General features: G+C 32.9%; 2 protein-coding genes and 1 pseudogene across 2 annotated transcripts; all 3 read right to left on the reverse strand.

The window, feature by feature from the left end:
* Window positions 1-2,923: 2,923 nt before the first annotated feature.
* Window positions 2,924-879,173, reverse strand: CNTNAP5 (contactin associated protein family member 5). Its single transcript, XM_031959885.1, has 24 exons — window positions 878,968-879,173; window positions 693,224-693,328; window positions 659,603-659,796; window positions 504,580-504,727; window positions 487,512-487,715; window positions 483,904-484,088; window positions 472,424-472,567; window positions 438,796-439,060; window positions 419,684-419,833; window positions 416,721-416,892; window positions 381,479-381,585; window positions 357,830-357,949; window positions 307,362-307,562; window positions 189,690-189,846; window positions 173,819-173,946; window positions 173,406-173,576; window positions 163,774-163,992; window positions 139,560-139,799; window positions 114,363-114,590; window positions 75,976-76,106; window positions 70,946-71,033; window positions 27,623-27,841; window positions 17,928-17,999; window positions 2,924-9,981 (listed from the first exon to the last, which is right to left on the reverse strand). The coding sequence occupies exons 1-24, from the start codon at window positions 879,047-879,049 to the stop codon at window positions 9,785-9,787; spliced, it is 3,927 nt and encodes a 1,308-aa protein (XP_031815745.1). The 5' UTR covers window positions 879,050-879,173; the 3' UTR covers window positions 2,924-9,784.
* Window positions 87,649-90,058, reverse strand: LOC100923167 (annotated as a pseudogene).
* LOC116422399 lies at window positions 854,089-855,599 on the reverse strand. The gene is given in 1 exon segment (XM_031959886.1): window positions 854,089-855,599. A coding segment is annotated over 1 exon segment (1,077 nt). The 5' UTR covers window positions 855,187-855,599; the 3' UTR covers window positions 854,089-854,109.
* Window positions 879,174-1,153,433: the final 274,260 nt, after the last annotated feature.

The following is a 1,153,433-nucleotide window of genomic DNA, read 5'->3' on the forward strand; positions in this document are numbered from 1 at the left end:
GTTTCTAATACGGAGTCACTTTCACTAATGCCCATAAAGTATATAGGCAAGAACACACAGTGTTGTATTTTTCCACTGTTCTGAACAATGTTCATTTCAAGCATTTAATGCTCACAACTTCTGATTGGATAAACTGCTTGGTCATTTGCAATCCTATCTAAATCACTCCCTTTTTGGTGTCTCAGATAACCATCTCAAGTTGTTGTTCAATCAATATGTGTGTGTGTATGTGTGTGTGTATGCATGTATTTTTGCTATTGTTCAATCATTTGGTTGTGTCTGACTCTGTGACCCCATGGACCATAGCACAACAATGCTTATATTGTTTGATTGGCATACACCGGAGGGGTTGGCAACTTTCTTCTCCGTGTATATATGTTTAGCTATGTGTACATATGTGAATACATATACATAGATGTACAGATGTGCATGTATAGTAAGTACATCATGGCTCTTGGTCATCATGCTACTCACATATTGGCTGATTTAAATCATATGTATATAGTACCTTAAAGACAACATCTCCCTTAATCTTTATCACAACTGTTGGAATTATCATCCCCATATTAGATGAGGAAAGTGAGCAGCACAAAATTCATAGTACTTCCCCAGAGCCCCTCAGCTAGTAAATATCTGAGATGGGATCTGAATTTAGATCTTCTTTAACTTTAGGTCAAGTATAGTTCACTTTAAATAATCTCTTTCCCTCCTCTTCCCTTCCCCTCCTTTTGTCTCCATTCCTGTTTTCATTCTCTCTCCATCTCCCTCTTCCTCTCCTCTCATTTCTCTCCTTGCTCCTCTCCTTCTCTTTCTCCATCTCCTCTTCCTCTCCTTCCCCCTTTCCCTCTCCCTCTCTGTCTCCTACTTCCTTTCCCTCTTCTTTTTCCTCTCCATCTCCCTCTCCTTCATTGGGGAAGAAAAGCCCTGAAAGTTTTGTTATTCTTATTTATCTTCTTTTCCCTCCAATTTAAGAAAAAGGCCATATTTCTATCTGGTTTATGAAGTATAAAGCAGAATTGTAATAGCACCAGAAACCAAGGTGCAGGAGGTCTCACAGGACTCTGAAAGTGAATATCCTGAATTCTAGAATTATGAGGTTTTCTCTATGTCTATTACCTCTGGGATGCTAACCTACTGTCATTCCTTTTGCAAAATTCCAGTTACCCTAGTCGACAAGAGAAAGTCACTTTATGTCCCCAAGGGTAGAGAATCGGAAATTAGAGAGAGAGGATAAGGAAGAGCTGTTTGGCTGCATCTTTTCATGACAAGTATCCTTGTGATCATGTAGCTGGATGGCAATTCTGTCATACCCCAGGAAAAGCTATTTTCAAAGACAAGGCCTAATTCTCTCAGTCCTTTTCAAAACAAACTTCCAGTTATTCCAAATGTGATGGCTAAGTCTGAGCCACTGTTTCTTCCAGTCAGAGTTGTCATTAACTTTCCCATTCCCTTCTCCACAGCCCCTCCCTTTCTGTCTGCTACAGATGGATTTTATATCCATAGACCTCCAGCTTGGCAGTTAGTAGCCACAGTAGGATGGTGTCAGAACTATATTTATCCATGACTTTGATTCATTTATTCAACATTTTTTTCAACCCAGTCTGAGCCATTTTTATGGAAGCCGAATAATCCCTTATTGGATTAAATGCAAGCATGTCAGTTGGCATTCTTTCTCTCTGGGCTAACATACACACACACACACACACACACACACACACAATCCATTCTCATGTATTTAGAAAATCTTGCATTGTCACTGGTTTCTATTTTTATGCCACATATCTGCGCAGATTAAAGGTAATATATATTTTTTTACATCCCCTTGCCCAATGATACCAAGTTCTGATGTTAAAAGAAAAATACTAGCTTGAGTGTAAAAGAGGTTATATTCACCTTAGCTCTTAATTATACTCTGTCATGGATTCTCTTCTATTTTTTAGATTTCTCCAAAGGGTTTAAGCATTTCACAAGATAGTGATCTTTATTTAGGACAATGGAATGAACTGTGTTGAAAGGGATACTAGAGAGCTTATAATTCAACCCCATTTTATAAATGAGGAAACTAAAGATGGGAGAGACAAAATCTCTGGGCTCACTCAAGTTTACAGGTCAAGTAATCAAACTAGAACTAGTATCAATGTAATGATATTCTAAATCTTGTGTTATTTCTCCAATATCAGAGGATCAAATAGTCATGGATTTATCCTAGAAAGAAATCTCAGAAGCCCCCTATTATAGATCAACTCATTTAAAAATAAAACTGAGGTTCAGAGAGAATAAAGGCAAAATAACACAATCAGTGACAGAGTTGGAATTTGGACCCAAGCTGTTTAACTACAAAATCAGTATTACTCCTATAATATCATTCTGGCTGCATTCTCTACAGTGCTTGAGATTCTGATAGGTACCCAGTAAGGATCCAATACAAGGAATTAAATTGAACAATATTTACATCATTTAAATTTATTTTCTCTCTAAATCCATGCCTTCATGTTGAAAACAAGGTCATGTGTTAAAGAAGACCAGGACAGATAGAGTCTGAAAGCTGACTACTATGACTGTGAGCTTAGGAGGTCATTGAAAAAAGGCAATAAATAAGATTATGAGAGGAGTTTTTGTAATTAGAACAACATAAGAGAACAAAGAGACTTTTTTTTTTCTTCTTCAAACTGACACATTGGGAAACTGGTACTTCAGACTAAGATTAATCAACTAAGTGATGAGAGATCTTCTGACAGCACTTTTATCCATATTCAAAACCAATACACTCAAGGTAAACTCATGTTTTATCAGCAGTCCCATAGGTCATGTTTTCTGGGAGTTAATAATCTAAAAGAATGAAAATGAGAATTGTGGGATTAATATTTTGGCTGTTCATTAACCTAAGAAAACACAGCAGGACACAGTTGTCTTCCACACAAAATCATACAAAAGTCTCTCTTTATTAAATATACATTATTTACAGTTTAAGTCTTTCTCCTGTACAACAATAACCATAGAAAACAAAAGAAGCTAAGGCTAACTTTTTCCCCCCATACAGTATATTAAGACATGTTACATGGTCTACAAAACTGACTTGGATTGAGGCAACATCCCTTAGGACTGTTAAAAAAAAATTCAGACAGTGGAAATAAAATCTAGACCTTCACAAAGGACTTGGGCAAAGGTACAAGGAGAGGTGAAGCTTATTTATTTATTCATCAATTAATCTATATTTATTTTTACTGTAACTGAGACTTTATCTTCACTTGTATTTTTATTTTCTTCCTCACTAATTGAAAGTGACTTTTCTTCTCTGGTTCCTAAAAGTCAGGGGATTCTACATGATGGTGGAGATAAATTCCCTGACTGAACATGTCATTTACATAGTGAGGAATTATTGTTCACACCTCATCTGATAAGGCAATGCTTCTTTGGAGGCTTTCAACAACTGTACCTGCTAATAAAATGGCTACTAATCGAGGGATTAAGAACAAGAGAATTCAGGCCAGTATAACAGGCAAAAAAAGCAGGCCCTCAGATTCACAATGAAAATGTTCCTCATTCTGATACCTCGGCAAATAAGGAAGCCATTCCTGCACCCTTGTTAAGTCACTGCGAGTGAGGTTTACTGTTTCCCTGAAGGCAGATTTGAGGCAGAATGAGGTTATAAAAGTTGAGACTCTGCTGTCATTCATAGGGAAGAGATTATTTTAATATTTCATTTAAAACTTTCAAAGGAGTTTTTATTGTAAGCACGGATGGCAAAGCAAACTCACTTAGCCTTATTATCCCTTAAAGACGTACTGAAAAGGACCACATTCATGTAAGGTGCCAGCAAATATAATGTGATGCTTATGTTGCATACTGCATGTCTTTCTTTTTCTTTCCACCTTTCCCTCTCTGATTATATTGTTAGAGTCTGCTCTTATTAGAGCACTGCAATGAGAAGGACAATGTCATAAGCTCAATTCTTATATAGACCAATTTACTTTACTTTATTCTGTATACATAGGCTGCACCCCAACCCTATCTGGCTATTGAACCAATGAGAGCCTTGGATCCCTAAAAGAACTGGGTGATAGAATATGAATAGAAGAATGCAAATCCATTACCACAATTAGAAAAACCAATGCAGAGAACATCCTCTTATCCCTATCCCATAGTTAATTATAATAGGGAAGACCATCCTTAAAGAGGAAAACCAATATATCATACTTTTATGCTACTTGAGATAAAAGCATCATAAAGGGGAGAAACTATCACACTGAACTGGTCCTGAAAAAAAAACAACATTGGATATAGTAAGATTATTCTGATTCAGGTCATTAAGCCCAGGGGATAAACTGTGAAGGTTTTGCAAACACAAAGCAATAAAATTTCATTTACAGTTAACTTTGGTCAAGATGTATTTCAATTTAGATACTTTACATGACAAGGATCTTAAGTAACAGCAGCTAACTTGACTAAATAATGTATTTAGCTGACATATAGCAGGAGGATGGTTGGGATTAGATTCTAAGAATGTCATGCAAAGGTGAATAAATAACTCCCCATGCAAAGCCCTTTACAAAAATATAACATGGTATTGTAAAGGCCTACAGATACTCCCCAATAGTGGGGCATTTTGTAATGGGGATAGCTACCACTAGCATGATAGAAGGATAGCTCTATCCATATCTATCTGATCCTTCCAACACTAGTCCAAGTACTCAAGAAATATGCCTGATATGTCTAAATAGTTGCCTTAATCCTTACTTAGGTCTGCTCAGCCATTTGTAGACTCTAGACATTACAAAAGACAAACAACTAGATTACAAAGTACAATATTTTCACTGAAAAGTGTGCTTTTATTCCTCCTCAGAGTACCTTAATGGGGGGAAAGGAGAGGAAGGAAGAAAAAAATAAGAAAGAGAAAGAAAGAAAGAAAGGATGAAAGAAAGAAAGAAAAAGGAAGGAAATGAAAGAAAGAAAAAATGATAAAAATAAAAAAGTTGGATTTCCAAACTTTATTTTCATTCAGAACTTGCCCAAAGTCCTGGCAAATTGGTCATAGTTCAAGTCATCAGAAGTTGGTTCAAATCTTTTTACATATCTAAGGCTGGTCCTATATATTTGAAAAATAAATTAATGTTTAAAGTAGTACTAAATTTTCTGGGCTACATAGGAAAAACAAAGTACAGTATTTCTTGGAGAAAACTCAAATAGCTAGCCTAAAAGAAAAAAAGTAACCAACCAACAAAACAAAAGAAAAAAAAAACCTTGTAACTTTTTTCTTTCCAGTATATTCAACATTTTGAATTATTGAAATCAAAACATAGGGCCAGAGAAAAATGAAAATGAAAAAGAGAAAAAAAAGTTTATTTCTGATAATTGTGAAAGTGTTTTTTTTAAATAAAGGAATAAGGACTAAAAATAGAACTTGGAAATGATTCAATTACATTATGTGTCATTTCGAAGGAAAATATTGCCAAACTTTGAAAAACCTGAACCAGAACTCAGTTGCTTTTCAGATATTCAAATCTATTATTAGGTTTATTCATGATCCCTTCTATTAGTCATTATTTAATCACCTTTTTAAAGGTTTTATTTGGGGGGCAGGCAGGGAGAAGATCTAAAAGTTATCTGTGAATGACAAGCAATACAGAGGAATAAAATCCTATACTTTTAGGCAATGAAAAGAATTGACAGAAAAATACATTGTTCAAATGTCTCTTAGTTAGCCAGGGCTATTATTTGGATTTATCTTAATAAGAAGGCATGCAAAGAAAAGCAGGACTGACAGAAATCAAATTGTGAAGCTTTTTTTGAGGAAAGACAAAGCATAAATCCATGTACCCTCATGTCTTTCATCCTGTGTGATAGCCCTTTCTTGCATGTTCTTTCATTGAACAGTATCCAGCTACCAAGCAAGGTAGGATACCAGTTGACCACTGGATGATAAGAGTCTTTGAGTGTTACCTTGCTTTGTGAAACTTCACTTGGTAAAAACAATTACTTCTGAGAGCAATTATTATATTAGTCCTCTGTTACTAAATAATATTGTATAGTGCTCAGTGGTTCTCTCAAATTAATCTTCTATTGAGGAGTGGAAGGCATGATGTAAGAATGATACATTAGGAAATTAATGAAACTCATTTCCATCTATGTCTCTGGCCTTCATTATCATTGTAGGAACATCAGTAAAAGGCCAGGAGAATAACAAAAATAGAAATTGTACTGCATGAGCAGAAAAGAGAACTCCACACTAAAAAGAAAACAAAGAGCTTATAAGTTCTGAAAAGTATTATGCATTGATGGAAATTTATGCAAGTGGGAAGAAAGGAGGTCAGAGAAGAGAATACAGGACCCGAAACAGTGTTCTCAAGACTTCAATTTTATGTTCAGTTATATAAGTTCAGACTTATAAGTAGGAGCATTGTGGATCATCATGTAAAACAAAGCAGAGAAAAACTCAAAATAATTCAGACCCTAAAAGCATGCTAAGAATTCATGGAGCATCTAGATTTGGTCTGCAATAAAATTTATCAATGGCTCTCCGCAAGAACCTGTATTAATAGATTAAAGCATCCATTGCCTACAATAGATAAATATAAGATGATGAGAAGTGGCTTAGCTGGCATAAAAAACAACCAATTAATTACTAATGTATTAATAAAAAAAGTAATGCTCTAAATTTTCATTATCAGTCATAAAATAGTAATGAACTTCAGATAAGAAGTTTAATTATTTTTATTTTATTTTTTACCCCTAATGCTAATGGGGAATGTGGGGTATGGGGTAGTAGATCTGCTCCTGGAAAAGGGAAGGAGTTTTGGGGTTACCTTCTTTTTGTGTCTAAAACACAGATAGAGATATAATTCATGAAGCAGTTTCCCTCAAAGTAAATACCCCAAATACATGTGATAAAGAATCCAGAAATCTAAAATATTTGTAAAATAGGCTTTTGCAAAAGGTTCATTTTCTTTTATCTAGATGGAACTCTCATAGTAAAAAGTAGAAGTATAACCTGAGTAAACTATGTATGTTACACTGAGTATTAAAAATATCCCTAGGGCAAGCAATTATACTACAACTTGGTGTGGACTAAGAAAATAGGAGAAATATTTGGTGGGAATAATATCAATGATAGAGCTCCTTTTAAATGTAAAATTACACAGTTTTTTTTCATTTGTCCTTTTTTTTGGTTTTGCTGTAAAGTGACAGAATTTGATGTTTTAAAAAGTGATTACTATGTATTAGGGGTCTAAATGGAAGGATGAGGTGACACACAGAATCTCAATTTGCATTTAGGAAATCCATTCATTGAACAAGAGGGAAGAATATAGGATTATATGGGATTATACATGTGCATTGTACATGTATTTCCAAAGAATGTATTTAATTACCCAAGGGATGCAACATTCTTGATCTTAATAGCTACATGAAACATCAGGGGTACATCCTTCCAAGGAGGAAAAAAAATCCCCCCAAAAAACCCAAAGTGAATCAATGCTTAGCTCTTACCACTAAAGTCCCATTCGATTTTAAAGGGCATGGCTTACTTATTTGAGATTCAGTTAAACACACTGATAGACAATTCTCCAGAATTACTTCAATGAGTTTTCAAATACTCTAACAACAAACTTGATTTTAGTGCTATGTGCATTAACCTCTCTTTAAAACAGGGTATATATGATTGTGTATGGTTCTGCAGATATACTGACATAGTTGTACATGTACAACTATATATGTGTTAGTGATATAGCCATGTTAGTGTTAAATTTGTTAGCTTCCAAAATACGTACAGAAGGAAATTAGAAAATCAAATTATTTAGCTTTGACCTTTATGGGACTTTCCCTCCCCCTCTCCCTTTCTCTCTTTCTCTCTCTCTCTCTCTCTCTCTCTCTCTTTTTCTCTCTCTTTCTCTCTCTCTTTACATAAAGAAATTTAAAGCTGACAATCTGTGGGGTTTGGTAGATGGAAAAGAAAGATATAAAATTAAAATTATTTTCTATTTATTAAATTCAATTGTTTATAAGGGGATAGAAATAGTGCATCCTTTTTAGAATCACTTAAAATATTTACTAGGACAAAGACAATGATGTAAATGATGAGGTGATAGAGGAGTTCATAGACATTGAAAATGAGGAACAATCTTAGTCTTTAATGGAAGGCCCCAAAAAAGACAAAACTAAATGTAAGAATGATTAATTTTCCTATGATTTTGGGCACCAAAAGAAAAAAACATTTTTTGAAAAAAATGGAGTTAATGAGCTCAACATTGGGAGTCCTGTCATGCAAAGGGAGCATTAAATAATCGAATGTAATATAAACACTGAGAACAAGATGGAGTGTCTCCTAACTGTCAGGGCCTAGAAGCCACAAAACAGTACTTGTTTTCAAAATTGAGTTTGTCTTGTAAACAGAATTAGCAAATGCCATCCACATCTGTGACTTATTCCACGGGTATTTGGTGATGAGGCTTCCCCTTTCTCTCTTTTTCTTTTCTCCATGTTGGTCATGGGGCAAAAGATTAAATATATTTTTCCAATGTGATTAATATAAGACAAAACAAATGTGAAGAACTACCAAAGAGAATTTTCAAACAATCACATCACCTGGAGGCTCCAGCCCCTGGCTTACATAGAGGTCTATCTTTGGGACTTTGGGACAAAGAAGGTATGTCATATTTTAAGGGGTATATAGTTCTATATTTATATGAAAACCACCAACTTAGTAAGATTTCCAGTCTGCACTTCACCAGGGATGTTAGCATAACAAGACTCATATAGTCATAGACAGTATTTTGAAAATGGTCAGAATAAGAAGAAAATTTTTTAAAAGTACAATTGATTCTTTTCAAAAAGGTTAATGCAATTTGGTGCTTGTTTTACTCCAATCTTTAGTATTTATTTTCTTTCATGCAGTTCTTCAAGTTATGTGATAAGGATATATACTACTTCATGATGCTGAGTATTTTAGAAATTTTACCTGGATTTTCTTATGCTATCTTTTCTTTGACCCCTGACATTAGTAGATTGTAGCCTAACTAACATTTCATATAAAATTCAAAAGAGGCATCTGTGAAGTTACAGAAAATGTAATTTTAGCAGCTTTTCTTTTTTTCTTTTTAAATTTCAAGCTACTATTCGTTTCCCATGCTTCAGCTAGATTTATTCTATTGTATGCTCTTGTAAATGATCAACCCCACAAGAGGGTGTTAAGTGAGGTGCACATTAATTTCTTTGTACCTGTTGCTACTATTAGTAATTCTACATTTGCAAATTCTCAGAGCCTAAACGTTTCAGTAAAAAAGGGAAGAGAGTTAGGGAAGGAAGTGTTTATATTAAGTTAACAATAACAGCAGCAACAAAAATCTCTCTTGGACCTTTAAGGGTATCATCTAAACAAATCAAAAATCCAGGATGTTCTCATCTCTATTCCACAAATGGAAGCATGGGGTCAGGAGGAGATTTATAAATGAATTCCTGCATCACTAACCACATAGTGTAGATTAAGATCTGTGAGATTGAGTAGATGTGGAATGTAATAAAGTACTTCAGAAACTGTGAAAATAAAAAAAAAAACTCACTAGGCAACCATGCACATATGTGGCTCTTATTCAGTCTAAAGTAGTATAGCAGGTCTCTTGAGTGGTCGTTATCACTAGGACAGTCTTGTGCAGAGGAGGTGGTTTAATAGTTGTTGGGACTTTCTTGGGAGTAGGGTGAGAAGAGCAGGGTCTTCTCAAAAGAAAAAGGAAAATAAATAAGGAGCAAGTAGAAAACAGAAAGAGAAAAAAAAAGGAATCTGTGGGGTCCATCAAATGAAATACTCCCGTTTACACTCGCTCACTGTGTTCTGCAAATCAATGTCATTTCTAAAGGAATTGTCCAAATTTTCTGGGTATTCTTTTTCCTTCATCTGATTTGTTCGATGTGAGTGTTTATGTTGGTAAAGGAATCGAGTCATGATACCAATGATGCAGAAGATGATGAATATCACCACTGCTATTACACCTAGAAAGAATCAGAAAAGAAAAACATTAAAAAAATAAATCATATCTTATCCATTAAACAGAAATTTTAGAAGATCACAGGACAGTAGTGTAAAGAATTTATATTCAAAGGATCTAAATTCTTTTTTTTTCTTCTTTTATTTATTTATTTATTTTTATTTTAATAGCCTTTTATTTATAGGTTATATGTATGGGTAACTTTACTGCATTGACAATTGCCAAACCTCTTGTTCCAATTTTTCCCCTCCTTCCCCCCACCCCCTCCCCCAGATGGCAGGATGACCAGTAGATGTTAAATATATTAAAATATAAATTAGTATCTAAATTCAAAGTACAAAGTTTTGCTACTTTGTATTATGCAAACTTGGGCAAATCATTTACCCTCTTTGGCCATTATTTTACTTATCTAAAAGTAAATATTACATTAGAGGCTTTTTTCAGATACTGCTATCTGAATTTAAGATTTGATTATATCTAAGCTTCTTCCTGCCTCCTTGTCCCATCATAATCCAGCTAAGGAATCAAAATAAGTTTGATAAGGAAGAGAACATATGATGTAGCTTCTAAAGTATACACAGGATATTAGCTAGTGGATATGGGACTAGGAGAAGAAGAAATCAAATTAAGACAGGAAGGTGGGAAATTCAAGAGTATTTAGAGAATCAATACCAGTTTACTTTTATATTCAGAAATGTTGTGGGAGAATGTCTAGAAGGACTATATTGAGGCTAGAGCATATAAGGTCTTTTATGTTCTAACATGAGTTAGATAGTTACTGTCAGATAGTAAGATGGCAAATTAGAGATAGCTACTCAGTTGAACACTCCCAATATTACCATTTAAACAATTTCAAAATATCACTTCTAATCAAATTTTGGATCAGCAGAGTCAATAAGAGGTCATAGTGAAACTTTTTTCCTGGCCTAAGAAACATTGACAGAAGTCTGTGGCATAGTGATAAAAGCTTGTCTAAAATTCATTTGTAGCAGCAACACCTATAGGAAATTTCAGCCCCAAAATAATGAGAGAGCCAAATAGCTGGTCAGAAAGAGATTACAGGGGATCCATTGCAAGAACTGGGTACAGCCAACTCTTATTTGCAAATGTATTCTCTATACTTATATCTGAGTCATAGTTCCAAGGCTGAATGCCATGCCAGGGGTCGGTTAGAAGAAAGCAGGTCCATGGTCATGGTACTAAGCAAGGAGAAACACTAGCAATTGTCATTTCAGGAAACTGAAATTCCTTTCATAGGAAATACCAGAAGGCAGATTAGGAGAGCAGTGATTATACCTCTCCTAAGATCACACCACCTTGAAAGTACCGAAAAACTTGCAAATTCCCAACAGTAAGTCTGAAGAGCAGTATGAAAAAACCTGAAGATTGGGACAAGGCTCCTCCAATCTCAAGTGAGCAGAGCTCACCTTTAACACAAAGTTAAAAGTTTAAAAAAATTTGTAAAAATAGCAGACAACAAATGATAAATTTGACCATAAAAAAGCTAATATAGTGGGAGGGAAGACTAAGACAAATTCAGAAGATAATGATGTCAAAGGAAACACAAAAAAGCCTTAGATAACAATGTAATTGGGCTCAAATCCAACAAGAATTCCTAAAAGAGTTAAAGAAAAAGAAGTCATAGAGGAAAAATTGTGACATGAGAGTGATAGATGGAGAAAGACACACATACACACAGATAAAGAGAGAGAGAGAAAGAGAGAGAGAAAAGAGAGAGAGAGAGAGAGAGAGAGAGAGAGAGAGAGAGAGAGAGTGTGTGTGTGTGTGTGCGTGTCAGAGACAGAGAGAGACAGGGAGGGACACAGAGAAAAGAAGGGAAGGAAAGAGAAGAAACAAAGAAGATGGTAAATAAAGGTAGGGATTTGCTTTAGCTCTCCTCATAATCCCTACAAATATCCTTATATAATGGCTCTAAACAAGTCATAATGCAACACAGCCCATAACAAGATGGAGTAAAACAATTTTCTGGTACAAGAACTTGAAAGATCAGCAGGAGAAATCTGTCCCACCTACGAGAGAGTGGAGCACAGTTCAGTGCAGGCTGTGCCATGACAACTCTGGTCCCAGGAAACCAGAAGCAGGCCTTGGAACCAATGAATCAGTAGCAGCAACAGAGGCTTCCAGAGTTTTCAGTTCACAGAGGATAAGGGGGTCAAACAAATGGTTGAAAGGAGATTACAGGATTATTGTTGTTGGCACTGAGGAAGGACTCTGTTGCTTTGCCCATACTCAAAACCAGGTGTCAGTGCTAGGTGGCCGGCATATTAGAGCTTGTGGCCACAGTGGAACAAGGACCCTTTTTACAGTTTCAGGAAAGAAAAAACACTTGTTATGCAAATAATGTCAGATCTAAACAATTGGAAAAATATCAATTGCTCATAGGTAGGCTGAGCTAATATAATAAAAATGACAATTTTACTTAAATCAGTCTACTTGTTCAGTGTCATATCAACCAAACTGACAAAAATATAGAATTAGAAAAAAATAACAAAATTCATCTGGAAAAAGAAAAAGACAAGAATATCAAGGGAATCAATGAAAAAAAATACAGAGCTATCAGTATCAGACCTAAGATTGTATTATAAAGTAGTAGATATTAAAACCATTTGGCTAAGAAATAGAATGGTGGATTGGTGGAATAAGTTAGATACATGACATAATAATCAATGACTCTAGTAATCTAGTATTTGATAAATCTGCAAACTTTAGTTTCTGGGTTAAGAACTCAATATTTCACAAAAATTGCTGAGAAAACTAGAAAATAATACATCAGACAATTTGCATAAACCTACATCTCATACCCCATACCAAAATAAGATAAAAATGGATACATGAAATTGGGTGCAAAGGGTGATACCATAAATAAATTTGGAGAGCAAAGGATGTTATCTTTTGAATCTCCAAAGTTATAAAAAATATAAAAAGTTAAGGAGTGAGAGAGGAAAATAATGGAGAAAAGAGAAAGGAAGAAGTAGAATGTGGCAAATTATCTCACATAAAAGAATCAAGAAAGAAGCTTTAACAGTGAAGGGGGCATACATATTCAATTGGATAGAGAAATCTATCATACTTTACAGGATAATTGGAAGGGAAATGATTAACACTAGAAGGAAGGGAAGACTGGGGAAAGGAGGAGGGATAGTGAAAGGAGAAAGAAACTACAATAAATGGGGAAACAAATTAGCAAGAATAATTGTGAAGAAAAATAAAAGCAAGTTTTTTTTTTTTTAATAAAGGGCTCATTGTTCAAATAGAAAATTTAGTTAAATTTATTTTTAAAAAAAGCTATTCCCCAATTGATAATTAAACTATATGAAGTTTTCAGAAGAAATAGTCATAACTATCTATAATCATATGAAAAAAATAAAACAATTATGATGTACTCCCCTATACCTAATAGACTGGCTAATAGAACAGAAAAGGAAAATGATAAATGTTGCAGAGGTTATACAGTACATGAGATATTAATGAACTAACTGATGGAGTTGCAAACTGATTCAAACATTTTATAGAATAATTTGGAACTATGTTCCAAGAAGTATAAAATCATGTATACTGCTTTTAATGCAGCAATATCACTACTAAGTCTGTATGCCAAAAGAAGTTAAAAAAAGGAAAGGACATATATGGACAAAAATATTTATAGCAGGTCTTTTCTTGGAGCAAATAATTAGAGATAGAAGGAATGCCAATCAACTGGGGAATGGCTGAGGAATTTGTGGCATGTATTTATGATGAGATACTTTTGTTCTCTAAGAAATGATGAGAAGGATGCTCTCAGAAAAGTCTGGAAAGACTTTCATGAGCTGATGTAAAGTGCAATATACTATATACAAAATAACAACAATATTGCAAGATTATCATCTATGAATGACATAATTATTCTCAGCAATACAGTGACCCAAAACAACTAAAGGATTTATAATTACAATGCAATACATACACAGAGAAATAATTGATAGTTTTTGAATGCAGATTAAAGCATACCTTATTTTTATTGTCTCTTTATTCTAAATGAGGATTGTTTGTTTTTTTTTAGTCTGTTTTCTTTCAAAACATACTATTATGAAAATATTTTGCATGACTACACATGTACAACCTATTTTAAATTTCTTGCATTTTTCAGTGGGGGGAGAAGTAAGAGAGAAAATCTGGAACTCAATTAAAAAAAAAAAAAACTAATGTTAAAAATTGTTTTGTCTGGGGCAGCTGGATAGAGCACAAGCCCTTAAGTCAGGAGGACCTGAGTTCAACTCTGGTCTCAGACATTTGACACTTCCTAGCTGTGTGACCCTGGGCAAGTCACTTAACCCCAGTTGCCGCAGGGAAAAATTGTTTTTCCTTCTAACTAAGCAAAAATAAAATATTGAAGAAAAACAAGAGAAAAAAAGGCACAGAAAACAACTTAAAGAAAATAAAAATTTTAAATATACCATATTTATATTTAATGGAATAGGTTAATGGAACAGGTAGGTGCTGACACTGGAGTTAAGGGGATCTGGAGTCAAATCTAGTCTTAGCTACTTACTGTGTAAAATGGAACAAGTCATTTAATTATAACTGACAAAAAAATCCAAAACTGAAACCAAATATACAAAGCCAGAGTTTGGCGAATGATAAAAAAAGCAGAAAAATCCATTGAGGAGAAATCCTTAAAAAGCAGAATTGTCTGCATGAAAAAAAAAAAAAACAGAAAAAAAAAACAAGACCTCATTGAAGAAATGATTCCTTAAAAATTAAATTTGAGCAAGTGAAAGTTAATGCGTCCATAATACATCAAGAAACAATAAAACAAACTCAAAGCAATGAAAAAAAGAAGAAAACATAAAATATCTCATTGGAAAAAATAATTGACCTAAAACTAGATATATAAAGAAATAATTTAAGAATTATTGCCATAGTGGCTAGAAACTGGAAAATGAATGAATGGATGCCCATCAATTGGAGAATGGTTAGGTAAATTGTGGTATATAAATGTTATGGAATATTATTGTTCTGTAAGAAATGACCAGCAGGATGAATACAGAGAGGGTTGGTGAGACTTACAAGAACTGATGCTAAGTGAAATGAGCAGAACCAGGAGATCATTATATACCTCAACAACGATACTATATGAGGATGTATTCTGATGGAAGTGGATTTTTTCGACAAAGAGAAGATCTAACTCAGTTTCAACTGATCAAGAATGGACAGAAGCAGCTATACCCAAAGAAAGAACACTGGGAAATGACTGTAAACTGTTTGCATTTTTCTTTTTCTTCCCAGGTTATTTTTACCTTCTGAATCCAATTCTTCCTGTGCAACAAGAGAACTGTTCGATTCTGCACACATATATTGCATCTAGGATATACTGTGACATATTTAACATGTATAGGACTGCTTGCCATCTGAGGGAGGGGGTGAAGGAAGGGAGGGGAAAAGTCGGAACAGAAGTGAGTGCAAGGGATAATGTTGTAAAAAAATTATCATTTTCCTTTTCTGTTCTATTAGCCAGTCTATTAGGTATAGGGGAGTACATCATAATTGTTTTATTTTTTTCATATGATTATAGATAGTTATGACTATTTCTTCTGAAAACATCATATAGTTTAATTATCAATTGGGGAATAGCTTTTTTTAAAAATAATGGCATGGGTTCTGTCAATAAAACGTTATAATAAAAAAAAAAAAAGAAAAAAAAATGAGCTGAAGAAGGAAATGGCAAACACTCCAGTGTCTCTGCCAAGAAAATACCACAAATAATATCAGATTATATAAATGATTTTATGCAAATTTTATAACATTAAAGAGTCATGTGAACAGCAAAAAAAAATAATTATTGCCATAACTGAAAGTCATAATTAAAAAGAACTTTGAGATCATATGTCAAGAAATTATCAAGGGAAACAGCCCTGATATTTTAGATTCAGAGGGTGAAATACAAATTGGAAGAATACACTGACTACTTCCTGAAACAGTCCAAAATGAAAACACCCAAGAGTATTACTACCATATTCCAAACTCTCAGGTCAAAAAGAAAAGATTTCAAATAGATAGAAAGAAATGATTTAAATATTTTGGACACACAGTAAAGGATCACACAAGATTTACCAGTTTCCATGTTAAAGAAACAGAGAACTTGGAGTATGATATTCTAGATGACAATACAGTTGGAATAGGCATCAAGAATATCAAGAATAACCTATCAGGCAAAAGTAAGTGTAATACTTCAATGGGAAATGGATATTTAATGAAACATTATATAAGCATTCCTTATGAAAAGACTAAAGCTAAATGGAAAATTTGACTTTCAAATATAAAACTCTCACCAAACAAAAAAGAGAAATATGAAAGAGAAATATTAAGTTCAAACTATTTACATTTCTGTATAGGAAAATAAAGCATGCAACTCCTAAGAACTTTCTTATTATTAGGGCAGTTAAAAGGATCTTATAAAAAGCATGGGTATAAGTCAATTATGTTTGAATGAGAAAGAGTACTGCACTAAAAGAAGGGGGAAGGGAGAGGTAGAATTGGGAAATTTTTCTCTTGTTAAAGTAGATTGTAATATCCTAATCCCACCTAGATTTTACATGTTTAAACTGCATGATGCCTGTTTCATTTCTATTTATTCACTTTTTTAACTTAAGCAGATATAGATATCAGCATCAGAATTTCTAAGATATCACTTAAATGCACGTGATTAGGGGTGAGTTACATCAAACACAAATTGCTTACTAGTGACTTTACTATTTATCTTTAGTCAAGCAAAGAATCTTACTCCAAATTTAAAGATGAATTAATCTTTCCCACTCCACTATTGGGATATGAACTTTAACCAATAGACAAGAAAAATAATCAAATAAGACCATTTATACTACAGTTAAAGGGAAGAATTCCTCCTGAAAGAGATATGGATCACTCTCTAATAGAGTTTTAAGAACAGGAGAAACTCATATGGCATCGACCAGTAATTCTATTCTAGTTAAAGACAGGGGTCCATTTTCAGGATTATTATTCTATAATGTAAAAGAACTTCATTTCCAAAAGTCATCTTATATGAAAGAAAATAATGAAGTCATTTTATTTTATAAGTCTTACATGAAAAAAATCAAGGCATGCCAAGTAATAGATGAAATAAAATAGAAGAAAGAGAAGAAGAGAAGTTAAGATTCATCCATAATTATAAAAGCAAGGACAGAAAAAAAGAGAGGAGAAATGGAGAGGAAGTGAGAATGAAATAAAAAGGAAAAAATAAAGAAAAAAAGAAAACAAATAAATATAAATATTTGGATAGCAGGTGTACATTTTTAGTTTTATCCATATGTTCTGCTAGGTTTGAAATTGAAATCTTATGGGCTTTGTACTGCCTGTTAGATTTAACCAACAGCCCTTGGGTTGAAGAAAACCCAAGAGAAATGGAGTTTCACCCATCTGTCTGTTCTAACATGGTTCCTTTTTTGTGTGCACCTTTATGCATTCACTTCATTTTTTTTTTTTTTTTTTTTGCTTAGGAATATTGACAACTGGATGAAAAGAAAAGAGATTTTATGATGCCTATGCCTATTTTATGATACCAGCTATTGTCTCTGTGACCATCTGAATGATGAAGCATAGGGAAAATTTGCTAATTTGCTAAAAAATAGATTTGCTAATACTATGGGAAAAGGGTTTCTTTGATCATTCTTTCTGTGCACATGGTATTCTTCCATATGTGGAAAGACCGGTATATTCAAAAGAAGAACATTAAGTTCTTTCAAAATTGAAAGTAATTATTAAAAAATTAGCCTCTATGCTCTACTTCCTACTAATTCTTGTCCTTATGCCTCTTGTGGGTTTATTCAAAAATTATATACTAAAACCTAAGTGAAGGTTTCTTTCAAAATCTATATCCCTTGATATCTGCTTGATTTAGTTGTACATTATTTTCAGTGATGAGAAATGGATTACCTCCAATGACAGCTGAATCACTCCTAACTGCATTCGTGAGGGGTTCCCGTTCATCTGTCTTCCCAAAAGGATCTGCAATACATCAAATATATTTAAAAATTCATATTCCTCATTTTGAATACTTGCAGCATCTCCAAACTCCTTTAAATGATTTGCATGTACCTTTGATCCTGTTATTCTCAGGCTTAGCAAAAGGACAGACAAACAAGTAATCTTGAAACTACTTTCTGTTATATACACATCACATTAATTTGTATAGTTTTTTCTTCATGCTAATATTACTCAAATTTTATCAGGAAAAAGGTGAAAATGGGGATTTAAATAACTGCCAAATGTCTGACAAACCCAAACAGAAAATTGAGACAATGAAGGCTAATTCTAAAACCCCTAAATTGTTGCAATTTTTCATCTCATGAGGACTGAAATACCAAAAGCAGAACTTGTGTTATGTGAACTAGTATTACAGAATGGCAAAATTTCAGAGCAGAGTCAATATAGACAAAATATTTGAAAGTCAATTTTCTCTACAATTTATCTGACAAATGTTCATTCCCACTTTTGTGTAGATAACACTAGAAAAAGGAAACCTACTAAACTGCTAAATTATCCCATTCTACTTTCCAATAGTTCTGTTTTAGGAACTCTTTTCTTAAGATCCAAACATTATTTACATTAATTCTTTCTCTTTACATTTACTTCTCTATAAGTTCATTCCATTGAATGTTTTCCATATAATGCCTTAAATTTTCTCTTCTCCAATTTCTCAACCATTTTCCATATACCATGGAGATGAGACTTTACATTGTTCTAGTTACTCTTCTCTTGAAAAAGAGTTCTAATTTTCAGCTTATTAAAGGATTCCTAAAATACAGCCCATAGGTTTGAAAACAGTATACTAGACCAAGACTAACTAGTGTAGAGCCAGGTAATTACTTACCTAGTCCCTAGACATATTTTCTTAATGTTGCCCCCAAATTCACAGTAATTTTTAAAAATGTCATTTCTCAACTGAAGTGCTATCTAATTATATCTTTCCTATCATAGCTATGAAAATAAATTTTAAAATATTTGAGATATGAGGTAACTTTATCTCACATTAAATTTTAAAAGATAATATTTAGCTCAAAGTTTTATCCCATCAAAGTATTTTGGGATCCTGATCATGTCATGATCATAACATAGCATCCGCACGTTAAGCATCTTTCTTAGTTTTATGTGATATGCAAATTTACTTATCTCGCTCATTTATACTTTTATTGGTGTCATTAATAAAATGTGCCAGGCAGAACAGTACCAAACAGAAATCACTGAGGTGCTACGAAAGACTATTCTTTTTGAATGGATCTAGCCATTCAATCAATTTTCTATTTACCTGATCATTCTTTTGTTAAGTCTATATTTTAATCTTTTTGACAGGAAGCAGAAGAGAGCTTTTGTTAAATGTTTTGCTAAAATTTAGGTAAAATATAAAAATCTTGAAGTTCATTTCAAATTTCTGTCAAACAATAAACTAAAGTTACCTTAACATGATGTTCTTTAAAATATATTTTATGGTAATTTTTGTCTTTATAACATAGCTATTTACTATCTCTCTCTCATCTACCCCCATTGAAACTTCCTTTCTATAGAATGAAAAATGATTAGAAAAAGTATCTGATACAATAATATTATATAGTCTATTTTGTGCTAAAGTTCCCCACCTCTCTGCCAGGATGGAGAAAATATGATTAGTTGTTCCTTCTCCAGAACCTTCACAATTTGTTTTTGTTTGTTTCCCACTAAAAGATGTTTAACTTTATTCAATTTCATCATTATCATTATTAAGTACATTGCCCTCTTGTTAGGGCAATTTTTAAATTTTTTTTTTGTTTTGGCTCATATTCTTTTTTTTTTTTTTTTTTGTAGTGAAATTTTTTGTAGTGAAATTCCCATTATTTTGAGTCAACAAAAAGTCAGTTGGCATGTGCTTTAAGAGGGTTACAATGTAGATTATAGTACATATCAGGACTTTATTTATTTCTTTGACTTCATCCCAGCATGTGGTTTGGTTGAAAAGTATGGATAATTTGGTAATTTTTCTTATTTAATTTCAAATGAAAATCCAGAGTTATTAGTCACTTGAAGTTCAACAAAATATATGATAATATATCTGTTTTCTCATGTCCCCCCAATACTTATTTTCCCTATATTTAAATCATAAGAGTTAGACCACATCTTTATTATTTTATTGCTTTTTCAAATGATATCCACTTCCTTCACAGAGACTTTCCTGAAGATTTAGATGTTTAGTCATTTTTTCTGTCTCATGATTCCAATTCAGCTTTACAAACTCATTTTAAAAAATTGGTCAAGATAGCTTTTGATCATTATTTCTCTCTCCTCCCTGTTCATTGAGAAGGAATCAAATGGAATACATATAAAATTAAAGAATATGAGATCTTAGAAATAGACGAGAACTCAAAAAATCATCTGGAATTAATCAGCTTTTACTACCCCTTTTTAGGAAAATAAAACTTAACTGTCCTCATTTAAAAATGAGTTCTATGAAGGTCATAGAGATTAAGTAATACACCTAAGGGCATATGTGACTTATTGGATGAAAAAGAGAAAAGGAATCAACTTTGTCTCCTGTCATCTTTTTTGTTTCTTCTTCTATATCACTGCATTATTCTTACCACCACTGTCACCTCCATCTCCCAAATAATACATAAATAAATGAATAAATGGATAAAGAGATGCATGAATGAATTTTATATACAATAAATGAACAAATGTATAAATGAAGTAATAAATCTATCAATCAATTGTTTTAGCTTAAAAGGAATGTCTGGGAAGAAAATTAATAACAATTGAAAGCTATATCATAGTAGAATGAGCACTTCACATTTTTTTATTTGTTTTCAGCTCTACAATAAATTCATTGTATGACTTTGTTACCCAGTGACATAACTATACCCTTAATGGATCTCAGAAAAATAAAGAGAATTAGACTCGATTTACTTTAATGGATTCCTCCAACTCTAAAATTCTATAATTCTAACCAACAAAACCTGACTTGTCCAGATGTATATGCCCAAGTTGGTTCTGCTTAGCTTTTACTTACAAAAAAAGGAACTCAAGTAATTTCATTTCTTTTAATAATTCTCTCAGTTCTCCATCATTCTCTGCTCAGAAGTAGTAGGTAGACCACTCTACCAATATATTAATTATGCCCTGTTACAAGCTGCTCATTTTAAGAGAAATTAGGTGAAATATGGAGAAGGATAGAAACATTGTCATATTATTTTAGTGTTAAAGAAATTCCTGCTTTAAGGAAAGACATAACTTCCTGCTGACTAATAATGGATACTGATTAACTTTTACTTAGCCAAGAGGAACATAGTGGATAGTCCCTTATTGCTGATCTCAAAAAGCTTCCAGTACCTGCTATGGAAAAACTAGCAGAAACCAGTCAGAGAAAGTAGGACAAGTGCAGTCCTTAGGCAAAAGTTCTATGTCAAAGAAGTTACAAATTTATTGAAAACTAAACATTTTCATTCAAAAATTGGAAAACTCTTCATCAGAAGACAAGATCTAATTATCTAATGTCATCAATATAGGCCAGGTATAGTGTACATAATTTGAATATTTTCCCCAGTCCTTAGGAATGTAGGGGATTCAAAGGAAACTATATTTTCATTGCTTCAAGAAGAAAAGGCTTAGGGGTAAATAGTTAATTTTAGTACCATTTGTTCATATCACAGTTCCTTTCTTTTCCCTCTTATTAATTTTATTTTTTATATAAACTATTTGAGATAAAAAGGAAGAATTATTACATTTAATCTGGCAGGAAATTGAAGTATTAGATATATTGATGATTTTACCAAGGTCTACAGATATGCATGTAACCAAATAACTTGTTCGTGGTGAAAATGAAGTTAGAAATCTGCCCAGCTGACTCTTGAGTGTACCTTCTTTCTACGAGACTCCTATGACACTCAGTACCCTGCCAACCACTGAAGCTAGCTGTTAGATTTCATTCTTAATTCATGTCAAAGTAGTAATAGAATGGGTTGGGGTGACATTAATCCAAATAATAAATTCAAGGCCAATGGCTTCTTTGATACTTAGAGAGTCAAGGCAGAACTGCTATTACATGGTTACTGAAGCTTAACGAAAAGTTATGACACTGAAGTCAATGACCACATCCTATGACTATTTGGAGTAAACAATTGCATTTATGAAACCCCTCCATTCTCATCAGAACTAGGAACTAAAGACAAACTATCTTCTAAATCCCCCTTCTTTTAAGCTCTTTAAGAATGCAACTCTCAGTAGTTCTCAATCCAACTGGATGAATATAAATTATCATAGACTTTATACCTTGCATATAAATTCATTGGGTAAGACCCAGAAATTTTACCTAAACAGTAATGGATAATTTTAAGTGATTATATATTATATATATGTATATGTTTGCCTATACATATACATATATATATATATATATATATATATGTATATATACATAAATGTGTGTGTATACACACACATATATTATGTTGACTCTAGCTTGAAATATGTAGGTATTCTCTCTCATTTGCAAGTAAGTCATTGTATTACTTAAACTATGTAACAAGAGTGTTGGCAAATGGCTTAACTATCAGTATTCTAGACAACTTGCTTAGATTTTAAGTTCCAGAGGAGGCAAGATCTTTTTTTAGCATATGATATGCCTATATTAATGAAATCAAAAGTACTATCCTCATTCCAATATAGATTACATATGTCACTTAAAGATTACACTTTTATACCCCAATTGATCAACAACATTTATTATGTGACAGGTACTGTGCTCTGCACTAATACACCAATGGCACTATGACTTCCAATAAACCAATAGATTTATTTGTGATTTTATGTAGTTATAGTCTTCAAAGATATAGCTATATAGATGATAACCCATCTATTCCTCTGCATCTTCTACAACTCTTCTCTGTAGTCTACCATAAGTTCGTATCAAGGTTATTGACACCTTAACCTAGTTCTCTTTATATTATACGGATGGAACATACATTTTACCAACAACAAAGTGATATTAATATTAATCAACCTCAGTTTTCTCATAGTTGAAATGGTGATAATGACACATAGTATTTGTAGGCACACACACAAACACACAATATAATGTAATGCCTCCTTCTTAGGATTAATATCTCTCTACCATTATAATTTAAATTCCTAATGGTTAGAAACTCTCAGAATATGTATTGTTCTTTCTTAACACAGTGATTAGAAAATAGTTAGCTTTTAGTAAATGTGTTTCATAAAGATGGAAATCATTTATATGCTAAGGAGAGACTCCATTACAAATTCACATTATCAAATCTCAACCAGACCTTCATGTCAGCAAGGAAGTCCTTTTATTTTTCCTTAATTGATTCTTAATTTCACTCTCTACAAAAACTATTTCATTTATTCTCTCAAGCTTCTTCTACTACTCTCAATTAAGGATCTTTCCTTTTACTCTATCAATAAATTTAAGGCTTTCAACAGGAACTCCCTTTTTCCAAATCTCTTAAGTTCAAAATGTTTGGTATCATCTTCCATTTTATCCTCCACACAATAACTAATTTTGATAAATACTATTTTGATATTTTCAGTAAAAATTGTATGCTCATTTAAAGTCTATATTTATATGTGGGGGAGTTATCTGCATAGATTAATGTTATATACATCCAAATATGTATCATGTGACAGAAATTACTTTTACACTAATGGGAACTGATTGGATTTTGAAGAGCGTATAGAAAAATAGAGGTCTAGGACAGAATTTAGGCATATAATTTAAGTTATGGGATTCTATATGGATTATGCCATAGCAATGAATATGGATAGTATGAAAAATTTCAGTTCACTGATAAGAGTTGAATGTCTATTGAGAAGGGGTAAGAGAGAAGAGAATAATAAGTGGAGATAGTGAATGAGGGAATATGTTTATGTATAGACATATAGACTCAAATGTGTGAATGTGTTTCCAATCCAACTTTCTCCCCTGAGCGTCAGCTTCGCACTACCAATGGTTGCATTCCTAACTAGACAATAATAGCTTACATTTATGTTGCCTTTATTACATTCCAGGTATTCCACCTGAAACTTTTCAAACATTATCTCATTTAATCCTCACAACATCCCTGAGATGCAAGTATTATTACTATCCCCATTTAATAAATAAGGAAGCTGAATAGAAATTAAGTGATTTGCCTGCAGTCTAATGGTAAAAACTAATAGTTTCAGAACACATTTGAACTCATCTTCCTGACTTGAGGCCAAGTGATCTATCCACTGAAACACCTAGAGGCTTTTCAGTAACCTGGAGACATCTCAAATTTAATATACAAACTTTAACTCTATATCATTATCACCAGAACCTTCTCTCTTCAAATCTCCCTTAAATGTGTTGAAGTCACTCCCATTTTTCCCATATCCCAGATTCAGAACTGTAATATTATGTTGAATTCCTTATTGACCCTCACTAATTCAAAGAATCTATCATTTCATTTTACGACACAGCTCCTAGACTGCTTTCTGTATAAGACCTTTCTTTATTTTCCCAATTACAAGTCACTTTCTAGAAAGTCCACTGATTTTGTCTCGTATTTATTTACTTTATAATCATGTTATGTCTTCATATGTATGTCTTCACTATCTCCCAAAACAGACTTTAGACCTCTTGTGAGAAGGGTTCGTGCACCTATACTGTTAGGACTTACTGTGGTCACTGACACATAAAAGGCATTCAATAAATTGATATTGCTTGATTGACAAAGAATAAACTATATGCTTATTTCTATGTGTTACACATTAACATAATATGTTTGGCATGACATCATGGGTATATATTATTAAGAGGCAACTATTTTCTGTAGTCCCTCTACAGTAAGACATTTTTTCCAGCTTGTATCGTAGGAATGTATATCATATTTAAATTTTAACTAGTAATGATAGTGACTAAAGGACAGTATGACACAGTTGTCTTTGTGGTTAAGAAGACATAAAGTTAAATCCTACCTAGACACAGTATTTTTAGCATGACTTGTAGAAATACATATAGAATGGAAATTTATCATTGAGCTTGGGGAATGGTAAGAACATAGGAATGTAGAGATATTAAAATAGATCAGTATAAAATGAATTCAAAAAGGTAAATGAGAGGTACTCTATGTAGGTTCTTAAATACTAGATTAAGCAGTATGGCTTTATTGGCAATAGGGTTAGGGGTTGCAAAATTAAGACTTTTGAACAAGTGAGGAAAATAGAGCTTTGGATTGTAAAGATGAATGAAAAAATGGTGATATCAGATGCAAGAACACTAAATGAGGACTATTATAGTGGTCAAAGCTAGAGTCATTTATTATTATTTTTATTTTATTATAATATATATTATTATAAAACAATAATATTTTATATGTATTTATTTATATAAATTTATATAAATATATATTTTATTATTGTTATTAAAAATAATATCCCTATAGATTATATAGAAATGTTCTCATCAGTCTATATCTTCTGTGTTTTGGCATGTTATAGCTAACCCTGATGAGTCTGCAAGTCAAACTTAACAATGCCACAATATTAGTTATAGAAGTTTACTCAGAGAAAAAAGAATGAAAGTTTTAAAATTTATGTGAGGAAATATTTGTTAGTTTGAACCATTCCATTTGTGAAGAAATGAGTTGCTTTATTAGGTAAAAAGGATGCTACTATGTGAATAAAATAGATCTATAAGTTGTAAATATCAGATGCAGATGAAAATTGACAAGATTTGGCATCTGACTGAATGTAAGGAGATCAAGAAAGAGGGAAGAGATCAGGGTGATCTCACAATATCTTTATAACATGAGTAGGGCATGTGTGATTATCATGACTTAACAAATCAGGGACCTGAGGCCTAGAAAGATGAAATTATTTGTCCAAAGTCACAAAGTAGTTTAATGAGAGAGCCAGACTCATAATTCAGGGCTTCTTTGTGTTTGTATCTCAAATATCTAGTACAGTATTTGGTATATAATATTTAATAAACAATGAATTTTTAATTTTAATCATATAGATGTTCTATTGTATCACAGTTCTATTAATTTCATATTGTAAATGGATTTTCCACTCATGCCCCTTTCCCTAGTTAGGGAATTTAATTATTGAAGAGAACTTTGGTGAGGATACTCCTATATACAATTGCAGGTCAGTAATGTTCAGGCAACTCCAGATTCTTGGAGAAATATCTGGTGAAACTGAGAAATTAAATGACTACTCTCATAAGGCTAGCATGTGTCAGAGTGCCATTTCTAGTTGTCCTGATCTATATCTTCCTGCTAGACCCAGACGGCTCTGGAGGGAAAACTGAGGCAGATGACTTTGCACAGCCTTCCCTCACTTAATTCCAATTCAGTTACATGTCATGACATCATCTCCCTGATGTTATGTTCTCTTTGAGAATGAAGGACAAATGACAACTTAATCCCCAAACATCTTGACTTTAAAATTGAATTGCTATCTGACAAATATGATATCTCAATTTAAGTTGAAGAGTGAGAACAAAATAAGTATTTTCTCAAATAAATTTTAAAAGTATTCTAGTTATCTCTGAAAAAACAAATATAAATTAAAATGAGGAACTGATTAGTCTGAAAGTTTACAAAATAGATCAGATTCTCCAGGGTTAGTTGTGACATCCCTGAGGGTAGATGGCTAGAGGAAAATAATTCTATTTATCCATTTCTGTTATTTTCACTCTATGAAAAGTTGGAATCTGATAATTACAATGTGCTATATAATATTTGATATTTATATTTATATTTGGATTTCACTCCATCAACTCCATCAGTTTAATGAGAGAGCCAGACTCATAATTCAGGGCTTCTTTATCTTTGTATCTCAAATGTATTAAGGACTTGTGTATATGCCTTAAATGGTTTGTAATCAAAGATACCTAGACACTTAGGATACAAAATATTGTTTGTTGCCATTTGAAAAATAGGAAATGAAGTGTCCAGACAACAGGTTTATTTCTTAATCACTTCAAAGTATTTTTAATGGTCTTGGAGTTATATCAATTGCATCTTTTTGAAACAGGTGCACTTTTTAAAACCAGGCTTATGATTACATCAGTATTAAGAGATCCTGCTGAGAAATCTCTATTGATTCAACGTGGCCTCTTCTCTCAAAATCTTAGAGAGCTGCCTGGGAAATGTGATGCTAAATGACTACTTAGGATGATACAACTACTATGTACCAGAAGTGCAACCTGAACATCATGTCTTTCTGATTCTGATCTCTCCACCTACCCTCCTACTAGTACTCTTGAAACAATATTTTGAATACAATTTAATCTTTTCTTAGTTTTATTTCATCATCAGAGCATCAGTCATTATATAGAAATGTGTTGAGATAGTGAATTAAAGGAGAAAGAACTCAAGATTTAGAATCAAAGGACCTAAGTTGATATTTTGCTGTAGATGAATCTTAAGTCACTTCAGTCAAGTTACTCTGTATGTAATACTCTGTATCAAGCTAGGTGATTTCTAATCTTATTTTTTCCCCTTTAAATCAGTGATTTTATGATCTAAGTTGTATAAAAAATTATAAATACCATGCAAGAAAAAAATAAAGACTGTGAATCTTAGATCTGTTTTTTTTCCTCTACTGAGACATACCTGATGAAGAGTATATTGTTGTCACTGTGTTTACATCTTCTTCCATTACAGATCTGCAATTAGCCTCTGCCAAAACGCCTTTTACGATGACAGGTGCAATGCTGGGATGGCGCAGGGCTGCCTTCAATGGTGCTATGTGGTTATATTGGACTGATGACAGGCATCCAACAAATCCAATAGTGTTTGCTTTGGAGACCTCTGCATCTAGTCCTAGGCTACCTGCAACATGAAGCACAGTTAGAAAATTTTTTTGTTTACCCCTTTTCTGTGTTTGTGCAAAATGGTGAGTTAAAAATCACTTTAGCATATCCAGTGAAGAAATCTGGGCATTTAATTTTATTGATGAAAATGCACTTCCATATTTCTCCCCATCATCAATACTTATTATCTAAATTGTCCAGTGTTTCTGTGCTTTAAGAGTTAAATGATTTAAATACTGGCCCTTCATTCAAGGAATATTTTTCTAGTCTGAAATTTCACCATTAGTAAAACTATATTCAAACTCTAGACCGCTTTATATTTTTTTTCCTTAGCTATGATATGTAGTCATATGTCATATGTAAAGTCATATGTAAAATTCTGTCACACATCATAGTACTTCAACAAGTCACTATCTATTTGAAAAATTAAACATGAATTAGACTTTCAGACAGGGTAGTGAATCTAATATATAGTAACTTCCTCCCTTCCCCAAAGCTCTATAATGACTTCCCCTACTCTTAACCTTTTTATATACTATATTCATTTATTTTTATTTTTTTAATCTCTTTCCCTCTATCTGAGGAACTGAATAGTGATGGCTCTTCATTTCTTGTTGACCAAATCTTAGAATATCTTAAGATGTTTGGTCATAATAGAACAAGGTTGAATCCAGTGAGGATTTTCTTCAGGCTCATTATTTTATTGTTCATAGTATTGTAGAATATGAGTTTCCTTCAGGAACTCACTCATTTTAATTAAGAACAACCAATTAACTAGGTTGTTTAAAACAAATGCATAAAATAAAATGAAAACTATATACTAGAGAGTGAAAATTGTTATAATAACATTAACAATAATAATTATCACTTTTATTAATTAGTATTTTTTTTATAGGATGGATAGGCCAGGCACACAAGGTTAGGAAGATCTCAGTTCAAGTCCTGTCCCTGAAACATTTTGATTATTGTTCTGTAGGCAAGTCATATAATCTCTCAATATTCCAATCATCTCCCTATAATTACAAGTTGCTTAGAAAGTACAAGTCAGCTGTAGTAAAGGGAATTTTTTCCCTGAAGAATATCCTGTATTGAGACAACTGGTAGAGAATTAGATAAAGCTTCATATGTGGATTTTAGGAAGATCTGACTTCAAACATATTCTCAGATACTTAACAACTATGTGACCTTGGATAAGTCATATATCCTTGGTATCCTCAACTATAAAATGTAGTTAAAATAGTATTTACCTCCAAGAATTGTTGTGAAGATCAAAGGAGATAAATTTTTTAAAATTATTTAGCATAGTGCCTGACGCACAGTAGGCAATATAAAAATGATTATTTCCTTCTCCTTTCATTCCTTTTTTTTTGCCTTACAAATTATCTCATTTAATAATATCTCATTTATCTCATTTAATAAATGAGATAAAATCTAGATAGCACATTTATGAGAGACACTGTCAACTTTTGCTAGTGAATCAAGAATAATTGAAAAGTTTGAAAAGGAAGAAGGAATAAAAAAGATAAGAACACTCTCTACTGATTATCTTCCTTTTGATATTATTTCCTGATGCAAACTTAGCTAGCATCTATAGTTTAATCTGCAGTTTGGGTAGGAAAGAAGGCAAATTTGATATCTCATAGAATCTTAGTTGGAGTAAATTCTTAAAATCAAATGCTACACTGAGGTATCATCTAATTGTTAAATCAAATAGGGGAAATGGGAAATAACAGTATATAAAACATTAAATTTTAAATAAATACGTCTCTTTCAAACCAAGAGCTTTGCCATTGGTGCCCCTTATCTCAGTATTAAGTTTCTCTCTAAACTTCCATTTTGATAAAGGGACCAGACACCCTATTCTTTTACTCTACAAAATCTTCCACTGGGACATAGCTTTCTTCTCCCTTTAACCTGTGCCTTCCTTTTGTCATTAGTGAGTTCCTACTTGATCTGTATTTTATGGAACAGCTGCAACTGGAACATAAACTTCTCAAAATGGCAAATAGTAAGCAATAATTGTTTGTTAACTTATTTTGGAGCAGGTACACTACTATCATTTATGTTCAGGTTATATACTTCTCTTTTTTTAAGCACAAAGAACTATATTTCAAGAAAATTAGAAAAGAATTTTTCATAATAGTTCAGGATAGCACAACAGCTCTAACATTTCAATTTATTTATTCAAAAAGGATTTATTAAGTACATACTAATTGCTAGGCACTATACTAGGCATTGAGGATCAAAAAACAGGAACCATATCATGACATTACAAAAGTAGTTTACATTCTGTTGGAGTTTATAATATGAATTTAAAACTTAAATATGGAGGAAATACAAAGTAATATGTGAAGGAAGGTTGTTATTAACTGATAGGTATAAAGAAAAGGTATTTGAGTTAAGCTGGGAAGAAAAGTATGAACTCTGTGAGCTAGAGATGTAGTGCAAAGATGATTCAAGTTTAGGGGGAACTAGCTTCTTGAAAGGCACAGAGATAGGAGACAAGATATGACTGATAGAATTCCCTGTATGTCAAAAACTAAACAACTTTTCCAAGAAAAAAAAGTGTATATATGACAGAAAATTCAAAAATCCTAGAAAGGTTTGCTGAGCTTAACAAGTTAGTATTTTGTTCTAGTCTGCAGGAAAGATGGGGCTATTTATTGCTTTTTAAATGGATCCAAACAGCCTGCCATATTTTAGAGTTTTATTGTGGTGGTTGTTATTATTGTTTTTAGATATTAAAGAAAGGAACCACCAAGGGATGGGATGTTTGATTTTTTTTTTTTTTGACGAATCAATGGATTGAAGTTTTAAATTTTGTGATTTCAAAGTATTAACATATAATATTTAGGTGTATTTAGGCCTTAAATATATCATTCCAAAACACAGTAACTTTTCCCCAGAGCCTTGTGGAAAAGAAATTTATTGTGATTCTGGGATCTTTAGGCTCATTTTTTTTATCATAATTTCCATGTAGTTCTTAAATGATCTCTTTTGAATCTATTTTCCAGGTCAGTTGTTTTCCAATGAGAACTTTTACCTTTTGTTCTATCTTTTCATTCTTTTGATTTTGTTTGATTGTTTCTTGATTTCTCAGAAAGTTATTAGCTTCCACTTCTAACTTTTAAGAAATTCTTTTCAGTAAATTTTAGTATATCTTTTTTCCATTTAGACAATTCCTCTTTTCAAGTCATTCTTCTCTTCATTTTATTTGTGTGCCTCTTTCACCATTTAACCCATTCTATTTTGAAACATTTTCTTCAGTATTTTTATGCCTCCTTTACCTATCTATTGCTCTTATTTCATGATTTTCTTTTTCTTTAATTTTTCTTTTTTTATATTTTAATAGCCTTTTATTTACAGGTTATATGTATGGGTAACTTTACAGCACTGACAATTGCCAAACCTCTTGTTCCAATTTTTCCCCTCCTTCCTCCCACCACTCCCCCAGATGGCAGGATGACCAGTAGAGTTAAATATATTAAAGTATAAATTAGATACACAATAAGTATACAATTCCATGATTTTCTTGCATCACTCTGTTTTATCTTTCAATTTTTTTCCTTTACAACTCACACTAAATTTTCTATTTTTTTTTTTTTTTTAGTTCTTCTATGACTTGAGAACAATTCATACTTTTCTCTTACAGGTTTCAGATGCAGGAATTTTGACTTTGTTGTCTTCTGAGTGTGTATTCTGAATTTCCTTGTCACAATAGTAATTTTTTGTGGTCAGATTTTTTTTTTTCAGTTTTTTTGCTCATTTTAAAAAATGTATCTTTTAAACATATTTTGTTCTTCTGGGTACATGACAATTTTTCTGTTTTTCTTTTTTTCCTATTCTGTGTTTTTAATAAAATAAATTTTAAAATATTTATTTAAAATTAAAAAAAAGAAAAACATATGTGCACAGCAAAACATAAGTGATTATTCAAAATATGACACAAATTTCCATTTCAAAAAAGTCTGTATAATAAATACTATATATTATTTTCAAAGCTGTCAATCTTTTCTTTGCTTCCTTGTAGGATTTCTTTGTTCTCTGCTCTTGTACTTTTTATTTTATTCTTTTTTCCCCTTTTCCTCCCTGCTTTTCCCCCATGAAAACTGCAATTAATTATGAATATATGTGTGCATGGATGTGTACATAAATATATACAAACATATATATACATGCTTATACACATATATAATCTCTCTATATATTTTATATAAATATACTTTATATTTTACTTTATATAAACTTTATATAAATATTATATGTACAAATTATTGTATTGTATATATATGTAAGATAAATTATTACTCTATGCATATGCACAGATTTTATTAAGATATATATGTATATATACATATATCTTAATAAACTATATATTAGTATATACTTAGTATATTTTATATTATATATATATATAATTATATATATTATATATATAAATATATATTAGTATATACTTATTAGTATATAAAATATATATTAGTATAAAAGTATATATATATATATATATATATATATACACACATATATATACTTACATACATCTATGTAAGACCATATGCAACATTTGTTTATCTTCTGTTTCTCTGAAGGTGGATAACATCATCCTTTATAATTATTTTTTTTTCAAAATCAACAAAATCATCACTTCCTGTACAACAGCAATATTCTAACCTTATGCTTTTAGTTATTTTAAATAGTCTAAATTTAAATAATCTAAAACAATATTGATTAATATGGCTGACATATATTTCTCATATTTTAGCTTTATCTTCGCCATCAGTGATTATTATTACTACCCCTGCTTTTTTCAAAGAAATTCTACTCCTGATCATTATTATTATGTATATTTTTTGTCTATTACATAATCTATCCTGATTCCATATATGTAATTGCTCCCTTTACCCCATTTGCAAACAAGAGTAGGGTTCCAGAATTACCAACCCTCCTACCTCATTTAATTTCTCAGTTCTTCCTCTCATACTTTATTGATATAGCATAATTATTCTTTTTACTTTTTCCTATAACTTTGATCTTTAGAGACATATCATACTAAGCTCTTCCAAAATATATCTTTCAAATTATCTAATTAATAATGACAATCTTAGAAATATGGTTTATATTTCCACATATAAAAGATAATCAGTTTGTCCTTATTGAGGCACTTGATGTTTAACTTTATTTAGTTTTTGATGTTTACCTTATTATTTCTGTTGGATCTTATACGTCAAATGTTCTATTAAAAAACCAGGTCTAAATTTTAATAATTCATTGAATGCCCATTATTTCATGATTATGCTTAATTTTGCTGTGTATTATATTTTTGGTTGCAATCCTAGTTTTTAACTTTTCTATGTATAGTATTGTGAATCCTTCTAGGTCTTCTGTGATTCTCTTCTATATTTGATTTTTTTCCCCCCTTCTTCTTGTTGCTTCTAATATTTTCTCCTTAATTTGGGGATTTTGGAATTTGGCTATCATATTTCTGTAGATTTTCCTTATCAGACCTCTTTCAGGTATACATTAGTGGTTCTTGTTCTATTTCTACTTTACCCACTGGTTTTAATATTTCAAGAAATTTTTCTTTATTTTCCTTTTTCTTATATTTTTGTATCAAGATTTATTTTTGATAATAACTTTTAGGTAGTTCAATTATTCTTACTTTTACTTCTTTTTTTCTTGGTAATTGTATTTATTTTTAATGCACATTACTTTCTGAATCATGTTGGGAGAGAAAAATCAGAGCAAACGGGAAAAAAACCATGGGAGATATAAAAATAAAACAGAAAAAAGAAGTAAACATAGCATGTTTTGATTTACATTCGATCTCTTTAGTTCTTTTTCTGGATGCCGATGGCATTTTCTGTCCAAAATCTATTGGGATTGCTTTGGATATCTGAACTACTGAGAAGAACAAAGTCTTTCATATTTGATCATCCTGTATTCATGCTGTTATTATGTACAATGTATTTCTGGTTGTACTTGTTTTGCTCAGCATCAATTCATGTAAATCCCTCCAGGACTTTCTATAATCAGCTTGTTCATCATTTTTATAGAACAATACTGTTCCATTACCTTCATGTACTATAACATGTTCAGCCATTCCCCAGTTGAGTGGCATCTACTCTTTTTCCAGTTCTTTGCTACCACAAAAAGGGCTGCTACACACAAATTTTCCACATGTGGGTCCTTTCCATTCCTTTATGATTCCCTTGTGATAGACTCAGTAAAGGCATTGCTTGGTAATAAAGGGGTTTGCACAGTTTTATAGCCCTTTGGGCATAGTTCCAGATTGTTGGATCATTTCACAACTCCACCAATAAAGTATTAGTGTCCCAGTTTTCCCATATCCCATTCAATATTTATCATTATCCTTTCCTATCATCTTAGCCTGATGGTAATATCTCAGAATGGTTTTAATTTGCATTTTTCTAATCAATAGTGATTAACTTGATTTTTAATCAATAGTGACTAACTAACATTGTTGATGGGAGTAGTGAACTGATCTGGTCATTCTGGATAGCAATTTGGAACTATGTGCAAAGGACTATAAAACTATGCATAGCATTTGATCCAGCAATACCACTACTGGATCTATATCTGAAAATTGATCATGAAAACTAGCTCTGTCTCCTAAAAATTGATAATAATGGCAGCTAGTGATTTGGGAGACAGAGGCCTGAGCTTGATGTCAGAAAAATCTGAGTTCATATGCCTAAGGGACTATCAACTGGCATACCTTTTGGTTCAGCAGTGTCTCTTCTGGGTCTATATATGTGTAAACATGTTTGTAGCAATTCTTTTTTTTATTTATTTTATTTTATTTTTTTCTTTTAATAGCTTTTTATTTACAAGTTATATGCATGGGTAATTTTACAGCAATGACAATTGCCAAACCTTTTGTTCCAATTTTTCCTCTCCTCCCCCACCCCTCCCTAGATGGCGGATATCAATACATGTAAATATTTAGGTAAAATTACATACAAAATAAGTATACACATCAAACATTTTTGCTGTAAAAAATTGGACTCAAATATTGTACAGTTAGCCTATAAGGAAATCAAAATGCAGGTGGGCAAAATATAGGGACTGGATTCAAATGTCTGGTTCTTAGTCATCTCCCAGTTCTTTCCTGGGTGTAGCTGTTGAGTTCATTTACTGATCATTAGAACTGATTTGGTCATCTTTATTCAAGATGGCCAGGTCCATCAGAATTGATCATTATATAGTATTGTTGTTGAAGTTTATATATATATCTTAACATCTACTGGTCACCCTGCCATCTGGGGGAGGGGGTGGGAGGCAAGAGGTGAAAAATTGGAACAAGAGGCCCGGGAACAGTTTTTTTATTATAGCCTTTTATTACAGGATATATACATGGTAACTTTCATTACGTTGCCAAACCTCTTGTTCCAATTCTACCTCTACCCCACCCTCCCCAGATGGCAGGACGACCAGCAGATGTTAAATATATTAAATATAAATTAGATACACAATAAATTCCTGACCAAAACGTTATTTTGGAGAAAAGTAGACTCGAAATGTTGTACAATTGCTTGTGGAGAAATCAAAATGCGGTGGCATAAATATGGGATTGGGAATTCAATGTAATGGTTTTAGTCATCCCAGAAAGTTCTTTTCGGATAGCTGTTCTTCATTACTGCTCCATTAGAAATGAGGTTGATTCCGTTGCTGAGAAGGGCCTTGATCCATCAGAACTGGTCATCCATATAGTATTGTTGTTGAAGTATATAATGACTCCTGGTCCTGCTCATTTCACTCAGCATCAGTTCGTGTAAGTCTCCAGGCCTTTCTGAAATTACCTTGGTCATTTCACAGAACAGTAATATTCCATAATTTTCATATACCACATTATTCAACCTCTCAACAATTGGGCATCCATTCAGTTTCCAGTTTTACCACTACAAAAGGCTACAAACATTGGCAAATACAGGTCCTTCCCTTCTTTATAATCTCTTTGGATATAATCCCAGTAGTAACATTGCTGATCAAAGGGTATGCACGTTTGATAACTTTTTGAGCATAGTTAAACCTTCCAAAATGGTTGGATTTTCACAACTCCACCAACAATGCATCAATGTCCCAGTTTTCCCATCCCCTCCAACAATCATATTTTTTCTTGTCATCTTAGCCAATAATTACAGGTGTGTAGTGATCTAGAGTTTCTTAATTTGCATTTTCGATTAATAATGACTTGGAATCTTTTCATATGACTAGAAATGGTTTCAATTTCTTCAACTAAAATTTCTGTTCATATCCTTGACCATTTTCAATTGAGAATGGTTGATTTTTAATAAATTAGGTTAATTCTCTATATATTTTGGAAATGAGGCCTTTATCAGAACTTGACTGTAAAATATTTTCCCAGTTTATTGCTTCCCTTCTAATCTTGTCTGCTTGTTTGTTTGTACAAAATTTTCAGTTGGTATAATCAAATTTTCTATTTTGTGATAGTAATGATCTCTAGTTCTCTTTCATAAAGACCTTCCTTCCACAGTCTGAGAGTAACTATCCCATGTTTCTCTATTTATTAATATTTCATTTTTTGCATAGTTCATGAACCCATTTTGACCTTTATCTTGGTGTCGGTTAAAGTTGGATCAATGCCTAGTTTCTGCCATATAGTTTCCAATTTTTCCAGCAATTTCAAACGTAAGTTCTTATCCCAAAGCTGGGATCTTTTGGGTTTGTCAAAGACTAGGTTGCTATATTTGTTGACTGTTTTATCCTTGAACAATCTATTCCATGATCAACTATCTATTCCTTAACCAATACCAAATGTTTGGTAACTCTGCTCTATAATTAATTTTTTAGATCTGTACAGCTAACCATCATTTGATTTTTTTTTTCATTAATTCCCTTGAAATTCTTTTTTTTTTCCATATGAACTTTGTTGTTATTTTTTCTAGGTCATTAAAATAGTTTTGGGGCTTATTGGTATACGCTTAAATAAATAGATTAGTTTAGGTAATATTGTCATCTTTAATATTTGCTCGCCTATCCAAGAGCATTTAATATTTTCCAATTGGTTAGATCAGACTTAATTTGTGTGAAAAGTGGTCTGTAATTTTGCTCATAAAGTTTCTGATTTTCCCTTGGCAGATAGATTCCTAAATATTTTATATTATCAGTAGTTACTTTAAATGGAATTTCTCTTTGTAACTCTGACTGTTGGATTTTATGTGATATATAAGAATGCTGATGACTTATGTGGGTTTATTTTATAACCAGCAACTTTGCTAAAGTTGTGGATTATTTCAATAACTTTTAGCGAATCTCTGGGTTCTCAGAATACCATCATTCATCCAAGGTGATAATTTGCTTCCTCATTGCTATTCTTATTCCTTTAATCTCTTTCTCAGCTCTTATTGCTTAGCTAGCGTTTCTAATACAATATTAAATAGTAACGGTGATAGTGGGCAACCTTGTTTCCTCAGATCTTATTGGGAATGGTTTGCGTTTGTCTCCATTACATATGATGCTTACTGATGGTTTTAAATAGATGCTGCTGATTATTTTAGGAAAAGTCCATTTATTCCTATACTCTCAAGTTTTTTAATAGGAATGGATGTTGGATTTTATCAAATGCTTTTCTGCATCTATTGAGATGATCATATGGTTTTTGTTAATTTGGTTTATTACATGGCCAATTATATTGATAGTTTTCTAATATTGAACCAGCCCTGCATTCCTGGTATAAATCCTACTTGATCATAGTGTTTATCTTGGAATGATTTTCTGTAGTCTTTTTGCTAATATCTTTTTAAGATTTTAGCATCAATATTCATTAGGGAGTTGGTCTATAATTTTCTTTCTCTGTTTTCAGCCTACCTGGTTTAGGTATCAGCACCATGTCTGTGTCATAAAGGAATTTGGTAGGACTCTTCATTCCCTATTTTATCAAATAATTTATATAGCATTGGGGCCAATTTTTTTAAATGTTTGGTAAAATTCACATTAAATCCATCTGGTCCTGGGGATTTTCTTAGGGAGTTGTTTAATTGCCTGTTCTATTTCTTTTTTCTGAAATGGGACTATTCAAACAATTTACTTCTTCCTCTTTTAGTCTAGGGAAGTCTGTATTTTTGGAGGTAGTCATCCATTTCACTTAGGTTATCAAATTTATTGGCATAAGTTGAGCAAAATAACTCCTTATTATTTCTCTAATTTCCTCTTCATTGGTGGAAAGTTCTCCCTTTTCATTTTTAAGACTACTAATTTCATTTTCCTCCCTCCTTTTTCTAATCAGATTTACCAAAGGCTTATCTATTTATTGGCTTTTCTAGAACCAACTCTTAGTTTTATTAATTATTTCAATGTTTTTTACTTTCAATATTTTTAATTTCTCCTTTTAATTTTAGAATTTCCAATTTAGTATTTGATTGGGGTTTTAATTTGGTCTTTTAGTTTTTAATTTAGAATTTTTTAAATTAGGAATTAAATTTTTCCAATTTTGAATAAATTAAAAACTAAATTTATGGAATGTCCAAGTTGGGAATATTAAATAAGAAATGATTTATGATGTCAAAAAATTTATTTTATAGAAATGAAGTAAGGCGAACCAAAAATTTAAGTAATTAACAGATTAGTGAAGTAAAACCAAACTTGTAACAATTTTTTTAAAATGAGGTGATTCAAGGCAATTTCAATAGACTTGTGAGGGAAAGAGCCATTTTCGTCTATAGAGAGAACTATTGAGATTGACTGCAAACATCTTTTTGTTGTTATTTGTTTGCTTGTTTTGTTTTCTCATTTTCCCCCACTTTTGATCTGATTTTTCTTGCATAGCATGATAAAAATGAAAATATAAGTAGAAAAATTACACATATTTAACTTATATGAATTGTTTGGGGAGCAAGAAAAAATTTGGAATCAAGGTTTTACAAAGATGAATATTGAAAACCATCTTTGCATGTATTTGGAAAAATAAAATATTATAAAAAGATTCTTGTTTTCTTTTCATAATCTACTTATTTTCCTTGGAATATTCTCTTTTTTAGTTTAGTTTTTCCTCAATGATTCTCATTGATTTTTAGTCTTTTTTGAGTTCTTTTATGAAATTTTATTTAGCAGAAGTCCAGTTAACATTATTGTTTGGAGCAGGAGATTAAAAAAAGAAACACCTTTAGTATTCTCCTCTGAAGATGAATTCTAGTGTTTCTTGTTCACAACCTTTTTTATTGGACTATTTCTCCTTTGCTTTATCTTATTTTAAATTTGTATTTGCTTGTTAGTGTAAACTCCTCCAGTCCCATAGTATGTGGAATGATGCCTCTGGCATCAAGTACTTCTTCAATTCTCCTCTCTAGCCTGGAAACCAAAATCAAAACATGTTGCTCTCCATCAGAGATTCCCCTCAATTTTCCTTGAATCAAATGCCTAATCCCACACATTGTATAGGAGGTTAATATTCTTTTACCTCTGTCTGAGCCTAACTCTCAACCCAGTGAGCTCCAGGGTTCACTGTCAACTGTTTTATGAAATTAGCCTGAAGGTTTTTATACTTTACACAGGGCAAAGTCTGGTATTAGAAACTTTCTTTGGATCTCGGATTGTACCAAGACAGCTGCTCTGCTCCAAATAATCTTTATTTTTATCAAGCTATGTTTGCCCTAAGGCACAAATTTGTCTTGTTTGTGGGGAAAATTAGGAGATCTTGGAATTTTCTTGCCTACACTACTGTGTCAGAATCTTTTCCTCTGATCATTTTCTAGACAGTTTCTTGATTTTTAACTATACTAAAGTGGAATTCTACTTTTCAGATACAGGGGTCACTGTCCCAAGCTTTTTGTTTCCAGCTGTTTACCAAAGTAGTTCTAAGGATATATAAGTTTTTGGTTTTTCTAAGGTGTTATGATCTTGAGAGATGTGTGTTTATTATTCTCCTATATTGTACATTGATTTGTGAGTTACCACAAATACTTTTCTTTTCTTTTTTAAAAATTAATGGTATATATTTGTTCATGACAGGTAAAGATAGATTTCAACATTTATTTTTGTAAGATTTGAAGTTACAAGTTTTTTCACATATACAATCATTTTAAACATAATTTCATATTAGTCATTTTGTGAAAGAAATCAGAATTAAATGGAAAAACCCAGAGGTAAAAATAATATGCTTTGATGTGCATTGGAATGCAAAATTTCTTTTTCTGAATATAGATAGCATAGATAGCATTTTCCATTGTGAGTCTTTCAGAATTATCTTACATCATACTGTTCATCATGTACTACTGAGAAGAACCAAGTCTCGTAATTAATCACCACACAATGTTGCCATTACTGTGTAGAATGATCTCCTGGTTCTGCTCACTTTACTCAGCAGCAGTTCACAAGAATCTTTCTAGGTTTTTCTTATATCACCTTGCTCATAACTTTATACAGAAGAATAATATTTCATCTTATTAATATACCATAACTTACTCAACCATTCTCCAATTGAATCACTCAATTTCCAATTCTTTACCATCACAAAAAGAGTTGCTAGGAATATTTTAATATGTCCTTTTCCCTTTATTATGATCAATTTGTGGTTATACATCCAGTAATGATCTTGCTGGATCAGAGGACATGCAGTTTTATAGCCCTTTGCGCATAGTTGCAAATTGCTTTCCAGAATGGTTGGATCAGTTCACAACTCTACCAACAATGTATTTGTGTCCCAGTTTTCCCACATCCCCTCCAAAATTTATTATTTTATTTTTCTGTTATCTTAGTTAATCTGATAGATATGACATGGTACCTCAGAGTTGTTTCAATTTGCATTTCTCTAATCAATAATCATTTTAGACCATTTTTAATATGAATAAAATGGCTTTAATTCCTTCATTTAAAAACTGTATGTTTCTATTATTTTATCCTTTATCAACTGGGGAACAACTTGTATTTTTACAAATTTGACTTATTTCTCTTTATATTTTAGAAATAAGGCCTTTATCAGAAGCATTGGCTATAAAAAGTGTTTCCCATTTTTCTGCTTCCCTTCTAATCTTGGCTCCATTGGTTTTGTTTGTGCAAAATTTTTATAATTTAATATAATCAAATAATATATTTTGCATTTTTAAAATACTCTATTTCTTCTTTGGTAGCAAATTCCTCTTTTCACCAAACATCTGACAAGTAAATTATCCCTTGCTCTCCTCATTTGCTTATAATATCACCTTTTATGTCTAAATTATGAACCCATTCTAACCATATCTTGGTAAAGGGTATAAAATATTATTCTCTGTCTAGTTTCTGCCATACTATCTTCCAGTTTACCCAATAGTTTTTGTCATATAAGAAGTTTTTATACCAGAAGCTTAAGTCTTATTGTTTATAGAACAGTAGATTTACTAGAGTCATTGACTGCTGTATCCACAAGTACTCTCTTTAACAATGGAACTGTGTCCAGATTCTGTGCTCTTCTTTGTCTACAAGATAGTGCTTCTCCTTGTTCTGGGACTAAGACCTAGAACCATGACCCATACATAAATATAGGCAATATAACAAAGTCCTGCCCCTGATGCTCACAAAGCGACATATGTAAATATCCTTCTGACTTGCTGTCTGATTTCCTTATCATTTATAATCTGAGACTTCTGGAAACTGTGCCTGCTGATATGATGAAATTCGCGCTGGACCAAGATGGATGCTGCACTGTACCTTTCTCTCATCCAAATAACAACAGATCTTTCCTGTCAAACATTTAATTGTCTTGGGTTGGAAAATTATTTAACTCCATATTTTTGTGGGCTTTGCTGCTCTAAAATTTGTTTGGAGTCGTATTTAAAGGTATTTGGAAATTTTTTACTAGAAAGCTCAGGTGAGTACCTGTGACTTTTACTTTGCCATCTTTGCTTGGTTCTTCTTGGATCTTCAGAGGGATTCATCATTGTCCTTGTCACAAAGAAGAACAGGCACATAAATTGGTGACGTGCAAAAAATGACATATTATTTTTCAACAGACTGATGTTTTGAATAGTCATCTCCAGGGAAGTATGTTTATATTAGATGTATAATGATGATTGAAACCTCCAGGAGTAATTGAAAAGAAACTAAGAAAACAGGAGCCCCGAGTTGAGAAAATGTTCCCAGTGTGAGGCTATGGTGTAATGAAATCTTAGATGAGCACATTCTTTTATGGTACAAGGACAAAATCATTTGAGATTTCTGTGGTTTTGATTTTTGTAACATGAAAAGGAGAGCCAAGGCAATGGGAAAACTGATGGCCAAAAGAAAATCCCACTGGAGAATAGCATCGTTTTATCTCTGATTGTCAAAAAAGAGGGTTAGTGGAGCTTAAGGGAATGAAAGAATACACAAAATAGATACTTCCTAATATTCCACTTTCACTGTAGCAGAAATGGTTTCCTAATTTCTTCATTCAAATTTTAAAGTTACTAATGCATTAAATCCATAAGAAGTTGGAAGAAGAGCATTGCTCTGTTCTATACTCTGAGCTTACAAATGAACATTACTTATGAGATTGACAATGAAGCAGGGTTTTCAAATTGTACTTTTTATTGTAAGAAAACAAACCCAATAAAGCTATTCCAAGAACTGTCTGTCTTTATTTTTCTTCTCCAGAGGAATGGCTGACAGCATGTCCTATTCATTTCATATATGTCACGATGAGAAATACCATATATCTTTCAAAATAATGCTAACTTTTCTGATATCCACTTGTTCACAGCTCCCAGGTGGTCTGAATTAAAAGCTGATTCTAGGACCATCTAATCTAATGTGTTCTTCTTCTATTATTATTATTATAATAGCTTTTTATTTACAAAACATATGTACGGGTAATTTTTCAACACTGACCTTTGCAAAACCTTCTGTTCTAACTTTTCCCCTCCTTCCCCCACCCCCTCTCTTAGATGGCAGGAAAAGGAGGAGAATAGATATTTGTTGAATCTCAAAGGTGACTCAAAATACTAACTATAACTAAATGAAGTCTGTGAGGGAGTTCTCCTTAATGGTTGTTTAAAAGCTGGATGATTTCTTGGATATATTGTAAAGGGGATTATTCTCATTCAAGAACACATTAGGTGTATATGTATATTGTAATTAACATATACTTTAACATATTTAACATATTCAATCAGGAAAAATAGAACCTTAATTGAGTTGTTTCTGTACCAAAATCCATAAGTGTCAACCATCTTAAAAAATCTTCTCTATTAATCGCTTTATCTAGGTCTATGAAAACTAGCTTGCACTTAAGGTCAAGTAGGTACAAAAGAATAAAGATGAAATTAGCAACATATTTAGAACCATTGTACAGTGAATAGATATTTGAAGTTAGAGCATATAGTAAGATTTTGAGTACTGCTTCTTATGATTCATATAATTTTGGCCCAATTATTTAATCTTCAGGGCCACAATTTCCAGTTTGAGAAAAATCAGGGGATAGAGCTAGATGGTCTCTAGTTTCCATTTACTTTCTTCCTTACTTAGGTCTTCCTTACTTACATAGGTCTTCCATTTACTTCAATTTTATTATCCAATGATCTTATGAAAATGTCTGGCAGTAAAGACGTTGAAAAATACAACCACTTGTTAGAACTCAGTGATACAATTTTTAAAGGATTTTTTGAGATATTTATAGTCTTACAAGTTTTTCTTAGAAAAATCAATTTTATGGTTTTAATTTTTTAAAACATAGTTTACATTTTTCCTGGATTTTAGAATTTCACGTTAGCTATCTCTTTATCTGATGTCACACTTTTTTGGAATACTGCTTAATGAATTAATATCTTTTCAATGAATATTATTTAATCAAGGCAATCTTCACATATTCTCTCTCTATGCACACATACTCACACAAAGTTATATATGAATGTGTGTTTGTGAGTGAAAGAAGCAACACACAGACACATTTATACATACATATATATATATATATATATATTTCACCATAATCCCATGCTGGAATTTATTTAGCCATTCTCCAATTAATGGTCATTCCCTCTATTTTCAATTATTTGCCTTGAGAAAAGAGCTGTTATAAATATTTTGTCTATATAGGTCCTTTTTGTTTTAAAAAAAATCTCTTTTGAGATTCATGCCTATTAGTGGTATTGTTATGTCAACTGATACACATGATTTTCTAGCTTTTTGGGCATAGTTTATATCTTTTTGAGCATTTATCAACTGAGGGATGGGTCTTTTTTTTTTTTTTTAATAAATTTGACACAGTTTTCTATATATTTGAGAAAAGAGGCCTTCAGATAAATTTGCTCAATCTGATGTGCCAAGTAGCTGTAAAGGACTGAAACTCTAAATAGGTACACTAGAATCAGACAATGGAGCACTTAAGGCTAATTACCTATTGGCTAATACTCTATTAACATATGCTTGGAAAAATAGCCCTTCTCACTATTCTGTGTTGGCGCAATCTTTTGGTGTATACAGATAATTGTAGGAGGGTTTAGGGGGCGGAGTGAGACAAGCCAGAGTCACTTTGGAGGAGGACCAGGAGAAGGGAGGTAAGTGGAGAACTTGTGGCAGTTTTTTCCATCCCCTTCACTTTTCCCCCTAAAGACCAAGGACTTTTGCTTATCCTTACTCCGGCTGATTCTGAGGCCTCCAGGGAGCTAGTCTGGAACTTACAAGTAGCTGCTCCAAACTTATTTGGTAAAAATATATTTTCTTTTTATGTCAAAACTGACCTTGGGAAATCAAACCAGGTCCCCATTCATAGTGATATTAAAGAGATAGTTTTCTATTTATAAGTTCTCTCAATATGTCAGTCTCAAAAGTATCCTGTAGCCAAATTAGTTTGAGAAACAGTGGATCAAGAATTCTCTAAGGTGATTTTAGACTGAAATTTTGTTCTATATTATAAACAGAATTATGTCTATATTCCCCAAATTTTCTTTTTTTTTTTTTTTTTCAAATTTCATGGTAATTGTTCATATTGAAATTGGAATGGGAAAAGTCATGATACAACCCAGCTCCCAAACAGACATTCTCACTATCTTTTATCCAACTTTACCTCTGAAAATGAACCAATATAGTAGGAATGGAAACATATTAGAATTACTTCTATCTGTGTTATCTTGCTGTCCATGTGGTAAGAGTTTTTATTAGTAGGAATCTGAGATTTTAGAAAGGGAAAGAATTTGGGCAGGGTGAAGAAAGGTCCAGAGAGTGAAGTTTGGAACTAGGATATTTGTTTCTCATATACCTCTCCAATAATGCTTCCAAATCAAATTTGTTCCTTTAAATAGGACAACTGAAATCCTTAGGAAATAATTAATAAATAAATGTTTCTTTCCTATTATTGTAATGTGAGAAGCAGGTGTCATATTAGATAATGTAATGCATATGACTTTTTAAACTCTTTCTTAGCTCTCAATCTCCATATCACTCATTTCTGTTCCCTTCACATTAGCCTTCTACGTCTATTTGCAAGCAGTTTTTCTTCAAAATAGAGCTGTGATATTACATGAAGAAGCAACTGCTCTGAACTTCTCTGATGCCAAGAGAAGGATCAAGGCTCATTTTAGCCACCAAATATGAAACACTTCAACCGTGACAAACTGACATGAAGAGCATGACTCCTCCAGTGTGGGCTAATTTTATTCATGAGGATTTTTACTTTGTTTAAAATAATAATTACAATAAAAGATCAACTGACTATTAAAAATAGATATCTAATTAGACTGTAATGTGACATTTGTTATATGTCATGACATTTGATCCCCAAGATGTCACAACACTAGCAGTACAGCCTATTTATACTGGTATGATAAATAAGTAAAATCTATGAAAACACAAAAGATAATACACCTTCAGGAAATATGGGCACCAAGCTGAAACAACATATGTCTCCCTTCAGGGTAGAGATGGACATTCAGGAAAGGAAGGAGTAACCTAAAAATATAATCTTCCTAACACTCGCCCAAATGCTACTAGTATGCTTAATAAAAAAAAAAAAGGGTTTCTACTACACTTGTTAAAGACACTGAAGAAGACAAAACACTTAGTGTGTGTATGTCTGTGTATGTGCAAGAAGAGGTTCCTTCATAATTAACAGGAGTACCTTGAATATTTCAGTATGTACCTACTGTTTAAAGTGATTTTGCCCCTATATTTTTGTTTCAAATTAAAACTGTGATCTCATTTTGGGAACTTTCCCAATCAGGAATCTCCTCTAACATTTTAGACTGCTACATTTGTGACACATAGATTTAGAGACCTGCTTGAGGCCTTGAAAAGTTATTATACTGTGAGAATCACACAGCCAGTATGTCTCAGAGACAGGACTTGCCCCCGTGTCTTCCTGAATTCTAAGACAGCCTATCATCAGTAACTTACTAGTAAAATAATTAATCTCTCTCAGTCTCAGTTTACTCTTTTATAAAATTAGATAATAAGAGTATCCACATTATAGGATAGCTACAGAACTCAAATGACATGTGAAACATTTTACAAACCTTCTAGGTGTGTGTATATGTATGTGTATATATATATATATATATATATATATATATATATACACACACATAAATACATATGTGTGTATTTGCATGTGTGTGTGCATGTGTATGTATTTGTATTGGTCACTCTATCTATGCATCATATGAATATATATGTGTGTGTTCCCTATTATTATTGTGCTATATTAGTATTATTATCCTCATTTGATAGATATATCCATTTGCATAAGAAGAGCCACAGACAAGTGAAAAAGATTTATCAAAGATTGCACATTTAGCCTTTTCCAGAGCTAGAAATAGATCTGAACACACTTCATTAGCAGTCCTGGCCCTTTCCCAATATCCTATGCTAACCACTAAGATTAGCATTATTAAATCCCATTAGAGGAGAATATTTCAGCAATCAAGTCTTCTCTGAGAGGCCAATCTTGGAAAGAAATGATGCTATTTCTTCTTTGAATGAGTACCCTGATTTCTATTCTATTTCATATTATTTCAGTGACATTAAAAATATACCAAATTCCCAAGTAAGTAATTCCTAGATTTTTAGAGCTGGAATTACCTTAGAGACCATCAGGTCTAACCTTTTCATTTTACGGTGAGGAAACTTTTCCTCTCAATCCTCTATGCTTAATTTTAATAATTATTTTATAATTTTCATTAAGAATTTAAATAATACTCATATGCTCACTTTTCAATAAGATTATCACTTATCTCATCTATATTGATGTATACAAAATTTTAAGCATGCCTAAATACTTGAATTATGTTTTATTGATTCTCCAAATCAAAAATAATCTCATTAGTGATCAGGTAAAAGATAGCTGAATGAATAATCTCTGACATGCCTTTCAGCCCTTCAAATATGTGATTCCCCTCAAATACTGTGGTAAATCACTGATTTTAGCCATGATATTATTGCTGCCACTGAAGCAAATTTCAACCCCTACATACTTTTTCATTCTGTATAACTATATTCAATTGTACTTTCCCCTCCCCCAAATTCTTTGGGGATTTTCTTCATTTTTTTAAAAAAAGAATTTCAAAAATAATAATGTAATACTCATCTTACATATGTAATTCTTTTTTCCCCTGATGTAATTGGGGTTAAGTGACTTGTCCAGCATCACACAGTTAGGAAGTGTTAAGTGTCTGAGACCAGATTTGAACTTAAGTCCTCCTGACTTCAGGGCTACTGCTCTATTCATTGTGCCATCTAGCTGCCCCTTCTCTATGTAATTCTTGCTACACAAAAACTGTCCAAATTCCTTTTCTTGACACACAAAGAGTTATAGAATATAGTTTTTCTATGTTAAAAAAGACTACAAAATTAATCTAATCCTACTTATAACTGGAGGGGAAAAAATCTACTTTTCAATATACCTGATAATTGGCCATCTATCACTTTAAGAACTCTTTTGGGAGTGACCAGCATGTTTTGAAATAACTCATTCCACTTTGATTAGAGGTTTTACACACACACACACACACACACACACACACACACACACACACTAGAACATACTTTAAGAGAATGTGGCAATTTTGCTGAAATTAATCTCAATTAGTAAAGCAAGAAACTTTTTAAAACTTCCATTAAAGTTCCATTAAAGATCAAATACTCTGAACCTCAAAGATCTAAATGTATTCTAATCCTACAAAGGAACATAAGGAGGGGTCAAATGGTAGTTACTATCCCACTCAAAAGCATGTGGTAGAGAGTATAGCTTGATCCTAATTCAAAGATTCATTTCAGAAATGAAATCTAGAAAGGTGAATAAATCAAAGAAAAATCCCTTAGTGTCCCAAGTTATACACAATAGAGGGGGAAAAAAAAAGAGAAGGGAGCCCAGGTGGAAAAATAGAAAATAACTCAGCCTATTTTTGTCGAATTCCCCTCAATACTCTAAAATAACATTTTTAAATTGAATTTTGGAGTTTCAGAGCAATTATAACAAAACAAAAGATTAGGTTAAGTAGTTTTCCAGTTCAAGACAACTTTGAATGTCAGCAGGAAAAGAAATCTGCATTACTATGGGATATCCAGACTTTAGGAGGGATTGGAGGAGGTTACATTGTCAGTATTACTATGTTTGACAGTTCTAAGTTCATTGATGGTGGGGAAGAGGGAATAGGTCAGAAGAAGTGCAAGGTTTACAGGTTGGGATTTTGTTTCATTATCCAAAGGCAGTTCCTGCTAGTAGTCTCAAGGTCCAAAGGAACTCTTTTGGCTTCAAAAAACAGGGACACTGATCATGTTTGTAGAGTGGAGAGAAGGGCCTGTAGATGGTTACAGAGGAGTAAGGATCTGGATTCAATTATGGGACAGAGAGAAGAATTAGCTATTGTAGCTGCAGAAGAGTGGGGGTCCTGATCACATTCCCAGAGGTAGGGGAAGTGTTAGAGTTGTGAGGTATAGAGTGATAAGATAAGAACACAGACTAGAAAAGCAGTATTTAGATTGATATTTAGATCATACCATCCTGAAAGTACCAAAAACCTAAAAAAAGTCAGAACTAGCTCTAAAGACAATACTATGAAAGGCATGAAGCATGGAAAAGTGCCCCTCCACCTGGGGAGCAGATACCAATTTTAATATAAAGTTAAAAAATCATTTAGTCAGCTGGAAAAATAAGCAAACAGCAAAAAAATAAACAAACAAACAAAAAAGATCCTATGGCAACAGACAAATCAAGACCCGAACTCAGAAAACAATTATATTAAAAATAACTAAAAGCAAAGCTTCAAAGAAAAATGTAAAATGAGTATAAGACCAAGAATTCATAGAAGAAATCAAAGAAGACTTTAAATCTGCCCTCAGACACTTAACACTTCCTAACTGTGTGACCCTGGGCAAGTCACTTAACTCCAATTGCCTCAGCCAAAAAGAAAAAGAAAAAGAAGTAAGGGGCAGCTAAGTGGGGCAATGGATAGAGCACCAGCCCTGAAGTCAGGAGGACCTGAATTCAAATCTGGCCTGACACTTAACACTTCCTAGCTGTGTGACCCTGGGCAAATCACTTAACCCCAATTGTCTCAGCAAAAAAGAAAAAGAAAAAAAAGAAAGAAAGAAAGAAAATAAATGAGAATGATGCAAGGAAATTATCTTTTTTAAAAGAGCCAGCAATTTTATGAGAGGCACAAAAATACTGAAGAAAACATCTTAAAATAGAGAACTGGACAAATGTTAAAATAAACACAAAAATCCACTGAAGAAAAGAATGCCTTAAAAAGTGGAACTGACCAAATGGAAAAGGAGGTACATAGATTCACTGCAGAAAAGAATTCCTTATGTAAAATTGGCCGAATTGAAAAAGAGGTGGACAAATTCTCTGAAGAAAATAATTCCTTAAAAGATATACTGGATGATTAGAAGCTTGAGACAGCAGGAAACTTCAAATGCTAACATGAAACAAAAAGACATTCAAAAGAATGGTAAAAATAGAAATAAATGAGAGATAGCTCATTTAAAAAAACTTACTTGAATAAGAGAGCAAAAAGAGAAAATTTAAGGATTATTGTTGTTAGAAAGAAAGAAAAAAAAAACAAAAAAGGGGGAAAAAGGAAAAAAAATAAACCTAGACACCAGATTTCAACAAATTATCAAAGAAAACTACTGTGAAATTTTAGAAGCAAAAGAATCTAAGATGCAGCACCTACTTTATGCTGCATCAGCCAGCTTCTGTTCCCTCCAGCTCATCACTCCTTTGGGTTGAACCCCTAAGGCAGGGACATTTCCTTATCCCATCTTAAGAGGAAGCAGTTTCAGAAGAAAGATATCTCTGTCCCATACCCCAAAAGATTTTGGGTCGTACTTGCTTGAGGGGACAATGATGAAGTGCTGAGTAGCTAGCTGGGCCTTAACAGAGTCTGAACTATAGTATACAATCTGGGATTCTAGCTATTCCCTGAGGCAAACAGTGGAGCATTGATGGAATCATCTTGTTTTAGGGGAATCTTTCATTTTTAAGTGAACTTTTTCAAGATCATTTTGACCCTATAGTTACTGTATCCAATGAAAAAGCCAAGTTATACTACCAATCCCTTAAGGTTATATTTTCCCCTCTAAAAGAACCTACCTGGACCTCAATAACTCTTTCTTTTGGGATTAATCCCCTTGCTAAACATCTTTAAGAAGTAATGCCAACTGGGAGCCTTACTACTTTTAGGGTTATTCCACCAGTCAATGACATAATCCCTCACTTGCCATGCATTAATGATGTTAGGGAACTTGTCTTTCCCTTTATTAATTGCTAAAACCCCCTTTCTTTGCTAAAAATTGTTATGCATTTAGTCTGCTAGCATAATATAATCTTTGCCCCTTCATTTGGAGGAGTGGAAAGTCATCCAGTTTTGGCAATTACTAGATGTGTAACCTAGTGAGTGTGACATTGTCTCAATGTATCAAAATTTATGGGATGTACTAAAAGAAGTACTTAGGGAAATACAATACATACATATATGCATACAGAGAAACAGATATATGGCTAACTTTTCTGTATGTAAGAGTGTGTGTGTATAGTGTGTGTGTGTGTGTTTGTGTGTGATATACACTTATATCCATAAAAAAGATTAGGTCAACTAATGGGACATGCAATATCAATAACAATCTAGGGGGAAAAACAAGGTAAAACTTCCAAGTAAAATAAGGTACACAATACACAATAATAAATGATCATAGTAACCTAGTGTTTGAGTAAGTCAAATTGGAAATCCTAAAAATCAAAGGAGAGTAAAATTGAAAATAAGAAAATAATTAAACTAATAAATAAAATCAGAGGCTGGTTTTATAAACAAAAAGCCCTAATAAAATAAGAAATTGATTAATTTTATTTAAATAAAGATAAAAAACAAATTACCAGTATCAAAAGCCAAAAAAAAAAGAAGTTTACTGACAATGGAGAGGAAATAAAAATAATTATTATATGTTATTTTGCTTAATTATGTGGCAATATATTTAATTATAAAAATAAAATGGAGAATATTTGCTCCCCCCATAAAAATTCCAAGATTCACAGAAAAGGAAATAGAATATGTATACAATTTTATCTTAAAAAAATAAACTAAATATGTCAATAAAGAGATTCTTGAAAAATTAACAGGAGCAGATAAATTCACAAGTAAATTTTACCACATATTTAAAGGACAAATAATTTCAATACTAAATAAACTGTTAAGAACAATAGGCAAAAAAGAAATCCTACCAAACTGTTTTATGACACAAATATGGCTTTGATACCTAAATTAGCAAGAGTCAAAAAAGCAAAAGAAAACTATAAACCTATTTCCTCAGTAAATATTGAAATATATCAGAAGGATTATATACATGACTAGGTATAATTTGTATTAGGCATGTAGGTCTGGTTCTATAGTAAGAACACTGCTATAAAGATAATAACATCAATCTTACAATTATTTCAATAACTCCAAAAATAAAAGTTTTTTAAAAAATCTAACTCTTATTCCTATAATCAATAACTCTTAATACACAAAAGAAAACCTAAGAATAAATGGAGTTTTTCTTTCAGTTATAAGCAGTAGCTTTTTGAAATCATTAGTAAGTGTTATCTGTAAAGGAAGTAAGCAAGAAACCTTTCCACTAAGATCAGAAGTGAGGTAAATATGTCCATTATCATACAAATATTCAATGATGTTTTAAAAATTCTAGCTATGTAGTGAAAAAAAGGAGGGGGAAATGAGGATTTGTAATAAATAATGAGTAAAGAAAATCATTACTCTTTGCAGGTAATATAACGGTATACTTACAGAATAAAAAAAAAACTGTTGAAATAATTAAGAAATTCAACAATGTTGCAGGATATAAAATAAACCCATATAATTCTTCAGCACATGTATATATTACCACAAATTCTGACAAGAGATGGAAAGATAAGTTCCTTTAGAAATAACTGGAAAAGTCTTCTTTGTAGTAGCAGGAAATTGGAAACTGAGTGGATGCCCATCAATTGGAGAATGGCTTAATAAATTATGGCATACGAATGTTATGGAATATTATTGTTCTGTAAGAAATGACCAGCAGGATGATTTCAGAGAGGCTTGGAGAGACTTACATGAACTGATGCTAAGTGAAATGATTAGAACTAGGAGATCATTATACATGGCAACAACAAGATTATACTATGATCAATTCTGATGGATGTGTCTCTCTTTAACAATGAGAGCATTCAAACTAGTTAGTTCCACTTGCTCAGTGATGAAGAGAGTCATCTACACCTAGAGAGAGAACTGTGGGAACAGAGTGTGAACCACAACATAGCATTCTCACTCTCTTTTGTTTTTTGCTTGCATTTTTTTTTCAGTTTTTCTTTTCCTTCTTCCTTGATCTGATTTTTCTTGTGCAGCAAGATAACTATATAAATATGTATACATGTATTGGATTTAACTGGTATTTCAACATATTAAACATGTATTGAACTACCTGCAAGTTAGAGGAGGGGATGGGGAAAAGAAGGGTAAAATTTGGAACAAAAGATTTTAGAAGGGTCAATGTTGGAAAAATTACCCATGCATATGCTTTGTAAATAAATAAACAAAGAAACAAACAAACAAATAAATAAAAAAGGAAAAAAAAATCACTGCACACAACAGAAAATAACAGGATGTCTGCCTGCCGAGGCAAACCCAAAAATATATGAATATATTAAAAGTACTTTAAACACAAAATCAAATTTTCACTTCTTTGGGGGAGAATTTGGAAGAACTCAACTGAGTTCTTCCCCCCACTTTTTTTTTCTTTCTTTACTTTTTCTTCACCCCACTGAATTGGTTTTAGGGCAAGTCAACATAACAATATGTCTACCTAAATTAATTTACTTATCTAGCATAATACCAGTCAAATTACCAAAAGAAATATTTATACAGGTAGAAAAATAATAATAGATTCCATTTAGAAAAACAAAAGTTCAATAATATCAAAGGAATCTATATATAACAACATCCAAAGGTATCTTAGTACTACAAGATCTCAAAATGTACTTTTTACTGGCTAAGAAATATAATATTAAATCATTTGAATAGATAAGGTACACAATACACAGTAATAAATGATCATAGTAATCTGGTGTTTGAGTAAGTCAAATATCTAAGATTCTGGGATAAGGAATCAGTATTTGAAAAAAAAAGGAAAGCATTATGATATAAACTAAGTATAGATCAACATCTCATACCAAATGCCAAAATGTGTACATTATTTATGCATAAAAGGTAATATCATAAACAAATTATTGAAGCCTGGCATATTTTACCTGTCAGATTTATGAACAAGGGAAGAATTTAGGAACAACCAAGGGATAAAAAGTATTATGGGAAATAAATGGGATGGTTTTAATCATATTAAAAGTGTTTTGTACATACAAAACCAATGGAACCAAAATGAGAAGGAAAGCAGAAATCTGGGGGGGAAACAATTTACTATCCAGTACTTCTGATAAAGGTCTTATTTTTCACATATATAGACAACTGAATCAAATTTACAATTTAAGTCATTGGGGATGCTAGGAATTCAGCTGAATTCTTCCAGATTCTCCTCCAGACAAATTAAATAATGCTCCAAAAACAAGTTCTGGATGGGGAAAACTCACAAAAATATGGAAACTGATTTCTAGTCCAAAACAATTTAGAAGTTCAGTAGGAAATGTCTATCACTCTGAGATAAGAATGGAGTTCACTGCTGCTACAGCACTGACTGCATTTGCACATGCCTCACTCCATCAAACCAGCCACAAGCCTTAAAGCCAACTGAATCAGTGGTAAGAGCAGCTAGTTACAGGGTTCTTATGTTATAAAAGAAAGTCAGATAACTGGACAGAAAAAAAAAGATTATAAGAATCCCTTTTCTATTACTATGTGCAAGACTCTGATGCATTACCCATACTCAGATGCAGGTCTTTGGTCCCAGTCTTAGGGCAAGGAGAGCATTTACAAATCAGAGTTTATTACCGGGGGGTAGTAGGGACCCTAGTCACAGTTGTAGGGCTTAAAATAATATTTGCAGTCAGTCATATACTAGAGCACAGGAAAGAAAAGGAATAATCATACTTCTCCTTGTATTCTATTTTCTTGGAACAACTGAAAGCTTACATACTCCCAGAAATAGATCTGAAAACTGTTACACAAAAAACTTAAAAGCTTAAGAAAATGCCCCCTTCATGTGGGGAGTAGAGCTTAATTTTAATATAAAGCTAACATTCAAGAAATAATCTGAAAAAACAAGCAAACAACAACAACAAAAACAACAAAAGATTCTGACAATATGAGTTACTATTGTGACAGGAAAATTAAAACAAAACTCAAAAAAAAGACAGCAAAGTCAAAACTGCTACAGACAAAACCCCAGTTAAAAAAAATGTGAGTTTGTTTCAGGTCCTAAAGAAGTTCTGTAAAAGCTCAAAAATGATTTTTAAAATTAAATATAAAAGCTAAAGGGGGAAAATAGGAAAGAAATGACAGAGATACTAGAAAATTATGGGAAAAGTCAACAATTTGAAAAAGGATATGCATAAATAATAATAAAAGTAATCCAATAAAAGAGAATTGATCTAATGTTTTTTTAAAAAGTACAAAAATCCAATGAAGAGAAGACTGTCTTAAAAACTGAATTGTACAACAAAAAAGATGTACCAAAAAAAGTTGTTGAAGAACTCATTAAAATTAAAATTGGCCAAATGGAATAAAAGAAACAAAAAGTATTAATAAAGGCAATAATTTCTTTTAAAAAATTAGAATTGGAGAAGTAGAGCTAACAACTCCTTAAGACATCAAGACATTCAAAGAAAATCAAAGCAATGAAAGAAATTATTAAAAAGAGAAATATCTATTTTTTTTTATTTAATAGCCTTTTATTTACAGGTTATATGCATGGGTAACTTTACAGCATTAACAATTGCCAAACCTCTTGTTCCAATTTTTCACCTCTTACCCCCCCCTCCCCTAGATGGCAGGATGACCAGTAGATGTTAAATACATTAAAATATAAATTAGATACACAATAAGTATACATGACCAAAACGTTATTTTGCTGTACAAAAAGAATCAGACTTTGAAATATTGTACAATTAGCTTGTGAAGGAAATCAAAAATGCAGGTGGGCATAGATATAGGGATTGGGAATTCAATGTAATGGTTTTTAGTCATCTCTCAGAGTTCTTTCTCTGGGCGTAGCTGGTTCAGTTCATTACTGCTCCATTGGAAATGATTTGGTTGATCTCATTGCTGAGGATGGCCAGGTCCATCAGAACTGGTCATCATATAGTATTGTTGTTGAAGTATATAATGATCTCCTGGTCCTGCTCATTTCACTCAGCATCAGTTCGTGTAAGTCTCTCCAGGCCTTTCTGAAATCATCCTGTTGGTCATTTCTTACAGAACAGTAATATTCCATAATTTTCATATACCACAATTTATTCAGCCATTCTCCAACTGATGGACATCCATTCAGTTTCCAGTTTCTAGCCACTACAAAAAGGGCTGCCACAAACATTCGTGCACATACAGGTCCCTTTCCCTTCTTTATAATCTCTTTGGGATATAATCCCAGTAGTAACACTGCTGGATCAAAGGGTATGCACAGTTTGATAACTTTTTGAGCATAGTTCCAAACTACACTCCAAAATGGTTGGATTCGTTCACAACTCCACCAACAATGCATCAATGTCCCACTTTTCCCACATCCCCTCCAACAATCATCATTATTTTTTCCTGTCATCTTAGCCAATCTGACAGGTGTGTAGTGGTATCTTAGAGTTGTCTTAATTTGCATGAGAAATATCTAATTTGAAAAACAACTGACCTAGAAAACAGATAAAAAGGAAAGGCAATTTAAAACTTATTAAAATACCTGAAAATCAAGAACAACAAAAAATAACTAGTGGGCATCTTTCAAGATATTATCCAGGAAAACTATCCTGATATTTTAAAATCAGATGGTAAAATAGAAATCAAAAGAATCTATTGATGATCTCCTGAAAAAGATCCTAAAATGAAAACTTGTGAGGAATATTTTAGCCAAATTGTGGAGCCTCCAGTTAAGTTCAAGGAGAAGCTAAATCATCACACAGCTAAAAACATCAAAAAAAAATTTTTTTAATATTGTGAAGCCACCTCAGAAAAATACAAAATTTAAGCAGCTTCTACATTATAGCCTCAAAGGACCTGAAACAGGATTTACCAGAAAGAAAAAAGGTAGGTTTGCAACAAAGAATCATCAACATAGCAAAAGTGAGTATAATCATTTGGGGGGAAATGGAAATTTTATGAAATTGAGGACTTTCACACATTATTGTTGAAAAAAAAATTACAAGGATTATATAGAGAGACTTTGGAACTGAGTTGAATATGATAGAATGATCTTTTAAAAAATAAATTAAGGGATGAAAAAGAGGGATGCACAGGGTTAAGTGGGAAGGAAAAGTTTAAAAAAAAGCATGAAAATGCTTGTACAAATAAACAGCTTATTTTGCTCAGTTTCTCAATATATACATTACATCTCTTGACTGCAGAATCCATTGAGGATAGTCTCAGAGGAAAAATGCTAAGATAAAAGAGGACTAGAAAAGGCGTCTTGCTGAGTTGTCATTTTAAAAATATCAATATTTTTATTTTTCCCAGTGACATATAAAACTTTTTTCCCCCTGAGGCAAATGGGATTAAGTGACTTGCCCAGGGTCACACAGCTAGGAATTGTTAAGTGTCTGAGACCAGATTTGAACTCAGGGTCTCCTGACTTCAGGGTTGGTGCTCTATTCACTGCACCACCTAGCTGCCCCACATAAAACATTTTTACATTTGTTTTTAAAACTTTTGGGTTTCAGATGTTCTTCCTTCTTCCCCACTCCCACCCTACCATTAAGAAGGCACATTGGAATTATGTAAAACATTTCCAGAAAAGTCAGATATAAAAGAAAACATAGACCTCTCCCTCAAAAGCAAAACAAAACAAAAAACAAACACATGCTCAAGAAAAAATAAATTTAAAAAGAGACCCTGATTATTGTTAAGACCTGAAGGAATCCAAAGAAGGCATGCAGTGAATGAAGTTGAGAAGTGGAATCATTCCAGAAAGTAGATACATGCAGGAAAAATACCTCAAGTTAAAAGATGGAATGTATAGTTGTTTATAGGTTGTTTTTTCTCATTAGATTATGTACTCCTTAATAACAGATATCTTTCTTTGCCTTTCTTTGTACCTTCAGTGCTTAACACAATATTCACATATATGTTTGTTAATTAAATGATGGGTGCCTAAAATTAATTCAATACTAGAGAGTTTTTTTAAATGAAAAGTAGAGTGACCTAGCACTGCTTTATTCTCCAAATTTATGCCTCTCAGAATTAACTTATGTAATGACTAATACTGAACTTACTCTCCACTAAAAACTTTAGATTTTATCAGACAAAATATTTTCTAGCTTCAACGTCTACATATTATACCTGTGAAGTTGATGTTAAATTTAAACCCATGTATAAGGATTTACATAATTAAATTTAATTTCATAAAATAAATCTTAATTTACCACTGATCTGAGTTTTTTATATTGACACTAACTCTATGATTTAGCATTTTTCAGTTTTGTGTAAACTGAAAACAATAAGCATATCATATATGCCTTAATCTAAATCATTGATTAAAAACAAAACAAAATCAAGTATTGATCTGAGACATTCTAGTGAAAATCTTTTATTCCAGTTGATATTGAAAGTTTAACTCTGTTTTTGTTCACCTAGTTAGCTAGTTTCAGGTGCACTTAACTATTATCTTTTAACTCATTTCTATGAACCTTTTTTTCACAAGAATTGAATGTGAAAGTTTATTGAATGATTTATCAAAATCTAATGAAACCATATAACATTACATTATTCTGCAAGTTTATTAACACTGTTAAAAAAAGAAATATAATTTGTCTGCCATGATATGTTCTTGATAAAACAATGTCAGCGATTTGTGATCTTCATTTTTTCTTAAATAACTTGGTATACTGAATAGAGTTAGTCTTGGATTTAGGAAGATCTGAATTCACATCCTTAATATCTAGAACACTTAATTAGTTTATAGGCTGATTGTAAAGAATTATAGAATGTTAGGACTGAAAGACAGATAGGTCTCTCTGCAAATGAGGTAACTGCCTCTTCTTACTTCATATGAAACTTTCTAAGATGTTAAGCAAGTCAAGTTGCTAGTCTGCATTGGTGGACAGTTTTTCTTTACTGAAAACATTACAACTCGACAATAAAATAGGAGGAGAAATCTTAAATAGTCTAGAAGTATTTAAAGATGTTACACTGGGGTAGATAATTCTAATAGCTTTGGCTCTACTCCTACTTTTCTCTTATGAACAGGAAAGATGGTGTTGTATGATAGAATGGATGGAAGGCTGGTTCTGTAGTTAGGAAGATCTAGATTTAAATTGGACATCAGATCCTTATTGCCTGTGTAACAATGGACAAATCATTTGGTCACTATTTTCCTCAGTTTCTTCAATGGAGATAATTATTGCTTCTACTTTCCAGAGTTGTTGTAAGGATCAAAAGAGATATTTGTAGAGGGTTCCATATAGTTTTTGACATGTAATATGTTTTTAATAACTACTTGTTCATTTTGCTTTCTTATAATGTGAGAGACAATAAGTTGGAATTGATGATTTTCAAGATCTCTTTTTAACTCTTATCTGTGTTGTTGCTGCTGCTTGCACTACTTGGTTATCTCACAAACTGAATTTTATATGCCTACATTTGTTATAGTAGATAGAATATTGGAGTCGTGACACTCACTTGGCAACATGTTTCACATATCTATTAGTTATATTAACATTGACAACTGACCCTCTCAGTCTCAGTTTTCTCACTTGGAAATGAGGATAAAAATACTTGCATGACTGTTGTAAAAAATAAAAGTACTCTGTGGAGGCAAACTTTAAATCATGTCATAAATGTTATGATGAAAAGAACTGAGCAAAAGAAAAAAATAATTTCAATAAGTACATAGTCCCTCAAGACAACATTTTTAAATCAATTTATCAGCAAATATTATTAAGCATAATTTGGTTTCAGATACTCTGCTATAAATTTAGAATTCAAAGACAGAGAAGAAATCCCTGAGGAGTTTACGATTTACTGAAGTGGAGGCAGAAAGACAGAGATAGAGATAAAGACAGAGAGACAAGAGAGACAGAGAATCAGAGAAACAGAAAAATAAAAAAACACATGTATATACACACATTCACATACATAGACATATAATACACATATCTGTATATGTAAGTGTGTAAGTATATATACAAAATATTTTGTTGGGACAGGAAAGAGTTTGTGGGGAAACCACAAAATGACTCATGTAGGAAATGGGTCTAGATATAAATTTTGAAAGGAAAAGTTACTCTAAGAGGCAAAAGTGAGGAAAGTAAATTCAGGCATGGGGAAATCTACAAAACGGAAAGTTTTCCGTGAGATCTAGCATGCTGCACAAAGCATTTCATTTGAGTCTCTAATTTCAGGTAACAGTTGCCAAAAATCAATTCAGTGATTTTTATCTCAAATTTCTATTAATACTTAATGTCATTTTTCATATCTAAGGAAGCTTTTGATCTAAAGACCAAATATATAATGACAAAAGTCCATATGGGATTTAGTAAGGCTTTTAAATGCATCCAAGGATAGATATCTAGTTTAGAAACTTTTCGAGGTTTTCTAATCAATAGGAGAATTTTTAAAAGCTAAAAAATAAAATGTGTAGCTTTCCCTTTGCCTAATTTATTTTGGTTCAAAATATCACAGGATAACTTCATTCCATTTTAGGACTTGGCCATTCCTTCCTTGGCTAAACCTTTGTCTTCAGGTCTGGGATAGAACAAAGCCTATCGCTTCTTGTCAGATATATCCCTATAGATGATCTGGGAAGGAATAATAGATTCTCTTGAGAAAAGTGGTCAGATTAATTGTTGAGTAATGAATAGAAGCTAAATGTGTATTTGCTGTGATAGGCAGGCAAGAAAATCATGTCATATAGTGGATGTATGTAAGAAAATAGATATAAACAATTCTTAATTGCCTACAATCCCCTAAAGAGATTTTCTTAAGAGAAGAAATAAAGCAGTAAGATTAAAACATTATAATTGAATTGCAACAGTTATTCCAAAATGAAAACTGTTTATAGCATTACTGATCTTCTAGATACCCATTGCATCCATAAAATATCAGTACCAATAGGACCTTAGAGTTCAACTAATCCAAACCCTTTATTTTTCAAATGGGAAACTCTAAAACACTTGAGTGATTTGTCCAAGGTCATATTGTAAGTTTGTAACTAAGTCTAGAATGGATTCTGAAACATGTTGCTCCCAGGTCAGTGATCTTTCTAATATGCAACATTATTTCTCTTACTTGAAAATAAGCAATTTGCTTTCTATAAATAAGAACTAATGTCTGTCCAATATTTCTTATAGACTAATACCAGAAAGGATGAACTATTAAGCCTTTCATATTTTAAGGAGAAGATGTATATTTGATCTCTTTTTCCTAACTTCAGAAAATAGTGGAATTACAGGATATAACAGGCTTAGGGGAGAAGTATTAGAAGGAATAAAAGATGATGGGAAAGAAAGATATACATCCACACATTCACACATACACAGACTGAAACAGAAAGAGACAAAAACTGAGAGATAGAAAGAAAAAGACATAAACACACACTCACAGAGACACAGGATTTTCTACGCTCTATATGGCTTTATATTTGCAGTGATGAACATATGAATATAACAGAGAGAAGGGACATATTGGGGGGAAATATAGAGAGGGTAGACTGAAAAGAGTAAAAGGGAATCAGAACTCTGGTTTCACATATGTGTGGGAAAAGGTGAAGAACCTACAGATTCTAAAGTAGATCAAGCCTTATAGGCCTCAGTTTCGGCTTCTCAGGAGTCACGTGATTTTAGATAAGTCCTGGACTGCATTCTATTGTCCAAGGAAGGGAGTGGCCGAAGAAGCTCTATTATCACCTTGTCTACTACATTCCACTGACAAACTAGGGGAACAGTAGATTTATGTGACCAATTACAATATATAATTGGTGGGATTTTGGAGGTTCTTTGTCTGAAATGTATAAAAGCTGTAAGCATTTTCAAGGCTCTGGCCCTATGCTGCTGTGGAATTTTGCTTACAGACCATGGTGGGGCCCATTTCTTGAGATTCTAATAAATAATTCTGCTTTCTATGAGTGATCTCTGTAGTAGTCAATTTGGGTAGGTCTTTTTGTCCCAAACACATATGTCAAAGAAGAAGAGTCACATAGGATTTAAGAAGGACCGAGAAGTCAAATATCTTTAAATAAGCAACCCATCATAATCTAAATTACAAAATACATGAACATATTTAAACTGGAGTTATTTTCAAAGTCAATTTCCTTCTCATTAGGTGAGAAGTAGGGTATGTTTGCAACTCAGCATTTTATCAATTTGGGTCACTGAAAACTGACTTTCCCTTGGTTTTAAAATAGTTTTATATCTAAGTTTGTGACCAATGATATATACTTAGTTGTTTTTTTTTTTAAGATCAGAGTTATGATGTTTCGATAAAATATACTTTCATGTAGTCATACTTATAGAATAAAGAAAATCAAAAGGGATCTCAAAAGTCACTTAGTTCAATGCCTTCCTTTCACAAATTAAGCAACTGAGTCAAAAAGGAATAAGATTATTGGTCCAATATCAAAAAGAATGTTAGGAGTCAAATAAGATCTTCAGATTCCAAATCTTTTTATTTTTTCTATTCATTCTGACAATTACAAAATGTTTCTTTGAATAAAGAATTAATGTAGCCTTTGAATTGCAATAGCAATTAACTATTTGATTGAATGTTACTATTGTCTAATTATGTTGAAATTGACCAATAAATTAGGACAACATTATATAGAATGGGTATATATAAATTTACAGTGATCTTAACAGAACACTGGGTTTAAAGAAATATAATATATTGGCATTCAGAAGAATGTGGCATGAGCTAAATCAAACTATTTAAAACTGATTATGATCAGATGATCTCAAATGTGGCTATCTTCCAGAAAGTCAGTGCAAACGGCAATTAAAAAGTATGATCCATGGAATGAGGGGAAAAATTTTTGAAAGGAAGTGAACCTTTTGAATAATAATAGAAATAGTGATTTAGAAATAGAGTATCCTCTACTAATTCTAAATTTGTTTGCAAAACAAAATTAGTCAGGAAAATTGGCTGGGTCTTCCTTTTGGATTTTTTTTTTTCACCAGTAAAACAAAGAAATAAGGAAAGCACGTGAAATCATTTGGGTTACAATATTTTCTGAATGAAAAGCATTAATAATCAACATTACAGGTAAATAATCGAAAGATTGAAAACTTTGACCAGAGCTCTCTAAATCTATTGATAATTCATTGAATTGATTAAGCATTTAAAAAAATATTCACAATAAGCAAAGAATTGTGTTAGATGTTAGGAAAAATGGAAAAAAATTGGATAAGTATATATCCCAAACCTCATGGGGTTTGACAGATGAGAATTGTAATGGAGTGAGAAGACACATACACACACACACACACACATACATACATACACATATATGCATATATAATTATGATACAAAATCCAATATCTTTTTTTTTCCCCCGAGGCAATTGGGATTAAGTGACTTGCCCAGGGTCACACAGATAGGAAGTGTTAAGTGCCTGAGGCCAGATTTGAACTGAGGTCCTTTTGACTTTAGGATTGGGTGCTCTATCCACTACACCAATTAGTTGCCTCAATCCAATTAATATCTCTCTCTCTCTCTCTCTCTCTCTCTCTCTCTATATATATATATATATATATATATATATATATATATATTTTGCTGCAGTAATTGGGGTTAAGTCACTTGCTCAGGGTCACACAGCTAGGAAATGTGTCTGAAGTCAGATTTGAACTTTGGTCCTCTTGATTTGAGGGCTGGTGCTCTATCCATTGCACCACCTAGCTGCCCCTAATCCAACATCTCAATAACAATTCCTATACTCAGAAATTATATCTAGTTTATCCTATATAGATTTTGCTTGTACACATATGTTTGTATGTTGTCTCCCTCATTAGACTGTGAGCTCCTTGAGGTCAGGGACACTTTTATGAACTTTTCTTTGCATCCCAAGTGATCACCACATTACATGACACATAGTAGATTCTTAATACATGTTTGTTGACCTGATTAAATAGTCCAAATTGAGAAACAATGTGGGAGGAAAAAAAGACAATGCCAAAAGATAGTAAAAAAATAAAAAGACTACAGGGTGTAGAATAATATAATATTGGCCAAGAACATAATAGACTTTCTACATATGAACTTAAAACCCATTATGGTCAATTACTGATGTCTTCTGGAGGAGATATATTGAAAATAGGATTTGAAAGAGGAAAAGGACATTTGTTCACTATATGGGAAAGAAGAAAACAAAATTAAAAAGTGCAAGGAAAAACAAGCTGATAGAGGGAAGGTCAGTAATTAAAATTAAAGACTGTTTTTGTATAAAATTTGAGATATGGTTATGAGCTTTCTTAAGTGTTTGGTATTTGGCTAACCATGCAATATTGGCGGAGATGAGAATCTCAGAGCCTTTCATCATCTGCTATATTACTGCTAATTATCTCAATCACAACAACTGGGTTTAGCTTTGAATGTAGAAATTTTTTTTCATCTTCTCCATAGCCCCAAATACATGGGGATCTATTAGTCAAGACAAACAAAGGTACTATATGAACACAATTACAAAACACTTCTCACACAAATAAAGTCAAATCTAAATAATTGGAAAATTATTAATTACTCATGGCTAGGCTGAGCTAATATAATAAAAATGAAAATTCTGCCTAACTTGATCTACTTGTTCAGTGTTATACCAATCAAGCTGCCAAAAAATTATTCTATAGAAGTTGAAAAATTAATAACAAAATTCATCTGGAAGAACAAAAGATCAAGAATATCAAGTGAATTAATGAAAAAAAAAATACAAAGGATGGTGACCTAGCAGTATCAAACCTAAAACTAAATCATCAAAACTATTTGGTACTGGCTAAGAAATAGAATGATGGATCAGTAGAATAGATTAAATACACATGGCACAATAATTAAGGCCTAAAGTAATCTAGTATTAGATAAATCCCCAAACTCCAAATTCTGGAATAAGAACTCTCTATTTGACAAAAATTGCTGGGAAATCTGAAGAATATTATGTCACAAACTTGGCATAGACTTACATCTCACACCCCATACCAAAATTAGGTCAAAATGGGTACATGATTTAAGTATAAAGGATGATACCATGAACAAATTAGGAGAGCAAGGGACAATTTTCCTATCAGTTCTTTGGAGAGGTAAGAATTTTTAATCAAAGAACTAGAGAACATTATGAAAAGCAAAGTGGACAAATTGGATTACATTAAAATAAAAATCTTTTGCAGAAACAAATGCAACAAAAACAAAATTAAAAGAAAGTACAAAGTTGGGAAAAATCTTAACAGTATTTCTGATAAAGACCTCAATTCTTAAATATATAAAGAACTGTCAATTTTTATAAGAATACAAGTCATTTTCCAATTGATAAATGATCAAAGGTTATGAATAGACAATTTTCAGATGAAGAAATTATGCTTTAAATAACTATTGATTAGAGAAATACAAATTAAAACAACTCTGAGGTAACATCTCATACCTCTCAGATTGACTAAGATGACAGGAAAATATAATGATAAATGTTGGAGAGAATATGTGAAAGCTGGAACACTAATGAATGGTTGGTGGAGTTGTGAAATGATTCAAACATTCTGGAAAGCAATTTGGAACTATGCCCAAAGGACTATAATGCTGTGTATACCCTTTGACCTAGCAGTGGATTATTGGATCTGCATCCCAAAGAAATCTTAAAGGAGGGAAAAAGACCGACATATGCAAAAATGTTTGTAGTAGCTCTTTTTGTGGTAGCCAAGAATTGGTAAATGAGTAGATATCCACCAATTAGGAAATGGCTGAATAAGTTGTGATCTATGAAGGTAACGAAATATTATTGTTCTATAAAAATGATGAACAATCTGATTTTAGAAAGGCCTGGAAAGATTTATAAGAAGTGCTGCTGAGTGAAACAAGCAGAATCAGGAAAATACTGTATACAATAACAGCAAGAATATGCAGTGATAAACTAAGACTTGCTTCTTTTCAGTGATTCAGTGATACAAAGTAATCTCAATAGATTTTGGACAGAAAATGCCATCTAAACTTGGAAAAAGAACTAAGGAGACTGAATGTAAATCAACACATGCTATATTCAGTTCTTTCCCCTGCTTTTTAAAATCTCTCTCATGGTTTTTCCCTTTTGTTGTGATTTTTCTCTCCCAAAATGATTCATAAATTAATGTGTATTGAAATAAATTTTCAATACATTTACAATAATGTTTAAAAAAAATAGACCAGACTATAGATTAGGACAGTGGTTCTTGAACTTTTATTCTCAGTATCTTTAGTCTATTAAAAACGACTGAGGATCTGTCCAAAGGGGTTTTGTAAATGTGGGTTATATTTACAAATCTTTGCCATATTAGAGAGAACATTTCATTTTGAATTTGTAGACCCTCTGAAAGGATTTCAGATCTGCACAGGATGCTCTGGCCAAACTTTGAGAACCACTGGATTAGGAGATCAGTGACCACAGTTGTCCTAACTTGAAAACATCTTGGAAGCATCAAAAATGTGGTGATCCCCCTTACCCCAAAAACACATACCCAAAGTAGCTCTGAAAACAGTGGCACTAAAGTTTAAAACTTGGGAGCATGCATCCCCAGTCTCAGGTGAACAGATCCCAACATTGACATTAAGCTCAAAGTCAAGAAACAGACTTGAAAAATAAGCAAATATTTGAACTCAGGATTTGAACTCAAGAATATTAGTCTTTCTGACTCCAGGCCTAGTACTCTTCTTATTGTGCCACCTGAATAATTCATAAGGATATACTGTTGACTGTGTTTCATTTAATGACAAAAATGACTTGGGCTTTACCAAATCTCAAATGATGAATAGAAGCCATCAGACTCTATCATAAAAGTAATTTATTTAAAGTTTCACCTATAAAATTGCTTTATCAATCAGGATATAGTAAACGTTACATTGCATGAGAAGAAACTATTAAATTTTCCAATGGGGAGAAAAGATAGCTCATTGTTATCAATTAGAAATAATAACAAGAACATAGTATAAAATGTAGTTGGTATACATTTCTGGTTAGTTCCAAAGTGCCAAATATGATATGTGTGTCTTTGGGAAATGGGAAATATTACTGAAATCATCTAGTTGGAGGTATTTCAAAATATATCATCCATTTCATGATGATGGAGGTCAGATGTGTTAATGAATTTGAAATAGAATGCATTTCTCATACAGACAAATGATTGCTAAGAGTTTCAGATTCAAAATGAGACAATTAAGTACTATAAGTAGAAATCATTTGGGAAAGAAGAGGCCAGTGGAATTGTGATCTTATCTATTAGAATGTAATATAACATTTTAAAAATATATTTTTAACAAGCATGATTGCTGTAATTTAAAGTTGATACCTTAGTATAACATAATTCAGACAGATTCCATTGCTCAAAATTTTTTGAGAACTTTGCTTCCAGAGAGAGAAGCAAATTTATTTCCTTATTTGAAAAAGTGGCAGGTGCATGAAGGAGTAAACTCATTCTATTTGGTAGCAGAAGGCAGAACTAGGAGCCAAGGATCAAAGTTTCAGAGAAGAAATTTAGGTAGTATTTAAGAGGAAAACCAACAAGTTATTTGCTAACCCAAAAGCAGCATGAGTTGCTTTGCAAGGTAAGAGACATTCAGTTTGGTGCAAATTACATATGGTATTCAGACAAGGGGTAGATTGCATGGTCCCTGAAGTAAAATACAATTTTATGACTTTAATTTATTCACACTTTATTTTTTTATTGTACACAATGCTACATATATTTAATTATATGTAATAGCTCTGTGTTTCTGTCTGTCTGTCTGTTTCTGGTGCAAGTCACAGAAAAGTATACAGAGAATCTATGATATTCCTCATTCACTTTTCACTTATAAAAAAATTAAAAACCTGCCCTTAAAGATGATGATTTTCACCATTGAAGATATTAAAAGAATGTAATATAGCTTCTGAAAGCCATTATGAAAACTGAGGTCTAAGAATGTTTTAAGCAAAATCCAAACAAAAAAAATACTTATACTCAGTAAAAATGACTTTTAAAGACATAAAACACTCTTTTGTTAGGTAAACTTCAGTGTTTGATTTTAAATAATCAAATCACAGTAGAGCTAAGCCAGCAGGAAATTATTTTAATACAAATTCAGTCAATATAGTTAGCTTCATGGGGGTCATGATGTTGTTTAAAAAAAACAAGATTTCATCAGAAAACAAAAAAAAATATATTAAACTATGGAATGCTCTATTCACTGTGAGATATTTTTATTGAGAAATTTTGTTTTGTGAAATGGATTATTATTTTAGAAGTTATGAAAAAGATATCTATTGTGAGATTATGATGAACTAACAGTGGTTAGAAAAGAAAAAGAAAAAGCACTGATGCTTCACTAAAAAATAAGAAAAGAAAAACTAAGGAATCCCTGTTTCATACAAGTAGATCTATTTTATTTTAAGTATATATTAGATTGCAACTACTAGACTGATTAGATTTGGTGCAAGCCTGAGAGCTAAACCTTCTATTTACATTTTTGAGTTTTCTCTAAATACAACTCTCTGAGTCAATGACCAACTAGATATGAAAATGATACTTATTATGGGTGTGATCTTTGGACCATTAAACTGGACAATAGGTAGAGGACTAATAAAATTTTACTAGATAAATGAATAAATTTGTCAGTATTACCCTATTCAAATGTAATTTCATTCTTTATTCAGAAATTGGATGGTTACTAAAAATAATTATCTACTAACTGTAAGATATTTTAACTATGTAATTATTTTATAAAGCAATAGGCTTTTAAGAGTTCTTCTCTTTGATAGTAACATTTTTAGATTCTTTTCTTTGTGTGTGTGTCTTACTCTCACCTTACTCTAAGAATATTTTCTTTGTTTTGAAATTCTGACAACTTCGCTCTAGCAAAAACACAAGATATTTATTTCATATGTTTTAATCTTTCTACCTTTAGTTCCCTTCTTAATATATTTATTATCCACATTTTCTTCTCTTTTTAATCCAAAGTTCCTCACGCTTGGACTCTGTCTGGGTATGTCCTGTATTCCAAATGATTTATCACCCCTTTCCTCTTTTTTTCACCTGTTTTAATCCTTACTCAACTCAATTAAAATTTATCTTTCTCAATTTCTATCTCCTTAGAGTCCTGATCTTTGTCATTTTAACAAATTATGCTAACTAAAAGTGTTATAGGCTAATAACACCTTAATTCAGGGTTCCCTACAAGAAAACTAGAATTAATCTAAACCCCTCTCACTCTCTCTTTTTTTTCTTTCTCTCCCTCACTTTCTGTGTCTCTATCTCTATCTCTGTTTCTTCTCTCTCTCTCTCTCTCTCTCTCTCTCTCTCTCTCTCTCTCTCTCTCTCTCTCTCTTTCTTGTACACACACACACACACACACACACACACACACACATAAAATACAGATCTAGGTGACCAACATCTTATACTCTATATTAAGATGTCAAAATCAGTCATGATCTAGAAATAAAGAGTGATGGTATAAGAAAATTAGGAGACTAAGGTATACTTTAACTGTCAGATCTTTGGAGAAAGGAGGAATTTATTACCACGCAAGAAATAGGGAACATTGTGAAATACAAAATGGATAATTTTGATAATATTAATTAAAAAGGTTTTGTACAAATAAAAGCAGTGTAGCCAAGATTAGAAGGGAAGGAGAAAGCTAAGAAATAATTTGTAGTCAATGTTTCTGATAAATGCCTCATTTCTAAAATATATAGAGACCTAAATCAAATTTATAAGAATACAAGTCATTCCCCATTTGATAAATGGCCAAACAATATGCACAATTTTCACATGAAAAATTAAACTATTTCTACTCGTAAGAAAAAATAAATACTCTAAATCATTATTGATTAGAGAAAAGCAAATTTAAACAACTCTGAGGTATTACCTCACACCTATCAGAACGATGAAGATGACAGAAAAATAAAATGATAAGTGTTGAAGGGAACATAGGAAAACTGGGACATTAATGCATTGTGAATGGAACTGTGAACTGATTCAGCCATTCTGGAAACCAATTTGGAACTATGCCTAAAGGGCAATCAAAGTGTATTTACCCTTTGATCCAGCAGTGTCACTACTAAGCCTGTATCTTAAAGAGATTAAAAAAATAGGAAAAAGCATCCACAGATACAAAAAATATTTATAGTAATTCTTTTTGTGATGGCAAGGAATTGAAAATTGAGTGGATGCCCATTAGTTGGGGAAAGTCTCAACAAGTTTTGGTATATGAATATGATAGAGTATGATTTATTTCTAAGAAATGATTGTACAGGCTAATTTCAGAAAAGCTGGGAAGATTTACATGGACTGATACTGAATGAAATGAGTGGAACCAGGATAACATTGTACATAGTAACAACAACATCAAGTAATGATCAAGTATGATAGACTTAGCTGTTGTCAGCATTACAGTGATCTAAGACAATAATTTCAAAAGATTTGTGGCAAAATGATAAATACTTTCAGGAAAAGAACTAGGGAAACTACAGATTGAATGATACTGTTTTCACTTTTAATTTTTTTGTTTTTTTTTCTTTTTCATAGTTTTTCCTTTTTGTTCTAATTCTTCTTTCCCAACATGACTAATATGAAAATACACTTAACATGTATAATCCATATCAGATTGCTTGTTGTTTTGGAGGATGAGAGTGAAGGAAGAAAAGAAGGAATATAGGGGATAAAAAAGTGGAACTCGAAATCTTATGAAAATGAATGGTGAAAACTCTCTTTACATGAAATGGGAAAAAAATAAAATATTATTAAATAAAACAAAACAAAATAAAGAACCAAGGGAAAACACTTAGGCCTAAAAAGTTAATTTTTCCAAGGTTAAAAATCTAATAAATATCTCAGAAAGTATTCAAAATCAGGTCAAGTCTACCTTGTAACCTAGTTGTGTTTTGGCAAGATTATCAGTAGAAAATAAAGCTACAACTGTGCCATTATGGAACTAGTTGCTAATGCTTTCTATTTTTTCTGTAATTGACTCAGAATTTCATTGTAGAAGAAAATAGTCTGGCACCTTCATAGTTAATAACTCCATTTCCTATTTGATTATGTCAAAATCTCAAGGAAATGAAAAAAGAAATATTTCAAGATACACTCTTCCCAAAGTGCATCTCCAGTTCTATTAAATAATTTAACCCAAAGTAGGGAATGATATGATAATTTCAGGAGTACTAGAAGAGACCTTATTTTGAAGAAAGGGAAGCTCCTTAAGATCTTAAATTGTAAAGAACAGACAATTACATATTCTACTTATGTGTGATAAACATTCTCTGTGCTTTAATTATCTAACTTTTGTAGAAACAAAAAGGCTTAGAAATCATACCAACTAATTGAAAAAATAATATAAAGACTATAATTGGACCAGTAAGATAGTGACTTACCTGTGATCTTGCCCAATGTGAGGGACCTTACAGCCTGGAAGTCAGCCTCTGAAGAGAAGTTATATCTGTATTTAGGGTGTTGGTCCACCTATAAGAATACAGCAAGCAAAACTTAATTTGGGAAGGAGTAGTTAAAGGGTACAGAAGACCCCAGGCTAAAAAGTTTTAGAAAATGCAGGGAGTTTCTGGCTCCCTTTGAGATTCCCTCTCTGTGAAAATTTAATAGAAGATCTGGCTAATCTTCCTCAATACAGATGAAATGCCTCTTTCCTTTCTTTAAGAACAAGGGTATTTTTAGGCAGACCTTTTCCCTAGGAAAACCACCACATTTAGTGCTACGAATCCCCAAATAAACAAAGTCATCCCAGGAAGGTGCTGAGAAGGATTAGCATTATAGCTTGCCTCTCATTTCTCACTTCCTAATTCTCTGTCCTAATATCCCAGATCTCTCTGTAATTAATACACAGCACAGCAGAGTGACCTCCAGTTATGGGATTACAGGAGGCTTCCTTTATGTCTTTTCAAAAAGACCGTGATTTACTCCAATGGCATTCAGACCCATGAGCCCTTTTTGCCATATATAGTCTTGCTAACATGCTGTTAGACAGTTTCAAAGATAAAAGCATTTTGTTTTTGCTTTATAGACTAGAAAAACAAATCTAAATTGTTGTTGTTGTTGCTGCTGCTGTTGTTTGAACTGCCACAAGGAGATCAAAGAGTATAGGTTCAAAAAGTGTCTTTTATATTTATTACCTGAGTGACTTTGACCTCATTATTTAACCCCTTTGAGATTTAGTTTCCTGAAATATAAAATGTGGGGAATAATATTGGATGATCTCCATTTTCCAGGAGCAATCAGTAACTGTTCTGCATCTTGAATTTAGAGAACTGACTGATGCACTGGCACATAAGTCCAGTCAGTATGTAGCAGTGAAAGGGCCAGGGATGTGCAGGTATGCTTAACAGCAGACTTTTATATTTATATACACATACACCTATAACAACACACACATACAGAAGGTGTATTTTTTAACTTTAGTCTTCATTATTAAAGTTTTCTTGATCCCTTACTCATGTCTGGACAATCAAAAGCACTTTATATTAAGTCCTGATTTATAAGCTTTGCTGATTTCCAAGGTATAAATTCTTGCATTGAAAATCTAATAAATGAATTTTACACAGTAGTTTAATCTGGCTGCAGTATACCTCTCTATAGGATTCAAAGACTGACCATTGATAAAATAACTTATTTTATATTCTGCTTGACAAGCATTTCAAATACTTTAGCTCATAGTCTTATAATAGTCATAGAAGAAAGCTGTATAGGTGTCATATCACCTATTTTATAGATGAAAAAAAGTAAAACATTAAAAGTTAAGTGGCTTACTCAAGATCATACAACTAGTAAAGGACAAACTGTTTCCAAGTATAGTGCTCTTTGTAATAGTCTTTATTGGTATCTTAGGTACATATAAAAGCTATGGAAATACTGTATTTTTAGAGCAGACCTTTCAAAATGCTTTAGTTAGGCCAATTTTATTTCCCTTTATAAAATCAGTCTCATATCCATACATATATGCCTGTTGCTCCTTTTGAGCCAATTTCCCTCCTTGTCTTGTCTTAGTCAAATGTTCCTTTTTAAAATCTTAGCTCTGTTAATTCTATGTTAATAGAGAATATTAGTCCCAATTTCTCATTATACAAATGAAGTAGAAAAGACTGACATACATGTGACTAGGTTACATAGCTAGTTCAGTGGATGAATATAACCTACATTCCACATCTGATTTCTAAAGAAAAGCTTGTCCCACCACAAATAACGGCTTATTTTTAATTGTTTCTCCAAGAAATTCTCACTGAGAGCTCAGCATCACTTTGATCTCATTAGTCTTAGAGCTTTTAATGATCATATTAATAATTATTATCCTTCAATTTTTCTCTTTCTTGTTTTCCCAGCAATACTTCGAATACAATCTTTTCAAAGGTAGAATCCACAAATGACTTGTAGTTGTGTTGAAATAATAAAATTTGTAGCTAAAAGCTGTTGGCCAACTCAGTCACTTAATATTTGAGTGCCTAGGGCAAGTCAGTTAACTTACAATTCTACATTCTTACTAGCTTCACCTGAAAATGGAGAGACTTATAGTTACACTACCTATCCTCAGGGTTGTGATGAAACTGCTTTGTAAAACAAAGTTTGCCATAAATACGTATACATGAGAACTATTATTTTTTTTAACCAGGACATCAAGCATAGGTCTGGACTCACAGCAGTATTTAATAAATACTTGTCTGTGAATTGATTGATTGAAGATGTCACATCTAACACGGAAATGAATATAGATGGCTTAGAGATTTTTTCTGTAAAATTATACTAGGCTTCCATGTAAAAGTCTTCAATGGCTTCCTTGACTATATGATAAAAATGCAAACCCCTCTTAGCCTTGTATGCAAAGTTCTCCATAATCAGTTTTCAATTACTTTTCTTGCTTTAATGTATGTTATTTCCTTATAGAAACCTTCCAGCACAGCTAGAATGCTTTGGTCAATTTATCTTAACCCTCTACTCCATTAATAGTTTCCAACCACACATAGTTACTTAAATGTCTGTTGAACTGAACTTCAAATATGGACATACAAATAAAGTCAAAGGTGAGTGAAAAACACTTGTATTAATAAATGTAAACTATAGACCTAAGGAAAAGTTAAGAAAGATGTATTTGAATTCTAGTTTTGCTATTCATGACCTATTCAGCCTCCTATAAGTTGCTTTAGAGCTGTGGGCCTCAGTTTCCTCATTTATAAATAGGATAGTTGGACTTGATCCATTGAATTTCTTCTAATTCTAAATCCAATGATTCTAGAGATCATCTAATCATAGATTCACAAAATTATAGCTTGCATATTAGAGGGAATCTTAAAGACCAATTTACTGTGGTCTAGCCAGTTTACTTTTCAGATGAGTAAAGTGGGGAACAGAAACTCAAGGTAACAAACTGAAGTTTAACTCCAAATCCAGGATCCTTTCTGTTATATGAGAGTGATGACAATTTTAGCCTAACTGCTTCATTTCATGGATTAAAAAAATAAGTCCTTATAAATTAGTTTCTTCCCCTGATCCATTAAATCCCATATATCTAAAAATTGGCAAAAAAAATGATTAGGATTCAGAAGATCTCCTGATTGTAAGCCTGTTTTTGTTTGTTGGTTGGCTTTTTTTTTTTTTTTTTTCATTCTGACAAACTGTGAATAATGACTTCATGGAGAGACATTCTTATTTGTATTACTGACTGATATATGTTAATCATATAGCTATTAACTATAGAAAAGTCATTTTAAATCTCTGACACTCTGTCCTATCGCTCAAGTGAGGAATACCAGAACAAATAAGCTCACAGAATTGTTATGAAAAGTTACTGATAAATTCTAAAGCACCATATAAATATTGATAATCTTTAGACTATATAACCATTACCTAACTTGTAAAATAATTTATGTTGCCTTAAATTGTTTCCTCAATGAAATTTTCAATTCTTTTATTATTAAGAATTGTCAGTAACTTGGAGATCATCAAACTTTACTTTCTGATGAAACTGTAGAAGCAGAGAGAGGTTAAGGATTTCACTGAGATCAAACAACTCATTAGTGGCAGAGTCTGAACAAAACCAAAATATCTGAAGTCCTAGTTCAATGACCTTTTACTTCACCAAATATAGCAGGTTTTTTTTTTAAATTTCACTTTATGTTTACAAGATACTTTATCTGAATTAATTTATTTGATCCTCATCATAGTACTGTGCGAAAGGTCAGATTCCATTATTATAGATTTGGAATCTAAGACCTAGAATAATTAGGTGACTTACCCAAATTATATTCTTCTGCCTTTCTAGGAGCCATAGTCTTTGACTCTTTCCTACTACTTGAACCTTTTCCTACTTCGTAGTAGTTTAGAGATTTTCTTTTTCATTGCATCTCATTCATCTGTTCTCTTCCCTAAATGATTTAATATTTTTATATTCTATAACTCAGATATGCAACACACATATGTACACCCTTTTCCCCTATATACATATATATGTGTGTGTGTGTATGTGTGTGTGTGTGTGTGTGTGTGTGTTGTTAGTAATTTTGGGGGACTGCTGATGCATTTGATGCTACCTGAAGTAGTAAAAAGCATACTGGATTAGATTTTGAAAGAACTGAGTCTTAAAATAACACTTTTATTTCCTTATTGTATATCCAAAGTCAAAGGATGTTTGGAATTAGTTTTGCATCATGAAAATGAGAAAGCTAGACCAAATACTATGTTTTTTTTTAGGTTTTTTTAGCTCAAAAATTCTTTGATTCTGCTTTTTAAATGTCCCCACTTTATCTGTTTATTTGGTAAGTAGGTACCCAATAAATATATTGAGAATGTAGAATCTAATTCTCAAAATAAAATTACTTAGTGTTTTGTATGTTGCTTTATATATTGAAAAGAATACTAAACTAGTTATCATTATTGTAAGATTAATTAAGTTTTCTCCATCTTAATGCATGACCTCCAATAAGCCACCTAACTCAGTGCGCTTCATTTACTTATCTATACAATGATATAAATATGATATTATCCTTTTAAAGTTTCTATAAGGATCAAATAAGGTGATGTCTAGGAACTTGTTTGAGTATTGAAATGCATTTTTATTATCAGGAACTGAGCTTCATAGAAGTAGCAAAAAGAACAAAATCCTATTCTCTCTGATTCTATTTTTCTTATTCTTTTCTTTTTTTCCTTTCTGCTGATTTTGTCATGCTTTTTCATTCATTCATTCACTCTTTTCATATTTTCATTCAATGAAAGTGTGATTTATTCCTTGACCCCTCATTAAAACAAGAACAGGAAATATGCAAATTCAGAAGTTAGAAAGGAATTAGTATCATATTGAATGACTTCTTCACTTCACCCTCCCAGTCACCTCACTACCATTAATTGGTAAATAACTTTGAGATATGAAATGCATTTGCAACTATGTGAAAGATAGATATAATACCTGAATAGTGAGTTGTTTTCCATCTCTGTTAATCTTTACATGGTGTATTTGTCTGTTGGCAAAATTTTCCACATCAATGGTATACACATGGACTCTCTCCTTACTCAGCTGATATCGAACCTGTAAGTTTCCTTAAAAGCAGAATACATTTCCATTTAGAATTGTGGCCTATAGAAAACATAAATAGAATTCACACTTTATATTGTCTTTTAAGCTACAGCTACTAGCCTCCAGGGGCATATTTCTCAAATCCATTTATCACTTTATTTTTTTAAAAAGGACTAAATATAATTATATTTAGTGCCAAAGTCATGGGTAAATGTAAGGGATAACATTAGTATGAGTTCAAAATAAATGTCATGTACTAATAGATCATCACAAATACTATTTAATGTATTTGAAAACAAAAAAAAACATCAATTATCTCTTGTGGTATCAGAGAAATTTTAATTAACTATATTTGAGAGTTTTTCACTTAAAATCTCTTTCCCTTAAGTTCAGAGATATATGTAGGAAAGTTCACTAATTGCCCAGAAAATTCATCCATGACATAGCCTATCTAAGGAAGATGCAGAAAGATATAAACAGTTATCATTTATCTGCTTATAGCTTATCTGATTGTAAGATTAGCACATAGGGTATTAAGTCTCTAAATATTTTTCCTCATCCAAATTTCCATTACCATAGATTGCTAAAAATAAGGAGGATGGTTAAAGATTAATGACTCTTATGAAATATAAGAATGGCCTTAACAATTTTACAATGAATTAAAAAACAATGAGCTAAAAATGACATCAGACCATAACATCACCTCCTTCAGACTTTAGGAAATGTAGAGATCTTTCTATTACCCTGTGCACATTCCAAAATAACAATGTGCAAGTATATTCTTGTTGCATTCAATGTGTTCCATAATTGTTGGGCATCTGATTGTGGAAGATTATATTTATGAATTTAATTGTAATTTGTTTGGAATCTGCTACAATTTACCTTTTATTATAGGGTGTATGTGTGAGGGGTAAAGGTCCCAGGTTAACTTTAAAAAGATTGATTCTAGCAAAGCTATTATGACAACCCTAATTCTAAATCCCATATATAACTCAAGGAAGAGGAAAAACAAAACAAAACAAAAAAAACATTTTTTTCCCTCTCTCTGTCTTGAGTGAGTGAAGGGTAATTCATAGATAGAATATTGAAATCCAAGAAGTTTTTATTTTTTTATTTGGAATACTCCTACCTTTTTTTTTTTTTTTACTTTCTCTTATCTCTTAGAGTTTCTTTTTCCAGATTCAATACAGTTAAAATAAAAACTCCTTTCACAACTTATCTCAAGCTTCAACTAAAAGCATTTCATATAACATTCTTCCATAGTACTTCCAAAATCTTCCTATTTGTATATTTTAAAGATTCAGCTTTTTATAACTTTAATCAAATTCTAATGAATACACTGCTAGTATTGCCGCATAAGTTTAAAAAATTGCAAGACAAATTTGGGAAGATTTGTTTTGGGTCCTAGAGAACACCTTGTGAATCATGATCATACTCTGCAGGATCTTCTTCTCTAAGTGGCTTAATAGTTTGACATCTCTTTCTCTTCCTCTGTAGAGCTTGTAGATTTTCTAAAAGTTTCATTTCCCCATTAACATGGTTCCCAAGAGAGTTTCAATATGGCCTGTTCTTGAGTGTCAAAAAAGATAAGGCAAGCAAGGTTTATCTAGGGGAGGAAGAGAGTGAGAGAGAAAGAGAGAGAAAATATCTATAGATATCTCTAGATATTTTGTCTCTGTCTCTGTCTCTCTCTTTTTCTCCCCATCCATCTCTTTATTATTTCTTATATTTTAATCATTTTATAGCCAGGCGTACACATCTATAATTCCTACCTACTACAGAGGAGGCTGAGGCTGCTGATTCCTTAAATTCAGGGTTTCTAAACTGCAGTAGGGTTACAACTGATCAGGTACCCACACTTATTCATGTATCAATATGCTGACCCTGTAAGCCACAATCATCAGACTTGCAAAGGAATGAAAATTCAAGGAAATGGAGAGTAGCAAAGTTTGTAAGTTCATCCCAGTTGGTCTGGACTGTGAATAGTAAAATGGGTGCTGTCCTTCTAGTGAAATAGAAGGCAAAAATCAAAAAATCAAAACAAATGAAAATCTAAACAACATCAACAAAAATTAATTATTTTAAAATTTAATGTTAAATTCATAATGTTGGTGTTTACTCATTTCGATCATGTTCAACTCTGCCCATTTAAGGCAAAGGTGCTAAAGTGAACTGTCTGTCATTTCCTTTGCCAGGTCATTTACAGTTGAAGAACTAAGGCAAACAGAATTAAGTAAATTGCCCAGCATCACAGTTATCACCTGTCTAAGGTGAAATTTGAATTCATCATCATCAAATGATGTTTGTCTTTTTGCCATCAGGCCTGATACTATACTGTGCCAACTAGCTGACTACATACAAATTTTCTCATTTAATAATGCATTCATTGAAAATTAAAGAATTACTTAAAAATTCAAAAGCATTTTACAGTAGCTGCTTTATATCTGCTGACATTTGCCATACATTCCATTTTCTTCTGAAAACCTTTGCTCCTCATTTACCCTACAAAATACTCCCAGAGGAAGCTATTCTGTATCTAGTCCATCATTTCTCCCAATGTCCCAGAGACCTTTTTGCTCTTTTTGCCCCACTGCAATCCAGTCAAGTTGTCCTGTGCCCTAAAGGCATTTCATAGGAAAATGAATTCCTTTGCATTTTGTCATACATGTAGGAACATCTGTGAAGGATTATTTCTGACAGAGTTTTCAGGATGGTGAGTTTGAAGAGGAAGAACCTCACAAAGGTCAAGGTCTTGGGGCTCATTAATTTTTACTTTCTTCTGAATGGTCTTCAGCTGCTTGGTTGGAGAGCCACTGAGTGACTTTTACCTTATTTGTTTTTCACTTCATTGATTCAACTGATTACTGTCAGTTTCCTGCTGGGAGATGCGGCCTTTTCTATACCAGAAAGCACCTTGAATTCATGTAGTCCATCAGCCTCCATATATATTCTTTCTACTGCTTCCATTTGTCCTCCTTTCCCCTCCCTAACTTGCCCTGTTTTCAACTCCATAATGGTAAATGTTGCAATTTTATCATTTCATGTACAGTGAATTGACTCTGAGGAAAGTTATTGGCCATAAATCTAATAAACCCAAAAAAAGGATTGCCATAGCTAGGAATACTTTGCAATTCCTCTGTGGTTTAGTGATAAATTATTATTCCATTTGGAATAAAGTATTCCTGTTAGTGTACATTAACATTGCTACATGGAGGTCATGCGTAAATATACACAAAGATAACATTTATACTCCTCAGAAATTAGAATAACCAATGTGCTGAACTCAAATTTGATCATCTCTTCATCTCTTTTGAATAAAAAAAAGCTTTTTTAAAAAAAGTAGTTCAAAATTTAATGACAATTATTAGTGGGTTTTCTACAAAAATATTTAAAGAAAGCTAGTAATGTTATAATAGTTAACTTGCATTAGACACTTTATATTTTTAAGCCCACTGACACAAAACACATTTAATCATTTTCATAATTAAACACTTGGTATTTTCATATGACTAATATTTCCCTCTCCCTTCCTCCTTTTCTCCCTCCCTCCGTTCCTCCTTTTCTCCCTCCCTCCCTTCCTTCCTTTTCTCCTACCTCTCTCTTTTTCTTTTTTTCTTTCTTTCTCATTCTCTGTCTGTCTGTCTCTTTCAAATTAGCAGCTAGGAAGCTATGCTAAGAAAGCTAGTGGAGTCTCAGAATTCTTCGTTTCAATAATCAAAGCACATACATTCTTGGAAATTTCATTTCCTGGTAGTGTTCAAAAGAACATTTATATTGTAAATCATCTGACTCTACGTGCTCTGTGCTTAGGGTAAATTCAAAGCAATCCTCAGAAGCTCCAGGGCTAAAATGCTAGGGGAAAAATTAGAAATTTTCTATTTCCTAAGGGGAAGAATACCTAGAACTCAGCTCTTCCTTGGTTTGAAAGAGGCTGAATTATAATTAAAGAAACAGGGTACTAAATTTCTGTTTAATGAGCTTTCATTTTGGATGGCAGCCTTCCTTCACTATTTCAAATAAGGGAAGACAGTATTAGTGAGTAGATTTCAATTTGAAAGAAATTGTTTTCACATTGGGAAGTTTTTGGTACCTATTTTCAAAGGTGTTGTGAAGCCCAGCAAAGTATATTCAAGTGGCCCTTAGCAAGCATTGTACTATGTATTACTGTTAAGGAATTGATCATCTACATTCAAGAATGAGGAAAGTCTTGGTTTATTAAACAAGGACTTGTACTAGAAATTTTGACTTTAAGATATGACAATTTGTATTTATGGTATATAACACAAGCATATTTATAATCTATATCCCTCTCTTTCTAGGTAAATCTATAATGGATTCTCAAGAACAAGCTGGCACTGTGCAGTGTGAGAACTCTAAATTTCTGAGTTGGTTATTATTATCACCATCATCATTATCATCTGTTTAAAACATTTACTAGAAACCTACTACATAGTGGACAATGTGCTATGATTTGGATGAATGAATAGGTATTAGGCAGAATACCCAAGGCTCACTTATGCATACCTAATTCTCCTAAAAAGACAATACTATAATAGGCCTTTGGGACCTATTCAGAATGCCTAACATACGAGTTTCTAAGTCCCCTACCACATGAAGGTAAGGGTATAGCCTTCTTTTAGTCTTTAAATTGGCAAAATTGAGAAAGTCATTCTCTTCTCTGTTTTCCTTCTTGGTCTGTACAGGTGATGAAGATTCCTGTTAACCCACAATACAGGTGCCATGAACTTAACTGGTGAGAGGGGAAGAGAAGAACTTCCTTTTTCTACTCTTCCTCTTATCCACCAACTAGGAGAAATTATTCTGAAGGTGTTAGTTTCTTTTATTTTTCATTTTTCATTTTTTTTAGGTGTTTGAGCTAGGTGACCTTGGAACCAGGCTTATAAATTTGACAGTTCACCCAAGAATCCTAGCATGGAAGCCCTGTAAAGACAAATTACTTTGGACTAGTTCTATAAGTGGGTTTTACACTTATAACTAAGAATATTCTCTATAGGAATTAAAGGAAGCTATGAATCTAATCACTTTCCCCTACCCAGAGACTGAGTGAGGGGAAGAAATGAGGATTATACCTCCCAGATATTAGGGAAATTAAGTTTATATATTTGTAATTGAACATGTTGAGATAAATTTTTTTTTCAAGCTAATGTGACAATCTATGGAACTGGTTTGCAGGAGAAACCTCTGTTATTGCAACAACAATATTAGTGAGGTTTGGAGTCATTTGAAGAGAACTCAGACAATTCTTTACTCCACAATGCCCTTAAAAATACTGGAGATACCCGTCTAAACCATGCTAGCCTTCCAGGGAATAGAATTCAAGGCAGAATATGTTACAAAAGAATTATTGACCTGGAGAGATTTGTAATCTATTTGGAATGACAGATTATATATATATATATAAAACTGATTTTAAAAATCACATGTAAGTTCACATAGATTAATTATTTAGAATGGTAGATCAAATATGTTTTTAACAAACATATTACTAAGTAAAATAGGAGTGATATGATATTTCAGAGGAAAGAGTGATACTAAAGGTAAATTGATTTGAAAGGATTTGTTTTACAAGTACATTTGAGATGGTTCTTAAAGGAGGGGTGAGGATTTAATAATGTAAAGGGAAGAAGGGAAGTCATTCCAGACATAGTCATAATAGCACAAATATATGGAAGTAGAGATTATACATGGTGTATTCAGATCCAGAAAAACAATAAAAACAAAGATAATACAGGTAGAAAATTTATATAGGGAATCAAGTTATGAAATTTTAGAGTTGGAAATGATTTTTGATATCATCACATTACAGTGTTTAACAGATAAGAAAACTTAGCCTGAGAAAGAGAAATAGAAATTATGATTGGTGAGGTATGAAGAAATATATTATGAAGAACTTGAGTGGCAGGCTAAGGAATTCATACTTTATCTTATAGGCAATATGGGAACAGAAGATCTGTGAGATGGGCATTTAGGGGTTAGTGTATATGGGTGGCATTTTTGGAAAATTAATTGGGCAGTGGTATAATGGAAGAAGAGAAATTAGAGCTTCAACTATAATAATCCCATAACAATATACTAGTCAAGACAGATGCTAGCAAGATATAAGTATGGTTATTATAATACTCTTTTTGTGCTTGATTTAATAACAACTACTACAAAAAAGTAATAATAATTGCACTATTTTAAAAAAATTCTATCCCTTCACCAATGCAAAAGAAATTAAAGCAATAATTAGGAACCATTTTGCTCAATTGCATGCCAGCAAATCTGTCAATCTAATTGAAGTGGATGAACATTTACAAAAAAATCTAAATTGCTCAGATTAACAGAAAAGAAAATAAATTTCTTCAATAATTCCATTTTATAAAAAGAAATTGAATAAGCCATCAATGAACACTTTAAGAAAAAATCTCCAGGGCCAGATGGATTTACATGTGAATTCTATCAAATATTTAAAGAAAAAATAATTCCAGTAATTTGTAAACTATTTGGAAAAATAAGTAAAGAAGGAGTCCTGCCAAATTTCTTTTATGATACAAAGATGGTATGATACTCAAAGCAGGAAGAATAAAAACAGAGAAAGAAAATTCTAGATTAATCTCCTCAAGGAACACTAATGCAAAAATTTCAAAAATTAGTAAAGATATCACAACAACTAATCACTAGTATAATACATTATGACCAATTGGGATTTATACCAGGAATGCAGGGCTGGCTTGATATCTGGAAAACTATTGCCATAATTGACCATATTAATAACAGAAATCATACAATAACTTCAATAGATGGAGAAAACGCTTTTGACAAAGTACAGCACCTATTCCTGTTAAAAACACAAAAGAGCATAGGAATAAAAAGAGATTTATTCAAAATGATAAGTAGCATCTATTTAAAACCATCAGTAAGCATTACTGTAATGAAGAGAAGTTGGACATATTCACAGTAAGATCAGGGGTGAAACAAGTATGTGCATTATCATCACTATTATTTAATATTGTACTATAAATGTTGGTTTTAGCAATAAGAAAATAAAAATAAATTAAAGGAATTAGAATAGTCAAAGGCCTTTTGGTCAAAGGTTATGAACAGACAATTTTCAGATGATTAAATTAAAATCATCATATGAAAAAAATGCTCCAAATCAATATTGATTTGAGGAATGGAAATTAAAACAACTCTGAGGTATCACTTCACACTTTTCAGATTGGCCAAAATGAAAAGAAAAGACATTGATAAATGTTGGAGGAGATGTGGGAAAAATGGGACACTGATGCATTGTTTGTGGAGTTGTAAAATGATCCAACCATTGTTGAGAGCAATTTGGAACTATGCCCAAAGATCTATAAAATGTGCTTACCCTTTAATACAACAGTGCCAGTTCTGGGTCTATATCCCAAGGAAATCTTAAAGGAGGAAAAAGGATCCATGTGTGCAAAAATGTTTATGGAGGCATTTTTTGTGGTAGCAAAGAATTGGAAAATAAGAAGATGCTCATCAATTGGGGAATGGTTGAATAATTAATGGGATATGAAAATAATGCAATATTATTATTCTATTAAAATGAAGAACAAGCTGATTTTAGAAAAGCCTGGAAAAATTTAGATAAACTGATGCTAAGCAAAACAAACAGAACCAGGAATACATTGTACAGTCACAGCATGATTGTGCGATGATTAACTATGAAAGACTTGTTTCATTTCAGTGGTTCAGTAATCCTAGGTAATCCCAATCAACTTTGGAAAGAAAATACCATCTGTATCCAAAGAGAGAACTATGGAGATTGAATGTAAATGAACAAATATTATGTTCACTTCTTCTTAGTTTTTCCCCCTCTCTTCTGTTCTGATTTTTTTCTCCTTAGATGATTCATAAATGTGTATTAAAATGTACATGTATAACCAGATAAAAATAAAACAAAAAAATTCTATTCATTCCTCCTCATTCCTAAAGCCTAGTTAATAAGCCATCAAGTGCTTTCTCTACCAGGTACCATGCTAGCACTGTGGATACAAAAAAAAAAAAAAAAAAAAAAAAAGGAAAGATAGTTCTTGTCTTCAAAAAGTTCTCATCCTTATGCAAGAGAGAGCATGCACAAAAATAGAGCAAAGATATCTATAGAGTAAATAGAAGACATTCTAAGAGGGGACTGTATCAACTTTTAAGGATTGAGAAACCACCTTGGAGTAGGTGGGACTTGAGTAAGTCTTTTAAAAAAATCTTGGATATTAAACTAAAAGGTGAGGGTAAGCTCCAAGGGTTAACCCATGTTATTTCCTAACCTGACGTGGCTTTCCTCCTCTTTTTCCTCTTCATTATACCCATATTTTAAAGATAAACTGAAATACTGAAATTCTACCTTATCCATTATGCCTTCCCCAAGAACACTAAGACCCATTATTTTCCCTTTCCCAAACTACTAAATCATTCAGATCATAACAATTTATTAAATTCTTAATATGTGTCAAACTTCATGCTAAATATTGCTGATATAAAGGGAAAACATCCATATTATAAAAAACAAATAAAATAAAACATTTTCCAATGAGAGAAAAGCACACAACTAGTTAGATACATTTAAGATATGTATAGAGAATGGAAATATACTCAAAAAAAAAGATATGAAGAGCTGGGGTTGATGGGAACAAAGATAATGAGAAAGTATACTTAAATGGTGCCTTCTTCAAAGTGAGACACAGTTTTATGGAAATACATACCTGTACAATTGAATATTGGTGAATGAAACTATCTATTCTTAGGTCTCAGGTGTTTTTCTACATAAGATGCATAGTATTTTTCACATCACCATTAGGAAAAAATATTTTAAATAATTCTGAGGTTTTTATCTCAGACTCAGTTAATTGATAGAGATGATCAATAGAAATAGACCATGTTGGTAAAATTGTGAAAAGTTAGATACTCTGTTATATTATTATTTGAACTGTGTATTACATGAACAATTCCAGAAAATACTTTGAAATTATATGCGAAAAATCATTAGTGTTCCTCTGAAGTGACACAAAGATCTCTCTATGGCACATACTTCAACGATGTCAAAAACAAACAACGAAAAAAAATCCCTTGTATCAAGATAATCATAACAATGATATACATGGTAGCAAAACAAAAAAGTAAAACATTGGAATCAAGGAAGTGTCCACTAAATAGTGAACACATAAATAAGTTGTGGTATATGAATGTAATAAAAGTACTGTAAGAAATAACACATAACAAACAATTCAGAAAAAAAAAATATGGGGAGAGTTGTAGAAAATGGTGCAGAGAAATAAGTTAAACCAGAAGAACAATATACATGATAATGAAGATTTAACAAAAAAAAGCTCTAAAAGGAAGGTTACATTTGACAAGTTTTAATATGTCATAATGCCCCTTAGAACAGTTAATTAATTGAACTTTTGTTGTTTAAGTAGAAAGGGTTAAGGCATTGCAGGTATACGATATCGTGTATATTGTCCTACTTCATAATCATCTTAAATGTATTTCTTTAACTCATTTCATTTTAAACTCTGAGTGCTCATTGAGAAGTATATGAAAATGATGGTGGAAGAAAATGGGATTAATAACACGATTAAAATAAATCAGTGGCTAAACAAAATGAAAATTACCCACCATTCCCTTTAACAATAAGCAATATATTGGGGATGGATATGGGGAACCTGAATAATAGCGTCTAAAAATTGGGCCCAGCTTCTCAAAGTCAATCTTTATGGCATAGCCATTTATTCTAGCATATTCTGTGATTATCTCTAAAGTTCATACAGAAGGTTATAAATTTAATTGAGCTATTTATGGAAAGATTAACTCTTTTCTTAAGGAGGAGTGTACATAGGTATTTGGGGAAGATGAGTAGTCAGATTTATTCCCAAATGTGAATATTAAAGTTTTTCTCCATACTGTCTATCTTTGGCAAGGTAAGTTCAGATTGGAACTGAAAAGAATCAGCTATCCAAAAGAAAATATTCTCAGCTATTTCAAACTTTCTCATGAGTCAGTAAATGAAATGTGCTGAGTGTTTTCAGATCCACTGAGCTACGATGGTTTTCTAGGCTTTGATTAATTTTATATTCAAAAAATAACCTTGAAACTCTCAGAGGAAGCAATAAACAGGTAGCAAATCCTCCAGTCTATTCAGAAGCAGGTTGTGGTTTACTTTGTTCAACTCTATTCTAAGCACCTTAATAAGCAACAATTATCTTCTTTCTCAGTGCTTCTGTTTATGTTTGCACAAAATATTCCAGTACCTGTCTTATTCTTGTCTTTATCTCAAAAAGATACATATAGGAAAGGTTCTTTAGTGAAGAAAAACATCATTTGCCACCAACTTTTTGATTCTAGGGATTTTTAGTTAGCTTTTTTTCTTTTTCTGTTTAACAAAATATTTGCAGATTTAAAATAAGATTTTGAGACAAAAATTGACTGAACTTTAACTTTCTTTATTTTTAGTTAAAATACATAGATGAAAACTAGTCAGCAAGGCATTTCTTCATTTAATCAACAAAAATTTATTACAAAAATACTATGATGATTCATTCTTGTTAAACTATATAACTGACCCTATTCCCCTTATAAGGAAGAAGCCATAGTCATCATTATGTTTATATATGTGTTAAAGTCAATTTAATTGGTGGAAGTTTGTGGCACCAACAATTTTGGGAAAGAATTTAATTTGGAACAACCATATCAGATCAAGGAGGAGGCCCATCCAATACATATCACCCCTGATATCTACTAGCCTATGTATCTAAGTCTTGTGATTTAATGGAGTTTGCCTTACCTCCTAAGTGACATAGAAGTAGAGGAAATCAGAATACTGTAAAGCACATGAACAATAGTCTCTAAGTCACTACCCAAGAAAACCTTACAAAAAACCAAAATTCTCACCTTGATTATAGTTCTAGTTGAGGGTAATGAAGAGTTAGAATGATACCAAAATAATTTAACTTAACTTGTGTTGCCCTTATCTCACCTACTCATTTTTTAGAAGTGATGGTATTCACCAGTGACCAGGGTTTCATTGATCTAGATTAATGCATTGTTAAATGTATGTCAGTATAATATTTCACAGTCCTGAAGTGTCTAGCCCCATCAAAATTAGTTTAAAATGTCTGGGGTAAGGCTGGTTTCCTGAGAAGTATTTTGATTTATCTTTCAAAACCAGTAAAAATTTTGAGACTTGGATTAAAGATTGATTAGGTACACATGCACACCAACTATCTTTTGTCAACTAGATTGATTTGTATAATGACATTGATAAAGTTCATTTTACATCTACTGAGTATGATACCATCTCTAGGAGTTCTAATCCCATATTTAGACTAATGACTATGTGCATTGCCTTGAAAAGTGTGTAAGGGGGATTCAAAGAATATTAAGATATAGTTCATGCCCTAGGGAATAAAAAATCTGGTAATATTATTCTTACACTGTATCTCAAATACATATTCCATAAGAGGAACTAATGATACTTTCAGTGTTTTAAGATTTCATTCACTTAATAATAATAATAATAATAAGTATCATGTACATTTTCTTTACTTCAAACACTGAATTCGAGTAAACTTTTAAAACAATTTCTACCCCAATTTGGATGTAATTTAAGATATTTGAAGGAACTTGTCATTGTGATTCAACATAGTAATTAGTTTGTAAAATATTCAGGATGATCTAGATCTGAAAATTTTATGTATACATTTTTATGATCCAATTTTTTTTAAATGCTGATGCTTTTGATAGGGATACTATAAAATTGAACAGTGTTTTGAAAGTAAAGTCAGTTTTTTTTTTTTGTGTGTGTGTGTGTGTGTGTATTTGTTTTTCTATTGAAATTTTAAGCTCCAATGCCTAACTGGTAATAATAATAAAAAGATAAATAAGTTCAAAGATATATTTTTCAGGAAATGTGATTTGCTGGTTGATTAGAATGTGCTTAGCAGTTGTAAGTGAAAAATAATCATAGGAACATTGAACCCTTTGTTCTAATTAATTCTTCACTAACCAGGTTTAAAATTTTCACAAATAATTTCATATGGCTATTTCCTCATAAGCAAAATTGTTACAAATATTCTTATCCACTCAACCTTATAGAATATGGGTGAGGATTAGAGTAATTTATGTAAAAATTCAAAAGTGATCAGCACATAATAGAAAACAAACAAAAAAATTCAGAAGATACAAATAAGGCAATTTTGTCATTATCTTATTAATTTAATGCACACTTAAAACTTGTATTTAACCAAATTTCATGGTTTTATGTAGGTTACTTTTTATTTTGGGGGTGTGAAAAGTTGGTTGATGGTTGTTGATGTCCATATTAATAAATATTTTTTTAAAGAGAAAAATGAAATTTCTATTTATTCTGTGATAGTGTGCATCTCCAAGAGAATAAAAATGTCCATGTTTTCAGCCAAATTGAATGTTATTTTCTTCAAGAATATTCTTTTTTTCATGGAAATAATTCTGAAACCATTCTATATGCTCAACTTTTTCTTTAACAGTTAGAAATGGGTTTTTTGAGAGTCCACAAGTAACTAGTTCCATGAAATGACGAATTGGTCCTTGTTTTGGAAAACCTTCCAGGTATTTGTCCAAAAATATATGTTCGTGAAAATCAGCACCACCATCATCATCAATACCAGCTTCATTGTTAATTGGGAATGTCCAAAGTTTTCCTTCTTTTGTCCACTGGATTATCTCTTGAAAAGCATTCTGGGGAAGTTGTTGACTTACTGTGGCTAATTGTTTAGCAAATTCCACATCCCAAAGTGTCGGTGATGTTTCTGTTTCAGGTATCTCTTCAGGTGTTGTTTCATGCACAGGGAAAACATTAAGTCTCTTCCCTGTGAATAATCCTTTCCTCTTCCTAGGATTAAGATCCCCCAATTCTTTCGCAGACAAAAATCCATGTTCTTCATCAAACTGAATTTGATGGTCTGGTCTAGAATAAGTTCGAGGGGCAGATGATTTGGCAATCTTCATATCTGAAATTATGTCACTGATATTTATTTTAATTGCTTCTTTTCCTTGGTGTGCTTTGAAGTCTGTCTCATGTTTCCTCAATTGACTCAGCAACTCTGATTTGACTGATTGTTTGTTAAAAGGAAGAGAATCAGCAACAGCAGTTGCAGCAGCCACTAATTCAGGACTCAGTGACTGGTGACTCTCAGGTGAAGAATCTTCCACAGCTTTCTGACTTACACTACTTGTCCTCCCCAAGTTTTTAACCTCCTTCTTCCTTTGTTTATTGGTTGTATGAGTTTTTCTGTCCTCTAACATGTCTGATGTAACTAATTCAACTTTCATACTCTTTATAATATTCAACAAGTTATTTGCATTTTTATTTTTTTTCATTCTGGCTCTTTGGAATATTGTCAGAAAACTTTGCAACAGGAACAGAAGACTTATTTTTCTTTCTGTAGACCACACTGCTTGTACCAAAATATCTTTGGATTTTGTATTCTGTCCTGGCGTGGCTGGGGAGAGACCACTGTCCCCGAGTCTCCGAAGCCGCTTCAGAGACACCAGGGATGCAGGGAAGACGAAGGAAGAAGGGGCGGTTGGGCCTGAGACTCGAAACACAAGAGAACATCGTGGCGGTGAATGAAGAAAGCAACCGCAATAAATATTTTTAAATGAAATCTTTACACACCCACAATAAGTGTATCACATTCAACAAAGGACAGCAATTGATACTCATTTGCTCAGAACATGGAGAGGCATTGTATATCTTTCTACTAGGGCTGAGCTACATTCATTAATTGCAATTAAAAAACTCAAGAAATATTTCATTTTCAGAATATCTGCTTCACTGACTTACTATTAGATTTAGATACCCCATTCAGATTGTATTAGCCTTCCACCTACTCTTAATACTTATATATTGTCCATTTTAATAGCAATGCACATATTTATCTGCTTATCAATATTTAAAAGATAAACATATTTATGCAATGTTCATATTTAAATGGATTTTAGGTTTTTACATCACTTGCAATTTTTAGCAATTACATCACTTGTAATAGGATCAATATCTAATATGGTGCCATTCCCCAAATGCTTACTTATATAGGTTAGGATTACTTCCTTATATGACTTCTTGATCACATAAGTACATAAAAAGTATAGCCTTTATGTATTTGGGGCCTATCAGATTTGATGGATGTCCCAAGGCCATACAAGTAAGTTCATACTGCTCTACTGATTGCAACTATTTCTCTATGGAAATAAGGGTCACCATAGACAAGATGAGTATCCTTTCTTTTATGATTAAACAAAATGTCTTTTGTTAATGATTGAATGACTTGTTTTATTTCATTACAGTATGGAATGATTTATCCTGGCCTATTATACCCATCACTTTCTATATAAGAAAAATGAGGCCTCAACAGCTTACAAGTTTTTCAAGTTGAAACAGCTAAAAAATTGCAAAACATTCCTTAGATTTATAGAATTATGGAATCTTGGGTTGGTATGAACTTCTGTAATCCATATCAGCCCTTAGATGAAAAGAAATCTGACAAATGACATCCTTGATTGGTCCTTTTTTAGTCAATAAATAAGCAAACAATTTTGCCCAAAAGATTTTTGAATGATGGGTTGTTCACAAAATTCTGAGCTCTCCCAAATCACTTTTCAATGAGTCTCATCCTTAGAATACATTTTCACCTCATAGAATCAAAATATTTTTGAATAATATAAATATTATTCTAAAATTACCCAAACCCATACAAAAGAAAATGAACCAAAGTAAAACATTTTTTGTTGGAAAAAAAAACCTAATAAATTTGGAGATAAAAATCTGCACCTGATATTTAAGCAGGTAAGTCAACATCCCTGAAGTTCACTTTCCTCCTCTTTAAAATTGGAAGAATGATAAAGTAGAGTCCAGTTTAAAAGTTTGGAGGAAGAAAATACTTTATAAATACTGTAGAAATGTGAGATTATTTATTTTATGTGAGAAGTCTTTAAAAATAAACTTGAAGATAGAATATCTTCATTAGACTATGGTCCAGTAGAAAAATACAGAAAGACTTAAATCAATTAATGCAGAAATAAACTAGCAGAACCAATAATATAAGATACACAATAAATTCAATAGTGTAAGTGCAAAGAACAACCACAATATATTAATTAAATTAAAATTGAATTAAATTAATTATTAGATTAAATTAATTTAATTTAATGAATTAAAAGTGAATATCGAAAAATGACAAAGGACAGACATGGCTCTGAAGATATTAGAAAAGACACATTTTCCCTAATTCATTTACATAAGTAACAAATCCTCATTGTCCATTGTTTATACTTTGACTTATGGAATTTTATGAAGCTGGAACTAATTATATATCTATATGTATATATACATATCTTCAAACATGCATATATATACATTATAGACAAATCCAGTGCCAAAATCTTCTTTTACCTACTGACCTTCCCTAATAATTATAAAAGCTATTTCCAGATATTATTAACCAAAAATAAGTTTAAAAAGTCTCATAAATAACTGTGGGTATTTTCTATCATTGAAAATCATTAGGGGAAATCAGTAGGTAAAAGAAGATTTTAGCACTGGATTTGGAGTTAATAGATCTGAATTCAATGTCTAGCTCTATCATTTATTAGCTGTGAAACCTTTGAAGAGTCATGTAATCTTAGAAGAACATTGTTTCCTCAACTTCAAATGTTGAGGTTAATATACCTTCGTAATCTACAACTATGATATATATGCAATATATGTAACTAATTTGATATACATTTATCTTGATAGATTGAAACTATGGTAATTTTTATAGTACTGTGAACAATTAAGAACATTAAAAGGATACATAGTGAAATTTCACTTTGGTTCTATATCACCTCGTGTTTTGGGCTCCTTGAATATTCTACCCCCCTTCCAGAGTAGAGAACAAATCAACTGAAATATAATTTCTTTGGCAGACAAGAAGTTTATTTAGAAAATTGAACAGCATCAGAAAAATGATTATGGGAAAATGTATATTAAAATCCACTTCTCCTTAAACTCTTTCTTGTCTTTATAGGAAATAGAATATTGGTTTGAGAGAAAAGTCAAAGAAGTCCTTCTTTGTTAGAGATGTTCATATGAGCAAAACAAATAAATTGGACATTTGATCTCTAGAAAGTATAGAGTAAGGAAACTATAGTCTATTTTTAAGATACAATGATGCAAGATAATTGTCTCTAAAATCCTATGCATTTATGGTATATATGACACTATCTTACCACTATTTTTTTGTAATGGAATATAATTGTTTCTTACATGAAATTATTTAATTATTTATTATTATTAATAATTACATAATTAATTAACTTCAGTCCTCTGAGAATCTCTGATATATAGCAGTAAAACTATGTATTTTATTATTCCTTTTTACAGTTGCTGTGTCTGTAAGTGAGGACTTGTTTGGAGAGACCATGGACATGGTATGGAGAGGTACTACTCAAGTCATAATGATAGCTGTGATGGTATTTACAAGAATGGGCCTTCACAATCTATCTCTAGTCAGATCTAAAGATTTGGTATATATGACTCATTCTCTACACCTTGTTCTAATAGACTTTCTTATTGTTATTTGCATGTAATACTTCATTTAATCATCTTTACACATATACTTCCCCATGCCTAGAATGTATTTCCTTCTCAGTTATGAGTCTCACAATGTTTATTTTCCTGCAAACTCTGCCACCTTTATATAAAACTTTTTCTATTTCTCCAGAAACTCAGTTTCATTATTAAATATTTTCTTTAAATTATTGTATATATGTGTATATGCACACATATGTATAATATATACACATATATGGATATATTCACATATGTCTGTGCATTTACTGGATAGAACTTAAGGAACCCTTAATTGTAGCTTTTATTTTATATCACCATTATCCAGAAATGCAGTATTGCATTATAGGTAGAGAGAATGGACCTTGCTTTCAAGAAGACTGCATTCAAATTATATTTCTGATACAGTTACTTTTTCTCATTATTAGTAAAAATAAAAATTACAAATTTTTGAAGGTGGTTACTTTGTTAATTTGTCTTTATGTTTCTTAGTTTATAATCAGAAATTTAGACATAAAGGCCCTAAAAATGTGTTTGTGATTTAATCTAATGTATATGAGGCAAAAAGGCAGAGTACTTAAGGTTGAAGTTCACTCTGTTATTTATTTGGTTAAGATATTTAATAAAGCTCTTTATTTCCCTGAATTTCAGTTACCTAATATTTAAACATGCAGGTAATCATACATTAAATAAATAACTCACTGGGTTCTTGTGAGAGAAATATTACCAAAAAAGTCCTCAAAGAAACATTAACTTAGGATAGAGTCAAGATGACAGATGAGAAGCAGCAACCCAGATGAATCCTTTCAACACTCACCTCAAAACAACTTTAAAATAACAACACATATCATATTTTGGAATGGCCATGCCACTAAAAGTTCAGGATGAGATTTTTTCCAGTCTAAAAATATTTAGAAAGTAACGACTTCTATGACACAGAGGTGGAAAAGAAAGCCTTTTTAGAGACCCTATACATAGCTGTGACATCAGTGATCATAGCAGAAACAGAAGTTTTGAGAGTTCTCAGCGCATTAGACTATGTTGATCAATACAATGATCCATGATGATTCCAAAATACTAATTAATACCAACGATAAAAAATGCTATCCATCTCTAGAGATGAAACTAATGATCTCTGAGAGTCACTTGGAGTAGATTTTTTTTTTTACTTTTTGTTTTTTTAAGCAATTTGGCTTATACAGAAATAAGTTTTGCATGACTTCACCTATATAATCCACAAAATATTGCTTAATTTGATGGGCAAGAGAGACATGCAAGGTATGGATAATATTTGGAACTTAAAATTTAAAAAGAAAAGAATGTCAAATAAAAAACTTAAAAACACAAAAAGATACATTAACTTATTATTACTATTTTATTTCTTAGTAACAGCAATTTTGTGCATTGCATAGCTAAAATGATTTCCTCATTGTTCTCTTCACAGAATTTTAATTTTATCTTTCTGTAGTTTTTAAAACATAGCTACATGGTTATGATCTCACATTTTCAACTTCCTTATCTGGCAAATGGAAATGATGATAATCTTCATTGAAGTTTATATGATGTGAATTTTATTTTGATTTAAAATTGTACATCTTTTTCCACTTAGAATAATAATAATGGTGAAACATACTTACATCCTTTGAGATGTGGGACTTAGAAATCAAAGATATTATTCAATGTTTATAATTCATATTTGTTAAGTGTTTGGGAATACCAGGAATATAAATACAAGATACTGACATAATTAATACTCTTCAGCAGGGATTATGGCCTCTCTGGGTAAGTGCATATTTACACATTGACACTCACATGAGATAGCTGAACAATTTCAAAACACCCTAGTTTATTCCCCTTGGACAGTCAGCAGGATTCATTGTTAAGTATCTCATGAATGTGGATGGGAACTATTATAATCTTGGCATATTTTCATTCCACTATTCTCCCAGAGGATCCCAACATTGAGCAGGGAGAAGAATCGCTTTATCTACCCTTCATTTGGATGTAGACACACAAGAGAAATAGTGTTTATCAGATCCAGAGAAATGAGCAAGGTTCTTCCTATGAATTCCAGACACAAATGAGCAATCAATACTACTCTCTTTCTGTGGAAAAAAATCTTGGCCACTAATTTGTCATGTGCATTTTACTAATGACATAGGTACAGATACATATAACTATAATATCATATTAAAATGAATATGTAAAACTTTATATATGAGAGAGAGATAAGAGGAGAGGGGGAGGGAAGAGCAAGAAAGAAGGGAGAAAGTGAATGAGTGAGAAAGAGAGACAGACAGAGACAGAGAAAGACTGAGAAAAACAGAGAGAGACAAAGAGAAATAGAGACACAGAGAGAATAATTTGTTTTCAAAACACTTCGCTTCGAAGATAATTTCATTTCCTCTCACAACTCATTATTTTTCTCATCATTTTCTAAGATGGAAAACAGAAGCATTCAAAGATTGAATGACTTGCCTAGGTAGGTCATACAAACAATAAATGTCTGAGAAAGAATCTGACCTCAGATCTTCCTGATTCCAGGTCCCAAGCTTTAACTTGAATAAATAAAATGATATACTCAAAGTAAAGAACTACTAAAAGGAGATTTTTTTTAGTTCTTTTACCATCCTTCTAAGTTATTCTTATAAAGAAAATGATAATTTCAGTATTTATCTACATATGTTATGCTCTCTCTAAGCAGTAACAAGCATTAATAATAAAAGCAATTAAATTTATGATGTCACACAGTTCTGTTGTAAAGTAGTCCTAATACTTTTCAAAGTGCTTATGAACCCATTCTTATTTTACACCAAAGAAAGGTGGATAATTTTCTTATATATCAGATGCTGTACCAGATACTACCAAAGACCATTGTTTAGTAGATAGTCTTTCTTTAGAGAGAGATGGATGAGGAGATGATGTATAGAAATTGGAGCAGAGAGGAAGAAAACTTTCAAATAAAAATTGTGTAAAAAGAATCAGGAAGGAGCTAGAGGAGGGAAGAGGAGGAAGAAAGGAGGAGGAGGAGAAGGAAGAAGGAGGAGGAGGAGGAGGAGGAGGGAGAAGAAAGGAGGAGGAGGAGGAGGAGGAAGAAAGGAGGAGGAGAAGGAAGAAAGGAGGAGGAGGAGGAGGAGGAAGAAAGGAGGAGGAGGAGGAAGAAAGGAGGAGGAGGAAGAAAGGAGGAGGAGGAGGAAGAAAGGAGGAGGAGAAGAGAGAGGAGGAGGAGGAGGAAGAAAGGAGGAGGAGGAAGAAAGGAGGAGGAGGAAGAGGAAGGAAGGGAGGAGGAGGAGGAGGAGGAAGAAGGGAGGAGGAGGAAGAGGAAGATGAGGAGGAGGAAGAGGAAGAAGAGGAGGAGAAGGAGAAAGAGGAACAGGAGGAGAAGGAGAAGAGGAAAAGGAGGAGGAGGAGGAGGAGGAAGAGAAGGAGGAGGAAGAGAAGGAGGAGGAAGAAGAAGAGGAACAGGAGGAGAAAGAGGAAGAAAAGGAGGAGGAGGAGGAGAAAGAGGAACAGGAGGAGGAGAAAGAGGAACAGGAGGAGGAGGAGGAGAGGAAAAGGAGGAGGAGGAGGAGAAAGGAACAGGAGGAGGAGGAAGAGAAGGAGGAGGAAGAGAAGGAGGAGGAGGAAGAAGAGGAAGAGGAGGAGAAAGAGGAAGAAAAGGAGGAGGAGGAGGAGGAGAAAGAGGAACAGGAGGAGGAGGAGGAAGAGAAAAAGGAGGAGGAGGAGGAGAAAGGAACAGGAAAAGGAGGAAGAGAAGGAGGAGGAAGAGGAGGAGGAGAAGGAAGAGGAGGAGGAGGAGGAGAAAGAGGAGGAGGAGAAGGAAAATCAATTGGCTTAAATCTACAAGAGATCAGTCAGTTGAAATTAATGATCCTTTCCAAGTAGGTTAGTTTATATGAGAAACATATTGATGCCTAATGTCCCTGAATAAAAATGGCCCTTCATTCCCCAGAGTATGCATAGTACTTAGAACCATACTTTAATTGATTTTAAAGCTAGAGAGGACTTCAGGATTATACCATTTCTTCTCATTTTACAGCTTAAGAACCTTGTGGTTCAAAAACTTCAAATTGACTGTCCATGATCATAGAAGTACTGAGAGACTTTGAATTTGAGCCAATGTCCTGTGATTCCAAATTCATTCTTCCTTCCCCTGCATTACTTTATAGATTTTGTCAGACTTTCATGTTCTACCTTGTAGCAAATAATATTAAATTGATTTGCTCACAATTTTATCTCCCTTAGAAGACTGTAAGCTATTTCAAAGTAGAGGCTATGCACTATTACTTGTATTTTCATAGTGAGCAAAACAGAGTCTTATCTTTCTAAGCACTTAATAAATATTTATTGAGTATTCAAGACTTAATTTAGAAAGCCATAGGAAACTGGATGGGGATGAAAAGAATGTACCATTTGTCAGTATTTTAACACTGTGAAAGAATACTGTAGGCAGTGGATTCGGGTTCTTGTTTGTCATTAAAATAGTTGTCTTAGACCCTGGGAAATCTCTTATTTTCCTTAGATCTCTCTCTCTCTTTTTTTTTTAATTTGCAGAATGACATTATAATACCTGCCTTATAAAACTGATAGGAGCATAGTAAGGATTTTTTTTTTCTAATTTAAAGACAATAATTATAAGACTGGCTAAAAGAGTCAAAATGTGAAGAATATCTTTAAAAATAGAAAAATGGACCGAATTCTATCAAGATAAGTATAATATATATATATATATATATATATATAGAGAGAGAGAGAGAGAGAGAGAGTCTCATTATTAACTTAAAAAAGTCTACATATCTAGAGTACAATGTGGGGAAAGTGTGAGTAGATTATAATTCATATAAAAAAAGACTGGGGCACTTTGTGAACTGAAAATTTAATATGGAGCAACAGTATATCACAGTTGTGCTGCAACTGTATATTTTTATGGTTCCCATTATCACCCTACCACCTAATATAGTAAGTATGTAAGTACTTTGTATAAGGTAACAATAAATAGGACACTAGAACTGAATGTAAAGGTATAAGAAATAAAACAAAAGCCATTTATTAAAACTGCCCACCTAAATCAATTGAAGCTATATCAACAGAACATGTACTAAATTAAGGAAAGCTAGGTAATCCCCATTAAATAACTTCTGTCTGATAGTAGATAAGTTTCAGAAATACACAGTAAAGTTAGGAAAAACATGATATACTAATAAGGCAACCAAAAAAAGGCACTGGTATGCTAATGAGGTAACTCTAAGGTAATGATGTGCTAAGGGGCAATCTTTTGGCTATGCTGGTAAGATTTAGTCCATCCAACTTTCTACACCCCTATGAAGTATAAGATCCTCAAATCCTATTTCTTGAACACTCTTCCACCTGTTATGGGCCAATGCTGACCTAGTATTCTCTACTCCAATCTGTCATTATGGAATTCCATTCCTCATGTCCTATACCTCTGTATTATCTATAATTTATTAATGTAATTGATATCGTCCCTTTTCACTTGTTGCAAGTACATTGCCCAGTGATTATCTACAGAACTGATCTTGATCATCTTGACCAAACCCTTCTTTAGGAATCCCTACACAAGGGATAGGTCCAGGTCATTTATAACTGTACATACTGTGAGAGATCATGTGACCAGGAAATCATGACAAGAGGTCTGAAAATTGAACCCTGTGTCCCTCTATTTGGGGACCTTCCCCACCCCCAACCCACAAATTGTTAGGTTTAACAGGGTATCAGTCAAGAAAGTTAGGCTTAGACTGTATTAATGAAGGTATAATGTCTGGGATTGGCAAATTTATACAATGATGGATAGAATCAGCTACATTCATAGAAGGAACACTGGGAAATGAGTGTGAACTGTTTGCATTTTTGTTTTTCTTCCCAGGTCATTTTTACCTTCTGAATCCAATTCTTCCTGTGTAACAAGAGAACTGTTCAGTTCTGCACATATATATTATATCTAGGATATACCATAAAATATTTAACATATATAAGATTGCCTGACACCTAGGGGAGGGGGTGGAGGGAGGGAAGAGAAAAATCGGAACATAAGTGAGTGCAAGGGATAATGTAAAAAAAATTACCCATGCATATGTACTGTCAATAAAAATTATAATTAAAAAATATATGTATTCTCACTGTACTATCACTGGGTCAGACTACCTCTGGGCTATTAGATTTGGTTTGGGGAACCACATAATATGAAGGATTTGATTATCTGAAAATTGTCCAGAGAGAAATAATGAAAGAGTGAAAGTCTTCTTTCAAAAGAGATATTATGCCATATGAGAGACAGTTAAAGAAAGTCAGGATGTTTAGCTTAGGAACAATCGAAAGTACCAAAAAGTAGAATAGGCTACTTTTGAGGATAAATGAGTTTCTTTTTATTGGACATTTTTAGTCAAAAGGTAGATGACTCACTTGTCAGGCATATTGCTGACCATATCCCCCTTTTTAAAATATACGTGAGATGGACTTAATATTCTCCAATATTGACATTATATGATTCTAACACTCTTAAAAAAGACAATGAGTATGTCCTCTCAGTTCAACAAGTAAACAGTTTATTTCTAGAGATATTTATTAAACATGCAGTGAATTGTGCTGGATCTTAGGATACCACTCAGACCCTTCCATCTCCTCCCACCCCAAACAGGCCATATCTTCAAGAGAATTGTATACTACTGGAGAAATATAATACACTTTCAAAAATTAATTTGAAGAGGGTGAAAGCATTGACATCTAATGGGATAAGGAAAAACCATTCTCTTTGCCTTCCTCTTTTTTATGGTTAGAAAGTTAGATTCCTCTTTTTGACCCTCTTCTCTCTTTTTTACATTCTTGCTCAGGTGATCTCATTCACTCCTATGGATTTAATTAACTATTGCCATGATTTATATGATACTCAAATTATATATCCACATTTAATCTTGCTTCCTTGGTGCTAGTCCCATATTTGTAATTCTCTTCTTGGCATCTCTACTGCTTGCTGGACATCTTTAACTAGCCATCCTCCTGACACTTCAAACTAATAATGTACAAACACAACTCATCCTTTTCCCTAAATTTATTTCTGTTCCCAACATTTCTATTTTTATTAGAGGCACAGTCTTAATCACTGAGAGTCAAATACTTTAGAATCATCTTTAAAGCTTCCCTCCTTAAAGTCATATCCATTCATTTGCTCAGTCCTATCAATCCTGTTGGTTTTGTTCTTCAGTCATTTCAATTGGTACCTGATTCCTCATGACTTGAGGTTTTCTTTGCAAAGATACTGGAACAGCTTGTCATTTTTCTTCAGCTCATTTTATAGACAAGGAAATTGAAGTAAACAGGTAAGTTGCTTGCTTAGAGATACACAGCTACTAAGTATGTGAGACCAAATTTGAACTAAGATCTACCTGAGTGCAGGCCCAGAGCTCTATCCACTGCATTTCCTATTTGCCCTCCAATCTGTTCTACTTCCACAAAATTTGCTTCATGTCCTTTCATACTATAATAACATACAGATCTCCATTATCTCTTGCCTAGACAATATGAAAAGACTCTTTTATATAATGCTTTAACATTCTTTTAATTAGTTTCCTTGTTTGTTTCCTCTCTAATCTATTCTTCAAAGAGCTTCTAGAGTAATCATCTATACACGGGTTTTTCCATGTCACTCCTCAGCTAAAAATATTAAGTGACTATCTCTTGCTTTTAGTATAATATAAAAGTTCTTTGGCCTGTATTTATTACTCTCTTTGCTTTGGCTCCCAATTTATCTTTAAATTTTCATATCATTTTTCTCATTTTTATGCAGCTTATGTTCCAAATAACATGGATTTTAAACATGATCTCTCTCAGCTCTGTACATTTCTGCATGCCATTTTTCATTCAAGGAATGCATTCCCTTCTCCATCTAAGTTTTTTGTAATCTTTCTCTTTAAAGAATCAATAAAAATGCAACCTACTTTATGAAGCATCAACATATTTCTACAACTGAAAGGGATCCAATCTTCTTCAAAGCTCCCTATAAAGCTTTTGTAGATATTAAATTCTATTTTGTATCATAGTTATTTGCATTAGGTCAAATGCAAATGTATCCCAACTCCCTGTAATAAATTGTATGATTTTGAGAAGAAGTATTTCTATTTTTAAATGTTTGCATGCCATTGCTCTGTATTTAATAAATAATTAATTTAAATTGAACTTCTTTAAATTAAGATAAACTGCAAAGTATAAAAACGTTAAAATCAAGACATTTTGTTATTGTAATATCACGTATTATTACTACTTCTATGACTATTACTATAGCAAGGACTACTACATTTTAGTATTATGGATGGAACCATGCAAAGACAAAGAAGATTTGTCAAAATATGATTTGATCTAGATAAGCCTAGTGTTTACTATAGGTATCTGATTTATCTACATATATAAAGATGATATTGTTAACCAATTTAAATGTCACCATTTTGTGAGGAATAATCCTTGACCTCTTAACCTGTGTTTAATCTGTGCAATATTCTAGCATTTGTAAACTGATTCCCTCACATTATAGTCTTACAAATAAGCAAATGAATGCATGATTTTTCCCACTTTATAACAAAGAAAGTTAAAACACAGAGATATTGTAACTTGCCCTAAATCACAGAATACTCACATCATTTGGAACTAGAAGGTAAATTCACATCCCCAAACTCTATGATATTATTCTTTTATTCCATTGCATTTGTGCATTGATGAACGCTGAGGACCTTGTCAGGAGCTATGGAAAATAGCACTGCTAATAGAACCATATGAGACAGAAACTGTAACCTTAATATGATCATTCCCAAGCATTAGCTAACTCATTCAACCCAGCAGATCAGTTTAGCTAAGTGGAACTGAAGATGGACTCTCTAACAGGGCTCTCAGTATGGAGATAACTTTGCCAAAATGGTGTTATGTTAGGAACTTAGACAAATACTGTGACTTATCCTGTTTTGAAATAGTCATGCCAGACACACATTGAGTAAGTGCATAAAAATCAAGTACAATAAGAGAAGCTGTTGATTAAACAATGGCAGCAGAATATAAGGGAGGCCATTAATGCCATGCTGCACTTGAAATCTGTTATTACAATTTTGCACAGAGAGCACTCTGCAGTGATTTAGGTGAACACGTTATTCCGTTACTTACTGATCACACAGTGCCAGACACCCGTTTCCAGTGCCATTCAATAAGAAATATCGTCTGGCAGCTTGCAGAGTCCTTGTGTTGCCATACTTTTCCCTTTATAGCCTGGATATTTAAACATGAACTACCTCTTTCTGCTTGTAACAGCTGGCTAGGAAGCCTGTTCCTTAATTAGCAGTTTCTCCCTTGAGATTTTTACTCAGTAAATTCACTCTTCAGAGAAAGTGCAGCTGGTGATGTGAAACAACTGGACCTATCATCTAAAGAACTCTTTTTTTTTAAAGACCTTTTTTTGCACACATAAAGCTGTATATATATATATATATATATATATATATATGGGGACATATTACTTTGTAGTAGATCATTTATTTTCCAATCTTATATATTTGGAATGCATGTGAGAAATAGGATGGGTACTGAAGTAGAATGATAAAGGAAACTTCTGTAAGATTAGATTGATTGATGTTCTGAAAGCCAGGTCACATGGTTTACTTTAGAGAAAGTGTTTCATATCATTGTTCAAAACCTAGTTTTTTTTTTCTTTAAACATAATACTAATGCTATTAATTATTTGAATTTGAAGCATTGAATTAGATCAGGTGAATGAATACTAGGGGAAGCATCAAAGAGATATGACACCTCATACACTACCTAAGATTGTTAAAAGCAAAAGTAATATTTCAGAAATCATAATATGTCTGAGGTCACTGCTTATAAGAGCAAATAACTCTGTACATTTTTAATGGTACTCTGAACTCAAGACTCTATTAGAACATCATAGTAGATGGTTATAATGATATTCTAAATCATTAAGAAAATATGAAATCATGTTCTATGTGTTCAAGTTATCTAAAAAGTAAATTTTATAACACATTTTAAAGAATTTTCATGAATAATGGTTGAAATTAAAAATGATCTATCAGAGCTAGCTTCAGTTAACTGGAAATTTCATTTATATAGAGTATTTCATTTCCTGATGATATGAAATAACCACAGACATTGCCATTTTTCATCTCATTCTGAATGAGAATTATTCATTTATGTGAGACAGGATTTAAAATTCTCTCTGATAAGGACAGGGGTAAGGCTGATTGGTAACTCTAGCATGTGAAGGGCACAGATGTAGGATGCATATATAAATGGTCAGTTCCAAGCAATCTGGATACATTTATCTGCCAAGGGATTCTTGTATGTAATAATTAATTCTCTGCCTTTTAGTTGGTCAAGCAAATATTCTTTCATTTTATGAGAATATTTGCATATGGTTCCCTTCCAAAAATGATGCTTAAAAGGAGACCTTGCTCTATATACAAAGTAAAACATGCATAATTTGAACCAATAGTGGAGAAGACTATTAGTAATAGGAAGTCTGAAACAATGTGTTCAAATTACGTCTTTCAAGTACATTAAATAAAAAGAAAGCTACGAAAATATTGCCAAGTAAAGTTTATTTAGTTTTTATCTTAGATTTAGATTTCTTACAGGAACTACAACAATCATGATTTGATTTTTAAACATCTCTGTGGATTAGACTGATGCAAGAATTTCAGAGTTCTTCAAATTTGCATTTACCTAATGAGTGATTTTGAGGATTGTGTCATATAGCTATAGATAGATTCCTACCAAAAATGCCTATTTATATTCTTTGAACATTTACCTATTGAAGAATTACTCTTGTTGATATAAATGCAAATCAGGTCCTGATACACCATTGGCACCAGAAGATTCTTAAAGAGTATTGCTACACATATGTTGTCTTACTAAATCATTCCCTTCTGATTTTAGTCACTTTTCATTTGTGCAAATATTTTAAAAAATTTATGTAATCAAAATTGAAAATTTTATGTCAGATATTTCTTTATCTGTTGTGGTTCATGATTAATTCCCTTATCTATAATTATAAAAGGTAGTTCCTAAAAAACAGTACACATTCCAATTGAAGAAAAAACTGTGAAGGATAGGAATAAATGGAATCTATTAGAATAAAAAGTAGTATCTAAAAGCAAGAGTAAGCATTAACTGTAATAAGGCTAAAGTAGAAATCTTTCAAATAAGATCAGGGGTAAAGCAAGGATGATTATCATCACCACTATTGTTAAATTTTGTATTAGAAATGCTAGCTATTGTACCAGATCTAAAATTATATTATAGAGCAGGAGTTACCAAAACCATTTGGTATTGGCTAAGGAATAGATTAGTTGATCAGTGGAATAAGTTAGGTTCAAGGGACAAAACAGTCAACAACTATAGCAACCTAGTGTTTGACAAACCCAAAGACCCCAGCTTTTGGGATAAGAACTTACTGTTTGAAAAAAATTGCAGGGAAAATTGGAAACTAATATGGCAGAAACTAGGCATTGATTCACACTTAACACTGTACACTAAGATAAGGTCAAAATCAGTTCATGACCTAGGCATAAAGAATAGATTATAAATAAATTAGAGGAACACAGGATAGTTTACCTCTCAGACCTGTGGAAGAGGAAGGAATTTATATCCAAAGAAGAACTAGAGATCATTACTGATCACAAAATAGAAAATTTCGACTATACCAAACTGAAAAATTTTTGTACAAACAAAACTAATGCAGACAAGATTAGAAGGGAAGCAATAAACTGGGAAAATATTTTTACAGTCAAAGGTTCTGATAAAGGCCTCATTTCCAAAATATATAGAGAATTGATTCTAATTTATAAAAAGTCAAGCCATTATCAAAAGGATATCAACAGAAAATTCTCAGATGAAGAAATTGAAACTTTTTCTAGCCATATGAAAAGATGCTCCAAGTCATTATTAATCAGAGTATTGCAAATTAAGACAACTCTAAAATACCACTACACACCTGTCAGAGTGGCTAGAATGACAGGGAAAGATAATGCAGAATGTTGAAAGAGATGTGGGAAAACAGGGACACTAATACATTGTTGGTGGAACTGTGAATACATCCAGCCATTCTGCAGAGCAATTTGGAACTATGCTCAAAAAGTTATCAAACTGTGTATACCCTTTGATCCAGTAGTGTTACTACTGGGCTTATATCCCAAAGAGATCATAAAGAAGGGAAAGGGACCTGTATGTGCACAAATGTTTGTGGCAGCCCTCTTTGTAGTGGCTAGAAACTGGAAACTGAGTGGATGTCCATCAGTTGGAGAATGGCTGAATAAATTGTGGTATATGAATATTATGGAATATTATTGTTCTGTAAGAAATAACCAACAGGATGATTTCAGAAAAGCCTGGAGAGACTTACACGAACTGATGCTGAGTGAAGTGAGCAGGGCTAAGAGATCATTATATAATTCAACAACAATACTATAGGAAGGCCAATTCTGATGGACCTGGCCATCCTCAGCAATGAGATCAACCAAATCATTTCAAATGGAGCAGTAATGAACTGAACCAGCTACGCCTAGCGAAAGAACTCTGGGAGATGACAAAAAAAACATTACATTGAATTCCCAATCCCTATATTTTTGCCCACCTGCATTTTGGCTTTCCTTCACAGGCTAATTGTACAATATTTCAGAGTCTGATTCTTTTTGTACAGCAAAATAATGGTTTGGTCATGCATACTTATTGTGTATATAATTTATATTTTAATATATTTAACATCTACTGGTCATCCTGCCATTTGGGGAGGGGGTGGAGGGAAGGAGGGGAGAAATTGGAACAAGAGGTTTGGCAATTGTCAATGCTGTAAAGTTACCCATATGTATAACCTGTAAATAAAAGGCTATTTAAAAAAAAAAAAACAGAAATGCTAGCTATAGCAGAAGACAAGAAAATCTATATTGAAGGAAAAAAATAGAAAATTAGAAAATAAAACTATCACCCTTTGTAAATGGTATTTAAGAACCCTATAGAATCAATTAAAATTTTAGTTGAAACTAACTTTAGCAAAGTTGTGCAATATAAAATAAACTCACCAACTCATCAAATCATCAACTCATCAACATTTGTAAATGCTATTAGTAAAATTCAGCACAGAAAGATGGACAATTTTCATTAGCGTAAGTGTAAACAATATACAATTATTAGGAGTCTGCCTGCCAAGAGAGAACTGGGGACTATATGGATACAATTATAGAACACTTTTCATAAAAATAAAGAGAAATTTAAACAAATGAAAAATAACAATTGCTAATGACTAGGCCAATAAATATCATAATAGTGACAATTCTATATAAGCCAATTTACTTAACCAGTGCCATATCAATCAAGTTTAAAACAATATTTCATAGAAATTGAAAAAATAACAAAATTCATCTAGAAGAATAGAAGGTCATGACTATCAAGGGGACCAGTGGGAAAAACAATCAAACCAAATCAACAGAATGAAAAAAATGGAATAAATATGAAATATCTCGTTAGAAAAATCACTGATCTGGAAAATAGTTTAAGGAAAGGTAATTTAAGAATTATTGGACTGCTTTAAAATCATTATCAGAGAAAAAAAACACAGATGATGATATTTCAAGAAATCATAAAGGAAAACAGCTCTAATATCCTAGGAGCTGAAGATAAAATATAAATCAAAATAATCCATTGATCCTGTTCTGAAAGAAATCCCCAAATGAAAACTCTCAAAAATATTATAGACAAGTCCCAGGTAAGTTCCAGGTAAAGAGAAAATGCTGAACACACCCATAATTAAACAATGAAAATTTTGCACATCTACATTAAGAAGCACAGAAGATAAAAGCTGTCACTATAAAAATGTGGAAGACTTAGAATATGATTTTCAAAAGATAAAGGATAGAGAATTCCAAACAAGAATAGCTTGTCCAGAAAAACAGAATATAATGCTGTAGTGGAATATATACAGTTAATGAAATTAAGGACTCCAACAAATTCTGATAAAAAGACCGAACTAATTTATACTTCATTGTTTGGTTTTTTTATAAAAAACTTTTCCAGTCATTTTGAGATATTTAGCTACAAATGACAAATAGATTAGCCCTGGCAATCTCTTAAGGATAGAAGGAGAACTTATAGCAATGAAAATTTGGATTTTTGAGAGTATCATTGTATTCATAAAATAATATAGTGTAGTGGCAAAAAAACAAATATACAAGTGCATAAATATCACAGATTGTGGGTAAAAGAAATGAAAGGACATACAAACAATTTGAAAGGTTATATTTGTCCCATTTTATATGAAAACATATTTTGAATTGTATTTAACAAAAATAATGAGGAAAAAACTTTTAGAAATCAATATATATTTAAAGTTATGAAAAATGACAAAAGTAACAAAATAAAGGTGGAAGTTAAGAGAGATAAGCTCACAATGTTTAACACTGAACAGATCATAATAAAACAATCCCAGTGACCCATGTTTTAGTAGGTGAAATTGATTCTAGACATTTAAAAATATTGCAATATTTCATAACTATATTTAATGTAATTTTTTTCATTATCTTTAAGTACTGAGGAGGTAAATGAAGACTGTGATGTAAGAATAGGTATTTGAATAATGAGCACAGTGAATCTCATTGGATTCAGGGAGACCAAGAAAATGTAATGTGAAAATTCTCCTTAAGGTTTAAATGGATATTAAATTCACCAGGCATGATAAATCATAATATTTAGATTTGATAAAGGCATAAAATTTTTCAGGGAAAGAACTTCATTTGGAATTAGAATACCTGGATTCTAGCATGGCTCTGAATTTTATTACATGTTGACCGTGGACATTTTACTGCAATTATCTAACATCAGTTACTTCATCTGTAAAACTAAGGGAGCAAAACTTTCAAAATACAAACAGGAAGATTATTTTCAATTAAAGTGCTAAATAAAAGAGAACTATAAGTAATATGATTTACTTTTGTCCTTCACTTTTTTAACCCTGCATCTCTGCTTTTTTTGTTGCCTTCTTCCCTCTACCCCCTTTCTGAGCTTCTTTCTCATTTTTTACTTTTTAGTCTCTTTATTAGACATTTGATTGTCTTTTCTCATTTAGTTACTGAATTGTAATAGAGAAAGTTGTGTACCCGTTACAGGTACATAACCTGCTGCACAGAGACTTACTTTGCATTTTGTATATAACTATTAAGGGAACTCATTCCTCAGGGATGACATATTTTGTAGCTATCTAGGTCAAAAAATGAAAATTGAATTACCTCAGGAACTTCAGTCCTTCTCCGCAATAATTAACTGGACAATTATATATTAATCTTTCAACCAACTTTTATTTTATTTTTTTTTTTGTTGTTGTCACAACTGCCATGAACCTTTAGATCTAGTCACAAATAGGGCAAATATTAGAAGTTCAGGGTGAGGCTCTCAGAACAGTTCCCTGGGAATAATGATCTTTGAGGGAAAAGCACTGAGGTTGTATATTTTCATGATGGTATTCTCAGTACATATTTCTCATAGATGCTTCTTAAGCATGTTGGAACAGTGCCAACAAAAGGTACTCTTTAGCCATAAATCAATATCATTACGACATGGGCACTTAACAGGAAGACATGACTGATGCAATATACTTGCTTGCATGAGAAGAATGCTTTCTAGCTCAGGGGAAATAAGTTTCCCAATTGGCCATTTCTATTCGTTTTCACTTTGCCCTTGATTTATTGCCAGTCTTAGCCTTTAGCATGACAAAGGCTTCAGCTTTCAGTGCAAAATGATATTCCAGACTCCACTAAATATATTTGTAAGACAAGGGCAGGCGACGAAATTAAACTGCTGGCACAAAGACCAGCTGTTATTTAAAGCTGGAGGGAGATTACAGTGGATTATTACTTTATCAAAAAATATTTCAGCTACAAAAGGAATGCTTATTTCCCCACTACATTTAGCTGTGTGCTTAATTTATCTCATACCTTCCTTGGATTTGTTCTTTCATTGCCAATTTATTGAAAAGCTTTACAAATGCCACTACCCTATGTTAAAGGGAGACTGGGGCTTACTTAGTTATTACTAACCTGAGTTTGAAATCAAGGACTGCAAAGGAAAATTATTTGCAGTTTCTTTTATTTTTATACTTTTCATTTTCATTGTCATGTGTTTTTGATTTTAGACTTATTAGTCTAGTTTGAGATCCCATAATAGGATAAGGAAAAAAGGGTTTGTAAAATAAACAAATAAAACCACAATTACAACAGCAAAACCCAAGAATCTCTATATATAAAACCAACAAACAATTGCTGAAAATATTGGTATTTACTTAATATGGAATCATATATCTAAATTCTTCTTTTTGGGGAGGGGAGATTATGTCAAAATATAGCATATTATGAGGGAAATGTATGGAGACAATCTGAAAATTGCTTCTTATAAGGAACTCTGAGATGAGGAAACCCTCAACTAATAAAATTTGGCACCTTTACTGCAAATTAAACATGGAGAACATTATAAAATGTTGGGACTTGTCTTGGATCATATATTCATTATATGTCAAGGGTAAGATTTTAACCTAGATTTTTTTCACTTCAGGCCAACTCTCTATCTATTATATCATGCTGCTTGTTTGACTATATATATATATATATATATATATATATATATATGTATATACATATGTATATCTCAGCAGTGTTGTATGATTAATAGTCATGAAACATATATACACACACTAGTGTAATCTTATTGAGAGCAGGGTCATGATTGCTGTATTTTTTTATGACTCCAACATAGTGCTTGGCACACAGTAAGTATTCAATAAATACTGAATTTTTAGTTTTAAATAATAAAATCTTGGATTTTAGAAAATGTTTCTTTCAGAAAATTTACACCATCCATGCAGAGGTGATTGGAACTGTTATTCTGGAGAACTTTTTCCTAAATAGTTTATCTCTACTGTTTATAAAGAATATTTTTTTTTGTTTCATTTTGTTTTGTTTTGCATAGCTAGGGCACCTATTAGTTTCAGGAGAGGAGAAATAATACATTTTAAAGAGTTGCAGTTTGAGGTATTTTTAGGTTATGCCTAGCATTGGTAAACAGCTGTTGAGAAATAGATTTTAAGATACTCCAATGCTGGGTTTCTCTTTATCTGTATCTACTTGGTGCCAGCTGTGTGAAAAAATGGAAAGTACTTCCATTTATCATTATTTTCAGCAATGTAATCATGATTGCAAAGGTAGACAGGCTATCTTATAAGTGAATGTGTTTATAGTACTGATATAAATAAAAGACTGAAGTAAAGGGGGAGGTATACTCTAGTAAAGCAAACTAAAATTCTGGTATTGCTTCTATGCTAAGATGGCATATTATAAAGTACTGTGCTTGGAACATATGGACTAATTTGGACTCTTATCCTAACATCAAGAAAACAAGAGGGGCAGATGATGAAAGAGAAGAAAATGGAACTGATTTCAGCAAGTCTTTTCATAGATTAAAGCACATAGAAACAAAAATAATATACAGTCAATTAAACAATTTACTTGTATTCAGAAGTACCTAAGGGCTTTGAGGACAACAGGGAAAGCTGAGGTCAAAATTATGATGTGAAGTTTGTCTTTAATGTGCTTTTTACACTTTCCTTCCTCTCTTATCTCTTATCATCTTCCGTATCCCACACACTGCACTCTCACACCACAAAAGTTTCTTAGTGTATAACTTCAACAGCACTATTAGTTTGAGAAGTAGAAGGCTAGAGTTAAGAGCCCAGATTAGATTTTTAACAACTTTAAGACAATGGACAAATAATTTTACCCACTGGAGCCTCAGTTTCCTTTTGTGCAAAATGAAAATAACAATCCTTATGGTAACTCAGAGATTTGTGGTGGAGAAAATTTTGTAAGCCACAAGGTGTTATATAAATGTATTATTATTATGACCACTCCTATTGTAATTATTTATGCTCCAAGACAAATTTCCTCTTTTCATCCTACTTCATTAAAATATCTCTTCACTTATCTTAATCTACTTTAAGAAAGTGGAAAGAAAGTAGTAAGAACCAACCATTTATATATTAAAAGAGATAATTTCTACTAACTAGAATTTTTTTCTATCAATGTGGTTATTTTTAAAAGCATAGGAAAGGAAAAAAAGAAAGCATAGGTTCAAGGTATAGTGTAAAACACTTTATTTATATTTTCTTATTTGATTCACACAATATTGCTGTGAAATGGTTGTTATTTTATAGTTTAAAAACCTAAGGCATAGATTAAGTGACTTGCTTAGGGCCATACATTCAAAAAGTTTTGGAAGTGAGATTTGAACTCAAATATTCCTAGCTCCCTTATCTACTGTGCCACTTAGCTGCTTAAAGGCAGTAGAAATATTTTGGAGCTGGAAACTTTACTCTCAAAATTTGAATACAATTCTTGTGTAGCCAAGTAAATCTATTCTTCTAATTACTTCCTTGTATTGATCATTTCCAATTTTTATTTTATACAATTTATTCAAATATGGTTATTATCACATTTTTTTTCCTTCATTAGACTCTGAGATCACTGGGAGAAGGAACTGTATTCTGCCTTTTTTGGTAACAATTGTACCTAGCACAGTGTATAGCACAATGTTAGTAAATGTTTATCAACATATTTCTCTATTCAAAGACTATATTATGTAGGTTGAAGAACAATTACTCCACTCAATAGGAATGAACATTTGACAAGCCATACTCCAGTTGATAAATTATCAAAGCATATGAATAGGCAATTTTCAGATGAAGAAATTAAAACCATTTCTAGTCATATGAAAAAAAATACTCTAAATCACTATTGATCAAGGAAATGCAAATCAAGGCAACCCTCAGGTACCATTACACACTTCTCAGATTGCTAAGATAACAAGAAAAGATGAATTTTGGAGGGATGTATGAAAACTGGGATGCTAATACATTGTTGGTGGAGTTGTAAACTGAATCAATCATTCTGGAGAGCAATATGGAACTATGGCCAAATGGCTATCAAGGTGTGTATACCTTTTGATCCAGCAGTATCTCCACCAGATATACATACCAAAAAGATCATAAAAAGAGCAAAGAGTCCATATATGCAAAAGTGTTTGTAGCAGTCCTTTTTGCAGTGGCAAGAAACTGGAAACTGAGTGGATGCCCATCAATTGAAGAATGACTAAATAATTGATGGTATATGAATGTTATGAAATTGATATTGTTCTATAAGAAATAATCAGCAGGATGATTTCAGAGAGGCTGGGAACGACTTACATGAACTGATGCTAAGTTAAATGAGTAGTGTCAAAGGAACATTGTACACAGCAGCAACAAGATTATGCATTGGTCAATTCTGATAGATGTGGCTCTTTTCAACAGTGGGGTGATTCAAGCCAATTCCAAAGGATTTGTGATAGAAAGAGCCAGAGAGAAGACTGTGGGGACTGAGTTTGGGTCAAAACATGGTATTTTCACCTTTGTTGTTGTTTGCTTTTTTGACTCATTTTTTTTTCCTTTTTGATCTTTTTTTTTTCTTGTGCAGCATTATAATTGTGGAAATATATATATGTATATATAATTTGTACATGTTTAACATATAATGGGTTACTTGCCACCTAAGGGAGGGAGAAAAAATTTGGAGCACAAGCTTTTGCAAGGGTGAATGTTGAAGAATATCTATGTATGTATTTTGAAAATAAAAAGCATAAAACTTGTAGAAAATAATGTGTCAATCCTCCAAAAGTGTGTCAGTTATCCTCAATAATGTGTCAGTTCCTCTAATAAAGGGACCAAAAAGTCATAGCACAAAGTCCTCATATTAAAATAATAGTAACAATTAATAATATAGTGATCATAAAAATCATTTATGCTCAAAAACAGGAATGAACATTTATTTCTGTCATTAAAAATCTCAAGAGAAAGAACTTGTCTTCCAACCTATAACATTTTAGTCACCCAAACTACTCCTGATCTCCTAGCCATTACTTAACACTGAAAATAGAGTATTAAAATAGTTTTTATTAAAATATATGAAAATACTTTGACAAACATCCTTAATAAACAAAACAAGATCATTTCCAGAAACTTTTTGATGCAACTTTAAAGAGCATTAGCTTTTAAATGAAAATCTAATAATGTAAAATAAATTCAAATGAGAAGCATATTTAAATCCTTAATTCCTCTTACAATTATTTTCAGGTATTTATATGAGGTTCTGATAGTTAGATAGTCAATCAACCATCATTTATTAAGTACCTTTTATGTGTCTGGTAGTAATCTAAGTGACAAGAATATGAAGAAAAAGATGAATATCAGAATATTCTAAATAGATGCAATGACAAAATAATTAATTTGTAGAACTAAAAATATTTTAAAGTTAATCTAGTTAAATATCTACAGTTTTTTTTAAAAAAATACAGTTTTTAAAACATGCCTACCATATGGTCAGGTAGTCTTTGTTTAAAGGCTTCTTCCTAAGACCTCAATTTGAGATAAACAATTCCATTTTTATACTTCCCTAATTACTATAACATTCTTTTCTTGTTTTGAGGAAAAAAAAAACTCTTTATAATGCTTAACCATTTTGTCCTCTAGAACAATTCATAAGAAGTCTTTGAAGCAGCTAGATGGTTCAACAGATAAATCTTCAGGGTTAGAGTCAAGAATACTGACATTGAAATCAGGCTTCAGACATTTACTGCATATGGAATTCTGACCAAGTCACTTAATCTATATTAAGTTTAGTTTCTTTCTCTGTATTGTAAACTCTCTGGACACAATGGACATTAAAGTTCCTTCTAAGTATAAATCTAAGATCATATGATCCAATGATTATCTTAAACATAAAAGCCCTTCAAACATTTGAAGACAGATTTTTTTTTTAAACAAACCAATTGTCTCATCTTCTCTGAGGGATGTTCTATATCATATTACTGTTTATCTTCTACAGTGCTTGAGATATATGTCTTATCAATAGTAACCACTTGCTATAAATTTTTTGAAGAAAAGGGTAAATGAGTATTAGTTATCCATATGATATAGTTTACTTGTTTCTCATATCTTTCATTATGTTTTCCTGAATATGTTACTTTGTCAAAGGATTTTGGTTTGTTTGTTCCCTCCCCCTCAAAACATGCTTTCCAGAAATGAACATACTATTTCAGATATTTTCTGTAAAATTGACAACATATAAGTATTTACTAGTTTCTGTGATAGGGACTATATATCCAAAAATGTAGCTTAAGTGTGCATTAACATTTTCTCTCCCAAAATAAGCCCTCTGAGAAGAGATTTTAATAAAGAAAAAAAGATAAAAAATTCCAAAAATCTTTCCAAAATTGTAGTTATTCTTACAATTTTTTCCCTTTATACACAATGGGCTCCAGCTTGGAATAAACAATAAAAAATTACTATTCTACTGTTGAATCAAATTAAGGTTGAAGCACTTGAGACTTCAGCACTGAAGTACTTGTCAGTCTGAATACTAATTGTGAGCAGTAAAGTTTAATGCCTCCTAGTTGCTTTTGTCTAAAAGTAGGCAACATGAAGTGAACTAAATCCAAATCAGGATTAATGCAAATTCCAAAGGGCAGCCACTGTCATTCTAACACTGTATTGGTATCCATACAACCCCAGAGAATTAACACATACCATTCTTGCAGAGAAGAACAGCCATGTAGTCTTCAGAGTAAGAGTCGATGTATAGCAGAAGACTGGGTGTTTGGCCCGTCAAAAAATTAAATGCAATATTTTCCTTAGATGATGGCATAATATCCATATAAATGGCTGAGGAGGAAATACTTGTATTCTTGGTCACTGGATAAGGTTCTTGAAAACCATAAGTAATAGAAGTACCAGCTTCAAAAACAGCAGACACTTCTGTAAGATACAAGAGGAGAATTATATATAGTTAGTGTAGTGTTGTACACAAAATAAATCCTCTCTGAATGTTTTTCCATTACATTAATTGTAATGAGAATTACAAATTCTTTTAAAATGGCCATTAAGGTATCCAAAAGTGTTCTTGTGCCATGAAAGAGATTTGGATGTCTCAACAAGTAAGTTGTGACACTTAAAATCTCAGTGATTGTGGAGAAGTGCTTGAATTGCTTATGGACTTTACTTTCCTTAGCCATAAAATGAAAAGAATATTCACATTGTCAAACTCCAACACTTAGTATAAAGAAAGATGTTAGTAATCCTTAAGATGCTTAATAAATGTGAATTATTATTATTTCTCTGTTATGTGGGAGAATTGGCTTGCAAAATGTAGAATCTTGTGAATTAGATGCAATAAATGAGAGATGTCTCTTTTTATTGACAGGGTCATTATAATTGAGGACCTGAGGGCTAGAGCAGATGACAAAAGTCAATCTCCTCTATTCTAAGTATATTATACAAGGATCCTATGATTCATCAAAATTGGAGGTGGGTAGGATGGATCATAATACAGTAAGGGTACTGACAATTGACTTGCACAGTATTTTAACAATACATGGCATAGTTATGCATGCAATACAATATGCATAGATTACCAACCATCTGCACTAAATGTTGAAGAAATAGCTTATAAAAAGTTTGTAGATACCAATCAAGTAGCTCTCCATATTATAAATTTATTTATATACAACCACTTTTATACATGTTCAGAGCTATGCTTAATGTAAATTAAATGAATAAGATTAGAATTTTTGCTTCTTTACTTTGGTAAGATCCACACCTGAAATTCTGGAAGAAGAAAGTGACAGCTATAGATGGAGTGAGAAAAAGTATTTAACCTTATAATATGACCCTTTGCAACTTTGCACACCTCCTCAAAAAAAAAAAAAAAAAAAACAGAAAAAACCTTCTTGTAACTGAATCTATCCTACCTTCAGAAAGTTTACTGTATTTTGTATATGATAGGTATTCCTTAGATTCATTTTTAGCTGAATTTCACCTATAGAAAGAGGTCATGGATAAAAGGGAAGCCGTGATTCAGCATAAAGAGCACTGGCACTAGAATCAGAGGACTTGTGTTCAAATCCTACCTATGACACTATCAAATGATATTGGGCAAGTCACAATCTACACAAGCTTTACCCTTACCCTATTCAAAATGAAGGGGATGAACTAAATAATCATTGAGTTCCTTTAAAGCTCCTTTGGAGAAGCTAGGTGGTAATAGGAAATAACTCTAAGAAAGAAACAAATAAAAAAGCCTATATCTTTGCCAAAAATGCTCCAAACTCTATCTTGGAGACTTTGAGATAAAAAGTGACCTCAGATAATTACTAATCATGTGACTCAAAGCAAATGCTAAACCTTTTTTTCCCTCAGTTATTCATGTGTAAATTAAACAAGAGAAATATTTTTTCTAAAACTTATATCTTGGCCAAAATCATTCCAAACTGGGGTCTTAAGGAGTTGGACTGAACAACAACAAAAAAGCTCCAGAACTATAATCAGGGAACATTTGTCCAAAGTCACACATACCAGGGGATTACTTTTTAAATAAATCTCATTAAAATCTTTAGTAATTTCCCATTTTATGCACAAAATTCACATTTTCATACTTCTCTCTTTGACTTCTCTATTTAGCCCTAACAATGTGCCTGAATGTGACTTTTGCCTCATATTGTGGTGGTACATTTTTTCCATCTTGAAAAAAAATTAACAGTATCTATAGGAAAAAAAATTAAATAAAGTTGAATATTTGTGCATATTTTTGACAAATTAGAGATGTTATATCTTTTTTACTAAGTTTCAGCATGATTAATATTTGTTATTTACATCACATTATTAATATTTCTGCTTATAAAGACATGCAGTAAGAATCTGTGATGAGTGAAGTTTTTGGTTAATAATCAACTGTATTACATCAGTTTTCTGAGTGCATTTTCTAAGGGAATCTCTGCCCACAATGTAGGCTACTAGGTCCTACTTAGCAGAATAACAACTTTGTATTTCATGCTTCTTTTTCATTTTTCTTTTGTAAATCCTTAGTTTACTTCAGGACAATCCATTAAGAATAGAATACTAAGTGTAAGCAGAGCTGCTACATGATCACATATGTTCTCTTTATTATTTATACTTAGAATAATCAATATAACCCCAAATGATTTTTTAACCAGCAGGAAAAGACAAGATATTTTGTTGTATTTTCTAGTTTTATATTTACTGGGAATATTTTTTTGGTTGTTTCTTTTTGTTTAGTTTTGATTTTTAGCAATCTGAAAGTGCTTAGTCAGTCCCATGCCTAATTCTTCTTAGGTTTTTATGAGTGAATGCTATTTATTTCTTGAATTGCATAAATGAAGGATTTTAGACTTCTTGATAAAAAACATCAAGTTTTATGACCACTTAAATCCCCAGTAGTTACCTAAGAGAGAAAGAAGATGGGGGAAAAAATAAAACATATGGACTGGTAAATGTCTAATACTAACTACAAGATTGTTATAATTTAAATGTTATGTTACTGAAGGACTACATCATTTTTATTGAAAAAAATCCATTGGATATCCACTAAACTTAAAAATAGAAAAAGGCATAAAATAGGCCATGCCTCCAAGAGGCTTATTATATAATTTTCAAAAAAAGAATGTACACATAAAAAGAAAAAATAATTTTAAAATATTGTATGTCATATGTCTAGTCTGTAGCACTGATAATAAATTTCATAAGACTATAGAGAAAAGAAAGGAGATAAAGCTAAAGAAGGCTAAAAACTGAAGAAGCTGGGAGAAGTAACAGGAAAGAGATATAATTTGGGCTGGAGCATGATGTGGTACTTTAACTGGAAATTAAACAATGGAGATCACCCTGGCCTATAGGTAATGACTTAAACAGATGTTAAACCTTCTTTTTGGTTTAACAGTGGCCAAACAATATTTGGAAATCAGTCAAATTATATGATTTTTATAATGACAACAATCTGACAATCAGATGGAAATATTCCATGTAATAGAACAAAGCAAAAAGAAACAAAAATAAATGTTGTTCTTGAAAATATAAGGATTAATTAACCTATCCCCTTTACCCCACAAGAGCCCTTATCATGACTTTCAGAGGCCAAAGAAAGGGCTGGATAAATTCTCCCTATATAATCTGGTTTGGGAGAAAATATTTGATATCTGTATGTCAAAAGTTTTAGGGAGATGAATTAATGATTCCACCGTAATATCTTGAAAAAATGTTAGACACATTATCTAAAGACAACCTTATATCTGAATGGATCTCTGTACAATTCAGCAAAATTGGATTTGACCTCAACAATTTCTCTGAATCATATTCAATCCCAATGTTTCCTAGTTCACAGAATCCCACTGCAAAACAATATTTCAGATCACCCTGGGTTAGAGTAATATTCATGTATAACAGCTAAAGGATTTCATGATTTCTTTTATCAAAAGAGGTATCAGAAACTCAAGAAAATGATTGCTTTATCTGGGAATTTTAAACATTTTTTCAACATAGACCTCAAAAATATTACAATATTAGTTTTATTTATAATCAAATAAGTTTTATTTTATGCATTTAAAAATAAAAATATTCTTGGGAGGATTCTGGGAAGAAGATGGAATAGGTTGATAAATTTTAAGTTCTCCAGATTCCCCTCACAAATAGAACAAATTTACACATCAAGACAAATATAAACTGGTGAAAAATCAAGATTTGGGGCACAACAGGAGTCCTCCTGGTACAACCCAACAAGATTTTAAGAAAGATCCCAAGCAGGGATTAACCTCTATAAAGTGCAAACACCTCCCAGTTAGCTCTGTTGAAACATCAATTGGGGCCCCTTTAGACTAGCTAGGTATGGCTGGGGCCTCCACAGAACTACAGAGATATTCATCTCCTGGACTGTTTTTTGAGTTAGGGTTTGAGTCTGGGAAGATGGAGTGAACCTCAGCTGATTGGGAACACTAAGTCCAACTGTGCTGCTGAGATTCAACCCTAGATGAGAAGGAACCAGGACTGGATAGTGCAAAAGGGATGCTGTTGGCTGTGGGCACTTGCACCATCTTCCCACTTCATGATTAGAGGTGCTTATACTGACAACTATTATTTAAAAAAATGAGACAATGAAGAATAAAGAACCCCAATATTGAAATATACTATGGGAACAAGGAAGACTGGGATTCAGCTTCAGAGGAGGACGCTGAAGTAGAAAAAGCTTCTACCACAAAGAGTAACATAAAATGTGTGTCTGCCTAGAGAGAATTTATAGAAAAACTGAAAAAAGAATTTAAAAATAAAATAAGAGATTAATAATAATAATAATAATGATAGACAACCAGGAAAAACAAGATAATGAAAAAATTAACCAACTAGAAAAGATTTACAGTCCCAAAGATGAAAATAATTCTTTGAAAATGAAAATTGGGAAAGAGATGCCAGTGAAGTTATGAGAGACCAAAAAATAGCAAGACATTATAAAAAATGAGAAAATAGAATGTGGAACATCCTATAAGAAAAATGACAGATTTGAAGAACAGATCACAAAGATAAAATATAAGAAAAATTGGACTGACAGAAAATTGTAACCAAAAAGAGAACCTTAACACAATAATATAGGAAATAATCCCAGAAAATTGTTCTGGAGTAATAGAACATGAGGGGAAAGTAGAAATAGAAAAATCCACCAATCACCACCTCAATGAGATCCTTTGTGGAAGATGCAAAGGAATATTATCACCTAATTTTTAAACTCGCAGATCAAAAATAAAATTTTGCAAGGAATAAGAAAAACATACTAAAAGATTGCAGATACTGGAAACTTATCTACCGATAATAAAAAGAACTAGAACTGAAGCCAAAAATATTACATCTAGTAAAATTATCTATAAGTTTGAATAAGAAACCTGGACATTCAAAGAATCTGAAGATTTTCAGGACTTTCTATCAACTAAACTTGACCTTAAAAGAAAATTAAGCAGATAAGACCCAATATCAAAGATCAATATTAAGGAACTTAACATGGACAATTTTTTTTTACATGGAAAATGTATAATATGTGCTTAAGAGTCAAAAACACATAAGATTCACATCAAAGGGTAGTTCAAAAGAAAGATTGGCAGAGTTGAGGTAAAAATAGTAATTGTATTATATAAATGAGGTGCAAAGGAAGAAATGACAAAGAGGCATTAGAGGGGGTAGGAGGGCTCATGGGTCTGAAACCTATTCACATAGGGAATGAGTTTGAAAGATAACACTACATATATATACCATGAAGGATATAGAACCCTCCAAAATCTATAAAGAAATAAGGGGGAGGAATAAGCATGTAGGAAGCAAAGAGTGAGGGAAGCAAACAAAGAAGTCATCCATGGATGGGGGGAGGTCAAGTAATAGCAAGGGAAGTTATGGAGCAGAATTTAAGCAAAGAGTCAGCAGGACTGGGAAAGACATGTGTGTGCGTGTGCGTGTGTGTGTGTGTCTGTGTGTGTATATACATATATATATATATATATATATATATATATATATATATATCTTTTCTTAATTATAGCTTGCTTGGATGGTAAAGAGGGATGAAAGGGGGAAAATAAAGTAAATAAAGTACACAGCAGAGAACCAAAGAACAATTTATAAGAAAGTAAAGAAAAAATGGACATCTGTGAATATAATTTCTTCTCCTAATATGTATCTGGTAATTTGGTGTTATATATTTTGAATCCTTCCTGATCTTCTACTGGTTACATGGCAAGGCTCTCTTTTGTTTTGCTTTATTTTGTTTTATATTCCTTTTCTGTTTGTTTTTTTTTTTTCTTATTTTTTTTCAAATTAAAAAAAATTCTGAGAAAAGAACAAGAAACTTCACTGGACAAATTGGTATATAAAAAATAAAGTACCCCTGTCATGTGTATTATAACATCCTGAAAAGGAAATAAAAGCTGCATAAGTTATAAGTCATATTTACATTCTTTCTTCCATTCAAGATTAAGGTTTTGCAAAACAAAAGAAACATGGGAAGTGAATAGCTATCTATTGAAGTCTGAAAGAACACAATGTGTATTGCTGAGCTGTCAAGTCAAATCAAGATTATGGTTTAAGATAGTAGAATGATAGATTCTAGAGTCAGGAATGTAAGATCTTTTCAGAATTATGAATAATATGTTCCCTAGCGATTTGCCTTTCTTTAAGTTGAGAATGGAAATTTCAGTAGAGAGGCAAAGAAAACTGACCAAATAAAACATTATAATTGAATAGCAATAGATTCAGTATTAGTCATTCATAGAAAATAATAATAAAAAAGAAAAGAATAATATATAGGGTTTCAGGCATTTATAATCCAATCTACTGATTTTTATTAAAAATGAAAAATTGTTATTTTAATAACATTATTTCTTAGATATTACCAATACCAATTTGAATAGGAATCATGACAAAAAATATAAAAGTAAAACATACTCCAAATTTAAAAGAAATGGAAATGATAGAGAAAAAGTTATGATATAAGTCAGAAATATTTATAACTATGTGAATAAGAAATGCCTTCTTATTAGTAAGTTCATTTCAAACCATTTCAAGAACATAACTCTCTCCATGGGAACTTAGCCTTTCTTTAACCCTATGAAACCAGGAACATGCCACATGTGTTTGGCTTTACTTCTACAATCCCAAGAACTAGTCACTCCTTGGGTCACAATGGATGCCAGTGAGGGTTGGCCCCCTCCCTGATATCTACATTAATCAAGTCATATCTTAGAAGCCCATCTGGCTTTTCTTTCTACACATAGCTTTCTACATGTAAGCAAGTTGGCTCTGTGCTTTTTTTGTTTTCAGGCACTACAAATTCAGTCCAGTTTTAATCGTAGTTAGAACCTTACCCATGGAGATAATCTTTCTGCCTGGGACCTCTCCCCATTCGGGACTCAAAGGATGTTCATTCAGGGTGCTCCAGCCTGTGCAACTTAAGAGTTGCAACTTAGAGCCGGTGCTCCTCCAGAATGGTGATGTTTTCTTTGTCTTTGTCTTCTATTTTAATCATAGTTCTTATTCTTTGTCTTTTATGTATTATTTATTGTATTGGTTGTTATCGTAGGTAATCTATTCCATGTACTGTATAATTAAATTTTACTTTCACTTTAATTGAATCAGAGAATGTCATTTATAGGAGCGAATCCTAACCTTTCCTTAATTAACATAACACTATGTGATTTTGTGTGTGTGTGTGTGTGTGTTTTGGGAAAAGAAGAAAGTAGAGAACACTATCATTTAAAAACTTTCACCACCAAGGACCTTCCCAACAGTCAAGTTTTCTTATAGTTTACACTTATCAATATAATCTATGATCCAATAACCCTGACCTCCTTGCTTTTCTTCATACAAAACATTCTACCTTCCTTTGTTTTTTGCTTTTCCATTAGCTGTCCATAGGCTATCATTTTTTCTTAAACTTCTGACACATTTTTTAATGTTTTTTTTTGTCTTTATTTCAAATTCAAAATTCTGAAAATGGATTTTCATAGGATCCCTCTTCCCTCTCCAACATCTACCTCCTGCAGTTTCCTTTCATCTATACTGAATATATCTTTTATATGCATGTTTTTATAACATTTCCCTGATAGAATCAAAAATAAAATATGTTTTTGCTTTTCTTTGAATCCTCCTTGTTCTTCACAGTGTCTGGTACATAAAAAGTGTTTAATAAATACACAAAGAACTGATTGGGTAAAAATAAAAGGTTAGAAAATAGCAATATCAGTGCAATGTAGATGTAGTTTGAAAACATTCAGATTGGATGAAAGAAATGCATGAGATACACTACTTCTATGTGGCCATGATGGCAGAATTAAAAGGGAATCACTGTAGCTCTTCAATGTTCAACTCAGGGCAGCTATAAAATAGTGCCACAAAACAGATCATGCAGCAGAACCAGTGAGGTGAAACAATATTTTAGAGCAGAAAAGTTGGAAGACCATGAGAGGTCTGTCTCTTCAGGGAAAGGATGAAGAGTAGTTCAGGACTGGAAGTTTCCCAGTGAGCCAGGCAGAAAGTCCAACTTCAGTAAAGCAGCCAAAGCTCAGGAGTGCCAGTGTAATGGAGTGGGTTAATGCCAACTACCAAGTCCCACACACAAACGCACACACTCATTACCACCTCTTAGTTTAACCTGGGGAGCCAATATGCTAAAATTCCCAGAATTACAATGTGATGTGATATAGCCCCAGGCAAACGGGCATCTCCCTTTGGCCCAACAATAACAACAACAACAGATGGATCTGGTCATATAAAGTTATACTGACAGGAAAGACCAAGACATAAACTCAAAAAAAGGATAACAATGTTAAAACACCTATGGTAACCTCCCCTCCACTCCCACCCCCCACAAAAAAAGGAAAGATATGTTAAGTCCAGAAAGCGCTCATGGAAGAGCTCAAAAAGAAGTTTAAAAATCATATAAGAGAAGTAAAATTTGGGGGAAAATGAGAATATGCAAGAGAATTATGAAAAAAAATAGTCAACATCTTGTAAATCTGTTTAAAAAGTAAAATTGGCCAAGTATAAAAGGAGATGCAAAAAAAAAAAAGAGATACATTGAGGAAAACAACTTCTTAAAGAATAAAATTGTCTTCCCGTAGTGGTATCAAGATGGTAAAATGAAGCGAAGAAGCTGCTTGAGCTCTCCCAGTTTCCCTCAAAAACCACAGGAAACCAAGCCTCTGAACGGAGTCTGACAGAATGAAACCTCTCTTCAGTTCAAGGTAAAATGGAAAAACTTCAAAAAAGGTCAGTTTCACTGGAATGAAAAGGGTGTTTAGCCCAGCTCAGAAAGACTCTGGGAAAGCCAGTGAGAGGGTCTTAATCACAGCAAATGAACAACTGAGATCCTCAGTCCTGGCTCAATAGAAGAGCTAATCAGTGTGACAGCCTTCAGTCTCAGCGCAGAAGGCAAACTCTGAGAAATCAGGCTTTTTCCTGAAAAGAGCAAGCAAAGCTACACTCTGAAAACACCAGGGGTCTCTGGGCTCAAAGCCAAGGATAAAAAGCTAGAAAAAGAACAAATTAAAAAAAAAATTAAATGCCATATTAGAAATTCTGAAATGCAAAGGAGATATTAATAAAATTTAAAATAAGAAAATTATTGAACTAACAAATAAAAGTAAGAGTTGGTTTTATGGGAAAAATCCCCAAAAGATATAAACCTTGGGTTAGTTTGATAAGAAAAAGGAAAGAAAAACAAATCAGCATAGTCAAAAATGAAAAGGATAAACTTACCACCAATGCAAAAAATTAAAGCAATAATTAGGAGTCATTTTACCCAACTGTATGACAGCAAGTCTGACAATTTAACATAAATCAATGAATATTTACAAAAATATAAATAGCTCAGATTAACAGAAAAGGAAATATATTAATGATTGTTTCTTTGATTTGTTCCTTGATACATAAAATAAATTATTAACTGTCCCATTTTAGAAAAAAAAATTGAAAAAACTTTGGATGAACTCCCTAAGAAAAAAATCTAGGACCAAATGAATCTACAAGTTAATTCTACCAAACATTTGAAGAACAATTAATTCCAATACCAGGTAAACTATTTGGAAAAAATTGTGAAAGGAGTCCTGCCAAATTCCTTCTATGACACAAAGAAGGTATTGATACTTAAACCATGAAGAGCCAAAACAGAGAAAGAATATTTCAAACCAATTTCCCAAAAGAATATTGATCCAAAAATTTTAAATAAAATATTAGCAAAGAGATTATAGAAACTTATCAGCAGGATAATACACTATGACCAAGTGAGATTTATACCATGAATCCACAATGCTACAATATCAGGAAACCTATTACTATGGTCGACCATATTAATAACAAAACCAACAAAAATCATATTATAATCTCAATAGATACAGAAAAAGCTTTTGACAAAATACAGCACAAATTCCTATTTAAAATACAAGAGAATAGAGATAAAGGGAGCTTTTAAAAAATAATAAGCAGTATCTACCCAAAACCAACAGTGAGCATTATTTATAATGGAGAGAAGCTGGACACATTTTCCATAAGATCAGAGGTGAACCAAGGATGCCCACTATAATCACAATTATTCAACATTGTCCTAGAAATGTTGGCTTTAGCAATAATAAAAGAAAAAGAAATTGAAGAATTTAAAATAGACAACAAGGAAATAAAACTATTACTCTTTGCAGATGATATGATGATATACTTAGAGAATCCAAGAAAATCATCCAAAAAACTACTTAAAACAATTATCAGCTTTAGCAAAGTTGCAGGACATCAAATAAACCCACTCAAATCATCAGCATTTTTAGATATTACTGACAAATCCCATCAGCAAGAAATAGAGAAATTCCATTTAAAATTACAATATAAAATACTTGAGGTATATCTGCCAAGAAAAATTCAAGAACTATGTGAATGTGATTCCAAAACACTTCTCACACAAATAAATTCAGATCTAAACACTTGGGAAAGTGTTAATTGCACAGGGATAGGCTGAGCTAATAAAATAAAAATGATAATTCTGCCTAAATTGGTCTACTTGTTCAATGCCATACCAATCAAACTGCCAAAACATTATCTGATAGAACTAGAAAAAATAATAATGAAATCCATCTGGAAGAACAAAAGGTCAAGAACATCAAGGAAATTAATAAAAAAAAAGAAATACAAAAGATTCTGGCTTAGCAGTACCATTCCTAAAACTATTTTATGAGGCAGTGTTAATCAAAACTATTTGGTACTGGCTAAGAAATAGAGTGGTGAATCAGTGGAATAGTTTAGATATGCACAACACAACAATCAAGGCCTATAGTAATAATAATGTAGTAGTTGATAAATTCCCAAACTCCACTACTGGATTAAGAACTCACTATTTGACAAGAATTGTTGGGAAACTGGAAAATGTCAGAAACTCAGCATAGACCTACATTTCACATTTCATACCAAAATAAGGTAAGAATGGCTATATGATTGGGGCATCAAGGATGATAGCATAAACAAATTAGGAGAGCAAGGTATAATTTACCTATCAGATCTTTGGAGAAGGGAGGAATTTATGGCCAAAAAAGAATTAGAGAACTTTATGAAAGGCAAAATGGACAATTTTGATCACACTAAATTAAAAATATTTTGAACAAACAAAATCATCAGAAACAAGATGAAAAAGAAAGTATAAAGCTAGGAAAAAAATCTTTACATCCAGTGTTTCTGATAAATAATCTATATTTAATATATATAAAGAACTGTGTTAAATTTATAAGAATACAATTTATTCCCCAATTGATATATGGTCAAAGGATATGAACAGACAATTTTCAGAGGACTAATCTAAAGCTATCTGTAAGTATATGAAAAAATGCTCTAAATCATTCTTGATTAGGGAAATGCACATTAAAACAACTTTGAGGTACCACCTCACACCTCTTAGATGGGCTAAAATGACAGGAAATGATAATGATAAATGTTAAAGGGAATGTGGGAAAACTGGAACACTAATCCATTGTTGTTGGAGTTGTAAAGTGATCCAATCATTCTGGAGAGATTTGAAACTATGCCCAAAGAGCTATAAAACTGTGTATACCCTTTAACCAAACAATGCTTTTACTGGGTCTATATCTCAAGGAAATCATAAAGGAGGGGAAAGAACCTACATATGCAAAAATGTTTGTTACAGCTCTTTTTGTTGTAGCAAAAAACTGAAAAATTAGAACATGCCCATCAATTGGGGAATAGCTGAATAAATTGTGGTATATGAATGTAATGGAATATTATTGTTCTATAAAAATGATGACCAATCTGATTTTAGAAAGATCTGTGAAGATTTACATGAACTGATGCTAAATGAAAGATACAGAACCAGAAATACATTGGGCAAAACAGCAAGAATGTGTGATGGTCAACTATGAAATTCTTTTCAGTGGTTTAGTGATCCAAAGTAACATCAATAGATCTTATACAAAAAATACTCTCTGTATTGAGAAAAAAAAAAACTATGGATATTAAATATAAATCAATGAATGATATTTTCATTTCTTGTTTTTTCTATTTTTCTCTCCCATGATTTTTCCTTTTGTTCTGATTTTCCCTCCCAATATTATTCATAAAACAATGTATATTAAAATAATTTGTTTATTTTTTTAAAAATGTAATTTTCCAAATGGAAAAGAAACACTAAAGCGAATTTGATGAAAACAACAGTTTAATGTTACAATTAGGTAAATGGAAGCTAATTATCTCTACGAGATATCAAAAATAAACCAAACAACTTCACAAAAATGACCAAAAAAATGGAAGAAAATGTAAGATATATCATGGGAAAAACAACTAAGTTTGAAAATAGATCCAGGAGAACAATATCAGAATAACTAGACTACCTAAAAACTATAATCAAAGATTGGATTACAATAATCATTAATGATTCTGTCTTGTGAACTAACCTATTGCACTGATCAGGATTCTTAGTCAGTACCAAATGATTTTTGATGACTGCTGCTTTAGTTTTAGGTCTGGTATACATAGGTCATCTTCATTTGCATGCTTTTTCATTTATTCCCTTGAAATTCTTGACCTTTTGTTCTTCCAGATGAACTTTGTTATTATTTTTTCTTGCTTTGTAAAATAATTTCTTAGGACTTTGGTATCGCACTGAATAAGTAGACCAATTTAGGCAGAATTGTCATCTTTATTATGTTAGTTTGGCCTACCCATGAGCACTTGATAGTCTTCTGATTGTTTAGATCTGACTTTATTTGTGTAGAAAATGTTTTGTAATTGTGTTCATATAGTTTCTGTCTTTGCTTTATCAGATAGACTCACAAATATATATATATATATATATATATATATATATATATATATAATCTATAGTAATTTTAAATGGAATTTCTATTTGTATCATTTGCTGCTAGATTTTGTTGGTAACATGTAGAAATGCTGAGGATTAATTTATGTGGATTTATTTTGTATTTTATAACTTTGCTAAAGTTGTGAATTGTTTCTAGTAGTTTTTTAATTGATTCTCTAGGATTCTCTGAGTATGCCATCATATCATGTGCAAAGAGTGATAATTTGGTTTCCTCATTACTTACTCTTATCCCTTTAATTTCTTTTCCCCCTCTTATTGCTAAAGCTAATATTTCTAGTACAATATTGAACAGTAATGGACAATCTTGTTTCACCCCTGATCTTGTTGGGATTGGTTTTGGTTTAGCCCCCTTACATATGATGCTTACTGATGGTTTTAAATAGATGCTACTGATCATCTTAAGGAAAATTCCATTAATTTCTATACTCTCTATTGTTTTAAATGGGAATTAGTGTTGGATTGTCTCAAATGTTTTTTTCTGAATCTATTGAGACAATCACATAGTTTCTGTTACTTTGGTTATTGATATAGTGAATTATGCCAATAGTTTTCCTAATATTTAACCCAACCCTGCATTCCTGGTATAAATCCTATTTTAAAATGTTGTTTTATCCTGGTGATAACTTTCTGTAATTTCTTTGCTAATATATTTCAACATTTTTGTATCACTATACATTAGGGAAATCAATCTATAATTTTCTTTCTCTGTTTTGACCCTACCTGGTTTAGATATTAAAACCATACTGCTAAAAGCACCATAAGCACTTTTATGACACATTAATATCTGTGTCATAAAAGGAATTTGGTAGGACTCTTTCTTTCCCTATTTTTACAAATAGTTTGCATGTTATTGGAATTAATTGTTCTTTAAATGTTTGATAGAATTCACGTTTCTTGTTTTGAACACATGACACCTGTACATAAATACACCATGCAATAAATAGATCATCAAACCCTCAAATTCAAATGTTAAAAGGCAGAAATATTAAATGTATTTTTTAAGATCATATTGCATTAAAATTATATTCAACAAAGGCCAGTGGAAAGATAGCTTAAAATTAATTGGAAACTAAATGAATGAATTTTAAAGAATAAATGGGCCAAAGACCAAATCAAAGTAACAATCATTAAGTTCATTGAAGAGAATGAAAATAATGAGGCAACATACCAAAATAATTGGGATGCAGCTAAAACAGTATTTAGAGGAAAATTCATTTCTCTAAATTCTTATATCAGTTAAATTAAAAAATCATTGAAAAATCAACAGATCATTGAATTGGGTATGTAACTACAAAAATGCTGGGGAAAAAAACAAATTAAAAATTCAAATTAAGCAAAAATTGAAAAAGAGGATTGAAAATCCTGAAAATAAAAAAAGGTAAGATTAATCAGATTCAAAGAAAAAACAACTATTGATAAATATTTATGAAAATTTACCCTGATTAACAAATCAAGAAATAGAAAGCCTAAGTCATACTTTCTTAGAAAAAGAAATTAAGTAAACCATTAATGAACTCCCTCGGAAAAATCAACATGGCCAGATGGGTTCACAAGTAAATTCTATGAAACATTTGAAAAACAATTAATTCCAATACTATGTAAATTATTTGGGATAAAAGATGAAAAAGGGAGCCTATTAAACTCCTTTTAGGATGCAAATATGGTCTCAATATATATGAAGAAGTGTTCCAAATGACTTTATTTTTCTTTCAAAATTGTTTTTCTCCCATCTCTCACCTCCAAGCAGGTTATAGTTAAGAATATATTTATGTACATATATATAGATACACACACACACACACACACACACACACACCTACACACACACACACACACATATATATATATATATATATATATATATATATATATATATATATATCTTTCCTTTCCCTACTGACTCTTTGCTCTAATTCTTCTCTTAAACTTGTCTTGATATTACTCAACCACCCTCCATCCTTGGACTCCTCCTTTGTCTTCTTCTCTCACCCTTTGCTTCCCTGTCCACTCATCCTCCTATGTATGTGTGTGTGTATGTGTGTGTGTTTGTGTATATATATGTATGTATGTATATAATGTTGCCTACTTAACCCATTTCCTATGTGAGTAGGTTTTCAAACTATGATCCTTCCTCTCTCCTCTAATACTTCTGTGTCTATTCTTCCTCTATGTCTCATTTTATAACATGATTACTATTTTTACCTTAACTCTACCCGAATCTTTCCTCTGAATTAAACTATTGTTGATGTCCATCTTAAACATATGGTATATATTTCCCATGTAAAAAAATAAACAATTGGTCCATGTTTAGTTCATTGAAATTGATCATTGATATTGGCTCTTAAATTTCCTATTAAGTTAGAGTTTGGTTGATAGAAAGTCCTAAAAATCTGCAAGATTGTTGAATGCACATTTTATTTCACTCTATATTTTGATAATTTTTCTGGATATGATATCATATGTTCTGTACAATTTTAATTGTATTTCCAGCATATTTGAATTTCTTTTTTCTTGCTTATTGCAAAATTTTCTCTTTGATCTGGGGTTTTCAAAATTTGGTAATAATATTCCTATGTGTTTTCACAAAGGATCTTATTGAGGTAGTGATCAGTGGATTTTTTCTATTTCTACTTTTCCTTCACTTTCTATCACTCCAGGACATTCTTTTTGGATTATTTCATGCATTATTATGTCAAAGTATCTTTATTTATCACAACTTTCAGGCAGTCCGATTATTCTTATATTTTCTCTTCTTGATCTCTTTTCCAGATCTGTCATTTTTCTTATGTTTCACATTTTGTTCTTTTTTTCCATTCTTTATAATGTTTATTTCTTGTTCTTCATAGTTTCACTGGCTTTCCCTTGCCCAGTTCTAATTTTCAGAGTTATCTTCATTTTTCAGACTCTTTATCTCTTTTTCTATCAGGTTTCTTGTTTTTCTTGGATGGATTTTTCATATTTTTTTTAGTTTTTCCTCAATGTCTCTGATTTGATTTTAAAATTCTTTTTTGAGTTCCTTGTTAAATTCTGACTGGAGAGAGAACCATTTTGCATTACTTTTTGGGGAAGAAGTTTTTGTTTTTGTTTTACATCACTGTCCTCCTCTGAAGATGGATCCTTGCCTTTCCTATATCCATAGTAAGTTTCTGTAGTGGGGTTGTTTCTTCTTTACTGATTCATTTTTAAAAAAATAAAATATATTAATGTAAATACCTGTAATCATAGGGTACAGGATGTTTCCTCAAGTTTTCGTTCAACTCTCCCTCTGACCTGGAACCCCAAACCAAGAGCTCTGCCCTCAAGTAAGTGCCCCACAGTTAGCACTGTCCCTGATTCAGAGCTTCTGCATTTATAGGTGTGCTGATTTCTTCTTGTCCAGGATTGCATCTCTGCAGCACAGCTGGGCCTGGCATTCCTAATCAGCTGAAATTCATTCAGTTTTCCTGGACTCAGACCACAACTTCACAAACAGTTCAGGAGGTGAAAGGAGGCTCCAGCCAAACCCAACTCACCCAAGGGGTCTCCATTTGGTGTTTCTGTAGCTAGTCTGGAGGTGTTTTCACTTCACATGATTAATCCCCAGTCTGGGGTCTTTTTTTAGATCTTCTTGGGTTATTACCTGGAGGACCCATGTTGTGCCTCAAGTCTTCTTAATTTTTCACCAGTCTGTGTTCATCCTGAGATCCAAATGTGTTCTATTTGTGAGGGAAATCTACATAGCTTGAAATTTCTCAACCTATTCCACCATCTTCCCAGAATCATCCCCTTCTGAATCACTTTTGATTAGAGAACCACTTCATACCTTGCAAAGTGGCTAATATGACAAAAAAGAGAAAGAGATAAATGTTGAAAAGTGTGGGAATATTTGGACAGTAATACACTATTAGTGGAGTTATAAAGAACTATTTGGGACTATGCCCAAAATATAACCAAACTTTGAATCATTTTTGATCTAGCAATACCACTATTAGCTGTGTAACCCAAAAAGATCTCAAAAAGGGGGAACTTAAATGTACAAAAGTATTCATAATAGCCCTTCCTTAGTTTGGTGGCAAAATATTGGAAACTGGGGGAATGCTCATTAATATCTGAACAAGTTATTATATATGAACAACATTGTGCAATAAGAAATTATGATCAGGCATAATTCAGAGAAACCTGAAAAGATTTGTACAAAATGAATCAAATTGAAAAGAACAGAACCAGGAAAACATTGTAATGTTTTGTGATGATCTACTATGAATGACTCAGCTCTTCTTAGACACACAATGAGACAAGAAAAGTACAAAGGGCTTATGAAGAAAAATACTAAATACATGTGGATAAAGAAATAAGGGACTCTGAATGAAAAGCAAAGCATATTTTTCTTCTACTTAATTATTTCTTTTTTTCTTACTCTTTTAAAAAATGTTTCTTCTTTCACAATTGTGATTAAAAGGAAATGTTTTACAAAATGGCACAAATATAAATTATATCAAAATGTCTATCATCTTTGAAAGACAGGAGAGAAGGGAAGGAATTTTTAAAAAATTGGAATTCAAAATCTTATAAAAATAGAATGGTAAAAAGTTTCTTGACATGCAATTTGGGAAAATATTATTAAAATGGATGAAACATTCTTGATTAAAATAATTATTTTTTAATTTATATTTTATTGTATTCATAATAGCTTATTTTTCCAAACACATGTAAAGACAGTTTTCAACATTCATCTTTGAAAATATTTTGTGTTCCAAAAGTTCTCCTTCCATCCTCACCTCCCCTCTTCTCTAGAGAAAGAAAGCAATTTAATATAGGTTAAACCTGTGCAATTCTTCTAAACATATTTCCATAATTTTCATGATACACAAGAAAAATTAGATTAAAAGGAGAAAAGAAAACATGAAAAAGAAAAAAAAAACAAGCAAACAAGCAAAAAAAAGTGAAAATACTATGCTTTGATCCATATTTAGTCTCCATAGTTCTCTCTCTGGATGTGAATGGCTCTTTCCATCACAAGCCTATTGTAATTGTCTTCAATCACCTCATTATTGAAAAGAACCAAGTTCATCACAGTTGATGATCACATATTCTTTTTGCTACTGTGTACAGTGTTCTCTTGATTTTGCTCACTTATCTTAGCATCTATTCACGTAGGTCCTGCTTGCCATTTTATATACAACAATGATACAATGATATTCCTGTACATTCAGACATTCAAATGCCCAACTGATGAGCAACTGCTCAATTTACATTTCCTTGCCACTACAAAAAGGGCTGCTACAAACATTTTTGCATATTTCCTCTAAAAAACAAAAACAAAAAAAAACCTGATAATAATAAGAAAACTATTTCAGATAGTGACAGAGATTCCAACTATGATGACATTAATTAATAGACTTAATCCACTGAAAGGAGTTTTTGATAAAATCCCAAAGTGAGCAAGAGCACAAGCACATAAGAGCTAGTGGTTGGTTGCAAAGGAGTTGGGATCCTACTTACAGTTCCAGGGATTCTGGTCACTTAAATTACACAGGCTAGGAGAATATTATGCATACCTTTTCTTGGCTCATATCCTTTAGGAAGAATAGAAATCTTACATACATCCAGAACTAGCTCTAAAATAAAGTGAACAAGGAAACCTGAAGTTTTGAATAGAAACCTCTGACATTTAAGAGCAGAATCCAAATATAAATTTAAAAGTCAAGAAATTCGTTGGAAAATGAGCAAACAAAAATACTAAGAATCCAATTATATAAAGCTACTATGTCAGGGACAGTCAAAACACAAAATCATAAAAAGGCAACAAACTCGAAAGTGCTATAAGAGAAGCTTCAAATAACCATGAATAGGGCTCAGGTCCCCAAAAGAATATCTGCCTGCAAGATCTCAGAAAATCAAAATAAGAAAAGTAAAAGTTAAATAAGAAAAGTAAAGAAAAATCGGGGGAAAATGACAGCAAGACAAAAAAAATCTTGAAAACATCAAGAGCTTGGTAAAGGGGGCACAAACAATATTGAAGAAAGTAATACCTTAAAAAACAAAATAAGCAAAATAGTAAAAAAAAAAAAAAGGCACAAAAATTCACTAAAATGAAGAATGACTAAAAAGCAGAATTGGCCAAAAATAAAAAAAAATATATACAAAATACAAAACAGACAATTAAAAAAGCAGAACTGATATTGGTATTGATATTGATAAATGGTCAAAGGATATGAACAGACAATTTTCAGATGAAGACATTGAAACTAGCTGTAGCCACATGAAAATGTGCTCCAAATTACTATTTCCACTACACACCTGTCAGATTGGCTAAGATGACAGGAAAAGATAATGACGAATGTTGGAGGGGATGTGAGAAAACTGGGATACTGATATATTGCTGGTGGAATTGTGAATGGATCCAATTATTCTAGAGAGCAATTTGGAATTATGCTCAAAAAATAATCAAACTGTGCATACCCTTTGACCCAGCAGTGTTACTATTGGGCTTATATCCCAAAGAGATATTAAAAAAGGGAAAGGGACCCATATATGCAAGAATGTTTGTGGCAGCTCTTTTTGTAGTGGCAAGAAACTGGAAACTGAGTGGATGTCCATAAATTGGAGAATGGCTGAATAAATTGTGGTATATGAATGTCATGGAATATTATTGTTCTGTAAGAAATGAGCAGCAGGATAATTTCATGCTGAGTGAAATGAGCAGAACCAGGAGGTCATTATACAATGCTATAAGAAGACTATACAAAGATTAATTCTGATGGACATGGATCTCTTCAACATTGAGATGATTCACACCAGTTCTACTTGTTCAATGATGAAGAGAGCTGTCTATATCCAGAGAGAGAATCGTGAGATCAGTGTGGAATACAACAGAGCATTCTCACTTTCTCTGTTGTTATTTGCTTGTATTTTGTTTTCTTTCTCAGTTTTTTTTCTTCCTTCTTGATCTGACTTTTCTTGTGCAACAAGATAACTGTATAAATATGTATACATATATTGGATCTAACATGGATTTCAACATATTTAACATGTATTGGACTACTTGCCAGCTAGGGGAGGGGGGAAGGGGGAGGAGGAGAAAATTTGGAACAAAAGGGTTTGTAAGGGTCAATGTTGGAAAAATTATCCATCCATATGCTTTGTAAATAAAAAGCTTTAACAATAATAAAAAAAAGAAAAAGAAAATGAATGGGGTAAAAAGATAGTGATAATAGTATAAAGAGAGGAAAATATAGGATGAAGGAAAATAAATAGTAATTTTAAGCGGGAAAAATTAAAATAGTTTTCTCTGATAAAGGCTTCATTTATCAAAGATATGATGTATTGCATCAAATTTGATAAATCATTCAGAAAGCAACCAATCAACCAATCAAATAAATAAATAAATGAGCAAATAAGAATAAGCCCCATCTCTAAATTGATAATTGGACAAAGGATATGAACAGGAAGTTTTCAAGTGAAGTAACCAAAGCTTTTTGAAGTAATATGAATATATATATATATATATATGTATGCATAGAATAAATCCCTATTGATTAGAGAAATTCAAGTTAAAACAACTCTGTGGTACTACTCCACAGCCATCAGATTGGGAAAGACAAAGAAAATGATACATGTTGGATAGCATTTGGGAAAACTTGGACACTAAAATACTGTTGATGGAGTTGTAAACTGATCCAGACATTCTGGAAACTAATTTGGAACTATATATAAAAGCCTATGAATTAATGCATATCCTTTCACACAGCAATACCACCACTAGGTACATGTAAGGGTATTTAAAAAAAGCAAAATGACTTCTATGTATTTAAAATATTTATAGCAACTTTATTTTTTTGATAGTAAAGAATAGAAATTTGAGGAATTGCCATCAATTGGGAAATGGCTAAACTTGTGGTATATGATTGTGATGGAATACTATTGTGCTATAAGTGACGAGCAGAATGCTTACACAAACTGATATAAAATGAAGTGAACAGAACCAGAACATTTCACACAGTAATAGCAATATAATAATAATAACTGATAATGATAATTGAATTTGAATTACAGTTATTCCCATCTATAAAATAATCCCAGAAAAAGTAGAGAGATGTGTGATGAAAAATATTATTCACCTCCAGAGAAAGAACTGTTGTCATCTAAATGTCAATAGAAACATACTTTAAAAAAATTTTAAACTTTTTTCTTTCTCTTCTCTCTTTTCTAACTTTCTTTTTTGTGGAGTTATGTTTTCTTTTATAACTTGACTATTATGGAAATATATTTTGCATGACTACACATGTATAACCTTCATTAACTTCCTTGCTTTCTCAATGGGGGAATAGGAGAGGGAGGATGAGAAGAAAAGCATTTAGAACTCAAATTGTTTTTAAAAGTATGTCAAAAGTGTATATGTAATTATAATTGTTTTCTAAAAAAGACAAGAATATTTTGTTTGAAGTTATAAAACATGCATTAAAATAAATTTTATTTATTTTGTGAATACTATAAATTTTATATATATATATACATACGTGTGCATGAAACATATATTAAACAAATAATGTATAAATTTCAATTGTTGATAATAATATATCAACAACTTTTTTGGCACATTTATGGAAACACAGGGAATAACCTTTAAGAATTACTGTTTAGATATATTATGTGATTACTGGAAACTGGCCAATTAATAGCCAGTTTTTATAGCATATATAGATATTTAATTGCTTCTAATCCAAATTATTGCCTAAAATATAGCCTCAAGAATGTACACTACTAAAAATGACTATCCTCTAATGAAGGACTGATTAGTTAAAAAGGGAAGTAATTATTTCTTGAAATCATAAAATCTTGGGAATTTTTAGTCCAATTTGCTATTTTTATTGATGAAATTAAGGCCCTACATAAAAACAAAGAAAAAAAAAACAAGATTAAAGGACCAGATTGCATTATTTTAATTTGTCTTGCTAATTTCAAAACAAGAACTTGATCTACTATATTATGTGTCTGTTATACCAAACTTGGTTCCTTCTCATTTAACTTATTTTTACTTATTTAATTTACTTCTTATTAGAGGAGAGGAAGAATTACATCAGAGGAATGATGATGACATAATATATCTATATTTAAGCAACATATTTGGGCATCTTGAGAAATATCTTTGTGGTCAAAATTTTAAAAATAGTGGAATTAGGTGGTTTACAACTTACTGAAGAACTATTTTCAAAAAATATTGGTTAATCAGTTAATTTCAACAGAGAAAATCTTTGATGGTGTGTTGCAAAGCTTTGCTTTTAACTTCACTCCATTTAATATTCTTATGAATGATTGATATACGTGTGTATATAAGATGGTCTCACACAAACACACACACACACATATATATATATATATATATATATATATATATATACACACACATACACACACACATGGATGGAGTTATGATTTCCACTATATTCCTATAAGAAAACATCTATAGTATTATGTTCAGTTCTTGGAGCCACATTTTAATGAAGCCATTGAAAAGCACATGGAAGTAGATTTTGCCTTAATATAAGGAAGAATGTTGTAATAATTAAATTTGCCTGAAAATAGACAGTCCTGTCATATTAGGTAGGAGATTTTTTGATGAGGCTTATAAGGAGCTGAAGGCCACTTATCTTGAAGTAGTAATGGGGCTTTGTGAATCAGATGGTAGATTAGGACTGATTGGGCTCTAAAATTATATATTTCTAAGTAAACTCTTCTGCTGACCAATTGGTTAAAGTACAATTTCTGAAGACATCAATTACTGAATGGCAGGATATTATTTATGTATGAATAACCATAAGAAAGAATAAAGGATGAGGAAGATGAAAATTATTAAGCAAACATATGTATTTAATTTATTAAAAAGACAAAAGTAAATATAGAGTAGAAATCATATGCCAACATGTGCTTTTGAAAGATATGATTTCATGGAGAATAATCAATAGCAGTTGTCTTCAAGAAAGGAACCTGGATGAATTAAACTAAATTTAGAACAATAAGATCTATGAGATGGTTGAACAGCATAGCTAGAGAAATGAAAAAAGGTCTCCAATACTATTTATTTGGACAGAAGACCTGAGCATATATCATTTGAAATGATGCTAGTATATATCTTAGGGAGTGAATTTTATTCTTCAGTATGTGAAACTTCTAGAAAAACCAAAAATTCTATGAGCAGAAACTGTATTTTTCAGGGAGAGTAATTCACAAGCAAGATCCAGGAGAAAGACATTAATGTTTTTACTGTCATGGTTCAGATTACAAATCTGTTAGGACAATATTTGTCTTTTTTCAAATTTCCATGCAATGGCCAACAGATTGTTATTTTACATATCTGCAATATTCCTATACTTTGCAAAAATCATTACATTAGACAAAGTCAAATCATTTGGGGAGAAGTAACAAATTAGAAGTCAATCTGAAATAATGCAAATCCTAAAACATTGTATATAGACTGAACCAGTTACTTCACTGATTATTGAAAACTCCCTGATGAGAAAATTCCCCCTGTCAATGACAGACCTGCATTTTTTTTATAACCAAGAATCTTAGGAGAGTAACCTAAAACAGAGCTATCAAATTCTCAGCCTTGAGTCTACAGCAATCACTGGAGATACAGAATCAAATTATATTGTAATTGGGAATTTTTTTAAACAAAATAAATAAAAATAACAGTATAAAAGAAATGTTAATATGTGATTGTAGAAGTTAATATGGGGTCTCTACTGGGATTTTTATATGAATTTCAATTGTTATTGTTTCTATTTGAGTTTGATATCACTGGGCTAGATTATTAAAAGATTAAGAGATTTTTCCAGAATTACAAAACTGATATATATCAGAACCTAGACTTTGATCCAGATTTCCTGGCTTCTAAGTCTACTCTCTCTTTAGACTGCCTCTTAGCAAAAGAGTAAACTATAATAGGTTGTTAAATAAAATTGGCTTTATTACTTCCAAAATCTTAAGAATTACAAAAGGTAATCCAATTAAATATTGTTTAGTAAAAAATCTGGAAGGTCTGCTTTTATGAATTGGCTTTTAATCAGCATATGTAATATTTGGATTTAATTGTTATTTGAAATTATTAAAATAATTGCTCTTTATATCACTTAATCAATATCCTTGAATTTTAGCTTATCCTTTATGCATTAAGCTCATTTTTCATCAATTCAATTATGTTAAAGATAATATAAAAATTAACTGTAAGCCCACATTTATACAAGTTATGAGAAATCCTGAATTCATGGGACCTAATTTTAGATTCCTATCATAATGTTCAACCCTTCCCTTTACATCATTATCATCATTATTTAAGGTAACAGAAAGAACATCAGACCTCAGGGTAGATTTCTGATCTTGGTTCAACTGTGTGGTTTTGATAAATCTCAACTTCTCTGGATTCCTTTAACTGTAAAATACTAAATTTAGGCTAAATGTTCTCCAATATTCCATCTAGTTCTAATAAATACAAAACCAAAAACAAAATACTATCAACTCAATATTTAGGGCCATAGACATTAGTTGATGCTTTTAAAAAATCACACAACTTAGTAAGGAATGGAAATGAAATGAAGTGGCTGACACATCACCTAGTTTTCTCTAGAATAGATTTTATTATCTTGCAAGTCTCTTTCCATATGTTTAATAAATGAGTGTTAATAGTAGGATGCAAAATGGATGATTCAGAAATTAAAAAATGGAGAAACAAGCATAACAATAGTATTTTTAATTACTTACATGACTATCTCAATTTTTAACATTTTAACCTTACAAACATTATGTGAAATAGGGCAGTAATAACATCCTGTATTTCATTAACCAGTTCTTCATAAAATGCCTTCTACTAATTTAAGCCAATTAAATTAATTTAGCCTGATGTATCAACTAATTGAGGCACAGAGAGATTAAATGATTTACCTAAAGTCACACAGCTAGTTTGGTGGAAGTATCGCTTTTGTATCCTGATTTGAGCCAATGGTGGTTCTATTGCCACATGCTAGCTTCCCATTAACAGTAAGAATGAAGCCTACCTTTTTTACAAAAGGGTCCTTCATATGGAGAGTTGGTGCAGTCACACAGGTAGCCATTATACTTCTCAACACACTTTCCTCCGTTGTGACAAAAGTTGCCATAACTGCTGCAGTGTCCGGGGCATCCAGGTTTGACTCCAGCTGTGACTTTGGCTTTTTCTTCAAGATCAAGTTTCTGTCCATTTAAACGTAAGGAACGAATACATCCTAGGAATCCTTTCTGTCTTGATGCTGTGCCACCTGAGACAGACACATAAAAAGAAGGGAAAGAGAGAAAAAGAAAGAGACAGATAGAGAGAAAGAAAGGCGGGGGAAGGGGGAGAAGGGAGGGAGACAAAGGTGGGGAGGAAAGGGAAAGAAGGAAAGTAGGGAGGGAGAGAAGGAGGGAGGAAGAGAAGGAAGGAAGAGGGAAAGAGAGAGGGGAGAAGAGAGGAGAGAGGGAGGAGAGGAGAGATAGAGACACAGAGAGAAACATAGAAAGAGAGAAAGGGAGTTATCCCCCTTGAGAAATCAAATTGTATTTGTTGAATGTTGATTTAAAAAATATAAGCTTATTGGTAGCAATAGTCAGATACCTATCTAAAAACTATATTGGTAACTAGGTTTATCATGGTAGAATATTTCAATCATTTCAAGAAATTATTTTTATGCTTTGAACATAAATCTTATCTGAAAGGCCAATTTCAGGTTGCTGGTTTGTTTCCAGAAAACTTGAAATTGGAAACATTACTTCCACTAACTTTCAGTGTGAAGGAATGTAGTGTGCTTCTCATTCTCCTTTCTAGAAAGTGAGATCAGATAAAAAGATTGCCCCCTATAATTTTGCCTCATCATAGACAGACATCTGGATCACTTAATTCATAGACTCCAACTTTCTGACTCAGAAACAGTGACTCCCCAGTTTAAACATAAAGATTCTTATGCTCCTGTAATATTTTATTTTCATTTCCACTTCTAGAATTTACTCATCATCTATTTCTTTTTAGAATGTCTTCTAGGTTTATTTATATATTAAACCTCATTCAAAACTTTCATGGAGATTGTCTGACTTGTCTAGTTCATTGGGGACTTCCTTTCCCTCACTTATTACTAAATCCGAAATCAGAGCAATACATTTTTAGGGGTTATTTGACAAAACCTATGCTTGGACAGTCAGAGAAATTGTAAATAACTAGAATTCCTTATCACCCCTGAGGATATTAGACTTTAGATCTGACATTTACCTGGAAAATAAGTTAACATACATAAGAAAATTTGCATATAGGAGATGATAGTTTAATGGGCATGCTTAAGATTAAGGATAGTAATTAGGTTTGTGATTTCATTTATAAGGGGCCGTTCTTGTCAAAGTATGGTCCTTAAAACTCTGGTGAAGTCAAGATGTAAAGGACAGGCAAGAAGCTGCTCAAGCTCTCCCAGTTTCCCTCAAAAACCACAGGAAACCAAGCCTCTGAACAGTCTGACAGAATGAAATCACTCTCCAGCTCAAGATAGACTGGAAGGACTTCAAGAAAGGTCAGTCTCACTGGGGTGGAAAGAATGTTGTTGAGCCCAGCTCAGAAAGCTTCTGGGAAAGCTGGTGAGAGGTTCTTAATCACAGCAAATCAGCAACCAAGACTCCCAGTCCTGGCTCAATAGAGTCCCTCAGTAGGGCAGCCTTCAGTCCCAGCTCAGAAGGCAAATTCTGGCTGTTTCCTGAAAAGAGCAAAGTTACCCCTGCAAACACAAGGCTCAGACTTGCAGAGGAAGCTTGGGAAAGTGCCCTCTTTACCCTAGGAGCAGAGAATAGATCTTAGTAACACAGCTAAAGAAGGAGATTTCATATGATATAATAAAGGGTACCGTAAACAATGAAGTAGTAACAATAATAAATGTATATGCACCAAGTGGTAGAGCAGCCAGATTCCAAGAGGAGCTTTTAAGCCAGTTACAGGAAGAAATAGACAGCAAAACCATACTAGAGAGTGACCTTAACCTTCTCCTCTCAAAAGCAAACAAATTTAACCACAAAATAAATAAGAAAAAAAAGCCGGGAAAGTAAAAGAATCCTAGGAAACCTAGATATGATAGACCACTGAAGAAAATTGAATAGGGACAGAAAGTAATACACTTTTTCTCAGCAGTACATGGAACCTACACAAAAACTGACCAAGTATTAGGGCACAAAAACATCACAATCAAAAGCAGAAAGCCAAAATATTTTAATTTTTGATATAGTAAATATAGACTAATGGAACACATATAGACAAGTACACTTTGGGCATGGTTTTCAAAAATTGTTAAAGTGAAAAAGTTTTTTTTGTATTATAAAGGAACTGGACAAAAATATTTACAGAAGCTCCTTTTGTAGTTGCAATGGACTGGAAATTTGAGAGAATATTCATCAATCAGGGAATGACTAATCAAGTTTAATATATGATGGAAACAGAATACTTTTATGTCAGAAGAAATGATGAGAAGGATGGTTTCAGAAAAACCTTGGGATGGCTTATATGAACTGATGCAAAATGAAGTGAGCAGAATGAGGAGAATATTATATATGGTAACATTAATATTACGATTATACTCATTTGTAATAAATTTAACTACTTTGATTAATATATATATATATATATATATATAAAATATATATATATATAATTATCTTCAAAGTAATTCTAATAACCTTGGAATGGAAAATGCCATCCATATCCAGAGAGAGAACTATGGAGACTGAATATGGATCCAAGCATAATATTTTTGCCCTTTTTCTTCTTGTTGTTGCTTGCTTGCTTGTTTTTTTTTTCTTTCTTGTGATTTTCCCCCATTTGATTGGATTTTTCTTGCACAAGATAACAAATATAGAAATATGTTTAAAAGAATTGCACATATCTAACCTATGTGGGATTGCTTCATATCTTGGTAAGAATGGAGGTAAAGGAGGGAGGAAGAAAATTTGGAACACAATTTTACAAAAATGAATGTTGAAGACTATTTGTACAAGTATTTAGAAAAATAAAATACTGTTAGGGAGAAAAAGGAATATTTCTCTATTTGCAGAATGAATTAGTTTGGATAGTTTGGAAAAATCAAGAAAGGATTTAATACATAGCATTAGGATTACTTACTCTGAATATTTGAATTAAATAATTTATAAATAAAAAGTAAAATTGTGTATGACAATTTTAAAGGATTCACAATAAAATATCTTACCTATCCTCCACTGAGAAAACTGGTAAACTCTGAGAGCAAAGTGTACACACATACACACACACACATACACACACAGAATTTTTTTTTCTTTCTTTTGGGGTTGAATATGGTTAATATAAAAATATATGTTTAATATGTGCAAAGTACTCTTCTCAATAAGTGAGGGAGGAACTAAAGGGAAGGATAGAGAAAATTAGGAATTTAAATAAATGAATGTAAAATAATTAAACAACTATTGGCATCAAGAATTCCCCGGTGAGGAAACTCCTCTACCAACGTAAATAAGTGCTGTCTCTCAAACTTATGGTCTTATAGTATTACTTAAGGAACTCATAAGTTATGATGTCTTCAGGTTTAACATCACATATTTATCAGAAGTAGTGTTTGAATTCAGATCTCCCTGGCTTGGAGACCAGATCTCAATCCACTCAATCTATGTTGAATCTTAATACAAGAAAATTATAAGGAAAGAAGGTTGATATGTATGGGAGAAAATGATAGACAGGACTAGCCTAAGAAGTTTTCTAAGTTTATTGTTAGTATCACTGGAAATATCCTTTCTGCATACAGTTCAGTTTTGGGAGGTATCCTTTCTGGTAATTTATCCCATAAATATTATCCTTCTCAGGAATTCATTATTTCATAAACCATATATTCTTTGGGAACCTAATTTGGTTGTGGTGGATTACCTGTGACCCTTCATCAGAGTAGATTAAAATTTAAATTCATGTATTGAGTCAAAATAATGAATTTCTAAGTAAAGATGTCAAGCATCATACAGGGAGCTGGTAGAGAGGAGGTGTTTAGGGAATACAGATCTTTCCTTGTATTCCTGAAAATATCTTCAATACATATAATCATTGTAGCAGTGGTGATCAATTGAAGTTGGAAAGAGAGAGACAATGTGACAAAAAATAAAAGTGCAAAAGAAAAGACCAGAGATGGCTATCTGAATAGAGAGAAGGGCATGCCTGTGGAAAATGTTGTGGAAATAGAAAATTTTTAAAAATTGGCAACTGATTGTGTGTGTGTATATGTATTATACATATATGAAATTAAGGAAGTAAAGATGACACAGAGGTTTCAAATCTGAGTTTCTAAAATTATGATGCTGTACTTCCCACTGATAGAGGACTTTTTATAGAAAGTTGGGTTTGAAGAGAAGAACTTCATTATATGCTAGTCAAAATTAAAAAGTGGAATGTGAATCTCTTATTCATTTCTTCTTTCTCAGAGCAATGAGCACACATGCTGATGGATCCCTCTTGAAGGCAGGAAATCATCTGCACACAGGGCATGGATATCCCATCTAGAGAGAATTTTCCTAAGCTTTCTTCCAAGTAATAATTTCTATCAAAGTAATAATTATACTATACCTTCCTTGAAATGATGACAATATAAGAAAGTGGAGACTGGAAACTTAGACATATCCCTTGAGGTAAAGTCCCTACAGTGGTGAACACTGTTAGGACATAATGCTGTGAGGTTCCTTAATGAAACATTCTGCAATGATCATCTGAAGACCCCTGCAAATATTATCACAATTACTCATCAATATAGCTAAAACATTCTAGATTATTGAATTTTTCCTGACAAAGTCACATCATCTGTGTAATTTAGCAGCATACAATATAATTGTACTCATTTAGCAGATGAGAAAATCAAGGTTGAGAGATAATATGTCTAATTCACATTCACACAATAAAGATTAGCCTCCAAATGCAGTATTCTTTCCACTATACTTTTCTGCCTTTTTATCACATTAACATACAAGCCATATCCAAGGAATGCAAATAGGGAGAGTTTAGCAGAACTAAACCTCATTCAATATTTGGCAGTGCTTTAAAAGTTTCTATTGTACCTTTTCACTAAATGGAGCTTCCACAGGGCACAGTGTCAAACCTAAGCTGCATTCTACTGTCTATCTTAATATTTGGAGAGAGAAAATTTTAGCCACAACAAATCAATGCTAAGCATCAGCTGAGCATACCGTGAAGCTCATTGTTTCATTCCTGGTGTGTTTGGGCAGGGGGTAGAGAATTGGCAGCAATGACATATTTCCTCCTCACCCCTAAACAAGCACATACCCTTGTCTGGGTGGCACCTGATTTAGAGAGTTTCAATACTCTCCATATTTTGAATGAGGATAACCTTTTGTGCCTATCATTAGTGGATGGATCACTCACCAAAGTGGAAAAGACAAGATATATTGCAAATCAACTTGCATGTGACTTGGTTGAAGCATTTATAAATGGGGAAGAAGGTCAGTGAAGTGGTCTCTCTGACAGAAATACATTTTCTGTGGTCTGAGGCAGACTAAGCAGTGGTGGAAAGAATCCAAAATAAGCACATTGTTTCAGTGACCTAGATGCTGATAAAACACTTTTTAAACTTGAACTGAACGATAGCTTCCCAGTGATTGTTTTTTATTCTTTTCAACAATGAAAAAAAATTATGTTTTATCTTATTTATCCAGTAATGTGAAAATTATGTTGGGAATATCACATTGTAAATGTGTCCTAGAGTCAAAACAGTGGCCTAAAATTATAATCTGGGCTTTTGTACAATGAGATGGTATGTAGAATAGCACAATTTTTCTTTTTGCTGTGTGTGTGTGTGTGTGTGTGTGTGTGTCTTTGTAAAACCCCTGTCATATACAAAGGTAGATGAGACACATAATAGGTTATTAAGTAATTAACAACGTAATCTGAAAAACAGGAATGGGGTAGAATTATGAGACTGACAGCTGTACAGAAAATGGACAAAATTTAAAACTTCAAATCAGAAAATTCTGGGTTGAAGTCTTTCTTCAAAAATAGGAAGTCCAGTTGTGGCTTGGGAGATGATCTTTCTGAATGCACAAATGAAGCGGAAAAAATAGTGGAATAGTTATTTGGTTTAGCTGGAAAACAAAGAATGTTCATAAAGAGTAATAAAACCCTCCTGAATATTTTTTTTTTGCCTCAAGATGCAGGAAATCAACTTTGATTAACTAGATGTTCAACTAAAATGTCTGTTGATGAAGATAGTAAGTAGCAATGGTGTTGACTGTCAATTATATCCTTAATGTCAAGTTAGATCCTAAGAATATAGAAAATAGGCATTATAGAGAAGTCTTAAACATAATAATCAACTTCACCTGTTTCATGAAACTTATACCCTAGGCAAGGGCAAAATATACAAATAAACAAGGGTCAAAGATTTAAAAATAAATGAGTTAAATTATTTGCCAAGGAAACAAATGTAATATACAGAGGATGCCAAAAGAGGCAGGTAAAATTATAGAAACCTTTAAAAAGGAAGACAGGAAATAAGACCTGAAAGGGATACAGAGGTGAGCTGGATATATGAAAAGTTAATTGGGTTCTCAGGTTTGCTAATTATCTGTATAAATGTGAGCAAGTTGCTGCAACTCTCAGCTGTAAGAAGTTATATTTGGTATATATAAATGTTGAAATTTGAATCAATTCTGTAATCTTATAATTCTAGATGAGGTAAATAATATGGATGAAAAGGAAAGTGCTTCCTTTTATTTGTTATTTTTTCTAAAATTAATTTTTATCCACTTGGGAGAGGTTTCATTATTAGAAACTCTCTCCTCTTTCATTATATATGTCTTTTTAAAATGTATCTTATATTGTAGCCAGAAGAAATACACCATCCTCCAATCATGAAACTCTTAAAACTTAATTTAGTTTTTAAGATCCTTAAGGGCAAGAGCTGTAGATTTATTCTATAAAATATCTTTTATTTAATAAATATATTCCTAGCAATTTGTACATAAATTGATATTTCCCATAAATTAAATATTTTATATGTACTAGGGAAATGATATTTTAAAAGAATCATTCATGCATTTATTTGATAAATATTTACTGAATGTCTATTCTTTATAAAACACAGCAGTTTGCAGTAATATATGTATGTGTCTGTGCATATCTGTATCTGTGTATAAATACATACATAGATGTGTGTGTATATACATATATACATATATATACATGTATATACATATATATACACACACACACAAACATAAAATACTTGTGTAAAGACAAACAGAATGGGCTTAGCATTTTGCAAAGTAGGCAATCAACTATAATTTTTCTTATAAAATATCAGACTACTTTCTTATGTTTATAATAAAACATGTCTACAACTTATTTCCTTTTCTTTATCTAAAGGACTTTGTATTTGCTTTATGGAATTCCATAAATATTGCCAGTGATTGGACCTTAGAGACACACATAAGATTGTGTAAAAGAAATTTTATAGGCAATATAGACTACTGAAGTTAGATAGGGATCCACCCGTTATGGTGATAGGATTGACACAGATCTTCTCTAAGCTTGTTTTTCTAATCAGTTAAACATGGATAATCCTTACTTTATTTATTTTAGCAGATTGTCTTTAAGAAAGTGCTTTGCTAAATAGAAAGTACTATATAAATCTGAAACTAAATAAAGGAAGTTCTATGGATAACTATCTATGTTTATGACTTGATGTCTTTCATAATAGAACTATGGTCATGCTGAGCTCTTACAAGGAATTTACCCCAGGGACAAGCCTTGCAAATTTTGCTATATAAAAGCAGCATGAGAGAAATACTCTTTAGGGGGCTGGGAAGTGGTATCATCATCTAGTAACACAAAAATTTCCCAAACTGCTAAGGTTCCTAATGGATGATAGACATATCACTCTTTTAGAGTAATAAGGTTTTTACTTCCTATGTACTTTTTTTCTTCTTCTGTTATTAGGTGCTATAAAGATATTATAATATATCCAGAGCTAGCCTTGAAGTCAAGAAGACCTGGGTTCAAGACCTTTCTTTGATGCTATATAGTCCACGTTTATGGTCTTGGACCAAATCATTGCTAAATCTTGGGGTTATAGATAAATTTTGTGTGTCCCTTATCCTCATTGAAGGGCTTTGGGGTAGAAATAATGTGAGCACTGATGAAATGGACTCTGTGTAAAGAAATCAGATTATTGAGGCCTTCCTTTCCATCCCTAGCTTTATTTCAGATCTTAGGTATCATCTCCCAGGGTTAGTGACTCAGTAATATTATAAGACAATCAAACTGCTCCCCTAATGAGAGTTTGTTTGATCCTTAATTTTCACCAAACTTTCTCAGACTTCAGTCACTCCCTTTTTCCTTATATGAATATAATTTCTTTTCAACCAATCCTTTCAAGCTGCTACTTTTGGATAAGTTTCCAACTTTTAATCAATTTTCTAATCTTAGGCAAAGGTTGAACCTGCATTAGATTTTCTTGCCAAATAAATTTAAAGAAAGGAATGAAACACAAGGAATTTTTTGAGCTCTAAAAAAAATGAAATAGGAAAAGATACTTCCTTATATTACTTTGTAGAGAAAAGTATCTATCACATGAAGCACTACATGTATTCTCAGATTCTATGTATTGATTAATTTTGTTGATTGGACTTTAAAAAAATTATTTGTATTTTTTCAAATTGTTTTGTTATAAGATAGCTTTCAGTAAGTGGTAAATAGGGAGAGGAGGAATGGGATAGGATTTAAATGATATAAAAATTTTTTTAAAGATGTGCCAATTGTTTGAATGAATAAAACATCTATTAATTATCTATTATATGAAAAGTTCTGTGATAAATATTGAGAATACAAATATGAAGTAAGACAATCCCAGTTCTCAAGAAGTTCACATTCTATTGGAGAAGGCCAAACATATGGAAGTATTGATTGCAAGTCAGGTAGAAAAGTCCCATGGTCTTTAGGATAAAATGACAAAGCAGATATTAGTGGATTTATATAATTTTATCTTTTAAAAAATCTCAAATCAAAAGATATGTTTATTCTCTAGATCTGCAGGATCTTTGGCTGTAGTTCTTACAGAAGAATTTGTTAAGTTGCTTCTGCACAAAATTTGCTTTGTCCCTGTTCCAGTGCCAAAATGTGTTCTTCTTCTTTAAAATATAATGGTTCTCTCTGGGAGCAGGTTTCTTGGGGAGGTTTTCTGGAGGTGGCCTTAGTTTCAGTTAAAAGTAATAATCATCCAAATGCAGCCAGCTGATAAAATGCAAATGTTTATTTTCTCCTTGCTTGGGCCCAGGTAGCTTTAACAGAGGCCTCAGCTTTCCTTGGTTCTGAGAGCTCTTGCAGCTTGTCCCTTGCTTCTGCCTCTGCTTTCTTCAGCGTCCAGCCAGCACCAAGGTGAAAGTTGAAAATGAATCTGACTCCACTTCCGAGAGTGGCCTTATGGGCTTCCTCCCAGAGTGCTCCTGGCTCTCAATCTCCCAGAGTGCTCCTCTCTGACTCTTGGCAATGTCTGAAGTAACTAACCTGAAGCTAAGAGACGCTTTATATATGATCTCCCAAAGGTTGACTCCTGCTTCTGGAGGCAGGGATTAAGGGAGGTGTGAATTCACAAAGTTGCAAAGTTAACTTTGTGAATCTCCCATACTTGTGAACTCCAGTGAGTAAAGGTGTGAACACAAGCATTATTTCTCAGTTCCACTTAGTACCTTGTTTCTTCTGGCCCATAACATCTCCTTGTAGCATCAGATCAATCATACTGAACCATGCTAAATTAGATAATTATTGCCTCTATCAACTCTAATGACTTAACAATTTGTAAAGATTCCAACAACCATGATGGACAAGGGTACTGAATTGTAAGCATTTCTTTTTCTAAGATTCTTGGATCCAGGGTTTTGGGATGTATCCATTAGGATTTGAGGCAAGCCCATAGTCAAAGTGGTGATTGCAGTTAACTGCCACAAACTGCCTCCTGTCCCTCAGAACTTCTTGCTAATTTAACTAGGCTGGTTTACCTAACAGAAATGTCTCACTGTTTGGCAGCTGATGGAGGTGACTGGCCTCTTTTCCAAAGGAGTTATTCCTCAGATGATAGCTTGTCAAGGCTGAGTTGAAAGGCCTGAGTACTTCCCAAAACTACTAGAGGGTACTACCACTCCAAATATTTCTATACTTATTAGACTTTGCTGAGAGTAAATAGTTCAGTATAAACCCAAGTGAACTAATGTAAAAATCACTTAAATTATGAAATACTCAAGACCTTTGTTCTATTAATAAAAGGATGGTAGGGTCATCTTTAGTTCCAAGTATTAGAGATATATATTTATTCTAATTATAAGTATAAATACTTATAGATATGTGTATACATTGTCATTTGGTACTTTTCTTTATTCAGTGAAAAGATTTACAATAACCTATTTGTCATTATATATAATTTTTCAAGAAGGCTTAGCTAACAATAAGTTATTCCTATTAATTTCCCTAACTTTTGATTTTCCTTTTGGGAATTACATTATAGTATGGTCTGGACCAGATTTAATTTCTCCTATTACCTAAATGTTCTCTCTTCTGTGTCATCATTTCTCTCCCTCATAAATTATAGACCATATCCTTTGAGTCACACTTTATTCATATGTCCATAAGTCAAACACAATTCTGTAAGATACTGAACACAAATCTGATTTATTAAAGAGATATGTGGCCCCATCACATTTTTGCCATTTGGGAATTTTCTTTTCTTTTTAAATAGGAAGTCTCTTAGATTATACCTTTATAATGCTTCATAAATAAATCTCTTCCTTTCTCTTTCCACTGCCACCATTCTTTTCATATCATTAGTGTATTCTACTAGAATTATTATTATAGTCTCCTGATTGAATTTCCTAGTATCTAGCATCATCTTCTTCAATCCATGCTATTGAAACTTTCCATATTAGTCTTTAAAATCCATCCAATAATGTCAATATCTCTCATAAAGAGATATCTATTACTTTCTATATTAAATGCTTACCTAGGAATTTACCCTCTCTATCTGACAGGGCCAACATGTTTCTTCAAGTTTCATATGACCTAATAGTCCTGAAAATAACCCATCATTCAAGATAATATTTTTACTCTTTTTTTCCCACCAAACGCAGTCTCACTTGCATTTTTAGTGTCATGAATTTTTCCAGATTTGAACACTCTCTTTCTTTCCATTAATTCTAAAATTCAGCATTTTTTTTAAACCCTCAACAAAATTTCAGTTCCCTTACGAAATTTTCTCTGACTATTTTAGGCTACAATGCGTTCTCTTTTCATTGAACTCCAATGGCAAATTAACCACAGGTTCAGGGAACCATGGGTCATTACATTTAAAGCTAGGATTATATAACACAATCCCCACGTTTTATGGATGGGAAAAATAGACATTAAGTAACTTGTCCATGATTACACAGATTGTAAGGAAAGTATAGTTAAGCTTAGTTGTTCAATAGCACTATTTTCTAATTATTTCATGGATGTAAGAATTCTCTCTTCCAGTATTTTACAAGCTTGATAAGGGAGTTTCTACTTCATTGTTTTGATTGGATATGCACTCAATAATTCCCAAATGATGGATTGACAATAATTGTCTGGATTATTATATTGAGCTAGACTAGGCAATCATTTTTGAGGAAATTTCTCTTTTAGAACATATTTTGGTGCTAGGGAAAATTGCTGTATCCTACTGTGAGTGAGAGATAGGATAAAGAGAGAAAGAAAGGAAGAAGAAAAAGATAAAAAGGAAGAGAGGAGGAAAAGAGGAAGAGAGAGAAAGAGAGATGCACATATAACTGGGCCAATTAGAAGGAATGGGAGCTTCCATGTGATTTTGTATTTGTGAACTGAGAGGTCCAAAGAAGTTCTTTTTTAGTCCAATATGCTAACAATAGCTCTGTTATTTTTGCCTAGAATCATAGTATCTCATAAATCATCTCAGTGTATTGATCTAATTAATACAAACATGAACAAATATCTTCTATAAAACATATGCCACAAATTAGCCTCTGCTTAAAGACCTCCAGTGAATAGAAAACAACTCTATTTGGGATAGGGCATATTAAAGTATTTGAAAGTCAAAAATGCTATAAGTTTTTAACTTAAGCCTTTATTTACCTCTCCATGCTCTATGGATAATAGAGTACAACAAAACTGATATAATTTCTTTCAGAAAATGACAATTTCTCTTTTCTTTGAAATATTAAAATATTAAATATTTTTAAAGCTACAACATCATTTCTAGCAAAGATTTATTTTGATTTGATAAATACTGAACTAGATTATCATTTAAGTCCATTTGAACTCTCAAATTCTCCATTTATAGGATTCTATAAATTTGCTTATAGGACCTCAGAATCATCATTCTGAATATAACTCATGTCTAGAGGATTATATAAATGGAGAAGATGTTGAGATTGACCAGTGCACTGTCGTAGACAAGAAGATTTTGAGACTGACCAGTGCAGTGTTTTAGACATATATCCACTTAGAGTGGTCTTTATTTTCTAAATACTAAATTGAGCTTGTGATTTGATTGTGATTTATCTCCTTTTCCTAAAGGATTAGGAGGTGGGATAGGAAAAAGATTTGGTAAATAGCCAAATTCTGATCATTATATAGACTTGTTTGCTTGATTGATATAGAGCAAATAACTTTGGTTATATAGTATGATTCATTTACCAATTTTAAAAACTACATTCACATAATTGACAGGGATGGTCATTTTGGAAAGAAAGATATAATTATAAACTTTTTAACTGAAGAAAATAAGATGATTCTTTGTCACATTGAGATATTCTATAATCCTACAATGGGGAGATGTTGATGAATGTGGCTGATTTTATTTAATCCTAGGGATGAGATGGTTTTGAATGGAGTGCCTGCAATTGTTGAATAGGCGATTCAGAAAGCGCACTGTGCTTCTTTCTTTGGGAACATTAAATTTTGTCTCAATGATAATAATAGACCAGAAATATAGATTTTTGATAGTAAAGAAAGTCTAGTTATGAAATGTTATGGGGAAAGAGCTATTGGCTTAGAATGTTGCAATTTAGTATGAAAATAAAGGATGTATAAAATTTTTCTTTATTAAAATGTATTTTCTAGTCCTGAGGAAATGTTTGTTTTAGATATCCTCTATGATTTAATAATAACAATAATAATAATAATAATAATAATTTATTTGTGGATTAAGTGGTACATGACCTCAGTAATCAAGTCAAACTAACATATCTGACTTTATTGTGTTAATAAGTTGGCTGAATAGGAAAGATTTCAGTTAAAAGTGGTTTTCTGTATTCTGTTTTTAAAGAAGCAATTTGCTGTGATGATTCCTTCATTCAATCATTCATTTGCATCATGCTGAGAACATTATGATACAATAAGAGCTACCTCCAGCTGTTTTCCCATTTTGTTCTTGCCCCAGCTTGCTGACAGATTATTGACATTTGCCCTTCTCAGTCTACATGTTCTTTCTGGCAGAGATCAAACAATAACCTTCAATTTAAATTTAAAGTTCTGGAAATCTCCAATATTTTGCCCAAGTTGAACATTACATGCATTCCAGGCAAAATTCAATTATATTTTTATTTTGAACTCAAGAATAGCCTTGTGTGCATATACATAGACTTGTGTTTAATTTTTTTTCTTTACACAAAAACACACAATCAGAAAACTCTCCTGGATCCTTCTCTTTTTTTTTTATTAAAATATTCTTTGGGACAAAAAATTGAGCTTAGCCTTTCAGATTTATCTGGCCAACTCTATACCCTTGGGCTTCAAAATAGAGACCCGTAAAAGACCACTTCCATTTTGAAGTAAAAATGAAATTGGTTTAAAATAAAGCTAAAGGGAATCTTTAGGTAGAAGAAGTGAGAAAAGCATGTAGATAATGGAAGAATATCTAGTACCTTAATAACAGGGGTAAGATGAAACAGTGGCATTTACAATTTGTGGAGTGACTAAATTAATATGACTTTCAGGTGTTTTCTGGAACCAGCTGGCTGAGTCATCTTGTTCTCTCCTACCAGCTGCCTCCCTGAGCTGCTGTCCAGCTGTTAGCAATGTGAGAGCTTCCCAAACCTCAAGGCCCAGGGCAATAGACCAGATTAGCTGGACTCCAGGGATGACTCTGCACATAACAGATGTTTACTTGGCAAGAGAATTACCTATCACCACAAACACAGAGAGATAAGGATTAAGGGGATGATGAGAGAATGATAGTCAGAAAATACTAGTTCTCAATAATTCCTCCTTTTCCACTACATTATCTAGTGGGTCCTGATCAAGAATTTATTTTTTTAAACAGTGCTACTACTATTGGAATGGTGACACGTAATAACATCATTCTTTTCAGCTCTCATGACTTCTTTGTTCCTTTGTGTAGTTTACTGAACCTTGGATTGAGAGTTATAATAGAATTTAACATTAATCTAGTCCAAATATTTTACATTTTCCAAATAAATAATATGAGAACTAGAGATATTTAATGATTCTGGGAGTCACAAGGATAGTAAGTGGTAGACACAGGATTCAAAATCACATCTAAGTGGTTCATGTGGATGGAGTCAGAAAGAATCAAGTTCAAATCAAGCCCCAGACATAATACTTGCAATGTGACTCTTGTCAAATCATTGAATCCTGTTTGTCTTTATTTTCTCATCTGTAAAATCAGCTGAAGAAGGAAATGGCAAATACTTTAGCATCTTTGCCAAGAAAATCCAAAAAGGCATCGATGAAGAGTTGGACACAACAACAGTTCATCTTTTTAAAACCAAAACATTTCCCATAACACCATACTGTTTCCTTTATCTCAAACACCTTGGCAATTATTACAAGTATGGGACAAGTGCTGGGCATACAATATTCCTCTAACTAGGTATTCCTTGACCAAAATTAAATTCAGTCTACTTCAGAATAACTCAGGACCTAGAACTCATAACAAATTCCCTGATGATAAGGAAAATGTCTAAAAAACTAAAAATAAGGACAACATTTATATAAGACTTTAATGTTTATGAAATGCTTTACTCATTTGATCCTAATCAAAACTATGTGAGAAATAATTCCTAATACCTCAATTTCACACATGATAAAACTCAGACTGACAGCTTAAGTGGTATGTATATGGACACACAGCTATTAAATATCAGAATTAGGATTTGAACTCATGTCTTCCCAACTACTATATCCAATATTCTATCCTCATAGAGGCCTAGACTATTAAGAATCAGAACAATAGGTATTTGTAGATAATACATATTTTCTTTCTCTGATTTGTGGAAAACTACTTTAAATGTAAATAATAAAAAGTGGATATTATAATTTTGGGGCAAAATATATATTTTCATCCTACTATCTCTATTTTCTTGGTCTATTGGATTATAATAAAAGGTGTTGATTTATACAATTTTGCTGTCTAAGACATTCCTTGTGTGGCAATTGGGGTTAAGTGATTTGCCCAGAGTCACACAACCAGGAAGTATTAAATGTCTGAGATGGGATTTGAACTCAACTACTCCTGACTTCAAAGTCAACGATGTACCACCATGCCATCCAGTTGCACTGAGACATTCTTAAACTCCAGTTTTATTAATATGTCCCCTATAAGGAAACAACAAAACAAAACAAACAAACAAAAAAGGAAACTCGGATTCCATGGACTTGGAAAGAATCTTAGAGATTATCTATCCCATTCCCAGACACATCAGTCTTTACTATCATTGAATTTTAATTATCTTTTTAAAAATTATAATACATTCTCATAATTATCACATTTATATTCTATGCTAATCAATTGTGATCATACTGAAAGATAAGATTAGTGGTAATAAGTAAGCTTTTAATGAAAAATAATGGTGGTATAAGACTTGGATAGGAAAATATATTGCTTTTATTTATTTGTTTGTTTATTTTTGTTTCTAAGTCTAAAAATGTTAAGCTCTTTCAAAGCAGAGATTTTTCACTTGCATAGCATTGTTGGATCTATGGAAAAAAATGAATCATGCCACATTTTATTTCTTAGAGATTTTTATCATTTTAAACTAATTTCTCATATTATTTCATTTATGATATTAGAAATATAAGACATGTTAGAAATAATCTATTTCAAGCCCTTCATTTTGCAAGTCAGATTTTTATATCATAATTCATGATTAACAGTAAGGAAAAAGAGATAATTACATGACACAGAAACAGGTGAAACACATATAGGGAACACTAAACATAAAATGATAAAGGAAAGTGGAAAATTTGAAATCAAAAGAAATAAAAGATAGAATACATGTGGAAAAGTCGCACCAATACCCCATTTACCAATCTGAAATGCTACAAATTGAAGAGTTAGCTCAAGATAGAGTCATCATTGGGGAATTTTTTTACCCTAATTAAGCAGTAAGTATATTAGTAGGAAGGAATTAGGGATAAGTTGTGTCTCCTGGGTTGTGATTCAGGGGAAGAAAGTACAATGAGGTTTCCATATTGCTAAATAAATTTCCACTGATGGTGGTTTTGATTGATGGTACAGAGACACAAAGACTAGAAAAAGGAAACATACTTTAAGGCATCAGATCTTTAAATTACTAAAAGAGAAAAAGTACCCTACTATGCTATTGCTGTGTCTGGTACCAAGTAGGCAAAGAAGAAAATATGTCCCAGCTCAATGTTGATCAACTCCTCAGTGTTTTTAAATCTAGTACAAAATCCAAACAGCTCTTCCCTAGTTAAAAGTTCTAGCCAAAAAGTAAAGTGATTTTGCCAGTTGGAATATTTAAAATCCCAGAGACTCTGATAAGTATTAGTCAGTAAACTTCTGACCATAACCAAGGGGGAAAAATAAATACCATCTCTGTTCTTTGACATCTAATGTCATCCACATTTTACTTCTTCTTCTGTGACTTTTACTATCCTTAAAGAATTTCTATGATGCTAATTTAAAATTGTTTTAATTCCATCTTTCCAAAACATTAAGGAGGTGGTTATACATTACAGTTTACTTTCATATTGACACATAGATAGATAGATAGACAGAAAGATCTTGAGGCTTTATTAAAGTATTACTATGTGACAGGAACTATAGCAAGCACTGGAAATACAAATGAGAAGCAAAATCGTTTCTTCCCTTCAATTTCTAATAAGAGAAAGCACATATAAAAGAGTGCTAAAAATGAATGTAGCTACTGCATGACAATGTTCTAAACAAAGTCAGAAAAACTCATCTTCAGGAGTTCAAATCTGGCCTCAGATATTTATCAGTTGTGTGATGCTGAGTAAATCATCATTTTGTTGCCTCAGTTTCCTTATCTATAAAATGGGTCAGAGATGGAAAAGGCAAACCACACCAGTATCTTTGGCAAGAAAACTCCAAATTGAATCACAAAGAATGAGATATTACTGAAATAACAAAATTGAATTGATATACAAATATGAAAATATTGTGGAGGTGATTAGGAATTAACATGGAAGCCCAGTTACAGGAAAGATAGGTCATAATCCAATTATCAGACTGGTACCTTAGAAGCAGAGTTCAAGTTCTAGTGGAGGCAGGATGATTATTATGGTCAGAAGACAGGTAGCACTATATGGAACAACATCCGTATAAGATCTTAGTAGCCATGTATTGAGTCAATCAATTAATCAATGAATGTTTCCATTATTCATCAATATAATATTGTTATTGTTTTTTGTTGATAAGTTGAGTGTTGTGACCTTCAGCATTTGTTTTTTTAATTGATCTTAAATTCCATAACAAAGAAAACAGATTATGATAACTCCTATGCGGTGTGCTATATGCCAGGTGAATTCTCTTTTTTTATTGAAGCTTTTTATTTTCAAAACATATGCACAGATAATTTTTCAACATCATCAATGTAATATTATAGGACAGACATTGGAAGATTCAAAATATTATAGAAAGACTTCTTCAATTAGAATTGGAGCCATAGGGAAGAAACACTACTTTGAATAGAATTTCTGGGAAAAGCTGAAGGTTAAATCTAACTATTGAACTGGTAATGCTTTGGGCTTTTTGTTTGTTTCTTTCTTGATTGCTTATTTTTGTCATGTTGTGGCATTTTAGCTCCACACATTGGTAGAATTCCAGAAACAGCCATCATTGCAGAAAAGGTCAAAACTAGTATATATGTATGTGTTTATAGATGAATATATAGTTATATAGGTGTATACATGAATAGATGTATTCATGTATATAGACATGAATAGATATGTCTCATGTGTCTCACTTCCCCACATACACATACAGAATTTATTCTATTATGAATATAGGCATTATGAGGAGAAAAAATAAAACAAAAAATCCCATCATAATGTAAATGTAAATAGTCCTGATTAGTTTTGGATCCAGAGAACAGATAATAAAGTATTTCCACCATCAATAGCAAGGTTCACTGTATTGCTTTGCTATTTTGTTTTGTTTTGATGTGTTGGAAAAGGAGGGTTTAACTGTGTATGGTATGAAGTTTATATTGTGAAAGGGACACTATGTATAAAAGAAATATCCACAAAACAATAAAAGTTACCCTATTCTCACCATTTTGTCTCATTATTTCTAATGCTACAACTTCAGGTAGAGTTTGGTTATCGGAGGTAGTACAATACAATTAAGTGACATGACTGCAATTTCAAAGACTCAAGTAATTAATTAGGAAATGTAATATCAGAATTTCACTTATGTCTAAGGTCATGTCTGCAGGAGTAAAACTATACCCAGCCTTATGGTAAAGGCTACTCTATCCTTTTTCCTTCCTTTGGCATCGCTATTACTTCAGTGGAGCTTTTCCTTAACTTTGTAAAGTAGAAGTATTAGCTATGAATGTTTCAGGTTCCTGACCTCATGGGATTGTTTCATAGATCAATAGCATCTTTTAAAAGTCACATTTGATCCTAGCCAGGCAAAAAAGCATGCTGTAATCCCACAGGACAGGTTAAGTACAGATAATTTTCCATTGTAAATGGCTTTCAGTGTATAGTTTGTGTTTAATCACTATTAACTGTTGGGAGCTCACTACACTATCACATGAGACTAGCAGATTCTTTGTGTCAGGTCATGGCATGCATTGAGTTTTAAAGTAATCTGACTAATCTGACGTCTCTTCATGTTAAATCCCATCAGCTAATAATGTATCTTTAAAATGAACCTCTTTTACTCCTGTGTCAATGGGAAATGTGATTAAAAAAAAATTAGGACATTGTGAAAAACTGCCAATAATTCTTGGCTAAAAGGTCAGATTTCATTTTCCCAATCCATTTGTGTTTTCAAGTATTTTCATCCACCTTACATTTAAAAATTAGCTTCTTATACAAGCCAAACAGAAGCCAAGGTAAAATTACAACAATTCTATTATGCTTGAAGCAAAATTTCTAAATCAATGGGTCTCTCCCAATTTCCCTTCTTTCCAACTTGGGGTTTCTCTTGTGACTGAGTATCTGCAATGGATTTCAAGATCAAATTAGCTTAATGGTATCCTGGCTTTGGGAAAGGAAAATAATATCTTGGTACTTTTCTCTATATAACTTCTGGTACAGAAAACTAAGAGATTATGATTTTCTTAGTTTGGGATTATTGATTTGTAGGAGACATGTATTTGTATAGATAAGGATGAATGCTAATATTACTCCCACAATAGTGGGTCATATTTATTTGGGAATATGAATAAAATCATGCCATTTTTCATACTTTCAAATGTTATTAATAGAACAGTGTTAATTCAGAGGTCTGGTATCTCCTCATCTTAAAGTTCTATAACTCAATAATAATATCTTTTAATATCTGGAAATCACCATTAGGATTCATAATTCTAATATTCTGAAGTATTATACATAAAAATTTATGAAAGAATCAGGTTTAACTGTTGTTCCACTTCTCCCACTGAGGACAGTTTAAGATTTTAAAAGTTACAGGAAAGGATGGAGAGTATGTCAGGCATGAAAAAATTTCTTCACAAAGTCATGAAAACAGAAGAGAAAATATTAGAAATGAAGAACTTCAAGTAGATTAGTTTGGTGGAATCAGTATAGACATATGGTTTAGATTAGCATGCTGAATCATTATCATGACCATCATCATCACCATACTCCTCATCAAAATCCTCCTACTCCTCCACTTTCTGCTCCTCTTTTTCATCAACATCACCACCATCTCCATTATGATAATCATTGCTAATATTATCATCACTGCCATAATCATCACTATTATCTATAATGATAATACCTATGCCATATTTTTCAAATCCTACAATCCATGTAAATATTATAATATATTTATCTTTCTTCCATTTTCTAGCACAGCACTGAATAGATAGTAGGTTAATACTAAATGACTAATCTTTCATGAATGGAGGACATACATTTCTAATGCCTTCAAATCTCTAATCTAATGCCTCCAAAGGGAATGTACCACACTCCCCCTCATTTTGTACTTCTTTCTAAAAAGGAACATGGAGAATTGTAAATAAAACTCAGTCCACTAATGTTTAGGAATTTGACCTATTGTCAATTACCTAGATTTTACACAGTGACAACTTTTCATTTATTAAATTAAAAAAAAATCACTCAATTATTTTATTTAGTAGATTGATTTTTATGTTTTATACATTTCACTCAATTTAAGAAGCATATTCTTTTTGAATACAAGACAAACAGTAAGACTTCTCTCCCAAGGCCATCAACTCATTAAAACTTCCTTGAATTTGAGGTTCCATTTCAAATGAAATTTCTAAAGATAAATACCTAGCATTGAACTTAGCTTTCCCTTTTCCCCTTTCTAACTAGAAAAAAAAGTTTACCAGAGATCCAGGACATATGCTAATTTCACAGCTCTGCAAAATTTGCATGAAATAATATTTTTAAAAAGTTATAAGGCATTTATGTACAGCATTCAGCTAGAATGATCCATAAATACTGCTTGAAGATAAATTAAGCTTGGGCATGAAATATAATTTATGAAAATTGCAAAATACTTGAATTGATTCTACCAAAAAGATATTAAATCTTGATGACTAGTAAGGTGCTTGAGAGAAATGAAGTGCTGTGTTTAAATAGAATAAAACAGCCACATAAAATTTTTAAAATGTATTTTAAACAGCAAGTCCTATTACTTATATGGGTTATTAATTAAGCAAATACCTTGTAATCATAGAGACCTTTTTAATCATTTGCATCTTAGCTTATGTCAGATATGCAAAATGTGACATGAAAAGATAAATAAAGTTCAAATTAAGAAGAGAAAATATGACATTTTCACATTTTATTACTCCTTTTCTTTCAGCTCCTTTGTTCTTAATAAACTATTTAACTTAGATATAAAATGTGGCACCGAACCAATCTTGAGGAGGGAAAGATCTAGAAGGCATGGAAGAACATTCATTCCCAAACTGTAGCATTTAACTATTACTATTTGTGAGGGAAGGAGTCTGTGGATTTTTTTTTTTTAAGTCTGAGTGGGTAGTAAACATTTGTCTTCATTTTCAAGTTTCTACTAGACATTAGAAATTCAGGTTTTATCTAAGGTCAATCTCTTGACTTTGATAATGTTACATTATCTCCAAGGCTTAATTTTCCACTTTATATTTAAAAGTTTAATTAAAATTTATTGAAAAGAAGCTACTTAAACAACTTTCAAATGATTTTCTTCATGGTTTGCCTTGTCTGGATTTACTTTTAGTTTGTTTTTCTAACTCCTAGGCTGAAAAAAATATTTTCTGACTCTAAGAAAAATTAAAGTGAGAACAAATATATCAACTTGTCAATCAAAACTTGGTTAATAAAGAACCTGAACCTTTTAAAAACTGACTATTTTTCCTACTACCACTCCCACCACCACAAAAAGTGGCAAACTAAAATTTAACATTCACAGTAAGGTAGAGATCCCAGATAAGTTAGGAAAGAGCTCTATAGATTAATACAGAGCTGGTAGAAGGGCATCACTCCTAATGAAAAGAAGGAAGTGGGTTGCCTTCTAACCTCATTACCATAGAACCATTGGTTACCTTTTGCCTATTTATTCCAAACAAAAACTCCCCCATCTTCTCACAATAATCTGAAATTCCTGTGATTATCAGGCAAGAAACACTTATTGAAGACTAAATTTGTGTTAGATACTCTGTAAAGTAACAGAGATTTAAAAAAAGGTACAAAAGGCAGTGGCCACTCTTAAGGAGTTCACAAGACAGTGAAGAAGATAAAAACAAACAAATATATACAAAAAAATCATATATATGGAACATCATTATATTGAAGAATATGTATTAGGAGTAAGTTAAAAAAAAAAAAGACTGCATAGTTAGGAGAAAATTAGGTTATAAAGGGCTTTGAATGATGAAAAGAGGATTTCTATTTGATCCTAGAGGTAATTGAGAGTCACTGGAGTTTATTGAATGGGAACATACAAGACGTTGTCATATATATGCTTTAGGAAAATCATTTGCCATAGGTAAATGGAGGATGGATTGGAGTGGAAAGAGACTTGAGACCGGCAGACATACAAGCAGGGTAGTGCAAAAATCCAGGCCTAAAGTAATAAGGTCCTTAACTAGAATAATGACAGTATCAAAGAAAAGAAAGAGAAATTGCAAAGATAAAATTTCCAGACCTTGGCAAAAGATTAGTTATGGAAGAAGAGGGAAGAAGAGGGAAGAAGAGATAATAAGAAATTGAGGATGATTTATAGGATGTCAACATGTCTGGAAAAAATGGGAGGGTGATGTTACCATCATAGGGAATTTAAGATAAAGAAGGAAAGATTTAGGTGAAAAGATAGTTTAATGTTAGATATGTTGAGTTTAAGATGTCTCCAAAGTATCCTGGTGTCTGAAATGCACTTGGAAATGAGAGATAGAAGGTCAGCAGAGAGGCTTAGGTGATAGGTTTGAGAATCATCAGCATATAAATTTTAATTAAATTCATAGAAGCTGATGAAATTATCCAGTGAAATAATAAGAAGGAGAAGGGGAGAGAAAATGTCCCAGGACAGAACTCTGTAGGACACAGAGGGTATAATCTGGATGAAGATATAGCAAAGAAATCTGAGAAAGAGGCCTGAGATATATAGACCAAGCAGGGTGGAATAATGTCCTGAAAGCCTAGAAAGATGAGAGTGTGATGAATTTTGTCAAAGGCTTCATGGAAGTAAAAGGGAATGAGGATTGCAAAAAAGGACTTTGAATTTAAGCATCTAAGGGATCATTAGTAACTTTGGAGATATGAGTTTTGATGGAATTATGAGGTTGAAATAAAGGGTTAAAAAGAATGTAAAGAGAGAAAGTGGAGGATCCTCTTGAAGAAGGATTTTTCAAGAACTTTATCTACACAGGGTAGAAGAGACATAGGACCATAGATAGCATTAAACTCCTTATTCCAGGCCAGGCTTTGATCAATTTAGCCTTGGCATCCAGGTTCAAGGTTAAATTGAAGCTACATAATTGTGAAACATAATATTTAATATAACATTTTAAAAGACACATTTCCTAAATTAAAAAAGGAACATAACAATTTTTAAAAATTCTTTTCTATCACTTCAATTGATATAACAACCAGTTACTTTAGTTCAGAAATGAATTACCATAAGGCAATGGAATTTTGGAAAAAAAATTCTCAGTTACCAACTCCTCAGAGAGTGACTTTCAGACCTCAGGCAGCAAGGAAGCCAAAATGTTTTTTCCTTCATGGACAATTCCACCCACATAAAACAAGCTTCAGCTAGCACATCACATATTTTTTTTTAAAAAGGGACCAAATGTAGAAGTAATATATTCATCTAAACTTATTTACATAGAGAGGAGAATGAATATATAGGTATATATATATATATATATATATATATATATATATATACATACATACACACACACAAGTTATTTCCTTAGGCCATGTTTCCTTAGGTAGGAAAGAATATTGAAAAAAACTGAGATTAAGAGAATAAGAAGATCCTTAGAGTTCTGAACATATACTTTATTGACTTCACCTTAAATAATTTCTGTGTTTGAGTCACTAACACTTAAATGAAAAAATTGAACTGGATCTTCATAATTTAAAAGTAATGTTTTCAAAGTGGGTTAGATATGGCAGGAGTCTCATAATGAGTCCATTGTTTTATTGATTTGGACTTTGATAGTATTCATAACTATGGTCTTAGGAACTTTAATATATAATATATTGATATTTTAAGATTTCTCAAAATAAGTCCCTACCTACAAATAATTGACTGGTTAGCTGCAATCGAAAATGTCCCTCCTCTTGTGTCTCCAATATCTTTGCTGGAAGATCATCCACCTGGAGAAAAGTCTGTTTGAGATTTCTTTCAGCCCGAACATAATGCCATTGGTTGTCATTCAAGGGTGATGGAGAAAGAATTGTGAGCTCCATGGGGCCATTCCCAACATCAATTGAAAATGTTACTTCTGAAGGAGCTGGAACAGAAAATGGGGAACATTAGAAAAGGCTATTGTAGTACATGAATAATCAGTACATGAAATGGTACATGAATAATTAGTTTATCAAATATAAGTAGTAGAATCACAGGATCTTATAATATGAAGTGATTTCAATTTCAACTTTTTCAGCTTTTCCAACTTCTGAACAGAAATTTCATCAACTGTATCATCAATAAATGATTATCCTGATTCAAATACTAATAACAAACTTTTACAGGCATGGTTAAGGTTTTATAAAGTGCTAAATAGATGCTATCTCATTTGATACTCAAAACAAATCTGTGAAGGGAGGTGCTATTATTATCTCCATTTAAAATTATAGGTGAAGAAACTAAGACTGAAGAAATTCATTCGGTAGCATAAAATTATACTGAGAGCAACACCTTGAAGATCCCATGGAGAAGGAGAATCCATTACTTCTGGAAGCATCCCATTACACTTTAAGAGTTTTGATCATTAAAAGTTCTTTTTTTCCCATTACATTGTTCTTAACTATGCTTCTGTAGTTTCTATACACTGCTTTCAGATCTGTTCTCTGAGGTTAAGCGGAATGTGTCTAATTTGTCTACATGGTAGTCCTTTAAATAATTGAAGAAAACTGATGTCTCTTTTAAGACTTTCTGTGCAATTGAATAACAAAATCTCAGGACTAGAAGGGAATTTACAGGCCATCTAGTTATATTCATACTGTATTAAAATTTACATTCTAATGTCCCTGACATATGATTAATCACCGTTTTCTTGAAGATCTCTAGTGACATGTAAACCATAACTTCCATTATATTTTACATAGTTCTAATTGTTAGCATATGTTCCCTTACTTTCCTTTTTTCTCTTTTGATAAAATTCACCCCTTGTGCCTTACTGTGTACTCTGGGACTGCACATGGCAAATCATATCCCTCTTCCATGTGCCCTAAAAATAAACTCCCCCAGTTATTGCAACCAAACTTTAAATGATTTAAAATGGAAATTTGTTCAAATATTGTTCAAACTCCTCTGGATACTGTCCAGAATACTGATGTTCTTTATAAAATTTGGAAATGATACAATGCTTCAGATGTGATCTTATTAGGGAATGATAAAGTAGTGTTCTTTCTATGTCTCTCTATGTTAATAAAGAACTTATCTTTCTCTTTGTCACATAACAATTATGAATCACAGTAAGCTTCTTAACTGCTAAGAACCACAGATCTTTTCTGCTGAACTGTTTGTTATTCATTCTTCCCCATCTTGTATTTGTGACAGTGTTTGTTTTTGCTTTATTATTATTGTTAAACCAAGTTTAACATTTTATAATCATTCCCATTAAATTTCATCTTCATAAACTTCAACCAGTGCTATGATCCTTCAATAAACATTTAAAAATATTCTGACTCTTGTCAAATTTGTTACACATCCCTCCTGGATTTATTGAATCTTAAAATCTAATAAGAATAAGATCCATGTTTTATCCAAAAAACAGAAAAAATGTTAAACAAGAAAAGCATAAGTACAGAAACTTGGAGAAATCTATTGGACATATTTTTGAAACTCATCATTGAATGATTAATGACAATTCTTGGGTCTAGTAATTCAATCTATTTTAAAAGTATGTACAGTACATTGTAGGTCACATTTATATATAATTTACATAAGAAATGTATGGAAGCTTTTATCAATGCTTTGTTAAAACAGAGGTAAAGTAATTTTTACTTTATTTACTAATTTACTAATTTAATGATTCTCCCATAAGGAAAGAAAAATTGTTTTGAAATAGGATCATGTTGAAGATCATTTTTTTCTAGTTTTTAATGAGAAAACCTGTGTTAAAGTTTACTTCTGTTATTGTTACTTGTGTAACCATAGGCAATGTACTTAACTTCTTGAAGTTTCTTCTTCCCTCATCTATAAAATGAGGGCTTTCTTGGGTCACTTATAAGTCTAAATCTTTAATCTTATACATATCCCTATAAATTTACTCTTCACTTTATAATACCTGTTTTATTATCCCCCAATGTTAAAAAATTACTGATAGTAGATGAGCAATCTCATCTTTCAATTCTTTATGTTCATCTGGATGCTAGAATATCACTTGTGTCAGGTAGTCATCTTTCTTGAATTTCAACTCATTTAAAATATATATTTTCTTTGCTTTTAAGCAAATATATAATATTAATAGTAGTAATAGAAAAAAAAACAATGTAAGATCACTTATATTGAGGGCAACATTTTATTGAACAGGTTTCTAAGCACAAATCAGAAGAAAAAAGCAAAAATGAAATTATCTACTCTAGTTTTCTCCATCATATTCCCCTGCCCCCCAAAGACTGGCAGAGGATCTTGGAAGTTCCAAAGCTTGGCAGAGACACTCAGAGGAACTGAAAGAGACCTTGGAGATTAAATTGGTCTATTTGTTTAGTGTCATTCCAATCAAACTATCAAAATTTTATTTTGTGAAACTAGAAAAAATAATAACAAAATTCATCTGGAAGTACACAAATTCAAGAATATCAAGGGAAGTAATGAAAAAAGAAATACAAAGGATTCTGGTTTAGTAGTATCAGACCTAAAACTATATTATACAGTAGCAGTCATCAAAACAATTTGGTACTGCTTAAGGAATAAAGTGTTGGATCAAGGGAATAGATTATATTCACATGACACAATATTCAAGGCTTATGGTAATCTAATATTTGATAACTTCCCAAAAGTACAGCTTATGGAATAAGAATTCACTATTTGAAAAAAATTGCTGGAAAAACTGGAAAATAATAAGTGAGAAACTCGGCATAGACCTACATCTCACACCCCACATGAAAATAAGGTAAAGATGGGGTATATGTTTTGGATATAAAGACCATAAACAAATTAGGAGAGCAAGGGATAAATTATCAGATCTTTGGAGAATGGAAGAATTTATGACCAAAGAAGAACTAGAGAACATTATCAAAGGCAAAATGGACAATTTTGATTACATTAAATTAAAAGGTTATTTAACAAACAAAGCCAACAGAAACAAGATAAAACAGAACTACAAAGCTGGGGAAAATGTTTACCGTGTTTCTGATATGTTTCATTCTAAAATATATAAATAAATTTGTCAAATTTTTAAGAATACAAGTCATTCCCCAATTGATATATGGTCAAAGGATATGAACAGACAATCTTCAGATGATAAAATTAAAGCCATCTATAGTTATGTGAAAAAATGCACTAAATCACTATTGATTAGAGAGCTGCAAACTAAAACAACTCTGATATCAGAGATATCACCTCACATCTCTCAGAGTAGTTAAAATGACAGAAAAAGATAATGATAAATATTGGAGGGACTATGCAAAAACTGGGACACTAATGCATTGTTGGTGGAATTGTGAAATGATATAACCATTCTGGAGAGCAATTTGGAACTATATCCAAAAGGCTATAAAGCTGTTCATACCAATTGACCCAGCAGTGCCATTACTGGGTCTATAACCCAAGGAAAGTATAACAGAGGTAAAAGGACCCAAATGTGCAAAAATGTTTGTAGTAGTTTTTGTGTTAGCAAAAAACTAGGGAATGATTAGATCTACATCGATTGAAAAATGGCTGAATAAGTTAAGGGATATGAAAGTAACACAATATTATTGCTCTATAAAAATGGTGAACAAGCTGATTTTAGACAGGCCTGGGAAGATTTACACAAACTAATGCTGAGCAAAACATGTAGAACCAGGAATACATTGTACACAATAACAGCAAGAATGTGAGAGGATCATCTATGAAAGCCTTGATACTTGTCAGTGGTTCAGTGATCCAAATCAGTCCCAATAGAGATTGGACAGGTAAAGCTATCTGCATCCAGAAAAAGAACTAAAGAGACTGAATATAAATTAATACATGCTATGTTCACTTATTTTTTTTTTCTCTCTCTCCCATGGTTTTGTCCCTTTTGTTCTGATTTTTCTCTCCCAAAATGATTAATAAAACAATATGTATTAAAAATAAATAAATTTAGTAGAAAAAATAAGTAAATATATTAAATTTTTAAAAAGAAAGTGACTCTGGTGATGAACAAGTTTAATATTGCCATTAAAGAAATGATAGTACTGAGATTTGGAAGGAGGTAAGGGGACTTGTTCAAGAACAAAATGTAAAAGGGTGAGAAAGAATTCAGTGTAAGCCTTTGGACTCCAACTTGTTTGCTCGTTCTACAATACCTGAAATACTAATAATTTCAACAGAAAGAGAGATAAAATGGAATTCAGTGGAAGAGAAGTATATGTAGGGCTTGCCTGAATTCTCTTCTATTTGTAACAGATAGATTATTCCCTCTTCCCTTTCTAATTAGACTAGGTGGAGGCAGGTGGTTCATGCTTGTTTTTTCTCCTGAGGAGAATAAGAATTGTGGACCACTGGAGCTCAGGAGTTCAGAACTCCATAAGTCTAAAGCAAATTGTATTTCTATTAAGTCCAACATCCTTATGGTAGGCCCAAAAGCAGGGTGGGATATGGCACCTGGTTGTCAAAAAAGAAGTTACATATCTGGGATCAGAAACTAAATAAGCAAAAGATTCCATTCTTATCTATAGTTAAGTCACAGAGTAAGTGGCTCCTGTAATTTGAGGTAGAGAGAGGAAACTTAAAAAGGAGAAAGCCAGAGAAAGATGCACAAAGAGAAAAACAGAGAGGCAGAGAGACAGAAAGAATAAAGAGGGAGAGACATACAGAAGATATAGAGACAAAGATACAGAGATAAGTAAAGTAATTTCATTTTAGAGAAAAGTGAAAAAGGGAAGAGATAATATTTCTTTGGTCATATATTAGAGTTTCCACAATCCACTTATTCACCTTCCTTCCGCATAAATATTCTTTCCCACTTTCCTTGGGTCTCTTTCCTTGTCTCTAGTTAGACATCATTATACAGCACTATATTCAAAGATAAATTTATGTTATGGTTGAAAGCATTAATTCCTGTGTCTAAATCAGGAGGAAAGCTAAAACTTTTATTTCAACATCTTCCTTCCTTCCCCTAAAACTTGGAGGAAGTACTGACTGTACTTGTTTTCAAAAGTACTAAATCTTGATTTGAAAAACAAACAAATATGGGTAACATACATTTCTGCCAAATGTGAACTACATTGCTAATTTTATTTTATGATCTTATTGACCCAGATAAATCATCATGTACTCACAGACCCAAGAATGAAAAAAATATTAATCCTAGATAAATGAAAATGGATGATTTGCAAGTGTGGATCTTCATGAAAACTGAAAATCATCTATAATACTTCACTTGTATTTATTCTTCTAGTATTTATGCTAAACTTCAAGGATGCAATTAGGCAATTAATGAATGGTTATAAAATTAACACTTCTATGTGAGATCAAATTGTAAAAAAAAAAATGTGGGATGAATAGTCAAGAATTTGCAAAACCCATCTCTTCAAAGGTAGCCTTATTATTTTATTTGCTTTTTCCCTCCCCCATTTATAGCAACCCTTTTACATTTACTTTATTCTTTATTATGATGAAGATATTTATGAAAAATTAGTTATTTCTGAAAACAGCACCAGAGAAACTCGAGCATAAAAACTTCATTTTACAGTAAATCAATTTAACGATTATTTATTGGTCAGTGTTTGGCATTTAAACACAATAATGTTCAAATCATCCTCATGTACTTGAGAAATTAATAGGCTCTGGGAGGAGTTAAGGTTAATAGGTATGAAATAGCTATCATGTAAATAGTTTTTCTAATTTTCTCAATAACCCTTCCCCAATCCATTTGTACCACCTAGAATAAAGCACTCTCTAGACAGATACAATTTAATAGATATATGGTAGTTTATAAATATTATTCACTGAATGATGTATCGCTTTTCAAACTATATCCAGCTTTATGTCTTAGATGAGTCCTATTTACCGCCGTGTCTTCAGATTTTTTGACTGTGGTTTATTCATCTATAACATATGTAGGAATATATATATATATATATATATATATATATATATATATATATATATATACACATATATAACATAACTTGCTACCCTCTAAGAGCTCTTTAAGGTCTAATATTCTCTGAAACTATGAATAGGAGGACTTTGTTTCGTATTTATTTTGGAGATGATCAAAAAATTTTACCTACCAGATCTTAATGAGGTACTGTGGCAAAAATGGAGGGTTATTTACTTGTAGGCTGAAAATTTGCATTATAATATAAGCTGAACCACAAACTTACTTATTGTTATTAGAAAAGGCAAATAACTCAATAGTCCATGAGTATCATAAACTAGAAAAATGAAAATATTAGGTAATTTCTAAGATATCTTCTCATTGTAAAATTTTATTCTATTACTATATTAAGAAAATGTACATCTAGTCTGAATTCAAACTTATCAGTGTTGTCGAGAATCACTGTCTCTAATATTTCAAAACATATGTATATGAAATGTTTCTTCTTTAACTTTCTGTCTCAAGTGCTTATTACAGTACCTGTCATTCAAGAAATCTCACTATCTACTTATTTATAAATACATAGACTGATAGATAGTAAGTTAGATATGCTCCTTTTTTACCTTTCATCTTATAATCTCTATAAATAGATCCTTGTTGTCATGAGATATTTAAGTAGAGGGGCTATACATGCAACTTAGAAAGAAGGGAAACATTCATAGTTAAGTCTATTCTCTGATGGTTCAAGGACATTTAATAGTAGAATTACATCTCAATTAAAAAATATCAAGCTATTTGTACCTATCAAATAGATGATATTTTGCTAAATTCACAATTATAGAAATAAGGTTGCCAAAATAAATGATATTTTTGAGAAACAACTAAATTTTTTTGCTATTCCAAAAATATCAATTATGGCTTGAGGGCACACTAAAGTGCTTCTCATTTTTCATAAAATAATAATACCAAATGCTAAAAAATCCAAATGTGCTAGTTGGAAGTGACCCAGAAGTCAATGGATTGAAAAATTCATAGAAACCTGTTGTTTCCTGTCCAACAAATTGGATGTATCAGGTTTTGTTGCTCAATAATCTGTTGCTCAGATTATTAATGGAGCAACCCTCCTTAGGGACAAGGGGAAATCTATTCTGTGTCTCTGCATCTGTTAAAAGGCCATCTCCTTCCCAAACAGCTGGTCTGCTGATGTTCCTTGCTATGAACCCTTTAGGCAGAAAATTCCATCTGGTTTCAAGATGCAATATGACTATACACTAAAGAGAAACTCAAGATTTGGGAATAAGGGAATAGAAAGCAAAGAGATCTTGAGACTTCCCAATATTTATGTAAATACTTGTTTTAAAAATATTGGTTCTATAGAATGCCTATATTTTTTCCACTAAACAATTATCTCAGTGGATTTCAAGGTTCTGACACATTTAATGCTAACCTGAATTTTTAAAACCATACTAAGAGTGAAGTACTGGATCACAAAGTACAAACAAATTGAACTTAGACGTGCAATTAACACTAAATCATACCTCATTACCTTGTGGTAATGCACCATGACATTTACCATTGTGTTAATGAATCAAAAGGCTGTGGGGCATGATTTTATTAAATTTTATGTTAAGATTATTATAACCATATTATGAAATAGTTGGTACTCAATGCCACATTTTCAGTGCCCAGCAGAGTTGAGAATGAAGGATCCTATTTCACATCCAAAGTCTCACTTGCTTCCTTTCATTAATACCTGAAATCATTGGAGTAAAAGGAGGTTAAAGGTTCCAATTAAGGAGATAATTTTTTTCCTTATGTGCACTGGGTTAGATTGTATTAGAATCACTTAGCATCTCTCTATTTAGCAAGAGCCCTTTGGAATAATCAGGAGTAGTCTCCTTAGGCAAGATCTTCCATCTGCTCTTTGGTGGGAATGGAGGAGGAGATGCTCTCAAATTTCAAAGTGTATTTTATTTTAGCACTATTTAAACTGTTAAAGATATTTTATGCAATTGGGTCATTGATGCAATCCAGTCAATTAATTCAATCTGACTATGCAAGGGCATTGAACTGTGTGCTAGAAATAAAAGGAATATCTATTTACAAGCAAGAGGGTACAGAGGTGAAGCAGCAAAAGCTCCCTGCAAATAAGACTGCAACTAACCAGGCAAGAGCTAATTGGGTGATGACCATGAACTGCAATCCTTACCCTGCAATTACACATCCACAGTACTGGAAAATAGATCAGACAATCTCTTTTAGTGATAAATATCAGACCAGCAGGCCAAAAATTAATCTGAATAAGAAACAAAACTCAATCTTTATATCTAATTCAAAAGATCTGTGATTTTTCTTATGGTGAATAGTATCACCATATACACAGATTTTTCATGGTAGCCTCCAAGTAACTATGGCTTTAAAATACTTTGAGCAGTCATTTAGATAAGAGTCAGAAAGTCAGTTGTCAAACATATATTATTTTTTTTTCTCCTTCATCAGGACCTACCATTGCTGAAGGCTGTCATTCTTATGACAAGTCTCCAAGAATACAATCACCTGCATTTTACAGCAAGGCAAATAACTTGGGAGAGAACCCATCATGGAACAGAGCTTTATAACATCGCTTTGAAAAGTTGAGCAAGACCTGTAAAAATGAATGTTAAACTTTGGGATGCTCTTTCAAAGGATCTCATGGTATAAAATAATCTTCTAGGATGTTGTTAAATTGGAGGTAATTCATTAATAATGTTTATTGTAGAATCCTAGAATTTTAAAGCTAGAAGAGATCTTATAGAAAATATTGTTCAATTTTGATGAATTCTTTGTCTTTGATTAATTCATGTGTAAATTGGGTTTCAATGAGGCAGAATTCGATGGAGTTATCAACCTCACTCTCTCTTCCAGAGCTGCCCCTGTCCACTGGCAGGATAGAGTCAAAATGCCTGGTGATGACTCTAGATACATTGAATGTCTTTGGTGCCTTCAATGTCTAACCAAGCTCTAAGAGCTCCACAACACATGGTTCACCTGCCTTCATGGCCATTGGAAAAAAATGTTCTTGTCCACCAATACTACCAGTGAAAGTCTTTACATGCTTGGAGTAGACACTCCCCTAACTTATTATAGGGTCTGAGACAACTTGGTTACTGGTTTAGCTGGTTTAGTCAGTTTGCTGAAACATTTTACCAGGTTGTGGCCATTGTGCATGCTGTAGCTTCTTGGAGGTACAGGTGAGAGTTAGGTATATCAGGTGGAAACCAAAGATAAAAAGCAGCCTTGGAAAAGGACTCAGCAGTCCTCATTCAGAGGCACTAGTCTTCCCTGAACAAACTGTATGCTTGGATGAATAAATTGAAAGGTGAGCAAGTTAAGTTGAATGACTAAAGTTCACAGAGGTAATCAAGTCTGGATGTCATCCCCCATTCGGATGTGTCATATGTGTCAAATTCCTTAACATAGTCACTTACAGCTTATTTCCAGTCGAATGAAGTCTTTAATGCCCAGATTTTCCAAGAAGATGCCAGATAAAGCCGTGGTTTTGAAAAATAATGAAATATCAGCACTGAATTCTGCATGAAAGGTAGGGAAGTGAAGGTAAGAGGCTTCTGTATTAAATGAGGCTGCATTCCAAAAATGCCCTGGGGGAAAAACAAACATCCTTCATTGGTATGGAAGGCAGTGGCTGCATGGAATGAATTAGAATATCCCTTACCATAATTCCTTTTCATGGAAGGGGGTTTGAGGGATAGTGGACAAAGCAAGTGATGGTTCAGAACTGTGGAGGGTTTAGGAGGAAAAGGGAAAGTGAGCATATGAAGGTGGTGAAGCATCTCATACTTAAATAACATGAATCAAAAGAGTCTTTGGGTTTATTACTCACGGTCTCCATAGCAACGTAATGGGCCAATTCTCCAGGCAGCTTCTGAGTTTGATCTGTTGGTATCAGTGATAACTATCTGGGTGACAGGCAAGTGGTCTTTGAATGAAAGAAGGCCAGTGTCATTTGTCCTACAAAAATAAATACAGAACACATCTTTTATTTTTACCCTTTTTAAAGGCTAATACTAGAGATTTTTCAGTATCCTGCTTTTCCAGAATGATCTCTGAATCTGAAGGCAGATGAGCCAGAAGAGGAAAAAGCAAAACAGGAATGAAAAACCTTTTCCATTTCATTAGCAACCTTAGAATTTGGGAAAAGCTGAGAACTTAAATCTTAAAATTTATGGTCAGTTTCTAAGTACAAAAATATTTATTTTTTCTCTTTTCTGAAAAAATTCAGGAATTAAAACTAACTACCCCAAAGATTTAAGAACACCTGCACCCAGGCAAATAGCAATTTAAATTGTCTGCTCCCGGGCTGGATTAAAAACCACTTCCCTGACCTGTAAAGAGATCTGCTTTCTTAGGAACTACCTCATTGCCAACAGTACAAATCCTCCTACCATAAGCTTCAAAGGTTCATTTCGGAGAACTGCTAACAGGTTTTAATCAGTGTTGGAATCTGATCACTGCTTTTGTCTCTTTCCAGAAACAGATCTTGGTATAGCTTTCCTTTCTATCTTTAATTGTTTTCTTAAAAAATTCCTGGAAAGTATAGTTATATTCTTTTATTTTTTTTTAAAAAAATGCTTATTACAAAGTAATCATTATCATTGATTGATAAAGTTCCTTTATCTATTAGCTTTTGTAAATGGAACTCACAATTTTAGAGACTTGTTCAATACCTTAGGCAAATAATTTAAAATTCTGAGGCCTTTGTTTCCTTACCTGTAAAATGTGTGATTTCAACCAGATGGACTCAGATATCCCTCTACTTCTAACCTATGACTCTATCATCTGTTTTCCCTATTTCCATTTTAAATTTTGATTAGGATTTCCTCCAAGAATGTAAAATATTTCTAATAAAAGGAAATCAGAAGAGATTAAGTATATGGTTATTTAGATTGTGACTGGGTTTAGAAAGGTATAGATATAGGCAATCCTGTCTTGATCAATATGTATGACAATAGCACAATTTTACTTAAAAAAATGAGGAAAAAAGTGTTTGGCTTACTTTATCTACACAAGTAGAAATCAAGCAACATATCTGAAATCACTGAGCAAAACCAAGTCTAAAATGTAGTTCCTATATACTCATCTATCCTATTTTCATAATAGAATTCAATAATCAAAGTAAGGGCAATAGATGCTAAAGTAATTCCAAGATCTCACAAATCACATGATTTATTATTAGCCAGAATATCAAAGGAAATCTACTCCAATTTTCTCATTGTATTCATAAGAGAATTGAATAAGAAAAAGTTAAATAAATCATGTGATTTAATAGAAGTCCCAATGGACTAGGAATGTCAAGAGTTTTGAAATTGTTCAGCCTCTGGTAGCAAGTACCTTGGTGAATATGCCTTTCTTCATAAATGTAATGACAGAGCTGGACTAGATTAGATCTAAGGTTCTTTCCAATTCCAATTTGATGAGTCTGATTTGCCCAAGCTTACACAATTTCCTGATTGCCAATCAAAAGTCCTTGGAAATATTCTATAATGTTGCATGTTCCTTTCCCAAAAGGGAAAGCCAAGTTCCTGCTGACTGCAGTAAATGATTTCCATTTGATCATTGGTTAACAGTAGCATTTATCAAAAATATTGAAATTCTTTAAGAAGTTTAGTTGTTCATAATGTCAATTTGCAATGAAATCCATTGGAGTAAGCATGTTTGAGTTAACAACTAAGAGGAAAAATTAGGCTGAGTTGGAGCTGCAAAAGTTCCAGTGGAGATACTGAGGGTCTTTAGATTTCTCCTAAGAACTACAGATTCAGTCTGCCTTGCAACAGTATCCTTGAAGAATCACTACACTATCCTCTGCCTTGCTTCTCCTTTGATATAAAATCTCCATTTTTATTTGTTAGCTATTATTCTGAATTCTATTTCTATTAAGGTTATCTTTCTTCTTTCTATTTTGACATTATTATTTTTAAGGTGTCAACTAAGTAAGGTGAATGGCTTGACCAGCATTGTCAGCCATTAGTTTCTATTAATTAAGTTAGAGCCATTCAGAAGGAATGGTCAAAGTTCTTTTTACATCTCCTAAATAATAAACTAGCTTATTAAAATATTTCTAATGTTTGACAATTTGAAAATTTCTCTGTAGAAAAATGCCTTTGCTTCATAAGGCATATGGTGAGAATCAGGTACAGAAAGGTTACAGCACTAGCTAATGGTTACTTAACTTCAATGAAATTATGTGTTCTTGATTATCTTGATTTCCCCATGGACATCTATGTTTTGAGTTCATTCTTGGGTTGTTCTTATTGTTGTTTTTATATTAATTACATGAGTAATTTCCTTCCATTACTTTTATTTCTCCAATAAATATATGTCTCTTATAAGAAATTTTAATTGCCACTGATAATAGCAATAGTCACCCTCTCTGGCTCAATAAATACTAACATTAAAAAAATACAAAAGAAAAACAAAAAAAACTTAATGAAATTATATTAAATAAACAAAAAATCTTAACCACATTAATTTTACTTCTAAACTGAGAGGAATCAATCCCAGATCCTCAGTCTAATGAAATGGATTCCCAATCTCATAAATACATTTGATAGACCTTAATGACAATATTATCTAATGCCTTTAATTAATTATATTGAAATTCTTTAAGAAGTTGATTGTACATAATTAATCAGGGTCCAGGGGAACCAATGAGACCTGAAGATATGGAGGAACTTGCCCACCACCACACAGATGGTACACTGTGCTACATTGGCAGAGTTGGAGCTTAAACCTAGCTACTCTGACTCCAAATGAAGCACTCCTTCTGCCTTACCATATTGACTCATCTAACTTCCACTTAAATTCCTTCCTGAATGGGCATAATTAGAGTCATAGCTTTCCCCTCATCATGGGAGTTATGGCCAAGTCAAGTGAGTTTGGCAGAGGCTGGAACACATTCTGAGGGTAGATTGCTCTGTTTTAGTAGGGAGCTGGAAAGTACCTTGAAACCTGATGGTAGAAAATGAGCTTTTAAGACTGCTTTTTTGAAAATGACTGGGACATTTTTTTTTGTTTCTGCAGTAAATTTCCCTTCCCTTTTCCCCAAAAACACATTTTAAAAATTTGTCTTTGGGGAAAAGAAGAGAAAATGTGCTTGTTTTGTGTCCTGAATAGGTTTTAACAACATGAAATCCCTTAGATTTTCACACAAACTTCACACTGCATCTCATAATGTGACAGACTACTTTTTAAAGACTCTTGTCCCAGGAAAGGATTCTATGAAGAGGGCAGAGTAGGTCAGAAAATTCCAAGCTCTACAAATAAAAAAAAATTACCTTAGATCAAACTTCAGTTAAAAATAAGTAAGAGTTAAGGCAGAATAGTGGACCTCCTGGGACAACCAGAGAAAAAATTAGAAAGTACTCTCAATCCTAGTCACAGGAACTTTTACTTTAAAGACAGTGTGGGGAATCAGACAATTAAGTCAAGGAAAATTGAATCTTTGATGATAAAGAATGCCAGGACCAATTGTGTTGCTGAGATACAGCCTTGAGTGAAAAGGGCCCAGCAAAAACCTAGTGAGTGCAGAAGCAGTGGGGCCAAGATGTTTCTCAATGCAAACATTAATAGGTTACAGTGGAGAACTGAAGAAACACCTGAGGTCAGAGGCAACATCTCTTATACCATAGGATTTAGAGATGACTACACCAACAATCTGCTACAGAATGAGCAGGCAAAGTAAAAAGAGTCTAATCACAGAAACTTACTATGGAAATAAGGAAGACTAGGATTCATCTTCAGATAATAAAAAACCCTTTCCTATCCCTAAGAGTGACATAAAATAGTCATCACCTCCCTAAAAAGAATTCATTGAGAAACTTTAAAACATTTAAAATTAACTAATAAAGATTGAGGAAAATTAAAAACAAAAAACAACAATAAGAACAATCCAAGAAAAATAAGATTATAAAAACAAAATCATTAAACTAGAAAAGAAGATTCAAAATCTTAAGGAAGAAAAAGACTCTTTGAAAAATAAAATTGGATAAAGGGAAGCCAGTGAAGTTATGAGGCCAAGAAATAATAAAACAAAATAATACAGCTGAAAAAATAGAAGAGAATGTGACATCTCATTAAAAATAGAACTGAAGAACAAATGAAAAAGATAAAACATAAGAATATTATAAACTGATTAAAAGCTACAAAAATCCCCAACTCATAATACAAGAAATATTAAGGAAAAATTGAAGAAGAGGGAAAAATAGAAATAGAAAAAAAATTTAGCAATCACCATCTGAAAGAGATCATATGAGGAAATCCTATAGGAACATCATAGCCAATTTCTGAAACCCCACAGATCAAGGAGAAAATATTGCAAGCAACAATAAATAATTAAATATGATAAAATCATAATTACAATCACATAATACCTAGCAGTGACATTATGAAACTACAGGTCTTGGAACACTACATGTTGAAGAATAAAGGCACTAGAGTTGTGGCAGAAAATATATCCAACAAAAATTTAACAAAATTCTGGATGAAAATAATAAACATTCAACTAATTATCAGATGTTCAGGATTTTGTTTAAAAAATTCCTGAATTTAATGAAAAAAATTTAAATATAAGATACAAGAGAAATATCAGTGAAACTTTAAAAATTAACTTCAAGGGCCTCAATAAGGACAAACTTTTTTAGGCTTAGACATGAAAATATTAATCATAGGTTTAAGATTATTATTAGTAAGTAGTTCAAAAGTAAGATTGGTGGAGTTTAATATGATGTGATTCTAAAAAAAAAACAAAATTGTAAAGGGAAAGAGAAAAAAACAGGGTTAATAAGGGAATAATGCATATATCTAGAAGGATGGAAAAGTCTTCTATATTTATTAAGAAATAATAAGAAGAGGGAGTAGGATAAAGTGGAATATAGAAGGGATTGTAGATTAATAGGAATGGGATAAAATGCCTAAATTAAGGGGAATAGGATCAAGAAGGAATATCAATACTAAACATAAATGCACCATGTGGTGAAGCATCCAACTTCATACAGGAGAAGTTAATCCAGTTAGAGGAAAAAATAGATAGCAAAACTATATTAGTGGGGGATCTCAACCTTCCTCTATTAGAATTACATAAAGCTAACCATAAAATAAATAAGAAAGAAGTTAAGGAGATCAATGCAATTTTAGAAAACATTAGGTACAATAGACCTTGGAGAAAATTGAATGGGGATAGAAAAGAATATATGCTTTTCTCACTGGTATACAATATCTACATAAAAAAATAACCATGTATTTGGGCATAAAATTTCATGATTAAATGCAAAAATATAGAAATAGAAAATGCGTTTTTTTCAGATCATAATGCACTAAAAATTACATTCTATAAAGGCCCACGGAAAGATAGGCTAAAAACCAATTGGAAATTAAATAATCTATTCCCAAAGAAGGTATGGGTGAAACAATTAACCATAGAAACAATTGATAACTTTATTCAAGAGTAGAACAATAATGAGACAACATACCAAAACTTATGAAATGCAGCCAAAGCAGTTCTTAGGGGAAATTTTATTTATTAAATTATGTTCTTGTTTTCTTGTTTTGTCTTGATTTTCAGAATCAATTTAAAATATCTCTATTCATCCAAATTTCCGGGTAATATATTTTCAATATTAGATAAATTGTTCTGTGCTAATTTTTGAGACTTTTCACTTTATTTTAGTAGTTCTTATTTTACTTTTAAATTTTATGTAGTCTTTGTTACTTTACATTTTTTTTAAAATATGTTCACTATTTAGGAAAGCATTCTACTTCTTTTCTGGGCTATTTATTTTCCTTCCAAGTGCTATTATACTTTTGTTTTTCAGCTTTATTTCTTCCATATGTTTTTTTTTCCTTGGGGGGGGGGGGGGCTGAGGTTTTCTACTTTTACTTATTAGGCAATTGACTTGTATTTTTAGAGTTTCTTTTATTCTATAAGCATTTTTCTTATGTTTATGCTTTCAGTCTTTTTCTTTAGAAATATTTACTAAAGATTCCATTATTAGTTTTGTAACTAAGAAAGCTATTATCACTTGAAGGAAGATGGACAAGAAGCCACAATGAATTTTTAGTACTGATGTAGCAGTAGAATAGCCAATAAATCTGATTAAGAATAGTTTCTCTGTGTTCTTCCTTCCAGAAGAGTTAATGTAGGACATCAAGGTTATATTGTGATCATGAAATGGTAATTAATAAGAAAAATTTGTGATCTATAGAAAGGATAAGAAAGGAGGGTTGCATCACCATACAAAATGTGATTAGCTTTCTACTACTTTACACATTCTTCATTAGGCTCTTTTCATAGAAATATATACAAATTGGGAATTCAGAGCTTAAGCAAAATACAGGGAACTTGGGAAAGTGTTTGGAGAAAGAGCAACACCAGATGGCTAACAGGCCTAAAAATGGCATTTGTGAGGAAACACTAAAACCCAAACCACTCAGGATTTATATAGAACTTTCCTGCCAAGGACTTAAAGTGTTTCTACCTATTGTTTCAAATACAGTGTGAGTACTAAATGAGGGGCAAAATGTTGCTAAGTTCTCACAACTAGTAATGGGATATTTTTAAGTCTTTCCGGTTTTATAAACATGAGCTAATTTAAGTATCCCAAAAATCCTCTGAGATAAGTACTGTAAGTTTTATGAGTAAAACTGAAGCTTTGAGAGATTACATTACTTGCTGTTGGCCCCATTGCCAATATTTTTTTTTGAGGCAATTGGAGTTATTACTTATCCATTATTGCATATCTAGAAAATATTAAGTTATTGAGGTTGTCTTTTAACTCAGTTCCTCCTGAATTCAGGGTTGGTACTCTATCCACTGTGCCATCTAATTACTCCTGTTAGTAAGTTTAAGAAATGGGATTTGAATTTCAGTCTTCCAAATTTCATATCTAGCACACTAAGCTAAGCTGCTAAGAAGAAATCTTTTTTTTTTTTTTTTTTTTTTTTTTTTTGTAACAGCTCATCTCTATAACTATGTTAATAAGGGAATTTAGGGTAAAGGATAAAACCCTGTTTATCACTTCAGGGTCCTCAAACTATAGCCCACGGGCCAGATGCAGCAGTTGAGGACATTTATCCCCCTCACCCAGGGCTATTAAATGTCTCTATTTAAAGGCCCACAAAACAAAGTTTTTCTTTAACTATAGTCCAGCCCTCCAGCAGTCTGAGGGACAATGAACTGGCCCCCTATTTAAAAAGTTTGAGGACCCCTTATAGTGATATGAAAGGTCCTGTAGGATAATGGAGAAAGAATGCCTGGGATTCAGGAAGACCTGTGTTAAAATTCCATTTCTGGCACAAAATATTTATATAAATCCCTAGGCAAATTGCTTAAACTTAAGACATAGTGTGTATAAATGTGAGTATGTGTATTTGTGGTACAAATTGTATGATGGATGGATTTATATGTGTGTACGTGTGTATGCATAGGCCCAGTGTATATACATGCCATATACACATGTGTATGTGAATATAAAAGATCTCAGGGCGCATATATATATACATACACATATGTCATATACGATATATAATACACAAACACAGATGTGTGTACAAGTTCCTTATATCTAGCATAAAAATAATGTCTATTATTGATATATCATATGTATAGAATATATATCTGCATTTATGTACATATATGCATGCTATGGTTTGTATGTCTACACAAATGGTATCTTCAGTCCAGTTTCCTAATTGTTGTTCACAGCCCCAAAGGGGGTATCATAAATGAATATGGGTGGGAGTCATAAAATTATGATTTATGCTCATTAATTTTTTATTTTGAATATATATTTACCATGGTCATATAAAAATTTTTAGATGAAAAGGGATAATAAATGGAAAAAGTTTAAGATGTCTTTATATACAGTATGTAAGTATATAAGATAAAATGTGTGTATATGTAAATGTATATGTATATACATATATGAACACACACAGTTCATATGTGCATGTGTGTCTAGATAGCTAAAAAGATAGGGGAAAAAATACAAACACATATACACACCATATAAGAAAACAGCATATACACAGATGAGAAATGTAAGATGATAGCATTGTTGAAAGGAAAAAAAACATGTATTTCTGTAGCAAAAAAAAAAAAATAGTACTGAGGAAACAGGGTTTTGAGGGAAGGAACACTAGACAGAGATTCAAGAGAACAAACTCCTATTCCGAGTTTAGCTACTATGACCTTGAATTAGACAACTCTCCTTTCTGAACTTCAGTTTCCTCATCTGTAAAAAGAGAAGGATGAACTATTATTGATCTGTAATATCCCTTCCACCCCATAAAAATCTTTGTAATGTTCTTTATCTGGGGTAAAGAGCTTCTAATTTGATTACACTAGGAATATCTTATTTAAACTGTGGAACATCAAAAGGATGCATACTTTGCTATTAACACTTAATTTCCTTTTCTTCTTTTACTCCCCTACCCCCCCCCCCACCTGCGAGATGGCAGTTTAGCCTATCTCCACACAAACAATTCATTTATTTGCACTTTTCAGTGAATATGGAACAGAATTGTCACCACTTTTGCTTTCTTTTTTCATGCTCAACTGCCTATCTGTCTAAGAGTAGTGTCAGAAAATACCCAATTCCAATGCTGCTGACAGTCTGAGTCATTAAAAGGAAAAGGAAAAGTTCTTAACACAGCCTTTACTGAGTTGCTATTTGCCTTTCCTCTCTTCTGGAATGGCAGCCACTCAGAAGACTGCTAAACAGGAGATCAGTGTTAGCAGCTGGCTCAGGTGCTGAGACAGGCATTGCTTAAAATCATTTGAGCTCAAGAAGTGAATTGGTTTCTGATGTGATTGGGGCTTTTATTTCTTCCTTCCCTCCAATTCCCCTCCTCCTCAGTTTCCTCCAACTCACTTGTCTAGAACGTCACTCCAGTAAAAATATCTGGATTCTAGTCAGAACATTGTCACTCACCATGTAGTGACCCTGGGAAAATCATTTAAACTCTCCAAAACTCAGTTTCCTCACCAATAAATAAATCATTCAACCAATAGGTGTTTGTGAAGCACCAACATGAGGTTACAAAGAAACAAATGGAATAATCCCTGAACATTTATTGAGGACTTGTATTCTATCAAAGAAGAAATTTATACACATTTAAATACACACACATACAAACGCACCACAAATATAACATACCAAAGATATACAGCAATTTCCAATGAGAAGAGATCATATTGCAGATGGAGAGATCAGATGAGGTTTTGTGTGGGTGCTGGCTTTTATGCTGAACTATTAAGGACATTGATGATTCCAAAGTGCCTTCCAGATATGGAAACAGGCCACATAAAGGCACTGAGATGGGCCATATAGTGTGTGTGAGGAAGAGTAAGGGCAGTTGGCTGTTATAAAGAGTATATAAAAGGAATTATTGTATGATAAATCTGAAAAGGCAGGCTGAAGTTAGATTGTAAAAAGCTTTAAATGTCAAAAGGATTTATGGTATAGTAGATAGTGTTAGATTTGGAGTTGAGAAAGGCTATTTTCCAATCCTGCACTGATATTTACTATCTATTTGATTTGGAACAAGCGTAGGGGGGTAAGCCTCAAGCTGAATATCAAGCCTTCACAATTTACCGTACCTTGCCCTGTAAACCAAATACAGTTTTCCATGGACATTTAGACAGTCGGTATACCCAATCTAAGAGTTGTGGTTCCTTATTTAGTATCTTTTCTATGTTAAAGTTATAAAAAATTTTTGAAGGCTTAGTAGGTGGTCCATTTAATTCTAATACAGAGTGAACAGATATATATGACTTGAAAACAGCAGGGAACTACCTTTTAAAATGATCCTAATTGTCAGGAAGTAGAGACAGCTTCTATGAGAGGTGGAGATATTCAGGGAAAAAGAGGCATCTGTGGCATCTCCCACAATCTAATATGGGACTGGATCTCCAGACCTTCATCTCCTCCCCGACGATTGCACCTGGTCTCTATGTGGGTGTTGGGGTTGGTGTTGCCTGCCTTGGGCCCCACAGCCTGGCTCTGACATAGCCAGACTCAAGGCCAGTTACATATGCAGTAGAGTGGTTGTTTTGGATCATATTGATCTCTACACTCCCTTTCACCATATGACTTGAATCTGTTTCAATTCTCTTGGTAAGTGTTTATATATATATATATATATATATATATATATATATATATATTTATATATATTAGTGCATCCTGTAGAGAGTCAGAGCTTTGGCTGTCAGCCCTCCTTGAGGTCATCGCTAAGATCATGATTCTGTGCACTTTTCTTATCGCATGATCTAATAATGGCATTCTCTGCTAGGTTAATTTTCTTTGTAAAATGTGCATATGTGCTTTACAAAATAAAAACATATGCATTTAAAAATAAAAAATAAAATAGCCCCAACCATCACTATTCCATTTGGTAACTGGGATGAGGTTGTATTCTGGATCACATGCCAGCTAAAATAGGGCAATGGTGATGAAAATACAGAGAATGAGATGATCAAATGACCTCATAAGCTGCTGTGGTATCCTTTGATATGAATCCATATAGTGGTATGTTAAGAGTCTTCTCATTTGAACACAGAAAAAAATTCTTCACTAATGCAAAAAAAAAAAAAAATAGCTTAAGGGAGGAATGGCTGGATTAACCTGCTAGGAAGGTAAAGAAAATTCTCTGTTCAGCATTCATTGGTTATTGTTTGACTATTGTGCAGAAGTTGTTCTACCAATCAACATAAAGTGTGTGAAGAAAAGTTAGAAAGCCACTGTGATTGGAATATATTGTGTGTGAAGAGGAGTAATGTGTAATGAGCTTGGGAAGTTAGCCTACAGAGAACTTGTAAAGAGTTTTAAATGCTAAAAGACAGTATGTTATAATGAATAGAGATAAGTTTCCAAAAAACTAGCCTCGATAAGGCCTGCTCATTAAAAATATAAATACTCAGTAAGTATTGACTGGGAATTTATGTATATGTTGAGTGGGTTATGAAAATCTTGAAGGGCTAATGAAGGGATGATTTTGACTGCAGTTGTCAAAAGTCAACATGAAGGCATTGTACACATAGATTAAGGGTATGGCTTTTAGAAGATAGAGGTTGTAACAGGAACTAAAGGGTGGAGAATCTGGTTACCTTTTAATTTTGCCTACATCTAAGAATTCCTTAAAATATCTAATTATTAATACAGTTGTAGTGAAGTCTTATTTTATTCAAGCAACTGCCTCAAAAACTAATAAACATTTCAAACTCAATTCATTTCCCATAGGTTCCTAGTCTGACAACTTCCTTGCTGTCAGGGATTTAAATCATAGAATGGACAAAACCATTTTTGTCTATGTCAATCTATGTAGTTTAAGCTGCCTATGTCAGAAATTCTCCCCTCCCACCCCTACCGCCCCTCCCCTCCACCCTCCCAGGAAATCAAAGATCAGAAGATGATTTCTTGTTCCTAGACAAGTAAACACAGAACAGCAAAAGCAGTAGTTTAGCCTCAATTTCCTAATGAGAATGACAAACAGAACATCCTGGCCTCCTTTCTCACTTAGAACAAGTTATTCTGCTAGATTTAACTCTATTTCAGAAGACATATATGTAAGTTGAGAAGTCATGTAGAATGCAATAAAAGAACAGGGAAAAGTTCATTCTTCTTTATCTGTTTGGGTGATTGGGCTAATACCCAGAAGAGTTACAAGTACAGAAAGGATAAAAAATGATGGAAGAACACCAAGTCAGATCATCTGGCTCCAGTCCTATCTCTTTCAGTGGCTAATGCAATCTTGGATAAATGTCTATACTTTTTTAAACCAATCATCTTCTCTTAGGATTCATTACAATATTCCTGGAATATTTCAAATACCTGCCAACTGTTCTTCTTGCCTTTTCCACTATTTGAAAAACTATTAAAGGGGAAGCTAGATGGTGAAGTAGATAGAGGTCTGGCCCTGGAATCAGGAGGACCTGAGTTCAAATGTAACCAAAAATGTATACTTACTAGATGTGTACCTCTGGGCAAGTCACAACCCCAATTGCCTTGCCAAAAACAAACCCACAAACAAAAAAACTACTGGAACAAACTTTCTTACAAATGGCGTGTGTGTGTGTGTGTGTGTGTGTGTATACATATATGTATGTATGTGTGTATGCAAAAATACTATATATAATCCCTTAAATATACATACATATGTGTACTTATATATACATATATATATGTATATATGTATACATGTTTATGTATCTGTGGGTCTACTAAATAATAGCAGTACTAAAGAATTAAATCTTTAACAGTTAAAGAACTTACCTTCCTAAGTCAATTAAGTCATCTTGACTCCCACATAGAAAGTGAAATAAAATTGCCCAGTTATCTTCTGTACAAGATCAATCATATACTATGATTCTCTGTAGTATATATATACTTATTGTATAAAGAGCTGAACCTGGAATCAGGAAGACTTGGGTTCAAAATTTAATTTAATAGGTGTATTGGCCTTTGGAAGCCAATCTCTGTCTGTCTCAGTTATATTATCATTCTGGTTATTAATAGCTATAACAATAATTGCCATTGTATTTTATTAAATTGCATCTTAATTAATTAATAACCTGCCAATCCAGGGCCTCATAACTTTGATTTCTCTGCCATGAGAAAAGCTGCTATCAGAGAATACCCATCTGCTTTCTCTCTCTCTCTCTTTCTCTCTCTCTCTCTCTCTCTCTCTCTCTCCCCCAAGCATGTACACACACACACACACACCTTTTTCAGATTAAGAGGCAGCACAGCATTTCCTGTTTTCAGATTTATTTTAGAAGTAAATATCAGAGAAATCTTTCTGGTAATTGTGTTACTATATGAGAATTACAACACCTCCTTTAAGGAAAAATAATATTTGCATATCACTTTCCTTCTAACTCTTCAGAGTTGATACACTATATACTATACTATATACTATATATACTATAGAATATACTATACTATAGAAATAAAAAAGAGAGAAATGAGAGAGGGAGAGACAAAGAGTGATAGAAAGAGGGAGACAGAAAAAGAGAGCAATCTCATTGGAATTTGATGGAAAATGTTAATAGAACATGTTTTCAGGGAACATCGTTAATATAATCGCTCAGTGACCTGTTTTCTATAACTCATCAAGGATTCCAAGAAGGGATTTTTCTAACATATATAAATAAAACAACTTTCCAGAATACCAGATCAGTGTTTTATACTACTTTAGAAACCATGACACTGACTACTCAGGTAGTTAGAAAAGGGAATGTAAAATTTCAGGAGGGGGCAATATCTGCAAGCCATAAAGAAGGAACTGTTCTCCTAGCACTGTTCAATTTGACATTTTTGTCATTGACTTGAATGAAGGCTAAGATGGCATGCTCAGCGACTTTACAGATAATACAATGCTGGACTAAATATCTAAGACTTTGAATGATCGAATTAAGATCCAAATAGATTTTGATAGGTCAGAACTATGAGCTGAACCTAATGCAATGACATTTAATGGGGATAATTATAAATTTAATGGGACTAAATATAAAGTTCTGCACTTAAGTTCTCTCAAAAAGTCAATTACACAAATACAGGCTGTTTGAAATGGCTAGACAACTGTTCACTTCACAAAGGTTTATACTAAAATTGACACTTGATATAAGAGACAGAGTAGTGTCATGGATAGAGAACTGTCCATAAAGATAAGAAGACCAAAGTTTGAATATGAACTAATATATATAAGTTAAGTGACTCTAGGCAAGCCATTCAAATTCTGAGTATCTCAGTCAAAAAAAAAAAAAAGACTATAAATTACAGAGTAGGTATCAATATGCATTAGTCTATAGAGTGCCCCCTTTTTTCATATCTTTATATTAGTGAATTTATTGGTTCAGACCATCATTGAAAACAAGTAGCCAAAAAATTAAAACCTTAATATGAGTCAATACTATCACATCATGGCAGCCAAAAAACCCAAACAAACCTTAATTTGATATTTGGCTTATTGAGGGAAGGATATAATTTAAATCAGAATTATAGGAAACATAGCATGTTGAATGTGCACTTTATCTGGAATCATAGGACCTATGGGATCTTGAGAAAGTCAATGAACTCCTAAATGACTCAACTTTCTTATCTCCAAAATTAAACAGAGAGCACTAATGGCCTCTAAGACCTTTTCCAGTACTAAATCAATGATGTAATGAATGATGTAAGTCATCCTCATTACAGCATATGTGGAACACCACATTGAGTTCTAAACAATATTGGAGAGTAACCACCATGGTGAAAAGGCCTGAAACCATTTTATGAGTATTGGTTAAAGAAATGGTATTCATTTCTTTACAGGAGAGAAAGTGTTTTAAAAACCCCTGGAGGGTTTTAGAATTATTCTGTTTGAGCCCCAAAGAATGGAATTAGGAAAAATGGATAAAAGTTAAAAGGATTATTTAAATAATGTTCCATAATCATAAAATCAGTACCTACAAGGAAGTAATGGGTCTCCAAAAGATTTTTTATGGAAAAAAATATTCTGAAACATGACTGTTATTTTACAACAAGGTTCTTTGATATAGAAAGTAGACCATTTCACTAATGTACCCTTCCCTATCTAGATATTTCTTTTTTTGAGGGCTGTGGTCATGCATCAGTGAAGGGTGTTCACTATTCAAAGTTATTCAAGTCCTTATGGTAATCAAAATTCAAGATTCTCTGTAGTTAATTTTCATAGAAGGTTTCCCAGGACACTGACTTTAATTAATTTGCCAAAGGCCACCCAACTATTATTGTAGAGAGGCAGAATTTGAATACATGTTTTAATTTCCCTCTAACATGAAGAACAACTCTATTTCTACTGTGCTGTCACCTTTTATATAGATACAACATCTAACATTTTCCATTATGAATGGGTATTCATTATTAATATTAAAATACTATGCCTGAAATATGAGCTATAAAATTTTCATAGTTTTGAGCATGTATTTATGGACACATCCATATTGATTAGTTTGCTTTTGAACTTTGAAGAGTTATTTCTATTGTATATGTAATATTAACCATCTATAATTTTATAATGCATTAAGATTCACAACGTCCTTTCCCCATAATAAATCTTAGAGATAAGTATTATATCTACTATATTTATTTTATAAAAGAGGACACTGTGATTTGAAGCAATGAAGAAACTGACTTACAAGTTTACAATTCTTATGAGAGCTCAAATCCAAAACCAGATCTCCTGAATTAAAATATTCCTACCATTATACAAAACTGGCTAAAATCTCTTTTCATTAACATCAATAGTTAGCTTTAGGAGGATTGACTGATGATTATGTCATTGGTCAAGGAAGAATAGAGAGAAAAATATACCAATTACTTTAAAAATTAAAAACAAACAAAAACTTGCTATCTATGCTTCACATATTATGGAAGGCTAATCTATTGCACAAAAAGGTAGAAATTCCCAAATACTTATAACACAATTGCAGCCAGATATTATACTGCACAACAGTAAACCTTCAGAATATCAACAAAATATATTTAATTCTTCAAATATATTTTCTTTTTGTTGTAAATTTCATAAATTATTGTGAACAATTACAGGAGATTGCAATTCCTTAAGTTTTCAAACAAAGGAAATATGAAGTATAATCTAAACTCTAGTAGTAAATCATGTTAAGTTTCCCAGTCATGGCTCCTTTCAAAATAAGAATAAAAAACATATAACCCTCTTACCATTCTTCTTTGTCTGCATCACAATTGCAGAAGTGCCTCATGTCTACACAACTCTCCTCCAGTCCACATGCACATTGCTGAACTCCAGGAAGGGAGCCTCCCCAGTAGGGATGTCTTTCATTGCCTCTTCCAATCCACCATGTAAAAGGTATACCATCTGAAGATAAAAAAGATCACATATATCAGAGAGTGCATTGTTAAGGACTGACACAAAAAACTGAAATGAGCAATCTCATTTCCTAAAGGAGTTAGCATAGATGAGTATACTTTTAGAATTTCAAATTTGGATTTGGGAGTATATAATTTGCATTTTAAGATAAGCAAATATTAGTCTGAAAACAATTTGGCCTTAACTCTTTTGCTTTTTGTTTTCATATTTTTTTCAAAATTATGTGAATACATTTTCTTGCCTTACTAAAGGCAATTTAATGAATACAATTGAATTTTCTTTAATGGATAAGGATTTTTTAAAACTTTAGTATTAACATTCTGAGCATTCCTAGGCACTGTGTAGGATTTTACATGAAGAAGGTAATGAGTCCAGCAGAAGGAGATTATACATTAGGCATAACAAGCATAGGCTTTCATCTAGAAAATGCTTTTAATACATCTTAGATATCATTATATTTTCTTATAATTTACTTCATTTGACTTCAATTGTGATTCTTTGTTTTTTAACTTTCATTTCTGAATATACTCCTTTCCTCTTCCTCATGCGGTAAGCTTGATTAATATAAGAATGATTTAAAAAGAATAAAAAAGCAATGTTGCAAAACCAACTCATCAACAATAATATAAACAACATGTCAAAAATCCATAGTTGTCTCTTTTGTTTTTCCCTGAAGTGAGAGAGAGGAAAAAGAAAAAGAAATTTGATTAAGGAATATAGTCAATTGGTTTCTGATGAATCAACGTTTTATAGTGAAGATAGTTATTGACTTACAAACAAGCAACTTTTATAAAACCTATACATTAAAAAAAAATAAAAATCAGTGTGTCCTTTCCCTATTCTACCACCATTATCAAGGTCAATCCATTTTCTGTGATGGTATCAGAAATGTTTTAGAAAAAACAAATCAAACAAACATATGGAGGCCAATATTTTGGAAGATTAAAGGGTTTAAAAATGTAGTAACAGAAGTTATAAAAAGCTGGTATATTTTATGTCATGAGTGTAAGAGAAGACACACCCACAGGATTGACTTGTCTAAAGAGTAGCTTCCTTATGCCAAAAATATCTTCCAGCATACTAATTGATTTTCTTATTTACTTTTATTTTTGTTATATTGTATAAACTTCTACCAATTAATTCCTTTGTTTTATTTAGAAAGTACTTTCAAAGATGTAAATACTTTTTTTAGGAGAGTTGAGGGTGACAACAAAGAAGTCATTTGGTAGTAAAAATCCATTTAGTCACATAGTTTTTCACTTAACACTAACATTTGATTATCTTTGTTAAGCAAATAGGAGCCTCGATTTGGAAAGATAGAGGTTGGTAAGTTTGATATATTTTAGGTATACATAAATATAGACATAAAGATTAAATGCTTAGAAATAGAGCAACATAAGTTACAGAAAGGTGGCATATTTTATGTCATATATATGCATACATATACACACACACACTCTTTCTCTCTATATATATATACATACATACAGGTGCATACATGCATATACACACACACATATATATATGTGAGTATATACCTAAACCTCTAGATATGTACATATACATATGTAGATATGTATATGTGTTTGTGTATTTATAAAATCAGGTAAAGAACTTAAGGTAAAATGAAGGTACAAAACCCTGGGAAAAAATGCAATAAGACTTGGAAAGGATTCAAAAATTAAAGAAAGATTATAACAAATGTAACCTTATCCCTCTTCTAATTTTGATTAGAATCAGCTGTAAACTTAGCTAAAGGAATAAAAAATTTTCTTGCTCTCTTCTCCTTTATTGCATATCCACATCTCTTTTTTTTTTTTTTTTATTTAATAGCCTTTAATTTACAGGATATATACATGGGTAACTTTACAGCATTAACAATTGCCAAACCTCTTGTTCCAATTTTTCACCTCTTACCCCCCCCACCCCCTCCCCTAAATGGCAGGATGACCAGTAGATGTTAAATATATTAAAATATAACTTAGATACACAATAAGTATACATGACCACAACATTATTTTGCTGTACAAAAAAGAATCAGACTCTGAATTATTGTACAATTAGCTTGTGAAGGAAATCAAAGATGCAGGTGTGCATAAATATAGGGACTGGGAATTCAATGTAATGGTTTTTAGTCATCTCCCAGAGTTTGCATATCCACATCTCATCCCACAAGAAGTATTCTGTTTCAACCACATATGAATGAATTAAATAATTAATCAATGGATTTTCTAAAAAAGTATTTATAAAGCACTTACTTTGTGCTAAACACTGGAAAAACAAATACAAAAGTGAGACAACACCTCCCTTCAGAGAACATACATTCTGTTTTTGAAGTAGATAATACTTTATGTTCGTCAGTTGTTTTAGTCCTATTTGATACTTTGTGAAGTCATATGACGTTATTACAAACAGATGAATGGTTTACCATGTCCTTCTTTAGCTTATTTTACAGATGAGGAACATAAAGCAAAAAAAGGGTTAAATGACTTGGCTGGAGTCACATAGCTACCAAGTGTATGAGGCCAGACCTGAAATTTGAAAATGATTATTCCTGCTGTCAGGACCATCACTCTACCCACTGGTCATCTAGTTGCTCCAGATGGCATTTATAGGATTTAGTTTCTGGAAGGATGGAAAGACCTAGTGGTTCTTAGACGGCAGTTGAAGGGAAAATGGAAAGGGTTTCTTTGCATACAACAAAATGGCTGTTAAGTTCCAGTGGTCCTTAGGATATATTGGTAGTGAGAAAGCATTGATATAAGTGGCCAAGTGGGCAGAAGTTGAAAAGGCACAGGTCCATGATCATCAGGGAAGACAAATTAGGACAGAAGTCAAAAGTTGGGATACTTTTCATGAATAAAGAAAGAGGGGCGGGGAGAGTAGTGTCTAATTCAGCCACCAAAGCAAAAAAGTGAAGAGACCTTTGTAGGAATGAGAAATATTATGAAGTGTAAACAGACTGTCCATGCTATTCTCTCGGCCTAGTACTCTCTAGGAAGGGCTGTGAAGGACTTGATTAGCCTCATCTGAGAAATTTAATCCATGGAAATCACTAGAAATTGGATCAAATTTCCAATGGAAAACAAACAGCTTATTTGCAAATGAATTTCTGGCACACAAATTGCTTTCTTTTATTCTTTCTCCAACCTTTATTTTTTATTTTAACCTGGTAGAAATCAAATGAACTGCCTGGGGCTTAATTTTGTTTCTAAATCATCATTCTTTGTGACACCCTTGCGAGTCCAATGTTTTTCTTCTAATCACCTAATAATGGTTTTAAATGATTGTCAATAGATTGATTGTCAACAGAACATTTAGTCCTCTAAAGTGACTGAGAAAAAAGGAAAGGAAGAAGGCAAAAAGGAATGTATTTGAAGTTCCATTTCTGTCTTTCTCTTTCTGTGAGATCACAATAACAACTTTTAATGTGCTTTATAATATAAATATATTATACCAATCCCTGACATGTGTATACTATTTTATTCTTTGTACCCAGAAGGCATTTGACAAAGTTTTGTTGAATATATTTGGATTATTTTCAAAATCTGTCATAGCAGAAAACTGCGGTTCAGAGACTTATTCCTAATCTAGTGTTTCAGTCTAAACTAGGACTCAGTTCTCCTGAGTCTTGGCCTATAGTTTGTATATGATTTTTTTTTCTTTCCCCTAATTAAAACACAACACACCATTCTTCTTTCTGAAGAAATGTGAAATAGCAAAAATAATATTTCTTGATTAATGAAAAAAAAAAACTTCATTTAAAATATGAAAAAAAATTACAAAAAAACCTGACAGCTTATTATAAACTATAGAAAGTTTAGGTCAGAATAGAAAAATAATAATTCACATTTATACAGAACCATAAGAATGATTTGCAATGCAATTTACATTTGTTATATTACTTGATCCTTGCAACTCTATGAGGTGAATGCTAATGTTATTTGTATTTTGCCCTTGAGGTACCTGAGACTGATTTGTTAAGTGACTTGCCCAGAGTCACACAACTGGAATTATTTGAAGCCCAGTCTAAGTTCAGCTCTTCAAGATGAAGACCCAGTCACTCAACTGTGCAATCACTATAGTTTGAATGCTTTTCTGAATATTACAGTCAGTGTTTTAAAATGAAGGATTTGGAAATTTGGCACTTCTTTAATAGGAAGATTAACAGAAAGGTAGATTCCTTACTGGCAAAGAATACCTCTGCTTTTTTTATAAGTATCCCTAGTTCTTAGCAGAGCCCATAGCAAATAGCAAGAACTTATTTTTTCATATTATTCAGTCATCCCTTTATACATTTGCTCATATAAAATTGCTGGACATTTCACTAAATGTCTGTGACTCTCTGGTAAGTGGCTGAGGCAGGACCTGATTCACTGTAGAACCAAGATTTCATTAGCTTTTTGCTGTATGCTTACTCTTCTTCTCTTCCTAAAACCCACTTTGGATCACGTGCTCAGCTTTAAAACCTCCAGAAGTTCCTCATTACTTTTAAGAAAATATACACTTTTCCATTTAAACTGTAATTCTGTTCACAAGTTCGTTTGAACTTTCCTTTCCAGACTAGCATTTTAAATCCATTTATACACTCTACCATACAGACATACTGACTTCATACACTACTGTTGCTCAAAAACAATATTATTCTATGTCCCGTATTGCTTCCTTTGCACAGGTTCCCATTCATATTTGTAACACACTTCATAGAATCTCTTCGTTTATTCAAGTCTAGCACAAGTGCTACCTTCTATAGAAGGCCTTTTCTGATTCCTTCAAGTGCCAGGGATAATTTGAAATAATCCCCAAAATAACCCTGTCCTTAGAAATAACCTTGTAATATGCACATGTATGCACACAGGCATTACTGCTACATGTATAAATATATGTGTGTATGCATGTATTTATTATAGTCTGTGTTGAATGGTTGAGTGGCAGCTACCTTTGTATTCAGAAGCAATAATCCCTGATTTCCAGTTACCCTTCTGGAACAGTCACTGTGTGACTCTGTGCAATTCACTTATTTCTAAGTTTCAGAGTTAACAACTAATCTTCATTTATGGTAATTTCCTTATTGTGGAAGTCCCCACAGAAAGGTTAGATGCTATTTGTATCTGTATCTCTCTCTCTCTCTCTCTCTCTCTCTCTCTCTCTCTCTCTCTCTCTGTCGCTCGCTCTCTCCTTTTTTCTCCCTCTCTCTCCCCTTCTTTTTCCCTTTCCCCTCCCTTTCCTCTCCTTCTCCCCTTCCCACCTCTCTCACCCTCTCCCTCTCCTTTTCCCTTTCTTTTTCTCTTTAATTTACTTGTTTCAAAAAAAATACATTGGAAATAATTGATATCAATAATGTCTTCATTCCATTAATCCTCATTAATGCTCAGCCTCCTATAAAGGTTTCCAAGCCACTACTAGTTAGGATCAAAATGAGCACCAAGTTTCATGGCTCAGATATGAATACACTTTATCCTCTAAAACAATATTCATATGTAAACTGCATGGATGTGATGGGTAGAAATTTGATCTATAGCTTTAGTTTGGTTCTTTTTACAAGCAGATCCAGGTAGACATTGATTTACCAGAAGATTTAGGGGACTAGGGAAGACTTTGAAACTGAAAACAAATAATTATTACTTGGTTTCTAGTGATTTTTGTAGGCAAACTATGAATGAATAAAAACAAATATAAGTGTTTACTTTGTGCCAAACTGGAACATGACAGAAAGATAATGTGGTGGGGTGGCTGGGAACTTGTTAGTTATAATGAGTTCTCACTTCCATGCACATGGGAATTTTCTTTGATCCTAGGATATTTGGTTTAGCTACTCTGTCCTAGATGCAAGCAGGAAGTTTGGCAGATTTGCTACAAAAAACAAATTGCAAATCTCTGAGCACTGGAAGAAGGTTAAATCTACCCCCAATTACTCAGCACCAGAACTTAATCAGTAGAACTTTCCCAGGGCAAACTAAAGCAGTTGTTGCTCCTTTTCATTAAGAGCAGACCAAAAGCTTTTTAAAAATGAGCGAAACAAACCCCAAAAAGAACTCTCACCATAGACATTTATGGAAAGAGAGAGGAACAGACCTCAAATCCTTAAAGGCAAATCAATTCAAGATGAAGCCCCAAAGAGAAATATGAGCTGGTCCTCATTTCACAAGGCTTTCTAGGAAGATTACATAAAGGATCATAAAAGAGAGTTAGAAGAAAAATGGGGAAAGGCAACGAGATCTTTGCAAGAAGGGATGGGAAAAGCATATAACTCCTACAAAATAGATTTGATGAAATGAAAAAGGCATGTAACATCTTACAAAACAGATATGAAAAAAGATACCGATTTGCTGAAAAACAAAATTTGTGAAATGAAAAAAAAAATGCAGTGAACAGAATAATTCAACTAGTCAAATACAAAAGGAGCAAAAAGATAACAAGAAAAAAATACACTAAAAATTAGAATTGAACAAATGGAAGTGAATGACTCAATAAGACTTCAAAAGTCAGTTAAACAAAAGCAAAAAAAGGAAAAAAAATAGAAGAGAATATGAAATACCTCCTAGGAAAAACAACTGACCTGGAATATAGATCTAGGAGAGACAGTCTAAGGATTATTGGTCTTCCTGAAAGCCATGATGGAAAAAAAAAGGATCTAGATATTATCTTATAGGAAATGATAAAGGAAAACTGTCCTGATGTCTTAGAATCAGAAAGTAAAATAGACATTAAAAGAATCCACCGATCACCTCCCAAAAAAGACCATCATCACTATTATATGAAGATCAATTCTGATGAATGTGACTCTTTCCAACAATGAGAAGAATGAGGTCAGTTCCAATGATTTTGTGAAGAAAAAAGCCATCTACACCACCTACACAGAGATGGCTGTGGGAACTGAGTATGGACCACAACATAGCACTTTCACTCTTTTTGTGGTTTGCATGCATTTTTTTCTTTCTTATTTTTTCTTTTTTAATCTGATTTTTCTTGTGCAGCAAGAGAATTATATAAATATGTTTACACATAATGCGGTTAACATATATTTTAACATGTATAATATAAATTGGATTGTTTGCCATCTAGAGGAGGAGGTGGAGGGAAGGAGGGGGAAATCTGAAACACAAGGATATGCAAGGGTCAATATTGAAAAATTATTCATGCATATGTTTTTGAAAATAAAAAGCTTTGAAAAAGAAAATTATATATTATCATCTTTTATGCTTTATTGCAATTCTATTTGGTTCAATATTATCCAATTACAATCTTATTAGGTTTAGAACTCAATTGGCAATGTTGGAAATATGTTTGATACCTTTGCCCTTTAGGGAAGCATACAGACATTATACTGAACCCCAATGTTCTCTCTAGAGAAAGAGGAATTTTGGTTTCCTAATATGTGTCTATAGTGAGACCAGTACTTCTGATTTGTGAGTCCCTAAACTTGGATCCTTAGGGGATCTGAGTCTTGAATACTTTATTCCCACTCCCAAATACTTTCCAGAATTATGTACCAGATCACGAATAACTTCCTTTTATTATCCTGATGCCCCTCTTATATACCAGTTTCCCTTTTTTTGTTGTCTTAGACCATAACAATGCAAGATCCTTGAAAGTAGGTACCGTCTCTTTTGTTTTTGAATCTTTAGGACTTATTACAATTCCATATTAACGCTCAATGGTCAATATCATCTATTGATCTCTTTTTCTCTGTTTCTATCTCTCTCTTCTTCTCTGCCTCCCTACCTCTCTCTGTGTCTCTGTCTCTGTTTCTGTCTTTCAGTGTCTATGTCTGTGTCTGTCTGTCTGTCTGTCTCTCACTCCAAACGTAGGATTCCAGGATCCAAGCTGTGGCCAGAAAAAGGTTTTATCAGCATTGCCAAATTTGTTGTTTGCCTCTGGGAAATCCCCAAGTTTGAGAGTTCATGGAACCTGACTTCTAGAGAGAAGATAAGTTGATTCAGTAAAATTGTTTTAAAAGCAATTTTTAGTGAATATGTCATTTTGATTATTATAAATATTCAAACTAACTATGAAGGATATATGAAGGAAGATACAATTTGTATCCAGAGAAGGAAGTCATAAATGAATAAATAAAACTGATAAATATATACAATGATTTTAAATTTACATATAAATATATATGAATATATAAACATATATATATATATATATATATGCACACACACACACACATACAAAAAGATACATATTTGTGTCTGAGGTTTTTGCAGTTTACAGTAAAATCACAACTAAAGTCACAAGCAACCCAAAGAAAAATAGAGAAGTTTATAGTGAGCATAAATCAAATACAACCTGTTGCCATCAGTGATTAACATATGAACACATTACATATTATTTTGATTACTTATTGTTAGAAAAGATTATCAATCTTTTAATATGGAAGATAGATGATAAATTTACAACTTGATAATTATATTAGTTACAATAGTTAATTATAATTAGTTACAATAAAATATCAAAAGAAAAAAAAAAGGAAGAAGCTTTCAATGTGTTGGGGAGATTTTCCCCTGAAGATCTGTAGGGAAAGCATGAAGAAAAAAATTTTCTCTAATGAGAAGGAATAAAGGAATTGTTGTCTGCAATGCTGAGAAAATCAAATAAATCATTTATTAAATAAGTTATGGTTTGTTCAAAGTATCAGTTTTCTCATTTTCTCATTTCTCATCCAAGATTCAGTCTTAGCCATGCCAATTTCCTTCCTGGAATAAAGATAAATTTATGGACCCATTAATAATAGTAACTAAGTATATAGACTATCAAGCAAACAAAGTTTAATAAAAGAAATACATTCAACTCAATTCACACAATATTTTAAAGGGTATATTATGGAAAAAAATCACCATATTATATTCTGGATATATGTCTTCAAGAATCTAGTTTTCAACTAGAAATCATCCAATTCCATACATTAAATATATTATTACATATTGTTATCATTATTATGTTATATAATATTACTTATTTTTTATATTACATATATTATTTATTTTTATTAAAAAGTTACAACTTCCCACTCATTTGCTTATACTAACCATATGTTTGGCTGTGAACATTTGAGAATGTAATCTACATTTATCTCCTCATTTTTTTTGTTTTCCAGTTTCTCATAATTTGGGGGTTTAGAGCATTATCCTACATCTTTTCCCTAATGTTTAAACCAAATTTTTCCCAACTGCTTATTGTGTGGGACAAGGAAAATAATGTTCATTTTATTAACTTGTAAAATAAGAACAAAAATAATTTTATCAACTATCTCAAGAGATAGTTCTGGTAAGATAATTTTCTAAAATTATAAAACACTATGTAAATGTGACTATATTTATTGGCTGATATTCAATGCATGAAATAAAATGTAAGGAATAACAATAATAACTTTTACATTGTGCCAGGCAATGTACTAAGCACTTTACAATTATTATCTCATTTGCTCTCACAACAACACTATGAGGTAATTATTATATTTACTATCTTCCTATTATAATCCTTATTTCACCAATGAAAAAATAGAGGCATGCAGAGTTTAATTGACTTGCCCAAGGTCACACAAATTTAGTGTTTGAAGTCAGATTTGAACTTGGGTTTTCCTACCTTCAGGCCAGGTGCTTCAAACATAGATATTCTTTCATAGTTTCTGAAAGTGCTGAGGAAGTTCATGACATAGAAGGGTAGAAGGACAACAAGAAGTAAAGTCTGCAGATAGAAACAAGAAACAAGAGTGGGGCAGCTGGGTGGCACAGTAGCTACTGTGCCAGGCCTGGAGTCAGGGAGGTTCATGTTCCTGAGTTCAAAAATGACGTCAGACACTTACTAGCTATATGACCTTAGAAAACACTTAATCCTATTTGCCTCAACTTCCTCATTTGTAAAACAAGCTGGAGAAGGAAATGACAAACCATTCCAATTATATAACCAAGAAAACCCCAAATGAAGTCATGAAAAATATGGCATAACTGAAACAACTAAACAACAATAAAAATGTGCAAAGTACTGTGATAAATGCTGGGGATAAAAACAGAATAAGACAATTCCTATAACTAAGGAGATCACATTATAATGGAGCAGAAATAAGCACATGGAAGGTTTTATCTGCAAGTCAGATGAAAATATCTAATACTCTTTAGGATGTAGGTATGAAGCATGTGTTTTAATGACTTTTCTTTTATTATATTTCCACTGTTAAAATCATATTTACTTCTGATGGAGAACCCATTTCATGTTACCAAGGACTTTGGTGACCTTTCAGTAGCTTCGAGTGCCAGACTGCATCTCCATAATTGTTGCTTTCTAGAATCATAACTAAAGCCACTAATTGGAAATGTTTCCAAATTTCTTGAATTTGATGCCAGGGGTGTAACTGATTGGGACCTGAAAGGAGATAGTCTTCAAAGTTTTGGTGTTGGTTTGACTAGTCTGTCACCTGGCACCTACTTCCAGAAAAGATTCAATCCCATATATGTCAACATAAAGACAAATATGTCAAAGAAAGGGCATCATGTCAAAGAAACATTAGTTTCAAAATGGTAATCAATGTGAAAAGAGGACTCGATTTAAATAATTTCAAACATATTGTCTATTTTGGTATTTTCTGTCTTTGAATCATCCATTTCTCATATTCAGGGATTTCTATATATAGGATAGATCACAAAATTAAAATAAGAAGGTGACTTAAAGTAATCTAACCAAACCAATTCATTTTTTAAATGATGAAACTGGATTTTATATAAATTGATTAATTTGACACTGTTTAGAGGGTAATAAATAGATAAGCTAAAATATGAAACCATGTCTATTGACTCCAAGAACAGCACATTTTCTAACACTTGATATTGGCTCTAAAAATATTTTTACTTTGCATCTGTTATTTCACTGATAAAGAAATATACTAGTAAGAAAATTGCATCAAACCATGCCAATTATGCCTCTAAGTTGCAAAAAGCAATGAAGCAATGACATTTCCAGTGTCACTAAGTTTATATATATATATATATATATATATATATATATGTGTGTGTGTGTGTGTGTGTGTATGTATGTGTATATATATATATATATATACACTATATATACATATACATGAATATGTGTATATATATACACACACACACACGCACACATATGTATTATGTCAGAGACAAAATTTGAATCTAAAACCTATCTTCTATGCTGACCCAATGCTACCTTTCACTCTCTCCCTTCCTCACCTCTTTCTCTCTGTCTCTTTCCCTCCCTCCCTCTCTCCCTTAGTCCTCCCTTTATGTATATGTGTGTGCAAAACAAACCAATATACTTATATGTATATGATTTATATTTATATTTCTATATATAGTTATGTAGCCACACATAAATTAATCTGTACATGTGTAAATATTAATATAGAATATATTATTTCATTGTGTGTTTAAACATTAAACATTAACAATATAAGATTTTTAGAAAGATTTTAAATTAACTGTGATTTCACATTGTCTAAATTATTTCTGATTTTTATTTCTGAAGAATATTATTTATAGAAATTTGTTCAGTCAGAAAGAAAAAACCAAGCTCTTTATTATTAGAAAATAAAGGCAGACATCAAACTTACTTCTTGATGGTTAGGATCATTAAGTATGAGAATATGTCTAATAATGTTATTAAAAGCTTTTCAGTGGCATTAGGAAATAACATTTTTTATAATGTTGTTAATGTTCTTTTCCCTATTTTCTAAAGCCATGCCTAAACAAGATAAAAGATAGAAAATTAATGTATTCACCACTAAAAACAAACAATGAAAGTTGTTTTGATGAGGTCACTTAAAACTAACCTAGACAAAGCTTTCTGAATGCACTAAAGAGACCACTTGTGTTTAGGTAAAGGAATGGACAAAATGATTAATTTTCATGATTCTATTTGCATTGTTTAAGTTTTGTAAGAGAAGATAATAACACTTTGAATTCTGATAGCATTTTTTATCTAAAGAGGAGTAATTAAGGCTTATAGCAAGGTTAAATGACTTTTTCAAGGTTATACAGAAACTAGTAACACAGCTGAGTATTAGACATAAGACTCTCCAGAGCCACAGCAGTACATTTCATTTCCATTCAATTTCAAAACACTTATCTTCCCAAGGAGTCAAATACCCTTTTTGAAAAGGTATGAGTCTTAGAAACATATTAAAGCAATAAAAATTTCAGTGCCTAAATCTGACTAGTTTGATACAACCATTCTATTTTGGCAGTTAAAAAAAGGTAAGCATTTTTCTTGGAGTTTCAGTAGCTGTCTTTAAAGTTTTTATCACCAATCCTTAAAAATATCCATGAAAACAAAGGTTTCTTAAATCTAGACTGTGGAGAATTGATGAGCACTTATATTCCTTAATAAAATATTGTATAATGTTATAACATACCGGATCATCTATGTGTGTATATATGTGTGTATACATATGTATGTATGAACATACATACATATGTATACACACATATATATTACATGATATGTGATACACACATGCTATTTCATATATGAGGGTATATGTTTACATAATAGTTTAATTTATTTAAAACAAATACAAAATAGGGAAAAATAACACATGAACAGCATAGCAAGAGAGGATTAAAATATAAAAAATTTCTATTTCAAGAAATCTTTTATAATAGATACTACATATTGTGTTCAGTTGTCCATTTTTTCTTTGCTTCCTTGTAGTTTTTCTTTTCTTCTTTAAACTTTTTATTTTATTCCCTTTTTGTACTCCTTTCATCCACCTACATACATCACCCAAAAATGCTATAATTAAATGCAGGTATCTATTCATCTATCAAAATATAGATATATGTGTATGTATACAATACATACAAACACAAAACCTACATATACATTCATATTAGGATTCCACACAATGTAAAAGTATGTATATATTATGCATGCACATGTACAAATACATATACACAGCTATCTATAATCATATTCAGGTCTTCCTGACTCCAGGCCCAGAACTCACCGAGAAACTGAAATGACTTGAGCAAATAATTTTATTTTTTGAAGCAGTGTCTGCTTTATATTTGCACCCATACCTGTCTTCTAATTCTATATTTACTATTATAAATTCCAATTGTACATAGTCAATGTCTCCTATTACAAATTTGTGTTACAGAAGCACCACATATCCAACATTTACACAAATGATGTTTTCAGCTTTCCAAAGAATAATTTTCTTTATTATTCTTCCTATGAAAAATATGGGAAACTCACTAACCTTTTCCCCACCAGCTAATAACAAATCAGTTGTCAAGTTCTATCATATCCTCCTTTTCTTAAAAGATGATTCATATCTATTCCTTTTTTCAATTGACATTCTAATTCAGAGCCATATTAGTTAATACCAAGGTCTCAACACATCATAAAATTCTCATAAAATGTAATGGTCAATATTACTACTATACTACTGAAATTAAGAATATTTCCTAGCATTATATTTATTATTAGTCTTTTTTTTTAGAGAATGCACATTTTAAAGGGGTTTGTTTGGGAAGTGGTTGGAAATATGTGCTACATAAAAACAAATATATCAACAGTTTAAAAGCTATACATTCTTTGTCAAAAATCTGAATGATATCATCATCATCTTCACCAACAATAAAAACACTGAAGCAACAAAAAGAAAGAATAAATACAAAGCTCTCATAGGATACAAACTCATTAATTGGTCTTTTTACAAGTATCTAGCATGGGCCCCTGCAATTAATGGGCTTTCAATATTATTAGCTGAATAAATGAATAAATATTTTGTTGAGTTTAAGTAATTTTATAAAACATATTAGATAATTCCAGGATTTATCAAAGCTGTAGTGCGTGCAATGCTGAAACTAGTCAGCTAAGCTCCCAACTAAATTTTAGTTATTTCACCTATATATTTTTCATTTGTGTTCCAAATATTTATCATATCTCTAGGCATATAGTAGATGTAGAAACATATGTTTGGTGATAAAAGCAAAAGCTTTGGGAGCTGTCATGTGTCAATATTATGACAAAAACTAAAAAGGGAAAACTGATACACAAATTAGTAGAATGAGTAAATGACACACAATGATTAATTTGGATTCAGTGGCATTTGCCCCAATCTGAGTTAAATAATTTCAATCTCAGCTCCCTGATAGAGTATCCTTGGTAATTCTCCCAACTAATTGCTATTATTCTTGCTTACTAATGTTCCGAGTTCATTATAGATATAATTTATAACATCCACTGCTACTCACTGCTTCCTCTATTTTTTTAAGATGCCTCTGTGAGAGGAACTTCCCAAAGATTACCAAATTTTGGGGACATAAACTCTGAGGTCCCCCTAAGGAGACAAATTTTAATTGGCGGCTGTCATCTCACTGTTCAGCTCAATTCTGGCTTTATACTACCTTTGTAAATTAACAAATCATTAATTTTTCTGGATTTCAGTTTCTTCATGTTCAAAATGGGGCTAATGCTACTTACAATTCTTACCTCCAGAGCTATAATAGCAGGAGTAAACTGGGATTTTTCGCAAGATAAAACAGAAATGGAAGAACATTTTTCCTTGGGATGGAGCACTTCTTCCTAAGGGTAAACTACTTTTTTACTCCTTGATTTACAACTGTGTTTTGGGTTCAAGAACCATCCTTTGGGTCATATTATTATAACATCCCTCTCCCAAATAAATCTGGGTATTAGGAATCAGGCTGGGTATTTGTGGAACAGACCACTCTTTCTGCCTGTGAGATGTCATCTACTGTTGGACTCTCCCCTTCACTCTTCCTATGGAACCACTCTGCACCCTCCATTCTGAGTGCCTTTCTATCATGGCCATTCTCCCAACTGCTTTTGCTTTTCATAAAAATTTCTACCACATCGGGGTGTTTGAGCAAAACAATTTGCAAATCTCTGTATTCTATAATAAATTATGAAATGTTGTTGAAGATTTTTATTATTACTATCTACCATTCAGTGTTGTAAGAACCAAATGAGATAATCTGTATAAAGTACAGTGTGTCTATCAATTACTACATGTTATCTGTTCACTGAAAATTGTAACAGGTAGCAAGACATTCTCTTGAAACAAAGATACTTAATTCAGTACATTTTTTTTCCTTCAGTGAGAACAGACTGAAAATAGGTTTATAATGGACATTTGGGAGGTGTTTTTTTTTTTTTTTTTAAACTTGTGCTGTACTCTAAAAGGAGAAGAGAATTGATTAGGAGAGCCAGCAAGAAGGAAAAAATAAGAAAGATGAACAACAGAGATTCAATTTTCTCCTTACATTTTGCCATGATATGAATAAACCTTTTCTGTTTAAATTCATTCGATAGAAGGCAAAAAAAAAAAAAAAAAAAAAAAAAAAAAATTACCTTTCCAGCGAAGCACTCAAGAATAACCATTGTGCTGAGCCCTGACAGGCTGCTGTTTGATTCATAATAGGGATGTGTGTGTGTGCTCACGTGTGTGTGTGTTTGTGTGTGTGTTAAAAGCAACAAGTGAGTAAAACTGAATTTGTTTATAGCAAAATGAATTATCATCAGTACGTGTGGTAAAGAATTTTAACTCAGAAACAGCATTTATGTAATTGATCTTAAAATAATTCAGATTCAATTCACATTGTCTTCTTTCTACACACACATATTCATATCTACCAATTCTCTACTTCCCTTTCCTCTTCTCCTCTATCATTTTCCCTTCCCTCTCATCTCTGAGAGATCTGAGAGACCAGATAAAAAGGAAATAATTAACTAAAGTGCAAAAATTAAAAGAGTTGGGGAAAGGATTTTTGTAGAAGGTAGGATTGTAGCTAGGAAGGTCACTAGGCAAAGTTGAGAAAAGGAAGTCTTCTATAAGAGATAGTCAGAAAAAATGCCTGGGCTCAAGAATAGAATGTCTTATTTCTGAAGTGGCCAGGAGACAAATGCCACTGAAGGCAGAGCAGAGTAGGCAGAGTTGTGGAGGGAGAGCATTTCAGGTATGGGGGAGAATAAAAGGGCTGAAAAATAGAATGACTTGATGAAATAAGAGGCCAATGTGGATGGAAGGCATGTGAAGTGAGATGAGAAATAAAAGATAGGAGGGACATAACTAATGAAAGGATTTGTGTCAAACAGGATTTTTGTAGTTGATCCTGGAGGCAAAATGGAGCCACTGATATTTATTGAGTAGAGATTAGTGTATGTGTGTGTAACATGGTCAGACCTCTACTATTGGAAAATCACTTTGGTGGCTGAATGGAAGATAGATTAGAGAAAAGAGAAAATTAAGGTAGGCAGTAATCCAGGCATGAGTGGATTGATGCATATACTAGAGTACTGGCAGTGTCAAAAGAGAGAAGTAAGAGACAATGAGTTACAGGGTATGATTCTAGGTTGTAAACCTTTGTGACTGGGAGTATTGTATTGCCCGCTACAGTAATAGGAAAGATAGGATAAGATAATTAATTCTGCTTTGGGCATTTTTAGTTTAAGACAGTGCCAATTAAACTTTTTCCACTTATGACCCTTTTTTGCTAGACAAATTATTTATGTGACCTCAAGTATACAGGTATGTAAAATAGATATACAAATAAAGTATTTACTGATAATAATTCTTAATTTCATTATCTCCATATTGCATTACAGAACTCCACATGGATTCACAAACCACATTTTTAGAAGCTGGGGTTTATAATGTCTATTGAAATCTAGTGCAAGTTATCTGAAAAGTTATTAGAGTTGAGAAACAGAAAGTCTGAAAACAGGTTAGAGCATCTGAGATTCTTCAGAATAACTATGATAATGATATCCAAGAGAACTGATGAAATCAGCAAATGAAGTAGTATAGAGAAGAAAAGGGATCCAGTAAAGAAATCTGGAGAATATCTATGATTAAAATGTCTCTCTGTTTCTCTGCTTTTCTGTCTAGCTTTTGTTCTGTTTTTCTGTCTGTGTCTTTTTCTGTCTCTTCCCTCTTTTTTCCTCCTCTTCTTCCTCCTCCTTCTCCTCCTCCTCCTCCCCTTTCCTTTTCCCCAACTATCACACAAAGCCTTTCCCTATTCTCCTCTCCTCTTCTTTTTTTCTCATTCCTTCTCTTTCATACCAACAACTTTTTTTCTTCATATGCATACAGAAAAAAAACACAAATCAAAACAACATTTTGGGTTAAAACACAGTTTTTCATCACTGCTGGGTAAGGGAAATCTGCTTTTAATCATAAAAATCCATCAACAATTGTCTATGTTTGTATCACAAATAATAAAACATTTCTTAAAGCTATTTAATATGTCAGGATCCTATCAACCTAGATTTAAAGGAGACAAAGCCAGTTTACTTTTTTGCAATGGTAATGGAAAAATGCATTCCTATTAATTTCTTGAACTAGAAAAGCATACATACAAATACCCACATACCCATTCAGAGTTGTGTGTTTGTGTGTGTGTGTATACATATATATATAATTATAATTATATATATAATTAGTATTAACTTAAGGTCTTGAATATAAAATAAAAAGAAAGTTTAGTATTATTAATATATAACACCCATTAGAAGATAACAAAAATGATGATACATACAATTGCCAAAAAAAAAAAAAAAAAGAAAAGAAAAAATGGTTGATACTGATCTACTAGCTTGATCTTTGTAATTATGAAGTATTATGGAAATTCAACTATAGGATCGTATGGTCAATTATAATAATAAAACTGAATTCCTATCCTGTCTTTCCTAGTGTGCAAATAGAAATAAAAACACACACTATGTATGTAACAATGGTCCTTTTTTGTTTGTTTGTTTGTTTGATTTTTTTTTGTTTTTTTTTTTTTCTTTCCTGAAGAGAACATAAACAAAACAAACACATTTTTTTAAAGTGATGTTTGGAACTTCCAACCATGCTCTCATTTGGACAGTGGCAGACAATCACTTTAGGAGAAATATTGCACAGGACAGAATTAATGAGTTTCATTGGACATTTTTTTCTCACCCTTTTAAATTTCCTATCTTGAAGTAAGAGAACCAACTTTTGTTACTGACTTTTGCTGAAGGATCTTTATTCAAGTATCAAGCTGTAACTTGAGAGAGACTAAAGCTTTGTCAATCAGTCAGGATCAATAACAGTATATTCAGCCAAGCTCTACCAAGTGCAGTTTAAGCCACTGAATCCAAAGAACTTTTCCTCTGGTGGCCATGTAGAACACCCTAAAAACTAAACGAGCTGAATGAAACTCTTGCCTACCAGATAAGTGGAAGTGTTCGTGCCATATCCCAACTCTCAGTGATTTTCCTTTATGTATGACCATTTACTCAGACTGGAATTTCCAGAAATGGGATTTTACCCCTTCATACTTCCTTTTCTGCTCTGTTTCTCCTCACTTCTTTTTTTTGATGTCCAAACAACAAGGTCAGAGGGAAAAAAGACTCTGCCTCACAGGGGAAAAAAAACTTCGCCTCACAAACCTGGAATACCTATAGTTTGGGAAATTAAATTGCCCAACTAGTCACCCCTGTTATAACCTCAAATATCTCCAATTATTCTACTAAGTACTTTTTTTTATAATTCTTAGCCTTTACCCACTGGTATAGTTAGGTTAGATAATTAGAAGCATCCCACTTAGAGCAAAAACAAAGAAAGGTCAGGCAAATATTTCCCCCTAGATCAAAGAAATATATTGTTTTACTGACTACCAGATAGATAGCTTTTAGATATTACCAAGATCACAATGTCTTCATATAATCTCCTTATACCCATGCACATTCCTTCTTACTATTTTTCATGTAGTCATTACATTTCAGGGTCAGATAAACCAACTAAAAAAATCCCAATTTTTGAAGGTTGAGAACTTTATTTTTCAGCAAAGTTATAAAAATATAACATTATATATAATATGATAATAATAATGAGAATTATTTTATTATTGTCATTGTTGTTACTGTTTTCCTTTTAGGCTTACCATTTAACCAAACTACATATTTACTCCCTTCTCACCTTTACACTTTGGAAAAGAAAAGAAAAATAATGCCCTTATAACAAACATGCATAGTCAAATAATAAAAAAAATATATTGGCCTTGGCCAAAAAATACATTTTTTTTTAAATTTTGTGACTTGCATTCTATCACTTCTCTGTCAAAAACTGGTTATTTCTAGGGGTGGAGACAAGATCATAGAGTAGTCTGGAATGTAAGAGTTCTCCCAATTTCTGTTGAAAACCACATGAAATCAAGCCTCTGAACAGAGTCTGACAGGATGAAACCATTCTCCAGCTCAAGATAGACTGGAAAAACTTCAAGAAAGATCAGTCTCACTGGTGTGAAATGAACAGACTCTGGGAAAGCCAGTAAGAAAGTCTTAATCACAGCAAATCAGCAACTAAGACCCTCAGTCCTGGTTCAATAGAGGAGCAAATCAGTGGGGCAGCTTCCAATCCCAGCTCATAAGGAAAACTCTGAGAAACCAGGCAATTTCCTGAAAAGAACAGGCAAAGCTAGCCTCTGCAAATACAAGGGGGAACCTGTGCTCAAAGCCAAGGCTCAGAGTGGCACAGGTAGCTTAGAAGAGCACCTCCTTTACGCTAAGAGCAGAGCTTAACCATAAAAGTTAAAAAACAAAATACCAAAAGAAATACCAAAATAAAAGGAAAGAAAATTAGCAAGAAAGAGAAAAGAAACTTGACCACAGAAAGCTACTATGGTTATAGCATAGACAAAATCTCAAACTCAAAGAAGGACAGAATATCCACAGAGGAAATCACAAAGAGTGATATGAATTGGTCTCAAGCCCAAATAGGTCTCTTGGAAGTGCTCACAAAATTCTTTAAAAGGTAAATAAGACAGCAGTGTTACTACTGGGCTTATATCCCAAAGAGATTATAAAGAAGGGAAAGGGACCTGTATGTGCACAAATGATTGTGGCAGCTCTTTTTGTAGTGGCTAGAAACTGGAAACTGAATGGACGCCCATCAGTTGGAGAATGGCTGAATAAATTGTGGTATATGAATATTATGGAATATTATTGTTCTGTAAGAAATGACCAACAGGATGATTTCAGAAATACCTGGAGAGACTTACACGAACTGATGCTGAGTGAAATGAGCAGGACCAGGAGATCATTATATACTTCAACAACAATACTATATGATGACCAGTTCTGATGGACCTGGCCATCCTCAGCAACGAGATCAACCAAATCATTTCCAATGGAGCAGTAATGAACTGAACTAGCTATACCCAGAAAAAGAACTCTGGGAGATGACTAAAAACCATTACATTGAATTCCCAATCCCTATATTTATGCACACCTGCATTTTTGATTTCCTTCACAAGCTAATTGTACAATATTTCAGAGTCTGATTCTTTTTGTACAGCAAAATAACGTTTTGGTCATGTATACTTATTGTGTATCTAATTTATATTTTAATATATTTAACATCTACTGGTCATCCTGCCATTTGGGGGAGGGAGTGGGGGGTAAGAGGTGAAAAATTGGACTAAGAGGTTTGGCAATTGTTAATGCTGTAAAGTTACCCATGCATATAACCTGTAAATAAAAAGCTATTAAATAAAATTTTTTTTAAAAAAAGGTAAATAAGAGAGAAGAAAAAATGAGAAAGGAAATGAGAAGTATGCATGAGTCAACAGTTTGGAAAAGAAAAGAAAAAAAAAAGTCTGATGTAAACAACTCCCTAAACAATAGAATTAATCAAATGGAAAAAAAGATAAAAAAGCTAATTGAAGGAAATTACAATTTAAAATTAGAACAGAGCAAATGAAAGCTAATGACAGTGAGAGAACAAGAATTAATCAAAGAAACAACAACAAAAATGAAAAAATGGAAGAAAATATTAAATATCTCATTGGAAAAACAGCTGACCTGGTAAATAGATTCAAAAGGAACAATGTAAAAATTATTGGTCTATAGGTCTTGAGCAAAAATAAAGTCTGGATAGCATTGTACAAGAGATCATTAAGGAAAACTGCCCCAATATTCTAGAAACAAAGGGGGAAAACTCATTGAAAGAATTCATCGATCATCTTTGAAAAGAGATCCCACAAAAAAAATCTAAGGAAAACTCTTGCCAAACTCCAAAACTCCAAAATAAAAAAAAAAAATTGCAAGTCTCCAGATAAAAGGAATTCAAATATTAAGTACCAACAGTCAGGAATCCTCAGGATATGGCAGCTTCTATAATAAAGGATCTGAGGGCCTGGAATACCATATTCCTGAAGGAAAGGACCTAGAGTTACAGCCAAGAATTAATTACCCAAGAAGACTCAACATCATCTTTCAGGGAAAGAGATGGGGCGTCAATGAAATAAGAAACTTTCAATCATTTCTATTGAAAAAAAAAAGAATTAAAAAGAAAATTTAATCTACAAACACAGGGCTCAAAAGCAGTATAAAAAGGTAAACAGAGTAAAATATATATTTAAATGTAAAACTTATTACATCCCTCAATGGGAAAATAATACTTGTAACTCTTGAAAACTGTATCTGTCACTGGGGCAGACAGAAGGGCCATCACATGGACTGAGGATGTGGTTGTGAATGATCCCTGATGTGATGACATCCAACAAAAAGAAATCAAGGGATTAGAAACTGTATACAGGGAAAAGACAAAAGGGAGATATATTGGGACAATTAGTTCACACAAAGAGGTGCAAAAGACCTATTACTACTGGAAGAAATAAGTGATGGCAATGGGTATTGTCTGAAGCTTGATCTCATCAGTATTGGCTCTAAGGAGGGAAAATTTAATCACTCAGTTGGTACAGAAATGTATCTAATCCTATAAAAATGTAGGAAGAGAAAGTGGAAAAAATAAAGGGACTGGGTAGAAAGGAGAAGAGAAACACTAGGGGAAAAGCTAAGGAAAGAGGGGAAAAGGTGATAGAGAATAAGGTAGTAGATGGGTGTGTAAAAAGGCTATTAAGAGAAGGGAGAAGGGTGATAAAAGATAAGGTAGTGGGCTTGGTGCGTAAAAAACAAACAAACAAAAAACAGGGTGAAAAGAGAGAACAAAAGTATATACAAGGGAGACATAGGATGGAAGGAAATACAGCCCTGGTAATCATAATTGTTAATGTGAGTACAATGAACTTCCCCATACAACTAAAATGAATAGCAGAGTGAATTTAAAAAATAGAATCTTACAATATGTTGTTTACAACATTTGACACAGACAGACACCTGCAGAGTAAAGATAAAAGGCTAGAATAGAATTTATTATGCTTCAGATGAATTAATAACAGCAGAGATAGCAATTCTGATTTCAGATAAAACAAAAGTAAAAATAGATCTCACTAAAAGAGGTAGGAAGGAAACTACATCTTAATATAGGGAACTATAAATAATGAAGTAGTAATGGTACTAATTGAGTATGCATCAAATGGTAGAACAGGCAAAGACCTAGAGAAGGTTTTAAGCTAATTATGGGAAGAAATGAACAACAAAACTATTTTAGTAATAGACCTTAACCTTCCCCTTTCAGAATCAGACAAATCTAACCACAAAATAAACAAGAAAGAAACTAGGGAGATTAATAGCATCCTAGAAAATGTAGCTATGATAGATCTGTGGAGAAAATTAAATAGGGAAAGAAAGGAATATTCCTTTTTTTTTTGGCAATAGATGCCACCTACACACACAAAAAAAAAAAAAAAAACCAAAAAACTGGCTATATTTAGGGCATAAAAACCTTACAATCAAAAGCAAAAATGCAGAAATAATAAATACTTCTTCTTCAGACCAGAATGCAATAAAATAATATTCAATAAAGAGCCATGAAAAGATAGACTAAAAATCAATGAGAAACTTAATAATCTAATTTTATGGAATGAGTGGATCAAACAACAAATCACAGAAAGAATCTTTAATTTTATCCAAGTGAATGACAATAATGAGTCAATATATAAAAACCTATGGGACAAAGACAAAGAAGTTCTTAGAGGAAATTGTATACCTCTAAATAGCTATATGAATAAAACAGAGAAAGAGTAAATCAATTAATTAGGCATACAACTAGAAAACCTTGGGAGAAAAAAACAAATTAACACCCCCCAATTATACACCAAATTAGGAACTCTGAAACTCAAAGGAGAAGTTAATAAAAGATAAACCAAGAAAACTATTTAACTAATAAATAAAACTAAGTGTTGTTTTAAGAAAAAAAAACCAACAAAATTGATAAATATTTGGTTATTTTGATCAGCAAAAGTAAAGAAAAAGAATCACCAGCATCAATATTGAAAAGGGGAAACATTATCAATGAAAGGGAAATTAAATCAATTATTAAATATTTTGCCCAACTGTTTGGCAGCAAGTCTGACAATTCAACTGAAATAGATGAATATTTATAAAAATATAAATTGCTCAGATAAACAGCAGAGGAAATAAATTACTTAAATAGTCCCATTTTAGAAAAAGAAATTGAACAAGTCAATAATTAACACCCTAAGAAATATCTCCAAAGCCAGGAGGATTCATAAGTGAATTTGACCAAACATTTAATGAACAATTAATTCCAATACTATGTAAAATATTTGCAAATATAGGTAAAGCAAGAGTACTGTCAATTTCCTCCTATGACATAAATATGGAACTGATACCTAAACCAATAAGGGCCAAAACAAAGAAAAAAAAATTACAGACCAATCTCCCTAATGAATACTGATGCAAAAATTTTAAATGAAATATTGGCAAAGAGATTATAGCAACTTATCAGAATAATACACTATGACCAAGTGGGATTTATACCAGGAATGCATGACTAGTCAAATATCAGGAAAACTATTACCAAAATGGATCATATCAATAACAAAACCAAAAGAAATCATGAACAAAATTATGAAACATTTTCCCCACAAATAAACTGGGAAAATATCAATTGTTCATGGCTAGGTTGAGATAATTTAATAAAAATGATAATTCTGCCTAAATTGGTGTATTTATTTAGTGCCATACCAATCAAACTGCCAAAATATTATTTTGTAGTACTAGAAAAAGTAATGGGGGCAAGATGTGGAAAGGACCCACGTTTCTTTCTGACCTTTCCTACTACCCTTACATAATTATGAAATTCAGCCTCTTAAATAGTGCTGGACTGGCAGAATCCACAAATATAGGGAGCGCAGCAAATTACCAGCAGAAAATAATTTAGAAGATTACCAGAAAAGGTCTGTTATCATTGGGCATGGGAGGAGGCCAGGTGCAGGCAGGGAGGCAGGGAGGCAGAGCACAGAAACCAGCATATGCTGAGCAGACCCTGGATGGGGTGTGATCTCTGCAAGGAGAAGAATCTACAGAGAGGGCTCTACCACAGTATTGGCTACTCTGCTCTGGTTGCAAGGCAGTAGATCAGCAGAGAAGTTGTAAAACATCCAACATATACTACTGGGATTATATCCCAAAGAGATTATAAAGAAGGGAAAGGGACCTGTATGTGCACAAATGTTTGTGGCAGCCCTTTTTGTAGTGGCTAGAAACTGGAAACTGAATGGATCGCCATGAGTTGGAGAATGGCTGAATAAATTGTGGTATATGAATATTATGAAATATTACTGTTCTGTAAGAAATGACCAACAGGATGATTTCAGAAAGGCCTGGAGAGACTGATGCTGAGTGAAATGAGCAGGACCAGGAGATCATTATATACTTCAACAACAATACTATATGATGACTAGTTCTGATGGACCTGGCCATCCTCAGCAACGAGATCAACCAAATCATTTCCAATGGAGCAGTAATGAACTGAACCAGCTATGCCCAGAGAAAGAACTCTGGGAGATGACTAAAAACCATTACATTGAATTCCCAATCCCTATATTTATGCACACCTGCATTTTTGATTTCCTTCACAAGCTAATTGTACAATATTTCAGAGTCTGATTCTTTTTGTACAGCAAAATAACGTTTTGGTCATGTATACTTATTGTGTATCTAATTTATATTTCAATGTACTTAACATCTACTGGTCATCCTGCCATCTGGGGGAGGGGGTGGGGGGTAAGAGGTGAAAAATTGGAACAAGAGGTTTGGCAATTGTTAATGCTGTAAAGTTACCCATGCATATATCCTGTAAATAAAAGACTATTAAAAAAAAAAAAACATCCAACATAAATGCAAAAGGTAAAGAACGTATCCCAAAGCACTGGAGTCTCACTGGACCTGGCCACACCCACCAAACACTGGCAGTAATTCAGCCCGAACCCAGCGCAGCCTCTGTCACTTCCTGGTGTCTGTAGAGGAGCTTGGAAAGCTTTCCTTTTCCTAAAAGCACATCCCAATCTTTTGTTAAAAAATGAGTAAAAAGGCAAAGCGAGCTCTAACTATAGATAGCTTCTATAGTGAAAGAAAAGAACAGATTTTAAACCCTGAGTAGACTAAAAGCAGATTCTTTCCAGATAAAGCCCCAAAGGGTGATGTAACCTGATCACCATCACACAAGGCTATCCTAGAAAAAATTAAAAAGGATATTAAATGAGACCTAGAAGAAAAATGGGGAAAGGAAAGGAAAACTTTGCAAGAGGTTTTGCAAAAGGCATATAACTCATTAAAAGATAGATTGGAAAAAGAAAATAACTCTGTGAAAAACAGAATATGTAAAATGGAAAGGGTAAAAAACTGCCAGGAAAACAGAATTTGTGAATTAGAAACAGAAAATAACTCCTTAAAAATGTGTAATGGAAAAAAAAAATCTATTGAACAAAACAACTCATTTAAAAACACAATTAGACAAATACAAAAATGAAGTAAAAAAGTAAATTAAGAAAATAATTCATTAAAAAAACAGAACTGAACAAATGAAAATGTATTTGAGGGAAAGAAGAGAGGGGGATGAACACTGTGTGAATCTTACTCTCATCAGATTTGGCTCAAAGAGAAAATATTAGATATATTTGATTTACACAGAAATTTCTTTCACCTTACTGAAAAATAGAAGGGGAAAAGAGGAAAGGAAAGGGGGTAGGTCAAATAGAAGAAAATACAAAAATAGTAGAGAAAAGGTATAAGAAAGGGTGTGGGACTCTAAAAGAAAAAAGGGGGTTGGACTCTAAAAGAAAAAAGGGGGAGGGCTGCTTGAGGCAAATGTTGTCCATAAGTTAAAAACTGGGGAGGGGGGTAAGGGGAAAGGAAAAGAGAAAAGTATAATCTGGGGATAATAAGACGGCAGGAAATACAGAATTAGTAGTTTTAACCATAAATGTGAATGGACTGAACTCTCCCATAAAGCTGAGGCAGACAGCAGACTGGAATAAAAGCCAGAATCCTACAATATATTGTTTATAAGAAATACACTTAAATCAGAGTGATACATACAGAGTGAAGGTAAAAAGCCAGAACAGAATCTATTATACTTCAGATGAAGTAACAAAAAAAAAAAAAAAAAAAAAAAAAAAAAAAAAAAAACAGGGGTAGCCATCCTGATCTCAGATAAAGCAAAAGCAAAAATTGATTTCTTTAAAAGAGATAAGGAAGGAAACTATATCTTGCTAAGGGGTACCATAGATAATGAAGCAATATTAGTACTAAACATATATGCACCAAGTGGTATAGCATCTAAATTACTAAAGGAGTAGTTAAGAGAGCTACAAGAAGAAATATACAACAAAACTCTAATAGTGAGAGATCTCAACCTTGCTCTCTCAGAATTAGATAAATCAAACAACAAAATAATTAAGAAAGAAGCTAAAGAGGTAAACAGAATACTAGAAAAGTTAGGTATGATAGATCTTTGAAGAAAACTGAATGGAGAAAGAAAGAAATATACTTTCTTCTCAGCTGTCCATTGAACCTATACAAAAATTGACCATGTATTAGGACATAAAGACCTCAAAATCAAATGCAGAGAGGCATAAATAGTAAATTCATTCTTTTCAAATAATGATGCAATAAAAACTACATTCAAAAAAAAAAAAAACTAGGGGAAAATAGACCCAAAAGTAATTGGAAACTAAATAATCTCATCCTTAAGAATGAAGAATGAATGGATTATACAGCAGCAATCATAGAAACAAAAAACAATTTCATGCAGAGAATGACAATGAGACAACATACCAAAATTTGTGGGGAGCAGCCAAAGCAATAATAAGGGGAAATTTTATATCTCTAGAGGATTACTTGCATAAAATAGAGAAAGTGAAGATCAATGAATTGGTCTTGCAACTAAAAAAGCCAGAAAAAGAGAAAATTAAAAACCGCAATCAAATACCAAACTTGAAATTCTAAAAATAAAAGGAGAAATTAATAAAACAAAAGTAAAAAGACTATTGAATTAATAAATAAAACTAAGTTTGTTTTATGAAAAAAATAAACAAAATAGGTAAACCTTTTGTAATTTAATTAGAAAAAGGAAACAGGAAAATCAAATTTTGGTCTTAAAAATGAAATGGGAGAAATTTCCACCAATGAAGAGGAAATTAGAGCAATAATTAAGAGTTACTTTGCCCAACTTTATGCCAATAAATTTGATAACCTAAGTGAAATGGAAGAATACCTTCCAAAATATAGATTGCCCAGATTAACAGAGGAGGAAGTAAATTTCTTAAATAGTTCCATTTTAGAAAAAGATATAAAACAAGCTGTTAATCAGCTCCCTAAGAAATAATCCCCAGGACCAGATGGATTTACATGTGAATTCTATGAAACATTTAAAGAACAATTAATTCCAATACTATATAAACCATTTGAAAAACTAGGGAATGAAGGACTCCTAGCAAATTCATTTTATGACACACTGATATCTAAACCAGTTAGGATGAAAACAGAGAAAGAAAATTATAGAGCAATCTTTCCAATGAATATTGATGCAAAAATCTTAAATAAGATATTAGCAAAAAGACTACAGAAAATCAGGATAATGATTAAGTAGGATTTATCCCAAGAATGCAGGGCTGGTTCAATATTAGGAAAACTATTAGTATAATTGGCCATATTAATAATTAAATTAACAAAAACCATATGACTATCTCAATAGAGTCAGAAAAAGCATTTGACAAAATCCAACATCCATTCCTATTAAAAAACACATGAGAGTATAGGAATAAATGGACTTTTCCTTAAAATAATCAGTAGCATCTATTTAAAATGATCAGTAAGCATCATATGTAGTGGGGACAAACTGGAACCATTCCCAGTAAGATCAGGAGTGAAACAAGGTTGGCCACTATCACCATTACTATTCAATATTGTATTAGAAATGCTAGCTTTGTCCATAAGAGTTGAGAAAGAGATTAAAGGAATTAGAGTAGGCAATGAGGAAACCAAATTATCACTCTTTGCTGATGATATGATGGTATACTTAGAGAACCTCAGAGATTCTACTAAAAAGTTATTAGAAATAATCCACAACTTTAGCAAAGTTTCACGAAACAAAATTAACCCACATAAGTCATCAGCATCAAATCCAACAGTCAGAGTTACAAAGAGAAATTCCATTTAAAGTAACTACCAAAAGTATAAAATATTTAGGAATCTATCTGTCAAAGGAAAATCAGGAATTATATGACAAAATGACAAAACACTTTTCACACAAATAAAGTCAGATCTAACCAAATGGAAAAATATTAAATGCTCTTGGATAGGGCAATCAAATATAATAAAGATGACAATACTACCTAAACTAATCTATTTATTTAGCGCTATACCAATTAAGACTCCCCCAAAAACCCAACTTTTGGGATAAGAATTAACTATTAGCAAAAAGTGCTGGAAAAATTAGAAACTAGTATGGCAAAAAATAGGTATTGACCCACACTTTACACTATATACCAAGATAAAGTAAAAAATAGGTTCATGATCTAGACATGAGATTATAAATAAATTAGAAGAACATAGGCTTATCTCTCAGACCTATGGAAAAGGAAGGAATTTGCCAGCAAAGAAGAATTAGAGATCATTATTGATCACAAAATACATAATTTTGATTATATTAAGTTTATAAAGATCATAAAAAGTTTATAAAAAGTTTTTGTACAAACAAAACTAATTCATACAAGATTAGAAGGGAAGCAATAAACTGGGAAAACATTTTTACATTCAAAGGTTCTGATAAAGGCATCATTTTCAAAATATTTAGAAAATTGACTCAAATTTATAAGAAATCAAGCCATTCTCCAACTGACAAATGGTCAAAGGATATTAACAGACAATTTTCACATGAAAAGATTGAAACTATTTTTAGACATATGAAAAGGTGTTCCAAATCAATATTGATCAGAGAAATGCAAATTAAGACACTACACTATACTACACTACACAAAGTAAGACCCTATACACCTCTCAGATTGTCTGACATGACAGGAAAAGATAATGACTAATATTGGAGGGGATGTGGTAAAACTGGGACACTGATACATTGTTGGTGGAATTGTGAATGAATCCAACCCATTCTGGAAAACGATTTGGACCTGTGCTCAAAAAGTTATCAAACTGTGCATACCCTTTGATCCAGCAGTGTTACTATTGGGCTTATATCCCAAAGAGATCTTAAAGGAGGGAAAGGGACCTGTATGTGCAAAAATGTTTGTGGCAGTCCTTCTTATAGTGGCTAGAGACTGGAAACTGAATGGATGCCCCTCAATGGGAGAATGGCTGAATAAATTGTGGTATAGGAATGTTGTGGAATATTATTGTTCTGTAAGAAATGACCAGCAGGATGATTTCAGAGAGGCCTGGAGAGACACGAATTGATGCTAAGTGATATGAATAGAACCAGGAGATTATTATACATGGCAACAAGAAAATTATACAATGATCAGTTCTGATGTATGTGGTTCTCTTCAACAATGAGATGATTAAAACCTAGTCTTCTCAAGCATATCTTAAAATGATAGAAGACTTATATAATCTATTCTTGGAACTGCAGCCTTGGCTAACTCAGAATGGTTTTATTAGTCTCATCCCTGTAAGGAAAACTGCATGCCAACTCCCAGTCCCCAACCACCTTCATAGGAAGGTTGTTATCAAGATACATCTTGACAAAAAACTGCTCTCTGGTTTTCTCTCCATGGACCAACATAGGAGAGAAAAGATGCAGACTCACTCATTGTGTTAAAACTGTTATCCACCACATTTTCTCCCTCCTTGTGCAATGGGGATAATTTTTCCTCAAAGGAGACAAAACTGTACCTATGAATTGATTGGCTATGCATCTCTTAACATAGTTTATTTACCTAAGGACATAAAAACTTTTCCCATATGGGATAGGGTCCCTCTGACTAGATGAGTAGTAGAAAACATTGATCCTGCCCTGATAATGACATTTCCATATGGATGAAAGATTTGTATAAAAACCAAGTGCGAATGTAGCACTGTTGCAAATCCTTACCATGTTATGAAAAAAATAGTTTTCCTTTCATTAACTGTTTAATGAAATTGATTATTTCATTTCATTCATACTATTAAGATGTTGACATCAGGCTCACCTCAAATATTTAAATTAGTGAATTTTTTTTTAGGGAAACTTTGGTAATAATATATTCATGTTTTTCATATTACAAAGCATTATCCTGATTTGCTTTTCACTTTTTGTTAATTCAAATATATTAAATTTGGCTAGTCTTAATTAAATTTAATGTACAAATTCCTTTGCTTATAAAAAAACATTCCTTCTTAAATATCCAAGCCTATAGATATAAATTATAGCCACAAAACATGGCCCAGCTTCAGACATTTCAAGTTCTCCTGAATCATAATGCCAACAGAAATAATAATAGAGAACTCCTGACTTTGAGAGTCATTCATTTCTGAGTCTCATTCCTCAGACTCATTCAGTCCCGACATTGAGACAACGATTCATTGGCTATCAAGTGATTAAAATAGAAATTCAACAAGGAGAAAAGAAATAAAAGAACATAGTTCCTTGCACAGGAATGTGTAATGCAAGTGTCATCTCTGCAATTAAAATAAGCAAATGAATGAATGAAAAAAATTTAAAAATACATAAATTATTTTTAAATTGCAATATCTAGACAATTTTAAATCTAGTAATCACCTGAAATAGCCAAAGTGGTTATGCATGTAGATGTAGCCTAACTTTTCAATTGAGAGAGTGATGATTCATGAAAATGTTATAAGAAATTGAATAAATCCAGCCTGTATACAAGAAAACCAGAGTTTGCTTTTAAAATGAATTCTTTGATTATATTTTCAGTTGTAGAAGAAATAATATCTCATAATATGTTGGATGAAGGATGTTAGTTCAGCCAACCACCAAACCTGAATCATTTTATATTTTTCTAAGGGCTTTCCAAAAAGGAAAAAAAATATAAATGAAAGAATTTTGAGTTTTAAAGAAAGAAGAACTCTTGATTGGAATTATCTTAAATATAGGAAATCTTCTAGATACTTAGATTTACTCTATAATGTTTCATATATCTTCAATTGTGTCCTGAAAATGTTTCTTTCAAAAGTTCATGTGTTAGAGGGCTAGCAAATAGGTGGGCTAAGGGTCAGGTGCTATATTTCTACTGTTTTATTCCTTTACAACATAGTTAAGAGATCAGGTTTAGTCTGGACCCCACCTCAGACGTTTATTAACTGTGTGATGAGTAAATCACTTAAATTCCTTAAGCCTCAGTTTATTTATGTCAGGATATATGGGAAAAGAAAAGAACCTCTCTTTTTTTATCAGTATGGTTAGGAGAATTAACTAGAGTGATGTCTTTGAAATGACTTGTTATTTTAGCTATCATCATTATAAATAATAATAAAATGATGTCCTATAGTTAGTTTGATAATCTATTCCTAAATGCTTATAAAATCATATACCCTTTATTGTCCATTTATTCTCTGTATACAGAAACTAGTTTTACTTGAGGAATGTAGCATGTATTTGTTATATTAAAGTCTAATTATAGTAATTCTATAATCATTGATGAATGAGAATTTCTTTTGAAAATCTTTACAGAGCTTTTCTACTTCTAGTCTCTTTGTTGCCCTCATAACTTCCTTCTTAAATGCTCTTGAAATGATTTGGCTATTAGCAAATTTTCTGAAACAGTTTTTAATTGTGCCTTGTTTATCAGGTTATTTTTGATATGCTAATCCTCTAATGTTCCACCATTCTATTGGATATAAAATTTTTAAAATGAATGTTCCTTTCAAAATGATATTGCTCTTGACTTTCATATGTCTCCACTTATCAAGGAGATGATATGCATATTAGTTAAAAGAGATTCTGTGTTTGTTAAACTATATTGTAATGATTGCTTTCCTTTCTTAAAGGGAATTTCATTATTGCGAGCCAAATTGTGTTTGTAAATATCTTATTTTTAAAAGTACAGGTTAGTTAGATCATAAATTTATAGAGGGGACCATAGAATCCAGTTTAAATATTTAATTTCACAAATGAGGCCTGAAGTCCAGAGAAATTAAATGGCTTGATCATGTAGGGAATAAGTAACAGATACTTTCCTAACCTGAGAGAGGTATCTGTTTAATCTGACTAATAATGCAAGATTTCTTGCTATAAAAGAACCTATAAATAGGTATTATTCTGTTCTATTAATGTTAGGAAGCCACTGCCCACTGAAAATGCTCAAGAAGAATTTAGATAATCTAAGAAATATCTTATGTAAAGAAAGAATTTATTTAAACTGCTTTCAGAAATGCAACATTTTGCTACTACTGCATCTTGACCTAACCTATTTTGATCTAGCTAAGTCTAGATAAATCAAATTCTGCAATAATTTCCATGAACTATATAATAATCAGGGACATAATAATAATTGAAAGAAATTAAAAAAAAGCTGAAATGGAAGACAAAATTAGTTTCCTAAGGCAAAAACAGATTAGTTCAAAAGACAGACAATATAAGCTTAATGACTTCTGGCTTTTGCTGGATAGCTGTGTGCAACTATGGGCATAATTCACAAGATTACCCCCAAAACATTCCCTGAGTCATTTCCTCAAAGCAAGTCTGCAAATGAGCAGGAGAGGGAAACAGATTACCTGAATAGAGCAGCCCAGTGAGGAAATAAGTAGTTTATAGAGAGACAGCAAGTGTCAGCATACCAGAGAAAATGACCCACTGAAGGGATTTCAGCAGAATATCACACAGCACTAATTAAACTGTCAGGAGACCAGCAGAATCCATCAAAGTCACTTACCACTGATAGAAGTAAGGAAATATTCTAATGGTGATATTTTTTAATATGATTTGCCAGGAAAATGAGTGCTCCCTTCACATATACTCTTATCACACATATGTTTCTGTAGCCTCCGCTGATGTACTGAATACAAAAGTATGCTCAGTTTGTAATGCAAGGTTATATTCCTTGCTAATACAATTCAAAATCACTTTAAATATTTAAAGATTGTTTCTTCCTGAGGGTGGAGACAGAGAGAGGGAGAGGGAGAGAAGCACTGCCTTAATTGCCCTTATATCTATAAAGAGATACTGGAATGAATGATTAAGAAATTTATCAGTCAAGGACCCAGTTAAACTTCTGTTGTGAAGGACAGCTATGAATGTTAGTTGTGAAGGTTAGGTTCATGTATTAATTACGTTGTTTTATAAAATGCCTTCTGCTTTGACTTACTATATCTTGTGGTTGGAATGATTTTAAAAGAACAACAACCTTAATGGGGGCTCATGAATTGTAGTTTTTTGATGGATATTAACTCATAGAATATCTTGAATTTTTAATACATTTTAGGAATTTAGGAGTATATTATGGCAAGATTGGGGTGGGGTAGAAAGCAAAGAAATATATATTATACATTGCTTGGAATAAGAGGTTATACTAAATGGTCTGAAAAGTTACTTCTCATTAAAAGATTCTACTGTTCTAAATAGGAAAATTATTACAAAAATCTTCATATCCTATATAAGTAGGAGTTTCATAGAAAGAAAGTTAAAATCAATATAGTCAATGTTAAATAAATACTTATGAATAAGACTTTGTGCTAAACACTTTTCAAGATTCAAACTCTATTAGATATAATTGATGATCTCACATTAGTAAGGTCCATAAATCCTCAGAATCTCAGCTTTCTTATTTGAAAATCAGGGCCTTATACATATGTACATACATATACATACATACATATATGTATGTATGTATATATATATATATATATATATATATATATATATAAAGAGATAAATAAAGATCTCATTGGAAAATTGAAAGTTATACAAATGTAAATGTAGTTGGTATTGATATGAGTTCCTGATCTCAGGGGGCTCATAATCTAATTAGACATTGAAGGCATTGAAATAAAAAAAAAAATAGTGCACAATAAGGTAAAATGTGTAGCAATGCAGAATATCATCAATTATCTATGGATTGGGTTAAGTTTTACTACGTTCTTAAGGCACTAATAGGTATGTTTCAGTGACAAGAATTTCCCACAGTAATAGAATGTTATATCCAAAGAAATAATACCATTGTAAGTTTATTCCCAAAGATAAATTTCATGAGATAAATTTTGGGGACTATATGATTGCCAAGAGTTTATGGCCATATTAGTCATAACCATTATGTATTTTCTACAGAAAATGTGGTTTATGACATCATTCTTTGAATAGATTCTTTGTTGTTCTCCTGAAATAAAAGCTAGATGCTGGGGATATAACATGATATATTGTATTCAACACTGACTCCTATGCTGGCAAGCACATTGCTTGTCTCCCACAATTAGACACCATTAACAGCAGCAGCCTTCTAAGATCTCAGTCAATAGGAACAAGTCAATTAAAGGTCTTTTCAGTTGACACAGGCAGCTAATGTATTGTTGAATGTCTCTCAGAATTCTAGAATCAAATTAGATAAATGAGCACTTAGAAAATATCTGGGTGTTAACAGCTTTCTCTTGCAATACAATTCAAACTCACTTTAAAGCTTTGGGGTGATGATTAAATGGTAAGTCACTTAAAATAGAGCTCATTATGTTACCCAAAGTTTGACTGTAGTCATCACTTGTTAGGAATAATAGCTTCTTGAATGAAGAAGCAAAATGTCCAGTTACCCACTTTAATTGCTTCTTTCCTGAAGGGGAAAAAAAACAAAACAAACAAAAAAAAAAAACAAAAAAAAAAAACACCATCTTAATTGTCTCTGTGTTGATGGAAGAGATGTGTGCAATAAGAATGAATGATTAGGAAATTCACCATTCAAGGTCTAATTTAAACTTTTGTGATGGAGAATAGATATTGGTAAGATTCAGGTAGAATTTACTTGATTTTACCTATCATTGTGTTCTAATATTGGAGCATATGTCTCTATGAGGGAGAAATTTGCACATAGGTGCATTGTATAATGTCAACGTTCTTTTTTCTAAGTAGTAATAACTTTGGAGGCAGAAGATATGTGTTCAAATTTGATTTTGCTTCTTTTTATCTAGACCTTAAGCAAGTTGTGATCTGTCAAATGAGAATAATAACCCAAACACAACCTATTTCACAAGAATCTTTTAAGGAAAAGATGTAGAGTACAAAAATTTGGATTTGGAGTAAGAAGATCTTTTCTTAAATCCTAACTTCAATATGGTAAAGTGGAACTTTGTGCAACTTTAGGGAAATATTTTTACGTCTCTGGGACTTACTTTTTTTAAGTGTGAAATTAATGTGTTTGATGAAATGATATTTAAGATTTTTTCTACCTCTAAATTCTATGAACCTATGGTCATGTCAAAGCTGAAAGCCCCTAGCACTCTGTTTTATATGTACTCAATGCTAAAGCCATGTTTATTAAACTGATTTGAATTTTTACTTTTTTCAAATATTAAATTCTTTCTTAATCAGAAGAATTCTTAATCAGAATGCAAATACCAAGCACTCCACCTAGCAATTCATAACAGGCCATATTTTATTTATTCTTTTTTCTTATAGTAGCCATGAGTACACAGATTTCCTCATTCATAGGAGTTCTTCTCTCCAGGTAAGAATAAAGATGCTGAATAATGTACAAACTCAGTTGCAATGTTCATTGCCTTTGTTTAAATATTTTTTCTTTTTATAATAGAGTGTTCTGCACAACCAGTTTAGAGTAGGGATGTAAGAGGAACTGATTAAGGTTTTTTTTAAGTCTTTATAATTTTTCGAAGGAAAATGAAAAGTTATTAAGACACTTATTATCTTTGGCTCATGGATCCCACTACTGGTAGAACCCAAATAACTAAAAGACAGAAAAATGTTATGTAGGCGAAGATATTCATAGGTACATAAAGACCCATTCTTGTTCTTTCCTCTAATTTCAGGATTCTTAATGTGTGTGGAGGGGGAAAGAAGGGGTGAGAGTGCCCGAAGAAGTGCTGTACTCAAAAGATCTGTCAAAGACTATGAAGCCCATTTCAGCACGATGTTTTCAGGTGCATAAAACAAATCAATTACATTTAAATAATTATTAATTTTCTTAAAATTGACTTCATACCTCCTGATGTAACTTCTCAGAGTTAACAATAATTCCTCCTCCTATGCTACATATCTCCTTTGTAATAAGGAAAAAGTATTTAGCAAAATAAATTGATACAACAACTTTGACTCATCATGTAAACCACATTTCACATTCACAATTTATAAACATTCTTCTGAGAGGGAGGAGGCATGTTTAATCGTGTATTTAAAATAAGTCGAGTATTGAACATTGCATTCAATCTGAGTTCAAAAGCCCTTTTATGTTGTTTTGATTTATATTATTATAGTCATTGTGAATGCTTTTTCTCATGTTTCACTGAATTTTTTTTATTCTTTCATATTACAATATTTTATTATATGCATTCTTCATAACAACTTATTAATAGATACATAAATTTTAGTATATAATTTTGTGTTATATTATGATATTACATTTCTTTATACTATGCTATGCTCTGTTATACTATATTACATATGTATTCCACAGAGGTCAAAGACAGAAAGGCCTTTTTTTCTGCTTTGACTTTTGTAGGAGGTTGGCTTAGTAATAAATTTTTTTGCATAATTACAAATTTCAAAAAGTTTTCCAGAGCACTTTGACCAAATTATTCCTGTTCAACAAACATCTTCTTTTAGAGTGTCTTCTAATACCGATCATTTATCTTTTATCTCTCCTAATTTGCTGTGTGAATTGAAATTTCAGATATTTTTTCATTGTTAATTATCTTATTATTCATGATTTAAAGCATTGTTATATGATTGTTGATTTTTTAAATTAATTGTGCTTTTGAAAACTGCTCATGTGCCTTGACCATTTATCCATTAGATAATGCTTTTAAACATATATCTGTGTTGATTATTGGCATTGCTAAGATTTGTTTCTATACTATAGTTTCTCTTCTATTTTTTAAAAATTTGTGATAAAGCTTTTTAATTTTAAAGTTAGGTTATTTCGAAAATTGTAACATCTTCTGTCGTTGTTTCATTTTAAATTCTCCCCCAATCATAATTTTAAATCATCTTCCTTAAATCTCAGGCTACATGTAGATTATTTACCAAAAATAATTGGTTTTTATTATACGCTCACATGTATGTATGCATATATTTATATATATCTATATATCTATGTATATATGTGTATATATATATATCTTTATATATATACATATATATATATATATATATATATATATATTTCTGTTTTCCCATCAACTTAACATTCTGTTTTTATGAATAAACTGAATAGGAGGCTGTCCAGAAATTTTCTTGGTAAAATAATTTGCATTTTGTAAAATATGGAAAGTTAAGTGGGTGAAAAAAAGAGTTTTGAGTTGGAAAATAGTATCTTCCTTTGGCTGTATTCATGTGTACATCACAATTTCAAATATTTTTGAAAAAAAAAAGACATGAAAACACAAGGAAGATCTTAGAAAGCATGTTAACACTAAAATTAGATATTTTCAGAAGAATTCAATCTTAAGGTATTTATACATAAGTTAGTGGCTAAAAAAATAAGTAAAAAAATCTGATTCCTTGATTCTTGATTGATCACAGAATTATAAGAAATATAAATAAATGACAATGATGAGACATCATACCAAAATTTGTGGGATGCAGCCAAAGCGGTAATAAGAGGGAATTTTATATCCTTAGAGGCTTACTTGAATAAAACAGAGAAAGAAAAGATTAATGAATTGGGCTTGCAACTAAAAAAACTAAAAAAAGACCAAATGAAAAACCCCCAATCAAATACTAAATTGGAAATTCTAAAATTAAAAGGAGAAATTAAAAATATTGAAAGTAAAAAAAACTATTGAACTAATTAATAAAACTAAGAGTTGGTTCTATGAAAAAGCCAATAAAATAGATAAGCCTTTGGTAAATCTGATTAGAAAAAGGAGGGAGGAAAATGAAATTAGTAGTCTTAAAAATGAAAAGGGAGAACTTTCCACCAATGAAGAGGAAATTAGAGAAATAATAAGGAGTTATTTTGCTCAACTTTATGCCAATAAATTTGATAACCTAAGTGAAATGGATGACTACCTCCAAAAATATAGACTTCCCAGACTAACAGAGGAGGAAGTAAATTGCTTGAATAGTCCCATTTCAGAAAAAGAAATAGAACAGGCAATTAAACAACTCCCTAAGAAAAAATCCCCAGGACCAGATGGATTTACATGTGAATTTTACCAAACATTTAAAGAACAATTGGCCCCAATGCTATATAAATTATTTGATAAAATAGGGAATGAAGGAGTCCTACCAAATTCCTTCTATGACACAGACATGGTACTGATACCTAAACCAGGTAGGCTGAAAACAGAGAAAGAAAATTATAGACCAATCTCCCTAATGAATATTGATGCTAAAATCTTAAATAAGATATTAGCAAAAAGACTACAGAAAATCATCTCCAAGATAATACACTATGATCAAGTAGGATTTATACCAGGAATGCAGGGCTGGTTCAATATTAGGAAAACTATCAATATAATTGGCCATGTTAATAACCAAATTAACAAAAACCATATGATCATCTCAATAGATGCAGAAAAAGCATTTGATAAAATCCAACATCCATTCCTATTAAAAACACTTGAGAGTATAGGAATAAATGGACTTTTCCTTAAAATAATCAGCAGCATCTATTTAAAACCATCAGTAAGCATCATATGTAATGGAGACAAACTGCAACCATTCCCAATAAGATCTGGAGTGAAACAAGGTTGCCCACTATCACCGTTACTATTTAATATTGTATTAGAAACGCTAGCTATAGCAATAAGAGCTGAGAAAGAGATTAAAGGAATAAGAATAGGCAATGAGGAAGCCAAATTATCACTCTTTGCCGATGACATGATGGTATACTTAGAGAACCCCAGAGATTCTGCTAAAAAGTTATTAGAAATAATCCACAACTTTAGCAAAGTTGCTGGTTATAAAATAAACCCACATAAGTCATCAGCATTCTTATATATCACTAACAAAATCCAACAGTCAGAGTTACAAAGAGAAATTCCATTTAAAGTAACTACTGATAATATAAAATATTTAGGAATCTATCTGCCAAGGGAAAATCAGAAACTTTATGAGCAAAATTACAGACCACTTTTCACACAAATTAAGTCTGATCTAACCAATTGGAAAAATATTAAATGCTCTTGGATAGGGCGAGCAAATATAATAAAGATGACAATATTACCTAAACTAATCTATTTATTTAGCGCTATACCAATCAGACTCCCAAAAAACTATTTTAATGACCTAGAAAAAATAACAACAAAGTTCATATGGAAAAACAAAAGGTCAAGAATTTCAAGGGAATTAATGAAAAAAAAATCAAATGATGGTGGCTTAGCTGTACCAGATCTAAAATTATATTATAGAGCAGCAGTTACCAAAACTATTTGGTATTGGCTAAGGAATAGATTAGTTGATCAGTGGAATAGATTAGGTTCAAGGGATAAAACAGTCAACAAATATAGCAACCTAGTCTTTGACAAACCCAAAGATCCCAGCTTTTGGGATAAGAACTTACTGTTTGATAAAAATTGCTGGGAAAATTGGAAACTAATATGGCAGAAACTAGGCATTGATCCATACTTAACGCCGTACACCAAGATAAGGTCAAAATGGGTTCATGACCTAGGCATAAAGAATGAAATTATTAATAAATTAGAGGAACATAGGATAGTTTACCTCTCAGACCTGTGGAAGGGGAAGGTCTTTATGACCAAAGCAGAACTAGAGATCATTACTGATCACAAAATAGAAAATTTCGATTATACCAAACTGAAAAGTTTTTGTACAAACAAAACTAATGCAGACAAGATTAGAAGGGAAGCAATAAACTGGGAAAATATTTTTACAGTCAAAGGTTCTGATAAAGGCCTCATTTCCAAAATATATAGAGAATTAACTCTAATTTATAAAAAATCAAGCCATTCTCCAATTGAAAAATGGTCAAAGGATATGAACAGACAATTCTCAGATGAAGAAATTGAAACTATTTCTAGTCATATGAAAAGATGCTCCAAGTCATTATTAATCAGAGAAATGCAAATTAAGACAACTCTAAGATACCACTACACACCTGTCAGATTGGCTAAGATGACAGGAAAAAATAATGATGATTGTTGGAGGGGATGTGGGAAAACTGGGACATTGATTCATTGTTGGTGGAGTTGTGAACGAATCCAACCATTTTGGAGAGTAGTTTGGAACTATGCTCAAAAAGTTATCAAACTGTGCATACCCTTTGATCCAGCAGTGTTACTACTGGGATTATATCCCAAAGAGATTATAAAGAAGGGAAAGGGACCTGTATGTGCACGAATGTTTGTGGCAGCCCTTTTTGTAGTGGCTAGAAACTGGAAACTGAATGGATGTCCATCAGTTGGAGAATGGCTGAATAAATTGTGGTATATGAATATTATGGAATATTACTGTTCTGTAAGAAATGACCAACAGGATGATTTCAGAAAGGCCTGGAGAGACTTACACGAACTGATGCTGAGTGAAATGAGCAGGACCAGGAGATCATTATATACTTCAACAACAATACTATATGATGACCAGTTCTGATGGACCAGGCCATCCTCAGCAACGAGATCAACCAAATCATTTCTAATGGAGCAGTAATGAACTGAACTAGCTATGCCCAGAAAAAGAACTCTGGGAGATGACTAAAAACCATTACATTGAATTCCCAATCCCTATATTTATGCACACCTGCATTTTTGATTTCCTTCACAAGCTAATTGTACAATATTTCAGAGTCTGATTCTTTTTGTACAGCAAAATAACGTTTTGGGTCATGTATACTTATTGTGTATCTAATTTATATTTTAATATATTTAACATCTACTGGTTATCCTGCCATCTAGGGGAGGGGGTGGGGGGGGTAAGAGGTGAAAAATTGGAACAAGAGGTTTGGCAATTGTTAATGCTGTAAAGTTACCCAAGTACATATCCTGTAAATAAAAGGCTATTAAATAAAAAAAAATGTAAAAAAAAAAAAAAAAAAAAAAGAAATATAAATAAAAGGAGTTGAATGCCAAGATCCCTATTCTCTATTTGTATGATCTAATAAACTGCTAACCCTCCCTTGTATTCTAATTAGTCAATATTCTAATATTATCGATTGAAAGGAAAATAGAATGCTATATAAACATTTTAACAAATTGAGAAATAGCGTAGAGGGCTGAAACTCTGAAAAGGTATGCTTGAATCAGACAACAGAGCACTTAAGGCTAATTCCACATTCAAGGTGAGATAATGGCTCTATATACATATATTTAAATAAGATGGTGATGTGATGGCTCTTCTCACCATTGGTGCTTGCTGAATGTTTGGTGGTGAGATAATTATAGAAAAGGATTGGAGGGCTGAGGGAGGGAGGTCAGGGTGACTTGGCTGCAGGATGAGGAGGAGAGGGACTGGAGACTCCAGACTCCAGAATCCAAGAGAGATTTTTGGCAAGCTGCATAGCAGCTTGCCTGCCTCCTTCACTTCTCCCTCTAAAGACCAAGAACTTTGAATGACCCTGACTCTGACTGATCCTGAAACCTTCCAGGGAGCTAGCTCGGACATTATAAAATAGGACAGTAAAAGCAAATGGTCATTTCCACAGAAAAACACTTAATAATGTTTTGGTTAAATTCTGGATGGAGTTTTTAGATCTTCTACCAAGAACCTTAAGGGATCCAAAGCAATTTTTCTACCCCAGTACACATTTTAAAAGAAGTGGAATAGTATGAAACTGAAAAGTGGTTTTTCATGAGTCATTTTTCAGTATGGTAGGTTTTTTTTTTCCTGTATACATTTTAAGATTCATCCCCAAATACCATCAGCTGAGGAGTTATTTCTGGATTTACTAATTGTATAAACTATGATAATCAGAACAGAATGTGCTATGTGAAGAGAAATGGCCAGATGTGGGTCCAGGCTCAGCTTGGGAAACGGAAACACATGTTTTCTGAAAATATTGGAAGGAGGAAACAACTGGGTTTCTTAACAGTTTCAGTAACAATATTTAACAGTTAAAAAACTTTAAAAATATTCACTACAAACAACTAATAAATTAATCATCACAACATCCACCAGGTGGCATATAGCCCCATCTCACATTGGAAGCAACTGGAATCTAAGATTACTGAGCTATGCAAGGTAAGAGAGAGTCAGTGTTAAGAATATAGTCCATTTTCAATTCATTATAGTAATGGTATATGGAGATAATATGAATCATTTGAACAAGAAAGATAATCTAACTACCTCATTTTAGCTAATCTTTTACTGCCAAATCTTACTTTAATGTCTGCTAAAAACTACTCTATACTATGAGCTAACTCTTTTAGATAACTATCTTGCAATTGAAATTATATAGCAGATCAGCCAGATATTTAGATACTTCACTGAAAATGAGTCTGTCACTCTAAACACTCAGTTCTTGGTTTAGCACTGACCAGGAAGTCAGTAGGACCAGAGAGAAGTAAGGAATCGTGGGATAGGGGAAAGAGATTTATTAAAAACAAAAGAAGAGGAAAAACATGTTGTTATTGCTTTTGCTTGGTTATTTTTAGGTAAATATGCTTTAAAAGTTAGGACCTAAAGTGAGAAAAAAAGCTTTTCATAGTGGAAAAAAAACCTTTTTTTTCACCCAAACTGCTTTTTTCAATTATTCTCTTCTTGTTTAGAACATTACCATCTAGAAAGCTACATGATGTTGGTCTCTTCCTACTTTTACATATTCTAAACTCTATTTTCCTCCATATACTTTGGGATCCAATGACAGTATCTGCCTTCCTATTCCTCATATAATGATACTACATCTCCCAGTTCTAACTATTTTGACTGGTTATCTTCCATGCCTGGAATATTCTTTCTCTATCTTTCTACCTTCTAGCTTCCCTAGCTTCCTTCAAGTATTAACAAAAGTCCAATCTTCTCAAAGAAGCTATCCTAATCATACAGTTAGTGATTTCCTTAGAGACTGGCTCCCTTTTACCCTGTATAGGTAGATTTTTAATAAAGTTTTTTCATATTTTTCCACCATTAGACTATGAAGTCTTTGATTATGGCTTTTTGTTTTGTTTTAACCATTATTTGTGTCCCCGAAATTTAACATAGCAGCTGCCAAATGATGCTATTGTTCAGTTGTTTTTCAGTCATGGTTACTTTTTCATGATGTCATTTGGAATTTTCTTGGCAAAGATACTAGAGTCGTTTACAATTCTCTTCTTCAACTTATTTTACAGGTGAAGAAACTGAGACAAAAATGGTTAAGCAACTTGTCCAGAGTTACACAGCCACTGTCTGAGGTCATAGTTGAACTCAGGAGAATGAGCCTTCCTGACTCCAGAGCTAGCACTTTATTCATTCTGCCACTTAGCTACCAAATAGTAGATACTTAATTAGTAGACAGTAGTTAGTAGGCAACTAACACGAGTTGACTGAATTAATACTTCTATATTTCAATTTCTTCATTTATAAAATAGGAGTTGGAATAGATGTTCTCCACCAAACCTTTCAACTTTACATGATAATCTTACATGACTTTATTTCTATCACAATGCTAAATAATAAGTCCTGAATAAGTTTCTGAAGGAATAGTTATGGTATTAATGTCAACCTTGTAATTGATCAGTTAGCATTCCTTTATTTTGTGGATGCATAAAGCGATCTTGCAAACACCTATTAAATTACAGAATGGAGATGTGTGAAGACCATGGTAACACTCTGGATACCTTAGAATTAGCCAGAGTCAGGATAATCAAAAGTCCTTGGTCTTTATTCTTGATCTTTAGGGGTAGAAGTGAATTAGATGGACACAGGATCTCCACGACCTTCCTTCTCTTGGTCTACTGCCAAAGTGACTCTGGCTTGTCTTACTTCACCCCCTAATCCTTCCCACAATTCTCTGTATACATCAAAAGACTGAACCAGCACAGAATAGTGGGAAGGGCCATTTTCTAAGCATATGCTAATAGAGTATTAGGCAATAGATAACTAGTCTTAAGTGCTCTGCTGTCCGACCTCAGTGCATCAACTCAGAGTTTCAGCCTTTTACAGAGATAGGGGGAAAGAGTGTTTATGGGATAATGGACATAACTAGAACAAGCTATTCATTTCAATAAAACAAATATTTTTGAGCACCACTTTATGCAATAAATAAGATACTAGGGGGGAAAAGGTGAAAAATGATGATTTATATGCTAAAGAGATTTTTTTAAAATTAATAATATACTTTAGTTACCATATGAGATGCTACAAGTAAAAAAATGAAATGAAATGAAAAATGCAATAATTCTTATCCTGACACTATACTAGAATACATATTATGTGTACAAATAAATATAACAAATACTGAAAATTGGGAGAGGAGGAGTCAGGGAATGATTCCTTGAGGAAGTAGCACCTGAGTCAAAACTTCAAAGAAAATTAGGTTTTGGAGAGATAGAAATGAAGAAGGAATAGAATAGGAAGGTGTTTTTTAAAATGTTTACTGTTGGTAAGTATCCTATTAAACAAAAGATATATATATATAGAGAGAGAGAGAGAAAAGCTCAAATTTTAATTGGGGAGAAAATTCATGAATAGGGAATTACTTTTCTCCCCATACATGGCAGAAAGAAGGCTAGGCAGTTCTTGAATTAGGCAGGCAACACATCAAAAAATATACCTTTGATGTGCTTTAAAGGCAAGTGATTCCAGACCCAAAGTATAGTGGGTCCAAGAACCAGATGGGATTGAGGCTCTGGAATACATCTAGCAGATACATGCATATAGGTATCAACATCCAGAGGACATCATGATCTAGGCCTTATAGAAAATAGGCAATAAAGAAATGAGTTAAGTTGGGTTAGAGGGAGTAATTACTAGTCAAGCAAAATCTAGTTGATTTGCTTTATTTATTTATTTATTTAAACTCACAGCTCTTCACATATTTAAACTTTACTTTCTTTAATGGTAAAATGGATTTACAGCTAATATATATTATACAGGATTATTTTGAGTAGTATTCTTGGAAAACCTTCCATGTAACATTATAATTTAATGAATAGTAGAGGAGCAGATGCACTAATATAGTTAAAATGTACCATAAGCCATTAATGGTTGATCATTATTATAGGTAATTTAAGTCACTTTGATAGACCAGTGATGGATAAAATAATCTGTTTCCCATTTTCAAAATGTCAGAGGGTACTTTTGGACTTTGAATCATAAGGCCTTAAAATTTTTGAATAAGAAAACTTAGAAATTATCCACAGTAACAAAATTAATGTAAAACCCAATGTTATTTTTCTATATTTAATAGGACATCCTCAGACTCTTAGAAATATGAGAACTTGGAAATTTGGAATAATGAAGAATTTTAGAAACTGACACCTTTAATTTATAGACGGAGAAATTGAAGCTCATAAAAGCAAAGTGATTTGATCAGGGCTATATGGTTTGAAAGTGGCAGAACCAGAATATAAAGCAAAAGAGCTCTTGATATAATATCCCAGATCCAATACTTTTTTGATTATATGGAATATGAAAGATGAAAATGAGATCAATGAGTTTTGGGGGCAATACCTTTTCTTCAGATTGGGAAATCCAAAGCCAAAAGGCAAGGGAGGGAGTAGGAAGGAAGGCGTTGTAAGGGAAAACAATGTGGGTGAGTCAGCAGAGATCTTCCCTCTATATTTTATTTACTCAGAGTGGTAAGATTATTGTTCATCACAAGAAAAATACACTCTCACCCTCTCACTACAGAAATAAACCTGACATTTTCTCTTCTTTTAATTTTTCCTATAGGATGTCAGCTAATAGGCTGTATACTCCAAGCAAGCTTAAAAAGCTATAACCTGGTCTTTACCCCAGGAAACTCAAGCTTCTGCCAGGCTGAACAGGATTCCTTAGCAGACTAGTAAATGTTTTTGTTTATTTGTTCGTTTTGTTTTGTTGTCCTTTCAGACGTGTAGACCTGAAGGAAAGTTTATTTCCCCTGGGCTCTGAAGGGATATTACCTGAAAAATTGAGAACAACTATATGTTTACTTCTGAAAAGTCACAAAATAGGTGAATTTGCTTATGTTACTTTCCAAGGAATTAAAATGAGTGATTTCTTCAGTGTTTCAATTGGGTTGAATATAAAGGCAGGGATATTCAAATAGTCATTTACCTCTACCGGTTTAATAATCCTCTTACAATTGCTTGTCATGATTCACAATTTGGTACCAATCTACTTTTCTCGGTTTACTTTCCTTCATAAATTATATCTTACAACCAAACTGGCTTATTTCTTCATATAGTGAATTTTTCCTCATCTCTGTTTCTAAGAACGCCTATCATTTTCTTTTTTTTTTTCTGAGTAAATTTAATCATTAAAAATGAAGTGAACATAGCATGTGTCAATTTATATCCAGTCTCCTTAGTTCTTTTTCTGGATGCAGATGACATTTTCTGTCCAAAAGCTACTGGGAATGCGTTGGATCACTGAAACACTGAAAAGAACAAAATCTTTAATAGTTGATCTTTGCACATTCTTTCTGTTATTATGTACAATGTATTATTCCTGGGTCTACTTGTTTCATTCAGCATCAATTCATGTAAATTTTTCCAGACCTTTCTAAAACCATCTTGTTCATCATTTTTAAAGAACAATAATATTCCATTAACTTCATATGCCATTCCCCAATTGATGGGCATCTACTCATCAAAAGAGCTGGTCCAACCATTTTTGTATACATGAGTCTTTTTCTTTCCTTTATGATTTTCTTGGGATACATACCCAGTAATGGCACTGCTGGGTCAAAAGGTATGTACAGTTTGATAGCCCTTTGAGCATAGCTCCAGATTGCTTTCCAGAATGGTTGAATCTGTTTACAATTCCATCAACAATGCATTAGCGTCCCAGTTTTCCCACATCCCCTCCAACATTTATTTATCTTTCCCTGTCATCTTAGCCAATCTGAGAGGTATGAAGTGGTACCTCAGAGTTGTTTTAATTTGCATTTCTCTGATTTATAGTGACTTAGAGGAATGTTTACCTTTTTTCAGAGCTAATATGAAGCTAATTCTCCACTCTCTATCAATAGAACCTTGTATGGATTTCATAGAACATCATGCTTATGTCACCTAATTTTACCCTTCCCACTTTCTAGCTTCCTTTTATCTTTTGTCTTCTCCCATTAAATTGAAAGCCCTTTAAGAGCAGGAGCTCTTTTCCTTTGTCTTATCTGTATCTTAATGTTGATTATAATGCATGACACATGCTCAGTGCTTAACAAATGTTTACTGATTTGAATTAAATTTAATTGAAGTGTCATTTCCCCTCCTGAATTCCTCTCCCAAAAGTGGGAGTTCTTTCTATTATAATTTTGTTTCTATGTACTTTTACAAAAAGTATTACTCGTATGTATCATGCTCCATCCCACTAGAATTAAAGCTCCTTGATTACAGGAATTCTTTTGTTTTTTCATATCTAATACCTAGCACAATGCCTGATATAATAGTACTTTATAAATGTTTATTGAATTGAGTACTAGGAGGATCCATGATTTGAGATGTGTATGTGCTTCCACCAAGCCAATATGCAGATTATGAGCTCTCACCCTGGTACATGATTATCATAAGCTGTAGAGGTCAGAAAATAATCATCATGGTAATTGATCTTCTCATTATGTCTTTAAACATTTAAATACAGGTTCACTAAAAACCTGTAACAATAACATAACTGTAGAATAAATTAAAAATTTTAAAATATAATATTAATGTAATAACATAAACAAAATGCAATGAAATAAACCAAATAATCATTTGGTCTATAATTAAAATCTTTACTTCTTAAGATGTTATGGGCCAGAACTTGAAACAAGGTGCTAAGTCAGTGGAATTGATAGAGACAATAGTTATCTAATTTATCATGGTGCTAAACAGTTCTCTAGTTCAGTACATGTACTTAGTACTTACTATAGTTCTACAAGATTCACACCTTTGATAAGAGAGCACATATAAGCTAGGAGCCTCACCTAGGATTCAGTAGGGGAGATTCAGAAACCAGAGAAGGTAGGTGGGAGCTCAAGCTCTTGCAACCAAGGCCAGACTGAAAGACTCTCCAGAAAGCTGCCCAGCCCCAGGAAGGAGATAATAAAGGATCTGGACTATATGAAAGCTAACCGGGCCGCAGGAAAGGAGACAAGACTTGGAAAGAGACAATAAAGGATTTGGACTTTAATTCCTGGCTGCACTTGTGGTGATTACTGAACTGAAACAAAGGCTGCTCCCCCCAAGAGAACCCCAACAAGAGAACATTACATTTAAAGAGAATATTACATTAAGAGGATTTTTTCCTACTCAATAATAATTTATTTTTCTATTACCTGAAAAGATTAGTTTTCAACAATCTTTTTTGTAATATTTTGAATTCCATTTTTTTCTATGAGTATTATTAGGGGATAAATACATGTACCATATGTGTATTTATATGCATGTATATTATAGACGTGCATGTATGTATGCATACTATTTAAAGGATAAGAATTAAACTTGTAATTTCATTGTTAGAAGCTTCCAGATAAACAAATCCTCTCCATAAATATAGATCAATTCATTTCCTTCAACTTATAGATCAGAGGCAGAATCAAAATGGCAGAGAGAAGTTAGGAAATTGCCTGATCTCTCTTAATTTTCCCTTGGAAGAGACAATAAATCAAACTTGTAAATGAATTTTAAAATGACAAAACACAAAAAGACAGAATTAAATAATTTAACAGCTTAAGGTAACTTAGAAGAACTTTAGGAATGATCTATTTTACTTCAATAAAGGGGAGTACAGCCCAGCATAATGTCCAGGTAAGCCAGCAGGAACCTGTGAGCCACAACACATATCAGCAACCAAAGTCCCTCTTTCCTGGCTCATCAGATTAGTGGCAGAGCAGATCACTAATCAAAGAAAGATACTATGGCAATGGGGAAGATCAAAATACAATTTCAAAAGAAAACAATAATGTCAAAATGACAATATGTAAAGCTTTAAAGAAGACAATTAATTAACCTCAAACCCAAAAAAGTTCTCTTGGAAGAATTGAAAAAAGATTTCTTTTTTTAAATCAAGTAGGAGAGAGAGAAAAAATGGAAGAGAATAAATGAGTTACACAGGAGATTTATGAAATAAGTATGTCAACAGCTTGGAAACAAAACACAAAAAATTAAACAAAGAAAGCAGTTCTTTAAAAACAGAATTTAAAAAGTAGAATTGTCCAAATGGATAAAAAAGTTCACTGAAGAAAATAATCCCTTAAAAATTAGAATTGAAGAAGTAGAAATTAATGGCACTATGAGATATCAAGAATCAGTCAAACAAAATCAAAAAAGAAGGAAATATAAAATACTCTATTGAAAACACATCTGATCTGGAAAAATAGAACCAGCAGACAAAATTTAAGAATCATAAGACCACTTACAAGTCATGATACAAAAGAAGAGCCTGGCCAGCATCTATCAAGAAATTGCCAAGGAAAACTGCCCTAATGTCCTAAAACCAGATGGCAAAGTCATTTAAAGAATCCACCAATCATCTCCTGAGAGATAGTTCCAAATTAAAATTCTGGGGAATATTGTTACCAAATTCTAGAATTATCAAATAAAGAAAAAATACTATTCAAATATCAAAATATCAAAAATAACTCAAATATCAAGGAGTCAGACTTGCACAGTCTTTACATATTTTTACATTAAATTGTCAGAGACTTGGAAAATTCAGGAAAGCAAAGAAACTTGGGCTACAAGCAAGAATTAACTACCCAGCCAAATTGAGATTAAAAATATTTCATTGAAAAAAAAATTCAATGAAGAGACTTTCAAAATTTCCTGTTGAAAAGACCACAACTGAACAGAAAAAGTGATCTTCAAAATATAAAACTCAAGCATAAAAAGAAAACAGAAAAGAAAGCAAAAGCGTACTATTTTATAAGATTAAACTCTACAATCTTACATAGGGAAATGATACTAACTCTTAAGAGCTGTATCTCTATTAGGGCAGTTAGAAAAAGTGTATAGAGAGTATAAGTATATGATAAAAGGGAGAACAAGGATAAAAGGAAAAAGAGGGGAAAAAAAGGAATAGAGGCTGACAGAAGTATAGGCAGAATGGGGAAAATATAAGAGTGGGAAGACTGATAAGGAAGAACAGATTAAGCTAGGTCTTAATCAGAAAAAAAATTTTTGGTAAGGAGGAACAGTGTGAAAACAGAGAGAAAAATCTCAACAAGGAAGGAAATAGAATAAATATCCGCAGTAATAATAAATGAATGTCATTGGGATGAACTCTCCCATAATGTGGAAAATAGCAGAGTGAATTTAAAAAAAGAATGGTACAATATGTTGTTCACAAGAAACACATCTGAAGCAGAGAAACACAAAAATAAGTAGAATAGATTTTTTTATTGAAATACAAAAAAACAGTAGAGATCCTCATTTCACAGATGCTAAAGCAAAAATAGATCTAATTAAAAGAGGGAAGGAAAGAAACTACACTTTGCTAAAAGGAGTTATAGACAATGAGGTATTATCAATTTCTAAATACATATGCACTGAATGACACAGTATACATATTCTTAGAGGAGAAGTTAGTTACAAAAAGAAATAGCAAAACTATCATAATAGTGATCTCAATCTTTCCCTCTTCACAACTAGATATAGCTGACTGCAAAATAAATAAGAAAGAAGTTAAGTGAATAGAATTTTATAAAAGATATGATGGACATCAGGAAAATGAATGGGAATGGAAAAGAATAAACATAAAAATTATCTATTAGGCCTAAAATCTGACATTCAAATGAAGAAAGGCAGAAGTATTAAATCTGTCTTTTTCAGATCATGATGAAATAAAATTACATGTAATGAGGGGCCATCAAAGCTAGACTACAAAGTGACTAGAAACTCAGGCAATGAGGAAACAAAACTATCTCAAATTGTAGATGATACGGTATATTTATAGAATCCTAGAGAATCAACTAAAAAATTATTTGAAACAATTAACAATTTTAGCAAAGTTGCAAGATATAAAATAAATCTCTATAAATCAACATTTTTATATCAACCAATAGAACAGGGCCACAAGAAGTAAAAACGAAATTCCATTTAAATTTACTGTAGGCAACACAAAATTTTTGAAAGTCTGCCTGCCAAAACATTAGAACATGAGGGGAAAGTAGAAATAGGAAAAAAAAATCCATCAACCACTACCTCAAAGAGATCCTTTGTGGAAAACACACATGAATATTATTGACAAATTTTGAAACCCCCATATCAAAGAGAAATTTGTGTAAGAAACCAGAAAAAAAAAATCGAATATGCTGGAAGTACAATTAGAATTGTACAAAGCTTATCAGCAGTTACAATACAAGACTGCTGGTCTTGAAATCATATCTACAGATAAGAAAAAGAACTAGAACTACATCCTAAAATCTCATATTCAGTAAAATTATCTATAATTTTGAATGAGGAAAAAACAGAAATTCAATTAACTTGCAGATTTCAGGATTTTTGAACAACCAAACCTGAATTTAACAGAAAATTTAACATATAAGAGCCAATATCAAAGAGCAATTTTAAGGAACTTAATGTGGACAAACTGTTTAAATATGGACAAATGGTTTATGTTTTTTAATATGGGAAATATGTACTTTATGCTTAAGAATTACATCAACAACAGAGTAAACTCAAAAGAAAGATTGGCATAGAAGGTAAAAATAGTAATCATGTTATATAAAAAAAGGGGCAGAGGAAGAATAGACACAGCCATCAGTGTGGGGAGGAGGGTTCACAGTTCTGAAAATCTACTCACCTCAAGAATGGGTTCAATAGGCAACACTACATAGATACCATGAAAGGTATAGCACCCTCCAAAATCTATAAAGAAATAAGGGGGGAGGGATGGATGGATGGATGGTGAAGCAACGGGTGAGGGAAGAAGACAAAGAAGGGATTCCTGGGTGGGAGGAGGTTAAGTAATAGTAAGCCAAGTTATGGAGAAGAATTTAAAGAAAGAGTCAGCAGGGATAGGAAAGATGTGTGTGGGTGTATATATGTATGTATATATCTACATATGTATACATAAATATATCTTTTCTTAACTGTGGCTTGCTTGGAGGTAAGGGGGGATGAAAGGGAGATATATGTGTGTCTATTGTAGTATATGTATGCCTTTGTATATATCTATATATGTATATATATAAATATATCCTTTCTTAACTCTAACCTGCTCAGGGGTAGGAAAGATGAAAGGGGGAAAAATAAAGTAAAAAAAAAAAAAAAAAAAAGATGTGTAGAAGAAAACAAAAGAACAATTTACAAGGAAATAAAGAAAAGCTGGATTCATGAATATAATTTCTTCTAATAATATTTATACTTTCTTAAATTGGTATATGTTTTTTATATATTTTGAGTCCCCCTTGATATCCTGCTGGGTACATGATAATGTTCTCTTTTTTGTTTCATTTTGTTTTATATTGCTTTTCTGTTTTTCCTTTTTTCTTTTGTTTCTTCAAATAAAATAAATTTGGTGAAAAAGTGGTGGGTCAGCATAGTAGGTTAAGTACAAAAGACATAGTATATGACTTATGGTAATCTATTGTTAAATAAACTCAAATTCTCCAGCTTCAGGGATAAAAACTCAATAATTAACAAAAGCTGCTGGCAAAAAGATGGAAAAGAATATGGCAGAAACTAGACATAAACACTGTATACAAAGATAAAATTGAAATTAGTATATGTATTAGGCTTGAAGAGTGATACTGGTAGGATTCTAGTTGTTGCCCCCAACCCAAATCCTTCCTATAACCAACAAAAAGCAAATGAGCATATTCTGTAACCATACCACCTGGTTGTCACCTGAATGCTAGGTATGTATCCAAAAAGATCATAAAAAAGGAGAAAGGAAGTACATATGCAAAAATATTTATGGCAGCTCTTTTTGTGGTAGCAAAAAATTCCAAGTTGTGAGCATGCCCATCAATTTGGAAATAACTGAACAAGTTGTGGTATATGAATGCAATGGAATACTATTTTTCTTTAAGAAATGATGAGCAGGCAGATTTCAGAAAAACCTGGAAAGACTTACATGAATTATGCAACACTGTGAGATGATCAATTATAATAGACTTAGCTCTTCTCAGTTATACAGTGATTCAAGAAGATTGGTAAAGACTTATGATGAAAAATGCTATCCACATCCAGAGAAAGAAGTATAGAGTCTAAATGCAGGTTGAAGCATACTATTTTCACTTTTTCTTTCTTATGTTTTTTTTCTTTTGTTATGATTCTTCTTTCAAAACATTTCATATATATTTATATTTATATATTATATTTATATTATGCTTATATTTAATGGCACTAAACCTCTTCTTTAATTGGGACTTCAGTCAGAGTGTGACTGATTTCAACATGAGATAAATGACTTCATCATTGAGTGATGATGGTCTGTTGAGAACACAATGGAAATGTTCAGCCCATCTCTCTAAGATCATGTCCTGGTCACTAATCATGGGAGATCCATCAATCCTGAATACTTGAGATGAAGATAATACTTGAGATGAAGATAACTTCAGTAATTCATAAAAGTGTTTTGGCTTATTATTATCAGTATAAAACTGAATTTCATCTGCTTTCTTGCTGATCCAAGATTCCTACATCTCTCCAAGTTTTGATTGTATTTTACTTTTGATGGGATTGAATGCTACTTTCTTAGAGATGGATGGATTATCCTGTTGGTATACCCTGTGAAGTTCTTGTTTTTCTTTTGAACTTCCCCAATATTTTGGTCAAACCAGTCTTGATGTTTGCAAGTGTTCTGACTCAATGCAGTTCTGTTCACCAAATCACTGATTGTATATGTATAACTATGTCAGATTGTTTTCTGTCTTAGGAAAGGGGGATGAAAAAGAATGAGGGACAAAAATTTGAATCTCAAAAACTTACTAAAATTAATGTTAAAAACTGTTCTTACATGTAATTGGAAAAAAAGTAAAATACTATTAATTGAAAAAAATATTTTTTTATTAAAAACTAATTAAACTCTATATTTTAGGGACAGCTAGTTGGTATAGTGGATAGAGCATCTGAAGACAAAAAGACCTGAGATCAAATCCGACTCCAGATACTTAACACTTTCTAGCTGTGTGACCCTAGGCCAGTCACTTAACCCCAATTACCTCAGCAAAAAAAAAAAAAATATATATATATATATATATATATATATATAATTAGACAGGCCTTAGAACAACAAGCATTTGTATAACTTGTCTATCATTACAGAACTAGTACCCTTAAGAAGTGGAACTAGAAGAATAAACTTCTTGATTCCCACACAATTCTCTATAACACACATACACACACACAAGCAGTCATATATTTTGTATTCTACTATGCTGTTCCCCCTTTCCATATGTATCTGTTTACATGCAAAAACATTTGTGTATGTATATGCATAGGATATGTGTATTTATTTATGCATATGTACCATTAATGTGTGTATATGTGTGGGTATTTGTCAAAAATCTTAACATAGTTTTTAGATTTATGATTAAAGTGTCAGTTGGTTAATAAAGATAATCATGTCTTTACTTATAAGTTCACTCTCTATAACCAAAATGCTTGCAAGGAGATCTGCAGTGAATGCTTTTCTTCACATTCCTAAATACCCCTCTCAACACTTAATTGATATAAACATAATGATCCAATCCTAAAATGAAACCACTACACAGAGTAGAAATTATACCAATTTGGCAGAATGAAGTACTTGATACCGATTACTTTACAAAGATACAATATGGACCTCCCAAACACCTCACTCTCCTTGTGGAATAACCATTTTCTTCCAACAAATCAAATTGGACTCTTACCATATTAATTTTCCAACCTACTCTGGAAATGGCCTCATTTACTATCATGGTTAAAGGAGATAGAACTTCTGATTAAAATAATTATGTAGTAGGAGCTTGGCCAAATGCAAATGAAGTGTAGAAGATAATCATCTAGAGATTTAGAATTGTTTTGAACAGTATAAACACTCAGGATTTTTTAGGCAGGGGGCAATTATGAGTAATGGGACAAAATTAGGCAGAGGAACATTTACACCAACTACCAGGAAAATACTGCCAATATAGTATGGTTTCAAAGTAGAATGATTTCCCAAGTGAGAGGAAAACTCATACACAAATTCCATAAAGTGATGTAAGAGAGATGAACAGTATTGTTCACTTGTAGAGAGGGCTTAAAGTTTACAAAGACTTAAAAGAGCTAACATTTGCAAAGCCTTGGCATAATGCCTTGCATATAGTAGGGGCCAGATAACTCTTAGTTCCTTCTTCCTTCCCATCAAAGTACTTTCCACATAATAACCTTGGCAAGTATGTTGGATTTATAGGTGAGGAAATTAAAGTTCATGGTGATGAAATGACACCCATAAAGAGAAAGCATGAAAGTAGGATAGTCAAAATGTAAATCCAGGCCTAATCACTCTAACTCTAAAGAAGATAATAAGGAAAATACAAACAAAACCGAACCATGAGTGAGAAATATTGTATAAAGCATTAATTTTTGATATATTGCTTACTTTTATGAAACTCCCTTTCTCTTATTCTTCTTTATAACATATCATACAGAGTAAATTTACAAATGTGACAAAAAAATGGGAACACTCAGTTTTGGAGGGAGTCTGAAAAGTTGGCCCGTTAATACAATGCTAATATGACTGTGGTAGTTTTGGGAAATGATTTGAAATCATGCAAAGAAAGTGCTCAAAATATCTACATCTTTTGAACCAGAGATTGCATTTCTCAGAATAAATCCCTAATGAGATCAATGACAAAAATAAATAACCTATATGCACAAAAATATTTACAGAAGTGCATTTTTTGTTAGCAATTGAAATTAAAGTAGATTTCATTGAATGAGGAATGATTAAACAAATTTTGGGGAAACATGACAACAAAACATTACTGTGATGTAAGAGAGGATCTTATGATGAAGACACAGAAGAAAGGAAAGAATAATATTACTTGATACAAAGTAAAATACCTAGAAAGAAAAAAAAATATAAATGACAAATACTGTAATGTATATAGAAAGAAGACTAGCAAGCTAATTGACATTAATTATGTGAATTCAAAATAATCAAGTTTAGCCTCAACAAAAAGACATAAGAAAATAACTCCCAAATTCTTTGCAGAGGTGGAAGACCATGGATGTGAAATATTGCAGAAAACATTAATTTTTTTGAAATGTTGTTTACTTTTAGGAAAATTTCTTTCTCTTATTCTTCTTTGTTATAAGGAATGACTCACACATAGGTTGGTGTAGTATATAGTAGGAAATGTCATTAAAATATTTCAACATAATTATTTTTTAAACAGGCATTATAAAAAACCAAGCCACAAATAATAAGCCTTATTCAAATTAAACAGTATTTAACTTCTATTTCATAAGCAAGAAATGGACTATAGTTTGAAAAATAGTAATAGTTAATGCTAGAGGAACTATAAAAAGAAAAATACTGTTGTTAAAGTTGTGAATTTTTCTAATAATTTATGAAAGAATTTTGTTATTATGTCTAAGAATGAAATTAAAGGAGTTTCAATCTTTCACCTAGAACATCTGCAAGTGGATATAAACTTTAAGAAGTTTCAGCATAAAAAGATAGGAACTACAAGTATTTACACAGATACATATATAAATATATATGTATGTATATAAAAATAGATATAGATATATACACACATATATACATATTTATATGTATATTTATCTCTACATATACACACATATATACATACATGTACATATATGAAAATTTTTATAATGGTATTTTTTGTAGTAGCAAATAATTGGAAATAAATCCAAATTTATTGATTATGAATAAATAAATTATGGCACATTAAATGATACAATGTTTTATAAGAAAAAATAAAAATAAAAAACAGAGATGTACGTGAATACAATATGAAGTAAGTAGAACCAGAAAACCAATGTACATAATTAACAAAACAATATAAATGCAAACCCCCAAACACATGAAACTGAAACATTGAAATTGTAATAAGTAAACTTGGATCCAAAGGAAGAATATTAAAGGATACTAGAAAGGATAGCTCCCTGTAAGGTAACAGGATAGAAGGAAGAAACAGAAAGTAAATAATGAAAGAAGAAAGAAAAAAGAAAGAAGGAAAAAAAAGAAACAAAAAAACAAAGAAAGGAAGGAAGGAAGAAAGGAAGGAAGGAAGGAAGGAAGGAAGGAACGAAGGAAGGAAGGAAGGAAGGAACGAAGGAACAAAGGAACGAAGGAAGGAGGTAAGGGAAAAGAAAAAAAAGAGTTTCTTAGGGAGGGCCTGAAAATCTTTCTAGCTAGCAAAGCATAGTTCATAGCCTTTGGAGCATTTTTTTCCCCCTTTGCTTTGGCAGGTAACCATTTCTTCCTTCCTTTTGGGTTTTAAAATTTCTTTGAATACTTGAGGTTACCAAGCAAATGACCTCGGAATAAATGAATTATCACTGTACCAGTGGTAGTCAGGAATTATATTCCTGAAAATTCTGAAATAATGAGATACACTTAGCGCCCTGGAAACAATGGTCACTATGGGTTTATTGTGAAGAAATTGAATCTTTGCAGAAATATTAAATGTCACAGAGCCAGAGATAAAAAACCTGAAATGTGAGGCACCTACCCTTAAAATAATAACATTGTGGCTAAAATCTGAACTTAATAGAATGTTCAGCAAGAAACTCTGAACCTTAGTAAAGGCTTTTATTTATATTCTACAAGGCTTAACCTAGAGTTACTAAAAAGTTTAATGCTTGTAACTCAAAATCTGGTGGAACTGGAAAGCAATGTTTCCAGATGACTTGAAACCCAGAATGCTAAGAACAGAAAGGAATACACACACAGAGACACACATATACATATGTATGTATACTGAATACAATGAAGTATTTGAGATATTTATGTGACTATCTCATATATTTGCATATGTTATGTGAATATCACATGTATCTATTTGTTTGTAAAAAAAATTCATTACTTTGGAAAAAGAATTATTTACTTTGGATCCATAAATATTTTATGACTAACTGGCAATGCCCAATACATTATACCAGGATAAAATAAATTGACTCCTTCCACCCACTCACCCAAACATACAAAAGCATCTCATTTTTTCCAGGAAATTATCTTCATGCAAGAACTAGCCTTATATCAATCAGTCTATCATTCAATCATAATCATCATCATCATCACCATCCTCATTCACATATATAGAAAGTTTAAAGTTTTAGAAAATGTTTTACATATGTTTAATCATTCGATCCCTAGAAAATGAAGTAACATGCAAGGGTGAATGTAGTGCTAGTTATTGTCTCCAGAAGATCAGAGTTCAAAGCCTGTCTCAGATATTCTCATTATTATCCTGGAGAAGAATAATCCTCCTTTAGACAATAGTTTTCTCATTCATAAACTGAAGATTTTGGATTTGATGGCTTCACTTATAAGTGTAAATCTATGAGCCTAAGATTTTATAAAGAATTCTCAAAATATTCCACTTACATGTTGTCAAAGAAGGTCAACTGTCTACCTATAGAATACCTACAACCTCTGCTAGATATAATGGGTAAACTTATTGATATCTGTTTTCCTCAAGCCTGTTATAGCAATACCCTTAAATATGTTTCACTATAATTAATGTTCTAGGAAATTATTCAAAAAGGCCTCCAGTGAATAGTCCAAAGAAGGAAAAGGAGAGCAAATATTAATCATCACATCGTATCTGGGCAAAGAAAAAAAAATGATTTTTTTTTTTTAAAACAAATTACTGAAAATAAACTGGGCTATCCAAAGATACATCAAATTCTCAAGCACAGATTGTTTATAAGCAATTAAAAGCAGACATCTTTAAGGAAGGAAAGGTGAAATCACTGTTATGTCCTTCAATTGAAGGGACCTAAGAGGATATGCATAAAAGAGGAAGGAGATATTCAAATGTTTATTTTGCTCTATAAGTGGTTATTGAGATATCTCTATACCTCGTGGGAACTCAGCAAGTAGAAAAAGATTCTATTAGTATTCTAATAAATAAAATTTGTTGAACTTATTTATAAGTACTAGAGTCATATATCTATTTAGGTGGCCCTCTTGTGGGAAAATGAGTTAGAGAAGCAGTATCTTCCTATTATAGTATTTTCAGCTCTGAATATTTCAAGGAAACTTTAATATGGAAAAACCTCTGAATTTGTAGAAAATTCACTTCAGAAACTTATTAGATGTGTGATGCTCTCTGTGCTTCAATTTCTTGGTTTAGAAAATAATAATTCATCTCAACGGACTAATCTATCATGTCTTCCTGTTTTCTATGACCATATTAATTCATATCATGGATCTGATAATTATTAGCTTTATGAATTGTGATTAAGTTTAACTCAAGTTTACTTTAGATTTCTTAGCTCAGGTTTTGTGAATTTAGCTTTAAAATGTAATGATTATGATGAGGACAATACAGCCTCGCCCAGGAGGGCATCTGCATTAAAATGTTCCTTTCAGATGCGCACCTTTTTGGATGCAAACCCATCCCAAGTATGTTCCTTTCGAATGCAAAAACCCAAATTGTTTTGTTTCTGTATATAAGTAAGCCCTGAGAAAATGTCTCCTTGCAATTCTCTGATATTGCCCACTAAGAGAACATCTTAGTGTCTTTCTCTCTTTAATAAAGTGCCTTTTCTTATCACAGCCTTTTGTGTAGCATTTCTCGCTGCGAACCCGCCCTAACTTGGTGTTTTGGAGAACTAGGAGACCAACCCATATTCCTGCCACAATCCATACCTCATCATTTGGTGGCCCGTACGGGGATTTCTTTTAACTGAGGTAAGAAGTCCATTATAATTTCTTCTATAGCGGGGGGCAGCTCTGGTTACCTCGGGTTAGAACCTAAGCTGCTGACAGACTCAGGGAGTCGATTAAGAGGAAATTAGTCGCCTACAAGACGTTGTAGGGACGAAATCCTGGTTTTTTGTTTTTGTTTTTGTTTTTGTTTTTTGTTGTTGTTGGTTTTTTTTTGGGACGAATTGTCTTCTTACAAGAGGGCCTTTCCTTGACACCTTTCTTGAGACGTCTAGAAAGGTTACGCTATAGAATCATAAAGTTGTTTGGGCTTGTGGCAAAAATGGGTCAGTTTTTCTCCTCCATCCCTAAAGATTCTCCATTGGGCTATCTCTTGAGAAATAAGAACAAATTTGGTTTAAAAGACTTAAAATCGAAAAGGCTTGTCTATTTCTGTAATTCTGTTTGGCCTCACTAGAAGTTAGACAAACATGAGGCATGGCCAATTAATGGCTCTATCAATTTCACCACTATTAGAGAATTGGACTTGTTTTGCAAGAAACAAGAAAAATGGATGGAAATTCCTTATGTTCAGGCCTTCATGGCCCTTTCCCAGAATCCTAAAGCATGGTTAACTTGCAGGATGTTGCTGGCTAAGTCTGTTGTGGAAGAAATAGAGAAAGAAGCTGATCCTCTGAATGACTCTCTCCTTCCTACTTCTTTAGAGGTGCAGGGAGCATCTGCCCCATCTTGCGGCCCTCCGCAGATTGCTCCTAAATCACCTCCAAAGCCACCTCCTTACCAGACGGAGGACCCAGGATCCCACACTACTCGACCTTTCCCTCCTTCCCCTCCCGAGGCTTCTGTGTTGTTTAGCCCTTCTTGGACAAGAAGAGGCACTTCCTTCTCTTCCCGCTCCCTCCCACCTCCTCCTCCTTCACCTTCTCCTCCTCTACCACCTCCTCCGGCCACTCTGGCCCCAATCCTTCACCCTCCTACCCCTCCCCCCAGACCCTGACCACATCACAGCTGTGACTCAGGACTCTGGTTTGGGGACCTCTTCCAATCTTTGCCCCCTAAGGGAAGTGGCCAGTCCTGGGGGGGAAACGCTTAGAGTGCAGGTGCCCTTTTCTATGTTGGATCTTTCCCAGATTAAGGAGAAACTGGGCAGATATTCTGAAGATCCCACTAAGTTTACTGAGGGGTTTAGAGCTGTTACTCTCCAGTACGATCTGTCCTGGGGAGATGTTAACATCCTTCTCTCTACTTGTTGTACCATAGAGGAGAAAAGGAGGATCTGGGACCTGGCCCAGAAGTTTGGAGACGAGTTGGCCGTCACCTCCCCCGGTAGATATCAAGCAGGGGCTGCAGCAGTGCCTGTTGCAGACCCCAGGTGGAACTATCAGCATGGGAGCGAGGATAGAGAAAAGAGGGATCATTTCCTAACCTGCCTCATTGAGGGTATGAAAAAGAGGATTAAAAAGCAGGTGAATTACAATAAGCTTAGAGAAATCACCCAAGCAGCTGATGAGAATCCCGCTTTATTTCAGGGGAGCCTCGTAGAAGCCATTAGGAAATATACTAACCTAGATCCGACTTCTTTAGAGGGGACTGCTGTCCTCGGCATTCATTTTATTAGCCAGTCTTCCCCAGATATCAGACAGAAGCTGCAGAAATTGGAACTAGGACCCCAGATCAATTAGTGGAAATCGCCTTTGGGGTATTTAATAACAGGGATTGGGAGGAGGACCGAAAAGTCAGAGCAAGGAACAGAGAACACGCCCAGTCTCTGGCTGTCGCCATTTCCAAGGGCCCCCAAAGCTTGTGCTTTAAGTGCAATCAGCCCGGCCATTGGGCGAAAAACTGCCCTCAGAGTAACCAGCCACCAGGCCCTTACCCCAGGTACAAATGGGAAGGACACCGGAAGAGCGACTGCCCAGAGAAGGGGAGAACCACGGCCTCCAGCCTCGCCCTCCAGGCCTCTCCAGGCCAGGACTGATGGGGCCCTGGGCTTGGCCATGGACCCCCTACCTCCATCATCGAAGCCGAGCCTAGGGTAACCTTGGACATAGGAGGTACACCAGTCTCTTTTCTCTTTGACACCGGGGCTTCTTTCTCCGTTCTGCTCGAGCATTCGGGTCCTACTTGTCCCTCCCCCCATAAGGTGATGGGAATTGAAGGGAAAATTAGACATTGCTTAGAAACCCTTCCCTTGCCTTGTCAGTTTAAGGATCTGTTGTTTCCACATTCATTTTTAATTATCCCTTCCTGTCCCAGCCCTTTGATGAGTAGGGACTTGATGATGAAACTGGGAGCCCAATTCTCTCTGGTGAGGCCTCCAGATAATCTCTGTGCACTCCTCTCCAGACCTCCCCACATTCCCTGTGAAATCTGGGGGGAAATAGACTCTTCCGTGTGGGACCAGGGCATCCCTGGGAGAGCCACGCATGCCACTCCAGCCCTTATCAGACTAAGGGATCCTAATGTATTTCCTCATAGGCACCAATACCCAATTAAGAGGGAAGATAGGATAGGGCTGCAGCCTTTAATCGACAAGTTTCTTAAATTCAAACTCCTGATTCCCTGCCACTCCCCTTATAATACTCCAATTCTTTCTGTCAGAAAGCCCAATGGAGATTACCGGCTAGTGCAGGATCTTAGGGCAATTAATGAAGCGGTTGTCCCAATCCATCCCATAGTAGCCAACCCATATACAATTCTCGCACAAATTCCAGGGAATACACAATGGTTTTCCACCCTGGACCTTAAAGATGCCTTTTTCTGTATCCCTCTACATAAGGACTCGAGATTCCTTTTTGCCTTAGAATGGGCTAAGCCAGGGGAACTTCCCCATCAACTAACTTGGACTGTGTTGCCCCAGGGCTTTCGGGACAGCCCCCATTTATTCGCCAAGACCTAGCTAAAGATCTGCGGACCTTAATCTGTCCAACAGCAGCCTTGTACAATATGTGGATGATATATTACTTTGCAGCCCGACCAGAGAGGAGTCTCTGATAGTGGCCATAAAGACCTTAAACTTTCTAGCCTCGAGGGGGTACAGGGTCTCCCTACCAAAGGCCCACATTGCCTGCCAGTCAGTTAAATATTTGGGTCACAACCTCACCCTCACCTCTTGATCTCTAACTGAGGAGAGGAAACAGGTTATTTTAAGCCTCTCATATCCTGCCTCAAAAAGGCAACTAAGAACCTTCCTTGGAATGGCTGGTTTCTGCAGGATCTGGATTCCTAATTTTGGGATTATTGCCAGACCCCTCTATGATTCTATTCAAGGTCCTGATAACCTTCCTCTTGAATGGGGACCGGAACAAGTCAAAGCTTTTAAAACCCTGAAAGCCAACCTGACCTCTGCTCCCACTCTTGCCCTGCCTAACTTACAGAAACCTTTCACTCTGTATGTAGATGAGAGGCGTGGACAGGCATTGGGTGTCCTTACTCAGCTTCTAGGGCCTGACCCCAGACCCGTGGCTTATTTTTCAAAGAAACTGGACTCTGTCTCCCTAGGGTGGCCTTCCTGTCTCAGAGCAGTGGCTGCCACAGCCCTGTTAATTGAGGAAGCCTCCAAACTGACCCTGGGTCAGACATTAGAGGTTTTAACCCCACACAGAGTCCAAAGCATTTTAGAAGCCAAAGGGCATCAGTGGCTCTCAAGTGGGAGGCTTACTAAATACCAGGCTCTCCTGCTGGATACCCCTGACCTGTCCCTCCAAGTCTGTCGTACTTTAAATCCTGCCACTCTTCTCCCTGACAACTATCAATTGGAAGAGATTGTTCATAATTGTGAGGAAGTTATAGATTCTGTCTACTCTAGTAGACCTGACTTAAAGGACACCCCCCTTGAGAACCCAGACGGGGTGTGGTTCACAGATGGGTCTAGCTTTCTTGAGAATGGGAAGAGAAAGGCGGGCTATGCTGTGGTATCTCTTCACGGCACTGTGGAGGCCAAACCATTGCCTCCTGGCACCTCTGCACAGAAATCAGAGCTCATAGCATTAACCAGAGCATTAGAACTTGGGAAGGGGATGAGAGTCAACATATACATGGACTCCAAATATGCTTTCCATATCTTACTTGCTCATGGAGCTATTTGGAAAGAAAGGGGTTTGTGGACAGCAAAAAACTCTCCCATTAAACATGCGGGAGAAATTATGCACCTATTGCAAGTTGTCCATGAACCGAGAGAGGTCTCGGTCATATTCTGCAAAGGGCACCGGAAGGGAGATTCATTTCAAGCCAAGGGAAACAGGCTGGCAGACTTAGCCGCTAAGTCTGCTGCCCTTTCACCACTGACTATGGCATCTTTAATTCCCCAACTGCCTGAATCTTTTGTTCCTTCCTATAGCTCACAAGAAAAAGTCCTTGCAGAGGAAAAGGGGTACAGCCTTTCTCCCTCCGGCTGGCTTCAAACGCCCTCAGACCACCTCTTAATCCCATAGGCAAGTCAGTGGAAACTGATCTCTGGTCTCCACCAGGCCACACACCTGGGGAGAAATGCTCTCTATTCCCTGGTGAAACGCGTTTTCACGGGCCACAAGCTGGGGGAAACAATCAAACAGGTGTGCCAGGCCTACCCAATCTGTGCCCAAGTAAATCCTGAGGGAGCCGTTAAACCCCCACCTCTCCTGAAGCCAGTCCAGAGGAGAGGCATGTACCCGGGTGAGGATTGGCAGCTAGACTTCACACATATGCCTCCTTGTAGAGGTTTTAAGTTGCTTTTACTATTTGTTGATACTAACCTACCAACTGATAGAATGCTTTGCAACCATACTCATCCATGGGGCCAAGCAACCAGGAGACTGCTTCAGAATCTAACCTCAGGTACCGTCTGTATGCCTTCCTCTGCAAAGTAAGTTCCTCATCCCCCTCCAGCACCTTTCAGAGGCCTATTAAGAGAAATGCCTCTGATTGGAACCCACTCCCACCTGTGATTCTCTCCACCCGGTGCTTGACACCCTTCAAACACTATGGGTCTTGCACCTTAGGCCACTTGATTACCCCTTTCACTATATACAATGCCAGTGCCCCAGAGGCAGCCCCCATTCCCCTGAGGAAATATAAGCGGGGATTTTGGGAAAACACTCTGTGGTACTTGAAGAAAGGGGCCGGGATGCTATTTCCTTGGGTTGGCTATTTAGATCATGAAAGCATTCTCTCCAACCTGACAGCCACAATCCACCAGTTTGCCAACGAAATGGCTCATTCCTTGAGAGAGATTCAGGAATCTCTTGACTCGTTGGCTAATGTGGTTTTGGATAATCGCATGGCTTTCGATTATCTTCTTGCCTCCAGCGGAGGTGTCTGTGCTCTAGTCAACAGCTCTTGCTGTATGTATATTAACAACTCAAGGAAAGTTGAGCTGCTCACAGAGAGAATCTTATAGAAGGCTGCCTGGATGCAAGACATCCATGAGCAGTTTTTTACACCCCCCCAAGTCCACTGGGTGGGATTCCTGGATATGGTCTCTACTGGCACCTATACTAACCCCTCTTCTGATTATTATCCTTCTGCTCATATTTGGTCCTTGCGTTTTCAAATTGCTCGTGAGATTTGTTTCTTCTAGGCTACAAGCTGCAAACTTTCAACTTCTCCTGCAACCAGGGAACCCTGAAATAACTGATACACCACTTCGCATCCACTGGACACTATGGCTGCCGCCTTCAGATCTCGCTTCTCTCCTCCAAGCACCACTTCCCCTTCTTCCCTCCTTTAGGTTTGAGCTCTACGACCATCCCCAGCAGGAAGTAGATACAGAAGACTAGAGACCACCGACCCTTTTCCAAAAGAATTTGTGTTTAGTGCTTGAGGGGGGAGATGATGAGGACAATACAGCCTCGCCCAGGAGGGCATCTGCATTAAAATGTTCCTTTCAGATGCGCACCTTTTTGGATGCAAACCCATCCCAAGTATGTCCCTTTCAGATGTAAAACCTATGCACCTTTTGGATGCAAACCCATCCCAAGTATGTTCCTTTCGAATGCAAAAACCCAAATTGTTTTGTTTCTGTATATAAGTAAGCCCTGAGAAAATGTCTCCTTGCAATTCTCTGATATTGCCCACTAAGAGAACATCTTAGTGTTTTTCTCTCTTTAATAAAGTGCCTTTTCTTATCACAGCCTTTTGTGTAGCATTTCTCGCTGCGAACCCGCCCTAACTTGGTGTTTTGGAGAACTAGGAGACCAACCCATATTCCTGCCAAGATCCATACCTCATCAATTATATTTTAATATAATTATATTGGTTTCCTTTGTTCTCCTTTGTATATTTTATTTAACATATTTAAAAACAGTACTCAGGCTTCACTCATTGCCAAAAGGTGACAAAAATTAAGCCCCTCATTGAAATATTTCTAATCCCCCCCAGTTGTAAATCTATGATCTTATGCTCTTATGATGTCTAGTCCATGTCAAGATTCCATCTATTTACTAGCATCTGAAATTCCTCCATTAAAGATTAATCTTATTCATTCAATATTCTGAATTCTATTAAAATGACTATTTTGTTTTAAGAGATAGTCTTCAATTATTCTCAGTCCCTGAACATTCTTGTGAATCATGGATCCAAGAGAAATTGTTAGTGGAAAAAAGGGAGAGAAGATGCAGGTATTGGGAAACTGAAGGCCAGGGTAAGGATGACATAGAATGGTTGTGAATTGTGAAGACAGACCTTACACAGTTTAAATTCCTGTGAAAGATTAGCTCTCATTCTCAGTAGCATTTCACCTAATAAATAAAATGTGACTTAACACTATAAGTTGGTTGATAGAGATGGAATGTTTATGAAAGTGCATTAAAAATCAGGTCTTATTCTATCATAGAAAAATACATTAGAAGCTAATAGCCCTTATTAAACTTTTATATAGTCAATTTTATTATGAGTCTTAAAAATTCACACAGAACTACAATTCCTGACAACATTGCTGTTGATTGTTCAACAATTCTGGCACAGAAAACTTGAAAATGACACTTGATAATTTCTAAATTATAGTGTAAGAAATCTCTTACTGTAACAAATAGGAATCCTGAGCCAAAAATACCATGGATTAACACTACTTTTAAATTGTGGGTTATTTCCTATATTATTTTAGAGGATGAGTCATTTTATATTAAAAAAAAACTTAATAAGTAAGCATAATTACCACAACTATATATTAAAGAAAAAAATATTTTAAAGAATAGTATTTATAATCACAATTAAGAATTTACAGAATCAAGATAGCAGATAGAGACTAGGAATTTGCCTGAGCTTTCCCTAATTTCCCTCACTAAATCAAGGTTCTATATGGATTCTCAAGCAAAAGAGCCCACAAAAATTCAGAGTGAAGCAATTTTCTGCTTAAGATAGCATATTAGTATTTCAGAAAGGTCTGTTTTACCACAAGGGTGGGGGGAATCTCGTGAAAGGCTCTTAGCATGGGGGCAAAGATTAGCAGCAGAATCCCATCAGTCTTAGATCAGCTGGCCAATTGTTCAGAAGGTTACCTGTGAGATTTCTAGCCCTAGTACAGAATGCAAATTATGAGCCCCAAACATCTACAACAAAATGCCTTCTGAACCTAGTAAAATGGGAAAACTACCAAAAATTTTGCCCCCAGTGAGATAAGCCAGTGTAAGGTCTCTGTCCCTTTGCAAAAGAAGCTTGAGACAGTATCCCCTGTGCCCCAGGAGCAGAGCTCAACTTTTTAAAAAATGATCAAAAAGGCAGAATCCTGATCATGGAAAGCAGCAGGAAGATCAGAACACAAACTCATAGAGGATATCAGGGCAAAAGGCCTACATATGAAGCCTCAAAGGAAATATGAATTGGTCTCAAGCTGAAAAGGTTCTCTTGGAAAAACTCACAAATGATTTTAAAAATCAAGTGTAGAGGTAGAAGAAAAATTGGGGAAAGAAATGAGAGAGCAATGCAGAAGTATCATGGGGAAAAAAAAGTTGATAGTGTGAAAAGGAAACACAAAAATATATAGAAGAAAAAAATCTCCTTAAAAAATAGATTTAGTAGAGGCAGCTAGGTGTCACAGTGAAAAGAGCACTGGCCATGGAGTTAGGAGAACCTGAATTTAAATTTGGCCTGACACATTTTAGCACTATAACCCTAGGCAAATCAATTATCTCCAATTGTCTCACAAAACAAATAAACAAATAAATAATGAAATAAAAACTTAGATTTAGTGAAATGGAAAAGAAATATACTGAGAAAAACAACATTGTAAAAAGCAGACTTGGCAAAATGAGGGAAGAAAATCCACTGAACAAAATTTCTTTAAAACTAGTATTGACAGACGCAAGACGGTAGAGAAAGGCAGGAACTTGCCCAACCTCTCCCCCAAATTGCTTCAATTTTGTTTAAATAATAACTCTAAACAAATTTTAGAGCATCAGAACACCCCAAAACAGAGTAGAACATTTTCCAGCTGAAGGCAACTTAGAATGAAGCAAAAAACGTGCGACTCTAACATACAACCCCAGACCCAGATGCAGCTCTGGCCCTGCCCAACCTCTGAATCAGAGTCAGTCCTGGTGGTTTCCAGATCTCTCAGTCCAGAGGCATAAAAGGTTGGGAGATCTATGTTTTCTTTCACAACTTGATTTTTATGGAAATGTTTTATATTACTTCACATGCAGTTTCTTAATTATGGGTGAGAGAGAACAGGGAGAGAACCTAAAACTCAAAATATCTTAAAAAAAACAAATTTAAAAAATGTTTTGAGTGCAACTGAGGAAAAATATTGAATTAAAAAACTAAAATAAATGAAAATTGGTAAAAAAAAAAAAAAAGTAAAATTGACAAAATGGAAAAATAGGTAAAAAAGCTAACTAAAGAAAATAATTTATAAAAAATTAGAATTAGAGAAGTGGAAGCTAATGATTCAATGAGATATCAAGAATCAGTCAAACAAAATTTTAAAAAATGAAAAAAATAGGAGAAAATGTAAACTCTGTCACTGGGAAAAAACAATTGCTCTGGAAAAATGGAAATGGAAGAGTTAATTAAAAATTATTAGATTACTTGAAAGCCATGATCAAAAATGTGCCTAAATAACATCTTTCAAGAAATCATCAAGGAAAACTGCCCTGATATCCTAGAACTAAAGGGTAAAATAGTCATTGAAAAATCTACTAATCACCTCCTGTAGCAGATCCCCAAAATGAGAGCTCCAAGGAATATTATAGCTGAATTCCAGAATTATCAGATCAAAGAGAAAATACTGCAAGTAGCCAGAAAGAAATAATTCAAATATTGTGGAGCCATAATTGAGATTACCTAGGATTTAGCAGCTTCCACATCAAAGGATCAGAGGGCCTGGAATATGATATTCTGCAAGGCAATGGAGTTTAAACTATAACCAAGAATCAACTACCCAGCAAAATTGAGCATAATCTTTCAAGGGAAAAGATGGACATTCAACAATGTAAGAGATTTTCATTCATTTCTGATGAAAAGACCAGAGCTAAAGAGAAAAGCTGATGTTCATACAAGACTCAAGAGAAGCATAAAAAAGTAAACAAAAAGAAAAAAAGTTATTTACAGAATAAAAAACTTACACTTCTATGAGATCTTATATTTCCAATGAATTCTCATACATATGATTTGATTTTATCTTTATAATTTTTTCATGAACTTCTCATTTTTTTAAATAGCCTTTTATTTACAGGTTATATGTATGGGTAACTTTACAGCATTGACAACTGCCAAACCTCTTATTCCAATTTTTCCCCTCCTTCCCCCCACCCTCTCCCCCAGATGGCAGGATGGCCAGTAGATGTTAAATATATTAAAATATAAATTAGATACACAATAAATATATATGACCAAACCGTTATTTTGCTGTACAAAAAGAATGGACTCTGAAATATTGTACAATTAGCCTATGAAGGAAATCCAAAATTCAGGTGGGGAAAAATATAGGGATTGGGAATTCAATGTAATGGTTTTTAGTCATCTCCCAGAATTCTTTTGCTGGGCATAGCTGGTTCAGTTCATTACTGATCCATTGGAACTGATTTGATTGATCTCATTGCTGAGGATGGCAAAGTCCATGAGAATTGGTCATCATATAGTATTGTTGTTGAAGTATATAATGATCTCGTGGCCCTGCTCATTTCACTCAGCATCAGTTCATGTAAGTCTCTCCAGACCTTTCTGAAATCATCCTGTTGGTCATTTCTTACAGAACAATAATATTCCATAATATTCATATACCACAATTTATTCAGCCATTCTCCAATTGATGGGCATCCACTCAGTTTCCAGTTTCTAGCCACTACAAAGAGGGCTGCCACAAACATTTGTGCACATACAGGTCCCTTTCCCTGCTTTATGATCTCTTTGGGATATAAGCCCAGTAGTAACACTGCTGGATCAAAGGGTATGCACAGTTTGATAACTTTTTGAGCATAGTTCCAAATTGCTCTCCAGAATGGTTGGATGTATTCACAGTTCCACCAACAATGTATTAGTGTCCCTGTTTTCCCACATCCCCTCCAACATTCTGCATTATCTTTCCCTGTTATTCTAGCCAGTCTGACAGGTGTGTAGTGGTATCTCAGAGTTGTCTTAATTTGCATTTTTCTGATTAATAATGACTTAGAGCATCTTTTCATATGGCTAGAAATAGTTTCAATTTCTTCATCTGAGAATTGTCTTGAACTTCTCATTTTACATTTACAGGGATTTAAATTACAAAGAAGTAAAGTAAATTTTACAATGTCCACACTAAGTCAGAAAAAAAAAAGTTTTTTTGATGTCTTGCCTAATGTTCTTTTTCAAAAGGAAATTTTCCCTTTTATTTTGTGCTTAGGGGAATGGGAACTGTCAGTGAGATTATTCTTTCTGAGAATGATAGCATATCTGGCCTGCTTCTATAGATGTCTTTGTCTCTACCATATAGAGCAGTCTAGATACTCTTAAGATTATGTAACTTTCTTAAATGTGAAATATTTTTAAACTTAATTTCCAATTTAATCAGCAGATGAGATTTTTGCTTTATGTCATCTATAAGATAATTTTGTGTGTTATCATTCAACTCAATATATTTTGAGAATTATGTAGAAATAGCAAACATGAAATTATTTGGAAAAATGTGTTACAAACATATGTCCACACACAAATTGAGAGAATAATAATTTATATCATAAAATAATAGACAAAAAGATGGACTCAATTAATGACATCTTGTACAGCTTTAAAATCTTCCTTATTTCTTACCATTCTCAACTCTTTTTCTTCCTATGATCTTCCTTATTTCCTTTCCTTTTTAAACCTTTTCCTTTCCCTCTCCCACCCTTCCAGTCCCTCTTTTTCCTCCTCCTTTTCTCTAATCCTCTACTCTCCTCCTTTTCTTTCCTTCCTCTCTTCTGGCTTCTTCTCCAGTTTCTTACTTGAATAAGCTCTATGACAAAATCAGTTAATCCCTTTTTCACTCTTAATTTCCTAATATATCATTTGAGAATAAAATGGAATTATCACATAGAGCTATGAGGAAAGTTCTTTGTAAATTAAATATATATATATATATATATATGTATATATATATATATGCAAATTCCTTCCTTTCTTACATCCTCTCAATGTTTAATGTCTTACATATTTGTCCCACCCACCCAAAAAATAACAAAGATAGGTATTAGAGTAAAAAAACCACCTGTTTTCATAGAATAAATTAAATAGCTGTTTCAAGAATTTTTTTTATCAAGAAAATACTCATTAATATATTGTGAGTTTCTTCAAATTCTATTCTTCACAAATGAAAAAAAGTAGCATTTTTAGTATATATGAAACAGGATACAGAATTTAAGATGCATTTTAAAGAAGTACAAATCTCTAGCTGTTGACTAGTACCTTTGTCTGAATTTCATCTTTTATCAATCACCGCTTAAATTAATTTTAGCTTCATTTTCTACTTTGAGTAACATTTTAAGGTGACTACTTTAAGATTTTATCCTAAGGGAAAAAATAAGTAACTATTTATCTATGACTTGTTAAAACATTGAATCTAAGAAATGGGAAAAAATCAGCTTCTATGAAGTTTGTCTTGAAAACTCAAGTATATTTCTTGGTATAAAATGTTATAGCTGCTTAAATGGGTCTGTAGTATCAAATTACTTACTACACTTTGAAAGCTAGTGACAAAGAATGATCAAAGAGAGCATTCTGTGGTTACTGCTTCCCCCAAAAAAGATTTCACATCATCAAACCCAATAAATATTTCACTAACCATCTTGCAAACCTAAGCTTATTAATAAAAAAAAAAAATCATGACATACCACAAACAAGTGGTGCCTTCATCTTCTCACTATGCAGTGGAAGAAAGACACTTTTGCACATTATTGAGGCTACTGAGCTAAGAGACTATAAGAACACAACTTTCTTTTTAAATAAAATACATAGATGCTTATCATAAGAACAGCTGCCCCATTTAATGTTATATAAACAACTGTTCACATAGATGTGTTGAAATAAACGCATCATATAGTAATTCTGACAAATTCATATTATTCTTAAAAAGTCTTCTTTCATAACTTCTGAGGTGAAGGTCAATAACAAGAATGGAGGTGGAAAGAAGATCTAATTGTTCTAAAGAGATGCTGGGAAAATTATTCAAGAAAGTAGATCATCTAAATAAAGTCACTTTACTGATACATTTCCATCCTCTCTCAATCATTGGAATTTCAGTCATATCTGTTAATGTAACTACTTTTACATAATGAAAAAATTAATTTAATTTCTCTTCCCCCACTGCTGCAATTGATAAAGGACAGATAGCTCTTACAAGTCTCCTAATCTTGAAATTCTGCTGAAATTTCTCCTTACAGAAAAGAAAGCAGGTAAACTCAGAGAGCATGGAATTGGCACTAGTAATTGCAGAGACATAAAATAAGGTAGCAGATAATATTTCACTTCCAGAGCCCCCCTCCAAAAAATAGAAAGAAAAAGAATTATTGTTGTTATTATTATTATTACTACTATTAATGATACCTATTCTACTTTGTATTAGCTGCCCTGATTGGTTTCAACTACACAGAAAAAGATGCCTCTCCCAAAATAAATTCATCATTTCTAAACTCACTACTATTTTGCTTAATGAAAGCTAGACAGACCCTGTATCCTTCAGCCTCCTGTTCTCTCTCATAGGAGGGCCTGGAGGGTAGAGTACCAAACTCTTCCCAGTGCCTTCCTTTTTAGAATTCAGAAACTGTGCTTTACCTGGTTTCAACTTCATGGAACGAGACATTCCCTTATAATGCCTCCACTTTCATGCCTCATTTTTTTTTTGTTTGCTTTATTTGGTTTCATTCCCCTCCTTTAGATTGCAAGCTCTTTGAGAACGGGGACTGTCTTTCTTGTGATTATTATTTCCACTGTACTTAGCACAATGTTTGGCACATAGTTGGTGCTTAATAAATAGACCATGTAAATGGCTCATTTGTTCCAGATTCTAGGTTATCTGTAGGTCAGAAGCACCCATAATATATCATTGACATAAAAAATTCATCCTTTGAAGTTAGAGCTACAGGGCAGAAGTCTGCAGTTACCAATTTTAATAGCATCCATTTGTTCTTTTTTTTTTTTTTTAATAAAATTTAGACAAGATTATGATTTGTGCCTACCAACTGAGAACTTCTATTTACATCTGCAGATTGATAGCATTACTGAAATCAGGGAAATGAGTTGAAATTATTTCTTTTAAAAGATAAGAGTAAATTAAACAGCAAATAATCTTTTAGGAGCAGAGGAAGATCTAATGAGGTTAAGAGATAAAGTTGAGAATACTCTGAAAAGGTAATATCTCATAGACAAAAGGAAAAAAATAAATTCTTACTTGGCAACTCTGACTAAAAGAGTGGTGGAGGAAAGTTCCTTTTTATCAATAGAGAGGAATAGGAATAACATGAAATATGATCAGGGAACTAAAGGACCTATTATAATAAAATTTTCACATAAAACTTATCATCAGGTTTATCCTTAAATGCATCACACACATAAGCAGGTAGACTAAAGCTTTCTTTTACTTATAAAATTTCACAAAAGATAATAGGGAGGAGAACATAAGAAAGTATATGAAATTCTTGAGTATACAGAAAGAGATTTGAATTTCTTTCATAAAAAAAACATTCATTAGTTTTCAAAATTATAGAAGAATTTCTCCTTTAGGAATCCCTTGCATAATGTTTAAAAGAGCAAAAAAAGCTAAAGACAGATGAGTCCTATTCATCATTCTTTCTGGTCCAGAGAGAGCAAAAGAATTTTCACTGTTATACTGTCTGAACAGTTCATTACAGAATTTTACTTCATAATGAATGAAAATAATATCTTCAACTAAAATCCTACCACTGGTAATATGTTAGAGATGGCTTTATTATTATTCTTTGATTTTTATCTACTTCATCTTCTTATGATCAGAGTACTTTGCGTCAAAAATAGTGGGACAAAATCAAAATACAGTCAGGATTTCTGAAAGTTCATTTTTTTCAGAGAGTATATACCTCTCAACTCAGCATGAAACCCACACAAAGTCTTCCTTCCCAAGTAGATAGAGGAAAAATGAACACATTGGAGACTATTAGTTTAACTTTGTATCTAATCCTTTAAAAGTGCTTTTATGTTATTTTTGATCTTTATATCAATCAGATTTGATTAACTTGCCTCCCTCCTTACCAAACTTTCTATTTTAACAAAGAAAAACAGTTTAACAAAACTAATAAACCAACCAACTAATACTTTATGGAATATGCAACTTTGCAACCCATGTCCTTCAATTCTCTATTGAGTTGAGTTTCTATTTATTTCTTAACACTTAGATTGGAATGGCATTGATCAAATAGTTGTTTTGTTTACTTGACACTCCACAAACTATTTTATTATGTTTTTTTTTTAGAGATTTGAATGATTCTCCTCCCTTTCCCTATATTCACCTTTCAGTTAACAAAGATTTGATCTTATACTCTGAAGAAAGTCAGAGAATATTTTTTTATTTCAAAAGACAAATTTTGAAGTCAGAAGTAAAGGCATTGTTCAACATTGTTTTCTAGTTATATCTATTGATTAATAATTTTTAAATGAAAAAATAGAAAACTGATGTAGGTAGAAACACTTGAGAGAAATACACTTAGTGAAATCACAAAGAGAAATAGTTGAATCAAAATTGTTGTCCTTAAGTTTGAGCTAGTTTAAATAGATTATTTTGAATAAAAATAGAGAAAACTGACTTCCAAAAAACAAAAAGCTTTTATTTCCAGTAGTGAGCTTTTTAAGAAATATAGCATTTTCTTAGCAATAAAACTTTGGATCTTAAGTCTTTTTCTTTTCATTTCCACTTAAGAATTATTTCATGTTAGTACTGAATGTGAGGTTTTATGGTCCCATGAGCTGGAGACAGAAGAGTTTGATGAAAATATGAAAATGACAAAGGAAAGGGATTTAAAACTTCAAAAGCATATCAAATCTACCTGCAATGAGTAACAATACATTTTCCGACATGGAAGAAAGCCAGATTAAATAGAAAAAAATGCTTAGATGTTAATTACATCTATGGTAGAGTAAATTTCTATCATTACAAATATCCAGGAAGTGTATTAAGACAATTCCATTGGATAAAGCATGAAAAATACACTGAATTTGGATATGAGACAAGTGGAACACATCTAAATGCTAAAATTAAAAGTAGAAATTGAAGGAAAAATATTCCTCTCATGGCATCATGGTTTTGGAAGTGGTCAAATGCTGAGCATGTCACTTTTAAAAAGACTTTGTAATGTGAATTCTATCCCACAACTTGTAACTTCTCATAATCTAGGTGTGAATATTATCCAGCTATAATTGTTCTCTTGTTATTATCTTAAATACATTAACATTGAATTCAATGTTTTCAACACCTTTTATTTTAACATGCTTTATAGCTAATTTTTATGTGTGAATTATTCATAATATATTCTAAAAAGGGGTACTTGGCATAAGATAATTGACCTTGTCTGCATGAACCACCAATAGTCTTGCCCTAAGATAATTAACTTTCTGATGTGGTCTATTATTTAAGTGTAATGACTTTTCATTAGGTTGCCAATATATTATTGTTTAACAAGTCTACCTATTGCTACATTTAGAGTATTGGTCCATGATTTTGTTTTTCCTGGAAATTAAGTACTTGTTGACCTAATATGTATCTGATGACATACATAAAACTGAAAATGCCATTGTGGTTGCTTATCAAGGTTAATATGTGTCATCTGAAGTAATGAGCCAACCCAACATCAAAAGACAAGATCTCATTGCTTACATTAGTTTCTGTTTCATGTGACTGGAGTTTAAATGAGGATTTTTTAAAATTCAATTAAACAAATAATTTTTGAGTACCTGTTGTGCCTATGATATGAGGATATAGTTCTACATATTAGAAATACCTACATTCCTATGATTATAACAAACTTAAATTTACCTCTTTCTGACTCCTACCCATGGATTTTAGAATTGTTCTTAGAATAACAATAAAACAATATCCTTATCTTTGATAATGATATTTTACAAGTAGTTAAGGCAAAAGTAGGTAGATATCACTGAACCTGGAATCAGGAAGACTTCAGTGCAAATCTAGCAAATCTATTCACAGTGTGACCCTGAGCAATTTATTTAATCTCTGGCTAACTCAATTTCTTCATCAGTAAAATAAGAATAATCATAGCAGCTACATCCCAGGGATATGAGGACAAAATGAGACAATATTTGTTAATACTTCAAAAATAGTACCTGGCATACAGTAAGCAGATAATAAATCCTTGTTTCCAATCATTCTAGTAATTAAATAAGAAGTAATTAAATAACTCAGGTAAGAATCCTAAAGTTTTACAGCTTGTACTTTAGTACTTATATGTAATTATAGTTTCATCAGACTATGTATTCTTTCAACAAATACAGATCAAAACCCCTCTATATCATAGAAGACAGTCTTGATGAATGTAGTTAAACAAAAAAAAAAAAATGCATTATCTTGTGATCAACTTAGCTATCAATCTTCCCAAGTTAACAGCAATATTATATCAAAACAATACTTTACCCAATCTAGCCTGGTGGGTTCTTGACTTAACTAAAAGTCCACCATTGTTGCCTATACTTCCCAGAAGATGTCTACTCTAATAATTTCATTTTTCTCACCTGTAAATTGAGGGACAATGATTTCACAAGGTCATTTGCAATATGAAGTCTTTTAAAAATCTGAAATTCAGCCTGACATTCATGTGACCAAAAAAGATCCCCCCCCCAAAAAAAAATCAAAGATGTAAATAATAATGAAGGACTGACTTCATGGTCAACAATAGAAGAGAGAGGCCTTTCTGTAAATACCTATGAAGATTTTGTTGTTAATGATGCTGGATTTTATATATTTTAATTATATTTGACTGAATACTTTCATTTTATTTTTTACTTGTGTCATAATGTGAAGGTTTCGGTTCTTTGTTTAAAGATTCAGAGTTCAATATTTTAATTTTCAAGTCATTTCACCTTCTCATTGGATAAAAATTAATGCTTTACTCCTTAGCCTTCTGCTGCTATTCTTATTTCTTAAAATTTGTTTAGTATTTTATTTTTCCCATATTATATGTAAAAATCAATTTTTAACATTTGTTTGTAAAATTTTTAATTCAAAATTCTCTGCCTTTCTCCTTTCTCATTCCAATCCTCCTCTCCTTTGAACAGGGAAGCAATTAAATATAAATTATACATGTATGGTAATGCAAAACATTTCCATAATGATCATGTTATAAAACAAAATATAGATTAAAAACCCTAAAGGAAAAAAAGAAAATTAAACAACAACAACAACAAATGTATGCTTTCAATATATTCTTAAACAGCATGAGTTGTTTCTCTGGAGGCGGAATAGCATTTTTCATCATAAGACCTTCCGAGTTGTCTTGAATCATTGTATTGCTGGGAATCGTTAAGTCATTTAAAGGTGATCATTTTATAATATTAGTATTACTTTGTAGGCAGTACATTTAGTCTTGCATCCACTCATGGAAATCTTTCCAGGTTTTTCTGAGAGCATCCTGCCCCATCATTTTTATAGCACAATAGTATTCTATCACAATAACATAACACAATTTGTTCAGCCATTCCCCAATTGATGGACATTCCTTCAATTTCCAATTATTTGTCCTGAGAAAAGAGCTGTTAAAATATTTTTATGCATATGGTCCTTTTCTTTTTCTTTTTTTTAACTCTTTTGGGACACAGACTAGTAAGGATTTGGTATGTCAAAGGTTATATACAGTTTAATAGTCCTTTGGTAATAGTGCCAAATTGCTCTGCAGAATTGTTGAATCAGTTTACAATTCTGCCAACAATGCATTAATGTTGCCTTTTCCCCACATCTTCTCCACCAGTTGTCATTTTGATTTTCTGTTCTATTAGTTGATCAATTAGGTATGAGGTAATATCTCAAAATTCTTTTAATTTGAATTACTCAATGGTGAATATTTGTCATATGACTATAGAAAACTGTGAGTACTATATCTAAAAACTGTTCCTATATCAATTTAGGAATGGCTATTATTTTCATAACTTTGATGCTGTTGCCTCTATGTTTGAAAAATGAGGTCTTCATCAGAGAAAATAGCTTCAACTTTCCCTCCACTTACTTCTACTATTTCCTTCCATCTATTTTCCACCACTATTTATTTTATTCTTTCTCTCCTTTAACCCTGACTTTCCTCAAAAGTATTTTTCTCAGACTACCCTCTCCTCCAATCGGCCCTTGCATCTATCAACCAACCAAAGATAGATTTCTATATGCAATTGAGTGTATTTGTTATCTTTTTGATCCAATGCTAATGAAATTAAAGTTTATTCATTTCCCCTTACCTCTCCCATCTCCCTCCACTGTGAAAGTTTGTTCTTGTCTCCTTTATGTGAAATAATTTACCATATTCTATCTCTCTCTATAATGTTCTCTTAGTACATTCCTCTCTTTTCCTCTTTTTATATATTATCCCTTCATATTCAACTCATAGCTATACCCTCTGCCTACATATACACTGTTTCTGACCTCCATAATATTGAGAAAGTTCTTATTAAAAAGCCAAATTTTCTATTCAGCTTTGTTTTTTTTTTTCCATCAAGAATGCTTTAAAGTCCTCTATTTTATTGAATATCCATATTTTCTCCTGAAGGACTGTATCCACTTTTGTTGGATAGGTGATTCTTGGTTGTGATCCGAGCCTCTTTGCCCTCTGGAATATTATATCTGTAATCCTCTAATTCTTCAATGTAGCATCACACTACTTATTGTTACTTTATGGCTGCTTGCAATATTTTCCCCTTGACCTGGGAGCTTGGGAATTTGACGATCATAGTCCTGGAAGTTTTTATATTCAGACCTCTTTCAATAAGTGATTAGTAGATTCTTTCCATGACCATTTTATGCCTGTATTCTAGAATATCAGGGTAATAGCCTTGAAAAATGATGACAACTTCTGAGAGTGAGTGGAACCAAATTGGAGGAATAAAGCCAGGAAGCTGCTCAAGCTCTCCAAGTTTCCCTCAAAACCCTATAAAACTAAGTCTCTGAATAGAGTTTGAAGAAATGATACCACTCTCTAGCACAAAATAGATTGGAAAAACTTCAAGAAAGGTCAGTGTCACAGGAGTGAAAGGGGTGTTCAGCCCAGTTCAGACAGAAGCTATGAAAGCTAGTGAGAGGGTCTTAATCACAGTAGATCAGCAATTGAGACCCTCGGTCCTGACTCAGTAGCATAGCAGACCAGCAAGGCAGTCCCTAGTCACAGGTCAGAAGACAAATTCTGGGAAACCAGGCTATTTCCTGAAATGAGCACATAAGCTTACCCCCTATAAAAACAAGGGACCACTGTGTTCAAATCCAAGGCTCAGAGCTGCACAGAAAAGTTGGGACAGCATCCCCTTTGCCCCAAGAGCAGAACTTGACCTTAAAAATTAAAAAAGGATAAATACCAAAAGAAAAAGTAAGAAAATAAGCAAGAAACAGAAAAGAACCTTGACCATAGAAAGCTATTATGGTGACTGGGAAGACCAAAATATCAACTCAAATGAGGAAAATGTCTACAGAGGAAATCTCAGAGTGATATGAATTGACTCAAGGCCAAAGAGACTTCTTGGAATTGTTCATAAAAGACTTTTAAAAGTAAATGAAGAATGTAGAAGAAGAAGTGAGAAAAAGTAAGAGGTATGAGAGAGTCAACAACTTGGGAAAAGGCAATTGCATAAAAAATTCAATAGGCCAAGTGCCAAAAAAAAAAAAAAGAAAAAGAAAAGAAAAGAAAAGAAAATTCTACTGAAGTAAATAATACCTTCAAAAGCAGAATTAACCAAATGGAAAAAAAGAGATACACAAGCAAACAAAAAAATCACACATTAGATACTCAAACAGGGCAAATGGAAGCTAATGACTATGAGACATCAATAATCAGTCAAACATATTAAAGAGACCAAAAAAAAAAAAAAAAGATGAAAATGTAAATGCTTCATTGGAAAAACAGCTAATCTAGAAAAATAAATCCAAAAGATATAATTTAAGAAATTATTGGTCTACTTGAAGGCCATAACAGAGAATAAAAATTAGATAACATTCTTCAAGAGATCATCAAGGAAAACTATCTCCAAATTCTAGAAACAGAGGGGGAAATAATCATTGAAAAAATACATCATTCACCTTTGGAAAGAGATGCCACAAGGAAAATTCCAAAGAACCTTATTGCAAAATTCCACAAGTACAGTCTCAAGGAAAAAATACTGCAATTGGCCAGACAAAAACAATTCAAATTTCAAGGTGCAACAATCAGGATTACCCAGAATCTGGCAGCTTCTACGACAAAGAATCAGAGGGCCTGGAATATAATATTCTGCAAGGAAAAGGACCTGGGATTACAAACAAAAATTAACTATCCAGCAAGACTGAGAATCATCTTTCAGGGGAGGTGATGGATTTTCTTGGATGGATAGATTAATATTTCTTACTTCACTGAAGATCCATCACCTCCCCTGGATCTTCAGTGAAGTAAGAAATAGTCAATCATTTCTATTGGAAAAAACTGAATTAAACCAAAAATTTAATCTTCAAACACAGGACTCAATAGAAGCATACAAAAGTATACAGGAGAAAAAAATATGTGTTATTTAAAGGTTAAATTGTTGACATCCCAAGATGGAAAATGATTATCTGTAACTCTTGAGAACTGTTTCTGTTCCTGGAGCAGTTAGAGGGGAGCATAACATGGAAGGAGGATGTGGTTGTGAATGGACTCTGATGTGATGATATCAAAGAAAAAAACATGAAGGGGTGGAAAAAATGACTGTACTGGGAGAAGAGGAAAGTTGAGACATAATGGCACATATTAGATCACATGAAGAGGCAGAAAAGACCTATTACAGTCTAGGAAAAGAAGAGAGAGGGATGAGTGTTGTTTGAAGATTGATCTCATCAGTTTTGATTCAAAGAAGAAATAACAATCATTCAGTTGGATACAGAAATTTATGTAACCCTATAAAAAAGCAGGAGGAGAAAGGAAAGAAAAGGAAAGGAAAGGATAGAAGAGGGGACAGAAATGAGAGGGGAAAAAATGTAAAAAGAGGGAGGCATGATAGAAGATAAGGTAGTAGGTGGTGTGGGTCAAAAGAATAGTACTAAGAACAGGGTGGAAAGAGAGAACACAAGTATATATAGGAGAGAAAATAGGATGGAGGAAAATGCAGAGCTGGTAATCATAACTGTGAATGTGAATGGGATGAACTTTCCCAAAAAACTGAAGCAAATAGCAGCATATATTAAAAAACAGAATCCTACAATAGGCTGTTTACAATAAGCACATTTGAAACATGGAAACACATATAGAGTAAAAGTAAAATTTAACATGCTTCAGCTGAAGCAAAAAAAAAATAAAGCAGGGGTAGCAATGCTGATCTCAGATAAAGCAATAGTAAAAACAGATGTAATTAAAAGAGATAAGGAAGGAAAATATATATTCATAAAGGGTGCTGTAAACAATTAAGTAGTAAGGGTATTAAATGTATATGCACTAAATGGTGTAGCATACAACTTCCTAGAGAAGACATTAAGCCAGGAACAGGAAGAAGTAAATAGCAAAATTATATTAGTGCAGGACCTCAAACTTTCTCTCTCAGAATCAGACAAATCTAATGAAAGAATAAACAACAACAACAACAAAAAAAAAAAAATCTAGAGAGGTTAATAGAATCCTAGAAAACCTAAATATAATAGACCTCTGGAGAAAATAGAATAGAGACAGAAAGGAACACACCTTTTTCTGGGCAGTACATGATATCTACACAAAAACTAACCATGTATTGGGGCATAAAAACCTTACAGGCAAATGCAGAAAGGCAGAAATAAATAGTAAATCCTTCCTTTTCAGACCATAATAGAAATAGAATTATATTCAATAAAGTTGTAGGAAAAGATAGACTAAAAACAAATCAAAAATGAAATGATCTACCTTTAAAGGATAAATGAATTATTCTTAAAAATAATAACTAAATCACAGAAACAATCTATAATTTCATCCAAAAAAATGACAATATTGAGATCCAAACATTTAGGACACAGTCAAAGCAGTTCTTAGAGGAAATTTTACATCTTTAAATAGCTACAGGAATAAAATAGAGAAAGACAGAGAAAGATGAGTTGAGAATGCAACTAAAAAAGCTAGAAAAAACTATAATCCCCCAATTAAATACCAAATGAGAAATTCTGGAAGCTAAGGGAGAGATTGATAAGCTGAAACTAAAAAAAAATTGTTTAACTAAATAATAGAACAAAGAGTTGGTTTTATGAAAAATCGATACATTTCTGGTTAATTAGCAAAAGGACAGAAAAAAATAGCCAGAATCAAAAATGAAAAAGGTAAATTTATACCAATGAAAAAGAAATTAAAGCAATAATAGTCAGGAGCTATTTTGCCCATTTGTATGGCAGCAAATCCAACAATCTAACAGAATTGAATGAATATTTACAAAAATATTAATTGCCCAGATTAATAGAAAAAGAAATAAATTACTTAAATAGGCCCATTTTAGAAAACAAAATTGAGAAATCATTAATGAACTCCCTAAGAAAACATCTCCAGGACCAGATGGATTCACAAGGAAATTTACCCATACATTTAAAAATAACTAATTCCAATACTAGGTAAATTATTTGGAAAAACAAGTAAAGAAGGAGTCCTGCCAAATTCCTTCTATGATACACTAATGGCACAAACCAGGAAGAACCAAAAAAGAGAAAGAAAATTGCAGACCAATCTCCCTAATGAATATTGATGCAAACATTTTAAATAAAATACTAGCAACAAGATTACAAAAATTTATCAACATGATAACACAGTAAGAGCAACTGGGATTTATACCAGGAATGCAGGACTAGTTCAATATCAAGGAAACAATTATCTTAATTGACCATATCAAACAGAAAACTAACAGAAATAATATGATAATCTTAAGAAATGCAGAAAAAGCTTTTGACAAAATGCTGCATTCATTCCTATTTTTAAAAAATTGGAGATCATAGGGATAAATGGAGCTTTTCTTAAAGCAATAAAGTACAAAAAGTAAAAAATAAAGTGCTAAAGTAATAAACACTATTTAAACTAATAGTTATTACTTTAATAGCAAATATTATATCAAATGGAGAGATGAATACATCCAAAATATGATCACAGTTGAAGCAAAGATGTTCAATTATTATTTAATATTGTATTAGAAATGTTAGCTTTATCAATAAGAAAAAAATAAATGAATTAGAATAACAATGAGGAAATAAAACTTATCTTTGCAGATAATATGATGATATACTTAGAGAATCATCAAAAAACTTTCAAAAACTAATTCAAAACAATTGACAGTTTAGCAAAGTCTCAGGATGTAAAACAAATTCACATAAAGCATCAGCACTTCTATATATTATTAGCAAAATTCAGCAATGAAAGACAGAGAAATTCCCTTTAAAATAACTAGAAAAAAATATTTTGGCATCTACCTGCCAAGATAAGCCCAAGAATTATAGGAACACAATTAGAAAACACTTCTCAAACAAATTAAGTCACATCTAAACAATTGGGAAAAATATGACTTGTTCATGAGTAGGCTGAGTTAATATGATAACAATGACAAATCTGCCTAAAATGATCAACTTGTTCTGTGTCATACCAATCAAACTACTAAAAATTATTTTGTGGAACTAGGAAAAAAGAATAACAAAATTCATCTGGGAAAACAAAAGGTCAAGAATATCCTGGGAATTAATGAAAATAATACAAAGATGGAGTACTTTATATGCAGTACCAAAGTTAAAATTATGTTATAAAGCAGCAGTTATCAAAACTATTTGGTACTGGCTAAGAAAGAGAGTGATAGATCAGTGGACTTGATTAGATACAATATGACACAATAAACAAGGCACATACTCATCTAGTATTAGATAAATCCCCAAACACCAACTTCTGGGATAAGAACTCACTGTTGACAAAAATTTCTGGGCAAACTAGAAAATATATCAGAAACTCATTATAGCCCTACATCTCACACCCTATAGCAAAATAAAATCAAAATGGGGACATGATTTGAGCATAAATGATACTATAAGCAAATTAGGAAAGGAAGGAATAATTTACCTATCAAATCCCTCCCCAAGGAAGGGAGGAAATTATTACCAAAGAAGAACTAGAGAACAATGTGCAAAGCAAAATGGGCAACTTTGATTATATTAAATAAAAAAGTTTCTGCACAAACAAAACCACCAGAAACAAGGTTAAGTAGGAAATACAAAACTCGGAAAATATTTTTATAGCTAGTGTTTCTGTTACATTTCTAAAATATAAAAAGAACTATGTTAAATTTTATAAAAATATAAGTCATTTCCCAACTTAAAAATGGTCAAAGTATATGATGAGACAATTTTCACACGAAGAAATTAAAACCATTTCTATGCTCTAAATCACTATTGATTAGAAAAATTCAAATTAAAGTAACTCTAAGGTATTCCCTCACATCTCTCAGATTAGCTAAAATGACAGGGAAAGATAATGATAAATGTTGGAGAGGATATGGGAAAACTGACACACTAATGCATTGTTGGTGGATTTGTGATATGATCTAACCATTCTGGAGAGCAATTTTGAACTATCCCTAAAGGGCTATAAATTGTGCATACTATTTGACCCAGCAGTGCCATTACTATCTCTGTATCCCAAGGAAATTATAAAGGGTGGAAAATAACCCACATGTGCAAAAATGTTTGTAGCAGCTTTTTTTTTTTTTTTTTTTTTTTTTTTGTGGTGGCAAAGAATTGGAAAAATGACTAGATGCCCATCAATTGGGGAATGGCTGAACAAGTTCTGGCATATGAAGATAATGGAATATTATCGTTCTATAAAAATGATGAACAAGCTAATTTTAGGAAGGACTGGAAAGATTTACATGAACTGATGCTGAGTAAAACAAGTGGAACCAGGAATATATTCTACAGCAAAAATGTGCAATGACCAACCATGAAAGACTTAGTTCTTCTCAGTGATTATCCAAGCCAATCCCAATAGACTTTGGATAGAAAATTCCATCTGCATTCATAAAACGATCTATGGAGAGCAAATGTAAATCAGCACATGCTATGTTATCTTTATTTTGTTTTTTTTTTTTCCCTATCCTATGATTTTCCCCTTTTGTTCTGATTTTTTTCTTCTTCTTACACAATTCATAAAGCAATGTGTGTTAAATATTTTTTAAAAAGATATCTATGCTCTTTTTTGATTATGTCTCAGCTATTTTTAAAGTCAGTTTTTTTCCAATTTTTCCCCAATGAGTCATTTCACAATGTCCTCTTTTCAAAAAAATGTTAGCTATCTTGTTTCTTGATTCTTCATAATCATTAATTCTATCTGTTCAATTCTAATTTTTAAGGAATTATTTTCTTCATTGAGTTTTTGAACCTATTTTTCCATTTGGCCAGTTCTCCCTTTTAAGTAGGTTATTTTTTTCTTCAGTGAATTTTGTGTTTTTCTTTCCATTTGACCAATTCTGCTTTTTAAGGCATTCTTCTCCTTAGCTTTTTGGATTTCCTTTTTCTTTTGGCCTAATCTGTTTTAAGTTGTTATATTCCTCAGTATTTTGGGGTGTGGGGTGTCTCTTTTGCCAAGATTTGATTCTTATTTTCATGATTTTCCATGAAACTCCATGAAATTTCCATTTCATTTCTCTTCCCAATTTTTTTCTCTACCATTTATTTGATTTTCAAAATCAGTTTTAAGTTTTAAGATTATTTCATTGATTTTCTTGAAGGATTTGGATGAAGGATCTTTGACTTTGATTTTGTTATCTCTTCTTAGAATGTGTTTTGATCTTCCTTGTTACCATAGTAACTTTCTATGTTAAAATCTTTTTCTGTTGTTTGATCATTTTTTCTACTTATTACTTGACTTTTAACTCTTTATTAAAGTAGGGTATTGCTGTGGGGCAAGAAAGCATTATGGAAGAGAAACAGACATTTAATTACTATAGTAATAATTGGCCAATAGAATTTTTAGATTTGTTAAAGATTTTACAAATAATATGTCATTTTATCCTCATTAAAAACCTGAGAGATTGGTTCAAGTATTCTATTTTTTTAGATTAGGGAATTGAGGCATGCAAAAGATAAATTACTTGACTAGGATCATATAGCTAGTCTTTAAAAGCATATTTGAACTTATGTCTTTTAAAATACAGGTTTTTCCCTTCATTCATTAATCCATCTAGGTTCTTTGTGGAACATTTAGTAATCACCAACTACGTAACAGAAACTGTTAGTCACTAGTCATGAATTAATGGATAAAAGTGAAATAAATACTTGCCCTTGAATTTGTTATTATCTTGCCATAGGAGACAGCAAAGCCATTTGCTGTTGTTTAGTGGATATACAGATGGATTGTGCATTGTCCAAAGCTTCAGAAGCTTTTAAAATTTATTTTCTGAGATAGGTCTAAGGACCTGTAAGTTTTCAGTTCTTCCAAATTAGTATCATTTAAGGAGAGGTGAGTTTTTGACTCTTCAGTTCTGCAAATGATCACATGTACTCTTTTATATCATGGATCTGTGAGGAAGGTCCCCACTGTGGCTACAAGCTCTAGTATGCTGTTGCCCTTCCTTGACCTGGGATTGCCATCCAAGACCATGATCAGAATCTGAATAGAGGCATAGAAACAGAGTTCTGCCTAAATGCTTGCAAAAAGACTCCTGTAATGCTTTAGGATAATTGTTTGATGTCCTTACTATATGCGATCTGAGAACTCCAGAAGTAACCATTGCTGCTGCTAATTCAATAGTTCCTAAGACCTACTCAATAGCATCCTGGAGTCCAGGATGTTTGTTCAAGTCAAGGCTGATCTGAGCTCTCTCACACTAGTGTGCAGATATTTGCTATGACCTTCTAAGTTATCATGGGCTGGAAAATTGTTTTGCTCAAGCTTTTTGTTGGTTCTGGCTCTCTCAAATTTGTTTAGCATCCTTATTTTTATTTGAAAGAGGTTTGGGGGAAAGTACAGGCAAGTCTTTATTCTGCCATCATTACTCAGTCTTCCCTCCCTCTGCTATTTTAAATAATTAAATATATAGACAAACTTACCACTGAAGACTGCCTACATAATAAATTGCACCCATTTTGAAAAATCTTGGTGATAAGCATAGTAATTTGCTGTACTAAAAATCCAGCTTTTAGAGATTCAGGACTGAACACCATAAAACTGCTTTTGTTGGCAGTAAAAATATTTTCACTACTTCAAGATATCACAAACACCAAATGTAACTATTTTTCTTTCAATGCAGAGATGCTGGGGTACTCACATTCATAACTTACAAGGAAAAATTTTATCAGCTTTCTTAGCCTTTGACACAAACATTTCTATAGGTGATTGAGATGATATATGTAGGTAGTAAGAGACAGAGTATAAGCAGAAATGAGCCATTTTACAGTATTTATTCTACACTGCCTCCAAATGAGTGGCAAAAGTGAGATCTAGGATAAGAAAATAAAAATAATGCATCTTCTTTAATTTATGGGTGACTTGTAGTAGGGGAACAGTGGGGAAAGATCAATCCATTTTTTCAGTAGGAATTTAAAAAGGTCTCTAGGGAATTTTTATCCAAAGATATCAAATTCCTAACTTATTCTATATTTTGAGTGTGAATGCTAGTATATTGAGTTTTTATGGTTTATACAATCTTTAGAAAGTTTCTATTTTATTGGTTATCTAAGAAGATACACAAATAGAACATCAATTGGAAGAGGGAAAAAAGGCAATGGGCATATGGAAGGAATATATTAAATCTTTTCCACCAAATAAGAGGGCAAATATTTCATTTCTGTCAAATAAGCCAACTCCAGAAACAGGGAGAGGGAGAATAATGATTATTAGAGAAAAATAATGTTCCAAAATTATATGATCCTCATCTATTTTGCCATATAATCAATCTAGAATACATTCAATAAGACGCACATCCTAAATTTTTGTCCTGTATGACTTTTTCATGAATGATAACTTTCTACATGAGGTAGAAAAGCTTTTATTGAATATCAATTAAGTAATGAAGATTTTGATCCACCAATAAATATGACTTTGATAAGGTATGAATGTCTTGTTTCTTTATGATTTCCACAATTGTTTCTGTATTTGTAATGACAGATTGATTCAAGGACAGTTGCTGAGTAGAAACTTGGATTTGGCTTAAATAAGAAGGATCAGAGCATGAGGAGACAGTGACAGGTGTCACATTGGATATACAGAAACCTGTGGAACAAACATGGAGTAAGTTCTATTGGATATTCAAGATAACCATGCATCCCACAGATATATGTGAATCAGATGAAGAGCAAGAAGAGTGTTCTAGTCACTTTGAGAAAGATCTTGGATTCTGCAAAGAAGGCTTCAGCTAAAAAGAAGTGATCCTACACCTAGTGGAACACAGTACTTATGAAAAATAAAGCATAGAGTCATTGAAAGACGAAAACACATATTTTGCCCTTAATCATCACTATCTTATGTGTAGATTTTATATCTAGAAGGAAGCAGATCAACTCTCTGATGTCTTAATGAACCTTCTTTTTGTAGAGAACTTCATCATGATATGTTTGGTTGACTATATAAGACATCAAGGATTGTGGGATTTATATTATTTGGGAGGTAATTTACTTTATAGTAAACCCAAGTTTTTAAGTCTTTTAAGTGAACAACACTATAAAACCAAAATAAATTATATATATATATATATATATATATATGTGTGTGTGTGTGTGTGTGTACATATATCAATTAACATAGAAGAAAAAATTCCCTTGACTGTTTATGTTTCATCTATATATTTGTTTAATTATTTTTGGTCAGGTTAAATGAAACCTGTTCATTATTATATATTGGGTTTGCCTGAGTATTTACTTTGGAGTTGAGGTTTCACTACCTTTTTTAAGAAATTGATTCGAGCTAGATTTAGAGGTTTTCAGGAAAAATCTTAGTAGGGGTATAGTCCAAACAGATATTAGAGGGAATAACCTCACTTCCCAGTCTGTCTAAATCTTTTTTCTTGTTAGAGATTATGTTTGCTATTTCTAATAAAAACTCTCTTCTCTTTCTTTTTCTCTCATCTTTTTTTCTCATCCCCTCTCCTTCCCTACTCTCCCCCTCTCTTCTTTTCTGTTATCTCCCCTCTCTTTTCTCGTTTCTTTTCCTCTTTCTTTATCTCCCTTCTCCTTCCTTTACCTCTCCTCCCCTACTTTTACCTTCCCTTCCTCCCTCTCTTGGTCTTTCTGACTCTCTCTGTCTCTCTGTCTCTATCTGTCTCTTTCTCTATCTCTGTCTCTGTCTCTGTCTCTCCTTTTGTCCTTCCTTCATTCCCTCCCTTTCTCATATATTTGCCAATGGTTTAATGTGTGCTGAAACACTAGGAGAACCATAAGCTAACAGCAGTTTGCTGGCTTCATTTGAGTGACCACAACTGCCCACTATAGACTGATAGTTCCTGTCATTTCAATGTGGTTATGTTTACACATTAACCTCTGCTTCCCTTCTATAACCTGGCTTTTAAAATATGACAGTGGATCTAATGGGCTGTTTTATTTAGCTAATTTATCTATTAATTTTGTAAATGGTCTGTTTTATGGAAGATAAATTTTATTCTTTGAAAACATAATATTCTTTAGTGTAATACAGGTAAAGAATTTCCAGGATATTCTGCAGAAATGGAAAATGAATTTTCCAAGATGTCATTTCATACTTTACTTCCCTTTCTAAAGGGATGAGTTCTTACTTACTTAGTCAATTAATAATGTAAGGCTATTGTTGGTGCAGTAAAATTCTACGCATTATTAAAACTCAGAACTCTTACCATAACAACAGATTATACTATATTACCCAGTACTATAATTATATATGTTGTACCTCTTACTCTTCTGTTATAGATAAAGAATAGGTTCCAGGGTTCCTCAAATTATGACCTGCAGGCCAGATGCAGCAGCTGAGGACATTGATCCCCCTCACCCAGGGCTATGAAGTTTCTTTATTTAAAGGCCTACAAAACAAAGTTTTTGTTTTAACTATAGTCTGGCCCTCCAACAGTCTGAGGGTCAGTGAACTGGCTCCCTATTTAAAAAGTTTGAGGACCCTGTTATACTCTTCTATATTATAGACATATATATATATATATATATATATATATATATACATACACATACACTTTATAGTCCAATGGAATAAATAACATTGTGATACCATCTTACAAGAGTAGAAACATCAGTATTCTCTTGTTAATAATGGTTTAGGAAACAAAAAAAATCACTAAAAATGTGTATGGTGTCATGGATGAAGAGGCTAGAATTGAAGCAAATATATATCATTGTTATCTAAAATAATCACATGGAAGTAATGTTGGTAACTCTCAAATAGTTTAGTGTTGATTTAAGCTATTAAACTTCTAAACTATACTAAGACATTTCCACTATACTAAGAAATCTAAATATGGTAAATCAATGAGACTCATATAATGGCCAGCCTTTATTTGAAGGCTGTCATATCAATGAAGATTATTTGAGAAAAGTCAATTCTGAATTAATGAAATAAAAACATGAATGATAACATTTTAAGGTGTCATAGTAACATAGTAAAGTGGAAGAATTACTGTACTCAGAGTCAGTAAGTCAATAAATTTTTATTACAGGCTTACTATGTGGCAGGATTATGCTAAATTTTAGAGAGCCAAAGAGAATGAAAACAAAACAAATAAAAATAGTTCCTGCATTTGAGAAGTTCATAGTCTAGTTGAATAGACAATACATAAAAAATTATGGATAAACAAACTATATATAAAATGTATAGAAAATAATAGAGGGAAGTCATTTAAAAATAAGAACAATGGGAAATGGCTTCATGCAGAAAGTAAGAATTTAACTGAGACTTGAAGGAAGTCACTGACTTGAGAGCAAATTTTGGCTCTTTTACTTACTGCCTGTGTAATCTGGAGAAAGTCATTTAACTTCTCTTGATGACAAGATAGCTTATTTGTAAAATCAGAGGGTTGGATCATATGGTCTACAAAGTCCCTTTAAGTTCAAAATCTATTATTCAATAAAGAAGTGAATATTATCTAATTATGTTAGCAAACTATTGCCTAGTAAATTCTGTCTATGACTTGGTTTACAACTCTGAACTAATTTTATGATAATTAAATTTTAAAAAAATAGTTTAAAGGTATTGTTTGTCTCTGTCGACCTAATGATATTTTACTTTGTTAATATACATGTTGTATTATACTGAAATAAGGGGCTGGTGACCTCCAAGGGAGGCAGAATGACCCCTCAAAATTAAATATAATATGAGCAGGAAGACAATTTAGAATTGGCTGATTAATGGAGTTGCTGTACTGTCCCTGTAGGAAATACCACATAGTCAGGGTTATAAAAACCAAGGTAAAGGGGAAAGGTGTCCTCATTATTTCAACAGTGATCCACTTTTAGCATTCTTTGGATATTTCTCAGAAAAGAATATGTGTATTGTGATTCCTCTCTGTTGAACTTGACTATTCTTAGGCAATTTCCTTGGGGAAACACTTGGTAGGAAGGTGCTGTCCATCGAATGATACATGTCTCCTCTGTATGTGGAATGTTTGCCTTATTGAATTTCTAAAGTCAAAACTTAAAATAGTCCAGATAACAGTAACAATGAATAACTGAGTGAATAAATGAAAAACATCATTTATTAAATGATTTCTTTATGCCAAGGACTGTACTAAGTGCTTGGTGATATGAACAGGACAACAAGTCATCTTTTTGTTGATAGAACTCACGGTCTATGGAATGAGGGTAAAGTTGAAGTATATCTGGAAAGATTAGAGATCTCAGGGGATTGGCTTTGGGCAGGGAGAGGAGACAGGGAGAGGAGCTTGAAAGTACAAGGATTCCTTGGGATTCACTGCAGCATCGACTTGGAAGCATAAACTATAGTTCACTGAAGTAAACAACATTTTGAAAAGGTAAGTATGCCAAAAGGCAGCTAGATAGGGCACTGGACCTGGAGTCAGGAAGATCTGTTTTCAAATCCAACCCTACACATTCACTAGCTATACAACTCTGATTAGTCATTTAACCCATTTTCTACAATTTCTTCATTTGTAAAATGAGGCAGAGAAGGAAATAAATGACAAATCACTCAGTTTTCTTAGCCAAGAAAACCCCAAGTGGAGTCACAAAGAATCTGATGTGAATAACAACAAATGAACAACTACTGTTAAAACAAAGGATAAGAATAGAGTGGAAATGATATTCTCATCTTTTCAGGAATAGGGATGGGTTAAAGAGACCTTGTTGTCTCCATGGCTCAGTTCTACTCTACATAAAATCTTTTTCTTATCACGCTCCCTAAATGGTATTGTTTTGTCTCCAAAGTTATCCTGTATTTATTTGAAGTCATTGTATATATACTTAACTATGAGCACACTGTCTCCCATGGCAAGATAATAACAAATTCAAGGACAAGTATTTATTTCACTTTTATCCATTAATTCATGACTAGTGACTAACAGTTTCTGTTACATAGTTGGTGATTACTAAATGTTCCACAAAGAACCTAGATGGATTAATGAATGAAGGGAAAGATCTGTATTTTAAAAGACATAAGTACAAATATAGTACTAGCTATATGATCCTAGTCAAGTAATTTATCTTTTACGTGCCTCAATTCCCTAATCTAAAAAAATAGTAATATTTGAACCAATCTCTCAGGTTTTTAATGAGGATAAAATGACATATTATTTGTAAAATCTTTAACAAATCTAAAAATTCTATTGGCCAATTATTACTATAGTAATTAAATGTCTGTTCCTCTTCCATAATGTTTTCTTGCCTTACACCTATTCCTTGATACTTTTAATTTCCCATGAGAGCCTTCTCTGTGAAATTTTATAAAGGATATGTTCTGTTCAATGTCATGTAACTCTTTAAATTTGGGCTTTAAGTTGGGGAGGGCAAGGATATTGTTTAGAGGAACTTGCATACCTAAAAAGTGATAGTTACTAATGGAACCTTTGAGGATCACCAAAAAACATATAAACTGAAGGAAGCATTGAGTGGCTGATACAAAGTGGGCCATATTTTCATCATTATCATATCTTCTCTTTTCTATGCCTTTTCAGATTGAGTATAAAAGAAAGATTCATATATTATGACTTTATGTACAATATTTATTATTGTGTTTTCAGTGGAGTTTTCCTGATGGTTACCCATCTTTAGGAACACTCTTTCAAGGAATTAAACCCATCAGTCAAGCAAATATATTGCAGCTGTTGGAATAGGTAAAAGAAAACTAAGAAAGAAAATAGAATGGTCAGGAGCAATTATCACCTTCTCTATTTCATCAACCTAAGTACCTTTGCTAACATTATAGTTTCTTTAAATGGCACAGGATAAGAAAAGGGGGAGGAGAAAAAGTGGACATAGAAATGGCTGCTGCTTAAAAAAATGAAGCCACTGGGAGTGATTTTCATGCAGTATTAATGCTAATGTACTGGAAATGTTACATCCTGCTAATTAGGCAGATAATTTTTAACCTTTGGATAAACCATAGGTTTAGGAAAAGGAGGATGAGAAATAAAGTTAATTTTACCATGAAGTTAGAAAGATTATATAAGCATCCAGGATTTTAAGCAAAGCTTGATGGATGGACAAAACATTTGATTTATCCAGGGCAGAATGCCACCCAAAATAAATAAATAAATAAACAGACTGAGATATGGCTGATAGGATCAAGTCCTGAAAATAAATTAAATATGATATTTTTTCATTAAAATTTTGCATCTCTCTACACAATAGACACCCGTTATACAATTTATCACATAAAGTTCTTTAGAACCCAATACAGGTCTGTGTCCATCAAAAAATCCCATTGAAGATAGTGATAGATACATTGGATGCTTGTCATTAGTTAATTTACAAACACACTAAATAAGATTTTACTCATATGTGTCTAGTTCTAAAAGTATGCTTTTTAGGAAAAGGCTCTTCCACAAGACAGATGACAACCTACTTATAACTGAGTACATAAGTTGTACAAAGAGGATACACAAAGGTTTGATAAGTTACATAGGTTCACATAGCTCATAAATCTTAAAAACTAGGTTTTCTAGACTCTAAGCCCAATATTCATTCTATCTATGTCACAATGTTGTCTATTTATTCTTTATACTATTTATCTGGATATTGAAATTTGAATTAGAAAGGCCCATGATAGAGATGAGAATGCTGATTTATCTATGACTCTTCATTGTACAAAAGGAGGTCCTAAAACACATAATGATAATATAAAGAAATAATTACTAGACCTAATTCCAAGTTATCCCTCTCCCTCTCTCTTCTTCTACATCTCTGTGTTTCCCTGTTCCTGTCTCTGTCTCTTTCTCTCTTTCTTTTTGCTTCCAGGTAGTTAGCTATAATTTAGTTATCTTTCCTTCCATCTAATCCATATAGCTATTAATGAGTACTTGACTATACATGTATTGGGAAACAATGCATAATGTTAAAATTTTCAAAAATAATGTATCTGCAAGATTCCATGTATCTTGAGGCTAAACTTGAATGTGGACTAAGGAATTGTGTATTTAAAGTTCATTCCCTCCCCCCCACCCCTTTCCCTCTAGAATCATTCCCAATCATTGGTGAATTTGAGCAATGATTAAGACAAAATTAATTATATGTTTACATTTAGTCACATGAAATTTGCATTGCATTGTGATAGTTTGCATTGCATATTTAATTTAATATTTAGTTTAATTGTGTGCCTTACTAATTCATGTGGATAATTAGTATGAATTATTTGTTGTTCAGTCAATTTTAGTTGTGTACAACTCTTTATGACTCCCTCTTTTTTGGCTTGCCATTTCTGTCTCCACATCATTTTCTAGATGAAGATATTGAGGTAACCCATTTGCTTCCATTTTTATTCCTAAGGTAAATTAAAAGAAAATTATTTCAAGAAATTAAAAAATGTCTCCTGATATCTCTATGTTTTCATTTAATTCTTTAAATTATTTTTAGACACAGATGTTTAGGCATATGTGAACATCATATAAAGATATTTAGAAGTATGTGTGTATGTATATATAAGACATTTATGCTATTTGGTCAATCTCAATATTAAGCTAAATAATGTATAATCTAAACAAGCCAAAAAAGATCTTTCAATTGCATGTTTCAACTAGTTTATCATTTTTTTCTGGTGGAAATTCTTTTTTTTTAATTTTAATAGCTTTTTATTTACAAGTTATATGCATAGGTAATTTTACAGCACTGACAACTGCCAAACCTTTTGTTCTGTTTTTCCCCTTCTTCCCCCCACCCCCTCCCCTAGATGGCAGGATGACCAATGCATGTTAAATATGTTAAAGTATATATTAAATACAAATAAGTATACATTTCCAAACAGTTATTTTGCTGTACAAAAAGAATCAGACTCTGAAATATTGTACAATTAGCCTGTGAAGGAAATCAAAAATGCAGGCGGGCAAAAATATAGGGATTGGGAATTTGATGTAATGGTTCTTAGTCATCTCCCAGAGTTCTTTCGCTGGGTGTAGCTGGTTCAGTTCATTATTGCTCCATTGGAACTGATTTGGTTCATCTCATTGCTAAAGATGGCCATGTCCATCAGAATTGATCATTATGTAGTATTTCAACCAGTTTATTCTATCATAACTACATGAAGGATATTGACATCATTCAATTGAACTCAAAAGTATCTCAAAAATAATAAAGAAAAAGAAAGAAAAGAAAACTTGACTAATTATAAAATCAATTATTCCATGAATTTTATCAGTAAACTGTATACACACATATTCAGGTGGTATATGCTCATAAATACATATAGAGATCTATATCTGTAATTCAAGTTTCAAGTAATCCATGTAATTTTACTAGGCTAAAATGTTTTCTTAGCCTACTTTAACTTATTTGACTTCATAATAATGACAAAAGGCAGAAGAGATGAGAATATAGAAGTGTGTGTGTGTGTGTGTGTGAGAGAGAGAGAGAGAGAGAGAGAGAGAGAGAGAGACAGAGAGAGAGAGAGAGAGAGAAAGTGGTGATGGGGGGTGGGAGGCATGCTTTGCATCAGGTTCTATTTTTATTTCAATTTTTATTTGAATATTCCATAGGCTCCTACAATATGACTCCAGTCTGCTTTTCTAGTCTCATCTTACCTTGCTCCCCCTTATATATTCTATGTTTTAGCCAAATTGCACTATCTGCCTTTCCATAAATGTATCCTAATCGTTCCACTGTCAGTGTCTTTCCTCATATTTATATCTTGAATTTATAATATTCACCTGCATAAGCAAGTGAATGTTCAAATTGCATGTTGAAATCCTTTCCAGACCCAGTTCATAGATGGCCTACCCCATGATGTTTTCCTTGAAAGTATAAGAAGAAACGAATTCTTCTTCCTAGGAAGTCTCTTAGTATTTTATGTATGTCACAGATCACAATCAATGAGCTAATAAGATTTAAGGGACTTTAGAAATCATCTCCTATAACCCTTTAACTTCACAAATGCTAAAACTGCCTCAGAAAAGCGAAATTACCTTCTAAAGGTTGTTGAATTTAACATAATCAGATTTTTAACCCACGTTCTACAATTCCGAATTCAGTGTTCTTTCTACTACAACCAATTAGTCTGTTATATCACTTTAGAAAAATATTTCATTAATGTCATTTGTAAATCAACATTTCCAAAGTTAGCCTTCTCATCTTGCCATTTCAGAAAGCAAAGTTTACTTCACAATCATTTTGTACATGTTATTTCCAAACTGATGTAAGCTTCTCAAAGGTAATGAGTATATATCATTTTTCTTATCCCATTCAGCTCCTAACACAGTTGTCTTACAGATAATAGGGACATATTAATGGAATATTCACAAAATTAATGATATTACCTTCACATATCTATACTATATTTACATATATATAAGCATGCATATATGTGTTATGAGTATACACATTTATTAGAAAATATCATAAATTTATAGAGTATTTTACTTTTTAAAAATCCTTTTTCAATTATTAATCATTGACTCTTAAAAGAGGAAACTGAAATTGTGACTACCCAAGATCATATAATAAATTAATGAAAATTCTAAGATTAGAAACCAGGTCTTCATACTATTATGTTTTTGATATGATATTAAGAATTCTTAACTGTTGAATGAGGACCTGCTAGCATCAGACACTAAAAAGTCATATCTAAATTGATTCCCTGAAGAGAATCAGAATGAGAACCCAGTTTCCTATTGTCAGGGCCAAGGCTTTTTTCCCCTTATCTTATTCTTTCTTCCTTAAAAATGTTCAGCCTCTTTCCCAGTGCATATTTACAAAACTGTAGTCTTTAATACTCATCCTTGTCTGTCCATATCTCAAAGCAATTCCCTCTGAGAGTTTATACATAGCCACATGCCTAAATTTATAAATCAAGGTATAGAATCCCTCAGAGTTCACTTACCATAAATGCAGGGCTGAACACAGAGGCCTAATGCAGGGACAGTATCCCTAAGGATTTTTACTCTTTTTTGCTGAGGTAGCTACTGCTGTTACTTCAACTTGGTTTTATATTCTATTCTTACTGATTTCTAATCCAGAAATTCTGCTGAGCATACAGAGAAATCCCAGGAGTGTCAGCGACTTTATTTCTGGTCCTCTCCTTATCTATACTCTCTTCCCTCTTAGTGACGTGTCCACGGGACAAATTGATTTTCATTTCGATGTGGCATTTATCTATCTTACTAAGACAGATCTGGAATGAGTATCTGATACTGTCTACACTGAATCAAGTTAGGTGAGGGTTAGGCAAATTTGTTCATTACAGAACTGTGAATCAAGTGATAGTAAAGCATCTTGGGCACTCCATTTACCCCCAACTCACACAGATTAGAAGTAACCTCCTCAGATTTTATAACATTTGTATGTGCGTTTTGGATGACATTCTCTTAAACAGAGATAAATGAGGCAATGACCATACACCAGAATCCATGAGCATCCTGCAGATATAATTTAACATCAAACCAAGAGTAGTATGTTACAATCTTTGGCACTATCTGCATCTATATCATCAGTGACTCAACCTATTTGAATCTTAATAAATCATGTTTTTAAAGTTATAAAGTAATAGTGCCTCTATCTAAAATAAAAATAATCTCACCTTGATTTTTACTCCCACCCTCAAAAAAGTAAAACACCAATAATAATGCAGCTTCATCTTCTGACTTCCCAGTACTGGTTAAAAAATTAATCTGATTCTCTCTCCCTCCCCCCATCATCAAGGTTCTAAATAATAGAATTATATGATAATCAAGTACAATAGTTGTAAGGATTATAAACATGCAAAGTCAAGGTCCCTTACTAGAAAGTTGAGGTAGTAATGTCTTCTCTAATTCAACAGTAGACATTCATTAATTACCTGTTAATGCAGACTTAATAGGTATGTATCATGTATATAGGTCACTGTGCCCTGAATCAGTTCAAATTCAGTTCAAATCTAATCTCTGCTATTTATTTAACTTCTATTTGTCTCAGTTTCATTAAATAAAAAAATGTGAACACTACCTCTAAAGATTTTGTGCAGATTAAATAAAATAATATTTGTCTGGTACATAGATGGTACTGTATAAATGCTCATTTCTTTCCCCTATCTTCCTTTGTTGCTAAGCATTCAAAGATCTACAAAGTTGCCTTTCCTGATAAATAAATGTATAATAAATAATATATGATGTAATATAAGGATATAGAAAAGATATATATATAGAAGTGAGGCAGGAAATGTCACATATAGATATCACATATAGTGATCTTATGTCACACATAGGATCAGAGCAAACTTCGGAGAGAAAGTATTATATAAATTGGGCTTAAAGGCAGATATATGGTAAGAAAACCAATCCAGATATAAGAGAAAACTTCATTTGGCTAAATAAGAATCATTTCTCTGTATTCCAGTGACAAAATCTCCGTTTTCCTCTAGTTAACTGAATTCAAATTCAGGAAGTAAGTCTTTCCTTATCACCATAAATAACAAATAAACCTCCTTTTAACTTTCATAGAACATTCCCTTTTCATTGGCCTTATTATATACTTTCTCAGTATCTTATGATTCTTATATATTTTATCTTCTCAATTAGACTATAATATTGTTTGAAGATGGGTACCTTTATTTATATATATTTATTGATTAAGTTTGCCAGATTATTATAGGTTCAAGTTGGGGAGCCTTCCCTAAATAACTATAGATTTATCAAAAATCAATGATCACAGATCACTATAACAGATAAAATAATAATGAAAAAGTTGGAAATATTCGGATAACTATGAAAATGTGACACAGACATGATGTGAGAACATGCTATTAGAAAAATGGCACCAATAGACTTATTTTTCAGAATTGTCACAAATCTTCAATTAGTAAAAACAAAAAAACCAAAACTCTTCAAAGAGTAACAAAAAATGAATTACTATAAAATGAAATATGATTGCATGTACATTTCTCCCCAATGTATCTGTGTAAACATACACACACACACACACACACACACATATATATATATGTATACAGAGATTCATTATAAATATACATGATAGAGAGACAGATGTGTGTGTGTCTATATATTATATATATATAAATTTATAAGAAAAAAGGATTGGTTGTATATATAATGTACATATGTATATATACATACACTCCTTTTTTCTTATAAATTTATTCCCTTCATCTCTATTTCAACCATTTTGCCACTATCACTATTACTATAATTCTCTTTACTTCAAAACTACTACAAATATAGAGGCAGAATGGTATTGCGGGATACAGAGAACAGTGCAAGGAAGGATGTCAAGAGTTGATTTGACCTTGATTTAAATTTTGGTTTAGGTAATTAATTATCCCTCCTGGATCTTCTTTTTATCATCTATAAAATTAGGGATTTGAAGAAGATGGCCTTTAAGGTTTCTTCTCTCTTTAAACTATTATGCTACTAAAATCAATCAATCAATATGCATTTATTAAGTATTTGCTATATACTAGGCACTAGTCTAAAAAGACAAAGCTAAAATAAATCCTACTTACAGGTAACTTACATTCTAGAGCAGCAGAGTACAGCCCATTTGAGACCAACAGAGCTGGATCTAAAAAAATGTTTTTTAATCTTTTTTTTCCCCCCACAGCACACTGCTTCTACTTCAAGGGTGCATAAAATTACTCTGTTCTGTTCATTTCTATTGATGCTAATCTAACTCGAGTATTCTTGGACACTATTAGCAGGTGAAAGTAATGGTGTTAATTTGAACATGGAGGGCCTTTGCTATCATCTACTTTCCCTCACCCAGCTTTGAGAAAAAAGAAGGTTGCAACAATGGCACCATCTGAATATGCAAACTCAAATTCTTAATCTCAGGACATAATATTTGAGTAGAAATTACCGTTCATAATGGAATTGAAAAGAAAGGCTCACAAAGTAAGGAGGAACTGAGAGTTGTTACCTGTACAATCAGCCCTTCATCATAATTTTCATAATCATTGAGTAAACAGGTATTCATTTGGTGTTAAACACATTTCAACACTCTTGTCTACTCCTGTACCTTACCCCCAAATACACATATTGTTAATTTAATTAAGATATGCCTTCATGGTTTAAATCTATCACTTTTTATTTGGATGTTATGTCTATTGTAAAACACTGAGGATGAGTTATTGGGACATTTAATAAAGTGGCTTTCATATACTAATTTTAGTTTAAAATTCACTAATTTTATTTCTTTTGAAGTTTTTTGTTTTAAGTCTTATTTAGCATCCTGGGTATTTCATGGACGCTATGGAAATCATGATTTGAAGCATTTTTAAAATTTAAGTCCAGTTTCCAAAAACAGACACCATTGTAAAATATCTTAACAATTCAAAAAGATTCCCAGTACTATTTACATTTCCCACATTTGGGGTCATATGGAGATGTAGACTTTGTCCATTTTGGCCTCTCCTTCTTTCATCAGGATGTTAAAAACAGCATAACTTTCTGAGAGTTAAATAATTGACAATATCCCTAATGTTATTCACTCTCAGATCTAATTAAAGATACAAAACACAGTGTTTTTGATGTTCCATCCATTACCCTCTTCTCAACATAATTCACAGATTAGATATTTTGCTTTCTGGAAATGAATACATTCCTTGTTGAAGTTGCTGTTGCTTTCTTTATGCAAAACTCACAGAAACATACAGTCATTCATACTTATCTGTGCTCATATATACCCGCACACATACACACACACACACACACACACACATACACACACACTGTAGTAATCAAAAAATAAACACTTGATGGAGATATAGCATAGTATAATAGGAAAAAGAAACAGGATTAGAAATCAAGATGTATGGATTTTAATCCCATATCTACCATTTCTAATTGGGTCACTTTTAGCAAATGATCAACTTAAATTTGCCTAACTATAAAATACTCACCTATAGAGATATAACCTGCATGTTTTATGAGATATATGCATTTGCATTAATTGTATTTATACATGAACATATGTATAGTTATATGAATAATTAGAGAAGAGGGGAGAGGGTAAGCGCAAGACAGGGGAGGGAGAGGAAAAATATATTTTGCCAGTTTAGATTTATTGAGGAAAATAAGATCTCAAATTTTATATGAGAAAATAATTTTATTACTTTCAGGTTTTTTTAGAATAATTGGAAGCAATAAAGAATTACTGAGCAGAAGTCCTTTGAAAACTGGCTTCCAGGAAAAAAGTTTGAATAAATTATTTTATTACCATATCAGTTGTTTGCAAGTTAATGGGCCCATTGTAAATAGAAGGGAACACAGAAATAATAGGGGAAAGGTATAAGAAAAAGGAAGGACTCCTTGAGGCAAGTAATGTTCATAAGTAAAATACTAGGGAGGAGAGAAAGGGGAAAAGGAAAGAGAAAAGTATAATTTAGTGTTAATAAGATGGCAGGAAATATAGAATTAGTAGTTTTAAACATAAATGTGAATGGGGTGAACTCTCCCATGAAGCGTAAGCAGATAGCAGACTGGATTATTTAAGTCTGCTTAATACTTGATCTTAAGTATTTTACTTAAGTAAACTTAAGTTTACTTAAGTAAACTGCAGTTGATCAGTGGAATAGGTTAGGCTCACAGAATAAAATAGCCAATGACTATAGCAATCTAGTATTTGACAAACCCAAAGATCCCTAAGGAGAGAAAGGGACCCACATGTACAAAAATATTTGTGGCAGCCCTTTTTGTAGTGGCAAGAAACTGGAAACTGAATAGAAGCCCATCAATTGGAGAATTTCTGAATAAGTTATGGTATAGGAATGTTATAGAATATTATTATTGTTCTGGAAGAAATGACCAGCAGGATGATTTCAGAGAGGTCTGGAGAAACTTACATGAACTGATGCTAAGTGAAAAGCAGAACCAGGAGATCATTATATACGGCAACAACAAGATTATATGATGATCAATTCTGATGGACGTGGCTCTCTTTTCAATAATGAGATGATTCAAACCAATTCCACTTGATCAGTGATAAAGAAAGCCATCAATATCCAAAGAGAGGACCATGGAAGTTGAGTGTGGACTACAATATAGCATTCTTACTCTTTCTGTTGTTTTTTGTTTGCATTTTGTTTTCTTTCCCAGTTTTTTTTTTCCTTCTTGATCCATTTTTTCTTGTGCAGCAAGATAATTGTATAAATATATAAAATATATTGGATTTAATATATATTTTAACATATTTAACATGTATTAGACTATTTGCTATCTAGGGGAAGGAGTGGGAGAAAGGAGGGGATAATTTGGAACAGATGGCTTTGCAAGGTTCAATGTTGAAAAATTACCCATGCATGTTTTGTAAATAAAAAATAAAAATACTAAATGGGTCTATTGAAAGTGCTTATACCTACTTGAAATTGTTTTCTAATAAGCTTTTTTAAAAATTATTGCTTATATTAGCAGTTTGTTCATCAAGTAGAGGGATAAGGGGAATAAGAACTGGATCTCTGATTTCCCTGGCATGGAGAATTCCCATTTAAGTAAACTCTTTACAAATGCTTATACCTTCTCTCACTCTTAGAGAGTTGTCTGTGGCACAGATAGGTTAAGTGGCATTCCCAGGATCACATAGTCAGTCTGTTTAAGAAGTAGAACTTAAACCTGAGTTTTCTTGGCTTTGAGGCCATTTGTTTATTGATTGCAATTCATGCTTGATCATTCTGGATAATGCTTGGTTTAGAAATTGAATTAAAACCCACTCTCTTTCAAAACCATCAGAAAATCTAAAACAATGTAGCCTCAATTACCAATAGCTTGGTCTAATAATATACAAGTTTTATATATATATATATATATATATATATATTTACATATATCTACCTATATCAATAGGGAAATTAAGCTGTGTAGATGTAAAAGGAAAAAAAAAGAGTAGAGACAGACATGTGTATAGTCTATCTCTTACTTTTACATAGCTCTCTACATGGTATCATCTTCCCGACTTTAGTCTGTGAGCTACTTGAGAACAAGGATTGTTTTTTGTTCGTTATTTTTGCTTCTGTATCTTAAGGACTGGAAAATATTAATTAATGCTTTTTGAAAGACTAACATATGAATATGCATGGGAAAACATGCAAAGGACTAGTCCTGAGCAAAATATGTGAACACACACAAATATCCCTACATCGCTGGACATAAAATGTTCCAATTCAGTATCTAATGCTTATCTCTGGCCAGTTTTAATCCCTCTCTATGTGTACCCTACTTGGATATAGTTTCCTAGGGCCAATATTTACATCACTTTCTCTTTCCCCATCAAAAAGTTCCTAATTTTGTGTTTCCCCATTTCCTTCCATTCTGGATACTTAATTGAAACTATTCTGATAAAAGCATATTAGTATTTTCACTTCAAGGAGTGATAATGGGTCTTTTTTTTTTAACCTCTCCAGAATAAAAAAAAATCGTATATGATTACTTTCCATTTTTGTTGTAATTGCTGTTATTGTTGTTGCCATTCTTGTTGTTTTCAGTTATTTCAACTTTATCTGTCTTTGCACTACCCTATTTTGGGTTTTTTTTTTAACAAAGGTTCTAAAAATGGTTTGCCATTTCCTTCTCTAACTCATTTTACACATGAAGAAACTGAAGCAACAGGATTAAGCAACAGGAGAGAATGACATACATGGACAATAAATGTCTCATATAAGGTATGGTCAGATCTTCCTGATTCCAGGTTCAGTGCTCAATCCACTGTGTTTATCCCAAAAGTTCAACATGGGATGGCAGAAATTCCAGGCATTTAGCAAAGTGACTAAGACATAGTAATTGTTTGATAAATGTTTATTGATGATTATGACAAGTAGAAGTAAGAAATGTTTTGGAGTGAGTCTTTCAGTGCTTCTGGAAATATCAATAGGCAGCAGCTTAATCTGCTTATACATAGGACTAACTTAACATTTCTCTGCTTCCTAAGATCAAATATATGAAATTAAATTTAAGTATCATACAATGAAAAGAATTCTAGATTTGGACTAAGAAGACATGAGTTTGCATCCTGATCCTGCTTCTTAATGCCAAGGCAACTTTGAGCAAGTTCCTTCAAAATCTAGGGCTTGGTTTCTTCCTCTATAAAATGAGAAAGCTAGAATAGATCATCTCTGAGTTCCCCTTCAGATAAAAATTCTATCAGGCTATAAATGCTTAGGGCTTCTTCAGGATGATCTGTCTTCGAGTTTCTATTTAGAATTTTTGTTTTGTTTTGTTTTCTAAATATGTACCAACTGTGTGTGGACACAAACTGCATTTCATTTCAATTCATGGTTTCACCAAATGCCATCAGCAGGACCATATCCTCAGGAACAATTCTCATTATCATGCTGGCATATGAGGGAATTATCCTGGGATACAATAGGGAATGCCTTCTCACTGGAAGCCTCTCTTCAAACTATTCAGGTGATAATGCTTTGTAGAATTTTGTTATTTTGATTATTCATTTGGCATGTCTTTTGTATAAGTTGGATATTTCTGGGAAGACTGTGGTTTTAGGCTATGAGTAGAGCTCTGAATAAGAGGTGGCAAATATAATTAAGAAGAATAGGAAATGGAAGATGGGTAAGGAAAACACAAGTTCTAGCCTTTTCCATGGATTCAAATGTCCAGAGCTTTATTCATTCTTTGAGGTTTAGTGAGAAAACTTCAAAGGGAGAGAAGACAGATTTTGTCCAACTGGCACTTAGTGGCGCTAGGTTAGAATATCAAAGGAAACTATCAGAAAATAACAGTGTCATGGTTCAGTTCCTAAGTGAATAAAATTGTACACACACACACACACACACACACACAGAGCATGAAACTACCCTAAGATTTCATACTATCTTTCCTTTCTTTTCTTTTCCAGTCCTGCTAAATGAATTTAATCAAAACCAGAGGAGAGAGTCCTGCAGAGTGATCACCTGGGGTTTAGACATGGTATCTCTACAGGGAATCACCATGGGAATGCTTTACAAGTGATGAACCAAATTAGATACAGAGACCAAGATAATACTTTGTTTAATACTTTAATTCAAATTATTAGTCCACTGAAGTAAAGGCTTCTTACTGATTTATTAACAGACGAGGGCTATAACTTCAGTTATACTATTTAATCTTTAGTAAAATTAAGGGCATTATTTACACTCCTGTTCTATCTATCAATCAACTGATAAATAAGCATTTATTAACCACCTACTATGGTTACTAAGCACAGGGAATAAAAAAACAAAAGTGGCATTTGTATAGCTATAGATGTGGAATATGTATATATGTATATATATGTATATACATGTATATACATGTATATGTGTATATATGTATATATATATATACACAAATGTATGTGATTGTATACATGTATGTAATATGTGTGTGCAAATTAATTTCACAAGGAGGTACTAGCAGCTTATATAATTGAGAACATTTTCATGTAGATGATCCTAGTTAATTTGAGCTTTTGGGGAAATTCTTAGTTGAGAATATGAAGGCATGGAAGTCAGTCTTTGCAAAGGCAAAGAGAGAGAAATATTAAGTATGTGAATAACAGTAACAAGGTGGATTATGTTGGACTACCAAGTGTACAAAGGAGAATGAGGTATACTAAGGCTGGAATAGTTTGAATCAAATTGTGAGGTTCTTTAGATGGCAAACAAGAATTTGTGTTTAATGTTATGTCATACCATAGGGAGTCACTGAAACAGAAAATGGGGGAATTACATGGTTAAATATGTTTATGAAAATCACTTTTGGCAAGAGTGTGGAGGACATAATGGAAAAAGGAAATAAATATTTGAGTCAAGAACACTAATTGGGATATTATTGTAATAATTCAAGTAAGAAATGATTATGAGGACATGATTTAAGATGTTGATCTTGTGAGTAGATGGAATGAGATAGATATGATAAATGCTTGCGAGGTAGAATCAATAAAACAAGGCAACTGATTGGAAATGGAGAGTGAGGGAGAGTGGTAATTGAAGGTGATTTTAAGGTTATGAACATTAATGACTTTAAGTATGGCAGTACTCACAAATAAGTAAAGAGTTCAGAAGAATTTTTATATTTTTTTTAAAAATGATATTGAATTCTTCTGTGAATATATTGATTTTAATATACTTATGGATAGGTATGCAGAAATGTTTGATAGTTTTTAATGCAACACTGATTATATTTATATATATATGTATATATGATATAGATATCCATCTACAGATAGATCGATAAAGAGATCTAGAATTCAAAGACATGATTTAATTATAAAAAAAATTAAAATCAACAATTAAGTCATTTCCAAATTTCATTTGTTGTCTGTTCCAATCTTTTCTATGCTTTTTTTCCCTCTCCATTCTTCAATTTTGATAGGGCCATTGGTACAGGAGAGACAATCAATGGCTATCCCTTTCCAATTCATGAAATTATACCTGCTTTGACCCTTCAAGTCATTGGGCACAGCATGCCAAACTACAATTTCCCAAGATAAGCATGAGTATATAAGACCCACATTTATATTCTCATATGAAAAGTATATATTTTAAATTCCTCTGACAGACTGAATCCTTAAGATAACAATAAAATCTGAGCAAAAATACAAGATTAAAGAAGAAACCCTGTGAACAATATATAAGAACTGTACTAAGGAGGGATCTCAGAGATGCTTAGCTAACTCTATACCATTCAAAGATTATTCATAAATCAGTTGCATCCCCAGAGCATATAAAGGAATTCCTAACAAATCCAAACATTGCTTTACACAGGAATTTCAATTGTCTGACACAGTGTTAGGAGATAAAATGTAGATCAAAAAGTTTCTGAAGTCCATGAACTGAACTTCATCTACAGGGAAGCAAAGAAATCCCCAAATAGATCCAGAGTCTACTGAGTCATGACCCACACATAATTCCATGAAGGATGGGAAGAAGGGAGAAAATTTGGAATTTAAAAATTTACAAATAATGAATATTAAAATACTGTCTTTACATGTAAATGGAAAAATATTATTAAAACAGCATTTCTCACACACACACCCTTTATTTTGATGCTCAAAGGAAAAAAAAAACTTTATTGCCTAGGAATTTCATGTATTGGATTTTTTTCTCATGATATTAAATAAATGACACAATCTAGATAGATATAGATATAGATAGATAGATCCATATCCATATCTACAGATAGACACATGTATGATTTGGAATGTATGATTCAAATGATATTGATACTATTTTCTTCCAGAGGTTTTTAAAAAACATTTTGATGATTTTTGTTTTATAGACTAAGCCACAATATAAAATTCTGAAATATAAACATCATGGCCTCATGATTTAAATTTGCTATGTTTAATTTATCTAGAAATGAGTGCAATAAATACTTTTTGACTGACATTGATAAGCTTTCAAATAATAACAATTTGAATTTACAAAATACTTTAAGGATTCCAAAATACTTTTACATATTAACTGCTTTTATTATCATAACAGTTAACATCATTATACCTATTTGACAGATGAGGTAATTGAGCATAGGCACAAAAAGGTGACTTAATCAGCATTAAGCAGCTAATAGGATTTGAACTAAGGGCTTCCTGATTCCAGTTTCTATCTTCTAGCTACTGAACCATCTAAGATAATAGAAAGCATATAACAAAATCTTCAAAAAAATACTTTTCAGAGCCACAGATGCAAAATTAAAAGAGAAGGGTTGTTTAAAATTTTATCCCCAATTGAAAAGAAAAGTTGTGATAAGATCTTGTCCCAAAATATCACATGAGGCTCGGAATGCACTAAGTATATTGCACTCTGAATTATATTAGAGGCTAGACCAAACTGCCTACCATAGATAGGATAAGCAAATTAAGGATCTTCTTTGCAAAACAAATGCCTAAAGATGCCCAAGTAAAATGATGACTAAAAAAGGATGTGCTAGAAGTCAACAAAATTACCCAGGGATGAGCAGATGGTGAACAAGGAGTCAAGAATACCAGAATGTTACAAATTATATTAAACTTAAAGTATTTTTAGGATAAATTAAATTATAAGTACAATGTCAGAGGGTGGTATATTTGTAGAATTGATTATCCTCAATAGATAGGAGAAACTGAAAATTTAAATAGATTCTATATCCAAATAATCAAAAAATCTGAATTCTACACCTGGAGACTTCCCAGTGAGGGAGATTCATAAAATAATGATTTAATAGATTAACCAATAAACATTTCCTTGGGACACATAAAGATTAAGTCACTTGCTAAGGCTTCTTTAATTAAGGCAGCTAGGTAGTCAAGAGAGATAGATAGCAAATACTTGAATCCTAGTTCTTGAGTCAGAAAGAACTGAGTTTGTCTTATCCTATAAAAGCACCAACTATATGAGCCTGGCAAATAATTTCATCTCTCTTGCCCTCGATTTCCTCATCAAAATGATATATTGATATTACCTATATCTAGGTTGTTATGAGGATTAAATGAGGTAACATTTCTAAAATGCTTTGCAAAACAATAAATGCACCAAGCAGTAGTAGTAGTACTAGTAGTACTAGTAGTACTAGTAATAGTAGGAAGAGGAGGAGGAAGAGGAGTAATAATATTAATGCTACCCATGTAACCAAGATTTGAACTCAGACATTCTTGACTTGAACCCCTGTGTTTTATGCACTATAGCCAAAGAAACAGTACAGATGAATTAAATAGAGGCAATGTATCAAAGTAAATTTGATAATAAATTGAAAAAAAGTTTGGGTGGGGGACAGAAAACCTAATTTAAAAGAAAAGTAAAAAAAAAAAAAAACTATAATCTTGATTATAGCCGCTTTCTTTCCACCTACAATTTCTCACCTTCTCTTTCTCTATCTCTCTCTGCATCTCTGTCGCTGTCAGTTTATCTCACTCTTTCTCTCCTTCCTACATAACATGGTCTAGAAATTAATTCTCATATTCTGTCTCATGAATTTTCAACTTCTCTTTTAATGATTCCTCATTTGTTTGCAAAATAAATTGTCCCATTTCCTTTTTATCATCAAACTTCTCAAAAAAGAAATTTATATCTGATAAATCTCTGTGTACTACTGCTAGTACGTCCTCATCCCCGGTAGTCTCATTTTTAACCCCATCACTTTTATAAAAATATTATCTCAAATATCATGTTACTACCTAAAAGACTAATCCCAGTTTTTATCATCACCAACTTCTCTTCTTTATTTAACATTGTTGATCAAAACTTTTTTTAAAGGGGGAGGAGGGTGGCAGAAAGGAGAGGTGAGGATACTCCTTCTTAATTTTAGCTTCACATTCCAATATCAAATAAGTTTAGAATTGGAAAAGACTTTATTGGCCATTTAATACAACCCATACCTGCAAAAATAATCCCTACACAGTAATCTAATAAGATATCATTTGGAATCTGCTTAAATTCATTCAATAACAGGAAACTAATTTTTCCTTCCTCTAAGTCAGTTCCTTCAACTTTTGGATAACCATTTGATTCTCACAACTAACTCCTACTGAATAGAACTTCAAAATGTCTCATTATGATCCCTCTCTGATATAGTTACCACTTTAGTATAGACCCCTTTTTTTACCAATTTCAAAACAAATTTTTAAACTTTTCTTTTTTTTGATTGTTTGTTTTATGTTTTATCCTGATTATACATGTATATTAACATTTTAAATACACATTTCTTTATGAAACCTGTTCAGCTTCCTAAACTATTAAACTTTCTGATAGATCCATCTCTATAGTATGCTCCTGCCGATCTGTTCTTCCTTCCCCCAGTAACTTGGCATTTCTTGATCCATCATTATTTTATCAGGACTTTGGATATACTCCTTTCAAATTTCACTTATTAGTGGAACAGTTCAATTCCATTCTTTTTTTTTTTTTATTCTCTTGATCCTCTTGACTCTTTACCCTTTCACTTATGATATCTTGCTAAATGTAAACTATATCCAGAATTGTCTCTGCCTGTCAGGAACTACTGAACTAAAATAGTGATAGTTGTATCCTGACTATCCTGACTAAATACATCACAAATTTGCCTTATCTAATCTCATCTAAGCTCTTATAATCCTTTTACTGTTATGTCAATTTAATCATGTCTGTCTCTTTGTGAACCCATTTGGGGTTTTCTTAGCAGAAATATTGGTCAACAGAATTAAGTGACTTTAGCAGAGCATACAGTTAGTTAACCTCTTAGGCCATACTTGAACTCAGGTCTTGTTGACTCCAGGATTGGGGGTACATCCACTGTGTCACTTTTACTCCTCCCTAATTATCTCTTTATCTCATTTTCTGTTGTCAATCTTCAAAGAACACATTATCCCCCAAAATCTCATGTGACATTTAAGCCTCATATTTTATTTAATGAGGTCACTTTTTCCCTGTTCCTCATCTCACAATTCCTTGGTATTTCCTTCTATCACAGAAATTATTAACTGAAATTTCTGTCATGAAATGCTATGGCAACATGGAGAAACTTATTGACCCCTTCTCAGAAAAGTGTTTTTAAATAATTGAAGGAAATGATAAATTTCAATTAGAAGTTACTAAGAATAAAATTTCTTTTTCTCACCCAAATTCATGAACACTCTGAACTCCCAAGTTAAGAATACATGTACTATCATTTCCTGACATAGTCTAATTTCTGATGAAGAGGAGTATCTTCTTCTTACTCCTCCACATTCACTTACTTGCATTCTCTCCCACATTCTCTAAGAGATTACCCTTCCCCCACTATCATCTCTTTTCTCTATAATCATCCATTTATCCCCATTATTTCCTTGCTTCCTACAAAGATGTCCATGTACTCCCTCATTCTAAAAAACAAACAAACAAAAAAACACCTTCACCACAGTTTACTATTCTTGCTATTGTCCTTTATTTCTCTTCCTCTTTTCAGCCACACTCTTTGAAAAATCCATCTACTATCTGGAATTTCACATTTCCTTTCATTCCTTACCTAAGCTATGAAGGCAGACTACTGATCTCATAACTCAACTGAAATAACTATCACCAAGTAACCAACATTCTCCTAATCACCAACACAAATAGCCTCATATTCTGTGATTTTTCTATTACATTCAACAATATTGATATTCTCTCCTTCTGAATGCTTTGTCCTACCTGAGTTTTCATGGTGCCATTTTCTCTTGGTTCACTTTCCTCTTATCTACCTCCTTTACTGCATGCACCCATGTCATTTCTAATAACTATAGTTGTACTCTAGGATTCTAGGATTATTCTTTTCCCTCTTTTTTTTTTCTCTATATAATTGGTGACTTCATCAGCTCACATGGTTTCAATTGTAAACTCTTTTAAGGTCACTCCCAGATCTACATATCTTAATCTCTTTAAATTTTAGTCTCACATTATTATATATGTTCCTATTCATTACAAGATGTATTGTAGACATCACAAATATCACACATTCCAAATAGAACTATTTCTTGTGGTATAGCTGATAAAGCACTAGTCCTGAATTCAGGAAGACTCATCTTCCCTAATTCAAATATGGTCTCAGACACTACTTGTGTGACCTTGTACAAGTCACTTAACCCCATTTGCCTCAGTTTCCTTATCTGTAAAATGACTTGGAGAGGGAAATGGCAAACCACTTGAGTTTCTATGCCAAGAGAACTCCAAATAGGATCACAAAGAGTGAGACATGACTGAAAATGACTGACATTTTCCATTTGCAATTTTCAATTTTTCCTATTATTCTCAAGGACACAAGTTTTAAAGATTTAAAATCTTACTATTATCAGTTAATGTTTACTTTTCATTATTTCATATATGCATTCATTTGCCAAATTTTATTATTTCTTTCTCCATGGCATCTTTTCCTATTTATCCCATTTTCTCTATTCCTACAACCACCATTTAAGTTCCATGTGCAAAGATTATCATAACCTTGATATTGCCATCACCCATACCGGTAACACCTCCATATTCAAGTATATATATGTGAGAATGTCTGTGTTTGTGTAAAATTATTCTTCATATCCTTTTATTTTTCAGTTCTTTCTTTGTATTCAGAGAACATTTTTCACTTGTCCTTTATTGTTATCTTGAGTATTTCTATCAATCAAAATAAGATATTTGTTCAAAGTTGTTCTTAAAACAATATCACTGTTACTGTATATTTTGTTCTCTTTGTCTAAAAACAATATAGCTGTTATTGTATATAATACTCTCTTGTTTCTGCTCATTTCATTCTTCGCTACTTTGTTCCATCCCGTTTCCTTCAATGTTGTCCCTTCTGTCACCTTTACTCTTTCACTTATTTTCAGACTTACTTGATTGGCTCGGTTCCTCTTTTCTACAAACCTGCCCATGACTCTCTAATGTAGAAAAAAAAAATCACCTCATGCTTACTTCCTTGATAACTACTATCCTATATGTAGTTAAATATCCACTGTAACAATGCCCTTTTTAATTAAACTACTTAAAAGATCACTAACATTAGATGTGTCCATTTTTCTCTTCCTCTCTCTCTTTCTAACTTGTTACAATATAGCTTTTAACCTTTTTATTGCTCCTAAAATTTTCATTCTAAAATTACCACTGATTAATTAATTGCCAAATCCAATAACCTATTCTCAATCATCATTGTCCTTGGCCTTTCTATAGACTTTAACACTGTTGATTACTCTCACTCTTCCTTAAGATCCTCTTCTCTCTAGGCTTTTGGGACAGTATTATATCCTGACCCAGCCATCTTTCCGCCACCTATCTGATCGTTCTTCTGTTTCCTTTGCTGGATGATCCATCCTCCACATCGTGTTTTCTAACTATAGGCATCCCTCAGAGTTCTGTCTTAGGCCCTCTTCTCCACTCGCTCCATTTCATTTCTTTCCCTACATTTTGTTTGGTAATATTATCAGTTCACGTGGATATCATTACCAACTCTAGGTTGATAATTTTCAAATCTACTTTTCCTGTTCCAGTTTCTTTGCTGACCTCCAATCTCACACTTTCAACTGTCTTTCAGACATTTTGAACTGGATATTCAGTAAATATCTTAAACTCAATTTATGCAAAAGAGAATTTATTATCTTTCTTCTTCATCCCTTTCCTTTCATTTTTATTTTTATATTTAGAAAGATTATACCACCATTCTCCCAGTCCTTTATGTTTGAAATTTAGGAGTCTGCCTAGAATGCATACTATCTCTTTCTTCTTCCCTATTCAGGCTCTTGCCAAGAACGGTCTATTTCACTTTTGCAACATCTTTTGTATATGACCCCTTCTTTCCTCAGACACTGTCAGCACTATAAAGTTTTGATTATTAGCAATAGCCATCTATTATTTCTGTCTGCTTCAAGTCTCTTCTGTACTCCAGTCCATCCATCATTCAGTCACTAAAGTGATATTTTTTTTGCAATGCAGGTCCAATATTGCTTCTCTCTCTCCCCCCCGCCACACACATACACACACAAATATACACACTCATACATACATGCACTCAATAAATTCCATTCATTGGCTCCCTATTGCCTCCAGGAGCAAATGCTAAATCATTGTTGGTATTTAAACCATCTCCTTTATTTCCTGTCTTCTTATACCTTACTTCTTACCACTTAGTCTTCAATTCAATGACATTGGCATCCTGACAGATTCATGAATAAAAATACTTCTCTCTGGACATTCCCTCTAGCTACCCTCTATATCTACAATGTTCATCCAACTGTAACTACTGAATCCTTTAGTTCTTTAATAAAATCTCACCTTATGCCTCTTTTTTGTATCTCTAGAGTTTAGTATAGTGCTTGAAACATAGTAAATGCTTAATAAATGTTTATTAATTGATTGTTTGACCATTCAAATCCTTCTAAACTCTCACCTGGACTACTAAAACAGTCTCTTATTTGGCTTTCCTGTTTTAAGTTTTTCTCTACTTCAATCTATTCTCCACTCATGCCACTAAATTGATTTTCCTTTACTACAGGTCTGATTATGGAACTGCCTTATTCAATAAACTCTAGTGACTTCATGTTGCCTCCAGAAACAAATATAAATTTGTCTGTTTGAAAATTTAAATCTCTTCACATCTTGGCCCCTCTCTACCTTTTCAACTGTCTATACTTAATTCCTCCACTTTAAATTTTATGATATAGCAAAACTATCCTTACTGTTGTACACATAGCATTCTATCTACTCTCTCTGTGCCTTTGTACTTATGCCCTATTCTTGGAAATGCTGGTTTTCTTCAAATTTCAACTTAAGTACTACATTCTATGTGGGTGCTTTTTAAATCTTTTTAATCTTCCTCAACTGTCATGACTCTACTTCCCAAAAAAACCCAATATTCATTTTCTGTTTTTTATAAATATACTTACATGTGTGCATATTATCTCTCATTAGAATATAATCTGTTAGAGGGCTCTTTGTTCTTTGCAATTCCTGGCACACAAAACACCTAATAAATACTTGTGACATATTGATTAGTCTCTCTATTTCTTTCCTCTTGCTGTTGTAACTTACTTTCTGATTCACAGATATTTGTACATGTGAACCTGTTTCTCTTTTGCCCTAAGAAATAGTGTTTCTTTGTTATTCCCAAGATAAAGTTAAGATTCCTGAAGATAAGTGGCACTGTAAAAGGAGCACTGAACCTGAAGTCAGGAAGATCTCAGACAAATGCAGCCTCAGATATTTACTAGTTGTGTGACCTTGGACAAGTCATTTAACTTTTATTTGTTCAGTTTTCTCAATTGTAAAGTGGGAATAATAATAGTACCTATGTTTCAGGATTATTGTGAGGATCTATTGCACTAATATTTATAAAGTGGTTACGATAGTGGCCAGTCTTTAAAAAGAACTTAATACTTGTTTCTTTTATTTCTTACTTTCAATTATGGTCCTCCACAAAAAATTTCCACTTTTATGTTCTATTGCTTATCTCCATGCAGAATCATAACAAACCAGTTCACTGCCCTCCATGCAACATCTGTACTTTCACAATTCTATCATTTTTCTCATTGATATCTATTTCTACCTCTCCCTTCATTGGTCATAAGTATATGTGAAATTCCTGCCTATTCTTTAAAGTCTGACTCAAAGGTTACCTCCTCCAGAAATCTCTCCTGCCTCAACAATCTATTCTAGAAAGTTACTGAAATGTCCTCCTTTTCTGAACTCAAAAGTCATTCATTAACATTGCTCTTAGGCACTTTTTTCTGTATTATTCTCGTATTGAAGATACTGAAATAATAGTTATTTACCTGCCTTTCTGTCATTTTATTTTCTGTCATTTTATAATGCCTTTTGCATTATAAACTCTATAAAGGTAGAGACTATGTCATGTAAACATTTTTATCTCTCCCAGGAGGCAAATCAAGAATGCTCTACAAGTAACAATACCTTAAAAATTACTTATAAACATTAAGATAGATAATATTGGATTCTAAAATATTTTTGATACACCCAGAAGCAAGAGAGTTATGGGCTGGACAGATTATACTGATGAATGCTGACATTCACTGTTGGATTTTCATTTGGCTAACATGATGCATTCCTTGGTTGGGATAATGAGATAGAGAATCATTTTAATAGGAACATCAAAGCATTAGAAGTCAGCATTCCACTGCATATTCTATAATATAGTAAATGTGCTACATTCTTTGTTAATGAATCCCAGTTTCTAGTTCCTGAAATCTGCTAAATTAAAAAAAAAAATGAAATAAGCCTAAATTGACTTGAAAGGGAAGATAGTAAATGGTTTGAGTGGAAGCTTGTTACCTATTTGTAGTAGCCATAGAAATAATATTACCCTGAATTTATGGAAGCCTTTAAAACTTCAAAGCAATTTGATAGAAGTTATCACATAAGATCTAGGGAGACTTTTGAATGTTTGAAGCCAAAAGGGACATTATATACTTATAATTATTCCCATGTGGTAAATGAGGAATATGAAGGCCTGTTAAATGATGTGTTCAAAGTCAGAAGGTGACACATTGAGAGAGAAACAACTTAAAAGGCTTTCTAGAATAACCTCCTCATTTTATAGATGAAGAAAGGACCCAAAGGCAATAAATGGCTTAACCAAGATCACAAAGATGGTAAATATTAGAATCAGGACTGTGACTTGGGTACATTGGAAAATAATTCCTGGATTTAACAATTTTCCTTCCTGGTCCTGAAAGGTATAAATGGGCAACCAACAATGGCAAAGAAAAGAAAGAACTAAGATTCAGAGAACTTACTGGGGGTGTTCAGTAGACGAGATTTCTTGCAATGGTAAATGGCCTCCTGCTCACAATACTCGGCACTGTTGATCATAGCCTCCAGCTGCTCCATGCTGCTGCTGTAGTTAAAGTACATGACATAGGGCCTCTTGGGATGTGCCCCTCGCACTCGAGTGAGCTCTGTGTTGTTATGCTGCACGGCAGTCCAGATCTTATCCTCTGTTCAATGCAATATAACAGAAGGAGATGTTACAAAATAAAGCAGCAAGACAGCACAGAGCCCCAAGCAATAACAATCAATCATTCATTCAATAACTGTTTATTCATGAATTGCCTCTGCTGTCACTCTTCCTCCATTCTCTGCTAGTTGATGTGCGGGATACATAAAAAGGAAGATATGTCTCCCCTGGTCCCCCCAAACTCCCCATGTCCTTCTACACAGACTGTCCCCCCACACTCACATTTAGAGGCTTGCTATATGCTGAGACTGCCAAGATTTATTTATAACACGGAAATTAGACAATTTAGCATTTAGCAATGAGTTCAACATTTTGGGCTAGAAATTACATTCCATAAGAATTCAGAGAATGAATAGCACATAAAACAATATATTTTTGACTGCAATTCATTTTCTATTTAAAGTTGGGAGTATTATAATGGTTAAAATTCTAACATGTGTATCATGAAGTTTTAGCTTCTCAAAACTAGTGATTTCTATGCTGCCCTCTAACTCCACTCAAAACATGTTTTGCCAAACCCAAATGGAAAAAAAAAAGTTCTAAAAGTGATTTTTAAAATAATTTCTTTTAAATTACCTTAGGTCAAGGAGAATAAGGGAGCAATATGTGTTACTTAATAGCTCATCATGTTTATAGTTCATTCATGTTACAAGAATATGGGCAAAATATTCCACAAAGTAAATTTCTAGTGCATATTAGCAAATGAATCTCCATATTACTGAACTGGGAATGATAACTTATTTTGGCTGGCTCATTGCTGAATGAAATTAGTGAACAAAAAGGTGTGAAACATTTTGTGACAAGGTCAAAGAGATTATGGCAACCTCTGAATTCCTCATGTTTCATATTCAGTATTGTCCTAAAAGTCAAAATATATGTTTAGCTGGCAGATGTGAGTTTTTAAGTTTGCTCTTTGCATTTAGTGTTTATTAATATGCCTTCTGGCATGTAGAAGCTTGGGAGAAAGATTACTTTTATATGAATGAGGAACAGAGGCCTCCATTTTCCCTTCAAGACTAGCAATATTTAACAATTTAACACATATTTATGGAACATCTACTATGGAATAATGGGTATGGCTTCTTAGGTTACAAAAAAAGATAAGATAAAATACCAATGAGAATTTTCCTTCTGAACATGTGCTATTGAAACTAGGTGGTATTGTGAAACATTTATCTATGATATTCCTTAGTATAGATATGCCTTTTCTTTTATGAAAATTTATTTCAAGGTTTTAATTTTTAATAGAAAAAATCTGCTTGTTTCACATGTTTTCCTCTTCAAAATACTGGGGTATTGCAGATTTATTTTAACTTTTATTTGTTTGTTTGTTTAATATTTCCCCCAATTACATTAAAATAATTTATTTGCATTTGTTTTTAAATTTTTTGTATTCTGGGTTCTCGTAAAGCTATGCAAAACATTTCCATAAAAGTCAGGTTGTGGGGGGAAAAAAAAACATAGGTCTCCCACCATAATGAACATAAAAATCCTCAAGAAAAATTAAGTTTAAAAAAAAAGGAGAGAGAGAAAAAGGGAATGCTTTAATCTGTATCTTGATATAATTCCTTCTCTGGGTATGGATAGAATTTTTCATCACAAGTTCATCAGAGTAGTTGTGGGTGATTGTATCATTGAGAATAAATCATTCACAGTTGATCTTTTCATGACATTGCTATAACTTTGCATACAATGCATTTCACTTTGCTTGAGTTCATGGAAGACTTTCCAGGTTTTTTTGTTTGTTTGTTTTATTTCTCCTGAGAGCATTCTACTCATAATTTTCCAAAGAACAATAATATTCCATCATAAACAAACACCACAATTTATCCAACCATTTCCCAATTGATGGGTATCCCCACATTTTCCATTTTTTTGCCCATAGAAGAGAGTTATTATAAATATTTTTGCATATATATGTTATTTTCCTCTTTTTTTCCCCAAATCTATTTTGGTATTCATGCCAAGTAGTGGTACTGTTAGGTCAAAGGATATGCATTAATTTATCACCCTTTGGGCACAGATCATATCTTTGGATCATTTATCAATTGGGGCATGACTTATATTTTTATAAATTTGATTCAATTCTCTCTATGTTTGAGAAATGAGGCCTTATCAGAGAAACCTGCTTTGAAATTCTTTTTGTAATTATTATTGCAAACTCTATTTCCTCTCCATTTATTCTCTCTCCTTTTACCCTGTCTCTCCTCAAAAGTGTTATAATATTGAACACTCCCTTCTCCAGTATACCCTTTCTTTTATCATCTTCCTCCCCTTTTCACATCCCATTCCCCTCCTATTTTCCTGCAGAGTAAGATAAATTTCTACACCTTACTATGTATGGTATTTCTTCTTTGAGCCAATTCTGATGAGAATAAGATTCACTCTCTCCCTCTCTTCCCCCACTGTAAAACCTTTTTTATGGCAGCTATTTTGAAGCATTTCACTTCTTCCTTTTCCTTTCTCCCAGTATATTCCCCTCTACCACTTATTTTTATCATTAAAAAAAAAAAGATATTATTCCTTTATAGTCAACTCACACCTGTGGCCTTTATCTATATCTCTAACAGCCATAATAATGAAAAAGTTCTAATGAGTTATAAGTATTACCTTCTCATGCAAAAATGTAAACAGATAAACCTTATTTAATTCATTAGGATAACATGTTTCTAATTAGCTCCTTATGCTTCTCCAGAGTCCTATATTTGAAAATCAAATTTTCCATTAAGCTCTGTTTTTTTCTTTACAAACACTTGAAAATCCTCTATTTCATGGAATGACCACCTTTTCCACTGAATGGGTTATGTTCCATTTTGCTGGGGATTCTCGGTTTTCATCCTAGGTTTTAATCCTAGCTCTTTGTTCTTCAGAATATCATATTCTAAAATCTCTGATCCTTTAAGGTAGAAACTTTAAAATCTTGTATTATCCTGACTAGCTTCACTATACTTGAATTGTTTCTTTCAGGATGCTTGTGGTATTTTCTCCCTGACCTGGGAGTTCCAGAATTTGACTATAATATTCCTGAGAGTTTTCTTTTTGGGATCTCTTTAAGGAAATGCTTGGTGTATTCTTTCAATTTCTATTTTATCTTCTGGTTCTAAAACATCAAGACAGTTTTCCTTTATAATTTATTTGAAAGGTGATTTCCAGACTCTTTTTTTGATCATGACTTTTAGGTAAACCAATAAGTTTTAAATTATCTCTCCTAGATCTATTTTCCAGGTCAGTTGTTTTTCCAATGAGCTAGTTCACATTTTTAAATTTTTAAAATTTTTTTTGTTTTACTTTATTGTGTCTTGATTTCTCATAAAGTTATTAGATTCCACTTGCTCAATTTTAATTTTTTAGGAATCGTTTTCCTCAGTGAGCTTTCGTTCCTCCTTTCCCAATTGGTTAATTTTGCTTTTTAAGATATTCATCTTCTCATTAGTTTTTTTGCATTTCTTTTTGCACAATTCTCAATTCTTTTCCTAATTTTTCCTCTCTCTCTCTCTCTCACTTGATTTTCAAAATCCCTTTTGAGCTCTTCTATGGTCTGAGCACAATGCTTATTTTTCTTGGAGGTTTTGGATGTAGTAGTTTTGACTTTGTTATCATCTTCTGTTTTGAGCTTCTTTGTCATCATAATAACTTTCAATTTTAAGAAAAATTTTTTTTGTTTTCTGCTTGTTTTCCTAGCCTATTACTCTGCTCTTGACTTTTTGTTAAAGTAGAGTTTTGTTTCCAGAGTAGAGAATACACTGTCCCAAACTTCAGGCTTATTGTGCAGCTGTTTTCAAAGATCCTTCTAGGAACCTGATCACAAGCTCTCCTTTCTGCCCTGGAGCTGTTAGAAATGTCCCTGACTCATTGTAACTGTAAGATCTAGTATGCTACAGCAACACTGCTTTATTTGGGATCAGGACTGGGGCTGGAGCTATTGCTGATGCGGGGTGCACTGGTGAAGCCTGCGCTGTGATTATGCACTGTGCTCCCATCCTGGTTCCACAGACTTTTTCTGTTTACATTCCTAGTCCTCTTTGTTGTCTGTGAGCTGAGAGGTCTGGGAGCTACCACTACTGCTACTGATTCAGAGGTCACCTGCAGCAGGGACCTGAATTGGGACTGGGGCTGGGCCTGCACTGGCTCACCCTTAGCTGGGCCTGCACAATGGACTCCCACTCCGGTGTCATGAACATTTTCTGATAACCTTCCAACTTGCTCTTGACTGGAATATTTTCTACTCTTTCCTTTTTGGGTGTTCTGATACTCTAAAATTTGCTTAAAGTCATTATTTAAAGGAATTTGGAGTGGTTTGGGGGAGAGGTTGAATGAGTTCCTGCCTTTACTCCACCATTGTGGCTCCACCTCAGGTATTTCAGATTTGAGGAAATATGTATACCAAGTTTTAATATAGCCACAGGGCGACAAATTGAGGAGGGGGTGGTTCAAAACTGACCTTTCATATGTATTCATACAGGTGAAATAATATAATGATGAACACCAAAGGCAGCTTGAAAAAAGGAATTAAACCATAACAGGGCTACTTGTTACCCTGCTCTCTTCTGTATATTATTCCTATGTAACTGACCTGTATTCAATCTTCTTTATTAGATTTTCATCTAAGGCATACCCACTAATCATGAGGATGTCTCAGAGTCCTGCATCCTCTTCTCTTCTGCCTCTGTACAGTTTCATTTGACGATCCTATTAATTCATGGATCTAATCAGCTTCACTATGCTAATGATTCTCAAGTTTACTTATTGTGCCCTAATGTTTATTGACCCTGAGTTTCACATCTCCAACTACTTATTGAACATTTGAAACTGGATGTCTTGCAGACATCTTTAATTCAAGATGTCTAAAACTTAAACCTTGTTTCACTCCTGATCTTATTGGGAATGGTTCTTGTTTGTCCCCATTACATATGATGTTTGCTGATGGTTTTAAATAGATGCTACTGACCATTTTAAGGAAAACTCCCTTTATTCCTATACAATCAAGTGTTTTTAATAGATATGGGTAATGGACTTTGTCAAATGATTTCTGTGCATCTACTGAGATGATTATATGATTTCTGTTAGTTTGATTATTAATATAGTCAGTCATGCTAATAGTTTTCCTAATATTGAATTAGCCCTGCATTCCTAGTATAAATTTTCCTTGGTCATAGTGTGTTATCCTGATAACTTGCTATAATCTTTTTTACTAATATTTTATTTAATATTTTTGAATCAATATTCATTAGGGCAATTAGTCTATGATTTTTTTTTCTCTACCTGATTCAGGTATCAGCATCATATGTGTGTCATAAAAGGAATTTGGTAAGACTCCTTGTTTCCTTATTTTTCCAAATAATTTCCACAATACTGAATCCTAGTTTTGAAGGAGTTTTTTTTCTTCTTTAAGATTCTGGATCTCCTTTACTAGTTGATTGATTTTTTTTTCATAATCTTCTTGTTTTTCTTGAATTGTTCTTAATTTTTTTGGTTTTTCTCAAGAGCTCTCATTTGATTTTTAAAAATATTTTGAGTTCTTTTTTTTTTCGAACCTTAAAATGATAATCTGTATCTTTCCAAAACCAGCAAAAAACATTATATGTAGTGAACATAAGCTAGAAAGATTTCTAGTAAGAACAAGGATAAAACAAGATTGCCCATTATCACCACTATTATATTACAAATCTTAGTTTCAGCAATAAAAAAATAAATTGAAATAATTAGAACAGGCAACGAAGAAACAAAGCTATAATTCTTTCCAGATGATATAATGGCAGAGTTAGAAAATTCTAGAAAATCAACTTTAAAAAGCTACTTGAAACAATTAGCAACTTTAGCAAAGTTACAGAATATGAAATAAACCACAATAAATCAGCATTTCTTTATATTACCAATAAACTCAGCAGTAAGACATGGAAAGAAAAATGCCATTTAACTGTAGATAATATAAAATATTTTAGCATATATCTTTCAAGACAAACCCAGGAACTATACTTTTTGCACAAAAAAAGTGAGACATGGAAATTTTTTCTCATGAGTAGACTGTGCTAACATAATAAAAATGACAATTTTACCTCAAATATTTTACTTATTTAGTACCATATTAATCAAACTACCAAAATATTTTATACTGATTTGAAAAAAATCAAAAAATTCATTTGAAAGTACAAAAGTTCAAAAATATCAAGGAAATTAATGAAAAAAGTACAAAGATAGGTGGCTTAGCTGTTCCAAATCTAAAATTCTATATAAAATTAACACTCATCAAAATTACATGAGAAATTATGTAGAGACCAAAAATCTCATACTCCATATCAATATAAAGTAAAAATGGGTGCAAGAGTTAGAGTGATACCATAAGCATCCCATATTAGGGAAGGAAGGAACAGTTTGCCTGTCACATCTATGGGGAAGAGAAAAATTTATGACTGAACAAGAGACAGAAAACATTATAAAAATATGAAATGACTACTTCTGATCATATTAAATTAAAAGGCTTTATACAATAAAATCAATGAAACCAAGATTAAAAGGAAAGCATAAAAAGCTGGGAAACTGTTTTTTTTTTTTTTTTTTTTTTTTTTACAACCAGTGTTTCTGATACAAATTTCTCAGATATATAGAGAACTGAGTCGAATGTGTAAGAACACAATTCATTCCCCAATTGATTAATGGGTAATGTATATGAACAGGCAGTTTTCAGATGAAGAAATTAAACTTATTGTCAGTCATATAAAAATTCTCTAAATAAATATTAATTGCATAATGCAAATTAAAACAATCCTAAATTATCACTTCACACCTGTCAGATTTGTCTACATGCCAGAAAAAGAAAATTAAGAATATTGAAACATATATGGTAAAATATGGATACTAAGGCACTTAGTGGTATTGTGAACTAATCCAACCATTAAGAAGACCAATTTAGTCTATCAAACTGTATACTTCCTTTAATTCAGCAACATTACTACTAGGCATGTATGCCAAAGAGATTATAAAAACAGGAAAGGATTGATGTGCACAAAAATATTTGTAGCAGCTCTTTTTTGTATTGGCAAGGAATTAGAAATTGTGGGAATGCCCATCAATGGAGCAATGGATGAAGATTTGTGTTATATGAATGCAGTTGGATACTGTTATTCTATAACAAATGATGAGATGATGGATTTAAAAAAAAAAGTTGGAAAGATTTAAATGAACTGATGTTTAGTGAAAGAGTAGAACGAGAAGAACATTGTACACAATAACAGCCACATCATGTGATAATAAACTATGGTCAACTTGGCTCTTCTCAGGAATACCATGATCAAAGACAATTCCAAAGACACACAATGGAAAATTATCTACATCCAAAGAAAGAACTATCGAACAAAGAGAAGATCCAATTCAGTTCCAATTGATCAATGATGGACAGAATCAGCTACACCCAGAGAAGGAACACTGGGAAATGAATATGGACTACTTGCATTTTTGTTTTTCTTTCAGGTTATTTTTACCTTCAGAATTCAATTTTTCTTGTGCAAAAAGAAAACTGCATGGATCTGCACACATATATTGTAGCTAAGATATACGTTAACATATTTAGCATATATAAGACTACCTGCGATCTAGGGGAGGGGGTGGAGGGAGGAAAGGGAAAAGTTGGAACAGAAATGAGTGCAAAGGACAATGTTGTAAAAATTACCCATGCATATATTCTATCAATAAAAAGCTATAATGTAAAAAAGGAAAGAACTATGGAGTCTCAATTCAGATAGAACCATATTGTTTTCCTGTTTTATTTCTGTTGTTTATTTTTCTCTCTATTTTTTCTTTTTTTCTGATTCTCCTCTGACAACGTGATTAATATGGAAATATGCTTAACATGATTGTCATGTATAAATTATATCAGATTGTTTGCTTTATTGGGGAGGGGAGAGGAAAGGGAAGGAAGGAGAAAAATAAAGAACTCAAAGTCAGAGTTAGAAGTGATACCAGAAACCTTTAATCTAAAGCATTCTTTTTAAAGATGAGAAGGATAAATCCTACAGAAATTCTCTGAGTCTAAATGCAGTGCCTTTTCTCACTTAACAGTATAATATTAATAACACATACACACGCACACACACACACACATATATACATAATAAGATCTTAGATCCATATTCAATAAGGTTTTTAAATTTCACATTTCACATTTCATTAGAACCTTATAGTTATTCTGTGGGTTAGTATTACAAGCATTAGTATCCCCATTTTGCCAGTGAAGAAGCATTCTCAGAGTAGTTGTTACTTGCCTTTTGACCTAAAGTTGGTAGATGAATATTAGAGGCAAATTTTGAAAGTAGGTCCTTTACACTCTATCTAGGACTTTATCCACAATGGTAGGCTACATCCCCCAACTCCATCTTTTAACTACTTCATATGCTAGAAAAATTGTGGAAATTTTAGAAAATAGAATACATTACAAAATCAAATCCAAATGTCAAAAATGTGTGAATCACCACTGTAGGTGTAATCAGACTGCAAAAAACAAAATTTACATTATGTAATATATCATACTGGGGACAAGTGTTTTTCAACATAAATATCCTTAAAATTAGATTCATTCCTATATTCATGTAATCGAGCATTCAATCAGCATTTCTTTAACATCTATAGTGTGTTATGCATTATAGGATATAAAGGCAATTCATGCATTAGCACCTGCCCTCAAGGAGGTTATATACCATTCGAAGAAGATGACAAGTCTGTAACTAGACAGAATCCTAGTAATTTTGTTGGAAATGGAGAGATGGAGGGCAAAAACACCTGAAGGGTAGCATATGAGCAATAACCTTGAGCTGAGAATTGAAGGAAGTTAGGAATATTAAGAAACTCAATTGGGAGTTGAAAAGTGATATTTTTTGTGCAAGGAATTAGAGAAGTAGCTAGAATATAGTATGTCATTGAATAGAAATCACACATATGGAGCTAGAAAGAACTTCAGAGATGTTCTGGTCCAACCTTCTCTTTCACACTGAATAAAAATCTCAGATCTGGGTAGATTGGATATTTTGCCCAAGGTTACATATCAGAGATTGTATATGAATTGAAGTCCTATAACAACAAAATCATTACTATTTTTACTGCATCAAACTATGAAGGAAAGAGATGTCCAGTATTCCTGGACAGGTACCCTGAGCATAAATTGGAAAGTGGTTTACATGGTAAAAGTTCTTGAATTTTATTTAAAAAGCAAGAGGGAACTGAGCAATGACATGACCATATCTTTTCTTTACATTTATCAGCTTGGCAGATGTGTGGAATCTATATTGGATAGCATAAAAATTAAGGTAGGGAAATAAATTTAGATGGAATTTGCAATATTACGAGAGAAGTGGTGATACCTTGTGTTGCTGTGGAGATGTATGGGTGGAGAGACGGGGACAGAAGGCAAAGATTCTTTAGAAGTATTTTTGACAAGAACTGACAATGTTTGAATATGAAGGAAGAGGGAAAGGATGAGCCAAGGATGACTTTTTAGCTTCATGTTCAATTGATAGAAATATTTAAAAACTCTAGATTTTGCTATTAGTGTATTCATTCATTGATTCATTTGTTCATTAATTAATGTCTCTATGCATGTAAACATGCTTCTGTTCATTCTGCCAAAATTATATTCAGTGTCTAGAATGACAGAGAGAGAAAGTTTGTCTGAGAAATCATCATTCATTTTAGAGCTAATGACAGTTTGCCAGTGCTCTCTTCTAAACCCTAGGGATAAACAGGAGCTTTCACAATTCAAATATTGACAGTTTTTAATATATACAACATAAAGAAGATATAAAAGAACAATTAAATGTTCTAAAGTCCTCTCTACAATTCACTTAACAGGCATCACTAACCCTCGTTACAAACACAGCAGGCAATAGATAGGAGAGGGGAAGCCTGACTGAATCTCAAAATGTTCCTAACAGGCTTCTCTTTTAAAGTTGCCCCTTGTTCTCTGTTATTTTTCTCCTGGGAACTTCCAGGGCAGATGGAAAAAATAAACAGTTAATTGGATAGTATTTCCTTCCTCTCACATGTTTTCTATCCAGTACCAGCTGGCTCTAGGATAAGAAAGTTATGACTTCTCTAAATAGGTGCTCCATGGATGTGAATGAAGCCCAAATCAATGGCACATTATTTGGCATCCCCTAGTGCTTAATCTTCAATAGACAACTTGACCTTTCAGGAATCAGACTTAAATGGGAGCATATATTTCAACTGGAAGGATCCTTGCTAAATTCAGATTAGCATTGAATAATCTATTAATAGACACAGGGTATCTTTGTTGGGATGAAAGGTGGAAGAGCTGGCAAGCACTGCAGTACTGGTGGGAGGTTGGGAATCCCTCCACAGTAAATTAAGGATCATCTTTAGTCAGAGACAAAGTGAGTATACCATTCTCAAGGGCTAAGTTACCAAAATGATTCATCTATTTTTTTTTGTCCCAAACTGAAGATATGTAGATGTCTTTGTGGCAAATATGAACTGAACTATATTCATTCATTTGATCCAATCCTAGTTAGAATCTTAGAAGAGGCATAGACAATTATTAATCAAACAAGTTAGGTGAATTTTTCAAATTCTTGTTTGGATTCTGGCCTGATAGATTTTGCTTTTCTGTGAAATTTTGGATCAATTTGGGCCATGGGAGTCCATTTAGGGAAAACTGTGGTGACATTTGCAAAGGGAAATGTCAAATTCATAGTGTAATTAGAAAAATATATTCCTTTTTATCAATGGAGTGTTGAGTCTCAAAACCCAACTCCCTGTGTCCCATATTGATGCCTTTAATTTATTTCCCTGGATCAGATATGATCTTTTGTTCTCCAAGTCCCTTCTATTATAAAAGCAGATTCTGATATATCATCATTTTCTAGGTCACAAACAGCATGATATAGAGACAAAGCTTGATACAGAAGCAAAGAAACAAGAATTTGATGACCTCAATCTGTCTGATATTACCTGATGGTTCTAATCCTGCCCTACGCATGAATTCTGGAACCTTGCTTCATATAGCTTTTATGTTAAATTTCATGCCTCAGGAAAGTTGAATCAAGACTGCTGATGAATTGTATTATCTACTTCAACCTCTGTTTTGTTTATAACTTCATGATGGGTTGAGGAGGTCCCACAATACCCAGAACTCATATGGTAATGGTCCATCTCTTAAAACAAATGTACAAGATGAAGAGAATTCATTGCTAAAATACTATCTCCAAATGATAGAAACCATTCTTCTAAGATAGAAAACTTGCTGGATACATAAAGATTGTAACTTTGTTTTGTATCAAGCTGCTTTGCCTTGTACCAATAGAATTATCTTACATTTCTAGATCGCTTAAAACATAATAGTTTATTTTATCCTTCTAATAAGTCTTTGAAGTAATACAATAATATAATAACTTTCCCGTTTTGAAACTAAGGAAATTGAATTAAAAAAGATTAAGATCCCAAGGTCACATAGCTAGTAACTGGCAGAGATGTTGGGAACACTAAAATGTTTGGTTTGCTTAGAGATAACTTCTATTTTTCAGACACCACCTAAGTAAGTTAACGCACCAGATATCTCAGTATTCCCACTGGAGCAATGATTCTTATTGCCTTTTCCAATTTTCTCATTTTATTTTGGTAGTAACTTTCCCTAAAGGGGAATTTTTTATATATCCCCTCTGTAGCTCTAATAATAACTGTGAAAGTCAGAATAATGCTTCAGGTATGATTCTCTAGCCAACTAGTGGAATCTATTTATCAATTTGGGTGCAGGGTGGAGTCACATTGGGACCAATCCACAGTTTGGCAGGACCTAGAAAAGGATAAGGGGTAAAAGCAGTCATTACCACTAGTCTGATAAGAAGTGGTTAAAAAACTTTATAATAATTGATATCTAGATAGTATTCTGAAGTTTGAGAAGCCTGAAAAACCATGCTATCTGGTTCTTATTGTTGTTGCTCAGTAGTTTCGGTTATGTCCAATTTTTTGTGACTCCATTTGGGGTTTTATTGGCAAAGATACTGGAGGGGTTGGCCATTTCCTTCTTCAGCTGGTTTTGTAAATGAAGAAACTGAGGCAAAATAGGGTAAGTGACTTTCCCAGGATCACAAACCTAATGCATCTCTCAAGTCAGATTTTAATTCAGATCTTCTTGTCACCAGGCCCAGCGCACTATTCACTGTGCTATCTATCTGCCCCAACTGTAGTTGGACTTTACAACAATTCTGAGAGAATACTTCTACAGATATAATTAGCCTTAATTGACACGAGATACTTACCCATAATCATATTATTAGTGTCAGAAATGTGATGTAAAACTGAAATTTTTTTTTAACTTCAAAGTCCAGCATTGGCATTAATGCCTAATATAATAACCAATATCTGTTATCTGATCTTTCAGGTTGTCTACTAATATTTAAGCTATCTCTTCTGGGACTCTTCTACATCAGTTTTTGTTAAATATTAAATTTCTTTAATTGTCTCCTGTTTATCAATATTTCGATTTTATTTTAATATTTCTTCTTATCTCATTGAAAAATTGTTTTATTTGTCACTATTGATCAGAGAAATGCAAATTAAGACAACTCTGAGATGCCACTACACACCTGTCTCATTGGCTAAGATGACAGGAAAAAATAATGATGAATGTTGGAAAGCATGCGGGAAAACTGGGACACTGATGCCTTGTTGGTGGAGTTGTGAATGAATCCAACCATTCTGGAGGGCAATCTAGACTTATACCCAAAAAGTTATCAAATTGTGCATACTCTTTGATCCAGCCATGCTACTACTGGGCTTATACCCCAAAGAGATACTAAAGAAGGGAAAGGGACCTGTATGTGCCAAAATGTTTGTGGCAGCCCTGTTTGTAGTGGCTAGAAATTGGAAAATTAATGGATGCCCATCAATTGGAGAATGGTTGGGTAAATTGTGGTATATGAATGTTATGGAATATTATTGTTCTGTAAGAAATGACCAGCAGGGGTGGAGGGAAGGAGGGGAAAATTGGAACAAGAGGTTTAACAATTGTCAATGCTGTAAAGTTACCCATACATATAATCTGTAAATAAAAGGCTATTAAAATAAAAAAAAAGATACTGAAAAAAATAATGTTCATTGATTAAGGACTATAATTGGGACAAAAGTTCTTAAATAATTGTCCTGGGAATAAAGGTATAAATAAAAGTAAAAAAGAAAAAAAGAAAATAAAATAAATGACTAGCAGGATGAAATCAGAGAGGCTTGGAGAGACTTACATGAACTGATGCTAAGTGAAATGAGCAGAACCAGGAGATCATTATATACTTCAACAATGATACTGTATGAGGATGTATTCTGATGGAAGTGGATTTCTTTGACAAAGAGATCTAATTCAGTTTCAATTGATCAAAGATGGACAGAAGCAGCTACACCCAAAGAAAGAACACTGGGAAATGAATGTAAACTGTTTGCATTTTTGTTTTTCTTCCTGGGTTATTTCTATCTTCTGAATCCAATTCTCCCTGTGCAACAAGAGAACTGTTCAGTTCTGCACAAATATATTGTATCTAGGATATACTGCAACATATTTAACATATATAGGACTGCTTGCCATCTAGGGGAGGGAGTGGAGGGAGAGAGGGGAAAAGTCGGAACAGAAGTGAGTGCAAGGGATAATGCTGTAAAAAATTACCCAGGCATGAGTCAATAAAAAGTTATAATTATTTTTTTTAAAAAGACATATACTAGATATGTATTTTTAAGAGAGCTAGTACTAAATAAAATTAAAGGCATGGAATGATGTCTCCTATTAAATAAGAAGATAGTGACATATTAGAAGTATTCTGCGTAGACAAGTGGTTTTCTGTGGAAAATGGAAACAAAAAGAAAAAAAGGTAGGAATAAAGTAAAATTTTATGAAAAAAAAAATCCCTGCTATGTTGTTGTATGAATCATATTCACCATATTAGCACAACTCTTAGTATATAGTAGGTTCAAAATAAATTATTTATTTAAGTGAATTAAATCATGTGGCAGAAGGAGGTCTAGTCTGGGATTTAGGAGACCTTTTGAAATTTCAACTCTGTCCTGTCATCAATTTCTTTTATGACATTCAGCTATTAATTTTACTTCCCTGGTCATCAGTTTTCCTGTAAATACAACTGAAAGGACTTCTGTATTTTGTATTTTATCTGCATTTAGAAAATAAAGAAAAAAAATTACCAAACACAACACTGGGTTTAGTTACTGTAGCTTTAAGAAAAAGGAATAATTACATTAAAAATAATTATAAGGAAGGAGATAGGGGAAGGGAATCATCAATTAAATAGTAACTACTGTATTCTAGCTCCTTTGCTAAACTCTTTACAAATATCTCATATGATTATCACAACAAATTTGCAAGGTAGGAACTTGTAAGGTGTTCCCAGACCTTGGATCTCAAGGACACTAATTGTAAAGACCAATTTATTATTCTAAAGACAGGTCAATAAACTCTGAATACTTGGGTTCTATCAGATTCTGTGCCAGCACTTTCAAAGCCATTGATCTATATCCACATTATCAAACTACACAGATTTAATAGCCTTGGATTCAAATAACAAAATGAAGAGTTTAAGCTAAAAGGCAGCAACACCTTTTAATGGGAGAGCATCCTTTCAAGTGGATTATGTGATCAAAATCCATACTATACATAATTTGAGACACATTTTTTTAAAGGAACAGTTGCCTGGAGTGTCCAGATGAGCTCCCTAGTTTTTCTCTCTGCAATTTCACTAACTGCGTAATTGTTTATATATAAAGAGTTCTGATTTAATTTTCCCTCCTGCTTTTTTTCCCATCATTATCTCTGATTGGTATTATTACTATGGTGATTATTATTATTAATAACAGTAATTACAACTGTTGTAAGCTATTCCATTTGTTTCCATGGGGATTGGGAGAAAGACTAGAAGAAAGTAAAAAAAAACAAAAAAGGATAGGGGAAAGTAAGTAAGAAAGCTTGATGAATAAGCCTTCCACTCTATGCACGTATCTGTCTCTTTGCTTGGTCTGAAAATGGCAATTTTTCTATCACAATGCTAAGATGGAAGGGAAGTCTACAGATTGTCAATATCCAGTTTAATTGAACTTAAATCACTGTAGGGAGCCACTTACAGTCCTTTCAAAAGTGTGCCAAACCACTTATATTCCTATTGTAATAAAACAAGTCTACATCAAGGTCCCAGAGGTAATTTTCAGATCCAGTTGCCTAAGCAGACAACTGTGAATTTTCCTCGTCAGGGGTGATCACAGGAGCTCTGTACTCATACCACTGGCTGTTTATACTACTTATTTGGTCATTAATACGAAACTGCCTTATAACATCTGCTCTATTCTATTTTATCTCTTGTAGTATTTAACTTTTCTCTTCCTTGTGTGCAGGCACTCCAAGAAGACTGTAATCTCCTTGAGGGTCTAGGCATGTCTACAAATCTATCTGACAAACATTTATTTAATACCTACCATGTACAAGGTGTTATGTGTTGCAGAAAAGGCCTGGTGTATGAGGGTTTACAGACTATTAACTGACTTACAGGAAAAGAAACAAATTATGTTCATAAGAGATTAGAATACAAGCAATGAATCATGCCAATTTTAAAGAAGGAAATTTTGCTTCTTTTTGTAGAAACTGCAAGAATCATACAATGCTTCGTGAAAAAAGCAATACATAAATAATTTCAACTACCATTACATTTTAGGTAAAATAAAATATCAAAATATCAAGAATTTGGGAAGGAAAAGATACTCAGGGGACACAGAATAGGTCAGTTTGGAGAGAAATAGAAAGTAAAAATGCGATAGAACCAGATTATGAAAGACCTGAAATACAAGAAAGGCTTAGAGTTTAGGCCATGATTAGTCAGAAATGAAAAGTAACAAAAGGTTTTGGAGCCAAAGAATGATAAAAATAAATTTATGAATAAAATAAAGCTATTCCTTAAGAAGATTACTCTGGCTAGGATATTTAGGAAGGATTGGAAGTAAAGAGATAGTTAGGAAGCCTTTGCAGAGTAAATAAATGAGGCATCCAAGTAATGTAATAGCCATAGCACTGGACCTGGAATCAGGAAAATATAAGTTCAAATGCAGCTTCAAACATTTAATATCTGTGCAACCCTGGACAAGTCATTTAACTTGTTTGCTTTAGTTTCTTCAACTATAAAATGAATATAATAATAGCATCTACCTTAAAGAGTTCTTATGAAGATAAAATGATATACTATTTGGAAAGCATAGTACATGGCACAAATTAAATATTATATTTGTGATAGCTATTTAAATAGCTATCACATCAGACCTGATGAGGGCTTTAAATGGAGAAAGGATCTTGAGAATGAAAAAGATGGAAGAAATATCACAGCAGTGAAACTGTCAAGTTCACTGAAATAAGGAAATAATTAAAGTTTTGTTATAGTATTTTGCAGATAAGTAAACTGGAATGCAGAAAGGCTAAGTGATTTGCTTATGGAACTCTCCCTTTCCTAATTCCAAGTCCAGCATTTAATTAGTGTCCCTGAGATGGAACCGGCTGAGAATGAGAAATTGAAGATTTATGAGAGAAGAGATGATAACTGGAGGAAAGTCTCATAGGAGATAGTAAGAGAATCAAAGGCACAGAACATGGATTATTAAGAAAAGCCACTTTTGTCTGTAATATAAGGGGAAAAGGAAAGGTAAAAAGTAAATTAAGTCTTGAAAATTAGTTAAACAATTCAGGAAAAAAATCACATTAAATAACTACATTTTGGTAAAATAATATATTATCACTGAATGATGGGAAAGCAGGAAATTATGTGCCTAAAAAAATGGAGAAGGAACTAAACTAAATAACCTTAAGACATGAAAGAGAATTGATTAAAGAGAAATAAAAAGAGAACCCATGACCACAAAGGAATTTATAGTGGATATACCTTGTTAGGTATATCCTATATTATAGACATACTAAATAGAATTATATAATTCTATTTATAGAATACTACTATTATACAATTATAATAGTAGTTATAGAATTATACTATTATAGAATAGTTATCCTATTATAGAATACTAAAAGGGAGATTCCAAAGAATTACTGAGAATGACACTGAAATACTTGGTCATGGTCAAAGAGAGAAATGGAACAGAACAGAGATAGAGAGATAATAGGCAGAATAAGAAAGAAATGTATATACTACAGTTACCAATAACTTTATAGGAGCGTTATTGTAAAAAAAAAAAAAAAAAAGATAAATGGAAAAGATCATTGTGGCGTGGTAGACAGTGACTGAATTGGAAGTCCTTGGATTGTTGTACTCTAGTTTTGCAATTATTTGAAAAACTTTTTCAAGTTAGTCACTCTGTATGGGCCTCACTTCCATAATATATGAAATAAGGAGGTTGGGATATATCATGTAGAAGAGTACTTGATTTTGAGATTGTAGTGAGAAAAATGCATTTCTGAGCATAAGACCTTAGAGGTAGCATTCCAAGAAAAGGCCAGAGGTAAGATGTATGAAAACTGTAAAAGTTCCAAAATAATTGAGACAATAGAGGGTTAAAAATGCTTCTTCTCCCTTTGATCTAGCAGACTCTACTCGGCCTGTATTCCAAAGAGATCATAAAAAAGGTAAAAAACTCACATGTGCAAAATGTTTGTAGCAATCTTTTTGGGTAATGGCAAGGAATTGGAAACTGAGTGGATGTCCATTAATTGGAGAATGGTAGAATAACTCATGGTTTATGAATGTTATGGAATATTATTGTTCTATAAGAAATGATCAGCAGGATGATTTCAGAAAGGCCTGGAGAGACTTACATGAACTGATGCTGAGGAAAATGAGCAGAACCAAGAGATCATTGTACACAGCAGCAATAAGACTATACCATGATCAATTGTGATGGGCATGGCTCTTTTAAGTAGCGAGGTGATTCAGTAGAGTTCCAATGATCTAGTGATGTCTCTCCCCAGAAAGAGTACTGTGTGGACTGAGCGTGGATCACAACATAGTATTTTCACTTTTTGCTTGCTTTTTTTTCTTTCTTTCTTTTTCTTTTTGATCTGATTTTTCTTGTGTACCATGATCATTGAAGAAATATGTATAGAAGAATTACACATGTTTAACGTATATTGGATTACTTGCCATGTAAGGGAGGGAGTGGGGTGGAGGGAGAAAACAAAAATTTTGGACACAAGGTTTTGTAATTTTGTGATTTTTGAAAACTATCTATTCAAATATTTTGAAAATAAAAAAAAAACTTTAAAAAAAGAACTGTTCCCTCCTCATATCAACAGTATAATGAATGATGATTAAGAAAATTACATCTAACAATGCAGACCTGTAGTAGTTCTTCAACTCATAGAATTAGAGGGTTTCCTGAAGGGCTCTGAAAGGTTACTTAATGGGTTCAAGATCACAGAAGCTGAATTAGGGGTCAGAAGTTATTGAATTCTAGTCATCTAGTCATCTGTGTGAACTGAAGTAAATTATTAAACTTCTTTGCTACTCAGGTTTTTTCAGGTAAAATGTAAATAATTGAATTAAATGACCTTTGGCATTCCTTCTATTTAAAAACTAGGATCCTTTGGATACATGAAAGAAAGTATTTAGTATACATAGCTCACTATTTTTCAAATTGTCAATTACAAGGGATATATATGCACACACAAATATGGACCTCAAAGATCTTGTATTCTAAAAATCTATCTACTACACATAGATACAGATTTAGCTATAGATATGAAATATATGTATATGCCCATATTTTATAAGGAAGGAGAAGGTGATCTATAGGACATTCACACAATATTTTTTCAGGAACAATGATAGTATTGATTTAATTACTGTTCTGAGTAAGAATTAAGGAATGAAAATTGAATAGGGCAGATGGCAAATTATCTGAATTGGATAGCTAGATGTGAAACATGATGTGATGGTATGACTTGGAACCTGAGACTAATAAGATACAGAGGGCTACTTGTGTCCAAGATGTAATTTGATCAATATTGTCCTAACATTGGTATTTTTTTTCTCTTTCTAGAAATACCCAGAAGTCAAACTCCCTCGTTAGAAAAACTAGAAACAGGAATATTAAAGTCTTGCAGGAACATGGTTATGGGACAGTATTGAAAGAAAGACAATAGACACTTACTAAAAATCATTGAAGAAAGTTCAAGAATGTACTGGATGTTGTGGAATAATCCACAGTCAAGAATGGGTAGAAAATAGCATAAAAGAAGGGCAGGAATTTAATAAGAAGTTAAAAAAATATACAAGTGAAAGGAATGTTTAGCAAGTAATATCCACATAGAGAAAGTATTAAAGTAATCATGGAGAGTAAGAAATACTGACTGCTTTTTTTGGCTCTCAGAGAATTAGGTGTAGATGAAAGTGACCAGTCTCTACTAAAGAGGTTTGATTTGTTGCAATATCTTGAATGAAAAGCTAGGTTTCAGTTCCAGCCAAAAGTAGGGAATATTCAAATAGAAATGGCCGCCAGGTGATACAGTGGATATAGTGCTAAGCCTGGTGCAGGAAGACTCATCTTCCTACATTCAAATCTGATCTCACTTACTAACTGTGTAACCCTGGCAAGTCACTTAACCCTGTGTACCTCAATTTCTGTAAAATCATCTGGAAAAGAAAAGCAAATCACTCTAGTATCTTTGCCAAAAAAAAAACAAAAAACAAAAAAAAAACAAATAGGATCACAAAGAGTTGAACTTGAGTGAAACAACTGAACAACAATAAAGCAAGAAAAATGATTAACAGTGAAAATGTTTGTTGATAATTGAATAGGACTTCCAGACTAGATAAATGAAGGGACAAGTAACTTGCCTTACTAAGTTAGGTAAGTTCATTCATTAATGAAGATAAGGCAGAAGAAGATAAGAATTTTGAAGCCAATCATCTGTCTGATTTTTATTAGTGTGTCTTGAATTCTCTCTACTTTATTGTGCCAATTCAATTTAATTTCCCAAAAAATATATCAAGCATCAACACATGTAAGTCATTTTCTTAGGAGGACTTTCCTAATTCTTTGAGTTGCCAGTATTTTCCTCTTTCCAATTACTTTCATATTCTGTATATATTCTGTATGTATCTAGATATTTACATTTCTTTCCCATAAGAATACATGGTCCTTAAGAGCAGGAGATATTTTTTATATCCTTAATGCTTAGTATAGTTTTCTGGCACAAAGGAAATACTTGATAAATTCTTGTTGATTGATGGATTGACTGACTAGGCAAAAATGACAAAAGCCAGAGACAAATGAAAAACATCTTCTGCCATCAAAGAATTTTCATTTTGCTTGGGGTTACAGAGAAGTAAATAGATAAATTCAAGATAATATGAAGAAGGAAGATAGCACCTACTGTGAAGAAAATGTTTCTTACTAGCCTTTAAATATATTATACATTTCATTTTGTGGATTCAAATTTACTTCTGTCATTTCTGCAGCCGTGCTTCTCTATGAGTGGTCAGTGGCCATAGAAAGTCATGTTTTTGCTTTTTTTTAAAATTCACTTTGAAAAAAAGCCATATCTAGAGCAGATAATCCAGACTTTGTATAAAGGCAGAATTTAATAGAGCATTTTCTTTTTTTTTTTCTTTTTTTTTTTTTTAATAGCCTTTTATTTACAGGATATATACATGGGTAACTTTACAGCATTAACAATTGCCAAACCTCTTGTTCCAATTTTTCACCTCTTACCCCCCCACCCCCTCCGCTAAATGGCAGGATGACCAGTAGATGTTAAATATATTAAAATATAACTTAGATACATAATAAGTATACATGACCAAAACATTATTTTGCTGTACAAAAAGAATCAGGCTCTGAATTATTGTACAATTAGCTTGTGAAGGAAATCAAAAATGCAGGTGTGCATAAATATAGGGATTGGGAATTCAATGTAATGGTTTTTAGTCATCTCCCAGAGTTCTTTTTCTGGGTATAGCTAGTTCAGTTCATTACTGCTCCATTAGAAATGATTTGGTTGATCTCGTTGCTGAGGATGGCCTGATCCATCAGAACTGGTCATCATCTAGTATTGTTGTTGAAGTATATAATGATCTCCTGGTCCTGCTCATTTCACTCAGCATCAGTTCGTGTAAGTCTCTCCAGGCCTTTCTGAAATCATCCTGTTGGTCATTTCTTACAGAACAGTAATATTCCATAATTTTCATATACCACAATTTATTCAGCCATTCTCCAACTGATGGACATCCATTCAGTTTCCAGTTTCTAGCCACTACAAAAAGGGCTGCCACAAACATTCGTGCACATACAGGTCCCTTTCCCTTCTTTATAATCTCTTTGGGATATAATCCCAGTAGTAACACTGCTGGATCAAAGGGTATGCACAGTTTGATAACTTTTTGAGCATAGTTCCAAACTACTCTCCAAAATGGTTGGATTCGTTCACAACTCCACCAACAATGAATCAATGTCCCAGTTTTCCCACATCCCCTCCAACAATCATCATTATTTTTTCCTGTCATCTTAGCCAATCTGACAGGTGTGTAGTGGTATCTTAGAGTTGTCTTAATTTGCATTTCTCTGATTAATAATGACTTGGAGCATCTTTTCATATGACTAGAAATAGTTTCAATTTCTTCATCTGAGAATTGTCTGTTCATATCCTTTGACCATTTTTCAATTGGAGAATGGCTTGATTTTTTATAAATTAGAGTTAATTCTCTATATATTTTGGAAATGAGGCCTTTATCAGAACCTTTGACTGTAAAAATATTTTCCCAGTTTATTGCTTCCCTTCTAATCTTGTCTGCATTAGTTTTGTTTGTACAAAACCTTTCAGTTTGGTATAATCGAAATTTTCTATTTTGTGATCAGTAATGATCTCTAGTTCTGCTTTGGTCATAAAGATCTTCCCCTTCCACAGGTCTGAGAGGTAAACTATCCTATGTTCCTCTAATTTATTAATAATTTCATTCTTTATGCCTAGGTCATGAACCCATTTTGACCTTATCTTGGTGTACGGCGTTAAGTATGGATAAATGCCTAGTTTCTGCCATATTAGTTTCCAATTTTCCCAGCAATTTTTATCAAACAGTAAGTTCTCATCCCAAAAGCTGGGATCTTTGTGTTTGTCAAAGACTAGGTTGCTATATTTGTTGACTGTTTTATCCCTTGAACCTAATCTATTCCACTGATCAACTAATCTATTCCTTAGCCAATACCAAATAGTTTTGGTAACTGCTGCAATAGAGCATTTTCTTACCTATCTGCCACACTTATAGTAAGTGGCATCTTTCTGGGTTCATATTTTTTCCTTTAATTGAAATCCTTAGCACCCCAATATCCCTTCCTACAACCTTTCTCATCTATGTTTATTCAAAGTACAGATATTGCTCTTTAGAACTCTGGTTTGAAGCAACAAGATTCTTTAAGAGACTGTTTTCCCTTTAGTCCATGGATTCACTCACAATGACTCATTTAACCTTCCAGTGAAGAGTCCAAACAAGGCTAAACATTGTGCTTGCTCTCTCTCTCTCTCTCTCTCTCTCTCTCTCTCTCTCTCTCTCTATTATATATATATATATATATATATATATATATATATATATATATATGTAATTTTTCTATTTCTGCACCCCAAAACAAAGAATTTAGAGTTTAAAACTCATTCTATGATCGTCTACCTGTGTTAACTACAACACACATACACACACATTCAGAGGAACACACACTCACACTTCATAAGATAAATGTGTATATTGGAAAAACTATCACAAAACATCTTATCCATCAATTCCAGCTTTTCCACCTGCCTGCTTAGTCTACATTTTATGACTTCCTGACAGCATATTTGACTATGATTTATTGCTATGCTTCAGTTGAGCCTTTATTTTTTTTATATCCTTCAGTGTGAATGTAGATGGTCTGTTTTTCTTGTTTTTTTTTTTGTTGTTGTTGTTGTTGTTGTTGTTTTTCCTGAGGCATTTGTGACTTGCCCAGGGTCACACAGCTAGGTAGTATTAAATGTTGAGACCAGATTTGACCTCAGATCCTCCTGACTTCAGGCCTGGTGCTCTATCCCTTGAGCCACCTAGCTACCCTTTGTTTATTATTTCAAAGTAGAAAGCCTTCTTATTTGTCTGGAAAAAAGCTGGATTGCTACATAGTAGTTTGGAGGCTAATTTCACCTGGACAAACTATTACAAGAGAACACTTATTATAATCATTTTCCCTTTATGTCCTTCTAATCTTCACATATGCTGCTATATGCTGATAGCATCTATAAGTATATTGAGTAGCTAGGTGGCACAAAGTGTAAAGTGCTGGACATGGAATGTGGATGATTCACTTTCTGAGTTCAAATCTAGCCTAAGTCATTTACAAGGTGTATGATCTTGGATAAGTCACTTAATCCTCTTTGTCTCTGTTTCCTTATCTGTAAGATCAGCTGGAGAAGGAAAAGGCAAATTACTTCAAGAAAACCCCACATGGGGCTATGAAGAATCAGACACAACTTAAAATGACTAAATAACTAAAACACTGAGTTGCTATAAGATCTTAGATACTTCAAAGATATTGTTACAAATATACTGATTAGTTGCATGGATAATAGGATACAAAGATTTATACAGTGGGGATAATAGCCAATAGGGTCTTAAAATTGTTGAGGAAACAACTGTGAATATATCTCTCTATATACAACAAAGCATTTTTTTGAAGTCTATATGGTGTGACTTTGGTCCAGAGTACTTAAAAATTATGTCAGTTTGGGCAGGTATTAGGAAGCTGGATATTTATTATTCACCTTTGTTTTTGAAGAAGACCATCACAGGTGATGTCTTGACTTGGCAAATGACTTGGATTTAAGTGAGGCAGAGTGGGCACAAAGTCCTCAGCCTTACTCTACTTTCTAGAGTCATCAGAGTCCAAGTGGTGAGACAATCGTCACGATGATTGGCAATGGCATAAGATGTAGTGGATGACCACCACTTCTCTTAAGTCTTATAGCCCCATATGAATTGATATTATTGATCTGTTTTATATTTTCTTCTCTATTTCTCTGTTTCTATCTGTTTCTGTCTTTTTCTTTCTGATGTATTTGCATCAGTCACCATCTTGGCTAGTATAATAAATTATCCTCATCCATCCCTGTTATCACTTGTTGGGGATGGACATCCTTCTAACTCACCAACAGGTTTGAGGATCAGTGGTTTCCTGCAACTTAGTTTAGCCTATATGCTGAGACAGTTTTACTGGACTGTGACCACTGACTAAGTTAGGAAGCGATCTGTAACAGAGGGTTTAGCAGGTAATGCTTGCATTTTGTCTGTTTTCCCCAAATAGAAAACTGCACAGATTCTCTTTTAAATTAAGGATAAAAAAGTTGGGATTTGTGTCACGGAGATTTTACTGATAATAATAAAATTATAGATCTTTGTAATACTGAGATGCATAGAATCAATCAATGAACATTTATTAAACCCCTATGATGCATCAGGCACTGTGCTAAGCAGTACAAACAAATATGAAAAAGCAAGGCACAGTCCAAGTTATGTTAAAAACTTACAATCTAATGAGAAAAGGAAATACAGAAAAAGGACACTTAAAGGGTGGAGGGTGGGAAGAAGAGAGGTTAACTCAGAAAGAGGCATGATGGAGATAACCAAGGGAAAGCAAATGGGTGGCAAATGAAGAGATGGATCACTTGAAATCTCTCTTTGAAAATGAGTTTTCACTTGAAAATGAGCTCCTTGGGGAGGACCTTCTGTTCTTCTCTCCAACTAGAGGAGTAGAGTACTAAAGATACTGATGAATCTGTAGTACAAAGACTGAGGTAATTTTGTAGGATGAGGCAGTTCCTAAAAAGTCAGCTGGGTGGGCCATGGAGAGGGAAAGAAAAGGGAGAGGACAAGAAAGAGCATAAGACATAATAAATATCTATAGATATAGAAATCTCTCATTAGAAATCTAAAAATGTATGAATCTCTCTAGATAGCTATAGAGAGGCTAAAGAGAAGCTGATGTATCCATAGATATTATCTTAATATGTATAAATATATTTGGATACAGTCATTTATAACACTATAGATATATTAATCTGTCTGTGGATAATTTTCTTTATTTAATAATATCTTATTTTTTTCTATTTTAAAAATGTGATTTAATCAGAATGAAGAACTTCTTCTGTGAAAATTTCCTCCATAAATGCAGATTGAATACATGTACAATTTACAATGTAAGAAAGTTGTCTCCATCACATAGAGGTTTAAGAAACTTTTCCATTGTCATTTATATTAGAATTAGTCAGGAATGAAAAAAAAAAAATTTCTGGACAGAGAAGCTGCCCCTCTATCCACTACTAATTCCGTATTAGTTAATCCACTCATATTGCCAGAACTCAAGGACACACCAATGTAAGAAAACTTATATGTAACAATGTTGCTGGTCACTCATTATTTGTAGAGTATGACATTGATTTTCTCTTCCTGCAGAAGGGATGAGCTTGTGCAGATTCATTCTATACATTGTTATTCCATGCTCCCTATGACAAAAAGTACTCCTTTGCAAGATGTGGTCAGGATACAAGCTATGATCATGACACTGAGAAAAGTTAATTGGGTCCTGAGGGAATTGAATGAAGCTCCTAGACTAGGGAATAGCTCAGAGCTCTAACCAACAGATCAAAGAATGTTGAAACCTATATGAACCTTGACTGAAATGTAACGTGCCTGTAATCAGTTATTCCCTATGACTACCTGCCTTCATTTTGAAAACATAAATATAACAGATTTAAAGACCTGAGAAAAGAGAACAAGTTGATTGGTACTTTTGTAACATGAGTACAAATAAGCAGAATAATAATGGAGAAAAAAAGATCACTGGATAAATGGTTTCTCTGTTTTGTTTTGCTGTCCTTCAGAGATAATGAGAATTACAAATTGCTTGTGTATTTTGGAAGTTTCTATGTGGATATCTATATATCAACTCTCCAGAAAATTATAGGCCTCTGTGCTCTGTGGTACAACTGCTCTGTGGTACAAGATTTAAGTTTAGTTCTCTTCTTTTGCTCTTACTACAAGCATATTCCAAGTGTAAGCTTTGGCTACTATTTTCTAGACTCAGTTTTCTTATAGTCCCACAAACAGTACCAAACTAATCCATCCTTATTCCTACCCCAATATCTTTCCTTTTGTTTATCCTTTCATGTGTCCTCCTTTCTTGCTACTTAATTCTTACATATCCTGTAATGCCTAGTTAAATACCACTTCCTCCAGGAAACCTTTTATTACCACACTCTTATTTTATAACCACTTCTCTTAAGTCTTATAGCCCCATATAAATTGATTTTATTGATCTGTTTTACTTTTTCTTCTCTATCTCTCTGTTTCTGTCTCTTTCTTTCTCTCTGTTTCTGTCTCTGTCTCCACTGTTACAAGCTATGAATCATTGTACAGATGAAGTCCTTGAGAGTGGAGAGACACATGGTGAAAAAAGTGGGTGATATGATACAAAAATTCATCTATAAAAATAAGTTTAACAATTTTAAAATAATTTTAAAATATGACCTACATCTATAGTTTAGAACACCTAGAGCTTAAACTAAAAAATACAACAATCAATTTTATGTGATCTTTTACTATTAGATGCTCTGGATGTGGTATACTTCCCCCATCCCCTAACCAGGAAAAATAAATGTCTTTTTTTCCCCAGTGATCTCAATATATGTGTGTGTGTGTGTGTGTGTGTATGTGTGTTTATGTGTATGTGTATGTATATATGTGTTTATGTATGTAAATATACACAAATATATATATAATTTCTGTATAATTCACATAAGAAAGTCTATATTGACACATTTCACACAGACACACTTAATTTTCCATTAAATTATAGTTAGCAGTATTTTGAAAAGAAATTAGGTAATTTGTAATTATTTATTATATTTTAAAATTAAGAATATGTAATATAATTCTTTGAGATCATAATGGTCACAGCATACATTATTAATATTATTTTGCATTATAATTTCAAAATGTACAACATATAAGACATAATTGAATGTGAAAAGAAGATCAAATCTGACAATAATTATAAGTGAAAAGAAATATGTCCCTATTTGCTGAACAGAATGGGTGATGGGGGACGAAGAGGTACATGTTTTATAGAGGTCAAGAAAAGGAGATAGCATGCCTGAGCTTGTTGAGACAGGCATTGCTTCTCATTTCACACTCTGTGCTAGCTTCAAGGTTAAATAACTAATAGACCAAGGTATGTGTTACTTTGGGCAGGTTTGGTGGTACTCATCAATTGTTTCTTGATGTTTTATCATCTGTTTAGGGGTGGGAAAGAAGAACTAATTGTAATATCTAGCGTTATTTGCTTTGTAACAGGATTTTTCTTTTTTAATATGTATTTGTTTTATCTCCTTGATGACAACTAAGATCATATTTTTTTATATCTTTTGTCATCTTATTGCCACTTATCTTCCACTGCTTACTATATGAACTACTACTGATACTTCTATACCAGAGATCATGTACTCACTGCCTTACATGTCTTGGCTCTAAAACTACTGAACCTGTGGTCATTTACTGTCTTGATTTGTAAGCTCATCATATAGCCCAAATAGGAGGCACATTTGAGGAATATGGGCCTTTTATTGATTATCAAAAAAACCCATATAAAATAATCCTGAATAGGCAGGTGACTACTTCATCTCCAGAGAAGTACAACACAAGCTTACATACCACCATAGTTACAGTCAGCTGGCAGTGAGGAGCTGGTATACGAAAAGAACATCCCTAAGTACCTCTTAAATTGCTTGGCCATGCAGAGGTGACAATGCTTTAATTTCAGGCTAATGCTACAGCTTTATGACTTAGTAGTTTTATTTAATGGCCCAATTTAGCAGAAGATTATGCTGTCTGCAGTTAGTCCAGAGAGACCTAAAGTATGTAGAACTTCCCAATTGCAGCTCAATTCAAATTCCCCTCCCTAGCTTAACCTATATCTCCCTCTTTTCTCTCGAAGCCCTTTGTCAAGGCCATACCATCCTTGACAATTCAACAAATTAAGCCCAGGGAGGGAAACATTGAAAACTTTCCCCTGGTTCTGTACTATCTAATTTTTTTCCTTATTCTTTAGCCTGAAATACACCTCAGGAAAACACTTCACCTGTGGAAAGCAAATTGGCCCTCTGAAATATAAGGAGTTGGTCCTAGGACAAGAGTATTATTCCATCTGATTAAACTGCCAGTGAGCCAAAACATATATGCTACACATCAATGGATACAAGTCAGGACATAATGCATTTATTCCAAGAGGAAATAGATTATGCTTCCACCCAAGGTCTGCCTAAGCTCTTTCTACTGAAGATAATGGACATTCTTTAAGTGTCAAAGTGGGTTCAAGTCCCAGATCTTCTACTAACCAGCTGTGTAATATTTAAAAAGTAAGTTAAATTCTCTACATTCCAGTTTTCTCATCTGTGAAATCAGAATAAAAATTCCTGTCTGCTGATTGGCGACATAGTGGGTAGACTGCTGGGCCTAAAGTCAGTAAGACCTTAATTCAAATATCACCTTAGATAATTATTAGCTGTTTGACTCTTTTTGCCTCAGTTTCTTCAATTGTAATATAAAAATAATTAAAAAAACTATCTTGCAAGATTTTTTTGTGAGGATCAAATGTGACAATAGTTGTAAAAAGCACTTTGGTACTCTGTCTAGAACATACTAGTTACAATATAAATACTTATCACCATAGATCTTTCCTCTTCATTTACTTGTATCCCATTAGTTTATTTCAAGAATTAAATGAAATAAGGGCAGTTAGATGGCACAGGGAATAAAGCACCTGTTCTGAGGTTCTTAGTTCAAATCCAGCTTCAGACACGGAACATTTATTAACTATGTGATACTGGGCAAGCCATTTAACTTCAATTGCCTTGCAAATTAAAAAGAATAAGAAGAATGGAATGAAATATTTAGTACTAGGATTAATCTTTGAGCTCATCAATTGTCATTTTCTCCAAAATGAATTGTAATTTGTGCTCCTGCATCTCCATGGGTTCACTACAAATACTTCACACAATGTGTTGGCGAACTTAATTTCTCTTAATATTATGAAGCAATGGTTGTTCATTGGTCATCCTTTCTCTCATCATATGATTGATCCATTTTTTTTTTTACAGTAAATCTCTTTCCTGACAGTATATAAAATAGCATAACACTATATAAACATGTTATACTGGGCTTTTAATTTTTTTTAATTTTTGCTACTATTACTTAGAATAACCCAGGGCACATCCTAAATATTAGTTTAGTATTTAAAATAGTATTTAAAGTTAATTATTTTAATTATTATATTATTATATAATATATATATTATATAAAATATATATAATTTATATATAATAAATATAAATAATATATATAGATAATTAATAGTAAAAAAGTATTTAAAGATGGATGAGAAGCAAAATATTTTTTAGATGAAATATTTCATACAAAAGGAATATAAAATTTAGAGACAGGGAAGTGACATAAAAATGCCTAAGGGTTAAAAAAAAACACTTTAAATTTCACAAAGTGCTTAAGTAGGCAAGTAGGGGGTACAAGTGGATAGAGTGCCTGGCCTGAAGTCAGTAAGACTCATCTTTCTGATTCAAATCTTCTCTCAGACACTCTGGGCAAGTCACTTAACTCTGTTTGCCTCAGTTCTCCATCTGGAAAAAAAAAGGCTGGAGAAGGAAATGGCAATGCATTTTTGCCAAGAAAATCTCAAATGAGATCATGAAGGGTTGGACATGACTAAAATAAATAAACAACAGTAGCAAAAGAATTTAAATGATGGTTTTAAAGTTAGAAAAATGGTGGGTTGAAATATTTCTTTGCCATGTGCTAAATGATTCACTGAATTTCCATTAAACTTAGTTTCTTCCTATACAAAAATATATATAATACCTGCCTTGAAAAATTGTTGTGAGTCATGAAATAATTATAAAAGTTATATAGGTATCAGTTGTCTTAATTATCATTATAACAAACAACATCTAATTCAAATGTTCATTTCTCACCTTCCTACATTCTGGGACTTTTCTGAATTGCTCAAGGAACCTCATCATTGGAAACTCCAATATCTTGAATAATTGAATAAACTTGGTATCATTCCTTATCATTACATTCTGCCCCTCTGATTATATGGAAGGGCCATGAAGTACAAAAATCTCTATTTAAGGAGAGGGCTCAAGTCATTCATTTCTTCATTTCCACATTCTCCTCTGATTTCAATACCTGGGCCTAATCCAGGTATCTTCCCTTTCTTCATTTTACTTCTCAGCTTCCAAAAGTCTTTGAGGGGAGGTTCTTTCTTCCTTTTTTCCTATAGCACATATACTTTTTTTGTTGTTCCTATGGTTATTGTTGTTGGTCAGTCATTCTTGACTCTTAATGGCCTTATTTGGGGTTTTCTTGGCAAAATGACTGGAGTGTTTGGCATTTCCTTCTCAAGCTTATTTTACATATGAGGAACTGAAGCAAACAGGGTTAAATGACTTATCTAGGGTCACACAACAAAGCATTTGAGGACATAATTTGAACTCAAGAAGATGAGACTTTATAGTTCCAAGTCCAGTGCTTTATCATTCCACCTAGCTGCCTAATGGTATATATCGCTTGAGGTAAAGAAACTTGTCTACAATAACATAGTAATTAAGTTTTAGTACTAGAATTCAAGCCCAAGTCTTTTCTAACCATATATTCAAATTTCTTTCTACCATATCTCTGCAACATACTGTACAAGATGTCACTGATATCAATTAGCAGATTTAGGATTCAAATTCACATCATCTGACTTTAAAACAGAAAAATATCAGTACTTTAATGCAATAGACTTATATGTAAAGGTCCCACGCAGATTGACTGGAAGCATACCAAAAGAACAAACAAGCCTCTTTTCTACCCAGGAAGTTCTCAATCCTGATTTAATTTTTTTTTACTTTGACATACTCTATTGTATTAGACAACAAAGACTGTTCTCTCTACCTCATAGCAGTTTATATGCACATGTATAACACAAAGTACTCTAAGACTCTTCTGACTCCATTAAAATTGATAAATGTAATAAGATTTGTTCTTTGACTTATTAGGAAAGTAAAGTGTCCTAAGCCTTTGGAAAGATGATTGAAGACTATTAAATACAAAAGAAGAGTAAGAAAGAAGTACATAGATTGTCTGGAAGTGAGACTATGAGAGAACAAGGTCAGGAATCAAAGATATAGAGCAATGGGGAAGGTTGAAATAAGAACACCACAGAAAAACTTTCTATAATTCCCAATTTGTTGCAGATCCAGTTCTGAATTAAGAACTTGAGGGATTATGTATAAGAACTAGAATCGGTTATTCCCCTCCCCCCTTCTTAAATTTGAAGAAAGGCCTTTAAAGGTGAAATTATTTGTCCAAGATCACATAGTTAATTAGTGTCTAAGCTGGAAAAGATCCTCACTTCTCCTGAATTCCCAGCTAGTGGTCATTCCAATCTTGTCATGAAGAGATGGCACTTCTGTATCTTGGTTTCCCCATGTTCCTTAATAATCAGTTCAATTTCTGCCCTCTTCAAGAGGTCTTTCCCAAGTACCATTTTCCCACTGACGATCTATTAATTCCTTTTCTTTGAGATTACCTTTCCTTCCTTACAGAGAGCCACAGGGAGCCAGAGATAAGGAGGCGGGAGGGAAGGAAGGAAGAAATGAAATAGAGACATAGTTAGAGAGAGACAGAGAGATGGGGTGGAATGAGTGAGGGAAACAGAGACAGAGAGAAACAAAGAAATGGAAGGAGACAGAGACAGAAAGGGAGGGGAATACGGACAGATACATGGGAGAAGGACAGAGAAAGAGACGGATAGAGGCAGTCACAGAGACAGAAGAAAAGAGGTAGAGATACATAGAAAGAGAAAAGGAGGTGGAGATGCAGATACAGAGACAGGGAGAGATGGGGAGAGGGAGAGAGGGAAAAAAGGAGGGGAAAGAGAGAGAAGATACAGTCTTCTCCAATAAAATAAAATATAAGACCTTGTGGGACCTTCTTTTCTTTGAATCCTTAGCAATTAGAGTATTGCCAAGAAAGTATCAGTAAGCTTTTAAAATAAATTCTTGTTGAGCAAATTATTGACATCGAAATGCAACTTTTACCACATATCTTTATAATTAAAGTTTCCCCTGCCAATCTTTAAACACCAGAGGGATCTTGCTCTAATTCTTGTCAATCATGTAAAATAAGGTGATTCTTTTCTAGATCCCACCAAAGCAACAAGCCTGAAAAAAAGGAAATAAAGGAACTAAACTTGATAATATTTGCTCAAAGAAACTCAGAGAAGCTACCTGAAGCTATAAAAAAAAAAAAAAAAGAAAAGCATAGTCATCAGAGATTTTAGGGATGTCAATTAGGTTGTCCTAGGAATGAAAAAGTGACAATTTTGGTGAAGGAAAACAAAATATACAAGGATGAAAAGCAAAAATTAATATAATCTATGATTTTAGTTTCTGAAGCAAGAACTCAGATAAGGAGGCAAGAATTATTTATATTCAAATGAATTTCATAATTTATCATGTGGAATCAATCAACACAATCTATAAACAACTATGTGAAAATTGTTCATAATCACTAAATTATGAGAAAACTATAAATAAAAAAATAATACAAAGGATTCAACATATACTAAGCAAATGGGAAAAGGTAAGATGAAAACAATTAACCTTTGGAAGGATTACTTATAGATGGATACATAAATGTACTATTAGCAAAGATTGAACAGGTCCAATAATTCTGGAAAGTAATTTGGAATTCTTTGAAGAAAATCACAAATAGTTTCATATATTTTGACTCAGAAATCCAACTCAGCCATATGGCCATTGTATATTATGCATTGAAAGGTATCATGCATACCAAAATACTGACACCATTGTGTATGTGTGTGCGTGTGTGTGTGTGTGTGTGTGTTTGTGTGTGTGTGTGAGTAAAGTATTTCCTCTAACAAGTTCTGTCTTTTAGAACTCATCTACAAGTCTCCTTGGTTACCTTACATCCTTTCAGTAAGCTCATCTATATTCTATTGGAAGGAGACCCACAAAGGACTTTAAAAAAACTCAATATACTATAAAATCATCAAATTTATTGTGGAACTCATCATTTGATCAGATTCCACCAACAAACAAAAATAAATGTACACACAGATATGAGTACAGGGATGAGTATGTGTGTATACACACATTATGCATACATGTTTGTATATGTATGTCTACATACAAATACACACATATGTGTAAGCATGCATAATACTGTATACCTGTATATATATGTATATTTATATATGTGTGTGTATCTTTATACATATAGATAGGTTGTCTCAAAAATTCTTAGAATAGAACCTACATGTATGTAAAATATATGACATATAAATATGGATATTATCATGAATTTATATAAATGATACCATAACTATTTATATCAATAAAAATAACATTACTTATAAGATAAATCAATTATATTTATGTTTTAAATATATAGCCTGCCTTAGGAATTTGAACATGTATACATAGCAATATATATGAATACTTGTATATATTTACACATGCCTATATATACTTATATCTATATCCCTATTTGTCTGTGTATATGTATGTTTGTGTTTATTGGTAGAATGTGCTAAGATGATAATTTCCTCAATAAGTTTAATAAGGTTATATTTTATTAACCTTTTGAAGGGCTGAGGAACTCACTTGAGGTTTCCCCACAGATTAGAGGTGAGCTTATTGGCACCTGGATGATGATAAAACATAAATAAGGAAATTAGTAGAAGAGTTCAAGACTATTAGAGCTTGTTAGAGGAAGAACTCTACAAAAAAATTTGTTGTCAATATTTTGCTATGTACAGCTCCTTTTTATGATTAATTTAGAGATACATATACATTATAGATTTAGATATATATTCTTGAGTGTTTTTTCCATACACTCACAACATATGAGTATGCATGTACGTGTGTGTGTGTGTATATGTCTATACATGTATATGTATAGATACACTTATATGTGTAAGATGTACATATACATATTTTAGGATGAAATAGCAGTAGATATAAAAGGCATAAAGTATAATATATTATTGTATGGTAGCCCAATAATCTACCTTTAAGATAATTTTTGGGGAGAGGGGAAGATACTTTAGAGCAGCATTGTTAAACTCAAAAAGAAATGGATACATTTGGGCACATACTGACTTAGAAATATATAAATTTATATTATCTATGTTTTATTGTATTGTATTTATTTTGTCAAACATATGCCAATTACATTTTAATATAGTTTAGTTCTTTCTTGGAAATTCTGTAGGTTATCATGTGTTTGACACCTCTGCTTTAGAGAAATAACATTGCTAATAGCAAAAATGTTTTTTCAGAAGTAATAATGTCATTTTCTAAGTGTTTCATGCTTCATCATGTTCTCAAAAGCTACATATTTAAAATTCTAAAATGAAATATGCCAGTTCTTATTTAATCATTTTGTTGATGGTCACTTCTAATACTGAAATCCTGTTTAGACCTTTAGGTGGCTCAATAACTTAGAGTGGTGAGACTAGTTTCAGGAATTCCTGATTTTAAATCTAGTCCCAGATAGTCACTAACTGTGTGACTCTGGATAAGTCACTTAACTTCTGTTTGCCTCAGTTTCCTCATTTATAAAAATGGAGATGATAACATCTACTTCACAAGCTTGTTGTGAGAATCAAATGAAATAATAATTGTAAAGACTTAGCATAGTACCTAGCACATAGTAAGTACAATATAAATATTAGGTAATAATGGGAGAGAGAGAAGAAGGAAGAGGAAGAGGAATTGTTGGTGGTGGTGGTGGAAGAAAATCAGTGACACCATGAGGATGATGTCTAGACTTCTGATAGAATTGGATTTAAGTGAGGCAGTTTGAAAAGCTGTCATCCACAGGAGTTACCTCTTCCACAGTAAATAAACTGCAGTGGCAAGACAACAGTCAAAATGACTGAAGATAGCCCAGGATGCAGTACATGAACTGAGCATCTTTGATATCTGACCAACCTTTAACCACAGTTCCAACTTCAGCCTCCTCCATGATGGTTGGAAAAGAAATATCCATTCTGCTTGGAGTAGTGTTCACATGTGTAAGGTAGACATGTGTAAGGTTGAAGCCTATCAGTTACTCTAATATTTGATTTAGTCCCTTTGCCCAGACACTTTTATTGAGGAAGAGCCATGTGAATCCTACTGCTTCTTAGAGTGGGACAGTTGGGTGTACACCAAATTGGATGGACAATCCCGAAAAGGGTTTAGCAAGCCCTAGCACCAGAGGTTCTAGTCCTCCCTGAATACCCTTGTTTGAAAAAAAAATTATAGGAGTTTGGTTTAGAATTAAAAGAGATCTATTCTCTATCTATATATCTATCTATATAAAAGAAATCTAATTCAATTCTTTCATTCATCACAGATGTGCAAATTGCCCTAGAGAAGTTAAATGACTTATACAAGGTCAAATCCATCATGAATAGCAAGTTATTTTAACTCAATATGATTTTGTTCATAAATTTGATTCAAATGGAGCCTAGCAAAGCATCTCTCTAGAAGGAAGATTTAAGATTCCTTTTGTCCCAATCAGCTCATTTAACTGGAAAAAAAAAAAAAAAAAAAAAAAAAAAAAAAAAAAAACTTCTCTGTGGTTTTTTTTTTTTTTTTAATTCTGTGACCAGCTCTGGACATACTATTCTAATAAATATTTGACCAATACAGAATATAGAAAAATTTTGTGTGTGTGTGTGTATGTGTGTGTTTCCTTTAACTTTGTTCTTCACATTCTTTTTAATATACTCCAATAACCTCTGAAAGTAAAGCTTACCTTTTGGGAATTGGTCAGTTGGAAGACTCCCTGAGTCGCTTCCTTCCTTCCTTCCTCCCTCCCTCCCTCCCTTCCTTCCTCCCTCCTTCCCTCCCTGCCTTCTTTCTTTCCCTCCCTTCCCTTGGGGGAAGTAGTGGTCAGAAGCAAAACACTTTTGAGGAGGGACAGTGTGTGGAATGGAGAGATAAGTTGAAGAACTTACAGGAATGTGTAAATTATTTTTCTATATTTTATTTTCATTATTTCTTTGTTTCCCTTATGACCCGTATAATATCTGTAGGCCCACATTTACTTGAGCCTTGGCCAGCTATAAACATATTTACTTAACCCGAGCTGATAACATTTATTAGTATTTAACATGTATAGATAGTTAGTCTATTAAGCTTGACCACTGACTGCTTGATTATCTGAAGCCTGAAGGCCTGATTTTTTCTGTTTCCTAGAAATCAGGTGATTATCAACAGGGTGAAAATAATGCGGGTTGTGGTCCCTTTAAGAATTGATTTATTCCTTTCTTTCTAATTCCCAACCCCTCCTAGCTGATGTATTATCAATCCAGGAAGCCAGGACCTTTGATTCACAAATCATGGTCAAAAGCACCCCTTTGAATCCCAATAGAAGATCAGGGCCTGTCCCAGTCCCCACCCGGATCTGAGCCAAATTGGGCTGTCCCAGCCCCCATTCTAATGATCTGCTCAGGTTTTCCAACCCCCACCAAGCAAGCTCAAGCCCCCACTGAAATCCAGTGAGGAGGCAACTTGGGACTCCACCCACAGGCCCCTTTAGCTAAATCTCCCCTTATAAAAGAATCAAACTGGAGCCCTCTTTTTGTAGAGAGTTGAAACACGCTGGCACCATGCCTGGCACCCCAAGGACCCTTTGTCTGCTGGAATTCTGTTTCCAGTGTCCTCTTATCTCTACTTTTACTATTTCCTTTACCAGACTTTAACCTTGGTTCCAAACCCCATAATAAACCTCTTTTATCAATCTAGGTTTTTGGGTCTGTAAATTGCTTTATAGGGGACTCGTGCCATTACTAAACCTCATTTAACTCTGTATCCTTGCACAGAATCCAAAGGGGTGCTTTTGACCACGATTTGTGAATCAAAGGTTCTAGCTTCCTGGATTGATAATGCATAATCTAGGAGGGGTTGGGAATCAGAAAGAAAGGAATAAATCAATTCTTAAAGCGACCACAACCCGCATCATTAGGAGAGATTGAAAATAAATGGCAAGGGGGAGGAGGAAATACAACTAGCAATAGTAATTGTAAAAAAAAAAAAAATTAAAAGCAAGTTTCTCTGATAGAATATTATTGTTCTCTGGAAAATGATAAGCAGGATGCTCTCAGGAAATCAAACAAACAAAAAAATCTGGAAAGTCCACCATGAACAAAATGAAATATACTGTATACAAAGCAACAACTATGTTCTGGGATGACTAGCTGCAAATTATTTTTTTATTCTCAATAGTAGAATCATCCACATGTACTATGAAGGATTTGTGATGAAAAGTCCTATCCCTACCCAGAGAAGGAACTGATTGAATCTGAATATAGATTGCAGAATTCTCTATTATTCTCTCTCTCTCTCTAGTTTTAACTTTTTTTTTTGAGGGTTTTTATTTTTATTAGGGTGGGAAATCTATGCTTTCTTTCACAAATTGACAGTTATGGAAATGTTTTGCATAATTTCACATATGGTTTCTTAATTGTGGGTGGGGACCAGGGAGAAAATCTAGAACTCAAAAATCTTAAAAAACAAATGTAAAAAATTGTTTTGAATATAACTAGGGGAAAATATTAAATAAATTAATTTAGAAGTTAAAAAATAATTAAAAGGCCCAAATCTCCCATTTTAACCCAATTTCAGTCATCTTTATCTACATCTGCCACTGGGCCTCAGAAGGCTTTGGAGGAGAAAGTGAGGCAGGTGACCTTTCACAACCCTCCCTCACTTAAATCCAATTCACTTGCTTTACATGGCATCACCTCCCTGATATGGTCATCTTTAAGGAAGAAGGACAAACAACAATGCAATTCAAATGCCTTGAAGGCTTCCCCCTTCCCCCACCCACAACAGTATTTTCAGTAATAATTGATTCAACTTAGAGTCAAAAAGAACACAAACTATTTTCTTTGAACCTTATACCCACATAGTTCCCTTTCTGCTTGTATCAATTTATTTAGCAATATGGGGAAAGGGAGCCAATCCCACAACTGAATCCAAGGCCTTTTCCACTGGTTGGTAACCAGTTTCAATATAATCTCAGGAATCAATAAGGGTAGAACAATGAGGGGAAAATACCTACTTTGCATTTATCTCAAATGAATTTTTTTGTTTTAGAGGAACATTTTTTTTTCCCTATTTGTCAAAATTATTTGGACCCTTTTTTCTCATCTCCCACAGTATTATTTGACCGAATTTGGATAAATTGAGGTACTTGATGAACATATCTTCAAATTCTAGAGGCACATTTAAAAAATCATCAATTTGATTTCCTGAGTCATCTATTAAATTTTTATATGTCAATTTAGCAGGTCACAAGTATAGTTTTGAAATTCTTTCTAGGGCATGAAGCAAAGAGTTGCTTTTCTTGGTGATTACCTAGCAAGTCAAAAAGAGCTCTTAGGGCTCCACAAACAGTTGATACCATCAATTTTGTACTTCCACTTCTTAGATAGGCATTTTGCAGGGTCAACAACATTATTTCAGCATTTGGAAACCAGATGTTCAGGAGTTAAAACTAACTATAAAGATATATTTCTTTTCCAACTTATAATATTTTATGTGTCAAATCAGTTTCATAGTTAGAGGATAATCTATTACCTTCAATCATACCCGACAATTATCCATTAGGAATCTTCTAACTGTAATATTGTAGAGACCTCAATTTCAGCCTCCCTACCTACTCCATTATGTATGCTTTGATGAGTTTTAATGAAAACAGAGCCTACTGCCAAAAGAAAGAAAAAAAAATAGTGAGGGATAAGAGATGGAAAATTGTAAGAGGTTTTAGAAATGGATTATGGGCCATTTTCACATGGATAACAAGCTTCAGTTTAGATGTATGACAAACCACTGACTGCAGCTTCTCTCAGAATAGATAACTGAATGCATGCATATACACAAATGTGTGTTGTGTTTGAAAACATGAAATAACTTTGTTTTTGTTTTTGTTTTTTTGTTTTTTTTTTATTTTTTGTCAGTGGCTCTAGATAAACAATATTTGCATTTCAATATCCAATTGTAACATGTAAGAAGAGAAACATTGCCTGGCAGTGCAAGATTTCTACTGTAAATTGACAAATTATTTTCTTAGCATTACAAAGGTCAAGCAAAATCAAAGAAGTAAAGGCTTAAATACCAATATCTAAAACAAAACAAGGCAAAATACCTCCACCATCCTTTTTTTCCCTTCTTCTTTATTCCCTGACACCTAATTAATGAGTAGAAAATCTGGTATTGGAAAGGGGGAAATTTGACATAGGGTAAAGAAAAGGAGTGGAACAAGTCACTGAGGCAGTAACAATTCTCATGTCCTATTTTAAATATATATATATATATATATATACAAATGATGGATAAATCCAAAAGCCAGTGAAAATTAAACATTGATCTTGTAACATAAACTACTAGGTGTTATTGATTTGATGGAAGAGGACTTCTGTGCAAGGAAAATAGATTATTGTTAAAGTGGAAGGAAAAAGAGAGCTATGACAATGTTTCTGTGTTATAAAAGGATCTTTCAGACATTAATTTGTAGTTGCCATCTTGTAAGATGGGTATTTTTTTTTCTTTTCCCATACTCTATTAACAACAGAAAGAACAGGTCTATAGCATAAAAGGTGGCCAGGTACTCTTAGAAACAGCTGGCATCACTTTCTCAGCAATGGAAATTCCACTGAAAATACTTTGTTTTAAGATTTACAAAGCACATTAAGTCTTATTTAATCCTATTACAATCCCCTGTAGAAGGTAATATAATTAGTGCTATTTCCTTTTAAAGAGAAGGAAACTAAAGTTCCCATAGTTAGGCATCTTATTTATATCTATCTCTTTAGATTCAAAGTAATTTTTATTTGTTTCCTATATGATTATGCTGTATTGGATCTAACTAATGTATTTTCAGTGGGTAGGGTTGATGGGGGTGAACCCTGAAACTGTGTCCCCTTTAATCTGTAAAAGAAGTGTGATTCAAGGTCTCAAGCTCTCCCCAGAGAAAAGCATACCTTTCCCAGATAATGCTCTCCCCAAGTTAAGTGGTCTCATTCAGTTGGACATCTTGGCCCAATTAGTCCTATTGAGTGGCTCCAAACTCCAACATAAGTAATCTCTTTTCAACTGGAAATCTAAGTCTGGGACATTGAAGCACAAGTCTCAGACTGATAATAAAAGACAACTCTGAACCCCAAATCTTTGCAGAAGTCTGAAACAGAATTATGCTTGCTAAGGAAGCTCTCTTCTTGGCAAAGCTGCCTACCAGGACTTTTGCCCACTGTGAAGATATTCTCTTCTTAGTGTTACACTTTGCCATTTTCCTAACAGGACATTGCCACTAAGAAGTCTGTCTTCCTAGCAAACCTGACTTCTCATTGCCAGACTCCTAATGAGGAGTTTTGCCTGCTAAGAAAGCTTCCTTCTTAGTGAATAATAAATTCACTTTTTGCCACAGATTTTTGGGTTTGCGAATTCTTTTGCATTGGACCTGCATCTCTCCCCCTATTCCCAGGATACTAACAACAACTGGGGAAATAAGTAAAAGACTATAGGAGATTCCTCTTGATCTTGATGTGGTATAGCACCTAGGGAGGGCACAGCAATAACCCTAATGCCACTAGCCTTGGGAGTGCCACAAACAATGCTGACTATCAGATAACAATCTATTTATTAACAAAGTCATAATAAAGTTTCTGAGAGTTCAGTAGTGGGATGTGGCTCCATCTCTAAACTTTAGGATTCAATACTCTTCAAGATCACTCCTCAATTTTACCTCTAAGCCATAGAAGTCAATAATGATTGCAACCCCACTCCTAACACTCCTCAATTTTATGTTTAAGCCATAAAATTAGCATATCAGTGACTTAAAAAAACCTGATCTTTGTTTCTCTTTCCTATATTATTTTCTTGCTCCTGACTCTTTGCTAAATTTCCTTGGAATTTAGCCTACTGTCAAGTAATATAATAAATCTCTGCCCAAAAGGAGGTGATGCCATGACATGCAAATGAAATGAATTTAACTGAGGGAGGGCTGTGCAAGTCACCTGCCTCAATTTTCCTTCCATACCCATCTGGGTTAAGTGACCAGATATAGATCAGGAGTACTGGAGATGGTCTTGGAAGCAGTGGGAGACCTTGGTCTTTTTGAACTAAGATCTTCAACAAGTCTCAGTCTGATTGAGGCAACACCCAATCTTTAATTAAGGTACAATGAGCTAGAAAAGGAAATGCCAAACCACTTTAGTGGTTAGTATGTTTGCCAAAAAAAAAAAAAAAAACACCCCGAATGAGATTATCAAGAGTTGGACAGGACTGAAATGACTGAACAACAACAATGATAAATTGTAAACTGAAAAAAAAAATCTCTCCCTGTGGCCAAACTAGTGATAAGCCTCTCTAAACCTACCTTAGAAGCAACTTGTATGAGAAATATGCAGTTACACATAAAAGCTACTTAGTAGGGTCTGACAAAGCTTAAAAGACACAGAACTTCATTATAACTTTCTTGGGATGCAGTGTTGTGAGTGACACATTAAAATCCTTAGACTTATTAATTATGTAACACTCAACAAGTCATTTGGCCCATTAGAATGGGAGGTCCTTGAGAGCATATGCTGTCTTTTCCATTTCTTTATATTTCCAGGACATCTATGCCTAACATAATAATTCTTAATAAATAATTATTGATTGACTGACTTCCCAATACATCAACTCCCTAAGATTATAAATTGTGGAGAAAGAACTGATTCTCATTAGTAGAGATGAGGGATAGGGATGGACATGGGGCTTTTTCTTCATCTAAGAGTTCTAGATATCAATGAAATCACATCTCATCCCTATCTCTGTTCCTTTTGCTTTTCCTATCTCCATCTCTATCCCTATCTAGAGGATATCCTTATCTATGTTTGTATCATAGTAGAGAAACATTTAAATAAGAATATATTCTTAAGACATGATTCTTATAAAAATGAGAAAATGTGTTTTCCTTCTTCATAAGAAATATTTTCTCATTTGTTGTTGTTGCTGCTCTTTTTTCTTTTTTCTTTTTTTTTCTTTTTTTGGTTTGGTTTGTTATTTTTGGTGAAGCAGCACTTCCAGTTGCATTATAAAAAAAAAAAGAAGCTATAGTAATGTTAAAAATGGCACACTGGGTTGGGTATCAAAATGCATGGGCTCATATTCTACCTTTGCTACTTACTATCTATGTGATAATGAATAAGTCATTTAACATATCTAGGCCTTCCTTCTTCAGCTATAAAATAAAGGCATAAGACTAAATGGCTTTTAAACCCATTTCTAACTGTCAATCTAAGTTTCCTATAATTGATGTATTTTTTCCCATAATATTTCAAAATCCTTCATTTTATACTTAATTTGGATTAGTTACTTCAAATCGTGCTGCCCATCATTTTCCCATATTTTTGCCAATCAATCATATTTTGGCCACTCATAAACATGCATTATGTTTTTCTTCCTCCAATTATAAAATAAGAATTGTCCTAGTATTAGTGATTCTCAGAAAATCTGTTTTTTTTCCTATTTTGCAATTCTACAACTATTTATCCTTTTATCTCAACTCTTTTATTTCTTGTCTGTAATCCAGACCAGAATTAAACTCTCTCTCAAACTTTTACCTCTCCAACATCCTCTAGAATTATTATAACCTTATAGAATACTGAAAAGAATGTTTTAGAAAAAAAACTACATTTCACCTATATCCTTATTCATTTGCTTGTCATTTACTATTCTCAAGGAATTTCAGCACATCATGTAAGTGTGACTTTCCCTTGAAAATATATTTTGCCTTGTACACAATAGTTTTCTCTGCCCTCCCCCCATGTTAGGTATTCAGTGATTTTTTGATATTGAACTTCTTGATATTTTTCAGAATATACAATCAAAACTCACAGATCTAACAACTTAGATCCCTTCAGGTTCCCCTTTTAATGAAAGTGATTCATATTTGTAACTGTTTCTTAAACAAGATTTTAAAAATTTCAACACTTCTAGCTCACTTTTTTGTACTTAAAATTATCCTTGATTAAATCATAAATTTAGAAAGGACCTTAGAGATGAACTAAATTGTTTTATAAAGAAAAAAAAATAAAGTGCATAGAATTCCATTGTTTTGTCCAAGGTCGAACTCTATTTAATAACATAATTGGGATTAGAATCAGAGCTTTTGACAATTAGCTTGCCAAAATAACATGTTGGCTTTCATATGTTGCCACATGCTTAAATAATTTTCATTTCTAGTCTTCAGGGATTTTTGTTTTCATAAACATGTAGGAAGAAACTATGCATAACAATTGTTGATTGAGTGGCTATTATTAAATAGCATGACTACCAAAAAAACCAAGATTATCAGAAATATATATTAAGATAGGTATAATGGTATGGACAACTACTATAATATAATAGAAATATCACTGATACTAGAATCAGAATATTTGGGATTAATTTCTTCTTTTGAAGATTAAAAGACAGATAGGTCATACAATGGCAGAGAGTCAGAAAGGTTTAGTTCAAATCCAATCTCCTACATTTCTTAGCTATGTCATCCCTGGGCAAGTCACTTAACATTATTTGCCTTAGTTTCCTCAACTGTAAAATGAGATGCAGAAGAAAATGACAAACCATCTTAATATTTTCACCAAAAAACCCCAAATGGGGTCACAAGGAATTGGACATAATTGAAAAACAACTGAACAACAAATCTGAATATTAAAACTTCCATGACATTAGGCAAATTACTCTCCCTAGGTCTATAGCAAAAAAGAACTAATCTAGATAGTGTCAGACTCTTTTATGATATTAGATCTACATAGAAAAGCAACCATGAGATTGGGAAATAGCTCTGGACTGAGACCCTGGAGCCTGGTATCTAGTTTCAGTCATTCTTTTTACTAGATAGTTGCAAGATAAGTAACATTTAAACACTTATATACCACTTTAATGTTTATAAATCACTTTTTAATAATACCTGATTGTATCCTTATAACCTTGGGAGATAGGAACTATTAATATCCCCCTTTTAGAAAAGTGGAAAGCAAGAAAGACAGAATCTGTTGACTTCCCTAGGGTTACAAAGATGAGTATGAAGTAATACTCAAATTCAGGTCTTTCTAAGTTCAGTACTTTATATGCGACACATTCTTGTGTAAACTTGAATAAATGTTTCTTTTGGCCAACAAATGCAGAGAATAACTAATTAAAGTTCATTTCAGCTCAAAAACATCATGGTATTCTATGAATTCTCTGTTTTTCAGGTTATAAACTGAATTGTTTAACAAAGGAAAAGGACAAAGCAGTATCCCCAATGATATATGCTATCATACCCCTTCCTCTAAACACATGGTGTAAGTATAGGATACAAACCATAGATCATAGATTGACCCAGGTCAAAGTTAGTTTGTACTATTTCTTTATATAAGAACGTTATCATTTCTTTGTCTCTCTGCATATACCTTTCCCACCCAACACTGACATTTTTAATTTCTTTGGTTCATAGTTCTAATTAAAGCATGAGCTGCCTTTATGCTAGCAAGTGTGATACATATTTTTAGATTTACACATAATGAAAATAATTACGGGGGAAAAATTCCTCAGGCAAAGACAGCAGCAAAATGTTCCATCTTTAAATGCACATATTGTTAATAGTTTCACTGACTCATTAACATTTTAAATATCTTCAATATTTTTAAACTGCATATGTAGGCATAGGAGTCTATATTAAAGTTGATGATCATTAAGCATAAAAATAATAACAACAATGATATTAATAATACCTATCATACATATCTTTATAAAATAAGCATTATATTTAATAATAAATCATGTATGAGTTCAAGATGTTCATTGGACTTGGGTTTTATATACATTTTTTCTCATTCTGAATAATTTATAGTAGCCAATATTATATAATAATAATTATTATTAGTTATGGACACACACACAAATTAAAAGCAAGAAACAAATGTCCAAATTAACCATAATCAAGCTTATTAAAGTTTGATGATGAAATCTGCAATGTAGAGTCCACTTAGAATTGCTACCTTGGTAAAGAAAACAATTATCATTTTAAAGCTTTAAAATAATTTAAAAATCACTAAGAGCAAAATAAAATGACTTACTACATTATTCAATGTATTTTAATGAAACTCATCTTCTTCTTCACCAAATTTACCTTTTCTACTAATTATTTTATTCCATTAGAAATATTATCCTTCAATTCACTCAAATCCTTGACCTCTGAGTCATCCTTGACTCTTGCTTTCCCTCATTCTTTAAATTAAATTAGTTGTTAAATCATGCATATTCTCCTTCCACAGACTCTCATCTCTCATTTGGACCATTAAAATATTTTCCATGACATTCTTTTTTGTTTGCATCCTCTTCCCTTTAGAATCCATTTACGAACTGCTAGTGCTGATATTACTCTCCTGCTGAAAAACTTTCAGTGTTGCCCTGATTCTGCTATGATAACATTTTTAGTCTGACTTCAAATCCCTCCACATTTGAACTCCTACCTACCTCTTCAAACTCCTCTTCATAAGTAGCCCCTTTCTTTCAGCTTTATAGAAGTATCTACTTTCTACTTCATAAGTATTCTCTTTCTTTCTACTCACACAACCACCACCCTAGGTCAAGTCTCATTACCTCTTGGCTGGACAGTACTGAAATAGCTTCCTAATTGGTCTCTCAGCTCCAAGTTTCTATTCCAATTTATTCTCCACGGAGTGATTTTTTTTTTTCTGAAGCACAAATCTGATCATATCACTCCTCATCTTCAATAAATTCCAGTGGCTTCCTATATAAACTTCTTTACTATTTAAAGACTTTTATAACCTGACCATAATCTACCTTTCAAAAATTATATGCCACTGGCTATCATACACATTACAATTCATGAAAACTGCCCTTTTTATTGTTCTTCATATATATATATATATATATATATATATATGATATATACATTTTATATACATACATACATATGTGTATACATATATACATATGTATGTATGTATATAAAATTTTTCTGCTTTTGTACTGATTCTCCCCAATACCTGTAAACATTTTTTTCCTATGAAAATGACCAATTTCCTTCAAAGATTGATTTTTCAATATCAGTTTCTACCTGAAGCTTTACCAGAACCTCATAGCTGTTAGTATTCCCTCCCATCCCCAATTCACTATCTACCCTACACAAACATCTACCTATTCTTGCATCTGTTTTCTATAGACTGACATATTTTTATCTTTCCAGGCTAGATTGTAAGTTCCATGAAGTCATAGGATTTTCACTTTTGTCTTTAGCACAGTGCCTAATACATATTTTTTTCTTAATATTTTACATATGGGGAAACTAAAGCAAACTAACACAACTTTGATACAAAAAGTCACATAGTCAGTAGTAAATAGAAGAGATAACACTTAAATCATACAATAGCACCTAGGATTCAAAGTTAGTATCAATCATAATGATTATTTATTACAACCCTTTTATCTATTTTTGCTGTTGTTGCTATTCAGTTATTTGTAATAATCTCCACTATTGGTGACCTTATTTTTTTCTTGGCAGAGATATTTTGAAATGGCTTGCCATTTCCTTTTCCAGATGAGGAACTGAGGCAAACAGGGTAAAATAACTTGCCCAGTATCTCACAGTTAATAAGCATCTGAATTTAGCACAATTTAAACTCAGGAAGATGAATCTTCTTGACTCCAGATCTAACATTCTATACAAAGCATCACCTAATAATGCCTTCTAACATATACAGGAGGAAATTGAACTTCAGAAAAGATAATTTATTTGACAAAGGTCATATAGATGGGTAAGTGGCAGAAGTTTTATTTAAACTCGGGTAATCTTATTCCAACCTTGTACTCTAAGCACTATATCAGGTTGCCTTTTACTAATCTGGGTTTCATTTTCTTATTTATAAAATGATAGAATGAAGAGCTCAGAAATCTCTTCAACTATAATAATTTATTATATTTGATCCTAATGTATAGTTTCAATAATATTTTGTAGAATTTAGAAAATATAAAAATGTTTAATATTAAATCATTAATGAATATTTTATTAGTTGTTATTAATCAAATTTATTAAATCATATATAATATAGTTATCTATTATGTTTTCGTTCATAGAAAATCCTGATAGGAATCAGACTACTTTCCAACCATATTCCTTTCTATGTCTTGTCTTTGTGTGTTAAAACACACTAAAAGACTACTAAGGCCTCCCAGTGATTTCTTTGCCCCTATTTCAACCAGGGAAGAGGTTTACTTATAAGTGGCTAGTCTTCCCTTTTTTGGCTTATGATCTCAGAGCTTTACAAAAGTCAATATAGAATATTGCAGAATGCACACAGTCTCTTAGGATAAGAATTAAACTTTGATGTTGCTTGTTCATTAACTTTAGTGTTCATGGTTTTCCAGATCAAGGAGTTTGTCATGATTTCTGGCAAATGGCCATTTCATTCTGGATAGATAGGTGACTGATCTTGACTAATTTCCCCTATCTTAGTACAAGTCTTAACTGAGGAAGGTTAAGACTTCCTGGTTAAATGTAGGGAACGACATTTTTTTTTCCTTTTTCCATTACTACTTCACTGTCTGAAATATAAAATATCCCTCATTATGTTACATGAAATTTCTTTATAACATTTATTGCCATTGTAGCTGAATATAATGAACTGTAGTTCTACAGGTTCATCAAGGCAGACCTGATCAATTATCCCTAGTCATTAATTTCTCTGCCCTTTATTCACTATTAATCCAATTATCATTCATTAGTAGCTATTTCCCTGAAAAGGGACCAACTTTCTACTTTATTTCCAATACCAATATTGATGTTCTCACTACCTTAGGCAAGTTATTGATATAAACCTAATATTCCCCATCAGTCAGAATAAGATAATAATATATCTTCCATGGTGGGGATGACATAAGGTTTAATTTATATGGACATATTTTAAATAATTAAATGCCATGGAAATGCAAAGGGACAGTATCACACTGCAGTTCAACCAACATTTGCTGCTGACAATTTTTTTTCCTAAGTGTTAAATGTTTTATTTAATACATTTATGTTTTGGATGAACTTAATAAATTCCATGATTTTAAAGTGATAATAGATAATAATTGCCACAATGATGATTCAAAGAGAAGGATTATCTTGGACTTGGGCATCATGGAAAATATTTTTTTTATGAATGTGAATAATGACTTAAAAATAAAGAATTCTATACTTATAAAAACACCAAATTGTTTATATGACAGTTTTGAGGTTAGGGATTCTCCATCCATTTTTATAAATTTGACTTACTTGATTTCATCAAGAAAAAGGTATCCCAGACAATATAACTATAGCTGTATTAAAAAGTAATTCCTTTTATCACCTCATTTACCTGTGGAGAATATTCAAATGCATGTTCTCAAGGTTTAAGGTTTATAGTGACTTTGAAGAATTAAGACATTCAACTAATAGGCATTTTACATAGAAAATATAATAAGGATCATTCTACAAAATTCCCATCCAAAGAGAAGTACAATAAAAACATCTTATTAATATTTTCCAAAAGTAGCATCAGAGTCACTTTTCCTTCGCCCCCTTCTTTTAATAGTCTTCTCTTTATTTCTCCCTGTTTAGTTCTTTATTTTTTTTATCTTTTAATCTCTACTTTTTGCCCTCCCTCTTTCTCTTTATTTCCCCTTCTTCAACTGTTTCCCTTGTCCTCCCACATTTTTACTATTGTTTAAGTGCTGCTGCTGCTGCTACTGTTACAAATTTACTGCTTAATACTACTACAAATAATGATGGTGATGATATCATTTTCACTTCATTTACTTACAAAACAGTTGTCTCAAAACAAAAAACAAACATTGAGAAGCTTTATCCTCCTTTTATATATGAACTAACTAGTACCCCAGAAGATGAAAAGATTTGCTCACAGTCATTGATCCACTAAGTTTTATTGGAGTTGGATCTCAAACTCAGATTCAGATTTTTTTTTTTTATTTTCACAGGCAATTATCTTTTCATTTTACCAAGTAATTTCACAAATATCTATAACAAGAAACCAGTCTCTTTTTACTAGTTCTTAAGTTTTTAAAACATTAAGTTCCCACATCTTAATTTAAATCTTACTTTTAACTCAATAGATGTTTCCTTAAAGAGAAGCTAAATTAGACTGATTTAAAAAAAAAAAAAAGATGAATTAGTTTGTGGTACAATTAGGAGAAGTCCACTTTCTGGAGCTCTTTATGATTTTGTTATAGCAGCAGTCATCTCTCCCAATCTATTAATTAATACATAGAAGATAGCTATTACTTTTGTAGTTGTAGTAGTGTTGATGGTAGTACTAGTGCTGGTGATGGTGCTAATAGTAATAATAGTAAAGTAGTAGTAGCAATAGTAATAATAGTAATAGTAGCAGTAGGTGAGGTGGAATGGCTGTGTGTGTGTGGTTGTGTGTGTGTATGTATGTCTTACGCAAGAATAGGATAAGATGAGTATGGGAAGGATTGTCAAATATGGAGTGAGTAAAGGTGAAAACCTCCATGACCTCATGATCATACAGATAGATCTATGGCACAATTAGGTTTTCTGACTGAGTCAAGTATTCTTTTTGCCTCACTGTTATAGGGGATACTACAGAGGATAAGTGATATGATACCAGTCAGAGAGGATACTAGAAAAATGACAATGTTAAATATTGTTAATGACAACATGACTGCATAATCCCACTTGACAATGGGGTGAGTTATAATGTTGTTCTACATTCTAACTATACAGGAAATATTATTTTAATCATTAACTTGAAAGACTTTTTAAAATTCTAGGGTAAAACTTAAGTAAAAAGGACAAAAAGTTTTAGGAATAGTACTAGATAATTAACAACTATGCGTTTTTTAAAAAAAATCAATGTTCTCATTCTTTTTATAGCAATATAGCTATTATTTGTATGTTAATCCTAGAAATACTTTTTTTCTGAAGTTATAGACTCTCATCCTATTTTTTCAATCTTTTAATTTCTTTTCTAAAATTCTATGCTTCAAAATGAAATGCTTTCTGGGTTTACATTATTTAAAGAATTTGTTAAATATGAATGAAAATGATGAAACCTTACCTGTTATATTGCAGTAAACATAAAGTGGCTCAAGGGGCCCACTGCCATCTGAATCAATGTGGAAAAAGCCAGATGTGTTTCCCTTGTGTCGATAGGCTTCACATGATTGCTCATAGATGGCTAAAAAGGAAATACAGAAAGTGAGAGAGAAAAGTTTATGTTGTTTTTTGTTTTGTTTTGTTTTTTTGGTAGCGAGTCATGTTCTATGACATTAATAACCTTATATGCATTTAATCTTCATCTATTTAACACAATAATCTTATTCTATCTTAAACTCAGACTAGCTGCTGGTCTATAACTACTAATAAAATATCATTCCCTAAGCATACTATTTTAGGAAGATAGAAAAATGACAGCTGACATGAAAAGTGTCTGTTCTTATGCAAAAAATTGCTCTCTAACTCAGGTATAATGGTAGCTAAATTTCCTGTATCAATAAGATGACAAGAATAATTTAAGGGTTACATGGCAAGTAGACAACTACTCACAATCACCAGGAGATCACAGTGATTAACAAAAAGTAACCTTAATGATACTTATAACAATAACTACTCCACAAGAAAATGAACTCACACCCTTAGCCTCTTTAAATCAATCAATATTTTCTGAGCAGAAATTCCATGACTAGAACTATGCTAGTCAATGAGAAATATAAGAAAGAAGTATAAATATATTCCAACAAGGAATGTCATTTGTAGCTATAGTCCTAAAGATAAAACTTATACATATGAAGCTTAGCTACTAATGTTTTTAAGAAATATAGGTAGAGTAGTTAGGGGAAGTTTCACAGGTGAGATGAAATTGGAAGTGACCCACAATGCTCCAGCCAAATTAAGTATGTGATGCATTTGAGGTGCACTTCAAACAAATAGTGTCTTAATATAAAGAAATATTTATGACATATTTGTCTTTCATCCGCATGAATTTCTTCATGCTGTTTCGTATGACTGGAATATCTTTTCTTTCTCCTTTTATCTACTAGATTTCTATATACACTTTAATGCCCAAATGGAATGCCATTTTCTCTATAAATTCTTTCCTAGGCATGATTTTCCCACTCAAGCCTACTTTTTTTTTTATCTCTCTAGTGTATTTATTATATAAAATTTTCTATTATATCTATCCAGGTATCTCACTTTCTATACACAATCTATACTAGATTATGAACAACATTCATGATAAACCCCTATTGTATCTGAAGAATTTTGTCCCTACTAATAATGATAATAACGAAAATAATAACAGCTAACATATATGGTTTTGTAAAGTTTTGCAAAGAACTTTTACATATAGCATCCTATTAGAACCTAACAAAAAACCACGAAGTAGTTATTATTATTAATCTTTGCCTTTGTACAAATGATGAAACTGAACATGGGAAAGGTTAAATGACTTGCCTAGAGTCACACTGATAGTAGTATCTTAACCAGGATTTGAACTCAGGTTTTTCTGGAACTCTATCTATAATACAACTTAGCTATCTCAGACTTATAACGGTAATTAATACAATATTCTAAATGTAGTGATCACTCATTAATTGTTTACTGAATTGAGCTAGCAAACATCAATGATAGACATTGCATATTTATCATTTTCTATTTCCCTATAGTGCTTTCAAAAGTAATATATTGAATGGAGATTTATTAATTCAAGCATACAACATTGGTTAGTAGGGAAGAACACTGAATTGGAATCTTGGGACATGAGTTTTAATTCCAGCTCTTCTACTTTCTACCCATGTGACATTAGTCACCAGTTCTTTCAGCCTAAGTTTCTTCATCTTTAGGGAACTGGACTAGATGTCTCTTAATGTATCTTCCAGCTCTGGAGCTATTATGCTATTAAAAAGCTTAATGGCATTTATACACAAAATAAAAATCAAGACTTTTCTTGGATTTCTGGGATAACCAACACACCTTTGGCTCAATTGAGGGGAAGACCAGAAGAATAAAGAGAATAAAAAGGATTATGGAAATCATTCAATTTATTAATAGACATTACAGCAATTATTTAATTCTAGGCAAGTCACAGAACTTTTTCAATCTGTTTCCTTATCTACAAAAATGAGAATAATATTACCAGCTATGCCATAATATTATGTTGAGGTTCAGATGAGATAACATGTTTAAACTGTTTTGTAAAACTTGATGAATTATATACATGCTATGTTCTTATTATTCATTTTTCAAATGAGAACAAGAGAAATGAGATTATTTTCCAAGACTATTATTTTTCCATTGCTATTCATTATAGGTTTATCTCTGTTGACATCAGTATTTATTAATTTTACTGTTAGCCTCTGTGACAGGAATTTATTAATTTTTAGAATTAATCTCTAAGTGACAGGAATTGACTTGACTGTAATGGTCAAGTCAATTCAAAATAATAAAATTTATCATTGGTGCTATAAGTAGTTAGTCTTTCGTACTAGATGATATAGCAGTAAAAAATTAACAGCAACAACAACAATACTTTTGCAAAACTTTCTGGTTTGGAAATTAGGCTTTTTTAAAGTCATAAATGTATCTCTACATATACTGAAATACATGTAACATTCAAGATTTCCTATGAAAAGAATAATGGCAGTTACATAAAGAATTCTCTACTGTTCAATTGTTTAAGTCTTATTCAACCCTTTATGACTCCATTTTGGGCTTTCTTAGCAAAGATACTAGAGTGCTTTGCCATTTCCTCCTCCAATTCATTTTACAATGAGAAAATTGAGGCAAACAGGGTTACTTGACTTTCCCATAGTCAAATAGCTAGTAAAAGTCTGAGGCCAGATTTGATCTCATATCTTCTTGATTCTAGGCCCAACACCCTATCTATTTTGTCATCCATCTGCCCATCAAAGAATTCTTTAAGGGGAATTTTATCTTAATAGAAAAGAAATGAACCAGTGCTTTTGTAATTGAATAAAACATTCTAGTTCTGGACCTACTAACTAATCAGTTGCCTAAAATACAATTGGGAATGTCCTTATTTATAGTATCTACTCGGATTAGGGATAATGCTAGCATACAGACAGAAATATAGTTCTATTTAACTTCATCTTTTCAAGTGTCAACATTATATTTGTAGTTTGTTTTTGTTTTTAGTTTGTTTATTGTCCTCCCTCCCATGCATTTGTACTCTTACTGGGAAGGTAAACAAACATATACAAACATTACTGAGTAAAACTGTTCTTTCCTATTATTGGCCCATTAGTTCCACAAATTTTAGGTCAAAAGAAAGTAATACTTAACTAGATGACTATACGGTCATAGTTCTCTTTCTTTTTGTGTTATACACACACACATATATATATGTAATTATAGACATAAATAAGACTAAATTAATTCCATTAATTAAATAAATGCTTGTGAAACATTTTGGAAGCATTTTGCTTTTATAGGTAGTTATTTAATTAAGCTTAACAACCCTCTTGTGAGATATATGTATAGCAAGTTGCATTCATTTGGCATGATGGATGTAAAAAGGAGCTAGGTTAAAGAAAAGGGGCTTCTGCTGAAATTAATTTGGAAACTGCCAGGGTGGGACATCTCTTGGTATCCCATGCAGTATTCAAAATAGAAGTAGCTTCTGTGACATTTGTGTCATGAAAAAAAAGCTACTGAAAGTATAGGTAAGTCCTACAATCTTGCTGGCTCAGCAATTAGAACTAATTCATATATAGATAATGGAAAGGAGAAGATAAAAATATACCACTCAATATTCAAAATAATAATATAACAAATTTCTATAATAATTCAAGCATTTTTAAATTATATATGATGTACATTCATATTCAAATGTATATAAGTCCCTAGAGGATATCCCTGAAACATATGTGTTAAATAGGTATCCACATTATCTATTGGATTTCACTGATGTGGGTAGTCCTTCTATGGATGTGAGATGTGGAGGGGAAAAGCAGTTATTTCTGTATGTCAGTCAGTAGGAAAATGCATGTCACAGCAAATCAGTCTCTTTCATTTTCTAATATTCTAAGAACTTTTGATTTTCTTAGTGTAAGTACATCATAACCAAAACAGAGTGTAACTCTTCTTATCCTTAGTGGAGATTATTTTTAGGTGATCTGATTTAAAAAAAAAAAAAAGTTTCTTTGTATCCATCCTACATATGACCCTCCCAAGGAAAATTATCACATACTTTTCAAATTTTTATAGTATGAGCTTTATACCTTTCAGGTTTTTGAAAATATAATACAACAAACAACCTGGCACATTGTATTTAATAAATATTTGTTGAAATTGAGTTTTTTTAATGTAATAATTATTTTAAGATTTTGGTTTTATGCCTGAATGTACAATTTAATAGTTACATAGCTTCAGACACTCTACTTTTCCTTTCTCAGCCTTACTTCTCTCATCTGTAGAATCAGAAAAATAACATTTACTTCCTCACAGGTAAACGAAATAATAAATTCAGCGGACTTGGTGACAATAATTTTATATGCAGTTGTGAGCTATAGTTATCAACATATAAAACTCTTTGACATGTGCTTTTTGCCTTTACCCAATGATAACATGAGTTATCAGTCACATGGCACTTTAAATTTTGCAAAAAAAAAAAAATAATCAGACACATTATTTCATTTGGCCTTCAAAACAAACAAACCCTATGAGATAAGACACTATTATTTGCATTATTGTCCCTATTTTACTGATAAGGCAACCAGGTTTAAGAGAAAGCAAATAACTTCTTCATGGTAATCCAGCTAGTGTCAAAGCTGTGATGTGAAACCAGGTTAACAATATGACTCTAAATTCTTGAAATGGTTAAACAGTTTTATCAGTCTTATTATTTTTTTTTCTCCCCAGAGAAGATAGAGTAGGTCATTATAGCTTTCCATGATACTAACAGTGTCATGTCATTTTTGGAATAAGAATTGATGTGACCATAGGAAATGTCCCACAATATTGCCAACTTGTCATGGATATGTCTATGGGTGAGATGAGTGATTCTCTTATACTAAGATAATTGACAAAAGGAACAAACACAAGCTGAGAATAGATTGCAGGATGTGAAGGAAGGGTTCTCTGTCATGGAATTGTAAAATATTCCTTTCCAACCAGAGGACAGTCATGCTGAATAATTTCATCATCGAAAATAATTTCACTAATTATAACCTTTGAAAATTTTGAGCAAATCAAAAACTACAAATACTAAAATTTCCTGCATTTGAAAAGTATTAATCACAAAACAATTATAGAATAGCCAAAGGAAGTCTTTAGTTCACACAGGAGAAAACATTTAAAATTTCATTCACTGCAGCAATAAGATTAAGGCTATGAATGTATCTGTTGCTGTAATTCTAATATCTCCTTAGATTTACAAAAGTCCAGAAAGCTCAAGGGGCCTTCCTAGATAATGTCACAGAGTGTTAATGAGAAAATTTACCCAGTAAAAGAAAGCTTCAATCAAAGGTTTTAGGGTACTGATTTAAAGAGGGAAAAAGACATGTACCATTAGTTGACTGAATTTACTAATGCATCTCATTTCAGATTATTCAATTTATTAAAATATTTATCAAGTTTTTACTCTGTACAGAGCATCAAGTTAGAGAAAGGAAATGATACAATTTTATATGACTCTCCACTTTCCATCACCAATTCCGCTTGGCTTGAACTCTATCATGGATCACCAAAATAAGTTTATCACCTGAAATCTCGTCATCCAGATTGACTAAGTTTTTGATCCTGAATTTCTTAGTGGACTTTCCTCTCTGACTGGAGATGTGAAGGGTAAAGCATTAAATTTTTCCCCAAACCCTCTTTTATAGAGGACTCAGAACTTTCAGAATTTTCCTGATAATTCTCTACCTTCCATTAGCTGTTTTACTTGGTTTAGACGCTACAGAACATCATGAATTGCACGTCAGATACTACTCTTCTCACCTTCCTTTTGTGTATTAGCTTTCCTCATTAAATTGTAAGGGCAGTCAGATGATATAATAGTTAGAATATCGTGGTATCGTGAAGACCACAAACACTTACTAGCTGTATGATCCTGGCTAAGTCGCTTAGTTTTGTTCACCTCAATTTCTGTATCTATAAAATGAGCTGGAGGATAAAATCACAAACCATTCCAATATCTTTGCCAATCAAACAACCAAAAACAGGGTCAGACATTACTAAAAAATGAATTAGATTGTTAACTCCTTGAGGGCAGGGACTGTTTTTGGTTTGTTCCTGTGTTTGTTGTTTGTTTTTCTTATTTGTATTCCCAGTTCTTACCACAGTATCTGGCACATAGAAGGTATTTGATAAATGTGCATTCAACTGAATATGAGAAGTGTTCCTTCCTCTATGTAAAGCAGAAGGAGGGTAATCTAAAAGGACTGTAGGTTTCATATAGGTTTCATATATTATAATACATAATATTTTTTTATGAAATGTAAAGCCCAGTGGTGTCTGATATCTAGAGCAGGAATTCTTTCCTGATTGATAGAAGAAAATGGATGGCAAAAGCCTTCATAAGGGAGATGGCATTTGTACTGTGCTTTAAGGTATAATGGGATATTTATATATGGAATAATAACTTTAATGTTAGAAATACTCTTGGAGTCTATTCAAATTGACCATTGTGTTGATGAGCAAGACAAAGAATGGTTGAAATTTACCCATGTGCAGGGATAACTCAGATTGATAGAATATTTGGAAGTAGATGTAGCCATAATAGTAAATCAAATATGAATAACAATTGATATTTTACGTTTAATTTTAAATTCTACAAATTTCGTCAAACAAGTTAACTCTTCTGAAACTCACATCAACTCTTCAAAATAGGCACAATTGGAATTATTATTTCAGTTTTACAGATGAGAAAATCTCATTTCATTAGGGTTAAATAATTTCCTCAATTAGTAAGTATCATATACTAAATTTGAATGCATGTGTTCCTGATTCAATAGCTTTTCACCTTTTAACAAATACTTTTCTATTCAAACATGGCACCTTTCTAAACTAAAGAGAAAACAGAAATGCATAAACATATTATTAGGCTATGATGGTAAAGAGAATAGGCAAATTAATTATTAGGCCCAAATGAAACCAAATTCCAAGATATTTTTCCAATTGTACATTGAGTATGAGTACATACATAGTAGAAATTTTTTTTGTTGTTCTGTGACGACTAGAAAGCTACCATACACCTACATTGTATAACAGGCACATAAAGAGCTCAGAACTTTCAGAATTGCCCATAAATGAAAGCAATAAAAAAAGATGCTTAAGGTTTTAGAGTCCCCAGAAACACAACACAAAATTGCAACATTGAACAGGACTGGATGAAGGAAGAGGTTTTAGCATCTATTTCTTCCACATCCTGTTGAAGCCATAAAAACAAAACAAAACAAACAAACAAACAAACAAAAAAAAACCTAATCTAGTTTTCATGGAGTAATTTTCTTCCTTAAGATTTTGTGTCTCTTTTTCCAATTGGTTATAACTTTCTTTTTATTATTTTCTTGAATTGTTTTTATTTTTTCCTTGAACTCTTACTTCATTATTTATTTATTTATTTATTTTTTTACTGGATAGCCATTGTCGAAGATGGCAGAAATTTCCAGGTTCTCCTGATTTCCTCCATAGGCATAAAATCATCACAAATGATTGCAAATGAAAGCAATAATTGAAAATCAAAGCAAATCAACAAAAATAAAGGGGTAAATCACTTGTCAAAACAAGAGAACTTCAGAACAGAGAGAATCTCCAGGGTCTGAAATTTGGCTTGAATTAAGTGCAGACACTTCCAGGCCTTCCACTAGACCAGCAAATAGCAGGCCTTGAAGCAGCTCTATCAGAAAGTAGAGGAGGCCTCATAAAATTTCATCTCAGCAACTTTCATCTCATGAACTTTTTTCCTGACAAATTTTCATCCAAGGAACAGTAGATTGCTGAGGGGAGAAAACTGGAGGACTCCCTGCTGTTTCTGGAAGTCAGACCTAGCAGTGCAGACCAGACATAATTCCTTCCTGGGAGAAGGGGGGTGTGTACATGCCTAAGTCAGTGTGGTACCATAGGGAGCAATAACATTTTTGGGATAGCATGACTAGGGGCTCTAACTATAGGTATAAGGTAGCTCTCTAATCATCATGTAAAAATAAAAAGTTTCTACTATATATGCACAAGATGGGTTTGGGAAAGAGAAAAAAGCCCTTTTATATCAAGTTAGATGCGCAAAAAAGTCCTTGAGATTGAGCCCCTGAACAAAATTGAGAAAATAAAAGTAAGGAGGATATGTGGCTTAGAGCAAAATTACCAACAATTGAAAATAAAAATAATATTAAAAATAAAACAAATTAAAAATAAAAATAAGTAAGCAAAGGAAAAAGAATCTGATCATAAAAAGCTACTTTGGTATAAAAGAAGATTTGGGTTCCTATTCAGAGGAAGATAGCGAGGTTAAAAAATGTCACTCATTCCCCAAAGAGTAATGTCAAATGGTCACAAGACCAAAAAGAATTCTTAGAGCCTCAATAATTCTAAATTCCTATTAAAGCTATCTAAAAATGTCTTCTTTTGAGGCAGAGTTCACTTTCTGCTTCAATAAGTTCTTTAAAATTCTCCTCAAACCCCAAACCTCACCGACTGAGTCACTGATTAAAACCAACATTCTTTTTTTCCAGGATAACATATTTAACTGGTATCTATAGGGGAAAAGAGTGTAGATAATTTGCGATTACTGCATTCTCTTTTGTAAAACCCATTATATACATATGTAGTAGAAACTTTTTTTGTTGTTCTGTGATGACTAGAAAGCTACTATATATCTACATTGTATGTTGTTGGTTAAACTTAGACTTTTGGGCATCGGTCCAAATCTTTGCAGCTAGTTCACCCTTTGATTTGGGCAAAATTCTACTGGCTGATCATTACCTTCCAACTTTTGCTCAGTTTTAGATTTCTGAGTGATAAAGCTAAAATTTTCCAATTTTTCAACAAGCTGTTATTCTTTCTCATATGTTTGCTGCTATTTCATCTATTTCTTACCTTTTACCAATATTCAGAGTTCTTAATGAGATTGTTTTATGTCTCTATTATAATGAAACTGAAACTGAAGAAGATTTGATTTCTGAGTAGAACAATCATATGGGGGAATCTTAAAATGCATTTCATTTTCTTTAACTTCTCTCTGTCTTCTCCTACCCCCACCCCACGCCCCCCACTCAAAAGAAGGAAGAAATGAGACTACAGAAGTATGTCACAGAGACCTTATCTCAACTTTCATTTTGTTTTTGTGGCCACATTCCTTCCTACCTTACAGGATTAGAATTTGCAATTAAGATCATATAGAATGGTTACTATGAATGGAAGGAAAAAAATTGGTTGAGTTTGTTTTGTCTGCATGAAAGAATTGAAAAATTATAAAATATAGGATGAGAATAACATCCAAACTCTTGACATTCAATAAATGCACATCATAATACTGTTTAAATCTAATTACTTTTATCCTATCTACTGAAGACTTCAAAATATTCTGTTCTAGTCATCTGGTCTAACATTCTCACTACCACAGATCCTGTATTTCCTCCAGAAACGGTACCTTATAATAAAGAGAACTTTGAGCTAGAAGTCCAGAAAACTATGTTCAAGTCTCAGTTTGACTCTTATTTACATGTTAAATGTAAATAAATAATCAGAATCCTTATATTCTACCCAACACAGAGCAAGAACAAAAGGGATGCCATTAGATCATGATCTTAAGATTAGATTGTTTTGTTGTGACTTTAATAGTCTTTTCTTCTAAGAAAGAAAAAGAGGAGGTGAGATTATACTCAATCAAAAAGAAGGAAATTTTAGAAAATAGCTTTTTTAACTATCGTTTTGGGCAAGTGAACTAGGTTTTTAGGAGAAATTTAGGATAGTTCTGATAATCTCTTAGCTTAAATGGAAGGCTGTATACATAGTGAATGAAGAAGCTTGAATGAAGTTATGAAAAATCTAGGTTGAAATCCTCTTTTATGTTTATTAGCTGTGGATCTTTTCTAAATCATTTAATTTCTCTTGATCTCAGTTTCTTCATTTTATAACGGGGATAATAACTATAATAATGAAACCTGCCTTACAGGCATATTTCAAGGATCAAATTATATAATATAAGTAAAGTGCTTTGAAAACTCAATTACATATATATACACATATGTAATTACATGTATATATTTAATATTTACATATTACATAATATACTATATACTCTATTGTTTATATTATAACAGAAATAACTTATAATAGGATATACTATGTATAATTGAAAATCATATTGTGACAAAGATATATTTTAGATCCAGAATTCTGTATTTCTTTTGCTTATTGATATATAATTGCAAATTTTATATGTATGCTTGTATGCATTCCTGTGTGTTTGTAGAAGGCATTGAAGTGTTGTATATTGGAAACTGATCTCACAGCAAAGAAGGCCTTAATCAAGGCATACTCTTGCTTGCTAAAAATTGTTTTATTTGATTCCAGGAAAGTCACCTATCCTTTCAATGCTCTCAATAACATCTAAAATGAAGAAAAGGTGGAGACATGCATTGTGAGGGAAATGTTTCAATCTAGTGTTTCCCATAACAATGAAAATGCAGTCTAGTCCTTATCTGATAGATAGATAGATAGATAGATAGGTAGGTAGATAGATAGATAGATGGATGGATAGATGGATAGATAGATGGATGGATGGATGGATGCCCTAATTAACTCCATGTTTGAAGGAGTAAAGAAGACTTTAATTCTACTTTATAGACTTTTCTAGTCTTATGAAAATGATTCAAATATTCACATTCAAACATTAACTGAAAAAGACCTGACTTTTAGCAACAATAAACATAAGTTAAAAAATCTTAGACAAATTTAAGATGTTGAAGTTATGTTGTACTTGGGTTTGAACACTGGTTTTGCAAATGAATTACCATACCACCCAAGGCATGTCTTCCTGTAAGCCTCAGCCTTTTCATTTAGGAAAAACAAAGAATGATATTACTTATACTATTTTGCAATTTATTATGAAGATCAATGAGATTATATTTTAAACTACTCAGTAAAATGTTATGTAATTATTATCAAAGAAATAATGCTTATATTCAGGAGCAGCTGGGTGGTACAGTAGATAGAGCACTGAATGAGGAAGACTCATATTCTTCAGTTTAAATATTACCTGATAGACTTGCTAACTGTGTGAATTTGACCAAATCACTCAGTTTCCTCATCTGTAAAATGAACTGGAGAAGAAAATGGCAAACCACTCTTACTTTTGACAAGAAAACTCCAGATGGGATAATAAAGAGTCAGATATCACTGAAAATTACTCAATAGCAATTCTTACAATCAAGTATTCTCAGAATCTTTGAATCCTGAGACTTGGAAACCATATGGGTGGAATTTAATCTATTATTCCTCTGCAAATACTCTTTGGTCTAATAATGTTCTAATTATCCTACATACAAATAATGTTCTTCCTTTTTCTAGTCTTTTGTTTTGTTCCCATTTGTGAAAATGCACTGCTTTCCACTTCCAGTCTCCAATCAAATACATACAATACATAGGAAAAGAATACACAATCATAATTTTATTATATGTTTCATTTCCTTTATAGATTTTTTGATTGACTACTATAGCTCACAATGTTCTCCCTTTCTTTACTTCCTGAAGTACATTTGTTATCTGTATTTTTATTTACCTTATTACAAACTATTATATATTCTTCTCTACTTACTTCATTCTTAACATATATATTAGAACTGTCCCAAAATTATACTCCAAGTTACTTATGGAAAGGAGTAATGTCTTCTCTTTCTCTTTCATTTCCCCACTATACTGGGGACAGATATTAAAATAAAGAAAATGCTCCATAAATACTTGAGTGATCTTTAACAAGTAGGAAAAAAAAAAAAGTCTGGGTGTAGTTTAAAAGAATTTAAAATGAACAAAAGGGAAAATCTTTAAAAAACCAACAAAGATATGTGAGCTAATATATATTCATTGCTATTAGTCATACTTATGACTTTAATGAAAATAAATGTTGCACTATAATGGACTAAAATTTCTTCATCAGGCTTCTAGTACAATTTTACAAAAACTTCCTGTACTATCCATTAATCCCTTACCAAGTTCCACTACAGAAAATGAAGTGGGGAGCAATGAGATTTGTCTTTTGAGAAGATTCTCATTATCTGAGATGGCTAAATTAGTTTGGAATTATTTTATGGTACTCAGATATGTCATGGATCGGCATTAGTACTGGGGGGGGGGGGGGCGGGGATATTACCAAGAGACAGAACATTTAAAGAACAAAAATCCTACAACTGAGGCTAGCCAGCAATGGAATTTCATTACTTATAGAAATGTTTAAGCAAAGGTTCAGAAGGCTAAATTCCTCAAGATTGGAATCTTCCATTTTATTGGAAATTGTCTTAAATGACTTCTAATATAATTTCAGAATATAGTTTTCTTGATTACTCATTTTTGTTTATTTATATATTTCTATCCAGGTTACCTGTCCTTGAGTCATCATTATCTTCAGCTTTGGAGTAATTTCTAATGACAAAAAAAAGTCATTTTAGAAATAGAAATTCTAAAACTATAATAATCTAAGGGTTCAATTTACTCTAGTGAATAAAAGTCATAGACAACTCTTTTCTACATATATGATTGCTGGTTGTTTCATCAAGCATATTTAAACAACAGCAAAAATAAAAAGTAAGCGTTAGAAGATAGAAATGATCACTTCTTCTTTAGGCTGGCAAGACATCAAGATTATAAGAGACAATGAACTGCAGGAATGATTGCCAGGGTCTACTATCATCACATTAACTGTCAGCATGAAATTTTTGCTACTTAAAATGGACTTTGACAACTCTTCAACTGACAGACTAATAAGCTCATTTCATGGGTTTCTCTGATGACAGGGTTATTTCTTTTCTATGTTATATAGTTTGATGTCATATAGTTTATTTATGTATATATATACATGCATAAATACCCTTATATGAAGTATTATTTATGTTACATTAAAACTAGTGCCACAAAAATAACAGTACTGAATGTAGTAGCAGTAAAAAGAACTCTTCACAGAAAAGATAGCATTTCATCTGGACCTTAGAGAATAAGAAAGGATCTGGATGGTTAAAGATGGGGAATTCTAGACAGATGGAATATGAATAAGGCAACATTGCATGCTCATTGAGGATGAGTAATGAAGCTTGGTTAGAACATATGTCTCTAGCCAAGGAAAGTAGGAGGAAAATCTGAAGGGAGCTAGGAGCAAGAAAATCTGAAGGGAGGTAGGAGGAGGATAATCTGAAAGGTTGGTTGGGGTCAGATCAGGGAGTGTCTTGAATTTTATATTGTACATTATTCAAAGAGAGTGGGAAATAAGGGAGGGTATTTGAGAAGTGGGATGTAATGATCAGAATATTAAGATCTGTTATTCCCAGTGAACTGAGAATTTGAAGTTAGTTTTTTGTGGTGGACAACTGAAAAGTAAAACAGATGCTAAGAAGTAATAAAATTCTTGTTATCCATCAAGATTTATTATCGAAAGCCTTAGGCTTATGGGATTTACCAGTTTGCATATTATTCAAATAGAACACATCAAGAATAAAGTCTGATAAAATATAATATGATAATTAATGATATTAATTTAATATTATACCTTATATTGATAAGCCTGGTATAATAATACTAGTACTGCTTTATTCTTGTTTACTTCTTTACAATTCCTAGTACTTTTGTATGTATTGTTTCATGTTGTACTGTCAAAAACACTGCAAGGTAGATGGAGCAGATAATATTATTCTCAATGTATATGTGAGGAAAATAAGGTCCAAAGAAATAATTTGTTCAATGACATTGAGCAAAATTAAACAAGATAATAGTTAGAACTTAGACTTCTTGACAATTTTAAGTTAAGTGACTTGCCCAGGATCACACAGCTAGTAAGTGTTAAATGTCTGAGGCTGGATTTCAACTCACGTCATCCCAACTCCAGGGCTGGTACTCTTATCTACTAGAATATTTAGCTGCCCCAATGTGAGCTGTTTTTAATGATATTGATAGAATTGCAACCAGCGTAAGAAGAAGCTGATGGAAAAGTCAACACAGTCTTTGGGATGGAGCAGAAATGATGTTATGCAAGAAATAATTCCCAGAACTGTTTCACAGAATAAACCACAGAATCAAAATGCCTAACCTTGAAAGAATGCAGACAGAGCGAATCAAGAATGGTGATGAATTTTTACCTTATGACCAGCTAAGATATCATATACCCTTGTGTCCTCATTCAAAACTGTGCTTGAAGTAAAGAGAGCAGGCAGGGTAGCACTAAGGCAACTATTCCTTGCTTTAATGATGAACTAGAAGAGCCCTGACCCATTTTATGCTCTGAATGAAAACATTGTTGTGTCTTAAGGAGCCTCACCTTGCATGATTCTGAATAAAATACTAAAAAAAAAAAAAAAAAAAAAAAAAAGATTTCAAGGAGGGTTCTCTTGGGTTTTAATTACCTGCAACCACAATACCCTGGTCATATTTTAACATTTTACCTGACTTTTAAGGTTACCTGAATAAATGACACTTGGCACATGAAAATACTGATTTCTAAATAATCTTGCTTTGAGTGGTGGTCTCTGAGACATAATTGAAGGCTGAATAGTGTCAAACTTTTATAGCAGTTCCATATGAATCATCCATTCAAATATCTCTGCATTAAAATAGAGCTGGAAAGAAACTTAAGAGATCATCTAGCACAACTACTAATTTCTAAAGGTGAAGAAACTGAGGCAGAAGAAAGTTAAATGCTTTGTCTATGGTCAAACAAGTTTCTAGTAGCAAGGCCAGAAGTATAAACAAGTCTAATGATTCCTTGATCTTGTATTCTTTCAAATATATGACTTGTTTAATCAATTAATTGTGTCTGAGTCCTCATGACTCCATTTGGTGTATTCTTGTCAAGGATATTGGAGTAGTTTGTTATCTACTTCTTTCTGCTCATTTTTCAGATAAGAACTGAGACAAAGATTAAATGTTTCTTGCTTAGGAAGTTGGCAAGCATCTGAGGTGAGTTTTGAACTCAAGTCCTTTTGACTCCAAGGCCAGAATTCTATACCTTCTAGCACACTCCTATAATTCCTGCTTCTGGGAAGGCAAGAGGATCATTTTAACATAGATATTCTGAGATGCATTTGAACTAAAAATTATTCAAGTATAGTTGTTAAATATTGCATCAACATGGTATAGCACTTGGAGAAAAGGAGGGAAGCTTAGGAAAGGCAGACTAGTACAGGTCTAAAACAAAACAGTTCAAAACTTCTGTGCCAATCAGAAATGAGATGAAGTCTTTCAGTGGCCATTTGTCTTTAAGCCTATTTGATATAAGGATACCCATTCTCAAAATAATAATATTACCATTAACTTTAAGAATAACTTCCTTTTTATTACCACTGTGAAGGTATTTAGGATCTCAAAGTCTAACAAACTTTGTCTGATTTTTCTATTTTTTTAAGTTTGGAGAGGCTCATGGTTAGTACAGTAGACACATTCATTGTTATTATTGTTTTTTGACCAAAAAAAGCTGATAAAGATGAATTCTAATATGTACCAATTCAGAGAAAAACCACAGACTCAATAAGATAAAAAACACAGAAACTGCAAAGTTTTAAAAAGGAGGGGACTTCCAAAAATTTCTTTACAGGTTGTAATTCATCTTTTGCTTGAATATCTCTAAAAACAGACAATTTACTATATAGCCCACGGCAGGTTAGTCCACCTAAATACAATTAGCACATTCATCTTCCCCTGTTCTTTTGGATCATGCAGAATAAGTCTAATAGTTAATAATCATATTCCTCCTGCAGAAGCAGCTAGGTGCCATAGTGTATAGAGTCAGCAAGAACCGAGTTCAAATCCAGCCTCAGACAATTACTGATTGTGTGACTTTGGAAAAAAATCATTTAACTTTTGTCTGGCTTGATTTTCCCAACTATAAAATGAGGATAATAATGCCATATACCTCACAGAGTTATTATAAGGATCAATTTAGATAATATTCTATGGCACTTAGCACAGTGCCTAGAGCTTAATAAACACATTTGTCTTCCTAATCTTTCTTTTCTCCAACACATTGCTTCCCCAAGACACTTGGTTTTCAATCTCCTGAATATTCTGATAACATTCTTTTAGATCAGATATGTCTAATTGCTCCCATAACAATTTTTAGTGCAGAGAGAATCAGATAAAATGTACTTTGAAAATATTTAACACAATAAATAGAAATACAATAGAATATAAATAATGTTAACATGTTTTGTTTGAAGTCAGTATGTATTAGTTTAACAGCCTCATTTCTATTTGAGTTTGACACCAGTATTTTAGATAAGTTTCAGTTTGTTGATGTCCTTCCTAAAAAAGATGACCCTGAGAACCTGGCACTCAGTTTTCAGGTATAATCTCACTAGGTTCTAGGCAATTATAAATACTCCTTATTTGCTTCACAAACTCTACTGCTACTAATGCAGTTTAAGAAGAAATTTATTCTTAGTCATCATATCACATTCAACTAGATGGGATTGACTAGATGATCATTCACTAAAAGTTCTAGATCTTTTTTTCACATAAATTACAAGCAAGATTATATCTCTTTCACCTTATACTTACATAGTTGATATTTTTAAAAAGAATACAACAAACAACAAAGTGCAAAACAATTCATTCGTATTCCACTTTACTTTATTTGATTCCTTGCCTAGATCCAGCCTATCAAGATCTCTTTTTAGATCCTAGTAATGTCAATAATGACAATTTAGCTATACTTCCTATGTTTGTATCAGCTGAAAATTTATAAACGTACCATTTATGTTATTCTCCAAGTCATTGCTAAAGATATTCAAGAGAATGTGAAGACAGAGCTCTGAAATAAATTACTAGAGGATGTTCTCAAACTGAAACCAATTTTGTCTACTGTGATATAAATGGTTCATTTTGACAAAGGCTTCACTGAAATACAACTATTTTGTGTCTGTGACATAGTTCTTTCCTTATTTACACATTTAGTAACCCAATGAAAGAAGGAAATGAAGTCATTTTGGCATAACTGGCTCCTTAAAAAATAAAGCTGACTCACAGTGATCTCTACTTTCCTTTCCAATTAAGGTTCTAATAATACTCCTTCCCTGCATCTATTTAATAATCTTCTATGTAATTTTGCAGATATCCAAATCCAAAGCATGACCTTATAGCCTGTGGAATTTCTTTTTGAAAAGTGAAATTCCCTTTTTCTTTTTCCACTCATATAATATGGCCCCATTTGCCATCATTACTCCAAAATAATCCAGAACTGAATTGAACCATCACAACTGTAAGAATTTACTTATTTATATCCTGGCATTTAATTCCTATGGAAAGATGGTTTGAGCTTTTTTCCTAAGGGCAACTCTCTGTTTTCTTATTGACTACCAAGATGTTTTAGATTTTAAATGTTTCCTAAGGCTTTTATTTCTTAAGTTTCATTAAAAAAAAACTTGATATCAGAGAAAAAAAAAAGTAATATGACTAGCATAGATATGCCTCATTCTTAATTATTTTTTCAAGCTATGCAATTTTGGATTAAGAATTTAATTTGATTATATCTCAGTTTGTTCATTGTAATATAAAAGGTTTGTCTAGAATGACAGTGCTCATAGATCCCGTTTTGGTATAATGTTTTTAAATGTATAAAATCAAATACATAAGATTGCAAAAGGAATCAATTTGTGAAACACTTATGAACACATACACACACGCGCACATGCACACACACACACACACACACACACACACACATTTTACAGTCCTCAGATGAAGAATCTTTGGAGTTGACACTCTCTAAGATACCTTTTAGATTTATGACTCAATAATCTATGAAGAACAGATCCAATTGTTCAGGAATTTCCTTTATCATGAAAGATCATTTTGTTTAAATTGCTTCCTGTAGATGAACTTTGCCTGGATCATGGCCCAGGGGGAAAAAAAAAGTTAGTCAAGTTTCTTAATATGGTTCTAAGGACCAATGTTAGTGGTTTTAATTTTGTAAGGAATTGCTTTGTAGAATCAGATCATTATCTTTCTTATAAAAAAATGTGATGTTTAACCTCTATCAAATTACTTACTGTCTTGGGGAAGAAGAAGATAAGGAAGGAAGGGAGAAAAAAATTCAGAACACCAAATCTTATAGAAATGAATGATTAAAACTATCTTTACATGTATTTGGAAAAATAAAATACTATTGAGAAACAAGACTTTAAAAAGCACTCACTCAATTTTATTACCATATAAATAAATAAATTTATATCACTTATCTTTTTTTATTTTAACAGTAGTTTTTAATTTTCAAAATACATGCAAAGGTAGTTTTTAATGTTTACTCTTACAAAACCTTATGTTCCAAGTTTTTCTCCCTCCCATCCCTCATCCTCCTCCTCATGAGTGTAATTGATCCAATATGGGTTAAATATGTGGAATCCTTCTAAATATATTTCCACATTTATCATGCTGTATCAGAAAAAAAAAATACATCAAAGGGGAGGAAATGAGAAAGACAAAAAAAGCAAGCAAACAACAATGTAAAAAGGTGAAAATACTATGTTGTGATCCACATTTGGTCCCCAGAGGTCTCTTTCTGGGTGCAGATGGCTCACTCCATCACAAGTCTATTGGAATTAGCCTGAATTATCTTATTGTTGAAAAGAGTCAAGTTCATCACAGTTGATCATTACATAATCTTGTTGTTGTGTACAATGTTTTCCTGGTTCTACTTACTTCACTTAACATCAGTTCATGCAAGTCTCTCCAGGCCTTTCTGAAATCATCCTGCTGATTGTTTCTTACAGAATAATACTATTTCATTACATTCATATATCATAACTTTTTCAGCCATTCCCCAACTAATGTATATCCACTCAGTTTCTAATTCCTTGCCATTACAAAAGAGCTAATACAAACAGTTCCCTTTTTATGATTTCTTTGAAATATGGCACCAGTAGAGACACTGCTGGATCAAAGGGGATGCACAGTTTGATAACTTTTTGAGCATAGTTCCAAATTGCTCTCCAGAATAGTTGGATCCATTCACAATTCCACCAACAATGCACTGGTGTCCCAGTTTCTCCACATCCTCTCCAAAATTTATCGTTATCTTTGGATTTAAATCCAAATCATTTATCTGGATTCAATATCAGTAATTCAATATCAGAGCTCTGATCACTTGTAACTTGATCCTTAGTTTATATTAGTCTAGTCTTTGCATGTAAAAATTAGGAATAATGCCCTGATTTTCTGTACATAGAACAATGCCTTTGCCTGAACATAGCTCATGTCTAAAAATGAGATCTCTTAGAATTACTAAAAAATATTATTGATTATAAGCTGCATTGAGTTTTTGGTATAAGTCTGATTGAAATGTACTTTTATGTTTTGTTTAATTTTAAATGGATCTTGTATTCAAACTAATACAGTAATCATACTTCCCACTTTACAAAGGTGTTATGAAAAAAAACTTACTGTAAATTCTAAAGTCCTATATAAAAATGATTTATTACTATTCATGAAAGTTATGCCTTAGCTTTCAATAATGAGAAATATGTCTTCATATATTCAATATTTTTCTTCTATGATTTACAGAACACTTTTTATCAATATGACATTCAGAGATCCTGGGGTATTGCATATGATGGCAATTAGCCTTCTGTTGATTGAGGTGCGCAAGAAATATTTGTTGTTTATGCTCAGGATTGAAGACAAATATAGTAGGTTCCAAAACTAGTCAATATCAAGAATCAAATTCAATTAATTATTATCTCATGATTTGAGACCCACTGTTATTTCTAGGATATATGAAACAAAGCCATTTATTATTTCATTTCATACAAGTTGTCTATCCTATATAAATATTTTAAATTTGACTTGCTGAAATCTTAGTCATTTAAAAAAAAAAGTAAAGTAGATTACAATGGTTAATCCAAAATTTCTTAAATTTCTTCAATGGAAACAAATTGATCTAAAGTGAGTAACATGGCCCTTATTTCTCCTAGTCCCTGATACATTTTCTCCATTCTTGCCTTGCTTGTCTCCAATGTCTCCATCATACAACAGTTCCTTTATTGCATCTATGTTTTTGTTTTGCCTTACATGTTAAAAGTCCTGCTTCTGGCACTTATGTTTCAGTAAAATCTTAACCATCCTTCAAGGCAAAGTTCCTAGCTCATCTTTTTCAGGAGGACTTTCTTGACTTGTCTAAGCCACACAATTTGCTTCCTTTCCTTAATGACAAAATCATTTAAACTCTACATCACAAAGGTCAGTATCTGAGTTCACATTGGCTTGTACTATTTCTCTTGTGAGTTTCTTAAGGGCAAAGACCTTTTTTCAACTATCATAGCACTTTGTATAGTCTTACGCAACAAATATTTTTTGACTAAATCACTAAAAATGTAGTACATTTAGTAGTTAATCATTCAAGTTAATTCAATTCAATATAAAAAATTTAAGAACTTTTCATGACTGAAACACTTCTGAAATAGGTCCTAGGAAAACAAAGACAGGAGCAAAATGGTCTTGAACCTTAAGGAACTTGTATTCTACTCTGGTAATACTACATGCCAACAGTGATATGGACTAAATGTTTGTAAAATAAATACAAAGTAATTCTGTGATGGTAGGGCAAAATAGAATCAGTCACTTTAAGAAATTGAGACAAGGCAGGCAACTACTGCAGACAAAGGGGATAGCCTAAACAAGTGTGTGGGCTAGAAATAGAATATCAAATGTATGAGAGAGAACCAGTTCATATAGAATGCAGATTGCTTTGATATGTCTGAAAAGGTAAGCTGGAATCAGATTGCACAGGACTTAAAATAATAGAGGAATTTGCACATTGTCCTAAATGCTAAAGGAGCCATTCCATCTTCTGAAGCAGATACACATGATTAAACCTTGTTTAAAGAAGATTATTTAGACAATTGTATGGAGGATGAATTAGAGAGAAAGGAATTAGAAGAAAAAAAAAACATAGGTATAAGTATAATTGACTAATATAATTGTCATTCAATATTATTTTCCACTACTTAAGAATCTTTTATTCCCCCTTTCTTTTATCATTTTCCCTTTTTCTTCTCATCAAGTTATTCACTTATATTCTTGTTTCCTTTTCTTTCTCTTTCCTTTCTCTTACTTTATGTGGGTCAGTAAACGCTGAACAAATTGAGAAGCTCTATTGATAGAAATTGAGACCAAAAAGATTGCTAAGCCCTCTTCAGCTGAAAAGAAAAACTAGCCATGATATCCACAAGGATAAAAACCTTATAACACCAAGGTATTAACTAGCCTGAGCTAAGCAGCAGGAGAAATACTTTCAGAAAATCTCCTGGCTGCTAGATAGTCTGCCCCAATATCTGATTAACTACTAACTCTCTTTCCAGGTAAAGGATTCCCACCTATAGCAAAAGCAGCATTGTTAGCACATTACACATGCTTTGTGCTATATTATGATTTCTAATGTGACAGTTACTATAGTGTTTCATAGCCACACAACTGATAGGACTTCCAATCAATAGCCAACTACTGACTGCCTGACAGGAGGAGCTCTATATCTGGTGTGTATGATGGAAAGAAAGAATGAAAGCTGACATCCCCTTTCCTGACTGAAAAGTGAGCTAAGAGGTTGTTAACATGTCAGAAGAGCTAGCCTATGACAGGAGATTAGCAAGGGCAGACAACAAGGTAAAGATATCTGAAAAAGGGGCAGCCTGATTATCCTAAAAGGGAATGAAATTGAGGTCAAGATACTTCACACATTTTTAGGGAAATACAAAATGATAAATCATTCATTAGCACATATTTACTCCGACAAATCAGGTCAGTTTGGTGCCTAAGCATTCAATCAATTCTAGGTGTCCCATATAGTGCTAAACAAAGGGCAGGTAAACCATAAATAGCTATTGAATGATAGAAAATATTCAGAAGGAACTCTGGAAAACCAACGGAATTATTTACAGGAAAGCAAATCCATATATCTGAAGGGAAGAAAAACTACATTTAATAAACCATAACCTTTTGCATTTATTTGGCCATGCCCTATATACAAAGTTCCCCTTCTCCATTCTAAAAAGAGTAGTAATGTTGGTTAAAAGCGAAGTATTTTTGGTATGTGTATGTATGTATGTATGTATGTGTATACATACACACACACATACACACACACACACATATATATATATATTTTTTTTGCTTGATTTTTTTGAGAAGGTTCTCTGGGTCTAAGGAAAAAAATTGTGGAATATTAGAGTAGAAAAAGTTTTAGAGAACATGTAATTCAATGTCTGAATTTTATAGAGGAGGCAATTATGACGTAGAGGAGAAAATTATATTGTCCAACATCACAAAACAAGTTATTCACGGAACTTAAACAAGGATAGATACAAATTTCTAGTATGCTAATTTCCAGTAAAACGTTTTTATTCATTAACATAACAAAAGACTATCTTGAAAAGATTCTAGTTTTTTAAGCTAACATCACTTTTTCCTCTGTTGTCTTCAAACATGACACAAGTTCTAATAAGAAAATCCATCTTTTGTCTCTGATGCTACAAACTATAGATATAACAAAGTTCAAAATAAGAAAACAGTGTGTTTATATGCCCTATGGAGGTGGTTCTGAGGATGTGAGAAAGAAAGTAAATATAATCAAAGCAATAAGTAAGTGCCAAGGGGTTTCTATGAAATGAAGGGGTTGGACTCAAAAGTCCCTTCCACAGCTGATATTTTATGATTCCATAAGATTTAGTTGACAATGTGATATTAATGAGATATTGCCAAATATGAATTTTCCAAAGCATCTCACATTGACTATTAGATCATTTTTCATCACCTGTGCTTTGCAGTTCTTCACAGGCAACACAGTATTGAAAGCAATATACTAGGATAGTTTTGAGCCTTTTAAGTGGTAGCAGGATGTTTTATATTATTCCTCAAAAGAAAAGAAATGATTGTTCTACTTTATTACTAAAGCAGAGAAATTTCCTATTTTCTTTCCATTTCTCCTGGGCACCTGGTATAACACCTGAAAGCTATTCAAAGAATGTAGGTGTTTTAGAACACAGTGAAACCTATGTCCCCATACAACATTTACTTCTGTATATTTTCTCTCCTACAACTGTACAAATCTACATAGCCTTTAGCACACAATATAAGTCTTAACTCTTGGCATTTGTAGCTATAAACTTAATCTAATACAGTGCCTGACAGATAGCAGGTGCTTAATTAATGAACGCTGATTCATTCTGTTCTTTGAACTTCCATTACACTGAAAGCTAATATAGTACCATATAATTTAGCATTTAATTAAACTCTTAGTTATTTGTATACAATAATTTTGTTTTCCCAATTATAGTGTAGGTTCTTAGAGGGCAAAGACTATATTTGAGAATGAAAAAAATATTACTCTGTCAAGTTGCTAGGATAGTAGTGCTAGGCACATAACAGGCACATAATATACACTCTGATTGAAACCATGATTGACTGAATAATACTAATAAATGTGTCAATACAGGTTTCTTCCACCACATTCTCTACTAAAATTCATAACAGTATGTTCTGAATATTTTTCAAGCCTACTTACAGTTATGACAAGTGGCTCCAGTGTAACCTGTGTCACTGCAGTTACAATAAAAGGTAGCCCAGGACTGAGTACACATTCCTCCATGTTCACAGTAGTTTGGCAAACATCTAATTAAAGATAAAATAAAAACACCAAAAAAGTCCAATTAATTTTATAGGATACAAGTTGATATTTAATACCTGTCAAGGGAAAAATAAATCTTCAGTGAATAGCTTACCCACCCAAGCCATTTACTGGCATTCAATAAACCAAAGACAAAGTCCACCTCACTCTAGTATCATAGCACCCCACACAAACAATGGGCCGACTTTATGTGGGACCACTCGATTCTCATCTCCAATTTTGTTAAAAGATGAATTGAGTAAGTAATCAAATACAATATGAAGTGATCAAGAGAGTGCATAACTGAAGATATTCTGTAGAATTTGGATCAAATGTTGGTACTTCTAAGAACCATAGGGAAATGATATATGTGCAAATTAATTTCCATCTCCCCCACTTTTAAGGTGTATTTCAAATCTTATTTTAAATGACCTCAAAAGAGAAAAAAAAGACATAAGAAATTTAAAAAAAACTCAAGAGATTTAAATTCCTGCCCATCATGAAAATTTTGGAAAAGTCACAAAATTTTCTAAGTCTGATAGATGTCGAAGGGTAACACTAGAAGACAGCTAAATAGTGCATTGTGATCGTAGTTGTATGTACAGCAAGTAGAATTAACAACAGGATTTATCCACTAAGAGTCCTGTGTATTGATGTATGAAACTTTTCAGCAATGATTGTTTTAGAAACAGAAACTAATATCCCCGCATGTGTTCAGATGTATTATTAGAAAGTTTCTGCTCAGCACAGCAAATAAGTAGTGCTGAGTGAGCTATTGCTCTGGAATGAATATATCCCCAGCTAAGTGGTGCCAAATAAATGTCCATAAAACAAAAAAAAAGTCAACTAAGATTATAGGATAGGATGTAATTTAAAGTGGGAAATGGCCCTAATAGGTATATAATGCAATCCCCTCATATTACAGAAGAAAAAACTGAATGTTAGAAAGGTTAAGCAACTAGCCCAGGATTACATAGGTGGTAAGTAGGTGGGCAAAGATGTTAACCCAGATCTTCGGACTCCAAATGACTTGTTATTTGCATTGTACCAGCTGACTCTTTGTTGTGCAAACACAGCTATACCAATACTCTTTATATCCCTAACTCTCTTTCTCTCTCTCCAATTGTGTTAAATCGAACAAAGTTCAGTAATTTGCTTCCATTGAGATCATTTATTCCAGCCTACTTAGACAGTTTGATCAATTCAGCCAGTCTCTCCTTTAGCCTTTTCTCTCCAATTTTCTTTTTCTTTTTTTTTTTTTCCTATTTCATGTTGTTTAAGGCATCTGGGGGTTTCTGCCTGGATAAAGTTATATGCCCCAGTTCCCTGAGATTGCTATCATAGCAATGCCTCAACTTTAAGACATATTCAACATTTTGTGAATATATGAATTAAATTATATTTTGACATAAAGTAATCCAATTAAAATATTGATCCAGTTTGTTTCTCCTCTTTTTTTCCAAAGGAAAAGAAAAAGAAAAAAAAATAGACTTCCTGGTATGTAAAAAATAATTAGGCTGATTGCAATCCTAAAGAATATAGATTAGTGTAATATGGGTCTTTAAAATATCTTCCCCTAAAATGTTGAGAATTTTTAAAATTTTTATTTTTTAACATTCTTTTCTTAGTAAATTCTTCCCACCTCCATCCCACTCCATTGAAGAAATAAACAATGCAATATCAAACACATGAAATAATGAAAGATATATTCCAAATCGTTCATATAACCAAAAAAAAAAAGCAAAACAAAACAAAATAAAAAATATGAAAAAACTATGTTTCAGTTTGCACTCGGAGTTCATAAGTTCTCTCTCTGGAAAGGAAAAACATTTTCTTTATTATAAGATCATTGATATTGTTTTGGATCATTGTAAAGATCATAGTAATTAAGTATTTCCAAGTTGATCATCATTTATTGTTGCTGTACAGAATGATCTCCAGTTTTTTCTATTTCATTTTACATAAATTCATGGAAGTCTCCTCCCCTCTATTTTTTAGCTAACTATTCCTCTTATCATTTCTTATAGCAAAATCCTATTCCATCACAATCATACATTGCAATTTTCTCAGTTATTTTTAATTTGATAAGAAATTCTTCAATGTCTATTTTTAATACCATAAAAAGAGTGCTATAAATATGTTTATACATTTAGGTCCATTTCCTTTACATTTGATGTCTTTGGGATACAGATCTCAAAATGGCATTGCTAAATCAAAGAATATGCACAGAATAATAACCTCAGGCATAGTTCAGAATTATTCTCCAGAATGATTGGCCTAGTTCATAACTCCAGCAACAATTTATTAATATATCTATTTTCCCTCAACTCCTTTAGCATTTGCCATTTCTGATAGTTATAAGGTGGCACCCCAGAATTGTCTATTGGACCTGCCATGCCTAAATTTGATTTGAGCTGTTCTTTTTATTTATTTATTTATTGGTTAGGTAATTGAGGTTAAGTAATTTGCCTAGCAAATGTTAAGAGTCTGAGGTCAAATTTGAACTCAGGTAGTGGTACTTCAGGGCTGGTGCTATATCCACTGTACCATCTACTTGCCCGTTGAGCTGCTATTTCAAAGCTGATTATAAAGGAATGTTAGAAGAATTTAGCTGGGTTGCTACCTGTATTCTGCCATCTTGGCTTTGCTTCCTGTAACTGGAAGTATTGAGAAATTTAATTGGCAATTGTGTATTTTATGTACAGAGGACTTACATTTCACAAACAACTTAATTAAAAAAAAATACCATTACATACTCTATGTAAGACACTGTTAACTCTAATAATAAGGCCTTTCCTAATGGATATAACAATTCTATTTGAGGTGGGAAATGAAAACAGTGTATAGATAAGTAAGCACAAAGGATATGCAAATGAAAATAATATAATTTCAAGAGGCAGGTTTTATTAACATCTTTTTGCCAGCAATGCAACCCAATTTTCATATATATTTATTTATGTGGTTGTTTTATTTATTTATTTTCTTATTTATTTACTTCTTTGATGGATGGAAAATTAAAGACAAGTGTATGAAGACAGTGAATCCATGGCTTTCAACTCTTGGAGAAGTTTCCTGTCACTCCTTTCTTCCTTGTTTCCTATCTTAGCTTCATAGATTTTCAGGTAGAGGTGTCCTCAAAGATCATTTGTTTCAATATTCATGTTTCTTATAAGGAAATGAGAAAAGTGAAGCCCAGAGGTAAAAAAAAAAAAAAAAAAAAAAAAAGTTGCTTATGACAAGATGAGAAAAGGTCTATATGTTTCAGAAAGAAAGTCATATTTGGAGGAGATAGCTGCTAGTCTTAATTCAAAACACTTTCAAATAGTCATTTATTAGTAATAGTCTTACTATGTGCAAGAAAAGAGGTAACTTGCATAATGCCTAAAGAGTCAGGTTTTGACATATTAGAATAGTTATTTGGACAATATTTAGTTGGTTTGTAAACAGGGTTCAGTTTTTAAGAACTTGAGAGTTGTATTTCTTCCTAACAAGAAGGGATGAAGCAATTATAGGATTGGTAGTAGAGGATAGAGTTTTTGGTGATACAAAATTTCTTTGGAAAGATTTAAAGAGTTGGGGAAATCAAGATGGGAGAGAAGTAAGTCGGTTGTTATAGCCAAAATTCTAAAACCAGTTCTCTTAGTTCAGATTCAATGTTGTAATAAAATGAGACATTCAGGATCACTGAACATTTAAGAAAGGAGCAAGCTTTCTTTCTCACATATAGCAAGAATATAAAATTGGTGGCCCTTAACTTCTCTAATTGTCTATCCTCTCATCTGAAAATATATTTAGTCAGTCAGTCATCAGGATACAGTGATTTACATGGTATTGGGCCCCAACCAAGTCCAAAAACCTTGAAGCTTATGTGATTTGTTTTGTTGTTTTTGTTTGTTTCTTTGATTCACCATAGGCCAGGAAACCAGGTGTAAGAAACTGGAGCCAATCAGATCTTGTGAGGGAAGAGGAGATTACAGGATTTCTTGTTTGGTAAGAGTAATAACATGGCTCTGTGCCCAGCACAACAGGGGATCACAATTTAAATTTCAGATTGATAACTAGACACACTTTCCAACCTCTGCTACTATTTTTAAACAGCTTCCTTCTGGGTTTTTAGGATATGCTTCTGGTGGGTGCTGATACATGCAGTGTGTGCAATGGAAAGCATTAGCAAAATTCCTCCATTGGACTTAACTCTAAAGGGGCAAGCTTTTGCTTAGCCAATTCTGTGCTTTCCAGGTTTCCCACCATTTGGCTAGATCCACAAACACTTCTTTGGAACTAGTGTAAATGAAGATCCTCTTTGAAACTCAAGCCTCTTTCACATATCAGTTGTGCTACCTGTAGAATATCAACTAGAAGAAATTGTCAATATTCCTTTTCCCGAAAATATATTCTGTTACCAAATTAGTAGCTATCAAAGTCTATTTTTGTATGCTTCCCTATAACAGATGGACCTATTAAATAACCAGGAAGAATGGCATTCCTCAAGAGCCAAGCACCTGTAAACTGGGATTCTCTAGACCAGTGGAAAAGGTAGAGTTTTAGAGTCTGTACTATAGGCCTTAATCCCTGGCATGGTCTTTACCCATTTATGAAGCATTAATTAATACCAGAGTGAGGTTTCAGACATACAATTTCTACGTAGCAATCAAAGCCTCCTCTAATCTTCACATTTTCCTAGAGGGACTATATTGAATTGTTCAACCAGTAATAGGAGATTCCTATAAAAGGTTATTGTATGATTCAGAGATATCTATTCAATATCAATTTGGGCTCAGTAAGTGGTGAACAATTACTTTATTAAAATTATAATAAATGAAAGCTTTGAGAAGTCTGGAGATCTACACATTTAACAATGGCTTCTTCTGACCACTTCTTGGGTCCTGCCAAAGACTGTCCATTCTGATCTTCATGGACAGAGACTTCCAAAAATATAGACTTTATTTGGTTCTCAGGACCCAAAGAGAGGAACTGCAGGACAACTCCCTTTATTTCTTCTAAAATTGTAATCTATTCTGGGCTCCATTTAAAAGATAATGACTCATCAGTATCTCAGTAAATAAAGGCCATCAGAATATCGAGGTGGAATTGTAGGTTTTCCAAAATCTAAAGAATACAGTAAGTTTTTGGGTTTCTGTTTTAGATTGTGGAAAATCAAGTGTCAATGTCTTATTCTGGCCTGCACCTGGAATCTTCTGGGCTTTTCCATCCCACTGAATTTCCCAAAACTTAATTGAATATTCCTGACTAGCAAGTTTCATAGGATTGATTTCCTACTTTTTAACTTTCATATATATCACTATCTAGTCTAGGATCTTTGCTACTATATCTCATATGATCCAGTCAATATTATTACATCCCCTCTGTTAAATATTAGCATATAGTGGTATATAACAACACACTCAAGAAGGAAGACCTTTTTAAATCAATTAGACTTTTTAAGGTCTCTACCTACCAAAATGTGAGAGTATAAAAGACAGTTCAAGTAGCCCTGGAGAAAGATGTTGAAAATATAATGGACTCTTTTCTAGGTGAAAGCAAACTGTTCCTGATGATTTCCAGACATAGAAAAAGAGAAAAAAAAAAGTATGGGCAAAGCTGATAACTCCATAGCACTCACTCTGGACCTTGGCTAACAATTCTATGACATTGGCAAGATCAGGAATAGTTGTAGAGAGAGAGCTAAATATTTTTTAAATCTTATAGGAACTGTAAACTTCCAGGTACCATCTACCTTCCTCTTAGATAGCACAATGCTGTTGTAACAGGATCTGGCATAAGACAGTATTTTGAATTGTCAACCCCATCAATTATATATATTAAAATATAATAATGCATAATATATATATATATATATATATAAATATATATACCTCCCTAGGAATCTGATACTGTAGAATATTAAGTACATGAGATTTGTCAAGTAGCTGTAATGGTTTCCATTTAATCCTACCCACAGTAGTAACATGTCTAGAAGATGCTAAAAGGATACACAAAAATACTGAGCACATAGCACTCCTTTCTTCTGAATGATCCAAATGAAGCAACAGCTTTAAAGGGTATTCCTTGTCACTATCTCAGTAAATAGAGGCCATAAGAATATTGAGGTTGGATTGTAGGTTTTCTATTATCTAAAGAATCCAGTAAGTTTTTAGGTTTCTTTCTTAGATTGTAGAAAAATAAGTGTCAGTGGCTTATTCTGGTCTGTACCCAGAATCCTCTGGGCTCTTCCATCCCACTATATTTTCCAAACTTAACTGAATAGGGTGGAACTGAAAGATCTTTATGCATTTGTACTCTGTTTTTATATATAGTTTAACAAGCATTCCTGCTGGTAAATTATCCACTACTTTCTTATCAACCCCAACTTTCAGGAGCTAAACCCAAAGCTCTCTCTTCTCCATTATCAGAGTGACTACTTGCACTAACAGCAATATTTTCCCAAACTAATATTATCTCAACATCATGTTCAAATTTAAGGATCAGTCAACATTTTTATTATTGTATGGTTGGAGAGACTCATAGCTAAATTTTGGAGCCATTGTGGGGAATCCACCAAAAAGTGGGATTTAATTGCTTTAAGAGCATTCTGAACATGGACTATAGCAAGTTTTCCCATAGTGGAGAAAAGATGTGTATGAATACATCCAATCTATCAAACCCCATTTCTTTGACAAACTTCACCATTACTATATGAGAGCTGTCTGCAAGGGAAATTAAGCATATAAGGCCAAGTACAAATAATGATCCATCTCAGCCACCCAAATTGGGACAAAGAACATTTACCTTTTGTAGACTTTAACGTTTTTAATTTGGATTTATAAAAGGAGGGCCACAGAAAAATTTCCCCCAAATTATGTAAGTCTAAAACCTTTCCACACTGGCTGCATAGACCATGGTCTCAGGAGCCATTGCTCCAGCAACTCCTGAAGTCTGTTCAAGTTTCTGAGATCACAATTCTATGGAACCTGTAGAGGGCAGCAAGGTGGTACAGTAGATAGAGCATAGACTTGGAATCAGGAAAACTCAATTTTCTGAGTTAAAATTTGACCTCAGACATTTAATAGACATGTGACTCTAGCAAATTACTTAATCCCATTTGTCTAAATTTCCTCATCTGTAAAATGAAGAAGGAAATGGAAAACCATTTCAGTATTTCTGCCAAGAAAACCTTAAACGGGTTCAAAAAAAGACAGGATTAAAAATAAAACAAACAAACAAAAGAAGAAAGAACAAAAAGAGAAGGAACAACAACTGAACAAGAACAACCACTCCCACTTTTCTTGGTGGAGAAGGTCCTTCCACAGCTTGTTCTCTGAGGCAAGAAGTCAGTATTTTGGAGAGCAGTAAATAGTTTAAGTGTGAGACTTTCTAACCAAGAGTATGAATTCCCTAGTTTTTGCCTGGTTTATTCCCCTTTTCTAGTCTCTGTGTCAACAGGAACTAGAGCATCTGGATTAGCTACCATAGATTCTTATCTAGGGCCACTCAGTTCCTATCTTATTTAGGAGGCATCCCTTCAATGAACAATCAACAGACTTCTTCAGAATGAAGATGATTTTATGAATATTATGAATAATTTATATTATTCTAGACTACAGCATAGCATTTCCACTCCTTCTGTTATTGCCCACTTGCATTTTTGTTTTCCTTCTCAGATTATTTTTACCTTATTTCTAAATCTGATTTTTCTTGAGCAGCAAGCTAACTGTATGGATATATATATATATATATATATATATATATAGTATTTAACATATACTTTAACTTATTTAACATATATTGAGCTACCTGCCATCTAGGGGAGGGGATGGGGAGAAGAGAGGAAAAGTTGGAACAGAAGGTTTTGCAAGGGTCAGTGCTGAAAAAGTATCCATGAATATGTCTTGTAAATAAAAAGCTAAAATAAAAAAAAGGGAAAAAAGATTTCTTATTCTATAGAGAAAGGAAATCACTTGGAACTAGTTAATCTCATTACCTCCAAGCAAGAAGGTTGCTTTTATACCAGCAGTTTTAGGGGAAGAGGAGAGTTGCCATTCCTGGAGGAGTGGGGAAGAGACAAATGGAAGGGAGGAAGAATCTGGAACTCAAGAGGTCATGCTGTAAAGAAGTCCCAGATGACAGAATCTGATGTCCATAGGAAGAATAAGTTTTACCTGCTCATTGAAGTAGAGCAGAGGACAATGTGTATCATAGGGCTATTCAGGAAATCTGACTTTTGAAGGGATATTAGGAAGATAAAAGTTCAAATCATACTTGATACATACTAGACATAAGATCTTGGTAAATTCCTTAAGGAATCCCAAGGAGCTTAACAATTGAAGGAGACATGCATTAACAAAGATGAAAAAAGAGGTTATATCACCAATGGAGTCCCTCACCAATGGAGTCCCTACCTACTGGCACACAGAGAGTTTAAACCCATAAAGAAAGCTAAACAGAAACCAAAGTTATGCTTCCTTTTTGTAACCAATAATGTAAAAAAATATTTTACTAGATCTGAGAAGTCATATGTGCAGGGAGTAAAATGTAAGAAAAGTTCCTTTAATGAAGATCAACAAGTATTCTACAATTCATTATCTTGCAAAGTTCCTTAGGAGTCTTCACCAGGTAAGTTCACGACCAGGACATGTCCAAAACAAGACGTGAACACAGGCCTGGCTGACTCTCTACCCGCAATGATATGCTTTATTACACCAAAATATACGTCCATATCCAAATCACTTTGAGCAACAGTAAGGCTAAAGGAGTAATGAAACATGTTAAATCACACCGAAAAAAGAATCTAAATATAAGCCTTTTGATGCAGGTCTTGAAATACTAATATCTACATCAGAAAAAGAAACAGGATAATTCCTATTTTTGCTTTGTTTACTTTATTTTGCCTATGTTTGTTTTAAAAAATCAATATTTTAATCATTAATGTTGTTTTAAAATAGTATTTTGGAAAGAAAAACTTCTAATATATCCAACTTGTAGTCCCCTGCTCCAAATGCTTAATTCATTTTGGTTCAGAGTATATTATAATCACTAAAATTCATCTTACTGCAGTCACCCAGAATAAAAAAAGCATTACCCTAATTTGTTTGTTCAAAGAAGATAATTTTACAATTATAATTTCATATTCTTTACTCAGTTCATTTTAACTGGAGTTCTTCCCTACCTCCATCACATAGCTGAAGACTATGAACTAGCATGATGACAGAAAAGGAGACAGAGGGAGGGAGAGAGGGAGAAAGGGGGAGAGAGAGAGGGAGAAAGGGGGAGAGAGAGAGAGAGAGAGAGAGAGAGAGAGAGAGAGAGAGAGAGAGAGAGAGAGAGAGAGAAAGAGAAAGAAGAACAAGGAGGAGGAAAGAAGAAAGAGATGGATTACATTACAAATTTAGATGGGACCTTATAGCATTAGGGGCCCATTTGACACTGTTTTGTGTATAGATTTTAGGACTTGAGTCAACATTGAAACCCAGAAGGTGTTACCTAAAACCTTTAAGGTTACACCTTTTAAGGTGACAAATAAAATAATGGTGGTGATATTTAGATGATGCTTCACATTTTATATTGTGCTACATTTCCCCCTTAATAGTTCTCCTACTATATGATAGATAATACAAGTATTGTTATCTCTTATATTTAATATATATATATATATATATACTAATTAAAAAACAATTAGCTACATACTTATTGTTTCTCTGTTCCCACTCCCTTTTCCAAAGTAGGATGAATGCTTTTTAAGGTAAGGGACTTCCCATATTTCTACTGGGTATCCAGTACATAGTAAAGTGCTTAAGCACTTACTAAGTGCTTCTTGAATTAAATGGAATCTTCCCCCTTCTTTAAAGATGAAGAAACAGAGAACCTCAAAGACATGCCCATATTCAGATTGCTAGGAGAAATCAAAGTCAGAACTGAAAAAAAAAAAAAAAAAAAAAAAAAAAAAAAAAAAAAAAAAAAAAGAAAAAGAAAAGAAAAGGAAAATAAAAGGCCTTCTGACTCAAATGGCAATGTTATATCTCCAAATCATAGAACTTAACTTCTTATTAATTAAAAATTAATAAGAATATATTAAAATATATTAAAGATTAGTTTGGAAAATGATTTGGAAAATTAACAAAAGAACAAATTAATGAAAAAATTTATTAAACTTAAAATGGAGTTTTCTTATAATAAAATCAATTAAGCCAGTGATTGAGATCAGTAAAACAAATAAATAAATAAATAAAGGATTAGTTTGGAAAATGATTGGAAAATTAACAAAAGAACAAATGAATGAAAAAAAATATTAAACTTAAAATGGAGTTTTCTTATAATAAAATCAATTAAGCTAGTGATTGAGATCAGTAGAACAAACAAATAAATAAATAAAAGATTAGTTTGGAAAATGAGAAGATAAGGACAATGAATTAGTGATGAAGCCCTAAGATCTACTTAGGGTGAAGCTATTTAGGGAAGACTACATCAAAAAGCTGAGATTTTATTTAGGTTTCAAAAGATACTATGTTAAAAAGAAGAAAAACAAAACAAAACAAAATTCATCAAGAGAAAGTGGAGATAGCAAGAATTGGAACAATAAACCCCAAAATATCAAGAAAGTATTAAGGAATAATGTAGGGACAGAATGAGACTATTTTGATTTTTGAAAGGTTATTATATACAAACAATGAAATATTACCTTGAAAAGATGCTGTAACTTGGAGCAAATAGATCTACCTGAAATGTTCTACTGAAGACCAATGCCCCCTCCCCTAAAAAACAGAAATCTAAATCTATGATTCTAGTTTGATTTTATATTGTGATTTTATAAATGAGGAATACAACTTTTTTTTAAAGGCAGCTAGAAAAGTAATTTTCAAAACTCTACAAAATAGAAATTTTAAAAATCAAAGAAGAGGCAAATAATTTTTAAAAGATTGTTATTAAAACTGGTAGCTAGTTTTTATAAAAAATAGCAAAACCAATCCCAAAACATTAGCAAATTTGAGCCAAAAAATAGAGAATATACAATTTAACTATCAAAAAGGGAAATTCACTGTATTATGAAGAAATTAAGGAAATTCTCAGAACTAATTTTGCTAAATATATGCACTTGAAATTGCAAAATACAAATGAAAATTGTATTCATTTACCAAAACTAAATTGCCAAGATAAACAGAATAAGAAAGAATTTCAATGATCCTATCTTTGAAAGATAAATTTAACAATTCATTAAAAATCACAAAAATAGAAAGATAGGACTAAACAGGCATATTTAGAATTATATCTAAAAACTCAATAAATTGTAGGCACCCTTTGAAATACGACACCACTACTACATATGTATACTAAAGGAGTCAAGATAGAGAGAAAGAGTCCATGGAGGGATGGATGGTGAGAGACAGGAATTAACAAAAGAACAAATGAATAAAAAAAATTATTAAATATTATAAAGAAAAAAAGATGTTTGACAAGTAAAAGTGGGTATTATATTACTATCTAGTCAAATTTGAAGTAAACTTAAAGAAAAAGAAACTACAAAAAAGTTCACAGTTCAATTATACAATCTTCTTTTTCTTCTATAGTGAGGTGTCTATTATTGATTATTCAATTCAAACTTAAAAAATAAGAAAAAGTACTTATTTTTTAACCACATATATTTAAATCTTTAATAAAGTTGAATAATTTTGGCTACTCCTTGATATCAAATATAAGTTGATAATACACAATAATGTCAGATCTGATACATTTAGAACACTTGTAAAAATTAAATATATTAAACAAACATATACTTCATCTAAAGGGTCTATGCTTATTTACCTCTATTTATATTTTAATGCAATAATCACATAAATTAAAAAAATAAAATTTTAAAAATTCTGTGTTAATGTGTAAAGTCAAATGTAGAAAAAAGTGCTGACAACAATCATAGACATTTCTTCTATGCAATATTAAACTTTGAAAAAATTCTTATTCATTGTTAAACTTCCTCTTCATCTATTTTTTCCAATGACCTAAAATTGACAATACCTATAATCTGATTTAAAAAAAGGAAAAATATCTTACTTTTTGGGTAGTGTTTTAGAATGGATTTGAGTTAATTCACATGGAATAATATCACCTTCCCCCCAACCCACAACATCCTCATTTCTATGCATTTTCCTTATAGGTAAAAGAGCAAAACATTTCAATCATATCCAAAATACAAAATGAACAATCTATAATTTAATGATACTAAAACTTTCAAAATCATCTAGGTTTTGAACCTTTTGTCCACAACCTATCATTTTTGCTTTAATTAGCAGTCTACTACATTTATCTTGTTTTAGTGAGATAACTATTCCAAAAGCTTTTGAAACGAATTTCTTTGCATCTTCAGTTTAACAACTATAATAATCTCATTTTAACCTCATAGTTGTCTGTTCATTATATTTTCAATTTGTGGTAATTATGTTAGTGGCGGACATTAAGGAATTAAAATGTTCAAGAGAAGAGTACTAAAAGTCAGTTCTCCGAATTTTCCTAGAACAAGTTCACATAGGGTAAAAAAAAAAAAAATAATAATAATTTACCACAAGATACTCATGGATTTCAGATGGATAGAGAAAAGTGACTGATGCTTATTGCATGATGTAAATCATAACCTCTTCATCACTGGTTAATATAGACTTCCTCCTAAAATGTAATCAGGCAAATGAAAGGATTTTTTTCTTTTCTCTTCTCTCTCTCTCTCTCTCTCTCTCTCTCTTTCTCTCTCTCTCTCTCTCTCTCTCTCTTTTGCAATTCCATAGGTCATGTGATGAAGGCTCAATAGCAGAACTGATTCAATTTTATGCTTATTTCATTATTTTACAAGCTTAAGACTAAAGAAATATATTCATACTGCATCAAAGTCCAACTTAAAAGATTTCAAAGAAAGGAAGTAAAGCCAATGTTAAAGGGAAAGGGGATTTTAGATATATGAAAAATAAATCAAGACCCTGAAACTAAGATCATCATGTATTCCTAAAGGATACTTCACTGAAAGATTCAAAATTTTCAGAACAATAAGAAGATTCAAATGAAAAATAATCCATCCTTGTTACTGAAATTATATAGCATGTTGTGTCCATTTAAGGGAAAGACAGAAGGAAACACCTCTAATCAATATAATTGTTTTCATGGCACAGCACTCAAAGATGATCCAAGTTAAAGGAAGCCACACATTTTGCTGATGGACATTGATTTAGATGAGGGCAGGAATCAAGTGGTGGCCCTGGCTTAGCAACTAGACCTCCTGTGGCAACTAAACAGCTCTGTTTTGCTTTTGTTTTTCTTTTTTCCCCAGCATTGCTTTGTTAACTTTCAGAGTCTTTTCTATTAGATTTAATCAGGATCATCAAAGATTTGTGAAGTAGTAAATAGTTTCAACCAGTATCAGGAAAATTCAGATGTATGACACTAAGACACTCACTTAGCTTCTCTGAATTTTATTGTTGTTGGTATGGTTTTTGTTTGTTTTTGTGGCTGTTTTGGTTTTTTGTATTGTTTTGTTTTAATTATTTTATCTCTATAGTTGAGATCATAAGATCCCTTGTACTTTTGGCGGGGTTGCAAAGATCAAATGAGATAATATTTCTACAAAAATTCATAAAATGTAAAGTTATCATTATACACAGGAAGGAAAAACACAAGAATCTGGTACTATTCTGATCTTGTGTTGTAGGACTAAAGATCCAAGTCTTTCTAGATTAATAGAATGATTTAGCAAAATATGTATTCCATTAGAGCATGAACTGATTTATTTTCCCTTTCTCTTTTTGACTCCAGAAGCTAATACAATGCTTCACAAATAGTAGGGGCTCAATGTTACATGAATATAAATGAAATTGGAGATTCTGTCATGTAATAACTATCAAGATAACAATATAAAGGTAGAAATGATGTCATTTTAGGATCCAAAATGGACTATTAAACAAAAATATGGACTTTTTTCAGAATAGAAATTCTAAATCTTTAAGGTTGGTATTACAAATATTATTCAATATATATAATTGTTTTTGTCACACTTAGTATATCAGAAGATAGATGAGTTACAGGAGTCTCTAATATTTCCTGAAATCCTTTTGTTTTTATCTCAATGGACACGTATTGCTAGATAGAGTTCAAAATTTCTGTATCTTAGAAATGACTTAAGGATCAAGAAATCAGGTTTATAGTAACAATCATAATAATTAGTAGTATAATAAAATAAATAGTAACAAAATGGTAGTAATAATAAAGTTTGATCTACTGGTCATCCTGACATCTGGGGGAGGGGGAGGGGGTAAGAGGTGAAAAATTGGAACAAGAGGTTTGGCAATTGTTAATGCTGTAAAGTTACCCATACATATAACCTGTAAATAAAAGGCTATTAAATAAAATAATAATAATAATAATAAAGTTTGGCATTTAGCATAATAAGGTAAATTATCTATCTGGTGTTAGCTAACTTATTCAGAACTTATAACTTTTTCTGGTAGGAATGAAGATTTGACCAGAACACACACAATTTCTTATAATGGAAGAATATAGGGGGTAGTTTTGGGGGTGAAATTGGAGGCTGAGTATATATAATTATGTAAGACAGTATGGAATAATGAAAAGAAATCCAAATTGACAGTCAAAAAACCTAGGTTCAAATCACTGTTGGATTATTTATTAGTGCTTTTACTTGCCATTGAATATCTATTTTTCTTTATCAAATTCATAATAATAATATATAATTAGGGGTGTAAAAAGTTTCATGTGTTTGCTTCTGTAATATAATAGGACTAAATTTAATTCACATAAAACTTCAACAAATGAAAAGTGTTATATATAAATGTCAGTTTTGTACATATGCATATAAATCTATCTATCTGTAACTATCTATCTATCGATCTACCTATATGAGAAGCTATGCAGTGCAGTGGATAGAGTACTAGCTTTTGCCTTTGAGTAAGTCAGTTAATCTTGTTTGCTTCAGTTTCTTATTTGTAAAATGAATGTAAAATGAAATGAAGAAGGACATTACAAAACTACTCCAGTATATTTGCCAAGAAAACTCCAAATGTGGTCATGAAGATTGGGAGACAATGGAAAACAATGGAAATACATACTCATATTCATGTATACATACATATACATATATATACATGCACACAATATTGCATATATTTGCAATATTGTATATCCAATACATATACATAACATATATACAATAATATATACAAACATACACAAATATACAAAAGTAGTTGAACTTTATATAATGCTTCTCACTTGAAAAAAGGTACTTGCCTTAGCTCATTAGTACCGATACCTCAAATATCAAATATATAAATATACATCCTGTATATAAAAATATATACAGGATGTTGTGAATACACAAATCAATCCTTATTTGTAGAACATTTTTTTCAAAATAGACCCAGAATGCACTGCTTTTAGCATTCTAACTTCCCCATAGTTATAGAAAGCTATTCTATGGGAACTTATGTAGCTCAATTCAATGCTGAATTCTTTTCTGATTGGATAATAGTGCCCATTTGTGATGCTATTTGTGTTGTTCAGTTTGGGTGTTAGTTCCTCTACTGAGGTATAAGTTTTCTTATCTTTCAAGTTGTTGTCCAAATCAACTAATTCTGCCTTCACCAGGGAAGTATTTAGAAAGTTTGATTATCATTTTCTCTTGGTCACTTTTGTTAATGTCATATACATATGAAAAGCATGATTGCTTTAGTATATATAACTGAAGGAATCCTTGTATATAATAACAGCTTCTGTGTTTTCCTAAAAACCACTGCATGAAGAGGCTTTAAAAGCATAAAAGCAGAGGCTAAAAAGCATGTAGCTCTTGTTTTAAATGTCAGAACCATTGATAGCTGAATATTATCATGGATAATTCCAACCACAGTTTAATTGTTTTACTTGTTCTTTTTCAGATTGGATACTAGCCATAATGGAAAACTTAAGTGTAAATGTCATGGTTTCTGCCTGCAGAAAAAGTAAAATACAAATTTGGAGACTAATCAGATAAATTTAATACACATGGAACAAAAACTTCCTATATTGACTCAACCCATATTGAATTTCATAATTTTCATATATTTTAGATTATTAGATTTTAAGCTTCTTGAAAGTAGAGCTGTTTTTTTTTATTTATTTTACCCTTAGCACTTCACACATTTCTGGAATACAGCAGGTGCTAAACAGATATGTATATTGGCTTATTGAATTGGATAAGGTTAGATATATGAGAGAGATGTATCATGAAGTCCATCAGATAGACAAGATAGGGAACACATGTTACAATGCATCTTCTGTGATCAGATTGTTTAGGATCTCAAGTTCAAATTCTATTGCTTGGTTCTCAAGTGTCCACATCATCTTTTTCACCATATTTGTCCCATTTCTCCAACATTTGTCACTGTCTTCCATCAAGCAGATATTTTTTTCATCATCCCCTTTCCTTCATATATATATATATATATATATATATATTTTCTATTCTGCTGACCTGGAGTGCCTTATGATACTTGTTTCTTATCTAGTTCTAACCTATCTACAAAATCCTACGTAGGAACACAAGATCATAAAGACTATAGGATCATAAATCTATAAGATAGGATATTAAAAGTCATATGTGAATATATGTATGTGTTTTATGTATGTTTATACATATATGAATGTATGCATGTATATATGTATATGTGAACATGATCTTTATATATAAACTTACGTATATGTGTATATATGTTTATAATTATAGGTATGTGTGTTGTATATATATAAAATCAGATCAAAAAGAAATTAAGGGTAAATTAGAAGGGGGAAAGAAGACAAAATGGATATTTATTAGCTGTCTATAGAAATCTAAAGGAGAATTTCATCTTCTTTGTTTTGTATTAAGGACTAGTGATAGAATAGGATTAATGTAGTAAACCAATTGTGTGTTTATGAGTGTCTGGTCTTTATTAAGACCTTCTGGAAAAACATGACTCTTTTTTTCTTGGTATTTCACACATTTAGACATTTAAGTCACATATGTAAAACTAAAAGAAATCTGAGAAGTTTTCTATCCTCTTGCCATATTCCCATTCATATCTAGGAAACTGAGGGCCAGAGAAATTCATTAACTTGTCCAGTGTCATATAGATAGCAAGTAAGGGAGTTTGGAACTTAAGCAAGTTTGTCTGACCCTGAAACCAGTAGTCTTTCTTTAACACCACAGCTGCCTCCAGAATTATTAAAAAGCAACTAGCAGTATGAAGTGCCAAGCAACAACTGAAAAACAAGGGCTAGTTGCTGGATGCCTAGCTTAGAAGATTCTTTGTAAAAATGTGTTAGACTTAATTGAATCCTAAAATCAAGCAAGTTTCATTGTGATCAGATCATAGATTAAACACTAGAAGAAAAGTCAGACTTCTAATTAAACTTTGTCATTGTACGTGAGGAAACTGAGATTCATAGAGATTATATGATCTGCCAAAGGTCACACAGGAAATAACCATCAGAGGAGAGAGATTTTAACTCAGGATCTTAGACTTCAGAGTAAGTGCCCCTTTCTACACAATTTTCTTCTACACTCAATCTAGTAGGAAATTATTTGAAATTAAAAAGAAATAAAAAACTGACTCTATTTTTTCCTTCACCAGGAAGCTAATAATGACATATGGTAAAAGCTGGAAAGTATTGCATTAAAACAGGCTTCAGAAAACTCCACAGAATCAATTCAATAAGAACAATGCCATGTAAATCCCTGCAAGCTGAAGTATAACTAAAATAAGAGAAAGGGGAAAATAAAATAAGACAGTTACAGAGTTTGTGTTATATATGATCCTAATGCTTGTCTCTCAAGTTCATGAAATACACTTTTCTTCAGTATCTTTTCCTTAAGATAAACAGCTGAAATGATTAGAGACACACAGGCAGCCTTAAGCAGTCTGTGTTGTATTGTCCTGCTGCAAACAAGTAAACAATATCAGCTTTCTAAGTTTTTTTTTTTTTCCCCAGCTGAATCCTCCTGGAGCTGCATAGGCAATATCTGAGACCAAAGTGGAACATTTCTTACCCAGATCTTATTACCATGACACTGCTGACATCCTGCAACCAACACTATCATCAATTTAAAGGTTTCTCTCTATCAAGATGATTTTTAGAATTCCCTTCTACTAGGGTAAAAGTATACTTTTCGCTTTTTAAAGCAATAAATTATGAGAATAGTATACACATCATTAAATCTTCCCCAGTATTATTGACAGACTTCATTTCAAATATCCTTGTTATGATTTGTTTGACCAATTTTATAATTGGGAGCAAGAAATAGGCTTCTGGTTTCATTGGTGTTCGGAACTCTCAGCAGGGAAAATTTCCTCTAATAATGCATGCTTATTACCTTCTCTACAACTTAGAGACATTATTGCCTAAAGCACCAAGAGTTTAAGTGACTTGCTTAGTATCACAATCAGTATTTGTCAGATTTCAGATTCGAACCAAGGTATTTCTGACTTCACGATCAGCTATGTAACATTTTAGTGCCTCTCAATTTTGCAGTGGGCTTGCTAAACAAATAAATATGCTTTTGTTTTTTATTTATATTCTCTGAAGAAAAAAAATTCACCCAGAACACTCTGACCAATGGTACAGGACTTCTATTATTAAGTGAAATTTCTATTCAAAATGTATGTTATTTGGCACAATCCATTTTGAAGAAATTTTCCATAAACAGATAAGAAATATGAATACCAAAATACCTTCTTCCAATTTGATACCTTAATCTTAAATCAGTATCAGAAGTCTTAATGATCCAAAGTCTAAAAGGAACATGTAGGTATCATTTAGTATAGCTTTCTGTATGAAGACATTCTTATATGGATGATAGCAAGAATTTAGTCAGTAATAATAGCTGCAATTTATCTAAGACTTGTCTGCAAAATGTTTTATATCCATTATTTCATTTCTTATTCACAAAATGGCTAGTCAAAATTGTTAGACCTCTAAAACATTGTTATATCATTCATTCACTTACCCATTACTTCATTTCTCATCAATTATTACACACTGAAGACAGTCCTAAAGGGAAAATATGGGATACTATATCTATCTATATTTTTACATTTTATTATACATAAATTATACATGCACATACACATGTATATGCCAGATCACAGAGAAAATGTGCACTTTAGGCAAGATTTTAAAAGTTTATTTTCTCATGTGTTACTGTATACCAAAATTTTTGAGCTTTCCATGTGTTACCATTAAAAAAATAAATACCTATGTGTCATAGATAATAAAATTTTCTGGTACTACAAGTATCCTCACTTTAAAAACAAATTTTATTGAATGTCCCTAGAATCTCCCAATCTCTCATGCTGTTAAATGGTTCTTTACCTTGTTTAGCCTTTGTCTCATTTTTATAGTCTCTTGGGGAAAATAATACATACATACATACAAACACACACACACACACACACACACACACACACACTAGTTAAGCGAAACTATAAGGTAGTAAATACTAAAATAAATGATACTGTCCTGTGCTGCCAGAGAAAATCAGCCCAAAGGAAGAATTGTGTTGGCTTCAAGGCAGATAGAATTTGAGCTGACTCTTAAAATGATAAGGATTTAGATATGGTGAAAAGAGAAAAATATTCTGGGCAGAGAGTAGCACTAAGAATGGCATGCTCTGCTTACTTTAAAATGTGTTTAAAATAGTCATACTAAGATGTAGTAGGATATGTTCAGAAAGAAAATGTGGATCAAGAGTCCATAAAGGGGAAAGCTTTAAAGAGAAAATTTGAATTTAGATCAGCACGATAACAATGCAGATAAATAAACTGATGAAATTTAAGAGAAATACAGGTAGAAGTTTAATGCTTTGAATGAATGAAGGATAAATTAGTATTAAGGGTTAGGTTCAGCATCACTATCAATATCTAAAAGAAGTTTTTTTCCATTAGAGCTACAATATGTGAAAGCACTACTTAGAATCTGCTGCAATATCCAGAGATCTGAAGAAGACAAGTAAACTTCTTTAAGCAAGATGTTAGCACTTCCAAAAAGTCAGTTGCATGCAGATCCTCATGTTATGCTACTTACAGCATGAAATGGCCAAGGAAATGTGAAAACATGCACACAGGGTGATATAAGTGCTAATCTGAATCAGCTCTTCAATTTCTGCTGCTGTCAAAATTTACTTGTACAGTAATTGAAAATGACTAAGCTTATATTATTCTCTTTACCATGTGCTCATGTTCCTGTCAATCACATGTTCTTTCATTTTTCACCATGGTGTAGATTTTCCCAAATAAGCAGCAGAAAAACAGCATAATGTCCTATTTCCCTTAGTAATAGAACTGACCTTTAAAATGCATATTTTCCTTGCCACCTCTAGACTTTCTTGCTTTACTGCACTGTCATCCCCAGTGTAATTCTTAACCTTTGGTGGTATGTTTATTTAATAAGGGGAGGAAGTATATATATAATTATTCATTCCTTATGAGAAGATAACATGAAACATAGCTTGTTAAAACTGGCAAAATAAAACAAACAGTTTCTATAATTCAGTGGACTGAATCAACCCATACTTTCCACATACTGTTTGTATTCTTTTATTGACAGTTCAAAAAATATGTGGCATCGGGCTAGCACTGAAAATAACCTTAGAAGCCAGTTTTTTTTTTGTTTGTTTGTTTTATCAATTTTTTTTTATTTTATCAATTTATCAATTTTTTATCATTTTATAAATAAGAAAGTTTAGCATAGTATATGACACACAACAAGTATTAAATAAATGCCAATGGATTGACTGATTGACAAAGTGAAACCTAACAAATTAAAATAACCTTCTGAAAATTATTATACATATTTTGGCATATACTTTTATTGCCAAATTAAGATCTATGGAATCAGGATGGAAAGGAACATCTTCATTCAAACTATTATCTCAAACCAGATTAACAATCTGAATATCATATATGATTGTGATTCAGGGAAATTATGAGTAACTGCCAACAAACATGACTTTTTTTAATGAAATTGTTTTAATATGACTTAACAGTTATATTTTCTGTCTCTAAGTTTTTTTATTGATTACATTAATATGAATAACAATATATTTAATAGCATTCTCCTTTTCCAAAGGGTTTTAAATGTCTTTCCCTGAAGTCTTATACCTCTATGAGTATTTATCCTCATATAATAGTTAAGAAAATTCAAGCTCAGAGACATTAAATTATTTTTTATGTTACCTAGTTAGTAGAAATCATAATTAGACCTTATTTTCCTTAAAACCTCTTCTGAATTCTTTTCTCTAGACCATTAAGACTTTCAATATTTTTAATATAGTTCAAATTAAATTTATCTATTTTTTAAATAAACCTATTATTGCATCAATGAGCTTCCATATAGGAATTTCTTCCTCTTATATATGACAATCATTTTTGACTTACAGAATATTAGAAAGTTTCCTATACACAATAATTATTAGCTTAGGAAAAAAATGACTAGGGTAAGTCGGTGGTATAACCCTAAATTTAGGTCTTCATGTCTGTAAGGCTATCTAACACTGTATCACATTAAACATGAAAATTTTGTTTAAAATGCTTTGGTTAACAAACAACTTTACCATTCTTTCTCCTTGAGATTTATCTGAATCCACATTTAGGACTTTTCTTACTTTTCACATGATCACAACATTTTCTCTCTGAAAGACACATTAAAGATTAACTATTTCCACTCTCTTATTTTATTGATGGAGAGATTGAGGACAGGAGAAGTGAAATAATAAATATATAGATCACATTGTCTCCTAATCACAAATTCAGGAATAGGCTTTACATCTCCCAACTGATTAATCAATGCTACAGAATCAGATTTGGAAATGAAAGAAGACTCAAAGGTCATTTATCTCAACAACATTATTTCACAGATATGAAAACAGACAGAAAGGTGAAGGGACTTGGACTTGTATAAGGTCTAAAAAGCATGAAAATGGTAGAAACAAGATTCAAATAGATTTTCTAATTTCATATTCATGTTCTTTCTCTTAAACTTCATGTCTGGTAAAATAAATATTCCTAACTTTGTAGACCTGGAATCAGATTGGGTTTTCTACCAGTACTACTGTGATTTTGTAGTCCAGGAGCCAAATTGGTATTTCATGTCAAATTTCCTGCAATCAGTCTTTATCATGATCCTATATAAGTTAGTTACCTCTAAAAGTTCTTTAATATATGGTACCCATAGCCTTATATCATAATGTGAAAACTTTTTATTTTGATCTTACAACTATAGCCTCTTAAATGCGAGGAATTACAATATAGGAAGGTCTTACGCTGTTTTCCTTTTGCTTATAGAGTAAGAAGTTTTACTAAGGAAAGGATCATCTTTACTTCTAAGTATTAGTTGTGTAACATTTTCTATGGAATTATGATAAAGGCAGAATAAACAAAAGAAATAAGGAATGGAAGAAAACCATCTTTGGAAGCAGAAAAATTAAAAATAAAACAGAAAGGAGAGAGAAAAATGGCAGGGGTACATTCATTTAAATGAATTAAGAGTGATGACAATACTTAGATTAGCATAGATTTTTGAAAGGGAAAAAGAACTTCAAATTGCTATCGTCTTTTTTCCCTTAGGAATAACTAAAAATACATAGAGGGAAAGAAGAAAAACTAAGGTACTATAAGGATCAAGTCCATAAGCAAGTACTAAGTAATGAGATTATCAGGGGAAAAACAACAACAAGAACAGAAAAAAGAAAACAGCACTAGTTTATGGCTAATTTGGGTTGTGAAGGATATTGAACATTCAGTAGTTTTTATTATTTATTTGCAGACAGAAAAATAGAAGGTGTTTTTTCCCCTCACTACAAAGAAATAATCTGGAATTCAAAAATATCTCTAATATGTTGGTGTAGGAATTATTTTGTTTTTAATCTTATTTAATATTTTATTTCACAATTTACATATGAAAATAATGTATCCTTCATTTTATTCTCAAAATTTTAAATAAAAATTCATTTTAACCTCCCATTTTAGAAGGCAAACAATTTGACAGAGGTTATATATGTGTAATCACACAAAAACACTTTTGCATGTAAGTTATTGTTTGAGAGAAAAAAAAAGCAAAAAAAATAAAAAAATAAACCACCAAAAAGAATAAAGTAAAGAAAAAAGTATCTTTGATCTGCATTCAGATTCTATTTGTTCTCTCTTTAGAGTAGAAAAGCCCTTTCATCACAAGTTCAATAGAATTGTCTTGTATCATTATACTCCTGAGAATAGCTACGGTATTCATAGTGGATCATCATACAACATTACTGTATACATACAATGCTACTGTATATAATGTTTCCTGGTACTATATCAGTTCATGTAAATTTTTCATGTATTTCTGAGCATTATGCTCATTATTTCCTAAAATATAATCATATTCCATCACAATAATATACACCAACTTATTCAGCCATTCCTCAATTGATAGAAATTCCCTCAATAACCAATTATTTGCCACTATTAAAAGAGTTACTATGAATATCTTTGTAAACATAGGATATTTTCCTCTTTTTTTCATTTTGTAATACAGAAGTGGTATTTCTTGGCCAAAGGTACATGGTTTTATAGCTCTTTGGTCATAATTCCAAATTGCTCTCCAGAATGGTTAAATCAGTATACAACTACACCAACAGTACATTAGTGTTTTGATTTTCTCATATCTCCTCCAATATTCTGCCGTATTAGTCAATCAGACAGGTATGAGGTTGTAGCTCAAAGTTGTTTTAATTTACTTTTCTCTCATCAGTAGAAATTTAGAGCATTTTTATACGACTATACATAACTTTGATTAATTAGTCTGAAAATTGCCTATTCATATCTTTGATCGTTTATCAATTAAAGACTCATTCTATAAAATGTTTTATTTATATAAATTTGGTTTAGCTTTCTATGTTTGAGAAATTAAATCTTTATCAGAGAAACTTATTGTATTTTTTTCCACAGTAATAATTACCAAGTATTTCCCTCCATTCTATCCCCCCATTTATACTAATCTCTCTTGTCCTTTTACCATGCCCATTCTCAGAAGTATTTTTGCTTCTGACTTTTACCTCCATTGCTCTCTCTTCTGTTAGTCTTTCACATCCTATTTCTCTTATTACCTTCCATTTCTGTTTTCTTGCATGGTAAGATAGATTTCCATACCTAATAAAGTATTTATATTATTCTCCCTTTGAGTCAGTAACAGTAAGGTCCATGTACTATTCTCTCTGCTTCTCTTCTTTTCCCCTACACTATAAAATCTCTTTCAGGTCTCTTTTATGGCAGATAATTTATCTTATTCTAATTCTCTCTTTCCCCTTCACCAAGTGGATTTTTAACATCACAAAATTATATTTTATAAAATCAAACTATCATATTCAACTCATACCTCTGCTTTCTATGTGTACTTCTAACTGTTCCTAATAATGAGAAAGTTTTAGTAGCTATAAATATCATTTTCCCATATGGGAATATAAACAGTTTAACTTATCAATCCCTTATGATTCCTCTTTACTTTTTTAGGCTTCTTTTTTATAATCAGCAAAAACCTAGGATCAAATCTTACCTTTTATATTTATTAGCTGTTTGATCATGGACAACTTCCATAGCATCTCTGAGATTCAGTTTCCTCAATTATAAAATGAGAAAAATAATGCTCATAGCACTTACTTCATAAATTTCTTGTGAATATCAAGTAAGCTAAAGTATACAAAGCATTTTGCAACATTAAAAATTTATACAAGTAAGCATTTATTATTGCTGTTGTTATTGTTATGTTACTTCCCAAAAATCTTTAATGGCTACCTATTTTCTGATAGTTCAAATTTTGGATTTATTACCTTTTATTCAAGGCCTACCAACTAGTTCTATTCTAATTTAGCAAAACATTTATATTTCCATTATTTGTTATTTTTCAATTCTACATTTTCTTGTAGATAGCATCTGAATGCCTTCCCACATGCTGATTCTTCCACTGGATGGAAATGAGTCCTCTATTTCATATATCTTCAAGGACCAAGTAAAAGCTCACATGCTCTATGAAATCCTCCCAGAAAACTACTCCCAGTTGTTTATTTGTCATATGATCACATAAAATTACAATTTATAAGGCCCATAGAGGATTGGATTATGAATGGCATTATGTAATGTTAGTAAATCAGCTGAAATACAGGATATCTAAGGTATCTCTAAGACATCTTCTGATTATAAAATATCATTATCTAGAAATGCTATTTAGCTTTTCTCTTGCTATTTAATACTCTATGATTATATTCCACCTATTATTTTCTTTTTTTCCCCCTACTTATTCTCTCTCTCCTTTTACACTATCCCTCCTCAAAAGTGGTCAAAAGTAATTACTCCTTCCTCCAGTATGCCCTCTCTTTTATCACTTCCCCACTTTCCATATCCCATTCCCTTCCAATTTTCCTGTAAGGTATGACAGATTTCTATACTTTTATTAATATGTATGTAGTTTCCTATTTGAGTCAATGCTGATGAGAGTAAAGGTCACTCACTCCCCTTCTTCTCCTCCTCTTCCTTTCCATTGTAAAAGCTTTTTCTTGTCTCTTTTTTAAATGGTAGATAATTTTCACCATTCCACTTCTTCCTTTCCCTTTCTCCCAGGATATTTCTCTCTCACCCTTTTATTTTACCATGTTAAAAAAGATATTATCCCTTCATATTCAACTGCCATCATACTCTGTCTATGTATACTTCTGTCACAATAATGAGAATGTTCTAATGGGTTACAAACATCATCTTTCCATGTGAATTTAAACAGATTAACCTTATAGTCCCTTATAATACCACTTCACTGAATACCACCTTATGCTTCTCCAGAGTTTCTGTATTTGAAAATCAAATTTTCCATTCAGCTCTAGTATTTTCATCACAAATGCTTGAAAATCCTCTGTTTCATTGAATGACCATGTTGTCCTCTGAAGGATTATATTCAGTTCTGTTTAGTCACTCTTGGTTGCAATCCTAGATTACTCTCTAGAATACCATATTCTAAATCCTCTATTTGCTAAATCTTGTGTTATCCTCACTGTAGCTCCATTATACTCAAATTGCTTCTTTCTGAATGCTTGCAATATATTCTCCTTGATGTGGGAGTTCTAGAATTTGGCTACATTATTACTGGGAATTTTTATTTGGGGATCTCTTTCAGGAGGCAATCAATGGATTTTTTCAATTTCTATTTTACCCTCTGGTTCTAGAATATCAGGACAGTTTTTCTTGATAATCTTGAAAGATGAAACCTAGGCTCTTTTTTTGATAATTATTTTCAGTTAGACCAACAATTTTTAAATTACCTCTCCTAGATCTATTTTCCAGATTAGTTGTTTTTCCAACGAGTTATTTCACATTTTTTCTATTTTTCATTTTTTTGGTTTTGCTTTTTTGTATCTTGATTTCTTATAATATCATTAGCTTCCATTTGCTCAATTCTATTTTTTAAAGAATTGTTTTCTTCAGTGACCTTTTGTATCATTTCCCCTAATTGGCTAATTTTGCTTTTTAGGGAATTTTCCTTTTTGTATTTTCTTTTGAGCCTTGCTGAATTCTTTCCCTAGTTTTTCCTTTATCTCTCTTACTTGATTTTCAAAGTCCTTTTGAGCTGTTCCATTGGCTGAGCCTAATTCTTATTTTTTTTGGAGGCTTTGAACATAGGAGCTCTGACTTTGGTATCATCTTCTGAGAATACATTTTGATCTTCCTTCTCACCATAATAACTTTCGATGATCAGAAACAATTTTTGTTTTCTGCTCATTTTCCTAGCTTTTTACTTGGCTTTGAACTCTGTTAACTTAGGACTCTGCAGGATGATTTGAGAAACCTGCAAAGACTTATATGAATTGAGTAGAACCAGGAGAACATTATACACAACAACAATAAAATTATAGGATATCAATTCTGACAAAAGTGTTTTTTTTCAACATGAGGTGATTCAGGCCAGTTCCAATGGTCTTATGATAAAGAGAGCCACCTGCACCTAAAAAGAAAGCTGTGGAGACTGCACAAGGATCACCACACAGTATTTTTACTTTTTTATTTGTTTGCTTGCATTTTGTTTCCTTTATCATTTTTTTTTCCTTTTTGATCTGATTTTTCTTGTGCAGCATGTTAATTGTAGAAATATGTACAGAAGAATTGCACATGTTTAATATATATTGGATAACTTGCCATCAAGGAGAGAAGGTGGGAGCAAGGGAAGGGAAAAATTGGAATACATGGTTGCAAGGGTTTGATGAAAATTATTTATGCATATGTTTTGAAAATAAAAGGCTTTAATTATTAAAAAAAAAAAAGTAGGATTCTGTTTCCAGGGTGGATGGTTCATTGTCCCAAGTTCCAAGGGTTTGTGCATCTGTTTTCAGAAATCCTCATAGGAATCTGACCACTTTTCTGCCCTGGAGCTGTTGCCCTACTGTAGATCTAAAATCTAGTATGCTAGCCAGGGCTGGAACTTTACTGAAATGAGCTGCATTGGGAGTTGCCATAGACCCACTCCACTGACCTTCTGAATCCTCACTGATATCCCTAGACTGAGAGGTCCAGGAGCCTCCAGCACTGCTGCTGATTCAGAAGTCCAATTTTACTGACACTGGGGTCTGGGCTGAAGGAGAGGCTGAACCTGGGCCTGCTCTGGCATTGCACTCTACATTCTAGTTTCACAGACCTTTTCCACTGACTTTCCAAGTCCTCCTTTATGTCTCTGGAAGCCACCAGTACTGCTACTGATTCAGAGGTGGAACCTGGGCCAAACTGAGGCAGGCTGAGGGCTGCGCCAGGAAGTACTGCCCAATGATTCTCACCTTGTTCTTCTACTGAGCTTCTAAATTGCCTTCTGCTGGAAAATGTTCTACTCTGTCTTTTTAGGTGTTCTCATGCTAAAATTTGTATAGAATCATTATTTAAAGGAATTTGGAGCAGTTTGGGGGAGAGGTTGGGCGAGTTTCTGCCTTTACTCCACTATCTTGGCTCCGAATTTTTCTCTCTATTCTTTTCTCTTTCTTCTCTTCTGCTCAGTATTTGTGAATTATTTGGGGAAAAAAAGAGATGTATTTCATGATTCCTTAAATCTTATATAGAATTACAATTGGATTTTAGATAAAATCTAGCTTATAGAAGAGGAAACATTCATTGTGGTTACATAAAATGTTAAAAATCACAAAGTACAAATTGACAAAATCTAGGATTGAAATTCTGACTTTGAATTCAATGTTCTTTCATTATAACAGGCTCCCTCTAAAGCATTTTTGTTGTATCTATTACTCCTAAATCTATATATCAAGCCCTAAACTCTACCCATATTCCCCTCCTACATAGCCAACTGCCTACTGGATATCTCCTATACCTAGCACAATTTTCTTTCTTTCACAGAGCAAGAACTCAATAATTATTTCTTTAGAGATGGAATCATTGTTCTTGTGATTTCAAGTGCATAACAATGTATAATTAGAGTTAGGCAGGGAAAAAAAAAACCCTGCCAACTTTGACAACAAATAAATGCATCATAAAAGCCTACAAATCCTAAGACCAGAGGCTGTCTAATTTATCTGGAAATCTTAAAGGCCATTTTCAACAAATGAAACAAGGAAAAGACAATGCAAATCTCTTTTGATATTAACAACTTTTCCTCCTATATAATGTACCCCATCTGTACTTCTAAGCCCAATGTCATAAGAATCTCTCTTAAAGGACATTTCAAGATTGCAGATATTTTTCACTGGCTTATCCTGCACCATTGTCTTGGCTTCCTATCCAGTATCAATATATGACTCTCAATTGGGGTGGATGAGCAACTGTACAAGCGAAAAATGTCCTCATTTTCCAAAATCACAGAAGCACAGCATGTTAAGTTGTATAGACTTCATATTTTTACTTATAGTTTCTGAATCAAAGGTAGCTTCTATTTGTATTTTTATATGTACAGGTTAATAAAACCATTCTGCCAAAATATTGATCAACTTTTCTTGTGAAAGCAAGCCATTGAACAGAGTAAGTTGTTTTTTTCTTTATCACAGATATACTTCTCTTTAGGTCAGACATTCAAATAATATTCAGATTTATATTCAACAAAAGACATTCATCTAATTAATACTAACTAAAGTTTAAAATAGATTGTTAATACAAATATAAACTACTCTTAGTCTAATTTTAGCTACAACTCTTTCTGTGGGACTATCTAATTTCTCTCATGAAATATTTCTTGATCTTCACTATTTCAGTCTAATTCCTCTTTCTTCTGAAACTCTATATTACTTAATGTTTATGATAATCGTTTTGCATTTATAGCATAGATCAACATGTTATAATGAATTTTTCAACCATTTTTAGATTATAAGCTTCCAGACGATAAGTATGATAATATCTCTTTTTTATTTCACAAAATAACATCTAGTAGAGGCTAAGCACAATTTGAATATAACATAAATATTATATTTTATAAAATACTGAATAAATGTGATGTACATGGGAGATGTTTAATAAATATTATTTGATTCATTGAAAGGACTTTGTGATGGGTGATAAAATTTTAATCTGAGCGAAGTTCTCCTTGTTTGATGTAAGGGTCAATCATAGGAAACTACAGCTATATTATATATTTTTTATCATTGTTCTGTTTTTCAAACATATTTTAGAGATACTTCAAGCTAGACAGTTGCTAGTATTTCTTAAAAAAACATATAAATATATATGTGTGTGTACATATATATATACATATGTACACACACACACACACATATATATGTATCAGTATAGTATCATGGAAATAGTACTGAATCTGAAATAAGAAAACCTGATCAGATCTCATCTTCCCTGCTTGTTACCAAGATAAATTTGAATAAAACACAAACTCTCTAGGACTCAGTTTCTTCATTTGTAAAATAAGTGGTTTGAATTCAATGATCTTTGAATTCTCTTCTAGTTCTCAATTTATTACTATCCAAAGTGGCTGACTACTATAACAGATGCTTCTGAAATGTCTTTTTTAACTTTCAGGAAAAGTTCTCTAATTAGGAAAAATTTTTCCATGAAGAAACATGAAAAATATGCCCATGAAGAAATTTTTCTTGTTCCACACAATAGATGCTTCCAATTTTGGACAAACATGAAGGAGCAGACATACGGATCACTACAGTAACCTTTTAGATAATATTCTTTATTGAGAATATACTCCTACACCCAATGTGGATTTTAGCCAAAGTGTCTTAAGAGAAGGGTATCCAACATGATATTCACCTCCCCCATTCCCACAACTACCACACACAAACAGTACTCAAAACATTTGGTACTCTGAACAAAGTCTAGAAGAAGCTTGACCAGAGTGTTTGTCAGATGCTGTCTTATGAAAATAATGTGGAGGAAAGGGGATGAGGGTAGTTAAGGAAAAATTCCATTTCCTGACTTCTTGGGTCTCCACAAATAAAATTGCTCAGTATTAGATGTAGATAATTTTATATTTGATTTCATTAACTTTTAATGGAATTAATTTTACAGAAAGTATAATGGAAATAGCACTATTCTATGAAGATTCTTAGATCTTAGTTGGCTCTGTTTCTAAGTTCTTTACCCTCATTAGGGTACATCTGTAAAATGGGAAAGTAAGATTAAATGAACTGTTACCACAGAAAAGTCCATTCCCATTTTTAATGTCCTAATCGTGTTCAACATCATGAGTGTTGAATTCAATAATTTCCTAGGCCATTTTAATTTAAAATATTTTATTATTATAAAAGGTCATAGAAAGTATATGAAAAAATGATGATCTAATAGACCTTTTCTAAGCTACTTTATAAATGCATATTTAGATGTTACCATATACTTAATAAATGCTTTCTGATATTAATGATGGGTTTTTCATAATAAACAAAACTACACACAAAATGCATTAGTGTATAGAATCATTAAAAAAGATCAATTGTTTCCATATAAATTAGGTATTTGACAATTAATTATAAAGCACTGGGGTAATTTTTGTGTGAGATATTAAAAAATATAAGGAGAACTCCCTGATTTCATAGATTGTAGTCTGTTTGTATAGATGAGACTTACCTACATGAAGAAGCAAACAATAGTCATAAGGGACATGTTATATATTTGTAAATGTCACTTAGTATACACATAATATAACATACTACTAATAATAAGGGGTAAGAAATTAAAGAATAGATGGAACACTATATGAGAGATATTTTCATGAAGAATTTGGGATATACATTAGACTTAATGCTTAGCATTGTGCTACTAAGAGAATAGGGAGGTTCTCTTTGATGAGGATAAAACTTAAGATAAAACTATCTACATCCTACAACAATTACGAGGCACACCTACAGTAGAGTACTAGCCTTGAAGTCAGGAAGACATGAGTTCAAATCCAGCCTCAGCTTCTTGACACTATCAAGTATGAATCTGGGCAAGTCACTTAACCCTAAATGCCTCATCAAAAAAAAAATAAATAAATAAATAAATGCAACTGAACAGTACTCTGCCCTCATGTTCCTTCCCAGGGAATAAAAAAGAAGTATAAAATTGGAAGAATAGAATGTTATGTATTAGGAGTTAAAAGAAAGGTCAACGTGAGGAAAATAATGGAGGAGTTTGCCAACTATTAATGACTACAAACTTGAGGCTATTAATAATCAATGTCTTTAATAATAAGATGTGTACCTACCTTGGAGAATGGCATTTCCATAGGATCTATGGGAATAAATTTTATGGATTCAAACTTGGTTCAAGTATAGAATTAGGGAGAGAAAGCAAAGGGGTACTAAAAAGTTGGAGCACAGTAAGAAAACTAGCTTGATTTCTTAAGAGAAACAGTAAAAAAAAAAAAAAAACAACTAGTCTAGGTTAATAAATATGCTATATTTATCATATGATACCTAGGGAAGGAAAGGCAATATAATAAAGCAAATTATATGCAAATCCATTTCTAAGAGAATACATGCTTGAAAAAAAGATCAACTTTTGTAAGGGTCACACTTTACATTATTTTTATTCAGGTGAACTACTGTTAAAATTAACATTAATGGCAGAGATGATAAGGAAATTTGCTGTGGAATAATTTAAAAGTGGAGACCATAGAGAAATATTAATGTCCACACTATTTCATTTTAATAAGTAAAGGCTATCTTATTTCCCTCCTATGTCCTCAAATAAAGTCAATGATCAATTCTGATTATCTGTTTCCAACCAAAACATGTGTTTTTTAAAGTACAATAACTTTCTTTCTCAAAGCTCAGGACCTAAGGCAAAACTCTCTGTCATATCCTAAAGTAAATCCTGAAAATAAAGGTATAATTACATGCACATAATATCTGAATGAAACAAATTCATGTAGGAATTCAGTGTAAAATTAACCTACTTGACCAAATTCTTGAATCTTTTCCTGTCATAAATTTGTGACTAGAAAATGATGGCTAGATTTTCATTTCATCTGTTCTCCACAACATCCTTTCCAAAACCAAGCACTTATCAGGCACTCAAAAGTTATTTGTGGAATTAATGAAATAGAAAAAAAAAATACTGATAATGTTATAGAGTAGCAATCACTATCAAATTCATTATGCTAAAAAAAAAAAAAAAAAAAAAAAAAAAACTTCCTATGTGATTAACCTGCTTAATAAACCCTAGAGTTTTTTTTCACTGTGGCCACTAGAATATAATAATTGCATTTCTTTTTGGTTTTTGAAGTCCATCACAATATAACTACCAACAATTTTAAAATCTTATGCCAATTTTTCCCTCATACACTATACATTCCATTAAAGGTAGCCGATTTACTGTTCCCTGTTAATATTCCATATGCTAACCCTGTGCACTATATTTCCCTAAGTTCATCTCTATGCTTGGAATGAACTTTATGGTTCAAATCAAATACCCTTTCTATATAGGGAATTCTTTCCCAATTTCCTCAGTTTTCTATGTTCTCTCAAAACAATTCTGTATTTTCCTTATAAAAATTTTTCATGGATTAATTTGTATATATCATGTCCTGTCCCTTTCCTTCCATTGGAATATAAGCTCCTTGAGGGCAAAGATTCTTATTTTTGTCTTTATCTTCTTATTCTTTAAATATAAAATCTGTGTATATAGTTGGCAATAAATGTTTCTTTGATGGGATTTATTTGGCAATTCTGAATTCACATTGTACATATGTCTTTATATCTATAGCTTATATAAATATGCATATATTTATATAAAAGCAGGTTCAACTTTGTACTCAGAAGAAGATTTTTCTCTCTAATGAGATTGGAAGTTTTTTTGTTTAAAATTGTTGAAGGAAGACAGCAAAGACAGCAAAAGCTTTTTCTATTTTCTCCTGGCTTCTAAAACAATCAAAGATTCATAGCATTATAGATTTAGACTAAAAAGGGATTTCTAAGGTCATATCCTTCCTCGTTAACTAAGAAGGAAATTGTAGTCCATGAAAGTTAGGTGAATTACTCAGGATCAAAAACTGACTAGGTATCAGAGGCAGAATTGAAACCCATACTCCTTAACTTTAGAGACAACACTCTTTACACTGAATCCAAGTCTTGTTTTTTGTTTGTTTGTTTGTTTGTTGCTATAGTTTGTATTCCATAAGTGTTTGCTACATTAATTTGGTAAAACAAATCACAGGCATCATTTATAATGCCTTAAACAAATCAAAATGATAATGTTGGCTTATTATAGTAGATACTACTTCATGAACTCTTGTCACTCAAACCCAAATTGAATCAAAATGACAGACACACGCAACAACAAAAAAAACCCTCACTCATATTATATTTATATCAAAACAGAATTAACTAAATAAAGTCCTTCCATAGTCATTTTTTCTACTAAATTAAGAAAGTCGTTTCTTTTCTCACGTAGTAAAATGAAATTCAATTATGTACAACAAAATCATATAAAAGTATAGTATGCTTAGCACTGATTTGTATATAATAAAAAGTAATGTGCATCTCCCCAAAGTGTTATGAAGAGAACTCCCATTGGTAAATGTCACTTAGCCATTTACTAGAGAAATGGGTATGAAAGTTCATGAAATATGTCTCTATATTCTGAGTATTACCAGGGATTATCATGGTAGTAATAATTCATTTCAATACTTTTTTTCTTATCCCATTATTCAATACTTTTTTTCTTATTATTAATTATAAATTAATGAGGCTAATAAAACACATATACATACACACACACACACACAAGTGAAAGGAAACACGCAAATCAAGTCCTGCCAAATCATATCACTGAGACTTTAAATTCCCCTGGATAAACAATATGCATTTCTGATTTCTGGTAGCACATTTGTTATTTCCTGGACTTAGAGTACATATAGAAAAGAAGCTGGGAATTCCTGCTTGAGAAACAGAGTAATCTGAGGAGTTTCTTTGAGAATAAATAATTTATTTTTCTCTATATTTCCCCTTATTTAAATTTAGAGATTTTTTTGTCTTGATTGAAAAAGGAGAAATAAATCATACTTATTTTTGTCTCTTGATTCTTCCTAAATTCTGTGTGACAAAATTAAATGCCAGAACTCTTTAGCATGGACCATCTTAGTTAGCTTAAAATAATTGTGTGATTTAACAGGTGCCAACTAAAAGTGATGATAAATATGGAGGCAACCTTTTTATATAGTTTGTTTGTTTGTTTGTTTGTTTTTTACTAAGTTTTTCCAAGGCAAAATTACTATCAGAAAGGCATGTTACCTAGTACACAAAATTGACCATACTCTTAATAAAAAAAAAACAAAAAACAAAAAAACCTTCAAGAAGGAATGAAAAGTTTTGATAGGAAAATTAATTTTCTTCCATCTTTCCCTCTACTTTTAATTTTAAAATAATCAAAAATTGTTTATACATTAAATTTTTATCCTTTCACAAGTTCATATTTTGATATAATTTGCATATCATATTTATTTCAAGTCAACATGAAGAGAGACAGTTAATTTAAACCATTTTTCTTCAAGCCTGAAATCTTTTCAGAAATATTTTCCATTTTGTGACTTTATTATGTCCAATGTGAATAATGCTGGTAGAGTAGAATTGTGTATAAAGAAACCCAGACTTTCAACAGTGAGAATGGGAAGGGGGAGGAGAAGAAACAATAATTACCTGTCTTTGATGCTACACAGATCAATGTGTAAATCACTAAAATTCCCCAGGGAACCTTGCTGTACTGAAATGAGGTCCTTGGGCTGGTTATCAATAAAGATGAGCCTCATGCAGCCTTGGAAAGCCTTAATAGGATTTAAACATTGAGAATCGGTGAAATTGTCTGGGCAACCTATGGGAGAGAGAAAAAAAATTGAAGAATACTGAAATGATCAGTCATTCCTTTGGTGACCTATTGATATAAAGCCTTGAGGTCCAATTATCTGTAGTCCTTTCCATTCACAGCAATACCAATGCTTTTGTTGTAAATACTAGCATTTTCAAGAAAGGGGACAGAAATGGTACAAAATGGGGCACATTTAATCATGGTAAAGAAAAAAAAATATTAAAGAATCTCACAGCACTGCAGCTAATTCCTCTCTTTCATTTTACATTTATTTGGTAAACTTTATAATTCAAATGCATGATGTATTTGATCCAAAGAGAGTTATACATTAAAATACATCAAAATATACATTCCATCTTGAAAAGAGTCTAAATGTTTGTTGGCTTTAATTTTGAATTATACTTTCCATGAATATTGTACTTTAGGTAAGGAATAATTACAAACAATAACAGTCTTAAGAACGATATGCATTGAAATTTAACTGAAATTACAAAGTGACATTAAAATGCAAGACAACTTTCAAACGAATTAGGGATATAAATGAATACTATTATGGTATCATTATAGTCCATGAGGAAAGTTGAATCTACCATTTAAAGTTGTTTTACCTGCTCTCATCTCCTTTCCTGCTAACTCTCCTCCCCTTCCCAATCAGCTATGCTTGTATTTGGTTCACATGGCAAGGCTGTTCCTGACATTTAACTATTTTCTTGCTTAATGCAGGTAAACAATAACATAGGTATTTGTGTGCATGTGTTAACCACAGACCGTAGTCTCCATTATTTTAATAGGTTTAGAGCATATGGCAGAGTAATATTGAAAATGGCAGCAATGAGCCATAAATAATGGGGAATTATTTCAACCACTCCTAATAAATAGGCTCTGCTTTCCCGAAATCCAACAGCTGGTTAATAGCTCATAGCAATACTATAAAATGGAGGAGGATGCTACAGTTTCTAATTGCAGCTGCAGAGAGAGAATTTGTGTAAGTTGACTATTAGTACCTTAGCTCATTTTTCATCTTTCTTAAAGTTGCATACTACATGAGTAATAATTGTTCAAACTCTGCAGTTCTAAAATGAATCTGAGCCAGTGTAGGTCCATTCACCATTAAGACCTACCAAAACTAGCACCTATTCAACCTGGGGGGGAAGGTAAGTGTTTTGCCTGCATGGTTTTGCAGGTGCCAATTAATTATATTAAAATTTAAGTTAATAATAAATAAAAAAATCAATCCAGGACATCTATAAAATATGTTCAAGATACTTTGTTCCCCCTATGTATATATGTAGGATAAAATTGTGGAACTGTTTTGTAGATTTCAGATTCTCTCTTCATTTCCTTTATACCTTCTTTGGGTATCTAGGAGCCTTTTTTTTTTTTAAACATCCATTCCCTGCCTTCAGACTCGATAGAATCCATGTTCAATTAATCTCACCATGGACTATAAACTATTCTAGGAAAAAGAATTCTAAGGTTTATTCCTAAGAATGGAATAAACTATTTTGCTTCTATGTGAAGAATTTTTAGCCCCAGTGAATGGTTAATGGAATATTGGTTAGGGTAAGGGATGGAGAGTAGCAGAATCTTCTTTAGCCCCCCTTGAATTGCTCTAGGAGATGAATTCAGCTGTTTTATTTATGTGTGACATTGAATTTTCATTAAGATATGGTGAATTTTCAAACTTAAAAAAGATAATAACATAAGTTTCAGGCAGAAGCCGAGCAATGTATAAACACTATTTAAAATGTTGTGATTGTACCCTCTACCAATCTCTTAATTTTTAGCTCAAGAATGTACATTGTCATGTTTCATATTGGATGGTATAACAAAAAATTGGATATAGGAGATCAATAGGTAAACTGTTCAATTGCAAATGAAATTGGATCCTACATTAGCCATGAAATTAAAATGAATCTTACCCTTAAATATTATTTACATGTAGACTATAGATTTTGTTTTCTTTTGTTAATCCAGACCTGTCACTTAATTGATATATGAAACTGACTTCCAGGTTAAATTTGTGACAGGAAAAAAAAACCTTAACTTAAGCAATCTAAATTTTAAAATTCCATAATATCTTGGAAAAGTCCTACATAGATGTGTATGAAAAGGAGAAATTATTAGAAATGCTGCCTAAATGAAGGTGTGATAGTAGGATTTGGGAGAATTGTACTTTCTCAATGAACTTTTGGAGTTTTATGTCATCTGAAGGATAACTCAAAAATGTAAATTATCAGTTATCACCTCATACCACAGTGGAGTGATAGAAATGTTAATGACTTTAAGGGGATTGTGTTGCATGTGACAAAATCAATGCTTTGACTTCCTGAGACAGTTAAGTTTTAGTTGAGTTTTTTCTGAATATGTGCTAAGTTTGTCCCAAACGCATAGTAGATAAAGTGTTAGACTAGAAATAAAAAAGATATGAATTCAAATCCCATCTCAGATATTTGCTAACTTTAGGACTCTGATTAGTCACTTAACCTCTCAATATCAGTTTCCTCATCTGTAAAATAAGAAAATAATAGCAACTTACTTCCCATTTGTAAGATCAAGTGAGATAACAGGTAAAGCACTTTTCAAAACACAACATAAATGTTATTCATTATTAGCATTAGTCAACAAGAGCAGCTATTGCTAAATTTACTTTCCACCATGCTCTCAACACAGATTATCTAAATTTTATCTAGTGAAAAATTGTTTGGGGAGAAGCAGGGCAAATAAAAAATTTGGAAAGAAATCCCAAATGTTTGCCTCCCTCTGTGGATTCTTTCTGTAAGTTTGGGTAACATACCTCCAAAATAGTAGCTATTTCCAGAGTAAATTTGTAGCCTAGTGGTTTCATGAGCAGCGGATGCTGCATCATTATCTAGTGTCAAAGTAATGCGGTTCCTTCTGGCATTGATGCTAACTGAATGCCACAGGCCATCATTCAGGTTGCTTCCTGGAAAAGATATAAAACAGGAGAAAAATAATTATTAAAATATTTTAAAATAATAAGCTATATCTTTTCCCTTTCACTAATCTCAAGCTTAAATGCAGTAAAAAGCCTATTTTTACTTTGCTAACCTAATCTGTTATTGAATTTTTACTTGAGGGCAAAATTAGAAAAGAAAAGTGATATTGTGTAGAGGTACATTATGTGAAAAATTACTTGGAAAGCTTTAGGTTTGCTTTCCAGTGGCTGAAACATTATACAAAGTGATATAAAAGCATCATTTTCTAAGTATTGAAACCATCTCATAGACATAAACGAAATTGTCAAATTTGGTAGTCAAATTGTAACTTAGGAAATCATTAAGGATATGCATAGCTGACAGATTCTGATTCCCCACTCATAGCAAGAATGTTGTAACAATTTTTAAATATTTTTAATGGTCTTCTATGTCATCTCAGACTAATGTTAACTTTGGTTACATTGAACATAAGATGGGGGTGGGAGAGATACTTCTCATCTAATCAGAACACTTTTGTAAGATAGTGTTTCATATTGGACATCACATTCTTAAAAGGCCATTGATAACTTAAAGGAGGGCTAAAAGTAGGTGACCAAAATAGTGAAGAAACTCAAACCATATCATATTAACATTCACAAAAGTGACTGGGGATATTTAGCTTTATCCTGGAGAAGAAATGATTTAGGTAAATAGAATCATTTTCTTCAACTATGTGAAGAGTTGTTCAATAAAACAGGAATAATATTTTTCTCATTTGGTCTTCAAGGAGAAAGGGAAAAGTTCTATCCTTAGACCAAGATATATAAATTGAAGGGTTGTCGATTCTGGCCCACTAGTAGATGAAGAAAAAAAGAAAAACTTTTGAACAATTAAAAATGTTTATATTGGGAGTAGCTAAATGGTACAGTAGATAGAGCACTGTCCTTGAAATTAGGAGGACCTGAGTTCAACTCTGACCTCAAACACTCAATACTTATTAGCTGTGTGATCCTGGGCAAGTTTCTTAACCCCTACTCCTCCCCACACACACAGACATTTGCTATATTGTCTTGATAAGAAATGAGTATCTCAGCTAGAGTTTGATGAAGATTAGATGCTCTATTTAGGATGCTTCCAAAACAATTTATGCTTCAGGTAGAGAACTAGTGGATTTCAAAATTTTTCTATTTCTATAACATGTATATGTTACATTTTGAATGACTGATCTTCACCTTTTATGCTAAATATCTCCTGTTTTTGGTAATTAACTTAAAACTTGCATTGATCAATGAAGAAAATATTTGCTTTGAAGTAACCAATTCTGTTTTCCATTTATGTATCTGGAGCATGGGATGATTTCTTTTACAAGTTGCCTGATGGCCATTATTTTAACTTTATAATAGCATTTGTACTTCTAAAGTAGAGAGAGTGTTACTAGGGCTACAATGCCCAAGTTGTGAACTCTCACTTTTTATTTATTTCCAAGCTGCACAGGAAAATCCCAACAAATTTTATATCAGGCTTTTATTCTTTAAGTGATTCTACTACATAGTTGTTGTTTTAGGGAACTTAAGGGAATGAGTTTAATTGGCAATTTGAAGACAAAAGGTGAAGACCCATAGACTATGGTAGGAAACTGAACTACTATTCTGTTTGCTAGACTTGAAGGATCATATTGGTCTCCTTATTTTTAATCATGATAAATTTCAGAGAAAATGTCTAATCTTACAAAATGGAAAAAATGGTTATAGGAATTAGAATTAAAAATTGTTTAAGCTAAAGGAGAAAAAAATCATCAATTTTTTCTATCCATAATTCATAGTTTGCTATATTCTGCCTTAATGTTTTTGTTGATGTGAAATCTCTATTCCAGAATGAATTCCTTTCTCCTCGTTACTCAATAAGTATTTATAGAAAGTTCTAAAACCCAGTTCAATATCCACCTCCTAAAGGATCTTTGTAAATCTGTGCTAGCCTATTAAAAAAATTTTGGTCTTCAGTTATTTCTCAGAAAATTGTCCACTATGTCTTTATTTTCTTCCCAAGTAAAGAGATTTTTAATTTCATATTTATCATTGGATATCTTGTTATTTTCTATGTAAATGTAAGAAGCAATGATCTCTCTCATTCCTTTCCAACTTCAACCAGAACCGTGTCTTTGTTCTATTAGACTCCAAGAGACAGAAACATAGAATCTCAAGTAGGGAATGGTGCCAAGAGGCCATTTCACTCTAACCTTAAAATGTTTACTGTCATTTATACAAAACTGTTGACAAGTATTCAATCTGGCAATATTTACAATTTCAAAGAAAAGGAATACCTCTCCCTTCAAAGACAAATTTTACAGATCAGGACACTTCTAATTTCTACCCCCCATTCTTTGTGTTTAGCAGATATGTTTCTCTTTGGAACTTCCAGTTATTGTCCAGAGTCTTTAAAGGTCATGCAAAGACAAAGCATCTAAGGAATGTCATTCACAAGAGATCATAATACTGGAAGAAAGTAGGATCAGTGAAGAAGTACCCTCTAAGTCTTCATATGTTTAGGTGAAATATTTACAAGCTCTTAATTTGGGTGTGGTATGGAATTAATCTTGGTCTCCCATAGACGAAATTGGTTAGTTTCCTGACTAAAATGTAGAGTCCAGAACTAAAAAAATACTCAAAATCAGGCAAAAACTGAAAGTCATTATCATTACCATTCTTCTGCTTAGTCTTTCTCCCTTAATGAAGTGTGATATAATATTGTTTGTACAAGTTCTGTGACATAGTGCTAATGGCTTTAGGCATTTTCTATGATTGTCCCCCAAGCCTGCTATGCTTTCCTCACATCTGCCCTTCAGCTTCTCTTACTTCCTTCAAGGGTTTAAATCTTGCTTTTCCAGAGTCATCAGAGTTCAGTGGCAAGACATAACACAAGAAGACTAGAGATGGTTCAGTCTGTCATATAATGGGTGCCTAATAAATGTTTATTAAATTTATTAAATTAAAAAGATATGTAGAAGTTGCCCCCAAAGTGTTAAAGCTTTTTAACTTTTTGAGTTAAAACTAAAAATGTATAAATTGTAAAAGTTATTATAAAAATTATTTACATTTCTTAACATTTGTTGTATCAAATTTGAATGATAAATGTTTAATTTTAACAAAATGGATCATCCTATCATTATGCATTGCACTTACAATAGATTCTAGATGACATTCTCAGAAAGATGGAAAGGGGTGGTACACTATTCAAGCATCTGCTATGTTTCAGTCACTCTGCTAAGTACTTTATAAATAGTATCTTATTTAACCTGCACAACACTTCCATGACATAGGTGCTATTGTTACCCCCCATTTAAAAGTTGGGGAAATTGATCTATAGAGAAAGTCCTCTTATTTAGCTAATTACCTTCACCTATTTATCTATCTCCGAGTTTTTCTTTGGGATGATCACATCAAGATTTTCAATAATGTATCAAAATCTCATTACATTTTTAGTTTTAATTTAGATATTTAAGTGTCATTATTACTTTGTGGGTTCCTTCTATATATATATATATATATAAAATCATAAGATTGGGATTACAAACATAACCTTTTCAGTAACTTAAAAGCTGTTTAAGACATTTAAGAAATATCTATACATTTCAAAAATCAACTAAAATTTTAGATCACATAAGACATTTATGTTGAATTTTAATAACATCTATATATAGATAACTATGTGTAGTCATATGTTTATATACACACATGTAAATAGGTGTTATAAATGCACATATATCTTTTTATCTTTATATGGATATATATGTGTAATATTTATTATGTGTATTCATGTTATTATACAGCAAAACCTTTTGTCTTGAACACCTATTCTCATTTTTCACTGACCAGATGTATTTCTAAGGAGTTTCTCACAAATTACACTCTTTGACTTCTTAGATTCACCAATATAGTTCTGCTAAGTTATACGAGAAAGAAACATAAGAAATAGTTTTAAAAAAAAGCCAAACAAAACAAAAACAAGAAAGAAAGAAAAATAGAAAGAAAGACAAATCAAAACAAAATAACAAAATAACTAAGAATTATTCTAATCATTTAAGAAAGATACAGTTCTCCACAGATTCCCATACTATCAATGAGAATACTATATTCTGAATGTACTCATAAAACCACCCCTACACACATACAAATTGCTATCCTACTCACACAAGTTCTTAAATGTTAGAACCTTTATGCCCCTATAACTAACTTAGAGCTTTTGTTTATTATTTAAATTCATTAAATGCTTGTTATTTCATTTAAATATGCAGGGTGTCCCCAAATCCTTTCTATATAATAGTCTAAAAGTGTACAATGACTTTTGGGGTGTCATCTATAAACATCCTGAATCTTCTGGCCAAAGGTGATACAGAATCAGTACATTAAGTGGTAACCTTTCTTCCTAATAATGAACCTAAGCTTATAACAAGTAGTCATATAGAATAGTTATTGTACTTGTAGTCCATACATTTCACCAATCAGAAGATGGATTATTTGAGAGAACAGTCCACTTACACTGATAGAAAGATTGCTACCAAACAGGCTCAAATATCAAATGACTGTTTTTGGTTAAAATGGGAGATTACTACCATTTTCTTTCCCTAATATGGATCTGAAACACCAGCACAGCAAAATTAAAGGTTATACTAAAGACAGAATCTGACATAAAATGTGAAAATCAGTTCCAGAGTAGAAAATTTGGAGGAATAGCAATAGTTTTACATAAAGACTGAGTGAACTCATTTGTAATTGTATTATTAGCTGAGTCCTTACTGATAAATATATATATATATATATATATATATATATATATATATATATATATCAGTCATGCAATCTAATAGTCAAACAATCACTTTTCTGAATAAATAATAAACTTCCTCACATTCAAAACACATTCATTTTTCCAGCTTATGTTCCATTTAACAGTACTCTCTCCCTAGATACAAACTGTCCTTTCTTGTATACCTTTCTTTACTGATGCAATTGTTGGAATGTCCTCCAATTTTGGAATGTCCTCCAGTTCTTTCTTTCCTTTCATCCCTTAGGTATCGACTCAAATATTCTCTCAGGAAGCCTTCTTTACTTTGTAGATCATAAGTTTCCCCTCAGACATCATATATCACTTCCTTACATTGCATCTTTCCCCATAAACTCATTAATTATAAATTTTAAAAGCAACATGCTATTGTGGATAGAGAGCCAGCTAAGGAACCAGAAAAAATGTTTCTTATGACATAGTCTATGACTTTGGGGTAGTCACTTAACTTCTCAGTACTCAAGGCAGCTCTATCAAATTATATGTTACATAGATAATGCCAGTTTGAATTATTAGATTGAATTTCTTTATTTGAGTATTCTCTAAATTCATGAAATCACCAGTCCTATCACAATCCTTATTGTGTATTTTTCTTTGTTATAGTTATTAGAGTTGTTTTATCTCTCTGCTAGACCTTAAAGTTTATGAAGACAGAAATCATTCAAATCTAAACTTTTTATCTTTCATAGCAGCTACCATAATAGTCTGTACTCAGAAAGCAAATAACAAATGCTGGATGAATGAAATAATAACCACAATGGCTTTGTTTTTTACACAGATTTTTTTTTTTTTTGGTAATTGTTCACTTTGAAGAGGTAACTGAATTTACCTGTGGGTGAGGATTGGAAGAAGAATTATCTGAAATTTACTTAATAGGAAAATCCCAAATTGGGTCTTTCAACTCTGAAAACAGTCAAACAGCTTGTTGTGATAGTAACAGTGCTGAACTTCTCTATTTACCCTCACTAATGGAATTGTCTCATCAATGTTGTCTTTGCTAGAACAAGAAAGCATTTAGTTAGTGACAACTTAATTGTAGGAGAGGAGAGAGTTCATAGACTAGTCATGTTTACTTGATGTACAGATGGTAGCTATATACAAATGACTTATATGAAAAAGGATAACATTTTGGGAGCAGCTATGTTAATTACAGAGTTGTAGCCTGTAACCATCTGGATGCCAGTATTAATCAGAATGAGAACTTCTATCATAGGGAGATGTGCTTTGCTCAACCATATAAGCCACTGCTGGGATCTCTATTGGCCTTTCTCTAATTAGAGCTTGCCCTCATCTCCTGTTTAATAAGTATTTGGGATGAATCAGTACCAACTTTTCATTAAAAGATTTCTATCTTTTAGAACTTTTCTGGAATTGCTTTATATGTCTTCTTGGCTGTCTTTGATTGTAAGGGTGTGGGGAGGAAGGGATGTTGGACTTAAAATGTTGTGCTTATTGCTACTAAATGTTTGATATGGTTGTTGAAACAGATAACAAATTAATATAATTACAAAGTTTGAGATTGTAACAGACAAAGTTCAGTCTTAGTTTAGCTTTAATATCTGAGCTTTTCTGAGTTTCAGTCTGAGCTTCAAGTAATTAATTAATTAATTGTATTTTCAGTTAAATATATTTAGTCAATTAAAATGTATTTAGGGAATATAAGATACTTATTTTCTATTGTTCAAAACAAGATAGATTTAAAAAAAAAGCATAAGTTCCTACCAGTGACTTACGTACTAGTTAAATAGACAAGAATGTTGACATAATATAAAGTGGAAAATGATTTAGGGGTGGGAAGGATTCTTAATGTGGGAATTCATATTCAATTAAGAATTCTTTAAACAAACAAAAAAAATCTTTAAACAAATTTCTGAAATTCCATAAACTTGGATTAAAAAAATTACTTCTGGGGCAGCTAGGTGGTACAGTACATGGAGCACCAGTCCTGAAGTCAAGAGGATCTGAGTTCCAATCAGATCTCAGGCACTTAATACTTCCTAGCTGTTTGACCTTGGGCAAGTCACTGAACCCCAATTGCCTCAGCCAAAAAAAAAATTCTTTATTTCAATATAATTAGTTTACTTTCTCATAAACTATATTATATTTTATACATTAAAAACATTATTTTTAGAAGGAATTAATTACCTCCCCAAAAAGTTACTATGGTGACAAGGAAGATCAAAGAACAACTTTAGAAGATAACAATGTTAAAATAGCTACAAACAAATCCTTAAAGGGAGTAGGGGGTGGGAATGGAGAAATGTAATTCAGACAGAAGTCTAACAAGAATTCCTGGAAGAGTTTAAAAAAGGATTTTGAAAATAAAATTGAGAATGATACAAAAATTTATTAAAAGCAACAGTCTGGCAAAAGAATCACCAAAAATACTGTAGAAAATAAGACCTCAAAATCAGGATTGTCCACCTGGTAAAAGAGGCACAAAAAAGTCTGCTGAAGAGAACTACTTAAAAAGTAAAATTGGTCAAATGGGAAAATAGGTTAAAAAAGTACACTGAAAAAAATTCTTAGGTTCTTTTGTGGCTGCAGCTTTTTTTTTTTTTTTTTTTTTTTTTTTTTTTTTTTTTTTTTTTCCCTACCAAAGTGGAAGGGGCACTGTCCCAAACTAGTTTTTTCCCTGCTGTTTTCTCCAGAGCTACTTCTGGGGAATTGTACATTTTTAATGTTTCCAAAGCAGTATGACTATCTTGTTCTCTTCCTTGTATGCCTTAAAGAACTTCCAGTTAATTTTATTGCTGCCATTACTAAGATAATGATGGTGATATCTAGTATATTTTATAGAACTTTTTTTAGGTAGTTAAAAGGAATACAAATAGATAAAACATGTTGTGATTTGATTATGATGGGATAATTTCCAAAAAATTAAATTAAAGGGTGAGAAAGAGGAAAGCACTGGAGTAGAAGGAAAGGGAGAGGTAGACTGGTATAAATTATCTCATATAAAGGAGCAACAAAAGATTATATTACATTTAAAAGTTTTTCCAGAAATAAAATCAATGTAGCTAATATTAGAAATAAAGTAAGAAAAAATTATAGCAAGTGTCTCTGCTAATGTCTCATCTTTGAACTCTATAAAGAATTGACTAATTTATGAGGCTATAAATCATTTCTCAAATGATTCCCAAATGGGAATTTTCAGATAAAGAAATCAAAATTATCTTAGTAACATATAAAAATGTTTTAAATCACTTTTGATTAGAGAAATTCAAATTAAAACAATTCTGAAGTATGATTTCACATCTATCAGATTGGTCAAAATGGCAGAATGTGAAAATGATAAATGTTGATAAAGATGTAGAAAATACCCTATTGGTGTTGTAAACTGTTCCAAATCATTCTGGAAAGTCATTTAGAACTATTTTCAAAATTCTAGAAAACTGTGCAAATTCATTAGTTCAATGGATAGAGCACCAGTCTCATAATCGGGAGAACTTGAGTTCAAATCTGGTCTCAGATACTAGCTAGGTAACCCTGGGCATGTCATTTAGCCCTTATTGCCTCAAAAAAAAAAAAAAAAAAAAAAAAAAAAAAAAAAAGGTACTATGTGTATATGTTCTTATACCCATGACCCATTTAACCCAGAAATACTACTAATCAGTTTGTATCCCAAAGACATCTGGGGAAAAAGAGAAAAGAACCTAGTTGCACAAAAACGTTTATAGACATTCTTTCTGTGGTAGTAGAGGACATGCTAATCAATTGAAAAATGACTAAACAAATTATAGTATATAATTTTGATGGGATATTATTGTTATAAGAAAAGATGATCAGAATAGTTTCAGAAATCCCCTGAGAAGACTTATATGAACTGATACAAAGTGAAGTGATAAGAATTAGAACATTTTGCATAGTAATAGCAATGTTGTTCAATGAACAGTGGTAAATTACTTAGCAATTTGAATCAATAAGATAATCAAGAAAAACCCAATAGATTTATGATGAAAAATGCCATCTACCTCAAAAGTAGGAAGTGATTCAGTATGAATGCATATTGAAACACATTTTGTTTTATTTTATTTTTGATCTTTTGTTGATTTGCTTCTCTTTTTTTCCAAAATGGCTAATATGGAAATATATTTTGCATGACTTCATATATGTAATCTATATCAAACTGCTTGCCTAATCACAGAGGAGGAGTGGAAGCAGGAAGAGAAAGAATTTGGAACTCATTTTTAAAAATCTAATTTAAATTTTTATATGTAATTGAAAATATTTAATGAAATAAATAAAATACATTGAAGAAATACAGTAAATATGAAATTTGCCTTTTTCTGTTTTTTAAAGTGGATGTTTATTTGCCATTGCAATGGGTATGAGAATTAACAAACTTAAGAGTAAAGGAAACTTGTCAGATTTCGGATTTACAGGAACTGGGTTATATTATTTCTGAGTCATATTCCTTTAAGCAAATTACTTAGTTTTTTGATCCTTGATTTACTCATCAGCTTAAGGAGAGGAGAACTGGAATAGATGATCTATTAATTACATTTTTGCTCTAAATGCTATGATCTTATGACCAATCATATAAGTGGTTTGCCCAATTTTGTCAAGTGACAAATCAGAATATGATTCCCCTTTAATTATAGCTCAGTGGTTCTTTATTATCTATCATATAAAACCCAAATCTTTTAATTTTGTTGTAGCTATTCTTTTTTTATATTTTTGTTTGACTTTGTTAAGGTATTTGTTTTTGCCTTCACAGTATGACAGATTTTTTTTTCATTTTCTTTTCTACTTCAAGAATTCTTCAGTTATGAAAAAAAAATTAACATTATATTTTATTTCGATAACTCATCCATCTGTTTCTTACTATTCTTGTTAAGACCCTATTTCAGTCTCTGTATATATAATTGAGCAAGGTCATCTTTTCCCAGAACCAAATCATATATATGTCGAGACATTCTTACTTTTATTATTTTATTATTTGTTTATTATTTAAACAAAAGTAAGGACAAGGACTCTTTTCTTAACTCAGTAAAAAAAAAAAAAAAAATCAACTTCAGCCTTGGGGCATGCATGTCTTCTTATTATTGATCCTCTTGATCCTAATTCAATTTTAGGGTTACCCTAAAGAAGAAGAAAACTAGTCAAAGAAGTCTGGATAGAAATGACTTTCCCTGCTTTAAATGCCTTGAGGCTCTGATTAAACCACATTTTCAGGAGGCTGAGCTAAAGACAGCCCACTTCCTTATTAAATGTCTACCAATCAGAATTGAGTTTTATTTGTCAGGTGAATTCCCTGTCAAAAGGCATACACTTTATTTAAAATGTTTCCAACTGTCCCTTGGTAACTTTAATTACCAAGAGAAACCAATGACCATAAATTTATTTCTTATTAGCTACCTTAATTAACAAATTGATTATTAATTACTTGGAAACACTACCTCTTAGGAGTTTTATTCATGACAGTTATTAAAGTAAGTTTTAAACACTACTTAATAGGCGAAGCAAGTGTGGGCCCAGGATATCAAAAGGAAGTACATTCTGTCAGTAAGAATTGTACCAACATATGGACTGAGGGTGATATGTTTTCATTCTAGATGCCTTGTTTTACCAAAAAAAAAAAAATTAAAATTAAAAACAAGACACAAGTATGTGTTATAAGATCAAATGGGTAACAAGGGACTCCAGTAGATTAAAGAAAACTATAATATTTGAAATAAATGTTTTTAATCTTTGAAGATGACATCAAGCTACATGTTACCCTCAATCCATATCTGTCCCAAGTCTCAACCCCCATAGAAATCATTAATCATGGATCTCAATAAAAAATGATCAGGCATGCATGTTCTGTAATCATATTACTAGGCTACCACATTATATTATAACAAAATATAACAAAGAAATCAATTAGTAAGAAAGTAGCACCAAGAGCATGTAGAATAGAACATTAGACTATAAACCTCAATAAATCTTATATCTTGACAAGCTGACTTTCTTGGCTGCCACTGGAGAACCTTTGCTAGTTATAAGAACATTACTTTACATCAATACCCTGCTGAGTAATTCTGATTATATTTTGAGGAATGGGCTTTTGTTTATATATTCTGGTTAACGATATACAGAGTTCCACTAAAATTTTAGGACCTCTCCATGTTAGCAAAGTCCTCCTTCTACTTTAAAATTTACATATATATTATGATATAAAAAGCACCATTTATTCTAGAAAATTTCTTGTCTTGGGTTGCTGGGTTGCCCACTGTTTCAGGGAGCTTGATCAGTCTATTGAATGAGTTAATCTCATTAACATGACTTTAATTTGCAGATTGTCTGAGGCTGAATTCTTTCAGAAGTGACACCATTATACATATATGATACCTCAACAAGACAACTAAAATTACATAAAACTTTGGTTAAACTTTGAAACAAAGAGGATGATTCTCTAGTATTTTGTAAATAATCTAGTTAGCTTCTATTTTCAATTTTCCTAAGTGGTATAATTGTTTCCCTGCATATTTCCTGAATAGTGGAAAAAGGAAGGAAAGAAATATGTATCTGATAAGAAACTCCTATATGCCAAGCACTATGCTAAATGCTTTACAAAATTTTATCTCTCCCTTTATGCCTCATAACAAGCTTGAGAAATAGATGCTATTATTATTCTTATTTTCCAGTTGAGAAAATGGAGTCTACTAAACTGTTTCTATTCAGTTAATTTCTACATAGTGAGGATACCCGGAGTTAAAATCTGGACAGAAGACTTGGTTCCTCTTGACAAGTCACTATGGCAGCAATCTAGGCTTTGGGAAGCAAAGAAAAATCTTTAGCTATTTAAAAGAAATGACCAGGAAGTTCAATATCTCCCAAATGGAAGAAAATATAGAGTGCAAGAGATATACAACTCAGTTCCTTGCCAGATGTTAGCATAACTATTGCTAAGTAAGAAAAAAAAAAATCTTTCTTCTTTTACTTGAATAATTTTCATAAGGCAGATAAGGGTGGGCAGATGAATTTTTTTTTCTCTTTTTGTCAGGCACTAGGGAAATGTGACAGATTTTACAAGTTTTTCTTCCATTCATAAAACTGTTTTAATGGACTGAGGTGCATTTAATAATACAACCAGCACCTGGATGTTTTGGAGCAAAGTACCACAAGGGCTCATATAATATTAAAATTGCATTTTTAACCTGGGGCCTACAAGATTCCATGTTCAAGCATCTCACCAATAATAAGAGACAATCTGGAGCATTTTTCCCCCTAATCAAGGAAGTTTGAATTTAGACAAACAACTCTGAAATTGGTGTGCTTTTTCATTTGCTGTGATGCTGTGTTTAAAGAACTTCTTAAGTACCACCTTTTACCTGGGGTCTTTTGCATCCCCTTCTACTCCAGAGCCTTAAATCTACCTTATTTGCATTTTATATACAGTTATATGTTGATGTTTTTCCCCTGCTATATTGAGATCTCCTTACTGGTAAGTATAGTTTTTGTTTGTTTGTTTGTTATTGTATCTCCAGTGCTTGGATTTATTTCTCATGTGCATATAAGAAACTTAAAGTTGGATTATTTTATTAGGGGATACTTTTATAATTCTCAGTGATTATCTGAACCCAATTAAAAATATGAAAAAAATTATCAAAAAAACCCACCTTCTGGGTAGAAGAAATTATTCTTATATCTTATAATTTTCACAGGAAGAACCACTCAAATTCATGATCTTAAAAAAAAGTTCACAGTATCATTATATTTCAACCCGTCTACCTGTCTATGGTGTTCTCTTAATTTATGTAAATGAGAAGTGGAGTCAAGATGGTAAAGTATAGGCAGGAACTTGTGGCCTCTTTCCCAAATGGCTCCAAATTCCTTTAAATAAATTTTAAAAATAAATGATAAATAATAAATTTGCTCTAAACAAATTTTAGAGCATCAGAACATCCAAAAAACATGGAGTAGAACATTTTCCAGCCAAAGCCAACTTAGAAGATCATCAGAAAAGGTCTGTAACACCAGGGCGGGAGTCCTGGGGCTGTCCTGAACCCAGCCTCAGTTTGGCCTGAACCTGACATCTGTTAGCAGCAATACTGGTGGTTTCCAGATCTCTCAGCCCAGAGACACCAAGAAGGACCCAGAAGGTTATCAGAAAAAGTCAGTAGAACTAGAATGAGAGCCTAGTCCACAATCCCAGCATAGGCTCAGTCCTAGCCCCAGCATCAGAGATATAGGACCTCTGAATCATCAGCAATGTTGGAATCTTTTGTACCATTCAATCCGGGGATACCAGAGAGGACTTTGAAAGTCAGTGGAGAGGGTCTGTGGCAACAGGGTGGAAATCTGGTGTGAAGTCCCAGGGCAGTACCAGTCTGCGGGGGTCCTGGCAAATACACTTAGACCTTTTTTTTAATTAATTAATTTTTTATTAAAGCTTTTTATGTACAAAACATATGCATGCATAGTTTTTCAATAATGACCCTTGTAAAACTTTCTGTTCCAATTTTTTCCTCCTTCCCCCTACCTCCTCACCTAGATGGCAAGTAGTCCAATACATGTTAAATATGTTTAAATATATGTTAAATCCAATATATGTATATATTTTTAATACAGTTATCTTGCTGCACAAGACAAATCAGATTTAAAAAGAAAAAAATAAAACCTGAGAAGGAAAACAAAATGCAACAAACATCAAGAGAAAGTGTGAAAATGCTATTGTGGTCCACACTCAGTTCCCACAGGCCTCTCTCCATCACTGAACAACTGGAACTGATTTGAATCATCTCATTGTTGAAGAGAGCCACATCCATCAGAATTGATCATCATAAAGTCTTGTTGCTATGTACAATGATCTCATTCACTTCGCATCAGTTAATGTAAGTTTCTCCAGACCTCTCTGAAATCATCCTATTGGTCCTTTCTTACAGAATAATAATAGTCCATAACATTCATATACCATAATTTATTCAGCCATTCTCCAATTGATGGGCATCCACTCAGTTTCCAGTTTCTAGTCACTACCAAAAGGGGTATCACAAATATTTTTGCACATGTGGGTCCTTTTTCTTTCTTTAAGATCTCCCTGGGATATAAGCCCAGTAGAAACACCGTTGGATCAAAAGATATGCCCAGTTTGATAGCTTTTTGATCATAGTTCCAGATTGCTCTCCATAATTGTTGGATCCGTTCACAGTTCCACCAATAACATATCAGTGTCCCAGTTTTTCCACATCCCCTTCAACATTCATCACTATCTTTTCCTGTTATCTTAGCCAATCTAACAGATGTGTAGCGGTATCTCAGAGTTGTCTTCATTTGCATTTCTCTGATCAATAATGATTTGGATATCTTTTCATATGACTACAAATAGTTTCAATTTCTTCATCTGAAAATTGTCTGTTCATATCCTTTGACCATTTATCAATTGGAGAATGGCTTGAATTCTTATAAATTTGAGTTACTTCTCTATTTATTTTAGAAATGAGGCCTTTATCAGAACCTTTGAATGTAAAAATGTTTTCCCAGTTTATCGCTTTCCTTTTAATCTTGTCTGATAAGTTTTGTTTGTACAAAAACTTTTTAACTTAATATAATCAAAATTATCTATTTTGTGATCAATAATGATCTCCAGTTCTTCTTTGGTCACAAATTCCTTTCTCTTACACAGATCTGAGGGGTAAACTATCCTATGTTCTTCTAATTTGTTTATAATATCATTCTTTATATCTAGATCATTGCCTATTTCGGCCTTATCTTGGTATATGGTGTTAGGTGTGGGTCAATGCCTAGTTTCTGTCATACTAGTTTCCAATTTTCCCAGCAGTTTTGTTAAGTGAGTTCTTATTCCAAAAGCTGGGGTCTTTGAGTTTGTCAAACACTAGAGTACAATAGTCATTGACTGTTTTATCCTGAAGCACACTAGATCTTAGAGTTACAGTGGGTCAAGGGCACAACTAACAGTTCCAGTTCAGAAAAGAGTGCTTGTTGTTAGATTCTTGGAAGGATTTATGAAAACAACTGCACAAAATCCCTGAAGTTTGGGACAGGGCACCATTCACCTTGTAAACAGAGCTCTATTTTAACAGAGTTAAAAGCAGAGTAATAGGCTAAGAAAATTAGCAGAAAATTAAAAAAAAAAGTTTCTGACCATTGAAAGTTATTATGGTGACAAAAAGGATCAAAACACATTCTCAGAAGATAACAAAGTCCAAGCTCTTACATCCAAAACCTCCAAGAAAAATAAGAATTGGGCCATGGAAGATCCCAAAAGGGACTTTGGAAATTAAGTTAAAGAGATAGAGGAAAAATTAGGGAAAGAATTGAGAGAGGTTCAAACCAAATACAAAAAACTAATAAGGAGAAGAATGCCCTAAAAAGCAAAATTAGCCAACTGGGAAAAGAAGTACAAAAATTCACTGAGCAAAACAATTCCTTAAAAAGTAAAATTGAGCAAATAGAAACTAATGACTTTATGAAAACTCAAGATGCAATAAAGTAAAATCAAACATAAAAATGAAAAAATAGAAAAAAATGTGAAATAGCTCAGTGGAAAAACAACTGACCTGGAAAATGGATACAATAGAGATAATTTTAAAACTTATTGGTCTACCTGAAAGGCACAATCAAAAAAAGATCCTGATCATCATTTTTCAAGAAATTATCAAGGAAAATTGCCAAGATATTCTAGAGCCAGAAGATAAAGTAAAAATTGAAAGAATCCACCAATCACCTACTGAAAGACATCCCAAAATAAAAACTCCCAGGAATATTATAGCCAAATTCGAAAACTCCCAGATCAAGGAGAAAATACTGAAGCATCCAGAAAGAAACAATTCAAGTTTAATGGACCAGGATAACACAAGATTTAGCAGCTTCTACATTAAAAGACTGTAAGGTTTGGAACATGCCATTCTTGAGAACAATGGAGCAAGGATTGTAATCAAGGACTACCTACCCAAGAAAACTAAGTATAATGCTTCAGGGGGGAAAGGTAGTCATTCAATAAAATGGAAGATTTTGAAGTATTTGTGATGAAAAGTCTAGAACTGAATGGAAAATTTGATATTCACAGGACTCTGGAGAAGCATAAGGAGGTAATCAGGAAAATTATATCATAAGGAACTTAATAAGGTTTATCTATTTACATTCCTACAAGGAGGATGATACTTGTAATGCATTAGAAATTTCTCATTATTATGGCAGTCAGAAGGAGTATATATAGACAGAGGGCATGGGTGTGACTTGAATATGAAGGTATAATATCTTTTTTTAAAAGTGATGAAATTAAGAGATGAGAGAGCAATGTATTGGGAGAAAGGGAAAGGGAGAAATAGAAAGCTGCAAATTATCTGCCATTAAAAAAAAAGAGGCAAGAAAAAGTTTCTATAAAGAAGGGCAAAAGGGAAGGAGAGGGTAAGTAAGTGAACCTTACTCTCATCAGAATTGGCTCAAATAGTAAATAATATGCGTCTCAATAGGGGTATGGAAATCTATCTTTCCCTTCAAGAAAATAGTATGAGAATGGGGGGGGGGGGGGGGGGGGGGGGGGGGCGATAATAAAATAGAAGGCATATTGGGGGAGGGAGTGGTCAGTAGCAAAACATTCTGAGGAAAGAGGGTGAAAGAAGAGAGAAGAAATGGGCGGAAATGCAATTAGCAAAATCAATTGCAAAAAAACATTTTTTGAAACAAGTTTCTCTGATGGAATATTAATGTTCTCTGGAAAATGATGAGCAGGATGCTCTCAGGGAAAAAAAAGAAAAGAAAAAAAAACAAAAGAAAAACCTGGAAAGTGCTTTATAAACAAAGTGAAATATCAATGTTCTGGGAGGACCAGCTCTAAATAACTTTTTTATTCTCAGTAGTATAGCCATCTACAACTACTCTGAAGGAGTTATGATGAAACATACTATCCATACCCAGAGACAGAAGTGATTGAATCTGAATATAGATGGAAGCAATTTCTATTTCTCTATCTCACTTTTTATTTTTTATTTATTTTTTTCTTGAGGGTTTTTATTTTCATTAGGGTGGAAGATCTATGTTTTCTTTTATAAATTGATTTTATTGAAAAGTTTTGCATAACTTCACATGTAATTTCTTAATTGTGAATGGGGAAAACTAGAGAAACTAGAACTCAAAGAGCTTAAAAAGAAATGTAAAAAAAAATTTTTAATGTAATTGGGGAAAAATATTAAATAAATAAAATTTTCAAAATTTATATAAATGTATAAGACATTTAGTATAAGTATATAATACAACTGATCTTTTAATCTCCTACTTCAACCTTTTATTCCAAAGGATTTTTCCAGAATCCACCATGGTCTTTCTTTCCCTCAAGTTGCAGCCATGCTTTTTCCCTGACAGAAGATTATGCTTCCTTATCCACAATTTAAATTGTATTTTCATTGCAGTTTCATTCACCTCTATGTGGCCATCTTATGCCACTACCCCACTGATTCGTCATTCCTCTGCACTTTTATCCATTTTCCATATGACTTATTTTAAGACAATTTAGCAGTAGAAGTTTCTGTAAGGAATGAGCCAAATATTACATTTATTTTTCTTTTGAATTTTTTCTCAGAACCTATCATGGTGCTATGCACATAACACTTATGTCAATACTGTAATACTTTCATGGATTTGTGTTTTCATCCTTGTTGGTATTCATTCCATCAATGCACTGTATAACTTTTAAGTTTTAATAGATAATCTTCAAGAATTTTGTAGCCAAAAAATTCACTACTCTATTGACAAGGGGATGAAATGGCTCCTTTCAATAAGGTGGTCACCAGAAAATAGATATATAATCCATCAGTAGACAAATATTCAAAATCTTTTCAGCTTTATAGGATCTGCCAGATCACTCTGCTAGGATAGATTTTAAGAGTTCTATATCAATTTTGCATCATAGGGAAGGATCAAAGTAGGACTTTAATGGACAGAAATAATCATTCAATAAAAAATAATAATTTTAAAAAGGAAATTTCACTTAATTGAGGTTTGTTTGATTAGTTGGATCATAGAAGTATTTGACATTGTTTCTCAATTCATTTCTTGATGAATAAATAAAGCCAGTTATTATTTACATTCTTCTACTAGAAAGATTAAGGCATAAAAAGTTAAAATAACTTAACCAAGGTCACATGGTCAGAAATGAAGTTTAAATTAAAAAAAAAGTAGGTCTCTTCACTCTTGGGTCAGTGTGCAGAGAAATGATACTATTTTCAGGGTCTTTAACTCCCTCTTCCATAATTTAAAAGAACACCATAAACATCATTTGAAGGAAGTACAATTCAAGGAGACATCCACATATCAGAAAAGAATAAGCCCTTCCTCCACCCTAAATCCTCACTAACTATGGAAGTAAACCCTGTGCCAATATTAATTTATATAGAGAAAAGATTTAACTAATAGAAGACTCAAATGAAGTTAACAAGAAATGAGGTAGGAAAGGTAGGGATAAGGTTAAAATTACATTTTTATGCTATTATGTTGTCATTTTTAGCAGAGTATTGAATATTCCTATGTCTAATAAATAATCCATAAAATGGGTATGGATATACAAAGTTAAAAAATGCTTATAAGAGAAGTCTGTCTCTCTGTCTGCCTGTCTCCATAATGGTAAATGACTGGGAGAAAAAATAATTCTAAATGGAAAAACAATTAGTTATTAAAAAAAAAACCCAAAGAGGAAAATATAAAATAGGAAAAAAAATTGGGGGGGGGGGTTGATCATGAATAATACTCTAGCAGCAAGTCATAATGAAATCTCATACTATGATTTGTTGATATTTAAGGCTAGCTTACTGTTTATCATCTTCATCATCACCATTTGCTTTACCTTTAATTCTAAAATTTTTTTACCTCTTCTCATGTGTTCTGTACCATCATATGCTACCATATCATGCAGTAAGATCCAGAGCATATTAGGCACACAATGATTAACTTTAAAGAAATAAAGGATCTGAACAATGCATGACTGATTGATTGGCTGCCATTGCCAAAAGCTAAAATTCTGATGAAAAAAAGCCCTGAAAGAAATAAAAGTAGCATAATGATTTGTCTCTGCAATGGGCAGCTCTCCCCTTAAAATAGTATCGGAACGCTTTGCCAAACATCCTAAGGTAAGTTCACTGACTAATAAACAAATTTGAATGGGGCATGAGAAGGATGAGATAGATACCTGTGGAGATTTCCATGGAGCGTTCTGTCATTTTCTGGATAACAAGCTTCAGCATCCCATCCTCTAGATAGAGCAGCAGGATTCCAGAATCCTCTGACAGTGTAGTTGACAGGAGCAGACCATCTCTGTTCCAAGTTCGAAACTGGAAACTCACCGAGAGCCCATCAATTTGGGGAGTGCCAGGCAGTAACAAATAACTGCTTTGGGAATTGACAAACGTGATGGGAACAATTTGTGGTTCTGAGCAGGAAAAAGTGACATTGCCCTGAAAAACAATAAAAAAGCAAACCCATAAAAGCCATTTTTTATTCTACAATCTGACAGCTGATATAAACAACCACCAGAAGCTGACCTTAATTTCAGGATCACTCCACATTCAGCTATGAGTTATTAAAAGAAAATATGTCAAGTAGACTCATAGGCACAAGCTAGGTGGTTGTAGGTTTCTGTTTTGTGGGTCACAATGCTATTTGACATCCTGGGACAGCTAAACTGGGGAGCCTGCGAGCTTTAAAATATTTTCTAAGGAACCAAAGAAAGACCATACTTTGTTGATAAAAATGGCCCAAAAAGAAATCAGCAGATGATATGCTAAATGAATATAGAGTGCTTAGATAATGATTAAATAACAGATCAGCATTATATTCATATTATTCATACATATGTATAAATATATAGTATACATATCCATGTGCATTTGATGCCAAATTTTAATCAGTTAATAGTCAATCAATAAATATTTATTAAACTTCTATTATTAGGCACTGTGCTGGGAATACAAATAAGAAATAAAATAGATCCTGGTCTCAAGGATTTTATAATCAAATTAGGAAAGACAACACACAAAATGAAGTCAAAAACAAAGGAGAAGAAAGGTATCTAGTGAGGGTACATGATAGAGAAATCAAGACAAATACAACTGGATAGAAAATTAAGAGATAGCACCCTCTTTGCATGGAAGGTCTTTACTTCACTCTCCAATCAGAGAGGTTCAAGGATCAAAGAGTACTAAAGAGGAGTGAATACTAAGGCTGATGTGACATGGAAGGTGATGAGATTCCTAGAAGTATGATGAGGAAGGTCAAAAGAAGTCAGTCAGTTGAAATTTATTCATAATTCACAGGTTTAGGACTAAAGAAATTTAGAAACAATCAAATTGTTTTTGTTTGTATGGCTTGCTTTGTTTTGTTTTAGGAATCTGAGTGCCAAACTTGTGTGAACAATATCAAACAAGTGGCAAGGACATAATTTGGAATTAATTTCTGTAATTCTAATAGATCATATCACATGATATGATCATATAGACAGAACAGTTTGTTGAATAAATAGTTTACTTTTCAAGAGTATAGTTGTATTAGGCAGAAAGTTACCATATCACAAGTCACCTATCACAGAAAGAATCAATAAATCTAGAATCAAAGGAAGAGTAGTAGAGCCAAGATCAAAATTTTCTCTGTCACATCATCAATATAACCATTATTATCCAACTCAATTACAGAAACACCAAACAAAATCAAATTTAAAAGCATTGTTAGGTACCATGATTTAGTAAAGTACAAAATAAAAATTCAATAATATCTGTCTTACTATCCTACTTCTGACACATTGTATATGAAAATATGGGCAAGTCACAACTTCTATGAGCCTCAGGTTCCTTATCTATAAAATAGTCATAATAATAATTTAGATGTTACTTACTTTAGGATTTTTATGAATCTCAAATTAAACTCCTATAAACTACTTTGCAAACAAAAATAACATAAATATCAATTATTATTGTGAATATTGTGTACTATGTACTTGAAGGTAATGCAAATCACATCTTCAAGTAGTTGACTTTTTTAAATATCTATGAAGTGTCTGGGAATTTTACTTCAATAAAATCTATACATAATCAATTAACAGTCTCAGTTTGGATCCTCTAAGAATGAACAATATAAATCAAATAGTATGGACAGGAGCACACATAATGGACACATGGGCAACTATGTGACCAATTGAATAAAGATCAAGATCTCTAGTCAGGAAATCTGAGTTCAAATCTGTGTTCAGATACCAACTTCCTGTGTGACATTGTTTTAAGTTTTTCCTGCTTCAGTTTCTTCACAGGTAAAATTAAAAGGTTGCAATCAATAGCTTCTAATGTTGCTTCCACTTTTAAATCTTATCCTATAAACCACACTAGAATCAAATGCAATTGTATGAAAAATACTCAGCAAATGAAAGATATCATAATTAGTTTATTTTTATAGGATTATCTATAGGACAACCTTATATAACTTGGTAAACAGGAGAATTATACAAAGATTTCATTGTTCTATGAAAGCAATGAATTCAGATAAACAAATATGCCAGTTTCAAATAAATGCCACTTTTTCCCACATTTTCATTAGGTACTAAATGCTAATCACCATAACAATACTTTGTGTTTACTCAAGTAAATTTAACACATTATTCACCCTAAAAGATAAAGGCATCCCTCAAGCAATAGAGTATACCTTTTAGCCAATACAAAAAAAAATAATAATAATAATAACTCTTGGGAGAAAACAATAGGACAAATATCCCCAAGCACTCCCAGAAACAAATAGTGTTTATGCAAAGGAAAACAAAGTGATCCACCATGTAAAAGCTCCTAAGCCTGAAATGGCAGATAAGGAAAATGAATTTCACTAAAATTAAATTTTCCCCAAAGGACACACTGAATTGTAGAGTAAGAAGGTAGTAGAACTCTCATAACTCAAAAAGGTTAGAATTTTTTTTTTCCTATTCATCCTTCCAATTCAGCTTTGAAGCTACAGTCAATAAAACTTTTATCTTAGGGAAAATGTGCATTTCTTCTGCTATATATTAACAAATTCCAACCCAGCTTTTTGGGTTACTGAACACAAATATTCTATCTCCCTTCTGGTGTTCTCATCAACCATGTCTAGTAACTTTTTTAAGTATCTGAAGTAAGTAAAATTCTCAAGAAAACTTATCACATAGAAAATTTAACCTAAAAATGAAAACAATGGACAGGGAAAAAAATATTCAATTCTTTTTTTGAGTTTAAGATACTTTTAAGTTTATAAGCTCCCCAAGAGAAGAAAGGCTATCTTGATCTTTGAATCTTTCTCAATACCCATTTAGCCTACTTAAAATCTTTCCTAGTACCCTACTAAGCCTATGAATACTTAAATAGGCCATAAATAAAATAAGTTGTTCTGAATAAAGTGAACTGAACTTCTTTAAGATCTGGATCTTTGCTAAATTTTCTAGCTAAGTGAATGAGAGAAAAGGGAGTAAATAGGAATGAATAAGAAGGTTGAAAAGGGAAAAGGTAAAGAGTAGACATTTTGAGAGAATCATGGAAGAAGAAAAATAAAATTAACAATCTAGAAAGCTATCCATCAAGATTGAAAACATTTTTCTTAAGAGACACATGCTTTCATTAGTGTAGGAAACATTCTGGGGCATCTACAAAAAGAGATGACTAAGCTCTTTTCTTGATAGTATGTGATGGAAGTCTTCCCAAAACTAAGGATGGCTGACTTTCTACTTTGCTCATCTGCCCTTTATAAATGACACAAATGCAGATCTGAAAGTATTTTCTCATTCTTTCACAATTCACTTTCTGGCAGTTTGGTATGGATTTGAACGAGTAGATCAATTTAGGTATAATTGTCATTTTTATTATTATTTTAGTTCAACCTAGCCAGGAACAATTGATAATTTTCTGTTAGTTTAGATTTGACTTAATTTGTTTAAAAAGTATTTTGTAATTGTGTTCATATAGTTCCTAGGTTTGTCTTGGCAGGTAGATACCGAAATATTTTATTTTTTCTACAATTATTTTGTAATGCTGGAGAAACTGAGGCAAGATAGAGATTAGAGAGTTTTTATTATTTTATTTGAGTTTCTAACAGGGAAAGATTGTCTGGGGGGGGTAGATCAGAATCCATTTGTCCCTCCAGGATTGGACTTTCGTCTCAAAGAATTCAGCATCGAATGTGACATTCCAATGATTTTTATGTGGTTCCAGAGATCAGAGGAGACAAAGGCAAAGGGTGGAGTCCAAACACTGGTGAGCACCAGAATTTCCAGGAAAGGACCATCAATTCTGATAAATTGGGAGTAAAGGTGGTATTCAGTTAGAGACAGGAAGTCTGGAGAGATAAAAGTGAGTGATGCCAATTAGGTATCTGAGATAGGACATCTGGAGTTTTATGACTCTTTTGGAGTGGCCAGATTTCCACAGCCCTAATTATCTCAGTCCTAATGAAAAGGAAAGGGGATTGCAACCAGGGGTATTGAGGCAGAACAATTCAAGGAACGGAGGCAGGATAATTTAGGGAAACTGAGGCAGAAAGGAAACTGTGACACAACAATTTTAAATATAATTTCTTTTTCTATCTCTTGCTGCTACACTTTTTTAGTAACATATAGAAATGCTGATGATTTATATCTTATTTCCTCTTTTTTTTAATCTGGGCAATTTATTTTTCTATAAATATTCATCAATTTCAGTTAGATTGTCAAATTTGGTGGCATACAGTTGGGCAAAATACTCCTATTTATTGCTTTAATTTCTTCTTCATTCATTTTTCAAAGTTCATGTTTTTCATTTTTGATCTTGGTAATTTTTTTTTCTCTTTCCTTTTTCTAATCACATTAACCAAAGGTTTATCTACTGTGTTGCACTCCCCCTCCCCCCATAAAATCAACTGTTAATTTTATTAATTAGTTCAATAGTTTTCTTCGATTTAATTGTATTAATCTGTCTTTTGATTTTCAAAATTTCTAATTAAGTATTTAATTTGGAGTTTTAAATTGTTCTTTTTCTAATTGTTTAGTTGCATGTCCAATCCAGTGATATCCTTTTTCTCAATTTTATTTATGTGATTATTTTGAGATATAAAATTTTCCCTAAGAACTGCTTTGGCTGCATCAGATAGGTTTTCATAAGTTGTCTCATTATTGTCATTCTCTTAGATGAAAATATCAAGTTTTTCCATGATTTCCACTCTTTCTTTAGGATTAGATTATTTAATTTCTAATTTTTTTAGACTATCTTTCCCTGGCTCTTTATTGAATATAACTTATTGCATCATGATTGGAAAAGGAAACATTTACTATTTCTATCTTTTTGCAATTGATTGTGAAGTTTTTGTGCCTTAATACTTGGTCAATTTTTCTGTAAGTGCCATGTGCTGCTGAGAAAAATAGTATATTCCTAACCCTCTTCAATTTTCTCTGGAGATCTATCATATCTATGTTTTCTAAGATTTATACTAACTTCTTTTGTTTTTCGTTTATTTTGTGCTTAGATTTATCTAATTCTAAGAGGGGGAGATTGAGGTCTTCTATTACTAGTTTTGCCATCTATTTGTATAACTGACAACTTCTCTAAGAATTTGAGAATTCTTACTTGGGGCATAAACATTTAATAGGGATATCACTTCATTGTCTATGGTATCTTTTAACAAGTTCTAGGGTTTTTTTCATCTCTTTTAATTAAATATATTTTCATTTTTGCTTTATCTGAGATCAAAATTACTATTCCTGCTTTTGTTGTTATTGTAGATCAGTTGCAACATAACAAATTCTGTTCCAGTCTTTTCCTCTTATTCTGTATGTATCTTTCTGTTCCAAATATGTTCCTTGTAAACAACATATTGCAGGATTCTGGTATTCTGCTATTTGTATCTATTTTATGAGAAATAACAGTTCTGTATTTCCTTCTGTATTTTCTCCTCTGTATATACTTCTCCTCTGCATATACTTCTTTCCTTTCTGTCCCTCCTTAGGAATGTTTTGTTTTCCAGACCACCTTGCCCTCAACCTTCAGTTTCCTTCTATCACCCTTTCTCTTTTTTCTTATCTCTTTCTCCTAATGTATCTGCCCTCCCTTCTGTCCAAACTGAGTATGTTATTCCTTTCTTGAACCAAAATTGATAAGATTAACCTTCAGACAATGCTCATCTCCCTCCTTTCTTTCCCTCTATTGTAATAGATCTTTGTGCCTCTTCATATGATCTAATTTGTCCCATTTTATGCCCCCTTTCCACTCCTCCAAGTACAATCCCTTTTCTAGCCCTTAATGTCTTTTTCTTTGATAACACATCAGTCATTTCAAACCCACACCTTCTGTCCTTCTATGTCCCTTCTCACTCACCCAATAAAAGAATACAACTCTCAAAAGTTATAAGCATTATTTTCCATCCAAAATAGTTTAATATTTAAATAAAGTTATTTTTTCCTTATTACCCTTCTATTCTTCTTTTGAGTCATGTATTTGAAGACCAAATTTTCTGTTTAATTCTGGTTGTTCCCCCCCCCCAATATAAATGATTGAAATTCCCTTACTTCATAGGAGATACATCTCCTCCCTTGAAAGATGATGCTCAGTCTTGCTAGGTAGTTGATTCTTGGTTCTAATCCCCCAGGTCCTTTATCTTCTGGAATATGGTATTCTCTATTCCAGGCCCTCTGATGCTGCCACACCTAAATTAATCCTAACTATAGCTTCTTAATATTTGCATTTTTCCCCCAGGCAATTTATAGTATTTCTTTCTTGAGATTATACTTCTGGAGTTTTACAATGTTTCTTGAGGTTTTTATTGTGGAATCTCTTTCTGGAAGTGAATGATAGATTTTTTTCAATGACTGGTTCCAGTGTATCAGGGCAGTTGCCCCTGATGATCTCTTAAAGAATGCTATTCAATTTCTATTTTTTTGGTCATGTTTTTTACGTAGAACAATAATATTAAAATTGTCTCTCCTGGATCTATTTCCCAGTCAGTATTTTTTCCATTGAGGTATTGTATATTTTTTTCCATTTTTAAAAAGTTCTTTTTAGTTGGTTTAATTGAGTTTTGATGTTTCATAGAATTATGTTTCCATTTGCCTGGTTCTAGTTTTTAATCTATGATTTTCTTTAGGTTTTGAATCTCTTTTTCATTTGATTAATTCTACTTTTCAAGATATTTTTTCTTCATTGCATTTGAACAGTTGAATTTTTTTAAGGAATTGTTATCCATTTCCAAGCTTTTGACTGTCTCTTGCATTCCTCTCATTCTCCTCCTCCCTCCCACCAGTTTTTCTTCTACCTCTCTTATTTGCCTTTTAAAATCTTTTGTGAGCACTTCCAAGAAGTATTTTTGGGCTTGAGACCAATTCATATCACCTTTTGAAATTTCCCTTGTGCCCTTTTTGTCCTTGGCATTTTCGGCATTTTGATCTTCCTTATCACTATAGTACCATTCTATGGTTAAATTCCTTTTTTTTGTTTCTTGCTCATTTTCTTTCTTTCCCCCCCCCCCCTTTTTTATGACTTTTATGATTGAGTTCTGTTCCTGGAGTACAAGGGGCACTGTCCCAAGGTTCTTGTGACACTCTAAACCTTGGCTTTGAACACAAGAGTCCCTTGTGTTTAGTTTCTTGTTCACAGCAGATCTGCTCTCTATCAACAGTCTGGTTTTCCAGGCTGGCAGTTTGCCTTCTGCCCTGGGACTGAAAGCTTCCTTACTGGTCTGCTCTGCTGCTAAACCATGACTAAAGGTCTCAGTCACTGATCTGTTGTGATTAAGAGCCTTTCATAGGCTTTCCCAATCTTCATTTTAGCCAGGCCTTTCACCTTAGTTAAACTGACTTTCTTTAAGTCCTTCCAATCTATCTTGAGCTAGAGAGTGGTTTCATTCAATCAGATTCTGTTCAGTTTTTGTGGGTTTTGTGGTTCACTGTCAATGGTTTTCAAGGGAAACTAGAAAAACTTCAGCAGTTTAATGGCTTCACTCTTCCATCTTGGCTGCACTCTCAGAACTCCCCACATTAATATGTTTTAAAGAAAACTAAGAATTATTAAAGACAAAAGTCCAATTACTCTTATAGACTGCCTTTCAATGAAACATAGTTGCATAGCATGGTGTTATTATTCTTTATTTCTTAGAAAGAAAAACACTATCTACCTGTACATTAGGAAACTCAGAGAACTGACCAAACTTTGGGGTTGTAGAGAAAATTGTGATGTGTAATTTGAGGATTGTAAGAAATGATGGAAATTAAAAGAAAAAAAGTGGAAAGGAGAAGAAAATTTCCATTTTCATCATTTTTAAACTTAGAAGTTCAAATGAATTGAAGGTTACTTCTTATCTAAAACAAATTTGTTTCTTAAATTGTGGGCCACAGACCCTCACGGGTCACATAATTGAATGTGGGGATTGCAAAATTATGATTTATTATCCATAAATATTTGATTAGTGTAGTATTCTCTTATTTTACATATGATGGTTCTCTCTGGGAGCAGGTTTCTTGGGGAGGTTTTCTGGAGGCAACCTTAGTTTCAGTTCAAAGTAATAATCACCTCAAATGCAGCCAGCTGATAAACTCCAAACGTTTATTTCTTATCTCTTTCCAAGCCTGGTTAGCTTTCTTAGAGGCCTCTCTCTCTCTTTGGTTCTAAGATCTCTTGCAACTTTGTCCTTTGCTTCTGCCTCTGCTTTCTTCAGCCTCCAGCCAGCACAAAGGTGGAAGATGGAATGATTCTGACTTCACCTCTGAGAGTGGGTTTGTGGGCTTCCTCCCAGAGTGCATCTTGGCCTTGGGAGCTTCTTGCTTATATGAGCTCTCTAAATGTGTGAACACAAGCATTGTTTCTCTCAGTTCCACTTAGTACCTTGTTTCAAGTTCTGGCCCATAACATCTCCTTGTAAGATCAGATCAATCATACTGAATCATGCTAAATTAGATAACTGACTTATCACTTTGTAAGGATTCTAACAGATTAGTATACCAGAGTTGCATAAAAAGTTCTTGTTTGAAAAAGGAGTCATAATTGGAAAAAATTTAAGAAGCTCTGATCTAAAATATTTCTATTAGACATATAGAACTGGACTATTTGGTTCTTAGTGGGAATAGGGAACCTGGATGAAATTATTTCATTTCTTGGTTCACAAACATTTGGCAAGAATTCTGGAGTACTTTGCTCAAAAATGCTGTGCTCATTTAACATTGTGGAAGTAGAAGGAATGAGGCAAGAATATAAGCACAGTAAAGGAAATTACAAAGAAGAGTAAAAATTCCAAAGGCTTCTTGTATAGAATCCAGGGTCAAAAACTCTTCTTCAGGTATACAAGAAGTTTCAAAATTAGAAGAGTGATGAGGCATAAAAATGCTCTTGATCTTCTTTCATTCTGCTATTATGATACCAGTTTCTTTGAAGTCTCCCAAGGGAATAATAGTCACTAGCAAATAAGTACTGTGCAATAGTGGACCTTCATCAATGTATTATTTCTATTTTACCATCAAATCCTGGAAAGTTCAAAGATTGTACAAGGAAATCAATATTGAATTATGCCTATATTTTTGAAGTTGGAAATTCTTTACCCACATTTTAAATAAATTTTAAGGCAGCATCTCACAAAATTTCTACTCCTCCCCCAAACCCCAATGTATGTAACCCCCAAACAGAAAAAAATAGTATTACATAAAAATGGGTGAGGATATGTAAATCAAGGATAGATTCAATTTTTAATCTGAAATGACAGTATATGAACATAATGTCCAGAAATACTATTAATATGACAAAAAGGAACTTTTCTATCTGAAGAAAATAGATAGCTATACTTCTCTCTCAGAATCAATACAACCTGTGATGATTTATTATTCATCTCTGTCTCAACTCTTTTTCTTTCTTTTTTTTTTTAATAGCCTTTTATTTACAGGTTATATGTATGGGTAACTTTACAGCATTAACAATTGCCAAACCTCTTGTTCCAATTTTTCACCTCTTACCCCCCACCCCCACCCCCAAATGGCAAGATGACCAGTAGATGTTAAATATATTAAAATATAAATTAGATACACAATAAGTATACATGACCAAACTGTTATTTTGCTGTACAAAAAGAATCAGACTCTGAAATATTGTACAATTAGCTTGTGAAGGAAATCAAAAATGCAGGTGGGCATGAATATAGGGATTGGGAATTCAATGTAATGGTTTTTAGTCATCACCCAGAGTTCTTTCTCTGGGCGTAGCTGGTTCAGTTCATTACTGCTCCATTGGAAATGATTTGGTTGATCTCCTTGCTGAGGATGGCCAGGTCCATCAGAACTGGTCATCATATAGTATTGTTGAAGTATATAATGATCTCCTGGTCCTGCTCATTTCACTCAGCATCAGTTCGTGTAAGTCTCTCCAGTCCTTTCTGAAATCATCCTGTTGGTCATTTCTTACAGAACAATAATATTCCATAATATTCATATACCACAATTTATTCAGCCATTCTCCAACTGATGGGCATCCACTCAGTTTCCAGTTTCTAGCCACTACAAAAAGGGCTGCCACAAACATTCGTGCACATACAGGTCCCTTTCCCTCCTTTAAGATCTCTTTGGGATATAAGCCCAGTAGAAACACTGCTGGATCAAAGGGTATGCATAGTTTGATAACTTTTTGAGCATAGTTCCAAACTGCTCTCCAGAATGGTTGGATTAGTTCACAACTCCACCAACAATGCATCAATGTCCCATCAACTCTTTTTCTTTTTGTTAAAGAAAAGGGACATTTTAACTGAAATCTTTCAAAAACTAGAAAATGCAGAAATAGGTTCAATGACAGGTTTTCTTAACTTTGGGCTTGAAAATATGACTATTTATATGTATATACATATGCACACACACCACACACACACATACACACACACACACATATACACACACAGGGTATACATTTCTATGTTCTTATATATGTGCGTAAATGTGCATATATACATGATTGAATACATATAATATATGTGTATATGTACCTATCCACATATCTATATCCATCTAGGATCCTTTTGCAACATTCCCTGAAAATCTAGTCTCTATTTCCATACCTGCAACATTTCTTGAGACAATATTTTAGTAATGGAAAACACCAATTGATGCATAATTTTGCTATAACCACTAGAGTGGCTATCTAAAAAACAGAACTGCCAGAAAATTGCATTATTTTTAACATTGAAAAAATGTGCTTGGTCTCTTTTGTCTTTTTCTTTTTATTCTGTTTTCATAGAAATATTGTTAAACAATATCTTGTATTGTTCTGATTCCAAATCTTTGCTGAATGATTCTTACTTTCTATTCTATTCCAAAATATGCTTCCTATGCCTTCACTCTTCCTGTTTAACTCTTGCTGATCCTTTAGCACCTTTTTCATTCAGCCTCCCTTGTAAAACTTTCCCTGACTAACTCTGCCTATACAGATAATTCCCTCTTCTGAATGACTGAGGTCTATACTATTTATAGCACATTATTTTCTACCCCCTATTACTAACTAAAATGTCATGTGTCTATTCTTCACCTACTGAAATAGTTTGTCTTCTCCATTAGGAAAAATGCCATATTTACTCGATTCTCCAACAACATAATTATTTATACATAGTATGAAGGTTCTCAGGGAAAAAAATACCTAGTAGTTAAGTGGAATGCATTTTCAACCAAACAATATTTAAGATGAGGAAAAATAGAATGTTGTAAAAAAAAATGAGCTACTTGGTAGAGATGAGGTGAGTTCTTGAATATAAAAAAGAATTTTATGCATCTGCTTCTATAGGAAAATAATTTTCAAGACTAATAGTTATTTAAAACCAAGGGCTAATATGGGACTTTTGATAAAGTCAGGAAGACTTGGCTTCAACTGCTGCCTCTCACTTATATGAGGAAAGTGACTTATGTGACTATACTTCTCAATGTCCTCATGCTGTTCTTTAAGACTTGTATTTGCAGATCTATGTAGGGAGAAGGAATTTCTTTACACAATTCCATTTGAAAAAAAATATTTAAGGTTACTTATATTTCAATTTGTTGGAGAACAGTATTAAAGGGGCCAAGATCTTCAGCTTATACTTCGTGAGTGCCAACCAGCTGTGAATATATCATTGAATAGAAACTACATCCTAAATGAAGACTGACTCAAAAGATATCTCCCTAATTACGTAACCACTGGGCAAAAGACTATATATAACAGTGCAGATTACCAACACTACTGAAAAAACACCTTATAAGAGTTAATACTTAAGACAGGTCAGTCAGTCAACAAGCATTTTTTAAAAAGAAAAGCAAAGCAACAACAACCAAAAAAAAAAAAAAACCCTTAAAACAAATAAAAAACCCATCACTCCACATGCATACATATGATGATGGCAGCTTTTAAGGAGCTCACAATATAATGGGGAGACAAAAAGAAAACAGCTACATATAAAAATATGTAAATAGGATGAAATGAAATTAACAGAAGAAAGGCACTAGAAGCTTTCTTAGAGAATATAGGATTTTTGTTTTTCAGTTAATGCTTTTCTTTTCATGACCCATATGGGGTTTTGTTGGCAAAGATACTACAGTGCTTTGCCATTTCCTTTTCCAACTCATTTTACATATGAGGAAACTGAGACAGTCATTGTTAGGTGACTTGTCCAAAGTCACAAAACTAGTAAGTATCTGAGGCTGGACTTGAACTCAGATCTTTCCATCTCCAGGTCAAATGGTCTATCTACTATACTATCTAACTGCTTTTTCTTACATGGTAGAGTTCACATATTAAAAGATAACTTGCAGCAATCACATAATTCCAAAGAAGTACTGTGGACTGATTCATAGATAGGATTCATAATTGTTTTTATGGTATACTCCCTAATAAGATGATTCCTAATTAAGATAATTTTATTATTATATTTAACTAAATCAAGTTAGTCATATCATTACATTAACTGGGCCAGAAATATTTACATTAGTTAGGTTAAAATATTTTTAAACAAAAAATTTTGTTCAGCTTTTGCTCTATGACCTCACTGGGTCATAATGAACTGGATGTGAGAATGCATTTAAGGCAAGTGAAAGCAGGAAAGAGAATAAACATTTATGTAGTACCCACTATGTGCCAGACACTGTACTAACTGTTTTATAAATATTAATTCATTTGTGTGACAACTGCGCTAGCACCCAGGATATCCCAGAATCAGCCAGAGTCAGGATAAAAGCAAAAGTCCCTAGTCTTTATTCTTGGTCTTTAGATGCAGGATTGAACAGGATGAAAGCAGAATCTCCACTACAGCCTTCTTCCCGGTCTACCGCCAAGAGTGACTCTGGCCAGTCTTACTCCACCCCCTAGTCCCTCCTATAATCCTCTGTATACACCAATCATTGAGCCAGCACAGGACAGTGGGAAGAACCATTGTCCAAGCATATGCCCATAGAGTATTGTCCAATCAGTAGTTAGCCTCAAGTGCTCAGCCGTCCTGACCTCAGTGCATCGACTCAATAGTTTCAACCCTCTACACATTTGAAAGAATAATATCATTTATAGAAATTGTTCAACCTCATTATGACCTGTTCCAAAATTTGGTAAGAATACAGTTTTCATTATTTCAAATTTGGAAATCAAAAATTCCCCAATTTCTATTTGGGGAAACAGAATATCTAAAATAGCATATGATTTATTTTGTATTTTCCATGTTCAAGTATTGTGCTAACACTAGAAAGGGGTACTAAGATAGAATTAAATTTTTCTTTTTCTTTAAGGATGTTACAGTTTACTCTGTTGATGTGATTTACCTCATTATCCAATTGGATCTATTTCCTTTTGACACAAAGCTTCAAAATAAAAAAGAGAGAACAAAGAAATGCATTCCTACTTAATCTATTATTATAACAGGCTATAGTCTCTTATTTTTCTTTTTTGTGAATTCTTATTCTCCAGTCAACCTCACAAGCAAGTAGATTGATTGTCTGGAATTTTGGAAGGAAACTCAATTCAGATTCAAGAGAATTGGATTTGCATTCTTCTTCTCACCTTTACTTGTTAAGTGACAAAGGGCAAGCCAAATCCTAATAGAGTGCTAGTTTAATAAAATCTATAACAAGCCCCAGCGATTTTTGGGAAGACCATTGTAAATCTTAAAGCCCTACATAAATATGAGTTATTACTGTAGAATAGAAAACATCATGATCTTAAGGGACATTAGGCAAGTTCTATTTTTTCTGAACTATCAGACATTTGAAATTCCAAAATTGAGACTTTATTCCTTTGGGTCTTACACTTTCTTCAGCCTGCAACCAATAAAAAAAAAAAAAAAAAATGAATTATCCTGTGTAGAGATCCAGAACTCTGGAGAAGTATACTTGAAACAAGGTGTTAACTCAGTGGAACTGATGAGATGTTGGTTCTCTAGTTCACATATATACTTAGTACTTAGTATGGTGATGTAATGGTTCTCTAGTTCACATATATTCAGTATATTGTAATGATGTAATTATAATAGGATATTTAAACTGGGGGCAAAGTTAGAGTCAGAGGGAGACTGTTGAGACTGGCAAACTGGCAGACTTGGAGGAGATTGGGTCAGACTGAGACTGGGTCAGACTATGACAGACACAGAGTGTGTAAGAGATAATAAAGACTTTGGACTCTATTCTTGTCCATTCTCTTGGTGTCTATCCTGCTGAGACCAAAGCCCTTCCGGAGGACCTCCAGAAAGCTAGCCCAAACATTACAATCCTGGAATGTGTTAAAATGATAAAGTAATATGTTAATTATCAATTAACAACTTAATTAAATTAAATTAATTAATTAAATGGTAGAGAGTCTCTACAAAAGATTTTGGTGCATGTGATTTCCTACAATCACTGTACATGTTAAATTGCTTTAAAGAACCTCAGCAAATTCCTCATATAGCATCCCTATTTATTTTCTATAATAAGTACATAAGTACATTCATGGTATTTTTTTTTGTTGTTGTTGTTGTTGTTTGTTTGTTTATGACAATCAAAAGCTCTGCCAAGGAGATATGACCAATTGCCCATGAAATGAATTATTTGCATGACCTTTGGGCATACTATCAAATCAGCTATTACAACACCCCTATGTGAAATTCTTATCTAAGGACTAAAATATTGATGTCCTACTGGAGAAATTTAATAATGATGATTTTGGCATTAATGCTTTAAATGAAATGAAAAGCTACAAGAAAGATGAAGTTAAATGGAAGAATGGCTCAAAGGTATTCCTTAGACAAATAAAATGACTGGTAAAGTTAGTTTTTTTATGTCATATTTATTGAATATCTAGTATATATAAGGTGGGTCGGTCCTGGTGATAGAAAGATAAGACATGAGACATTTCTTGCCTTCAAATAGCTTATAATCTAGTAGGATACTGTAGTTATCTATATACATTCAAGCTTTGATAGGAGAGGGAAAGAAGTATTCATGAAATCATTATTGCATTGTACTGGATTCTATCAGCTATCACAATTAATAGTCTGTTAAAATTCATTTAGCTTCTAAACTGTCAAGAATACTTGGAAGAAGAAATTATTTCTAATGTAGATTTTAAATTTATGATAATATAAATATAACAACTAGAGAACAATCACCAAAATTCATTTTAAAAATGAAGGAAATATCTTTGAAGCTATTCTATTTCCACTTTACCTTGAGAAAATGATTTGCTGAGTAAATTTTCCCCTTACGTATTCAAATATTTTTACTTTAAATGTTAAGCCAAGAACTTGGAACCAGAATATGATATGAAAAGTGCCATCAGCTATTAAATCTCATTAAAACTAGATAAATATTATGATAAAGCTTAACTACCCACCTGTTTTCTCTTTAAGAAATGCCTTTTTGTTGTTTTTGTTGTGGTGGGAGTTATTTGTTATAAGGAACAATGACACTTGGGGAAAAAAATAAATATGTCCTTTCAAGACTCTGTCCTACTCTTCTTTTGAAGGATGCTTTTCTTATTACTAATTTTATTTGTAGTTAAAGAATCACTAATGTTCTAGGAAGGCAGAAAAAGTAAAGCAATTATCAAGCTTCTGCTTGAAAGATGAGATAGCTTAGTAGATTGACCTTAGAGATGAGAGGCCTGCTGCTCAGCTATGTCATTAGGGAGGCAAGAACTTTCACTAAGAGTTGTCCTAGAATGCTTTTAGGAAGTGTTTCAGTTACAGAACTGGTTCGGGGACATGGGTCTTTTCACAAGATAAACAATTAATGCTCAACAAATTCTTACTAACTTATTGACCCAGATCATAGAGACTATGTTTTGCTATAGCTGTAAACCTAAAACCTGATTCAAAATCGTCAACATGAAACTGAAGTAGAAAATCATAAGTGAAAATTCAAGAGTTAAGTTCTATGCAGATACAACACAGCATCATGGAAAATTAAGTCACAGGACACAAAAGATCTGAATTGTAGTGCTAAATCATTTTTCCTAATTTGATTAATAGAAAATAATAACAGGTATTTTATGTAATGACTATTTTTACTTGAAACAGAAAAGCTCAAACTCAGTCAAGGTAGGATCCTGGATATGTTCATTTCAAGACATCATCTTTACATAGTAGAAGTCATGTGCCTTTCACAGGTAACTAGATTAAGTTAAACTGCTTATTTTGTTTACCCTATCAGATAATCTCTTTGTCTTCTCTAAACTAAGAAGTTAATGAAAATTTTCATTTAGTCTATATTATTCCTCCCCCCTCCCCCATTTATCCTGTACATAGCTTACTTTGTATGTATTTGTTGGTATGTTGTCTCCCTCACTGGATTGTAAACTCGTTGGGGCTAGGGATTGCCTCTTGCCTCTTTGTGTATGTCTTAGGCATTTAACAGCCCTGTGAACTTGACCAAGTAACAATCTTTTAGCTTCAGTTTCTTCTAAAGATAACAATACCTATCTATCAAGATTGTTGAAGATTACATGGCATAAAATAGTTAAATGTTTTATTAATAGATAATAAAAATTATTTATTATTTTGTTACTGTCATTGAATATGGTGAAGCTGAATTGTGACAGTTTTAAAAAATAGAGCAGAGGAGTTCATATTGATATAGTTCTTTAAAAATTATAAAAGACTTCCCTCACAAAAACTCTGTGAATACATATGAGGCAACCAAGGATCACTGAACTTAATTGATCCACCTAGTGTGGAGGACCTTGAGCATGGCAGAGTAGGACTCAAATGAACATCTTTAGATATGTCTTAAAATGGGATTATAGGAAACTAAAGGTTACTTGGTTGTAGCTGGAGAGGAGAAAGTCAAATTTAAGAAAAAATATTCTGGCAGTAGTAAGGATGAATTTGGAAAGAAACAACTCTGAAGGCAGGAGGGATAAGATTAAAGTTGTCATATGATCCTAATTCAGGCATTACTCAACAAGAACTAAACTTAATTAGAAACTTAATCTCTATTAACTGTCTATTTTATATCCCCATCAACATAGACATTGACCAAATAGAGAAAATATGTTGAGAAATGTAGAGATCCTTTGCTTTTGTAATTAACATATAACAAGAAGACTCTTTCTGAATTACTAACTTGGGATTGTTTATTTTGAGATGTACTTTTGTTTCTCAAGAAGGTGACTAAGCCTTATATCTTACCATATTCACAAGAAAGTCATTCAGAATCATAGAAAAATCTCATTGGGGTCCTTAATTTGGTAAGAGTTGAGGGTATGGAGGCATTACTATCAATGCAATAGTTGTCTATACATCATTTCATTTTCCTGGCCCTCAGTGTCCTTCAGAATAAAGTGAGGGTTATAATGTCTGCCTCCTGCCTACCAGACACAGATGTTTCAGGAATGGATCAGCTAATAAGACCACTACTCCATATGTTATCTTACTGCCCTTCATAAAATTAGCACAATGATTTGTGGAATAATGTATCTGATTATTTCTTGGGGAAAAAATGTGTACTGAAGCAGGGGATTTATCAAAGCTAATATTGTGTGTGTGCGTGTGAGAGAGAGAGAGAGAGAGAGAGAGAGAGAGAAGAGAAGAGAAGAGAAGAGAAGAGAAGAGAAGAGAAGAGAAGAGAAGAGAAGAGAAGAGAAGAGAAGAGAAGAGAAGAGAAGAGAAGAGAAGAGAGGAGAGGAGAGAAGGGAAAAAGAAGAGAAGGAGACAGAGACAGAAAGAGAAACAGAGTGTGGCAGAGAGACAGAAAGAGAAAGAGGGAGTATCCAGCTCATTACTTAGCCTTTTTGCATAGGAGAAAAACCATAAAATTGATTTGTATTTTTTTTTTCCTGGATTTCTTTCTCTTTTTAAAAATCTGATTTTAAAAAGTTCAATTTTTTTCCCTAATGACTTCAAATAACTACTCAATAGCTGGTTGTTTTAGAATTCATAATGATAGTTGAAATTTGATGCATTTCCATATTGGACAAGAAAGTGAATATTTTCTATAATGTTTATGAAACATTTCCCCTCAGTTATAAAATTTCTTATATAGCACTAATTTGGTGTAATTTGAGTAGGGAAGCTACTGGAATAAAGTAAGTAATTTAGAAACAGATTTTTCTGGAATATGTAGGTGGTTCAGACTGCATTTGAACAAAATGGACAAGATGGGTCAGATGGAAATTTCAGAGAATAAGCATTGAGGAGGGGGAGTGGGGAATATCTGTTATTTTGTTCTTTAAAGCATTTCTACAAAGGCAAAAATAATTTATCAGAAAGAATGCTCACAAGGATAAAACATATCCCTGACATAAATTTAAGAGATTTAGAGCCTCACTATACAATGAAAGGTTTTCTGTAATAAATCTAGATGAATCTCTAAGTCATTGACCAAGACATAAGACAAAGGTGATATTTATACATGTGGGTATATAATTTCCAGGGTTCAGACTATGGTAAACAGAAGATGGCAGTTTAAATTTTATTTTTATATATACACATACACACACACATATATATGTATATATGTGTATATACACATATATGTGTATGTGTGTTTTAAAAAACTATGAACATCAGACAAGATCTGTCATTATTCTCTATCATTATCATCATCATCATATTAGTTCGATTAAATTTACTCAGAGATATAATAAAGATCTTATGTTCTTTGCATTTAGGAACACACATCTTTAAATAATTTCAAATCAATTCAATAAGTTTTATACAATTTTATACAATATACAATGTCTGATAACGCATATTATGAAGGGGGAAATGATGCTTTCTTTACTTTCAGAGTTTGCATTCCAAGATGCTCCACTTTAAAGTCAATCATCCCCTTATAGAAACTAAGTGTGAGACAGTTGCCATAATTTCTCCTGCCAGAAATGAAGATGGGTGGCAGCACTGAAATTTCTATATTGCTTAAGAACACATTTTCTTTTAATCAACTTGAATCATTCACTTTAGCAATTCAGACTTAGGTCTCAATGCATGAGCTAAGTTATTATTGAAAGTGTTTTTTGTTTGTTTGTTTTTTGTTTTGTTTTGTTTTTGTGTGTGCATATGTGTGTGTGTTTTTGGTGAGGCAATTGGGATTAAGTGACTTGCCCATGGTCACACAGATAGGAAATGTTGTGTCTGAGGTCATATTTGAACTCAGGTCTTCCTGACTTCAGGGCTGGGGTTATATCCACTGCACCACCTAGCTGCCCTGAAAGGGTTTTTTCCTTAGAATGATGGTGTTTTTTTCAATATTGATAGCCAAGGCATTATTTTATAAGGAAGCCAAGTAAAACCTAGAGAATAAAAAATACACAATTAATAATTAAAACATTGTGTTAGTAAGAGGTGGAGAACTCAAATCTTATTAGTCCAATTAATATTGTTGTTATTGTTATTGTTTTTAAATAAAATCATAAGAAAAAAGGATGCCATATAACCCATGGTTTCATCTTTTTAATGGAAATATACATTATGGTATACAGACACATACACACATGTTTATGCTTATTTAATTGTGTGTAACAGGTCATTGATGCAGAGGCATCTAGTCAGATACTTATATCTTTATACACTCATAAAGTAATATAAATATTTGTCTATATGCTTTATATACTTAGAAAGATCTAAATATGTGTTTTTATCAAGCTCTATTTATCTATCAATTTTTATCTAAAACTCTTTGTCCAAAAATCTTATAATATATTGAAACATTACCAATATCCAGATATTCATGTTGTTCTGTACCTTATCTTGAAAACAAATTTACAAAATGGGGTAAGTGGAGGGAGTGCATCAAGAACTTAATGGAACCCATCAATTAGTGTAGGAGTCCTTTAGAAAGCTTGAAATCAATCATTTTGGGAAGCAAAAGTGGGCAATAAACATTTTAAATTAACAACATAATAATGCATGCTTGAAGTATTATACCCATTCTCATATAGGTCATTTGTTTTCCAGTTGTTTATTATACAAAGATATATTGGCATAGAGTACTTGAAAAGAAATAGTGAGATTTTTTTTTTTGATGTCTGTTTTAAACTGTTAGCTTTCCTACATTTCAGGGTTTAGAAGATCATCTTATAGTTAAATTAAGCCATAAGGACTAAATTGAATTATCCCAATAGAATAGTAGCTAAGTCTTAAAGGAGATGAGCAGATCTCACAAGAAAAGAAAAACAAATAACAATGGGGATACCTACTGATCTCAGAATGCAAAATAAATAAATAAATAAATAAAACAGCTATGTTTGATGATAAAATCTCGTTTGAGGTTTACATAGCTTTCATAAATTGTGAACACTTGATGCACATTCGGGGACTGAAGAAATAATTTCTGAAATCCACTCAAACCACCTGGACTTGCTGAGCACATGTTCATTTGGTACACATAGAAAACACTTGAAAATTACAGAACTGCCATTTCCTTTCAGGTGGCTTAGTTTTCATCATAGATATTTTCATACAAAGCTGCATTTGAAGCTGACATAGCACCTTTGGAAAAAACTAAGATTACCTGGGAAAGAGGGGGAGGAATGTGGTTTCTACTTTAAGCAATTAATAATGAAAGCAATTTCTGTAGACATAAGAGTTCCAGAAGAAAATGACAATATTTTTAATGATTTGAGTCTTTACTTAAATAATGTGATGATAGCAATTTGGGGGGTAAATGATGTTGTGAGTTATGAAAGTTAAGATCTAAGTTTTTGTTTGTTTTGTTTTTTACTATCATATCAAAGCAAAATATATAGATTTATATTTTCAGGTGCATTAGGGCTAAATGGATTCAATATGCCTCATATTATGAATATTATCAATTAAGGCCTGAGGGATAAAATATTTCAAAAGAACTTTAAACAAAATGATTTGTACTTCAGGGCTTGGAAGAGTTCAAAATGTGGTTTGAAGTATTGGTCTGGCTATCATTGTGAAAAGATGGCAAAAAAAGTTCTCCAATATTCACTCTCCCATTTTTTATTTCTGCTTTTGCTTCTTTTTTTTCTTCTACTTCATTGTACATATTTAATATACTTTGCTGTTAAATATATTTCATAATATCCAAATGTGGTGGCTTGCAGTATGAATGTTGCCATAGGAATCTTAGATATTTATAGTTCATTCACATACACACAGATTTCAAGAATGTACACAGCAGAAGTGAAATACATTTTCTCAACCTTTATATATCCTACTGTCTTTGCCAACTATTAGGAAAACATTAGGGAAAGGATCATGTTTTAAAATGTTATGTGCTGATCACATTAAAGAATGATAAACTAGGGATAACATAGGTAATATTCCAACTGTAAGATTCACCATCACTAGTTTAAGCTAAATGACACTGAAAGTTTTTGTGTTATTTCTTGGGAATAGTTTTAATGATCATCTTAATTTATGAGATGCCTATCTGCAATATTACATGATAAAGCCCAAATCTGGACACAAAGTTGAGCAAAATTCGAAATTGGACATTAATGAGCAAATTATATGAGGTAGGTTAAAGATGGAATATCTTCCTTCAGTGACTTTAAGAGACCAAATACAATTATCACATTCTACTTAACTTACTTTGAAAATATTCCCCTTATAGCTATGTTTTTGATAGTACAAACTTGACAAGCATTACTCAGTTATCTTTTCACTCTGTAATTTTGCCTGGAGTCTTCTCACTTTGTAATAAACCTTCACCATGATGGTTCTCTGTTCCCCATGGCTACTTGCTTTGTGGACCTCAATTTTGGGGATAAATCAGACCTTTCATGGTTCATTCCTTTCCTACTTGCATTCATGACTCTCCATTTTTTTGCTCCATGCTTCCACATGACTATTCTTTGTTTCTTTCTCTTTTTAGTGACTTTTTGTATTGCCTTCCCTCCATTAGAATTCAATCTCCTTAAGGGCAGGAACTGTTTTTCTTTCTGTCTACATTTGTATCCCTAGTGCTTAGAACCTTGCCAGGAACATAGTAAGCATGTAATAAATATATCTTCCTAATGTTTGAGTCCTATTCTACCTATTGGTGAAATGTAGATAACATTTCATCTACAACCTCATAAAATTGTGAGAACCAAGTAAAATTGTGGATTTGTTAATTATGGAATAATCTTTAATAATTAGCTAATAATAGCTAGATAATACTAATATTGATAATATATTTATATTTTGCTAAGACATTTGCATCTTCTGCTATATTCTCACCTTAATAGGCACTTGATTAATATGAGTAATAACTCTAACACATTTTAATGTACTTATGATACATATAATTATTCATTCACCTGTAAGCATCCAGTATTAGCTTCTCCATGACATTTTATAAGTGGTTGGTGGTAAGCATGTTCTTGATAACCTATATAATTGCTGTATTTTATATCAAAACTCATAAGTATACATTATCATCACTAATAATCGTAGCAACTCATGATCATAAAAGAGAAGCTAGGTGGCTCAATGAAGAGAACACTGGGTCTGAAATCAGGAAGACCTGCATTAAAATCCAGTTATAGACAGTTACTAACTATGTGACTGGGTAAAATATTTAATTCTGTTTGCTTGCCTCTCTATAAAATGAGTTAGAGAAGAAAATGAAAAACCACTCCATATCTTTGCTAAGAAAACTCCAAATAAATTTATGGCAATTTTGACGCAACTAAAATGTCTGAACAACAAAATGACTTTTAATAACCAAGAAAAAATTATCACAATTTTTTTTAATGTCATAGACTCTTTGCAAGTCTTTATTAGAATACACTGAATTATAATAGCAAATAAGGTTAGTGAAAAATTTTTTTTCCAACAAAGTTCACGTAGTCCATGGAAAACCTTAGAGGCCCTGTGGCTCCCAAGAACCCCCTCATTTACGCCACCATGAAATTTACTCAACATACCATCAATAGTTATAATACAGTGATATGTAAAAATTAAGTGGCTGAAAAAAGTAATGGAAGTGAAATAAAAATAGTATTATTCATAGCAAATTAGTTGCTCTATTTCAGGCACTGTGGATACAATTTTAAAACATCAGTCCCTATCTTTTGGAAAATTATATTTGATTGAGGTCTGTGGAGATGAGAGATAAAAAATATATACTGACATACTTGTCATTCCTTGTATATAATACTGCATCTCCCAACCCTGAACCTTTTCATTGGCTTTGTCTCATGCACGAAATGATATATTTCCCCACCTCTATTTCCTAGCTTCCCTGGCTTTGTCAAGACTCAGCTCAAGACCCATTTTTTGCATAAGTCCCTTCCCAATCTCCCTCCTCCATTCCTGCCCCCACAAAATCCAGTGATTCTCTTCTGAGATTTTCTCCTTTTTTTCCTGTATGGGATGGGAGGTAGAGGTAGGTAGATGAGTACATACATTCATATGGAGATAGATAGATGGATACACACTCAGATCTCTCTCTCTCTCTCTCTCACACACACACACACACACATATGCTTGCATATTTTCTCTCTCATTAGAATGTTAGATTTTGAGATGGAGCCACGAAGGCAGAGAGAGGCCAAGAAGTTGCCTGAGCTCTCCTGAGTTTTTCTTAGAAACAATGTTAAATCAAAGCTCTAAATAGATTCTGGAGCAATAGAACTCATAAAAAGGCCGAATGGAACAATTTCTCAGCTTAAGATAACTTAGAAGAATTTCAAGAAACATATTTCTAACTGGGTAAAAAGGAAACTGAAATTGGCACAGAGAGTATCCAGACAAGGCAGAGGGAGGCTCTGATCAGTACAGCAGCAACTAGAGCTCCTCAATCTAGGTTCTACTGTCTGGTGGCAAAGCAGGCCAGATGTAGGCCTCTAATTCTAGCAAGAAAGCAAATGGCAAGGCCAGAAACATGCAGAGTGAGCAAGCAGCAAACTTCTGAGACCTCAGCATGGAAAGCCAAAGATCAGGCCCCTGGCACCCAGCACACAAAGCTTGGGAAAGTACCAGTTGTTGACCAGGAGCAGAGGTCAACTTTTAAAAAGAGCAAGAAACCAAAAAAACCCTGACCATAGAAAGTTACGATAACAGGAAATATCAAAACGCAAATTCTGAAGAAGACAACAATGACAAGAGTCTACATGTGAAGCCTCAAAAGGGAATATGAACTGGTCTCAAACCTAAAAACTCCTATTGGAAAAGTTCAACATGGATTTTGAAAATCAAGTAAAAGAGATAGAAGGAAAAATATACATATAAAAAAGAAATGAGAATTATGCAGGCAAATTATGGTAATAGAATTAACAGTTTGGAAAAGCAAACAAAAATTGATTAAAGAAAATAATTCCTTATAAAATAGAATTGAACAAATAGGGGTTGGAATGGACTGGAGAGGAGTGAGAAAAAGCATTCCTTTGCAAGTAAAATTGGCCAAATGGAAAAGGAAGTACAAAAGCTAATAGAAAAAAAAATAATTCCTTAAAAATCAGAACTAATAATTTTATGAGACATCAAGAATCAGTCAAACAAATCAAAAGAATGAAAAAAAAATAGAAAGAAATGTAAAATACTCCATTGGAAAAACAACTGACCTAGGAAATAGATCCAGAAGAGAGAATTTAAGAATTATTGGACTATTTGAAAGCCATGATTTAAAAGAAAAATTAAAAGATCCTGGACAGCATCTTTCTAGGAACAAGGGAACAAGTTTCAAGGGAAACTTAAATAAGGGATCAGACAGTAAAATAGTTAGTAAAAGATTCCACCAATAACCTTCTAAAAGAAATCCTAAAATGAAAATTCCAAGGAATATTGTAGCCAAATTCCAGTTGCATCAAGTCAAAAAGAAAATACTGCAAGCAGCCAGGGGAAAAAAAAAAAAAAAAAACATTTTAAATATCAAGAAGTTACAGTTAAGATTACATAAGACTTAGCATAAGACTTCTATATTAAGGGACTGGAGGGTTTGGAATGTGATATTCTGGAAGGCAAAGGACAATCAATTACAACCAAGAAACAACTAACCCGAAAAACTGAGCATGATCCTTCAGTGGGATAGAAGGTTATACAATGAAATAGAAGACTTTCAAATTTTTTCTGATGAAAGGACCAGAGATGAATAGAAATCTGCTTTTTAAACACAAGACTCAAGAGAAGTATAAAAAGGCAAAAAAAAAAAAAAAGAAGAAGAAGAAAAAACATGTTATTTAGCAAAATCATACTGTTCTGTTCATATCCCTCCCTACATGAGAAGATATTTTTAACTCTTGAGAACTATATATCTATTAGAACCCTTAGAGAGCATACATAGACAAAGAATATAGATATAAGTAGACTTTCATGTGACAATATATTAAAAAGGGGGGGGTGATATAAAAGTATTGAGAGAAGATGAAAGGGGGAGGCAGAATAGAGTAAATAATAACAAATAAACTAGAGCAAATGACCTATTACAGTAAAGGGAATGAAGTGAGAGGTTGAGCATTTTTTGAATTTGATGCTCATCAGATTTGGTTCAAAGAGACAATAATATACATATGCAGTTGGGTTTTGAAATTTATTTTATGGGGCAGCTAGATGAAGCAGTGGATAGAGCACCAGCCCTGAAGTCAGGAGGACCTGAATTCAAATTTGACTCAGACACTTAACACTTCCTAGCTGTGTGATCCTGGGCAAGTCATTTAATCCCAATTGCCTCAGCAGAAAGCAAAAAAAAAAAAAAAAAAAAAAAAAAAAAAAAAAAAAAAAAAAAAACAAAACAAAACAAAACAAAACAAAACAAAACAAAAAAAACCTAGAAGAAGAAGAAAGCAAAAAAAATAAAAAAAGAAAGAAAGAAAAGAAATTCATCTTACCTTATAGGAAAAGAGAAAGGGAAAGGGGAAAAAAGAAAGAGAAGTAATAGAATAGAAGGCAGATTGAGGGATATAGTAGAAACAAAACACTGCTAAGAAAACACAGGGTGAAAGGAGAGAGAAAAAGTGTAAATGGGGGAAACAGAATAGAGGGAAATATACATTTCATAATCATAACTGAATTTAAATGGGATTGACTCTTATAAAATATCAATGAATAACAGAGTGGATTGATGTGGTTTTCTCTTTCTTTTTTTATAAGAAACACATTTGAAACATAGAGATACATATGGAGTAACAGTAAAAGGTTGGAGTAGAAGCTATTATGCTTGAGCTGAAGGGGAAAAAAGTAAGATTAGCATATTTGATCTCACACAAAGCAAAAGCAAAAATAATAGTTCTAACTAAAAGAGATTAGGAAGGAAACTACATACTATTAAAAGGTATTATAGGCAATTAAGTAATACTACTAATAAAAATGTGCACCAAGCGATATCAAATTAAGTGAGTTACTGGAAGAAATAGATAGCAAAATTATATAGTGAGAGACCTTAGCATCACCCTCTCAGAACAAGATAAACCTAACCATAAAATAAAGAAAAAAGAAGTTAAGAAAATGAATAGAACATTTTGTAAAAAGTTAGATATGATAGGGCTTTGGTGAAAATTGGCTGGGGATAGAAAGTAATACAACTTTTTCTTACTTGTACACAGCATGTATACAAAAATTGGCCTTTTATTAGAGCATAAAAATCTCACAAAAAATGCAGAAAGGCAGGAGTATTAAGTAGAGCTTTTTAAGATTTTGATGCAATAAAAATTTCATGTAATAAAAGGAAAGATAATTTTAAAAATCAATTGGAAACTAAATAATCTATTACTAAACAATGAGTGGTTCAAACAACAAATCACAGAAACAGTCAATAATTTCACCAAAGAGAAAAATAATGAGACAGTATACCAAACTTTTGGGATATAGTCAAATTAGTATTGGGAAAATTTTATGTCTCTAAATACATACATGAACAAAATAAGGAAGATGAGATTAATGAATTGGGCAGGCAATTAAAAAAGCTAGAAAAAAAGAAATTAACATTAACATTAAATAACAAATTAGAAATTCTAAAAATCAAAGGAGAGATAAATAAAAATAAAAAAAAAACTATTGAAGTAATAAAACTAAAAGTTGATTTTAGGAAAATAAAATAAAAATTAGGAAAATCTTTGGTTAATTTAATTAAAAAAGAAGAAAATCGAATTACTAGTATCAAAAATGAAAAGGGTGAATTAGAAGGAAATTTTAAAAAAACACTTAGAAAAACAATTAGGCACTCCTTTCCTCCCTATGCCAATAATTTCTGACAATCTAAATGAAATGGTTGAATATTTACAAAAAATATAATTTGAACAGACTAACAGAAAAGGAAACAAAATACTTAAACAACCCAATTTTAGAAAAAGAACAACAATGAACTCCCTAAAAAAAAATCTTTTGGGACAAATGTATTTACATGTGAATTCTACCAAACATTAAAAGAACAATTCATCCTAATACTATATATACTATTTGGGGAAAAAATAGGTGAAGAAAGAGTCTGTAGTAAAATCCTTTTATGACACAAATATGTTACTGATACCTAAACCAGTTAAGAGCAAAAACAGAGAAAGAAAATTATACACTAATTTCACCAGTGCATATGGATGCAAAAATCTGCAGTAATTTATCATGAGGATAATACACTATGAATAGGTGGAATTTATACTAGGAATACAGGGCTGGTTCAAAATTAGGAGAACTATCAATATAACTGATCATATTAACAACAAAACTAATAGAAATCAAAATAGCCTCTAATAGATGGAGAAAAAACTTTTTGACAAAAATCTACATCCATTTCTACTAAAAACAAAAGCCTAGTAATAATGGGAATTTTCCTTGAAATGATAAGTAGTATCTTTCTAAAATCATCAACAAGCATCATATGAAAAGAGGATAAGCTAGAAGCTTTCTCAATATAAGGGATGAAACAAGGATGCCCATTGTCACAAATATTATTCAAAATTATACTAGGAATGTTACCATTAGCAATAAAAGAAGAAAAATAAATTCAAGGAATTAGAATAGGCAATTAGGAAACAAAACTCACACTTTATAGATGACACAATGTGTACTAGAAAATCAGATAATCAATTAAAAAAACTACTTGAAAAAAATTTAAAAATTTAGCAAATTTGCATGATATAGAATAAACACTCATAAATCATCAACATTTCTATATATTATCACCAATATTAGCAACATGAAAGCAAGAGAAAATCTATTTAAAATAACTGTAGATAATATAAAGTATTTGGAAGTATACCTGCAAAGACAAATCCAGCAACTATATTAGGAACTACCTACATTTATTTACTTATTCAGTTCCATACCAGTCAAACTACAAAAAAAAGTATTTTATAGAGATAGAAAAAAAAATATTAACAAAATTCATCTGGAAGAAAAAAATGGTCCAGAATATCAAAGGACTTAATGAGGGAAAATTGCAAAGAAAAGTTTACTTAGCTGCACCAGATCAAAAACTAAATTATGAAGTAGCAGTTATCAAAACTATTTGGTACTGGTTAAGAAATAGAGCAGAAGATCAAGAAATATACTAGGCATACAAGACACAGAGATTATATAATGACTATATAATCTACTGTTTGTTAAGCCCAAATACTCCAGCTTCTGTACAAGAACAAATAATTCTGAAAACTGGAAAATAATATGGTAGAAACTAAGAATATACCAGCATTTCATATCCTAATCTAAGATAAGATCAAAATGGCTACATGATATAGAAATAATGGATGACATTGTAAGCAAATTAGGAGAACTAGAAATAGTTCACCTGTCAGATATGTGAAGTGAAGATTTTATGACCAAAACAGAAGAGGAGGACATTATGAAATGCAAAATGGATAATTTTAATTACATTAAATTTAAAAGGTTTTGCACAAACAAAAACAATGCAACCAAGATTAGAAGGAAAACAGAAAAACTGGGAAACAATTTTTACAACCAGAGTTTCTGATAAAGGCCTCATTTCTCAAATATATAACTGAGTCAAATTTATAAGAATACAATTCAGTCCCAAATAGATAAGTGATCAAAGCATATGAAGACAGTTTTCAGATGAAGAAATTAAAGCTATGTCTACTCATATAAAAAAGTTTTAAGTCAAAATTAATCAGAGAAATGAAAATTAAAACAACTGTGTGGTACTATCCCACATCTATTAGATTGGTTTATATAAGAATAAAGAAAATTATAAATATTGGAAAAGATATGGGGAAATTGGAACATCATTTCATTTTTGCTGGAGTTATAAACTGATCCAAACATTCTGTAGAGCAATTTGTAACAATGATCAAATGGCAATCAAACTATGCATAGCCTTTGATCCAGCAATGCCACTACTAGGTCTGCTTCCCAAAGGAATCATACAAAAAGAGAAGAACTCACATGTTTAAAAAATATTTATAGCAGCTCTTTTTGTGATGACAAAAAACTAGAAATTGAGGGAATGCCCATCAATTAGAGAATGATTGAATACGTTATAGCATATGAATATAATATAATATGATTTTGCTATAAAGAATAATAAGCAGGCAGATTTCAAAGAAACTGGAAAAGACTTACATTAATTGATTCTGAGTGTTTGGATAGAACCAGAAGATTGTACATAGTAACAGCAACATTGTGTGATGATATAATAGACTTAGCTCTTCTGAGCAATATAAAAATCTGAGACAATTCCAAGACTCATGAAAGAAAATGTTATTGACATTCAGAGGAAGAACTATAGAATCTGAACGCAGATCAAAGCATACATTTTCACTTTTTTTGTTTGTTTTGTTTTGTTTTCTTTCTTGTGGTTTTTCCCCTTTGTTCTGATTCTTCTTTTACATTTCTAATATGAAAATGTGTAACATGATTTTACCTATATCAGATTGCTTGCTTTCCTGGTTAGGAGGTAGGAAAAAGAGGAAAGGAGAAATTCTGTAATTCAAAATCTTACCAAAATTAATGATGAAAACTATTTTTACATAAGATTAAAAATATACATTTAAAAGAAAAAAAGAATAGTAGATTTTGAGGACTTGGCCCATATTTGTGGTTTGCATTATTTTTGTGTGTTTTGTTTTGTTTGTTTTTTATAATCTCAGCGTTTAATACATTAAGTTCTTTGTAAAACTTTTTTGACTGACAAAGTAATTTAAGGGGAAATAGCATTAGTAACTGGAAATAACAAGATTGACTTCTAATGGGAACTTATAAAGGACATAAACTTTATAGAATTTTAGGTTTTCCAATTGACAAAGGTGAATAGAAGTACATTTTATACATGGGGGAAATCTTGTGTGAAAGCAAAAAGACAGAAGATTGAATGTGACACATACCCTGGCCAGTATGATTTGAACATAAATTTCCTGAAAGAAAATTGTGTGCCATTTTATTGGAAAAGAAGACCTGGGCCAGATTGTGAAAGTCCTTAAAAGTCAAACAGATAGACTTCTATTTTATCTTAAAAATAAAAATATATTGAATCTTTTTTAATAGATGGTATATTTTTTTAAGCTGTACTTTAAGAATATCAATTTGACAGCTGTGTGGAGGAGGAACTAGAAAGAGAAGAGTCTAAAGGTGGGGGAGGCTGTTATAATATTCCAGGTAAAAAGTGGCAAAAGTCTTAAGAAATGTGATGTGTGTGAGTGGTAATAATTTGAGGAATTTCTGAATTATTATAGACAGAGAAGTGATAAACTAAGCAACTGAGAATAATTGGGAATCATAATATACATGCAAGTGTTATGCAAAATCCACTTATTAAAATGAAAATATTAACCTTTCTTTTCTAATAACAAAGAAAGAGCAATTTAAACACATATGGAGTGAATAGATCACTAGCCCTGAAGTCAGGAGGATCTGAGTTCAAATCTGACTTCAGATACTTAACACTTCCTATCTGTGTGACCCTAGGCAAGTCACATAACCTCAATTGCCTCAGCAGAAAGAAAAAAAAAATATTACAGATGGAAACCCCTCAAGGTTCAATATCTGTATTCAAATGATTGAAAGAGGAGTCAGCCATATTTGTGTTGGTATGTATATACATACATATATGCATACATAGATATGTACACATGTATCTACTATCTGTATATAAATACAGCATGTGATTTATGTACACTTTTATACCTATACATGTGTATACACAAATATATGAATCAGGACCTAATATAAACTTTTATCATGATCTTCTCTTCTATTCCCCCCATTTTTTTTCCAAAGCAGTGATATAGCCTCTTTCTTCATAGGAACAACAACAGTAACAACAACAACACAACTTAAATTTCCACTCATTTTAAGGGATATTGGTTAATCAACAAGACTTCATTAATTGAGCAATCATAATGTATAAGGAACAAAAAAGTTTTAAAAATGCTCTTTAAGGAATCACATTCATGAGTGATATTTCAATATAGAAATAAGAAAGATAATATCTTTTTTCAGGCAGTACAAATGTAGTAATACCTGAAAATGAAACTGGATATATTGCAGTTTGACAAGCATGTCATACTCAATAGGCTGAGTATATTAACATGTCAGAAAAGTTTTAGCATGAAAAAAATGAAAGTGCCTATAAAAATAAAACAATTATTTTGGTACGGGAATTAAATATAATAAATTCAATGTCTACTAAAATGTTAACTATTATTATTTTTTTTTGCTGAGGCAATTGGGGTAAAGTGACTTGCCCATGATCACAAAGCAAAGAAGTGTTAAGTATCTGAGGCTAGATTTGAATTCAGGCCCTACTGACTTAGGGGCTCTGCTCTATTCACCACACCAACTAGCTGCCCCAATGTCAATTATTTTTGATAAGGGAATCAGAAAAGTGATCACTAATTTTTTTTAATGTAGAATTTTTCAACCTCTTCAGTTTGTTAGAATTTATTCTAGGATGAACAGATAGAAAAATTATTTATGATACTTAAAATATAGAACTTTTGTAAACATTGCATCTACTGAAATTTTACATGAACTCAGGAAGACATATATATGGAACTTGATTCATTAATAAAAAATTAAAAGTATGTGTTGAATACTTAAAAGGTAGATAGTTTATTTCTAGATACCACTGGTAATGATGGCAAGATAGACAGACAAGCATATAGGTAAATAGATAGCAATGCTATTAATATACTATAATTTACATATAATATAACAATATATTTGAGGAGCCTGAGAATAAATACATAAAAAGTAAAATAAAATGAGATAAACAAAAATATAAAATTATGTTACAAAGTAAAATCATCAACCAGAGTAAGATTAAGCATATTTAAATAGTATAGACAGTTGTTACTATGAATTCAGAAGAGGAGGAGATTACTATGACTAGGATTGGTCTAGTATATTTCTTGGCAGATTGTCTTTGTTCAGATGAGTACTGTTAAGATCATTAGAAAGGAAAGGTCACTACAGACAGTAGGAATGGCATGGGCAAAAGTATAATTTGTCAACTGTTAGCAGATTAATACTGCTAATATAGCCTGCTGTACACAGTGGCAATATGTACAATAACATCTGATAGTTAAGTTGGAGTTAAACTAAAGAGAGTAGCAGTGAGGATAAAGAGGTTTAAGAGATATTGATATTGAAGATACATCCCTAACATTATGAAGTTGATGTTATAACATATGTTATTTCTTGATGCCCCTGCTAGAAACTGTGATTGATGTCATTGTGACATTTCTTATTCAAACAATAAATCAACCAAAATAATCCTTCTGAATACATTCAATGAAATTATCACTGACTTAACCAACACAAGGTGAATATACAGTCTTCTATGATAGAGACATTAAAAAAAAAACAACATTCATTTACTGTTCTAACATTTCAAACATTATCACAAACTATAGTCATAGAACTAAAGTTAAACCACTCTTACTAACATTGTTTTTAATATCTTTTCAAATAAGGAAAAAAATAGAGAAAATGATGTGACTAAATAGTCTTTTCATATGCCTTGGAATGGTAAGAATATCTTCCTCAAAAGAGAAATTTTCCTCATTCAACAAGTTAACAACTCTCTTGCAAAGAAAATATTTATTATTTCCTATATTTGTCTTTAAAAAGCAATGATCACATATTTTCTTAAAAGCACTAGATACGAAGTTTGACCTTTTTAAGTAAATTCAATTTCATTATGGTTATAAAGACATTTGTGATTCCATTGATTGCCTTGCTGGCACTAGCAAAAAAACAAAAACAAAAACAGGTTAACAAAATGCAGTTCTGATTGAACTTCTAACTAAAGCTGACTCATTTCCATGAAGGAAATGGAAATCTTTGAATTCCTGCTAATGTACTTGTTTCCTTCAATAACTCTATTGATATTAAAAGTCTCCTACATTCTTCAAATGATCTAATTACACTTGTGAATGGCTATTGACTAAGAGTAGTATCACCTTAGTTGTCAGACTGTGTCTAGTAAGGAAAATCAGGTATGCTTACCAAAAAGTAGCTAGAAAGAAGCAGGTACAAAAAGATCATTTTTGACTTACCACAGTATAGATCTGATGCTTGCGTCTTTTGGCCAAATCAATTATGTTGACTCCATTATAATAAAGGTTTTCAATGCATCCATGAAAGTTTTTCTTCAGGAATGTTCCTGGTTTGCCTGGGACTGGAATCCCTCCAAAACTGAGCTTTGGGGAAAAATAAACCTCAGTTATAAATTGCAAGGGAGCAGGAAACAAAATGGAGAGAGAGAGAGAGAGAGAGAGAGAGAGAGAGAGAGAGAACGAGAACTTTGCTTTATTCAAATATGCATGAGACAAGTGGCTCAAATAATTATAGATTGCCACTTGATTACACATTGAAAAAGATACTGATTAGTCCACTTAAAAATAACTATAATTGCTGGCTTTTGGGGGGCCTATTTTACAAAACCTTTTTTGTAATCCTTTCCGAACTCGTTAAACTAAATAAAACAATAATTTGCAAGAAAGAAGGGGGAGAAAAGAAAATCAAAGTCCTTACATTTATTTCACACAAAAGAATCTGCAGCAACAAGGTATTTTATTGTAAAGCTAAAAAATAATCAAAACACTAGTTCTAACTGCTACCAATCAAAGTAGCAGGTCATTTGGCAATATACCTAGAAAACAACTAACCTTTATGAAAAATGAGGGGGAATAGAATGTTACTAATCATTATATCCCCCTTTCACCCATAAAGTTTTTCTATTCTTCTTTTCTACACTTAAACCTGCTCATTTTTCAAAGCCCAGCACAATCTACAAAAAGCCATTCTTAACCATTCTAACCCACATTGACTCTTCCCTTTTCTGACTCTTTTTAATCTGCTGTGCATATCATTTCAATGTCATCTCATCTATAGCCTCATCCACTAGATATCTAGGATATGATAGTCTTCTCTTAAAATAAATACAGATGCATTGATACTATTGCATCATCAAATAATTAATGTTTGGAATATCCCAAAGGCATACCATGGGTATTTGTATCCTGCAACACATTACCAATGATACATTGTGCCTAAGAAGCAACAAAAAGAATATCATTAAAGAAATATATTTCCAAATAGAGAGGCATTCTGTTATGGAGTGAGATTAACACATAACCAATGTATAATCCAGGAGATATTTTGTTGTTCTGATATAGAACAAGGCCTATAGTTCCTTGGTAGAACTGGTGTGAAATATTTACAGGAGGTTATCAGTAACAATCATAAAGAATGAGAAAAGAAAGGTAATGAATAACACCCTTACATTGGAGTACTCTCATCAATGAGACCATAAATCCACTGAAACACTGGGATAGTCTTATCATATCCTTAGCTACATTGTAGAGTCCTAATGAGTTAGGTTGTAGTTCTACCCTTCTTTTGAATTCTTTCCCTGAAATTCAAGCAGCCATAGTATCGAATATGATACTAAACATTAATTTTTGAGTTAGATAGTGAATAGGTTGAGGGCCAGATTGTGAGTTAAAAAGGACCTGAATACAATTTCAGCCTCAGACACTCACTAGCTATTGTGACATCAAGCAAATCACTTGATCCTCACTTGCCTTAGTATTTTCATCTATAAAATGGTTTAAAAAATAATAGTACCTATTTTGCAGTGTTCTTCTGAGGATAAAATGAGATAGTATTTAGAAAGTACTGTGAAAACGTTAAAATACTATGTAAATACTACTTTTTAAAACATTTGTTAATTCAAGGAGAACTTTAAATAATTTATCAGTGTTTTTAAAAAGTGGCCAATTTCCTTTTTCTAATCCCTTTGCCACCCCCACACACTCATTTAAAAAAAAATTAATTGTATATCATAAATTCCTCAATTCTTTAAATTTTTTTTTCTCTGAGTTTGATCTCTAGACTTTTTTTCCTTTCTTTAGCAATAATATAAATGTGTATGTATGCACAAATATATATATATACAAATGAAAAATATGTATAAATAGATTTTCTTTAGGTTTATACATTAATATATATGGATGTGATATATACATATATAATATCATCAAATAATGTCATTCTCCAAGATCTTACAATTTGATAGACATCCTCTTTTAAATATTAAGAAGGAACAAAATTTTCTCCTAATTAACTGTTAGCCTGATAACTACAATGCAATACTACAGTGTTGTCCCTCACTAAGAGGTAGAGAAATTTTTTTTTTTTTTAAATGAGCCTACTAACAGATTGCAAGTCAGTCATGTAAGGGCTATCTTTTTTAAATATAGAAAGGCTATTTAAACTGTAAATAGGTTCATTGCTGGAGCAGGTGAACACTGGATCCAATCTCTTGAGGTAATTAAACATCCATTTTATTCTTTTTAATTCTCTCTATTCCTTGTATGGTCATGGACTTCTCTGTAACCCACAATTCTGATAGGCATTTTTTCATGTTTTTTTTTATTGTTTTTGATGTGACTTTTTATATGTACATACATGTCCATTTGGGGCTTTTGTTTGTATATGAAGTGAGCTATTAATCTTAAATCTAATATCTCAATATCGTTATCCAATTTTCCCACTAGTTTCTGCCAAATTATGAATCTTTATACTAGTACTAGGGATGATTAGGTTTATTAAATACTATAGTATTTGATGCACTTTCTTTTTTTGTTGTTGTATATATCATCTGTTCCACTGATTGATCTCTCTATTTCTTTACTAATATAAAATTATTTTAATAATAACCACTTTGTAATAAATTTTGAGCATGGGAACTACTAACGCCTTTTCCCCATTTTAAAAATTTCTCTTAGGATTCTTAACCTTGTTGTTTTTCTCCTCTGTAAAATGTGTATTATTATTTCTATTTCTAAAAAGTAATCTTCCAGTAGTTTGATTGGCTGTGATACTGAATAAGTACACTGATTTAGAGAGGATTTCCATTTCCTAACAATTGTGTACTTGCTTACATTATAAGGCAACACAATAATCAATAGACTATTGGGCTTAGAGTCAAACGACCTATTTTCAAATCCTGCTTCAAATGCTTGCTAGCTTTGCTATGATAGGCAAGTCACTTAATTTTTACATGAAAATAATTATTTCAAGAAAACACAGACCTATATTTGTATAGGAAAGGTCTGTGTTTTCTTGCTACATAAGCAACAGAAGGATTTCTGGCCCTCATTTCATGCTAATTATATTAAACTATTAATTAACTTTGTGATTTTGATTACTTTGGAAAACTCAGATCATCTCAATTTCTTTATATCTGAAATCTGAAATTTAGACTATGTAGCATTTTAGTTTCCTATTGTAGCTGTGTATGAAATTTTGAGTCAAAATGGGGATAAGACCATTTTTGTTTTGTGCCATTTTGTTACCTTTGACAAACTAGTTGTATTCTCTGGGCTAATTCTTTTCTTTTTTAAAAAAGAAGACTGTACTAGATCATAGTAGAGATTTAAAAGTAAATGGTGCTTTAAATAAAATTTTATCCAATCCTCTCAGATAAATGATGTGATAACACTGAGAATGTATAGGAAAATCAAGATTTGAACTGAGATTCTGACAAAATCTTTAACAAAAAATTAGTGCTTTCTCAGTGCTCTTTGCAATATTATTTTGCATGAATTATGCTTTATGATCTTTGGGGATTCTTTCTTTGAAGTCATATAAATTTAAACCAAAATCAGTATCAGACACAGAAATAGGTCACAGGACTCTGATTAGGACTCATTAGACTTTTTTTTAGAATAGAAGCTCCTAATATCACCCCTTTCCTCATCTTTTGTGTGTGTGTGTGTGTGTGTGTGTGTATGTGTGTATTTGTGTGGATGTGTGTGTGTTATACTCATGTAGTTCTACTTAGCTTTAAAATTGAATGTCTAAAGGATAGAGAATCAATATCAATTACTCCACTGCCTTATCTAGAAAACAGTTTCCTTAGTAATCTGTAGTTATTTAAATTACAAAATAAATGGTTTTTTAATACCTAACTATTTTTTAATCCCTGGAGCATGCTTTGAGAAGGGATCCTTAAAGCACATCAGGTAAAAGTCTTAACAGATTAGGGACTGTTCATAGGAGTCTCATTAAGATTCATAAAACCCAGAGTAAGGAAGTAATTCTCATTCTTTTCAGTTATTTCACAGTAGTTTGTTTATAGCAATTTTACTCAAATTATAGCCTTGCTAAACAGGGTTTCTAAGCATGTAAAATATGAATTAACTATATTCATTTTAACATTTACTTAGCATCTACTATATGGAAGGTTGTGTGATAGACTCAAAAGATAGGTGGTTATGTTGACAATTAAATGATTCTATGATCTCATCAACGTGGATATTCCTTCCAAGGATTCAGATGATAACCCATTCATATCTGCCCACCTTGTGCTTCTCTTATCAATATTTATATCTGTGAATCTATCATAAGTGATCCCATCAACAATGTTGGGGACTTCCTCTTAGAGAAGAGTTTCTCAATCTTTGTTTTTTTTACTTCTTTTTGTTTTTTTTTTAGTTATAGAATGCTTTGGCAGTGTGATGTATTACAGACTTCTCTAAGAATAAATAGAAATAAATGTATATAGATAGATAGATAGATAGATAGATATAGATATGTGTGTGCATCTGTGTGAGTATGTATCTGTGTGTGTGTGTGTGTATGTAAAATTGAAGGAATGAAAATTTTCAGTTAAAAGCTAATGAAATTAGAGATCAATTTTTTATCATTCCAAATTCATAGACTCCTTGAAAGCTATCCATGGATACCTTCAATGTCAATAAACTTTAGATTAAGAATCTCCATCAAAACTTCCTGGTTTTATAGAGCTATCAATAAGGATACAAAGATGAAAAAAAAAAAATGCTGTTCTGATTCTTTAAGGGGATTGCAAGCTATGAGAAGAGTTATGACAATTACACAAAAATGTAAGACACAATACATGTGATAAAGGAAAAGGAAATGTCTAGACACAGTTCTATTAAAGTAATTAAACCAGATGTCCCAATAGCTTCAAGATCTAAATGCTATTAAAGATTCACAGGAACATATTAGTGGAAGATGCTGGGAAGATAGAGAAATAAGTAAGAAAACTTCTCCTCTATAGATTTTTTCCACAAACAGAACAAATTTGTATTTGAGTGAACATAGACTAGTGGAAAAAAATGACGGGACAGAACAGGGGTTCTCCTGGAACAACCCAAGAAGATCCAAAGAAAGACCACAGGAAAGAATTCAACTTTTTACAAACACCTCCAGGCTAGCTCTACAGAAATAGCAAATGGGAAGTCCTGAAACTAGATGACTTCTTCTGGAGCCTCTGCCTGAACCATAAGCACTTTCACTTCTTGGATAGTGTGGGGAATCAGAGGTCCGAGTACAGGAATATTGAGGGAACTTCTGCCGTTTAAGAATGGCAGACCCAGTTGTGCTGCAGGGAAAAGGCCCTTAGTGAGAAGAAACCAGCAAAGGGCAGGTAATATAAGTAGAAACGTTGTTGACGGTAGGCATTTGAGAATTGTGGATTTTTTCATTTGAAATTCCAAATTTTGAAACCCCCAGATCAAAGAGAATTTTTTTCAAAAAACAAGAAAACTAATTCAAATATGCTGGAGCTATAATTGGAATTGTACAGAATTTAGGAATAGCTGGAATAAAAGATTGAGGCTCCTAGAATAATATATATCAACAATCAAAACAAGTAGGCCTGTGGCCAAAATATTATATCTAGCAAAATTAATCATAATATTGAATAAAAAATGAATATTTGATGAACTTGCATATTTTCAAGACTTTATCTCAACCAACCCCAAGTTGGGGGTGAAAATTGAAGATTAATTTCAAGGGAATCAACAAGGACAAATTGTTTATATTTTTTACATGGAAATATATACCAAACGTTTAAGACTGACATCAGTAATTGGGTAGCTTGAAAAAAAAGAATGGGGTAAAACTTAGTATTATTTGACTCTGAAAAGCAAAACTGATTAGGAAAATGTAAAAATAGTAATTATGCTTTATGATTGAGGTATAGAGGAAGAACCAACACAAAGGCATTGGGTGTAGGAGGACTGGTAGTTTTGAAAACTTCGATCAGGATTTAGTTAAATAGGGAACAATACACATACACACATGTGTATGTGTATATATATTCAAGTAGGTCTATGCATATGTATATATAGATATATGTATGTGGGTATGGGTGTATGAAAAAATGTGTATGTTTAAATATAATCATACTTAGTTATAATCTACTAGGGGGAGGTTGGGTGGATGAAAGGAAAAAAAAATAAAATAAGGAAAAAAAGGAACATACTACTAGAGATAGGACATTTTTCTAAACCTATTTAGTCTAACTTCTTCATGTCTCATATGAGATAGTTTTAGCTCAGAGAAATTGAGGTATTTATTTGAGATTTTACAAATAGTAAATATCAGAAGCAGGATTTGAAGCTAGGTTTCCTGACTCAAAAACTGTTGTTGTTGTTGTTGTTTTATTGTATGTAAGTGCTTTCTTTGGAAAAGAATTTGAAAAAACTCAAAGTTTACTTTTGTCTAGGGGAAAAGTGTCAGATAAACTTCAAAGAAGAGATGGTATTTGAACTAAGACTGGAAGAAAGAGAGGTCTTTAAATAGATGGAATTGTAAAGGAAATACATTTTAAATATGTCCAAGTATACAAAGAGAAGAGATGGCAATATATGACTAGTGAGAGTTAATAAACTAATTTAGCTGTTAATATAGAGTACATAGAATAGAATGAAATTAGAGAAATAAGTAGAATGCAGCTTGCAGAAAAACTTAAGTATCAAGATACAGAGTTTGGTTTTTATGCTATGGTAATAGAAAGTCACTGAATATTTTTTGAGTAGAATGGTGCCATAATGGTATCTGTGTTTTAGAAAGATAATTTGGGTTCTTTTGGTAGAATGCATCAGAAATGAAAGAGATAGGAAAGAGAGAATCAATCATATTTTGGTGAATAAAAAATCTGAAACTAAAATGGTACAGAAGAGAAAATGGGTTACCGAGATACTGCTTCTGTAGCAATACTTGTCAAGTGATTAAAAATGAGAGTAAAGGATAGGAAAAAGTGAAAAAAGAAGATTGGGGTTTTCTGCCTTTGTGACCATGGATGATGATGACACCATCAACAGAAATAATAAAGATGGGAAGATGGGAGGGGTGTGTGTGTGTGTGTGTGTGTGTGTGTGTGTGTTTGTATGTGTGTGTGTATGTGTGTTTTAAGAAATGATAAATTTAGCAACTGGCCTGTCTGCTGTCAACTTCACAATATATCTAACTTATTTCTAAGTAAAATACTAAAAAAAAAATTCTATTACAAGGGACACCAGAGATCCATTAGTAAGTATTTTTGTTTTGTTTTATAGATGTGGACATTGTAGCCCACTGAAGTTAAGTAACATATCGGTAGTAAGTAGTTTAGTCAGAATTTGAAACTAAGTCTTTTTGCTATTTGCCCATATAATGCATACCATACAATGTACAGCACTTTGAGATGGGGGAAATAAAGCTTTCACTTTTCTTTACAAAATATTTTATGGGCAGATGAAGTTTTAATAAGGAATATAGGTCATCAGAATTCAATTAATCTACTTACAATATATGTTTAGGATCCATTCAGAAAGTTTGCTACTAGAACATCTGTGACCTGAATTCATCTGCACACATTGGAATCATCTCTTATTTATGATGAGTATTTATACCAGTATCAAAAAAGGGATTACTCACATGATCCCTAGTTAGAATAGAAATGATTCTTTTAAAAGTGGTATTTCTTAATTCATAGAAGGGATTTTAGTATTATAGATGTAAATTCCAAAAAGGACCTTACGTGCTAATCTAATCCAAATTCCTGACTTCACTAGGACAATACATTTTTTATGCCTTTTCAATAGATAGTCTTTGCTAAAAAAAAGATCCTCCATTATATCATTATGATGTGTAGGTGATTAAGGATTGTCAAAATCTGTGTAAATCTATCAATAAATTCTGGCAGGTTTTAGAGCTAAAACAAAACAAAACAAAACTTTTTTTTTTTTTTTTTTTTTTTTTTTTTTTTTTTTTTTTTTTTTTTTTTTTTAAGGATTCTGTGATGTCTGTCTGTCTTATGATGATCAATATAAATACCTTAAGCATATCTACAGATTTTTTTTGTGGTGGGGAGGAAGACTCTGTAACTTATAAAAACTGTGCATTGAGACTTGAAAAGGTTAAGCTATTTTGGGGTGGGGGGAGGGTGAAGACAGTTAATCTCAGAGATGAAATCACAAGATATTTTGAAATATTGAAATAATTGTAGCCAATCTAATGAGTTTCAGAGAAATTGGAGCCCTCCAAAGGTCACAAAGCTACTTAATAGTGGAATAAGCACTAGGAATATAGGAGCTTAGATCTAAAGCAAAAAGGTATCTCAGAAGCCATTTATTCCAAGACCTTCATTTTACAGATAGGAAAACTGAAGCTCAAGAGGCTTGGAGATTTTCCAAAGATCATACATATAGTGCTCAAAGATTTAAACATAGCTCTTTAGAATGCCAACATCAATGTTCTTTCACTTGTATTTTACTGTCTTCCTCGAACTGTTTACTTAGAGGAAAAGGGAGTTTTTACCCTAGAGAAGTCTCAGTGAGTGACATGATAGTTATCTATAAATATTTGAAGGCCTGCCAAATATAAGAAGAACTATATCCTTTATGTTTGGCCTCAGGTGGAAGAAAGGAATAATATGTTAATGTTGCAAAGAGGTCAATTTAGGATCATCTTTAAAAAATATCTAAACGATAAGAGCTATCCATTGTGGAATGTGCTACCTCTTTAGTTTTAGGTAAATTTCTTCTCTCAATAGGTCTCTTAGGATAATTTGTAAAAAAAAAAAAAAAAAAGAAAGAAAAAAAAATTGTAAGATATGTTATAGTGAGGATTTAATTACTATTATTTTTAAATTTTGAATTTTGTATGTAAGTTTAACTGGATGACAAAGGTCCCATTTAATTCTCAAAGATTGTGATTCTGTTACTAACATTAATTGATTAAATAATGTATTGCCTTTTTATTTCATAACAGGATTCTTTAAGAATTGTCCCCCTAAAAGTTATAGAGATTTAATGCTATGTTGAAATGCATATTAATGTTCTTTTCAGTGAATATAATTCTGCTCTTCCAATGCAACTATTATAATCTCTCTAATTCATTTTCCTCCTCTGATGATTAAAGCTACCTGATAAATCCTAGATGAGACTTTTACTCTTTAAATCAGAAAGAGATCCTAATATTGAGGTCCATTAAGCTGCTTTTAAAATAATATTTTGGGGGAAGCTAGGTGGTGCAGTAGTTAAAGCACAAGCCCTGAAGTCGGGAGGATCTGAGTTCAAATTTGACCTCAGACACAATACTTCCTAGGATATGATCCTGGGCAAGTTGCTTAACCCCAATTGCCTCAGCAAAATAATAATAATAATAATATTTTGATGATTGCACTTAAATACAATTGATCTATCATGTAAATCATTTTTTAGATTATTTTATGCAGTTTATATCATTCTGAAAGGAGTTGAGAGGCTTTTTTATAATGTGAAAGGGCTTTATGACACAAAAAAGACACTGATGTATGGTATTTGCCAGATATATTTTTCTTTGCCTAGGGAAGCTATTTTTTGAAGCCAGTCAATTCAAGCATTCTGGGTGAGGCTTGTGGTAGTCATCTTAAAGAGTGTGTTCAAATTTATCAAATTGGATGACATCATGATTCTTCATTTTCCTGAGCATTAAAATTCACTAGATGATGTCAGCAGAACTCCAAAAAATGGGAATAAATTTGCATATTTTAAAGTGAGGCAACCCAATGAATTTGAAGAACAGAACTTGAATTGATAGAAATACTTCACAGAGAATTTCTTATATTTTATTGTCCTGTTTCCCAGTAAAATCTTCACAGTTTTACCATAATCACAATACTATATGTACCTTTTTCTATTTCATCATTCAAGTACATCCACTAGAGAGTAATCAATTTCTTTAAACTTCCAATTACCAACAACCCAAGCAATTCCATCTGTGTTCTGAATTCTTTCAGTCAAAGATTAGCAAAGTCCTTCATGAAAGAGGCAAATAGCATGTCTTGTCAATCAATAGTCTATTAAACTAGACTAAAGATGAAAAGTCCAAATCTTGCTTTTGTTCACAGTGATGGAAAAAGAATATTGTGAACTAAAATCAACATTCAATTATTCAGAAGTAGATTGGCAAGCCTGTCAAATTTACAGGCCCATATATTTTCTTTCTTTTTTTTTTTTTTAATTTAATAGCCTTTTATTTACAGGTTATATGCATGGGTAACTTTACAGCATTAACAATTCCCAAACCTCTTGTTCCAATTTTTCACCTCTTACCCCCCACCTCCTCCCCCAGATGGCAGGATGACCAGTAGATGTTAAATATATTAAAATATAAATTAGATACACAATAAATATACATGACCAAACCTTTATTTTGCTGTACAAAAAGAATCAGACTCTGAAAATATTGTACAATTAGCTTGTGAAGGAAATCAAAAATGCAGGTGGGCATAAATATAGGGATTGGGAATTCAATGTAATGGTTTTTAGTCATCACCCAGAGTTCTTTCTCTGAGGCCCATATATTTTCATCTTTACTTTTTATTATCACCCTGCTCTAAAAAAGAGTTAAGATAAAATTCAATTTATTTATTTTATTTGCAGCTTTGAAATTTTATTTATTCTTCAATCCCTATGTATTTACATAGGCATTTGTGTGTGAATAGGCATTTACACACAAGTGTGAAGATATATTTACTGATAAATTAACCAATTATTCTTCGTACTTTGTTCCCTTAAATTTCCTAGTGGCTTCCTTACAATTTTGTAACATTCACATACATACAGACACAATAATACCTTTCCACATACACATACACATTCATATACTTATCCTGATGCATGATATACAGATTTAATACGTATGTGTGTATATGTAAAGAGAATACATAAAGAATAACTTTGTTACCTCATATGAACTCTTTTAATTGTGATGAATTTTGTTTCAATTCTCCCAGCTTCTTCTCATCCAGTACACACACGCACACACATATATACACATGTATATATGTGTGTGCGTGTGTGTATATGCATATTGTGTGTGTGTATATATATGTGTGTGTGTGTGTGTACACACATGCACACACACACACAAACACACACATATTCCATAATCGCAGAGTATCTGAATGGAAAGGCATCTTGGAATACATTTCTGTCTCTGTCCTTGTCTCTCTGTCTGTTTATTTCTTTAATTTCTCTCTTTTTCACTTTCTCTTTTCCTTTCATTCCCCATTTTATGAATGTAAGGGAATACATACAAAAATTATGGGGTTTTTTTACACTTTTTAAGTTCTACACTTTTGGGGTTTATCCCTGTTGGCTAGTAGTGTCTTTATATTTATCATGTGGCTGAGACCCCATTCATCTAACTTTATGAAAACAAAATAAATTATACCTGAAATCCATCTCACCTCATAATCAATATCCAAATAATCACCATCTCCTTTTGCCCGAAAATGTTGAGTATGCTTATCCACTGTGAAGTTCACTTGTTTATTGAACCTCTCAATGAGGACTGAATGCCAGTGCTGGTCATCCAGGAGACTGCCTAGAGTGACTGAAGGCTGGCTGTTAGTGAAACGACGTTTGCTGTCACCTGCCAAGAATAAAAACAAAGGAGATATAATTATAAGTGAAACTAACACTAAAATACCAGGAATTTCAGACAAACAAATATATACTTAGTGAATAAATATTTATCAGGTACCTACTATGAGAATAGTATTATGCCAGGTACTAAGATAAATAAAAAGAGATATTAGACACTCCACATCCTTTCCAGGCCCCTACTATTTAATTGATGAAATTATATATTATATATATATATGCAAATGTTCAATAATATGAGGTAGTATTTCACAAATCTCAAATGATGGTGTTAATACTTTCATATGCAAATTTTCAATAATATGAGGTACTATTTCACAAGTGTCAAATGAATAGTGTAAATACTTTCCCTGGGGATAGAATGCTTAACTCATAATGGCTACTTTAAAAATATTTGTTGATTTATCAGGAGTAGTTTGTGGCATAATATTTGCAATATTCTTTGAGAATTTTGTAGTATTTTGATTAGTAAAAAGAGGGTAAAGAGCTTTCTAGATTATGACCAAATCAAGAAGGTCAGATTAGGACTCTACATTTATGGATTATGACTCTCAGGTTATCTCCCATTTCAATCCTTGGCTTCACATATCTGTATCTCAGCTGTATCTCAATCTTTTCTTTCCTAAGGAAAGAAGAGGTTTTAGCTTTAGAAAAAAAAATTTATTAAGATTTAAGAACTCTAATCAAATCAGAGAATCCATGATGAAATAAGCTACTACTTTATGATAGAAAAAACACTTGGTAAGGACTGTGACATAAGTTGCTCAGACATGACTAATGTATGCATTTATTATCTGTGACTAAATACATTTTATTATTTTTATTTTTTTATTTTTACCAGGAAGAACCTTGAAAGGAGAGTTTTGGCTAATTTGAAAAATTAAAGAAAAAATTTCTTAAAAATTTACAAGTTCTTGGGAACATATGAATATTTTATGCCAGTCAATGAAGCAAACAATCAATTAAAGGGCATTTACTAAGTGACAACTATGTGACAATAAGTGTACTAAGTGATGAGGATACAATATTTAAAAAAAAAAAACTCCCTACTCTCGAGGAGCTCCAATTCTAAAGGAAAAGAAAAATTAAATAATTTTAAAATATAGTTGGATTGTATTTGAGAGTTTGTAAAATGTTTTTGGTAATGAAAAGTTGGTTTCTGATGCTAAAACCTAACATTTCTAAGTAGATGTGATACTTGCTATATGGCTTTGAATTTTGTACAACTATAATTCCTAGAGGATCAATCTATCAAATGGCCAGAAGTTATTAAGCATCTTCTAAATTATTATTGCAAAAACTGAAAGAAAAATGTGAGACACAGAGTGAGCATAAGTAGTTTGTGGTTTATTCCCACTTATCCCTTCCACATGAGAAAAGAACACTAGATTTGGTGTTCTTACCTGCAAAGTGAAGTAGGATTTCCTAAGTTAACACTGAAGCTCTTTCCTACCCTCATTTTATGATCCCATGGATATTTTTATGTCATGAAAAGAAAGTAAACTTTATAATTTTTTCTTTTAATAGCTTTTTTTATTTTTAAAATACATGCAATAATAGTTTGCAACATTCACCCTCGCAAAACCTTGTGTTCCAATTTTTTTTCTCCTTTCCTCCCACTCCCCTCCCCTAGACAGCAAGTAATCCAATATAGACAGCAATTCTTCTAAACATATTTCCATATTTATCATGCTGTACAAAACAAATAAGATCAAAAAGGGAAAAAAATGAGAAAGAAAAAAAGTAACAAGCAACAATATAAAAGGAGACCTCCGACAAATGATTAAATTACAGAAAAGTAAAATGGACAAATATAATTTCATTCATCAGAGATGGAAAATCTACAAATATGCTATACCTTGTAATATGCTTAGTTTGTTAGTGGGAACAATATTCATTATTCAATCAGCAAGTCTCCAGTGATGAAATGCTATATACTGCCCCAATATGTGGTAGGCATATAGTAAACAGAAGAAAAAAAAAGGACTCCTTTGATCTCTCCAAATGTTTTCAGACAGATGAGATTAATGAATTAATTTATTAGTTAAGATTAACTAATCAGAATGAAAGATTCTCAGAAATGCAAAGTTTTAACTAGAAATTGTGGCCAATTAGTGAATAAGCCATGAAGTTTTTAATTTTTGAAATATTTCATCTAACAAACTTGATGATATAATCCATTGTTTCAACCTACTGAGAGAATTTCACAGTGCCCTTAAAATTTTTGTTCTGCCTTAGTTGTGGTTCACAAGGAAGCTTCAAGTTAGATGGATTTTGTCTAACTTTAGAGCCCAATTGATATTAAGTAACACCCTAATATCTTCCTTGTTGGGCACAGATTTTTTTGCCTATGTGTCATGTAATGTTTTCCAGAAAATGAAATTTTTCTCTGTCATTTTTTATTTCACCATCTTCACAATATCTATTTTTAAAGCAAAATTTCCCTCCTATCATTTTAATGAAGCACTAAATACGAGGAGGGTGGATCATGTTCATGACAAACTGTGACTTATTTTTCCTCTGTAATTTGGCTACTTTTCAGGTTTCTTCCTCCAAGAATGAGCTACATTTTCCATTCCTATGAACTCTTAAAAGTTCTACAAAGATATGTGCTACAAAGATATACGGTCCATTTTCCTTTCCTTCAAAAGAATCTTTGATCCCATGGAAAGGCTGAGTCATGAGCCACCCAACTTGGGGGTTCAATTAGAGGCATACAATAAAGACATACAGTGAATGCAGAAAGACTGAGGGAAAAAAAAAAGCCCTAATATCTGTGAGTAGAATGCTAAGCAAGCACACTTAATTTTGGTAATGACAGTCTTGCTTTTAGTCTAGCTAAGATATTTTTAACAATCATAAACACATGTAAACACATATATACATATAAACAAATATGTTTTCTCTTACTTATTGAAAAAAATTGAAAAACAAAGGGTAAGTAAAAGGAAATCCCAACTCACACACATTTTACACAAACACTAGACTCTACCTCCCTAGCCTCAAACCAAATATATTCAAAATTTTTAAAATTAAAGAAATTGTCTTTATCTCAATCTAGTCTGATTTTTAAGATATTCATTTAAAATATATACAGCATGATATTTTACAAGAGTCAAGATATAGTGCATATAGTTTTATATCCTTAATATGACTATTGATAAGAAACTGGGGGACAGGGAACATTGTATAAATTTGATTATTCTGCAATTTTTATGTTTCTATTTGTTCAACTTTAACTTCCTTCACAAAATCAATTAAACATTTCTCAAAGTGGTATATTCTCAAAAAAGTGGATAAATTATGCTATACTCTAATCCCTTTCATGAAAGAAGCATTATAAGATCAAAGTTGAATGTTCTAGCTTTCATTATCATTCCATTTGAAGAACAACAGAAATGACAAATCCTACCCAAATTGACATGTAAGGAGAGTTTCTCCTTCTGGAGCTCAAGTGTAATGTAATCTCCATGCTGGCCCTCTCCATGGAACAAGACCCCATCTCCTTGCATGCTCTTGAACTTCAAAGAAATCACATCTTTAAAAGTACTCATCAACTTCTGATTGAATCTGTATAGGAGGGAGCTTCTGCCATCAAAGTCAGCAATATCGGATTCTGAAGGAAGAGTGAGAGAGAAAAAAAAGAAGAGAAATCAAACATGGCCATATTTTAAAAGAATTGACAATAAATTCAAAGGCACTAACTAGAAATCTCAAAACACTTCACCCTGTCCATCACTGCACTATAGAAACCTCATTTTTTAATAAAATGTCAATTTCTTGAACATGCAGACTATCCTACTTTTAATACTTAGTATTAAAATACTAAGTATTTTTAGAATAGTGCCGGACAAATAACAAAAATATGATAAATGATTCTTTGTTTATTCAAGTATCAGTTGACACTATTTGTATAGATACTCAAACATATTATGTAGGCTTTTCTTTGTGGCATTGGTAACTACTAAAGGATGGATGTGATTCATCAACTAGTAAAAACTGGACATAGATCTTCTATAGTCCTTTAAAATTATAAGTCTGAGCAGAATGTGAACCTAGAAGGAACTTCATTTCCTCAAATTTAGCTTTAAATAATTATATTTTGTGTATCATCATTTTAAGGAAAGCTAGCATCAGCAGAAAATACCAGAAAATTCAGTCCTTTACAGGACAAATTAAAATTATTGATCTGTGTACATACTATTATAAGTTAAATATAAGCAGATTGTTAAATAGTCTTTGTGAATCTTATTATTCTTTTTAAAAATATTCCTCAATGACATGTAAAAACAATTTTAATGTTTTTTTTTTTTTATAAATTTTGAGTTCCAAATTCTTTTCCTCTGCCTTTCCTACTCCCGTTAATTTTATACAAGTGGAGTCATGCAAAAACATATGTTCATGATGATTGTATTTTGAAGGAAACACAATCAACAATAAGAAAAATAAAGTAAGAAAAAAAGTCTACTTTGCTATGAATCTCTATTAGTTATTTCCCTAGAACCAGAAAGCATTTTTCATTATAAATCCTTAGGGATTGTCTTGGATCCATTGATTGCTGAAATCATTATTAAAAGAAAAGTCATCTGGATTTCAGAGAGCTTAGAAAAACTCCTAGTATGTGAACTCTCTCCACTAATTATTATCCAATCTATCTATGACTCAGTTGTTTAGTTCTTAGAAATTTCTGGCGGCACATAGAAGTTTAATCGATTTACCCAACTTCTCATAATTAGTGAACAGCAGAGGAAAAATTGAAATCCAGTTGCTCTGACTCTAGTTTCAAGGTTTTTGATCTCTTTAAGAAAAAAGTACAAACAACAATAAGCTACCCCACATAACTTGTATTCTACTGGGGGAGGTGATATTTAAGTATTTTGAAAATGTATGTGCAAAATAAATGCAAGGTATTTTGACAGGGGAGGGACTAGAAGCTTGAGAAGTCAGCAAAAGAGTCCTGTAGAAAGCATTATTTGAATTGAGCTTTGAAGAAAAGTTGGAGCTAGAGTTGGAGAAGAGGAAGTGAATTGCATCCAACAAGGATACAGAGATAGGAACCTAATATAATATCTGAGGAAAAATAAGAAAATCTGTTTGGATGAAATATATGAATAAAAAGCTTCCATGTACTGTGAAAAGTGGCAGATTTAGAGATTAAAGGACAAGTGTTCAAAGCCTTTCTCATTCATTTACTCAATGTATGATATTGGGCACATTTTTAATTCTCGTTCACTATAGAAAAGGAGAAGACTTGTTCTGATGACTTCCATGGCCTTTTCCAAATCTAAATCTATGATTTTATGAGTAATATATTAAAAGATTGGAAATATAGATTGGAGCCAGACTGGGTAGGGTTTTAAATGTAACAAAAGAGAAATTTATATGTGATATTAGAGAAATAGAGAACCACTGAAGTTAATGTTACTTCTTGTAATTTATGTATTCATAACATTATAATTTATATTATGGTTATCCTTATATATAACTCATCTTACATTCAAAATTGTGCTTTTAAAACATGGAATTCATCTTATCTAATTACATATGATAGAAAGTAAGTCTTCTACAAGATATTGCACTTATTGAGTGGCTGGTAAATACTTATTAAATTGAGTTGCTTTTTATAGTAGACTCACAGGTAACTAGCTAAGTTAACTTGGAAAAGAATCTTAACTTCTTTGATCTTTAATTTCCTCATTGGCAAAATAGAATAGCATCTAAATTTTGTTTTGCTCATAGGGTTTCTATAAGAATTAAATGAGATAAAATATATTTTAAAATTTCTGAAATTAAAATATACTCTATCAATATAACTTTGCTCTCTCTGCTCCTACTTGTCATTATCTCTGTCCCATGAATTTAAATCCTTTTGATTGGTGCTGTCCTTTCTTAGTACCCTATAAGTTAAAAAGTTGGCCAATTTAATTAACAATATATAATGATAAGTAGGTATTTCCCTACCCAGGCTACATATCAGTACCTTAACAGGGACTTTCAGGTGCCCACTTCTCATTACTTGAAGCTCTATCACAAGGTAGTAGAGGAGTTATTTAAGCTACAAATCTTTCAGTGTTCCTTACTATGGCTCTTCTATTTACATGGGAGATAGTATGGCATTGTAGATTGAAAGCATGTCAGGAAAACCTGGGTTTAAAGCCCTACCTAATATGGTTCTGTGATGATAGACAAGTCACTTAACTTATTAGCATTCTACGTAACTCACTAAGACTAAGTTGTAAAAAAAGTGCACATATTAGAAATAGTAGAAAAACCTTTTTTCATGCAGGAGTTCTTTATTCTCATGACAGTATGACTTCAGATTATATTCTTTATTTAATTGTGTTCATTGTAGAAACTGGAACTGGACTATATTTTGATAGTAATCATGAACATTTGTTTTGAAATTCCACAATTCAAAAAGTTGCATCATTCAACAGATTGAAGATCCCAGTTCCTGCCTGACAACATAAGACCTCTTAACTTGTTTTTCTAAAATATTTTATTGCTTTATTTCAAATGGTTCTCTCTCTGCAATCCTATATATTTTATATTAGAATTAAGAACATAATTCTGAGATAGGTTTTACTGGACTGGCAAAGAGGATTGATGACAAATGTAATATAGATTAAAAATCCCCGCCATAATGGTTCCATGACCTATATTGGCTTTAAAAAAATTATCATTTGCTAGCCAACCTTTTAAGGATAAAATTTAGTGTATAACTCAGCATGTCTGCAGAAAATAATCAGTCAGTCAATAGCATTTGTTAAGTAGTTGACTATGTTCTTAGTATTAGACTAATACTAGGGATACAAATCAAAGAGAAAAAAAAAAGTCTATGCCTTCAAAGAGCAGGAGAATTAAAATGCACATATATGATGTTTATACAATAGATAGAAGGCAATCTCTGTTGGGAAGGCACATGAAAATTTTCATGCACATGCTCAAAGACCTCCCAGCTTAGTAAGTAAGGTCTGCTAGAACTATCACCAACTGTCAAAGGTTTTGAAAATCAGGTCCACCTCCATGTCATCATAAAACTTTAGTAATATGACTTTAATGGAGGTTTGAAATTCCATTGTAGAGTGGAAATAAGCTGAGTTGGTCATCTAAAGTTTAGAGAGCATTAAAAAAAAAAGCACCAAACATTTTCAAGAAGATATTGGATTGCTTTGTAAAGCCTTATACCCCACTTTGAAATTAAATTCTATATTATCCATGTGTTCATTAATGTAGAGATTTAACACATTACCTTTGGTGAGTACTAAATTAGCCTGCAGAAGAAATTAATTTATTCCTTTAAATACTACCATGATCCAATGATAGTAACACTTTGCTGATGAGGAAAGTTCAGTCAAGCATCATGGGGCCTTTATAACATTAATTAAGCCACATAAGGAATTCATGAGCCATTTCACAGATGAAGAAACAAAGGAAAAGAGGGTTGAAAGAAGTAAAGAATAAGAAAGAATCTGAAAGGGAATGGGCTGGAGGAAGAGTAGAAAGACAGAAACAGAGAAAGAGAAAAGGAGAAAAATGCAAACTGAGACAAAAAAATGTAGTTTCCATTTTAACTGGAAACAGACTTGATAATAAGGGAGATATTTAAAGACAGTGTCTATTGAAAAAATATCAAATATATACCATCTGATAAAAATAATGGGCAATACGATGACATGATGGTATACTTAGAGAACCCCAGAGATTCTGCTAAAAAGTTATTAGAAATAATCCACAACTTTGGCAAAGTTGCTGGTTATAAAATAAACCCACATAAGTCATCAGCATTCTTATATATCACTAACAAAATCCAACAGTCAGAGTTACAAAGAGAAATTCCATTTAAAGTAACTACTGATAATATAAAATATTTAGGAATCTATCTGCCAAGGGAAAATCAGAAACTTTATGAGCAAAATTACAGACCACTTTTCACACAAATTAAGTCTGATCTAACCAATTGGAAAAATATTAAATGCTCTTGGATAGGGCGAGCAAATATAATAAAAATGACAATATTACCTAAACTAATCTATTTATTTAGCGCTATACCAATCAGACTCCCAAAAACTATTTTAATGACCTAGAAAAACAACAACAAAGTTCATATGGAAAACAAAAGGTCAAGAATTTCAAGGAATTAATGAAAAAAATCAAATGATGGTGGCTTAGCTGTACCAGATCTAAAATTATATTATAGAGCAGCAGTTACCAAAACTATTTGGTATTGGCTAAGGAATAGATTAGTTGATCAGTGGAATAGATTAGGTTCAAGGGATAAAACAGTCAACAAATATAGCAACCTAGTCTTTGACAAACCCAAAGATCCCAGCTTTTGGGATAAGAACTTACTGTTTGATAAAAATTGCTGGGAAAATTGGAACTAATATGGCAGAAACTAGGCATTGATCCACACTTAACACCGTACACCAAGATAAGGTCAAAATGGGTTCATGACCTAGGCATAAAGAATGAAATTATTAATAAATTAGAGGAACATATGATAGTTTACCTCTCAGACCTGTGGAAGGGGAAGGTCTTTATGACCAAAGGAGAACTAGAGATCATTACTGATCACAAAATAGAAAATTTTGATTATACCAAACTGAAAAGTTTTTGTACAAACAAAACTAATGCAGACAAGATTAGAAGGGAAGCAATAAACTGGGAAAATATTTTTACAGTCAAAGGTTCTGATAAAGGCCTCATTTCCAAAATATATAGAGAATTAACTCTAATTTATAAAAAATCAAGCCATTCTCCAATTGAGAAATGGTCAAAGGATATGAACAGACAATTCTCAGATGAAGAAATTGAAACTATTTCTAGTCATATGAAAAGATGCTCCAAGTCATTATTAATCAGAGAAATGCAAATTAAGACAACTCTAAGATACCACTACACACCTGTCAGATTGGCTAAGATGACAGAAAAAAATAATGATGATTGTTGGAGGGGATGCGGGAAAACTGGGACATTGATGCATTGTTGGTGGAGTTGTGAATGAATCCAACCATTTTGGAGAGTAGTTTGGAACTATGCTCAAAAAGTTATCAAACTGTGCATACCCTTTGATCCAGCAGTGTTACTACTGGATTATATCCCAAAGAGATTATAAAGAAGGAAAGGGACCTGTATGTGCACGAATGTTTGTGGCAGCCCTTTTGTAGGGCTAAAACTGGAAACTGAATGGATGTCCATCAGTTGGAGAATGGTTGAATAAATTGTGGTATATGAAAATTATGGAATATTACTGTTCTGTAAGAAATGACCAACAAGATAATTTCAGAAAGGCCTGGAGAGACTTACATTAACTGATGCTGAGTGAAATGAGCAGGACCAGGAGATCATTATATACTTCAACAACAATACTATATGATGACCAGTTCTGATGGATCAGGCCATCCTCAGCAACGAGATCAACCAAATCATTTCTAATGGAGCAGTAATGAACTGAACTAGCTATGCCCAGAAAAAGAACTCTGGGAGATGACTAAAAACCATTACATTGAATTCCCAATCCCTATATTTATGCACACCTACATTTTTGATTTCCTTCACAAGCTAATTGTACAATATTTCAGAGTCTGATTCTTTTTCTACAGCAAAATAACGTTTTGGTCAGCTATACTTATTGTGTATCTAATTTATATTTTAATATATTTAACATCTACTGGTCATCCTGCCATCTAGGGGAGGGGGTAGGGGGGGGTAAGAGGTGAAAAATTGGAACAAGAGGTTTGGCAATTGTTAATGCTGTAAAGTTACCCATGTATATATCCTGTAAATAAAAGGCTATTAAAAAAAATAATAATGGGCAATATTTTTAAATGCCCCTGCTCTGGGGGGGAGAGACTTCTTTTTTTTTATTATTTGCTATGAGGGTAATTGCTTTGTTTTACTTGACACTGAATTTCGAATTTAGATCATGAAGGAAATTTATTTCAAAGAAACCAGTTATAGAAATAAAAATCAAGACTTCTTTTTCAAGTTTTGTAGTGATTATGGTGATACTTAAGGAGGGAGCATCTCAGCAAAAATGTGCATATGAAAGCAAAGGACAGAGGAAAAAAGAGTGGTCAAATGATAAGAAAGTTGTCACTAGGATTCATACTTATGTGTGTATGTGTATGTAAAATATGTCTATACATGAATATACAAACACATATATACATGTGTGATGAGATCTATATATCTATATTGAGAAAAGAAGAGAAAGAAAGAGACAGAGAAACAGAGAGTCATAAGTGTCTTGTCTGAGGTAGTACTATTTAGTAATAAATTAATGCAATTAAATTAGAACTGAAATTTCCTCTATCAGCACAGATTACAAATGGTTTTCCAAAGCAGAGACCTAAAATATTGCCTAGAGTATCATCATCAGTATTAGCATCATCTATAAACATTAATTTAAATGACTATCATGTGTCTGACATTGTTTTAAATGCTAGAGTTACAAATAAAAGCAAAAGTAGACTCCCTGCTCTCAAGAAGTTTATATTAATTATGTGGGAAGCAACATCCAAACTATGTCATGTAAGCATATATAGTAGAAATAGAAGTTAACCTCAGAGGGAAGGCACTACTAAAGTGTGGTGGGTAAAGTAGATTGTCAAGTTCTCTTGCAGGGCATTAGGATATTTTGCTTAAGGTCAATTAGACAAGATGTGAGGGAGAGGACTTGAATCCAAATACTCCTGAAAATGATGCTATCTATCCACCATGCCATAGAAGCCCACATACATAATTCACTTTTCTTTCCTATTTTACTTCTAATTGGATACTTAATTGCTTTGTCTTTGTTGTTGTTTGTTTTTAGATTGGAGGGGGAAAGCAATCAAGGTTAAGTGATTTGCTTAGGTGCAGTGGTTCTCAAACTATGGTCTAGAGAATCCTGGGGATCTCTGAAACCCTTTTAGAGGGTCTACAAATTCAAAAATAGTTTTTATTTCCAATATGGTAAATGTCTATAAATATAATCCAGATAAACAAAAATGCTTTGGAGAGATCCTCAATAATTTTTAATAGGATAAAGATACTGAAAACAAAAGTTTGAGAACCACTGGTAGAGTCACACAGAGAGGCCAGTCTTAACTCAGGTACTCTTAACTCCAGGGTTGGTTCTCTATCCACTGTGCCATTTTGTTGCTCAGCTGTTTTATCTTAATAGAAAATTTATTAGATTATGATAACTGAGAGTCTTAAAATATGGGTTTTAGTGCTATAACTCCACTAATTATATTAATTTGGGCTGCTAACATTCTCTCTTGGTCAATGTTGTCTGCAATTCATTCCATCTATAAAATCTTCATTTCCTAAGAATTCTAAATCTTTGATTTCCACTGTTTTAATCGAACATTGTCTTTTTTAAGAAGAATTACAATGCCAGTGGATTTTCCAATTAAGGATTTTGGATTTTTCCATCACTGTCTCAGGGATGAGCTAAAATAAACCATTAAATAGTCTTCAGCAATGTAATCAAAAGATGATATTCCTATTCTGTTGAATTTTTCTTAGCATAAAAAATAATAAAAATAATAAGTACCTCTATGTGGAAAGAAAAGGTTTATAGAAAAAAATATTTAGAAGCACATATCATGAAAGCATAATGGGATGTGTATAGACAATATAATCATTTCATTAAAATATATAAGGATTTCCCAATAATTTCAGGACCCGTGTCCCTTCTAATTAGAGACAAATTTTATTTGCAGGTTTCTTTCCTTATATTCTGTGAACCATATGATATATAAACTAAGTATGCAATATTTAAAAGGGGTAGTGCATAAACAGAGGCCAACAATATTCATCAATGGTCAATTTTTGTGTCAGCTATTTGTAAATGCCATTTTCTTATATTCATCGACCTCTTGGATCCCCAATCCTTCCTGAATATAATTAAATGTTGTGCCAAAGTTCCCTTTTGATGTCCTGACCTAGTTTCCCAATTATCCTATTTAGTTATTCTGCCTCAGGTTATAACCTTTCCCTCTTAATGTTTGATGAGATAAAGGTCTATCTCAGTTGCTCTGCCCCAAAATCCCAGGCTATAATCATTCTGTCTTAAATGGTTGATGAGATAAAGGTTTTATATCTTTAGGTTATAGACATTCCTTCTTAATGTTTGACAGGATAAAGATTTATCCATTTTAGATGTCATTAGAATATCAGTAACCTCCCTCCATTGTGTCATCCTAGGGGTCTGTCCCCCCCATTAGGTTATCCCCACCCAGGTACCTCCCCCATTATGTCATTGTTCTTGTTATCTTATAAAAAAGCTTGCCCTCTGATATTTGAGGGCTGGAAGAGAGCTCTGGGACTAAACATGGATCCATTGGTCCCAGTATATCTCTAATATCTGTCTTGCTCAGTTTCTTTGGCATTACATAAATAAGTACTCAAAAATCCTGATGCTAAAATTCCCTAAATTCATCCTCTTGTCTACCTGACTTATCTGCCTTAATCTTGATCCTACTTTGCAAGTCACCTATACCAATTTATACAGACTATTCATTCCATATATCATAGTAATGATCCAGAGCACAGCTAATTATTATTTGCTTCCTAGAAAAATGGACAACTTATAAGACCATAAGAGCATAGATTTAAAGCAAGAAGCATTCTTAGGATTTAAATCATTTTACAAAAGAAAAAGAGTATACTAATGACAATTCATTAGTATACTAAAGTTTACAAAGTACTTTCATCTTTCTCAACTGATCCTCACAACAATTGTGTTGTGTCATTATTATCCTCATTTACAGAAGACAAAATCAAGGTTTAAGACTGAAGTGACTTGCTTCAGATAATATAGTCAGTATTTAAGTTTCTTTTTGAAACATAGTTTTCCTGATTAAATGTACATCCATATCAGTGGATAGTCTCTAACTCTAAAGAAATGAAATGACTTGCTGATGATCATGTATTAAATAGGACAATTCCAATCTCTCATCTCTCTGTCTCTCTCCTCTCTTTCCTCTCCTCTTTCCTACCTTCCCACATATTTCTCCTCTCCTTGCTTTGCTTTCTTTCCTTTCTTTCCTCCAAATTGATTGTGGGAATTTTATTAGTAGGTCATTTTGTAAATATATGACATTTATAGGTTATTTGTCCTAGAAAATAGATGAGACAATGAGACTGATTTCTTGTCTAGATGCCTACAGACTAGTTCCATAAAATGTGGTCCAACAGTTTCTCCTACTGAAATAACAGTAGCAAAGAAATGGTTTTCCTTCCATTTGAGAAGGACTAAAAATTGCTAGAAATGGTCTTTTTCCCATTGGGCCCTATAATTGCTGACCTGGCTGTCACTGCTTGTTTTTTGAGCAAGACAGAGTTATGCAGGCACAGCCAGGAAAGTTTGATGGATGTTGGTAGCTTGTCAACAAGCCAGCTAAAAAGGGGCCTTACTGAATAAAAGATGCAAAGCTGAAATCCCCAAGTGAACCGAGAAAATCTCATGTTTGGGCACCAGATGACACCAAATCATTTTTCTCACATCCAAGTCATCCAATACTTAAAACTGACAAGAGAAGGGATTGATTTGCCCTGAGACAATTAGTCCCAGTTGGACACACTGCCCATTCACAGGAAACATGATATTTCAATAAGATTGTTGAGGGGTGAGATACCCTAACAGCGATGGGGGTCACCAAATCCTTGTTGCAGGTTTAGTGAGAGAATTTACCGTCCCATTCTCCAAGCAAGGTTTGGCAAAAATGGTTTTATTTTCAGAGAAGCTCTTTCTCTCAGTGGACCCCTTCCTAATTAGGAAGATAGCAAAGATTGGGGTACAGAGTTTTGATTTTATTTAGCCTTCTATGGTTTGGGGCTAGGGAGTGATTGAGGGGCAAATTTCCAAATTGATAAGGGTGATGATTGTTTCCCATGCCAAAGTGATTTCCAGATCAATTGGAGGTGGGAGTTTCCTTTAGGAACCATGTAGAAGGGTGGGGATGTTCCCAGAGGCTGGGAAGGGTTGTTGATATTCAGGCTTTTTCCAAACCAGGTCCACTTCCCCAAAGATCAGGGGGACACAGAGCCCTATTACATCAAGATTACATTTTGAAACTATCTTATTGTAAAAGAAAAACAATTATTATTCACACCATAAATTTTCAGAGAAGAATCCGGGTTTTTAATTAACAATCTGCAAACCTCAAAGATTTCCAAGTGCAGCTTAGTTGGGGATAGTCTCCAACAAGTTCAGCCACACACCCTTACCTGATTGTAAACTCACTGTGACTATATATGAACTATCCAAACCACAGATATTTTTAAATATATTCTAGAAATCTCCTAAGAATAGTAATTTTTCTTAAAAAAATGTAACTTCTATTTCTGACATTAGAAAAAAAGAGACTGGACGTGGGAGTGAGAAGAGAGAGAGAATAACATAAGGGGAAAAGAAGGGAAAATAAGTTCTAATTCGAGTTCCTTATAATGCAATGCCTGAGAAACTGAGGCAAGACAGAGATTAAAGGGTTTTTAATATTTTATTTGAAAGAGAGGGATTTACTGGGACCAAATGGATCCTTGGTTTGGTCCCAGGGCCGAATGAGACTACTGTCTCCAAGAATCCAGCAACCAATGTCAGATACAAAGATTCTTTTATAGGGTAACTAGAACGATGACGTAATGGGGGGAGGCACCTGGGATGGGGATGACATAATGGGGAGAGGCACCTGATATTCTTAATTGGGATGGAGAAAGGCACCTGATATTCTAATGATGTCTAAGATATAAGATCTTTATCCTATCAAACTTTCTGATGATTAAGAGGGAAGGATGGTGTTATAGGATTGAACAGAGGCAGGAACTGAGGCAGAACAATTTAGGGAAACTGAGTCAGGACAATTAGGGAAACTGAATCAGGACAATAAAAAGAAACGATGGCACAACAATAAGATACTTTCTTGTTGTTTTTTATGGTTTTAAATGTTGATAAGTCACAACTTTCCCCTTCCTTGATTAATAGATTTTTAAAATTTGTACAAATAAATTTGAAATTTTACATTGCATAGAAGGGAAGCAGGTAGTCAGCACTTTCAATTACACATGTAATAATCATGAAAGTAAAAAACTTTTCTTAAAAATAGATCTACAAACTCAAACATAATAGCTGAAGCTGTCAATTATTGTTCCCCTTTTCAGACATTAGCTTGCTGATTTAGCTCAGCCATCCATTTTTACCTTTAAGAGGGCATTGATATAGAATTGTTTCTACCACATTCTTACTTGACATCACTGAGACCTTCAATCACATCCCTTGAGATAATGGCTTTGGAGGGAAGTCTGAATATTCACTGATCCTGAATATCATGTGCAGAATCTTCCTTTACTTCTATCATTCTGCAACCTCTTTCTAAGTCCACTCAGTTCAAATCTTCCATCCAAAACAAATCGTGTTGCTTACTGTGTACCGGCATCTAGTTTATTCTCCCTCATTCCTCAAGAGAATTCCACATCTGACTCAACATTTTAGATTTCTGTCCAAATCCTAATATTAAACTAAGGAAATACTTTTATTGATGTTTGCTCATTCTGTATTTTCCTATTTCCTTAGTTGGATTATACTTTATGACCCACTCCTTATCTCCACCTCAGATCCATCCTGTTTTCACTATTACTGTCATGTGTTCCATTTCATTAAACAATAGTTATATTTCTCTCTCTAATCACAGATCATTCAATTTTTATATTTTTACCTCATTGACTGGTTGACATCATTACATATGTTTTGATTAATAAATTAGAACTGGTAGTTGCTGAATTAGTATTCAATTTTCATATAAAGACTACTAAATAATATACCTATGTATAAAACCATTAATTTGTAGTAAATCATCCATTCTTTGTTGCAAATTTTACTGTGTAACTTTATTCTAGATGATGCATGAGGAAAAACAATAAGTAACTTTAATGAAGTTTTGAAAACTAATGAAATAAAAACAAAATGCAGGCATAAAGACAAAGGAAAGGTAGTGGAAAGAACACTGAACTTGAAAACACGCAACATTCTTTGTATCCTTCTTCAGCCATTTACTTCTGGTGTCAAGTGGGTAAACCCACTGAAATCTCTATATTTGGAAGGCTTTGAGCTAGATAACTTTTGAGATCCTCCCCCTTCTAGCTCTATGATAGTATGACATTTTTGTAGACTGTCATTGCTACACAAGATGTTTGGCTTCAATATTCATTTTGCCAGTTATAAAATCAATATTTGTTATTTTTAAAATTACTCAATATAGAATAATATTTAAACTATATCATCTCCCAATTTCTTTTAGACCCTACAGCAGGGGTCCTCAAATTACGGCTGCGGGCCAGATGCAGCAGCTGAGAATGTTTACCCCCCTCACCCAGGGTTTTGAAGTTTCTTTATTTAAACGCTCACAAAACAAAGTATTTGTTTTTACTATAGTCCAGCCCTCCAACAGTATGAGGGACAGTGAACTTGCCCCTTATTTAAAATGTTTGAGGACCCTTGCCCTACAATATGATTTTCTAAGGTCAAATCCTTTGCAGAGGTCTTCACATCTTTTTATAATGCCCAACATGGTTACTCAGGTCTCCAAGTTTTTGCATATCTATAAACTACTTTCTTTGGTTTTCTTTGACAGGACCAGATGGCCCTCAGCACACCAGGGATGGAATTTATGATACTGTGGCCTCAACAATGTTTGACAAATGACCCTCGATGAGGAGAACAACAAAGAGGGACACTAGAAACATAGAATGACAGGAGATTTATGTGGAAGACCAGAACGAGATTTTAACAACACTGCTGATGAATTTCAAGTGACAGGACTTGTTAATAATTAACCATATAGGAGTACCAGGTCTGTGTGGGAAGAGGTAACCTGAGGTACAAAATGAAGCCTATAATTCTTAATGAGATTGGGAAGCATGACAGATCATTATAGCATATCAGAATTTATAATGCTTTTTAAAATTAATTAGCTCTTCAAGTATAAGGAAATTCAAATGAAGGAATTCTACATGGGATTCCTGGGATCAGAAGACTTAGAAATAAAAAAAGACCTTAGAGATCATCTGGTACAACCTCTTCATTTTACAGATTAAGAAACTGAGGTACAGACAATTGTAGTGATTTCTTCAAGGCCACATAGGGAGCAAAATGAAGACTGGGATTTAAGGCCCTATTTAAGCAAAAATAAATAAATAAAAAAAATTTAAAGGAACTGGAATTAGAATCATTATACCTAACTTCAGATTTCAGAGCTGACATTTGTTTCTTTGTATTACCTTAGGCAAGTCACCTAACTTTTCTAGATTTCTGTGACTCAAATATGAAGGCTGGGATAGGGGAGGAGATGATGATGATAAGAAGTACATTTGAAAATATAAAGCCTGAAACCAAGATTAGGAGAACAGAAATCTGGGAAAGAATTTTTATTACCAGTGTTTCTGATAAAGGCTCATTTTAAAAATATAGAGAGAACGGAGTCAAATTTATGATAATACAAGTCATTTCCCAACAGGTAAACAGTCAAAGGATATGAACAAGCCATCTACAGTCATATGAAAAATGTTCTTAAGTCACAATTGATTAGGGAAATGAAATATCACTTCAAAGAATGATTAATTAAGATGTCAGAAAAAGAAAATGATAACTATTGAAGAAAATATGGGAAAAGTGGAACACTAATGAACTGTTGGTTGAGTTGTGAACTTATTCGCTCATTCTAGAGATCAAGTTGGAACTGTGCCCAAAGAAGTATAAAACTATGCATATCCTTTGAGCTGCTAATACCATAACTAACTCTATATCCCAAAGAGATCATTAAAAAGGGGAAAAGACCATGCGTACAAAAATATAGCATCTCTTTTTGTGGTGACAAAGAATTGGAAAATGAATGTATGGAATACAATTGTGTTATAGACATGATGAGCAGATGGATTTCAGAGAAAACTGGAATAATTTAAATGAACATGATGAGTGAAAAAGAGCAGAACACTGCACACAGTAACAGTAATATTGTGTGATGATTAACTTTGACAGATTTAACTCTTCTTAGCAGTACAATGATCTAAAACAATTACAAAATACCTATGATGCTGTGGCCAAATCTAGAGAAATAATTATGGAGTTTCAATGCAGATTAAAACATACAATTTTCACTTGTTTTCCATAGTTTTTCCTTTTACAACACTTCTAAAGCAGAAATATGTTTACTATGATTGTATATGTGTGTATATATATATATATATATATATACATACATATATATATGTATATATATGATTGCTTGCCATCTTAGGGAATGGAGAAGGAAGAGAGGAAGTGAGAAAGAAAAAAATGGAAATCAAAATCTTATAAAAGTTGATATTAAAAACTTCACATTTATTGGAAAAAATTAAATACTATTAAAAAAGAAAATATGATTCCAATTTAATAATCTAAAAGCCAAAGACTTTCTGAATACAAACACCTATATTATGTGAAGAATTTCTTCAAGAAGAAAGACAGTGAATGCTAGTTAAGGTGAGGATTGCACAATACCAAAATAAAGTTATATATATATAATAATTTAAAGGTCATGAAATAAATGATTTCTGACAAAAGAGTAATTTCAGAATAAAATCACTATTCAGACCACTGAATTATTAGAGGTCAAAATTAATAATAAAATTTAGGGGCAAAAGGATTGTAGATATAGTGCTGGTCCTAAGTCAGAAAGTCCTGAGTTGAAATCCAGCCTCATATGCTTAGCTATGTCATCCTGGGCAAGTCACTTAACCTATTTTGCATCAGTTTTCTCATCTGTCTTAATTACATCTCTTTCCCAGGTGTGAAAATCAAATGAGATCACAAGTACTTAGTATAGTACCTGGTACAAAGTGATATATAAATGTTAGATATGGTCATTATTATTTATGAAAAATCAATATGAAAAGCACACAGAACATACATCATTTTCCTACTGAATTTTAACCATGAAAAACAAAGGTCATAGCCCAAAAGGATCAAGACACTCTGTTTTACAATAAATAGTTGAGATCCTTACCAATGGAATAAGATGATGCCAAGTATAAAACTTCTTTGGATTAGAAAACATTAGAAGATGATAGTGAAAAAAGTGAGAAACAATATATGCAATATTAACCCACAATAGAAAACAATTAGTAAAAGGGAAAACGATACTGCAGAATGTTTGCTATAAGATTAAACTAATCCAGCCATTGTAAGAAAATTTATGATGAAAATGGAAAGAAGATAAATAGACTAATAAAATGGAGCAGATATTCAAGCATTCTAACAATCTGTTCTTACCATCAATGTCAGTAGAAACAAACAAAAATAATGATTTTAATAGCTTAGTAGATGATGTGCTATATTAAAAAAGTAGAAATTGAACGTAGTAATATGAACTTAGGAATCATGTAAAGACCAGAACAACTCAACATGGAGTTGTACTAGAGGCAAAGCAATTCAGAAATATTATAGTTGGATGAGGTCACTGATCAAGATGTTAAATAGCAAAAGACTCTGATATCCTAGAGGGATTCTATTTAAGATTTTTTTTCTTTTCTAAATTAATTCTAATTCATTATCATATCATTCAACTAATTTTGAATCCACCTACCTAAATTGTTGTCTAACTCTACTTCCTGTCTCTTATCTTTATGGATAGAGGGACTTTTTCAAATGATATCTTGAAATTTAGACAAATTATAGTTATCATCCTCATGATATATGAGGCCAGTAATTATGTCACAAAAATAAATGAGGTTAACCTTTTATGACATGATTTTGATGAGAGTATAGTGTCTGTGATCACTGACTTAGTTTTCAGATATTCACAAATGTTCTACCTTTTTGTTAAGAAGCAAACTCAAACTCTTTAACACATAATTTTGTGTTATTTTGTTATTAAAACAAAAATCAAGGGGAAGGCAGTATTTTCTTTCATGTGGCATGTTTTCTTAAATCTCATTTATATTCAGCAATTTGTACTTTCAGTACCAGTGCTATTAAATTGGTCTCTAATCTCTGTCTTGCTCAGTTTTTCCAGCATTATAGAGGAAACAAGGAGAAGCAGAGGAAAAGATATAGAGACAAACGGAGAGATAGAGACAGAGAGACAGACTGCAGAATCAAATCATTTCAATAAGCAGTTTCTATAACTATATAGTGTTTTGATGTTAAGCATATATTAGATATAGGAAGGAGATTTTAAAAGTTACTGTAATACAGGAACTAGAGTTGATAAAAAACCTTAATTAGGTAGTGATTTGATAGAGTAAAAAGAAGAATTGGGATAGAATCAACAGAACCTGACAGCTGATTATATGTAAAAAAGAAAGAATAAGAATCCAATGCTAAGTGACTAAAATGATGGTGATAATCTCATTGATAATAGGGAATTTCAGGGATTAGTCATGACTAACTTGGAGACAGATTGCTTAGTCAGCTTTCATTTGTATGTGTGTCACAGTATGTTATCAATACTTACTATAAGAGCATCCATAGGCTTCCACCCTCATGCCTATCTTTCCATTTGGATTCCATTCCATTGGTACAAATCGGATGAATCGGGCTTTCACTGAGTGTAGGAATTTGTGATGGACAATACTGTCAGCATTGGTGTTTCCTGAAAAAGTCTACAAGGAAAAAAAATCCCAGTTAACTTAATATTACCTTGCCCCTAGTTTCATGTTGAGAGGTGCCCAAAAGAGAAATAATTCTCTTTAATCATTCCACATAAATTTGATTTTCCTTTTGTTTCTTATTTTAAATAGTTAATAGCTCACATATGGATTAAGCAAACACATTTATTGAACACAAATGATTTAATTCAATTCAACATATTTATTGAACATCTGGATATACAAAGATAGAAAGGAAACCACTCTAACTCTAACAGAGTTTTCACTGTTCTAGAATAAAGATTGAGTAATTTGGATTCTTACTAGTTTATTTAGAGAAAAGTGGTATAGAAACAATTTTCAGTTTAATTTAATTCATTAAGTACTTAATATCTCTATTAAAAACTAAGCCCCTGGCTAGGCCCTAGGCCCAATGAAGAATGATGTAATCACATGAGAAATGATCCATGTTCTTGAACAGCTAACAGAATATTTGGAGGAGAATATGTTTCCACTTCTCTCTATTGTCCAAGTAGGCATGAGGTATGTCTGTATCACCTTTTTGTATGTGTAATTAAACTATAATCATGCTTTAATATTATTTACCCAAGACTTCTCTTTGTGTACATAAACTCTGGAAAGATTCTAGTATAGTGCCTTGTATATACAGTAAGCATTAAATGTTATTTGTAGAATTTATTAAATTGAATTAATTTAGAATTTATAACTATTTAATAGTAGCCAAAATTTATTTTAACTCATTATATATAAAGTTTCTTAAATGACTAAGCAACTTGGTAAGAGGGTTTTGTGACTTAGTAAGAAAAGAATAGGTGACATTTATATCATGTTTTATAGTTTACAAAGTTCTTTTCTCACTGAAAACAATCTTTTGAGATGTTTGTTTTATTTATTAACATTTACAAAATAGGGATTAAAGCACTTGCCCAATAGTGGGAAAGTTGCAGAATTGAGACCTGAGTTCATATTTTGCAAATCCAGTGATTTTTTTTTTTTTATGCTTTCCAAGTAAACAGAAGAGACTAAGAAGTAGAAGAGATCTTATAAAGTTAACCAATATGCTCAAGATTTGAACCCAAGTCTATTCCAAATTGTCACTATTTCCCTTCTAACAAACTTTCTTTTGATATTTACATCATATACATTATATCATACAGATAGATAAATTTATTTATTTTTATGCTGTGATCTCATGGGTATAATATAATCTCAGTATGAAAACATGGTACATCACTGCAGAGCAGTACTTCTAGAAGCTTAATTTTTTAAGAAAAAAAGTTTTATGGATTTTTGTTTGTTTGTTTGTTTTTGTTTATTTTTTCCCTCTGGAGGCACCTAGAGTTAAGGGCAGCTTAGTGATACAGTGATTAAATTACCACCACAGCCTGGAAGACTGCTGTTGTTTTTATTGTCATTATTGTATCTTACTCTTCCTGACCCAATTAGTATTTTCTTTACAAAGATATTAGACTATTTTGCCATTTCCTCCTCTAGGTCATTTTACATATGAGGAACTGAGACAAATAGGTTAAGTGATTTGCCTAGGATTACATAGCTAATAAGTGCCCAAGGCCAAATTTGAATTCATAAACATGAGTCTTCCTAATTCCAAGCTCAGTATTCTATCCATTGAATCATGTAAATGAATTTTCCTGAGTTCAAATATTACTATAGACACTCAGTAGCTGTATGAACTTGGGCAAGTCACTTAATCCTAATTGCCTCAGTTTCCTCATCTGTAAAATGAGTTGGAGAAGGAAATAGCAAATCACTCCAGCATCCTTAAGGGGAAAAAAATGGAGACAAAAAAATTGGGGCAGAACTGAAAAATGCCTGAACAATAATAATAATATTCAGATTTAAGGATTTGCACAGAGTTACATAGCCAGTTTGTATCAAAAGTGGGATTTGAACTCAGGTCTTTTTAAATTCAAGATCAGCATGCTACCCAGTATACAACACTTCATCTATGCTTATTATATAAGTGTGTATGTAAAACAAAGTACTCTAAAGAAGTATGACTGAGCAGCAGTTAGATGGCATATATGATAGAGTACAGAGTCTGATGTCAGGAGGATATGAGTTCAAATTTGACCTCAGACACTAAAGCTTCTTATCTGTGTGACCCTAGACAAGTCACTGAATCCCAATTGCCTCAGCAAAAAAAAAAAAAAAAAAAAAAAAAAATATATATATATATATATATATATATATATAATATGAATTATAATTGACAGTATTATATTTGAAAAGTAGAAACATTGAATTTTATAATTATATAGAACTATGTGTTTTTTTTTTTAAATCACTCACTCAAATATTTATATGAACTGGATATTAGGCATTCTGTCTGCTACAAGAATGGCAAAGAAAAGGTATAATCTCTATGACAGTCCTGAAAAAGTTAGTCTCACAATAGAGAAAGGACTAATGTTATATGACATGACTATAAAATTCATATTGTGTTTAGAGGAAAGGGGCATGAAAGACAAAACATATGGAAAGTTTGGGGGAAGGAAGTGGATCTATATTTGAATCTTAAAGGCTAGATGAGATTTAGACAAACATAAGGGAAATGAGGAGACTCTTCAAATTGAAAAACAGATAAAATTTATCTATAATTTGTTCCCCTTATTCTTAACTATGTTCCAATCAACCCTAGTAAGATTTTATTGGAACTTTGAGTTTGATTTCGATGTCATAAAAAGCTAGGTCTTACCAATTTTATAATAAAAAATACAGAAAAATTGTACTCAAAATGCACTCATGAAGAAAATTTGCACAAGTTGACAGAAAAAGAACATATTCTACAAATAAAAACACAGAGAACTTCACTCTAGTCATGCAACTCAATTAAGACCCACATAGAATACACAGAATTCCTCAGACATTTCAGATTCAGTTATGGCACTCTGATTACTGTTTACAGAGTCAGGGGAAATAAGAGTAGACTATGATGTGGGTTGAGCTTTCTGGATTAATGCTTTTTGTATTATCTGATGAATAATAGTAGAAAAAGCATTCAGTAAATAAAGCAATCTTAACTGTGAACAGGGAAACATATGTCACACAAAGAATTAGGTTTACAAATGAAAGTCAACTAAGTTACAAAATCTATCATATTCTCATAATGCTATCATAATGCTTCTAAAAATATGTCACAGAAACCATTATGCCATGAAACATAGGTGTGGCCTCTCATATGAAGGGAGGGGAAGAAGCATTTATTAATTGCCTATAATATGCCTAAGCTACTGTGCTAAACATTTGACAAACAAGATAGGGACTAATATGATCCACTTTTTGCTGTTAAGAAAACTGAGGCAAATGGAGAGTAAGTGGAATGCCATGCAAGGTTAATACTGTGCGTCTATTGTTACACAACTTGTAAGTGTTTGAGGCTGCATTTCAACTCAGGTCTTCCTGATTCATTGCCTAGTTCTTTATTCACTTTGCCACAAAGCTTCCTGGAAGTAAGAGCTAGCAAATGAAAACCACTATCCAGATACACACAGGAACAAGTTTAGGGATGGTGAAAAGTTCTTCCCAATTCACCAGATGATAAATTTATACCACTTTTATTTTCAATATCACTCATGAAGAGCAAGCAAAAAAAAAATCAGGTTGTGTTTCTGAAGATGAAATGAGTTGTGTACATTTGTATAAAGGAAAACATCAAGTAGCAGATATAGTCTGTTATTTGGTCCATTGAGAATATTAGGCCTAGACATAATCTAACTTAAATGATTTCTGGGGAAGAAATCATCATTTACAAATGAACTCAAAAGGCACAAATCTCATCTTCAAAGACAGTCATCAACTTTTAGACTAATTCTTTTACTTCATATTTTATTCACAACTTTTCTTCCTTCCAGGCTATATTTTTCCTTCATATGCAACATTTGTTCACTAATTAGCAATAAAGACCTTTCCACTGAAGGCATAATAGTTTGTTCCCAGAATGGACAAAAGAATGCCATCTTAGAGAACCTCATGCAGTTTATGAAAACTACATGAAGCCATTCAAACTCTAAAAGATTTTGAGATTACAAAGAACTTTCTGCTTATGAAGTGTTTTTACATGTATTATGTTTTGATTCACTGATGAGCAACCAAGAATTTGGCTGTATGAATTTTAATATTCTCAATTTACAAATAAGGAGACTAAGTTTCAAAGTCATTGACTTGATCAAGAAAACAAAGTAATAATTTTTAGAGCCAGGATTCAGATTAAAGCTCTCTGACACCAAGGCGGATACACTTCCTCTTATAAAATGCTGCTTCTCTCTGAAGTCAGTAATATCCACTTGATATCTTTATACTCTAGATAACAAAATTTCCAAAATCTGTGCTACTGAAAAGCTGCTAGGTAATAACCCTGAAATTACACAAGCATTGCTACTGGCAAAAAGACAATTACCTATGGGACCAGACTGAGATAAAATGCAGGAAGCAGGCTCTAGGGGGGGATAAAGGATCACTAGATCTGGAAACAGGATAGAACCCAACTCTACTTCAGAGGGAAATGTAGAAAACCATTGTTTTGTATGTAACATATATATATATATTTGTTTTGGTTTAGGGATAGGACCAGGATTAGACATACTAAACAATAAACATATTTTCCAAGAAAATCCATTTATTTTAGCTTCAATCTGTATATTTCTGTGTCTATGATAGTTTGTTTTTGTTTTTGCATTTTGTTTCCTTATGAAAGGTTTTTGGTTTTTTGTTTATTCTTTAAAACCCAGAATCCAAAGCATTGTGCTAGGAAAAGGAGGAAATTCAAATTTTAGATGAAATGTTGGTTGTGGGCATAATTGAACTTTTGAACACAATGACTGATATATCACATAAACAAATTAGAGAAAAGTATCAACTGTATCTCTATCTCTTGCATAGCCTATTGGAGAGGGTATGAGACCTGAAGGCAAGAACTAAATTTTGCTTCTAACACTTAATAGCTATTTGACCCTAGTAAAGTTACTTATCACCATGTGCCTCAGTTTTATTATTGTAAAATGAGGAAGTTGGAATCAATGGTCCTTGTACAAACACATTATTCATATACATATTCACACAGTGTGTGTTTTTACAAAAATAAATATAAAATAAATTAATACCAGGATAGTTTATGGAAGGAGGATGCTAATAGGTCTTTTCATACTTTTTCATACTTTAAGAGACTTTAGAAACATTATCATTAACAGAGCTAAAAAGGATCTCAGAGATTATCTAACCATCTCATTTTACACATGAGAGTACAAACTAATAAAATAAAGTATCATGCCCAAAATTGGGTAGACTAAAATTTAAGTCTTTTGTCTACTCCTCCAATGAATTACTTACTTTGGTATAAAAATAACTTTAAGCCAGATGTAAATCTAATATAGAAAATTCATTTTGAAAAAAAAAATATCTATTTTTAAAGTGTTGCCACATCTAAAAACAAGTTTTATCCTCATGTTGTCATTTGAGAGGGAGGCAGGGTAGGCTGTTGTTTCTCTTCTTTTCTATAGCAAAGGGACCAAAAGGCCTAGAAAGATTCACTGCTTTCCCCAGGTCTCACAGCAACTCACACTAGTTTTGAGATTAGAATTTAGATGTCTTTTAACTTTCAACAGAATTCTTGTCCTCATTCTAGGCTGACTGAATAATATAGAAATAACAATTGCACCTGGACGAAGAGAAACAAGTAGAGCTTGTATAGGAAATTTATATGTAGAAGGGAGTTTGGATAATAAATAGAAAGGGGTCATTAGGCAGCACTAAGCTTCTTTGCCCCTTGACAATTTTCTATGACAATAAACAGCATTTTGTTTTCTGAGTGAAACATAATGGAGACCATAATGGAGCTAATGTTTATCTTCCTTACTATTTTAATAAGCAGGTAATAGGATAGGTATGAACCTTGACCATAAAGGGTGCTGGTACCACTACTTATAAATGGAGAGAAAAATAAGCAGTATTAACTACACTAAACCAGGTAGTGAAATGATCTGAACTGGAAATAACAGTACTGATAAGTAATGCATAAAATGGTTAACTTGGAGTCAAGAAAGATGAAGTTCAAATTTTGCCTCTTATACTAAATATGAAGGTCCCTTAAATTCTCTGATTTGTTTCTTCACCTATAAAACTGGGCACACTCTAGTAGTTGGATCATTGTAAAGTAGGGATGAGCAAATCTGTGTAAAGAAAATCCTTTATTCATTGGCCTCCATTCCCTGAGCCCAATGCAGGAAGCCTCAGACAGAAATTCAATATATCCTATACTCAAAATCATGCTAATGAGATATTCTACTCTTGTGGAGTCCACACAATGTATAGTTGATCTCTACATTGGAAAACTTTTTTTTTTTTTAATTTTTTTTTAAAGCAGTCTTGCCCAGCGGTGCTTTTACCAGCATCTATGAAGCCCTAGAGCTGATAAGATCTGCTATTTAGAGAAAGGTATTTAAAAAGTGATTGAGGACATAAATAAATGTATTGTCCTGACCCTGATTAGTAAGAAACTAAGTGTTGTGAAGCAATACTTAGATCGACATATTGATGATAGAGATGGAAGTATCTGACAATAAATCTAAATTTGGTGCAAATGACATTTTAGGAGTGTCTCTAACTGCTTATAAGGCCAGAGATGCTGAGAAGGTGTCTCCCTATATTGCCATATTGCTGACCTTGTAGGCAATGATGAAGTCATCTTGTTAGTTCCAGCCTTTGACATAAAGATTGGTAGCTTCCATAACCAGCTGGCAATGAAGGAGTTCATGATCCTCCTAGTTAGAGAAGAAAACTTATCTTGCTTGATGTTAAGCCTATACGGTACTCCCTAGATATATCTAGCCTTTTTACCTAACATGAATCCCTCCAAATATTGTTGTCCATATTATATACTAAATAACTTTATGATAGTGGATATACTACCACACATTTAAAGAGATCTATTTAGTAAATATACCTAAATTCTGGTTCCATGATGTACCTAGGGTTTTCCTGAAGTTAGACGGAAGTCAAAAAGAATATATCACCATTTTGGGATCACAACCCTAGGATAAAAGTCACCCTTTGTGAGTCTTTGATTTGGGGAACACTGTTGAATGGATAACTCTAGGAAGCTTGCAACAAGGATCTATTCCTTGAGATCAAGAAGTTGGTCAGTAAATACTTCTTAAGCACTTAATATGTTAGAATTTTAACAAATTGGTTAAGGAAACTCATAAAATTGTTCCAGGGTTTTTTTGATCAACTTCTGTAAAATAGTTATTAGGGTCTGCCTCAGAATGACACAGTAGATAAAAGGTAGGACTTGTGATAAAGAAATTTGGTTTCACATTTTGCTTATCTAACTGTGACTATGGATAAATTACTTAGTTTTTATTTACCTTCAACAGATAAGGTTGTTTTTGAAATATTCTAAATTCTTTCTAGTCTCAAAACCCTATGATCATGTACAGGAATCCCTAAATACCAACAGAATGGATGGACCAACAAACACATACAGAGTTTTTCGATTTATTCTCCTAGAGCATAGGATAAAAAAGCTATGAGAGACAAATTAAAAAGCAGGTACTTGCCTGATCTCTCCTCTAACGACATATAAATAATATCCTAAAACAAATCCTGGAGTGGCAGAATCCCCCAAAAAGAATGGGGAGGAACAAATTTCCAACTTATGACAACTTAAAAGTTTGGCAAGAAAGACCTGTTGCATCAGTGTGAAAGTGGAGTACAGTCCAATGTGGGCTGTACCAGTGGAGATCAAGCCCTAGCAAACTAGGGGAAAGGCCCTCTGCTCACACATAGTAAGATGGTCAGACAAATGGTCATAGAAAAATTAAAGGAGCCTCTTTGCTAACACTGGGGTCAGATGTCTGTTGATTTGATTATACTCAGTTTTTGATTGCAGTCCTGGGTTGAGGAGGAGCACTAATGCAAGTGCAATAAGAACATTGCACACAGTAACAGTAATATTACATGATGATCAACTGCGAATGACTTAGCTGTTCTAAAGCAATATAGTGATCCACGATAACTCTGAAGGAATTATCATGAAAAATGCTATCCAATCCCAGAGAAAGAACTGATGGATTCTGAATACAAGTAGAAATATACTTTTTTTTTTTTTTACTTGCTTTGTTTTTCTTGGGTTTTTATTTTGGTCTATGCTTTCTTTTACAAAAAGATTCTGAACTAGACTGGAAAACAGAAATAAAAAGAACATAAATAGTAAAGCCAAAAGAAAAAAACACATTTTGAGAGAAATATAATATAATGTTTGGTCATGTTTAGGTTGAGATGTGAGTAAAATATCCATGTTAAAGGGTCCTTTAGAATTCTGACTAACTAGGTCTTTAGTTTGGGAGAAGATTCGGGTTTGGAAATATATCTCTGAATGTTTCTCCATAGATATCTGCATAGAAATGACAGTTGAAATCCCATTAAAAATATTCACTTTGAAGAGGAAAGAAATGGCATTCAAAATATTTCTTACTATTTTAATTTTATCTATCTAAACACACACACACGCGTGTGTGTGGGTGTGTGTGTGTGTGTGTATGGTGGATAAAGGATACAGAGCATTGTGCTAGCTCTAAAAAGAGCTAAGATGTATTTCATTTCCCAAAGGAACTCACAGTTTGGGTAAGAAGCAGAATGGATACAAAACAGTAACATTACCACTAAGGTTTCTTGAAACTTACAACATGTATTCTATGCATGTCTCATTCGCTTTCTCTTCTGCATGAAGATTTTTAAATACATTTTTTAAATCTTAGCATATTTTTAAGTTTTAATAGCTTAAAATTGTGCTAACAATTTTGGAACATGCTGTATATGACGTATATGAAGATTTCACCTCCAAGTCTTCGTTTCTCCAAATAAACATCCCCACTTTCTGCTACTCCTTTTGGGTGGATTACTCCAATTCCCACTGGCACAATCTCAAGACTCTTCCCTTTCTTGTTTGAGCTCCTTTGAACACTTGGGCTTATCAGTATTATATATAACATATAATCCTCTGAATGGAATCCAAATTCCAGAAGTGATATAACAATAGCAGAGAATAGTAGGATTGTCATCTCCATTATTCTTTTAATTCACTCTAAGAGCAAGTAAGGTTTTTTAACTAGTCATTTTATGTTATTCATTCACATTGACTTTGCCTTATACTAAAACACTCAGGATTTTAATATCCAAATTACCAGTTATGTTTCATCCATCTTTAATAGAGTAAGACTGACTTCATTAATCCAAATGTAATGCTGCATACTTATTCCTATTAAACGTCACTCTATAAGATTCAACCTATCTGTCCAGACCATTCAAATATTCCAGTTTTAGTCAGCCCTCCCAATTTTGTGTCATTACTATTTCGAAAATCCACATCATATTTTATTATTATTATTAAATCCATTAAGAAAATTTTCAGTGCCACATTTGTTGACAAATCTCTGGATCATTCCCCCATAGATCTTTATCCCAAATATCTAAGAGTATCATATTGATAAAGAAGAGGTGTGAAAATTTAATTAAGATGAATTCCACACATGTCTGAAAAGAGGAATACTTGCCCAGCACAACTATCAATATTATCAATAGCTAAATTATCTAACATTCAGAAATGTTTAGCTGTAGATGAGAAGGTATACCATACTCTGAAGTATATCTCAGGAAAACTAATAATATGTTTCCTCCATTACATAGGGAGGGCTTTTTTACCTAATTACTCCAATTGATAGGAAGTTTTCCGATAGTTACTCTCACTTTAACTTGATTTGTATAGACTTTAACTTGATTCAGCTTCACAATGGCTAATCATATTACCCCAGTTCTCTTAAATCAATCCTTTTTTCATGCTACCATCATTCTAAAGATTTCATTCATATAGTGAATCTTTGAAATTCCTTCATGAAATTTCCCTTCCTTAACCCTCATTCCAATGACTTCCTTCTTTGCTAAACTTCAGTCAGTTAGATGGTGCAGTGGAGAAAGTGCTGAGCTGAGATTCAGGGATAACTCCTCTTTCTGAATTCAAATCTGACCTCAGACACTTATTAGCTGTGTGACACTGGATAAGTCATTTAACCCTGTTTGTCTCATTTTTTTCTGTAAAATGAGATGAGGAAGGGAATGGGTAAAGAATTATTTTATCTTTTTTCCCCCTTAGGAAAACCCTAAATGGTGTCACAAATGGTTGAACATGACTGTTCCATTGAAAAAGACTGAACAAGAACAACAAAAGCAATCAATCAACATGGCATATCATGTTCTTTAGGCTCTCTTTTCCTTTAATCATGTGATTTGCCTATCTTAATTTGACTGTAAACTCCCCAAAGGAAGAAGTATCTCCAGTGTATCTGATGTTTCCTTTATCCCCACCCTAATTTTCAGCTCTCCTTATGTCCATTTTCTCACTAATAGAATAGCACATTGTAATTTGTGCCTCTTTTCCCAGTGATGAAAGAATGATAGAGCTGAAAAGTGTCAAAGACTTTATTTCAAACTCTCATTTTGCAGATGAAGAATTTGATTCTCAGGGACTTTTAAAGACTTTCTTAAGGTCACAAAGATTTAGTAACTGAAGTAAAATGGGATTATTCCAGCATTATATTCCTTTGAGAATCTGGTTCTAATCTTCCAGTCCAGATTTATTTTATATTGCTCTCCTCATATTTTATAGTTCAGACACCTTGGTTTGTTCTCTTGCTTTTTCTTGTCCTGTCCTCCACTCTTCTCTATGGCATTGTTCAAATTGCCTCATGCTTTAAATAGATGCCCTTTTCTCCAAAACATAGAGAGGTTTATAATCAATTATCTCTTTCTATTGAAGTACTTTTCTCCATTTAAGATCATTCTTGTCTACTACTTTTTGTATGAAGCCTTCCCAAATTCGTATTTTCCTACCTTTTAACCCTTTGGTAATATCAATTCCCTATCCAAAAATTGCACATATACTGCATATCTAATTAATAAAGATATCATATGTTTTTTGTACTTGTCCTTTCTCTATTAAATAATTTTAGGTCAAAATGAAGCATCTGAGTAAGATTCCAAGGAACATAAAATTGGTCCATCTGTGCACTTACATTTGACAGAAATTAAATGTAGAAATTGAACTAGGCAAATGTTAAACAGGCAGCAGAAGATCCATAAACCCAGTCTGCCATTTCATCTATCTATCTATCTGCCTATCTACTTAGTTATCTAATATTTGATTAAAAAAAATCAGCAATCCACTCTGCATAAGAGAAGCAGTATGGACAATCTCAAAAGAGATGGGTCTGACAACAAAACAATTAAATCAATATGTGGCAAAAGTCATAGAGTGGAATCAGTAGAGTAAGTCATAGAGGACTAGCAAATCCCATTGGATGCTATATAATAAGAAGGAAGCTAGAAGAAAACCTGCCAGCATATTCAATACATTTCTTTCATAAACACATATGGAAGAACATGGGTAAGAATTACACATGTTGATATCATGAATAAGTTGAAATCTTAATCATCAGAGACAATGTCAACATCAATGTTTTATACAGTTTGATCAAAGAACCCAAGTGATAGAATTGCATTTTCATTTTTTATAATTGCTTTTTCCTTTTTTACAATGAATAACCATCTGCTCTATCTCCTGTTCATTCTCCCTCTGCCATCCAACTGGAAAAAACAAAAACAAAAAAGAAAACCCTTCAATGAACAAATATATTCAAGCAAAACATATTCCCACATTGGCTAACTCCAAAAATGTGCCTCTAATTCTGCATAATTAGTATCTTGTGCATCATTTCTGTCAGGAGGTGCACAACATTATAAATCATTGTTCCTTTATTTGGAACTATGCTCAAAAAGTTATCAAACTGCATACTTTTTGATCCAGCAGTATTTCTATTGGGCTTATATATCAAAGAGATCTTAAAGGAGGGAAAGGAACCCACATGTGCAGAAATGTTTGTGGCAGCCCTCTTTGTAGAGACAAGAAACTGGAAACTAAGTGGATTCCCATCTATTGGATAATGGCTGAATAAATTGATATATGGATGTGATGGAATATTATTGTTTTATAATAAATATAAGCAGGATGATTTCAGAGAGGCCTGGAGAGACTTACAATGCTATGTGAAATGATCAGAACAAGGAGATCATTATACACAGCAACAACAAAATTATACTATGATCAATTCTGATAGACATTCATCTTTCTAACAATGAAATGACTGAGGACAGTTCCAATCATTTTGTGATGAAGAGAGCCATCCCCACATAGAGAGAGGACTGTGGAAACTGAGTGTGAATCACAACATAACAGTCTCACTCTTTTTGTTATTGTTTGCTTGCATTTTGTTTTCTTTCTTATTTTTTTCTTTTTGATTTGATTTTTCTTGTGCAGCAAGGTTATTGTAAAAATATGTATACATATATTGGATTTAACATATATTTTAACATGTTTAACATAAATTTGATTACTTACCATCTAGGGGAAGGAGTGGATGAAGGAGGGAAAATTTGGAACACAAGGTTTTGCAAAGGCTAATGTTGAAGAATTGTTCGTGCATGTTTTGAAAATAAAAAGCTTTAATTAAAAATAAATAAATAAAATCACTACATTATCACTATATCACTACATTAGTGAGAGTTCTTAACTCTTTCAAAATTACTTTTTTTATCTCATGTTGTTATGTAACAAATTATTCTCCAGATTTTACTTCTGTTCAAATGACATTCAACTGATACCTCCAACCCTGCCCCATGCTCTTATTTATAAAGATTTCTATTTGTATCCCCAATTATAAGAGATAATAAATCTTCTTGTGCACCACTTCTTTTCATCTTCATCTTTAGTATGCCTTTTTAGTTCTCTTGTTTTCTTCTCTTAAGATAATTAAAACATAAGCCTTCCATTTTAATGACTTCATCTATGACCCCCTCATGGCATCACAAGATTTTTGGGTAATAGTTATAATAGCTCCATCCCTTTCTCATTGGAATTAAGACCCATTACTCTTATAAAGTCTTTTCTTATTGTTCACTTGTATTGCTATATTTATGCTTCTTATCTTTCTCTTTATTCCCTGCTTGTATTTCAAAGGGTTTTACTAACCCCTTTTAATCAGGACAGTTTAGTAGTTCTCTAATTCATTAAAATATATAATTTTTTTAAATGTAGAATTATATTCACTTCTGCTAGTTAATCTGTTTTGGATTCTAGCTTAGATCTTTTGCCTTTTGGAATATCACATTCCATGATTTTCTCTCCTTTATTGTAGTCAGTGTTAAATCTAATCCTGATTGTGATTTATATGTATGTACTTAAACCATTTCTTTCTGGCTGCTTATACATGTTTTTTTTTTTCTTTTACCAGGAAATGCTAAATTTGGACTTTGAGATTCATGACTTTACAATTTGAGCTTTTTTATAGTTGGTGACTGGTAGATTCTTTGTATTTTTACTTTGCCACCTTGATATAATATATCTGGAGAGCTTTCTTTTATGATTTTGTGAAATATGACCTTTAAGCTCATTTTTCATCATGTCTTCCAGGTAATCCACTGATTTGTTTTTAGGTTCTCTAAATCTGTTTTACAGGTCATTTTTTCTATTAACATATTTTCTTCTTTTTTCCAATCTTTGACTTTTTTTTAATATTTCTTGTTTTATGAGATATTTAATGATTGTGTTATATAATTTTCATAGATTTTTTTACTCGGGTAAGATTTTGGAGTTTATAACTAGCTGTCAATTATCTTTCCAAGACTCTTCTCCAAAGCTTCAATTTCCTTTCCAATTCTTTCTTCTATTGCTTCAGTGAATTTATAATACCAATTTTAGCTTATAAAAAATCTCTACCATGTTTCATTTTAGAAATTCTAATTGATTTTCTGTGCAGCCTGTTTTTTTTCTTTGAAACTTTGCTTATAGGTATTTTAGCGTTATTACCCTCTTCTTTATATGTGTTTAAGACATACTTAGTCTCAAAGCTTTTTATGTTTGTTTTTAAAGGCATTCTTTTAAGAAATCTGGATAGGTCAATTCAGCATTACTTGTTTAGCTGGTAGTTTTTTTTTGAGACCCTCTATGCTACTGGTTGCTCTTTGAAATCTCACTGAATTTGTTTTCTGAATGATAAACAAAGTCCAAGATCTGTGCTGAGCAATCCTAAGGTAGGGCTTTGAGCACTGAGTGTCTTCTAAGACCCTGTTCCTGGCTTCAGATACTGGCCTGATTTATGAGATATCTGAATTATCTTTAGGAGTCTCTGCATTACTGACCTATCTTATGAACTCTGGATACTAAGTTCATAATCTCAAATTCTTTCTCTTCTACAATTCCTACCTGGTCACTTGAATATAGTTTAATTTTTTTTTCTCTTCAGCGGGAATGATGATCTACTGTGATTTTTCTTCTGATTGCTCCTTCATTATTCCCGCTAGCATTCTTAAATGATGATGGAGAAATTTTACAGGGAGACTGTCTATACTGTTTCTATCTACTCTGCTTCCACAGTAATTCTCTAAAATAAGTGTATTTTAAAAGGGTTGTTACAGACCATTTCTTAAACATCCACCCAGACCCTACCCCACCCCACCAATGAATTAAAAAGAAGACAGGAAATATATATTTTGGATCAGGATAGAGGGGACCTCAAGTCACTGTATAGATGTCTTACTATTCATTATATCAGAAATATTTAATTTAGAAATAATAAATTTGGAAATCAAAGCAAATTCTATTCATTAAAATGAGCAAATTAGATATATCTGGGGAAAATATCAGATTATAATGTTTTAGACAGCTTAATATTAAAGTTCCAATGGCTCTTCCTGGACAATTGAAGACATAAGTGGTTTCTGAACGTGGATCATGCAAAATCCCTTTTACTGGACAATTTAATCTTCTAGATTGTGGAAATTTTATATCCTGAAGCCAAGAAGATATGCCTTTTTATTATTTAATCTTTTGTATTATCCATGGGACCATTATTCTCCATTTACAAAGATAGCTCAAGTTTTAAATGGACACATATGCCACTGAAGTTAATTTACTGAGGCTGCCTTATTCATTTTTAACTTCTCATTTTCTTGTGATTTCTGCTGCTATTGATGTTTTGAACATGAGGAATAAAAGGAATTCTTTAGCACCAGTGTCATATTTGTATGTTTCTTTCTTTAAGCTGAGAACTACAACATGGACATTGGATGGCAGTTAGACCATATGGTGTATGACTGACAAACACTAAAATGCATATTTTGCAAACTAAAACTTTCACACTTTAAGCATAAAGAGACATTCTCCTTTTAAAATGTCCTTTTAAAAGAACAGATATTTCTGCAGAATGCTGGTTGAATTGCTTTAAAAGTAAGAAGGCAGAAGAAAGAAGCTAGAAAAAACTTTAAACTTGTACTTAAAAATTCCAAACTTTTAAATAAATACTAGAATTCTAGATATTAGATTATACAGCGTCAGTTTTGCTTCCTAGTCTGGTGTTGTTTCTATCATACTGTTTCTTACTTGCTTCATCAGGGTGAAGGGTAAATTATAATTGTAACAACAACAATAATAATGGTAATGACAATTGCGATCATACTATTGTTTATATAGTTCTTTCAGGTCCATAGAAAGCTTTACAAATAGTGTCTAATTTTAACCCCACAACAACTTTGAGAGGTAGCTGCTTTATTATCTTTGCTCTAAGGATAATGAAAGTGATACAAACAGAGGTTAAGTGACTTGACCAGAGTGTTATACCTAGGAAGTATCTAAGATTGAATTTGAATTTGTGTTCCTTTCTCCAAATCTACTGTGCTCCCTACCTGCCTTGTGATGTTATAAACCAATTAACATCTGAGGTAATAGATTTGGCTCTAGCTAAAAACAAAGATAGCATAATATAATTAAAAGAATATTTTAATTTAATGACAGGTGATCTGGGCTAGAATTTTAAGTAACCGTGGTGCAAATTACCTTATTTATATTTGATTCAGTTCCCTCAACTATGTGATGAAGGTAAAATATTTGCAAATATTTACATCACAGATTTGTAGTAATGAAAATTTTGTAAAATTTGAAGGTCTCTAAATCTGAATTAATATTATTGTTGTGAAAATTGAAAGCATTTTAAATGTTTATTATACTGAAATGTTTAAATCTGCTCATCACAATGAAATTAACAACATCAAAATAAAATATTAAAAGCAAGACATTTTGTTTGTTTTTTAATTAGGAAGTGAGACGTGCTGTCTCTCTGAAACAATGGCTTTCTTCATGATTTTGATGCTATTTGAGTGGTCTACCTCCCTGGTTAGTCCCTGTAAGAGAGTTATCAAGAATTCCCTTTAAATCGGCCGCAGGTTCTAGGAGTGAAAGAATTCACTCATTCCCAAATATTAATTGCAAAATGAAAGTTTATTGTTAGATAAAAATCAGTTTACCCAGAGACTGACTTCTGTAATGGCAGATCTATGGAAAATAGAGTTTTGCACTGAGAATGCAGTTCTCAGTGGACATAAAGTCCTGGCAGCTGAGTAAGCCACTGAAGTCCATCTCCAAAGACTTTAGTTGATGGAAGCTCATTAGATTGGTTGTCATGGTGGGGGTTGGGAAGCTGGGCGGCCCAAGCAAATTAGAATGGGGATTGGGACAACCTGAGCAGATCAGAACCAGTGGGGGCTGAGAGAGACTAAATTGGTTCAGATCCAGTGGGGGCTGGGACAAGCTTAGATCTCCTATTAGAATTCAAAGGGATGTTTTGACCAGAATTTGTAATTGAATCAAAGCCTCTGGCATCCTGGACTAGGGAGGATATGCCTCAACCAGGAAGGGCTGGGAATCTGAAAGGAATCCCAGATCAATCTGAAAGGAATTACAGATCAATAGGAAATACAGTTTTTTAAAGGGGCCCCAACCTGCTTCAGTTTCACCAAATTTAAGTGAATTGTGAGGATTGTAAACAATTTTGCGTGCTAGGTTTATTTATATATTGTTATTTAATTGTCTAAAAACATTTTTTTTTAAAGAGGCAGGCCTACCCATTCAGCCAGGTCTTCTTATTAGCCAATCAAATCATGGCATATAGATTAATTTGATCCCCTTTTATTGTGACCTAATTATCTCCTCAGAGTAGTCTTTAAATTCGTTATTACATCTATGAATAGAAAGCAAGAAAAAAGGAAACATACTTGTTTCACTGGAAAGCTCAGGATTATTTGTCACATAAATAACAAGGACTTAGATCATCAATCCTCCAGAATGATATTCTACAATTGCCATATAAGATCTGTTTGGAAACTTTTCCCTTGAAAAGTAACAAGATTCCTAGCTTTAGTCAGATATAAGATTCTTGCTTAAACATGGGGAGTAGGAAAGAAAAACAGAAATCTGGATGCCCCTGTCTCATTTATCCAAAATGTCTCTTCCTTTCAAAAATATTCTCATATTTAGATATCAAAAAAAAGTAATCATACTGCTTTACTATCTTACACTCCTGTTTATTACTAATTTGAAAATACATCTCAAATTATTCCTTGTCTATTCAATTCTATGGAAAGTTAATTAAAGATGACCATATTCTATGGAATATGAAAAAAATGTCTATATTCTAAGAAAGAAGGAAATTGTATATTCCCAGCAGATCTTATCTAGTAGGGAAGTTCCTTGACTTGTAATTCATTTTCATGGCATTCTACAATTGCTTGCATACATTTTCTATAGTTATTCATTAAAGTGAAGATTAAATTGAAAACAATAATGAGATTCTTATTCTTTAAAACAGTGAATTGCTTCTGGAAAAGCTAATTGTTGAGGTAAGGGGGGAGGGAGTTAAAAGGGAGAGAGTGAGACTGAAGGAAGGAAAGAGAGAGAGAAAAAAATCCTTGTTGCTAGTCTGCATTCTAGTCCAGCCCTTTACAAATGTATTCATAGAGCTTTTTCTTATCCCCCCCCAAAAAAAAAATTCCCCTAAAACTATAAATTGATTAATCCTTGTCCAATAGTTTGCAGCAATGGCTTCACTGCTAACATTAATCATACTTCCAGCTGCTCATGTGCATAAATATCATGGAAGCCTGCATGCATTCTATTGAATACAGAGGATTAATGATATAATGAATGTGTTTATACTTAGCTATGTAGAGAAGCACTCAGGTCTTGTTCAGACTTAGCTTCATTTCAAAGAGTTTAAATGGTGATTTGATATAGTAGAACACTACAAAGGTAGTAGATGACCTGGGTTCACAATCAAGTATTAAGTGGATCTGTGATGTTAGATAAGATGATGAGGGCAATAATGATGATGATAATGAAGATAATGATGATAAAAATGATAAATAGAGAAAAAAATTACTCTCCACATGATGGAGATTAGTACCTTGCCTGCTACTAAGAGTCTTTGAGATTTGCCTGGATGACTAAAGAACTAGCCTATGGTAAAACAGCTGATATGTGACTGAGATGGATCTTTAACTCAGGTATTATTTACTATGAGACTGACTTCCTACGTCTCAATGTTACCTTCCTTACATTTACCTACCAACACAAATATACAAGGGAGATGGAGGGACAGACAGAATCAGAGGCAAAGACAAAAATAGAGACACATTGAGAGGCCAAAAAAATGGAGAGAGGTATTGTTCAGGAGTCCTAAAACTAAGAATCATCAGCCAGACTTAGGAAATTAGATGGTACAGTGAATAGCGCACCAAACCTGGAGTCAGGAAGACCTGAATTTAAATCTGGCCCAAGAAACTTACTAGTATGACACTGGGCAAGTCACTTAACCTGGTTTGCCTCAGTTTCTTCTTCTATAAAATGAGTTAGAGAAGGAAATGTCAAACCACTCCAGTATCTTTGCCAAGAAAATCTCAAATGGAGTTTTAAAGAGTTGGACGGGAGTGAAATGAATCAATGTCAAGATTAGTCCAATCAGTTATCAAGGATTCAGACCTAGTGCTTTTTCTGCTCTACCTCACTTTCTCTAATTCTTGGTTTTCTTGTCCATAAAAAAAGGGAGGTTGTAGGCAGAGTATCTCTAACCTCATTTCTAGGCCTGAAATTCTGTGATTGTCTTTGACTAAATTTCTCTAACCTTGACATGACTCTCTTTTGACAATTTACTAGACTAACTAGTAAGTCATCAGAGATATCTCAGTGATTTTACTCATGGCCGATTTCATGTGAGGATATGACACCAATAATATAGCACCTTTGGTCAGGATTTTGAACTTGACAACACTGCTACCTGCAGCTAAGTCTGAAGAAGCCTTAAGGCATATAAGAGGACATGACAGAACTACTTGGCCAACCTCAGAGGGTTCTACACAGACTTTTGTCAGAGACACTTGATTCTGGACCACTTACAATAACTCTATGTACCTCTGTTTTCCTATAATATTTTTTTTCTCCTTTATACTCAGAAACAAAAACACATGAAAGATGTGACAATACTCTATAAATATCTGAATGAAATAAATGAAAGGAATGGGCCAAAAAGAATTTTTGACAATTCCAAGCCTGTTACAGATTTGCTAATCAGAGTACTTACAATTGTTTATCTTAAAAACACTACAATGAAACCTAATTAATCAGAATTCCACTAAAGAGAATACTGGTTTATTCAGACATCTCATTTTCCACCCCAAATTTTAGGAGAAAGTAGAAACAAGCACACAAATCAGCAGGCATAAAAGAATTAAAAAACATCAACAAACAACAATAGTAAAAACAATTACAAATTTTGCTACACTTGTCCTATGAGTAAGGATGAATTCAAAGGAAGGTAAAGTGAGGGCATGAAGAGAAGGGAGTATTTATTAGACACTATGTTGTGTCTTATACATATCCTCTCAGCCCAATCTTCTCTCAAAAAATATTCAGTTCAAGTTTCTTTATGTATAGAGTCAACTAGACAAGATTTAAAAAAGCCTGAATTTAAAATATGACTCCTTCACATGATTTAAAGCTTGGGGAGCATTTGGAAATTATCTAGTCCAATCCCTTTCATCACTGAGCTTTACATTCAACTGAATGAACATTCAATTGTACAAATTCAACTTTAATATTAGGCCCTAGGGGGGAAATATATGTATGTGTGTGTGTTTGTGTGTGTGCGTACACACACACAAATATGAATGGTGTATATCTTCAAAAAAGCTCATATTACTTAATCTTCCCTTCTGTAATATAAAATTTCTCATGGAATCACTCTAGGTAATATGGAAATACCACAAAAACTAGGTAGCTAACTACCTAGACTGCAAGACTTAGAGTTCTTAGATCTGAGTTCAAATCCTGACTTACCTACTCTTAACTATGTGATGAACCTGAACAAGTCACTTGTTCTAGTTTCTTCATTGTAAAATGGGGATATTAATAACATCCACTTCCCAGGGTTGTGATGAGGATAAAAAGAAGTGATATTTGTAAAGCTCTTGGCAAAACAAAAGTTCCATTAAAAATGCTACTATTATTAAAGAACATTTGAGCTACTTTTAGGAGAGAGCTCAGAAATGAAGTCCAAATAGAAAATAGCCCTAAAAGTATTTTGTTTTGTTTTGTTTCTGTTATTGTTGTTGTTGGTCTGTTAGTTTGTGTTTTTTTTTTTTTGTTGTTGTTGTTTTAAAAAAGAAGAAATAAACTAAGTGTGATAAATAATCTGATTAGTCTTCAGGGGGAGACATCAACTTAAATGTAGCATCACTCAAAAGTACCATCCCACAGATGAGAAAAGGAGTTTGGAATAATCAGGACAAATTTGCAATAACATGAAACTCAAAATCCACCATAAAAGATGGAACAAAAAGCAGAACTTCTATCTTAACTTGTGTGTGGCTCTAGAATTTATTAATTTCCTCAATCACTTATTTTTAAATGATACAATTCAAAATAGTTTTTTTAAAATGACACTCAGATAGACAAGGATATGTTCACTAACCTATTTGGTATTATTTCAAGGGGAAAAAGAACTAGAATTCTATTAATTTCCACCTATATCCATCACCCTCCAGTCTTTTATAAGTCTTCCTTCCTTCCACTCCACATTCCTTGGGGATCATTAAATTTTTCTGATATTAAGTTTCCTCAATTGTAAAGTGGTGCTAATCATAGTCATTGACTATCTCACAGCATTGCAGATAAACATTCAAATATTTAATTAGATTTGGAATTCTTTGGATCTGCATTAACAATGAATACCCCAATCCAGACATTGCTGCCTATAATGTGCAACTATGGTTCATGTCTGTCCATAATTTTGAGACAACAAATATGCCTTTCTCATTCTCTCCTATCATGGGAAGAATATCAATAAAACACTTGACATATTTATTTGTAATTCTTCATGGTCTGACCAGCCTAACTTTTTTTCTGGAGAATTATGAAAGCAAGTATTTCTATTTTATTGTTTTCTTTTTAAAAGGAACCAAAGCATCTTTTCCAGGCATCATAGTAATTATTGAATACATGTTATTTTATTGTATTTAAATTATTTGACCTTTGCCTTGTCAGCTTTATTGTTTTTTATATCTCCTAATACTTCTTCATAGTAAGTAATTTTGATGTATACCAAGTGCTAATTGACCCTTTAAAAGGATCCTATCATAAATATTTCTATTTCTCAATTTAAATTTGCTGAGTGCATAGTGGGAAAGGGAGAAGCTATTTTGCCCTCATATTCTTCATCCTATCATTTGAGTATATGTTCCTAATTCTCTATTTCTTTACCTAATATCCCTGTTCCAGCACAATCCCCTGTTCCAGCACAATCTTACCTTAATATTTTTGGTAAGCATGCTTTATAGATTTACTACAATAGTAAGACTGTCATATGTCTCATTTGGGTCTTAGATCTGCAATACCACAAAGACTGGAAAAAAAAAGACACAAGAGAATTTCATTATCCATTTTCCAATGACAAAAAAATAATCTGCTCAGAAGCAGGACTGGATGGGTCAGTTCCCTTTATCTGAATGACAGATACTCATCTAATTAAAAGTGATATGTGCAATTTAATGTTCAACTTTGAAAAACTGATTTTTAACAATAGCTATTATCTTTATTTCATTTTTACTCCTCCTTTTAAAAAATTTTGATCTTTATTTTATTTTAGAACTACAAAACATGATCACATAATAAAGCAAAAATAATTTATTATAATCATTCTCTGTCAAGTGTTAGGTTAATAGCTAAGAATAAAGAGAAAAAAAAATTTCAAGTACTTTCTCCTTACAAAGTACTTTAATTCTGACAGTAAAAGCAGCACACACACATCTAGATAGAGTATATATATACCTATACTTACAGAGAGAGACAGAAAGAGAGAAAAGGGCTTCCCCTTGTAAGAGGGGAAGAGAACAGAGAGGGAGGGTGGGAAGACATTACAATTGAAGAAGAAAGGCATCTAGTAGCTTGGGGGGGGTGGCTCTTGAGATATATTTTGGAGATAACCAAGGAAATAAGAGGTGAAGGTAAGGGTGGAAAGTGTTCTGAGTTTGTGGGGCAACTTATTAAAATAAACAGACAGATAATAGAGTTTCTTTTTTTAAGGAAAAAAAATCATTAGATTGAAGAGTATGTAGAAATGAGTAAGGTATGAATAAGCTGGAAAGTTAAGAAAGCAATAGGTTTTGGTGAGCTTTAAATGCCAGAACATAGTTTATGATTGATTCCAGAGGAAGAATCAAAAAATTCTAGAGATACTGAAATTTAATGGGTAGAGGAAATAATATTGTCAAACCTGTATTTTACAAAAAAATTCTTTGGTAGCTATGTAGAGGATTGAATGGTTTAAAGAAAGATGAGCTAGGGAAACCAAAAAAGAACTTATTATAATAGTATAAGTTAGATGTGATAAAAATTCTTAATTAGGATCATGGCTGTATAAAAGGGGAGAAGGAGATATATATGAGATATTGTGGAGATAAAAATGGAAATTATGTGACTGAAATTGTGAACCTGAGTAATTAAAGGATAGCAGTGACCTTGGTAATAATAGCAAAATTGAGAAGAGTAAGTGAGTTTGGACAGAAAATGAGTTCTGTTTAAATATGCTATTTGGGATATATATAGGATATTGAATTCTAAATATACAAAAAGCATTTGGTTATACAAAACTGAAATTCAGGAATATGAGAGACTAGGCCTAGGTATATAAATATGAGAATAATTAGCATAGAGATGATAATTTAACCAATGCAATCTGATGATTCCAGATTCTCACAAAGAATGATGATTCCAGATCTCTTCACAAAGAGATAGCACATAGAAGATAAGTGCCTTGAGGCATGCCTTAGTGAGTATAGCATGGATGATGAACCAGAGAAAGCAACTGAAGAGTATTCAGATGACTTGGAGTAGGAACGAAAGGTAATAAAGCCTCTAGAAAGAGAAATCAAGGATGAGAACAAAGTAAAAGAATTTTTTAAAAAAAGTTGTGAATTCAATGAGATGATTCAAACCAGTGCTACTTTTAAAGTGATGAAGAGAGCCATCTATAGTGAGAGAGAGAGAACCATGGGAACTGAATGTGGACCACAAGATAACATTCTCACTCTTTCTATTGTTGTTTGCTTGCATTTTGTTTTTTTCTCAGTTTTTCTTTTTCTTCCTTCTTGATCTGATTTTCCTCATGCAGCAAGATAACTGTATAAATATGTATACACATATTGGATTTAATATATATTTTAACATATCTAACATGTATTGGACTACCTGCCAGCTAGGGGAGGGGATGAGAGGAAGGTGGGGAAAATTTGGAACAAAAGATTTTGCAAGAGTCAATGTTGCAAAATTACCCATGCATATATCTTGTAAATAAAAAGCTATAATAATAATAATAATAAAATTGTATTATGGGGCAACTAGATGGCACAGTGGATAGAACACCAGCCCTGAAGTCAGGAAGATCTGAGTTCAAATCTGGCCTCAAACACTTAATATTTCCTTGCTATGTGATCCCAGGGCAAGTCACTTAACCCCAGATTGCCTCAGCTAAAAAAAGAAAAAAAAAAGGTATGAATTTTGAGATCATAGCTAAAGGAAAAATTGAGGAACAATGTCAGGAACTAGAATGTAAAAAATCTATGTGACAGTGACCAGAGAGGAAGTGAAGGCATCAAGTTTAAACTCTTTTTTTCAAAAAGTTTGTCTGCAAAAGGGAGAGGAGGTATAAAATGTTAACCAGAGGGAATAGAAAATAAAGGAGCTTATTTAAGGATGACAAAGATGTGGTTATATTATAAGTATCCAGGTTAGAACTAGTGAGACGTTAAAGGTTAGTAAGAGCATATAATGGAAGAAAAATTGAAACAAGGTCAGCCACTATCCTGTGTTTTCATTTATTTGATCCTTACCACAACCTTGTGAAGTGAATGCTATTATTCCCATTTGATAATTGAGTAAATTACGCTAAATAAGGTTAAGTGACTTTCCCAGGGTCATAAGGCTAATAAGTATCTGATATGAACTTAGCTCTTGACTTCATGCTGTGTTCTCTTGCCATTTAATTTGGGACAATCTACTGTGAAAGATGGAAGAGATAACACTAAGGATACATTAGAGAATTTGGCCTTATTGCCAGGATTGGCACAATGAAGGAAATGAGGTATTAAGAGGTGAAAAAGAGGGATTGTGGTAAAAAAAGGGTAGAGAAATATCAAAGAATGTCTTTGATTTCTTTTTGGCATATCATGCTATTGACTAATATGTGTTTGATGGTTTGTTTATTTTTCAGCATGATTATTAGAAGGACCAATAAGATATTGCTGGGAAAAATATATTCTGAAAGCAATGATCATCTCCATTAATCATGGACCAATCAGAATTGTCTGTAAAACTCACTATAATAATTAAGAAATATCATAAAATATTCTTAATATTTATAATTTAATATTAAAACTTCTTATTTTATGGCACTTCAAGTTGAGAACCCATCCAGAGCCATTACAATATTTTTTTATAACTAAACCTCTCCTTCAAGGGGTGCAAATTTTAGAAAGAGATGACTATATACATGTCATTCAAAAACTGGAAACAATTGGGCTCAGCAACCAGTTAGCAGCAATAACTACTTGACAAGTAGCTATATTCTTCCCTTTTGCACACTGGTTATATCTTCCCTAATAGCAAACTAGTTATTCCAGGGGTCTCTAATTCTAATCCTTAGCAATATTGTGGAATAATATGCTGGGTTTTCTACCATTGAAAGTTTGTTTGGATATCTATTTTCAGATCTTTGTCTGAGTTGTAAAAATTGCTCGTTATAGCTTCAAACTTAGTTCAACATCATAACTGAATGTTTTGTAAAGTCATGAGAGGATGTTGTTCAGTCATTTTTCTATTGTATATGACTCTCTATTTAACCATTTGGAGCTTTCTTGTAAAAAATACTGGAATGATTTTCCATTCCCTTCTTCAGCTCATTTTGGAAATGAGGCATATGTATTAATTGACTTGTCCAGGGTCAAACAACTAGCAAGTGTTCTAGGCTAGTTTTGAACTTGGGAACATGAGTCTTCCTGACTATAGGAACAGGAAGCTTTCCATTGCACCCAGAGGGGAGATATTATTTCTTATGCCATTTTATGCTCTTTATACATGAATTCAGGAAATTGTCTTTCTTGAATACAGGAATTTATTATAAGAATTTTATTTTGTTTCTACAGAAAAAAAAAATGCTTTCTATGGGCAGAAACTAAAAAAACAAAAACAAAAAACTGCATGGCCCAACATGTTCTCTCTCTCTTTCTTTTTTTTTTTTTTTTTTTTTTTTTTTTGCTTTAGCTGCCAGAAAGCTCAACTAATTTATTGCCCAAATGTTGTAATCTACTTAACTCAAGTACCTCAAAGCAACTACTGCTGATCTTTCCTGCAGATGGAATCTGCTCAGTTTTATCCTTTAAATGTTTTATCTTTGCAGTGTTTTAATCTATAAGCTGTTCCAAGTTCTTGGGGAATAGGTGAGATGAAAAAAAAAATCCCCTTAAAATATATGTATAACATTTTTAGAGAATGAAATTTCATGCTTTGTTTTATTACATTGTTGAATCAGTAAGCATTTCTCATTCCATTTTTCAAATAAGGAACTGATGGCCAAAGAGATGAAGGGATTTTGACAGTCACATGAGAAATTCTTCCATTAATCAAGCCTAAATTTCTCCCATTGTGATTTTGATGTAATTTTCTCATCCTCTATTTCCATCATAATGATAAAGAAGTAGTTCTGCTATTTGCCTTGTTATTTCATGCACATAATAAATGCTTCTATAATTGAATGGAAAACAAACTTTTTCCTGGAATAAAGAAAAAATTATGAATCATAATAGAAGTCAGCAATGGTGATAAGATGCAAATAATACTCATTTAGTTATATCTAAGTAATGAAGGAGGAAAAAAGCTTGCAAATAAAAATAGAAGTAAGAAAGATACAATAGCTAATTTGAATAGGAGACTCTGAAATATATTTTGGATAGCAATTTAACAGTTTTTAAATTTGCGATGCCAATATTTATAGAAGATTATATGTAGGGAAGCTAACCTTACTGAATGGTAGATGGTATAAAATAGGAAAGTTTTGAAACAAAAATTCTAGGTGTAAGTAGTAGTAAATTCCTAGAGAAAAGTAAGTATTATTTTGGTGGAAATTTAGCAGGAGAAAGTAATGTGTAGAAAGCACAAATGTAGTACTGTAGTTAATCCAGTATAAATCACTGGATTGCATTCTTTTAATGAAGATAGGAAATGTTTTTGTACTATTTAGCTCTAGCCAGGTGCATAGCAGAAAGAGTAAATTATATTCCTCTATCTTTCTTACTATTTGACTGACTGATTTTCTGAATTTTTGTTTGTTTATTTTTGTATTGTTTTTAGTTGAGACTGGAAGAAAAGAAGTAAAACTATAAACCAGAAATACTTTTGGACCGAATGAAATTTTAAGGGAAATGGTAATATATGAGAAATATAGGGGTCAGAGCCAAAATGGCAAAGAATAGACAGGACTTTGCCTAAACCCTAGTTTTCCTCAAAATCATCACTAGGATCAAGCCTCTGAAAGGATTTTGCAATGACAGGACCTATGAATATTTAGATTGGAATAAATTTCCAACACAAGAAATCTTGGTGAAGAGGGGGATGCAAATCAGCTCAGCTACACTATAGGGATATCCAGAGTAGAGAGGCCCCATAGAGAACCTAGTCGGAGGCCCTTAGCCAAATTACAGCAATGATGGCTACTTTGTCCTGGTTCAAAAGCCAGGGGATCAGCAAATTAGCTGTGAGACCTCCAATACAATTATAGAAGGCAAATATAATCCCCCAAACCCCAGAATAATAGGAGGGACTTGGCCAGGCCACCCAGCAAAGGGGGAAAGCCTGCAACACCAGCCCTAGGGCAGTGAGAAGCCTCTTTTGCCCTGTAAAGTAAGCTCAGAATAATCTTTCCTGTACTCTAAGAGCAGACCTCAACTTTTAAAATTGAGCAAAGAAGCAAAACAAGCTCTAACAACAGATGGCTATTATGGACCCATGGAAAACTAGTACCCAAACACTGTGGACACTAAAGGCAAAATGCCTCCAGATAAAGCCTCAAAGGGGAATATGAACTGACTTCCAACTCAAAAGGCTTTTTTGGAAGAATTCAAAAAGGATCTTAAAAGAGAGTTAGAAAAAAGATGGGGAAAGGAAATGAAAGCTTTTCAAGAGTTTGGAAAAGGAAGCACATAAATTGATTCAAGAAAAAAACTCCTTAAAATAGAATTGGTGAAATGGAAAAATAGAACAATTCCTTAAAAAAGAATTGATGAAATGGGGAAAAATTACAATAAACAAAACAACTCTTTTGAAAACATAATTGGTCAAATGCCAATGGAGATAAAAAATCCAAGTGAAGAAAATGATTCACTAAAATTTAGAATTGGACAAATGGAAGTGAATGACTCAATGAAACTTCAAGAATTAGTCAAACAAGAATACCCACCTTGCTCAAATGAAAAAAAAAAAAGATTAGAAAAAAATATAAAATACTTCAATGGAAAAATATCTGACCTGGAAAATAGATCCAGGAGAGACAATCTTAGAATTATTGTCCTACCCAAAAACCATGATGACAAAAGTCTGCAGAACATGTTTCAAGAAATCATCAAGGAAACTGCCCTGATATCCTAGAACCAGAGGATAAAATAGCCATTGAAAAAATCCACAAATCTCTTCCTGAAAGAGACCCCCAAAATGGAAACTCCAAGGAATGTTGTAGCTAAATTCCAGAATTATCAGATCAAGGAGAAAATAGTCAAGCAAACAGGAAAAAAAAAATAATTCAAATATCAAGGAGCAACAATCAGGATTACCCAGAATTTAGGAATTTCCACATTAAGAAGGGCCTAGAATACGATATTCTGGAGGGCAAAATTTTTTTTTACTATAGCTAAGAATCGACTACTCGGCAACACTAAGCATCATCTTTTATGGTAAAAGATGTATATTCAATGAAATAGGGGTTTTTCAATTAATTTTTATGAAAAGACCAGAGCTGAACAGAAAATTTGGTCTTCAAATACAGAATTCAAAAGAAACCTAAGAAAGTAAAAAAGAAGAAGATGGAAAAAACCATGCTTTTTAAAGATTAAAATGTTTACATCCCTACATGGGAAGATGATATGTATAACTTCTGAGGACTGTAGCTTTGTTAAGGGTATAAATAGAGGATGTAGCTATCAGTTGACTTTAATGTAATGATTTTAAAAAGAAACTAGAGATTGTACTGGGAAAAGAGGAAAGGAGAGACAAATGGGATAAATCAATTATATGAAGAGGCAAAAAAGATCTATTGCAATTGTGCAAAAGAAGAAACAGGGATGAGCATTGTTTCAACTTTACATATTTGGTTAGATATTGGAATTTGTCTCACCCTATAGGGGATTAAGAGGAGAAAGGGGAAAGGAAAAGATCAGACTAATAGAAGGGAGAAATATAAACATCTTAATGAATAAGAATTATCACCAAAAAAAGATAGTTACTTTACAGAAATCATGTCTATTTTTTTTCAATAAGAAATTACTAAACATTTATTGTATGCCAGACATCAGGGAAACAAATGAACAACTTCAAATGATTGCTAGTCTGTATCCTTGACCTTTCTATCAAATTCCAGAATTCTATCTCCACTATATAGTTCTACCAATATTTTCCCTTCACATTTCCAATTCAAACTGTCACAAACCACCCTTAGTATATTTTCAGCAAAACCTGCTTTTCCTCTAGACTTTTCTGAGAAACCATGTCTATTTATCCTTTTACACCCCAGATAAAGTTAGTGATTTGATAAAGGAAACAAACTCTTTATGGATAAACTAGATATCACATGAAAATTGTCCTATGGTACCATTCTGTTGAAGGCCAATTAGTTTAGCCCTTTTATCTTAATGAAGAGCATAGAATTGCATATGGGTATAGGTAGAGTACAGATCCTTATTTTAAGTGAATCTATTAAACATCTCTTTTGAGCTTACCTGACCCAACTAATGATTGCAGCATTCCAAAGCAACTTAAGTATAGTTACCCTACATTCAAGTATTCAAGAATTTGAAAAATAATATATAATAGAAAGGCTATTTGTTCAAGATTTTGGAGAAACCAGGGTTTAAATCCTATTTCTGACAGTTCTTGACTATGTAACTATGACCTAATTATTCAGTTTCTCTGAGCCAGTTTCCTTATCTATAAAATAGGAATGATAATGCATTTGCCCTGTTACAGAGCTGTTATCAATGAAAATCAAGTAGGAAAAGTTGTTATTAAATATCAATAATTATTCAGGATAGAGATAGAATAGCAAGGACAGAAGAATTTAGAGACCTGGGTAAAGAGAAATTACCTTACTAATAAGAGATATGAAATTTGAAAGTAATCTTGGCCAAGGATAATGAGTATTTCAACAAGAAAAATCTCTCTTTTTCAGGACCAAGCTATATTGCAAAGCTAGCCAGCCATCAACAACATATGTCATTGATCTACTGGAAGCACAAATGAGAGTGTGGATGAGTTAGTACAATCACTCTATTCTTTAGAAATAAACTAAAAGCACACATTCTACTGGCAATATTGTATCTAAAAAGTTATCTTTGTATAAGAAATTTGTGCATTCCTCATAAATACTGTTTCAGTACGTGCAGTCTTATTCTTGAAGGCCACTGGAATGCAAAAGTCAAATCTTTACAATAACAAACACAAAATTTGGGGAAAGGGAAAAGGTGAACAAGTGGAGTGAGGGAACCAATATTTGCAAAATTAAGAGGAAGTTTTATTACAAACATATCAAGGACCTGGTTTTCAAGTAATTTTTTATGCACTTACATATTAGTAGAACTGTGAATTGTTCCAACATTCTAGAAAACAACTGAATTATGTGAGAGAAAAATATGATTAAATTATTTGTATCTTTAGTTTACCTTTGGAATATTTTCCAGAGATAACACATAGAAAGAAATGTCCAATATATGACAAAATATTTCTAGCATAATTTTGAGGTGGGACAACAAAGAACAGAAAATAAAATGGATGTCCATTGAAAAAATGATGAATAATGGTATATTTTCATGCAAGAAAAATGAAAAATATGAAAATTCAGAAAAAAGTGAAAAATCACAAAGTGATGCCAAGTAAACATAAGCAGAAAAGCAGTTTATACAATAACTTTGAGAATATAAATGAAAATACTAAAAGGAAGTGGAGTTCTGAGAAATTTTTCCTGACAAATTTTGGTCTAAGACTAAATTATTTAAATAGACTCACTTCTCTCACCTAAGGGAAGGGAGGCAGAGAAAAATATTACAAATACCTGTTGTATAGATGGCTAAGATATGTTTATTTTATTAACTAATTTTATTTAATTTTTTTTCTTTATTACAAATACAGTTTCAAGTCTATAGCACAGACAGATGTCTGAGATGTAAAATAAAAAGGCATTAATAAGATGTGTTTTAAATAAGAAACACATGAGGTGGAAGCATTCAAGTGCATAATCCAAATTAAATTACAAAATAATATCTGGTATTTATACAATGTGTTTTAATATTTATAAAGTACTTTACATACATAATTTCATTTTAGCTTACCCCAAACCTTATAAAGTTGGCACTACCACTCTACTCTCTCAATTTTTCAAAGAAACTGTTTGTAAAGCTTAAATGATTTTCATGGCCATAGAAACAATAGATAATACAGTCATAGAAGGGAAAGAAGAAAATGAAAAGGAGCACATTATATTCCTAATAATCAGAGTAAGAAACTATTATATATCCAAATGAGAGCTTCCCTGGTAAACAATGTATAGATGGTGTGTGTGTGTGTGTGTGTGTGTGTGTGTGTACAATTTCTTGTCTATTCATTAAGAAATTCCAATTTGCTTCCATGCTGTTTTCATTTGCTACTATTTAATGACCTCTGGAAAGAGATATAGCTATTTCCTTTTCTCTGTTCACAGGCTACAATCCTAGAACATGCCCTCGTCATGCCTGGTTTGGACTATAGTTATAGCCCTCTAATTGTTCCTATTGCCTTAATTCTTGTCCCATTCCAAGTCATTCTCCACAGAGCTGCCAAATTAAATATCTTTACATGCATAATTTCATCATTCCCCAATCAATAAATTCCGTTGGTTCCTTATTACCTATAGAAGCAAACATAAATTCCATTATTTTGTATTTCAATTCCTTCTAAACCTGGTACCAACCTACCTTTCTAAATTTATTATATACTATATGTCTTTGTATGATTTAATCCATTTAGCCTTCTCATTGTTCTTTTATATTTCATGTCAAGTCTCTGGATTTTTGGATTGTCTCCCTTACCAAGAATATATTCTTCCTCTTAGTATCCAAATTGAGTTCAAAAGCTCAGCTCATATGCCATCCTTCTGGAGGAATGTCCTGAACCATACCAAATTGCATTGTTGTGTGCATAAGTATGTGTATAAGTGTATAGATGCAATATATACATGTGAGAATATATCTATATACTATGTAAATTATAGATATATTATATATGCATTAGTTATTATTTACATAATTTATTATTATGTATCATTATATTAAATATTACTCATGAATATGAAAGCAAGGATAGTTTGAGTAAGAAGGAACCTAATCCTTCCTCATTTTACATATGAGGAAACTGAGACCTAGATTTGCCCAAACTCAATGGGCTGCTAAGAGATGGAGGCAGATTTTTGAAAATCGGTCCTCTATGTCTGGAGTCAAAGCACTTTCTCCTTTATCTCTCCTCCATTTACTATATATATATATATATATATATATATATATTCACACACACACACACACACACATATATATATATATATACATATATATATATAACTGGAGGAATATTTTTAAAAAATGATGAGCTCTTCGTAGTTTTTTTTTTTTTTTCCCTGTTATATATGGCATATATGGCTTGACAACCAACAATTTTAATCCTCCATTGATTTGTCTCCTTCTTCCTCTCCCCCTCAGGGGAAGGAAGGGGAAGAGATAGGGAAAATTCTATAGGGGGAAAAAACAACTCCTTTTGAGAGCATTTCCTACTCATCTTCTTTGGCTCCTCATTCTCATTTGTTTCGCTTGTTTTATTCATTGTCAAATCTGATCATGCTTACCTATATAATACGTATCTGCTTTATGCCACTCACACAGCACAACAGTAGGTAAGACTCAACTACAGTTATTCCAGTAACATTCAAATTGATCTGATATCTTGACTTTTTATACTCAAATGCACTTTTTACACAATTATCAGAATCAGTCATTTTCCTAAAACATATCTCTGTTCATTTCCCCTCTCCCTCTCCCTTCCTCCTTTCTTTCTCCTTTTTCCTCTCTCTCTCTCTCTCTCTCTCTCTCCCTCTCTGTGTCTGTCTCTCCTCCTCTCTCTTACCATCCCCCAAATTTCTCTATAAACTCCACAATCAAATATAAACTTTTGTTTAGCATTTAACATTCCTTATATACTGACTCCTTTTTTTAAGGCTTTTCATACTTTTTCTGGATATTCTATTTCCCAGCAACACTGAATTAACTTCCTTAAACATAGTACTTCAACTTTCTTTATTCCTTTATACTGTTTGCCCACCTATGCTTTGCCAGCTCAATTTTACCTTTTGATTTTCCTGATTTTCTTCAAAAGTCAGCCCACATCCTCCCTTCTGCAGGAGGCAACTTCAAGTAACCCCAACTGCTAATGTCTTTATATCTCATATTGCCTTCCATCTATTATCTATATTTTATATGCCTCCCCGGTTGTTTATAATTAGAAGGTGAGGTCCTTGACAGTAAAAAGAGAAAACAAACAAAACAAAACCAAAAAACCTATATATTTGCTCTTTTTTATATCCTCAATCTTAACATATTGCCTGCTATACAGTATTTACTAAATGTTTATTGAAGTGGTCTATATTCATTGTTTCCTTAGTTTAAGAAACTCCATATTCCAATCCACATTTGTTTAAATTGCTTTGAAAATTATAGTGTTAAAGAAGTCACTAGAACTCTAATAGTTAAATAATAGCCAGTATTTGCCATAAGGTAGGATTTTAACAGAGTTCTTAATGGTTCCATCTCCATTGTAATGCACTGTATTTCCTGCCTCACACATTTTAGTTTCTTAATAAATTCTGGTTGAATTGATAAAATGAAAGAATTTAAATGGGCAGTAGGAAAGAGGACAATTTTGTTTAAGGAAACAGTTACTCAAATAGATGTCTGTGCTTCAGACATTCAAGGTCTTGGTTCACCTGTCTGGTAAAATTTAAAAATAATGATTGCCTAAGTTGCTAGGAACATTTTTAAAAAGTGAATTCAGAGCTTTGAGCTCCTGAGTAGAAGAATTTATTTATTTATAATGTAAGGCATTATTATTATTATTACACAGGAGATAATATTTGTAAAATATTTTAAACTAAAAGAATGGTGCTATGGAACATATAGCTTCACTATGATGATTAGAGTAATTGGGGAGATTTTACGGAAATTATTGTGTGAGACTAGAGATGGGGTACCTGTAGCTTAAATAAAAATAGCTGCTTCTATTTAAGCATGTGAGAAGTTTCAAAACAATTTGGATGTCTCTGCAGCTGGTCTGCATGCATATGATATATTTTAAGACTTGTCATTTAAGCATGCTTAATATAATACCATTTCAAGAAACTGACAGAATCCAATTGAAATAAAGAAAACATAAAAAAGAAAAGAAAGAGAGAGGGAGGAGGGAGGGGAGAAGGGAAGCAGAAAGAAGAAGAAACAAGGAAAGTGGGAACCAAGGTATGGGGAGAAAATTAATTCTTTGCTATACATATTTATTGCTATAGAAAGAAACTTATTTTAGTTTCTGAAACTGGACAACGGGAATTAAATCAGATGGGATTTCACAAGTTTACTCAAACATTAAACTTTTTTAAATGATTATTATGGATCCAACACTTACTGTTACTATCATTATCAGCATAAAGTTAATAATAACAATATCAAAAATCCCATATGATACACATTAATATTGGCAAAGTTTGATTCAGCAATTCTGGAGAGCAATTTGGAACTATGTCCAAAAGTCTATAAATTGTGTATATCAGCTTTCTCACTACTGGGTCTGTATCCCAACGAAATCACAAAAAAGGGAAAAGTACTCACATGTACAAACACGTTTGTAGCAGCTCTTTTTGTAGTGGCAAGGAACTGGAAAGTGACTGGATGCCCATCAACTGGGGAATGGCTGAATAAGTTATGGTATATGAATATAATGGAATATTATTCTTCTATAAGAAATGCTGAACAGACTGATTTCAGAAAATTCTGGAAAGATTTACATGAGCTGATGCAAAGCGAAGTAAGCAAAACCAAAAGAAAAATTGTATACAGGAACCTCAAGACTGTGATGATCAAGTATGAAGGAGTTTGTTCTCAGCAATTCAGTGATCTAAGGCAATTCCAATAAACTGGATGGAAAACGTTATACACAAGTAGAGTTCAGTGAAATGGAATCACATGTCAGATGTTCCCATTTCAGAAATATTCTCAAACGATAACATTATCACAGATTTGCCTGATTCTACAACACCACTACCTTTCTTAAATGCTTTCCCTGAGTTCAGTATCATGGAGGCACTTACAGAGAGTCATATCTATGTTAGAGAAGTCTCCATGGAATTCTGACACAATACAACTATGAACTTCCTAGGTCTTTTTTAAAATCTGGATCTGTCACCTTCCAAGAGGCAATTAAAACTTCTAGAATGCTCTGACATGGTTGCTGGTCTAATTACAGGCAATTTTTTGTGCTCTTTTTCTCCTTAAAACAACTAATTCCCATGATCTTTAATAAAGCTCACAATAAAAGGACAAGGAGCTCAGTGGTTTAGCAAATCCCTATTGAATTTGAATTTTCAGTTTAATAGTGTTTGAGGTAAAATACCATTAATTCCCATGTCTGAATAAAGAAAACAAAGGGTAAGGGGAGCAGTATGGAGGGGAATGAAGAGATATTTTGTATTGATTTATTAATTGATGCTTAATCAGTTCACTTATCACTGGTAGCCTTTGCCACCTCTACTACATTTTAAAGGTCCTTTCCAGTATGAATATTCTGATGCATGGATTTTCTAATTCTAGTTTAGATAACCTAAGTACTGATTTCATTGTTTTTATCTCCAAAGGAAAAATTCTAGTTGAAGGCCTTGTCACATTCATACATTCATAAAATTTCTCTCCAGCATATGCTCTGATGTTTAGTAAATATAAGATCTGGGTGGAATTATAGAATTTCAAAGTTAGAAGGGAACTGGGCATGTTTTAAAGAGGATCTTGTAAAGCACAGTTTCAAATGGACAGTGTGGAAGGAGTTTTCCAATCCTGGTTCTTTGAGAACCCTAGGAGAATCTCACCTTTCAGCTGATCTACAAGACTGGGAGTTGAAAAATGAGTAGCCAAACTGAAAGAAAAATACATTGTATCGGTACACTAAGACCGGTTAATCCTTCTTAACTAGATGCTTTAGTGTATTAGAGTAAAGATTTGAGATTTGAGAGCTTTTTAAAGTACAAATACTAAAAATCACCAAACAGCTGTATTCTGGGTTGTAAAGGAAATGGGGGAGCAGGAAATGTGAAAGTCTTAGAGTCAAAGGTTTGTTTTGATGAAAAACACACACACACACACACACACACACACACACACACACACACACACTTTGTGCACTTAGATTAGGAATTTGTAAGTAGAGGCTTCCTTAAAGATAGAATTTGTCTGCTTAATCCTACTGTTGTCAAGTAAGGAGGGGAATGAAATGCAACCTGAGGGTTTCTAGTGACAGAAAAACTGTTGCTTTGGCCTGAGTTTTCTTTGTAAAGAAAATATTTCCACAAAAGGCATAGTATTCAGATTCATTCTTCTCTACAATTAGCACTAAGATCTCTTCCAACTCTAAAATTTCATACTATTCAATCAGCTCAGTAGTCATTAAGTTCACACTATAATTTCCACTAAAACATAATTACATCACTTGGCCAGGTAGACTTTCCTTGAAGATCTCAAATCAAAGATTTAGAATTTTAAGGGAATTTAGAGATTATTTAATCTAAGTAATTTATTTTACAGAAGAAACCGAATGCTAGAGAGTGTTCAAGGTGAGATTTGAACTTAGTTGTTTCTGGCAGGAAGTCCATATCCAGGATAAAATTTCAAGGGGTCAATTGATAATGCTAAGGATTTGTACAGAAATTGTTTATGTGATTAAATATGCTCCCTCACTTCACTTACTCTGCTCAGAAAGTTCCAGGATTCCTAAAAATTGTGTTGATTCAGTCAATGAATATTTATTAATAGTGCTAATTCTTTACAAAGCAAGAGAAAGATAGGGAGGAGAGAGGAATTCAAAAATAAATAAAAGTCTCTGACTTTAAGGAGTTTACAATTTTTTTAAATTAAAGATTGCCAAAATTATTCCAACAAAATTTTTTAGGTATTACAATCTCCACTAATAGTAAAATACTCCAAATTCAATCCTAGCATCTAAATTGCTTATATTATTATCCAAGACATGAATTAACTTCATCACCAATTGAACTGAAATTTGTAGTGGCCCCTGTGACATTTGTACTGATCTATTAACAAAACCTTAAATACATTAGAAAAAAATATTTGAAGGAACCCTAGGAGAAGCCTCCTTAAAAAAAAAAAATGCAAAGAACTCTTTTAAGGGAATGCTTTTGTAATGTAAATAACCTCCATTAAAATGCTTTAAATATTTTATTTTCCCGAATCACATTATATTTTAAAGTAGCCACTGCTTTGAGAGTACTTTGAAGTGATTAGACAAAACTCTCAAACTGCTTCTAACCTAGAAAATTGTATTTTTAATCTCTCATAGTTTCTTGCTTCTGTCTCCAAAAGTCAAAGTCGGAGACAAAAAAAAAAAAAAAAAAAAAAACTTAGGTCTACACATTCACATCCGTGTGAGCCTCAAGAGAAACTTGTTCACCATTTATCAATACTTTTCCATTTAAATAGAGGAAATGAACTAAAGAAAATAAATCAATAATTCTTTTTCTAACACTTCTCTGGAGGCAAGAAGTTTCCTTCATTGAACTCTAATTCATTTCTCATTACATTTTGAGCTTAGGTGAGAAAAATGTCAGGCCATCCAGAGCCTTCAAGAAAGCCAATAACAGAACCATTATCTTGTTCAAAGTGGGAGGAATGAGTGATTTCAAAGTGGTAGTTTTTTATTTTAGTCTTTTTTTTTTTAGTTTTTGCTTTAGTTTTTATGTTGTTAGGTAAATGAATTAGGAATCACTGAATACTATTTTATATTTGTATAACATTTAAGTTTTCCCAAGTAATTCATATTCATTATGTACTTTTTTCTTCATAAAAACTGTATAAAGTAGAGAAGGAGGATGTCATATTTATAAGATCTATATACTAATACAACTCCAAAATTGCTATTCTTAGAATCCAGGTCTGACAATGTCATTCCTCTGCTAAAGCTCCCTATTACATCTAGGATAAAGTATAAACTCCTTTGACCATTTCACCATCAGACTTTAGCCTAGGTATGCAACATGATTTTCAAACATTTTATGTACCAGTCAAATTGCCTTATTGAAATTCAAAGGAGGCCCCAAAAGTTTGGAGTTACAGACTGATGTTGTGAGGTGTCTTAAAAGAATTTGCAGGCTTGAACCCATCTCCAAGTCAGTGGGAAAAGTTTATTATAATTATAATGCCAATGGAAGTGTATTAAGTTCCAAAAGAATTTAGCAAAAAAACAGGATCAAGAAGATAAACTTAGAGGAAAAGACAGAGTTTTTCATGTCGCTGATATGCTAATTTTATGGCATAGAAGTGGAACTGAGGAGCGGTCTGGTATGAACCTCAATATTGAATTTTATGATATAAAGGATAGATTGAGGAGTCTGGTATGTATCTCACCATTTGTTCCAGAAATCCTGTTATCACTGATCAACAGATTGTAATCTGACATTCAGCAATGATTCTAAGACTATATTATAGTATTCCTAAATCAGGAGACTTTACTCCTAAGGTCAAGAGGTCTCAGATTAGTGCTATATTTCTTCCAGAAAGCTTACTTATTATTCCTCATAGATGACATTCTATCTCAGCTTTGTCATTTACTACCTGGTTAAACCTAGGCAAGTCACTTATCTTTTTTCTGATTCTCAATTTCTTGGACTTGTAAAATGAGAGGGCTGAACCATATGATGAACTTTGAAGTCCTTTCCAACTATAAATGATTATATTCCTATGATAGTTTAGCCTTAGACCTGTGCTGTAGTTTACCATAAAAATGTAACTTACTTGAGGGCAGAAATTGTTTCTTTTATGCTCAACATTTAGTTCAAACCTATGCTTGCATATGGTGAGAACTTAATAACTAATTATTGACAATGGTTAACAAATCATTATTATATTGAATTACATAGTGATGTTAAAAGAGATTGATTTTTCTCAGATGTATCAATTAAAAACAGATTTGAAATCTTCTGATAATCATACACTGCTCTTTTCATAACCATCCTGGTTCTATGAACATGTTTTTTTTTTTTTTTTTTTTTAAACCAAGAGATAGGCAGAATATGTGATTTTGAAAACTTAAGGAAGTCCTGGTATAGGAACTCTTTCCATTGAAACAATTCATAACCAATCTCTAAGATAGTCAATGAGTCTCAGACATGTTAAATGACTTAGCAATTGTCACAGAGTCAATAAGTGTCAGAAGTTAGACTAGAACCCAAGACTTCCTTATAGAACATCCAGAAAGGTACATATTATCCCATCACACATCTTCACTTTTATGTGCACGTATGAAGGGAGTCCAAGAGAGGAACAATATGTGAATGATGGCTTTTCAATACAAAAAAGATGATTGTAGTCTGCTTCTCCATGCCTGATTTTTCCTCTCTTTCTCAAGACACTTCCAGGCTGACATTTTGTTATACTAGGAAATGTCTGATTCTATCACAAACTAATAGGCTTACTTGTCATAAGTTAGATAATACTACATTCCTACATTCATTGTGTAGATGAGGAAATTAAGACGCAGAAAGGCTAAGTGATTTCCGTAAATTCATCATCTATTGGCAGAATTAACACTTGAATTGTAAATTTAGTAAAATTTTTATTAAAAATAAGTCCTTCAGGAAAAATAGTTCATTTTTTTAATTTTTATCAAGTTCCTAGTAAGAAAATCTTAAGAAAAGATGGCACACATGTTCTCTATAAATTTGCCATCCACCAGGAATTCAGTATTTGATCATAGGTAGTTTTTAAAATAACATATTAAATACATGATCTTTAGCCCCATTAGTCCTCTTTTTTCCCTAAAGTTCTTGCTTCTGTACATTAGGATATCTGTTCTTCTTTCTCACCATTGAAGTTCAATTGTTTTTCAGTCCCATCTGACTCTTTGTGAGTTCATTCAGGAGTTTGTTGACAAAGATACTAGAGTGGTTTGCCATTTCCTTCTCCAGCTCACTTTACAGATGAGGAAACTGAAGCAAAAAGGGTTAAGTAACTTACCTAGGGTCACACAATTACTAAGTATCTGGAGAGCAATTTGATACTATGCTCAAAGGGCTATAAAACTGTCCATATCTTTTTGACCCAGCAGTGCCATTACTGGGTCTATATCCCAAGGAAATCATAAAGGAGGGGAAAAGACCCATATGTACAAAATGTTTGTAGCAGTTCTTTTTGTAGTAGCAAAGAATTGGAAAAGGAGTGGATGCCCATCAAATGGGATATGGCTCAACAGGTTGTGGTATGTAAAGGTAATGAAATGTTATTGTTCTAAAACAATGATGAACTAGTTGATTATAGAAAGACCTGAAAAGATTTACATGAACTAATGCTGAGAGAAACAAGCAGAACCAGGAATACATTGTACACAATAATAGCAAGAATATGCAATGATCAGCTATAAAAGCCATGGTTCTAAGTGGTTCAGTGACCCAAAGCAATCCCAATAGACTTTGGACAGAAAATGCCTTCTGCTTCCAGATAAAGAACTAAAGAAACTGAATGTAAATCAACACATGCTATGTTCACTTTTTGTTTCTGCTTTTTTTTAATCACTCCCATGTTTTTTTTCCCTTTTAATTTGATTTTTCTCTGCCAACACACTTCATAAAGTAATATATTAAAAATAAATAAACTTACTACATTTTTTAAAAAAGTATTTTCTTTCCAACCCAGGAGCTCTGGAATTTAGTTATATTATTTCTAGGAATTTTCATTATGTGATCTCCTTCAGGTGATGATTCGTGGATTCTTTCAAGAATATCAAGGGAGTTTAATTTGACAATTTCTTGAAATGTGTTTAGTTTTTTTTTTTCCTTTCCCAATAGTTTTCAGGTGACAAAATAATTCTCAAATTATCTCTTCCAAATCCCAGCTCAGTTTTTGTTTCCTTTTTTTTTTCACATTTTCACAATATTCCACGTTTTCTTCTTATTTTTCATTCTTTTTACTTTTTTGCTTCAGTTTCCATTTGTGTAACTCTAATTTAAAAGGAATTATTTTCTTTAATGAACTTCCCCCCCCCCCCCATTTAACCAATATTATTTTAAGGAGTTATTTTCATCATTGAATTTTTGTACCTCTTTTTCTTCTGACTAATTCTATTTTTTTAATTGTTAATTTCTGCAGTATTTTTAAAGCCTCTTTTACTAAGCTGTTAGTTTTATGCCTCTTTTACAATTTTCTTCCTTTGCTTTTACTTCTTTACCTATTTTTCCTCTACAACTCTTATTTGAGTTAGAACTTGAAAATCATTTTTAACTCTTCCCCAAATTCTTGTTCAGCTTGTATCCAATTCATATTTTTTCCCCTTGAGGCTTTGCTTGTAGTTATTTTGACTTCATTTTTTTTTTTTTCTTCTAAGTTAGTTTCTTCTTAGTCATCATGGGTAGTTTGATCATTTCTCCACCATTTCTTTCTTGGAATTTTATGTTAATGTTGATACCTGTTTCCTGCATGGTATAAGAGCTTCAGACTTTTTTCCTAACTGCTGTTTTCAGAACTAGTTCTGGGGGCTTGGAAGTTGATGATTCTCTCTCTATGTGTATATATATATATATATATATATATATATATATATATATATATATGTATATGTATATATATATATGTATGTATATATATATACATACATATATATATTCACTAAAAAAGAAATGGTTGGATCTTCTGTTCTTTGACTCTTTCAGTCATTTTTGTGTATTTAAAATGTGATCTACTATACTCTGAAGTGAACTATAATTTGCATTAAATAGGTATTTATGAGGAACTCTAGGAATCTATTAAAAAGAAACAACTTTATTCAATTGTGGGAATGGGAGGGATGATATGAGGAAAATGAAACCTTATTGTATTATTTGAACATAGGTCTATGTAGCTCAAAAACTGGATCACTTCTTCCTCTGCTTAGCTACCTGCCTTATCCAGGGACTTAGGTTATGCTGACCAGAAAACCAGTGAGACCCAAAGATTGATGCAAGGAGCTTTCTCACAAATGTGCATCTCAAGCAACACATCTGTTTAATCTGAAAATTGACCTCATACTGATCAATCAGTATTATCCCTATTTTCCTTTCATTTTGTTTTTTAACAAAAACTTGGGAAGAATGGAACACCTTTTTTTTTTTTTTTTTTTCTGAATTCGGGAATTAAACTTGCTTGGTCTGCTCCTCCAAAGCTGGAAATTCCCTAATCTTTTATTTAACTAGAAATTGGATTAGCTAATGTGGGATTGTTTCCTTTTTAATTAATTGTCCTTATTTGATTAATTGCTCTTACAACAAATTTGTTTCTCCTTGCATTTTGTGTCTACACTTAAACTAAGGAGATCTGATTCCAGTTTGTTAGGCAATTGTCACACATATTACTTACTAAATCAACATATTCAGAAAATTGAATCTTTGTTTCCTTTGTCATTTCACCTTTCACCTTTTCCATTTTGTTTTGTGTATAAGTTCCTAGATTTTGAGCTGGAATCAACCTTAGACATATCTAAGCGAACACTTCACTTTGTAAATATACTCTGAGGATCAGAGAAATTAGACAATTAGTCCATGACCCCAAAAGTAATTTATTTGATTCCTAAACTTGCATATTTCCAACTATCCCATATAGCTTCTTCTTCTAAATGTTACCATGTATACCTATGCATGTAGTCTTATAATCCAGTATCCTCTAAAATTAAAACCTAAAAAAATTTATTATCCTATTTAATTATTTGATTTCATTTCCACATTTAATTATATCATGATTACTGCAATAACTTTGGCAAACATTTATTAAACACTTACTATATGGAATATTCTGTTCTAGACAACAGAATAGTTAATTAAATTAAGATGCTGTCCATACTCATAGCCATTGAATTTTAGAGTTGGAAAGAATTTCGATAGCCAATAGCACTCTGTGTCCCTAGCTATAGCACAGTCACAAATGATCATACATTTTCTGCTTGAATCCTTTGAAGGAGGAGGGAAATTATCACCATCTGAGGTGATATATTCCATTTTTAATATTATTTGTCCCAGACTTCTGATTTTAAGATATAGTGATCTCTTTGGAAATCCTCCCACCAGTAGAGAATATGTCTTCAAGTTAACTTACTGTTTTATAGAACTGTCTGATGCTTGCAGATACCAAGTAACATATTTTAGTCTCCCCAAAAAAGTATTTCAGGGTTAAGGTTCTAATTTGACATTGACAGCAGCTTTCAATGTTTGCTTCTCCCCAGTCCATTTCACTTTAATATAGTAATTGTTCAAATGTTTGTTTTATTCTTCCATAATCTCTATCTTAAATTTCTCTTTCAGAAATCTGTACCCATCTCCCAGGATTTCTTGTTTTTTGGAGACACATATAACAATAATGCTTTTTCTATGTGACATTTATTTATATAGGTGAATTCTAAAATCATCTCCCTCATTCTCTACTTCCCCACTCAATTATCCATCTTTTCTTACACTTTGATACACAATTATATATATATATATATATATATGTGTGTGTGTGTGTGTGTGTGTGTGTGTGTGTATATATATTCATTATGAGGCACGATTAAAATTCGAAAATTTGTTAGGTAGCATAGTCCTGTTTGACAATTTTTCACTAGCCCCAAATAACCAAAATACTATAAGTATTGAAACCTATGAAGTATTCCATTCATATTCCCATCCACAAAAAAAAAAAAAAATTGAAGAGAAATGTAGATAAATTTAACTGAGGAAAAGCCCTATCACAGCTGGACTGTAATAATTTATTACTTGCATATATTCAATTCATGCATAATATATATAAGTAAATTCCCTTATTTTTCTTAGATTTCATATAAGCAATCATAGACTTTGTCTCCATGCATGTTCTTGTCCTGTACTAGGAATCAATAACCTTTCAGAAGATTTTCATAATTTACACATAGAAATCTATGAATGAATTATGGGGTGTTCAAAGAGGACTAGTATCTCTGATGGGAGTGTTTGATGAACAATTTTCAGTACTGCTCATCCACCTTTGGTATCTTCTTGTCACTTAGTCCTTCCCTGCTGCCCCAAGAACTTTAGCAAGATCAGTGACCACATCCTGATAAACTCTCTTGGGAGATGTTACACCAATTTGAGGGTGACTGATGGGCCTCAAACCCAACAATGAATTAGGAGTCTGTCTACCCCAAGCATGCATGGATTTCTCTGGTGGAATGACAGATGAGAACAATTTGTTCCAATGGCCATGAAGGTGGTTGAAGCAGGTGCTGTGGAGCACTTAGGATTTGGTCATATATTAAAGATGCCAATGTGATTCATTGCCCAACCCATTGCCAGTCATCTCACATTTGTCTTGCCTCTGGACTCTGATGACTGAAAAAAAAAAGTGTGGCTGTCAACTTTTTATAACTCTGTCTCACTTAAATCCAATTCATACACAAGTCAAAACATTACCCCGTGATATCATTGGTCCTCTTTGAAAATGAAAAGGAAAAAACAAGAAAATGTCAGAAGTTGTAGACTCTATACTTCAAATTAATGCAAATTCTTTCAACTTTCTTCTAAGGGACAATATTTGATTTAATTGATTATTAATGTTGGTATTTGGGAATCCCAGGGATCAACTGCAAGCATGAGATAAAGTCAGGAAATGGGATGCAGGCTTGAGTCAAAAAGCAAAATACTATCACAATGACCTGTGACTTCTTTGTCTTCTACTAAACTTATGATGACCAATTCTTCAAACCTCAGGAATATGTTTATCAAAAGACACCTGTACAGATGTGGACAAGTGCCTGCTTTTATACCAAGAAAAAAAAATGATTAATGGCTACAAGGGTAAGATTTGTTCTTTCTCTAGTTCTGAAAATAAACTTAAGTAAAGAGCCAATATTTCCTAAGAAACAAGATCTATACAATTATTGATTAGGTATACACTTACAGATATCTTCAAGTCAGATATTATTTACTAAATATTTCATATGTGCTCTGTTCTGTGCCAATTGTCATAGAAGATGTAATAGATGTTTCATATGTTCCCTGGACTCAAGGAACTTAAAATAACTGTGAATACAATACTAACATGCCAGACAATATAAGGGAGAATAACAATTGAATGAGATCATACATCTACAACTGAAATGGAATATAGAGTCCATCTAGCTGAATCCTCTCATTTTACAAATGAGAAAACTAAAGCCCAAGGAGGTTCTATGATTTGCCCAAGATCATATGAGTAGTAAATATCAGAGGCAAGATTTGAAACTAGTTCATCTGACTATAGTGCCTCTTTCTATTCTGTTAAAAATCCTAAGTTCTATGGCATTTATTATAAGCACTACCCTCTCAAAAAAGATTTGGGTAGCATCACTAGAAATCTAAAGGCCTTGGAAAGCATAGAAATTAGGTGAGTCTTGAGGGAATGGATAAAATAAACATTCCAGTCAGGGCAATTCATTTGTTACTATTACAGTTTAGTGGAAAGTTGAAAGGTTCCCCATCCTATGTCACAGATGGACAATATATGGAAAACAAAGAAAAAAAAAAAAACCTAAGAACCAGCATTCATGTAGTTGCCCACAAGCAGGGTTATTTCCAAGAGGCTAGAAAAGTTCTCACTCTTTCATACCTCTTCACAAGCAGCTGTTACAGAAACAATCTCTGGCTTGATATTTTCTACCTTCTCATTGAACTATACAAAGCCACAGAGATAGTCTGTGGTTGAAGAATCACAATATGGAACTACCTATCTATGGGAATGGTAGTCATAAGTGATAGAAAAAATGAGCAAAGCTGTTTAAAAAATTTATTCCAAGACATTAAACACAAGTTAAATATCTTAAAGACTAAGCATGCTTTATTTTTTTCTTTTCTTTTTTTTATTTAATAGCCTTTTATTTACAGGATATATGCATGGGTAACTTTACAGCAATAACAATTGCCAAACCTCTTGTTCCAATTTTTCACCTCTTACCCCCCCCCACCCCCTCCCCTAGATGGCAGCATGACCAGTAGATGTTAAATATATTAAAATATAAATTAGATACACAATAAGTATACATGACCAAAACGTTATTTTGCTGTACAAAAAGAATCAGACTCTGAAATATTGTACAATTAGCTTGTGAAGGAAATCAAAAATGCATGTGGGCATAAATATAGGGATTGGGAATTCAATGTAATGGTTTTTAGTCATCTCCCAGAGTTCTTTTTCTGGGCATAGCTGGTTCAGTTCATTACTGCTCCATTGGAAATGATTTGGTTGATCTCGTTGCTGAGGATGGCCTGGTCCATCAGAACTGGTCATCATATAGTATTGTTGTTGAAGTATATAATGATCTCCTGGTCCTGCTCATTTCACTCAGCATCAGTTCGTGTAAGTCTCTCCAGGCCTTTCTGAAATCATCCTGTTGGTCATTTCTTACAGAACAGTAATATTCCATAATATTCATATACCACAATTTATTCAGCCATTCTCCAACTGATGGACATCCATTCAGTTTCCAGTTTCTAGCCACTACAAAAAGGGCTGCCACAAACATTCGTGCACATACAGGTCCCTTTCCCTTCTTTATAATCTCTTTGGGATATAATCCCAGTAGTAACACTGCTGGATCAAAGGGTATGCACAGTTTGATAACTTTTTGATCATAGTTCCAAACTACTCTCCAAAATGGTTGGATTCGTTCACAACTCCACCAACAATGCATCAATGTCCCAGTTTTCCCACATCCCCTCAAACAATCATCATTATTTTTTCCTGTCATCTTAGCCAATCTGACAGGTGTGTAGTGGTATCTTAGAGTTGTCTTAATTTGCATTTCTCTGATTAATAATGACTTGGAGCATCTTTTCATATTACTAGAAATAGTTTCAATTTCTTCATCTGAGAATTGTCTGTTCATATCCTTTGACCATTTTTCAATTGGAGAATGGCTAAGCATGCTTTAGAGACACATCGGGCTTTTCTTTTGCAGTACAACCCAATCCTTTCTTCTTAATATTCATAGATAAATTCTCTGAAATAGCCAAGAAGTATGTAACCAGATAAATTTCTTTTTATTAGAGAATGGCTGAAAACAAATTATATAATGAAATATTGCTGTTCAATAAGAAACAACAAATATTGAGAATTTGGAGAAAACATGGAAAGTTTCCTATATAGTTTGCATAATTACTACAAAGTGAAAAGACCACTAAAAAGAAGTTTAGAAAAACTTTTGAAAATTCTGAAAAAGAAAGATGTAAGAAATTTCTGGGAAATAATATTTTAATCACTAGCAAATTAATTTTAGCTTTTCTTTGTCATTAGGGAGAATCCAATCTGGATCAGGTAGGTATTATAAAAATATTATGACATAAATATAAAAATCATCTATACAATAAATATTTTGAATTTTTTTCAGTCATTGTTGCAGAAATTTATTTTACCTACTTCATTCCACTGCCCAGATTTGTTAAGACAAATGAATGTTTACATATGTAGTCCAGCTAAGTGATTAATTTCAAACAGTGGAATCATATAGGTATTATTGGACTTGAATCCAAGCCTACTGACTGGAAGCCTATTTTCTGTTAAGGTTAACTTCTCAGAGTTTCAGCTTTCCTTATCTATGAAATAAAGGTACTATAATATTAGAACTACTTGGATCATAGAAAGTAAAGTATAACTAATAAGAGGAAAAAGTACTCTGTGAATTGTAAAAGCATGGTGTATTTTTGGATCATTATTAATGGCTAGTATTATGTACCATGATATAGGCAGCATCATCTAGATTTACAAAATGTTATAAAATTATAAAGAACAAGTCTGGCTTCAAATAAGATACATGAGAATAGTTCTCTCCTTTTCCTTTGCAAAGATTTTAGGGTAGGGGGAAATAAAAGTCTACAAATATCAAATATTACATATAAAGTCATATTTTCTCATGTATTCATTGGCTATAGTTGTCTCCTTTTTTTTCTTTTTTTAAAAATATATTATTATGGATGGCTTTCTGGCAGGAAGGGAAATCTGAGTGACAAAAACAAAAGATATAAATAAAATATTTTTAAAGAAATGAGTGATAAATGTCTCTGTGTGTGCATGTGTGTTTGTATATATATATATATGTGTGTGTGTGTGTGTGTGTGTGTGTATTAAGTTACTTGTTTTAGTTCATTTTTCTATAGAACCAAAAAGAATAACATATTAGAACATGTAGAAAATTTCCTTTTATTGTTAAAATAAAATTTCCGTAGATTTGGAAGAAAACTTTAAATAGAAAATACATATTTTTGCACACCAATGGACATTTCTATTGGCAATTAGTGTTAATATAGGTCCATGATATCTCTTTTAAGACCTGAGTTATTGCTTTGCCTTAGGATTGACAGGGGTGGAAAAGGGGGCGGAGCCAAGATGGCGGAGAAGTCACACACGACTTTCTAAGCTCTTCTCTTACCCTCTTTATCAATATTATATCGAGGCTCAAAAATAGTCTTGACTGCTACAATTCGTAAAGATAAGAAGTAGAACAACTCACCGGCCGAAGAAAATCTGCAGTCTCACCAAAAAGGTTGGTTCCGGCCATGGGGAGATCAGCAGACGGGAGAGAAATTAGGTTCCGAGGAGAGTCTCAAACCGAGGGTGAAAGCACAGATCTCCACAAGCGTGCAGCCCCAACCCGCAGTACGGGCTTCTCCTTGGGCAGTTGTGATCCTGCACGGCAGGAGGACGAGCCTGGGTTAGCTCTCAATCTGCTTGCAGTGCGAGCTCGGCTTGGGGCCATAGAGCTTTTCCAGGGCCGATTTGCATCAGGCAGAGACGCTAGGCAGAGTTTGTGGCGGTCTGCCTTCTGCAGTCAGCTGCTAATACTCACAGTCCCACAAGAGGCCCCCGGCCTGGGGCGGTGACACTTTCACCACTTAGTCTCTAGCCAAGGGCAATCGATAATCCACTCAGCCCTACTAAGCAGTTTAATAGCTCGGCCAGTGCTGAATCCACTTCCTGTTGGGGAAGGAAAACTCTCACCCAGAGCACTCCCATACCTCGGAGCCAGAAATCGGTTTACATCTTTCCCTGCTCTGCAGAGGAAGCTGGTAACCCCCTTGCCTAGGAGACCTACCCTAAAGGCTTTCAAACATGAATAAAAAGATGAAAAGAACAATCGACAGCTTCTATGCAGAAAAAGAGCAGGTCAGCAAACCTGAAGAGACCTCAAACAGCAAAATGCATCAGACTGTCCTCCTTACATAATGCTCTCATAGAGAGACCATTAAAAGTCTCCAAAAGAGAGTTAGAAGATAAATGGGAAAGGAAAGAGAAGCCTTACAAGAGAGCAATAACTTCCTGAAATACGAATTTGAAAAAGTAAAAAAATCTCAGGAAAGTAAGAATTGAATTAGAAAAAATAAAGAATTCACTAGAAAGTAGGATTTGTGAATTGGAAAAGACAAAGAACTCAAGAAAGTAGGATCTGTGAATTGAAAAGAAAATAATCACTAAAAAAAATTAGTGAAATGGAAAAAAAATTCCACAGACCAAAACAATACATTCAAAAACTCAATTGGACATATACAGAAAGAAGTAAAAAGCTATTGAAGAAAATAATTCTTTAAAATTAGAACTGAACAAATTGAAACTAATGATTCATTGAGACAGCAAGAATCAGTCACAAAAACAAAAATGACAAACTGGAAAAAACCACTGAATTATCTACTTGCAAAAACGACAGACTTGGAAAATAGATCTAGAGAGATAATCTGAGGATTATTGGACTTCTGAAAACTATGATGAAAAAAGAGCCTAGATACTATTTTACAAGAAATCATCAAAGAGAACTGCCCAGATGTAATAGAATCAGAAGGTAAAATAGGCATTGAAAGAATTCATCGAACACCTTCTGAAACAGACCCTAAAATAAAAACCCCCAAGGAATATTGTGGCAAAATTTCAGAACTATAAGATTAAGGAAAAAAATTTTACAAGCAGCCAAAAAAAAAAACCATTTAAATACCAAGGTGCCACAATAAGGATCACCCAAGATCTGGCTGCCTCTACATTAAAGGAAAGAAGGCCTGAATATGATATTCCGAAAGGCACAAGAACTTGAGATGCAGCCAAGAATAAACTACCCAGCTAAGCTGAGCATTTTCTTCCAGGAAGAAGATGGACATTTAATGAAACAAATGAATTCCATTTGTTTCTGAAGAAAAACCAGAACTAAACAAAAAATTTGATCTCCAACCATAGAACTCAAGAGATGCAGAAAAGGTAAAATAACTCTTTGAGAATTGTATTTCTGTTGTGGATATACAAAAAGAATACATGTATAATTTGATTGTACTGATATAACATAAAAAGGGAAGTAGATATGGAAAAGGGATGATGGAAGAATAAGGTGGGAAGGAGGGATAAAAAGAGAAACCACATCCCACAAAGAGGCTAAGGAAACTTATCATATCTGAGGGAATTTAGAGAGGGGAGGAACATTGTGTGAATCTTACTCTCATCAGAGTTGCTCAAAGAAAAAATAATTGACATTAGTTTTAGAGAAAATTCTCTCTCGCCTCATTAAAAACAGGGGAGAGGAAAGGAAAAGAAAAGAGTAATAAGGGAAGGAAGGGGGAAAGACTCAAAGGGGAGGGAGGGATTATAAAGAGGATAAGTATCATGATACAAGAGGGGTACATAAGTTTAAAAGGGGGAAAGAGGGTTGGGGAGGGAAGAATAAGTAAAGCACAATCTGGGGTTATTAGGATGGCAGGAAATACAGATTTAGTAATTCTAACCGTAAATGTAAATGGGATGAACTCCCCATAAAGAGGAGGCAGATAGCAGACTGGATCAAAGTCAGAACCCTACAATATGTTGTTTACAAGAAACACATCTAAAGCAGGGGGATGCATATAGAGTAAAAGTAAAAGGCTGGAGCAAAATCTATTATGCTTCAGGTGAAGTCAAAAAGCAGGGTAGCCATCCTTATCTCAGATCAAGCAAAAGTAAAATTGATCTAATTAAAAGAGATAAGGAAGGTAACTTCACATCCTGCTAAAGGGTAGCATAAACAACGAAGCAATATCAATATTAAACATATATGCACCAAGTGGTATGGCACTCAACTTCCTAAAGGAGAAGTTAAGAGAGTTGCAAGAAGAAATAGACAACAAAACTGTAATAGTAGGAGATCTCAACCTTGCACTCTCAGAATTAGACAAATCAAACCAGAAAACAAATAAGAAAGAAATTAAAGAAAATAGAATATTAGAAAATTTAGGTATATTTGATCTTTGGAGAAAATTGAATGGAGATAGAAGGAATATACTTTCTTCTCAGCAGTTCATGGAACCTATTCAAAAATTGACCATATATTAGGACATAAAGACCTCAAAATTAAATGCAAGAAAGCAGAAATAGTAAATGCTTTCTTTTCAGATCATGATGCAATAAAAACTACATTCAACAAAAAGTTAGGGGAAATAGACCAAAAATAATTGAAACTAAACAATCTCATCTTAAAAATGATTGGGTGAAGCAGCAAATTATAGATACAATTAATAATTTCACTCAAGATAATGACAATGATGAGACATCATACCAAAATTTGTGGGATGCAGCCAAAGCGGTAATAAGAGGGAATTTTATATCCTTAGAGGCTTACTTGAATAAAACAGAGAAAGAAAAGATTAATGAATTGGGCTTGCAACTAAAAAAACTAAAAAGACCAAATTAAAAACCCCAATCAAATACTAAATTGGAAATTCTAAAATTAAAAGGAGAAATTAAAAATATTGAAAGTAAAAAAACTATTGAACTAATTAATAAAACTAAGAGTTGGTTCTATGAAAAAGCCAATAAAATAGATAAGCCTTTGGTAAATCTGATTAGAAAAAGGAGGGAGGAAAATGAAATTAGTAGTCTTAAAAATGAAAAGGAGAACTTTCCACCAATGAAGAGGAAATTAGAGAAATAATAAGGAATTATTTTGCTCAACTTTATGCCAATAAATTTGATAACCTAAGTGAAATGGATGACTACCTCCAAAAATACAGACTTCCCAGACTAACAGAGGAAGAAGTAAATTTCTTGAATAGTCCCATTTCAGAAAAAGAAATAGAACAGGCAATTAAACAACTCCCTAAGAAAAAATCCCCAGGACCAGATGGATTTACATGTGAATTTTACCAAACATTTAAAGAACAATTGGCCCCAATGCTATATAAATTATTTGATAAAATAGGGAATGAAGGAGTCCTACCAAATTCCTTCTATGACACAGACATGGTACTGATACCTAAACCAGGTAGGCTGAAACAGAAAGAAAATTATAGACCAATCTCCCTAATGAATATTGATGCTAAAATCTTAAATAAGATATTAGCAAAAAGCCTACAGAAAATCATCTCCAAGATAATACACTATGATCAAGTAGGATTTATACCAGGAATGCAGGGCTGGTTCAATATTAGGAAAACTATCAATATAATTGGCCATGTTAATAACCAAATTAACAAAAACCATATGATCATCTCAATAGATGCAGAAAAAGCATTTGATAAAATCCAACATCCATTCAATATAATTGGCCATGTTAATAACCAAATTAACAAAAACCATATGATCATCTCAATAGATGCAGAAAAAGCATTTGATAAAATCCAACATCCATTCCTATTAAAAACACTTGAGAGTATAGGAATAAATGGACTTTTCCTTAAAATAATCAGCAGCATCTATTTAAAACCATCAGTAAGCATCATATGTAATGGAGACAAACTGCAACCATTCCCAATAAGATCTGGAGTGAAACAAGGTTGCCCACTATCACCGTTACTATTTAATATTGATTAGAAACGCTAGCTATAGCAATAAGAGCTGAGAAAGAGATTAAAGGAATAAGAATAGGCAATGAGGAAGCCAAATTATCACTCTTTGCCGATGACATGATGGTATACTTAGAGAACCCCAGAGATTCTGCTAAAAAGTTATTAGAAATAATCCACAACTTTAGCAAAGTTGCTGGTTATAAAATAAACCCACATAAGTCATCAGCATTCTTATATATCACTAACAAAATCCAACAGTCAGAGTTACAAAGAGAAATTCCATTTAAAGTAACTACTGATAATATAAAATATTTAGGAATCCATCTGCCAAGGGAAATTCAGAAACTTTATGAGCAAAATTACAGACCACTTTTCACACAAATTAAGTCTGATCTAACCAATTGGAAAAATATTAAATGCTCTTGGATAGGGCGAGCAAATATAATAAAGATGACAATATTACCTAAACTAATCTATTTATTTAGCGCTATACCAATCAGACTCCCAAAAACTATTTTAATGACCTAGAAAAATAACAACAAAGTTCATATGGAAAACAAAAGGTCAAGAATTTCAAGGAATTAATGGAAAAAATCAAATGATGGTGAGCTTAGCTGTACCAGATCTAAAATTATATTATAGAGCAGCAGTTACCAAAACTATTTGGTATTGGCTAAGGAATAGATTAGTTGATCAGTGGAATAGATTAGGTTCAAGGATAAAACAGTCAACAAATATAGCAACCTAGTCTTTGACAAACCCAAAGATCCCAGCTTTTGGGATAAGAACTTACTGTTTGATAAAAATTGCTGGGAAAATTGGAAACTAATATGGCAGAAACTAGGCATTGATCCATGCTTAACACCGTACACCAAGATAAGGTCAAAATGGGTTCATGACCTAGGCATAAAGAATGAAATTATTAATAAATTAGAGGAACATAGGATAGTTTACCTCTCAGACCTGTGGAAGGGGAAGGTCTTTATGACCAAAGCAGAACTAGAGATCATTACTGATCACAAAATAGAAAATTTCTGATTATACTCGAACTGAAAAGTTTTTGTACAAACAAAACTAATGCAGACAAGATTAGAAGGGAAGCAATAAACTGGGAAAATATTTTTACAGTCAAAGGTTCTGATAAAGGCCTCATTTCCAAAATATATAGAGAATTAACTCTAATTTATAAAAAATCAAGCCATTCTCCAATTGAAAAATGGTCAAAGGATATGAACAGACAATTCTCAGATGAAGAAATTGAAACTATTTCTAGTCATATGAAAAGATGCTCCAAGTCATTATTAATCAGAGATATGCAAATTAAGACAACTCTAAGATACCACTACACACCTGTCAGATTGGCTAAGATGACAGGAAAAAATAATGATGATTGTTGGAGGGATGTGGGAAAACTGGGACATTGATTCATTGTTGGTGGAGTTGTGAATGAATCCAACCATTTTGGAGAGTAGTTTGATCTATGCTCAAAAAGTTATCAAACTGTGCATACCCTTTGATCCAGCAGTGTTACTACTGGGATTATATCCCAAAGAAATTATAAAGAAGAGAAAGGGACCTGTATGTGCACAAATGTTTGTGGCAGCCCTTTTTGTAGTGGCTAGAAACTGGAAACTGAATGGATGTCCATCAGTTGGAGAATGGCTGAATAAATTGTGGTATATGAAAATTATGGAATATTACTGTTCTGTAAGAAATGACCAACAGGATGATTTCAGAAAGGCCTGAGAGACTTACACGAACTGATGCTGAGTGAAATGAGCAGGACCAGGAGATCATTATATACTTCTAAACAATACTAGATGATGACCAGTTCTGATGGATCAGGCCATCCTCAGCAACGAGATCAACCAAATCATTTCTAATGGATCAGTAATGAACTGAACTAGCTATACCCAGAAAAAGAACTCTGGGAGATGACTAAAACCATTACATTGAATTCCTCAATCCCTATAGTTATGCACACCTGCATTTTTGATTTCCTTCACAAGCTAATTGTACAATAATTCAGAGTCTGATTCTTTTTGTACAGCAAAATAATGTTTTGGTCATGTATACTTATTGTGTATCTAAGTTATATTTTAATATATTTTAACATCTACTGGTCATCCTGACATTTAGGGGAGGGGGTGGGGGGGTAAGAGGTGAAAAATTGGAACAAGAGGTTTGGCAATTGTTAATGCTGTAAAGTTACCTATGTATATATCCTGTAAATAAAAGGCTATTAAATAAAAAAAAATAAAATAAAATAAAAAAAAAAAAAAAAAAAAAAGGTTTGACAGGGGTATAGAACTGAGGTTGACTGTTTTGTCATTTTCTTACACAGCTCATCTGTGAGCATTTTCCCAAGAACTGAAAGGTAAGATAAAGGGAAACCACTATATTGAATGTTTTCATTAGCTCCTTATTTTTACTCTTGGGACAAAAATTCCTATCCAAAAAAAAAAAAAAAAAAAAAAAAGAATCCTTAGTTTGTCATATTTTGAGTGCCTCTCTCTAACCTCCAAACCAGAATCTCAATATCAAAGAGACCAGTCATTGTACAGAGGATTAAACAAGTTACCCAGTTATGAAAGCCTAAAAGGCAACTTAGATGAACTGCAAGTGCTTAGGGAAAATAGTGCAGCTGTAACAAACATTCCTAATGATATGCTGGGGCACTGGTTTCTTCTGGGAATCAGAGAAAAGTTCCACACTCCAGATCGTGAAATTATTAGGCAATTAAAAGAGGTATAGTAAATCAGCATAAACTTAGCTAGTTCAGGTAGCTAAACTGATTTATCCAGCTTTCCCTGGGTCTGTGATTAAAAATTTAATTTTTTCACTTTAATTCTTTGAGTATAGAATCTCAATATCTTCCACATAGTAAGTATACAATAAATATTTAATTTGATTAGGAGTGAATATGGTGAGATGCTACCGGGCCCAAAAAGATTATAAAAAAGGGAAAAGGACCCACATGTACAAAAATATTTGTAACAGTTCTTTTTGTAGTGGCAAGAAACTGGAAACTGAGGGATGTTCATCAGTTGGACAATGACTGAAGTTATGATATATGAAAGTAATGGAATATTATTTTTCTCTAAACAACTACCAGTAGGACGATTTCAGAAAGGCCTGGAGAGACTTTCATGGACTTGGCATTTTTCAACAATGAGGTGATTCAGGCCAATTTCTAAAGATTATGATGTAGAAAGCCATCTGCACCCAGAGAGATGACTATGGGGATTGACAGGTCATAATATAGTATTTTCACCTTTTTTGTTGTCATTTGTTTGCTTTTTATTCGTTCTCATTTTTTTTCTTTTTGATTTGATTTTTCTTGTGCAGCATGATAAATGTGGAAATATGTATAGAAGAGCTGCACATATTTAACATATATGGGATTATTTACTGTCTAGGGGTGAGGTGGGAATAAAGGAGGGAGAAAAAATTGGAATACAAAGTTTTGCAAGGTGAATGTTAAAAACTATCTTTGCATGTATTTTGAAAATAAAAATTTATTATTTAAAATTTGTTATGTACAAAAATATAGTGAGGTAACAGAAAAGTCATTTTCTATTTATTTTATTTTATTTTTAATTTTTGGAATAAGACAAGCATTTCCATAACACAGTACAACACAAAAGATGATTGCCGATTAAATGGCAAATCTGTTATGCACAATTTGTTATTTCTTTCAAAAAAAACCCCAGCAACATTATCATGTAAATATCTTTTTCCCTTCCTCTCCCTACCCTAGAGATAGCTACCTTTAGACTAAAATAGCTACGTATGTATGTGTATGTATGTATATGAAAAAGTATTCTATGTTGTTTATTAGTACTTTCTCTTTCTTCATATGTCCTTTATAATTATTTAGATATTTATAATAGTCAAAATAACTTATTTGCTCAATGTCATTCTTAAAACGATATTGATATTACTATACAACATTTTCTCTTGGTTCTGTTCATTTCAATCCATTATTTTTTCAATCCATTATATCCTTTTCCAAAAGCATAGACCTCATCATTTCCTAAAGTACAGTAATATTCCATAACAATCATATACATCAACTTGTTTATCCATTCCCTATAAGTTCCAAATGACAATTTACTTTTAAAACTGTAAAAGGAAATGTAGATTCCTTAGAGAAAATGTGCTATTAAAATATTAAAAATAATAATTCTGTGTCTATATAAACACACAGATGTTCTATAGAGAAACGTGAATAATTTTAAAAACATATAGATACTTTATTTAGAAATGATTAGATGAAACTGGAAAGATTCCAAGTTCAATTCTAGTTTCTGATACTTAATACAGTTATGTGACCCTGAGCAAAAATTGCTTTATTTCTGTGGATATCCTCTTCAGCAAAATGAGGAACACACAGGTACCTACCTTACAGGATTGCTGTAAGGATAAAAATAAGATAATATTTATACAGTGCTTTGGAAATTTTAAAACACTATACAAATATTGGCTGTTACTATGCAAGCTATTTCTATGATTTGATGTGCATACAATATAAAACATAACAAGACATGTATTTTCAAATATGTGTTGTCCCATCCAAAGCAAATAAGATCATATAGTTATCAATTTGAGGACATATTAAAAACTATGTAGGCTTAGAGCACTAGACCTACAGAAGTTTCAAGTTCACATCTAGCATCAAACACTACTATGTAAGTCACTTGGGCAAGTCACTTAAACTTGTTTGCCTTACTTTTCTCATCTGCAAAATAATTTGCAGAAGGAAATGGCAAATGACTTCAGTATCTTTCCCAAGAAAACCCCAAATGGGGTCACAGAGAGTAAGACATTACTGAAACAATTAAACAACAACTGCATGAAATATTTTATTGTAATCAAATCCAAAGAAACACAATTCAGTATATTTATCTGCAACACTCATTTGCAACACATACTTAGGGACAGAAAAATGAACACCATGCCTGAAAAATGAGGAAATCAGTCTCTTGTGTGATCTTAGATTTCAGGTCTAATTTCTGCTTTTCAGTTTCTGATTTTCATTCCTCTTAACTCTGAGATTGATCATAAGTCATAAACAAGCTAAAAGAAGTATTAAGTGACTTAAAAGTAATTACTATAATAATGAAAAGCAATATTATAATAATGAAACAATAATACAATGTATTAGAAATGTTTCATTATTATAATATTGCTTTTCATTATTATTGCAATAATTGCAATATATTGCAATATATAATTGCAATTTATTATTAGTAATAATCTTTATTAGTATTATTATTAGTAATGTTAGTATTAAATATTAGTAATAAAATGAATTTAATTTCTTGTTTTTCAATTCCTACAATCATAGAATATGATAAAAGACTATAAAAAATTGAAGGTTAATTAGTTATATTCTTTAATTTTATACACAAAGAAACTAAAACCTTAAGAAATGAATGAATCTGCCCAAGTTCACACTGTAATAACAGTAGTATGATTAGCATTCTGACTTCCAATGCATCATATCTTTCCAGTACTTCATATGCTCTTGTTAATTTTTTTGTTTGTCTGTTTACTTTTTCTATTCAACTCGAAATTCATGTCTTGTTCAATACTGTCATATTGTTAAAGAGAAGAAGGAAATTCACCATCTGTCTTTTCCTATACTAATAACAGAAAGTGTCCCTACTTCAGTAGAGACTTACAACTGCGGATAAGCATGCAAATATATTGCTCTAACTTTTACTCAGTTTTTATCTAGGTCACAATAAAAGAGGAAAATGAGATAAGGGAAGAGAGGAAGAGAATGTTGTTTCTCAGGAGTTCTGCCTGACTCTGCCAATCTCACTGTGCATGTGACAACAATAATGTTTTTCTGACAGTGAAAATCTTTTTGCAGGAGATAAGCATTTTAAAAAACACACCTAATAACCAAAAGTTACTCAATGGCCTAGACTCAAATGAACATTTAGCTTTGGATACAGTTATTCCAGTGGATGGTAAGTTTTAAAAATAGAAAAAAGTTCTGAAATCTATAAATCTATAATTTGATTGAGAAATGAATTATAATCACATTACAAAGTAGAAAGAGCTTTCCTTTCTTGCCCTGAAGTTTAGATCAGAATAAAAGAATTGAGCAAAAAATTGCTGTAGGAAACCTATTTTTAGGATTGAAGAAATTTTCAGGATATACATTTAAGATCATTACAAATTCCTTAGACTTTAAGAGGGTATGTGGTTTAATTTAGGTATTCTATTTCAATATCATGGAATTTCAGAGACAAAAGGGATAGTAGAGGCTATCTACAAGAAACCACGTTTTTCCTATTACTCAATAATGTCTGAATCTTTGTGATTCCATTTGGGGTTTTCTTCATAAGGTCAAGTAGTTCACCATTTCCTTCTTTTACTCATTTTTCTCATTTTACAGATGATGAGCTGGAGACAAACAGAGTTAAATGACTTGCCCAGAATCACACAGCTCATAAGCGTCTGAAGCTGAATTGAATTTGAATTCAGATCTTCCTGACTCCAGGAACAGCATTCTGTCCATTGTACCAACTAGCTACTCAAAGAAAACCATACTGGAAACAACATATATCACAAGACATCATCCAGGCTTTTTCTTGAACTAATCGTCCCTAGGAAGGAAATCCAGTCTACTTTGAAATAGCTGTTATTGTTAAGGAAGTTTTACTTTATTTCCAAGTTAAATTTGCCTGTTTGTAAATTTTCTCCTTTGCTTTCAATTCTAGGTGATAAAATATAAGTATAGTTGCCTCCAGCCTGCTTTAGGCTAAACTTCCCTAGAGTACTTTGTTCCTTCAACCAATGCTCCTATGACAAGAATGTACATGTCATACATGTAATTGTATGTATGTAATTATACATACATGTAATTATTGTAATTACATGTAATTATAAAAAAAGATCTCTATTGCTCACTATCTCATGCAGGTGGATTGGAGAATTGCGGGGACAAAATTATTGGATATTTTTCTAATCTTAAAATTCTAAGACCATGAAACTTCCTTGTAGTTTTTGTTTATTAAGTATCTTCAGCCCTGAGCAATATTCAAGGAAGCAATTCTTGCTCCAAGGACTGATCTGGAAGTAAAACTTCTAAACTTTCCTCTGGCTTTCAGCAGTACAAATAAAACAAGATGCATATGTGAGTTTGCAATTATAAGAACAATTATATTTAACTTTTCTTCAATCTGAAAATTTGAATAAATTAAATTCTGTCAAATTGAAAAAACATATACACATTTCTTAATTCCTTCATAGTTTAGGGGAAAAGTTAGTATTTTATTTGTTAGAAACATTGCTATAAATTCACAATTATTTGCTCTGATAGAGTTTTGGTGTTTTAATATATCTAGGAGCCTCTAAGATCAATTTGACTTTATACTTGTAAAATCCTTTTAAACCACAGCTACCCATTGGCAATTCTTAACTAAGTCAATATAATGCCTTAAAATACATTTTTGAGAACTTTAGAACTGCAACTTTACTTTGAAAAAGTACATTAGGAGTAGGGCATTTTTAGTTTGCTATTTTAAATATATATATACACACACACACAACAAATCTAAGAGAGTTCTAAATGTCATGAAAAGATACCTTAGGGAAAAAGGCTTCATCACAAACTGTCAACAAAGAGGCATAATATTCTCCATTCCATTATACTTATAACTCTCTTCTTTCTTTCTCTTGACTACATTTCAACCTTGAACACTTAGGAAATATTTAATACTCACAAACTCAGTACTATTAGAAAAGTAGCCAAATCAACAAATTATTTATTCTTTAATGTGTTTGTATATGTCTACATGAATGCTTGTATTTGTGTGTGCACACAAGTATATAGTCACCAACATTTTAATAAATTAAAACTAATCTAAGACTGAGAATATCTGTATCTATGAATGTTTTATATATATAATCTGTATATACACACATATACACATACCTCTAGATATATGTATGTATATGCAAATATATAGAAAGCATGATATCCCAAAATCTCAGCGTCATTTAAACAACATATTTGGAATCCTCAAATATTTTTGTATAAACATATACTGAAAAGCAGGATCTTTAATTTTTTTAGGTCACATAAAATCATATACACATCAGATTTAGGGAACTATGGCATGCATTCAGATATGTACAGTATTCTTGGTTTTCTTTATCATTTTAATATTTGTATATTTTATTTATATCTCTATTATTGTGGATCTTACCTCCCCACCTGATGTGTTCATTCTTTACTTCTACAATCCATCCAAAAACCACAATGGCCAATTCTGAGAAGACTTTAGATTTATAAGTTGCTGTGTGTGTGTGTGTGTGTGTGGTCATACACAATTAAACTTCATAAAGTATCACAACATCTTAATAAGAAATGTCATTATGGATAATAAATCAATAAGCTGAGTTCATAAAATTTTCATGATTAGGATAAATGGCAAAACATAAGATAAAATAAGGTGTATAAATGATTTAATAAAAAATAAACTTTCAGTGTGTAGACTAAGCCTAGGGAGCATTTACATCTCTCTTGTACATCTTTTCCATCATCATCTGTCTAAATCTTTATCTTCAATTACTCATATTTAAAATGGTATTTAAAGGGTATACTAGATTTTCACTGAGCAATAGGTATCTTTTAACAAGTTATAGCTACTCTCAACCCAATGAGACTGGCACCTGCTTGGAGCAGAGATTATAAGAAAATGAAGACCGGTTTTAGCTATCAATGATTATTATTTTTAGACCTTAATTCTCTTAGGTTACCCTAGGGAGTGGCACTAAACACAGGTCTTCAGTTGTAGTTTAGTAGTCCAGTTGGATCTTGGCACCTATAGGCATTGCCTTAATAGTTGTTTGTTATCTTCCCTTTTTACTCTTTCTACTATATTCTACCAATTTTTTTTAAAATGGTATTCTTTATTTAAGGCAATATTCTTTCTTCCTTTTTTTGTGTTCATGAGTCATAAGCAATTTTTAAAATTTGAAACTAGAATTAATACAAGTGCTTAAGTCCTAAATTATATTAATTCTAGTTTCACATTTTTAAAATGTGCCTAATTCAATAAGATTCTCCTAATTGGCCTTAGCTCTAGCTCCATCCCTGGTCTATTTAATCCTTCATTGACTTTAGCAAACTTTTCATTGATTCTGGTGTCAGAAAATCTTGTTTAAATATTAGCCTTTATGGTTAGTATCTGTGTGATGCTGGTGAATGACTTAACCTTCTAAGACTTCAATTTCTTCATTTGTTAATTGTGGAATTTTGACCTCTGAAGCCACTTAGTCTATCTTTGAATCTACTTAATTACAGTATTACTATGATCCTACAGACCAAGAATTCTCAAAATTTTATGTCATGGACCTTTTTGATACTCTGAGATAAAATTACTAGATATCTTTTCAAAAAGATAGTTTTATAGGCATAAAATAAGATGCATAAGATTACCAAGAAAATGTATTATATTGAAATACTTATATCAATATATTTTTAAAATAATATTTACAGATCACTTGGATCTCCAAGTTAAGGACTTCTGTTTCAGTTCCTTATATTTTACTGTTATTACTTTCCTCATCACTCCCTGTAGATGCACACTGAAAAGGGAAATATTTATTCATTTAATATCCCCTTTTTCTTCCAAAATTCAATTGAATATTGAAATATAGGGGAAGCATGAGCCAGCAGGAAGCATAAGGCAATGGTTTCCTTCCAAAGATATCAAAGCCCCATGGCAAGCATTGTCTCATTAATTTTCAAAGTTTCCCCAGAAGAAATATGGCAGAAAAAATTTAGCAGGACTTGATGGTGGATAAGGATGTCCTTTACTGGAGGACTTAGTTTCTATCTGAGAGCTCTCTGGAGACTCAGTTCCTAACTGGTGAGATACATCTCCCCCACCTAAATTCAGAGCAGAAATAGCAAGCAGATTATAGTCCTGTATGCTTATCTTGATCTCTTTGTTTGACTCAGCTAATGCAAAAGATCCTCTGCAAACAATATGATCTGTATAGCAAACATTATGCAATCTACCAATTTACAAATCAGGCCAGAACTTTAACAGATCTCTGCATCCAGGTTTTTCCAGAGGCCCTGAACATGAATTTAGAATTATGTGGTTGAATGTAGCAGAGAACCTGAGATATGCAAGGGAGGAACCATCACTTTTTAAGGTCTTCAAATTCTAAATGGAAATACAAGCAACTAAGGAGAAAAACTAAGTTTGGAAATCTACCAGGAAAATCTTTAACATCTTCTCTTAGATCTCTAAACATAGTAGTTATAGATAAGAGATCAAAAAGAGATGGGCAAGACATCTCTATCATTAGTCTATAATCTAAAAGTGTTCCTCATTTGCTATTATATCCATATAACTTTCTATCAAGGAGAGAATGGTTCTGCCTTTCAAATATGGCCAGTGCTAAAATCATAAAAGCAAATTAGCAACTGGCATTTAATTGATATTTTTAAAGTCTGAAAAACACTTTGCATATACATATAGTATACCACTTGTTTCACAAACAGCCCTATGATGTAGGTGCTCTTATTATGTAAATTTTACAGACAAGGAAATTGAGGTTCAGAGAAGTTAAGTGACTTCCCTAGACCCACACAAAGATCTCTAGCAGGATTCAAAGCCAAATTTTATTTACTCCAAATGCTATGCATTTTTGGTTATACCTTCCACTGTTTATCAAAGGACAAAGAGCCTAAATTAGATCAAATTATTCAATACATCTAAAGTACTTTGCAAACTTTAAAGCATTACATAAATGCTACCTGTTACTAAACAACTTGATCAAAACTAAATCACTAAATCCTCTCTTGCTTTGTTTATTCACCAATATCACTTTTTAGGTTGCCAGGATATTTAGCTTCCTACTTAGGAGTCAGGAAATCTATTCTCCTATTAAATATCTATATAACCTTGGGCAAGTTATTTCACTAAACTTTACCTGAGTGCCTCTTCTGTGAAATGATGATCCTATATCCCTACCATCTTTTCTTTACATGATTTTAATGAGAATCAAAATTTAGAGAAACTATGAAAGGGTTTTGATAGCATTTCTAAGTCCAGAAGAGTAGTGACTATACTTATATGTGGGACCAGTAACAATATTTGAGTGTGATTCCATATTATTTCTTTCAGGGTTAAATTCCCACCTTGATTTCTTTTGTTGCAATGGAAGTCCATTTACTCTCACTCTATCCCATACGAAATGTACTATGGTAGTTATTAAAGCTTTTACAAGTGTCTCCAAATGTACCTTCTTTTTCGGCACTCGATATAACATTTATAACAACGACTTGGCATTTTTGTCTTGACCTAAACTTACAAAGCATTATTTATATTAACTCTAATTTAAAATTATGACATCTCTAAAAGTTGCTCATTCTTTTTTTATTAATTATAACTTTTTATTGACAGTGCATATGCATGGGTAACTTTTTACAACATTATCCCTTGCATTCACTTCTGTTCCGACTTTTCCCCTCCCTCCTTCTACCCCCTCCCACAGATGGCAAGCTGTCCTATACATGTTAAATATGTCACAGTATATCCTAGATACAATATATGTGTGCAGAACCAAACAGTTCTCTTGTTGCACAGGAAGAATTGGATTCAGAAGGTAAAAATAACCAGGAAGAAAAACAAAAATGCAAACAGTTTACACTCATTCCCCAGTGTTCCTTCTCTGGGTGTAGCTAATTCTGTTCATCGCTGATCAATTGGAACTGAATTGGATCTTCTCTTTGTCAAAGATATCCACTTCCATCAGAATACATCCTCATACAGTATTGTTGTTGAAGTATTTAATAATCTCCTGGTTCTGCTCATTTCACTCAGCATCAGTTCATGTACGTCTCTCCAAGCCTCTCTGTATTCATTCTGGTGGTCATTTCTTACAGAACAATAATATTCCATAAGAGTCATATACCACAATTTACCCAACCACTCTCCAATTGATGGGCACCCATTCATTTTCTAGGTTCTAGCTACTACAAAAAGGGCTGCCACAAACATTTTGGCACATACAGGTCCCTTTCCCTTTTTTAATATCTCTTAGGGATATAAGCCCAGTAGTAGCACTTCTGAATCAAAAGGTGTGCACAGTTTGATAACTTTTTGGGCATAATTCCAGATTGCTCTCCAGAATGATTGGATTCGTTCATAACTCCACCAACAATGCATCAGTGTCCCAGTTTTCCCACATCCACTCCAACATTCATCAGTATTTTTCCTGTCATCTTAGTCAATCTGACAGGTGTACAATGGTATCTCAGAGTTGTCTTAATTTGCATTTCTCTGATCAATAGTGATTTGGAACATTTTCATATGAGTGGAAATAGTTTCAATTTCATCATCTGAAAATTGTCTGTTCATATCCTTTGACAATTTATCAATTGGAGAATGGCTTGATTTCTTATAAATTAGAGTTAATTTTCTATATATTTTGGAAATGAGGCCTTTATCAGAACCTTTAACTGTAAAAATGTTTTCCCAGCTTGTTGTTTCTCTTTTAATTTTGTTTGCATTAGTTTTCTTTGTACAAAGGCTTTTTAATTTGATGTAATCAAAAATTTCTATTTTGTGATCAATAATGATCTCTAGTTCTTCTTTGGTCACAAATTCCTTCCTTCTCTACAAGTCTGAGAGGTAAACTGTCTTATGTTCCTCTAATTTATTTATGATCTCATTCTTTATGACTAAATCATGGACCCATTTTGATCTTATCTTAGTATACTGTGTTAAGTGTGGGTCCATGCCTAATTTCTGCCATACTGATTTCCAGTTTTCCCAGCAGTTTTTGTCAAATAATGAATTCTTATCACAAAAGTTGGGATCTTTGGTTTTGTCAAACACTAGATTGCTATAGTTATTGACTTTTTTGTCTTGTGAACCTAACCTATTCCACTGATCAACTAATCTATTTTTTAGTCAATACCAAATGGTTTTGGTAACTGCTGCTTTATAATATAATTTTAGGTCTGGTACAGCTAGGCCACCTTCATTTGATTTATTTTTTCATTAATTCCCTTGAAATGCTCAACCTTGTATTCTTCCAGATGAATTTTGTTGTTATTTTTTTTAGGTCATTAAAATATTTTCTTGTGAATCTGATTGGTCTAGCACTAAATAAATAAATTAGTTTAGGGAGTATTGTCATCTTTATATATTCACTTGGCCTATGCAAGAGCACTTAACATTTTTTCCAATTATTTAAATCTGACTTTATTTGTGTGGAAAGTGTTTTCTAATTTTGCTCATAAAATTCCTGAGTTTCCTTTAGTAGATAGATTCCCAAATATTTTTTGCTGTCAACAGTTATTTTGAATGGAATTTCTCTTTGTATCTCTTGCTGTTGGATTTTGTTGGTGATGTATAAAAGTGCTGAGGTTTATGTGGATTTATTTTGTATCCTGGAATTTTGCTAAAGTTATGAATTATTTCTAATAGCTTTTTAGTAGAATCTCTGGGTTTCTCTAAGTATACCATTATATCATCTGCTAAGAGTGATAATTTGGTTACTTCATTACCTACTTTAATTCCTTTAATCTTTTTCTCGACTCATTGCTGAGGCTAGCATTTCTAATACAATATTGAATAATAATGGTGATAGTGGGCAACCTTGTTTCATTCCTGATCTTACTGGGAAAGGTTCCAGATTTTCTCCATTATATATGATGCTTACTGACAATTTTAAATATATGCTCCTAACTATTTTAAGGAAAAGTCTATTTATACCTATCCTCTCAAGTGTTTTTATTAGGAATGGAAGTTGGATTTTATCAAGTGCTTTTTCTGCATCTATTGAGATGATCATATGGTTTTTGTTAGTTTGGTTATTGATATAGTCAATTATGCTAATACTTTTCCTAATATTGAACCAGCCCTGTATTCTTGGTATAAATCCTACTTGGTCACAGTGTATTATCCTGGGGATGATTTTCTGTAATCTTTTTGCTAATATTTTATTTAAGATTTTAGCATCAATATTCATTAGGGAGATTGGTCTCTAATTTTCTTTCTCTGTTTTCAGCCTACCTGGTTTAGGTATCAGTACCATGTCTGTGTCATAAAAGGAGTTTGGTAGGACTCCTTCAATCCCTATTTTTTCAAATAGTTTATATAGCATTGGAGTTAATTGTTCTTTAAATGTTTGGTAGAATTCACATGTAAATCCATCTGGTCCTGGGGATTTTTTCTTAGGGAGTTGGTTAATAGCTTGTTCTATTTCTTTTTCTAAGATAGGACTGTTTAGGATATTTACTTCTTCCTCTGTTAATTGCTTGGGCAAGCTCTATTTTTGAAGGTATTCTTCCATTTCATTTAAGTTGTCAAATTTATTGGCATAAAATTGGGCAAAGTAATTCCTTTTTTTTTATTTTCAATAATAGCTTTTTATTTTCAAAATGCATGCAAAAACAGTTTTCAACATTCATCCTTATAAAACCTTGTGTTGTAATTTTTTCCCTTCCTTTTCCTTTATCCCTTTCTCTAGAAAGCAATAATCCAAGGTTAAACATATACAGTTCTTCTATATATATATATTCATATTTATCATGCTGCACAAGAAAAGTCAGTTCAAAAAGGGAAAAAATGAAAAAAAGCAAACAACAACAGCAAAAAAGGCAAAAATACTATATTGTGATCTGTATTCAGTACCCACAGTCCTCTTTTTGGATGCAAATGGCTCTCTCCATCACAAATCTTTTTTTGGCCTGAATCACCTCATTGAGCCACATCCATCAGAGTTGACAATCACATAATCTTCTTTTTTCAGCAATATTTTTTTTATTTTTTTATTTTTTATTTTTTATTTTTTTTTATTTAATAGCCTTTTATTTATAGGATATATGCATGGGTAACTTTATAGCATTAACAATGGGCAAAGTAATTCCTAATTATTGCTCTAATTTCCTCTTCGTTAGAGGCGAGTTCTCCCTTTTCATTTTTAAGACTAACAATTCAATTTTCCTCTTTCCTTTTTTTTAATCAGATTTACTAAGGGTTTGTCTATTTTGTTGGTTTTTTCATAGAACCAACTCTTAGTTTTATTAATTAATTCAATAGCTTTTTTACTTTCAATTTTATTGATTTCTCCTTTTATTTTTGAGAATTTCAAGTTTAGTGTTTGACTGGGGGGGTTTTAATTTGTTCCTTTTCCAGCATTTTTAGTTGCAAGTCCAATTCATTGACCTTCTCTTTCTCTGTTGTATGCAAGTAGGCTCTAGAGATATGAAATTTCCCCTCATTACCACTTTGGCTGCATCCCACACATTTTGGTATGATGCCTCATTATTGTCATCTTCTTGAGTAATGTCTATGATTTGTTGTTTCACCCAATCATTCTTTAGTATGAGATTACTTAGTTTCCAATTATTTTTTGCCCTATTTTCCCCTGGCTTTTTATTGAATGTAATTTTCATTGCATCGTGGTCTGAAAAAGATGCATTTACTATTTCAGCCTTACTGCATTTGAGTTTGAGGGTTTTATGCCCTAAGATATGATCAATTTTTGTATAAGTTCCATGAACTGCTGAGAAGAAAGTATACTCCTTTCTGTCTCCATTTAGTTTTCCCCAAAGATCTATCATATCTAACTTTTCTAGTATTCTATTTACCTCTTTGACTTCTTTCTTATTTATTTTGTGGTTTGATTTATCTAATTCTGAGAGTGCAAGGTTGAGATCTCCCACTATTATACTTTTGCTGTCTATTTCTTCTTTCAGCTCTCTTAATTTCTCTTTTAAGAATTGAGATGCTACACCATTTGGTGTATATGTTTAATATGGATATTGCTTCATTATCTATGCTACGCTTTAGCAAGATATAGTGCCCTTCCTTATCTCTTTTAATTAAATCAATTTTTGCTTTTGCTTGATGTGAGATGAGGATGGCTACCCCTGCTTTTTTGACTTCACCTGAAACATAGTAAATTCTGCTCCAACCTTTTACTTTCACTCTGTATGTATTGCCCTGCTTCAGGTATGTTACTGTAAACAACATATTGTAGGATTCTGGCTTTTAATTCAGGCTGCTAACCACTTACTCTTTATGAGAGAGTTTACTCCATTCACATTCATGGTTAAAATTGCCAATTCTGTATTACTTTAGCCATCTTGTTAACCCCTTTTTATGCTTTTCTCCTTTCCTTCCCCCTTCCCCTTCCCTAGTATTAAACTTGTAAGCACCACTTGCTTCTCACAGCCCTCCCTTTTTAGTATGCCTCTCCCTGCCTTAAAATTCCTCCCCCTATCTTACTTGTTTTCTTCACAATTTCTGTATTCCCTTTTGCTTAGCTTACTCCTTCCCTTTTTACTTTTCCCCTCCCACTTTTCAATGAGGTGGGAGAAGTTTCACCATAAATCGAATATGTGTAATATTTTTTTTCTTTTTAAGACAGTTCTGATGGCAGTAAGACACACACTATGTTCATCTCGCTCCATTCTTTCTCTTAGATATAATAGGTTTCCTTTGCCTCTTTGTGAGATGTAGTACCCCTACATTACCCTTTTCTGGGTACAATTTCCTTTCCACCTCTAGTTTCTACAACAAAATATACATGTGTTCTTTATATATCTTTATAGCAGAAATATAGTTCCCAAGATTTCTTTTTTCCTTTTTAGGTTTCTCTTGAGTTCTATATTTGGAGATCAAACTTTTTTAGTTCAGGTTTTTTCATCAGAAATAGATGAAATTCACTTATTTTGTTGAATGTTCATATTCTTCCCTGGAAAAAGATGCTCATTTTGGCTGGGTAAGTTATTTTTGGCTGCATACCAAGTTCTTTGGCTTTTCAGAATATCATATTCCAGGCCCTTCAATCCTTTAATGTGGATGCTGCTAGATCCTGGGTAATCCTTATTGTGGCTTCTCTATATTTGAATAGATTTTTTCTAGCAGCTTGTAATATTTTTTTTTTTGGTTTAATAGTTCTGGAATTTAGTCACTATATTTCTTGGAGTTGTGATTTTAGGGTCCCTTTCAGTAGGTGATTAATAAATTCTTTCAATTTCTATTTTACCCTCTGTTTCTATAACTTCTGGGAAGTTTTTTTTTTTTTGATAATTTCCTGAAAAGTAGTGTCCAGGCCCTTTTTTTTCCATCATATTTTTTGAGGAGTCCAATAATTCTCAGATTGTCTCTCCTAGATCTATTTTCCAGGTCTGTTATTTTCCCAAAAAGGTATTGGACATTTTTTTCCCCATTGTTTCATTTCTTTGATTTTGCTTGACTGATTCTTGGTGTCTCCTTGAATCATTCAATTCCATTTGTTCAATTCTGATTTTTAATGTGTTATTTCTTTACTCACTTTTTTATATCCTTTTCTAATTGTCCAATTGAGTTTTTAAGTGAGTTGTTTTGTTATTTGGATTTTTTTTTCATTTTGCAAATTTTATTTTTTAGAGAGCTATTTTCTTTTTCCAAATCACTAATTCTGTTTTTCAAAGATATGATTTCTTTATCCACTCTCTCTTTAAATAAGTGGGATGACTTATCCAGACTCTCTTGCCAAGCTTCCCTTTCCTTTTCCCATTTTTCTTCTAGTTCTCTTGTGAGAGCCTTTTTAATTTCTTCTCTGAGAGTCTTGTGTGTTGAGGACCAGATCATATCCCCTTTTGGGGATTTATCTGGAGACAGTCTGTTTTTAGTCTCCTCAGGATTTAAAAGTCTGCTCTCTATCCATATAGAAGCTATCAATAGTTAAGAGTCCATTTAAATTTTTTGCTCATTTTTTCAGAGAAGAATCAAAGAAGACAAACTAGCAAAAAAAATAAATGAAGTCTGTTTATTTTGAGGGGGGTGAGGGGCTGGATGGTATTATTGAGTTTCCTCTACAGACTGTGGTTGGGAGGTGGGGAGGGCAACAGCAGCACTGGCAGGACAGCAATGGCTGCACTGTGTCTGCACTCTGAGATTCTAAGACTCTGAGAGTGTGCTGAGACACTCCAGGTGAGTGTGGACAGGTTCCAAGAGACCCTAATTTTGGGGGGTTATAGCCTTTACCTCCTTTGTTTATAGCTTCTTTGCTGGTCTACTGGCTGCCAGGGCAAAATATCCACACTGTGATAAAGTTCTTTCCGCAGAAACAGCTGAGATCACACCCTACCCCCTTCCAGTATGCTCAGTGTGAGCTGCCTGTCGTTCTGGCTAGTGCAGTTTGTGCCTGGTCTATCTGTCCCCACCCTTGAGCAAAAACAGACCTTTTCTGGAAAATTGCAAGGATGTCTTCTCTTGGTAATTATTTGCGAGTTGTTTTTCCAATCAAGCACTAATTCCAAGGCTTGTCATGAAATAAATTCTGAGAGCAAAGATGGAAATTAAGTAGATGTGTGTGTCTTCTCTGCCGTCTTGGCTAGAAGTCAAAGTCTCTCATTCTTAACATGATATAAGAAAGGCATGTCCCAGGAATTAGAACAGATTATTAGGAAACCAAATTACCATTCTTTGCAGATGATATATTGGTGTACTTAGAGAATCCTAAGGGAAAGAAAATGATAAATGTTGGAGGGGATGTGGGAAAACTGAGACATTAATACATTATTGGTGGAGTTGTGAACTGTTCCAACCATTCTGAAGCACAATTTGGAACTATGCCCAAAGGGCTATCAAACTGTGCATACTCTTTGATCCAGTAGTGTCTTTACTAGGCCTGTATCCCAAAGAGATCATAAAAAAGGAAAAATGACCCACGTGTACAAAAATGTTTGTGGCACCCCTTTTTGTAGTGGAAAGAAACTGGAAACTGAGTGGATGCCCATCAGTTAGTGAATGGCTGAATGAGTTATGGGATATGAATATTATGGAATATTACTGTTCTATACGAAATGATCAGCAGGATTATTTCAGAAAAGCCTGGGGAGACTTACATGAACTGAATGCTAAGGGAAGTGAGTAGAACCAGGAGAACATTGTACACAGTAACAAGATTATATGATGATCAATTCTAATGGACATGGCTCTTTACAATAACACGGTGAGTTAAAGCCAGTTCCAATAGACTTGTAATAGAGAGAGCTATTTGCACCCAGAGAAAGGACTGTGGGGACTGAGTGTGAATCAGAATATAGTATTTTCACTTTTTTGTTGTTGTTTGCTTATATTTGTTTTCTTTCTCATTTTTTCCTTTTTAAACTGATTTTTCATGTGCAACATTATAATTGTAGAAATTTATATACAAGAATTGCATATGTTTAACATATATTGCATTATTTGATCTAGGTGAAGGGGTGAGGGAAGGAAAAGAAAAAAATTGAAACACAAAGCCTTGCAAGGGTGAATATTTAAAATTAGCTATGCATATGTTTTGAAAAAAAAAAACTTTAAAAGAAAAAGGGCCTGTATGTGCAAGAATGTTTGTGGCAGCCCTCTTTGTAGTGGCCAGAAACTGGAAACTGAGTGATGCCCATCAATTGGAGAATGGCTGAATAAACTGCGATATATGAATGTTATAGAATATTACTGTTCTGTAAAAAGTGACCAATAGAATGTTTTCAGAAATGCCTGGAGAGACTTACATGAACTGATGCTGAGTGAAATGAGCAGGACCAGGAGATCATTATATACTTCAACAACAATATTGTATGATGATCAATTCTGATGGACGTGGCTCTCTTCAACAATGAGATGAACCAAATCAATTCCACAATATTGAATAGAACCAGCTACACCCAGCAAAAAAACTTTGGGAAATGAATGTGAACCACTACATAGCATTTCTAATCCCTCTATTTTTGTCCGCTTGCATTTTTGATTCCCTTCACAGGTTAAATTTACATTATTTAAAAGTCCAATTCTTTTTGTGCAGCAAAATAACTGTATGGACATGTATACATATATTGTATTTAACATATACTTAAACATATTTAACATGTATTGGTCTACCTGCCATCTGGGGCAGGGGGTGGGAAGAAAGAGGGGAAAAATTGTAACAAAAGGTTTTGCAATTGTCAATGCTGAAAAATTACCCATGCATATAACTTGTAAATAAGAAGCTGTAACTAAAAAAAAGAAAAGAAAAAACTTTAATAAAAAATGCATGTTCCATCACTGCACAATATTATCAAATTTCTGTTTGAAAAACATACACGCATATGCAAAGTAACATAAAATGTGAGAGAAACACTGTGGGAAAACAAGAAAATAATACACAAGAGATGATATGTGTGCATATATATTTTTCCCCTCCCCTATTGTAAAGGATGTCTAGTAAAACACTGAAATTCTTCTAACCACTGTCAGAGAATGAAGCAGGAGCTTTTTAGTCAAAAGAAGTTCAAACCTTCTAAACTGAAATATCCAGGTCATAGAAACATTCACTTCTGTAACATAGTTCTCATAACCTGCACACAGGAAAAGTACAAGACTATTCCAGGTCAAGAAGGCTGATTTAATTTTTTTCTTCATGTTTATTCCTTAGGGTGGGGGTAAAAACTTGCCATTTTTAAAGGCTTACATTGGAAAGTTCTTGTTTTTAAGGTTGTATTAAATATTACAAATTCTTCTCTGCACGTTTGTCAATTAATTCTTGAACTTCAAATAAGATGATTGCAATTATCAGTGAACCACATAGGACAATTAAGTTTTTTCTGCCTCTCACTTGAACTAAATTCATATTTTTATTTAGTCTTCTGTTTTTAGTGTGTCTTGTTAAAAGGCTTTATACATTAGAATTTAATTTTCAGAGATACCATGGAACGATGGATAGTGGGCTGATTACCTTTCAGGTAATCCTCCATTGAAGGCCTACCTAAGGGACATATAGAGAGATTATATGACTATAGACATGACTATTAACCTCCCAGAGATCCAGGCGAGTCTGAAACTATCAGTGGCAAGGAAGGTGCCAATCTGTACTGACTGAGGCAGTTCCTCAGTAGGCATTCCTTACAACATTTAAATCACAGATACAGTCACTATTCCACATAGATTTATCAAGAGAAGGAAAGTTGGTAACATTCTAGTCAATCTCTCTCATGTTACAGATGATGAAACAGAGGGTGTAGAGTGATTTATCCAAAATCAATCAATTAACCAATAATCATTGCTTAAGTACTATGTGCCAAGCAATGTTCTAAGTGCTGAGAATACAAAACAAAACAAAACAAAAAAACAAATGAAGCACAAAACAAGAAAAAAAAAAGTCCTTGTCTTCAAACTCTTACATTCTACTAGGGCAGAAAATACATGCATAAATGGATTGCTTGGTTGGTTGGTTGTTGTCTGTTCTCAAAGAGAATCAAAATGGCATCACCATGTTGTGGGCAAGGTACAATATGTCCAACCATGGCTGATCAGATCAATAAGAACATATAAAAGAAACATAGAAGGAACATAGCTACTTAGTGCACAGTTAAGACTCAAGGATAGGTCTCAATTCTTAGAGAACAGCTTTCTCCACTAATAACTCTTGTCAAGGCATGCTTGGGTACTTGTTACTATTTGTCCTATTCCTGAAATTGATGTCTTGATTGAAGAGTTAAGTACACATGGTCTGCTAGAAATAGAACAAAAAATCCCAAGATACAGATTTTTCCTTTTGTATAGTTGACCTCTTCTAAAAGATAACACTTTAGAGACTCAAGAGGTAGCTTCTTTTATTGTACCTATTCCTGTAACTAGAGGGAATGAAAAAAGAAAGGAATCTGATAGAATGAAAAAGAAGGGTAATTCTGTGTGTGTGTGTGTGTGTGTGTGTATAAAACACACAAATGTATATGTAGAGATAGATTTGATCATGCTAAGCCTCAGAATAAGGAGAAAAATTAAAATAAATGGTCAATTACCTCTTAATTATATATTTATACAAATATACAGAGAAGGATGGTCATTCTAAGAATCCTCTCTAAATGGGGATTTGGGAGGCATGGCAAGTGTAATGTAATGTTGAAAATGTTGTGATGTGTGTCTATCTGTTGAGAATATTATGAGCACACCTTATCTTTGGGATAAGTGGAGAGTATTCAATCAAAGGCAAGAAAGTCTCAATGGGAACACTGTTTTATGACTTTAGCTAATAAAAAGAGGGGAAAGGTATCTATTTTTTCTATTAATCAATACTTAAATATTTTATTGAACTCTTGTTATATGTCAGGCCCTGTGTTAAATACTGAGGTTATAAACAAAGCTTAAAAGCACATACATAAACACATAATCCTTGCACTTAAGGAGAGCATATTTTAATGGTGGAGACACATATATCATATAAATGTTGCATCATCTTAGGGAAAAAAAACACTAGGAGTAGGGAGACAAGAACAAAAAAAAAGCTCTCTTACTGAATGTGGAATATGAGCCAAATATTAAATGAAACCAAAGTAACCCGAATGTGGATATGAGGAGGAAGAACATTCTAGGCATGGTGGACAGTCAGGGAAAAGGCAGAAGATAAAAATTATAGGAAAAAGGTCAGTGACATTGGATCACAGGAAAAATGAAAAAGAATCAAGTATAAGAAGACTGAAAATATAAAAACAAAAGAATACATTAAAGATTGTATGTATCACTTGCCATGGGTCTATTCATTTAGGAATCTAGGTTCAGAATTACTAATCAAATAGTACTACAGAAGTAGCAAATGAGTAAGAATATAGTGATCTAAACTCAGAGATCTAAGATGAAAAAGGTAGAAGAAACACCAAATATAAATGAAAGAATTGATCCCCTGCCATTCTAAAGCAATTGAAAAAGCAGAGAATTTCTATGGACTCAGTAGCATTTCTCAAAATTGTTGATCTCAGGAGGATCCATTTACATTTAAAAAATAAATTGAGGATTCTGAATAAAGTTCTTGTTTGCGTGGATTATAATAATAAAAACTAACTATATTTGAAATTAAAATGTTTTAGGATTATAGCTATTATTAGACAAATAGTTTTGACCTCACAGACTTACTGAATGGGTATAAAGGATTTCCTTGATTTCTGGATTATACTTTGAGACCCTCTGGGTTAGACATGGAGACCTTGGAATATATATGAAGAAGTAACCAAAAATCAACAGTTACAATTCTCAAATCTACCTATCATGCTCCAACCTCCAAATTGATAGACAATCTTGCATCTCCAACTAAATTTCAGACATCTCATACAATATGTCCAGTAGACAACTTTCACTCTACATGTCATAGACTGACATTATTTTTCTCCCTGAATCCTATGCCTATCTTTCCCTAACTTCCTTATTTCTATAGAGGGCAATATCATCATCCTCCCAATCCTCCCAGTCACACTTACCACTTAGGAGTAATCTTCCTCGATGACTCTCACAGCCCCCTATCCCTACATATCCAATCTGTTGCCAAGACTTATTGACTTTATCTTTCTTACATTTCTCAAAATCATCCCCTTCCCTTTTCTGGCACTGCTTCTACTCTCCTGGCCCTCATCATCTCATTCCCGGACTTTTGCTATAGCCTATTGGTGTGCTTGCCTGCCTCAGGTTTCTCACTACTCCTATATATTCACCACTCAGCTAGAAAGTAATTTTCCTAAAGCATAGGTTTGACCATGTCATCCCTTGTCCCCACCCAATTAATAAATTTCCAATGGTTTTGATTTGTGTCTAAGGAACAAACAAGATCCTTTGTTTTGACATTCAAAGCCCTTTATAACTTAACTCTCTCTCTTTCCATTTTTCCTACATACTTCTTTACACATGCTCTTTGATCCAATGACACTTGCTTTCTTGTTGCTCCTCAAAGGAAATACTGTATTTCACAGGTCCAGCTATTCTCTCTGGTTATTCCCTATTCATGAAATGCTCTCTCTCCTCAACTTTGGCCTTCTCTAAATTCCAAATGAAATCCCATCCTCTGCAAGATGCCTTTCCCAACACTTCTTAATTCTAGTATATAGAATGATTAATTTCTTAATTATTTTTTATTTATCCCATAAATTGTTTACTTTGTGTATATTCTATATATTTGTTTGCATATTGTCTCTCATTCGATTGTAAGTGCCTTGGGTTCAGGGCTTTTTGTATCCCTAGCACTTAGCACAGTGCCTGATGCATAATAGGAGTAAAATAAATATTTATACTGAATGACTTCGATAGGAGAGTACTCTATCATGTTTAATATGTTATCTGAGGGGTAAATTAACAACAGCATTAAGTTTTTAGAGAAGTATGAGAGCAATAGGGACAAAGGACTATGCCTTTGTTCTTGGTAGGAGGGGGGAAGATCTGAAGCTAGAAACATCCAAAGGGTAAGCTAAATGGAAGAAATGTAATATTTAAAGAAGATAAAGATATGTCAATAATCCCTACCTACTGCTTACTGCTATGAAAACAAATACAAAGTTAACTAGGAAAAAACCACCAATGACCAAATATAAAGAAAAGACCTCTGGCCTTTTGAAATTTGAGTTTATAAAACTCAAAGTTACATAGAACCACAGTTCATTGTTTCAATTTTTCAGATAAGGAAACTGAGAACAATTGATGAGGTGATTTGTCTAAGTCCCCATCAATCAGTAGCAGAGGTGCAGGTTTAACCCAGGTCTTAAATTTCCAAACCTATAATTATCCATTGTACTTTGCCATTCTTTCAAGCTAGTCATTTCTGAATTCTGCATTATAGTCCCCTAGAAATCCTACATGTGGCACCTAGGCATATGTGGTTAACCAGTCAGGAGGCCGGAAAGGTAGATCATATCCTAACTATCCTGGAATTGCAGATTGTAGGATTTGTCCCCAACTCAGTAACAACTATAACTGATTCTATAACACTCCCTTACTTTCGCTTCTCACTCTGCAATGTGAGCTCTCACCTCCCCAGTATGATTCCTCAAGTCAATTATACCTTAATCAGGTACCTACAATAACAAATGTGCAAGTGAAAACTTCCTCTCTGCTCTCAAACATATCCACTCACTGTCTCAGAGATTAGCTTCTGGCTATGGCAAAACCAAGGGCTATCTTTGGGCAATCATAGGCAAGAAATAGGTTCCCTACAATAAACAATGTCCTTTTCTTGGTTTTGTTTTTCTTTATTTTATTTTGGATAGGAGAAAGAAACTCATAGGTTGAGCAAGTATACATAACTTGTGATTGCCCTATAGACCTTTTTTGTGTTATGTTATTCTAAAATCCACCTTTTTTCTGAACTTTACCATTATTGTCTAGGGAAGTGTAGGAAAATTTGCATAGTAATAGGGGTCACTAAATTATACATAAGGATCTCTATGAACTGCATATTGACATAGCAAGCTACTCATTAATATTACCTATATTCTATTGGGTTTTAATTATTTTTAATATTTCTCAAACATTTTATTCTAGTTTCTTTGTTGTCGAGAGTATGGCATTGGCTTGGGACTATATATTTGATGTCTGTGCTCTAGTGCAACACTATCCTGTCAGTAACCTAGATTGACTTCTTTGGAACCTTATGATTCTTCTTTATATTATGTATCCAATAAGTTGTCAGATCTTGTTAGCTTTCTCTCTGTAAAGTCTTCTGAATTCTTCTCCTTCTCTCTCTGTCTCTGTTTCTCTGAATTTCTGTCTCTCCCCACCCACGTGCACACACATGTGAACATATATATGCATGCTCTATCCCTCTATTTCAGAACTTCATCACCATTCTCCAGGATTATTAGAAAAGCCTCCTAATAAATATTTTAACCTCAAGTATCTGTTCATTCCAGTCCATCTTTCACATAGTTTATAAACCATGGGTCTAAGCATGTTACTTCTGAACTCAAAATCCAGTGCCTCCTATTGATTCTAATATCAAATATTATTTCATCTTCATCTCATTATCTTAACATTTCTATTTTTCTTATAATATGCATAATTATTATAAACTGCTTATGTTTATACATAAGTAAACATACACATTTTCATACTTAATCTTATTTTAACAACTATTGGGTGAACACAGTCAAACAAGTTTAGAGACTATTGTTTTAATCAATCAAAGCAAGCACTAAATTAATGAAGGTCAAGTTCGGTTCAGGAACAAAGAAATTAATAAGCTGAAAAGAGTCAGAAGCAGAAATAGAAGTATTAGTTATCTTAATAATATTTTACATTTGCAAAGTACTGTAAAGCTTGCAAATCACTTTACATAATTATTAAATCCAAACCTCAGAACAACCCTGTGAAGGTGATAGAATATAACATGTACTATATAAATGTTTTATAGTAATTATAGTAATTCAAATTTTCCAAATCCTGATTTATTAATAATAATAACCATCTCTGTTATTAACAAAGTCAAACTTTGAATTATTTGAACTAATTAAAATTTGACTTCTCATGTTTTTACTACTTTTATTCAACTATTTATTACTATTATTCAGAATTTGAACCCTTTTCTTCTTATTATGACTAGCATGCCATCCACTGTTTCCAAGCAATAATTTGATCTAATATCTTTCCTAATTCTATCAAAAGATAGAGTCATAATTCTGCTTGTTTAGACAGTTAACTCTTGAGATTAGTTATGACATAAAATGGAGCATTTTTATAATATAAGTAATTAGAAATAGAAGGGGATTTACAGAGCTGAAAGGCAGAAAGAGCCTTTAAAATAGGAAAGGAAAAGAATATAGATCATTAAAATAAAGTGATATTGCTGAAAGGTATTTGAAGAGACTAAGAAATCAAATATCCCTCAATTTTAAAGATTCAAAGATGAGAAGCAGCTTTTGACTGTACAAGCTAGTTAGAGGTAGATCCTAGGTTAAAATCAAGTCTGCAATACAAATTCACAAAATTTCTCACTAGACAATATTAAGAAATCCTTTACAACAATAATAGCAATATGTCCTTGCTTCACCAACTCACAAGAACAATAATTTTATATCATCAGAGCTTCTATTTCTCCTTGATGACTTAAATATGACTCAAGAATGGCAAAATAACTAAGTAACCAGAGATCATCATCAAACAAGATACTTATTCCCTTGCAGTTAATTTAAATATCTCTTTTTTATCTTATTTATTCTTTTTTGCTTATTTTATGAATAAAGCATTAAGTAAAAAGGAGAAACAAATCATAAGTATTGACAAATATGAATTAGCGCTTACATATCTACATGTAAATGTATATAAAACTCAAAAAGTAAGTTATGCTTTGTTATAATCCATATACAAAAGAAGAAAATGAAGTTTTTGGTTTAATTATTAGGGTAAGATAAGGCAAAAATGCATTGCTTTTTTTTTCTGTGAATTGCTCTTTAGGCCCATATGTATGTGTATTTAGCTGGATAAATAGATATATACACATAAAAATACATATGTGTGCATAACTAATATCAATATCCAAGGGTAGAAGAAAAAAGGATGAAATTTATCAGTACTGAGATATATAATATGCATCTAGAACATTTTTTAAAAGACTGAATTAGAATTATCCATTACAAAATTAAGAATTAAAGACCTTCTTTCTAATATCTGCCAGGCCCTAAACCATTAAAAAAAAAAAGGAAATGAGATTTTAAAGTTATTTCCCTTGGTTTATTAATAGCTTCAATAATTAAAACTAATAAAATCTTTTATATTCTTAAAGTGTGAAAACTTGACTGTGGAGAATAAAATAATATAATTAATTAGTTAATTATTTCCTAATCACAAGACTATGTGCTATATCTATTCTATATGACATGTTCATTCCATATTTATAATGAGTTGACAATACAATGCCTCCATCTATCTCTCACATCCCACTGGATCTTAACATAGTCTTTTGTAAATAATAAATATACATTGAATATTTTTTGAGTTAAAACATTGCTTACTTAATATAATCATCAAATACATACATTTTTGCTAAGCACAAAGAACATTTACTTTAAATAAAGGTGATTATACTATTGAGGGCAGATAACCTTTCAATAGTTTATAAGTCAGTAATCTTGTATTTACTATTTTAAATCTACTATAGCTAGTTCATAAAGTATTTAAACTTTTTATGTTGAAAAATTATTCTAATTATATAAACTTAATAAATATGAATTTATGTGAAGGGAACTGTATTCAGTGTTGGTATGCAGAGATGAAAATTGGCAAAACCCCTGTCTTTGTGGAGATCACTCTAACAGAGATGTTGAAAGATGGCTTTATTTAGTAGATAGCAAGCCAAGTTCAAAGTTAGAAAACAGAGAAATAAGTCCTGCCAGATTGCTTTAAAATTAAGACAATTACATAGATATTTCTAATATAGAATAGGCACTAAGTACAAAGGAAAATCTGCTTTAAAAAGTATTATAAGCAAATGGAAGGGCAACTAGATGTTGAAGCAAAAAGAGCAATGATACTGAAGTCAGGAGGATCTGGGTTCAGATCCAGTCTCAGACTCAGACACTTAATAGTCATGTGCTGTGGATAAGTCATTAACCCCAAGTGCTTCAACAACAACAACAACAACAAAATCAAATGAAGGAATGAGAGATTATTACTAATAAAGAAAATCAAAGATGGTTCATAGATGAATTGGACCTTGAAGAAAAAAAAAGGAAACTTTCAGGCATAGATGATCATTATACTGTCAGATAATACTGTATAACTCTGTGAGGAAGTAATATAAGTATTTTTAGCCACATTTAAAAGCTTCGGAAGACTATGTGAGAATTAAAATTGTAAGATTTTGTTTCCACATTTGAAAAGTTTCAGAGTCTCACAGCCTCCCTATTCACTGATATGGTAGAGAGGAATGTGATACAAGTTTTTATTTGTTATCCTAGCTGAGGAGAATTAAAGAATGTCATAAATCAACAGAAGTAACCATAGGTTATGGTTGAAAATGAATGATGTAGATATATGCCCCAGACAAGCTAATTTTTTTTAAAACTGAGCATACTTAATAAGCCTCATGTATATTAACTTTTCCTCTCTTAAGGAGGAGACATCCATCATTTTTGAGCATACGATGGAATGACAGGGGGAGGAGAAAACGTGGAAAAATATTAAGGTGTGCATATAGTGGGAATGTCATGAAATATTAGATTTTTGAAGCGTCTCCTCCACTGGCCGTCCATGCCTCTGAGGAGGCATGAGGAAGCAGGGCAAGATTATAAAATATAACTGCTGGTTTTGTCTTCTGTAAATTGCATTGAACCCTCTCAAAAGCATATGGTGCCTACTTCTTACAAGAAATATATAAAGATTTCATCCATTCACTCCAAGAATTTGGGTCTGAAGTTTTCATTTCTCAAATTTATATAACTTGTTCAAAGACTTCATTTTTTATTCTATATCACACAATTTCCCATACTATCTAGATCAGAGAAGAAAAACAATAGGTATGAAAAAGTGAAGAGTCTGATTTAGATGAAAAGGAATTGGATGAAATAATACTGTGAATGCAGGGAGGAATTAGTCAAAGATAAAGATCCAGTATTTTTTATTAATGGTTACTCAGAGATTAGCATAACTAATCAATAAAGTGATCTATCCATTAATTAAACAATTATTTAAAGAAGTGGGGGCAGAAGAAGGAAACGTTCATCAAGTGTCTAGTATATGCCAAGCATTGTATTTGAAATTGAGGAAAGAAGCACAAGTAATGAAACAAAATTCTTTTTTGTAAGAAACTTCTAATGTGTTAATAAGACAATAAGTAAACGTATGTATGTGTGTAGAGGGGTGGAGATTGGAATAGAACCTTCTTTTGACTAGTTAATAAGTTGACCATTAGCTTGAAAGCAGAAACATTAAAATGGGCACCCTGTGTTAATTTTGGCATTTTTAATGGGCTTTGAAGTTCTAAGAGACTAAATAAATGAGATATAAGGAATACGTTTCTGTCTTCAAATATGTGAAGATTTATGAAAGGGAAAAATAATACTTTTATCATTGTTCTTTAAATTTTATTTGCAGATAATATCATCTATTTTCTCACCTATGTTTTCTTGACAGATAGCTTCACATGGATGTTTTATTGATATTTCCAAATCTACATATCCAAATTTTAAAATAGCATTGTCTTTGTCAAAATTAACAATGAAAATAGTTTCCCCAATTCTTTGAAGAAATGATTTTCTTGACTCTTCCAAAGTCAATTAATCACTGAATTCATCAAAAGTCTAATAATTTTCAGTTTTATTTTTGTACATTTCTGTAGTTACATTTTAAAATGTTGAGTTTTAGTTCACTTTGATTCCACATTGTCACATGCGTCTTTCAGATTTCTTTAAAATCTTCATATTCTGTAGTCTCTTACAATGTCATATTCCTATACCATGATTAGTTTAGCCATTCAATAATATATGTGTACCTACTTTTCTTTTCAAAGTCCATTTCAAACTGTAGAGTTCTATGATCATAAAATCAATATACTATATTGGGAAGAATAATACATTCAAATACCTAAACATTGGCTCTTCTTTTGGAGGAAAACCAAACAAGAATATTTATGCATCATTATTGAAAAGAAATTCAATAAAGAAATGAATGGCTTTCAGTAGAAAACAGCATATGTGAGTTGGTGTCCAACCTCAAACCTGAGTTCACACATACACACCCCATAACCATGGAGAGCTTTTCTATTTATGTAATGATGGGAAAGGAGAGAATTCTGTAATAGATGCCATGGTTCATTGTCCTTAAAATTATAGCTAATTTTTCTTTCTTTAATATCTCAAAGATCCCATATATGGAGCTTTTGACATTCCAATAATAGGAAAGTTGCTCAAAAGATCTAAAAATAAAAACTTAAAATAAGAAATCTTTGAAAGGAATTATTAGAGAAATTTATGAGAACTGTTTTCTCTTCTCAGTATCTCAGAGGACTCATTATGAGAGGTTGGGGAGAGTAGAGAGGGAGAATTAATTCTAAAATGTAAAGTTATGATTCTTGCCAATCTTGACCTTTCTTTCTGGAGGTAAAGATAAAGGTTATTATTAATAGAGTTGTAAAAGCTTGCAAAATCACTGGGCAAGAAGTTCTCAGTTCTGTTTCTCTCCTCTTCTCCTAGAAATAGGATGCATTTAGTGCTTATTGAATTCAAATCATTGACTGAATTTAAGTGGCTCTAAGATACTTACCTTCTACTTTTTAATTAATGTCATCTGTTTATTATTTGGCTTTTGGTCTTCCCATAACAGAAACTTTTGCTTAAAGATAATAACTATTGAGTCCTAGACATGATAATCTATCAATCAATATTTCTTAAATGCCTACTATTTTTCAGGCACTGTGCTAAAGGCTGAGAATGCAAAAAGAGGTAAAGATGTCCCTGTGATCAAGAAACTTAAAGGGGGAAACAAAATATAAATATACAAAGCAAGCTATATCCAGAATAAATAAGAAACAACTAATAGAGGGAAAGTACTACAATTAAGAGGGGTTGGGAGAGGTGTCCAGTAAAAGGAAGGATTTTAACTGGTTTTAAAGGAAGTCAGGGAAGTCAATGTTCAAAGCAGAGGAGGGGGATCATTATAGATATGGGGGACAGCCAGAGAAAATGCCTGGAATTATGATGTGGAGGGTCTTTCTTCTGGATGAGAAAGAGTAAAAGAAGAGAGAATAAGTTAATAATAAGTTAATTTTAGTGAATTACTAGGGGAAACAAGAAACAATGTGACTTTCTCAGTGTCATGGAGCTAGTTATATGCTCAATGTGTTTTTATCTCAGAGATCCCAGAGATTATAGTTCACTTCTGTATTAACATTTTACAGTTTACAAAACATTTTCTTCTCTAGAAATCTGTGAGGTACATAAGTTGTTCAAGTTTTATTATTGTCCTTTGGGGCTGAGGAAAACAAGATTTGTAAATGTTAAGTAGCCAGGTCACATAACTAGTGGATGAAAGAGAGGGGATTAGACCACAGATATTTTTGCTCTATGACCAGGACTTTTTTCATTATAACCCCTTACTTTTCTATTCATAGAAATACAAAATATCTAGACTTGAGAGTTAAATAAAACCAGATTGTACCCTTAGTTCTTTTATTGGTATAACAGTTGTATGATCATAAGCAATTCTCTCCATCTTCATTTTCTCATCTGTCAACTCGGGCTAATTTTTTGATGTTCAGGTTTTTTTCAGTCCTGCCTTACTCTTTGAAATATTTTGAGTTTTGAGTTTTATTGGCAAAAAGTAGTGTAAGACTGCTACTTCCTTCTCCAGCTCATTTTACAGATGAGGAAACAGAAGCAAACAGAGTTAAGTGATTTGCTCAGGTTCATAAAGATAGTAAATATCTGAGGTCAGATTGAACTGAGGAAGCTGAGTCTTCCTGATTCCAGGTCTAATACTCTATCCATTGCATCACCTAACTTTCCCAAAAGAATTCTATAAAGCTCAAATGAAATGATGAAACAGATGTTTAAATACCCTGAAAAAATTAAATTGCCCCAGCAAATATTTCAACATAACAGACATACTGGATCCTTGGGAAATCAACCTCATTTTCTGCACAGTATATGATGAATTCAGTAATAGACATTATTTGACATTCCTTAGGTTTCTAGAACACTAAAGCCGCTGATAATTCCATGGAGAGACCTCACCTTTTTCCTGTCCCCTCCAATTCAATTTTATTTTTCTGCCATTCAAAGACACAATGAAAACTCCATCAATCTCCTCTTGTCTTTCCTGTAAACCAGTATAAATTGTCTCTGGTTTAAATCTTATTTTTTGATACCATTGTCCACTAACCTGGATATAATATATAACTGATTTGGCTTATTTTATAAAAATGACATTCTAGGGGCTCTAATACAGACCCAATATCATGAATCATTTCTACCTGTTCTAAAGAAAAGGGAAGCTGAAGAAATAATGTCAACTTCAATAAAAGTGGAACGTGGCAATTTTTCAGAAGCCAGGAGAGAATTGTGGGAGGCAGGGTTATAGATGTGGCATCTCTCTAGTGAAATCAATTGATTTCCAAAGTGGGCTGCCCCTTTTGTATGCAATTCCACTAAAATGAGTAAGACCAAACAATTAGAAGATGAGGCACAGATATGGGAATTTCAAAATTCCTGGCTCCTTCACTTTCCTTAAATATTAGGTTTTTATTTGTTTGTTTTGAAGAGTAGAAAGATGTATAATAGTGTGTACAGTTTGAAGATGGAATATACAATTACCATCAGATTCTGTTGATAAAATCCTACAAAGGCACAGAATGGAAAAGGTTAACTTGATTGGAGGATATACTTTCGCTAATTAATAGTAAAGAAAGGATTGGATTGATAAAGTCATCCATAGTTATAGTTATAAACATCCTAAGTCATTGACCTTAATGTGGTAGTATGAAAGGATAAAAAATCCCACGTACCCTTTGCCTGAATATTTACTTTTTCCCCCGTTTGAATGTCATTAGATTTTTGCCTTTTTTCTCCTAAACTCCAAATTGATTAATTGTAATATAACAGCAAACCACAAAAATACATAAATTTTCTAGTATAACTATTTTAGGGTTTGAGAAGGCTTTGTTTGTTCTCAACTAATCAAAAATACATAAACCCTGGGTCATCTTCAAAGATACAATATTTCAATTGAATTATATTCTAACTATTTGTACCGATTAAATAAAAGGCTTCTGTTTCTTGCTTAGGATAAGAATCAATCAACCAATCAATCTTTATTTATTAAGACCAACAGGGGCAATAATGTGAAAGGTGTTAAATTTAAGGATACAAAAAGAGACAAAATCTAGTCCCTGCCCTCAAGGAAATCACTTTCAATTCAGCTGAGTGAATATCACAGATAAATATATAACCAAATAAAATGAATATAAAAATTAAATGCAAGCTGATTAGGAGGAAAAGTAGAAAGATGACAAATCACTTAGAAACTGGCCCACAACAGAATTTTTGATCTGAAATTTGAAGAGTATGACAAATTTCAATAGGTAAGAACAGAAAAGGAAATGTTTCTTTACTGTGGTGGACAGACAACGTGTGCAAAAGCAGAGATGCTAGAGAAATGGAATATTATGTTTTGGGAACAGCCAATAAGTAAAGTTACTTGCATTCATAACACTTGGTTATTGTTTGTTGAACTGAACTGAATTTTTGAACATTCCAAAAAGTTTATTTTGAGTTTTTAGTTTTAAAACACAATCTGTTAAGCAGGTAGTGATTCACAATGAGCCTGGAGTCAAGATCTTAGATAAAATCCAACCCAAGAGATTTACTATTTGTGTGACACTGGGCAAGTTACTTAAGCTAATATGTCTCAGTTTCTTCAACTGTAAAATGAAAATAACAATAGCACCCATTTTATAAGGTTGTTGTGAAGAACAAAGATATATTTGTAAAAGCATTCAAGTACCTAGCACATAGTGAGGGCTATAAATACTTATTCCTCTCCCTCATCACCCTTCTGGAATCCAAATGTCTTGATAGAGATACATACCCATGGTAAGCATCCTTGTTTTCAACTATAGTATATGTTAATGTCACATTTTAGGGAGTTCAGAGTAAAGATGTCTCAATAAATAAAGCAGAATTAATCAGTATGCAGAACTGCATTAGAATCCTTTTATTAACCTTCATGTAATTCATTCATTTAAAAAGTATGATTTAGCTATATTTGTTTCCATTTCTTAGAAATATTTGAATATAGAAATGCTACCACTCCAAAGTGTAAATAGAGATTTCTGAAGTGGATATTTATCAAAATACAGATTTCTTACTTTATTGTTGTTATATGTGAACCTTCTTGGTGGTCCATAGATATCTATATATTCTTTCTTTGAATAAATAGTTTTAAATTAAAATTTGAAATGTTAGTAGAGGCAGCTAAGTAGTTCAACAGCTAAAGAGCTGAATTTAGAGCCAAGAATATATGAGTTCAGATCCTGCTTCAGACTCTTACTTGCAAAGTAAACAGGTGCAAGTCACTTAATCTCTCTTAGAATTAGGTTGTTTTTTGTTTGTTTATTTTATTTCCTTTTTTGTCATTGTAAAATGGGTCTAATAATAGCACTTTACTTTCCACCATTGTTGGAAATAATAATTAAGATATGCAAAAATGCAAATCATTTAAGTTTTATAGAAATGCTAGGTCTAAAAAAATTGCAAAATTTCAATTAGATGTTAATGAAATAAAAATGTATTTCCCATTATACAGAGTGTCCTAAAATTAGAGCTTAAGGGAAATCTGTATGCCAATCAGCAAGACCATCATTTTATGGATGAAGAACTAGTCCTAGTCATATGGTGATTTGCACGCACACACACACACACACATACGAATATAGACCCTGCATTCAGAAATCCAAATTCTCTCCAATGTATCTTAAAGTAACATTAAGCTTCAAGGAGCCCTGGAGCCTGAGGCTCAGGAGACAACAGACAGATACAGATATGTAAAGGAAATAGAGAATGATATCAATGTTTTCAGAGTGACAATTTCTTTCCTCTTAACATTGGCTGAGTGGTCAAATCTTTAGGCTTTCCAGTCTACATAAAGTTCATTACTACGCAAGTATAGGCATTTAGCTTCTAAAAATTTTTCTGCAATAATTCACATTTATGAGAGCAACATAGCATGATAGATGGAGATACAGCTTCAGAATCAGTAATACCTTGATTTAAGATCAGCCTCAGCACATATTGACTGGGTGATGGGGGGGCAAGTCAATTAACTTCTAAGTGCCCAAGGCAACTGTTACACTACAAGTCATTTAATTTTCATCTACTCAAGGCAATTCTCTAACAATATTAGTTACAGATCAGGTACAAATTTGCATTGCAAATGAATGTTTCTGCTTGGGGAACTCTCAAAACTAAATCATTGTGAAAAAGAAAAAGAAAACTTTTGCATTTCTAATACAGTTACAATGAAGGGACAGAGTGACCTTTCATGAGACAAAAAGCTTGCAGAAAAATGGCAACTTTTATCATTATGCTTTCTTCTATTCCTGAAATTCCCATTCCACACTCCCTTGAATCTTACTCATTGCTCATATGAATCTTACTCATCTTTAAAAGTCCTCTTCATATTCCATTAGCTCCATGAATGTTTCCCTGACCTCTTGGCCTATGAGGGCTCTCCCTCATCTGAGCTATGATAAAACTATCCATATGATTCTTATTTCTTACTTTATCATATACTATGTTGTCTGTAAACTTTTCAAAGTAGAGTTAGTATGACTAACAAAAAAATAAACAAACAAATCACAGGATCAGAAAAAAATAATAAAATCAGAGACTCTATAGCTAAAAGGGACCCTAAATGTCACATAACCCAAACTTCTTCCTTTATACAGAAGGAACTGATGACCAGAGCAGTTAATCAAGAAGGATTGATTGAGCACTTCTAATGTTATAGGCTCTGTTTTAAGTACTGATAATATGCAGACCAAAAATCAAACCCTGCCCTCAAGGAGTTTGCAATATAATATGAGGAGATTACATGGAAGTAACTGAAGAGGAGATCCTGAAACTCTAAAAATCCTTAAAGGAGAAAATCTCCTTCAACTCTGCTTCAGTGAGGAACCCCACCCCACCCCACCCCACCCCCCCGCCCCCGCCCCCAAGGGACAAACAGTTTCATCCTTGTTATCAGTTTCAGGACTGAGCCGACCCCACCCCTCTTCATATTCTTAAGATTTACAGAGAATAAATAAAGGGCAATATGGGACTTGAAGGCTCTACTACCTAGGAGGACCAGGAAAGATATATTGTTGAAAATAGAATTTGAATCGAGTCTTGAAGGACTTCAGGGAAACTGTGGCTAAAAAGAGAGAATAGCATTCCAGGAATAGAAGAGGCCAATTAAAAATAATAATAATAATTAAAAAAAAAAGAAAAACAGGGATGGAGATGTTCAGAAACAATAAGTGGCTAGTATAGCTGGATTGTAGAGTACATAGAAGGGAATAAAGTATTCAAAGATTGGAAAAGTAGAAAAACTTTCACAGCATCAGTTCATGTAGGCCTCTCTAAGCCTCTCTGAAATCATCCTGCTAGTCATTTCTTACAGAATAATAATCTTCCATAGCATTGATATACCATGAGTTATTCAGCTATTCTCCAATTGATGGGTATACACTCAATTTCTAGTTTCTAGCCACTACAAAAAGGGCCGCCACAAACATTCTTGCACATACAGGTCCCTTTCCCTTCTTTAAGATCTCTTTGGGGTACAAGCCCAGTAGAAACACTGCTGAATCAAAGGGTGTGCACAGTTTGATAACTTTTTGAGCATAGTTCCAAATTGTTCTCCAGAATGGCTGGATATATTCACATTTCCACCAACAATGTATCAGTGTCCCAATTTTCCCACATCCCCTCCAACATTTAGCATTATCTTTTCCTGTCATCCTAGCCAATCTGAGGTATGTCGGAGTATCTCAGAGTTGTCTTAATTCGCATTTCTCTGATTAATAATGACTTGGAGCATCTTTTCACATGGCTAGAAATAGTCTCAATTTCTTCATCTGAAAATTATCAGTTCATATCCTTTGATCATTTATCAATGGAGAATGGCTTGATTTCTTATAAATTAGAGTCAATTCTCTACATATTTTGGAAATGAGGCCTTTATCAGAACCTTTGACTGTACAAATGTTTTCCCAGTTTATTGTTTCCCTTCTAATATTGTCTGCATTAGTTTTGTTTGTACAAAATCAAGCCTGCAAATTCTTTTGAGACACTTCATGATACTTGTTTGAGACCTCAAAGTCTTGGGTCCCCCCTTTGCAACCTCAACAGTATTCTCTATATTAATTGAAAAGTTCAGGAGGGAGGAAGGCTTGGAAGGAAAGAAAATGAGTTCTATTTTAGACAGTTGAGTTAGATGTTTATGGGATATCTAATTTGAGATGTTCAAAAGGCAAATAGTGATAAGTGACAATATCACTTTAAAGAAAATAGGACAATATATATAAATCTGGAAGGCATCTGAGTAAAAATGTTAATTCCATGACCTGATGAGAATATCAAGTGAAACAGTTATCTGTATTGTACTCAAACTTAAGTTTAAAACAACATTTTTTTCTGTTTGGCATTCTAATGAAGCCTATGTATTTCTCATAATGGTATATTTTAAATGCATAAAAATATGGGTGGGATAACAAAAAAGTAGAATGCAGTTATCAAGAAAAGCCTGCAAAGACTTATATGAACTGATGTTAAGTGAAGTGAGAAGAACCACAACATTGTACACAGTAACAATAAGATTATGTGATGATCAACTGTGAAAGGCTTGATTCTTCTCAGCAGTGCAGTGATTCAAGATAATTCCAATAGATTTGGGATAGAAAATCCCATCCACATACAGACAGAGAACTATGGAGATTAAATGTGGATTAAAACATAGTATTTTCACCGTTTTTGTTTGCTTTTGCTTTTTCATGTTTTGTTTTTCCATTTTGTTCTGATTTTTCTTACATAATATGACAAATATGGAAATATGTTTAAAAAAAGGAATGTAGTTATCAAGATATTAAATCATATAAATTCATGGACCCCCAATTAAGAACCTCCATTATAAGAGACAGAGACAGATAGAGAGAGAGAGAGAGAGAGAGAGAGAGAGAGAGAGAGAAAGAAACAGAGAGAGAAACAGAGAGAGAGAGACAGACAGACAAATAGATAGGGAGAAGGACAGGGAGAGGGAGAGAAATAAGGAGAGTGAACTGATGATAGAGTCTTAAGACATATGGGTAAAGATCAGCAAAGGAGACTAAATCGGAGCAGTTAGATAGAGAGAAGGAAAACCAGGAGACAGCAATGTCAGGATAATCTACAGAGCATACAGGAAGAAATCAACAGTATAAAACAATGGAGGGGGGAAAAAGGGCATTACAGAAAGGTCATTCGATTTAGTCAATAAGAGATAATGATGGAGGCAGCTAAGTGGCACAGTGAATAGAATACCAGCCCTGAAGTCAGAAGGTCCTGAGTTCAAATTTGGTCTCAGACATTTAACACTTCCTAGCTGTGTGACACTGGGCAAGTCACTTAACTCCAATTGCCTCAGCAAGAGAGAGAGAGAGAGAGAGAGAGAGAGAGAGAGAGAGAGAGAGAGAAGAGGAAAGAGAAAGAGAGAGAGAGAGAGAGGAGAGAGAGAGAGAAAAGAGAGAGAGCGAGATAGAGGAGAGAGAGAGAAAGAGAGAGAGGAGAGAAGGAGAAAGAGAGAGAGGAGAGAGAGAAAAAGAGAGAGGAGAGAGAGGAAGAGAGAGAGAAATTTAGAGAGAAAAGAGAGAAAGAGAGAGAGAGAGAGAAAGAGAAAGAGAGAGAGGAGGGAGAGAGAGAGGGGAGAGAAAGAGAGAGAAATTTAGAGAGAGAGAGAAGAGAGAGAAATTTAGAGAGGAGAGAGAGAAATTTAGAGAGGAGAAAGAGAGAGAGAGAGAGAGAGAGAGAGAGAGAGAGAGAGAGAAATTTAGAGAGAAAGCATTTTCAGTTGAATGATGAGGTTGGAAGCCAAAAATAAGGTGAAAGGAGATGAAGCAGATGAAGTATTGATGCTGATTATATACAGCTTTCTAAAAGAATTTAGCCTCAAGATGACAGGAAAAAATAATGATGATTGTTGGAGGGGATGTGGGAAAACTGGGACATTGATGCATTGTTGGTGGAGTTGTGAACGAATCCAACCATTCTGGAGAGTAGTTTGGAACTACGCTCAAAAAGTTATCAAACTGTGCATACCTTTGATCCAGCAGTGTTACTACTGGGCTTATATCCCAAAGAGATCTTAAAGGAGGGAAAGGGACCTGTATGTGCACGAATGTTTGTGGCAGCCCTTTTTGTAGTGGCTAGAAACTGGAAACTGAATGGATGTCCATCAGTTGAAGAATGGCTGAATAAACTGTAGTATATGAAAATTATGGAATATTACTGTTCTGTAAGAAATGACCAACAGGATGATTTCAGAAAGGCCTGGAGAGACTTGCACGAACTGATGCTGAGTGAAATGAGCAGGACCAGGAGATCATTATATACTTCAACAACAATATATGATGACCAGTTCTGATGGACCTGGTCATCCTCAGCAATGAGATCAACCAAATCATTTCCAATGGAGCAGTAATGAACTAAACCAGCTATGCCCAGAGAAAGAACTCTGGGAGATGACTAAAAGCCATTACATTGAATTCCCAGTCTTTATATCTATGCCCACCTGCATTTTTGATTTCCTTCACAAGCTAATTGTACAATATTTCAGAGTCTGATTCTTTTTGTACAGCAAAATAACGTTTTGGTCATGTATACTTATTGTGTATCTAATTTATATTTTAATGTATTTAACATCTACTGGTCATCCTGGCATCTAGGGGAGGGGGTGGAGGGTAAGAGGTGAAAAACTGGAACAAGAGGTTTGGCAATTGTTAATGCTGTAAAGTTACCCATGCATATAACCTGTAAATAAAAGGCTATTAAATAAAAATAAAAATAAAAGAATTTAGCCTCAAAGGGAAGGAGAGATCTAGGATGATAGTTTAAGAGATGGCAAAATCAGGTGAGATATTCTGAAGGAATGGGGAGTAACTTTCCCAAGCTCACATAGGCAATAAGTTTTAAAATCAAGACTTGAACTTAAAAGTTTTTGCCTTCACCTATAATACCTTTTCCTATTTTAGTAGGGGAAGCAGGGAGTTGTCAGAAAAATTAAGTAATTTGCCTACATCACACAGCCAATATATGTAAGAGAAGACATTTAATCTTTGGTCTGACTCCAAGACCAGCTCTCTATGTACTGCTTTATTTCCTTCATTTTACAAAAGAGAAAACTGAGGTCTAAGGTCACATGAATTAATTTCGTGGAAATTGCAGGATTTGAGTGAACTTTCTACTTTATTATACTGTCTCTCCCTCTTTGTTCTTATATAAAATGAGAATAATCACTGTTTTGATGACCTCAAGATATTAGTTGCAAGGATCATATGACATAATGTGTAAAAATAATAAGAAAGCTACAAAATACTACACAAAAGGAATGTGCATTTAACTAAATGGCAAAAGAAAATATTTTATTCTTTTTATTCTTTTCTGTCTTTCTTCAGCTCCCAGAAATGCAGTTCACATAAAATTTGTTGAATGAATGAATGAAATTTTCAATGCAATATTCATTGATGGGTACAGATTAATCATTGGTGCAGATAATTATCTATTGGCTCTAATAGTGATAATTAAGATCATATTCACCATAAATGAAAGCTGAAAACAAATTAAATAGAACTTTAAGAATTAATACTATGTAAGCAAAAAGATTATGTCAGCAAGTAAAAAATAGCCATAAATCATCAAAATTAGTAGTATGTGTTTTGCTGCGTTTTTTCATGGGAAGAAGGTAATGTATTTTGAGACCAGATATCTCTGTATCACCTAGGATGGAAGTACAGCCAGGATATTGATACAACTACCGATGAGAAGGGAAGTGCTGACATGTTTCAGAGCTAAACAGATTCATTTCTTTAGACTGGTGCTTCCCTACTTTTTGCTCTTGGGGGGCTCACTATATTGGGCAACACAATACAAACACCTGTATTTGATTTTAGCTCAATTGCAGTTCAGAACTGCAGAGCTCAAGCAATCTAGCTTCTTTGGCCAACCCAGTAACAAGAATTACAGTTGTGTGCCACCATAGCAGACTGTATCCTGGTTTGGGAAAACAAACAAAAAACCCCATAAATATAAGAGAAATAATAATTTTAAAAGGTGTGAAAACATCTAGAAACAGTACTACATAGTGGAGAAAATGGTGAATTTGAACTGGGAAAAGACATGTTTAAATCCCAGTTGTGCGATTTTAGTTTATATATATATATATATATATATATATATATATATATATATAGTTAGTCACTTGATCTCTTTGGGCTCCAGTTCTTTATCTATAAAATGAGAAGGTTGGACTAGCTAAATTTCTACTCTCTTTCCAATTCAAAAATCTATTATTCTGTACTAACCGATGTGAAGTTATGATACATTTTGTTTACTTGCAAAGTCCAGTTTTACATGAGATAACAATGTCCCCATAATGTCTCAGAAGTGTTTCTATACTGCATTAAGGTTTATGAATCACCTTTCTTACACTGACATCTGGTGCTAAATAATGCACCTATTATTATCTTCACTTTGCAGATGAGGAAACTGAGAAGAAGAAAAGAGAAATGACTTGGCCACAGTCATACAACTTTAGTGAGAGCTGAGAATAGATGTAGAGCCTTCTGAGCCTAAGGCTTGCTTTCCACTATTCTCAGCAATTTTTTTTTTTTTTTTTTTTTGAGATTCAGAAAGAAGAGTTCTAGTAATTATAGATAAATGGTTTGGTGAAACTGGTTATGCATATTCTTGACACTTCAAAAATACTAGCTATTTTTACAAATTTGTTTTCTATGACAGTGCAAGTTTAATTTGAAAGGAAACACTCCACTTATTTTGACTTAAGGCACACAACTAAAACAATGGGGATATCTTGCAATCACTAAAACTGAAAGTTATCATGAATAAGATAGTCAGTGTTTTATTCTTAGCCTTAGAAAAGCTGTAATTTTTGCAAGAACAAAAGACTGACCTTTTTTTCCTATAGGATTTGATCATACCTCAGCATATCCTTAAAGAGATGTGTCCATCTCAGTTTAAGTTTCCTCAATTTTAAAATGAGAATAATACCAGCTTTTCTTCTTCTTTATATAGTTTCCTCATCTGTATAATGAGCTGGAAAAGAAAATGGCAAACCTCTCTAGCATCAGAAATGACTGGAACAACTTAACAATAAGAACTATAACAAATATTTCCTAAAGAAGAAATTCTTATTTTTGTAACAGAGCCCCTGAGATTATTGTGTTTCCCTGGTACAGAAATCAAAGAACCTCAATGATAGCAACAATCTGACAATCTAACAAGGTGGGAAAGGCCCCACATTGAAGTTGGAAGTAAAAATGCCCTGTGCTCACATCCTATCTTTCACACTAATTATTTGTTTGACTTTGAAAGTAATTTAATCTTTCTGATTATTCCTCTGTTTAAAACAAAACAAAACAAAAATAAGTGTTAGACTTTGTGACCCTAAGTTACTATCCAATGTTAACTTTAAGATCTCTAAAATTAAATACCTCAGAAAAAGTATTAGTTCTCTTGGAACAATAGGTACCCAAGAGAAAAACTAACTTGTGAGCCAGTTGTACTAGGTCACACTTACAGATATATTAAATCATATGAAATTCTCAGACATTCTGTTTTTAGTTGTAATGAAGCCAATTGACTATTCTGCCTAAACCTCTGAATCTTAAGCAATTCATTTTCCTTTGCTCATCCTAATTCATCCTTCTTGTGTCCATCTCTACTATGGATGGATTTCTGTATTCTTTAGATTCCAATAACATTTCTAATACTATGTCTATATTTCTGACCTAGTCAGTTTAGACAACCTTAAAGGTTGTCTAAAAGACTTAGTTCTTGTTGGCAAGGCCCAGAAAGTAAAATCTAGCCTTTCTCAAGAGAAGCAATGTTTTTGCTAAATGTGGATACTGATGAAAAGTGGTCAAATGGTCTTATTTTAATATTATATGGATTTTTTTTTCCTGTTCAGAATTTCAGATGCCATTTCAACTCTGAATTTGACCTCCAGCCAGCCAGCAACTTATACCACAGTTCCTTTGGTGCATTCTCTGTTCCTAGCCTTTTTTTCCTAATTGGCATCTCCTCTCCAATATCTGAGAATGTCATTCTATTAGAAATTCAAAAGTTGTTTAAGTCTTCAACTTTGATCTACCATCTTCAAATATGACCTCATCTAATCTTTCCATTCAATACTAATCATAAGTATACTCCTTACTCTCACTTTCTCTATAAATCGGCTTCTTTAGTCATGATCTTTACATGAATACACTTTGAGCTATTCTGATTCACAAGTGCAATTCACTATTAAGTTATTTGCCTAACTTTTCTATCTTATCCAAAAGCTGCCCACAATCTGTTGCAACTAATCTGATATGCTGCCTCTGACTATTCCCCTTGTCTTACCCTGGCAAACTTTGGATAACATATTTACATTGGATGATAATAAATTTTCATTTACTGTCACTGATCATGTCACAAATGTGATTGAAAAGACCTAAGTCCTTCTTTCTGCCAGAAAAGTCAGGTTGCATTTATTTAAAAGTCTTTATAAATTTCCTTTTCTCAACTCCCAGGAGACTAATATAAATTAATTCAATAATCCAATAAGTGGCACATTTATTACTTACATAATACCTACTGTGTGTAAAATGAGAGGCAGGATGGCATAGTAAATAGAAAGTGCTAGAGAAAGGAACATTTGGGTTCAAATCCTTTCTTAGCCAGTATTATGTGACTAGGGACAAGTAAAAACTTTTCATATTCTATGCAGTCTTCTAAGAATTTTAGTATTAGATAACTTGCTTAATAGAAGGAAAAAGTTCTCATATTTAGAGTTGCACACACGATGAACTCACAGGAGATGTCTCTTCTAAATAAATACACACACACACACACAAACACACACACACACACACACAAGCAAAATATTGGACATACAAAGAGAAGTACAGTATAGACCCTGTTCTTAAGGAACTAATTTAATAAATATGGAAAGACATTCATGAAAATAGGTATGACAACAGGAAGAAAATTTAGGCACCCTATTAGTGATGGAGTCTTAGCTACTTCCCTAGCACCAATAATCCTGTTACTTTCTCATGGAACCCATTAGAAGAAAAGGGTGTTTTACATTTTTTCCATGCATACCTTAATCCAATCACAGGGACTTTTCAAAGATTGTCTAAACATAGACAAATCTCCTTTTATGCTCTACCCAATCCTCCAGTCTTTTCTGACTTTCTCTATATAAATCCTCACCTCATTCTGCTGGATTGTTCTTCTTGAGGGAGCCTCATCCCTTATCCCAAGTAATGCCCAAATAAATACCTATGCTTGATTTTGGAAAAGGTTTGAGCCTGAATTCTTTCAGAGATGACACTATAACTCTTGCTTTGGCAACACCTTTGCATTGTCCAACAATGGGAGAAAATTTGCAGTTCATTTGAAGCATAAAGATTATGAGAGAAGAGTAATTTCTAAAACCTGTTAGAAGAATCTGTTACGAGGTTAAGTATCATGCAAAAGACACATCTGGTAGTACCTTATTTTTGTGATACTGTTCAGAAATGCCTTTGATAAGTTTGTTAATAAAAGAAAAAGGTTATTTATTGAATTCTGTGAAAATGAGAAAATGTATTTCTTTTTCAAGAGAAGGTAGTGATTTGAATGCATCACTCCATGAGAGTTTGTGGCTTTCATCTTGCCCTATTTTACTTATCGCTCACTCAGAACCCTGTGATCACAGACCATAGAATGGTGGTGATTGTTGTCTCTAGTTCTTGAAAAGGGCCAAAATGACTTCACTATGTTAGAATGGGGTTACAATGTGCTGACCGTGACTGATCAGATCAGTAAGAGCTCGGAATGCTCTGCCACAGGTCAGACACAGATAGTCCTTATGAACACTCAGGATTCTTCTCTAACTTTGTGCATCTCATGTTTCTTCTGAGCTAATTGCTTTGCTCATAGAGCCCAGCACCTTCTCTGATCAGGGCATACCATGTCATACAATCAGTTCTAAAGTTCTTAAGAAGAGTATCCATGGATCATTTTTTTCTGACCACCTTGTGAGTGCTTGCCCTGTGTGAATTCTCCATAAAATAATCTTTCTGGCAAATGTACATGTGAAGTTTGAATAATGTGATGTTCTCTGCAGTAGAGTTGCAATGCTTGGCAGTTTAGTTTAAAAAAGCACCTCATTGGTATCTTATCCTCAAGATCTTCCTGAGACAATTCAAATGAAAGCAATTCAGTATACAATGGTATACTGACTGCCCTAGTTTCACAGAATATAGCAATGAGTTCAGCACAATAGCTCTGTATATCTTCAGTTTGTAGTCAGCCTAATTCCTCTCCTCTCCTACATTTTCCTTCAGAGATTTCCAGACACTGAGCTAACTGACAATAGAGTCATTATCACTATCAATCTGGACATACCTGGAAAGTATACTGCCAAGGTATCCACAGCATTCAAAACTTCACCATGTACTTAACTGATGGTTCATTGATTAGATACTGAAAACATCTCAAGTCATCACCAGTCGTCCTGACTCTAGCCTGCCACTGGACAGGACAGTAATGGCTTTAGAAGAAAGAACGAGGCTGATTTCTTGCAACTATACCTCCCTTACATCCAATTTAGGCTCAAATCAAAAGACATCACCATACTATTTTACCATTTCTACCCTCAAAGCCCTGTGGCTGTGAGTGAGTGAGGAAACAGCAGGGGTGTATACAGTGGAAGATATATAGTCACCATCCAGCACACAGGTGGCCTAGGATTTGGGATGGTCTTCTCTCTGGAGGCATCAGGGGGATTCGGCAGCCCCCTGGGTGTCCGAGCAGCCTTTAAGGCCCACACTGCTCACCTTTGTTGTGAGGAAGGGGTTAGAAAAGGTACCCTAAAATTGTCTGTTTACTTAATACTGGCCTGATTACTGCAGGAGACAGGGATCCCACCCTGCAGTAGAGACCAAAAAAAAAAAAAAAAAAAAAGTACAAAACCTTCTGAAAAGACCATGGAATAGAAAGACCAGGTTTAAGAAACCATTGAGATCAGCTGATTAATCAAGATGGGAGTGATTTAGGAATTGTCTAGTTAATACTATCTCTGTCCCATCCTACCCTGTCCTGTCCCACACAAATATATTTATAGTTTTAGTGGAAATAGCTATTTTAATCCACTAATTTCCCTCCCTTTTCTACTTCTTTATCCTTTACCTGGAACCAGGTACAGCTAGATATTTTGACTGACCAGATCCTCTAACTTCAGGATTAACCCCCAAATTCAGGCTTTTCTCACTCTAGAGAGGGCTTGCTTCTAGGTTTTTCTCTGTCTGACCATTTTGGTTAAATCATTGAATATTTTTCAGAAGGAATTTCATATTTAACCTTTTATCTCAGAATCATGAAACATTGGGTTCAAATATTGTCTTGGTACTTACAGTCTGTGTGACCAAGGAAAAGTAGCTAAGTCTCTATGGGCTTCAGTTCTTTTCATTATAAAATGAGGAGGGTTGAGCCAGATATCATTAAAGATCTCTGCCAGTAATAAATCCATGAATTAATACTATTTCATCTGTTGCTTTTTTTCCAGGGGCATTTTGCTTTTAACTGAAATCAGTTCCTTAGTCACCTAAAAACGAATTCTTTCTGTTGATCTTTCAGGTATCAGTGACAGTCTTGTTGAAAAGACATTTAGGTGCTTAGGGCTTCTTGATCCTTATACCACATACCTAAATCTCTGCTCTTTTATAACAGTATGCCCTTTGGCTCTTGATGATGAAGGTCTGGGCAAGTCAACTTTATTTTTCATATATAGAGTAACTAAAAACATTCTTTAATATCATTTATGAATTCTTGGCATTATTGGTCTCTTAAACCATCACTTACCCTACTAGTCCTGTCCATGAAATAGAATGCCCTAGTTTAATAAATATCTTAGAAAATGTTATTTCCTTCCCAATTGGAAACAATATTTTCTTTACAATGATCCATCAATATTAGTCAATATGCTTCATTTTTTCTTAAGTATAGAAGAAAAAAAAGATTGTTTTTAAAATCACCAATCCAAAAAAAATACAAAAAACTGGCAAACATAAGAGCCATAATCACCATATTATGATTTTTAAAACTTATCTCAGAATGATAGAAATTAATATAAAGAGTATTTCTGAAAATAATCAATAGCTTTTATTTCTCCTTATTGTCCCATGATTTTTTTTTTAGATATGATGTAAGATATAGTTTAGTTTTCTGACCTCCCCCTTTAAATTTTTATGTGGAATTTCACTAATAATAATAAATTCATTTTTTGTGAATGTTCTCTTGCCTTCACTTATTTGACTAATAGGTAAATCAGGCCCAGAACCTAGTGTTCTTTTCATTATGCCTGCCCAAACAGGTTTAATAGTCACAGCTACTGACAGATGAGATTGACATCTCCCATAGCATGCTTGAAACACTCAGAATTCCTAAACTAGTTCCCTGAGATAACTTTTAAAATGATTATATTGCATCACTGGTTCCAATTTGAAAGTTCTGTGTATGAGGTTGGTGAGGAGAATAGATCTTTCAGAACAGCCCTGCAGTCAAAATGTGAATTGAATTGATTTCCCTTCTTTTTGGCAGATGGAAGGAGAAAATAATTTTAATAATAACTTATGCAATGATTTTTAAACTCCCAAGCACTGGGGGGAAAAACACATTAAGTAGTTTAGTTCCATTTAAATATGGTATTTTATTAGCTATGTATGTGTGTTTGTATGTTAAATATATATATATATATATACACACACATATATAAACATACATATGGAGAAAGATTTGGTGAGATGGATGTTTATTTGAACAGATATAGATTAGAGATAGACATAGCTACATATTTCTTTTTTAAAAATGTAAATTTAGGGTTACAGATGATCGTTTGACTTCTGTAATAAAACAAAATCTTTTAGTTAAATACGTATATTATCATCCTTTATTATTAAACTATAAAGTCTCCTAAGGCTTTGACAAGTGTTTAAAAGTAATAACTTCTGAAATGATTGCAGTGTAATAGATGTTTCTGACCATGTTGAAACAAATAATTGTAATCATGTTTTGTTGTTTAATTCTTACAAAAGCAAGCTGGTCTTCTAGTAAGACTTCTTTTCATGTACTCTCTGGTCAAGTCAAATGGGCCCACTTGTCATTCCAACTAAATTACATTCCATGTCCCTCCTCTGTACTTTTATACACATGATCCCTCACTTTTGGAATGCATTGCATTACAATCTGCATGTAATATGTATCTCAGCTTTATTCAGAGTACATCTAGCCCTACAGAAGGTCTTTTCTGAAGTCCTTAGAAGTTAGTACACTCTCTTGAAGTTTCCATTTATTAATCTCTGTATATTTTGCAATCATATCACCTCCCACTAAATCACATTTCTCTGAAAATACAGGATATATTATTGTTGTCTTTGTATGCATCCTCTGTATTTATTCTATTATCTGATTATAATTCTGAATTTAATTTAGGCATGATGGATATTGTTATTGGAGGGCAATGCAGCTGCCAAATGTAATTTATAGAAGTGCTGGGAATCTGGTAAGTGTGGCTCATCAGGAAGAAGTGCTACCAATGTGTTTTGTTCCATTCCTTCTGGATATTCTAGCTTAGCTGTAACTATGAGCAGTAAAAATGGCAAGATTATAAAGCAAATAGAAAATGATGATGTGTGCATAAAAAAGAATGCATCAAAGAAACTCAATCATCTAACAAATAGACTTGAAATAAATGGTGATAGTTTGATGGAAGAGAATAAAGTCATATTAACTGTGGAACTGTGTGATACATGCAGAAAATTCAGAGACCATGTGATGAAAAGTCAAGAGCATGATTCAAAAATGGAGGTGAATAGCAAAAACAAAAAGTGTTTTTAGATCAATATGGATGGATCCAATTTGGACAGATGTAAGGCAAAGAGAAAAAGACAAAAGTAAAATGGGGAAAGGAAAAAAAAAACCAAAAAGATTTGACTCAGTAAAGTCTAAAGAATTGGAAAAATATTATTTGAACATCATTGAATTTTTTTCAGAAAAATGTAATATGATTGAATAAAAATAATTTGTTTATACATTTTTACCTTAGTCAGTTACTTCAATTTAAATACACAATATCTGCCATCAGTATTTCCTTTGATTCTTTCTTTAGTATATTTTTTTGGGGTAGTGGTAAGTTCTAGCTATAACTTTTACTGATTGTGTTGATATCTACATGTTTTTTTCCTGTCAAAAAACTAAGCAATCATCACATGTTCTTGAATATTTAGCAGTTATGTGTGTTATAAAAGTAATATTACTCCTAATTAAATTTTAAAGTAATTCAGTAACAAAAATCAAAACCATCATATGACTTTAGTAATTCCTTGAATGTATCATTTACCTAAACAGAACTTGTGTTCTTAGATTTTTTTGCTATTGTTGTTGCTGTATATTTCAAGAGAAATTATGGCTTTCCTTTTTTATTAACATGTCTGTTTATTATTTATATCAAATATATTACTTTATAACAAAGTAGTAAAGTGAAAAGTTATTAAAAATATGACAACAGCATTTATTAAACAAAACACTTAAACTTCATAAGGAATGATACTTGACACTAGAAATACACAAAAATTGATGTAATAATAATCCTGTTTATAATCTATTAAATTCCTACTAGTAAACCTTCTTTCCTCCTTCTATAATGAAAGAATCCCTCTCCTTTATCCTTTTGCCTGTCCTTAAACTATCCATTGAAAGGTCACATCAGTTCTCTTTTACTTTGCCTTGGAAATCTTTGAAAGCCCAATTTGACTTTTGCCTTATTTTCACTCCCAGCATTTGACAAATTGACTTATATAATGTAGGTGGTTAATGAATGTTTACTGACCATTGGTTGACTACTACAGCTCACTTGGATGTGCACGTAACAGAATAATAAAATCATTCTGCAAATGAAGAAAAAGAATTGATTTTTTTTTAAAGTGAAACTGCTATGTTGCGATCCACACTCAGTTCTCACAGTCCTTTCTTTGGGTGTAGATAGCTCTTATCATCACAAGATCATTGGAATGGCCTCAATCATCTCATTGTTGAGAAGAGCCACATCCATCATAATTGATTATCTAATAGTGTCATTGCCATGTACAACGAAATCCTGGTTCGTCTCACTTCACTTAGTGTCATTTCATGTAAGTCTCTCCAGGCCTCTCTGAAATCATCCTCCTGATCATTTCTTATAGAACAATAATATATTCCATAGCATTCATATACCATAACTTATTCAGCTCTTTTCCAACTAATGGACATCCACTCAATTTTCAGTTCTTGCCACTACAAAAAGGGCAAAAAATTATGGGTTTTCTTAAACATATTATTGTTTAATAATATTAAATAATATTTAATTGGCATATTATTGAAAATTAAGCAGTAGACATATGTTCTTCTTCATTTCTTCAGCTACTTACTTTAGTTATATTGCATATCATTTAGCATCAACAATTTATATTCATTGAGAAGCTGAATATAATAACCTTCATGCAAAAAAATCTAGAGATGAACTATCAGAAGGACATATATTTTGATATGAAGGACACACAAAAACACACATTACATTAATAATATATATACACATATGCATATATTTTTATATGCACCTAATTTGCAAGTTATTAAAGATAAAATGAGATATCATATGTAAAGAATTTGATAGGCCAGAAACTACTATATATGTGTTTAATCATCACCTTAATTAAAAACAGTCAAAATACCTATTACTATCTCCAAACACCAACATTCATACTATCCATAATCTTGGTATAAAGCTATGGGTTTTATACAGATAATCAAATTTAGAGCAGAAAGTGACCTTAGAGATGAACTACTTCTACAGATGAGAAAATGGGCCAAAACATGTTACATTTACCCAGAGACACTTATGTAGTAAATAGTAGAACTCAGAATTAAGCCCTGCTCCTCTATCTTAAGTCCATTATTATTTCTAGTATTGTGCTTCTCTGGATGCTTTAAGATTGCAGAAGAGCTTCAGTATGCTTTTTTCTGAATTTCTCTCATTTGGCAGACGACTAAAGTTATATCCACTATACCTGATTGGGGCCTGAATCCCTGCTGTGCTTCCAAGAGCACATGATGCAGAGTGCTGAGCAACCGACATCCAAAGGAACAGCAGCCAATATCTTTTCAGCCATGGAAAACATCAAGATGCCTGGGTAGTCACCACGGTCAGATAGTTCACCTCTCTTTTCTCTGACTTGGCAATGTTTGTAGCCTTTTTTTGCTTAACCTCTTGACAATCAATACCCTCATGCTACCTCAGTGTGATGGCTTATGAGCTATATTTCCACATAAAAAAAGAAAGAAAGAAAAAGAAAATATGGCTCATTGACAGAAGCATTCAGTGAAAGGGTTCACTCCAATAAAAAAAAAAATCAGATCAAGTGAATTAGATGGCAGCTAAAACATTCCTTGCCCTAGTGCAGCAAGATACAAAACTCTAGGAAGAAGATTCCTGGAAAAGTTGAATTTTAACACATATCACATAAATCACATTTGGTGTTTTTTGTAGCCATACAAATCACTTCACATCCAGGGCCAACTAAAAAGTCAGCAGACAGCATGTAGGGCATATAATAGGCTTGAATTCTCTTTTTTAATCCATATGAGCCAGGCTTTCACAATAGGTAACCTGATGGGCTTAAAACACTACCAAAATGATCTAGAGACCAGTGTTTTAATACTCACTTTCCTGTGGCAACTCATATAACCTCTGGATATCAATTTCTTTATCTGAAAAATAATGGCTTACATTTATATATTAATTTAAGGTTTGCAAAGTGTTTTCCTTATAATAATCCTAGAAAGAAAGTATTAAAAGGATTTCCTCCCACTTTACAGCAGGAATAAAAGCGTGAAGATGTCAAACAACTAGTGAGATGGAATTTCCAGCAATGAAAATTTTAAAGCAGATAATGGATGGCCACTTTTTGGCTTAGTATGAGAATATAGGCTCTTTTTGTAAGTTCACCACTGAAAACTGTCTTCAGGTATCTGATAGCTGGTGAGCAGTCAGAAAAGGACAAGGGAAACAAGCAAACCAAAATTATCGAAAATCATCAGATAATGTATGAAAACAAATTATGGATGAGGGAAGATGCCCAGTGTTTTCTCCCTTAACCCAAGGACTTCCGGGTAGCAAATAATCCTAGCAACATTCACCCTTTCTATCAAAAATTGTCTTATCTGACCCATACAGTAATGTTAAAATATGATAACAAATACTAGCCTGTACAGTAATACTAATCTATGATATCTTGGTTTTCAGATAGTAAGGGAGGCAGCGTAATAATATTCCATAGAAGTAAGGGAGTTATAGATGAATTCAGCTATTCAGAGAAACAGGTCAGAATGTCCCTGATTATAGATGAATCATCCTGCTAGCCTGAAAGTCCACTGTGGAAACTGAGCAAACATAATGCAAGAAAAGATGCTTCAATAAGTTAGTCACTGATTTGTACATGCAATAAAATGGTAAAATGCCCTTCTTATCCAAAAAGTCTTGATAATATTCTATATTCTGGGTCCTGATTCTGAGACAGGTAAGTTAATTCACTGTTGAGGAGGAGGACTTGCTTTTGCAGCTGATGGATCCCAGGAGGGTTCATTTTTGCCTTGTTTCCTTGGTTAGCTGGCTTTTCCATAAGGGCTGTATTTCCATATGAGAGATAGATTTAGTGGGGGAAATATATCTTTTCCTTAACTTCAAATTTCCATTATGGGGTGAGCTCACACTATTTTTTTTATCCATCACATTTCTGTTGTTTTGTTCTATTTTCACAAAATCTATTTACATAATTAAAATACTTAACAAATCAACTTTTTCAGTCCTGGTTTTTGTAGCCTGTGAGAGTATTTCTAGTTATCATGAGATAGATATGAAAAGTTCTCCTTCAAAATGGAATAACATTTTAAATCATTTTATTAAAAAAACGTCTCCTGGTCTACTAATTGTTTTCCTTTTTTTCTCCAATGGATCTCTCATGTTAAAAGCACATCAGTATTCTTAGTAAATTCCATCTAATGGTATTCTTTTCTTAAATATCTTCTATAATTTCACATTTATCATCTCATTACAACTACATTAAAGCTTCATGAGTAACCATATCATCAATGTAATTGACTTAGTTCATAGAATGAGCCCAAAAAGTGTTTGTTTATTGGTAAATGAAATATTCTATCATTTTTAGGAAAACAATAATTTTATGTCTAATAGAGTTGCAGAACAGGGTTAGGAAAATTTGAGCAAAACAGGTAGAAATTCTTAGAAATGTCACAAAATCTATCCTGAGCCAGAAAGATTGAGATAGTGAGATGTAGATAATGCGGTGACTTAATGAGCAGAACACTTTTGATGTTTTCTCCTGTGTGTGTCTCTCTCATAAAAGGAATAAGTTTTTAAATCAAGAGACAGCATTTCAATGGGCATCTCAAGCATAATACCTAAGGGACTTTAGAATAAACCTATCTCAGGCTCAGTTTTCTTTTTCTTTTTTTCATTTGTAAAATAAGCATAACAATAAACTACTTATTTCATAAAATTGCTTTAAGGAAAGCTATTTGTATACTTTAAAGAGCTATGCTAGTATGAGCTCAAGTCTTTATATTATTGAGGATGCTCAATGATTTTATTTTCCCTACAGAATTTCTACAGTAGTTTTCTTATATGAAGCAAAATACCTACCCTGTAGGAATTTATGATATAAAGAGATATTTTAAAATTAAAGCACACCATTAGCCAACTAAAATGCATTGCTCTTCTGTTAACATTTTATCCAGTGAAGAGTATGTGAAGAATAAATTCTAGTGTATCCAATTTTTTTCAGTTGTGTATGACTCTTTGTGACCCCATTATTTTCATTACTAAAATAGTTCACCATTTCCTTCTCCAGCACATTTTACAATGAACAAACTGAGGCAAAAAGGGTTAAATTATTTATCTGCAGTCCCACACTTAGTGTCTAAGTCCAGATTTGAACTCAAAAAGAGGAGTCTTCCTGACTTCAATCCCAGCACTCTATTTACTTTGCCACCTAATTGCCATAAGTCCTAATAGTCTTATCACTTAGAAGGACAATTAAGTACAAGCATGGCAGTGGGCAGCACAATGGAGGTTAGTTTAGTTCAGTTGAGGCACATTACTAGAAGCTTGAAAGATAAATGGTTATTTATAGAAATCAATTACTTAAGTATGGAGATATCTTGGTCTGCATGATAAAAGGATTTGATACCCACAAGGATTTGATAACAGTTCTTTAGAAGTACTGAGATCCCAAAAGTATGTGTGGTCCTAACAATTATTTTCATTTTTATTTTTTTATGGCTGGACTTTTTCAAAGTTACAAAGTTTGTTTATAATCTTCATCAAATTCTCCCTTCAAGGTCTTATTGTTCAATACTCTCCTTCTCCTTCTTTTCTATCTATCAGTGATCTCTCATAAGCATCATCACCCATTGATTGAAGTAGAAATTTTGACCTGCTTCATTTCCAAATTGAACTTTTTAATTCATCTTTAAGCCACACAGAGGCATTACGTTCCTGGAGGAGTCACTGTATCAACATCCTCTTTTCATGTGGGCATCCAATAAACTTAGCAACTCATTCAATTAGTCAATTAATAAAAGTTTACTAAGTTTCTCCTATGAGCCAGGCATTATGCTAATTCCTGAGGGCATTAAAAAAAAGCCCCCAAAATGGTCTAATGGGGGGAGACAATATAAAAACAATTAAGTTTATTCACTTGGTTTTTAATCATGTCCAAGTCTTCATATTATAAAACCAGGAAAAATTATTGCTTTAAATTTAAAGGAAAAAGGACAAGAATGTTTTATCACTGAAGATTGTGGAATCATATTTTAAGAATTTTCTTATCCATCTAAGAAGAGTTGCTTCATACAGACCTTTTAGAATGTTCTTGATATCATTTGAAAGATCTTCAGCAAGATCTTCCTTCATGTCACAAATAACTTTTCCAATATTATCAGCATGTTGTTTAATCTTCCTTATCACTCACATTTTTGTAATAAGACCTAGAAAAACCCTTACAAAAATACAATTATATTAAATTTATATTGGTCATTGAAATTTTCTTTAATTAGCCTTTTAAGCTATTTACTTGCTTGCTAAGAATCGAATGGAATTAGTAAATTGGAAGAGGGCAGTATGGAAAAGAATAGAAACTAAAACTGAGCTTAGGAAAGAACTAGAATGAGGTGATCTAGATAATAAAGAAAATCACTTCTGAATCAGGAGTAAGATGTTAAGCTGTTTAAAGAATGTTGGCAAAGGTAGAGTAGAGTAGAAAGAATCTAAGGATCCAACACCACCAACCAAACTTTTTGGAGAAGGTCAAATATTTGATATCTTCTTTGGCAAAAAATGGGAACTCAAGAACGTAAGAGAAGTCAATTCTTTGTGTGTCCTTTCACATCTCATCCTTCCACCTTGAAGTCAGTATTATTTCTAGCATCTGAGGAAAAGTCATAGATAGTAGAAAATGAAATATAAATCCTACAACAGAAATTCTTCCAATACAAGTGATTGCTTTGAATAAATGGGCCTCTTTAGATTGGGGTAAACTATCTCTATCAGAAAAGAACTATCCAGTAAGTCCCAGGTATCCTGTCAAAACATTGTCCTTCAATGAAATCTTTTGTCAGTCAGAACTTACTCCTCTGAAAAAGTTATCAAATATTGATTTTCACTTCAAATTAGGGCTCCATTTCATCACCTATTCTGCTTCTCCATTTCTGATTTTATCTACTGAATACATATCCATCTATTCTTTTTAACCACCTAGCTACATTTGACTGTCTGCTCCAATAGGGAATAAATTGGCTGTTCCTATTCTGTCCTGGATCCAGAATTTTTTCTTATCTTGACCTTAGTCTGGATTTTTTGATATTTCTCTAATTAAGGCATCTGCCTAACTTAGCTATAATTATTCAGCCTAACTCTTTCACTCATCACTGATATTTCTTTGGAATAATAACAAAGAGCTTCTGATGGAACCCTTAACCTTGCTAAAAAAAAAGTTTTGTGAGCCACACTAGTAAAGTTGGTTAAATCCAATCAATCCTTTCTAAGCAGAAAGACATACAGATTTTATATCTAGAATAAAATATTAATTTCCATATACCATGGTCTCTATAAAACAGAACAAAACAAAATAATCCTGAGTTATGCTAGTTTCAGACTAGATATGAGGAAGACCCAAATTAAAATCTGGTGACCTGGCAGGTATAGACTGAAGAAAATCTTTTAATTCTATTTTTTTAAAGGCTGAACTTTCCTAATCAAAACTGACAATTAGCTCCCCTGTGCCACTCCAGGGAGTTGTTTCATCTATATTTGTAAAATATGCCACCTCAGGCCTAAAAACCCTTTTAACTCTCCTATTTCTAACCGCAGCCCTTGTTGCCAATGTTCTCGGTTAAACTATTGTTGAAATCCATTAGACGCTGAACTGGTATCATTAACAAGATCAGAGTAATGAGAAAGAGTCCCTTGGGAATGGACCAACATCTGCTCTGAGCAAAGATTTGCTTTGTACTGTCAGGGTCCAATATGAGCCAACTTATTTGTTATGAATGATCCCTTTGGAGAGACCTTCTTTTCCAGGTAGACAGAGACTTTAGTCAAGCAAAGAATACTCATAGATGCTCTAGGAAATAGTAGGAGAAAAAGCTTATGTATATATAGTCTCCTGTGGAGTTATGGAAATGTGGCAAGTAGATATGAAATCTAATCTAATGATCTGTACATATATTGAGTCACTTGAAAAAGTTCACCAACTTAAATAGAAGTAAATTTAATAAGGCAATAGTGAGGTAACTTCAAAGTCAGAAAGACTGGTGTTAAAATTTCGGACACATACTTAATGTGTAATCTTAAGCAAATTAATTAACCTCTCCAAAGGCTCTTAACTTGAGATCTATGAACTTGCTTTTTGTTGTTATTTGTTTGTTTAATTTTGGTAAATGTATTTCAATAGAATTGTTTTCCTTTGTAATCCTATGTATTTTATTTTATTTTTTCATTTGAAAACATTATCCTGGGAAACTCTGTGTATGCTTCATCACTTTATATGACACAATATATAAAATGATTAAGGGTTCCTGCTATAAGCTTTTAAATTGCTAATTCCCATGGATAAAGACATTTTCTCATTGGGAAATTACCATAATACTTACACCACAGACTAAATCCAAAAATATTCCCTTCATTATTATCACTAATAATTATTAATATTTTTAACCAGAGTTAAAAATAAGCCCACAATACAAAAAGGTTCACATGACAGTGCTAAGTTAATTGCCAATTGAAGGATAGAGAGAGGAAATGACTTAATATTTTAAAGGATAGTGAAATCAATCAATCAATAGTAGACATTTATTTAGTGCCTATTCTGGTCAGGTTCTATGTTAAGTACTGGTTACTGTGGGATGTGTGACCAGAGGAAGCTTTTATGAATTAGGCATGATCCTCTCCAATCCATTTTTTAGCGTTTCACTGCTTGCCATTCCACCTTAAGTAAACTATTTTGTATATGTTTGTATTACTCCTCAATAAATCAGCCACCTCAACCAATCAAAGGTAAAATCTTTGAGAACAATGTATCTTTTTCCCTCCCTCCTTTCCCTTTCCCTCCTCCTCCTCTTCTCTTTCTCTCTCCCTCTTTCCCCTTCTTTCTTTTTTTCCCCTTTGTCTCCTTAATACCTAGCATGTTCAGAAACTGGAAACTGAGTGGATGTCCATCAATTGGAGAATGGCTAAATAAATTGTGGTATATGAATATTATGGAATATTATTGTTTGATAAGAAATGACCAGCAGGATGATTTCAGAAAGGCCCGAAGAGACTTACATGAGTAAATGAGCAGGACCAGGAGATCATTAAATATTTCAACAACAATACTATATGATGATCAATTCTGATGAATATAGCCATCTTCAGCAATGAGATGAACCAAATCAGTTCCATAGAGCAGTAACGAATTGAAGCAGCTACGCCCAGCAAAAGAACTCTGGGAGATGACTATGAACCACTACATAGAATTCCTAATCCCTCTATTTTTGTCTGCCTGCATTTTTTATTTCCTTCACAGGCTAATTGTACACTATTTCAAAGTCCGATTCTTCTTGTACAATAAAATAACTATTTGGACATTTATACTTATATTGTATTTAATTTATATTTAACATATTTAACATGTATTGGTCAACCTGCCATCTGGGGGAGAGAGTGGGGGGAAGGAGGGAAAAAATTGGAACAAAAGGTTTGGCAGTTCTCAATGCTGTAAAATTACCCATGCATATAACTTGTAAATAAAAAGCTATAATAAAAAAAATACCTAGCATGTTCCCCTAAAACATCTAGTAGGTGCTTAATAAATGTTTATTAAATTAAAGTGAAATTATCCCATTTTGTAAAGGCTCAAAGGCAAGGATAACACAAACATTTTGAAAATGAAAAATTAGTAAGAAGACAAAGGTGAGTGAGGTTAGGGTAATTAAAGTTCTCTCTTTATAGGCCTATATATGGACTAAATTTAATGAGAATTGATTTTTCCCAATCATTTATTTTGGAAATAACATAAGGGTTTGTGGTGAGCCAGATGTAAGCATACAGGTTGTCTATGAGTCTGTATAGTCTCTTCATGTTGTATCCATTTAAAAAATGTGGTAAATGCAGGACCATGACACATTTGTTTTATGGGACTCCTATGGGTTTCTTTCTTTAGCTTTGATTATATTTGACAAGTACAATCAATAATGTTGGTTTGCCTGAGGCAGAAGAGGGCCCAGTTTCTCCATTTTTAAAGGATAAGACAATGGAGCTAGATGAAGGCACCAAGGGGCAAGCTGACTTTTGCAGTACAATATATGTTATCTTTTGTTTGTAGGAAAATAAGCCCCAGGTTAAAGTTTCTTCTTCTTTTTTTAATCTTTATTTCTAATGAAAACTTTCCATCTATTTATTCAATTTTTTAAAAAATTTGAAGTGAATAAGCATCCAGGAAAGCTATATTTAACCCCAGTACTAACCAAGCATGTCTCTTAATTACTCAGTTGTATTAGTGAGAAAAATTACACGATACATAAACTTATTTTTTGGATTCTATTCTGAATGGCTTCCTAAAACTACTATCAAAAATCTCAAATAAGTTCATACCCTTTGGGCATTAACTTTTTTTACTGATCAAGTTTTCCACATGTAACCTAAAACAGACTTGGCATTGCCCAGGGCACTGAAAGAATTAGGGAAAATCATTTTCTTTTATTCTCAAATTCTTCCCTACTTGAGACTGTCATATTCAAAGTCAGAATTAATGGAATTTTACCATTTAATTTTTTCACATTAATCAGAATGTACATTGGAGTGATTATTTGCCCAAATGTGATCTGTGCAAAGTCAGATGTGAAGTCCATAGTCATCCTCCTCAAGCTAATGGATTGTAGGAAAGATTACTTTTTTTTTTTTTTTATTTAATAGCCTTTTATTTACAGGATATATACATGGGTAACTTTACAGCATTAACAATTGCCAAACCTGGAAAGATTACTTTTAACACAACAGCATGGGAAATCAATAAAGTGACTAGGATAAAAAGAACAATGACAATATAAATGAACAAAATAGCTTTGTAGAAATTGAAATTTTAAAAATTACTATCAAAGTTTGCAATATATTTAACATACAGCTTTTTTAAAGTCTTTTTTTTCTTTAATTTTTTTTAAGGATATACCTTGTATTCAGGGATTGTCTAAAATGAGAATACTATACAACACTGAAATTTTCTATTTTTTCAGAACTTTTCCAAGTATTATATAGTTAATCTTTATATAATTGTTCCTGATTATGAAACTTGTTCTAAGGCCAGCATTTCTTAGAAGCTCCTTCTCAATGCTTTCCATTTAAGAATCTTCCCATTAAAACATCTTCATGAACTCCAAGGACTTGACACAGAACTGAGGAAGACAGAACATGAGAATAGAAGCAGTATTAGTTCTCATCAGCATCCACATAAGGTGGATTGTTTGGAACAATAAAACTAATGACTTGTGGAAAGAAAAGGGTCATACAATACAACGATGATAGAGGTCAAGACAAATGAGTCTTGTATAGATAAGTATGTGGGGGTAGAAGTCAAGATACTCTAAGCTAGAGGGACTCACCTGAAGAGAGGGCCCTGAAGAAATTCAACCCCTTGAATTAATAATAAATCATTTAAGCAAATGAGAAAACATTTAAAGACTATATAGCTATAAGAGGATAAATTTAAATGAAGGGTGAAGAGGATACACATGTATGAGCATTTGTCAAAATAAGGAATCATCAAAGAATAGTCAATAGGAAAATACTGATACAAGGTTCTTGTCCATACAACATGTTTAAATATTTTTAAAAAACCGTATCTCTTTATATGTATAAAGGTTTTCTATAGTTTGATATATATGTATGATGGATGGATGGATACATAGATTATAGGGTTTATAGCTAGAAGAGAATTTAAAAATCATCTAATTCACTGCTCATTTCCCCTTTCTGACACTCCCATGCCCCACCCCTGTCATTTTATTAATAAGAAAACTAACTGCCAAAGAGGAGGGTTGATTTTCCCCAATTACTCATATATTAAATAGCAGAACCAAAATATAAAGCAAGATTTCCTGACTCTAAATTCTTTGTTTCCCACTAAACAAGTTTGTTACAGAAGGAACTAAAAGCAGTGTGTAGGAGTTTATAATCTACAGATTATAACAGGTATGTAATTATATCCAATTTGGAAATAGAAGGGAAAAAAGGTACTTAAAAGACAATGCAAAAAAAAAAGCATTAGAAGAAAAAAGAGCATTATATTGAGGAAAGTAAAATTTCAAAATGCATATATATATATATATATATATATATATATATAATTTACTTTATTCATACCTTACACGCGCGCACACACACACACACACACACACACACACACACACATTCTCCATGAATGAAAAGAAAAGTATATGGCCTACAAGAAACAGGGAAAGCAGGCCATATGTAAATTCAAATTTAAACAGCTGTTAATTAAGCACCTCCAAGGCCCAGAGCATTCAATCAACCAGCATTTTTTATTATATATAACCATTCTACATGTTCCAGCCCTTAATGAGTTCACATGGCAATGGAGAAAACTACATGTTATATTTAACGTATTTTGGAATACTTGCCAAAGGTGAAGGGTTGGGGGAAGAGGAGAAAATTTGGAATACAAGGTCTTGTAAGAGTCAAGGTTGAAAAATTATCCATGCATATGTTTTGAAAATAAAAAGCTTTAATTAAAAAAAAAAAAAGAAAACTACATGTTAAGTAACCATGTATATGAAAGATATATGAACAGAACTATAAAGTTTAGCTGTGACAAACAGTTCCTGCCCCCATGGTGCCCTCAGCAGTCTAGTTTGTGGAGGGAAACTAAGAAATAAGAATGCTATTTTTTCAGAAGCTAATGCTAAATTCCCCTGATTATTTACTTTGTATAGATGATGAATATTCTTTCAGGATATATTCATGTAATGCATAACCTATATCAGATTGCTTGCTCTGTTAGGAAAGGAAGAAAAAATTTCAAACTCAAAATCTTACAAAAAATGAATGTTGAAATCAATCTCTAAGGGTAATTGGAAAAATAAACTAGGAAAACAAAGCATATATTTGTACATATTATCTCACTCCCCCTTTTTTAATTGTAAGCTCCTTGAGGGCAGGTAGTGTTTTGCTTTTGGTTTTGGAGGGGATTTTGGATGCTAAATATTTAGCACAGTGTCTGACTTTTAGAAAGCATTTGATAAATATTTGGTGATATATGGAGATATCTGCAGTATGTTATTCATATTGTACATACCTAACTTGAAGAGTGTGACAGTCAAAGAAAATTTCCAACAACTGAGGGACTTTAAACTTCTATGATCATGAGATATTGGTTGTTGTGCTGCCTATATTATCTTTGTTGAAGTTTCTATTAATTTCTGCTATGTACAGTGCCACTCTAATCTCAGGAACAAAATTTTTAGGAAAACAAACTTTCATTCACCTTATGTTTTTCTTTTTTCTTTCCTTGGAACAACTCTGAAAGTAACTTGGAAAAGTTCCTGTTGGAACTATATAAAATAAAAATGAACTGAATTGGAAATTTGTGAATTTTCCATAAAAAGACATCTTTGAGGGGATAATAAAATGTTACTTCTTAAGATTAGTGTAAAAAAAAATTTCTATTCAGAACTCATTGACCTCTGAGATTCTTTCTTGCCTTTAGATTATGTAATTCTATGGATCTTAAACTCAGACAACCTCATTTTACAATTCATAACACATCACAATCATTTTGCTTTTTATTATGTTTTCCCCACCTTAACTTAAAAATGTTCTCTTTCTCTGCACACAAAAACTCTATTAATCCATTGTTATTTAGTCCTCTCATATGGGTTTGTCTCATCTTGGAAGAAATACTTCCAAAATGTCAAATACTTTTTTTTTTTGGCATTTTCCCCTTTAGCTTATTTTACAGATGAGGAAATTGAGGTAAACAGAGTGAAGTGACTTGCCCAGGATCACAAAGTTAGTGTCTGAGGTTGGATGTGAATTTGAATCTCGCTGACTTCAGACCTGACATTCTATTTACTGAGTCACCTAGCAGTCCTAGTAATACATTAAAGTAAGCCAAGTACTAGAATTATAGCCCTAAAGCTTTGGGAAATTTAAGCATAAGAGTGCTGATAATTACCAAATAAACAGCTTTCCAGGGGAAGAAATGTTCACACAGCATATGTATAAGTTTAAATGGTATTATCAACATTTTTTCATAATTTTATTAAGTAGAGACAATCACTAAAACAGTATATCAGGCCCTAAATTGTGGTGTTTGCTGATTTCTAAGTATTAAAGCTGACCTTGAAAATTTTACAATCTACTGTCTTAAAACTTGGCTCCATCAACTCAGAATCTAAGAAATAATGTAGTCCAGTCTCCTCCTCTTTACAAATGATGAAATTATAATAAATGATATCAACTACATAAGGTCACATAAATAACAAATAACAAATCTAAGCTTTGAACCCACGCCATCTGATCCCAAATATAATACTCTCTTATAAGCTATAATATCCTCTATTAACTATCTAAATAACCTTTAATGAGTATTAAAATCCCACACATAATGGGATTACATCTTAACCCACTTTAGGAACATGTAGCTAAACAAAGTTAAGTCTGAAAAGAAATGTGGTCCTTGACAAGCAGAGATGCTAAGGCCCATTTTTTTTCCTATTTCGTATTTTTCCGATTATATGTAAAGATAGTTTTCAACATTCATTTTTATAAGATTTTGAGGTCCAAATTTTTTTTCTCTTGCTTCCTTCTCTTCCTCTCCAAGAGAGCAAGCAATCTAATATAGGTTATATGTAAAATCATTTTAACATTTCCATGTTAGTAATGTTGTAAAAGAAAAATATAACAAAGGGGAAAAAACACAAGAAAGAAAAAGCAAACAAACAAAAAAGTGAAAATATTATGTTTCAATGTGCTTTTAGTCTCCAAAGTTCTCTTTCTGGATGAGGATAGTATTTTCCACCCCAAGTGTAATGGAATTGGCAGACATAATTCTTAAATCCTAGTGATATTCACCTTTTATAGCCATAATCTGGGCAGTGTTTTTTTAAGTTTTTTTTTTTTCCAATTTTCCCTCTCTTGAAGTTACAAGATCTTTTATGCCACTGGCTTCTTTTTTCTACTGCAATTCTTCTTTTAATTATCCTTTTTAAGTGGCTATTATGGTTGATTTATTTGTATGAATGAAGGGATACCTTCCAGGTTGAGGGGCTCAAAATTTCTCTCTAGGTTTTATGAGATGGCTCCAGTTGTAGGCATTATTACAAAAGTATACAAACTTCAACAGGAGAAAGCAATAGGAAGCAAAGTGCAAAAATCAGATGATGGAAAAGAACATATCAATGACATTTGATGACTTTGTTTTTCTTAAACTAAGTGTTTTGATGAGAAAGTACAGAGTTGGATACAGTTCTGGATTTTGAGCTTTAATCCTTTTCTTCCTTTAATAGAATCAAAAGGAAGGTAATGTCATTCACTTTTTTTTTTTTGTAAACTGCTACAGATCCAAACATAGGGCTGAGAAAATAGTAGGCAACACTTAATAAATATTTAGTAATTAATACATCAATTTTGAGAACTCTTGGTAGCCTATTTCAGGGTTTAACATAAAATTCACACTATTACACATAATTACATAAGCATATAGCAATATAACACAGGCTAGTAGTAATGTAATAAATAACATGAATCAACATACAGAATTATACATGTCTATAAGTCCTAGAAATAGTCCAAAAGGAATCCATTGTCCATTAGTACATGTGTCAGGAATCCAATAATTCCTGTAAGCTCTGAAGTACTGCAATAGTCTCATCAACAATTTTTCATCTCAAGGAATCCAATGATCCCTGCTGGTTTTCAAGAAGTTGAAACAGTCTCATCTTGTGTTAGGGAATCCAATGATTCCTGAAGATTTCAAAGCTCCTTTAACAGTCTCACTGTCAGCCATGCTCTTTCAGTTTGCTTAATGCTTCACCTGACTTATGTCTTTCATTTGCTTTCTCATATCTTCCTATGGCTGTTTTTTTTAACCTGGGAAGAGGGTGGCAGGAAGATCATTAAAAGAAGGACTACAGGGGCAGATAGATGGCACAGTGAATAGAGTGCTGGTCCTGAAGTCAAGAGGACCTGAGTCCAAATCCAACCTCAGACACATAACACTTCCTAGCTGTGTGACCTGGGTAAGTCACTAAACCCTAATTGCCTCAGAAAAAAAAAAAAAAGAGGAACTATAGGGTTCTTTAGTTAATCAGAAAGCATCATTAGAAAAACATGCAAAATTATTATGATGAAAATATAAAATATAAAATACATAAAATGAAAAACTGAACTTGATAACCCCTGAAATATTCTCCAGTTATAAATCTATAATTCCATGATCTCAGATCATCAACTAAGGTTATAAATTTCCAGGGTAGAGGATGAAAGTAGAAGGTGTAGAAGAAAATGCACATAATACCTTATTTTATATTTGACTTAACAAATAGTTGATACTCAATAAATACTTCTTGAATATAATTGAGTGAGAAGAGTCTCAGTCCATGGTAAAATTGGCCTTCTCGTTTTCTTTTCACTTTCTTAACTCCTAGATATAGTTAGACTCCCTTGAATATCATTATGTTTTTGCCTTGAAATTATTCTTTGATGAATTAATGAAAAAAAAATCAAATGAAGGTGGTCTAGCTGTACCTGATTTAAAACTATATTATATGCTTCTTGTTTTGATTTGATTAGTGGTAGAAGAAGAAGGCTAATGCTGACAGTGGCTTTGATTTAGATATAGAACTCTTGGTGAAAGACAAGAGACTGAAAATGTTTTCCTATCTCTTTTGCATTATTTTCCCCTCTGTCAAAAATATTCAAACAGTGGTATCTGGCAAAAAAATATATATATATATTCTCCTTACTAACATAGTTTAACAACTCATTGCATGTGGTATATCGCTGTAATGGCTATTCCATTAAAACAAAATCACCAGCCAAAAAAACATATATATATATATATATATATATATATATATATATATATATATATATATATATATATATAATAAAGCAACAGTCACCAAAACCATTTGGTATTGGCTAAGAAATAGATTAGTTGATCAGTGGAACAGGTTAGGTTCACAAGACAGAATAGTCAACTATAGCAATCTAGTGTTTGACAAACCCAAAGATCCTAACTTTTGGGATAAGAATTCATTATTTAACAAAAACTGCTGGGATAACTGGAAACTAGTATGGCAGAAATTAGGCATGAGCCCACACTTAACACCATATACCAAGATAAGATCAAAATGGGTCCATGAATTAGGCATAAAGAACAAGATTATAAATAAATTAGAGGAACATAGGATAGTTTATCTCTCAGACTTGTGGAGGAGGAAGAAATTTGTGACCAAAGATGAACTAGAGACCCATTATTGATCACAAAATAGAAAATTTTGATTACATCAAATTAAAAAGCTACTGTACAAACAAAACTAATGCAAACAAGATTAGAAGGGAAGCAACAAACTGGGAAAACATCTTCACAGTTAAAGGTTCTGATAAAGGCCTCATTTCCAAAATATATAGAGAACTGACTCTAATCTATACGAAGCCAAGCCATTCTCCAATTGACAAATGGTCAAAGGATATGAACAGACAATTTTCAGATGATGAAATTGAAATTATTACCACTCATATGAAAGAGTGTTCCAAATCACTACTGATCAGAGAAATGCAAATTAAGACAACTCTGAGATCCCACTACACACCTGTAAGATTGGCTAAGATGACAGAAAAAGATAATGATGATTGTTGGAGGGGATGCGGGAAAACTGGGACACTGATGCATTGTTGGTGGAGTTGTGAAGGAATCCAACCATTCTGGAGAGCAATCTGGAATTATGCCCAAGAAGTTATCAAACTGTGCATACCCTTTGATCCAGCAGTGTTTCTACTGGGCTTATACCGCAAGGAGATACTAAAGAAGGGAAAGGGACCAGTATGGGCCAAAATGTTTGTGGCAACCCTGTTTGTAGTGGCTAGAAGCTGGAAACTGAGCGGATGCCCATCAATTGGAGAATGGTTGGGTAAATTGTGGGATATGAATGTTATGGAATATTATTGTTCTGTAAGAAATGACCAGCAAGATGAATACAGAGAAGCTTGGAGAGAATTACATGAACTAAGTGAAATGAGCAGAACCAAGAGATCATTATATACGTCAACAACAATACTGTATGAAGATGTAATCTGATGGAAGTGGATTTCTTTGACAAAGAGACCTAATTCAGTTTCAATTGATCAATGATGGACAGAAGCAGCTACACCAAAAGAAAAAAAAAAAAAAAACAAAACACTGGGAAATGAATGTAAACGGTTTGCATTTTTGTTTTTCTTCCCAGGTTATTTCTGCCTTCTGAATCCAATTCTCCCTGTGCAACAAGAAAACTGTTTGGATTTGCACACATACATTGTATCTAGGATATACTAGGACATATTCAACATATATAGGACTGCTTGCCATCTAGGGGAGGGGGTGGAGGGTGGGAGGGAAAAATCGGAACAGAAGTGAGTCCAAGGGATAATGTTGTAAAAAAAAAAATTACCCTGGCATGGATTCTGTCAATAAAAAGTTACTATAAAAAAAATTGGGGAGTCAAGAGGTCAGAAAATAAAAATAAAAAATTAAATTTAAAGAGATAAGGTGATCAAAGATCTAGAAACTAGTTGACATGGCAGGAATAAACAAATCACAACTAAATTTATAATCTTGTTCTTTATGCCTAATTCATGGACCCATTTTGATCTTATCTTGGTATATGGTGTTAAGTGTGGGTCCATGCCTAATTTTTGCCATACTAGTTTCCAGTTATCCCAGCAGTTTTTGTTAAATAATGAATTCTTATCCCAAAAGTTAGGATCTTTGGGTTTGTCAAACACTAGATTGCTATAGTTGACTAATCTGTCTTGTGAACCTAACCTGTTCCACTGATCAAGTAATCTATTTCTTTGACAAAGAGACCTAATTCAGTTTCAAATGATCAATGATGGACAGAAGCAGCTACACCCAAAGAAAGAACACTGGGAAATGAATGTAAACTGTTTGCATTTTTGTTTTTCTTCCCAGGTTATTTTTACCTTCTGAATCCAATTCTCCCTGTGCAACAAGAGAACTGTTTGGTTCTGCACACATATATTGTATCTAGGATATACTACAACATATTCAACATATATAGGACTGCTTGCCATCTAGGGGAGGGGATGGAGGGAGGGAGGGGAAAAATCGGAACAGAAGTGAGTGCAAGGGATAATGTAAAAAATTATCCTGGCAGGGTTCTGTCAATAAAAAGTTATTATAATAAATAAAAAAAGAAATTATTCTTTGATTATTTTGTATTCTAATTTGCAAGTAAAAATAAGATAGTTTTAACAAGCTTGGTAGAAAGGTATACATGTTTACTTTATGTATGTCTTGCATGTGTATATAAAAATGTATATTTTCCTTCATACAGGTTATTTTTTAGGGGTTTTCTTTGTATTTTCATAAAACATTGTAAGATAAAAATAAGTTGCTGGATGAATGAAAGTAGTTCATATTTTTATAAGCAATTATGTAGTGCCTAATATTTGCTAGGAACTATACAAAGCACTTTACAAATATTATCTTATTGGTGTTCACAACAATCCTATGAGGTAGGTATTATTATTATACTCTTTTTACAGATGAGGAAATTGAAACAGAGAGTTCTGGAATAAGTTCCTTAGGTAGTAGGTGAGGCTCAATTTAGACTAAATACTTGGCATTCTCTCAAGGGAACCACCAAGCTTCCTCTGAAGGCTGGTGAATTAAAAATATTGCAACCAAAACCATGTGGTAAAGATAAAAGCATTGGCTAAGGAGGTAGGAGAACTAGATTTTAGTGCCATTTCTGGTATCCACTGCCTGTGTGATCTTGGGAAACATCTTGACCTAAATCTGTGAACCTAAATTTCTCCAATTATAAAATGAGGGACTAGATTCATTCTTTCACTTACTCAATGTTTATTCCATACCTACTATTTAGGTCAAAGCTTCTTAAATTGTGGGAGGACATCCCAGTTACTGAATATAAAGGGTCATGAAATTATGATTACCAGCAAATATTTGATTTGTATAACTATTTTATATACTTTATAGCCAGGGTCGCATAAAATTTTTCAAATGAAAACATGTTGTGTCTTAGTAGTACTTTCTAATATGGAGGAAGGTAGATACAAAGATAAATAAAACAGGGTATCTGATTGAGAGAAGCATGCAATCTACTAAGCAGCTGAACTTGAGGCAGTTAAGTGAGAGGAGGACCTGGAGTTAGGAACACCTATGTTCAAATTCAGCTCAAAAAAATATGAATCGTATGACCCTGAACAAATCAATTAATTTCTATCTTAGTTATCTCAACTATAAATTGGGAAGAAAAACAACAGCTATATTCCCAGGGTCAAATGAGAATATTTATAAAGCACTTTGCAAAACTTAAAGTACTAAAATATGTTAGCTATTACTATATTGAATGCTAGGTCCTGCATCTGATTTTAAAATTTTATGGTTTTATAATTCTACAAAAGTAAATATATAGGTCAGCCTTAGGGGTGCCTGTAGAAGAGAAAAATAATTTTTCTAGAGTCTGAAATTTTCTGATAGGTAATACTTTGAATAAAAAAGAGTCAGAAAAAGGAATACCAAAACATGTATTATTTAGGATACTTGTGCTCAAGAAGTTATATATCATTGTCCCTTCAAGCATAGTAAGATGAACGTTCATTTAGATTGATCTAAATTTAATATGTGATTTTAAGACACTGTTTATGTAGTATAACTAGAAAGAACAAGCAAGGTTAAAGTTCTATGGCATAACTTACACTAGAATCTGCCTATGGGTAGACATTTATATCTGCACCTAATTTCTTCATTTGTAATATTTAGGTATCACATTAAATTATGTCTATACCAATACCTTTAAGAATGATTCTTTAAAAGTCCTTTCCTTTTCTCAGTCTTTTCCCTGGTGACAAAAAAATGGGTCAAGATAGTTTTTGGATGACTTTGTTTTACTGAGGATGTCCTAGTATCTGTTTTACTTGTGCATGTGATTTTGACAGTCATCTATTAATAACAAATAACATTTGCATAATAACAAAGTCTTTATCCACATGTGGGTATACATGTATATATACATATATCTAATATCTATCATACCTCTACACATACATGTCTTTTTCACATAAGGTCACTAATTTCCTAAAACTACCTCTATTAAATGCAGCTTGGCACCTGTAATGCTATTTATATCCTTAGAGAGTTGACTCAACCACTAAAGGATTATGAGTTGTCCAGGATCAAATATCCAGAATAGATCAGAACAAGATTTGAATTGAGGCCATCTGATTCCAAAGCAAATTGATATCTATTCCACCAATGACTCTCTACATAGAAAGTATGTAAGTGTGCATTTATATACACTGTATGTATGTATATATGTATGTATACACACATATTACATACATTATATAGACAAATCACAATACTTCAACCTATTTGAACATGCCTGTTTGTATCAGAATAAATGAAGCTAATACACAAGCCAAAGCTGTTTCTTTTACTTTGAAACAAACACAATATATGATAACATAGAAACTTAGTGTGAGTATTGGGAATACTAAAAGTATCATGCAAATAAGTAATTCCTCTGTTTATAGTTTGATGACAACTCTAGATAGTAAAGTATTAAATATGGAAGAAAATATGTTAATGTGAGACATACAAGATTTAAAGGTACTGTCAATAAAAAGACTTGTGTTTCAAATCAGAAAACACATTTCTTATTAGAACAAAGACAGAAACAGAGACAAAAACAAACACAAAAATAAAAACAGTAAAAAATGGAGAGTAGCAAAGGACCTTGGAGATCATCTAGTCTAATATATCCATTTTTAACATTAGACAATATAGTGGTTAAATGGATTTAGAAAATTGGCTTTGTCTAAGTTATGTCAAAGATTCCAACCAAAGGACCATCGATTTAGTTCTGGAAGGAAACTTCGAAGATGTTTAGTGAAGCATCTTTATTTTATATAACAGGAAAATGAGGCCTGGAAAGATTAAATAATTTTTTGAAATCATCTAAGTAATCCTAAATGGCAGAGTTAGGATTGAAACTCAATCCTTGAAATTACAAATATGGCACTTTCCCCAAACAACCAAAAGGAACTTTTCAAATGATGATTAATATGAAGCCTTTTATATGATTTCTCTGCTTGTCTTTTAGCTCTCCATTCTCTTCTTTGCAGTTACCCAGTTTCATTCTATCACCTTCAATTGTTCCTTATTACCTATGTTAAATAAACTTCCTCTTTTCTATAATTCAAGAAGCTACATAAAAGTTCTCACACTAAAATCGTGGACTATAAATATTCAATATACCCTTTAATCATTCCAGGTCAATAATCATAGTCAATCCATCAATTACAATGTCTATGTTGTGTAATGCACATTACAATGTCTATATTATTCTTCCTTACTAAGAGTCTGCTCCTTTCCTTCTCTGATTGATACTTTACTTTCCATTATGGAATATTACTGTTCTGTAAGAAATGACCAACAGGATGATTTCAGAAAGGCCTGGAGAGACTTACACGAACTGATGCTAAGTGAAATGAACAGGACCAGGAGATCATTATATACTTCAACAACAATACTAGATGATGACCAGTCCTGATGGATCAGGCCATCCTCAGCAACGAGATCAACCAAATCATTTCTAATGGAGCAGTAATGAACTGAACTAGCTATACCCAGAAAAAGAACTCTGGGAGATGACTAAAAACCATTACATTGAATTCCCAGTCCCTATATTTATGCACACCTGCATCTTTGATTTCCTTCACAAGCTAATTGTACAATAATTCAGAGTCTGATTCTTTTTGTACAGCAAAATAATGTTTTGGTCATGTATACTTATTGTGTATCTAAGTTATATTTTAATATATTTAACATCTACTGGTCATCCTGCCATTTAGGGGAGGGGGGGGGGGGGTAAGAGGTGAAAAATTGGAACAAGAGGTTTGGCAATTGTTAATGCTGTAAAGTTACCCATGTATATATCCTGTAAATTAAAGACTATTAAATAAAAAAAAAAAAAAAAAAAAAAAAAAAAAAAAAAAAAAAAAAAGATACTTTACTTTCCTAAGGTTTAACCTCCAGTCCTAGCAACCTGTAGGAATCCTTCCTTGATGAGTTCAGCCTAAATTGTTCTTTCAACACTTATATGACTTCCTTTATTTTGCTCTCTACTTGTTTTATGTATTTGAATTTCATTTCCCCATCTCTCTTGTGAATTCTCAAGGGGAGAGCTTTATATTTCCCTTGGATTTCTCATTGCAACTAGCAATGAAACAAAATGCTGAGCACATATTGGTATTTATTTTTTTTAACTGGGGAAAAAAATATGTATAGTCCTTAGTGACTTGCTTGAACTGTGTTATCTATTTTCTACTTCCCATCCTTCACACAGTTATAAAAATGTCCTTCCTAAAGATCTTCAGTGGCTCCCTATTCATGTTGTCTCTAGGATAAACTTGCCTGGCAATTAATCCTCTTCACAGGATGACTCCAAATCAATTTTCTAAATTTTTTTCTCATTATCCCCCTCTTCAGTTTACTAATTTACAAGATATTCACTAAATTTTATAAGTATTTCCTGCTTCCATATCTTTGTGCAAATTGTTCCATGTTCCTTCCTCAATTCTATCTTTGAGAATCCATGTCATTAAATGCTTAAGTCAGGTTACTTCCTCTACAAAAATATCACCTTTTTCTCTACCTGAAATTAATTACTCCAATCCACCAACTTTCCTAGAAAACTCTTCTGTCTCTCTCCCTCTTTTATATCTCTGTAATTATTTATCTCTATTTATCTATCTAATCTATGAACCTATATATATATAGATATTATTATTATTATATTATTATATATCTCTACATATCTATATCTATTTATCTATCTAATCTGTGAACCTATCATATTCTCCATTAGTAGAATGTAAACTTTTGAAAACAGAGCCTGTAGTTTTTCATCTTTTTATCTTTGGTGACTCATACAAAGTAGTTGCTTGTAAGGATGGGTTGAATTGAATTAATTTCTAAGTGATTCAAAGTTATTCTTTTAAAAATGAGATGAGTTAGTTTCCATGTATAAACTACATGGTACTGTGTGACTTTTTGTAGTAAATGGGGAAAATCTAACTTTTTTGTGTGCTATTGAATGTGATTCCTGTTGAAAGATAGTCCGCTGGCAAATATATTTTTGAAAATAATTCATCATTTTATTCAATGTTCCTTTTTATTATTATTTATTTTCTTTGGATATATTAGCAGAACCCATGATTTCTTATCTATTTTGGTCTTTGGTTGGCTGTAAACAAAAATCAGTTGCTAAGTCCTTATGAAATATGTTGTTCTTTTCATTTAATACCCATCCCACCCCCATTTTTGCAAAAAGTGAGAGATTATCACTCTGTGTTTTCTTGAATCTGTCTCTGTATGTTTGAGTTTCGATCTTTCTGTCTCTGTTTTTGCCTCTGCATCTCTATATCTTTATCTCTCTGACTCTCTTTGTCCATCTGTGTCTCTGTCTGTCTCTCCCTTTATATGTCAGTCTCTGTTTTTATTGATTGGTCTCTGTCTGACTGATTCTGACTGTCTTTCTTTGTCTCTCTGTCTCTGACTCTGTCTCTTATTCTGACTGTCTCTCTGTCTATGTTGCTCTCTCTATTTCTGACTTTGAATCTCTTTTTCCCTCTCTCTACTTGATGAACAATCTACTGAGTGCTGAGTCTCATTTCCCAGCCCAGTGTTATAGATAAGTCCTCTTGGAGTATATTAGAAACAAATCCCTCAAATCCCCAAATAAAGAAACAACTCAGAGTTAGTGCTTAGCTAAGAACCTGAGACTAAACTGGAAAAAGTGACCTGTTGGGATTCACCATAGACCTCTAAAGAACTAAGAAATATAATTACATGAATATAATGAATATAATTAGAACTAAAAGTGACCCTTGTGATCATCGAGTCCAATTAGCTTCATTTTACAGATGAAGAAACTGAGAATCAAGTAGATAAAATAAATTGCTTTTGATCATTTTATTCAGGAAATATTTTCCTGTTACAAAAAAGACTCTGTGAAATGCTCAAGCATCCAAAAACTTAAGATTATAGGAAGTAATTTATACTAATTTATACTGTCCACATGGATTCCTGAAATCACAATACATAAGAGAAGTGGGGAAAAAAAATCAACAATTGTGGGTCTGCAGTGTTCTATGAACTAAGCTAAGTCTAAGGGATGATATATTTTTTTAAAAAAGAATATTCTTAGTTGTATATTCTTAAAGCTTATGTTCTAACTTGGAAGATATAACATACATTTTTTTCTTTTTGTTTATATTTACATTTATAAGTCATTTTGCATATATTATCGCATTTGATAGTTTGGGTGGAGGTTATGAAGAACATAACAAGTAAATCACAATTGCAAACAAAATCAGCATTTATTAATTTTTAATATTGATATTTTAATCAATGCTAAAAATCGTTCGCTGTTGCTTTGATCAGCAAGAAGGCAGTATAGTCTAGTGGCAAAAGCATACACTCCAAAATCAAAGAGCTGTATTCAAACTCACCTCTCAAGCTAACTCCCTTCTTGATCTTTGGCAAATCACAGATTCTACAGGGTTCACTTTTCTTATATGTAAAACAAGCAGGTTCACTTAGATGAATTATGAGATCCCTTCCTGTATAAAATCTGCTCATGTTGAACTAAGCAAAAGGGTTTGCCACTCTTTGTAGGGTGATCCAGATTCAGGGAATAGCCATAATGTATATTTTAGAAATTTCCAAATATGGTTCTCTCATAACAAAAATATTACTTTAAAGAAATGAACTTAATGTATGATTTACATTTTTTCTCTTTTACATATTGACTCTCTGGGGTGTCAGGTGAAAAGATATTTTGAAGGTGGTCTCTCTAGGATTTGCAATCAGTTGGAAGCTGATGAATAAACTAAGTCACATTATGTTTTTCCCCTGGCTCCAGATTTTCTCTAGTTTTTCTTCTTCAAAACAGCTGGATTCCAGGCAACTTTTCCCCAATCACTACAAGTTGTGAATACAATTTTATATAGAGAATGTTTTCTGATATCCAAAGCTACATATTAGAAATGCACATCCACACAAAAGTGTGGATGTGTATAAATAGATGCATATATATAGATAGAAATAGATAAGTATTTTGTGTATATGTATGTGTGTATATATTTCTTCCTACATACTTATAAGATAAAAACAATGAAAGGCATATTCCAGAATTATTATTATAAATGTATGTTTATATATATATATATATATATATATATATATATGTACATGCATGTATATGTGTATATATACATATACATGTATGTATAAATATATAATACATACATATCAGGAAATGATTTTCTCCTAATTTGCTCAAAATTGAAAACTTAATTCAAGAAGCAAGAAATGATGCATATAAGATTAATGCATTTAGTCTTCTGCATGTGTCAGATAACATATTCAGACTTCACAATTAAGTGACATACAGGGGTACATGTAACCTTCTAGACAGGATTATTAATTCTGCCCAACTTCAAAGATGTTGGTCACCAGGAAATACTTGAATGATTTCTTACCTACAACAATGTTAAATTTAGAATTAAAATTAATTATAACAATTATCCTTATGATAGACAATTGAATTTTTAGCCTAAATGTTCATGCTACATAACTCCAGGAATGCTTTCATGAAATAATTCATATGAACATTGGATGGGTTTAAAATACTGTGCCCAACATGCCAATAATGAGCATCCTATTGGGGAAAAATATTTTCATGTCTTCTTAAGAATTGTTCGCTCAAGCAATTGACCATTGGATATTTCTCCTTTTATATTACATATTCTAAGCAAGAACAAGTAATGTTTAAAAATTATGAATCTTAAAATAGACTTTTAGTCATAAAAAAGCAAAAAGATAGTTCAGATAATGCTTGCTTCCTAATGATAATGAGGACAGTAAATAATTTTAAAGCTTTTTCAGTCCCCTTAAAAAAAAGTCTCTCAACTATCTTCTGCATACTAAATTCATATTATGCTGAATCTAGCGAAAAGTCTATGTAATTTTTATTCTATGAGGGCGTATTTTTGGAATGGCAAACAAGATGCTGTCTCTTCACCGTTCCTGGGTTAGCACAAAAAAAGACAAAGTATCGCTTGTCAGATGAATCCTAATTGGATGACTGGCTGAGTTTTATAACTCCACTTCATCTGCACCTGAAGACATAGGCATTACTATGCAGAGAAGGAAATCACATTGTAAAGTTCATAGTGCATGAGTTAAGAGAAGAACAGCAAATGCATCAGTCAAACATGCTCATCCCAAGACCTGTCAAAAGTTTCTGTAAAAATTCCCTGCCCTCACAGGAGGCTTGGCATGTAATACGAACCAAGTAGCACACAAGAAACACAGTGAGTAATCTTTTGACAAATGCACTAAAGAAAATGAGATTTTATGCATCAGAGACATATTCATAAATCATCCTGAGGGCTGCCTAATTTTTTTCCCCCACAAGTCTCTTCAAAATTCAAACCAGAACCTACATGGTTTCCTTTACCCTGCAAGTAGGTGAATAGTATATCTACTCTTTGACAGCTGTTTGATTTACTCATTAAATTCTATTGACTTGTCAATTTTGGTTTTTTAAGTTGTCAAAATTATCATTTAGGCAATAGAGCTCAAAGGTATTGGTTGCTCAGCTGCTTTTAGGATTTATCAAAGAGTTCATAAATATTAGATTCATATTTGGAGAGGACTTCAGGGGTCATTTAGCACAATCTCTTTATTTTGCCAACAAGCAAATTAAGACCCAGGAAGATTAAAAGATTTACCATGTTGATATTGCAGAAATAAGATTCATAATGATAGATCAGTGTCCTTCCAAATCATGGAAAATTTTGTGTAACATATGTTTTATCAGTTATCCATTCAGAAAAATGTTCCAAGAAAAAAATGCATTTTTCAAAAAACGAAGATCAATTTTCACTAGTTAACCATTTATACAGGTGTCAGATAAGATTGGGTTAATCCTAAAACATCCTGGTAAGATAACAGAGCTAAAATCAAGTTACAGCTATTCTTTTGCTTCTTCGAAACGGGATAAAGTTGCAGGTGATGAATAATTTTATTTGTCTCAATATACCTATGTAAAAGAAAATAAATTCCTTTGAGGTTATGATTTATTTGAAATCAGCAAGCCTTTGAAATTAGTAAATTCAATTATAGCTATTTGGTCATTCACAAGCTCTTTGAAGGCAGTCAAGGAGTCACTTCTTTTCAAGTGCCTATAGGATGTCTCGGATGCCTTATATGTGCAAAGACAATCCAATGAATGAATCTAGGAATAGGTTACTCAGTGAATCATCTTAACATTAGTAGTTTTGAACTTCATGAGCAATAAGTTACCATTCTAAGAATTTATTATATAATCTCAAATGAGATAGCAAAGCATGACATTGGATTTTTTATATAATTCTTGTGGGGAAAGGAGACTAAACAACAACCTTTAGACTTTGAAATAACAGCCTATTTTTTTTCTTGCTTTTGCAATAAAGTGACATCTGTTAACTATTCAATTCCCATGAAAACACATGATCAATCAAATGAGCAATTTCTGTAAACTGCTTTAAAAAATATTCTCCTAGAATTCGAAAAGCAAAGATACATTAATATTGTGTAAGTCAGCCAGAGTATCTGGATCTGGATTTGGGCAAGTCCCAAATGCTCAGATTTACCCTTAATTATGAAAACAAGATAAGCTATACTAGCTCAAATTTCTCATCAGTTTCATTCGTTTTGTAAATTTTTGATCTGTCTTAGGGCCAGCTATCCTGTAAATTTTGGCCTGATTTTTCTCATGTATGTGGATACCTTATTATTTCTTAGCTATGAAAGTTCTGAATGAATTAGGAACATAAGATCTCCATTTTTAATGGCATTCCTTTAACATTAAGATTTGCTAATATAAAAAACAGTGATTGATTACTATAGAAGAAATGGATGGTAAAGTGGCAGTTTGCATACCATGAATAGCAAAGAGCAATAGTGAACCTATTATAACAAGATAGCTGTCAGTGGAAACCCAGTATTTTGAGGTTTCCTCTAGTCCATTCAGAACTAAATAGACATGGAAGATCAAAGAACCTGTGAGGTACAGAGAAAAACTGGCCTAATTGAGCAATTCTATCTTGCCCTCTGGAAATGCACACTCTTCCCTTTGAGAAAATTCAGATAAGGTATCTTTGGAAAGGCCATTAGTGACCTTGTATGTCTCTGGATGGAGGAAAAGGAAAGAAAATCTATTTAGAATGAGTGATGGGGGTGTTTCAAGGTCCATGTCAATGAAACCTTCCCTCAATGTACCAGTTGAAATGAGCTTTCTCTTCTGGAACCTTATATAAAACATATTTATTCACTTGTTTGTTTATTCATTCATTTATTGATTTTGTTCCTTCATTTATCATCTATTCATTTACCTACTTGTTTTACTTATTTTTATTTTATGATTTATTTGCTTACTTGTTTATTTTTCTCTATTTATTTTGGTGAGGATTTCTCCTAAAAACTTACATTCTATTTTCTAATATGGAAATTTTATGTTTATCTGATCTCCACAATCTTACTAGTTCTTAGGCACTTTAAGTGTGAGTGAGTCATATTTGACTGTAGGCAAAGAAAGAAGCATTTTTAAGTATTTAATATGTGCCAGGCACAGTGCTAAGCATTGACAGTTCCTGCCTACCATCCTGAAATTCCAATGGAGGTGTGGTGCCGATGATCTCATATATTAATCTAAAAACTATTTACTTTACAAATTTCCTTCAGTATAGGATATTTATATTCAAAGCATTTTCCAAGGATATCATGCCATAGCTTCCACCATTTCTTTACCAGTGCTTTGTTATTCAGTCATTTCAGTCATGTCTGACTCTACATAAACATCTTTGGGATTTTCTTGGCAAAGATATTGGACTGGTTTGCCATTTACTTTTCCAGCTCATTTTTACAGATGAGAAAACTAAGCTAAACAGAGTTAAGTGACTTGTCCAGGATCACATAGCTATTAAGTGAGGTCACATTTGAACTCAGGAAGATGAGTTCCTGATTCTATGTCTGGCACTCTATACTTTGTACTCTCTAGCTGCCCTTACCAATGTTTACCTATCCTCTACTTTTTCTTTCTTGAAACTTTTTTGCATCTAAACTGCATTGCAGGATCAGAGATTGAAAGTTGGAAAGGAGCATACAAATCCTTCAGTATAATCTCATCAAGGCATATCAAATGACTTGTGCTTCATGTATTAAATCAAGGATCAAAGAAACTCACTAGATATAACATAAGAATTGTAACTGGAAAGGAGTATAACAAAAATCTAGTTTAGACTCTTAATTTTAAAGGTAAGGAAACAGACCTATAATGGTTAAATGATGTATCCATGGTCACAGAACTGGGCAAACCAGAATTTGAAACTTAAAATTTTTTGCTTTCCTCAATATAGTAGTGTGACCTCTACCTGTTTCTTTATATTTCTTTTTCCTAATCCAAGATAAATATGTATATGAGGATGCTGTGTTTGTCCCAAATTCCTGTTGTTGTTGTTTTTTGCCTTGAGAATTTTTCCTAAGTTTTGGTTCTTTTTTTTTTTTTTAATTACTTAGATTAAAAACAGCAAGGACCCATATTTATTTAATTAATTTGTATTTTGGAATATCTTTAAAATGAAAGATGTTTTATTTTGCTGCAATAATATAGGTCTCAGGTGCTATTAAAATGATCATTATAAAAGTTTATTTTTTTAAGTATTACTTAATTATTAAGTATTAAGTATTTTTAAGTATTAAGTAATCCTAAAAAAGTAAAAATTAAGTATTTTAAGTATTAAGTAAGTATATATAGTGGTTTCTTTTTTAAGTCAGTACATGTACCTTGTATATTAAAAAAGCAGATAAGATCAAAGAGTTAAATCTGGAAGAAACAGCAGAGGTTATCTATCCAGTCTCCTTCAGAAAGTTTAAGTGATTTATCAAAGGTCACACATTTAGGCATTAAGTGGTACAGAAAGGATTTGAAGGGGATCCTTATAATTCTGGCCTTTCTGTTGACTTCATTGTACCTTGTAGTTGCCATATTCCAAAACACAGTAAAACTGCCTCTAGGATTTTGTGTTAGCCCAAGCCACAATAATTGTACTTTCAATTGAGGTAAGGGGTGTAATAGAGCAAAGAAGGAAAAGAGATCTCTATAGATTGCCATCTGATACTTTCCTATCTTAAATAATTATTCTTGTTAATTTGGTATTAATTTCTTTTGTTTAGTCTAAAGAAAGATGACAAATTCTGTTCCTACTCTTTCAATCTGGCAGATCAAATGAGATAATATTTGTTAAATATTTAGCACAAGTCCTAGAAAATGGTGGGTACTTAATAAATATTTATTTCTTTGCTTACTCATTTCTAATTGGGGCACAATCACAGTTATTCTACATTATTTATGCTTTGATATAATATACAGCTGCCCAAAATTTGACCAAGGACTTTAAAAAAAAGTGCATGTCTTAATTCTATTCTCATAATTATAAGTATTAGACAAAGTAATCTATGTATGTATAAATGAACTTTTCTATTGACATTATTTTCTTTCTGTTCTCCCATCCAAATGGCGTGACTCCATTAAAAAAAAGCATCAAACTACACATTCAGATATCAATATCTAAAAGTTATACCAATAAATATCAGGTTTCCTTAATTAGTCCAAGAGTGTATGTTCCTACACGACTTTTAGCTCTAGCCAAAAAAGCATTAATCATTTACAAAATGTACATTTGAGGCACACATTTTTATATAATAAATGCAAATTATTTCCTGGAACCAATTAATGAAGTAATCCATCTCACTCTCCAGCTGTATATACTCCTTTACCTATCATCTACTTCCCAGTCATATCAAGAAGTTTTATAGTCTCTATCATTGTATGTTTTTCTCGTTTCCATCCAATTGCATGGGATCATTCACTCATCAAAAACATCTAACATTAATCTACACCCATGAATAATTTTTATGTATGAGAACTGATTTACCAAGCTGTGAATGAAAGATAATTTCTAGAAAATTTCTCAATAACTTGCTTTGCAATCAAATTTGTTATCATAAAGAAGTAATTTTAGAAAATATCTGAATTTTATCACTACCAGGCCATTGGCTGAAATATAATATTGTCATCCCTGACAATCATCTCAGTCCAAAAAAACAATAAATATTCATTAAATTACTATGATGGAAATGACTCTGTGCTAGGTACCGTGGAAAATGTTACAAAGTACAATACATGGTCCTTGCCTTCAGGAGGAAATGCTCTAATTTAAAAGATAAGAATAATATTCATGAAACGTCAGGGAAATTGCAAAATTACACAATTAAATAAATAAATAAGTTACATCTGAACAGGGAATCATTACTGGGGGAATTCAGAATACACAGAAATCTGTGTGGAGTGAAGAGGTAAAGGGAAACATCTCCACCAAGGATACTTTGAGCTGCGTAAATAAAATAAAATAAAATGGAAAAGAACTAATTGACTTTGTGAGGGAGAGCTGTGCCTAAATCCAATTCACCAGCATGCCATGGCATCACTACCCTTATGCTATAGTCCTCTTCAAGAATGATGGACAAACAGGATGATTTCGGAAAGGCCTGGAGAGACTTACACAAACTGATGCTGAGTGAAATGAGGACCAGGAGATCATTATATACTTCAACAACAATACTATATGATGATCAATTCTGATGGACCTGGCCCTCTTCAACAATGAGATGAACCAAATCAGTTCCAACAGAGCAGTAATGAATTGAACCTGCTGCACCCAGCAAAAGAACTCTGGGAGATGACTATGAACCACTATATAGAATTCCCAATCCCTCTATTTTTGTTTGCCTGCATTTTTGATTTCCTTCACAGGCTATTTGTACACTTTTTGTACAGCAAAATAACTGTTTGGACATGTATACTAATATTGTATTTGATTTATACTTTAACATATTTAACATGTATTCTTCAACCTACCATCTGGGGGAAGGGGTGGGAAGAAGGAGGGGAAAATTGGAACAAAAGTTTGGCAATTGTCAATGCTGAAAAATTATTCATGCATATAACTTGCAAATAAAAAGCTATTAAAAAAAGACTCCTCCCACACTCCCTCCTTCTCTCTCTCTTTCCCTTTCTCTCTCCCTCTTTCTCTCCCTCCCTCTCTCCTTCCCTCCCTCCTTTCTTCCCCCCTTCTCTTTCTTTCTCTCTCTCCTTCCCTCTCTTCCTTCCTTCCTTTCTTTATACTTCAGATAGACATGCTCTTAAAAGCATTTTTCCCTCTTATCTTTAATACCTCTAACCCTGTTTACTATGGGTTTGCTGGCTAGATTTGTTTCTTAAGGACTGTGACTTAAGTCAAAACCAATCTGATTCTTACTGGCCATTAATAGGCCAAGCCCCATTTGGTCATTGTTTGAGTCCTGGTTGACTCAGATTGAGTATAAATACTAATCATTTCTGCTTTGGCCAGAAACTTTGAGAGTCTTCACCTCCCAGATTGATCTATTTATTTAGATGTTTTTTGGTTTTTGACTAAGTGAAAGAGGAGAATCTTTGCTTCAATTGCTACCTAATTTTAATCATTGAATAGGTTGTGGTCTCAATAAAACTGAGATCTGTTGAAACCTTATCTTAAAAAGGCCAAGGTTTCCCATTTCATCCAGGGCCATCTCCAGTCATTTTGATCTATGTCTTACCACAGGACCCATTTGGCTCTTGAGAGGAAAGTGAGGTAGGTGACCTTTCACAGCCCTCCTTCACTTAAATCCAATTTATTTGCATATCATGGTATCATCTCCCAGATGTCATAGTCTTCAAGAAGGAAGGACAAACAACAATTGACTTTATACCTCATTCTCTCATATAGCAAAGTGATAGTTTTAACATTTACTAGAAAGGGGATCATTTTGTTTTGTTTTGTTTTGAACTTTTAAAAAATATATTATTTTACTTTTCTAGCTACTGATTTTTAGCACATAGAGCCTGGATATGATGGCAGAAATAGAGCAAACTTTTCTCTTAATTTAAATGCAGAACAAATAGACTAAAGACATAATATAGAAGATCAAACCAATCTGTAACTGATTTTGTTCCTTTCAACTCTACATTATCATTCCACATTAATACTCTGAGGAAGCCCAACATTTGTTCTTCTTGTTATTGCATCTTTGATAAATGTTAAAGTATTTAAGTGACTTGTTGTTTTGCAGTCATTTCAGTCACATCCAACTCTTTGTGGCCCCCACTTGGGGTTTTCTTGGCAAAGATGCTGAAGTGATTTTCTATTACTTTCTCCAACTAACTTTACAAATGAAAAATGGAGGCAAATAGGGTTAAATGGCTTGTCCAGGGTCGTAGACCTAATAAGTGTCTGAGGCTGGATTTTAACTCAGGAACTTGAGTCTTTGTGATTCCAGGCCCAGCACTCTATGTCCTGTGCCACCTAACTACCTACTTAAGCAATTTCGTAGAGGTCTTATTGGATTTTTAGCAAAGCATGGTTTATATATTATCTTAAATACTTAGTATTATATTTAATCAATGAATTTTTCATCACATAGTACATAGAGAATATAAATACTTCACATTTATACATTGCAGAACATTACAGGACACATTAAATATGTAAATATTTAAATGAAACAGTAAATGTGATATATGCAGTATATGAACTAATCTAGGACAGTAGTTTGTATATAGAAGAAATCCCAATTCATCTCAATTTAACAAATATTTATTGAATATTTTCTATGTTCTAGGGCCAGGGGTCCTCAAACTTTTTAAATGGGGGCCAGTTCACTGTCCCTCAAACTGTTGGAGGACTAGACTATAGTAAAAACAAAAACTTTGTTTTGTGGGCCTTTAAATAAAGAAACTTCATAGCCCTGGGTGAGGGGGATAATTGTCTTCAGCTGCCGCATCTGGCCTGTGGGCCGTAGTTTGAGGACCTCTGTTAGGCACTGGAGATGCAAAGACAAAAATAAAAATCTCTGATCACATGGTATTTAAATTTGACTTGTCTCAAAACATGTTTGCTAATAGCACACACACATACTTTTTGATAACATGATCAGTCTTTAGGGATAATGTTATGGATATATATGGATGTTGGTATTATAAAAATATAGACATACTACCTCTTTTCTAGGTATACTTTCATTACTGTTAAGTATAAGCAAGAACCATCCACTGAACAGATTTCAATGTCAGTGTCAACAGTCCCCACCTCATTCCTCCCAGTTCTTACCTCTTCAGAATTATATATTTAGCTTGACTAAACTTGTGGTTCTGCCCTGTCTTCCTAGATTTGGACCCTTCTATAAGTGTGCCTTGCTACAACATTTCATGCCTTAGTTCAGCCTAGTTTCAACTCTAGATCTTGAGTTCTCACCTAGGATCCATAGTTTGTGGCCTTCCATACCCTAGATAACTATATTTGTTGGACTAGATATACCACTATACTAACTTCCCTTTTTATGAGGTGATGTTAACATTGTCAACCTTTTCAACAGATTGGTGTGAGAGAGGTCACACAATTTTTTCTGGTCTCAGTAATTTAGACAAAAGCCTGTATTTGGGCTGAGTGATTTTGACTAGCCATTTAATCTTTCTGAAAGTGACTTCAGAACAGTGCTATTTATTGCTCATAGGCATAGCCTAAACTGGTAAGAACACACTCTTTTGAATGCTGTCTTATATTCTCTGCCTCCAGGTACATCTTATTTTATAATAGAGCACCTCTGCTTTTGTTAAAATGCTCAGCTCAACTGATTTTCCCAAGTGCTTATCTATACAAAATGCCAGCAGCATAAGACCTACTGATTTTAAGATGTTGGCCCTCTTGTTTGTTTACCTTATTTCCAGTCATGTTTACATTTCCCATTGTTGTGCTAAATAACCCATGTCCACCCAGCTAGAATAGGAGTCACCCTTATCCATCCTGGAAACAATTTCTGGCAATGTTTCCACCAGGAATGGACTCAGTGTTCAGTCATCACAACAAACTTTTCCCCCTACTCTTATACACTATTTTGGGGGGGGGGGGGGAATTTTTCTTAATACTCTCACTGAATTTGGAAAGCTACTGCCATATTGCAAACTGAATTGTGCCAAGGACCTAGGAAATGAGGCCTCTTAAGATTACTTAAATTCCTAATTTCAAGGAAATAATATGGGCATAATGGGTCATACAATAAGATTATATATACTGAAATCCTTATTAGGTGCTGGCACTTAAAAATATGTGTGTGTGTATATATATATATATATATATATATACACACACACATATACATATATATATTGAATTGAATTTATATAATTATATTTGCAAATGACATTGATAAAAAAGGTTAAGGTTTGGATGACAGAAGTAGAATCCAAAAAGATCTGAAAACCCTAAAGCTATGGTCTGAATCTAATATATTAAACTGAATAAAAATAAATGTAAGGAATGGACATAACAGCTTTTAATAGACACTAGCATAATTAGAGAAAAGAACATACATTAGGGAATAAATAAATTAGGTAGGTAAGACCTTGAAACTGAGCAAAAGAATTTAAACCTTGGCAATATGAATACAGGAGCTATTAGATGATTTTGACCAAATGTGATGTGATAAAATTGCTGTAGGAGAAAAATTATTTTTGCCAACAATGTTCAATATATATTGGATAGGAGAGAGTTTATAATCATAGTGGCCAGTTAAAAGGCTGCATTAGAGATCCCAGTATGAGATGATCAAGATCTGGACAAAAGTGATGGGATTGGTAAAAGAAAGGAGATAAGAAGTCATATTTGATAGAATGCTATTGAGCTAAAGTCTATTTTGTTGGCAAAGGTTCAATTCATATTTTTAATAAGAGAGCCCTTTCTATAACTCCTTATATACAACTTGATACTACTTGAGTTGCAGTTATCCAAATATATATAGATTTTTTTTTCTAGCAAGTTTCTCTTTCACAGGGCTTTATTGTGTTTTGAACCTTCAAAGAACCATAAAACTAATACTTATTCAATTTCCAACATATTACCCATCCCAAATAATTTTCTAATTCCAAATTATTTCCTAGTTGGCAAATCACACATACAGCTAAGAACAATAATATCTATTATAAAGTTGGATTTTATATTTTGATTATCATTGAGAAATGACTTGATTCAGGGTAACAATTCAGCTTTCTTCATATATAGTAAGGTACATACTTCAATTGTGTAATACATTTTGATCCAAAGCACAGAAATTTTACTTTATTTTCTTACTCAAATGTCATGTATTTGTACAAAGGGAATGCAGAGGATAAAATGTGAGGCGTAAAGTCAGAAAAACTGTTCTTCCTCAGTACAAATATAGCTTCAGACTCTTAGTAGCTGTGTGATTCTGAGCAAATCACTTAACCCTGCTTTCCTCAGTTTTCTCATCTGTAAAACAAACTAGAGAAGGAAATGTCAAATCACTCCAGTATCATTGTCAAGAAAACCTGATCCAAATGGAATCAGGTAGAGGTGCACATAACTGAACAATAACCTATCACAATGACAACAGTATGAAAACACTGTCATAGATGCTATGAGCAATAAAAAAAAAGTAAGATAGAATTTTTGCCCTCTAACAATTGCTGTGTTTAAAAATTAATTGAGAAAGATCTATAGTCATGGAATATTTAGGGACCAATATGAAGATATCATAAAATAAAGTGTCTAAAGTCTGCAATTCACATATCAAACTAATATATAATATTTTTCAATGCATCATCAATAAAGCATATTCTATGAATTTGTTTTACAATAATGATAATACATTTATACTTATTCATCTCAGTCTTATCTGAATCTCCATGTGTAATTTATAGAAAATGACAATGATCACAACAAGAAGAAAAACAATAATAAATAACCAAGATTGATATAGTGCTTTATGGATTTTCAAAGTACTTTGAAAATCCATAAAGCACTATATAATTTGCTTATACTCTTATAGGAAGTCTGGAGGATTGGTTATGTTAATAGACCCATTTTATGGATGAGGAAACTAAAGTAGAACCATTAAAAGCCTTGTCCAATATCACATTGATAGAAAGTGACTGAGATAAAATTTGACTCCAAGATCAGTGCTCTATCAGCTACATATATATATATATATATATATATATGTGTGTGTGTGTGTGTGTGTGTGCAAGAGAGAGTCAGAGGTAGTCTTTGATGTAGAAAGTAGAGAAGGATTAAATCTATAACCATTTTGGGGGATGTCAATAATGGTCTTGTTTCCATCCCATTAAACAATATACATTGTCCTTGGGTCTTTATGTGTCACTTATATATGTACATGATGCCTTGTGTTCGAATGCTTATGTAGAATTTTGTACATGTATACATATGATCTTGCATGTTTCTTACAAGTTATTTTTGCACATTTGTTTTTCTCTTTATTGACATGATTATTAGAGAGATGTCCTTAAATTCAGGATGGCTTAAGTTCAACTCACTTTTGAGACATGGTTACTGGACAGTCCTCGGCAAGCCATATAATTCAATTCTCTAGACAACTCTTTAAGACTGCAAATTGTAGAAGTTCTGACCTGCATTAGAAGAGGGCATTGCTCACCTGAGAGTTCCTCATGCCAGTAAAATCACATCATTCTCATCTCGATCTATCTATCTGTCTCTGTCAGCCAATCTGTCAGTCTGTCAGCCAGTCTGTCAGTTTGTCAGTCAGACAATCTATTTATATTTCTAACTAAAATCCTATTTATGCATCTCTATTTTTAATTAGAGAGCTTGAGGAAATATGAAGAACTCATATGTCTATATTACTAAGTCTACATGAATTTTATACAACTAATTTGCAGACAGGAGTCAGCAGCATGCCTTGATCCTTTCTGCTTTTCTCTAAGGGCTGTCTTCAGCTGTTTGCATTGTCATTATATAAAAGTAGCTGAAAGTAGGATGTCCTTTACAGAAATCTTTGTTTTTTTTGGTGGAGGAGGTGAAGTATTGGTAGTATGAAGACTTTTTTTGTTTTTTTATGGGATAGATTTATTCATTCCTATTCTTTCCTTTTTTCCTAAAATTCTTCTCAGATATTTATTATAATAATTGTTCTAATTGTTTATATAAATTATATATATATATATATATATATATATACATAAATTTATTATAATTTATGAGACAATGAAATGGAAGATCAATAGTTCTGGAAATAATATAAATCCTCCTAGGCATGTCATGGACAGAGAAATTATCAACCAAAAGTCCTTTCATTTTATCAGCACAATAGAGTGTTTTTAAAATGTTTATGGTTTTATAGAGCCTGAAAAATCTGAGCTTGTAAATGTTAGAAGAGCTTGTAAATTTTTATTAGGGAACATGGAACCTAGCAGAACTTTCACTTCTAATTGAAAGATTTGTATAAAAGTGTTTTTAGTGTTTTATTTTCTAGCTTTTACTTCTTTCATTTAAACTGAGATTGAAATTTTAGTTTTACAAAAAGCTAAAACAAAATGTCCCTAATTTGTTACCAATTTTATCTTTTCTCTATATTCTGAAGATGCTACTCAACTCATCTACATGGCCTACATCATGAGGTGTAATAGCCCTGTCAATGAGAGATTAAAATCCTGTTATGAAATATATATTTGCAATAGAGAAGACACAAGATTGGGGGGAAATTACAAAATATTATTACTTTTCTTTTCCTAATAGTATTTGTTAAAGTCTGTGGCTTATTATTCTGAATCATTCTTTATCCAATGATCAGACCTGATTTTGTCATTTTGATGTATGATTACATTAAGATTGCTATTAAGTATTTTAAAACCTTGTTCGTTTAAGATAAATTGATAGAACAATTTGGGCTATTCTACTTATGAAACAATTTGCTTGCTGAACAAATGGACAGAGGAAATGGAATTACAAAGTATTGGGTCAAAGTGTGGAAGAAAAACTTTTCAGATACTTCTATTTTCTATTTTTTCCATTTATTTTTGGTATTGCTTTATTGTATCTTGTTTTTTCATAAAGTCATTAGCTTCCATTTGCTCAATTCTATTTTTTGAGGAATTATTTTACTCAGTGAGCTTTTATACCTTCTTTCCCAATTGGCCAATTTTACTTTTTAAGGCATTCTTCTCCTCTTGCTTTTTTTATTTCCTTTTGCATCTCTCTCTTTTCCTAATTTTTTCTCTTAATTTTTTTTTTCCTCAGCCAAATAAATGGTATTGTTGTGCACTCATGTCCAGTTCTTCGTGGCCTCATTTGATTTTTCTTGACATATATATTGGAATACTTTGCTATTTCTTTTTCTGTCTTATTTTACAGATGAGGGAAACTGAGGCAAACAGTTTTCAGTGACTTGCCCATGGTCCCATAGCTTGTACGTCTCTAAGACCAAACTTGGACTCAGGACTTCTTGACTCCAGGCCTGGCTCTCTAGTCACTGCATTATCTAGATGCCCAACATTTATATACCTCTCCACAATTTTCTTCCATTAAGTTCTAAATTCCTTGAGAGAAGGATTTGCTTTTCTTTATATTCCCAACACTTAGTGCTATGGTTTATTCATAGGAAGCTCTTAACAAATGTCTGTTGATTCTGACAATGACTCTACTGTAAGGCAGAGAGGAGTTCAGCAACCTTTGGAGAAGCTCCCCTAGAACTAAAGTTGTTGATAATTTTGTGGAGATAGAGTTGAAATGAATTAGAAAGGTTTAGATGATTCCATCTGATCACTCTGTCAAAGGGCAACTGTCTTATACAACTAGGAACTAATAGCTAGGCAATGATTGTGTTTAGGATCTAGGAGATATGGCTCTCAGGCATAGATAAATGAAATTGTTCAGAGATTTAAACCATATATCTTGCTACTTGTTTATTATTCAAAAATTAAAATATTCTATTTTAATTAAAATTGGTTAAACATTAATTTTTATTATTTATGTTATTCTGAACTTACAAAATAAAAGAAGCATTTCTATAGCTTAATAGAATAGAAAAAAGATTGTAATTGAAACTATAAATCTATTAAGTACAATTTGCTATTCCTTTTAAATATACAATAAAATTATCATTTAACTTTAAAAAGTGCATTAATTATTGATGTCATTAAGAGCATATAGTACTTAAGACAAAACAAATAGAAGAATCTAGACACCAATTTATGGTCTTCTATATGAAATGTTTTGATTGTTTATATGGAACTATGATTTCATAGTATGGGAAACTCCCAGTGAAGGACCTCCTCTATCAATAGAGATTGGCACTTGTTCTGAAATGTATATTTTTAGAGTTGCACAGAAGTCACTGAAAGAAGTTAAATGACTTGCTCAAGATCACACAGCCAACATACCCTAGAGGTGGGATTCATGTCTTCTTGAAGGTCTATTAAATTATATCCCAATCCAGTAGTGATTCCTACTCTCTTGATTAATTTTTATACTAATTAATACAAACAAGTTTGGTCTACTGCTAAGATATAGGGTATTCTAATTTTTCTTAGAATGCCTGGGAGTCTTTAACCCCCCAGAAATTCCTGCCCTGCCTCTACTATTCCTCTCTAATGACTAGGCCTTTAGAGCTTGGAACATTTAAGTTTGGCCTGAAACCTACCAGTTTCCTAGTTAGCAACTCCCCAGGTTCATTCTCTAGCCACTTTGTCTACTGCTAGTCCCAGTTGCCAACTATCTTTAATTAGCTTAATTGACTAAGTTTCCTGGTTAGTATTTACAAAGGGATCTTAACTTTTTTTTTTCCCCTTTGAGGTTTTAGTTTTAAATAGGGCTGCTTTTTTTTTTTTTTTTAACTTTCCCATATGAATCTAAATGTAAGGAAAAGAGATAAGCTTGATAGTAGCTTTAGTATATTCCACCTTCCTCCATTTCCAAAATTCTTAACTTCTAGATAAGATAAAACTGATCTAGATCTACCCTCCTATTTTATGATTGTTCTGGTTGTTTCCACCTGGCTATGGTTGCAATGGTAGCTACTCATATTTTTGCAAAGGGAAACTGACTTTTATAACTGGCGTCTCATCTCTTATCAGGATTTTGTTTTAGCCTGGATCCATTTGCAGGGATATAAAAAGGGGAAACAAACAAACAAAAAAACTACCTCTCCCCCTATTTTTCAGGTTTCTATTAAACATCAAAATATAAGTGGTAGAATTGTGGTTTTTTTTTTTTTTAATTTAGGAAAAGTGACAAAATAGAATCATAATTGGTCCTTCCTTTTTGACTCCTCTACTTTAATACTTTGAATTTAGAGGAGAAAACAAGAAGAGATATTGAAAATGATAAAAATAAGAAGGGGAGAAAATTAAGAAAGGAAAGGAGGAAGCAGAACAAGAGAAGGAATTATGAGACGGATAGAAGAAATCAAAGAGTTGAAAAAGTAAGGGAGAAGGCAACAGGGAGAGAGAGAAGATAAAAGAGAAAAGAAGTTAAGAGAGGGAAGCAATGAAAATGGAAAAGAAGGGGAAGAGCTGAGACAGATGAAGAGTTCAGGAGAAAAAAGGGAAGAGGAATGAGAAGACAAATCTAAATCAGAAATGAAGTAATGGGAATGAAAATGAATCTAAAGGCATAAAATGAATCATAATAGAGTTTCTCCTTATTACTTTTCAATTTTCCCCTTTTTCTCTGTGAACAAATCGACCAGTTGATTTTTGGAGTAGTCAGACCTATGTGGCATTTGGAATTGAAATTATTACTGCAGCTATTGTTACAAGATCTTTTAAAAATACTTCAGTGTGACTGCAGGTGAAAATGATTTTGTTTCACTTGCAAGCTTTCTAATCAATAGCCAGCGCATCTAACAATCTCTATATATTTATTCATATTGAAAATACAATGATAAGCCCAGTTTCCTGTGCATCACTAAGTATTTTCACAATAAGATCATTTAAATACAAATGGATTTGAGAGAATTGGCTTTAAGCACAGTATTCTCCTGGTCTTCAGTGCTAGGTGCTGAATTCCATCCTGTTATAAATGTGACCAGTTTTTTGGGTAGATTGAACACATCTGTTCTCCCCAAGAAGCCATCCATGTGAATATTAATCCAAAAGAGTCTCTGCTTCCTCCCTATTTGTAGTACATGCTAAATTGACATATGAGCACACACAAATTAGCACTTGTTCTTTGAAGAAGTTAAACAGCATGGGGAGATGCACTAGACAAAAACTGAGTTGTAGATTTGTCAATTATCAGATTAAAAGGATTAAAAAGATTAAAGAAAATGTAAGATTTAGGCATTTGTTTATATTACTTCAGAGTGCTTCAAGGGGAGTTGACTATGTTACAAACTAAGGGAATTCATGAAATGAAAAGCTAGACAAGCACACAGCTCACAAATGTATTTTGTTGTTTTGAACTTAGATTAAGAACATATATCATTAGGTCCTGGGGATGAGTCTCTATCTGGAAGGGACTTTAGAGGCCATCTAGTGGGCAATCATTTCTCCTTACAAAAGAGGAAACTGACTCAAATATTCCTTCTGTTTTAACCTATTAGGACTAATTATGAGTTGATGTACTACTCCCACACATATATTGCTAATGGCCCCCTTTATTCCATTAATCATATTATTTTGACTCAGTATAATATGCCCCTTTGGTTTCTCTGATGATTCATATTGACCACATCTTTTAAGATCCATTCCCAACCACAGGGACCAGGCATGTGGGCAAACATTGGGAGGGTTGACAACTGTTTGCTAAATGGAAATAAAAGGAAATTGGTCAGTCTAGAAGTACAAAGTGCAAAGGAAGCTGATTGTTTGATTCACATAGTGAGCAAGCAAGATGCAATTATAATAACCAAATTGTTCTTAGGGATCAAGAAATTAAATGGGAAGATGACAAAACCAAAGGCTGATGCATAAGAAATTAAATCAAGTCGAGTAGGCATCAAACAAGAATCAGGAAAAGGCATCATAGAAAGTCAGAAAGTTGACCAGAGAAGCCTTATGAGGCAGATGATTTCTATGATTTCCTTGGAGTTGAAAAGGATCCTTGCTGGCTCCTTGACCCAAATTATTTTTATTCTTAATTCTAGAACATAATTTTATGTGGTCTTTGTCATTCAAGGGTACCTTTTGAAAATTTAGAAATGGTAACATAATAGTTATAGTTTGGTTTCCTCCCTTATATAAAAAGAGCAAAATAAGGTTATGAAAGAGGAGAATGACCCTATTTTAGGCACTGTGGTATAATGGAAAGGAATCACAAAAATCTGTTTTTTGAATCCAAGTCTCAAAACTTCCTGACTATATTTATCTTTTCACCTTTTCAAACCTCATTTTCCTCCTCTGTAAAATGGAAATAATGATGGATATACAAGTTACAGGGCTGTTATGAAGAAATATTTTTTAAAAGGTTGAAGTTCTACAGAATTGTTAATATGAGTTACTATTATACTTGATAAATAACATAATAGCAGAAGCCTACCTTTCCTTTTTTTTCTGAATAACTGAAACTTACCTCAGAATATTGAGATAAATCAAGTACTCTATAGAACAGTTACTTAACCCTTTAGTTATATGATGAGATGGTTCCTGACAGATTTTATCATTGTCATCATCATAATTTGCAGCTCATATGTTCTTAAGACAATCCTGTTAATCAATGACATTGGAGTGTTCTATTTTTGTTTTTTTGATTCTTATTTTAATCATATGATACAGTTCTAGAAATAATACCTTATGAGTTAATATATGAATAACTATTTATAAAACTATGTCTAGTGATAAAGCACAAGCATGAAAAGTAATAAAAATATGGTATAGCTTTTAAAACAATGTTTAAATAAGGTATCTAAGAGACTGAATTTTCTTGTAATCATCTCAACTGAATATTACATATTCAAAATATAAGAATGCAGATTGTCACCAATTAAAACTTTTCAAAGCCTTTATTTTTTAAAAAAGCCCATGTCAAATGATATTTTTAAATAAAATCCTAAATAGAAAAAAGTTTTTGCTAGATTAGGAACTTGCTAAAAAGCAGAAAGCAAAAGGCAAGAATAAAAGGACAATTACTTGGATGGAGAAATAAAAAGAGTATGATTCCTCAGGGTTTGGTGTATAATCTGACTTAATTTTAAATCTTTGTAAAATAATCAAGACAAGGCACTGAATAGAATAATATCTTACAGTTTATAGAAGACAGTAAAATCTTGATGATATGATGATTGGAGCTGTAATGTCAATAGAGGAGAGAATTTCTGGATAAATATACTTCCTCTTCTAATGTGAGTCAGCACTTTGCTTGTCACTATATAGTATTAGAGAATTTCCTAGAACCTATAGAAGTTATATGAATTATGCAAGATTACCCACGAGTGTGTTGGAGTTAGATACAAATGTGTTATGAGAGCTGATTGTTAAATTTTCCTAATGAGAACTTATACTAGAAATATTGGATACGGATTTATTTTGTTGCTTTATTGATTTTATTTTGACTTAAGATGATAATAGAAAAAAGGTTAAAAATGCAGAAAATACTAAAACGTTTGTTGTGCTTTGGAAGGCTATTTGTCACATACTTTGCTCTGCTCTGTAAATTCCTATCAGACATGGTACTTTAACCTAGACCCTCCTGGCTCGAAACTAATCCTATTCGCTATCAATCACTGCTTTTTCTTGATTAAAAAAAAGAGAGAGAGACAATACAATATGGATAGATTAAGGGGAAGGGTGGAGCACAAGCTTAATACCTATATGATAATCAGTAGATTAAGGGGAAGGGAGGGCACAAGCTTACTACCTATATGATAATCAGTACTTATTAAATTTAAATGAATTATAAGTGGAAATAAAAATGATAGATCTTAACAAGCATAAAGACAAATTAATATCTTTGTTTATAAAATATCCAATCTGTCTCTGTATTTCTGTCTCTCTTTTTCTGTCTCTGGCTTTTTGTCTTTGTTTTTGTCTGTCTCTCCCTTTGGTGAATATATGGAATTCTGAACATTTGATCATAATATAGAAGAGACCTAAAAGCCACCATGCATAACATTTTGCTAAACAAAATCTTGAGCTCCTAAGAGATTAAGATAGAAGAGCTGACACTTCTATGAAGTAGTACACACTACCAGTCTTGATAGGAAGCAAAGAATCATAGTCTTTAGAGTGGAAAGTACACACCTTTCCTCATTTTGGAAATAAGGAAATTAGGGTTCTCAAAAATTGAATGATTTGCTGTCCCACAGCTAGGAAGGAAGCAAAGGTCAAATTTGACCCTAACTTCTCACTTCAAATTTAGGGCTCTTTCCACCTTACATAATATATTGTTTCCTGGCATAATGACAAAGACAAGAAAGCATTAGAGCCAATTGATACATTTATTAAGTATTTTTCCCATATTTGGCATTTTGAAAAGCCAAGCTTATGTGGACAGAGTGTAGGAAGAATTTACTAATATATGCAAAGAATAAATAAATGGTTGTCATACTGAATGTAAATGCAAATCAGCAGATCAGTAGCAGATAGCAAGGTATTGGGAAATGGATACAATTCAGATTATTCCTTTACCTTTACATAAACTTTAATTTAGACATCTAGATAGCTCAGTGGTTAGAATACTGGATCTGGAATCCAAAAGATTTGACTTCTAATCCAGCCTTAAATATTTACTCTCTTGTAACTCTGGGTAAGTCACTCAACTCTGCTTTAATTTCCTCACCAATAAAATTAGTTGTAGAAGGAAATGGAAAACCATTCCAGTATCTATACCAAGAAAATTTCAAATAAGATTGTGAAGAGTAAGCTAGAACTTGAACAGTAACAACAAGGTAACTATTGTGTCTTCAAATAGTTGTTGACACTAGAAAAGTAGTGAGTCCACACAAAGTTATTACTCACCCATGCATTTAATATTAGTCACTGCATTAAAGCACCATGGTTATCACAATGAAAGGGAAAATATAACTCCTTTTCTTTTTTATAAAGCTCTTAGTAATTTACTTTTAACACTTTTTCCTTTTTAAAATTTTGAGTTCCAAATTCTCTCCCTCCTCCCATTTCATTCTAACTCACCAAAAAGGCAAGCAATACGTCAATTATATATGTGAAATCATGCAAAATGTATTTCCATATTAGCCAATTTGTTTAAAAGCAAGAAAAAATTAAAAGTGATAAATACTTCGGTTTGTACTGTTTATTAATCCTCCATCTGAAAATGTATGTCCTCTTTTTTAATGTATTTAAGTACGCTGGAATTATGTTGAATCTTTTTACTGATCAGTACAGTCAAATCTTTCATAGTTGATCATCATAATAGCATTGCTGTTACTGTGCAAAATGATTTCCTAATTCTTATCACTTCATTTTGCATCTGTTAACATTAAGTCTTGCCATGTTTTTTGATTTTTTAATCACACCTTTCATTATTTGCCTCAGCACAATTGTGTTCTATCATAATAATATGCCACAACTTGTTCATCCATTTTTCCAGTTAATGAACATCTCCTAGATTCTTCTTCTTTGCCAGCACAAAAAGAAGTGCTCTGAATATTTTTATGTCAACAAATCCTTTTCCTTCATCTCTGATCTCTTTGGGATAAAAACTCAGTAGTGTGGTATTGCTGTATCAGAAGAAATATACAATTTTATATCCCTTGGTTCCTAACTAGTTCCTAACTAGTCTCAAGAATGATTAGACTAGTGCATTACACTACCAACAATTCAATGATAACTCCTTTTGGAAGAGATAACTTGTAAATAATTGTAGAATCAAGATCCATACAAGATAAATTGGAGACAAGCAACAGAGGGAAGATGCTAGTATTAAGGGAAATAAAGAAAGATTTCTCACAAAAATATGAATTTTAGCTCAGATTTGAAGGAAGCTGGGGAATTCAAAAGTTAAATAGATTCCTAAATATATAAGGAAAAGCCAGTGAAAATGCATTCATTCAGAATACAGAATGTCTTTATGAATGACAAAGTGATAATCATTATAGAAATTTGATGTGGCATAATGAATTGGGCACTGAACTTGTATTAAGAGGACATGGATTCCAATTCCATATCAGAAACTTAATTCCTATATGACCCCAGCATACATATTATACAACTCTATGCTTCAGTTTCCAACTCTCTAAAATGACATTATTGGACTGACTTCTAAAATCCTTTTCAGATTCAAATCTTTGATCATTTAGTCTTAGTCTTACTGTTTTCTTCTTCTCTTGCTCCTCTTTTTTCTCCTCCTCCTCCTCCCAGCACCATTACCCCCACCACCATTACTACCATTACTCTACTACTAATACTTATTTATGTATTTTTTTAATTTTGTAAATTTTTTTTGTAAGTCACTTTGCATCTTTTACTCTTTTAAATTAAAATCTTATTAACCTTAAATCTCTTAAAATAAACAAAACAAACAAATAAATAATAAATCTCTTAAAATCTCTTTTAATCTTCATAACAACTGCATTAAATAGTTGCTATTATTATATTCATTTTATAGATGAGAAAATGAGGTTGAGTGGTAAGTGATTTTCTGTGGGTTATTCACACACTGAATTTATGAGGCATAATTCAAACACATGTCTTTCTATACTCTGCCAAGTAATGCCATTTCAGGTCATGTCTTTTTAAGACATTATTGGCAACAAAATCCTTTGCTAGAATAGCTAAATCCCTTCTTTATTGATTTTTTTTTATCTTATCCTTTAAGTCCTGATATGTGTATGTCTGTCTCTCTGTCTCTCTCTCTCTGTCTCTCTCTGTCTCTCTCTCTCTGTATGTGTATACATATGTATGTATATGTATATACATAATGTAAAATGGACAAATATATGTGCATGTGTATATTTGTTTATATATTATATGTCTGTGTATTTTACATACACATATTTTGTGCAAAATCGAGTTTAAAAATAAAATGTGAAGAATGAGAAAAGTTCCCCAAGCATTTAATTATTTTGTTACAAATGAATACATCAATTGGCTCTTTTCCAAGAATCAGCAAAAAACTTACTTGTTTATAAATTTTTGCAAAGGATTCAATGAATTTCCCCAAAATTTATGGTTGATGGAAGTGTTTAAGAATTGGTATATCTAAATTAGTTTTCCTTTTTAAAAAAGCATAAAAAAACCAAACAAAAAAAAAAAAGTTTGCCTAATTTTATATTTTAGCATCATTATGCTTATGAGCAAGGAAGTAATTATTTGACAATTATATTTAAAGCATTTTGAGTACAAATACAAAGAATGATGGGACCCCTATTCACCATGAGATTATATTCTGAGGAGGGACACCATTATACATATATGTACATCAATCTATAATCACACATATATAAACATGTATCATTAATTTAAAATGAATAAATAAAAATATACAAAGTACATCATATAAATATCACACAATATGCATACTAATAATAGGAAGCTTTCAACTCTGGACATCTGAGTTATGTAGCTTTGAATGTATAGATTTTAAATATCTATGATCTATTATTCTGAAAGCTAATTTATTTGCATGCTTCTGCCTACTTGACTATAAGCTGTATCTTTTACTTGGATATGATCCTAGTTACTGCAAATAAATATTACAACCCTTTGCTGAATTCCATTTACATAGAGAGAAGTATGTGATAATCTCTCTGTGGCCTGGTTGGTGAATCTCAGAAACTTGTCACAATGTCCTCCTCCCTATGGCTTATAGAAATTTCCATTTGGATGAGATTGTGGGAAATAACAGATGTTATGCTATCAACAAAAAAATCTGACAAGGTTTCAACATTCCACTCATTTCCCCCATTAACAGACAGGGATGGAAAGGGATGTAGGCAGAGAGAGAGGAGAGTTTCTCCTTTTAAAAGGATGGAGACTGCCTTTGAAATATATCTGAAAATTTCATTTTTTTCTGGTGACAAAGAACTGGAAATTGAGGGGATGACCATAAATGATGTGTGGGGGGGAGTTATAACATAGGATTTTGGTGGAATACTATTGTGCTGTAAGAAATGAAAAGCAGGATGATTTCCAAAAAAAACAAAACTTGAAAGACATATGAACTGATACAAAGATAAGTGATCAGGAATAGAACATTGTACAGAATAATAGCAGTAATTTAAAAATAATCAACTGTGAAATACTTAAGTTCTCTGATCAATACATGATCCAAGATAATTTCAAAGGACTCATGATGAAAAATACTATCCTCCTAAAAAGAGAGATCTGATGAATTCTCAATGTAAATTGCAGCATACTTTAATTTTTTTTATGTTTCTTGATATTTTTCTCATTGTTTTGCAATATATCTAATATGGTAATGTTTTGTATAACTTCCTGTGCATTTTTTATATTATATTGTTTGCCCTTTCAAAGTGAAAAGGTAAGAGAGATGAAGAAAATTTGAAACATTTAAATGAAAGGAATGTTAAAATTTTCTAAGGAACATCTTATTTGGGGGCAGCTAAATGGCTCAGTGGATAGAGAACTAGCCCTGAAGTCAGGAGGACCTGAGTTCAAATCTGACATCAGACACTTAACACTTCCTAGCTGTGTGACCCTGGGCAAGTCTGAGCAAGTCACTTAACCCCAATTGCCTCAGAAAAAAAAAAAAAAATCTTATTTCATTATTAATAAAAAAAATTTGTGAAATATTCTCCATTAGCAAGGCACATGAAAAAAGTTAATTTATTAAATCCAGACATTTAGAGTAAAATAAAATATCACTTGAGGGCACAATAACTTCTACATAAAATAACCCAAATTTACCATTCAATCTAAACAACAATGAATTTCAGTGGAACCTCAGAGAAAAAAACATTGAAGAACAAATACCACATTTGTCCTTCCAGTAAAAATGTAACTTTAAACATGGTTATTTAAAACTGGAAAGTATATATTTCTATTTTCATATTCTTTACAAACACAGAGATTACTAAAAAATTAAATATTAAAGAAGGGATTCCAAAAATTCTTTTTTCTTCTTTTACTCTCATAGAGCAACTACTAAACTAACCAAAGCAAACCACAAAATGCTCAAGATCTTGATCAGAATTTCAATCATACTTTATATAAGAACCATAATAGCAAGATTATGTATGTATGTATATAATCTTATAATCATATTGCACTTAAGATTCAATTCTATTATCAATCTTCCTGTTTTTCATAGAAAAATAGATATAGTTTTCAGAATGTTTGTGTGCACTGAGACATATGGGTAACTAGTAAATACTAATAAATACAAAATAGAAGTAAATCTCCCCATTAATTCATGATAGCATTTGGATAACATATCTGTGAAAGATGGCTCTTCAGATTCTTAATTGATATTGCTTTTTTTGAAAATTCAAAGATAAATATAGAAGTCTTTGGTTAAACCTTAATTTTCATTTCAATGTGAATGAGAAAGATTTGGCAAAAATTATAACCAGTCTTTTTGAAAGTTAATTGAAGAAAGAATTAATTTTAGATTGTAAATATCTATTACACTATTACCTTTCTTCAGATTTTATTTCTGAAGTAAATAAATTATTTTGCCAATTAGCATTACCACCTATCTTCCCTGTGCCTATACTTCCTATACCTCCCTAAAATTCACATTACTATATACTCAAGTAATAACATGGACCTTTTTTGATTTTTAAGATGTTTTTAAATTTTCTAACTTTGTTGTCAAATTTTATATTATTTGTAAAAATAGCTAATTTTGATTCTGAGTAACTAGAGTACATAAATTCATTTCAGTTGTGTCCAACTCCTTATGACTCTATTTGAGGTTGAGTTACTAGAGATATTAAACTGCTGAAAAGAGCTGGAAATCTTCTAAGGTGTTACATGGATATGCCTAACTAGGAAAAAAGACTTGCCTTGTGATGAAGTCAATTTTGGTATGCTATGAGAAGGAAAGGAAGTGAAGAATAGAACAGTACTGTGAGATGGTACTCTTGCTGTCCTCTATAATTTCTACTCTGATATTGATCATTTCATCCTAGTTATAACTCTGAGATTTATTTGAACTTTAGAACCAGCCTGTTTGGAAAGTAGACTAAGGATCTAATCTCTGATTTGCAGAAAAAGTCAAATATTGTTATTAATATTATCTATCTCAGTAGCGTTTGAAGAAACATCAGTTTTTTTGTTAAGCATCAGAAATTGTTAAAGCTTTCCATTGAGAGTGAAGGAATAATATAATAACAAAACATAGGTTATATAATATTACACATATAAATATAATATATATATTTACTTCCTGCCCATCCAACTGTTCAATCTCAGACTCTTTTTGGTCTTTTAATACATGCTATACATATATAATATGTACATATATTTGGATTCTCCATGTCCCATGAGTCTCATTATTATTATATTTAATTATGTGCTTACTATAATTGGAAAAGTACAGAATATTATTTTTATCTTGTAGTATCTACACTAACACAATGCAGATCTGCAATAGACAAAATTCCACAAACAATCTAAGGACATGGCATCATGTGGGATCCTTAAGTGGTTATCATCCAAAAGTATAAATTAAGAAGAAATTATACAATGACCTACCCAGATGTTGTCTTCTTGCTTGTATTGCTTCCAGTTACGTCCTGTATCGCTAAACATCAGTATATAGCTTGTTACCCAGTCAGAGCTCCCATATCTTCCCTGGGTAGCCACTGCAGTAATCTCCACTCTGTTTCCTAGATCAATCTGGAGCCATTGTTGTGAATTAGATTTCACTGGGGACCAACCACCAGCTCCTGGTAAAGAACAAAAGAGAGAAAGAGTAATATCTTACATATTCAATTAAAAAAGGCAAAGAAAAAGAGATTTTTTAAAAAAATTGTTTCTCAGAACTCATTTACTAGAATTCAGTTTACCTTTTCACACTTTGGCATTGAAAGAAACATACTCTCCTAAAATAATATTGAATATAGCACAATGGGATATAGAAATAAGAGACTTTAGAGGTCACCTGGATTAGTGGTGTCAAACTCAAATAAAATGAATACCTGCTTGCTTCATATTGATTTAGAAACCACAAATGAACATTGTCTATGTTGTATTATATTTTTATTTCTTTTGTTAAATATTTCTCAATTACATTTTAATCAGGTTGAACTGGGGAGTTCTGCAGCTGCTTTTGACTAGATTAGTTGCTTCATTTTATAGAAACAGAAATTAAGTTTTAAAGGGATAAAACAATTTATTTAACATTACAAAATTAGTAATTAGCAAAACCAGGATTCATGTAGTTTTCATATGAAGGTCATCCCTTCACATGAACATCTCTTCCTTCCTCTTCAACAGAGTGCCACATCATCATTTACTCTCTAATAACATTCAAGTTTTCTCTTCTCCTATCCATCATACACACAATTGTCAAAGGGATTACTCTAAAGTATCAGTCTTATCATATCACTCCCCTACATAAATAATGCCTTTGATATCCTTAGGATGCAATTTGAATGTTTTTTTTTTTTGGCATTTAAAGTTTTTCATTACCTGAATTCATTCTTTTTTTCTACTCTTTCAGTCTTTTAACAAATTGCTTCTCACAGCACAATCTAACATATATCTATATTATCTATTTGTTGTTTCTTACATATGGCATTTCATCTCCTATTTCTATATCTGTATCCATGTCCATTTCACTGTCTGTACTGCAAGGCAGAAATGCTATTCCTTTTTCATTTAAGATACTTAGATGCTCTAGATTCCTTTAAGACCCAGTTCAAGGTGGGAAAGAGAAATGTAGAAGCAATGGGCTGAGGACATTGCTGGCAACAAACACTCACAGGAGAACATAGTTCTTGGTTTCAGTTCTGTGCCAGAGAGAAGAACTGAAGGGAGACTTGGGGGCCAGAGGCACTTCCCCAACACCCAGAATTAAAGGTCATTACACTGACAAATTGCATTTTAAAAATGAATAGGCAAAGGAGAAAGAACCTAATCATAGAAAATTCACCAATAACTACCTGAAAGAGATCCTATGAGGAAAATTTACAGGAACATCATTGCTAAATTCCAAAACCCCCAGTGAAGAAGAAAATATTGCAAGACACAAGAAAACAAAATTCAAATACTCTGTAGACACAATAAAGAATCATGCAAGAACTAGCAGTGGCTACATTAAAAGACCAAAGATATTGGAACACTATATGATGAAGAGCAAAAGAAATGGGCTTTGTGACTAAAAATATCATACCCAGAAAACCATAATCTTAAAAACAACACCAACAAAAAAGTTATTCAAAGAATTTCCAGATTTTCAGGATTTTGTTGCAGAAACAAACAAAACAAAACCCTGAATTTACTAAAAAAAAATTGACATATAAGATCGAAGAGAAGTATAGGTAAACATCAAAGATTAAGTACAGGAGACAAAAAGTGGAGCAATAATGGCCGTATAACATCAGGAAACTGCTCAAGTTCTCCCTTTTCATCAACAAAACACATGAAATCAAGCCTCTGAACAGAGTCTGACAGAATGAAAGCACTCTCCAGTTCAAGACAGACTGAACAACTTCAAGAAAGGTCAGTCTCATTGGTGTGAAAAGGGTGTTCAGCCATGGTCAGATAGACTCTGGGAATGCCAGTGACATGGTCTTAATCACAGGAAGTAAGACCCTCAGTCCTGGCTCAGTAGACGAGCAAATCAGGCGGGGCTGCTTCCAGTCCCAACTCAGAAGGCAAACTCTGGGAAACCAGGCTGTTTCCTGAACAGAGTAGGCAAAGCTACTCCCTGAAAACACAAGGGGGCTCTGTGCTCAAAGCCAGGGCTCAGATCTGCACAGAAAGCTTGGGACATGCCTCCTTTACCTCAGGTGCAGAGCTCTATCTTAAAAGTAAAAAGAGAAGAAATACCAAAAGGAAAGAAAATGAGCAAGAAACAGAAAAAAAAAATCTTGACCATAGAAAACTACTATGGTGACATAGCAGACCAAATCACAAACTCGGACGAGGACAGTGTATCCACAAAAGAAATATCAAAAAATGAGATAAATTAGTCTCAAGCAAGTCTTTAAAAAGGCAAATAAGAGAGGAGGAAGAAAACATGAGAAAGTAATGAGAGGTATGCATAAGAGAGTCAAAAATTTGGAAAAGGAAGGAAAAATGTTGCCTAAAGAAAACAACTCCTTAAACAGTAGAATAAACCAAATGGAAAAAGAGATACAAAAGATAATTGAAGAAAATCACACAAAAACTAGAACAAGGAAAATGGAATCGAATGACTTTGTGAGACAGCAAGAAACTAAAAATAATGAAAAAATGGAAGAAAATATGAAATACTTCATTGGCAAAACAGCCGACCTAGAAAATAGATCCAGAAGAGACAAACATTTTTGAAGGCTGTGACCAAAAAACAAGCTTGGATAGCATTTTACAAGATTTGTTCATTAAGGAAAATGGCTCCTATAGTCTAGAAACAGAAGGGAAATACTCATTGAAAGAATTTATCTATCTATCTATCATCTCTGAAAAGAGATCCTACAAGGAAAACATCAAGAAACTTTGGTGTGAAACTCTAAATTACAACCTCAAGGAAAACAATAACTGCACGCTACCAGACAAAAACAATTCAAATATCAAGGAGAAACAGTCAGGATTACCCAGGAACTGGAAGCTTCTACAATAAAGGATCAGAGGATCTGGACTACCATATTCCAGAAGGCAAAGGACCTGGGATTACAACCAAGAATTAACTAACCAGTAAGATTCAGTATCATCTTTCAGGGGAGGAAATAGAGTTTCATTGAAGTGAGAGACTTTCAAACATTTTTATTGAAAAAATCAGAACTATACAGAAAATTCAATCTACACACATAGGACTAAAGAAAATTATAGAAAGGTAAACAGAGGGAAATAAATAAGTGTGTGTGTGTGTGTGTGTATTTAAAGGTTAAATTCTTTACATACCTAGAAGTGAAAACAATATTTGCAACTTTGGAAAACTATTTATCACTGGGACAGACAAATGGGGGGAATCACATGGACTGAGGATGGGATTATAAATAGATTCTGATGAGATAACTTCAAAGAAAAAGAGATGAAGAAAAAAGGTCTATAATCAAAAAAGAGGAAAGGGGAATTAGAATGGGAAAATGAGTTCACATAAAGAGGCTCAAAAGACCTATTACAACCCAGGAGAAAAGCGATGAGCATTGTCTAAAGCTTGATCTCATCAATTTTGGCTTTAAGAGGGAATAACTTAATCATTTGCTTGGGTATAGGAATTTATTTAACCCTATAAAGAAGTAGGAGGAGAAAGAAGAAATGAAAAGGGAGGGACAGGACAGAAGGTAGGGCAGAAACTCTAGGAAAAAAGCTTTAAAAAAAAAAAAAGACGGAAGGGTTGATAGAAGATAAGGTAGTGGGTGGAGTGGGTAAAAAAACACACTACTAAGGACAGGGTGGGAAGAGATCAAAATTATATATAGGAAATACAATAGGATGGAAAGAAATACAGAGCTGGTAATTATAACTATAAATGTGAATGGGATGAACTCTCCCATAAAATGGAAGCAAATTGGAGAGTGGATTAACAAACAGAATCCTATAATATGTTGTTTACAAGAAATACATTTGACACAGACAGACATATACATAGTAAAGGTAAAGGGTTGGAGCAAATTTTATTATGCTTCAGCTGAAGGGAAAAAAAAAAGCAGGGGTAGCAATTCTGATCTCAGATAAAGCAAAAGTAAAAATAAATCTTATTAAAAAAGATAATGAGGGAAAGTACATCTTGATAAAGGGTACAGAAAATACATTAATACTACTGATACTAAATGTTTATGCCCCAAGTGGCAGAGCAGGCAAATTCCTAGAGAAGATTTTAAGAGTTACAGGAAGAAATAGATGGCAAAACTATTCCAGTGGGGGATCTCAACCTTCCCCTCTCAGAATCTAACACACAAATCTAATCACAAAACAAACAAAAAAGAAACTAGGGAGGTTAATTGTATCCTAGAAAAACCTAGATATGATAAATGTCTGGAAAAAATTGAATAGGAATGGAAAGGGATACACTTTTTCTCAATAGTACATGGTGTCTACACAAAATTGACAATGTATTATGGCATAAAAACCTCACAATCAAATGCAAAAAGGCAGAAATAGTAATCCTTCCTTTTCAGAACACACTGGAATGAAAATTATATTCAATAAAGAGCCAGGGAAAGATAGATTAAAAAAAATTGGAAATTAATTTAATCTAATTCAAAATATGAGTGAGTCAAACAACAAATAACAGAAACAATCCATAATTTCATCCAAGAAAATAACAATAACAAGAAACATACCAAAACCTATGGGATGCAGCCAGAGTAGTTCTTAGAAGAAATTTAGTATCTCTAAATAGCTACATAAATAAAATAGAAAAAGAGGAGATCAATAAATTAGGCATGCAACCAAAAAAAAAAAAACTAGAAAAAAAATAAATTAAAAACCCCTAATAAAATACCAAATTAGAAATTTTGAAAATCAAAGGAGAGATTCATAAAAAAACTAAAAAAAAAAGACCTATTGAACTAATAAATAAAACTAAGAGTTGATTTTATGAAAAGAAAAACTAACAAAACAAACTTTTGGTTAATTTTATCAGAAAAAGGAAAGGAAAAAAAAAACCATATCTCCAGCATTAAAAATGAAAGGGGTCAATTCACCACAAATGAAAAAGAAACTAAAAGAATAATTAGGATCTATTTTGCACAACCCTATGGCAGCAAGTCTGAAAATCTAACTGAAATGGACAAATATTTTCAAAAATATAAACTGCACAAGTAAACAAAAAAGAAAATAAAATACTTAAATATTCCCATTTTAAAAAAGTAAATTGAACAAGTAATTTATGATTGCCCTAAGAAAAAATCTCCAGGGCCAGATAGATTCAAAATTGTATTCCACTAAGCACTTAAAAGTACAATTAATTCCAATACTATATAACTATTTGCAAAAATAGGTAAAGTAGTGCTGCCAAATTCCTTGTATGATACAAACATGGAATAGGTACTTAAACCAGGAAGGACCAAAACAGAGAAAGAATATAACTATCTACCTAATGAATAATGATGCAAAAATTTTAACTAAAATTGTAGCAAAGAAATTATAGCAATTTTTCAGCAGGATAATATAGTATTACCAAGTAGGATTTATACTAGAAATGCAGCACTAGTTTAATATCAGGAAAATTATTGCCATAACTGACCATTTCAATAACAAACAACAGAAATCATATGATAATCTCAAAAGATGCAGAAAAAGTTTTTGATAAAATATAGCACCTATTCCTATTATAAATACTAGAGAACATAGGGATAAAAGGAGCTTTCCTTAAAATAATAAGCAGTATACATCTAAAACCTACAGCAACCATGATTTGTAATAGAAAGAAGTTGAATGCATTCCCAATAAGATTAGGGGTGAAAAAAGGAAGCCCATTATTATCACTAATTTGTAGTAGAATGTAGTAGAAATGTTGGCTTTTGCAATAAGAAATTAAGGAATTAGAATAGGCAATGAGGAAATAAAACTATCATTCTTTGCAGATGATATGATGATATACTTACAGACTCCAAGAAAATCATCGAGAAACCTACTGGAAATAGTTCAGAGCTTTAGCAAAGTTGCAGGATATAAAATAAACCCATGAAAATCATCATCTTTTTTCTGTATTACTGACAAAACTTATCAGCAAGAGGTAGAGAAATTACATATAAAAATTACTGTAGAAAAAAATAATACTGGGGGGGGGGTCTACCTGTCAAGACAAAACCAAGAACTATATGAACATGATTACAAAACAATTGGGAAAATATCAATTGTTTATGGCTCAGCTAATATAATAAAAATGACAATTCGGCCTAAAGTGATCTACTTGTTCAGTGCCATATTAAACTGTCAAAACATTTTTTATAGAACAGGAAATTATAATAATAAAACTCATCTGGAAGAACAAAAGGTCAAGAATATCAAGGGAATTTATGAAAAAAAAAAGAATACAAAGAATGGTGGCTTAGTAGAACCAACCTAAAACTATAATATAAAGTAGTGGTAATCAAAATCATTTGGTAAAGAATGGCTAAGAAATAGAGTGGTGGTTCAGTGGAACAAATTACATATATAAGATGCAATTATCAAGGTCTATAACAGTCTAGTATTTGATAAATGTCCAGACTCCAGCTTCTGAAAAATATTCTCTATTTGACAAAAATTGGTGGGAAAATTGGAAAATAATATGCCAGAAACTTGGCATAGACCTATATCTCACAACCCATATCAAAATAAGGTCAAAATGGATAATTTGAGCATGAAGGATAATACTATTTTAAAAAATAGGAGAACAAGGGATAATTTACCTTTCAGATCTTTGGAGAAAGGAATTTTTGACCAAAGAAGAAATAGAGAACATTAAGAAAAGCAAAATGGATAACTTTGAATACATTAAACTGAAATTTTTTTTCACAAAAAAAAAAAAATCAACAGAAATAACATTAAAAGGGAAGTACAAAGCTGGGGGAAAATCTTTACAGTCAGTATTTTTGATAAAGGTCTCATTTGTAAAATATGTAAAGAAATGTGTCAAATTTAAAGAATACAAGTTATTCTCCAATTGATAAATTGTCAAGGGTATGAACTGACAATTTTCAGATGATGAAATTAAAGTCATTTATAGTTATATGAAAAAAATGTTTTAAATCACTATTGATTAGAAAAATGAAAATTAAAACAGCTCTGAGTTACCACTTCACACCTCTCAGATTGGCTTAGATGACAGGCAAAAATAATGATAAATGTTGGAGGAGATGTGGGAAAACTAGGATACTAATGCATTGTTCACAGACCATTTTGGAGAACAAACTGGAACTATGCCCAAAGGGGTATAAAACTGTGCCTACCCTTTGACCCAGTATTGCCATTACTGGGTCTCTATCCCAAGGAAATCATAAAGGAGGGAAAAGGACCTACATATGCAAAAATGTTTGTAGCAGCTCTTTTTTGTGGTAGGAAAGAAGTGGAAAAGGAGCTAATTGCTTATCAATTAGGGAATGGCTGAACAAGGTGAATTACATAAAGGTAATGGAATATTATTGTTCAATAAAAAATGATGAACAAGATGATTATAGAAAAGCCTAGTAAGGAAAGAAACAAGCAGAACCAGGAATACACTATACACAGTAACAGAAAGAATGTGTGATGAGCAACTATGAAAGTCTTGGTTCTTTTCAGTGGTTCAGTGATCCAAAGCAATCCTAATAGACTTTGGATAGAAAATTCCATCTGCATCCAAAAAAAAAAAAGGTATAAAAAAAGTGAATGTAAATCAACACACACTATGTCCACATCTTTTTTTCTGTTTTTTTTTTTTTTATCTCTTCCATGTTTTTTTTTCTTTTTGCTCTGATTTTTCTCTCCCCACATGATTCATATAGGAATGTATATTAAAATAAACTCAGTACACACTGAAAGAAATGGTATTATAATGTATTTAATGAAGAAGAGAACTAGATTCAATTCTGCCTCTGACATAGTACCTATATCATAGGGTTTTAAATGGGAATCAAATATTCTATATACACATGTATTTATGTAAAGTTCTTTTAGAACTATTATAAGTACTATATTCAGTTATAATTTTAGAAGACTAATGATTAAGAGTAATATCAACCACTCAACCTTTATCAGCAGAGTAGAGGTGGACTGAAGTTGCAAAATGCACTGTAATTTTTCATATATAATGGGTAAGCAATTTCATATAATGGGGAAATCAGTTGTGTTTAATTGTACTCATTTGCTAAAAGGAACTAACAGAGATAATAAAAAAGAAAGACATCAATAAAATATCTTTAAAGAAAAAAGACTAATTATAAGGAAGCCAATAAGAACAAACTGTTTATTTTTTATTTGTGCAAATGTAAAACATATGTCTAAGATTATCATTAGTATTTGGATAGTTCAAAAATAAAGATTGGAGTTAAGCTGTGTATGATATGATTCCAAAAATAAAACCATATAGGAAAAGATAAAAAGAGCAATTATGGTATACAAATGAGATACAAGAACAGGAACCGATATAGAGGAATCATATGGGGGAGGAAGAATGGTAGTTCTGGAATCTTTTCCTCATTGAGAATGGGATAAACATGGGCATAAAACAAGGGCATAAACAAGGGCATAAAAGTGTTCAAAATTCAGAAAGAAATAAGAAAGTAAATAGGGCAAAGGAGGAAAGAGAGGATAAGTAAGAAATTTTCATAGGGAACCCTATTCACTTCACAACAGGGTTAAAGACATGCAATTAGAAGAGATTAAAATTCTTCTAAATTTATAAAGAAATAAGTAGGTGAGGGAATAGGATAAGGGAGAAGTATAAAAGGGTATATAGATTAATTGGAAGGGATAAGGTATGGTGTTCTCTTCTTTTTTATAATACATGATGGTTCTCTCTAGGAGCAGGTTTTTTGGGGAGGTTTCCTGGAAGCAGCCTTAGTTTCAGTTCAGAGTAATAATCACCTCAAATACAGCCAGCTGATAAAATCCAAAGTTTATTTTCTCCTTCCCAGTCTTGTCTCCTTGCCTGGGGCTGGGCAGCTTTCTGTAGAGCCTTTCAGACCAGCCTTGGTCTCAGTGGGGGAAGTGCAGGAGGCCAGCCACCACGGTGGTGGGAGATGAAGGGAATGAATCTAGTTCCACCTCCAAGAATGGGCTTCTACTGAACTGCCGCTCCTCCACTCTGAATCTTTTCAACTGAATTGTGCTGACTGAGCTCAGCTGTTTTTATGCTCTCTCAAAGGTTGACTCCTCCTCTGAGAGTGGGATTGTAGGTTTCTGATTTGTGAAACTCATACTGAATACTGACTTATGAATCTCCTAAAAGTGTGAATTCCAATGAGTACTTATATACATTAGTGAGCTAGAGAATTTGCTAAGTACCATGCTAAATTAGGCAACTGACTTATCACTTTGTAAGGATTCTAACAATAAGGTATGTAAATTAACAAGAACAGGATAAAGAGTGCTTGGGAGAGAGCATATAAGAAAGAGATCCTTATAGGGGCAGCAGGTTAAACAAAAGAAGTGCAAGGTAGCCAAGAGAAGTAATGTTGTAGAGATAGGAGGGATGGGAAATAAGAAATATACACAACCATAAAATAAAGATCAGAGTAGAATTTATTATACAAAAAATCGAGGATAGTAATCATGATCTCAAAGTTAAAGCTAAAATAGATTTAATCAAAAGAAAGCTACACTATATGTCAGCCAAATTAATCAATATTCTTTTAGATCAGGGCTTCTTAAACATTTTTCACTTGTGACCCCTTTTCACCCAAGACATTTTTACATGACCATAGGTATCTAGTTATATAAATAGGCATACTAATCAAACACTTACTGATAATAAATGATAATTTTGTGATTCCCCACATTCAATTATGCAACCCCATTTGGGATCACAATCTATAGTTTAAGAAGCTTTGCTTTAGACTGCTTAAAATCACTAGAGAGTATAAAGTTGGCATATTGCTGTGGTATAGGAAAATGAGAAGTTGATAGATTTAAACAAATATGGAAAGATTTGGACTTATGATGGAAGAGGTTATCCACCTTCAGAGAAACAGAGGACAAACAAACACAGTGTGGTCTTACATAGGTGCATATAGTGTATATGTGTATAGATATAGATATTTATGTGTGTGTATATATATATATATATATATATATATATATGTGCAAATGTATGTCCATATATGTTTGTGTCTTAATGCGTATATGTATACATATATATATATGCATGCATATCTATGCTTAATTGTAGCCCTCTTATGGGAGGGGGAGAAAAAGAAGGGAAAAATAATAAAGTAAAAAGTGCATAGCAGAGAACAAAAGAAATTCTACAAGGAAACAAAAATGTATAGCTCTGACTATAATGTGTAGTATTTATTATATAAACCTTCTTGCAATTGAAATTAATTGCTGTACATTTTGAGTCTTGTATTATGTGCTTCTCTGCAAATGCCATTTTTTCTCTTCATATCTTCTATTTAAGTTTAAAATAAATGAAAGTTAAAAAAAATAACTGATATACTCTGAATACTGATCAAAGCATAAAGAATAGGTGTACCAAACATTTACTGATAATAAGAATAGGTATGCTTTTTGATCTGTTTCTTCTTTTACAGTTGTTACTAATATGGAAATAGATTTTGCATGAAAGCACAGGCATAATCAATAGCAAATTGCCTAGCATTTTAGGACAAGGGAAGGAAAAGGGGAGGGAGAAAAAATTGGAACTCAAAATCTTCCATTTATTTCCTATATGCATTAATTTATTTATGCTAGTACTCCTTTTAGAATGTAATTTCCTTGAGGTCAGGGACATTTTTTTTCTTGATATCCCTTATGCTTATAGCGCTCCACACAATTGTTTATTAAGTGATTGGATTTGTTGATTAATTCTCATTCAAAATCCAGTGTTCTTCCCAGTATAACATGTTACCTTACACATTAGAAAGGCATAATATCTTCATAGATACTTAGCACTCTGTGTATACTTTTAATTTTCAATTAACTAACTAACTAATTAACTAAATTTCAATTCAACTAACACTGGTTATTTAGAGGACTTATTCACAACTTATACTTATTAGATCTATCATATTTGAAAATTAAGTAAATTGTGGGATAATGATCTGAGCTTTATTGGTTAGGTTAGCAGGGTCCAATCAATTGGGTCAGTAACTGTTTCAGTGATCAGACATCCAGAGGTAGGGCTCACCAGCTCTAATATTTTAGGAAGTTCACAATTGGTTAAATTGGGAAGACAGTAGGATTGGCTTACACAGTAAGTAGACAATATAATTGATTATTTTAAAGATAATGAGTGAACACACTCAAATGGCCTAGTGACTAAACTTGTCCAACAATTAAGGAATGTTGATTCTTCTAGTATCTTGTAGATTTTAATAGTAGAATTAAATTAGCAAACTCCTTCACAGTTAGAAAGATTTGTAAAGAAGATAAGATCCTCCCTTTATTGTATAAAAACAGGGAAAGATGGACAATATGATTTTTGGGACAATAAGCTAACTTGTAACTTCAAACTAACTTAGAGGAAATGTTATAATTCCAGAATGTAACCCAGAGAAAGATAAATGTGGCTTGAGTAATAATACAAAATTGAGCAGTATCATATAATAAGGTCAATTACAGAATAGAATCAATTATTAAATGATACAGAATAATTTTAATTTCCTCATGGTTCTGTGGTGAGGACAGAATGAAGGTAGAAACTATATTACTGCCAATGCACCAGAAACAGGTCTCAATTAAAAGGAATCTTCAGTTTAATCCCATTTCATTCACAGACAAAGCATTTTTAGAAGTAGCATTTTAGAATTTGTTTTGTTCATTGTTGTCATAGTAAAATTTTATGTTGCCTACTGAATAGGTAAACCGTTTTTGGTAGAAGATAGAATCAAAGAGTAACTTGTATAAACATAATATTTTAGAAATTAAAATTTTCAGGGACCAACTAACTTTCTATTATAGCCAATATGTTATAGCAATAACTAGAAGTAATTCTTGAGAAAATGTCACATTATTCTCCTAAATTCAATTTTTAATATGAAAAAAGAACCACTAAACTTGAAGAGGGAGAAAGTGACTGAAAAAGACAAGATGACCAACTCATTTACATCAAATGAACCAAAAAGTCCAACAAAAATCAAAAGAGTTGGTGCTAAAAAGTATTTATTTCATCAATGTGGAAAGAAATTAACTCTCCCTTGTGCCAACAGTCAAAACAAAGCCTATTATTAATGAATTAAAATCCACTTAAATACAATAATTGTTGCTTGCAGCCACAAAGAAGCCATTAGCACATCATTTTAAAAATATTCCAAGCCCAAGAACATCAACCTACAACCTTCAAAGATCAAGAGTAACAACATGAGTGGCAATTATCACGGAGTCTTGCTTTGCTGTAGACAAATTCCATCCCTGGCTTTAGAGTTAATAGGTTACCCTAGCTTTTCTATGGTTGTCATGGCAAGCATTTTGTTACTTCAGCCAAATGTGTTTTCCCAATTTATGAGAATGGTCATAAGATGGTTTGACAGCTACTCTACAGATATGCGTTTGCTTCCTGTTTCCTCATTATACTTTTAAAAGAATGTATCATAAATAAGTATGATGGACAAGTAAGATTTTAACTGAGACTGCTATCTAAAATATTTTCTCAAATTGAAAATGAACATTAATAAAATTTCAACAACTCAATAAGGTTATAAACAGATCTAGAGATATGAACAGGACATGATTTATTTGTCAATAGTCACATAATGTGAATAATATAGCTGTTAATAAACTTTCTTTCTTTCTTTTCTTTTCCTCATAAGGAAAATGGGGTTAAGTGACTTGCATAGGTTTATAAAGCTAGGAAGTGTTAAATGTCTGAAGCTAGTTCTGAACTCAGAACCTCCTCACTTCAAGATCTGTGCTCGATCCACAGTGCCATCTAGGTAGCCCTTGAGTTAATAATTATTATTATTATTCAGATCTTCTGATTCTATATTGCATAGATTTTTCTCCTATCCTTTTTTTTTCATTATATTTTTATTTTATAAATATTTTTCAATTACTTTTTAGTCTAGTTCACCAGTACATGGGAGTGTTGGAACAGCAATTAGTTTGAGATTTTGTGTTAGATACCTGTTCTAGAGCACTGAGTAATCTCTCATTGATTGTTGTTTTTTTTTTTTTTTTAATAGCCTTTTATTTACAGGATATATGCATGTGTAACGTTACAGCATTAACAATTGCCAAACCTCTTGTTCCAATTTTTCACCTCTTACCCCCCCACCCCCTCCCCTAGATGGCAGGATGACCAGTAGATGTTAAATATATTAAAATATAAATTAGATACCCAATAAGTATACATGACCAAAATGTTATTTTGCTGTACAAAAAGAATCAGACTGAAATATTGTACAATTAGCTTGTGAAGGAAATCAAAAATGCAGGTGTGCATAAATATAGGGATTGGGAATTCACTGTAATGGTTTTTAGTCATCTCCCAGAGTTCTTTTTCTGGGCATAGCTGGTTCAGTTCATTACTGCTCCTTTGGAAATGATTTGGTTGATCTCGTTGCTGAGGATGGCCTGGTCCATCAGAGCTGGTCATCATATAGTATTGTTGTTGAAGTATATAATGATCTCCTGGTCCTGCTCATTTCACTTAGCATCAGTTCATGTAAGTCTCTCCAGGCCTTTCTGAAATCATCCTGTTGGTCATTTCTCACAGAACAGTAATATTCCATAATATTCATATACCATAATTTATTCAGCCATTCTCCAACTGATGGACATCCATTCAGTTTCCAGTTTTTTGCCACCACAAAAAGGGCTGCCACAAACATTCGTGCACATACAGGTCCCTTTCCCTTCTTTATAATCTCTTTGGGATATAATCCCAGTAGTAACACTGCTGGATCAAAGGGTATCACAGTTTGATAACTTTTGAGCATAGTTCAAACTACTCTCAAAATGGTTGGATTCGTTCACAACTCCACCAACAATGCATCAATGTCCCAGTTTTCCGCATCCCCTCAACAATCATCTATTTTTTCCTGTCATCTTAGCCAATCTGACAGGTGTGTAGTGAGTATCTTAGAGTTGTCTTAATTTGCATTTCTCTGATTAATTATGACTTGGAGCATCTTTTCATATGACTAGAAATAGTTTCAATTTCTTCATCTGAGAATTGTTTGTTCATATCCTTTGACCATTTTTCAATTGGAGAATGGCTTGATTTTTATAAATTAGAGTTAATTCTCTATATATTTTGGAAATGAGGCCTTTATCAGAACCTTTGACTGTAAAATATTTTCCCAGTTTATTGCTTCCCTTCTAATCTTGTCTGCATTAGTTTTGTTTGTACAAAACTTTTCAGTTTGTATAATCAAAATTTTTCTATTTTGTGATCAGTAATGATCTCTAGTTCTGCTTGGTCATAAAGACCTTCCCTTCCACAGGTCTGAGAGTAAACTATCCTGTGTTCCTCTAATTTATTAATGATTTCATTCTTTATGCCTAGGTCATGAACCCATTTTGACCTTATCTTGATGTATGGCGTTAAGTATGGATCAATGCCTAGTTTCTGCCATATTAGTTTCCAATTTTCCCAGCAATTTTTATCAAACAGTAAGTTCTTATCCCAAAAGCTGGGATCTTCGGGTTTGTCAAAGACTAGGTTGCTATATTTGTTGACTGTTTTATCCCTTGAACCTAATCTATTCCACTGATCAACTAATCTATTCCTTAGCCAATACCAAATAGTTTTGGTAACTGCTGCTCTATAATATAATTTTAGATCTGGTACAGCTAAGCCACCTTCATTTTATTTTTTTTTCATTAATTCCCTTGAAATTCTTGACCTTTTGTTTTTCCATATGAACTTTGTTGTTATTTTTTCTAGGTCATTAAAATAGTTTTTTTGGGAGTCTGATTGGTATAGCGCTAAATAAATAGATTAGTTTAGGTAATATTGTCATCTTTATTATATTTACTCGCCCTATCCAAGAGCATTTAATATTTTTCCAATTGGTTGGATCAGACTTAATTTGTGTGAAAAGTGGTCTGTAATTTTGCTCATAAAGTTTCTGATTTTCCCTTGGCAGATAGATTCCTAAATATTTAATATTATCAGTAGTTACTTTAAATGGAATTTCTCTTTGTAACTCTGACTGTTGGATTTTGTTAGTGATATATAAGAATGCTGATGACTTATGTGGGTTTATTTTATAACTAGCAACTTTGCTAAAGTTGTGGATTATTTCTAATAACTTTTTAGCAGAATCTCTGGGGTTCTCTAAGTATACCATCATGTCATCGGCAAAGAGTGATAATTTGGTTTCCTCATTGCCTATTCTTATTCCTTTAATCTCTTTCTCAGCTCTTATTGCTAAAGCTAGCGTTTCTAATACAATATTAAATAGTAATGGTGATAGTGGGCAACCTTGTTTCACTCCAGCTCTTATTGGGAATGGTTGCAGTTTGTCTCCATTACATATGATGCTTACTGATGGTTTTAAATAGATGCTGCTGATTATTTTAAGGAAAAGTCCATTTATTCCTATACTCTCAAGTGTTTTTAATAGGAATGGATGTTGGATTTTATCAAATGCTTTTTCTGCATCTATTGAGATGATCATGTGGTTTTTGTTTATTAACATGGTTATTAACATGACCAATTATATTGATAGTTTTCCTAATATTGAACCAGCCCTGCATTCCTGGTATAAATCCTACTTGATCATAGTGTATTATCTTGGAGATGATTTTCTGTAGTCTTTTTGCTAATATCTTATTTAAGATTTTAGCATCAATATTCATTAGGGAGATTGGTCTATAATTTTCTTTCTCTGTTTTCAGCCTACCTGGTTTGGGTATCAGTACCATGTCTGTGTCATAGAAGGAATTTGGTAGGACTCCTTCATTCCCTATTTTGTCAAATAATTTATATAGCATTGGGGCCAATTGTTCTTTAAATGTTTGGTAAAATTCACATGTAAATCCATCTGGTCCTGGGGATTTTTTCTTAGGGAGTTGTTTAATTGCCTGTCTATTTCTTTTTCTGAAATGGGACTATTCAAACAATTACTTCCTCCTCTGTTAGTCTGGGAAGTCTATATTTTGGAGGTAGTCATCCATTTCACTTAGGTTATCAAATTTATTGGCATAAAGTTGAGCAAAATAACTCCTTATTATTTCTCTAATTTCATCTTCATTGGTGGAAAGTTCTCCCTTTTCATTTTTAAGACTACTAATTTCATTTTCCTCTCTCCTTTTTCTAATCAGATTTACCAAAGGCTTATCTATTTTATTGGCTTTTTCATAGAACCAACTCTTAGTTTTATTAATTAGTTCAGTAGTTTTTTACTTTCAATATTTTTAATTTCTCCTTTTAATTTTAGAATTTCCAATTTAGTATTTGATTGGGGTTTTTAATTTGGTCTTTTTAGTTTTTTTTAGATGCAAGCCCAATTCATTAATCTTTTCTTTCTCTGTTTTATTCAAGTAAGCCTCTAAGGATATAAAATTCCCTCTTATTACCGCTTTGGCTGCATCCCACAAATTTTGGTATGATGTCTCATCATTGTCATTATCTTGAGTGAAATTATTAATTGTATCTATAATTTGCTGCTTCACTCAATCATTCTTTAAGATGAGATTGTTTAGTTTCCAATTACTTTTTGGTCTATTTCCCCCTAACTTTATGTTGAATGTAGTTTTTATTGCATCATGATCTGAAAAGAAAGCATTTACTATTTCTGCTTTCTTGCATTTAATTTTGAGGTCTTTATGTCCTAATATATGGTCAATTTTTGAATAGGTTCCATGAACTGCTGAGAAGAAAGTATATTCCTTTCTATTTCCATTCAATTTTCTCCAAAGATCCAACATACCTAATTTTTCTAATATTCTATTTACTTCTTTAATTTCTTTCTTATTTGTTTTGTGGTTTGATTTGTCTAATTCTGAGAGTGCAAGGTTGAGATCTCCTACTATTACAGTTTTGTTGTCTGCATTCAGTCTCCATTATTCTCTCTCTAGATGTGCATGACATAACAAAAATTAAAGAGTTAAATGAATTAATGTTACTCTGATTTTTGTTATAAAAAAGGAAGATAAATATGAAGGAAGATATGTGAAAAATATTAATCCAATGAGCTTGAATTTGATTCTTGCAAAAATACTACAAAATACTGTTAAAGGAATAATTCTTCCTAGCTGTGTGACCTTAAGCAAGTCACTTAACCCCAAATGCCCCAGGGGGAAAAAAAAGAAAGAATTAATGACTATCTAGAAGAAAAAGTGATAATCACATAGTCCATATGCCCCCATCAAGAAGATATCATTCCAGACTACTCATTTACATTTTTGTGGAATTCCATAGACAAAATTTACTTTGATTTTAGTGAATGCAGTGAATTTTATTACTCAATTATTGCCAGAGAGATGGAAGATAGAGTCTAAATCAGGGGTTCTTAACATTTTATGTGTGCATTATGTACCCTTCTGGCAGTTTTATGAAATCTACAGACTCTTCCAAATAATGTTTTAAGGTACATAAGTTTAAAAAAATACAATTTTGTTGAAATGTAGTTATCAAAAAAGAAAGTTAAGAAAGTCCTCAAGTAAATGATTACACAGTTAAGTAGAACTGGAAATAGTCAAATGACTAGCTACTGAGTACTGAATAATAATTTAATAACTACTTCATGAGAAGGCTTCATTAGAAATCTGAGCTTGGAGTTATGTTATATAATTTTTTGTGAAGAACTTGGAAAGATGGCATGTTTATAAAGTTCTAGGGAACTTTCTCCCCTCTAACTTGGCAAATGAACTTTTATACTTTATAAAATCCTACAAAAATGTTAGATAATATCATTAGCTATTATAATTTTTATTCAGGTACAGTTTGTATTAGTTCTAGGATCCCTTCCAACTCAGATTCTGTGATTTCATATATCTATCATGTAAAGTTTTACCTTTTCCACAATATTTTAGATATTATCTACAAGGTAAGGAAGTATTTGAGGAAACATTGGGTTTTCCTTAGAACCTCTGAAATCACACACAGTCAATGAACATTCATATCACTCAGTCTAAACCTATTTCTTCAGTCATAATTTTGATACGCCTCCAATTACTCCCATGAATTTGGCCTTAGAAATATACTCTTTGCTCCCATTTTCTAGTAAATTTATTTTAATAGACATTGATTTATGAATCATGCTGGGAGAGAAAAATCAGAGCAAAAGGAAAAAAAAAACCCTGGGAGATATTAAAAAAATAACAAAACAGAAAAAAGAAGTGAACATAGAATGTGTTTATTTATATTAGGTTACCTTAAATCTTTTCTGGATGCAGATGGCATTTTCTGTTCAAAGCCCATTGGAATTACTTTGTATATCTAAACCATTGAGAAGAACCAAGTCTTTTACAGTTGATCATCACACATTTTTTGCTGTTATTGTGTATAATGTATTTCTAGCTCTGCTTGTTTCACTCAGCAGCAGTTTGTATAAATCTTTTTAGGCCTTTCTAAAACCAGCTTGTTCATCATTTTTATAGGACAACAGTATTCCATTACCTTCATGTCCCACAGCTTGTTTGGCCATTCTCCAACTGATGGGCATCTACTCATTTTCTCATACTTTGCTATTATAAAAAGAGCTTCTGCAAAGACTTTTGCACATGTAGGTCCTTTTCCCTCCCTTATGATTTCCATGTGATACAGACCCAGTAATGACACTGCTGGATCAAAGAGCATGCATAATTTTATAGCCCTTTGCACATAGTTTCAAATCTCTCCATAATCATTGGATCATTTCCCAACTCCACCAATAATGCATTAGTTTCCAAGTTTTTCCATATCCACTCCAATATTTATCATTATCTTTTCCTATCATACTAGCCAATCTGAGAGGTGTAAGGTGGTACCTCAGAGTTATTTTAATTTACATTTTCTAATCAATAGTGATTTAGAGCATTTTTTTCATATAAATATAGATGGCTTTAATTTCATCATCTGAAAATGGTTTGTTCATATTCTTTGATTATTTATCAGTTGGGGAATGACTTGTATTCTTATAAATTTGACACAGTTATTTGTATATTTTAGAAATGAGACCTTTATCAGAAACACTGGCTGTAAAGATTTTTTTCCCCAGCACTCTTAAACAGTCAAATATTTCCATATGCCATACTGCTAACCCCATGTACACAAGTGACAGACGTGAAACAGGAAAACTTATTTTTGTTAGAATTCTACTTTTCACACCCTCTTTAACTTAACTTTACTTTGGGTTGATTTTAAGGAACATAAGAATTCCCCAAACTCTAGAAAGTAAAGTTTGGGTATATGATATGGTGAACATCTATCTAGAAAAAGATGAAAGAACAGTTTAAAAACAGAAGAATGGAAAAAATTATAACTCTCTTTTTAAACATTCTGTTTAAAAATGTATTAGTATTAGAACAAGACCAGTTGATGCCAAGAGGAAAAAAAAACCTCACAAACAAAACTCTAGCACTTTCAATACTTGCTCCCTGCTAAGGATCCAGTCTGAAACATCTGCAAAATCCTAAGATAAGCATTAAATGGAAAAAAGTTTCCTGAGCATATTCCTCAATAGTACCAACTCTTAGCCCTAGAAAGCCACAGTGACTTCAACAACCATTTATTAAATTATTTGCTTATGTTATCATCAGCATCTTCAGTTATTAATTGTATGGGTATAGTGTTGTCAAAAGCCAAAGGTTTTGAAGGGAAGATTGTGGCTAGTATTGGTCACGTGTACAAGAGAGAAGAAAATCCATGAAATTTTAAAGGCATGTGCAATTGTTAACAGCAATAAAAAATCTTGTTCAAAAGACATTCTAATGGGCCAACCTGTTTCTCTGCAAGCATCAAGTAAAAATGAATATGTATAAACTATTTTTGAAACAGACTTCAGGTAGATTCATGAGTATTCTGGGAGTTTGCCTTCATTTTAACTAACATTTATTTAAAAACATATTGTGTACAAGGCATTGTGCTAGATTTTATGAGGATAAAGAAGAAAGAACTATACCATTTCATTTCTTGGGTACAGAAAGTAGAAATAATTAAGTTTCTTAAGTCAAACTGGTTTTGAAAAATCTTACTTTTGATGAGATATCCAATGCCAGTGTGACACATTGCTATTCCCAAGGTTATGATGAATTTAGTTGATGAGGTCTTATGGTAACATATTTTAAAGTTTCTATCAAAACTCAGCTTAAGTAGCAATTCCTATGGGAAGCTTTCACTAACTCCTTGAATTACTAGTGCACCCCTCTCGTATCCATATGATTTTGTATTTGCTTTGTCTATAAATACATACAGAGAGGCAGCATCATATACTGGATAGAAATCCCAGTTTTCAAGCCAAGAACATTTGGAATCAAGTCTTTTTGTTATTCTTGCTGGCTGTGTGACCATGGGCAAATTACCTATTTGCTCAGTGCCCTAAGCAAGTCTCTAAGACTACAATTTTCAGAGAAGGTGTCATCTAACATTGGTAGAAGGAGTTATTTTATCTAGGAGTTTCTTATACTAATGAAATCACAGGTCCCAGCTCTATTCCTGTGTATATTCAAATTATTTCTTCCCAATAAAATGTAAATTCCTTGAGCACTGGGACTTTTATTTTTATATATCTATGCCTAGAAACTGTTGTTAAAACTTATGAGGAGGAGAGAACTGAGATTAGATCTGGAACATGGAGCTGTTAGGAAGGTGGGGGTATTTATAATAGACAAAATGACTTATTCATTCAAAGTCATCTTTGAAACAATATTGGTGTTACTGTATACAACTTTCTCTTATTTCTGCTCATTTAGCTCTTCAATATTTTGTGCAAGTCTTTCCATTTTTTTCTAAAATCACTGAGCTCATCATTTCTTCTAGCACACTAGTATTCCATTATAATTATATACCACAATTTCTTCAGTCATTTTCCAATTGATGGGCATCCTTGCAAATTAACTATAAAGGACACATGAAGAAAGAAACTATCTGCATCCAGAGAAAGAATTGATAAATAGAGGTACATTTGGAATATTTTACAGATGTATATGTATATATTATATATAAGAAATATGTGTGTATAATATATGCAAAATGTGTATATAATACTTCTATCTAATGGTAGCCATCTCTTGAGTAAGATGGAGGAAGGAAGAAAAAAGGGTGGAAAAGTAAATTTATGTGATAAATATTGCATATTTAAAAGGAATAGCAAGTTGTACATAATAGATTTGCAGTTTCATGTACAACTATCTTTTTTATTATGCTATGTTATAGCAATGCTTGTTTTATTCCATAAATTAAAGATGAAATAAATTTTTAAAAAAGGAAGGTAAGGGTGGAGAGACTATCATTGTGATGGTAGACTGTTAAGAGAAAGTACATATTGTCAGCTACATGGTTTTGCTGTGTTTTCATTTTCTGTATAGCTTTATTATGTCTAGCTCTGGTTATTCCAAATAAAAGATTATATTGTATGTCAATGAGCACACATTCTGGGAACTATTCTGTGAAATTTGGTCCCCAGAATTCACACTACACAGAGCATTGATTATGAGATAAAAGCATCATAGATTGGGAGCTAGAAGGAAGAGTCCAGATTTATCTTCCAGCTGATGAAATTGAAAAAAAAGTTAGGGAACATGCCCAAGGTTATAAAGGTAAATTGCAGAGCTGAAATTTGAACCCTGATTCTAAATCTATTCCTATTTCCACTATAGCATGCTAGCTCTCCAAGGCATCAAGTTTCACTATAGTCATGCCAAGCTTTTTTCTGCAGTGCCCAAGAGAGAGTGATGATCAAAATAGGCTCATGTGATCATACCTCTAAAGCTAGAAGGCACCTTCGTAGTCATCTGATCTCCTCTATTAAGTTTAAAAATGAGAAAACTTAAAATAGAGAAGCTAAATCAATCAAGTGTCAAACATTTATTAAGAGTCCACAATATGTCAGACAAAGGTTAAATGGCTTGTCTAAGCTCACACAGTTAATGAAGGGCACCTGTGTGATTTGAATCCAAGTCATCTGTTTACAAATCCGATTTCCTTTCCACTATGATACCCTGAAATCAAACTTTAAAATACAATCATTGTGTTTCCTCAATTTCTTGTAGGAAATCTCATTCCTGGAAAGAATAATCAATGTCTGTGACTGGGACAAAAAAGATGCTTGGATTTCAAACCCTCTTAATTTGTCTCTGAACCTGCAAGCTGAAAAATGTCTTGACAAAAGAAATCAAATCCTCCATGGCAACCAAATTGTCATGTTTGATGCATAGAGTCTCAAAACACTCAGGTAAGCATTTCAAAAATTTGTGGGGTGAGAAAGGAAGATTAAGATTTCAGCGAACTTAGTTAAAGTAACTGCTTGCCAAGGGGATTTTAAGGAAGCAAAAACCTTTATTACCCCTTTCTTTCAAGGGGAAAAAATGCATCAGTTTCTCTAATACCTTTTAATCTTTTATAGGAACTTAAAACCTTCCCCTTACTTTCAAGTTCTTAGTATCTATTGCTAGGTGACATCCTGCGTACTCAACCCTGGCTCCTCTTGTGTACAGTGAATGCTTTCCTACTTCTTGGCTCACCAGATGTTTAGATCAAATGCTTTTTTTAAAAAAGTATATTTGAAAAACCAACTATCAATATTAAACCAAGCATCAATTTTACTCTTCTAAGTATTATACCTAGACACACACAGAGATAAATAAATAAGCATATATCTATATGTACTTATACATATATATTACATACATACATATACACATACATACATATATACATATACATACATATAGATGTATATATATACATCTATGCATATATAGATCTCTATGTATGTATCTATCTACATATATACATCTCTACATATATATGTGTATATCCATCTATCTATACATATATGTATATGATTATATATTTATATGCACATATTGGGTTCACACATACTTGATAACCTGTTATAAGTCTAAACACTTCCAAATCCTGTATTTCTGTATTTTATTTTTTAAAAACCAAGTACCTCTTTTTTTTCTCTTTCTGTGAGTATATGTGAATGTTTTCCTTTTTTATGTATATAAGAATAGGAATAGAAATGCAGAAATTCCATTTGGTAAATCCCTTGTGGCAATAAAATAGCAGCATGAAGTTTCCTGCTGTCGAGGGTCAACCACATTATCACAATCCCTCTATGCTGCATTGCACACTGTCGGTGGATGCCCCAGCTAAGCGCTGGATCAACAGCTGAGTTCAAGGGCATGTCTTTTCTCAGATGGCATTAATTTGTCGCTAGCATGATTTCCAAATGCAGTGACTTACTTGCTTCTACTATAAAGCTCTGGGTCAAAGGATGTTCATTTGAAACTACGTTCCCCCACTCCCTCCCATCTTCCAGAATAAAAATTTGTTTCTATCATGGTAGTAGGCAGCAGCAGTGGTATTATTTTATTATTTCAGGGATACTTTCAGGGACTTTCAGGGACAACAATTTTTTAATATTGAGACTAAGCAGATATTCTCCCATGATATCCATTCGTGGAAAATGAAATCAGACATCAGAAATTACACTTGGAGTCAAAAGCACAGGAAATTTAGGCAAAAACCTCGCTCCATCCTGCTAGCAGTTCAGTTAATGCCAGAGAGACCAGGTCATTAGAGGTAAAGCTTTATATGTTCTCCGTGTGATATCTTCTATAAACAATTCACTCCCTGACATATTCGGTTAGAGTTTATGAACTTCATCTCATGTAAATTCATTCTATTCCCCTGGGACATAGACCTCTGGCTAAAAATCCCTGTTCTTTTTTACTTCTCAAAAGACTGAATATGAAATATTCTATCGATGTATTTTCTATGACCACACTATTCCTTTCAAGAACTCTCCATCTTGGTGTAGGCCATCATCACCTATTTTCCAGAAAGCTACAATGGTCCTTCATTGATATACTATAATTCTATTCTCTTCCCTTTCCATACCATGCTCCATATAGCTGCCAAAATTCATCCCCAAAGTACAAAACTAACTATGCCCTACACACCCTTTTCTTCTTTTCTATTCTAATCAAAACAAACAAACAACAAAAACTGTTTAAAAACATTGTCTATTGGATTAACTCCAATTCTCTTCATCTGTCCATAAAAGTCTTCTATAATTCTGCTGCTATTTACTTTGTCTATTTTTGTTTCAATGTCACCTCTTCTTTATGACTTTTCTATTCAAATCAAACTGTCCCAATATTTGGACTAGAATGAACTATTTCCTCATTTCCACAATTCAGAATTCTAGCCCTCCTTAAAGACTCAGCTCATGTGCCACCTCTTCTGTGAACCTTTTTGTAATTGTTACTAATTCATGCTCCTCCACTAATTATCCTACAATAGGTTGACTTCTATACATGTTGTGTTGGCCTCTAGTAGAAACACATTTTTTCATTTGTGTCATTTTATTCCTAGTGTGATGCATATACAAATAAGAAGTATTTGATAGATGTGCAATTGGATTTATCTTGTTAAAGGACTTAGTCCTAGAAGATTATAGTAGAAAGCTGGTACCAGACTGCATGTACCTGACAAAGAAGAATAAAGTTGGGTTTCAGAAATTTTAGCATATCCAATTTATATTATTAGGAACACTTCATTTTATAATAAGTAAGTTCTTTAGACTTCCTTTTTACTGTTTGTTATGTGCCCAGCAATCATTTATCAAGTACTTGTCAAGTACCTACTAAGGGTCTAGAATTGTGCTAAATATTCAAGATAAGGGTGGTAATTTGTTCTTGCAGAATTTCCAGTCTAGTATTCATATGAGTACCAAATCATTTCTTTCCTTTTTCAAAAAGTTCCTAAAATTCTACCTTCTCCATAAATGCTTCCTTGACAAATTGGAAGATAATAGGTGTCTAATTTCCCTTTTATTCTCCTGTATGGATTCTCATAACTAAGCTATTCTTTTTTTTTTTTTATTTAATAACCTTTTATTTACAGGATATATACATGGGTAACTTTACAGCATTAACAATTGCCAAACCTCTTATTCCAATTTTTCACCTCTTACCCCCTCACCCCCTCCCCTAGATGGCAGGATGACCAGTAGATGTTAAATATATTAAAATATAAATTAGATACACAATAAGTATACATGACCAAAACATAACTAAGCTATTCTTGGTCTGTTCATTAACCAGTGAAGCAGCTAATGCACGTTTGTTAAATACCTACTGTCTACTTATTATTACATTGTTTCTGATAACTACTCTTACATAATAAACCATTTTAAATTATTTTAATGTTGATTTATCTTTTTATATATATTTATGTCACCATTATGTATAAGCATCATTGCTAATGGGATACTGGACTAATTCAAATGTTCTCTTGTGAAAATAAAACAAAGAAGTCTACCTTTGCTTTGATGACAATTAAGTATGATTATGATTATGGATGAATATATATTAATAACATGGTATAGAATGAATTAGATTGATCTTGGGGACTGAATCCTTCTCTGAAAGAAGGGTAATAAATATGAGCCATACAGTGAACCTGAGAAATCAAGCAGGATCTTGCAAATATGGTCAACTAGTGATGTCTAAATCCTAGAGGTTGATTGAGGAGGTAGAAAATGTGTCTCTGAACCAGAAGAAGGAAAGTAATTTCATAGAACTATAGACCTAATATGAACATTATGGAATATTATTGTTTGGTAAGAAATGACCAACAAGATGATTTCAGCAAGGACTGGAGAGATTTACACGAACTGATGCTGAGTGAAATGAACAGGGCCAGGAGATCATTATATACTTCAACAACAATACTATTTGATGACCAATTCTGATGGATCTGGCCATCCTCAGCAATGAGATGAACCAAATCAGTTCCCATGGAGCAGTAATGATATGCCCAGTGAAAGAACTCTGGGAGATGACTAAGAACCATTACATAGAATTCCCAATCCCTATATTTTTGCCCACCTGCATTTTTGATTTCCTTCACAAGCTAATTGTACAATATTTCAGAGTCCTATTTTTTTTTTTTTTTGTACAGCAAAATGATGGTTTGGTCATGTATACTTATTGTGTATCTAATTTATATTTTAATATATTTAACATTTACTGGTCATCCTGCCATCTGGGGGAGGGGGTGGGGAGAAGGAGGGGAAAAATTAGAACAAGAGGTTTGGCAATTGTTAATGCTGTAAAGTTACCCATACATATAACCTGTAAATAAAAGGCTATTGAAATTAAAAAAAAAAAGAACTATAGACTTATAATAAGAGCTGGAAGAAACAAAGAACTTCATTTAATTCAACTATACTCTTGCATGTATTTATTGCATTAAGCCTGTGATTTCATTGCTTTGGCAAGAATATTTTCTCCTCTACAGATTGAACCTATACTTCTGAAATGTAATCTTATAGTCTATAAGTAAATCTGTTTCTATGGCTAAGAGTATTTTAAATTTATAATCCCATAGTTCTGTTTTCTAAACATGTTCTTTATTTCATCCTTTTCCTTGTGTGATATTACCATCTACTCTAATTGCCATAAATTCAACTTTCTTGACTTTATTCTATATTTACATTGTAAAGACTTAGTATATACATGTTGTCTACCCCAGAATGTAAACTCCTCGGAACAAGAATTATGTTTTTTTTTCTCTTTTCTGTATTTGTTTATTGTTTGTGGTGGGCACAAACCTGGAATATAATACATGTGATGGATAATTGTTGATAGATTCATTGATTGAAATGAGTTAATAAAGACTCCTTGAACAGACTTCACACCAGAGAGAACTCAGAGGAAGTGTTCATGATGATTTGGCATAATAGTTCTACTTGGATTACAAGTTAAAGACTAGTGGCAATTGTGACTACAAGAAAGTGTCTATCTTAACAATGATAGAATATGAAAAAAGATAGATAAAGTATGTAAGGGGACAGGAAGAAAGGGAAGAGAAGGGAAGGGAAAGGGAGAAAAAGAAGGATAAAGAGGGGATATGAGTGGAGAGAGAAAAAGACATACAGAGATATAGATGGGACAGAGATATAGAGAGACAAAGAAAAGACAAGGGAAAAAGAAAAGAAGTCTTGCTTGCTATTTCTTGATATGCCCTTTTCTCTAATATGTCCATATTAGCTGAATTATATTAAAATGAACAATAAAACTAGCTTTAAGGGTGGAGGAAGGGATGCATTCATTGAGGGAAAGGAGAATGTCAATGTGAGGGCAAAATAAATGGGTTGATTGAAGATGTCTGAATTCCATTTCTTTTTGAACCTCAGCAAAAGGATCTACCTTCATCTCTACCATAGATCACTTGATTGAAAGAAGTAGATGACAGAACAACCATTTTGAACTACCATACCCTAGGGTTCATCCTTCCTGTGTTATAGTTGCAGCTTATTGAGGAAAGGGCTCATATATATATAACTGCATCAACTCAGTAAAGATTATAGTGCTATAAAGAGAAAATTTTCAGATAATATTAATGACTATGACAAGTATTAAGGTTCTACCTGAAGATAAATGTATTTGACATGGTATAGGAATTATACATATGAGAAAATATTATTTCGGCTTTGGGACATTTATTCTGTCAAATCTAGAAGCAGCACAGATGTTCAATGAGTTTCTCCCAAAATACATTCGACCTTTTGCTATTTTTGGAGAAGTGTGTGCTTATAAGGAAAGGGAAATGGATTTCTTCATAAGACCTTAAATTCAATCTTAGGTCTGTCACTTACTCTCCCTTGTGACCTTGAACTCCTTTTAAACCTTTTCTCCAAAATAAAGATACTGAAAAGATTTCTTTAGCTTTTTTTTATATGTCAAAATTTCTAACCCTTCTTAAAGATTTATCAAAATGAAAGTAAATTGAAAAAGAATAGAAAGCATACAAATAAATAAAGGTTGTGGGGAGAGGGAAAGAAAATAACCCATGCCTAAAAAATGACAAATGCTATGCTGGATCAAAGCCATAATCCCTACAGTTTAACAGTCTATCTCTGGAACAATTTGTGGGAGACCATAGTTACCGTCCATGATGATCCCATTCATTTATTCATGCATTCATTCTTCCATTCAACAAATATAGTGATTTTTTTTTTTTATATAGAGATACTCTGTATGGAGTAACATGCTAACTTCTGGGAAAGATATGTTTTAATATCACTCAACCCTTTCTGTAAAGGATTAACACAGAGATAAATTTTAAATGTTTAACAATCAGATTGGGAGGGGTAAGGAGTAAAGGGATAGTATGTGTGAATCACTTTGAAGTTTAATTTGCATTATACACATTTTTACTATCACCTTCTTAAGTCTAATCAGTCAACAATGCAGTACAATATCATAATTTGCCAGTTTTGGAGATCTAATTAGCTCATATTAAAAATTTAACAATCACTTTTCATGAACTAGTACAAAGTAGCCTCAGCACACTTCCTTTAGGTCAATAGCAGTCTTAAATGTTCTTAGATGTCTACTCTAAAAACTTCCTTCCTTCCCAATATTGATTTCTTAATACTTTATCATAAACTTCCTATTTTATCTAAACATGTATGACTTGAATTATACTTCCAGTCTAAATGCAGTGGGAGAGATTTAAGATAGAAAAGGAACATGAATTGAGAAAGAAGATAGGAACCAAGCCATGTTTCTAACCCTATATAATAATCTCTTTGCCATTCATTCCTAAAGAGGCCAAATAAAGGAGAAAAAGCATGTTGAAAGAGAGAGAATGCTTGTTGTACAATTGGGAGCCCTAAGTTTGAATCTTGGCCCTGATACTTACTACAAATCGGATGTTAATCAAGTCTCTTAATATATCTGGACCTCAGTTTACTCATCTATAATAAACTGGAGAGATTGAGCCAAATTATTTAAGACCTTTCTAGTTCTAAATCTATGAACTATGAACCATGAAGCTAGGACAATACGCTTTCCATATTTGCTTTAGTCTTTTATGTCTCTGAGACTGCCAAACATGGTTAGCAATTAGAACAAATTGAGGCAATGCCATCTGCGATGTGTTGACATTTGTCCATTAGGAAAGAAACTGGAGTGAAATCATGTATGTTACTTCTCCAGAAACTGCTGGAGTGTCATCAGGCAGTAATGATTTTCTGTCACTACTGACTTATACTGGACATAAAGTGGTGATCTGGCTTTGATACATTCCTGATTGAGATTTTGCTCTAAATTTGTGTTTCTACATGCTCCTTTTCCTCTTAGCAACAAAGATTTTTTTCTTAATTACAGAACTCATACCAGGAAATTGATGTGATTGTCTCCCTTTCTGAGGCTTCAGAACTAGGTATTTTTCTCCTTTAAAATATTACACTCATTCTTTCGATTTAATTCAACAAAAATTTATTAAATAACTGTTTGTTATAATTTTCAAGACACTATGGGATGGTACCAGAAATGCAGAAGTTTTACTTTCAAGCTCTTTACAGGCTAATGAAAAGAAAAGCATACAGATTTGAAATTATTTTATAAGTTTCAGTATGACAAGGTAAAGGGGAAACATATAGTCAAAAACATTTGCCATGAGAAATTTGAGAAAGGAGAGAAATCATTTTCATTGGAGAGACCTCAGGTAAGGCTCACTAGAGGACTTGGCACTTCAACTGAGATACAAAGAAAAGGAAGAACTTTAAGAGGTTACATTAATGTAGAAAAGTTAACTCTAATCATGAAAGACAATGTGCACAGAGACAGCAAAAAAAATGAAAGGGTTAATTCCATTTGGTCAGAACTTGAGTATCTATAAAAATGAATACTATGAGGTAAAGCTTTTAAAATAAAAGTAAAGTTAAGGAAGATAGCAAATAGACTTGAAAACCAGCACCAGGACTTTATCCTTATTTGTCAGGAAATGGGAAACCAGTAAAGATCTCAGGGTAGAAGAAAGACAATCAGATTTGTGTATGAGAATATGAAAACACCCATTTCATTCTTTTTAAATATTGCTCAAAAGTTACTCCATTCATGAACTTTCCTACAGTAATTGAAAACATAAGATGCCTTCTCAGGGGGCACTGAGGTAGCTCAGTGGATAGAACATTTACCCTGGACTTTGGAGGACCTGAGTTCAAATCTGGCCTCAGACATGTGGCACTCATTAACAGTGCGACTCTGAATACATTTTGTAACCCCCTTTGCCTCACCAAAAAGAGGGGGGGAAAGGATACCTTTCTTACTTATACCTCTGTCTCCCTCCATTCCACTGTATGTGAGATATGGAAACCAGTGAAATTCTGTGTGTGTGTGTGTGTGTGTGTGTGTGTGTGTGTGTGTGTGTGAGAGAGAGAGAGAGAAAGTGTTTGTTAAACACATAGATAACCACAGATGTGTAACTCATTGTTTGTTTCTTTGAAATAGTCATTTTGAGAAACAGGACTCCTATTCCATCAAGCTTACATTGCTCAAAGCATTTTTGGGCTGCCTTTTATATTGATTTTGAAATAAGTCTTTTCACTACCAGAAAAAAAAAAACTAATCATATTATTTTATCATTATATTTCATTTTAAAGCCAAATCATTATTCCCTAACTTGGCCACCGGTTTATATACCAGATGTGATTGTGGATAAATATCAGCTCTTTCTAAAAATTAAATTCAACTGAAAAAGATGACAATTTCTTCCTGATGTAGATGTCTAAGAGGATATGATGCAGGCTCTGAAGAGCTTTCCAAATAAGGATTTCTAAAACTGTTGTGATTATCCTATTCCTTAGGTGAGGATATCAAGTAGATAGTAAACTCATTAGTGTGTATAAGCTCTGGTCAGTCTTGTAGAAAAATAATCTCATTTATTGCCTTATAATAAACCCTCATATAGCACATAGCAAGAGTTAATTACATACTTATTATTGAGATAAATCCACTGTACATTCCCAAATATACTTCCAATGTCTTGAGTGTCTCCCATATTTAACTATAAGTCCCTAAAATAAGGGGCTGTGATAATGTGCCGGACATATTGAAACAAAAGCTAAATCAAGAATTCTTTAGAGGTCATTTAGTTTCGCCTACTAGAATCTAGGTATAACTTAAGAGAGGTAATTGGATAGTAGAGCAGATAGAGTGCCAGACTTGGAGTTAGGAAGTCTCATCTTCCCGATTTCAAATCTGGACTCAGACACTTACTAGCTGAGTGCCCATGGACAAATTTCTTTCTTTTTTTTTCTTCCTTCCTTCCTTCCTTCCTTCCTTCCTTCTTCCTTCCTTCCTTCCTTCCTTCCTCCTTCCTTCCTTCCTTCCTTCCTTCCTCCTTCCTTCCTTCCTTCCTCCTTCCTTCCTTCCTTCCTTCCTTCCTTCCTTCCTTCCTTCCTTTCTTTCTTTCTTTCTTTCTTTCTTTCTTTCTTTCTTTCTTTCTTTCTTTCTTTCTTTCTTTCTTTCTTTCTTTCTTTCTTTTTCTCTCATTATATTTTTGCTATTTCAAATTTTCCCTACTGTGTTGATAAAATCTCCATACTTCCTGTCCATCAATTTGCAATCTTGGAGTAATCTTTGAATTTCTTCTGCTTTACCTTCCATATTCTACCATATTCTAGCTCTTTTTCATATTCATTTCTTTTATTTGTCCACTATTCTTCTCAAAAAAGTATGACTCAATTTAGGTTATTTTTATCTCCCACTTGGATATTTCAATAGCTTTTAATTGTTTCCATGCTCCCTTGTCTAATTTATCCTCCATCAACATGCCAAATTGATATTCATAACACACACTTCTTTGGCGGTACACAGCAATGCTGAACATTGGATCAGAAAGATATGAATTCAAATCAGACCTACGATATTTGCTATGTGATAATGGACAAGTGACTTAATTTCTGCCTACCTTGATTTCCTCAACTATAAAAATTGTAGCACCTTCCCCTCCCAAGATTGTTGTGAAGATCAAATAAAATAATAATTATGAAGCATTTAGCATAGTATCTGGAACATTGTAGACATGTGGTCAATGATTATTCCTTTGCCTTCCCCCATATCATTCAACTATTAAAATAGCTTTCTATTGCCTCTAGAGTAAAATATATAATCTCCCCCTGATTATTTAAAAGTCCTTTGCAATCAGACTTCATTCTTTCCAAACTTATTTCTTAATTTTTTGTTCTTGTTTTATTTTTTTCTCTTTATAGCCTCTCCATGTTATCTTGCTATATTTCAAATGTTATATTTCTCATACCACCTCTATTTATATACAAATTATCAGTCATGTCTAGAACACATTCCATTTTCACCTCTGTCTTGCAGAATTCCTACCATCCACCAAAAGACATTTAGTTGCCACTTTCTATGCAAGTTCTTTTCTAAACTTCCTATTTGTTAAAATTTTCTCCTTCTGGAAATCACTTTGCATAAACTTAGCAATGACTGACTTGTTCTCATAATAATCCTTGGAAGAATCCAAGATTCTAAAAGGGAGAAACTACTTCACTTTTGACTTTGCATCCATGGAACCTAGTATTGCACAAATTAGCTGCTGAATAAGTGTCTCTTGAATTTAATGGAAATTATTTTGACAATTAATTTGGTGGTGCCTTCTAACATCTCTCTCTCCAATTGTTAACTGGCACAATATTTATTAAATCTTTTCTTTTTACTCTTTTTGGTATACTTAGGATTGCCTTCCCAGGACAATTTTAACCTCCTATAAGACTAAGAGCATCCATTATAATTTTGTTAGTCACATCTAAAATCTAAGTTAATGCTAATAGTCTCCATAAACATTTGCTCATTTAATTTTTTTAAAGTTCTTGCTGTCATCTATCCATTTCCCTTCATTTTCTTGTTATATTATTAATGGTAATAGCAGATTTATGTCTTTTACTTGATAACACTTCATATTTCTGAAGCTACTTCTTTGGAAATACATTTGTAGCTTTGGAATTCACACAAAAGTGTTCATCAACAAATAGGAGTCTTTATGATTATCTTATTAAAAACAAATGAAGATAGCTTCCAAGGCTCTTTTCAGGGTACCAACCACAGTGATGGACTTTCTGTATTCAAAGGTGAATTTGAGATGAGAACACTGAATCCCAGAGTCAGATGACTTGTGGAGAGTATCCAAAGTAGTTAGTAGAAGAAATGAGGTAATAATCTTGGTTACCAAAATTACAAATTATCTCCTTTCTACTATCTTTCTTTTCCTATCAACCCAATTACTTGCTTAATCAGAGAAAATAAAAGTCTGGAAAAACTTCCCTCATTTGTTCCTCATTCATTTCTAATGTAAATATATTATCAAATATATTTATTCATCCACATGACAATAAATTCAAACATATATTTGGGATTTCTATTATAATGCAAAAACAAAGTACAAGATAAACTTTTTTTTTTCATTTTCATCAAAGTCTCCTATAATAATCAGTAAAGAACCAAATTGTCTGAACACTTATGTTTGGTATACTAGAGTAGAATCAAGTACTCTACTCTACTCTAGTAAATTCTACTAGATTCTACTCTAGTAAAATGTGAGTTTTCTTCCAATATGCAGCCTCATCCATTATTCATTAGCATTTTTCTTTATAGACTTATTCTTGCTTCAGTCACCTTACTTACCAATTCTTCTGTTGAGTTGGGCTGGGCTGAGAGTGCCAAAGAGTTCTGATGAACTGGAAAAGGCTGTTGGAGGCAGCAGGGCTGATAATGGGTTGTCACAGTTATCTAAAATCAAGAGAAGAGACACAAAGAGAAAGCCCATCAACACACTACTCTTAGAATAAGAAAAGGGGATATTCTCAGGAATTATTAATAACAACTCAAATTTATTTAGCCTTTAAGAATTACAAAGCACCTTTTTTTGTTTTTTTCTTTTTTAATAATAATAGCTTTTTTATTTTTCAAAATACATTAAAGGATCATTTTCAATATTCACCCTTGAAAAACCTTGTGTTCCAAATTTTTCTTCCTCCCTCCTTATCTCTCTCCTCCCCTAGTGAGCAATTGGATTGCTCTAATATAGATTAAACATGACAAAGCACTTTCTTAACAATAACTTTATGAGGAAGAATATATAGGAAATATTTTCTTCAATTTATAAATAAGGAAATCAAGTTCAAGAGAAGTTAAATAACTTGATCTTATAGCTCATGAGTAAGATTTAGGATTTGAACCTTATCTTTGGGCCCCATATCCAGCCATCTTTTCACTTCAAGATTTCTTAGAAAAATATTTTTTTTCCTTCCAGAATCTCTCTTATAATGGGAGAAAAGTGAAGGGGAGAGGGATAATAATCATGTTAGATTAATATGTTAATTGGACCCAGGTCAGAGATTCTGGGAGCAATTTTGAAGATGGAAAAGAGAATTAGGATATATAAATGACCCATATTTATAAGTTGTCTGAGAACAAAACCACTGTTGATGTCCAAAACAAAATTCATGTTAGTTCCATGGCAACACTGGCATATGTATCTGTGGAAATCATGAAGTAGGCCAAGTTGAAGAAAATAACAAAACAAATAAACAAACAAATAAATATGTGAATAATGAAATAAAATCAGATTATGTTTAATTGAGAGTCCGATACATTTTTTATTGAGGGCATACTCAAATATAGTTCTATTTTAACCCTTTAGGAAAAATTTTCGAATATTTTCTTTCTTTACTTTCTAACCCTTCTAAGATAGTACTTTACCAAATGAGCCCCAGTTTTGTGACTGGGTTTCTTATGCAGATGAGATCACTACAATAAATATACACTTTCCAGGACAGGAGACAAGAGGGGAGACAAAGGTAATTTTAATTAGATGGGTAAATTTAATTCTCTTCTAAATTGAGTCTTCTTTATTTTATGCCTGAAGTTAAATTTGAAAAAGCTGAGACTCAGAGATTGGTCTGAATCTGTATTTACTAAAAGACTACCCTGATCCTTCCTTTTAAATTAATTAAAAAGATAATTTGAGCCTTGATATATGTGGCAGGCATGTGCTAGTACCGAAGCAACAAATACAAAAGTGTTTACCCTTAAGATGGTGCTTACCTTCAAGAAGCTTACATTCTATATTGTCAAACTTATTCTTTCCTTTCGCATAGTTTTCTTATAGATTATTCCTTTCTCTTAAAAGTAGAGGGCAGTAAATAGCCTAAATACATAAAATTCTATTCAATAGAGATTTTAGAATTTTGCTAATTCCACTTTTACTATAGATTCAATTTTTCATTGTCTTGAATAGTGACTTTTCCCCACTTATCACAGAGAATACATTGCTCTTTATGAAGTTGATAACCATTATAAGGCAGTGGCAAACACCCAGAGCTAGAAACCAGAAATCTTCAAATCCAATCTTTTATTTCATACTAATTATGTGACAGTGGGCAAGCCACTTTCTTTCTCTGCTCCTCCATTTCTGCTTTTCTGTTTTACATGCCATCTATGAATCTATGATTCTGTTCAGCAATTTCAACACAATCTTCAAACCTACATTAAAGAGTAAGGATTAAATTAATTATATTCTGTGGGAGAAAAAAAGTGGACAGTTTAAAAAAAAACAAATATGACTATAATGCATTTTTCTTATTTGGGAATGCCTGAAAGAAAGCATTTGGACTATTTGAAGTAAAATTAATGAGAAGCATAAGGACAAAATGCTTGTTACTTGAAATGTGTTAAAATCAGCTTGGCAAAGTGTATTTTGGGTTTTTACAAAACACAAATGTTTGAAAAATATTATGAGGCATTCTACAAAATAAAATATAGGCAGGTCCTCACTAATGAGGCAGAAACAAATCAGTGGTTGACCACGCTACAAGAACAGGGGTCATTGAAAAGTAAATGGTTACAAATGCTTTTTTTTTCCTTTGTTTTTGTCCCAGGCCACTCCATTTGATGTGCTGAAAATAAGATAATCACTAATGACATTGAAAAGAGATTTAAACCTTATTTTAAGTTTCCATCTCCCTCACGATTCTTTAAAAAGATTTTAAATTTATTTGTTAGTCATAAATGGGAAGGGGTGATATCCAGAAGGGTGTAAAGTAAACTTTTTGATGGGCATCCTCTCCTGTTCATTCTCTAAAATATTAGTGGCTCATTTCAGGAAGATCTCTTTCCATAGTTCGATGTCATTAAGGACAGGATGTTTTCCAGGATTTCTGATTGTCATATTTCTAACTCTCATTTTTCTGCCTATTAAATATTTCCTTCTCCTGGGGACAGTCTTTAAGATGTGTCTTTAAGATGATAACTCTCTATTGGGTGATGATAACAATAATACCTGTTATTATCACCACTACTACTACCTATTATAATTATTAATAATGGTAATATTTTCTATGTGAAGGTCAGGAGATCTTCCAAGAACTGTCTTTCTCTCTCCTTCGCAACACACATGTATTTTAACCACACCGTTTGTCTGGAGATGATATCCCAATCTTGTTTGCCTAATCCAAAGACCTAAAAATAAGATGGGAATTCTCAGCTACAGAAGAAAAAACGAACACAACTATGGCTAGTCAGTCAGGAAAGATATTTGGAGGCAGATGGCTGTGTTGGTGTCTTTCACAGCACAATAGCCAAGTGGGAAATCATTCACTTCTGAGTGAGATAGATCATAAAACTTACCAGCACCTAGATAATGGAAATTGAGAATATAGTTATGTATCTCTACTCATTAAAAAAAGTTACAGAAACATCTCCTATTAATTAAGTGAAAGGGGTAATATTCCATTGAGCATTATTATAGATGAATGCCCCAGGAAGCTCATTATTGGGAAAATGTCATCATCCTGCAATAATATCCTAGCAGTATTTTTACTCTATCTCATCACCCTACTCTGTCTCTCTGGTTAGAAAGGGAAGCTGTGGATTCCAAAATGTTCCATTAAACTTAGCTCAGAATTTCTCATTTCTCACCTGGCTACAGTACTTTGGGATTTCTCTTGAATTTTATACCATGACACTTTTTGTGTGTTTTCTTCCATTTAATTATAAGCTGCTTGAAGACCTAGAATTTCATTTTTGTATTTATACCCCAGAGCTTAGTACAGTACCTGGCATAGAGTAGACACTTAACAAATGCTTACTGACTGATTGACATTTATCACTAAGAATGTAGAAATAGCATTGATCTAGAAACAAAATATCTGAACTCTGCCACTTTTCTGTACAATTTGGACAAATTATTCAGTCTCTTTGAGCCTTAGTTCCCTTCCCTTCAAAATAAGGAGAAAAATGCTTCCTCTATCTTCACCATAAGATTACTTCAAGCATAAAATGTGTGTGGAGGTGGGGGTGGGAGGGAGGAATTCAAAGTGTATTGAAAACTATAAATCTTAAAAAAAAAAAAAAAAGAATAGATAAAAGATTTGAAAAGGTCTTTACATTTTCTAAGGGAAATAGCATTAATAATATTTCTTTTAAATCATCTCTTCCTCATTAAGACAACAAAAACTTGCCATTATTCATAATTGGACTTCTTTTGAGATTTATAAGTAATCATCCACTGTACTCTTACTTTGATATCATAGTTGGGTGGAGGTGACCCCAGATTTTCAAATACAAGACCAGCAGAGCCCAAATGCTGTGATAGACTATTAAGGATCCAAGTTCAGAACATCACAGACTTTGTGTCTATTTTCTAAAAACCAGTCTAAGTCCAGAGGAGCTTATCACCAGAAAACTGATCACATAAGGATTTTTTTTTTCCTTTCTGCATGAAGGTCAGGAAATCTCGCAAGAACTTTCTCTCTCTTGCTAGGCAACATACATGTATTTTAACCACACCATTTGGCTAGAGATAATAGCCTCATCTTGTTTGTCTAATCCAAAGACCTAAAAATAACATGGGAATTCTCAAGCTTCAGAACAACAAAAGAGTACAACCATGGCTAATCTGTGAAAAAAGGACATTTTAGAGGTAGATGGCTGTTTTGGTACCTTTCTCATAATAGCCAAGTGGGAAATCTCTTACTGTGTGAGATAGATCATAAAACTTACCAGCACCTACATCATGAAAATTGAGAGTATAGTTATATATCCACTCATTAAAAAATTATAGTGTAGGAGTAAGAAGAAATTTTGTAGAAGATCATCTATTCATGTGGAGGGATTTGCATCAATGAATTTTTTTTTGAAGAAATGAAGTATCACAATAAAAATGGAGATACTGAGGGGAGAAGGGAAAGAAAAATGTAGGGTGAAAGAATTTGAAGTTTGGGGCAAAATGAAATACTTAATAGGTATAAGGAAGATTTATCTCAATAACAACAAAAACAATTGGAAAGAGGAAAAACACACAAAAAGAAACACAGTCTAGCTGAGTTGCTGTGGGAATTCTAAATTCCATGAATCCTATTACTTTATTTTCAGATCTTCTCAAATTAGTTCCAGTGTGTTGATACTGTGTCTTTATAGTTCAAAAAAACACAGCCACTTCTGTCAAAATGTCAGTGAGAAAAATAATTTGTTTGGGGTTTTCTTGTATGTATTTTCAAGGAGGATGGAAAGTAGATTCAGATACTCTTGAGATTTTTTTTACATGAAATTCTGTGTAATTTTAGGAACATCACTTCAGTGTGACAAGGGTGAAGGAGGGAATAGTCAGGGAACACATCTGAGTGAAATGAGATGTAGAGGAGGGAAGAAGAGAGATCCTTTGGCAAATGACATCAAACCTCCTCAGTTAATTACAAAATGAAACCTTAAGCTAAAAGGGTTGGGGAGTAGGTGTCCCAGGACACTTGAGGAAGGGCAGAAAATTAATCGACCTTATGGTGAGTGGGATAGTGAATGAAAAAGGGAGATGTAAAAAGACTATCTTGCTCCAGAAGGGTCCAATTTGAAATTCTATAATTTTAGAGTAGAATCACCCAAAATGGTTTTATAAATTTCTCCATCTCCATTTAGCAACAGTTGAACAGCAGTGAAAAATTGAATAGTAAGAGTAAATCCAGGGTTGGATCTGGGAAAGGCATAATGGGCAACATGTAAAGGGTCTAGTGGCTTGAATGTGATTTATCAAAGGGGTAGCTATAGAGAAGGAGGGAAATTGCAGACCATGTATAAAGTGATGGCCAGGGGGATAACTGAGGTGTAGAAATATTTAGTGAGGTTGAAAAATAATAAAGTATCATAAAGAAGAGGAACAGATTGAATGATTTAAAAATCGCATGAATATGAGAGTAAAATGCTTGTGGTTGAGGACAAAGGGTATGGGCATCTTTTTCTCAGTTGAGGTTGAGTTTGGGATAAGTCTAAAGAACTTAGTAGACTGAAGACCCAGAAATTTAGCTTGGCTTGAATAGAAATTAAAATGAATATTGCATGCATATTACAATTTCATAATAAGAGGGGAATATCAGCATGAAGAGAAAGTGGAATGGTAACCTTCTGAATAGAGAGAAAGGGATAGATAGGAGAGGTGTAGTGGTACAAAAGAGTTAACATTTTATAGTGGTAGAAGATTGTCTGGGACATGAGACATTAGATGGTTTGTTTCTAAATATCAGAGGCTAAACTTGAACCCAGGACCACATAATGCCAAGGCCTGTTCTCTACTATATGAGGCTCTCATTAAGTAAGTATTATCTCAGAAAAGGAAATATTATTTTTCTTTGGCATATCATTCTATTAGATGGAGTAAATTTCCTTTGATCTGAGGAAGCTCTATGTCATGACAGTGACTAACAAATTTTAGCTTAAATCCTCAAGTGCTCAAATACCACAGATTTCCTATGAATTTGAGTTTCTGTTGTCTGAAGGTGATTTTGCATATGATTCAGGTTCTACATAGAAAAAGCTTGGTAGAAATAATATGTGGGAAAATCACAGATCCTAATATCAGGAGAACTGAATGATAATTCAGACTTTGCCAATAACTTGTTTTGTAATCTGAATCAATTCACCTATCAAGGATATGCTGGAGCCATCTTGAACTTACACAAAAGAGTTAATTGCTACATTTTCAAAATGACATTTATACCTTGGAAATCAGTAAATATGACAAATCAGGGATTGATTTTTGTTTTGTTTTATTGACTTCTAAACTTCAGAAAGTAATAAAGAAAATGTCATTGATAACAGATTAAATCTAAAAGTGTATAATTTGTAAATCTCTCTTCTAGAGATCTAGTTATTAAATATTCAACAGCAAACCATTGTTTTACTTATTGTATTTTAGTCTTTTCTGATGCCTTTCAGTAAAAGTGATAATGAAATGGGCTTTATTTGCTCTTGGCCAGAAGATATTTGATATGGACCTGAAGAAGAAAACATATAAAGGCTTTTTTTTTAAAGCATAAAATGCTATGGTAATATAATTTTTTTTGCACATGAGTATACCTAATGGTAGCATTATATATGTATTTTTTGAAACTTAAAGATGACCTTACCAATAGAAATCAGCTCTGTATGTAGGATTGAAATTTCTTTTTTTAATGATTTTTGACAAAAATCTCTAAAATAATGTTCCTGGATCATCTGCTGTCAGAGTCTATTGTTATAATTTGTGCCTTGAAATTTCTAAATTATCTAGTTATAGAATGGGAAAGCTAGAATGTATCTCTGAAGTCACAGAATCATAAGATTTTGATATGAAACTAATTTTACAATCCATCAAGTCTAAAACCTTTTGAGGATGAGAAAATTGAGGCCCAGATTTGAACCCAGAGTTTCCTAACTTGCAAGTCTAGAGTCAATACAGCACAATACTGCTTCCTTTAAATAATAATCATCTGGTACAACTTCATTATTTTACATCTGAGGAAACTCAGGAAGGCTGAGGGAGATGAAGTTATTCCCTAAAATTCACACCTTTAGGGAATACAGGTTTTGAAGTAGAAAAAGCCAGGGTTCTTAAATTCCTTATTTGCCTCCATCCACCAAGAGTCAGTTGTTTGTTGGTTCTGTCCTGTAACAATCTATAGCTGTGTTGTTTTGCGAAAAGTCCCAATATCTCTTAGTCTTCCTTTCTTTTTTTTCAAAAGTTTGTGATTTCATCAGCATAGGAATTCTCAATATAGAAATTACCTCAATAATGCAGTTAGGAAACTCTTCTAAAGCATTTAGTTTTAATGAATTTTCTTGAGTACTAATAATTTATTTCTAGAATATACATTTTTAATACACGTATTCTCGTTCAGACAGACAAAAAGGAATACTTCAAAAAAAGTTTTTCAGAGAAGAATAAGTTCTAAATGTAGAAAGAATTTGAATCCCTCCTGTCCTACAAACATCACTACAAACTTCGGAGAAAATTCATGAACACACACACATACATGTACAAATTTAGACAGTATCTTTGCAAGGATTACTTATTAATTCTTCTATTGATCTATAGACAAGCACGTGTATTTGATGTATTCAATCTGGGGGTAAGAGGAAAATCTCCGCCCCCCCCCCAACATTTGCTTTAAGGTAAAGATTAATGTTCTTCTGTAACATTAATTAAAAGATAAAAATGTAAAAACACAAAAAAAACAAATAAAAAGTAAAGAGTAAATCAGATTCTGTGCAAAAGCTCCTTTTTAAAGATTTTTTAAACTATAAAGAATATGTTTGTTGTCAACATATGTTTCTATTCATTATTATTAAAATAGCTATAAGGTTATAGATGGCGAAGTTAATTTCTGTACAACAGCCTTGATTGACACAGCAAATTGTCTGTGTTTGGGAACTTGAAGTTTAAAAGATTCATTTTTATTTATAGTTGAGATAAAAATTCCTCTTAGCATAGCACACTTAATGGCCTACTTTGTTTAAAAGACATAAAGTATGCACTTTGTGCAGTGCCTAAAATGGTGCTTAAAAGTGACAACTCAAGATTTTAACTTCATTTGCATTTCCCCCCCTTGATACCCATAATTCCACATTAGATTCATTTGATCATTGATTAATTTATTTTGATTTTTTTTGACTAGATGAAAGAGGAGATTCTTCTCCTCAATTGCTAACTTTGATCACTGAATGAGTGCAGCCTCAGTCAGACTGAGACCTGTTGAAGACTTTAGTTTAAAAAGGCCAAGGTCTCCCATTGATTGCATTCATCCAGGGCCATCTAAAGTCATCTTCATCTATATTTTGTCACTGCATCCAGATGTCTCTAGGAAAAGTGAGGTAGTGACCTTGCACAGCCTCCTTCACTTAAATCCAACTCACTTGAATGTCATAGCATCTTTTACCTGATGCCATTAGCCTTTTTGAGAACGAATGACAAACAACAACTTAAAAATGATAACTCACTTTTAGCTTCATTCCACCCCTTGATACCCATAATTCCACATTGTAAACAGCAAAGCAAATATTATAATATTCTTGATATTGACTTATGCACCTCTTTTTCTATGATAAACACTAAAAGAAAAAACTGCTTTCATAACACAAATGAAAGCTGCCCACTTCTCTAAGGACAAGCCATAAGGAGAACACCCACCTTCCTCTCTAGCCATCTGTAACCCACACATCCTGAGATTTAGAGCTGAAAGGAACCAAAGAGACCATCTAGTTCATCCACTACAACAAGTTAAAGAAACTAACATTCAGGAGGAAGATATTCCTTGCTTAGTCACGCAGGGAATAAGTATCAAAAATAAAATTTTAACCAAGTTTATCTGACACCAGATTCAGGGTTCTTTCCACTGTGCCATGGTTCTCCCATTTAATTCAATCGAACAAGTATTTTTAAATCCTCTGTAAGAAAAGAAATGGGCCACCTTCTACCTATTATTAAGAAGTATAACGTCTAGTTGGGGAAATGGAGGCAGTTCCCTGATACCCATGTAGATATGCAATTCAGTTTGGAGGGAAAGAGAAAGAGTACCTTACTGACATGTAGAACACTTAAGTAATGTAACTTTAACATTAATGATTAATTAATAATATTATAATCCTTACAATCATTAAGATTTCCCCCTAAAATCTGAGGTTCACATTCTGACAAATACACAAAGAAACTATGGGTAAAGGGATAGATGCAAACTATGTAATGGAAACAGATAACTTATAACTCCTAAATAACAGAAGAACAGACCTTTTGAGAAAGGTCGTCACTAAGTTCACTAGGGAATACTGCAGCTTTGATATATAAATTGCACTAATGCTTATATAGGCTTTTTCCTGGCTAATAGGCTGGGTCACACACTAGACTGATATGCTGACTTCTTATTGTAAGTCAATTTTTATAGATAATCTCCTTTTAGGGCATGGATATTTATTCTAGAAGTTTGACCAGTTGGATTCCTGGGGCTTATTCTTCAGTGAGCAGCTACGATCTTCTTGCAAAAGCAATAATACTTACTTCAAAATTGGCAGAAGGCTCTTCTGACTCTTTTAGACGCTTGGCTAAAAGTCTTATCATGGCCATGCAGGAAGTTAAAGACATCCAAACTCTTAACCTCTTTTGACAATATTTTGTGGTTCATAGGTGGATTTCATTTATCATTGACTTTGCCTTATTTATTATGGATGACTGCTCCAGTACTCTTCCCAGATTATTTTTGGGTCTTATACAGATTAGTGGGTAGGAGATAGATAGATAGAATATATTTGTATCCATATGTATTGTCTCCATTTGGAAGTAAAACTAGCGTATTGATGACCTTTTATATACAGTTGACCTAGTCAAGTCTTAGATTTTTTCCCCCAAGGAATAAAATGCTTCATTTCCAATGGAAATGGTTTCATTTTACATTTTAGTATTATATCTAGTTTTTTTTTTTCCCTTATGGATTTTAATTTTCCTGAACTTTCAATGGGATAGAGCTCTAACATAATTTTGTCTAATTGGTTGCCATGTTCTATGTGGTTCTGAAGACATTTTTCATTGAAATTAAGGATTCTACATCATATTTTGTGTTCTTATCTCTGTAATATATAACTTTGACATCAATTCAATTTAATAAAATTAATTTCTCCCATAATCCTCCCTTTATACAGATTAGATTCTAAATCATCTTCCCCTCCCTCAACGTACTTCCCCCCCTCTCACCAGGATTAGTATTTTTTGAATGACTCTTACTTCCTCTAGTTTTTCGCTTCTTTAAGGAAGGCTTTGATTCACCTTTAGTATCACATTCCTAATCATTAATACACTACTCTAATGCTAATGTTACTTGGTTCAAAAATCTTCAAAACTTCCTCATTGACAATTGTAAATTAACCTGTAAATTCTTTATACTGGCATTCAATTTTATAAATGTCTCCTTACACTGATTCAATATAGTTCCAACCAAATCTTTTTTAAACTTTTGTGTTCTATTTCTCTTCAGATAACCTGTAGTCTAGTCAAATTGTCCTACTTATTGTTCTTCCTTTCTTATTCTATTTTCTGTTATACCCAGAACTTTTCCATATTGTTGACAATGCTTGGAGCAACCTTCAATTTTAATCCCTCACAATCTTAATCTCTTTCTCTGGAAGTCTTTTCCTTTCTTCAAGACACAAGTGAGGTTTCACCTCCTAATGAAGTCTTCTACTCTTCTACATAAATACCCCCCCCATATTTCTTATAACTATTTTTATTTTAATTAGTACTAGTTTATATTTTTATAAAATTTACAGGTAATGTTTAATTTTACAATTATATCCTTTGCATTTGACACAATGCCATGCTTATAAGCGATATTTATTGAATTGAATGGCCTTGAGCAGTTCTTTACCCCTTTGGAATTAATTTCATCATCTACAATATGAATGATTGGACCAGATGATCACTAAAGTACATTAATGTTTTATGATTCTAATTAAGGATCATGGAGAAGATTCAATTTGAAGATCAGACCTTCACTTCCCAATGCTTAGTCACAACACAACACAAAACTATATTCAACATTCTTTCCAAAGACCTTGAACTAGCAAAACTCATCAAGGTTCTCTCATAGAGAAATTGATCAAATTACCATGTACATGAAAACAGAGAGTGAATCTTCTATGCCTTTGCCCAGTTAGTATGATTTGAGTGTTCCAGCTAAGCTTGACATTATCTGCACTTAATCATTTCTGCCAATAAGTATTCAACTTCCCCAAAAGTGAAATAATTAACTCTGTCACCATATTTTATTTTGAAGCTACCATTAAATTTTAATCTCAGGTCATTTATTTACTTGTCTTGCAGACTTGAAATTACAAAAATATCTCTAATTTTTCCTTGCCTTTCATCTTTGTTATCTGATAAACTATTCAATCCAATTATTTCTTCTTTTAACATTTCCTTCAGATTCACACTTCCTTTTATATTTCTCCATTCTAAGTGCCAAAATAGTGCTTAGAACATATGAAGTCCTTGATAAACACTGATTGATTTCTACTAAATGCTTTAATTTATTCCCTCAACTGTTATTCTGCTCCAAGAACCTGTTGCCTATTGTGTCAAATTTAAACTGTTCTTCATGACTTTCAGGTTTCTTAGTAATACAGTCCCATCTTATTTTCCAAGCCTTATTCTCACAACTCCCACAAATATACCCTTCTTTTTAATCAGACCAACCTCATTTACCATCCTTTTCATGTGGTGCAATTATTCTTATATTTCATACAAGTATTTCATAATCCCTCAGTATAAAAATTTGAATAAGATTGTGGATGGAAATATATATGTGGAAGTCCATTTGCATGTGATATTTGAACAGTGGGAGCAAATGAGACCATTAAGGAAGTGAGACTAGAGAGAAGAGACCTTCATTGGAGAGGTCTAGAGAGAGAAGACAACAAAAAAAAAAAGAAGTTTCTGTAGGTTTCAGGAAGTTTCCCAAAACTCTTTCCTATTCTATAACTATGCCCAAACCATTCTTTGCATATATACATGCTAAATATCCAATGTTGGTTAAGTGAGCAAATGAATAATTATACATGATCTATGAAGATAAAGAGAATATAGAGTAAAAAAAAGAAATGATTTTTATCTTTAAAATGCATATGTCTTTAAAAAAAAGTACAGATCACTTCTTAAGATGTCCAAAGGAACTATGTAAATAATAATAAAACAAGCAAAGTGAGAACATTTTAGGACACTATTATGCTATTATGTAAAGCTTTGCTCATTTCAAATGCTCTATGGTCATTTTACTTTTGTTACATAACTATTTTTTAAAATACAATGGAAGTAGTCTTCCAATAGCTAATCATGAACTTTCATGGAGGGATTCTAAATTATACAGAATGTCTTGGTTACTCTGGAAACCATAATACTGAAATACAGCTCAATCAATCAGTGTTGCAAGAGCACACTTCATATCACATATTCTAAACTATTATTTTCTTAATGGAAACAGCGAATTCTTGATGTGCCATCATCCAAACTTATTGGAACAGAGGAAAGTGCCTGATTACAAATATATCCCTGAATTTCAGAACAATGATCAATCATTCATTACCAGATGTAAATATTTCCTTCTAATCTGGTATAATTTAAGATTTATCCAAGCTTTTGAAGATAAAAATAGAAAAGATTCACTAAAGAAGAGGTATGGTGGATGCCCAGGTACTAGCACTAGTATATTCCTTTCTTTCCTTAATCCAGTTCAAAGAGATGGAAATTGGAGTCCATATGTTTGGTAAACAGAGTAGCTGAAGATGAAAAAGAATTGGGAATACATTAAAAAAGAGAGAGAAAGAATTGCAAAGGGGAACTACCTGTTATATCCAAAACAATATAGAATTCTACCATTAGTATAAAAAATATAAGGCTATGGTGCAAATAAAAGCAATATTGGCTCTGAAATGTTCTTTTTGTAACCAATATGGGTCTGTTTGACCTAAAATACAACTCCAATTTTTGCCTTCAACTAAGGTATAAGCTCACATTTTTAGTCTGAGGGAAAATACATAATAAAAAGCTGAGAAAACAGGAGTACTAAGGACTAGTCTTAATTGTACTACAAAGTTTCTATGAATAACAGTATAGAAAGTAACCCAAAAAGAAGCACAAATGTGTAGGACAGCTTTTAAAGCCACAGAATGGATATTATATACATTTTAAAAAGCAAGTTATGCATGATAGACATCTATGATTGCTTGTGCAATCAGCTTTTTCTCCTCTACATATATATGAGAATGCTAATTGTTTTGGTATTAGTTAAATGTGAGCTCCTTGAAGGCAAGGACTATTTTCACTTTTTTGCATCCTCAATACCTACATAATGCTTGGCACATTATAAGTGCCTATGATTTATTAATCATTGTTAACTAGCTAACAGGGAGTACTGGAAAACACCAGGAATATTGTGAATATGGAAGAAGATAGTCTCTTATTATCTTATAATGAAAAAAAACCAGCTATATTATTTTATAGTGGGGGGAAAAAACTTCTAAAAAAGTAAAAACCTAGAGACACATTTTACAGTAAATTAATTGACTGGAAAAAAACTGTGAAATTTAAATTTAAAAACTGCACATTGTTCAGTGATCTGTCATATGGAAAACAATAACAAACAACTATTACCTATTAATTTTATTAATTATCTACTACATTAAAGACATTATGCTCATCAATATAGATGAGTAAAGAGATATAAATAAATATAAATTATGACTCCTGTCTTAAAGTGTCTTCCTAGTTAGATGTGAGAAAATACTTTCTCTTGAAAAGTTTTTAACTATTAAAAAAAGCCTAAATTTTAAATAATCCAAGAAAAAAATAAGTGAAGAAAATATTGCATTATGTATCTCTATATCTGTATCATATTTACAATGAAAATAAACCCATGATGTATAGAACAAACAAAAACATTTTAGGGACGTAATACTGAGACTTAAAATGGCTGATTTATTTCTACTAAGTTATAGAAGGATGTAGAGAATTCATATCAGTCTTCTGATATTAAGTAAGGGGCTTCTCTATTTGTAATCAATATCTAACAAAGTTATCACTCATGATTTGTCTGATGTCAGTCATATTTTCTCAATCTTTTTACCATTTCCATCAATATAATTCTCTTCATCATCGTCATCTTTCTCACTTTAATTCTTTTTAGTAATTACCTTTTCTTTTGAACCCAAAGATATCCTTTTTAATTCCACTTATGGAATTTGAAATGCCCAGAGTAAAGAGCAAAACTTGGTTGCCTGAGTTCATGTTGACTGAATTCAAAGACAAGTAATGTTATATTAGACTTGGATTCTCTGCAGAATTGTAAATTTTCTCAATTGGGAAATACCTCCACAGCTACCTAACTCAGAAAAAGTACTAGAAAAAGAAAAGCTTCTATAGTATTCATGGCAAAAGATCATACTCTTTTTTCTGAAGTCTTGTAATGAAAAGAAACCTATTCATTATCTGCTCATTTAAGACTAATTTTTTAAGAGGATTTTTCTAGACCAAACTAAAAGTCCTCTTCAACTTGCATCCTTTACTCCTGCTTCTAGTCTAGGTAGCCAAACAGATAAATTCAAATATTTCTACCATGCCAACCTTCCAAGTACTTCAACACAATTATCACTTCCTTTGTGAGCCTTCAATAGACTAACCAGACCCAGCTCCTTCAGATGACCTTTACATGGGATGCTTACTGGGATTCTTTCCTGTCTTTGTTATCTGCCTCTGGAATGCTATTTCTGAAATATGGTATTGGAAACTGAACATGATTTTCCATATGTGATTTGATTAGAACAAAGGATGGCACAATTGTCACTTCTCTTTTAGTGGGAATTATGTTTCTCATAAATAAGCTCAATATCTTATTGGGATTTTAGATTTATTTGTTTGTTTTAGTCTCCACATCCCATTCTGCTCACATTGAACTTGCAATTCTTCAGAATATACAGATGATTTTATGTGTTTGGACAAAATATCAACTAATTATTCTATTTTCATCTTGTTCTTGCAAGGCGAAAATTTTTTTCTACATATGTATAAAACTTTCCATTGTTTCCTGTCAAATTTCATTAGATTTTATGTAGTTTAAATTTTTTTAGAGCATCAAGGTCATTTTGGATCTTATTCTATCCAAAAGGCTTTGAATTTCTTATCCATCTATATCAAATGGGGAATTCCATTAGATGATTTTCAAGGTCCCTTCCTTTGTTTTGGGCAGGACAGAATACTAAGAAGTTAAACTGCAAGGGCCTTAATGAGAAATTTCCTACCTGTCCTCAAAAAATTCAAGTTTCCAAGCTATATAAGTTGTCAACTAGTAGATAAACTAATCCCCACAGTGTTAAAATAGGTCATTCAGTAAGGCAGACGAGCAGATGTGATTGATAAACTCATTTCAGATGTCTGACAATTTTCAAAGAATGAGAATCTCTTCACTGACCCCCATTTCCCTCTGGCAAAAATCTTCAGATGTACCTTCTGGAAGAAACAAACAAACAAACAAAAATCATCTTTCTACTCCAGTAACCTCTTGAACTACTTGCATATTGAATATTGATGACACTGAAGATCAATGAAACAAAGTTTTACAAAACATTGTCCTCACATACCTTACTGTACTCAATTAAAGGATAAAGAAACTGAGAAGTTAAATGAGGAACCCAAGGTCAAATTCATAGTAAGTAGCAGTACCACACTGAAATGAGATTTTCTGATTCCAACTCCAGTGATTTCTATTATGTCATTATCTAGGAGTCAAAAAATATTGGTCTGCCATATCCCCCTATACCACTTTACTTAACAATCTTTTCCTCTTGGGTTACACAATACTAATCAAATTTCTCATATGTTTATTTTTCAAATAAATGAAGTCAGCAATTATTTCCCTTAATTTCAGCTAATTACTACTCTGTATATTATATACTTTGATTATTTTTAAATCCATTTGAGAAAAGCCTGCCATGTATCTACCTTGTTCACAAAGATATCATGCTGGATTTTGTCCATTTTTTGCTGAAATTCAGGTATTTTTTCTATGTGTATAGTATTATTCTGACCACCCAGGCTAGAAACTGTCAAAGCAAAACAAAACAAAAAACAGAAAATGAGACTAATTTGATATTACTTCTTTTTCATATACATGTGTTAGCTGATAGTAATCATTGCTCAACAAACTTGCACATGAATAATAACACTGCAAAATTTTGCTAGGATTTTAAATTTTAGTTCTATACTTGACAATGGCTATTCCATTTTCATTGGTCCTCTATGTTTTTTTGACTTCTGCCACACTGATTTCTTCTGTTCTCTGTTGATATTTCTGACTTTTTTTTCCAGTCTTATCTTATGACATGCCTAAATATAAACATTCTCTCAAGGAATCTGCCTTCAACATAATTTTCTTGTCTTTGTACATATCTTTTGGGAATCTTCTCTACTCCCACAGTTTCAGTTATGACCTATATGAAGATGATTCCAAAATTTCAATCTCCTACCTCAAACTGAGTCGCTAAACCACGTTTCCAATGTCCTACATAAAATTTCCATCTGGGTATACTATTTGGGACCTCAGACTTATGTATAAAGTTGAAATTAGTTTCTTATCCCCCTCAAATAACAGTATCAACAACAATCAATAACTGTTTCTCATTTTGAATTCCCCTGTTTTAAGTGCCACTCTTGTCTCAGTTATCTAATCTATACTCATTTTTAAAAAAGAAAATAACATAATAAATAAAAATGTTTTAGATATCCTTGAATTTTCTTTTTCCTTTGTCTTCTACACACAATTACTCACCAAATTCTAGTTACCCCTACATTATTTCCCATATTTAGATTGTTTATTCAAATTGAACTGCCAACAATTTAGTTCATGGTGTCATTAATTTTTATTTCAGTAGACTCAATTGTCTCCCCCCACTTCCCTCTTCTTTTCTATATATGATCCTAAATCATTCAAATAACAATTCTCTCACTTTCATTGTTGATCTTATCATTGGACATTCTCTAGTTGCCCAATTTAAACAGCCAATCCCAATACCTAACTTCTAGATTTTGTTAAAACTGCCTCAGGATTTTCTCTAGTTCTAGATGTAGCCACTCCTTCAAAGAAAAATCCTGCCTTCACCTTCCATAGTTCCCTGGGTTTTCTCTAATGAAAAACCTAATTAGTAAGACATAGATAGGATCTAACCATCACTCTTTCAGGTTTTTCCAGCTTTCATAAATTGAAGGTCTTTCTCCAGTACTCAGTCAATACCTGCATGCCTTCTGATCATATTCATGCATTTCTTCCTGCTCCTACTTGATGTGTGTTCAAATTTCTGAGGTCTCAAAGTACATATTATTCCCATCTGCCATGATTATTGTTATTAAGAGAGAATATTGAATTATTTATTTGCATCTCTTTTTAGTGAACTTTTTTCCAACTGTTGATATTCTGTCACTTTGTTGTTGCCATTTCAGTCATGTCTGACTCTTCATGACCTCATTTACAGTTTTTTTGGCAAAGATATCATGGCTTGTCATTTCTTTCTCCAGTTTATTCTATAGATGAGGAAACTGAGAGAAATGAGGTTAAGTGACTTGTCCAAGGTCACAGCATCTAAGTGTCTCAGGACAGATGTGAACTCGGGAAAGATGAATCTTTTTGAATTTTCAACCCAGAACTCTACACACTGAGCCACCTAGATGCTAATAATCACTCCTCAGTTCTTATTATACTCCCACCACATTATATTTCTCCCAGAATTGCCTAATTATTATGAATCCTCAGCTCTCAAGATACAACCATATTTGCCATTCCTACCCACCCACACTTCCTTATTCCTATACAACTTAAACCCAACTCTCTATTATAATAACTCAGATTTTCCTTCCTTTCTTTCCTTTGTTCCTGCTACAATGCCTACTCTCTATATATTTTTTTAAAGAAAAACTTCCTTTTAAAATAAACCTTTTCCTTTGTTCTTTCTTTCATCTTTGGGTGCTCACTGATAGCTTCCACTTGATGAAATTCCTTTCATCATCACCCTATCTAGTAGTGATTGCACTTTCATTCATATTCCTGACTTACTATGCTTATGGTGTGAAACTTGGAACACATCTTGCTTCCTACTGCTATTTCCATAATCAAATTCTACTCCCATCATTTAACAACCTCTTATCCTTTGACATTAATGCTATACACATATATCACCCAGTCCAAAACCTGAGCTATTATATAGGATGTTCCAAATGTCTTACTGCAGTTTTAAGTTTTAATAACCAAAATTGTTATTTTTAAATATTTTCAGTTTTAACAATAATATTTCAAAGTTTACTAACATTTTTTAAAAGTTATTTTTAGTTTTAGTAACTTAAAACTGCACTAAGATATTTGGGAAATGCCTTATATAAACCTATTGACCATGATTTTGTTTCTTGAAAACATTAAAAGTCTGGTTTACAGTATTTTCACCACAACACACCCTAATTCTAGGAGATATCCACATACATATTGATGCTCTTTCAAAAATTGTAGAATCTCATTTTTTCAATCTGCTAAATTCACATAAACTTATAATTTGCTCTACCCTAATTGTATACAGTGAAAATTATAATGATAATTATTTGAAACAGGTTTTATTGGGGGGATTATAGTGTCCTCAAAATTAATACGCAAGTAGTTGAATGAAGAGTTTAATGAGAAAGATACATTTTGTTTTATAAATATGAAGTTTTAGAAGTCTATTGGGGGACTCAGTTTATAATGTCCAAAAGGTATTCTGCAATGCAGAACTATAGCTTCTAGGGAAAACATATCTATTATGTGTCACTTCTCTTTTTTTTTTTTTTCCCCTCTCTTTCTTCCTCCTAAACACTGCATCTTAGCATCTCCTAAAACCTATATACTATTTCTTACCTAGTCATCCAGAAAAATCTCCCTCCAAAGTTCTTCATGTTCTTTTAATTGTTAAATCCAATGACCTTTTCTTTTTCTTTTTCTTTTCTTTTTTTTTTTTTTTTTGGCTAGAAACGGTTTTTTAATATATTTTTAATATACATTGCTTTATGAATCATGTTGAGAGAGAGAAAAAAACAGAACAAAAAGGAAAAAACAGAAGAAAAAAACAGAAAAAAGTGAACATTGAATTTGTTGGTTTACATTCAGTCTCCTTAGTTCTTTTTCTGGATGCAGATGGCACTTTCTATTCAAAATCTTTTGCGATTGTTTTGGTTCACTGAATCACTAAGAACTAAGTCTTTCACAGTTGATCATCACATATTCTTATTGTTACTGTGTACAGTGTATTTCTGGTTCTATTTTTTTCTCTCAGCATCAGGTCATGTAAATCTTTTCAGGCCTTTCTATTATCACTCTATCTATAATCAATCAATCTATAATCAAATTATTCAATATTATTGAACAATAATATTCCATTATCTTCATGTAACACAGCTTGTTCAGCCAATCCCCAAATGATAAGCATTCATTCCTTTTCTAATTTTTTACTTCCACAAAATAGCTGCTACAGTTTTGCATATGTAGGTCCTTTTCCCTCATTATGATTTTCTTGGGATAGCGACCCAGTAATGGCACCAATGGGTCAAAGAGTAAGCAGTTTTATAGCTCTTTGGACATAGCTCCAGTTTGCTTTGCAGAATGGTTGGATTGTTTAACAACTCTACCAACAATGCATATTTTCCCATATCTCCTCCAATATTTGTCATTTTCTTTTCCTGTCATTTTAGCCATTCTGAGAGGTGTGAGATGGTACCTCAGAGTTGTTTTAATTTGCATTTCTCTAATCAATAGTGATTTAGGGCACTTTTTCATATGACCATATATGGCTTTAATTTCATTTGCTAAAAATTGTCAGTTCATATCCTTTGACCATTTATCAGTTGGGGAATGACTTGTATTCTTATAAATTTGACACAGTGCTTTATATATTTTTAAAATGAGACCTTTATCAGAAACAATGACTGCATACATTTTTCCAGCTTTGTAGTTCTCTTCTACTCTTGTTTCTGTTGGGGTTTTTTTGTGCCAAAACTTTAATTTAATGTAACCAAAGTTGTCTATTTTATCTTTCACAATGCTCTCTAGTTCTTCTTTGGTCATAAATTTCTCCCTTCTCCAAAGATCTGATCGGTAAATTATTCCTTGCTCTCTTAATTTGGTTATAGTATTGCCCTTTATGCCTGAATCATGTACTCATTTTGACCTTAGTTTTGTATGGAATATTAGATGCAGGGCTATGTTGAATTTCTGACATATTATTCTCCAGTTTTAACTTTTGTCAAATAGTGAGTTCTTATTCCAAAAGATGGAGTTTGGGGGTTTATCAAATACTAGATTACTATAGGCATTGATTATTGTGTCATGTGTATCTAATCTATTCCACTGATCCACCACTCTCTTTCTTAGCCAGTACTAAATGGTTTTGATGATTGTTGCTTTACAATACAGTTTTAGGTCTGGTACTGCTAAGCCACCATCTTTTGTATTATTTTTTTGTTAATTCCCTTGATGTTCTTGCCATTTTGTTCCTCCAGATTAATTTTATTATTTTTTCTAGTTCTATAAAATAATTTTTGTCAGTTTGCTTGGTATGACACTGAACAAGTAGATCAATTTAGGTAGAATTATGATTTTTATTATATTAGTTCGGCCTACTTCAATGGCTTTTTCTTACTCATCAAACTTTTTTTTAAAAAAAACATTCAGCAGAATTTGACATTTCCAATCCCCTGTTTTAGTGGCTGTTTCCTGTTCTTTTGTATCTCTTCCTATATGTCTGAAGAGACTCCTATATTTATTATTTATTCTGGTAATGTCTCTAACCTGTGGACATACTTCAAGGCTTTATGTATCTGGCTCTGGGCTATAAATAATTGGGTCCTGGACTCTTCTCTTTCCCCTTTTACTATATTGCTTGCTTCTCTACTGCATAGGCTCTCATGGGTCAATTATTTTTATATAAATTATTCCCAAATCTATATACTCAGCCTTTATCTTTTTTCTGAATTCATCTATGAAATCCAAATGTTGTTATATGTACTGCATTACATAATTATATATTGATTTTGTTTGTTGTTCAGTTTTCTTGGCAAAGATACAAAGTGTTTCTGCCATTTTGTTGTCTAGTTCATTTTACAGATGAGGAAACTGAAGCAAACAGGGTTAAATGACCTGCCCTGCCCAGGATTACACTTCTAGTAAATGTCTGAGATCAGCATTGACCTAAGGTCTTTTCAAATCCAGGGCCAGTGCTCTATCCACTATACCATCTACTTGCCCCATATTAAATGTGTTATTAAATATGTAATAATTATCATATAATGTTATGGTTGTGATTGTAGTGATGTTAATGATAATAATAATTATTAATATTTCTTTCATGTCACTAGTAAAGCAGAATCATTTACTATTTTCAATATATCTTTGATTTTTCATCATCTACATCTTTGTTTATTCATTTTCTACCTCTGGAAAATGCTCCTCTCACTAATTCCTATCCTTTCTAAAGTACTTAATTCAGAGGCCACTAGATCAATTAAGACATTCAAATTTTTTCTAGATAAAAAGTTTCTTTCATTTCCTGAACCTATATTGTTCATTATTGGATTTTGTTTTACATTTTATTAATTGATACACATCTTATTTCCTCTATTCCATTGCAAGCTCCTTTAGAGCCTAGAGTTTTCTATCTTCCTTAGGTTAGAATACATTTAAATGTATTCCTGTACATTTAGATGCTTACCACAATGGTAAAGCATAGATAGATAGATGGGATGAATTGGATGGGTAAATGGATGCACAAATGGGAGGATTAAGAAGCACTTTTTCCTGATTTTTAAGCACAATGACGACATAATATACTCACAATTCTGTCAGGTATATAGAATATCTTTCTATTTTCCATTTTGTACCTCTTGTTCTGCATTTTAAATTTTATTTTTAGCTCTATGAAACAATATGGTCTTCCTAGGTTAAATTCATCACCTCTAATCTCATCTTCATGTTGCTAACTTCCATCTCAATTTCTACCATTTCCTTCAGTCTTCTTTTCCTTCTGATTGGAAGACTAGGAAGAAGAGTTCCAAATTCTTCCAAATGCCTTTCTTTATAGAAAACAGCAACTGGATTTTATGGTTCATTACACTCTGCACCTGCTTTCCTCCCTGATTTTTTTTCCTTCAACTCCATAGAACAGCATATCCCCACAATATTTAATGTTATTCTATAAGCAATGGTAGGTTAGTAAAAATTTCTGAATAGACAAGTTGACATTTTTAAAAGTTGTGAATAACAAGTCTATTAGTTATTACTCTAATATACTTTTGCTTACTATTGGCCAAAGGGTATATAATCTATTGATTAGTTGTTTCTGCATTTGTGTACTATTGAGTTATCTAGACTGGAGTGGAGAAAAATTCATTTGATAGTAAGTTTATTTTAATTAGTGATGGACATACTTAAAGGTTTTTCTTCTTTGAAAAATCTTTCCACATTGGAAGGTAACAAGCATGCTACTCTGAAGCTAATTCCAGTTTTTCTGCTCTAAGGATTTTTTTTAATACTTCATAGCTATCAGTAGTTCTCCAAAACAAAGACACCAAAAAAGCCCTCTCTTTTTAGTTTAGAGGGAGGGAAGTCAATGAAAATACATAATTTTATATTTTCAAAATATGATTTGGAAATGCTGCTCCTGGTATGTACCAAAACACATTGGATTACAAGGCTAACTTGATTATTTCAGGGATTGAATAAGACATTCAAGTGGTACTTGATCCTGGTTGACTACTGGTTTTATTAAGAAGGACTCTCTTTATTTCTGACTCAGTCCTTTATCACTTCTACTCTATGGTGATTCAGAAAGACTTTTGCATGTTGAAATGATAAAATATTCCTGTTGGCCACTAAGCAACAAGAATTGTTGGATATTTAAAAGAGTGATAACACTTTGAAGACACTTTCTGGCTGCACATTATGTCAGGAGTGCTTTGAACTATTTCCTATGAGGGTTTAGGGAAGACAGCATCATTATAGTTACAAAAACATCCTGCCTAAATCAGTCTGAGCTGTTTCTCATATTTCTCATGTTTAATATTTGTTGATCTTCTGAGTAATATTTTTTTCATGAAATGGATATGTTCAGGCTTGCAGATGATCTTGTGGGTCTGTTTGGTTCTTTTGTATGAACTTTCTCTCAAGCAAGGGGAATCCCAGACAACTAAATGAGAATTCTTGCAAAATACTATGATATGAAGTTAGGTCATTTTACCAGAGACATAGACAAGAGATTTTTTGGACAAAAATGAACCAAGTTGAAATACTGAATTATAGTCACATAAATTGTTTTGTGTTTAAATGGCTTTAAGTATGAAATCCCAACCAAAGTATTAGTTACTATTGCCATTATTTATGTATGTCTCTGTCAAATTCAAACTTTTGAATGTTTTTTTTTTCTTTGTATAAAAAATAAAAATCTATCTCATGTTAACTTTTTTTATATGTGGATTACATTTTGTCCTCTCATCTTTGGTTTTTGAGTTAATCAACCACAGTATGAGACATGAACCACAATTTAAGTTTTAAATAACTTTATCTTGGGACTCTGGATTGGCTCTTTAACAAACTAAAGGATGTAAAAAAGGAAGCTTTGTTCATTCAATTCAACTTTGAACCCAGTTTAAATTCAATGCATAGATCAAGAGTAGAGGCATCCTTTAGGAAAAGTAATTGTATAATTTGACCCAGCCCTACCAGATCCAGCAATAACCTCAGTGATTTATAGGTTTTTGCACTTATTAAAGAAATATCATCATCTTTAGAGACTTTGCTTGCATGGTGGTTTAGTGAATTTGGGTATGATACCAACTAATGAGTCACTTTACCCATTAATTCTCTAGTCTAGCCATATTTTCCATCTGATCTCAGCTTCGATTGTATAATATTTTATGAAGCGACCTTCTAGAGATGCAAATATAATGATTTTTTCTAAGACATTTCAGACTTCCAGATAATGATTTTTGGGAGAGGCAGGCTAAAAATAAGTGATAGTTCTAGGCAAAATGTTTCAGCATGTTGTGCTTTTCCTTGTGAAATGCTTTTCTTGCTCCTCCTAAATTACAATTCTGATTCTTAAGCAAATGTTGGCTATAACTATGAAGATATAAAATGCCATAAACATTATACGGACATGTCCAGGTAATCGGTGCTGTAATTTTAAAGCTTCAATGAAGTTTGAGCTGTGTTGGGAATTTGCGAATCTGTCACGGTCAGATGAGTTCAATTTCCATTTTTTTCCTCACCCACCCTTCAAATTATGCATGAACAGATTAAAAATAACAGGAAATACATTGTACTGCATTCACTAAATATCTTCTATTTTGAAGGAAATCTTTAGCAATCAAATAATATGAGAAAAGACACACTGAAAAAGCAATTATAACCCAGGGAAAATTTCATTTCAATGCTGAAGACAGAAAGTGGTATATTTCAAAACTGTGAGCAAGGATTAATGGAGATGAAGGGAGTGGTAAGTGCCCATGAACCAAGACATTTAAATTTAATGTCATTTCAAAACATGAGAAAGTAATCATTTAAAGTTTCGATAACCTCAAACAAAAGTGCATTCATTGTCATTTTCCCCTTCTCATTTTTTTTTTTTTTTAACATAGTGGTTTACATGGAAATGGTCCAGGCAAAAATCTGGCTTAAAAGTTAAGGGTTCTTTTCCTGAACAAGGTTAAGTTGGCTTTGATGACAGTAAAAAATGAAAATGGCCTGCAAACATTTCCTCAGGGCAAGAAGGCAGAGGATTTTCACTGTTTCTGTCAGCTTTAGAGCATTTTCAAGTGGGGATATGAGTCAAGACTTGGAAGAGGGTAGACAGAATGAGGAAAATAAAATCTGTAATGTATATTACTGATATTAAAGTCCCCCAAAGAAAAGGAAATAAGTACAATTTATTAAAATTGGTCACGGAATCTAATTGTTTATGCCTGAATGCAGTTACCGACTTTTAAAAATATGTTCATGATTTGAAAAATCATAGGATCATGGTTCTAGCGACAGAAGGTTCCTTACAGGTCATCAGATCCAATCCCTTTTTTTATTGATGAGAAAATTGAGACAAAGAGAGATTAAGTAACCTACTCAAAATTATACAGTTAAATATGTGGCAGAGATGAAATATGAACTAGACGACCCACCCACTAACACTCTAGCATAAAAAACCCTGGAGATTGTGAGACACAGATAACTTAATTGTGGCATGTTGTCTCTGAACTGCATACTGGGCATGCCCTCAGTCCCTGTCTTAATCCTTCACTATCATTTTCTATTAACTTCCACAACCTATGGTCCCTATGTAATGCCTAAGAAACTAAGGCAAGATAGAAATGAAAGAGTTTTAATATTTTATTTGAAAGGGAGAGATTGTGCTGAGGGGATATTGACCCCAGGGCTGATGTCCAAAGCATCCAGCAGCTAATATGTGCTCCCAGAAAGTATATATACACACGTGGCTCCAACCTACCAGGAGGTAGACTGAGCTAGGGGCAGAGTTAGAACACTGAGAGCAGAATGGGCCATCAATCCGGTTCTGACAGGGTTGGGGGAAGCACCGGACATTCTGATAAGTATTCTGGGGTCATGATGTCTAAGAAGGTCTTTCTCCTTATCTGGATCATGATGAATAGGAGGGGGGGGGGGAATGTTGCAACCAGGAAGAATAATTTAGGGAAATTGAGGTAGAACAATTAGGGAAACTGAGGTAGAATAATCAAAGGAAACTGTAGCACAACACCCATGAGACATAATTCCATAAAAAGTTACTCTGTATGTGATTCATCAACCAATATCTAGGATTCCTCTGTTTTGACAGAGAAGATAGGAAACCAAATGCAATGGAGTGAGTATCCATTCCCTTTTCTATAAAGTGTAAGATCTTTGGCCACTCCAGGGAGATGCTCAAATATAAAGGAGTTTGTAAATGAGCTGTTTCCTAGATTGAAGAAGGAGGAGTCCCGGAGAACTTGGAGAAGGTGAGCATGTCAAGTCTATAGGGTAGTTTCTCCCTTCATCTACCTCTCATAGGCTGAAGACTTTTTCAATGGAGATTGTTTGTTACTGAGGTCTAGTGATATCCTTTCCTTCAAATTGTTATTTTTTTTTCTGTTCCTAATACCCCAGGCTATTACCCATAGAAGATTTATTTTACTCCTTCAACTTCTTTTTGTATAAATTAAAAGCTCCATAATAATCACCTATTGCTTTATGCACTGTGGTCTGATTCTTTTGTGAAACTTCCTCTAAATTCCATAACTGCTGCTAAGTCCTCCTACAGAAGTGAATCTGAAGCCTGGAAGGGGTTGGGGTAAGAGAGGGGAGGGAATGTGCATAGCAAGCATTCAACTGAAGTAATCATTTTCTATTATCTAGATTTGGTTTCTACCAGTACCATCTGGTAATGCTTGAAAATCAGAAAAATCCACCAGTCAACAGATTCTTTTGTTTTCTGGCTTTTATTTATTTATTTATTTTTAAATAATCCAGTTATTTTAAGAATATGTTGATAATATTCCTCACAAAATATTTTCTTGCTATAAAATCCTGACATGCATGCTTCAGGCTTTAGATGATATTTAGGAAATCGGAATCAGAAAAGTTGTTATTTTATTCATCTTTTGTAGAGATAAACTTTGTTTCCTGATCTATTACGGATTGCTTACCAGGATTAGAGGTAAGAGGAATAAAAGTTAATTGTTATAGTATCAAGATTTCTTAAGTATTCTAAAAAATTTAACCAGATTTAAATTTTTTTTCACATTCAATGAATATCATTAAGTTGAGATTAAATTTCTTTTTCTTACCAGTTAGGTTTCAACTGTCTAAGATCTCATTCTCCATGCACTTACAATTTAGTATAGATGTATAGAGTCCTTGTTAACTCATTTTTTCTACCATGCTCAACCAGCATTCTTTCAAGTGAAGCTTTCCAAATTTCAAATATCTCTAGGATAAGCAACAGAGATTCATAGCTGACAACACCCAGAAATATATATTAGATAAAAGGTCCTATTTGCAAATAATCTCTTTTAAGATCAAAGTCACATGTGTATCCTTATATTTGCATATGTATGTGATTAACTAGAATTTCATATAATTTAAAGAACTTGTTAATCTTTTCTACTCTTCCACATCACTTACCTCTTTGATATTTGGCTTTACCCCAGACTAGGGCTAATTGCTAATCGTATGATGCTTCTATCCTATACCTGGCTTCAGACCTTCAATTTATTGTATAACCTGCTTGAATGTTAATTATGCTAGATTTGGTTTTGGACACTTAATCAACTGATTCCCAATCTTGGCTCTTGGCACAATCAGCCTATTCTGCTGTTCTCCCTGTCCCAGAGGGGTAGAATTTCTTTAATATTCAAACTGACATAAATCACTAAAAAATACCAACATGAATGAGAGTGGGAAGAGAGAGTGAAGATAGGTAGTAGATTATAGCAGAAAAAAACAGATAACATTGTTATTGAGTTATTTGCATATTGATGGAGCTGTGAAATCCTAAATGGTGTTCTAGTCTGATTCCGTGTCATTTATCCTACTGTCTATAGCAGCAATTCTGAGTTATCACTGAAATAAACCTTATTTAGAATAAGTATAGAAGAAATGAGTTGCTGGAACCCTAGTAAACATGTCTAAATTGCAAAATTCAGTCCTTCTACTTTGCCTTTAGAAATGGTTCAGCATGACCTTGCTAATATACTTCACAAAGAATTTACAGCAAAATATAGATCAAATTCTACTGGTTAATATTCTTTCAGTTATCTCAATATTAGGGCCTTAATTTATGTCTTTATATTAAATTGTGTTAATAAAAAAGAGCTCAAACTTTTCTAACTATATATTGACTTAATATATCAAGATATTATTTATCTTATTATCAAGATATTATTTAAGGAATAAAGAGACATGACAAATGGGGTGATAAGTCAATATTTAATGTTAGTGACTGTCTCCAGAATCTCGGACATCCTCAGATTACTCCCAAATGGGGAAAAATGAATACCTTGTCTGAAACCAAATATATTTATAGATATTAAATAAATCCAAATGTATAATATCATATCTATTTCATAAGCATTTCTTCACTCATTCCAGTTGAATGTTCCATGGAACCATTCAGTCATGGGATTTAGAGCTGGACTTAGTTTTTAGAGATGAGCTAATCCATCCCCCTTATTTTATGCGTAAAAAAAGTAAAGCTTGAAGAGCTGTTGTGCCCTGCACAAGGTCAGAAAAGGTGACAATCAATCCACTAATCAATAACCATTTATAAAGAAACTATGAGGTGCCAGGCACTGTGCTAAGGACTCTTTTGGTCAGTAGCAGCATAGAAATGGTTAAACTTTGTACCTAATTAGTAAGATTAAACAGATTAAATTACTAGAAGGCATACCCATCTATCTATGTATCTATGTATCTATCTGGCTTATATACTCTAGGAGAGTGAATCGATTTACTCAGCTACAGTCTCCTGAGGAACACATCTAGTGGGGCCTTGTATCCTAAGATTTTTATCTTTCCCCTCCACTCTCTCCTTCCCTCCTTTTCTCTTTCCCTCCTTCTCTCTCTCTCTCTCTCTCTCTCTCTCTCTCTCTCTCTCTCTCTCTCTCTTTCTGTCTTTCTGTTTCTCTTTTTGTGTCTCTCTCACCCTCACCCACACCCACATCCCCACACCCCCACACCCCCCCCCACACACACACCACACACACACAATCCTACATTTCTTTAAAGAATTTTATGTGCGGATAAGATTACTACTGTTTTCCCAGGTGTTTTTTGATAGCTTTTCATAAAAGTTGAAATTGATCATCATTACCCTAAAGATCATTTTGCCTAATAACCTCACTTTTAAAATGGGCAACTGAGGTCAAATGAGATAAAATCACTTATTCAGGCAAACACTGGGATTAAATAATAGGCAAGTATCTGAGGCCAGGCAGGCTGTCTGACTGGGGGAAAAACAAATAACTAAAAATAAAATGAAAAAACAAAACAAAATAAAAACAACCAAGTATTATGTGAATTCAGAACTTTTGCCTCAAGAAGGCAGCCTAGGAACACTGGAAATCTGGCTCTGATTCTGGAATTAGATGATCTGAATTCAAATGCTTGATCTGATGTGTGTTACCTGTGTGACCTTAAACAAATTTCACATAACCTCCTTGAGTCTTTTTTCTTATCAAAAAAAAAAAAAGAAAGAAAGAAAGAAAAGAAAATACTAGTTAGGAATGAGATCCTTTCAGCTTTAGATGTTTGATCTTATGATTACAAGTCCAAACAATCTTTCTGTAAAATACATATATAGTTGTTTGTTCCCAGCTCAGTGAACCCTGGAACAGTCTGGAAGAACTGTATTAGAAGCAATGATAACAATGTTAATAACTCTCATTTATATAGGTTTGAAGATTTATAAAGTAAATTTAATGACCTCTTGAGGTTTCTTGTGTTCTTGAGACAAAACTGGGGGAAAAATGAAGAGGATCCTTATAACAAGACCTACTTCCTTTTAGATAAAATCAATTTGTCTAGAAATGGAATCTTTCATTTTTCTATTTCATAAGAACCCAAGAGGATATTGCTGTTGAAGAAAACAGAAGCCTATTTTGCTGAATCCAACACATGAAATTGAGCCAAATTTTCTATTTAAGAATCCACAACAAAAAGCAGAACATGGGAGAAAATATCAAGTGGATTTTCACTATGATGTGTTTTCTCTGGAATGTACACTTAATGATTATTGAAGAAAAGAGTCTATCAATCTCATAGGTTGTTTATGTGTTGGACACTTTTCTTCATTTAACAAAACATCAGTGGAAAATCTCTTACTTCTAGTCCCCAAAAAGAAATTAAAGGAAAAGAAAAATAGGTGCTGAAAATGAATTTTTAAAAATTTTTATTTCCTTTCTGTAAAAGTGAAAATTAAGTATATCTAGAACTAATCAATAACTGAAACTTAGAATAGACAAATGGCAAGACTTAAGGATGTTCTTCTAACCCTTCTCTTCCTGGGAACAATCCTTTAACATAATCTTAGAGCTGGAAGGTACATTAAAAAAGTATTGTGTCCAGGACCTTTAAACATTAATTTTTTTTTTCCTATTCTTAACTCCATTGAAAATCTGCTGAAACCTTTGGACTCCTTTATAGAACAGTGATTTTAAATGCATAAAATGAAATATATTACTTTACAATGAAAACCAATTATGTAGAAATAAAGTTTTCCTAATATTTACAAAGAAAAATACTCATATACCAAGTTAAGAATGTCTCATCTATATAGACGCCCTCATTTATAGAGGAGGAAACTCAGGTCTAAAAATTGTGAAATAATTTGGCAACATAGTAAGCTAATGCCAAAAATGGGACTAAAATATGTTTTTTTTTTAACACCATATGATGATTCTTGTTGTTCCTTCAGTATCCCTTGAAACCTCTAGTTTCCATCAACACTTAGCTACTTGAATGCCCCATTTTGGTTGTGTGAGGAGCTCCCATATTTCACTTAATTACTTTAGAATTAGTTTATGTCCACCATGTTTCATTGGACAGCTAAGTGGTACAGTGAATAGAACTCTAGGCCTCAAGTCAAAAAGATTTATTTTTGTATTTTCAGATCTGGCTTCAGATACTTATTAGGTATGTGATCCTAGGCAAGTCACTTAACCGTGTTTGCCTCAGTTCCTCATCTGTAAAATGAGCTGATGAAAGAAATGGTAAACTATTTTAATATTTATTGCTGCCAAGAAAATCACAAATGTAATCACTCGGAATCAGATATGACTGAAATAATCTTTAACAAACAAGCAAACAACAAAAAATTACTTTTTTAAAAAATATTTTTGAAATGTGAACTTTTTCTTTAATGAGGATTTTCCCAGTGATGTAGATCTTGGATTCTCTTCATCTTTGTTATTATTCCTAACAACTTATTTGTTACATTTAATTCATTCTACATGGTACTATAATTGTCCTAATGACCTGTAAGATCCTTTAGGGGGACACTTCTTACTGTTTGTTTCTCCTCTAATACCTAGTAAAATGTTTTAGCTTAAGTAAGTGCCAGATAACAAAACAACAGCAATACTTACATAATACACCATGCTATTATTGTGAGAATCAAATGAAATAATAATTACAAACTACTTAGCATTATGCCTGACATGATTCTTACAATAATGCTGAGATAATAGATATCAATTTAAACCCATTGTGTAATTTTTCTACATATTACTCATTTTCATTTCTTCTTAGACTATATATCTGAATGTCTCAGTCCTACAATCAAACATTTAAAATCATGTGTAAAAATACTGCTGATAAAACACTATATAAATGTGAACTATATTTATTATTCTTATAATCTAGCTAAGGAGACATTTAATATAGATAAGTAATAAAAAGAAACTTATGATCAACTTCCAAATTGACATCAAGAGACATTGAGGAACAGATTAATGTAGATTCTATAAAATTCAAAGAATAGGTAGGACTTTAAATAAAATTGAGCTGAAGGAAAGTTTAGTATTGAAAGGTAAAGAACAGAAAGGGTATTCTAGGTTAGAATTGGAATTAGTGAGGAAATATATTTGGCTAGAGCTGAAATTCTGTTTTGGAAACTGAGATAAACTGGTTGCATAAAGTAGGATTATATTGTAAAGGCATTAATATTGAATAAGGGGTTGAGATATTTGGATTTCAGCCCCTAAAAAAGTTTTATTCTTGGAGGTATTTGGAGCAGAGGCATAATAATTCAGAAAGATCAGTTGAGCATCAATGTATCATATAATTTGATGAATGAAGAAGGTCTTTGCATGTAGACCAGTTTAGAGCTGATTGCAATATTTAAAGATTGAGGTGAGAAGTAACTTTTCGGTTACTTTTCACCTCAAAGTAACAGATTAGGATGTTAATAGTGGGGACAGGAAGGAAGGAAGCTAGGTGAGAGAAATTCTTTTACAGGTCCTACTCCTAACTTTTTTAAGCCCTGTAAGTTCATGTCCTCCTCCTCCTCACCCCTTTTCGGTTTCATTTTATGTATTACCTTTTGCCATTAAGATGTAAGTTTCTTATATTAGGAACTGTTTATTTCTACTTGTATTACAGGATCTGTAATATAGCATTTTTAAAATGTAAAATGATTGGCTAAGAAATATCCAAAGAAAAATCAAGAGGTCTTGATTCTTGGTGACTTGTTTGTAATGAAGCATGAAGTAGAGAGGAGAAACAAATGTGATTAACGGCAATAAAATAAATTCTGGCTTTACATATAAGCTTCCTACCAAATCCAGAACAATGTTTCATACATTGCTCTTTAATCTTGACCTTTGGATTAAGAAGGGGCAACTAAAGAATATCCCCCTTTCATAGGAGGATGCTTTCTCCTCTTTAGATTCCTATACTAATAACCATGTTGGAACAGGAACCATAGTGCCACTATGAAAATTAGAATTGGTCCAATGCCTATGACCTAAAGAAAATTACCTCAGTGGCCTGAAAAAATTGAATATGCCTGCCTCCCTTTTTTTTCCCTTTATAGCCTTATTTCTCATCAGAATCTAAGGGTTTTCCATTTGTCTAAAACTATGGGAAGCAGTAAAGTATAGATACTTCTGCAAACTATGGGAAGGGTTTCCTTGGTAACATTTGCCCAATCCCTTTGGGACTCTGTGCAAGATTGACTTTTCCTTTTCTAGAGGAGACTATTCCCCAGTTTTCAGTTTCTTTTGCTTCTTTGTGCAAAGGGAAGATTACTGGAACAAAGATCTCAAACAATTTAAGTAATTGTTCCTATAGTTGGGTAGTTTTTGCTTTAGCATTTTTCATATCATTACCCTGATCAGGAAGAAATTATCCTAATTTTAACTGATGATTCTTTTTTCTCAAAGGAAAATGACTGCAAAATGACTTTTCATTAGTAACATGTTCTTTAGAAACAATCGTCAAGCCCTGGGTACAATGTCATGTTAACTTCTCAGAAGGATATGGACTATTTTCTGTCCAATAACTTTTGCTGAAAAGTTGTGAGTATAAATTTAGGTTTTGTTAAATCAAGCTACGTTCAAAATAAACTTGCTTAAAAGAACCATGTGGTTTTTTCACTTATAAAGAATCAAGGATTCATATGAATAATCATTTTTTAAAGCTATTGGCTGGATGAGGTAGGGTTTTTTGGGGCATAATAAATGTGTGTGTACTTGTCCATGTTTATGCTTTTAGAATTAGGTGACTAATTATATGAATTAAGAACTCCATTACATTTGGGATCATTTTGAAGAAAAATACTTTAACTACATGTGGTAGTAACTTAAGCCAGATCCTCTCCCCCCAAAAATCTACCAAATAGAAGTTTTTGATAGTGATTTGGATAAGACGTGTATCTCCTTTAATTGTTGCATCACAGATCATTCTCTGTCACAATAGCAACTATTATTAAGGAAAAAAGTATAATTTGTAATTAGTATATATATTTTTATAGTTAAGTGATGCTTTTTAACATGCTTAAAAACAGCTTGTTGCCTTTAATACTTTGAATAGTCTAAATTCTACTCCTAGTAAATTATGATAAATCTTATTTAAGGAGATTTGGCATCAATATGTCTCATAGGCTGTAATAGAAAGATATATATTCTATCAGATAGACCCTAGTTTTTATTCTCAGTGTATACTACAATTCTAGTTTTACAAAAATGGAGTCATTTCTTGCTCTTACATAAATTTCTTCAGGACTCCTTCCCTGATGTAAAATAAAGTCCAGTCATTCAGAAGCAAACTGGATAATAAACTGGAGCATGGAGATTACCAGCATAACTAGAATTGGAATGGCTTAGTAGCCCAGAGGAGAGAATAAAGGGAGGGAAATTAGAAAACAGAATGAGACGAGGAATCATTGCAACAGCTGTGTCCCGGAGACTGTAAAGGGATCTGGGATTGTCCAGAAAGGAGAGAGTTGAGGTGGAAGTGCATCCTGGACAACGGAATAAGCTCAAGCTAATTGAGGGAGGTGCATGAGGCTAAGGTTGATTAGGTCACTCATGACCCAAAGCGGCTGGACAATAATAAAGCCAATTCCAAAAACCTTCCTGCTGTGTCTTACTTCTGTTTATTTGCTGAAGTCTGTTCAGGGCTCTGGTTTGGCAGCCCTCACTTTTCTCTCTACCCCCACTCCTATCCCCATCTTCCCCACTGTGCATATCAACCATCTGCTAAAGAGCCAGAGCCTCAGTTCTGAAATTTGGAAGATTTAATGGGATTAGTTTAAAAATAAACTTTTTTTTTTCCCAAAGAATTCTGAACAGACTGCAGAATAAGGGAAAAATCATTATGATAAAATGCAAAGTCTTCCAACTTCCATTTAGAGATTGCTCTTTGATTAAAAGGTTAGCAGTATTCTGACTTTTTAGGCTTCAACAATGAGCTTAGTTTTTAAAACAATGCTGTCAACTCAGAGTTTCAAAGTCACTCTTTATGCCAAATTTAATGAAATTCTATGGATGTCTTTAAAAGACTCTGCAATAACTCAGTTCCATTTCTAGAAACGCATTCCCTTGCACTGATGAAGTTTTTGTAACACTCATATCAGGCAATCAATGAATATCTATGCCAAGTACAATACCAATTGCTGCAGATTTAAAAAAAATAGTCCCGACTTTCAAGTTGTTCAAGCAACTAAGAGGCCCTACTAGAGTTTTCTGTTCCCTCATCATTTCCTAGCAAAACAAAATATAAATAGAGATTTGAATATGAATGTTCTATATAGTCATGATTGTTGTAGAGAAGGTACTTCATAGATCATAAATCCCTATGGAAACATGACTTGCTGTTGTTATTATTATATCTCTCCCACTGCTAAAAATTATGAAGAGATGTATGTGTTCTTTATATTATCTAATTGCATTAAATGATTTCTTATTCAGTCACAGTTTATCTCCACTTTTTTAGTGAAAAAAGAGCTCACCATTCTCTATAAGACTATCCCATATTTACAGACAAAAGTAATATCAGCCTTCTTTTTTTCCACACAAAATTACTTAATTACTCTAAAAGCTCACCCCAGCCAAATTCTAAGAAACCTGCATTATATTATTTTACTTTTATTTTGATCCTCACAGAAAATTAGAATTTGATGACTTAGAAGGTAGTAATACTTCATGTCAATGTTACCATTAATAAATTCATATCCTAATAGAGTGAAGTGAGATGCATGCAATTATGCTTAGAAATAAAAAACTTATGTAGAGATCAACAGAATTCATATGTAGGTTGGATCGGCTTGGATGATTTCAACTACAGATGGGGAAATGTGTCCTATTGGGAAACCAAGATGTTTGAAAGTTCAAAATTAGAATTATTTTCTGTTCATTTATAACTAACAAAACATATTGAATCTTCATACATTATGCTAATCATCATTATTATTGATCTGAAAATATCACATATTATATGGACTCAGCATAGATAATGTAAAATGGTGGCATTCAATTCAAAGATGCTTACTAGTTCTGTCATCAATTTAATAAAATTTTACGGATAGGTTAGCAGTGAGATTAAGGAATAACAAAAGCACAAGTTTAGTCTTTGTCATCCTATTAAAATTCATCTTAATTATTTTTTCTAATTCCATTAGCAGTTTTAACTTGAAAATATAACCTAGGTATTCCTTAGGATTTTCTAGAGTAGGGCCTTAATCAGGAATGGTATTCCAAATTTTCTCAATTTTACTGAAGGCCTACTTTCTGGTATCTCAATAGTTAGTAGGTTCTGGTTTAAAGCACATTGAAGAACTTGGTGATTCCCCAGTTGATAAATGGTCAAAGGATATGAATAGACAATTTTCAAATGATAAAAATAAAGTCATCGAGTCATATGAAAATGCTCCAAATCACTACTAATTAGAGGAATGTAAATTAAAATAACTTTGAGATACCACCTCACACCTCTCTGATGTGTCAAGATGACAGGAAAAGATTAATGATAAGTTTTGGAGGGGATGTGGGAAAACTGGGACACTAAAGCATTGGTGGTGGAGTTATGAAATGATGCAACTATTCTGGTGAGTAATTTGAAACTATACCAAAAAAAGCTATAAAACTGTGCACCTGTATCCCAAGGAAATCATAAAGGATGGAAAAGGACCCAGAAGTGCAAAAATGTTTGTAGCAACTTTTTTGGGGGTAACAAAAAATCAAAATTTAAGTAGATGCTCATCAATTGGGGAATTGTTGAATAAGTTATGATATATGAAAATAATAGAATATTGTTCTATAAAAATGAACAAGCTGATTTTAGAATTCTTGGAAAGATTTATATGAACTAATGCTGAGCAAAAAACAAACAAAACCAAGAAAACATTGAATACAATAACAATAGGATTGTTCAATGATCAAACTATGAAAGACTTGGTTCTTCTCAGTAGTTCAGTGATCCAAAACAATCTCAATAAATTTTGGATAGAAAACACCATCTGCCTCCAGAGAGAGAACTATGGAGACCGAAAATAAATCAATACATGCTATGTTCATTTTTTTCCTTTTACTTCTTTTTTTTATTCTCTTGTGATTTTCTCTTTTTTGTTCAAATTTTTCTCTCCCAACATGATTTATCAAGAAATATGTATTAAAAATGAGTGTATATGTGTGACCAGAAAAAATTAAAATGGTAAAGAACTTTTTTTAAAACAAGAACTTGATGGGATAATTGGATGGAGTATACAGTGGATAGAGTGTCAGATCTGATGTCAGAAAGACTCATCTTTCTGAGGTTAAATCTGGCCTCTCTTGCTAGCTCAAAACCTAAATGGTTAAATCAGTTGTTGGTTCTTATTTAAATCTGTGGTACTGTATTATACTAGAATAGACTAAAAGTTTTGCTTATAACCAAATCACAGATGTTAAATTTGTTATTCAGAAAAGCAGTTTATACCCACACACACATACACACACAGAGCTCAGTAGTGTCAAATTCAAATAGAAACAGGGGTTCTCAATCCATATAGAAAGGCTCTCTGAAGGTTGTATATTGATGTAGTTTTAAAATATAATGTCATCTAAGTTCTGTTACAGTTTTCTTTTAAATTTTGTTAAATATTTCCCAATTGCATTTAAATCTGATTTGAGTCACACTATTGGCTTCATATATCGTCTTTATGCAGTTCACATTCTATGTCCTGATACTTATGTTTTAGTCCATGTTTTTACTTTGGGGACAGCTAGATGGTGTAGTAGTTAAGAGTGTTGTGCCTGGAGTCAGAAAACTAAATTCAAATCCAGCCTCAGACTGTGTGACATTGGGAAAGTCATTTAACCTCTATTTGCCTCACTTTCCTCATTTGAAAAGAGAAGATTATAATAGCACCTACCTTTTAGGGTTGTTGTGAGGATCAAATGAGATAATAATTGCAAAGCTCTTAGGACATAGAAAGTACTATAAAGATGCTAGCTACTATTAGCTATTGTCATTTTATAGTAGAGGAATCTAAAATGTTAAAATATTAAATAGCTAACTGTATTACGCAACCATAGGAAGGAAGTGGATCCAGAACATCTCATTCTACAATCAGTACTCTTTTCACTGGAGTGTCTTAAACAGTTTCTAAAAAATAAATATTCTTTCAGATATGGCATTCATGTAATTTTCATAGATTGTGTTTTGGCAATACATATACTAATTGTGATGGAGATATTAATAAACCTACCATTTAGAGAAAAGACATTTCCTCAAAGTCAAACTCTAGCAACTGTCACTCTATAAAACAATGTGAACTTTCTCCCCTATGAAATTGGTAGAGCTTTCCATAGAATTTATGAGAGGTAGCATTAAAATTACACCCATGTGAAGAAATGAGGAATAAGGAATATTTTTATGCCATTTGATGCTTGTGCCCAACCCAACATTTATTACATACAACCAGCCCAAATATGAATTGATATCTTTAAAAATAGGAGTTTGACTTAAATGATCTTGAAGAATCTTATATTTTAACATCTCAGATTCCTCTCCCATAAAATGACAACACCAAAATTCTCATGAATATATGGAAATTTAGTAGTACAAACACAGGATCATTAAGCTCCTCTATACCAACTTTCTAAGATTATAAATATTGACTTACAGTATGACAGTTTCTAACAAATGGATTTTATTCTAAAATATGAAACTTGAAAAATATTTTCTCATACAATGTTATAAATAGCAATGAGTTCCCAAGCCCACAAAAACCTACCCTAACCTATAATATACCTTGAAGTTTAGTACTGTATTAATAAGTATTACTGGAGGAACTAACTACACCCATGGCATAGTGGGAAGAATGCTGGATTTAGAATAATAGGAACTAATCACAATTTTCACTTCTATCCTTTATTGCTTATGCTTTTTAGCCAAATCATTTAACTTCTCTAGGCCTCATTCCCTTCTTCAAAACAAAGGGATTTTACTAAATGTTCTCTAAGTTTCTGGCCTACCATATATTCTTGTGATCCATGATTCTTCCAAAATTAGTGAAAATTCGTTTGACTGACATGGTCACTCACTCAAGAAATACATATGCAAAAATAACTAACCCAAAGAATGGTCATCAACCTTTTAAATCTATAATTGTAAGGAAAACATTAGTGTTAAGTTCCTTATATTTTGTCTCTCCTTTTCTTACTATTTGGCAATTTGGAAAAAGTATTTTGTCGTTGTGTAGATTAGTCATGTCTGACTCTTGGCCACATTAGGTATTTTCTTGGCAAAGATACTGGAGTTGTTTGACACTTTCTTTTCTAGTGTATTTTATAGATGAGGAACTGAGGCAAACAGGGTTATCTGATTTGCCCAGAATCACAAACTAGTAAGTGTGTGAGGTTGAATTTGAACTCAAGTCCTCCTGACTTCAGATCTGGTATTCTATCCACTGAGTTATCTAGCTGTCCATTTTAGAAAATACTCTAACTTTAATGGAACTAGAGATTACTAGGCAGTCTATCATTGGCATCATATTAACTCTGTTTAAAACTCTATATGTATTTAAATCACAAATAATTATAGGTCTTCAACTAGAGTGGCTGTCAACCTGGTGTGGACATCACTATCCAGTAACCTGTTTCTTCTCTCACTGAAGTAGGTTAAGTGAATTCGGAATTTTGAATTTTTTTCAAGTATTTCAATCCATGGTGCAGTTGTACCTGTAAAGAACCTTAGAAGCAACCTAAAACAACACTTTTGTTTTATAGATGAAAAACTGAACTCCAAAATAGTGAAGTGACATGTTAAAGTTTTCCTCGGTTCAAATGACTGGAAGGTATACCCTATTATTTTGGGAAGTATTTATTTATTAATTCATTTTTCTCTATAGCATTTTATTTTTCCAAATTCATGTAAAGATAGTTTTCAACATTCAATTTTGAAAGATTCTATGTTTCTATTTTTTTCTCCTTGCTTTCCTTACCTTCCCCTTCCCTAAGAGGGCAAACAATCTGATATAGCTTATGCATGTTGTGCAAGAAAAGCCAGAAAGAAAAAAATCAAGAAGAAAAAGCAAACTATAGCAGAAGCAACAAAAAGGTATAACTTTTATGCCTCAATCCAAATTCAATCTTATAGTTCTTTCTCTAGATATAGATATCATTTTCCATCCCAAATCTATTGGAATTATCTTAGATAACCACTTTTCTGGGAAGAGCTGTCTATCCTAATTAATCATCACATAATCTTGCTACTATGTACAATGTTCTTATGTTTCTGCTTACTTCACTAAACATCAATTCAAGTAGGTCTTTCCAGGTTTTTCTGAAATCAGCCTGCTCATCATTTCTTATAGAACAATAATCCATTGCATTCATATAGCATAAATTATTCAGCCATTCCCCAATCGATGGGCATCCAATCAATTTCCAATTCCTTGCCACTACAAAAATAACTGCTACAAGTATGTGGGTATTTTTCCCTCTTCATCTCTTTGGGATGCAGACCCACTAGAGAGTGGACTCCATATTATTGAGATATTGACAGGTATACTTAAGAGAAATAAGATTAGAACCTGAAAGTGGAGGGTAGCTATGATTTCCAGTTGATGTATTTCCCAGTTCATTGCTGGTTCTATTACTGTCCTTCACTTTCCTTTCTTCCTTAGATCCTAGACTATGGGAATCAGAAATAAGTTTTTTCCTCCATTTTCTTGCCTTTAACTTCTAACAGAATTTCTTTCCTGTGAATCATTGTAAACCATAATGCTATTTTATAGCTTCTCCTCTATATTCTATACTTTAAAACAATCACAGAGTACCATTGAGGTTCTCTGTGAATGTTTATAGTTAATAACAATGACAAATAAATAGGAATTCAAAAAAATTGCTTCTTATTTCTGAGGCTAATTCTCCCATTCTCTTCCTCACTATTTCATTAATTCACAGACTTTGTAAGAAAAGATAAATATATACACATGCTCATGGTATATCATATATGCAATGGAAAGAATTAAGATTCATCTGCATTTTAAAGGAAAATTAATAACACTGTACTGACTACTTCATTATAAGAACTTCAGTTGAGGATATGGGTTATGGTTAAAGAGTAAAGCATGGCTTCTGTTTAAAGGAAAGTTTGGGTTTAGAAGGTAGAGAGGTTTGGGATAATCACCTTTAATGGTCAATGTGTGATGGAGGTATAGACATGGAATTTTAAAAAGCTATCCTTTTCAGAGCATACACAGAATCCCTACTCTGAGAAAGGGGTTGAGCCAGTTGAACTAGCTGGAAGGATCAAAGAGATAGATCCCACCACATCCAGAGAGAAAACTATGGAGGCTGAATGTAGATTGAAGCATCGTAGTTTCAACTTTTTGTTGTTGCTGTTGTTTTAGTTTACTTTTTCTTCTAGGGTTTATTTTACCCCTTTGGGTCTGATTTTTCTTGCACAACATGTGCAGTTCATATCAGATGGTTTGCTGTTTTAAGGAAGGGAGAAATAAGGAGGGCAGGGAGAAAAAAATCTAGAGCATAAAATCTTACAGAAATGAACGTTGAAAACTATCTTTGACAACTTTATAGCTCTTACTTTTGAGATGGGAGTTAGGAAAAGGTTGCTGCAAATAGGGAACATTAATGCTTTGCTATAAAAAAAAAGTTAATTTTAAAAATAGACTTCTATATTGAAACGTCTATACATACAGGGGAGGAGGGGAGGAACTTCTCTGCAGGAACCACCAGTAGCAAAAGAGAGAGAAGCAAGGAAAGAAATTCAAACAAGGACAATGAGAATAGAAAGAGGGGTTTTGTGTCCATTTGTCATAGCATCCTTAGATAGAGAGATAAGATACGGCCTTATTAAGTGTTTGCTATGTGCAAGGAATAGTGCTTTGGAGAGACAGATATAAGCAGACAATGTATAATAGTAATCATTCATAAACATTTTAAAATACCTATAATGTTTCAGACACTTTGCTAATCTTTAGGGATGCAAAGAAAGGGAAAAGATAATTCCTACTCTCATAGAGTTCACAATCTAATGAAAGAAACTCCAAAGAGAGTGGAGTAGATCCAAGTCATTATTAATCAGAGAAATGCAAATTAAGACAATCTAAGATACCACTACATACCTGTCAGATTGGCTAAGATGACAGGAAAAAATAATGATGATTGTTGGAGGGGATGCGGGAAAACTGGGACATTGATGCATCGTTGGTGGAGTTGTGAACGAATCCAACCATTCTGGAGAGTAGTTTGTAACTATGCTCAAAAAGTTATCAAACTGTGCATACCCTTTGATCCAGCAGTGTTACTACTGGGATTATATCCCAAAGAGATCCAAGGAGGGAAAGGGACCTGTATGTGCACAAATGTTTGTGGCAGCCCTCTTTGTAGTGGCTAGAAACTGGAAACTGAATGGATGCCCATCAGTTGGAGAATGGCTGAATAAATTGTGGTATATGAAAATTATGGAATATTACTGTTCCGTAAGAAATGACCAACAGGATGATTTCAGAAAGGCCTGGAGAGACTTACACGAACTGATGCTGAGTGAAATGAGCAGGACCAGGAGATCATTATATACTTCAACAACAATACTATATGATGACCAGTTCTGATGGACCTGGCCATCCTCAGCAAGGAGATCAACCAAATCATTTCCAATGGAGCAGTAATGAACTGAACCAGCTACGCCCAGAGAAAGAACTCTGGGTGATGACTAAAAACCATTACTTTGAACTCCCAATCCCTATATTTATGCCCACCTGCATTTTTGATTTCCTTCACAAGCTAATTGTACAATATTTCAGAGTCTGATTCCTTTAGTACAGCAAAATAACAGTTTGGTCATGTACACTTATTGTGTATCTAATTTATATTTTAATATATTTAACATCTACTGGTCATCCTGCCATCTGGGGGAGAGGGTGGAGGGTAAGAGGTGAAAAATTGGAACAAGAGGTTTGGCAATTGTTAATACTGTAAAGTTACCCATGCATATAACCTGTAAATTAAAGGCTATTAAATAAATAAATAAAAATAAAAAAAATAAAAAAGAGAGTGGAGCAGAGAGGGAGGCTACTCCATAGCCAGGTGAGAAAACATGAATTGTCTGCCTGGACCTCCTACTTAAATGAAATTTCTGGAAGGAACTCTCCTATGTCTACAGGGTTCTTGGGGCAGGGGAAGCTGAGTTTGACCCTTTTAGAGTTTATAGAGACAAAAAGAAATCCAATGAAGCAACCAGGTGGAAAGTGATTCAAGCAATATAGTATCTAAAGGGGATTACAAATATATGGGTTAATTTGAAGTAGAGGGCATGCAGGTGAGAAAAAGGAAATGGATTTTAGAGAGTCTAATTTGGAGTGGTATAGTATGTTGGGGTCCTTTATTATGTAATGTTGGGTCTGTATCATGTGGAGATGCCATAAGTTTATAAATACTATATCTCTATATAGAATAGGGACTTGAACTAAAGGCAAAGAGATACCATATCACTCTTGCACTTACTCTCTTCAGGGTACCTAAGTTTAAATCTGATCCCAGACACTGACTATGTGACACCAGAAAAGTCTCTTAATCATGTTTTTCTCACTTTTCTCATCTGTAAAACACATTGAAGACAGAAATGGCAAACCACTCTAGTATCTTTCCCAAGAATATCACAAAATAGGATGAGCTACAAAGAATTTTATTTCCTATTTAAAAAAAGTAAATTTTAATATCAAAAAATTGTTCTAACTTTGAAAATATGTGAGCAACATTTATCTTCTTGCCCACTCTATTCATCATTTATGAAACCATTAAAAAGAAGAGGAAGACATGCCTGCACCCTATACATTTAAGTTTGTTCTCTGTTATTAAAACTTTATTAAGTCTAGATAGTCATAAAATAATAAATCAAGCTTTGATTTGCAGAAAATACAAATTTCTGAGTTGTAAATGTTCACACTAAAACTATTGTTGGTTAACTGGTACAAGCCAGCACTAGTACCTCACTGAATTTTTGTTTCTGATTGAAGAAGATGCAAAAGAGTTTAGGCAATATTTCTGTTTTCTAGCTACTGGAGATGAAGATTGTTTCTAAGAATGGGATGGGAATTACAAAAATGATTGCAAAAATGACAGAAAAAATAAAGATTTTTACAAGGGGAGAATGAAACCAAAATAAATAAGAGGTTAACATATTGAAGAATGTGAGATAAAGAAACAACTTAACTATTGGAACAATATAATAGATATAAGGATTTTGCATTGTTAATATTTTTTTTCACATACAGAGTGAATTTGTACCTCCCACAGAGACACCAGGAGCCTAAGTTCCAAATACTAAAAAATAAAGAATATTTACAGGCACTATCAGGTATGAGGCATAATGATAAAATTCAGAAGGAAAAAATATACAGTGGTAACTGATGACACCTTGCTGAGCACTACTGAGAGCTGTATATAGACTTCATATAGCTAATTGGGAGCTAGGCTTTCTACCAAGAGTGTGTACTTGAGACATGATGGAGGGCCTGCCAAGACTCATCAAATTCACTGACTGATAACTATCTCTGCTGTGGAAACAAATGACATTACAAGAAGAAACTTCTATTGGCTTTGAAGTCCTAGGTAGAAAATAGGAATAGCTGTGAGCAAAAGAAATCTTTTCATCTTTTCTTGAATTGATGACTATGGTTTGGAAGAGACTGGGGCCATAGAAATGATTGGTAGATGCAGGTTATATCAGAGAGGATCTAATATAGAGACCAGAGCTTAAAATGTCAGAAACATAAACTTATAAAGTAACATAAAGGGTCATAGAGACCACTGAGTATAATCCTTTCATTTTAAAGATGAGGAAATCAAGAACTGGGTTCTTCTGAGAAGGACCCACATGTCTCATTTCACAAATAATAGAAAATATATTTAGTAAGTATTTTTCTGACATACCAAATAAATACTTTAAAATAAACTTTCAGGGGCAGCTAGATGGCACAGTGGATAGAGCACCATCCTTGAAGTTAGGAGGACCTGAGTTCAATTCCAGCCTCAGACTCTTAATATTTCTTGTCTGTGTGACCCTGAACAAGTCACTTTATCCCCTGCTGCCTCACTCTAAATAAATAAATACAGTAAAATTACAGGAAAAGAAAAAAATAAAGTCTTCTACTAGTGGAAGAATGTGAGATAAAGAAGTCAGATAAATTGTACCCAGGTAATTAGAAAACTACAAACTGGAAAATATTAGAATAACATGGAGAGAAAAAAAATTCTGGAATGGCACAGTAATTCATAGAAGAAAGTAATATGAAAGAAGTTTGAGCAAAAAAAAAATATGAGTTGGAAGAAGCCATAGAAGCCATTAAGTCTAAATACCATGTCTCAAATCCAGAAAAAAGTGATTCACCTAGAGTTGTGCTAGAAAGTGAAATGAAATTCCAATTCAAGTTCTCTGACTCCAAATCCAGAATGTTTTACATTGACTTCTCATGGCAGCTAAGTAATGTAATGGGTCAAGGACTGGACCTGAAGTCAGGACGTTAGGAATACCTAAATTCAATTCCAGCCTCCAATTGTTGTTCATCCTTTGTTTTTTGAAGAGAACTAATGACATCATAGATTGTGCTGTGATTTGTGAGTGGATTTTAGTGAGGCAGAGTTTTAAAAAGTTACCTGTGAAGACTGAGTTAGCACCCTGGATACCTTAGAATCAGCCAGAGTTGGATAAGCAAAAGTCCTTAGTCTTTATTCTTGGTCTTTAGAGGTAAGATTGAATTGGATGGAAGCAGAATCTCTGCAACTTTCCTTCTTCATCTCCCACCCAGAAGTGACCCTGGCTAGTCTTATTCCACCCCCTAGTCCCTCCTACAATTCTCTGTATACACTAATTATCGAGCCAGCACAAGATAGTGGGAAGGGCCATTTTCCAAGCATATGCTTATAGAGTATTGTCCAATCAGTAATTAGCCTTAAGTGCTTGGTTGTCCAACTTCAGTGCATTGACTCAAGAGTTTCAGCCCTTTACAGTCGCCAGCCTCATTCTCTTTTCCAGAGTCATTAGTGTCCATTGGTAAGACAAAAGCCAATATGAGCTGTAGCCACAGACAGTTTTTGTTATTTGATCCTGGGGAAGTCATTCAATCTCTATCTGCCTCAGTTCACTCCACCATAAAAGTGGTAATAGTAATTAATAATAATAGTACTTAGGATTGTTGTGAGGATCAGATAAAATAAATGCTTTTTCAAAGCACATAGTAGGAACTAAATAAATGCTTGTTTCCTAGCCTTCCTGTTGCTTCAGCAATTTATATATCAATAAATAGGACATGGTAAAATTAAAGCAAATGAACATGAAATTTTAAAAGAAGATAACGACCAGAAAAATTTGATGAAATAAGAGTGATGATCTTACTAGAGTAAAGAAAGAATTGTTGTTGCTGTTGTTGTTTGTCCTTCCCTGAAGACCAGGACCTCAGGGATATGATGCTATGACATGCAAGTAAATTGAATTTAAGTGAGGGAGGCTGTGCAAAGTCCCCTGCCTCACTTTCTCCCCCAGAGCTATATGGATTTAATGGCCAGATGTAGATCAGGACCATTGGAGACGGCCCTGGATGCAATAGAAGACCTTGGCCTGTTTAAGCTAAGATCTTCAAGAGGTCTCAGTTTGACTGAGGTCACAATGCATTCAGTGATTAAGAATAAGTAGCATCTGAGGCAAAGAATATTTTCTTTCACCTAATCAAAAAAAATCTAAATACACAAATCTGTGAGGGAAAGACTCCCAGAGTTTCAGGCCACAGGAGAAATGATTGCTATTTACATTCGATTCTGAGTCAATCTAGACCCAAACAATGACCAAATAGAGCTTGGCCTGGGACTTCTTGGTGACCAATCAATGAAAATTAGAGTAGTTTTTGTTGAAGGAGTGTCTGAGAAGCATTGGGGGAAAAATGGTTTCTATGGCACAGGATTAAAGATGATATGCATCCCAGGTCTTTGGGAAATTTGGGACTAAATGGGCAGTAGTCTGTTCCATGCAAGAGAACTAATAAGCAGTCTAGAATTCAATTGTATTCAATTAAACAGACATTTATAAAGTGTTCAGTAACCATAGTTAAAGAAATGAGGAAGAATTAGAGCAATGTAGTACAGTAGATAGAGAACTAACTTAAAAGTCAACCAGGCCTGAGTTCAGATCCTGTCTCTGACACATACTGACTATGACTCAAATTCTCAGTGCTATGGAACTCTCTAGGACTTGACATTGCTGAGAAGTTGATGATGTCTGTTACTAGAGAGTCTTTCCTCATCTGGAAATGCCCTCTACCAATTAAATCATAAACTTAGTCCCTATGAAATATTCAAATAAGCAAATCCAACATAATTTGAAAAGGGAGAAAATTGTAATATTCAAGGACAATCAGAAGAACCACTTTTACAAGAAGGGCCACCTGAATTGAGACCTAAAAGATTCTGAGAGGCGAAATTAAAAATGAAAGAGAAAGGAAGGATAACTTTTAGCCAGAAGAAACTAATCAAGTAGAAGAGAGAAGGGAACAGCATTGAGTAGTAAACTGACACATATCTATGAGGAAAGGATGCTAAAGAAAAATGGATTGCTACAGCTATATAGCAAATTATCCCAAAAAATTTATAGGGATTTTAGAATACAAAAAAAATATAGGCATAGTGTAGCAAGTTAGCCAAAATAAATAAATAAACAAAACCTAATGATAACTTAAGCTAAATTAATAGACACAAAAGACTCTGGAATAAAAAAGAGATAGTGCTAGAGCACTCTGTCCTAGTTAGATCATATCTGGAGCATTTTGTTCACTTCTGATTGACACATTTGGGAAGAACATGATGAAATGGTGCTTATCCAAAGGAAGAAATCCAGCAATGTAATGTCTTGAGTTCTATGGGGATTGTTTGACAAAACTAGGGATGTTTATTCCAGGAAAGGGAAAAAAGGAGGATTAGCTATTGACCCTATAGCTGTCTTCACAAAACTGAAAGGAAATCACAATGGAATATCAATCAGACTTGGTCCTGGTTAGGCCCATAGGCCCATGGGAGAGAACTAGAGGCAATAAGAAGAAACAGCAAAATAAATCTTTTTTTTTTTTTTTTTTTTTTTTGAGGAAAGTGGGAAAAGCACATGAACTAATGCAGAGATAAGTGAATAAAACCAGGAAAACAATTGGCATGACAATATTATATAAGAAATAAAACAACTTGGAAAATCTTTAACTTTCTAATTAAAGAAATGACAAATGACAAAATTTTATAGGACCATTATAGGCAATATGGGAATTTGTTTTGATTAGTGGCAAATTTGTCATAAAAATTCATTTTTCTTTTTGCTACTGTTATTCAATAAAGGAAGAAGAGAGATAAATACTTTTTAATTAAGGAAAAACATAAAAGCTAAGAATTGATGTTGCAGAGAACTAAATTTAAGTTGGATGGTAGAAGCTCCTCAAATCATTTGTTAGATGTTATATTATGATAGGAAGAAGGAAATTTTGTGGAGTATCTGAGGTAATCATTAATGACCCCACTAACTCTGAATTTCTGTAATTGTTATTCATTAAAGACTTTACCAGTAAAACACAAATAGGGGGCACCACAAAGTCCTTATTCAATTGGCACACTAACAATGTTCTTATGCATTTGTTCAACCAGAAAGAAGCAAGTTAATTTCCCATTAAATTAAATTGATTCCTATATTAACTGATATTTGATGAAATAAAAGTATTCAACAGAATATAATCTTAATGATGTAGAATTCAATATACATTGATTTTACTAGCTTATGATGAACAATATATATATTTTCTTAAATGTTTTCTAAAGAATTTCTATGTACTTGAATGTACAGCATATTTATTAAACATTTTGTTCCAAGATACATAGTTGATGTAAAATTTTTGAGGTTAACACAAGGTAGTATAGTATAAATACTGTTAGCAAATGAGAACATAAGAATTATATTGAAGGGAGTATGAAAGAAAATCAGGAAAAGTACTCTCAGCTTTAAAGAGTGAGAAACATAGCATGACATGACATGGTTTTATATTGAACCTGAGAGTCTGAAGGAACTGAGTTTAAAGATCCTTTTCCTCTTACATACTCTACTTAAAAAATAAAATAAAATAAAAAACTTCTTGTTTTTGAGCTCTAATTTCCCTAATATTTAAAAGTGATAAACAGTATAACTAAATTTGGATTATTTCCTTAAGTGGCTATTAATTAAACTTGAGCATTCAAATCATATCTCTCCTTAACTATCAGAGGTCATCTACTTAACAGATTTTTTAAAATTTATTTAACCATTCATTCATTTATTCTTTTATATTTACCATATTCCACATGTGAAGAGTTATTTAATTAAGACAATAATTGCACCAAAGAAAATTTTCCCAACTTCTGGTAAGTTTAGCTCCTTACAAATATATTATCATCCATCAGTACTATCATCATCCTTGTGTTGTACTAGAGCCCTGTATTTACATTTTGCAATGGCCACTTATATTTTTCAATGCTTTAGTTTACCTAATTCTAATATGGCCATAATAATAAGTGTATAATTGCATCTCTTGTGTTCTATATACTCTCTTTTTCTTAACTATCCTACAGTATGGATTGATTGGAACTGGTAAGGGAATAAGAGAATAAGTAAAAATAAAAAATAGTATGATGCAGTCACAGCAAAGATATCTAGTTCAACCTTTTTATTTTACAAATATGAAAAATAACTTTCCTCATTACACTCTGCAATGGATTAGGTAAAGGTAGAAATCATCTATTCAGAAACTACTATTGACTGCCGTTGCACCTTGTATTAGCTGCATTTATAGGATATTGTCTTACAAAGTCTTATAACTACAAACATGAGCTAATATGATGTCTTGGGAAAGAAGAAAAACATCAGAGTGAAAGTCAGGAATATTGAATTTCTTCCATTGTTCTGCTAACTAGCTGTGATGTCTTGTGCAAATCATTTCTTTAGACTCAATATTCTTACATATCAAATGAAAGAACTGGGCTAAATTATATCTGAGGTCACTCAATAATCATTTATTAACTGTCTACTGTGTTCAAGGAAAGGGGCTATGGAGTAAGATACCTTCTGGCTTCCAACATTCAATGTTTTTAATGTGAATGTGTTTTGAAATTTATAAAGGAATAATACAAACAGAAAACATTAATATGAACATTCATCATTATTAATAAGCCCAATAAATGAAAAATCTATCCATCATAATTTTTATTAAAAGTATTGTATTTGCCTACATATTACACAAAAACTTGTCATTAATGAATTATCATGGCTTCTTAGAAGGGTGTTGGGAGCAATGCAAATTTATTTCCTAGTGTCTTACAAGAAGATCATTCCTTTCTTTTCTCTTTTGATTTCAAATGACATTTTGAAGGATTTTTCTGCATGTCTCTCAGCATGTGGAGGAATTATGACAGACTTTCTCAACATTGTGTAGGTAGACAAGGAAGAAGATAATAAGGGACTTCAGATCTCTTGGATCAGTGTTCTTTCCACAAACATAATTACACCCATAATCCCCAAGATTTTAAGGAAAGCTGTTTTTTTTTTCTTGTATAATATAGATTACTATATCAGAGGTCAGAGAGGGAGAAATTCCTCAATATAGAGATTAGTTAAGGTGTGAAACTCAGTTTCTTCACATGCAAAATGAAAATTTTAGGCAAGATGACCTCTAAGGACACTTTTCACCTTTAAATCTGTGGTCTGATCATTTCCTGCAAGAAGTGTCTTTTTAAAAGTTAAACTAAAAAGGGAGCTATCTATGATAAAACAAGCAGAAAATAGCAGTTTCGAGAATTAGATTTTATTCTCCTAAAATTGTTGCTGTTCCAACATTTGCTAGAAATTGATTTTTTGTGGAATGGATTATCTCAGCCATGCAAGAGCTTTGAAGTTCTGTCAAATACCATTGTGAATTTTCATGCATTTTTTGCAAGCTATCAGCACACTTTTCTATCTATGTAATTAATTGTTGGATAAGAGCCTGTGAAGTCAAACTTTGTCATTTTTGCAGATTTTCTATTCCCCAAATCAAGTCTTATGATCTTTTTCATTCATTATAGAATCATTCAAACAGCTTTGAGGAGAAAACACAAATATGAGTTTATTTTCAATTTGGTCCCTTCGTGGTCTTGATGAAAATATAAAATGAATATTCTGTAATAAAGTTGTCCTCAGGGAACAGTGATGAGCACAGTCAGACTGTGGCACTGTGCCAACTGTGGAAATCTAAAAATCAAATCTATCAGGGGTGCATTGAAATCCTGTTAATTCTGCAAAAGCCACAGGGTTTGGATTTTAATAGAAGAAACTTGGAAATGCATTTGTCTTTGGGAAAATTGGAATCAAACTCCGCCTTCTGCTCCATTTGACACGTACTCCAATATTTTATTTAATTAAAGATAGCATCTTCATTTAGAATGTTAATCAGTCCTGATTTTGTTAAATAAGGTGCTTCATAGTAGTGTAGCCAGTCACTGAACCTGTAAATTCATTGGCTTATGTGTTCTTTATAGTAAAAAGTTTTTTATAAGGTACAGCATCTAATTGAAGTAATAATAAAATAAGGTATAAGAATATATAGTGAAAAAAATCTATGATTGAGGAATTAAAGGATGTGGGTTCTAGCCCTGGTTACTTAAATGGTTGTGTGATTTTTGGCAAATCATCTCACCTCTGAGTCTCAAGTTACTCATCTATACATTAGGAATTATGATACTTAAACATCCAACCTCAAGGGACCATTTGAAGAAAGTGACTTGTAAATATTAAAGGACATTTGAAATGAGATCTGTTGTTATTCGTCTTGATGTGTGGTCTTTCCCCAAAGAGCTCTCTAATTCAGCCAGCATTTCAGAGAATTTCCTGATGCAATTTAATCTGTTTTCATTAATAGCTATTGATCTAATGTGTTAATTTGGTAGAGTACACAGAGACTTGGAGTCAGGAAGATTGGAGTTCCAATTCTGTCTCAAAATTGTGTGTCCCTTGTCAAGACATTTAACATCTTTATGCCTCAGTTTCCTCATATGTAAAATGGGAATAACACCATTTCCTGCTATCGGTTGTTATGAAAATCAGATGAAATTGTGGAATAAGAAATTTAAACTTACATAAGTAAAGTTATTATTTCTAATTGTGATTGCTATTGATTTTTTCTTATTTCTGACAGTGATACATGATAATCATATGTATTTACAATTGTGAGGAAAATATCAAAAGAAAAATTTCAAAGTTAAATTGTACTTTAACATTGGGAAAAAAAAGAAGTTCTCTAAACACATCATAGAGGAGAAGTGAGTAAGTAATAATAGTAAAATAGACTTAGGGATCTTATTAAAATACATTAGTAAAAAATATATATCATTTAAAAACCTAAATTTATCCCTATGTTGTTTACCATTGCTCAAACAATTAAAATCTTCCATCCAATTTCTTATCCTATAAATGAATCTATATATATATATACATATATATATATATATATATATATATATATGGCAGAGGGAATTAAAAAATAATAGTTTGGTTATTATCTTTCATTTCCAAGATGACAAAAATGACATCATTGTGTTCAAGTCAAGTTAGTTGTCTGACTGTGGTTGATCAAACCAATATGAGTTTGAAATGCTCTGCTGCAGGTTGGACACAAATAGTCCCTATAAACATTTGAGTGGATTGCATTTTGGGGGCATCTTTTGCATCTTTTTTGTATCTTGTGTTTCTTGTAGACTAATTCAATTCTGCTTTGCTCATAGAACACACCACCTTCTCTGATGAAAGCATGCAATGCTGGATGATCCTATGCCAGGATCTCCCACGCCACAAAATCAATTCTAAAGTTCTTAAGGGAGAATTTGATAGTGTCCTTGTAACACTTTTTCTGACTACCTTGTAAGTGATTGCCCTGTGTGACTTCTCCATAAAATAGTCCATAAAATAATGCACTTGACATTCAAACAATATGACCAGGTCATTAGAGTTGTGCTCTCTGCAACAAACTGAATGGTTGGTAGTTTAGTTCAAGAAAGGATCTCAGTGTCAGGTATCTTACCCAGCTAGCTGATCTTCAGAATCTTCCTGAGACAATTTAATTCAATTTCCTTGGTATAGTGCTTATATACTGTCCTAGTTTCATAGGCATATAATAATAAGACCAGCATTGTCTGTAAACATTGCTTAGTCAGTCTAATATCTCTTCTCTCTCACATTTTCCTTTGGAGCCTCCCAGACACAGAACTAGCTCTAGCAATACGTATATCAACCTCATTATCAATGTGTACATCCCAATGGTAATAATTACCTCATAATCCTTCCACAGAGCATAATTCATCCATGTCTGTCCATCCTGTCTGAGTCTTGTACATGTCTTCATAACTTTGCTAGTGTCCTCACAAAGGACATATCAGTACTGGTGCAGAATTGTTCTGTGTAAGCATTATGTGTCCCCCTCATTTTCCCTAGAGTTTCTTCATTTATTTAAAAAAATGCCTAAATAAGCAAAACTATTTAACCTTACTCTTTTCTATGAGGAAAGGTTTGTTTAAAAAGTAAAAAAAAACTTTTATTTATTTTTTTCTTTTGTTTCTCGTTCTTCCACTTTCATCCTTAAATGAAGTAGGATAACTTTACCTATTGCAAGTATTATTTTTTAAATATTCAAATGATTTTATTCTTTATTTTCTTATTGATTTTACAAGTAACATTATTCACCGTCTCTCTTTATTCTTCTCTATCAGATTTAAAAAACATTTATAAACTTTCCTGACAATAGTATTTGATTGGCAAGTCAATGAATTGTTGATAAAAGTGATTTTTTGACTTTTTTATTCTCTTCTTTATGGAAATTCGTTTCTATCTAAATATTAATCTATATTACATACACATATTAATTTGTCAGCTATAAATCTATATAGCTAGCCTTCTAAATGAAATTGCTAATCTATCTTTATTCTTATTTTTTTTTTACCATTTTGACATATTACCTAATTTGATTATCAATAAATTGATGGAATAGATTTGAATTTATTATACCAATTGAATGTTATACCTTTTCTTCATTTTTAATCTTTTTAATGCATTTTAAAATAAACTTTTTCTGTGCTTGAAAAGTTGGTCATCTGATTCAACACATGTAGATAAATCAGGAATGACTTCAATATTTTTTCTGACTTTTCACATGATTAAAGGTTTAAGAAATGGAATCTCTCAAGAAAAATAAAAAAATATGTATTTTTCCAACCTTTGAAAATATAACTTTTTTGTTATATAATCAAATAAATCATAGTCAAATAAGACTTTGTCCTTATATATATACCCTGTGCTGTCTTGCTTCTTCTTTGTCTTTCCTCACATTGTTCATTTTGCTTTAAATGATCTTTCTCTTTACCATCTCCCACTTTCCATCAGCAGACCCAACCTTAACACATACCATTACAGTCTTTTGAAATTCTATCCAATTTTTAGAGACAACTTCATAATCTGTTTTCTCTATGAAATTTTCTGTTCCTTCTATTTATTCACTCTTTCACCAAAGATTTATTAAATAACTACAATATGTAGAACTCTGTGCTAAAAACATTGGGGGAGATACAAAAGTATACAGAAACTACTGGTCTCAAAAAAAGTCTCAAAAAAGAGGCAAGCTATATTTTCACCAGGGATCTAACATAGTATTTAGATTATGCCTCACTTTAGGTGCTTATCATGTCGATTAATGTGAATGACAAATTTCTTTGCAAGTTGTATACACTACATTTAGCTGGAAGCACGATTAGTTTTTAAATGAATGAATGTTGAAATATAGGCTGTAACCTGGAAAAGAGATAACTGGAGGGAACAGGGGAGAGGATTTACTAATTCCTCAGCTGTATAATAGGTTTTTTGTAAGCTACTTAACTACAAAGACCATACTAGGTATCCTTCATAGGGCTAAATACATTGTAAACACAAGTTGAATTGTCTCTACCTTAATCCTGCTAGAAGTGAGCAGCTACCCTCTCAGTTTCTGTAGCGGGAAAACAGAAGGGGAATAGATTAAATATAAAGAAGAATGTAAGTTAGAAATCAGGAAGAGCTTATAAAACACCTGAGATTTTTAGAATAAGAGAAACAATTACTTAGGTCTGGAAATGTTGAAATGCAATGCTTCTTAAAATGAGTAAGAAAAATGACTTAACACTTGTAATTCTTTCCAGATGAAAAGAAAAGAAAATCCTATGAGAGCTCACTATTTCTTGTTTTTAAAAGGAGAGCTGTGAAGAGAGACAGCATCTTATAATGGATAGAAAGCTAGCCTCAGACAGTCCTCAATTCAAATCCTGATTCTGACATAAATTTTCTGTGTTTATACAATTCTAAATTTATGGATTGCAGAACAAATACTGGCCTATATCTGTAGAATGGGTATTCCCTCATTAGGAGTTCCTTATATCAATAAAGGGCAGCTAAGTGGTGCAGTACATAAAGCAATGGACATGGAGTCAGGAAGACCTGAGTTCAAATCTGGTATTAGTCACTTAGCCATTTTGCCTCAGTTTCTTCATCTGTAAAATGAGCTAGTGAAGGAAATTGGCAAACCACTCTAGAATCTTTGCCAAGAAAACCCCAAATGGAGTCATGAAGAGTCAGACATGACTAAAACAACTGAATAACAAATGCCAATGAAATCAGAAGTTTGCCGAAAACCAATAACAAACAACAGTGGTCATAATCTGTACTCTGCTTTACTGAATTCAACATGTCAAAATATGAATTTATTTCTCCCACACTGCCAAGCCAGTTTCTCATCTCCCAGTCATGAAGGTTCAAATCTCCAGATGTATCTTTTATTCATTTTTGTCTCAAACCATGTTTTCTGATCCAATCAACTTGCCAAGTCCCATAGACTCTGATCTCCACAATGTCTTATATCTATCACCTTCTCCCCAGTAGCACATTGTACTGCCTCATTTCAGGGGCCCATCACTTCTTATCATTATAAGGATGTCAGAACTGACTTGTCCCCTTCTTGCAGTAGGTAAAAATCACCTTTCTGATATACATACTTCATCATATAATTTTTCTTGCTCTATAATCTTTAGTGATTTTTTATTGCCTCTAGAATAAAATGCAAACTTCTCAGCTGGACATTTATAGTTCTCCATGATCACATCCCAATTTACTTTTACAGCTTCATTCTATACTATTCTCCCATTCATTTGTCCTTTATTCCATATAATTATAAACACTACCTATTCCCTCAACTTTGAGATTCCATCCACAGCTTTGTATACTTGAGAAGGCCATACCTTCCTTCATGTAGCTGAGAATGTTCTCTTCTTCATCTGATATTCAAAGAGTAATGAGCACTTTGACTGGATCTCTCCTTTGACATATTTTTTTTCTTTGTATTATAGTTATGCACATTCATACTCCTAATAGAATGTAAACCCCTTAACATCAAGAACTGTATCCTTTTTTAAATCTTTATGTTTTTAGCATCAAATGTTTAATAGGTAGTTAAATAATACTTATTGAGTGGAATTGAATCCAGGTCCCTAAATAGAGACAATGGGAGATTGGAATGGAAATAATAAATTTTACCTTAAAGAACTTCTGAACTATTTTAAAAGGAACAGTTTTTACTCATTATTTTAATATTTAATAAGGAATTTAACAGTGCCATCATCATAAAATGACAATGTAATGTTAACATTTCCCTCCAAGTTATAGCTTCAATTTCTCTAGTTTTAAAGACTGATTTTGAAAAAAAAAACATTATGCCCATTTATTTGTACACACATATACAAACATATGTATACACTTATGCACATATTTACACATGTATCACAGATGTGTATGCATGCAGATATGCATATATATATTATTTTATATATGTATGTGTGTATGTGTATCCTGTTCCTGAACTATAGAAATCCTGACCCTCTGATGACTTATCAAAATAGTTAAAGAGGTATAAGCTATATATAATCTAATCCAAATTTTGGTAAGTAGATAATAATATATGCTCTTTAAAATTTCAGTTGTTTCTACCAAACATTCACAGTATCCACTCCAAGGGAATAGGTATTGGTGGAAGCTGTGATTAGCTACTAGTAGTGACTTAAACATTCATTCTCCCAAACTTTGCCAATATTAGAGGAATATGTCTTAATTATTAAGGCTATGTCTTGTCATAAAAGTTAATAGGCTGGTGTAGCAAGAGCAAGGAATAATGGCTGAGAAGTCTGAATGTTGCACTGGTGCCTATGAAATATTGAAAGACTTGGAAGAGGGACTACAGCATGGTGAATATATTTTCTTATATACTATCTGTGGAAGGACACAGAAATGAATCACATGGAATGAAAAAGTGAACAATGTTGGCAGTCTCTTAATGATGCAGGGGGTACAGACTTTGATGAGACCATAAATCCATCGTAGTACCAGTCTGACTATTCTCTGGAACTCACATACTATTTCTGCTTTTGGTCCTTGCTTACAACATGCCCTCTATGATCAGAGAATCATATTCTCAGATCTGGTTCTTTCACTCATATTGTCACTTTTGGATTAATGCTCTCTTTGCTGTGTAAACATGCTTACAACTATAGCCCACTCCTAAATCTATAGGTTTTTTAGTCTTGACCTTGGTTCAAAATGGTAGAAACTTTGTGGCAGCCCTTTTTGTAGTGGCAAGAAACTGGAAACTGAGTGGATGCCCATCAGTTGGAGAATGTCTGAACAAGTTGTGGTATATGAATGTTATGGGACATTATTGTTCTATAAGAAACGATCAGCAGGATGATTTGAGAGAAACCTGGAGAGACCTGCATGAACTGAGGCTAAGTGGAATGAGTAGAAGTAGGAGATCATTATATATAGCAAGACAGAGAGAGACAGAGACAGAGAGACAGAGAGACAGAGAAAAAGGAAATGTATTGGGAAAAATCTTTATTTTGATTTGTGGTATAAGATAACTTCTTAAAACAAAATGGTTGTCAAACAGCCATAAAAAATATAGTTTGTTTTCTACCATTTTAAAGAAATTCAGTGAGATTCTTAAATAAAGATGACTGAAACATATTCCCTATACAATTAAAGGAGAAGAACAATATATTCTTTTTCACCAATGATATTATTTTGTTTTTTTATGTTTTGGTTCTTCCATATGAAAGTCAGTATAGTGGCTAGAAAGCCAGTTTTGGTATAAGCAAGGGCCAGCTTCAGGTCTTGCTTCTGACATCTACTCTAGTAGGGAGTATTCTTTATAATGACAGGAAGTTTACAGTAAGGTTTGGATTTCCACAGGTCTGTTTCTTCTACCTTCCCCTCCACTAAAGATAAAAACAAACAAACAAACAAACAAAACAGAAATGCACAGAAATATAGAAAGAATTGAATTAAGGCATATAGCAGATTAGATAATTATTTATATTACACATGGCAGTTCCTACAATATTCTTAGAATACAATGAAAACAAATTACTTGATGATAGGAATATAAGGAACAAAAGATCAGAGCTTTAGATCCAGAAATAACCTAAAAAATCATCTAGCCTAGCCATTCATTTTACAAATGAATGAATAAATGTTTGGTAAAATGCCTAAGCGCACTTTTTTTTTTTTTTTTTTTTTTTTTTCTTGAGGTAATTGGGGTTAAGTGACTTGCCCGGGAGAGGTCATTAGGAAGTGTTAAGTGTCTGAGTCCAGATTTGAACTCAGGTCTTCCTGATTTCAGGGTTGGTACTCTAGCCACTGTACCACCTAGCTGCCCCAGGACATTCTTTTAGTAAGAAACAATAATTTTGTGTGCATTGAACCCCAAATCCAATCTTTGTATTTCATCATGTCTAGTTGGCTAACCAAACTAAATATACATGGTACAGTTATAAAACTGTAATATGCATTAAAATAGCTAGAAGATGGTATGATACAGGGAAGAGTTGTTGAAAAGACTTGAAGTCAGCAAGAGGAGCAAGTACAGTGCACCTCAAAGGAAAAGTGGGGAAGATGATGAAGAATTCTCCAAGAGGGAAGGAGAAAGAAAGAAAAAGAAGCAAGAATATAGAATGTATAATAAGAGATTCAGGATAGTAAAATTAACTTCTTATAGTTATTGAAAAAGGGATACCACCCAATGGCAAGCCCTTTGACAATGGAAAATAATGTTTAATTAGGTACCCAACTTAGTCTAGGTAATGGTTGGCCAATTTGCCCTGAAAATGGCATTGGTGTGCCAAGGAACCATCCAGTGCCTTTCACTCAGTGGCAGAGGACAACTGCCGTGTGATTTAATAGCATCGCCTCTGCTGATATCCCAAGACACCACTAATTTGAGAAGCGTCTGTATGCAATACTAATATTGGCAAGATTTCTGAAAAGCTAACTCAGGTACTAAATCATGCCAAGTAAATGAATAAAATTCTTATCGGGCTTCTCCCAAGGTAACTCTTTCAGACAGAAATCTAAAGGTTATTCTGGTAGCTGAAGGAGAAGTCAACACAAGGCCTTCTGGGGGACAGAAAACAACCGTTAGAAGAAATGCAAAGAGAACTCTGTTCTTCACTTCTCTTTTCATATCTAACTCTAGGTAGAGTATGTGATTTATGTTTCTCTAAACATTGTAACCAGAATGCATTGTCCAGGAAAGCTTATCCTGCTCACTTTTATAGAATGCCTGTACCATTTCTTTGCTCTCATTTAGCTCACAAATAAAAGGCTCTAAGTTCATAAAACACTAGTACCCAACCTGCCTTCTCCAGGTATAATAAGAACTCCCCAAATCTCAGGAGCAGGACTTGGATAATTAACATATTTATAAAATACCCAGCTAATAACAACATCTGACAACTTCCTACTTTCATTCCTTCAGGCTTGAGACCCCCGATGTCAAAAAAATTTTTGATTTAAGGAGGACCTTGGAAAACATCTCAATTTGGCAAAAAATTCTCATTACAAAAAAAAAAAAAAAATTGGCCACCAGGACTTTAACTAAATTCTCCAAGAGGAAATTCACCATCCCTTGTAACAGTCCATTCCATATTTGGATAACTCTAATTGTTCAGGAATTCTTTACTTCATTTCCTAAAGCCAAAAGTAGTCTCTTTGTAAATTCTACTCTTTGAATATCATTACAATCTTGCCAGTCTAGGGTTGCTTATTTCAGAATGTGTTTCACAAACACTTTCTCGTTCCTCTAGGGTTAAAACTTAGTGCATTAATTAGTCCCTGATTGTACCTGCTTGGATTAAATAATGATGGTAATATTAACAACTCATATTGGCATAAAGCAGCTTGTTTACAGCAGTCTTTTTTGTGCATATCCTTCCTACCTCCCTGTTATTTTAGCATTATTAAATGAGAAAGGAAGTCAGGTAGGTCCATGGCTAAATTCCTAAAGGGATTTCAGTAGGGAGACAGAGAATTTTCAATCTTCAAGGCTTTAACAGCCTTGAAGTAACTGCTGAGCTGTTGCAGATGTCAAATAATACCCAGCAGGACTGCGCATTCAGATTGCATTTTTAACTCTTTGTTAAGAACCTAAAACTCTATCTCTTGCTTTATTAATGTGTGTATTTTTAGTCAATAGTTTTGTAGTCTGGAGGATGGCTCTTTTGGTTCCTTTGTGGGCCAAATATCTAGCCTCTGGTAAATGAGGTTAACAAAATGGTTCCCAGGCTATATGCTATATTAGGTAAGATGTTAATGAATTAATGAAACAAGTATAACAAAATATGACAAAGATCCCTCTTAGTTTTAAATGATCAAACATAAGTAGATCAGCAGAAAGACATGTGAAAAAGCAGAAATGGAAAGAAAAATGGGGGCAGAGTCAGAGGACCTTTCAAATCCAATTCTTTTAATTACAACTATCTGTTTGACTTTGAGCAAGTAAAGCTTAAAATCTCTTTGGTCCCTAAATTCTTTATCTGTAGCATGACTGATTATTATAATTAGATAATTATTATTATCTATAAAATTATTTTCATTTCTAAGCTCAATGTAATCTCCATTGTTTATAATCTCCATCTGTGACACTTTTTTTTCAAACCAATACATTTGGAGATTTCACAAAATTGTAATCCCTTAATATTACATACACATCTAGTGCCCCTCACCCACACATTCATAGACCCAGTCCTTAAAAAAAACAACTCAACGGTAATGAATTTATATTTGCTATTCCATTGGGGTTAGAATTCTTTTGTCTTACATGGAAGACAAAGCATATGCTGAATTTTTTATTTGATTACTACTTAGTAACTATCCGGCAGGGAAATTTAAAACACTGATAAGAAATTTCTTATAAGGAAAAAAAAAGAATCTTAAGAAGTAGTTCTTGCTCTGAGTTTACAGTTTAAAGATCTAAAGCAATATAAAACATTGAAATGATTAAAGAAGCTGCAATCTCTAAACTGTGCCAAACTAATTCCAGAATTCAGAAAAGGGAGAAACCATTGGAAGGTTAGGAAAGGTCACCATAGAGGACATGGAACTTGAGCTGAACTTTCAAAACATAAGTAAACTTTCAATTCTATATCTTCTTCAAGAATGGGTTAATATATGTTGCTGATTAGGACAATCATGAGAGAGAAATAAATTCTGTTTAAGAAGATGGATGGAATGTGAATAAAAATCCAAGGAAGTGTAACACAAAAGATAAAGCTGGTTCAGGGTGTTTTGGAGAAACAAATGGTAAGGAATTGAGAGGGAATTAGCATATTCATTGAGATAGCTGAGATTAGAATATACATCATATATACATCAAGAGTCTTGTTATAGATAGTGACAAGGGAAATTCTTTATCTGTCTCCATGTTATTTCTTTCTGTAAAACATATTTTTTTTTTCCCTAGAAAAGGCCTTAAGGATTATAGGGGTTAACTCCAAAATTTTAAAGATGAGGAAATTGAGCTCCAGGGAAATTAAATGATTAACCAAGCATCACACAGATAATAATATTCTGGAACATAATTTTAACCTAGACACTTTTACTTCAAAGCCAGTATCCTTTCCGATATACACAGCTAAAATTTACTTGTACCTTGCTCTGTGATGACATGACATATGTCATGATGAGCATGGACAGTGTATCTTCTCCCTGTGCCTTTAGGCATCATTTTTTTTTTTTTTTTGGTGGCAATTGTGATTTAGTGACTTGCCAAGAGTCACTTAGCTAGTGTGTCTGGAGCCAGACATGAACTCAGCTCTTCCTGACTCAAGGGCTGGTGCTTTATGCATTGTACCATACATATCATTTTTATGCAGATGATTCCCCCAAATCTGCAAATCTAGTCTCCTGATGTTTATTCCCATATCACCAACTATTTACTGAACATCTCTACCTGGATCCCAAATAAGGAATTCAAATTTAATGTGACCAACAAATATATTTTCCCTCTTAAATCTCTTATCTCTGTTGTGTTTCCTGTAATCAATAAGAGTCATACTCATGTTTAGCCCTTTCATTTTCTTTTCATATCCAATCATTTGCCTAGTCTTGTTGATTGTACTTTTGGAAACACATGTTCCAGTGGAAAGAATTTAGCATTAGATGATCTTGATCCATGGACTCTTACATCTATAGTTAAAAAGAATCATAGAGATCATTTAATCTGGTCTCCTTTATTTACAGATTTAAAAAAGCTAATGCCAAAAGAGGTTAAGATTACACAGATAATTAAGTGATAGAGTAACATTGAACTCAGGTCCCCTGAATCAGAATTTAGAGATTCAAATTCAACATTATTTACAATGAATTCACATTCTTTTTGAATTATTATCTGTATGATCTTGGGGAAGCCTCTTCAATTCTATCTGCTTCATGTATAACTAGATGAATAAATATGTGTGTTTATGTATAGATATATAAAATGAGTATAAATAAACTGAATGATATCTATAGTCTCTTATAGCTTTAAATCTATGATTTTAGATTATAGGATTACAATTTTCTAGCATCTCCCTATTAAAATGGCAAATATTCTTCATCAGGTGCTCATCCCTTTTTTCATTAAATTATTACAATACCTAACTGATTGGTATTCTTGCCTTTAGTCTCTTTCTTCTACAAAGGATGAAAAGATATGGGGACAAAATTAGGATAGTTAGAGTGGATAAGATAAATTATAAATGCAGTGAACATTTCTTTAGAAAATTTGGAGACATGCCAAGCAGGCAAGAATAATACAACTTTTTCATATCCATTGGAGACACCATTCCACAAAATATATGTGATGATAAAGTCATATCATTGATATTTTAAAATAAATATATTAGATGTGGTATGCATTCAAATTGTATTTATTTCAAGGGGACTTTTGTTCAAATCATTTTGGAAACTCATTTTTGAATGTGCTAAGGCCAGTAAAGTATTGATTAAGGGAGAAAGTCATTTTGCAATGACCCAAAGATCATTCAGGAACAATATGGTGAATTAATTGGAAGATAAAATTGAACAATTCTGTTGTTCATGAAGTTAAGCCCACATATTTTTGTGTTGAAGAAATTAAGCATAAACCCACAGTTTATTTCCATTGCATCATGCTGAAATCTCTCAGATACTCAGGATTTCTGCATGATAATTCAGACAAACTCTTTGATTTTGTGGAATGAATTCTGTATGAATAATGCCATTGATGTCAAAAGAAGAAAAAAAATCGACATTAGTTCTACTTGTGATTTTAACATATATGCTTCCTTGAATCTCAAGGCATCTGACAGTTTCCACCGAGAGATTCTGATATGTGATTTCTAGGTCATACTAAAAATGTTATGTTTAATCATAACTTACTAAACAAGTTATTTTGATCAATTTCTCTTAAAACCAAGGGAAAAATTCAAATTCCATCCTCCCTTCCTCTGTCTCTTTCTGTTTCAGTATCTGTCTGTATTTCTCTGTCTCTGTTTCTCTCTCTGTCTCTGTTTCTCTCTCTCTCTCTCTCTCTCTCTTTCTCTCTCTCTCTCTCTTTCTCTCTCTCTCTCTCTCTCTCTCTCTTTCACACACACACACACACACACACACACACACACACGAGACATAGTCTTGAGATTGATCAGAATTTGACTATCTTGGTTCTCTCAGCTTTTAAATGCCAGAAACAAGTTCCAGGTGTTCCTGGCAATTTGAAGTCTGGCATTGTACAATTATGCTATGGAAAATCTTCTATTCTCAATCCTTTCAGCATGGTGTCATCAAAGTAACTTTTAAAAATACCTTTTGCCATTCTCCTGCTCAGACATATTCAGTGGCTCCCAAGGCCTCTCCTTACTATGCTTTCAAAGACCTCCACTCAACTACTCAAGAACTTTTCACATTCTATTTTAGATTATATTTGTGTCAATGTTTTATCTTATCTATTAGATTGTAAATTCTCTTAAGCCCAGCATTTCACTCTACTTATATTCATTTTTCTTCTGGTTCTTGTAATGCTCTGTGCATGCAATAGACACTTGGTAAATATTTTTTTGTTCTGAGTGATTTTTTAAAAAATGTTACAATATGTGTCACAATTTGTCCACACACTATTTAATATTCTTTCCTGAAAATAATTTGTTCATTTAACTCCTCCATGAAACAGTGTGTGCTTTTCATTACCATATTTATTAATATAAATGTCAGTGATTAAAAATGTGAATAATGCTAAAACTAGTTAGAACAGGTTATAATATAGTGTTTTAATAGAAAAAATTTGAATGATGATTATGGCTTTGTATAAATGATGTATGTGTGTGATTTTATTCAAGTCACTTTCCCTCACTGGGCTTCATTTTTCCCATCTATATAAAAGAGAAGTGATTTCTATTGTCCCTTTTAGATCTTTCATCCTAAATCCTAAACCTTAAAATAGTCATTTTGTTTTTCTTATTTGGTACTAACTCTCCTCTCCCCTCATACCTCCCATTTCAAGAATCCAATATCCTTGTATTTTTAACATTTATACCTTGGACCTCTAATAGAAATTGTTTCCTATTATCAATCATTTAGTCCTTAGTATTAATTTAAATCATTGAAACACTTCTTCCAAAAAGACTGGAAAGCTAACTTGTATCTCTGACTGAAAGGTAAAAGGTTTTCCATCATTGATATAGTTGTTGGCAATTTGATATAGAAGTATAAGTCAGAGGTAGATCTGTGCTTATCCTTAGCCAAAAAAGAGAATATATACCCAGCCCAAGAAGATGTTGTAAATGTCATGTCTCTTAAGGATTTCCTGCAAGATATTGCAGAAACACTCAGAGGTAAAATCACCTTGTCCAAGAGGAGAGTTTATGGACAATGCTCCTCAAACATGAAACTTGGTACTACAGAGAAGAGAGCTTTCTTGGAAAGCCTCCAAATATTGTCATTTGGGTAGTCCCAAGTTTAAGAATTCTAACTTTGAGAGTTCATCATCAACTCTATTAAAGAAAGAATATTTGTCAATTTAATTCCCAAGTAGCATTCAACTTTAGAAAAAGGAGGTCTAGTCCATGGCCCCAAAGATAGAATAAAATATTACAAGTGAGGTGATATGATTTAACCATAGTCAAATACCCTATTTCATAAATGTATGGTTTTAATGGACTAATTCAAATGGGAAGTGTATTACTTAGAAGCCTCCCAAAATGTGTATAAGTTCTGGAGAGAGAATAAATTATAGGTGGTTCTATGAATGGAAAGGAGGCAAGGTGATGGGGTGGGGTGAAAAGGACACAGGAAGATAAATATGGAAGGGACTATGGGTAGTCCTATAGAAAAATGTGACTTATTTGGAAAATCTCAAGCTTGTTTTCCTTTCAAGGAGAGCTTATTAATAATTTGATTGTTACTGGGCTTATATCCCAAAGAGATATTAAAGAAAGGAAAGGGACCCGTATGTGAAAAATGTTTCTGGCAGTCCTTTTCATAGTGGCTAGAAACGGGAAATTGAATGGATGCCCACCAATTGGAGAATGACTAAATGAATTGTGGTATATGAATGTTATGGAATATTATTGTTCTACAAGAAATGGCTAGCAGGATGAATACAGAGAAGCTTGGAGAGACCTACATGAACTGATGCTAAGTAAAATGAACAGAACCAGGAGATCATTATACACTTCAACAACAATACTACATGATCATCAGTTCTGATGGACGTGACTCTCTTTAACAATGAGAGAATCCAAATCAGTTCTAATTGATCTGTAATGAACAGAACCAGCTACATCCAGAGAAAGAACACTGGGAAATGAGTATGGACCACAACATAATATTTCCACTCTTTCTGTTACTGTTTGCTTGCATTTTTTTTTCTTCAGGTTATTTTTACCTTCTTCCTAAATCTGATCTTTCCTATACAGCAAAATTGCTGTATCAATATGTATACATATATTGTATTTAACATATACTTTAACTTATTTAACATGTATGGGACTACCTGACATCTAGGGGAGAGGGTGGGGGGAAGGAGAGGAAAAGTTGGAACAGAAGTTTTTGAAAGGGTGAGTGTTGAAAAACTGCCCATGCATATGTTTTGTATATAAAAAACTATAATAAAAAAAATTGAGTGTTTCATATATTGTTTGGTTTTGTGCCCCTATGATTCCTTCATGCCTTCTGTAAGCACAATGAGGTGAAATAAGGCTGTTCTATATCTATGTATTATCACTTCAAAGTATTGTGGAGGAGCTGGAGATATGGCTACCCATGTTTTAGAAAATAAGAAAGAATCAATGTTTATTCTATATTTGAAATTTTTCTGCAATAATTCTAGGGAGAAGCATAATGAATCAAAAATAGAAGCTGCTAAGGTAGACTCCATGGAACATACCTAGTATATTTGAACTCAGGGTATTTGTCAATGGTGTAGGGGAAGGGTAGACATTGGGACATGGATTGTGTGTGTGTGTGTGTGTGTGTGTGTGTGTGTGTGTGTATTTGGTATTCATATAGTATATGTGTAGTGGCTACTTTTCAGCCATAGTAGAATATAAACTACTTGAGAGATATCACATTTCTTTGTCAGTACTCCATAAATGCTTGTTGAATAAATTGAATGAAAAGTATTTTAGGCCTCATAAAGGAAGTAGGGGCCAAGATTGGGAGCAGTCAATGATTCTTTGTGGGACCCCTACAATCACTATCACTATAATTACTATCACTTCTCCTACCTATAGAAAATCATTGAAGAGAAATACACACACACACACACACACACACACACACACACACACACACTCTTGGAGTAAGCATCAGGAAAGATATCCTTAACTCACTTTTTAAGGACAAATTTAATTGGTAAGGGAGAGTGAGCCAACAGGACAGATGGCTTTGGGAGCCTCCCTTCACCCCATCCCAGCCTGGCCTATTAACAGGGAGGTTGTTGCTCAGGACAGTATCGGGACAGTTTGGGCTGGGGAGGACTTGACCTACAGTCTGATCAAGGTGAAGATGCCATCTGGTAGCTTCCTCCAATAATCAAATGGATCATGATCTCATTGATTGGGCCTTTCTTTTTATCTATGAAGATCACAAAGATCCCAGCTCAAGAGTTTGGAAGGATCTCAGAAGTCCAGTAATCTAAATTCTTCATTTTTACTGATGAATCAAGTAAGATCTCTGTTCAAGATAATAGAGACAGGATCTGAACTTAGGACTTTTACATACAAACTGTCTTTTAATCAACCAAGACATTTCCCTGAAGTTCTATATAGGAGCTTAATAAAGCACAAAGAAATTACTTAATAAAAATGAAAGTCAACGAACTTATTAAAAAAAAATAAGTTGTGGTAGTTCCTTTGTGACTGGAATACCAATGTTATCTCAAATTCAACATGTGTAAAACAAAATCTGTATCTTTATTTGGCCCCAAACCATTTTCTCTGCCAAACTTCCCTGTTACCTTCCTTCTATTCACTATATTGATAACCTTCCTCTTATTCTTTACTCCTCTCCCTCATTCACCCTTTATATTCAATCTGTTGCCAAATCCTATCATTTCCACCTTCACATTTCTCCTTTATGTCTCTTTCTTATCACTAATAGCATAGATTGTTAGGTATATAACACTGCTCACCTGGTATATTCTAAGTATTAATTTGTTCTTTCTGCTTCTAGACTCTCTGCCTTTGTGTCCCCTACTCCAATCTAATCTCTACTTGGCTTCCAAATTAATTTTCCTAAAGCACAAGTATGGTATGATCATGGTATTCTTCTACTCAATGAATACCAGTATTTTCTTAATGTCTCTAGAACAAAATATAAATGAATAAGTATATGTGATATTTAAAGTCATTTAATATCTGTTTCCTTCCTATCTTTTTTGTCTTACTCTTTAGCTTTTTTGTTGTTGTTTAGTCATTTCAGTTGTATCCGGCTTTTCATGACCCATTAGTGGTTTTCTTGGTAGAAATAGTGAACTGTTTTGACACTTCCTTCCACAGTTCATTTTACAAATGGGAAAACTGAGGCAAACAGGGTTAAGTGACATGTCAGGGCTAAATAACTAGTAAGTATCTGAGGCCAAATTTGAGTTCAGATCTTTCTGACTCCAGGATTATCTACTACCCCAATTAACTAAGAACCATCTTGCTACACTGAACAGTTTCACTGACAAGTGGGTGGTGTGATAGATACAGTGTTGAACTTGGACTCAGGAAGATCTGAGATCATATTTGAACTTACATAAATACTAGCTATGTGAATTTGGGTAAAATACTCTCTGTCCTGGTCAATTTTCTCAAGTGCAAAAAATGGGAACAATTAAGATTAAAGGAGCTAATATTTGTAAAGAACTTTAGCTCAGTATGTGCTATATAAAATGTTCACTCCCCATGTATGTGACACTCCCTTACCTGGAATATTCTTCTTCCTCATCTTCACTTCTAATATTTCTAGATTCCTTCTAATTTAGACTCAAATACCAGATTCTGTACACTCTATTTATTCCTAGGGCAAGGATTATTTTTATCTTTCTTTGTTTTCCAGGTGCTTAGCACAGTGCTCTACACATAATGAACTATTAATAAAAAAACTTTTCCAAAATTCTATGTGATCTTTTTAGCATTCTTGGTAACTATAGATATCATTTTTCACAACTAAATGGCAAGAAATTTATTTTTTATTGAACCACGATTGTTTTCACTACATTTATAACAGAACAAAATAAACATAAACATAATTTCTACACAAAGTTATTTGTGTTTATTCCAAAAAAAAGTGGGAGGAAAAAAACAGATTTTGTGAATTGTACAAAGTAAACAGTGGTCAGGAACATGGAAAAGTATGTGATTGTGTGTGTATATATTCATGCATAAATATATATGTATATATATGTTATATATGTATATATATACACATGTGTATATATACACATTTTTGCTGTGTATAAATATACATACATATATATATATATATATATATATATATATATATATTTGTGCTCATGTATATTTGTACTCACAAGATATATACATATTTGGGTATATACCTATATGTACAAACATATATATTACATACACTGGATAAGTATATATTCACATATATGTGACTGTATAAATACACTATTTTATATACAAACATGTATATATATATCCATATATACATGTGTATATGTATATGTGTGTTTGTATTTGTTTTATAGGTGATATTGTTGAATAAGCTACCAAGGCTTTTAAAAACCATTTGACAATTTCAATAAAACTTTATCAAACACCTTGAGAGATTTAAATTTGAAAATCAGTTTCTTTAGAAAATCATCTTTTCAACCTGGAAATGGATTCCCTAAACTTTTTCTGAGTAGAACCTAATTTCTCCCCAAATTCTTGAGATCATCTTAGGATAAGAACAGATTGCAATGACAATGAATTTCTTTGTATATACAGTGACAGTCACTGTGGAATATAATAAAACTAGATTAAAATATAATTGGGCAATGTTTAACAAAATAAATAAGAAATGTAATACAGAACAGATAACTTTCCTGTGTGACTGATATAAATCCATTTCTATTTGATTTTTTCATCATTGTTTTAGACCGCAGGGTTCCTCAAACTTGGCGATGCAGCAGCTGAGGACGATTATCCCCCTGACCCCACCCAGGAAGGCCCACAAAACAAAGTTTTTGTTTTTACTATAGTCCGGCCCTCCAGCAGTCTGAGGGATGGTGAACTGGCCCCCTATTTAAAAAGTTTGAGGACCCCTGACTGATCATGAACGAATTTGTATATATACATAAACACAAATATACCTATATATGCAAAATCCATTCATAAGTGGTAAAAGAACTACAAACTATTAATAGTTATATGAAAGAATGATTCAAATCACTAATAATAAAATAAATGCAGGTCAAAATTATCCATGTCATTAACTTCACAACCAATAAATTGGCAGATGAAAAAAGATAGAAAATATCTGTGTTGGAGGGATATTAGTAAAATCAGTTCAAACATTGCTGATAGAGCTTTGAATTAGTACAAATATTTTTTTTAAATCATTCAAATAAAATGATTAAAATATTGATACTTTTTGAGCCAGAAATTCTTCTTCTGGGTTGATAGCCCAAATAAGACATTGATAAGAAAAAAGTCCATATATGTATTTATATATTTATATGCTACATATAGCTACACTTTCTGTAATAGCAAAGAAATGGGAGGTAGGGGAGTAGATATTCACAACTGGAAAATGATTAAGCAAATTATGGTATGCAAATATAGAATTACTGTGCCATAAGAAATTATAAATATGATGTGTACAGAGAAGCACAAGAAAGTGTGTGCAAATGTAATGCAGAATAAATTAAGCAAAGCCAAGAAAATTATCTTCTTTCTATCTGTTTGTCTTTTTCTCTGTCAGTCTCTGTCTATATGTCTATCTATCTTGACTACAAACAAGTACATGGAAAGAATATACACAAAGGTATATGTTGAAAATTACAAAGAATAAGCATAGCTCCAAAGGAGAAATGTGAGAAGATACCCCTGCTTCATCTCTTTGCTGAGGTTGGAAGTCAAAAGGGAAGGTACACTCCACATATTTCCAGAATTTTTTTCAATTTGTTCTTAATTTTTGTTGATTTCTTTAAAAATATTATTGAAGAGAGAGGAGAATAGATACTAGGAGAAATATAATGATGTAAAAATATCAGTAATTACATAAAGAAAAACTATTACTTATGAATCCCTTACATTATTTTAGGAGAATATAAGAAAGCTTATTGAGGACTATTTTGTTTTTGTCTTCGCATACCCAGCATCTAGTACACTTATTTTTTCATAGTAGGCACTTTAATTGTTTGTTAAAGTGAATATACTTTACACCATTTAAATCCCAATTTAAGTATGTGGAACTAGCACCAAGTATTGGATTATTAAATAGAATTTAGACTCTTACTGGCTTAATGAGAACTGCATATAATCATCATTATGAAATCTCCAACATGATACTTTAATCAGGATTATAGCACATCAGTTTTAAACAAAACAACAGTCCGTGTAATTCAATCCATGTCCTGTGTATAAATGCACAGCTGTTAAGCTGTGGGGAAGATGAATGGTAATGCAACATACTGACAAATTCAAGTCCAAACAATTGACTGCTTGAAGCTTTTTGTTACAATTATTAATATGATTATGTCCCAACCCTAAAGATCAATCATGGAATTGTAAAGATCTCAGAGATCAGCTAATCTAACACCTTCACTTTATAAAGGAGAAAGCCTGAGGACAGTTAATACACATTTATTAAGGACTTACAATATGCTTCATACTTGCTAAGCGCTGGGATAACAAAGAAAGGCAAAAACATGATTTCTGTCTTCAATTGGGCAGTTAGTTGGTACAGCAGATAGAGTGCAGGGTCAGAGGCCCAGAGTTCAAATTTAGCTGTCTATCCCTGACCAAATCCAGTTTGCCTCAGTTCTTCATCTTGTAAGATGAGCTGGAGAAGGAAATGGCAAACCATTCCAGGGTCTTTGCCAGAAAAAAACAAAAACAAAAATAAAAAACAACAACATAGTAAAGAGTTGAATACCAGTGAAAAGAACTGAACACACCCCTGCCTTCAAACGTTTCAAATTCCAGTGGAGGAATAATCATACAAATAACTGTACGTGCAAAATATGTGCAGAATAAGTAGAAGATAATCTTAGAGGCAAAGGAAGGTGGTAATTGGTAGAAAAGCTTCTTGAAAGAAGCCATGTAAACCAGGACACTAGCTAGATGAAGGATGGCATTCCTGACATGAGGGAGGACAACTAGTAAGGACTTGGGAAATAACGTGACCTGGGTGATAAATAGCCAGTGCTGCTGGATTGTAGCATGTATTTGGATGGGTGATGGAGCAAAAGAAGCCTGGAAAGTCAGCAAGGGTCATGGATAAAAAGGGTTTAAAAGTTTATATTTAAGGTAGTAAGTAATAGGAAGTCACTGGAATTTATTTGTAGTTAGGGGTGATGTGATATAAACTGTATATTAACAAAATTAATTTGGCAGTCAAATAATACATGGTTTAGAGTGAGGATAGACTAGAGTATAAAAGGATCAATTAAAATTCTATTAAATGGTCCAGAGTGGTAACTCTGTGAGTGGAGAGAAGGGGTCAAATAAGAAAGATATTGTGAAGGTAGGAATGGCAAGATTTGATAGCACATTGAATAAAAATGAGGAATCAAGGAGGACATTGAAGTTTTCTGTTTGAGTGAATGGGAGGATGATTATACCCTCAACAACAAAAGGGAAAGATAGAAGAGGGAAAGATTTGGGAAGTGGGAGGAAAAGGCCATGCTGAATTTAAAATGCCTATGAGACATGAACTTTGAGATGTTCAAGAGGTAATAAGTGAGAAATGACATTGGAATTCAGGAAAGAAGATAAGGTAACCACATAATTAACCACATAAGAGTTGATTAAGTCATTAATTTAGATAATGTAGGAAAAAGAAACAAAAGATAAGGACAAAACCTTGAATAACATTCAAGCTGGCCTTGGTAAAGCAGCAATAAACCGTGACAGAGACAAAAGGTAGTATGTGCTAAGCAAGTTAAACTATGCTACCACCTTCTCTTTGGCTCTATTGAACATAGTCTAGGTAGGACACTGACCTCAGGAGCCTGGGGAATAATAGAATACAATAGCTATGTTGCTTTTCTATCTGCATTTCCTTTGTTGTACATAATAAAAGCATAACAAATTTTCTTTAATTCATTTGTTCTTTCATATACTCATTCAATTTATTTAATCCTTTCTCTACTTTTGGACACAGAGATAGTTTTAAGTGTTTATATTTTGTAACAATATATAACAACACTATGAAAACCACACCTATACTATACTAGTCCAACCAGTCCCTTAATCATTATAAAGAAAAGTAAATCCTGTTAGAAATGAATCTCCCATTCTCACCACCAATAATACCTGTCACTGAGAAGCAGGTAAGTCCAAGAATCAAAAGAGTTACATCAGTTTCTCTATCTTGCTTCCAGCTCAGCCCCCAGAAAAGCAAACCTTATATTCAAAAAGCCAAATAATCCTTATCTACCAAAACCCACAAAGAAGGCAAGAAAGACTAGCTGAAAGAAAGCACTCTGCTTAAGAATTGAGAGGGAATATCCAGGCAAAATCCATGATACTCACTAAACAATTACCTCTCCTGGTTCCATATGAAAACAGCTGAACTTATCCAAGCACAAGGAGTGTTTCAATTCTGCATGCCACAGACATCAATCATTTAGACTAGACAATCAACATCCTTGAAGATAAAACAGAGTAAATGCTTCTTCTTGGCCTGTTAAGCTCTAACTCTTCAGCAACCACAACTACGGACCGTTTGAAAAAGAAGGTTCTTACTCTGAAATTCTTTGGCATCCTTTAACATCAGAAATGGATGTTTTAATCAATGGAAAGACATTAAAGAAAATGCATCACCGACTGCTTTGGTGCTGCTTCCTAAGATCAAATGGATCTTTCGTTCTGATTTCAGGTTAAAATCTCCTAGTTGTTTTGTCTCCCTCATTTTTGAATATGAGCTCCTTGGCTGTATTGCTTTTCTATTTGCATTTCCTTTGTTGTACATAATAAGGGCTTAACAAATTTTCTTTAATTAATCCATTTGTTCATTCATCTACTCATTCAATTTATTTAATCCTTTCTCTACTTTTGGACATAGAGATAGTTTTAAGTGTTTATATTTTGTAACAATATATCACACCACTATGAAAATCTTTGAACAAGTAGTTATTTTTGTTGTTGTTTTGATAATGCCTTTATGGGATATTTCCAATATTGAAATAATGGGATATCCAATACTGTCTCTACAATGCTTCCTCTTTATTGGGACACAATTCCTTTCTTATTTCCTTTTATTTCAGTGATTTTTTTTCATTTTTAATTGTCAATGGAAAAAATAGAAAAACCAAGATAAGAATGTGTAATAGGATTAGAAGATAAACAACATTTAAAATCCCAAGTCAATTGGAACCAGTTGACTTCACATGAATTGATATAGTCTTTCCTGAAATTCTGATTCATTTTAGTCCATGCAAAAATCTAAGCATTGAGAAAATAGTAATTGAAATAAAAACCAAAGACAATCTTGTACAAAAAAAGACAGAAAGGGGGTATTTTGGCTAGATTTAGCTAATTAAAAAAAAAGCTATAGGCTCAGGTTGAAAATGAAAATAATTAAGTTCCAAACTTAGGTCCAGGAACAGTTGAGTTCTTTAACCTAAAACAATATTTTGAAATTGGTGAGGAAAAGGCAAATGAATATTTTTAATGGGAGAAAATAAAATTAGTTTTATTGTCAATTGGAAAGAAGTCTGAAAAGCAGAAAGGACACACCAAGGTGAAAGAAAATATAGGTGCAGAATTTTCATTATATTAGAGGACAAACTTTGCACCTGCCTTTGAGTGCCTGTGGAGGTTTAACCATGGCAAAAATATGAAGAAATGAACCATGTTGATATTCAAAATGTGAGTTTCAAAGAAAGTGGATGCTTGAATGCTGTTATCATTGACATTTAAGAAAACAGGGAGGGAGGCTGAATTTTGCCTGTTTGATTTGGTGGAGAATGACAAGGTCCTGCAATTCTAAATTTTTCTCGCTATTCAAGAGTAAAGTCATGTAAATCAGACTCAGATCTCTATGCCATCCACCTTTAAGGCATAATAATCCTATTCTGGCATTTGCAGTAAATGAAAGACTTTCTGTCAGCAGATAAATAAGTTGGTTCCTTCGTGGGTGTTTTCTGATGACTAAAATTTGATTTTAAAGAAGTGAATATATACTAGATCCATGTATGGCTTAAATAACCACTTCTTCTATGACCAACAGTGCCATATCATCATATACTTTGTCCTCTTAAAATATTTGTAACAAATTTTAACTTCAAAGAAAGAGGAGGGGCAAAAATAAATTAAAGAGGAAAACACCTTTCAATAGCTGAAACATGGACTAATATATTGGCTTCTTTAAAGACAAATTGTACTTTAGGGAAATTTTGGTTGAAAGCAGGTAAACTTCTCTATGAGACTGATAATTCTTTTTTGAGGTTCAGGGACTTGTAAAGCATCAGGTAGGAGTGGTGATGTGTGAAGCAAATTTGCAAATAGTAATACTGAAGGTATTTTGCAAGACATGCATATCTGTTGAAGATGAATTCGTTAATATACCATAACATAGTTAGAATTCTCTCTCACTACTTTTCTCTGTTTCTTTCTCTGTCTCTGTCTTTGTTTCTCTCCTCTCTTTTTGTTTCTCTCTCTACCTTTCTTTCTCTCCCTTCTCACTCCCTCTACCCTTTTCCTTCTGTCTGTGTTTGTGTCTCTCTCTATTTCTTTGTATCTCTCTCCTCTTTCTCCTCCTCCTTTCTTTTTCTTCTTCTTTTCTCTCTTTCTCTATACATATATGTATACATTCATGTTTCTATGTACATATCTTATGTCTCTTTCTGTCTTTGACACTTTCCTTTGTAATTTTATCCCAGTATGGACATTTCTTCAAATAGTACAGATAGGTAGCACATCTGTGTTCCTAGGTCTTAGATGCATGCAACACCAATTAATTAGGTGCACATAGTATAAGACAGAAGCAGAATCCAGATTTTCTTATTCCAAGTCTCTCTACTAAACCAGAGAGAACACTTTGCAGCATGAATAACAGGAAGCTATCACTTATATACATATTTTTTCTTTTTACCTTCATAACTCTACTTTCTCTTTTTAGATAATTAAAATCCGGTCCAAAGCAGTGAATTCATTTAACATTGATGCTAAAGATGAAATAAAATTAGAAGTTCTGATTTCCAAAAAATATGTTGACACAAGACAAAAAGGCATTGAATGGAGACTAAATTTATAGATAGAAAATAAGTATTCAAAATTCTCCGTTGCCTAATCTCTACTTACTTTTTAAGTCTTCTACTACTTTCTTTCCAAATTTCTAGACTATTTAGGCTGCTCATCATTTTTTGAATAACCCTTATAATTTCCACTCTCCCCATCTTGGCTCTTGTCTTATTTTTTGCCCAAAATATCTTCTCTCTATTCTTTTATATTAAGATTCTATCTATACTTCAAGGAACAGTTCAAATGTTATCACCCCAGTGAAGCATTTTCTGAGCAATTTCATCAATTCCAAATGAAAGAATAAGCTTTGGATTTTTTTCCTTTTTTTCTGTTAAATTTTAACTTCCTGAGGAGAAGTGTCTATTTCTTTTTCATATTCAAGGGATAGTCACATAGTATAATAAATAGAACACTATTCTTGGAGTTAGGAAGTTCTGAGTTAAAAATCTCACCTCAGTTACTTAGCATAGGTTAATTATTTAACCTCTCTAGTTTCTTCATCTGTAAAATAGGGATTAATAATATCATCTATCTTTCTAGGTACTTTTGAGGATAAAAGGAGGAAATATTTTTAAGCATTTGACAAACCTTAAAGTATTATAGAAATATGATTGTCACTATAATCATCAGTAATACTATTATTACTATTTCATTATGAAGTACAAATAATAGTGTCATACCATTACTCAGAAGCAATAAAAGAACACTAAATTTGAATATTTATGAAAACACAGTTCTAGATGTTTTTTGGATATGTATTCACAAAATAGATTCTTATTGCTGCCATGTTTCTCTTTTCAGTTTCTAATTCTATTTGTAATTAGAAAGATTTCTTTGCACGAGTGAAAACTATTTAGACTCAGGTGAATTCAACCTCCATGAGGAATACATGCTATGTTTTCATTGGTGTAGAAACTAGGCATTGCTCCACTCCATAGTTGCTTGGTTGTTGCGGCAGAGATCAGTTTCCTGCATTCCTGTTATACATCCAGGCCAAAAGCCTATACAGGTAGGTATGATGGAACCTGCACAACTATGCAGTTTTTCACTGGCATCTGATCTTCACCTATAAACACCATAATATACCCACAATACATAGTTGGGCACTTGTGTTGCTTTTCAGCAATAGCTCTCTCTCCTGTTGTCCTTCAATTTCTAAACTCGAAGGCATATACAGAATACTTCTACACAACACCCTTGGAATCTTTGCTTAGCTAATTATTCAACCAATTTTAACAAAGTCTTTAGGACATGCAAGATACTGTGTTAAATTCTGGAGATGAAGGCACAGTTCCTCAGAAAGTGCACATTACCGTGTTGCACTCTTCCTTCTTCCCTACCAAAACACATAGATGACAGGAGTCTCTAGAGCCTTAGTTCTCATTGGGTTTCACTCTATCTCCCTTTTATGCTGATCACATCATTGCCTTCAGAGCAGCAAGCATCCCATAGACTTGCCCAACTGACCTCAATACCCAGAAAATTTGAAAGTAAGGGCCAGAAGAAGGAACTCATTTAAAAGGAAAAACTATATTTTATTTATTCTTGAGTTTTCCCCAATGAATAGAAGGTACTTCAAGTCTTTTTAATTTAATTTAACTCTGTCAGACATATAACAATAGAAATAAAATTGGTTCAAAATGGAAAAAGAAAAGACATCATATATGTATATATATATATACATATAGGTATTATATATATATATATATATATATATATACGTATTTTTATAAAGCTTAACTAAATATACTATTTCTTAGAATGAAATAAAGGATACTTCCATGTAAAAAGCTCTATAGGACTTTGGACTCATGAGTATCTGGGTTCAGATACTGTCCCTATTTTCTATGTGACCATAAGTGAGTACCATTTTAGGTGGTAGTTCCTCATTTGTCAAATTAGAGAGTTGTATTAGATTGTCTCTAAAGTCTTTTCCAGCTCTAAATTTATAATCCTTTGATATTGTGAATTCAATTACCTATTATTTTTAGTGCTTTCTGCAAGTCAAGTTAGATGCTGTACTAAACACTTAAATGCAATGATAAAAAGGAAATAGCTACTCCATGTTTTAAGGAATTTACATTTTCTGGAAGACCTACGACTAGATAAGTGTGTGTGTGTCTATGTGTGTGTGTGTGTGTGTGTGTGTGTGTGTGTGTATGTACACATACAAATTTATATTTCTATATCTACATATTATATATATATATATGTTTTATACATACTCTCTAAATACTACATACATTAATGTATCTATATGTATGAATGCTAGTATATGTGCATACAAATACACACATATGTATATGTGTGTATATATGTGTGTGTGTATATATAATTTATATATATATATACACACACACACATATACATACATACATACATACAAACACACACACACACCCAGAGCATTTTCAGGAAAGAGAATATTCATTGGAACTTAATTGAATGAATGAGAAGGAACCATATGGATATGATGCTCATGAACCTCTCAAGTGTGTGATAGGTGGTATTGAAGAGCTTGGGAAAGGGGAGAGGATTTTTGGGATGTTACTGATGGGCAGACCACTGTAACCCCAACCTAACAGCAGGGGAATGGAGCCAAGGAAAGTTGTCTTGACTATTGAAGAATCTGAGCCAGTATATTTGTTTTTCAACTTGTATGAATGTTTGTACATATCGATGACAATGATGATGATTAAGGAAACTCAATACTAATGCTGTTTATAGATAATAGTGAACCAACAAAGTAAGAAATGCAAAACTAAACATTTGTTTTGATTGTGTAAAAGTAGTACTGATTACATTCATTTATGTGAACTGTTTACCATTCATGCCCAATTACCATTCATCAAATTTGGATTTGCGGATCATTAAATATGTGTCAGTTTAACTTTGTTGTAACTTGTATTTGATTACTACAGTAAACTCTATATACAAGTATGTTCAGTTTTCATAATTGTTACTTCTCTAGCATAACTTATAATTTTAAAAAAAGAAGATACAGTAGATACAAGAGAAACAGTAGATACAAGATAAATGTACAACTCACATTTATGTACAAATTGTTTCCCTTATTAGAATGAAAGCTTCATGAGTGCAAGGAATGTGTCATGTTTGTCTCTGTGTCTATAGCCCCTAGAACAGTTGGCAGATAATAAAAGCTTAATGAATACTTGTCAGTTGATCAAATTATGGTTTAAAAATATTTTCCTTACAATAAATTTGTAAAATATATGATAAATTAACATCTTTATTTTTCAGAGAGTAAAGCAGAGTGGGAAAGTCACAAGACTACTAGGAGTAAGAGCTAGAATTAGTCCTTCTAACTCCAGGGTACTCAGTTTTAATCTTTAATAAGATGTGTTTAATTTGAATAGCTTTCACTTTTAGGAGTGAAAATACGTTGGCTAACCTTTGTGCTCATGTCTGAAATTTAGGACTTGGTCTGTAACACCTTTATTTCTCTACACATTCCATTTCCTCTGTCTAGAGTCCCATCCCCAATTTTTTAGTCCCATACTACCATCAAATCCTAAAGAAAATTCCAGAGGCTCATCTTTGAATGATTCTATAAACCTCTGCTCATATCTTAACCTTTTATTCCAAAACAATTTATTTTATTTGCTATTACTTGACATGTGCTCATATGTTGTATGGATATACTTTTCCATTAATGAATGTTTCTAAAAGGAGGTTATAAATGCTTTGAGTGAAGGGATCATGCTCTTCAACTGGTTTGTATTTCTGTATAGAATTTTGAAGTAGAATTATATTAATCATACATTTAGAGCTAGAAAGCTATTATTCTCTGCCCGGGATCTCCTGGTCTAACTCCCCTTATCATACAAATGAATAAATTGACACACAGAGAAATTGACACACAGAGTATTACTTTCCAATTATACTTGTTGGTGATAGGGCTGGGCTTAAGAGGCTAATCCAGTTTGATCCAACAAATGCTTGTCAATATTAGCAAAACTACCTATTTTGATTTTATAAAATGAGATTACATGTTCATAGATCTGGAAGAGAGCTGTGTGACCTTTTAGACCAATTCTTTATTTTGAAGATATGGAAGCCAATAAAAATGAAGTGATTGCCCAAAGTCATACAGGGAGGAAATGATTACATATGTGATTTGAACACAGGTCTTCTGATTGCAGAGCCAGTATGCTTCCCAGTCTTTGAAGAAGCTGACGAATGGGATATTCTCACATTTATTAAGCATCTACAATGTACCAGGCCCTGTACAATGTGCTGTTTGGATTTTTAAAATCTTTTCTTCTACTGGAAAAAAAAAACAAACAAACAGAAAAAAGTAAAAACCAATGTGGTTAGCATTTTTACCCTGAATTAGTTTGATAACATATACATTATGCCTAAATTTGTATAACACCTTAAAGTTGGAGGGGGGAGAGATTTACATACATTGATTTATACTTGCTCTATAAAAGTAGAGCAGGTGTGATTCTACTTTATAAATAAAGAAGCAGGTTCAAAGAGGCTAAATTGCTCAGTGTCACATGGTTAAATAGTAAGAGGGAAAGAAATATGGAAGAGAATAAGCATAAGCATTTATATGGTACTCAACTCTATTTAGGGCACTTTGCTAAGTACTTTAGAAAGTTATTGCACTTGATCATTACAAGTATATAAAATAGGTGCAAAATGAGGTTAATTGACTTGTTCAAGACCATATATTTATTAAAGCTTTATTTAAACTAACTGACTATAAGCCCAGAGCTAAGCCACCAGCTCCAAATGCTTGAAGATAGGGGTACTCAGACACAAACACAGATAGAATGCAAAGTTCCTTTCCTCTCCTACAGTTTGCATTCATCCATAAGGGCAATGGTATATTGTTATGAGGAGTGTTATTGTGGAAATAGAAAGAAATAAGTGATGTGAGGTCTGGGGGTTGAGGGAGAGAGTAGATAAGAGGCTCTAAGGATTGAGGATCACTCAGAGGTCAAAAATATCATCAACAATTAAGAGAATATTCTAATGGCATTGTGATGATATGGAATTCTACTTCAATGATGTGGAGCCCATGACCAAAGCCTTTCTTCAAAGGAAACCAGAAAGACAGCCTCTGTTTAACTACTGACAGAGCTATTTTTCTAAGACAAAATAATCCATGTATTATTAATGATTAATTTAATTAATTAATAATTCTATTTTACATTATGGGAGACCATGATCTCAAGTAGTCTGTATTTGGTACACATGAAATCAGGGGAGCAGTTAAAACAAGAAATAGGAAGTGGTTGGGAAAGTCAGTAGTCATATGTAGCAAAGTGAACCACCGAGTTTGGTCAGAGAATGCTATAAGAAGGCAACAAAACCTTCAGAACTCAGTCTGACAGAAACTAGAAGGAAAAGAAAGGGAATAAGCATTTAGATAATGGATCTAAAAGCCAAGCAGGTTTCCAGTGTGAACATAAGACTTCACGTGGTATGCCCTTAAGAGCCCCATTTTTTCCAATCCTTTGACTTTTGGAGGGTCATACCTATTCATTCTTCCCCTAATTTTCCTTTTATATCCCAATCTTTTTCTTTTAATTTGTGATCATGAACATGCAATTCCTAATGCTGCTAAAAGAAGAATAAAGGGAAGACTGAGGAGGAAAATCCAAATGACTCACTTGGCTTTGCTCACAATGTCCTGACTCATGCTTTAGAGGATCTGAAGGTTCCTTTTGTGCCCAGAGGGCTGTCCAACACATGTTATCTCACCTTCTTTAGGGTTCCTTGCTAAGCAGAAATTAAGTGTAACTAAGGCCAGGCATTTGATGAACCTTGGGCTAGGTCCAGTTCTTTGTTAAAAGGTGCCCTTTTCAATCCCAATTCATTTCTCATTTCTTCCCTTGAAGCTGTCCTGGATGTATTGACTGAATGAATTCTTTTGATTTCTTCTTGGACTGACCAGAGTATGAGTAGATCTTTGTTAAGTAAAACTATTTATTTGAATGGAAATGCATTTTAAATAATAATGTGATGGAAAGGGACAGAACTCTGGAGAAGTATACATGAAACAAGGTGTTAACTCAGTGGAATTGATGAGATGGTGATTAGCTAGTTCACATATATACTTAGTATTTAGCATGGTGATGCAATGGTTCTCTAGTTCACACATATTCAATATGCCATAATGATATAATTATAATAGGGTATTTAAGGGCTAAGAAGGACTGGAAGAGGGACATATTCTACCTTTGACTATCCTCGTAATGGCTGTCCTACCTTCATCACTGAGAGCAAGGACTCAGGCTGATCCCAACGTCCCCCAGAAACTATCCTGAACATTACAATGTGAAATAAACCCTGTTGCACTTTTGGGAAAAAAAAAGCAAAACTAAGAAATATGTGTGTCACAAATCCACTATCTATTCAAGGTTTATGGTGAACCTTAAGAAATTAAACTTTTGTTTTTAAGTTTAATATTTTATTTTAAAATTATTCTGAACTTGGAAAATGCCAAACATTATAAACATTTTTATATACAAAGAATAAAAAATAAGTTTACATATATAAGTGGTTAATTCTTATCAGTGCAGCTTTTCATATGATATAAATTCAACATTTTCAAAGCTGTTTTGTTTATATCTTCCTCTATCTCTTTTCTTTTCTATAAACTATTGACATATTTCATTGATGCTTTTGTTCTCTTCTATTTTGGGTGTTTTATATCTCTAGTTCCATTCATCTCACAATTTTCTCTTACCAAAAATAGAACATAAAACTTTTTTTTAATATGAAATAAGCAAAACCAATCTATAAATTGGTCACATTTTAAACCCCAATCTCATTTTGCACCTCTGGTCCATCATCCCTCTTCTAGGCATTTGGAGATTTATCACTTTATCCTCCCAAATCCTGCTTGGTTATTACATCAATCTTTTTAAAATAAATTTTTATTGATGTACTTTTTAAAATATCAAAGTTTCTTCCAATATTCCTCCTCCCAAAAACTTATCCCATAAAGCAACAATAACAAAAAGAGTATTTTTAATTATTTTTGTTTATACTTTTAATGTTTCATTTTTCTGGTTATATGTGTATATTAACTTTTTAAATACACATTTCTTTATGAATCATTTTGAGAGAGAAAAAAAATCAGAACAAAAAGGAAAAAAAAAATTCCAGGAAAGAAAAAAAACACACAAAAAAAGAAGTAAACATAGCATGTGATGATTTATAATAGTTTTCTTTCTGGATGTAGATGGCACTTTCTGTCTAAAGTTTATTGGGCTTGCCATACATAAACTACTGATAAGAACAATGTCTTTCATATTTGATCTCTGCACAATCTTGCTGTTACTGGGTACAATGTATTTCTGGTTCTGCTTGTTTTGTTCAGCATCAATTCATGTTAATCTTTCCAGGCCTTTCTAAAATCAGCTTGTTCATAATTTTTGTATAGCACTGTAATATTCCATTACCTTCATATACCTTCATAAACTTGTTCAGCCATTCCCCAACTGATGGGCATCTACACATTTGCCAATTCTTTGCTACCACAAAAAGAGCTGTTATAAACATTTTGCATAAATATCCTTTTATCTCTTAAAAAAGAGTATTTTTAAAAGAAAAAAGAAAAAGAAGAGGGAAAAATCATCTGATCAATATATCAAAAATTGGATATTATGCACAATGTCCAATACTTATTCATTGTACAATTGTGGGCCTTCCACATCTATAAAGGGGATATAGAGGTCTCCTAATTTATCTTATTCCCAACGGTAATAATTCTTTGTGACATAAATTTTGATTCTCTCTCTGTATGGCTCTAAGAATTAACTTTTAATTGAACAGTGATAGGGGGGTTAATTACAGAATCATCTCAGATATTGAAGCGTGCTTTCTCTTTAGTTCTTACATGCAGATACTTGTATTATTTGCACATACATAAATACATACAACATACATATACATAATATATATAAAGAGTTGATACATGTCTATATAGTTATATGCTACAAGAACTAAGAATTTTTACATATATATTCATGTATATGTGTGTACATAAACTTATACCTTTAAATGAATATGTATATCCATATATATATATATGCATATGTGTTTGATAGTGTATAGCTATGTATGTGTGTATCTATACATAAATGCATATTATATTTGCATGTACACATGTGTGTGTGCATATATATCACATAACATATCTCCAACTCACCTACCCCATACTGACTAAGTAATATTGCAGTCATCCTAACAACAGGAAAAAATCTTTAATATCTAGCCTACTGTTATCTTAAGACAAAATACAGTTAGGTGCCACATCTTTTAGCAGTTACAGAGTCTGTGTCATGTAGCTTCATCTCTCTGGAACTGTCATCAACTCAATAATAAGCCAAAAGCTTCCCTGGCCAACAAAAATAACTGTCACAAAGCACAAATATTTTGCCTTATTAAAAAGCCATGAGCCCCCTACCCCACTGTTCTTTTCAAGTACAGTGAGTGGGTGTGATTTTTGCATGCAATCCTTAATTCACTCTTTTTCCTTGCAATCTGTTTTTGTTTTTACTTTCCACTAGAACTAGAAAACCAAGAGGAAATAGGTGGATATTTTGATTAGCTAATAAAGGGAGAATAGAATAAAAATGATCCACAGAGGTTAAAGCCATCTATAAGAAAGGATAGGCAAGAAGAGATAAGTATCATACAAAAGCAGACCAAAATTATTTCCTGGAAAGTAAAGCAGCTTTCCTAATATGTGTGTGGTAGTAACTATTGAAAAGTCCTAGGGAATTACCTGGGGCCATTGACAGATTAAAAGACTTTCTTTTAAATAATAATAGTGGAAATGTCATTCAACTCCAGGTCCCAGGATTCTAAAGTCAATCCATAGCAACCAGATGCTACTCCAACTTCAGTTTTGAGCCTAATTCACTTTTCCTGGAATATCTCCTTCCCTGATGATGGTAGATAAACGAGATGATACTAGACAATGCAAAAATTAGCTGATTCAAATTATTCTTAACTGAAAAGTATCAAAACAACCTATGGGGAAGCCTTTTTATTAAGAATGATAATCATAAAAAAGAATGATAATAGATCACATTTTTTACAGAATGTTATGAAAGAACTTTCACATATGTTGTTATTTGATTTCTAAACAATCACATGAGATAATAGGAGTGAGAGAGATCAAAAAGACACAATGTCTATTGTTGCTGCTTTTTGTTGGAGATCAGGGAAAGAGAATAAAAGATTTTACTGCTAGAAGGAAGTAGAGGTCATCCAATTTTCTAATTTATAGATGAGATCATAGAGTTTAGAGAAAAGATGTGGCATAGAAGGAATGTTCCATTGTGTCTCCTGATTCTATAGACCAAATAGACTAATGCTCTATTATACAGCAACCACTGCCTCTAAAATTACTAGTGATCTGAGTTCTTTCAACTTTGACCCATCAAAACTTTATCCCTATTTAGGACTGAGACTTCTGATTATACTCTGCTTGTGACTTTTATTTGCTCTAGTATTTTGTTGATGGTCTCAAATTAACTCTGCACAAATCTGCCTTATCTTTAGGAACTTATTTTCAATTAACAATAGAAACTGCTACATGAAAGGCCCATCAGCACTCTTGGTCTATATCGGGGTGATCTTTCAAGATTACAATCTCAGATATGTCAAAAAGTCTTTGGATGGACCAGCTGTATGAAAGGCACTCCTTCTACTTTCCTTTTAAAGGTTAATGGGTGTCACAAGTGTTGTTATAAGAATCACTTTCCTTAGAATATTGTACTTGTTCAACCTTGCTCCCCTCAAAGCCTGATTTTTTTTTTTCTTTTTCTCAGCATAGTTCGTACATGAAAGGTTTATCACTTGTGTGAGGAAACTAAAGCAAATAAAATAGTTATAATCTTTAAGCATACATCAATTTAAAAAATGCCTAGTAACCTGTCAAGGAAAATCAAGTTTTGATAAGAAAAGTAAAAGGAAATACAGTTAAAATAAAAATCATCTGAATTTGAGAAACCAATTTCAGAAATATTTTCTTCATAAAATAGATGAATTCATAGTTAGTCTAGTTAAAGGCTGATTTCTGTACATAAAAATATGCACACACATATACTACATTCACTAATTTAACCATATTTTTCTATGTGTCAAATATGTATCTAGAATAGGATTTTTTAACTTGTGGTCCCTGATTTTATATATATATATGTGTGTCTGTGTGTCTGTGTGTCTGTGTCTGTGTGTAATGTATTAATGTATTAAAATAATAATTGGTTTCCTTTATAACTTTTTATTGTGTTTTATGTATTAAAAAAATTATCTGGAAGAAAAAATGGATTTAAGTTAGTAGAGGATATGATATTTACCTTCGAACTTTTGAAGGTTAGAAAGGATTAAACATTTTAATCAGAAAGCAGATCAAGCATGACTATTATGTGGATGTTAATAAGGAAGTAAATTGTGTCTCAAAGTTAGGAATGGTTTTCCAACAATTAGAGATAATTCACTAATTGAAAAGATTATTTTCTGTGGATATGAAATAAATGGCCTGCATTCCTAGAAGTATTCAGGCAAATGACATCTCACTATCTATTAGGATGGTTATAAAAAGGAATTCTACCATTGATACATCTATATTTGCTTCACTTTCCAAACCAAGATATGGCTAAGTTTTTAATTTCTTTTCTTTTTCTTTTTTTTAAGGGAGAGAGAGGTATTAAAACTTTTATTTCTCAGATTCTATACATTTTATTCAAGGAAATCCAGGTATAGGCATTATGTCGAACAAATTCCTATTTTATAAGGATCAATTTATTTTTTAAAAAATTATACTAATTCCTGACTAACAGTTTTAACAGTAACTATTCAACTATTAGAGAATAAAGTTGAGTTTCATTTGATTGTATTCGAGCTATAGCCTTCCTCTTTTTTCTCTCAATAGTATTTTAGTTTTCTAAATGCATATAAAGATAGCTTTTAACATTCATTTTATAAGATTTTGAGTTCCAATTTTTTTTGTCCCCCCATCCCTTATACCCCTCTTCTCTATGACAACAAGCAATTTGATATAGGTTATACATGTACAATCATTTTAGATATTTTTCCACATTAGTCATGCTGTGAAATAAAAATCAAAACAAAAGGGAAAAAACCATAAGAAAGAAAAAGCAAACAAACAAAAAGATGGAAAATATTATGCTTCAATCCACATTCAGTCCCCATAGTTGTCTCTTAGGATGCAGATTACATTTTCCATTTCAGGTCTTTTGGATCACTGTATTGCTAAGAAGAATTAAGCTATCATATTTGATCATAAGACAATCTTGGTATTATTGTGTATAATGTTCTGGTTCTGCTTACTTAATTCAGCATTAGTTCATATAAGTCTTTTCAGGCTTTTCTGAAAACAACTTTCTCATCATTTTTTATAGCATAATAATATTCTATTACATTCAAATACCATAACATATACCCAAACCCCAAATTATGGGCATCTGCTCAATTTTCAGTTCCTTGCCATCATAAAAAGAGCTTATAGACTTTCTCTTAAAGGGAAATGACAGAGGGGAAAAATGAATATAATAGTAGGCACTCTGTAATGTTAAAAAAGACTATCTGATCTATTGCTGGGATAATGTAAAGGTAATTCCTGATTAATTTATAAGTTTGAGTAATGGAGCTTTAAAGTCTCTTCCTATTGTGCCAGAGTTTCCCTAAATTGTCCTGCCTCAGTTCCTTGGATTGTTCTACCTCAATCCCCCGATTGCGAATCCCCGACCCTTCCTGACCATTAGGACTGATATAATTAGGGCTGTGGCTGGGGACTCTGACATTCCAAAAGAGTCATAAAACTCCAGTTGTCCTATCTCAGATATCTTCCTGGCCCTAGCTGGACAACTCCTTTACTCCCAGTTTATCAGAATTTATGCACCCTCCACCCTGTCAGAATAGAATTTGATGGTTAGTCCCTGGAAATTCCTGCTCACCAGAGTTTGGACTTCATCTCTCACCTGCCTTTGTCTACCCAATCTTGGAGCCATATATATAATTCATTGGAATCTCACATTCAGTGCTAGATTCTTTGAGACAAAAGTCTGATTCAGCCCTGGAACCAAATGAATTCTTTGGTCCCAGAAAATCTCTCCCTCTCAGAAATCCAAATAAAATATTAAAAACTTTCTAATCTCTATCTTGCCTCAGTTTCTCTGGCATTATATTCCAACTCTAAGATACTAGAATTAAGTGATGATGAAGCTTAAGACAGACCGGGTTCCTCCATTTTCCATGAATATTATATGATGCTTTGGATTTATATGACTTGCTTTATGTTCTTCCTTCTGCTTAACCAGTCTTTCCTGTTTCCCTCTACCTTCTCTACTACTATCCATTCTTCTAAGAGCAATACAAGTTCTACTTTTTACTCAAAACCTTTTCTGACATCTCAGGCTTCACTGATCACTTCTCTGAATGATTCATTTATAATCTGTAAAGTCACAAATTGACCATAGGTCATCCTCTAATATTTCATTACTACAATGGGTTTGTCTCATTAATGTGTGTATTCCTTCAAGCAATGCTACACAACCTAACTGTGTTGATCTATGCTGTGCATCAAGTAATTTTATTATTTCTTTATAATCAGAGTAAGTTATAAAGACTTTCTATTAAAATATGAAAATATTATGCTATTCACTCATGGAAAGAATATGAACACTGGATATTATGGATGAAATTATGGATCTTTTAAATACAAATACAAAAAGAAAGATAGATAGATGGATCTGCTGATTTCTTATTTCAGACATATTTCTAGTACACTTCCAAAATAACACTATATGAATTTCATCCAAGTGCTTGGAATTTGAAAATGAGCTCACCCCAGGAGAATGAGATAGGGATTGCTACAGGAAACTCTCAGGTGAGGAAATACATTCTATCAATGAAGGTCAGCTCTTTCTCTGCTATTTATATTCTTAGAACATGCTAGACAACAACAAAGTTAATTGGCTTGTGCAGAATCCTACTCTCAGAAGTAAGACTTGAATTCAGGGCTCAACAAGGTCATTTCCTTGTCTATTACACAATACTACCAGGAAAATGAGACAATAATCTAAGCCTTGTCTCTCTCTGCTGCACAAACAGAAAGTGCTCTTCAAGATTCAATTTCTAAGTTATCTCCAGGAGACTTGTCTTCTTAAAACATTTCTTTAACCCCCCCCAAAACAAACAAACAAACAAAAACACCTCAGTTGTATTCATCTGGACAATCTCCCTCAGGGATCAAGAGTAGTAAATTAAAACATTTAATTGAAATGCATGAGATAACTGATAGAGAGGGGAAAGAGCTAAAATACCAGATTTAAATTGTTACTCCTACTTACAAAGCCAATCAAAGAAGAATTTCTTCTACAGAATGTCATGTTTTGGGGGTTAACAGAGAGATATGTGAATGTGAAAAGGTTGATGGTCAAACTTCATTAATTTGGACCCAATTATTTTTGAATTTATGATTAAACTTGACAGGATTCTACTGTTTACTTGTTTTTTTTTTTGTGTGTGTGTAATAAGCTGCATTTTACTTATCACCATCTTTAAAGAAATGATTCACTAAGCAAATGAATAATTCAAAGACTCTTGGGGATAAGTGGGGGGGCATATTTTACTTTAGAGAGGTTATTTTTTAAATAGATTAGAAGTATTTATTTGATTTAACTCTTAAATTACAAAAGCATTATCTGTTCCTTAAAGAAGGTTTCCTGAAACTCTCTTGAGGACAGTTGGATGGTGGCTTGTTAGAGATTGTGGATATTTTTTAAAATATTACTATAGAGAGGTTTCTTCTATTTCTTTTTCTTGACTTCTCTTTCTAGGTCACCTCCTTTTGCTGTTACTTTCTCTTCCCTCTGGACATTTTCTCCTTTGGTAACCATGCTCTTATGACTTCAATTATCATTTCTGTTCCTTTGAATGATTCCAGCATAGGTATATTTAGGATCTATTACTCCAATGACATATTTGAAACTATCTGTTGAACATATCTCTACCGGGATTATTTTTAAAAAATCATATTGTACATATTCAAAATGGAGTTACTATCTTTCCCTCTAAAGTTTTCTACTATCTAGATAGGTAGGTGGTGAGAGGGATAGAGCACCAGCCCAGATTCAAGCTAAGAAGACCTATGTAACCCTGGTCATATTACTTAACTTCTATCTGCCTCAGTTTCTTTAACTGTAAAGTAGAAATAATGATAGTATCTACTTTCAAAGTTGTTGTTAGTACTGAAGAAGATAATATTTATAAAGTGCTAAGGATAATACCTAGAAAATAGAAGTTTGATAAATGGTTGTTTTCTTCCTTCTTTCCTTTTTTTTATTCCTTCCTTCCTTCCTTAGCTGTAAAATGAGAATAATAATAGTACCTACCTCCCAAGAGAGTTGTACAGATTGAGATAATATTTGTAAATCACTTTATAAATATAAAAGCTAGCTATCATTATATTACCTTCCCTATCTATATTGATGCCTATGCCCCATAATCTTAAATGTTCATGTCTTGTCAATTCTACCTCTGAAATAAGGCTCCCATTAAAAATAGCCAAAATAATGGTAGAAAACACATGCATATCATTTAACCCTCACAAGAATCCTCTGAAGTAGGTATCACCTATAGTTTTACATGTGAGAAAACTGAGGTACTAAGAGATTAGTTGACTTCCTCTGAAGATTAAAACAGTCCAATGTACAAAAAAAGAACATTGAGGTATTACTCTGAGCCAATAGTGCTTTATTAAAGGTCCTAGGGTCCCATCTAATCAAAAACCTTGTTTTACTGAGTTTGATACCCAAATATGCAAAAGAGGCATGGTGAAATACAGAATTTCATTGGTTTATTAGACCTTGCTCTTGAGGGCCAAAAATGATATATCAGCAGGAAGAAATCACATGTTGGGTGAAATATGGGACATCTCCACAGACTAAAGAGTGATAAGATGGTCACTTGCTCATGTTGAAGAAGAGAAAGAAGTCCAGAGTATAAAAATAAGTTGGAGGATTTTCCATATAATTGAGTAACCTCTGTCACCCTGGGCTTGGTCATCATGACTGGGAAAAACATTTTGCTTTTATTTAATCTCTTCTCTTTACCATTAATCTTTCATAATAAAAGGAAAGAAAAAAGGAAGGAAGGAAGGAAGGAAGGAAGGAAGGAAGGAAGGAAGGAAGGAAGGAAGGAAGGAAGGAAGGAAAGAAGGAAGGAAGAAAGAAAAGGAGGGAGGGAGAAATAAAGAGAAAGAGAAAGAAAGACTCTGACTTCTTTTATATCTACTATTTACTGTACAATTTACTGATTCCTGATATCATCTTGACCTTTTTTCACTTGAATGCTTATTTCTTTTTCCTGGAAATATTTTCTCCAGCATCTCTATTTTATGAAATCCCTCGATTCCTTTAAAATGTACTGTTTCTTCCTCTTTGAAGATTTTATTACTCTTCTGACACTGTAAGTGCTTGCATATCTCATAACACACTTCCATTTTACCTGTTCACTTATCTCATCATCATCCATGTTTTGTCTTATCTATTCTATTCAACTGCAAGTTTTTTGAACTAGAAAATTATTTTCATTTATGTAGTCTCAGTACCAAGACAATGTATTTTTATACAAATACATATTTGGTTATTTCACTGTTATTTATTTGACCAGGCATGTCCTACCAGAAATCTGATTCATCTTTTGACCATTCATGCAAGCGCGCACACACACACACACACACACACACACACACATCCACCCTATCCTAATGCTCGCCTATTTCTTTTTATGGGCTCCATCATCCTCCCAGTAACTTAGATTCATAGTCTCAGAGTCATTCTCAATTTTTTATTCCCTTCCATTCCCACCTTGTTATTCTACCAATTTTCAAATTTTGTCTATTTTAGCCTACAATACTTCTTTTACTTGTCCTGTTTTATCTACTTTTGTAGAACCTACACTAGGAGTCACTTTAATGATCTTTTGAATAAAAAACAGATATTGAAAGGAAATAAGGAAATTAGAAGCATTTAATTTGGAGAAGAGAAAACTTTTTGAACTAAATATTTTATTTAGAATTTCTACTATTTCTATTTACCTAGATGCTTCACATCCTCATCACATCTCACCTATACTATCGTATAATAGTATTCCTGGTTCCAAACTTTATCCCTTTCTAATCCATCATCTATACAGCTTCTAAAATCATTGTTTAAAGGCACAGGTCTAATTAGGTCACAAGTTCCTACCCTCTTACCTCACTCTACTCTCACATGTATACCTTTAGCTCGAAAGTTTCCATTATTTCTAGAGTAAAATGATAATTCTTAATTCTGATATTTAAAGCCCTGAAACATCTTTTTATATCCTACCTTCTCAGTCCCCCCCCTCCAAAAAAAAAAAATTTCTCCATCTTATGTACTTTACTTTTCAATTATACTGGTCTACTAGCCCGTACCCTAAGTCATATTCTATCCTGTAGCTTTCTGCATTTATGCAAGCCTACCCACATGCCTAAAACATATTTCCTCAGTCAGTTCCAAAGCATTCTTTTCTTCAGTGCTTATCTCACATTTGATCTCTTCTGTGAAATTTTCTGTGAAGTTTCTGTATTGCTAGTGTCCTCTCCTACTTCAAATTGCTTTGTGTTCTATATCAATACATAAGCTTTATGACCATTGTAAAATACCAGTTTCTGTAGGGCAGAGCTATTTTTATTTTTGTATTATCAGTACCTAGGACAGGGTCTTACTTTATACATTATAGGCACCTAAGATTTTATTGAATTTAATTAAAATATTCCACTATTCATGCTTTCTACAACCCACATCAGACTTCCCTCTGGCTAACTCACATTAATAAAGACAAATATAATTCTCTTTATCAAGCATAATGACTAATTAATCTAATCTGTTAGTCATAGAGAGGAGAAATAGTGATAATGTATTGAGCATTTACTATGTACAGTACTATGTACTATGTACTATATCAACACTAATTATAGAAGGATGTATCACATATCCCTAGAACCTGTTTGAGAAAACTGGGCACATAAGTAAAAAGATAATGCTGGAAGGCACCATATAAGTGTCAAATGGTTGATTCAGACAGAAAGTGCTGCAAGGATTAAGAGGAGATCAAAAATAGTTTAGGCATAATGAAATCATCACAGAGGAAGTGAAACTAGCTGAAACAAAAAGGGTCTTTAGGCCTCATAGGAAGAAAGGGAGAACTCATTTCAATTAGGATGAATAATGTAGAAAAAAGTCTGTCTTTTGGCTTTAAAAATCCTTTTAATTTAATATCTCCTCACTATAAATGTCCCCATATTCAAATTTAATTGATTTTACTTTGCTAACAGCTAAGGCATGGGACATTGGAAACAAATATGCAGTTATGTACAGCTGTAATTCCTGTCTCAGACTTATGTACTAATCTAACTGGTCAATGGCTTACCCACTCACCTGTATGTCATAATTTGCATTTTTATTCATTTAGTTTCTTTTGTTTTTGTTTTTGTTTATATCTCAGGATGAATATTCTCTTTTGAATTATCATGAATTTGATAGGATAGATTTTATAATTTTGTCAAACTTGATGATATCAGGAAAATATCATAACTATAATCAACAGGAGCATATAGAATACCTCTGTAGGGAATGTTTAATTAATCAGGAAACATTTATTTAAGACCTACTATAAGACAGGCATTATGCTAGATACTTAGAATACAAAGAGAAGCAGTTATTACTTTCAATGAGCTTATATTCAACAGGAATACACAATATGTGCATATGTAAGTATAAATTCAGTATAAACAAAATACAAGAGACTTTTTGGCAAAGTGGGGAGTAATACACTAGAATCTGGGGGTTAATAAGAAAGTGATCCTTGAGCTACATTTTGAAGGAAATAAAGGATTACAAGTACATTCCAGACATGGGGCCAAGCTATCACAGGGATGGGATGTGGAGATACATTGGCTGGAAGGTACAACTTCTAAGACAATGGCAAATTCCTTTATTGAGTGTTGATTTGTTTTATGCTTCTTAGTGTCAATAATCAGAGGGTTACTGAATAGGATTATCTCTGGTAAGGATTAATTAGAATAAAGTATAATAATATCTATTGAACAAGCATGCTTTTGGTGTGTTGGGTTTTTTGTTTTTTTGTTTTGTTTTGTTTTGTTTTGTTTGATTGTGGGGCAATTGGGGTTAAGTGACTTACTCAGGATCATACAGCTAGTAGGTATTAGGTGTCTGAGGCCAGATTTGGACTCAGGTCCTTCAGATTCCAGGACCAGTGCTCTATCCACTGTACTATGTAACTGCCCCTCTTTGCCAACTATAGAGAGTTCAACAAATATAAAATATTATGACATTCATCTACTTTATTTTGTGTTAGACTGATTCTATTGATAATCTCGACAGCTACATGATAAATAGTGAGTGCCCCATTTTGGAAGGTATTTAAACAGGAAAGGGATGGCCATTTCTTTCAGATCTTGTAAGGAAAATTCTCATTAAGTACACTTAGTTTGTACTACATAATTTCAAAAATCCCTTCCAATTCTGAAGTTATAGGATTCTTTTATTACAATGGCAAGTGGAGATCAACTTTATCCTTTATCAAGCACAGAAGACTATTCATAGTAGTACCCAAAATATGTTCATGGTCTTATTATATAATAGCAAACATCAAATGTAGATATTGTCTTTCTATTAATGAAAAGTATTAAAAAAAAGTAAAAATGAAAAGTGTCAGATGATTTTTTTAAAAAATCATGCATACTATGAATGTTAATTATTTTCCCTTCCCTTCTTTTTATTTATTTATTTTGTAAAAGCCTGGTTCCCTAATGCATCTATCACCAGGATTTCCTGATAATAGCTCCAAACAGTATTCACATCTTATTACCTGAGTCCTGGATTTCCACAGTACGGGGGATTTGATTCAAACTTGCTGGCAAGAAGACAAATGACATGGCAGCAGTGGTTGAAGCCCTGAATCCTGCAAAAACCACTAGGGGAAGTGGTAGAAAAAGGATGAGGGTAAAAAAGAGAGATTAACTGACTTACCCTGAGAAGCCCATGGAAACCGAGGTATATGAGCAACAGGCTTTCCCTTTGGGCCTGACCTGGCCATATTGTGAGCTCTGAGCTGCCTATGATCGGGAAGAGATTGTTTTGGCTGTAACAGAGGATGCACAGGTGGCCTAGGCAGCTGCACATTATTTAGTGTTTGCTAGTTCCATAAAAGCTCCAGGAATTTTATTTTTATAGTCTCCACAGTGGGAAGGAGAAATAGGAAGCACTGGAGGCCTGGCTGATGTTATTTCTCCCTTGGATTCACATTTTTCTTTCATGCTGGCACTCAGGACTAGTAATAGGCAGTTAAGAAGTTTTTTCCTGTTTGCTGGAAAGTTTCCCAGCAACACATGAGCCATGCAGGGAAGCATGCTTTTTACACTTATTACTGATCTTTCTGAGCTTTCTGAATCAGGACTACCCAGGGAGACTACGACCAACTTGCCTTTGTTATTTTATCTTCTCCTTCTACCCACATATAGAATCAAGTCCATCTTTCTTATTCTCTCTGTGATTTCAAGCATAAGAGAATAGGCTTCCATAAAACAGAACAAATTAAATATGTGTTTTCCTGATTTCTCAGGAAAAATCCAATGGAATTTAATGTCCACATCACCTTCAAGTTCCTTTTCTAAATCCCATTCATGATGATAAGCATCACTGGTTGTTATAGATTAGAAATGTAAAAAAAAAAAAAAAAAAAAAAAAATTAAAAACCTGAATTTTTTGTTGTTGTTTTATTTTGTTTGTTTTTTGTTTGGTTGTTCTGGAAGGTACATCTCACAATCTTAAGAATTTTATGAATGGGAGAAATGCAAATAAACAAGCTGGGTATACTTTACCAAAGTCCTTGGTTCTACCCCTGAATCATTAGAGATTCAGGGCAAATTTTATGCATCTGTAGTAATATTTGATGTTAGTTGACATTCGTGATTAAAACCTATAGACAATATGAGACTTCAGAATGTGATTCATAAAATCATATAATCTCACAGTTGAAAGAGACTTAGGTGTTCATCTCATCCTATCTCCCACTTGAGAAGTGAATCATCCCAACAATCTCGCTTATAGGAGATCTTGCATTCTCTTCTTGATTACCTTCAATAATAGAGAATTCATTATTTCATATAGATTCAGTTTCATGTTTTTTGCCTGATCCTTCATTTCCAATTGTAGAAGATAAAAACAGGATGTTGAATTAATTTGTAATCAGCAGAATTTTGGTCAAGCTAAAGGAAAAATATTCTGCTTGTAAAGATTGAGTATTTGGTATATAGGAAGATCATGGATTTTCTGAGGCATCCAACAATGTCCCCTCTCACACACCTGGTGCCCTAGTTTTAAAAAAGACCAAAGATCCCCCTCCCCAAACAAAACATTGTATTGTTCTATGGCAAGACCCTTCACCTCTACCTGCTTTAATTCACAAGTGTAAATTAAGAGTGATAATAGCACCTATCTCCAAGGATTAGCTATGAGGATAAATCAAGGTAACATTTGTAAAGTGCTGGGCAAACCTTAAAGCATTATATAAGTGATATTATTACAATAATTTTTAATCCACTAATTTAGATATCTCCAAATCTATGAAGCCTTCTCTTATTCTTCATCTGGTTTCATAGCTTTGTCTTCCTCTTATTGAAGTCCCTTTGCAGTAGAGACCTTGTTTTGCTTTTTTGCATCTTTCTACTAACACCTTTCCTTGGAAAATATTTGCTGTCATAATTGAATAAAGGTCTTATCCTACATAGCACCTCACACAGGACTATGCCTTGCCCAATAAATACCTCTGGCAAGATTTTTGAAGTTTTACTCTACTACAAGATAAAGGTGAAGAAAGATAATTCCCTGACATATTTATAACTCTTGGAGAGATGCTTTAATATATATATAGGAACAATCTTATCTAGAAATAAGAGAATCCACAGACATTCAGAATGGTTCTGGACATAAAAGTAGCTCCAAAAAAGAAACTATGAAGAACAATCTTTCTATTTAGCAGAAAAAAAAAAAACTAAGAAAAGTTTTGTTTTGTTTTGTTTTGTTTTAATCACACTGATAGATCATTTCCTCACATTAAGAAAACATGGAAGGAATGCTCTGATTGAATGGTCATGAATTGTTCCAGCATAATATTTTTCCATTTTACCATAAATTCCTGAAGAAAGGGAATGTCTTTTGCCTTTCTTTGTATCCATAACATAAAACAAAGTGCACTAATAAATTTTTATTGATTGACCGAAAAATTGCCAGGGATCTAGCAACTTAATGTTCTAGTACTGATTTGTTGTCTGGCCTGGAAGAAATGTATTACTTTCTTTGTGCTTTGGGTTCTTTGTCTCTTAAACATGATCTTTACTATAACCAATTGATTTTAAAAGATGATTTATATATATATGTGTGTGTGTATCTTAATATATACTCACACATATATACATATATAATATATATACACACACACACACATATATATATATTCACTAAAGTACTTTTGAAAAGTAAAATTCTTGTGTAAAGAGAAGGTATTATTAACTCTATGTATAAACAATTAGAAATGTGTCAGCAGCACACTATTTACAGTGACTATCAATAGATACCAGATTTGAAATGCTTATGGTAGAGTCCAAAGCTCAAAATCCTATTATTATTACTTTGAAACATCTAATTTCCCCTGTAATTAATAATAATAATTGGGTATGGTTTTATTTGAAATAGCGTTATCTCTATTCAACAAAAACATCTACTAATGAGAGACCAAAGGAAGTAGATAATTATATAGAGACTCAGTCACTCTCTCAAGAACACTAGGCACTGAGAAATTAAAAATCATCTCAAGTGAACAGTGGGCCATCAGTAGGCCTTCAAGCAAGGATACCCACCCGGATTATTTTCTAACCATATACTTTGAATGCATGATCCTTGAGGACAGCACTGTCTCATTTTTCTCTTAGTATACCCCATAATTAACACCATTTCCTTGAATATAGTAAGCACTCAATAAATATTTTTTGACTGATTTTGAATCAATGAGCATAATCTCTCAAGGCCAATTTCCTCATTTCTGGAATATGTGAATGAAATCTACCTTCCATAGTTGATGACCTTATGAGAAAAGGCATGCAAATAGATTTTTACGTATTAAAATGTTATGGGTCTGTTATTCTGATCGATACAGTCAACATCATTATATTTATGGGCACAGGACACTTAAAGAGAATTGATAGACTACTAAATAATGTGAGAATCACATAATCTAAAAGCTGAATGGAATCTCAAGGACAAAGATTAAAAATTCATTCAGCAGGTTCTGATAAAGGCCTCATTTCCAAAATATATAGAGAATTAACTCTAATTTATAAAAAATCAAGCCATTCTCCAATTGAAAAATGGTCAAAGGATATGAACAGACAATTCTCAGATGAAGAAATTGAAACTGTTTCTAGTCATATGAAAAGATGCTTCAAGTCATTATTAATCAGAGAAATGCAAATTAAGACAACTCTAAGATACCACTACACACCTGTCAGATTGGCTAAGATGACAGGAAAAAATAATGGTGATTGTTGGAGGGGATGCGGGAAAACTGGGACATTGATGCATTGTTGGTGGAGTTGTGAACAAATCCAACCATTTTGGAGAGTAGTTTGGAACTATGCTCAAAAAGTTATCAAACTGTGCATACCCTTTGATCCAGCAGTATTACTACTGGGCTTATATCCCAAAGAGATTATAAAGAAGGGAAAGGGAGGTATATGTGCACGAATGTTTGTGGCAGCCCTCTTTGTAGTGGCTAGAAACTGGAAACTGAATGGATGCCCATCAATTGGAGAATGGCTGAATAAATTGTGGTATATGAATATTATGGAATATTATTGTTCTGTAAGAAGTGACCAACAGGATGATTTCAGAAAGGCCTGGAGAGACTTACACGAACTGATGCTGAGTGAAATGAGCAGGACCAGGAGATCATTATATACTTCAACAACAATACTATATGATGACCAGTTCTGATGGACCTGGCCATCCTCAGCAAGGAGATCAACCAAATCATTTCCAATGGAGCAGTAATGAACTGAACCAGCTACGCCCAGAGAAAGAACTCTGGGTGATGACTAAAAACCATTACATTGAACTCCCAATCCCTATATTTATGCCCACCTGCATTTTTGATTTCCTTCACAAGCTAATTGTACAATATTTCAGAGTCTGATTCCTTTAGTACAGCAAAATAACAGTTTGGTCATGTACACTTATTGTGTATCTAATTTATATTTTAATATATTTAACATCTACTGGTCATCCTGCTATATGGGGGAGGGGGTGTGGGGTAAGAGGTGAAAAATTGGAACAAGAGGTTTGGCAACTGTTAATGCTGTAAAGTTACCCATGCATATAACCTGTAAATAAAAGGCTATTAAATTAAAAAAATAAATAAATAAATAAAAAAATAAATAAAAAAAATTCATTCAGCAACACCCTCAAGTGGTTATCCTGGTTATGCCTGCGGATCTCCCATGTTGGGGAACATATGTAAACCCATTCTTCTTTTGTATTGTTCTTACAGGTAGTCAGTGAGAGTTTTGCCCCATTGGCCAAAATTCAGCATCACAGCCAGTTCTATTTTTTTGGCTTATAAATACAGAGATTACTTCTAGAAGAATGCAGAAGATAGATCTTCTGGGAGAAAAGACAGAATTTAAAATGAAAAAATAAAATTAAATGTAGCATAGATACAGAGGCAGCAATAAGTATAATGTGTACAAAGGACAACAAAGAAACATGATTGTCCTTCACTTAATATTTTCTACCTATGTGGCTCTAGGCAAATCACTTGCCTGGTTGCCTCAAAAGAAAAAAGGTTGTCCTTAAGACTTAATCTGATAAAACTAGGAAATTAGTTTCAAAGATTCAAAATGTCACAAAGCTAATTTGTCACACCACACTGCTAAATTAAATAATCAAAGGAGAGAGAAAGGAAAAGAATAAACTATTATTAAGCACCTACTATTTGACTGACAGTATGTTAAGCACTTTACAAATATTAAGTCATTTAATACTTGACCAATTCTTTGAATTAGATGCTACGATTATTCTTATTTTATAGTAAGAGGAAATTAAGGAAGATATTGATTTAGGGACTTGTCTATGTTGACTCACCAAGGAAATATATGAAGCTAGATTTAATATGAAATCTTTCTTACTCATGGCTCAATATTCTATCCATTTTATACCATCAGTTATTCCACTGAAAATGTATATTTTTAAAGATTTTTAAGATATACTTAATGATACTCTTTCTGTTTCTATTTGTCATTCCTCTGTTTTTCTCACTAGAGGAAATCACTCAACATAATCTCAGAGAATTTGCTGGGGATATTGAGAAGAGATGTCTCAAAAACAAGATGTTTTTCTCATCAAGCACTTAGCACAGAACCTGGTATGTAATAGGAATTTAATAAATGTTCATTGACTGACTAATGCCTAGGTCTTGCTTTCTTCAAGACTGACACTCTAGCCACTATGCATACCATCTGGAAATGAGCAACATACATCTTAATAATACAATGATGGATGTTTAGAACTAGAAGAGACCTAAATTGTGATCTTAAAATTGAGGGAAATAATATCTAAGGAGGTTAAGTAGTTGACCCAAATTGCCTCAAAGGTAATAGCAGATTTATAGTACAGATTACATATCCCAAAAATCTCTACCTCTTGGCAGATGCTACTTCTAATTATGAATACTCACTTTTCTATGTAGGCAGAACATTGGAATACAAATATTTCTTGACTTTTTAAAGGCAATGGTTTATTCTGTAATAGCCTAACTTTTCTTAGTTGTCTTTTGGCTGCCTCGATGTTAATTGATACCTCCACAAAAGGGTAAATGGAGGAGTCAAAGCATAGTAATGGAGGATTGAAGAGAAGAAGAGAAGGTGTTATAGACGAATATATAAATGTTCTGTGGGGAAAGAGGCTCTAAATATTGGCTAAAAGGAAGGCTTTGTCTTGCCTGTGACTTTTAGTTATGCATATCATCTTCTGGCCCTAGGATTATGTATGATTAAATTTTATTAGTTAATGTATTTTTTATAGTTAGAAGTAAACAATTGGAGTTTTATTAATAGAAGTAGATTTGTTCTTTCCTTCTACACGATAATAGTACATATTTTTGTCTCTAGCTATCTATCATAAAGAATAGACATGTAAAATAAATAAATAAGTAGTTAGGAGATTACTATGGAATATACCCTATTGAGAGTTAGCTTCAGAAGTGATTTCTATTAATAAAATTGTTATTTCTATCTAGAACATATCTTTTATAATGGAGTGGCAGAAATATCCTTGACCATTATTTTTGATGATCAAGTTAGGCCAGTGAGCATCTCTTAATTGTGTTTTACTCCCCTTCCCCTAAAATGGAAGAAACCTTATTGCCCTTTCAGTAATCCAATTGATTAAAATAGAAACATGAAACATAGATTAACTAAAAACTAATCTTTTAAATTGAACCCCTAAAAAATGTACTAATGCATTGAGATGAAAAACACTGCGCTTGTTCAGTGTCAACATTGACCTTGAAAAATGAATTTACTCATATGTTTTATATAATATCATTGAGATATATTGGAAAGATGATGTTTCAAGAAAGAAACTCAATCATTAATTCTATTATATATACACGTGTATGTTTACATATATGCATATGTGTACATGTATGTATATGTGTGCTTATATATCTATGGAAATACATATAAATATAAATATTAGTGTGTATATGTATATGTATGTAAGTTCACTTACTCTTTCCTTTAGAAAGTATAGTAAAGCCTCTCAATATCATATGATACAAAAAGGGGCTAATCCATGTCCCTCAAAAAAGTTGTTTTTTTTTTTTTTTAATTCAAGATAGCTTTATATTTTTATTAAGAATCAGTTTGGTTTTTTTTTTTTTATGAACATACTTTGCCTACATTGCAAATTCTGTCTTGCCAGGATTCAAGGGAACTTAACTTTCAACTTCTCTTCTGCCCCTAATAGAAAATCTGTTCAATGACTACAATTATGGCGTTATTCAATAAATTTTGGGAAATGACCTCTATTTATAGTACTAGCCTGCAATTTGGATTTAAGTTACATATTATGGATATTAAATATTTCAGTTTAATTTTGTAAATAGTAGCAATGTTGCCTCCTGAATTTGTCTGTCCTTAAGGTCAAGATAACTTAAAATCAAATCTTATCACCAATGGAAGTTAATTATGTGACCATGAACAAGTCAAAATATTTCAAGGTCCCCAAACAGCATTTTAAGACTATAAATTACAAACAAATTTCTAATTTGTGATTGTGGGAAAAGTCTCCATACTAGGGATTCACTATAAAAACCGAAGTACAGAGAACAAAGGATTGAATGTTTAATAGTGATAATGATAATGTCTTGAATGTCTATAGTATCTTACAATATATAAATTATTTCTACATTTCAAGTATTCATTTAGTTGTCATAATAGTCATTACAAAAACATATAAAATCTCATTATTATATATAAAGAACTTGGATAATAATTCAATTGACTTGAGATTACACAGCTAGAAACTAGATCCAGTCTTCTGGCTCTTAGGCTAATGCATATGAATTATGTTGGGAGAGAAAAATAAGAGCAAAGGGGAAAAACCATGGACAATATTAAAAAACACAAAACAGAAAAAAGAAATTAACATAGCATGTATTGATTTGTAATCAGTCTCCTTAGTTCTTTTTCTGGATGCAGATGGCATTTTCTGTCCAAAGTCTATTGAGATTGTTTTGAATCACTGAACTACTGAGAACCAAGTCTTTCATAGTTGATCATCGCACAGTCTTGATGTTATTGTGTACAATTATTCTTGGTTCTGCTTGTTTCATTAATCATTAATTTGTGTAAATCTTTCCAGATCTTTCTAAAATCAGCTTGTTCATCATTTCTTATAGAACAATAATATTCTATTACCTTCATGTACCACAGCTTGATCAGCCATTTCCCAATTGAAGGGCATCTACTCATTTTCCAATTCTTTGGTACTACAGAAAGAACTACTACAAAAATTTTTGCTTATGTGAGTCCTTTTTCTTCCTTTATAATGTCCTTGGGATACAGGCCTAGTAGTGGCACTGCTGGATCAAAGGGTATGCACAGCTTTACAGCCCTTTGGGAACAGTACCAAATTACTGTCCAGAATGGTTATATCATTTCACAACTCCACCAACAATGCATCAGTGTCCGAGTTTTCCCACACGTCTTCTAACATTTATCATTATCTTTTTATGTCATCTTAGCCTATCTGAGAGGTGTAAGATGATACTTCAGAGTTGTTTTAATTTGCCTTTCTCTGATCAATAGTGATTTAGAACATTTTTATATGACTATAGATGCCTTTAATTTAATCATCTGAAAATTGTTCATATCCTTTGACCATTTATCAATTAGGGAGACTTATTGAATATTAGAATGGAATACCAAGGGAATTGATAGAACTTCCTTTGAGGATTACCAAAAAACAAACAAACACTCTCCTGAGCCAAAAAAACAACAACAACAAAACAAAAAACCCAGGGTGCTTACATGTCCAAATATATCAATGTAAACCTCTAACTAAATGTGACAGCATAAACTAGATAACTTCTTTAATCTGGGAATCATAGTCATGTAAAAGATAGGTTATCTTCAATTATTTCAATACTCTCAGAGAAAATAGCTTTCCTTGATTGGATGCTTGTTTTCTTCTAGAACCCTTTTAAATTTCATTGCATATTTGATGTCAGTAGGATATCAAGTGAAGACTGTGCAATAAATTAATTCTTAATGTATTTATTTCATAGTTATCTATTTAGGGATGATGATACATTAGGGAAGTAATGAAAACCAAAGCAGAGTATAGAGAGAGAAGAGAAACAGATCATAGACTGAGGGCACTTATTCATAGGAGCCTTGAAACAGATATGATTAGCAGAAGAATTGAAATGAAGAGGTCAGTTAGCTTCGAATACCTGAAGAGAATAGCAAGGTGCAAAACACAAGAAGAAAGTTTATACAGAAGGAGGGTTAGTCAAATATAGCACATATTGCAGAAATGTCAAGGATGATGAGAGGAAATGCCATGGGAGAGGTTTGAAAAATGTAGAGAAGAGCTTCAGTGAAGTCATGGATTTCAAGGGCAGATGGCAAAAGTGAATATATGATAAAAAACGGAAAGTAATGAGTATAGACCCTTTCTAAGTGTTTGAATGTTGAAACTTTTCTATTTGTTTATATAATATATTCATTTTTTAGACTGTGAGACCTTAGAAATCTTTACACTATCTATGCAAAAATGAATCCATTGTGTAAACTCTTCACGTTTCAGTATCTTCATCTTCAAAATTAATAGAATACAACCTTTAGTATCTTCTTGTCAAGGTTATTGTGATTATTGAAGGAGGCAACATATATAAAACATTTTAGACCTTAAATTCATAATATATGATTTAGTTTTAAATGAGAAACAGCTATGGCTAACACTAGAATACTAACCACTGAGTTAAAACTAGGATTCAAGTTTCACTTCTATTATCATTGTAGGCAAGCAATAACTCCTACAAGCATAAAAAGTTCTCATCTTCATTGCTAGAGGGCATTTCTTCATCAGAAGTTTCCAATAACAACAACAACAACAAAAATCATAGATGTCCTCCCATCTCAAGCCTTATTCTTGTCTCCCACCCTCATTCCCTCCTCCTCCCACAAGAATCATTCACTTAGACTTAAAAGGAGCCTTGCAGGAAATTCAGTCCAACTCTATCTCTACAAAATAGAGACTACAAAATAGTCTCTACAAAAAAGTAGAGAATTTGAGGAGTTAAGTGTTTGGTCCAAATTCAGATAGGTCATAAATACAACCAGGATTTGACTCAAATTTCTGTGACTCCAAATTTAGCACTCTTTCTATTATACCATGGTGTTTTCTCCTACTGGTTTGCACAGTGTAGATACTTAAAAATGACTATTGAAGTTATAAAGGCAATGTTTCTTCAAAATGACAATTATCATCAGCTTCCCCTCTCCTTTTTACCCCTCCCCCCACAAAATCTTGCATTTTCATCTGAAATTATGGAGCATAGGATTATATTCTTTAACTGCTGTGTAAGAGTACCAAACTAATAAGATTGCTTTCTTCTAGGAATGTATAGATCAAAGCTTCTTAAACTATAGGTCATAACTCCTATATGAGGTCATGTAACTAAATGTGGAGACTGAAAAATTTGGCAAATGTAAAAGTAGATTTCTGAATGCATTGATCCAAAATTTATTCAAAACCAAATGAGTACTGAATCGAGATGTTTCTGTCAGTGCTTGCCAATGTTGCTTTGCTCTACTTCACTACAGATTTGGTTCATAACATAAAACATGCAAACTTTGTACTGCAAATACACAGATGCTGCCAGAAACACCTTGTCTCAGATTCAAGGACAGGATCATGGAAAAAATTTTTGGAAAAAAGGAGTTACAAGTGGAAAAAATTTAAGAAGCCCTGGTATAGATGAGAGGATGCAAACACTTTACAAAATTAAATAAAAACAAGCCAAAAAAGAATGTAAAAATATAGTATTTTAGGAGTATGAGGCAAGTGTAATTGAGTGGAAATCAGAGAGAATAGATGTGGGAGTAACCCATCTAGAGTGACTTAGAGGAATCCATCAGTCCTTCTCTGATTACTCCTGGAAGATTTTATGGGAGATGAAATTTCAGAAGTTGCCTGTAAAGTTATAGGAAAAAATAATTTCAAACTAAAGATGGTTAATAGCGTAGTGATAGAGAGATGAGAAGTATGTGTGTGCAAGTGTGTGTGGTGGGGAAGGGGAACAGAATTAAGACTTGTCTACAAAAGAATAATGAAATGATGTGTCTGAGAAAAGTCTGAGGGGGCCAGTGGGAAATAGCCATTAAGTGAGGTAGTCTGAAGCAATTTAATAAGTACATAGTCCCTGTTAAATTTTGTTTAATAATGCTATAATTCATTCTTTCATCATAACAAAAATTGTAAAATTAAATTCCTACTGCCTTTAGAGAACAATCATAGGCATTGGGGAAGTTTGATAAAATAGAAATCTTGGCCTCATAGAGCTTATAGTCCTTATGCTTAAATAGATTTTTTTTTTGTTCATTTGTGACTCTTTGTGACTCAATCTGGAGTTTTGTTGGCAGAGATACTAAAGAGTTCACCGTTTCCTTTCTCTAGCTTGCTTTACAAATGAGGAAACTGAGGCAAAGTGGAGTAAGTGATTTTCCCAGAGTTAATAACTAATAAATATTTGAGAGATTTGAATTCAGGAAGATGAGTCTTAATGACTTCAAGCCCAGTACTCTATCCACTGTGCCACCTAGCAGCCCATAAAACAGAGATACCTAGGTGGGATTTCCTTGCAAATTCTATAGAATGAAAACCCCTTCTGGTATAATTCGTGTCTTTATCCTTAACTTGTGAAGGGCAAGTTAGAGAACAAAGTTCTCATTTTTATTTTATTTGTTATTTTAAAGCAAATAAAAAAAGAAATAATCTCTTTCATTTAATTGTCAAAAGGAAACAAATGCTAAAGATAGAGAAGCTAACATCCCACCGATGCTAATGGAAGAAGTTTACATTAATTTTAAGTAGGAAAAAAAAATTATACTAGACCACCAATTTGAGAAAGAACCTAGGGGATAGATCCTCAGTGATGAAAGTATGCTCAAAGTCAAGTAAAACTCCCAAACTGAAGATTCTTGGAATTGGATTTGGCAGGCATAAAATCAGTTGAGATAAACAGTTTTGATGGCAGTACTAAAAGTGGGAACTCTTAATTACAGAGTGATTGGATGAATAGTGAACTTTCAATTGTTTATTTGCTTGGGCCAAACCAATGTTTTACTGATGAGTAAATGAGTAGGAGGCAGTGAATTGTAACTCTGTGCTATGATTCACTTTTACTTGGTGACAACTTGGAGAAACAGGCAAAATGTGTTTTGGTAGTACAAGTATAATACACTTAGCTTTTAATCCAGGCTTAAAATAAAATCCTTTAAAAAGAAATAAAGTCCTACTGGTATTTTATGGAGCAGTATGACAGTGGAAAGAGTAAAATGATTGGAGTTAGAGGAATTATTGCACTAATTAGCTGTATGATAACAACAACAGTAATAACACAAGTATTTATAAAGCATTTTAAAGTTTGCAAAGCACTTAACATATGTTATCTCATTTTATTCTCACAGTAACACTTTGAAGCAATCACTATTTTCCCTATTTCACTAATAAGAAAATTTAAAGTGAGAGAATCTAAGTGTCTTGTCTAAAGAAACACAACTAGTATATGAATGAGGCAGTATTAGAATTCAGGACTTGCTTACATCAAGTCCAATCTTATATCCATAGTGATATCTAGCTCTATTAATCTTAGGAAATATGGAAATGTAGATTGTCGCACAAGGGAAATATAAAATAAGTCTGTGAAGATAAACTGAATCTATATTTGAAAGACTTGAAAATTGTATTTTATTTTAAAGCAATGGGGAGCCAATAAAGCTTCTTAAGCAGATGAGTAGCAAGGTCAGATTTTGCTTTATGACTTTCAACAAGTCTTTCTAAAGTATGGATTAGAGAGCAATGAGGATGTAGGCAGGAAGATCAATTAGAATTCATTTTCATAAATTGTCTTTTTTTTTTCTTGTCCAGACCCAGTTAAAACATCATTTGCTAGTAGCCAATCTTCTGTCAAAATACTTCCACAAACTTAGGATGATCCTAAGTCAACAGTTACAAGCCGTTCCTGGATCTTTATTCAAAACCTTTCCAAGTGTTATAGCATTCCAGAACTGTCATTATGATGGCATAACCTTTGAAAATCCAGTCACCTCCATGTACAGCCAAATAGAGATTGGAGATACACATACACACACACACACATACACACACACACACACACACACACACACATAAGTAAAATAAAAGTTATTCATCAACAAGAAATCTATATACATAGATAGCTGTAAGATTTGCATCTTTGCTCAAGCATTCTAGTCAAATGAACGAGGCTTACTAGAATGTCTCCATGTCATGTCCTTCTGTTGGATAATGGAAAAAGTCCTGCCTGATCTTGGAATAGGCCAGTCTTGTTCTGAACAATTTATGTCACTTGCTGCCTAAGTAATCTTTGACAATTTATTTTACTTCTCCTTTCCTTTCACTGTCTTCTTAACTCTCTGTATTCTGTTTTTGGATCTCATAATTCAACTAAAACTGCAGAATGACCCAAATCACTTATTTGCCCAAATTAGTATTTGTTTCTTTTTTTTTTAATCCATATTCTTCCTGACTATTCTGCAGCTGTTGTTGCTGTCAGTCATCTTTTCTTTCACACTTTTTCTTTTTAAATCTAGGTGCCTGTGACACTGCTCTGTTCTCATTCTCCTCCTGATTATATGACTGCTCCTTCACAGTCTCCTTTGCTAGATCATGATCCAGATCATTACTGCTTATGATGCTTCTCTCTACTCCTTACAGGATTTGTCTCTTCACTTCTATATATGTACTATTTTGCTTAGCAATCGCAGCTTCTGTGGGTTTAATTATTACCTCTATGCTACTGAGTCTTAAATCTACATATCTGATACTAATTTCTCTCTTGCCTTCTTGACCCTTATTTCAAATTACTCCATGTTTTAAAGATATCTTGAACACAACATGTCCAAAACTGAACTCATTAGCTTTCCTTGTAAGTCTCTTCCTAATTTCTCTATTATTGTTGATGGCATCAGCATTTTTTCAGGCTTCTAGGCTCAAAATCTAGGCGCAATACTGATCTCCTCACTCTCTGTCACTCTTCAACAACTAAGTGTTTTCAACTCCTCTAGATGTTATCTTCATAAACATAATTAACTTCATCTCCTTTTCTCCTCTAATATTCTCACCATCCTGTTGCAGACCCCTTATCACGTCACACCTGGACAACTATAATAATCTACTACTTGGTCTTCCTGTCTCAGATTTCTTTCTTGCCTTCCTTCCTTCCTTCCTTCCTTCCTTCCTTCCTTTCTTTTTTTTTTTCTTCTCTATCCTTTATCATGAGAAGGTAAACATATTCCAAGTAATGATATTCATTAAGTATTATCTATATGGAAGCAGATATAACATATTGTAGTGGAATGTACAGAGAGGTGATTCAGTAGCTAGAGTGCTGTGCCAGAAAGGCTTGAATTAAAAATTTACCTTAGACTTATCAACTGTATGACCCTGGGCAAGTATTTTTCCCTCTTTCTGCCTCAGTTTCTTTACCTATAAGAAGGGATAATAATTGTACCTGCCACCCTGGGTTTTTGTGAGGATTAAATGAGATATTTACAAAGCACTTAACAAAATGCTTGTCCAATAGTAATATATAAATATTAACATTATCATCAGTATTTCCTGATTCTTCCTTATTTTCCCCTCAGACCCATGATCTCATAATGAAGAAAGCTCTATTTTTTGTTTGATGGTTTCTTCTTTTTCTTGTTTCTTTTACATAGCTCCATCATAATCACATACCACAATTTATTTAGCTATTCCCCAATTGAGGAGCATCCCCTTAATTTCCAATTATTTTTTACCCTAAGAATACAGTTGCTACAAATATTTTTGTACATACAAGTCCTTTTTCTTTTCTTTTTTTAAATCTCTTTTAGGATTCATGCTTAGTAGCAGCATTCTTAAGTCAAATGATATGCATGAATTCATAGCCCTTTAGACATAGATCATATCTTTTGATCAGATATCTATATCAGTGCATGGCTCTTGTTTTTGATAATTTTGACTCAGTTCCCTCTGTGTTTGAGAAATAAGGTCTTACCAGAGAAACTTGCTTCAAAATTATTTTTACAATTACTATTTCTAACTGTATTCCCCCATTTATCCTATTATCTTCTTTTATCCTGTCTGTATTTTGTTACTGACCACTCCTTCCCCAAATATGCCCTCTCTTTTATTATCTTCCTCCATTACCCTCCTACTTTCCAGCAAGGTAAGATAGAATTCTGTACACATATTAAGTGTGTATGTTATTTATTCTTTGAGCCAATTCTGATCAGAATAAGTTACACTTACACCTCCTCTATTTCCCCTCTTCCGCTCCACTGTAAAAGTTTTTTCTTACATTTTCAATGGCAGATAATATACATCATTTCATTTCCCTTTTCCCCTTTTCTCTTAATATACTCCTCTCTCACACCTTAATTTCATGTTTTTAGATATTATCCCTTGATATTCAACTCACACCTGTGCCCTCTATCTATCTAGATATACTCATTCTAACTTCCATAATAGTGAAAATATTCTAACAAGTTATAAGTTTTCATGCAAGAATGTAAACAGATAAACATTAAGTCCCTTATAATATCATTTTCCTGAGCCCTCCTTACACTTTTCCTGATCCTATATTTCAAAATCAAGATCTCTATTCAGCTTTTGTCTTTTCATGATGAATGCTTAAAAATTCTTGATTTCATTGAATGGTGACCTTTCCCCTAGAAGGATTATACTCAGTTTTGCTGGGTTGGTGAGTCTCAGTTGTAATCCTAGCTCCATTGCTCACTAGAAAATCATATTTCAATTTCTCTGGTCTATTAATATAGAAGCTGGTAAATCTTGTGATATCTTGACTATGGCTCTACTATACTTGAATTGTTCCTTTCTGAATGCTTATGATTTCTCATAAAGTCAGTAACTTCCATTTGCTCAATTTTATTTTTTAAGGAATTATTTTCTTCAGTGAGCTTTTGTACCTCTTTTCCCAATTGGACAATTTTGCTTTTTAAGGCATTCTTTTCCTCATTAACTTTTTATGTTTTCTTTTGTACCACTCTCAGGTCTTTCCCTAATTTTCCTTCCATCTCTTTTACTTGATATTCAAAGTCTCATTTGAGTTCTTTGAAAGCCTGAGACAAATTCTTATATTTTTTGAAGGCTTTGGATGTAGGAGCTTTGACTTTGTTATTTTCTGAGTGTGTGTTTTTATTTTCTTTGTTATTATAGTAACTTTCTATAATCAGGAACTTTTTTTGTTGTCTGCTTATTTTCCTAGCCTATCACTTGGCTTTAATTCTTTGTTAAGGATCTATTTTCTAAGTGGAGGGTGCACTATCACAAGCTTCAGTAGTTTTGTGCAACTGTTTTCAGAGATCTTTCTAGGGGTCTGACCACAAATCCTCTTTTCTGAACTGGAACTGTTAGAAATATCTCCACCCCCTGTAGCTGTAAGATCTAGTGCAGCAGAGCCCTGCTTTGCTGGTAGTGAGGATAGGGCTGGAGCAGGGATGTGCTGGCACAGCTTGCACTGAGATTGCATACTGGACTCCTACTCCGTTGCCACAGACATTTTTTGCTGACTTTTCAGGTTTCTTTGATGTCTCTGGTATGAGAATTCTGGATGCCACCAGTACTGCTGCTGATTCAGAGCTCCCTAGACCCATTCTTTCTTTGCTGGCATGGGGCTAGGGCTGGGGCTTGGGCCAGGGCTGTCCTGGGACTGCCCTGTATCAGGACTGCATACCAGACTCCCACCTCGATGTCACAGACCTTTTCTGGTAACTTTATAGGTTGTCTTCAGCGGGAAAATGTTCTACACTGGGTTTTTTGGGTGTTTTGATGCTTTAAAATTTGTTTAAAATTATTATTTAAAGGAATTTGGAATGGGTGAGGAGAGAAGTTGGGTGAGTTCCTGCCTTTACTATGGCATCTTGGTTCTTGACTCCAGAAAGCCCCTCTTCTGAAAATTATACCCAATAATAAAGTTTGGCAACTGTTCTGTAACTTTCATGGGAAATTGAGGAGTTAACTGGCTTGCATGTATTTTCACAGCTAGAATGCACCAGAGGCTGGACTTGAATTTCTGATATGAGGCTGTTATTGTAGTCACCTTTCCACATTGAACACTGTATCTCTCTATATCTTTATCAATATGTTTGTGCAGTTCAACTGTCTGTGTTTCCGTTTCCAGACCTGTAAAATAGGATCAGACTATATGATATTTGAGGTCACAATCAGATACAAATTCTATGATTTTATAATATGATCACATGCCTTCTAAAAAGATTGATAGATAGGAACAACTTTGTAAGAACAGTTCTATATGCAAACATTTAAGGAATAAGCAAATGCTGTTACAACATTAAGCATTTCTGTGCTTTACAGCCTGCCTAATGTTTCATGATTTACTTAGTAACATAATTTCTTAGGGCTTTGGTTTATCAATCATGCTACAGTTAACTTCCTTTCTAGCATGCTAAAAATAGCCATATGGAGTTTTAGCATTACTCTCCTTCCAGTGAGGAGTGGAGTAATTGAAAGATAAAATATTGAAACTATTGGATCAACCTTACTCAAAAAGCCATTTCTGTCATTAAAATAGCTAAACAATCATTTTTTTCAAACAGTATTTCTTGAGCACCTAGCTTGTGTTTCTATTAGTACAGTGATTATTAACAGGATTCTGTAGCAGCTCAATTTAATACTGTGCCTATGAAAAGAAGGCAGAATATTAAGAGACAGAAGAATCGAAAAGGCAGTACCTATGAACAGGGAAATGGACAAAGAGAATAGGGCATAAACATGTGATAGTATAAAACTGTGCTCAAAGAAATTTTCAAAAGAATGCTTTTGATGAAATCTAGGAAGTCTTATATTAATTGATGCAGAGTGAAGTGACCAGAACCAGGAGAACATTTTTTAAAATAATAAAAGAACTATAAAAAGCACATCTTTGTAATTCTTAAGAATTTTGGTCATTGCATTGACCAGTCACAATTCTAGAGGATTGATTATGAAGAATAATTTCCACATCCTGACAGAAAAGTGATGAATTCTATATGTAGCATGAGACGTATATATTTTTGGACATATCTTCTGTATCTTTCTTTTTGAGACTATAGCCCTTGGTATTGTTATTACTAGGATACAATATACATTTTTTTCTGGTAAAAAAAGTAAAGTCATTCTGAGACAGTCTAAAACTGCATCTCTAATGCAACACTCTCACCATGGAATATTAAGATATTATGCATATTAATCATATGATCTTAGATAAATAGATATAAGAAACCTAGAACTAAAGTTATTCAAAACTCACATATTGTAAATGAGGAAAATAAGGCCAAAATGTTAAGTGATTTCCCACATAAATATATGTCAAAGGGAAGTCCTCTGACTCCAGGGTCAATGCAATTTCCTCTGGTTGAGGAGTCTACCTTGTATTACTGTTCCATTCTCTTTACTAGTGACTATTTGGCTGAAGCTCATAAGGTCATTTTGAAACAGTCTAAAGTTATATCTTTGTAGACAAGTCAAAGAGATTTTCCTGAGGTACACAGAAATTCACTTGCCTAGATTCAAAAGAAATGATTAATAATACATTTGTAGAGTAATAAGTTGTTCTAATTAACAATTAGGTATTCACTACTATAATCTAGAAATTAACTATACAACAGAAACTCAGAGGAGGAATATATATGAATTGGAATAATTATGGAAGGTTAGGAGAAAATAGTCCTTCAGGAAGAATAATTTTGAGTTAGGCCCTAAAGGATGATTACAAATTATAATATTTTTTAAATAACAGCCCTGTAAAGTAAGGTTAATAAAAATTATTATTCCTATTTTACAGATGACTGAATTGATGTTTCATAGACATTTATGTGACTTATCTTGTCACTCCATTAGGATGTGGCTGATTCAGAACCACAGATGAATGTGGTTCATGAATGAATTGCCTCCTAATTCTAATTCCAGTGCTTTAGTTTCTATTGGTAAACAGGGGGAGGAAATAGGATACTTGTTTCTATATTTATTTTCCTATTCTGTGTCTCACCTTAGAAGACAAAACAGTCTGCCTAAATAGTGGACTTCTCCACAATATCAATTTGGAATTTGGAAGCAATATAATGCTTTCCCATTTTACACCTCTCATTACCAATGTTAAAATTCTTGGAAGTCAAATATAACTGACACTTTGTGTTCATGCATAAGTCCAATTCAGAGACAGCTTTTCCATTCTGCCACTAGATTGCTTTGGCAGTGCTTACTTCAATGAATCCAAAATAAGTGAAAGGAAATATTTCTTTGAAATATTTCAGGAAGGATAATAAGCACAACTGTGAAAAATGTGCACAGGAGATCAGTTGAGAAGAAACCAGATGTTATTTTCTGACAGCAATTTATTTTGGTGTTGTTACACTTCCATGGTCTTTTGATGCGTAGTCACACATACAGTCAAAGAAATCCCATGAAGCTCTTTAAAAAACATATGTTTCATTTATGACAAAGAAAAGGTCAAAATTGTGCCTGGCCCATGCATCAGGGAGATCCAAAACTATAAAGAAAGAAACAATAGCTTTCTAAGATTTTATGATTATTCTCTGATTTCAAAAAATAGAAGATTAATTGCATATTTTGGACATTGTGATTGGCTCATGATCTAGAGACGGATCTCACTTATTTGCCAATTCAAGAGGCATGTGTTGTGTGTCTGGTATTTGAAAGGAATCATTTGAGATGTTTTTTACAAACACAAAAGTAGAAGTCTTTGCCTTCAGAGAATTTGCTTTCTCACATGGTGAAATGCCATGTAAATAAACAAGTATGTAACTGGACAGGATCTTTGAACCTCCATCACACTTCTCTCCCATTTATAAGATGTCTATGTCATATGCCAGTCAGTTTCCTTATGGTGTCATGTGTACACATTGTTCATTTTTGCCTCTTTTAATGTTGTTTTCCTTGACTTAACTGAAATTTCTTTTATTTATTTATACCCTACTCATTTTTCATGGACTTACTCAATTCCCATCTCCAAAATCATTCCCTATATAATCCTATTCAACAATTATCTCATATCTTCATTGTCTGCTATAGGATTTATTATCTACAAAATCATTTAACACACATATTCATAGAAAGGCTATGGGATACAAAGGAAAGAACATTGAGCTTGGAAAAAATGGCCTGGTTTAGAATTCCCTCCCTGCTATATCCTAGCTATAAAACTGGCAAAACAAATTAGGTTCTCTGAGACTCAATTTATTCCAGGTAAAAAATAAGAATAATAATGTGCACATTACTAGCTTACAGGATTTTTGTTATTGTGAAAGTACTTAGTATACTGTTAAGTGCTATACACATATGAACTAGTGCTATTATATTAAATTTAGCACTGCATTATAAACTACAATATTATTCTTACATATAATAAAATGTTGTGCATATAGCAGGCAGTTCACAAATACTAATTGAATAGAATTGAATGTAAGTCCCCATATTCCAGATTTTATAATAACTAACATAATCAGGAAAAAGACTAAGAACAGCTAAATTGTTTTCCTTTGTCACAGACTATCATATTATCTTACTACTTGTGGGATGAATGAGAGAGAAAAAAATCATGCATTGGCAAGAAGTAAGAAAGTTTCCATTTCACCAGTAATTCTCTGGTCCTAGGTATTTGGTACCACATCTCTCTCTATGAATTATGTTGTTTAAGATCAGTTGCCACTTATTATCTGTCTTCATATTTCCTACAATCTTAAGAAGGAAGGAAGGAAAGAAGAAAAAAGAAAGGAAGGAAGGAAGGAAGAAAAAGGGAAGAGGAAAGGAGAATGGAAGAAGAAAACAGATAAGGCAGTCAAGCAGGAAGGAAGAAAGAAAGGGAAGAAGGAAGGGAGAGAGGAAGAATATAAAGAAAACAGATAATGGCAAGGTATTTCTCTAACTGATAATAGTCCTTCAATTCTTTCATACTTGTTAACTTTCTCTTAACAGCTAAAGGATAATCACCTCAAAGCCAAGGTGGTGTTTGAAATATCAGTAGCAATTAGCATGTAATTCTCAATAAGTACTTACTACTCAGTTTCAATCAGAGTTCTACTACCTCAACTAAATTCTCAATGTTCTGAGTTTCAATAGAATATAAGGAAAGACTTATAGATCAAAATCTTTACAATAAAAATTTGAAAAATAAAGTTAATGAAAAGGTTTTAAGTGTCAGATTAATTTATTTCTAGACAAAGAGAAAGTAAAAAGTGAAATTTCTACTGAATTTGGGTTGAAAACATAGAGGATGGTGCCACTATTGCCTTTAATAATAAAACTGGGAAGAAAACATTGGAAACTTGAGTAGTAAGGATGCTAAAACACATCAACTGAATTAGTTTATTTTTATTTTCTTAATCCAGTTCTCACACTTGCTAAGGACATAGGAAAGAAACAGGAACATTAGTTTCCTAAAAGCCCTGCCTGATAAGTTTTCATTTTCAAGTTTCACTTTCATTTTCTTCTTTAATTACTTAGTTTAGCTTATTTTCCCCCTAAGAATTTTATGTGGTGGCCAACAGTTTGATCATACCTAAAAAAAAAGATGGAAAATAAAAGTTATAACATGCTACGAAAAGATACTGAAGGCCTTTATAATTGAGATCTTTTGGTTTAATAGCTTTCTTGGGGAAAAATAAAAATTGTGCTGTTCAAAAACTAATGCTGAAATGTCTTAATTTGTGAAAGCAATCCATAAATGCAGGTTTTTTCAGTCAGAAAATGTGAAATTAAAATTTAAAGAAATTTAAAAGAATTTTAAAATTTAAAATTTAAAGATTAAAAATGTAAAGAAATAGTGTTTTGGGGAAATGTCAATCATTAAAACTCTCTCCTTAAGAAAATATCAATAAAGTGTCAAAAAGGTAACCAGAGATACTGACCTTGAATTTTAAACAACTTTCTCCAGAAGAGTTTCTTCAATATAGCTCTCAGAAATCAACACATTTTCGGGGGAGAAAAAAAAAGCACCTCTCTCCATTTTTCAATGAAAATTCCAGGGTTAAAAGGGTGAGGGTGTTATTTTTCACTGGCTCTTTAGGTATGCCTTATTTCTTGGTAATCACAGACACAGTCAACTTTTTCTGTCTCATTGGTTAGGCATGAATATATGCTACAATCCCTCCTTCAACCAAATATAAGATACAAATCAAAATCTGAATAAGATCTTTGTTTTTCTTGTAAAATGAAATTAACTGCACTTCGAATCCTATTAGTTTATTTTTCATATCTACAATTAATACTCTTGATTGGTTAATTTTTATAATTATTTTGAATTTATATTTCTCAATTGTTAAATGCTGAATTTTATTATAAGAGCATGGAAGCATTTTTATTTTGTTTTGTTTCTTGTAGATCTTACCATTTTAATTTTATTCTAAAAACATGATATGAGTGTCCAAGACTAGGCAAGTTCAGCTTAGATGAATTGAAAGAATTTTAGAATTTTCTTATTAGGATAGAGTGTCAATGAAAATACAAACTGAGGTTGGCTTTTCTGGCCCAGTTCTTGAAGTAAACTACTTCAAAAGGGATTAGGCAAGTTTTGGTTAGGTTTACTGAGAATAAGAACTTAGAATTCTTAATGGAAACAAGATTCCAGAAAGGAAAAAAAAAATGACAAATACATTATCCATGAGAATCATCAAGTCCACTGGGTTTATATCCCAAAAGATCATAAAGAAGGGAAAGGGACCTATATGTGCAAGAATGTTTGTGGCAGCTCTCTTTGTAGTGGCTAGAAATGGGACACTGAGTGGATGCCCATCAATTGAAGAATGGCTGAATAAATTGTGGTATATGAATATTATGGAATATTATTGTTCGATAAGAAATGACCAACAGGATGATTTCAGAAAGGCCTGGAGAAACTTACACAAACTGATGCTGAGTGAAACGAGCAGGGCCAGGAGATCATTATATACTTCAACAACAATACTATATGATGATCAATTCTGATGGACCTGGCCATCTTCAGCAATAAGATAAACAAATCAGTCCTAATGGAGCAATAATGTTTTCAGGATTGATTGGTTATTAGGTCTCCAGAAAAGGGATGTCAAAAACCTCTCAGATACTCTGAGATGGGTGACTGAATCATAGTGCCATGGATAAGAATGGGGAAATCAGGAGCAATAGCTTGTTATTTTGAGAAACAAAGGGCAAGTTTTAATTTGTTTTGTAATGTAATAAAAGAGGTATATGTAAAAACTTTGCAATGTCATGGGAAACTCACAAATTATTCTGCATTCTTAGGTCCCCTGTGTATTCTTAACCTTTGCTTTTTCCTCTTTTTACATTTCTTTTCATATTGTTTCAACACTCTCCTGTTTTTTCTCAAGAACCTTCCAATTTTCCATATAACTAATGGACTCTGAAACCAGGCTCCAAAAAGTTGCATCCTTTGGAGAGAGCAGAAATTCCATGTGCCATGCATTTTCAATTATTAACTACAACTAACTCATATTTATCAGCACCAGAGTGATGATTTGTGCCATCAAACAGTGTCAGAATTGATTCATGCTAGTTGTGAATGCATTCAACAAGTGAGCTACCATTTCATAGCCAGAGCAGAGCCTTAAATATAACTGGGATCACAACAGTTTTGAAAAATTTCAGTGAAGGATGCAATATGTATATGTCAACCTATTTACTTAACAGGCGTTTTGCAGGCATAGAAAGTTAAATTCAATCTAAATCCATCAACAATTGTCTCTCTTTTTCTTTTTCTTCCTTTGCTCTCTGTGGCCTTTCCCAAGTGTGTATGGAACTTGCCCAATTTTCATTTCATTTTTGATTGTCTGCCAGCCAGATAATAACAGGCATCTGATCAAGTATTTAGTTAAGTGCTCCATCCAGCAGTATGTATACTACATAAATTATTCATGCAGTATCACCCTGGACATATCTCACTTTGATTATATAGTCATTTTTTCAGTCCATTCATTTACCAGAGAAGTAAAGATCATAAGAGATCATGGAATCCACAAATGTGGATGCATGATGAACTTGGGGATTTCTGCCCCCTAAAGATAGATGCTTAGCCATCTTGGTAAACCAGCAACTAGGATTTTGCCCACCTTTTCAAGGGTGTTGTGAGGATCAGATGAGGTAACAGTTGATGGGAAAGTAATTTGGAAAATTAAAAGCGTTGGTTATATAAAAAATATGAAAAAGTAAATATAAAGGCCTGTATTAAAAAGGGACAGTGTGGCATAGTAAAAAGAGCAGTCATTGATTTTAGAATAAGAATAGCTGGATTTAACTACCAATTACAGATATTCTATTTTATAAATGGTTGATAGAATTTAGAATTGAGAGGGATCCTTCAGGTTAGTACTATACCTTCTATTTTATAGATGAGAAACTGAATCAGAGGGATGTTACTTGTCACACATATAGTAAGAAAATGATATTGTTAGGATTTTAATTTAAATCCCTTGAGTCCAAATCAATTTCTCTTTCTATTGTAACAGCTTTCTCTTACTCTGTATATCCCGTTAGTTGCCAAATGTTGTTGAGATTAACCAGCAGTGTGCTCTAATAAGCTTGTGTGAGAGATTATTAAATTTTCAGTATAAGCATTTGCACCTCTGAAATCAGCAATTTACAAATCAGAGCTTGATTTGTTGCTGTTTGATAGTCTAGACTTCAGACAGAAGTGCAGAAAATGTTAATAATGAAGATTAAAATTAAATATGTGCTTGCACATGTTACCCCTTCTTCCTTTTCCCAGTTGTTAAATCTAGTTCTTTCCAAGAAATTCTTACTCTATTTATTATAGTGTTTATAGTGGCTGAGACAAATTAATAAATATAAGGTTAATTGTGCATCAAGGTGACTTAGTGGGTAGAGTGTTGGGTCTAGTTTCAGGAAGACCTGAATTCAAATCTGATCTCAGTCTTCAAAGTTTGTGATTCTGGGGAAATCATATAACTTCTTTATATCTCACTTTCCTCATTCTCACCCCTGAGGCAATTGAGGTTATGTGACTTGCCCAGGGTCACAAAGCTAGGAAGTTTTAAGTGTCTGAGGCCAAATTTGAACTCCTGACATCAGGATGTCAGGGCTGGCGCTCTATCCACTGAGCCACCTAGCTGCCCCCACTTTCCTCATTCTTAAAAAAAAATAAGAAATAGGAATAATAATGGAGATAAGAAACATGGGTAATAAAAATACATTCCAAAGTTTCTATGATGATAAAAAAGGGACAATTTCCAAGCTTTTTTTACAAGCCTAAGGGGCTATACAAATATTATCAATCATCCTCATCTCCCCATTTACCTGGTAAATTGTCCCTTTCTTAAATGAATGAATAAATCATTCTGATCATCAATCCTCAGACTATGCAACTATTAAGATGTTTAGGAATGATTTACTAGATAAAACAATATGAAATGTTTATATTCTTGTTGAGTTCTTATATTTAATTTGGGTACTTTTTCTTTCTATATGTTTTATTACTTGTCACCTTTTAATGCTGTTTGTGTTTCTATCTCTTGTAGCCTTTCTCCTCCTCTTCCTTTTATTTTCTTTCTAATTTAATGTTTATAAACTGTTGCAAATTTAGAAAATAGCCTATTTAAAATTAGGAATGAATTGTTAGCCCTTGTTATTTAAGGAAGGGCCTTTTCTCAGAGCAAAGGGCATGAGTTTAACCCAATAGATGTTCTAACAGCTAATTTGACTTTTAAGCACTGTTATTGGTTATATCCTTCTTGGTTTTCAACTGTATTACTAAAAGGGTGAATGAAGTTTAATCTTTGGAACTGTGGTAATTCTATAAACCAAACTTGTTAAATCTTGACTCCATTTTGAGGCTTTGGCTTTGTTTGTGGTTTTGTTGTTGTTGTTGTTGTTGTTTGTTTGTTTGTTTTGGTTTGGTTTTGGTTAATTTTGGTTTTTTGGTTTTTTATGCCACAAGGTTTAATTTCAGTTTACTTGTTACATCTTCTTCAGCCATGGACAGTGATTTATACTAAACCAAAGCAATATTTTTTCTTGCTTTAAATGTTATCATGGAAGATATATACTAAATAGATTCCATCTTTGGCTAAGACCCTATTGTGGATAATGGAGAAAGTTAGTCATAAAAAAAGGAGTCAGGGGAATATTACCAGGAACTAGACATGTCTTTTGGGAAGGCTGAAGTGGAACTTTCAAAGTTTTATGCAACAGAATTAATTATTTAGGTAAATTAGAAGCAAAGTCTTCTAAGAAAATTGGGAAAGACAATATATTTGTCAGCTCTTAAGAATCCCAAAGGATAACAGTATTAAAATTACAAAGGGGAAATTCTATGGAGTGAAGATTAGTTCTTATAGAGTCTGGCATAAGAATGGGAAATAAAGTATTCTGCCCTGGAAAAACCAAATAAAGGATTTAACCCAATCTTTTTGAACTCAGAGTTTCAAAGCTGGAGGATAAGAATGCAAGGTTAAGACTTGAAGACTGTCCATGTTTCACCTTGGGTTAAAACTAACAAACCTAGGAAAAGATGAGAGGATATGGCTAGGCTATGAATATAAAAGGAATTAGGAGTAATTTAAAATTTAATAACACATTTATAGGGAGCTGGGAGTTCAACAAATATTTGATAATACTATGGAATTTTGTTCTGAATTAAACAGAACAATTGTGGCAAGTCAGAACTTACATAAATTTCTATACTGTTGTCAATGTAAGTATAGATACCTAAATATATATAGATACCTAAAGTATAGATACCTAAAGATAGATACCTAAAGTATAGATACCTAGATACCTAGATACCTAAAGTATAGATACCTAAAGTATAGATACCTAAATTTATTAGCTGTGTGACTATAAGCGAGTTACTACATTTTTGCTTAGCTTAGTTTACTATTTTGTTAAAAAGAAAAGAATGACACCCACTTTCCAGTATTTTTGTGAGGATTAAAAGTGATAATGATTGTGAAATGCTTCATATAATACCTGGCATATAGTAATCATTATATAAACGTTAACAATTTTACTATTTATTTTTTTATTTCAATTGAACAGAATTATGCCATATTTAACACCTCAATACCAAGTTTTAGATGTAATAGTTGTAAAATGTCAATGATAAAATGAATGATTTTCTGTGTAAGATAATTTAGAATGATTTACTCTTCAAATATAATCTTCATTGTTAATGAATAAAGTAAGAATTTCTTGGAAAGAAGTGGATTTAACAACCAGGAAGAGGAGGAAGGGGTGATATATGCTTCAAGAGAAGCATAAAAAAGAGGACCTCAATAGAGAAGAAATTAGCCAGTGTGGAAGATGGTTATAATCTTTTCATGATGAGCTACTATGCAAATATACTTATACCCACACTCTTTGTCAAGATCATCCAGCAGGCTTATCCTTGTAAAACATCACTAGGAAATGTCACCTTTTCTCCTCTGACACTGTCACCACTTTAGTGCAAGATCTTATCACCTGAAGTCTGTAATTACTATATTATATGTTAGAACTTCTTCAAAGGGAAGTAGGACAATGGGATTACACAAAAAATAACAATTTGGAATATATTTTGAAGACCAAAACTGCTTGGTATAACAAGCAAATGAACTTTAGCCAAATTTGGAGGTAGGGCATAAATCACAAAATTACTTTTGATTAGTGCAGGGACAACCTTGAGCATAATTTGCAAACTCAAGATCTTGCTTTGGTCTTTCTAAACATCTTGCTACATGATTTATTCTGTCTAAAGATGTATTTCTAGCTCTTTGACTGAAAATCTTTAGATATGATTGTCTAAAACACACATTAAACCAATGCTCTACTATTTGAGCAAAAAATAGTTATGTGCTGCAATCTGAAACAACTACAGATTAATACTTGTCCTTAGAAAAGTTAAGAGGATAATCTTGGCATGTCTTAAGGTAGAAGCCTCTTGTCTCAATTTCCTTATGATATTATTTCCTCTTTAAAAAAGAAATTTAATTTCCCCTCTGGTAAATCCTTAGCCTGGCTTTTGATACCCTGTGAATACAGTGGAAATTTACTATATTACTGGATGTTAATATGACTTATACCTGGTATTAAACATAAAGTAGTTTTCAGATCAATCTGTACCTTGAGGATATAAACCTTGATATCATTATAACCATATCACTCTTTTTCCTTTCTAAATAGAATTCTAAAATTGAGAAGGTGAATTTTAAAATTTTGTTTGATGTATAGATTTAGCATAGCAACTATGTTGTATTCATTGCATCAGATGAGATGACATAAAAGCCCTTAAAACATTATATAAATGCTATTTTAATGACTGATATTAGTATTGTTAGGGTCTATTCCTTTAAAGTTTCTGATTTATAAGTGTTCTGTTAATTAAGGATAGGTTCGGATGGCTCCTATAACTGACACTTTTTTTAACTCAATTAAAGTGAAAGTAAAATTTAATTATACAATACACAGAATAGATTGCTTATAATAACAACCAATACAGTAAATAATACATAAAATACAAAGAATAAGGAAAACTATGATTAAAGTAGGAGAGAGAGCAGGATACATCACCAATCTACTGGAAAGTGACTGGGGGCCCCGTTGCAGCCTTCAAACTTGATCGGGAAAAGTGTTATCCCAGGCAAGATAGTATCTCTATAGGTGAAGCCCAATGAGGATTAAAATGGGACTGAATTTATAGGGCTTGAAAACAAAGAAGGCACAGAACTAACTTGCTTATATATAGAAAGTTAGGTTTAGGAGAAGGAAATGCCAGATGAGCTTCCAAGATATGACTTGATAAATGTAGATGTCAGGGAGGGGACCAACCTTCACTAGCATCCATTGTGTCACAAGTAATAGCTAGTTCTTGGGATTGTAGAGGTGAAGCCAAACACATGTGGCATATTCCCCGTCTTATAGGGTTAAAGAAAGGCTAAGTTCCCATGGAGAGAGTCACGTTCTTGAAATGATTTGAAATGAACTTACTAATAAGAAGGTATTTCTTATTCAATAAGTTTATAATAATTCAATCCACCTCTCAAATTTGTGGTCATTCTTCTATTTCTAAGATTGTGTCTTAATCATTCCAGAAAAGCTTATTCATTTTTTTAAACTCTAAACTTGTTGGCAGCTGGCTTGTTGAGGTAATCAAGTGTAGCAATGAGTAAACTAGTTATTACATTGCCTAATTCTAGCTGATTAGTGGAGTTCCCTTGAGGGCATATATAGAGAAGAAGAAGACTCATGAAGGAAATACTCAGTGATATAATTACATTAGAATAACTTTTTTTGAGAGAGGACAAGATTTTTTAAGTCTCTATTTCTTCCTTTCTCCCTGCTCTTTGTATGGGTAAAGTATCTTCTCAAACATGATAAATACAGATGTAACATAAGGTTTAAATTATAGGCATGACATGGAAATTCATCTCTAAATCCTTTAAGGAGAAGTTGGATTTTTAAAAATATAATATTGAATACAACTTTTTTAATCACTTAAAAGAAATGTAGGGTTATGATATAGTCCAGAAAAATAAGCAGCCCAATTCTTTATCTTCTCCTCTTCTATGGTAACATCATAAAGAGTTATAATCTTTTTTTCCCTAGTTTGTACCCAAATTGCTTGATTCTTAAATCAGTTTACATTTCAAAATACATTTTGTTATTGTTATTGTAGCTGCTTTTGCTGTTACTACTGCTGCTATTGTTATAGTTGTAATTGTAGTAGTTGCTGAAAAAGTTCATAGAATAAATAATGTTGGGAAACACTTCCCTATACTGATAAGATTAAAGGTATTATCTCTTTCCTTAACTATTTCTCCACTAAAAGATGCATTTGTTAAATTAATGTCTTTTATTTGAAATAAAATTTCCTAAATCAAGGTGGGTTTTTTTTTAATCTCATAAGGCTAGTAGCCTGCATAAAAATCCTACTCTCTTGTTTCATCACAATGTGAAAGTGATTCTCAATTCTTAGAGACTATGTCAAATTCTGACAGGTCCTATGAACTTAGAAACTTCTTTAAGTAATGCTTGATCATGGGTTCAACTAAAGACTAGCTATCATTGTAAATGTTCATCATTAGGAAATTGACTAAGATTTTTTGTTTTTCAAAAAAGGCAATTTGTGAAAACAATTTACAAAAGACTAGGGAAATACAATCTATATTAAGAAAAGAATCATCAAACCCATAAGATGAGAATTTCTTAAAATATGATGCCAAGTGAAGTCCCCTGCTAAATGTGTGAACCTAATCAAGGAGAAATTTACAGTGTATGATGTATTTTATACAATCTGAAAAAAAATTGTACCTATCTTTTCATTCTTTATGAAGGAAATATTTTGGTAGCTAATGGCAGAATGGATAGAATTCCAGACTTTAAGTCAGCAAGACCTGAGTTGAAATATAGCCTCAGATACTTACTATCTGTGTGATCTTGGGGAAATCACTTAACTTCTATTTGCTGCAGTTTCCTTATCTGTAAGGTGAAGATAATAACACAACTTCATTTTTGATGTGAGGATCAAATGAGATAATATCTGAAAAGTATTAATACAGTATCTGGTTTACTGTTGTCATTTTTAAAGAGGACCAAAATGACATCACTGATCAGACATATGTCAGAATGCTCTACCACAGTCAGGCACAAATAATCCATATGAACATTTAGGATGCATTAGTTTTTTTTTTTTTTTTTATAAAGCTTTTTTATTTTCAAAACATATACAAAGTTAGTTTTCAACATTCACCCTTGAAAAACCTTTTGTTATAATTCTCACCCTTCCCTTAGACTGCAATTAAGTCAATATATTAAACATGTGTACTTCTATACATATTTCTACAATTATCATATTGCACAAGAAAAATCAGGAAAAAAAAGAGAAAGAAAATAAAATGAAAGTAAACAACAACAACAAAAAAGTTAAAATATTATGCTATGATTCACACTCAGTCCCCACAGTCCTCTCTCTGGGTACAGATAGCTATCTTCATAACAAGATCATTGGAACTGGCCTAAATCACCTCCCTATTGAAAAGAGCCACATCCATAAGAATTCTTTTTGCATAATCTTGTTAATCTTGTTTACAATGTTCTTTTAGTTCTACTCATTTTACTTAGCATCAATTCATGTAAGTCCCTCTAGGCCTCTCTGAAATTATCTTGCTGATTGTTTCTTATAGAACAATAATATTCCATAACGTTCATGTATGTTAAGGGATAGGTTAATTCTTCAAGAGCCTCCACAGCTGTGGATCATAACATCTGAAGGAGTTGCAGGGCAGCCTTTGCTGACACAGGTGTTGTGGGTGGGAATGAAATAAATTGGAGGCAGAGGGAAAAAGAGAGAGTCAGACAACGCAATGGCCTCTCACTCAGAGAGGTCAGGGAACAGCGACTGCCTCTCATTCTTCTTGTATCATCCTCTCACATAAGGAGATCCATTCTGCAGGTCTGTGTTGGATCTCTAGCAGCCACTGTCAGGTGGCTCCCATCTATTCCAACAGCTCTCCATACATTCCAACAATATACTATAACTTATTCAGCCATTTTTCAACTGATGAGCATCCACTCAGTTCTCAGTTTCCAGTTTTTTGCCACTGCAAAACGGGCTACCATAAACATTTTTGCACATGTTGGTCCTTTTCCCTTTTTCATGATCTTTTTGGGATACAGACCCAAACCAAAAAATCCCAACTTTTGTTGGATCAAAGTGTATGCACAGTTTGGTAGGCTATTTCCTTTCAATCCTCCCTACCCACCCCACCCACACACACACACACCCTCAAAATTAGGTCAGGTTGGGATATTTCAGTTTGAAGCTTCTCCATCTTCTGTCTCTGCACTATGCCTATGCTTAGTCCCCTCCCCCCCCAACCTATTTGATTAAAACAGACTTTTCCTAAAGTTCTTCCAAAAGATCTTCTGCAGGAAATTTGTTACACTCCAAATATTTGTGGGTTCTGTCACTCCAAAACCACTTTAGAGGCTTGATCTGGTGTTGATCAGAGGGAAGCCGATAAGAGCTCAGATAAATACCTGCTTATTCCCTGCCGTGGCTGTTTCTTTCGAATTATTTCAATTCTGCTTTGTTCACAGCACTCTTTTTTTTATATGCTGGGCAATCTTGTGCTAGAATCTCCCATGTGACATAAAATTCTTGAGAATATCCTTGTATCATTTTTTTCCCTGTCAATCATACTAGTACTTACCATGTGTAGGTTCTCCATAAAATAGTCTTTTGGAGAGCATATTTTTGGCATTGGAGTAATGTGGTGTAGGCAGTATCCAGGAAGAGTAAACCTTCTGATTTAAGGGGTGGCTGAGTCCTTCTCAGGCCTCTATTCCACCTTTGTTGTACATTATATCCTCCTAACTTTCCTCTGTGACTCCAAGAAACTATAACAGGCATAGTGACCACACTCTGGTGGTTTGTTTCAGCAGACCATATTTATGCCTTTCTTTGTAAGCCCAGTGCTTACAACAGTGCCTTGCATATAAATACTTAATAAATGTTTCTTGATTGATTAATTAATTACAGCATAATGCAATATAATTTAGGATTGGGGTAGGTATTTGTGGTTAAGTAGGAAGAAATATTATGTGATCAGGTTGTGGGAGGAGTTGTTAACAAGAGATTGGAATTACTGAGAATTATAGGAAGAAATGCAGTAGAAAGAGTATGAGTCACTTATTTAGATCATTGAAAAAGAGTTAAATTTCTTACCTGGGATGACAGGTGAGAGAGTAACTACTGTGATGGGAAGATAGTTACAAATGCCAATTACATTGAACTCATTGGAATATAAATATTTGAAGACTAACTAGTGAGACAGAAAAATGCTTTCTAGGGAGGAATGGAGAACACGAAATATTTTGTTCTCCATTATAGATCCTATGAGGCAGGAAGCACAAAAGGAGTGCCACAAAAGAAGTGGGTTGAAAGCATTATAGTATTTTCTGGAAGAGGCACTAATAATTTGAATATGGAAGAATTTTTTAAATCCAAAAGATAGGCCATTTTATAGATAATAGAGCAAGAGTTCTAAAGGGCAATAGAATGGGCTAGACATGGATGAATGTTAGAATGTATTTGGAGGGGCAGCTGGGTTGTACAGTGGATAGAGCACCAGCCCTGAAATCAGGAGGACCTGAGTTCAAATGTGGCCACTTCCTAGCTGTGTGACCCTGGGCAAATCACTTAATTTTAATTGCCTCAGGAAATAAAAAAAAATGTATTTGGAGTAGACTAGGGAGGATTGGCATAAGGACTAGAACATAGATTTAAAAAAAAAAAAAAAACCTGTGCAAATTGAATACTGGGATTAAAAGCCCTATATCCTTGACAGAACTTAATTTAGAAAAAGGTTCCCAGAATTTTACTGCCCCAATATTCAAAACAGAATTTGAAAGACATGTTTGAGGTATCTACCTGTCTGAGATATTTTCTTCCAGATATTCTTGGGTGCCTTGATTGAGAAACCTGGTCTGTAGGCTTCCATGATATGAATATGGGAAGAAAAAAATCTATTGGATATCAATCCTAAAAGTAATTTTTGACTTGAGAATTCCTATGAGGAAGCAGGAAAAGTTAAGGTAGACCATGACCAATGGTCGATGATTTGAATGCCAAGTTAAAGCATTTGAAATTTATTTAATAAATAATGGGGAATCATGAAGTATTTTAGAATAGGAAAGTGACATGATTTCTTACACAGAAGATTTCACACAGATTTCTTACTAGAAGAGCTAGATAAATCCTTCCGATATGTCTGCCATATGCAAGATGGATTTGGAGGGAGATATAAGAGACATATTGTCTTAAACAGAGGGTCTCACTTTCATAAATCAAGAACACTGAAAGACTACTGGTTGAAAAGTCTGAGGACACAGGAGAATTACTGACAAATGGACAAGGGTTCTATCTATCCGGTAAGATAAATGAAAAAACATTAAACGTGTTGATACAATATGTAAACAGTAAGATACTTAAAGTAAGTAACAAGTCTACCTTCATAAGGAATAAATTAAGTTAGTTAGAACAGCAAATAGGTAAAAGTTTGAAACAAACTCCCAAAAGTAAATTTAAAAAAAAAAAAAAGATGAAGAGGATAGAGTAGGCAAAAGGGAAATCATCATTAATTGCTACTTCATATCCTTGGGAGTAATAACACTTGTTATGTATACTATTCAAAATGTGTAATGCTTTAACTCGAAAGAAGGAGCAATGAATGGTTTTCCTTATTGATATGATATGACCAAATAAGAATATGCATCAGGAATTATATATTACAATGTTAAGTATACTGGTCATGGTATCAAGTGGCCTGGGTTCTAGTGTTGCTTCTCCACTTTAATCTAGCTGTGTAGTCTTAGGTAAAGCATTTAACTACTCTGGGTCTTTGTTGTTCATGTATAAAATGAAGGAGTTAAAATAGATACCTTGTTTGGTACATAGTTCTATGAATAAAAGTGGGAAAATGCTTTTTTTCTAGAGGGCAAGGATAAAATTCCAGGTGAACACTGATTCAACTATGATGAATTTTATTGGGATTCTCCAACAGATTGCCTAATTTTAGCTTGATCCACAGCCACACTAATAACTAATTACAGCTATCCATCTTGTACAAAGTGGATAGGTGAGAAAGTGTTCCTGGCTCTTTAGAACTTTTAATACCTTCCTAACAATGGGAAAAATAATACAATGTACAAATATTATAGATATTAGGACAATGATTATCTCTAGACCGAATGCCAATTACCCTGTGTCTTCTCACTACTAATGCCAAAATGTCACAAAAACCAAGTACATAAAAATGTTGACTGCATTTATGGAAAAGGTTATGTGTTCTGTCTGCATAAATGAAATAGGCAAATATCTTGAATCAACATGTAGATTAAATGCCCTATATATTTACAAGTGAAAAGAATTTGTTTTAATGAGGGGATTATTGCATTCAGTTACAACTAAAAGCTGATCATGTATCATCTCATTTGTTTCTTGTGCTGCTATCTCTATCTCCAGGGGACAACCAATTGGAGGTTGCAGGTTTAGAGATTCTCTATTAACTTGCCAAACCTTTCTGACTCACTGTGCTAAAACACTACATTTGTCAAGCATTTTCTTTCTTTTTATTTTGTGGCTCAAAACTCATTATTCAACATTTATCTGTAGCCAAATGTATTTGCCATCCATTGACTGTCTATTAGCCTTGGATTTTCCAATGAGGCAATTTTTCCTCAATCAGTCCACATCGTACCTTATTATTTGTTGTTCCCCACAACATATTCATATCTGTACATTTCCGAAGTTTGGCTTTGAAAAGAGTGAAGGCATTTATTTGAGTTAATAGAAATCAGGCAGGATAATGCAAGTCAATGCTTCTCTGTTTTCACCCCCCATCAAGCTGACATGCAAATGTGATGCTATTATTATTATTGAAGTCCCATTACATAAGATGTTTTCCACTATTTTCTGGCTGATTGTGGTGTTTGGAAATAGAGTGATGATATAACAAGTCCATACTAGAGATTTGCAGTATGAATTCACTATAGTGTTTTGATTCTGTTTCAGCAGAACTACCAAAATTTTGCATGTTATTTACATTTTGGTGGGATTAAAAGTGAATAATCTCCCTCATAATTAAAAAAAAATAACCCAACATCTTTATGCTCCCTAATCCTTAGCATATTTTAGATTATTTTGGAGTTATTTATATCTTTTGTTTGGTATCACCTAGATTCCCCTATTATATCCATTTATTTACTCTCTTAGAGAGTTATCTCATAGCATAATTTTGTAAAGAAAAAGAAAAACATTTTTAAAAATCCAGCAAAGTTGAAAAATACATAAAATACATCAAAACCCTATCATCTTAGGCAATGACCTATACCTCTTGATTCTCACATGGGATAGTGCTTTCTCAGATCTCTTAATTGAATCCAAACTTGTTCTTTATAATTTAACATTCATTTTCTTTTTTTTTTTTATTATAGCTTTTTATTTACAAGTTATATGCATGGGTAATTTTACAGCATTGACAACTGCCAAACCTTTTGTTCCAATTTTCCCCCTCCTTCCTCCTATCCCCTCCCCCTGATGGCAGGTTGACCAATACATGTTAAATATTAACATTCATTTTCAATTATTGTTGTTGTTCCTTCCATTTACATTGTTGTAATCACTTAATCCACATTATTTTAAATAGTTGGAATTAGGATTTAAGGAGACCCATAAATGTAGATTTATCTTATTCTATTTTGTAAAAATTAGTTGCGTGAGTACTATCCTCCTGACTTTTTTTGTAAAGTCCAAGAAATAAAAGGCAGTACTTTATGTCATTTTGTATTTACCTTATGACTAGGAATCCCACACAGTACTTAACTATCTATACATGAAACATCCTGTTGATTTTTTTCTTCCTTAACTTGGCTTGTGGCATTTTTCTATATATTCTATTACCAATTGCTTTCAACTAGAAATTGTGAAAACTAACACCAAGACTTGAACTATTAAACTTAATCACTTTTGACTTTATATGGAAGTGGGAAAAAATTGTCACCTAGTAATATGATTTAATGGATTTCAGGAAGGCAGTGTATCTCCACAAAATTCTGAGACTCAAAAAATCCTAGATTCTTAGAAGTGAAGAGGAACAGTCCCCGTCCTTTTAGAGATAAGAAGCACAAGTCCAGGAAAACTTTAAGTATCTTGTAGAAAACTACACATGTTAATAGCTTTTCTCTCATCTTTTTACTTATTCCTAAAATTATTTTGACAAAGACAAAAACTTTTATTCTACAAATACAGATAAGATTTGGAAGGAACATACTCTTGAAATTCCTGAGTTCTGCCACCACAATGACAAAAATTTACAATGAAGCAGAAGCATTCTAATAAAAATATAGAAGTATTCTAGCAAGCAGAATAGGTTTGGATAGGGACCAAAAGACTACTGTATGCTCAAAATATGGGGCACAGAAGGAGCAAGTTGAGACAATGTAACTTTAATTTATATCTACTTTTTTATTTTGCTCCAGATTGGCCTTACAAAAGTTAACTGAATTTTCCACATGAAAAGGTTTCATATACAAATCTCTCTTTTTCTTCAGGGGACACTATGTTCTGACCATTTTAGATCCTGGTCTTAAACAAGAAATATTAAATACTGACTTTGTGCATCATCCTATCCTAATCATTATATGGAAGGAACACAATAGTAATGGCTATCATTTGAAAACAATAAACTATAACAAAATATACACTCTTACACTGCCATTATTGAAAAGTTTTAATCAGAAGAGTAACATGAAAAAAGTAAATATAGAGAGTTTTGATCAGGCAAGATCAAACCAACTAGATAACCAACTAGAAGGCTGTTAGAATAATCCAAATGAGAGCCTGATTAGCTTTATTTGTAAAAAGAAATTAATACCCAGAGGTCTAAATAATAATAAAAAATAGAGATGATATCTGAACCCACGTGTGTTGTGTTCAGAAAACAGTGGCTTTTCTAAGATGAAGGAATAATCATTGTCAACATATTTCATAGATACCTGTGAGGATGTTTAGCCATGTGGGAAATGAACAAATGGATGCTTAAGGGACCCAGAAAGGTACGTTTGCTTTGATTACACATTTAGTACTTTGTCAATGAATGAAGAATCTACTAAATGCAAAGGGATAGGCATACATAGGAAAAAATGAAATAATTGCTAGTACCAAAAAACTTATTTTCTGGAAAGTAAAAGCTATTCTCAGTAAATCTAAGCTTAAGTCTTGAAATTGAAGGTGTACTCTGTGCATAGAAAGGATTTTACTAACGGATTAATGTAGCCTTGGCCAGCTTTTTGTTTGTACATTTTGACCAGAACTATGATATTATTGTTGTAGACAATTCTTCAAAAGCAACTTCTGCCAACATAGATAAGCATCTTTTAAAATTACTGTCATAGAGAGATCTCTGAGATATAGAAGTGTTAAATTATTTGCCTATTACTGTAGTTATTTTGAATTAGAAATGGAATTTGAATTTGAACCTAGTTCTTCTACATGCTAAAACTAGTAATTCATATCATGAGTATCCACTGTGACATACTTATCTCTGCTATCCTGTTTTGCAAAATTCCACTCAGAGAAGATATTTAGTGAGCATACGAAGGTATGGTTTAGATAACAGAGACATCATGCCAGGTATTTAGGTATCATGGGCCACTGCCTTGAAGCCCTTACTGACATTTCTATCCACAATGCCAAACCATGTAATCCATACATGGGAACACAGAATGGAATGAATCATGTGCCTTTTGTGGCAGGAGAAAGGTGGTTTAAGGTTTGTGTATGTGGCAAGGGGGTTATAAAAATGACAGCTATACAGGAGTTGTGTCTTGGCCTTGACATTAGGAATTTTCTATCATGGTAGTGAAACCACATCTATCTGTCAACAGAGTAAATAGTAGCTGTTCCTATTTCCAGGAAACTCAATAATAGAGTTAGGCTCAGGATCAGGAGGATAGCATGGGGTTGATGATGAGTAGGGCTAATTTTCCACTGATCTTTGAAATAGCATACTTTGGGGTTTAAACAAGTCAGAAGCATCCTGTCTTTAAAGCCAATAGGTTGCTGAGTAGGGTTTTTTTTTTTTTTATTAAACGTTCTAAATATATAGTAGAAGACCAGTGATGTAATTAAGACTCAAGAGACTGGTTTTCTTATTTTATCTGTGCTACTAGTAAACAAAGAGACCAAAGCAATTATTCATTGACTCTGTTTTTGTTTCCTCTTCTTTAAATATTAATAATATTAATATTTAATATTAACTCCCAAATTTATCTGCATAACTTCAATGTTGAGAAGGTCAGAGAAAGAGACTATTAAAGTATTTTTAAAAACACCTACATATAAGGTAGTATTAGAAATAATGATGGTACTATGATATGTATAAAGGAAGGAGACATGAAGCGCCAATAACTCTAAAGTAGGGATACAGCTAGACATCTGTCACAAGTAAAGAAAGGAAAGAAATAACATTTATTACATGTTGGTACTGTGCTAACCACATTTAATTTACTCTCTAATTGATACAGTAAAACATATGAATAGACAATTTTCAGATGAAGACATTATAGACATCTGCAGTCATGTAAAAATGCTGTAAATCACTATTGACTAGAGAAATGAAAATTAAAACAATGCTGAACCACTTCACACTTCTCAGACTGGCTAAGATGACAGGAAAAGATAATGATAATTGGAGGGGATGTGGAACAACTGGAACACTGATACATTGTTGGTGGAACTATGAATGGATCCAACCATTCTGGAGTGCAATTTGCAATTATGCTCACCAGAATATATAATCATATATACCCTTTGATGCAGTAGTATCACCACTGGGTCTGTATACCAAAGAAATCACAAAGGAGGGAAAAGTACCCACTTGTGCACAATGTTTGTAATAGCTCTTTTGGAGTTGGCAAAAAATTGGAAAAAGAAGAGATGTCCATCAGTGGGGGAACAGCTAAATAAGTTATAATGCATAAAAATATTGGAATATTATTGTTCTATAAAAAATGATGAATAAGCTGATTTTAGAAAGGCCTAGGAAGATTTACATAAATTGATGCTGAGTGAAACAAACAAAACCAGAAATGCATTGTACACAGTAACAGCCCAGTTGTGGGATGATCAATTATGACAAAATTGCTTCTTCACAGTGATTCAGTAATCTAAGACATTCCCAATAAAATTTGTCTGGAAAATGTCATCTGTGCCTAAAAAGAGAACTAAGGAGACTGAATATAAACCAACAAATGCTATGTTCACATTTTTTTTTCCTTTTTCTTCTATTTTTTTTCTCTCATAGTTTTTTTTTTACCCTTTGTTTCAATTTTTTCATTATATATACATATATATGGTTAGTATATCTATGTCTATCTATCTATGAAATAATGAGGAGACTGACTTGCTTAAGTCACACAATTTTTCATTCAATTTTTTCTCTTTCAACTTCAAGTGTGAATATAGTTCATAATCATGTAGGTTGAAACCTTAAAACTATTTTTAGCAACTCCTCTCTGTGAACTGATGATAAAAGCTATCTCCTTTCTGTATTATTCCTTTTTCTTAAACCCTTGTACTCTTATACTCTACAACACAGATATAGGTATATATGTAGGTATGTATATGTGTGTGTAGACATAAATACACATGTATATGTATGTATAGACATAAATACATAAATAATCTATATGTGAAGATATGCATACACATGCATATATGTATATATTATATCCCTTTAATGAAGCATGTATTAAGTGCATAACCATGTGCTTAATGTTGAAGATTCATATGCAAAATCTCAAGGAGTTTACATTCTATTATAGTGAAATAATAGCTTTATAATTAAGAAAAGGCAGGAGAATTCACTAATATATCTATATGTTATATGCATTCTATATTTACTTTTGCACATATGTGAATATACCTAAATTATCTAGCTCTATCTAGAAGTCATGTATGTATATACAAATATGTATATGTATACATATGAACAATAATTTGAGGGGAAGAGTAACACCAAGGAGGTTCTTAATGAACAGCTAATGTGTTTGAAAACAAAGATTAAATTGTGTATATGACTTAATTTCACCCAGAATAAGCCCTGTGTTAACTATATAGTCGGGGCACAAAAGTTTTTGACTTTTTGAAAATAGAAAAAAAAACAAGGGAAGTAATCTGCTTTTAATTCCAGTTGAACTAATGAGATATTTCTTACCAGTTAAAGGGGGAAATTCATTTCTCGTTAGTGCTCATCAGGGTGTCTGTTTTGTGTATTTTTGGACATGTGGCAGGAAAAGATTATACCCACATCAAATAATTGTCAATACCTATGAATGACTAGCTATTATTCATTGAGCATATAATGCCAGGAAATACCTTCTCAGCAATAAAAACAGTTTTTCATCAGCCTCACTTCTCTTCTCTGGCATTTGATTAGTCTAGCATTTTAGGATCTTATCCACAGTTCAGTATTCTTTTTTCTAGATCCATTTCTTATTCTAAACCTTTTACTTCTTTCTATAGACTTTATAGATAAGCTTAACTGAGCTACTTTTTGTTCTCCACATATCCTTTCTTTTTCAATTTCTTTGTCTGTTCTGCATACTAGTCTCTACTCTAGAAAGATCCTTCTTTTGATTTACCTCCTGGTAAAATATTATCTTTTAAAACCAAAATACCACTCCCTCCATAAACCCTTCCCTGATTCTGCCTACCCTCAAAAGCAATGAATATTTACATCCCTCAGACCCCCCCCAAAAAATACTTTGTTTCTACTTTTCCATCTTTTATTATTTTTGTTGTAGTTATCTATGTATATATTTTCCCATGATACTATAAACTCGGAAAGGGCAGGATTTTCTGTCTTATCTAAGCCTTGTATCCAGTAGCTAGCATATTGCTTAATATATCAATAGACTTTATTGGATCACGTAAATATAACTATTGTAAAATCTTCAGACCCTTCCTCAACTAGAAGGAAGAAGCATATATCTCCATAATCTTTTCTTTCCTAGAGAAAGACTGTATGCAGTATGTAGAAAAACAATTGGAGAGGGAGGTTCAAGATCTAGTCCCATATCTATTTCTAAAAAGCCTTATTACTTTGAAAAAAATAACACCATTCCCTTTTGCTTATTTTTCTCTTTTTTTCAAATAAGGATAAGTGACATAAAATCATTTTGAAAAGTAAGAATGGGGTTATATTTATCACTGTCTTATATGAAGAGGTGAAACTTCTTGCCAAGGAAAAGTTCTTTACATGCACAAGTGATCCCATTCCATTTTATCATCTCTACCCAATTGCCCCTTACGTTATTCATACACACTGCCCACACATTATCATTTCATTTATTTTCAGTCTCTCTTTGTCTATTGTCTGATTCCAAATGGCTTACAAATATGCCTTGATTTCTCCTTAATATCCCTGCTAATTTTACCTCATATTTCTCTCTTCCCTTTTGTGACTAAATTTGAGAAAGCATTCTACAAATGTTAACTTCTACTTTCTTTCTTCTCATTCCCTTCTTAAATCTATATTCTGGCTTCTGGTTTCACCAGTAAATTGAAATTGTTCTTTTCAATGTTAGTAATGATTCTTAATTGTTAAACCTAATGGTATTTTTTAAATTCCCATCCTTTTCTTGATATCTCTGCAGCTTTTAACAGTGTTTATTACTTTTCACTATAAAACTTTATTTTCTCTAATTTTCTACGCACTTCTCATTCTTTCACCTGCCTTACTTCTCCTTTGCTTCTTCTTCATCCATCAACTATTAAGGTGGGTTTCTCCCAAGGCTTTCTCCTGGTCATTCTTCTCTTCTCCCTCTACATGATTTTACTTGGTGAACTCATATCTCCATAATAATATTTCCAAATCTACTTCAATCTTAATATTTTTCCCAATATCTGGACTCATGTATTCAACTGTCTTCACATATGTCCAAAAATGAACAAGATAATCATATCTTTTCCCTATAACTCTCACATTGTAAATTTCTCTGTTACTGTCAAGGGCACCACTATCCTTCCTGAGAGCCATGCTAAGATGTAGATGTCATCCTTGATTTTTTATTTTTTCCCACACATCCCATATTCAATTTGTTGCTAAGTTCTGTTAACTTTATCTTTGTAATATCTTTCATATTCTCTCTCTTCTTTCCCCCAGCACTGCCACTACATTGGTACAAGTCTATTACCTCACACATAGACTATTATAACAGCTATCCTGTTGGACTTCTTGACTTAAGTTTCTCCCACTCCTGTCAATCCTTCATTTTTTCCATGAAATTCAACTGCATAAATGACAGATCTAACCATGCCACCATCTCTTCAAGAAATTCCAGTGGATCTATATCATCTCCAGAATTAAATGTTAAATAATCTGTTTTGAATTTAAAATCCTTTACAACCCAGCTCTTCCTACCTTTTTAATTTTCTTATACCTTACTTCTCTTCCCCAACCTCCCATATTCTGTGAGATATGATAAGGTCTTCTTTGCTTGTTCCTTGAAGAAGACATTCCATATGTAGATCTTGGGCATTTTGATCTGTTGTCCTACGTATGAGATAATCTTCTTCCTCATTTCTGCTTTCTGACTTTTCTGGCTTCCTTCAAGTTCCAGCTAAAATCCCATATTCCATTAAAAAAAAAAGAAAAACAATGTTTTCTTGATTCCCAGTAATTTTATAGACTTTTCTTTATTGGTTATTAAATTCATCCTCTGTATAACTCATTTGTACATAGTTATTTTCATGTTGTCTCCTATATTAGATTGTGAATTCCTTAGTTTGAAAAGCTGGGTCTGCTTGACTTTTTTTTTGTATCCCTAGTTCTTAGTACGGTGTCTGACAGAACAAGCATTTTTTATTTTAATTTTATTTTATTATTATATCTTTTTATTTACAAAACACATGGATATGTAATTTTCAACACAGACCCTTCCAAACCCTTCTGTTCCAACTTTTCCCCTCCTTCCTCCACCTCCTCCCCTAGATGGCAGGTAGTCAAATACATGTTAAATGTGCTAAAGTATATGTTAAATCCAATATATGTATACATATTTATACAGTTATCTTGCTACACAAGAAAAATCAGATCTAGAAAGAAAAAAAAGAAAAAAACCTGAGAAAGAAAACAAAAATGCAAGCAACCAATAACAAAAAGAGTGGAAATGCTATGTTGTGGTCCACACTCATTTTCCATAGTCCTTTTCTGAGTGTAGCTGATTCTTTTCTTTACTGAACAGTTGGAACTGGTTTGAATCATCTCATTGTTGAAGAGAGCCACATGCATCAGATTTGTATATGTTGCCATGTACAATGATCTCCTGATTCTGCTTATTTCACTTAGCATCAATTCATGTAAATCTCTCCAAGCCTTTCTGAAATCATCCTGCTGGTCATTTCTCAAAGAACAATAATATTCCATAACATTCATATACCACAATTTATTCAGCCATTCTCCGATTGATGGACATCCATTCAATTTCCAGTTTCTAGTAACTACAAAAAGGGTTGTCATAAACTTTTGCACATATGGGTGCCTTTCCCTTTTTAAAATCCCTTGGAGATATAGTAGTAACACTACTGGATCAAAAGTTATGCACAGTTTGATAACTTATTTGAGCATAGTTCCAAATTTCTTTGCAGAATGGTAGAATTCATTCACAATTCCACCAGCAATGTATCAGTGTCTGAGTTTTTCCACATCCTCTCCAACATTCGTCATTATCTTTTCCTGTCATTTTATCCAATATGAGAGGTATGTAATGGTATCTCAGAGGTGTCTTTGCATTTCTCTGATCAATAATGACTTAGAACTCCTTTTCATATGACTAGAAATAATTTCAATTTCTTCATCTGAAAATTGTCTGTTCATATCTTTTCACCATTTATCAATTGGAGAATGGCTTGAATTCTTATAAATTTGAGTCAGTTCTCTATATATTTTAGAAATGAGGTTTTTATCAGAACCTTTGAATGTAAAAATTTTTTCTTAGTTTATTGCTTCCCTTCTAATCTTGTCTGCATTAGTTCTGTTTGTACAAAAACTTTTTAACTTAATATAATTAAAATTTTCTATTTTGTGATCAGTAATCATCTCTAATTCTTTTTTGTTCACAAATTTCTTCCTCCTCTACAGGTCTGAGAGGTAAAGTATCCTATGTTCTTCTAATTAATTTATGATCTCATTCTTTATGTCTAGATCATGAACCCACTTTGACCTTATCTTGATATACAGTGTTAAGTGTGGGCCAATGCCTAGTTTCTGCCATACTAGTTTCCAATTTTTCCAGCAGTTTTTATCAAATAGTGAATTATTATCCCAAAAGCTGGGATCTTTGGGTTTGTCAAACACTAGATTGCTATAGTTATTGACTATTTTGTCCTGTGAACCTAACCTATTCCACTGATCAAGTAGTCTATTTATTAGCCAGTACAAATGATTTTGGTGACCACTGCTTTAGAATATAGTTTTAGATCTGGTATAGCTAGGCTACCTTCATTTGATTTTTTCCCCTTAGTTCCCCTGAAATTCCTGACCTTTTGTTCTTCCAGATGAATGTTGTCGTTATTTTTTCTAGGTCAGTAAGATAGTTTCTTGGGAGTTTGATTAGTATAAAACTAAATAAAAAGATTAGCTGAGGTAGAATTGTCATCTTTATTATATTCACTCAACCTATGCAAGAGCACTTAATATTTTTCCAGTTGTTTAGATCTTTATTTGTGTGGAAAGTGTTTTGTAGTTTTATTCATATGGTTCCTGACTTTTGATTCCCAAATATTTTATACTATCGACAGTTATTTTAAATGGAATTTCTCTTTGCATCTGTTGGATTTTGTTAGTGATGTATAAAAATGCTGATGATTTATGTGGATTTATTTTGTATCCTGCAACTTTGCTAAAGTTTCATATTATTTCTAATAACTTTTTAGTAGATTCTCTGGAGTTCTCTTCATATCATCTGCAAAGAGTGACAATTTAGTTTCCTCACTACCTACTCTAATTCCTTTAATCTCTTTTTCATCTCTTATTGCCAAAGCTAGCATTTCTAATGCAATATTAAATAGTAATGGTGATAGTGGGCAGTTTCTTCCTTATTTTATTCCTGATCTTATTGGGAATGGTTCCAGTTTATCCCCATTACAATATGATGCTTACTGGTGCTTTCAAATAGATGCTACTGACTATTTTAAGGAAAAGTCCATTTATTCCTATACTCTCTAGTGTTTTTTAATAGGAATGGTGTTGGATTTTATCAATGCTTTTTCTATATCTATTGAGATTATTATATATTTTTGTTAATTTGGTTATTGATGTAGTCAATTATGCTAATAGTTTTTTCTAATATTGAACCAGACCAGCATTCCTGTCATAAACCCTACTTGGTCATAGTGTATTATCCTGGAGATGATTTTCTCTTTGTTAATATATTATTTAAGATTTTTGTATCAATATTCATTAGGAAGACTGGTCTATAATTTTTTTCTCTGTTTTCATCTTGGTTTAGGTATCAAAAGCATGTCTGTGTCATAAAATGAATTTGGTAGGACGACTTCATTCCCTATTTTTTCAAATAATTTATATAATATTGGGGTTAATTGTTCTTTAAATGTTTGGTAGAATTCACATGTAAATCCATCTGGTCCTGGGGTTTTTTTCCTTAAGGAGTTGATTAATAACTAAAACAAGCATTTATTAAAGGTTTATTGACTGAATGACTTTTATGGCTAGAAAACATTACCTACCCCTCAAAATGGATACATATAGTTTCTATTGGTTTATCTTTCCTTTCCTCAAGATTATAATAACTATCTAGTCACCTAGATATGCATTCTTAGAATCATCTTGAATTCTTTTTTATCCTTCACTTAATATAGTGAAAATTAAGTAAATACAATATAGACAGCAATAGACATGTATATCTACTCTGCTTTCATACTGTTTCTCAAATATAAGATTAACTCCGGCCTCAGTGGATCTTAAATTTATTAGCTATATAACATTTTATTTCTAGATTCTCATAAGAGTAAAAAGAGGACATTGAACTAGATAAACTCAGAGGTTCCTTCTTGTTCTAGATCTGTGATTCTTTGGTCTCATCCTTTACTTCTGTTCACATGTTGTTCAGTCATTTAAATCGTGTCTGACTCTCTGGGACACTATTTGGGATTTTCTTGGCAAAGGTACTGGAATTATTTATCATTTCCTTCTTTGATTCATTTTACAGATGGAAAAACTAAGGCAAACAGAGTGCCTGGGGCCAGATTTGAATTCATGAAGATGAGTCTTTCTAACATGACTGGTGCTCTATCCACGGTGCCTAGTTCATATTAGCTGCCCTTGTTCATATTAAGATCAATCTAATTTAATCCTTTATTTTTTCTCATCTGGCGTACTGAAAAATCTTCCTATTCTTTCTTTCTACCTAAAATCATGCCTGTCTCCAAACCATGCTCCACATAACTATCAAAGTGATTTTTCCTGAAATACAAATCTTATAATATCTCTTCATTACTCAGCAAGCTCTAGTGTCTCACTGTCGCATCAAGAATCAAATATAAAGGGGCAACTAGTTGCTGCTAGATAGAGTACCAGCTCTGAACTCAAGAAAGCTTGAGTTCAAATCAGGCTTCAGACACTTAACACTTCCTAGCTGTGTGATCCTGAGTAAGTCACTTAATTTCAATTGCTTCAGCAAAAGAAAAAGAAAAAAAAAAAAGAATCAAATATAAAGTTCTCCATTTTACATTTAAATCTCTCCATAGCCTAGGTCCAATATGTCTTTCTAAACTTATTATATTTCACTCTTTACATACTCTCTTCAGTCCAGCCAAACAGTTCTCTTGCTGTTCCTTACAAAGGATATTTCATCTTGAATCTCTATGTCTTAGGTTTAAAATTTTGTGACCTTTGTGACCTTATTTAGAATTTTCTTGGAAAAGATGCTGAAGTGTGTGACAGCTAGGTGGTGCTGTGCAAAGAGCACCAGCTCTGAATTTAAGAGGACCTGGGTTCAAATCTGGTCTCCAACACTTAACAAGTGCTAGCTGTGTGACCCTGGGCAAGTCACTTAACCCCAATTGCCTCAGAAAAAATAAATAAATAATAAATTAAATTTTAGAGAAAAGATGCTGGAGTCATTTTTTACCATTTACTTCTCTAATTCATTTTACAGATGAGGAAACTGAGGCAAACAGTAACTTGCCCATAGGGCACATAGCTAATAATTGTCTGAGGCCAGATTTGAACTCAGGGAAATGAGTCTACGTGACTCCAGGCCCAGTATTCTAAACACTATACCACCTAACCTCTCTCCTAAACAGTTACCTCATTTAGTCTATATTTTGCTTATTCTTGTTTTTTGTGTACTTAATGTATGTACAACTTATCTGCTCCAATAGGATGTGACCCCATTTAGGGCAAAACTATTTATTTCTGATTTCCCTTTTTTGTATTCCCAATACATAACATTGTGTCCAATATATAAAGCTTAAGAAATACGTGTTGATTGATTGATTGATTTTTCAAAGTACATATCTTTTTCTACTAAGCAGCAATCTATTCTCTATGTTGATGTCACAATTTTTTTTTTTTGGAAGTGACAGTTGTTAATATATCAACTGAAAATACTTCTAGGTCCAGATTACTGCAAATTATAAATCTATTGAAATGGAACATCATTCAAATTTGCATTTCATGCTTCCATTGGACTGGATCCAATTACCATGTTTTACATAATTATAGCTAAGAATAATACAAATTCATATGTATGTGACCACTTCAGTGGATTCATTATTTGCTCTCAGTGAGTACTAGTTTAGATACTTTTAGTAGATCCATGGAACATGGGTAGAGTCCCATAGCTATGTAAATAGTCCTTTAAGTTTCTACTACATATAAATCAATTTAGAATAATATGTATGTGTAGGAGGGAGGTATTTAGCAAATTCACAGTTTTCCTGGAGACAGTTATTTGAAACTATGACTAGATCTCTTAGACTTCTATCCTGTGTCTAATATTTGCCCCCAGGATTGCCTTCTTCATTCTAGTTTTGTGCTGTTGGTTATCCCATACCTTTCTTTATCACCTTCCCTACATATTATCCTAAGACTCAACAACTGTGAAAGTCAAACCAAAATGTTTCTGGGACAGAATCTTGAAATTGACTTTAATTAATGACCATTGTCATTTAGTAACATTGAGCCCTTAAATAAATCAATAGACATTTATGAATATCTTTCTTCATTTGTAGCAAGGGAATCTCAATCATAATGTCTTAGTTGCCTCCTTCTCAAGTTTTTTAAGAGGATAAAAAGAAATAATGTATTAAAGAGGTAAGAAATAGGAACTATTAAGCACATAGTAAATGGAAATTTAGGATTATATTCTTCCACTACCTTTTCATGTGCGGAAATGAATTCTGGATCCTTGAAGTCTTGCAATTGGGGTTTAATCCCTGAAAACTTTTACTATCAGAAAGGAATATGATCCTTTCTAATTCCCATAAATTCAACTCATCATTATGTGGATTGCAAGGTGATTAACTTTTCTGCCCCAGAAGCTGTTGAAATTCTTTTGCCAAGTTGTGATCTCCATCAGAGTGAGCACCCACTCTAAATCAAATATACATCCTTCAAGTATAAAAGATGACAATATCATTATTATAACTTTCTGTAGCCTTGGTGTCTCCTGATAAGTTGGCTTTATTTGCATTCTCTTGCATTAACAAGAAGCATTTGGTGGGCATATTTCAGTTTTCAAATTTTCAAAGTTCTTTGCATACATAATCTTTTTGGATTCCCCACAAACATAGAACTGCAGTTATAATTATCCTTAGGTATGGAAACTGAGACTACGAGAGAATAAATGACTTTCCTAGCATCATATATCCTTGTTAAATGAACCAGAGAAAATGGTCATTTATAAATAAAACTCATTCTGAGTCATTAAATTATGGGTGAATAAGTTGTACTCTCATTGTGCTGAGTTATTAATAGAAGTTAACTAAGAATTCATTAGGAGTAAGCTCACGTGCATATAAGGCATTTAGAATGAAAGAGATTCTTTTCATTCTGAAACATTTGTAATACATAAACACTTTTTATTCAACATTTTGTGAGGGATGTTTGGGAAGACCTTCCTTCCTTATCTTCAAGATGGAAACTCAAGCAGAAGCTAAGTAAGGAACTTATGGAATGGTGTACTCATTCCACAGGGCTCAGTCTGAAATCTATCTCCTGACTTCCAAGCACTTCCACCAGAAATAATAGGCTCATATTTACTAATATGTTCTATATTTAATTATAATGATGCCCACCTAATCATCCTTATGTTCAATAAATAAACTCAAATAGGTCTCTCTTGGCTTTAAGAACAAATATAAATACCCTCCATTTGGCTTTTAAAGTACTTTAACAAACAAAAAATTTCCCTTTTTTTGTAATTTACCCTCCTCTCAAACTCTGGGATGCAGCCTGACTAGATTTCTTACTTTTACTCGCATCTCCCATATCCACATCTCCATATTGCTTCTCCGCTATACTTGAAACACACTCTTTTTTTTTTTGTCCCACGTGATCATAGAATCTATTTCTTTCTACAGTTAATTCAAATTCTACTGACAATCTTATACGGTTAGCACAATACATTTGTATATGTTTCTCTTTCAGAAGGTAAGACCCATGAGGATAGAGATTGTTCATTTTTTTCTCACATTACCCAATATATACTTTTGATATGTAAATAGCAAGTATTTAAGAATAGATGATTAATGTCTGACTAACCACCAGAATTATCTTTGAGTCACATTAATATAATATGGGTATGCATGAGATATATGATTTGGCTGTATATTTTTTCAAGTTGGTTGAGAAATTACTTCAGTAGACAAGTCAATTTTTTTTCTATTGGAAAGAATTCACATTCACAATACAATTTCTACCTATTTTAAAGGTCTTACCCCTCTTTCACCCCCATCTAAAGTTTCAATACTGTTCAAGGCCAGCTTCAAGATTCATTCCTTCATAATATCTTCACAGAATATGACAAGCTTGAAAACCGTTTCCCTCCTTTTTTATCATGAGTAATTTAGTGTAATATGTTATTATCTGTCTTTAAATTTGCGTGTACTTTGGCTTACTAGTTAAAGTCCAACCTCCCTGGAAATAGGGTTTGAGTCCTTTATATACTCCTTTAGAAGATAGCACAATGCTGAGAAAATACGTAATAGGTATTTCTTAGACAAATATATGAAATTCACTAGTGAAATCTAAACATTGAGGAAGATGAAAATGGTATTTCCAAAATCCTAAATCTATTTAGATTTCAGTCGAAGAGCCCTCCCAGTATGATTCATGTTCTGCAACAAATCCTTTCTCCTGTCTCCAGCATTTATTTAAATGAAAATAAGATTTGAGGTCATTAGAGCAGATTCTTATTGAATCCAAGCATTGAAATAAATGATAGGTGCAAAAATGATCACAGTGGCAGATTTGAAAATCTATTTTGATAACTTCCATTCATTATCAATAACTTTAGAACCTTTATTTGTTTCTCATTTCACAGTCGGCTATTGGAATGGAGCATAGCTTCACATTCTAACATTGAAAGCAGATGGATTTTAATCTGATAAATCTTCCAGACTGAGATTAACATTAGTTTCAATATTATGAGTTAAATAGGATTTTGCCCTCCAATTATTACTCATCTAATTTTTGGATTGCTGCCTATCCACATCAAACTATGAATTCCAACATGATGAGGTAAATTTCACTCAGTATGTAAATTTCTATTTCTCAAATGGCACAACCTTTTTTCCATTATCCCTAAAAAAGAAACTTCTTGACTTTTTAAAGTTTTGATACCTAGCAGCAGCTATATTATTTTCCAAAGCCTGATCCTCCATAATTAACTTCAGTGATTTGAATGCCATTTCTTACTTGTAGGAGGTAGGATGAGTATGCTGGCATTAACTCCTTCTTCCAAAGGAATCCTATAAAAAGATCTGAGGCTAAGGAAAAAAAACAGACAATGGAATCCTTTTTTACATGACATCACTTAAATATTTACAAAGTACTTTCCTCATTACCTCCTAGATTCATAATTTAAATATTATTTCCATTTCATAGATGAGTAATTTTCATTTGCCCACATTGACACAGCTAGAAACTATAAAAACTGAGATTTGAACCTACTGTTGTATTGGAAAGAGAATTGTCCTGATGCTGTTTTCTTGGAGGTATTGAATCTTCTTTTATTCCTGAATCTCAGGTTTAACTGGGGGACTGGAAAGATTTCAATAATAATGCTCCAAAGTGGTCTTATCAAGGGCAAAGTCTGATTGTTGCCCACCCTGGTCTGTGGCCTATAAGTTCCTGATTTGGTTTTAAGTTTATGCAAAAATAGATTGCCCCCAAAACTCATTCACTATCAGTAGCTAAGAAACTGTTCAGGTTCAGGATTATACAACTATAGATGCCCATTTGGAACAGGATCATACACTGGTTATTTCTTTCTAGACGGGCTATATATATATAAATAATAATATTTTATTCTGTTCCTGCAGTCTGAGATAAATCCCTACTCCTATTTTTTTTAACTTCCTCTTGTCTCTAAGAAATACCTAGGTAATAAAGTGGGTAGAGTGGATTCAGGAAGAACTGAGTTCAAATCTGCTCTCTGAGACTTAATGTGTAGACCTAAGCAGTCACTTATCTAATTAACATCTGTTTGCTAAATTTCCTCGATTGTTAAAAAAAAAAAATAGAATTATTTCAATACCTATCTGTTAATATGTTGGAAGAATAAAATGAAATAATGTTTATAAAGCATTTAACACAATGCCTGGCACAGAGTAGATCCAATATAAATACCCCTCCCCTTTTCTCCATACAATGGAAGAGCTACTCTTTAGTTAGGAAAAACACCCCTCTGTATAAATCCCTGATTTGGATTTGTGATCTCAAACTGGGTAGTGACAAGAGGGCTGTTGCTTGGCATCTATCCCTGTCACAGTGCCCCAGACTGATTCTAATGATACCCTTGTATTGACATAGAATTTCTTCTTTCCTTGGTACTTACCCTTTCCCTATGCCAAGTGCTAGCATGCTTTTTCCTCATTCCCAACTACAATGTTGGAAAACCTCCCTATCTTCTCTCTATGCCATGCAATGTTAGATAAAGCAATCACTGTGACATTTTGTTGATTTATCCATCAGGATTTAGTCTGATGCATTTTCTAGATTTGTGGGAAGAAGCCTGATATTGTTCTCTGCAATCTCTCATCTTAAATCTGCTCCTATCCTTCAAGATAATCTTGACAAATAGGACAATAATCTTTTTTTTTTTTTAAATTTAATAGCCTTTTATTTTCAGGATATATACATGGGTAACTTTACAGCATTAACAATTGCCAAACCTCTTGTTCCAATTTTTCACCTCTTACCCCCCCCACCCCCTCCCCTAAATGGCAGGATGACCAGTAGATGTTAAATATATTAAAATATAACTTAGATACACAATAAGTATACATGACCAAAACATTATTTTGCTGTACAAAAAGAATCAGACTCTGAATTATTGTACAATTAGCTTGTGAAGGAAATCAAAGATGCAGGTGTGCATAAATATAGGGATTGGGAATTCAATGTAATGGTTTTTAGTCATCTCCCAGAGTTCTTTTTCTGGCATAGCTAGTTCAGTTCATTACTGCTCCATTAGAAATGATTTGGTTGATCTCGTTGCTGAGGATGGCCTGGTCCATCAGAACTGGTCATCATATAGTATTGTTGTTGAAGTATATAATGATCTCCTGGTCCTGCTCATTTCACTCAGGATCAGTTCGTGTAAGTCTCTCCAGGCCTTTCTGAAATCATCCTGTTGGTCATTTCTTACAGAACAGTAATATTCCATAATTTTCATATACCACAATTTATTCAGCCATTCTCCAACTGATGGACATCCATTCAGTTTCCAGTTTCTAGCCACTACAAAAAGGGCTGCCACAAACATTCGTGCACATACAGGTCCCTTTCCCTTCTTTATAATCTCTTTGGGATATAATCCCAGTAGTAACACTGCTGGATCAAAGGGTATGCACAGTTTGATAACTTTTTGAGCATAGTTCCAAACTACTCTCCAAAATGGTTGGATTCGTTCACAACTCCACCAACAATGAATCAATGACAAATAGGACAATAATCTTTCCTCTTATTAATCCTGGACCTGTTAATTGCTAAGAACGTGAATAAAGTTAAAACTTAAATGGTATCGTGAGCTTAATGCTCTTAGATATTTTTTTTCCTTTTGTCAGATTTGAATAAGGGGTAACTAATAGTAACTTCAAATCAGGAAGAAAAAAATGGGTGAATGAAAAAAAGAATGAAAATGCAAAGGTCCAGAAGGTACAATTAGAAAGTAATGCAAGAGTCATTCATAACGAGACTGGGATAATGCTGGAAACTTTGGAGTTGGTTATGTAAAATAAAGTGCACAGTTACCATGGATATGTGTTCATTTGAACATAATTGTGTACTTTTAAATTATATGAACTGAAGTAGAAAATATGGGTGAAATGCACTCTAAATATCCAATTCAACAAAAATTTACTAAATACTTATTGTGTGCCAGGTACTGCGCTAAGCATGAGGGAAACAATTAATAAAAATAATGACAGTCCCTACCCTCAAGGAGAGTACAATCCACTGGGGGAGGGAAGGGATAGTACACCAAAGGAGACATAAAACAGGGAGACACCTCGGGAAGTACCAAGGCTGGGAACGCTTCTGTTCTATGGAACTGACACCAAGCTGAACAGCAAATACAAAGTAGAATGAGATGACAGTCCAGTTTCTACCTTCTAAAAAGGAAGACATTGGGAGGATCTCAGTAAGTACTGTGATCTCTAACCCTTTAATGATGTTGTGGGGAAAAAAGCTGCAAGGTGGTGTCAATCAAGGCTTGAATTAGCAGCAGGGTGGTGAGTTTAGAAGTGATGAACTCATTCTGGAAGAGAAATTGAAAGGAGGAAGCAGCAAAGATTCAAAGTAGAGAAACATCATTTAAGGGCAAATTGAGTCCAATTCAGGAGAGCTATACTACATAATTGTTCATGGCATAATATTTCTTCAGACCCTTTGATAAATTAAACATGTATTCTTCATTGCCCTTTATATATTGTTTTAATGTACTATTTATGGTTATTGTTATTTAAATTTAAAGACTATAAAAAGCCTTAAACTACTTAAGAATTTTATGAATATGACTATAGAAAAATAATGATCTAAATTTCAATAAATTTAACAAATCTTTCTCCACCACCAACTATGAACAAAGAAATGTGCTACATATTAGCCCTGCTCTCTTAGTTTTGTAGGTAAATACAATGTTAATCCAAATATATATAATATACAACATTATATGGTGAATTCATGAGAGAGGCAGTTTAACATCTCGGACAGGAGACTAGAGGAATCAGAAGGATATGAATTCAGTTCTCATTTTTATACATATTGTGTGTGTGAAAGAGAGGTAGGGGGAAGGACAGAAGTAGAGATAGGAGAGGATATGAAGAAAAGGGAGAGCAGAGGGAAAGTGAGAGAAGGAGGAGATATTGACAGACAAATAAATCAACTACATGGACAAGTCACTTTAACCCTCAGTGAATTAGGTAATATTCTAAGACTATAAATTACCAAGATTGGGCAATCTGTTTCAGTAAAAAAAAAAAAATCAGAAGTTCCTCTTGCCAGTCATTAACACAGAATTACATAGAACCTTATTTGTCATCTCGTCTAATTATCTAATTTTACAAAGGAGGAAATTTAGGCCCACAGATTTTAAATGAGTTGTCCAAGACCACACAGATAGTATTAAATATGGATTTTGAACTTAAGTTCTCTGAGTCTATTATCCATACATCTGTCCAGAATTTTTTTTCTTTACTGTGACTTGGAAAGTTGAAAAGACAGAAGTACTTTGGGAGAAAAATCTCTGGTGTTAGTGAGATCAAAGAAAATGTGCAGAGGTGGTAGGATATAAGTTGGATGCTAAAAGATGAATAGAGAAGGTAAGCATGATCCAGAGACAGTTGGGGGGTTCCAGAAAAAGTTTGGAGCTCTGATGGAACTTTGGAGCCCAACTTACTCAATTTACAGATGAAGAAATTGAGGCTCAGAAAAAAGAATAAATTATTTTTGATCAAAACTGCATCTCAAATAAGTGGAAGAGTCAGTATTTGAACAGAAATACTCTGAATCATTCTATCCTTCAGAGAATATTCTAAGAGGAAAAAAATCTACATTTTGTGAAGACAAAAAGGCATAAATATAAGGAAGAACTCAGTCAAGGTTAATAATAATAGTATTAATAGTAACTTTAAATCTTTATAGTCTTTTGGTTGCACATCACATCCACATATTTTGATGCATTAGATTTTCATATTAACAATATCAAGTAAGTAATATTATAGTTATTTTACAGAAGAAAAACCAAAGTCCAGAACACATAAATGATTTGACCAACATCACACAGCTAGCAAGGGGTTGACCTTGTGTTGCATTATACCACAGAGGTGTTAGCACTCTTAGTGAAGCAGGGCAAGTGGACTGTGGGGACAGGAAAGCAACAAGTACTACTAATAGCCATAAAGTGGGAATTCATCATTTTATCTTATATACAATGGGTACAAGTATAAATAGATGAAACCATTTGTAGGTGGTTCCTAGGAAAAAGATGCTTATTACTGATGATACAAGGGGGTCAGGCAAGACCTTTGTGTAACAGTGCAATCAATGTTGAGAGTCTTTTATTTCTGAGTGTTTTTCTTTTTTCCATAAGTTATGTGTCCCCAGGGCAGCATTACATTTCATGCCAGGATAGGATAGGAACTCCCCCAAATACTAAACACATAAGAGAATATGCATAATTGTTGGTGGAGTTGTGAACGAATCCAACCATTTTGGAGAGTAGTTTGGAACTATGCTCAAAAAGTTATCAAACTGTGCATACCCTTTGATCCAGCAGTGTTACTACTGGGATTATATCCCAAAGAGATTATAAAGAAGGGAAAGGGACCTGTATGTGCACGAATGTTTGTGGCAGCCCTTTTTGTAGTGGCTAGAAACTGGAAACTGAATGGATGTCCATCAGTTGGAGAATGGCTGAATAAATTGTGGTATATGAAAATTATGGAATATTACTGTTCTGTAAGAAATGACCAACAGGATGATTTCAGAAAGGCCTGGAGAGACTTACACGAACTGATGCTGAGTGAAATGAGCAGGACCAGGAGATCATTATATACTTCAACAACAATACTATATGATGACCAGTTCTGATGGATCAGGCCATCCTCAGCAACGAGATCAACCAAATCATTTCTAATGGAGCAGTAATGAACTGAACTAGCTATGCCCAGAAAAAGAACTCTGGAGATGACTAAAAACCATTACATTGAATTCCTCAATCCCTATATTTATGCACACATGCATTTTTATTTCCTTCACAAGCTAATTGTACAATAATTCAGAGTCTGATTCTTTTTGTACAGCAAAATAATGTTTTGGTCATGTATACTTATTGTGTATCTAAGTTATATTTTAATATATTTAACATCTAGTGGTCATCCTGCCATCTAGGGGAGGGGGTGGGGGAGGTAAGAGGTGAAAAATTGGAACAAGAGGTTTGGCAATTGTTAATCCTGTAAAGTTACCCATGTATATATCCTGTAAATAAAAGGCTATTAAATTAAAAAAAAAAAAAAGAATTCATGACAATAAATCTTCCTAAAGCCTGGAAAAAAAAAAAAAAAGAATTCATGACAATAAATCTTCCTAAAGCCTGTAAAAAAAAAAAAAAAAAAAGAATTCATGACAATAAATCTTCCTAAAGCCTGGAAAAAAAAAAAAAAAGAGAATATGCATAACATACCTGTCCTAATTCTGACCTTCATGTCTCAAAGTAAGTAAATGCTTGACACCACATTCTGAGTTTTTCATATTCCTTCAGACATGATTGCTTTAAAGGATAGAGGTAAAAGAATTGAATTGAATGATTTTTAAGAGAGGAACAGTACAAAGATTAGTAGAAAAGAAAAAAAAAATGGCTTTGTCTTTGGAGGATCTAGGTTCAAACAAAAATCTTACTACTTGAATGATTTTGGACAAGTCATTTCTACCATCTGGGCCTAAATTTTCTCATCTGTAAAAAGAAGTTTTCTGGAGATGCAGTTCGGTGTTTAATGTTCTATATTTGGATTTAAGAAAATCTGTGTTAAAAAGATCTAAGGAGACTGAATGTAGATTTTTTTTATCTTTCTCATGTTTCCACCCCACTTTTTGCTCTGATTTTTCTTTCCCAAGATATTTCATAAAACAATGTGTATTAGAAATACATAAACTTACAACAAAAAAGAAAATTTGAATTCATATCCTACCTCAGACATTGTGGAACTATTGGCAAGTCGCCATTTCTAGGCCTCATGTGAAATGAGAGAATGTGACTCAATGATCTCTGAGACCTCTTCTATTGTGAAATCTATGTTCTATTTTCTTCCTTTAAATCTTTTAATCTTAAAATTCTTGAATATTGAATATTATAAGATCTCCTTTCATAGTTTTTCTCTCAGCCTGAGCCTGACCAAGAGTAACTAACAATCTGTTCCTTTGATAAAGGGTTAACCATTTTTTTCTTTAAATGTGATTCCTCTTACCTCATCACCTCATTTTCTTTCTTGGAGATATGGAGCCTAAGCTCCTCTAACTGAATATGAAATGATGATCACAAGTAACCAGAGACTGAAAATCTACTGAAAGGATTATCAGTCCTTCAGTCAAAGATGAAATCAAATTTTAAATGATTTATGTAGGTCAAAAAGTATATTATGTTAGAGATTAAACATAGTATTTGTCTTAGAAAACAGTTTTCAGCCATTGAAAAGAAAAAAAAATAATGAAGTGAATAATAAAGCATTGTCCAATATGGCACTATCAAGAAGGATTTCAGGATGAATTGTTACCAACATTATACTAACCCCGGCTTTTCTGGTGTTTGAGAGGTATGTGTTTCTTAAGTGCATTGAATGGAAAGAATTCAGATTTTTTTTTTTTGAGACAGAAAAGGAAATCTTTCCAGGACTCCCCTTTTTGGCTCCTGAATGTTAAAAAAAAGAAAGAAAAAAAGAAATGAGTTAGCATACTAAAATCATTCTGTGCACCTAGAATTACCAAGAGGGCTGTCCATCAATTGGTGGATCAACTTCCTGCTTGCTGATTTTGCCCAGAATACCACTGGGGGAAAATTCATCTCTGATCTAATTCTATGTGCAAAATAAGAAGAATCTCAAAGATGAAATCCAGGTTACTCCAAAACACGGTATATTCCCAAATTAAATGAATCCTTCATAAATCACTTTGTCAAATTATAAATTACCCCTAATCAATTAATCTTTTGCAAGGAATCTGAATTTTCATAATAGAGCTTAGTTATCATGAAATGTAGCAGTATGCAATTCCATTCAAAAAATATTTACTAATAACTGCCAAAAGTAAGAGACTCTGATAGGCACTGGTGATAAAATGGCAAACATAAACTATGCCTTGCCCTTGAGGATCTTACATTCTGGTGAGGATTTGAGAGGCCAGTGAAATAATTAAAATCTCCTAAATCCTCTTTCCCTTTATGAGGGCTTCTGTGGAATTTGCTTCTTCTTAACTCCTATTCTGGGTAAGAAACTCCTATGTTTACTGGTTAAAATTTTGAAGACAGAGTTTTAGGGAATAGGGCAGTCTATATTTTCTTTATCAATATTATATAATTCCACATCACTGTATCAATTTCCTATTTATATAGCCTAAGTGTTGAGTAAAACAGTATCCTGTTTTATGTCCACCAAAATAATATTGTTCCTATGGAACTAATTTTCTTCTGTGCGGTTTTTAATGGAGCAAGAGTTCAAAAAGCCTCTCTGACATTATTAATCCAGTCCCATTATGCTTTTGTACAACTAATTAATGACATCAGGTAAGTAACAAACAATCATGCACAGAATTGGAACAATGCTTTTACTTGGCTACTCCCATTTAATTTTGTTGTTGTTATTCAGACTTTTTCTATAGTTCCAAATCTCAGATGAAAACATGAGTCTTTCTGTGGAGGAGCTGCTCATGTGCTTCTGAGTGATTTCATCTACTTTCCAATCTCTTTTCATTTGGTAAATCCCCACCTCCAACTGCCATTTAAATTTATAGGATTGGGAAAGGTCTGTACAGAAAAACATAGTCCTGCTTTCCTCATCAGAACTGCTTAGATTTAATAATCATGACTGATAGCTTCATAAAAGATTAATTTTGGGGCAACAGCAAGAGTTGATATGGGCTCTTCTTACCCTTGAATTTAACTCTGCTCTTTTGAGTCCTCAATTCCAAACCAGTTGATCTAGGAAGAGTAATGCCCCTACCTAGTACACCCTGGAATCACTCTCCTTCTTACATGGCAGTAGGGATAAGACTGCTAGGCATAATTGGTTTTGAAGAAAATGACCTGGTTAGCCCTGCAAAACCTTTAAAAAAAAAAGATTTGATTGCAAATGTGCTATGCAAAACTTCAGTGGCTCCCTATTTTTGGTGGCATAAAATTAACTTTTGTTTCAAAAATTGTCCTCAATGATTTGGTCCAGTATGAACTACCAAAATTTATTTCTAATCGCCTTTGTAATAATGTATGGCATTTTAATATACTTTTTAAAAAGATGTTTTCAATATACTTTTCTAAAATTTTATTTGAGTTGCATCATAATTCAAGTATTTTTCCCCACTTTAGAGATTAGGAAACTGAGAGGCTTTGAGAGGTTGTGACAGCCACTATTAAGACAGAAGTGAATGTTAAAGCTGGAATTTGAAACTAGGTAATCCTGACAAAGTCAAAACTCCACCACTAAGCCTTATTTCTGTCTAGCCAGGACTCTCTTTGTTTCATTAATAACTATCATTTACCCATTACGTTTGCAAAACACTTGACAAATAATATATACTTGATCCTCATAACAATTCTGGGAGGTTGTTGCTATATTATTACTTTTTGACAAATAAGGAAACTGAGATAGGGAAAGGTTAAGTCACTTGCCAAAGGTCACACATCTAGTAAATGTCTAAGACAGAATTTAACTTCAGGTCTTCCTGACTCCCAGTGCAGTGCTCTGTCCAATGAACTACCTTAAAATATTTCATTTTGGCTTCAACATATTTAGTCATGCTATAGCTTTCAAACTAGGATGTCTTCTCTTTTCTCATCCACTTATCATAGTCATAAACATACTTCAATAAACTTTCAGCCCTGATGAATACTTTCTAGACTATCCCAACTCCTGTATATTTTCAATCGTCAGGACTAATATAGCTCTTGAAGTAGAGAAAGTATACTTATCACTTAATTACTATATTGTTCTGTGTTTCATGTGTCTTAAGTTCTGCTAGAATCAAACTCTAACAACATCATAAATTCCTCGAGGGAAGAAATTCATAACCATGAAATTTGAGCTTTCTGGATGGTTATCAGCAGCTACTACCTCCCTTTCACAAGTTTTCTTGAATTTATTTGTACATTTTTGTATATACTTGTGCATGTTTATCTCCCCCAATAGTATGTATGTTATTTGAAAGTAGGGATTGTTCATTTTTACATTTTTATTCTGAGAGTCCAGTGAAAAAAACAGCCCAGTGCTATTATTAATCTTTTATGATTTAAAACATTGAAGCAAACAGTGGTTGAGTGAGTAACTTGCCCACTGTCATATAATTGAGATGTATTAGGTACTTGACAAATTTAGTTCTTCTTGAGTTCAGGTCCAGTGATCTATCCACTATACTTCTTAAAGAAAACTTGAAATGATACTGTCTGAAAATTTTATATAAAACTATTTATCCAAGGTTTTCCTGGAATAACACACCTGCAGAATAATATACTTTCCTTAACATTTGGTACTACTAGCCTCCAAAGACCAATGAGCAAATATTATATTAAAATCTGATTGTAGTTTCAAAAGTTTATGTGTAAGGTAAGGGTAAAGAGTTTAGAAGGCTCAGCATTGCAGGAGTTTCCATTACTTCAGGTAATCAGCAGCAATATTTTTGAAATAACTACAAGTTATTGTTGAAGCAAAAGATCTCTTTTGCATGATTAAGGGACCAGTATTATCCCTAAGAGAATGCAGGATAAATTGCAGTATGTTTACTCTATTCTCTTCCTTATGTAGGAAATATAAACCCAGATTAAAATATCCTAGGTATTGATGAAAAGAAAAAAGCCACAATATGGCAAATAACTTAAAAGTGGACAAAGAATGATCTTACTCCTCAAGCAATGATATACTGGGGATAAAATGTAGATGTTAAGGTCTGCTTGTATATAAATTAGCTTGAGATCTTTTATTTTTAAATAACATCTATATGTGATTGTCTATTTGACAGTTTTTCCTTTTAATTTTAAATTACTCTTCTCCCAGTAGTATAATTTTGTGGTTATATACTCAACACTGGGTAAAATTAGTATATAAAATGTATTTATTCATACTTCAAAATGAGTGGCTAAAATGAAAGATTAGGAATATGAACAAATAAGTCACATTGCAATCTATTTTAATTAATTTTTACACATTTTTAAGAAATAGAAAAAAAAATCTAACATTTTATTATAGTGCATTTCTCTCTCCCTCTCTCTTTTTTTTTTAAACCTTGGCTTCCTATATTTCACTCTACTTTCACTCTGTCCTCTGCTCTATCCTTTCTTTTTGTCTTCTGGAGCTAGGAATGCAAAGAGTAATGAAGAGAATTACCTTCTTTTCCCATCAGTTAAGCTTTACTTTCATTACATATTGTTTTGTTCATATATGATGTAGGTAGTTGTATGGTATAAATTAACATAGAACTAATAATCAGCAGACCTATGTCCTCATCTGGACTCTGCTTTTTATTAGTATGAGAAATTAGACAAGTAATTTGCTTCAGTTTCCATATTTTTAAAGGAAGTTATTAATTAGCATTACCTCTTCAAAAGGACCACCAAGAAAGTAACAGCATACATTTATATGGAGTCTTAAGATCTACAAAATACTTGACACATACTGTCTCATTTTAGTCCCACAATAATTCTGAGACAGGTACTATTCTTATCTGCATTTTACAGGAGAGTAAACTAAATCATAGAGAGTTTAAATGACTTGCCTGAAGTTACAGATAATAAGCCTCTGTGAAAGGATATGAATTATGGTCTGCCTAACTATTAGTTTAACACTAACCACTGGACTTCCTAAAGCACACTGAGATCCCTTTTATAAAAGTGTCTTGGAACCCTCAATTAGCTCTATATGAGCTAATTGGTAGTACTATTGAGTGTACTCTTACCACAGAATATTCAGTTGACAATGAATACCTGTGAAAGGTGATAAAGGTAGAAAGTGGGGAATAAAGGTCATGAAAGACAAATTGCCTTTGTCATCCCACTCAAATTCCAGTATGAGAGACAGTTTCTTAGAGTTGTATTACTATTTTCTATTATATACATAATCAAGGTTCCTGACTTCTATTTGTAAGTCCATGGCAGATGAAAGAAGAATGGGATGAACTATATTTCTCTGAAAAATTATAGTCTCCAGGATGGATAAGGTTTTCATAGATAGTTTTGAGACTTTTGTGTTGGACAAAATGCTCCTGTATCAAGGGTTCCAAAAGTTCTGTCAAATATTAGCTTTAAAAAATGTAGACTAAGCTCTAAGTATTTTTTCCAATCCAAAAGTAGTCTCTATTGGAAAGACTTGGCAGGTGACAAGACAAAAATGAGTAACCTTTATTCATTGTTAACTTCTTTCTCTTTTCCTTATCTTGAACTTCCCCTTGACATTTACTATACCCAATTATCTCTTTTCTTTAATACAATATAGCTTATCCCACTCCCACTTAGTCTGGATTAATTACTGTCAAAGTCTAACATTTGAAGAAAAAAATGGGCATTTCTCTCTGTAGCCATTTTTCTAAAACAAAATACACAAAAATACTTAGCAGTTCCACAGCAGGGTCTGGATTTTCAAATGCAATATCCCCAGGATAGCAAGACCAAGATCCATAAGTTATCCTCTTCCCAATTTGATAAATAATTAAAGCCAATAAGCTCACACACAATAATTTTAGATTATTTGTAAAGACTTAACTCTTGGTGATATTATAATCTTTGGATTTTTTTTTCTAAGACTCCCAATCTCCAAAGTTTTTAAACATTTTACTGTCAGTGATATCTCCTTTCTCTGCCTGCAAAATGCCCCTCCTCTCCTGTCCTTCCTATCAAAACTTACTCTCTGGAAAGGATTTGACAAACATTTATATAAGTATAAATGGCTAATAGACTTCTCCCAGGGGAATTTTCATTCTACCAGGGATCAAAACCTTAGTCTAAGAGTATAAAATTCTAATGGCAGAAGGATATATCTTAATTAAAAAGTATTGTTTTTCTGATAGAGTAAAGTTGGAGGCCTTTAAAAATTTGAGAGATCCTTGACTAATTCCCCTGGTAAACTTATCTATGATCATTCTTGGAAATGACTTTTTTTTTATTACAATGATGAAGAGTAGTAGTATTTTTTAAAATTTTATAATAGTTTAGGTTATATAGCTCATTATATATATATATATATATATATATATATATATATATATATATAATTTAACTAAAGATATCAAAAGACAAACTGGGCACCTTGCAGTATAGATAAATTATAGAGTATAGACAAATAAGAGAGTAGAGCAAAAAGAACACTGGACTTCTAAAGCATATTAGCCATCCACATGCCTTTCTATTGCAGGGTAATTCGCTTCAATCAACAATGTTTGTATTACATTAATAGTGAATATGAGACAAACTTAGGATTTCTTTAATGTGAAAAATCATGATATGGGCATACCTTTCATCAAGCCTGATCACAATCTGTATGTTTCAGGAATTTTCTGATGCCCAGAGTGATCCCAAAGTTAATATGTATCAAAGGTATTGTTTGGACCCAGATCTTCTGTATTCTAAGTCTCCACTTTATTATCATAGAGAAAAGATTTGACTAGGGACAAATTAGAATAGTCCAATTGACTTGGAAGTCAGAATTAGAATAGGTAATGAGGAGATAAAATTATCACTCTGCATTTTTTATGATGATATATTTATAGAATACTAGTATGTAAACTAAAAGATTTCTTGAAATAACTAACAACTTCAGCTAGCAGCAGGATATAAAATAAATCCACAAAAATCATCAACATTTCTATACATTACCAACAAAGTTCAGTAGCAAGAGAGAGAAAGAGAAGTTCCATTTAAAACGACTATGACAATGTAAAGTATTTGGGAGTCTGCTTGTCATGACAAACCCAGGAATTATATGAACCCAATTACAAAACTCTTTTCACAAATAAAGTAATATCTGAATAATTAGAAAAATATCAATTGTTCATGGGTAGGGTCAGATAATATAATATAAATGACTACTTAAATGAATCTACTTTTTCAGTGCTATAACAGTCAAACTATCAAAAATATTATGTAGAGGGAGAAAAGATTCATAAAATTCATTTGGAAGAACAAAAGATCAGTAATATTAAGTGAATTAACGAACAAATACAAAGGAAGGTTGACTAATGGATTTAAAACCATTATAGTTTTAATTTAAAATAATATAACAAAGTAGCGATCAATGAAAGTATTTGGTTCTAGCTAAGAAATAGAGTGGCGAATCAGTGGAATAGATTAGGTACATGATACAGTATTAAATGACTAGTAATATGCTATTTGATAAAGCCAAATATTCCAGCTGGAATACAGCAGAAATTAGGTATAGACACAATATATATTAAATAAGGTCAAAATGGGTCAAAATTATTTGTATGTAAAGGGTAATAGCATAAGCAAATTAGGAGAGCAAGCCTTATTTCATGTGCAAAATAATTTATGAAAAATAATATGAAATTCAAAATGAATAAATTTGATTACATTAAATTAAAAAGTTTTGCACAAACAAAATCAATGCGACTAAGGTTAGAAAGAAAGCAGAAAGCTGGAAAGCAATTTTTTACAAGTATCTGTGATAAAGGACTCTTTTTTCTAATTCTCTAATTTCTCTAATATATAGAGAACTAAGTCAAATATATAAGAATTCAAGGCATTCCCCATTTAATAAATGGTCAAAGGATGTGGACAAGTATTGGAATCCTAGTGTCAACTCAACTTGAAACAAGGTGAAAACTCAAGGGTGATGTCAGGATCCTGGTGTTAACTCAATAGAATTGATACAGTGCTTGCTGGTTCAGTTCTTGAGTAGACCCATTTGGTGTCCTCAACACTGACAGACTTGGACTTGCCATTGAAGGGACTTTTTTACCTGATCTGTTAAGCTCATAAGATTGCCAGGGGTTTGCTGTATCTAGGGGTACTGAACATTTTTGAGTGGCTACACTCTCCTTATTTTTATCTAAATTTCCTTCCAGCTTGGGCCCTGACATCTTGACTTCTTTATCCTGTACAGCTTCAAGATACTGTTTATCTTCTGAATAATCTACAGTTGGCATTTTTTCTTCCTTATGAGGGGCATATAGAACCCCCACTCTTTCACAGGAGCTCACTGAAAATAAATCACTTTGTACTATGTTCTGTGGTACTGTTTGGCCATGTGTCAAATCATAAAGAGGGATTGTTTCTTTAAAGGATTTCCAGAGCTGTATTGCAGGAGAACCATCTCCATATTCTATTCTTACCTCTTCCTTTTCAAGGGCATAGCTTCCTGGAGAGATGCTTCTGTATGCTGTATTTTTAGAAGGGCTCTTACTATGAACCCCTCTCTCTTGCACAAAGGAGGACAAAACTGCAGCTTTTTTTCCAGAGGCAACATTAATCACTCTACCTGTAAAGCTACCTACATTGCCACCATTAGCATCAGATTTTGAATCTTGCTGCATTTTGGATTTGTTTTCAAGCTGGGGGGATCAGTCTGGGTCTCTTTGGTTTCTGTTTTTTTTTTTTTTTGAAGGGTTGCTGTAATGATAGAAATGTGCAGCATGCTGGAACATAGGAAATGAAGACTGAGGATGAAAATAGGGTCATCTGTTAACTCTGGTAGGTACAGGAGCTTGTGGCAAGAAAAAGCCAGGGTACTCATGTAGAGCAACTGAATAATATGGAATGTATGGATTTCCATTTCTGAATCCTGCTGCTGACACACAATAAGGACTATAGGCAGGATTTAGGTACCACAGATTTGGCAATGGGGGTTGTGCTGTGGGTTGAGCATAGAAAAAAGATCTTGCATTGTTGCCTTCAGAACGTGAACCAGTTCCTGAAGCTGGTGAAGCATTCATTTTCTGGACTTAGGATAGAGAGGAGAATGAGAAGGCAGATCAATGTAGGGCCGAGCTCAGCACTCAGCCAGCTGTTCTAGATGCCCCACTCCTCCCTCTTCCTCTTTATAGTGATCAGCCTGGATCTCAGCCTCCTGTTCAGTGCCCTCTCTACTTTTGAGATATGTGTTCTACTCAAGTACAAAGTCAGTTATGGGCACATTATCCAGGGAAGACACTTCATTTCTAGAAGATGGGTATGTGGAGCTAACACTCAGACTCTTCCTCTGAGGCAAGGAATGGAGACTGGCATCAATCTTCTCAAAGCAAGTCAGCCAGGTGGGAGAGGACACAAACCTGCCTGATTCATTGCACCAATTGTCAGGGAAGGCGTGATCACCTTTTTGGAGTTCTCACCTCCTTAAGAAGTCAAGGAGATTATGATCGCCTATGTTCTAAATCAAAAGAAAGGGGAAGATGTTGGAATCCTAGTGTCAACTCAACTTGAAACAAGGTGGAAACTCAAGGGTGATGTCAGGGTCCTGGTGTTAACTCAATAGAATTGATACAGACAAGCAGTTGTCAGATGAAGAAATTTAAATTATCTATAATCATTTCAGATTTTAAAGTGCAAAATTTACATTTCTGTAATAGTCAAATATTACTTTTTTGTAAGTTTCCAAATACTAGTTTACTTAGTTAACTACCAAGATAATATAAGAAATGAGTATTATATTTTCTTCTAAGAGCTTTATAATAGGAAGATTGTTGACAAAAAGAGCCAGAAATTGTTAAAAAGAGTAGAGGAAAGCCTTTAGCATGTGCAATAGATTTACTGGAGAATGCAGTAGACAGGTAGCACAGTGGATAGAGCACTGGATTTAAAGGTAAGAAAATCTGAGTTTAACCTTGCCTCAGATATTTACAAGCTATGCAAATTTAGGCAAGTCATCCATCCTTTCTCAGTCTTATTTTTCTACATATGTTAAATGAGAACATTGCAATCAATGGCTCACTAAGATCATTTGTCATCCTGCAATAAGACAGAATGAAAAGTTTGGATGGGTTGTGAGCTGCATCATAGAATTGAAATAACAAATCAAGAAATGGCAGGTACACTAAAGTGTTGACAAATGAGAACATGTCCAAAGATGGAGAGTAGAAATGGTGGGCAGAAAATTTCATGAAGAATGTTTGGAGAAAGGAGAGATATTTAGGCTGTATGAGAAAAGATCTTAAGTAGAGTGACATAGAGGACAGGATTACTTGGAGCCAGGAAGTTGTGGTTTAGTCAGTTAAGTCATATCTGATGCTTCATAACCCCATTTAGAGTTTTGGGTAAAGATATTGGAGAGGTTTGGCATTTCCTCCTCCAGTTCATGTTATGGACAAGGAAACCGATGCAAATAGGGATAATGAAATGGCCAGGGTTACACAATTAGTAAGTGCTAGATGGCAGATTTCAACTCACTAACATGAGTCTTTCTGATTCCACACCTAACACTCTATCTAATGTGCCATCTAGCTTGGAGCCAGGAAGACCTTTCAAGTTCTCTTTCTGAAAGATACTCATTTTGTGGCCTGGGAAAAAAAAAGTTTGTCTCCTAAGACATGAGTCAAATATGTAAGAATATCAGTTACAAAGGCACTGAGCTAGGAAGCTGGAAAGAAGAGAATGTATTGACCTATGAAGGTAGAGTTCGTTCACCATATCAATGAAAACACAAATTGAATATTAATCTCTAAGAAAAAGAAAAAAGAGAAAAATGATAGCAATCTTTGATTATTTAACTGACTACCATATGAAAAGTGAAAAAAAAGTTCTTTGTGCAACCCTAAAAGATTGGGGAGAAAATCAGTGGGTAGAAGTTAGAATGTATATTAAAAAAGAACTTAAAATTAGAGCTTTATAAAAAATGAAGGCTGACTCATAATGTGCTTACTTCCCCACCACTGGAGTTACTGAAATAGAAGCTAGTAGACTGCCATTTTTTCAGAAAAAATCATAAAAGAGATTTCTCTACTTCATAGGAGGATGGCCTAAATAATGTCTGATGTGCATTCTAGTTCCAGGGTTTGAGATTCTATGAATTTTTTAAGCCTAACTGGCTCAATCATTCACTAGAAGTCAAGCCAGGATCTGTTCTTACAGAAAGGTCAAATTAGTAATTATAATTTTGGAGGAAGGATTATTATTTCCTAGAAAATGAAAAAGAGAGTAGAATTAATGAAGATAGTCAACCATGCTTAGAAACTTACATGCTTTTTAATATTTGAGGTGTTTAAATCAGAAAATGACATCCAAATAAAAAGTTCCATGACATTGCCAGAGATTCATAATTCTGTATCAGAAAACAGTTGCAGAATTAGGGTTTGTTACTGTCACTATTGAGATTAGAAGTTTTATAGGGAAAACAAGAGAGAAAAATCAGGAAACTACATATAAAGCTGGGCAATTTCACCTATTGTTCACATATTTATGTGTTTGATTGTTTGTGTGTTGCTTCACTTTCGATCTTAAAGTGATTGACAAATAGATTTGTCCGAATTCTTGTCAGTAGTAGATGAGGAGTTTCTGTCACCAAGACCTTGGGGGAAAATGCAAAGATAATTGAAGTTCATTGCCAAGAATAGAACTCCTTTTAATCTTTGATTGTCTGGGCAAAGACCCTTGTTTTAGCTTCTGACTCTAGTCTGCCTTCGTAAGGAGTATATTCCATACCCCAAAACTCCTTATCCTCTTCCCATGATTAGAATTTATTTTTTTAAATCAGAAACTTGAAAGCTAGAGTTAGTAATAACCTTATTGATCATTTTATCCAAGCCCCTTATTTCCCAGATCAGAAAAGATATACAGAGATATAAAAGAACTTGCCAAATCATAAACTCAGTAAATAGTAGTAAAATAGGGAATTGGAGCAAAATTTTCAAAGTCTTTTAATTCTAAATCTAATCTTTATTTAACTAGACTATACTTCTTCCTTTTTTCAGTTTTCAGTGTCTAGAGAACTCGAATAGCACATTATACATGTCATACAATTTCATACTTTTCATTGTATTGTAGTTATGTACGACTATTTCTACTACCTTTCTTGTGTGCCCCACCCTCCATCTACTGTCTCATATTAGATTTTAATCTTGGGAGAAGGGATCATATTTTATTGTCTTTCTCCTATTGCCTAGAAAATAGTAGGTATTATTTTGTGATCTAAATAAACTTTGGGGGGAAAACACCAATTATTTGATGAAATTAGAATCATCATAGAATGGTGAATAGAATGTTGGCACTTCTTTGGAGGAAAGAATTAGTACCAATGCCAAAATAAAGGTCTTTGGAATCAGAAAGGTGTGGATTCATAGAAAAAGAGGTAGAAAAATCTCACAGGTCGTTGAGAAAAGCATACTCATGTTATAGATAAAGATGAGGATTAGGTAATTTAAACTGTTGCCCAAAACAATAAAGAAATAAGTACCTGAGGTGGGATTTGAACACAGATTCTCATTTTATGTAAAAGGAATCTCAATCTCAGAGAAGCTAAGGGGTTTCTACTTCTACCCATTTCTACTAGAACTGAGACTAGGAAGTAGGCTTGCTGAATCTCAATTTGTTATATTGTACATTCTTGCTAACTCTAGCTTTCATTAAAAAATTAACAAAGTTTAATTTTACCATCAATATTTGCATTTTATAAGAGACAAGAACACTTCACTTAGTATCAAGAAAATCTTAATTTGAATCTTGGTTGGTAAATTTTTGGCAAATCACTTAGCTTATCTGGGTCTCACTTTCCTCATATGCAGAATATAGAGTTTGTCCAGGAAATATTAGTACTTCTGCTGTGAGATTGCTGAGCCCTTTTTAGGACTGCTTTCTATCTTTTATTACTACCTGTTCCATCTAACTCACCTGTGGCTCCAAGAAACTATGCCATGTACAATTTCAGTAAATCATCATGGTAGATTGGCTAAACCAGGTTGAGGGTAACTGAGAGGTTTCAACTTTTATGGTGAGTTAGGGGATGTCTACCCCAAACATGTGAAGACTTCCCCTAGTAGAAATGAATGGATAAAAACAATTTGTTCTAATGGTCATGAAGAGAGTAAAAGCAGGCATTGTGGCATGCTTAAAACTTAGTTAGACATCAAAGACTGTAACAAGGTGATACCTAGCATCTGAAGCCATCACCAGTCATATTGACTCTGCTCTGCTACTAGACAGTGATGACTCTTGGAAAAAAAGTGAAGCTGAGAACTTCTGCTTAAATCAAATTTATACATGAATCCAAAGAAACCCATACTATTTTTCCTCATATACAAAATGAGGGATTTGGATTTGAAGACTCCAGCACAACTTTCAGCTCTAGGGAATATGAACCTAAAGTGAAGCTGGTTAGTCCAAATGAGTCTTTAATTGGTAGAATAGACGTGATGATTAATTGTGACAAAGATGAGCTTGAAGACAATGATGATGATGATGATGATGATGATGACGACAACGACAATGATAATGAAAAGGATCTTTTACACAGATTTTTCATAGATAACCTTTTTAGGTATATGAGCAGAAAGAGCAGTGATCAGTTATTAGGCACTCCACTGTTGAAAAGTTTCCATTTTCTGCTTTAGTACTTTCTTATTTGGGAGTAAATACTAGCTTTTCAGAAAAAAATAGTAGCTATAAAGTGAGATTTTCAATTTCCAAACTAGATCAATCCAGAAAATCAAGTGTCCTTCCACACAAATGAAGTGACATCACCTACTTCACATAACTGCATTGCACTTAAAGCACTCAATAAATCAAATTGTATTTGCCAACCAAAATTAATATTCATGTAGAAAATATAGAAGTCTTTACCTCAAACAGTATATTGATTAGAATGAAAACATCGATGGAGCTATACATTTTTCCCCTTGAATTGATTTAGTTTCACTTGCTTAGCTATTCCCTGGATTAACTTTACCAATAAATGTTCACTGATGCTTATTCCCTTGAATGTGATAACACAGATTGAGCCTAATTATGGCTGCCTGTCCCAAGTCCAGGTCTTTTATCATACACTTAAAGGTTTGGAAGGATTTGCCAAGATGACAACTAAATGAACAATTCAACTTCTCTGTAAAGGACAAAGACAAGAACACACTGTGATAGGAAGTTTTTATTATTAGAAATAAGAGTAGTGCATAAAAGAGGCATACATTATAAACAATATATGTGTTTATTTAAATGCTTTGTCCATTTTATAATGTGATTGACATAGCTGTTCTGTTAGTGCTGACACATGGTCCAGTGTATAAATTAATAGTCTGTCTTCAAAATAACTGCAGTACTATGGAGAAAATCAACAAGAGGATTTCTATTACAGAATAACATTTTTAGAAACAACTTAAATCTGGTTTGATTTATGAAAGGAATATGAATATGTGGTTTGGTCTACTACTAAATAGCAAGTGATCAGAGTTATTAACACACATACCCACCAAAAAACAAACAAAAAACATAGGTTCTTAAATACAGTTGACACTATATTATTTCAAAACAGCAAATTAATACTCTCAAAAAGAATCACCTCATAACTATATGCTGCTTCTTGCATTTTTTCACTCAATTAAATGACTACTAAAGTTTCTTCATATTTTTGGGGAAACAGTACACTAACCTAAATACATTTTCAAATGAATTTAAGACCTACTTTTAATCTATCTGCTTAAGTACCACTACCAAACTACACCAAAAAAAAAAAAAAATGTGCATATGCACACACATGCTTTTATATTACTGAAATGTCAGACTCTGATAATCTTAGCTTTTAATCCACTACATTCCAAGAAGAATATATATTTACAAACTGTAGAATCAAATGGCTAGTATTAAATCAGAATATAAGTCCTTCCAAGTGGTCCCCTTGCCAACACAGCTCTACAGTGGAGAGAGAAAAGCCATAGTAATGTTTATTTCTCTCCTAGACAACATTCATCCATCCCACTGACAGACATTACATGTCAGCAAATGAATAAATATTAATTTCCATCTGAATGTCTATTTGAATTTGTTATCAAAAAGGGCAAATAGTCACTGAGATGACACCCAAGTCAATATTGACCTTGAGGTATAATAAATCCTGACAATCCCTGGAATAAGAGTTTCACATAAATATTATATGCACAACTCAATCATCATTATTAACTTTGAAATAATATTATAAGACATTTGATTCTCCCAAATATTTTACTGTCTATCTTCAGGGAAACTGAAACTCCTAAGTCTTCCCTCTTCACTTTGTCAGTATAATGTGGAAATGACCCTAGATCATTAATACAATTTTCAGTGGACCTCTAAGACTATATAGGTGCTATATTGAGTTGTAAGATCTTTAGAGAGAGGTTCAGCAATAAATGGTGTGTTTGGCATCCATAAACTAGCTCAAAGGATACAGGCTTATCTCTAAAAGGTATAAGTTTTGAAAAATGCATTGGTGAAGGGATGTTGAAATAACTTTTCTTAGAAGTAATCTATGGGAAGATATACTTTCCCTCCCTTTCTTCAAGTCTCTCTCATTTACATCTTTGTCATTTCTCTGCCTCTGTCTCTCTATTTCTCTGTCTCTGTCTCTGAGTCTCTGAATGTCTTTGTTTCTCTATTTCTGTTTGTTTTTCTTTTTCTGTCTTTATTCTCTTTCTGTCTCTGTCTCTGTCTGTCTGTCTCTTTCTCTTACCCTCTCTCTTCCCTTTTTTCTTCTCCCCCATTGTCTATATGCAATTGGTACAGACCAGTGAAAGTTTTTTATTTAATAAGGTCATATGAGCATTAACATTCATAGATAAATAGGGAAAGAATGCCAATGTAGAGATTTTAATACTCTTAGTTACAATGTTAATAACTGTAATTACAAAGAAAGTGGCAAAAAGAGCTATATTGCCTAATGCTAATTCTCTCCTGGCATCAGCTTCCTTTTAATTGGTCAGATATTGCATGTCTACTTTGTGCTTTTGGCACTTCAATAAAAAAGCATCTCCAGACTATTTTAATGAGATCTTATTGTATGCCACAGATTTTTTAAGTAGTAATAAATAAAAATTAGTGAATATAAAATGGATGCAAATTAAAGATTCATTCTGTAAAAGGCAAAAGTATTTTGGCAAAATAGCAAACTCTAATCCCAGGAGCTGGAATCTTTGGCTGTATCAAATAGTAGATTACTAATCATTTAATACTGTATGGTGTACCTGATCTAATCCACTGATCTGCCACTCTGTTTTTAGCTAGAACCAAATACTTTCAGTGATTGCTACTTTGTTATATTGTTTTAAATAAAAACTATAATGCAGTTTTAAATCCACTAGTCAACCTTCTTTTGCATTTTTCATTAATTCCCTTGATTATATCTATCCTTTGTTCTTCCAAATGAATTTTATTAATTTTTCTTCCTCTACATAATATTTTTGTTAGTTTGACTATTTACTTAGATAGTTTAATGCCTTGGCCTCTGTAACATTCACTGACCTTGATCCAAAGATCCAAAGTCTGACAATATACTGTGTGAATTGAGAAATTATGAATATCATTATTTGTTCTATTGCCTAACCTTGGTTTGGTGAGAGATGTGGCTACATTCTATAAAATGATGACTAGGTATACTGTTTGGAATGGAAAGAAGGCAAAGAGAAAGCATGAAAATGAAGAAGAATTATAGTTTCATCCAAGAAATAGAGGTCAGCAATACCTAAATGGAAATCCAAGGATAAATATTCCCTTTCTTGAAGATAACTTTTCTTCATTGATATCTTCTTATAGGGAGGAGTCAAGATATTATCCAGGACTGATAACTGAGTGACATTTGTGGAAAAACAATAACTTTGGACAAAAGGACTCTTGGATATTACTTAGAGGATATAATATGCTATATACAGGTTCAGATTGCATCTAAGAGTGTATTCTGACTATGCCTGAGCTTCAAGATAAAACATATAAAGTTGTTAGCTCATAGAAAATAGTAGACTTATTGTTTTTATTATTTTTTACATAGAGAAAGAGACAGAGACAGAGAGAGTATGTATGTATGTATATATTTGTGGATGTTCATATGTGTAAAGGTAAAAGAGAGCCACACAAGAGGTAAAGATTACAGGCTTAATAACAATTAGGATTTTTAGGGATAAGATAATGCAGAAATGGCCTGAAAATTCTCAAAATAGGCAACCATCTATAAAGTATTATTTCAAGTTGTAGCTGCTCCCCATCTCAAACAATCTTATACCCAATGGCTTAAAATTCAGGAATAGGGTATCATTGTTTGAGATAAAGTTATTTTTTTCTGTGAAAATGCTAACCTCTGGAGGCAGAGTCAAGATGAGGAGAAAAAGCAGAAATTCCCCTAAGTTGTGGCAAATATGTTTCCAAACAACATTAAATCATACCTCAAAATAAATTGACAAAAATATTTATAGCAGCTCTTTTTTAGTATTGGTACAAAAATTGAAAATTGAGGGCATAACCATTATATGTGATTGTGATGAAATGCTATTGTATTAGGAAAAAAAAAGCAAGTATGTATAAAAATGCTGATGATTTATGTGGATTTATTTTGTGTCCTGCAACTTTGCTAAAGTTGTAGATTATTTCTAATAGTGTTTTTAGTTGATTCTCTAGGTTTCAAAATAGATTGCCTAACCTTGGTTTGGTGAGAGATGCGGCTACATTCTATAAAATGATGACTAGGTATACTGTTTGGAATGGAAAGAGGGCAAAGAGAAAGCATGAAAATGAAGAAGAATTATAGTTTCATCCAAGAAATAGAGGTCAGCAATACCTAAATGGAATGGAGAGAGAAACACTTAGATGATATGATGCAAAGTGAAATGAGCAGAACTAGGATAACATTATACACAGTAATAGCAACATTGTGATCAATTGTGAATGGCTTAGCTATTCTCACCAATACAATGACAACACAATTCTGAAGGATTTATAATACAATATGCTATCCATCCCCAGAAAAAGAATTGATGGGGTCTGAATGAAAATCAAAGCACACTTTTTAAACTTTATTTTTCTTGTGTTTTTTTTATTTATTTGTTTTAACTTGTGTTTTTTTTTAAGCTTTTTTATTTTTAAAACATATACATGGATAATTTGACAACATTGACCCTTGCATAGCCTTGTGTTTCAGATTTTCTCTACCTTTCCCCCTTCCCCTCCCCATAGATGGCAAGCTATTCAATATATGTTAAACATGTTAAAATATATTAAATCCAATATGTATAAACATATTTATACAATTCTCTTGCTGCACAAGAGAAATAAGATCAAAAAAAGAAAGTAAATGAGCAAGAAAACAAAATACAAGTGAATAACAACAAAAAGAGTGAGAATGTTATGTTGTGATCCACATTCAGTTCCTACAGTTCACTCTCTGGGTGTAGATGGCTCTCTTCATCACAAGATCATTGGAACTGGCATCAGTCATCTCATTGTTGGAAAGAGTCAAATTCATCAGAATTGATCATTATATAACATTGATGTTGTCATGTGCAATGAACTCCTGGTTCTACTCATTTCACTTAGTGTCAGTTCATGTAAGTCCCATTAGCCTGTGTTTTTTCACATGACTGATATGGAAATCTTTTGCATGACAGTATATGTATAATTTTATATGAAATTGGTTGTCTTCTCATAAGTGAGAGAAGAGACACAATGGAGAAAAACTAAAAAAAAAATACCCATCCAAGTAAAAAAAGTTAACCAACTGGAAAAGGAGATATAGAATCTCAAAGATGAAAATAATTCCTTGAAAAACTAGCATTGGGTAAGGGGAAGCCAGTGAAATTATAAGAAACCAAGAAACAACAAAACAGATTATTAAAAAATGAGAAAATAAAACAGAATGTAAAACATAAGAAAAATGACATATCTGGACAACAGATTAAGAAGAGTAAATATAAGAATAATTGGACTACCAAAAAGTTGTGACAAGAGAATGTTGACATAATAATGTAGGAAATAATCTAAGAAAATTATGAATGATAGAAATCTAAGAAAAATGGAGTGATAGAACATGAGAATAAAGTAGAAATAAAAAAAAGTCCACTGATCACCACCTCAAAGAGATTTTTTGTGAAAAACACACAGGAATATTATTGCCAAATTTTGAAACCTCCAGATCAAAGAGAAAATTTTACAATAAACAAGAAAAAAAATGTAAATACTCAGGAGCTACAATTAGAATTGTTCAAGACTTAGCAGCAGCAACAAGAAAATACCACAGGTCTTGGAATCATATTTACTGACAATCAAAAGAACTAGGCCTGTGGCCAAAAATATCATATTCAGCAAAATTATCTAGAATTTTGAATGCAAAAAAAATGGACCTTCAAGGAATTTGCAGATTTTCAGGACTTTCTATCAACCAAAACTGAAGTTAACAAAAATTTTAACATATAGCAGCCAATATCAAAGATCAATTTTAAGGAATTCAACATGGACAAACTGTTTAAACATGGGCAAATTATTTATAGCTTTTTACATGAAAATACATACTCTTGGTTTAAGATTCACATTAAAAGCAGATCAAATGAAATATTGGCAGAGTTAAGGTAAAAACAGTAATCATGTTATACAAATGAGTTGCAAAGAAAGAATACACACAGAAATTAGAGGGAGAGGAGGGTTCATAATTCTGAAAACCAACTCACATTGGGATTGTGTTCAATATATATTGTGAAGAGTATAGCAATCTCCAAAATCTATAAAGAAATGGGGGGAAGGAGAAGAGCCAAGATGGCGGAAAAGGACACACATTTCTTTCTGACCTCATCCCACATCCCTCAAACTAATTAGCAAATCCAGCTTTTGAATTAGTTCTGGACTGGCAGAACCTACAAATACCAGTGTAACAAATTACCAGCAGAAGATAATTTCAAAGCCCCCCAGAAAAGGTCTGTTTCAATTGGGCACTGAGGGAGGCAGGCCAAGTACAAGCAGGCCTTTCAGTATTTCTGTTATGGGTATACATAGAGAGTGCATGTACAATTTCATTTTACTGTTACAATACAAAAAATAAACTAGAGGTGAAAAGGGGATTGTACCAGAAAAAGGGGAAAATGGAGGTAAAATGAGGGAAATTACAGCTCATGAAGAGACAACGAGATTAGAGGAATTAGAGCAGGTAATAAGGAAACTAAATTATCACTCTTTGCAGATGATATGATGCTATGCTTAGAGAAACCTAGAGAATCAACTAAAAACACTATTAGAAATAATCTACAACTTTAGCAAAGTTGCAGGACACAAAATAAATCCACATAAATCATCAGCATTTTTATACATCACTAACACAATCCATCAGCAAGAGAAACAAAGAGCAATTCCATTTAAAATAACTGTTGATAATATAAAATATTTGGGAATTTATCTGCCAAGGGAAAGTCAGGAGCTATAAAACAAAACTACAAAACACTTTCCACATAAATAAAGTCAGATTTAAACAATTGGAAAAATATCAAATGCTCTTGAATAGGTCTAGTGAATATAATAAAGATGACAATATTACCTAACCTAACCTATTTATTTAGTGCTATACCAATCAATCTTACTAGAAACTATTTTACTGACTTAGAAAAAATAACAACAAAATTCATCTGGAAGAACAAAAAGTCAAGAATTTCAAGAGAATTAATGAAAAAAATGTCAACAAAAGTGGCCTAGCTGTACCAGATCTAAAATTATATTATAAAGCAGCTGTCATCAAAAACATTTGGTACTGGCTAAGAAACAGAATAGTCAACCAGTAGATTAGGTAATGTTCATAGGACAAAATTGTCAATAACTATAGCAATCACTAGATTGACACTAGTTTGACAAACCCAAAGACCCCAGCTTTTGGGATAAGTATTAACTATTTGACAAATACTGCTGGGAAATTGGAAACTAGTATGGCACAAATTAGGCACTGATCCACACCTAATATCATATGCCAAGATAAAGTTGAAATGGGTTCATGATCTAGATATAAAGAATGATATTATAAACAAATTAGAAGAACATAGGATAATTTACCTCTCGTTTCTGTGGAGGAGGAAGGAATTCGTGACCAAGAACTGGAGATCATTACTGATCACAAAATAGATAATTTCGGTTATATTAAGTTAAAAAGTTTTTGTAGGCAATTCTACAAATTATGCAGACAAGATTAGAAGAGAAACAATAAATTGGGAAAATATTTTTATATTCAAAGGTCCCGATAAAGGTCTCATTTCCAAAATATATAGAGAATTTACTCAAATTTATAGGAATTCAAACCATTCTCTAATTGATAAATGGTTAAAGGATATGAACAGACAATTTTCTGATGAAGAAATTGAAACTATTTCCAGTCATATGAAAAGGTGCTTTAAATCACTATTGATGAGAGAAATGCAAATTAAGACAACTCTGAGATACCACTACACACCTCAGATTGGTTAAGATGAACAAGATAAGATAATGATGAAAGTTGGAGGGGATGTGGGAAAAGTGGGACACTGATGCATTGTTGGTGGAGTTGTGAATGGATCCAACCATTCTCAAGAGAAATTTGGAACTATGCTCAAAGTTATCAAACTGTGCATATCCTTTGATTCAGTAGTATTTCTATTGGGCTTATATCCCAAAGAGATCATAAAGGAAGGAAAGGGACCCACATGTGGCAGCCTTTTTTGTAGTAACTAGGAACTGGAAACTGAGTGGATGTCCATCAATTGGAGAATGGCTGAATAAATCATGGTATATCAATGCTATGAAATATTATTTTTCTGTAAGAATCGACCAGCAAGATGATTTCAGAAGGCCTTGGAGAGGTCTACATGAACTGATACTAAGTGAAATGAGCAGAACCATGAGATCATTATACATGACAACAAGAAGCTTATAGAATGATCAATTCTGATGGACGTGGCTCTCTTCAACAATGAGATGATTCAAACTAGTTCCAATTGTTCAGTAAAGAAGAGAACCATCTACACCCAGAGAGAGGACTCTGGAAACTGAATGTGATTCACAACAGAGCATTTTCATTCTTTTCGTTGTTGCTTGCTTGCATTTTATATTGCTTCTTTTTTTTTCTGGTTTAATTTTATTTTTTTGTGAAGCACAGTAATTGTATAAATATTATATGCATACATTAGATTTAACATATTTCTATTATGTTTAACATATATTAGACTACTTGCCATCTAGGGGAGAGCATGGGGGAAGGGAGTAAAAATTGGAACACAAGGTTTTTCAAAGGCTAATGTTGAAGAATTATCCATGCATGCATGTACTTTGAAAAATAAAAAGCTTTAATAAAAAAATGAAAAATAAGAAATAAGGGGGGGATGGATGGGCAAATGGGGAAGTGAAGGGCGAGGGAAAAAGATAAGGAGGGATCCTTGAGTGGGAAGAGGTTAAATTAAAGCAAGGCAAGTTATGGAACAAAATTTAAATAAAGAATCAGCAGGGGTATGAAAGTCATGTGCATATGTAGTATGTGTGTATGTGTATGTGTATGTGTGTGTGTGTACATATTCTCATATGTATACATAAACATATCTTTTCCTAACTGTAGCTTGCTTAGAGGTGGGGGCAGATGAAAGGGAGAAAAAGATTAAAGAAAATAAGTTGCACATCAGAGAACCAAAGAACAATTTACAAGAAAGTAATGAAAAAAAATTGGACACTCATGATTATAATTTCATTTATTTCTAATAATTTATCCTTTTTTGATCTAGTAATTTATTGTCATATATTTTGAATTCTCCCTAATGTTCTATTGGGCACATGATTCTGTTTGGCACATGTTCTCTTTTGTTTTGCTTTATTTTGTTTCTTTTGCCTTTTCTGTTTTTCTTTTCTTTTGAAAAAAAATACCAAAAGATTAAAAAATTGTTTTTACATGTAAATGGAGAAAATAAAATACTAAATTTTTAAAATTCTAACCTCCATGAAAGGAATTAGAGGAAATTGCTTTTATTAGATTTTTACCCAATAGTGTTTTCACAGGAAAGAAAATACTTTATATTTTGTGGATAAAAAGAGAAAGGACAAATAAGGAGAAATAAAGACAATTTTAGCCAGTCTCATAATTGTCTCCTAGGCTTGCCTTGCAAAAAGGAAACATATCAATGGTTCACAATCAAATGAAGTAGATCAATGTGATCCTTCTTAAAACTTCCTTTTGTATCGGTCTAGGCTCTTCTCCTTTCATTTATTCAGTTCAGTTTAGTTATTTCTCCTTCTTAAGCTATGTGATATATCTAGATAGATATATGGCTAGATAGATAAAATCATGGTTAAGGGGCCCAGCATATAAAATACTGGGCCTGCATTTAGAAAGCCAAAGTTTAAATCAGCCTCACATACTTACCAGCTCTGTGTCCCTGAGCAAATCACTTAACCTTTATTTGCCTTTGTTTTCTCATCTGTAAAAAAATGAGCTAGAGAAGGATATGTCAGAACATTCAGTAATTTTGCCAAGAAAACTGTTATTGGAGTAGTGAAGCATTAGATGCAATTGAATGACAACAACAACAACAACTATAGATAGCCATATCCAGATATACATACATATACAATCATATATATGTATATGTACATAGATAGATGGATGGGTATGTGTGTATTTACAGTTATTCCTTCCACATCCTTCCACATTTCCCCACATTGGTTTCAATATATTACAGGCTGACATAAAAAAAATTAGATGGGAAATTTTAGAGAGTTTTGAGGAAGCCACAGTCAACACATGATGAGAAAACAACAAGGAAAAGTTTAGAATCACAGAAACACATAAATATAGATATAGATCTATATACTTACTTATATATAGATATATAAAACTTTGTATAGTATAACATTTTATCTTTTAACACCATAATAATTCAGACTTCTTTGATAGGGAGAGACAAAAATTTTTTTTCATAGATTTTTTTTTTTACATCATGGGTGTTCTGCATCCATAATCCTCCTGATATGGAAGGAATGACTGCATGCATATATTGATTGGTTGGTTGTTTGGCTTATGTCCTTCATTCTTGAAGAAGACCAAATTGGTATCACTATTTTGGAGTTGAGTTAACAATGTGTCTGACTGTGACAGATCAGACCAGTATGCTCTGAATGCTCTGCCATAGGTTGGACAGAAATAGTCCCTATGAACAAATCACTTCTATTTGAATTATCTTAGGAAGACTCTGAAGATATCAAACACTAAGATCCCTTTTGAACTAAACTGCCAAACATTTCAATTCTACTGCAGAGAGCACAACTTTGTTGGGCTGGCCACATTGTCCTAATGTCTAATGTACACTTGCCAAAAAAATAAATAAATAAAAGATTACTTTATGGAAAACTCACACAAAGAAAGCACTCACACAAAGTGGTCAGAAAAAGCAATATAAGGAGACTATCTAGATCTCTCTTAAGAACTTTAGAACTGATTGTATGATATGGGAGACACAGGCACAGGATTGCTCAGCATGGTATGCCCTCATCAGAGAAAGTGTTGTACTGTATGAGCAAAGCAAAGCTGAATTAGGGTCAGAAGAAACACAAGATGAGAAAAGTTAGAGAAGTATATATATGTACATATATGTGTATACATCTATATATTTCTTTAATCTGTAGTACAGTTTCCTCTATCATATTCTTATCAAACTAGTTCATATTCTTAACCTCATTCCTTTAAATCTATTCTCCCATCTCATCATCAAATCTCACAATTTCCTTTTCCTAATTCCCTTCACATATATAGACATAGAAAAAACACACACACACAAACACACAGAAGTAGTTTGATGAAGGGGAGGGTTCACAGTATGATGTGTCATGACACTGGAATTCCATCCCTTGATTCTACCACATACTAGACATATGACCTTGAATAATTTACTTAAGTCAATTAGACTTTAGTTTCTTTTCTTATAAAATAAAGAATGAGATAATTACTAGCTTTCTTACTATTGTCAGGATTCTATGATCTTTAATGAAAAACAAAATTGGGGAATGGGAAAAAATCCCTATATCAATTCTGTACTTTCTCTACCCTTCTATGATTTGGTGTTTTCTAAGCATTAGTTGGATTTTTTTAAAGCCTCCTGATTTATTTCAATTAATAAGAGAAAGTGGGTGAAATACTCTCTTTCTCTCGCATACTAGTTTTATCCCGTTTGCCTCTTCTATTTGATAGTGGTTTGAGTATTTCTCTTTAATGGTTTTCTGAGTGAGGTACTTTCTTAAATTTTCTTATCCTTGGTGTCATTCATGAGATAAACCTTACTAGATTTAGTGCTCAATTCCATGTAGCACAGACTTTAGTATTGATGTACTCATCTGTAGTTAGGCACAAAGAAAGAAATCAACTATGTTAGAATGACTCCAGCACACATTGCTTTAACTTGAGTTAAGATTTGAAGACTATCATCACTCTCTTTTTGGGGACAAATAAAGTTGTTTCTCCATTTTTTTTCTGGCAGTCAGTTAATTATACAAAGGAAGTGGCCATAGTACTCCATCTCATCTTTCCTTGAAAATGAAACACTTAAGTCCTAAGGAGAAGTAACCACAGTATTCCGCTTAGAGAATGGTTTGTTGTGGAGGTCTCTACCCTTCAGAGGTTTAAGGAAGAATGATTCTTTTTAGTAATGAAAGACCCCTATTTCATTTGCTCAGATTGGAAATATATAAAATGCCATCACCAATACAGGTAAAAGTGAGAACATGGAAGAGTTAGTTTCTGGCACCTTTCTTCTATCTCATCCTTTCCTGCAAAGCAAATTGTAGTTTAAAAATCACTGGACTAAGAGTTAGAAAATTTCAATTTAAATTCCTGTTCCAATACTTGTAAACTATGAAATTGATAGGGAATCATTTAACCTTTCTGGGCTCAATCTTTTCTCTCATAAAATAATCATAGAAATACCTACATTAGCTAGCTCAAAGGATTGTTATAAAGAAAGTGCTTTGGCATAGCAAATTTTTATTAAATGTGGTATATGTTTGACATACTCAGGAAAACTAGGAGTCTCTCCTTAGTCAACATCCAGATTTTTAATATTTCACTTAGATAATTAGTTTAAAGGTAAGTTACTATGTTTCCTTCCTTAGAGTTATTCTGATTCTAATAATAATTGATTAACAGAAAATAGAACTTTAAGTAATTGTACTTTGTATTAGATAAGATGGTCGAAGACAAATTTTGAGGGAGAGGTAAGCTTTCTCAGACTTAAAAAAAACATATTATGTAGCCCATTCCACCCATGAATAAGACCAGCTCTGGTAATTCAATGTCCTGGAGGAATTACATTTTATTGCATCTTTCCATGTGAGTACATAAATTCATCATTTTAATAAAATAGGCTTTCCAACCTCCCTCTTTTATTCTCTTATCATTAATATAATCATTACCTGAAGAAGAAATCATTTGACAAACACAAGCAGAATGAATAAGTTTATGACTGAGGAAAAGGTAAGGTAGAGGGGAGCATGGGGATAGGAGTGAAGCAGGGAGAAAAAGAAAAGGAGAGAGACAGTGAGAGAGTACTGAATATGTGTGTGCATATATACAAATATATACATATGTACATATATACACATATACCTATAGATATGTGATCTGTATGTATTATGAGAATAATACCTTAGGAATAATACCTATATAACATCTGTTCTTCAGGAAAACTTTCTTTGACTGATACCTGCTTTGAAATACTGTCTGAGGAATTTTATTGCTTCCAAAGATGGGTAGTTAAAAATAATGTACATTGTGAACAATGTTTTGGCATTTTCCTTCACTTTCTTTTTAGCTTCTTCATTACTGTTGTCATCACTTAAAACTCAATCAATTCAAATGATCCAATGAACAGATGGCATTAATCAACCCTCAAGAATATGCACAAAAGCAAATAAAAATATATAGACACCAAACTGATGCCAGCAAATCAATTATCAATGATAGAAAATCAATATGTCACCCCAGTTTCTTATATTACTACTATCTCCATCAAGTATGCCCCTGATATCCTGGTAATGATACTCTGGATTACTTACCTTTCCAGCAAAAAACATAAGAATGGGGATGTTCAAGCTTAATTAAACAGTCCTTAATGACTAGTCTTCACTTTACTGACAAAAAACCCCACCATAACTTAGGTAAGGGAGGAATCATCAGAATGATAAATCTAGACAGCATCTGCTATACAATGTCATGCAAATATGAAATATAGTGCACTGAGAATACAATAGTGTGGAATTCCCATAGAAGAACTTCATTTCAGAAAACAGAGCATCTTTACTCACATCTATAGCTCTCATTTGTCAAAATGAATGGAGGCAGTCATAGAAACATTTAAAACACATAGTGTTACCTTCAGTGAACTCAGGAATTTGTATCTTACTCCATCTTGAGGAAGCAGACTGCTCTTTTCTACTTTATACTATGTAATTGTAGAGCCCATTGAACTTTGAACATGGCCAAAAAAGCTGTCCATTTATATACAGAATTGGAATTTGAGTCATATCTCAGAAATGCTTTAAAATGGATTCTGAAGCTCTCTGCTTCATCTCTGGGGTTCATGATTTGGGACTATTTCATAACAAGGTTCTTAGGAGATGTTGCTAACTAAGCCCCATGGGATGGGCTTTAAAACAGTACTAGCTCACACTGACTAGGACAGCATAACAAACTAAGTTTCTAGCAAAGTTCCACTATATTTTTCAGGCTACATAGTAAATGCTCATTAAAATTTCATAAAGCAAGTTAATAAAATTAGCTCAAACTTGGCACTGAGGTCTATTAGTTGAAAAGGATTTCTCTTTTAGTAGGAAATGGCTTTTTATCACATAAATAAGAAGTCAAGTATGTCTCAGAAGAGGAAAATTGTGAAAGCAGGTTTTTAGCATGACTCTATTCCATAAGCAATTGTTAATTTCTATGACTATAGATGAAACAGTTGTACTTCTGTTCTTTTATATTTCAAATCGTATGTGATGATAAAAATAACAACAGAATACCGCATTTACATGACCCTTATACAAAACAATGATCAAACAAAGTTGGTTTAGCAAGAATTTTTGTGAATAATTTATTTATGGAAAAACTGAAGATAAGTGGTGTTTAGGGTCATATGGATGATAATTGGTGTGTCCCAGATTCCTGATTCTAAGTTTATTGGTCTTTGTACTACATAAACATAGTTATCAATAACTGATGACTCAGTACTCTTAGGGCCATTACAAATAGTAACTGTTATTAAATAAACCTTTCTGCCTTTAGCAGAACCATGGGGACTTTTACTTATAAAAACAATTGGAAATGTGTAGGTTCTTTTCCTTAGAATCAGTTGTCAAATGAAAACCATTAGGACGGATATCCAATAAATTTAAATGAGCCTGTGGCTGGAAGAAATCTTATATAGCAAGGTCACCACTCTCATTTTATGTCAGAAAAAAATAAATTGATATTTAGGAAGGGAAAGTGACCTGCCCAAAGTCCCACACAAAGCTAATTCCACAAAGAGAATTTAAACTCATTCTTGACTCAGAATGCATTTATTTTGTCTGTTTGGTTTGTTTTTTTCTTCCATCTATGATGCAATGCCATCCTTCAATTTTAATATCAACACTGGATTCTTCTGCTAACTCCAAACCTGAGGAGCAGTTGGTGGGACAATTTTATACGTATGTAATAATGAAGCCCTTCCACCAAATACGCCTTTTTAGACAAGAACTACATGGATCAAAACCTATATCATGACATCACAATTTAGTTAGACTCTAATGTTTTTATAAAATGAGTTTGGATATTGGGTATAGCCAAATGAAAAGTACAATGAAAGAATGTGTGTATGTACAAATATGTGCATATATATGTATATGCACACAAATACACTCATGTATATATGTACATATGTGTTTATATGTCTATGTACATGCAGATATATAGAGGGTGTACATGTGTATAATCAATATTGGTCATGGAATTATGGACAAAAGAAGATTAGTGATTATTCTTCAAATGGATGGGAATACTAAATCTTTTAAATTTATATCTATGAGATTAATGTTCTCATAATTCTTAATTGTGCAATAATTGTTTGCATTTTGATCAGTTTTTCTATTGGAATGCACGTGGAAGTCTATACTTGTATAGCCATTTAAGCCTATCTCACCATGGAAAACCTATTTCAAATTCATTTAGACATTCACTCAATGACTTCTTTCATTTATGTTGATCTTTAAATATCTTGTGAAGATGTATGAAGAAAATGAGAGCTAAAATGATCTTTTTATTATTCTTAATGAATAATATATATGTAAACAAAGTCTTAAATTTTCAGAAGACTAAGATAAATTTAAGATAATAATCAGATAAATGACTTCAATTATTGACATTTATGACTAGAACCAATCCAATTATGCCATTCTTCTTGTTACCATTCATTTTCTTTGCATTTGCTAAATTAGATGTAATTATAAAAATGGATGATATTTCTATAGAAAGTAACATTTAAAATATCCTTTCATAACTAAAGGCCATTACCTACTGTTCTTCTTAGAGAATTAATGAAATTCTATTTTGTATCTGAATGGATGAAGCACAAAGCTTTTGTATTATCAGATCATGTTCTTAGAGATCAATTGTGGCATAAGTTCACAACTCTAGCTTTTTAAACTTTGGCTTTTCTTTGGCTTTAGCCAAATAATCACAAATTTTCTCCATGGTGTCACAGATTTAGAATTATTAGTAAAATTATTTTCCATTTACATTGGGCAATTATCTCTACATTTGGGAAATTATCCTTAGGGATAATTCAAAACTATTATTATATTATTATAACTATTTTAATATCATGAAAATTGAAATTATTTTAAGAGTTTTTATTATGATCTTTGAAAATGTTTCCAAATATATCTTTGAGATAGGTTTCTAGTTCAATGTGAACTATTTGAATTTTTCTTAGTTACAAACTTATAAAATCCATGAATGGGAAAGAATGGTCAGATTTTTTTTTAAGGAACACGTAACTGAATTTTATTTTGAGTTTTAAATAGAGTTTCTGTAGGTATAGGCATATAAACACAAAGATAGCATTTATACAAATGAAGATTCTTTTTATCAGTTATGATGACTCTAGGCAAAACAATTCATAATAAAGGAGTTATCTCAAGAGATTTGAAATATCACTTGTGCATGTGGAAAAAGCAAATATGTGAGGAAAAAAATTTCTTCCAAAATATTTAATAGGTTTTCTACACTGATTTCATTCTAGGTGAAAAATCAAATTTGGCAGTTTCCCTCTTTTTTAAAGAATATCTTTATAATGCACTACCTTGTTAGATACTGAATTCAGCATAATGAGAGTTTTCAAACAGAACTTATCCGTGTGACCACTTTGTGGTGACAATGCAGATAAGATTTATGTTTCAGGTTGATTTCTGGCCTAAGTTTCTTTTCAATTCTGGAATTGTACCGTTCTATATTACCTTCAACTATATTAGTGGTAAATGATCATAAATACATATTAAGCTACTGCTCTATAGATTTCAAAAAGATGTGTGGATCCCAGATTATAGAGGAATTAAGGTCAATTGATCATCATTCTCTTAGGCTATACATTCATTACAACTACTGAGAACCAGGACAAGTATGTTCAGGACTAATTTATTGCTAGTAACATTTTCTCACTGAATAAATGAATATTTTACATTATAATAAGAAGATTGATCATTATACCAGAATTCTCAAAAATGTTTAGGAATCTGTATGTGTGTTTTAAATAGAAATGTTGATTGGAAACAGAAATTAAACTGTCACTGATGAAATAGTAAAACTCATTTATTGCAAAGTTTCCTTTTAAATGTTTGAAATTGACTTTATTGCTGCATTTGTCATGAAAAGCCTTGGTTTTAAATTAATGCCAGTTAACATTTATGCACATTATTAAAACATATGGTTTATAATTCAAATAATTTAAAGAAAATACATTCTTCTACTTCCTTTCTATTAAAAACTCTCTCCTGTAAAAAATCTGTTATCATTGGAATAACTTTTGGAAAACATTCTCTTCCCTCATTTTTACTTTGATCCTGCATTCAAAGTAGTTTCTTCATGGGGGGGGAGGGGATAGGGACATGAAATATAGAAAATTCAGTTACTTTTGACACCACACTTTTGGATCATTAAGACAATACTGACCTCTAGTGTTTTAAGAGATAGCAAAACTACCTCATACTGAACTTCCTCACACCAATTTCATCCAGAAGAGCTTCTTTTTCTAAGGCACCATGGGATCAATTTCATTAATAATAATAATAATAATTAACAATAATAATAATAAACTTAGGCAAATTTTCAGCAGATGCTATCCTTTCCCTACCTATTTTCTGACTTTTTATGCCGGGGGCATCTGGAGTCTTCATATTAGAGAGACTGACCTCTATCAATTTCTTCTTAGCTTGCAAATTTCAATAAAATTTTTATAAGGGCTTGTGATAAGCTTTGTGGATTTCTAATGTTCTGAACTTTTGACTAGTGATGAAAGTATTGGTGCTGTCTATGGTCACCTCAGTTATTTAAAATATGTCTGGTTCTGTTCTTTCTAAATGTGTGTCTTGTCAGAGATACATCTATAATTGGTGCCCTACTGCACCAAGGGCAGTAGGAGAGGAAGGAGTTAATTTGATAGTAATATCCTTCCACCCATTTCAACATGCATCATTACAACCTTGCCATTATAAGAAACCCTGCCCAAACATTGGAGAAGGAGGTGTGAAAACTTTGGAAAATACTATGGCATCATCTCCTGAAACCTCAGAGATGCTTAATTGTGTTCTATAAATACTCAGGGATTCCAGAGTACTTGAACTCCATTTTTCCCCTGCCTGATGAGGGAGCTAAGTAGTTGGTCTCCAGCTTCTGAAGGGACTGATAATTCATTCAAGTTTGACGAACTGGGTTCTTTAAATATACAAGCACAGTGCAAGTGTTCGGATTTCTGGGTGTTCAACCCTCATTGTCATTACACCAAACATTTTGTATTGATGAGGTTAGCCTTTTTTTTTCTTCTGGGATGTACATTTGCTCACTGATCATGAATATGTTGTCACAAATATGGGGGGGGGGGAGTGTCAAATTTCTACCTCCAAAATGGGGCTAGCCATTGATTGTGCACCTCACGTATCCTATGTCTCTCCAAGAGGCATATAATCAAATCATTGTTAAATAGTAGTACCGTGTGTGTCAGAGATCCCAAAAGGAGTCTGCCTGTGGTGGGGGTGATGAAATTTTTTTTTTTTCAAAAGCCATATATTGTAGTGCTCTGAGCATACTGCAAATCTGAGCTGCATTCAGAAATCAGCCACTGTCACTGAGAGAGGTGGCTCAGAGAATCTCTCTAATGTTAGCAACCCTAAGTGTCATACAGTCTGAGAGCCAAGCGCTGTTCTCTGGAGAAGCCGGGTCAGAAGAAAGGTTCCGAATGAGGGGAAAAAAAAACAAAACAAAAAACTAGGAGGGTAGTCTTAGCTGCAGGTTAAGAGCAAAGACCTTCAGTTTTCTTAAAACTTTGAATTTTAGGATTTAAAGACGAAGGACCTGGCAAAGCTGATGAATCCAAACATAGCTAACTTTTACAAGGAATTGAGTAAGAGATCCACACCTATTGGCAGCTTCCCTCCAAACCGTAGTTAAGAGAAGCAAAAAATAAGATATATACGGAAGGTGACTAACTGTCCGTCCTAACGCCAGTTTTTTCCCCATCTCCCAGCTCCATCTCCCGACCCTGGCTACTTACAGTTTGTAGCTGTAGATCCTATGTGCCACAAGACGGAGAATAGTAAAGTCAAAACGCTGGCCAGTGAGGGTACAGAATCCATTTCCCTCAAGCGGTCTCTCCCAATTTAATCCCGAATTTCGCAAGGACCAGTAGAGACTCCTTTTTTCTCTGTAGCCTCTCTGCTCAGTGTTCCCCCCACCCCCCCGACCCACCCCCCCCTCTTCCAGTCACTAGCTTGTTCACTCCATCCCGAGCCCAGCCACACAAGACCAAAATGGTCACTGGGGGTCTTGCCTCTCCCCCTCCTCCTCCTCCTCCTCCTCCTCCTCCTCCTCCTCCTCCTTGCCCTCCTCCTCGGGCTTCTGCTGCTTCTGCTGCAACTGCTGTTCGCCCTTCTTCCTCTTCTTCCTCTTCCCCCACTCCTTAAAGGTGCAAACCCCAACCGAACTGCAGCAACAAGCGCTGGCGAGATGTGCAGGCAGTGATATCCACCTCCTAGCTAGGAGGGCTAGAATCAGCACTCGGGCGGTGTACAGCTCCTTATAGGCAAGTTGGGTGGCGCTGCACCGCCTCCTAGTCCTGGAGACCCGCCCCTAGATCGCCTATAAGAAGGTTGACTGGGCGGGTCTTTGCCCCACAAGGCAGGCCTTTCCTGGTAAACGGCAATAGTGTAGGCAGAGGCAGTGGCAGTGGCAGTGGCAGTGGCAGTGGCAGTGGCAGTGGCAGTGGCAGTGGCAGAGGCAGTGGCAGTGGAAGTGGCAGTGGCAATGGCAGTGGAAGTGGCAGTGGTAGCTGCAGCAGCAGCAGCATCAAGAGGCAATAGCAACGGCAGTGATTGAGGCAGCGGCAGTTACTGAGACATTGGCGGCACCCGTGGAGATGGAAGCAGCTCATCTAGCAGCAGCAGCAGCAGTACCAGTAGCAGCAGCATCTGCCGCCGCCGCCACCACAGCAGAGAAGTTGAAGCCCTGCATATAAGCTACCTGGAAAGCCAGGGGAGAACAGGGATTCATTTTCTCTCTCTCTCTCTCTCTCTCTCTCTCTCTCTCTCTCTCTCTCTCTCTCTCTCTCTCTCTCTCTCTCTCTGTCTCTCTGTCTCAGAAATAATGCATATTTTAAAACAAACGGCACAGAATGAGCGATTTTTAAGACTGGAGAAAGAGGAGGAGAGAGATGGAGCAGTTAAGGAAAGACTTCCATAGAGAGAGGTTTTGTTTAAGATATTAAGATTGGGAGTGCGTGTGAAAAATTTCAATTTTGTCAATCTCATTAATTTTTCTCCTATGGAAAAGGAAACTGATATTGACAGGTTGAAAATTTGTTGTTATTGTTGTTGTTGTTTTTATCTCCTTTGGTTTTTAACCTCCATCCTTTCTCACTCCTCTACTCCCCACTTCCTCATCCAACCCCCTATCCTTATGCCTTTCCCCCTGTATTGTATAATATTTCTTCCTTCATTTATTTCTCTTTTCTTATTGTCCAGTATTTTACTCGGTTTTGAGCACTCCTAATTCTTTTGATAAGGTGTGATGCTTTAACAGTCTATATCAGAGGCTACTGCCTCTAGTTGTTTCCCAGGGGTAAATCAGTGTCTGTTGAAGAGAGAAGAGCAGATTGATAACAGTTTGGCAAGCTTGGATCTGAGGGCTTTACCACAAAGGCAAAAACAGGGGAAAAATCCTTTCATTTATGTCAAATGCTCCAAATTAGAATATGTGGTCCAGCCTTCGGCTTCTAAGCTATACACAGAATGTCTGAGGCTTTCTCATAATTGAACTTATTTTGATTTTAAGGAAATGTGCCAACCCCTAACAACATAAAGCACTATACTTACTTTTGCATTCTGGCTTAGAATCAGAATTAGGGGTAATTTTTTTTCAATTCTTTCCTCAGGAAACAATATTCAGATGTCAAATTTATCATTGTCGACTCTGTAGGATACATATATTCATTGTATTTTGCATAAATGTCAGCTGTATAATTATTAGTAAGCTGTGATGTATTCTTCAAGTAAGATCATCAATTGAAGAATTCTTGAGACTTAAACTTTAATATTTCTATGTTATTCCCACAAACTGATAGTGCTACAGTGAAGTATAGAAAGTCGTTAGTGATTCAATTTAAGTCAAGAGATAAATTCCATAGTTCCATGTTAGTTATGAATGAGTGTCAGTCCCTTACCAAGAAATTTATTTTCAAAATCAAATACATGACTTAGGCCACTGGACTTTTGTGGAAACACATATACATTAAACCATCTGATACTTTAAAATCAGTGTTGCAAAACCCCACTAGAATAAACTATAAAATGTCAGAAATCATCTGGCCCCAAATCTGCCTTTTGCTGATGAGAAAATTGTTGATAATGGGAAGCTAACTTCCAATGCTTTCTTTGTTCTCTCTCACTGCATTTCTTAAATGAAATTAGCTTACAATGTGACAATTAAAATAAAATTAATGATAAACATAAGCTTGATTTTTCAAGCAGAATAGGTTTAAATGATTCTAACAGTCGCAGTGAAGAGCCCTCTTAAATTTGAAGGGGCAATCAGGGAATTATATTTTTAGTCCCAGAACCATAAATGATCTTCAAGTAATTAGTAAATTTTTGAAAACCATATATAAACATGCATATATAAACTAATGTACAGCAAAGAAATAGGCCTTCATATTAATGTCCTTTTATAGTTATATTTTCCTTTTTCAAACCCACTTATTCTCAGAGCAATAGCATATATTTATTTAAAATTTATTAACATTTCCATAAGAATATTTAGGCTATCAATGGAGTGGAGGACTAAACAACTGTTCTCATAGACAATAGTAGAAACAATGCCATCTTTGGGGGGCATTTTGCAGGTAATTTTATGAGTAGATTTTAAATTGCTCAAACTTAAACTAAACTTTCAATTAGGCTTATATTTACCTAAGGGAAAGTATTTCATACTCTTAACCTAACCTGATAAATCCACCTTTGGAATATTATAATGGAAGCCTTGCTTTTTTTCTTTTTTCTTGTTATTTTTTAATTCAAGAATTCCATTTATAGCCCCAGGATAACCAGTAAATAATTCCTCTCATTAATCTTGGCAACACTTTTTGGAAGCAAACAGAAACCAGTTATTTTCCCCATTTTAAGTAAAAAAAAAAAATTGACATAGATGCATGTTATGCTTTGTTTGGACAAGAACACACATACACACACAAATACACATACACAATTATCATGACTAACCCCAAAAGATGTTTAACATACAATTAATCACTGACTTTTTGCCTTATTATATGCTCCCTTAAGACTCTACTTTGTTGACTCCTTGTATCAACTATATCTAGAATTAAATGCTTCCTAAATGAGAAGCATTTTGCTTGACTTTGAAAATACAATGTTTCTAATTGATGTTATGGCCTCCAGGAGCCTATGTTCTATTGTGAACAATTTACAAGAGAGAGGAACATTTATGCATTATTACTTATGGACACCTAAAATATTTAATGTCACAAGAGAGGATGTGGGCCTCTAATATGACATTAATGAACTACTCTTTTAAAAGAACTATCTTCTATAGCTTATTTCAAATAAAGATTTTATGCTTTAATTTGGTGACTTTGGTGACCAGATGATATTCTTTTACCTTGATCCCTTTTAGTTACACAGTTAATTGTTTAAGGAAGAGAAAATGAAAGCTTCTTTAGATAGTGTATTATTTGTTGGGATTCATCTGCACTTTGCCTCCAGTTGTTAAGAATAATTTGTTTCACATTATTTCTAACCTGAAAATTTGATTTGTCCTTAAATATGTGATGTCAAACTCTAGTTTTGATGCTTACTATGTGACCTAGGTTAAAATAACATTAACTCTACACTCACTTTTCTCATGAATGAGAAAGATCATATCAATGGTTTCAAAAATCATCTCCTAAATCCTATAATTTATGACCATGATAGAAACACAATCAACTAACAAATGATTGTTGAAATCCTGCTATATGTGCCCAGTATTTGCTAGTTTCAATATGATAAATAATTTTGATTAGAAGCATAAATAACATAGGTTAAACAATTAGAGAACACATGATAAGATAAAACTAAATGTAAAATGTATATAAAATGTATGTATGCATACCATCACTGTAAAGAGAGAGATCAGTTTATTCTTTCATAGCATTAAAAGGTGAAAGTTCATTTTCAACTGTAAGGTTAAATAGTAAGATCAATGTTGTAGTTTTTGTTCAGTCATTTCCACTTGTGTCTGATGCTTTGTAATCCCATTCTGGGGTTTCCTTGTCAGAGATAGTAGAGTGGTTTGCCATTTTCTTCTCTAATTCATTTTAGAGATGAGAAACAGGATTAAGTGATTTCCCTGGAGTAACATGTTTATTAAGAATATGAGACCTGATTTGAACACATGAAGATAAGTCTTCCTGATTCCAGGTTCAGCACTCTATCCACTGTACTACCTCGCTGCTCATACATGTAAGTACACATATATCTAGTTGTATACATACATGCATATATATGTACAAATATATGTAGCTGCCTTAGTAAGATGAATATTTTATAACTTTTTATCTTTTAAGTCTATCCATTTATATTTAATTTCATTGAACAATGTTTCTAAACTGTTCTGAAAAATCCTGAAGCGTTTTTTTTAAAAGAATTTTATATTTTTACATTTTTGTTGGTATATGTTTAATAAAAACATTTTATGACAGGACATCTTCAAAAGGTTTGTCTCAGCTAAAGGGTTTTGCCACTGTGGGAACAATTAAGAATCATTGGCATAGAGGAGGACTAGACTAAAGCCCAGAAACAGTTCTTCTAATAAACAAACAATTATTGATAAATCACAGAAATCTATCTTTCTTATGAAATTAAGTCTACCTCCCCCTTGTGGGGACAGAATGAGATTTAGAAAATTTACAGATGCCTTAAATTAGTAAAAATGGAAACTTAAATTTGTTTGAAAACACTCAAACTAGAATTATTCCATTTTAACACATTTTATATGGATTTAAATGACTGTTCTGCTGAATAATGTCATCAAGTAAGTAATCTTGCCTAGAATTTGAGTATAATAAATAAGCAATAAAGATAGAGGTAATCACAAAACCATATAATGTTGATTATGTGAAATTGGAAGAAAAAAAACCTTTGCACACAAAAAATCAATACAGCTGGAACAGAAGGGGAAGTAATCAAATAGAGAAATAAAACATGGTATCAAATATCACTGATTTAAAATAAACTGATATGGAAGAAAGAAAACTAACTATATATATATATATATATATATATATATATATATGTATATATATATATATAATTGTCACCAAATTCTCAATTTTGAAAAAAGAACAGAGAAATAGAGTCAAATTTCCCTCTTTTTTTTTTTTTAATAAACATCTCTGAGAAAGAGAAAACTTATTCACTTCATCATTCTCAGAATGCATTTTTTGTCTGAATGGAAAATTTAACTCTATCTGTTAAATACAATCAAATAAAAGGATTACCATCCATAGTTATCCTGGTAGCAAAATTATAGCTTTGGCTTTGTTTTTTTTGTTCACTCTATCTACGTATCTATGTATCTATCTATCTATCTATTTATCTATCTCTCCATATTTCCTTACCTTTAAAGTATGAGCAAAAAACATTTGCTCATATAGTCCAGTTTTTAAGAATTTACTAAGTCAAATAGCAGATTCCTATTAATGACCTATGATTAATAATCTATGTACTTTCAAGTTTACCTTCAAAGCAGTATTGAAGGACCTATAAGAGGTTTAGTTTGAGTGAGGGGAAGAGATCTCAGTTTGGTTGGATTTAGGTATATGCTTCATAGGCACATAGTTCTAGCATAAGTATAATGATTAGACTTGTGTAAATTGTGTAAACACAAGATTTGTTTGACCCATTTTCTTGATATGTTTGTGTAATCCTGAATCCAAAATGAAGACAAAGGTTATTGAAGTTTCCCCAGGAGAGGTAAATATTCTGCTGCCTGAATGTAGGTTGTACTGATGTACTATCAAAAAGCCAACCAACAAATATTTTTTCAGTGCCGATACTAGGCTTAACACTGGAGGAAGAGCTCAAAGAAATAACATTTATCTTCAAATGGCTTTCAATTGAGTTGAGAAAACCAGTTGAAAACATGAAACTATTAGCATCAAATACTAGAAAATATATATTTAAAGAATTAACTCTATGGATAGATCTATAGCACTTTAGAAAGGAGACATTTTCTCATAACTGTACTTCAAAATGGGATTTTTTTTCCCTATTTGAACCTACATAAAATTGCTAATGATTAAGCACCTGAGAAAAGAATCTTCTGCAGTCCTTTTTATACCTTGCTTCCAAAACCATCATGCTATCATCCATGTTGTTAAATAGAGTTAATCAGGAGCAAGATAAATGTGTGCTTTTCCATATGCAAGTAAGAGGTCTTTAAGAAAATCAGAATGTAGTCTGAATATGGAATTTTTGCTATTCACAACTTTGGGTGTAGCTTGATAAATTAAAACCATTTCTCTACTTTGTGTTTTTCTGAAAATAAATAATTTGGTAAGAGAGATCCAATTTAAAGGAATCATTTCATTTTGTAAGTTAATATCTAGTTTTTGTGCCCTTCATTGCCTTTTGTATTAAAATCAGTTTGAAACATTCTGTTCAGAACACCTATAATTCGCTTTTTATTGGTATTTTTAATAAGATAAAATGAATGCTATCCAGGAGCCAGCAGGGGGTGTGGTGAATAGGAGAAAGGAAAAACAAAACAAAAATCACTTTGCAGGATTTAAACAGAAGCATGGGGAACTTTATAAGTTGTTGACTTGTGAAATGAAAAAAAAAGGACAAGAAAAATTATGATGAAGTCTTTTCAAAAATTTTTTCTACTTGTTCAGTACAATTCAAATATTCATTAAATTTATTATATGCAAGGCACTGTAGGGGATAGATAAAGTTAAAACATTAGGACATGCAAGATTTAATTCTCATGAAAATTATAAGACAGACATAATATATTAAAGAGAGCAGTATAAACAGACTTAAATTTGACAATTTGAATTGATCAAATACTTGGATTAGATATAGCATTTGTTAAGAATTTGTATACATAAGAATTTGTGTGCCAGGGACTGAGCTAAGAATAGAGGATAGAAATTTAAGCAAGCAAGATAGTTCCTACCCTCAAAGAGCTAACATTTTAGTTGGTGATGGCAGCTCCTATAGTAGAATCACAAAGCAGGGCAGGTTGGTTATTTGAGCGATAGCATATAATTAGTAATGAGGAAGAAAATTTCAGAGTGCAATGAATCATGGATGGTCCCCAATTCTGAAATAGCAGTCCCTTTAAGCTATTGATAATTAGGTAGTGGGGACTTAGGTTAGCATCTAGAATATTTCTCCAGACTTATGATATGCATACTTTTGGATGATGAGTCTCATCCCCAGAAAGTCTCCCTAGTATTCATTTAGGCACAAAGACTAGGGAAAAACCATGAAAATTTGAGTAAAAATGTATAACCTTTTGAGAATCTGCTATCTTCATTGTTATCAGTGAAAGTAATATCTAACAACAGAATCGTTGAATTAGACCAGCATATAGGAGAACCTATAAACAGTCTATGAAGAAACATATCTGGACTACATAACTAACCAGTTTAATTTCTTAATACCTTCATGAGTGGTGAAAAATGCAGAAGATGATCCCAACTCTCAGGGACCCTCTAGGTATTCTACATATTTTCCATTATTTATACTATAAGCTCTTGTGCCAAGAGACAATCCACACGCAGAATATCTTCTTTAATTTCTTCTGTACACCTTTGGAAGTAGGTGATGAAACCATTTCTTTTTAAATTTTTTTTAAATAATAACTTTTTATTTACAAGTTATATGTATGGGTAATTTTACAGCATTGACAATTGCCAAACCTTTTGCTCCAATTTTTCTCCTCCTTCCCTCCACCCCTTCCCCTAGATGGCAGGATGACCAGTAGATGTTAAATATATTAAAGTATAAATAAGATACACCATAAGTATATATGACCAAGTCATTATTTTGCTGTACAAAAAGAATTGGACTCTTAACTATTGTACAATTAGCTTGTGAAGGAAATCCAAAATTCAGGCAGGCAAAAATGTGGGGATTGGGAATTCAATGTAATGGTTCTTAGTCATCTCCCAGAGTTCTTACGCTGGGCGTAGCTGGTTCAGTTCATTACTGCTCCATTGGAACTTATTTGGTTGATCTCATTGCTGAGGATGGCCAGGTCCATCAGAATTGATCATCATATAGTATTGTTGTTGAAGTATATAATGATCTCTTGGCCCTGCTCGTTTCACTCAGCATCAGTTTGTGTAAGTCTCTCCAGGCCTTTCTGAAATCATCCTGTTGGTCATTTATTACCAAACAATAATATTCCATAATATTCATATACCACAATTTATTCAGCCATTCTCCAATTGATGGGCATCCACTCAGTTTCCAGTTTCTGGCCACTACACAGAGGGCTGCCACAAACATTCATGCACATACAGGTCCCTTTCCCTTCTTTATGATCTCTTTGGGATATAAGTCCAGTAGTAACACTGCTGGATCAAAGGGTATGCACAGTTTGATAACTTTTTGAGCATAGTTCCAAATTGTTCTCCAGAATGGTTGGATGTATTCACAATTTCACCAACAATGTATTAGTGTCCCTGTTTTCCCACATCCCCTCCAACATTCCGCATTATCTTTCCCTGTCATTCTAGCCAGTCTGACAGGTGTGTAGTGGTATCTCAGAGTTGTCTCAATTTGCATTTCTCATTAATAATGACTTGGAGCATCTTTTCATATGGCTAGAAATAGTTTCAATTTCTTCATCTGACAATTGTCTGTTCATATCCTTTGGCCATTTATCAATTGGAGAGTGACTTGATTTCTTATAAATTAAGGTCAATTCTCTCTATATATTTTGGAAATGAGTCCTTTATCAGGACTTCTGACTGTAAAAATATTTTCCCAGTTTATTGAGACCATTTCTGAGGTACTACCTACCAATAAAGTGAGATATTAAGCAGGAGGAATTAACCAGAAATGGAACATCACCATTTGTTTGCCATTTTGTTTTACTCTGCTATATAAACCATGCATTCACAGAAAAGTTGATTTTCTATGAATCATCAATATCAGGGGCAGAGAAATCTCAAAGAATCAAGATAGGAACTAGAATCATTGATATTTTCTTATATATGTCCAATAATTTGTAGCCTAATCCCTTTTCTTACTCATATATCAATACTGAAAAGGCCATGGCTTATTGTGATAGGGGAAACCCCCGAAAGTGGAGAAATAGTCTAAGAAATGGCAGGCTAATTACTCTTTGGTAGACAGTAGGCATACTATAGCCCTTAGGAAGACTCATGTACAAAATGTTGAGAGGAGGCCAACTGTCCAGATAAACAGATGAAAATATAGTTAGTTTAAATTATTTAGTTTAGATGATTTACATATAGTTTCACCTGGTAGAGACAACATATTATGCTTCCCTTATGGCAACCAGTAAAGTGATGATATGTTTTCTTCAGACTTACACGAGGAGAGGCATGAACCCTTATGGGCTGCTTAGATTAGTAAATTACTCCAATTATTATCTATCATCCATCATACCATATCAAATATAAATATAACTTTTCACAAATATCACATATAGATGATATCTTTTTAAAAATGGTAGATGATACAAAGCAAAATTGGAGAAAGTACCAATAGTTGAGAAAGCAGAATCATCATTCCTGAAGACTTTATCTAGAAGAGGGGGATGAATGAAGTATAATGAAATTTAATCACAATACATGTGTTCGATTTATGTCAAGAGATAAATTTCACAAGTACACAAAATGAGGAAGGCTTAATCAGAGAGATCTAGTAGACTGCAAGTTCACTGTGACCTTAGAGTGGGATATGACTGGAAAAAAAAATTAATTTCAGTCAAGATCAATTAAGGGAAGTAAGCGTTCAAGAATAAGGAAGAAATCATCTTCTTGTGCTCTGAAGAGCTGAACATCACATTCTAGGAAGGACGTGGATAAGCTAGGCTATGTAGTAAGGAGGGCAACCAGGGTGGTGTAGGTTTTTAAGTTTAGATAATCTTAGAAAACAACAGGTATCTTCAAATGTTTGGAGGTGTGTCACTTGAAAGAGGGATTGTATTTATTCATCTTGGCCCTGGAAAGGTAAACTAGAAACAATGGGTGAAAGTAATAAAAGGACCGATTTAGACTTGATAAAAGCAAAAAGCAAACAAAACCAAAAATCCTCTGCAAATTTACTAACAATTACAGGTATTCAAAGAGGAATAGGATGCCTCAAGAGATAGATATTTTCTATTCAGATATCTTCAGGTAAAAGCCAGAAAATAATTTATAATTTATAAAGACACTTCTTGTTTCTGTTGAATTGGACTAGATGATCTTTGATATAAGTTCTAAATCTATAATTCAATGATCATTATAATTAATCAAAATGGAATAATAAGAATGAAATCTTAAAATCTCAGTTCTATATTAACTTGACTTATAGGTATGTACCCATTCTTTACCATTACAGTGATAATGCTAATATATAATACTTAAATTGGCTTTTGCCCTCTATCAAAAACTGCAAAGAAGCTTTAATTCCCTATCCTTGTAGAAATTAATTTATACTCTATACCACTATGAAGTTTGCTGTCCGTTTCCTCTCCTAACTACTATGGAATATTCTCCTACATTTTTGCTTACCATAGATAGTCTTCCACTCCTTTTCTTCACCACTAGAATACTCTTTTTTTCCTCTTAGGGAAACCATATGATATGGTGTATTGAAATTTGAGTTCTGAGTGTGACTCAGGAAAAACTTACTTCAAACTTCTAATTTGACCCATTCTTGCTATGTACCTCAATACAAGGCATTTAATTTCTCAGCACTTTTCACAATGGTCTGAGATTGTAAAGTGATTGATTGTCTGTATTGTTAAAAGGAATTTTCTTACCTGGGAATTCCTTATATTGATTAAGTCACAGGTTCAGCCCCTAAATTTATCCTGTTTGTTGTCTCCTTTTCTCTGACTTTTTTATTCATAATATGTAAAATGATTCTATTATGTATTTTGAGATTTTGTTCTCAGTATTGCAAAAAAAAAAAAAAAAGGCTATCATACAGAATGAATCAAGAAATTTTAGGCCTAAAAATAATCTTAAATATCTCTTCCTACTATCATTTTCAAGTTGAAGACATTCAAACTCACAGAAACTGAAGTGACTGCCATAAAATCACAATTAGAGATACTAACAGAGCTATGCCAATAACCAAAAGTCAAATGAAAATGGCAGGGATTTAGGGGTTTTATCACAGACAGATAGAAAGCTTGAAGTCTCTTTCTCAAAAACAATATGATAATATAAGCAATATAACCATTCAAACTCTTTGACTTGATGATGTTAGTCAACCTCTTCTCTTGATTTTTTTCTCTCCAGGTTTTTAATGACACTATTGTCCTAGTACTTCTACCAGTCTGAGCATTCCTCTTTCTCCATTCCTGGATTTTATTCCAGGTCATATCAGCCAACTGTGAGAATTCTCCAAGACTTTGAATTGAACCCTTTTCTCCTGTTCCTCTATACTATTTCACTTAATTTTCTTACTGGTTTTAATCATCATTCTATACAGATAACTCCCAGATATTGTTGTTCAATCCTAATCACTCTCTCAGCTGGTAGTATCATGCAAGCAACTGTCAGTTAAAAATTTTGAACCAGATATACTGTAGATACTTTAAATTCAATATATTTAAAATGAATCCATTATCTTAAAAAATTCCTCTTTTTCTAACATTACTATTAAGTATACCCCAATCATTTTCCTTGTTCTCATCACCACCCAGAACCAGTAAGTATTTAATTCCTGTCATTTCTACCATAATATTTCTATTTATGCCCCCCCTTCTCCTTTGGCATATATGTAAAGAAATTTGAAAATCTTAAAGTAACTCATAAATAATAGTTATTTTTATTATTAATTATTATTATCCAAAAGAAAGTAGGAAATCCCTTTGGGATAACAGAGGGGAAAAGTATAAGCATATATAACATCACATGTGTGCTAGATACTATGCCCAACACTTAGATTCTCACAAACCTATGAGGTAGCTATTGTTTATATCTCCAACTTGCACTTGAGGAAACCTAGGCAGTTGGAGGTTAAAGTATTTGCCCAGGGTCACATGACTAGTAAATATCTGAGGCCAAATAAGAACTCAGGCCTTCCTGACTCCAGGCCCAACACTCTCTCAACTGCACTACTTAGCAGCCTCTATAAAAGAAGTCTATTAGGATGTGAGATACACTAACATCACCAAGATTTGATAATTCACAATTTGAACAAAAGTTATAAATTCAATTAATTTATAAATTCAATGAAATCATATGAGAATTAAGAAGCATCTGCTAAGTTCATATAGAATAGGGGAAAATATCTTCCCTACTTCACATATTCTTATACTTACATTAGTTAACTTTGTTTTATAATTTTATTTCCATATAATTGGCTTCCTTTGTAATCTTAGTATTTTGTTTTATGCATTTAAAACCATTATTCCAAAAAGAGGTCTATAATTTTCACCAGTCTGACAATATGGTCCATGTAATTAAAAAAATAATGTTTTTGTCCTGACACAATGTGATAATCACTGCATTACTATATACTATCATTATTGGTAGCCATAACAAAGGTCTTTATTTATAAACAGATTACATTAAATTATAATCTGTTTTAAGAAGTTTAGGATGAGTGCCATTTATTATAATAGAAAATATTGACACTTAAAAAAATCAGCTTAAGTTATAAAAGAATTAAGATCCTAATTTCACTTCTAATTCCAAAGGTTTTTTTTTGTGTGTGTGTGTATGTGTATGTTTGTGTGTGTGTGTGTGTGTGTGTGTGTGAAAACCAAATCTGTCAATATATAAAATCTACTCATTGATCCTACTTCTTTGTAGAAGTAATACTTCAAGAAGGTAGCACTAATCAAAATTTCAAATGATTTAAATACTTTTCCTCTCTTAGAAGAGAAAAGTAAAGTATTGCAAATATTAAAAACAAGATTATTATTTTTACCTTAAATGTTGGATTTCTCCTACCTTTGAAAGAGGTGTTATAATAATTTAATAAGTAACCTAGATGGAGCTAAGATGGTGGAGCGGTAGAAAGCAGTATAATGAGCTCAACAACACTAATATCTCCAAATAGATATGGAGAATGCATCAGACCAAATCTTGATGAGGAACTCCAGTTATTTAGTTTAATTCTACATAAAGAGAAAGATCAGGAAGTATTTTTAACACTGGGGAAAGGCTAGAACCAGGAGCAAGTGGTCTAAGCACTATATTGACCAGAGAAACTGTACATCAGGTCGAGAAAATACATTGAATATAAAGTTTATTGAAGGATTTTTTGAAATATATATACATATATATACTATAATGTTTGGGTAATTTAATGGTGCTTAATTTTTTTTCTGCTTAATCTGTTTTCTATTTTGTTGTTGTTGTTGTTTCTTTGTTTTTTGCCATGATATATTTTCTTATTTAAAATATCTTTTATTATTATTGTTATTATTTTAATTTACAAAGCATATGCATGGCAATTTTTCTAACATTGACCCTTGCATAACCTTTTATTCCAAATTTTCCTCTCCTTCCCTCCATCCACTCCCCTAGCTGGCAGGTAGTCCAATACATGTTAAATATGTTGAAATATATGTTAGATCCAATATATGTATATATATTTATACAGTTATCTTGTAGCACAAGAAAAATCAGATCCAGAAAGAAAAAGAAAAACTGTAAAAGAAAACAAAATGCAAGCAAATAACAACAGCGAGAGTGAGAATGCTATGTTGTGTTCCACACTCTCTTCCCATAGTTCTCTCTCTGGTTGTAGATGACTCTCTTCTTCACTGCACAAGTGGAACTGGTTTGAATCATCTCAATGTTGAAGAGAGCCATATCCATCAGAATTGATCATTGTATAGTCTTATTATTGCCATGTATAGTGATCTCCTGGTTCTGCTCATTTCACTTAGCATCAGTTCATGTACGCCTCTCAAAACCTCTCTGAAATTATCCTGCTGGTCATTTCTTACAGAACAATAATATTCCATAGCAATGATATTTCATAACTTATTCAACCATTCTCCAATTGATGGGCATCCACTAATTTCCAGGTTCTTGGCACTATAAAAAGGGCTGTCACAAATGTTTTTGCACATGTGGGTTCTTTTCCCTCCTTTAAAATCTCTTTGGGATATAATCCCAGTAGAAACACTGCTGGATCAAAGGGTATGCACAGTTTGATAACTTTTTGAGCTTAGTTCCAAACTGCTCTCCAGAACGGTTGGATCTGTTCACAGTTCCACCAACAATGTATTAGTGTCCCAGGTTTCCCACATCCCCTCAAACATTCATCATTATCTTTTTTCTGTCATCTTAGCCAATCTGACAGTTCTGTACTGGTATCTCGGAGTTGTCTTAATTTGAATTTCTCTGATCAACAATGAATTGGAGCATCTTTTCATGTGGCTACAAATAATTTTAATTTCTTCATCAGAAAATTGTCTTTTCATAGCCTTTGTCCATTTATCAGTTGGTGAAAGACTTGAACTATCATAAATTTGAGTCAATTCTCTATATATTTTAGAAATGAGGTCTTTATCAGATTCTTTGGATGTAAAAACATTTTCCCAGTTTATTGCTTCCTTTCTAATCTTGTCTGCATTAGTATTGTTTGTACAAAAACTTTTTAACTTAATATAATCAAAATTATCTACTTGATGATCAATAATGATCTCTACTTCTTTTGTCACAAATTCCTTCCTCCTCCACAAATCTGAGAGGTAAACTATTCTATGTTCTTTTAATTTGTTTATAACATCATTCTTTATGTCTAGATCATGAACCCATTTCCACTTTATCTTGCTATATAGTGTTAGGTGTAGGTCTATGCCTACTTTCTGCCATATTAGTTTTCAGTTTTCCCAGCAGTTTTTGTCAAATAGTGAATTCTTATCCAAAAAGCTGGGACCTTTGGGTTTGTCAAATACTACATTGTTATAGCCATAGGCTAGTTTGTTCTGTAAACCTAACCTATTTCACTGATCAACTTCTCTTTTTCTTAGCCAGTACAAAAAGGTTTTGATGACAGCTGTTTTTATAATATAGTTTTAGATTTGGTAAAGCTAGGCCTCCTTCATTTGCTTTTCTCTTCATTAATTCCATTGAAATTCTTGACATTTTGTTCTTACAGATGAATTTTATTGTTAGTTTTTCTAGTTCAGTAAAATAGTTTCTTGAGAGTTTGATTGGTATAGCACTAAATAAATAGATTGGTTTAGGTAGTATTGTTATCTTTATTATATTCACTGGACCCATACAAGAGCACTTGATATTTTTCCAATTGCTTAGAGCTGACTTTATATGTGTGGAAAGTGTTTGTAGTTTTCCTTAGTTCCTGACTTTCCCTTGGCAGATAAATTCCTGAATATTTTATATTATCAACAATTATTTTAAATGGAATTACTGTTTGTATCTCTTGCTGTTGGATTTTGTTAGTGATATATAAGAATGCTAATGATTTATGTGGATTTATTTTGTATCCTGCAAATTTGCTAAAATTGTGGATTATTTCTAATAGCTTTTTAGTAAATTCTCTGGGGTTCTCTAAGTATACCATCATATCATCTGCAAAGAGTGATAAATTTGGTTTCCTCATTACCTATTCTAATTTCTTTAATCTCTTTTTCTTCTTATTGCCAAAGCTAGCATTTCTAATACAATATTAAATAGCAATGGTGATGGTTGGTAACTTTGTCTCACCCTGATCTTATTAGGAATGGTTCTAGTTTATCCCCATTACATATGATGCTTGCTGATGGTTTTAAATAGATGCTACTGACTACTTTAAGGAAAAGTCCATTTATTCCTATACTCTCTAGTGTTTTTAATTGGAATGGATGTTGGATTTTATCAAATGCTCTTTCTGCATCTATTGAGATAATCATATGATTTTTGTTAATTTGGTTATTGCTATTGTCAATTATAATAGTTTTCCTTTTATTGAACCAGCCCTGCATAAAATGTCACAAAATGAATTTGATAGGAGTCCTTCATTCCCTATTTTTTCAAATACTATATACATGCTATTGGAGTTAATTGTTCTTTACATGTTTGATAAATTCACATTCAATTTGGTGTTATTCCCTTGGGATTTTAATTTTGGGGTGTCATTCAGGAGGGGTTCAGTTAATTCTTTCAATGGTCATTTTACCTTTTGATTCTATGATATCTGGGCAACTCTCTTTGATGATTTCCTGAAAGACTGGCTCTTTTTTCCATCATGTATTTCAGGGAATCCAGTAACCCTTAGTTTGTCTCTCCTAGATCTATTTTCCAGGTTAGCTGTTTTTCCAATTAGGTATTTTATTTTTTTCTATTTTTTTCTTTTTCTTTTTCTTTTTTTGTTTTTTTGTTTTGCTTGACTGATTCTTGTTGTCTCATTGAGTCATTTATTCTATTTGTTCAATTCTGAATTTTATTATTTATTATTTATAATGTTAATATATTAATAACATATATTATTTATAATTATTTTCATTCTTTTTTTTACTTTGTTTTGTATTTGTCCCATTAAATTTTTAAATGAGTTGTTTTGTTCTATGGAATTTTTTTTTCATTTCACAAATCCTGTTTTTTAAGAAGTTATTTTCTTTTTCCATTTCACATTTCTGTTTTTTAAGGAGTTATTTTCCTTTTCTGTTTTGCAAATTCAGTTTTCTGGTAGTTGCTTTCTTTTTCCATTTTATCAGATTTAAACTTTAATGAGCTATTTACTTTTTCCATTTCACTAAGCCTATTTTTCAGTGAATTTTCTTCAGATAGTTTCTGTATTTCCTTTTCCAAACCCTCTTGCAAATTTTTCATTTCCTTTGCCCATTTTTCTTTTAGCTTTCTTTTAAGATCCTTTTTAATTTCTTCTAAGAGAGCCTTGTGTGATGGGGACCAGGTTATATTGCCTTTTGGGGCTTCATCTGGAGAAAAACTACCTTTAGTCTCCTTAGGTTTGAAATCTATTCTTCTCTTTCACCATAGAAGCTGTCTGTCATCAGAGTCCTTTTTACTTTTTAGCATATTTTTTTTTAAGTTAAGGTCTGCTTTTAGGATGTGGGAGGTTTTTCAAGCAGCTTCAGCTGGGCTGGGTCAGTGCTGATTCACTCCAGGTGCTGGATGGGAGTTGCCAGATTCTGTGAGATTCTGGCATTTGGGGTCTCACTATTGATCTTTTGTGTTTGTGTTGGATGTTTTATAATTTCTTTGCTGATCTACTGGCTTGCAACCAGGTAGAATGGCCAACACTGCTGTAGATCCCTGTAGATTCCAGTTCTTAGATTCTCTGCCACAAGATGTCTGCTCCACTCCATAGAGACCACACTGCCCACAGAGTCTGCACTGCCCCAGGACTCTGTGCTGTCTGTGCTGGTGTTTGTACTCAGCTGCTTGCCCTGGCTGCCTCCCTCCTATTTCCAATTGAAACAGATCTTTTCTAGTGATCCTCAAAATTGTCTTCTGTTAATAATTTGTTACACTCCCAATATTTGTGGGTTCTACCAGTCCAGAGCTAATTCAGAGGTTTATTTTGTAATTAGTGTGAGAGTTGTAAAGAAGTTCAGAGAGAAATGTGTGTCATCTCTGTCACTTTCTTATTTTCTTTAGCTTTTTGAACCCATACTATCTCTTGTTTCCTCATGGAGTTATTGGTTTCTATATCTGGTCCATTTTAACTTTTAGGGAGTTTGTTGTTTGGGCAAAGATTTGTACCTTTCATGCCAAGATATTAATCTCCTTTCCAATGCTTTATTCCAAAAATCTCATTTATTTTCAAGTTTTTTTTCCCTTGAGTGCTCTCATTTAATTTATATTTTAAAAATACTTTAGCTCATTATGTGTTCTTTCCCTCATTCTAACTCTTTGTTTCCTGAGTGAAGATATGAAGTTAGGGGTTTGTCATGCTACTGGAAGGAAAATTCAAGCTTGTCCTGATGCTACATCCTAAGATTTCAAGGACAGATTGAGGTCTGGCAAAATTTCAGAGATCAATGGTTTCATCTAGGAAAAAAGTCTAATTGCTATCTCCTAAGTCTAGAATATGCAAATTCCTGTCCTGGGTTTGGGTATGTAAAAGTCAACTGCTGCAACTAGAATAATCTCCCATTAATCTAGGTGGTGATCTTTCTTGGTTCAGAGCAATAATTGACTATTTCCTTTTTGTATATTATTTCTTCATTCTGCTAGAGACTAGGTACTAAAAATGAGATTCTAATCTGTACCGAGGATCTAGATAACTCCACTGTTGCTGCTGCTACAGCTACTGAACTCCATCCTTAATTGATATGCAGTTTAGGACCTCTCTGTTCAGGTACCATATTCCCCCCGTGCAGCTGTGCAGCTGTGCAGCTGTGCAGTTCTCCTTCTTAGTTTATCTTTGGGCTGTGACAGACAATTGGATAATGGATGATAAAACTTCCAATTAACACTACTTCTCATCACTGTGACAAAGCAGAACTTTGAGACTTTCTTGACCTGATGCATATTTTTTATTTAGGCAAGAAGGTTAGAATGAATGTCATTTGTTTGTATTAGAAAATATTTACACTTCAAATAATTAACTTCAAGTACAATAGAATAAAGATCCAAAATTACCTTTCCAATTTCATAATATTGAAATGTTACTGTATTATTCTACAAAATCCATGATTATTAAGTAAGCAAGTATTAGAGTAAGCTTCCTAAACTTCCTCTTGGAAAAGAAGAATAAAACGATCCTGGACAGTATCTTTCAATAAATTATGAAGGAAAATTCTCCTAATATCCTAGAACTAGAAGGTAAAATACTGAAAGGATCCACTGATCATCTCCTGAAAGATAGCACAATGAAAACTTAAAGAAATAGTGTATCAGGTCAAGGAAAAAATCCTGTAATCAGCCAGAAAGACAATTCAGATATCAAGGAAACAAAGTAAGGATTGCATAATACTTAGCAGCTTCTATATTAAAAGTTCAGAGGACTTGAAATATGATATCCTGGAAGGCAAAAAGCTTAGATTGCAACCAAGAATCAATTATCCAACAAAAAATGGGCATAATTTTTCAGGGGAAAACATAGTCATTCAATGAAATGAGGTACATTCCAACTTGCCTGATGGAAAGACCAGAGATGAACAGAAAATTTGGTCTTTAAATTAAAGTCCCAAGACAAGGATAAGGAAATTTTACAACAAGAATCTTTGGTAAAAGCCTAATCTCTCAAATATATAGAGAATTAACTGAAATTTAAAAGAACACAAGATATTCCATCTTGATAAATGATCAAAGAATGGCAGTTTTCACATGAAGAAATTAAAACTATCTATAGGCACATGAAGAAGTTATCTAAACCACCTTTGATTAGAAGAGTGTGAATTAAAACAATTTTGATGTACCACCTCACGTCTATCAGATTGGATAAGATGACAGCAAAGAAAAAAAATTATAAATGTTGGAGAGGATGTGGGAAAATTGAGATACTAATGCATGATTGGTGTTGTGAACTGGGCCAACCATTCCAGAAAATAATTTGGAACTGTGCCCAAAGGTCTACCAAACTTGCATGTACTTGGATCCACCAATACCATTATGAGGTCTGTATCCCAAAGAGATCATACGAAAGGGTAAAAAACCTACCTGTACAAAAATATTGATAGCAGCTCATTTTTATAGTAGTAAAGAATTGGAAACTGAGAGGATGTCCATAAATTGTGCAACAAGAAATTAATAGGAGACAGATTCTAGAAAAAAAAAAAAAACCTGGAGAAAAACTTGCACAAATTGATGTGAAGTGAAATGGGCAGAACCAGGAAAATACTATATACAGTATCAAAAACATTATGAAGATCAGATCGGAAGGACTCAGCTCTTCTCAGCAATACAATGATATAAGAGAAAAACAAAAGACCCACAAAGAAAAATCCTAACCACATCCAGAAAAAGAATTGATGGACTCTGAATGGAAGCTGATGTATATTTTTCCCACTTAGAAAATTCTTTTTCATTTTTTATTCTCTAACTTGATTTGTTTTTTTTCTTTCATGACTATGATGAATATGGAGATATATTTTACATGATGGAACATGTATAACTTATTTCAAATTATCAGCCATTTTCAAGAGGAGAAGGAAAAGAAGAAGGGAGAAAAAATTGCAATTCAAAATCTTGTAAAAATCAATGCTAAAAATTGTCTTGACATGTAACTGAAAGAAAAATAAAATGTCACTAAATAAAAACAACAATTAGGGTAGGTAGAAGGATATTTAGACAGAGGTTCTGTATATAAGTTGATTTTGATGTGATGCTAAAAATTAAGGACTTTAAAAAAATGATTGTACTCATAGAATAGGAAAGGGGAGATAAAATGGGATAAATTATATCACATGAAGAAGCATGAAAAAGCTGTTAGAGTAGAGGGAAAGAAGTAAGGGAATTAAAATTTTAAGTTTACTGTCATTGGATTTGGCTGAAAGAAGGAATAACATGCATGATTGGTACTATTTTTCATCTCTTTAGGGAAGTAGGAGGGAAAAGAAAAAGGGAAGGGCATAACAGAAGGGAAGGCAAATTGAAGGAGACTACAGAGGGTCTGAGATTCTGGCATTTGGGGTCTCACTATTGATCTTTTGTGTTTGTGTTGGATGTTTTATAACTTCTTTGCTGATCTACTGGCTTGCAACCAGGTAGAATGGCCAACACTGCTGTAGATTCCTGTAGATTCCAGTTCTTAGATTCTCTGCCACAAGGTGTCTGCTCCACTCCATAGAGACCACACTGCCCACAGAGTCTGCACTGCCCCAGGACTCTGTGCTGTCTGTGCTGGTGTTTGTACTCAGCTGCAGGAGGAACAGAATGAAAAAGAAAGAGAGAAAAAAACAGAAATGATATATTTAAAACTATCAGCAAGCATTATCTATAATGAGTATGAGCTAGTATTTTCCCAGTAAGATCAGAGGTGAAACAAGGATTCTCATTGTTGCCATTACTATTTATCTTTATCTTTAGCATTGAGGGAGGAAAAGGAAATTGAAGGAATTAGAATATGCAGTGAAGAAATAATCTACAACTCTTTACAGATGATATGATGATGTATTTAGAGAATTCTAGAGTATCAAGTAAAAGACATCTTGAAATAATCAACAGCTTTAGAAAATTCACAGTATATAAAAAACCCCATATAAATCATCAGCATTTCTTTATATTACCAACAAAGCTCTACTGCAAGAAATAGAGAATTCCACTTAAAATAGAGTACTAGCCCTGAAATCAGGAGGACATGAGTTCAAAATACTTCCTGCCTGTGTGACCCTGAGCACGTCATTTAATACCAATTGCCTAAACAAACAAACAAATAACACAAATAAAATAATTATAGACAATATAAAATATTTGTGAACTTTCAAGTACAAATTCTGGGACTATATAAATATAATCTCAAAACATTTTTTAGATAAATGAGGTAAGATTTAAACAATTGTAAGAATATCAATTATTCATTGGTAGGCTCAACTAATATAATGTAAATGACAATTTTACCTAAATTATTCAGTGCCATATCAATCAACCTACGAAAAATTATTTTATAGAACTAGAAAAAAAATAACAAAATTCAACTGAAAAACTAAAGGTCAAGAATATCAATAGGGATTAATGAAAAAATGCAAAGGAAGGTGGCATAACTATACCAGATTTAAAGCTATATTGCAACTATATTAAAATATATAAGATATAAAGCTATATTACATTAAAACTATTTTGTACTGACTAAGAAATAGAATGGTGAATCAGTGGAATAGATTAAGTACAAAAGACACAATAGTCAATAACTATAATAATTTACTGTTTGATAAACCCAAAGACTCCAACTTCTGGGATAATAATTCACTATTTGACAAAAAGTGCTGGGAAAATATTATGGCAGAAAATAGGCATAGACTAATATCTCATACACTATACCAAGATTAGGTTGAAATGGGTAAATAATTTAGGTATAAAGGATGATGCTATAGTAAATTAGTTTACCTGTCAGAATTATAAAGAAGAGGAGAATTTATGAACTAGAGAAATGGAAAATTATGAAATGGAAAATTGATTTGATTACATTAAAATTAAAAGGGTTTACCTGGATAAAACCACTGCAATCAAGATTAGAACGAATCAGAAAACTGGGTACCACTGGATGTTGTAAGAGCATGTGATAAAGGCCTCATATCTAAAACATATAAAGGAAAAAGTTAATTTTATAAAATATATAAAGAACAGAGTCAAATATAAGCCATTTCCCCCCAAAAATGATAAATGGTTAAAGGAAATGCAAGGCAGTTTTCAGATCAAGAAATTAAAGTCATCTATTATTATATAAAATATTTTAAATCACTATTGATTAGAGAATTGTAAATTAAAAACAACTTTGAGATATTGCATCACACCTATCAGACTGGCAAATATGACATAAAAAAGAAAATGTTTAGTATTGGAGAAAATGTGAGGGAAATTAGGATGCTAATTCTTTCTTGGTGAAGTTGTTAACTCCACTGTGTATGTGTATATATATATATGTATATATACATACATATATATATATATATATACATATATATATAATTTATAGCAGCAAATAAATACAATAACCTTGCATTTGGCAAGTGTAAAGACAAGTTTTGGGAATAAAAATTCATTATTTAGTAAAAATTATTGGGGAAATTGGATGATAGTCTTGCAGAAATTATGCATTCAACCAATATTTTGTACCATATACCAATACCAATATACCAAGATCAAAATGGATACATGCCCCAGAAATAAAAAGACATCACAAAATTGAAAAACATAGAATTCATCACCATTTAGACTTATGGACTGGTGAAAAATTTATACATAAACAAAAGAACAGTGTAATGTGTACTACAGATAATTATGTAAATTTTTTTTAAAAGTTGTTGTTTTTTTAAACAAATAAAACAAATGCAGTAAGGATCAGAAGGAAAGCAAAAAGAAAATCAGGATATAGGCAGATTTTTAGAAAAAAAAGTTCTCATATATGAAAATGAGTCATTCCCCATTTGATAATTGGTCAGAAAATGTGAAAAATCATTTTTCCAATGAAGAAATAAAAATAATTTATCATCATATGAAAAGATGGTCTAAACCATTATTGATTAGAAAAATATGAATTGAAACAAATTTGAGATATCATTTTACACTTATCAGATTGACTAAAACTGTTGAAAAGGAAAGTAACCAAGGTTGAAGGGGAGGTGGAAAAATTGGGACATTGATTCACTGTTGGTAGAACTTTGAACTGATCCAACCCTTTTGAAGAACACTCTGTAATTATTTCTAAAGCGTTATTAAATTGCTTGTACCTTCTGGCCCAGCAATGCCACCATTAGGTCTGTTTCCCAAGATGATTAAGAAAAAAGAAAAAGAAGTATATGTTCAAAAATATATATTCCAGTTCTTTTTCTGAGAGCAAAGAATTGGAAATTGCAAGGATGCCCATTTTTTGGTGACTTACTGAATTAAGTTGTGGTCTATAATTATGATTGAACACTATTGTGATAAAAGAAATGAACTCAATGATCTTAGAAAAACATGGATAGACTTGTACAAAACAATAAAGTGTAAAATGAGTAGAACCCAGACATCATGACATAGAGCAATAATAATAATGTTTTAAAAACAGCTTTGACAGACTATGTAATTTTGATTATTATATATATCTAAATTGACTACAAAGTGAATGTGAAGGAAGATACTATACCAAACACATGTCTAATGGTAGCCATTTCTAAGGTGTGTGTGGGGGGAATCAAGGAAAAAAGGGAAAAAAGAAAATTATATGCTAATTTCATTACATATTTTAAAATACATAATAGATTTGCAGTTTCATGTGCATTGCCTTTTTTCCTGTTCTATGTTACAGAAATGCTTGTTTTACTTAAATTCAGAATAAAATGAATTAAATTTTCAAATTTTTTTTTAAAAAGAAGCATGTCTACATCTATTAGAACTAGAGGATAAAGTGGAAATAGAGATCATCCACTGGACAACCCCAGAAAGAAATCCCCAAATGAAAACTCCCAGGAACATCATAATCAATATCTAGGGCTTCTAGGTCAAAGAATATATATTTCAGGAAAGAAAAAAGAAATCAAGTATCACAAAGCCACAATCAGAATCAAACAAAATTTAGCAGCCACCACAGAAAAAATGGAATTACAGATGTCAAAAGATAAAGGTAAAGAATATGGGTTTAAAATCAAGCGTAAATTACTCAGAAAAATGGCATAAAATTGTATAGAGGAGAAAGGAGGGGATGATCTGAAGAAGAAAAAAAAGCAAAGGGAGAAGAGAATTATAATGGGGGTGGAATAAAGATTAGGAAAATTATTTCACATAATCAGAGTTATCAAGTAGATGCACAGTTAAGCCAGTTGGAAAGGATAGAGGGGGAGCAAATGAACCTTCTCCCTATCAAAAGAAGAAAGAATACATATATACACATCCATATACACAGAGGTACATACATACATTCAGGTACACAAACAATTTCTTTTTTTTTTTTTTAATTATAATAACCTTTTATTGACAGAACCCATGCCAGAGTAATTTTTTACAACATTATCCCTTGCACTCACTTCTGTTCCAATTTTTTCTCTTTCTCCCTTCACCCCCTCCCCTAGATAGCAAACAGTCCTATATATGTTAAATATGTCGCACTATATCCTAGATGCAATATATGAGTGCAGAACCAAACAGTTCTCTTGTTGCACAGGGTGAATTGGATTCAGAAGGTAAAAATAACCTGGGAAGAAAAACAAAAATGCAAACAGTTTATATTCATTTCCCAGTGTTCTTTCTTTGGCTGTAGCTGCTTCTGTCCATCATTGATCAATTGAAACTGAGTTAGGTCTCTTTGTCAAAGAAATCCACTTCCATCAGAATACATCTTCATACAGTATCGTTGTTTAAGTATATAATGATCTCCTGGTTCTGCTCATTTCACTTAGCATCAGTTCATATAAGTCCCTCCAAGCCTCTCTGTATTCATCCTGCTGCTCATTTCTTACAGAACAATAATATTCCATAACATTCATATACTAAATTTATCCAACCATTCTCCAATTGATGGGCATGCACAAAAAATTTCATTCAAAATGGAAATAAGAGGGAAGGTTGGAAGAAAGGAGAAAGAGAAGTAAAGGGAAGGTAGAATATGGGTGGCAGCTAAGTGGCACCATAGTATACAGAACATTGGCCCTGTAATTAGGAAGACCCATTTTCCTAAATTCAAATGTGACCTCAAACATCTGTTACCTGTGTGACTCTAGGTAAGTCATTTAAATCAAAGGATTCTCTTTGCTTCCATTTCCTTTATAAAGTGAGCTGGAGAAAAAAAAATGAAAAGCCACTTTATCATCTTTATGGAGAAAATTCTAAATGAGGTCACAAAGAATCCAAAGGGACTGAAAAATGCCTGAACAAACATTGGTGAGGATGGCAGGTAAGAAGAGAATCAATTCTTTCTTTTTTAATTTTAATTTTTTTGCAAGGTAATTGAGGTTAAGTGACTTGCCCAGGGTCAAACAGCTAGTAAACATTGTCTAAACCCGAATTTGAACTCAAGTTCTCCTGATTTCAGGTCTGGTGCTCTATGCACTGTGCCTTCTAGTTACCCCAAGAATTAATGCTAAATCTCTAAGAATGTGTAAAATATTTATAATACTTTTTGAAGTGTCAGAGGATGGAAGTCTTAGAGGGATATGATGTGATATGATGTGATGTGATGTGATGTGATGTGGCGTGGTACATTTTTGTGTATGTATATGAACTCTTATTGGCATAATGATCAATCAGGATTCCAAGAAAATATCATGAAACTCCATCTCCTGATGTAAAGATGAAAAAATTGGAATGATGAATGAGGCTTTTTTTTTTTTTTTTTTTTTTTTGGTACATAGCCAATTTAATTACTTATTTTGATTGACTAAACATGTTTGTAATGATTAATTTTTTCTTTTATTCTCAATTGAGCATGGTGAGGTGGGAAAGAATTGGGATAAAGCTGATTAAAACAAAATATTTATTTATTTATTTTTATTTAATAGCCTTTTATTTACAGGTTATATGTATGGGCAACTTTACAGCATTGACAACTGCCAAACCTCTTGTTTCAATTTTTCCCCTCTTTCCCTCCATCCCCTCCCCCAGATGGCAGGATGACCAGTAGATGTTAAATATATTAAAATATAAATTAGATACACAATAAGTATACATGACCAAACCGTAAAACAAAATATTTAAACAGCAGCATTCAATGAACAGTATACTCATATGTGACACAAAAGAATATGTATTGTTTCTATTTTTGTTTCAAAATAAAAATAACAAAAGTTTAAGTTCACTATTCTATTTTCTATTCCAACCTTCCAGTAGAATATAAATTCTTTGAGAGAAGGAACTATCACTTTTATATTTATATTTTATATTTCTTTAAGTTCTTCAACATAGTTGGTCATCATTAAGACTGATTGATTTGAACAAATGGGGGTTTATATGCTTTTCTTTGTTAACTAAAAGCATTATGTTCGTGTACTCTTTTTTTCTTCCCATAAAACTTATTAGTTGCCCTCTCATATTTGTTTTTCTACTCATGTAGAAAAATTACCTTGACTGAATGAAGTTCAGAATTAACACCTAGAGTGCTCATTTCACAACAGATAATGTTACTTTTCAATCATGGCTAATTGTTTGCAACCCTATTTGTTATTTGTTTGGTTGTTTTTGTTTTTGTGGCAGAAATACTAGAGTGGTTTGCCATTTATTTTTCTTGTGTGATAAGTACAGATGATGAAAGTGATGCAAATAGGATTAAATGATTTGCCCAGGTTCACACTCTAGAAAGTGTCTGAAGTTAGATTTGAGCTCAGGAAAGATGAGTCTTTTTGACTCCAGGAGGAGCATTCTATCTATTGTGCCACCTACCTGCTCATATCAGATAGTAAATAACTTCAAATAAGTAGTTCTTTGAGATTATTTTGAAGTTATTCAAACAATAAAAACAAAACCAGCAACAAGAAACATGATGACATTATATTACTGACCATACTCCAAAGACATTTCTCAATGCCAAACTATATTTTATAGATAGCATGCAGTTGAACCATTTTTAGATTTTTCTTGAAAATTGGATTCATATGTTTGATAAAAATTTAACCTCATCTGTTTTGATCTTCATTCTAGACTGAATGGGAATGTGTGAAATAATTTTAAATAGTCTATATAGTACTATACAATAGTAATCATTTAATTAAATGTGAAATTATTTATTCTAAATAATTAGGACTAAAAGGACAGTAAACACAGGATGTAACTCATCCATTCTAGAAATTTGGATTCATTCCCAAGTAATTAGTGAGGGGAAAAATCACAACACAACAAAACAAAGTCCCAAAGACTCATACCACAGTGTTGTTGTTATTGTTGTTTGTCCATTCTTTTTAAAAATATTTTTTATTTAATTTTTATTATAGCTTTTTACTTACAAAACATATGCATGGGTAATTTTTTAGCACTGACCCTTGCAAAATCTTCTGTTCCAACTTTTCCCCTCCTTCTCCTCACCCCCTCTTCTAGATGGCAGGTAGACAAATACATGTCAAATATGTTAAACTATATGTTAAACACAATATATGTATACACATCTATACAGTTATTTTGCTGCACAAGAAAAATCGGGTTTGTCCTTCATTCTTGAAGAGGACTGTGACATCAAGGAGGTGGTGCCATGACATTGAAGTGAACTGAATTTAAGTGAGGGAGAATAGTTCAAGGTCACCTGCCTCACTTTCTCCACTGGAGTTATCTGGGTCCCAGTGGCAAGATATAGATCAGGATGACTGGAGATGACTCTGGATTATTCCACATAGAAAAGTCATAGTTAGACTGGGAAAGATTCAGCAACTAACCTGAGTAGTTTCACTCCTACAAAGTTTAGATTTCTGCTCACTATCTCTGCTGCTATCGCAGATAAAATAGGAGTTTCTCTTTCTTTCTCTCTGAGTTTTCAATAGCTGTTACAAAGGCTCTATTATTGCTGGCTTCCTTTCTAAGTCAGATGTCATCATGATTATCTGTGTCAGGTGGTTCTCTCCCTTTCTTCTCGGAAAGGCCTTTTGACTTTTTAATATGATCATCCTGTGTTTCAGGCTCTTGGATTCATAGGAATTGAAGTCCTGAGAATGTCAACAAGGCTTGTTTGACCAAACCATAAGCTAAAGGGAGCTACAATCCTTTCCTCTTTGTCTTTCCTTTTGCTAGACATATATTGAGTAGTACACTATAGTCATCCTCATATAATCCAGACTGTGTCCAGGTGTTCAAATTTAGGAGAGAAATGAGGAAGGAGAAAACTTGGATATGAAAATATCTCTACATATGTATACATATTTATATATGTACTATGTGGGTCATTGCTAAGGTGAAGTAATATATGTAGTGTCTATACTATCATTATCCAATTTTCACACACACACACACACACACACATACACACACACTTCCATACACATACAAATACATACTAATGTATTTGTATAATGTATAAATGTATACTAATATATTTCACTGTAATAATGTCTCACATTTTTTAATGCTTTATATTAACAAAACATTTTACAAAGATTCTTTTATTTTGTCCTCCATGAAGTAAATAGTGTGGAAATCATCATTTTCATTTTACTGATAAGAAAACTGAGGTTTAAATGTGTTAACATTAGCTAAAGATCACATAGTAAGTGACAGAATTGAGAGTTCAAACTCAAGTCTTCTGACTGCAGTTTAAATGTTCCATCCATTTATCATGGTAAAGAATATAAGTGAGGGTCATGTGTAACCTTGAAGAATATGGCTGCCACAAAGAGTCCAGTCGGACTGATGGACAGGAATTGAAATTGGAAGTATTGAAGGTAAGAGAGGAATGAATATAAAAGGAGAATAAAAGAAGAGAAGAACACCAATACTTCTAAAAAAAAAAAATATAAGTATTCCTCCATTGATGGGGAACACTGAATATTGTTGTGAAGGGTTTCAAAAAAAATGGCAAACAAGGTCATTAAGGAAAACTCAACCAATTTTCTAATTTTTTTACTGTCTAGCCCTCTTTTAAAGATGAAAACTTAATGCTCCACTTATTCTCCAGCCATTTGCTATTTGATTCTAGAACTATGTGTAAGTTCTCCTTGAAATGTAGCAACCAATTTATTTCCTGGTTTTACTGGGCATAGACCTCACTAACTTTCAGCTCTATTTAGTAGTTGAAGGAGGGTAACATTCACTGTTCTTCCCATTTCACAAATAATAATTATAGACCAAGGGAAAACCAATCCTGGCTTAGAAAGCAGCCAACACAGTTTTTAAACCTTTGACAATTGTCTGGCAATTTGTCTAGGGAGGGCAATCACTTATTTCTGACGTATTAATAATGTGTTTCAGAAACTAAGGGGCAGTATCCTATCCTCAATAAGGGATAATTTTAAACAAAGCCTGAAGCTGCAGGCATGAGAGCTCCTGTATTAAATGTTTGAGCAAAGCAGATGAATGCAAAACAAGTAGTTTTCAAAGGGCTACAATTCAAAGCCCCACGGGGGAGGTGGGAAGACTTCTAGCTCTTTCATTAATGATTCCTACCAAAATTATTAGAGATTATAAAAGTTTTATAGTTGTGGAATTTAGAATTTTATTAATCTCTTCATTAAATACTTCCATATAATTCTCATATGTAAAAAGATCTAGTTTCCTTTTTTCCTCTCTTTCATCTTCTCTCTCTTAATATCTTCCTTGCTTGCATCTTCTATACTTTCTTTTTTCTTTCTGCCCTACTTTCCTTCCTAGTTTCCTCCCTCCCTTTTTTCATTTCTTTCCTACCTCCTTTTTTCTTCTTCCTCCTTTGCCTTCCTCTCTCTGGTTTTTTCTTCTATTCCTTGCTCCCCTTTCTTCTTCCCTTTCCTTCCTGTATCTCTTCCTCCTTTTCTTCTTTCTTTCCTCTCTTTCCTACCTCTTTTTTCCTCCCCCTTCCCTCTCTTCATTCCTTTCTTCCTTCTCTTTCTCCTTTCCTTGCCTTCCTTCAAACTTTCCTTCCTTCTTCTTCTCCTTTTTTTCTTTTTTCATTTCCTTGTCTCTCCTTTGATAGAAACCTAAAGTTTTAATTTTCTATATTAGCAAAGCATAATTAATTTATTTATCCTTTTGATAAAGCAACTTTCCCAATCTGAAGAAGATGTGTGCAGGGGAGCTATGTGGATCAGAGCACTCAGTTTCTTTGCTGATAATGAGCTTGTTGTGCAGCTGGAATTCCATATAAAACAGTATTTCTGATTTTCCTCTTGTTTGACAGAAAACCTGATTAATGGATTTCAAAACCCATGTCTTGGTTTTCTAGCAATTTTTCATTCTCTGGAAATGAGAACTAGATTCTGCTTGGGTCTATGAATTACTACCATGCAATTTGAGATTTATGGAATTGGATAGGATTCAATTATATTCTGGGGAAGGGGTGTGTATGAATAAAGTATGTATCTGACTTAATCTTGATCAAGTTTTTCAAGGGAGGGATTTTAATTATTGCAGTTTGCCATCTTTGCATCATTCACATATCTCAATGCTGATATTTGTTCTGCTATTAAGCAGAAAATAGAGTAGGTCCAGACCAATTGCATTAAAACAAAACTAGATAAGAAGATAGCATCTCTTAATAATGTGCTCCTACCCAAAAGAAAATTAAAAGTTTTAAGAACTTTTATTTAATTCACAAGAAATTAACTTTTCCAACTTTAGGCTGATTTAGAATTTCAGGTTAGTGTATACACTTATTAAGAGCTGCAGTCATTGCATTCAATTACATTCCTCTCCTCAAGCTTGTGTTTATGCCCTCGCAATAGTCTACGTAGTTAATGATACAAGGATCAAATTTTTCTTGCATATTAGATTAAGCTCAGGGGCATTCCCAGATTGGGAAAATTGTGGACTTAATCTTTGAAAGGATGGAGATGACAGGGGAAGGGGTAAATTACTTTTTAGTAGTGGATCTGGATGTGGGAGTAAACTGACAGCTTGGAATCATAAAAACATAAAAATAGTCATAAATAGTAATTCAGTGATTGTGCTTTTATTGACGTGTCTTAAGTGTATTCATGTGATCAGGAACTGGTGAATTGAGCAAAAACCTCAGAACAACTATACATGTAACAAAAAGAGAATAATATGCTGTAATGAAATAAAGTCTGAAATCTCAGGTGAAAAGCCAGCAGGGATCCCAGAGATAAATTGAAGAAAGTATAGGAAAATTAAGAACCTTGCCTAGGTCAAGCAAGTAGCAAGCATAACAAGTAGGATTTTAACCAAGATTTTCTGATTGCAGCCAATAATCTTTTCTTTGTACAACCATGTTTCTAAAGAAGAATCCTGGATTTGGGATGAAATACTCTGGACTTAAACTCTGGCTGTTCTATTTACTCTAAGGGTGATCTTACTTTAGTCATTCTTTTCTCTAGGCCTCAGTTCTCTCATATGTAAATTAAAGGAGTTAGAATAGAAGACTTTTGAAGTGTCTTTCACATATATATTTGTGATTTAATGACATATAATGATAGAAGGTATAGTAGGACCATAATGCCATCAAATATCAAATATCACAGATACTTGGAATTTCCTTACATTGGAGATGAAGCCTCAAGAACATATCACTGCCCCACCAAAACTTCACCTTCCTATATACAGAAGACTTTTTGAAGTTTTTCACCTTCACCAGCTTTTTGATCCTGCTCTTGACTTCTGAATTTTGCCATTTCTTAATTGAAAACAAATGTAGTAAAATAATTAAAAATATCAATAAATCCCAAAGGGAAGATCTAGTACATTAGTGTATTAAGATGTAAGATATAATGATATCATGAGTTTTAAATGTCTCTTTTTTTCTTCTGGAAATATGAAGTGAACATTCCAAATGTCAATTTTAAAATAATCTCAAAGTGTTATGGTGTGATCGAAGAAAAGAGGACAAAAGGGATAAGATTGGAATGCTAAATTTCCATATTAACATGTCATAACAGTTTTAGTGGTGATTTTGGTGAATGTTTGTTTACTGAGTTTTTTGGTTATTATTCTTATCTTTTTTGTTCCTTCAAAAATATTTTCTAACATTACCCAGACCTCTTAGATTCAGGAATCTGTTAAAAGCAGGAAAAAAAAATAAAGTGGAGAGATGCTTATAGGGGAAAAAAATGTCTATTACTTCACAATATATGGAAGATGTATTAAATTGTACTAGCTTCTCAACTATATGAAAACATTTTAGACTGATATTTTAACAGAAGCAAAGTCTATATGAATTTTTCAAAATCAGAGCCTCTGCCAGCACATATGATGTCTAAAGTTTAGAAGATTTTGATCAAAAGATGTGTTCCAATTTTTCTTTTTTTCATCATCTATTCTTTATTATGGGTATGAACACAGCTAAAGATTGACTGCTCTCCATTTTAGAGAAGAATTGGGCAATGCATGAATTTAAATGTTGTTTCCAAATCTATTGTAAAAAATAGCAATTTGAATTTGTCACTTTGATTTTATTTTTGTATTCCTTCAAACAAAATATTTTATGTTGACCAAGTATTATCTTAGGTTTGCTCATGAATTTGAAAACTGAACAATTATTCTGAACAAGGATTCACATAGGGGAAAAATAAAACTTAAAGATAGGAAGGTCTGCATTTAATGTTCAACTAAAATACATCTCGGCTATTTTTTTTTTTCTGTTCAATCTAACTACCCTAAGACACACAAACCTCATCTGTAAAGTGGGGATAATAATAGTAATTTCTTCACAGAACTGCTTTGATGATTAAGGGAGATAATGTACTTTCAATACTTTGCAGATGCCATATAAATGGGACATATAATTGTTTCATGAAAGAAATATTAATTACATGTTTGTTATGAGCAAAATACTATGATATGGCAGATATAAATATTATATGATATTTAGAGAAATAAAAAGTCTTATAATTCTTTTTGTTCCATTTTACAGTTGAGAAAAACAAGACTTTGAGTATTTAAATGAATTGCTCAGGATCAAATATGTATTATAGGAGGCATTCTAACCCAGACCAACCCATAAATTCCTGATTCCAGTTTCCATGCCGTTTCCCAGGATTCATTTTCAAAATTGATTTATTGTAATATGATAAAGATGTCTAAAACTTTTGAAACATTGAAAACAGTTAATGGATAAGTTATCAGATAAAATAGAGAGAAGGAGAAGATGAGGAAGACTTTCCTTTGAAAATTCTCTTTAGTATTATTTTATGAAGAAACATGAAGGATATTTTATATTGAGCAAATATAAATATTGTTTAAAGTGATGACCTGAGGGAATATAAAGAAGCCGTTTTGCTGTCATAGTTGAAAATAAGCTATAGAAGACAGAGGGAAGGAAAATGGAAAGACTTTCTATTTTAATTTTTACCTTGTGACAAACATCAACATAATTCTTGAAAAATTCCTTTATTGGTATCTTACATAAATGGAATAGCAGAACTATATTTCCAGAAATAAGGGAAAATCATCTTAGGTTTATATTGTCAGACTCAGATGATTCTGGTTGTGAATATTCTCACAAAGTATTATAAATATTTGCATATTGTTATTTAGTATTAATTTCTTTTTTACTGAGTTATGCATCATTCTTAGGAGAATTAGGGATTTAATGTAGATATAGAACTACAAGTAACCAACACTGGAACTAAATTCAGATTAATGGAATTAATTATGGGAACACACCAAATAGAAAGTTTATGGCTGATTCACAAGTGAGACTAGAGAATACTCCTAACCCTTGTTACACATGATGAAGTGCTCTTTTTGTTCTATCACACTAATATTTATTGTTACTCTTTTTTCTTTTCTTTTCTTTTTTTCATAGATGCCTGATCTACCTGATTAGACTGTTCCACATTTAGGAGATGTATGTACATCATGTGTTTCTTTGTACTCTTTTTGCCTATTATTTTACTTTACACAGAGTTGGTGCTCAATAAATGTGTAGTCTTGAAATGAAAACATGATAAGCATTGAACCAGGCCAAAAACGGAAAAAGGCACTGGATATGAAAAATTAGGATGAAAAAAATTGTGTTTGATTTAATTTGACACACATTTATATAGGGACAGAATAAGCCAAATCTCATGAAGAACAGCGTTGTTTTCCATGGAGACCTGATTAGAGCAGAATATGGATGCAGTGGTAAGTACTGTCCTTCCCTTAAGCAATAAACTAAAATACAGAAGCTGTATCAAATCCTCTTTGTGAGTATGCAAGAAATAAATCATGGCAGAGAATGAATCAAAGTATTTTGAGAGGAAGAGTTGCACATATTCCTAGAATCTGCAAATAGCTTTGGTTTAAATTAGTTCCATTTAAGTAATATGAACCATTTATTGTTTACCTGCATACTTGTGTGTTCAACAGCAAAATCTCAAGTTTTAGTTTTAATGCTGTAAACATTTATTAAATCAAGTGTGTCCACCCAACTTGACAGGGAAAAAAGAGCATTCAGCTGTTTCTAAATGCAATTTCCTGGAATTTTTACATTTGTAATGTCATACCCCTATGAAACTTCTCACAGTTGCTAATATTCAATAAGGTCTATTTCTTTCTGAGTTTTAAGTTCCACAAAAAAGCCTCATTGAGTGATCTGACTGTAATGCAAAGCTTCAGTAATACTCTTAACTGGTGAAAAGAACACCTTGGTTTCTAAGATCAGAAGATGCTAAATGGATTTTTGATTACATTTTCAAAACCATTCCTTATGTGGATAAAGCAGGGAAATTTTTAGCCTAGTAGGTAAATCTTTTAAATGTACCAAATCTTAGAAAATAAAATTCTATTAATGTATATTAATATTCACAACCAGCCTTTTATTAGTTAAAAAGCATTCATTAAGGAACTTAGAATATGTCAGGCACTGTGTAAATTGCAGAGAATATAATCTCAAGTAGAAAGACAATTCCTGTCCTCAAGGAGCTTATATTTTAATTGGGGAAGACAACACACAAAATAAAGTTTAAAAAGGGTAGGGAGGGAGAAGGCAATTGTATATATTATGAAGACATAGTAAAGAAATGAGAATTAAGTCAGAAATTGTTTATAAGTGCTTTTTTCAAAAATAGAGTCCTGTGGCTATTGCCAATAACTTGACCATTACATCTTAGGATCATGTGAAAGTCACTCCTTTTTGGTTAAGGTATTGCATATATTATAATATAAATACCCCATGGAAACATAAAAAAATAGAAATCTTCAAATACATATTCACCTTAATATATGAATTAGGTTATTTAATACTTTCTGGTATGGCAGATAGTTTGGGAATCCACTACAAATAGGAAAGGGATGAAGACAAAGACTTGAACGTATGGTAGTGGCAGAGAAACTTCAAGAGAGGAAGTTTTGGAGCAATCCCAAATAAAAAAGAATAACTGAAATGGGAAGATTTCCTACTATAACCCCTAACTTTTATACAATTTTATGAAATATTCATCTGAAGCTGAAATATCCCCAACTGACCTATTTTTGATGGTGTGGAGGCTGGGTAGGAAGGATTGAAAGGAACTAGCCCACCAAACTACCCTTTGATCCAATGGTGTCTCTACTGGATCTGTATTACAAAAAGATCATAAAAAAGGGAAAAGGACCCACATGTGCAAAAATGTTTGTATTAACCCTTTTTTGTAGTGGCAAGAAACTGGAAACTGAGTGCATGCCCATCAGTTGGAAAATGGTTGAATAAGTTATGGTATATAAATGTTGTGGAATATTATTGTTCAATAAGAAACAATCCACAAATTGATTTCAGAAAGGCCTAGAAAGACATAAACTGATGCTAAGTGAAGTGAATAGAACTAAAAGAACATTGTACATAGCAACAACAAGATTATACAAAATCAATTCTAATGGACATGACTCTTTTCAACAGTGAGATGATTCAGGACAATTCCAATGGTCTTATGATGAAGAGAGTCATGTGCACTCAGAGAGAGCACTGTGGGGAGTGAGTGTGGATCAAAACAGTTTTTCACTTTTTTTGTTGTTATTTTCTAGCATTTTGTTTTATTTCTCTTTTTTTCCTATTTTGATCTGATATTTTTTGTGCAGCATGATAATTGTGGAAATATATATAGAAGAATTGTACATGTTTAATATATATTGGATTACTTACAGTCTATGGGAGGAGGTGAGGGTAAGTGTGGGAGAAAAAAATTTGGAACACAAGGTTTTGTAAGGGTAAATGTTGAAAATTATGCATATATTTTGGGGAAAAAAACTTTTTTTTTTTTTTTTTGAAGAAAAGGAAACAGCCTTATCTTGTGATTTTATTAATGGAGAACCCTTGTGTGGAAATTCCTTCAACTGATGAAAATAGCAATTCACTTCTAACTTATGGTTTTAATATATATTTTTCGGACACTGAGATTTTTAAGGTATTTTTTCATAATCACAATGTCAGTATGTGTTATAGCAGGTCTTAAAGCCAGTTCTTCCTTATTCCAAGGCCAAGAATTTCTCTACTATGTCATGTTCATTCTGAATTACAATCACTGTGAACATTCTTTTAAGATCTATTGATAAATGAGTAATAGAAAAATAAACAATACTGGCTTCTAATTTCAGTTTGAAAGCTTAAAACAAATTGTGACAGTGATATCAATGCATAGAATCAGAGAATACTAAATAGAAATTACCTTCTAAGGCATGTACTCCAACCAACCTTCCCCACTACAGTTAACAGAGGAAAACAAAACAAAACAAAACAAAAACTTGAATTGCTCTCAAGTAAAAAATATTTTTTCCCGAAGATGACATAGTAGTGTCAGAGTAGTGATAAAACCAAGAGTGGAGATCAGGTATTGTGCCAGCACTTTACTAGAGCCAATTCAAACCCTAGAGGACTAATCATTAAATTTTCATTGTGAGCATTTACACTGGAGAAAAAAAATATTGTACAAATCAGGGTTTGGTTTACTTTATTTTTGATGATTATTTAGACCACTAAAATGATAGATAAAAAAATTAATAATGCAGATTAAACTTGTAAAATTGTGTTATGTGACTTCATTGTTAAGCATTTATAAACGTACCTTTGTCTGACTACTAGTCCAGAAAACCTTCCACTGTATCAAGCTAGCTACCTTCTTAGTGCTTTTGTTGAATTAGCTATATAATTGGCTACTTATTTTCTCTCTTAACTGATTCCTAAGGATGACTACATTCCAGAATGAATCAGCTGAACAATATGGAGATTAAGATGAGATTGTTTTGGTATGATCTCTTAATTAAATCAATTAGACATCTTTGTAATGAAGGGAGTATTTATATGGAATGTAGAAGGAAGTTAGACAGTCTTATTAAATCCCTTTGTTTAAGAGAAACAGAATGCTAATTTGTGAATTCCTTGAATCCTTGGGGTTAGTTGCTAATGTTCTGTCTTTTCTCAAATAATTAAGTATACACTTTTTTTGATTACATAATTTATTCCCATATACTCCACTCTCAATATCATGTTAATTCCTCTAAGGAAAGAATGGGGGGAGAGGTTGGTCTTTTTTGTTTTGTAAATGTCAGCTAAGTGTCTGAAGTGACTAAGAGGCATCATGATAAAGTGCTATGCTTCTCAAAATACTGTCAGTTAACTTTTTGGAATCCTCAAATTTTAACAAGGGGTTCAGAGCCCAAAATTATTTTCACAATAATATTAAAATATTATTTACCTATTAAAATACACCTCCCTTTTCCAACCACATGACTGTATAATAACTGGTTTTCTTCATATGTTTCTTTATATAATCTTCATATATATTTTAACCAAAACAACATATCTTAACAAACTGAATGTAGAAACAGATATGAGAATCCACTTTTCTTCTCTTAAGCCAGATATTAGCAAGATTTATAAATTCAGGTAGAATAATGATGTTTTTCTCAATTTGGGGGAAATAATAGTTATTTTTCATGAAATGTGCTATTTGCACTCACATGTGTTGGGTTTATTATTATTATTATCAATTAAATTTTTTTCAATTATTATTTTAAATTTATCATATGGAAAACACATACATAAATGTATATACTCTGAGAGTCAATAACTTTTTTGGAGATTGTAAAGAAATCCTAAAATCAGCTTTGAAAATGATTGGCATGGTAGATAGAGATCTATTTTAGAAGAAAAATTTGTATTCTGCCTCTCCCTTTCTGAGGTTATTGCTCTGAATGAGATGTTTTATCTAAGTAACTCTTTAAAACTCAAGTTTTACAGACCTACACGGGGAGAGGAAATTTTCCTATCTAGGAATTTCTTGTACAAAGGAAATCATAAATTTTTCCCCCTTTATAATTTATAATATTACCCTATATTATTTGTACAATGTTTGGATACTTAATAAATGCTTTTTAGGTTGGATTATATATTTTTTGGAATCTCTCTGACAGAGATCAGAAATTATCTATGGCTTTTCTAAGAAAAAAATCTGCAACAATATAGAAGAGGCTTTCCAATGCCCTTTTTACTTTATTTTATTCTAAAAAAAAATTCTAGCAGATAAAAGACATCAGACTTATTTGCCATTAGTGGGAAATGGCCAGTTTTATCACCTAATTCCTTGACTGAATTTCTCCCCATGTCATCTTGGGACTTCATTGCTGGTTGTTTCCTTTTGAATTATGCTTGCTGCTTTAGGCGCATCTCTCTGGTCCCAATTCTAGAAATGGGCTGCTGGCCAAAGTGACTTTCAGCTGCTAAGTAATTGGAATTGAGGAGAAGAGTTGTGGTCAGATCCTGGAGCTTGAGCTTAAACGGATGTCTAGAAAAAATATTTTTAACTGCCCATGGCGCCTAAATTGGACCACTCTGGCAAGAGGGTTATTCTGATGTTCAATCAAAGAATCCCTAATGTATTACACCTTTAAATGGAACTGGTATTTGCTGTCACACATCTAATTATAGAAGGTGGTATAAAGAAGGTAGTCATTTCTCCCTGTGGTGCAGAATATTTATTTTATCCCTCTTTGTACTTTGTTCCATCCATCTGGATTCATCAAATACCAACTTAAGTCCTATTTCCTCTTTGGAAATTTCCCTAGCCAGCCAAGTTTCTATTGATGCCTCCCCTTCTGAATTTCTACAATACTTCAATTCATAGAATTAGATCTAGATGGGACTTCAGATGTAATCTAGACCAGTCTTTTCTTTCAACCTATGAATAACACAAATAATAAGCCTCCTAGGTAAAATTAGGGCAATGGCCTAGATGCCGTATAAAGTCCATTCTAGCTCTGGTTTTATGAACCTAAGCATTGCATGAATTCCAACATGCATAAGAGGATAGCTATTTATGTAGTATTGATAGATTATCTGGGATAATTAGTTGTCTTCATGAGTACTTTTATACATATGCATGTGCATCTATAAAGTGTTTATCTATGACTAAATATATATATATATATATATATATATATATGTATATAGGAGAAATTGAGACAGATATATGTACATATATATATAGCTATGAATGCATACATACACAAACATATATATACAGACATATGCACACACACATGTATATACATATAGTTACATATATGTATTCCATGTCATAATAGTATTCATGGTAGGATTTTAAATATAATATCATATTATTTTATGTAATTCATCTCATTTAATCCTTATAAAAACCTATGAATTATGTTATAATTATTCTATGAAACAATAAAGAAGCATGTGCAGCCAGCAAATCTATTGTCTAAGAGAAAAGGAATATATTCCATGAAAATGTAACATTCTTCATTATTTCATAGATTAAATCTAGGGAGATTTTATGCTATTAAAAAGAATTCTCCCAAGAGAACATTGTCCACATTAGTAACAAGATGATGTGATGATTAACTGTAATGGACTTGGCTTTTTTCAACAAATAGGTGATTCAGGCCAGTTTCAATGGACTTGTGATGCAAAGAGCTATCTTCATCCAGAAATAAGACTATAGGGACTGGTTATGGATCATAACATATTTTTATCTTTCTTACTGTTTGCTTGCTTTTTTCTTTCTCATTTTTTCCCTTTTTGATTTGATTTTTCTTGTGCAGCTTGATAATTGTGGAAATATTTATAGAAGAATTGTACATATTTAACATACATAGGATTACTTGCTGTCTAGGGGAGGTAGGTGAGTAAGGGAAGGAGAAAAACTTGGAACACAGAGTTTTTCAAGGGTGAATATTGAAAACTAAACTGTGCATGTATTTTGTAAAGAAAAATATATTATTTTTTTTTAAAAGAAAAAAAGAAACACTACATACAAATTAAATTGATTGTGTGACCCTATAGCTAACCAATCCATTTGGATGTATAAAGAATAGAATAATCTGGGGGAGGGGAAAACAGGATGCATCTGAAGTATTCATATTAACTGACAGTTACATTATACTTAAATGATATAAAAATAGTTATACTCAGCAAATAAAAGAGTTCTCATTATTATTTTGATGATTATGGTGATTAGTATTGTCATTATCATCATCATCATCATCATCATTATCACTGTTACTACTAAAGTTCCACATGGGATTATATAAGTCAGTGAAAGAAGTATTTGCCTGTGGATGTATTTTAGTTAGTCTTTTTTGCAAACATATCAAAGAAATAACTTTCAATTCATTTCAATTCAATTATTGTGTCTGGGAATAATCTCTGTAAAGATACAGAGTCCGAAAATGAAGGACAATGCATTGTAATGTCTTCTCTAAAATATAATGTTCTCTGGGAGCAGGTTTCTTGGGGGGCTTCTGGAGGCAGCCTTAGTTTCAGTTTAAAGTAATAATCACCTCAAATGAAGCCAGCTATTAAAAGTTCAGTTCCTTTGTTGTCTCCTTCCAAATAGCCTGGTTAGTTTTTTTAGAGGCCTATCTCTCCCCTTGGTTCCAAGAGCTCTTGCTGCTTGTCCTTTGCCTCTCCCAGCTTCAGCCTCCAGCTCCCTCCAAATCTTCAGCCAGCACAGGGGTAGAAGATGGAATGAATATGACTCTGCCTCCAAGAGTGGGCTTGTGGGGTTCTGTCTTCCCTGGTTCTGCCTGACTTGTGAATCTTATCGACTTGTGAATCTCCTCAACTTGTGAATCTCCTCCATTAAATCCTGGCTCTGAATCTCCTAAAGTCCCTAGCCAGCACAAAGGTGGAAGTTGGAATGAATCTGCCTCTGCCTCTGAGAGAGTGGGCTTGTGGGCTTCTCTGACTTGTGAATCTTTTCCACGGAATCCTGATTTGTGAATCTCCTGAAGTGCATCCTGGTTGAGGCTCCTAGCTTAATATGCTCTCTTAAAGGTGTGAATCTTAAAGGTGTGAAAGGTGTGAATTCTAATAAGTACTAAGTACATAATCATTGTCTCTATCAATTCCAGTGACTTAGCACCTTGTAAGAATTCTAACAATGCATGGACAGGGCACATCAAAAATATCCAATAAAAGGTAACAGATAATGGTGGTCTCAACTTTAGATAGTAATAGATCCATCAGTCCATATATAAAGATCCCTACTGGCAACATGTTTAATTGTAAAATGCAATAGTATCTGTTTTATTGTATTTTTATTTATTTTAAGTATTTTCTGATTATAATTGAATTTGGTTTGAGCACAATTTGGAAGTATTACAAGACATGTGCTTCCATTGACCCCATACTTGATATCTCTGTTACAGAATGTGAGGGAATATAATAGGAAAGCAATTTGGAAAGGAAGATTGTACAGTGCTTTTAATGTAAAAAAGACATGTTTTTAAAAAGAAAAACTCTTGGATGTATTACATGGTGAAAGGAACTGAATGAAAGATAATGATGAAACAGGTACTGAATTTTAAATTTCTTTTTCTAACTGAGGCAGTTTACATGATGGTTAGATAGACTCCAGGTGTAGAAAGGCCTTCCCAACCTAAGGTAAAGGATATGAATTCTAAGTAGAAAGTAGATCAAGTTTAAACTGAATAATCAGGTTAGATCAGCTTTATAGGGCTATGGGACCAAAATTATTATTAAATTACAAATGAAATAAAAATCCAAAGGATTAAAACAATACTGTTTTTTTAGAAATCATGTTTAGGAAATGATATTCAGAATATTTCTGGAAGTTGCAGAGAATGTCTGTGATTGTCTAGTTCAATCTATTTTCACAAAGTTCTTTTCCTTTGAGGATCTCTTCAATATTCTTTAAAATTCTCATCAACACATGCCAATACAATGACATGGTAAGACAATGAGATGGCCTTTCCCTTTTTGATTTACCCAAGTCTTCACCAGCCATACACTCATATAATAATAGAGTTTAATAATAAGATGCAGTATTATTAACCACAGATAATCATTTGTTCTGTTAAGCAAAATCAGCATTTTGTTTTTATTATATATTTACTATGTTACCATACCACAATGGGAAGTATGGAGTATATTTAGTCTTCAAGAAGCTAAAATCTAATTGTGAAAACAAAACTAAAACCTGAAAAGTCAGAGATAAATTAAGCATCTTTCACCATGAACTGAAACAATTATTTTTTTCATAGCTCTTTATATACATTATTGCATTTGACCCACATGAGAATCTTTTGATATAGGTGGGAAAGATATTATCCATATTTTACAGATAAGATAAACTGAGAGTCTAGAGTTAAGCATTTTAGCCAATATAACACAACAGCTAAATGATTAAAAAAGGGGGGAAAAAAAGCAAGACTTCTAACCAGGTTTTCTGGCTTTTAGGCCAATGCTCACTGAATTATAACCAATATGAGGAGTATAAGATTTTTAGTGAGGCCTGAATAATTAGTATAATTTAGGTAAGAATAAGGAATGATGAAGGCTGGGCATATATTTGTGTATATGTCTCAAGGGAGAGAATAACATGAGTAAAGGAATAAACACAAGTGTGACTACTACTTCTGTGTAGAGGACAATGTGTAGGCTTATTCCAACTAAACTAAAGTAGTGAATCTATGGTAGCATATAGAATAGAATTAGGTTCTATGATAAGAGGGTCATGAAAGTCACACAGTATTTTACACTTGATGTAGACAAAAAGAAACACTTGGAGGTACTTGAACAGAGGGATGCCATGGAACAGACTGCTTTATAGAGTGTACAGGATGGATTAGAAGATGGGAAGACTGGATGTAGATAGACCTTTTAAAACAATATTGAAATAGTCTAGGTGCTATAAAATGAACCTGCGAACAGAATTTTGATGGGGAGAACAGAAAAAAATTGTAATTCACAAAATACTTGAACCTTATCTGTTCTAAGAAAAATACTTCTATCCATTTCTAGTTATAACAGATGAAATATCTAAAAGACCAAGAAAACATGAGTAAAATATTCTACTGATTTTTTTTTCTATTTAGTAACAAACAAACAAAAACTCCCTCCTCCTTAAAAGTAATACAATAATATGTTTTCTAGATTTTTTTCCTGTGTTATAGCAATAGAACATACCAATGTTATTGCCTCCAATCGGACAAAATCATATGGTAGACAAAAATTATTCTGTACTAGGCATCTTCTTACCCTTAATTTCCTTTGATTAACATATCATTTCTTGCCAGCTATTCAAGAAATTTCCTCCCATTTTCCATTTTAAAAGGATCTTGTTTCCAGCCAAGCACCCCAAATAAGAGGTCACAAGGTACAGTGGATGAGTTAAGGAATTCAGTGTCAGAGCTTCAGGGTTGAATCCTAGTTTTGCCACTTTCATTAACTATGGTATTGAGTAAGTTTCTTCAATTTTCCTGGACTCAAGTTTCCACATTTATAAAATCTAAAAGCTGTACTTCATTTCTAGAGATGTTTCAGTTCTAATCTTATGCTCTTATTACCTAAGGTACTGGTTAATCATTCCTGAAGCCATTTCAGAACCCTGAGAACATTTAGATTCCAACAGGACTCTTCAAGACTGAAAAACCTTTAATAGAGAAAAGAATACATCTATTCGGTGGAATTTCAGCCACTGAAACTAGATTTAGAATCAAGGCTAAAAGGTCAGTCAGTCAGCAGCACTTATTAAGTTCTTACAATGGGCCAGGCATTGTTCTAAGCCCAGGGAATACAATACAAATAAAAATAAAGACAGTATTTGCCCTCAAGGAGTTTACATTTAACACCTAGAAAAAGAGGAGTATAAAAGGTTGAGATAAGAAGGTGCCTGGGGGGTGAGGGAGAGCAATGGAGGGAGAGAGTCCTGAAGAGAGATTCTAAATGGGAAATTAAGAGATGTCTGGCCTAGATGCCCTAAATAAACAGAGTTACTTAGAGGAGTCATCAGAAAGAGGGACACAGGGGCTAAGGATATTTCCAAATGTTAAATTTAGGACAGAAATGATCTTCCAGGATGAATACTTTTCTCAGAAATATCTTGAGAATTTCAGCCTGGTGAGAAATTGTCTTAGGAAGCAGGTAGTCTTACTGAATGAATGAATATATTGGGGTGCAGTGAGATTATAGATGGGGGGAGATTATTTTAGAGTAGGAGGACCTTCTGAGTATCTCTTTAATCAGTCTTAAAATAGATGTCCACTTCTTGATCAAATGATACTGAGAGAGAATTATAACCAAATAGGAAATAGTACTTAGAGCATCAAACCATGATTAGTGAAGTTTTCAACACGTATTAGTTATTTAAAGTGATGGGAAATGTTGGTTCTAGTGACAGTGATTCATAGGTTACTATTTAGGAATTCTGGTCAAGGAGGTTTAACACATTGTAACTGCTATGTAACTAATTGGTGATTGAATATAAATCCTCCCCACATAAATATATACATAGTTCAGTGATACTTAATTTTTGATCTCCTTCCTTGTTAGATCTTTACTCTTCTGAGAAAGAAAAGGAGAAAAGAAACTCATGTTACCAGCTGTAGATTTTATTTTATTTCAATAAGTAACTCCTGAAAATTTTTAATGTAATGGTAGACATTATCCACCAGGTGGCACAAAGACATGAATCATGAAACAACTGAGCATGCTCCTCATTCCATCTTTTTTTTTTTTTATTTTTAAGTTAAAAATGTTTGGAAGAAGTATGTTGTGAACGTAATGGATCATACACCATTCACCTTCATATGCAGGCTTTTGAAGAGAAACAAAATAGAAGGGTTTTATTTCTCACCAGTTTTTTTTTTTTTCTTTTTACCAAACTGTCCATTTGGGGCTGATTGTTTCTTCAGATTTGAAATTCATGCTGAAAAAGATAAGGAGAATTGGGGGGAGATGGGGGAACAAAAGAAAAAACAGGTACTTTCTGTAATTTCTGTCTAAGCCCAGAACAATGAAGAGCAATCAAAAAAGGAACTTTTTAGGATCATTAAGAAATATCCACTTTTTTCTGAATATAGTCTGATGGCATAATTTTAAAAATTTTGTAGAAACTACAAGGAAATAGCACAGAATGTAGCAAGTGCATAGGACTGAACATCAGAAGACAAGGCTTGTGATCATATTTTGCCAAAATCCAACTGGGGGATTGTGAACAAGTCAACTTTTCTTCCCTGTTGTTAGTTGTCTCATTTGCACAATAAGAAGACTATTTATTGTGTTCTAGATCTCATAATCTAGGAATGATAAGGGAAAAAATAAAGTTTACAAAGGCAAAATGTAACAATGATGATTAAGAAGAATAAGGCAATAAAAACAAACAAATAAACAAATAAAAGAAGTACATACAAGGATCAGACACAGGAGACTTGAGTTCTTTTCTTCTAATTGCTATAGCAATGAAATGAAGATTTTGGCCTGCAATTTCTAGGAGTTTGGTGGTGAAATCTCAAGGTGAAGAGAACAAAAGAGAGCCAGTTTGGAATTGATATCAGATCTGGATTCAAAAATCTTGCTTTACTAAATAACAGTGATTATCTTGAACTAGTCACTTAAACTATTTAAAACTTCAGTTTCTACCTTTATGAAAGGCAGATGAGTAGTACAGATTATTTCCAAATTCTAGTTTTTAAGTCTGTGAAAAGTGGAATGAAGTTTTTTTTTTTTCCCTTTAAAACAAACATGAAATTAAATAAATGGTATTGCACATTAACGAAAATAATAAAACTTACAAGAGTAGTATTTTGTGCATAATCTTGAAGTTGATAGGATTTTAAAAGATTCTGGAGCTTTTTGTTTACAACTTCTCAGCTTTCAGGAAAAAAGAGCCATCCTTTGGTGTTTCTACCAGGATATTTTTTTTTTCCATCTTGTAGTAATTTTTCATGTGCTTCCCAATGTGTCCCAAGATTCTATTAGATGTGGTTGTGGAATCTATTGAAAAAAATCATTAATGATGGATTGCTTTTTTCCCTCTTGAACTGCCATAATTCATTTTTCAACATTACAAATTACAAAATGAAATGGACTACAAACCATTTTAAAATGACCTGAAAGGCAGATATAACCATCTCATAAAATATATCCCTTTGGAAATTATTTTCCTTCATGATTCCTGGTCAGGTATAAGTTTTTTTTAATGTGAAAAAAATGAGCAGTAGCACAGTGGAATGTAAGCAGCTCTGGACTGGGTACTCTTCCTGATTTGCTCATACCTTCTCTCTGAACTATTATCTATTAAAATGTGGAGTGAAAATAACAAATGATTAATTGTCTGATTTTTTTTTTTAATGATTCAGTGGAAAGTGTATGGATTCAGTGTTTGAGAATATAAGTTGAAATTTATATTTTAATGTATTTAACATCTACTGGTCATCCTGCCAATCTGGGGGAGGGGGTGGGGGGTAAGAGGTGAAAAATTGGAACAAGAGATTTGGCAATTGTTAATGCAATATCTTGTAAATAAAAGGCTATTAAATTAAAAAAAAAGAGAGAGAGAATATAAGTTGAAATTCATGATTTCCTGTTTTTCTAGCTACATGAGTATGGGGAACCCATTTAACTTCTCTGGGCCTCACCCTAGTTTTTTCATAGTTTTTTTTTAACTAATAAGATACCTTTTTGTTCTAAGTTCTACTCCTTTAACTCATTCTTAAGTTTCTTACCCTAGCCCTAATATTTCTTGATTTTATGGTATGACTGGGAAAGTTCTCAAAAATTCTGGGTTCTAGCATCTGATCTTCTAAACTCTTAAAAATTATAGAACCAGGTCAGTGATGAAACTCATTTCCACTGTTACAAATGATCCAAGATTAATTTGTATAAGAAGCCAGTTGCTATTTAAAATGACAAAGATTACCATTATGTAAAAAGCATATTAGTGCTGGTTATTGGAAAACTATGTTAAATTCAGAGGAAAAGCTGGAAAGAGAATAGATTCAAAACTAGGTAAAGACCTAGAGATTGAGGCAGCAACATGGTACAGTTGATAGAGTTCTGAGCTCCTTCACTATTATCTGAATTCAGATCTAATCTCAGATACTTATTAGCTGTGTGACCTTCAGCAAATCAATTCATCTCCATCTGTCTTCCTTTGTGAAATGGAGGTGATATTACCTCTTCCCAGGGTTGTTGTGAAAATAATATTTCCAATACTTTTTACAAACTTAAAAACGCTATTATAATATAAGGCAAGGCAGTTGAATCATGCCTCTGAACATTTATCTAAAGACTGCTTCTCCATTACCCAACTTAATATATTTCTCAAGTTTCTGAGATTTCTTATTTTAACACTCCCATTGCTCCTTTCTTTCCATTGTTAATAATTATTCCATTGCTAACAATTCTTCTAATAGGTGGTAATTACTTAATTCACATTTTTATTATCTTCTCCAATCAAGGAAAATTTAACCATAGTGATACAAAAATATAAATACTATGGCTAAAAATATGTAGCCAAAGGTAATCAATAAAAGTCAGATTGAAAATAGTATAAGGATCATGAGTGAGAGATACACGTTCTCTTTTCTAAACTACTTCATATGTAAAATGAAGGTGTCAAGTTAGACTATTTAACTAGGTTTCACTCAGTTTCAAATTGTACCATATGAATGTAATGGTATGATATTTTCTTATAAAGCATGAAGAAGAAAAAAAAAATTAGGCACACTTAAGAAAAATTCTGTGGAATGATGCAAAATTAAGTAAGAAGAAGCCAGAATTATATACCAAAAGTTTCAAACTGAAATAGAAATGGAGATCACTAAACTGTCCATAAGGACTTCGGGAAGGACATGTTGACTTAGAAAACAACATATTAGCATTATCTATGTTTTATTTATTCTCTCTTTCTTCCTTCTGTCCCTTTCTTTCTTTCTTCCCTTTTTCTTTCTTTCTTATTATTTATCTATATAATAGATAATACACTTATTATCTATTTTCCAATTACATTTTAATTTAGTTTTGCCATCCTCTAGAGTTCTGTGAGTCATATTTTTTTTTTTTTTTTTGCTCTTAGGTAATTGGGGTTAAGCGACTTGCCCAGGGTCACACAACTAGGAAGTATTAAATGTCTGAGACCAGATTTGAACTCAGGTCCTCCTGACTTCAGGACTGGTCCTCTATTCACTATATCACCTAGCTGCCCCTGTGGGTCACATTTTTGACTTTGCTGATATACATATGACCAATAGCATAAAGGGATACAAAATAACATGCCAGATTGCAAATTGAAAAATAAATTGTAAGATGTAAGAATTTTGATAAATTTCAAGGTATCAGCAGTGAAGAATATTTCCCATTTCCTGGGCAAAATATGATGACTCAATATGTGGAATATGATACTTATTTTCTGACTAGGAAATGCAGGAATTTGTTTTGGTTGATTATAGAGGGCTGAAACTCTGAATCAGACAAGAGAGCACTTAAGGCTACCTATTCGATGTGAGACAATGACTCTATAGGCATATATTTGAATGATGGCTCTCCTAATCATTGGTGGAAAGGATTGGAGGGCAGAGGGAGAGAAGTGAGAGTCACTTGGTGGCAGGACGAGAAGGAGAGAGACTGGAGACTCTGGACTCCAGAATCCAGGATACATCTTTGGCAAGCCGTGTGGCAGCTTGACTGCCTCCTTCACTTCTCCCCCTAAAAACCAAGGACTTTGATTTATTCTGACTCTGGTTGACCCTGAGTACCTCCAGGGAGATAGCCCATACTTTATACTTGACCATTTATATTTTATACAAGTATATTATATATATTTAATGTCTTTATTCTTTTCCTCCCAATTTTTGGGAGGAGTGTAAAGAAATAAGAAAACAGACGAGAGAAATGGTTAAAAAAATAGAAAAGGAAAAGAAGACAGAGCATTTTAAAAGAATACATAAAAAGGACACAAAAATAGACAAGACAGTTTTGAAAATTGCAAGTTATTAAATATTAAAGAAGAAAAATAAGCTCAATTCACTATGTTTCTGATTTCTTATACAATCTTTTTTTCTGTTCTACTTCATATATGAAAATTCAGATTTTATCTAGACTTTGTTAATTTTTTTTTGTAAAAACAAATATGTACATATATAACATGTAGCAACTCTGATCAATACAGTACCTAGTCATAACTATGGAAAACTAGTAGTGGAATGTACTGCACCGTCCATGCACACTATTCTAGACTGCCAGGGCCATACATGCCAGGCTTTAGTATACACCTGGATACACACAAAGATGAGCCAATCTTGAGATGCAAAACAATCTTTCTTTATTGGTAATCTCAGCAGGGATTAGCAAGAAGCAAGAGTAGGTGTATGTATGTCTCTGCATCTCTCTCTGCTTTTTGGAATCTCTCTAATCTCTGCCTCTCTCTACTTCTCTTAACATCCTTCTTCACCTATGGCAAAACTGGCCATTTATATCCATTCTCCTCTGGGATTATCTTGTACATAGCCCACTCAGCACTGTGTAGGTAGATCTGCAGAAGGGGGATACCTGGAGCTAGTGCTGTAAACTAGGTGGAGACCTAGCAAGAGGACACATCCCTTGCCATCTCAAGGAACCTATTAGCAGTTCCCTTAACATCTGCCAGACACAACCTCCTGCCTCAGAGGCCAAGTCCCTTTTACCTCCTGGGCCCACCCTACTCATTGACATGGCATACATGGCAATTCTCAAAGACAGAGAAATGTCCCTAACATATACCCCTTTTTTATTAAAAAGGCTGAGTTCTCTTATGTTTATGCCTTAAGTACCTCTATAGATTTTCTAAAAATACATATAAAACATAGTTTGTGAAAACAGAAGTAGTAACCATACAAAGATACAATAGAGGGCATGGAAAAGGAAGTGTGCTTGATCCAATAAGTTGCTGTCATCACAGTCATGTTGACACTAAGTCAGGTGTTGGTACCAGAGTATTAGGTGGAGCTATGGAAGGATTTTCTATAAGTGACCACATCAAGCAGTCCAGACCCAGATTCATCTGTGGCAAAGGGATGAAGGTCTCATCTTCTGGAATTGCTTCAAGCTGACAAGGAGTGTAGAGCTGGCCCTACCCAATGGGGTCTGGACTAAGAGGGGAGATGAGTGAATTGTGGGCAGCTGCTGCAGCTTCTGATGCTGAGTATCAGGATCAGGTCTAAGGTGATTTTGGGTTGGCCAAGTGATTAGCATTTCATGATTCAGAGTCTGAAAGAATCAACTCTCCTTGTTCTTCTTTCTGGCATCCAATGGCCTTCCCCATCAGGAGCTGCAAGACATAAATATCTTGGCCCTCTCCAAAATACTAAGGATGGACCTTTCAATGTTCTTCTTTGTCCTTCTAAAAGTCCTTTTGAAGATTTGCTGGCACTTGAAGCCCTGTTTTCATGGGGTCTAGTTTTCCATCCTGTCTATAAGATTGTGTCAAATGTATCATTCCTGGAGAGAGACCTGTATCCCTAGGCAGACACAAAAAATTGTAAGTATATAAGGCCTTATACACGTCCACCTGTGTAGGCTGTTGGGGATTCTGTCTACTTCCTCCCCCTTTCTGTTTAACAAGAATGGCCTTTAGGATGTGGTGAGCCATTCCACTAGGGCTTTTTCCATTGGGATGGGCCATTGGGGTACCCAAACTGGTGTATTAGATTTAATGATGTGGGTGTAATATGAAAGGTGGTGCTCAAATACCCAATGGTCCCAATTAAAAATCCTGTGGAGATGGTATATAAACTGAGGCTCCACAAGCCTTCAATATATCTCTACCCCATAGATTATACCTGAGATCTGAGACCACCAGGGGTCTGAACATCCCCTGTTTATCTGCAAACTACTAGGGCAGGTCTTCTGCTGCAACCTATGCCTGCTGTGCTCCTCCCACCCCATTAACCATAGTAGCATCTGCACAAACCTGCCATGAAGGGGGCCAGAAGAGCTGTGAAATAACAGACCTATCAGCTCCAGTATCAAGTAGCCCTCTAAAAGCTTTTTTCTTTAACATATATATTGGCCCAAAGCTTTCTTTGCTCTATATGCTGTATCCAACTAACATCAGAGTCTGGACTAGCTAAGAGAGGGCTATTCTCTTGTGATATTAGCTCACCCTTATCTAAAATGCTGGTGTATCATGTGGATTAGTCACCACAGCTTGTGATTGTTCTATTGTAATAACTGTGGTGTGGACTATAAGGGGGTATAGATTGCCAACCCCACTACAAGTGATGGTCTTAGAGTTGGGTCTAGCCTGGTTACTGGTATTAAGTATGTCTGGGATTAATTTGGAAACTCCCTCCACTGTGAAGGGGAATCTTGAACCACCTGACAGAAGCCGGAAGTACTTCTGCTGTAGTCCTGATAGAGTTGCTGGAGAAAGCCTTTCCTCCACCTGATAAGTTTATTGCGGAGCCCTCAAGGAACCCCTTACCCCATTTCCCAAATTATTTTTGAGGCATTCCTTTGCATAATGTCCTGGTTTATTGCTATTATAACATATCCCTTTTGAGTGAGTTTCCCTACCTATCTGACAGCACTGGGCCCTTAAGTGACCAGTCTTCCCACACTGATAACATATTTTGGTTTCCCTAACCTTCATTTCTTCTGTGACTCCTTTAGAAATAGCAGCTGCGAGGGCATCCATTTGAAAGATACTGAAACCAACATTCTCACATCTTTTTATCATCTCAAGGCTTGTTCGCATCTAAGGAGAGCATGGCTTTCTGGCAGTGGATATTAGGGTTCTCCCTAGCTAATTTCCAGATAAGAAGACCAGCTGCTTCTCCTCTACTCACAGACCTCTCAACAGCCACCTGTAGGAAGGCCACAAAATCAGGGAAAGGCTTAATCTTTGGGCCCTGTTTAATCTTTGTCATTGAGGGTTTCTGCTTCCCAGAAGCCTGAATTTTGCTAAATGCTCATTGGGCACATTGGGACACAGCTGCATACACTGTTGCATCTGCATTTGTTCCTCATTTCTTTCATACCTTCCAACTCCTACTATGTTATGGAAACCATCTTGAGGGATGCACCTCTGCATGTCTCTTCCAAAGTTTTTTTGCTAAGTCTACAAACAGAGTCATCCATTGCAGGAACTTTCCAGGTATAAGGCAGACTTTAGTAATAGTCTTTCAATCATTCGGAGTTAGTATACTGCTGGAGGTTAGGAGAGCCACCAGCTCCTTAACATATGGAAATTCAACCCCATAAGTGTTAACTGCCTCTTTCAGTTTCTTAAATTTCTTCCACTCTAATAGAGCCCAGGTCCCTTCCCTCAGGGCCTTCAAACAAGGGACAAACCTCTCTTATCCCTCCCTCCTCCCAAGGCTATTTCTTCATACCTCCCTCTGTTTACTTCCTCATTCTTCATCTTATCCCTGCTCTCTCCTTTTTTATCATATCCATTTCTTGCTTCTTTATGTTTACATCCTGCTTCTTTCTCATTACCTCTTCCTGTGACATCATGTCTACATCTTGCTTGCTTTACTATTCTATAAACTTCTTTCCCCAGCACCTCTTGATCTGGGACCTTAACAAAAACCTGTCCCATCTTTCATCCCAGACCTACTATCAGTCTTGGGGTCTCATCTCCCTTCCCATGATCAAACCAGCTGAATTCACAGGGCCAATCTCGCCTCATGTTGAGCTCCACTTGTACTAAACCGTCCATACACACTGTTCTAGACTGCCAGGGCCATACATAACAGTCTTTGGGATACTCCAGGATACACATAAAGATGAGCTGATCTTGAGGAGCAAAATAACCTTTCTTTATTGTAAACTCAGCAGGGGTTAGCAGGATGAAAGAGCAAGTGTCTGCCTGCATCTCTCTGAGTTTGGCTCAAAGCCAGCTATTTATGCTTATTCTCTTCTAGGATTACCCTATCTCTGCCCACTCAGCACTGCATAGGTGGATCCACAGAAGGGAGACACCTGGAGTTAGTGCTTCATCCTAGGTAGAGATCTAGCAAGAGGACTCACCACTCACCATCTCAAGGAGCCTATTAGCAGTTCCTTTAACACCTGCCAGACACAACTTCCTGCCTCAGAGGCCAAGCCCCTTTTTACCTCCTGGACCCACCATCAACTGACATAGCATACCATGGCAATTCTCAGAGAGAGAAACGTCCCTAACAGTGGAACCTGCTTCTGGTTTGTTAGTTGAAAAGTGGTTGATTATTAGTATAAAATAAGGCAGAAATGTCCAAATATGTCATTAAAAAACAAACTATTTCTTGAATGATTTAATTGTAAATTCTAGCATGGGTTGAACTATGGGGAGAATAAGTTATTGGAAAGAGAAAGAGATATCAAAAAAAAAAAGAAAAGAAAAGAACTTCATCAAAGACAGTTTTTATGGGCTAGACAAACATTTGGTCAAGAGAAGAACAGTAAACTAATCTTAAAATATTGGTATAGGGGCAGGTAGATGTCACAATGGATAGAAATCTGGCCCTGGAATCAGAAAGACCTAAGTTCAAATCCAGCCTTACACACTTACAGCTATAACTTAGCTTAACTCAATTGGCTCAAAACAAAATAGTAACCCAAACCCTGGTATATAAAGAATTTGAGGAAAAGAGAAGACTATGGAGACAAAGTTACTGTTTCCAATTATTAAAGAATGTCAGAGAAATGAACACAATTGTTTTGTTATGTAACACAGAGAAAGGTTTCAGTGAGGTAAACAAAAAACTTTCTAATATCTAGAACTACCCAAAAATGTAAATGTCTCATGTAAGAGTGAGCATTCTCTTACTATTCAAATTTAAAGCTATAATAGACAGCTATTTATCATGAATTTGTTAGAAGGGATTTCTACATGGGGTGGCAAATTGAATTAGAGGATTTTAAAAGTCCTTTACAACTATCAGATTTGATCATTCATGTATACAAGTTAGGGACAGTCCTGCCTCAGTTATGGAAGACAGACTACATATCATGGAGAAATCCAAATAACCCACGCTTATCACTTTGTGAAATAGTTCTATGCTTACTTAACAAATGATTCTCTGAATATGTATTTGGTATATTACCATTTACTGTAGAAAATGAAAGTAGGGATAAGCTTGAGTTGCTTGGTAAAATGCAAATGAATTAATGTAAAGAAAGAGCAAAAACACATAGACTTTTGAAGGGTATTTATATTATTTTTCTTGAAAACACTGAAAAAAAGATATATAAATTAGATATGACAATCTCCCTTGGCAAGATATCAATTAGCTTGTCCACAGAAAACTATTCAACATCTTCAGTTTTCACTTCTTATAACATGTATTACCTATTATAAGAAAATGTTAACATTTACAGAAATGTAAACTGCCAAAAATGGAAACTTTATATTTCATAATAAGTAAAAGAGCTGAGATACTGTTGAAGAGTTAGAATGACTATATTTTCCATCTTTCTTTTTCTGAAAAGGAAAAATTTAAGTTCCAATTACTTTTCTTTCTCTAGATTTTACTACTTTGAAATATGTTTGTAAGTCAACCTCGGCTTGTTAGCATGTCTAAATAATTTATCAGAAGTTAGTTTAACTCTACTAGGCAACACTGGATTAAGTACAAAAAGTACAAAGTATCCAAGGAGACTTTTAATTAAATTTTCAATCTCTCCTCTCTCTCTCTCTCTCTCTCTCTCTCTCTCTCTCTCTCTCTCTCTCTCTCTCTCTGTCTTTCTCTCTCTTTTTACCCCCTCCTTGTCTTTTAGTCTTTCCCCTTCTTTCCTTTATATTGATTTCTTTTCTCTTTCTTCCTTTCTTCCTTCCTTCTTCCATTGTTCTTTCCTTCCATCTTCCATCCTTCCTTCCATTCTTTCACCTCTCCTTTCCTGCCTCCTTTCCTTCCTTCTTTCCTTTATTGTTTCCTTTTATCCTCTCTCCCTTCTTTTCTGCCTTCCTTGATATCTTCTTTCTTTCCTTCCTCCCTCCTGAACATGAGCTGAGTTTTGGAAGGTTTTTCCAAGAGGTAAAGTTCAGAAGAAAGTATATTCCATTCATAAATGAGAGTCTGAATATAGGCACAGAGTTGACGATTGAAATAATAACTAGAATTTATGTACCACTTTAAGATTTATTAAACACTTTGCATATGTTATATTATTTGATGTTCATAACAGTTCTGTGAAGTAAATACTAAAAGAGAAAGACAGGAACAGAGGGAGGGAGAGAGGGAGAAAGGAAAGGAAAGGGAGGAGCAAGAGGACAGGAGAGCAGAAGAGAGGAGAAAATAGAGGTAAAGGAAGAAGGAATTATAGATAAGCAAGGCTTTAAAAGTTATATGTTCATGTAGACCTATTCTTTTCCATTGATCCACTACTCTATTTCTTAGTACCAAATGGTGTTAATGACTACTGCTTTGCAGTATAGTTTCAGATTTGGTACTGCTATACTATTACCATCCCTATTTTTCCAGATGAATAAACTGAGATCAAAAGTACATAAATGAATTATCTAGGATGGTATGACTAGTAAGTGCTTGAGACAAGATTTAAAATCAGGTTTTTCTGATACCAAGACCAAAACTTTAGTCATTGTACTATTTATATGATCTGGAAGGCCAAATTTAGAAAAGAGACAATAACCTAATTTAAATGGAATTTAAGAGTTCATGAAAGGAAGTAATATGACATAAGCCTATAAAGGTACTTTCATTCTTAAAGCCTTAATGACAAGACTGAGAAGATTATTTTGTTATGTAGAGGAAACAGACAATTATTAATAATTTGTGAATATGATAATGGCACACTCAAACTTTTGTAAAAATGATTATTTTGTCAGGTGTGCAAAGAATGAATTGGAGAAGGGAGTATATTGGTAATAAGCATTTGATTATTGATAATAAACTGGGATATGATATGTTTGAGAGAACATCACTATGTACATTATAGAGAGAGAGAAAAAGAGAGAAAGAGAGAAGATGGGAGGAAAAAAGGAACAGGAACAGAGGGAGAGGGAGAGGAAGAAAGGAAAGGGGAGGGAGAAGCAAGAGGACAGGAGAACAAAAGAGAGGAGAAAATAGAGGTAAAGAAAAAAGGAACTAAAGATAAGCAAGACTTTAAAAGTTATATGCTCAAAAAAAAAAGTTATATGCTCATGTAGATCTAATCTCTTCCATTGATCCACTCTTAGTATCAAATGATGTTAATGACTGCTGCTTTGCAGTATAGTTTCAGATTTGGTACTGCTAAGCCACTATCCTTTGATATTTGTTGATGTATCCCTTGATATTCTTGACATTTTGTTCTTACAAATGAATTTTGTTATTATTTTTCCTAGTTATACAAAATAAATATTTGGCAGTTTGATTGGTATGACACTGAACAAGTAGACCAATTTAGACAGAATTGCTGTTTTTATAATATTAGCTTGGTCTAAGAACTAGTAATTGATATTTTTCCAATTGTTTGGATCTGATTATATTTGTGTGAGAAGTGTTTTTTAATTGTTTTCATATAGTTCTTGGGTTTGTCTTGGCAGGTAGACCCTCAAGTATCTTATTTGTTCTACAGTAATTTTAAATGAAATTTTCCTCTCTATCTCTTGCTGATGGGCTTTGTCAGTAATATATAGAAATGTTGAAGATTTATATGGGTTTACTTTATATCCTGCAACTCTGCTAAAGCTGTTCATTGTTTCCAGTAGGTTTTTGGATGATTTTTCAGGATTTTCCAAGTATATCATCATATGGTATGCAAAAAAAAAATATATATATATATATATATATATATTATATATAGTTTTATTTTCTCATTGTCCATTCTAATTTATAATGTCCAGGCTAGTTCTCTGGAGGGTCTCAGGATCAGAGTCAAGATCAGTCAAAATCCTTGGTCTTTAGGAGAAGAAATGAAGGAGGCAGGCAAGCTGACACATGGCTTGTCAAAAATGGATCCTGGACTCTGGAGTCTGGAGCCTGAAGTCTTTTCTCCTGAACATTCTGCAGCAGAAAGACTCTGACTCTTTCTCTCACCCCTCCAATCCTTGTCTATGATCACCTCACCACAACACATTCAGCAAGGGCCAATCATGAGGAGAGCCATCATATCACTATATCATCTAAGTATATGTTTATTGAATCATTATCTCACATTGAGTAGGTAATTAGCCTTAAGTACACTGCTGTCTTAGATTCAAGTACACCTTTTCAGTCCTCTACACTGTTATTTTTTTTTTTTAAATTGCTAAAACCAACATTTCTAGTACAATGATGACTAATAATGATGATAATGGGCATCCAATAAAACAAGGATCTTATTGGAGTACATCCAGCTTATCTCCATTACAAATCATACTTGCTGTTGATTTTAGATTGGTACTGCTTATTATTTTAAGGAAAACTCTCCTTATCTTTATGGTCTGTAGAGGATGTCCAGTCTCACTGATTAGATAACTCTTGATTGTAACCCTAGGTTCTTTGTTTTCCAGGATATGATATGGGCCCTTTGAACCTTTATTATAGAAGTTGCCAGATCCTGCATAGTTCTAACTGTTCCTCCTTGATATTTGAATTGTTTTTATCTGGCAGCTTGCAGTATTTTTTTTTTCCTTGAGGATTGTAGTTTTGGAGTTTTATAACAATATTCTTTGGAATTTTCCTTCTGGAATGTCTTTCTGAAGGTGATTGATGGGTTCTTTCAGTGAGTATTTTCCCTTTTGTTTCTAGATTATGGATGCAGTTTTCCTTGATGATCTCTTGAAGATTCTATTCAGGTAATTATTTTGGTCATGGCCTTCAGATAGACCAATAATTTTTATTTTATTTTATTTTTATTTTTTGCTCTTTATTTACAAGATATATGCATGGGTAATTTTTCAGCATTGACAATTGCCAAATCTTTTGTTCCAATTTTTCCCCTCCTTCCCCCCACCCCTTCTCCCAGATGGAAGTTGACCAACACATGTTAAATATGTTAAAGTATAAGTTAAATACAACATATGTATACATGTCCATATAATTATTTTGCTATACAAAAAGAATCATATTTTGAAATAGTGTACAACTAACCTGTGAAGAAATCAAAAATGCAGGCAGACAAAAATAGAGGGATTGGGAATTCTATGTAGTGGTTCATACTCATTTCCCAGAGTTCTTTTGCTGAGCGTAGCTGGTTCAATTCATTTCTGCTGTATTGGAACTGATTTGGTTCATCTCATTGTTGAAGAGGGCCATGTCAATCAGAATTAATCATTATATAGTATTGTTGTTGAAGGATATAAAATGATCTCCTGGCTCTATTCATTTCACTCAGCTTCAGTTCATGTAAGTCTCTCCAGGCCTTTCTGAAATCATCCTGTTGGTCATTTCTTACAGAACAATAATATTCCATAATATTCATATACCACAATTTATTCAGCCATTCTCCAATTGATGGGCATCCACTCAGTTTCCAGTTTCTGGCCACTACAAAGAGGGCTGCCACAAACATTCATGCGCACAGGTCCCTTTCCCTTCTTTAAGATCTCTTTGAGATATAAGTCCAGTAGTAACACTGCTGGATCAAAGGGTATGCACAGTTTGATAACTTTTTGAGCATAGTTCCAAATTGCTCTCCAGAATGGCTGGATGTATTCACAATTCCTCCAATAATGTATCAGTGTCCCAGTTTTCCCACATCCCCTCCAACATTCGGCACTATCTTTCCCTCTCATTCTAGCCAATCTGACAGGTCTGTAGAGGTATCTCAGAGTTTAGACCAATAATTTTAAAATTATTTCTTTTGGATCTATTTTCTACATAAATTGTTTTTCTAATAAAATATTTCACATATTCTTCCATTGTTTCATTCTTTTTCATTTGTTTGATTGAGTCTTCATGTCTCATTGAGTCATTAGCTTCCATTTGCCACCTTCTAGTTTCTAATATGTGATTTTTTTAAATTAGTTTTTGGATCTTTTATTTATTTATTTTTTTACATTTGGTTAATTCTATTTTTGAAGATGTTTTGTCTTCAAGTAGAAGTTTTTTCCCTTTGGTCAATTTTATTTTTTAAGGAATTGTTTTCTTCGGTCATTTTCCCCTTCCTTTTCCAAGCTATTGACTCTCTCTTGCATACCTTTCATTTATTTTCTCATTTTCTCCTTCTCTTTTTTTGCCTTTTAAAATCTTTTGTGACGACTTTCAAGCAACTTCTTTGGACTTGAGACCAATTCACATCACTCTTTGAGATTTCCTCTGTGGGCATTTTGTCCTCATCTGATTTAGTGTTTTCATCTTTCCTGTTCTCATAGTAGCTTTCTATGGTTAAGGTCTTTTTCTGTTCTTTCTCATTATGTTTCCTTTTTTGGGGGGAGGAGGGTATTTTCTTTTTTTTTTTTTCTGATGCAATTGGGATTAAGTGACTTGTCCAGAGTCACACAGTAAAGAAGTGTTAAGTGTGTGAGGCCGAATTTGAACTTGGGTCATCCTGACTTCAGGGCCCATGTTCTAGGGCACAGGTCCACTATAACATCTAGCTGCCCCTATTTCCTTTTTTTTTTACTTGTATAGTCGAGCTCTACTCCAGGGGTAAAGGGAGAACTGTTCCATGTTTCCTGTACAGCTCTGAGCCTTGATTTTGAGCCCAGGGACTACTTGTATTTGGAGAGAATAGTTGTGCATATTCTTTTTCAGGAAAAAGCCTAGGTTCTCAGAATTTGCCGTCTGAGCTAGGACTGAAGGCTGCCCCAGGACCAAGGGTCTCAGTTATTGATTTGCTGTGATTAAGACCCTCGCACAGGCTTTCTCAGAGTCCATATGAGCTGAGTTGAACTCCTTTTTCATCCCAATGAGACTGACTTTTCTTTGAAGTTTATCTAGTCTGGGGGGCAGAGCCAAGATGGCGGAGAAGACACACGTGACTTTCTAAGCTCTTCTCTTACCCTCTTTATCAATATTATATCGAGCCTCAAAAATAGTCTTGACTGCTACAATTCGTAAAGATAAGAAGTAGAACAACTCACCGGCCGAAGAAAATCTGCAGTCTCGCCAAAAAAGGTTGGTTCCGGGGTCAGGGGGGAGATCAGCGCAGACGGGGAGAGAAATTAGGTTCCGAGGAGAGCCTCAAACCGAAAGTGAAAGCACAGATCTCAGCACAAGCACGCAGCCCCAACCCGCAGTACGGGGCTTTTCCTTGGGGCAGCTGTGATCCTGCACGGCAGGAGGACACAGCCCGGGTTAGCCTCCAATCTGCGCAGTGGGGGGCTCGGCTTGGGGCCATAGAGCTTTTCCAGGGCCGATTTGCATCAGGCAGAGACACTGGGCAGAGTTTGCGGCAGTCTGCGGTCTGCAGTCAGCTGCTAATACTCACAGTCCCACAAGAGGCTCCGGCCTGGGGCAGTGACACTTTCACCCCTTAGTCTCTAGCTGAGGGCAATCGCTAACCCACACAGCCCAACTGGGCACTTCGATAGCTCGGCCAGTGCTGAATCCCCTTCCTGTTGGGGGAAGGGAAGACTCTCACTCAGAGCACTCCCAAACCTCGGAGCCGGAAATCGGTTTACATCTTTCCCTGCTCTGCAGAGGAAGCTGGTAACCCCCTTGCCTAGGAGACATACCCTAAAGGCTTTAAAACATGAATAAAAAGATGAAAAGAATGATTGACAGCTTCTATGCAGAAAAAGAGCAGGTCAGCAAACCTGAAGAGACCTCAAACAGCAAAAATGCATCAGAGTGTCCTCCTTTACATGATGCTCTCATAGAAGAGACCATTAAAAGTCTCAAAAGAGAGAAGATAAATGGGGAAAGGAAGAGAAGCCTTTAAGAGAGCAACAACTTCCTGAAATACGAATTGGAAAAAGGTTAAAATTCCCAGGAAGTGAGGAAACAAAATTGTTAATGGAAAAATAAAAATCTCAGGAAAGTAGAATTGTGAATTGGAAAAATAAAGAATTCACTAGAAAGTAGGATTTGTTGGAAAAGACAAAGAACTCGCAAGAAAGTAGGATCTGTGAATTGGAAAAGACAAAGAACACTCAAGAAAGTAGGATCTGTGAATTGGAAAAAGAAAATAATTCACTAAAAAAAAATTAGTGAAATGGAAAAAAATTCCACAGACCAAAACAATACATTTAAAACTCAATTAGACATATACAGAAAGAAGTAAAAAAGCTAATGAAGAAAATAATTTTTAAAAATTAGAACTGAAAAAATGAAACTAATGATTCATTGAGACAGCAAGAATCAGTCAACAAAAAACAAAAAATGACAAACTGGAAAAAAACATGAATTATCTACTTGCAAAAACGACAGACTTGGAAAATAGATCTAGGAGAGATAATCTGAGGATTATTGGACTTTCTGAAAACTATGATGAAAAAGAGCCTGAATACTATTTTACAAGAAATATCAAAGAGAACTGCCAGAAGTAATAGAATCAGAAGGTAAAATAGGCATTGAAAGAATTCATCGAACACCTTCGGAAAGAAACCCTAAAATAAAACCCCAAGGAATATTGTGGCAAATTTCAGAAGTATCAGATTAAGGAAAAATTTTACAAGCAGCAAAAAAAAACATTTAAATCCGAGGTGCCACAATAAGGATCACCCAAGATCTGGCTGCCTCTACATTAAAGGAAAGAAGGGCCTGGAATATGATATTCCGAAGGCACAAGAACTTGGGATGCAGCCAAGAATAAACTACCCAGCTAAAGCTGAGCATTTTCTTCCAGGGAAGAAGATGGACATTTAATGAAACAAAATGAATTCATTTGTTTCTGAAGAAAACCAGAACTAAACAAAAATTTGATCTCCAACCATAGAACTCAAGAGATGCAGAAAAGGTAAAATAACTCTTGAGAATTGTATTTCTGTTGTGGATATACAAAAGAATATATGTATAATTTGATTGTACTGATATAACATAAAAGGAAGTAGATATGGAAAGGGATGATGGCAGAATAAGGTGGGAAGGAGGGGATAAAAAGGGAAACCCATCCCACAAAGAGGAAAGAACTTTATCATATCTGAGGGAACTTAGAGAGGGAGGAAATTGTGTGAATCTTATACAGAGTTTCAAAGAAAAATAATTGACATTTGTTTTAAGAAATCTCGCCCATTAAACGGGAGGGAAGGGAAAAAAGAGTAATAAGGGGAAGGAAGGGGAAAAGACCTAAGGGGAGGAGGATTATAAAGAGGATAAGCATTGTGATACAAGAGGGGTACATAAGTTTAAAAGGGGGAAAGAGGGTTGGGGGAGGCAAGAATAAGTAAAGAAGTTTATCTAGTCTACCAAGTTGGAGAATGGTTTCATTCTGTCAGACTGTATTCAGACACTTGGTTTCATGTGGTTTTCAAGGAATCTGGAGAGTTTGAGCTACTTCCTGGCTTCACTAAACCATCTTGATTACATCCTCTGGAATTCATCTATTTTGTTTCTTAAGATGTTCTATTTTTCAGTATTTTTTGGTGCTGATATATAGCACACATAACAAATTGTTGATTTTTTTTTCATGATTTTTTTGTGTCACTCTCATTTCTTTCCCCAATTTTTCCTTTGACTCTCTTACTTGATTTTAAAAATCCTTTTTGATTCATTTCCTACTAGTCTTTCTGATTTCCATCATAAATATGAGACTGGTGACTAGAGAGAAGTAACTGAACTTTTTTGTGCTAAGGATTGCACTAAAACTTGAAAAACTAAAATATACAAGGTTCTTTTTAAAAATTCCCTTCATGGTGACAGTTTTAAGAAAATGAATCAAGGCAGAATTTGTGCTACTTTGCATTATTTTAACCAACTGATGAGATCAATATTCACTGTGTAGAAACTTACTACGCTCAGAGATAATCACAAGCAATTCTGTAGGTAAAATGTGTAAACTTCTCACTCTCATCTTGATTAAACACCTTTTTGGAAGGCTCATTATGCATCCCGGAAGAAAATCTGTTTCTTTTCTACTGGAAAATAGGAGAAAAAGAAAAAAAAAACAGTTCTCACCTTTGAAATGACAAGTTAAAAATCCTTTCCATCTCCAGCATATACTGTGGTACAGTAACCTTATTTGATTGAGAAAACAATCATATCATATGGTCAGACAAAGGACATCCATTTCACAACACTTCATTTGAAAAGTACACTCTCTCCTTCTAGAATGTGCACTTCCAGAAAATGGGAGACAAGAATATGTACTACTAGTAACAATCAGTTGGACTTTGAAGTGCAATTCCATAATGCCTTAACTTTTTTTTTCTCCTTTCTATGTCATGTAAAACATTTTTCCATATTAACCACATTGCAAAACACATTACATAGAATAATAAAAATGCAGAAGATTATTTAAAAGTATCTTTCAATATGCATTCAGAGTTTATCAGTTCTCTTTCTGGAGGTGGATAGCATTTTTCATCAAGAGTCCTTCAGAATTGTTTTGAATCATTGTATTGATTAGAGTAGCTAAATCTTTCACAGTTGATCAACCTTATGAAATTGCTATTAATAGTGCTGGACTATTCATCCAAACTGAATATATGCATTCATCAAAACTATGGTCCCAAGGCAAAAAGGCCGTGAGAAGAATTAATGTCAAAAAAGTAGAGTGCTTCTCTAAGAGAGAATAATTTGTTGCCAACTTGGAGAAGCTGAGTCAACACTGAGTTGGCAACAGTAGAGCAGAAAAGGGGTGGGCAACTTTGAGAGATTTGTTATACAACACTATATTTCCTCATCTACATCAGAAAACTCATAAACATTAAGACTGATTTAATGAAAATAATGGGGAAATTCAGAAGCTGCTAAAGGAGAAATGAGAACTCCACAGTGTGCCGACAGGATAGTTTATCCAGTGCTAAGAAGGTAGCATTCAATTCCATCAAGAGTAAAGCACAATGAAAACTCACAGACATGTAGGATTCTTGACACGGTAAGAAGGCAGATTAAATTTAGGTTTATGCCAATAGTAACAATCCAAAGTGTTTTTACAATGCATTGAAGTCTAATTATGACCTAAAAACCTATGGCACAGTGCTCAGCTGATGGTACCACACTGGTTAGTGATAAAGACATGATCCTAGAGTAATGGGCTAAGCACTTCCATAGTATTTTCAGTAAACATCATCAATAAATGCTGAAGCTATTGATTGTTTACCTCAAATTGAAATCAACCACTCCTTGACTGAAGTTTCAATTGAAGAAGAAGTTTTGAATGCCATTAAGCTACTTTTGTGTGGTAAAGCACTGGGTACAGATTCTATCCCAGCTGACATTTATAAAGACAGGAGGGTATTCGTTGTTGGTACAAAAGTTGATTGAAATGCTCATTTCAATGAAGCCTCCATCTCCATATTTATAAATGTAAAGGGAATATATTGTCCTGTGACAATCACAGGGGGGTTTCTCTCTTAATCATTGCTGATGAAATTTTTGACAGAGTCTCCTTAATAGGTTGATCATACACCTGGAAAAAGGTCATCTACCTGAGAGCCATCTACCTGTGACTTCAGAAGGGGCCAAGGGTTGATATGGTGTTTACTGTCCAGCAATTCCAAGAAAAATGCCAAGAGCAAAATAAAGGCCTGTATATAACATTTGAATATCTGACCAAGGCCTTTGATAATATTAGTCATGGGGGCTTATGGGAAATTATGTCAAAATTTGGTTGCCAAGATAAATGTATTAGTATAGCATATCAGTTTTATGATGTCATGCTTGCTTGAGTTCTGCACAGTAGACAATGTCTCTAGCTGTAAAAGCCTGAATCTCTGAGCAGATGCACTTGGATCATACTTAAGGCTAATTACCAATTGGACAATACTCTTGCAAATTAGCATTTGCTTGGAAAATGGTCTGCCCCACTATTCTGTGCTGGCTTTATCTGTTGGCCTATAGAGAGATTTGGAGACGGGATTAAAGGGTGGAGTAGGACAAGCAAGGGTGACTCCAGGTGGTACAAGGAAGAGGAGATTCCTGTGTCCACTCTCTTTCTTCTCCCTACTACAAAGAATAAAGATTAAGGACTTTTGCTTTTCCTGACTCTGGGTGATTTTAAAGTATCCAGGGTGCTAACGTGGTCTTTGGAATATCTCATTGACAAAATAGCCAACCTGGAAAATATATCCAGAAGAGACAATTTAAAAAGTATTGATCTAGGAACAGCTAAGTATCGCAGTGGATAGAGGACCAGCCCTGAAGTCAGGAGGACCTGAGTTCAAATCTGGTCTCTTTAACATTTAGCATTTATTAGCTGTGTGACCCTGGACAAGTCATTTAACCCTTGCCTCATCCCCCCAAAAATATTGGCCTACGTATAGACCATGATTAAAAAAAGAGACTGGATAACATTCTACAAGAAGTATTAAGGAAAACTTCCCCAATATTCTAGAAAGAGAGCAGGAAATGTTTGTTGAAAGATCACTTCTGTAAAGAGACCCCATAAGGAAAATGCCTAGAATCATTGTTGTGAAACTCCAAATTTATAATCTCAAGGAAAAAATACTGCAAGGTGCCAGAAAAAAAAAGAAATAAAAATAATTCATATATCAAGAAGCAACCATCAGGATTACTCAAGATCTGGTAGCTTCTACAATAAAGGATCACAGGGCCTGGGATATCATATTCTGGAAGGCAAAGGAAAGCTATCCAGCAAAATTCAGTATCATCTTTCTGGTGAGGTGTAGAGGGCCAGAACTCTGGAGAAATATACTTGAAACAAGGTGTTAACTCAATGGAATTGATGAGCTGGTGCTTCTCTGTTTACATATATACTTAGCATGGTGATGTAATGGTTTTCTAGTTCACACATATTCAATATACTATAATGATGTAATTGCACTAACGTATATAAGGGCTGAGTAAGACTGGAAATGATTCATTCCATTTTTGACCAACCTCTTAGTAGCTGTCCTGATTTCATCATTTCTCCACTAAAACCAAGGACTCCAGCTGATCCTGAGGTCCTCCAGAAAGCTAGCCCGGACATTACAGAGAGTTCAATGCAGTACGAGATTTTCAATCATTTCCATTGAAAAAAGCAGAAAGAAAAATAAAATTTTATCTACAAGCACAGGATTCAAGAGAGCCATAGAAAAATAAACAGAGGAAATATATATTTTTATGATTAAACTGTTTATATCCCCAGAGGGGAAAACAATGTCTGTAACTCTTAAGAATTGTATATGACACTGGGGCAGATAAAAGAGGGTACATGGACTAAGGTGTGTTTGTGAATAGATTCTGATGTGACTATTGAAAGAAAAAGCCATAAGAGACAGAAAACTATCTGTCCTGGAAAAAAGAGGTAAAGGAAGATATAATGGGACAATTAGTTTACACCAAGAGGTTCAAAAGATCTATTAAAATCCTGGGGGAAAAGGGAGGGAGATGAGCACTGTCTGAAATTTAATCTCATCAGTTGTAGCTCTAAGAGGGAATAACTTAATCATTCAGTTGGGTATAGAAATTTATTTAATCCTATAAAGAAGTAGGAGGAGAAAGAGAAAAATAAAAGAAAAGGCAGGATAGAAGGGAGAGCAGAAATACTAGAAAAAAAGGCAAGAGAAAGGAGGAAGGGCTGGTAGAAGATAAAATGGTATGTGGAGTGGGTTAAAAAAAGTACTTCTAAGAGAAAGGGAAGGGGTCATAAGGGATAAGTTGTAGGTGGAATGGGTTAAAAATAACACAACTTAGGACAGGGTAGAAAGAAAACAAAAACATATACAGGGGAGAAAATAAGATGGAGGGAAATAAAGAGCTCCTAATCATTACTGTTAATGTCAGTGGGATAAACCTTCCCATAAAATGAAAGCAAATAGCAGAGTGGATTGAAAAACAGGATCCTACAATATGTTCTTTACAAGAAACACATTTGACACAGAAAGACACATATAGAATAAAGATAAAAGGCTGAAACAGAATTTATTATGCTTTAACTGAAGTATAAAAAAGCAGGGTAGCAATTCTGATCTCAGATAAAGCAAAAGTAAAGGCAGATTTTATTAAAATTTATAAGGAAAGAAAGTACATCTTGATAAAGGATACAGTAAATAATGAAGTATTAACAATACCAAATAAATATGCAGCAAGTGATAAGTAGACAAATTTCTGGAAAATATTTTATGTCAGAATAGGAGAAATAGACGGCAAAACTATTCTAGTGGGGTATCTCAGCGTTTCCTTTTCAGAATCAGACAAATCTAACCATTAAATAAATTTAAAAAGTAGTTAGGAAGATTAATAGAATCCTAGAAAATCTAGATATGATAGATCTCTGGAGAAAATTGAATGAGGACAGAAAGGCCTTTTTTTCAGCATACATGGCACAAACACAAAAGTAACCATCTATTAGGGCATAAAAATCTCACAATAAAATGCAAAATCATGGAAATAGTAAATGCTTCTTTTTCAGACCACAATGCAATAAAAATTATATTCAATAAAAGGCTAGGGAAAGACAAACTAAAAACCAATTGGAAATTAAATAATCTAATTCTAAAGAATGAGTTGATCAAACAACAAACAAAAACAATCAATAATTTCACTGAAGAAAATGACAGTAATGAGAAAATATATTAAAATATATGTGATGCAGCCAAAGCATTCCTTAAGGGAAATTTTATATCCCTAAATAGCTACATAAATAAAGTAGAGAAAAAGAGATCAATGTATTAGACATGCAACTAAAAAATCTAGAAAAAAACATCTAGTTAAAAAAACCCAATTAAATACCAAATTAGAAATTTTGAGACTCAAAGGAGAGATTAGTAAAATAGAGACTAAAAAACTGTCGAATATATAAAAGTAAAAGTTGTATTTATGAAAAAAAACTAGCAAAATAGATAAATCTTTGGTTAATGTGATCAGAAAAAGTAAAGAATAAAACTAAATCATCAGTATCAAAAATGAAAGGCATAAACTCACCATCAGTTAAAAAATATTAAACAATTATTAGGAACTATTATGCACAACTCTAGGGTAACAAGTCTGACAATCTAATTGAAATGGACGAATATTTACAAAAATATAAATTACCCAGGTTAACAGAAGAGGAAATAAAATACTTAAATAGACCCATTTTAGAAAAATAAATTGAACAAGTCATTAATGAACTCTCTAAGAAAAACTCCTAAGGGCAAGATGGAATCACAATGGAATCCTACCAAACATTTAAAGAACAATTAATTCCAATGCTATATAAACTCTTTGCAAAAATAAGTAAAGAGGTTTTGCCAAATTCCTTTTATGAAATAAATATGGCACTTATACCTAAACTAGGAATGGCCAAAACAGAAAAAGAAAATTATAGACCAATCTACTTAATGAATATTGATGGAAAAATTTTAAATAAAATATTAGCAAAGAAATTATAAGAATTTATCAGCAGCATAATACACTATGACCAACTAGGATTTATACCAGAAATGAATGCATGGCTGATTTAATATTTAAAACAAAACAAAACAAAAAAAAGTTATTACCATAATTGACCATATCAGTAACAAAAGCAACTGAAATGAAATGGCAATCTCAATAGATGCAGAAAAAAGCTTTTGAAAAAATGCAGCACCCATTCCTATTAAAAACACTACAGAACATAGGGATAAAGTAAGATTTTCTTAAAATGATAAAATGATTATCCCTTACACTCACTTTTGTTCTGACTTTCCCCTTCCCTTCTTCCTCCCCTTCCCCTAGATGGCAAGCAGTCTTATACATATTAAATATGTACAGTATGTCCTAGATACAATATACGTGTGCAGAACCAAACAGTTCCCTTGTTGCACAGGGAGAATTGAATTCAGAAGACAAAAATAACCTGGGAAGAAAAAACAAAAATGCAAACAGTTTACATTCTTCTCTGTGTTCCTTCTCTGTGTGTAGTTGCTTTTGTCAATCATTGATCAATTCGATCTTCTCTTTGTCAAAGAAATCTACTTCCATCAGAATACATCTTCATAGAGTATCATTGTTGAAGTATATAATGATCTCCTGGTTCTGTTCATTTCACTTAGTATCAGTTCATGTAAGTCTCTCCAAGTCTCTCTGTATTCATCCTGCTGATCATTTCTTACAGAACAATAATATTCCATAACATTGATATATCACAATTTACCCAACCATTCTCCAATTGATGGGCATCCATTCATTTTCCAGTTTCTAGCCACTACAAAAAGGGCTGCCACAAACATTCTTGCACATATAGGACCCTTTCCCTTCTTTAATATCTCTTTGGGATATAAGCCCAATAGTAGCACTGCTGGATCAAAGGGTAGGCACAGTTTGATAACTTTTGGGGCATAATTCCAGATTGCTCTTCAGAATGGTTGGATTTGTATCACAACTCCACCAACAATGCATCAGTGCCCCAGTGCTCCCACATCCCCTCCAACATTCATTATTTTTTCCTGTCATCTTAGCCAATCTGACAGGTGTGTAGTGGTATCTCAGAGTTGTCTTAATTTGCATTTCTCTGATCAACAATGATTTGGAACACTTTCATATGAGTGGAAATAGTTTCAATTTCATCATCTGAATATTGGCTGTTCATATCCTTTGACCATTTATCAATTGGAGAATGGTTTGATTTCTTATAATTTAGAGTCAGTTCTCTATATATTTTTGAAATGAGGCCTTTATCAGAACCTTTAACTATGAAAATATTTTCCCAAGTATTGAGCAAGCATTATTTCTAATGGATGTATTTTCAATAAAATCCAGGGTGAAAAAAGGATGCCCATTATCACCACTATTATTCTACATTTTACTAGAAATGTTGTTTTAGCAATAAGAAAAGAAAAATAAATTAAAGTAATTTGAGGAAATAAAACTATTTTTATTTCTCTTTGCAAATGATGTGATGATATACTTAGAGAATCCTAGAAAAGTATCCAAAAACATATGAGGAGCAATGCACAGCTTCAGCAAAGTTGCAGGATATAAAGTAAAGCAACACAAATCACCAGCATTCCTATATATTACTGACAAAGTCCAGTAGCAAAAGACAGAAAGAGAAAATCCATTTAAAATAACTGTAGACAAAATAAAGTACTTGGGGATCTACCTGCGAAGACAAACCAAAAAACTATGTGAACATAAATACAAAACAGTTTTCACACAAAGAAAATCAAATTTAAACAATTGGAAAACTATAAATTGTTCAGGGCTAGGCCAACCTAATATAATAAAAATGACAATTCTACCTAAATTAGTCTATGTTTTTAGTGCCATACCAATCAAACTGCCAAAACATATTTTATAGAACTAAAAAAAAAAAAAAAAAAAAAAAAAAAACAATTCATCTGGAAGAACAAAAGATAAAGAATATCAAGGGAATTAATTAAAAAAAATTACAAAGATCGTAGCTTAGCAATACTAAGCCTAAAACTCTATTATAAAGCAGCAGTAACCAAAACCTTTTGGTACTGGTTAAGAAATAGAGTGGTAGATCAATGGAATAGATGAGATACACATGACACAATAATCAAAGCTAATAGCAATATAGTATTTGATAAATCTCCAAACTCTAGAATAAGAACTCACTATTTGATAAAAATTGATAGGAAAACAGAAAAATAATGTCAGAAACTCAGCATAGACCTGCATTTCACATTCCATACCAAAATAAGGTCAAAATGGATACATGATTTAGGCATAAAGGATGTTAACATAAACAAAATAGGATGAACAAGGGGTAATTTACCTATCTGAGCTTTGGAAAAAGAACAATTTTGTGACTAAAGAAGAACTAAAAAACATTATGAAAGACATAATAGATTTTGATTATGTTAAAATAAAAAAGATTTTCAACAAACATAACCAACAGAAACAAGATTAAAAAGAAAATACAAATCTGGGAAAAATCTTTACAGACAGTATTTCTGATAAAAGTCTCGCTTTTAAAAAAAAAAATATATATATATATATATATATATATATAACTCTGTCAAATTTATAAGAATACAAATCTTTTCCCAATTGATAAATGGTCAAAGGATATGAACAGATAATTTTCAGATGATGAAATTAAAGCCATTTATAGTCATATAAAAAGATGCTCTCTATTACTATTGATTAGAGAAATGCAAATTAAAACAACTCTGAAGTACCACTTCACATCTCTCAGATTGACTAAGATGACAGGGAAAGATAATTATAAATGTTGGAAGGGATGTGTGAAAACTGTTTCACTAATGCATTGTTGGTAGAGTTATGAAATAATCCAACCATTCTGGATAGCAATTTGGAACTCTCTCCAAAGGCCTATGAAACTGTGCTTATCTTTTGACCCAGCAGTGCCATTACTGGGTCTTTATGTGAGGAAATCTTTGAGAAGGGAAAAGGACCCACATGTATAAAAATGTTTGTAGCAGCTTTTTTTGTGGTAACAAAGAACTGGAAAAAGAGTGAATGTCCATCAACTAGGAAATGGCTGAACAAGCTTTGGTTCATGAAGGCAATAGAATATTATTGTTCTATAAAAATGATGAACAAGATGATTTTAGATAGATTTGAAAAGATTTATATGAACTGATGCTGAATGAAACAAGCAGAACCAGAATGCATTGTGTATAATAACAGCAAGAATGAACAATGATCAACTATGAAAAGCTTGGGTCTTTTTAGTAACCTCCCAAGTAATCCCAATAGACTTTGGATGGAAAATTCCATTTGCATCCAGAAAAAAATCTAAGGAGACTGAATGTAAATCAACACGTGCTTTGTTCACTACTTTTCTCTCTTTTTTAATCTCCTCCAGAAAAACATCCCACAAAGAAAATTCAAAGAAATATTCTGGTAAAACTTCAGAATTATTATTTCAAGGAAAAAATACTTCAAGTTGCTAAAAAAAAAAATTGAGTATCAAGGAGCATCATTCTGGAATACTCAGGATCTGGCAGCTTCTACAATGAAAGATTATAGGGCCTGGAAGACCATATTTCAGAAGGTACACGACCTGAGTTTACAAGGAAGAATCAATTACCTAATGAGATTGAGCATCATCTTTCAGGGGAAGAGATGAATCTTCAATGAAGAGATTTTCAATCATTATTATTGGAAAAAAAATAGGATTAAACAGAAAAATTGATTTTAAATACAATATTCAAGAGAAACATAGAGAGAAAATACATATTATTTAAAGGTTAAACTATATTAGATGGGAAAATAATATTAGTAACTCTTCAGAACTGTATTTTCATTAGGGCTAAAAAGGGGACTTTACATGGACAGAGGGTGTGGGTTTGAATTTAATGTGATGTGATTATATTAAAATGACATTAAGGTACAGGCAAAGGATTATATGGGAGAAAAGGAAAGGAGAGGTAAAATGTGACAAATTCAAATCACAGGAATAGGTAATCAAGATCTATCATTATAGAAGAAAGAAAGGAGGTGAATGAACATTGACTGAAGCTTAATCTCATTGCTTTTGGCTCAAAGAAGGGATTACTTATTCACTCAGCTGAGCATAGCAGTTTATCTTATCCTATAAGGAAGTAGAAGAAGAAAGAGGAAAGAAAAAGGAGGGGCTGAAGAGAGGGCAGAAAAGCTAGAAGAAAGGTGTAATAGAAGGGAGGAGAGATGATAAAAGGAAGGGCAGGTTGGGTTAGAAACAAAACACTACAAAGGAAGGACAGGAAAGAGAGAGCAAAAGTATATACAAGGGAGAAAATAGGATGGAGGGAATTACAGAGCTGGTGATAATCGTGACTGTGAATCTAAATGGCATGAATTCTCCCATAAAATGTAAGTAAATAGCAGAGTGGATTTAAAATAAAAATCCTACAATATGTTATTTATAAGAAACACATTTGAAACTGAGAGATACATACAAAGGAAGGGTAAAAGAGTTCTAATCTGGTTCACTTTTCTCCTTGAATTATTATACTCTGTTTTTCAGGAGAGGATATTTTAAGCTATAATTCCAGATCTTTTGCCTTCCAGAATGCCATATTTCAAGATATCTGTTCATTTAATGTGGTTGCTGCTAGATCTTGTGTGATTCTAATTGTAACTCCATCATATTTGAAAGATTGCTTTTTGACTGCATTAAATAGTTTTTCTTTGACCTATTAGCACTAGAATTCCTGGGAGTTTTCATTTTGAGATCTCTTTTAGCTGGTGAGCAGTGATTTATTTTAATTTGTGTTTTACCTTCTGATTCTAGGATATTGAGGGAGCATTCTTCATGATTTCTTAAAAGATGGTGTCTAGGTTCTTTCTTTCTTTTTATTATGTAATCATCAGTAAAATGGACAGGAGTTTACGTTATCCATTTCTGTAGACATTTGTTTTCATAATTGTTATTTTTGGATTCCTTTGTTTGTGTGAATTCTGTGATGCTTAATATTCTGTCCCTTCTTTCTGAAAGAGCCATTGTCGAAGAGGACAAGGGCTTCATTGGATATAGAGTTGCATTTTACTTTATTTCATGAATTGCCAAAGAATGCTTCATCAACTGGGCATCCCACTTGTCTCTGGAACTTCTCTGTTCTCAGTCTAGTCTGGTTCTCAGTTGGATACAAAGAATGTCCAGAATCACAGAACTTCCCAGAATTTGTGCCTGAAAGAACAGCCTTCTAGAATCTTCCATTCTAATATTCTGCCCACATACTTTATTGACTTTATTTTTTTTCACAAGTTCAGTCAGGAATCTTTATTCCACTAAATACAACTCTGATACAAAAAGATGAGAAGCACTGTGAATTTTACTACTTTTAATATTTCCCTTTACGAATAAAATTAGAATTTTGATCTGAAAATAGTTTCATTCTATAGATAAGAAAGTTGTTCATGAGTCTTTTGCTTTATGAGTCACTATATTTGACAGAGCTATTTGATTAATTGAATGGAACACTGAAAGTAGAATCAAGGACAACTGAATCAAAATCCTACATTAGACACTTATTAGCTATTAAATCATTTATCATTTTTCATCCTTTGTTTTCTCATCTGTAAAAGTGAATAAGACTAAAAGCATCTTCACAAAGTCCTCACATGTGAGGACTACATGAAATATTATATATAAATCACTTAAAATTTAAAGCATTATATAAAAGCTATTATTATATTACTGTTTTTAGTTTTGCTATTTTGTTATTATTTTACTTTACTAGGTCCTTGTTTGTAGTTATTTCTGTGAAGAGAAAAGCAAATTGTTGTTCACAGTTATTTGACTGAGGGCTTATATTTTTGGAAAAAAATAAAGAGAATATTGGGGAATAGATACATTAATTATAAATGAAGTTTTTGTTAAATTTTTAGCATTTTTATATATTGATAGGTTAATTTTGGTTGCCTATGGCTATGCAGTTTAGACTGTATAGCACAGAAATAAATTAACACATGTAACTGGCACAAAGGGGAAAAAAGATTGTGTATGGATTTCTATGATTATAAAAACATCCAAAGGGCTACGAAAAAGTAAACCCAGAAAGAAACTCAGCTGCTGGAAGCTTGCATAATTATATTACATCAGGGGTTTTTAGCAAAGCTTACTCACTGATCTCAGTTAAATTATAATGAATTCAGCATCTTACCATCTGTGGGCACAAACCCTTACATACCTCTTAACTTAAGGATCTAATAATGCCTATTTCCCTCTCTTCTTTGTATTGCATCTTGGAAGCTCAGAGCCATATTTCATTAACCCTTCATTAAAAGAAGTTTAAATTGTTTCATATGTAGGTACTCTGAGATTTAATTTGACTGAAAAGACTCAGGAATGAAAGTTATACTTCAGAAGTAGGCAGGCAATGCAATTTAAATTGTTGAGTTACAGGGGTCCTCAAACTATGGCCGCAGGCCAGATGTGGCAGCTGAGGACATTTATCCCCCTCACCCAGGGCTATGAAGTTTCTTTATTTAAAGGCCCACAAAACAAAGTTTTTGTTTTTACTATAGTCCAGCCCTCTAACAGTCTGAGGGACAGTGAACTGGCCCCCTATTTAAAAAGTTTGAGGACCCCTGAAGAAGATGGGAAAACTTGAGTTTAAATTCTGCTTCATGTAGTAACTATGTGCATTATGGTTTTTAGACTCTTAAGTTCCTCATCCATAACATGGTGATAATAATATGTGCCACAGAAAGTTATGGTAGTTATCAAATGAGACATATATAAGTGTTAAAACACTTTATATTATAAATTATTATAAATAGATTATAAATAATATACATATAATATAAATATAATAATATAAAATATTATAATATTATATATATATAAAATATAATAATAAAATAAAATATAAATATAATAATATAAAAAGATTATAAATAAATCTTAAAAGTTCATACATATATGTACATATATATGTATGTGTATGCATATGTATATATAACATCACTATACACACATACATATGTGTGCATATACATATTTATATTTATTATTTGTTGCCCATGAAATTTTTACATGATCCTGGGTATATAGGTATGTAAAATAGATATATAGATAAAACATTTACTGATGACAAATTATAATTTTGTGACCTCCCATGTTTAGCGACCAGATTCTATATATGGTCACAACCCATAATTTAAGAAACATGACACTATTAGCTTATTTCTGAGAGGTGAAATTCATAACTAGGATTTATTTTTGGTTCCATGCATGGTAGATTTACAGGTTATTTCTGAATAGAAATGGAGAATGGATTGTCAGAATGAAAGGATAGTTCTATAGCAGGAATTCATCTTAGGACAATTTCAGAGTTGTACCTATAGTTCATTATAAAGAACACACTGAAGGGGAAAGAGAACTGAATTTACACTCAAGTGTCTGAATTCTAATCCAATTACCTTTATGACCTTAGGAAATTGGTTTGATCTTTTCAAGCTTCAGTTTTTTATCTCTAAAATAAGAGCATTGAAATGATTGACCTCTAAGGTCCCTTCCAGATCTACATTGATGATCTACGCACTTCTCACATTCTGTAGGTAAGGAAGCTAGAAATAAAGTGACCATAATATTTTGGATAGCACATTGAACTTGAAAACAGGACTACTTGATTTGGAATCCTACCTATGATACATGTTGTATTGTTTTAATTTCTCTCATCTTCATCAGTAAAATAAGGCTTAACTTTGATGATTCTAACTTTCTCTTCAGGTATAAATCTGTCATTCTACAATATTATGGTCCTATGACCCAGCATCAGAGAGGAAATCAATGGTGGATTTAAGATTAGAAGTTGGTATTCCTACCTCTCTCCCTATATCCACTTATCTGCTAAGTTACTACCCTCCTTATTCTTTAGTCTAGGAAAAACCAAGCACCTTCACATAAGAAAAGTTATGGGGAGAACCTATTTCAGTCATACAATATAGTATTATTATCACTGCTGGCTCTAATAATACCATATATTTATAGAGTTTTTGTTTCTTTCAAAGATATTTTACTTATCATTTAATTTAATCCTCACACTAGCCCCATAAAGCTAGCAGGGTAAGGGTTATTATATACTCTGACAGGTGAATCACTTCAGACTAAGAGAGTTAAAATAATCTACCTTAGTTTTCCTGGCACATTTTTTAACAGAATCGGGACTTGAATTTAGATTTGACTCCTAGCTTAATGGTTCAGCCTTAGAAAATGCTTATTGGTGATCATAAACCATTTCTAGTCAAACATCCCATACCCCTCATTTTATCTTCCTGTTTAACCAATTGCTTGGGTAGCTTCATACCTCATACAGCCTGGGTACCCAGAAATTATTAATAATAGATTTTCACCACAGCAATCATAACATTGATATTCAATCATCCTGTTTCCAGAAACCTTTACATGATTACAATTCTGATTGTTAAGGGAAAGCAAAGAAACTATCTACTCCACTCTCTATTCCCCCAGGAGATATTCAAAAGCAACTTTTGATTTGGTTTGTCAAATTTACAGTAAAAAGATTAACTCTATCAAAAGAGTGAAAAAAATAGTACACACTCACTAATCACTGAGGTGCTAGTCACTGAGCTGGATGTGGGGGAATATAAATAGAAAATTTAAATGGCCTCTGATCTTAAGGAGCTTATATTCTAAGGGGATAAGAGAATAAAATAGTGTCAAGAGAGGAATATTTGGATTCAGGATGTGATGAATGGAGCCCTAAGACAATTGATAAATTCTTCCTTTCCAAAAATACCAGTTCTGATTTCATTACTGTTCACAAAGATACAGTGTGTGAAGGAAATGTATGTGTAGTGTGTATATGTATATGTGTCTATAAGAATGGAGGTGAAGATGTGGAAAGGGAAAGACTGGAAGGATATATGATCTGGGATAGAGACTGAAAAGCCTCAGAGATACTCACAGCTTTGTTATTGGTACAGCAATAACAGCAATGCAATGTTAACACTAACTGATATACTTTTAGATCTTCTTAGATAACAAACAGCATCTTTTTTTCCCCCTTAGTTTAGCATTTTATTAAGCATTTTTCAAATTTACCAAATGTATCACTTTTTTTTAGTAGCTTTTTATTTACAAGTTATATGAATTGGTAATTTTACAGCATTGACAATTGCCAAACCTTTTGTTCCAATTTTTCCTCTCCTTCCCCCCACCCCCTCTCCTAGATGGCAGGATGATCAATACATGTTAAATATGTTAAAGCATAAATTAAATACAAAATAAGTATACATGTCCAAACAGTTTTGTTGTACAAAAAGAATCAGAGTCTGAAATAGTGTACAATTAGAAGGAAATCAAAAATGCAGGCAGGCAAAATGGTTCTTAGTCATCTCCCAAAGTTCTTTCTCTGGGTGTAGCTGGTTCAGTTAATTATTGCTCCATTGGAACTGATTTGGTTCATCTCATTGCTGAAGATGGCCACGTCCATCAGAACTGATCATCATATAGTAATGATCTCCTGGTCCTGCTCATTTCACTCAGCATCAGTTCATGTAAGTCTCTCCAGGCCATTCTGAAAATCATGCTGCTGGTCATTTCTTATAGAGCAATAATATTCCATAATATTCATATACCACAATTTATTCAGCCATTCTCCAATTGATGGGCATCTACTCAGTTTCAGAATAACAGCATCTTAACTAACCATAGATCAGTGACCATATCTGGAAGTCAAGATGTATCTTTTATGATCCCAGGTTTCCTTTCAGTCTTTTCCTGTCCTTTCCCTATCTTTATTTTTCTCCCTGACCTTTTCAGCCCCACCTCTTCTGTCTTATTAGAAAAGTAAAAATTAATCTACCTACAGATTAATTTATTAAGATAAAATGCAGTAACCTTGAAAAGTTGCATAAATTTTAATTATTTTTTTTTTATATTTTAGTTTTTTTAGCTCTCAGAAATTTTGAGTTTATTTTGTTTGGGATAAAATTTTCCTTGTTTTCTTCTGATTATGTTTTCTTATCTTTATTTCTTTATGACCAGTTTTTCATATGAATGTTTTCAATTTTATTTTGCCTTTTTTCTTTCTGAAACATCCATTCTGTTCTAAGCATGAAGGTGGGAGATAGAGACTTTAATATCAAAAACAGCAAGTAGATCAGCATAATGGGTCATGGAGTGCATGGAGTATAGTAAAGTCTAAAAGGCCTCAGTAATGGGCCAGATGGTAAAGAGCATAAAATGCCAAACAGATTGTTGTACATTTTGATTTTGGATGTAATAGAGAATCGCCAAAATTCACGGAGTAGAAGAGTATCTATATACTATATTTTAAGAACCTATATCTTGGGAAAAATCACTTGGATAAGTAGCTTTTGTGGGCTCATAACTTCCTTCTTCTTGATATTTAAAACTCTTCAGAATCTGGCTTTAGTTTCTCTTTCTGAATTATTGGTATCTTCATAGTACCATCTCCTTGAAAAGATCTTCACTGTTTCTCCATTTTTAGTAACCTAAAACATAAATCACTTTTGTTCACCTTAAAAACACTCTGAATTTATTAATTTGTGATTCACTCCACAACAAAGAATAAAATATAAGTTCTTTGAGAGAAATATGTATCACTTCAGTATTTCTATCCCTAATACCTACTATCATGGTGCCTGGAAAACCTAGATGTTCAATGAAAGCCTGATTATTGAACTCAATGGAAATTGATCACAACCAAAAAATGTTGGTGCTACATATTTTCTTATGCCCATTTTATAGATAAAGAAACTGAGGCTCAATGACATTATTTTACTTGTCCATGAAAAATTGAATATAGATCTTCCTGACTTAAAGTTCAGGGAACTAGTAATAATAACATAATATAATTATATTATAAATTACATATAATTTACACATATAATTATAAATAATATAACAATAATAGTACTCATATAGTGATTTAACATTTAACATTTACAGATACTATCTCATTTTATATTCATAGCAACTCTGGTGATATTTTCCCCATTTCACAGATGAGGAAAATGAGGCAGACAAAGGATAAGTGACTTGCCTAAGGTTACACAGCTAAAAAGTATCTCAGGCTATATTTGAATTAGGGCCTTCCTTCATTTCAGTTACAGTACTCTACTTACTGTATCATAAATTACCTTAACATTATATCAATTGGGGTGGGGTGAAGCAGAAACTGTTTTGTCAAGCCCAGTTTTTCTCAGTTCAACAAATTATCTATAGTAGAAGTTCTTACTATGAGGTAGGTAAACTTGTTTATATTATGTATATGGATACAGATTATTTTACTATTTTAATATAAGTGGTTTCTATTTTAATCTATATTTTTTTATTTTATTCATTTACAGTAATTATTCTGAAAATGTCCATAACTTCACTAGATTGTCAAAAGGGCCCATAATACAAAAAAAAAGTTTTAAGAATTTCTGCCCTGTCAATATTCCTTCTGTCTTTCATTTTCTGGTTCTTGTGCCCTTTTGTCTTGCAACTTTACTGTTATGTTCTAGAATTGGAAAGTTGTATATTTGCCATGTTGGCAAATCTTCCCATGTTGGAAAATTTCTATTTCCTGATTGACTGACATCTTCCTGACTATGACATCATCAGGGGGAAACCAGTAGGAACAAGTAGAATGAGTACAATTTTAGCTGGATCAAAAGGTAGGTAGATAGCTGAGCCTGGAGTCAGGAAGACTGGATCAAATCAGACCTCAGACACCTACTAATTCTGTAATACTAGGCAAGTCATTTAACCTCACCTGTGAGGATAAAATGAGATATTTGGAAATTATTTAGCACAGTGCCTAGAGCACCCTAAATACTACATAAATGTTATTCTGTTCCCTTCCATTCTGTATAAAATGTCTGGAAAAGCCCCTTTACCTTATTCTTCTTGAAGAGTCATCTAGCATTGTTCCTGAAAGTTTGATGAGATCATGTGCCAAGTCCTCAGAACAGAAGCTTGAAGGAAAGTCATGGACTCCATCCTCTTACTATAGATTGAAGGCCCTTGTATGTGAGATGTCTGGTTTTTTTTTTTGCCCCTTCTTTATCCCCTCTCAACCTTTCTCAGGCCAGGCCACAGTGGGAGATCAATGTACTGCCCTAATTTGGGGCATCAGTTCTGGGTCCTATGTGTGTGAGTGGGAAGATGTAGCACTAATTTTCATATTGCCCCTTATTTTTAACTCTGTATTCCCTTGTGTGTCTCCTATTAAGCCATCTATCTTTTCCTAAAATGATCCAAATAAAAGCATCTATTACTTTCATTATTGATAGGAATAACCAAATATTCCATGAATTTCTTTTTAATCTTAGCAATGGATAGAGGTATGGATGAGTGTGATTTCATTTAGTGCAGGAGCACTACAGAATCAAAGAACCTGGGTTCAAATACTACTTTTCCAATTGGATCTAAGTTTATTCAGTTCTAGAATTAGAAGATTTGGATTACATGATCTCTAACATGTTCTGAACCCCACTCTAGAAACATGTATTGTAGATTATTTACACATCATTGAGGGTTAAGGATCACCCTTCCTCCTTCTGTCTCCACTAAGACCCTTCTCTGATGTCATGTCTTAGTATGGAATTGAGATAGCTCTGACTCTGGAAGTCTTTATCAGTAGAATTTAAGCTCTAGCAGGTTGAATTAGACCAAAAATCCATTAATGTTTCTACTTCTTCTCTGTCTCTATCTTTCTTGTCATCTATAAATGGTACAATATGATACAATGCCTGTTCCAGGATTGTTACGAGTTTCAAATTAGAAACTAGATAGGTAAAGCTGAAAAATCATATAAAATACAAGGGATTATATATATATATATATATATATATATATATATATATATATATGTAAATATACATATATATATAAAATCTCTTCTATGTGTACATCTAAGTATATGTTTATATATATATGCATATATATGTAAGTATATGTTTGTGAATTCTAAAAGGCTATTATTTAAAACTACACTAAGACTTTTGGGAAACAGTATGAATAAGTACATATAAACATACATATAATGTATTTTTAAGTTTATTTAAATATATTCATATACATACATAAAGCAGGTAGATGACACTGAGCCTAAAAGCAAAGACTTGGAATCCACATATTCACTGCTTATGGGTTTTATGACCATAGGTAACTGATTTCATCTCTTTGTATCTTAGGCTGTAAAATGTACAGTATGTACATCAGAAAAGTATTTGTTGTGTGGTATTAGATGAGATTAAAAAATAACAGATGATGTCTATATAGTACTTTATATACATTATCTCATTTGATCTTCACAACAATCTGGTGGTCCTTAAGCTATTATTCTCATTTCACAGAAAAGATATTTGACCTTCCCATAGACAGAAAGACAGTACATTTCAGAGAAGGCATTTGAATCTATTTATTCTTGACTAAATTCAGCATTCTTTTACAAATGTTTTGAATATCATAATGCACAGATACAGGCTAATAATATTGGCCTCTGGTGTTTTAGGGGTTAATCCTTTGTTTCCACTTTAAGCACTATCACTGGAGGAGACTTACTTGCTAATTTGCATGAGTTGGCTTGCATGGACGATTAGTTTTTATTTTTCCTGGAGGTAGAATAAAAATGGATTTCTCAGCTTCATTTCTCCACTTTTCTCATCTTTAAGATAAACTCAGATCAAGCTTGATCACTACCCTTCAGGAGTTAAAATTTCAAATGTAAAGCTATACAGTCACCTGATAAATCATAAAGCTAGGAGAAAAAATACCAACTGAGCCCTGAAAATAGAATATTAATGTTTGATGATTTAGAAACACCACTAATAACAGCTAAAATGAAGGGAAGCCAGGAAATGTAAACATAATCTCCACATCAATATTTAATCAGAATATTATATCTTTTTATTGTTTTCTTTTTATCGTTTGCTTTTTGTTATCTTGATTTTTTGATTGAAACTCTTCAGAATTACATCACCTTCCATAGTCTGCTTCAATGTTATTGATATAAACAGATTAATTTGAACATGGGAAGTAAAATAAATCTTGTCAGGAAATTGGATAAATGTCAGGGTAGTTTGCTCTTCCAGATAGGCAAGTCCTCTCCACAGCTAATCTGTCATTCTATACATTCACTATTGATAGTAGAATAAAAAGCCTGGGAACTACTCAAGAGGTCATGGATTCCATCCCCCTTCTTCCAGGAAGGACCATATTTCTATTTGCTGAATAGATGGTTACTACTTGCTTCCTAACAAGGAAAGAATCTAATGCTGTGGGTCCTCTCTTAACAATGCATTCCCGATGTCTCACTACTTGTTAAATCAGAAAGTTCTGCCTCAAATCCAATCTGACTTGTTACCACTATGCTTTCATTCCCTTCTTTCATATTTTTACTAGATGTTTATTGAATCAGATCTCTTCAAATAATTGGAAATGCTTACACTGCATCATTGAAAGATTAAGCTTGCTAAAATTCTGCATTGATTCAAAACCTTCAAGTGTTTCTAGCAGTTTAGAATAAAATTCAAATTTTATCATATAGCATTAAAAGCCTGTAACTAGCTACAGGCAACCTAAAGGGAACAATGAGGTATAGTGGTTCTGGAACCAAGGATATATTTAAAATCTTACTTGTGACAAATGACCTCTGTGACCTTGAACAAGTTTTTCCACTCTTCTAGGCCTCAGGTTAATCATGTGCCAAACAAAGGGCCTAAAATAGATATCCTGTGACTTCCTAGCTAGTTCTCAAACTATGAACTTTCACCCATTATTTTTTGAAAGAAATCCATATTTCAGTCAAAGTGACACTAATATGGAAAAGCAATGAGCTGACGCCTGTTCCTGCCTCATTTCAGTCACCTGGAATAGACTTCCAAAATTAAATAATAGGTTGCAGAAGGAAGTTGGAAGGAAGTTTAGAGACCTCCTTGTCATAGATCAAAATTTAAACCTGGAAAGAACCTTAGGAGTCAGTAACTCCAAATCTATCATTTTAGAGATGAAAAAGCTTAGACTCAAAGACATTAAAATACTTGCCCAGAGTCATACTCTATTTGAGATGCTTTTTTTTTTTCCCCAATCTAGATCTTATTGAGTCCCAATTCAGCTTTTGATCTCCTACTTCATGCTGCTTCAGTTCAATGCCCTCATTTTATAAATAGGGAAACTGATATCAATAGATAATAATATGGATAGTATATGGATAGTAAATAGGAGGTCTTCTGGCTCCCAATTAATTTTTATCTCCTATAATTTATTATCTTTCTTCCCCACCTAAAGTGTACCAATTCCTCAAATTCCATATTGTCCATAATAGGAAATCTACAAATATATGAAAAACACAGATCATGCACTCAAAGAGCAAGACATATAATGGTAAAGACAAGACAAATAATTACAATTACAAGGTGAGGAAGAACTTGAAAAGTTCCATATGAAATATAAATATTATTATTATGGTGTTCCAGAGAAAGGAGAGAATACAACCTTTGGAGATAGCCAACAATCCCATTTGAAGGAGGTGATCTTGAGATCATGGGAATAGAAAATTTAGATCTGGAAGAGACCTTACTTAAAAATCATCTAGTACTACTCCCTTATTTTACACTTGATAAAATGAGGTACTTTTAAAGGAAGTGATTTGACCAAAACTCCACAGCTTGCAAGTAGTAAAACAGGAATTTGAATTCTTTTCTTTTGACTATAAATTCCATATTCTTTCTACTGTTCCATAACTGGTCCTTTAAGAAAGGCAGGAGTTAAGTTTGTAATTTAAATATTTTACTGATATTTAACTTTTAAACTTTTAGTAATCTTAAGTGGACTGAAAAAAAAATCTTAAGTGGACTGGCAAAATTTTTGTCTTCACTCCATAACAACATTTTAAATTCTATGAAAGCAATGTTTATATTTTAGATTTCTTTCTACTCTCTAAGGAATACTGAATGATGCACCTAAAAGGATCTCAATTAATTTTATTTTATTTGTTTCATTTAATATAAATGGTAAATCCCAGGCAAAGTTTGCCATACAGTTATTCTCAATGTGGCACCCTGTTGAATTTCCTTATCACTGAAAGCCCATTACACAGTTGCAATTTAAACTCAGTTTTCTTTTATTCTACCTACATGACTAAAAGAACCAGGTGTGTGTGACTCATTAAGCTCCTTAAATTACAGGTAGAGAGAATGAGAGAGTTTTTGGAAAATGTGAGTGTTCTTGTAAAATAAAAATACCAAAAAAACTTTTATACTATTAACTTGAACACCATGCATGTGAAGTTAACAAAGTATAATGGTAGAAGACCATAATCAGTGCTGATTATAAACCCTAAGTGTGGTTGGCAATTAAAGTAAAATGCTTTTTTTGATATGACTTTTTATGTTCAGATGTTCTTGCATGGTAGGATTGATATGACCTAAGAAACCTATAATCTCTATGACTCTATGGAACATCTCAACCCATTTCTTTCAAGATGAAATCTATTCACATTTGTTTTAGCCATCATTTGTTTTAGTGTGTTTTCCACCTATGAAGTAAATGTTAATAAGGACATAAACATAGATAGGAATAATTTGTCATATATATAAAAGAAAAATTTTTAAATAGTACATTCAAGATAATGAAACACAACTCTCACCTTGTGGTGGAAAAGATAGAGATGGGATATAGCTATAAAATGATTCACATTCTGGACATTGTATTGAGTAGATTTTTAAACTTCACAAGTAGAAAGCTGATTTCATTATTTTTCCCCCAAATTCTCTCCTTCCAAATTTTCCTGTTACTGTTAATAATTTCACCATCTTCCCAGTCCCATATTCTTTCAATGTAGGTGTAATCCTTTGTGTAATTGTCAGTACCTCTCCCCTCTGCCTTCATATTCAATCTGTTGCCAAGACCTTTGTAACATCTATCAAATATGCCTATTTCTTTCCTCTGATATGGTCACCACCTTTGTATAGCCCCTCTACCTTCTGCATAAGTTCTTGTAATATCCTGCTGGAAGGTCTGCCTGCCTCAAGTCTCTCCCCATTCCAAACTATCCTCCATTCTACCACCAAAGTGATTTTTCCTGAAGTGAATATTCTAACATCCTACCAAGTGAATATCACCCCAAATACTCAATAAATTCTAATAAATCCCTATTGTCTCCAGGATTAAATACAAAATGCTTTAGTGTCCAAAGTCCATCCCCTCCTACCATTCCAGTTTTTTTGATTGTTACTGTCTTTAATCCAGTGGCACTAGTCTCCTGGGGATCCTGGGTGGGACTATCATGAGGGAAATAGGGATAGAGAAAGAAGGGATCGATTTCTATTCTGACTCATTGAAAGCAGGAAGAAAGAAATTAAGTAGCAGGTTAATTATGGGGGGAAAAAAAACTTAAAGAAGTTACCCAAGGAGCAGAGGAAAATTCTGTCTTCAGGAGCACCTTGTAGAGGTCCTAAAGAAATATAGTAACTTGGATCCTGCTTCTCCAAAGGTCCCCTTTGGGACCCCTGTCCTCAGCATGTATTTCATTAGTCAGTCTGCCCTAAACATTCCGAGGAAGCTGCAGAAGTGATCCATGGATCCTCAAACTCCACAAACACAGCTGGCAGAAACAGCCTTTAGAGTTTTCAATAATAAGGATCAAGCTATTGTAAAGGAAGAAGAGGGCAGAGTCAGGGAGAAAATCAGAGAACAGGTTCAAATTTTAGATACTGCCATATCCAGGAAGCAGGTGGTTTCATGCCTCAGATGGCATGTCCAGGGTCATTGATCTTGCAACTATTCTTGGAAGAAATCCCCAGACCTGTACCCTAAATGAAAGAGGAAGGGGCACGGGAAAAGAGTCTACAGTGGGGTCGAGCTGCCTCTTCCCAATAACCTGTCCTCTGGTCTCCTTAGGACCAGAAGAAACGGTGCCCAGGATATAGTCAGGCTCACTCTTGCTCCATCATGATGGCCAAACTCAGGGTAGCTTTGGATGTGACAGGTAAGTCCGTTGAATTTCTCTTTGACTTTATGAGGGTCTTGTATTCTGTCCTGCCCAGATACTCTGGTTCCACCAGCCTCTCCCTTCACACAGTGATGGGAACTGAAGGAAAACTTAGGAACTATTTTGAGACCTTCCCTCTACCTTGCCAATTTAGTGACCTCTTATTCAAACACTGTCCTGTGTCCCTTGTTGAGGTGTGACTTAATGGTAAAATTGGGGACCCAACTTTTTTTCAGACCTCCAGATGAACTTTTTATGCTCTCAAAGCTTTCCCATATTCCATCTGAAATCTGGGAGGAAGTAGATTCCTCTGTCTTGAACCCAAAAATGCCTGTATGGGGTACTTATGCAACCCCAACTTTAGTGCACCTCTAGGATTGCAGAATGTTCCCTCATAGGCAGCATACCCAGTGAAGCCAGAGGCCATAGAGGGATTGCAAACCTGATTGATCTCAGAACTGTTAATGAGGCAGTTAACTTTCTAGACTCCGGAGTCTATAAAGTTTCTGTGTCTAAGGCCCATTGCCAGTCAGTCTGTTAAGTATTTGGGGCAAGAATTAATACCCATCTCTCTGTTCACTCACACCGGAGAGGAAGCAGGTGATCTTGTCACTCCCTGAACTTGCCTCAAAGAACGCAAAATAGACCTCTGTCCCAGCGTTAGCACTGCCTAATTTAAATGGAGAAATGAAGGAAGGTTATTCTGTGGTGAGCCTCAATAGTACTTTGGAGGCTAAGCCTTTCTCTTTGGGACCTGGGAACATAAAAAGTCATATCAAAAAAATATATTTATATTTATACTGACTCCAAATAGGCTTTTCATGTTCATGGGGCTATGTGGAAAGAACAAATGGAGGTATACCCTTTTTCCTTCTGGGTGGTTTCAATACCCTCAAACCATCCTCTAATCTCAAAGGCAAGGCAATGAAAACTTTTGCTTTTCTCCCTTCTTTCCCCCTTCCCCCCCTTCCCAGTATTAGACTTGTGAGCACCACTTGCTTCTCACAGCCCTCCCTTTTTAGTATCCCTCCTCCCCACCTTAGAGTTCCTCCCCCTATCTTACTCCTTTCCCTCTCAGTTTCTGTATTCCCTTCTGCTTAGCTTATTCCTTCCCTTTTCACTTTTCCCTTCTCACTTTTCAATGAGATGGGAGAAGTTTCACCATATATTGAATATGTCTAACATTTTTTCTCTTAAAGTCAATTCTTATGGCAGTAAAATACCCACTATATTCATCCCCCTCCATTCTTTCTCTCAGATATAATAGGTTTCCTTTGCCTCTTTGTGAGATATAGTACCCCCACTTTACCCTTTTTCTGATACAATGTCCTTTCCACCTCTAATTTCTAGAACAAGGTATACATGTATTTTTTATACATCTTTACAGCAGAAATATAGTTCCCAAGATTTCTTTTTACCTTTTTAGGTTTTTCTTGAGTTCTATATTTGCAGATCAAACTTCTTGTTAAGTTCTGGCTTTTTCACCAAAAATAGGTGAAATTCACTTATTTCGTTGAATGACCATCTTCTTCCCTGGAAAAAGATGCTCATTCTGGCTGGGTAAGTTATTTTTGGTTGCATACTGAGTTCCTTAGCCTTTCGGAATATCATATTCCAGGCCCTTCGATCTTTTAATGTGGATGCTGCTAGATCTTGGGTGATCCTTATTGTGGCTCCTCTATATTTGAATTGGGTTTTTCTAGCAGCTTGCAGTATTTTTTCCTTTGTTTGAGGGTTCTGGCATTTGGCCACTATATTTCTTGGTGTTTTGATTTTAGGATCCCTTTCAGTGGGTGACCGATGAATCCTTTCAATGTCTATTTTACCCTCTGTTTCTATGACTTCTGGGCAGTTCTCTTTGAGAATTTCCTGGAAAATAGTGTCCAGGCTCTTTTTTTCATCGTATTTTTCTGGGAGTTCAATGATTCTCAGATTGTCTCTCCTAGACCTGTTTTCCAGGTCTGTTGTTTTCCCCAGAAGGTATTTCACATTTTTCTCCATTGTTTGATTTTTTTGGTTTTGACTGATTCTTCTTGCCTCCTCAAGTCATGCAATTCCATTTGCTCGATTCTGATTTTTAATGAAGTATTTTCTTCATTCATTTTTTTTTATATCTTTTTCTAATTGTCCAATTTGTTCTATGTAATGTTTTTCCATTTCACCAATTTTATTTTTTAGTGAGCTGTTTTCTGTTTCCAGTTCACTGATCCTATTTTTCAAGGATTTGATTTCTTTATCCATTCTGTCTTTAAATGAGTGGGATAACTTCTCCAGACTCTCTTGCCAAGCCTCCCTCTCCTTTTCCCATTTTTCTTCTAGCTCTCTTGTGAGAGCCTTTTTAATTTCTTCTATGAGATTCATCTGTACTGAGGAACAGATGATCTCCTCCTGTGGGGCTTCACCTGAAGATAATCTGTTTTTAGTCTCCTCAGGGTTTAGATTCTGTCCTCTGTCTGTATAAAAGCTGTCAATCGTTAAAGTCCTTTTTAACTTTTTGCTCATTTTGTCAGAGAAGAATCAGAGACAAACTAGCAAAGAAAAAAAAAAAAAGAAAAAAACCCCAGATGGAATCTGCTTTTTTGGGGGAGGGGCTGGGTGGCGTTACCGAGCTTCCTCTACAGACTGCGGGGGCAGCAGCGAGGCACTAGCAGGACTGTGCTGCGCCAGCGCTCTGAGACTCTGAGAGCGTGCTGAGACGCTGTGGGGAAGGGGTGGCAGTCCCAAGGAACTCCAGCTGTTTGGGGTTGTATTCTTCACCCCCGGTGTTTTTAGCTTCTCTGCTGGGCTACTGATTTGCTGCCAGGGCAAAGTATCCAAGCCTGTGGTGAAGCTCTCCCCGCAGAGATGGCTGAGATCACACCCCAACCCCCTCCGGTCTGCTCGGCTGTGAGCTGCCTGCCGGGCTCCTGCCGCTGCCCTCAGCCTGTGCCAGATCTAAAACCGTCCCGCCCTCGAGCAAAAACAGACCTTTCCTGGCAAATCTCAAGGATGTCTTCTCTTGGTAACTGATTGTGGGTTTTTTTTTTTCAGTCAGGCATTAACTCAGAGGCTTGTAATGAGATGGATTCTGAGAGAAAACGCAGAGCTTACACAGCTGTGTGCCTCCTTGCCGCCATCTTGAGCAATGAAAACTTTTGGCCTACACCAACCTACTCACATAGAAAAGATGCCCTCTAATCCCCTGATAAATGCTATGTTCACTTGGCAAACAATTAGACAGGTCTTCCTCACCCTAGCTTTCTTTTTGTTGGGGTTGTTGTTATTCTCCACTTTCTTTGCCAGTTTAATTGTTTTCTCCCCCACCACTTGGGAGCTTTGTCTCATCCAGAATCCAGACTATGAACTTTCCAACCTGAATACCACCAGCTACTCAATCCTAAAACTGAACACCCCCTGGATAATGTGCCACTATCTTGAAGTGTCCTCTCCTCAGTCTGGTCTCAGCAAAGCAGGACAGCCCCTTGTCCTGCTCCAGAAGATGGAGGTCTCATCTTCTCTCTTTGCCCCAAATGAATTTTGGTTTTGATTGTTTGAAAGGGGAATGAGGTGTGAGAAAATTGCAATTCCTGAGAAATCTTAAGGCTACCTGACCTTGGGAATGCCACAAACAATGCTAGCTGTCAGAGAAAAATCTGTTGGTCAGTAAACTGTAGAACTCAATGGTAGGAGCTGCTCTATTCCTGTCACTCCTCAGTTGTACCCCTAAGCCACCATATTAGCACAGCAACCTAATCTTTGCTTCTCTTTCCTATAAAATTATCTTCTTGATTCTGACCCTTTGGTAGATTTCATTGGAACTTAAGCCTGCTTCAATTGGCATCTCATTTATAATAAATCTGTGCCCCTTAATCTGGAGACTGAGTGTGTGAATTCTTTTGCCAAACCCATGATAGTGACCAGGGGACCCTAACTTTGTTAGAGTGTCTTTTACCACAACAAGATTGTGCTGCAAGAGTACAAAGGAGGAAACAATCTTAACGCAATATGGATTAGCACCATTACTAAAGACTTCCAAGAAAAGGTTGGCTATAACCTGGATTATGACGGATGAGAAAGTTTGAATAAACAGGGAGAACCTTCTATTCTTTAAGGTAAAACAAATGGTCAACTGTATTCACTTTCTCCTCTTTTATGTTTGAAGATTGAAGTTACATTTTCAGTAGAAAAGATAGAAGACAGAGAAAAAGATAAAGATAGAGAGAGAAAGAGAGAGAGGTAGGAATGGAGACAGCAAGACAGAGACAAAATAGAATTTAACTCCAAATGTACTCATTTTAATTGGTGTGAAAAGTGTCAGTTGTGAGTGATGAAGTAAATAACCAAATGTCTAACATAGCATGAATAGTATCAAAGAAACACTTTTTTTGGTATTATTTTGTTTTCTGTAGTTTTCTGCACAGCTAGCTAGGGGTGTTTGCACTTCACACTGGTTTATCTCTGGCCTCGGGTCTTTCTTCAGGTCTTTTTGGGTTGTCCCAAGATTCTGCCATAAGAATTTTTTATTTTTCAGAAGTCTATGTTTGCCCTGAGGTCCATTTTTTTTTTTTTTTTTTTTTTTTTTTTGTGGGGGAAATCTGGAGATCTTGAAATTTATTAACTTACTCTGCCATTTTTCTAGAATTCTCTCTACCCTGTTATTTCAAGATGAAAAGGATACATTTACTTTTTAACTTGAAGTTTCTCTTTCCTAATAAATGCTTGATTAAGAACCCCCAATCAATGAAAAATGTTAAAGTATGAATAACTTGAAATTTATTTTTAAGACTATTTCCTGATTAACAGTTCTTTTTAATAAATACTTTTAGTTTTTCTTTTATTGACAAGCAATTTGGGGTATAAGTAATGTGCAGAGTTATATGAGATACTAAGAAGAATGAAAATATGATTAAGGCATAAGCATTATCTTCAGAAAACTTAATAATCATTGGAAGATAATAAAGCATCTATATGGATAAATGAAATGCAGACTAGAATATAAAAGACTATGAAAGCAAATAAAATAAAATAAGAATTTACCAGCCAGGGATAACAAAGAAAACTATATGGATGAAAATAATCCTAACAATTAAGAGTTATGCTAAAGTGGAATTGAATTCCATGAGACTCCTTAGGGACATGGTTTTTAAGTAGAGGTTGGACAAGCATTCATTTTATAAGTTACAGAGGGCATTTCTTTGAGGTATAAATTGAACTAAATGATCTTAGAAGGTTCTTGCAGCTCTTAGAGAAAGTGATATTAGATCTGAGCCTGAAGTACTTGTTTTTGGATTACAAGGCCCTGTGGGCCTTTTCTTCCCTCATTACAAGAGGGAAGAATCCTATACTCTTAGAAATTTAAAGATCACCTATGTTACTGAGTCAAGTTTTTTTTTTTTTTTTTTTTTAAGTTGACATTTTTCTGTACAAAGTGTGTGTGTGTGGGAAATAAACAATAACAACAACAAAAAAAAAAAACCTTCTCTCAACCATGCAGTGTTCATACATGCTGTAGTTTTCCAGTATTCAAGACTTAGTTCTCCAATGTCTTCTATAAGGATTAGCTAGTATAAGCATATGGCAAATTATTACCTTTAAATAATAAAAGTTGCTTTATTTAATTAGTGTTTCTTTAATTTTACCCCTTCATGCTGTCTCTCTTTTTCATAGGTACTTTTTAAAATGATATTTTATTTTTTCCCCAGACATTACATTTAAAGAAAATTTTTAGCATTTGTTTTTACAAGATTTTGAGTCTCCAATTTTTTTCCCCCTCCACTTCTCTCTTCTGAATATGGTAGGTAATTTGATATAGTTTACAAATGTGCTATCATGCAAAACATATGCCATATTAGTCACTGTTGTGAAAAAAAATAAATCAAAAGAAGGAAAAAAAAAAGGAAAAGAAAGAGTGGGGAAAAATGCTTATTACATCTGTATTCTGAGTCCATCAGTTCTTTAATTTATATGGATAGCCTTTGCATTCCTTTGTCTTTTGCACTTGCTTGGATTACTTGTGTTGCTGATAAGAGCTGGGTCATTCACAGCTGATCCTTACACAATTCTCATTTCAGTTTATATACATCTTTCCAGGTTTTTTAAAAATCTGACATTTCATATTGTACAGTAGTGTTTCATTACATTCATAAACAACAGTTTATTTAGCCAATATTCAATTGATGGGCATGCCCTCAATTTCCAATATTTTGCCAGCACAAAAGACATGCTAGAAATATTTTATATAAATCTTTTCCCTTTTTTATGACTTCTTTGGGATACATATCTAGTAGGGTATCACTGGATCAAAAGATATGGATAATTTGGTTGCCCTTTGAGCATAGGTTCAAATTGCTTTCCAGAATAATTGTTGTATTAGTCACTTTGATAAGTGTAAGGTGGTATCTCAGTGTTTTTAAATTTCATTTTTTTCTAATCAAAAGTGATTTAGAACACTTCTTTAATACCTATTGATAACTTTGGTTTCTTCATCTGGAAATTTCCTGTTCATATCCTTTGACAATTTATCAATTGGGGAATGGGTTTGTATTCTTATAAATCTGAATCAAATCTCTATATATTTGAGAAATGAGGCCTTTAACAGAGACATTTGCTGCAAAAATTGTTTCCTAATTTTCTGATTTCTTTCTAATCTTGATTTTTAATTTAATATAAACAAAATTATCTATTTTGCATTTCCTGATGCTTTTTATCTCTTATTTGGTCATGAATTTTTCCCCTTTCCATGGATCTGATATGTAGACTATTCCTTGCTTTTCTAATTTGAATATAGTATCACCCTTTATGTCTAAATGATACACCCATTTTGCCCTTTCCAGCATATATAATGTGAGATGTTTGTCCATGTCTACTTTGAGTCCTATTGTTTTCTAGTGTTCCCAGCAGATTTTGTCAAATAGTGAATTCTTATCCCCAAAACTGTGATTTTTGGGTTTATCAGACATTAGGTTGTTCCTATTCAACTGTTTGTGGATGTTATTGATTCTTTGAGACATATTAAGGAGAATAAGTTTCAAATGATGCCCTTTGCCCAACCTATCATGGTTCCCTCCACTACAAGAGATTTTTCATGCCTATTCTTCAAAAAAAATATTCTATTTTATCTTTTCCTTCTACACCAAATTTCTCATTGTTATTCCTTAATTTTTTTGTCTTTGCATCAAAATAACCTTTTACCTATATCTTCTGTCTGTGAATATTTCTATATTTTTCTTTTTTCTTTATTGTTTTTTTGAGAGGAAATTGGGGTTAACAAATTTTCCCAGGGTCACACAGTTAGTGTCCAATATCTAAGGCTGGATTAGAATTCAGGTCCTCTTAACTCCAGGGCCAGTGTGCATTCTACCTTTCCCCTGTATATTCCTTCTTGCTGTAGTGACACAATTTTTAAAAATTAAGAATATTTAAGAATAATTAAGAATTATTCTTTTTCATGTTGAGATGTAAACAGTTTAGCTCTATTGAATCCCTTAAATTTTCTTTCCCCTCTTTTACCTGTTTATGCTTCTCTTGAATCTTGGTATTAACAGGCTAATTTTTTAAAATGCTGGTCTTATGAAAGCTCAAAATCCTTCTATTTCACTGAAGGACATTTTTTCCCTTAGATGTATTATGCTTAATTTTCCAAGGTTTGTGATTCTTGGTTATAATTCCAGTTCCTTTACCTTCCAGAATAACATATTTCATAATCCTTGATCCTTTAATGTTCTAGTTACAAAGCTCTATGTGATACTGATTGTGGCTTCCTGATAGTTAATTTTTTTTCTTTTTCACCAAGTGTAATCTTTTTTTCCTTGACCTGATAGCTCTAAAATTTGGTTATAATTTTCCTTGGTGTATTTATTTTGTTTTGCTTTTCTGAGGTAATCAGTGGATTCTTTTAATGCCTATTTTCCCCTCTGGTTCCAGAAGTCAGGGCAGATTTCCTTGATATTTTGTTGGGAAATGCTATCTAATTCCTCCATTTGATTATGGCTTTCAGATAGTTCAATGATTTCGATTCTGTTTCTCCTGAATTTATTTTCCAGGTCTTTTTTTCCTTGTGAAGTATTTGACGTTTTCTTTCATTTTTTCATTATTTTGAATTTATTTAACTGATTTTTGTTGTCTCAAAGGGTCATTAGCTTCCATTTGCCAAATTCTAACTCATGTTATTTTTTTTCTCAATCAACTTTTGTAACTTCTTTTACATTTGACCAATTATATTCTTTAAGGGATTCTATTTTGAGTGGATTTTTTTTATCTCCTTTCCATTTGGCCAATTCTACTTTTTAAGCAGTTTTCTAAACTACTGACTTTTCCCCCACAATTCTCTTGCATCACTTTCATTTATTTTCCCAATTTTTCTTCTACCTCTTGTATATAATTTGTAAACTCCTTTTTAAACTCTTTTATGACTCCTTTCTTCACTCAAGTTCACTTCATATTTTTCTTTGAGTTTTTAGCCATAGATATTTTGACAGTGTTATCCTCTTCTGAGTGTGTATCTTAGTCTTTCTTGTTAGCATATTAGCTTTCTATGTTCAGATTCATTTTTTTTTAAATCTTGTTTGTGCACTTTTTAAAAAATTGATCTCTGCTCCCCATGTAGAAGAAGTACTGTCTCAAATTTTGTGTCACTGGCTGTAGACCCTAGAAATTTAACTGGTGCTTTACTGATGTTGTATTGAGGCCCATGGGATCCTTCATGTCTGGTGCTGCACTGAAGGGGTGTGATGGAGAATGGCTTGCACTGCTGGATGTTGTAGAGGTCTGACAGCTTACTAGGTACTGAACTGGGGTTCTAATGGTGATGTCTGTTATGTTGGAATGTTTCTGCCTTTCCCCAGGGTTACACTGATGCATATGGAGGTCTGGCCCCTGGAGCATGTCTGTTTACCTAGGGATATCCCAAAGCATGTGGTAAAGTCTTTTGGTTCCTCTGGCTATGGAAAGCATATGAATGATGGTATCCTGGTGTTGACATTTGCCACCACAATGGTACTCAGGATACCCTGCATTTGTGCTGTGGTTGGGAAAGGGTTGCTGATAGTTCACTGGGAAGCTTTTTATTTTGGATTGTGTCCCCTTTACCTGAGTGAGGACACCCTCATCCTTATCTTTCAAGTTTTCTGGGCTAAAAGATAGTTTTAATCTCCTTACTGGTTCTGCTGTGCAAGGACCTATCTTGAGGTAATATTTTATGGTTAATGAGAAGTGATCATGAAAGAGTTACAGCAATAAACTGCTTATTGCACCATCTTGGTTCCCAAAAGTATTCTGATGATAACTCTCTTAATTATTTCTTAACTCATAGATTTATAGGAGTTGTATATAAGGAGTTCTTTACCTGGGGTTAATTATTTGTAATAACTGTATTTCAATATAATTGCTTTATTTTGAAATATTACGCTTTTAGTTGCTGGTTATAAAATAAACCCACATAAGTCATCAGCATTCTTATATATCACTAACAAAATCCAACACTCAGAGTTACAAAGAGAAATTCTATTTAAAGTAACTACTGATAGTATAAAATATTTAGGAATCCATCTGCCAAGGGAAAATCAGACTTTATGAGCAAAATTACAAACCACTTTTCACACAAATTAAGTCTGATCTAACCAATTGGAAAAATATTAAATGCTCTTGGATAGGGCGAGCAAATATAATAAAGATGAAAATACTGCCCAAACTAATCTATTTATTTAGAGCTATACCAGACTCCCCAAAAAACAACAAAATTCAAATGGAAAAACAAAAGGTCAAGAATTTCAAGGGAATTAATGAAAAAAAAATCAAATGATGGTGGCTTAACTGTACCAGATCTAAAATTATATTATAGAGCAGCAGTTACCAAAACCATTTGGTAAGGAACAGATTAGTTGATCAGTGGAATAGGTTAGTTTCAAGGGACAAAACAGTCAACAACTATAGCAACCTAGTGTTTGACAAACCCAAAGACCTCAGCTTTTGGGATAAGAACTTATTGTTTGTTTTTTTTTATTTTTTTCTAATTTATTTTTTAAAATAACTTTTTATTGACAGAACCCATGCCAGGGTAATTTTTTACATTATCCCTTGCACTCACTTCTGTTCCGATTTTCCCCCTCCCTCCCTCCACCCTCTCCCCCAGATGGCAAGCAGTCCTATATATGTTAAATAGATTACAGTATATCTTGGATACAATATATGTGTGCAGAACTGAACAGTTTTCTTGTTGCTCAGGGAGAATTGGATTTAGAAAGTATAAATAACCTGGGAAGAAGAACCAAAAATGCAAGCAGTTTACATTCATTTCCTAGTGTTCTTTCTTTGGGTGTAGCTGCTTCTGACCATCCTTGATCAACTGAAACTAAGTTAGATCTTGTCTTTGTTGAAGAAATACACTTCCATCAGAATACATCCTCATACAGTATCGTTGTTGAGGTATATAATGATTTCCTGTTCTGCTCATTTCGCTCGGCATCAGTTCATGTAAGTCTTGCCAGTCCTCACTGTATTTGTCCTGCTGGTCATTTCTTACAGAACAATAATATTCCATAACATTCATATACCACAATTTACTCAACTATTCTCCAATTGATGGGCATTATTCATTTTCCAGCTTCTGGCCACTACAAACAGGGCTACCACAAACATTTTGGCACATACAGGTCCCTTTCCCTTTTTTAGTATCTCTTTGGGGTATAAACCCAGTAGAGACACTGCTGGATCAAAGGGTATGCACAGTTTGATAACTTTTTGGGTATAGTTCCAAATTGCTCTCCAGAATAGCTGAGTTCACAATTCCACCAACAATGTATCAGTGTCCCTGTTTTCCCACATCCCCTCCAACATTCTGCATTATCTTTCCCTGTCGTTCTGGCCAATCTGACAGGTGTATTGTGGTATCTCAGAGTTGTCTTAATTTGCATTTCTCTGATCAATAGTGATTTGGAACACTCTTTCATATGAGTAGTAATAGTTTTAATTTCATCATCTGAAAATTGTCTGAAGAACTTACTGTTTGACAAAAATTGCTGGGAAAATTGGAAACTAATATGGCAGAAACTAGGCATTGATCCACACTTAACACCGTACACCAAGATAAGGTCAAAATGGGTTCATGACCTAGGCATAAAGAATGAAATTATTAATAAATTAGAGGAACACAGGATAGTTTACCTCTCAGACTCATGGAAGGGGAAGGAATTTATGACCAAAGAAGAACTAGAGATCATTACTGATCACAAAATAGAAAATTTCGATTATATCAAACTGAAAAGTTTTTGTACAAACAAAACTAATGCAGACAAGATTAGAAGGGAAGCAATAAACTGGGAAAACATTTTTACAGTCAAAGGTTCTGATAAAGGCCTCATTTCCAAAATATATAGAGAATTGACTCTAATTTATAAAAAATCAAGCCATTCTCCAATTGAAAAATGGTCAAAGGATATGAACAGACAATTATCAGATGAAGAAATTGAAACTATTTCTAGTCATATGAAAAGATTCTCCAAGTCATTATTAATTAGAGAAATGCAAATTAAGACAACTCTGAGATACCACTACACACCTGTCAGATTGGCCAGAATGACAGGGAAAGATAATGCGGAATGTTGGAGGGGATGTGGGAAAACAGGGACACTGATACATTGTTGGTGGAACTGTGAATACATCCAACCATTCTGCAGAGCAATTTGGATCTATGCTCAAAAAGTTATCAAACTGTGCATACCCTTTGATCCAGCAGTGCTACTACTGGGCTTATACCCCAAAGAGATACTAAAGAAGGGAAAGGGACCTGTATGTGCACGAATGTTTGTGGCAGCCCTTTTTGTAGTGGCTAGAAACTGGAAACTGAGTGTATGTCCATCAGTTGGAGAATGGCTGAATAAATTGTGGTATATGAATATTATGGAATATTATTGTTCTGTAAGAAATGACCAACAGGATGATTTCAGAAAGGCCTGGAGAGACTTACACGAACTGATGCTGAGTGAAATGAGCAGGGCCAAGAGATCATTATATACTTCAACAACAATACTATATGATGACCAGTTCTGATGGACCTGGCCACCCTCAGCAATGAGTTCAACCAAATCATTTCCAATGGAGCAGTAATGAACTGAACCAGCTACGCCCAGAGAAAGAACTCTGGGTGATGACTAAAAACCATTACATTGAATTCCCAATCCCTATATTTTTGTCCACCTGCATTTTTGATTTCCTCCACAAGCTAATTGTACAATATTTCCGAGTCTGATTCTTTTTGTACAGCAAAATAACGGTTTGGTCATGTAAAAAAAAAAAAAAAGAAATCTTACACTTTTTTGATACACTTAAAAGTATTATTCTAAGAAGGGGTCCCTAGGTTTTATAAAACTATCATAGGGGTCTATGACACACAAAAATAGCTGTGTTTTACAGATTATATTAACATTCATATAGATGTGTGTGTATGCATGTAACATATATATATATACCCACACACACATCTATGTGTGTATATATGCACAATACACATATGTTGATATATATATATGTAACACTATCCTCTCTTAAAAAAAAGAAAAAATGATACAATTTGAATTTTGCAATATTTAGAAACATTTTCATTCAATATATTGTCATTATGAAATTTACCAAAATGCTCATTACATGCCTATATGCATATATACACACCTGCACAAATATTCCAAGCCAAGAAAAAAGTCCAATACTCAATGACAATTGCCTTCCTGCAATTGCCTTCATAAACAAAGTTCCATTTATAGTGTTTTGATTCTTCTAACCTAGATAGAGAATAGTTTTCCACATGTTTTCTTACTTTTTGTTATATGCAAAGAAAACAGTATAATGAATCATAACAGTACCAGATAAAGAAGACATTAAAATAAAACAAAAAACAACAACAAAAAATAAACCTACAACTATTCATTGAAAACCATATACAGCACTAGTTCTCATATCATCAATTAAAAAAAAAAAAGGTTCCCAGCCTCTTGGCACAGATACCAAACTAAAGCCATCCTAAATGGAGAGAAAGCTTTTGAAAACTTCAATATGATGCTTATTCTTCCTAATTTCTTGTGTCCTTTAAAATTATAATAACTGGTTTTTAAGTATTTATTTTTAATTCTATAATTGTCATCTGAGGGCAAATAGATTAAAGTATAGGGCAATTTCTTTTTTTTTTTTTTGTATATGATGAAATTTTATTTCAGATCCTTTGAAGTACCATGAGAAAAAGGCAATCACAATGCAAGCCTTAAGGAACTGTTAGAAGAAAATCCAATACTCATTTCCATATTATTTCTATTATACATGCAACTAAAGTTACTTCAATTTAAAAATTGAACAAGGATTTCAAAACCTGAACAGAAGAGGTATAATTAGTAATGTTGCTGTCCAGGCCTAGCACCAGGCCTAGCATCACAAAAGATATCTTTAAATCATTTTTAAAGACAAATGTAGTTGGAAGGGAAGGGGAAAATTTCAGACATTATTTAGAAAAATTCTAATGAGATTAGAGATCTAGGAAATTGCACTTTTTTGGATGGAAAGGAAGAGATCCTATGACACTGTCCCCAGGGCATAGGAATACTTCTGGAAAGATACCTGAAAGGCTGATTCTAGGGGAAAGGTGAGGGCAATGATAATTGATAAATTATTCTTTGTTGAAGGATTATGTTTCTTCAGTTGTATGGTTTTCTGTATCTTATAGAGCAAATTATTATTTCTTTTTAAATTCAAATGATAGGATATGGCATAGCAATGAGAAAAAAATAGTAAGAAAAACACTGACTAGTACAAAATGCCCCCAGGAGACATTTCAAAGAGTGGTATGAATTAGTTTCAAGCCCAAAGAGGCTTCTTGGAAATGCTCATAAAATTTTTTAAAAGGCAAATAAGAGAGGTAGAAGAAAAAAATGAGAAGAGAAACAAAAGGTATGCAAGAAAGAGTCAATAACTTGGACAAAGAAGAAAAGAAAATTGAGTGAAGAAAATAATTCCTTTAAAATACAATTAATCTAATGCAAAAAAAAAAAAAAATCCACTGGAAAAAAAGCCATCTACTTAAAAGCACAATAGGTCAATTGCAAAGAAAAAATATCCACTGAAAAAAACACCTTGAAAAGTAGAATTAATCAAATGGAAAAGGAGATAAAAAGCTAAAGAAATTCACATATTAAAAACTAGAATAGGGCAAATGAAAGCTAATTACTCTATGAAACATCAAAGATCAATTAAACTAAAATGAATGGAAAAAATGAAAGAAAATGTAAAATACCTCACTGGAAAGACAGCCAACTTTTAAAATGGATCCAGGAGAGAGAATTTAAAAATTATTCATCTACCTGAAAGCCATGACCAAAAAAAAAAAAAAGCCCAAAAAACCCAACACACTGGATAGCATTCTACAAGAGATCATCAAGAAAAACTGCCCCTGATATATTAGAACCAGGGGGTGAAATAGTCATTGAAAAGATCCATCAATCACCTCCAGAAAGAGATTCTACAAGGAGGAAAACTTCAAGGAACATTGTTGCAAAACTATAATCTCAAAGAAAAAAAAAAAATATTGCAAACAGCCAGGCAAAAACAATTCAAGTATCAAGGATCAACAATCAGAATTACCTAGGACTTGGCAGCTTTTAAAATAAAGGATTGGATGGCCTAGAATACCATATTCCAAAAGGCAAAGGACCTGGGATTACAACCAAGAGTTAACTGCCCAGTAAGATTGAGTTTCCTATTTCAAGGGAGGAAATGAATGTTCAATGAAGTAAGAACATTTTAATCTTTTCCATTGAAAAAAACCCAGAACTAAACAGAAAATTTGATCTTCAAACACAAGACTTAAGAGACGCATTGACATGTAAACAGAGAAAAAATATAAATACATATATACATATATATATATACATATATATATATATATATATATATATATGTATGCATATGATTTAAGGGGCAAACTGTTTACATCTCTATATGTAAAATGATATCTGTAACTCTTGGGATTTGTATCTGTTTTGGGGGCAATAAGAAGGGACATATAGAGATGAAGATTATGGATATAAATGAACTCTGATGTGATGACAGCAAAGAAAAAGACATTTAAGAGTGGGGGAAAAAAGGATTGTACAGGGAGTAAAGGAAAGGGGAAGTATAATGGAACATAAGACCTTTTACAATAGAGAGAAAGAAGGGAGGGAGATAAACATTTTCTGAAGGTTAATCTCGTTAATTTTGTCTTAAAGAGGGAATAACATAATCACTCAGATATAGAAATTTATCTTTCCCTATAAGGAAGTAGGAGGAGAAAGATTAAAGGAAAGGGAGGGACTGTATAAAAAGGAAGGCAGAAATACTAGAGAAAGGGATAAGAGGAAGGAGGAGGGGTGATAGGAGGGAAGGCAGGTAGAGGACAAGGTGGGTCAGAAAGAAAACACCACTACAGTGTGACAGGATGGAAAGAGAGAACAAAAGTATATAGAGGGAGAAAATAGAGTTGGTAATCATAATTGTGAATATGAATGATATGAACTCTTCCATGAAATGGAAGCAAATAACAGACTGGATTTAAAAAAAAAAAAAACACCAGAATCCTACAATATGTTGTTTATAAGAAACACATTTGAAACAGATAAATATATACAGAGTAAGAGTAAAAGGCTGAAGAAGCATTTATTATGCTTCAGCTGAAGCAAAAAAAGCAGGAGTAGCAATTCTGATTCCAGATAAAGCAAAATTAAAAATAAATCTAATTAAAAGAGATAAAGAAGGAAACTACATCTTGTTGAAAAGTACCATAGACAATGAAGTAATAATGATACTAAATGTGCATACACCAAGTTGTAGAGAATCAAAATTCTTAGAGAAGTTAATTACAGGAAGAAATAGACAGCAAAATTATTGTAGTGGGGAATCTCAACCTTACCCTCTCAGAATTAGATAAATCTAACCATAAAATAAACAAGAAAGAAACTAGGGAGGTTAATAGAATCTTAGAAAACTTAGGTCTGATAGTCCTCTCAGAAAACTGAATAGGAATAGGATGGAATATACTATTTTTTCAGCAGTACATGGCACCTACATAAGAACTGACCATGTATTGGGGCATTAAAAACATCACAATTAAATGCAAAAAAACAAAAATAGTAAATGTTCTTTTTCAGGTCATGATGCAATTAAAATTACATCATTCAATAATGGGCCTGGGAAAAATAAACTAAAAAGCAATTGGAAATTTAATAATCTAATTGTGAAGAATAAGTCACTCAAATAATCATAGAAATAATCAATAATTTCATCCATGAGAATGAAAATAATGAAACCATTGTCTCATAATAACCATAGAAATAGAAATAACAGAGCATAAATATAGAAATCATAGACATAATCAATAATTTCATCCAAGAAATTAAAGCAATAATTAGGAACTACTTTGCCCAACATTATGCCAGTAAATCTGATAATGTAATTGAAATGTATGAATATTTACAAAAATATGAATTGTCTGGATTAACAGAAGAGAAAATAAATTACTTAAATAGTCCCATTTTAGAAAAGGAAATTGAATAATTTTACCAAATATTTATTAATTTTTTATTTAAGCTTTTTTATTTTCAAAACATATGCATAGATAGTTTTTCAATATGGCCCTTGCAAAACCTTGTGTTCCAAATTTTTCCCTCCTCCCACTCACCCCCTCCTCTAGATAGCAAGTAATCCAATATATGTTAAAATATTAAGATATATGTTAAATACAATTTATGTATACATATTTATACGATTATCTGGCTGCACAAGAAAAATTAGATCAAAAAGGAAAAAAAAAACAAAATGCAAGCAAACAACAATAAAAAAGAATGAAAATGCTATGTTATGGTCCATACTTAATTCCCACAGTCCTCTCTCTGGGTGTAGATGGCTCTCTTCATCACAAGATCATTGGAACTGGCCTCTATCTCATTGTTGGAAAGAGTCACCTCCATCATAATTGATTGTTCTAGAATATTGCTGCTGCCATGTACAATGATCTCCTGGTTCTGCTCATTTCACTTAACATCAGTTTAAGTCTTTCCAGGCTTCTCTAAATCATCTTGCTGATCATTTTTTATAGAATAATAATATTACATGACATTCATATACCATAACTTATTCAGCCGCTCTTCAACTGACGGGCATCTACTCAGTTTCCAGTTTCTTACAAATATTTTTTTGCACATGTGGGTCCCTTCCTCTCCTTTAAGATCTCTGGAATATAAACCCAATAGAAATACTGCTGGATCAAAGGGTATGCACTTGATAACTTTTTGATCATAGTTCCAAATTGTTCTCCAGAATGGCTGGATTCATTCACAATTCCTTCCTCTTCCACAGATATGAGAGGTAAACTGTCCTATGTTCTAATTTGCTTATAATATCACTCTTTATGTCTAAATCATGAGCCCATTTCAACCTTATCTTTGTATATGATGTTAAGTGTAGGTCAATGCCTAGTTTCTGCCATACTAGTTTCCAATTTTCTCAGCAGTTTTTGTCAAATAATGAATTCTTATCCCAAAAGCTGGGGTCTTTGGGTTTGTCAAACATGGTTGCTATAGTTATTAATTATTTTTTCCTGTGAATTTAACCTATTCCACTGATCAACTAATCTATTTCTTAGCCAGTACCAAGTGGTTTTAATGACTGCTGCTTTATAATATAGTTTTTGGTTGGGCAAAGCTAGGCCACCTTCATTGGCATATTTTTATTTCATAAATTCCCTTGAAATTCTTGATCTTTTGTTCTTCCAAATGAACTTTATTATTATTTTTTCTAGATTTGTAAAATGATTTCTTAGGAGTTTTATTGGTATGGCACTAAGGAAATTAATTTAGGTAGTATTGTCATTTTTATTATATTTCCTTGTACTAGCACTTGATATTTTTCCACCTGATTAGGTCTGACTTTATTTGGGTGGAAAGTGTTTTGTAGTTCAGTTCATATAGTTCCTGATCTTCCCTTGGCAGATAGATTCCCAAATATGTTATACTTTTGACAGTTATTTGGAATGGAATTACTTTTTGTATCTCTTGCTGCTGGACTTTGTTGGTAATATATAAAAATGCTAATGATTTATATGGATTCATTTTGTATCTTGTAACTTTGCCAAAGTTGTGAATTGTTTCTAGTAGGTTTTTAGTTGATTCTCTAGGGATCTCTAAGTATACCATCATATCATCTGCAAAGAGCGATAATTTTGGTTTCCTCATTACCACTCTAATTCTTTTAATCTCTTTTTCTTCTCTTATTGCCAAAGTTAACATTTCTAATACAATATTGAATAACTTTGAAGTACCCCCTTACACCTCTCAGATTGGCTAAGATGACAGGAAAAAATAATGACAAAAGTTGGAGAGGAGGAGGAGAAAACCGGGATTCTAATGCATTGTTGGTGGAATTGTGGAATGATCCAGCCATTCTGAAGAGCAATTTGGAATTAAGAACAAAGGACTATCAAAGAATTGGAAAATGAGTAGATGCCCATCAATTGGGGAATGGCTGAATAAGTTATGTTTTATGAAAGTAATGAAATATCATTGTTCTAGAAGATGTGATAAACAAGCTGATTTTAGAAAGCTCTGGAAAGATTTACACAAACCGATGCTAATTGAAACAAGTGGATCCAGGAATCTATTGTAGACAGTAATAGCAAGACTCTTTTATGATCAATTATAAAAGACTTGGTTCAGTGATCCAAGGCAATCCCAATTAACATTGTATAGAAAATACCATCAGTGTCCAGAGAAAGAACTAAGGAGATTGAATATAAATCAATGCATACTATGTTCTCTTTTTTTTTTTCTTTTCTCATTGTTTTTCCCTTTTATTCTGATTTTACTTTCCCAACATGATTAATATAGAAATGTGTATTAAAAAACTAATATACATAATACAACCAGAAAAATAAAACAAAAACAATAATAAATCTTCAATACCTTTTAAGAAAAAACAAACAAACAAAAAACACTAGTCTAACTTTCATAGGAGAGGGCAGTGGAAAGGTATTCTGATAATACTCTCACCACAAACAGAAAAGGAAATGTTCTCCTATTCATGGAGGTGAAGTATCTGCTAAATTCCACAGAAAGCATGGCAGCTGCAGAGCAGAAGTCAAACCCACATCAATATCTTAAGGAACAGTCTCTGTTCCCACTCCAATAGTGCATGCTAGGGAACAGACACTGGAAGGATATCCCACTAAATACAATAGTAGTGCCAATCAAAATCTACTTTAGTTTGAAAGTCTGAGGAAATTTGTTTAATCTCTACATCAGGTGTAGTTTACTTGACAAAAATGTTTTAGAATTACTGGATGTACAAACTTAGTCACAAATCACTGTATCTCTCTAGATTTTATTACGCTAAAATAAGAAATCTATGCTTTGGAGATAATTTATTTTTATTTTTCAGTACTTCACTTTGTTTTCTCTTCATTTCCTAAAAATGTTTAGGTTCTGTTTGTATGTAAGAGTATAAACTTATGTAAGTTAAGTAAGAAAATTATTTTTCCACATTCACACCAGCAATTACTTTCAAGGTTCTAATAATAAATAATGCTTAAACAAATCTTGGAAATGCTAACTTGATTGTTGGTCATAAAAAAAGAAAAAAAAAAGGTATTGCTTGGTACTGTAGATACAAAGATAAGTACAAACCTGGCTTCTCATATCAAAAACTTTACAACCTAATAGGTAGGAAAAAAGACATGAAAATTCAAAATAAAGGGTCACCAGACTGAACAAATCATTTAAATTGGGTCCTTTAAATTTCATTTTTGAAATTAGGATAAAATTTTTCTTGGTTTATTAACATTAGGTTGAGGATAAAGAGAATGTTTATGAAAATAAATGTTTACATTGAAAAATATAAGTCTTCTCTGGGAGTATTGTTAGTAGAAGTATGAGATAGCCACATGCTAAGTCAAGTTCTTTTTTGTTTGTTTGTTTTGTTTTTTTTTTTTGTTTTGTTTTGTTTTGTTTTGTTGATCCTTTTATACAGTGGAAAGTGTGTGTGTGTGTGTAATTTTTTTGAGGGGAGGGGAGACAGAGTTCTTGGTGATCTAACTAAATTGAATATTCCAATTCTCTTAATCAAATTAAGGAATATCATTATTTCAGTGGTTTACCTGAAATTTGTAAAGAATTTGAACTTGAGCAATTTATATCTATTTCTTATCTATATTTATATCTATATTATATCTCTATCTCATCTTCCCATTGATGATGTGTTATGTTTTTGGGAGACTTTGCCCTAAATTGGAGGAAGCAAGACATGAAATATTACATTATAAATCTTTTTAATATGTAATTATGGAGAGTGTCTTTGCTTTAAGCTAATGGATGAGCTCTGAATAACTATTGAAATATAAATGCCTTGATAGTCACTTGTGAGCTATAGTTTTAAGAATCCAAATCCTCAGAGTACCTTGAATATGATGTCCACGTTTCTCCCCCTATGAGTGTAAATTTGGGATTAGGAAATAGTCACTGGATACACTTAAAGAAGTGTATATTTTTATTTTATTTATTTTTTTATTTATTGCTTTTTAAAAATTTCTCTTAAGGGATGGGGAAAGATTGATCAACACATTAAGTACCAAAATGGTCCTCAACTTTTTTGTATCATAAGCAATGTAATTATTCTCTTTCTATGTATAAGAGGGGAAGGAGGGAGGGAGGGAGAGAGAGAGAGAGAGAGAGAGAGAGAGAGACAGAGAAAGAGACAGAGAGAGAGAGAGAGAGAGACAGAGAAAGAGACAGAGAGAGAGAGACAGAGAAAGAGACAGAGAGAGAGACAGAGAGAGAAATTTCAATCAGGAATTGGTCATTCAGGCTAGCTTCTTAGTGGCAGGAGACTCTTCTGTCTGAAGAGAGGAGAGATGCTAATTTTATCATGTTTCTTCCATTTATTCCCTGTTCTGCCAATTTTCTGTCATGCCTTCAGGAACATGGAAAAAATATATTCCATGAACTTTCTGCTCTAATTCCTCCCTAAAACCCTGAGAGTATTCCACTTTAGTGAGAATTCAACCCCTATTTGATACCTCATCTGAATTTGCCTGCTTTATAAACTTTTGCTAATCATAACCTCTCTATGACATTGATTTTGAACTCCTTGACTCATTTCTCTCTCTCTCTCTCTGTCTCTCTCTGTCTCTGTCTGCCTCTCTCTGTTTCTCTGTCTGTTTCTCTGTTTCTGTCTCTCTCATCTTTTTCCATTTCTGGAGATTCTGCCTTTATCATTTCTTATCTACATTATCTTCTCTTCTCTAATATGTACATTATCCTAGTTTAAGGTTCTCATGACCTTACCTCCTAATTGGTCTTGGTATATCAAATCTCTCTCCATCACAATCCATTCTCCATTCATTTGTCAGTGATCTTTCTCAAGTTTACATTTAACCATTTCACCTACTATATAATAGATAATTATAAAGATTCCTTTAAGCTTCAGGATCAAATATAAAATCTTCAGGCATTGAAAGCCCTTCACAACATCTCATATCCACTATTTTCCATCAAGTTTCTCTGATAAAAGTCTCATTTCTTAAATATATAAGCAACTGAGAAATATTTTAGAAATAAAAAGATCTATTCTGCAACTCATAATGCTCAAAAGATATGAACAGGGAGCTTTTAAATGCAGAAATCAAGATTATCCATAAATTATATTTAAAATGCTCAATCACTATTGATTAGATTAATGTAAATTAATTCTACAGTATCAATTCACATTTATCAAATTGGCTGACATTATAGAAAAAGAAGATGACATTTGTGAGAGAAGATGTGCAAAAATAGGGATGCACAATTGGTGGAGTCATTCTGGAATCAGTTTGGAAATATATCAACTAAAAACTGCACACATATTGACTCTGCAATACCACTAACTAATCTGTTTCTCAGAGAGCAAAGAAAACAGGAAAGGAATTATACATACAAAAATTTTTGTAGCAGCTCTTTTTTTTGTGATAGAGAGGATTAGAAGTTAAAGGAATGCCCATCAGTTGGAAAATGACTAAAACAATCTATGGAATATGATTGTCATGAAAAACTATTATGCTTTAAGAAATTGTGAATAGAAGGATTTCATTAAAACCTAGGAAAATTTATATGAGCTGATGCAAAGTGGAGTAAGTAGAATGGGGAGAATGCTGTGCAAAGTAAAAGCAACATTTTAACAACAATCAATTATGAAATACTTAGTGACTATGATGTAAATAATGATCCTAGACAATTCTGAAGGATCCATGATATAATGCTATTCATTTCCAGAGAGAAAACTGATGAACTCTGTATACAGATTAAAGCATTTTTTCACTTTAATTTTCTTAGATTTTGTTTTTGTTTAATTTTCTTTTATTTTGTTATTTTTTGTATTTTTATTGGAACTTTGGTGATACACATATATTTGTATGAACTCATATGTACCACTGAAATTATATTTCTTTTTGTTTCAAAGGTGAGAAAGAATTAACTCAATTTGAAAAAAAATATTAAAAGTTATACACACATTTGCACACATACATGTGTGTATACACACATACACATGAAATACTTAATGAAATATACATATATTTATATGGCAGATGAAAATACCAAATATAATGGACATCTTATACTGATGAAAAATAGTTGAAATAGCTTTATTAAAATAATACTATGCCTTCCTTTCTAATGCCCTTATTGACCCTTCTCCCACAGAGATACAAATATTTTGTGATCCACTGGCTAGCCTTTTTGCTGGTTCTGGAACCCGACATCCATTATTCTGACTCTGTTTTAGTTGACTATCCCTCACATCTGGAATAGTCTATCTTCTGATCTATACCTCTACCTCTACCATTCCCTTGTTTTCTTCAAGTCCTGCCTTTTCTTAATTTCCTATTATGCTGATGTCCTCACCCTGTTAATTACTGTTTTGGCTACATTCTACAAATTTTGATATCCTGTCTTATTACTATCATTATCTTTGATAAAATTGATTGTTTTTACGATTTGTTCTTTGACCCACTCATTCTTTAGAATTAGATTGTTTAATTTCCAATTAATTTTTAATCTATGCTTCCTAAGCCCTTTATTGAATGTTACTTAAATTACATTATGATCCAAAATGGCTCCATTTAATATTACTGCTAGTCTGCATTTGGATGTGAGATTTTTATGACTCAATACATGGTCAATTTTCGGAGGGTGACATGTTTAGAAAAACTTATAAACCATTTTCTATTCCCATTCAGTTTTCTACAGAGGTCTATCATATCCAAATTTTCTAAAAGTCTGTTAATCTCCCTGACTTCTTTCTTATTTATTTTGTCATATAGTTTTTTTTTTTTTTTTTAGTTCTGAGAGGGAAAGTAATCGTTCCCCCAACATTATAATTTTACTATTTCCTTTTGTAATTTATTTAACTTTTCCTTTAAGAATTTGGATGATTTGCCATTTGGTGCTTATGTGCTTATTACTGATATTGCTTCATTTTTTTTTAAAGTAAAATGTAGTTTTCCTGACTGTGTCTTTTAATTGTGTCTCTTCTCTTTTTCATTGGTTGAGATAATGTTTGCTATGCCTTGCTTTTTTGAAACTCATTTCCTAGTTTTTTTTTTTTAATATGTGTAAAGTATAAGTCAAGTCTTTAGCAAACTCAGTATCTAAAGAAGCTTTATCTTTAGTTCTTTAGCTTCTGATTCCGAAGTTCTTTTCTTTCATCATTCTTTTGATGTCCTATTGTTAGGGCACCCAATGGTACAGATATTTAGATTCAGATTCCCATTGTTTTTATTATAGTGTGAATTTTCATCAATATTTTGCTTCTCTCAGAACCATTCATCCAATTAGTCCAATTTTTAAAAGTGTCTGAATGTTCTGCACTGCACTAGTCACTTGGAATTCAAATATTTAAAAAACCATGACAGTATCAGACTTAAAAGAGTTGACATTTTTCTGTGTTGACGGCACTGAATCTTTTTTTTTTTTAGTAATAATTATATGAGACATTCCTTTTATAAAACAAATATAATACTGATATCTAAACAAGGAAGAGTAGCAGCAAAATAAAATTATAGAAATAATTTTAGACATCAGCTGCAAAAAGTCTTGAGAACATGAAATTATTATGTAAATACCTGACATATTTATTAGTTAGGTTGGAAGGGTACATACTATTACATCCATTGCAAAGATAAGACAATTGATATTCAGTAATTTTTTCTAAAATGCAATTATAAATAAAGAATTCAAAAATGAGAACCTAATGATTTTATTAGAAACTAATGATCAGCAGAGAACTATTATAGTTTAGTTTATTGATTGATTCTTTTAAAATTCAATTTTATTTTATTTTAATTTCTGAATTCTTTCCTCTTATTTTCAAATCCTTCCCTCATTCATTTAGAAGTCAATGGGGAAAATACAAACTTTTATAGTCATGCAAAACAAATTACTCTATAATCGGATCTAAAAAGAAAAAAAAAATAGAGAGAGAGGATGGAAGAAAGACAAGAAAGAAGAAAGGAAGGAAGAAAGGAAGAAGGGAAGGAAGGAAGGGAGGAAAGAAGGAAGAAGGAAGGAGGAAGGAAAGAGAAAAGAAGGAAGGAAGGAGGAAGGAAGAAAGGAGGGAACTAAAGAAGGAAGGAAGGAGGAAGGGAAGGAAGTAAGGAAGGAAGGAAGGAAAGAAGGAAGGAAGGAGGGAAAGAAGGAAGGAAGGAAGGAAAGAAGGAAGGAAGGAAGGAGGGAAGGAAGGAAAGAAGGAAGGAAGGAAAGAAGGAAGGAAGGAAAGAAGGAAGGAGGGAAGGAGGGAAGGAAGGAAGGAGGGAAGGAGGGAAGGAAGGAAAAAGGAAGGAAGGAAGAAAATAAAATGTGCTGCAATCTGTATTTTAAATCTATCAGATGTCTATCTAGAGGGAGATAACATTATTTCATCATAAGTCTCTAGAAATCGAGTTTTGTCAGTATAGCACATTGACTTTTGTTTAATGTAGCCAACCAAGAATTGCTTTAAGCTGAACTTGTATTTTGACATGGGAGGTGTAGGTGAAAGTTTAGAATCCAATAATGAGTGAGCATAAAACCTAAAGAAAATTTTGAGAGTGCATAGTCCACATCATTTTATAGCTGTAGAAACTGGAAAGATTTGACCAAGGTTCCAAGGGATAGAAAGTGGCATACCCTGAAACAGAATAAAGGAGGAGAATAATGAATAAAATGATGAAAATGATCATTTGATCACTATGGGTGAAGATTGGGTCACTCTAAATTTTGATGATGAGTTATTGTTTTTTGATTTAGTAAGTACTTCTCATGTAATTCCTTGATATTTCATTGTATTTACAAAAAAAGTTTGACAAGGAAAAATTTTTCTATAGCTTTTACTCTTTTTAGCATATCTATAAAAATAAACAGGTGCTTCTGATAACTGAAGGAGGAAGATAATTAGTATGTTGGTGATAAAGCAGAAAATAAAAGGAAACCATAGCTTGGGAAGAAGAGCATTTGGCTGGCAAGCTGTTAAATCTAGGAAAAAACATTGTGGGTCAGTTTAATCAAAGCGTTCCCCCTTTTAAGTTTCTAGCTGCTGTGTTTAACCAAAAAAACATAATTTTCACATGAATAATTGAATCTCTCTTTTACACTCAAGCTTTTGTATTTTGCCATAGAATTTATAAATGCAATCTTAATTATGCAAATGTAATAAGTGCCTTTTTCAGGGCTGGAGCACAGATGAGTTTCATGTATAAGACAATTAGCTTCCCACTGGTTGAATTTGTGTTCCATAGTCATGAGCTAGAACCTTAACTTCAGCTTCTCTTATAAGCTACTGGGGACTTATTGAAAAAGTGTAACATGATCAATACAAGTCATCACTATTTCTGGAAAAGCAGTTCCAAATGGACAGGAGAAGAAGGTAACATGCACTTGTCCTGTGAATGGTTGGCTCAGTAGAAGCACCTTCACAAATCAAAGACTACTATAACATAGGCCATATTTAGTCATATCAAGTTTTTTTTTTTTTTAATTACTTTAGGGAGGCAGAGTAAAGGCAGGGACTCACCCAACTTCTATCCCAAATGACTCCAAATTTCTTTAAATAGTGACGCTAAACAAATTTTAGAGTGGTAGAATCCCTTCAAAAGATGGACTAGAACATTTTCCAGCTGAAAGCAACTTAGAAGATCAGCAGAAAAGGTCTGTGACCTCATGGTGGGAGTCTAGCATGCAGTGTCCAGTGCAGGCTGCTTCAGTGCTCCCCTAGACCCAGACCAGTCCCAGCACTGATCTGGATTAAGCCCCAGCCAGACTTCTGTGTCAGCAGTAGTACGGAGAGTTTCCGGACCTCTCAGAGACGCCAGGAGGACATGGAAGGTCTGCAGTGAAGGTCTATGGAACTGGAGTGGGACCATAGCACATAATCCAGCACAGACTGCAGGTTTCCTCAGCTTTGGCCCAGACCCCAGGGACAGTGAGGTAAGACCTCAGAATCAGCAGTTATGCTAGTAGTGTTGGACAGCAAAAGTCCACTAGTGCTTCTGGACATCTCAGCCTAGGAACAGGAGGGGGGACTCAAAAGGTCCATGAAGAGAGTCTGAGGCACCAGGGTGGGAGCCGAGTACTCAATACCAGAGCAAGTCATTTCAGTCTGGGTCAGCAGCCCCACACCCAGCCAGCACACTGTATCTTGCAGGTGCAGTGAGGTAGGGGATATTTCTGGCAACTTCACGGTGGAAAGGAGTGTTTGTGGTCATATTCCTGGAGGGATCTCTGAAAACAGCTGCTCAAAACTTCTAAAGCTTGGAACAGTGCATCCTCCACCCTGGAAACAGAACCCTACTTTAACAAAGGGTTAAAAGCAGAGTAATAAGCTAGGAAAATGGGCAGATAACAAAAAGATTTCTGATAAAATTGAAAGTTATTATTGTAACAAGGAAGATAAAAACACAGAGAAGATGATAACAAAATCAAACCTCATACATCCAAAGCTTTCAAGAAAAAAAAAATTTGGGCTCAGGCCTTGGAAGAGCTCAAAAGTGATTTTAATAAACAAACAAGAGAGACAGAAAAAATTAGGAAAAGAATTGAGAATGGGGGAAAAGGAAATGCAAAAAGCTAATGAGCAAATGGAATTGAGCAAATGGAAGCTAATGACTTTATGAGAAATCAAGATACAATAAAGCAAAATAAGAAAGAAAAACTATGAAATATCTATTGAAAAAACAACTGACCTGGAAAATAGATTCAGAAAAAATAATTTTAAAAATATTGGTCTCCCTGAAAGTCATGATTAAAAAAAGAGACTGCATAGCATTTTTCAAGAAATTATCAAGGAAAAGTGTCCTGATATTTTAGAACTAGAGGAAAAAACAGAAAGGGAAAGAATCCACAGATCACCTCCTGAAAAAGATCTCAAAATGAAAACTCTCTCAAATTTTATAACCAAACTCCACAACTCTTATCTCAAGGAGAAAATACTGAAGCATCCAGAAAGAATCAATTCAAGTATAATGGAGCCACAGTCAGGAAATACAAGATTTAGCAGCTTCTACATTAAATGACTGGAGGTCTTGGAATATGACATTCCAGAGAGCAATGGAGCTAGGATTATAACTGAGAATCACCTATCAAGCTTAACTGAATATAATCCTTCAAAGAAAAAGTTTGTCATTCAATGAAATAGAGGATTTCCAAGCATTTATGATGAAAACATCAGATTTTCAAATACAGGAATCCGAAGAAGCATAAAGAGGTAATCAGGAAAGTGATAACATAAGGGAATTCATAAGGTTTACCTATTTACACTCGTAGAATGATACTTGTAACTTTTAATAACTTTCTCATTATTATGCAATTAGGAGTATAGGAGTGTATATATATATGTATATATATATATATATATATATATATATATATATATACATATATATAGAGAGAGAGAGAGACAGAGGGCACAAATATGACTTGAATTTGAATGGATAATATCTTTTTTTTAATGATGAAATTAAGGATGAGAGAAATATACTGGGAGAAAAAGAAAGGGAGAAATGGAATAGTGCAAATTATCTGCCATAAATAAAGGCAAGAAAAAAGCATTTTACATTGGAATAAATGGAGGAAAGAGTGAGAGAGTAAACCTTACTCTCATCAGAATTGTCTCAAAGAAGAAATAACATATGTACTAAAAAGGGGTATAAAAATCTATCTTACCCTGCAGGAAAATAAGAAGGGAACAAGTTATGGGAAGGAGGGAGGGGGATAAAAGCAAGGTCATTTTGGGGGAGGGAGTGTTAAGTACCAAAACACTTTTGAGAAGAGACAGTGTGAAAGGAGAGAAAAAAAATCAGTGAGGGGAAATAAAGTTTCAATAGTTTTTGTAAAAAGAATTTCAAAGCAAATTTCTTTGATAAGCTCTCATTTCTTAAACAAAGAGGAAACTGAGTCAAATTTATAAAAAAAAAATAAATCCATGCCCTAATCGATACATGATCAAAAGATATGACCTGTGTCTAGAGGACGATAAATTCATGCATATCCTTTGACCTAACAACACCATTACTTGTCATGAATAACAAGAGATTCAGGAGAAAAAAAGAAAAATGATCTATATGTAAAAAAAAAAGATATTCCTAGCAACCTTCTTCTCAGGACAAAAAATAAATAGAAAATAAATAGAAATGATTCTCCATCAATTGGAGAATGGCTTAATAAATTGTGGTATGGGTTTATGATGAAATATTATTGTTCTATAAGAAATGATGAGTATGATATCCTTAGAAGAAAAAAAAAACTTAGAAAGTCCTCCATGAACTCAAGCAAAGTGAAATATACTATATACCAAGTAATAGCAATGTTCTGGGATAACTAGCTGTGAATGACTTTGCTATTCTCAGTGTCATCCACTATATTCACAGACTACTCTGAAGGACTTATGATGAAAAATCGCATCCATATCCAGAGAAGGAATTGATTGTGTTTGAATACAGATTGAAGCAGTATCTTTCTTTATCTTTTTTTAAATTAATTTTTCTTGAAGGTTTTTATTTTCATTAGGGTGGGAGATATATGTTTTTTTCCTACAACTTGACTTTTATGGAAATGTTTTCTATAACTTCACAAGTGGTTTCTTAATTGTGGATGGAGATAAGGGAGAGAATCCCCAAAATTTAAAAACAAATGTAAAAAATTGTTTAGAATGAAACTGGAGTAAATATTAACTGAATTTTTTTCAAAAAATTCCTTTTAAGATTAAAGACATATTAAAGTGTATTTATTTCCTTCCTTCTTTTTTCCCCCCTTCCTCCTCATTTGCAGGAATTTACTTTACATTAATATATATGTATTTTTATTAGGGCACTTAAGTGGCATAGTAGCTAGAGTTCTGGGTTGGAATCAGGAAAACTCATTATTCTGAATTTAAATCTGGCTTCAGATACTGCTATGATCCTGGGCAAATCACTTAAGCCTGTTTGTCGACATTTCCTCATATATCAAATAAGCTGAAGAAGCAAAGGCCAAACCACTCTAGTATCTTCACTACAAAAACTTCAAATGGGGTCACAATGAATTAGACATTGCTAAAAATGACTAAAAGTCATCATATTTTAATAGGGCTGTTTTTTTTTTTGTCTGTTATTGTTTATTTTTAGGTACTAGCTTAATTGTGATAGAATTTTTAGAGATAAAAAAGGCTTTGGAAAACATTTGAACACATTTTACAAATAAGGAAACTATATTCTAAGGAGGGGAGTTGTAATTTTCCCAGTATTACATAGAGAGTGGCAAATTCAGGAAGAAAATCCAAATCATCAAACTTTCTTGTTAAAGATCTTTCCATTATACCGTGGTACCATATAATCAGAAGGAGAAGTGAGTAAATAAATTAAAGTCAATAAGCATTTATTAAGTGATTACTATATTCTAGAAACTGTTTAAGCCCTGCTTCTCTTAGTACTTTGAATTGGGGAGGAAAATAAAACAAGAAAATAAGAAAAGAAAACGTGATTTGCTTTCCTCTCCCACATTCCTACTGAAAAGCTCATGATTAAGTTCTTTTCCTGGCTATTTCTCCCTCTTTCAACTTGTTTTCCAAAGTAAAATCAAATCTCTTTTTAGTAATTCTTGGGTGAGGACCTCAACACTCTATACCTAACTACATTAGTGACTTGTTTCATGATCTAAACCAAACCTTTTAACCTTTATTCTTCTTGGTCTCTCTTTCTGAAATATAAATAATACCTTACATTGGGTCACCAGTGCATTAATGAGGTAATCATTTACAAAACTTTGAATGAAATATGTTATTGAAATATCACCACACTCAAAATATCACCTGACAAGAGGAATTAGATGAGAAAAGTATTTCTCTCTGAGTTGAAAATATGCCTAGCAGGGAAAATAATTTTCTTTCAGAAAATACCTTTCATGTAAGGGTCTTAAAATCTCATTACTTTTTGTTTAAGGTGCCTATGAGTCCATAGTTTGAAGAATGTAGGTAAGGATTCCTAAGAAAACCATTTTATTGTTCACTTCTTTTTCTCTCTTAGTTAGGATTGCAAATTTCTAGGCAATAGGATGGAATTCTGCATGGAGACATGAACATCTGTAATATCTCATTAATTTGGATTAATTGTCCCAACAGTAATTCAAATAAGGATGCAAAAAAGTGTCCTTTAAGAGAGTCTCTGACTGGGTCCTTTTTGATGAATAACATAGAATGACTTTCAATTGGAACATTTTTTTTTGCATGCAAATAAATAGAGCCCTAAAGTCTGAAAACATATGTTACTTCAAACAGTTTGACTAGTCTTCTCTCCAATCTGTTTTATGTTTTTCATTTCATTAACAAACTATTTTTTTTCCTAGTGTAAAGGGAAAATCTCTATGTTGGGATTATCACAAATTCTGATTCAAGTCCAAGTCACTGAGTTTTCATTGATCCTTGCCCTTCACTGTAGACCAGCTAAAGTCACTGATTTATCTTTTCCTTTTCTGTTTGTAAGAGAAAGCCCTGGGTGACAATTTCAGAAAACAAGGGTTCTTGACTGTAGTAAAATTTAGAAATATTTGATAACACTCTTTTCATTATAATTGGTTTTCTTTGTAAAACTGTATATTTTTAATGTATTTGGAAACATTATTATAGGAATCTAAAGCTCCATCAAATTACAAAAGGAAGATCCATGACACTGACAGAAATGTTAAGGGCCCCTACTCTAGAAATGTTTTTCTTTCTTTTTTCCCTCAGGTATACCCATATGTTTGCATATTACCATTTACCTTCAGAAACATCATTCCTAAACTAGAAGTACTATCACCCAGATGCTAAGTGAACATATTTGCTGGCTCTCTTAGCATTGAAGACCCTGATGTGCCATGATTTGAACAATCATCCAAGTGACTGTTTCAACAGATGCCAAACTGCTGTTGTTCTAAAACAAGATTTCTATGCCTGAGTAGTCAAAGTGATCTTTCCCATGTGAATGCCCATATGATCATAGAGGAAAAAAAACACTGTATTCTATCACCAAGATCCCCAAGCTTTAGGTTTACACAAATTGGGTTCAACTTTAGGTAAATGTTCCTGAAATCACTCATTTTATTTGTTCTTCCCTTGCCTAGAATTTCTTGTAGGAATTCTGGAATATAGTTCATATCTAGTTTTCTTCAGATCTGTTTGTAAAGAGACCTCAATTCCTATGTCAATATTCAAGGTAATGATACACATTAGATACAGAACAGCACATAATTGTAACCCCACAGGCATGGAAAAAATCAAACAGACTTCTCACAGGTGATCTTAACAATCAAAGCACTCTTTTTTCCTCTCTGTGATTCACAAATCCCCCTGAGTCCTATACAAGTCTGAAGTTTTATAATTCTAACCAAAATGTATGGTTTCATGCAGGAAAGATGGTTGAGATTTGAAGAAATTCAAAGTATCATATTCCATATTCCTTTGTCCTCCAGGGAAAAAAAAGCCTTCAGCCCTAATGCACCATTTCAGAAAGAGGAATAAAGGGAAACTCCCTGCTCTTTAGAGGCTTAGCATCAATATAAAAGACATCAGTGAAGAGAGCAAAATTCAGATTTGCCCCATGCAATTCTATCTCAATGCTTTGTTGGTTCTCTATCTTCAGGTCATTATATTGTATGATATTATGTTCAGGAAATGAGGATGAGACACTAATTCACTTCTGCTTTTGGCTTCTCATGAAGCTATGAGCTTGTTCTGAGCCTTCTCAGTTGGGTCTAATACCTCTCTAGAATGCTGGGTCTCAGAACTCTTGTTACTCCTTGTGAAGGACGAATCTAGTCATTTACTGCCCCTTCATTGTCTCTGTTTCCAGTAACTAGAACAAAACGTTGTAAGCAAATGAAATTGAAACATTAATCAACCATCAAACATTTCTTACTCATCTATTATCTTTTATGTAAGGTGCTAAGGAATGGTGATACAAACATATAAGTGAAACAATCTCTAGTCTCAAGGAATTTAGATTCTGTAAGGGGGGAAGGAGATAACACGTAAACATATATAAAAAATAAATGTATGCAAAAATGTACAAAATAAGTACAAGGTACATAGGAGGACAAAGAAAGTCCTCAAATAGGAAGTAGTATTTAAGCAGAACACTGAAAGAAGCTCGATGTTTTACTTTCAACTTTTAGCAACTCCTTCAAAATGGTTGCTATCTCTGGGGCTGAGCTGAGAATAGGTGCTATCCAGAAAGGCACCTGTCAAGGTGATATTCCTAAAGTGTAGGTTACCAATAAGCATTTCATTCCTCTGCTGAAAAACTCCAATGACTCTTTATTGCTTCTAGGGACAAATAAAATGCTTCTGACCTTTTAAAATTTTTAACACACTAACTCCACACAAAGACAAATTTTCTTGTTTTTATAGATGAAGTTCTCTAACATATTTCTGTACTTTCACCCAAATTTACCTCTTTCCCCTCCCTCTTCCTTAGAATTCCTGATGACCTTCAAATCTTATCTCAAGCACGACAGCCTATATAAGGTTTATTCCCATACCCTTACCTCCCCCCCCAATGATTTTATTATATATATATATATATTTCATATTCACATATATACATTTATCCTTATAAGGAGATATATATATATCCTTATAAGGATAAATGTTATTTCCTCCAAGAAAATATAAATTCCTTGGGGTGAGCTGTTATGGGACAGAACTTGAAACAAGGTACTAAGTGGAATTGAGGAAACAATGGTTTAATCTAGTTTAGCATTGTTTTAATCCTACAACAAATAATGGCTTCCTAGTGATATAATGATTGGTGTATACTCAGTGTGGGGCATATAAGCTAGAAGCTCTTAAGGAAAAAGAGACAAGTGCACTAGAAGCTCTCAGAGGCTGAGATAGATTCATTCCATCTTTCACCTTTGTTGTGGCTGGAGGCTGAAGCACAAATCCTTGGAATTCAGAGAGATTTAGAGGCCAGAGAAGGAGGCAGGAGTTCAATCTCTGGGAACCAAGACTACAGAAGGCTTCCAAGAAAGCTAGCCCAAGCTCCAGGAAAAGACAAGACTGAAAGAGATAATAAGAGATTTGGATTTTAACCATGGCTACTCATGTGGTGATTACTGAACTGAAAGGAAGGCTGCCTCCAGAGACCCCAAGAAAATGTCAATATAGAACGTTACATTTTAGAGAGAATATTACAGGGAGCAATTATTACTTTTTGTTTGTTTTTTCTTTCCTTTGCACTTAGAATAGTTCATGGAAAATAGTAGGGATTTAAAAAATATTTGTGAATTTATTTATTGTTTGATTGAAATCACCCAGGTTTGCTCCTGCTCTATCTTCTACACTTATTATATATTTGGAATAAAAATGTTATCCATGAAGTACTGTTTGAAACTATTTAAATAAAAAAAATTAACATGCCTATATTTTGCTGTTGTTAACCTTCCTTCTTGAAGAGGACCAATGACATCAAAACATGATGTCTTGACTTGCACATGAATTGGATTTGAGTTAGACAGAGCTGTGCATAGCTTTTGTCAAGCTCACCTTCTTCTCCAGAGTCATTGGAGTCCATTTTCAAGACAAAGTTCAAGACAAATGACAATGACTCAGGATACAATGAATGTGCATGGGCTTTCTAAATGAAAGATTTTCACAAATTACAGTTGGACTGAGGACACACTCATTCAATGACTAAGGATCAGATAGAAATTGACACAAAAGATGGTCCCAAAGATATCAATCTGAGAGGGAAAACTTTTCAAGGTTTCTGGCTGGAATAGAAAACAATTGCTATTTACGTGCACTCTAAGCCATCAAAAGGATGTTTTCCAAAGCTATATTTCAAGAAATCAAAAATGAAAACATTGCAAGACAAAATAAATTGTCCCAACTTTTGGAGGAGGAGGAGGAAGAAGAGAGATAAACTTTCCTAACTTCTGTTTGAATTGGAGTTTGGGTCCCAAAGAGCTGTTACTACTCTCAAGTAACATGGTAAAGATAGTTAATACAAAAACTTCTCACAAATACAGACAGCATCCATGAGATGACTATGTTTAAATTTAGACCCTAAGAATTGTGAGCCACCTATGCAAGAAATATGTGTGACAAGGTTTAACTCACATCATGTGCTATAGAATTCCCTTTCTCTGTTCAGAGACCTGATGAAGAAGTTTTGTTGTTGTTGTTTTTTATCCTTTATTCTCTTTATTCTTGGAGAGAATCAATGACATCATGAGCATATCTTGATTTTATGTGATTTGGATTTGAGTGAAGCAGAGTTGAGAAAAGTCCTCAGTTTATGGTATAAGCAGATGGATAGTCTGGGAACAAGGAGATTAGGCAAGAAAGTAAGGATTTCTAATGGTCAAAAATGAATTTATAATTTGGGAGTCAAGACTATATAAATAAGCAAAATAACAAAAACCATATGATCATCTCAATAGATGCAGAAAAAGCATTTGATAAAATCCAACATCCATTCCTAATAAAAACACTTGAGAGTATAGGAATAAATGTACTTTTTCTTAAAATAATCAGGAGCATATATTTAAAACCATCAGTAAGCATCATATGCAATGGCAAAAAACTGGAATCTTTCCCAGTAAGATCTGGAGTGAAGCAAGGTTGCCCACTGTCACCATTATTATTCAATATTGTATTAGAAACACTAGCCTCGGCAATAAGAGTCGAGAAAGAGATTAAAGGAATCAGAATAGGCAGTGAGGAAACCAAACTATCACTCTTTGCAGATGATATGATGGTATACTTAGAGAACCCTAGAGATTCTACGAAAAAGCTATTAGAAATAATCCATAACTTTAGCAAAGTTGCAGGTTATAAAATAAATCCCCATAAATCCTCAGCATTTTTATACATCACCAACAAAATTCAACAGCAAGAGATACAAAGAGAAATTCTATTCAGAATAACTGTTGACAGCATTAAATATTTGGGAATCTATCTACCAAAGGAAAGTCAGGAATTATATGAGCTAAATTACAAAAAACTTTCCACACAAATAAAGTCAGACTTAAACAATTGGAAAAATATCAAGTGCTCCTGGATAGGTTGAGCGAATATAATAAAGATGACAATACTCCCTAAACTAATCTATTTATTTAGTGCTATACCAATCAGACTTCCAAGAAAATATTTTAATGATCTAGGAAAAATAACAACAAAATTCATATGGAATAATAAAAGGTCAAGAATCTCAAAAGAATTAATGAAAAAAAAATCAAATGAAGGTGGCCTAGCTGTACCTGATCTAAAACTATATTATAAAGCAGCAGTCACCAAAACCATGTGATATTGGCTAAGAAATAGATTACTTGATCAGTGGAACAGGTTAGGTTCACAAGACAGAATAGTCAACTATAGCAATTTAGTGTTTGACAAACCCAAAGATCCTCACTTTTAGGATAATAATTCATTATTTGACAAAAACTGCTGGGATAACTGGAAATTAGTATGGCAGAAATTAGGCATGGACCCACACTTAACACCGTATACCAAGATAAGATCAAAATGGGTCCATGATTTAGACATAAAGAACGAGATTATAAACAAAATGGAGGAACATAGGATAGGTTATCTCTCAGACTTGTGGAAGAGGAAGAAATTTGTGACTAAAGACGAACTAGAGACCATTATTGATCACAAAATAGAAAATTTTTATTATATCAAATTAAAAAGCTTCTGTACAAACAAAACTAATGTAAACAAGATTAGAAGGGAAGCAACAAACTGGGAAAACATCTTCACAGTTAAAGTTCTGATAAAGGCCTCATTTCCAAAATAGATAGAGAGCTGACTCTAATTTATAAGAAACCAAGCCATTCTCCAATTGATAAATGGTCAAAGGATATGAACAGACAATTTTCAGATGATGAAATTGAAATCATTACCACTCATATGAAAGAGTGTTCCAAATCATTATTAATCAGAGAAATCCAAATTAAGACAACTCTGAGATACCACTACACACCTGTCAGATTGGCTAAGATGACAGGAAAAAATAATGATGAGTGTTGAAGGGGATGTGGGAAAACGGGGACACTGATACATTGTTGGTGGAGTTGTGAACGAATCCAACCATTCTGGAGAGCAATTTGGAATTATGCCCCAAAAGTTATCAAACTGTGCATACCCTTTGATCCAGCAGTGTTTCTACTGGGATTATACCCCAAGGAGATACTAAAGAAGGGAAAGGGACCAGTATGGGCCAAAATGTTTGTGGCAGTCCTGTTTGTAGTGGCTAGAAGCTGGAAACTGAGCGGATGCCCATCAATTGGAGAATGGTTGGGTAAATTGTGGGATATGAATCTTATGGAATATTATTGTTCTGTAAGAAATGACCAGCAAGATGAATACAGAGAAGCTTGGAGAGAATTACATGAACTGATGCTAAGTGAAATGAGCAGAACCAAGAGATCATTATATACGTCAACAACGATACTGTATGAAGATGTAATCTGATGGAAGTGGATTTCTTTGACAAAGAGACCTAATTCAGTTTCAATTGATCAATGATGGACAGAAGCAGCTACACCAAAAGAAAAAAAAAAAACACTGGGAAATGAATGTAAACTGTTTGCATTTTTGTTTTTCTTCCCAGGTTATTTCTGCCTTCTGAATCCAATTCTCCCTGTGCAACAAGAAAACTGTTTGGATTTGCACACATACATTGTATCTAGGATATACTAGGACATATTCAACATATATAGGACTGCTTGCCATCTGGGGGGGGGGGTGGAGGGTGGGAGGGAAAAATCGGAACAGAAGTGAGTGCAAGGGATAATGTTGTAAAAAAAAATTACCCTGGCATGGATTCTGTCAATAAAAAGTTGCTATAAAAAAAAATGGGGAGTCAAGAGGTCAGAAAATAAAAATAAAAAATTAAATTTAAAGAGATAAGGTGATCAAAGATCTAGAAACTAGTTGACATGACAGGAATAAACAAATCACAACTACATAAAGTTTATCTAGATTATAGACTGGTTAACCCTCTGCCCTCTTCTGTACTTCTTATCTAGGGAAAAATGGATGTAAGGAACTAACCTGCATGATTAGGAAGAATAGCTACAGTTAAAGGAAAAGGTATAAAAATTAGACAGAGAGATAGACAAAGATATAGATCTGCTTTTAAAGAAATATTTAGCGTTATCTATTGAGTCTTGGTAGATATATAATCTGAACATAGTTTCCTTTTCCAAGCTATTAAATTACCAGAAAAAATAATTTCAGAGATCTTCCAATTTAAAAAAGTATGCAAAAGTTTACTACGTTTTAAAAAAAAGAAAACTATAACATATTAAAATTATCTTGATTATATCAATATTTAAATTTCAGCAAATGCAGTTATGTACTTGATGATTTTACTGGGGACAGAAAGAAAAATTCCTTCTATGGGACTGAAGGCAGAAGGGGTGAGTCTTGGTCTACAGACTGTTAATTTCAAGGCCTGTTAAATATTTGAAATAATAAATGTATAATATCTTATTCAAGAATAAAATTACAACACCATTAACTGCTTCAGTAACATTGAATAAATTACCCTTTGACACAAAATTTGCATTCAAATAGCTGCCAAGGAAAAGTTAGAATAAAAAGAAGTCCACAATCTTTGGCATATATCTTTTTTTTTTTTTTTTTTTTGGGGTGGGGAACCACTGTTTCTGTCTTTACATATTTGATTGTTTATCTGTATGTCTGCGTATCTATGTGTACATATGCACGCATGCATGTCTAATTATACATATGGTATTCTTGTTCTCTGGTTTCCTCTCTGTGAGGATCCATAAAATCCCCACACTCACTTGATTCTTCACTCCTCCCTCTAGACAGGCATGCTTATATACCATCATCTGTTGGTTCAAGTGCACCCATACTCGGAAATTGGTATTGTTCTCGGACAGTATATATTAAGAAGTTTATTTAGAAAATAAAGCAACTGTGATGTTTAGTTTGGGGAAAGAAAATATTAGAATTATTTAACAGTTCTTAACTTTCAAAAGAGTATCCAGTGTGAAAGAGACATTTAATATATTTTACTTAATCTCAGATACTAAAAACAGAGGGTGAGAGTTACTGAGAGTCAGGTTTCTATTCGACAGAAAGGAAAACAAAAACAAAAATTAGTGCCAATTGGGGTTCTCCAAAAGTGAAAGGATTATCCTGGAAAGTAATATTCTCAACGGAGGTGTTCAAACAGAGATTGTATCATCAGTTGAAAGGGATGTTTTAGAGGAGATTAATATCTAGATACACAATTGGACTAGATTGAAATTCTCACTCCTAGATTCTGACTCAAAAATCAAGTTTCACTCTTTTTGTTAGCATTGTGCATGCATTACCTAACTTATTTGCTTAAATTTTTCTTTTGCATATTTCTTTTTCCCCTGGATCTTTGTCCATTGTTGTCCAATTTCTTATCCTGAGTACCTGATATGTATTATCTGAAACTGTAATATGAATTTAAGTGTGTACATGTATTGCAATTTCATGTCATTCCCCACCTTAGTTAACCTTTCTGACCCTGACCTCTTCCCTCTTACCTTTTACTTAACATACCTTTCAGTTACATTCTGTTAAGCCAATCTCCCCCTTTTCAAAGTTATTTGCTAGCTCTTTTCAATTTCTCCAATTTTTGGCACAATGTTCTATTACTTTTCCCTCTTTCTGCCTCTCATCCTCTCTAATTGCCAATTGTGTTTGGCAGTCTGTCACAAGTATCCTGTTTTCTTCAATAATTAGAAAGAGGTGATTTAATGATTACTGGAGAAGTGGGACTTGGGTTTCCTTTTGCTCTTAGTGGGCCCTATAGCTCTCATCTCAACTCATGCTGATAGAGAGCCTTTCAATACAGTATTCTGTTAAAATAAACAGAACAGACACACATACAGAGAACTTTGTCATATCCCTCCCTCCACCACAAGAAAAAAAAATCTCTTTCAACTTTCAAAAAACAACAAGATAAAAGGGCATCAAATGCATTTAAAAAATGTGCCCATTGGCAACAATCCTAACCTCGCGATTCTTTCTCTATGGAGAAGTCTTTGAGTTGCCACTTTCTTTTCATCTCCTTTGTCCACCTTCTCATGATGTATTCATCTCCCCTTTTCTGGCCCCAAACTATATCTCCTGGCTTATTCTCCTTTTCCAGCTTATTGAGGCAAAAAAAAAAAAAATAAAAAAAATAAATCACTCCTAGTTAGCTCTCTCCAGAGATAAAAGCAACCTGTAGTTATTAGGTTTTGCTCTCCTACTACACCTTTCATCTTGGAATTGACCAACACTTCATGAGAGCTTTACAAAGTCTGTTCTCAAATCCAACTCCTATATAGAACCTAAACCTTCTTTCTTGGTTGTGGATCAGACCTGTTGAAAAGGAAAAAAAAATGCAAATTTAAAAATAATAAAGGTCTATACTATATTTATATCTATATATATCTATATATCTAGTCTACACTATAGCCTATACTGTAGTGTAGACTAGATATCTAGCCTATATGGGCTATATAGTTCTATCTGTTTATTTATAAAGAGTTAAGAAGTTAATATGAAATAATAATAGATCTATAATTTCTAATTTCTAATCTCTAATTAGAAATAATAATTTCTAATAATAGAAATAAGCATAGCAACTGTTTTCTTCATGATATAAATTCAGGGCCAGCCATATCAACATATAGAGGAGGTGGTCATGTTGTAACACAAGAGCCCCGCATAAAATATCCCTTGGTTTATCAGAAATTCCTCACCACTCTTTGTCATACTACCTGAAAATTTATCAGTCAAAGATTATAGTGAATTAACAAAATTTATCAGTTAGAGATTATTGTGAATTAACAAACTCCTCTTTAACATATAAATGAGCGCAAGACAATCATAATATTCAGTTATTCATTCATATCTTTTTGTGAGATTGTTTTGTTTTCCTTCTACTTGAGAAGGGTTATATGTTATTAGATTTCTGAAGATAAAGAGTTTTCTCTTGAAGATTAGGTAGGGTATAAATTAATGGAAGAGAAGAGAGAGGTCATTCCATGTAAGGAAGAGGATGCAATCAAAGCTGTCTGTAATATTTAACTCATGTCCTGGGAAGAGTTAATAAAATATTCTTGCTTAAATGAAGGCTAAACATTGGTCTGAGTAGCAGATAAGTGTAGAGAAGTTGGTTGGTCTTTAGATTTTGGGATTAGGAACAGGTAAAATTAAAAAAAGTAGGTGGGGCTTTAGGTATCATATTCAGGGCTGGATTTGGATATTATCTTAATTGGCATTCAGGAACTACAGAAGGTTTTTGAATTAGAGTGTGATAAGATGAAGGCAATGTTTTAGAAATATTAACCTGACATTTACACAATAAAATCAAGCACAATGAGACTAGTATCAATAAGGCCACATGGCCCAATTTATTTAGGTTAATTTCCTTTAATTTTTCCTGGTTATTAAGATAATAGTTGGCTTTTATATAGCACATTATGATTTGCAAAGTATTTCCCAAATGTTATTTAGATTGTTTCTCACACCAATCCTACAAGATAGATGATATCATTATCCCTCACTTACAGAGGTTAAATGACTTTACTTGGGTTACACAACTGATAAGACTCTGAGGGAGATTTTGAACTCATCTCCTTGACTCTATCTCTAGAGTTCTGTCCATTCCTCAATCTAGCTCTGTCTCTGATAAAATGTAGACTTATTGGTGAATATGTCTCATCAAAGTAGGACAATTATGCCTACCTTATTTTGATTAAATGAGTTGATTTGTGTCTCTTTTAATCAACAACTGTGCAGTGAAATTCACTGTGAAATTCTACTGCAGAAAAGAACAAGTGAGTGTGCATTTGAGTGCTTTGCATGCCCGGGAGAGAATGTAAAATCAGATTTAGTTAGGAAGTAGCAGAGAATGCCAGCCAAATAGGCTGAAAGCAAATGTTCCTACCTAAGAAAGTACAGTATGTGCCAATAACAGTACAGCTGCTAATTAAATAAGGCTGCTAATAAAAACAAGGATGCAAAGATATGAAGAGATGCTAGAATACAGAATTATACCTTTTCATCTGTTAAAAATGCAATATATATTTTAAAGATAATGTTGATGCAATCAATTCTACCAGTTTCATAGTGATGCAAGTGGATGCATAGGTACATGAAACAACAGGATTTTATCTCTGCTATTTATTGATTTTGTAAACTGGCCAACCCAAGCAATCTCTCTGTGGCTTAGTTTGTGGTTGTTAAGTCATCTAATAACCTCTGACTCTTTTGAATTTTGTAGTCACAGGAATTTTTAAAAAATGAACTCAAACAAAATCATTCAATCTTTTTGGCTTTAGTTTTGTTATCTACAATGAAGGAGTTGAAATGGTTTATCTCTAAGATCTCTTCCAGCTGTGAACTCATCATCCTATTACCCTCTGTTGAGAAGTAGTTTGGCAAATAGTTAGAATTCTGGACTTTCTTTCCTGATTTGGATGTTGCAATGATGGAGATGGCTAAGGAGGCCACAGAACTTATAAAATAGGCATCATAAGGCTGTCAAGACATGTTCTCCAAAATGGCTATTTATCTGAGATGAGCTGACAGCCACCAGTAAAGATTATAAACTTCTGGAAAATATGAACAAACTGATTAGCCTAAAGTATCTAGATATGAAAGACATTACAGTAAACATAAATAGAAACTGAAACAACTTAAACCGGAAAGATGTAGTACTTAAGCCTTTTCTGGATCAAATTACTTTATTTGAGGAGCAAATAAAAGTTCTTCAGTAGGCAGACTACAAGTTGCTTTCAAAGTACAAGAATTTAGATAGATAATGAAAGAATCCCTTAGCATAAAAAACATTATTTTTAAAAATGTTTCATCAGAGCTGATGTGCTGGGGATGGAACTTGTCAACTACGTTTCAATTCCATGAAAGAAGGAAGTACTGCTGATCCAAGAAGAATCCCAACCTTCATCTTTGATTGGATGTATAATTATGACCTTGATGTTTTCCTAAAACTGTATCCCCTAGAACTTTACCTAATTAAAATGTGCTTTATGGTGTCTCCTGGTTCAAGGCCCCAAAATCAGGATCAGCCTTAGAGTAGCCATAGATGAGAGACTGATCTCCCTTTTTCCTCCCTCCTTCCCTTCCCCCAGTATTACATCTATGACTTTGTTCTGAATGTTTTTCCCATGCCCTTCATAACTTATTCTGGAACTTAAATAATAAATGCCAATTTATGACCAAAAAAAGTAAAAAATTACTTTGGAGACCAAGTAATTTATAATCCACTTAGAATCATAAAACTTTCAACTGAAATCATGAATCTTTAAAAAATGCTCCTATTTATAATAATAATAATAATAATAATAACAGCCAACTGTTTTTAGTTCTTGCTATGAGCCAGGAACTATGCTCCATGTTTTACAATTATGATCTTATTTGACCATCACAGAAAACCTGGTACCTAGGTACTATTATTATCCCCATTTTTCAGATGAGGTACCCTAGGCAAGAAAAGTTTAAGTAAATTGTCCAGGGTCACAGAGCTAGTAAGTTCCTGAAGCTGGACTGGAACTCAGACCTTCTTTACTCCAGACTCAGAACACTATCCACTGAATCTGCATTGATTGTTGTTCTACAATAGTAGTAAAATAATCTATTTTAGTACCCAGATTAAAGCTGTACATCAGTAAGTACTAAACAAACTTGTTTGGATTTCACTTTCTTTCATTCTGTATGTTCATCTTTTTTTTTTTAATAAACAAGGGTATAAATGTATCTTCTAATTCTTTTTTATCTTTCATGGGACATAAAATTCTTTTAGACATCGAACAATTATTTAGTCAATATTGATTGACTGATTTATAATATCCTGAAGTAACTCCCCCTCAAAATACTTAGAGCTGAGAAATGGGTATCTTATACATAAAGCAAAAAGTAGGCCAATGTCACTGGACACCAAATAACACTACTGATTCATTTAATATATTTGGTTACACTAATTTCGTTAGTGGTTAGGGGTGAAAAACTCAATCTAGTAAAATTATTCTGGTCTGATTTTGTTGAAAATAAATAGTGAAAAAAGAAGAACAGTGTTTCTTGGTGAGTGAGGGATCACAAGTCACAAGTATCTGTCCTCTTCTGATTTTGATCAAGTATATATCAGTAAGTGTGCAAAATATTCTCAAAAATGTGAGATAAGAAAGCCAAGAAAAAGCCAAGTATGCTTAATAATTACTCATGTTCTTGGTTTTTTCTTTCTTTCTTTTGCAGAGTTTCTTTCAGGTTCTACCACCCTATTCATCTTAGTATTTCCCCTTTTCCTCACAAACATCTTTCAATGTATGATTATATATTTTTGTTTATATTAATTTGGTTATTTTGTATGATTATAATTTTTTATCAGGGACTTAGAAATTAGGGTTATAAATACAGTAATTAGGATTAAATGCAGTGTTTCCCATATGTCTCAGTATAGCTTTAAACTATCAGAGCTAAAAATCTCACTAAGACTTTTAGAACATCCTTATTGAATTACATTCTTACTGAAATAAGGACAAATTTATTTCATTCTTAATTTGTTGTCTGGCTACCTGTTTCATAAGAGAGAGAGAAGGAGGGAAGGAAGGAAGGAGAGAGAGAGAAAGAGAGAGAGAGAGAGAGAGAGAGAGAGAGAGAGAGAGAGAGACAGAGAGAGAGAACTTTATACTTTAATAAAACAACTCAAAATCAGTTGTCATCATCTCCCATGTTTTCTCCTCCTTAACTTTAGCCTCTGATTAAAAAAAAAAATGCTCTTCTCACACAGTCCTACTCCTCTACTTCTGCTTGTGATCTAATTTCCTCCTATTTCCTCCAGTTGAGTGCTCTCACAATTATTCTTTAATCTTCAATCTTTCCCATCTACTGGCTCATTCCCTGCTACCTGTAAGTACTACTGTATCTCCTCTATTTGACCCTCTCTTTTAAACTGTCATTTATATCTCCTCTCCATGCTTTGTCCTCTTTGCAAACATATCATTCCCTCAATAGAAAGCAAAGAAAACTTACTACATCTTCAAAAGTAATTATACATTTCCAAATAAGAACAGCTTTACTAGAGGAAAAATGAGTGGTTGCTATGCAGTATGATCTCATTAACCATGAAAAAGTCTTATGACTTTATATAATTTTCAATATTTCAAGCATATTATTTGCAAGGATTTCACTGTGAGACATTCATCTTTTGGCTTAATCCCCCATTTTCTTTTTCAGCTTTCATTGAAAATGAAAATAATCCAATAGAAAAGCATATTAATACATTGAGTATTGTCAACAATTTATATTTCAATGTGAATTGTTTTTCATCTTTTTTTCGTAAGAAAATGCTTTTACAGGGAAAAAAAATTAGTAGAGATAGTGGAAATAGGAGCCCAATGTAGGATGGGATAAAGAATGAAGTGAGCATTAGAAAGACAGGAAAAATATGTATCAAAGAGAAATAATTTCACCAGAATTTACTATATGAGGAGAAAGTGGTGCCATTTTTGCAAAATCCGAATATTTAAATTTAATTGATCCTTTTTCAAATGTAGTTTATATGCTATAGTGTTATATATATATTTCAAAGGACAAGTAAACATCAAGTGTAGCAATGGTACGTAACTAAAATCAAAGAGTTGCTTAAATTAATTGGTACTTTCTGACTTCCCTTTCATCTCCCCTGACCTAGCCAGATGAAAAAAGCCCACAACTCTAGTTTTAATTAATATACCATTTCTTAGTCTAATGCTTATGACATGCTTTCTCAAATAGCTTATAGAATAATTCACTTTAATCTCTGCTTTATTGTTAAAAGGGCATTTGGTTGTACCTTAAATATCTTTTGTAATGTGTTTTTTTACAGTCCCTGCCAGATATCAAGAATTAACTCAATGGTTTATAACAAAATAGAAAAAGAGAATATATGTATGTAAGTGTATATAATTTGATAATTTTAAAAGAAGTCTAGACAAAGATGAATGCTCAGGATAAGATGACCTGAACCTTAATTATATTATCTCTATAGAGCCTCAAAGTAGATTTTGCATTGTAGAGTCACACAAAAAACACCCATATTTAAAACACATAGGAACAAGTTTCTTTGTAGGAAAGATAATTGGGTGCCTATTCAGTATGATTTCAGTGTCCTAACAGGTATAACTTATAAATGGAATATTATTGTGATTGAATTAACTTTTTACTGTCCTACCTTTGAGAAGATAAGACTTAGGGAATATTTATTCATTATCTTCCAAAGTTTAAAGGTTGTTTTGTGGAATGTGGATTAGAATAATTTTTCATTGTCCAGAAGAAAAATTAATATACATGGGCAAAAGGGAAGCATATTTCACCTCATTGTAACAATGTGATCTAATGATGGAAATGATCTTATTTCAACTTTGTTATTAATATTTTCTTGGTCACCTTTTTCAGCAAAAAATTAGATTTTTTTTCTAAGCCTTTGAAATGAAAGATATATGACCAGAAAAGAAGATAATCTAATCATTGGAAAAGAGCAACCATATGGAAAGATCTAGTTTTCCATATATTTCCATAATAAACCCTTTTAAAAAAAATTTTACTGATCATTAATGACAAAAACCATAGATAGAAATGAGAGAATACACTGCAGTTTGCACTGTCAGAGGAACTATCTACAAAGATGAAGATACCACATGGACAGAATCAAATTAGTTTTATTACATCAAATTCCAGTGTTACACTTTTCCCATAAAAAGAAATAACGATTGCAAGACAACTAGAAAGCTACACAAGAATGACAACGTGGGCAGATCAAAAATTTAAATTATAAGTTATAAAATGGATGTTGTTGGAAGGATTTTGTTGGGAAAGGAAGGTAAAGAATATGAGGGGAACTTCAGTGAAGAAGGGAAAAAGCAAAACTAATAACATTAATTTATAGCAAATCCACTTGCTTCTATGTGTGGCACTGTGTTGTAATTTCAGGACCTTCTATCCCCAAATAAGTAAAACTCTTCTTGTATAATGAGAAATGGTTTTAATATTCCATATATGACTAATTTTGTAACTGTTGGAAAAAAATCAGAATGGAGTAGAATTTTTCCAAGTTGATTAGTGTTCCTAACATAAGACTGTAGTATAACTTGACAATGACTGATGCCTATAGCTCATTATTTTTTTTGTAGGACTGCTCCATTAGCCACTGTTCTCCATGTTTCATATGTTGGCTAAAATTGTTAATTCAAGTTCTTATCATAAACTTAGTAAAGGCTTAGTAAAGACAGCCACAAGGGACTCAAAGTTATGTGTGGGAGAGAGGTGGGGACAGCAAATAAAGATGGGGAAGGGGAGAAAAAGAAGGAGAGAATTGAGGAAGACAATTATTTAGGTGGTTCTGCCCCTAAATCCTTATTTTCCTTCAATTTCCAACAAAGCTGTCATAATGCTCTACATTCTCTGTGGAAATTGTTCTAAGGATGAATATTATTCATAGTCTTAATCAATCAAACCTCTCATGTCAAGAAACAGTCATCCCTATGTCAAATTGGGGCAATGCCTGTCCCTGGACAAAGGAAGCAGTAGGTGGGAATAAAAGGAAGAATTTTTTCTGAAGTTTCTAAGATTTATCTATTTACTGAGGCTTATCTATATGCAATTATCCCATCTATATAGTGCATATTAGTTAATGTGTTTAAAATAATATGTTTTTATGTATGATTAATAATAACAAAATAATACCATACTTATTTTTATCAAAGCAGATTATTATTGTTTATTTTACATCCATATTCCATGGACAAACTTTAAGCTTCATGTAATTTGTGTCTGTGTGTGATTTTGTTTACATTTCTAAAATCACTTAAAATTGTGAATATGAGGATGAAAGCAAAATGAAGGAGTAGGAGGAAGAAATGAAATGTGTTCCCACCAAAACAACTCCCTAACATATCTAAAAAAAGAACTAGATTGAATCTTGTTGGAGAAATCAAAGATAAAATCACATGAAGTCATTTTTTCATCTCAAATCACCATAGGAAAGCAGAAAGATCTGTGAACATTAAAAATAGGGTCTGGCCTATAGGAGCTCCAAGAGTGGAGCAAATATTTCATCACCTAGAGAGAATCTGGGCCTACAGGAATGAGGAGGTTCCAAATATACACTGAGATACCAAGGTAGGACCAACTGTCATCTGGCATCTCTATTGTCCCTCACCCATAGGTACTGAGAAGGACCGCTGCACGAAGGAGGACTATTTGCTAGTTAGGAGCTGGAATGAGACCAGGCTGATATACCAAGAGGGGAACAAGTTCTGATGAAAGCAATAGTGCAGTGGGTCAGAAATAAAGAGTAGAGACTAGTATCATTTCCAGGGTCAAGTCCATTCTGAGATCTGCAAAGATATAACTGGAGTAGGAACTCCAGTAGACTCCAGAGTCTAGTGCTCACTTCAAGTCTGGTCAGGAAATAGGTTAGAAAAATGAATAAACAAAACAAAACAAACAAACAAATATTCCATCATAAAAAGGTGGATTCTCAAGATTAACATAGAAGAAAATTATTTCAAAATATCTAAAAACAGAGTCTCAAAGATAAATAAAGCTTAAGTATACATTCAACTAGAGTTCCAGGAAGAGATGAATTAACAGTTTTTTAAAAAGAGTTATTATTATTTTTAATAAAAGAAATGGCAACTTTTATTTCTCTGTTGCAGTGGTATGCAATATTCCTTCCTGACTAAGGAAAAGGCAGGTCTGTGGGCAAGTCAGCCAAGGCCATGGGCACATGGAGGCACAGGAAGCACCCCAGAGACCAAGGCAATGCCAGAGGACTGCACCATCACCTGATCGACTTTGACAAATATCATCCAGGTTATTTTGGGAAAGAGGGCATGAAACACTACCATTTGAAGAAGAACCAAAGCTACTGTCCAACTATCAACTTTGATAAGTTGTGGACACTGGATCAGGTTTAATGTTGCCAAAGTCTAGGAGGGGTTTGGCCCTATCATTGATGTTGTTCAGTTAAGTTAGTACAAAGTCCTAGGAAAAGAGAAACTCCAAATACCAAGTTATGTGAAGGTAAAGTTATTCAACAGAAGAGCACAGGAAAAAAATTAGGGACTTGGTGAAGCCTTGTGGCATAAAATTCCAGTGTTATCAAATAAAGCCTTTACTAAAATAATAATAACAATAATAATAATATGAGTCATAATTGAAAATCTTGGAAAAGAAATTAGACCTATGGAAGAAAGAATTGAAAAATAATAAAAACTTGTCAGAAGAAGTACAAAACTTTGTCCATTTTAAATTTTAAAAGAAAACTGCACAAATATCTTGAAATCAGAGGGGAAACTGAAATAAACATTGGGGGATTTAAATAATAGATAAATAAATGAAAACACAAGTATATATACACCCATACATACATACATGCACAAGAAATAATTCAAGTTAACAAGGAGCCACAATCAAGACCGTGCAAGATTTAGTAACCCAAAACACAAAGAAGAAGAGAATTTAGAATATTTTATTTGAAAAAGAAAAGGCTGACAATCAAGAATAACCTACCATGCCAATTAAATGTAATCTTGCAGGAGGAAAAAAATTTGTTAATGAAATAAAACACTCCCATGTACTCCTGATGAAAAGATCAGAGATGTATAGAAACTTTGAAGTTCAAACACAGTTATTTTGTGCATGTAGATAATTTCCCCTTTTAATTTTTAATTTTTTTTAATTAAAGCCTTTTATTTTCAAAATATATACATGGATAATTTTTGACATTCACCCTTACAAAACTTTCTATGTTTTCCCTTTCCTTCCCTCTACCTCCTCCCCTGGTCAGCAAGTGATCTAATATATGTTAAACATGTGCAATACCTCTATATGTATTTCCACAAATATCATGATGTGTTTCAAAAATTTCATGCTGTACAAGAAATATCAGATCAAAAAGGGAAAAAATGAGAAAGAAAACAAAATTCAAGCAAACAACAACAAAAAGTAAAAATATTATGTTGTGGTCCACATTCAGTTTGCACTGTCCTACCTCTAGGTGCACATGGCTTTCTTCATCACAAGATCATTAGAAGTGGTCTGAATCACCTCATTCTCTACCAGAACCACATCCATCAGAATTGATCATTGTATAATCTTGTTGTTGCCATGTACAATGATCTCCTTGTTCTGCTAATTTCATTTAACATCAGTTAATGTAACTCTCTTTAAAATCATCTTGCTGATCGTCTCTTATACAAAAATAATGTTCCATAACATTCATATATCATGACTTATTTAGCCATTCTCCAACCGACAGGCATCCACTCAGTTTCCAGTTTCTTGCCACTACAAAAAGGGCTGTCACAAACATTTTTGCACATAGAGTCACTTTCCTTCCTTTAAGATCTCTTTGGGATATAAGCCCAGTAGAAACACTTCTGAGTCAAAGGCAAACACAGATTTTAAGAAAAACATAAAAATAAATAAACATAGATGAAAAATCATAAGAAATTAAATGAGGGAAAAAGTCGCTTATATTTAAATATGAAGAGGTGATATGTGTGTATCTATTCAACCCCATCATCATCAAGGATCATAGATACTAATTAAACAAGATCTGGTAACTATCATATGTACACACCTACATGTATATGTGCATATATATTTTATGTATGTGTGTATATGTACACATACACATATGTATGCAAACCAGGAGTTTCCCCTGATTCAGTATCATTTACAGCTAGCTCTGAGCTGTGTATACCACAAAAGAGAACCCAATAAAGTATCCATATTTTATCACATGTAGACACTCTCAGGGCCTAATTAGTGTTTGAATTTGAAGGAAATAATCTGTCATTATTTTTCCTGCAAAAAACAAGTTGTATTTTAATGGAGTTGTGTATATCTGGTCTTTCTATTCCTTGTACGTGAAACTACATCCCCTGTCTCCATATCTTCATAATCGTCATCAACTATGCCTGGAATTCATTCCCTCTTTGTTTTCATCTCATACATTCACTTTCAGGAGACTCAGCTGAAACACAATCTTCCAAAAAAGAATCTCCCTCATCCTAAATTCCTCATGTTTTCCCATCCTAACTACCTTGTTCTTAAAAATATTTATTTTACATTCTAGTTCTAAGCCTGTGTGGCATAATTTGGAACAATTGATGTAAGCTGTTGGGAGGTACATTATACTTGATATGGGGTGGAGGGGGAGGAGATACCTAAAAATTAGACAGATCCAATTACAGGAGTTTAATGTGATGCCTCAGAATGAAGTGAATTCCACAATTACTAATTATTTCTATGCTAAAACACAATGTGCAGTTGTTGTCAAGAATCTTATTCAGAAAGAGGGTGGAAATGCAATCCCCTGATGAAGGACCACAAAAAGGTCACTTGATTCCTACTTGCTTCATGAAAATTATCTAGAAAATGGTTATAATAATGCTTTGCTTCAGAAGATCATCATGACTAAGAAATGAACTAATGAGTAGGAGAAAGATTTATTATAATCATTTGGAATTGTTATGGAAGTAAAAATATAAGGCAAAAAATAAAGTAAAATAATAAAAGTATAAAATAATAAGAATAAAGTAAGCAGCTAATCAGTATCACTTAATATTAATTCAAAATCATTCAAAAATCTAGAATTGAAAGAGAAGTTATGGACTATTATTCCCATTTTACAGATGAGGAAGTTGCAATGCAGGGAGGTTAAGTGACTTGCCCCCAAAAGTTTTAAGTATCAGAGGTGAGTCTCAAACCTATATACTGTGTTTCCATTTTTATTCTTTACAGGTTACCATGACAACCACCAAAGCTTTCAAAAAAAACTTTTTCTCTCAGCAATTCTGTAAGGTTCAAGTATTACAACTCAAGTATCATAATTCTCGTTTTTTTAAAATGAGAAAGCTGGGAATTTGAATTGAAATGGAAAATAAAGATCCTGTTGTTACATTCCCAGATTTTTAATTTAAGGAAACCCAGAGTTAAGTTGCTTACCCCAGGTAAAGGATTAAATAGCAGAGCTAAGATAATCAACCAGGTCTTCTAAACTCTAATACAGTTTCTCTTTCTTTCACATATAAATAAGCTTAACTTAATATGGCTGTATAGAGGCATCTATATGTCTTAATGCATAGAGCTTCAGATCTGGAATCAGGAAGACCTGAATTCAAATTTAGTTCACTAGCTATATAATTTTGCACAAGTCACTTATTTCCTATTAACCTTAATCCATTGGAGATAGAAATAGCCAACCATGCAATTATCTTTGCCAAGAAAACCTGATGTACAGTATAGGCATATTATTGTTTACAGAGTCATGATGAGTTGGCCATGACAGCAATACAGCTATGCAAAAGGGTATGCGTTTCTCATTACTCCGTCATGACTTACTGTTATAGAATCATGATCATAGATCTTTATACTTTACCATTCTTTTGATTTAAAATTACTTCAACCAGTCTCATTTACTTACAATATGGATGATTGAAGGTCATTCATTAGAATTTCTATGATATTTTAGGGAAAAACAAAACAAAACATAAAACCAAACAAATCAGCAAACAAAAATCCTTGGCTAGAATATTGATTATATCTGCTTTACTAATTTCCTAAAATTTGTGGATCCTGTCTCAGTATCTCAGTATTTTTTTAAATTTTACTTTCAAGCTCATTGAACAATAATACCATTTAGTAAATTTATTTTCTAAATAATACCACTGACAAATATGTGTAAAAACTTTTTAGTCATTCACTCTTTAGTCAATAAGCATGTAGTTTACTTTTTTAAACAATTTGATTGTGACACCACATAATCTGGTGGAAAGAGAGGTGTGTACTCATTGCCATCACTAGAGTTTTAGATTATGGAAAAAGTTGAGAGTTCACTTCTATACTGATATTCCTTTCACATTTTACATGATGGAGGGATATAAAGGGAAATCCCATTTCCCAAATCCCAAGCCAGGGATAATGGGCATATAGACTCAGTTGTGTGAGCTGCTGCACAATTGCCCCCTGGTTATGGTACTACTACTCGCCCAGCTCCCTGATTCTTTCACACATTCCTATATTCCCCCAAAACAGGCCCTTACTAAAGAGAGAGGATATATTTTTCATTCCTCTGGTGGTTTTAAACACACTTCAGCCAGCTCTAATCCCAGAAGCAAGCCAGAGGAAACTTCTCTTTTGCTTACATTAGACTATCCACTTTGGGAATAATGCCCTCCAGTCCCTGGTGAAATCTATTTTCACTGGTCACAAGATGGAAAAAAAAACTGGCAAATTTGCCAAGTCTGACCAACTTGTGTCCAGGTGAATCCCAAGGATTCCATTAGCCACCACATCCCATTTTTAAAACCCATTCAAAGGAGGGGAAACCTATTCAAGAGAAGACTGGCAGACTTTACACATGTGCCTACATGCAAGAATTTCAAATTACTTCGGATTTTCTCGACACCTTTACCAACTGGGTCAAGGGCTTTCTTTGTAGGACTGAAAAAGTGCAGGAAGCATCAAAGTTTTTATGATAAAAGCTCATGCTTTGATTTGGCCTCCCTAGCTCTTAACTGCTAGGCAGAACAATAATGCTTTTACATTGGAGCAACAATGTATACATCAACAGTGGTCCAGCCTTCACAAATAACTCAAATTGTGGCAGAGATCCTTAACTTTACTTATCACCTCCACTTTGCCTAGATCCTTATTCCCTTTTTTATTATTTTCCTTCTTTGGATTTTTTGGTTCTTGTTTGCTAGATTTATTAACTCAATTAGTCTCTTCAAGATTAGACTATTAATTCCCAGGTGATCTTGCAGGATGGGAATCATCTGACACCTAAGATTCCAGATAAGCCTGCACATTCTCTCAATACAGTTTGTGTGAGATTTTTCTTCATCTCCATCCTCTCACCATTGGGCCCACAGGCAGCTCTACACCCCTTGTCAGTATGAAGAAAGTATAGAAATCAAGCCCTTCATCCCAATCCCAAATGAATCTAGGACTCAGCTCTTTGAAATGGGATTCTGATTATTTCCCTAGTCCAAACTTGTGCCCTCTGCAGCTCAAATCCCACAGAAATCTTAAATCATTGGCTGACAGGTACAGGTACAAGTCTACATGGTATATAATGCCATCATCCATCAAGCCTAGGCATACCAGAGAAATTAACCAATAAGAAAGTAGAACCAACAGGATGTACCAGGACATTAAACCTCAAACTTTAATTAATCTTTCCCCTGACATAACACCCATGCATTATTCTTCTTTACTGTTCTTTTAGTGACCTTATGATGAAGTCAGGCTAGTGATAATATAATCAACATTTAAAAAAAAAAGATGACTTTTCTCTGTGCATTTTTGGGTAAAAACATGCAAAGTTCCATCGAGACTTTAGGCCCTCCCCAGTTAACAAACTCCTGTTGTAATCTCAAAATCTACATATCTTGTGATATAAACAGATTCCATAAATATCTTTATCTTCCTTTGCTGGGATTCTAAGCTCTGCTAATCCATGTTAAATTTGTAAAAGGAGAACAGACTTCTCTGAGTGTATGATTCTTAACTAACCTTAATAAATGCCTTTACTTGATCTGGACATGGCCTATATCTTGAATTATCTCAAACACCACAGATTACCTGCTTGAACCCCAACACAATAAATGGAATTATTGTTTTCATAATTTATTTGTTGATCCCCTAATTCTTTAAGATTACCTTATTTGGTTCTCTTAGCATTATTTAATTGCATTTTATAGCAATTGTGATCTAAGTAGGATACATTTAATATTTATGCTTTTCTGCAGTTCATTGTGAAGTTTTTGTATTTGTATACGTGTATTCTTTTCTGTTCTCATTCAATTTTCTTCATAAGTCTATCATATTTAAAAATTATAAAATTCTATTCATCTTAACTTTTTTCTTATTTATCTTTTGTTTATATGTAGTTCTGAAAGAGGAAAGCTGAAGTTTCTCACTAGTATTGTTTTGTTTTCTTTTAACATTTTAATATTTTCTTTAATATGTCATATCCTTTAATCTATATTATTATCTATTATCTCCTTAGAGATGGATAGCATACTTCATCATAATCTTTCTGAGTTATTGTGAAGAATAAAGTCAACTATAGCTACTAATTTGCTTACAGTACATGTATTTTGTATCAGCTCATTTTGAATCAGCTCATGCAAGATTTCCAGACTTTTCTAAGAATTTCCTGCCCATCAATTGTTGAAGCAAAATAGTATTCCATCATAAATAACATCACAATCTATTCAATTATTCTCCAAATAATGTACTTTGCCGCAAATTCCAATTCTTTGAGATAAATAAAAAAGAGATAAATAAACATTTTTGATACAAATGTGTGTTTTTCCTTTTTTTTTAATCTCCCTTTGAATTACAAACCTAGGTCAAAGGGTATGCTCAGCATCAGTTTGTGTAAATCTTTCCATGTCTTTCTAAAATCAGCTTGTTCATCATTTTTATAGGACAATAATTTTCCATTACTTTTATATGCCATAACTTATTTAGCCATTCCTTGATTGATGGACATCTACTCATTTTCCAAAGCTTTGCCACCACAAAAAGAGCTGCTAGAAACATTTTTAAACATTTAGGTCCTTTTCCCTCCTTTATGATTTCTTTGGGATACAGACCCAATGGTGGCACACACAGTGAGCATACAGTTTTATAGTCTTTTTGACATAGTTCCAAATTGCGCTCCAGAATGGTTGGATCAGTTCACAACTCCACCAACAATGCATTAGTATCCCAGTTCTCCCACATCACCGCCAACATTTATAATTATCTTTTCTTGTCATCTTAGGCAATCTGAGAGGTGGAAGGTAGTACCTCAGAGTTGTTTTAATTTGTATTTCCCTGATTAATCATTAGAGATTTGGAGCATTTTTTCATATGACTACAGATGACTTTAATTTCAGTATCAGGTGATGAAATTGTCTATTCTTATCCTTTGACCATTTATTAATTAAAATATGACATTCTTATAAATTTGGCATAGTTCTTTATTTCAGAAATGAGGCCATTATCAGAAACTATAAAATTTTTCCCAGCTTCAAACTTCTCTTTTATTTTGTTTGTGTTGGTTTTGTTTGTACAAATTGTTTTTATTTAATGCAGTCAAAATTGTCCATTTTGCATTTCATAATGTTCTCTGGTTCTTCTATGGTCAGATTTCTCCTTTCTCCAAAGATCTGATAAGTAAACTATCCCTTACTCTCCTAATTTACTTATCGTATCACCCATTATGCCTAAATCATATAACCATTTTGATCTTATTTTGTTTTATGATTTTCTTCTAATAATTCAACTCCCTTACAATCTGTGAGTTGAAATCTCTGGAAATTACCACTGCCATTGTTGATTCAGTGGTTTCCCAAGATCTGCTCCTAGTTTGCTATGCTGGTGTGATCTATGCTGGACTGCTCACCACACTCACCCTGGTGGAAACAAACATTTTCTTCTGACCATCTAAGTTGTCTTGGGTTGGAAAATTGTTTCTTCCATCTTCTGTGGTGTTAAAATTTGTGCAAAAACATTTTATGTCTAATGTAAATCATTTTACACTTCATTCTGCTCTTTATTTGAATGTAGCTGTTTTCATATCATTGCATTCTTTTCAGTTTGTGTCTTGATCTTCCCTGTCACCACATTAACTCCTGTATGCTCAGATTAATTTTTGTTGTTTGCTCTGTATTTCCAGCCTGTTTATTGACTTTTAAATCTATTTTCAAGTTGTACTCTGCATCCAGCATTTAAGTTACACTGTCCAAATTTGCATGTTTTTTGTGCTGCTGTTTTCAAAGCTAGTTCTGGGAGATACTATATTTTCATCCCTCCTCCCCCTCCCCCCCAGATTACTTAATCTATGGAAAGTTGTGGTCACTGCTTTTCTGGCCTTTAAACAATCACAGGAACTAGTCTCATGCCTGAAATTTTCCCTGACCCCTTGCATCCTCAAATATTATTGCTATTTGTGACCTTGAGAATGTAATACATGACTCAAAATCTCCTGGGGTTGCAAGCACTAGTGATCTTTTTTGCCTTGCTCCTGAAACCATAGTTTCCGCTCTTTTGTGAACAACCCCAAGTACCATTCACCCTGGAAGTCTGATCATGTTTCCTGCATCCCTGAACCTACAAGCAAAATTGTTCTAGTGTTTCCCTATACTATATTATACCTATACTATTCCTATACTATAGGTATATAGTATTATAATCTAGAAGTGTATATAAGCAATGCATCAGAGTCCTGCTCCCAGGGCAAGCAAAGATTCTCATGAAATTTACTTCTGATTAGTTGTCTGACCCCCTAACTGTCTCTGGGTTGAGAAATCCCAAAACTGCTGCTTCTCCTGTGACAGCCACTTCCATGACTTTTTGATGGCTTGTTAGGGCTCTGACCAAACTGCACTATGCTCTGAGACTAACCATTATCCTTCTGAGAAACATCTTTCCTTCCATTGTCCTATTCTATCTTTGAAAAAAAATGTTTCATCCTGAGATTGTGCTGGTTCTGCAACTCCAGAATTCCCTTTGAGGAGTTATTTTAAAATTGGAGAGAAATTTGGAAGTGTTCAGATAAGTTCTTCTCTCTTTTTGGAGCAAACAGATAAAGCTCTATAATCACCTAAGTGGCACAGTATACGGATTCCCAAGTCAAGAAGGCTTGATTTTTATTTTTATTTTAAATACCTGGCAGCTATTTGTCTCTAGGCAAGTCACTTAATCTCTCTGTGTCAGTTTTCTCAGATGTAAAATGTGTATGATAATAGCACTTACCCACTACAGTTGTTGTGAAGCAAAATGAGATAGTATCCAAGTAGTGTAGATTTTACCCAATATTACTTGGATCCTCTCATTCAAGAGATGCATTAATTATCTTTTATGATTACTCTTATTTACAAATTTAATAAAAATGCTACCTGTGCTTTTATTTAAATGATTGTTAAAATTCAATAAGGCCCCAGTTGAGGGAACTGACTCCATGAAAGAACTTTATAAGAATGCATTACTTCAATTGCACTTTCATCTAAACTTGTATAAGAAAGGTAGAACACACACACATATATACACATGCACACAACAACTGGGTTCTAATTTGTACAAAATGTGAATCCCATAAAATTGTCATGTTATTGACTTCATACTCTTTGAACTTACAAACTTGGGTTTTGAGAAGGAAGATAAGTTGTGAAAGATCATAGATAAGTTACAGTTTATTACTTACAAATAAGCTAACACATTGCTCCCCAACTGTAGAGTCTCATGGGCAAGTATAAGAAGTGGCTAAGGTATATAGTAGCATGTGTAACCTGGTCAAAATCCAAAACCTCTGGGTATCTGTACTAATATATGACTACTGTTGCTGAGAATATGAACAGAAACCAAATGGGCATTAAATCATCAGGTGTTCTAATTTGGGCCATGATTAGGAAAGATTGTAAAGTTGTAAATTGTAAAGTTTCTAAACTGATTATTTTCATTTCTTATCTAAATAAATTTAACTTAAATCAGTAATTGTATGTATAGAAACTGTACATAGGTAGGTCAATTATTACTCAAATATTGAGACTTTTCTACACTCCATCTCTACCTACAAATTAATATTCTTAACATAATTTTTGTATGTGTTTAATATGGTGATTAGTTCTAGCTCAGTAGAATTATTCATTGAAATGTTAACTATATATATATATATCCATATATCATGTTTTAATATAATAGCAATAAATGATAAAATGTATGTTTGATTCAAGTTTATTAGAAAGTACTAATGCAATTGTAGAAAGCTAAATTAATAAAAAAATGTCTTACCTAAAGATAAACTTGTATTGCTAATATGATGAAAACATTTTTATTCTTCTTTAAAATATTTTATTAATATTCTTTCATTACTTTCTTATAATTCCTCTGATAAATACAAAGAACTTTACTCACATCTTACGGAATTTGCACTCACACAGTGAGCCAGTTGTCTGTATTTGGTTGACCTGGGGAAGATTCTGGAATCAGTTACATTTTAATAAAACATTGTTGTCCTCGTGATACTTTTCAACAACTGGACCAAAATAATTTGAAAATCAATCTTTACAAACAATTTAATTATCCTTTTTTCTTGAATGCCAGAGAACTAGAAACAATTGATGATTATAGCCACCTTAGGCATTTTAAACACAGTCTGAGTTTTTTTTTTTCCTTTCTTTCTGGAATTCTGGAAGGTATTCTTTATGGAATCAGATTGTTTTGTTCACATGAAAACATTGTTGATCAGTATATTTACCTTCTCTGATAATTTTCATCAAAACCTCAAGAAATTTACCTGCCACATTCTCATTTGCACTGGCTGCCTCTCTGGTAAGTTAAATATTGTGCAATTGAACACAATTTTTATAGTGAGCAAACCAAACAATGCCTGCAGTAGCAGTTTTGTCACTATCCATTTCATTTACATTTCCTTTCTCTGCCTTAAATTTTTTATTACAGTCTTTAATCCATATAACTATAAAATGGTTCAATTCCATCATTGTAACATTGCTATTCCTTATAGTTCTTTGCAAACCACAAAAAACTGATAATTTTTTCCCTTTTATTTTGCTTCGGTGCTTACAATATTCCATTCTATACATTCAGGAATAATGACATTTCATGCAATTTTAGAGTTATAAAGACCACATTTATACCATCAATTACATTAAATGTACTTTAACACAAGTATCTTCCCTTCCCCCACACCCATATTTAATGTATTCTCCTTTTGTCTATTTTGTTAGGAGTTCTCTAAAAAAGAATAATGCAACTGCTGGTAATATGGCACATAGTAACAGATCTACACATGATAAAAGGAAAAGGGTAGAGTGATGAATCAGGACTTGAGAAAATCCTTGATTATTTTGTATTTTTCACATTAATGGAATTTTTGCTTGCATTAAGTGCATCCTGATATCATTTTATAATTCTCACTAAATCAAATTTCCCATTAGTTGAATTTATATTAATAACTACCTAAAATTTTGATTCAATAGTTATACATATAGGAACAAAGAGATGGAAAAAGATTTAGGGAAGAATTGGTTTATCACCAAAGCAACCTTATCACCAAAGCAAAGCAAACCTTAAGCTTAGAAAGGATGGTGAAAAAAAAGATTAAAAAAGAAAGGGTGATAAATGAAAGTGTAGAAGAAAAGAGTAGAAAGTAACATAGAATGGATGGAAATACATTTTTGCTACAATAATTTTTTTTTTTTTACTGGGACAGGAAAGGTGAAAACAAAGATTTCTATAGATGCTTACAAGTAAAGAGGTAGTGGAAGTATTATAGGTGTGAAATATTGCATCTGTTATCAAATGAAATTAAATTAGTTTTAACTGTTTTACTTTACCATAAGACAACATTCATGAAGTGGGAATAATTTGTAAATAAATGTATTATTAAAAAAAATCAGCAAAAGTGAAAGTAAGAATAACAAAAAGGACAAGTTTTAATGATTTTAGTTGTGATTGGGGTGCAGTTTACACTTAGCAGTACATCTTTAGCAAATGAGCATAAAACATGAAATATTGATTATTTTTAAAGTATAAGGTTAAAAACAAACCTTTGGGGTATCATATACCTCATCAATCAGACTTACTTAGCACAATTGAAAAATATGCTTTGTGTTTAGTTCAACTTTTTCTGAATCCACCTAAATCTTACTATAGCCTAGTTCATAATTCTCCACCACATCCACATTATTAGCAACAATGACTTTGTGAATTGTTTTTCCTAAATTTGGGTTGATTTATCATTTAATAACTATCAAAAAAGAAAATTAGTCAGATTATAGGTTCAAATCCCAGCTTTATCACTAATTCTATGATGAAGTAATTTAATGTATTAGTGTCAGTTTTTCATATTTGAAATGGAAATATGTATCATTCTATTTACCTTCTTTTCTACTGGAAGGAAAGCACCTTGTAAAGCACATTGAATCTATAATCTACCAAAATCATCAGTTATTTTCCAGATGAATTATTATTTAGCTATTCCTTTTCCATCTTGTCCATTTAAAGTTTATTGTTTGAACTTAGGTAAGATTTTGCTTTATTTTTTATTTATTTATTTATTTTTAGTAACTTTGTATGTGTGTCTGGGTGTGTGTGAGTATGCAAAACCACAAATGTACCTCATATAAGGCTTGTTTTTAAAAAGTGAAATTTAAAATTAATATGTTTGAACCAAAATTGTCCTTTTTTTTTTTTTTTTGATGAAACCTTCTGGACTTCTTTCTCTCCTATGTGTTTTCAATCTTCCATTGATGTTATTCCACATCTTTAATTTAAAGAAAAAAATTAGTCACTACCTACTTAATTCTCTCAGCAAGTTTTCTCCCAAAATAAAGTTCTACTTTTAAATAAATGTAGATAAATAGATAGATAGATATTTTAGTAAAATATATCCATATGTTGGTCATATCAAAAAAATGCGAGCTTCATTCTGTACTTTTCTCAATTACCTCACTATGATGATTTGAATATCAGCAAAGTTCTGGAGTGATAATGGCCATTGCATTAACCAGATTTCTAAATGTTTCTATTTTTTTCCAATAAATTATTATAGTTATACAAATTATTTTTGGTTTGCTTATTTTATTCTCCATTTGTTTATGCAAATTTTAATGTTTGATTCTAACTCTAATAATTTCTTATGCTACTTTGCATTTGTTGTTCTGCCTAGTTTTCAAATGCACAAAACAATGGGATTTCCTCAGGAAAAGCTCATCAATTCTAGATATATACATTTATAAGTCTAGTTACTATCAATAAGGGAAATAAATAATATTGCTGGTTCAAATCCCAGCTCTGTCACTAATTGATGAAATAAAGTCATCGTCACGATAACTGAAACCTTGGTTGACACAATCTTCCTTGGCCAATTTTCCTCTCTGTTTGGAGAGCTCAGAGGTGAAATACCAAACTCCTTTTATTTTCTTTTGGGGAGGGAAGAAACTGAACTTGCCATTCACTCCATTTTGTATCTGCTGTTCTGTCTGATTACAAGTCCATAGGACAGGATGTCCCCAATCCAGTTATCCCTTAGAAAACAAAAACATACTTATCTCACTCTGTTTTCCTGCATCCTTTTATGTGAGGAGTTTTATATATTTCTTGCTTTATATAGTAAGTTCCTTGTGTGCAAGGATTGCTTTTTCTTTCATAAATACTACCTCCATTGCTTAGCACAATGACCTCCATATGTGAGCATTCAATAAATGTCTATTGGACTATATTGAATTATTGAATGGGATTAGAGTGCAACAATATTACATTGAATTTTTATAACATGATTTTGGAGACATTTATATTTCATGAATGTATACTTTACATTCAGTTCTTTACTATAGGAATATATGTAGATGTGTATATATATTATCAAATTGTATTGACATTTTTTGTTTTTGTGATCTAGTTTGTAGTATAGTAATATTAAGAATCCTCTCCACTACTTTCTTTCCTTTTCTGTTTTTTTCTGTTTAATATTTTTATTTTTCCCAGTTACATGTAAAATATTTTTTACATTTGTTTTTAAAACTTTGAGTTCCTAATTGTCTTCCTTTCTTCCTATACCTATCTTCCATTAAGATGGCATATATGAAGTTATGCAAACTATTTTGTAAAATAAAATATAAATTCCTTCCCGAAAAAAGCCTAAAAAAAGCCTCAATAAAACAAAAGTTTTAAAAAGAGTGTGCTTTAATCTGTCTTCATATACAATCAGTTATTTCTCTGTGTATGGACAGCATTTGTTATCAAAAATCTTTCAGAGAATGTGGGGATCATTTTTTTGCTCAGAAGAGTAAAGCTGTGCTCAACTGAACATGCCACAATGCTGTTATTACTTTGTACACATACATTGTACTATGCTTGAATTCACAGAGGACTTCTATGTTTTTTTTTTCCTTAGAGCAACCTGTTCATCATTTTCCACAGAACAACAATATCTAATAATAATCACATACCACAGTTTATTCACAAAGGAATTCCATTTTTTTTCCTGAGAGCAACCTGCTCATCATTTTGCATAGGAAAAAAAAAACACTCATAGTCACATACCACAGTTTATTCAGTCATTTTCCAATTTTCCATTCTTCCACTACATTCCTTTCTCATCTGGTAATTTAATTTTTATTTTTTCAGATTTTATCCCTTCATATTCTACTCATATCCTTTATAAAAAGCAAAAAAAAAAGAACAAAAAAGAGAAATGAGAGAGAGGGTGAGAGAGAAAGAAAGATAGAGATAGAGACAGAGACATACAGAGATACAGAGACAGAGAGAGATAGAGAGAGAGAGAAGGGGAAGAAAGAAGTTCAGCAAAACTAAATGACACATTATTCAAATCTGATATAATATTCTGTGTTCTATACCCATGCTCTCCCACCCCTGGCAAAAAAGGAGGGAAGTTTATTATCTTTTGTCTTTTGTTGTTTTCTTTTCTGTTAGCATTCTATCCATTTACATTGTTGTATTCATTGTGCATGTTGCTTTCCTGTTCATCACTTTGTAATTGTTCAGATGTCTTCTCAGGTTTCTCTGTATTCTTTAGGTTTATTGTTTTATACAGACCAGTAATATTCTGTCACATATACTCACTAGCTTGTAACATATACTTTTCAAAAGATCACATTGCAAGTGTTGGAAAGAGAATCTCTGTATTTGATTGATGACTTTTTTTAAAACAATATTTATTTAATATTTCCATTTCCATTCAAAACATTTTTTGTGTACAAAAATTTTTAACTTAATATAATCAAAATTATCTATTTTGTGATTACTAATGATCTCTAGTTCTTCTTTAGTCACAAACTCCTTTCTCCTCCACAGGTCTGAGAGATATACTATCCTATGTTCTTCTAATTTATTTATAATCTAATTCTTTATGTTTATATTATGAACGTATTTGTTCTTTGTATCTTTGTATGCAATGTTAAGTGTGGGTCAATACCTAGTTTCTGCCATTCTAATTTCCAAATTTCTCAACAGTTTTTGTCAAATAGTGAATTCTTGTTCCAAAAGTTGGGGCCTTTTCGTTTGTCAAACACAAGATTGCTATAGTTATTTATTATTTTGTCCTATGAACCTAACCTATTCCACTGATCAACTAGTCTATTTTTTAGCCAGTAGCAAATGGTTTTGATGACAGCTGCTTTATAATATAGTTTTAGGTGTGGTATAGCTAGGCCACCTTCATTTGATTTTTTTTTATTAGTTCCCTTGAAATTCTTGACCTTTTGTTCTTCCAGATGGATGTTGTTGTTACTTTTTCTAGGTGAATAAAATAGTTTCTTAGGCATTTGATTGCTATAGCATTAAATAAATATAATAGTTTAGTTAGTGTTTCCATCTTTATTATATTCACTCAACCTATCCAAGAGCACTTAATATATTTCACATTGTTTAGATCTGACTTTATTTGTATGGAAAGTGTTTTGTAGTTTTTGCCCATATACTTCCTGACTTTCCTTTGGCAAATTCTCTTTGTATCTCTTGCTGTTGGGTTTTGTTAGTGTATAAAAATGTTAATGACTTATGTGGATTGATTTTGTATCCTGCAACTTTGTTAAAGTTGTGGATTATTTCTAATATCTTTTTAGTGGAATCTCTGGGTATAATTCTCTATACCATCATATCATCTGGAAAGAGTAATAATTTGGTTTCTTCATTACCTATGCCAATTTCCTTTAATCTCTTTTTCTTCTCTTATTGCCAAAGCTAGCATTTCTAATACAATATTGAATAGTAATGATGACAGTGGGCAACCTTCTTTCATTCTTGATCTTATTGGAATCATTCCAGTGTAACCCAATCACATATGATGCTTACTGATGGTTTTAGATATATACTATTGACTATTTTAATGAAGAGTCCATTTATTCCTATACTCTTCTACATCTATTGAGATGATCATTTTATTTTGTTAATTTGGTTATTAATATGGCCAATTATGCTGATAGTTTTTCTAATATTGAACCAGCCCTGCATTCCTGGTATAAATCCTAGTTGGTCATCGTGTATTATCCTGTGCATGATTTTCTCTAATCTCTTAGCTAATATTTTATTTGAGATTTTAGCATCAATATTCATTAAGGAGATTGGCTTATAATTTCCTTTCTCTGCTTTTGTCCTACCTGGTTTAGGTGTCAGTGTCATGTCTGTGTCATAAAAGGAATTTGGTAGCAGCCTTTCATTCCCTAATTTTTCAAATAATTTATATATCATTGGAGTTAATTGTTCTTTAAATGTCTGGTAGAATTCACATGTAAATCCATCTAGTCCTGGGGATTTTTTCTTAGGGAGTTGATGAATAGCTTGTTCTATTTCTTTTTCTAAAATGGGATTATTTTTAAGTTATTTGCTTCTTCCTCTGTTATTCTAGGCAACCTATATATTTTTTTATTTTATTTTATTTTTTAATAACTTTTTATTGACAGAACCCATGCCAGGGTAATTTTTTACAACATTATCCCTTGCACTCACTTCTGTTCCGATTTTTCCCCTCCCTTCCTCCACCCTCTCCCCCAGATGGCAAGCAGTCCTATACATGTTACATAGGTTACAGTAGATCTTGGATACAATATATGTGTGCAGAACCGAACAGTTCTCTTGTTGCTCTGGGAGAATAGGATTTAGAAGGTATAAATAACCCGGGAAGAAGAACAAAAATGCAAGCAGTTTACATTCATTTCCTAGTGTTCTTTCTTTGGGTGTAGCTGCTTCTGTCCATCCTTGATTAATTGAAACAGTTAGATCTTGTCTTTGTTGAAGAAATCCACTTCCATCAGAATACATCCTCATACAGTATCGCTGTTGAGGTATATAATGATCTCCTGGTTCTGCTCATTTCACTCAGCATCAGTTCATGTAAGTCTCACCAATCCTCTCTGTATTTGTCCTGCTCAACATATATTTTTGAAGGAATTGCTCCATTTCACATAGGTTATCAAATGTATTGGCATAAATTTGGGCAAAGTAACTCCTGATTATTGCTCTAATTTCCTCTTCATTAGTGGAAAATTCTCCCTTTTCATTTTTAAGACTAAAAATTTGATTTTCCTCTTTCCTTTTTCTAATCAAATTTGCCAAAGGTCTATCTATTTTTTTCATAAAACCAACTCTTAATTTTATTTATTAATTCAATAGTTTTTTTAAATTTCAATTTTATTAGTCTGTCCTTTCATTTTTAAAATTTCAAGTTTAGTATTTGATTGGGGGGGGTGGTTAATTTGCTTTTTTTCCTAGCTTTTTTACTTGAAGTTCAATTCATTGATTTTCTCTTTCTCTGTTTTATGCAAGCAAGCCTCTAGAGATATAAAATTTTCCTTATTGCCATTTTGGCTGCAAACCACAAATTTTGGTCTCTTGTCTGATTATTGTCATTCTCTTGGATAGAATTATTATGTGTATCTATGATTTGCTGTTTCACCCATTCATTGTTTAGGATGAGATCATTTAGTTTCCAATTATTTTTTGGTCTATTTTCCCCTGGCTTTTTATTGAATGTAGTTTTAATTGCATCTTGATTGGAAAAGAATGCATTTATTATTTCTTCCTTTCTGCATTTTGATTTTGAGATCTTTATGTTCTAATATATGGTCAATATTTGTATGGGTTCCATGAACTGCTGAGAATAAAGGGTACTCCTTTCTGTCTCCATTCAATTTTCTCCAAAGATCTATCATATCTAGTTTTTTTTCTGATATTCTATTTATCTCTGTAACTTCTTTCTTATTTATTTTGTGGTTTGATTTATCTAGTTCTGAGAGAGCAAAGTTGAGATTTCCCAGTATTATAGTTTTGCTATCTATTTCTTCTTGCAGCTCTCTTAACTTCTTCTTTAGGAATTTAGATGCTATACCACTTATTGAATATATAGTTAGTATTGATATTGTTTTATTATCTATGTACTCTTTAGCAATATATAGTTTCCATCCATCTCTTTTAATTAAATCAATGTTTGCTTTCTCTTGATCTGAGATAAGGATAGCTACCCCTTCTTTTTTGACTTTATTTGAAGCATAGTAGATTCTGCTCCAGCCTTTTACTTTTACTCTGTATGTATCACTCTGCTTTAATGTGTTTCTTGTAAACAACATATTGTAAGATTATGTTTTTTAATCCAGTTTGCTATCTGCCTCCACTTAATGGGAGAGTGTACCCCATTTACATTTACAGTTAAAATGACTAATTCTGTATTTCCTGCCATCTTATTTTCCTCAGATGTATTTCCTCCCACAGGAAGTCACCAGTACTGCTACTCATTCAGAAGTCAGGTTTGTTGTTGATAATTTCTTAAAATATGATGTCTAGGCTCTTTTTTATTGTGATTTTCAGGTAGATCAATGATTTTTAAAGTATCTCTCCTGGTTCTATTTTCCACCTCAGTTGTTTATCCAGTGAGATATTTCATATTGTTTTCTTTTTTTTCATTCTTTTGGTTTTGTTTTGTTATTTCATGATTTCATATAAAGTTATTAGCTTATAAAGTTGTTTGCTCAATTCTAATGAGCTTTTGTACCTCCTTTCCCACTTGTCCAATGTATTTCCTCTTGCAACACTCTCATTTCTTTTCCCAATTTTCCCTCTACTTCTCTTACTTGAATTCTTCTGTTTTGAGCTTTTTGATTTTCTCTTTTGAGCTCTTCCATGGCCTGACACCAATTTTTCCAATTCCTTTTTTTTTTTTTTTTTCTTAGAGACTTTGGATGCAGGAACTCTGACTTTGTTATTTTCTTCTGAGTGTGTGTTTTGATCTGTCTGGTCACCACAGTAGTTTTCTATGGTCAGAATATTTTCCTGTTGTCTACTTGTTTTTCCAGTCTATTAGTTGCTTTCAACTGTTTAAAGTAGGGTTTCCAAAGTGGAGGGTATGATATCCCAAGCTTCAGAGATTGTGTGCATGTTTTCACAGATTCTTCTAGGACAGATCACAAGTACTCTTCTGCCCTTGAATTTTAAGGAGAGTCCCTGTGGCACTGTGACTATAAGTTCTTGTGTGGCAAAAATAACAAGTTCATTCTCAGTGTTAGTAAAGAGACCTCCTGTCAACTGAGACCTCCTGAAGTTGCTACTACTAAGCAATAATGCTACTAATATTAATTATATATTTGAAGTTGCTACTACTAAAATTAATAATATTATCAAATAACATTATTTCATATAATTCTGATGGGTCTTCTGGTATGTCGATTTTATTATTTTATTCATTTTATAGATATTTTGAAATAGAATTTCTGTTTACAGAAATCTATCTTGTGGGTTTATTAGTGATTTTTAGAGAGGTCGAAGGTTTTACAGATTCATTTTATAACTTGTTCTCTTATTTCATTATTAACTTTTATAACTAAACCACCATACTCTCCTCAAAAATTATATTTTATTTTTTTCTTTATGCTTATGTTTTTAAATTCACTTTTTGTCTTATCATTATATGTATTTTTAAAAGTATTTCAAAGTTATGGTGGCAATTGATATTTTTGCCTTTCTCTTATTCTAATTCTAGAAATCTCAAAGTTTTCTTCATTATAAATTAGATCACTTCTTCCTATTAAATGTCATATCTGTTCAATTTCATCTAATTAAATTCAATAATATAACCAATGTTCTATGCATCAATATATTTTTGAATCATAGCTCTATCACATATGTTAGATATTCCAAGCCTTCAAGTTTTATATCACAAGCAAATTAATAAGCATAACTGCTATGACATCATCTAAATGATTAATAGTAATGTTAAATTGGACCAAATACATTCCTGGGACATTCCATTGGACACCTCCCTGTAAGTTTTATCAAATAATTAAAATTTATCTTCATATTCAGATATTCAAAAATCTTAGAATGTCCCTAACTATATTATCATCTAGTACATAATTCCTACAAAAAATACACAAATGAATTTATCAAATTTTTGCAAAAATCTAAGTAAATTTTTTTACAGCATTCCTTTAAATTCTCAGCTCGATAATCATGTACAAAAAAAAAAAAAAAGATTATTCTGGCATGACCTGTTCTGATGAAACCTAAGCTATCTTCTTGATTTAACCACTTCCTTCTCTAAAAATTTACTTTTTTTTTTACATTTTTACATTTACATTTTACATTTACATTTTAAAATGCATTTTAAATATGCTTAACACATTTTTCCTTTAAGAATTAAACTAATTCACTAGTGTATAGATTGAAGATTTCACTATGATTTTTTTAAAAAGTGGAACAATTCATATACTTCTTCTATTCTCTAATTTCTCTTCCTTCTACAATAATCTTTCAAAGACCACGTAAAGTAAATAATTTAGTATTTATATCTACTCCTATTCTCAGAATCATAGGATGTAATCTGTTTTTGGCCAATTTATAGAATAGAGTTAGAGCTGAAAGGAAATTTGGATGCCATCTACAATTATCCCTTCCATATCTTGACTTTATCCGTGGTGGTTTTGATATATTGAGGGCTGGCACAAGAAATTAAATAGGATTTCAAATATATATATATATATATATATATATATATATATAAAGTTGCAGAGTCTGCCGATGACATGTATTGGCCAGAAGATTACCCTGAAAAAATTTTGGAAACTCAGAAATGCATCAAAAATCTGTATAATATCAACACATTTTATCTTTTAATAGTATTAAAATTCTATAAAAGAAAAACAAATTCATACTTTTCTGATGCAAAGAGAGAACCAAAAGTATTTACACAATTTCCCCATATGGCTTGAGATGGAATGTATATCTGTACTGTTGAGACCCTCAATTTACACATAAGGAAATTTTAGCCACAACTGGTTGCCATCATCTAGGTTATTAGTCGTCAAAATTGGAACCCACAAACTCTGATTCCAAATCTAGTACCCTATCTATTTTGCCATGGTTCCATTTCATCAAGATTATCTAGTAGGTTTCTAAAAATCTCCAAATTTATATTGAATATTAACAAACCATTATTTATTTTTGTTCTTTTTTCAGTCTAAAAGTCAGTCTAGCATTCTTCAGAGATAGCAGAATTATGTAAATAATTTTGTATTTTGAGGGAAATTTTAGCTTTTCTTTAGAATGTGAAATTCATCCAGGTTTTTTGGTAATTTATATAGAATATGCAACATTATCCCAATTAATGACAAATCATTCTGAGATAGGTTGACCAGTAATTAATGATTGTGGATTTCTCATTGAAATTAAATTATGATAAAGTACATTAATTTTAAAGCTTTTTCTTAATCCTTTGTAAGTACAGTGCTATCTTTACAATAATTGCTTCTACTTTTCTCTCTCACAGAAGGATTTTTTTTTTTTTTTATGCAGGGAAGTACATATACAAATGTCTTTGAGAAGTTTCTGAATTACAAATACTGTGACTATTTGAACAAATACTTTGATAATTTGCTGTTTTTGTACTATTACTATAGAAATTTCTAAGAATGAGAATATTTCCAAGGCTCAAATAATCAAAAAATGTCTTCATGAAGGTAATTGGACTCAAGCTAAACTTGGAGCATGGATAAGGTTAAAAGAGAAGAGAATAGATGATAGTTCATGTTCAGGAATTATTATAAACAAAAACATGGAGACAGGAGAGAGTGGGAAACAGTTTAATATAACATAGATGTTATATATTTTTGAAGAGTAGAAAGTGAAATTAGATAGTTCCACTGTATCACATAAGACTCTCACCAAATCTGAAGATATAACCAATAGAGAGAGAAGTCTTCTTAGTGTCAAAAATCTGTGTATTCTAAATGCCTGGAGGATCTTGAACAAGTGTATTCACCTCTGTTTTCTCATATTTAAATTAGGAAAATTCTAATTTAACTTGTTTGTCACAAATACTCAAATGTATGGTATCTGTTTTCATCAAAGTAACAAAATATCAAGGTTATATTATACTGACTTATTTTTGAGTATCTTATCAGGCTCTTGTAGACTTTCTGTATTTCTTCATCCATTTAAATATGTATATATGTATATATATATATATATACATAGATATTCAATATATATTTCAATTCTATAAACATATATATATATATTATATATATATATATATATATTATATATATAGGCTCATAAGCTCAATGATCATAATGGTGGCATTTTTGTTTATACCTTGCCCTGGTTGGCTTAAATTTCAGAAGCAATATCAGCATCCATATGGAGATTATCTAGTATATCTTGGCTCCAGGAAATAGCTAAGTTCATTGGGTGGACTTTTTATAGGAAAATGCTACTCAATATAAAGAGCTTTCTAACAATTAGAAATATCCAGGAATCAAATATTATTATTTTTTTATATTTCAATTTAATACATAAAGTATTGTACTTAATATGTGCAAAATATTGTGTTTAGCGCAAGGGTGTATTAAACACTATGAGTACAAAGTAGTCTCTGCATTCAAGGAACTTACATTCATTTGGGAAGGAGGATTAGACACAGCATTTACCCAATAAGGGAATGTGAAATGATTTTAGGGCAGAGAGAATACTAGCAGTTACAAGAGTCAGAGAAGACTGCCTGTAAACGATAGTTCCTGAATTGAATCTTGAAAAATTCTTAAAAATGGAAATGAGAAAGTAGTACATTGTAGGCATGTCATTCTAGAATCATTGATCAATCTACAAGCATTTATAAATCACTAATGTGCCAAGTTATGAAGAGATTTAAAAATTCAAAGAGAATAATTTATACTTTATAAAAGGGCAATGGGGAACTATTAGACTTTTTTGAGTATAGTGACAAAACCCAGCCTTTGGAGATTTTATAGTGGATGGATTAAAATTGGTAGAAATTTAATTGATCACAGGATCAATATGATCAACAATGTGACATGATTGATGAGTAGGAGGAATCTTACATTTAGAAATATATTGCACAGAACTGATCACTCTATTTTACTTTTCCTTGTTTAGGTAACAATATTATGTTCCATTTTTGGCCTCACATTTTCCAGTATAAGCAATGAAAGCAATGAAGCTGATCAAAAGATGGTAACTAAAATACTGAGGAAACTAAAAATGAATTGTTCAACTGATTTTTATGTACAATGTTTTGGAGCCATGTTTTTTTCACTTTTGTACATATACCATTAATGTTGTTTTTGTTGTACTCAAGTATAGCATCTTATATTTAACCTCTTAAATAACATATTATTTTATTCAGTCTCCCATTTTATACTATTGAGATGCTTAAGATACTATTTTATATTTTGTAATTTGAGGATCAGCATTCTTTATGTTTGGTGATTCACTCAATTAGAAACTATATTATTATCCAAATCATATATTTCTATTTTCCCATAAATTTATTTTAGGATATATCAATTGTTTTTCTAAAATTTAACATGTGTTGACAACCTACCAGTCTAGTAATCTTACAAGAAAAGGAAATTGGGATTATGTATACAACTTGTTCTTAATTAATTTTTGTGTTATGATAATTATCTTTCTAAATCTAGGAATGAGTATGGCTCTTGACCTGATAGAGTTCAATAACTTTAACTTTTTTATTTTGAAAATGGGGAGGGAAGGAATTCTGGGAAAATTATGGAGTAGGTTGATAAATTTCTACCTCTCTCAATTTTTTCCAACAGAACAAATTTACTGCTCAAGGTGAATATAGACTTGTGAAAAACCAAGAAGACTTGGGGCAAAATAGGGGTTCTCCTGAAACAACGTGACAAGATCTGAAGAAAGAACCCAGACTGGAATTAATCTGTCTGAAGCACAAACACTTATGGAAAACATCAAGTGAGCATTCCTTGGGATAGCTGGTTGTAAATGGAGCCTCAGCAGGAACCACAGAGACGTCTATCTTCTGGACTGTTTGTTGAATGGGGCTTTGAGATCAGGGAAAACTAAATGAACCTTGGATGATTTGGGAAGTCAGATTCAGCTGTGCTACTGAAATGTGTCCCTAGGGAAGAAGGAAACAGCATCTGGTGAGTGCAAAAGCATCAGAGAAAGGGCACTGCTGGCTGTGGGTAGTTGCAGGAGGGTAGAACTCTTGGTTTGGGGTTCCTGGGTAAGAGTGGAGAGTTAAGGCACCATCCCACCACCCCATAATTAAAGGTGTACACTAATAACTTTTATTTTTTTAAAAAATGAAATGGCAAACAAGAAAGAACCCCACCATTGAAATATATTATGGACATAGGGAAGACTGGGCTTCATCTTCAAAGAAGGAAACTTTAGTAAAAACAAAAAGCTTCTACCCGAAAGTATAACATGAAATGGCTCCCTGCCCTGTGAGAATTTATAGAACTCAAAAAAGTATTCAAAGATCAAATAGACATTGAAGAAAAACTAAAGAAAAAATTAAAATCATCTAAGAAAAACAAGATTATGAAAAATTAGAAAAGGAGGTACAGACTATCAAGGATAAAAATAACTCTTTGAAAATTAGAATCAGGCAAGGGGAAGCCAGTGAAGCCATGAAAGATCAAAACATAACAAAACAGATTATAAAGAATGAGAAAATAGAATCTAGTGTAAAAAATTCTTATAAAGGAAAGGACAGAATTGGAGAACAGATCAAGAATAGAAAATATAAGAATAATTGGACTGTCAGAAAATTGTGACTAAAAAGAACCTTGACACAATAATGCAGGGAAGAATCCTAGAAAATTGTCCTGGAGTAATAGCACATGAGGGAAACAGCAAAAATCCACTGATCATCTTCTCAAAAAAAGAATATTATTGCCAAATTTCAAAATCCCTAGATCAAAAAGAAAATTTTGTAAGAAACAAGAAAAAAAATCAATTTAAATACTGGAGCTACAATTAGAATTCTTCAAGACTTATCAGCAACTTCAATAAAAGACCACAGATCTTGAAATCATATCTACGGACAAGCAAAAACAAATTAGGCTTGTAGCCAAATATACCATGTCCAGCAATATAAAAATAGACTATATTGTGAAAAATCTTATAAAGAAAAGAACAGATAGATATTTGGATAGATGTAATAGAGAATTTTAAAGCAATTATCATATGATGTATTAGGCACTGTGTGACTTGTTGAGAATTAGAATTTTGAGCAAACAGGACAGCAACTGCTCTCAAACAGCTTATATTCTAGTGTAGGAAAACAACAAATAAAAGGGAATTGTAAAGAAATGGATGGATGGGGGAAAAAAACAGAAAAGAAGTGGATGACACTTGTATAGTGCTATGTTGTGGAGATTTCAGGAATGTTTTTTTAGAGGCTTGAGTCTAGCTAAGGTTAGAAATAAAGCCCAGCCATCAAAGCCAAGTAATGCAGGTAGAAAATCTCAGGTTGAAGTGGTGGAGTTATAGGAATTAGGAATGGAAAAGAAAGATGAGCTGTGACATAAGTCTTGATTCCTGGAAAGATAAGGAGAGATATTATTCAACGGATAGCAGAGGGATCGAGAATGACTACAATGTAGGCACCATAGTGTGGAAAAGGTTGGGAAGTGGCATGGAAGCCTGGTTCTTCTTTCCCTCTATTATTCAATAGTCCTTACCAGTCTTACCTATGTCATATTTGCTTTTTTTTTTTTTTTTTTTTGCTTTTTTTTATTTGCAGGATTATCAATTGGAGATTTTTAAAAGTAGGCACAAATCTGTTATTAAGCAAAGGACAAAATGAGTCTAAGCTTTTTCAGGAAGAAAAAATAAAGATCCTCATCCTGAGTTCCCTTTTAATTGTAAAAATTATTTTCCTACACAAAATTTCTTTTTTTTCTCTAAATAAAACTAAGTTAGCTGCAGACTGTGAAGTAGATGAGATAATAATTCCTCTCTATCTGGCAAATAAGGAAACTGAGATTTTTAAAGGTTAAAGGAGTTCAATCAATGAGTGATAACAATCAAAACATATCTTTGTAATGTTTGGGCTATCTTTCTGGTGCACCTCGGGATCAGCCCAAGTCCTTGGTCTTAGTGGAGGAGTGAAGGAGGTAGGAGAGCCACAAGACTGATCAAAGATGGAATGAATCATTTCCAGTCCTTTTCAGCCCTTATATACGTTAGTACAATTACATCATTACAGCATACTGAATATGTGTGAACTAGAGAACCATTTTACATTACCATACTAAGTACTAAGTATATATGTGAACTAGAGAACCATCATCTTATCAGTTCTATTGAGTTAACAACACCTTGTTTCAAGTATACTTCCCCAGAGTTCTGAGCCTCTACACATCTCAGGTTCCCTGATTCTCAAGATATTTGTTGGTATGTGTTTACTGTTCATGGAATTTAAGAGAATGTATGTACATGTCCATCTTCTTGTATCTAAAAGTCTTTTATAGCCTGGCTGCTTTCTACTTTTTCAGCCTCCTGTCAGTTTATTTCTCTCCATGCCCACACTGATTTATGCTGTGATCCTTTTATACTTGCCTCCTTCATGTTTTCCTGATTATCCCTTATATTTGGATTGCTCTATCTCCTTACATTTGTAGTGGTCTTAACTTCCCACTCTGTATTCAACAATTCAGTGATACATCCCTCTTTGCTGTTCCTCAAAAATCATTCAATCTTTTGGATTCTACCATTTTCACTGGCTGTTCCCCTCACATAGAATGCCTTTTCTGTTAATTTCAGCCTCCTGGTTTCTCTGGTTTCCTTTAAGTTTCATGTTAAATCCTGCCTTCTGCAAGAAACTTTTCCTCAATCTTCTATAATCTTACTGGCTTTCCTGTTTCTCTAGACTGTCTGAATATATAAGAAAAATATATAAAAAAGAAATATGGAAGAGAAGATAATAAGCATTTATATAGCATACACTACATCTCAGAAACTATGTTAATACTTTTTTTTACAAATATTACTATACTTAATCCTTATAATAATTTTGTGAAGTATATACATTTATTATCATTGAAGAACTGAGGCAAACAGATTTAGTTATGAGACAATACCTAATAAATATCTGAGGTCATATTTGAATCAATACTATCCACTATGCTAATATTTTATTAAATGTACTACATTTTAAACAGTATTGTGAAATTATTGACTTATTTTTGTTATTTTTCTATTGAGGACAAGATTTTTTAATCCAGTTCTTTTAATCTCCACTTACATTCTCATATTCACTTATTATTTTCACATTTGTTACTAAATTCAATCAAGGACTCTGTCAGAAACAGTAAAAATATTTTCTCCCTCAGAGATAAAATTGCATTAAGATAGACTCTGATTTGGGGAAAAACATGAAAAAGAAAGGAAAATTTTATTAAAAATAAAAGAAATATCTACTTCTATTTAATTTCTCACTATATAAAAAAGTGGCCATTTTGCTACCATAAAACTCCAAAAATATAATTTACTGAGGTGTGGAGAATTAGTGATTTTTATCAATGTAGGGAATGCCTATTGTAATTATATTATGCCATTCTTTTACCTACTAAAATGTTATATAATTAAAATGTTATATATAAAATAATGTATGTGTATATACATATACACATATGTGCACATATTATATGTCAAATATAAAATAATGAATTATCTACATTGCAACCATTTATTTTTGAACACAACAGTATCAGGAGAGTTCATCTGAATGAACATAATAATGTAGAGGAAATTAACCTCAAAATACTTGAAAACTGTGATTAATGTAATGACCAAACATGATTTCAAAAAACTGACAATGAAGCACATCTCTTGACTCTTAGCAGACAGGAGATGGTCTATCTTTGCAGAAAGGCAGTTTTCAGTTGTGGCCAGTGTGTTTAGTTTTGTTGAATGGCACTTGTCTGTTGCAAGAAGGATTCTACTGTGAAGGGGTGATTATAATTTCTGTGAGGTGAAAAACATGTTTTTGGATCTTCTGAGTTTGTTATGACTTTCTTCTCAACAGTAAATTACAAAAAAAATCTGTAATAAAAAAATCCTAGGGTTTTTTAGGAGCTCATCCTCAAACTAGGCCCCTTGAGGCCACTCAGTTCTGTTTCAGTCAACCAAAGAAATGAAAGTGTTATGTTTTGGTAGGGAAGAAGGAGGAATTGCATCAGCAATGCAAACAGCTTCAGAAATTTCTTTCAGGTCCTATGCTATTATTGCTTCAACTTAAAGGGAACTTGTTCAAAGATGGGCTAGCTCTTTGTTCTTCTGGGATAGGTTGAAAAAAATATATTTGTTTTCAAGCTGTATTTATGAATGTAATTTTAGAATTCCACATCTGTGCCCCTCCAAGTGCATGGAAGAAGGTATTGAAGATTTATACATTAATATTCAATGCTACTAGTTCCCTGAATAGGGTCATATAAAGAGGGAAAAAAAAAACATATGCCAGTGGTTTTGTCCTAGAAAATTTAAGGATAACCACAGCATAGCGAATTCTATTTATCTAATCTAAAGACACTTCTTTGCAATTGCTTCAAGACAGGTTTACTCTAAATAGTCAGTATTCTTATCTCCAACCCAAACATCCACAGTTTCTACAGTTTTATAAGGTAGGTTCACCAGTCTTTTCACTCTCTTGCTAATGTTCTCTAGTTTTTCTTTATCTTTCCTTAACAATTTTGCCTAATAGTAGACATTACTCCACATGTGACCTGATCTAGTAAAATGTTATTGAAAATACCACCTCTCTTCTCATCTTTATGACTTTTTTCAGTATGTCTCACATCAAATTACCTTGTGTTGTGGTCTATTTATTATGATATTGACTCATGTTTACTTCACTTCAATACAATTCACTTCAACTCATTAATCATTGATTGCTTCTTCTGCATAAAAAACTGTTTAGAACAAATCTAACAAATAAACCTTGGGAATGCTAGGATGAAAACAAAGTAGTTCTTAAACTCAAAGTATTTTTTTTCTATTAGGGAGCAATTATATTGATAGATAAATAGGCAAATAGATAGGTAAATATAGATAGAATAAATGCAAAATAATACAAAGAAGTTTTAAGGAAAATAGAAAGGATTAGAAAAAAACTATTGTAGGAGATATTATGTAAATCTAGAATAGGGTGGAAAGAATAGGGCCTAAAATCAAGAAGACATGCAGTCTCCAATGCTATTTGTGTGACCATAGGCAAATCTTAACTTCTTTTTGTTCAGTTTTCTCAACTGTAAAAGAGAGATAATTAGTCTACCTTTTAGAATTATTGTGAGGATCAAATGAGATATTTGTAAGTCAGTAAAAAAAAATGCCTAGCACATGATAAGAATTGTGTAGATGCTAGCTATTAAAAGATGGAAGTGAACACAGATCATTTTCCCTACATTGGGGTGCTATCATTCAAAGGCATTGAATTATGGATCTTGTGCATTGGAAACAATGAACACACTATTGTCAGTGGAATACAGTGTGAAAGGAGTTAGAATGTGTAATTAGGAAAGAATGTGATACTAGTTTTATATGACAAAAATAGAAATTTGAATTTTATCTTCAAGATTGAATCTTTGGAGTTTCTTGAAAATAGGAATGACATGGTCTGGAATATACTAGAACAAGAATCTGGCAGAACTGTATGGGACTGAGTAGAAAGACATAACAATAGAATCAAAGAGGACAATTAGCATGATATTGAAATAGTTAAATGATGATTCATATCTGTTCATATTGTGTGATTCATGTTCAAATCATCCCATTAACAGTTTCAATTCAACCTTCTGGGGAACTTAGGTCTCTTTACATGGTTACTATTCCAATGGAGTACAATTACTGTATGTTGGTTGCTGCATGATCAACTTGTAGTCTTTTTCATTTATGCATTTCTTAGAATGACTTGCATTCCTCTAGGGACCTTTTACATCTTAGGAAGCTATAATAAAAACATCTGTTGAGAACTTATACCAGTCCTCCATGCTATTCCCCCTCTTGCCCCCAAATATGCTTTTTCTTTTGGATATCAATGACTTTATTATAAAACTCTATTAGTTTTTTTCTTGTGCTATAGTATGTCAAAAAATGTGGCCTTTAGAGACAGTTTGACATAGTAGTCCCTGCGATATCCATCCTGATACAGACTAATGTACATGCAGGAAGTATATTTGCTGCAACTTAAAACATTTCTACTATTTTCAATAGCCAAAATAGTCCAAATTTTCTAAACCAGGCATTTTTACCCCTTTTGTGAATGTCATGGCCTTGTTAACACTGATGAAAACTACAGTTTTCTTCTTAGAATAATGTTGTACATGCATAGTTGGTAAGTTAGTTGTCCTTAATAATCAAAGATCAAAATGACATAATCATGTTAACATAAAGCTACAGTGTATCTGATCATGTCATGACAGTAGAAACTCAAAATATTCTAACACAGATCAGCCATAAATTAGGCCAGATGAACACATAGGATGGATGCTCTAAATTTGTCTGTCTCATATTTCTTTTGAGATACTTCAGTTCTTCTTTACTTACACAGCATAGTACCTTCTTTGGTGAGGTCATCCCACAATAAGCGATCCTGTGCTAGTGTTTCCCATGTTACATTATCAATTCCAAAGTTCTTCACAGAGAACTTGAATTTTTTTAAATTGCTTCTCCTGACAACCATGTTAGTTGTCCATAAAATGGTCTTTTAATCAAGTAAATATTTAGCATTTGAACAGTATGGCCATTCTTTAAGATTTGTACTCTCTGCAGTTGATTTTGAATATTTAAAATAAAATACAACAGAAAATTATATAGAAATACAGTCATACTTTTTTTTTTAAAGTTCATGGACTCCAAATTAAGTATACCTGTTCCAGAGAGAGTTGTATTTCTTTTTTAATTGTAGTAAGTTTATTTATTTTTGATACACAGTGCTTCTTTCATTAGAAACAAATAATTGAAAACTTGTTTTTTCTTTTTTATATAATAATAATTTTTGTATATAAAAAGTCCACCAAGCCAATTTCTTTCTTTCTTTCTTTCCTTCCTTCCTCCCTCCGTCCCTCCCTCTCTTTCTTTCTTTCTTTTTCTTCCTTCCTTCCTTCCTTCCTTCCTTCCTTCCTTCCTTCCTTCCTTCCTTCCTTCTTTCCTTCCTTCCTTCCTTCCTTCCTTCCTTCCTTCCTTCCTTCCTTTCTTTCTTTCTTTCTGCCTTGCCCCTACACAGCAAGTAGTCCAATATAGGCAAAAAATGTATAATTTTTCTAAACATATTCCCACACTTATTATATCAGATCAAAAGAGGAAAATAAGGAATAAAAGTGAGCAAACTACAACCGAAAAGGTAAAAATACTATGTTGTGATCCATATTCAGTACCTACTGATCTGGATACAGATGGCTTTCTCCATCACAAGTCTATTGGAATTAGTAGGAATAATTTCATTGTTGAAAAGAGTCACATTACCCTTTATTATCACTCCCAACCATCTCTGTATAGCTGAAGAAAACTTAACTCCTGAATGTAGCCTTTGTAAATAGAAAAGAAAAGAGGTGTTAGTTTCTCTTTGTCATTCTTTGGCTGGATATATAACAACCATAGCCATTTTAGTTTCATATCCATAAAATGTTTTTTTTTGACATGAATTTGTGGAAAAACACCATATATTTACTTCATTCCATATAAATAAGGTCATCTATTGGTTTATCTGGATTATAATTTTCTTTAAGTGAAAATTAGCAGAGTGCTACATACAATTTAAATTATTTTACTGTTCATATTTACTTCTCTCTTTCCTTTCTTCTTAATATTTATTGCATTTAGCAGTGACTAAATATAATTTATCCCTTAATTCTGTGCTGTTTCAAACACTTCCATTTATTTTTTTCATGCTAACCTTGAAACTGCTCTAGAAAAGAGCAATTAACATAAAGCTCTCCTGCTTCCCTAATGTAATGAGATATATTCAGGAAATGAAGACTTCTTAAGGCTTTCATAGGTACTCAATACTTGTTGAATAGACTTTTTATTTTGGTTATTTTTAATAGCTCATTTCCTTTCAATTCCAAATTCCCTTCCTCTCCCATGAACTCTTTTATCCATTGAGAAAGTAAGAAATATAATTTAAAATGTAATAGCAATATTTCAAAAATAAAATTATTTTTATTGTAAGGATATTGATTCAATGAAGCTCAACTTCAGACAATAAACAATTAATCCCTTCCCTGATCAATGACTCTATTTCACAACATAAAAAGCAAAGAAAAAACAATAAAAAAGCATTTATTAAGTGCTTACTTTATTTCAAGTGCTAATAAGTGCAAGAAACAGAAGTGACACCTCATCATTAGAACCTAAAGTGAGGTAGTATAACATCCTATTTTTCTTTTTTTGAAAAAATTCTTTTATTGAACTATTACTTACCTTGATCAATCAATTAATAAACATTATTGTCTATTCTCTACTTGGCAGGCACATTGCCAGGTTCTGGAGGTACAAGGACAAAAAATGAAATAGAAATTATATTTAAGGTATTTAGGACACTGATATTCCTTTTCTCTTTTGAAGACAAATACAATTAATGAATTGCTTTTTATATATAAAAGGCCCACCAACCCAATTTCTTTCTTCTTTCTTTTGTTTTCTTTCTTTCTTTCTTCTTCTTATGTTTTTCTTCTTTCCTCCTCTTCCTCTCTTTCTTCCTTTTCTTTTTCTTCTCTTCATGTTTAAAGACAAGTATTATGTTTCAAACTAATAGCATGAGTAATAGTTTGATCAATCCATTCAAAATCTTTCTTTTGTACTTCTAGACAAGTCACTTCCCCTTACTATAGGTCAGTGTTGGTCTTAATCAGTGGTCCTTAATCTTCATGAGTCATGAACCTCTTTGAAAATCTTATGAAGTTATTAACTCCCTTCAAAAATAACATTTAAAATTCATAAAATAAAACATATATGATTACAAAGAAAGCTAGTTATATTATATATATATATATATATAATTATTAAAATACATTTTTAAAAGTTCATGGATCATATGTGAAGAATTCCTGAACTAAATAATCTCTATTATACTCCTATTCCTAACATTCTATGATCTTATGATTATAAGAAGTATTTTAATCACCTTAATTATTATTGCTATTTGACTGTTCAGCCACCTCTCTCCTTTGGTGGCTTTTAATGATTTAAACACTAGCCTTTTTGGGGAACTGAAAGTTTTGTATCCAGATCAGAAGGGACTTCCTCAGGGAAAAGCTTAAAGGCAGGTTCTAGAAATGGGCATTTATATTTTACTTTAGGAGTCGCTAAGGTAGATGAGTTTGCTTATATCCAAATGAATATATCCAAGTTGGAAAAAGGAAATATTAAATGAAGATCAGCAATCACTTCAAATAGAGTGATTAGCAAATCCTTTGTCTTTGCCTTGTCCTGCCCATTGTCATTGGCATAGGAGAGGCATGACAACTATCATATGTTATTCTATAGCAGCAAATTAGAGCCTTTCATTTTATTTCTGGAGATAAACTAAATACATTTCTCTCTCTCTCTGTCTGTCTTCATCTTTCTTTGTTTTTCTCTTTGTCTTCTGTCTCTTTCTCTCTCCTCTCTTTCTTTCTCATACACACACACACACACCCTCACACACACACATTTTGCAGCAGACAGTGGTAGCCACGACTCAATATCCACATTTAGAACAATATTTAATGAATGCAATTTTCCTTTATTTACATAATATTCTTTACCTTTTTTATCTTTCCACATTAATTTGTTTTGTATTTTGTAAATTTTCTTAATGATGATGATTTGAAGGTAGTGTGATGAAGCATGCATTTGGAGTCAGAGTGTCTAGGTTAAAATCCTAATTCTGATATTTGCCATCTGTATGACCTTGGGGAAATTATGTTATCTTCCTGGATCTCAGGTTCCTTTTCACTCAAATGAGTAAGTTCAACCACATGTCCTCTAAGATGCTTTTTAGCACAAAATCTGCTAATGTGATAATGATCTTGAATATCTTTTCAAAATCTCCACTAAGATCATTATCTAGGATACTGTAATTTGCTTCTTCATTACTAGCTGTATTTTTTACTTTTTTAAAAAGTATTTTTTTTAGTCACAAAAGTTTCTTCTTCCCCCCAAAAAGCAAAATCTAGCCTCCAAGAACATTTTCTGAAATTCCAACTTTCTGAAAGAGGCATCTCTTAGTTCTCTCCCACTGTTAATCTGTTCCCATCAATGGATAGCAGCAGAACAGAGAACAAAAGAATAAAAAAAAATGTTATATAAAAAAGGATCTACATGGTTCCTTGCAAATTGTTCATGCTGCCTTGAAGATTATATACCTACTTAGTGCTCAGGCTTCACCCTGCTTTGTTGAGTGGCTCTGGCTTTAATAATTCCTGGAAAACTGTAAATCAGGGATTCAAGAAAGAAGAATCAAAGAGGAAGATGGCAAAGTAGGTCGGTATGTTTCAAGCTCTCCAGATTTCCCTCACAAACAGAACAAATTAGAACCTCAGGGCACACATAGACTGGTGAAAAACAAAGAAATCTTGGCTCAGAGACCAGGTCTTCTTGGGACAATCCTAGAAGATCTGAAGAAATACCACAGATGGGGGATTAACCAGTTTGAAGGACAAACACCTCTGGACTAGTTCCACACAAACACCAAACTGGGAAATCTGGGGAAAACTGGGTTTGATTGGAGCCTCAGTAGGAACCATAGAGAAATCTTTAATCACCAGGACAGTTTAAGGAGTCAGGATTTGAATCTGAGAAGACTGAGAGAACCTCAGTTAATTAGGAAGAGAGGGCCCAGTTGTGTTGCAGAGACTTGGCCCTGAGCAAGAAGGAACCAGCACACCCCTGAGTGCAGGGATGGGGGTGGAGGGGCAAGGAAAAAAAAAGTTAACCAATTACAAAAGGAAATACAGAGTATTAAAGAAGAGAATAACATTCTGAAAATTAGAATTGGGCAAGAAGACAGTGATGCTCTGAGATACCAAGAAATAACAAAACATTATAAAGAATGAGAAAATAGAACAGAATGTGAAACATGTTATAACAAAAATGAGAGATCTGGAGAACAGAACAAAAAGAGAAAATATAAGAATAATTGTACTACCTAAAGTTGTGGCCACAAAAGAATCTTTACATAATGATGCAAGAAATAATCCAAGAAAATTGTCCTGGATTGATAAAACATGAAAGGAAAGTAGAAATAAAAAAAAAATCTGCCTATCACTACCTCAAAGAGATCTTTTGGTGGAAAACACATAATAATAATAACACCAAATTTCCAAACCTCCAACGTTGTCTATTGACAAATCACAAAAATTTTGCAAGAAAAAATTTTTAAAAAGCAATTCAAATATGCTAGAGCTAAAATTGGAATTGTACAGGACTTACCACCAGACACAAGAAAAGACTGCAGGTCATCACATCATATATACCAACAATCAAAAGACATAAGTTGTGGCCAAAAATATCATATCCAGTAAAGTTATCCATTATATGGAATGAAAAAAAAATGACGTTTAAGGAGCTTATAGATTTTCAGGATTTTCTTTCAACCAAAATCAAACTTAATAGAAAATTTAACATATAAGAGACAATATTAAAGATTAATTTCAAACAATGTAGCATGGACAAATTGTTTATTGTTTGCATGGAATGGTATATTATATGTTTAAAATTCACATCAGAAATTAAGTAGCTCAAAGGACGGTTTGGGCCAGAGTTGAGTAGGATCTGACTCTAAAAAGCAAAACTGTCTAGGAAAAGGTAAAATAGTAATTATATTATACAAATAAGTTGCAGAGGAAGAATTGACACAGAGGCATTGAAGGGGGTGAGTGCTCATAGTTCTGAACACTTAATCATATCAGTAATGGGTTAAAAAGTCAACACTACAAATATATCATGAAAGGTATAACACCCTCCAAAAATCTATAAAGAAATAAGGGGGAGGACAACTAGGTGGTGAAGTGGATAGAGCACTAGCTCTGACATCAGGAGGACCCAAGTTCAAATCTAGTCTCAGACACTTAATGCTTTCTACCTGTGTGATCCTGTGCAGGTCACTTAGCCAAAAATGCCTCAGCAAAAGGAAGAAGGAAGGAAGGAAGGAAGGAAGGAAGAAAGAAAGAAAGAAAGAAAGAAAGAAAGAAAGAAAGAAAGAAAGAAAGAAAGAAAGAAAGAAAAGCTATTATAAAGAAAAAAAATTACATGTTGAATTTATATAGCTTTTTTTAAAGCTGTGTGTGTGTGAGAGAGAGAGAGAGAGAGAGAGAGAGAGAGAGAGAGAGAGAGATTGAGAACAGAGAGACAAAGAGACAGAGACAAACACATGGAGAGAGATTTACAACTTCATGCAATTTCTTCTTTCTTCAACTATATAAAATTTAAATGACAACTTCAAATTTTCTTTTGAAAAAAGGAAAGACAGAGGCATCTAGTTAATGCAATGGATAGACCACCAGCTCTGAAATCAAGAGGACTTGAGTTTAAATCTGGTCTCAGACACTTAACACGTCCTAGCTGTGTGACTCTGGGCAAGTCACTTAACCCCAATTGCCTCAGCCAAAAAAAAAAAAAAAAAAAAAAAAAGGAAAGACATTAAGAAACAAAACACAAAGATATATATATATATATATATATATATATATATATATATATATATATGTGTGTGTGTGTGTGTGTGTGTGTGTGTGTATACATACATATATATGAGATAGTTATAGATGTAGTTTTTCTTGAATAACCATGAAGCATCATCTTCATATTACCTGTTTTCTGTTTATCTCTTGCTCTAAAAACTGGAAATAAATTCATTACCTCTGCCTCTGCAAAATAAAACAATAAAAAAGCAAAAAACCTAGTGATTCCTTATTATTTCATTTATCATTTTTGTTATTTCCTAGACCATAATCCCTTCCCCAGTTACTGATGTCCAAACAAAAATGTGTTGTTTCCCTATTAGAACCTAAAATTTTATTGGCCTAGACTATATTTCTTCATTTGTATTTCTAGCATTTGGAACAATTGTTTGCATATAGTAAGGATATGATAAAAAGTTGTTCTATATATATATATATATATATATATATATATATATATATATTTCATCTCCCATTTTTATACCTTTGCTAAGGCTTTCCCCATTTCATGAATGCACTCACTTTTTACTTCCTTCATTTAGAATCCATGGTTTCTTTAAAACCCATCTGAACACCATTTTGTTCATAAAAGACTTTCCTGCTCTCCCCAGAAACTAGGGCCTCTCTGCTTTAAATTACCTCTTATCTGTTTTATATTTCTTCACATGAGTATATATTTAGGTTCCTCCATTCGCCCACCCCAATATAAAGGTTAAGTACCCTGTGGACAGAAACTATCTTATTTTTAACTTTCTATTCCCAAAACATAGTATATTATCTCACACATGGAAAATGTGTGGGACTGGGTCTAGGATTTAGTGGTATTAAGGAATTAAGTTAAATGATGAAATTCTCATTATTAGTAGGGTATGTCAGTATCTTTTTTGCAACTTAGAGTCTTAGAGAGTTACCTAGGGAATTGTGATGTTTAATAATGGGCATAAGATCATAGAGCTAGAATATGTCAGAGTTAGAACTTCAATTCTTTTCTTTCTGATTCTTGTGCTAGTTTTTGTATATATTTTGAGCCACTTCCTGGTACATAGTAGGTTCTAAGAAATGTTTATGAACTGACTGATCAATAATTGAAATAAATATTTTTCTAGTCTGGGATGATCTATATTTCACTGTTTTGTCAATACCAAATGAAACTAAAGCAGCACCAAGATACAGATTTAAGACTTGTGCAAAACATTTCCAGGGATGACATGTTTGTACTAGTTTTATCTATATTTTATTATATCCTACCATTCTTCAAAATTATGATACCTCTCGCAACAAAATGAAACTATTCTAATAAATATACTTGGGGTGAATTGCTGCTACTCAGTCCTACAATTACACATGAAAAGACCTCAGAGGAGACAAAAACATATCCTTTTAATAGAGATGTGAGGATTTTAGCACTTACTAAACATAGTTAAAATGCTTCAATGATTATTATATATGGAGAAAAAACATAAGTTTTATAATTTTGCCCATATTCAAATGAAAGTAGCAATGTCTTCAAGTGGATTGGATTGGAATATACATCAACAGGTAATATTATAGTTCTCACCATTACATAAATTATAACATAAAATTAATTTAGTGCTTTTTTCCCTAAGCCACTAATCCTCAAATACAGTCAATGGAATTTTTCATAAAAATTAATAATAATAGCTATTTTTATTTAGGATTTTCAGATTTGTACAGAAGTTCACATATATTATTTGATTTGAATCTCACAAGAACCATAGGAAGCAGATAATTATCTTTTTTTATAGATGAGGAGATTAAAAGACTAAGGAACTTGCTCAAGATTAGTTACTTGTCTTCTTTATTTAAAGTTTAAAACTTTTCCCCACTTCACTACGTAGTGATGTCAAGGATTTCTTGATTTCTTTCTATTTATTTTCTTCCTGAATCCACATGCACTATTTACCAATTCTTAGCTTTCTTTACTCTTCATTCTTAGACTAAAAGGTACCCGAGCAATCATATAATCCAACCTATCTCTTTGAACGAGGCTGTTGGGACTCAGAGGGAGGAAATAATTTGTCCAGGTTACAAAGTCATTAAATGATCGAGTGTGCAGGGGGAATGCAACCCAATTTTTGTCAAATAGCTCTTTCTGAGGGAAAACAATAACAACAACAGGGAAATGATAACATATCACAATATACAGGAGAATTAGGCAGGACTCCATCCAAGAGGGATTTTGTTCTAGAAGAACATTAAGTGTCTCATTTGAATGCTGAGCATTTTCAGCCAACAGTAGGATTAGTAGAAGAACTCAGAACAGCAAATGACAAAAAGAATAGATGATAAATCTATCTGAGAATATAGCAACATCCATGTGTATTGAAAGGCAGTGAAAAACATTGATTATGGAATCAGGAAATTAATTACATAATTTTTATTAATTTCCTTTTTTGTGTAAATTATCTTTTGTGGGGAGTGCTGAAGACATAAAAACAAAAGCCTGAACTCAAGGAATTTACATTCTATAATATGTACACAAATTAGCAAGAGTAACATGTTTTAAAAAGAAAGAATGTAGAGTTAATGGAATTAGAGAAAGCTTTACATAAAAAGTGGCCTCTTAGATGGACCTCAAAGGAAACTGAAACCATTTAAAATGTCAGGCTGAATAAGGTATGTAATGCTACTGAAAAAAATGAGTGGAAAAGCATCATGGTAAATAGGATGAATCAAACACCAGTATGCAGAAGAGATTAAAGTAAAGAAAGGATATGGAAATAGAGAAATCAATTAGAAAAAGTAAGTCAGAAGTAAGAAATGATTTGAACTAGGATTGTGCTAGTGGGAAAATTGTGAAGAATCAAATCCATGATATATTGCTTTATTCTAGGACTTCACATTATCAGACATGTCAAAAAGCAAAGTAAATGGCAAAAAATTCATTGATCTATGCCTTTTATCCCATCTCTTCTATACTCATAGAACAGAATTACTTTTGACTGTTAGCTCTGTTGCTTACCATTTATGCCTTCTATGGAGATGCCATAGTTGTTAGGCCCTGTAGCCAATGGAAGAACATTGAGTTTGGAATCAGAGAAACTGGGTTCATGTACTAGTCCTGCTGCCTATTAGCTTTGTGATCTCCACTTCTTTGTGAATCAGTTATTTATCTCAAAAATGAGAGAATTGAAGTAAATGACCTCTATGGTCCCTTGCAGCTCTAATGATAAGGTCAACTTAGTATAATGAAGGCTCCTTAATGGAAAGAACTGATTTTTTAAAAAATTCCCCCACTGTAGCATAATGCTTGGCATATAAAAAGTACTAAGTAAATACTTGATGAATAACTTGAATTAATCCTTATTGAAGCAGGCAGATAAGTGAAAATAACTCCCAAAATAAACAAATTAGCACACAAATAAAGGTGGGGCAATGCATTGATATTATTTCATAAAATAAATTTGAGAAGTTGAAAAGGCACAGTTGCTAATATTATTCCTAAAGAGTGAATTTTCTTCATGGAATCTTGATGTCAACTACCCAACTAATTTGGAACTTCCTAGAATGTCAGTAGCAGATTCCTCTGAGTCAACTTCCCACATCGTGTCTACTTAATGGATAAGGTTCCAAAATTAATTGAATATGACATTATTCATAAAATAGCTATGAAAATACATTGTAAAGTGTTTTGCAAACCTTAAGAGTATTATATAAAATCAGTTATTATTATAAATATTCTCATTATCCTTATCATCATCATCATAATTATTATCGTTACCTATTTCATGGAAGTCACTATGCTGCTCTCTCGGGATTGAATGACTGATCAACAGCAGCAACAACTCCAAAAAGTTTCTGACCTCAAGGAGGTGACATTCTAACTCAAGGAACCTGAGTAATTAGATGGAAAATATATACAAAATAATTAAACTACTTTCAAAAGGGAGAGATTGGTAATTATCAAGGTATCAAAAACAAAACAAAGAGGCTTTGTAGTTAAAGGTAGTATTCAGACCTCTTTTTTGGTGGAATTAATTGATTTTATCTGATATTAAAGGACCACTTGGGAAAAGGCTCTGAAACACAGATAGAATAAAGTTCCAGTTCAGACTGGAGAGCGTGGTGAGTGTGATGAGACAATAAAAGTTAAAAAAAAGATTTTGTTGAGTATGCCATAATTGCAGCTCTCTACTCTTTTGTAAGATTAAAAAGCACACACACTCATTAAGGAGGACTATGTATCAAGTAAGGACAATTATATATCTGCATATTAGAAAGTAGTAAGAGGAAGGTGAGAGGTAAAATTCAACAGATATATTAATAAATTTGCCATTTTAAAATGTTTACACATTGTAAATATGAGAGCATTTTACAGAACAAAATCTATGTATTCCACAAACATGTGTGCATTCCTTACCCAATTCCTGTTAGCATTTGGAATTTCTCAATTATAAGGAGATAATCCTATTTGGCTTTTGCTCTTATGGATGAGCTGTCAATCCATATATCTTCACTTGTTTTATGTACATCTTATTTATAATTGAGTATTTGCCTTCTTATCTTCTGAGTACAAATAGGTTTCTGAGAGCTCAAGAAATCCTTTCCTTGCAGATGTGTCTCTGCTACTTTCCATGGAAATGTAAAAGGAATTTTATTAAGGATAGCAATACTTATCTGCCAGTTTTCATCCAAGAGTTCTGTGCTAAGGCAAAGGCCCTTAGCCCTACACAGTTGTCTTGCTTGAATTTGGCATTGCCAAATGACAAGGAAAACAAGCCATAAGAATAAAAAAATAAAGTTTTGCTGTTGTTTTATATCTTATAACACTTTGAAATGATGCCTGTCACAGAACTGACTATGATCTTATAATAACTACTGAAAGAACATCTTTTTATAAATATTCTGCACCTATCTTTGCACAATTTTTATTTTATTTATTTTATTTTTTGCTCTGCCTCTTTAAATGGATTTCACTTTTTGGCAAGCAGTCAGTCAATCCTTTTTATTGAACATCCACAGTATGTACAGATACTTGAGGTGATTGATGAGTATTAATAGTAACATGCTTTTCTGAAGCAAAGATTTAATATATTATTACTTAATTAAAGTTGAAGTCAAGGTTGGTAAAAAAAGCAAATCTCTGAGTAGTTGATTGGCCCTGTCTGAACCAATTGGACTTTAATTATACCAGGCCATGGTCAGATCACTCCTTTGCAATATGAAAAACTGTAAAAGTGAGTAGCTCCAACTAATAGCTATTACAAATCAAGAGAATGGTAATAGCTAATCAGGTGGTGCCATTTCCATATATAGAGTTAGAGTGGTGTGAAAACAAGCGCCATCACTTGCCAACCTGCAGATAGAATGTAGCCCTACTGATGAGTCACTCAGCTAGTAACTAAGCATCAAGTGTCACCTTGAGTATTCTTTCATTAACATTACTTTTTTCACATGAATATGAATTTTTGTGTCCAAGATTAACTTTGAACAAAATGAAAAACATAAACACATATGCATGGTATGTAGAAATATTAAGTATGTACATATAATATAGTACATAGTATCACTATTTATGATAAAGTCTGTGCATGTCTAAATCTAAACCTAAAGATATGTACACTGACACTCAGAATGTGTTAAACGTGTGTATGTATATATGTATATGTGTATATATATATTTATATAAATTATATATAGGCATAAATGTATATATTTATTTATATGTGTATCAGAAATATATGCATATGTATCAATACATCTTATGAATATAGTGCCACTAGCACAGCAACATTCCTGATAATAGGAGTCTTCTCTGAGTTTGTCTGAGTTCCCAAGAAGATAAAAAAAAATGACCACCACATAATATTATTGTTTTTTTTTTCTGTTATAACCACTTGCTTCATAATAAGAGGTAACAAAAGACTGCTAATGATTGAATATTATTGCTAGGATCACTTGTTAGAAAAAAAACCAAATCGAGCAACTTTTGGATGGGTACATTGTCCACAAAACTGAAAGTTATGAGTTCCAAATAGCATATTTTATCAAAAGCAGTTCATTTGCAATGACATTAGCTGAAAGTACAGGATTGTATTCTCCGAAGAGAGAACATTGGCAGGGCTTTTTACTTTTTACAGAGCCCTTTCCTTAATTTTGAGAGTTGTTGCTTGTCCTTCATTCTTGCAGAGGATTATGGCATCATAAGAACCATCTGGCTCCCATGGCAAGATATAAATCAAGACAACTGGACATGACACTGAATGAAATGGGAGACCCTGACCTTTTCAGTTAAGGTTTTGTTTCATTGTTTCATTCAGTTTCACTGAGATTGCAAACATTCAATGATTAACAATAGCTATCAATTGAGGCAGAGAATCTTCTCTTTCATATAGTAAAAAAAAAAAAAAAAAAAAGAATCTCCTCTTTCACCTACTCCCCCCCCCAAAAAAAATTCTAAATAAATGAATTAATGAATCTGAGAGGGAAAGACCTCAGGCTTTCTGGCTAAAGCAGAAATGACTGCTATTTACTTTCAATCTGAGTCAATCAGGACCCAAATAATAACTAGATAGGGCTTGGCCTAGGATCTCTTGGTGGCCAATTATAATCAGATTGGTTTTGGTTTAAGGCCTTCTTTAAAAAAAAATAGATCCAGTAAACCTCAATACCTTCAGAAGGTTCAGAGGTGCAAGCGAGAAAATAAATGCTTTTAAGAGATGAGTGGAGGGTATAAGAGCCAAGATTGACATCTTGACATAAGAGACAAGATTGACAAGAGTAGACAGACCTTTGTCTGAGCTCTTTATGGCTTCCCTCATATCAACAGCAGATCAAGTCTCTGAACTGTTTTTGAGCAACAGAACCCACAAATATTTAGAGTGTAACAAATTTCCAACAGAAGATATTTTAGAAGAACTCCAGGAATGGTCTGTCCCAATGTGGGGAGTGGGGAGAGAAGAGAAATCAGACAAGTTCAAGTGCAGTGCAAAGACCCAGGGTAGAGTGGCCTCCACCTGCCATGGAAATCTATTGGAAGGCTCTTAGTCAAAATACAGCAGTAATGAATACTTTGTCGTGGTTCAGAAGCCAGTGTATCAGACTAGCTCTGAGACATCCAATGCAACTACAGATAGCAAATAATGAGCCCCAGGACACCAGCATACCTCAGGATTGCCCCCACCCAAATAATGTCTAAAGGAAGCCAGCAGAACCAGCCCCAAGGCAGCTTGAAGCCACTGTCACCTATAGACGGAACTTGCGACAATCTCCCCTTTGCTTTAAGAGCAGACTTTAACCTTTAATAATGAGCCAAAAAGCAAAAAGAGCTCTGACCATACATAGCTCTTATGGAGACAGGGAAGAACAGATCTCAAAACCCTGAAAACACTAAAGGTAAAATGTCTCCAGATGAAGCTTAAGAAGATGATATAATATTGTCTCTATCTCACAAGGCTATCCTGGAAGAATGCAAATAGGATGTTAAAAGAGATAAGAAAAAATGGGGAAAGGAAAGAGAGTTTTGCAGGACAGTTTGGAAAAGGAAACACAAAAATTATCTGAAGAATACTCTTTTTTTTTTTTTTTTTTTTTTTTTGCTGAGGCAATAAGGGTCAAGTGACTTGCCCAGAATCACACAGCCAGGAAGTGTTAAGTGTTTGAGGCCAGATTTGAATTCAGTTCCTCTTGACTTCAGGGCTGGTGCTTGATCTACTGCATTACCTAGCTACCCCAAATACTCTTTAAAATAGATTTGGAGAAATGGAAAATTAATATAGCTCCTTAAAGATAGATTTGATGAAACAGAAAAAGAAAACAACTACTTGAATAATAGAATTTGTGAAATGGAAAAAAACCACCTAATGAACAAAACAACTCATTTAAAAATCCAATTGGCCAAATGCAAAAGGAGATAAAAAGGCTAACTTAAGAAAATAATTAACTAAAAATTAGAATTGAACAAATGGAAGTGAATGACTCAATGAGACATCAAGAACCACTCAAACAAAACAAAAAGAAAAGAAAAGAAAAAATAAAAGATGTAAAATATCTCATCATACAAACAACTATACTAGAAAATAGACCAGAAAAAATGTTTAAAGAATTATTGGACTACTGAAAACAATGATGAAAAAAAGAATCCAGACAACATCATTCAAACAATTATCAAGGAAAACTACCTTGATGTTCTAGAACCAGAGAGTAAAATAGCCAGTGAAAGAATCACCAATTATTTACTGAGAGAGACTCCAAAATGAAAACTCTAAGGAATATCATAGCTAAATTTTAGAATTATCAGATCAAGGAGACAACACTGCAAGCAGCCAGAAAGGAACAATTAAAATATCAAAGCGACACAATAAGAATTTCCACTTTAAAGGACTGAAGGGCCTGGAATCTGATATTCTGAAGGGCAAAGAATCTGGGGCTACAGATGATAACCAACCACCCAGCAAAATTAAGCACTATTTTAGGAAAAAAAGGTGGACATTCAATGAAATATGTGAATTTCATTCATTTTTGATGAAAAGACCAAAGCTGAATGGAAAATTTGATCTTCAAATTCACAACTCAAGAGAAACATAAAAAGGTAAAAAGGAAAGAAAAAAATGCTTTTTAAAGAAAAATTTAGATCCGTATATGGGAAGATGACATGTTTAACTTTTAAAAACTGTGTCTCTATTATGCATATACTTAGAGCATGGAAAGATAATTTGATTTTATTGTGACAATATTAAAAAGATACTAAAGGTGGAAAGTGAATGATACTGCAAGAAGAGGAAAATGGAAGTACGTGAGGTAAATTATATCACATGAAAAGGCAGAAAAGACTTATTACAATTGAAGGAAAGAAGGGAGAGGAATGAGCATTGGATGAACTTTGATCTCATTGGATTTAGCTCAAAGAGAAAATATCAGTAAATATAGTTTGATAGAGAAACTTGACTCATTCTATAGGGAACTAGGAAAGCAAAGGGGAAAGGAAAAGAGGTAGGCGAATATAAGGGAACATAAAAAGAATGGAAAAAGTGATAAGTACAGGGGAAAGGCTATAAAAGGGGAAGGCTATTTGCAAAACACTGGAAATGAAGGAAAGAGGGAAAGAAAAGAGAAAAGTATAACTTGGGGAAAATAAGATGGGGAAAACAGAATAATTTTAACTGTGAATGTGAATAGAATGAATTATCCCATAAAACAGAAGCAGAGAGCTGACTGGATTTTAAAAGCCAGAATCCTAAAATATGTTTTTTACAAGAAATATATTTAAAACAGAGTGACACATACAAAGTCAATTTAAAAGGCCAGAGCAGAATTTATCATGCTTCAACTGAAATAAAAATTAATAAAAAAAAAGAAAAGAATAGAAAAGAAAAGAAAACAAAGCAGGTGTAGTGATCCTGATCTCTGATCAAGCAAAAGCAAAAAATGGTTCTCATTAAAAGAATAAGAAAGGAAACTACATTTTGCTAAAGGGTATTGGAGATAATGAAGTTGTATCGATACTAAACATATATGCACCAATTGGTATAGCATCCAAATTCCTAGAGAAGTTAAGAAAGCTGCAAGGAGATATAGGTAGCAAAACTATAAGTATAGCAAAAGTATACTTGCTATAATTATATAGCAAAGATCTGAACCTTGCTATATAAGAACTAGATAAATCAAACCACAAAACAAAAGAAGAAGGTAAATAAAATTTTAGGAAAGGTGTGATAGACCTTTGGAGAAAATTGAACAGGGACAAAAAGGGATATACTTTTTTCTTGGCAGTACATAGAACCTATACAAAAATTGGCCATGCATTAGAGCATAAAATCCTCAAACTCAAATGCAGAAAGGTAAAAGTAGCAAATGCATCTTTCTAAGATCATGATGTAATAACTATTACATGTAATAAAGGTCAGGGAGAAACAGAATTAATTGGTAATTAATATTCTAACCCTAAAGAATGAGTGGGTGAAGCAACAAATTATAGAAATAATCAGTAATTTTATCCAAGAGAATGACAATGAAACTACATAGCAAAATTTGTAGGATGCAGCCAAAGAAATTCTTAGGGAAAAAAATTATATCTCTAAATGCTTAGTTGCATAAAATAGAGAAAGTGAAGATCAATAAATTGGGCATAGAAAAATAACAAATTGAAAACCCCCAATTAAATATCAAATTTGAAATTCTGAAAATAAAAGGACAGATTGATAAAATTGAATATAAGAAAACTATTGAACTAATAAAAAAACTAAGAGAGTTTTATGAAAAAAACAACAAAATAGATAAACCTTTAGTTAATTTGATTAAGAAAAGCAAAGAAGAAAATCAAATTGCTAATATCAAAAATGAAGAAGGTGAACTTTCTACCAATGAAGAGGAAATTAGAACAATTATTAGGAGCTATTTTGTCCTACTATATGCCAATAAATCTGATAACCCATGTGAAATGAATAGATACTAACAAAAATATAGGTTGCCCAGATTAATGGAATAGGAAATAAATTATTTAGTTTCACTTTAGAAAAATAAATTGAACAAGCTATTAATCAACTCCCTAAAAAATTCTCCAGGGTTAGCTGAATTTACAAATGAATTCTTCCAAACATTTAAAGAACAATTAATTTCAATACTACGCAAATTGTTGGGAAAAAATAAGGAAAGAAGGTATCCTAACAAATTCCTTTTATGAAACAGATAGGGTGTGGATACCTAAAACAGGTAGGGTCAAAACAGAGAAAAAAATTATACACAAATTTCCCTAATGAATATTGATACAAAAATCTTAAATAAAATATTAGCAAAGAGATTACATCAACTTATCACCTGGATAATACGAGATGACCATATAGGGGCTGATTCAATAATAAGAACATTGTTAGCATAATTGACTAAATCAATAACCAAATTAATAGAAATCACATGATTACTCCAATAGATGTAGAAAACACATTTGACAAACACACACACACACACACATTCCTATTAAAAGCACTAGAAAGCAAAGGAATAAATGCATTTTTCTTTAAAATCATCAGTAACATCTAAACCAAAGTATTACTCTTTGCAGATGATATGATGGTATACATAAACAATCCAAGAGGATCAATTTAAAAACTACTAGCAACAATTCACAACTTTAGCAAAGTTGCAGTATACAAACTAAATCCACATAAATCATCAACATTTCTGTTACCAACAAAGTCCAGCAGTAAGAGATAAAAAGAGAAATTTCATTTAAAATAATGCTAGATAATATAAAATATTTGGAAGTCTACTTGCCAAGACAAAGTCAGGAACTATCTGACCACAATTGTAAAACACTTTTCACACAAAAAAATCAGATATAATCAATTGGAAGAATATCAATTTCTCATGGGTAGGCTGAGCTAATATAATAAAAATGACTTCTACTTAATCTATTTATTCAGTACCATAACAATCAAACTCCCACGAAATTATTTTACAGAACTAGAAAAATAAATAACAAAGTTCATCTGGAAGAACAAGAGGTCATGAATTTCAGTGGAATTAATGACAAAAATGCAAATGAAGGTGGCCTAGCTCTACCTCACATAAAAGTAGATTATAAAACAGCATTCATCAAAATCATTTGGTACTGGCTAAGAAATAGAGTAATCAGTCAGTGGAATAGGTTAGATTGATAAGACACAATGGTCAATGACTATAATAATCTAGTGTTTGAAAGTCCAAAGACTCCAGTTTTGGGAATAAGAACTCACTATTGGACAAAAATTTCTGGGAAATTGGAAATTAGTATGACAGATACAAGGCATTGATCTACACCTAACACCTTAAGCCAAAATAAAGTAGAAATGGGCTCATGACTTAGTCATAAAGAGTGATACCATAAGCAAATTAGAAGAACAGTAGATAATCTCCTTTTCTGATCTGTGGAGAAGGAAGGAATTTGTGTCCAAAAAACCAGAGTACATTATGGAATGCAAAATGGATAATTTTGATTATATCAAGTTGAAATTTTTTTGTACCAAAAACCCAGTGCAGATAAGATTAGCATGGAAGTAGTAAACTAGTAAAAAACATTTCATTCATGGATTCTAATAAAGGCCTCATTTCTAAAATATATAAAAAATTAAGAATGGAATCAAAGTTATAAGACAACAAGCTATTCTCCAATTGATAAATGGTCAAAGGATATGAACAGACAATTTTCAGATGAAGAAAATAAAACTATTTCTATCATCTGAAAAGGTGCTCTAAATCAGTATTGATCAGAGAAATGCAAATTCTTTACTGCTATTGGCTTAAGCCCATATTCGGTTACTGTTCTCCACCCTATTATCTTTCAGTTTCATTTAACTTCAGTTCCATTTAATCAATTGATCACACTTTAATTTAATAAATATTTACCTCAAAGTTTGTTGTTGTTATTTGTTTGATTGGCTATTTGTTTTGTGAACCTTCCTTGCTTGCCATTTCTCCATCACAATCAAATACTATGACTTCCTCAGCCAGCCAATCCTCAATTGAAAAGCATCTTCTCCATTTCTAATACCTTGCCACAAGAAAAAGGGCTGCAACAAATATACATACATTCATGCATTATATATATATGAACTGAAGAGGGTGGAGAGAACACAATCTCAGACAAAGTAAAAAAAAAAGTAGATCTAGTAGATTAGTTATTTCAATTAGATCTACTTTTGCTTTTACTTTTTCTGAGATTATGCGTTCTCTCCACCCTCTTCAGTTCAGTTAAATTATTATAAGCTATCCTTTCATTTTGATTCTGTTTGTGTCTTTCTATCCAAAATGTGAGTCTTGTACACAACATACTGTTGGATTTAAATTTTTGATCCTGCAATCATACATCCTACAATCTTTTCTTATTTTTATTTCTTTTTTATTATAATAACTTTTTATTGACAGAACCCATGCCAGGGTAATTTTTTACAACATTATACCTTGCATTCACTTCTCGCTCTCTCCCTCCACCCCCCTCCTAGATGACAAGCAGTCCTATTTATGTTAAATATGCCGTAGTATATCCTAGATACAAAATATGTGTGCAGAACCAACAGATCTCTTGTTGCACAGGGAGAATTGGATTCAGAAGGTAAAAATAACCCGGGAAGAAAAACAAAAATGCAAACAGTTTACATTCATTTCCCAGTGTTCTTTCTCTGGGTGTACTTGCTTCTGTCCATCATTGATCAAGTGAAACTGAGTTAGGTCTCTTTGTCAAAGAAATCTACTTCCATCAGAATACATCTTCATACAGTATCGTTGTTGAAGTATATAATGATCTCCTGGTTCTGCTCATTTCACTTAGCATCAGTTCATGTAAGTCTCTCCAAGCCTCTCTGTATTCATCCTGCTGATCATTTCTTACAGAACAATAATATTCCATAACATTCATATACCACAATTTACCCAACCGTTCTCCAATTGATGATCATCCATTCATTTTCCAGTTTCTAGCCACTACAAACAGGGCTGTCACAAACATTTTGGCACATACAGGTCTCTTTCCCTTCTTTAGTATCTCTTTGGGGTATAAGCCCAGTAGTAGCGCTGGGTCAAAGGGTATGCACAATTTGATAACTTTTTGGGCATAATTCCAGATTGCTTTCCAGAATGGTTAGATTAATTCACAACTCCACCAACAATATCAATGTCCCAGTTTTCCCGCATCTCCTCCAACATTCATCATTATTTTTCCCTGTCCTCTTAGCCAATCTCACAGGTGTGTAGTGGTATCTCAGAGTTGTCTTAATTTGCATTTCTCTGATCAATAGTGATTTGGAACACTCTTTCATATGAGTGGTAATAATTTCAATTTCATCATCTGAAAATTGTCTGTTCATATCCTTTGACCATTTATCAATTGGAGAATGGCTTGATTTCTTCTAAATTAGAGGCAATTCTCTATATATTTTAGAAATGAAGCCTTTATGAGAACCTTTAACTGTGAAGATGTTTTCCCAGTTTGTTGCTTACCTTCTAATCTTGTTTGCATTAGTTTTGTTTGTACAAAGGCTTTTTAATTTGATGTAATCAGAATTTTCTATTTTGTGATCAGTAATGGTCTCTAGTTCATCTTTGGTCACAAATTTCTTCCTCCTCCACAGGTCTGAGAGATAAACTATCCTATGTTCCTCTAATTTATTTATAATCTCGTTCTTTATGCCTAAATCATGGACCCATTTTGATCTTATCTTGGCATACGGTGTTAAGTGTGGGTCCATGCCTAATTTCTGCCATACTAATTTCTAGTTATTCCAGCAGTTTTTGTTAAATCTACATCCTACAATCCAATTTTGTTGCATGGGTTAATTCATCACATTCACATTCACATTCACAGTTATTGTCACTGACTGTATATTTTGTCCATTCTATTTTTCTTTGTTCTTCTTTCTCTTTCTGTCTTCTTTCCCTCTTTTTCAAAAGTCTGTCTTTTTTCTTACTACTGCTTCCCCAAATTCACACCACCACCCCTTATCATCACTTACCATCTTTTATTCTCTTCCCCTCTTAACTCACTGTAGTGCAATATAGTGTTCTATATCCTCTATATATCATGCATATATATTTTGCTATCCTTGAATCAAGTCTAATGAGTGAGGTTCAAGCATTGTACATAGTTCCCAACCTCATTTTCTACTGAGTGTAAAAGCTTTCCCTTGTGCACCTCATTAACATGAGAAATCTGCCCCATTATACATCTTTTTCCTTTTCCCAGTGCATACTCTCTTTATCAGTTTTACATCTTTTTTATTATCCAAATATAATCAACTCACACCTGCATCCTCTCTCTTCATACTCCTTCTAACTACTCTAATAATAACAAAATTTTAGAAGTTACTAGTGTCATATTCTAATATAAGAATATATGAAATTTAACTCCATTGATTCCCATATTATTACTTTTTCCATTTATTCTCCTCAGTTTTATGCAAAAATGACATTTTTGTTATGCATGAACATTCTTTTTTTTACATATTTCCTTATGAATTATGTTGGGAGAGAAAAAATAGAAGAAAAAGTAAAAATGAGAGAAAATAAAATAGAAGAAAAAGAAAAAGAAAGAAAACATTGCATATGGTTATTTACATTCAGTCTCCATGTTCCTCTATCTAGATGCAGATGACATTTTCCATACACAATTTATTGGGATTACCTTGCATTATTGAACCATTGAGAAGAACCAAGTCTATCATAGTTGATCATATGATCTTTTTGTGTACAATATATTGCTGCTTCTGCTCAACATCATTTTATGCAAATCTTTCCACATCTCTCTAAAACCAGCTTGTTAATCTGTCTTTTTAAAACCTTTTTTTAAATTTTCAAAACACATGCACAGTTTTCAACATTTATCCTTGCAAAACCATGTTCCTATTTTTTTCTTTCTCCCTTCTCCCAACACTTCCACTAGACAGAAAGTAATTCAATATATGTTAATCATGTGCAATTCTTCTGTACATATTTCCACAATTATCATGCTGCTCAAGAAAAATCATATCAAAAAGAAAAAAAAAGAAATAAAACAAAATGCAAATAAACAAGAAAAAAAGTCAAAATACTATTTTGTGATCCACATTCAGCCCCCATAGTCCTCTCTCTAGCTGCAGATGTCTGTCTTCATCAGAAGATTATTGAAACGGACCAGAATTATCTCACTGTTGAAAAGAGCCAGGTCCATCAGAATGGATCATCATATAATCTTGGTGCTGTATACAATGTTTTCTTGGTTCTTCTCATTTTACTTAGCATCAGTTCATTAAGTCTCTCCAGGCCTTTCTGAAATTATTCTGCTGATCATTTCTTATAGAACAATAATATTCCATAACATTAATAACTTATTCAACCATTCTCCAACTGACAGTTTCAGTTCCTTGCCACTACAAAAAGGGCTACTATAAATATTTTTGCATATGTGGGTACTGTTCCCTTTTTATGATTTCTTTGACCTACAGGTTTAGGAAAGAAACAGCTGGATTAAAGGGAATGCATTGTTTGATAGGCCTTTGGGCATAGTTCCATATTGCTCTCCAGAAAGGTTGAATAACTTCACAATTCCACCAATAATGTATTAGTGTTTCAGTTTTCCTACACCACCTCCAATATTTATATTGTTATCTTTTCCTGTCATCTTAGTCAATCTGACAGGTGTGTAGTGGTGCCTCAGAGTTGTCTTGATTTGCATTTCTTTGATCAATAATGGCTTTAATTTCATCATCTGAAAATTATCTGTTCATACCCTTTGACTTTTTATAAACTGGAGAATGTTTGAGTCCATTCGCTCGCGCTCTCTCTCTCTCTCTCTCTCTCTCTCTCTCTCTCTCTCTCTATATATATATATATATATATATATATATATATATAATTTTGAGTCCATTCTCTAGATATTTTAGAAATTAGGCCTTTATTAGAACACATGGAAGTAAAAATAAGATTCCAATTAACTTCTTCCCTTCTAATCTGTCTGTACTGGTTTTGTTTTTATAAAAACATTTTACCTTAATATAATCAAAATTGTCTATTTTGATTATTGTTCTGTAAGAAATGACCAGCAGAATGAATACAGAGAGGCTTGGATAGACTTGCATAAACTGATGCTGAGTGAGATGAGCAGAACCAGGAGATGATTATACACTTCAACAGCAATACTATGTGAGGATCAATTCTGACGGAAGTAGCTATCTTTGGCAATAAGAGGATCCAAATCACTTCCAATTGATCAGTGATGAACAGAACCAGCTACACCCAGCAACAGAACACTGGGAAATGAGTGTAGACAACAACATAGCATCTGCACTCTTTCTATTGTTGTTTGCTTGCATTTTTGTTTTTCTTCCCAGATTATTTTTACCTGCCTTCTAAATCCAATTTTTCTTGTGCAACAAGGTAACTGTACAAATATATTGTATTTAACATATATTTTAACATGTATGGGATTGCCTGCTGTCCAGTGGAGGGGGTGGATGGAAGGAGGGGAAAAGTTGGAACAGAAGTGTTTGCAAGGGTCAATGTTGAAAAATTATCCAAGCATATGTTTTGTCCATAAAAAACTGTAATAATTATAAAAATGTCTATTTTGCATTCTATAATATACTTTAATTCTTCTTTGGCCACAAAGTCCTTTCTTCTCCACAGTTCTGAGAAGGATACTATCCTTTGTTCTTCTAATTTGCTTGTAGTTCATATCTAAATCATGAACCTATTTCAACTTTATCTTAGTATAGGGTGTTAGATGTGAGTCACTGTCTAGTTTCTGTCATATTAATTTCCATTTTCCCAGCAATTTTTGTCAAATAGTGAGTTCTTATTCCAGAATTTATGGTCTTTATGTTTATCAAACACTAAATTACTGTAGTCATTGAATACTGTTTTGTGAACCTAACCTATTCCACTGATAGACTACTGTATTTCTTAGCCAATATCAAATGGTTTTGATGAATGTTGCTTATAATTTTAGATCTGGTACAGCCATGCTACCTTAATTTCCTTTTTTTCATTAAGTCCATTGAAATTCTTGACCTTTTTTCCTTCCAGATGTTGTTTGTTATTTTTATAGGACAATAGTGTTCTATTACTTTCCTATACCATAATTTATTTGGCTCAAGCTTTTTTTTAAAACATGGTTTTCAGGTTGTCCAACAATTCTTGGATGACTTTTTGATCTATTTTGCAGATCACTTTATTTTCATATGATATATTTCACATTATCTTCTTTTTTTCCCATTTTTAAACTTAGTTTCATTATTTCTTGAACTCTCATGGAGTCATTAGAGTCCACTTGCCCAAATCTAATTGTTTCACTTTTCCATTTGGCCAATTATACTTTATAAGGAATTCTTTTCTTCATCTGCCTAATCTGCTTTTTAAGGTGTTATTCTGTAAAGTAGATTTTTGTGCCTTCTTTAACAACAGACTAGTTTTGTTTTTTTCGATGTGTTATTTTCTTTACCATTTTTGTACTTCTCTTACCAATCTATTTTAATTATCTTTTCATGAATTTCTTGCATCACTTTCTTTTCCTTCTTTTTCTTCTATCACTCACTTATTTCATTGCTGTGTTCTTCTAAATTTATATCTTGATTCTCATTGTCCCAGCAGTAGATTTCTGTGATATAATTCTATTTTTGTTGCTTGCTCATTTTTTCAAGCCTATTTCTTCACTTTTAACTTTATGTTAAGCACTCACACAAGTTACAGGCTCATTCATTCTACTGTTTTCATAGATAGTTCTGAGAGTATAAGTTTTCAGTCCTTCCAAGGTGGTATTATTTTTGAAGAGTTGTGGTCACTGATCTCCTAGTTTGTACTCTAATCTTTAACCAGAAAGATTCCTTGCTCACTTACAGACATAAGTTCTAGTATTTCTCTTGGCTCTGGAACTGTGACTAGATCCCCTAACAAGTACCATGGTACTGTGACCAGGGCCCCATATCTTTTCTGACAATCACAATTACTCTTTGTCCCAGAACTATGACCTAGAACTTCAAATAGGTAATAGAGTTGTTAATCAATATTAGTTACACCCTATGCTCTCCCTAATTTTCAACTTTTTGTTTAATGTTTGTTAATTTATCATAAACATGCTCAGGCATCCTCATCTTAAAAATATACTTAACATTACATCTCCTCTAATTATTTTCTTATAACTCACTTCCTTTTAGGATATTAATTGCTAGGGGACAAAATAAGTTACATATATGTGTTTTCTATATTTTTTCTCAACTAGTATTCATTTCTTGACTATCTGTAATCTGTCTTCCGTGTCCAATACTTAACCAGAATGATGCTATTCAAGATCACACATGTAACATTTTTGTTTTCTGTCCTTAACCTTCTTAAACTCATTAATAACATCTGACATCAGGAAATAAACTCTTCAAACTATATACTCTCTCCTTGCTTTTCATACTTTTCAGTCACGATTTTCTCGCTTTTCAATCTGGTCATTCTTGGATTAAGTTACAGGATCAGCATTCATGTCCTAATGTTAAAAAAGAAAAAAAAATAAAAACTTTTTCCAATTCCATTTTTCTCAATAGTATTTTACTTTTACCAAATACATACATAGATAACTTTCAGCACTCATTTTTGTAAAATTTTTCTTTCTCTCTGCCTCATCTTCCCTTTCCCCAAGATGGCAAGCAATCTGATATAGGTCCAATACACGGAATCATTTTAAACATATTTCCCTATTGATCATGTTTGCAAGAAAAATCAATTCAGAAACGGAGTGGATGTCCATCAATTGGAGAATGGCTGAATAAATTGTGGTATATGAATATTATGGAATATTATTGTTCAGTAAGAAATGACCAACAGGATGATTTCAGAAAGGCCTGGAGAGACTTACATGAACTGATGCTGAGTGAAATGAGCAGGACCAGGAGATCATTATATACTTCAACAACAATACTCTATGATGATCTTATAAATAAATTGGAAGAGCATAGGATAGTTTACCTCTCAGACCTGTGGAAGAGGAAGGAATTTATGACCAAAAAAGAACTAGAGATCACTATTGACTACAAAATAGTAAATTTTGATTATACCAAATTGAAAAGTTTTTGTACAAACAAAACTAATGCAGGCAAGATTAGAAGGGAAACAATAAACTGGGAAAACATTTTTACAGTCAAAAGTTCTGATAAAGGACTCATTTCCAAAATATATAAAGAATTGACTCTAATTTGTAAGAAATCAAGCCATTCTCCAATTGATAAATGATCAAAGGATATGAACAGACAATTTTCAGATGATGAAATTGAAACTATTACCACTCATATGAAAGAGTGTTCCAAATCACTATTGATCAGAGAAATGAAAATTAAGACAACTCTGAGATACCACTACACACCTGCCAGATTGGCTAGAATGACAGGGAAAGATAATGTGGAATGTTGGAGGGGATGTGGGAAAACAGGGATACTGATACATTGTTGGTGGAATTGTGAACATATCCAGCCTTTTGGAGAGCAATTTGGAACTATGCTCAAAAAGTTATCAAATTGTGCATACCCTTTGATCCAGCAGTGTTTCCACTGGGCTTATACCCCAAAGAGATACTAAAGAAGGGAAAGGGACCTGTATGTGCCAAAATGCTTGTGGCAGCCCTGTTTGTAATGGCTAGAAGCTGGAAAATGAATGGATGCCCATCAATTGGAGAATGGTTGAGTAAATTGTGGTAAATGAATGTTATGGAATATTATTGTTCTGTAAGAAACGACCAGCAGGATGAATACAGAGAAGATTGGCAAGACTTACATGAACTGATGCTGAGTGAAATGAGCAGAACAGGAAATCATTATATACCTCAACATCGATACTGTATGAGGATGTATTCTGATGGAAGTGTATTTCTTCAACAAAGAGAAGATCTAATTTAATTTCAGTTGATCAAGGATGGACAGAAGCAGCTATACACAAAGAAAGAACACTAGGAAATGAATGTAAACTGCTTGCATTTTTGTTCTTCTTCCCGGGTTATTTATACCTTCTAAATCCAATTCTCCCTAAGCAACAAGAGAACTGTTTGGTTCTGCACACATATATTGTATCCAAGATCTACTGTAACCTATTTAACATGAATAGGACTGCTTGCCATCTGGGGGAGGGGGTTGGAGGGAGGGAGGGGAAAAATCGGAATAGGAGTGCAAGGTATAATTTTGTAAAAAATTACCCTGGCATGGGTTCTGTCAATAAAAAATTATTTAAAAGAAATAAAAAAAAATACTATATGATGATCAATTCTGATGCACCTCGCCATCTTCAGCAATGAGTTGAACCAAATCAGTTCCAATGGAGCAGTAATCAACTGAACCTGCTACACCCAGTGAAAGAACTCTGGGAGATGACTAAGAACCATTACATAGAATTCCCAATCCCTATATTTTTGCCCGCCTGCTTCTTTGATTTCCTTCACAGGCTAATTTTACACTATTTCAGATTCCGGTTCTTTTTGTACAGCAAAATAACAGTTTGGACATATATGCTTATTTTGTATTTAATTTATACTCTAACATATTTAACATGTATTGATCATCCTGCCATCTAGGGGAGGGAGTGGGGGGAAGGAGGGGAAAAATTGGAACAAAAGTTTTGGCAATTGTTAATGCTGTAAAATTACCCATGCATATAACTTGTAAATAAAAAGCTATTAAAAAAAAAGAAGAAAAATCAGTTCAGAAAGGAAAAAGTCAAAAGAAAGAAAAGAAACAAACAAAACAGTGAAAATACTATGCTTCAATCAACATTCAATCTTCATAGTTTTCTCTATATATCTCTTTGGATGCCATTTTCCCTCCAAGATTACTGTAATTTCCTTGAATTGCCACATTGTTGAGTCCAGCATAGTTGATCATCACATAATCATATTGTTACTGTGTTCAGTGTTCTCTTTGTTCTGCTCACAACACTCAGCATTAGTTGATGTAAATCTTTAGGCAATTTATTTGTAAAAGTGGACATAATATTTTAGAGAAAAATGATTGTTTTTTAAAAATGTAATTTTTTCCACATTCCTCTATGTCAAGAGAGTTTGAATTAAAGGTCTTTACACCTGACATCTCCATATTCACTTAGATTCAGAAGGTGAGAGTGAAAAATAACTTGGGGAAAGGAGAAAACATTCTCAAAATATAACATCCACAAAGTTGACCAAATATCTTTTTTGGAAGAGAAAATAAACTGTAGGAGTACATTCCCACTTTGACCAAATAAGAAGACCAAATGGATCAAATGTACTACTTCTTTGGGTCAATTCAAATTGATTAACTGCTAAAACTTTAGTCAAGAAGTGTTAGTCATGTTCTACTGATAATAAACAAATAGAAAGCCAAACATATGTGTGAACTACATAAATCTCTGATTCTTAATTTTTTTGTTCCTTGCTTCATATAATCTTTAACAGTCTGGTGAAACTTATGAAACCTTTTTAGAGTAATACCTTTGCAGATATGAAATAAAATTAATAGTATTAACAAAGAAAATAAATTAATAACATCACATTACATATATGTGTGTATATAACATCTATGTATAAATTTTGTGTGTATATACAAATCTATCATGTATATGTTTGTTCACACATGAAATATATGTAGTTTTCATTACATTTTAATAACTGATATAAGGAACATTGAATAACTTTAAGACAGTTTCAGTATACTAAAGATTAGAGGCTATATGTTTTTAACATTTAGGTGTAAACTGTTTTGGTAGCTCATCATACTATTTCAGTAAAATGGGATGATAGAACGTTAGTTTTAAGATCGGAAGTCATTGGAAGATGCAGAATCACGGTTGGAAAAAAGATTCAAATATAAAATCAAAAACTTTTGCCTTTCTTCATTGTCTCTTCCTTTTTAAAGTTGCTGACCATATGAAGTGGTCTTCCTTGCTTTTTTTGTTTTTATCTTCCCTTAATAAGAAGTGACAGTCATAATAGCTTTGTTTATTTAAACAGCTTCATTATAATCATGATTGATTTTTAACAAGGTTATATGCAGGGCACTGTTGTCAACCAAATTGAAAGTTAACATGAATTCATGCTGTATGATGTAAGTTATGAAGTGGATGATTTCTTTCCTTTGCATGAAATGTATTTAATTAGCAGGTTTGGACTCTGGAGTCCATCCTCTGTCTGTGGTTCCTTTTTTTCCCCAGATGTAACAGAGGTGTATTTTTCTTTACAGAGCACCTGTTTTCCCAAAAGCATGTGTTAATCAGTTTGTTTTTATAAATTGAAGCCTATTAAAACACACTGGGAGAACTATTCAAAAGGAGCCTAAGAGCAAATTATTTTGTAAAATTAAAGGTTGAAAATGTGATTTTTTTGCATTAAAAAACAGGCTTCATAAATTTGGATTTTGAGTTCACAAATTATCTTAAAGAGAAGTAACCTGACTTGCTGTATGGGTCAGAAAAAAGTAGTTTTAATCAATTCAGCAGTAGCCCAAATATGGCACAATATGCATTTCCTCAAATATTTATTTGTATATAGTAAATGAAATTTTTGTATGAGGCAGGAAGAGACAAGGCTCTGCCCCAGATATGCTATCACATGTTCAGAGATGGCATTGAGCAATGGAAAAAAGGTGAGATTTAGAATTAGAAGATGTGGATTGAAAGCCTGGTTCTACTAATTATTAGCTGTATGTCACTGGGCAATAGGCAACTCAATTAACTTCACTCTGATATTCAATTTCCTGAAAATTAAATATGAGAATTTAGAATAGATAAACTCTAGGCTATTTTTTTTTTTACTGATTCTTCTTTCATTGAATGACTAACATAGAAAAATGTTTAATGTCATTGTATATGCATAGCTTATATCAGATTGCTTGATATCTGATCATCAGATCTTGGGATGGGGGAAGGGGGAAAATGAAGGCAGGAATGAAGAAATATTTGGAACTCAAAATCTTGTGAAGATGAATGTTGAAAACTATCTTTTCATTTAATTGAGGGAAAATACTATTGATTGGCTGAAAGGTAAAATTATACATATCCACCAATGGAAAAAAGAAAATCTGATGATTATTTACTAAAGATAAATGGATAATAATGATATTAAATAAAAAATAAACTTTTGCTTAAATTAAAAAAATCTAATGTACAAATACCAAATAGGAATGTGTGACCTAATAACATCTCCTGTGAAAATGTTCTGGAAATTTAAATGAACTAAAAATCAATTCTATGACATAACAGTAAAAAATGTTAATGCAGTTTTATGCTTTATTAATAAATATTTACCAGAGCAAGTGAAGTGGTTCCCCTCTATATTCTGTTGTAGACATTTGATATACATATCTATCTGTCTATCTTTGAATTACAAAAAGGTTGAAAGAAATGGGAAATGCCATCATTCTACACAAGAGACAACAAGGGTACTCTGAAGACTATACAACATTCAAATGATGAGACTGGCAGTGTTTAGCCAGGAGAAGAAAAGACTTAAATAGTGGTTGTGGTAATGGAAGTGCCATGATTCTCCTTTTTAGTGTTCACTTCCTAAGCATGTATTAAATTTCACATATGATCTAAGCTAAATTACTTGAAAAGTCTCTTCTAACTTTGGGTTGTATTAAAAAATGGTTTCCTAGAGATCAAAGAATATTGTAGATAATGGGAATTATAGGCTCTGTATATTTTAAATATGATTTTCTGTTTATACTGTAATTACATATTGAGATATGTTGTTATCAATATTATCCTTCTTTATGGGCTTGTATATTATTTCTTGTCTATGGTCTATCTTGAAAGGTGTGGTTGCTTATCCCTATATCCCTAACTCAATTATAAGTTCCTCAAAGGCAAACAATGCATCCATTCTCTTTTATTTTGCAAATGTCTGTCAAAATATTTCATACACAATAGGTATATAGTGACTGTACTTTCTAGTTTTTGTTTCATTGTATGGATCAGCATTACTCATAATAGAAAGCTTCTTCCCATAAGATTCTCTCCCATTTTGTACACTTCACTAGATTCAGGCTTTGAATTGCAATAGGTTACCTGAGAGACCTTATGCCAGAGTTACTAGAGTCAAAGAATTACAGAGTGACAACTAAGAGTTACAGTTTCCAGGGAAGAAATCAACATCTCAAGCACAGTGAATCAGTTTCAAGGTAAAGAGAGCTTAGTAGAGTAATCATCTATCTTTTCCCCAATGTTGGTAATGTGAGGGGCTGCTTGATTTGTTGGTGAGCTTATTTTTGAGATACTAAATTTGATTAGAGTGAATTCTCCCTCTGGGCGCTTTTGTAAGTCATAAAGCAGAGCTCTGCTAACTACCATTAGAAAGCAAAAATCTATAAATAAATTTGGAGCTACGGGGAAACAACAGTGGGCAACGGTGAGCATTTTATTATTCAATACATTTGGTTGCTGGTGGCATAGATACTTATTCTGAGAGATCCATGTCCCTCTAAACCAAGCAAGCATTTAATATCTAACATTTTATAGCCCCCTTCAGAGAAACAAATATTCTTAGGCACTTTAACAAATAAAGAATATAGATCTTCATAGAAAATATAAAAATGAGTGCAAAATGTAAATAGTTGAGAAGAGATATGGGCATTTCATGGCTTAGGAGGGAGGGTAGCATAGCCTGCTGGAGAAGAAACATTCTAGTTTTTTCATCCTTTATACTGTGACCTTAGTAGGCAAATATCCCATTTTATTCATAGTTCTTTTTATATTTTAAGAAAATACCTGATTAAGAGGCATTTATATCAGGCACTGCAATCTAGTACATGACTCCAGGGAAGTCATGCACAGCTTTCTGAGATTTCTATTCTAATGGACAAATATTGGAAAAACTAAGAAGGAGTTTAGCATGTCACATCCCCCCAAATTTTTAACATATATCAGTAAGATTGAGAGCTGTGAAATCTACTTCCCAATTGGAAACTAAAACTGATGAAGATTGAACATTTGGTATTCTGCCTCATATCAAGTATCCTGTCTAAAATTAGTGTTGATGAGGGTTGTAGGAGGATAAGCAACATTAAAAATAATTGGGTAGCTTTAATTCTATTTCCCCTCTTCTTTTGTTGTTGAATTGTTTCAGTTATGTCTAACTCCTTATGACCCCCTTTCTAAGCAGGTTCAAAGAAATTAGGTTAACACTTCTTATTCTACTATATTCCTCTTTCATTATCTTTCTTCCTTTCCACAATGTCTTTCAGCTGCAACATCCTACTCCAACATGACAGTAATCTTACAGTATGGTTGGAAGAGACAATTTAGCCACAGCAAAAATTAAGAACAGCTAATGGCTTATATCGTTATGTGACTTTCAGTTCTGCAAGGATTGTTAGATTTGGAGTCAAGTGACCTGAATTCAAATCTCTTTTTAGTTCCTTAAAATGGCAGCATTTGTTAGCAATTCCCTTAATATCTCAGTGCCTCAACTTTGTCATGTAATTATAGATCACAATAATAATTATATTATTTAGATACACAATTTAAGAAAGTGTTCTGCAAAATTTAAAGTGTTATAAAATAAATTTGCACAAACATTGTTTATTCGATCTGTTATGTCCAACTCTTTTTGAGCCATGGACAACAGTGCATTAAACCCTTAAATCCTTTACTATCTCCCCAAATCTGCCCAAGTTTTGCTAATTCCATGACACCATTCATCTTTCTTATCCTTTGCCATTCTTTTCACCTTTTGTTTTAAATCTTTGCCAACATCATGGTCTCTTGCAATGTGTATTGTCTTCTCATTATATGACCAAAGTATTTAAGCTTTAGCCTCAGTATCTGTCCTTCCAATGAATAGCATGAATTAATTTCTTTTAATTATTGACTGATTTGATCTCTTTACTAAGAGACTCTCAAAATTCTTCTCCAGTACTACAATTTGAAAATATCAATTCTGCAGAGCTCAGCTTTCCCTTATAATCTAATTCTCCCAACCATATATTACTACTAGAAAAACCATAGCTTTGATTATACAGAACATTGTTGACAAGATAAAGTCTCTGCTCTTAATATGCTGCCAGATTTGCCACAACATTCTTTCCAAGGAAAATAATATTTTAATTTCATGGTTGTGTTGTCATAAGGTGATGCAGTGAGCTTTGAGCCAAAAAATATAAAATCTGACACTGCTTTAATTTTTTTAAAAATTTTGATCCTTTTTTAATAGTTTCTTTTTTTATTGTAGTAAGTTTATTTTTCTTGCTGTTATTGTGTTTAATGTATTCCTGGTTCTGCTTATTTTACTAAATCAATTCATGTAAATATTTCTAGATCTTCCTAAAATCAACTTGTTCATTATTTTTTATAAAACAATAATATTCCATTACCTTCTATAGTTTGTTCACCCAGTGCCCAATTGATGGGCATCCACTCCTTTTCCAATTCTTTGCTACCTCAAAAAAAGCTGCTATAAATATTTTTGCATGTGTGGGTCTTTTTCCCTCCTTTATGATTTCTTTGGGATACATACCCAGTAATGGCATTGCTGAGTCAAAGGGTATATAGGCTTATAGCCATTTAGGCATACTTCCAAATTGCTCTCCAGATTGGGTAGATCATTTATCAATATCACAAACAATGCATTAATATCCCTTTTTTCCCACATCCATTCTAAAACTAATCATTATTTTCCCCATCATTTTAGCAAATCTGAGAGGTGTGAAATGGTATTTCAGAGTTGTTTTAATTTGAATTTTTCTAATCAAGATTGATTTAGAGCATTTTTTATATAACTATACAAAACTTTAATTTCATTATCTGAAAACTGTTCACATCTCTTGATCATTTATCAATTCTTATAAAATTGACACAGTTCTTTATATATTTTATAAATGAGACCTTTATCAGAAATACTGGCTATAAAGTTTTTCATACCTTTGTACTTCCCTTTTAATCTTGTTTGTATTGATTTTGTTTGTGCAAAACCTTTTTAAGTTAATGTGATCAAAATTCTTTATTTTGCCTTTCATAATGTCTAGCTCTTCTTTGGTCAAATTCCTCCATTGTTCAAAAATCTGATAGGAAAATCATCCCTTATTTTCCTAATTTATATATAGTGTCATCCTTTATGGCCAGATCATGTATCCATTTTAATCTTATTTTGGTATGGAGTGTGAGATATAGGTCTATGCCAATTTTCTGACGTATTATTTTTCAGTTTTCCCAGGAATTTTTGTCAAATAGTGAGTTCTTATTCCAGAAGCTGGAGATTAAGGATTTATCTGTAATGGGCTGAAGCTCAACTTGATGCAATGAGGTCCCAAGCATGTGAGGCTAAATAGTAATTGGACCATACTCTATTAATATATATGCTTGGAGAAAGAATGGTCCCTGCCCATTCTTTGTGCAAGTCCTGATGTGTTGTAGAGGAAATGACAATTTTGGTGGGTAGAGGCAGAGGGGTGGAGAGAGGAGTGGAACAGAAGACTGACTGGCTTCTGGTCTGGCTGGCTTCTTGATGCAGCTGCTCACATTGCTATCGCTATCCCCCCTTCACCTCCGATCCCCCTTCACCTCCAATCCTTCTTCACCTCTACTGAGAATAAAGATTGAAGATTTTCCCTTAACCTGAATTCCTGACTCCGGCTGATTTTAAAATACACAGTCATCATATTTATCAAATACTAAATTGCTTTAATCTCTGATTGTTTTGCCTTGGGTTTTGCTGCTTTATGATATCATTTTAGGTTTGGTACTGCTAACCCACTATTCTTTGTATTTTTTTTTCTCATTAGTTCCCTTGATATAATTCTTCAGGTGAATTTTGTTAATATTTTTTCTAGATCTATAAAAATTATGTTTTGGCAGTTTGATGGTATAGCACTGGATAAGTAGAGCAATTTAGGCAGAATTGTCATTTTTATTATGTTAGCTCAATCTACCTATGAAGAGTTGATATTTTTCTAATTGCTTAGATCTGATTTTATTGTGTGAGGAGTGTTTTGTAATTGTATTCATATACTTCTTGGATTTGTCTTGGGAGGTAGATCCCCAAGTATTTTTATTTTATCTACAGTAGTTTTAAATGGAATTTCTCTTTCTATCTCTTGCCGATGGGCTTTGTCACAATTAAGCAGAAATTATGATGATTTGTATGGATTTATTTTATATCCTGCCACTTTGAGAAAGCTGTAAATCATTTCCAGGAGGTTTTTGAATGTTTTTATAGGATTCTCTAAGTATATAATCATATCATCTACAAAGAGAGATAGTTTTATTTCCTCATTGTCTATTTTAATTCTTTTAAATTTATTTTTTTTTCATATTGCTAAAGTCATTTAGTAAAATTTTTAATAAAATATTGAATAGTGGTGATAATAGGCATCCTTGTTTCACCCTTGTTCTTATTGAGAATGCATTCAACTTCTCTCCATTACAAATAATGGCTGCCACAGGTTTTAAATATATACGGTTTATTATTTTAAGGGAAGCTCCCTTTATTCCTATGCTCTCTAGTATTTTTAATAGAATAGCCACTGAATTTTTGTCAAAAGGTTTTTCTGCATCCATTGCTATTATTATATGATTTCTGTTGGTTTTTGTTATTTATATAGTCAATTACTGTAAAAATTTTCCTGATATTGAACCAGCCCTTCATTTCTGGTATAAATTCCACTTGTTCATGCTATATTATTCTGCCAAATTGCCGTAATCTCTTTGCTAATGTTTTATTTAAAATCTTTGCCTCAATATTCATTAAGAAGATGGGTCTGTAATATTCTTTCTCTGTTCTGTCTCTTCCTGGTTTAGATATTAGTGCCATATTTGTGTCATAGAAGGAATTAGGCAGTACTCCTTCTTTATGTATTTTTATAAATAGTTTACATATTATTGGAATTAATTATTCTTTATATGTTTGGTAGAATTCACTTTTGAATCCATCTGGCCCTGAAGATTTTTTCTTAGGGAATTCATTAATAATTTGTTTAATTTATTTTTTTAAAATGGGACTATTTAAAATTTTATTTCTTTTTCTTTTAACTTAAGCAATATATATATATATATATGTATAATATAATATAATATATATATATATATATATATATATATATATATATATATGTATTTTTGTAAATAGTCATTCATTTTGTTTATAATCTCACACTTGCTGCCATAGACTTTGGCAAAATAACTTTTAATTATTGCTTTAATTTCTTTTTTCACTGGAGGTGAGTTCCCAACTTTTATTTTTTATGCCAATAATTTGTTTTTTCTTTCCTTTTTCTGATCAAATTAACCAATGTTTTATCTATTTTATTAGTTTTTTTTAAAAAAAAAAACTTTTAAGTTTTCTTTATTGGTTAAATAGTTTTTTATTTTATTATCTCATATCTTATTTTAATCTTTCCTTTGAGTTTCAAAATTCTAATTTAGTATTTAATTGGGGCTTTTGAATTTGTTCATTTTCTAGCTTTTTTAGTTTCATGCCTAATTTATTTATCTCCTCTTTCTCTATTTTATTTATGTACCTATTTAGAGATATGAAATTTCCCCTAAGAATTGCTTTGGTTGCATCCTATAAAATTTGTAATGTTGTCTCATATTATTATTCTCTTAGATGGAATTATTGATTGCTTCAGTGATTGGTTGTTTGACCTACTCATTTTTTAGAATTAGATGAAATTAATTTCCATTTGGTTTTTAGTCTATCTTTCCCTGGTACTTTATGCAGACAATTTTTGTTGCATTGTGATCTGAAAAGGGAGAATTCACTATTTCTGCCTTTTTGCACTTGATTGTAAAGTTTTTATGCCTTAATACATGGTCAGTTTTTGAGTAGGTGCCATACATTGCTGAGAGTCTCCAGAGGTCTATCATATCTAGGTTTTCTAGGATCTTATTAACCTACCAACTTTCTTTCTTGTTTATTTTGTATTAGATTTGTTTGAATCAAAGAGAGGAAGGTCACCCATTAGAATACTTTTGCTGACTATTTCTGCCTGTAACTGGCTTAAAATCTCTAGGAACCTGCCTCCTCTATCATTTGGTGCATACACATTAAGTATCATTATTACTTCATTATTAACTGTACCTTTTATAAAGATGTAGTTTCCTTCTTTCTCTCTTTTAATTAGATTTATGTTTACTTTTGCTTTATCTGAGATCAGAATTGCTAACCCTGCTTTTTTGTTTACTTCAGCTGAAACATAATAAATTCTGTTCCAACCTTTTACATTTATCTTGTATTATGTTGTAAACAACATAATGGATTCTGCTTTTTAATCCACTTTGCTATTTGCTTCCATTTTATGGGAGAGTTCATCCCATTCACATTAACAATTATGATTACCAGCTCTGTATTTTCTTCCATCCTATTTTCTTCTCTATATATATTTTTGTTCTCTTTCTACCCTGTCCTTAGTGGTATGTTTTTTTTTATTTGTTTTTTTTTCTATTCACCCCACCCAATACTTTATCTCTTATTACTCCTTCCCCCTTCTCTTAGTAGTGTTTTCTAATCCACTCTACCCACTACTTTATCTTCTACCAACTCTTCCCTCCTTCTCTTATGTTTTTTTTCCTAGTATTTCTACCCTCTCCTCTATCCTTTCCCTCTCTTTTCTTTTCTTCCTTCTACTACTTCTTTATAGGATTAAATAAATTTATATATCCAACTGAATGATTAAGTTATTTCTTCTTGGAGCTAAAACTGATGAAATCAAATTTCAGACAAAGTCTATTCCCCTCCCTTTTCCCCCTGGATTGTAATAAGTCTTTTGAGCCACTTGGTATGAACTAACTATCCCATTATACCTTCCTTTTCCTCTTTTTTTCCATTAAAGACCTTTTCCCAACTTTTTTCTTTGATGTCATCACATCAGAGTCCATTCACAACCACACCCTTAGTCCATGGGGTGCCTCCCTTTATCTGTCCCAGCATCAGATACAATTCTCAAAAGTTACAGCTATTTTTCTCATCTAGGGATGTAAAAAAGGTTAACCTTTAGATATATTTCTCTCTTTTTACTTTTCTATAATTCTCTTGTGTTCTGTCTTTGTAAATTAAATTTTCTATTTAGTTCTGGTTTTTCAATAGAAGTGATTGATAGTCTCTTACTTCATTGAAGCTCCATCTCCTCCCCTGAAAGATGATGCTGAATTTCACTTAATAGTTAATTCTAAGCCCTCTAATTCTTTATTGTAGAAGCTGCCAGATCTTGGGTAATGATGAATGTTACTCCTTGATATTTTACTTGTTTTTATCTGGTAGTTTGCAGTGTTTTCTTTGAGATTATAGTATAGGAGTTTTGTAACAATATTCCTTGGGATTTTCCTTGTGGGATCTCTTTCCTGAGGTGAGAGATATATTCATTCATTGAGTATTTCCCCCTCTTTTTCAAGAAATTTGTTGCACTTTTTCTAAGACCTCTTGTAAAATGCTATACAGGCTCTTTTTCTAGTCATGTTCTTCCACAGGCCAATAATTTTTAAACTGCCTCTCCTGGATTTATTTTCCCTGTCAGCTGTTTTGTCAATGAGGTATTTCACATTTTCTTCCATTTTTTAAATTCTCTTTTAGTTTGACTTATTCTTGCTCTTTCACAAAGTCATTATCTCCATTTTCCCTGTTCTATGTTTAACGTGTGATTTTCTTTAGTTATCTTCTGTATCTCTATTTCCCTTTGGTTTATTCTACTGTTTAAGTAGTTTTTTTCAGACAAAATTTTTCCTAATTCTTTTCAAGCTCTTGAATCTCTCATGAATAGCTGTCATTTCTTTTTTTTCTTCTTCTACCTCTCCTGTTTTTCTATTGAAATATTTTTATGAACATTTCCAAGAAATTTCTTTTGGCTTGAAATCAATTTACCTCACTTTTTGAGATTTCTTTTGTGGATATTTTGTCCTCATCTAAGTGTGTGTTTTGGTCTGCTCTGTCACCATACTAGCTTTCTATGATCAAAGTTCTTTTCTATTTCTTGTTCATTTTTTCCCCTTTTATTTTGGTATTTCCTCTTTTTTTTTTCTTTTTACTTTTCAGATGATGCTCTGCTCCTGTGGGAGTACTGTTGCAAGTGTCCTGTGCAGCTCTGAGCCTTGGTTTTTTGTTTGGAAGGGGTGGCTTTCCTGCTCTTTTCAGGAGATAGCTTAGTTTCCCAGAGTGGTCTTCTGAGCTGGACTGGAAGCCGCCCCACTGATTTCCTCCTCTACTGAGGCAGGACTGAGAGTCTTAGTTGCTGATTTGTTGTGATTAAGACTCTCAAACTATCTTTCCCAGATTCTCTGACCTGGGCTAAACAACCCTTTTTGTCCCAGTGAGACTGACCTTTTTTGAAGTTTTTTTTCAGTCTATCTTGAGATGGAGAGTCATTTCATTCCATCAGACTCTGTTCAGAGGCTTGGTTTCATGTGATTTTTGAGGGAAACTGGGAGATCTCAAGCAGTTCCCTGACTTTACTCTGCCATTTTGGTCCCACCCCTGGAACCTCTGTTTTTTTTTTTTTTTGTTTGTTTTGTTTTTGTTTTTTTCTTTTTTCTTTATGAGACATAAACTGATCTTTTCCAAACCAATGGCCATTGTTGAATTTTCCATGGTTGCTGTCATATTGAGTGTAGCACTTCAAAAGCATCATCTTTTTGAAGAATTTTAAAGGAATTCTATCACCTCTGCAAGCCTTAGTGTTAGCAATGGTTAACATCCTTTGATTTTATTATCTCAGGGTATCTAGCTTTAGATCAGTAATCACACCATCATCATTATTGATGATGCTATACAATTTCTTCAACAGCTGTGTATATTCGTGCCATCTCCATTTACCCTCTTCTACTTGTTAAGACTGGACTGATCATGATGATATTTTTTGCACAAAACATTCCCTTGATATCTTTAAATTTCTTAAAGATACCTCTTGTCTTTCCTAGTCTACTGTTTTTTTTTCCTTTCTATTTCTTTGCTTTCTTCATTTAGGAAAACCTTATCTCTCTTTAATATTCTCTAAAATTCTGCATTTTGTTTAGTTTGTCTTTCTTTTTTTCTTTTCTCTTTTTTTCTTTCTGTTTTTCTTCAGATATTTGTGAAGTCTTTGCTTTGATTTCTTTTTTTTGAAATTTTTGCTGCTACTGCTTTTTATATTATATATATTATATATTTATTACATTATAAACATATAATATAAAGTATATCATATAATAATTAATATTTTATATAAATATGTAATGAAATAAAATAAATATATTATAAAATAAATATAATAATAAAATATATAATATATAATAATATATATTATAATACTACAAACCTCATCCATACTTCTTTAGGTACTCTATGAGATCTAATTCCTTAAATCTATTTTTCATTTCTACTTCATGTTCATAAGTGTAGAGGGCCGCAGATAGTGGAGGAACTCTGGATAAGATATAAGACCCTTCAGCCCAGAGAGAACCTGCTGACAATGTCTGATTTGGCTCCCCATTTCTCCTAAGGGCTCTCACTCTTCCTAAGAAGTCAAGGAGAGTGTGACCACCTGTGTTCTACTTGAAGCAAGGGATACTTGCTTCAAGAGGTATTTACATAGCAGGGTGCTTATAGCACTTGCACAGTGTGCTGTCGTGATGTAATAGTTCTCTAGTTGTACATGCTTAGGGTGCTGTGGTGATGTAATGGTTCTCTAGTCGGTACATGCTTAGTGTAATGTAATCATACTAAGGTATTTAAGGGCTGAGAGAACTTGAAATAAAGGATTCCATCTTTAACTATCTTCATGGATCTCCTGCTTTCTTCACTCCTCCACTAAGACTAAGGACTTGGGCTGGTCCCGAGATCCTCCAAGAGCTAGTCCAGATAGTATATTTTAGCACCCCAGTGTGGGGGCTGTGGAAAGCACACCACATATAAGGGATATTATTTAGGTTATATCTATACTATCTGATGGTTTTCCCAATTTTTTTCAATTTATGTTTGAATTTTGCAATATGAAACTCATGACCTGAGCCACATCCAACTCCAGATTTTCTTTTAACTCATTATATGGAACATCCCCACCTTTAACTGCAAAGTATATAATAATATGATTTTTATGTTGACAAAATAATGGTGTCTGTGTGTAGAGTTAATTTTGAGGGATTGTTGAAAAAGAATGTTTTCTATGACCAGGAAGTTATGAAAACTCTATTAATAGTTCTAGCTCGGTTTCATTCTGTATTCCAAGATCAGCCTGTTATTACAATTATCTTTTGGTTTCCTACTTCAACATTTCAATCCTCAATTAACTCTATGATGAATTACCTTTTTTTAATGTTATTTCTAGATGATACTGTAGTTCTTCACAGAACTGAGTAACTTTAGCTTCTTTGCAATCAGTTGCTGGACTTCTACTATTGAGATATTGTACAATTTAGTTTGGATTCAGATTTTTTTCTGACATTTATAGATGATATGCCAGATTGTTTTTTTCACTATTTATTGACTATCAGGGCTACTGCATTTCTTCTAAATGATTCTTTCCCACAGTATTATGTATAAGGTATACTTGAATTAAATTCTCTCATTCCTGTTCACTTAATACCAATGATACTGAAATACCTATGTTTACTTTAATCTTTCCATTTCCTATTTGACCACATCAAGTTTATCTTGATTCACAGATTCTACATTTCAGTTTCCTATTCAATATTATCATTACAGCATCAGATTTCCCTTTCATTACCAGAAACATCTGTAGCCAAGCTTTCTCTTGACTTTGACTTAGCCACTTCCCTTTTTTTTTTTTTTTCTGGAGTTACTTGTATTTAACTTATGCTTTTTCCCAGTAAATGTTTGATATCTTCTGAACCAAGGGGCTTAGCATCTGCTGTCATATCTTTTATCACTTTAATAATACTGTCCATGAGGTTTTCTTGGGAAAGATAGTGGAGTGGTTTTCCATTTCCTTCTGTAGATCATCTTTTTGTCTCCACTATGACCTGTCCAACTTGGATCATCTTGAATGACAAAGTTCATAGTTTCATTTATTTAAGAAAGCCTCTCTGCCATAAAAAGATAGTGATAAAGGAGTAAATTAGCATAATTATCTGATTTAATCCTTACATAATCCTATGAATAATAGAACATAAATATTAATATCTTTTATACTCAAGATCACTATGATTCAGAGATGTCAAGGTCGGAAGTGTAGTAAAAGGTGATATTTGAACCTATCTTCTTCTATTTGTGTGCACAGTGCTTTCCTTTCTTCTCCTCTCCATTTAAAAAGATTCTCATTGTAGAAGATGTATATGTTTGTAAGAATTATTAATATTCAGAGAATAATGGAAAAAGAGCTGTCCCTGGCATCAGGAAGAATGGCTCCATGTCAGTTTCTGAAAAAGTCAGGGTGATAAAACCACTGGTAAAGTTATTTAACTTCTCAGTGACCAAAGCAACAGGCTAGGTCTCTAAGTCACACAATGTTTACAGAAATAATTTCTTCATCACAGGTACAATATCCCAATGATAGAAGTCTGGAAGGAAATACACACACACACACATACACACACACACACACCCCACAGATGTAGGTGTGTGTGTGCATATATCTATATGTAGATGAAAACTATATCAGGTAAAGAAAATTATTCATTTCTATCATTACTTTTATTAAGATTATCAAAATGAATAAGTTCTGTTTCTATATCCAGAAACTAGTTTGAATAAATTAAGACAAAAATGCTACTTAGGTTGTCTTGGACTAGTTTGACTATGGATTATGTCTTGGACTTCATGTCATAGCATTTAAAATGTGCTTTGTGACCGACAGTTTTAGCATTGTATGTGTACAACTATACAAATTTCCAACTAATACCAAATCTACTTTTGCCATTCCTCTCAACCATATGTCTTTCCTTCCTTCTTCCTGGACGATTATATTAGTTCACTAAAAATCTTCCTGCCTTCATGCTCTTCCCCCTTTAGCACTTCCTTCCCACTTTTTATATAATCTACTGGTGTCAAGCACCTTCCTTATTAAGAGATCTCATCTAAGCACTTTTCTGCTTTAAAAACAACAACACACTTCAATAGTTTCCTATTGTCTAACAAGAAAAGATCAAATCGCCATGCCTGATACTCTTGGCTGTTAAAAATATTATGCTAGACTATTTTTCAGCCTTATCCCATACTTCTTTTACTTACTTAACTGGATGCTATCATCCAGTCAAATTGGACCAGAACATGCTCTGTAATGCCCTATCTTTAGCATTATTTATCTTATAAATAGTTGTGAAGAAATATGAGCACTTCATCACTTAAAAAGAAGTACATCTTAGCATTGCAAACACCATTCCTATATGACAATTCTTCTACATCCTTACTTTTTAAAGTAAAAAAGTAGTTTTTTTTTAATTTAAAAGTTGAATTGTAAAACCCAACTCAAATATCATTTCCTTTAAAAAGGGCACATCCATATGATAGAACTATTTTTTTTAGTTCTTTAATGCACTTCATTTTATTATGAGTGATGTGATAACTCTAGAATCAAAAGAATTTATATAATTTAATACTTACTAATTATATATGGGGAAGCTGAGATCCATTCAGGTTAAGTGGCTTACCATATTCATATAGGGAATGAATGTCAGTAACAGAATTAAAACCTGGGTCCTCTGACATCAGAGGCAGAGTGTTGTTGTTTCCAATATTCCCCACTGGTATTGAAACTAATCTTTCCAAGTTATGTATTACTATACTTATACATTATCATATATAGCTATCTACATTTTTATCTTTTCCTCCACTAATATATAAACTCCATAAAAACAGTGACTTAAGCTTTGAATCTCTAATAAATGTCAAAATATGATGCACACAGTAGGGGTTTAATAATTCTTTTATTATTTGGATTGAGTTGAAGTTTTAAAAGATAAAAAGACAGTGTTGCAAGAACAACTCTCACTTCCTTTGGATAAGGAATGCATTTGTCAACAAGCTTATAAGTGACCCTACAAGAAGCCAAAATATCACATTGTTTATGCCAGTTTATTTTTCCTAAGGAAAAATAATGACAGATTTGAGGATTTATAAGCTCATTGTAAAATCTAGAAATGTTAGAGAAAGTGATTGAAGTGTTAGCTGAAATAGAGAATTAGAAGATAAGATAATTTGTCTGCCAATCAAATAAACACAGCTGGTCTTCCCCTTCCTACACACATAGTCAGTCCCCAGATGTTGTTGTTTTAGTAAAACCCCAACACATGTTGCCTGATACCATTCTCCTCATCAGTTCATCTTTTGGGGAAAACTTTAGCCATTTGTTACTCATTCACATGTTATTTTGTAACACCTGTCTGGTGTCCCAAATGCTATTCATATTATTTTTATTTGTGTGAGTGTGTGTGTTTCTGTGTTTTTAGTTCACGAGACACTTTCATAAGAACTCAGAATTTGTTTTCTGTCAGATATACCCATGTCTTAAACTTTAGGAGAGGGGAGTTGATTTGAAAAATTAGAAAGTGCCAAATTTTAGCCATAGTTAAGCTTTTACTATAAGAAAATGGGATAATAACAACAACAAAACACAAATAGCTTTCCCATGTAACCCTACTCTAAAAATGAAGCAGTATCTGAAGCTTTTTAAGCCAGAAGCTTAAAAGAAAATTGGATTGGACTGAAAAAAAAATCAGGTTTTGTAGACATACAGATTTGAATTGACTATTATCAGGAAAATAATAGTAATAACAAAAATGCTGAATTATCTTTGTTTTGAGCTAATTTTGTCTTTTGGCTAAATCTGAAAGGTAAGTATGTCAGTGAGGAATTTTAAAAAATGTGTTTTTGGATGTACAGAACCAAATGACAACTCTGAACATGAAATAGTTATCACTTACATATATCCCAACCTCCAGACCTATAATACCAAGCTGGGAAGGTCCAGAGTAGGTGCTACATAAGCAATTTTTTAACTATAATTCTGATTCAAATACTCAATAAAATGATAAAATCCACAGGTATTCCTCAATCCCACTGAGTTTTTCCTCTGTCTCTTTATCTCTGCTATAGCAGTATGGAACAGTAATTATTTAGAGCAATTCTGTACCTTCTCTAAAGAATATTATAGTTTAGCTGGTAAAAAAAAAAAAAAACACAGATCCATATACACAATGTAAATAATTCAAAAATTTAATAAAAATACAAGGCTAAAATAAGAGCGGCATATGTCAAATCTTATTCAGAGGTATGCAAATCATACTAAAAACTGTAAACAGTCATGTTTAGTTGGAGCAGATTGCTGACAGTGAAATAATTTGGTGGTAATGGGAAATAGTAGGAAAAAATTCAATGTAACTGGAAAGAAAGGGGCAACACTCTAAAAATCTATCAGTTTTTGAGTGTGCTTCACCCACCAAATATATTAAAGTGTCATAATTACTAGCATGATTTTGCCTTCATCTTTGTATGTATACAAAACTTAATATTATAATATAACCAAAAATTTTCCCAATACATTGAAGTATTTAACAAGGACCATCAAAAATAGATAATAATAGAAAATGAACATTAAAGAAGATCATACCAACCTAGTATAAGATTAGGAACTAGGCCCTTAAACCAATGACAGAATCCTAGAGGTTCACCTACCATGCCTATTTCAATGACTCACATATTTGTTTATACAGTCTTTTATTTTCTCCTGAGAAAAAGGTCAGTTGTCCATTGAATTTTTCTAACTGAATATTGCATAGCCATCTCAAACTCAATAGGATTCTATATAAAAATAAAATTCATATATAAAGTATACTATATGTAAATACATTATGGATATGTATATATATATATATATATATATATATATATATATATATATATATATACATACATATATGTAGGTGGTGAGGAAAGAAGGTCTTCTACTTCTTTCTCTTTTAAATGGCTAGAACTTGTCAGTATTCAAAAAGTGATGATAGCAAGTATGTTGGAGATTGGGAAATAACTATGAAGTATTAATGATTGACTGATCTTTCCAAGAGAAATAAAGATCTGGGAACAATAGTGACATTTTGACAAAAAAAGGTATAAGTTTAGGCTATGTCTGCAAAAACATTTTCTGAGGGAAACAGAAGTGGAATTCAATCAAATAAACCATAGCTTTAATTGTAAAAGTAACTGATTTGTGTTTTAGACTTGAGAAGGTAATTATTATTTGTTGTTAGTCATCTTCAATTGTATCAGAATCTTTTGAGCCCATTCGAGATTTTCTGAGCAAAGATACAGGAGGGGTGGACCCTTTCTTTCTTCAGCTCATTTTACAGATGAGAACACTGAGGAAAATAAGGTGAAAGGACTTGCCCAGGGTCACATAGCTAATAAGTATCTAAACAAAGATTTAAATTCAGATCTTCCTAATTGCAGGTCCAGCACTCTGTCCATTGTATCACTTAGCTGCCCTATAATCATTATGACTTGTTGGAATACATGGGAGCCACCTGACAATGGCTGCTGGAGATCCAACCCAGACCTGCAGAATGGATCTCCTCATGTGTGAGAATAATACAAGGAGACTGAGAGGGAGTTGCTGTTCTCTGACCTCTTTGACTGAGAGGTTATTGTATTGTTTGACCTCTCTTCTCTTCCCTCTGCCTCCCATTTATTTCATTCTCAGTCTATAATACTTATGTCAGTAAAGGCTGCCTTGCAACTCCTTCAGACTCTATCATCCACAGCTGTGGAGGCTCTCAGAGAATTGACCTGTCCCTTCACAATGACTGAGATCAATTTTTATTAAAGCTTTTTATTTTGAAAAGATATGCATAGGTAATTTTCCACATTCATTCTTGCAAAAACCTCATGTTCAGAACTTTTCTTTCCTTTTCCCACTCCCCTAAAGGACAAATAATTCATTCTATGTTAAACATGTTCAATTCTTCTATATAGTTCCATAATTATCATGCTGCACAAGAAAAATCAGATCAAAGAGGGAAAAAAATGAGAAAGAAAATAAAGTGCAACCAAACAATAAAAAGAGTGAAAATACAATGTTGTGATCCACACTCAGTTCTCACAATCATCTTTTGGATGCAATGGATCTCTTCATCACAAGACCATCTCACAATTGAAGAAAAGCACATCCATCAGAATCAATCATCAAATCATCTTGCTGTTGCCATGCATGATGATAGTCTGATACCTCTCATTTCACTTAGCATCAGTTCTTGTAAGTCTCTCCAGGCCTCTCTGAAATCATACTGCTGATCATTTTTATAGAACAATAATATACATAACATTCATATACCATAACTTATTTAGTCAATCTACAACTAATGGCCATTCACTCAATTTTCAGTTTCTTGCCACTACAAAAAAGGGATGCTATAAACATTTTTGCACATGTGGGTCCTGTTCCTTCCTTTATGATCTCTTTGGGATACAAGACCAGTAAAAACATTGCTGCATCAAAGAGTATGCACAGTTTGATACCCCTTTGAACATAGCTTCATATTGCTCCCCAGAATAGTTGAATCAGATCACAACTCCACCAAGAATATATAAGGTATCTCAGTTTTCTGACATGCCCTCTAACATTCATCATTATCTTTTCTTGCCATGTTAGTCAATCTAAGAGGTTTGGACTACTCTATTTCTTGGCTATTACCAAATGGTTTTGATGACTAATATTGTTTTAGATCTGGTGCATCTAGGCACAACTTCTGGTATTTTTTTCATTAATTGCCTTGAAATTCTTGATATGTTTTTTTTTTTCTTTCAGATGAACTGTTATTGTTTTTTTTAGATCTGTAAAATAATTTCTTTGGAGTTTCATTGGTATGAAACTGAATAAGTGGATTAATTTAAGTAGTATTGTCATTTTTATTATGTTAGCTTGGCCTACCCATGAGTACCTGATATTTCTCCAGTTGATTAGATCTAACTTTATTTGTGTGGAAAACGTTCTGTAATTGTGTTCATATAGATCCTGACTTGGCCTTGGCAGGTAGACTATTTATATTTATATTATCTACAATTGTTTTAAATGGAATTTCTCTTTGTATCTCTTGCTGATGGACTTGGTTGTTAATAAATAAAAATGCTCTGATTTATGTGGATTTATTTTGTATTCTACAACTTTGCTAAGTTGTGAATTGTTTCTAGTAATTTTAGGTGATTATCTATGATTCTCAGAAGCATACCATCACATTACCTGAAAAGAGTGATAATTTGGTGTCCTCGTTACCTACTCTACTTCCATTAAATTCTTCTTTTATTCCAAAGCTAACATTTCTAATACAATATTGAATAGTAATGGTGATAGTGAGCAACCTTGTTTCATCCCTGATCTTATTAGGAATGGTTCTAGTTGCTACTGGTTTTTAATAGAGACCACAGATCCTTTTAAGGAAATGTTCATTTATTCCTATACTCTCTAGTATTTTAAATAGGAATGGGTGTGGGATTTAGTCAAATGCTTTTCCTGCATCTATTGAGATAATATTATGATTTTTGTTAGTTTGGTTAATGATATAGGCAATTATGCTAATAGTTTTCCTAATGTTTAACCGGCTCTGCATCCCTGGTATAAATCCTAGTTGGTCATGCTATATTATCATGAGGACAACTTGCTCTAATCATTTTGCTAACATTTTATTTAAGATTTTTGCATCAGTATTCATTAGAGAAATTGGTCTATAATTTTCTTTCTCTGTTTTGACTCTACCTGATTTAGGTATCAGTACCATATCTGTGTCAAAAAAAAATTGGTAGGACTCCTTCTTCCCTATTTTACAAAATAGTTTGCATAGACTCAGAATTAATTGTTCTCTAAATGTTTGGTAGAATCCACATGTAAATCCATCTGGCCCTGGATATTTTTTCTTAGGGAGCTGATTAATTTCTTGTTCAATTTCTTTTTCTTAAATGGGAGTAGTTAAGAAATTTATTTCCTCTTCTGTTAATTTGGTCAACCTAGATTTTTTTAAAGTTCTTTCTCCATTCACTTAGATTATCACATTCATTGACATATAATTGGATAAAATCAATCCTAATTATTGTTTTAATTTCTTTTCATTGGTTGAAAGTACTCCCTTTTCATTTTTGAAATTAACAACTTGATTTTCTTCTCTCCTTTTTGTAATGAAATACTAAAGATGTATTTTTGTTGTTTTTTTCATGAAACCAACTCTTAGTTTTGTTTAATTCAATAGCTTTCCTACTTTCAATTTTATTATTCTTCCTTTTTATTTTCAGAATTAAAATTTTGGTATTTAATTGGGGGTTTTGATTTCTTTTTTTTCTAGCTCTTTTAATTACATACCAAATTTATTGATTTTCTTTTTCTCTATTTTATGCAAGTAAGTATTTAGACATATAAAACTTCCCCCAAGAACTATTTTGGCTGGATCCCATAAATTTTGGTATATTGTCTCATTATTGCCATATCTTGGATGAAACTTTTGATTATGTGTATGATTTGTTATTTCACCTATTTATTCTTTAGAATGAGATTATGTAGTTTCCAATTAATTTTTAGTCTATTTTTTCTTGGCCTTTTATGACATGTAATTTTTATTGTATCATGCTCTAAAATTACATTTATTTTTGCCTTTCTGCCTTTGATTTGGAGGCTATTATGCCTTAATATGTGGCTAATTTTTGTTGCAGATTCCATTAACCACTGAAAAAAAGTATGTCCCTTTCTGTCTCCATTTGATTTTCTCCAAAGGTCTATCATACCTACCCAACTTTGCTAAAATTCTATTTATCTCCTTAATTTCTTTCTTCTTTATTTTGTGATTCAACTTATCTAGTTCTGAGATTGCAAGATTGAGATTCCCCACTAATAGAGTTTTGCTGTCTAATTTTTCTTGAAGTTCTCTTAATTTCTCTACAAATTTGCATACTATACCACTTGGTATATATATATACCATATATATATATACCATATATATATATACCATATATATATATACCATATATATATATACCATATATATATATATATATGTTAGTATTGATATTACTTCATTATCTATGGTATTCTTTACCAAGATGTAGTTTCCTTCCTTATTTTTTTTTAAATTATATCTATTTTTGCTTTTGCTTGATCTAAATGAGGATGGCTATCTCTGCATTTTTTACTTCAGATGAAGCTGAATAGATTCTGCTCTAGCCTTTTATTTTATTCTGAATTTGTCATTGTGTTTTAAACAACATATTGCAAGATTTTGACTTTTAATCCATTCTCCTATGCACTTTATCTTTTACCTGGAGCTACTTCGCTTGTCCTACTCCACTCTCTAAATCCTTCACCCAATCTCTCTATATGCCAACAGATAAAGCCCCCGTACAAAGTAGTGGACAGGGCCATTCTTTCTTCAAGCATATGCTAATAGAGTATTGTCCAATTGGTAATTAGCCTTAAGTGCTTGGACCTCAGTGCATCACCTCAGTTTCAGCCCATTACATCTCCTGCTTTCTTTTGTTTTAGAACAGAGGTGGTCATGCCATCCTTGACCTCTCAGGAAGGTGAGAGCCCCCAAGGGGAGGTGATCAAGCCCTCCCTGACTTCTCAGGAAAGGAGGTGAAAACACCAAAAAGGAGGTGATCACACCTCCCTGACTTCTCAGGGAGAAAAAAGAGGAGATTCCTGTGTCCACAAGCTCTCCTCTCCCTTCAATAAAGAATAAAAATCAAGGACTTTCGCTTATCATGATTCCAGCTGATTTTAAAGTATCCAGGGTCTTCATACCACTTTAAAAAGATTATAGATTCTTCAAGTATTGAAAAGACATATTTTAAAAGTTATTGGTATCTTGCTTTTATATCATTTTTGTTTTCTAATGTATTCCTCCATCTTCTTTCCTCAGAGAACCACCCTTTATATTCAAGGATTAAAAAAAAAAAGAAGAAAAGAATGTTCAGCAAAACCAACACATCAATCAAGGATGAAAATAAAAGCAGTGTTGAAATACATTTCAACAGGACATTTAAATTTGTGAAATTATTTTAATACATTCACTTATTAAAAACATAGCATAACTGGACTCTAAGTAAGGTAGGAAATAGGAAGTGCACACAGGCTCAAGCCTATGATATATGATGCCATAAACACACATATAACTAATATACAAATTTGTCTATGTGTTCATAAACATATGTATATACACATATGCATATATTCACATAGAATATATTATCAATGACAATACATGTGTATAAATATATTTATTGTTGCATATAATCATATAACTATGTAAAAAATATTTTGTCTTTTCATTCTTTCATCACTATAAGCTATGAAAATTTATGGTAATCTTGAGAAAAGCCATACAGCTTGTTTTTCCAGTTTATGCTGAAAACCCCCAATACCTATTTCTTGCTGGAGTACAGTCTCATGATACAGATCAATATGATTTACTTTGATAATAAATTTTATCCCATCACATCTCACTACATAACTATATGACAGTCATAGTTCCTAGAGTTGGCCTATTATATTAAAAAATTCTTCCTTGAAGCTTCTGACTTACTTTAGTTCTGCCTTCTTTCACACTGGCTTCTTTGATCTTTCTCAAATGTCTTCATAGGCTTTTCCAATATATCAAAAATGATATATTGAAAAGTGAAAATGATGTCATTGTTATTATTTGGAGTCAGATAATAGGGTCACAAAATTAGAGCTTAACAATAACTTAGAGGCCATCTAGTGCAGTCTTCTGATCAAAAAGATAACTGAAGTTTATAGAAGTAATTTTTTCTAAGATCACAGCTATTTTTAGGTCATAGATTTATAATCTGTATATGGTACTAAGTCATGTTGAACTTATTTTTTCCATTTTGATAAATACTTCACATTTTTGTCCAAAAGTTTCCATTTATACAATGACAACAGCAGCAGCTGGAGTTTTGCAATGTTTTAATGTTTATAAAGTATATTGTTTATCATTTAATCCATGAATTATATGTTATTGTTATTCCAATCTTATAGATGAAGAAATTGAGGTTGAAATAGTTTAACCAACTTTTCCATAGGTGAGGGTACAAGAAGACTTGAATTCAAAAATTCCTTATTCCAGGTCTTGTACTTGCCATTCTGCCACCCTGACTTTTTAATCAGGTCATTTTGGATCATCACAACCATTTGACTCTCAATTCCACTGTTCTCTCATGCCCCTTCTCCTCTATTCCCTTAACCATTATTACATATATAGAATTATTTCCCCCAAAAGACCTTGTGTTAACTTGACATTGTTTCAGATTGCTCTCGTTCTTGGTTTTTCTCTCTTTTACTTTTCCTTTCCTCATTACTATTGTGGTTAAACTTTCTGCTTTTCTCATGTTTCAGATTTGATACTACTTCCTCTTCCACTAGACCTCACCACTTCCAAAATTTTCAAAATAATTTACATAGCATTTTATAATTTGCAAAGAGATTTATGTAAATTATCTCATTTTTCATGATACATATATACCAAAAGTATTATATCCACTTACAGGGTAAATACGGGTCACAGAGATTTACTAAATTGCCCAGGGTTGCAGAGCTAGGAAGTATCAGAGGCAGCAGGTAAACCTAGGAATTTTTAACACCAGGTCTATACTCTGGGCCAAACTGCCTCATGATAGATATCCACACTAGTGTCTAAAACTTCAAAAACAGATTAAGAAATAATGTTTTTATAAAAATACCTATTTTAGTCTTGAACGTGCTGAACTTAGATTTAGAATGTGTGATCATGAAAAAGGCACTTAACCTCAAAGTCACTAAATTTCCTCATCTATAAAAGTTATTTTAATACTTTCACTGTTTAACTTAAAAAGTTTTTTTATCTTAATGAACAAATTGATTTTCAAACTTCAAATTACAATGTAAGTATGGATTATTATTTGTTTAAGTTCTAAAGTTCATTTCCTCTTTGCACAAAGGGAACCACAAGTTTATTGAAATATAAGCTAAAGTGATTCCTGTATCTACGATGTGCATGTCTTGAATCTAAGTACCACAGATTTAGGGAAAAAGAGGTAGGAAAAAATATAAGCATGAACCTTAGAGAAGAGGTGTTAAGGTAGTAAGAGGAGGTTAAAGTATAATTTCCTTCCACTATTAAAAATTGTAATTGAGTTGAAGATACAAGAGGAAAACATGAGAAAAAATTTAATAGCAATAGAATATTTAAATATTTTGATAAAACAACAAAAGAGATATCACAAAGCATTACATGAATAATTGCCAGAATTACTGTACATAAAGCTGCAGAAATTTTGAAGAAGGCAAGATTACTTACAGTTCAGTTAGCAAGACAGATTTTCAAAAAAAGTGAGATTGGAACGGCACCTTAAAAAATGGGAAGAATTTGAGCAGACAATAATAAAGATAAGAAGGAATAAGCAAAAGAACAGGATTAAGAAAACATGTTACATTGAGAACATAGTGAGAAACAAAAACAAGTTTATTTCCAACAAAGGTCTTGGGTAACAAGAGATATTTAGGGATGAATTGGAGCCATATGTGGATAACCTTAAATTCCAGGCAAGGGCATTTATACTTTCTCTGAGAAAATATTGACAAATTTCAAGTAAGACAATGATGAATACCAGCAAAAGTTGCTCTGGAAGATAGCTTGCCAGAACACTTCCCAGCAGTTCATCTAGGGAGAGTATAGGATGAATTCTTGTTTATAATATCTCTATCCCCTACTCATTAAACACCATCCCAATAACTCTGATTTTCTTAGGCCAGACATTATTAAATTCTTGCCTAAGACTTGAAATAGTGGCATGATGTTACTCAGCCTATATTCAGTCTTTGTGAATCCTTATTCATCAGCAATGACTCAGACAACCCAGAAGCCATGCCAAAAGGATTCACAGTTGTCTTTGATCTTGACACCCTTTATTTGCTTGCAGAAATCATTATAAATTGTCAATGAAAAATAACTACAGAATGTTTGAGGTTATAAAAATTTTTGAACCACACCAACAAGATTTTTAATATCAAGAATCATATTGTCCAAAATTTTTGGTGATAGAAATGCACGAGCAGATATAAAATATTTGTCTATAACCATGGGCATAGTTTAACACAAAAAAGACTAAGGTCCAGTTTCAATAAAGGGAAGATTTAAAGTTTTTGTCCAGAGGAAATAACTTCTACTGTCTTGAAAAAGGTGAAAGGAATTATAAATATTAATCTTAAAAATACTTATACTCTAAGCAAATACCAGCCTATTAAAATGATACTTAACATCACACCTCCAAAATTCTTAAATCTATCCCTTTTGTTAATTTTCTCTAGTTTTTTAATTAACCAACTACTTTTATTACTTATAGGTTGGATAAGAAGACTGATTAGGAGAAATGTATGATGTTAGAGTAGACACTTCAGTAGCTCCATTTTCACTTTTGAAGCTGGCATCTTTGAAGTCAAGTCTATGGTTGGGGATAGCTGTACTATTCTCTCTAAATGTAATATTCTCTTGTTGGGATTTTCTTGGGGTCTCTGAAGGCAGCCTTTGTTTCAGTTCAGTAATCACAAGATGACAGCCAGGGATTAAAGTCCAAATCCTTTATTGTCTCTTTCCAAGTCTTGTCTCCTTTCCTGCAGCCTAGTTAGCTTTCTTATAGTCCAGATCCTTTATTATCTCCTTCCTGGGGCTGTGTAGCTTTCTACCCAGAACTTTTCAGTCTGGCTGTGGTTCCGAGAGCTTGAGCTCCCACCTGTTGCCTTCTCTGGCTTCTGAATCTCCCTGACTGAATCCTGGCTGAGGCTCCAAGAACTTTTAGTGGGTTGTCTTTCTGGCCCTGAGAGCTTCTTGCTTATATGCCCTACACTGAGTATACACCAATCATTATATCACTAGGAAACCATTATTTGTTGTAGGAATAAATCAATGCTAAACTAGATTTAACCACTGTCTCCTCGATTCTACTTAGTACTTTGTTCCAAGTTCTGGCCCATAACATCTCCTTGCAGGATTAAATCAATAATACTAAACCATGCTAAATTTGATAACTAGTGTCTCTATCAATTCCACTGACTTAGTACCTTGTAAGAATCCTTTGTTTCAAGTTCAGAGTTCTGGCCCATAACAGATAGATACTTCATTGGAGAGGATTTTGTCATCTGCATTATTATACTTCTGAGATGAAAAGCAAAGAGAATAAAGATATCAATAAACATATGGCTGATTTCTACTATCTATATATAGCTTAACAAGGTTCAATTACTTGTGTCAGTATTGAAATTGAATCCCTCTCAGAAGGTATTAACCTTTTATCATCAGCACCCACTTTGAAGAAGTGAATCCTGTGTCTTTGGCACATTAGCTACTATAGAAAAGGCAACTGTTGAGACCTTGCCACTAAGGAATTAAGCCTTTCTATTCTTGTACAGCAAAGGCTGACTTCCTGAAGAATATAATAAACTTTTTTTTTTAATCAGTCTAGTTTTTTGAGTTTGTAAATTCCTTTAAAAAGGACCTCTGCACTGCCAAAAAAAGGTTCCCAAAACTCCCTACCCATGCACCTAATCCCTTGGGGATGTAGGGGAGCCAAACCTCTTTATTTGATTCCCTGAACCTTGAACTGCCACTAACTTCATCATCTAATTCCTTGATTACCAGGAACTCTAATCTCATCATTTGGTTCCCTGAATCTAATCTCATCAGCATCATATTCAACTCAAACCCAATTTTTCTTTTGAATTACCCAATTTCTAATGATAATATTAAAAATATGGTTTACATTTCTACTTATAAAACACAATTTGTCCTTATTGAGTCCCTGGAAATTATTCTTTGATGTTTACCTTATATTTTTCTTGGCTCTTATATGACAAATTCTCTATTAAGTTCAGCTGTTTTTGCAACAAAATCCTGAAAGTCTGGCAATTCATTTAATTCCCTCTTTCATTATTCAGAATTATGCTTTACTTTGCTGGGTATGATATTTTTGACTTCAATTCCATTTATTTTCCTCTTCAGTCTATTATGTTCCAAGCCCCACAGTCTTCTAATGTAGCCATTCACACGTTTTCTGGTTTTCTTTGATTCTATTAGTGGCTCTGATATATTTGAATTTTTTTTCTTGTTGCTTATAATATTTTCTCCTTCATCTGGGGGTTTGGGGAATGTAGCTATATGTTTCCATAGATTTTCCTCATAGGATCTCATTCAGGTGGTGATTGGTGTCTCTCTTCCCCTCTTCCCCCTGCCCCCTGGTTACTATTTTCTCTAATTGTTCTTATCACTTCAGTACAATTTATTTTTTTTTTCTTGCATTGTTGTATCAATTTTTTTTTATTGTAGCCTTGAGGCAGTTCAATAATTCTTATGTTTTTTCTTCTTGATTTTTTCTCCAGGTTAGTCATTTTTCTTATAAGATAATTCACATTCTCATCTATTTTTTCATCCTTTACATTTTCATTATATTTTAAATTTATTTATTTATTAGTTTTCAACACTTACTTTTATTTTGATTGCCATTGTTTTCCTCTCTCTCACCTTCATTCCCTCTCTGCCAGAGAGCAATAAATATGATATAGGTTACAGATATACTTTCACATTAAAATATTTCTACATTAATCATACTGTGAAAGAAGAATCAGAACAAAAGGGAAAAACTACAAGAAAAAAAAAAGCAACAACAAAAATGAAAATTACATATTCCCATCTGCATTCAAATTTCACAGTTTTTTCTCTAAATGTAGATAGCATTTTCCATCAGGAGTCTGTTGGAATTGTCATAAATCATTGTGTTGCTCAGAAGAACAAAGTCTATCAAAGTTGATCATCTGCACAGTGGTATTGTTACTGTGTACAATCTTCTGGTTCTGCTCATTTCACTAAGGGTCAGTTCACATAAGTTTTTACAGGTTTTTTCTTAATATCTATCTGTTCATCATTTCTTAGAAAATAATAGTAATCCATTAAATTCAGGTATCACAATTTGTTCAGATATCTGCGAATTGTTGGGTATCCCTTTAATTTCTAATTCTTTGCTACCACAAAGAGAGAGCAGTTATAAACATTTTTCTATATGTAAGTCCTTTTCTTTTTTTGAGTGTGATCTATTTGAGATACAAATCGAATAGTGCTATTGATTGCCCTTTAGGCATAGCTCCAAATTGCTCTCCAGAATGGCTGGATCACTTCACAAGTCCATCAACAATGCATTAGTATTTAAGCTTTTCCACATTTCCTCCAAAATTTGTCATTATTTTCCTGTAATTTTAACCGATTTTAAAGATTGGTAGTTTCTCAGAATTATTTTGATTTGCACTTCTCTAAGCAATAGTGACTTAGAACATTTTTTCATATGACTATGACTTTAATTTCTTCATCTGAAACTTTCCTGTTCATGTCCTTTGGCATTGGTCAGTTGGGAAATTGCTAATTTTCTTATAAATTTAACTTAACTCTACACATTTTAGAAATAAGACTTTTATATTTTGGCCAAGTGTATAGCAGCAAATCCCACAATCTAATTGAAATGGTTGAATACTTACAAAATTATAAGTTTGTTCAGATTAACTGAAGAGAAAATAAATTACTTAAAAAGTCCCATTGTAAAAAAAGAAATTGAAAAAACTTTTAATGAATTCCCTAAGAAAAAAAAATTCCAGATGAATTAACAAGTGAATTCTACCAAACAATTTTGGTAGAACATTTAATTCCAATATTTTGCAAACTATTTGGGAAAAAATAGGTAAAGGAGTACTGCCAAATTCCCTCTGACACAAATATCGTACTAATACCTTAACCAAGAAGAGTCAAAATAGAGAAAGAAAATTACAAACAAATCTCCCTAATGAATATTGATGCAAAAATTTTAAATAAAATATTACCCAAGAGATTACAGCATCTTATAAGTAGGATAATGCATGATGACCAAATGGAATTTATACCAAGAATGCAGGTAGGTGTGCTTCAGTTTCAAGAAAACTATTACCATAATTGACCATATCAATAACAAAATCAACAGAAATCATATGATAATCTCAAAAGATGCAGAAAAAAAAACTTTTGACAAAATACAGCACCCATTTTTATTAAAATACTAGGGAGCATAGAAATACATGGTCTTTCCTTAAAATAATAAGCAGTTTCTAATTAAAACCAATAGCAAGCATTATCTGAAATGGAGAGAAGCTGAACACATTTCTAGTAAGATCAGGGGTGAAATGAGGATGCACTTTATCAACACTATTATTCAACATTGTACTAGAACTGTTGTCTTCAGCAATTAGAAAAGAAAAATAAATTAAAGGAATTAGAAAAGGCAATGAAGAAATAAAACTATCACCCCTTGCAGATGATATAATGATATACTTAGAAACTAAAAAGTACTAGATTATTTCCAGTATGTGGAATTTTTGCTTTGTGATCCAGCCATTCTGGAGAGCAATTTGGAGCTATGCCTAAAGGGCAATCAATAGCACTATTCGATTTGTATCTCAAATAGATCACACAAAAACTTTAGCAAAGTTGCAGGATATAAAATAAATCAACAGAAATCATAAGAATTTATGATAACTGACACAAAGCCCAGTAGAAAGAAGTACAAAGAGAAATTCCATTTAAAATGACAGTAGACTAAATACAATATTTGTGTGTCTACCTGCCAAGACAAATCCAAGATCTATATATACATATTTACAAAACAATTCTCACATAAATAAAATCAGATCTAAACAATAGGAAAAATATAAATTGTTCATGGCTAGTCCAAGTTAATATAATAAAAATGACAATTCTGCCTAAATTGATATACTTGTTCATCATCAAAGCAATTAAACTGCCAAAAATTATTTTTATGGAACTAGAAAAAAAAAATTAACCTGGAAGAACAAAAGATCAAGATTATTAAGGGAATTAATGAAAAAAAAATACAAAGGATGGTGGCTTAGCAATACCAAACCTAAAGGTATATTATAAAGTAGCAGTCATCAAAACCATATAATACTGACCAAGAAATAGAGTGTATCAGGTAGAATACATTAGATACACATGACACAATAATCAAAGTCTATAACAATCTAGTATTTGATAAATCCCCAAACTCCAGTTTGTAGAAAAAGAACTCACTATTTGACAAAAATTTCTGAGAAAATTGGAAAATAATAAATCAGAAAATTTGCATAGACCTACATTTTACACACCCTCCTACCATAATAAGGTCAAAATGGGCACATGATTTGGATATAAAAAGTTAATACCATAAATTATAAAATTAGGAAAGCAAGGGAAAACTTACCTATCAGATCTTTGGAGAAGGAAGGAATTTATGAGCAAAGAAGAACTAGAGAACATTATGAAAGGTAAAATGGACAACTTTGATTATGTTAAATTAAGATTCTGTACATATAAAACCAATGCAAACAAGATTAAAAGGGAAGTTCAAAGCAGGGGGAATTTTTTTTTTCAGTCAGTGTTTCTAATAAAGGTTTCATTTCTAAAATATGTAAATTGCATCAAATTTATTTTTATATACAAGTCATTGCAGAGTTGTTAAATGGACAAAAGATATGAACAGACAAGTTTTCAGATGATGATATTAAAGCCATCTGTATTCATATGAAAAAATGCTCTAAATTACTATTGATTAGAAAAATGCAAATTAAACCAACTCTGAAGTTCTATCTCATACCTCTCAGATTGGCAAAGATGACAGGAAAAGATAATGATAAATAAGGCATGTGGGAGGGCATGTGGGAAAACTGGGACACTAATGCATTATTAGTGAAATTGTGAAATGATCCAACCATTATGGAACTATACCCAAAGGGCTATAAAATTTTGCATACCTAGCAAGGACCATTACTGGGTCTATATTCCAAGGAATATAAAGAGGGAAAAAATCCACATGTGCAAAAATATTTGTAGCAGCTCTTTTCGTGTTAACAAAAATTAGAAAATGAGTAGATACCTATCAATTGGGGAATGGCTAAATAAGCTGTGGTATATTAATGTAATGGAATATTATTATTCTTTAGTTTTTAGAAAGGCCTGGAAAGAGTTACACAAACTGATGTTGAATTAAAGAAGAAGAACAAAGAATACATTGTACACAATAACATTAAGAATATGTAATGATCAACTATGAAAGATTTGGTTTTTCCTAGTCATTCAGTTGTCCAAAGCAATCTCAATAGTCTTTGAACAAAAATGCCATCTGAATCCAAGAAAAGAACTATGGATATTGAATAAGAAAATGAGAGAAAAGAAAACAAAAACAGAAAAAAAGAAGTGAACATAACATGTATTGATTTATATTCAATATCCATTTTTTACAGGTGTATTTCTCTTAAATGACTTAATTTTCCTTTAGTTGTTTTATTACACATTGTTTTATGAATCATGTTGAGAGAGAAAATTCAGAACAAAAAGGAAGAAAAATGTTTCCTAGCTTTATGATTCCCCCTTAATACTGGTTGCATTGGGTATATTGTGGAAATTTTTCAAAATCTAATATTAACTACTCTAATCTATCAAGTTTTTCTATTTTTTGTTTTTAGATGCTATCTATGTCTTATTTACTTATAAAATATTCCCATCTCCATAGATCTGAGAGGTAAACTAATCCTTGCTTTCCTAATTTCCTTAGGGTAGTACCCTTTATATCTAAATCAGGTATCCATTTTTGTGATGACAGCATATTTTGAAATCACCCAGGGTCAGGAAGTCAGAATAAGGGAAAATCCTTGATCTTTATTCTTTGCAGCTGTGAAGAGGAATGGCAAAGTGAGTACAATCACTACACAAATCCTGCCAGCAGTGCCTCTGGCTCTCATACTCCACCCATCAAATCCTCTACACAATCTCCTATACAACACATCAAACTTGCACAGAGAGTGGGCGGGGCCATTCTTTCTCCAACCATATATTAATAGAGTATTGTCCAATTGCTAATTAGCCTCAACTGCTTGGGACCTCAGTGCAAGTAGAGTTTCCAAGAGTTTCAGCCCATTACAATTTTGACCTTATATTGACCATACATTGGGAGGTCTTGGTAAATGTCTAGTTTCTGACAAACTATTTTCCAGTTTTCCCAACAATTTTTTTTTTCAAATAGTGAATTTTTATTCAGAATCTGGAGTCTTTGGATTTATCAAGCAGTAGATTAGTACACTCACTGACTATTGTGTCTTGTGTACCTAACTGATCCTGTGTAAGCTATTGATCCACCATTTTATTTTTTACATAGTGCCAAATGACTTTCATTTCTGTATCTTTATAATAATATACTTTTAGGTCTGGTATAGTTAAGTCACATTTCTCTGTGCATTTTTTCTCATTAATTTCCTTTTGTTCTTCCAGATGAATTTTCATTTTTTTTTTTTTTTGGTAATTTCATTGGTTAGAGACAATAAAGAGATTAATTTAGATAGAATTGTCATTTTTATTATATTAGCTCAGCCTACACATAATTTGATATTTTTCCAATTATTTAGCTCTGATATTATTTGTTTGAAAAGTGTTTTGTAATTGTGATCATACAGCTCCTGGATTTGTCTCAGCAGGTAGACTCATTTTTTTTTTTTTAATATTATCTACAGTAATTATAAATTTTTTCTATTCTTTATTTTTGAGCTTTCTTAATAATATATAAAAATGCTGATGATTTGTTTGGGTTTGTTTTATATCCTACAACTTTGCTAAAGCTGTTAATTATTTTGAGTAGTTTTTTAGTAGACACTCTAAGATTCTCCAAAAATACCACCATTTTATGTGCAACGATAGTTTTGTTTCCTCACTGCCTATTTCTTCAATTTATTTATTTTTATTGCTAAGCAAACATCTTTAGTACTATATTGAATAGTAGTGCTGATAATGGGTATCCATGTTTCACCCCTGATCTTATTGGAAAGCCTAGCTTATCTCTATTACATATAATGCTTGATTGTGGCTTTAGATAAATAGGATTTATCATTTTCAGTAAAATTTCTTTCATTCCTATTCTCTCTAGTGTTTTTACTAAGAATGGGTATTGTATCATGTCATCTATTTTTTTCTTCATTTATTGAGAAAATACTATGATTCATATTGCTTTTATTGTTCATATGCTCTACTATGCTGATTGTTTTCCTAGATTTGAATCAGCCCTTCAGTCTCAGTGTAAATCTCACCTGGTCATTGTGTATTATCCTGGTGAAAAATTGCTGTAATCTCTTTGATAATTTTGTATATTTTGTAAACATTCATCTCTTTTATTAAGATTGTCAGATTTATTGGCTTACATTTGGGCAAAATAGCTCCTAATTATTGTTTTGTCTTTCATTGATGGTGACTTACTGCTTTGCATTTTTTGATGCTGCTAATTTTTTTTCTTTCTTTTGTTTTTAAATCAAATTAACCACAGTTTTAGCTATTTTATTGTTTTTACCATAAAACCAGCTTTTAGTTTTATTTAGTAGTCTAATAGCTTTAATATTTTGAATTTCATTAATTTCTCCTTTGATTTTCAGAATTTCTGTTTTGGTATTTAATTTTTTTTTTTTTTTCTAGCTTTTCTTCAGCATTTTTCTGCATGCCTCCTTGCATCACTCTCATTTTTCTCTATTTTTTCTCTTTGCTTTTCAAAATCCTTTCCATGGCCTGAGATCAATTCATACTTTTCTTTGAGACATTTTAACTTTGTTGTTTTCTGAGTTTGATTTTCCTTGTCACCATCTTTGTATCATTTTTCAGCCTATTTATTGACTTTTAACTCTATGCTAAAATGGGGTTCTTCCCAATTGAAGGGAGCACTAAATCAAGCTTAGATTTTTGTGCTGCTGCTTTTAGAGGTAACCTTGTGTACCTATAGGTTTTTGATCTTTAAAATAGCATAATCTAGAAAGATGTGTTTTAACTACTTTCCGGGACTGTACATTGGTAAGTGAACAGTCACAAGCACTTTTTTTCAATCCTAGAACTGTTATCAGGTCCCTGTTTCCCCATGTCTGTGAACTCTGTTGTTCTAGTGTTTCTCTTTGCATTGAGTTATAGACCCAAGATTGTGACCCCAATCGAGTGTACACAATGCACCAGAGTCCTGCACAAAGACACCCTCCTAAATCTCCCTCTCACTCTTTGTCAGATCTCCTTACCATCTGTGAGCTGAGAGGTCCAGAATCCACCACTGCTGTCACTGATTTAGTCATGTTGATTTCTGTTCCTGCTTTGCTGGGGCCCTATCTGTGTTGCTGCACTCTTCTGTTATCCTGTTGCAACAGACCTTTCCTGCTATCCTTCTAAGCCATCTTGGGCCACCTATTACTGCTGAGGATATCACCATCCTCCCAGTCATTCAAGCTTACAAGTTCTTAATTATTTGCTCTCTCTTATCCCCCTACATGTATATCTAATTAGTTGTCAATTCTTGTCATTTCTTGGTAACATCTCTCATATATGCCCCTTTCTCTTTTCAGATACTGTCACTATCCTGATAAAAGCATTCATTATTTCATATCAAAATCACTGGAATAATCATTTGCTTATTCTCTCTGCCTCATGGCTTTTCTTATTCCGATCCATCATCTCCTCGGTGATTATATTGATCTTTCTAAATCACAGGTCTGACTAAATCATCACCACCACTACCACCTCATTCAATAAACTCCAAACGGCTTTGTATTTCTTTCATAAGCAAACATAAAATCAAGTTTGGTTTGTAGAAATCTGCATAACCTGGCATCTTCCCATATTTTCAATTTTCACTTATCTTACTCTCCTTTGTGTACTCTGTAATTCTGTGACATATACCTTCTTAGTGTTCCTTCCAAAGACTCCTTGGTGACTTTCCTAGTACCTACTGTTTACACTGGCTAGCCTCTGTGCCTGAAAAATACACCTTCATCACTTCCACCTTCTAGCAATCTTCAAATCTTAGTGAGCATTTTCCCTTTTGCAATAAATTTTCCTTTATTTTATTTTCCTTCTGAGATTATTCCCAATTTATCCTATACACATCTTATTTATACAATGTTGTTTGTTCCATTAGACTGAGAGCTCATTGAAACGAAGGATTATTTTTGGTCATTCTTTCTATCTTCACTCCTAAACAAAATGCCTTATATATTTAGCAGGAGAATTGATTTGACACAAGGATCAGCTGGATCAAGACTTCTTAAACTTTTCCCAATCACAACTTCTTTTAAACTGAGACATTTTTACATGAGTGTGGGTATGTAGGTATCTAAAATAGGTATGTAAAGCAAATATTTACTGATAATAAATCATAAAGATATTTATTTTAAAACAATTCTTTGGTATACAAGAAATTATATCATTTATTAAAGATGAAAATAAATTTGCATTCTAATGAGATGGATGTTTATTTTTACATAAAGAACTAAATTTTGGTGTATCTGATATGTTTTACTATTTCATTACCCCCACATTAGCTATGTGACCCACAATGGGATAGCAACATACAATTTAAGAAGCTTTGATGTTGATGCAGCTTGAAGACCTTTTGTGATGTGGGTCTCACTATCAAAGCAGTCTATTTCACTTTTAGTGATTTCTAGAATTCTCTCCTTTCTACAATTATTTTATTACTTATCTGAGTAAATATTTTATCTTTCCAGGAAAATTCAGTCTCTTTGAGGTTAGGGATTATTTATCGATTTATCTTTCTATTCTCAATGTCTAGTACTATGACCTAGACAAAGTACTTAATAATTGTTTGCTAGACTGTGTACCAAGATAAGGTCAAAATGGATTCATGATCTAGACATAAACAATGATATTATAAATAAATTAGAAGAACATAGGATTTCCTCTCAGACCTGGGGAGAAGGAAGGAATTTGTTACCAAAGAACTAGAGATCATTATTGATCACAAAATAGATAATTTTGATTATATTAAATTAAAAAGTTTTTGTAAAGAAAACTAATGCAGACAAGATCAGAAGGGAAGCAATAAATTGGGAAAACATTTTTATATTTAAGGGTTCTGATAAAAACCTGATTTCTAAATATATAGAGAGAATTGATTCTAATTTATAAGAAATCAAGCCATTCTCCAATTGCTAAATGCTTAAAGGATATGAACAATTTTCAGATAAAGAAATTGAAACTATTTTTAGTCATATGAAAAGGTCCTCCAAATCACTATTGATCAGAGAAATGCAAATTAAGACAACTCTGAGATACCACTACTTGGTAGTGGTCAGATTGGCTAAGATGACAAGAAAAGACAAATGTTGCAGGGGATGTGGGAAAACTGGGACATTGATACATTGTTGGTGAAACTATGAACAAATCCAACCATTCTGGAGAGCAGTTTGAAACTATACTCCAAAAGTTGTCAAACTGTGCATACCCTTTGACCCAGCAGTGTTACTACTGGGCTTATATTCCAAAGAGATCTTAAAGAAGGGAAAGGGACCCACATGTGCAAAAATGTGGCAGTCTTTTTTGTAGTGACTAGAAACTGGAAACTGAATGGATGCCCATCAGTTGGAGAATGTCTGAATAAATTATGGTATATGAATGCTAAGGAATATTACTGTTTTGTAAGAAATGACCAACAAGATGATTTCAGAGAGGCCTGAAGAGCCATACATGAATTAATGCTAAGTGAAATGAGCAGAACCAGATCATTATACATACATGGAAACAACAAAACTATACGATGATCAGTTCTGATGGACTGGCTCTCTTCAACAATGAGATTATTTAAACCAGTTCCAATTGTTCAATAATGAAGAGAGCCATCTACACCCAGAGAGAGGACTATGGGAACTGAGTGTGGACCACAACATAACATTTTTACTCTTTCTGTTATTCTTTGCTTTCATTTCTGTTTTCATTCTCAGTTTTTTTTTCTTTCTAGATCTGATTTTTCTTGTGCAGCAAAATAACTGTATAAATATGTACATATATATTGGATTTAACATGTATTTTAATATATTTAACATGTATTGGACTACCTGCCATCTAGGGGAGGAATAAGGAGGGAGAAGGGGAAAATTTAGAACAGAAGGTTTTCCAAGGCTCATTGTTGAAAAATTACCCATGCATATGTTTTGTAAATAAAAAGCTATAATAAAAACAATTGTATGTTAGATTGGGAGAAAGGATTAAGAAATGCTTTTGAACAGTACTACATATGCATGTATTAAAAAAAATCATTGTCTTATAAACATGTTACTTGGGCCTTTAAATCTCCCTTAATATTGAAATGCCATAACCTGTTTACTCCTTTCCTTCTTTCCTTCTTCCTTCTTTCCTTCCTTTGTTCATTCATTCATTCATTCAGGCCTTTCTTACTTCCTTCATCTCTCCCTAATTCCCTCCTTCCTTCTCTTTCTCCTTCTCTCCTTCTCTTTCCCTCCCTCCCTCTCTTTCCATTTCTCTGTCTCTGTCTCTCTGTCTCTATCTATCTTTGTCTCTTTCTTTCTCACTCTTTCTCACTCCCTCCTTCAACATATTCCTTTCCTCCATGTTACCTTCTCTGATCTCTTAGCAACTCCTATTTCCATTATTCCATTGACTTTATTGCTTTAAAAAAAATGGGGAGTGGGGAACAAATCCTTTTTTAGGACATTTGTTGGTTATCAGAATAATACAATGTTTTCCATTCTGTCAATTCAGAGGAATCACTAACTAGAATGTATGCCTTCCAAAGGCCTTCTTCAGTTAGTCTTCACAAACTCAAATATACATTAGCCTAGTCCCTTAGCCTAGTCAAGATTCTTAAAGTATAACAGAAGTATTGCTATGGAGAGATAAAAGCTTTACATACATAAATAAAATAAACAGGCACAATAAATTAAGTATTTGTATTGTGAATTAAAGACTACTTTGTGCTAATCTGCAAGAACAAGCCAATGCATAAATTATTTTTAATTATCTCTAGGGTTCTATTTAATAAATAACAGTTTTATTGAATCTGAATGTCTTAAGTTCTTTTTTTTTCTCCCTGAATCCAAAAAACAATTTAGAAGAGGAAAACTGTTTACCTTTCATTGTACACTCACATGTTTTATCAATAAATTGTTCAATGTTACTAAAAATCAGTCCTTAGTTACTAATTGCAGAAAATTTAATGTTATTACATAATAGAAGTGAGTGGAGGGACTTTTCATCAATTTGAGAAGCATGGGACTTTGCCATTAGGTCATCTAAAAATGAATAAAAATGTACCTCAAACTCATGATCAGTTGACATGGGGAATCATTCTGACTGGTCACCAGGGACTAGCCCTATTTTGGAAATAGCAGGTAAATAAGTGTGGAGAGATGCTTAGTCATCAGAAAACTTATTTTTCTCTACGGTCTATAGAATTGATATATGAAATGACTTGTTTTTGTTTTATTTTGTTTTTTACTTTCTTTTTCTGTGGTCTCTCATCCTGGGACAAGCAGACCATAGTATGGTGAGGATAAGAATGTTGTTCTCCCAAGTCCAAAAGTAAAAAATGGGAGCTTACAAGAGAAATAGACTGCAAAATGACAAGTATGTTTGCCCATGAGAACTTGGAAGAAGAATTCCTGGACTATTAGTTAATGTTTATCTTTAATTCCTCTTTGTCAAAGACTATCTTGAGAATGAACATTCCCAGTCTCAGAGCTACTTAAGGGTAAACTTAATTTGAGAGTTCCCAAAAGATCAAAGTTTTCTAAATGTGAGATCTGACCACCAATATCTCAGAAGAAGAAAATTGCCCTAAAGCAGGAAGACAAAAGTTAAGATTGCATACATAGAGAGGATGCATTTAGAAGGGGATAAAATAAGAAATGGTGATATAAAATAGACTAAGATGTTCTTTAAAAAATATATATATTAAAGCTTTTTTATTTCCAAAACATATGTATGGATAATTTTTCAACATTTACCTTTGCAAAACTTTCTGTTCCAAAATTTCCCCCTCTTTCCCCGGTACCTAGGTACCTAGGGGGTACCTCTCCTAGATGTCAGGTAGTCCAATACATGTTAAATATGTTAAAATATATGTTAAATCCAATATATGAATACATATTTACACAGCTATCTTGCACAAAAAAAATCGAATCAAGAAGGAAAAAAAAACTGAAAAAGAAAACAAAATGCAAGCAAACATTAAAAGAAAAAGTGAAAATGCTTTGTTGTGTTTCTCACTCTGTTCCTACAGTCCTCTATCTGGGTATGTATGGTTCTCTTCATCACTGGACAATTGGAACTGGTTTGAATCATCTCATTGTTGAAGAAAGCCATGCTAAGACATGTTTTAAGAAGGGTTTTATTTTGTCAATATCTAATTTTTTGATTTTTTTCTTAAAAAACTATGTAGTACAAATGAAAATAAAGTCAAATGTCCAGAATAATTTTTTCATGATTTTTAAAAATTTGTTAAAGGGAAAAAGTAAGCCTACTTAATGACATCAAATTTGAAAGGCAACTTAATATACAACTAAATTTATTTTTGCATAAAATTATTAAGGACCTGCTAGAGATGTAGTACATTTTATAATGTAGTAGAAATGGAAGGCCAAAAACATAATACTCCTTCCCTCAGGGAGGCTACACTTCACTTAGGTGATAACAATTTTTTTCATTATGAAGAAAAAGCTAAAAACTAGAAAAGATTAGGAAAAAGCTGATATAGTTAGCTTTCAAGATGTACCTACAAGGAAATTCGGGTTTCTATGAGATGCAAGTGAGGAAGGAGTATATCCCAAATAGAATACAGTGCATAGATAAGTTTAACTGGAACAGAAAATGCAGGAAAAGAAGGAAGAGTAGTACTATGAAAGAAGAATGAAGAATAAAATTAGAAAAATGAACATGATGCTATGAGAAGATCTCTGGATTTGGATTCAGAAGCCCAGATTTCAATCCTTTCTATAATTGATATATCTGTTACCTTTGGCCAATCCACCTAACTTCTGAGTGTCTGCATTTCCTCATCCTTAAAAAGAACATGTATAAATAAATGAGTCCCTTCCAATTCTATATTCAGACTTTTCTCAACAAAATAATCTCCCAAAGTGTTTCTCTCATACTTCCCAAGGGAAAATTTCTTTTTTTTTTTAATATGAAAATATTCAAAAACTTTCACAAAACAAGTCTATTTTACTTGGTTCCATTGAAACTTGATATGATTCATAATATATTAAATTATATATTTATAGTTACTTATTATTTCCAATAAACTTTAAAGTTCTGCTCTCTTAAAAATTCTTTCTGTTAGAGACAAATGAGTCCATCTCTATGGACCCTCAGGTATGGTTGTTTAATTCTTTCACTGGCCATTTAAACCCCCTTTGCTTCTTCACAAAGACACAAAGTAGGAGGAAGTTAAATTTCTTTGTATACCTAGTTACTCTAGCAATAGAGAGTGATACTAAAAGTCACAAAAACATCCATGCAGAAACAGAGGATACCTTTACTTCTTGGGAGGAAAATATGTTTTTTCCCCATAAAATCAGGAATCTTTATAGTCTTTCAATTTATCATAAATTCAAATGATTTCTAACATGGTTCTAGGTCATTAATTGGTAGGTAAAAAGTAATTAAGATTTACAATATTTCCTATAAGATGAGGTTTTTAAGTGAGTAGCCATTATTTGTAGTGACTAGCCATTCAGTATGAGTTGGACCTTTTCAGAAAGCTGTTGAATTTAGTCTTTGAGTAAGTGTGAAATACAAATTATAAAACTATTACTCTGACATGTTTTACCTCAAATTAAAATATTATTTGTAAAATAGTAGTTTAATAGGAAAATATGCAAATGAAAGAAATTAACTTTCATCTGTTTTTGTTGACCCAAAATAATCAGATAGGATAGAAACAGTTTAACTGAAACCTGAATTTATCCACTGACTCTTATCAACGTGCCTCTGAATGTTAGCATAGCACTATTGAATTAGATCAGTCTCCATTAGCATGTTAATCAGAAATAATAAAGAACTGTGAATTGAAGCCCCAGGGGAATTCATGAATCTGTCTTCAATATTTATAGGCACCTGCTTCAGTCTTTAGATTTCTAGAATAAGAGAACAATCAGTCTAATATCTTTTTTTATTCAATGACATGGTCAAACCATCTATGTTTTCCAAATTCTCCCCATCTCATTTTTTAATCTATCTATTTTTTTTTTTGTAAGGGCAAAGAACATTCAACATAGAAGAAAAGAAGCAAGTATTTCTTAAAAACTTCTACTATGTACTATGAACTACTTTAAGTGGTTTTCAAATATCATGTCATTTGAATAACTCTGGGAATTAGATGCTATTATTTTCCCCATTTTATAATTGAGGAAAGTGAGGTAGGGAGACATTAAGTGACTTGAACAAAGCCACACAGCTAGTCAATTTCTGAGATCATATTTGAACTCAAGTATTCCTGACTGCAAGGAATGTCAATTTATGTTGTATTACTTAAACATCTTAAGAACTCTAATTATAATAAGATGGTGGAGTGAATCCAGGAAGCTTTTCAGTTTCCCTTGAAAACTACATAAAATCAAGCTTCTGAACAGAGTCTGGAATAACAAAGCCTATAAGAAGACAGAATGAAACAATTTTCTAACTCAAGATAGACTGGAAGGACTTCAAGGAAAGTCACTCTCACTGGGGCTAAAAGGATGCACACCAAACACAAGGGGCTCCTGTTTTGAACACCAAAGTTCAAAGCTGCACATGACTTGGAACAGCACACCTTGTGCCCCAGGAGCACAGCTCAAGTTCAAAAGTCATGAAATAGTTGGGGAGGAAGAAAGAAAATAAGCAAGAAACAGAAAATAGCCTTAACCAAAGAAAGCTATTAAGATGACAGGGAAGAACAAAACACCAACTCAAAAGAGAACAAAATTCCCACATGAGAAGCCTCAAAGGGGGATATGAATTGGTGTCAAACTCACAGAGATTTCTTTGAAGAACTCATAAAAATGTTAAAAATCAAAGGAAGTATAAGAGAAATTGGGAAAAGAAATGAGATATGCAAGAGACAGTCAACAGCTCGGAAATGGAAATTTTTTAAAAAAAAATACAATTGGTCAAATGCAACAACAACAACAAAAGGAATTAAAGGAAACAAAACCTTTAAAATAGAATTAATCAAATACAAAAAAGGAGAACAGAAATTAAGTGAAGAAAATCATACATTAAAAACTAGAACTGAGTAAATAAATGGAAGCTAATGATTCTATAAGGCATTAAGAATCATTTGAACAAACTAAAAAAAATGAAAAAAGTAGAAGTTAATGTAAAATACCTCACTGGAAGAAAGAAAAGAAGAAAACCAAAGTGCCAGCATAAAAAATGAAAATATGAACTTAATACCAATGAAGAAGAAATCAAAGCAATGATTAGACGCTATTTTGCTCAACTGTATTCCAGCAAATCTGAAAATCTCATTGAAATGGATGAAAGTTTCTAGAAATATAAATTGCCCAGAATAACAGAAGAAATAATATTCATAGTTGGAAGGGTGAAGGATTTAGAATCTGAGAATTTGGCTTTTACCGTTCTCATGATCTAATGTCTACTTAGGCAAAATCTGCTGGAATCATTGGATTCCCTAACACATAAAAAGACTTCTTCAGGACTTCAAAAACTCAGGGGGATCATTGGATTCCCTGACATGTGAAACAATGGACAATAGATTGGTTTTGGACTATCTCTTGGCTGCTGAAGAAGGTGTATTGTGACTGTTGTTTACATACCCACCTTCTAGGACTTCTGGTGATCTTTTCCAACACCATGTTGATTTATATTGTTTGCTATTCTGCTACTTGCGTGTACAATTCATGTTTGTTACACCACATTGAGCCTGCACTGACTGAGGGGAGGGTCATCCCTAATAGCCTCTGCGTTATTGCTATGTGCTTGTGTAATACCTCCCATGCTGATGGGTTTGTGCATAATAAGACCCTTCAGCCCAGAAACCCGCTAGCAACCCCCATTTCCCTTTGGTGCTTTTCATCTCCCTTCCTGAGATGTCAGGTAGGGCGTAATCATCTCCTTTTTAGTGCTTTCACCGCCTTTTCTGAGAAGTCAGGGAGGCTGTGATCACCTCCTTTTCGGTGCTTTCACCTCCTTCCCTGAGAAGTTAGGGAGGCTGTGATCACCTCCCCTTGGGGGCTCTGACCTCCCTGAGGAGTCAGGGATGGCATGACCACCGGTGTTCTAAAATAAAAGAAAGCGGGAAATGTAATGGGCTGAGGTTTGAGCTGATGCACTGAGGTCCCAAGTACATGAGGCTAGATAGTAATTGGGCTATACTCTATTAATATACATGAATTGGATAAAGAATGGTCCCTGCCCACTCTCCGTGCAAGTCCTGATGTGTTGTATAGGAAATGACGATTTTGGTGGGTGGAGGCAGAGAGAGAGGGAAGAAGACAAGCTGGGAGAGATTGGGCTGGGTTCGAGACTCCGAGCTGCTGGTTGTGTGGCTGCTGGTTGAGCTAGCTTCTTGACTCAGCTGCACACATTGCTATCGCCGATTCTCTTCCACCTCCGATCCTTCTTCACTGAGAATAAAGACTGACGATTTTCCCCTAACCTGAATTCTTGTCTCGTGCTGATCTTAAAATACAAGATCTGAGTTTTTTGGTTTTTTTTTTTGGTTTTTTTTTTTTGTAAAATCAAGAGGAAAATAGTTTTCTACCCATTTTTACAAGTTTGCCATGGAAAAAATGAAATAATGGAAATGAAATCATCTTCTACATTGTAAATTTATTTTTAAATATAAGAAAACTATGTCATTATTAACTCAATTCCTTACATTCTCTCCTCTATTTAAAAATAACTGCATTAAATTATAGACAAATAGAAAAAAAAAGTTATTTAAGAAAGGGTCACTGAAGAAAAATGAGGGTTACTATTTATTGTTATTTATATGTAGCAATTTTTTTTGCTTTATTCAATATTTTTATTTCCCTAGTTACATGTGAAAACAATTTTTACATTTGTTTCTAAAACTTCAAGTTGTAATTTTTATTCCACCATTTTCAAGCTCACACTGAGAAAACACATGTGAAGTTATGCAAAACATTTCCATAAAAGCCATGTTGTGAAAGAAAACATAAATCTGCCCCCTCGCAAAGAAAATAAGCCCTCAAGAAAAACAAAGTTTAAAAAAGCATGTTTGATTCTGTATACAGATACAATAAGTTATTTCTCTGGGTATTGATAGCATTTTTTTGTTATAAGTCCTTCAGAGCTATCTTGGATCATTTTATTACTAGAAATAGCAAAGTCATTTACAATTGATCATTTCACAATATTGCTATTACTTTGTGCACAGTACATTTCAATTTGAGTTCATATAGGACTTTCCAAAAAAATTTTTAGAGCATCTTGTTCATCATTTCTTATTTTTTTTTTTTTTTGGAGGCTTTGGATGTAGGATAGTTGACTTTGTTATCTTTTTCTGAGACTGTGTTTTGATTTCCTGATGACTGTAGTAACATATTATGGTCAAAATATATTTCTATGTTTTGCTCGTTTCTTAACCTATTACTTGGTTTTAAAACTTTTCATTATAGTCATGCTTTAGAAGTTAACTTCTATAGGGATCTTTGTTTTCACTTCTTTCAAGGTGTTATGATCCAAGGAAAAATGTGTTTTAGTGACCATAAGCATTCTTTTCAGCCCTGGGATTTTGAGCAGAATCCCTGTTCCACTCTAGTTATAAGTTCTACTGTATATAGCAAAGTCCTTCCTCAGTGATAGTAAATAGACTTTCTGGCCAGTTCTACTTCCTTACTGTCTGTGAACTGAAAATTTCATCGCCACCAGGCACTGCTACTACTGTCTCCTGGTGACACCACTACTGTTGCCACTGTCAATTCAGTGACTCCTAAGGCCCACTCCTGGTGTTTTGAGGGCAGGTCTGTGATAGCAAAGCATGCACTGAGATTGCACTGAACTTCTACCCTGATACAAGTTATCTTTCCTGCAGTTTTTCTAAGTTGCCTTCAGCTGGAAATATGTTTCACTCTATCTTTTTGTGGGTTTAACATTGATGGAAGGATTTGGAGAAAAGATCAGGTGAGTCCCTGTCTTTACAGGTTCTAAAAGAGGACTGCTGAACCATCTGTGAGATTTAGTAAATGGAGATTACAAATAGCAAATCAACTTAAACAGTAAACAAATAAAAAATATCTTAATAGATAAGTGCTATCTCATATATGTAGATATTTGCTCCATTGAGTTTCATAGAAAAATTTGTATTCTCTTTTATAAAATCATAATTCATAAATGGAATTTTTATTCTTCTGAGTAAACAAAATTCAAAGGACCATCATCAGAACCTTTAACTGTTATTCTTTTTAGAGATGATATAGAAAAGAAATTTAAGCACACAATATTGCCACTTTGATCTGAACAGTAAGCTCTAAATTATAATAAAGGAATAAGACCATTAAAAATATATGTCTGTATATATGTATCTCCATATGCGTATTTAAGGGTCTAATAGGAAAAGTCTTTATAAATGTTTTATGCAGTGCAATCAAACATATCTGTTAAACATTTCACTCTAATGGTTTCTTTAACACGATTTTTCTTTTATGTTCCTGTACATTTGTCATTTACATAGAAAATGTATGTAAAGCTAATTTTCCATTTCCCAAATGATGTAGCAAATCCTATTGCCACAACCACTTAGGGACCACAATTCAATTTAAAGGACCACTTAACTCATTAGGAAGTCCATTTTCACATTTCATCAAACAGGACATATATTCCAAATATCAAAATGTTTCAACTTTGATTGGCATATTATATAGAACGAGATTATTCTTTATCACTTTTCTCCCTGCCACACATATAGTTCCACACATATATTGTATCAAGACTGAGTACCAAAAATTAACAAATGATATTAAGGACATACAATCATAAATCACTTGTGGGAATTCATCGATCACAAACTTGTAGCAGTGCATTTTATGTGCCACTATTTTTGTGTGTACTGTTTTGGCCCATCAGGATGCCTATACAACATAAATGAGTACAAATAATTCTGAAGAGTCTATCTCAAAAAAATGTGTTTACATATTTGTGTATGTGTATGTATACACACACACACACACACACACATATATATATTTAGAGAGAGAGAGAGAGAGATACACACACATGAGCATGCATATATTTCTGTGTGTATGGCTATATATTTTGTGTAAATATATATATATATATATATATATATATATATATATATATATACACATATATGTTTTGTATATGTGTGTATATATATTTTGTGTATGTATGAAAATGTACATATACATATATGTGTGTGTATCTACATGTGTGTATCTACACGTTTGTATGTATGCAATTCAAAAATTTACTTTTTCTGTACCTATTAATATTCCTAAGTAATCAATTATGTGGCAGAAGTTTAGAAATAGTCCATTACTTTAGAAAAGCTATAACTGTATAAATGGGGAGACAAGCAGCATCCAAAAAAGAAATACAGAACAATGTGGTTCAGGAAGTGTACTGTGTAAATAACAAGAATGACCAATTTGGGACCCAGCAGCTAAGGTAAAATGGTACTCTTGTTTTCTCTTTGTTTGAATGACTATGTGACATCTCTTTGATGTAATTGCTATTTCCAGTGAATCAGTTTCTAACCTATCCATGCCTTTTTATCCCATACAACACTTGCCCGGGTATTCTTGTATATATATAGTGAGGGTCTCCTTCAAGAACTATTGGTCTTTTGGGTCTCTACATTATTGATATAATGAATAAGATCATAGATTAGAAATAGAATTGAGTTTAGATAGAAACAAGTCCAATCCTATCATTTTATAGATAAAGAAATTGTGCTTCAGAGAACTTATGTGACTTGTCCAGGATTACTCTGAAAGTCTAAAGTGGGTTATCATCCCAGGTCTTCCTGACTCAAGGTCCAACACTCTGTACTCAGGCATAATATGCAACCTATCTGTTATTACTCATGCTCACTGCATGACTGGTTCACCTTTTCTGCCAAGCATAAATCATTTGAACAATATCTTAAATGTTTTGGTCTATTTATACCCATCGTATGACTCTCGTTTTCCCTTTGTGTGACCCATAATTCTCTACAGACTAAGGTATTTTATTAGTCATAGCCATTTCTAGAACAATATAAGTATTGAAAAGATATATTTGTTTCAAATTGAAAGCTGCTGTTGAAAGTACTGAACAATTTCTCAAAAGCAATTTAACCTATTTGTTTTTTTCTATTCATTTCTACATTTAATTCATTACCATGTGTATTGCTCTTCAGGATAAAACTATTTATGGATAAGCTCAATAGGTATTCTATCCAAACATATATTGTAATACAGACAAAAAGTATCCTTTATCCATTTTTCCCTCTATGTGGTTTGTTAGACTAAACTCTCTTGAATGTATGTGAAGCTCATTTAGAAAAATCTCTTAAATTTTAGACCTTGATGAAATTTGCACAACACTATCTTAGAAAAGTAAGTTGGATAGTATATGAAAGATTACTTTGTCTAACACATCTGAAGAAGATATTCTACAACATGCTCAAAAATTGATAACCCAATTTTTTTATCATAACTTGTGACAAAAAATTATTACTGCCTGCAAGACAATCCAACTCAATTTAGGGAAAGGATAATTGCTAATATTTTGCTTGTTTGTTTATCTTTTGTTTCCTTCCCCTCTCCATAAACCTCAATCTGTCCTCTGAAGTTTCCATAGAATAATGCTTCTATTTTTTGAGGCAAAGCAAGAGTCTAATCCCTTTTTCAAAATGACAGACTTTTGTACACTTTAAAGTCACATCAACATCTACTTATCTTAATAAAGCCCACTATGACAAGAATTGTAACTCAAGTCCCCAAGTTCTTGGAGCCTTTCAGAGTGGATATATGATAAGATTTTTACAAAGCAAATACAATTCAATTTATAGGGCATGAAGAACCTAGTCATCTGGAAATGTTTCATGTAGAATGTAATACTTGAATCATGAAATAATCTAGGAATTTTACCAGACATGAGGGAGAACTTGTGCAACCGTATGGAGATAGAAGATGAACTTATATCTTTGGGGATCATCACACAAACCAGTTTGACCTGAACACAGGCAACACAATAAGCTTAAGATAATCTAGAAAAAGATGGAACAAAACTTTAATGATAGATGGATGAGTTTAGATTTTATGCTACAGATCAATTGTGCTTTGAATCAAGAATAAAACATAATCATAGCTATATTTTATGTATATGAATTTTTTAGAAGTGAAAGAGTTACACTGAAGAACAGAGAAACTAGATAAGAGAACAATCCAAAGGCTATTGCAGCATTCAAGATGAGAGGTAATGGAAACCTGAATTTGAATGAAAGCTGTGAATGTGAAGAAAAGGGGATAAATATAAGAGGTATGAGAATAAGAATCAAAGAAAATTTGGAACAGATAGATTTGAAATATGGAAGAAAAGAAAATATTAGGAATGAATATAAGGTTGTATCCAATGGTATTTAGAAAAATGATGTCGTAAAAGATAATGGTAAATGTTGGAGGAGATGTGGGAAAACCGGGACACTAATGCATGGCATTGTGGTGAAGTTGTGAAAAGATCCAACCTTTCTGTGAGCAATTTGGAATTATGCCAAAAGGGCTATGAAACTATGCATACACTTTGATCCAGTAGTATCACTACTAGTCTGCATCTTTAAAAGATCATAAAAGAAGGAAAAGACCCATATGTGCAAAAATATTTGTAGCAGCTCTTTTTGAATCAGCAAGGAATAAAAATTGAGTGATGCCCATAAGTTGGGGAGTGCATGAATAAGTTATGGTATATGAATATGATGGAATATAATTGTTCTATAAGCAATGATGAGCAGGCTGATTTTAGAAAAATTCTGGAAAAACATATAAACTGATTCTGAGTGAAGTGAGCAAAACTAGGAGAACATTGCATACAGTAACAGCAAGATCATGTGATGATCAACTGTGATGGACATGGCTTTTTTCAGCAATGCAATGATTCAAGATAATTTCAACAGCCTGGAAATGGAAAAATGTTATCCACATCCAGCAAGAGAACTATGGAGACTGAGCGTAAATTGAAGCATGGTATTTTTACCTCTCTATTTGTTTGTTGCTTTTCCTTTTTCTTGAAGTTTTCCTCTTTGATATGATTTTTCTTGTACAACATGATAAATTAGGAAATATGTTTAAAAGTATTGTTCAACCTATATTAGATTTTGTTGTCTTATGAAGGGGGAAACTAAGAGGGAACGAGAAAAATTCAGAATATAAAATCTTACAAAAATAAATATTGTAAACTATCTTTAGGTGAATTTGGCAAGATAAAATTGAGGAAAACAACAACAACAACAAAAGAATGGTGTCCTAGAAGTAGAAAAATTAGGAAAAAGGAAGGGTGTAGTGGTCAAGAAAGGAATTTCATTTTATACACATTTAAGTTTGAGTATCAATAGAATTAGAAACAACATGATTCAGTCAAGCTTCCCAATTGGAAAATATTCAATAGTTAGTTGGTGATATGGGACTGAAACTCAGGAAAAGGAATAAAGATGTGTCAGAAATTATATATCAGTCAGGGAATTACCCATGGTTGTTTGGTTTTCTGTCATGTCCAATTTTTCATGACCTTATTTGGGGTTAAAAGATCCTGGGATGGTTTTCCTTTTTCCTTTTCCTTCTCCAGCTTTTTGTTGTTGTTGTTGTTGTTGTTGTTGTTGTGGTTGTGGTTGTGGTTGTTGTTGTTGTGGTTGTTGTTGTTGTTGTTAAAAAAAAATAAATGGAGGGGCAGCTAGGTGGCATAGTAGATAGAGTACCAGACCTGAAGTCAGGAGGACTTGAGTTCAAATCCAGCCTCAGACACTTAACATTTTCTAGCTGTGTGAACTTGGACAAGTCACTTAACCCCAACTGCTTCAGCAAAAAAAAAAAAAAAAAAAAAAAAAAAAAGAATGGAGGGAAAACAGGGTTAAGTTACTTGTTTAGCGTCACATAACTAATACAGATTTAAACTCATGAAGATGAATTTTCCTGATTCTATGTACATCACTCTATCCACTATGCCAACACTTGAAAAAGTTATTTTAAATAAAAAAGAGAGATTATAGAGAGAAAAGAGAAGAGAGAACAAGATGAGGCTCTAGGAAAAACTCCCACATCAAGGGTAAGATAGGGATGCCAATACCATAATATGACTTGATAAGCAGGAGAAGAAACAGAATAAAGTGATGTCAAAAAAGCCAAAAGAGAAAGGGAGAGAGCACCATCAAATACTGTAGAATTCAAGAAGAATGGGTATTAAAAATACTCTTCTGATTTGATGCTTAGAGACCCCTGTTAATATTTAGGAGAAAAAAAATTCTGATGAGTGATAAAAATCCGAAGACAGGTGACAAGGGAATGAAAAGTAAGTATAGTAAGTAAGGGTTAAGCACATAGACAAACATTTCTAGTAATTTGAATGTGAAAAGAAGGGATATAGAAAAACAGCTTAAGGGTTCGATAAGTGAGTTTTAAGGCTAGGTTTGTTGTTGCTTTTGTTTTTTGTTTTGTGGGAGTTTGGGGTAGATTTTTGTTTGTTTGTTTTGGATTGGTCTTGTTTATAGACTGCCCAAAAGAAATGATTGTACAGATAAAGTACAAAAAGAGGCAGAATAGGAAGAAATCCAGGGCATATGATTCTGGTTAAATTCAACCTCTGAAATATACTGGCTATTTGACCCTGGAAAAGTAATTCAACCTCTCAGTCTAAACAATTTGAGACTAGAAATTTCTGAACAGTTGGTTTGTGTCAACAAATGGATTTTCCTCCCTGTGATTTCCCTAAACTAAATGGATCACACATCTAGATCAAATATGACCTAGAAGATAGAAAAATGGCCTCAGAGTCAAATTTATAATTGGTAGGACAGGGTGAACTTTATAGGGTAGAAAAGGAATAAAATAGTTACTAAAAATTCCATATGCTGATAAAATCATATGTGATAGTCCATTCATACTTCAGTTGCTATAATCACAGGATTCTAGGAGAGATGATGAGCTTTTAATATCATAACAAATGTGTGTATGTGTGCATATATATATATATATATATATATATATATATATTATATAAACTGTGTCCCCTTTGGGGGGAAGGGTATTCCTGACACTCAAACCCTTCCAACCTCTAGGAGATGCACACCCTTCCCAGACAACTCCCAAGAAAAGTAATGTCATTTAATTTTGAATTCAATTGAACTGAAATTCAGTCTCAGAGATTCATTCTGAGTTTGGCCTTGGTTTGAGGCCAAAGATCAAAGAAGCCCCAAACCTTAAAAGGATAATAAAAGACAACTCTGAACCCCGAAGTTTTGCTAAATAACCACTTGGACTTAGCCTATTGATAAGATATTTTCTTCTCAGTGTAAACCCATCTTTGCTAAATTCCTAACTAGGAGTTTGCCCTCTAAGAAAACTATGAGAAGGACCCAGTGTGTTAGACCTTCTTCCAGGAAATATGAGCTTTGCTCTTACTCCCTAAATTAAAGTAGAAAAGAGAGAACAAGGAAGTGGAAAACTGCTTGAGATGGCTTATGTTTTTCTAATAAAGACTGGTAGCAACTAACATTGTTTGGGAGTTGTGAAGATCGTGTATTTTTAAATCAGCAGAAGTCAGGAATTCAGGTTAGGGGAAAACCGTCAGTCTTTATTCTTAGTGAAGAAGGATCGGAGGTGGAAGAGAATCGGCGATAGCAATGTGTGCAGCTGAGTCAAGAAGCTAGCTCTACCAGCAGCCACACAACCAGCAGCTCGGAGTCTCAAACCCAGGCCCAATCTCTCCCAGCTTCTCTTCCTCCCTCTCTCTCTGCCTCCACCCACCAAAATCGTCATTTCCTATACAACACATCAGGACTTGCGGAGAGTGGGCAGGGACCATTCTTTATCCAATCATGTATATTAATAGAGTATAGCCCAATTACTATTTAGCCTCACGTACTTGGGACCTCAGTGCATCAACTCAAACCTCAGCCCATTACATCTCCCGCTTTCTTTTATTTTAGAACACAGGTGGTCATGCCATCCCTGACTCCTCAGGGAGGTCAGAGCCCCCAAAGGGAGGTGATCACAGCCTTCCTAACTTCTCAGAGAAGGAGGTGAAAGCACCGAAAAGGAGGTGATCTCAGCTTCCCTGACTTCTCAGAAAAGGCGGTGAAAGCACTAAAAAGGAGATGATCATGCCCTACCTGACATCTCAGGAAGGGAGATGGGGGTTGCTAGCGGGTTTCTGGGCTGAAGGGTCTTATTATACACAAACCCATCAGCATGGGAGGTATTACACAAGCATATAGCAATAAAACAGAGGCTATTAGGGATGACCCTCTCCTCAGTCAGTGCAGGCTCGATGTGGTGTAACAAACATGAATTTTACACGCAAGTAGCAGAATAGCAAACAATATAAATCAACATGGTGTTGGAAAAGATCACCAGAAGTCCTAGAAGAGTGGGTATATAAGCAACATGTCACAATACACCTTCTTCAGCAGCCAAGAGATAGTCCAAAACCAATCTATTGTCCATGTGCTTCACATGTCCAGGGAATCAATGATCCCCTGAGTTTTTGAAGTCCTGCAAAAGTCTTTTTTATGTGTTAGGGAATCCAATGATTCCAGCAGATTTTGAAGTCCTGTAACAGTCTTATCATTTCTCAGAGAATCCAATGATTGCTGAGAGTATTCAAGTCCCATGTCTCAGAGAATCCAATGATTCCTGAGGGTTTTCGAGTTCCATGTCTCAGAGAATCCAATGATTCCTGAGGGTTTTCGAGTTCCATGTCTCAGAGAATCCAATGATTCCTGAGGATTTTCGAGTCCTATGGCTCAGAGAATCCAATGATTCTTGAGGGTTTTCGAGTCCTATGTCTCAGAGAATCCAATGATTCCTGAGAGTTTTCAAGTCCGACAATCTTTGATGTCCATGAGTCAAACACCATAACTGCCACGCTCTTTCAATGGTGAGCACAATCAGCAACAGAACCACCCGATATTTCTTGGGTCTTCTCCTTTGTTTCAAGGGTCTGCTCCGTCTCTCTGCGATGGACAAGACGAATATGGCTCGTTGACACCCATCTGATTCCTTCTCCACCTGTAGAGATACAAGCAAACCCTCTCCCCAAAGCAGTTAGCCTATCTGGTCCTTTCCATTCACCACTTTCTGGGTCTCTCCACATCACCTGGCGATTATCTAAAGATAGTGGAGCTAGCTCAGCACTTGGACACTGACCTTCAGGGGTTATAAAACCTGTCTGCCGGAGCCAGTGCATCTTTGTCAAAAATCAAGAAGTTAATAGTATAAAGAGCTAGATTTAGAAGTTCTCTAGGGTTACCTGTGGCTCCCCCTTTCTTTTGTTTTTGGAGGAGCGTCTTAATATCTCTGTTTCTCCTCTCCACTATTGCCTGTCCTTGAGGATTAAAGGTATGCCCGTGGTGTGTAAAATCTTATACTGTGCACAAAAGTGTGCAAAATGTTTTGAAGTATAAGCAGGACCATTGTCTGTTTTATTGCTTATGGCACACCATAATGTAAATGCTTGTATGAGAATTCAGTGACCACCCGGGCTGTCTCTTTTGCTGCTGGCATTGCAAAAGTGAATCCCAAAAAGGTGTCTACCACAACATGGATGAAAGACAGACGACCAAAAGATTTATAATGGGTCACATCCATTTGCCAGATTTCATTGGGTCTCAAACCATGAGGGTTCTTCCCTGGAGGCAGTGTAGGAGCGTGGAAAGGAAGGCAAGCCGTACAGGCTTTTACTATGCTCCTAGCTTCCTCTCTTGTTATTCCAAATTGTAAAGCGTAAGCTCGAGCAGCCTGATGATATTTAGAATGAGATGCCTGAGCTTCTTGGAACAAAGGGTATTGACCAACATAGTTAGAAGGCTATCTGCCTTTGAATTGCCATCAAATATGGGACCTGGAAGTCACTATGAGAATGAACATGTAATATAGATCTTACCTGGATGCTTTCTCACTTGCTCTTGAAGTTTCTTAAAGAGCTGATATATATAGAGGCTGCAAATTTTATTTGGGCTGGGGCAATTCTTTGTACCACCACCTACTGAATAGGCCGAATCAGATATTATATTTATGTCTCCTGGATAATAAGTAAGAGCTAGAATGATCGCGTACAATTCATTCTGCTGAGTGGACTGAAAAGGAGTTCTGACTACTCTCTTTATAGTTAGATCATGAGAGTACACAGCACAAATATTATGTTTGGATGCATCCGTGAAGATAGTTGGTCCTTTAAGAGGAACTTTAGAAACTTTTTCTTCAAGAATCCATCGCCAATTATGTAATAGTCTGGTTATCTTTAATGGAGATCCATGTATAAAATTTGGAGCCATGGCTAATAAAATTTTCCACTCTGGGATGGTTTCACAACACACCTTAATTTGTGTATTGGTATAAAAGGTGTATATCTTGTCAGGTCTTGTCCCAGATAATTGTACTGCTCGTTTAGTGGCCTTTAATAAAATTCTAGCCACAAGCACTGGGTAGGGAGTAAGGCTTTGTTCTGGTTGTGCCAGGAGGTTCACCCACTCTATCACATTGTGTCCTTGATGAAGGAGTGCTGTGGGTGCCTCTTGTGTGGCAAAAACTGATATCTCCAAGGGTTTTGGTGAGCTCTTTCCAACCACATTGGATAAAGCCAGTTCAACTTCTCTCAAAGCCTCTTGAGCTTCTTTTTGTAAGCTGGCGTGGTGAGATTTAAAGCACTGTCTCCCTTAAAATGTCATATAACGGTTGTAACTGATAGGTAGTCAAACCTAACACTGGTCCATCCATTGGATATCTCCTATCAATTTCTGAAAATCATTCAATGTGTTTAGCTTTTTCTGTTCTTAAGGAGTTTTGAACTTATAGCACCTTAGGGTATACTTCATATCCTAAATATTGAAAAGGAGCATGTCTTTGAATTTTTCTGGTGCTATATATAATTTGTAATTCCTTAGTGTTTCTATGGTCTTTTGTAGACATGCCTCTAACATTTGTTCCTCAGATTACATCTCCAAAATGTCATCCATGTAATGTAATAGCATAACTTTTAGGAACACTTTTCTTACTGGAGCAGAGCAGCAACAACATACATTTGACACATAGTAGGGCTGTTTTCATTCCTGTGGCAAAACTGTCCATTCATATCTTTTATAAGGCTCAGCTAAGTTAACGCTGGGCACTGAAAGGCAAATCTTTTCATATCCTTCTTATCCAGAGGGATAGAATGAAACAGTCCTTAATATCTATGACCCAAAGAGGCCATTCTCTAGGCAACTGAGTAGGAGATGGAGTCAGGCTGAAGAGTTCCATAGTTTCCATCTGTTCATTCACTTTTCTTAAATCCGTTAACATCCTCCATTTTCCAGATTCTTTTTTCACAACAAACACTGGGGAATTCCAAGGACTTAGAGAAGGTTTTAAGTGTCCTTGGTCAAGCTGCTCCTGTACTATATCTAATAAGGCCTGAATTTTATCTTTACTTAAGGGCCACTGCTCTATCCATACTGGTGTATCAGTTTTCCATTGGATAGGAACAGGTGAAAGTGTTGGCAGGCCTTCAACAGCAGCCTTGCAAAAACCAGAGTACTCATTTTAACCTAATTGCTGTAAAACGTCTCTTCCCCACAGATGGGGATTTTTCAACTATAAAGGTAAAAACTCCTGTTTTGTCTTCAAAGTCCATCTCATAGGGGCAGCACTAACTTCAGCTGCTATTGATCCTCCTACACCAGACATGTAGGTGTCTGCTTTAATCTTTGGCCAGTGACTGGGCCAGCTGGCACCTCTAATGACCATCCGATCTGCACCAGTGTCTACCAATCCTTCCAATGGAAGGCCATTTATATAGATTGTGAGCATAGGTCAGTCAGTTGTTACAGCTGCTGTCCAGTAAATTGTTGGATTTTGTGATCTGGAATCAAAATCTGGGTGACTATCACCAGGCTGCTTATTAGGATTCTGTATGAGTAAACCTGATGCTACTATTTCTCCTGGGTGATAAGTCACACATTGTCTGCCTGATTGGTGACTGGGATATTATCTACACATTCCCCAGTTTCCACGCATCAGTATGTGGATGGACACTGTTTTGTATGTACTCTCAGGAGGTAAAATGGTCAAGCCTACTGTGCCTGAGGCAAAGGGATCCATAGGCTGGAGAGGAACAGATTTCACCTCTCCAGGGGGTATCTCAGTTGTCTCAGCTGCATACAACTCTATTCTCCCTAATTGTAATCCCTTTCTTCCATCAGGTTGCTTCCTGGCTGATTGATTGTGTAATCCCTTTCTGCCATCATATGGCTTCCTGGCTGATTGGTCATATTGGGGCATTGGCTGTCTAGGCACTCTCTGGGTGCACCATTGGCTGCCATCATGCCCCAAGTGTGTTTTGCCTGGGCCCTGGGGCTGGGCCCTTATCCGATTCCTGAACCTGTCTACATTCTGAGGCCCAATGGAAGCCTCTGTTGCATTTTGGACATGGGGTACTGGGTCTTGTTCTCCCACCCTGTTTTCTCACTTTGCCTCTATACCAACATTGAGCTTTCAGATGCCCTACTTTACCACACTGAAAGCATTGACGTGTCTCTCTAGAAGTCCCTTGCCGGAAGGGACCCTGTCTACCCATGTTGGGATCTTGGGAAGTCTGCATCATAGTCTGGCTATAAAAGGCATTTGTGCCCACTGTGGCACAGTGTCTTATGAACTCCTCTAAAGGAGCATTCTTGGGCAGTCCTAGTATAATCCTTCTGCACACCTCATTAGCATTTTCCTTAGCAAGTTGCCTTATTAAAACATCTGTTGTTGGATTTTCCCCATTAGTTCTTGTGATAGCAGTCTGCAAACTTCCCACAAAGTCAGCTTATCTAGCCCTCGCATTATTTTTGTGAAGGCCTCACCTTTGTCATTTTTATTGTGAATTGAAGCCCACGCTTTGATAGCATTAGCAGCAATTTGCTCATATGCTGCTACTGAATAATTAACCTGTGTTGTGACGTCTGCATATGGACCTATACCTTGTAGTAGGTCATAGGTGATCGCAGCATGAACAGCATTTTGACTATTTTGTTGGGCTTGTATCCTACAGAACTCACTATATTCAGAAAGCCACATGTAATTTTGTCCAGGTTCTAGGCATACCCTTGCTATAGATTTCCAGTCATCAGGAGTCAAGATTTCAAAAGCCAAATTCTGTAATAGCATCTTAACATAAGCTGATGTAGCCCCATAAATAGTGCAGGCCTTTTTAAGATCTTTAATGATTTCTATGTTAAAAGGGGCGTATCTTCGACTTTGTTGACCTGAGGCATTAGACTGGGAAATTACAGGACAGATAAGTGCCTGAAGCTCCCGGATGTCCACGCCCTTTTTTTTGGCCTTCATTAAGCCCTCTTGCAGTCTACTCATGATTGGTGCTGTCACTGACACCCCCCCCCCCCCACTGCCCCTCCTCCCTCCATTCCGGAGGGTGGAGTTGGTGGAAGAGAGTCAATCACTTGCTCCTGGGGTGGGGCTGAAGCTGCCTCCTGAGGGGGAAGGTCACCACACTCTTGCTCACTTAAGTCTCCATGCCCTGTGGGGATATGGTCATTAATCTCTTCATTGTCTTCCTCCTTAATATCATGGCTAATTTGAGAAGTAGAAGAAGGAGCCATGGGTTTTTTCTTTCTTTTCTAGGGATAGGGTTTCTTAGTGCTAACTGAAATATATTGTATAAATAAAATGCCTCAATGGAAATTGAGTGAGGACCACATTCTCTGAAATGCATGGACATCTCTTGTCCAACCCGGGACCAGTTATCTCGAGAGATCTGCTCCTTCTCTACGAACCAAGGGGAGATGCAATTTAATATACCCACAAATCTCGCTATCTTTTCCCAAGTTATAAGTAACCCATGTATTTCTATCAGCTTATGCATACTTTCTATAGCACCACTCTTGGGTGGGGTTGGGGGTGGGGATGGAGAGTCTTTATTAGCATTTGTCCCATTTTAGCCAAAAAAAAAAAGATTACTGGTTTAGTTTTTAAGAAAATAAGTTCCTTATTTGTCTATTAACAATACTCACCCAAGTTCCTGGTCACTGGAGACTTCTTCAGTCCTTGGTTCCCACCGTTGGGCACCAAATGTGAAGATCGTGTATTTTTAAATCAGCAGAAGTCAGGAATTCAGGTTAGGGGAAAACCGTCAGTCTTTATTCTTAGTGAAGAAGGATCGGAGGTGGAAGAGAATCGGCGATAGCAATGTGTGCAGCTGAGTCAAGAAGCTAGCTCTACCAGCAGCCACACAACCAGCAGCTTGGAGTCTCGAACCCAAGCCCAATCTCTCCCAGCTTCTCTTCCTCCCTCTCTCTCTGCCTCCACCCACCAAAATCGTCATTTCCTATACAACACATCAGGACTTGCACGGAGAGTGCACAGGGACCATTCTTTATCCAATCATGTATATTAATAGAGTATAGCCCAATTACTATTTAGCCTCACGTACTTGGGACCTCAGTGCATCAACTCAAACCTCAGCCCATTACAGGGAGTCAGACTGGGGCACAACTGGTCACATCTATGAACTAGTCCATGACCTTCTCCCTCCCAAAGTAATTGGGAGGACTAAGAATTCTTAACCTATCTTTTCATTACAATGTTCTCCAATCAGGATTACCATGAGAAGTCCCAGTGATGTACTGTCAGGCCAATCAGAAAGAAGACATATATAGATATATATTAAAAAAAAAAAAAAAAAACCCTGGATAACTGTTACTCTAATTCTTTTGGGCACACATGAAGGCTAGTCAATTAAATACCTCTGCTACCATTATATATTACTCTGCTAATAAAGGATATCTTGCTCAGATAATAGTTTGTCTGCAATTTGTTAAATTCCAGTTGCTACAATGCCAAAGTTTGAAGGAAAACACTGAAGCTTAAAATGACCTAATTCTTTCCAGGGTTGGCTGATGAACCACCATTATTGAGGTGGCTGTGATCAGTGGAGTCTGCATGGCTCCGCCAGGAATGAAAAACAGCCAGGAAGCACAGTGGACAGACTATCAGGCTTAGAATCAGGATTGATTTTCAAGACTTCAAATACAGCTTCAGACACTAGCTTAACCCTGGGCATATTATTTAAAATTATTTGTCTCAATTCCTCATCTGCAAGTTGAGCCAGAGAAGGAAATTAAAAACTATTCCAAGAATCTTTGTCATTAAAATCTCCAAATGGAATCATGGAGAATTGGACATGACTGATCAGAGGCAGCTATGAATGGAACAGATCAATTTGAGCAAAGCATCTATTATAGTACTTAGGAATGAAAGAATTCAATTTAAACCTGGTTTCTGCTATTTTTCCAAGTTTATCAGTATCCTAAGAGTATTGTTTATGTAGTGTATATACAAAGGTGTGATTTCCTTGGAATTTTAGTATCACAATTGTATCATTGTCCCTATTATCAATTATCTAAGTCCCAAATATGAATCTTATCAGTCACTTAATAATTTTTATCTTAAATAATTTAAGGGGATTATATTGATTTGATCATTGGAATTAAAGTAAGATTATGTCCCACAGAAAATACCTTCAAGCAGCCATGATCCTTTTTAGAAGGAAAGTATCCCATACTGAAAGTATCCCATACTTTCCTAGCATTATGTATAAAAAAAAAATTAATCAATGAGCTTTGAAAAATGGTAGTCAAAGCTAGTGGTGGAAGGACTCTAGGTTAGAGAAGCACACTTTGGGGAGGGAGGGTCTCTCTGTCTCCCCTATCTTTTTTATTCCATGTCATTATCTCACTGATTATATAATCAGAATAACTGGACAGTGTATTCATCTTAGGCCAAAAAAAGATTCATCAGAGACACATGAAAAAAATACAAATGCAGGACAATTGTCACCTGAGGGAAAAAGGGACTATAAATCCTCAGAAGAGAAGAGAACACTAGCTATAGACTCAAGAAAGGCATCATCCTTCAGAAATCTGCAGAACGTACAACTGGAAAGAATTTCATTTAAAAAAATTTGAAGAGAGATAACTACTTCTACTACCTAGGAGCCATTAGATTATCCTCTGGACACAAGTTCTTTATAACTATTCTTCAATACTGTATAAAGTTGTTTTAGCTTACCCTTTACCTAGGTGTGGTGTGTGTGTGTGTGTGTGTGTGTGTGTGTGTGTGTGTGTTGGGATAAATATGGGAGAATGTTTTGTACTGACTCTTCTACTATACAATCTTAGTAAATATTCTCTTTAAAAGCTAATTAAAGTTTGATTGGTACTAATGTGAAACACACTGAGAAGGGCTTTTAAAATGCTGTGTCAAAACACTAGATCTTCAATATTACTCCTAAATATCTGGGAGTAGTAGTAGTAAGTGCTTCTCTTAAAACCCAATCATTAAGTACAAATAGGACCTGGGGAAGTAGGCCAGAAGGAGATGGATACTTTGGACTATACTTTGCTATTTACCCTTTTTTTGTCCAAACCGAAGAGAGCTTAAGTGTGCAGTTCTCAAAAAATCTTGGTTTAAAATAATTCCTATTATGTTAGAAATCCAAGTTCTAAAAAGGATCATGGCTGCTTGAAAAAAATGTTTTATTAGGCCTGTCCCCTTTTAATGATAAACTGTTTACATGTATATTATTTCTGTACTGAGAAAAATAACTACTGTTATCCAAGCATTTGTTTCCCTTTCTTTGAAATATCTATTCAACTATGATACTATTTTAGTAAAATACAAGATTAACACAATCAGAATTTGGCAATTAAATGAGCACTTGTTGTTAGTTACTAATCAGGTAAATCTATACCCTTTAAATCATGATTCACTGCTGCCCCACCAAAAAAAAGGAGATAATGATGATGATCTTTAACTCTTTGAGAATATCTACAGACCAGTAATTACTTAATATTCAGAATGTTGTAAATATCCTGAATAGGATATTCAAACTAACATGATGAACATAAAAAATGAACATCTATTCCCAAAATTGGATTCAGAGAGCAATTAAAATTATGACCTGCTGTCAGGACTTCATCTGACTTGATTATTTTTTTTTCTGGTGGATTGTTTTACAAGTCAAATCTTCATGGAATTTTATGTATGTCCTTAGAATTTTATTTTTGGAGAAAGATTTGGAATCATTTTGAGAACAATTTTTTTTTTGTCACCTCTTCCTATCCTTATATAGCAAAATTCTTTTTCTCCTGAATAAAACATGCCAAAAAAGGAAGTTTTACAAAATTTGTGTTGAGCTTAAATAATCTGATTTAGAGACTAATAGTAAAAGGGATATTTTATAACAGGAAGGAAAAAATTATTATTGTACGTTTATCAGAAGTTTACCAATGTAAATATAAGAATTTCATGGTACCGATAACACTTCAAAAACAACTGTATAAATGGTTAACTCATAGTTGTCATGTGAGCATAGGCAACTAATTTCATTTTTCTCTCTTTTTTCCTTGTCTATAACTTGGGGACAATGATTCTTTCCCCACATATTTTGAAAGATTTTTGTAAGGAAAGTAATTTGTAACCTTAACAAACGATATTTGTTAATAATCATTATAATCAGTTAATCATTACAATTACTGATAATCATCATAAACACTAGTGTTAGGTAAACAATTTCTGACAAAACTTAAATAGCAAATATGGCATTCCAGTGTTTTTTGTTTTAATTGGCTTTCAATTTAGAACATCATTTTCATCAAGTTTGGGTAGCTATTGCCATTTATCACAATAAGAGCAACAACCACTAATCTCTTCAGAAACTGCCTTTAAGTACTTAATATGGGCAGAAATAGTCCATACTTCTAAACCAGTCTTTTAATCTGGCTATTATAGAACTGATTAGGTAAAAGAAAGAAAAAGAATAGAATGAAGCAAGTTGTTTGTGAAAGAGTATTACAGTTCCAGGAAGAGTCCCATTACTTGGATGCCTTTCTTTCAGTGTATGTGTTTTTGTTTCCCTGTATTATAAGTTCTTAGGAAAAAAAAATGTCATGTATTGTGAAGACACTGGAGATTTGAAGGTATAATTTACATCAAAGAACTGGATATCATATCATAGGGTCAATTAGTTCCTGACAACAACTTCTGTTTTCCCTTTCTTCTTCTGTTTATCTTTTTTTTTTTTTTTTTTTTAGGTTTGCTTATGCTAGGTATCATGGGATCCTTATAAAACTCTCAATTCCTTCCTTCCTTCCTTCCTTCTTTCCTTCCTTCCTTCCTTCCTTCCTTACTTCCTTCTTTCCTTCCTTTCTTCCTTCCTTCCTTCCTTCCTTCTTTCTTTCCTTCCTTCCTTCCTTCCTTCCTTCTTTCCTTCCTTCCTTCCTTCCTTCCTTTCTTCCTTCCTTCCTTCCTTTATCCTTCCTTCCTTCCTTCCTTCTTTCCTTCCTTTCTCCCTCCCTCCTTTCCTTCCTTCCTTCCTTCCTTCTTTCCTTCCTTCCTTCCTTCCTTCCTTTCTTCCTTCCTTCCTTTCTTTTTTCCTTCCTTACTTCCTTCTTTCACATATCCAATAACTATATGACACTGAATACTATAAGGATTTAAGAGTAAAAACACATTAAGACTCTTTTTCTTTCTCTCAATCTTTAGCTTTGTTGTCAGTCAACATAAATTTGTGAAGTATATAATTTTTTTTGTTTGTTTGTTTTCTGAGAGAATTGGGGTTAAGTGACTTGCCCAGGGTCACACAGCTAGGAAGCATTTGAGTCCAGATTTGAACTCTGAGAGGAGTACACTGTGAAAACTCATTATACAATCCCACAATCAGTTATCTCAGTAAATAAAAAACAAGGAACACCAAATATCAACCCTATCTCCTTTGAGACCATAGTTTCATTGTCTACTAATCCAATTGGTCAAGATTTCAGACATCTGTGACTGAACAAAGAGATGTATTCTGAGCAACAAATCCCTACTTCAGTGGAATCCTACTAGTAAAACTGAGCAGCATTCATTATCAGTGTTTACAAGATTCAGGTTTCATGCATAGAAGTATTTTATCCATTTATAAAGAATTTTCAGGGTGGCTGTGTGGGGATGGGTTGGGGGAATAAGAAAAAGAAAGGGGAGAGAAAAACATTCTTATTTACATCCTTACTTCAGGGGCTTTCAAAAATTATTTAAAATTTCTTCATTAGTAAGTCAGAGGAAAAGGTAACAAGGGAGACATAAATTATAATAAAATTGAGGGTGAAAAACATTTAAATAGGTATGGTGGTTAGTGGGAGGAATGGAGGTATTGGGTATTTGGTAAACACAATAATTTTATTCCATGTTTTAACTACTCAATAATGAAACTCACAGGGCAGAAAATCAGCATATATGCAATCATGTAAACTTTTACTTTCTGTATTTAAAAGATTTTGTTGTTGTTATTGTTGTTACTATCACTAGTACTAGCCCTACTATTATAATAGTGAAAAATACTGTTTTACATTTGTTTTTCATCTTGAGATTTTAAAATGCTTTACCTCAACTTGTGTGACTGGTTCTCTGATAACCCTTAATAAGGAACTATCTGTCCCTTTGCTAATTAATAGGATTTGGAGAAACAGTAGAACAGGAGTCCCCAAGATGACAGCATTATGGAAAACAAGAAAGATTAAATAATTGGGAGGGAAAGAAGGCAGAAAATCAGAAATAGATTTAGTTGTTCAAAGCCAAACAATTAAATAGATCTGGAAAAAATCAGGAATTGGAAAGGTAAGGAATCAGAATTCTAATGGCAATTGGATCTTTAACTCAAAATGAAAAGTTTAGTAGAAAAGCAACAAATTAAAAGGTTCCTAATAACAATTTTAGTCTTTCAGAAACATGGAAAAAATTTACTTAACAAGAATAATTAATTTAAAGATTAAAAATTCGATTTCTCTGTATTATTCTTATCCTTTGCTCTATTGGTCATATCTAAATGTTTGGTAGAATTCATCTGTAAATCCATCTGGCCTTGGAGATTGTTTCTTAGGGAGTTCATTGTTGGCTTGTTAAATTATTTTTTTTTTTGAATTGGAGACCAGTTCATATACCCCCTTGAAGCTTCATCTGGAGTTGTTTTTCCTCTAGTGTCCTAAGTGTTTGAGTTCTGATCTTCCCTGTCTTTATAATAGCTATCTATGGTCAGATCTCTTTTTGTTTTTTTTGTTCGTTTTTGAAGGTTGAGGTCTGCTACTAACAGGCCAGACTGTCCCAAGCTTTCTTTACAGGGAAATAGGGAATTCACACTGTGCTGGAGCCAGTACTGTAGGCTTTCCCACTGTTCTGGGTGGGCCTGGCTGGGATTCATGGCTCAATATTTGTTTTCTGTAGTTGGAGTGGAAGTTTCACAGGTAATCTGCTGGCCCACTGGCCTTCTGAATCAAGACAGAGTAGCCACCATTGCTGTATTTTGTTTAAAAGCCTCCTAATTCGGGGAGAAATTAGTTTCCGAGAAGAGCCTCAAACCGAAAGTGAGAGAACAGATCTCAGCACAAGCTCGCAGCCCCAACCTGCAGTACAGGGCTTTTCCTTGGGGCAGTTGCCAACCTGCATGGCAGGAGGGCACAGCCCAGGTTAGCCTCTAATCTGCACAGTGGGGGACTCAGCTTGGGGCCATAGAGCTTTCCCAGGGCCAATTTGCATTGGGCAGAGACATTGGGGCAGAGACTTCCAGGCAGACTTCCAGTAGAATCGGCTATCCGAGGTCAGCTGCTAATACCCACAGCCCCACAAGAGGCTCTGGCCTGGGGCAGTGACACTTTCACCCCTTAGTCTCTAGCCTAGGGCAATCGCTAACCCACACAGCCCAACTGGGCACTTTGATAGCTCGGCCAGTGCTGAATCCACCTCCTGTTGGGGGAAGGGAAAACTCTCACTCAGAGCACTCCCATACCTCGGAGCCAGCAGAAAACCGGTTTACATCTCTCCTGTTCTGCAGAGGAAGCTGGTAACCCCCTTGCCTAGGAGGCATACCCTAAAGGCTTTAAAACATGAATAAAAAGATGAAAAGAACGATCGACAGCTTCTATGCAGAAAAAGAGCAGGTCAGCAAACCTGAAGAGACTAATAGCAAACAGGCACCAGACAATACCCCAAAGGGGAATGTCACCTGTCCCCTTTTACATGATGCTCTCATAGAAGAGACCATTAAAAGTCTCAAAAGAGAGTTAGAAGATAAATGGGGAAAGGAAAGAGAAGCCTTACAAGAGAGCAACAACTTCCTGAAATACGAATTGGAAAAGATAAAAAATTCCCAGGAAGTGCAGGGAAACAAAATTTGTGAATTGGAAAAGTAAAAAATCTCAGGAAAGTAAGAATTGTGAATTGGAAAAAATAAAGAATTCACTAGAAAGTAGGATTTGTGAATTGGAAAAGACAAAGAACTCGCAAGAAAGTAGGATCTGTGAATTGGAAAAAGAAAATAATTCACTAAAAAAAAAAAAATAGTGAAATGGAAAAAAATTCCAAAGATCAAAACAATTCATTTAAAAACTCAATTGGACATATACAGAAAGAAATAAAAAAGCTAATGAAAATAATTCTTTAAAAATTAGAATTGAACAAATAGAAACTAATGATTCATTGAGACAGCAAGAATCAGTCAAGCAAAACCAAAAAAATGACAAACTGGAAAAAACCATGAATTATCTACTTGCAAAAACGACAGACTTGGAAAATAGATCTAGGAGAGATAATCTGAGGATTATTGGACTTTCCAAAAACTATGATGAAAAAAAGAGCCTAGATACTATTTTATAAGAAATCATCAAAGAGAACTGCCAAATGTAATAGAATCAGAAGGTAAAGGAGGCATTGAAAGAATTCCTCGAACACCTTCTGAAAGAGACCCTAAAATAAAAACCCGAAGGAATATTGTGGCCAAATTTCAGAACTATCAGATTAAGGAAAAAAATTTACAAGCAGCCAAAAAAACAAAAACAAAAACAAAAAACAATTTAAATACCGAGGTGCTACAATAAGTATCACCCAAGATCTGTCTGCCTCCACATTAAAGGATCGAAGGGCCTGGAATCTGATATTCTGAAAGGCAAAAGAACTTGGAATGCAGCCAAGAATAAACTACCCAGCTAAGCTGAGCATTTTCTTCCAGGGAAGAAGATGGACATTTAATGAAACAAATGAATTCCATTTGTTTCTAAGGAAAAAACCAGAACTAAACAAAAAATTTGATCTCCAACCATAGGACTCAAGAGATGCAGAAAAGGTAAAAAGAACTCTTGAGAATTGTATTTCTGTTGTGGATATACAAAAAGAATACATGTATAATTTGATTTTACTGATATAACATAAAAAAGGGAAGTAGATATGGAAAAGGGATGATGGCAGAATAAGGTGGGAAGGAGGGAAAAAAAGAGGGAAACCACATCCCACGAAGAGGCAAAGGAAACTTATCATATCTGAGGGAATTTAGAGAGGGGGAGGAACATTGTGTGAATCTTACTCTCATCAGAGTTGGCTCAAAGAGAAAATAATTGACATTTGTTTTAGAGAAAATTCTCTCTCGCCTCATTAAAAAAGGGGGAGAGGAAAAGGGAAAAGAAAAAGAGTAATAAGGGAAGGAAGGGGAAAAGATTCAAAGGAGGGGAGGGAGGGATTCTAAAGAGGGTAAGCATCGTGATACAAGTGGGGTACATAAGTTCAAAAAGGGGAAAGAGGGTTGGGGGAGGCAAGAAAAAGTAAAGCATAATCTGGGGTTATTAGGATGGCAGGAAATACAGAATTAGTAATTCTAACCATAAATGTGAATGGGATGAACTCTCCCATAAAGAGGAGGCAGATAGCAGACTGGATCAAAAGTCAGAACCCTACAATATGTTGTTTACAAGAAACACATTTAAAGCAGGGAGATACATACAGAGTAAAGGTAAAAGGCTGGAGCAAAATCTATTATGCTTCAGGTGAAGTCAAAAAAGCAGGGGTAGCCATCCTTATCTCAGATCAAGCAAAAGCAAAAATTGATCTAATTAAAAGAGATAAGGAAGGAAACTACATTCTGCTAAAGGGTAGCATAAACAATGAAGCAATATCAATACTAAACATATATGCACCAAGTGGTATGGCATCCAACTTCCTAAAGGATAAGTTAAGATAGTTGCAAGAAGAAATAGACAACAAAACTGTAATAGTGGGAGATCTCAATCTTGCACTCTCAGAATTAGACAAATCAAACCACAAAACAAATAAGAAAGAAATTAAAGAAGTAAATAGAATATTAGAAAAAATAGGTATGTTAGATCTTTGGAGAAAATTGAATGGAGATAGAAAGGAATATACTTTCTTTTCAGCAGTTCAGGGAACCTATTCAAAAATTGACCATATATTAGGAAATAAAGACCTCAAAATTAAATGCAAGAAAGCAGAAATAGTAAATGCTTCCTTTTCAGATCATGATGCAATAAAAACTATATTCAACAAAAAGTTAGGGGTAAATAGACCAAAAAATAATTGGAAACCAAACAATCTCATCTTAAAGAATGATTGGGTGAAGCAGCAAATTATAGATACAATTAACAATTTCACTCAAGATAATGGCAATGATGAGACATCATACCAAAATTTGTGGGATGCAACCAAAACAGTAATAAGAGGGAATTTTATATCCTTAGAGGCTTACTTGAATAAAACAGAGAAAGAAAAGATTAACGAATTGGGCTTGCAACTAAAAAAACTAAAAAAAGACCAAATTAAACCTCCCCCCAAAAAATACTAAACTTGAAATTCTAAAATTAGAAGGCGAAATTAAGAATATTGAAAGTAAAAAACTATTGAACTAATTAATAAAACTAAGAGTTGGTTCTATGAAAAAGCCAATAAAATAGATAAGCCTTTGGTAAATCTGATTAGAAAAAGGAGGGAGGAAAATGAAATTAGTAATCTTAAAAATGAAAAGGGAGAACTTTCCACCAATGAAGAAGAAATTAGAGAAATAATAACGAGTTATTTTGCTCAACTTTATGCCAATAAATTTGATAACCTAAGTGAAATGGATGACTACCTCCAAAAATATAGACTTCCTAGACTAACAGAGGAGGAAGTAAATTGTTTGAATAGTTCCATTTCAGAAAAAGAAATAGAACAGGCAATTAAACAACTCCCTAAGAAAAAATCCCCAGGACCAGATGGATTTACATGTGAATTCTACCAAACATTTAAAGAACAATTGGCCCCAATGCTATATAAATTATTTGATAAAATAGGGAATGAAGGAGTCCTACAAAATTCCTTCTATGACACAGACATGGTACTGATACCTAAACCAGGTAGGTTGAAAACAGAGAAAGAAAATTATAGACCAATCTCCCTAATGAATATTGATGCTAAAATCTTAAATAAGGTATTAGCAAAAAGACTATAGAAAATCATCCCCAGGATAATACATTATGATCAAGTAGGATTTATACCAGGAATGCAGGGCTGGTTCAATATTAGGAAAACTACCAATATAATTGGCCATATTAATAACCAATTTAACAAAAACCATATGATCATCTCAATAGATGCAGAAAAAGCATTTGACAAAATCCAACATCCATTCCTATTAAAAACACTTGAGAGTATAGGAATAAATGGACTTTTCCTTAAAATAATCAGCAGCATCTATTTAATACCATCAGTAAGCATCACATGTAATGGAGACAAACTGCAATAATTCCCAATAAGATCTGGAATGAAACAAGATTTCCCACTATTACCGTTACTATTTAATATTGTATTAGAAACTCTAGCTTTGGCAATAAGATCTGAGAAAGAGATTAAAAGAATAAGAATAGGCAATGAGGAAACCAAATTATCACTCTTTGCCCACGATATGATGGTATACTTACAGAACCCCAGAGATTCTACTAAAAAGTTATTAGAAATAATCCACAACTTTAGCAAAGTTGCTGATTATAAAATAAACCCACATAAGTCATCAGCATTCTTATATATCACTAACAAAATCCAACAGTCAGAGTTACAAAGAGAAATTCCATTTAAAGTAACTACTGATAATATAAAATATTTAGGAATCTATCTGCCAAGGGAAAATCAGAAACTTTATGAGCAAAATTACAGACCACTTTTCACACAAATTAAGTCTGATCTAACCAATTGGAAAAATATTAAATGCTCTTGGATAGGGTGAGCAAATATAATAAAGATGACAATATTACCTAAACTAATCTATTTATTTAGCGCTATACCAATCAGACTCCCAAAAAACTATTTTAATGACCTAGAAAAAATAACAACAAAATTCATATGGAAAAACAAAAGGTCAAGAATTTCAAGGGAATTAATGAAAAATAATCAAATGAAGGTGGCTTAGCTGTACCAGATCTAAAATTATATTATAGAGCAGCAGTTACCAAAACCAGTGGTATTGGTTAAGGAATAGATTAGTTGATCAGTGGAATAGGTTAGGTTCAAGGAATAAAACAGTCAACAAATATAGCAACCTAGTCTTTGACAAACCCAAAGATCCCAGCTTTTGGGATAAGAACTTACCGTTTGACAAAAATTGCTGGGAAAATTGGAAACTAATATGGCAGAAACTAGGCATTGATCCACACTTAACACCGTACACCAAGATAAGGTCAAAATGGGTTCATGACCTAGGCATAAAGAATGAAATTATTAATAAATTAGAGGAACACAGGATAGTTTACCTCTCAGAACTGTGGAGGGGGAAGGAATTTATGACCAAAGAAGAACTAGAGATCATTACTGATCACAAAATAAAAATTTTGATTATACCAAACTGAAAAGTTTTTGTACAAACAAAACTAATGCAGACAAGATTAGAAGGGAAGCAATAAACTGGGAAAATATTTTTACAGTCAAAGGTTCTGATAAAGGCCTCATTTCCAAAATATATAGAGAATTAACTCTAATTTATAAAAAATCAAGCCATTCTCCAATTGAAAAATGGTCAAAGGATATGAACAGACAATTCTCAGATGAAGAAATTGAAACTATTTCTAGTCATATGAAAAGATGCTCCAAGTCATTATTAATCAGAGAAATGCAAATTAAGACAACTCTAAGATACCACTACACACCTGTCAGATTGGCTAAGATGACAGGAAAAAATAATGATGATTGTTGGAGGGGATGCGGGAAAACTGGGACATTGATGCATTGTTGGTGGAGTTGTGAACGAATCCAACCATTCTGGAGAGCAGTTTGGAACTATGCTCAAAAGGTTATCAAACTTTGCATGCCCTTTGATCCAGCAGTGTTACTGCTGGGCTTATATCCCAAAGATATCATAAAGAAGGGAAAGGGAGCTGTATGTGCACGAATGTTTGTGGCAGCCCTCTCTGTAGTGGCTAGAAACTGGAAACTGAGTGGATTTCCATCAGTTGGAGAATGCTGAATAAATTGTGGTATATGAATATTATGGAATATTATTGTTCTGTTAGAAATGACCAATAGGATGATTTCAGAAAGGCCTGGAGAGACTTACACGAACTGTTGCTGAATGAAACGAGCAGGACCATGAGATCATTATATACTTCAACAACAATACAATATGATGACCAATTCTGATGGACCTGGCCATCCTCAGCAATGAGATCAACCAAATCATTTCCAATGGAGCAGTAATGAACTGAACCAGCTATGCCCAGAGAAAGAACTCTGGAAGATGACTAAAAGCCATTACATTGAATTCCCAACCATTACATTGAATTCCCAATCCCTCTATTTATACCCACCTGCATTTTTGATTTCCTTCACAAGCTAATTGTACAATATTTCAGAGTCTGATTCTTTTTGTACAGCAAAATAACAGTTTGGTCATGTATACTTATTGTGTATCTAATTTATATTTTAATATATTTAACATCTACTGGTTATCCTGCCATCTGGGGGAGAGGGTGGGGTGTAAGAGGTGAAAAATTGGAACAAGAGCTTTGGCAATTGTTAATGCTGTAAAGTTACCCATACATATAATCTGTAAATAAAAGGCTATTAAATAAAAAAATAAAAGCCTCCCACTTCATTCCCTTTGTGGGCTGTGTCCCCTCCTCCCTCCTACCTAATTGAGACAGACTTCTGGAAGTCTTTCCATGTTATCTTCTGCTGGAAATCCAAACATTTTTGGATTCTGTCACTCCAAAATCTGTTCAGACTTGGTCTAATGTTGATTCTGAGCAAAGTCAGGAAGAGTTCAGGCAAATTCCTATCTACTCTCTGCCATCTTGGTTCCATTCCAAACAATTTTTTTTAATGATTTCTATATTAATTTGTTAATTCTAAGTTGATTGGACCTAACCTTTATCCTGTCCACTAATCATTAAAACAATTCTTTTTTTTTTTTTAATTTTAACTCTCATTAGTTCACACATTAATTTGGTACATATGGTGAGAGATTAAGCATGTTACTGAAAAATGATTTCTAAGATTAATACATTAATAATTCAAATTTGTTATGTAGAATGCTTCTATTAATAGTTATGGTCTGCCTGAATTTTCAGGGATTTAGACCTAGTAGAAATCTTCTATATGTTTCACTCTCAGACTTCCAGACCACAATGACCTGCAAAGGGATGACTTAAATTCATGATGCCTTGTGTCATGGTTTGATTTTTAGAGCTTTGGACCCTTCTGTTTTCACTTTTGCCCTTATCCTGCATGATTAGGAAGTAAGTGACAATGAGTCTTGTTATCCAGAAAGATCTTTTACTTGTGATGTTCCAAGTTATTTAGCAACTACATTTGCTTTATCTTTTACTGGGAGGTATATACTGGAATCTGAAAGAAGTAGGTAACACTTACTACTTTCCAAAGCATTGTTTTTATGTGCCAATTCTAAAGGTCAATCTCTACGACTTGGAAGGTGCATCTCAGCTTCTTGCAGCAACTTTCTCAATGGCTGGTAAACAAAAAACAACTTGAATTGTAATTATAATGTCCAACTAGGCACAAGAAAATATGTACCTCTCTTCCCTCTTTAGTGAAATGGGAAACTCTGGGTATGAAATAATGTATATACTGTCAGATTTGATTGGTGTTTTGTAAACTTTTTTTCACTTTATTATGAAGTATGGTTCACAGGGTAGAAGATAAAGAGGGACACAAGTTTTAATTTCTTTTTATACCAAGTATTTAAGTCTGCTTAGTTTTTCTTAATTTTAAACTAATATTCCTATCTCATGCCCTCTAGTACCTTAACAAGATCTCCTGAGGGGTATTTAACTTCCCTTTTAGCTTTACTATCATTTGTCATATGTTGCTTGCCCATTTTTTCTTTGTGCTGCTTCTTTATAAGGTCCTTCCCTCATGCCCTCAAACTCCATTCCCAATCAGACATGACAACTACCAAACATCTGATACCTTCCAAAGTACCACCACTTCATTATTCATCTCTTTATTGATGATGGACAATTCGTTTTCAAACTTGACAGTGAAGTATATATCATTATATCTACATATTGTCAATATGTAGTAGAATCTTAAAATTGGCAAATGGGCATTCATAATCTGTAATTACAAATTGATGACATTTTGTTCATATTGAGAATATTGCTGCTTCTTGTCAGGCTTACACTTCTTATGTCATTCCATGATGTAAGTTTTGAGTTTTATATTAGATGCACCCAGAGTGTATATCCTATAAATAAGAACCCAAGTAGTCATTTGGATTCTGCAAATAGGACGCTGTCTCCATGATTTCCACCAAAGCCTCCCTCAGATCCTTCAACTCCAGGATTCAAGCAGAATGACCAGGTCAGACAACAGGGTGAACACTAGTGCTCCTTCTCTTGCTCCGGTACAGCTAGGTGGGTGGCGGCGGGGTGGGCGGAGGTCCCAGGGGCAGCTTCCCTTCCCTCTGTCCGGCTAGCCACCACTTAGTGCCGCCATCCCACATGCGGCTCCCAACCCCGTTGAAGCAGCCTCACAGTTATTCCCCTGATAGGAAGGGATCAGGGAAGGAACCGAAATTGGGGGTTGGAGAGAGGGAAAGGAAAGCAAATGGAGGCGGCAGCAACCACGGCCACGACTCGCCATTAAAACAATTTACTTAGAACAAGTTTTAGTTTAAAAAAATAAATTCCAATTGGAGCAGAATCTATATGTTTTTCTCAAACAATGGATCTCTAATAAAAACAAAATCCAAGGTATGTACAGCACATTTCATTAGGGTGTGGCCCCAGGAAATTTATGATTGAATATTTAATTAATACTTAATCATAAAAGAGTTATTTTCCCTTATACCCATAAAATTCAAAGATCATTTTTCCCACAGTAATTCTTTTACTACTGCTGTTGCCTAATAGCAAGATTTGAGATACTCATAGCTATCACACAAAGAGCAATGAAAAGATTCATAATGGGTAGCTGCAATATAAAATCATGAGGAAATTCAAATAATGGGGACAAAAGAATCTTGACAAAAATTGTATGACAGCAAAAGAAAATGACAAAGGGCACTTAAATGATACTATGAATAGAGTGTTGGACAAATACTGAAGACCTAAATTCAAATCCTCCCTCATACACTAGCTTTATGACCTTTTTGTTGTGTTTTTTAGTTGTTAGGTCATGTACAAATCTGTTATCCCATGGACCAGTATTTCTATACTTCTATATTCACTCTCTCACACTTTATTAAAAGTCTGTCCAAATTTATGTTCATTGTTTTGATACTACCAACTATACATTTTATCCTCTATTCTCTTTTCTTTTGGTCTTTTATTTTTCCTAATATCAAGGTCTTTTCCATTGAGTTCAATCTTCTCATGTGGCCAAAGTATTTAAACTTCTGTTTTAGTATTTAACTTTACAATTATTAATTTATTCAAATATGGATTGATTTCATTTTGTTTTCCACAGAATGATAACTAATTTTCCTTTCAGACACCATAATTTATTCAGTTATTCCCAATTGAAGGACATCTACTCAGTTTTCAATTCTTTGCCACCACAAAAAGAGCTCCTACAGACATTGTACATATGGGTACTTTTCTCTCCTTTATGATTTTTTGGAGACATAGACCTAGTAAGTGGCACTGCTGTATCAAAGTGTATGCACAATTTGATAGTCCTTTGGCCATAGTTTCAAATTGGTTTCCAAAATGGTTGGATCATTTCATAGCTCCACCAACAATGCATCAGTGTCCCAGATTTCCCTCATTCCCTCCAATATTTCTCATTATTTTTTGCTGTCATCTTAGCCAATCTGATAGAGATGAGGTGGAACTTAAGAGTTATTTTATTTTGTATTTCTCTAATCAATAGAGATTTAGAGCACTTTTTTTATATGACTGGAGATGATTTTAATTTATTCATCTGAAAAATGTCTGTTCATATGCTTTGACCATTTGCCAATTGATTAAAACAGATTAATTTTAATGCTTGAGTAAAAAAATGGAAATTGAGGGGTTGCCCATCAATTGGGGAATACCTGAATAAATTTGGTGTATGTAATTGTCATGGAATGTTTTTGTTCTATGGAAAGTGATAAACAGAATACTCTTGGAAGAAAAATAAAAACCTGGGAAATCTTCCATGAACTCAAGCAAAATGAAATGTACTATATACAAAGTAATAGCAATGTTGTTCTTAGAAGACCACATGTAAATGACTTTGCTATTCTCAGCAGTACAATAATTCACAATTATTATGAAGACATTATGATGAAAAGTCCTATCTATTCTCAGAGAAGAAACTGATTGTCTGAATACAGATTTAATCATTCTCTGTCTCTGTCTTTGTCTCTGTCTCTGCCTCTCTCTCTCACATACTTTATTTTTCTTGGATTATTTTAATTGGTGTTGGATATCTATCTTTTTCTTTGACAACATGACTTTTATGGAATGTTTTTGCATAACTTCACATGTAGTTTTTTAATGAAGCCCAGGGGTGGGGATAAGAAAAATAACCTTGAACTCAAAAGTTTAAAAAAAAAAAACAATTGTAAAACATTGTTTTAAATTTAACTGGGGAAAATATTAGATAAATAAATAAGAAAAAATAAAATAAAAAAAAAGTGAGAAATAAAATTTCAAATTCTTTTAATGTTTTCAAAACATCTATAATTTGTATTCATTGAGATAACTTCCACACAGTCACGGAACTAGTTAAGTCCCAGATGTGTCCTTATTCCAAGACCAGCATTCAAAATCTTCCATGCACAGAGTTCCTTCAAAATATGGACAAATCAAATAAACATTTTTTCTCTTTCAATTTCTGGTTGCAAAATCCATGCCATACCTTAGTTTCATTGCATGGCTCATTAGGAACTCATTAATTTCCTTTGTCCTTTAGTGTCTTTGTAAATGAAATGTGAGCAAGTAGCAAATATATGGGGCTCTTGCAGTCACATCACTCAGCAACTAACCCTGTCACTCACTGTATTCTTATTATGAAATTTAGATGAGTCTTTTACTTTCAGAATTTCTCTTGATTCATGACTCCTAAGAGGGTGACTAGAAGAAAATATAGTTTGGAGCTACAAAAAAATGTGGGCAAAAATTCCACTGAGTAAGTGAAAGTATATTGTTAAAAATTCTCTTCCTTCAATCCATCTCAGTAATTGTTGCTTGCTATGTTAGATTTATTAAACTGATGTTTGTTTGAAACCCCAGTATGAAGTCACCAGTTGTGACTTACAATGATAAAAATTATGATTTCTTGAATCCCTAAAACAAGGACAATCTTCATAAAAATAACGACTTAAAATAGATAAGTATTTAAAGGAAAAATTATTTTAATTCAATAGGTAATTCTTGAACAGCTGTGTTTAGCATTGTGGTTCTAATAAAAGAAGCATATGACAGTTTCCTCTTCACATTGTTTGCAATCTCATAAGAAAGGATGCATTTATAACTCATGAAATAATGTAGAAAATAGCTAATCTTTCAAATACTGGTTACTCATATCTTGATTCATTGGTTATATCAGTAGACAGAGTATTTCTCCCCTTTTCTCCATAACTACTTCCAGACTTTCCCTCTAACTCCATCACTTAGCAAACTTCCTTTTAAGTTTCACATTACACAAATGCATTACCTAATCATATCCTAGTGGTCATTATCTATTGTCTACCCTCCCACATCCCTCCTGCTACAGCATCCTTCTTTTTTTCTAATAAGTTTAATACTTGTCTTGTAGTCTTTCTCTACACAACTTGATTCAAAATAGGTTTTTAACTAAGGGATTTCAAATGTAATCATACTAGGGAAGCACATAGCAGGTCCCTCAAATACCTTAAATTCTAAGTTTCTCAATTTATTCAATTCTCATGATCTTTTCTTCTATTCCTCCACTTTAGTACACAAAGAAATGTTGATATCCTTGATCCTGTCATCACACACAACTATTCCACTTCCACATTCATGACTTCTGAAATTACTTTATTTGGTCATAATATATAATCATTTTAATTTTCACTATTCCTTGTAGCCCTTTAACTTTTCATTAATATTCCCTGTGAAATATAATCCCTTTACTGCTTATTTCTTTCTAGAACCATTCCCCCTGCATTGGTTATATTTTCTCTAAGTGTCTATCTTAAGCTCTTGGTGAATTAATTCAACACTACTATTTTTTCTTATAATGGTGGGGGTTCAGGAAAGGGGAGTGGTCTAAGTCTCTGTGGTGAGCAACACAACAAGCAGAAAAAAATCCTTGTTCTACATCCAGAGAGAGGATTTTGGGAACTGAACATGGATCACAACATAGCATTTTCACTCTTTTTATTGTTGTTAGCTTTGTTTTTTTTTTTTCTCTTTTTTTCTTTTTGATCTGATTTTTCTTGTGCAACACAATAATTGTAGAAATATGCATAGAAGAATTGCACATGTTCAACATATAGTAAATTATTTGCCATCAAAAGAAGGGGGAGAGGGAAGAAGGGGAAAATGAGCACAAGGTTTTGCAAGGGTCAATGTTTAAAAATTATCTATGCATATGTTTTGAAAAAAAAAAAAGCTTTAATTAAAGAAAGAAAAACCTAGGACTACCTCAGGTAGAAATTACATATCAAGCCTGGGAGAATGTCTTTGGTGGGAACTTTAATTTTTCATCAATGTTTATATCTTTTTATCTTGTGAATTCACTTTTGATTGCTATATAACCATTGTATAGTGCTAGCTGTTTTTTTACTTTAAGTTTTTAAGTTGGGAAGCTATGGAGGAAAAACCCTCTCAAATTTTAGTTTTCATGAACTTTGTAGACATCAAGAAACATGAATATTCCAATATACAAAGAATAGAAAAGATGATTGTATGTGAAAGCATAAGCTTTTTATATAAACATTTTTTTCAGATATCTAAGTAATCCAATGGATGGAGCCCAAACTTGGTGCCAGAAAGGCATGAATTCAAATCCAGCCCCAGATAATATCTTCATGACCTCAGGCAAATCACATTCTCTTTTTGCCTAGGTTTTCTTATTTATTAAAATAAAAAAGACTATATAAAAATCTCAGAATTGTTGAAAATAAAATGAGATATTTGTAAAGTTCTTAGCAGGCCTTAAAACATTATATGTATGCTAGTTATTATTATTTATATTATTTAAATTATTATTCATCTCTTTAAAAAGAAAAAAGAAAAGAAAAAATCCTCACAAAGAAGAGACTGGAAAGCCTGTTTCTAGGGAGGCAAAGTTTTGTACAATTGAAGTGACCAGATTTCCTATTTGGATGATATCCAAATCATTATTATTCTATTACTAGTTCTAGTCTACTAACAAGGTTTTGAAGTAAGGAACTGATGATTCATTATACAGCCAGAATTAGGGTGCCTTCAAAAGGCCTTTATTCACATATGGCTATATTTCAGTAAAGAAGCACGAGTTACTAAGAGGTTGTGTTAGAGAAAGAGGCTGGAATTTTGTCTTTTCATTTGATGATATTACAGTGCATCTTATAAGTAAATGGTCCTGCTATTCTTTAAAATCCTCTATGACTCTTCTGCATTTAGATAAAGAAATTAGATAGTTATGACCTTATGATTTTTAAAATACATGAGAAAAAGTTTCCAGAAGTTTGGTAGCTAGAGTTCATACCAGGATTTTTTGGAGTATAAATGTAGATGAGTAACATACCAAGCAATTTTTTTAAACAAGGTCATTGATAGTTGAAACATGGACATGCCTAAGGATCCTTAAAAATTATAATTGGCCAAATGGAAAAGAAAGTAGAAAAATGAAATGAGGAAAATAACTCCTTAAAAGTTAAAATTGGATAAGTGGAAGATTGACTCAATGATATATCAACAATCAATCAAACAAATTCAAAAGAATGGAGGAAATAAAGGAGAAAATTGGAAAACTACAAGTTTTGAAAATAGATCTAGAAGGTACAATGTCAGAATCAATGGACTACCTAAAAGCTATGACCAAAAGGAGGATCTGGACAGCATCTTTTAGGAAATTTTTAAGGAAAACTCCTTTGATATTCTGGAACTAGAGAGCAAAATAGGCATTGAAAAAATGCACTAATCAACTCAGAAAAGAGATCCCAAAATAAAAACTCCAAGGAACATTATAGCCAAATTTCAAATTTCAAAACTATCAGGTCAAGATGAAAAAAAAATACTGCAAATGATCAGAAAGAAACAATTCAAATATTGGGTTTTCAGGAGCATGATTAAATAGAACTTTGTAGCTGTAACATTAAGTAATAAAAGTTCATGGAATATAGCATTACAGAAGGTAAAAAGCTAGGACAAATAACCAAGAATCACCTACTTAGCAAAATTAAGCATACATAATATTTCAAAGGAAATAAAGGGGGGAGAGAGGGATTCAAATAAAGAGATGTATTTCAAGCTTTCACAAGGAAAAGACCAGAATTGAACAAAAAATTTTGATCTCCAACTTCAAGACCCAAGAGAAGCTTCAAAGGATAAAAAAGAGAAAAAAAACATAAAGGGTTCAATGGAGTTGAACTGCATGCATCCCTACATGGGAAGATCATACTTGTAATTCTTAAATAATTATACTATTAATAGCACAGCTAGAAGGAATATATATGTGTGTGTGTGTGTGTGTGTGTGTGTGTGTGTGTGTACATAGAAGGTATGGGTATAACATGAATTTGAGGGAATGACAAAAATATAAGGAATGAGAAAGAAGAGTTCACTGGTACAGAAGGAGAATGGAGAGAGAGTATAAATTATTTCACATGAAGAAATGTGAAAAGCATATTACAGTAAAGGGAAATAGGGAAGGTGAGTTATGAGTAAAGTTTGAACCTTACTCTCATAAGTATTAATGAGAAGTTCAAAGAGAGAATAATATACATACTTAAATATAGAAAGTTATCTGATTTAACAGAAAAGTAGAAGGAGAGGAGATGAAGTAAAGTATTAGAAAGACTGACAAAAGCAAAACACTGGTGAACAGAGAAAAAATGAAAGGAGAGAGAGGAGAAACAGATAAAAAATAAAATGGAGGAAAATAACAATCATATTATGAAAGTAAACTCTCCCTAAAAATAGAAGTGGATAGCAGAGTAAATCAAAAAACAGAGTCCTATCATACGCTGTTTACAATAAAGACCCTTGAAACAGGGAACTATACTCAGAGTAAAAGTAAAGGGGCTGGAGAAGAATATATTTTGATTCAACTGAAGTTAAAAAATAATCAGTGATAGCAATTCTGATCTTAGAGGAAACAAAAGTAAAAATAGACTCAATTAGAAGAGATAAGGAAGGAAAATACATATTGTAAAAGTTACTATAAACAACAAAATAATATTGATACTAAACTTATATGAAACACCAAGTGGTATAACATCCAAATTTTTAGAGAAGTTAAGTGAGATACAAACAAGAGATAGAGAGCATTATAAAATGTCAAATAGATAAAATAATGTTGATTATTTTATTTCAGAGGCTTTTGCACGACCACAGCCAATGCAGTCAAGATTAGAAGGAAAACCAAAAGTTGGGAAACAATTTTATAGTGTCTCTGACAAAGACCTTAACTATATGGAGAACTGAGTCAATTTTCTAAGAATACAAATTGTTTCCAGTTGATAAATTGATTCCCAATTGAAAAAAGGCAGTTTTCAGATGAAGAAATCAAAGTTATCTATAGGTATTTGAAAAAAGTGTCTAAATCACCTTTGATTGGTTAAATGCAAATTAAAATAACTCTGAGGAATCATTTTACATCTATCAGTTTGGCTAATATGAGAAAAAAGAACAATGATTAATGTTGGAGAGGATGTGGAAAAATTGGGATACTAATGCACTATTGAGTTGTGAACTGATCTAATCTTTGTGGGGAGCAATATGGAACCATGCCCAAAGTGCAA

This window comes from Sarcophilus harrisii, chromosome 3 (assembly GCF_902635505.1).
Source record: "Sarcophilus harrisii chromosome 3, mSarHar1.11, whole genome shotgun sequence".
Taxonomy (NCBI): domain Eukaryota; kingdom Metazoa; phylum Chordata; class Mammalia; order Dasyuromorphia; family Dasyuridae; genus Sarcophilus; species Sarcophilus harrisii.

What these genes read in the sequence shown, in the direction of transcription:
- CNTNAP5 (XM_031959885.1), bottom strand. Translation starts at nt 879,049, where the DNA reads ATGGATTCTGTACCCTCACTGGCCAGCGTTTTGACTTTACTATTCTCC. An exon ending in ATTTGGATATTGATTATGAG is followed by an intron (nt 472,568 to 483,903) that starts GTGAGATGGATT and finishes TTTTCCCCAAAG; the next exon opens with CTCAGTTTTGGAGGGATTCC. An exon ending in CACATTGGGCAAGATCACAG is followed by an intron (nt 27,842 to 70,945) that starts GTAAGTCACTAT and finishes TTCATGTTGCAG; the next exon opens with GTAGCCTAGGACTAGATGCA.